Below are 1,078,571 nucleotides of genomic sequence, written 5' to 3'. Positions count from 1 at the left end.
GAGAAGTAAGGTACAGTGGCACTGCAACCACTCAAACTACGTAGAAATGGCTGTGGGCCCAACTAAAGCATCATGGATGACGCATCCTAGTCGTCGCACTCCTTCAGCGAGTTGATCCTCCTCAGACCAGGCGAAACAAAGTCGCAGGAAATCATGAAAGTCGTTGCCTCGGTCCACCGTGTCCCCAGGAACCTGGAAAATCTCACCAGCAGCCACCTTTAATTTCTGCTGCTCCATAGCCAGTTGCACGATATCACTTGCGCGTAACGGACTCGGAAGACGCACCCAGATAAAGTATCCGCCGACGACCTCGGAGGAGTAGGGCACTACTACGCCCAGAGGGAGCAGGTGTTTGCGGATAGCCGACATCATGACATGGTACCTGCGCGCATAGGCGGGCTGCAAGACCTCAGTCAGATGAGACTGGAAGGCCCCGTTGGCGAGCAACTGAGCAATTATCGTGGAGGCCATTTGGGACGGCGCCCCTCCAGACCGCGATGAACCTCTGCCAGTCATCAGCTCATACAATTTCGGTCAAAGTCTCGTTTACGAGGAAATACGCTTGAGAAAGACCGTAGGCAAACTTGGCCGTGCCTTCTGCCCATCCGGTCCGCATGCCAGGGCCGATGAGCTTACTGAAGCTCCCGTTACTGACGACGTTTCCCCATTCATCCTGGGGGCCTCCGTTCAGGTAGCGATCAATGTCTACCAGCCGAGGCACGCGTGCCTCGTCGGGCGCGGCAAGGGGGCGGTCTGGATCCACGGACCACTGGAGGAAATCGTAGACGTCATCTGTGACGATCAAGGCATCGAACTCGCGCGCAAGCTGGACCAGTTTCTCCCGATCGGACAGGGACATGGTCCGCGTGGTGGGATTAGAGAATGTCGGCGTGGCATAGATGAGGTGTTTGTAGATTTTCCCCCATGGCCTCGGAGGTTTATGTTTCTTTACAGATCAGTTGGTGGGTGGAAGAGAGAGAGAGAGAGAGATCTCTGATATACAGCCAGTGTCTACCGTACCGGTTCGAATCTCTGCTCTTCATTAGCTTTCCGCTCGGCGGCCTCCATCTCCCGACGGAGATATTCAAGATCAAGCCCCGCGTCATCCTGCGGAACGGCTCTGATACGACCCGCGAAGCCGGCATCGTCCACCATCCGAGGCGCCAGGTGATACGCAGGCGCTACCATCCAGACATGTCTGGTGTAACTTGGATCAGTGAAGACCTGGAAGATACATGCCAGATTCTGGCTGGCACCTCCAGTAATGCAGATCCGATCGAAACAAACCGGATCGCGTGGTTTGTAAAAGTGGGTCAGCCATTCAGCAACGCTCTTTCGCAGGGGCAGATAGCCATCATCAGGACCGTACAACAGGGCTGGGGTCCAGATGGACGGCGTGGACAGGACGGTGGCGGATGCTTGAGCCAAGGCGGTGGTGGGCAACAGGGCAGGGTTAGGCCAGCCTCTGAAGAGATCGATCAGCTCTTCGGGGGGAACAAAACCCATGTCGACAGCTGTCACTTGCCACTTGCCAGTATGTGTACGGAGTAGATAACTTTAACCACGTATCGGTTTCAGTCGATGACCTTTGGTGTTGTCGTTGAAAATTTCAGTGTGGAAGGACAAGGACACGTCAGTCCGGTGACGTTGGCCGCCGCCATTTGAAATGACCGAGTGTCTGAGACAGAGAAATACGCGTGCTTCTTTTCCTTTTCTCCGTCCCTTTAGTGTCTGTCCTGATCTGGATAGCTTACGACCAAGTACGTTCAATATGAGCAAACGTGAGACTAGTGAGGAATTAATTCACATTTAATCTACTCCTGTTATTGTTGTGGACAGTCAGTTGAAGCACCACAGAAAAAAAGCATCCGGATGACTTGCAAGCTTGGGTGTGGGGATTACCGTACTGTACCTTACCACGGCCGACGAACTGTTACCGATTTCCGGTCGGGGTTTGCAAGCATTTTCCCGGCACTGCGGATACCAGCCATGGCTGAGCATCAGTGTAGGAATGCTCCGTTAACTGATTATGATGGATGATGGAATTATATCAAATCAAACCAAACCAAACAAACAAAACCAACACTATTAGTGTATGCCCCTGTACAGTTCACTACCTTACGGATCCTTCCAAAGCCAAGCACCAACAAACCAATCAAAAACAGGCCGGTAGGTGAGTTTCTATTCTTAGTAGAACAGGTACCTTAATACTCCATGAGGATTCCCGTCTTCCTTGCTGCTTCTAGGCAGATATCTAGCGTCGACTGCCCCTGAGCCTCACCAAGGCTACCATATTCTATCCCAGCACCACTGCAGAGAATACGTAAATGTGGGAAACTATGCGCATACCATTGGTCATTATCAATAACTTGTAGAGGCAAGGTGGAAACGCCCCAGTGACGAGTGTACTCCGTAGGCTTGGGTAAGGTAGAATCATACGAGGCGGAGTCCTAACCACACATTGGCATTCCAGCCAAAAATGCCGATTTACTTGATTATGTGGGTTTGCCTCTAGCTGACTTTTTTTTTCCAGGAGAAATCTGATAATCAGCATCTATCCGTGTCAAATGCTAAATAAATTGCAAACAGTTTACCCCTGGCAGATGGCATTATCATCGACCGCGTAGGTGGCGGTATGGTTCATACTTGCATTAGACACGGCACATTGTGCATTTTCCACAGTGCTCATAGGCCCAATAGTACAGAGCATGCCTTTTGACGGACAGATAGAAAGAAAATGGACAGCTTTACTGACCATGCTGGAATCAATGTTGGAGATATTCTCAGCCATGCTTGAGTATTTCAGAAGACAGACAGGATCAGATGAGATGAGATCTGAGTCGTCTGATGATGCTGAAGGCTGTCCAGTGTACGTACACGGCACAGCTCATCAGGAGGCGGGGCAACCAACATAAATCACCTTGACAGGTTTAAATGGTCATTGTTGATATCTCACTGTTTTCAGACACAGCCACTCCCTGATCTGCTCAAAACTATCCAATACTAGGCATGTTAGTCAATCATAATTACCGTAGAGCCGAGAAACCAAGAGATTCCCCACCCGCAGTCACTAACTAAACTAGAGCTAGAGACCTGCAGTAGTCCAGTACAGCCATGATCCATCATAGAAAAGATTTAAGTAGGAAAAAAAAAAGAAAGAAAATAATTTTTTGACAGCATAAAATAATGATGAAATCGTTAAATCCGAAGCTCAAGGATCTCAAAAAGAATGAGAGATCAAAACTATCTCCTCTCATCCCTCCTCTCAACTTTCTCACTCGCTGCTGCTGTACAACTTCGCGAGCGTCAGGTCAAGTCAAGTCAATAATCCATGCTCTTCCTACTCCACTATATACCAGCTTAGTGCCATACATTCGTCATATCACTCCTTGGACTTCCGGAAACCTCAAGCAGAACCAAGGTACTACTTGGATCAATCAGAGCCTTGGCCAAGCACAGCTGGCAAGTAACAGGTAAGTCTAAGTACTGATCATTCCTCCTCTGATCCCCCTCCTGCCGATCACATTCCCCAAGACACACGCGCCAGAGACAACCACTCTCCTCTGTCGCTCTCCTCCTCTACCTGACTCGTCCCTCGTTTCTTCCACTTTCCTAAACCGTCTTTTTGTATGGTTTAGTCCATTCTTTTCGCATGGTTGGCGATTGAGTCTTACCTCATCTTTCTGTTGTGTCTTGCCTTCTTTTTTTTTTTCTTTGGTGATTGTCTTTCGAAGTACATCCACTCCCCCGCTGCTGTCGACTCTCCAACTTACCAATTGCTTTATTGTACAGCGGACCCCTAAGATGTTGTCAGCTCCTGTAAGATCGGCCAAGCGCATATCGTCGCTCTTTTCATTGGGGTCAAACAAAGATGGTTCTCTCTCCTCATCACCAAACTCTCCGAGCTTCCCGAAGCACTCTCCCGACCAATACCCGCAGGATGTACAGCAACGCCCGCGGAGCAGCTCCCGCCCCGCGCGATTAGTATCCAATCCTCAGTCCGACTATTCAGATACCCGGAGCATCAGAACGACAGGTCCCATCGATCAATTCGACTTGGATGAGCCTCTGCCTCCGCCTCCATCACTCCTGGCCGTGAACCAGGATCTTGCCAATAGTGCCAACAATTCCCCCGATGGCAGACCGCAGAGCAGAGGCAGACCCTCCAGCGCTGGGGGATTATTCGTTCCCGGAACTGGACCAGATTCGCGCCCGGGGACCCCTTCAAAACGACGGAGCTGGATCCCGGGACGAGCGCGAGCGAGCTCTGTAGATGCGAGACCCCAGAATACAAATACTCAGATGCCGAGTGCTTGGATCGCCGGCTTGGATCAGAAGATCCTGTATGATGTGGGCCCTTTGATCCGGGGCGAACAGGTATGCCGCTTGTCTGTTCCTACTCTTCGTCCACGAGGTTTGGACTCAAGTCCACTAATTTCTACGTGCTACCATAGGTTCCGGAATTGTGGAATGAAAGTGGTGACACTTATGTCTACCTGTTCCCTCAAAACACTGGACGGTCACCCTCGTTCAAAGTCCATTCAACCATTTTCGCTGAATCACCGTCCCTCACATTCCTTGCCCGGGGCACAGACCCGAACAGAGTTAACGCCGTGGAGCAACAAGCGCGCTCCTTGTCATTGAGTAGTCCTACGACCAGTCCCGCCTCACCTCCCCTGACTCCTCAGGACGGATACGCGGACAATGATAACGACAGTACCAGCAGTAGGCGGATGGCCTTTGTGGATGATGAGGGATTGGACGAGTTCCAAGAGCTTCATCTATACCTTCCAATACCGCTGAACAGCGATGTGTCCAGCTCCGACAGTCGAATCTCGCCAGAGGACACCGAGACGCTTATTTTATTCCGCAATCTCTTCGCCTTCCTCCTTGGCCAATCCCTGATTGCTACTCCCCGGTCACCCACGCTCTTCTCGATCTTCATGGATGTGGCCAGTCTACTGTCTCGCTTCGAGTTCAGCAACTTTGACGGAACGAATTTCGGCGAAACAGCCACCAGCAGCTTCAGCAACTACTGCGACGAACTGCAACTTGACGATGTCCGGAAAAGCCGAGAAAAGACCATTGAGGCCATCGTGCTGGGAGAACGTCTGCGCTTCTTTCCACTGTATCTCGAGGGTTTCGTCCACGGTGTCGGTAAGCTGGACGAGCTGAAGCAGCTGCGGAGTCCCAAGTTCAGTCTCATCAGCCCCGTCACACAAAAACGGATGGAACGTGGCTTTATCGACCTGGATACGCGCCTTCGGGTCTTGCATAGCAAATTGAACGAGTTTGATTTCCCTTCGGTGTTCTCCGGAGTGGCCAACTCGACCACGTCCGCGGAAAGCAAGGTCGTTCGATTCAAGCTATGGAAGGCTGCATTTATGGAGTTCAGACGGTTTACCGTGCACTACTACCGACAAAAGTACGGCTCATGGCCACCAAAGGCCCGGTCGAAGAAGAATCAATTCGAAGAGAGCGGCCTCAACCGCCAGGTCTTGAAGGACCTGTACGACGACTTTGCCAATCTGTACGACATGTTGGTCGATCGGACCGCCCTGACCACCCGAACCGTGGATATGGCGACCCTTGAGACGGTCGGGTCCGAAGACACGCAGGAAGTCATGATCCGTGCCCTCCGCCAGGTGTTGAGTGAGTACGACCGGGCCACGCCGCCGGTTCAGCCACCCATCCCGTTCGACGTTCCCCAGTTCCCGTCATTGGACTCGCTGCAGCTGAAGGCTGTGGACCCCAAGAAGGAGGCCAAGCGGAGGGCCAAGAAATTGAAAGACTCGGACATCAACGCCGTGCTCATGGGCTCTTACACGCGGGAGAGTATGCGGCCAACCCCGTTCATCGAAGCGTTCATGCAATTCGAACGGCGCTGTGCGCACGGCAAGAATGTTGAAGATCTCATCGATCTCCGCTGCGGTCAGTGGATCTTCCTCTACTGTGTGATCCAAGCTCTACCGTTGCTCGTCGTGGATGTACAGGATGTCAAGTACACCGAAGGCGTCGAGTATCTTCTGTGCATCGCACCCCGCGGTGGTGCACCCTGGATCCACAACGATGGCAAGACAGCACGTAGTTGGTTTGGTGTTGCCGGCGGAGCCGGGGTGGTCAGCCTGCCGTCGGACGTCGTGGTCAACGGCGTCGAGGGTATCTACCGCCGCAGTCATTGCTGGCAGGTGGCGGAGCAATGGGCAGAGAAGGACGCCATTCTGGGACCTCCGACGATCGACGACCCCTATGACAACGAATCCTCGCTATCTTCGCCCTACCCGGGACAGCCATCGTCAGGCGGTTCGTCCGCTGAGCAACCCCAGCAATCAGCACAACTCCTGACTCCCAACGGTCTCACTCCACCGCCGCCTCCGGTGATTCCTCGCACCAGCTCACCCGCTGCGCGAGCTCGAGCCGAGCATCGCCATTCCATTTATCCAGGTCTCGAGGCCCTCCCATTGCCCGCTGGAGTTGCGCCCGTTGATCCACCAGCGAGGCCCATCAGCCGGTTCAACCCCAACATGAGCTTCGATGATATTCTGAAGCAAGTTCCCAATCAAAGAGCGAAGAAATGAGAACCCTAACACAATCCGGTGTACAGAATCCGAAAGAGAACGCATCCTATGCCATTGTTTCTGTTTCTGGGAGCATTGAATTCATTTCATCTGATCTGCATTACTACTTGTCCGATTCCCATATCACCTTGTTCAGTCCGCATTCCCCCTTCATTCACTGCTTTATTCCATTTCTGTTTGTCTCTTTACTATTATTCATTAATCATTCATGGAGTGCACACATTTTACAAGGACCAAAGGGATGGGCCGGCGCAATATAAGACGGGGAATTCAACCTAAATTTCGACGCGAACTTCGCTCCAGAGAAAGAATGCCTAATACTATAAACAATTGAACGGGTTGATAGGTTTGGCCCTGGTCTCCTACACTGGTCCTATACTGGTCCTCGGTTTTTGCGTCATCTTTCGGGTCCCCTATTTTTCTTTTCCGACCTGTCATCTTATGGAAATCGCTTTCTAGACCGACCGGGGCTGACCACCTGGTTTGATGTTATTTAAGAAGAGACGGATAGAGATAATATGCCCTGATGGGCAATAATGTAATTGAGGGACCTTTGGTCTTGTGCGGAGATTTGATCTACCTGCTATCATTGCCCGAGACATCTTCTATATTACAGACCAGACCATCAACCATCGGAACTTGCACGCTTTCTTTAATCAGGTCTAAATACCGGTGTTCAGATCTCTTCTCCATCGTACAAATACTGAATCACAACTTGAACCCCGAGATATGCTCCGAGCACAAATGATCAGTAACTCAGATCAGCAGTCGATCGAAATCACCGACAAGCCATCCCATTTTATCCTATCGTCCTTACTTTCTCCTACTTCTTCTGCAACGATCTGGTTTATCTTGCATCTCTCTAATCTACTGATCTGCTCTTGTCGATCAGGTAATCACGATAACAGGTATCAAGAATCCAGACCCGTGTGGCTGCACTGGTCGCAGCCCGCGGCTGACCATGACCCGACCAGCTGCAGCTAAAATGTGTCCGGCGATTCTTTAATTTATCGACCTCGTACCGCGCGGACTTGGGGCTGATTTCGGTTTTTAATTTCGTTTCAGCCCCTGATGCGCTCTGATCCAGAATTTTCACCGGTTTCCTCCCCAGATTTTTCTGTTCCATCCGACCGGGTTGGATTACCCGTACAGCTACTGAGTACTCCATACACAAATCGGCATTAAGTGGCTGGTTATGATACGCAGATTGATCGATTTATGATGGCCTAAGAAAGGAATTGAAACAGCACCATGTCACGGTCGCGCTCCAGCATCGCTAGCGACAGCCACGACCGGCTCGAACCCCGCCTGCTCCGCGCCGTTGAGAACGACGACCTAGAAAGGCTGCGGCAGATTGTGTACCTGGCCCGCGAAAATGGGCAGTTCAGCGACAATTTCCTGCGCGTGGGACTCATGCGCAGCTGCGAGCGCGGATCCATCGCCGCGACGCAGTACCTGCTCAGTCTCGGCGCGAAGACCGAGGTCCCCAGCAACCGTGTCGCGCCGCTGCTGCGCGCCGTCGAGCACAACCATGTCCGGATCGTGCAGCTGTTACTGGATTACGGGGCATCGACGGAGACGGCGGATAAGAAAGGGCGGACGGCGCTGATGACGGCTGCGTGGAGAAATCACTGGCATGTCTTGCAGGTGTTGATATCGCGCGGGGCGGACGTCAATGCGAGGGATCTGCGGAAGAGGAATGTCTTGCATAACCTGGCGGCGGATAAGCAGTGTGATTGGGGCGAGGATGTGATTGAGCTTCTGCTGGGGACGGGGTGTGCGCTTGACGGGACGGATGGGCGGGATGAGCTGGGCCGGACGCCGCTGCACTGGGCTTGTGCGACGGGGAAGCTGCGCGTCGCGGAGCTGCTGCTCACACGACGGCGGGGCCCGGTCGCGGATGTGAATGCCGTCGAGTCGAGGAACAAGACGTCGCTGCATATCGCGGCGGCGCATGACAGGGAGGATATCGTGCAGCTGCTGCTCAAGCACGGGGCGGACATTGAGGCGCGGAGCGATGGTGGCTGGACGCCGCTGCACAATGCCTGTGACAAGGGCTCGGTAGTGATCGTGCGGTTGCTGCTGCAGGCTGGGGCCAAGATCAACGCCCAGTTGTTGAACGGGGTCACGCCGCTGCATCTGGCTGCGCAGGCCGGTCACCGCGAGGTCGTCGAGTGCCTGCTCGAGCGGCCGGACCTGAAACGCCGTGTTCGGGACAACTTCGGGAGCACCCCGTTCCTCCGGGCGGCGCAGTTCAAGCGGAAGGACATCGTGCTGCTCCTGGCGCCGTTCAATAATATCGATGCGCTGTCGGCGGATGCGCGGGGCGCTTGCGAAGCCTTTGACGCAACGGTGGTTGACTTTGGCAACTTTCACAACGAGAATAGGGTCCAGAAGACGTCCGTGTTTAACCTGTTGTACGGGCGCGACGCGGAAAATCCACGCAAGCAGGCGTTCCGCACCATCCCAGCGGACAGCAAAGCGACAGATTTTCGGTGGATCCATCTGCCCGCGAACAACATGGCCTGGGTGGAGGCGTTGCTCACCAAGTCGTTTATCGAAGAAGGGGCTCACGACGTGGAGAGCTTCAAGGGGTTGGAGAGGTCCTTCAATTACCAGCACCGAGGCCAACGGACGCACTCCCATTTCATGCGGCCGCTGTGTCAGAGCAGCCCCCGAGCACGCCCTTTCCGCGAGGATGAGCGGCCCAAGGAGAATGTCGACACGGAGCTGCCTACAATCGTTGTCAACGGGAACGACGACCATTCCAAGGCCAAAAAATCAAAAGTCCAGGGGATGAAGCTTGAGCGGACGGATTCGCTTGATGACGGGTTGAGCAGCTCGCAGGGCAAAAAGAGCAAAGGGACGCCTAAACGGGGCAAGTCTGGGTCCTCGCCTAAGAGCGACACGAAGGGTAGTAAGCATTCATCGGCCCAAGATGAAAAGCGTCGAGCGCCCCTGTCACTCTGCAAAGACCACTCACTTACTCCGGCCTGCAACGTGTGCGTGTTCATGCCTTATTTGCACTTTGAGACGGCAGAGCGCAGGCAGAAGATGCAAGAGGCTATCCAGCGAGCCGAAACACTCAGCTTCCAAAGCCCGGGGATCTCGCGATCGTCTACAAGGGACGAGATGCTCATCAGTGCGCATCTGGCCTCGTCGACGACGTCGCTCCACGTGCGACGCACCCTGGACCAATTCTTCTATCCGAACATCGACACGCAGAGTCGCGATCAGGACCAGGTGATCTACCGCTACCAGACCAAAGGGCAGGGCCGCGATCGGTTCCGGTCGGATCCCAAGATCTTCATGGTGGACCAGCTGTGGATGTGGATCCTGGGGACGAACCTCATTGTCACGAGCTTTGCGCAACGGTGGGAGCAGCCGAAGAACGACCCGCTCAACGTCTTGGATGGCATTATTGAGGATATTAACTCCAAGACGCGGGAACCGGTGCGGTCCGTCTACGACCTGGCGATCATCATCACCAACCGCTGCTCGGGGGTATTCGACCGGCACCGCATGGGAGACGAGGAATACCAGTTCCTGGACATGTTCGAGGCGTCGATCGGTGTTGCCACGGACCGTGAGACGCTGCTGTTCAACATGTTCAACAGCGCCTCCGCGCAAGCATCGGACTGGCTCAAGAACCACCGCAAGCTGAGCCGTTTTGCGCGCAACGCAGACAATGCAAAAGGGAAACAGTTCGCCGAGGAAGACGAGCAGCCGCTGTTCGTGGACAACCTTCTCGACATCGGGCAGGAGACGGACCTGCTGGCGGAAGCCAAGGACATCCGTGACGAGCTCAATATGATCCGCACAGTACTGCAGCACCAGCAGCACATTCTGGACGACTTCCAGGAGGTGATCTGCGAGATCTACCACGGCCAGCACCGGTCGCAGTACGAGGTCAAGAAGCGGTTCAAGGAGCAGCAGCGCACGATCGACATGCACCTCAAGGACATTGAGCGGATGGACAAGCAGGCCGAGCGCATCTACTCGTCCATTACGGACCTGCTCGATCTGAAGCAGAAACACGCCAACGCGTTTGAGGCCCGGTTCGCGCGCGACCAGGCGGCGGGCACCACCCGCCAGGGGAAGACGATCATGGTGTTTACGATTGTCACCATCATCTTCCTGCCGCTGTCGTTCATCACATCCATTTTCACTATCAACATCAAGGAGTTCCCCAAGGGCCCGGGCGGCGCCGAGGAGCTGCATCTGTCGTATGTAGCCAAGTATACCTTTGGCATCGGCTTTGCTATCTCCATCCCGTTGATTCTGCTGGCGCTGTCTGTCGACGATATCGGCGATGTCTGCCAGGAAGCGATGCGGCACATGCGACTATGGATGTCCCATCGACAGAGCCGAGACGATCAGCTGGACGAGGCCACCATCGAGATGGAGAAGATTATCAGCATGAGCAAGTCGCGCCGGAGCATGGACACGCGCTATGCAGGGAGTCTTTTGCCTGTTTCGACTCGGGAGAGTCGTCCTGCTTGATTTCCCGTTATTGGCACGACTAATGATTATGAGATATGACTATACTTACTATCTATCTGTTAGATTAATAAATTACTGCATTTCGCTAGGACCACGTTGGGATATGCCGCTAGAGAATACTTGCGACGAATTCACATGAGAATCTTTTCTTCTATTCGTCCTGATTAATTTACGGGTCTAACGCATCTTGACATTGCAGAGATGAATCTGAGTCCGACGATTCCATGTGCTTACGCCGTCTGAAGAGAATCAGATCTCCCGTCCTCTTCCGCAGCACCTCGGACTATCCACAGAGGAATACCTCATCTATTTCCTCCTGAATCTCAAAACGGATTCTTTTCATCCGATATATTAATAGATGAAATATCGTCCTTGTGATCCTCACCAGAAATACTATCCTGGATCCTCCGATCCGCACTGTCGGCACGGGTGGAACCGGCATCTACTACCGCTCTGTGGAGCGCCGACTGTGGACTGTGACTCTCCGCTGCAGCACATCTATACTGAGTTGCTCGGTGAGAGAAAAGAGGTCTTTGTCTCTGGATTTTCACGAGGGATATACTAGAGTTTGGCTTGAGTCAGATCCGCGTTCTTCCACGTTCCGTGAACCTGGCGTGGGCAAGTGAGGTCATCATGTGTTCAGACCCGGATTTCACCGTCACCAAAGAGTAAAAGCTATTTTCATAGATAAAAGGACTACCTTTAGGTTATAACAATGCCGGTAGTTTTGCAATTGACTTGTCCAGCAGTATGAAGCCCGCGCCATCTTCAGTTCTGCATGGGAGCAGACGACACACATCATGGATGCTAGTACTACAGCGGAAATCGATAGGAACCATCCGGCGCTCCCTAGCAACACAAGTCGAACACTCGACGGCCTTCCCTGACGACAAACAAAGACACCAAGGCAAAGAGCGAGTCGTCATCCTGGGCTCCGGCTGGGGAGGCTACAGTCTCTCGCGGCGGCTCTCGTCGAGTAAATTCGCGCCGCTGATCATCTCCCCGCGGTCGTACTTCGTCTTCACGCCACTGCTCACCGATGCAGCGGGGGGCTCGCTCGATTTCTCGAATATCGTCGAGCCGGTCCGGGATCGCAGGGCGCAGGTGGACTTCATCCAGGCGGCGGCGCGCGCGGTCGACTTCGACCGGAAGACAATCCTCTGCGAGGCGACGGTCGTCAAGAGCGGGGTGACGGAGTCGCCGCGGACAGACGAGGCAGGGGGCGTGATTAGCGCGATGGCCAAGCGACAGTGGGAGGCGGGGGAGACGTTTACGGTCCCCTACGACAAGCTTGTCATCGCGGTGGGGACGGTCACCAAGACGTTTAATACCCCCGGGGTGCGAGAGAACGCGCTCTTCTTCAAGGATATTGGGGACGCCCGGCGGGTAAGGCGGCGGGTGCGCGAGTGCTTTGAGCTGGCGGTGCTGCCGACGATGACGCCGGAGATGAGGAAATGGCTGCTGCATTTTGCGATTGTGGGGGCCGGGCCGACGGGGACGGAGCTGGCGGCGTCGCTGCGTGATTTCATCTACCGCGATCTCATGCGGCTGTATCCCAGCCTGGAGGGGATCCCGCGCATCACGCTGTACGATGTTGCGCCGACGGTGCTGTCGATGTTTGATGAGCGGCTGGCGGCGTATGCGATGGAGACGATGAAGAAGGAGGGGATCACGATCAAGACGTCGCATCATGTGGCGGGATTGCGGTGGGGGGAGCCCGGTGCAAAGCCGCCATACGAGATGGATCCGAAGCGGTGTCTGACGCTGACTACCAAGGAGGAGGGGGAAGTAGGCGTGGGCATGTGCGTGTGGGCGACGGGGAATAAGATGAACGAGTTTATTCGAAACTCGTTGGAGGAGGTGGATGTCTTTCCTTCTGCTTCGGCGGTGGCCAAGGGCGAGAAGATCCGGGAAGGGAATTCCTCCTGGAAGGTCAAAAAAGGCCCAAACGGCGCCCTGCTCGTCGACGGCCGGCTACGCGTACAGCTGGCAAGCGACAACGGACAAACAGCCATCCTCCGCGACGTCTTTGCACTCGGCGACAACGCCATGCCTGAGACGGGGGCGCCCCCGGCGACGGCGCAGGCGACCTTCCAGGAAGCCAAGTGGCTGGCGGCGCGGTTGAACGCAGACGATATCGAGCAGGCGCCGCCGTTCTCGTTCCGGAACATGGGCACGCTGGCGTATATTGGCGATGCGAGGGCGTTGATGCAGCTGCCGCACGAGGACGGCCAGCGATACAAGTATCTCCCTCATGGACTGACGGGGCGCATGGCGTGGCTGGTGTGGAACTCGGCGTATCTGACGATGAGTATCAGCTGGCGGAATCGGCTGCGGGTGGCGTTTCGGTGGTTATTGAACAATTTGTTTGGACGGGATGTATCTAGATATTGATTAGCCCTAGAGGCAGTCTCCTTAAACTTGTCATACTCCCTTTATCGCTAACTCTCTCCCTCTATCAGGACTTAACCGTCCAGCCGAGGCAAATCTCTCCCCGCATTCTCCGCACACACTAAACCACTAACTAATACAAAAGAAAGATCCACAGCTTCAAACACTTGATGACTTGACAGCTACACCAACTATATAAATTGTATGACCAAAATGGCCTACGCAGCCATCTCCCAGCGTAAACTGGCCGAAACAGATGCCAAAATCCCCTCGGAATGGAGACTGTCCGAGTCTCAGATCCCCCCCGGGATGCTCTCGCCCGCCGAATCCATCACCAACGTCAAGCAGTACGGCCGAGTCAACGTGATGGACATCCCTCGAACCTGCGGACTACTCTCTGCCCGCGAGCTCGAAATCACAGAACAGTATGACGTCCGCGGATTGTTACGCGCCATGACCGACAAACGCCTCACAGCCGAGGAGGTCACCACCGCTTTCTGCAAGGTACGCTGCCCTCGCCTCCCCTCCTTCTTGACACCCGAGACTAAACATAGTCTAGAGAGCAGCCATTGCACACCAACTCACCCGCTGCCTCACCGAACCGCTCTTCGACCGCGCCATCCAGCGCGCGCGCGAGCTCGACGCTCACCTCCACCGCACCGGCCGCCCCATCGGGCCCTTACACGGCCTCCCCGTCTCCGTCAAGGACTGTTTTAACGTAAAAGGCATCGACACCAGCATCGGCATCGCCGCGCTCGTCTCCCGCCCGGCCACGGAAGACGCACCCCTCATCCAACTCCTCACCGCCCTCGGCGCCATCGTCCTGACCAAAACCAACGTCCCGCAAACAATGGGCGCCCTCGACAGCGCCAACTTCGTCTTCGGGCGCACGCTGAACCCGCTCAACCGCGCGCTTACGGCTGGCGGCTCCTCCGGCGGCGAGGGCGTGCTGGTCGCGATGCGCGGATGCATGGTTGGTTTCGGGACGGATATCGGCGGGAGTATCCGTGTGCCGGCGATGTGTATGGGTGTGTATGGCTTCAAGCCGAGTGTGGGGCGGGTGCCCTTTGGCGGGCAGGAGGGCGGGCAGGTCCCCGGCAAGGGGCGGATTGCGCTACAGGCTGTTGCGGGCCCGATTGCGCGCTCGGTGGAGGATCTGGGGGCTGTGATGGCGGAGATTGTGCCGAGGGCGGAGATGTTTGGGGAGGATTGTATTCCGGGTTTGTGGGGTGGGGAGTTCCCCCGTTCTGGGCTGAGGAGGAAGGTGACGATTGGGGTGCTGAGGTCTGATGGGGTCGTGCAGCCGCTGCCGCCGGTGGCGAGGGTGCTGGATGAGGTGGCGCACATGCTGCGCCGGACGCAGGGCGTCGAGGTGGTTGAGATCCCCGTCCTGCCGGCGCTGTCGAAGTGCCAGGGTCTTGCGGGCCGGCTGATGGGCGTGGATGATGGGTCGACCATGCTGGATTTGCTGGAGGCGACGGGGGAGCCGTTGATTCCGTGGCTGCAGGGCCGGGTGAAGCGCGGCAAGGCGCTCAGTGTGGTGCAGCTGGCGCAGCTGCAGGCGCAGCGGTCTGCGGTTGAGAGGGAGCTGTTGGCGATGTGGATGCGCGATGGCAACGGTGACGGCGACAGGCTGGCGGGCCGGCAGGTTGACGCCATCATCCTCCCTGTTGCGCCCCATCCGGTGCCGGAGATCGATCGGTATAATGCCGTGGGGTATTCGTCGTCATTTGTGCTGCTGGATTACCCGGCAGGTGTCATCCCTGTGCGGAAGTTCCGCGAGACGGATCTGGAGCTGGGCAAGGAGATGACGGCGCCGGTGCTGGGGAGCTGGGACAAGGCGAATCGGCTGTTGTGTAAGTCACATTCTTCTTGCCCAGGAATTTCACTGATCTTGTACCTAGGGAACGAGAAAACGGTGGATCGGCGTGTATACCTCGACTCTCCCTTGAGCATTCAGGTCGTAACGCCCAAGCAGCACGACTATGAGCTCTACCGAGCCATGGAGATTATTGACCGAGCAGTGCGGGCAGAGGAGCACAAGACAGTGGCCAAGCTATAGAGATGTAGTTGTATATAATCATTATCTACATGACGATCTATAGTCTTCCCTTCAGTACGGCCCCTCCATCAGTCACAATCACAGCCCCATTCAAATGACTGGCTGCACGGCTAGACAAGAATACCACCAACCCGGCAATATCCTCCGGCCTCCCCAGTCGCCGGTTGGGCGAGTGCTCCTCCATCTGCTTGATGCCTCCCTGCATCTCGATCAACCCATTGGCCATCTTGGACGGGTAGAACCCGGGGGCAATCGCATTGCACAGGATGCCGCGCGGCCCCAGCTCCACCGCCAGGTTCTTGGCCAGGTGAATCACGGCCGCTTTAGACGCAGAGTAGGCAAAGGTGGCATTCTCGCCGAGGGAACCGACCCCGATGCCGGCCACGGAGCCGGTGACGATGACGCGCGAGGGCGAGTCGCGGGTCGCTTTGACCGTGAGTAGGGGGGCAAACCTATCCATAGCTCAGTTTAAGTTCATATACACCGTAAAGAACAAGACCTACTTCTGCACCAAATAAAACACACTCTTCACGTTCAGATCCATCACCTTGGAAAAAGCAGGCTCGGGATACTTTTCGAAGCGCTCGCCCCAGGTAGCACCCGCATTTGCAAAGAGAATATCAACGTGATCTGTTGTCTTCTTGACCTCGGCGACAAGTCGGTCCAGGTCGTCCATGCGCGCGTTGTCGGCGGGGACAGCAATAGCTACCGCGCCAGGACGTTTATTGGGGAGGGCATTCAGGGCGGCAACGGCCTCGTCGCAGGCTTTGGCTTTGCGGGAGGTAATATAGACCTTTGAGCAGCCCGCTTGGAGGAGACTTGACGCTGTCAGATGCATCTCAATGATTTGGAGAAACGGAATCAGACGTACCCGCTGGCAGCATGGAGACCGAGGCCTCTTGAACCGCCGGTGACGACGGCGACTTTGCCATCGAGGGAGAAGATGGAGTCAAAGTTATCGAGACGGACTTGTTCTTCAGCGGACATTCTGATTTAGATGAATAGATAGATAGATAGTGATGCTTGGATCAGTAGTGAACGTATTGAGACGAGAGCTCTCCATGTTTATAGCAGTGACCCCAACTTCCCCACGTTTGGAGTCTTTGGACCGACTGGCCGAGGTTCGGACCGTTCGGCAGATGGAGGATTATTGATCAGGGGGCGCCATGATTGGCGAGAATGTGTAGAGTAAACTCCAAGAGTAAACAAGATGACTTAAATGAATTGAATGAATTGAGGTTGTTGATGGAGATTCTCAGAGATGCAGATTACAGACAGACTGCCTGGATTGAGGCAGCAAGACCATCCTCAGGCATCAACCATCAACCCCGTGATGATATCACCACCAACCAGAGCATCATAGATTGATCCATAGACAGTCAGTCTACTACTCTACCTCCGGGTACATGTAACAATGCCTGATTAATATTGTCAGTTCATTGCTCCTGCAAGATGATGAATTGATGATGATGGGAGCAGAGTGCAAAACCCAATCACAGAGCTGCATTGCTCATAATGTGCTCGTAATGTGCTCATTTGTGCTCTAGATCCCAAGGTCCCCTGGCAGCTCTCTTCAGGACAGTGAGGACCTTGATGATTGAGTACTTTACCTTCCATCCTCCTTGTCCTCTCTCCTCCCACCTCTCTGCGCTCAGCACTCACAGCACTCGCAGATTCACCAACTTCTCACATCACCAACACCATGGCACACCAATACACGCTCCCACCCCTCCCCTACCCCTACAATGTAAGTCTCTATGCCTCCAAAAAAAGTGACAACAGACTAACAATGCCAGGCCCTTGAACCCTACATCTCCCGACAGATCATGGAGCTGCACCACAAAAAGCACCATCAAACCTACGTCAATGGCCTGAACGCCGCGCTCGATGCGCAGAAGAGAGCCGCGGAGGCCAACGACGTTCCCAAGCTCGTCTCCGTGCAGCAGGCGATCAAATTCAACGGCGGTGGCCACATCAACCACTCCCTCTTCTGGAAGAATCTGGCCCCGGAGCAATCCGGGGGGGGCAAGATCGATCAGGCACCGGCCCTCAAGGCGGCCATCGAGCAGCGCTGGGGATCCTTCGATAAGTTTAAGGATGCGTTCAACACGACCCTGCTGGGCATTCAGGGCAGCGGATGGGGTTGGTTGGTGACCGACGGACCCAAGGGAAAGCTGGACATTACCACGACCCACGACCAGGATCCGGTGACGGGGGCGGCGCCCGTCTTTGGGGTGGATATGTGGGAGCATGCTTACTACCTCCAGGTATTTCTCCTCCTCGTCCATCTTCCATCTTCCATCTTCGATGCTAATGAACCAATAGTACTTGAACGACAAAGCCTCGTATGCCAGGGGCATCTGGAACGTGATCAACTGGGCTGAAGCGGAGGATCGGTACATAGCGGGTGACAAGGGTGGACACCCATTCTTGAAGCTATAGCTCTGTAAACTGTAATCTCCATCGATGCAAGACACCACAAGACCAGACCAAATGAATCTAATGCCGATCCTAATCCAATCCATAACTCCATGCTAATATCAAATACAATGGATGCAATACCTGCAATCAATCATACCCAACAATCCCCATCCCCATCCCCAACACCTCGCTTCTTCCCCCTTCGGCAACAACAGTAACCTGCCTCCCTACAATCCCCCTCTCCGAAACCCCGAGATCTAGCCGTTCAGGTAACTCAAACTCCATCTCAATCCCTTTTTGCCCTGATTTAGGGTTAGGCCGTAGCCGGAACCGATGCAGCGGCGGCGCAGTCAACGCAGAGGTCAAATCTCCATACCGTCTGCAAGCCCTGTTAGCATTGTATACCACCTAACCACTAACCACCTAGATATGTCTGAAAACCGGGAAGGACGGGGGCATACTCAATCCTCAAATCAATACTCTCGCACTTCCCGAATGCATCTCTCGTGCTGGGATCTTCAAGCCGGAATACCGCTCGCGTGCGAGACGCTGTCAGCCCCTCATGAAAGAAAAGCGAGTACGTGGTCATGCTCTTGGTGGACGCGGAGGGGAACATGACTGCGATGCGGCCGTTGGAAGTGGGACGGGGGGTGTTTCCTCCGCACATTTTTGGTTTGCTATTTGTACAGAAGTATATGTATGTATATAGATGAATGAGGGAACAGAGAGTGCTACATGTCTACATTGTCTACCTGTTGTGCTGTATTTATAGCTTCCACCAAGGTATGCGAGTGAGCAGGATTGAGGGAATATCTGCCCGGGATGGACCCCAAGGGTGCTCAAATCCGCTCACATGTGGGTCGGGAGAATGTAGTCTTATTACTACTCCGGATTTTTCAGTTTCACCAGTTTCATCTAATTATTGGTCCTTGGTGAGATAATATAGTACTAGACTAGCTACTAGCTTTATAGATTATTGTCATATGCATGAGTACTTACAGTCGATAACCCCAAGGTACCTACTTGTCGTCTACTTCAACTCCGCAGCCGGAATCACCCATGCTAGTGATCAATGAATAAGGTCTGCATATTATAAGGATGATTCCCCCATATATATAAAGTACTAATTATACCAGCTAGGATATGTACATCACGTATGATGAACTCGGACCGGGTGAGCCTCAGTGTTGAACACAAACTTGTTGCCACTCCCCCGTTGAACCTGCCATTCATCCTCTGCTCTCGTTAGCTTCATCTTCATCAACAATCGATATCGGGCTCATACCTGGTGCATGCGTCAAGTACGCGTACTTCATCACCTCGGCAAACAGGAAACTCTCCTGGTTGTCATATCGATTTCCGCCATTTACAGCGTTGACGTCGGTCAGCCCAGCGAATCCAGACTCCGTGCGGCAGTACTTGTTGATATTTTCAAAGGCATTCCACACCCAGTCACGGTACTAACCACGTCAGTCACAGTCACAAACCCTCCTACAAAGTCAGAACATACCTGCTTCTTGCCGGTGACGCGGTACGCATAGTAAAAGCTCTCGATCACTTCGGGTCGCAGAATATATGCGCCACTTTGGACATAAAAGCCGGCGCGCTCGTAAAACTCCTTCTGGTCGGCCGGCACCGACTTTTCATCCCAACCGAAACTCTCCGGTCCGATCCCCGTCAGCGTCTGCTGGTACGTGTCGGCGCATCCGTCGACCAGCTTTAGTCCGAAGTCGATCAAGTCGGTCCGGTCCAGCACAGTGCCGCCAAGCAGGTAGCTTCCTCCATCAAAGCAGGCCAGGTGCTGCGAGCTCAGGCCGAGCGAGCCTTTGTTGTACGTGGCCAGGAACGTGAGATCCGGCCGGGATGCGGGATTGGACGCCAAATGGTCGATGCTTGACTCCGCGGCTGCCACCCAGCGGTCCTTGTACGTTGCAAACCGCTTGGGATCATACACGTACATCTTCATGAGATACTCGTAGAAGGAATCGGAACCGCCGTTCCAGCTAACGAAGCCGTTGGTGAACTGACCTGTTTGGATGCTGATATCGCTGCCGACGAGGCCAGGGAACGGCTCGCCGGAGCTAGGCTGGGGCGCGAGTAGATAGGACTCGGCCCTTTGGCTGAGTTTCGCATACTCCTGGTCTCCCGTCAGATCGGACAGACGAGTCCATTCCAGGACCAATGTCCCCGTGACCGCCAACCCGTTGGTCGTGGCGCCGTCATTGCCGTGCGAAGTGATGTTGATATTATTGTACGGAACACCCGACGGCGTGTCAAAGGCGAACTTGAGCACGTCTCCAAGGTTTTTGGATTGCTGAAGGAGCATGTCCACCTTGGTGCTGTCATTGACGAGGTCGGCGGCGGGCCCTTTGAGCAGGTCGTATCCAGACAGCATGCCGCCCAGGTAGCGAATGGTGGTCTCAAACAGACTGACCGTGTCGGAAGTCTTGGAGTAGTCGATTTTGGCAATATGATCCAGAATCTGATTGACGATCGTCGCGTTGCGCATCACAATTGCGGTGGACAGAGCATCGACCGCAGATGCGCCCCAACCATTTCTACATAGATCACCAGGTCAGGATGCACCTTGGAGTGAGGAAAGTTTGCTGATTGCCTACCTTGAATCGCCATAGCTATTGGAAATAGGGAGCAGCTCATCATGAGGAAAAGCGTATTTCATATACCCATCCCAGGCATGGGAAAAGGCCTCTTTGACGGCCGCCGCGCGTGATGAGACATTGTCCTCGGGCAGAATCGTCTGAGGCAACGCCAGAGACGAGCTCACCAGGGCCAGAGCCACGGACAGAGAGGGCAAATGCATGATACCAACCCACGAAAAATACAGAATCCCGAGACGAGAGAAAGATTGGCACGGAGAAGTAGTGGTCCTCCTAAGACATTCAACAGCAAACGAGTGACAGCCTGAGGGAACAGGCGGATAGTTATATGACAGTTTAGTCTAAGACTAAGAGCAGCGGACGAAAGACTTGATTTGGAGTCATCCAGATCGAAGAATGAAAAGAGGGGAGAAGGGGGGCCAGGAAGAAGAGGCGACGTGAAGAGAGGAGTCGCGTGTTGAGCCGGAATGACGGACAGGATGAGGGATCGTCGCATGAATGGATGGCATTCTGCAAGTTGAACCTGCATTACAGCCATCACTGGCCGATGCGACGATCATCATCTCCATTTATGAGGGATCATGGACTAGATCAGATGGACTATTGGAAAGATACATTAGTCTAGTGTCTCCTGGAGTCTAGATAGGGCCAAGAGAGTGCCTGAACTAGGTATCCAACCCCGATCCCCCGTCACTTGAGCTTGGACTCGACAACGCTAAACTAGTTAGTTACAGGGATCATTTGAACTCCGGAGGATAATTCTGTACCCTTAGTTAGTTTCTGACTTGCTTGCAGTGATTCTGTCAGTTGTATCAGACTATTTCTGAATCTACGCCCTTTTATGATGGCATAACAGATATATTCCGGTATAAGATGCCTGAGGATGTTGTTTATTTGTTATGCTTTCCTTTTTGGGATGTGATGAACGTGGATTATGCAGGGGTAAATCCACGGTATTATTGGTACCGATACCTATGGGCTGTACAAGTCAATACAGTTCTGTCATTATGCATCACCCGAATAGGAATGTGACTACGGAGTATGAGTCAGCTATTCCTCTGCATTATCAACCAACCAAACTTGGGCCAGTCCCCTCTGTATATTGGCAATACCCTGGTGATAATAGTTCTCTGGCTTGAACAGAATGTAACATTTGGTCCATAGCAATGCTACCTAATATCAATTCTTCTTTTCCTGAGTGATCAGCTGCCAAGGTCAGAGTCAAGTCAATCACAGCTGACTTCTCGTCCTCATGGCCCTCATGGAAGCAGATGACCCTGGGCAGCCACCAGGAACACATGTGAAGAAGGCCATGGGAAACGGGCCGACTACGGAGAGAGGAATCCTTCTTATAACCTTGATATTAACCTTGATTCTTCCCCTCTTCCGAATATCGTACGATGCCAATGATGCTAGAACTAATGTGAGACAGTCCAGGACAAGAACATCTGGAAATACCTTAGATGGTTGTATGTAGACTCCGCTCATCGGCGCCATGTCAGACCAGTCCATAGAGACCACAACAACTAACACTCAAAGACCTGTTGTAATATATTCAGTCGATCCCATCTTCAGTAGACGGTTAATTTGATGTCAATCTCGAGGTTCACAGTGTCTACCCTTGTCTGTGTAACTTGCACTCCTCTTCTCACTCGCTGACTCCGATGCGGGGCCAAAATTCTCTCTGCCCGTCCAAAAAAGAAATTCTCGCGATGATTCATTCTCCCCTCGTCATTCTCCCCTCCCTTACACCTTCTCTTCCCCCAGGCTAGGGACTAGGGGTTTGATCGCTTTCATCATCTTTTTCATCAGATCTGATTGATCTTTCATCTTTTAATTGCTCATCATTTGTTCCACAGTCATAATGGCTACCCCAATCCTCATCTCCTACAACCCCACCTCGTCCTCCTCCGGTCTCTCCCTCTCCCAGATCGCCTACTTCGGCCGCGTCCTCATTAAGGTCTCCTCTCTGGCTCAAGCTGAGGACTTCCTGCGTCAGAATTTCCGTCTCCTCGATGTCTACGTCGATGCTACCGACATCGCCTCCTCCGGTGACATTGTCGATATCCTGAATGCTGGTGCCGCCAAAGTAGTCATTTCCCTCGATCAATTGACCTCGCTGTCCCAAGAGCAATCCGTTCCTTCGTCGCGACTCGTCGTTTATACCTCCTCCGACAATCAGGTGGATGCCTTTCAGTCGTGGGTTGCTGAGGATGCTGAAAGAAAGGAAGCCGGAATCTGCACCGAGTCTGCCGACGTCAAGACTCTGGCCGACAAATTGGGCTTGAATCTTGAGGCTCAGAACCTCTACCGCACCTACACCGCCAGCACAGTCACCGAGGACGCCGTGAAGGAAACATTGAAGCAGGGTGCCGTCAGCATTGTCTCTGCCGACGCCCTCACCCTCGATCACAAGAATCCCAACGGCAAGATCGCCGCCGGCGCTCTGGTTGCCGCTCGTGCTGTTGCTGACCAGAGCAACGGTCTGTACGCGACTTCGGTGACTGATGAGCGGGGAGTATGTCTGGGCCTTGTCTGGAGCAGTGATGAAAGTATCGCCGAGGCTCTCCGCACTGGCACCGGCGTCTACCAGAGCCGGAAACGGGGTCTGTGGTACAAGGGTCAGTCCAGCGGTGACGTGCAGGAGCTGATCCGCCTGGGCTTTGACTGCGACAGCGACTGCCTGGTCTTTGTTGTCAAGCAGATTGGCCGCGGCTTCTGTCACCTGGGTACCGCCAGCTGCTTCGGGCCTTACAATGGCCTTGCGCGTCTGCAAAAGACCCTTCAAGCCCGCAAAGCCGATGCGCCGGCCGGTTCCTACACCGCCAGACTGTTCAATGAGCCCAAGCTGACTCAGGCAAAGATCATGGAGGAGGCTGACGAGCTGTGCCGCGCCACCACCAAGGAAGAGATCGCTTTTGAGGCTGCCGATCTCCTCTACTTTGCCCTGACTCGCTGCGTGGCTGCGGGTGTCAGCTTGGAAGATATCGAACGTAACCTGGATCTGAAGAGTCTCAAGGTCAAGAGAAGAAAGGGCGATGCCAAGGGTCCGTGGGCGGAGAAGGCTGGTCTGACTCCTGCCGCAGCCGAAACGAAGCCCGCCGCTCCAGCAGCGCCAGCTAAGGAAGAAGCCAAGAAGGATGACTCGCGCATGGAGATGACGCGCGTGGTCACCGCTTCCACGCCGGTGGACAAGGTCAAGGAGTACCTCAAGCGTCCTTCTCAAAAGTCCAACGAGGCCATCGTGGGTCTCGTTCGCCCCATCATCCAGGATGTGCGGGAGGGCGGCGATGCAGCTGTGCTCAAGTATACCCACAAGTTTGAAAAGGCGACTTCCCTAACGTCTCCCGTAATCCGCGCCCCTTTCCCCCCGGAGCTGATGAAGCTGTCGCCTGAGACCCAGGAAGCCATCGATGTCAGCATCGCCAATATCAAGAAATTCCACTCCGCCCAGAAGGATACCAATGACGTCCTCCAGGTGGAGACGATGCCCGGTGTCGTTTGCTCCCGCTTTTCTCGCCCCATCGAGCGTGTTGGTCTGTACGTCCCCGGTGGAACTGCAGTGCTGCCGTCCACCGCCATGATGCTCGGTGTCCCCGCCATGGTTGCCGGCTGCCAGAAGATTGTCTTGGCTTCTCCTCCTCGGGCCGACGGCAGCATCTCACCCGAGATTGTCTACGTTGCCCACAAGGTGGGAGCCGAGAGCATTGTCCTCGCCGGTGGTGCGCAGGCCGTGGCCGCCATGGCTTACGGAACGGAGAGTATCAGCAAGGTGGACAAGATCTTGGGTCCCGGTAACCAATTCGTGACGGCAGCCAAGATGCTAGTTTCCAACGACACCTCGGCCGGTGTCAGCATCGATATGCCCGCCGGACCTAGCGAGGTGTTGGTCATCGCAGACAAGGACGCCAACCCGGCCTTTGTCGCTTCAGATCTGCTGAGCCAGGCTGAGCACGGCGTTGATTCGCAGGTGATTCTGATCGCCGTCGACTTGAACGAGAGCCAACTCCAGGCCATCGAGGACGAGGTCGATGCTCAAGCCCGGGCCCTGCCCCGGATGGACATTGTGCGAGGATCTCTGGCCCACTCGGTGACCTTCGTGGTGCGTGACATTGATGAGGCGATGGCGCTCAGCAACGAATACGCGCCGGAGCATCTGATTCTGCAGGTCCAGAACGCGGAGTCGGTGGTGGAGAAGGTCGTCAACGCCGGCAGTGTTTTCATCGGACAGTGGACACCTGAAAGTGTTGGTGATTACTCTGCGGGTGTCAACCACTCTTTGCGTAAGTTTCCGTCACTTCCCGTGCAGGAATCAAGCTAACATCACAAGCAACCTACGGCTACGCCAAGCAGTACTCTGGAGTCAACCTGGGCTCGTTCCTCAAGCACATCACCAGCTCGAACTTGACGGCAGAGGGATTGCTTGGATTGTCTCGCACGGTGGAGCAGTTGGCTGCAGTTGAGGGATTGGACGCGCACAAGCGGGCCGTGAGCATCAGAGTCGCGGCGATGAAGAAGAACCAGGCGTGATGACTTAGTTTTTCGGACTTTACGACGAGATGCAGTTATTGTATTCATTAGACATGAGCTTGACGGAATAAAATTTTAGTTTTCTTCATTAACAAGCCTCAAGGCATAAGATGAAATGGTATTCACAGTATATGCGCCTGAACGCCATAAGCCTCTATTATAAACCAGATGGAAAAACTTTTGCTTGACCTCCGGCCCAATGCAAGAAAAAATGGAGAAAGGTATCATCGACATGAGCTGCAATAAGAAAGACCAATCCAAGATCACTTCTTGCGCTCGCGGATCTTCCACTTGATGCCATCCTTGTTCGTCCCCCCAACCGAGTTATCCATCCGCCCTCGCTGCCAGTCCAGCTCGCGCTCGGCGGCAGTGATATCGGCATACTGCTTGCGAAGCGCCTTGAGCTTGTTCTCCCGAGACTCGGCAGCCCTCTTCTTCATCTTGCGGACTCGGCGAGCCTCAACGAGAGCCTGCCTCTCCGCCTCGAGCTGTTTCTGCGTCTTTTTCTGCTGCTTCTTCTGCAATTCACCAAACGACTGTTCTTCATCCTCATCATCTTCTTCTTCTTGATCTTCTTGAAGTTTCCGTTTCTTCAACGCCCGCTGCTCCCGCCGATCATCCGCAAAAACCAACTTCCTCGCCTTCTTCTGCCCGCGCTTCTCCTTCGGCCCGAGATCAAAATCAAAGTCGTCATCGTCTTCTTCTGTGTCCTCCTCGCTCTCATCCTTCTTGTCCCCAAGAGCCTCCTGAATCCCCTCCTGTAACCTCATCTCCTGCTCCACCTTCTCGATCTCCCGCCGTAGCCGCTCCCCCGTCGTCCGCAGGTACGCCGCATCCTGCGTCTTGAGCAACTTGAGCGCCTCATGGCTCAGCCCCCGCTTCGCGGCCGAGTCGCGCGCTGCGGCACCGTGCTTGCCTTTTTTCTGCGAGTGCGCAGACATCATGCCGAAGGCGAATTCATCTGGGTTGCGGTTGGCGGCGAGTTCCTCGAGGCGCTTGAGTTTGGCTTTTTTGGCATTGTAGTCTTTGGCGCGGAGGGAGTAATCCTGTCATCTATTGTTAGTACCTCTGTTTCTTTCAGAGTAGGATATTTGAGGGCGAAGGGATGGGGAAGAAGGTGAGTGTACTTTGTGCTTCTCGAGGATACCCCATTTTTCGCGGCCTTCGAGTTGGCCTCGTTCGCGGTGTTGCCGTCTTTGGACGGCGTTGCGCATGGAGGACATTTTGTAAGATGTGTCTTTTTTCTCGCTATATTATAATAATCAGGATTGAAGGGTGTTGAAATGGTGAAGTTGGAAGAAGTGTTGGTGTCTGGAGATAAACTGCGGAGTTTGAAAAAATTCGGCTTGGCGGTAACCCGTAAACCTCATATCGGACAACGTCGTGTAGACTACGGACTCCACGACTACACTACAACTCGGCACCTGCATTGCACTCATCAATTCACACCAGCTCTGCTCAATTGATCTTGTTCTACACTGTCGGAAATTTCTTAAACACAATCATTGACACTATCCGGCCTAAAACTAAGTGTTAGCCTGGCCTCCGAGGCATCGGCATCAGCCAGCATCAGCATCAGAACATCATGGCCTCAACATCAGCAGCCGCATCCACAACAGCACCAAGCTCATCGCCATCAACACCTACACCACAACCCCAAAGCACCCGAAAATACAATCTCCACAATCCCCTCCCTCTATCCGCCGCCCAGGAAGCCGAAGTCAAGCAGCTCTACTACAAACGCGTCCGAGCGCATTGCGCCCCGGAGATCAAAGGTGTGTCTCGCCCGTTCAGATGGTCGAGAAAGAGGAGAGAAGAAGGTGCTAACGACTACAGCATTCGCGGAATGTGCCGTTAATCGAACGGTAACGGCCACCTGGGTATGTCGGGCTCAGCGGCTGGCCATGAACTCGTGTATGGTTGCGCATGCGAAGCCGGAAGAGGAGGACCGGGCGCGGGAGGAGTGGTTCGCGACGCATGAGGAGAGACGGCGGGCGAGGGAGGAGGAGTTGGCTCGGGTTGAGAAGAGGAGGGAGGAGGTGATTCGGATGATGAGGGAGGATGAGGCGCGGAGGAAGAGATCATCATCTTGAGACTCTCGACTCTCGACAGTCGTCTGGCGTACATAGGGTGGCGTTGCTTGCTTTACATCATTCTCGTTGCATGATTGATTGGGAAGACAGTCATTTCATTATGTACATGTACAATACGCTTTGCTTTGCTTGTTTGACCAGCGCCGGCATCAAACCTTGACCAATGCAAGATCATGGAATCTCCACACTCAACCCATGCGCCCAACTCCGTCTGAGGGTAATTAAACATCCGTCATAGCCTTGTCCTCATCTCCCTCACCGTCCCCCATGGCGGTATCTTCCCCAAATATATCCTCCATCTTGCCATCCTCATCATCCTCACCCATATCCTCATCCCCTTCCTCCTTGACACCCGCCAACCCACCACCAGCGTTCCTCTCCTGATCCTGACCGACGCCCGCCTGCGCCGTCGCATCCTCGACCTCCTCCTCCCCTTCACTATCCCACTCATCCTTCATATTCCACCCCGTGCCGGTCAAACAGAACCGCTCTGGCGGCAACCGCATCCCCCCCATAATAACACTCTGATTGGCCGCGGACGTACTCTTTGCCTGGGCCGCAGTGTCAAACCCCCTCGACGCACCCGGCAACGCCACGCGATTCCGCTCCGACGCAACATCCATCAGAAACTCCTTCGGCAGGCCCGTCTGGAACTGGTAATGGAGGCGCGACGCGATGCTCAGCCGCAGCGCAGGGAGCGTCACGCTGTTGACTTCTACCGGGCCGCGACTGCTGCTGGGCCCTGCGTCTGTGGCGCCTGCGTAGCCTTCCGTCACAAGGTGGACCGCGTCTTGGAGAACGCCTGAGGTGTAGCGGTACGCGAAATCGAGGAGTTGCAGCGGGACCCGTTCCTGGTATGCGGTTACGCCGAGCGAGGCGAGGAGCATGTGGATTAGGCGGACGTCGCGTGGGCGCCGTGATTTGCCGCTGTCTGTGAGTGACGTCGATGGGATCTGGGTGGGCTGGGGAGTTGCGGAGGGCATGGCTGTGTTGGGTGCGGTGGTGGTGGAGGTTCCGGTAGGGTGAGGTGGTTGCGAGGAGGTGGTGGTGTTGGCTGTGTTATTTGTTGACGAGGGTTCGGCTGGCGGTGTGAGAGGTTGATTCGATGTGGTGGCCGGAGCCTGCGCTTGAGCTGGCGATGCCATTGTATGTCCTTGATGTTGGATAGGTGGATGGTGAAGTGAGGTGAGGTGAGGTGCGGTCGGAGAGAGGTGTGATAAAAAGTGTCGGGAAATCAGCTATCGGCGGCACGTCACAGAGCAGCATCCACAGCTACAGAACAGCGGCGTAGTATAGACTTGAGAAATAAAAGAATGCGACTTAACGACAGAGAGTGGTTGTGGTGTTATTGAACTGACGTTTTACTGTCTGTCGGAGTTGATCGAGGAGCTGGATTTCTTCGACTCCATGCGGCGCTATGCCATATTCGGAAGTCATCGGATGGGCTCTATTCGATGCCTAGAACAGCGCAACAGCGACGATCCATTCGATAAGACAGAAACACCTCGATTATATAACAATATGTACTTGTATTCTAACACTCTATCCAGGTGCGAACACTTCAAGACACAACTCTGAATCAAACCATGCAACTCGCTGAGAATCTCTATAGCGCCAGGTCGTCCAACAATGCTCACAACAGAAACAAGAACAGGCAACAATCAGTATGCAATTATTCAACGCCGCTTATGCAAAGGAATCAAGATGTCAGAGAGGCTCTGATAATGTGGGCCGACGCTGTCACGGCAATTGATGCGAGGGTTGGGTATCATTGAGCGTTGCAAAGCCATGCGAGATAGCTTCAGTTATATCCGAAAAAGACGTCGCCATCTAACACTTTCACGCTGTCTCAGTTTTCTCAAGCAGACCGAGCGGGTTCGGCCGTTGCAAGAGGCCTTGAATTTAGCAGCTTGGTCTCTGCGGCCATATCATCCGCATTTCCGTCTTCATCTTCCTCGGCCTGGGTTGAACCGGCTGCGGCCAAAGAGGCGTTGGAGTCAGACAACCGAAGTCCATCCATCGACTCTTGTGAAATGTAACTCTCCCCAAGTTCGTCACCCTCCTCATCAATGTCACTGCCTTCTTCCTCGGTCAACTCGCCGTCATACTCCTCCTCTTCCTCATCTTCCATCTCCTCTTCTAGCTCGTCTTCGTCCTCTTCGTCATCTTCATCACTATCCGTATCTGAGAATATCTCAACCTCCTGAGGAGCATCCCTCCAGTAGGTGAAATCGGTACAATTTTCACCCCCAGGCTGGACCAGCAGGCTGACAGGTGGGAAGAAATGATCCAGCAATTCCTGCATGGTCACGTAACTGCTCTTGTACTTATTCAGGCTGAGAAGATCCAAGGATACCTCTGCGTTCGAGTTGATGGTAAAGATCCTTGTCGACGGAATGTTGACCGACCGGTAACTCAGCGCGTCCGTCAGACGGTTGCCGAAGCCAGCGTAGAATGGATTCTCCTTTCCGTTGAAAAGACCCAAAATGTCCCGCAAGCAAGCCATCTTGAACACCTCCGGTTTCCTCAGGTAGATTTCCCGCCTGAGAGCTGCAATCGTCCGGTCAGGGCTCATAATGACAGGGCCCTTGGGTAACCTGTAGCCATCTTGGCAGACTCCGTAAATGTACGTACGCGTGGTATCCGCCTGCCCTACGGATCGACTTGTGAGATACATGATATTGTAGCCGTTATTGACTATGTCGGTGTAGAGCTTCGCCACACCAGCATGAGTCCAATCCCGACCGATCATATTCAACACATGACCCAAAGCATCGGACCTGCACTTCGTTAGTACTTTGGCATATAACACACAAACAGGAAAACTAACTTGGTGATCGTCCCATCGATATCGGAGATGACAATGGGCGTGGTGCTATTCCAGAGGTACATGGTCGCAGTACAGGTAGCTCTGTTCACACTGAACGACATTGGATTGGCACCAGGCTTCAGATTCAGAGCCTTGAGCTGGTCACTTGTCAGGCGAAGAGTCTTGGCATAATTCCGGGTTTGTTCTGCAGGAGTCGAGTCTTGGGTAGGTGACTGCGGTGGGGTAGGGGGGCCTGGCTGCACATCGGATTTAGCACGGTAATGCCGAGTCGGATACGGCGACTCAGACACAGGATGATCAGTGTCGCTGTGGTACCCAGGGTCAGAAATGGCATTTTCACTCATGGCCGAGTGCGGTCGCATCGAATTAAAAGTCGCCCGGCGGTTGGCAGCCTCCTTTGCCTCCTCACTACTGTAGATCCACAAGTTTCCATGCTCGTCCGCTCCGATAAGACCTCCAATGTCGTAGCTTCCCTCCAGTTCCTCCGCCAATATCTTACGGGCAACGAGTTCGGCACGCAGAGCGTCCTCCTCGTTGCTTTTGTAACCGGTCATGTCGAGCATGAGATCGCCCGTCTCATTGACGCGAGTTGGAATGTTGGATGACGAAAGTTTCTTTGACAGAGAAAGTGCGCGCGAAACGGCTTCCTGCGGCGTGAGTAAAGGAGGACTCCGAGGGCGATCGGTGTGATTGTGACCGTCGCTGGTTGTGGGACTGGGAGGCTGCGATCCAACTGCAAAATCACCCTCGTTGGAAGTGCCAGTATTTTTCTTCGCAGTTAGTACAGGCTCAGAGGATGCCCGGTCAAAACTAGGTGCGTTGCCCAAGGAGCCGTGGCGGAGTCGGCCAACACTGGTCTCTTCCGGGGATTGCGACAGAGGAGTCATGGCACCTATATGCATATAAGCAAAAGCCTCATATCATGACCAAGGAAAGCGCCACCGTACCCAGATCACTAGATGCCCTCGCCCCTCTCGAAAGCAGAGGTATGTCCGAGCCTGCTTTCGCATCCTGCGAATGAGTAGTGGCAGAGGACTTTTCGAGGTCCAGAAACTCCGGTTCCTGAAGAGAAGATGGAAGATCTTCCTCACTGCGCGTTCTCGGACTAGCCGCCGGCGATACTAGCGGTGACGTCTGCAGTGAAGCGGGGATTTCGTCTGATGTTTCAAAGACGAAAAAGGCCTCTCCGCCCTCCCCGAGCTTCATCGCATAGTCCTGCTTGACTCCATTGACCTGAAATTCCACCTGAAAAAAGAATCCAGCTCAGTCAGGTCCGAAAAAAAATTTCTCCGGGACAGCATAGCCGTACCTTCTTCTCATAAGGACGAAGCAAAGAGAACTTGCCGAATCGAACATGGAACGGTGAACAGGCGAGTGTTCCTATCGCGAGCATTAGCAACATAGGGTCATAGAGACCACTGAGTATGAGGAGCTACCATCTTCCTGCTCGATGACGATGACATCAATGGCCCCGCTCAAGGTGGCTGGATTGATGGAATTCCATGTCTTCGACACCGAACCGCTGATACTTCGGACGTACTGCATCCCGAGATGGCGACGTCGGATGCGCCTTCAATTTAATTCGGATGGACCAGGGAAGCGAGTAGAGATAGTGAAGACCGACGATTGAGATAGGTAAGGCAGGAGAGATAAGTGTAGTAAAGGTTTGAGACTATGTCAGCAGTCGGGAAGTTGGCAGGAATTGCCGCCTACATATGACCCATGTGACAATGCCCGCCGAGAGAGCGCTCCAGCTGCGACATACCCAGCTGGGGGAAAACGAATGTAATGCTGTCTGAAACAAAGCCGGGCTAAAATACAAGGAACCAAAGAGACCTATATTTGGACAACAAATAGACCTCTAAACAAAGCGACAAGAGAGACAAAGAGGAAAAGAGCAGAATAATGTCAAAATGTTGGCAGTACCCAGATAGAGGATCCTGATGATAGACTGTTGGCTGTTGGGGAGCACCTTTCGATGATGATTACTGCGGGCGCTCTCAACCGCCCAACGACCGGGCCAAGTCACATGTCACGGGCCGAATGGAAATGGATTCCTAAGGCTGCAGCAGATCGCTCAGAAAGGAAACTTCCTCGGTTTAGGTCTTCGGAGCAGGACCGGGCTGGGCACGAACCCTGCTTGGAATGCAATTCTGCGCGTTACTATTTCAGGAGAGATCTTCGTGCCAAGACTTTCATTCGCAAAACCGAAAAAACGCTGTTGACTAAGCTGAAGATCAGTCAGCTGACCTCACATGACCTCCCTTATCTGGTTAGTGCCATGTTTCTCTCAACTGATCTACCGAGAAAGACTCGCATTTAACAACAGTGGTGGACAGTTGGACAGGTTCGCAAGAGGGCGACAGAATAGGCTGAGGATTTTCTCGCCTGTCAATTTCTTCTTTATCCCTCTTTCTCCCTTCCGTTACGCCCGTCTCCATGGGTGCCCAATGCTGTGATGTATGAGCCGTTATATCTTTCCTTTTACGCCTACCCCAGCGTGGTTCCCCCAGTGAGGGTACGAGGCGTTATGGCTCTCTTTCTAGCCGTCGCGATTCTATGGGCGCTTATATGGTGAGTTCGAATATTTGTTTCGCCCTTGGTGATCTTCTATCTAATATTCATGGAAAGGTTACTATATCGTGCATGGCAAGTTTGTCAGACTCCGAACGAAGTACTGGTCGAAAAGCTCGGGTTGGACATCCCTCCGCCACCAGAGGTTACTCTAGAGGAGATTACCGCCCGTGAAGTTCGCATCGCCTGGAAACTGCCTGACTTTCACAATTCTATTCACAAGCACATTATTCAAGTCAACGGCTCCAAAGGTAGCTTATTTTTGCGTATTACTTTCTCAAGTTACATCAACACTAACCATTCCAATAGTTGGTGAATCGAAACGCGCGGAGACTGCGGTAGAAATCTCGAACCTGGTCCCAGGAAGTATATATCACATTTGCGTCTTTTCCGTCAGTGCGGCAAATTTTCAGACACCCAGCGCAGTTATTCATGTTCGGACCAAGCCTCTTCCTTTGTCGCAATCTCAGCAAAATGCCCCGGTTGGTAGCCCGACGATTCGGGCCTCAATCCCACGACCCACTGCCGGGTTGGTCGCCCCTTCCGCCCCTTTGATGGCTCGCGAGCTTAGTGGAGGACAACTGCAAGGGAAGCGTTCCTCTGCTGGACGGAAGCAATCTCCCGCGGCTAGCGGCGTCGACCTCCCGCATAGCCATCCAGAGGAGACTCAGAAACACGCAGCGCATAGTGACAGCAGTGAGACCTTGGAACGGTTGGCCGACAGGCTGAAATCTCTGCAGCATGAGAATGAAAACGTGGAGAAGCAGGCGGCGGAGGAAGAGGAGGAGCATATCGCGCTTTTGAAGGAGCTTGAGAGACAACGTGACCAGCTGAGAAAGCGTGTGAAGGAGAAGGACGAGGCCAGTGGCGATTTGAAGAAGCACGTTAACAAGCTGGAGAGCGTCAATCGAACCGTTCAAAATGAAAAGGCCAAGCGCGAGAGGCTTCTGCAGCAAAAAGAGACCGAACGAAAGAAGCGCAAGGAGGACATTATTCGTTGGCGTGAGGAGATGGCGCGGATGACTGCTGAGGTTGCGCAGATCAACGAGGAGAAGGCTCGCGTGGAAGAGGAAGGAAAAAGGAGTGCAGATGAGGTTCGAGAGAAGATTGCCAAGGAGCAGGCAGAGATGAAAGTTCTCGATGATGAGATTCAGGACAAAGGTGGGCGTGTCAAGAAGCTTGAGGAGGAGCGAAAGCGTCAGCAGGGGGGAGACAGCGAGGATGGGAAGGAGTTGGACCGCATCGACAACGAGCGAGCAAGGCAATGGGAGGTCAAGTTGAGCAATCTCAATGCGCGATATGCTGCTTTAGTGAATCTTCACGCACAGGTGGGTCCCCAGAGAACGTACTGGATTTTTGAGATTGAGGGTTACTAACTTAGAAGAAGGCTCAGCAACAGTATCAAGAGGCCCAGGAGCGCCTCAAGTGGTTGACTACCCAGCGTTCGGGCGGCAGTGGACCGTTCACTCTGCCAGCTCTCGACCTGGACATGTCAAATACTGCGACTATCCGTCCGCGCCGCCATCGCAGCTCTCTCAACAGCAACGTCTCCTCCCCGATGAATTTTCCCGGCTTGGAACCGTCTTTCCCTGGCGGTGTCAACTTCAATCCACCTTCCACCAACTCGCCTACATTTGCTCCCGCTCCTGCCTTCTTCAATATCAACAATGGCATGACCCTTCCGGGTCTCTCGGACCAGCAAGATCCGATGCGGGGTGATCTCGATCTTTCCTTTGGTAATCCTCAAATGAGTCCACGGGCCGATGCCCTGCTCCCATCTGATCTTTTAGGGGATGAAGAATCTCCAGAACCCCCACGTCCAATAGTTCGACCTCGTTTCTCAAACTTGGAGTTGTCCGAACCGCAGCGGGAAAGCTATTCGCGCGGCCCATCGTCTCCTGAGTCTGCAGTGGGAAGCAAACCAGCTAGCATTTTCGCCAGCCCCCATGAGGATCGCAAAGAGACCGAGCCCCAGTCTACGCATGTTGATGAATCTAGTGATGCTCCTAAAAGCGCCACGAGAAGGCTATCGGGATTATTTGGCTTCCATCGTCCTCGTGGTAAAACACTGGCAGATGAGCCGCCTTTGCTGGGTACCCTGAAACCCGGACAGAGCCAATCTTTCCCTAGGAATCTGGACGAAATGGACCCCATCGGTTCAAGGCGTCGGAGGTTGAGTCATGCAGGCAACTGGGCCAACCCGATATCGTTGCTTCCCAGGAGTAATACTGCCGCTGCCACCGCAGACAGCTCTTCTGACCACCTGCCGTCGCGACGAGCAGGATTCACTAGTATCTTCTCCCCCAGCCGATTCGGTTTCGGCAGTGGAAGTAGCAGTCTGCTGAAGTCGAGCGAGCCCTCTGATCTCAGCACTGGTTATAATCAGTTCAGTCCTCGTCACGATCCAATCGATCCAGCATCGATTCTAGGTACTGTCCGACGAGGTTCCCTGTCGCCGAGACCTTCGTCGACCTTTTCCTTCGATAATCAGCTTCCTCATCCCTCGACGGATAATCGTCCTTTCGGATGGCCGTCTGCTGAAAAGCCTAACCATCGCAGTCTTCTTGGATTCGATTGGGCCTCCCCGTCCAGCTGGTCCAGGGCTCAATCCCGTCGGCCGTCTATTACGTACGGGTCCTCTGGTCACTTGCCCCTTGGGCTGACTGGTGAGCCTGATTTTCCTCAGGAGACTTTTGAACGCCAAGGTCGGCCGTTGCAAGCCCCGATTGGTACACGGCCTTCGTCCTCCCATCGCCCTGTAACTCCAAAATTGAATCCCGCAGCACCCACGTTCAAGACCATCTTCAGCAGAAAGTCCGACAAGGATAAGGATAAAGAGAAAGGAAAGGAGAGAGAATCCGATATGGCTTTTGATTTCCACATGGAGGAGGGCTCTCCGTCAGAGCCGCGCATCTCGAGGGATTCGCGTTCCCGGTCCTTGTCCATCTTCACGGGTGATTCGTACGAATCGCTGGAGCGCATGCCATCGGCCACTTCTGCGGACAACAGCAACACGAAGGAATCATTTATTCGAAAGATCACTCGAAAGGGCAGTTCGAGCAAATTCGGTTCGTGGAAGGAACGCTCCGGCTTGTTTTCGAAGAAGGGCGATTCGTCCCAGGGTGACATCGACGAGGATGCAAGCAACGACGCGCAACTTGCCAAAAGTATTGACAGCACTGTCTCCAGCGCTCCGTCTGCAGACAGATCGACTAGAAGCAGTCTGGGTTTTTTCAGCCGGAAGTCCAAGAAATCGGACAAAGCTGCCAGTGAGACAAGTGAAAGGCCTAGCGAATTGGCCAGCGAGACTGGCGATGATGAGATCGCCGAGGAAGAGGAACCTTGAGCTGGGCTTAGCCTTTTGTGATCCTCTGTTTTTGATGTTTCACTCCTCTCGATGACGGATTGCACAAACTGCATGCTGGTACTGCACCTATGCATTCTTTGATTGTCTCTTTTCCATGTGTTTGGCGAGGACCCGCGAGTCCGTCTACTCCTTTTTCTAAGACTTTCTTACTATTCATTATGTCTAAAGTCATTCATTGGTATATAGCATTTTCATATACGAGAATCGTATAGTTGGTGGGTGAAACATACCATCTCACCGCATATCTCATTCAGAATGATCAAAGTAGTCAAAGTAATGCTTAGAATGTTTCTCAGTAATTGTAGTATGGGTTTTTGAATGCCTTAGATTGATCTGGCAGCAATTATGGCTCATCTCTCGTAGTCCGCACGGATTCCCGCACAACAGAGAGATTTCATTTGACCGGCCAGCGAAACTGAACAAGACTACCTAGGTATCCTCGCAACGAAGGACACGCAAGACATTTTACTGGAATGGCCAACTCAAAGTATTTATATTTGTTTCTCATCGAACATGAGCAATAGCTGATATGCGTAATCAGATACGAGTACGTCAAGTCATTTGAGCAGCCCGATGTCTTGCTGCCGAATACCTGGATCGTGGTTCGCATCGACGGCAGAGGATTTCACAAGTATTTACCTCCCAATCTACTCTATTCGCCAAATTTGCCTGAATAACAAATGACATAGACTTTCCGATCGCTATGGATTCATCAAACCCAACGACCGCCGCGCGCTGGACTTGATGAACGCCGCCGCCGTGGAGGTCATGAAAGAACTCCCGGACCTATGCATCGCCTACGGCGTGAGCGATGAATACAGGTCTGCTCCTCACCAGCCAGATCAACATGCTTCGTGACTCTGACCATGAGCAGCTTCGTTTTTCACCCCAGCTGTCAGCTATTCGAGCGACGCAGCGCGTGAGTCAGCCACAGCCAGGGCGAGCATTTTTGTCCTCGCCTTGACGTTCTGAGACTGCAGGACACTAACTCGGGGTTTAGCAAGCTCGTCACGACGATTGTGTCTACGTTTACAGCACATTATATCTACCAATGGGGGACGTATTTCCCATCTACGCCTCTGCAGCCTCCGTACCTACCCTCGTTCGACGGCCGGGCGGTCCTGTACCCGACCACTAGGATCTTGCGCGATTATATGAGTTGGAGACAGGTTGATTGTGCGTATGATCTCGTAGATCTGTGCTCGGTTGTCATGTACTGATTGAATCAGGCCACATTAATAATCTCTACAATACGACGTTTTGGACGATGGTTCAGCAGGGAGGGATGAGTAACACGGATGCTGAGAGGGAGTTACAGGTGTGTGCGCTTCTGAATTATGGTTTACTTTGCATGAGCTGACGAGTCGTGGCAGGGAACTGTCTCTTCCGACAAGAATGAGATCCTCTTCAAGAGGTTTGGGATCAATTATAACAACGAGGATGAGATTTTTAAGAAAGGGAGTGTGGTTTATCGTCAGGTAGGCGAGCAAGGATGCCTTTTATGATCGCCATCTAACGTGGACTTTTGCAGTATCAATTAGAAGATCCCAAGCTTGAGTCCAAATCAAAGCACGGGGATGATGATGAGGCGCCGGTGGACGAAAGCAAAACTTCGAAGTCGCAGCAAGACAAACTGCGTAAGTTGCGACGGAAAGCACAGGTGGTGGTTGATCATGTCGACATTATCAAGGATGAGTTCTGGGAGAGAAGGCCTTGGATTCTCTCAGGCAAGCCAGGCAAATTACCAGAGGCATGACTTTACGAGGTAAAGACGACAAGTGAAGAAAATGACATGGTATATGAACTTTTATCAAGCCGGCGTAGCAGTGCCAAATGGGTATCTGATCTGATGAACGAAAACTTTATCTGTACATGAAGAACGGGCCAATATCACTCGTTGGTCGACTTTTTTGACTTCTTTTTCGTGCTGTCCACGGACGAGGCACCTTTCTTCCGGGCCTTTTTGTCCTGTTTCGAGTCCTCCTTCTCCTTTCTCTTCTTCGGCTTTGCCGTTGTGTCTGAGGATTCGTCCCGCCCACTGCTGGACTCCGTCTGCTCTGGTTCCGTAGACGGAGGAGTAGGATATTCGTCTTCCGGTCTTTCCGTCTTCTTCTTTTCGTTTTCCTTTTTCTTCTTCTCCTTGCGAGCGGCCTTCTCATCCTCCCCGGCACTGCTCTCCTCCTGCTTCCTCAGCTCCTTCTCTTGTTTCCTCCTCTTCTTCTCCTCCTTTCTCCGTCGGCGCTCCTCTTTGCTCTCGGCTCGACCCTCAGGGGTCGTCTCATCCACACTGGACGAACCCTCCTTCATCTTCCGCTTCTTGCGCTTCTCCTCCTTCCGCCGCGCCTTTGCCTCTTCAGCATTCTCCCCCTCGCTCTCCTCCTTCCTTTTCCTCTTTTTCTCGCTTTCGTCCACAACCACCACCTTCTTCTTCCCATCAATCGTACCAGGAACAACCTCCCCCCTCACAAAAAACCGGTACAGTTCACTGGTCAACGCATTCGGCTTCGGTACTGCCCCAGCACCGCCGACACTCTCCTGCCCCACGCCCTTCAGCGCATCCTCAAACCCACGCAGCCACCACTGATTCGTGGGATCCTTGGTCGTCTTCTTGCCCACGCCCTGGTTGCCGGAGCGCCGCGCGATAAGAATGGGTCTCGTGAGACCAAGACCGCCGCCCTGTGGGCGGTCGGGATTTAGTGGGTTGCCTGGTCCGGACCAGCCGTGACGAATGAGGTAGGCTTGGGCGTCCATTTTCGTTGGGCCCTTTTTTGGGTAATATGGATCGGGAGGAAAGGTGTGATGGAGTTGGTGAGGCGGTTGGAGGGCGGTTAGTTTAGATGACGGCTCTGGCGGGCATCGAGGTTTGTCTTCGATGGAACGGCGCTTAGGAGAAACCTGGCAGGAATAACCTGGAGGACGGATGGGGAGGGGTATAACCGCCTCTGAAGATGAGGAGTGAGGAAGAAGGCAGTAATAAATTAGGCGATGAAAGGGTCGGACAGACTACCGACTAACCCCGTCGCAGAGACTGACTGAGATCACACACAGTAGAGAAAAAAAAAGTTTGGATGCGGCGGAGATGGGGCAAAGACTGGAGTTTCCTATGCAGTGGTTTACCTGCTTTAGTACATAAAATATTGGTTTGCTCAGTATTCTAACAAGCAGTCGCGTGGTCTAATGGTTATGATTTCTCGTTCACAGTCATGTGAGCTTCGCAAGGATTCCGAGAAGGTTCCCGGTTCGATCCCGGGCGCGACTACTTTTTGCTTTTCGCCAGTAGACTTTCCATTTTCGTCTCTGATGCTTGTTTTTGGTTGGATTTTTTTCTTAAAATATTTCCACGAATTTATTGTGGCAGGGCTTTTTTGCCGAGCGTGTCACGATACAGTAAAAATGGTTGCGTTGCGTGATGTAGTCGTTGGTCGGGGTAGTCGACTCAAATATATATTCGCGAGTAGCCTTTTGGATGGTAGTAAAACCGAATGGATTTGGCGACGAAGACAAGTCTCGCAGCCTACGACAGTACCTACAACAGTACCTACGATATATACAATGAGTTAAAGAACTCATGTAATATAATTTACAATCCAATAGTACAACAGCCACAATCAATATGGCTTGAACCGCTCCTTCTCGCGTTTCTTCTCCTTCGGTCGTGAAGGCTTGGCTGGAGAAGATTCGGCCTGAGTTTCATCCTCATCTATTGGCTTCCAGGCACGAACGAACCCGTCCTCTCCTCCGGTGAATACGGAATGACTCTGCAAGGATGGTGAATCTGGGGTACTTTAGAAACACGAGTGGAAGAAACATACCTGCTCGTCGACGTAGATTGAACGAACGACCTCCTCGCCGTGCGCGCCCGGAAGACGCCAGAGGTTGGCCTGGTCGAACCGCCACGGATCGGGGACGAGAGGGACGAGGTCTAGTCGTTTATCACTGTAGGACAAGCTGTCAGATATGACCGAAATTGAGAATAAACAAAGGAATGTAGACGTACAGTTTATGTCCGGCAGCGATGAACGCCGACTGGCTGCCGGTGCAGAGCTGGGCGATATACTCGCAGTTGAGGGGCTGCCTTAGATCACCAAACTGGATGGGCTTGGGTTCCTCGGCCTGCTCGTCGGGATCTGTGGCCGGGTGGACGGAGAAGTCCTCGTCATGGCTGAGGGCGTAGATGGTACGCTCGCCCAGGAACCCGGCGTGATGGACGGAGCCGTGGTTGATGACCTGCACCAGGGCGTCGTCCTCGTCCGTGATGGTAGTGTCGTAGATGTTAACCAGTCCGTCTGTGCTTCCGGACAGTAAGATGTTGTTTCGGACGGGGTGGTATTGAAGCTGGTTCTTATCAGTACGGAGCGCAAAGCGAAATGAGGATAGGACGCATACGCACCTCGGTCACGTCGTCGTTGTGGCTCTCGACGTACTGGAGCCGAGTTGTCCCCGGCGATCTAATATCCCTACAAGGCGGTTAGCAGCTTGCGTAGTCGCCGGATGTCATCAATTCAGTCATGACTGACCAGAATGCAACAACAGCCTGCGAGGAGACCAGCTCCGTACCAGCAACGATAGTATTTGTCTCCGCACAGCAAGCTGTTGACAGCACAGACGCATTCCTGGCTATCCACGTACGGCAAACAGTTAGCCACAGACAGATCACCCAGAGCGACAAGACCACTCAGCGAGAACCAACTCACCAGTCTCCATTTCAACAACAGCCGAACCCTTTCCCCCTCTCAAATCCCACAGCTTCACCTTCCCATCCCTACCGCCGGTGACTAGCAGCTGCTGATCCTGCCCAGATCCATACCTCCTCAGCGACGTCACGCCCCCATTCCCGTGCGTTTTCGCCGCAACCACGGCTACACGGCCAAGACTAGCGGCATCAAAAACACGCAACGAGTCATCCGATGAAATAGCCGCCAACGAGTCAGGCCACGCAGGAATGATCGAGTAGATGTAATTCCCCGGCCCCAGATTGAGCGAGGATGATGCCGTGGCCTTGAGGGTGTGCATGGCGCCGTACAACAAAGACTGGGCCGCTTTCTACTTATCGGCGGTTATACAAGGCGACAATGATAATACTAGATCTGTGCAGATATACTGATGCTCCAAGCAACCGCCAGAACCGATCTTCCCGTGTTCGACTCTGGTCCAGATCAATCAGCCGATCGGCTACCTCCTTGATGACAGGTCCCTTCGTATCTATGGTTTGATTTCAAGTAGTGAGACAAGCCAGTATAGGGTTTTGTCTGGGAATCACCCCGCCGTTTGTTATGCTGATTCTGTTGACAGGTGGTGGCTGATGAAGTTGTGTATACCAAGCTTAGTGGTGATGCTGCGGGTAGAAAATTTGATTTTCTCCATAGTTCTGATTTTTTCTTACTTTCCCCGTGCATTTTTACCACTCCATACATCTTCGCTTTTTGCTGAGCGCATTCAATTCTCAGCAAACGACAATGCAAATGGAATAATAAAGCTTAATAAAATGCATCTCGTCATTCTATTTATTTTCTTCTCTCTAATCTAGCTTTGTTTTTTGATCTCGCTTAACTGGGCTGGATCCCAGGATGGGAAGCCAAGAATTGCTAGAACGTTGTTTTCCACCTTGAAAATGCTCTCATGTAACCATAAACGGGAGTATCGTCAAGGTGTTAATCGTTGGGAGTTTACGAAGGGCAGCCTCTAGTCTCATGAAGGTTGAGAGTAACTCACTTCTCTCTTTCACCTACCTTGCCGCGACTTTGGGCCCAAAACCATTGCAGCGTTCTCTCAATGTAGCTTGGGTGCGCAGTAGATTTCTTGTCGCATGGTAATAATAGCCGTAGTTGTTCATATAGTGTATATGTTAGCATGGTTAGCCCTAAGAATATCAGTCTAGGAAACCTCATGGCGCTGCCCTGCAGACGTGGATCTTTGACTTTTCAAGCGGGCCCCAGTTCCTTGAAGAACCGGTGCCAGCCGTTGAACCGACGAGACATGCTCCATCTCCTTTTCTTTTCTTTTTTATTCACGAGTGACGTTAGACGTTTGCGCAACGTGAAGTCATTGGACCTCGGCGATGTGTACAGAGTAGTTGTCTCTTCCAACCAGCACTCCTGCGGCCAGGGTTGCCATCATTGGTGCTGCAAATAAGATCGACCTCGTTGTTTACCATATGGTCTTCAGGTGACCTCCGGGAAAGGCTTATCGGTTGCCATAGCGCACAGAGGAGGAAAAAAATGAAAATCAGAGGGAGACTAACTGATTGGCTATTCTTTCCAGGATAGTTGTGAAAAGATCGACACAGGCAACGGAATAGGAGTGCGACTCTGCGTCACCGTCCCTTTGTGCCTTCGATGACTGGTTGTGTGACACGCTGGGCCCGGTCCCATTCGCGTGCTCCAAGTGACGCGCATAACTTACACAATGGCTGCCTCCTATCCACAATTTTCATCAAAGATCTCTGCTGGTTAAGCCCTAGCAAGTCCTCTTGCTGAGTGCTGAGAGATTTGCCGTTTGGATTGGTCGATCGCTGAGAGAGCTTAATCGGAGTGTCATACTGGGTGGAGACATAGTGGGAGGCACAGGCGAATCGAGTCAGCCCTTCACCTGGTCTGTCCAGGTTCAATCGCCGAATGCATCTAGCTACATATACACAGCCGCAAATGGAGCGTTTCAAGTTTCCCAGTACGTACAGACGACTGGGGCGGTCAGCACCGCCGCGTTGATCTGTGATTTTTCCGTCGAGGACTTGCCCAGGAACAGTTAGTTCCTGAATGGAGCGGTGACATCCTTCCATGTAACCTCCCAGGTGCAAGGCAACCCGTTGCCGAGTTCGAGATGCACCCAGATGATTGGTCGTGGCGTTTGTGGCTCGAGCAAGCATCCTCCTTCTGCGAGGTGAAGATGGCTATCTTGTTTGTAGCTGGCCAGAAGAATTTAAACTTTGTGAAAGGATGCGTTCCATGCTGACTGTCGATCTTATCACTGTCACTAATTTTGAATTCTCCTTTGGACCAACTGGGACCTCGTTCAATGTAGCGGTCACCTTCAGTGATTCCACAGTGAAAACATGGAACGGCGACACGCCTTGTGTACCATCTAACTAGCTGATAGAGGATCCAGATTCGCAAAAGGGGTCGAGACTTTCAAACAATTGATTGTTCTCAATATCCGCCACCCTGTGGCGCTTCTGAGGATATGTCCTGTGATCTAATTCTGCGACTGGCCTGAGACTGGAAGATGTGGATGCAAGCGTGGGAGAAAATACAAGTGGACGACCCCACAACAGCTTTGATTAACGCTTGTACTGCAGCAAGATCTTCAGGACTTTCATGACTCGTCTTCGGCTCCGCTCATTGCTCGAGGGAAAAGGCGCTTATACTCGATCGATGATGCGATACCGATCTTTGTTGATGCCTGTCTACCTCAAAAGAAAATGGATGATGTTTCTCGCTGTAAACGCCGTACGGTCTGAAACTTGAACCGCGTAAATAGTAAGCAGACTAAATGAGACAGATGGATTGAAGGTGTTGAGACCGGGTTAGGTTGTTGTGGGTTGGCGAGCCGAGTCAACAAGGGACGAATGAAGAAAGATGCTGAAGATATATCCGCCTAGTCCTGAATGGGGATCTCCAGTGTGACGGACACTAAATATCAACTAAGTTCAGTGGTGATCCAGTCGAGATTGATGAATGATAGCAGGCAGATTAAACTAAGTGTGGGTAGGGAGGTTTGCTGTTATGTAGTATTGTGGGTACCTTCTCTTACCGAGATAATTCCTCAGTAGCAGGAACCTCAGACTACTTAACTGTGCTGATCTCGTGTTTGAAGGCATGGTAATGATACTGTACTTGACTGTCCACAAAGCACCCGAGGTAGGCACGCATTAGCGATAAGAGACTGGGGCAGCTTCATGGATAGGATCTGCAGCCATGTACCCCTATCAGGGTAGGTACCTTACCTACCTAGGTAAGGTATCAAGTTACCGAAGCTCGCTTATGAGAAAAGTGACGGAATACATTGCAGCCTACAGCCTTGGGACCCGGCAGTCTGGGAAGCGGTGTGCAAATCCATTCATTTTCCTCAATATTCTCGGACATTAGTGAGAGATGTAAGTTGCCACTCGTCACATGGATCAAAGGTACACGAACTTTATTTTGCTGCTAGGGGCCTACGTAGTTGTACTTGTTACTGGACTAGGTAATTGGTACCTACGGACAGTTTCCCATACAATTAAGTCAAAAGCCTAAATCCTGTCAGTCAATGACAACAATCAGGGAGATTGTCCTACGCGCACAGTGCGCTCCGCCTGGAAGTGCAGATCAAAAAATTTCCTTGAGCACGGAAACTGCGGATATTTATCTAACAAGATTAGCACTTATTTAGCAGAGAGTGATTCATCTAATCCTGTACCTGCACCCGCTGCTGCAGTGTGCTCATTGATTACCAAATTGCCTGAACTTTATTGTTAATGGCTCACATGATTATGTGGTTGAGTTGTTGTACTTTCCAGGCTCAAGGCATGGTCATCGCTAAGGTAAGGCATGGTACCTATGATTGTGGTTGGTATTTTGGTTTGGACCGTTTTCCATGGACCTATTCGAGAGTCGAGACTGACAGAATGACAGATACTCCGTGGATACAGGCCACAGTATGCAGCAACCGTGGTCCACTTCGGAGCGGATGCATGCAATGCCAGGGGCCACAAGCAACAGGTCGATGGACCATGGATGAGCCAGAGAATAAATAGGCATTTAGGTACCTACTACTTATTAGTAAAGATAATTCTTAGGTAAAATAGTAAGATGATATGAAGCCTACGAATTACCTAGTATTATTGAGATTCAGCGTCGGAGGTTCACACGGGTACTAGAGGTAAAACCGTAGCAGAAGTGCTCGAAGAGGAATGACATCCGAAAAGCTTCGGATCCTTCAACCAGAGTGTTGGGAACACGGCCAGATAAGCTGATTAGTTGAGTACTGAGCGGCAGAAACTAAAAGAAGTTTAGCAGTAGGACGACGCCTTGACGAGGCATGACACGAGGACATATTGGTACGGTAAGGGGTACACCAAGAGTCAAAGTCTGAGAGACGGCATCCCTGGTCCATCCGCATTTGCTTAGCTAATAAATATGAACATAAATCTCATCAGTCACCAGACTGACCATACCAGAGTGTACTCATCATTATTGCTTACTGCTCGCATATCTACCAAGGAAGGTACTTTGCTTTGTCTCTGGAACTCCGGATGGTTGGTAATATCTTACTACTGAGTTGCCTAGGCCCAAACCGAATGGTCTAGCTGCGGAAAAATAATCCACTGCAATTGGATAATTTGACTTTGACCAAAAGTGGACGACGGTCCGCGTCCCGCCCCGAAAGTCACTTTTTGGTTCTTTGTCCTTTTACTTTGAGCGGGAATTCTGGCACACTTTGGTGGGACCAGGAGATACCCATTTCGAACAAGAACAATCAGAGATGAAATGAAATCCGAACCCCTCCTTTCTAACTTAGTACTATTGACGGGAACAGTTACGCTATCTTTTCCTCCGAGGATTAGTATAGCCCTTAGTTTCCTTCGATATCCAGGATGTTGGTAACCCACAGTTTTCTATTGTCGAGTAGTCACTACCCACTGTACCTGAACCGGGAGGGGACATACAGACTACAACGTAAGTGGTACGACTTACTAGTAGGGATCATCTTCAATAGTTGACAGGCACAAGTCATGATGACAAAATTCTACGCACTCAACTGTTCAAAGAACAGAGAATAAAAGAGCCTTATTGTCTGGGAAGTTATTTCCCCAAACCTAAGGTACCAGGGTTGACACCCGCTAAAGTGGGTATACTGCCATTTTACTCCGTTGGTCGTTGCTAGTTTGTTGGCACTCGTAAGCTCAAGATTGCTTTCAAATTTGATTTTTTCCGTGAGGGCCCGAAAACCCGGGTACTGATGGGCCCTAGTCTCAAGTAAGAAGATGTGAAAAAAGTATGTTTTATGAGGCTTTTAAAGTATACATACCAGATCATGAACCGTCTGGATGTTTACTGTACCTTACAAGGTTGGGGCGTGAGGTGAGCGTACCATCTCATACTGCAAAAGGGAGGTACATACATGGATCAAAAGTCTTCCAGGAAGCAGCCCCTTGTTGATGCACTAGAGTCTGTGGAACACTGCATCTAATCCCTGACTAAATAGAGCACTGTTGAGGGCCAAGTATCTACTAATCAATAGCGATTGTAACACTGTCTTTGAGGCATTCATATTGGTTGCTATTCGCTTGATTAGAGTTAGACAATCAGCTATCGGAGACCCTGTCTAATCCCTGCAAGTAGTCGAGTATGTTTTGGTCCTCGAGCACCAGAGAAGACCAATGTGGTCAGATCACGGAGCATAACCGAGTGTCCTGAAAATTCAATCAAGAAATGAAAATTCTAAGTTGCGCTGAAATGGTTCCGTCTTCTGCATTGGCAGTGCCTTGGATACATCGTTGATAGACTTACAAAGTTACAAGAGGTCGGTTGGTACCTTGCTCCATAGCTAGTCTCTTCCTTTGGCATCATGATAATAATGCCTCTCATCATAACTGCCATATTATGAATATTATATTCTGGATCATTTTGTCTGACTCTACATTGCCATCAACTTGCCCCTTTTCATACTCTACGTATCTATCTAATCAATCGTGCACTAAAGAAGGCTTTGTAGCCAACCATCAGACCAACTTGAGTGTATATGAGACCACATCTTTTACTCATATTGAAACAGAGTACCTCATCAACCCATACCCAGCAGTCCCTCTCTCTTCTTCGCAGTCTCTGTTTCCACCCTCGCTGGACTAATTGGCGCCTCAGGCTGACCGATCAGTCCAACGCTGGGCCCTTCCCAACCGCCCCGCCATCGCGCCCGTGGGCCTGACGGGTAGGGAGACAGCGGTTGCACAACCTTAAAGCCTTGGTTGCTGTGCTTTGCTTTTGCTCCTTACTCCTTTCATCTCTTCATCAACTTCGCACTGTTCCCTTCCTTTTGATTTATTTATTTTCTTCTTTTTTCTATCGTTATAATTATCATATTATGGCGCATTTCTTTGTTTTCCCCTGTACTAAATAATAGTTCATTTTTATTTATTTTTATTTCTATTTTCTTTCTCCGTCATTTACTCTTCTTACATTAATTAACCGCCCCTCGCTCCATCTCAATAGGTTCTTCCTTGATCGTCCATCATCGATCCATGGTTGATCTTGATTCACTAAACCATTAGATACATTGTCTTTGCCTGTCTACATCCAGACGATAGAGTCCATCGAGCCAGAATCCTGCATGGTCGCGTCGTGACTGCTCTTGTGTGGTTCCTCCAGAGGTTTGGGTCTTCCGCGGGGAGGCAGCCGCGGCGCTTCAGGTCTGTTGTTACCTTTTGCCTCCCAAATGCTAAGCTGACCACCTTCTGATTCTGTCGTTGGGTGTGCAGTTCAGCTGAGTTTGAGAGTGCCGTGTATTACGGAATCTTACCTATCCTTGCTGTGTGCGTGTGTTGTGTGTGAATGATTCTATGTGTTTCTTCCTCGCCAAAAAGACCTCTCGCGCCCTTCGATCACCTTGTCCATACTTCTATGCAGTATTCCTGCAGCCGCTGTGCTCAGCCTTTTCCTTCTTCCTATATGTTTGCTTTGATCTGTGATAATAGCCACCATACCTGTCTTCTATCGGTACACCTCTCCACGACTGATTCCTGACCAGTCAACATTGTGTTTTCCTTCTTTAACCTCGTCAACATACTATTCTGTTTCTTCTTCTTCCTCATCATTACCCGATTGGACCTCCTCGACCTGATGTTTCTCAACGGGCAGGGTGGACAGCGACCTCCGACGGTGGCCTCCCCGCCACTTAACGTTCGCGGATCTATTTCGTCAGATTTCAATGCCCTAGGCCGCTCAAGAAACAACTCCGATGCTATGGACATCTATACAATCACAGACAGGGGTCCGGCTGCGGAGAGAGACCCGGCCGCTGGTCGTTGGCACGCCAATGGTTCCCCAAGCATTAATTCTACCAGTAGCAAGTATATCTCTCTTTCCCTTCTACCTTCTCATTTCATATTCTTGCTCTCCCTCCTTTGAACTGCCGTCAGAGCTGTTAAAATTTGCAACTTTGTTACCATTGGGTGACTAATATACAACCACTCTTTTCCTCTCTTCTCCCTTTAGGAATCCTGACAGATACCCTTGCTATCAGGAGAACGGACGAACGTACCATGGATACCGCAAAGGAATCTACATGTTGCCGTGCGACGAACAAGAGCAGGATCGTCTAGATATCTTCCACAAGCTTTTCACTGTGGCGAGAGTCTCGGACGGACTGATCTATGCTCCGCATCCCACCAACGGCCGGTTTCTCGATTTGGGATGTGGCACAGGGATTTGGGCGATCGATGTGGCCAACAAGTATCCAGAGGCCTTCGTTGTTGGGGTAGATTTGGCCCCTATACAGCCCCCAAATCACCCGAGAAATTGCGACTTTTATGCACCATTCGACTTTGAGAGCCTTTGGGCTCTTGGGGAGGATTCGTGGGACCTGATTCACATGCAGATGGGCTCTGGCAGCGTCGCAAGCTGGCCCAACCTCTATCGGAGGATTTATTCCCATCTCCGTCCTGGTGCGTGGTTTGAGCAGGTCGAAATCGATTTCGAACCCCGTTGCGATGATCGCTCTTTGGAAGGCTTGGCTATTCGACAATGGTACCAGTTATTGAAACAAGCCACAGAGGAAACCATGCGGCCGGTTGCTCACAATTCACGTGAAACGATTCGAAACCTGCAGGAGGCCGGATTTACTGAAATTGACCATCAAATGGTTGGACTCCCTCTCAACCCTTGGCATCAGGACGAGCATGAGAGAAGAGTGGCCCGTTGGTATAACCTAGCCATCTCGGAGAGTATTGAGACAATGAGTCTGGCCCCTTTCAGCCGTGTGTTCGGTTGGCCTATCGAACGAATCAAGCAGATAGCAGCCGATGTCAAGTCGGAGGCTTTCAATAAAGAGATCCATACTTACAACATACTGCATATATACCAGGCTCGAAAGCCCCTCGCCAATTGACCGAGATCAACCTTGCATCCTTTAAATCTGTGACATCGTGGTTACTAAACTGCGCGCCATGAATCCGGATCTCCACCCTCAGAGTGAACCACCAATCGTGCTTTGAACACGATCCAAGCGATCTTCTTCCTCCATCTTACTTTATTCTTGTTACAAAACTGTACTGAACATCTGAGAGACCAGTCCGACCCACGCGGCAAACACCCTACAAACCCACAAACACCCTCAATCTCGGTCGCCAACTCCCTTGACCGGCCATCCTTCCTTGTTCAATACCAGATTCATGCGCACGCTGAAACCTCTGAAAGCTCGCATGAAAATACTGGAACAAAGGCTTACCCCGTTTCCTGCCCGTCAGAAAGCCTGATCGTTGGCTTTTCGGGACTTTCTAAACGGACAAGGAATATATACACCAGAGGTAACCCAACTTCGGTGCCGCCACATTTACGACCCATGCCGCGGGAGTCGCGATCGACTGATATTGTGGCGGCAGAGACATGGGATTGCTCTGATAACGACACTTGCACTGGTTGGACAGAAGAAAGATAGGAGCGAACCAGATCTCGCTGAGACGGAGGGACGCAAATTCCTTTTCTGTTTTGCCCGCATGGGTCGCGATAGTTGCACTGAACTTTATAGCATGCCCTGGCGTTCTGTAGGGAAGGAGGTTGCCGTTTACAGTGGCTTCATACCCAGATCACCTTGCCTTATTGTCTGGACGGCAGTACATCCCTCTTGCTATTGTTTTTCCCACCCCCTTGGTCCTTTTTGAAGATGAATTCTTGAAAGAAATCCCGGCTATAATGATATTGATGACATGGCACGAGCGAAGGTATGAAAAAGGACACTCAGCCAATACATTGGATATGATCTCAACTCATACCCTAAACTTGTGGTCAAAACTCTTCGAAGATCCACCCATTTTTGGGAATCCTTGGAAAACCACCCAAATCTTTAGTTACCGTCATAATATGTGTGCCGTCAAACGCCGTAAATGCTTTCATCAAATGTTGCAGATCCCCCAAAGTTGCTGTAATGACCATGGGTGTTTCAAAAAAAAAAAAAAAAAAAAAAAAAAAAAAAAAAAAAAAAAAAAAAAAAAAAAAGAAAAAAAAAGGGTAGATCGGCTTATTTCCGCCGGCCCCTTTGACCTCTACCAGCACCGGGCTTCCCACTTTCTTTGTCTCCGTCTCCATTGGAGTTCATCCACTCCCGACCTGCACCGGGACTCCGGCGACGCATCGTCCCCGGCCCTACCGCCACTATGTCCTCCTCACTTTCGCTGTCAGAAATGTCCAGGAGGACCGGCATGCGGAAAGCTTCCATCTCGCCGTCCGCGCCACTCTTTAGCGGTTCGATGGTGAGGACATCGGGGACTTCATCTTCCTGGTCGAGACGCCGTTGGTGGATTTCCTCCGCCGGGTGGATGTCGAATTCATCCTCCCGTTCCATGTACTCGACATTTTCTTCGACTTCGCCGAAATCCGGCGCCAGAGCGGACCACTTCTGTGGCGTGACGATGGACCACGTGTATATGCAGCCGGATTCTAAGCCACAGGCGACTACCATGGGGCGCGACGGGTGCCATTCGACAACGCCGAGCTCTTCACGCGGACCCTCGAGGATCTTGACGAGGGAGCCGTGGCTTCGCTCCCAGACGTAGATGTCAGGATTCATAAAGGTGGAGGCAGTCACGAATTCGCCTGTAGAGGAGAAGGTGACGTGGTTCCAGCTCAGTCGGTTTACCACGTCCTGAAACTTATGTTCCACTTGTAGTTTGATGTTCGTGGGCTCGAGGTCGATCCCTAGTTGCGACAGGTCTGGCATGATGATGGTTCGGATTACGCGATCGGAACTGTTGATGAGTAAGTCCCGGCCGTTACTTGCCAAACGAAGGAGAATGACCACGCCGTTACAGAGCCGGGTGGAATGGATGGTAGTACAGGTCTGCGTCTCGATGATGTTGATCCAACCCTTGGATGTGCCTGATATGATGTGATTTCCAAATGCCGAGAAGATTGTGACGCATGTCGAGTGCTTTGCGTCTTGCGCGGCTTGTTTGGCCGCCAAGGCGGGGTCGATTTCTTCTGAGGCGGATGGCGGAGGACGAAATGGAGCGGAGGGGAGTATTCGCTTGATCGGTTTGGGGGACGAGATATCCACGAGGACTGGTTGGTCTTCGAAAAGTGAAGCGACGAAGAGTAAACTGCGACCATCGGACATGCTTTAGACAGGACTCTAAGCCCTGCAGGAGCAAGGGACACTCACTGGTTAAAAGGATGTAGTTCTGCAATATACACAGGCGCCTCAAATCGGACGGTGCGCACGCGGGAACCATCTTTCATGTCCCACAGAATGCATTTCCAGTCCTGCGAGGAGCTGAGGAGGTATCGTCCATCTCTAGACCAGCTATTCTTTCTTATCAGCACGACATTCTCTCAGTCGACTCCGCAGGGGACTAATTCCCACCTGAGAGATTGGATCTGTCTGGTATGACCGCGGAGTTTCCGCGCAACTCCATTTGTCTCTATATCAAAGATAACCACAGTACCGTCCACCTATAGGATGGAGTGTCAATGAGGATTCGAGATGGGTGGGCCCGAAAGGAAGAGGGTTGTACGCACTCGTCCGGAAGCAAGGTAATCTCCTTTGCGATTGAAGCGCAAACATGTCGCGTGCCCGCTTCCTGTCACTCGTTAGCCACGTCGCATTGAGAAAGTGAAGGGGGCGCCGACGGACTCAATTTCTCTGTCAAGGTGTCGGGATAGTCCTGGGCGAGGACGAAAGGATCAATGAGCGACAAATTCATTGTGGTTTACTAGCGCGTTTCAAGTGAGAACAGAGTGATTGCAGTTAAGGGGAGAAGAGTTCCCAGCCTGAAGAGAGGCTAGGAGGGATAATTGTGAAGGATTCATCCAGCACCCTTGGTGGCTAGGTAATCTGCGAGCACAGTCGGCGATAAGAAGTGCATCAGTCTTTTGGCTGGATTGTTATATGAGATGGCAGTCGCTGGGCGGTCAGTTGCAATTTAAAAACCATCAGCAGAACTCATAGGTACTATCATATAGACAGCATGATTGGATGATTTTGTATTACAAATCTGATTTTTAGGCCATCTGCCAAGTTTCTATGGGTTAGCGCTGCGGACTTTTAGCCGGCACCGCGCTAGTGCTGCTGGCTGCGGCTCAAGAAAACTCGTGCCCCATCCAAACTGAAGTGACATCCAACCGTCTCCCTTTCATCACCTCGACACGCTGCTTGCCCATCCCTCAACCCTCCAGATCATCGCGTCTCGTATCGCGATATCTACCTGTCTCTCATCGGGCTATTGACCTCGACGTACTCGATCGAGATATACCTTTTTCCGCCCTTTCGCCCCCGAGTTTCGCGGATTCGGGGACACCAGGTCCAGGCGCCCTCGTGGCAAGGGCTGCCAAAGGCCTCAGCCGGCCAGCTGCTTGCAAACACTTTCATCGTCGCTCGAGCACGCTTGATTGTTAACGCTCTAGTATCGCTTGATTTTGCTTTGTGCGACTCGGATCGTTCGTTTCGTTGATCGCTAAACCGCCTTCGTTTCCTCGAGTATCACATCTACATCCGACGACCGATCGCCACCATGTCGAACGTTTACTTTCCCTACTCCAAGGCGCCTCTGCGCACCATCAAGGAGATCCAGTTTGGTCTCTTCTCTCCAGAGGAGATCAAAAGGATGAGCGTGGTGCATGTTGAGTATCCTGAGACGATGGTTCGTACACCTTGGCTTCTGTTGACTGGGGTTTGCGGTGTGGGATGACTGACAAGGTCGAAATGATAAACAGGACGAACAACGGATGCGGCCGCGGACAAAGGGTTTGAACGATCCTCGCTTGGGTACAATTGACCGGCAATGGAACTGCGAGACCTGCGAGGAGGGTCAAAAGGAGTGTCCTGGGCACTTCGGACACATCGAGCTTGCGACTCCAGTCTTTCACATCGGTATGTTAGATGTCTACGAATCTGTTGCAGATGCGGGAAGCTAACAACGATGCACTAGGTTTCTTGACCAAAGTCAAGAAACTCCTTGAGACTGTCTGCCACAACTGTGGCAAGATCAAAGCCGATACGGTTAGTCATCCCTAATTGGGATGGCAAATCCTAGATGGCATGATATGCTGACATGAGACCAGTCCGACTCCAAATTCTTAGAAGCCCTACGCATGAGAGATCCCAAGCGACGTTTCGACCATATCTGGAGACTGTCCAAGGATGTGTTGATCTGTGAAGCAGACCCTCCGCCGGACGAGGACGAGCCGTTTTCGAAAGAGAGCTCCAAGCCTCTCCGGAGGCATGGTGGTTGCGGTAACGCCCAGCCCACGATTCGTAAAGAGGGTATCACTTTAGTTGGAACATGGAAGCCCAACAAGAGCATGATGGATGAGGATGAGATGCAGCAGCCGGAAAAGAAAGTCATTACTCCTCAGATGGCCTTGAATGTCTTCCGCAACATTTCCCACGAAGATGTTCGCATAATGGGCTTGAGTAATGACTATGCTCGTCCTGAATGGATGATCATCACTGTTCTGCCTGTCCCCCCTCCTCCTGTCCGTCCCAGTGTTCTCGTCGGTGGCAGCACCAGCGGCCAACGCGGTGAGGATGATCTGACTTATAAGTTGGCTGAGATTATCCGAGCGAACCAGAATGTCCAGCGATGCGAACAGGAAGGCGCTCCTGAACACGTCGTACGCGAGTTTGAGTCTCTTTTGCAGTACCACGTTGCCACCTACATGGATAACGATATCGCTGGTCAGCCGAAGGCCATGCAGAAGTCGAACCGACCTGTCAAGGCTATCCGAAGCCGTCTGAAGGGTAAGGAGGGTCGTCTTAGACAGAACTTGATGGGCAAGCGTGTCGATTTCTCGGCTCGTACTGTCATTACTGGTGATCCGAACCTGTCTCTTGACGAGGTCGGTGTCCCAAGAAGTATTGCTCGGACTCTGACCTACCCCGAAGTTGTCACTCCATACAACATCGAGAAGCTGCAGCAGCTTGTTGCCAATGGCCCCAACGAACATCCTGGAGCGAGGTATATCGTGCGGGACAATGGGGAACGTATTGACTTACGCCATGCCCGAAGAGCTGGAGGTCAACAACTGCTGTATGGGTGGAAAGTCGAGCGGCATCTTATGGATGGCGATATCATTTTGTTCAATCGTCAACCTTCCCTTCACAAGGAGTCTATGATGGGTCATCGTGTCCGTGTTATGCCGTATTCGACTTTCCGACTGAACCTGTCTGTCACCACCCCATACAACGCTGATTTCGACGGTGACGAGATGAACTTGCACGTTCCTCAGAGCGAGGAGTCTCGCGCAGAGTTGAAGCAGCTCGCCTTGGTCCCTTTGAATATCGTGTCTCCCCAGCGTAACGGTCCGCTTATGGGTATCGTGCAAGATACTCTCTGCGGTATTTACAAGATTTGCCGACGTGATGTCTTCTTGACCAAAGAACAGGTCATGAACATTATGTTGTGGGTTCCAGACTGGGATGGAGTTATCCCTCCGCCAGCCATCTTAAAGCCTAGACCTAGGTGGACTGGAAAGCAGATGATAAGCATGGCTCTTCCATCTGGGCTCAATTTGTTGCGTGTGGAGAAAGATAACTCTAGTCTGGCAGAGAAGTTCTCGCCTTTGACAGACGGTGGTCTGCTTATCCACGGCGGACAATTGATGTATGGCATGTTCTCCAAGAAGACTGTTGGTGCTAGCGGTGGTGGTGTCATTCACACAATCTTCAATGAGTACGGGCCGGATACTGCAGTGGCTTTCTTCAACGGTGCACAAACCATTGTCAACTACTGGCTGCTGCACAATGGTTTCAGTATAGGTATTGGGGACACCATTCCCGACGCGATAACGATTCAGCGAATCGAGAATTGTGTGCGGGAGAGGAAGAAGGAAGTCGAGGCTATCACAGCAAGTGCCACGGAGAATACCCTGGAGCCCCTGCCTGGTATGAACGTTCGAGAGACCTTCGAGAGCAAGGTTTCACGTGCGCTCAACAATGCCCGTGACGAAGCTGGTAGTGAGACTGAGAAGAGTTTGAAGGATCTCAACAATGCCATCCAGATGGCCCGGTCTGGATCTAAGGGTTCGACGATCAATATCTCTCAGATGACTGCTGTTGTGGGTCAGCAGTCCGTCGAAGGCAAGCGTATTCCTTTCGGATTCAAATATCGTACTCTCCCCCATTTCACCAAGGATGACTACTCTCCGGAATCTCGCGGATTTGTGGAAAACTCTTATCTGCGTGGTCTAACCCCAACTGAATTCTTCTTCCATGCCATGGCCGGTCGAGAAGGTCTGATCGATACTGCTGTCAAGACTGCCGAAACTGGTTATATCCAGCGAAAGCTGGTTAAGGCCTTGGAGGAGGTCATGGTTAAGTATGATGGCACTGTCAGAAACTCTTTGGGTGATGTGATACAATTCATCTACGGAGAAGACGGTCTTGATGGTGCTCACATCGAAAACCAGCGGGTCGACATTATCAGATGCTCTGATGAGAAGTTCAGAGAGCGATTCCGTGTCGATCTCATGGATCCCGAGAGGAGCCTGGGACCCGAAGTCTTGGAACAGGCTCATGAAATTGCTGGCGATGTCGAAGTCCAGAGATATCTCGACGAGGAATGGGAGCAATTGCTCAAAGACCGGGCATTCCTTCGCACTGTCGCGAAAGAAGACGATGAGATGATGCAACTTCCCATCAATGTACAGAGAATCCTTGAAACTGCCAGGAGCACATTCCGGATACGTGAAGGGGCCATCAGCGACTTGCATCCTGCTGAAGTCATCCCTCAAGTCCGCTCTCTGCTCGATCGTCTGTTAGTTGTGCGCGGCGACGATCCGATCTCGCGCGAGGCGCAGGAGAATGCTACCCTGTTGTTCAAGGCACAGCTTCGCAGTCGCCTCGCTTTTCGCAGACTTGTCACCGAGTACTCGATGAACAAGCTTGCCTTCCAGCATGTCATCGGTGCCATTGAGAGCAGATTTGCTAAGGCTGGTGCTAACCCAGGTGAAATGGTTGGTGTGCTTGCCGCTCAGTCTATTGGTGAGCCCGCTACACAGATGACCTTGAACACGTTCCACTTTGCTGGTGTCTCGTCGAAGAACGTCACCCTCGGTGTTCCTCGTCTCAAGGAAATTCTCAACGTTGCTACCAACATCAAGACGCCATCTATGACTGTTTACCAGTTGCCCCACAAATGCCACGATAAGGAATCTGCTAAACAGTTGCGAAGCGTTGTTGAGCATACCAGCCTGAGATCCGTTACAGAAGCCACTGAGATCTACTACGACCCGGACATCCAGACCACGGTCATTGAAAATGATAGGGATATGGTCGAGTCCTACTTCATCATTCCGGAGGATGTCACAGACGCCTCCTCTCGACAGTCCAAGTGGTTGCTTCGTATCATTCTTAGTCGGCCAAAGCTCCTGGATAAGGGTCTTACAGTGCAGGATGTTGCTGCCAAGATTAAGCAGGCTTATCCCAAGGATATCGCGGTTATTTTCAGTGACAACAACGCCGATGAGCAGGTCATCCGTATCCGTCAAATCCAGGATTACAAGGAAGACGAGGACGATGAGGACATCGAATACGATGTCACTCTCAAGAAATTGGAGCAGCATCTTCTGGATACTCTCACTCTCCGTGGTGTTCAGGGAGTGGAACGGGCTTTCATTAACGAGAAGAGCAAAGTCCGTGTTCTTGAGGATGGCAGCCTGTTTGCGAGCAAGACCGATCCTCTCTGCAAGGAGTGGGTTCTTGAAACCAGTGGTTCTTCCCTTGGTGAGGTCCTGGCTGTCCCTGGAGTTGACGCTACGCGTACGTACTCGAACCAGTTTATCGAGGTCTTTGAAGTCTTTGGTATTGAAGCTGCCCGTACGGCTGTGCTTCGAGAATTGACCCAAGTGCTTGCCTTCGACGGTTCCTATGTCAACCACCGGCATCTGGCGCTCCTGGTCGACGTCATGACGGTGCGAGGTTATCTGACGCCCGTCACTCGCCACGGTATCAATCGTGCTGACAATGGTGCCCTGATGCGGTGTTCGTTCGAAGAAACTGTGGAGATTCTGCTGGAAGCTGCAGCCTTCGGAGAACTCGACGACTGCCGCGGTGTGTCAGAGAATCTGATCCTGGGACAGATGGCGCCCGCTGGTACAGGAGAGTTTGACCTCTATCTTGACCAAAACCTTCTCAATACTGTTGTGTCGAACAATGCACGGTTCGGTGTTATGGGAACCATTGGGGCCAAGGATGCAATTATTTCCGACGGCGCTGCCACACAGTACGATACTGGTTCGCCCATGCAGGAAAGTACATACATCGGTACCCCCGACCCGGAGTCAGCATTCTCGCCCATTGGCCAGGCGAGCGCCGAGTCCCCTGGCGGCTTCACCGAGTACCAACCTACGGGTGGCTTTGGAGGTGGTTTCAGCCCCGCTGCTACAAGCCCGGCAGGCTATTCACCCAGCAGCCCGTTCAGCGCCAATCCCACGTCTCCTGGGTACTCCCCGACTTCAAGCTATTCACCTACGTCTCCTGGCATGGGCATCACCAGTCCTCGTTTCATGACGTCCCCTGGCTTCTCTCCTGCCAGTCCATCGTTCGCTCCAACCTCGCCCGCATATTCACCGACGTCGCCGGCATATGGACAGGCATCCCCGACGTCTCCGTCCTACTCTCCCACATCGCCAGGGTTCTCACCGACATCGCCCAACTACAGCCCTACGTCCCCCAGCTTCAGCCCGGCTTCTCCTGCGTTCAGCCCTACGTCGCCTAGCTACAGCCCGACCAGTCCTGCTATTGGTGGCGCCGGTCGACACCTATCTCCTACTTCACCTACCTCTCCCAAGTACACTCCTACATCTCCTGGCTGGTCTCCTACGAGTCCGCAGACGTACTCACCTACGTCGCCTAACTTTGCTGGATCGCCGACGTCTCCGGGAGGTCCCACCTCCCCTGGATACAGTCCTACGTCCCCGGCATTCAGCCCTTCGTATGTACCCTCGTCTTCAGCTTGATTGATGTGTGCGCATTTGACTAACATTCTTGTTCAGGTCTCCTCGCCAGTGAGATTAGCAAGTGCTTCGGCTACTTCTTTATGGTTTCCGTTCTATTTTGTACCATCATCCATTCTATCGAACAATCCATAAAAAAGAACACATTTTGCATCTGATGCCGCGGACTTGGTTGGCTATTTCATCCTCAATATGGGCGCCAGCAGCCTTTCTCAAATGTATGCCTTTTTTGACGTTTCAGCCTGATTGTTTTTGCCTTTCATAATTTAAGCCACCCTGCTGAAATTGTGATACATTCTTCTGGGCTGGCGATGCATGTTCTCATTCGTTGCACTCCCACTTCCCTTCGGACCTTCGAAATACCACGATGGCTTTAGAACTGAATGGTTTGTGGATGGGCGAGTGCTCTGGTCCGCTCAAGGACGTTGTTAATGATTGTATTACTGCCACTGCTTGTTCTTTTCATGTACACAGCCTAGCCTAAAACGGATTAAAGAAGGAATGGATAAATAAAGGGAATATTATTCTTAAAAGGAAACCAATATTTAGGAATGTAGAAATCTATTGCAGGACATGATTATTCTTGTGATAAGATGATGTACGTAGGTTGCAGGTGTGACGATATGTCTGTGCGTCGGCAAAATGAAGCTCCGCAACGCCAGGTGGCCGGTTCCCGCGTGAGCTCATAATACGCCGAGCTAACATCCCCGAAGTCATCGAGACCACGTTTCTGACTGTTGGCGAGGTGGATCGATGTGCAGTCAATTGTGAGAAGAGGAATCGCAATGTGCCTCTTATTGCTCCCAAATACTACCAAGTTTTGCCAGGCAACATGAAGAACCTATGGCTATGGCGTTTCCTGCCTCTGGCGTTCCGTAAGTATCCACTACGTCAACGGTGTGATCACCGAGGTTCTCATACTGATGATCAGCGATCAATTTATAGTGCTGTTGCAGGCGCTCGTGGTCGAATCGAAAATTCAGTCAGAGAATGGTCATACGTCAATAGATGTAACTTCCGAAGCATATCAGCGTGGAAGCAAATATGCGGGTGAGGCTGAGGGGTCTCACATTTGGCCCGGACAAGGCAAGAAGCTATTGCTGCCAATGTGTGGACTTGATTGAAGGGCGACTGACATTTTTTGCTTCTAGAACGTGTCGAAAATGCCCTCAGAATCCTCCACGGAATAAAGATTTCGTCCACCGGATCTGAGAAGCCATCGGGTCTCCTCGGATATGCCTTACATTACGCCCAACAAGCGTTCCGCATCCTATTCATGAATGCACCTCAATCGGAGACAACTGCCAACCGAAGGATCGATCCGAATGTCGTCAAAGCCGTGAAAGAACTCAAACTGGCTGCCGAGGAGGATGAGAATCCAGATGCGATGTTCCTATTAGCGGAAATGAACTTCTATGGTAACTTTACACATCCGCGCGATTTCAAGCGCGCTTTCCATTGGTACCAGAGCCTTGCTTCCTTGACTGGAAACAGTACAGCGCAATATATGCTCGGTTTCATGTACGCCACCGGCATCGGGGACGGGGTGGACCGCGACCAGGGGAAGGCATTGTTGTATCATACATTTGCTGCGGAAGGAGGGAACACGAGGTCAGAGATGACGCTGGCCTATCGCCACCACGCTGGCATCGGGACTCCGAGAGACTGCGATCAAGCGACGTATTACTACAAGAAAGTGGCGGACAAGGCGATTAAGTGGTATCGATCTGGGCCACCCGGTGGCTATAGCATGGCTAGTGAAGCATATCGGTGGGCGGACGAGGAGGGTGGCGTTTACGGCGAGGGTGCCAGTGTCTCAAGCTCAGGGCCTAACGCACAGCGTGATGGGGTCCAGTCTAGTACGGAGGCTAGCTTGGAGGATGTTCTGGAGTACCTGGACCTCATGTCGCGTAAGGGAGAGCTCAAGGCTACGTTTAGCTTGGGGAAGCTGCACTACGATGGGGCACGAGGCTTGCCTCGAAATTTCCGAAAGGCAATGAAGTACTTCAAGCAGGTAACGAGACGCTACTGGAACAAGGACGGGTCAGTCAATCCCAATCACCCTATGGGGATCGATAAACTTGCTTCGAAAGCAGCCGGCCACGTTGGAATGATGTACCTACGCGGCGAAGGAGTCGAGCAGAATTTCAACAACGCTCTTACCTGGTTTAAGCGGGGACTAGTCAACGGCGACTCGCTCTGTCAGCACGAGATCGGACTCATGTACCTTCATGGGTATGGCGTGCCCCAGGACGCTTTCAAAGCCGCTTCGTATTTCAAATCGGCGGCCGATCAGGACTATCCAGCATCGGAGACCAGACTTGGAGTTTTATTTCTGGATCAGGGAGATGTCGCCACGGCGACCCGGTATTTCGAGCTGGCGGCTCGCTGGGGGTCCATGGAGGCCTTCTATTACCTGGCGGAGTTGTCGAACAATGGCATCGGCCGGCAACGACACTGCGGCATGGCCGCATCGTATTATAAGATGGTCGCAGAGCGTGCCGAAGCGATTCATTCATCGTTTGCCGAATCAAACGCCGCGTATGAGAATGGCGAAAAAGAAGCGGCTTTGATCCCAGCCATGATGGCTGCAGAGCAGGGCTACGAAAGCGCTCAGGCAAATGTAGCATTCCTGCTCGATGAGCAGCGCTCATTGTTGTCGCTCGACTCTATGCTACCTGCGGCTAAGAAGCCTCGTCCGTCTCTCCTTCGAAACGCTGCTCTAGCACTGATCTACTGGACACGTTCGGCCAAGCAGGCGAATATCGACTCGCTGATCAAGATGGGTGACTACTATCTCAGCGGAACTGGCATCGGAGCCGATCCGGAAAAAGCTTCTATCTGCTATCATACCGCTGCTGAAGCCCATTACAGTGCGCAGGCCTACTGGAACCTTGGCTGGATGCATGAGAACGGAGTCGCCGTGGAGCAAGACTTCCATATGGCCAAAAGATACTACGACTTGGCGCTCGAAGCAAATGCAGAAGCTTATCTGCCTGTGAAATTAAGTCTGATAAAGCTGCGAATACGCAGTTATTGGAACAAGATTACGAATGGAAAGGTCAACTCCATTCAAGAGGAAGAAGGTAGGATACCCAAGATGATTCAATCGCTTACGCCTGTTTACATGCTGACCGGACACCGCAGAACAAAAGCCTCGTCGGACATTCAAAGAGTGGATTGCAGCGTTCATTGAGAACGACGAAGAGGAGGAGGCTTACCACTCACAGTTGTACAAGCATGCGGAAGATGAAGATGACGTGCTATCTTCGAATCCAGACGCACGCCGTCTTGACGAGCACCGCCATGACGATGGTTACTATGATGACCTGGAACTCGACATTGATGAGAGCGTTCTGGAAGGCCTCATTATTGTTACCTTGGCTGCCACATTACTTGTACTGGTATACTTGAGGCAGCAGCGAAACAGGCAGAGGCCGAACGAGAATCCAGGTGCCAACCCAGCGGCGGGGAACAATCAGAACGACCGGGGGTTTTTCCCGCAGCCTGGGGATCCGGAGTTTGCTCAGTGGGTTGCCGGTGGTGTTGGACATTAATAGAGAAAGCATCTGCATGAGTTCGTGCAATTGTACATTCTTCTAGGCACCATTCAAGCTTATAAAGTCCTCGTAGATCTGTAAAAAACAGTATCGGTTATCTTATCTGGTAGCTGTGCTTATCGATAAGCATCTTTTGATCAACTCCTCCAGGCGACGCAAGAGTGCACTCTGCCATCGATCCCAAGCCACGCGAATCGTTTTTGAATTAAGAAACTATATATGAGGATGCGATACAATGCAGAGTTGAATGTCAATGTTTGAAAATGTCTTCTGTCGATCTGAATGGAAAACGACGTCGCATCGAAGGTGCCGCTTCTACACTCTCGAAGCCGTTCAAGTCACCTCTCCGCAAGCCAGTACAGGGCACTGTGGACAAGGAAAGGGCAGTGAACATTTCTTCTATCAAGATCGAGGCTGGAGGACAGGAACGGCAAGATATAGATGGAAAAAATACACAGGAACATCTTACGCCGCGGACTTCCCTCTCTTCTAAACCGACTTCACTCACCAGCTCATCTCCCGCCCTGCCATTTCCAAGTTTGCAAAATCGAAAACGGAAACTTACTTCAAATCAGATAACTCCATCGAAGAAGAGCATATTAGCAGACCCTGTCATCTCAGAGCTTCAAAAGGAACAAAGAGGTCTACAATCCAAACTGTCTGCTCTCCGCTCTGAACTCGATACCGTGCAGCAAGCTCTACGAATCGAATCATCGTCGAAAGATGCCGAGCTCGAGGCTCTAATCCTTAAATGGAAGATTGTAAGCCAGGAAGCTGCGGAAGAGGTTTTCGAAGGAGCTCGAGAGCGGGTCTCTCGGATGGGGGGTCTGAAGGCTTGGAGAGAGCGAATGCAGAGCGACAGCGCCAGGTGGGAACAGGAGGAAATGAATTCGTGGTATGGCAATGCAGAAGCGCAGGGGGTTGGGATTGATGAAGAGAAACTGGAGCAGTGGAAAGCTGAGCTCCTTGATGAAGTTGAGATACCCCGGAAGGAACAGGAGGTGGGTACTGGGAGGGAGACAGCTGAAGATGAGGTATATCTGGATGGATTGTCCCTTTGACCTTTTACTGGACGAAGAGGATGCTAATGCAATATGTACAGGAATTTACAATGGACATTATGCTGAAGACACTGAATATCGACCTGAAGATGATCGGATATGACAAATCGACTCACCGATGGATTAAATGATCGTCACTTCAATGACTTTTATATGGTGGCAGCGTTCGGAGATCCATATACTCAGTCTAGGTTTTGTATGAGTACGAAGCGTCAGACTCGGTTATTTATCGCCAATAATCTGTTCAATGCTAGACAGGGATCGGGCTCATACCGGGTTGGTATCATTGCAGTGGTCTACATACAGAGTTTCGAGTTAATGAGTTCCCTCTCATGTTACATGCTTCCGCTTCGTATCTTCCAAGATCGACCGTCTCTCTGATCTTGATACTGTCTTTGACCAGGTAGGGTATGCTTTCCAGAGGGCTGATTGGCAATCCGCCCGGCTCGCCGTGCGGTAGCGACTGCGTCTACAAGACAGATGGATTCAGGATGGGAATAACACTAAGAGTAAGGCCCGAATCCTTGTATACCCTGATCTGCCAGAAGTATGGGGCTATTAAATACAACAGTGGTAGTCTATCCCGAACTCAGGACGTGTTAAAGATCCGAGTTGCTAGACTCAATGCCCTACGGCGCCCATCCAACCGGCCATCTTTGGTCTGCGTGTTGGGAATCTTACACCCCAACTGAAGGGACAATCGGACTTTTGTCTGCTGATTGCCAGGACTAGAATCTTCGTATGGAAAAGAATCTAGGCAACTGGCTTGCTGCACAGTTCATGATAACAAAGTATGCCAAGATATAGAGTACCTTGCATGATCTGCCAAGAGATAGAGTACCTTGTGTGCTATCTACCAGCAGCTGATAACATTATACTCTGCAGAATCTTCTCAATCATGTTTAAGCTATCTGAAATTACGGCAGGGAGGATTCCTATGGAAATGGGGTAGATTGAAACTGTCAACTTCCGACATTACGCCGTTTACTTGCACTCCAAGCCAGTTGATCTTGCAACCATGACCGATACTATGGAAGCTGAGCTGGATATGGGATGCTCCGACAGTCTGGAGAAAAAGGATGATATTGCACCTTGGGATATCAGAGACATTGGAGCAGACCTCTATGCGGAGGTGGAGCGATTATCGCCAGAGGAACTGGAGGAAGAAGGGGTCCGAGTGCGCAAGATGTTAGATCGCAGGATATTGCCAATTGTACGTACCCATAGGATCCACTGTCTTGCTAATTGCATCGTGCTGTGTATCAGTCACTGACGGTTCGCCTGGTCAGCTATATTTAACCTTTGTAATGCAGTTTCTGGGTTAGACATGCTCATTCACTCGGACGATTCTTGAAGAGACCTGCTCATTTGTGATTCATAGACAAGCTTTCGCTCAACTACGCCTCGGCCTATACCTTGATCCCAGATCTCGGGCTCGAAGGCCAGAGATATTCTTGGGTTGCTGCCATATTCTACTTTGGGTACTCCAGACCCTTTCCTCATACAATGGAGCCGACTTCGCTAACCCGACAAGGTACGTGTTCTGGGCAATCCCGGCGAATCTCCTGATTCAACGATTGCCCCTAGCGAAGTATATGGGTGGAGCCATCATCATTTGGGCCGGGCTCGTTATTGCGCATATCGGCGCTAAGAATTATGCGGGTATCCTAGTCTTGAGGTTCCTGTTGGGTATGGCAGAGGCATGCGTGAGTCCGTGCCGTAAGTTCCAATAAATTGGTCATCCATCGCTTCGGGCTCGGAGACTGACTAATGCAGTGATGAACTTCACTTCCATGTTCTACAAAAGATCTGAACAGCCTCTGCGTATGAGTCTCTGGATGTCTGGCAATGGCATGGCCACGATGATCGGAGCGCTTCTCAGTTTCGGACTGGGCCATTCTCATAATACCAAACTTCATAGCTGGCAGCTCATCTTCCTCACGATCGGTTTGATGAACTTCGCCACTGGTTGTCTCTTCCTCTGGCTGATGCCCGACTCCCCGAGCTCCGCAAAGTTCCTCACTCACCAGCAACGCGTCGTGGCAGTTCAGCGAGTATCAGAGAACATGATCGGGGTCAAAACCAAGCAGATCAAGCCGCATCAGGCTCTCGAAGCGTTATACGACCCCAAGGTCCTCTTCTCCCTAGGAATTGGAATTGGCTGCGGCGTCATCAACGGCGGCGTATCCAACTTCTCCTCGGCGCTCATCAAGGGTTTCGGCTTCAACGGCATCTACGCAACCCTCCTCCAGCTCCCCACGGGGGCCATCCAAGCCGTCGTGGTGCCCATCTGCGGCCTGGTCGCGACCTACGTCCGTGACTCGCGCTGCCTCGTCCTCGCCGCGGTATGCCTCATCCCGTTCGGCGGGCTTCTCGGCATCCGATTCTCCAGCCTCGACCACAGATGGACTCTGGTCGGCTGCACCTGGCTGCAGTACATCATCGGCGCCCCAATCATCGTGTCGTGGAACCTCTTAGCGACAAACGTCGCCGGACATACCAAGCGCTCGATGGCCAATGGCATGTGGTTCACCATGTTCGCAGCAGGTCACGTCGCTGGCGCCAAAATCTTCTTCGCCCGTGAAGCGCCCCGGTACAACTCCGCCTTGACAGGTCTGCTAATCTGCTATGCTGGCATGATTGTCCTGGCACTCGCTTCGTATGTATACATGAAACGGGAGAATCTGCGGAGAGATCGCATGGCGTCGCCGAAAGATAGTCACACGCTGCGCGAGGAAGCTGCTATTCTTGATGGGTTCAAGGACTTGACCGACATGGAGTCAGAGAAGTTTCGTTATGCGTTATAAAGATTTGACTACAAGAACAGTCAGCCACTCTTATATATCATCTTCCATGATGATTGTATCCGTTGACCCTGATCCTGGCCGGTCCAGTTGCATTTCTAAAACTGTCCGAGTCAGAAAACAAAGAATGGGGACAGTGGAGACTGCGTACTGCAGGCTAAATGCAGAGTGGGGTGGTGGAGCCAGGGGCTTGCCACGTGATAATAGATGCGGAGCAACGCATGTGGCACGGAGCAAACTCCATGCCTGATACGGTAACAATAGGTGGCATGGAAAGTACGACTATCAGATGCTGGTGAGTGCTCTTTTGAGTGTAGGTACATGTGATGAAAGCTCCCCTAGACTTTATGAAATCTTGAATTGTAATTTATGTACATGCAACATTCTTCATGCCATAGTCGTTCAACCTAAGCCTTCTCGATGTACTCATCGAAGATCTCGCGGAGGACCTTGGCGCTCTTCTTGGGGATTCTCTTTTGGTTGTTTGCGTAGTCGACGAAGGTGACGCCAAATCTGGTCTCGTAGCCTTCGGCCCATTCAAAGTTGCTGCACGGGGAAGACGATCTGTCAGCCAGCTGGTCCGGTACGTCTCAACGAAAGAAAACTTACTCCATCAAGCTCCACGCCATGTAAGCGCGGACATTCACACCGTCCAGCGTGTAAGCGTCCGCCATGGCAGCGATATAGTCGCGGAAATATTGCACGCGGAACTCGTCATTCAGGATCTGGTCCACGGGCAGGTCATTCTCGCCCTTGAGACTGGTGCCATTCTCGGTAACGTAGATCTTGGGCTGGTTGTAGCGGTCGCTGAGCCATTTCAGCAGCTTCCGGAACCCAATGGGGTGGGGTCGCAGCCAGGGCGATTGTGTCTCGGGACCGATCCATTCGCCGTTCTTGTTCTGCAGGAGTATCTCCAGGTTGCCGGCGACGTCATTCGGGTCAGGCTCGCCTGTCTTGGCTTTGATGTAGTTGGCGCAGTAGTGGTTCATACCGTAGAAGTCGTTGCTGCCGTGGACGAGGGCGATATCTTCGGGGGTCCAGGTGGGCAGGCGGTCACCCAATTGTTTGACCATGCTGTCTGGGTACTTGCCGTGATAGATGGGGTCAGCGAACCAGGAAATAGCGAACTCGATCTTGCGATCGCAGGCCTCAACATCTGCGGGGTTTTCGGGATCCCAAGGCTCAGCCCAGTCACCTGGAATTTGATCAGCAACTACTTCATGAAGCTATGCACATGGAGGCCCGAGCTCGTACCATTCAATGTGATGCCGATCTCACCACCGTCTCTTGGTTTGAATTCTTCTCTGTAAATCTTCACCGCCGCTCCGTGAGCGACAAGGATGTTGTGGCCGACGATCCAAGGCTCGCGCGAACCGTCACCCACAGAACTCTTGGTACGGTCGCTGGTCCTGCCCGGGGCGAACTGGCCCACATTGTATCCGAGAACACTGCTGCACCAGGGCTCATTGAAAGTAATCCAGTACTTGACTTTTGAGCCGAAAGCATTGAACATTACGCGAGCATAGTTGGCAAAATCGGCAACAAATTCTTCCTTGTTCAGAAGACCGCCGTAGCGCTTGTCAAGCGCATCGGGAAGATCCCAGTGGAAGAGGGTAACGAGGGGAGTAATACCCGCCGCGAGCAAGTCGTCGACGAACTTGACGTAGTGCTGGAGACCCTTTTCATTGACAGGGTCATTCCGGCCACCGAGAGGGATGACACGAGACCTGCATTTTATGATCAAGATAGGGTCAGCCGAAATCCGTTCTCTCCCACTGTCCTAGGCTGTGCAAAGACGCACCATGAGATAGAGAAACGGTATGCCTTTGCACCACACTCCTTGAGCAGGGCAATATCCTCATGGGTGCGGTGGTAAGAGTCACAAGCCACCTCGCCAGAGGCTCCACCGGCTATTTTGCCGGGGAGTTTGCAAAATGTATCCCAAATAGATGGGCCTCGTCCATCTTCGTCCACAGCTCCCTCAATCTGGTAGCTAGATAACGAAATAACGGCGACTATTAGTTAAAGGCCTGATAAAAGAGAAGACATGAGATCAGATATACCTCGCAGTTGCGAATCCCCATAGAAAATCAGAAGGAAGAGTCGAGGTAGTTGTGGAGCCCATGACTGAATGGATCTTGAGGGAATGGATTCAGACAGCTTTCTTGTTCTTTCAATGGATGGGACAGCTATTGAAAGAAGCCCTGGTATGTCTGAGAAAATTTCTCCAGGATGACCCAGGAGATTGGACGGATATTTAAGTCTGTCTTCCTGGCAATTCAAGTGCTCTCCATCAAGCGATGGAGGGGTGAGCGGGGAACCGTCTTGGAGAATCGACGGACTGCATCACGGTTCACCCAGTCACCAGTTCCTTGGTCCAACCATTCTACAGTATAACTCCCAAGAGTGGAAGACCCTGTAAATAGTCCAGGAAGCGAAGGCTGCGCCCAGAGGAATACTGGTGTGGGGCGGCGTAGATTAATGGCTATCATTTAGCATAATGAGGCCTTGCTGACATTCGGGGAGTTGATGCCTGGCGGGGCACCTGAGGCACTGGCCGCACTGCAACAGCAACGGCTCGACGGGCCGTCAACCGATTGACGGTAGCTATATTGAACTTGTTGGAGGTCTTCCTAAAATAATTGAGACGTATTGTTTCAACTGGTAGTAAGGAGGTAGTGGCTACCTGTCCTGGTTACGTCAAATATCATACATAACTATACCCGTAATGGTCCCATAACTCCCCCAAAATGCTTATTGCTAGTAATACATCCGTGCGTTTGCCAAATTGACGCCCATCCAGTAGTAGAAATAGGAAAGCCATACACAGTCATTGAAGTCATATGGTCGGCGTGTCCGCTCCTGAACGGTAGTTTCCCCTGGTGCAGTGTCTGAATGAATTGGGAGCCCGAAGGTCAAACAATCTCCATTCCATCTACATCGTCCCCTTCGAGGTCATCCACGTCGTCAGTCATAGCGCCTCCAACAGAAGGCCGGGATCGCTTGGTATCCCTGCTGAGATCAAGCCCCTCCGCTCCTAGAGCACCCACTAACTCCAGTTCGGGCCCGGCAACAATCCGACCTTCCATGTCGACCACCTCGCACAGCTCAATCAAGCTCTGACGACTGAGGGACTTGAAGCCGTCGGTCCGCACAACGCGCCCCCAGTGGCTGAGGCAAAATTGTGCGGCGCGCCGCATCAACCAATCTTCGTTGGTCCGCCCGGCCCGTTCCCAGATGATGGCCGCGTTCTCCACATCTAACTCGCGGCTCAAGCGATTCACGCAGAGCAGGCGCAGCTTTGGCATGTCATATAGGTTCGCCATGACGAGCATACCTGCAACATCGATGATGCTGGAGCAATATTCAGGGTGCCCTGATATGCTGTCTGTGTATAGATAGTAGAGGAAAGCACGGACGACAGAGTATGGTTCAGGAATATGCATTCTCTTAGAGTGATACTCTGCCATTTGCGCGGAATACAGTCGCTTGAAATGCGGCCACCGAAGCTGCAGGATGATCCGATGTACATGAATAGGAGGCGAAGTGGGAGCATTCGCGGGCAGGAACGCCGGTTGAGAGTCTGTCGGAGGAGCATCCTCTGCCACATCGTCCGGATATTCGATGTCATCCGGATTTGCGGTGATGATAAAGTCAGCATCACTGCCAGACTCTGGAGGTTGGTCGAAGACAGCGGAGAGATCCGCACCAAGCCCAGAAATGGGCGGCAGTCCTGACCTTTCCGATACCAAAGCCCGGCTTTGATCAGGAGACAGGGTCGCCAGTTCATTGCCAAGCAAACCGTATTTCTCCAGGTCAATGCAAAGCACTTCGCTCATATGATTTTCATCACTGTTGCCAGGCGCGGCGCCAACCTCAAGGCTGCATCCCAGCAGCCAGGCTTTGGTGCCACTAGCGTTGACTGTACAATAATGCCAGCGGTACCCGGGCTTGAAAATCTCTTGCCCATCAGCTAGTTTCTGCCACCGAAGAGTGTCAAGCTCCAAAGCCGATAACTTGCACTCATACGTCCGGACGGTTTCGGAAGGAGTGATCAGGTCGAGGAGGACACCAGATGCATGAGCCTGAAAGTGGGTTCCAGCAGACAAGGCAGGAACATAAGGACCGGATCGGAACTTATGACAAGAGATAGCTCCTGGGGCAATTGGCTTTTTTCGACCGGAGTTGCGAACTTGTACACTCCCAGAATTCGCCGCGTAGCTACCGGACCGGCCAGGCAGCTGCTGGGTTGGACTACTATATACCGTGTCTGGACTATGAGTCATCCTGTTGAGTATTTCGGGGGAATCCACGGTACCTTGCGAAGACGGGGTTCCAAGAAACGGCGAGCCCTTGAGATCAAGCCACCAAATATCAGTTGTGCGTTCCATATCCGGGTCAAGGCCTCCGAATATCCAAAGACGGTCTCCCCAAACCCAGGCGGTGTGGTCGAAACGAGCTGTGAATCTCCAACTCCGGGACCAAGTCCATGTTTTCAGGTCAAGGTAGCATAGGTCATCGAGAATCACATTGTTCTCTCCAGTAACACCGCCTATGATGAAAAGCTTCTCGTCATGAATGACAGCAGCATGACGAGCCCTTCCCCGCGGGATTTGTCCACGAATTTCCGGTTGAGTCCAGGTCGAAGTGGGGATATCGAGGATGACGATATCAGATAGGTATTCGCGATGTTCATTTTCTCCCCCGAAGACAATGAGTTTGTCGCCTTGATACAGAGTAGCAGTGTGTCCTATAAAGAGTATTGAAACAGAAACATATTAGCGGAACTCAAGAAAGGCATCTGCTATGAATCGACCAACCCATGCGAACACCGGGAATATCGCCATAGTTATCCACAAGTTCCCAACGAAGTACTTTCAAGTCTAACCTCAGAACATGGTTGTAAACTATTTCAGTCCAAACGTTAGCATGAGAGATGATGTAGAGATTCGATCGAACCGTAGAATAAAATCTGTATCAACCTTCGTCTGTGAACTGATCAAATCCCCCAAATGCATAGATCTGGTCATTGTTGCAATACGTCACGGATGCATTGACCAAACACGCAGGGACATTGCCTTGTGCTTTGCGGATAACGGGGCGATAATCCGTGCTGCCACGGCGACCTCTAGCTGGACTGGTCGGCATGAGGTACGCGCTCTGTGGTCTCTGATGAACTGAAGGAGTGGGAGTCATCGGATTTGAAGTTGAACCTCTTGATGATCTGATCCAAGACGGTGGGTCCTCGCGGAATTGGGCGAAGACCGGGGCGGATGTAGTATTACTGATAATAGTGGAGGACGGCTGCCGCGCCATCGGGCTCTCCAAAAGGGCCAAGTCGTATTGCTGACCCCACAGCCGTGGTTCAAAAAAGACAAAAAAGAGATAATTGAAGAGTCGATAGAATTAGAGACGCAGATTTGTATTTCTAAAGTAGCCCAAAGAGTCGGCCGATCAGGTCCCGGACACGATTTTGCAATGACGACAAGGAAGAAAAGTGTGCAAAAGCGCCAAGACGATCGGCGCCCAACGAGAAGGAAAGAGCCTCACGTCATGTGGACGCTAACCCATTCGGTGTTAGAACACCCGTACCTCAGGTAACCGTTGCCATGGGAGAAAGAACTATACGCTGTATTTATTCCCCTGAATCTCTGCTCTGCTGCTCTCAGAATCCATCTTCCTTTTGCATTTTTCTCAGTTACGCTCGTATCTGATATTTGCTTGCATAGTATATGATTCGTTTTGTCGGTTTATACTTGCATACACTACCATTTCGTTGCGTCTTAGACCTACATCCTCATTGGATGACCGAATTTGGCAATTGAGATCGAGGAGCATTTTCTTCTCTTGAGCACCTTCTAATATACCATTCGTTGGGGATTGCACATTACAAACATGGCTACTCCATTGATATCGACTCCGGTGAAGTCCCATCACGGACTGTTTTCATCGAAGACCGCTGGCGGTCGCATGCCTCTCACACCATCTCCTCACACAAGAAGAGCGAGTGTGGCATCAAATCATTCATCTCCCTTCACGCCTCCTCGCCAATCGGCAGATGCAGCAAAAGACAACAGTCGCTCGGTCTACGGCGGCAATCTGTCCTCATACTTTGCTAAATCGGTCGCGAAGACATCAAAAACTTACCGGGAATCTCCCAAATCCAACATTGCGAGGACGCGCAAGTCACCAAGGCATCTTGAGCTTGGTGTCTCGGACTGGTCTTTAACCGGCACAGGTCCCTCGTCGGGACAGTCTCCGTCGTCGAAAGAGCGAGTGCGGAAAGAGGTTTCTGCTCGCACAAGGTCGGGCAAGACCACCGTTCGCATCGCTCACAATGCTGGTGACAGATTCATTCCCAACCGGTCCGCAAGCGAAGGACTGACAACAACTGGGACCGCCAAACCGGAGGAGAACCAGCGGCCTAAGACGGGCAGCAGTGAAGGATCCGCCGTCCTTGCAAGTGCTGCGAGCGCCTTCGACATCGGAGGTCGAGGAGGCGACGATGATCTGACTGCTGCTCTTGAAAATCTTGGTCTCGAGGACAATGACAATTCAACAACGTCGTACACCAAGCCCGCACCTGATGCCGTCGCCTACGAATCTTCGCTCGCTGATGCCTGCGGCGTCAATTTGAACACTCGCATCCTCGCCTTCAAGCCACCACCTCCAGAATCGTCAAAGCCAATTGACTTAAGAGCACAGTACAATCGCCCATTGAAATCAAGCAAAGCCAAAGGTTCTCAATTCCGCCGCAGAGTCCAGACCGCTCCTGAGCGTGTGTTGGACGCTCCTGGTCTTCTTGATGATTACTATCTCAATTTGCTGGACTGGAGCTCTGGTAACCAGGTCGCTATTGGTCTTGAGCGCAATGTTTATGTGTGGTCTGCGGATTCTGGATCTGTCAGTTGCTTGCTAGAAACTTCCCCAGACACATACGTAAGCAGTGTCAAATGGAGCGGCGATGGCGCATATGTTGGAGTGGGTCTCGGCACGGGAGAGGTGCAGATCTGGGACGTGGAGGAAGGCACCAAGCTTCGAAGCATGTTTGGCCATGACTCCCGTGTTGGTGTGATGGGCTGGTCCAAGCACACATTGTCGACCGGTGCGCGCAGCGGTCTTGTCTTCAACCACGATGTTCGCATCGCTCAACACAAGGTTGCAGAACTCGTCTCCCACACCTCAGAAGTGTGTGGTTTGGAATGGCGACCCGATGGGGCTCAACTCGCCACCGGCGGTAATGACAACCTGGTCAACATCTGGGATGCGCGGTCTCTGAGTGCTCCCAAGTTTACCAAGACAAACCACCGCGCGGCCGTGAAGGCATTGAGTTGGTGCCCTTGGCAGTTGAACCTGCTCGCGACGGGTGGCGGCTCGTATGACCGTCACATCCACTTCTGGAATACCACCACCGGTGCCCGAACCAACAGTATCGACACTGGCTCACAAGTCACCAGCTTGAGATGGAGCAACCACTACCGAGAGATTGTCAGCTCAAGCGGATTTCCTGACAATTCTCTGAGTATCTGGAGCTATCCCACCCTGGTCCGTAACGTAGAGATTCCGGCTCATGAGACCCGAGTTCTTCACAGCTGCCTGAGCCCCGACGGTCAATTACTGGCCACTGCCGCTGCTGATGAGAGTTTGAAATTCTGGAAGATTTTCGAGCGCAAGCCTGGTACCAGTGCGTCCGCGTCTCGAGAAGGTGGTGTTGGAAGCAAAGCTCAGATGACCAAATCTATGACCATTAGGTAAATAGACGTCTGCTCTTCTGCCAGATTTGACTTGCTCTTATATCCTGACTTTATGTTACATCTTTTGTTGGAGGATTCCGCATGCGAGGCGTTCTGATGGGTTGACTTCTTATCTTTTGGTTCTCTGTATAGACACTGGGCACTAATGCTACTAACATAAGAGATAACTCACCAATTTGTATGATCTCCTTCGCTTTGTAGTTGTGACTGATCCTGGAAGCAAGCCAGCCATATCCATCAGGCAACCTGTTCGGAGTATGGTATCACATATTACTGATGATGGGGCGATGATGACGACGTCACTCAATTCAAAGGAGACCAGTAATAATTTAGTTTCTCAGTGCATTTCTTTAAAAGAAGAGTTAGTGAATTATTATTCTACAGAAAATGAGGATGAAGTGAAGCACTCATCCCTCCCAGATCTGGCCATGGTTCACTAGTTTGTGAGTGGGCGGAGATTACTAAGCATGCCGAGAGGAGGACGGATTTCGCCCGGGGAGAGCGACTTTGACCTCAACCAGAACCCTACAATACGCTGCGTTGCCGTCTTTCTCTACCTGCCGATTCCCCACCAGAGGGTCGATTTCTCGATATTTTCCAATCTTCAGCTTCAGTCTCATTGCAGGGACACATACAATCCACAAGCACAATTTCATAATTTGGAGTTGCTCAGGTGTCATTAGACGTCGGGGTTGATCGGTCGCATCTTGGCCGTGGCAACTGACCGTTGCTGTGACGGAGGTGCAGTTCTGATAGACCAGTGGAACACAACGCCTTCCCTGCTGGAATTTAGTATAGAGAACAGGAAGAAACGAAACAAGAAGCTCTGATCTACGTCTTCTCATTCTTGAGTCTCTCTTATTGCCGCAACCATGTCTAACCAGCAGGTGGTGAGTGCTATCTCCAAACAGCCCTACCTTACCTGACCAGGGAAACTGGAGAGATCTTTGGGCTTGCCCTGTCTCTTGCCCTTCTCCTTCTCTCCGTGATAATCTTCAGCCCATATTTTGTGAGGATGTTGGCTTATACCAGATGATGTGCAGGGCATGGTGTTTGACCGTGTCATCCAGGAGGTCTGCGATGCTTCTCAGGTCGATTTCGAAGAAAGTGGTGTCGATCAGCAAACGTTAATAGATCTGCGAAAGGTGGGTTCAAGATATCTCTTCATTCTGTGATGAATTTTTTGATGGAAAACCATCATGATGCCCTTGATTCCCAGGGAGCGGTGTTCTGTCGTGATCAATCCCGGCCCAAGGCGGGGGTCCGAGGATTGCGGGAGGCGGCGCTGCTCCCGGGGGAAACACCAGCTTTTGAGTCTCTTTATACCGCGCCGCTTTTACCCGCTCCTGTGGCCCGTTTTGGAGAGGGGCGCGGTTAGTCCGCCAAGGCCCGCGCCCACTTAGCAGTTCACAGTTAAACGGCGTTATCTCGTCATCTAATCTCACTGTTTCAATTGTTTATTCTATTTTGGTTTATTTTATTTCATTGCATTGTCTATTTCTTTCTGATGCTGTTTCCACCATTATCCTGTCTATGGCATCTTACTGAAACTATATCTCAATATAGAGCTGGCAGAAAAAGCTCTCGTCGCTTGGTGTCGCCCACTTCCCTTGGGATCCTGCACCACCACAGCCCGCCCCTCCTCAGACTCAAAACCAAATACTCCCTCCTACTGCTCCTGTGCCTTCCAACGCTCCTCGACCCGCTCCTCCGCAGCAGACACAGCAACAACATGTTCCGCCCCAACAACATCTTCCCCAATCCCTACCGGGAACCGTACCTCCGATGCAAGCTCCTGCGCCCGCACACATGGGGCAGCAATCTCACATCAAGACCGAACCGGGCCTCAATGGGCAACCAGGAATGCCTCACATGAGCAACATAATGTCGGCTCCTTCGTCGAATCCTCAGTCGGCACGCGAACGTGCTGCCAATATGCTTCATCAAAGATACGGTGCCGCAGCAGCTAGCTCGGTCAGTCAGTTGCAAGCGCAGTCTCACGCATCTATGGGAATACCAGGACAGCAGCACCGTCCTCAGTACCCAGCACAGACGCCCAATGGACAGACGCCAACGATTAAACAAGAGCCGGGCTATCCATCCGCCCCCCAACCAAATATGACTAATTCTCAGACAGATGGTGCAGGGGGCGATGCTTTATCAGATTGGAAAGCGGAGGTTGCACGGAGGCGCGAGGCCGCAGAACGCCAGAACGGCGAGGGTGAACGGTTCCTACGCTTACATTTGAGACAGCGCATGCTTCAGTTCGAGGGAGGCGGACTACTTATGCCTCTAGATGAGCGTCAATCCTCGTCATCAACATCCCGACGGGAACCTCACCCTACTGATGCCCACTCTGCTGTCGAAATCGACTCAATGGCGAACTCTGCCCAGCCTCAGGCGCAGTTTGATGGCCCTGGTGGCGACGATGACAGGGAGGAAGACGATGAAGATGCCATCAATTCCGACCTTGACGATCCTGACGACCTGGTTGCCGAGGATCATGATGCAGAAGATTCTGTTGGACAGGTCATGCTCTGTACATACGACAAAGTGCAGCGCGTCAAGAACAAGTGGAAGTGTACTCTGAAGGATGGTATCCTAACCACAGGCGGCAAGGAGTAAGTTCCAAAAGCCTTACTTTTTGACAGAGGCGCAGAGGCTGACTCAAATAGATACGTTTTCCACAAAGGCCAGGGCGAATTTGAGTGGTGATCTTCTGCTAGCTTTCGAATAAGATTTCAGCCTCGGAATGCGCATCTCCTCTTCTTCGCCTGGAGCTCCTTTTCCTTTCACTTCATCCTGTAAAACTCCTTTTCCAGAATGTCCCACATGGTGTCGCACGGAAGAAGGAACCCTGACACCCCTGGACGGTACGGAGCAAGCGGAAATTTGCAGCTTTTATTTTTTCCGGTGATCTCATTTTATGGAATTACAGCAGGACTCATCTGTCTCACAATTTCTCCTTTGATTAAACAACACTGCGGTAATTTCACCTGCTATGCAACGGCTCTTCTACTTCAGGATGGCTGTTTCTTGACTTTGGCTGTACTAGAATAGTCAATGCATCCAGGAATTCTGGTGGTCTCGTTCGCCTCTTATACTCATCAAACTCATTTCGTGTAGAGACTACACCTTATCACGCATCAATTTTAGTTTACTGTGCAGACAGATTTACGATTACCTCAGCCGAGAACGTAGAGTTCGGAACAGAAAGCAGCTTGCTATGTTCAGAAACTTTTCCTGGTTAACCTAGTGCTACAACCAAAATCTCACAATGGGAATCAAGGAGCAGAGAAAGGAAAAAGAAACTCTATCAAAAAAGCAGACCAGCAGAAAACTCGCAGGACGATTAACGAGACTCCAGCAACACCTCAAGAGATAAGCGGCGCAGGAAGACAAAAAAAGTAGCAAACAGCAATAACCAATCTGAAAACCCTATCTACAGAATCGACGCCATGCACCGAGACTTTTTTTCTTCTTTTGTTTCCAGGAACTTGACACCCGCATTTCGAAAGCCAGTCAAAGAGATGCTTGGAACAATCCGAACCCAGAATGATGTGCTCGACACGTGTGAGGACAAAACCTAAAACAGCTGTATTTCCAATATGCCGCCTAGGACCAGTGCATTCTTATCCTTCTCAAATGGTAGGAGCAAAACCAAACGGCGATTTTGAGCGAAAGAAGCACTGATCGGCGTTCAGGGAGGCCACAAATTCCGAAATTTCCTCACTAGGCACTGAGCCAGGAACCCGGTCAAAACAGGCCACGAGAAGTCTCCGAAGAGGTCTATTAACAACCAATGACACGGCCGTCTAAGGAACCGCTAGTCATTTGAGTAGGACATGACGTTCATACCAATATTAACTCCAAGCCACCGAATCGATCATTAAATCGTATGTAGTGCAACGAGCGCCGTGATGTTATCGAGTCAAATTAGCGCAGAGAGATAGAAGATCGCTAAGATCGCAGTGAGAAAGCACTTCATAGAAGACCTTCTTCGCCGATACCGGGGAGGCCAGCCCCAGCCACATTGATGTTCTGCCCCTGCATAACACCTCCACCGAATGCCAGATTGCGACCTGCAGCAAGCTGGAAATCGGGGTTGCATGGCGGGGAATGAGATTTGTGGTACTTGAGACCGTTCAAGTTCTTGTAACGCTTCCCACAAACTTCGCAGCGGTACGGCTTCTCCTTTTCCATACCGAGAGTACCAGGGTATGGTGCTGATGTCTCTGGGTTCACGATCGAGAAAGTGCCATCTGCGTTGTCATGCAGTTGTTGATTGTTGTGACCATGCTATAAGCGGAAAGTATTAGCGACAAAAATTCCATACGGAACCGTAACTTTCCAGGCAGAATCACTTACAGCTTTGTGATACTTGAGACCGTTCTGGTTCTTATACGCCTTCTCACATCCAATGACCGGGCACCTGAAGGGCTTGGGCTCTTCATTGGGAAGCAAAGCTGTGGTGTCGGGGACACCTGCCAGCAGCTGTTGCTCCCGTATCCGTCGAGCGATTTCGCTGTTAGGACCATATTGCGCTCCACTGAGCTTGAAGTGCGCATTGGAAGTATTGATCCCTCCAGTAGGGCTGAAGAGACGCTTCGCCGGTTCGTCAATGCAAAGGTCCACCATGTCATTGTTACCAGCAAATCTGAACTGCGATTGACCCTGTAGCATAGCATTGTTCTGCATACCCAAGTCGCCGAAACCACCGATCACGCTTTCGTCGAGTTCTGCAGGAGTTCCAGGTGCCGAAGAATCCGGCGTGTTTCTGAACTGTGAATTCTGGAGGGGATTCGCCATAAGTGTTGGTGTATTAACCGAGGAAACTGTAGGGTTATTCTGCAATGAGAGTGGATGGCCAGACGGAACTGGCGTTCCAGGTTGGGAACCTTTGAAGCCCTGATGACTTGGAAGCATGGACAGATTCAGCTGGGGACCTCTCTGATTAGAATTTCCAAATCCACTTTGCGTGTTGTTCTGCACCTGGGGCGAGAATAACTGTGAGGTAGTCGGATCACTGTCCCCCATAGCGTCATCCAGCTCCATATCGTCGATAGTGTCGAGGTCAGAGTGTGGCTGAAGCGGCGGGTTCGGACTCAATTTTCGCTGCATATCCCCACCTCTGTCCGCTTGTAGACCTCGACTTTGGTTGTTCATTTGTTGGTTTTGTTGCTGCGCCATCGCGGCAGCAGCAAGCGCAGCTCGTCCATCAGTCTGGCTTGGACGATGACTCTGTTGAGGTGACTTCGTAGCATGCGCCTCTTCATAGTGCTGCAACAGATCATGAAGAGTGGGAAGAGTGATGCCACAGCAGGAGAAATCACGCATGAAGTTGGCTTCCAGTTTGGGCAAATAGGAAGAGGAATGGAAAGAGGGAGATTGTCCGAAAGCGAACGGGGAGGTTCCAGTCATAATGATACTAAGAAATGAGAATGTCAGTATGCTGCTCACTGAAATCGAGTGGTGCGACAAAATCGCAAGAACTCCGTCAGAACTCCACGAAAGGCCTGTCACTCACTCGTCACGTATCCAGCTTCCAACCGAGACACCACCCCAGCTCATACCACCAACCAAGCTTCCAGCGAGCGACTCCCGACGAGGCTTATCGCGATTAGACCCCGCCATGGAGATTGGTTTCGTTCCGTTGCCCCATTGTGCGGAGGCTGCGCTGAGAGAGTCCTTGCGGGGAGGCGGGGCTTTGAAGACATTGATGCCGATGCCACTGGGATGAGAAATGCTCCCTGTGCGCTCACCAGTTCCAGCTCTCTGTAGGGCAGACGTAAGATTTGACGCCTGCTGTCCCGGAGGAGAAACTGATGTCTGGCGAGTGGCGATATCGATGGGAGCAGCTGTTCCTGTCATCTTGCCGAATGTGAGGGGGGAGGATGAAAAGAGGGGGAATTCAAAGTCTTCTTTGAGCTGTGTTCGAAAATCCTGATGATCGCGGTGAGGTGAACGAGTGTCGTCGGTGTTCAGTGAATTTCCAGCCCACGGGCTACCTGAGTCCTTTTCCCTGTCCGGTTTGCGAGACGATACGCCAAACCCGAGGGGGGTAGTGACAGGTGTCGTATCCCGAGTAGAGGCGCGATCGTATTCTGCGATAGAAGGAGAGTAGTGGAGAGAAGGAGGAGAACTGAGAGTTTCCTCTGATGAGCCGAGCATGAAGGAGTGATTCTCGATGGCGATTTTGGGCGGGATCACACAGGTAGTCCACCCTCGGATGTCGTCCCGCTCTGGCTTACTGGGCCTGCGGAACCGCGACGGATTCGGGAAAAGTGGCGGGAGGTGGAATGTCGCCTCGGAAACAAGCCAGACAAATAATGCTATGAAGAAGGATTTAGATTGAGTGGAAAAAGACGAAGGATAATATGATGGTAAGGATGATCGAGGAGGTCTAATGAACTCCGAAGATGGCCTTCGTTCCAAAAGCTATGGCTTGCCAGGGAGTAACAACTGGCAAACTGGAAGGGTTTCGAGGACTAATAGTGTATTTAATCCTCGGTACGGTATGGATGGGGGGCAACGTCGTGGTATTTGCTCATGTTTGGTACGTAACGTAAGCGCAGGTCCTGTAAATTACGCGGGTCCAATGATTCATACTCTAGCCAATCTGAAACTACGGTGGGCAGGGCATGATCTGAGTGGTAGGATCTCAGCTCAAAAGCAGCCATCACTGGGCAGCCAAGGCGTCAGGGACACGGGGGAAGCGCATGAACATCGAATCATTTAAATCGTACTAGCTAGTCTGGGTATTCTTCTACGTAACCGAAAGATCCACAGAACTACAGCTTTGTACGTCTGATTGATGGAGCGTCGTCCTGCCAGCAAGTGGACCGTTAAGACGAAATCGATATCAACGGGCGATGGAAGTTGAGAGATGCCCAAACCCGAGGTACCCTAGACTCTGTACTGTAATGTACTGGTATAGCTGCCTATCTTACAGCCAGAACCAAAAGTTACTTGATCTTCCACGCTCTACAACGTAATACTGCCCTAGCTACGTTGCGCTTGCGACACTCGTACACCACTTAACAGGCAGTGATCATCAAGAGCAATATGCAAAGGTAGCAAGCATCTCAATTTCACTGCTCAGACTAAGACGAATCGAGGAGATTTGGATTATGGAACACTACGTATTGGAATATTGAATCATCCAAATAAGGGCGCAACGAGGGAGCCGGAGCTTTCCGTGGTCCACGTACAAGTACACAGTCTGACTGAGATAGGTGCCACCCTTCTAGACAGAGCACTGGGCTCCCGTCGACGTTGTCCTTGGAAAAGGTTACTCTAAGTGCGAGGTACATGAGAGTAATTGGGCATGCTGGTTGACGTTGCCAAGTTGTGCTCATAAGGAACGACAAGTATTGGAAGTGTTGTTGCCAGTTCTGAGACTCGAGCTCGACCAAGGCTCATTTTATCCTACTTCCGTGCATCGTCTTGTTCTATTGAGTATACGGGCCCAGGTGCTTCTGGCCATCTTGAGTTCAGGCGAATGGTTCGAAACCTTGATAGACGCTAGAGGTGCTCAGAGACTTAAGTGATGACTTCGTCGAAACTTTGTCCCCCGCTCTAGCAGGGTTTTAATGACATCAACGGATCATCAACGGATCATCAACAACATCATTGTCTGGAATGAATTACTCCGAGACAGACGATGACCTCGATACCTCTCGCATGGCCAGGACAAATTTCGGAGAAGCTGTAGAGCGGAATGAGCGTCCCCTTTGGACCCGGTCTTCAGTACATCACAAAGACTGAACTCGATAACTAACCAATAGATAGTTGATCAGTACTTGTGTGGCTGACAACCAGATCAGCCGTCCTATCTCAGGACTATCGATAGACTAGTCGCATTCATTCAATGGACGAGTGGTATCTAAATGAATCATTGAAGGGTGAGCCGCCCCTAATCTTCTCCGGGGAAGTCTCCTGCATACGCCATACAGTAAGGTAGTTACTTCGTACAGTAGTCCGTAAACGGTTTTGGGTGCTAAGGCAGGTCTGTCTTGGCCGACGCTAGAAACACAGCAGAAGAAATTAGTGGCTTCTTACTGTCCGCCTTGGCCCTCGACAGACCTTCCGTCTCTAAACAGGATACCTACGTTCTAAGGTAGGCACTGTCTACCATCTCAAGACAGAACTGTGAAGGTTGGACCAAGACATGGTGATACGTACATATCCACAGGGTCAAAACCCCATGAGGGCATGTCGGATTAGGGCCGGCTTGGAGATCAAAGTAACTGTAGATTTCTTAATGTCCAAATATTGAGCTAAGTCTCAGAGAGAGTCTCATAATTGGAGTCAGCCTAGGCGATGATCGCCATGCCCACATGCCTTACTAGTTACTACCTGAACTTCAAGTGAATACAAGATAATAGATAAGATTAACCGACTGTGGACTGCAACAGTATGCAAGGGTCCCAAGGGATACCTGCACTGAGACAGGAGGATTTTGTCTTGTCCAGCCACGTGTTATCCTATTCAGACCTGATTCTCTGACATTCTGATTCCTCAAACCCTTTAAATTGACACAGTACTCCCTCCGTATTCATCGAGCCTATGCTTCATATACTGTCTCGCCAGCAAAGCTGATACATCAGCTGCATCTTTAGAGACTTCACAACTCAATACTGCTTCATACTGGAGTATACACCAATAATGTATTCCACTGTGCCTGTAATGGCGCACACTTGGACATGCTTGATGCAGGGGGCGCGGAGTAAATATCGGACAGGTAGATCTCCGAAGTGAAGATCTCTCAATCGTACTTGAACATCCATCACTTTGTTGCTGCATAGCATTATATCAATCAAATTGTGAAATGGTTGTTCCTCAGTCCAAAACATGTATCTGAGCAATACTCTGAACGGCTAATCTCTGAACATGGACTAAAATTCACCTATGATGAGCACTGCGCAGTATGCTTTTCAGAAATGGCTAAATAATGGGATCGGTGCACCTGCGTAATGACAAAGTACCCACGGTTCCCTCGGGTCAACCGCATACTAACTGAATGAGAATTTTGGCTTGTGATTGGTAAGGCTGACAGTTTCAGCAATACTTATTATTAGAGTATTGATCCAAGGTATTATGGATCTTTTGGCCATCTTATGGCTATGCTTTGCCAAAACCAGTCACTTATTCTGAAGTAGAAAGGTAAGTGATTGTTTCCTCCATGATGCGTCAGCTTCACGACCTAGTACTCGTTCACAGACCCATGATTGATATCAAGGTGGCTTGATGGAATTATCAACATTGTATGACTACTCTGTACTCTTCCTTTCCTTAAGATGTTCAAATCATATGACTTCCACAGAGACATCGCTTGACCTCTATTTCAAGGAAACAATGAGCACACTATCATCGGCTAACTACAGTACTAGCCTAGGCAGTAAATTGTTCTGGAAACATTCGAAACCTACGAACCAAGAGAATGGCCTCTTTTGTGGATCCCTTAATAATCACTGACCCGTTCGACCGGTACGTAAGTACCGTAGATCGCTTACTGGTTGCAAAGAAACAACCAAGGTAAAGGTATTGAACCCGTAAGGCAATGGCAGTCATTTTGGTAGTGTATTTTCTACTCGCTGACCGCCCTAAGAAACCCGACATTACTCCGTGCAACTTAGACATTACCTCACAATAACTGGAGATTTCAAATTGCCAGCCAGCCAGGCTGCACCGCCTTCCAAGCTTAGACTGACCGCCTTTGGAACGCCACCTCCATATGCAAACAATGCAAATTTTACTATCTCCGCCATCTCTAACTGGAATTTTTTTGTATTCAACCAATTCGAATAAGCCGTTCCAGTATAGGGCTTGAATTGGGCCCGATAAGCTCAATCTGTGATTCTGAGCATCCTCTGGTGTGACCAGTATTCAGAAGCGAGAAGTGAAGGCTGCGGCCTTGGAATTCTAGTGCCAGGATGGAGCCTACTACCCAGACAGAATCCACGGCGGCCACGCCCAAGCACAACCTCGAGAACGGCGCTTCAGTCGCTGCCAACAATGAAGAGCATCCGTCCAAGAAACAAAGATTGGAAAGCGCCTCTATCTCCGAGCGGGAGGTGAGCGTCGGCGCTTCCAAGCGTGCGAAGGGAGTAGCCCCAATCAAGGCTGAGTATGCATGACCGTGTCTTCCTTCTGTTGATACACCGTTAATCGTCACTATAATAGGTTCCTAGTCCAAAAGTCCGCGCGACCCCAGCCCGTTGAAGAGAGCGCGGTCAGTCTCAGTGCCGATGATGCGGCTGAAGCCGCTCACTACCAGGAACGAGAGGGTGAACAAAAAGGAAAGAAAAAGGCCTCCGGTCAGAACAAGGGGCGCGATTTCGGAAGATCCGAAGATGCGAAAGGTCTTTGCCCGTCAAGATCTTTCAGTCCGGAGTTCTCGCCGAAGGAGTGCAAGTTCGGCGAGAAGTGTCGCTTTGAACACGATCTGCGGACGTACCTGAAGGAGCATAAGCGGGAAGATCTTACAACTTTTGGTGGCATCTGCCCGATATGGGACGCCAAAGGCAGATGCCCGTATGGGTTTAAATGTCGCCTTGTGGGCTCCCACATGACTGAGCGAGATACTTCTGATGGGAGAAAAGAGCTGATCCTACTCGAGGATGAGGAGCGCAAGAAGAGAGCCCGACCGGTTGTTCCGTATGCGTCAGAAGACGGCCTTGTGAACATCGTTTCAAACGAGGATAAGATTGCGGTAGCCCGGAGAAAGACAAAGACTCCCAGATCTGACGCATACTTAACGTGGCTCGACAAGACGTCGAAGGCACTGGAGAAAAACCTTCATGGTCGGCATTTGGAAGAGGGTGGAGCGGATGAAGAAGCTGGTGCTCAAACCAAGGGCCAGCTTGAGGAGAACCGAGCAGCCTATGTGGAGCCGCCATTCTTGCCCTCAGAGAAGCGACGCATCTACTTTGGCCCAGAGACTCCTGCCCTAGCGCCTTTAACGACGCAGGGAAATCTCCCCTTCCGGAGGCTATGTATAGATTATGGCTGCCAATTTACGTATTCTGAAATGGCCATGGGCATGTCTTTGATTCAGGGTCAAAAATCAGAATGGGCGCTGATGAAAGCGCACGAGTCCGAAGCGCTTCCGCCCACAATTTCATCGACAGCCGATGTCGTGCAGGGCTATGACAACTCCAAGGATCTCAAATTCGGTGCTCAAATTGCCGGCAACAAGCCTTGGCACGCGATCAAAGCCACGGAGCTCTTGGGGCGCCTGACCCCTAACCTGCGTGTCATTGACTTGAACTGCGGTTGTCCTATTGACCAAGTTTTCCGCGAAGGAGCAGGTTCCGCCCTCCTTGAGCATCCCTCGAAACTGGAGAAGATGCTCCGTGGTATGAATGCCGTCTCGGAGACGATCCCGATCACAGTCAAGATTCGCACAGGAACAAGAGACAACTCTCCGAATGCCACGAAACTTATTGAACGTTTGGTTCTCGGAGGTCATGAATCTAGCATGTTGAATATCGGCCCTCCTGGCGTCGCAGCCATTACCCTCCATGGACGTAGCAGACAGCAGCGATATACGAAATTGGCGGATTGGAGCTACATCGCCGAGTGCGCCGCACTTATCAAACGACTGAACGAGAAGAAAGATGTTGTCACGGATACTGTTCGAGAACCAGATGAACGTATGCTGCCAAACGGCGGCAAGGTCTTTTTCCTCGGAAATGGAGATTGTTATTCCCACCATGACTACGACGACCATATCAACAATGCCGGCGTGGATGCCGTCATGGTCGGTCGAGGAGCAATTATCAAGCCATGGGTCTTCGAGGAAATCCAGGCAGGTCAGTACCTCGATAAATCAGCCACAGAAAGATTGGCCATGGTCGAGAAATACGCCAAGTACGGCCTAGATACCTGGGGATCGGATGAGCATGGGGTTGGCACGACGAGACGTTTCATGCTGGAATGGCTGAGCTTCACTTATCGCTATGTACCAATCGGACTGCTCGAGTATCTGCCCCCTCACATTCAAGATAGACCCCCTGCTTGGAGGGGCAGAAATGAATTGGAAACCCTCCTGGGCAGTCCCAATTACAAAGACTGGATCAAAATCACGTAAGTTGTCTCTGCGCCCAGGAACTCCTTCTGAATACAATACTGATCGACTATTTCTAGGGAAATGTTCCTCGGTCCAGCACATAAAGATTTCAAGTTCGAGCCGAAGCACAAGTCCAACGCCTATGAGCCGCAGGGTTGACAGGTGGTGCCGCGAAAGTACAGTAGACTAGACATAATTCATGGAAGATAACCTATAAATGTACATACTTGGATGATGTGAAAAAAGTACATATTTATCATGCATCAAGCTAGGACATCAAGGATCAATAAGCGACATATCCGCCCAAGGATAACCAACACGTGACAAATAGCAGATCTGAGCGGTGATGACGTCTTCCTCACACGGTCACGCCTCAAAAAGCTGCAAAAAGACCACCTCAGCCTCCTCTTGCACTAGCATACGTAACATCATTCCTATTCCCTGCTTTTAAAAGCTTCAAGATTTGACCTTCAAGTTTTGCTGGGTATAAATCTTGCCTTTTACTCGTTGCTGATACAGCCCTGAGACCATTTCCAGCTTTTCTAACGCTTTGTTTATCCTCTTGAACCTTTCTCCCGAACGACTCCGTTTCAACTTTGGAAGTGCAGACAACTATCAAAGTCTTCTAGATCGTTCTTACAATACTCGAGCCAAAATGACTCTTTACTACAGCTTGGTATGTGCACTTTCATCTTTGAAGCTCTGATCTTTGTCGCAACCTGAGCTATGGGGGTGTATTGCAGCCTAAACCGTTAGGGTGGTTGCGGCGACATCACTCAGCTACAGCTTCCAATACATTGACCTTACAGGAAGTGAGTTCTGTGCTGACTGGTCTCTCTCAAGGTCTTCTGCCTCCTGGTATTTGAGATGGCCGTCTTCATGGGCCTGATCATCCCGCTTCCCTTCACTATCAAGCGGAAGCTGTTTACATTCATTTCGGAAAGTCCCTTAGTAGCGAAATTACAATATGGATTGAAGGTAACCTCTCGAATTTGAGGACCTTGGAAGTATCCCTTTACTAATATATGTCTAGATCACATTCATATTCATATTGATTCTGTTCATTGACAGCGTCAACCGTGTCTATCGCGTGCAATTGGAGCTTGCCTCCTTCACCAAGGACGGCAATGGCATGGGGTAAGCACACCGTGATCAACGTTCCCCGCTTTTGACATTGTGGCATTTCTGACTGTATGCGCAAATGCGTTTGTTATTAGTAGAGCGGCCGCACTTGGCACAGATCGCATGGAAGTCCAGGCTCGCAAGTTCTATTCTCAGCGAAACATGTACCTTTGCGGCTTCACTCTCTTCCTGTCTCTCATCCTCAACCGTACCTATACCATGATCCTTGAGGTCCTTCGCCTTGAGGACCGCGTCAAGCACCTTGAGGGCGACAAGAAGGCGGGCGGCAAGGACTCTGCCCGCCTCGCTCAGGCTGGTGATATCGGAGAGATTGCACGCCTTAGGAAGGAAATTGAGGCCAAGGACCTTGACATCGAGACCCTGAAGAAGCAGTGTGAGGGACTTACCCGCGAATACCACAGCTTGGGCGACAAGGTCACTGGCACCAGCAACGACGGCTCCAAGAAGGATCTGTGATTCGGAGAAGTACCTCGCGATGCGAAAGCTCCTTTGGTCGGGCCTCAGGAGCCTGGTTTGTGATGGAAGGGCTGGTGGGTGAAGTTGTAGGCAATGTTGTTTGAGGAAGTGCTCATCCGGTAGAGGACGGCTCAGCATGCTGAATGTGATCTATACTGATTGATGGTGTGTTTCTTGAAACTTGCGGGGAAATCGAGGTCGGATGGCATATTCTGTATCGGTGTGACGGTTATAGCGAAGCTTTTTCACTTCTCGGATGATGACCTGACTCGGCAGCATGATATAATGAGCGTGCCATGAACCATAGGTTATCTAAAGGTGGCCGCTGAGCGAGTCTAATTGTGTATATTTGAAGGGATGTCGATTGCAACCCGCACTGCGAAGATACCTACAGTCTACTGCCGCGAGAGCCAGATAGATCCGGGTCCAGCTACTGTGATGGGAGGTAAGAGTATCACAAACTCTCAGCAGATTTACTCTTTTCGACGTTCATAGCAGCACAACACGATTGAAGAACAGAAAAAGAGTCTTCATTTGAGCCTTCAGTCATAATTCATTACTTGGGCATTAGATAAGAAAAGTCCAGAAGCTAGGATAAACAAGCTCCTCCTCGAAGATTCTGCGCACCTGCGCGAGGACAAAGCGTTCGACCTTGCCCACGTTCTTCAATACTTGCTTCCCGTCTTCCTTGCGGCCGATCTCACTTTCTACCCTGATCTCCTGCAGCAAGCCTCCATGGCGCTTTTGGGACGCCGAGGCGGAAGAGTCAGGTCGGGACTGCGGACGGTGGTCATCCCCTGCCGATTCCTGCTGCTGTTGCTGCTGCTGCTCGGAACCAATCAGGGCGTCCGCGTCTTCCGCAGATAAGAAGCAGAAATGTACTCGTTTACGGATATATGCGATGACAGCTACGCCGTCAAAGGTGATGCCGGTGACATTGAGTTTTAGTGGAAGACCCACGAAGCTGGGCATTGGGTAGTCTAGGAGGATCTCTGCCGTCAAAGATAAGCGCACGTCGCCGGCGTACTTGACATGGCAGAGAACTTGGAAATCTTCCGGGCGGCGCTCGCGCATCCGTGGGGGTAGAGGTAGATGCCCCGGCGTAACCGGGTCCTCTAGGTGTTCCCCAGCATGGAGTGATGAATGGTCGTTTCTCCCGGTCGCGCCTTCGCCGCTGTTCTTGGTTGAGCCCGAGGGATGGGAGGGAAGGGTATTTGCTGTTGACGGACGGGATGTCGAATTGCTGGTGTCGATCTCGGGTTCGGCGCGTTGGTGCTGCATCCCGGCGTGTCTCTCCACACGACCCCTGTTCCCCGGCCCCATGCCGGAATCCGACCAACCGCTCGCAAATGGATTCCCCCCCGCCACTGCAGCAAGGGGTGTTTGCGTACCGGACAGCCCACCGAGCGACATCAGGTGATAACCTAATGTCGAAGTTCCGCCCGGAATACCTGGAGTACCCGCTCGGGGGAGGAAATGGTGATTGAGGTGCTCGCCTAAGGGCGATCGCAAGGGGGAGGCAGGAAATCCGTCAGGGAAAGGATCTCGTAAGGAATGATTCACGGCTGGATCTTCTCGATAGGAGGGTTCATTGATCTCCGGACGGGTTCTGTTCCACTGACTCGAGTGCTCCGAGCCAAGCTCCTCGGAGGCATCGGACGTATGGTCGTCATCATCTTCCTCGTAGAAGTCGGCAAAGGGCTCACAAAAATCTTTAATTTCGAGCTCCGGAGGAATGGTCCCAAAATCGAAAGCGTGGACTTGGACAGAACGGATGAACCGGGGCAGAGCGACCTGCTGGAATCTATCGTGGACGAAGGATCGGATACGCTCAGCAAGAGCTTCCCCGTCTGGACCGGAGGTGGCGGACCTCCAGTTGACGTCTATGGACATTACATGTGCGAACAAGGACGACCTGCGCAGCTATATGTTGGTCTCGATGTGAAGAAGCAATTTCCAAATTTGACTTGTGACGCTGGCGAAAGTCAAGTTGAGCTCAAGAATAATGTCTGACGCCATAACGGAGATTCCTCGGCTGTCTGCCGGTAAAGTCACGTGATGACAACAACACCCAACATCGTCAAACAACCACCAGACTCAGGATCTTCAGGCAACTGCTGTTCCTGGCTGTATATCAGTTGCACAAATGGTTAAAACCAAGTTAACTTTCTTTGTTGGCCATGTTTTGAGCTGGTTGATCACTCTGGCCGGGCACTCTCACTGCAGACGGCCGTCACACCGCTAAACGTTGCTGTCCCAGCAGTCTGGTTCACCCACTTTCTTCCCGACTTGTTCTCGTGGATACGAGAAGAAACTGGCAGAAAGCTGGCATAATCTTGCTTGATGAAAGAAAGAAAAGACTCCTGGCGGTAAAGATGGCTCATCAACTCGTGGTCCGGAAAAAGTTGAAAGGACTATCAAGGTTCATGGCTGCCATGAGACCTGCTGTGCAACCGGGCCATGAGGTGTTGATCATTTTGGCTTCAACCCACTGTCAGGCACCAACAGTGCAGGGGCACTGAAGACAGCCATTGGTCTACTAATTCTTTGTCTTCCAGGAAGAGTATGAGAAATTTCGCCATCTGGATCGATTGCCTCGATGCCTGTTGTGTTTCTGACTCAAAACGCTACAGCCATAGCCTGCTTGATAATCTAGGCCCCTTTACTGCGGCAAGCTGGTGGCAGGTCGAACCGGAAACTCCGCATCTTGTTTTCTCTCAAGGCAATCAACAGCCAGCTTGGCGCAAAGAAATTACGCCACAAATCGATCGTTTTCTTTGACGGAGAGACGCAAATCGCCCCTACCCCCACGCCTTGTCAAGTTGGTCTACGATTCTGAGATTCGTTCCTCTACCGCTCTGCATGTTTGTTTCATGATTACGAGAATCCTGCTCTTATGCTATGATCCTGACGGCAACCCATCTACTCACCATTTCCCCTCTTCACTTAGCCCACCAAGACTTGCGTCCGAGGTAGGCGCTACTATTTCGCTTCCCGAAACAGCTTCTTTTGGTTCCCCCAGTGAAGTGCTTGCGTCAGTGTTGGTTCCACTTTGGCTTAGACCGACACCTGATAACTCCAGTCGTGTGTACGCGATTTCAGCCGCTGATTGGTTGCTTGACATCAGATGATTGAAGTCGTCTGCGGTGCTAATGCAACCATGTAACCTGTGATGCGCATTATCTACCAGTCATGAAGACCAGGGTCTTCTGGAATCGATATTGCACCAGTGGGGTCGTCTAGGTGTCTGAGAGCAGAAACTGACCTCGATTGCGGTAGACAGTCTCTCTGAAATTGCTAGCTTGCTGCTTGTCATAGTCTACGCTTGTTTATCTCTTGAACTCCGAAGTTCCGAAACTCCAGACATGTATCGAGCGGCTCCTAAGTGTTCCCAATGCCCTTCTCTCAAACCACAGGCCTCCTAGCACTATGCACTCTGGACAATCTACTAGTTTGCATCAGGCTGTAGCCTTCTTTTCATTGTGGTGCCATTCAATGGCTGAAGATCAGCATACCACATGGCTTTCTCTGTGACCTGCATTGCACTGCAGAGAGCTAGGACTCTCTTTGTTGCGAGGGACAAGCTTGAAGAAGCAATAGAAGGAGCGTGGCATTTGACTATCCAAGTAGAAACAAAAGGCAAGCAATGCAGATAGGTGCAGATGGGAACGACAAGGATACTATGGGGATAGAAAAAAAAAAAATAAAAAAATAAATAACATGATGTAGGGATAAAGCTGGTCAAGGAGCAGTAAACTACGCATGCAGCTCTCGCCTTGCTCTTTTCGGCCCCTTGACATATTAAGTGTGAAAGTTGGTGATTCGATCTACATCATGTTTGCATGAATTCAACCCAACATTTTCCATAACACATAGCAAATCAGACGCTTACTTGTTTCCGAGAACTACTGCAGTAGGTTTCCCCAACACCAAGCAAGACTGGCGGTTATGCGGATCATCAAAGAGGGTGGCGGCCGACGATGGCAGCCTAGTTGAGAGTTTCGCTTGCCAGTCAAAGCACATAGGGAGATTGTGGCTATCGAAATGCTCTGGCAGGAGTCGATCACATACCTTGGTCTCGAACTCTGTAAATTTAGAGTTCCGCATCTGCATTGGGAGACAGGGGTTGACATCATACTAAAGACACTGTGGCATTTTCCGCCAGGGGGTGGCCGGTCACATCTGCGAGACAGAGGAACCAACAGTAGCCGTTCTATCAAATCAGTTGCGGTAGCTAGCCAACAGGTTGACTCTTTGTCTGTCATAGCCGCAGTCAGGCATACTGCTTCGACTGAGCATCTGACAATTGTCACGCAACCGACAGATTGTGACTCTTCATCTATCGATGGACACTCTGTGGAATTCATTTCCTGTCATGTGTCTTCCATCCCACTGATAAGGAGGGAGGGTGGGCGGAAAGGTCATCATCAGACAGGTCCGACGGAGGAGGGCATACCGCAATCAGTGTTGATGAGATCTGTGCCGGACTTGTTGGATCGTGACTTTTACCACTGGCGTGAAACATCTCACATCAAGGCTGAGTTGATATCCAGAAGGATGAGCCACCTGCCCCAGTCAGAGGTGCCGCATCTCCGTAGGCACACTCGCCGTCCCACATCAACATCAACAGATGAAGGTTCTCTGTGGTGAATGGAAACAAAGCGACCAAATCAAGCACAAGGTGGGGCTAGAGTAATGAATCTGCAAGAAAAGTATTGTCATCACAAGAATCGAGGCTTCTCGTCGTTCATCTGACCAATCTCAGTATCACCTCCAGAGGCGCAGTTGGTGATGTCTGCAGGGCTCTATCAAAAACCGTTGGTTTAGATCCGCTTCAATTGAAGTAGGTTATCCAGGGTTTGCCCCGTTCGGAATTGTGATGCCATTTGTCCTTCAGTGTCGGCTGTTTGTAACATGACTGCAACAGAATTTGTGAGTCACCGGCTAAACATCGCGAAACGTATCCTTCGAGAAGACATATCCGGCGGCGCAAAACAACACCAGCCTATAAACTCGCCCATTTCGGCTCGAATCGCGAGCACGTACGGACTCACCGAAAGGTGACGAGTTTGGACCTGAAGATGGCACAGCATTGGGGGCGCTCTCAACAAAAGTTGATGAAGGATAGTCTATGGGGAAAAGCCGACCTGAAGCCCTCGTTGAGCCGCTGAGCACCCGCGCCACAAACATAAAGAGAGTATTGCAATTTCGTAACGGCGGCGGAAAGAGGCTTGGGGGCGCCAAGTCAGCGACTATCCACAGGTCGAACCAGGGGCAAATGGCCGTAGATTAGCCGCCGTTGGCTGTTTTGGTTTGAATGAGCAGGTAGATAATATAGCCAAGGCTTTTTTTCCTTCTTGGTTTGTGCGACCAGGCGGAATCACTAGGGGAAGAATCAACCAGAGCCTGGCTGAGGTTGCTATTCCTGGTTGCAGATTATCATTTCTTGATGTTTGTTTCCTGCGTGATGCTCCCTGGGTGCTGAGCACGTGACCTAATCCTTCCTGCGCCTTTTGCATCGTCTTCTCCAACTTATATGTTCACATCCTACATCATCACTGGACCATCTGAATGCTGTGCTCATTAACAGTGGACACTTTATCAGAAGACTTGTCTCATTCAATGGCACAGGTCTATGACAGGCCTCGGTCGTATGGCTCAACAGCGGTGCATCTTCTCTGGACTCACCTGGAGACATACACATGGGCGACCTGAGCTTCAATCCTTACGTCTTCTTTGTGGGGATAAACTTACGCCTGCTAAACCCTTTTCCGCAGTTCTCCGGCAGATCCTGGAGGCCTCTTGAGAATGTTCTTCGTGGTCAGCGACAAGCTTCACAAACTGCCAAGAGGACCACCAGAATGGTTGTCCCTGTCATTTGCGTGAATCGTCTTAGAAAGGCTTCGAGGAATTGGAAACACTAAACCCCATACATGATTCCCTTTCCTTCTTTTCTTCATTTTTTTCGAGAATCTACTGTGGTTGCTGCCGCTGAGGGCTAACCGCCAATTCGTCATTGATAGTCTAATCGATAGTTGGAGCTCGTGTCTTGGCTTTAACTTCCTGGTCGCTGATCACCCGAGGCTGAGCGGTTGTTGTCGGCCCCAGTCTGATGCTTGTGTGAGGGACAACACCAAAACTATGGATACCTGCACAACGACATTATTTGACCATAATAGCGGTGCATTGCGCAAAGAAATATCCAGCAAAGGCTTGGCAGAGTAGGACGGTACACGCAATGATCATACTGGGTCCGGCAATAGGGATACGTCCAGCTCCCTCGGATAGTTGGTATCTAGGCCAAGAGACGCAAAGGGGAAGGGATGATATTCCTTCTTCTAATAATGACGTCTTGGCCCCTCCATATCTGGCACTATCCATATCGCTCTAATCATGTGAAGGACCTTGTGCAGCATGCCTGATCCACTTTCCGACAAGAAAATTGCAAATGAAGATGTTTGACGGTTTGATCCCGGCTCCTCTGCTTAGTTGTCCTGCAAGCGAGACGCGATAACTCACTGGATCGGCGTCTTTCGGTGGACTGAATATGATCCCCCGACAGTAGCCCCTCCTTCGTGAATTCAGTCTTGGCTGGTATCTTCACATGTATATAAAGGGTCGCCGAATCTCGTTCCGGTTTGTCTTCTTGATCATTCCTTAGACATCGTCCCATCTCTTTCTCTGGGTTTCTTGCAAGTCTGCTTGACCGGTCGAACCTATATAATCTCCATCCTCATCTCCATCTTAGCCACTTGTCGTGAGCACGCTGCTGTCATCTGTCCTAAACACAATGTATACCTACACTCCCACCAGCAAGTTCCTCGTCCTCTCTCCTGTCCAGTCTCGTCCTGAGCAGACCAGCAAATTCCTTGTCCTCACACCCACCGAATCTGGTCCTGAGTATGAGCTTGGCGCATCATCTCCCGCCTCTCCTGATATTCGGCACCGTTCAGACAGCGTCAGCACCGACGAGTCGCAGATTGAAGTTACATTTTCTCCCTTCGCTGGTGGCTTTCTCTACCTAGGCCACGGTACCAGACCTAAGCCAGTAAACGTTTGATGAATTCACTTAAACAACCCTACCACTCTGACAACACTATGGTTCAATCGCGCTGGACACGATACCAATTCATCAGCACGGTCAGCTGATCAACTCTGAGACACTCAATGGCGTTCCTTGGTCTTAATTTTAGCGCTTTGTGATGGACAAATACGGCCCAGTGAAGGGTCCACGGGGGTCTTGTTCCAGGTTCTTTCCGGACGCAATTTTGCATTTTTCCACTTCTTTCCAGTTTGCATCATGCTTTGCAGAGGCAAGTCATTACACATTCCATCGCATCATCATTGTGTATCTGCTCTTCATTATCGCTTTTTTGAAGGAAGGGGGGAAGTCGATGACCAACCGCCAAGCCTTGTGTGCAATCTGATAATGGCCCAATTGGGAAGAATCGATCTTCCATGTCTCACAGCCAAGCAATGGCAAACCATCTGGATAACTGCCAAGAAGCACTCATCCCTTGTTTGTTGACAGTACGGAGTACTCCGTACAAAGTAGTCCTCCCTCTGTAGTGGTAAGAATGTCCACCTACTCTCTGAAAAAAGCAGAGTTACAAGACTGATAGCGAGTAAACGAAAAATACTAATAATGACCAAGCCAGCCCACCGGTTCTGATCGGATCTAAAAAGTGGGATGCGGCATGCAGCAGCAACCTGTAGTCTAGCCTGTACCCTTCCTTTCACCGGTCATTCGAATCTGATCTAAGCTTCTTTCTAGAAGAGGGAAGGGGGGAAGATCTAGACTCCACCACGGGATAATTCCCCCACCTCCTCTCGCCTCTCCTCCGTACATTCCTTTTCCCCGGTGAACGGAGCGGAGAGTCAGTATCAGCAATGCTGTACTACAATCAGGATCATAATGACCACGGTCACAGTCACAAGCATCCAGTCCAAGGGATTAGATAGATAGAGAGATAAAGAGGAAAAAAAAAAAAAAAAAACATTGGCATTCATTCCTGCCAAGGTCCTCGTCCTCGGATGATTCGGTCCTCGCACCACCTACCTGAACCTGAATCTGGACAATTGGATAAGCACTACCTAATTACTCTTAGATTCGAGAACATTCGTCCATCATTGATCGAGAGACGCAGATATCCGCTCCAGGAGTCTTACAATAGAACAGATCCCCTCTTTCTCCGCAATAACATTTGCATTCCAATGAGATAGCCCGATAGCCCCCCTGGATAGGATAGGAAGAGTAGAGTACACTTTACTGATAAGGAGCGCTCGAGTTCGGTGCACACAGCGTGCAAACTAGCGGCGATCCTCTTGGCTTGCATCTTGGCCTGACCCCTTTCCTGCTCGGTCTGTATACAGTATCTACTCAGAAGGGTGGACGACGGAAGTACGGGGGAGGGCAGTCTGTGTGAAGAATGTGTATCCAGGGATATTTCGTCATGGCTATCGGTACTCTGTAAGGCTTATCATTGCATCTGTGGCTGACCAATGATGACATTATTCCATTTGTCACTAGCTAATGGATCAATGCTACACTGAGTCAAGGTATATTCTTGTTCAGGCTCAATCATAAGCCCTACGGAGAAGTGTTTCATACATCAAAGGAATCTAGTACTGGCCATTCGTATGCAACGGCAACCAGTGCACGTCTAATTAATGGTACAAATGTCGACAAATAACCCTACTGACGACAGATGAGTATGGTGCAATCAATATACCTGAAGGGTTGATGATATTATATTACTCTGACATGATCCTGGACACTCATCCCAACCACACCACTAAGAAGATCCCCTGACTGTGTAGGAGCATCATGACCACCGGAAAGTAAACTAAAGAAGCGAAGCGAAAGGCCAACCTCGCGATGAAAAGTAGGATCAGACACAGGATCAATTTACACTTAGAGGCTATAGTAACAGGGGGAAGGAAACAAAAAATTTGGACACAGGAAAAGGAAATGTATTCTTGACAAAGGAAATAAAGGGGAAACTAAATAAAAAGGGGGAGAAAAAGCGCCATATGCTAGATAAAGGCCATGTATGTATGTATGCGGGAACAAATGGTCGCTAGACAATGCGAGGACAAACCCATGCGGCAAGCAACAGAAGCAGACAACAAGCTGGGTATCAAAGGGGTATCCAAAGGACCATACTGCTCTCTTGCGATGTTGGACTTCTTCTTAGAGCCTGGTAGACGCAATTCCTCCTTCTCGTGTGTTTCAAAGCTTGGCCTGAGTGTCGGCTTGTATCATCCATCCTGTTCTGATGGGTGATACAGCTTCTCGCGTATCCGCCTTCGGACTCGCCGCACAGAAAGTCATGGGGATATTTTGGAAGAATCTTGATTCCCGAGAAGAAAGGTAGATGAACAAGGAAGAAAGGGAAAAAGGCGGGCAATTAAAATTTACACCGGACCGGCTTGGTCTTGCCACGGTTCGGTTTAAGAATGGTGGTACAGTTCGCGCGTGTCAACGGACGAGAAAACCGAAAGGACCTGATTCACCGGAAGAGAAGACCTGAATCAACGGTCATCACCGGCCCTGGATTTAGCCCTTCGACGGAAAAAATCCATGACTTTCCTGGCCGCACCGGAGCTACCGGAGTGATGAGAGGGGTCTCGTTCGTACTCGTAAGCGTCGGCAAACTTCCTATTGTTCTTCTGCAGAACGTTGGGGCCTCTTCCCGGCCGGCCGGCCTGCATTGACGGCCGAGGGTCATTGTTAGACTCGTCATAGTAATTCGGCGTCGAGTGATTGGCGTATTGATATCCGTATTGATGATCGTTGTCATTATGGTATACTTGCTCGGCCGATGTGCTGCTGTACGAGGTAGGTTGGTACGCCGCGGATTGCAAACCGTGCAACTCCGCGAATTGTTGATCAATACGGGCTTGGTAGTTGACCGGCTCCTCTGAGGCCAGTACCCCCTCCCCTGGTCCATCAGACACCATACCCATGGCATCTTGCGTTCCGTAGCTGGTGGCGCGCGCTCGAGGGCGGATGACTCCGGCCGACGGACGTTGCTGGACTCGCTGATCAGTGGAGCGACTCGTTTGGGATTCTTCTTCGGGAGTCTGCGATCGGCTTGAGGACAAACCCCTGAGGGAGAAAGATGCTGGTAGCAGGGAAAACCGGCGTGGTCTACTCTCCCCGCCCGTTTCGCTCATCTTCCGGTTAGACCCATATTGAATGGACCGTCGGGAATCCATAGAGGCTCGGATTTCCTCTCCGGCAAATGGATCCCTCATGCTTGTTGGAGGATACCGCTTGCTGGGCTTCTGACGAGGAGCGGTCTGTGTTCCACGACCGCCGAAAATGGATCCTGATCGCCCAAAGAGCTTTTCGCCAATGCCCGAGACCGTATTGGATCTCTTATGGCCCTTGGGTGGTTCCTGCCGAGGGGTGGTGTTGAATTTGGCCGGGAGGGCCTGTGTGCTTGGACGTCCGATGGACATGGCAGCGTGTTGCGAGGAATCCTGAGGGATTGGCGCCGAGATCACATATTGCTTGCTCTTTGGCTGGGCAAGGCGACCCTGTGCATTGGTTGCCGCAACAGTAGGAGCCACAGGCTGTCCGTATGAACCACGAGAGGGCAAGCGACCAGTATTGAACGAGGCCATTGAGGCGCCCGTCGTAGGCCGCGTGGCTTGCGTCGGAGGCATTGTCGTGTGCGTTCCCGTAAGGGCGGTGCTGTCCGAGGTCGACCGAGGCAAATGCCCTGGCGCAGGCGGCACCGAGCCAGCGGGTGCCTTGGGTTCTCCAGCCCGTGTTGAGCGCTGCTCCATATGAACACCCGAGGGTAGAGCGCCTGCTTGTGTGTTCGCCGCCGCATCTCGACTGCCGGGCCTTGCGGCTGGAAGAACGGCTTCGACTCCAGATGGCTTTGCATTCGGGGATTCTGGCGCGGAAGGACTTTCTCCTCTTGCTGTCTGAGACTGGGGGGCGACATATTCGACCTGCACCGTTCGCCGTTTTGTGTCCCGAGAAGTCTTTGACCGATCGACGGACGGCTCTTGGGAAATGTCTCCGGACTGATGCACAAGCCCTCCAACCGTAGGTATCGAGCTCTGGTATGCTTTCGGAGGCTCTCTGACGGAGGCACTGCGAGCCAGCGCTGGGGCTTCCCTATGACTTTCTGCAAAACACGAAGATAAGTTAGCGTCAGGCTCCGAGAGTGCGTGTTTGGAAACTGACCAGGAGGAACTGTCGTGTCGGCAATGTCCGCAACTTTGGTTGTACTGCTCGTAATGTGAGACACAACATGCGAAAACTCGCTGAGCCAACTGTGACGAGCCACTTCGAAAAGGTCTGCTCGTTTGCGCGGGTCGGGCACCAGTATTCGTCTCAAAAGATCGCGAGCATGTGGTGTCACGTATTCCGGGAACGTCAGCGGTGTACTAACAATATACTTGTACAACAGATTGATGTTATCGCCATCTGGATTTGCTGGATCATCATCGAAAGGCAAATAGCCAGCCAACATAGCATACTACCAAATGCGTTAGCATGTCATCCAGAGGCCAAAGAAAGTCTGTGCCAACTTACCAGGATTACGCCGCAGCTCCAGACGTCCACTTTGCGCCCTGTGTACAGTGAATCACTCACCACCAATTCGGGCGCCGCATAACACGGGCTTCCGCAGCTGGTCTGCATAAGATCGCCCCGTCTCATGCCTTTGGCGTTAGGCTTGTCTAAGCGCATTCGCTTCACAAACTCCTTATTGGTGAGATTGTATTCGATCTCCTCGCCCAACTCGTCGCTTGGGTCAAATGTATTCGCGAAGCCGAAATCCGTGATGATGATGTTGCGGTTGCGATCCAGGAGTAGGTTTTCCAGTTTGAGATCTCGATGAACAATGCCTTTTTTATGAAGATACCCCACGCCTGATACGAGCTGGGCGAACAGGCGCCTGGCCGAATTGTCCTTGAGGTAACGGTTGTTCAGAATGTGGTCAAAGAGCTCCCCACCTGATGCATATTCCATAATAATACCGATGTGGCGATCGGTCTCCACCATTTCATGGAGTCGAACGATATTCGGGTGATGGAGATCGCGAAGAATGGAGATTTCTCGGTAGATCTTGGGCAGCCGATTAGGATTAGATCCGAGAGACTCCCTCCGAATGAGCTTGATGGCAACCTGGACGCTGCCATCTTTCTTCCAACCCAGCTTGACCTTTCCAAACTCGCCCTCCCCGAGAGTTTGCCCAAGGACGTACTGGCCGAACGTAGTCTCTTTGCGCTTGATCGTGTTTTCGTTGTAGTCGTGCCGACTGCGTAGTCCACCGCGCCCTCCGTCATCCACACCCTCGCTGCCGACCAAGGCGAGCCCCGATGGCGGAGCACTGTCGCTAGATGGCGATATCGACGCTTCTGCTTGCCGTGCTTGCTCCCTCATGATGTCCACTGAAGGGTCACTCACCACCACTTGGTTGATAACTGTACTGGACTCCTTTACCAAAGTTCCCTGACTGGGGATGGTCTCCATCATCTCCTCCGAGCGTGAGTCGACCGCTGAGGATGATTCTGCCTGGACTCGCCTCGATCCCTTTCCAGACGGTTCCCTCGTCGGTTCCTCAGACGAGTGAGCTGCTGAACGGTGCGAGCGAGGCTCGTCGCCTCTTCTCTCGCGGTGGCCGGTGCTTCGATCGTCAGGCTTGCTCTTGTTGCGGCGCGAACTAGAGACTCTTTCGCCGGAGGATGATGTAGCGCTTGAACCATGTTGACTCCGATGAGTCGAAGATGTCCTCGGCGGCGGGATGGGAGGAGCACCTTGAAGGTCGGGATAGACGGGCGCTCGGTTACTATTCTGGCCGGGCGTCGGCAGTGCGGGATTCAAAGCTGGGGATGCATGGGTGGACAATGGCGGAGCTTGTTCGTGGGAGTCGCTCATAGCCGAAGAATATGTCGTTGTCGGGGGATAAGATGGCTGCTGAGAACTTAGCGCGGTGCTCATGACGGCACTATGAGGGTCACTCGATCGCCGCGATGGTTGCGTTGACCGGGGTAAATCATTGAATAACTGCTGCGGCGCATAGTCGTATTGCGACGTCGAAGCGGGGATTGGATGGGGAAGTGAAACATAAGTAGCGGAGGAATGGGCGGGTGTGTACTGAGGAACCGTTTGCATAGCAGCAGACGACATACCTTCGTTTACTGAAGGCGCAGCAAAAACAGATCGAAGGTGCTGCGTTGACCGTCCGAGAAAGGCTCTCCAGGCGTGGGTAGATGAGCGGTGTCTTGTCTATGTTTGGCCAATCGCGATCGGTAAAGCGAGTACGATACGTTGAAGCCCTCCAGAGGGTCTATCGACTCGGCCAAGTGTGAAACGTTGTCCTGCCTGCCCAATGCACTCGGTAGATTCGTTTTGTATGGTTATTTACCACTTTTCAGTAACCAGAATGCCGCCAGGTTGCCCAATCGGGTAGTAAGGCTATTTCGAAAAGTCAGTTTGAACAATGGTTGGGTTCGGATCAGACGACCTGTTAAAAGAGCACTGACAGCAAGAGAAAAGGGGAGAAAAAACCAGGACAACGCCAATCGACAGGTCTTGCTTGCGATAGAGTATTGATGCGATGTAGAAAACAATCAGACACCAGGCCAAAAAAGGAAGAACAAAGGTTCGGTAAAATAATATGAGCAGCCAAGTAAAAAGACAAGAAACATAGAACGGGAAAAACGCGTCGTAAACCAGCTCCTGGGTTCTCTCTATTTTCTCTGTTTTTTTCCTTTTTGATTTTCTTTATGCCCTCTTCGTTTCGTTTGCAACCAGAATGAAGAGGAGTGGGCGATATCTGCTGCAGGATTACCTTTTCGAGTTCTCCTCTTCTTCACAGATATCCCCTACCCAATTGGGTAACTCGACGGGAAGAAGGTATTTTGCGTCTCGAAGGAACGGTGATCGGGAAGACCGACAAACGCGGGCGGGAAGGGGGGATGGTGTTCAGCCTCGGAGGCGCGATCGAACCAACCCACTAATTACGAAGCCGCGCCTGTGATGGGATTGAAAGCCGAGGGCAATCAGGCGCACACGCTCAACACTGGCGAGAAGATTGACGAGATGGAGATATCGCTGCGACGCGGACCATGATCGACGAGAGAGGAAGTTGCAGCGCGACGATAACGGGAGTGACGAGGCAGTGTGGTGAGCTGTCGTCGTGTCGGAGAGCAGACAGGGGCCCAAGAGTCCTAAGGAAAGGTGGGTAGTCTCTGACAACGGTCGGAAATGAGACCTCGATAGAGGGAAAAAGAAAAAACAAGCAAGAAACAGAAAACAAAGAAATGAAGAACTAATGGAGATGAAACAGGAAGGAAAAGGCAAAAAGGTGAAAAGAAGAGAGAAACACGGTGAAGGTAAGAGGGGGCGATGGAGAACGGGCAAGAGGAGGAGATTGAGATGCGCTGTTACGCTGTTGCTTAGACTAGAGACCGCACGGTTTCCCCGAAGCTCAAAGTGGTTAACCACTGCTGGACTGGAACTTGTTCCTTTGGGTACACGCTAGGTTAGGTACAATAAGGTAATAATGCCAACGCAACTCAGCTTGGGCATAATGATGAATTAATCCTTCCTGAGCACAAGTATAGAACTCAAGGATGCATCCATCTAGCCTCTTCAGTGATCCCTGACCTCTGAAGGTTTATGGTTGCTATAGTTATGGCGACTCAAGCGACCTTATTAACAAGGATGTGGTTAATTATCGTTACGCAGAGGTGAGGGGGACAATATCAACTCGAGCGTAGCTTTCATAGTTCAGATCTCGGAATCATGCAGAGGCAATCTAGAACAGTCAGGGACTGAGCATTCCTGGCTAGCTGTCATAGAAGAGAAAGAATAGTTCCCTCAACGGCTGAGAATGACGATGTTTTGACAGAATAACTAAGTAGGTAGAAGTTACTTCTCAATCTAGCGGGGGCATCACAGCTGTATCCAACATTTGATAATATAAACTGATTCAGTTGGAATCACTGTTAAATCGAATAGCCTACGGCAGACTTGAGTTCGGTTAATTACTGAAAGGACACACTCAAAGCATCAATCAAGGACACCAGTGAAGTCCAACGTGTATCTACAATACCAAGAACCCCTTACATAGAAGCAACTGTGGAGAAGGCGGCGGACGTCAACTAGCCACATCAGAAGCTCCACTCCACTTTGGGTTCTGAGGTACGTACTTGCTCTGTATGTAGATTGTCATATTCCATACCAAACTACCGTTGATACTAACCATACTAACATCGTTGACTGATATATATAGAAAGTAACCCCAATAACAAGCACATGAAACAGTAAACATAGGAGCTTACTGCCTTAGGTTACCTAGTATTATTATTGCAGCGCACCAATAATAAACCCCCTCTAAATCAGGGGCACACCGAACGAAGCCAATGTTTCGTATCCTCGGAACGGTGACTCCCACTAAACCACTTTGGGTAAGGACTCTGGGGATGGCCGATCGTCATCTGAAATTGTTTCTGCAATCTGCACTCCTCTGCAGCCACGGCGATTCGCCGCTCTTTCATTCAACATGCACAATCAGTGCCTGTTTATCTATCTTTAACTAACCGCAGGACCTGTCTAAAGACTTGATTTATGACCTAGATACTTCTCAACAGCAGCATTCCCGGATATAAAAATCGACCTAATATCATTCCGGACCAATGACATGAGCCTCGAACATTGGGTTACTTAAGTTTACCCGCTCACCTCAGCACACCAGCATCCAGACCTAGGGTACTCCGTAACGATCTCCACCTCCTGGTACCCGACCGCGTCTCATCCTTGGAAATTGATATTTTGGTATCCAGGGATAAGGCCAGGATTTTACAACTATCAAAAATCGACCTCCCTAGCTGATAGTCTTTCTAACAATGGCCTTTCTACTAAGTATCCAATAACCTTCATCCCTTGGATTGTCTGCCTCGAAATTTAAGGTTGACTGCCTTGATCCACTATCATTAGTGGGATACTTGCATATCAATGTGCCTTGCGTACCCCCATGCTATGTATTTCCTCAACGTTTCATACTGATCGAGGTCTGAGAACAGAAGACAGAACCGGTCCTTGCGCGGTGTAATCCAACATTTCTAATTCAGTCACTATGCTATTGCTGACAAGTATTGAGAAACCATGTGAACCGATCGGTCTCCGGTTCGTAAAAGTTTTATCATAAAAGTCATAGCCTAAATTGGCAAACCTAGATTCAAAACCTTGTACATACCAAACAAATTGTATGCCGTCTGCCAATCATCCGGTGTTCGGACAAAAGGAGATACCAAATCAGACGAAGAAGAAGAAATGCACGCTTCAAACAACTTTCTAGCGCTTTCCTCCTGACATAGCCGTTCCGCCTAACGAAACGGTACCCGAAGCCCCATAAGCGGGAGGTGGTGTAGGGCTGGGAGACGGGCGTCGTGCGACGGGGTCTCGTCCGCCAAGCATAGATTGGCTGGGGCCACCTACGCTGGGAGGCACCTCGCCTCCATCACCCGTCCCAACGATGACTTGTTTACCATCGCGCATGCGTCCAACGACCATTCCCTTCGCGACGGATTTGAGAACAGCCTTGCGGCTCACACCGGACGCGTCAATGTACACCAGGCCGACGTTCTTGATACCGCCAGTGACATTGCTCGCCACGGCGCCGGCTTCCGCTCCATAGCGATGTGCAATCATTGTGCTGGCCGCGACAGAGCCAGATGTCAGCACATTGCGCGCACCCTGCTCGATACCATCTGCCAGAGTTGAGAAGGCGATCAAGGACTTGTTCAAGATCCCCGGCTTGTAATCACTGCCGTTTCCGTACTTGTCGACACTCTTCTGTTTACCCTCTCGTCGGGTCAGAGAGGCACCAATATTCTGTGCCACTTTACCAACTTGACCCACGGTTTTGGAGGAGAGATCTGCCGCGCCATGAGAGAGGGTGCCAATCTTTCGGAATCGTGCGTGGGTGTTCTCAGAAAACGTCATTGGCTTGGGATTGGGCTTTGTCTTCTTCGTGAAGCTTTCAGCTCCACTGGTTAGGACGCTGCCGATATACGATGATCCTGTCACGATCAAGCGGGATGCCATGGCAGACTTCTGGACAAGGGTCGAGTTCTTATACGCTGGGTGACGAGCCATCTGCAAGTATTCTTCCGACACATTACCGACGCTGATTTTGTTTCCCTCACCCTCGGCAGGGAGCTGAACTTCCACCGGTCCTATTGGTCCACTCATTAGCAAGCTTGTCAGTCAGGGACAGCTAAAGGACGCTTACTCTTGGAGCCTGGCTTCACACCAGGTTGCTCCACTACTTGGTATCCTTCCATCTCCCCTACAACACTGCCATTCTCCTCGTCAACCAAAACAATCTTTCCATGTGCATCGCTAGAGGTAGCTTGCCCGGAGGAGACGTAGCCTTCCCCGGGAGCATAGCTGGCCGGGTTGTACGGAGCGTGCTGCTTCGGTGGAGACGCTCGCTCGAGGAATGCTGTACATTGCGCCAGAATTGTTTCGAAGGTGTCGATGTCTTCCTGCGTCACCTTATCGGGCCCGCTCCCAATCCCGGGGAATTGAATGCGAATGAACGCACCCGCATCGGGTCCTAGATCCCAACGAGGAATCAGATAGCTATTCGGCGGCTGGTGGTAAATCTGAGTTGTTGCAGGAAGTGCAAGATCCAACTCAGGTGGGAGATGTAAGTGAAGATAAAAGTCCTCCTCTACAGGTCCGTCCGTGCCTCCGGTCTGAGCAGTCGAAGTGGTAGTAGGAACCATCAATAGAGAGAGGGTCTGGGGTCCGGAAGGAGTGAGCTCCGTTTCTTCGCCATTCTGGATATGGAAGGCAAGAATGTTATTGATGCTGTAGAGGAGTCTGGGATCATGGATGGATGACATTGCGATGAAATGTGTCTCTGCTACTCGTCGGTGGCTCGTATGCGGGGAAGCGATGACGTCGGTGTTCTAGCTGCTAAATTGCAGGCACAAGTCGACAACTCAAGGTCAACGGGGCTTGAAAAAAGATCCAGAGAAGAAAACAGATGAGATAAAGCGAGGAAGATTGAAAAGGAGAAAGGAGAAAGGTAGTGGAAATAGCAGGATAAATGGCAAAAGTCTTGGTGTCCTGAGCGGGGGTTCATTATTATTCTTAGGACTATTTAAATAGACTTACCATGCCGCCAACTGCATCAGGGCAGTCTTGGCACACCTGCGCCACATGATATCAGTGATATTTCACTGCCACAGTCTCTTTCACATGTGACTGAGTTCCGTTGAGCCAACCATAATCCATGTGGCGGTGCCTTCTGTGTTGGCATTACTTGTCTAGTTATCATAGTTCTTTGTCCGATCCCATTCTTTCAACTTGATTCTAAAATTGAAAATGCCTAGATAAGAATCCATAAGCATTAATTCGTTGTTCAAACCCCTAGAACTCACCGGAAAGCCTGACTGGTTGAAGGAGGAGCCGGCGTTTTCGAACGGCGCTTCCCCACGAATTACTTGTAGTCTATATGCGGTCGGCCGCAGATGGAAGAAGATGCTGACTTTCTAAATCTGATATTCTCCTTCTCAGGATAACCGCTTACTACGCGCTCAGGTCTATCTTAAGAATAAATGCATCACTATGGCTTCTTTTCAATTGGTATCTGACATCCACCTGGAAGCTCCCCCCGCATACGACCTGTTCGACATCCCTTCGAAAGCGCCGTATCTAGCCCTTCTAGGCGACATCGGCTACGTCAAAGACGACGGCTTTTTTGCCTTTCTTGAAAGCCAGCTTCGAAAATTCCAAGCGGTTTTCTTAGTATTAGGAAACCATGAGCCCTGGGATTCCACTTGGGCGACGGCGAAGGACAGGCTGAACCGCTTCTCTGATAGCATTCGCCAGAGGAAGGCTTCAGAAGAAAGTACAAATGCCGAAAATAAACTCGGAGAATTCGTCTTCATGGATCAAACGCGCTACGATATTCGCCCAGACGTCACAGTATTAGGCTGCACGCTTCACTCCAGAATATCACAGAGTCAGGAAGAGCGCGTCTCCCTGTCGCTCAACGACTTCTACCACATCAAGGACTGGGATGTAGAGAGCCACCGTGCTGCACACGAGGCTGATCTCGCCTGGCTCAACGACGAAGTCACCAACCTCGCTCAATCGGATCCGCATCGCAGGATTGTCATCTTCACTCACCATAGTCCCACACTTGACGCTCGCGCAACTGATCCCGCGCATGTGAACAGTCCCATCACGTCGGCTTTTGCGACAGATCTCACTGGAGAGCCTTGCTGGGAGAAACCCCAGGTGCGCCTATGGGCTTTTGGACACACGCATTTTAATTGTGATTTTGTCGACACCAAAACTGGGAAACGTATTGTGGCGAATCAAAGAGGCTATTATTTTGCGCAGTCAGAAGGTTACGATCCGGAGCTGGTGGTTAGTGTATAGTTGCGGCCGTACTGCGCGGAGGTCTTCTGTATAGAATTAGATCTGGTAAAACCGGTGCAACATCATCAACAGGTGAAAATCCTCGATCTTTAAAGTTTTCTTGACGCAAGAACAGACAAGGATACTAGGGAGTATTCCATTCTGTCAAAAAGGCCAATTTCGGGTTCTATAGCGGATGATCACGCTGCCATCGATCCAGTCAGGCTGTCCCTTTGGACAGCCGCGGTTAACCGAGGCATAATTGAGCTGGCCTTCCCCGTGATTTCGCTCTCTTCCTCTCCCCACATTCTACTCGGAGTTCCTCTTCCTCTTTTACCTCTCTCTTCCCCTCTTTTACATCTTCACAGGTTCGGAATTATCCTCCTTCGGCTCTAAAGTCTTACCATTTGACGAACTCAGCCATGGCATCTATCGCCCGTGCTCTGCGGCCCTTGTCCCGCACCGCTCCCTCCTTCCGCCTCGCAGCCAGACAGCCATTGGCATACCGACTGGCACAAAGGTACGTTCTGCATTGATTTTCTCGATTATTCCACAGGCGATGCTAGGTTGATTTGGTGTAAACGTTCACTTGTACTGACTTCCCGATCTACAGCACCCATGCTTTCTCTACAACGTCCCGGCGGCGGGACGTCGATCTCTCCAGCCTGACCCCAACCCCAATCACCCACCTCTCCGAAACCGAGTCGTTGATGGCCGAGACCGTCTCCAAGTTCGCGCAGGAGCAGATCGGACCCAAAGTGCGGGAAATGGACGAGTCCGAAGTCATGGACCCCGCATTGGTCGAGCAGTTGTTCGAGCAAGGGCTGATGGGCATCGAGATCCCCGAGGAGTACGGCGGAGCCGGCATGAACTTCACCTCCGCCATTGTTGCCATCGAGGAACTTGCCCGTGTCGACCCCAGCGTTAGTGTCCTGGTGGATGTGCACAACACACTCGTCAACACGGCCTTTAACAAGTGGGCCGACGCCGCTCTCAAGAAGACGTGGTTGCCTAAGCTCGCAACGGACACCGTCGGTTCGTTCTGTCTCTCTGAGCCGGCGTCTGGATCCGATGCCTTCGCCCTGCAGACTAAGGCGGAAAAGACGGCGGATGGGTACAAGCTGAATGGATCCAAGATGTGGATCACCAACTCCATGGAGGCTGGGGTGTTCGTGGTCTTTGCGAACCTGGATCCCAGCAAGGGCTACAAGGGCATCACGGCCTTTGTCGTTGAGAAGGATACCCCGGGATTCTCCATTGCCAAGAAGGAGAAGAAGCTGGGTATCCGGGCTAGTAGCACCTGCGTGCTCAACTTTGATGATGTCGTCATTCCCAAGGGTAACCTGCTCGGAGAGGAGGGCCAGGGCTACAAGTACGCCATTGGCTTGTTGAACGAGGGTCGTATCGGTATTGCGGCCCAGATGACCGGTCTGGCGTTGGGTGCTTGGGAAAACGCTGCCAGGTAAATTCACACTCCCCCGTCGAGCAAAATCTTTATTTTCTACTCCAACGTATCGCTCACATCGATAACAGCTACGTCTGGAATGACCGTCGCCAATTCGGTCAGCTTATCGGAACTTTCCAGGGTATGCAGCACCAGCTGGCCCAGGCTTACGTCGAAATCGCTGCCGCACGGGCTCTCGTCTACAATGCCGCACGCAAGAAGGAAGCCGGTCAAGACTTTGTCCAGGACGCCGCCATGGCCAAGTTGTACGCCTCGCAGGTTGCGGGCCGTGTGGCCAGCTCCGCCGTCGAATGGATGGGCGGCATGGGCTTTGTCCGTGAAGGCATCGCCGAGAAAATGTTCCGTGACAGCAAGATCGGTGCCATCTACGAAGGCACAAGTAACATTCAGCTGCAGACAATTGCTAAGCTCCTGCAAAAGCAGTACACTAAATAGACCCGGAGCTGTTTCCTTTTCTCCTGTCCTCCCCTTCCCGTTTCCGTTGCGTACATAGTCGGCGTAAGTGTGGTATAGGATGTTTGTTTTGAGCGCAATGATGGGGGTCGGCGATTTGACTCCGACGGCAGAACCACCCCAATGTTCTATTGGCAGCACCTGCAAGTCTTATTTGTGGAAGGCTAACGATGATCACTTTGCATGTATGATATCAGCATTTCGGCTATAGATAGAAGTGAGAACATTTCTTCGCCTCGCTTCGGAACAGAATGAAGCTGTCATGGTTCGATGATAAAGACTATTCCTTTTTCTTCGGCGCCGGAACTGTGCGCACATTTCGGTGCTGGAGAGCTCGTCTCTCTGTCTGCCTTTACTGTCCCGTCACAGTATCTTGGTTGTCGTTGGAGCGAATAGAGGTGAGGACCGGCTCGAAATTGCTCCTAAGAGCCAGACGCATTTCGACGCCCTTTCACTGATGTACATGCTTCAGCGACGGATAAGGGCATTGCTACTGGAGGATTTTCTGCAAGTGAAGCGGGCTCAACCTCGACTTCGAACTCCGTTGACACACCAAGTCCTCCGAGCATACGCATCGAGTCTCTCTGGTCGAAGCGCTAGCTCAATCGACATGCGTCGAGTCTTCTTCGACGGGAGTGGTGAATATGATACTCAAAACCCCCCATGATATTCGGGTGCCGGGTGGAAAATGCTTGGAGTTCCCGGTGAGTGAGTTCAAGACTGATGTGGCCAGCCGTAGCTGTAGCCGTGATTGCCTCCTGGCTGATTTCCCCTTGGCTGATTAACGGGATGAGGGTAGTGCTGCGAGCCTTGAAGTACTGGATACCCGCCCGCTGCCCGATCTGGTGGGACATCCGGCATTGGCATGGGCGGTTGGCTGGGTACATATGGCAAAGCTTGCTGAGGATGACGTAGAAGCTGTTCTCCACGGGCACTTTCCGGTCCGCTGGCTCGAAAGTACTGGGGGTATTGTTGGAAAGTGGGATCCGGTGCATGGGCGACGTTGGTGTTGAAGTTGGCGTGCGGGATTGCGTTGGGTATTGTATGAGGCTGTGCCTGCGCTTCGTACCCGTAAGATTCGGCCCTGTTGCTGTAATCCGCATCTGATGATTCACATATAGATGATGACCGCGTCGAGCCGTACGTCTGCCAATCCTGCGCGACAGAAATCTGGCTCGAGGCGGAGAGGACAGAGGGCGCTCTTGACACCGAAGGTACATTCAGGGACTCTGAGTAATGACTTGGAGGCGTGGCTCCCGCTGGGCTGGTGTATGATCCTTCTGTGAGGTCGAACCGAGGCTTTAGCAATCAATCCAGCCGCCATTTGTGCTCGAGGGGTCATGGGAAATGCTTCCCAGTCACATACCGGTACTGCTATAGCTTTGGTTACCAGTGAGCATAGCCAGTTGCTGTCTCAGGCCCTTAATCTCATGCTCTAGGGCAGCATTCCGTCGCATCACGTCGTCGAATTGCTGATTCTTGGCTTGGAGCTCAGCTACTTGGTTCTGCAGTCGTTCGATGTGTTCTTTCGTCCGCTGACGAATGGTTCTTTGTGCCTCTCGATCGTTGGCGCGCTTTCGCGCCAGCTGTTCAGCAGAAAGAGTTGTCACTTTACGAGTTCCCGCGCGGGATTCTCTCTTCTTTGTCGCCGGTTGCGTGGTGTCTTGGTTAGAGCTCATCGTGGTGTGCTGACAGTTGCAGCTTACAACGAGTCGTTGCTACCGGTTTGGTCTGACCTGTTGTCAGGGAAGTGCTCGTCGTGATTGCGCATGCATTGACCAGCGATATCAATGCCTATCATACAGAATTGCGCACAGACCCCGGAGAATCAGAAGATGGCAGTCGAGGTTTCGATATGTGACTCTGGTCGTTCCATGTGCGTGGGTCGCGGTAAATGTCCGAGTTCAAGGCACTAGTCTAAAGGTCACTGACGTATAATAGTCTACTGAGATAGATGATGGAAGAGATGCCAGGGTGATGGATCAGAAGCCTTTTGTGGCGCTCGAAGAAACGTCCCTGGTTGAACCACTCGTCTGATGTGAAACGCCCGGACCACAACTAAAAGAGCCCCCAGGTTCGGCATCTTTATATACGCTCGGAATTAGGGGCATCCGGCCCTAAAAAGTACCCAAGAGTGGACTCGTTCTTTGCGCTGTCAGCACAAGTGCGACAGTCGATATCTGCCAAGTTCGTAAAAGGGCGATAGGGTCGCCAGGTTACGGACCATCGCCTCAAGCAGTTGGGCCGCCAATGAAACAAATTGCAAGGACGAAACAACCTGTGGGATTGACAAGAAGAGGGATAGCGCCTTTCTCCAAGAGGCTACTTTGATGACCTATGGGTCGGCGCCATTGCACTTTCCGATCTTCCCGACTACGAGTGTGCTCCGCGTCTGATTCGCATCAAGAGAGACAGATGATTGGTAATGGGCAACCCCCTCGCAGATATTTCCGTTTGCTCAATTGGATCAGCTGTAGACTTGCCCAAGCATATGCACATTTACTGCCAAATATGATGAGACGAGGAGGGAATAATTCTCGATGGCGACTGCTACCCCTCGAGGCCATGAACTGGGTATGGAGTGCTTGCCCAGCCAATAGTATTGCAAAGTGGCACCGCGAATAGACAGCAAGCGCTCATTGCATTATCTAATTCTTACACCGTCTGCCTGACCTATGGAGGAGATAATTAAATGAATTACTTAGTGGGGCCCTGGAGTATCATGGCCACATGGTGAGCCAGAGACCGACTGGAGGAGCATTAGAAATTAGGCCAACCCCGGGCACATCGCCGAGGAACTCCAGCGCTAGGATGGCCCCAAGTCCGAACTTTGTTGACTACTACTGAAACAACTGCATCAATAATGCATTGGGGGAGGGGTTGCACCTGGATGGTCACAAGTTAGCTTATAACAGGGACTCACACAGCACAAAAGAAAGAAATGGAGGAGAAAGAAATCCATACCAGAATACATGAGCAAAGGGTGTGTGCGGCTTCTTCAGTCTTTTGGAAAACTTGAACAACATGCACTAGTCGTTGGCTTAGGAACTTTGGTCGCACCTGTCCTCTAATAGTTGGATTCGTAGATATATGATTCTTTTCGACGAGTGTGCCTATCATGGCACTATCCAGCTAGTCCAGGAACCTTCTCTGAGTTCTTCTCTAATGTGGTTTGTGAGCCGAGGTGTTTTGCACAAGATTTTCGATCAAGGAGCGGTTCATCATGGTCATCCGTCAACGATCTATTCCCAGAAAGGAAATCTGATCTGGCGTCCCTTTGGAAGATGTCTCGGATCTTGGAACCATGGAAGCGATCCAGAATGCGGAAACCATGCGAGGATTCGACGAGACTGGGCGACGAGCTTTGATCGCCGTCCCCAGTTTCCTTTCAACTACGTGATTTGCAGGAATCCGTTGACCAGTACCATTCCGGCGAGATAACCATTGAGGATTGAGTAAGTGAACAGGGTCCTGTTGCTTGTTCGTTTGTTTGTATTTCTGGGTCTGCGGACTGCGAAAGAGCAAGGTTGTGATGCATGTAGACATCCACCAGAGGTCATCGGCGATATCTCAGAGCCAAAAACCGAGAGAGCCAGTAAGCTAGAGCGTCCACGTCAGGAAGATTTTTACGGCGCACTCATCAGCCGAATCAGACATTTCAAGACCTCTGAACTTTCTGAAGGCTGGCTGAACAATAATCGAACAGCGGCATGGAATGGAAAAGAATCACCTCCGGATCATCCATGCTTTACCATTCAATCTTGCGTCGACTTTGGTTCTCAATGGATGCGAAGAGATAGATTTCGAGTAATTGGGCGACACGGCGAGTCCGAAGATGTACCGGTATGGCACTCAATCACATCAAGGCTAGGACGTATGTGGGGCCTAGCGGCTGCAGACCATAGTTAACTACTCCGTACCCGTACTTTTTGCTCAATCGTTGGTGCTTGGACTCGGAGTATCCTTACTCTCTGGAAATTGGTCCAATTGTTCCAAGCTTTCATGCCGACCCCCCTGGATAACCACTAGACTAATTGGGATAGGCCCCTAGTGATTGATTGATAATCCCTTAGTCAGTCATATAGTTAAACAACGTGGCTTCGTAACTTGACCCCGATCGCCCTAAAAAGGACATGGTGACATGGTCAACAGTCGCGCACAGCTTGAACTGGTTGCTTTCGAGACTCAAGCTCCACCATATCAGGATGACTCGAGATACAGAGCTCGAGTCACATGTCCTGACTCTATCGATATGTTCATAAAGTCGTAGCGAAGCACGGAGGTTATTGTTGCCGCACTCCGTATGTGGATCAATCGCGACTCGGCTGGTTTCCGGCCGCATAGTTTGAACTAAGGGCTTGAGAAGGAGTTTAGTTCCACACAATCGATTTGCCAGGATCCAGGTTCCAAAGCGGTTAAGTTCATTGTGGACAATACCTAATACGGGAATAGAGAATGCAAACACTCCGTAGTGGCGCATCAATATCCCACCTCCAACTGCCGTCAAATCGTAGCATAAGCTCGAGAGTCCCGACTGTTGGAACCCCCTCACCCCTGCACCAGGATCAGTAGAAGCAGTCAGTCATCCACCAGAGGATATCCATCAGTCATCCCTGCACCTACGGTTGTCCAGTGCGAAGCTTTCATTCAGTCACCGGGTCCCCCGCCCGCAATCGCCTTGTTTGCATGATGTAATGCTCTCCGGTGGGTGAACAGAGTTACGAATGTAGCTCATTTCTCGGTATCGCCTGTCATAAGGCAGCTTGCTTCAATCTTCAAAGTATCGTCCAGTAACGACGCGCTCACCTGAGACGTCGGATGAACCGAGATGAAAATATTCCCAATTTCTCATCCCTTAGAGACTTCCTACTTTTACAAGAGCGAGCAAAAAGGGGAAAATGGGTTGAGAATGTCGGTAACGAGGCTCTTGTTGGGGAAGCAGCTTAGTAGTACTGCCTGAATTCTCAGGCTACCACTTGGAGGCCGCCCGATATGTGACAGTTGGTATCTTCCTCGATTCTTCCCTCATGCAGCCTGTGGTTGAGATTGACTCTTCTGGATGAGTTACCTCCAAATAAAGGTGCAAATCGCGTGACGCTGAGCCAAGATGGATCCAAATTACAAAGCTCGCAAAGAGGCCTTTGTCTCAGGTCTTGCAGGAGGAAGCATCCTGGAAATCAACGCCGTCACCCTGGTTGCTTCGGTTAGTATTACTATCTTATTGTGGCCACTTCGTCTACATTGTTTCTCGACTAACCGAATCTCTTTGCGATCGATCAGGTATCCGTTTTTCTGTGGTCAATTCTACAATCTCGCCTATCCTTCTTCACTCCCTACAGCGCCGCCGCCCTCCTCGTTGATTTCCTGCTCAATGTACTAGCTATCTTGTTCGCAACCACTTTATACTCTTCGGCGCCTCTTCTTCTCAATCTCCTTCTAATATCTCCCGCTCTGCTGATACTCCTCTCTACGAAACGTCCTCGGGCACCAGTCAAAGCGAAACCTCCTCACCAGTCCGCTATAGCTGGGAAAGATGAGCCGAAACATGCGACAGCCTTGCCAGAGTCTCTACCAATTCATCCATTTCTCACGACCTATCGCGCCGCCATGATGATTGTCACATGTATCGCTATTTTGGCTGTCGATTTTCGCATTTTCCCTCGCCGATTCGCCAAGGTAGAAAACTGGGGTACGTCACTCATGGATCTGGGCGTTGGATCTTTTGTCTTTTCGGGCGGAGTAGTATCCGCTCGCTCACTCCTCAAGAGCAGGATCAATGGCTCTAAAAGATTGCCTCTTGCCCAGAGGTTGATTGCGTCGACGCGACACTCTATACCTTTGCTTGTCCTCGGCCTGATTCGGCTATACAGCGTCAAAGGCTTGGACTATGCGGAGCACGTCACCGAGTACGGCGTACATTGGAACTTCTTCTTTACGTTGGGGCTTTTGCCTCCGTTTGTGGAGATCTTTGACGCCTTGGCTACTCTCGTTCCGTCATACGAGGTTCTCTCCGTGGGAATCGCCGTCTTGTATCAAGTCGCCTTGGAGTCAACGGACCTAAAGAGCTACATTCTCGTCTCCCCTCGTGGGCCAAGCTTGCTGTCCAAGAATCGCGAAGGTGTCTTCTCCTTCTTAGGTTATCTGGCGATTTTTCTTGCTGGCCGTGCGATCGGCATTCGGATAATCCCTCGCGGGACGTCTTCCTCAAGAAGTCCAGAACAGGCCAGGAGGCGCGTATTGACCAGCCTGGGGGTGCAAGCGTTAGCGTGGACCGCTCTCTTTGTGTTGAATTCCACTTATGCGATGGGATACGGAGCTAATATCCCTGTCTCGCGCCGCCTCGCTAACATGCCCTATGTCCTTTGGGTTTCGGCGTTCAACAACGCGCAACTCTTTGTATTCTGCCTGATCGAAACATTCTGCTTTCCTGCAGTTCATCGGACAACGACTCAAGAGAGCAAATCTGAGCGAGTCAATTTTGCTACGAGTCGAATCATGTCGGCGTTCAATAAAAACAGTCTTGCGATCTTTCTTTTGGCCAATCTTCTGACTGGGGCTGTGAATCTGAGCATCTCTACAATTGATGCTAATACTGCGCAGGCCATGGCTATTCTCATTGGATATTCATCCATCATCACAGGGGTTGCTTTAGCGCTGCATCATACCAACATCAAAATACTGCCATTCTAGGGTGTTTAAGAGCAATTGATGGTGTTGAAGATATACAACTGTACCATATTAGTTATACAAATATAAGAGTACGATGTCCATAGACACATGTGAACCGCGGTAGTCAACTACGTCAGTGGGGAAGCAAAGCATACTATCACGAGTTTAAATAAGGAGCTCCCAGCACTACTCACTGTCGATCCTTCACTCTAAAACATATATATATATATTGCTAGGCGAAATGGAGTCCACTAAAAACGAGCATCAATTTGTTCATTATCCTGAGGTCCGCGAAGGACCGTCCGTCCCCTACCAGAACGAGACACAATCGATTCCGGTCTTCCGCGGCACACCCTTGGCCATCGGAGCTGCCATGTATGTGGATCTCTACCACCACCATCCATCTCACCCAACTGACGTCTCGTCACAGCATTCACTCTGTCGGATTTGCTCAAAGCTTCTTCTGGCGCAATGCAGGGTTTGACGTGATTCGCGAAATCCCTCAGCTGCGCGACTATGCTCCTCGCTACGATCCAACTGTGATTCCGGTCGGTGACTCGAAGCGTGCAGCTACAGAGGAGCTTCCACCATCGCCAGCAAGCAGAAAGGGTTCTGCAAACTACTACACTTCTGCGGACTACCATGCGCTGTACAGGTCCGGGAAACTGACTCCGACTGCTGTCGTAGAGGCACTGCTACCCCTGATCCGGCGTGATGTTCGACACCCCGGGAAGCACTCGGTCGCCTTTGTGGAGTCGCAGGTAGAGCGGGTTCTCGCCGCGGCGGAAGCTTCGACTCAGAGATTCAAGCAAGGTCAGCCCCTGGGGCCTCTTGACGGGGTGCCGGTCGCGGTCAAAGATGAGGTGCATGTCGAAGGGTACCGACGCAACCTCGGGAGCAACCTAGACTTCAAGGGAGGGTTTGAGGGCACCTCTTGGTGCGTGCAGAAGTGGGAGGAAGCTGGTGCTATCATCATCGGGAAAACTACCATGCATGAGCTTGGTCTGGGTAAGTGTCGACCCTCCCCTTAGCCTTGATGACCAGAAGTCTCACAAGCACTCCCCGGAGACAGACACCACGAACAACAACCCGAACTACGGGACACCCAGAAACCCGCACAACCAGGGCTACTACTGCGGTGGCTCCTCAGGGGGGTCTGGTTATGCGGTCGGAGCAGGCCTCGTGCCCATCGCGCTCGGCGCGGACGGCGGAGGCTCAATCCGCATTCCCTCTTCCTTTTGCGGGATCTGGGGCCTGAAACCCACACATAATCGCGTCAGCGGCTTCCCAACAGCTTCACTGGCTCCAACAGTCGGTGTCTACGGACCGATGGCAGCCAGCATTGATGACCTAGCGCTGGCCTACCGCCTCATGGCGGCGCCCCCGCCCGCAGCCGAAGACCCCGTCTCCGCCGCCTTCCCAGACCCCATGTCGAGCATCTCATCTGCGCCTCAAGGACCCCGGAGCAAGACCATTGGCATCGTTCCCTCCTGGATCGACCGCGCCGAGCCACCCGTCCGAGCCGTCTTCGATGCCGCCCTCGACTTCTACCGCAAGCAAGGCTACACCATCGTCGACATCGCCATCCCCTACCTCCCCGAAGGGCAGCGCGCACACGTGCTAACGATCATGGCCGAGATCGCCTCGGGCCTGAAACCCGCGCAGATCGGCGCCCTCACAGCCCCCAACAAGGTCCTCGTCAGCATGGGCATGTGGCAGATCACCGCACAGGATCTCATCGCCGCCCAGCGCCTCCGCAACCTCCTCATGTCCCACCTCGCCCACCTCTTCCGCCAACACCCCGGTCTACTCATTCTGACCCCGACATCTCCCATCCCCGGCTGGAGGATCGAAAGCGAAACGGACCTTGCCCGCGGCGTGTCCGACGGTAAAGCCTCCGTCCGGAATATGGAGTATGTCTGGCTGGCGAATTTCAGTGGGTGTCCAGCCATCAGTTGCCCCGCCGGGTACTCCAGTGGCGATAAAGGGGGCCGTGTCCCCGTAGGTGTAATGGCTATGGGTGAATGGGGAACGGAAGAAGACCTCATTGCTTTCGCAAGGGACGGAGAGGCGATCTTGGATCTCCCTGGGAACCAGCCATCGAAATCCGACCGGCCGGATGGAGAGTCCACTGGCTTGAGGATTCCAGATGGTGACTGCTGTCTATGGGAGGATGTCATTGCCAAAGCTACCGCAGAAGGCTCCTCGTGAGTGTGGACACCATTATATATACTGAACGGGATGAAACTATGGTACCTATATAAGCTCGAAGCGATTCACATGTGGTGTTCACCTTTGAGGAATTTATCTCCAGGCTTGCTGCTAAATGTTCGATGCGCACTGCCGATCGAACCTATCTGTGGAACAGGACGTGGTGTTTGATTGAGATTTGATATGCTTGGATAAATCCTATGCACGAGAAGGAGGTCAAGTCCTGTATGCGAACACTGGATGAAGTATATTATATATCGTGGTATGCACAAAAATGGCTGTCCAGCAGCCGTGAACAATGCCCATGGTTATTGTCGATGGCTTTTGCACTTGATGCGTAGGGGTCATGGAGTAGGGTAGATCAGATCAACGTCGTAGACGCACAGTCGGGACTGCCTCGTCGCAAATAAATATGAAAGTGTCCTTCACTTCCTTCGTTTGAAACGCTCAAAACCGGGCCTATATAAAAATTATGGGGTGCAAGAGAGCGTGTACTGGTGTCAGTCAACATCCATAATTAGGACTCAAATAGGAAATCTGCTTTCCGCTGACTTCCTCGTTTCAAATCCAGATGCCTTCTCCGCGATGGGGAGCGTAGAACTCGCAGCCTAGTCTAGCGGCTTCGCCTCGGGATCGAAGCTGTTGTATAATTCGTTCTCGAGGCGGGATATCATCAGTCAGATCTTCTTTGATGTGTATGATATAGATAGATAAGCCCGACAGCGGAAGCTGTCCAGAGTCACCGGTCTGAGCTTCTCCAGGACTGGCGGACCGTGGTGCAGGATCCGCGGGATTTCCAGTATCGCTTACATCGTCGGGCTCGTAGTAACTCGGTGTCGACTCGTCATGAACCAGCTCAGGGATCTGGACCAAGCCTTCCGCGGTTGAGTAGAATCGGGGTCGCATGTCGGCCGTAGCAGAAGACATGTCGGCCCTCTTGCCGGCTGCAACGGAGAAGCTCTGAGGACGCTTGGATTTGGGGCTCACTTGGCCCCCACTTCCGCCGTACGTGTTGGAATCTGAGTGTTTACGCTTTCCAATACTCGATATCGCCATGTGCGGGTGCCGGGCTTCCATAACCTTCCCCGCCAGCAACGTCAGTTCCGCAATCAGGTGTCGCGGACAGAGATGACCGTATAAAGTTGCATCTTCGACAGAATCGTCATATGAGCATTCAATGAAGATGGCGCGCAATTTACCGGTCGCAATTTTCGGTGCTGCTGCCTCCCAGACGCGTTTATTGCGTGGGTCAAGCGATACACAGTCGGGCTCGACGTCGCCGAAGATAATGATCTCATTGCCAGTATCGTGATCACGGATGAAGAATGCAGAGCTCTCCACTGTTGCCCAAATGGGCTCTTTCGAGTTAGCTGAGAGCATTCGGGGAGAGCGGGCTGGAGAGTATATCCTTCAAGTAGTTCAATGTCAGTGGAATACCCTGGCGTTCCAGGGTGGTAGACTTACCCTGCGTCGGTAGAGTGATCGACGGATATAGCTCTGGAAGGCAGCATCAGTGGATCAGCAGCAAAGACTGAGCTACCCACGCGGTGGTGAGTACCGGACTCAGGGTGAAAACGCTGCCTGCATCGCCCATGACTGACGCCGAGGCATCGGGCTAGAAGACCGTCACAGGCTCGGATATATCCCTTCGCATCTCCACGACCGAACCTTGGGTTCCCTCCTTCAACGAGACGTTGATATGTCAGTAGACCCGCCCCGCCATCTTCATCGGACAGATTTGGCCAGATCACGTCGTTGAACATATGGTTTTTTATGGCAGCGACAATCGACGGTAGAGCGGCCAATGGTTTGGGCCCGTTTCCTGCTTCAAGCATGGGTGTGTTGATCGCCAGGCCGGACAGGTGATCCAAGTGAGCATGTGTTATCAAAACAGCTCCAATGATGTCTCGGAAGATATGTGCAGCATTGGCTTGAGCCGACTTGTACGGCATTCTAAGGCCGGCAAAGGGCCCTTCATCCATCATATACGAGCCATCTCTTAATTCCGCATTGTATTGCTCCAGAGTGTGAATAATTCCTGAAACAAGGGTACCTGCGTCAACCGCAATCACCGAATTCGTCGACCAGTTCGTCGATGTTGATCGGACAAGAAGTCCAGTGAGGCTGTCTTCACGAGGACCTCCCGTTGGACCCTTCATGAGACAAGATGTCAGTTACCGGTTTGACTGCATGTTGGAACCCGACGCTAGTCCACACAGTTCACCGTGCGAATGGTTTACATATGGAAGAGATACTTGAAATCCGGCAAGATGGATAAATCAACGAGGAAAGGGACAAAAAAGTTTCAGGAGCCATTTTATTTCATAGGGATAGCTAAACTTTTGCCAAAGATCATGTTTGCTGATACGTAAACTCAAGGGCAAGAGTTGAGCTGAGAAACAATGGACTTACCAAGACAATCACCTGAAAGGCTGCTTTATCCGCCATTGTCAACAAGCTGTCCAGCCTTTCCGTACACGCTCCCGAGACAAACAACAGAGCAACTTCGTTTCGATGCGTCGGAGTCTCGGCAGCTCACAAAACGATGCTCTGTTTCGTAAATTCAAGCCCCGAGATGGGCAATGTCTCAGTACTCTCGACGAGGAGAGTGGATGCAGAAACCGAGCAAATGCGAAGTCTTATGTGATTGCCTACAACCAGCTCCGTATGCGTCATAAGCACCCTCTATCAGAACTCCTACTCCACAACTCGGAATAGACAAGAACGAGGGCCGCAAAACAAAAGTTTCGTGTCACCCGCAAGTTTCGGGGTGCAGTATGTGAGTAAGCGACGCGCGTGACTGTTCTGTGGGATCCCTGGTAGGAACCGGCTGGCTGCAGAGCAGGAGGTGTCCCAGAACCTGGACTCTCTTATTTTTTTTTTTGGAGCAGTACGGGGTTATGAGAGCCTTTGCCCAGACTCGTATCCCAGCCAACAGATGATGTCCAGATCGTAGGGATGCGATTCCAGAATGGCGGGTTGAAACCCAGACGGCTCTTTAATTGGCGACAGTACCCAGCAATCCAACTAGAGCTCAGATCCGAGCACACACAATGTGATTGTTTTCTCTCGTCCACGGAGCTGCAAGGTCCGCGCGTGTCCACCGCCACAGAAAAATTCCAGTCAGAATTTTGAATGGCGGGCAGTCGTCCAAATGGACCGACACCATCAAACTAACTGCTCGAGTCTCTTCTCAAGGATCACACTAGCGGGCCTTTTTGAGTGGCTGGGCGAGGTCGGCGATAAGGCCGACCGACCATGGATGACTCTGATTGCGATGGGTCTGGAGAGGGATCTGCAACTCAATATGAGATAAAATGAAGATGAAGAGATAGCTGGAGAATAGTTCCCATCTGCAAACCTTTTCTAGAAGCAATACGATGAAGGAAGTGACCGTCTGTTGGCAAGAAACCGGCTGCAGACAAGAGATGTGAAGGACGAAGTTTCAGGTGGTCGACGGTCCGAGGTCACGTCGATGAGAAGCTCAACCATTCCAGACTTCCTAGCTGTTCATCAGTTAATGGTACCATCTTGTTCGAAAGGGAAAAAACACCACCGTACAACCAGTAGTACAGGAGCCATTTTTTTTCAAGAATGTATGCAGAGGATTTATAGTCGGCGACCTGATAGACAGACAGACTGGAATGACGTTACCACTCAAATGAGGTGCCTATTGTAAACATAACATGTTGGGTATCTGTGGGGTCAAGATGCTGCTGATTGGTACCTTTGAGTTTGACTGCTGAGATCTGGTGGAGATCATTTCCTGCTGGTGGACTGAATAATCACGTCTACCTTCTACCATAGATACAAGTGTAGGTAGTAAATATCTACATAGCAAATTGTTGCTATAAAGCAGAGTGGGCGCCTGAGGTCGTTCATTACCAATTCCTGCCTTGCAGCTTGGTTCTCTGGAATCGCCAGTTCTTGCTTTACAATCCTTCCACTGTTTTGAATGATGCAGAATCTCTGCATTATTGTCCGATTCTTTAAAATTAGAAATGTCCTTTGAGAAGGAGTCTGCATGGACACTAGACACCAAGCCTTCATGATCATACCACTCCTCAGAACCAGCTTTGATGGAAGAACTGCACAGGCTTGCAGGAACATGTGAATAGGGATACTACATATCCACCAAACACCATACAATGGAATACACCTGGGACGAGTTGCGCACCAATGCATGCAAATATCTCAGCGCAGGCCCACCATTGAACCGACGCCAGGCTGTACTGCCATACTTTGTTCTGTGCTCTCTACTTTGTCCCTTCTCTAGGAGGATGAACAGTATACATTGCATCTCGATCCTCCACATTCGACATGGAGAACTTGGAGGAAGGCCCATTGTCGGGAATTCAGTCGGATCCGCTTATGCTACCAGGTCTCTCTATATCCTTGTTCCATGAACACCGGGTAAGAGTCGTCTCCATACCTAGGAGGATGTTTCTGATGGTTCAAACCCGCAGGACCAATTTCGCATAGCTTTGCACCCCTCAAACATAACTGAGCGCTGCACGTAAGTTCTCAAGCCAAGGATAGGACGCCTTCGACCACTAATAGGTCTCAGCTCTGAAAAGACTCTCTGGGAAATCACTATGGTGCACGTCATGAACAAAATCACAGATGAGCCAGGTTGGGAGAAAAGGGTGAGAGTCGCGGCTCAAGTTCTGCCCCCAGAGACATGCTGAAACTAGATCAGGTCTTTGATGAGAATTGCGCTAGAGAATGGCGCCAGAAGTTCCTCGACATCTATAACGGCCTTAGCCCCGAGATGGTGGATTGGGTCATCGAGGAAGTTAAGTTCAAGGCTGAAATATTTCTCAAAAAGGGGATGGTCACTGCGTTGGACGGAGGCGTCGTCAAATCCGACATTGCTGTCACTGAAGATATCAAGCTTGCCCTCCAGGCGGCTGTGGAGCCTCTGGAGAACATTGCTGAGCATGACAAGGACTATGAGCGCGGGTCGGGAGGACAGATCGTCAACTTGGTCGATCCGTCGTTGTTCGCGCTCGCTTATAGTCGTAGTCAAGTACTCCCAGACAGAGTGATCGGACTTGATGACTATTTTTCCCATTCGGGGAGGGCCAAGGCCCTGGAGGTGAAGTGGGAAGAGCACGACCCCTTCAGCCTAATCAATAATGGCAGAACCAGAACCAAGCATGAATTCCTTGACTTGTTCACTGCATATAGTCTCGATTACCAGTGGCTGCCATGTGAGATCAAGTTCAGAGATACTACTGAGGGCTGCCGTATTGCGTCCTACATCAACAATCTGCGCCCAGATCACCATGGTCCGCTTTACGATACACTCGAACGGATCATCACAGAAGTCATTCCTCTCTGGAACATGAGTTTGACGGCTTTGAGAACCGAGCGACTACATCGCCGAAATAGGATCAAATTTGAGCGAATTGAATACCTGCCGAGCTCCAACTCGCTGCGCGAAGTGCTGGAGCTTGGGAGTCTGAGTGATTTTGAGGATATCTATGACCGTCTCTGGGAAAGAGAGAAGTCTCGTCCTGTTAAGCCTCCAGAGACCGGGCCCATTAGTCTCTGGCTAGATCGACTAAGAAGCGAGAACCCCATTGATCTTCAAACCACATTCCGTGCCAGAGGATTGCAGGTCATTGTGAAACTAGCGAATATCGAGTTGACACCCGAGACGCCAAGATACACCGGGACTCCCTGGCATTTCCAAGGACTATTGGTAAGATTTATTTCCTCAACTTGTCTTTTCGCCATCTGTCCCATGACACGCTGCACGATATGCACAAAGCAAGAACATTCATGTTGATAATAATCCCAGAATGAGCACATCTGCGCAACAGCCATATACAACTATTCTTGCGAGAATGTCACCACTCCGATACTCTCCTTCCGCCAGAGGCTTTCACTGGACTGGCTGCACGAGAATTACTTCGACAAGGGATTCGGCCTCCCCTGGCTGCCACAGGTCTTCGGGTGCAACGAGGAAGAAAAGCAGATCGTGGAACTGGGCCAAGTCTCCTGCCACGGAGGCCGTCTTGTGACCTTCCCAAACATTTTCCAAACCAGCCTCGCTCCCGTTCATCTCGTCGATCCGGGTAAACCGGGCCATTGCAAGTCACTGGTATTGCATCCGTCGACCCTTATGTGCGTATCATCTCAACGGCCAACGTGCCACCCCAGCAGGCAGACTGGTGGGATGGCTTCAATATTCGAAGAGATGCTCTGGCTCAGAAGGGGGCTCCCAGTAGAGCTGCAGGATATGGTGCTGGATTACCTTGAATCATACCCTCTCACCATAGAAGAAGCCCGCGAACTCAGACTTAACCTCATGAGAGAGCGTGATCGTATCACGAGGGAGCAGACTGAAAAGCTGGAGACGTGGCGGTTTTGAATCCCCCTAATCTCTATGCTTATTAGATGCCATTCTAGCGGCTTGAAAGACACGAGCTGAGGAGCTTGCTTCGATCAAGTACCCGTTGCGCAGTATTCCCGTCGAAGAAGGTACAGTTGGAGTGATAAGTGTTATTGGGATAACAGCTGCTTGATAGCTTGGAAATCGATGGACTTGGCAGAATGCCTCTGCTTCACTTTGGAAATAGACCCCTGGGATTAGGCAGCCACTAATATAGACGCCAGGTATCGCTTCGAGGCATGGCTGATTGCAGCTATGTGAGATATTGCAAGGACATACGGGAGCTTACGGGTCTACATTCAGCTCGCACTGAACGGAAAATACAACCAAGTCCATGTGACGGCCCTATGACTTATTGAGGTGAAAAGCGAACCATAAACAGAGAACGAAAGTATTTCCAATCCCTATACACGTAACTTCATATCATTGCCAGCAAATCAAGGTGGCATAACCCATAGAAATCCAGTCATAGAATGATCCGCCCATTGAAACGCCAGACCGGGCCCGCTAAGTTTGACAGTAAGACAGATGGCAAGGAGGTATACACAGAATATGAGGGTAAATAGACAGAGCGCTTTCGGAGGAAAGGGAATGATGCATTAGCGTAGGCAAAAAGACAGGTAGTAACGCAATCAGTGATCGCCGTCCGGCCTCGAGGTATTGTCAGCTTGATTGCCCACAGCGGCGTCGTAACTCGGTATCGGCGGTGAGTTCTGATTTGGCAGGTCCCCTGTAATGTCACTACCTCTTCGACTGCCATCCGGGCTCGAGTACTCGGGAGGCGGAACCTGATCAAGGTCGCTTGTGTTCAATAAGGGAGTTTGTTCGTCAGCAATGGTGTTGGCATGACTCGAGCCTTCACCGACGTCTTCGTGAGAAGGGATATGCGCAAGTGGAGCGAGGGAAATATCCGTTGGTGATCGGACCGGGCCCGGGCTACGAGAGGGCGGGATCCTGACGGTCGAGTTTGTCCTTGCATCCTGATAGACCCGCTGAGAGATCTGAGCAGCACTCTCGCGACCGGACTCAAGAAGGATGCTGCCCTGCTCGCTTCCATACGGCGGCGGAGGAGCCAGGCTGCCTGTCATGGGAGCCAGGCCCCATTTCTTAACGTTGGCTTCGATGAAAACAAATCCCATCTGGCCAAAGTTCACATGCACGGTGCAAGGACCATTGGCACCGACAGTCGGGAAGAAATTCTGTGTCTTAGCCCCATGGACCACATCCTCTAATTTCTTGCCGTTGCGAGTGAAGAAGATTGTGCCGGACCGTGGTCGGTACCCTACGCCCACCACATCGCCTTGCGCTAAAGCAGGGCCATAGGGCGTCGCCGAGAATGGCTGATTATATCGGCGGTGACCTGTTGATAAGTACGCAACAGAAGTTTTATGGAAGCCTGGCAAGGGAGAAATTGTGTTAGCAACAGGAATGCGGGAGAACTAGCGACGAATATTCGGACATTGACATACCTGGGAGTCGAAATAATGGATACGGTTTTGTGGTCATGCCAATGCTGATGAGAGTGCTTTCTGGCTTCTCGTATATCTTCGCTTCCCAGTAATAGACGTCATTCTGCTTAGGAACAGGCAAGTTGGTCTGCACACTACATTCCGAATCATAGAACTCGATTTCCGTTCGGCCTTCGACGAAGCAGTTGGCAATTTCCAACTCTGGTTGGAATTCCCATGCCGAGACACCCTTCTCCTGTATCGCAAGGAACTGAGATAACGAAATGTCGGTCTGCATCGACTCGGGCGGATTGGCCTCCACGAACGCTGCCAATCGTCACAATTAGCATTGATACGTAGCCGGTGGATAGTCCCATAAACTCACACTTCGCTCTCATATATTCCGATCGCGACATATCGTCCATAACCTCCAAGGCCTCCGCCTCCTCGCGCGCAAACGCCTGCTCATCGTCAAATTCGCCCGGGCGCCCAATACGGTCAAGAAAAATCCGGCCACGTCGAGTGTACTTGAAGAAGAAAAAGACAGCGAGAACGAGGACGGCAACAGTCGCAGAGCCAAAAGCAGACAGGACGCCGATCAAGATACCCTTGCCGGTCGAACCGGATGAGTTGCCACTGACGCCAACCAGGCCGCCATCGTTCTGCGACGTTAATGACAATAGGACATGTTCGACATTTTGGGCGACGACATCTGCGTCTGTAGACGGGAGAGGAGTCGAGCTCGATAGGAACGACGTCGGGTTTCTTATCACGGAGGTGGTAAGAGTCGAGGGAGCACCAAAGATAGCACCAGGCCCCGATGCCTCAGATCCCCGCATCGTTCATTGACCGACGCTGCAGAGTCGACTGGCTTCGATACTTATGATGTTCAGATAAGGAAGACAGAATTAATTACAGAAGATGAAATAGACACGCAAAATGTGCGAAAGAGAAGATGAGACGAGAGCAAGGAACTGGAGAAAAGGTTGGAAGAGAAATGGAAGTCCAAGTCGAATTAGAGAGAACGAGAGCGAGCGCCCAGCTGGGGCGTCATTTGCTGTCTGTATGTAAGTTACGAACAAGGTCAAGACGATCAACAGAATGCCGCTTCCGGGGCAGACAAGATGCATTCGGAGTAAATGCAGCAAATCAACCAGGATCAGATAGTCTCCTACACTGATCCATGTTTAGATAACATTTCAACCATGCGAATAGTCTCTTCATACTACATATTGAGCCCAAATTGTCCTTGACTTTGAGCTGAAAAATGCAGGGTTCTCTGAGCAGGGATGGATTGTGTCTGCCTGTCGTATGCCTGTGATCGGTAACTTACGGTAAGTATAATACCTCCTACATCAATCGGCGGCACTATTGATGGACAGACATCTCATGCCCAAGAGGGAGTCTCCTTCATTGCATCGCCGATGCTAGCCCTTGATCGTCGCGGCTCCTTGCCTTCCTGCTTTTTAGCGGCCTCAGACACTCACTACCTTTTGATACCTTTTGAGACTTTTTGCTCCCTTTCGTCCTTCTGTTAGCTATTGCGAAGATGCGTGGCTCGGGGCGGTCAGATATCGTTATCAGTGCTGTTGATGCCCTTGATATCCGCATTACCCTGACCAGCAATGACTGCGATAAATATCCAGGTTCGTAGGGTGCTCAATCTCCTGGATTCCATCCCGCTCTCTCCCTCTTCAAAGTGTGTTTCTCAGGGCTTGGGTCCGTCCCGGTCGAAAAGCTGACGGCCTCCAGCAAAACAACATGCTCGAACAGTGGCTGCGAAGCTTGGTGTCTCGGCTGGTCTGATTTACCTTGTTGGTCAGCCTACAATCAACTGGGGAGATTCAGATCAGCCGCGTCCGTTCCGGCAAAGGCGATACTTCTACTACCTTAGCGGGGTTGATGAGGCGGACTGCTATCTGACATATGATATCAAGAATGATCTCTTGACGCTCTATGTGCCCGATTTCGACTTGCACCGGGCCATATGGATGGGTCCGACTTTGACAGTGAAAGAAGCTCAGGAACGGTACGATGTCGATCAAGTGCGGTACTATGCATCTCTCAAGGGTGACATCCAGCGATGGGTGGATAACTACAACAAGACGAGTCTGTTATATATACTTCATGATACCCAGAAGCCCCAAGTGTTGTCGGACGAACTTCGCTTAGATGAGGAATCGCTGTTACCCGCCATGGACGCAGCCCGGGGCATCAAGGATGAGCATGAGATTCGGATGATTCGAGAAGCGAACAGAGTATCTGCTTTGGCTCATCGCAAGGTACTCGAAAATGTTCTCCGAATGTCAACAGAGGCAGAGATCGAAGGTCTTTTCCTGGACACGTGCATCTCCCATGGAGCGAAGAACCAAGCATATGAGATCATCGCTGGGTCAGGGGAAAATGCGGCCGTTCTTCACTACGTGAAGAATAATGAACCGCTTCAAGGAAGACAGCTGGTCTGTCTGGACGCAGGTGCCGAGTGGAACTGCTACGCCAGTGACGTAACCCGAACCTTTCCCCTGGCCGCCGACTGGCCCACAGCGCGGGCCAGGGACATCTACCAGTTGGTAGAAGAGATGCAAGAAGAATGCATCAAGCGTATACAGAAAGGCGTGCGATTTCTAGACCTACAGGTCCTGGCGCACGTGATTGCAATTGAAGGGTTGATGCGACTAGGCATCCTCAAGGGCGGCTCGGTAGAAGAGATTCGCGAGTCCGGGGCATCGACCGTCTTTTTCCCGCACGGGTTGGGCCATCACGTCGGACTCGAAGTGCATGACGTGTCTGCGAAACGGCTCACGGCTTTGGACGGGGACAAGGAATACTACAGCTCGACATTGGTGCCGTCTATGAGCCATTGTCCCTGTACACTTTCCGCACCATTATTGGAGGAAGGTATGGTGGTCACAGTCGAGCCCGGCATCTACTTTTCCCGACTGGCTCTGGCGAATGCACGGAAGCTGCCATTTGCAAAGTATATAAACTTTGACGAGGCCGAGAAATACATTCCCGTGGGTGGTGTGCGCATTGAGGACGATATTTTGGTGACCAGCTCTGGGCACGAAAACCTGACTACAGCTCCCAAAGGGGAGGAGATGCTAGAGATCATCCGTCGGGGGATCGACAATTAGTCCGGATTTCTAATTTCAGCTTCTGATGAAGGACGGTCTGCTGGGTCATGGATGGACACATTTTCATTGTCATCGTGGTTTCATCATTGTCGAAACAGCACACAAGGGCCTAGAACCAGCCTTCTGGGACTGGGACCACCTAATACCTATTGTAATGGGAGCTTACTGATGGAATGGGTCTGGAGTAGCATGAACATACGGAAGTTTCCAACCAGCCTGTTTCACTACACACTACTCAAGTGAACAAACCAAGCATGACGGAGGTTCGGATAGGATGAGAAATCACGCATGCCCAGTCCAGGTAATTTCCCTCGCAATGATATAACCTTTCCATGAAAAATAGTCGGACCGTACGGCATGATCAGATTTGCCACTCTCATTGGCATTAGTATTGCGAATTGGCGAGTTGGCATGGCATTATTTGGCGCATACGGTAGCGGAGTTTTTTTCTGTCTTGCTCCGACTTTCCGAATTATCCCCTTTTCTCTGTCGGAGTCATACCACCTTTTCTAGTAAAGGGGGAGGAGAAACGATATCTATATTAAAAATAAAGAAAATTTTCTGTGGATCGGGTGAGGTCATGAATCATCGAGCTTCTTGTTTCAGACTGTCTGTAGAACATGAGAGGATTCCTCCAGGTCTCTCCTGAGCTCACTCTTTAATCCTGCAGGCATGGCAAAATTATACAACGAGTTGATTAACCTTCTCCAGTCAAATTAGACTACAACTTGAATCTACAGTCGGACAGAACCGGGCAAACTGTTTTTACATCATTCCTGGCATCGAATACTCAATGGCTGGTAGTTGGACAAAATTGCTCAATGTGTTCAGAATATGACTCCATAGTTAGGCATCATCTTCCTATACCGTCGATGATTCGGGATCTTCGCGCAATTCTTCATGCTGATTAGTCCATCTGTCACCATAAATTTTCACAATTAGGTACCCCTGCTTTACAACCTTCTAGACTTTGCTTAGTGGATCTTCGTCAAGGTGGATCCGATTTCGGGACGATGAGTTTTCACTCCGGCAGCCGTGCAGACTTAGAGGAGGATGGCGTATCCTCATCGGCCTATCCCTGACGTGATCTCTGATGGATTACCGGATTGGGCCGTAGTGAGTCACACCACAGCACCAGCTCATCATCAGAGCTATGCCTACCTTGGCTTTATATATCCTGTGCGTCTTTTGTATATCATATTGGATCTTCCGATCTTTTGTTTTCTTTTCCTTTTCTTTTCCTCACCTCATCTCATCCTTCCCAGGGGTGATGGTCACTCCCCTCTTGCTGATTCTCTAAAAGTAAAGTTGTTTACTCGTTCTCTTATATATCCAGTCCGCCTATCCTTTTACTATCACCCACATCAACAGGAGAGGAGTTCAAAAAGTGAAACGAAAAAAATATACTTCTTCTGTCCTTCGTTTTGAACATCGTCCTCGCCAATTCCCTCTCGAGAATGGGACAGAGACATAACAGACGTCGAACACGCCCAAGATCTCGGAACCGCAGCTCCAGAGTTGAGTCATCCGATTCTTCTCCGCCCTCTACAAATTTCTTCAGCTCAAATGTTCCCTCTGCATACTGTGTGAGCAAGTCCAGGGCCGCCTGCAGTTCACTGGACCGCTTCTCGATTCCCTTCGCCCCGACTTGGCATCATGGGTATTCGGGGGGGCAGCTGCGTGAGCGCAAGTCGCCGCTGGAGGCAGAGCAGTATCGTCTTTTTGGAGGTGAACCGGGTGACGATGTAGACCTCTGCTATCGCATGCTGGAGTACTTTGGTGGTCTCGATTATATCGACCCGTGAGTTATCTTCCTTGACAAGCTTTCTTCTTCTGAACCATTCTGACTCTCAATCCCGCAATAGACCACACTCCTTGAAGCTGCTACCTGGGTGACGCACCAACAAACCAACCGGCCTCGTATCGCTGGTTTCGATTTTCTGTTCTCATCCGGGCATTGCGACGGAGAAGCCAAAAAGCTGAAATAAAATTTCAAACCGATGAACGATCGACCCCTATCGAACGCCACGATCAGGACACAACACACAATACAAGCGCCAAACCCCTTCCCAACTGGCGAGGACACCAGTTTACATGGAACCCCCAAGTCATGACTTGCAGCAATGAAGATGCCCGTTCACCTGTTCCCTTGGGAGTACAGTTGATCACACGGGTATTGGATTGGTCTACCAAACACTTGGCCATGTGAATCCTGGTTCAGAATACTCCCACGCGATGTGACAACGCTCATATCGAGAAAACTGGGTGACCTGCCAGGTCGGCTTGTTTTCGCGGGTTGAATTCGCGTCCGACCTTCGAATGGTTGTTGATGCTTGAGTTCCCCGTAAACAAGCTTGCCGCGGATGGTCACATTTCTCATTTCCACCCGACAAACAACTCGTGAATCACAAGTTGTCTGCAGTTTACACTGCACTCAACAGTGTATGGGATTTACCTGTCACGTCAGTTTTTGAGAGGGCAGCGCGACTATCCACCTCCACAGACCGAAAATCGGAGGACTAGGTCCTGCATTTATTATAGTGCTATTGCACAGGACAAACTAGTTATCGAGGCTCGTTAGGCAGAAATAGAGGTCAGGACTGAGTCGTCCATTGAGTAATGACAACTGCGATGTCAGTATGTCAGTATGTTTGTGAACAATAGAGCCAAGTACTTTCTGTACAATAGGATACAATAGAAAACAAGACCACGTGGATTTTCTTTCTCATCTCAAGTCTCGATAGATAGACATTTTTTAATCACGGCGTCAGCATCGTTATGATCATCATTGGAGTTGTAAGTTAACGTTCGATGATGAATGAACAGCCTTGTGGTTATTGAGGGTCCAGCTAAGCCGTATGAGGAAGGCGGTGTTGGATACCCTCCCCGTAAAGGACACGGTCAATCACAAGTTGAGCCATCGCTATGATATGGTAATTGGGATGTTGCATACTGGACAGCATTTTCCTTTGTCCTTTCCACTCCTTTGTTTTATCTTTTAGGAGACCATGCTCCTGGAGAAAATATCTTGACTTGGTTTGACGACAGATATCATCTTCCATGAGAGATCTCTCTCTCAAAGCTTGCCTTCTTTTGCTAGCTCTAATACCCCAGCGTCACTGAGGGCAACCGTGTCCGCAGTGAAATACCGTCGCCATGTCTACAGATTACAATTATGATGAACAGGTAGAGACTTTTGCCTCAAATCCATGCTTCTGTCCTTGCCCTTCTGATACTTATCATCTGTCTAGGGGCAATTTTTCCCGTTCTTCATCCTGACTCTTACCGGCCTCGTCACTCTCCCTCTCACATACAACCTTCTCAAACCGAGCAAGGGTGAGTCGCAGAAGTAGATTGGAAGCGTCAAGAAAGCCATGAATGACTGACTCTTGTGATCAGAGCTCGAGAATACCGCCCCCCGGATACAATCAGATTACAAGCCAGAACATGGCGATCTCATCGAAGCACAGAAGCGCAAACGCCTGCGCAAGGAACGCCGTATCAAGCGCATAGTGACCGTCATCGCAGGCTATGCCATCATGGCATGGATGGCCTATTTGATCGTCGTCACTGCGAGAACCGCACCCAAGATCTGGGATCCATATGAAATTCTGGGTATCTCAAGGGTATGAAATAAGTTCCACCCTGGTAAATGTTTCGCAAAAGCGAAGAGTGCGAGCGATCGCTAACTTGCTTCCCTTATCTAGAGCGCGGATGAAAAAGCCATCTCCAGACACTACAAGCGTCTTTCTCTCATATACCATCCCGACAAAATCCGTCCTGATCCCTCTAAGAACGAGACCATCGAGACTCTCAACGAGCGCTTCGTTGAGCTGACCAAAGCCTACAAAGCGCTGACAGATGAAGAAGTGCGGAATAACTACATTCAATACGGTCATCCCGATGGCAAACAGAGTTTCAGCATCGGTATTGCTCTCCCGAAGCTCATCGTTTCAGAAGGAAATGGGAAATACGTCCTGTTGGTCTACGGAGCTCTGCTCGGTGTTCTGCTGCCTTATATCGTCGGAAAGTGGTGGTATGGATCTCAGCGCTACACCAAGGAGAAAGTCCTAGTCGCAAGCGCCGGCAACATCTTTCGGGAATACAAGGAAGACATCACCGATGGCGGTATCATCAATGCGCTGTCTGCGGGTGTGGAGTTCAAGGACATGCTCAAGGGCTCCCACGCGGAAGCTGGACTTGCGAAACTTGAGAAGAAGGTTTTGGCTGAAGGCTCGATACTGACACCTGAGACGCGGAAGGCTCTGTCACAAATGGACGATTCCACCCGGCGGAAGGCACTCGCATTACTGTGGGCTTATTTGGGCAGGATTGACTTGGAGGATGCTACGCTGAATGGAGGTAAGATATGGCCTTTCTGCATGTCTGAAAATCAGTCCGCTAACGAATACTTTCTTTTCAGAGAAATACGAGGCTGCTCCAATTGCCCTCTCTCTGAACGAAGCATTTACCGCCATTTCCCTCGCCTTCGGTAACCTTCATCCTATTCTCGGCTCCTTCCGCGCATCCCAGCATCTGATCCAAGCTGTTGCTCCGGGCTCGTCGCCACTGTTGCAACTGCCATACTTCAACAACGGAGTCATCAAAGCTATTGAAGGCGTAGATGCCAAGGATCATTACACCGTGCAGAAGTTCATGAGCTTGCCCGAAGACAAGCGGCGCAGCCTGACCGTCGGTGCTGGTCTCCTGTCCGAGAAGCAGTATTCAACAGCCGTGTCCGTCGCCAAGCAACTACCCGTTCTTGAAGTCTCCAGGGCCTTCTTTAAGGTCATGGGAGAGAAGGTCATTACCCCAAGCAGTCTGGTGCAACTGGTCGTGAAAGCCCGGTTCATCCCTCCGGGCTCCACCAACATCCCCGAAGTGAACCCCTCCGAACTGGAAGACGTTGACCCAGATGAGGACGACCTCGACGCTCTCATGGGCCGAAAGCCCCCCAAGAACAGACCTACCAAGACCGTCAACGGCCAACAGGTCGAGAACAAGATTGAGACTATCCAGCCCCCTCTCGCTCACGCACCCTACCTGGCTCGCGACCACTCTCCTCGCTGGCACATTTTCCTGGCCGATGCCAAGCAAGGCAAGATGGCCGTGCCTCCATTTACCTTCACCACCTTCGATAAGCCCCTGTTCGACGAGGCAGGAAAGCCCACCTTCAACGTCCAAACACTCAAGATGCAGTTCCAGGCTCCTCCTCAGGTAGGAGACTTCACCTTTGTCATGCACATGATGTGTGACAGCTATCTGGGTCTCGACACAAAGCTGGACATCACGCTACATGTCGACGATCCAGCCAAGGCGGCTGCTCTCGAGGAAGAAGACGACATCAGCGAGCCCGATGAAGGTACGTTCTATTGCGTTTATCTTTCTGCATTGTCAAGTCCAGTCACTAACCAAATCTCGATGATAGATTCTATTGCTGGCCAGATGCAGGCCCTGAAGACCGGCCAACCGCCCAAGAAGAAGGCACGGAAGCCCTCTGATGAGTCTAGCGAGGAGGAGAGTGATACTGATGGCGATGCGGGAGATACCAGCGACACAAACACAGAAACTGATGTTGATGATTAAGGGAGTCTTGTCCTGACAGTCCAGAAGGGACATTCAAGTGCAATAAAAGCGGAGAACCACCCGTGACTTCTCCGCAGGAATGATACACTCAGTCAATATAAGCCTCGGATTGCGTCCATGTTGCCTCATTGGGCCATGTAGCGTCTTTGTTTCTTTTTCTTTTCTAAATATCTATCCCCGCAATACGCTCGTCCATGGTCTGTCTGCTCCTGGAGTTATTTCCTGTATTGTACATGTTAGATTTGCATTTAATCTGGAGTCGTATCAAACTTTCTCATACTTCATATACTGTTTGTTAGTTCTCAAGGTGTCAATTTGAACTTTTTGATGTTGAAGGTCGAACGTTCTCAGCCAACAATACAATCGGGCATCTTTATGAGTTCTCGGGCTGATAGCTCGGAAGGCTCCACCCCGCAGCAAGTCACATCCCGACTCAGGACGAGATGACCAGTGTATGAATGTGTCCTTTTGTAAGACATATCTCGGAGCAAAAAGCGGTGATATGATGCTCAACAGGCAGGTCGTCAGCCTGGAATATTCCCTGCTCACTTAGACAAAAACGAACTGCATTTGGATATCTGATGATGGTATCTCAGGGCCTCTAAAAACTAAGCGATAACGACGGCATAGGCCATGACAATGGTGAGCACCGAGAGACGGGGACGGGGCATGAGGACAAGAGGAAAAGTATGAGAGGAGGATAGGCTATGGACGTCAAGGTCATCTAGGGAATGTGGAGGGAGAACAATGCCGTATAGATCAAACAAGGGGGATCGGAAGGGGAGGAGGAATTGTTGGCTCCGATGACCCCGAACAGACGTGCTAATCGCGTGAATACGACCAGCCTGGAACAAGAGGGGGATGAATAGGCGGATGAATAGGCTGCTGCTCTTGCAGGTGGACATCGAAGCCCCCAAGCATACTAACAGGCATCTCGGTGGCGGACGCAGGTTGTTGAAAACTAGGCCCGGCAGTCACGCAAGAGTCAAGCGGTTCTTTGGCATCCGCGTTACAAGTATCTAGATAGTAAAGGTACGGATGGTTATGGCCGAGCGCAGTTGCTGTTGTGCCCAGACATGCAGTATCACCAGCGAGATTGTTGGTCCGAGACAGCGGCAGCCCAGCAAAATCCTGGCTCGAATAGCTATGATAATGCTCTGGGCGGACTGTCTGAATTGAAGGGAAATTCCACTTCCACCCAGTCCCTACAGGGGAGAGGTCGACGGGACTGCAGTTGCTGGACGATGGCTCAGGCGGAGTAGCTGGTTCTGGAGAGGGGTCTGTCGTTGCGCTGCATTCAGCCGAAGTGGACAACAAGCGCAAATACTGTAGATCTTCCGAGTCTTCGTTGCTGTCTTCAGGGTTCTCCTCAGCCTGCTTGATCAGTCCCAACCGATCCAAGATAGCGTGCGTCAGGGGGTATCCATCAGAAGCTTCGGGAAGAGGCTCTCCAGGGAATCCCTCCTTGTTCAAGGAGAGTTTGTAGAGTTTCTGCAACGCCTTGACGACAAGTGAGTGATGCGATTCGAGCATCTCAACGAATCTGTTGCAGGCAGGTAAGACTTGTCAGACTCAATTCCCTTACAAATCAACCAACACCGAGAGAAGGCAAAGCAATAAGCGTGAGAGGAAAGCGTGAGGAAGTAGTTGAAACAGTCTCACCCTCGGGAGTAGACTTTCGTCTGTGTGGCCTTCCTCTCTCGGAAGAGGCAGGGGTGGTTATGCGCCGAGCAACGGTTGCATGGCTGCTTTCCATCACACTATTACAGGTCAGCATGATTGAGCGTCCTCAGTTCTGGAAAAAACATCGTCCTTAGTGTCTTCTCGGGCAACCAACCTTGGTCTTCTTGACCCTACAACGATCGCAAGCTTTCAGGACATGCTTTCGCTTGACTCGAAAGAGTCGCTGTTCCGACTTCTCCTCGCCTGACCCAGATCGAGGATCCGGCTGTGATAATGACGCCAACGCTGCGAGATCACAGAACGCATTTGGATAGCCCGGTATGTGCGACTTAGGACAGAGCTTCGGTTGCCGTGACATTTAGCTGATTGCAACTGCTGTGAGAACTATTGTGCGGTTCGAACCAAGCAGTGGATCGCGTGTCGCTTTGACAAGACAGTGAGCTCAATTGCTACTCCTGACTAATCATTGAAACAGTATTAGAGACGGTGAAGGAGGAAGGTGGGGCATATGAACGCGACAAACGGCGACGGTCAAAGAAGAGCAAGGGAGGCTGAGAGCGCCCGCGGTCATTATACATATCGCGACAATGTCCGACAGAAGAAACATACGAACGGTAATAGGCCCCGCATACGAGTCCCCCACCCTGATGTACACCGCATAGATGTTGCTGATGACGTGGAAAATGATCAATCATGATGTTGACCGGCACGGGTCGCTCGACGTCCCTAACAGCGCTGTGGCTGTGTTAGATACATACACCAGGGGCCCTCATGGCGGCAACTGGCCGCCTAGCCTTGTGTTCGTTGAACTCGTTGCCAGTCTGGTATCCTGGTAAAATTCATCCGTCATAACGAGCCAAAGACGGTCCGAGCCGGTCATGGCAAAAGGGGCAGTAAACATAGCATTGTGAGTCGGCACTGGCGGGATAAAACCCTTGTCATTTGGGCAGCGAAGCGCAGAAGACCAGGGTCAGGATCACCATCTGACCATTTTGCGGCGAAATGTCAGCGACAGGTAATGCCTGCCCTGTTGCATAAGTGCACAATCCTCATCTGCTTCCCTTCAGCTTTCCAAGCGGTGACACATACCTTGGGGGTAATATGGCTCCAAAAAAAAAAAAAAAAAAATAGGTCAGTCACACCAGAGAGCTCGTGCCGCAGGAGCAAAGGTTGATTCGAGACGGTGAGGCAATGATAGACGCCTATCGGTGATTTTAACCACTGTCATTGGTGACTGGCTGGCCAGCGCAGTCCCCAATCGCCATCGTCACACCCTGTCCATCGGTATGTATGCAGTCAATGGGCGCGTGCCTTCGCCTGAGTCCAGTGTCATGCCAAGGAGGTATAGTAGCTAATCCAACGTTATCCAATCTTCGTGGTATGGTTTGCGTGTAGTCAATGTCGCAGCCTGCATCAAGTTGGGCGGATAGTTCACATCCCTGGACAAAGTTCTGTGAGCTGTGCCACCGATTGCACTAGCGAGATACTTGTAAGTGGGACATCCATAGCCCCAACGATGTCAGCCAGGACAGAGGGTATTGGGTTTGGCAAATTAAGTGCATGGACAATAACCGGGACCAGGCAGTGACATTTCTCGCTGTTGTGTGATGAGTAAATGTGCCAGGAGGACGAAGGACAACAAGCACATCACATTACGGGCAATATCGAGTCAAACAGTCGGTAATGACTGGTAGAAAATGATACCTGATGAAAAGCAAAAATATAAAATGAAGCAGAACCAGGGATTGTCCTAGTGATGACAAAAGTTGATGTGCATGAGCAGCCTCAGCCGGCCAAGCCCTGATTCGACTGAAAAGGTGCGGAGGGGCGGGGCGGCATGCTAAGACCGCATATCACTCTGTAATGCATGGGCTTGTTAGGAAAGTACCGTGCATCGCAGCGACTGACACGTCCGAAATGCTATCAAATGCTCCTGGTGATAAGGAAATTGACAAGGTGGCATAAGCACACCTTGCTTGATGCCCAGATGATCTTGCTGATCAGTAAATCGCCCGTGCAGATTGATGAAAGCAAATCTCAAGACGACCATTCAGAACCGGCAGCAAAAGAAATTGACTGAAGCAGCAGGACTCTGTAGATGGTTTTCAGGTCTGATCTCACCCGGTCCTTACCCCTCTCTTAAGACGGATGATTAAGGTCAGGGGAGATACAGCAGGAGTACTCCGTACGTAGTGTACCCATTGCCCAACCTCAATTTCCCTTCACTACAAGCAACAGCGTGTAAGCGATGGCCTTACCTAAGACAATCCAAGACCGATAGAAGAAGAGTTTCCCACATTGAGACGCACGGGGAGAAGAAATGGGGTTGTATGCTTGCAGTAGTTTCGCCTTCCTGCAGCTTTGACACTCGTAGCTCCAAGAACGAGGTCAAAGAGCGAAGGTCGCCGATGAGAACCCCTCATTTAGCAATTCGGTTTAAGTAAGATGTATAATAATGGCAACTGCAGTACTCGTATGGTCACAGATGACACTTGAGTATCGCAAAGATCCAATCACCAGGATATTGGTCTGGAGATGTGGCGAGCTGTCAAGTCGAGAAACGCGATCAGGAGTCCAGGACAGGTTCCTCCGGGCCATGCTACATCGGTCGGTTATTGTAGGAGATACCTCTGCCTTGGGGTTGAAGTTTATTACGCGTTCAGACGAGCCAATCGACGGGACTTGATGCCGACCCAGGATGAAGATGTGGATTAGATAGAATGAGGTGAGGTTGAGGATGAGAATGAAAATGAGTGAGGGAAAGTGGGGAGCCAAGTCAAAAGAGTGGTGATACCCGAATATGGCAGGTCCGCATCGTCAACAGCAGCAGCAGCGACAACACCAACAACTATCTGCAGCCTGTTCCTTACAATGTATCAATCAAACACCGGACCTGAGTTGGTTACATGAACGAGTCCCATGATTCTCATAGCAGTTGGTCTGACTCTCTGTCAAGGCCCTCTGTTCATGCCAACCTGCATGTTGTATCGAGTCATCCTGGTATTGCGTGCATGGAATGACATAAACAAGCATATCTATCCGGCCTTACCCCGAGAGCTCGTACGCCGTCCCCGGAAGGGAAATGGCTGCTGTTAATCGGGCTGAGAATGTACTGGCTAAAAGCCGAATAATGGTTAACTGGTGCATTCAAGTTTTAAGATGCGTTATGATGGTTAACTCTTAAGTGTCATTTCAGTTAGTGAAAGGCTTGCGGTTGAAACCTCGGTCCCACAGATACATGTCTGCCAGGATGATGATTGAACATCTCGATTTGGGGCAGATAAGAACGTAAATGGGTTCTTTGCCTCTCGAAAACAGCACAGCCCGAATGCTACCCTGTCAATATATCACATTAAGCTTGACTCAAGTAGCACAAAGACCCCAGGGACAAGCTCAAATACTCTCAACAGCATGACCGGATCAATATCCAATGACTAAAATGAGCGATTGCCGGAGAATCTTGCCTTCGTAACATGCCGGACGGCGAGGTATTGCTTCTGTACAGCAAACCTCGACGCGAACTAGAAACGAGAGATGGAACGAAGAATACCAACGTTGCATCGTTCATCGACAAGCTTAGAAGGAGATACTATAGAATAAAACACCACCGGAGACAATATAAACCATCCAGGAAGAATGACTCAGGGGGAAAGCGATTTGGGCCAGCCATTCAGAGGCCTCCAAAAAGGCAGTTTGTTTGCTAATTTTAGGTCGTCTGTTAGGCATCCTCGTTTTACGAGTGGTCACCTGGAAGCAAAACACTTGCCTCACCAGCAGCGAGCAAGTCGAAACTTTCCTCGCTGGTGGCTGTCATAGGAGGACTCGAACCTGATACATCCTCCAGATTTTTCTCCTCGAGACTCGGCAAGGCAGCATCTGAACGCCCTGAAGTCGCCTGCCACCGCTTATCCCCAATCCATTCGAGTCCATCACCAGCTCCACGGATATCTACCCGGCGACGGAGCTGTTCGCGCTCCGAAAGCGGGAAAGCGGTTGAGCTGGCCGACTCCGTTTCTTTCTCATTGCCAGACAAGGGTAGGTGGCGATGATGCCATTCCCCGAGGAACAAGCCGTCAGGATCTACTTCCTTCCGCACTCTCAGCCAGTCATCCATGTTCTTGCCGTAGAGCTCATGCAGCTCCTGGCGCCCTGTTTTGAAATTCTTGGCCCAGTGTGGCTTCGCGCCCAACTCCCGCATGAGCCACTCGAACGCTTCGTAGTAGCGATCCTTACATGGGGGATCCCTATGGTACGGACGATAGAGAGTCGCATTGAGATACAAAGTAGGCCCATCGGCGCAAGTGGGGTCGAGGAAAGGCCGAGGTTTTCCCAAATAGGTGGAATCTGCGACTCTGACTTCGACGGGGCAGTGTACCCACAGCCCATCAACAGGGAACGGGATACGAGCGGTCTCCATATCACCATGAAGCCAGGCCGACAGGCGCGTGATCGCTTCCGGGCCTTTCGCGAGAGGGAGTGCCCATTCGTTGACAAACTGTGAGTACAGACAGTTCATCAAGAGCCCCTCACGGGCAGGCTCTACGGCTTCCGTCACCGTCTTCTCCGCCTTGAACCCGTACTGCAAGCCAAAGATAAACCATTCAACCCAGGGAAGGATACGGGGGAAATAGTTGGAGAGGGCTAACAGGTTATGGTAGATATGATAACCAATCCACTCCCCATAGAACGTGTTGGGAGGTTTCCGCAGAGGCAGATCAGTCTTGTCCGCATGCCAGACAATCGCACTCTTCTCATACGGCATCCACCAGACACGCACAAACTCATGCGAAGTCCACAGACCGGAGGACCACTCGGCCAGCACGCTGGAGAGCGGTCGTCGCGTCTGTCTCCAAGCAACCTTGAATATCGGTTCAGCCTGGAAAGTGACCTCGACAATGATACCCAATGCCCCGAGAGAGATCAAGGCCGCGCGGAAAAGATCCGGGTTGCTGGTTGCGCTACAGCGCACCAGCTGCCCGTTCGCCAACATCAGAGTCAGCGAAATGATACATTCTGAGATCAGACCATGCCGCAGGGAGCTGCCATGGGTCCCAGTTGAAATGACCCCCGCAATAGACTGGCTGTCAATGCTGCCTAAATTCGACAACGTCAAACCATGTTCCTCCAACCGCCGACCGAGATCTCTCAACCGTATGCCGGCCTCGACAGTCACAACATGTGTCTCCGGATCAATCTGTAGAACGCGATTGAAATCGTCGAGGTTGACCAACCACGACGAAGTGCAGGTTAAATCGGACGGCGAATGACCGCTGCCTACGGTGACCAGGCGACGACGGCACCGACGAGCCAGTGTCACCACCTTCTGGATTTCAGCGATAGATTGCGGTCGGATATACAATTCAGGGCGCGAGTAGAACGTCTTAGCCCAAGTGTGATGCAGATGGTCGGACGTCGCGCGGAGGACCGCGGGGTCGAGGGAGTTGAGCTCACGAGAGATAGTTGGGTTCATCGTTTGACTAGAATAGACTTGCTGGAATTCCATCTAAGGAAAGACATTTGGTTCAGAGCATCAAGGCATGATTGAAATGGATACTGGAGAAGAGAAAAGAAATCGGAAGGAATGTCTGGTGAGATTGTCTTGGCCATTCACAGGGCGCGGCATACCTGATTTGGATGGGTCATGATCCACATAAAGAGTTTTCAGTTATTTAAGGTGAGAGGCGATAAAACGCGGCGGGCCGCATATCAGTGGGCCCCTTGCGGGCGATTTGATCGATCGACGATGGTGATGAATGTCTTTGTTAATAAGTTATCAAGGTACATCTTGCGTTTGACAACCCTCAAATCTCGAACTATATCGCGTAGATTGGTATAGACTACACTGAGAACTTTCCCTGGCCGTATATGAATCCCAGCACAGCCGCCTGAATTTTATACAGTCAAGCCCAAGTACCCTGTATGAAGAATACCTCTCTATATGCAACCGAGAAAATACAGTCAAATATCAAGTAGTACATGCTCCATCCCGGGCTCCGTGGATCAGCCAAGCTCCTTATCTGTACAGACCAGACTATGCACAATCCCACCATAAATTGAACCAATTATGAACTAGAAAAGGGGCAAAATAATACATCAACATCACCCGAAAATTGACTTCAAGAGCGAATAGACTCAATTGCCGCGTTTAGGGGAAACACTCGCGGACGCATTTGGCCAGACGGTTTGTCCCATTTGCGAAATGCGCTGCGAGCCGACTCGGGAATACCTCCGATGGAGACAAGACTGTTGGGAATGAATGGTCGATCCTGAAGGGAAGCAGCCAGAATGCCATACTCGTGCGCAAACACGACCGCTGATGCGAATTCGGCGGGTCGTTGAGATGCTTGTTCACCAACAATACTATGCGCAAATCAGCAATTGTTCATTGGAGGCCCATCGCATTCACTTACACATAGATCTCGAAGAAGGTGTCCAGAATGTAGATTCCTTTGGCCGTGATGTCGTTCTGGCAGAATGGCACAATTTCCTGAACGGTGTCATTTGGTCTAATCACAGGGGAAGCTGACCCCGACACTCGTCGAAGCCAAAAACCGCCTGTTCGCTGACCCAGTTCGTGGTCTACTCGGAACAATCTCAGGCGATAATGATCATGGTTCGGTTTCAGCCGCCAGTAATCTGAGTGCATGGATTCTTCGGCCTCTCGGTGGTGCGAGAAGACCTCGAAAAAGCTTTCAGGTTCCTCTCCTTCGGCCACTTCTTCGAATTCGCCCGTCAGGCCGAGATCCATGCCAATGAGGCGAGCGGCGCCAATCTCTTCAGCAGTACTTCCTTTGCCCTTCCACAGGTATAATTTGCCAAACATGGCAGAAATTACATAAGAGAAGCCTGAGCAAAGATTGCTTCTTAAGAAGTTGACCTCGTCAAACACCATTTGACCGAGATGTTTTCGTCCGCAGAGCATAAAGATGGCAGAAGAGCTGGAGCGGGAATTAGCCCCACGGCGTGTGATGAGGATCCCACCAAGGGCTTGTATGAATCTGGAAGTCTCTTTGCCTTGCTTGATAACCTCTAGCTTGCAGCCATTTTCCCTGGCGACTTTGCGGGAGAATGGCTGCGCATCGTCCATGGCCGCATCACTCACATCGTCACCGCACCAAAGGTGGGTTTCAGAGCGTGCAACTCCTTCCGACTCAAACACATGTACGCACAGGTACATACTTCCTTCGTAAAGAATGTATTCCTGGTTAACAGGAAGGTCCTGCCTCTTCCCGTCACCAGTAATCTCCCAAAGTTGCCTCTTCAGAGTCCGAATTCTGAGATCGTCGGTCTTGCTAGTAAGCATCAGTTGCGTGTCAATGTTCACGCGATCCTTTGAGTTTGGCAAAGTCTTGAAAAAGCCCGAAATGACTTCAAGCGATTCTTCGGCCTGGGGTACCAAAGACACTGATGATCTCGTCGATAAGGACTGTTGGTCGGCAGAGATTTTGCTCCATTTAGAAGGAACAGGAGGAGAAGGCAATGCTTTATCTCGAGAGTTTCCGATTGAACCAGCAGATGTAAAGTTCTTCGGGGATTTCTGCGGAGTTGCCCGAGGAGACTGCAGTCGGTCCTCTCTAAAGCTTGTTCTGAGAGGAGAAGAAGACGGTGACGAATACTGATGGGGAGAACTCCGTATTTGCACTGAAGCGGGTGACGAGGGCGGCATACTTGGCTTTGGCGGTAGAGTCGGTCTTCTCGAGGGAGAGTCTCCAAGATTCTCAATGTCTTCCGAATCGTCCTTGGGGGGAGGCGAAGGGTTCATATCCATCGAAGACTTGGAGTCCCGGTGCGCGAGCTTTTGCTCGAGTCTACGCTCTATAAGATGCGGTATGGTTCGCTTGAATTCCACTGGTTTTTCAGAGGCTGAATAAGTCAGTGCAGGCAGGGTCGGCTCAGGGACCATGGCGCCAATCATTTCAGCGTCCGGAAGCGGCCAACCGACAGAAGTCTTCGCAATATCTTGGCTGGATGATGGCGCCAATTCCGTTTCATGAATATCGGGTGAAGAGTTATCGTTCTCTGGAACGGTCGCAGCATCGTTGACCAGCGGCGTCGTCGATTCCGTGACTGCAAGCTTGGGTAGGCGCCTTTTTGGCCCCCTCGCACGGTTCTTCGTCATATGGGAGAGAGGTGCAGTAGCCTGACTGTCAGAGAATTCGGAGCTACCTTCCCGTACTGAGTCTGTTGAGAAGTGCTTATTTGAGTTCCCACTGATATTAGGAGGGCCGCGAGACAAAAGACCCGCCAAGGCAGGGTTTATTCGGCCTGCGAGTTGACCTTTAGTAGCAAGACCTTCAGTAGCAGCAGGCGCTTCTGCAGCCTCCGCAACAGTCCCCGACGGCAGAGCACGCACCGGTTTGATGGCCTCTTCAATCTGCTTGTCCCTTATCTCAGACGTGTTCTCTGCGGTGACTGCTGAGTCTGTGATCAACTGATTTTCGAAATCGTCGCCCTTGGTCTCCTCATTTCCAGCCTCAGAAGATGCCAAATCTGCAACCTGATCTTTCGGTTCGTTGGGCGCTGAAACCTCTGCTGCAGTCTGCGAGTACTGTGCCTCCTGCGCCTGTTCGTCCTTACGCGGGGAAGAAGGCGACTTCTGGTCATTCGTGAGGCCGTTCGGTGTTGGGTAGTCCTCAGATGACGGCGAAGTCAAGGCACCACCCGAATGGGTGCTCCTACTGCTGCTGCTAGATTTAGATAGGTTATTCCGTTTGGCAATCGCTTCTGGAACCATTTTCGCAGGAGCATCGATTGCTCCGGCCGTGTTACGTCTCACTGAGCCTCCGCTCGCTTTCATTGCCTCTTTCTGCTTCAAGATACTTTCCTTCAGATCATCAACCTTCGGGGTCTTCTTCGGGCCGCCTGTCGCATTCAGCGCTGCTTTGCCTTTCAAGATATTATTTCTGAGCTCATCAGGGGCGACGTAAGTCGAAGACTCGGCTTTCTTTAATTTGCCAAACACATTCTTGAACTCCGGTTCCTGTTTCGGTGCTTCATCTTTGGTAATTTCTCGCTTTCGCAAATTCGCACGGAAATCTACCACAGGGGATTGTGGCTTTGGTCGGTTCAATAAAGGATCTCGAGGAGATGAGAGAGGTGGACAGATCTCAGTTTTATTGACGGGGACTAGGAGGGAAGGTGCACGTTTGCGTGTTGGAGCATCCTCCGTCTTGCCGTCCGGCCCACTTTCTTGCTTTGTAGGCGAAGCTTCGGGCTTCGTATCCACGGATTCGCGAGTATCCTCCACCTTCTGGGTAGTCTCATGATCGGGTGTAGTTTCAACTTTGGGTGTCTCTGCAGGCTTGGGTTCGCTGTCTTCAGAGTGGGACAACGGCTGGTTCCTGGATTCCTTAGATTTGTTGATGTCCAGATTACTTGGTAGATCCGGGATCCCAGAAACACTCGGGGACTTATAGTGACTACCAGGTGCAGCTGAACGCATGAGCCCGACCGTAGTGACTTCCTTGAAGCTATTCACGCGGCCCAGATCGAAGCTTGCCCTTGATTGTCGATCTTTCGCCCATGATGTTTGCTGTGAGTGCTGCCTCTTGTGCTTTGGTGAGTCAGGTCGATTGAGAGCGCTCTCCAGCCATGTCGATTTTGTGGGACTCCAGCGCCTGGGATCCATGGTCCTCGAGACAACGGGGCTCGCGGAGGGCAGCGAATTCGAGTCGGAGTCGTGTCCATTTCCGCTCAATGCGCTGAGAGCTCTGATGTGAAGCGTAGGTCTGGCGGTAGTTTCGTCTGTCTCCACCTTGTTCACCATCGGCGGCGTTGCCGGCCTTTCACTCTCCTTCGCATTGTGGACAATCGTTGCCTCGCTGTGGCTGGAACTTGGTCTCTTGGACGCAAGAATTTGGTCCTCGCGGCCAAGCCTCGACGGAGATGCAGGAGCATGCACATCGCCATACGCTGGGCCAGCAATGCTATTGCGGTTGCTGGCAAACGAATTGCCTCGACTTACCCCTGACGGTAACTGTGCACTCCATCTCTTCGAAACACTATCCGATCGCTTCATCATGGCGCTCTGCACAAAGCCTCCAAGACCTTTTGTCGGCGACGTTGAACGTGAACGCTCGGGGGAAAGGCGCCTCGGGGACGGAGGTGTCGCGACCTGTTCTGGTTCGAGTTTTTGGACACTTGAAAGGGGTACGGGAGATCCGAGTCCAGTTGCCGTCGAGACAGAAGATATGCTCGAGTATCGATGTCCCAAACTACTGTCCCCGAAAGTCGAGCTTGCCCTGGATGGGGAACGCGATCTTTCTTCTCCGACTTCCGGTTGTGAGTCCTGCTTCTCATCCCCAGGGGGAACTGCTGGATTCGTTTCAGTGCCTTCGTCGTTTGTGTGGATTGAGCCCTGGCCAGTCTTTTCAGCGTCCGGCTTCTCCTTGGCAATCCCTCTAGTGATTGAGTCGGGAGTTTCCTCCGCTCTTGTTGTCTGACCGGCGGTAGCATCCTTGGAGGAAGGCGAAAGCGTCAGCGGACTGCGCATATTTCTGTGATCATCGTTCGAGAAATTAGACAAGCCACTCAGACGATTGAGACGGGTCGGGGAGCGCGTAGGTGAGGGAGGGAAAAACGATCTGTTGCCGCTCATATCCCGAGACGACGGTCGTTGTTGCCAGGACAGGGTCCCTGCTCTACTGCGCGCAAGAGGTGAAGTAGTAGTTGCTCTCGGTGAGGCTTCCATATCCCTCCCGTCTAGTTTTGACCCTTCCAGATCACCATTCGTACCAATTGACGTGTCGTCTCGAAAGGGGTCGGATCTGGCGCCTGTGGCATGTTCAGGTGTCCGAGGTGTGGGCGAGAGTTGTTCTGGAGGGTCGATCCCACGCTGGCTGAGGGAAGAAATGCTTAACCGAGCGGAATCCAATACTGGGGAGTCCTTTGTTGGCGAAATCGACCGCGCTCGTTCTACACAGGATCGGCAAAGAAGACGAACAAGATCAGCCTTTGATTATTTTAATTATCCGAGGGCTCGGGCAGCCCACGGAACGAGACAGCAAAAGCAATAGATGATTGGAATGACTGAGAAGACTAGGGACGCCAAATACCAGCTCTTCGAGCCTGCCTCTCCTTGCGACTCTGCATGATTTCCTCCTCCAACTTCTTGGTCCGTTCCTCGTCCTCCTTATCGCGTTTCTCGCCTAGCTCCCGAATCCGCTGGAGGAAGTCATTGACATCCTCTGAACTGTCTGCATCGGTAGTAACTGTCATGGCACCCTAGGTATGAGAATGCAAAAGTAAAAAGGAAAGGGAAAGGTGACAAAGGAGATTATCAGAAAGAAAAAGCAATAATAACGAGTATAATCGGCCGGGATCACCCAGTAGACTGAACCAGGTTGGTGTGGGGTACTGACAAGAAGAAGCGCAAACGTAATGATCGCAATAGAACAATGGAGGGGAAGGGGATAAAATCAATGTTTATCGAACTGCCTAGGCAGATAGATAGCGGATAGTGTACGAGTAAGGGAGTGGTACTTCCCAGTGTCTCCCACGGCGCATCCCAAGTTATCCCAGGTTGTGGGACGTCACGCTTTTTTAAGTCACTTTACTAGTGTCATATTTGGATCGATATTATTATTATTTTCAGCTGGCCTCACTCGCTCAGCAGGACGCACAAAAACTGTGAGCACACTGCCCCACCGCGTCCTTGCTGAAAATGAGCCCGACACGCTCATCTCTGTCGTCTCCTGACTATCCATCCACACCAACACCCAATCCATGTCTCCCTTTTGGGAAGATTGGCAAGATATTGGAGTCATACAGCAGTGTTGTAAATAGTAGACTAGTACTCCGTACTCATCATTCAGAACTTTAAAGAGGTATCTGATCCCCTGTGTAGCACCAAAATGGCCACTGAAAGGACATAAACGGCTTATCCTTCTTGTTTGCAAGCAGCTTGTTTTGTTTACTGTTTTCCAAGAGTGGCCATGCGGTGGGCCTTCTCTGCCGCCCCGCGACCCAGAAACAGTTGGGAAACCAGCTCTTGATATCTCGGATATTTAGAGAGTCGATAGACGCTAGATAGTTGCCAGATATCTGGGTTTGGGTTTAGTCTAGTCTTCAAAAAACAGAACGAATGTCGTCATAGTCAAGTGTCGTCGACTTATGGAGTTTTGGACGGTCGGCTCAACGTTTGACGCCATAGCATCATAATGGGATGTTGACTCAAATAGTGCCACCCCTTGTGAAAGCCACAAAGTGTTTTAACTTGACTTTACTGACAACTCTGTGCGACGGTCAGCTTGATGATTGCTAGCATCTTTAGAACAACACAATCAGCGATCGAAATTTGTGTTCTTGGACTATGATCGCTTATCGGGCCTTCCTTCAGGCCTCATGTGCAGCCTGATTGTGGAGAGGGAACAGGCTGAGAAGGCGATCGCACTTATTTGAGGAGAATTTTACCCTTTTCTTTGCATGTAGATGAGTGATAATCAGTTGAGTTCAGATAATACGGGACGTGAGAGAGAAAATAACAGAATGAAGACATGGGCTTTCATCAAATATTAAGAAACGACTAAATGGTTGATTGCGTACATATATAGAGCAACGCAGAGTATGTGTCGCTGGATTGAAAAACGACAGACTCATTTCATCTTAGCATTAGTGATATCAATGACTTCTCAAGTGTTGATCTGACTCAAGAAGCATCAACGTAGATCCGTACTGGAGTCGAAAACTCCAGACGCTCAAGCGTACTCGTCAGAAGCGGGTAAAGACAAGGGTCAGTAGAGGAAAAGTCTGTCTTTCGCATCCTGCACTACCCATTGTAAGCCTTCACGGAGATTCTTGCCTGTCATGGCACTGCAGGGCAATATAGTCCATTTATGAGTTTTTATTGAATCCAGGCGAAGCCGCTGGAGAGATGTCAGTAGATGTTCGTAGAGCCCACCAAATATATCAGGACGCGCCAACAACTTACTTCGCGGACTTCATCTTCCGACATGCATCCCTCTACATCTGTCTTGTTCAAGAATATCAGGAGACTTGCTCCCATCAGGCGCTGGAGGGCGTTAGCCAAACCGATGCTCATCAACGAAAAATCCGAAGAGGAGCGGGGAAATTGGCAGCCGTACCTCTTCGAGGAGTAGGCCTGCGAGTTCATCCCGGCAATCGTCAACTCGAAGACGGTCTGTTGCATCTACCACCCAGACAAGTGTGTCGGTCTTCTCAAAGTAGTTTTTCCAGTATGACCGAAGGGTTTTCTGTCCACCGACGTCCCCTGGCGGCAAAAAGTCAATCGAAATTCCTTGCGGAGTTCTGACTACTGGCTTCTCTCACATATGTTCAATCTATATCTGTGTCCGGAGTCAGTTATCAAGATGATTGAGATTGTTAGAGTCGAAATTACCCTTCAAAATCTATTGTTTTGATAATGAAGCCCAGTGTAGGGCTGACAGTTTTGACGTCTTCGTTCATAATCTGCTTCACAATCGTTGTCTTCCCAGCATTATCAAGACCACTAGCATCGATCGTGAGCATCCAGATGGGTCGTTTCTTGGTTGCTGAAAGACTTACAGCATCAAAATTCTCATCTCTTTGTCCTTTAAGCGAGCTTTTCTCAATATTGACAGCATTCTGGCCAAATGTGTCCTCTCGAATCTGTTGCGTTGGCTTAGTTGTAGTTGGATAAAACCCCTACATACAGGCGAAAAATAGAGATTCGGTCAGAATTTAGAGCTAATCCACCAGAGTGATCCAACAATTCTCTATAGTATTTAATTTATGTGGACAATGCTCATTAGTAGCTTACTCCTAAGTCGATTTTACAATACTCTCATTCTTGCTGTGCTTTTGTCAGTGTACAGATTCTTTCTAAGCTTTCTGCTACCCAGAGAAGCCCTATACTCCTTCTCATATCCTACCTCAGGTAGACCTAAGAAGCGACTGTGATAACCTTTAGGCCCAGCAAATGTACCAGGGCCCTCAAATAGTGCGATAAACCCATGTTATTCATAAAGCCACATCGTAATCTGTTAGCGTCTTTAGACGACTGCTTCTTTCACTTCAGTTTTCTATCACTAGTAACTCAGCAGGAAACATCCGTTTTCCTTTTACTTCATATTCACCTCAGCCCGTACTTGCCCTAACTATCGCTTGAGACCTATCTTCCCCCCATGCACCCTGCAAGGTGACTCATGATACTCACATCTTCTGGCCTGGTACATTCTCTTCTAGGTTATCCACACCATTCCTTGATGACTAGCCACCATGGACAGGCAAGCTCATCACGGTCAGCCGAATGCCCCAAGCAGGCGTAGGGCTAATAAATCGAAGACTCATTCCCAGCAAGATCCTGCCTCCCTTGAGTCTGGGTTAAAAGACACAAACAATCTACCCTCCACATTCGTAAAGGCTCGAGCTTTCAGAAAGAGAAGACCGAAACAGACAGAGTCTCCTAAGACTCAGCCTGACAACCACCGTCCGGCTCCTAGTGATTCGAATCCAAATCCAACGGACGGGCAGATCAATGTCCACTCTACAACACGCGACCTCGGAGCATCACAAAATGAGCCAGAGAGAGTGAATAACGCCGAGTCCTCAAAACCCCCTACTTGCATAGATTTGAGAATTCAGGGACCTTCTAATCTAACTTCTGACACCCTGCACCAGAGACAAAGTGCAAAAGACAAAGATAAGGAGGCCTCAGGCAGTTACAGGACACGCGCGCCGTTTGACTGGCGACCTAAGAAATTCCATAGCAGAGCACCAGCTTCCACCCACCTCTCGCACCAGCCTCACACCCCACAGAAAAGATCAAAACTGAAACAAGTCATCAACGCTGATACACCTCAGATATCACTCCCTTCACAAGGAAATACAAATATGGGTGAGTGACACTTGCTTCTTCTTTCTCAATTTGGCCAAAGACCGAGCTTCAGGAAGCTAACTAGCAGTCAGATCAAGTAGGAGACCGTCCAAACAAGACTGACAGCAATGGATCCGACGAAGTCGTCATGATTCGAGGGGCCAATCTCAAAGGTCGCAATCAAAGACAGCTTAGGTGCGGAAGCGCACGTCTGAACAGCGATTCCCGGTATAGGGCTCGTCCAAGAACAACACAGCAGACGCCGAGGCAGGATCCCAATGGGACACCAAACAGACCTGCTGCGGTGGAAAATCACGCTCCCCAGGACGATGTTGGCTGCCAGACCAAAGTTCCGTCCGGTGTGCAAATGACTGCAAACAAGGCTCCATCTCAAGAGGCTCTAGACGAGTTAAAGCGCCTTCAAGAAGAGATTGTTTTGCAAGCCCACCTGAATCGCTACAAAGACCATGAAGACGACACAGCAAATCCAGAGAGCCTTGCGAAGTGCAGGGACGGGCCGGGAACCGATCCAAAATCAGATGTCTACAAGAGCATCGCAAGGTGTAGGCTTGCAGCCAATCCAAATGCAAGTTCTTCCAACCCAAGCTCTATTCCAGAGGATAAGTTCGAAGGGGACGTGGATGATAGATACTTCGTCGATGAAATCAGGTCTCGTGTCCAGAAGGTTTACGCCGCGAAACTTGATGCTCAGCGTGAATCTTATCATAACAGCGTGTCCTTGTACCCAGCCATCGTTGACGGCCAGGTCTTTCTTTCGCGCTACCCAAGTGCGGAGCATGAACGTCTACAGAAAACTCCATCGAATGCTGAGCGCCAGATTGGCAAACAGGACGACAGTCATAAACCAGAGCACTGGTCCAAGGTTAAGTGTGAGGATAGGTGGGAGATGCGTCCTCGTGCTTGCTCTACCTATGAAGGCTTTCGTGATTGGTTCCGTCATTGGCTAGAGATGGAGACAGGAGATAGCTCCAACATTGACATCCACCACCAAGCCTTTTTTGACGGAACCGCGCATATGGATGGGATCAAATCTTTGTACATTCTTGACTTGGGAGACGTCCCAACTCGTTTGGACATGACAAGTGAAGCAACACGTCTCCATTATCATGAAACGGCCGAAGGCTACCGCCACAACCTTGCATTGCATATGAAAGCGGCAGAAGAGGAGGCGAGGGCGCGCAGAAAACAAGCTCGAGATGCCTTCATAGAAGGTCTGAAGGTCTGTTCTCCAAAGGATCCAAATAGTCCTAGAGCAAACGTCTATCTTCGCGGTGTTGAAGACGGTGACATACCAGGACTGCTCATGATCTTGAATTGGTACGGCCAAAAGTCAAATTTGAGTTCAAGCTTAGGAACACTTGACGAACAAGACGTGCATCAGCGAATTGAGGATAGCAGACGTGCGAAATTGCCGTTTATTGTGGCTGCAGAGCGCAGACGCGGACCATCCGCCAACGACACCCCGGAGAAAATCCTCGGATATGCTTTGGCTAGAGATTTCTTGGGGATTCAGACCGCAGGTCGATACACAGCGGAGCTAGAAATTTATATCAAACCGGACCACAAACGCCGAGGCATCGGAAAATGTCTCTTGGACAAACTGATTGAAGTTTGTGACGCTACTTACGTACCAAAAAGGGGCTTCTTCTACGATGCCGGTTGCGATGACAAGACTGGACTTTACCCAGGCGGATCCCGAACTCTCAAACGTCTTCTCTTTACCATCAGCTATTGCGTTCCTGAGAGATCCCAGATCAAGTGGCTCATCGACTGGCTTGAAAGGGATTACCACTTTGAACAGCAAGGCGTGCTCAAGGGGGCTCGAGTCAAGTTCGAGCGATTGTAAGTGAACCCTAACATTGATCACATGATTCCTAGGCTTACCAAAACGCTCTTATAGCCTTGATGTCAGCTACCTTATTCGCAACGCTGGTTATGACGATGGTGATGCATTTCATGCTTGAAGGGGATAAATTTTCCGGAGATTGTGTGGGCGTCTTCTCCTTCTTCTGCATATTGAGCTGTCCTTGCTTCTTCGTCATCTGATCTCAAGGGGATCTGTTTTTGTGTCGCCTTGTGTCTCGTGGGGCTTGGAATCCAGCAAGGTGAGGAGAACAGTGGTAGTTGAGGGAATGGGGATTTCATATCCCAAAGCGATGAACACTCGTCGCTTTCCGTGTCTCACAGCTACACTGCTCTCTCAATACACTGGGTCTCCTAATTGATTAGGGAAAAAAATGTCTCGTTGAGGATTGAAATCTTGTTGGCTTAGAATGTAGGTGGTAAGCTACCTAGATAATAATAGTAAGGGATTAGTTGGGTATACGGACCTTAGTAAGCCAAGGCTGATAAAACAGGCTTTCAGTAGAAAGCCAATCAGAGTTGCAAGACCACTTTGCGGATATTTTTTGCCGCTCTTGATTTTCACCGCCTTCGCAATTCGAACTTTTTTCTTTCCTCTCCGCTCAAGAGAAAGCAGATAGAGCCAGTAGTCCTGGGAGGAAAAACAGGGGTGGTTTGAGTTTCTCTACATCAGTTTCACTTGTTCTGTGTGAAGCCTTACAGTCTAGTACTTTCCGCTTTACACTTCGACGGCCAATCGACGGTCGGTCTACTAAGAAAATGGCTCCCAATTCCGCGATAAAAAAGCGGGCTGCCGCCAAAGACGACGATTTCGTGCTCACACTGTCGGACGACGAGAACGATGTCCTCGAGAACGGTGTTGAGGAAGACGGCGACAATGCCGAGGAAGACACTCTTTCCAGCTCCAGAAAACGCAAGCGAGAGGCGGCGGAGGCGCCGAAAGGCAAGAACAAGAAGCAGAAGCAATCAAAGAAAAGCAAGAAGGGCGAGAGCGCTGCTGGCGCAGTATCTGACGACCAATCCGGCGAGGAGGGCGAGGCTGAGGCTATGGATGCTGGTGAGGACGATGGGGCGTTGGACTCTGAGTTCGAGTTCGACGTTGGCGGCAATGCTAATACCGGTGTGATTGAGGGATTTGACGGGTGGGAAGCGCGGAATGGAGATGGGTCTGCGGATGCGGCCAAGAATGGGAATAAGAAAGCCGTGGACATTGATGATATCATTTCCAGGAGGAAAGCGAAGAAAGACGCCGAGCTGAAAAAGAAGCAGCAGAAGGAGAAAAAGAGGAGGGAGGAGGAGGAGGAGGAGGAGGAGGAGGAGGAGGAGGAGGAGGAGGAGGAGGAGGAGGAGGAGGGAGAGGACAGTGAAAATGAAGATGCCGACTCTGATGGCGGTATGTCTGTGGACTTCCAGGACGACGAATTGCTTGCTGCAGACGGATTTGGTATGGGTGCCGATGGTGCGGACGAGAGCGGCGATGATATGGAGAAAGACTCCAGTGACGGCGACGACTCGGATGAACAGGGCAGCGAGGACGAAGAGGATGATGATGATGACGATGCTGCTTCTGATAACGACTCAGTTGCGACTCCAGTACACCATCCGGATGACGAAGCAGCTTCTGATGATGAATCTGAAGCGGAGAGCGAGGTTGACGCTGAGGAAGCAGAGAAGCGCAAGGCTTTCTTCGCGCCTGAAGAAAAATCTACGGCCGCGTCGACTTCTAATCGGTCATTCCAGGACTTCAATCTATCTCGACCCATCCTCCGTGGTTTGGCATCTGTCAATTTCACCACGCCGACTCCCATCCAGCAAAAGACGATCCCCGTGGCTCTCCTCGGCAAAGACATCGTGGGTAGTGCTGTTACTGGCTCAGGAAAGACTGCTGCGTTCGTTGTTCCCATTCTCGAGCGTCTACTGTTCCGCCCTCGAAAAGTTCCCACCAGTCGTGTTGCTATCCTTATGCCCACTCGTGAATTGGCGGTTCAGTGTTACAATGTAGCTACAAAACTGGCTACTCATACTGATATTACCTTTTGTCAACTTGTCGGTGGTTTCAGTCTCCGCGAGCAGGAGAATATCTTGAAAAAGCGGCCTGATGTGATCATTGCTACTCCTGGCCGTTTTATCGACCACATGCGGAATTCCCCCAGCTTCACTGTCGACACACTGGAGATTTTGGTTCTCGATGAAGCTGATAGAATGTTGGAAGATGGTTTCGCTGACGAACTCAACGAAATCTTAACAACCATTCCCAAGTCGCGGCAAACAATGCTCTTTTCGGCTACAATGACAGACTCCGTCGACAAGCTCATTCGGGTTGGTCTCAACCGTCCGGTTCGCTTGATGGTCGACTCGAAGAAGAATACATCCATGAACCTGACCCAGGAGTTCGTCCGGTTACGGCCAGGAAGGGAGGACAAGCGTTTGGGATATCTCCTTTACCTGTGCAACGAAATCTACACTGGACGGGTTATCGTCTTCTTCCGGCAAAAGCGCGAGGCCCATCGGGTTCGCATTGTCTTTGGGCTATTGGGACTCAAAGCGGCAGAGCTTCATGGTAGCATGAGCCAAGAACAGGTATGTCAACTTATCAGCTAAGATGATTACTTGATGTGGGACTAAACAGTACTATAGCGTATCAAAAGTGTCGAGAACTTCCGAGAAGGCAAGGTAGCCTTCCTGCTTGCTACTGATTTGGCGTCCCGTGGTCTGGATATCAAGGGTGTCGAAACGGTTATCAACTACGAAGCGCCTCAGAACCACGAGATCTACCTGCATCGTGTTGGCCGAACAGCGCGTGCTGGCCGTTCCGGACGCGCATGCACCATTGCAGCTGAGCCGGACCGCAAGATCGTCAAGTCGGCCGTGAAGGCCGGCAAAGCGCAAGGGGCCAAGATTGTCAGCCGCGTCGTTGACCCAGCCGTTGCGGACGAATGGGCCGCTAAAGCCAAGGGCTTGGAAGATGAGATTGAGGAGGTGTTACAGGAGGAGAAGTTGGAGAAGCAGATGGCACAGGCGGAAATGCATCTGACCAAGGGAGAGAATATGATCAAGCACGAAGCCGAGATCATGTCGCGGCCGAAGCGCACATGGTTCGAGACTGAGCGTGACAAGCGTGCGGCGCGCAAATTAGGTGCTACCGAGCTCAACGGACCATCTCAGAAGGATAAAGTAAAGCTGAGCAACAAGGATAAGAAACGGCTTGACGATGCGCGCCAGCGTCACGAGGGGAATATCGGTTGGAAGAAGGGCAAGGCTGACCGAGAGGCTCCCAAGCAGGGTAAGAACAAGGAAAGCAAGAACAAAAGTGACAAGAAGAATAAGATCAAGATGAAGGGAAAGAAATGAGGAGGGGCTACATCAACTGTGTATAGAATTGCATTAGACCCTAATATAGGTTGTGAATATCTCTTCAAGGCCTTTGGTTCAGTGGCCTTTGGTACATCAGTCTTTACGTTTACATAGAGGCCTTATATATCCTCTCAACTACACCTGCCCTCTCACACGATGACTCAGATTGAAGCTATTCCAGACCTCGAATCTTAGGGCAAGACTGTTTCAACCAATCGTTCCACGTCCAGTCGACGGCTACTGGCGGTTAACCACGGTGGAGTATGGCCTCTTGGCCTGAGGCCCACGTAATTGTCTCCGATCATCGGCCCCCGCATGGTAGAACATTCTTCCAGCTTACTCGCACCGACAGCATCAGGAAACATACAATGGCTGGAAGAAAATCAAAACATTCGATCCGCTTCAGGAGTTCAGAACCTTCAACTATCAACACTCGCCGAACACACCTGCAACAATTCATACGCCAACATCAGTGGCCTCAGGACTTTTATATATCTCAGTACCCACTTTGCGAGGCACGCCAGAGTCCCTGTCCAATCAGAGCCACCAGTTAAGAATCCCCGCGTCCGCTGTCGGCCGATCGACGAAAAAATATGTGAAAAGCGGCGAGAGAGCGTCATGACCTATTATTATTGAACGATGGAGATATACTGACTCACTCCTGCTCCAACTCTGTCGTCCACATTTCTCCCTCTACTTAAATCGTTCTCTGGTCATAAATCCTTCGTTCAGTGTCATTCAGGCACATTTTATCTACCAATTGTCTGGTCCTCCCTTTCCTCCTCCTGGCCACAATATCCTCAAGTGACTTTCTCTACCTTCTTCCCCCACCCCCGCTGCGGACACCGCACGATACCGCCATCATGCCTATGTATGTCTTCTGCCCCTGGATCTCTGTTGTTTACTCCAACTCCTCAAATGACGATTCGTATTTAAGCTTATTTTACTGACTCATTTTGATAGGCTTAAAGACCCCTCGAAAAAATACAAGCCCTTCAAGCCTCTGCATCTCCCTAACCGCCAATGGCCCGATAAGGTTATCGACAAGCCGCCCCGCTGGCTGGCTACTGATCTGAGAGATGGCAACCAGAGTCTGCCTGATCCGATGGTGAGAATCTCGTTCAATTTTTCTGGACGCCTCTGACGTATAGATGTATATAGGATGGTGATCAGAAGTTCCGGTTCTTCAAGATGCTCGTCGACATCGGTTACAAGGAAATCGAAGTATCATTCCCCTCAGCATCGCAAACGGACTTTGATTTCACTCGACGCCTGGTAGAGACACCTGGCGTCGTTCCCGACGACGTCTGGCTCCAGGTTCTGTCTCCTTGCAGAGAAGAACTCATCCGTCGCACTGTCGATTCCCTCAAAGGCGCAAAGAAGGCTATCCTCCACATCTACCTGGCTACCAGCCCGTGTTTCCGCCGAATAGTTTTCGGTACCTCCCGCGAACAGAGTCTTGAGATCGCCGTAAGATGCGCAAAGTACGCCCGCTCGATAACCAAGGACGATCCAGAGATGGCTGGTACCCAGTGGCAGTTCGAGTTCTCTCCCGAAACCTTCTCGGACACCGAGCCTGAGTTTGCAGTCCAGATTTGCGAGGCCGTCAAGGCTGCTTGGGGCCCTACCGAAGAAAACCCCATAATTTTCAATCTGCCAGCAACAGTGGAGATGGCGACGCCAAACATATTCGCAGACCAGGTTGAGTATTTCTGCCGCAACATGACGGAGAGAGAAAAGTTTGTCGTCTCTGTCCATCCCCACAACGATCGTGGCTGTGCTGTTGCAGCCGCCGAGCTGGCTCAGATGGCGGGTGCTCAGCGCGTCGAAGGTACTCTTTTCGGAAATGGTGAGAGAACTGGTAACGTCGATCTGGTCACTCTTGCCCTCAATCTCTACACACAGGGTGTCAGCCCTCAAGTTGACTTCTCGGACATCAACTCGGTCATCAAGGTGGTGGAAGAGAGCAACAAGATTCCTGTGAACGAAAGATGGCCCTACGGCGGTCAGCTGGTTGTCTGCGCGTTCAGCGGCAGTCACCAAGACGCTATCAAGAAGGGATTCAAGCTGCGTGAAAGTGCCAACGCCACCGACGACGACGAGTGGGTCATCCCGTATCTCCCTTTGGATCCTCAGGACATCGGACGAAACTACGAGGCTGTCATCCGTGTCAACTCCCAGAGCGGCAAGGGTGGTGCCGCCTGGGTCATCCTGCGCAGCCTGGAGCTGGATCTCCCGCGCGCTCTGCAGGTCGAATTCAGCAAGGTTGTTCAGAAGAAGACCGAAGCCGTCAACCGGGAGCTGCGGCCCAAGGAAATCGTCGATCTCTTCGAGGAAGCATACCACCTCAAGTCGAACCCTCGCTTCAACCTGGTCGACTACAACATCACAACCGACCGGTCACAGTCGCCGGCACCCCCGGAGCCGGGCAAGGCTCTCAACACCAAGAACCTCAAGCGTCGCTTCACCGGTATCATCGAGATCGACAACATCCAACACGCTATCACTGGCGTTGGCCCTGGTGCCATCTCGTCTCTGGCAAATGCTCTGTCAACTCTTGGTATCGACCTCGATGTTATCGACTACAAGGAGCACTCAATTGGTCTCGGTAGAGACGTGAAGGCCGCCACATACCTCCAGTGCACTGCGGCAGGCAGCAAAGAGCAAGTCTGGGGTGTTGGTATCCACCAGGACGTGGTACAAGCCAGTTTGATCGCCCTCCTCAGCGCAGCCTCCTCGGTACGTTTTTTTATCACCCCTGTTCCCCCTTCAAAAGTGTCAGGATCTCTAATAGTTTGTTCATACAGTTCCTGACAAGCCGTGCCGGCTCCCCTGCCCCATTCCGCCCTCAACGCTCCAACACCCTCACAGACGAGGATCTGCAAGCCCTCGAGCAGCTCGGCAGCTCCAACGTCGCGGCTATCACAGCTGCGAAGCTCACAACCAACGGCAGTGCCAAGCCCAAAGTTGATCTGGACGCGCTGACCGCCCAGGCGAACAGCCAGTAATCTCCTGTGGGTTCTACGTATCTTCGAAGCTTTTTATCCGTCTCGATCGGTGGTCCCCACATTTCAAAAGAGGTGGCAGTAGCGAAGGGGGAAAAGAAACTAGAGACTAAAAGCAAGGCCATTCAAAGTATAATTCAATTGTACAGATTGAACATAATCTCTCTGATTCGGTTTTGGTGTTGGTGAACCAGTTTTATGATACTGTAAGGATGCATTCTGTATATCAAGTACTACAAATCTCAGCCTTCGTGTTGGCAATTCAGCATGTACAGCAACTCTCCATGGAGTATTATCATCTTATTATACGTAGAAGCGACGTCCTTCAGCTAAAAGACTATATGGACTATATACAATGCGGCATTTATGTCAAATGTAGACAGACACAAGCAATGCGAGGCAAGCGTGGTCTAATATCTTTCGAGAATCCGCGCACGGGCAAAGCGAGCAACAATATTTTGGCATAAAAGGCGCGCATATGGGTGGGTATGTATGTACATAACATGACTCATCGTTCATCATGAAAGCTGGGTTAGGCAGAAATGTAAAGTATTGAATAGTTCTTCACATGCAAAGAATCAGAAACTGTAAAGAGCAAAGGGTGATGGTCAGAGTCAAGAACATGCAAGGCAGGCGGCAATGCAAAATGTAGGACGATAGATCAGCATAAGAACAAAATGACAGAGGTGACAGGTCGGGGAATAATTAATCACGGAATCCGACATGCAGTAGAGATATTCACTGATCGACGTGGAAATCTCACGACATTTTCAGTATCTGTTACTGCTTTCAGTCAAGGTGGTTTCTCGTAGCATTGCCCAGAGTCCGATTGCTGGCACTATGACCGTATGCGTCATCACCCCCAAGCGCCGATTGATACATCAGAGCTTCCTGCGGCCAGTCTCCCAGTTTGTCTTCTGAGATCCGGTCCGACGAGTTAGGTCGAGCGGATGTTGGGGCGGTGCCAATTGGGAGGCTGCTGGTTCTCGGCGGCTGTTGGGTGGGAATGGAGCCTTGTCCGCGGACATCGCGGTAGGGAAGAGTTTCACCGACAGCGCCTGCACCGGTGTGTTCATCCACGGGTGCAGAGCTCGTCGCATTGGCGAAATCGCCAAAATTGAAACCAAGGTCAGGGTGAGCAATGCCTGCCGAGTGACTTTCATTGTTCGAAGACCGCATTGGTGGGACAGGCTCCCCTATCTGAGGAAGAGACGGCTGCATGTCTGGAAGAGGTGGCGCAGGCATTTCACCTCCCTCTCCTTCATGTACGTCATGGTAAGGGGGCACCATTGATGCTTCCGGTTGCTCCACAAGCACCGGAGCTGGAGAACGAGGAACAGTAGCTGAATCAGCGTCCGGTACGAGAGTGGACCGACGCAGGCTGTTGCCCATGAGGCTACCGGGTTTCGAGCCTTTACTAGAACGATGTTGAGGAGCTTCTGCAAAGAGGCTCATTGATCCCTCCATATCACGAATACTGAACTGTGCGATCGTGCGCAATTTGCGGGTTACCCATGATGCCAGCACCTTTCCTCTCTGCTTCTCGCCCAAACGAGACCGAGGGAAGTCTCCGTGAGACACGAACGCCACTATGTCAGCTATGACTTGATGTTCACCGAGGATGGCGTCCACGATCACGGGGACAAGGGATGCCAAATATGCTTTTCTTGTCACCTCGACGACAACCACTATCAAACCACCGGCCTGGAAGACACAACTAAATTGCGAGCGTTAGCACAAGACCAATTCCAATAGCATGGTGGAATCGCTTGATCTCTTACCATCCTCCAGGCACAATGTTGCGATGACACTTCTCCACAGAGTTCTCGATGTCCATGGGGAAATGATTTAATCCATTGACCTCGAATGTTTCGCCAATTCCGCCAAGGACAAAGAGCACCTGCATCTCGACAGATTGACCAGATGGACCGATGGGCCGAGTGACTGTATGAAGGAAACCCAGGTCACCGGTGCGCACATAGGCAACGTTAGGATCTCCGTCCACGATCCGGCCGTTGAATCGCTCAGCATCAAATTCGTTCCTGGATCCATAAAACGCCTTGGCGCAGGCGTCTGATTGAATCCATATCTCGCCATATTCGCCGACATGTGACAAGGTACAGGTTTCCGGATTCACAATAGCTACTTGGGTGTTTACCGGAACCATCCCTGAATCCTGGACAAGCAGCGCCGTCGGATCTGTGTCTGCATCGACGGGACAAACAAGCCCTTGGCGGAGAGAACGAAGGTCAAGCCACAGTTCAATCGGTTCGATGCACATATATGATCGAGTGACGACCATAGGGTTGAGCACGTGCGAGTATACTATGTTGATTGCGGTGCGGTCTAAACTCGCAGATGCGAAATGAAGGCGCACCTTTTGGTCTGTCAAAGTATGAGTTTGAGAACAATCGGACGGGGGAGAAGAGCCGCAGAGCTTACAGATATCAGTTCGTGGCCGACCCTCTGCGGAAATCATCAAGTTCTTCATTTCTTGAAGCTGGAAACCTTTCGCAGGCATGACGCTCATAGCGTAGTCCAGCATCTGGCTAGTGGCATATGTATCCTTGATCTTATAACGAGACAAGGCGACGAACAATGTCATGGGGTTTTGCGCAAAATCAACAGGCGATACAAGATAGGTAGGAGCCCCTAATAACCGGTTAATAGGAAAGGACTTTGCAGCCAAACCAGCGCGCGTCTCTTACCAACGTAGATGCCCATTAAGACCGTATGAAGAAATCCAAGACCTAATGTGCTGCGAACGCTGCCTAGGACTGGTCTGGAGCTAGTCATCTGGCATGTCTCTTTCTGAACTTTACACATTCCCAAGATGGTGTCGTGGCCAATTTGTACAGAGATTCTCCTCTGGTCCGGTGTCCAATAAGTCCAAACTAGAGCTGGCTGGTCTGCTCGTAACCAAGTTTCTTTGACAGTAAAGCCAAGATCTCGGCATCCGTGAGACTGCTTCGATGGCTTGCTGGTATTGTAGATAGCAGGCACACCAATCCTGAGGACCTGCGCAGACTGTTTGATATGCTGGGAAACGATCTTTTGTCGCATGACGTGGTCAACGTCGCTATTGACGATGATTGCTTTGATTTTGAAATCATTGATCACATGGAGAAATGCAGGGGCGTCTTCTGCCAGCCGGTTCTGGTCGATTGGAGCAATGGGAACGACAACGGCACCCAGACAGAAGCAGGCATGCACGGCGTAGACATAATCCTCGGAGTGCGTGTACATCAGGATAAGATGATCTCCAGGTCGAACTTTGACCTTGTTTTTCAAGTACATCGCTACAGCGGCGACTTTCAAGTCAAATTTCTTCCAGGTGATACCTTTGCCTTCTTTTCCACGGCCGTCGATTGAGCAGTAAGCAAGCTCCTCTGCCTGGCGGGAGACACGCCATTGGAGAAGGTCCACAATCGTTGCGAAGTTGTTCAAAGGCGTGGAGGTGCGATCATCCATCACGACATCGCGGTAATCGACACCCGAGTACTGCTTTTCTTGCATCGCAAGCATCTCTTGCCGTGTCGCCGAAGCCAAGGGAGACCATATTCCTCCAACAGGGTCGACACCAACCGGGAGGTTCATGACCGATCGTTCAATACCGAACTTCACATGCACACAGGGCAGAGTTCCGGCATCGAATTCTCTGCGACAGAGCATATTACCGATCTCCCGCCGTCCATTCTTAGTGACACGAGGAAGTGTGTTCGGCGCCGTGAGAAGCACACAATAGACTCGCAAGTGATGCTCTTGATATAAGACTTCCATACATCTTTCCGCCAGAGATTCGAGGAGCACAGAATCCAGTTGCCGAGGTGGACCACCCGAAGTCGTTGGTGCGGTCGATGCCGCATATGACTCTAAAACAACGATCGGAAGGTGCTCATCATTGACAAACACATCAAAGGCAGTGCAGTCATGTATCTTGGGCAAGTTCTTGAGAATACTGACAATCATGTGTTGGACGAAGAAGTAGCGATGTTCAACAATCTCCTGCCCATGCTCGACCCATTCTACCTTCTGTCGGAGGCGGTCTTCGTAGAGACCTAGTACAAAGATTTTCCCCTCAATCACACAGCCAAGGAGACCAGTCCGTAGGAACTCTGGTTCCACCAGCACAGGGGTGGGGTTGCCCTCTTCAAACTTATAAGGCCGTGCGTGGAAGATTGCTTCCGTATGCTTGGGCAATGCCCAGAAACCGCCAGAAAGAGATGGTGAGTCAACCCATATCTCACCGATCACATTGGGCGTGCATAACAAATTGGTCTCCGGGTCAACAACGGCAAGGGTCGCATCGGGAATCGGGTAGCCGAAAGAGCCAACTCGCACAGCATTTGGCATGGTCGCTGCGTACTTCCGAGCGTCCTCGCCCATGGCCAAAACCACAACCTCATTGCTCTTCAAGGCCTCTTTATCGAGAAGTACTTCGCCCAGCTCGTTCCTGTTCTGCTCTTTTGGAGCAGGAGCAGAAGCACGTGCACCGCCACCCAGAAGGCTGCTACCGAAACCACTGTTGTTTTCGGACTTTCTTTCCTCCTTTTTGGCTTCTGAAGCTTCTGAACGCTCGGCCGGATCCATCTCATGAGTCAGAGGGCAGCCCAAACGCTCTTCTCCTCCCAACCAGTCCCGAACACTGATCACCATACCGCCATGTTCGGGCAAACATAACATTGGGGCAACAATTTCCCGAGCTCTGGGGTTTCTCATGGGCCGCAGCCATCTGTCAGCCAGAATTTCATGAAACTCAGCGTCGACAGTCAACGTATCAATAAGACAAAGCTTCACATTTTCGAAGTTAGGCTCAGAGTTTTTCTTGAAGTGACGCGTGGCCATTGGATCTTGCTGGTAGTTGTACGCCGTGATCTTAAGCCCAGGGTAATCCGCAGCCATGAGTGTGGCCCTATACTTAGTGACCAAATGAGCGTACAAGCCTGGAGTTTCGACCGCCCGATCCTCAAGCCAGACGGTGGTATGGCCACCATACACAGTAAGAAGGACACCAAGAATCATTCCAATGCCTTGTCTTGGATCGAGATAGCTGATCAAGGTCTCTCCGTGCGGACGGACACTTTTACCTGAGGCAGGAACAGTTGCAATTATAGCGCCAAGACAAGCCATTTGATGCATGATTGTCCGGTGGCTCATGACTACACCGCGCATGTCCCCAGTAGGAGCGCGTGAGAACTCAATGTAAGCCAAGTCGGGAACCACAAGGGCCGGAATATCATCTTTTCTCTTTGGGTGGTAGCTTCCGAACTCATTGGTCTTCCACCATTCTACCCCTCTGGGCCAGTTCAGCTTCTGCGTCGTTATATCCCTCTGGAAACTCTTGAGATTGTTCTCAGTTGTTAAAGCAAGATGCGCTTGAGTGGAGGTGAGAACCAGGTTGAGACTCTGGTAGTCTTCGAGATTATTGATGGGTACAGCAACGACCCCAGCAATGAAGCATCCCATAAGGGCAACAGCAAACTCGATGATCTCTGAATCACGGTAAATCAGAGCCACACGGTCACCACGGTACAAATTACTCTTGTCACGAACGACTTGAGCGACTTTTTCCGCGCGACTGGCAAGTTTCTCCCAGGTGATGGAAGCGATTTCCTTGCCTTTCTGGTCTAGGACCCAGTACGCGGGCTGCTTGGGATGTACTCTAGCGCGATGCCGAAGTACTGCAGGGATGTTATCGAAATTGGACATTAGAGTGTTCTTGTCATGCGGGTCGTGTACCGCAAAAGGTATATCGCGAGGCTCGAGGGGAAGCAGATGGTTGATAGTCGCCCCGTGAGGTAATTCGGAAGCAGGAATTAACGGCGGCGCCATATTTGCCGTTGGAGAAAACGTGTCCGATTGAGAGTAGCGATGGAATCCACCGCCATAGCTGTCTCTATAGTCACCCTGCTGCTGGCCCGCAAAGTCGGAGAAGTATGCTTGCTGGGAATCGAGCATCGTGGATTGTCGCGTGACCGCGCCGGGTGTCATGTCGTAAGCTCCGGCAGATTCATCCACATGCTCGGAAGCTCCAGGGTTAAAGGCATAGTTCTGGCTCAAAAGTGTTGCGGTTCGGGAGTCCTCCTGCGCGATTGGAGGCGCTTGCGGCTTCGGAAGGAAAAGGGAATCGTATGAAGTAGAGGAGGGCATCCGCTCAGGGGGCTGTAATGCCATGCTATCTCTATTGTATTGAAAAGCACTATCATCTTGGATAGAGCCCTGTGTGCCCATACTCACTCGCCGGTCGTATCCGAAGCTTCCGTTACCAGGTATGTTATTCTGTGCAAAGGATTGCGAAGATGCATTTCGGCTCGCGGAGTCCGCCGTAGGGGGCCGAACACTGAGAATGGTCGGTGGAGCAATGTTTGAGCTGCTTATTGGCGACGACGGACTTTCTGAAGACGCGTTGATCTCAAGCGGCTTGTTAGGACCAAGAAATTGCGAAAGGAGTAGCGTGCGCCGTTTCTGGTAACTTTAGAGAGTTAGTCCTCAGTGCGAAGGATCAGTCACTGGCAATTCCTATCGCCTCATGTCTCATTGTAATTGACGATCATAGCATTCATCCGAAGAGAGTCGCTTACCCTTTCTCCGTGATATCCCCCTCCTAATCACCAATTAGCGCATTAGCCACAAATTATGATACGATACAGTCAATCTAGAACAACTTCCATGACGGAGGAAACAACTAATATTATTGATTACACACCTCGAGTTCTCTATCAAGCTCCCGCAAAGCGGCCTGGAGCTCGGGATTCTCCTCCGCCATGATCACAGAAGCGCTTGGTAAGAGCAGATTACGACGTCTCTCATTCGGGTGCGCATATGACGAGATGCGGGATGTCGTTCATATCTTCTTCACAAAGCAGTCAAGTTTCCAACACGAGGGGTCAAGGTGTAGCCGACCGGAACTCTTTCACCAGATCTTATAGGGGGCCCCTTGCAAAGATGATGATAATGCAGCAGAGCGGAGGACCAGTTGTGGCAGGTTGTATCAACTTGGCGTGTTCTCTCCTCCCTTCTCCGCGGTTTGGTTAGCCACAACGTCACCTGCCGTGGGTGCTAGGGCCAAGCGCACACAGCACACTAACCAATGATCAGGCTTGCCAATTTGCACCGCCACAAATGAGAGGGGAATTGCTGCCCATCCTTGAATGCTTAGATTGAGATGCGTGTGTTGATGTGGATCACGAACGATAAGAGAGAAATGGATTCAGACATTGGTGTATCATGTCTGCGTATACTCCTTGTCAAAGTTCAACTCCTATCAAAATCCTGATGGCAGGTTTTCACCTGTATCGTAGTAATTGTCTTCACCGACTAATTTTGTCCTCGAAATGAACAAACCTACGTAGGCAAGGTACAGCGAGGAATGTACCTTACGGGATACTGTCTGAACGGACGACGCATCAATATTGTCGAAAATAAAGACTGAATGACGGATCCCAATTGCAGCGATTTGTCTCCATATTCTACGCCGATGCTCAACTTTGAATACAAGGGCCGATAACCGCAAGAGATCCTCCATGACGAGGATTGTACCACCAATTGGAGGGCGTTGGGTTACGGAGTATCATATCACTCGCTCAGCGGCGATGAAGAGTCACCCCAGTCGTGCAATATGACCATCCAAGCAGTGTAGATAAATGGACCGCAAAACCCCACACATACTGGAGGCACTGTTATTCAAAGACCATTGCCTCCGTAGACATTGCATACAGTAGGTACACTTGCTTACCTTAGTAGTAGTATGGCAATGAAGACGACTAGTCCTAATATGGATTAAATCGGCGGGAGCGACATAACTGTTATCACATGACCCCGGCTGGATGATTGGCGCCGGCCCTGCCCTAACCCACCCACAGTGCTAAGCGAGGCGCACCTCGATTTTCCTTGTTGCGAACGAACCTTTTCAGCGGACCGACTGCTATCGACGACATTGAAGGTTCACCCAACGACACCGTCCGTCACCTTCACGAATCCCTCCCTCGACAACAGGTGCATACGGCGTCACAATGTCTGATCACGGGGAAGTCGAGGTCGAAAACCCCTCTGGGGCTTTCCAGGCTCTGCCTAAGGACGCTCTTGCCGAGATGGGCACCGTCAAGCTGTTCAACAAGTGGAGCTACGAGGATGTTGAGATCCGGGATATCTCTTTGACGTAGGTGTTTTATTCCAGAATCCCTGCGACTCAGAAGTGCTGCGAAAGGAAATTTTATTTGGTCGGGTTGGGGTTCAATTTCGGTGGGAGACATTGGACTCGTACAAGAATGGAAATATCCTCGCACACAAGGCTGGGAATAGAAGCATTGGACAGTACTGGGGTTGACAGATGCAAATTTGCTGACTCGGCTTCACAAATACAGCGACTACATCCAGATTCGCAACCCCGTCTACATCCCTCACACTGCCGGCCGTTATGCCGCTAAGCGTTTCCGCAAGGCTCAGTGCCCCATCATTGAGCGCCTGACCAACTCTCTCATGATGAACGGTCGCAACAACGGCAAGAAGCTCATGGCTGTCCGCATCGTTGCCCACGCTTTCGAGATCGTACGTGCAATTCTCCGCGAGAACCTGGAACTCAGCCAGACAATGTCTGCCAGGGACAAACTACTGATACTGTCTCTACTTTCACAGATCCACATTATGACCGACCAGAACCCCCTCCAGGTCGCTGTTGATGCTATTGTCAACTGCGGTCCTCGTGAAGACAGCACTCGTATCGGTTCCGCTGGTACCGTCCGTCGTCAGGCCGTCGATGTTTCTCCTCTCCGCCGTGTCAACCAGGCCATCGCTCTCCTGACCATCGGTGCTCGTGAGGCCTCTTTCCGTAACATCAAGAGCATTGCCGAGTGCCTCGCTGAAGAGCTCATCAACGCTGCCAAGGGAAGCTCCAACTCTTACGCCATCAAGAAGAAGGACGAGCTCGAGCGTGTTGCCAAGAGCAACCGGTAAAGGGGTAATGATTGGGCGTGTTCTCCGTTTGTTCCTGGTTTTATGTTTACTGGAGTGGACGGGGTTTCATTAAGGATTCAGTCGATTTGCATGAATCTGCGCGACTGTACATACCTCAAGACAGTCACGGAGGGAGTGAGATCCAAAAAAATCAATGAAATCGGACGGCTTTCTTCTTTAGTAGTTGGAGTGCGATTATGAAAACATCCAGGCATAATAGGTTGATTACTCTTTTCTTCCTTAGAAACCTCATCTCTAGTCTAATTTTCCCGACTCCCTGAGTGCTTAGCACTTTAGGAGAAACTGGTGGGCAGTACTTTTACCTGTCGGCTAGATCCATAGTCGATTTTCGCCATTTAATTCATATCGTCTCACTGGACAGAAATAGTTAAGGCTGTAGAGTTAATCTGTAGGCTGCGGTGCGGAGGTTGACCGCTTATCGAAACTTTTTTTTTCTAGAGGTAAGTTTCGGAGCTTTCAACTTATCAAACCCCCAACCACCATCACCGCTTCTCTAACCTGCATCGCTCGAATTATCAGGCAATAATTCGAGGTCATGGTAAAACGGAAGTTGGGGGCCTTGGAAAAGGTCGAAGCTGACCTGTAAGTTACATGTCTCGTCCCAATCTACAACTTTCGAAACCTGAGGGAAGTTTCAGTTCGCCGCTAACAACTCTCTGTCTGACTTACCAGGCCGAATCTACAGCATAAAATTCGCAGAGATCCAAAGTGAGTTGCTCGCGCGCGATATTCTGGTATTCTTATGGATTTCATAGGCCGTTAACATGAGCGCGCGGTGTCCAGGTCGTATATCGAGGACTTTCGGGCCCAGCACTACCAATATGAGAGTCATCGAGAAATTTTCATGGCAGCGCCAACGGCTGCCACTGATACCGGAATCATTTCGTTGCGAGAATTGATTGATTTTATCGCTCATGTTGCCGATTGCTATCCAACTATAACGAATGATTTTCCCCAGCAGCTCATTGATATCCTTACCCAGCACCATCTGGTTCTGGAACCCGAACTGCGTGAAAAAATTGTCGGAAGCTTAGTGCTACTTCGAAAGAAGGAATTGCTTGATTCTGCGACGTAAGTGGGCTTGAATAACGTCGTACTTACTGGAAAATGATGTATTAATCCAGCTGTTTCGTATATAGGCTGCTACAGACATTGTTCCCTATTCTGATCACAACACCAAGCAAAACTCTTCGAGCCCTGATTTTTCAAAAGATTCTCATGGACCTGCGCTCATCGAACGCCAAAACAACGAATCACAAGCTTAATCGGACTATGCAGACCGTCCTGTTCAACTTGGTTACGTCCGACCGCACCTCGTCCAAAGGCTTGTGGGCAATCAAGCTTACACGCGAACTATGGAAACGGCAGATCTGGACCGATGCTAAGGCTGTTGAAGTCATGAAGGAGGCTTGTCTGTCAGAAAATGAGAAAGTCATAGTTGGTGGTGTTCGTTTCTTCTTGGGCGGCGACAAGGAACGAGAGGAGATGGAAGACGAGAGCAGTGATGAGGAGACCATCGACCTCGGAAGAGTGAAGCATCAGGTTGGGATTAACAAGAAGACCCGAAAGAAGTCCCGCGCGGTCGAGAAGGCAAAAGCCATAGTCAAGAAGCGAGAACGCAAGAAGAACCAACCGCATCCTCTGAACTTTTCTGCCCTTCATCTTCTGCACGATCCCCAAGGATTCGCCGAGGCATTATTCGCGAAACACCTCCAGAACACGAAGTCGAACTTGAATTTGGAGCAGAAGCTCCTGGTTCTACAACTTGTCTCTCGTCTCGTCGGGTTGCACAGACTGCATATTATGCATCTCTACTCTTACTTTCAGAAATATCTCACACCACGTCAGGCCTCCGTGACATCGTTCCTTGCTTCCCTTGCCCAAGCATCACATGACTTAGTTCCGCCTGATGTCCTGGAGCCTCTCGTGCAGAAGATCGCAAATGAGTTTGTGTCTGAAGCAGCAGCGTCGGAGGTGGCTACTGCTGGTCTCAACGCCATTCGTGAGATTTGCGCCCGACAGCCGTTAGCGATGAACGAAACCTTGTTGCAGGATCTCGTCATGTACAGGAAGAGTAAAGACAAGGGTGTGGTGATGGCTGCCAGAGGATTACTTAGTCTGTACAGAGATGTCGGCGCGGATATGCTCAAGAGACGGGACCGCGGTAAGGAGGCTTCTCTGAGCTTGCGGGCTGGAGAGAAGAAGGAGCGTCGCTTCGGTGAGCAACAGACTGGCGAGATCGAAGGTCTTGAGCTGCTGGAGAAGTGGAAGGAGGAAGAGCGCCGAAAACGGAGAATCGAGAAGGGTCTGCCTTCTGATGCCGAAGATGATGAGGACGATGAGGCAGAAGACGATGCGGCCTGGGATAAGTGGAACATTGAAGACGACGAGGATAGCGACGATTCCGGTGGATGGATTGATGTGCAGAGCGATGCGGAAATCGAGCTGAGCGACTCAGATGATGACGAATCCCCGCCTTCGAAGAAGGCCAAGCAAGGCGAAGAGGAAGAGGACAAGGCCAAGTCCGAGCCTGCGAATCCCGAGACAAAGAAGACGAATCTCGCGACGACTCGAATTCTCACGCCGGCCGACCTGGCCAAACTCGCAGAGCTCCGCAGCGAGGCGGCCGTCAATTCTTTACTTCCAAAGAGACTCCGCTCTGATCAGAAGAATGGGCCTTCCCGTCATGCGGATGATCCATTGACAGCCGCAGAGATTGAAGGTCTGGCAGCTCTGTCTGCCGGCAAAGCAACGCGCGAAGAGCGCATCGCTCATGCTAAGGAAGGCAAGGATCGGTCCGAGTATAAGAGTGTGACCGCACGGCGCAAGGAGCGCAAGGAAGCGCAGGGAAAGAGTACTACCAACAAGGAGAAGGCGCGCCGAAAGAATCTCTTCATGACTCTAGGAAAAGCGAAGAGCAAGGGCAAGAGAAGTCTTGTGGAAACCCGAAACGTCTTGCGTGCTCACCAGCAACGGCAAAAGCGTGGTGGAAGGAGAGGAAACGCTGGATCTTAGTATATATAGGATAACGTCGAGGAGAGAACTTAGAACGGCCGAAAAGTTTAGATACCAATGTTTAATCTACTATGTCAGACTTGAAGTGTTTCGATGTGGGTTATACGGATTCAAGAGATGCTTCCGCAAAACCATACCCTTGTCATTTCTCTTTCTTTTCCTTGGGTAGACGAAGTACATCTCTTGAATATCAGCTTTTGGCAATCTCTATGCATGCCCAGAGTATCTATTCCAGTCTAAAGGTCAATGGACAAGCCTAGCCAACCCTGAGCCCTATTGGGATATATTGACCTATGGCAAAACCAGAACGACACGTGACATAGATGCGGCGCGTCACCGCGTCGCGTTCTTCCCACCAATAGAAATGGTAAATCCAGCCATCCCAATTTCCTGCCGTAATTCATTCCGCATACTCTCTTCATCCATACATGCCAGTCATGCCTTGTTCTTCCCTAAACCTCTTCGAAATCTCTCGCTGATTTCTCTGACAAACAACATACTTCTATTGGTCACTGTAGCTCTACAGTGCAACATTGATTGCAGAAACTCTCCGCTCCACTGCTTTGTACTGGATTCTCCAGATCAATCACCACCATATTCCAATCAAGATGTCTCTTGCGCAGAACAGCAACTTAGACTCCAAGCGCAGACGATTCCAACCGTCTATTACGACTTTCTTCTCTCCAGCCGTGTCCGACTCGAATGGCACAGACGCTGCATGCGACCCCCATCTTTCTCACAACCACTATGCCGCCGCTACCAATTCTCCCACCCCCATTCTCCCTGCCAAAATCCAATCCTCTCTCCTCTCGGTCGGCATGCGCGTCCGAAAATCAGTCGCTGAAGGTTACAAGACGAAGGGTGTGAAGATGTTCGATGCACCTACCAGTACCATCACTCTCTCCGCAAAGCATGAACATTCCACCGGTAGAGGCTGTCCTACCGTCCGCGGGGAACTTGCTCCTTTCTGCGGCCTCTCCAAATCATGCGACTACACTATTCAACCTCACTCTAATCCAGTCTATCGACTGTCTGAGACAAGGGACCATAACGTTGACATCGTTACCGACGATGGCGATGCGTTCTCGCTTCCTCCCAGCAGTCAAGAGTCCGTTTACTCGGCCAACAATGGCCAGAAACGATCCTATGACCCTGATGATGCGGATGAATACGCCAGTGACTTTGAACACAATGTGTTTGTAACTACAGACACCGTACCCGGTCGAACCATCCTCTGTCCGAGTCTGGGGCGCCAACGGCGGCGATTCGTTGCATTACAAAACCAAGCCATTCAACAGGGGACTATGCAAGTCGATGACTTCGAGGAGCCAGTGTTTCTTCGTAGGCGGGAAGAGGTTGATACCGATTACTTGCCTGGTCGAATAGGTAGTTGTGAGGTTGAAATGGGAGGGGCATGAGAGATTTAATGCCTGTTAACACTGAGCTGGTTTCAGTGATATATTCAGGAGTTTGCGGCAGTGGCTGTCGAAGTTCTTCCCTAGTCTTCTTTCATTTCTCTGTATATGTTTATTCACACATTTCACACATTTGCCCTTATCGCATTTTTTGTTTTCGCCTGTCTCTGATGTGATTCTACAAGGCAATGGATGTACAAATACCCTATGTTCTCGGGACGCTTTACCTGTTTCCCATCGAGCCAAATCTGGCATTTATTCCATCTTTGACGACTTTACTGTATAACAGCGAGTTATTCTGCTTCAATTCACGTGCATGGTTGCCAGTCATAGTGATTGTAACCTTCACCTATCTCATGTGAAAAATGGTCAAGGCAATCTTGGAAAAGAGGTCTTGAGTAGCAGTAACTTGACTAAAAAGCTTGAAGGCAAATTCTACCGTTTTGCTGCTAGCGGATGAATTTAAGAGTCTAATACAAATCATTAACCAGATACATATTTTGTTTACAGTTCGTCCTTGGGAGGAGCCTTGGCCTTCTCGGCCTTCTCCTTCTTCCCCTTGTCCTTCTTGGGCTTCTGGGCATTACCCTTGCCGTTCTCCTTCGACTGGTCTCCGGGTGATTTACCAGACCTGGCTGCGGCTGCGCCCATCTTCTCGTAGATGCGGTTCATGGTCCGCTCCAGCTCCTTGAGACGGGTGTCAATCTCTGCGACTGTCAAAGCCGGGTCATCGGACTCGGTCAGCTTCTCCTGGAGGGCGAGCTGGGTTTCGAGCCAGGTATTTGTGGACTCATAGATCTTGGTGAGGCTGGAGAGGTCGGAGGGTTGGAAGATTGAGTACTTCGGACCGGTGGGTTTAGGGGTTGTGGTAGTCGAGGTGGTCTCGGATGTGGATGTTGTGTAGGGGTCCTTCTCGAGATCGTCGAGAGGATCGGCGGTCGTCGAAGATGACTCGCTGGAAGATGCTGTCGAGGTAGTGGAAGATGAGCTCTCCGTGGATTGGGTGGATGTTGCACTAGAGAGACTCGAGGAGTAGAGTTCTTCGTCTTGTTCAATCTGCTTCTGCAAAATGTCTACAATGGTTTTCGAGTTCTTCAACAAGTCTTGAAGAAGCTGAACCCGAGCCGGCCGATTCGCATTCTCCTGTTTTCTCTTCAGAGCGGGGTTGACGATATCCTTCAGAGACTTAAGTTTGGCCCGGAACTCGGATGTTGTAGCGTCAGCACCATCGCCATAGAGCCAGTCGCTGGCAGAGGCGGTTTTCTCCTGGAGCTCGGCCAGCTGATCGGCTTTGAGCGCTTTGACAAAATCCTCATCGTCAGCCAGATCCCGGCTCCGGTAGATAAAAGACTCCAATTCATTAAGAGCCTCCTCACGCAGAATACGATCGCGGTCCGAAGCATCGAAGGCAGAAAGACGGGTCTGAATACGAGTCATTTCACTATCCGACGGCGCGGGAGTTCCAAGGGGCGACGTCATGAAGCTAACGGGAATCAGTTCCACTTTGATCTGCGGTGCAGCCTTTTTGGTCTCCTTGGCGGACGTTGTGGAAGCTTCGGCAGCAGAGGATGTTGTCGAAACTTGGGGTTCTTCTGCTTCCAGCGTAATTGACTCTGTGGGTTCTCCTTCTTCACCGAGCGGTGCCTGTTCATCCTTCTTGGACCCAAGCCCGAAGAAACCCTTCACATCTTCAACGACGCTTCCCTTCTTTACGCTCTCGACTTCACAGCTAACGGATCCACCCGTAACTTCAGGGAGTCCATCAACAGGACTGAGACGCATGGAAAACTTGGTAGTGATATTGGCTGGCGAGCAACCGAACTTCTCTTTCAGCTGGGCGACAGAAGCAGTTAGATTCTGAGTCTGCACACGGAGAACCGGCGACTCGACGACCTCATCGCCTGTGGGAATTTGTTGATAGAAGCTGAACTCAAAATCATCCAGATTCTTCATTGTAACCTGTTTCTCGGGACCAACTTGGGAAGTCGGAGTAAAGAGCTTCTGCTGTCTTTCCTTGGTCTCTGAGGGCCACTTGAGCAAAACAGCGTAACTCGAGACATCGCTGGCTCTAATATCTTTGACGCGGAAACTGGGGCTCAGAGCAGCTCCCTTGAATGCAGCACCAAAGACCGCTGCCTCATCAGCGTTCACGCTTGTTCTGATCTTATCAGAAGATCCAGCGATGCGTTCGAGCTCCTTCTGTACGAATGGTGTGCGGATAGCGCCACCGTGGAGAATAATAGAGTCAATGTCACTGAGCTGTAGCCCAGCCGCGGCCAGAGATCGCTCAATAGGTCCTCCGATACGAGCGATGTGATCCGCAGCAAGCTCCTCGAATTTGGATCGAGTGATACGATATTTGAAATTCAAATCTTCCTCATAAAGACTCTCAAAACTGGCGCCCGTCTCGGTGTTAGCGCTCAGCACTTGGCGAACCTTCTCGGCGTCCTTCCAAAGCCTTGCCATGGTTTTACCATGCGCCTGGATTTCAGCGGAAGTTGCGCGCCCGTTCAATTTCTTATGCTCGGCTAGATTTGCGACCATATCCTGCACGATAAGATCATTCAGAGAATCTCCTCCAAGTGTCCTGTCCCAGCCGGTTCCCAAGACCTGAACTTCCTGTACAGTCTTGTTGAATTTCCCAACGTCCTTCACTGCACGACTTTGGAAGCGTATGACACTTGTCGTGGTGGATCCGGCTCCCATGTCATAGATAATATGATACTCGGGTTTCTGGCCATCGGAGACGCTGGGGAAAGTACGGCTGGTGGCGTAGTTCAGACCGACAGCAAGGTTATCACTGATAAGAGCGTCCACTTTCAAACCTGCCAATTCCGCTGCCAGCTCTAAGCTTCTCTTTTCTTCAGCGGTGTAGAACGAGGGATATGTAATTATCACGTCCCTAACATCAGATCCCTTTCCGGCCAGACTGTCGGCATTACCCTTGATCTGCTTCAGCTGCATGGCTAAGAGCTCCTCAACAAGGAACGCATCCTTTCTGTCAGCCTCACCCAGCCTATTGCTGCGCAGTCCAACCGTACCACGCTCACCAGGGGCAGCTTCCAATCTCAAGGCGGGATATCGGCTATGATATGTCTTAACCATCTCATTGTCACCATTCTCAAAACGAACTCCGAGCAAGGCCTTGAGGTTTGCGTAAACATCGTCGGGATAACGGGCCGCCAGAGCTAGGGCGTCACCACCGTAGAATCTCTCAGGGAATGGAGCATTGCTTTCTCTTGTGGGTTTGAACGCAACAGCTGCCGACTCCTTTCGTTTCGAGTCTTTGGTGAGGACAATCTCAAGCGGAATGCCGGGTTTGACGAGCGCGGCCTTGATATACTCGGTACCTACGTCGACACCGAGAACTGCCGATCCAGCAGCGGAGGTAGGAGCCGGGAAGCTGAGGAAGAAGAGCAGAAAGGGAAGGATGAGGAAGGAGAAGACTGGGGAAAGCGATAATGCTCTCAATCGATATCCAGGAGGAGCCATCTTGGGGCGTATTGCTGTCGCGATAATAGAGGTCAGACAATGTACCGAGCACCTGGGAGGAAGAGTCTAGGAGGATACCTCGAATGAGCAGACACGAATCGGGGAAAAGATAGACAGTCTACAAGAGTCCCTCAAAAAGCTTCCCCTAGCAATTATCGAAAGAAGGAACGGTGCAAAACGGGCTGTACATTCAAGTATCACGAATCACGGTAGTGGAGCTTGTCGTGAACTATAGGAAATAGCCATACGTCAGTCCCGTGTGAGCGGATTGGGCTTGGGAATGCAGGCAGACTTACAAGTCATTAAGTAGAGAAAGCCATCAAGAGTGCAGCCAAACCCTATACAAATGGCCACCTGGCAGTAAGCATGAAGAATGGGTTTGCGAAACTTGAAGAGCCCCAAATTGTTGTTGCGGACCTCGATAAGGACACGTTTGGATGTATATGATGCAAACATACTCGATACAGCAATTTTGCATTCTTTACCCAGAAGATCGACACCACGTTTGCAGGGTCCAGCCTTTCTACACTGGACTATGCGATTCGATTATTCCGACTGCTTCTGTCTCTTTATTCTCCATGTATCTAGTGTTTCTCCTGAATCAAGGTCATCGGTCATGGTTCCAGAGGTTATCTATGCTGCTCAATCGTCGTCGAAATCTGAATCACTCATCCATCCTGTCTCATAAGATTCACGAATCTCTCCCAGGCCGTTAACGAGGTTCTCTCGTTCATCAACTCCGATTACTCGCCCAGCCACGGCTTCCATAGCCTTGATCTTTGTTGCTGTTCGCGATGAAGCAGTCAGCGCTGCAAGGACGTTGATCTTTGCGTCCTTATGCTCCACTGAGAACATGTTGCGAGGAGAGCTGTCCAATATAGGGAATGCTAGTGGGATGTAAAAGCTATGTTATCGTTAGCCCTTAGCATCGTAAAATCTCTGTTAATGGCGTAGCGTCTTCACTCACCTTTCGAGCATTGGTTCAGAGTTATAAAAGCGTTCCTTGCGCTTTAATCCAAGATCCTCCCTGGATTCGGGCACCTCTTTCTCGGGACTATATCCACGGCCAACTTGAACTTGATTGAATATATGCGATTCACCGCTGTTCGGGTCATCATACGAGAAGTCCAAGTCAAACTCTGTTCTAACTTTCGAGGATTCTCCTCTCGATGCTTGTGTCCTCCGATCTTCTGGGCTTTGGACGGGTCGTTTATGATTGCTCACGTCCTCAGGCAGTATCTTAGATTGCAGCTCAAAAATCCTATGGGTGCCATCTTCTCCCGCTAGAGATGTCTCAAAATCCGTATAAGAACGAAGACGAGTGGGAAGCGTCACCGTTTCCATCGCCATGCTGATTAGTGCTGAAGTCTGCCATTCCGACTGAGCGTCGAGGCTAATTGTTTTGGGGAGACGAGTCGGTGGGTCTAGAATAGGTACGTACAGCGACGACTGTGGGGAGATGGATTGTATAGATCGTGCTTTGTTCATATCGCGCTTAAGTTGGTTGTGCTGAATGGAAAAAACGGAATGAGTTTCAGTTAGAGATCTGGTAGGGAAGAGACTCACTCTTTGAACCTTGCTTCCACCTTCAATAGCCCATACCCAAACAGCTTTTTTACCAAATTCATCTCTTAGCCTATCCACATATTTTGCGGCAAATCCACCCCAGGCATCATCGGAGCTTGTGAATAATTGGAGGGCGCGCAATTGATCGCATTCTTCCGCAAAAGGTCTCAAGTCTCGGTCGAGTAGGTCATGCTCTTTGTCCAGTTCTCCAAACAAATCTTCCCCGACATTCCAGTCTTCGAAAGGCATAATCTTTGAATTCAACTCGTAATCATTGAGCTGCACTATTGAACGCGGATGATAGAACAATCGGTTATAGTCTGACCAGTAGCGCACGGTATCTGAGGAGAGAACTGGTGCCGGAAGCCCTTGCTCCAAGTGTTTTTGATACTCGCTCGGAATGATTGGTGTTTGTCGCTGTATGACTTCTTTTCCGTCCCTGAAACAAAAAAGGTCCAAAGTGAGCCCTATCCATGGAGGCCTCTGAATAAATAGTGGAGTGGAAAGGAGCGACCTTACCATAGGCCGTGCCCGGGATCTGCATCTGTACTCAACTCATAGAGGGCATTATGCTTGCGTAGGGACCCAAAAGCACCTTTCAAGTCATAAATCAGCGTCCTCGGAGTGTAAGTTTCCGACCCATCCGCCCCAATGCCAGGTCGAAAATGGACATCATGATCGATTGGTGTTTCTTCCGCTTCACCGTATGTGAAGTATGATTCCTTCAAGGCTTAAGTTGAAGGTCACAATAGAGCGATGGGGGGAAAAGGCTCTGCTAACCTGAAGATTCCAAAAATGCGTTGCCAGGTAATTTGCTCGTTGCCCCAGTTGTAGCGTAATGATTTCATGCATTTTGCGCTTATTCTAGAGATGTATGAGTGCTGCAGATATGCTTGTGAGGAAATAGGTCGGCTTGAATTTAGGCGATTCTAGCATCATCCAAGGTCAAATGAGAGCGAGTGCACATTGATACATACGAGCAAAATTCAGGTGATCCATCAGGTTTCGAAGAGAGAAGGCAGAACAAATGCGGTAGAATAAGACAAATTCCTGAAGAAACCCCGCAGGGAAATATCTCAAAGACTCAGACTGTTATCGCATCATGAAGCACGAACCACCTGGAGCTGGATGCCTTATTAAGCTTAGTGCTTCCTTATCAAACACGTGAGACCCATATGCTTAATATAGTATAGCTTGGTTGTCCGGAGCAACAGTCACCTGACGCTTACCACATGAGGCAAGAACTGAGCAAACATGTTTGGCGTGTGTGTTGTGGGTGCGTCAGTTCGATAAAGGCCTGACAATCAGATCCAAGTGTCAACCCAAGCGCCCCCTCCACGTCGATACCCTACAATCGCAAACCTTTTCAGCGATTGTCATGCTTGACTAGCACCAGACGGACCGTATCACCTTTGGTCTGACACCCATCAACAGCTATTCGCGATGGACTCTCCTATTCTGTCCAGTCCTACGAAAATACTTCATCCACTCTCGCCTGAGCGGATGAATCAACAGCAGACCATTCCTAGCTCACCATCACGACAATCGGATATTCTGGATATACAGCAACGAAAGAAGACAAGAGGGATGTCCGACGTTCAGGCAAGAGTAGCGTACTTGAACAATCTGTCTCGTGGAAACAGCCCGGCAAATACACCACAGCCATCAACATCATCTGGTACTTCGGCAGCGCTACAGAGAGCACTACTCGGACGCGAAGAGGCGGAATCGGCTCTAGCCAGTGTCTCCGCTCAGCTTTCCGAGGCACAATCACGAGAACGTCGCATAAGCGAGCGACTCGAATCATTGCTAGAAGAACTTCAAGCAGCCAAAGAACGACAGGCGCATGAACGATCAGTCTTTGAAAAAGAGATTAGGAAGGCAAGAAAGGAGGCTTTTCGCGCGGGTTCTGCTCTAGTAAAACTACAGGAGGAACTGAAACACGCACGGTCGGAAACCAGAGGGTTGAAGGAGGAAGTTCTCTGCGAGCGAGCGGCGAAGGAACAAGCGAAGCAAGAGGCATTTGAGCGAGCATACGCACTTGCTGGCTTGACTGAAGAGCTGGAAGTCCTCAAAGGACGCTTGCGCAATGTTGAAGCCAATCGTCGCTCCGACAGCCTTGAGGCCCGAGCAAAAGAAATGGGTGACGAAAATATTGGAAGACTATCGCTGGCAGAAGGAGATCTCGCGTTCATGCTCACCCCGGCACCTCGCAGGCCAAAACGGCCTGCTGAGGATTCGACGCACTCACCGCTTGTGGAATCTGCAGATCAGACTACGGCGCAAGACACTCCTCCAAAGAGACTAAGACTTTCAGATGTGACACCTCGGCAAGGTGATCAAAATACACTATCCACAAACACTCAGCAAGAGATAATCGATGACCTCGAAGAGTCGCTCAAGCATGAGAGAAAAATGAGACTCGATGCCGAGGACATGATTGAGTTTCTGAGAATGGAGTGCGAATTCAAGCGATGCTCCTGCAGGCTTGCAGAAGAAGAGGAACAGGCCCATCATGTCCATGCACCAACCCGCGAAGATGTCGTAGCCAATGACGAGGTTCAAAACATCATTAAAGAAGACCGCCATGACATCCGTGGCCCTGAAGCCCAGCATCATTCACACTTTGACAACCCCTTGCAGGGGTCTGGGTCTACGCAGCAGGCAAGGCCCCAAGAACAACCAGAGGAACTCTTGATAACTTTCTCGCCCGTGACGGGAACTTTCAAATCTGTCCCGTCTCCAGTTCGATCACCTCCTAAGCAACCCCAAGGCACAGCCATAAGCGGGCTCGAATCATCGATCTCTCACGGAAACCTGTCAGCGGAGCAGTTGCTCATTAGTCCTTTCGAAGAAAGGCATATTAATCGGCACGAGCCGTCCTTTGAGCCCATGGTGCAAGTTAAAGAAGAAGACTCGGTCCAACCTTTCGCTCCAGGTCTTCAACCATCCCCGGCTCGTATCAGAGTCCCTTGGGATTCTCCTTCACCACGGTACAGCATTGAAGATAATCACAATGCATCTACAGAATCAGACGGTGCGCTCGCTCCTCATTCTGTTCCCCTGCCGGGAACCTCCATCGATAGAGAACAAGCTCTAGCGCAAATTCGCGCACGAAGAGGAAAGACTAGTACAATGAAAAGATCTGTCAGTGCTAATGAGGCTACCCTTCGCTCGGGAGGAGGGTGTGTCACACCGGGTCGGGGTGCGCAAAAAATCCGTGGCGTTCAGAACTCGTCAGTGAGAACTGACGGGGATAAGGCTGTACGACGAGATCTAAGTGCTCCGGTCAGGATGTTCCGCCGGTAAACTTCGTTCCTCCTTGATGTGAACAGAGTGCATTGGTGTCTGAACCACATCATACTTGAGCTGTTGTCGATTGTTGACCGAATCTTCGTTTGATACCCTGATGTCTAAATGAGATGGCGTTTGGTTTGGGGTTTTCTCGGGGCTAATTAAATGGCGCTTCTTGCTTTTTTTGGGGTACCTTTTCTTTTGGATTGCTATGAGCTGACCTGAGTTTGGACTTCTCCTGCTGGTATATAGCCACAGCTTACGATACTCGCGGCAAAGGACAATGATTTTTTTCTTTGCTTATGTTTATGCGCAGCATGGCACCATCACATTCATTCTGAGATTTGCATGGTCTCCCCATTTTCCTTTGTCAAGCATATTTATGGTACATAAAATCCTGCTTCAGTGGCTATATGATTACCAGCACATAACTCTTACGAACCCAACCGAATACCATGAATGAGATATCTCCCGTCATTTGAAGGTCCGACATGTCCCTTGAGGTTAGCATTGCATATATATCGAAATGCAAATGAATATTTACCATGACAAGTTCGATATTGGCCCTTGGCCCTTGTCAAGAATCTCATCAAACAATCGAAATCCCACAGCACTTAATGCGCGCACTATCAATGTAGGCTTTGCGACCCCACCATGACTGCACCAACTCCTCGACAAAGACACGGTCGGAAGCGCTCCACACATCGAGGCCCATCTCCGTCATATCCTCAGAGGTGATAGTTACCGGCTCGTCATCCTCAGGTGAAGATTTGGCCCCAGATGGCAGCAAGGGCCGTCTCGAGTCGTCTTCTTGCGAAGCTTCCCTGCCAATGGAAATGGAGGGTTCGGCGTCCGCTTCCTCCGGTTCGTCCTCGTACGGGGCCCCGACATCCTCATCCTGTTCGCCGTTTCCGCCATCCTGACGGGCAATCACGTCCGACAACGTAACGAAGAGCTGGGTCGTCAGGCGACGGAAGTAGGCGACCAGTGCGATTTCGGGAGGTTGCGAAGCGTCCTCCGCTTGCATGGAATGGCGGCCAAGGGATCCCGAGGACGGGGTCGGCATGGCTTCCAGACTGGCTAGGAGTCGCGTGTCTTGCTCAATTTGGCGCTCTTCTTCCACTTCTTCCGTGAGTCCGTCACGCTTCTCGCCTGCGGATGCCCACCAGATGAAGGATGTGTAGGCTAGACGTGTCCATGACAGCGGCTCGACGACCGGACTGGATGAGTACGTAGATGCAGCATCGGAGTCCTCATCCTCACCAGATGCAGTGTCATCGTGGGCGATGTGGTGTAAGCTCTTGCGGAGGATGGTGTAGCGTCGCGCATCGCGTTGTGTGGCTTTCAGGTAGATTGCTTGAGACGAGTTATGTTGCGCGCTTCGGTTAGGCAAGACGGAGATTTTAGGGAAGACTTTTTGGGCTGCGTTGCTGGCATGTGGCGGAGGCAAAGTAACTAAGACGTCGAAGAGCTCGCTTTTCATACTCAGCACACTGTCTGTGCTGCAGGCTATCCAAGCGGCATTGGGCTCAGTCTTGGGAGAGACGTTCACGAAGGATGAAAGGTAGGGTATATCGTGGATGCCGATATTGAACAGCGCGCGGGGTCGGGGAGGAAGTGAAGGGCCAGGAGGAAGCAGTGGAAGAAGGTAATTCGGTAGCGATGCTAACAACGACAAATCATATACTGCGGTTGTTAGCAAGGACCAAGGGGGGTTGGGGGGAAGATCCATTTACCGAAGTTACAGGGTATATGAACCGGCGCCTCGGCCATGAAGAGAATACGCTTGCGTAATAATGCTGCTCTGTACAATGGCAATATTAAAGGACCGAAAGAGTCAAGAAATTCGGGAAGTGACGATGCTGGATGGAAAGGCGTTAGGGCCGGCCTAGACGCTTCCAGTACTATTGCGTCGCTGAATGCGCGATTACGCTGCAAGTTGTCCGGTCGTTCTCTGAACCGGAGGCTGACAGGTGATTCCAGCGGAGAATCAGCAGACATGGCCGATGCATCGTTCACGCGTATCTCAAAGTTATCCCAGTAGTCCGACAAAGGTTGAGTGTTTGTCATATCCTTGGCATAGGTCCTGCATCAAGTCTGTCAGACGGCACTTCGAGCTATGAGAGATCTCACCCACTCTGCCAATTCCTTTAGCCTTGGAGCGTGCCTCCAACTCTTCCCGAGTCTACCAAAACTCAAAGGGACCAGAACCCCCACGGCAAACATCTGCGCATTACGCTCTGCTTCGTCCGCGGGTTGGTTGACGAACGAACTGATCCCGGCATACTGTTCATGGACGAAATATCTAGGCAATGACAATTGATTAGCACACGGAAGGCAATCAATCGGTCGGCAGCATACACTAAATCCTCAGAGACATTATGAAGACCGGACGGAAGCGATTTGTATTCGACGACTCCTTCTATCTCGACTAGAGACCCGGATACGTCAGCTTCGGTGGCTCCCACTTCTTCGATGATAAATGAGACTTACCTCCAGGAACGGTACGTTTCCATGAAATTATGTATCTGGGTCATTGTTCGTAGTCAGTCGCTGTAGGCCACAGATTTGCACTGAAACAAGCAAGCTGATGGTAAAGCTCACCCAGCCTTGATATCGAAGCGGATGACGAATAGCGCCGCAATACCAGGCGGCGAGTCAGGAGTAGGGTTGCGGGGTACATCGAGCCCCAGAGGCTTTCTCCTAAAAGGTCCAGGAGCCATGGGAAGAATGCGCTTTAATCAAGGAGCTTCCAGGCTCCATGAAGTGACTGAAAGGACTGACAATGAAAGTGATGATGATGATGGAGGATAATCGCGATTCGAGAACAGAGCGGGCACTCGTTATATTGTGGAGAAACCTTGGAGGTGTTGCTGCCTGAGGAATCAAGGCTAGCTACGTTGACTAAGTACAGTAGTATCCACCAATTGTTTAGCCTGATGGATCTTGTATACCTAGTTAACTGAATAGTTTTAGATTCACAAAAAAAGCTCGCCATCGAGGATTATACTGTTTCTTCAGGGATCCTCAAGCCGGTGGCGATTTTGGCGGCTGTCTCATCTTAGGTTGTGAATGGACAGGAAGTGAATGTACAAAACCAGACGTTGCCAAAATATCCGTCCTTGCCTTCAATCTCGAAGTCCAACATCCATCTCACACTTGAAGACAAGGGCAATTTTCTTCGCGCATTGACTCTTCTGCAATTATGAGTAGTCAAGCCTCTTCTCATCCTTATTATCCTTTGGATGCGCATATTAAGGACTATGCTCCCAATGAGAATTCAATCCAACGCCTTCTCACTACCTCCAGTATCGCAAGCTCTGTCATTCTAGGAGGGACTCTGGCTTGGGTCAGCTTCTTACGACCAAGTCTGTCCAAGGCAGACCGGTTTGCCATTCTGTGGTTTGCTCTCTGTAAGATCCCTGCTTCTGACCCACGCTTATATAAATGAACAATGGCCCTCTAACTGCTCGACCAGCTGGGACAATACATTGCTTTTTTGAAGGCTATTTCATAATCCACCATGACCACATGGCTTCTGCGCAGGACTTCCTCGGTCAGTTGTGGAAGGAATATGCGCTATCTGACTCGAGATATATGACTTCGGACACCTTGGTTCTGTGCCTGGAGACAATGACAGTGGTACGTGCCATGTACCTACTGCACAGACGAGGCTCTCTCTTTCAGGACGACTGACCATGATTATAGCTCATTTGGGGCCCTCTATGCTTTTTTGTAGCATACCTGATCCTCAACCAACGTTCACTCCGTCATCCACTGCAGCTGATCGTCTGCATGAGCCATCTGTACGGTGATACATTGTACTATGCCACGAGCTTATACGATCACTATGTCCATGGACGGTCTTACTGTCGACCTGAAGCGTACTACTTTTGGATCTACTACTTTCTCATGAACTTCATCTGGATCATTATCCCCTTCTGTAAGTTCCAGGACATGGATGTTGAGGCCGATACAAACTCATATATGTCACAGATTATCTTTCTCAGAGTGTCAAGACAATCTCCAATGCCATCAAAGCTTTCCAGCGAATGTCTGCAGACGAAAAGGCTCGATAATGTTCGAGATCGCCGCCCCTGACGGTTTTCTAGGAATCATCGTCGCACAAACGGACCCCCTGTTGGAGCATACGACTACAGCTGGATATTGATTTGATCGAAATATGGATTGACGTAATTCAATGCGATCCGGTGTGCCTGACGAGGTTATTGAGATCACGCCTGTCTGACCCACTTGGTGACGCGTGGACAGCTACCTCCTAGACAGTTTTCAAGTAGCAAATGATAATCGTATGAGAAGGTGCATGTACTATGCTGTCAGGATTCGATTGCCGCCAGTTACTTTAGAAAATAATACAGAATTAAAGTCTATGGAGGAATGTGCTGCCTTGGATTCTTCAAATCACCGGTTGGGCTCCGAGCTAGGTGTGGATATACAAATCATGGCAGCATATACACGTCTGAAACAAGTGAACCAAGCTGGAACTCGACGATTCCTTCATATCCGCCTAACGAGTTCAGCTAAGTCCGAGTGCAAAGATCAAAAGAGAAATTGCTAGACTAGATAACGATTTAGTTTATCTACTCCGTACCACTGCGCCTTAGTATGGTTGGTTAGAAGTTAGCGCTGATCCTGCACGTTTCCCGGGCAGCATCAGTAGGTACCTTACTGACTTTAGAGCCTTACTTAGGGAGGTATGCCACACGGAGAAAGCTCTGGATCGGCCGAATTCCAGAGAAGAAGATCATTTCTCTGAAACTCGTTCAACATCGCAGTCATCCAGGGTCAGTCGATCTTTGATATCATATCAACATCGATCGTTCTTGTGAGGAGAGAGGTACTCCTAGCAAAACATCATTCCCAGCTGACCATCGTCACTTGGACGACCCAGCCAGCAGCGGACTGGAGCCCTACCTAGCTAACATTCTCCTCTACAGTCGTCTGCTGCCCCCATCATTTGACCGCCTGTTTACGGTGGTCTCTATTCAAAACTCTTTTTATTTATTCCTCATATCTCTGTTAGTTCTGTGTGCTCCAATTCCGCAGCTAGTTGAGATCCCAATTCTGTAATGCTTTTGTACAAGCCGTGAGTGAGTGCGCCTTTTCCCCCCTCTCTTCCCGTGATAAACAAACAAGCGGCCCGCGTGACGTCGTTGGGATCACTGCTGGTTCTCAGACAATACGGAAAAATCAAAACATTCTTTCGCCCCAGATTTCGACTTCGACTCGGCTCATTAAGCTTCCAGAATTTCGTGGCAGCAATTTTATGTCTCGGGTAACTGCTTCTTTCTGCAGAAATATGCTAATCATCAGCATTCACCATAGCAGACATCGATGCCGTCGACGCCCGCCACTCCGCATCGCCCCTCCAACCGTGGGGGAAGCGCCAAAACTTCCCCGACGAAATCTAAACCTCTAGATATTGGGGTGCCCCTGGGATTATATGACACCAATTCTGTACGAGAGAAGATCCGTAAGTGGCAGCAGCAGGGAGGCGGGGTCATCACTGCCACCGATGTTGTTTACTACGAGGACGACGATGAAAATTCGATGAGTGAAGCGAAATCAAAGCCCGTTAAGGGTACTACGAGGAAGCGCAGCAACAGCACTCCCAGAAAACGCCTGATCAGCGATGAGCATTGGAAGCTGAACCGGGCTTCCACTCAAACCCCAACGCCGAAACTACCGCCCCCGAAGCGTATTTCCCAGTATACAGTCAACGATTCGTTACCATCTCCTAGACTGGGGCGAAAAGAAGGTCGGAAAGATGGAGAAGAGCGATCGGCGCCATCCTCACGCAGCCGCGACAGGGAGAGAGCTGGAGGCGCATCTGACTCGACTATCAAGGAGCGTAGGAAATCTCGAGCCTCTCGAGATGTGGATTCGGCGACCGAGAGCAAGACTGAGGATGAGGCGCAGCAGAGGGGCTCTTCGAAGTCTACTTCGCGGCCAGGGACGGCAAATCGCTCTCAATGTGGAGAGGCATTGGAGCCGCTGGAAAGTTTAAAGAAAAAGGGAGAAGTGACCGAGGAGGATGCGGATTGGGCAGCAAGTGAAGCAGATTTCTCGGAACTCTCCAGAAGGCGGGCGCGAGGCCCTGGCCCTAAGACTCCGCCGAAGACTCGCGCGCCACTCAAGCCCCCCAAGGGAGGTATATTCGGGCATATGCTGGATGAGTCGCGAAAGATGTTCGCGCGACCGGAGCCGCCCAAGCCAGCTCCTACTAGGGGCTCCAAAATTGAGGCGTGGCTCTCTAGCACTTCTGATCCGTTCCTGGAAGACATGGATCCCGACGTGGAAGTCCCTGCACCCTTAAACACTAGGATGAACCGAGCGAAACCATCGCTTAAACGGGAAGACAAACATGACCGCAACGCCGATTCCGAACCGTCCCCTGAGAGCGAGAGTCTGAGGAGGAGTACATCCAAACGACACGGGCGTAGTAGGGAAGGCTCAGCCACCAGTGAGAGAAAGAAATCTGAGGAGAGCAAAGTATCCTCGAAACAGCTGAGAGATGACTCCTCTGCTACCCACAGGAAGAAGTCCAGCGAACACAGGCATAGCAGATCATCATCAGGTGCAAAGGAGGCTACCACCCGTGATGCAGATCTGAAGGCAGATGATCATGACACAGATACTCAGCCTTTCTCCGACGGTTCGGAGGTATCCGGGAATAACGCACCTGTTCCTCTTATCCGCAAACGACCCATTCCTAGCACAGGCCTCCATCGACTTTCAACTATTGCCTCCATTGACACAATGAGTGCAGGTGATGATGGGCCATCGCAGACACTTGAACCTAGCTCACTTCAAGACAAGTCCGCACCAACACCATCGCAGACCAAAGGTGATGCGGAGGAGAGAGATCAGTTTGACCCAAATTCGCTTCCTGTTGTCTCTTCTCAGTTGAAGCGGCGACTCACAACACATGATGATCTCATGTCTGTACTTTCAGTTCCAAATACGCGCAGTAGAAGCTTACGCTCTGCTCGTAGCCTGCGAACGAACAAGAGCCGCGCAATTAATGCTACCGTCGCTGACCTGCTCAAGGAGTTAGCGGCCGACGAAGTGAAATACATGCGCGAGCTCAAGACTCTCGTCGGCGGCGTAATACCCGTGCTGTTGACTTGCGTCCTCTCAAGGTCAGACTCGGCTATTGCGGCAGGTCTCTTTCGACCATCAACTGATCCGAAAGACGAGCTGAACTTTACTAAGCCGATAGTCGACATGGGTGTGGCCATCGAGCGTTTGAAGACGCTGCATAAGCGAATCCCGCAAGATAACTCGGATTCCTTGCTAACTTGGGCCCAGGGAGCTCAGCGAGTCTACCGTGAATACCTTCGGGCCTGGCGATTAGGCTTCAGAGACGTTATCGTTAACTTGGCTCCTTTAGAAGAGGGCGAGGTCGCCCAGAATGCTGATACGAAGAGCTTGGATGAGGGAATGGCTCGAGACGAAAATGGTGACGTGGTCAACAGCGAAGGTGAGAAGGTGGATGTGGCTTATTTGCTCAAACGACCGCTGGTGCGACTCAAGTACCTTGCGAAAACCTTCAAGGGCATCAATATGCTCGCTCCGTCTGCTAAAGCGGAAGAGATAGCCTCGGTCTATCAGAATCTGGTTACGGAAGCTCGTCGCCGCGCAAGAGAGGAACGGGCAAGGCTTGAAGACGAATCCGCTGCCAGTATCGACTCGACTCGCGCGCGTGATCCTGCGACTCTAGGAGCCCTTACTGATGTGACCATCGACAAGACTCGACGCGTCCGCGCCCGTGACTTCTTCAATCTGTCTCTGTATCATTCTACAGGCCAGGTCGTAGACTGTCGGGCGGAGCTTCTTTTAAGAGACAACGGCCCAGGTAACGGGGCGGGCGGGGATCTGCTGATTTGTGAAATTGACCACGCGGATCGTTGGCTTCTGTTCCCTCCAATGGACCTGGCGTGCGTTTCTGCGCGTAATGGAGACCTTAAGGGGGAGATTGTGGTCATGTTGCGTAGCCCTCCGGGACGAGCGAAAGCGTGGCAGGAGTTGTTATCGCTACGGATCGATGAGGAGGATATAGCACTTGAATGGGTTCAACTATTGGGAGTGAACCCACCACCACCAGCCCTCTGTCGGACCCAGAGCTTCATTGAGAGAGCAAAGCAACGACAAAGAGCGCAAACGGCTCCTTCAAGCGATGTACCGCAGGCTCAAAAAGGCCCACCAAGTCCTACAAGTGTGGATATACCTATTGGCGAAAGGGCCACGTATCGAACAGCTCGGCGGTCTTCAACCCCTAAAGAATCCTTGTCGGAACCCAGTACTGTTTGTGAAACCACTTCAGCTATTGAGTCATCCGTCTACTCTGCAATTACTCGCGAGTCAGATTACGCTTCAACACCACAATCTCCACCATCAATACTCCACGCTCGTGATCCGCGCAGGACTCCCCTTGTTGATGAAAGAGTGTCAGCCGGTCTGAAACGATCGAAGGCTAAGCGAGTTCACCGACCTGGAGAGAGCTCCCCATCGAGCCCGCAGAAAGATGCGCTTTCAGACAAAGAGCAAGCGTCAGCGACTTCTCATCGGGATCGTCAAGAAGATCAGAAGCCTGTCCAATCCCCAGTCGTTGTCCGCGAAAAGAAGCCTTACACGGAGCCGCAATCTCCAAAAACTCCCACAAGAGACACGGTTGATCAGGGATCTCCGCGAGTATCGTCTGTGCCCTCAATGGATCTGCCCAGCATACCCAAAATCAGAAAGGGCAGTAGTCAAAGCTACATAACGGAGTCGTTGGCATCGGTATCGGACGACGAAGAGTACGCTCCCGTGGACTCGTACAGTCTACCAGGAAGTCCCTCGAAAGGCAAGGGGCACTCTCGATCGAACTCCGACTCGAGTCAAACGAACGACGAGCAGCCTCCGCCACCTCCTCCACACAGTCGCTCACCGAGCTCCACGGGGCCGAGTCTACCGAACACACCTGTTCTCAGTCCTACCAATGTAAGACAGAGAAGGCGTGGATCGTCGCCATTGAAGCACGAATATGAGCCTTCCACAGCATCAGATACCTATTCCGATTCAGACACGTCAACCGTGCGACGCTACGACATGTACTCAGATTCGGATGATTACACTGCGTCGGACACGTCGGATGGTGACTCTGATGACGAGCTCGCCTCCTCATTACCTCCTGCTGATGCACACAACCTTGCCAAATCGACTCTGGCCGCATCATCTAACAGCTCGCTGTCACCCTCGAATTCTGCATCTCAGGGTGGATATAGATCCGTTCCTTCGCAACCAACAAAATCTTCCACAGCCGTTGCCTCTGTCTTTGCATGGTCCGAAAAAGGGACATGGGAAGCTATAGCTCCCATTGACTGCAAAATTGCAGTCAGCCCTGGGCTCATCGAGGCGTATGAAATGAGCTCCATGGCCACGTCAGACATGGATGATGAAGAGCATAGAGGTCAAGGACAGCTACTAATTGCCCTCGAGCTAACACCACTGGTGCCCATCCGGCGGGGTACAGCCATCGATATTAGCGTTCGTTCGCCTCCAACTGAGAAATCGAAGATCAATTGGAGCAACAATATCATGTTCCGCTCTCGGAATGCAGACGAGTGCGAGGCGCTGTATGGTCTCATAAATCAGGCACGTATCAACAACCCAACCTATATTGCTTTGCAAAACGCACGTGGTCCTTTTGCGAACCAACCCGTTGCTATGGAACGTTCAACGAAGACTGGAAGGTGGTTCGGATGGCCCCAACGCCGAAAGAGCTACCGCGCGTCGAACTCGCCTCGGTCGCTAGCCGACCACTCTGAAAGTAGTGTTGGAACCATGAGTAGCGCGTTCTCAGCCTTGAAAAAATTTGGATCCGGAGGCAAGATGTTCAATCTCTCGCGCTCGTCCATCACCTCTCGGAGCGCAAAGGAGGATAGCCTGCACTCAAGCTCTGCCGGCTTTGGTTCGCATCATTCATCTTCCGGCATCGGCAGAATAGCCGCTGCCATGAAGGGCGCCGATGGAATCGGCCTGTCCAACGCCAAGATCCGGCTGTACGTGCGCGAGACTCAATCGAAGTGGCGCGATATGGGTGCTGCCAGGCTCACAATCATGCCCGCTCGCTCCGCACCTCGCCGCCCAGGCACATCCAGCAGTAGACGCAGTGATACCAGCGTCGGCGCTGACGAAGGTAGCCCACCAACCTCTGGATCCGTCTCGCCCCGGCAGGCCACCGAACCGGAGAAGCGCATCGTCGTTCGTGGCAAAACACGCGGCGAAGTACTGCTTGATGTTTGCTTGGGCGAAAGCGCTTTCGAACGTGTCGCAAGGACCGGTATTGCCGTGTCTATCCCAGAGGCTAACGATGGAGCCATGCCAAAAGAAGGTGGTGTCATAGGCAAATTTTCAAAGATATATATGATTCAGATGAAGAGTGAAGCTGAGGCGGCATACACGTTTGGACTTGTTGGAAAGCTTAGATATTAGGATGTTTGATGTTTGAGGATATCAGTTTTCTTCATTTCGTCATATCACACACAGGCCGGATGCTTTCTTGTAATACTCGAAATTCCTGTTCTCTACTTTGTTTCGCTTTGACGATTGTTTATTGCGTATACCATACCCCCTTCAGTTTTTGTTCTTTGCTGGATCGCGATTCCTTTTGCATATGCGATATACGAGATAGTCCTAGGTAACAATTCCATAGATATCGTGAAGAGCGAATATATCTCGCGATAATATTATATGTATGTAACCATATAACCTTGAACCAATGCAAATGCTCTCTATACTTCTCTCTATGTCGCATAGCGTATAGTTCTAACCTCCTAATCTACAATCACTGGCGAGGAGGGCCTCTTCCCCTTCGCCTCTGCAGTACTAGACTTTTTGAAAATGAACGAGACTCTGTTATCCTCGTCTTTGAGTAAGGGAAGAAGGACGTCGTCGTCATCAAGTGCGGCCTGCAAATCGATTGCTGTTTCATCCGTCGCCGCTGATAACACACCAGGGTCTATATGCACGTAATGCGAGAGCGATTGCTGTATTCGGCTTTGTTTGGCTGGTTCGTCGCCCATGCTGTCGTTTCCTCGTTTGCCCGTGTGGCTTCGGCTTCGACGACCATCACGCAGGTGCGAACGAATCCGCCGCTCTTGTTCTTCCATATTGAGCTGGGATGCTTTTATGAGCGTGGGGATGTCGGGAAATTCAGAATCCGTGTCTGAGAGCTCGCTGGACGGTGAGTCCTCTGCATCCGTGGCTGGGATGCTGGTGTCGTTGCTCGATGGACCAGCCATCTGCCCTAATCCACCGCAGTCGCAGCCCAGAAGCTCATGCGTCTGACAGCGGCTCGCCTCGTCGAGACGGAAGAGATCCTTCAGCTCATCCCTTGAGAATTGAGCCACACTGTTTTTGTGTTCCATAACGCTGTCTGCCAGTCCGATCTTGGTTACCTGGCGTTGCCAGATTTTCTCCTCCAGGCTTCCCTTGAGCAAGACGCGGTAGATCCGACAATGTCTCTTTTGGCCGTCGCGATGGATCCGCGCCATAGCTTGTACGTCGGTGGCTGGGTTCCAGTCCACGTCGAAGAGGACAAGGCGGCTTGCGCCTATCAAATTTAGTCCGGTGCCTCCTGCTTTTGCGGAGAGGAGAAACGCGAAACAAAGATTTGGGGGTAGACGGTTGAAATCTTCTACTAGGGCCTGCCTTTTCTGCGCTGGGGTCGAGCCATCTAGTCTCAGGAAAGGCAGAGAGAGCGAGGTAAGCAGGTTGGCGAGCAAATTCAGCGTCGAGGTGTAGTTTGACACGAGGACAATCTTCTCTGAAGTAGATGTGCGTAGGTTATGGAGTAACTGATCGAGTACACGTATTTTCGCACTGCATGAAGGGGAGAAGTGGCGTAAGAGATTCGGAGGCAGGGACGATAAAAGCGCTGTGATGGTCTCACTGGGTTTTTCGTTTCCAGTTTTAGGTGACAACAGCGAAGGGCTGTTGCAGAGCTTTTTGAGAATGGTAATGAGCTGCAGGGCGTTTTCTGAGTTGCCAATGGCACACTGGAATACTGGAGAGGCGAGCACATTTTTGTAGATATTGGCTTGTGTGGAGGTCGGGTTGCAGAACAAGACATATTCTGTTTTCGGCGGCAGATATTTCGCCAGTATGTCAGCCGTCCTGCGTAGCATGAACTTGGAAGTGAGCTCTCGCAGTTCTTCATTCCTAGCTTCGCCTTTCTCAATCTCCTTCTTGGTTGCCTCCGGCTGCCTGCTCTTTACGATAGGCCCCTCAAATTCTCTGACAAAGGCCTTGAAGTTCCCTAAAATACCTGGATTTACCAGATCCACTGCCGCAAAGAATTCCTTCAGGTCATTCTGGATTGGGGTGCCCGAAAGAATGATTCTTTTTGTGGCGTTCAGTGACTGGATAGCTTGGCCGCTCTTATTCTGGAGCGTCTTCAGCCTGTGGCCCTCGTCGGCGATGATAATGTCGACTCCGGCACCTCTTGCTAGGCCTTCTTGAACAGTTCTAAGCTTCTCGTAACCGACTATCATGACACTATAGGCCCTGCCCATAGTGAAGTCGGTCAAGCGTTTCCTTTTATCATCGAAGACGAATACACCGATACGCTCGTTACCCAGCCATTTCCGAAACTCCTTCCTCCAGTTGTTGATCAGGGTCACCGGGCAGACAATGAGTGCTTTCTTGATCACAGGAGGGCTTTCATGGATTGGATTTTGTTTCAGCAGAGTCCACAACAACGTAATCGTTTGCAAAGTCTTCCCCAAGCCCATGTCATCTGCAAGTATAGCACCTTCTCCATTGAACGATCGCATACCCATGACGCACTCGTAAAGAAACTGGACGCCTTCGCGTTGGTGCTGTCGCAGGTGTTTGGAGAGAATCGGATCGACGACAACGTCAACGATTTGCTTCCCCTTGGGCACTGAATCCGGTCGCTTCATGACCAGTGCACCGGGTTGGTTCGGATCATGGCGTGGAACCGGCTTCCCAACAGGCCCCACGGGAACGACGGTGCTTTCTAGTAGCGGCCTCTTGTATGCATTGGATATAGAACTGGGTCTAGATGCCGGATTTGGTAGAGTCGAGCTGCCTATCTTCCCACCCTGGCCCTTCTGACTTGAAGTTGTCAGAAGCGAGGTACCGCTTCGGTTCCCCAGTAACGGCGTGAACGTCTTCTTCGGCGGTGCCGGTGCTGTAACGGGGCCAGTGACCTCCTTCATCTCGAGGAATGGCCTGCCGGCTAGGTACTCCTTCTTAGGTATCTCCGAGTCGATCTCAACTTCTTTGCCTCCTATCGAGAGTACGGTTCCTGCTTCAAGTCGGGGTCCATGCATCACCCGTCCCATATCCTTCCCCGATATGTCCTGTAGGTAGAGATACCCATCACGGGCAGAGATGATACCGTCACCGTCCCAGGTCTTGTTCTTCTTCGTCGACGGTTTTCGCCTGTCGCAAATGTCGGTTAGCTTGATCATCGCTGGGAATTTATCCGGAGAGGTACCATAGCACGTTGTAGTATCTGTCCCCATATGAATCATCACCAGTCGTGCTCTCGCTGGAGGAGCTGCCTGCGTTGATGACTTGCTGGAGAGGCCTGCGGCTCGGCGTGTACGATCGGCTTAGCGAATCAACACGAGTAGTGATTTCTGGGTCCAGACGTTGTTTCTTTGCTGGAGGTTCGCGATGTCCCGGGGAACCGCTTGCCGGGACTGCATCAGAGACGGAAGGGTTGGGCTGTTTCCTGATCAGAGGAGGTTTGAATGGCTTGAAGACCATAGTGTAATGGTCACGAAGCTCGTTGCCCGGTTCGCAATCAGCATGCTGGAGGATGAGTTATGATGTTTCTCGCGAAGCGCGAGACGCGAGGCGGAGCGCGTGGTCACGTGCACGCTCTTGTATATCCATATCGGGAGATATTGGACCATTAATCGGCTTTAGTCAATGTTCCCAGCTGTAGGGAGGATTCGCTGTATACTATTTGCGTTTGGCGCCTTCTGTATGAGTAGTAGCCTGCTTTGTGAATTTTAAGTTCGAACGCAACTAGAGGGCAAGATGGGGAATAATATGTCTAAGAAAGGTGCTCCGAAAATATATACTTCGGACACTCCGAACATCCATAGGAGACTGACAACAACAATCGGAAATATCCACGAATATTAATGTCCCCGACTACAGTAACCAGCTTTGCTTTTCAATATTTCAGAGAAATCAAGTCCAAGAAAACCAGATGGCTACTTATAGTAAAGAGACATCGCGCCAACCAAACACAGCCGATGATCCATCGCAGGTCGGATGCTAGCAAGTACTTTAGTTGCAATGAAGGAAAGAAGGGACCAGCCTACCAACATGTATCTGACTTGGGGAGTTTTGTACTGGCAATGTGACCTATCCGTTAGATCTCTACACCCCTCTACCCCGCTCATTTCTATCTTCCAATAAAGCGCTACCACATCAGCGTAGTCGGACGGCCCTTTAATGCAACTGGAGGGTAGACTACTAATGAGATGCTAATGAGGTTACACCGCGCAAAAACGCTCTTATATTAGGGTGCGTACACCTGCTGAGCCAAAAATTCTAGTCAACTTTGCTTCTCAAGCACAACATCCGAAAAGGCACCCATTTGAGTTATATCTGTCTACCGGCTTCTCCGATCTGGCTCACATCTCAAGCAAAGGAAGTCTCATATTTGTCCAGAAGCTTACTCTGGACCTGACTGTTGAATCGAAAGAGTGCGATGCTCATACCCTTGGAGATTGGAAATGATTTTTGACCATCTACTACCTTAGTTGAACCAAAATGAGCGAAAGAGAAACGGGAACCGTGAAATGGTTCAATGACACAAAGGGATTTGGCTTTATAAGCCGGGATAATGGTGGAGATGTCTTCGTGCATTTTCGATCAATCCAGACACAAGGCTTTGCATCTCTGAAGGAAGGACAGAAAGTCACATTTACGGTAGTCCCAGGACAGAAGGGTTTACAGGCCGATGAGGTGCAGTTAGCAGAGTGATATTTTCAACCGATGAAGAGAAATGTAATTTCTGATATTGGCGTGAGAAGATTTGCCCTAGTTTTTATGGTGGGATTTGGCAGAGATAGTCTGATCCAAGCGTGTTATGATCCATGCCCATAGGTGCAGATATAAAAAGGAAATTGGAGCACCTTGTACTGTGTAGCAAGGCTGTGAACCACTGCTTATTCTGAAGGACACAACAAGATTACATATATGCTGCTAGAGCGCGGAGTGGGTGTCAACGTTCAGGGCAGATGCAGATAAACTACACAAGGCTACACCAGAAAAATGTCATGACAAGTATATTGGATTACTGATAAGATCCGAGATGCCATTATGATCAAACCGAGGACCTGCCTAAGATCGATCCAGCGAGCCAGACTGCAGCGCATGCGCCGAGAACAGATGCTCCAACGAGCCGCTTCTCCCAAGAAGATTCAGCAGCCATGCGTACTGGCGCCACATTTCGAGATTTTGTAAATTGAAAGGATGGAAGTGCATCAGTGTTGTTCTCATGAAGTGGCTCCATGCGAGATGCAAACTCCTGATCACGCTTGCGCCACTTTTCCACCAGTCGAGCGATCTCAATAAGATCCTCCTTCAGAGAGCCTGGCTCGGTGGCATTCGCATGCTCGACCTCGACATTTTGAACATTACCGAAGAAGTCCACCACTGTTCTCAGGCGGCCCTCCTGCTCCCCGCCGGGAAAGAGGTCCCACCGAACGCCTGGTTGCGAATGAATCTTCGACTCGTCGTACGAGTCGAACAGATCTCCCAGCGTCGCCTTCGAATTGGCACTTGTCACCTGAGTTTCTAAGAATTCCAGCACATAGTATGTCCAACGGTCGATCACCGCCACACCAACATCGTTATCCGCATGATGAGAGTAAGAGGACTGATCCAGCGCACTGGATCCTGTCGCGATAATATTTGGCGAGTAGAAATGGGTGTACATAGTATTAGCCTGGCAAGTGTCAATCATGAAGAGCAGCTCATGATAACGCTTCTTCTCCCACATCTGGCCGAATGCATCCGCCAGGTCCCAGGCCCCAATCTCCTCCGAGTCTTGGAACTTTAGGAACTGATCGCCTCCGTGTCCGGTCATATAAACTAGCACATTGCTCCCAGCATCGGAGCCCAGGCGTTTGCTCCGTGGCACGTCTTCGTCCAGTCGGTCGGTCAAGAGACGGATAAAGTTCTCCACGGTCACCTCGTAGCCTCGGTAGTCAACCTCGATGTTATCTCCGTATAAGTCGACAGCGCGATCGGCATTGCTGTAGACCGTCCCTGGAAACGCGTTTCGAGGATTGCAGGCCATGTCATCGGGAAGCATTAGGATGATCTGCGAATCGGGTATCCCCAGCCGCTTGACGGTGCGATATAGTGAGAGTACATTTGCAAGATGGCGGTAGTTGAACCAGAATCGAGACGTGGAAACGAGAACGGCCCAGTTTGATGTGTGTTCCGTCACTACCTGAGTTGCGAGAAGAAGGAATATGAAGGAGAGGACTTGTAGGAGACCGAGATGAGGCGACATGGCGAACAAGTGACAATCAGGTCATAAGGGTTGGGTATATAGGCGAGCAAAGAAAAAGATATCGAGAAAGAGAGAAGAGAAAAGAAACGGAGATTATGTCAGATATGCATCTGGAAAAAAAAAAAAACTGGATAGAAAACGAGTGTGCCGTATGGTTTAACAATGAGCTGAAATGGGATTAATAATGAATGAAGATGGTGATCTAGCGGGGAGGCGTTGGAAACGGAGTGCCTGAAGATCCGCTGGCTTGGCATCAACGTATCCAAGGCTGTGTACGGGAGCATCTACCATTCTTTAATGCCACTCGCCCAAGGATTGAACAGGGGGTGCAATCTACTTTCTCCTTCCGAATATTGTCACTCGATGCTGGACTGGTTAATTATGATACAGATTTGAGACCTACGAGTGCCCGCGACATAGTCTAGACTCTCAGGAAGCCTTGGTAAGTACTCAAAAAGGATAATCCGATCCGTTCTTTGCTTCGTCCTGGCTCAATTGAGATGGTTCGAGAAAAGAATGCTTTCAGTATTCAAAAAAGTAATGAAATGAACAAGTGCTAATGAGGGAGTAAGTAACAAAAGTCAATGCCGCCGAATCTCCGAAGATAGAACAAAAGGAAAAAGCGTCTATTCAAATCTATACTACATTCCAGACAATGTGAAATACAATGATGCTGTGAAGACACTGGACCGGAGACAGGAAAGTAAAGATTCATCTGCCGAGTTTGGTGAGGTTCAAGTGGGCTGCAGCTTGTTTTTTTAACGGCAAATCATCAAATCTAACACGCTCCGTACGGAAGATTTGGGCATTGACCGAATTCAGACATTTTTGGTTCTCAGTTAGGCGTCACGTCGTTAATTTATTTGCCAATCTCGACACCGCCGGTGGCACCGAGAACACGCTTGATGTCACCATAGATGGCGAACTGACCGGCAGTGATGGAACCAACCATGAAAAGACTAGAGAATGGGCACATCAGCTACTGTATCCTGGATCGCAAGAGAATTGAGAACAGCGAGACTTACCGGGTACCAATACCAGCGTAGCTGCCACGGATACCAAGGTCCTTGGCGATCTTGATGAGACGGGAGACAGTGCTCTCACCAGGGGCGCCCTGAGTCTTGTTGATCACACTGAGCATGGTGTCGGCGGGCTGAGAAACAAGGGCGGCAGCGAAACCGGCAATAAGACCAGAGCCAAGGTTGATACCAGTCTTAGCACCATCGGAAACGGTGTTCTTGTCGACCTTACGGTAAACGGCCTCAACAACCTTTTCGTAGACGACGAACTTGGCCATGGTGTAGGGGATCCTGAAGTTTACCAATTAGAAATCACCAGGCGACTCCAATGGTCGAAGAGTGATCGACTTACTGCTTGAAGAGGATAGGACCGAAACCAGAGTAGAAAGCACCGATACCCTCGTTCTTGAGGATCTTGCCGAAACCGCTCATGAGACCGCTAGCGAAGGTAGGCTCAGAGACGAGACGAATACGAGTGGCCTCAAGAGGGCACAGGGCGATATCAGCGAAGAACTCGGCGGCAGCGGAGGAAGCGAGGTAGACAGCGGTTCTGTTGTTGGAAGCAGTCTCGTAACCGAGCTGGTTGATGCACTGCTGCTTGAAGAACTCATAACCGCCGAACTTGAAAGCACCCTGAAGGAAGTAACCGGCAGCAGTAGGACCGAAACCGGTGAGGAGAGCGCCAGCACCCTCGTTGGCAATGACCTGTCTGAAGCCACCAATCATACCACGGTTGTAGGTGACGGGGTCAAGCTGGATTCTGGTCTTGACGCTGCATTGAGAAAGAGAGATACATCAGTACCCAGTTGATGTACACCGCAAAGCGCGCCGGGGGTTTCGGGACTAGGCGCAATCGATGCGATTTGGGGGCAGTGAGGCTGAACAGTAGGACCTACACATCGACAGGGGTGAGGGCTCCGTGAGTGACGGAGCAGCAGACAGCACCAGCGAAGGCGAATCTGGAGTAGAGCTGGAAGCCGCTCATCTGAGGGGCGGCAGGAGCCACCTTCTCGACGACGGCGTCGAGCTTGGGAGAGCCGGTAGTGGGAGCAGCGGCGGACATTGTGGATTATGTGTAGTATCTATGCAGGTCTAAAGATATAAGAAAGACAAGGGTAGAAGAAGGATGGAGAAAGAGGAATACAGATAGGAGATGACGAAGAGTGGGGATGGGTATAAACGAAAGCAATTGAAGCTTTGCAGAGTTTGGAAAGGGAAAAGGGAAGAGAGGAGGAAGATATGAAACTGAAGGGAAAAGGATTTCACATCGGGGAGACTGGGGAGCACAGACTGGGAACTAGCGGCACCGATCCCGAAAACTTTTCGCGGGCCAATGCGGGCATCGCTCGGCAGCACGAACACCACTTGCCACGTTAACTCCGATCGCCCGGCCAACATACTAGAACTTTTTTAAGTATCCAGAAATCCCAGAGGCACAATCAACAGACATGTTTGAGTTTTCCGGTCTGAAGATTTTGACACCCTGAGATATGCTTGGGATATGTGCTTTCTTCGAGACTACTCAGGCTACAGACTATATTGGTCGCATCCGCAAGGTAAACAGTAGATCAAGGGAGACGGTCGCTCAGTTTGGCGGAATGTGACCTCCTAAGCACTCCTTTTTCTCAAAGTTTGACTGGGAAAAATACCGATGTCGTCACTCATCTTCAACGACCAATATATGCTCATGACGGCACTCAAAGTGGATATCTGTCAAGACTGGAAGGCCACAATCGAGTCGGGTCTCTGTGAAATTCTGTATGAGCCTGAGGCATGACTTCTTCAAAAAATTCTTCAGTGACCGCCTGGATTCCACGAATCATATGCCTGGAATCTATTTCAGGCAGCCAAGAGTGAATTCGAGATTCCTTGTCTCCTATTGGCTTGATTTCACTCGGATAAATGCCGTTTAGCGGTTAGCCACCCTAGGCTCAAAGCGGCTCAGGCACAAGGTTCTGGATCCAGGAGAATGGCTTTGATTGAAATGTGGAGGCCTCAGGTACCAACTTACAAGAAATTGACAGCTTCTCCTATCTAGCTCCTATAATCGAAATCCTGACGAGCTTATTCCTTCTTCGAAGCATCAATTAAATTAAGCTCGAAGTGCACAGAAAAGGTATCAGGGCGCTGCCACGACACCACGACACATATCCTCCCATTTGCTACGATCCACTTGCACACATATACCTTGTGTTCTGTTTGTTCTTGTATCGTTGCGCTAAAACTATTTGACTGATGATATCTTGAAACTAGCGGCATTGGCAAAATCTGAGTAATTGTCATGACCTATATATAATTAGTTTCATATTTCCACCTCGTTATTGATGCGATGCTGTGTTTCCAAACAAACTGGGCCGCGTTATATCTTCATTTAATCACTCTATTTCCTCATCCACTCCGAAACATATAAGCTTTAAATCGCGGCTGTGAACTCAGCTTCCCTTCTCAAGATTTGCTTTTCAATTGCTTCAGATCTCCCAATGTTTTCTTTTCTTTCTAGCTGCCTCCCAACGAAAAGAAAGGAGTGGCAGAGATGGAATGAAATTGAAGGTCTGCGTTCCTTTTTCTTCCTTTGCGATATGATCTAATGCCGTACTAGAGGAAGCGAGGCGCCTGGATCAGCTCCCGTCCTGGGATGCACCAGATAATCTGCTTCTGATGCAAACTTTTGAATGGCATATGCCAGCTGATCAAGCTCACTGGCGCCGTCTACGGCACATTTTACCAAGTCTCAAGGAGATCGGTGTGGACAACATATGGATACCTCCAGGATGCAAGGGGATGGATCCTTGTGGAAATGGCTACGACGTATATGATCTGTACGATTTGGGCGAATTCGACCAGAAAGGATCGCGAGCGACGAAATGGGGAACCAAGGAAGAGCTCCTGGAGCTCACCGCAGCCGCTCGAGATCTCGGTGTTGGCGTCTATTGGGATGCTGTTCTCAATCATAAAGCAGGCGCAGATTTCACAGAACGATTCCTGGCTGTCCAAGTAGACTCGGAAAGTATGTTTCCCTTCAGTGGAGAGGTTGGTTAACCAGATATCTGACACACCACGCTAGGACGAGATGTCGAGATCTCACGCCCAAAGGAGATCGAGGGGTGGGTGGGGTTCGATTTCAGAGGTCGCGGCGACCTCTATAGCTCGATGAAATATCGGTGGTACCATTTCAATGGAGTTGACTGGGACGAATCGCAAAAGAAGAACGCGATCTACAAGATCGCGGGGCCGAACAAGGGTTGGGCTGACGATGTCAGCCACGAGTTCGGCAACTACGATTATCTGATGTTCGCAAATCTGGATTACTCTAATGCAGAAGTCAGAAGAGATCTCCTTAACTGGGGCGAATGGATTGGCACTCAACTGCCTCTCAGTGGTATGAGGCTAGACGCTGCAAAACACATGTCAGCTGCTTTCCAGAGGGACTTTGTCGATCATGTTCGGAAGACCCTAGGACCTGATTTCTTCGTAATCTCGGAATACTGGCGCTGTGATCTCAAAGAACTCCTGCATTTCCTGGAGACGATGGAACATCGAGTTCATCTCTATGATGCCGTATTGGTTGACCGATTCTCGAAAATCTCTCTGACCCCCGAAGCGGACCTACGGGGAATTCTCGATGGTACATTAGTCCAGAGCAAACCTCAACATGCTATTGTAAGTTCTCTAAATGTGTTCTGACTGCTCTCCACAGCTAACCGCCTAGACATTTGTCATGTCTCATGATACAGTAAGGATCAACTCCTCTTCTCAGTGTCTTGGCATCTATTGACCTAAAGTAAAGCAACCAGGCCAAATGTTAGAGGTATGGTTCCATTGTCACGGTCTACAATGACTGTTCCCATCCTGACGAATTGTAAACAGGTGCAGGTCGCATCTTTCTTCAAGCCATTGGCATATGCTCTGATCCTACTACAAAATAAAGGACAACCTTGTGTCTTCTGGGGCGATCTTTACGGGATCAGGGGAGGCAAACATCCAACGAAGCGTTCGTGTGGAGGCAGGCTTCCGATTCTCACAAAGGCCCGTAAGCTCTACGCGTACGGAGAACAGCGGGATTATTTCGACCAGCGGAACTGCATCGGTGCGCACTGCCTCACTCTGGCCCTCACTTTCACCGTACTGACGAGACAAACAGGATTTATTCGTTATGGCAACCGGCGGCATCCCTCGGGTTTAGCTTGTATCATGAGCAACGCCGGCCCATCGCAGAAGCGCATGTTTGTTGGTCAGCAGCATGCAGGAGAGCAGTGGACGGATATCCTCGAGTGGCACTCCGGAACGGTCACCATTGACAGTCGAGGATACGGCATATTTCCCGTATCGAAGGTGAGCGTCAGTGTGTGGGTGAATGCCAGGGCAGAAGGAAGGGAGAGCCTCAAAAGTCACTTGTATGTGTCTCCTTTGCACTAGTCGATTTTTTTTGGAGACTTACTCACGATCTGGCTTACAGTGATACGGATGTGTACAAATATGGACGTTCTTGAAGATGATAGCTTCCTCAACTTCAATCTTCACGGCGATCTTGACAGACCACTGCGTTTCTGCCGATCGTCGGTCCGAATGCGAGAACAGAGAAGGACATATGTCGTCCAGCATTGGTGAAGCATATGCTTCCCAGAACTGTACTAGTAGTGTATAATATTCGAATAGCTAGCATGTGTACCATACGCCAACCTCTCCCGCATGTATGTGCCTGGTCTCAATGCAAATCACAAGTTTGGCGTCTTCCACTCTACTGATGGTACGAGAATATTGACCGTTCATATGAGGCTCATTGGCCTGTATCTGACACAGGTATTGAAGGTATTCGTCCTTTAACAGGCGCCAGCGACCTCATGAATAGCACTAGCTGGCAAAGACACAGTCCTCGTCCTTGACTAGAGTGCTCTGTTCTCGTTCATCTGATATATTTACCGCCTTTCCGGCCCTCGTTCGCTGCAATAACCATCCGTGGATAATGCTTCCACCATGATGCAACTCCCATTGCCATGAGCCGAGCCACGGGCAGATGATACCACGATGACATCGCTGCGAGAGCTGCGTTCTTATATTCATCAATTCTTCGGTGACTGAGTCTATAGACAGACGATAGAGAGTCAACGATACATACAAAGTCTATCTGCTCACCATGCCTCATTATCTGGTTCGTACCCTCGAGTCCGACAACGGAGGCAATACGGCAACACTGATCCTTGAAACAGGTCAAGTTCCCGCCGCAAGTGACGGTAGGAAATAAAAAGGAGTATGTCCTGGAATATGCATTAAAGTCTTGATAGCGTCTGACTATACGCAGGGTTCTAAACGAGATTGAATCTCACGGTGGCTCTTTTGTGAGAGAGGAGCGGCTCCTCAAGGCATATGTGTAAGCCTACCTAATCTACTCTGTACTCTATGCAGACTTACAGGGCTACGCTGGCAGGTATGATATTCCAGAAGAGGATCTGGATTTGAATAAGTTCCGGACGAGGAATTACATGTTATCCTTGGAGAGACGGGATTAGATTAGACGGAGAGGACCCTGATAGATACTTCTCGTCGGAATAGAATGGTCGATATAGTCAACATGATATCATGATGACTTTCTGGGCTCGATACGTTCGGTGTTATATAAGACGTATTTGTACTTGCCTCTGCCACTTATATCCTGCGAAAGAAGATGACTTTAGCGCCCATTTTCCGAGTCGATCACTGCAGAATGCCTTTACATACAGTGAGCTGTCCACCGTCCACGTTGGTCGCGTGCAGACTCGGACCATGAGGACTGACGTATCCAGCTCGTTCTACAAGACCACATGAGTGAGTCGGATATCGATCGGTGAGCTCTTCTTCTTTCTCAAGTGGATATCTATCTTGTATCCCTCCTCGCTGATGTCTAGTTCTGCAGGATGAAATCGCTCATCGAATCCGCTGGGGGAAGAATCACAAAACAAGCCGATAATCGCATTAGGTGTGTATCAACTCCTTGACGATCGTCTAAAGAGATTTACCAACAGACGGGTGCTGTGATAGTTTTGAGGTACCTGATCAGTTTGACTTGCATCTGATAACCAAGCATCTGGATGTGGAGACGTTGTCGGATCATCCGTGACTCTATTCGGGTTTGTAGTGGATACACAGCTTTGGTGATTACGATAGATAAGGCTGAATAGCACTGTAATTGTAGGACCAATCGACACTCAATTTTAGTTGAATATCTATTGTATTTTGACATCATCGTCGCCCCCATTGCTATGAAACGTGGCTGAGGGCTCAGGCCATTCAGCATTCAGTCATTCGGTGTCCAGTGAGCTTACAGGACAAAGGCCCTCACAGATCGGCATAATTAAAATAGTGATAGTCTGATAGACCTAGTCAGGTAGCATCATGCATGGAGTCACTAAATATAGTCCTGTGCGCCTAGTGGTCTGTTCCTTTGTGACACGCTCTTAGCTGCATAGATAGGCTCATCTCGCCGGTTTAGTGTCAGTGGCTGGTTCCTCAGAGATCACTGGGATCAAGAGATATCAAGCCATATTAATATTGACGATCCCCCATTCAGTCCTGTTTCAGTCTTTTTCTCTCTCGCTTCTCTCTCTCGTGCTCAATCTTAGCCCACAACTACTCCATAATCATAATGTTTCGATAACATACCCACGCTCGCTTGTTGTCGCTCGCTCTGTCGCTTCTGCTACAGTTGATTCCGGGTCTGAAACCGTCCGATATAAGAAAATTTGGAATTGATGTCTCACCGATAAAATGTCTTCTTCTCAGTATCAGGAGCTCTGGGTGTCGCAGGAACCAGTACGACCCGCGACTCGAGAGACTGACACTGTGCGATCGGTATGGCAATTCCCGGCGGCTATGGCATCGACCCTGTCGCTTGTTGGGTATGTTCGGAAATGATGCCACAAAACAAATGTAGACGAATGTAGGGTCTGATGATATCCAGGTACCTGATGATTCCACTCGCACTTGAAAAACCTGAAGACAACCCGCAGATCAACAAGACGATCCTGACCATCGCCGCCATGGTCCTGATCGGCGTTGCTTACTCGCTGTCCTTTGTGATCGTTTGCGCTCAGATCGACCAACGAGCCTATCTCCTCTACTCTGTCTTTCTGTATGTTTGGTCCGGAGAGGTGCGCCAACGAAGCAGACTACAGACTAACCAGACTCCCAGCCCCTGCCTCTCATCGAGCCTCTTCGGCCTCTTCAACCTCGTCTTCAACATCCTCTGCCGCAACATCCTCCCTATGAACAATCTGGCAACCATCGTGGTCAGTCTGTGCTGCGCTTTTGTGTTTCTCTATGCGCTAGGCGCACTGTGGATCTATGGACGGACCGTCGCGGACGAAACTCGCATCCAGTACGGCACTGGGAGCCCGATCCTACTCACCGAGGAGGAGATGCAGCGCCAGCAGCTGCTCCGATTACTGCAGCGGAATGGAAAGAAGAAGAGGTCCAGTGCGAAGGCGGTACAGAAGACGTTCAAGGTTGATGTGCCGGAGGTCGTGAGCCCGGGGAAAGGGTGGGATCGGTATATGCCGCCGAGGGAGGAGTATTTCATTTGATGGCGCGGGAAACGATACCTGTCATGACTCATGTGGACAGATGCGTTATGCGAAACGGATACGTGCAGGCACCGCTGATAATACGTGATAGGTGATCAGACCAGGATATCTGCGATAGAGTTGACGTCGGATGTACTGCAAGCCTTCTGCTTTGCAAAAGCTTGTGAATTGACAAGCGCAAGTCGCATGTCCGCGGCTAGTCGACCTGCGACCTGTTGATAGAACCTGCTTCAAATAGATCGCATCTTGCTCGATGCTATTTTTTTTTGCTAGATATATGAGCCAGTCGCGTCTGCTTGATGCTTAAATAAATCAAGCAGCGGCTGCCTGCTCTTTGTGTAAATCTCAACGGCCTGGACACACGTGCACATTACTGCTACGATGAGCACATGTGCTCAGGAAATCCGGCTAAAGTTCTGTCATGACCAGATGAGCCTTTAATTTCAATACTGCTGACAATGCTCCAAATGGAGGAGTGTTAGTCGGGGTCCAAACTTGTAAAGAATCAGAAAAGGGCCAATCAATAAAACTCATGACGTGAAGGCTGCCTGCACATTGAGCTGGCCGACAATAAGTATGATGATCCGTACAGCCGAATCTATTCTCGACGGACTGATTAGTGATGCCTATCGTCATCTGAAGTCGGCACATCCAAACGGTGGAGATGCCTCGGCATTTTCCAATTCGGGAGTCCCGTGCACCGCGTAAAGATCGAGGACGCAGTCATCATCCGCTTCAAATAATAATGATTACTCTTCTCCTTTCCTAAATCCTTATCTTTTATCGCCGGAGTACAGCATACATTGCTACCTGGAAAGTCAAAATGGCGAAACGAGTGACATTGTTCGAACCCCCACCACTAGATGAATCCAAGGCGCCGATCGAAAACGTTTTGGAGTTGACCCCAGTTGTTGACATCGGCCCCGTACGTCTTTCTCCTTTCACGCCGCCATTAGACCCTCTCAACAGGAATTATTCTTTATTTATACTGACACAAATAGGATGTCTTCACCAATACCCGTCCACTCTGGCATCCCCCCGGCGCCCGCGGCATCTTTGGCGGAGCCGCCATCGCCCAGTCCCTCTCGGCCGCAATGCGAACGGTCCCGACCGATTTCGCCGTGCACAGCATGCACTGCTACTTCGTTCTAGCAGGTGACTCCGAGATCCCGATTTTGTATCATGTCGAACGAGTCCGCGACGGCCGCAGCTTCATCACCCGCACCGTGCAAGCCCGGCAGCGCGGCCGGCCCATCTTCACCACCACCCTGAGCTTCAGCCGGGCCAACAGCGGCGGCAAGAAGCGCCTCGAGCACGCCACACCCAAACCGAGCCTCGCGGACCCAGCTGAGGGAACCCGAGGCTCGCTGGAGGATAGCAGGGGCCCGTTTGAGACACACAAGGCGGGAACCGTCAACCGTAAGTCGCTATCTCCGCTGCACCATGAAGCTAGGCTCGGGACTATATGAGGTGCTGGAAACTGACACTGAAGCAGGCGACTCGCCCAACCCCGAGGACAAGCGCGTGCGACGGTTCGCTCGCGCGCGGGGCCGCATTTCCGAGGCAGGCGGCCACCAAGCGCACCTCTCCGCGCTGGCATACATCACGGACAGCTACTTCATCGGGACGGTAGCGCGGGTGCAGAACATCCCACGGTTTTCATCGCCAGCGGAGCTACGGCGGGTGCTGCAGGCGCTCAAGAACCCGTCCGACCTGGACGACGAGGACATCGCGCGGGCGATCAAGGAGCTGAAGGAGGAGGAGGCGACCGATCTGCGGCGGCGGCTGGAGGGCGCGCTGAGCCAGGCGACGAACCAACCGAAGGAAAACCGGAAGGAGGTCGGGATGATGGTTAGTCTGGACCATTCGATCTACTTCCATAATCCCTGGGCGTTCCGTGCGGACGAGTGGATGCTCATGGAGATGGAGAGCCCGTGGGCGGGCGAGGGCCGGGGGCTGGCGATCCAGAAGATCTGGTCGCGGGATGGGACGCTGATTGCCACTTGCACACAGGAGGTACGTCTACGTTGCACTTGCGCTCACTAACATTAGGGTTTGGGCTACTGCCTGCAAGAAAACGGCCGCTAATGCTTGTTCTTGTCTTTCTAGGGAGTTGTGCGATTAAAGCAGGACGAGCCTCCTCGGTCGAAGATTTAGCGGCATTCGGACTAGACCTGCCTTTCATTTCTTTCGTTCCTTTTCGTTATTTACTATAATCTGATAGACTCGACGGATACAGCACATCTGGCCTGTTTTGCTTCTGTTGATACTTATTACCTTTGTTGTACCTATTCATCTTTACCGGGTTTAGCGCCAGGAACAGTAGTCAGTTTCGAGCGTCTACAATGACACTATTTCAAGCTCTTATCGTACTTTCTTCGTAGATGGTCAGTGTGGAAGGAATGCTTGTATTCGAGTTTAATGATTCAGAGCACGTTCTTTAAGCAGCGTTGGTGACACAAGCAGGAACAGAAACCAAGGAGACAAGAGTAAGGTCTCCCTCAAAGTGTTGAACGCTTGCCTGTGAAATCAAGGGTAGTCCATGATTGTAGCAAGATTGAAAGCAACAGAAAATTCGCAAAAACGAGCAGAAACAAGCAGAAAGCCGACCCATAACGAAAGACAAATGATGACGATGATGCTAAGGACTTTTGAAATCAGAGAGCCACCCATCCGTTTGTTTTGTAAAAACGAAAAGAAAAAAAAGAAAACGCGCTAATGCTACAAAATATCAAGAATCATACTTCCATTTTCTCCAACTCAGGCTGCTGCGGAAGTGATTGCGTGCGCTTCTCGCAGAATTCGAGGACCTTGGGGCCCCAGATCTCGCGGCCCTTGTACTCGCCCACGTAGTCGGGCCAACTCTTGGTCTCCTTGGCGAGATTTTGGAGTTCCTGCATGGGCAGTTCGTCCAGCGTCGTTAGGAAGGTTTTGACGCCGAAGACGATGGTGCCTGTTTTCGGTAGGCGGCGGAAAGTCTGGCGCTCGCGGCGGATGACGATGTCTTCTGGTACCGGATTGGGGTTGTCTTCCGAGAGGGTTGTTGGACGATAAAGAATCTCGAAGAGGGTCTCGTCGGGACGCTTGACCTCGACGAAGTAGTTGGATCGCTCCATTGGAGAAGTGGGTGTGAGACGAGCGAGGAATCTGTGAAAGTCAGCATACGTTCTTTTCTTGAAACGACATTCGAGGATACCTACTTGCTAACAGAATTGGCAACCTGCTGGTGCCACAGAGGCACGGGATTGTGAAGCTGGGAGATTGTCCAACCGATCCGTTCCTTGACTGTCCAGCCAACAGGGAAAAGACTGGCGCTAGCGGCTCTATTCGCGTGGTCAGTCAGGTAAAGTATCAGCGCTGCGTTGCACTTCGACTTACAGATAATACTCGCCGTCGGCGTTCTGCATCAGAATACTCAAGTCCTCCATGGTGAGCCGGACGGCGATTTCTAGAGGGTCCACCTGCTTGTTCTCCCCTCCGAAGACGAAAGTTTCCCCCGTCATTCGATTGTGGATGGTCGACTCGTCCCCAGACTTCTTCCGCTCAAACACGTGCGGGAATCGCTGGCAGAGAAATTCAACCACTTCCTCCAGCGCTTCGAGACACGCATCGTACGACTCTGGCAGGCATTGGAGAACCTGTTCCCTTTCCTCCCGCAGCAGTCGACTCCGCACAAGATGTTCGTCCATGTAGTTCTTATCGACGGTGAGCCAGTTCTCCACGTCCAGCTTCCGGATGTCCATCATGACCCGGTATCGCTCCCTTCCTCTGATGGGTTGGGCCGGGTATGGTGCCATGCGCTTGACATCAGTGCAGCCTGCATGCTGGGCAGGTTTCTGAAAATATGATGCCAGCGGCCCTTTTCGTAGTTTGATGACGAGAAGGGGTATAAGGAGGATGAAGAGGACAGCCCATGACAAGCTATTCATCGCCTTTGACAATGGTATACAACAACGCAGATTCAAGCACGATAGAGAAACAAACTGTATAAGACAGAGAAATGGAGAATTGAAGAAGAGGAAAGAAAAAAAGGAGAACAGGAAGAAGCGGCACACTCTAAAGAGACTTTTGGTGTAATCTACACATCCAGGATGGACTCGACAGGGCAACACGGGCAACACGGGCAACTAGACATGGTCGACCTCCGCTCTCAATGGAGGGCAATGGCCTCAATTATAGTTGCCTGGACCCATGGAGCAGAAGAAGATCATCTTGGTCAGACGATTAACTTCGAGCGACTCAAGAGGGTCCAGCATTCCGGATTTCAGGGAGCTGTGCAAGACTGGACTGGACTGGATGATGATACGTTCAAGACTTTCCCCGCAAAAGCCGCAATTCGCTGCCTTTGTAGAGAAAAAATAGAACCTGACAGCATCCACATGATCAGCAGACGTATTAGGAGATAGTAAGGAGAATATAGTGTAAGGTACCGTATCTTCTCACTACTACTCAGCTCACGCTGTGTTGCAGTGCGAAGCAAAGACCAAGCAGGTAGGAAAAGCAAGCTCCACAAGGAATCCTTAGTAAGTTAGGGAGTAAACTAATGAGTGGGTACCTACACCTCGGATAACGGATGGAGCGATATGATTGGAGCGCGCCAGACGAAAAATCATGTCGAGATTTACCTTAGGCTCCCCGCCATACACACTACTACACACTCCAGCTAGCTGCCACTATGTATTTCTATTACTAGAGAGGTATCTAGGTACACATGCTATCGAAGCTGTTACTGAGACGAGGCCCATAGTGAGGAGATTGACAATCAATCAACGGTCCACCGTGTACTCTACCATATCCTCATCCATCCCATCCTGAAAATAATCGCAATTACACATTGGTAGGTCAAGTCAGGTGCAGCTCACGCGGATACAGTCCGTGCGCTAGATCCCAGACCCCGTGAGCTGAATGGAAATCATTATGATGATGATCCCCCTGCCTATCGAGGTCAGGCTCTGCGGCTCCATTCCAGCGGTATCCCGTCTCTTTTCCGACTGAAAATTACCACCGAGGATCGAGGCCGAAGAGGATTCTGGCTATAGCACTTGGCAGGTATATTGGTCATACTCATCCCACATCATCATCATTATTAGTATTACTATCGATCACTAGCATTACTAGGAAATTAATAGATACAGTAGAAATGAAAAGCGTGGGATGCAGCGTGAACCCAACCCGATTTGGAAGTCGGTGGTTACACCGCGGACAGTTTCATCAACGTTACCTATGTACACAATTCAGATGGCTCTGATTCGACATGATTTCCCCTGAGTGCTGAGAAGTCTGCTGGGGAATTCCCTCCGACCACTTTGTCAGTGTTACCCGTATAAATCCAACAGTCTACAGAGTCTCCGACGTATATGGGACGGTTTCAGAGACGATCTTTGCGAACCCCCGCGGTGCTAGCCACTTACATCCAATATCTTATAAAATGGAAAGGTAAGGATAATGATCACGCAGACTACCTGGCAGCGATCCACTTGGCGAGGAGTCCAGATCTATGATTTTCATTTTTTGTCTTATGGTTATGGAGCCACCCGGTGTTATTGAATTGAAAACCATATACCACCAATAACTCATTTGCCAGGATACTTATATTACTGCCTACCAGGTCCACTCGAATAATCTGGGGGTTTGCGCTGCAACCGCCAGTACCAATCTCGCGCAAAGCGCGCTTGCCGCTATCCTTCGCAACGACATTGTTTGGGTCGTGTGGAGCAGCTCAGGTCTAGCTGGTCGAGGTCAAGGTCGAGGATTGTCGATGGTCGACTCCTTGAGGATCACCAATTTTCATTCTCTTCAGAATCGGTCAATAATTTTCTTGTGTGTGTTTTTTCTTTTTCTCCTCATTTTCATCTCCAATTGCTTTTTTGTGGCCTCGTAGTAAGGTACTGCACAGTGCCAACTACCAACGCTAACAGACTTTCGTCCCTCCCGACCAGAGGCTTGACTACTGTAGGCTACCGAGCTACTAACAACAGTACGGAGTAGCTCCGGAGAGACTCGATTTTCCTTGAACTCTAAAGATGGGCTGATCTGCTATCTAGTGCGGTATTGCTTTTTTGCCTACCCGCCAGCTTGTCACTGCTCACGGCTCACAGTACTGAGTACTGGTAATAGCTATTGGTACCTGAACCGAGCTCATGGGAACTAAGCACCATGTTCTTTAAAGCCTCACCACTGTCACCAGTCAATAGAATAGGCTAAGGTACTACGCACGAACTACAAAGGAGGTCACAGGACAGAAAAGGCCTGTCAGTCGTCAGTCGTCACTGAGACTCTTCTGGCCAGGCTTTACAATAACCCAGCAATGCTCCACCAACTCCTTTTGTCAACCACTGAAGAGATCCCTCATCAAAGCGAACCCAAGAAATCTAACTGGTTACTTAGCTCTTAGCTCAAGGCTGTGCAAGCTGAAGATCCGCGCCCCAAGCCCAACCCAGAGCCAGGGCTGACTGTCCGTGCACTGCACCGCTGCCACCGACTGTGCCACTCCCATACCCTGACCGGGTTCTCCGCATCTCATCATCTCATGTCATTCAGTCATGGACTCATGATGGTCTCGTAGTCTAGTCTACACGGCATTGAGTCATCAGCACCGCCGTCAGCCAATCTGAGTATCAAGATACTTCGACTGCGAAGTCAAAAACAAACACAAGTACTGCGTCCTCCGTGACGCAAAGAGACTTTCAGTATTGCATGCATATAACTTAATCTCCTCGCTTGGACTCTCGCCTCCCCGCCCCGGGAGGAGATCATTCCCAATTCCTATGGGTACATTGGCATCAGCTGACTTTCGTCATTGCTGACACATCATTAAATCTCGACTAGACGGTAGATGCAGGCTGCACCACTACCTTGACTCTCTAGGACCTAGATCCCGCGGACACTCAATCTGCATGCGAACGGATAGCCGACACGTGCAAACGACAAGTCAGTGTCATGCAAGAGAGGCAGGAGGTCACTCGACCACTGCTGCTAATTAACCTACGGACTACTGTATTATCCCATTGTATATGTCAGTGGTTCTAGGCGGCAACCACGTTTGTCAACGGTGTCTGCACTGTGGTCTGGGTATCCCTGTCCCTGACCATTTGCAACCTGTACCTCTACCCAAGGGGAAAGGTTAGGCAGGACCTACGAAATATACTGGACTCATTCTTATCCGAGGCTCAGTCATACTATATCAGGTTCAATTAAAATCGTCAAAAATCATAGAGGTATCTAGGTAAGAAGAAAACAAACAGGACATGACCACATCATATACCAGCATCAGAATCTTCCAAGTGGCTCCGCACATGCCATATAAAAGAGAAAGATATAGACTCCGCATCCGTCACACTCGTACGTTGACTCGCCGGATCATTGAGGACGGCCAATGGTTCTTATAGTCCGTCCGCGAGTAGCAAACTCTTATATAAATCATAGCCATGACACGCAAGGATCCATGCCATCCACCCTCGTGACAAAATCATTTCGTTATTTTTTTTTCTCTCGTAATGTTTACCGGAATTTGGCTCGGCATCTGCCCATGACCTCACCCTGGCAAACCAGTTCGGCGCTGAACTCGCTACCGTCGAGCGTCAGGTAGATGTCAAAGTATACCCGGTAGAATGTGCCCTGCGGCGTGTCCATGCGCTCAAAGTCGGTCTCGAGGTTCTTGCGTGATAGATCCGACGTCAGGGTTACAACCTCCTTGATGCCTGTATCGTTCACGTCAGTCCACGTCACCACTTACAATAACAAACTCAAGTACTTACGCGGATCCTTAGTGTACTCTGGACAGACATCCTCGTCACAAGCGTACAGGATATCCTCGTACATCAGTGTTGCTCCCGGTGCCACCTGCCGGAAAAAGCTGACCTTGACCGGTTCGCCGATCTTGACTCGCTCGCCCTTTTGTACAAAGATCTGCCGTGTGTACTTGCACCGGTCTCTGCCGTCCAGACTGGGGACACGGTACTGCTCCGGGTGATAGCCTTCCTTGAAGGGCTGGAGAGTGGCCATGAGGTAGTGCCGACGCGCCACTCGGTGGGTGATCACTCGTTCTGTGATACCTGCGGTCACGGCTCCCTTGACAATCGCGGCAACCGAGTCCATGGGTCGCACCACCTTAGACTGATACTGAGGCGGTACATGGAGCTTGATCTGCTGGAACAGATATTCCGAAGCACCGAATCCGCCGACCACGAGGACGTTCTGCCAAGTTGTCAGTGGGATCTCAGTATTGTCGCAGAGATAAACCTACCTGGAGCGATCGATTCTGCGCTTGAATGGCAATGATCTGGTTCCGTACCAACTCGAGAATACGGTTGACGACGGGCTCGAAACATTGAAGGATTTCCTCATTGGTAAACGTCATGTACCCCTCTTCGATGGCAGCCTCGGGAAAGTCTGCTTCGATACCAACATCCACGGCCCACTTCTGGCCATTGTTGCGGAAGTCGGCCTTGATGCGATTCTCAAAGTCCATAATGCATTTTGCGTACACCTTGCCCGCGGTTCTCGAACCGTCGGGCAACTTCATCTTGCGAATCTTGGCCCGCAGGATGTTGCTGAAATTCCGGTTCAGAGCCGTCGAACCGCACGAATCTCCCGATCCCGCCGTACACTCAGCTACGCTGAATGGCTGCTCCTCTTCAACCTCGTACGCGATCAGATCCACTGTTCCTCCACCGCAGTCCACAATCAGAATCGCATCCCCGACCTTGAGCTGAAGCAGACCGGTCTTCGCACAGAACAGCGCAGCAGCCTCCGGCTCTGAGATCAACGTCAAGCGGTTATCGTTCTCGTCTCGCAGAAATCCAGCCTGCAGGGCCGCCGCCCTGGTTGCTGCCTTCCCGGCATCATTCCAGATCGCAGGCACGGTGAGATAGTATCGGATATTGCGCTCTTCTCGGGTAAACACCTCACCAAGAGTCTTCTGTAATTGCGCCCGCATCGCTTGTCGCAATTTAAAGAGGTAATCGGCCGCAACATCGATTTCCGATTTGCCGGGAGGAAGAGGCGGAAGGTTGATGGGGTCGATATAAGTATTGCCAGAGAGCATGAGTTGTAGTTTGAACCATTCGACCTTTTGCACGCCGGTCTTCGGGTATCCAGTGGGTGCCAGAGCCTCCGCAATATCCGGGCCCCAGCCTACCACCTTCTGATATTGATCGTAGTACAAGACGGTGGGAATCTAGATTAATGCAAATAGTCAGAAACAACAAGCGCCAGGCGATGTCTTCCGCAGGTTTCTAAGCGCTCACCTTCTGCTTGGTATGCGTTCCTGCTCCGGGCCATTCCGTAATGATATCCTCCCGAGCCTCATTGTTGGTCGCAAAAGCGAACGCGACACCGGAGAATGTTGTACCAAAGTCGATACCAACAATCAGCTGTGCCTTGCTCCGACCAGCACCCTCGACTTCGACTGCGGGGTTCCGTACGTTATATTGAGGCTGCGGCAACGAAGGAGGGATTCCATGTGGGACAGGTTGCTGCAACGGATACCCAGGCGGAGCGCCCATGGGCTGGACAGGCTGATGGCCGTACTGCACGTTGGTGTTCAGTGGGGGCGGGTGATGAGCCAACTGTTGACCGGGTGGCATGGGGCTGGTTGGCCGCCCCGCGGTGTTGTAAGTATAACTCGGAGGACGACCCAATGTATTCTGATTGTTCATGGGGAGACTGGTCGATGAGGAACTATGCCCAGAAGGTGGAGAGCTGGGGGAAGTGGCGGTTGAAGGCGGGGCGACGAGAGTGTGGGTGGATGGGCTGGGACTGGCGACTTGGGTAGCGGAGACGGAGACGCCACTATTGTTCTTATTGCGTTTGAAGCCGAAGGATTTGAATCGTGAGCTCATCAGGTCCATGTGAAATGACCTGTGACGGAGGCAACCCGAAAAGAAGAGACAAGAAGGAGGTCAGGAGAAGGACAGGGGAAGGAGAAGGGGCGGGGAGAGAGGGGGGAAGAGGAAAACAATGAAAGAGACCGAGTCAGCCGATGATGGAGAAAGAGGAAAGCCAGTGCTTGCAAATGGCGGATGAAACAAACAACTCCTTTGTTTGAAGAATTTTTTTAGGTTTCTAATCTGGACAGGTTAGGCAGAATTTGGGTGGAGGAAGAGGAAGAATGATAATGATGGAGGAACACGAGCAAGGCTGGATGAATGGAATCAAGGGATCAACTGTCGTGATTTAGTTTGCATGGGGCAAGGCTGAGACTGTGGAGGCGTCACAGAAGACTTGACGTGCTGGATCATCAAAGCTAACAGAGGCGATATGCTTTAACAATATTGATTGAATCGTAGATTGGAAGTGATCATTATGAATCAATAAGATGAGATGCAAATGATCCTGATGTTTATTGTTACTGACTTGGCTTATGGCTTCAGCCCTTGGTCGGCAACGCAGCAGTTACTAATATGTTCTCTGCAATAGCACAGTTTCTGCTTCGACATTTATCTGCAAGTTTGAAGATATCGAGTCCTTCTGTTTGATAGTAATATTTTTCTATCTTTAGCATCTCTTTCCCAGTCGAGGCCATGGTGATTGACAGCTCTCCTCGCCATGGATATCCCGACTCGCAGTCCCTTGGTTGCCAGTATTGTCATGTATTGTACATTACCATACATCTCAACCACCAGCCAGGAATCTACCTGATATCCAATCACTCATGAATAGCACAGCGTTTTGATAGAGCCATATTAATCTGGAGAAAATGCGATCGATACACATTTAAGCATTGTGACCATGAGCCAGCATGAGAGTCCTAATTCTCTGCACTTATCCAACACTCTCCCGTTCCTGAAACAGAAAGTGGAGAGACTTTCGGTCCTGAATCCGAGGATCGAGAATCAGGATACGAGCGATCTGCCTTGCCAAAGTGGAGAAAGTCCGTCAAACCACCATCTCCCAACCTAACGTTCATTAACTATCCATCTCTTTTGCGACTTTGAACTCACTTCTCACTCATAGATAGTGTACAAAGAAATAATGTTTCTTTGCCAATGCCACTGTCAATACAAGTAAACCGTCCAAATGGCTCTCTGTAGATTCGTGGAAAATCGCAGAACAGCCACGACCCAGCCACTGCGCTAGAGTTGCTAAGCCATGTTCCTTTCCTTTGTTTGCCTGGTTTGTCTGCGGCTGAATCGCGTATCTGTACGGATGCTGTGTTTCGTATGGTGTGATACCGATCCGGATTACCAGGTCTCAAGGCTCAAGCACTCATCAGGTACTCATTTCCTGCTGTATATTGACATAAGGTACTATCAGTTTATATATTTCTGAAGCGAGTCAGTAGTCTTACGTCTAGTGAAAAATAACGGGTGATCAGCAGCAATAAATCGACCCTCGACCTCCCGAGTCGTGTTAGATCGCAGGGCAGATTTTCACAATCCATTCAATTGCGTTGTGAAGAAATCTTCTTTCATTTCTTTAATTTTTGATTTCTGTCTTCTTGCGCGCTACCCAATGTGACGGCCGGTACAGGTTCTGCAGCATACTCCCCGGATCCTGGATATAGCCACACAATGGCCGGTCTTCCACCGACTGCCGTTTCTCGATGCTGAAGCCCATTCGCTCGACAAGGCAAAACACCTCTTCTTCTGTCAGCTCGACATTCCCCGGCTCTCCAATGCCTTGAGAGTGATCACTTCCACTGCCCTGGCCCTTGTTACTGCCGTCCTCAAAGTGCCACAATAAGGGTCCAAGATTGGTCCAAAGACCGTTGGGCTTGAGGCAATGTTGGATTGTTTCAATGTAGCGAATTAGATTCGGTGCCGTGTCAATGAAGAAAACGGTAGCCACGGCATCGAACGCCTCTTTATTTGAGGGATTGTTGTAGAGCACGACAAAATCCGCCGCAGACATGCTCATTGTTCCGAACGGCGACGCGTCCCCGGCTTGAGCCTCCATCATCGCTGTCGCAGGGTGCTTGTCCGGGATCATGATTTTTTGCAGCTGCTGTTCGCGTGATAGGAGGTTGGAGAAGTGCAGCGCGAACGGGTACAAGGCGTGTTGCTGAGGACCGCGGGTGTGGTTTAGAACCCAGCTGCTGGCCAGCAGCTGGTGATATGAGATCTCATTGCCTTCCGCGGCGAAGCCTGCTTGACAGATCTCGAACACCAGTCTTCCCAGACCGGCGCCCGGGACGAGCACTCGGATCTCGTCCCCGGCAGAGTGCCGGTCTTTGAATTCGTCGCGCAGATCCCGGAGAACAGGCTCGTAGCATACCTCTCTCTCGGCTCTCCCCTCGCCGCTCCAGTCGCGGTAGAACTGACGGATGGTTGAGTGTGCCTTGTTGACATCTGAAGACGTGGCCGTGCCGTGCCAGTTCTGCCGTGGATCATTGGGATCCGGATCGGCTGGTAGGCCGAACGACGCGAGGCCTGTCGCGAGAATTGCGTCCGTGATCTCGGCATTGACATCGATGGCGTCATCGACGCGGTTGAAGTTGTCCAAGAGGGAGAATGGGGGCTCCGCCAGCATCTGCCAGTGCGACGATGGAAGAGCATAAAACGCTTGCCGGCGGCGATGTGTAGTGTTCATATGTGCCGTCCTCCGATATTGCCTGGTCCATGTCAGCAATTATGGCTGTAGAATTAGCAGTATGATATCTTTATGGAAGATCAAAGCCATAGCATCTCGAACGGAAATGATCACATATTCTGGCGACCTCTGTATAGCTTCACACACCTGAAAGAATCCAACGTAGCGAAGAGAACCCGTCGTTCTTCGGGGTCTGCCAGAGGATCAAAATCCCCGGACCAGCTTCGAACGTCTTCTGAGTCATCAACCTGATCATTCTGCTGTAGTTCAGTTGCCATTGTTGCTGAAGTCCTGTGGAGGGGCTCGTCTCTTGACAGGCTCCCAATTGCGCAAAACTCAGAAGCGCAATAACTATTTCATTGCAACTTAAGGCGTTTTATCGGATCTAGTATCATATACGACTGGCATGTGCTGTTGGGATATCCAGAGTCTGGAAGAACTCTCTTTTGCAGTCTGCACACTGCAGTGGTGAAATACGTGGGCCCGCTCTGTTTGGTGGGGAAACATCCAGAAAGCGGTGCTTCATTATCGGCGACATGTCAGTTGTCACCACAAAAATCGCCTTTCTTATACCAGTTTCTTCAAATTAGCCACACACACACACACACACACACACACACACACACACACACACACACACGCATCATACCCGAACGAATCGCGGGAGATACCTTTGATTTGATATCTTCAAGTCGCAGGAATACAGCTCAGACTCTCAACATGACAACAGCACAGCCGGTCGCACCACAGACTGAACTTGTCACTCCGGCCTACAAACCACAAGAGATCTCCTTCCCACTACCAAAAGCATTTCATACAACCGCGCATGTCCATTTGACCATCCTAGAGACATGCGTCACAGTATTCCTAGCTACTACGACACCAGGAGAGCCCGGAGGCTCGCTGAAGCCGATGGGGAGTTTCATCTACGCCATGCCTGATGTAGGTTTTCCCCCCTTCAGATATAAATCTATGTCCTGCTGGCGTTCGTTTCAAACAATGATATGCATCTTATCATGTTCGAATAATTTGATGACGTATGACAGCGCCATTCCCCCCGTTCGGTCATATCAACTGTGTTATACTCCTCCCCCTCGACGGAGGAATATACGTCCCGAGTCGCCAAGATCCTGGCCCGACGGATGAGCCTCCCTGTCTACGTGGGCTGTAGCATCGATCCTCGGGCCCTCGAGTTGGCCGTTGAGGAGGAGATGGAGGGATTGAGTAAGTTGGTGGAGGTAATTATGGATAGGTGGGAGAAGACGAAGAATCAATCCAAAATAACTGGATGATATCTCGGGTCGCTGTCTGTCTCCAATCTGCATCTTTGGATTGCCATGATAAGATTGCATGCTACTAATGCTGCCTTATGTGGCACGCATATGGGGCTTGTCTCACGGTTCTAACCGAGGGTGCGTAGTGAGTGGTGACTGTCGGTGGTCAGCTGGTCGCTATCCACTGTCTCCCGTTGAGACTTGAAACCCAGAAATGGTCTAATCTGCGTATCGCCGTTATCGGTACGGAGTAATCCGCAGTGAAACAAGATCTCCATCAGGGTGAATCATAATATATTCAAGGATTAATTTGTCTCGGAGTCCACTTTCTCCAGATAATGGCTAGTCAAGCTTAGCGGGCATCACTTGTGATCTGCTTATCTGAATCTGGTTTAGTAGTGAGTAGATTCGGTATCAATGTCTCGGATAGTGATCCTTTGGAAGAGATGGCCCGCTCCGGAGCTACTGCTGCCTGCATTCCGAGTTCCGATAGGGCTTTGCACTCTCAGCTCCGTAAACATGAGACGCATCTGCTGGGATCCAGTCTAGCTGTCAAGTTTGTTTGCAATTCGAAGCGAACGACAGGTCAGGCTAGTGCTGACATTGGTCTGATGTAAGGGATGGCTGTATGGTGTTGACGCGGCATGGCCATGATGGGCCACGGAATGGCACGCCATCGGCCAACCATGGAGTGTCGTCCATACGATCGAAGGATTCTCTGGTCGGTGACGCTGTCACCCTGTACGGTGCATATGTCCAAAAGAAGTGAAACGGACACAGACTGATGGAACATAAGAAACCGATTCGGCAACGATTCCGAAGAGCCAAGCCATCAGGGATCAGTGAGTGGATCGCTGTCTCATATGCTAGGGAATTAAGTAATCATCAACTTGACGTCTGACAAGAGCATGGCCGACGGGGCCCCTGGCGAACAAGTAGCATCAGGTCGGTTAGTGTCATCTCTGAAACCTGAGTATGTTGCACTCTTTGTTCTCTAAGCGAGGTGCGTAGGGTAGTGTCTCTTGGTCAATATCAAAGCTCAAATGAGAGATAGAGAAGGGGGCAAGGATACTGAGATACAAACCATCGCGTGACCAATGGATGTCAAATAGTTAACACAACAATGTCCTGAAAATATATCCTTTACGAGGAAATACTTAATTAGCACCATCTTGTGAATCTCGGACCTCGAGGGCCAAAGCCACAGCTCAAAGGTCAATGCATAGCCACGTGGACCGGTGTGTTCAGGGGATTCCAGGCAATGGCCGCATCTGTGGACAAGAGATCATAAGACCGAGGTTTACGGCAGGGATGAAAAGCGCAGCCAAGGGAAATTGAATCTGTTGAAGTCAAAGTGTCAGGGATAAGACGCGCGCCCCTTTTGACCAAGCGAAAATCCCCGAGTGCTGCACTTGGCTCTCCCGTCTACCTACTATAGAGGATCTTTCTATCGGATTTACTGTTAGATCTCCATAACTAATATCCGAGATTTTCAGAAATAAATCATTTCTATTAAAATTGGGATGACGAAAACTGCTCGCCTTTCGACTTCTCCAACAGACCGTCATTCAAGTGGATTCGTAGTACCTGCGAATCGGTGCGCAGCGGTGACTGAAATCCTCATGCTTTTTCGTGGGAGACACCACATGTGAGTGGAGCCCGAAAGCCAATAAAACATGCTGCAACACGCCCGAGTCTGATTCCATGTCTCCCGTGCGGCAACAGTGCCGTAGGTCCTTCAATACTTTCTAATTGGCTCGGCTCCTTGAGTACTGTGACGGGCACACGAGGTAAATGGCTGCTAAGTTTAGGCTAACTCCACTCTGGAAAGCGATCCGGTGTCCAGTAATGAGCTACCTTTAAGCGACCCGAAAGCCGAAGGTGGTATGTCACAGGTTGGTGATGACATGAGGGTGTGCAGCCTACCAGCCATTTGTGTATGGAGCACTCCGTACAATTTCCCACTGAGCGTTCAGTTGCGGTCCAATGTCTCTCCATGGCAAGTCGACAACGATGTATTTGTCGCCCTCGTGTCCGGTATTATTTGGCCATCGAACGGCGCCACTGGAGTCATAACTCGCCCATGGCGTTGACATTTTACCGAAAAGGATACAACTTGGAAATAACCTCTCTGCTTTTTAGTGCTGTCAAGGTGATGCGACAAAGATTGCGTTTTTGCCGAGGTGCCAAGTTTGGTTGTTCTTGATCTTCTCCTATGGATCTTGACCGCTTCAATTCAGTAGTCATAACCACTCCATCATCGATAGGGAAAGAAGAGGGTCTGCTGGCCTCCAAAGAACCTGCATCCTATTAATAATGATGACAATCTCTGCAACTGGTATAGTCCAACGCAGGAGAAAAGGCCCCCTGCAAGGCAAACATGGCGTGTGCGCTATGTCACAGTTTCAGATGGTAAGTGCCACACGAGGACGAACCGGAACGGGCATCAAAGCAGCTAGATGTAGGCGGCGTCTGGGAAGCAATGCACGAGCCGCCTAGCTGTACCTTCCATAAGCCTACTCCGTACAGGATGCATAGCAAATATAATGGTGATTTGGTTTGCTGTTATATGGCTATTTTTCCGCCTCTCTTCTCTCCCCATTTCGTGCAGGTTATGCGTAAGAACGTATTCCAAGAGGATCTGCCCCTTTTGAAGTTGCAATCGAAGATCACTGCGTCCTTCAATTCATCAAAGAACTAAGGAGTTAGCCTTTATTGTTGTGGCCATTCAGCCAATCGCTTTCCGATGGTGTAATCTGGCGATGGTTGAACCACACAAGCGCTCAATAATAAGATGACTCCGCTTTTGGTAGCGCACCTAAAGCATTGCCGGTTAGGCGGCTGGATCGACGCAGGAGCGAATGCAATGAGGGAAGAACCTTAGTATCAACGCACAGTTTACCGGTATTGTCATTGATCGGCGAAGCCACCAACACGAGGCACTGTGGCAGAGGAGGTACTGACCTGGGGGTAACTCGGTCGAAACACGGACTTCGACCAGTCACAACGCAGGGGTTGACGATAATGGAACCTCCTCGAGAAACGGTCGGATTATTGGTTAGGCATTAGATTACCCAGGTAGCCTTTCAACTTGAATTCAAAGCCACGAAAATTGTAGAACATGAGCCACGTATCGACCTTACTATCTAGTACTAGTCAGATCCTTCGGTTTGCTGCCGCCACGCCCTCAAAACTTCAAGAGCCGTTTCCATGAAATCCCTAGACTAGTCCGTATCCAAGACAGAACCTCCCGGCTCAGCATCCGGGCTAGGCCTTTCAGCCTTTTAAGGTTCCATGGAGCTCAGCAATGGGGGTAGTCCGAGGCGGCCGTTGATAGATTGCCGAAGCTTACCAATCTGCAACAACGCAAGGGGGAAAAATCCATCTGCCTTCTATTCTGACAGATTTGCTGGGCGCACGATCATTGACTCAAGAAATACACATGCGTAATGGTATCTAAAGCAGGAGAGCACCCTCTGTCCAGTGTCCGGAAAATAAGCACAGCACGGGCTCCAGCTTCGCCGGGTGACGAAAAAGAAAAGAAATCAAGCGGACGAATCAAATGTTCTGGATGACATTTCGTCCAGCCCATCTCTAATTCGACGGACCACTTGGATCCTTTTAAACATTATTTTTGAAATTAGAACGGTTGAGCCTTCGACAGAACCATACTTAGACTGACGTACCATGCCTTATTCAACTGCCTATCCAATATCATACTCCAGGCTTGATGATGATCATCTAGGGAACCATTGTCCTAGGAGATGATTGCCACGGATGTGAGATGCCTTACAGGCCCGCTTGCCTTGTTAACTTGCATACGAATACTCATTCTTGAAGTCAGAGATCTTATCCAAAAAGAGCAGGTACCTTAATACTGCGGTAGACATTGGATTTAGAGTGAATAACATGGCAAGCGAACTACACTCAACACTGCCACTGCCGATCTCGGGATACCACTTCGAAATTAGTCTACTTGCTAGCACTTGTCAATAATCAAAACAGAGGCCTAATCTCTTTATTTGCCTCCACTCATGGTCAACGAGGCTCCGGGATTTCCATCATGCTAGTTACCAGTTAGCAACTTGCCATCATTTAGACTACTAAGGAGTAAGGAATACACTTGAAACTTTGAGCCATTATCAGTCCACAGGACCATTCGAATCGTCATGCCTAATAGTAGTATCATAGCATAGCCAAGCCGCCAAAAAATGCCGAAGTAGGTTCCCAGGAACATTTTCGCAGACGTAGACTGTATGAGTCTGTGAGCAATCAAGTAAACACCGTGTGCTCTTTCATGAAAATTTCCTCGTCTAACCGGTCCTATCTCCACCACCTGAGATCCCAGCCTACTCTGTGCTATTTTGGTGTGAACTGGCTTTGTTTCAGCCATGCTCTGGCTCTGTTCTCTCGACAGGGGTCTGCCGAGAGAGTTTTCGGAGTTGCTTCCTGGAAGTTTCTTTTTCTTTTTCTTTTTCTTTTTTTTTTTCCCAAAAGACCCTGCGCACTGATATTTTTCTTTCCATCATTTTATATTAATATGATTCTCGTTAATATTATTATTATAATTTCCCCCCTCTTCTTCAAATCGATCTTGTTAATTAAATACATCTACTCTGGTAGAATACTACCCTGATTATTGAAGCGCACAGTCATTATTGTTGTATTTCGTATGTCAGCAAAGATCGATCATTTGGTAGCCAGTGTCAATGTAATCTGGTCTTATCCTGAACAGGGAGCAGCCCTATTCCATAGTTAGCATCATAACTAATGTTTCCATTATCCAAGGATCCTTGTCTACTACTTGGTTAGTAGTCTGCTAATTACTTCTCCAATCCTTCTTCGCTTGTTCCTTCCCGCTTCTGTTCTTGTCATATGGTATGGATCTCTTACTTTGTCTTGGGTTAATTTAATAACCTGTTCGATCGCCCAGTACTTAAATCCTCCACGTTCCCTTGAGCAGCAAATCACAGACCTCGGCAACTAGGTACACATCTCGGCTGCCTATCCGTGGATCAATTGGATGGCCTCAACTTTGACAACCACCACTAACTATTCGGCTTCTCCCCGCAGTCTGTCGTCCTATCAACTTGAACACTCAAGATTGGACGACGTGAACACCAAAAGGGCCATAACGTCTGCCCTTCCGCACCAACTCTAATCTTGCACCTTTTCCAAGGAACTGGTTGTCTTTATTCGACAGTGAGATACATTATTTAATTGCCGTTGCACACGTCTGCGCTCTTTCGCCACCACAGCCAGCTTGACCTTGTCAACTTCCTTTTTTTGACTGACAGTCCTTTTTATCTTTTCTTCTGCTCCATTTACATTTTTCTTATTTATTATTATTATTATTATTTGCATTGATTGCTCTTAATTTTCTTACCCTCAGTGTCGTCTCAACCCTTTCCGCCTTCAGAAATAAACTTCATATACACTACCAAGTCTTCGCTCTATAAGCTTTCCATCATCAATCTGTCTCTGGGGTTGTCTTTCCCTCTGTGCAGCCAAGTCAACCCAACTGACGCCACTTTGAACGTGGACAACGCACACTTTTCCAGCAAGACACCGCACCAACTCCCCTGATGAACTGGCTTTTCATGTTGCGATTCAGGAACCATGCAGACGCATTATTACCGCTCTCCGGCTAGCCCAAACCATCAGAGTGGTCGTTATGAGTTACCTCCAGTACAGTCAGTGACCTCTCCTTCTGGTCCTTTCCCACAGGGAACCTCCGCGGGGTTAGGTTCCGCTCCGCCGAGCAGGCCCGGCAGCGGACTGAGAATGGCTCAGCTGTTACAGCCTCTGGGACAAACACCCTCGACAACTTCGACATACACTCGTTCCTATGAGTCTAGCGGTTCTCCCGCCGAAGTTCCTCCAATCCGTTCGGATGTCTCTTCGCTCAATGGATCTGTATCGGGGGGCTCAACTCTTCCTCCGCCTGCATCTGTGGTGGGGCAGCAGCATCAGCAGCAACAGCCACTACCGCAGCAACACCATCATCATAGTCACCACCATCAGCAGGGTCATCTACATCAGAAAAGGGCGTATCGCCAAAGACGGAAGGATCCCAGCTGCGATGCTTGTCGCGAGCGGAAAGTCAAGGTAATAACTCTTTGTACAAGTTCAATGACCATGGATTCATTGACCTTGTCTTGTCTAGTGTGATGCGTCAGAATCGACCAGCTGTACGGAATGCACCAATCGAAAAGTGCGATGCCAGTTCACCAAGGAAACAAATAGACGCATGTCTTCTATCAAGTTCGTGGCTACGGCGATTCTTCCGTCCGGAAAAGGTCCTGCGATTCTAACGTGCAAGTAGACAAGTGCAGGATCTGGAAAAACAACTTTCGTCGACCAAACAGCAACTTCAGCAACTGCGAGCGGGTATGTTGAGGTCAGATAATCTTATGGATTTGGAAATCGATGGCACTGGACAACCGCAATTGAAGCTGCCCGACATCGGCCCGTATCGTCCCTCCCGAAGACCAAAAGCGCCGGTGTTGCAGGATCTCAGCGAGGCTCGAGCCAATCTGCGAAACTACGGACGGGGGATTCTCAAGGTACCCAGGCCGTATCGTCAGCCCGGCCCCAAATCGCTTTTGACTGCTGATCCACCTCGACTCCCTCCGAAAGAGGTCGCGAATCACCTCCTCACACAGTATTATTCGTGCATCCATTGTGTTCTACCAATCATACACTGGCCCAGCTTCATGATTGAATACGAGAATGTATACCGCAACGGATCCCTTGTGGGCGTTCCTCGGGAATGGGCCGCGGTTCTCTTCGGTGTGTTTGCCTGCGGGTCTCTGCACACATTGGACCGGGATAGAGAAGAGGAGGGGAAGGAGTTTATCAGAATCTCTTGCGGGGTCATTGACGTCTGGCAAGATAACTTCACACTTGATCAAGCTAGATGTGCTCTCTTGGTCAGTATATTCCTTTACGAAGTCAATTCAAAATCAGCGAGCTGGGTGTGGATTGGATCTGCAGTGAGGATCGCGCAGGAGTTAGGCCTCCATATTGAATCCGGTCCGTGGCCAGTTGTCGAGAGGGAAATGAGAAGACGCGTGTGGTGGGGGATGTACGCGTGGGACAGGTTTGTCTTTTGGAATGATTTCTTTACATGCAACGATGCTCATCGTTCTCTAGGCTTCTTGCGCTGGAGATGGGGAAGCCGGTTTTGATCAACGACCAAGATTGCGACGTTGATCTTCCTTGTCCGTTTGACGAGCAATACATCGCAGAGGGTGCTTGCGTGCCTGAAGGCCAGCAGACCACTCCACTTTTAGCCACCATCCATGTCGTCCGCTCCATTGGGCAGTTGACTCGGACCTTACGAAGCTACACTGTTTCCACCGGAACTCTTGAAACCTTCGAACGACACTTTAGCGCCTGCCTTGCAACCTTTCCTCCCCAATACCATCCGAAGTCTGATTTACCTCTTGATCCGCGCTCTCTTGCCCCGATTGGCTATCTTCAAAACGCCCGCCTCATTCTCCACCGCCATAACATATCTCCCTTTTGCTCCCCCGAGGTTCGATCGGCGGCTTTGGATTACAGCATTTCAATCGCAAAAGATACTGCCCATCTTCTTTCCCGTTGCATGCGCTATGCTTCGAGTACAGGGAACGATGACTGGCGACCATTGTTTGCATCGTCGGCCGGGACGATGCTGTGTACACATATCTGGCGTTGTGCGCTTTTGCTTTTGTTTCGTCAGGAATTTGCTGCGGCATTGGTGTGCGTTCAGGTCAGCGCCGTGGTTGGAGATTCGCGCACCGTCAATGCAGCCTGTGGACGGTACATCGCGTTCTTCCTCAAATGCCTGCTGGAGCGGTTGCGCCGCGGTGATGCAGCCGTTCTGGAGCGGGACGAAGAAATGATGGCGTATGTGTCCGGTGACATGCAGGGAACCAGTGACGGCAGCTGGGTATGGGAAGGCAGTGAGGCCGGTTCTCAGCTAGAGGCCATGTCCCCAAAATACGACAGCCCAGTATCGTTCACCCACGCTGGTGCCCGGAATGATTGGCCTAGCGGTGGAGGTTCACAGATGGCTTGGGAGGGCTGGGACTGGGTCGAGCGGACAGTCGAATATCTCTTGAAGGAGAAGCAGCAGCAACAGCAAGAGTACGAGCGGCGGGATGTTCCGCTGGCCGCGAAACCGACCGAACCGGTACGTCTCAAAGCGGAGCCTGCAGAGCCAGCACCAACGCCAAAAGAAATGAACTCGGTTCAGTCACGGATGACGATTGCGAGCATCATCTGAGTTGTACAAGACTGCTTGTCAGAAAGGCCGTGAGAGTGCCCTTGTACGAAGCGTCGCCAACAAATTCGAGCTCATGCTCCATGTACGCGCTCTCTTCCCGACCAGTCGCTCCGCCACAACAGGAGCGAGAGTACGAAATCGGCGCAGCAGTCTACTTCCAAATAGATTTTGTCGGTGCCTTTGTATTATCTTCGCCAGTACTAAAACTGGATCGAGGGTTTGGGCCACGTACGAGACGAGATAACGGTTTACGACAGATTTCTGCTTATATGTTTGCCTATGTATACATACAGTACAATATCCTAATATCCATGCAGATAGTGATATCCATAGAATTATACCATCAACCGGGTCATAACGGTTGACGGATCTGTTCATCATTGATGCTGACCAAAAGTTGAATATCTTATTGAAAAAGGAAGAGCAAGTAGAAGAAGAGAAAAATCTACGTCTCCAGATTGATACTCCGTCCAAACCGCGCGTACAGCGCGACCTTGAGCTGCTGCAACTCCTCCCGTACATCTCCCAAGGTCTCTTCCAGCTTAGACACCTCCGAATCAATCTGCTCCGTCGATGACGCCAGAAGAGACTGCGCATCTGCCAGCGGCAGCTGGAAGAAGGCGTCGCCGACCTTGTACCTGCTATGCGTCAACCAACCCCCCGCATGACGGTGTACATAAATAAAAGCAAAGCAGAGCACAGAAGGGAATACATACGGGACTAACTCATCCTCATCCGCCAACTCGAGCTCGGTCGAAATCTCCTCTAGATCTTCCTTGTCTTTCTATTTACGTAGCATCAGTATCATCAATTGGAGCCAATGGCACCCCCGGCATCGGGGAATGAGCGTGAGCGTAAGCGTGAACGTGAACGTACCTGCTTCGCCTTGAGCTGCTCCTCGAGCACAGACTCGCGCTGATGAAGACGGCTGAACCGATTGATCTTTTCTTGGTCCTCGCGCCGGACTTCGTTTTCTTCGCTGCCGGCTGTGGCTTCGTCTTCTTTGCTGAGCTGGAGGGTAGCGTTAGGTTTGGGTTCTACAGTTGGAGATGGGGTGGGACGGGGATTTATCTAAGGCGTACCATGCGGTGATTCATCATTTTGCTGGTGGTTTCTAGCCCGTGGGATACGTTTCGAGCTTGTGGTGGTGGATGTATGGGCTTGGGTATCTGATTCTTGGTCGGATTTGGAGATTGATTTGATTGTGGTGGGAGGTGGTCCGTGCGGGGCAGGATAGGCTGTCTTAGGATGGGATGAGGTGATAGGATATATGGAGGAGCTACTCTTGTTATTGTCTATTGTGGTCATGGAGTTTTTAAAGAAAGACAGTGTACTTGATAGTATTGCCATATGATCTATATTTGTTTTGTATACAGGTGTAAGACTGGTGAGAATTGCTGTGATTCTTGAACTGGACACGTGCTGCATCAATGATGCTCAGGAGCTGCGATGCGTCCATTGTGTACTCCGTAGTGTAGTGACTCGTAGCCTCAAAATCATAGAGATGAAATACCGGTAGCTACATATAGGAAGCAGCAGATTTACTAAGGCTGGTATATAGACTCTAGATTTGTGGTCAGGATAGAGACATCGACACAACTGGGATGACAGCGGTCGGGTGACATCATCAGCAGCCCCCTGTCATCTCTCCTCCGCAAGAAGGACCATTTAGAACTGGATAGAATAGCTGCTTGTTGCCTGCTACGAGGGCGTGATCGTCCAGCTCGTTGAGAATCAGTTGTACTTCATTCGTACCCGAGTTCTGTGGAACGAGGTGATAGGAGCTGTCCTGCAACGATCGATCGCAATCCGGAGAAACGAATCCCCAACTGCAGCACGAGTAAACCGCATCCATCTCGTTCTGTGCACATCCGGCCAGCACGGCAATCTATCCTTTGATTCCCCTTTACCAATTCTCATCCACATATATTACTCCCCAGTATACTGCATCATAAGCACACATTTTTTTTCCATTCTATTATCAAGACAACCGGTCCAAATCGCGTTTCCGACTCTGACACTAGTCGGTCCGTGACCTCACTCTCTGCCTTCAAGACAGGCATCACCGTTTGTTTAAGCAACAATATCATCCTTGCGCTCTCGGTAACTTGGAAAAAAAGAAACGGCCTCATCGATCGTGTAACGCTACGCTACGCACTGCTCTTCCCCTACACCCTCGTGACATCCTCCCACGATGCGAATACAATCGAGCCTCTCCTCATCGGTGCTCTTCTCCTCCGCCCTCTTGACCGGTCTAGCCTCGGCGACAGGGGGGTTCGACTGCCGTAATATTGTCGCAGAGGGGAATAAATACGACCTCTACGGCTTGCACGGCGTGCACACGATCTACCATGTCGAGAAGGCAGAGGACTACATCGTGAATACGACCTACGTGCTGGACATCTGCAAGGCGCTCGGCAAGGCCTCGATCCGGGGGGATCTGAAGTGCGGGACTTCAAAGAATAGTGCGTGCCGTGGCATCTTGGACCTGTTGAATTTTAAAGGGGGAAAATGAATGAGTGCTGACTGTTTGTTCTAGTCTGTGGATTCCAGTACAAGTATACTGAGGACCGCTTGGAGGAGATCAGCCATGCCTTCCCCATTGCCGGACTGGACCCCCTGGGTCACGGCAGCAAAGACGCTGAGGTCACGCGGCTGAAGGGAGATGGGCAGGAAGGGCTGCTGGTGAAATTGGCGGGGGGCGAGTACATCGACAAGGACAAGAAGAAGAAGGATGCCCGGGCGGTGATTGAGTTCCAGTGTGACCCCGACCGGTCGGGTCTGGAGGGGTTGTCTTCTGTGGAGGGTGAATCAAGCGAGGAGGAGACGCGTCGGCGGGTGATGGTGCGGGAGGATGATGGCGACAAGGACAAGGACAAGGATAAGGAGAAGACGGATCCGAATGACGGGTCGGATCCCTCACGCAGCCTGCAGTTTGAGAGTTTCGGGCCCGCGGACGACAATGCGTACGTGTTGAAGCTGAAGTGGCGGACGCGGTATGCGTGTGACAATTATGTCCGCGATAGGAAGGGTGACGGGTCAAGCCACTGGGGGTTCTTCACCTGGTTGATCATCATGTATGCTGCCCCCTTTCCACAACCTTGTCACATTGAGGCGAACAACTAATGATGTCTACAGTCTTTTCCTCTGCGTCGCCGCCTACCTTATTTTCGGCTCCTGGCTCAACTACAACCGCTACGGTGCCCGTGGCTGGGACCTTCTCCCGCACGGCGACACCCTCCGTGACGTTCCTTACCTTTTCCAGGACTGGCTGCGGAGGGTCATCAATACGCTGCAAGGGAGCGGGTCGAGAGGTGGTTACAGCGCGGTTTGAGGGGTTGGATCTGTGGCATTTTTGTGGCAGTTGGCATTGGCATTGGCATTGGCACATATCTTCTGATTCTGTGATTTCGATATACGGCATGTGCGTTCATTTGATGGCCTGAGAACTACTGGGTCAATGGGGATAGATAGTACTGTATGATGAACGAAGTCAAGTCTTTCAGCCTGTACTAGTGGCACTATGTATCATTCTAACCTACTGCTTAGTGCCAATAAGTCGGGTAAATCATTACGAAATAGTGCAGTATCCTAACACAGCTATCGCTATGACTATAACCCTGACAAGGGTATACCTTCAGTATGATAATCTCCCTACACTCAAAGACATCAGACACAAACAAAGAGACGAATCAGAATCAGAAACACAACTAGAAACACTCCGAAGTACGGAGTATGGAGTAACCCGAAAATGGCGTCATCAGAGCTAAGATCTCATCATCATCGTTGGCATCGTCATGGGAACATGGATCATCGCAGGGCATGTCAAGTGCCAACCTTAAATACTGCTTAAATCCTCCTCGTTGCAATTTACCCACTTGTTTCTTCGGTTTCCGCAGCGGCGCAAGCCTACACTTTCATGGCGAATTGCTTCAGGTACAGGTAGTCCGGCATGTTGCGGTCGACTGCCTCGCGGATGCGAGCCGCGGCCTCGGGGCCGTACTTTTCGCGCCATTCGGCGTCGAATTTTTCTTCGGATTTGGGAGGGTGCTATGGACGGTCAGTTTCTTCTTTTTACAGAAAATGGGGGAAAAGAGAGTGCTACAGGTTTCTTCGCCATCAGACCCTTCGACTCGATCGCATCGTTGTGGAAACCACGCCATTTCTCGAACGCGTCCCGCGCGATCTTGTGGTCCGCGTCGGTGTCCCAGCACAGCATGGAGGGATCGTAATCGAGCCCGACACTGCGGCAGAACGCCTCGATCATGGCGGCGGGCTTCTCGAGCATCTCGTCTGCGTCGACGACGCAGATCTCCGCGCCGGACTCGTGGCCCGCGCCGAGACCGGGGACAACAGGCTGCGGCTTCTGGTTGTCGGTGAGCTCGTTGGCGTCCTGTTCGCGCGTGGCGATGTGCGGGCCGATCAGGCCCTCGCGGCGCAGGTAGTCAAAGACGCGGCGCACCTCGTCGTACCCGGCTTCGAGGGGGTCGTAGGTGTAGAAGCCGGTGACGTCGTCCAGGGGCGGAATGGTGCACCGGTAGTAGGAAGGGACACTGAAGTGCGGGTCGCGGATGAGGAAGGCGAAGTGGAAGCGCGACAGGAGCTCCTTGGGCATCACAGTGGGATTGCCTGGTTCGGGCTCCGTGTCGTACGGGTAGGGCTCGCCGGTCCGGGACTTGGGGTGACCGTTTTGGCCGGTCTGGTCCTGGCCGTTGCTGCCCTGGTCGACGTGGCCGTTGGCCACGCCGTTTTCTTCGCCGGTGATTTGTCCATTGGTGCCTACGCCGCGCTTGATCCTCTGGAGTGACGGGGCAATGCTGGCAGGCTTGCCGTCGGGAGGCAGAAGGTAGTGGATAATATCCTTGATGAAGACTCTCTTTCCCTGTATCAGGTAAGTATCGTTGCGAAGACTGGCGCCTTGTGGTTTCGGTTTGTGCATGAGAATCATTTAACCCAAAATCCGCGGTCAACATCTTGACGGAGCGTTTTACAGGGGGATTGGAGAACCGAGGTGAGTGTAGGTTTTCTCCCGGATATGGCCATGGCTTCCATGGCGGAATGACCGGGGAGATTACGAGAGAACGACAATGAGGCAGAATAGAGGAAATCAGAGGACAAAGGAAAAACAAAAGGAAAAAAGACTAGGGTCGGACCTCGTTCTCGGCAGCTTCACGCTCGATTCTATCCAGCACCGTCTTGTACGTCGATTCGCTGAACCCGCTGTCTAGACGGGCCTGTTCATCATCGGCGAATCTGGAGCTGAGCCTCTCGGGACCATAGTAAAAGGCATCGCCAAAGGGCTCATGGATACATTGTATAGAATCACGGCGAGTCATAAAGACCTATGATGGAAGGGTCAGTGACTTGTCCGTCTAGACTATGCGTAATGCAAAGAGTAGCAAGGAGAGTAGTACTCACTCTTTCAAAGGCCGTGGAGCATGCTCGAGGATGGGTAGCAACAAAAATGGGTTTCTGCGACATTTCCGATGAGCAGATGTCAATGGAGTCGAGATGACAACCGAGGGAGCAGTTTGCAATTATGAGCCGAGTATTACTTCAACCAGGGGAGTTCCACCACCGGCGTAGTAGTCTACTGCTGTCCTTTTTCTTTTTCAATCGTATACTGTACAGAGACAGCAGGGACAATCAAAAGAAGAAGAGAAGCGTCGACGATAATCCTATCCGACGATCAGATGGGTCAGGTCAGGATGGCGAAGAATGCTTCAGACAGAGAAGGGGCGAGAGTGACCAGGGGAAGATGAGCAAGCTTTTATATGCAGAGAGATGGATATGACAGTGTGAGGGGGAAGAGTCGAGTTTCGTTTCTTTTTCGAATCGGAAAAAGTAAATCCCTCTTAGTTCAGTGGATAACCAAGTTCAATCGCGAGAATAATAATAATAGTAATAGGAATGGGACAAGATGGAGATCGTCTGGACGGTTGAACCACGTTTAGCTGCAGCCCGTCCGAGATAAGAAGGTCTGCCTTGAGGAAACTGGGAGATGCTGCTTCAATCTACGATTATTATTTGCTGGATTGAACCCACTTGGCTAAAGCTACTACTTCAGAGATATCTATCTCACTGTGTCTGTCTGTGATTGTATGATTGATGCAAGTCATTATTCTCCCACCAGGAATATTAAATATCTATGTATGTACCTGAGGGTTGATATCTATCTACCCCTCCACATAATAAAAATCGGACAGATTGAGATCTACACCTTTCCCCCCCCATGCCACGAACGATCACTCATTCATTTTTCTTGAATCGTCTACCTTGATTCGCCGCCTCCTACGTATGTCAAAAGGAACAATTCCGAGGTCTGACCAAGTAGTGGATTATGCAGTACCTGAACCACGGCCACGACGAGGGGCTTCCTGCACAACAAATCAAGCCGGAAAAAGTGGGGGAAAACAAGTCCGCAGGCGTTTGAGAGGCGAGACGGTTTTTGTTCCTGCCAATTAGTGTGCCTTAGCTTCTTTGAGATACCAAGTACCTACACTCCAGCATGACTGTTCGTTGGTCGGAAGCCGAAGACATCCCTGTTTTGCCCTGAATCGCTGAGGAGACCAGTGCAGATGGAGAATATCTGGTCAGTATCTGTTCTGGATGGGAGATGAACCAGAACGAATCCCGCTTTGACGTCATGGTTGGGTATGTGGTGAGACCGAGAGGATGAAGCTATATACCACGATAACGGGCTATGGAGTATCGATTCCAGCTATTTCTAAAGTAACCGTCTTTGATCAGGACAGATCTTGAGACTTGACTGATAGCTCAGAGAGGTACCTATTATCCTCAATGTAGAGGCAAACGTGGGGTGGATCATCCTCTCTGCTCGGATGGGCTGACTCGAGCACTCGACACTGAACGCAGTTTCGGGCGTTTTCCATTATCTTTCCAGCTTCTGTCTTATCCCCATTTCAACCAAATTAAGTTGAAGAGGAGTGGCAGAAACGGGCTGATCGCTCAGAAAGACCACATTGATACCTTAATGTCCATATTGAGTGGTGTCGAAAGACACGGTTGTGATTGGTCCAGAGCAAGGCAAGAAGGCAGAAAGGAAAGGCAACAAGGCATCCCACAATGCTTCTGGCTCTCGGACCCACTTCGAGCAATGGGCGCACAACTGACAGCGCTATTCAGTAGATACCGACGGCTGCAATGGGAATCTTATCTAATTTGATTTAGTAACCTCGTCAGTCAATTATAATAATATTGAATAAGCAAAAAAAGCTCAAAATTCAGCTGCATGAACAGTAGCACGTACTACCTTAGTTACAGTACACTGTCGATTATGTCAGCCGTGTGTTATCACGTGACACTTGTCGATTGTTCTGGAAGGCGGTGGAACGGACGAGTGTCGTCATGGGGCAGAGAGACTGTTCTCGATGTTGCGAAGAATGGGCTGATGATACCCAACTCCAGCTATATCTAGCTCCCGTGTCATCCACGCAAGCTGTTCTCTTCTTTTCTTTTGTGCTAAAGATACCCCCACATCAACATTATCATAACCTGACACTTGGTTCCGTTTCACAATGAACGGTGCTCAATTCACAGACAGAGCCAACAAGGCGTTATTGGACTCGAGCCATCTGGCTGAGCAATACGCCCATTCTCAGATCCTCCCGATTCACCTCGCTCATGCTCTCCTCAATCCTCCACCAGATGAGTCGAAAGACCAACAAGCTGCCGGACATTCCTCTCACGACTCTTCCACCGCCCCTCTCTTCCGCCAGGTCGTCGAGCGCGCTCATGGCGACCCGCAGCTCCTCGAGCGTGCACTCATGAAGCTGCTTGTCCGGTTACCGAGTCAAGATCCTCCTCCCGACACAGTGAGCGTCTCACCCGCCCTCGCCAAAGTCATTCGTTCTTCGACCGAGCTGTCGAAAACACAAAAGGACAGCTACGTTGCCATTGACCACCTCATCCTCTCGGTCGTTCAAGACTCTCAGGTGCAGCGGGCACTCGCGGATGCAAATATCCCCAATGTCAAGCTGATCGATACAGCGGTACAACAGATCCGTGGTACACGGCGGGTAGATTCCAAGACCGCCGACGCTGAGGGTGAGAATGAGAACCTCAAGAAGTTCACCATCGACATGACTGCTCTGGCCAGAGAGGGTAAAATTGACCCCGTCATTGGTCGTGAGGAGGAGATTCGTCGAGTCATCCGAATTCTCAGCCGACGGACCAAGAACAACCCGGTGCTGATCGGTGAGCCCGGTGTTGGTAAGACCACCATTGTCGAAGGCCTGGCTCGTCGTATCGTGAACGCCGATGTTCCGGCCAATCTGGCCCAGTGCAGGCTGCTTTCTCTCGATGTCGGCTCGTTGGTCGCTGGTAGCAAGTACCGGGGTGAGTTCGAAGAGAGAATGAAGGGCGTTCTCAAGGAGATCGAAGAATCCAAGGACACGATTGTCTTATTCGTCGACGAGATCCATCTTCTCATGGGTGCAGGCTCGAGCGGTGAGGGAGGTATGGATGCTGCCAATCTGCTGAAGCCCATGCTCGCTCGTGGTCAGTTGCATTGTATCGGTGCGACCACACTTGGCGAATACCGCAAGTACATTGAAAAGGATCAAGCATTCGAACGACGATTTCAACAGGTCCTCGTCAAGGAACCTACCGTCTCTGAAACCATCTCCATCCTCCGTGGTCTGAAGGAAAAGTACGAAGTACACCATGGTGTCAACATTCTCGACGGTGCCATCGTTGCCGCGGCCGAATTGGCTGCCAGATACCTCACTGCTCGCCGACTCCCCGACTCGGCCGTCGACCTCATCGATGAGGCAGCTGCCGCCGTCAGGGTGACCCGCGAGTCGGAGCCCGAGGCCCTGGACAACCTCGAGAGAAGACTCCGCCAGCTGCAGATCGAAATTCACGCCCTCGAGCGGGAAACAGACGAAGCGTCCAAGGCCCGGTTGGAAGCTGCCAAGCAAGAAGCAGCAAATGTGACGGAAGAATTGCGGCCCTTGCGTGAGAAGTACGAAAGCGAGAAGCAGCGCAGCAAGGCGATCCAAGATGCCAAGATCAAGCTCGACTCGCTCAAGGTAAAGAGAGACGAAGCGGAGCGGTCCGGCGACACTCAGACGGCTGCCGATCTGGAGTACTTCGCCATTCCCGAAACCAAGGCCTTGATCGAGCGACTCGAGGCCGACCGCATCAAGGCGGACGAGGAACGTCGTGCTCGAAATGGCGATCATGGCGAGGCCCTGCTTGCCGATGCGGTCGGGCCCGATCAGATCAACGAGATTGTCGCCCGTTGGACTGGTATTCCCGTCACCAGACTCAAGACCACCGAGAAGGACAAGTTGTTGCACATGGAGAAGTACCTTGGCAAGATCGTTGTTGGCCAGAAGGAGGCCGTGACTTCGGTCTCCAATGCCATTCGGCTGCAGCGGTCCGGTCTCAGCAATCCCAACTCGCCTCCAAGCTTCCTCTTCTGCGGTCCCTCCGGTACCGGTAAGACTCTCTTGACCAAGGCGCTTGCCGAGTTCCTGTTCGACGATCCCAAGGCCATGATCCGGTTCGACATGTCCGAATACCAGGAGCGGCACTCGCTGAGCCGGATGATTGGTGCTCCTCCCGGCTACGTTGGACACGACGCTGGTGGTCAGCTGACCGAGAGTCTGCGCCGTCGGCCTTTCTCCATCCTTCTATTCGACGAAGTCGAAAAGGCAGCCAAGGAGGTCCTCACCGTTCTGCTGCAGCTCATGGACGACGGTCGGATCACCGACGGTCAGGGCAGAATCGTCGACGCCAAGAACTGCATTGTCGTCATGACCTCCAACCTGGGAGCCGAATTCCTCTCCCGCCCAACCACCAAGGACGGCCGCATTGACCCTCAGACCCGCGAGCTGGTCATGGGCGCTCTCCGCGACTATTTCCTGCCCGAATTCCTGAACCGTATCTCCAGCACCGTTATCTTCAACCGGCTCACCCGGAAGGAGATCCGCAAGATTGTCGACCTGCGCCTCAACGAGGTGCAGCGCCGTCTCGAGCAGAACAACCGCAACGTTACCATCCAGTGCACCGAGGAAGTCAAGGACTATCTCGGCGACGCAGGGTACTCGCCAGCGTACGGTGCCCGTCCTCTGGCGCGGATCATCGAGCGCGAGGTCCTCAACAAACTCGCCGTTCTCATCCTGCGTGGAAGTATCCAGGACGGCGAGGTCGCCCGGGTGGTCATGCGCGAAGGACGCATTGACGTATTGCCGAACCACGAGGTTGAAATCGAGGAAGATGAGGAAATGGTGGATGAGGATGACGCGCTGGCTGAGATTGAGGATGGAAGCGGTGACATGGATCTTTACGAGTAAAAGCTTTCTTGGATTTACGGTAAACGAGGTGATGAGCTACGACTTGCTTTTGTCATTTATTTGGCGTTATAGGTTATATGGTTTTTGTGTACATGCATGATAGTCTACAAACTAGTACATAGTGATGATAATCATGAGTCTATTGATGGCTTCAAACTGTCTTACACCCTCGTAGTCTACTCAGTAGCATAACATGATGATTAAGTAGCATTCCTCTCCCGAAACCACCTCGCAATCTCCCCCGTCTGACAAAACTCCACCTCATCCCCCCACCCCTTCACCCACCCCAACAACCGCTCCACCATCCCAATCACATGCGCCATGCCACTCGTATCTGGATGCATCAGCACAGGGAAGATCGGCTCGACCTCGTTCTCGCGAATCCACAGGAACCGGTCTCGCCATAGGTTCTCGATCACCCGCACATCCGTGTACCCGTGTGAGTTGGGCGTATGCGGTAGGAATTGCATGGGGGTCATGTCCTCCATGTACCAGTTGCAGGGGACGCAGACGAGGGGGCGCCGGTCTACTTCTGACTTCGCCCCCGGCTCCTGTGGGATTGGGTGCATCCAGGTGGAGGCCGGCTGGGAGAAGTCGATAGGTTGCAGTGGGGGACGGCGCGGGGCGAAGAAGGGGTGGCAGTCGTGATCTGTTAGGGATGCATCTATGATCAATTAGCATCGCAGGGAGAGGAGACGGGTGTGAATGGGGAGGGGCGCACCATATTCGAATCCGAATTCCTCAAGGAGATCCAGCGTCGACTCGCGGAGCTGGTAGAGCGGCGCGCGGTAACCCGCTGGTTTCTTGCCTGTGAGCTTTGTCACGATGTCAATGCACTTGACCAGGACGTCGCGCTCCTGCTGCGGGGTCATCTGGTAGGCGCCTTCGTGGGCGTAGCCGTGCAGCCCGATCTCGGCGCCTGAGGCGACGACCTGCGCGACTTCGTCGGGGAAGCTCTCGGCTGAGTGGCCTGGGATGAACCAGGTGCAGCGGTCTGCGATGTTGAGTTTCGCGAGCATGCGGAGCAGCCGCGGGACGCCGACTTTGGCGGCGAAGAAGCCGGCGGAGTAGTCGGCGAGGATGTTGTCCGGGTGGTGGCCTGTTCCTAGCCAGCCGGAGACGGCGTCTAGGTCGATGGATACTGCGACGCGGATCTTGTTGCGTTTGGGTGGTGGTAAGCTGCGCGGGATGGACTGAATTTGGGCCTGGCTTGTTGTCTCCGTGCTCGGGTTCGACTGCTTCCACAGGAGGCGGCCTTCCATGCCTCCGTCGACGCTGAGGCATTGGCCCGAGATATGGCCTGCTGCGCGGTGCGATGCCAGAAACGCCATGGTACGTGCGACGTCTTCTGGTTTTGCGATCTTCTTGAGGGGTACCCTAGATTCTGTCAGGGATAGTCCTCCGGGCTGGTTGAAGAACATACGTTGCTTGGGCTTCGGCCCAGAGTTCCTTTGGATCATCCAGTCTGCCTTCGATCATGGGTGTGTCCACCCATCCCGGCGCAACGGCGTTGATTCTCGCCCTGCTATTGAGACGGACGATCTCGTTTTTGACACTCTTCACCAATCCATACTGGAGACCAGCCTTGCCGGATGCGTACTCGGCATGACCCTCCTGCCCGAACACCCCCGTCTCGCTTCCCGTCACGACAATAGCCAGATTCTCCAGCTCCTTGCCTAGAGTCTGCTGTGCGGTTCGCGCAGCCCGCAGGAAGTGCTTGATGGTGAGAAACGTGCCGCGCACGTTGACGTTGTACGTCTTCTCCCATGTTTCCAGCGGGAGGTCCCAGATAGGATAATCGTGGCTTTCATCGGTGATGCCAGCGTTGGCAATGAGGATGTTGACAGGGCCGAATCGCTTGACGGCGAGTGCGATGCCGGATCTGATGGATTCTTCGTCGGAGATGTCGCCGCGCTGGATGTTGAGTCGGGAGTAACTCTCGCCAATGGTGTCTGGGACCTCGAACGGGCGGAGGTCATATGCTGTTACTTTGCATCCTTGGTCTGCATTCAGACACGATTAGCACACTTCAATGTAGTTCGTATAATGACAGTTACGCAGTCCATCGACCAGTCCTGGTCAATGCGCATTACAGAAACGATCGCATTCTCAGACAAGCACAGTAGGCCATGTCGATCTCTAGCTTACGTATCAGGTACGGGGTTTGAAAAGGCAATACAATGAGATCTACACCTACCTAAGAATTCCTGAACAGCTCGTTGTCCAATGCCGCCAGCAGCACCGGTGATGAAGACATGGAGACCCTCCAAGCCCAGGAACGAGGGAGAAAGTTCCCCCGACATGTTGCAAGTTGCAAGTTGCAATGCTAAGAACTTCAGAGCCAAAGTTTGCTAAAGCCACACGGAGTATGTAGCCGGTAATCAATCGTCGCCGATCTCTTGCTTATCACTTGGCTGTGCAAGTGCAGTGCACACTCCTTGACGAACTATGCCTCTGGAATTAGGAACCATAAACGATGTGTTAGTGTATACATAGCGGTGGGGAGAAGTACTCGGCAGCACTTACCGTGAGAGAATTCTGCTGAGAATCATAGCCATCGCCAAGTACGTTGTCTTGTCTAGCGAGTATTGACACGATGATCTTCCCATCATCACGCAAACACGCGGGGCACTGTTCAAGTCACGTGTATTGTACTACTACTGTCCAGAGGTTCAAAATATCCATCTTCCTTTCCTCCGTAGATTACCGTGTTGGATACAAGCGTAGCCTAGAACTGCGCTCATGACTCGACGCTCCTCGTTCGGCATCCCCGACAGGATGGTTGACCAGAATCACTTGCGTAAGGTGTATTATGAATTGCAAGCGCGTATTTGTCAGGACTCAGGACCTGCAGGTTCGCATCGAATCTAGCAAGGCTACCCTGCTCTTCTACGAAATATACCCACTTCGGTGTAACCGGCGAACAGGCACAGTGGCCGTGCGCCTTGCCCGATCTACTCCGTATCCTTGCACCTGCATCTTAGTGAATCTGGTCTACTCCATGAACATGAACTATGCATTCGCCAAGCAGTACGACCTCAATGATCGCAGCCCAGAAAAATACAACCATCCGCATAGATACATCCGATTGAGAATCTGGGCAGTCATACTATTCTCGGAGATGGACAAACAAAGTAGTCATCCGGCTTTAGCACCGGACAACAGGCGAACTGATATCCACCATACCAGCCTACATGACGTCCATGGACAGGATGTGCGTACAGTTAGTCTAGTTTAGAGGAACAAGGGTTATAATCCTTGCGCGAAGGACCAACTCACGACTCGCGACAGACTATGCGAACACCACGTGGCGCGCAGGCTACACGTTATTAGCGTGTGGGCTGGCCTAAATGAATCATTCGCTTACACCCTGACTCTTGAGACGACAAACCCGACAACTATCCCGATTGTCCGCCCAGGATGATATTTTTTTCGTTGACACCAGCCTGAAAAGAATCAAGTCGTCCATATCAGGAAAATGAACAGATTGACCTTGACCAGCAAGATAAAACGAACCGTGGTTTGCAGGTGGGAGCGCACCCCACGGTCCTCAGCTTGATCGGTGTCCTTCCAAAGTTTTTAGTCTCCTCTCCACTCGAGCCTATCCTCTCAAGGAATTTCGTACCAAACTTGGCTGCAGGTCGCAAGATAACTCCATTCTTAACTGCGTAGATGCGGCACCCACTGCCGGTGGAGCTCAGCTCATCGACCTGTAGCTGATGCACTCCTCCAGACTTCAATAGTTGTTTCACACTCAATCCCAAAACAAATAACAAAATACGTTGTAACCAAGCTCATACGTAAGTACCTAGGCAAGGTAGCATTTCAGTCATTCCAACTCCCGGTGGCGCAACATGATCCGATGCCGATGGATGCTCCATCTTTGCTTCTACTTTTGGCAGGACCCCACTACAGGTACTAGCGAGTTTTCGCTAAATCTTAACCAGGGGCCGAATGGAGACGCTTACTTGATCTGAATTAGTACCTTGCTGCCGTCTCGGATGACGCCTGCCGTTTGAGTATACGAACATCAGGTACGTGGCCAAGTACCTAGGTACATACTCCGATGGCTGCTGGTTCTCTCGGTGAGGGAGTACGAATATTGGACCAGGAATAGGTAGTGAAGTGATGATACTATGCTGCTCATGTATTAAGTTTCGGCTTGGAATCATGTAATCAGTACTCTGTACTCCGTTAGATTTGGAACACCGGTTAATGACTCCGGAGAGCCAAGGTCCTTGGCCTGTGCAGCCTAATGTAAAAGATCGAGAAGATTTCCTGATCGAGAAAGGCGGCGGTTGAGAGTCGGCCTGGGCTCGTGCTAGAGGTTAGACTGACTTCATAGAGTCAATCAGAATTGATTGCTTCTCCGTTGTGAGTAGCACTAGGACAGTGGCAGGCACAGAAATGCAAATTTACAATCTCCCACCTCCAAATACAACGATACCGCACTGCCCCACGCTACCTGACGCAATTCCCGGGAGATCTGCAGAAGTGGGAGCGGGACACAATACATACCAGCTGAAAACTTTGACCATTTGTCATTATCTGCCAAATTTTTTCCCATACTGCTTTTCGCAAATGGCATTGGACGACCGGATTTGCGGATATTCTGGTTTGTGCGCGATCCTCATATTCGCCCTCACGAATCAATTCCGTATATCCAGGGTTTGTGCAGGTAATCTCTGAAGATCAATCAATAGTTGATTTCTCACCCCATGGTTTGGTTCGGGGTTCCTGGTCTGCGGCCTTTGTCACCTCCCTCGATATCCCGACCACGGATGGACCTGGTACCCCACGAGTATATATACACAATAAGTCAAAAAGCCTTTTGGTAGCGGATATCAGTAGATCGTAAGAAAATGAAAAAAAAAAAAAAGTAGGTCACATAGGAGAAGAAAAGTATGTACAGTCGTCTAAGTCTATGCTAAGAAAGAGGAAAAAAAGTCGATCGTGCTTCATCAGGGCTGAGGTTGGGGACGACCATTGGTGATCTGCGCATGGTGGGTGTCCCAATATTCTGGTGGGCGGGTCTCGCGCTCAACCGTCACCGTCACGTCTTGTCGGATTCGGAGAGCACGATCTGACCCATCATCGCTCAGGTCCCGCTCATCGCTTTGGTTGACGCTGACATCGGAAACCGCTTTCTGATGCATAGCCGTGCTTGTGTTTGTGTAGTCTTGCATGTTGTAATCCCCAGACCGTAACTGACTGGCGGGTCCGTAAGCCCGAAGCCCGGATCCCTTGCTAGTCCAAGGTCCTGACCGGTACCGGTCTGTGCCTCTCTTAGATCCGCCTGTCCAGCTCTTGAGAGCGGGGAACACATCGCGCAGCAGAGACCAAACCAGAGGAAGATTGGTGACGAGAATCGCGACGGTTGCTTCGCGGAAATACCAGTTCATGTAGACGTAGGAGATCAATGAGGGAACCAGGCAGTAGATTTTGTTCAGGACGGCCGCAACAATGACAAAGATTCCCATGCCGAAAAGGACGAGAAGGATTACTTTCTGCTTGAGAGGAACGCGAACTTGCAACAGGAGCGGAATGGCGACAGCAAGCATGAAGATATCGGCCGAAATGGAGATGGCGCCCTGGATGATCTCGTAGTACTGGTACGACGAGCATTGGTCTGTACTGAGTTAGCACAAGGTTTCCTTCGCGACAGCGGTCATATGGACGTGAACTGACAGTCAGGCGTGGGTACAGCCCAGTAGTTGGACAGAGGCCGGCAGATGAGAAACAAAGACAGTTCAACGGCCAAGAAGCCGAGGGCGACGTAGACCGAAAGATAGGTGACCCATTTACGTGCATTCAGACCCTCGCTTTGTAAGAACCATGTTAGCAGTACCTTCGAGGAAAGGCGCCAGAAGAGAAGACCTACGTGATACGGGAATAAATCACCAGCATGCAAGCCTTCATCGCCCAGATAGCCAGAACAAACGAGTGCTCCGACACAAAAACCCATTTGCTTCCCTTCACGCGCTCAGCAGTGGTAGCCGGCGTCAAATTCAATCTATCTTCTTCGGTCATCAAATTCGAACCCCCACCCGAGGCAACTTGATTCAGGGCAACACATAATAGCGTGTACCATAAGACGGCGAAGAGCATGAGATAGTCATCGACTTGAAGGTTGCGGATACCCAGTCGACGTATACGTGCGACACTAGCAAGATAAGGAAGTTAGTATCAGGCTGACAAAAACGGCGCATCGCTTTTTCAAGGCATGATACTAACAATCGCAGAACAGCTCCCAATATCCCTACACCATAGAGCACCCATGTTTCCGTTGCAAAGCTCTTTGAAAAGTCCGGGCCTAAGCCTGACATGGTGTCGGACTTCAACCTGATAAACCGGAAAGCAAAAGAGAGGTTAGCTAAACAGGCAATCAAAGGGCACCCATGTCAGGGACCATAGTGAGATAAATAAGACAAGCAGGGTACCGACATCGTGGAGAGATAAACTTTGGGTAAACCGGCTCATCAACTAGCGAAGACATACAACACCAGAACGCCTGCCAGATTGGGGTTAAGGTCTGATTGCGCTGATAGAGGGGTTTGTTAGTAGGCGATAATCAACCATGAAGTGAAGAAAGTAGTGAGCAGGGATGGTTGATTGGACGTACATGACTGCGTGCATGAGTAGCTGTCCCGGAGGATTGGCAATGTTAGTCTCGTGGGCGAACCCCGGGCCAGCCACCTGTAGCCAGGGCCCAGAGGACAAAAACAACTTGATTAATGGGTAGATAATAATGACCCATGGCTGAGAAGATGTTCATACTGGCCAGTGGGGATACCAAGAGATGTGGACCTGCTAGGTATATTGAGACTACCGTGGAAGCATGGCACAATCGGATAATTGAACGACGACGACATGAGATTGGCCGGGACCCGACAATGGCCCTTCCAATCAGAATTTCGAAAGCATGATTCAGAGAAAGGACCTAGAGCAAGGTAATTGCCATGTCAGCAATGCCTGGTTTAGCTCACGTCGTGGAATGAAGCAGTGGATGGATTCAGTGTTTGCACAATTGACCATGGGAGCGCCACTGTCAAAGTTGATTTGTTGAGAATTTAATCAATCAGTAAATTTCATTTCAACGAGCCCGGGCAGAAAAAGTCAAATTTTTGTTGCTATGTTTGTATGTATTGTGTATTTTGAAGTGGAAACGCTCAAGGTAACATTAACAAGGGGACGACCTCGCCGGCAGTGGAGAGTTAGCTTGAACTAAAACCTAGTGCTAACTCTAAACTGTGTTAGTGCTGGTGGTCTTTTTCTCTTCTAATTGACACAAACAGATCAGCTCTCACCCCATCGTCCCACCTTCAGTACCAGTACGGAGTACTACCTCTCTAGTCCAGTCCCCTCCTTTCTCTCGAATTTGGACTCTGGCCGATTCTGTGGTTCAGCCCCAGGTACTGCTCCATAGATTTACACCCGGATTCGCCGTCTTAGGTCGATCCCTCCCCTCAAGGGAGACTGTGCTTGCATCTGAGCGTGGTCGATCGTTTGCCTCAGATCTGTTGTTGAAAGAACTAGGTACATAAGCAATTAGATGCTACTGCATAAGTGCATAGTCTGCAATTAAGTTCTGCAGACTCTGCAGAGTGCAGACTAATCAGTAGCTACATACACTTGGCCAATTTAGTATCACCGACCGAAGCGATGTTGCCAGGATTCTTAGTCCAGAATCCTTGCATGCGAAGTAAAAATTTTTCTAATCCCTGTCTTTTGTGGGTCAGGGGAAACTTCGTCGAAGCCGGTACTTCGCCTGCAATTTGCAAGCAATCTATCTGGTGTGCAACAATAAATTGCACTACTACTACTGTTCATTAATGTAGGCTTGCAACGTGGCCGAGGCTGGCTGTCCTGCAGCATTGCATGATGTTCCACAGTCCCAGCAACAGTGGAGGCAACTCTCAGGTCTAAACTGACTGCGGAATCCGGCCGCCCTTCCGGAGGAAAATGAGCATTATTACTGCGCCCAGAAAAGTATGTTTCCTCGTACACGATCATATATGGCTAATATGCTAGCCACCTGGTGCTAGCTCTCTTGACGCAGGCCTCAGCTGTTCCCGATCCAAATTTTTCTCTAGTCTAGACTCGAGTATGTGGGCATAGGACAAGCCTCCAACTATCAGTCATTATCATTGGTCGACAGCTGATTTTGCCTTGAAATCACTGAGTCGAACACTCCACGGGGCTTCTCGGTCTCTGCGGTGATGGAAGGACTTGACGCTGTCTGAAGTAGAGAGTCTATCTACGCCTCTCTAGCCTCTAAGCCTCCACCAGAAGGGCGGGAGTTCTTCCGATGACGCGGCACATGCTCATTCCTGCTTACCACCTGGCATCGAGAGTCGAGACTCATCAGCCATGGTAGTTTGACAGGCAATGGTGAGTCGGTTATCGAGTAAGTAGTAACCCGGCATAGGTGACCTTTTCCTGCACACCATCGTTTCTTGATGCGCAATCACAGGATGATCCGGCATGATTTCCGACTTGAGAAGGGGCCATAATGGCCCGATCGTTCGATATCGGTCGATGCTTAGCTTCCGGTGATATCGGGTAATTCTCCGCCGCCTGGATATTGCGGAATAACGTGAAATGACGGGCTTTTATCATTTCACATGAAACCCCAGGGCGCTATGGCTCTACGGCCGAGTTCCATCGTACTGTCGCCAAGTGGCCCCCATTCTTAAATGCTATTTCAGAGAAATAAGTCGCGCACACGAAGGAGTGAAGTGGACTCTCACTCTTTCTCAGCATCAAGACTGCTACATACATGTTTCTGATTCACGCCCCGTTGAGTATGAGTTTCAATAGTGCCATGACTAGGGGGCTTAGCGAGAGGCCGGATCCAGCAACCGACAGTTTCTTGGTTCTCTCAAATCGTCATTAGACTCTGGCAAGGTCGTATCCACGTAGTAGTAGCGATGCCAGCGTACCTGACGATCTGTTTACCGCCGTTTTCATTCGGCGTCGAGAACGAGAATAGATGTCCCACCAGCATTCGCGTGTTGCTTGGCTTGGCCCCTCTACGACGCTTCAATAGCGCCGGAGGTTGTATACCGGAATAGAACAAGAACAAGATGCTAACCTGCCATCCTACTCATCGGATGATAATGACGGGATAGCCGACGATGTTCCCAGTCCCATGTTCTCGATAGTTGCACGATAGGCTGCAGCCCACCTGTCCTACTGAGACAGCTCCATCAAGCATATTGATAGAGGTCCATTGCAAGCTTGAATTAGCTGACAACTATATTGATACTGTTTCAGATTGACTAATGGCATGGCAGTTTAGAGGCTGCTGCATGCTACTCTCGGTTGTATGATGTCCGAAGGATGCGTGGAAGTTGGAATAATGCCACTATTGATAGTCTAGAAGTCAGCGGCGCATCCATCGGTACATCTAAGCGAGTCAAGAGAGTTCACAGTGGACGCTACTATTGCTCAGCCTTATCGTTCAAAAGTCTCCAACAGGTTTCGAAATCAAGGCTAGTGCGCAGAGTAGTGAGACTGTTGACCATACTACTGTAGCTGCAGGCGAGAACCCCCATACTATTTATGAATAGTATATTGTTGTCATAGTATTTCCACCACTCCGTACCGATAACACCATTGCTCCTGATAAGTCGGTTACATGGACAGCGTCCAGACCTGTGCGGAATTCCGTCTTATTGGCTGTACTGGAACTAGGTTCCACGCAATATACTTCTCTGTGGCAAGGGCGAGCCACGGGCAGACCGTTTGCCGGACCAGCCCTCCCTCTCGAGCTACCGAGTACCTCTTAGAAATCGATCATCTGCCGCCAGTATTCATAACAGGTTAGGAACTCAACAAACTCTGTGAACAGCTAAATTGGCGTCTAGAATCGGAGTCATTCCATTGACTTGAGAGACAAACTTAAAGCGAAGGGGAGTTTGTGAGATGATTAATCGACTACTGCCCTGATCAAGGAATTAGAGCACGTGAGAAGCCAAGGGCCCAAGTGGACTTTTCCTTTAAACTACTGCATGCCTCAGGCTATGTATGGGTGGCCATATGAATAATTTTACATACTACCTACGTGCCTAAGTCTGCATATTTGTATGCAGATTACATGCAGTCCGCTTTCTAATCGAATCGGTTCCTGCCTGTAGTCATTCACGCATTTCCCCCAGATCACAAAGAAGATATCAAAAGTGTGGAGATAGAGGTATCTACCTGTCCCACGGGGCTCGGTTCCTCCAAGTTGGACCAGTGTTTGGCTACGATCTCCCATCTCAGAGGCCAACTTCGCCGAAGATATCTGGATAGAGTCTGCCATCTGCTGAAGCTCCCTCTTTAGGAAAAGGCATCTCGGCGTACCCCTGTACATTTCATACAAGTCTGTTGCAACCATGATTATCATCGACCAATCATCTATGGTTTATCTGTCCCGCTTTTGATCGTCTAGCCTCCATGAGGAGGTCCTCGTGAATTTTGATTCGCCCACCAATGCTTATCCCTGCTGCACTAGATCTGACCCCATGCTTAGCTGTAAATACAATACCAATACGACGGAAGGACAAGGGTGTTCAACCGGCTTGTCCTCCAGGTATCCCTCAGGATATCGAACTACTATAAACTGCTGCCGGCCGGATCGACGTCCAAAGCTGATGTTGGATTTTTCTCTTCATCCTCCATCTGGACGGCTTTGGAGGTGATACATGCCAGCACCGGTCGATATCCTCTCATAGTCGCCATCACCCTTACTGATCTGCAGTAATAAGAGCGCACCTCCACATACCCGTACACGTGCAGGACACAGCCAGTGGTATTCTACCTCGCCATCCATCGACTTGTCGTCCTCTTGATAATTCGCCTGTGCTTCGAATCATAATAATATTCGTCTTCATCCGGTCGCTCTCCGATCGGTTTCAATTCCCGCCCTTTTTTTGATGGCATCATCCGAAATGGCAGCGGTGGAAAACTCGGAGAAGATGGCTGCAGTTGAGTCCAGCGCAGAGGAACGCCCTTCGACCGAATTGGTCAATGCATCCGGTCATCGTCAAGAGCTCGAACGGAACTTCAGCTTGCTCAGTATTTGTGCCGTCGCTGTTACTACAGGAAACACATGGATTGCTCAAGGTGGCAGTTTAGTATGTTCATCCTTGGCGACCACTACTACCTAAGAGTTGAGCTAACGTGTGTTTCAAGGTCACTGCTATGTATAATGGAGGGCCAGCCGGAGTTATCTATGAATTGTAAGGTTGCTTTGGATCAGTCAACATCAGTCGATACTAACCAGAGTTAAGCATTGCTGTCTCCGTCTGTTATTGGATGGTCGCAGCATCTATTGCAGAGCTCGCCTCAGCGATGCCTTCTGCCAGTGGTGGTATGTCGCGACTCTGCTCTGTCCCACCTTAGGAGCTTCGCTAACCCGGGCAATCAGTCTACCACTGGGCCTCGATCACCGCTGGAAAGTATGGCCGTGTTTGCGGATTCTTTGCTGGATTCTGGAACTGTCTTGCATGGATCCTAGGAGCTGCCTCCATGTCTGCCATCCTGGGCCAACAGACCGTCTCCATGTACGCGCTCATGCATCCTGACTTCGTCCCTCACGCGTGGCACACCTTCATCAGCTTCATCATCTGCACCTGGATGTGCTGCTGCATTGTGCTCTTCATGAACCGCTTCCTCCCTCACATCGGTAATCTTGGCATGTTCTTCATTCTTGCCGGTGTGTTCATCACTATCATCGTCTGTGCCGTGATGCCTCATGTCAACGGCCAAGCGTATCTCGACGATAAGACAGTGTGGCGCACTTGGAACAACCAGACCGGCTGGTCGAGCAACGGTTTCGTCTTCGTGGCAGGAATGCTCAATGGTGCTTACAGTGTTGGCACTCCCGACTGCTCTAGCCACCTTGCCGAGGAAATCCCACGGTAAGTCGAATTCAGTCAGAGTGAGTGGCTAGTACGCTAACCCGGTGCTATAGGCCCAGTCGCAACATCCCTAAGGCCGTCCTTGCTCAGATGTCTGTCGGCTTCGTCACCGGTCTGCTCTATATGATCGCCGTCTTCTATTCCATCAATGACCTCGACCTGGTCATGAGCAACCCCTACGGTTTTCCCCTCGCCGAGATCTACCGCCAGGCCACGGGTACTCGAAGTGGCTCCCTTGGACTGCTGGTCGTTGCCTTCCTGCCCACTGTCATCACATGTGCTGGTTGCTACATCACCGCCGGCCGTACCCTGTGGACCATTTCTCGTGATAGAGCGACCCCCTTCTCCGGCTGGCTCGGACGTATCAATACCCGGATGCACAACCCTTTTAACGCGACCCTGGTCTGTGGTGTGATCATTACCATCCTTGCTTGCATTTACGTCGGATCCACCACCGCTTTCAATGCCTTCGTCGGCTGTTTCGTGCAGCTGTCCTCTCTTTCCTACCTCGCCGCCATCCTCCCTCATGTCCTCACCCGGCGCTCCACCTTCCAACCTGGCTACTTCTGGATGGGACGCATCGGCTACGTCATCAATACCCTTAGCTCCATCTACATCATCGCCTTCATTGTGATTTTCTGCTTCCCCTACTCCGTGCCCACCAGCGCTGCTACGATGAACTACGCCAGTTTGATGACCGGTGGACTGACCATCTTCGTGGCTATCTGGTGGTTCGTCCGTCAAGGTTCCTACGAAGGACCCAAGCACATTCCTCTGACCGACAAGGCCATCCTGGACGACGCGAAGTAAATGTGCAGTCCAAAAAGGTCAAGGCTGGCATCGGATATTCTGACATTGTTTCATGAACGCTCAACGCGATGGATCTGCCTTTTGCTCTCGCAGTGTATCGGCAATAGTATGAGTGAATATTTTGGTGCTGCTCATGATCTATATGTATTTAATTCCCGTTCAAAAGGCTTGGTGCAATTATAGAATCACAATAATACCCCCTCTATTAATTGGAATCTTCAATCCCCATTATATGACACTTGATAGTATGTGCTCGCAAACCAGCGCTTAAGGAGTAAACTCGATCGTAAACAGGTTGGTCAGCCCAGTGCGTACGGCCTGATGGCTGCGTGTTTTCTGACATGCGCTTTCCATTCAGGTCGTATCCCATGGTGCATCCTGGCCAATCAAGGGGTCGAGCTGTGTTTGTTTCTGTCCATATGCCTCCTTTCACAACTACCAGTCCCTAGTGGCCTTCTTACAGGCAATGGGCTCTGTCATCAATCAGCGTGCTCCATATGAAAATATCCGTCCTCATTATTGCTACAATCCAGTGACATATTATTGATGCGACATAATCCAAACTGTGCACCCACAACATGCGTTAGTGACAATTGACTGAGGAACACATCCATATCTTGCTCCATAGAGATATATATTCCCCAACCACAACCCTGTCGTCACTCAACCATCCATTACCAGAACTCTCTGAAGTAGCTGTAAAGCTCAGCGAGCCATCAATAATGCTCTGCATATTCAATCCATCACGTTATGACCACACAAATCATGGACTACGACCAGAGCCGATACAGGACAAGCTTCGCTGATTAGCCTGCTTTTGAACTATCTATCTATCACAATTGGACACTAGTAGTTGGCTATCACGTATCGTTAACACCGATAAGGTCGCCGTTGAGCCCGGCACTGGTCACTTATGCCTTTTTATTGCTGGTCTGGTATGATCTGAATTCTTTTTTGCTTTTCTGGAGAGGATTCCTCGTTGATCACTGAGGATTAGGATGAGACGTATCTCCCGGTCAGGACGGTGGATCAACCAGTCAAGGTTAGAGTTGGGTGTCGTTAGCCTTTTCAGTTGAAGATGTCTACAATCCATTACAAGGAAAAAGAGAAGATGACATCAATGCTATATGGGGTGTGCTTTATTGACTAGACTAAGGTAAATACTATCTATCTTCCTTGGAAACAATGTTGCCCTGATTGATGACTGAGTGGGCTTGGCGCTGGTCTCCGCACGTGCGGCACGCCTCGACGCGTCGCTGGAGATTCGCGACTGATTGCACCCTTGTGTGCCTGCGAGAACAGCCTCGATAACATAACAATCAAACAACAGGAACGATGGAGCCGGTATAACGCAATTGAGTCTGGGCTCTTCTTAATTATACGCTGTTTGATTTTTCTTGTAAAGAGCAGGGCCTCTCGAAGGCCTGAGATTTATTCCTTTTTTTTCTTTCTTATCTTCAGTTTCTTGTTCCGGGTTTGTCGTGTGCTTCGAGCTCCCTTGAAGTGCGCTGCAATGTATCTTCCTCGTCAACTCATATCGCACCTCTACCTACAACTCCTCCGATCACATCATCCGCTCTCTCCTCCCGTGCTGGTCCTCGTAGCACTCGAACCCGATGCCCTCTGCGCTTGTCGAATCCTGACCGCCCTCTTGAAGCGCGACTATATCCCCCACAAGATCCAACCGGTAGCCGGATATGGCGATCTCGCACGCGCCGGCGAGGAGCTGGTCAAGCCTATGCAGACGCACAATGGGGGCAGTGGAGGCGTGGTCGTATGTCTAGGCGTGGGAGGCTTGGTGGATCTCAACGAGATACTCTGTCTGAGCAGCCCGGACGACGAGGTCGATGATATGGGCGGGGTGGAGGTATGGGTGTTCGACTCGAGGCGACCGTGGAATCTGAGCAATGTCTTTGGCGGCGAGGCAGCGGCGGCTTCGGCGGATGGGGGTGATGGCGCTCCGCGGCGGAACACGCGCGGTGTCGACAAGGGATGCATCACTCCGTCGTACAAATCGGGCGCGGGTGGTATTGTCGTTTACGATGACGGGGATATCGAGGAGGAGATGAGCGCGGAGAGGGAAGCATACTGCGCGCTGTTGGAGATGCCGGAGGTAGACGAGGATGAAGAGGATATTGACGAATCTGGGAGCGAGGATGACGAAGAACATCCGTCCAGCTCGGGGTCCAAGAAGAGGAAATCGTGGTCGGGACGCGAAGACGAGGAGGAATTTGACGAGAACGATGGTCCCCCGCGTCAGCGGCGGAGGAGTAATTCAGTATGTTTGCGGTCTGCCTTCATGTTCGCTGTTTGCTGTGATCTCTAACGTCCACGTGTAGGGATCCTCCATTACTTCGTCTCCTAGTCGTCGGCCGAGGGACGAGCATAACTCATCGAACTCTTCTCGCTCCGTCACACCGGGTTCAGATTCGCCGTCACCCGCGCTGCCGAGGCAGCCGTCTGCACGATCATTGAGGCGACGGCTGGTTCGGCTCAAGAGGAAGCATGAGAAAGTATTACAGAAGTATTATTCCACCGGCACATCGTATTCCGAACCGATATCGTCACTTGTGTATTCTCTCGCATCCGAACTTGGTCGGGAAGATAACGACCTTCTGTGGTTGGCCATTGTCGGCGTCTCCAGCTTGGAACTCAGTGGTCGTACAATGTCTGGTGTTGGCATCTCAAATCCATCAGAATCCGGGGGGTCTGCTGGCTGGGGTGGAGAACGGGGTGAACGTGTTCGTCAAATATTACGGGACGAAGTTCATCGATTGAACCCGCCCGACCCGTATGAGCGAGACAGAGACATTAGAGGTGAGATCAACGGCGTGATCCCCACAACCGCCAAATCCCCTACAGACAAGTCTATTCGATTATCTCCAGAGCCGCGTTTCATTCTGGTCCGACACTGGTCACTCTACGAAAGTATGCTACATAGTCCCTATCTGGCATCACGACTCCACGTTTGGACGGAGAATGGTCGGAAGCGATTGCACAAGCTTCTCGCGAAGATGGGAATCAGCTTGAGCCAGTGTCATCAGAACTACACTCACATGGATATGGAACTGAAGCGAGTGCTACGGCAACGGCTTCTCAAGTATGCACCAATGTATGGCCTGGAAGGACTCGTACCGCCCGACGCATCTGGTCATGTCTCCTCCCGCGAGGGCTGGGGCTTCGTGCGCTGCTGGGGCTGGAAAGCCTGTCTTTCCGCAACAGATGTGGGCGTCATTATAGGCGCGATCCTCGAGGTTGGGCCAGAGGAAGCCCCTGGTGCCACGTGGGACACAAAGCGCCTCTCGCGCCCGAAAAGCGCAAATGAGGGGAATGGCGCCGATGACTCCACCGAGTCTGATTTGTCTAGCCTTCTCCCGCGATTTTGGAGCGCATACGATGCTTTGTCGCTCACCTCAGAATCACCCACTCTCCTTCTGAAAGCACTCCCGCTTGCTCAGCATCTTCACCGGGCCATTCTGCGTACCGGTACATCTCTACTATCGAAGCACCAAATCCGGCACCTGCGAGCATTTCGCATTGCGGTTGTTAAGGACGGTCCAGATGTCAAACTGTTTACAAATCCTGGAGCTCTGACAAAATTGGCTCTCTGGATAGCTGAGGCCATCAGAGTCCAAGAGCGTGAGCGAGGCGACAGCGTAAAGATCGGAAAGAGGCGAGCCGCAGGGACCCCATTGGTACTGGCCGGACTCGACGAAGACCGAGGCCTATATGTTGTTGTCGGTACGGGTGGCGGCGGAGGTGTGATCGACTACGCGGCGATGCACAGGCGTCAAGAAGAACGCCGTAAGAAAAAGGAAGCAAAGGAGAAGAAGCAAAAAGAGCGCGAGGAACGTCGAGCTCAGCGCGCAGCCGAGCGTGCCCAACGCGCAAACGATGACGACGACGAAGTAGAAGCCGAGGAGACAGAGGAGGAATCGGAGTCATCATCGGAATCCGAGTCGGAGTCTGAGGACGAGCTTGACATGCGCGGCAACAAGCACCTTCTGCGCAACCGATTCGGTATCGCCTTCCAGGAGGTGGTGCAGGAGACCAACACTCGAGTGCGCATCGACAGTTTCGAGCATTGTGTCGTTGAAGTCCAAAAGGAGGATCTGGGTGGCTTCCTCGAAGCTCTCAGCTTCCGCAGCGTCGTCGGTTAAAGTCCGAGTCTCGCTCCGTCTGCCTTGCTCAAATGAAACTTGGCTGTTGTTGCCATTGCTCGATAATTTGCTCGAAGCTAATCCTGAATTCCTGACGATATATTTGCGATGCGTTCTCTCTTTGCTTGCTGGTTGGCTATCTGCGTGGGATGAGGTCTCTGGGGTTGGGTGGAATGGGTGTTATTTCAATGGAATTAAAAAGGAATATGTGTTCATGACCAGTTGGAAATCTGTTTGTTTACCTTCTTTTGTGCTTCCCCCCCTCGATTACCAGCATTTTTGTCTTTTGCCTTGTCCATCACTACTCTCTTGACCATGGCCATCTTGCATATCCCCTGCACATGTCACGGCGTTGGCGGTGTTACAGACCGGGCTTGGATTTCCGTTTACCCTTTTATCTTCTCATGATTGATTTATAGCTGTCAAGAGCAATGTCCATGCGCGATCTTGTCTGTTGAATAGCATGTGCGACATGCCCTGCATTCATTAATTGAGCCATTTTTACTTTGTTGTCGGTGATGATACAGCAACACCCGAAACCTTAATAGGGGAAACGTTAAGTCGACGAACAAGTCTGACCCTCTAACGAACAAAGTTAACGGGGCTTATCCACGGAGGGTCCAGCCTTCCAAAGGCTTCTAAGCAATTGTCAGAATTTCTGCTTTGTGCATGATATTTTGTTGTTTTGGGGCCTTCGGCGATTGCTCCGACCCAAGAAACGGAGTTTCCCCGCATATCAAATGCCCCGCGGTATAGTCAATTGCCCGGGGTGTCTCCGTATGGGACTGAGTATTTGAGACTACGGAGACGCTCAATTCCTTCATTCATACGTTATTGTCTCTTTTTATGTGCTACGACCAAATAAACCGCCATGTCTTCCCCAAAAGAATATCCCGCGCTGCCTCGCGAAAGCACCTTGTCACAGCTCCCGCGGGAATACCCCGCAGACACGCAGGAACAGATCGTACAGCTCCTCTCGACATCTTCACTGAATCGCTTGGTTGTGCTAGACGATGATCCTACAGGCACCCAAACTTGTCATGATATTCCTGTGCTCACCGTCTGGGACGTCCCGACGCTGGTGAAGGAATTTCAACAAGATTCCCCGGGGTTCTTCGTTCTCACCAACTCACGCGCTCTTCCCCCACTTGAAGCGGAGAAACTCATCCGCGCCATCTGCGAAAACGTCTTGCAGGCAGCCAGATCCACGTCTCAGACTGTCGACATCGTCCTTCGAGGCGACAGTACATTGCGCGGCCACTTCCCACTAGAAGCAGACGTCGCGCAGTCCGTGTTCGGCCCCGCAGATGCATGGGTGCTGGCCCCCTTCTTCTTCCAGGGCGGACGATTCACCATCAACGACGTACACTATGTAGCCGAGGGGGAGACATTGGTGCCAGCGGGATTGACACAATTCGCCAAGGATGCAACCTTTGGGTACAAAAGCTCGAATCTGAAAGACTATGTCATGGAGAAAGCGCCAGGGCGGTTCGCCCCCGAGCAGCTGCACTCGATCACAATCGAGGATATTCGAAAGGGCGGGCCCCAGGCCGTATACGAGAAGCTCATGAGCTTCCCCAAGGGCGGCGTCGTCATCGTCAACGCCGCAGCGGAGTCAGACATGCACGTTTTTGTCGCCGGTTTGCTCCTGGGTACGTTTTCGAGCCCGTTCTATCTTTGATCCAATACTGAGTAAAGAACAGCCGAAGCCAAAGGCAAACACTTCCTCTACCGCACCGGCGCAGCCTTCGTCTCCTCCCGGCTAGGAATCCGCTCCATCCCACCCATCACAGCCCACCAACTGGCCCTCCCCTCCCCGCGGGAAACAGGCGGCCTCATCCTCGCCGGCTCCTACGTCCCCAAGACAACCGCCCAGCTCAAAGTCCTGACCGACACCCGCGGCGCAACCGGCGCCCTGGCCATCATCGAAATGGACGTCGCGGATCTGATCGCCTCCCCCGATAGCGCGGAGAGCGTGATCCGCCGAGTCGTCCAGCAGACAGAGACGCACCTGCAGTCCGGCACGGATACGCTGGTCATGACGAGTCGGAAGCTGATAACGGGGCAGGATGAGCTCTCCTCGCTGGCTATCGGGGCGAGGGTCGCTGAGGCGCTGGTTAAGGTTCTGCAGCAGATCCAGGTGCGGCCGAGATATATTATTGCAAAGGTAGGGAATCGTGCGTCCCAAAGGGAGAATTCTTTAGCTAATGGTTGAGTGGTTGGCGTAGGGCGGAATCACCTCGTCCGACGCTGCTACCAAGGGGCTTAATATCAAGCGGGCTATGATTGTTGGTCAGGCTGCGCCCGGTGTGCCGCTCTGGAGATGTGACGAGCCGACGTCCAGGCATCAGGGTGTCCCGTTTGTGGTTTTCCCGGGCAATGTGGGTGGGGAGTCGACTCTGTGTGAGCTGGTGGAAGCATGGAGCTGAGAATAGACGTCGCTGTATATATAGTTTACAATGATCTGAATGCACATATATCTAATGGAAGAGTCTACAACAAGAAACCTGATTCACAGACTGGGAATTGGATACTGGACTATGTGGCCCGTAGGCCACGCCGAATGTGTACCTTTATTCAACTAACCTAACTGGCACTTGGACCAGATAATAACTGCGTAAAGGGACGGTGATATGTACAGCCACATACCATCTTTGTGTCAGACGGAAATCTCCACCATACCAGTATCAAACGCCGTGGGAAAAAAGCCCGCCCATACTTAGTAATGCAGATATGCGCCATGTTGTGATGGCTTCAAGAGCGCCCTCTCGCAAGACTGCTGGAAAAGCGGCATCGAACCAAGAAATGTTTGTTTCGTTGTGTAGGATGGGGAACAAGAGAGGGATAAAGCGGGAGAATAATGACGACCAACCTTGTTATCTGACCTCGATTGCGCTGTTCGTCGAGGTGCAGTCCAAGACGTTAATCAAGCGCGCACTGCAAAGGCAGAGTCAGCTGGAGTTAGTTGTTCACCAACACATTATCTTTGTTCGTTGGGATTTCAACTTCCATCAGTGGTTTCAGCGTCGTAAGTGTATCGTTTCAGTGAGAACATAATGGGGACCAGCCCCAACACGACAAGTAGTTCGGCCTCAGGTGAGGGATGCTCACGCAGGTGTTGGCGTACCGGAGACTCCGTTGGAGGTGACCTGCCGCTTTGCAGCTGGAAGCGATGCGTCCTAGAAAGTAATTGAAATTAGTCAATCCAATGTCGGAACTACAAGAGCATCAACCGAAATGCGAAATATCCGCTTTCGCATGGTGATCCGTTTCCCGCTCGTTATCTTCTTTGACTCTCTTGTATGCACTTACGTCCAAAGATTCGATACTTCGCTTTTGAGCGCCTGCTTCGTGTTTCTTGATGATCTTCTTCTTGGGGCGCGTGGGACGGGTTTCTCCCGGTTGGAAGACATCGTCGGGAAGATCAAAGCTGGTACTCAAGTCAAAACATATCCAGAGAAGAAAGCGAACTATGTCCAGACTTACTTGCGAACGTGAGTGATGGAGAGATCATTGATGCCGGGTTGGTATCCGGCCCACGAAGTACATGTAGATTTAAAAATCTGGGCATCCGTAGATATGTCCAGCGAACGCGAGGCACCTTCTACCGTCAGCTAGCTCTCGGAAGTCAAGCGCCATACATACCTGGCTCCAATGGCTTCAACTCCAAGCCGATGTAATACGTCGTGGTGTAAATGATATGGCTGTCCCCGCCATTTGCGCTCTTCTCGCCGACAGGCTCAACCTCGGCATTCTCAACTCCGCTGAGAGCTGCGGCTTGGTGTGCAACATCTTTCCTTTCATCTGTTGTCTCCGTCTTCGTACCTTTATCCTGATACTTGGTAGAACCGTTCTTTACGGCCTCTGCTTCCTCTTCATTGGAGACGATATGCACTCTCTCAAAGCCTTTTGGAAATGGGTGAGCCACTGCGATGGTAGGCTTGCGGTCCAACGCTCCGACGAGGTGTCTAATCTTGGATTCAACAAGACCAGACCACACCGCTTCCGCTTCCTTAGTTCTGCTTGAGGCAGTGATGCTAAGATAGTATTTGTAATCCTGCGTGAAGAATGAGTGCCGTGCAAAGAGATCATTCCAAGTCAATTGCTTCAAGAAAATCTTGTCTACAATATCACCTCCCCGCTGGAGCTCACGAAGGATAACCGCCTTTGTGGACATTGAAATGTTGTGCGTCGCACACATCGATGGATACGCGGGGGTGATGATAGGCATAAGGTGGAACCGGTCGCCATGGTAAATCTATCATCAATGTCAATACTGCGAAGAATGCGGCCAGCGTCCTTGGTTGCCCTTACCTTGGGATTCCAGACTTTCATCTGAAGAGGTCCGTCCTCGATTGGCTTTAGCAGAACAGGCTGGGGCCACGCCCACTTGTTCATAATGCGGAAAAACTTGCCGACGATCACAGACCCGGTAGCATGTGGGTATAACTGACAGACTCGTGCTACTAGCATGGCCCAAGCGACACCACCCGGGAAACCTACAATATTGGAGTAAATGGCCCGGCCTGTAACTTGGTGTCAGCATGGTTGCCGAGAGATTATGCGAAGAGAGACAGATGGGATGTCCTTACGCTGAGCCCAGAGCTTGATTGCGCGTAGAGCAAGACGAAACGTCTTTTGCTGGGGAACCAGTTCTAAAATCTCATCTGTGACACGGGTTCCGTTCAGCGACCGCACTTCCTTCTCGTCAAGCCCCCTGAGGTAATCATTATTCTTCAAGTCGAGATTGAGAGGGACCGACGACACGATCAAACGGGCAAAGATAAGATCGATACTGATACCGGACAATTCCAGCTTGATGATCGGGACGAAGGCGTCGGGAACTGGTGTCATCTTTTCGATCGCCCCGGGGGGGGCCATCTTCTCGAGCACCGGGGGAAAGTCTGAGAAGAAATCGTCAATGAGGACATGTTTGGGGCCGACCACCAGTGTATCAATATCCGAGCCTATCGCATTTTGTCAATATCACAACCATTGTGATAAACGCTTCCACGCTACTGACCAGGACCATAGACACCCAGGCGATAACTTCCATAGGTGAAAATCTTTCCACCTGCTGCCTCGACTGCTGCAGGGGACAGCCCCTTCTTTCGGCTGACGACCTTGACAAACTCGTGGGTTACGCGTTGAATGAGCTGAAGAACTTGTTTCCTACGCGATAACAAAACATGGTGTGAGCGCGAACAACAAGGAGAAAGGTAGCTAAGTAGATCCCACCTCCGCTCTGTCTCCGCGGGACTTTCGAAGTTGTTCTGGGCCTTGAGCTCCGAGATCAAATCATCGTTGGCAGCGAGTTCATCGGGAGTCGGGAGAGCTGTTGAGATAGGAGGAGTAACTCCCCACTGACGCACTGGTGGTGTTGACATCTTCTATCCAGCTTGAGTTGACCAAAATCATGCAGTTGCGCCGTGTAGGCGTCAGCGGGAAGCGGCTAGATAAAGAGCAGGAGGGTTCGCTAGAGAACGAAGCAGAAGGGAAGATACAGAACGACACCGAAACAAATTAAATTAAGAAAGAAGTAGAAGAGCACTCATAGAGGATAGAAAGACAAAGGAAGGACTGAATTGATGAAACGACTACAGGAGATCGAATTGACCCAGTGAATAGTTGCAATCAAGATGAGGAGTTCCAAGATTATTCAACGATTGTATGCTGACTTATCAGAATCTTATCACATGATGTTCACCATTGCCACAGGAAGTACAATCACGTGATATTGTCTTACTATAGCACTTGAAGTTCAAATTGAACAAATGAGCAACAATATACTAATCAAACTGCAAGATAATGAGCCTACTTGAGTTGATATCTGCCACTATCTCAACTCAGAATCTACAGAACGTCCGCCAGCTGCTCGTTCAGCCACTTTACATCATCTTTGCTGTCTCCAGGACCACCAGCCCAGTCTGTGTTGGAGGATCGTCAGAAATGTCTCGCCAATGGTCAAAATCGGATCAACTTACGACCCCAGATAGAAGGAATGACGCGAAGAGTTCCAATGCCAGATTCCATGCAGGAGACTTCATATTCGGAGTCGTCGGGACTGTGCAGTGACATTTAGCATTAGACGCCAAAGCTCGAAGCATCACTTACGGGAAATATAGATCAGTTTTTCCTGGCATCACCAGGGTCTTAGCCTTGATTGAGGCTATAGCCTTCTCAAAATTACCGTTGTATGGTTCCTGCTGGGACACGTCTCCATTCTGCCAGGTCTGAAGCATCACCAACAGATTATCCGGGTCTTATCCGACGGGTCAATCGTTAACGGGGCCAGGTCAGGATATGCTTAGTGTCTGCGGACGGTTACCTTTGGACAAAGCCCACTTCTCCCAGAAGTTTTGCAAAAAGTCCTCCAGGTCCTTGTAACCAAGTGCTGTCTCGTACAACTTCTCCCGGTAGAAGGCCTGGCTGAAACCCCTGTCCAGACATGATCAGTCAGCTCTGCGTTGTTCGATATTACAGGGGACCATTGGACGCAGGCTTACCAGCCAGCATACACTCTAGCAAATGCTTTCAAACCGATCTCTCTGTCCTCGGCGCTCCATGTCCCCAGAGTCTGATCGGCCTTTAGAAGGCCAATCTTTCCCGAACCCGCCGATGGGATGCGCTTCACTGCAAGCAAGGCGCTCTTGACGCCTTCCAAAAACACCTGGTTATGCAGCGATGTTTTTGCGGAGCCGCAGAAAGGAATAGCGACGTCCATGAACTCAGGATACTGAGTCGCCCATTGATAGGTCTGTGCTCCTCCCATTGACCAGCCGATCACTGCACGTAGATGCTGGATTCCCAAGTGCTCTGTGACAAGCTTGTGCTGAGCGCGAACATTGTCATAAAATGAGCATTTCGGGAATGGCCGAACATTCGGCTGGTTGGTTGGAGACGAGGACTGTCCGTTTCCGAAGAGCGCAGGTATGATGATGAAGTACTTCTTCGGATTCAGGACTTTGTCCTCCCCTATAAGCCAGAAGTTGTCGGATATCACTTGGTGAAGGTCAGTATAACAGACATGTGTGTTTTTTTCTCTGTCAGTCTTTACATACTGCCAGAAAACCATGTGGGGTACACGATTGCGGGGTAGCTTGGGTCTCCAAATGTCTTGTACGCAAGATGAGCATCAAGTATCTTCTCCCCGCTCTGAAGTTCCCAGTCTCCCAGGTTAAAGGTCTCATAGTCTTGGTCAGTCATGTTGGTCACCAAGTTGAAGAGGGCAGATCTGGGAAAGAGCTCTGAAAGTTTGGCTGGTAATGTCAGACTGATAGGAACGCCTCTGAGATTCTAATAGTCTAAAGTTCAGCGATGAGCGGCGATTCATCTACATATTTATAGTCCCTCGATGAATCAAGAACTTAATTGGCGACACATTGCAGTGCCATGAGGCACAGGCTTCTTTGGATTGGTAACACCGACGGTATCCCATGTTGCGATTTATAATAGATCAGGGACCTTGTCGACAAGAAAGTATGCCTATCTAATTAATGCACACTATTACGTAGCGGATACGATGACCAACAAGGATGTTCTATTAGTCGAAATAGTCGTCTACCATTTTGCTTCGCTCTCGAGAAGTTGACGCATCTATCTACTCCATGGTCCAGAGTCTCCCTTATCGGTTTGACCCAGCAGAAGAGACAGCTCCCCACTTGGGGTGGCCTCGGGTATCTGACCAGATGAAAATCGGCCCGGCCATCGGTAGTGGTGGCATATTTCCACGCCCTTTTAAGCGGATTATAGTGACAAAGAGGGTGGAAATTAGAACATCGTAATATACATGTTCCGTGGAGTTAGTGCTGGTCCAACACTCGGGACGAATAAATATGAGGAGCCTGCCCCGATCGACAGAGAGCACTTATGGGTTAAGGGAACCTCTTGAGGAATTCCTTGAATTAGTCTGTAATGAGTTGTACAATCCCATATCAGGCTTCACGAGTTCAAAGATCATTGCAGACACAGTTGTACGTTGTCCGACCACCATTTGCACACTGAGGGGTGTCGTCTCGGGAAGGAGTCTCTGCAGCAAGTCGGTGCTAAAAATTCGAAGACCGTGCGACTTGCTAATATCTTAGGCAGAGGGTCTCGAGTGCAGTCATATCGTCCTCGCGTGATCCATATATCCCGTTACTATCGATCTTTTCATCAATCTGCTACAATGTTCAAGGTCGGCGACGATTTCGACAAGATTCAGGCTTCCCGACCTGACTTCAAGCGTGATGCGCCGGTCACTTTCTCGAAGCCCCCGAATCCAAATTGGAGACAAGGCGACGGTGCCAATGATGGTGGAGAGAGCCTGAAGAAGAATCACGTCGAAATCGATCCATACGAAGAAGGACGACCGGTAGCATCAAACTATAAACTGTTAATCTCGGGAATTGTCCCCAGACCCATTGCGCTTATCAGCACCAGATCCAAAGACGGAAAGACGACGAATTTGGCGCCGTTCAGTTACGCTCAGGTCATAAATCACGACCCTCCTCTTTTCACTGTTGGATTGGTTGGCTCGCTTGAGAGGGCGAAGGACTCGCTAAGGAATATGATCGAGTCGGGTGAATGTGTGATTAATATCATCTCTGAGCATTTTGTCGAGGCAGCCAACGCGACCGCTATCAATGCACCGTACGGAGTCTCCGAGTGGGAGATTTCCGGGCTGCACCAAGCACCTTGCTCTGTCGTTAAAGCTGCCCGTGTCAAAGAGTCGATGTTCTCTATTGAAGGTAAGCTCGTCGAGACTAAGGAGTTCCAGAGCAGGACGACGGGCAAGACAACGGGCACTTTGGCGATTATTGAGGGTGTTCGTTTCTGGGTGAGGGATGACGCTATCAACGAGGACAAGAGCGTCATCGACCTCAAGGTCCTGAAGCCCATCAGTCGGCTCGGGGGTATCTCCTATGGGCGTACCACTGATGCCATCGAAATTCCGAGACCGAACTTCTAGATGGCTGTACAGCACTTAGGCGGGATGAAGGTGATCCTCTGTCGGTTCGCGGGTAGAGGCTATAAGATATAGACATGCTTATCACATCCTAGAATTCTCCATTCAGAGTCAAGTCGAGCCCTTCTTCTCATAACCCGTGCTCTTCGGTGTTCCGTTGATAGATAGGCGCGTAAATCTGGCATGTCGCAGATCTAGCCTTTCCGGGCGCCTCCTTTCCGGCTCAGTTGTGACTATTGAGATTGAGAGGACAGGTGGAGATTCACTGGCCATAGAAGTTTGCGTTTCGAATTCGGTCAAAGCTCGGTCCAGCAACAAGCCACTGAACAAAATTAGATGGCTCGATTCACACCACGGTACGTGGGGAATAAAGATTATCGACGCCTCCACCAGCGGATTTGTTAAGGGCTTCTAGCCTTCCATGTAGGCTTCGAGGCTCGTTCCGTTGTCCGATTGTGGAACTCGGACTCACTCCGTTTCTGAGTCCATTGAGCCATGACCCATGGGAAGCCTGCCATGGACTAGTGATCCTGTCAGTCCATTATTTCCCCATCCTCCGGCTAAATTCGTCTTCTCCAGATGAGGAGAATTCTCCCCGACGGCTGGTCCCTGCATGCACAGAAGCTCAACATGGAGCTCAAGCAACAGGCACAATTGTTCCTTGATATTAGTGGCTTCTATCTCTCGTAAAAAGCATATGAAAAGCCGACGAACCATGTACCGGTTGGACCCACAGACTAGAGAAACGGGGGATCTACAGAGTCGCGAAAATAAGGAAATATTCGGTTCATTATTGCTCAGATCGATATTTGCTGTATGCTGTACCCAGTTTGTATAAATCAATACATCTCTGAATCACGGGACAAGCCGATGTAGCATCCAGAACCATGGGGAGGGTCACATGGCGGTCCCTAGTTTTTTTGGGGCCCCAGCCAGGGCGCGGAAGACGGAGAACACCTTAGCTACCTTACCTATCCATGTTTCTTGCTTCTGTCCATCCATACGTGTCTACTCTCTACCTAATTTCGTCTACCTGTCTCTTTCACATTTGATACCATTCCAGATTTGTCACCCTCTCATTTTACGTCGGAGTGATCAAAGCATTCTTCGAGCTGGTCCGGCGTCTTTTAAGCCAGTGTGGCCGAGCATTGCGCAAATAAGCACCCTCGGCCATCCTAATTCAGTACAGAAGCATTGTCGCTTGAGATGGGCTATGGAAAAATAATGGTTATAATCGCTGACAGTACGAGTAAAGATAATGTTTGACCAATAACATAGTCCTGCTGACGCATTAATTAGAATAATTATTGTGCCGTGCCCTCCCCCTCACCTCCCACATCCCGACCTTGCGATCTTGCAATCTTGCGTCCGCCACAAAGTGGGATAACGTCCATGGAGTTTCTCTTCTGCTGGCGCTCCGTCCCATCGATCATCCTCATCCGCGTCGCCGGAATATACGAAAGTCTTAACTTCCCTCGCCAAGTCCCTGGGATCTGACTCTCAGTCTCGATCGTTTGCTCCAGCGTCGCAAATAATCAACTACTTAATGTGACATGTGTTGTGACCACGGATGAATATTCGCTCGCAATGAGCCATTCGTCTCCTGTGAAGAACGGCGGCAGTAATGTTCCTCCCGCAAGGCAAATACGTTTTGTCTCAAGCGATGGACAGCCCCAGCCGAAGCGCCGTCGAGTCAATGCGGCGTAAGCTTGCCTTCCTGACAAATGTTCTTTACGGAGCTAACCGTAGCCTTCTTGGTGGCTCCTATAGGTGTCGGACATGTCGCAAGCGGAAAATAAGATGCTCTGGTGAACAGCCAGGTGAGAAGCTGACGCCGCACTTATACTTATCGATGCTATTACTGATAACCTGTCCCCTAGTGTGTAAAACTTGCTTGGATTACAAACATGTCTGTTTAGGATATAGCGAACCTTCGACTCATGTTCGGACGCATTCAGAAAATGCCTTACAAACATCTAGCCTCACCCCTCTGCCTTCTGCTAGCGCGCGAACGAATCCTCGAACGGTCAAGAGTCAAAGTCCAGATGGTGCTTCACAGTATAAGCAACCCGCAGGCGGTGGCCTTGACCGGAACGCCGATCATACAAGCTCTCAGGATGCCCTTGTGTCGAGAGAAACACCTTCGAGCAATATCCGTGAGTCGGAGCAGCATACAACCGGAGCAAGTCCGGAAAGCAGTACGTTCTATTAGAGAAACCCGATCACAATTAGTATTGCTGGCTGCGTTGACTCACACTATTTCCAAAAGGTCGGACCTCCCTAAGCTCAAGCCATCGCACCCACGTTCCTTACTTTAGATATTTTGGGCCGACAGCCATTGTTCCCGGCTTCAAACAGATGGTTAGTACTTTCGTCTGGCTTTTTGCTACGGGAGTTTCCCACTTACTTATTTTGCCTGCAGGTAGTACAGGTGCGCGGGTCTCGCAAAAGCAATACTTCGTTGTCTTCAGGTATGCTTCCAATCCATTTCGTGCTTATGACCTCCTATGGCTAGTGTTTTCGCTTGCTTCTGACGGTTCGAGCGATATTACAGAGTCCCTTTCGCCTCTTCGCAGTCCAAAGTCTGCAAACGTGGGGGTCGGTCATATAGATTCGCTGATGGATAACCGTGAGTTCCGAGACGCGAACACCATTCCGTTCTATGACCGAGACGATACTTTACCTGTCAGCAACCTCGTCATGCACCTTTGCGACCTGTTCTTCGTTCATCTGGGCTGCAGTTTCCCATTCTTACAGCGAGATCGGTTTCTTCGTGGCCTAAAGGATAAGAAAGTTGATACCATGCTCGTTGACGCAGTCTGCGCTTTGGCTGCGAGATTTTCGCCACACCCACTATTGGGTCCTCCTCAGGCGCCGTCTATCGATGGCTCAGAGTTTCAGACTGACGTGAAGAACTCAGACCGTGGTCAAGCATTTGCCCATAGGGCAATGGGCGCCTTGGTCGACTCGCTTTCATGCCCCACGCTTTCTGTTGTTCAAGCCTGTCTTTTGCTGGCCTACGAACAATTCGGATCGAATCATGACAGTGGTCTCTGGATGTATCTAGGTATTGCCATTCGAATGGCTCAGGATCTTGGAATGCAGAAGCTGCAGGGACTGCAACACAGCTATGGGCGGAGGGGCGTGACTCCAAGTGCAGTTGTGTCTGGACGGGCAGGACAGCTACGGGAGGAAGAATATGATCAATGCGATGGTGCTCAAGTTCCTTTAAGCCCCAGCGCCGAGATGAAGCATAGTGAGGACCATCGCGCCTGGGAGCGGGAAAAAGTCGACACGTTTTGGAGTATTTTCTTCCTGGATCGTGTAATCTCCTCTGGTACTGGGAGGCCAGTCACGCTACGCGACGAGGAAATAGAGTTATGTTTCCCGCTACAGTCGGAATCGAAACTATCGAACGGCTGGCCTGCACCGTTCCCACCACTCATTCGCATAATACACCTTTACGGAAGAGTCACGGATCTGATCAATGGTATTCAGGATGCAAACCATGTCACAACAGAGACATTGAAGAGACTTGCCGGGATGGAAAGTGATTTGACAGGTAGGCGGTCATCTTTCTGTTCCTCCCCAATCATCTGGTCCCTTCGTAGACTTACATATTTTTTTCCAGGCATCTACCAGCGATTGTCACCCAGGCTGCATTTTAATGCGGCCAATTTCCAGGCCTACGTGAAAGCGAAAGAAGGAACAAATTTCATACTTCTCCATTTTGTAAGAAGATTTCCAACATCCACATTATTTCGGCTCTTGACCTAACATACATGAAGTGGTTTCACACCCTCATCGTCCTTCTCCACCAACCGACTCTCCTGAATTCGTTTGGCGGTACAATACAGCATCTCTACCCAAACAGCAGAGAATTGTCGATGTCCTCAGCCAAGACAATAGCCGACATTCTATCTTTCTCTGAGCTTGTCGATGGGAAGAGCTTTATCGGCAATCCATTCACGAGTCAGCCAATGTACATCGCTGCTTGCGCTTTTCTCATGGAGAGCGCATATTATTCGTCTCCCCCTTCGAGATCGGGTTCCCCTCCGTGTCAACCGCTTCTCAATGACCAGTCTAGTGGTTTCGTGATGCCAAACATGGACTCTTCTTCGGAACGGAAGTCGAGCGCCAAGCATATACTTCTCGCTTCCGCTGCCCGAGAAAACTATCAGCGGTGCTACAAAGCCCTCAAGGCTCTTGAGACATATTGGGAGGGTACTAGGTATATTCTAACCGTTCTCGATCAGAAGGCTAAGGGTATCGTTGATCCATTACTCTATACTGAAGAGGAGATGGAAAATGCAACTGAGACATTTCCACTCCCGCCCTCCGCTGCTTCGACCTACCGACAAGCAAAGTCACCATTGAGTGCCACTGTTGAGCCAAAAAAGGCGGCAAGTGCTGGAAATTCCTCTGCACAAGGGGGCAGAATATCACCGAAAATTGACCCGGGGCAAGGTATAACAATCATGACATATTGGCACTTCACAAAATGCGACAGCTAACGTATTTATCCTAGCCATTGGATGGGCTCTTACTGGAGCCACCAACTCTTCTCAACCGAACCTCAGCTTGTTATACCAGATGCCAGCTTCCCAAGCCGATTATGACTCGAATAGACCTACTTATTCTTCCCAGTATAGTCACAGCTACGCCAATCTGCCGGCGCAAGGTTCGAGCTCGTATCGGCAGTCAGTGGAAACGACGCGGGCTTCAGACGGGGCACGATCTTCATCAATCTCTAGTGGACCCGCGAAATACGGTTCGCTTGTCCCTCCTGGACGGGTTGCTGCTTCCGATGCCAATCTCCTACTGGGCCTAAATACATCATATTCTAACCGAACCGATAACACATCGAATACTCAACCAGCTTACACCCAGGGCCTCACCTCTTCGCCCTCGTCTCAACTGCAATCTCAAACCTCTCACTACAGTTACACTATGGCGCCTGCACAGAGCGAACGGCATGCAGGTAGCAGCCATATAAATCCACAATCGACAGATCTACAATCCAACATGGGCTCGACTTTCGGTGGGGTCTTTATAGAAAGCCAGGATGTCGATGTGAATGCTCTCCAACAACAAGAGCACTTTCCATTCCCCTTCAATGGTGAAATTCTGCCTTACCTTGAATATCTACCGCAAGATGTCCTCCATTACTTTGAGGAACAACAAAATTACCCTCTGATGAGCGCAGACGAAAATCATACCCGACCTTCGGAATGAATTCATGTCATTTTTGTTGCATACATCTGATGACTGTATGAATATACGACCGGTATTTTGTCACTTCAGTCATGATTGAATGAAGGAAAGCCACTTCTAACGTCTTGGCATTGCATATGCATTCTAATCAAGCGTAATCTGCTATTCACTTCGTTCTGCATTAATCTTATGCTTCGATTCAGCGAGCAAGCATCTATGAAGATAGTCACAAAACTAACCCTCGTCATGCATTGTAACTATCTGATCTGGCAATCTATATTACCCTTGCGACAGCATACTGATCCCATTCTGTATCTATATTCTGAATTCAAAGTCCTATTCCAAGTTGAGCCCATTGGTCAATTTCGATAGATGCGATTATCACGAGGTTATAGTGAGCGCTGAGCATGCAGACGGCCTTACTGGTTACGGGTAGATGCTCAACTGCCATTCCTATTCGTTTGGAAATTCTCAGATCGAATACCGAGTAGATGCCCCTGTCAGATAATAATTAAAGGCCTATGGAGCTTTAATCTATCGAACGAAACCTTGCGCCAAGCAGTGCTGATCTAGGAGGTTGACCAGCCACTAAGGTAGAGTAGACCGCCATCTCTCCATGCATGGTTGCCCTGCACAACCAGAGGATGAAAACACCAGCAACAACTCATCAGGTGGTTGCTGTAAGGACGACTGTTTCTTCATCAAAAGAGATGCTCAATTTATTCCATCTACTCTATCTTCAAGAGAACAGTTATGCATCTCCATCTTCAAACTTTTTTTGTTGATGATTTGCATGTTTAGCAGCGTTGTTTACTTATAGATACCTCCGTCTGATAAGTCGCATTCCCCATCATTAGTGTCGACCAACAGCACACGCATTCTTGATTAGAGGCTACTCTCGATACTCTTTCCTTGCGCATTCCATGTCTTTATTATGGAGGATATATCCGACGCCCCTCATTTGACCGAATTTGCCAATTTCATTGCAAACGAACCGCTTTTCGGCTCAAGCCCTTCAGCCGACGGACTAGCCCGCGTCAACGGGACAAGAGCGGCTTCCCACGAAGATTCACCAGATCGCGAGGAAGAAACACGACTGAGTGACGATGCTCATATGTCTGTTCAGGACTGCGGGTACAACTCCTCGGAATCCTCAACGCAACACTCCACGAGCGATACAGCTGGTCATGACCTGGACGATGACGACTTAGCTCTATTGGACTCGCGTGCATCCAGTCGCTCTTCAATCTCCTCAATTCCCGATTCGGTGCTGATCCACCCCCCGAGCGAGCTGAAACCTGCGATCGGCTGCGGCGCAGATGAGCGAATCCGCCACTCCTGGATCAATCAAGATAACTCCGGTCATGGCAGAATGGAGGCACAGTTCAAGTCCATACAAACAATCAGGCAACGGGAGGCTGCGTTCCGGAAGCCCAGTTCTGTGCGCGCAATGCAGATGCATACGGAGGATGAGGATGATGACGAGTTCCTGACTCCGCCCAAGCGGAGGGGCGGACATCGGATGTCGGATATTTCAATTCGTTCGGCGGGGTCGTCTCCGCTTAAGAGATCACCTTATTACTCGCCTACGGGGTCCGCGGGGAGACCGAAAGTTAAGAAGGAGTATCCGCTTGTTTTGCTTCACTGCACCTTGCTTCCTCCTTCGCTGCCTGTGCCAGGTTTGATTGGATACCCGGACCAGAAGATACTGAGAGATGTGCTGCCTCCGGAGTACTGGAGGAGATGGAAGTTGCTGGAGGAGAAGGTTGGTTCCAGTGTGATTCGTGACCGGGGTGTGCTCATCTCTCACCCGGAGGATATGTATGATCTGCTTGAGGAACGATTGCTGGAAAGTCTGGAACTCCAGCGTCCGCGGCTCCATCATGGCCACTTTTTGGGACATGAGGACACGGAATCGGAGAAGGGTGACCAGTCGGTTACAGAGGACAGTGCTACTGATGATGAGCAAGGAGAAGAGTGCCCTGATTGTGGAGGACGACTCCCAAGGCACGATTCGAGTAGGAAGTGGGAGATCAAGGTTTTCGCCGCGAACGGGCTGATGAGAGCTGGTGCCTGGGCTGCAGCCTGGAAGGAGATGGAAAAGGTGGATGTCGAAGTCGGCCTTTGGCTGCCGTCTGAGATTAGGCGGGAGTTGGAAAAGCGACTTTTGGACAATGATCGCCCTAGCACTGATCTTAGGCTACAGGTGCCGCAACTCAGGGAGCCCGCCACCAGCATCAGCACAGAGCTGTACGATCAATCGTCGCGGACGAATACACCCACCCCATTGATTCATGAACCAAGTTTATTTGTTCCTGAGGAGCCTGCTCGTCCGTCATCTCCAGCCTCAATTACAACGCCAGCGAAGGCTCCAGCCATGCCACCCCCAACGTATTCTCCGAGGTCAGTCGAAGAAATCGACCTGCAGACGCTGCTCATCAACTACATCCGGGTACTGGCTAGTGACCGTCGCAACGTGACAATTGTCCTTTTGAGTGTGCTGGCGGTATACCTTGCCGTTGGTGTCAAACCTCAAACCTCCTCTTCGCATCTTCGACCATTTCCTGGGGATATGTTTGAATCCATGCCTGTGCTCTCACCTACCGTTTCACTGGAGCAACATTCGACTCCGAGCTGGACGGAACAGCCGAGCCTTTCGACTGTACTCTCTTCAACGGCAGCAGAACCTGCCATGACTGTTGAAAGTTCCATTCTTCAAAAAGAAACCGTGAGGGAAGAGCCCAGCTCAAAAACTCTCGAGGTTATTCCTTCAGCGGCTTCTGAATCTGCTACTGTATCGTCCTCCAGCACTGCTGCTCCCACGCCTCAGAGTTCTGCTCCAGTATCTTCCACAAGAGCATCTTCCAAGAGTGTTTTTGCTAATTCGAAAAGTTCGGAAGCTCGATTGCAGAGGGTAGAAACGTCTCCTGCAAATCTAGATCTGGTGATTGAGCGATGTGAACCCACGTGTCCTGCGATGATAGAGACAATCGCGCCAACGGAATTGGCGACCGACTTCTGAGATGATAACTGATTGAATGATTTTAAAAAATAATTTGACAAGATACTGATGATGGTACGACATGATGGTTTCGATTTACTGCGACGCTTATGGGATCTATGTGGAGTTTGTTCCTTGATTTGTTCATCATTTCCCCCATTCAGAGCGTGCATTCAATGTTTGTTTGTTTGAGGTTGTATTGGCACATTGACCACAGGTTGTCAATCGTTTGTCTGTTATATTATATTCACCATGTTAGAGTCAATGAAATGAATATGATTCCATGAATAATTTCTTTTATGACTAGCGTAACTACAATAAAAGAGATGGTTATAGTATTTTTTATATTACTCTTTCTATTCTCTTAGTAAACTTAAAAAGAAACTACAATCTTAATTAGACCAAAGTTTCCCTAACCCTATCGTCTAAGAAATGAAAGAAAAAAGTAGAGAACCCCCTTGATAAGAGTATCCTTTTTTAACTACTCTTAATTATTAACTTTGACTTTCTTAACTAACTCCACATTATCTATAACTTTATATATCTCTTAGAAATTATTGGTAAAAAGATAGTAAAGCTTAGGGTTGTCCTTATTTCTATTAAAGGAAGAGAATAAGAATAAGCTTAATCTAAAGTTTGCGGAGGCTTGTAGGGGCTGTGAGTGGGGATGATCTTGTCTCTTAGGTGTCTGTTGTATTCATTTTGCCGTCTAGAGTGTGATTATGAATATGATTCAATTGAGATTCAGTATGCTATGGTTAGAGCTAGTACTGAACAGATGCTGTGAAAAGTTGGTTGCTACGCACCAGCAGCGGCCACCAACTCCCCAAACCGAGTCCCAGGGGCCCCTTTCAGGGCCGCCGGATTCCCAACCTCCACCACCTCCCCGCGATCCATCACCACCACCCGGTCGAAGTCCATGATCATTTCCAGCCGATGACTCACCGCGATGATCGTGTAGTGTCCGAACTCCGCTCGGATGATCTCCTGCATCATCCGCTCGATTTCCCGGTCCACGCTGGAGCTGACTTCGTCGAGGAGGAGGACCCCCCCTTGATCTTGGTTGTCGGACCCCTCCTCAGGGGAGGAGGAAGACGTTGAAGAACGCAGGCGGATTATAGCACGGAGCACCGCCCGCCCCAGCGAGAAGAGCTGCCTCTGCCCGGCACTCAAGGTCCCCGCCGTGACCGGTGCATCCAGCCCCTCCGCCCGTTCCTGGACGAACCCCCACAGCCGGACCGCTTCGAGGACCCGCTGGCACTCCGCCGGGGTCGCGGTATTGGTTGGGTCGAGGTTCGCGCGAAAGGACGAGCCGTCGGGCAGGAAGACGGGGTCCTGGGGGACGGCGATGAGGCGTTGGCGGAGGGTCGCGCGGTGGATGCGGTGCAGCGGGATGTTGTCGATCAAGACCGGAGGTTCCGGGTCATGGTTGTTGTCGGTTGAGGGCAGCGGATCGAGGAGTTTCAGCAGGAGAGCGAGGAAGCTGGATTTGCCGCTGCCGGTGCGGCCGCAGATGGCGACCTTTTCCCCCGGGTGGATGGTTAGAGTGATGTTCTTGAGGGCTAGGGGCGGCTTGGTGGGGCCAGAGATGACGGAGTTAGAGTCGGCTTCAGATACGGTGGTGGATTTGTACCGGGCGGATACACCGCGCAACTCGATCAGCCCACGATCCGGCCAGTTCGGGTCTGGGACGATGTCCTCCTCTCCGGGACCGTCGCGGTCCTCCGGCGTGACAGTCTCGTTGAAGGTTTTCAATCTCGCGATCGCGCCGATGGAGGTCTCCAGTCTGGTGTAGTAAATCACGATCCCGGAGAGGCTCTCGCCAAAGGTCATCAGCGAGTACAGTGATGCACCGGCGAAGGCCGAGTTCGAATGCAGCCAAACGGCCAGCGTCGTCAGGACCGCCGCGATGGCCATCACGACGAGGTTGAGGACCAGGTTCAGCCACTCCTGGATCATGAGGAGGAGATACGCCGCGCGCTGGCTGGAGTCCACCAGACGGGCGTTCTTGTGTATGTCGTCCGGGATGAAGCCAAAGGCGCGCAGCGTGGCGATCCCCTTGAGCGTGTCGAGGAAATGTGTGTAGAGCGGACTCTTGGCCTCCAGGTCGAGCAATCGCAGCTGCCGCGACGTGCGGAGGTAGTATTTCTGCACGAAGTAGAGCAAGGCGCCCAAAATCGGGTAGCTGATGGCCAGGTAGACGGACGAGGTGAGCATCACAACTGCTTGGCCGATCGACTGAAATACGCAAAAGAGGGTGTTGAGGGTAGCCTCGGGGAGTTCGGTGTCGATGAGGTTGAGATCCTGGGAGAAGAGATTCGTGACCACCCCGGTGTCGGTATCCGTGAAGAAGGAGAGTGGTGCACGAATCAGGGTGTGTAAGGCTTGCTGGTGGAGATTGGCGCCGGCTTTCTTCACAGAGACGATGAAGAGCGTTATTCCCAGGAGGAGGAGGGCGATGATGGCGCAGATCTGCAGGAGGGCATAGATGCCCGCGTAGTAGGAGCTGGAGTGCGCAGGATGGACGGACTCGGTGGCGTCACTCCAGTATGTGAGCCCTGCATTTATCAAGTTAATTAATGAAATCGATTGAAGATAATTGGCAGCGGAGACGCACAGATGGTTGGGTAATTGGTGAACAGACCCCAGAGGGCCGCAAACAACAGACTACAAGCCGCCACAAACCATCCCATGCTTTTGATATACAGCTTGTAGACGGTGGCGTCCCCGACCTGCCGGGCTGCGGCCACCGCTGGGGCAATCGGGGTGGATGATTGCGTGCTGTTAACAATAATCGCAGGTTCGAGTTTCTTGCCAGCCCCAGTCTGGCCCTCGTGTTCGGGACAAGGACCAGGCTCATCGTCAGCAGTAGTATCATCGCCCTCCTGCTTTAGTCCCACCTCCAGACGCTGAACATAACCCGCACGGGTCGACAAATGGGCAAAGGTGCCCTGCTCTGCAACACTGCCGTTTTCGAGCGCGATGATGTAGTCCGCAGTCGGGAGATGCCTGACGCTATGCGTGCACAGAACCACCGTCGACCCCCGTCGTCGCAGGAGACCATCCGGTCCGAAGACCTGCCGGAAGACTTGCTCCTCGGTGTCAGCGTCCAACCCGCTGAACACATCGTCCAGGATCAAAAAGTCTGAAGGTAGATATAGTGCTCGCGCAAGAGACAGACGCTGCTTCTGCCCGCCCGACAACGCTACACCATCCGACCCGATATTCGTCTGGTCTCCCTGGGAGAGGGCGGCGAGGTCGAAGCGCAGGGAAGTGGCTTCAATGACCTGGTCATACCGCTCGCGGTCAAAGGGGGTGAATCCGACGATATTCTCTCTGATCGTACCGTTCCAGAGAAAGGCGGTTTGTTCGCAGAAACCGACGTGGCGCGGGGAAGTGCTCGTCACGACGCTGCCTTGGCTGAAGGGAATTTCGCCTAGAAGGGCCTTGCAGAATGTTGATTTGCCTGAGCCGACGGGACCGATGACCATCGTCAGGGACGAGGCGGGGATCTGAGTGTTGATATTGTTCAGGACGAACTTGTCTGCTTTCCATCCGAAGTTTGCGTCTCGGATGACAATGCAATCCGTAGCTTTCTCGTTAACCTGTGTTGAACTCTTCTCCATACCGCAACTCTGGGCTTCGACCAGGGGCTGCCGATAGTCCTGGCGAGGCTCCAATTCCAAAAATGCCTGAATCCGACCCAAGCAGGCCAGGCCCGAAACGAACTCTGGGATAGACTGGAAAAGCTGTGACAGCGGCTGAGTCAATAGAGTCAGGAACGAAAGACTGGTAAACATGGTCGAAGCATCCAGCGTCTTCTGGGTGAAAGCGAAGGTCAGCGGAGGGCTGATCAACTGAGGTATGAATGCGAAGACGGCGGCGATGATCATGATCCTGCGGTATCGGGCGCCAGCAGCGAGTTCGTCGACACGCAGCTGCTGCACGTACTCGGCCACAGGACCAGCGAGACCGGATATCTTGAGTGATTTCATGCTGGCGATGACGGTGGCTGTGAGCCCGACCCGTTTCTGGACCCCGAACATCCAGGAGCGCTGCGAGTCACCGGTGAAGTTTACCAGGATCCCTAAGCCAACGAAGCAAACTACTACCACGCCCATGGGGGCAACAAACACGACCCCGAGTTGCCGATAGAGCATCCAGGCGGCGAGGCCTGCCTGGATCATGCTCGCCCATGTCTCGTGCACGAAGCGGAGACCCATTCTGATGCGCTCCATGTCGATGCTCATGAGTGTCAGCGCAGCGCTATCATCGCCTGATCCCAGCCGGACTCTTGTGGCGGCTTTAAACGTCTCAGTAACTAGTATGGAGCGGACCATCGTCCGCAGTCGGTGGTGGCAGTACCTAGCGATCGTGTGAGTCGCTGAAATATGCCGTAATAGCACGGTATGCGTACCAGTACAAGGCATACGAGATTCCAATCCCCGAGTAGATGAGTATGACAGCGCCGATTAGCCCATATCCCGCATTTGGATCTGGCTCCGAATGAGACAGATACGTGATGAGACTCTCGATGAAGAGAGGTTGGCAGATGTAGAACGCAATCAAAGCCGCCCTCGGAGGGATAGGCAGGAGTAGCTGCACCCACAATGTACGTACTAGCACCTTCAGGAGGCCGAATTTATCTCCCTTCAGCTTGGCGTAGTCTATTTTCTTCGCGAATTCCTCATGCAGGGCTTGTGCGTCGAAGGTGCTGTCGAGGGGGTAGAGGCTTTCGATTGTGAAGGTACGTCTATATCCAGCCACGAAGAGCTTGTTCAGCCAGAAGAAGACGCCTAGCGAAAATATTCCGCTCGTCTCCTCGGGGCTGTGTTTCGTTGCATCCCAGGCCACCCATCTTGCTTTTTGGCAGGCCTCTAGTAACAAGATGGCGGTCTTCAGCCCGACCGATGCACAGAATATACTGCTGTAAACGATCTCGGAACCGTGGTCCGAGTCTGACGACAGGAACAGAGTTCTTGCTCGGGCGATATCGAGGAGAAGGGTGAGAAACAAGTAGCTGTTAAGCAGCATCGATGGTCTAGGGCTGCGGCTGTGATCCACCACACTTACCGTCAGCATGAAAAGGGCCGATATAAGCTGCAGGGTGGAGGAAGCGATCAACATGCGGCTAATGTGGAAGGACCCGACCGCTGCTAGTATAAGGAGTGCAAGTTCCAAGCCAGCATAAATTATGATGGCACCCTAAGCAGTCAGCCAGTGGGCAGAAGCCGTGTAATAGAGGAGGGCATACATACTGTTTTGATGAACTGCAAGACAGGCGCATTCACCACAACGGGCTTGCGTATCTGTGCCAGAGTCCGCCATAGCGATGAGGGAATAAACAAAACGGAGGGAATAATCGAGAAAAAGAGACTCTCAAATTGAAGGTTGAAATCAAACTGTTCCTGGTTGAGATGGAGCAGGTTGCCCTCCCCATTAGTGAAGGGCATTTTTGAAACAGCGATTCCCGCTCCTCCGAGTCTCTCCTCTCTGGGGCAAAAAGAGGGAAGGAAGAGTTTCAGATGGGAAAAGCTGACAGTGAAGTTGCATGATAAGTGCAGTCATTAGTGCAGGCGCTATTATGGGCTCCAACAGGGCGTAGTTCATTAAGAGTTAATCTACTATTTCCATTACCCTGGTCTACTTGTACTGGGCGTAGATTCTAGTGATGAGGAGAAAACAGGGGGACGAGAAGAGTATACTTAAAGACTATATAAAGGTATAAAGGAACAACAGTAGACCAGAATTTTCTGAACCTGTATTCTCTCTAACCAACTTCAATCATTGATATAGATCGAAACTCGTTAAACCATGGTGCCTGGAGCTCCCCGCAGCCATGTCTCGACCTGTCATGCTTAATATAGTCTAGGTACTAGGTAGTCGATAGGTCTGATGTCAACGTTATTGGCCACGGAAAGGAACGGCTATTTATCTGTAAAGCGGCGCAGTCACGCCAGAATAAGAACAAGTCGGCTAGTCCTACTGGAATCTGTATCACTCATTGCTTTTGCTGTAGCTTACTTCTATCCTTCTGCCGTGGGCCCTTATTTAGTAAGCTTATCTGTAACTGCTTCAGAAACTTGAACCTCTCTCGTGTAAATCGAGTTTATGGTTTCTTTCCGGAATGCTAATACTCTGTTTTGGTAAGAATGCGGGATAGCCCTATACACTGCTTAGTCATTGAGTTACCGCCGTCGGTCGGAACCGCAAAAGTATCCATAGGATGACTCGCCATCACAACAACTCTAGTCAAGCACAACTCTTTCCCACTGTCTACACTTCCCTCAAAAAGCCTTTTAACACTCGACTTATAATTAGCACTCAAAATGGGAGGAAAGAAAGCTGCCGGGGAAAACTCCAAGAAAGCAGCCGGACAGGCTCGTGTATGTCTCTCAACCCAACCCCGCCCCCGCCTTTTTTTCTGCCATCGCCACGAGCATGTTTTCTGTATCAGGTTAAGGAGGGAGTCTTGAGACTGACGATCCACGATATGCATATAGAAAGCCGAAGCCGCCGCAAACAAGAAGGCAGCCGAAGACGCCAAGCGAGCCGCCGAGGAGGAGAAGGAGTGGCAAAAGGGCTCAAAGAGCAATTCGAAGAAGTGAGCGACATCGCGGTGTCTATTGTTCATATCGATAGATAAGTATCGGCTTGCTAACGTTATCTGCAAAATATAGGGAAGACGCCGAAGCCAAGAAAGCCGAAGCCGCTCGCAAGAAGGCCGAGCGAGAGGCCCTCCTCGCCGCCGAAGAAGCATCGCAACCCTCCAAGCCCAAGGGTGCCGGCGCCAAGCAAGCACAGAAGAAGACTCGCGGTCTGGATCTGTCACAGCTGGACGATGAGCCCGCCAGCCGCAAGGGCGCTGCCCTCAACGCCACGGGTATCGATAATGCGCTGGATGCGCTGTCCCTGACCGGCAAGGATTCGTCGAAGATCGACCGTCACCCCGAGCGCCGGTACAAAGCGGCGTATGCGGCGTATGAGGCGCGCCGGTTGCCAGAGATCGAAAAGGAGAACCCCGGGTTGCGGAGGAATCAGCGCGTGGAGCTCTGCAAGAAGGAGTTCGACAAGAGCGAGGAGAACCCGTTCAACCAGGTGCATGTGGCCTTTGACGCTAGTCGGGAAGAGATTGCTGCTGCTAAGGAGGCTGAGAGAAGGAAGGTGGAGGCGAGACTGGCTAGTAAATAAGCTGGTCATCTTTTTGTCTGGTCTCTTAACTTCTCAACCCTTCCTTCCGCTGTTGCGGCTCGTTGCCGAACATCGTTGAGCAGGATGCGCATATCTCCAGGATGCAGCGCTCGGCTTTCACCACCTATACCCGGGCCGCGTACCCCAAAATGGATAGATCATGGATATACCGTGACGATGATTGTGGAAGTGGCTTGAGCTTGGACTGCAAATAGCAGAATTCCATGATATTTGGCGAGTCATGTCTTGAAATAGAGCGTCTTGCATACAATGTATCTCGATCATTATATCATCAGATAGAACTCATGGCTTGACTTGATGAAAACAAAAATGCGAGAGATAGCTTGTTCACACAGGACTTTGCATATTCGTGTAATTTCTTTGGGAAAGCTGAAGTTGCTGTCCCGCAGACATGTCATAATGGTATCTCGTGGTAATCTAAATAACCAATACAGGATAGGTAGAAGGGGAGAAACGATAGATCACAGCATCTTTATCCCATCACTGCTCGCACATCCCATACATACAGGTTCTCATCCCACCCTACGCTCGCACACCATCCTTCACTGCCAAAAAGACACCAATCAACACCTGTGACAAACTCGGTATGCCGATTCATACGCCCCAACTCCATGCCCATTACCGGGCCGCCGGGACCACCGCGCATAGGGTCGGTATCCCCCATAGGGCCCGCAGTGGTCTGATCGCTCCATGCGCGACAGGTCATATCGTAGCTACCGCTAAGTAGTATATTGGAAAGGTGTGGCGACCAGGACAGTTTCCGGACCGCGTATTCGTGTCCCGTCATGACCGCCTGAGGCCCCTGCTGTGGGGCACGTATGTCGAAAGTCCGGATGGTGCGGTCGACCCCTGCGGTCGCTAAGATGGACGGTCGGTATTTGTTCCAGTCATGGGTGAGAGCTTCGGCTGGAGCGCATGCGGCAGGAGGAACACCGGCTTTACCGGGAATGGGCGATGCCGGTGCGGCATGGATGGGAATCTGGAGGGTGAGGTGGTTGGATGCGGAGGCGGGCGTGCGAAGATCGAAGATGCGGACGTATGAGTCGGACGTGACGCAGGAGAGTATATCGGGGGAATGGGGCGAAAAGGCCGCCGAGTAGGTGCAGCTATGTGTGGGGAGGGTGAATAGAGAATGCGGCCGATGCGGCGACCAGACGCGGACGGTGCCGTCCCAGCTGCTCGAGCAGAATGTGTCCTTGGCTACGAGATTCCAGTGGACACTGAAGACCTCGCGATTATGTTCTTTCCAGTTCTGGATGGGGAAGTCTTCCAAATTGCAGTCGAAGAGCTTAATACTGCCATCGCCGGAGGCTGTGAGGACTTGATTCTCGTGGATTTCCGACCAGGCGAGGTCGTATAGAGAATCCTGCGTAGTAAACCTGGTGGCTTTGTCAATATAGGTTCCGGTTGCTTGCGAACAAGTCAACAATGAGACACACCATTTGGCGGGTACGATGCCATTCGGCGTCAGCTCTAGAATGAACAGCCGGCCATTTCCTACCAGCCCAAAATTGGCCGACGCGGCGACAGCCAACCGGTTGTCGAAGAACGGGGAGTACTTGACCGCACAGCCGTTGTAGCCCTCGGTGCGGAAATGAAGCATAGTGGGAAAAGAAGGGTATAGTATTTGAAAATAAGAATTAAAATAACCCGAAGAAAAGACCGGTCATGAGGGTATCATTATGATTGCAGCAGAATACTGAGAGGGATGAAGTTGAAGATTGCGGGGAGAATCGCATGCGAGGAACCGAGGTCTGATGGGAAACTAATTTAGTGAGGAACAAGGCAGATCCCACCATCGTCATTGCTCGATGTTTTAGTCGCCGCTGCAAAAACAGCTTCAGGACCAGAAGTTATCGCTTAATGTACGCCAATAAACACATATTTGTTTCAAATGACCGTCTGTTTGTTGTTCTCACTGTTCGTCCTCATTGTCGATGTCACTCTGACGACAATGACTCCGAATCGGCAGAAGCTTCACATACTGATCGATCGATGAATACTGACCACCATTTGAGAATGCTAATCTATAAGCCTTTAATACATCCAGTGGGATAGCTTCGAAAATGACAGAACCTGAGCATTGGCACTCTCCTGCCAATATGTTTCTCCAGAAAGAGATCTATCGCCTGGGGTCAGAACCTGGACTCCGATCCCTCCCTCCTGGGCCCGAACGCGATTTCCTCACCCTCACCTGGGGTCCCATCGTCTATCGCACGACATATGCGCCAGACTCACAGCGGCTGATACCGATTTTCCTCCGAGCGCTCAACGAAGAAATTCAGAAAGCCCTCTCGAGATGTCTACCAGGAAGCCCGGAACAGATCCGTCTACTTGAAACAACATACGCCTCGAAAGTGTTCAACGCTCAGGAGGAATACCACGGACTTGACGAGGAGACTGTCCGGGAAGCCTTTCATGATTGGAAGGTAGCTCTAGCGTTGCCCGCGATAGAACTCCCTGTCCGATTGCGGATGTGCTTGATGATAGATGATGGAGTGCTGTCGCATCTCACAACAACCGTAGATATGTCGTCCATGGTGGAGAAGGATGCGGACTACTCCAGTTGTCCCGTCAAGGTCATAGAGGAGAACTTTCCTGATGTACATCGCCGTGACTCGAAGCCAACAAAAGAAGATTATCCTGGCTGGACAAAAGTGGCATTGTCAGCAATTGTGGAGGTATACGACGGTCTGCGACGGGGAAGAAGTCTGGAGGACTATCATAAGTCGTCTCAGGTCTACTTGGGTAACGGTAACTGGAGTTAAGACATGCAAATGTCATAGTGTATATCGAGCTTCCTAGAGAACTCTATAAATGGCGAATAATTACTAGATGCTGTTTGAAAAAGCATTCTGATTGGTCATATCGGAAGGAATCACGTGTCAGTATACGAGTTAGTCATGTTTGTCGCCTAATCATCTTCGCCTTCTACAGCACCAGGACATAATCTTGGACTCATTCTGAAATCAGATGGCTGTCGAATGGATCGCTTCATCTCGAGAAAGCGGCCTCGGCTGAGTCCGTCGGCTACGCAGCAGACGCTGCCCCCTGATGAGGACTCCACAGATATGAAGTTGGCGATGCTCCTATCACTCTTTCCAGACTTAGAACAGGATGCTTTACTGGACATTCTCATTTCAAGTGGCGGGTCGGTTGAAGACGCATCTGCCGTAATTACAGCTCAACGTGGGTATAAACCTGTCAAAAAGAGAACAGGTGGTGTGTCAGCGATCCAGACGTCTATGACCTCACATATCAAAACTGAGGCAGGGTTGCCACCAAAAAGGCAACTCACACGGAAAGGAAAGACGTTACATCTTTTCTCTCCAGAAGATGTTGCTGCTCATACTCCGTGTACCATCATCCATAATTTCCTGCCCCCAGATGAAGCAGACGCGCTACTACTGGAACTTCTGGATGAGTCGAAGCACTTTTCAAGGTACAGGTTTCAGCTGTTTGATCGTACAGTTGAAAGCCCTCACACGAGCAGCTTGTACGTTGCTACTCCTGAGGAAATTCGCCAACAAACATCGGAATACACCTATGGAGGCAGATACCGTTCGAACGTGCGCCAGCTTACGCCGTACTTGCGCGCCGTCTCTGCCAAAGTTCAGCGCGCAGTGAACGACGAGGTTCAGAAGCGTATACGAGCGTGCTATCCAGATGGGAAGAAGCTCAAGTATCAGTCGCCTAAGGAATGGGTGCCCAATGCAGCATTCGTCAACTGCTATGATGGCCCAACAGAAAGTGTGGGCTACCATTCGGATGAGCTGACTTACCTTGGTCCGCGAGCTATTATTGGAAGCCTGAGCTTAGGCGTGGAAAGAGAGTTCCGGGTGCGACGTATCGTGGCGAGCGATGACGATGGAGGGGACGATAGTGAGGTGTCAGCCATGGGGTTGACAGCGGATTTTCCGTCCAGACGGAAAACCACATCGAAAGGGATTGATGGTCGCGCTGATGCACAGGGCCAAATCTCCATACACCTTCCACACAATTCTCTCCTTGTTATGCATGCCGAGATGCAGGAAGAATGGAAACATGCTATTGTACCCGCGCAGACTGTTTCACCACATCCCTTGTCAGGTAACCGGCGTATCAATATCACCTATCGATGGTATCGGGATTCTCTCCACCCGCGTAACATTCCGCGGTGCCGTTGTGGCACACAAGCAATTTTGCGATGTGTGCAACGGAAACGTGAGAACAAGGGTAGATATATGTGGATGTGCTATGCGGGACATGATCCAGGAAAGAAAGGTTGCACTTTTTTCCAGTGGGCCGAATTTGATGACGACGGTGAACCTCTCTGGGAAATTAAGCCCACGGAAGGTGGAGCTCCCACGTTGCGCAACTTCGTCGAAGAAGACGACAAGCAATGACGGAGCGGAACGCATTACAGTACTCAGAGTAGTCTGAAATGTGAGTCTAGACCCTTTTCTGGTCTCGACGCATACAATGTCCCTAGTGTGTGCTTACTATGCGGTGTCACGAAGGGTTCGTGCATTGTGAGGTTCCATCGACCGTGAGCAATGCAGCTTCGCTTCAGCAGAGAATGTGAGCTTGAAAAGTATAAATTCTCTCGAGATTCTGAACGATCTCTGTCTTCACAACACAATCAACAACTCTGGCTCAAGATGGGACTCACTTCGATCCTCATTGCTCAAATTCTCTTCCTAGGTGCAGCCAACTCGGCTGTCGTCAAGAGATGGCCCTCTAGCGTCTCTCCGACTAGCCCGACCGACCCAAGCGTTGCTAAAAATTGCGGCTATTGGGTTAATGATGTTACAAATAATGACCGGTGTGCTGACCTAGAGGGTTACTTCGACATTTCAAGGGAAGAGCTGGTGAACTGGGTAAGTGCTGGACTACACATGTGCCAGTCCACGATTCTGACGGCGAGTTTAAGAACCCTTCTCTCAAGGATGACTGTCAACTTCAGAGTGGCCGTTCCTACTGTGTTGCTGTATCAGAATTGACGATGCGGTCGGCAGATTCTGCCGAAGAAGCGAGTCGTATGGACAAGGCAACTGTAGTTGGGGCTGCCGATCTGCCCTTTCCCACGCAGGGCGGCTTGGCTGCCAACTGCAATGCTTTCTACAAGGTTAAAACGGGAGACAGTTGCTGGTCCATCATAAACGGTTTCGGTAACTTTTCGATCTACGATTTCTACCGCTGGAACCCGTAAGTCTGTTTGACCAGTCAGGTGACAATCCCTACTGACATTGTGAACAAGGTCGGTTGGCCACTCTTGCGAGGCCCTATACCCCGACTACTACGTGTGCGTCGGCGTTCAGGAAGAGGAACCCCCAGTGGCTACGCCCACGAATCCCCCTGGCCCGGTGCTGTCGGGTACTCCAGCAAACTGTAAGTGCGAACGAAGCGCAGCAATGTGCCTTTTTGCGAACTGCTTCTGACGATATCGCTCGCCACAGGCAACAAGTATCACAAGGTGGTATCAGGTGACAACTGCTGGGCCATTGCAAATCAATATGGAATATCTGTGGACCAATTCTACTCGTGGAACCCCGCTGTGAAGCCGACTTCATGCCAATCTCTATTACCAGATTACTACGTCTGCGTCGGTGTCGCTGGTATGTTACTTTCCCGCAGCCACTATTCACCTCGTCTAGCGATGTACTTGTTATCTGACTGAATCAGAAACCCCTTCCGCCACACCCAACCCACAGCCGACACAACAACCAACACCACAGCCGCAGCAATCTCCATCTCCTGGCCAGCCAATGCCAGATCCAATTCTTTCCAGGCTCCTCAGAGTCCTGCTCTAGGAATTACCGGCGTCCGGGACTCATGGGGGCGGTTCAATTTCGCTGATGGCGAGCCTGAGATATGACAATAGTAATCCCCTGGGTCGCAACAGTGCCTGGCGATCTCCCATGCCTTCCTCATGCTTGGTTTTGGATACAGCTTGAGCTGCGGTGTAGTGCAGTGTCTACTTTACTTGCAGTCATTTGATATTAGCTGCAGCCTTTTTATCACGCATTAATAAACTCATCTGGATGAGCAAAATTACTATTTACTATCATATTACGTAAATAACTGAAGAGATAAGACCTCAACCACCTCATTATTCTAGATAGTATGTAAATACTGGTAAGAGGAGTAGCAAGCTTGACTCTAAAAAGCTAGCCTTCAGCTGCCTGGCTGAAACTGGGAGTAATGGACACTATTACGCTAACTGTTGGGAAGGGAAAGGATTCCCAAAGGAATTCCCACTGCTAGTTTCCTCCTCTTTTGCCCCTAGTCATGCGAATTCTTGATTTTTAGGGATGGGAAGGGAAATCCATAGGGCTCCTAAAATCTATAGAGAATATGCGCCTAGCCCTACTCCTACTCTATAAATCAAATTTCGGAGACCTATAGCATTTCCATTCTTATTCTAATATTACTCTATGGGAACACCGTATGAATTTCCCACCCTATATTTACTATAAGAATTATGAGTCCCATCCCAACTAGATGGGCTGGGGGAAGTCCCATGGGAATCCCAATTTCCCAAAATGGGATGGGGAATTGATACGGCATACCCATTTCCCAATGCTACGCGGCCAGCCTAGCCATTATGCCAGTACAGTAGAATTAGCATGTATAAGTAGTCATGAACACACGATGGATAGAGCGTCGACAAGCAACAACTTGCGTCTTGATAACAGGAAATTTTCTAAGCATGTTCTGGATTTGGATGCGAGCCCGATGTGCCTCTGCTTTTATAGCGGGTCTGATTTTCAAAATGAGCTCGAGTATCTCGGACTTTTACACCGTCATATCTAGCTCGGGATATCAAGACCGAATTATTTATAGGTGATGGGTGGCTACTGGTTTTGCATGATTGATCATGTATTGAATTTTTATTTATTAGAGAAGATGGGAATTGGATATGCAGAGTGAATATATGTCATCACAGAGCTGTAGCTCTTGCTCTCTACCGCCAGCCTGACCAGAACAAAATAGTGAAGTCTGTTATAAATTGAGTAGATCTACCTAGAATCATGTATGTATGTGAAAGGGAGTAGAAGGGTTATTGAAGAATATTTGACAGCAGCGATATAACGGTAGCTTGTCACTGATTTATCCTTATAGGTCATTGTTTGACGCGGAATTACATAACAAAACAGCGTTAGTGGTGTAGCGGTTAGCATTATTGCCTTCCAAGCAATAGATCTGGGTTCGACTCCCAGCTAACGCATATCTTTTTTTCATTATCTTTTTTGTTATGTATACTATTTCTCATCGTTTCGTTTCATTTGGACTCCCTTGCGACGTTTAGATATCTACATTTTAATTTACAGACATGAGTCTATGCCAGCTTACTGTGAGGTCGAGGCGATATCTGAAGCCATCGGTGATGCTTGGGTCAAGCTCACAGGGCGTGTCGTGGAGGGCTCATTTGATATTGTATCAGTAAAACTATGAGCTGGCTGTTATCAGCCGGATAACGGACAGAGAGAGGAGAGCACGAACAAAATGATATACGGAACATATTCGGCGAGTCTATCTGGGATGGCCCCATACGATAGCCTTTCCGTATCCAAGTGGGATGAAACTACAGAATACGAGAAATGGTGAAATGCTGCCTAATTCCACTTCTAATAAGGCTGCAACGTTGTCGATATCAGTTCGTCGAATATCTCCTCTCTGAGACCAGTATCAGACAGTAATCCACCACATACTGTATGATGCCTTTGCTCCATTCTGAATGGACTGCGTTTCTCGCGCAGAATCCCACTGTCAGCCACGACGACGAAAGCAGAAACGAGCGTTTCTTCTCTTCCGCGGATGGTCGTGTCCTTGCCGAACAAGTATCAAGCGTTGACACGACAGTCCCAGCCAGGGACAATCACCGGATCCCCATTCGGATTTACACTCCCAAAGACCACTCATCCGATGCAGTCGTCATATTCTACCACTCTGGAGGCTTTGTGCAGGGCTCTCTGGACACGGAAGATAGTATGTGACCTACTCTCACCTACAGGGAAATAACTGACTGAGACATAGTCTCGTGCAGGCACATGGCACTGGGTGGACCCAGCACCGTCATCAGCGTCGACTATCGACTCAGCCCGGCGCATCAGTATCCTATCTCTATCAACGACGGATGGGATGCGTTTGAGTACATAGTAACCAACCTCCCCACCCTTCTGCCGAAGCACGGCGCTTCGGTAAGGGTAGTGATCAGCGGGACGTCATCAGGCGGACAGCTCGCCGCGGTTGTCTCGCAGAAGGCGAGAGACTGGATGCGAGATCCAACAAAGACAACTGCTGCTGCAGGCGTCACTATCAGCGGAGTCCTGCTCCGCGCTCCGGTGACGGTACGTGGCGCGGATGCGGCGCTGATCCCGCCGTGTTTCAGGGATTTGCACCAGTCGTGGACTGAAGAGCTGGAGACGGAGAAGCTTGATAGGCAAGGCATGGCGGAGAATCATGGTTCGTGTGGAATAAGAGTCGGTTAATAGGTTGTTAACATTTCTCCAGATTCACTTGGGGTCCCGTGTACAGAGAGGACAAATCCTAGGGCTTATCCTCTCTGGGGCCGGTTTGACGGGCTGCCAAAGACGTACGTCCAGATCTGTGAGGTTGATATCCTCCGTGATGACGCAGTGTGCTATGTGCAAGGGCTTCAAAATGCAGGCATTGAAGTACGGGTCTCATTCTACAAGGTATGCTCTGGCCGATAGTTGTTCTGGGAAGAAATGTCTGATAGTCTTAGTCGCTGCCGCATATTTTTTGGGTATATGCGCCTCAGTTGGAGGTGTCGAGACGGGCGCAAGATGACTGTGTCAATGGACTGAGATGGCTGTTAGGGTCGACTGAGTAGAAGCCGAGCCGTCTGATACTATGCTATGTCTTCCTCTTAAATCCATTCTCTTATCAGTCTATAGGTATTTGTCCAAGGGTTGTCTGGCTGAGATGTATGATCTAGGCAACAATACACTAAGAGGTCATGGAATTTAACCACCCACCACTACAGTTTCGTTGTGAGCAGAAGTGTTGGTTCGGTCCGCAGTCGTAACAGTAACAAAATCATGGGGTTCATATATGCAAATAAAATGAATAGATAAGAGTGAAGATCTACAGTAATTTCAGTAACCTGTCGATCTAACCTAATATAAATAGAGAGGACGATATCGGTAAGAATAGTACAAAAGCTCTAAGGATTTTTTTGTAGATTGGTAGATTAAGTCATGGTAGGATCTACCTAAGCAATATCTATAATTAATCGGTTCTTTATATCCTGCCAGGTTGATATCTGTGGCTGTCTGTGCGAACTCTAGTCCAGAATTGGCCCGCTTGAAGGGATGATAATCAAGCTTCTTACTCTTGATGCATATCCAGTCCCCTATAGAATTCTGACATGCAGACAGTCTGCGACCGTATTCTATTGTTACGTTAGAATATGTCGTACCCAATGACTAGTGAGCATAACTGTTATTGAATGTCGGGATACTCAATCAGACCGCTTTTTCATTGGTGTTTCAGGGCTATCTTCTTAGACCCGGATCGTCCTTGATCCACCTGTGCTGGTGGCCGTGCTGGGTAAGGTTGTGCCCGAAGTGTACCAGTTAGATATCTATTCCGTAGCACCTTCACAGTAGACTACACTCTAAGTACACATTTATTAGCCTATTGATTATTTGGCCGGTTACCTGAAAAGGAAATGATGTGCTCGGCCAATTCGGGTCGGAGCTGTCGGAAGGAACAGTCATTATTTTGTTTCTCCTGCAATTTGGTCGTAACTCGTAAGTCATGGCCAGGGCGATAGGACTAGCTTGAAAGATCGTTGGCTAGGTGTCGGAGGAGGACGCCACTTACGGGACCCTGAGATATATATAACCGCGGCACGGCTGCGCATGCCGAGTGGCTGGTCCACAACGGAGCCGGTGCTTGTTTCGACTTGATAAGATGATAGGCGAAAACTCGGACCTATGCTAGAATTTTCTGCCTTACTTGCTTGGCCTTGACAACAACTGCTTCACTAAGGCGAATGGCGGGTCGATCGGGCAGTCTTAGCCCGTATCTTGTAGCTACTACTCCGTACAGTCCTGCTCATTGGGCTTGAAGGCTGTTCAAGTTCCACCAGCGATACAGTATCGCGATCGGGCCCTCTCACAAAGTGTAATCTGGCTCATACTGTTAGTCGAGTGGGTTAACACGACGATGCATGAGAGGTGATACGATGTATTCGATGGGTACCATGATAGTCGATGTTGTTTTCGAGGAAAAAGATACATTACCTAGTATAGAAGTTCTTGCTGCCTATGACTATGCCACCTGACAAGGATGTACCTTTACTGTGTCTTTCGTAATCTGCAGTGGCTTCTGACAGAATCTCACTGATCCCTCCAGACAAGTCCAGAGGAGTCCACACACCTACAGATACGACTTAAGATGGCCCACTAAAGGCTCCAATTTAATTAATTTCCCAGAATAGCCACGGAAAACCCGTCGAAGTGATGTCGTGGCGCGTGGTTGGCAGCCCACTGCTACCCCACCGCTGTGGAACTGTCCCAGATGTCTCATATCGTTTGATTATTGAGACACCGGTCTGTCGTCATTATATGGAGACTGCGAAGAGTTTTAGTGAGACAATGGCCACCTGCATACAGTGGATAGTCTGGACGCAGCCTGCTCAGCGCTGGATGACTTTTCTCCCCGCTGTTCCTGGTCTGGTGGTGTTGCAACTCCCAGTGTCAATTTTCCCTCTGAGTTGACAGACCACTCGTTCTTTCGTCTTTCGTTTTATTTTTACCATCCGTTCTGTGGCTCTTCCGCATCTCAGAGCATGATCGACTGAACCCGTTCACGACTCTCGAGAGCTTGAAGGCACTTCAGAAATGTTCACGGAGACGCAGCGCTCAGTCGCTCTCATCCTGTCATTGCTGAGCGTCAGTGCACTGTGTTGGCCCTACACCGAGTCGCTCGTTGATTATAACTTGAACGAAAACAGATCGGCGGAATCGCCGATTGACTACTGGGGAGAATGGCCAAATCATAAATACCACCCTTCGCCGGACAACTGGCGTTTCCCCGTCTACACGATCTTTCTGGACCGAATCGCGAACGGTGATCCAACAAATGACGACATCAACGGTACCGCTTTTGAGCATGTACTGAACTCCAACCAGATGCGTCATGGAGGGGATCTGGTCGGGTTGATTGATACGCTGGACTATATCCGGGGCATGGGTTTCAAGGTGCGTTTGAAACCGCTTCCGTGTCTGATGCGTTGCTTACAAATATAGGGTATCTACTTTGCTGGAACAGGCTTGATGAACCTCCCTTGGGCCTACGATGGCTACTCGCCGGTCGATACAACCCTGCTGGACATGCACCATGGCACACTGCAGGACTGGAGACGGACCATCACCGAGATTCACAACCGTGATATGTATGTGATTATGGACAATACGCTGGCAACGTAAGTGTTTTCTCCGGTCAACGTTGTATTACCGCAAGCTTACATCGATACGCAGACTGAGCAACCTGATCGGTTTCAAAGGCCACCTCAACACCTCAGCCGATTTCCGACCAGACGAATATGAGGTCGAGTGGATCACGGATCGTCGGTATGCCGATTTTAAGTTCAGCAATGAGTACAACGAGACTTGCGACTACCCGAAATTCTGGAATGAGACTGGCTTGCCGTTGTCATCCGGCGGGGTTGAGGAATTGAAGGGTTGCTATAATAGTGATTTTGATCAGTATGGAGAACTAGAGGCATTTGGCAACTTCCCTGACTGGAAGCGCCAGCTCACCAAGTTCGCCTCGGTGCAAGATCGGCTGCGTGAATGGCACAAGCCCGTGCGTGATATCATCACCAAGCATTACTGCATTCAAATTGCCAGTTTGGATATCGACGGTTTCCGCTATGATAAAGCTGTTCAGGCGACCCTGGAGCCCCTGGGTGAGATATCGGCGGCATTCCGCGAGTGTGCAAAGAAATATGGCAAGCATAATTTCTTCATACCAGGCGAGATCACATCTGGCAATACCTTCGGCAGTCTCTACCTTGGCCGTGGGCGCCAGCTAGATCAGCGTCCAGAGTCCGCAGGCGCTGCTGTCAAGCTGAAGAACGATTCAGACGCTCAATACTTCCTCAGAGAGGACGGCCACCAGGCGTTGGATGCAGCCGCGTTCCACTATACTATCTACCGTTCGATGACCCGTTTCCTCGGAATGGATGGTAACCTTGTTGCTGGCTTCGACTTGCCTACAGATTTCATTGAGGCATGGAACGGGATGCTTGTGTCCAACGATTTCCTAAACCCCATGACCGGTCAGCTCGACCCCAGGCATATGTATGGTGTGTCGAACCAGGATAACTTTCGCTGGCCCGCGATCAAAAACGGTACGGAGAAATACCTCCTGGGTCTTTTCATTGTCACGCTGGAGCTCCCTGGCATTCCCCTCATCCTGTGGGGTGAGGAGCAGGATATGTATGTTTTCGATGCCACGGCAACAAACTATCTCTTTGGTCGGCAGCCGATGACCTACCAGACCGCATGGTGGACGCATGGCTGCTTCAACTTGAATACAACCAAATTCTACAACTTCCCAAATGAAAGGGGTCTGTACGGCTGTCACGACATCACCGTCACTTACGACCAGCGCAATCCTGCTCACCCACTCCGCAATATCATGAAGCGCATGTTCGAAATCCGGGAGCACTATCCTGTTGCTAATGATGGCTTCTATCTCCAGACCCTCTCCCAGCTTACCAAGGATGTCTATCTTCCTGGTTCATCGGACACCCCCACAGTGACCGGTCTGTGGTCGGTCTTGCGAAGCTACTTCCCTGAGGTCCAGCCAGAGGCTTCCAAGGGCAACAATAGTATTTGGCTTGTGTATCACAATGACAACAAGACTGTAACCTACGGTGGTGACTGCAAGAATCGGAGTACCGCGTTATTGGCTCCTTACAAGTCGGGAACGAAGCTGAAGAATGTGTTCGCCCCTTACGACGAGCTCACTTTGGAAGATGGTCCTGGCGAAATTGAGGTCCAGGGAAGGAACGAGTCATACGGTTGCGCTCGCAACATGACTCTCCTTCCATGGGAATACCGAGCTTATGTGGAGGCCGATAGATTTGTTGAGCCTGGTCCCACTGTTACCGAGTTCGTTCCCGGCCACGACGCACGTTTACTGTCCGCGGAGGACACGGGGGAAACCGTCGATATTCAGCTTGGATACTCAAAGGAGATGGACTGTACCGGCGTGACTCAAGCGATCTCCCTAAACTCTACCACCGAAAAGGGCATCACACCGACTCTCGATACATCCAGTGTCAACTGCGGCAAGATCACTCCACGGACAAGCAGTCATCACTACGTCGGGGAGGTCCCCACTCTCTGGACATGGTCCGCCAAGCTGAAGAACGTTCACCATGGCATCCACGAGCTGACCGTCAAAAACGTTTCAACAACGTCCGGAGTTCGGACCAACGCCGTCGACCGGTTTTTGTTCCGGATGGGAACTCCAACGAACCCGCTGATAACCCCTCTCGCCAACTACTCCACAAGCCTTGTGCACAAATCTGAGGACGGCGACATTTACATTCAGCATGAGGCCGCCGGGGCTGACATGTTCCGCTACTCGACAACTTTCGGTCGGACATGGTCAAATTGGACAACGTATACCGGTGGGAACACGACGATTGACGTTGCTCCTTGGACCGGCACGGATGCTCAGAAATGGAAGGGAACTCACGTCCGTGTGCAGTATTTTTCGAGGCTCACCGGTAGTAGTGACTACATCCAGGAAGGTGACCATGACTGGCAGGATGGTGTGCCACGAAGATTCCCTCATCTGTGGTGGAACGGACCGTACAATCAGTTCGGCTACGATGCTGGACTGGATAGCAATATGAGGTACGACGCCAAGGAGGGTCGCTGGAAGTATGACTTTGTGTATGAGTGGCCATCTACTGGACAGATCAGTGTTTGGGGAGTGGGACCAGATGGCCTGCCAGATCCTACAGAGGTCTATGGTGACGTGGACAACGCGTCTGTGGTCCAGAAGCTTCCGCCGTCCTATCTCTCGTCGAACGTGATCAACATAACCACGTTGCCTCCATTTCCGCACCTCGGCTGGACCATCTCTCTTAATGATGCCAACCTTCGATATGAGATGACCCCCGTCGGGTCTGGATGGGTTCAGCTCGTCCTCTTCATCCTCCTATGGGTTGTTCCTATCCTAATGGGCCTTGCCGGTGCCTTTATTTTTATGAGAACCTTCTACCGCGTCAAACTGAACACGGATGGCACTGCGGCTAAAGAGGATAAGCTGCCGCTGCTTTGGCGCAAGGTCAGAGCACAGTTCGCCGGGGATGATGACTCGGAAATGGCGATATCCGACAAGGCGGTGCTGCCGGAGAATGTGGTTGCAGGCGCAGCTGAACAGCGACGTACGGTTTTGATCGCCACTATGGAATACCTCATCCAGGATTGGAAGGTCAAGGTCAAGATCGGTGGTCTGGGAGTCATGGCACAACTAATGTCCGAGCACTTGAGGCACCAGAACCTTATCTGGGTGGTCCCTTGCGTTGGTGACATTGAGTATCCCGAAGACACACCAGCGGAGCCAATGGTGGTCACCATCCTCGACAAGCCCTATCTGGTGAATGTGCAATACCACGTCGTCGACAATATCACCTACGTCCTCCTCGATGCGCCAGTCTTTCGGCAGCAGACTAAAGCCGAGCCTTACCCCCCACGGATGGATGACCTCGACAGCGCAGTCTACTATTCGGCATGGAACCAGTGTATTGCGGAGACGATCAAGCGGTTCCCTTCTATCGATCTCTACCACATCAACGATTTCCACGGTTGCTTGGCTCCCCTCTACCTGCTGCCGACACGAACCGTCCCGGTCTGTCTATCACTGCACAACGCCGAGTTCCAGGGTCTCTGGCCGTTAAGGACCCAACAAGAGAAGAAGGAAGTTTGCTCAGTTTTTAATCTTCCTATCGAAACCGCGACCAAATACTGCCAGTTTGGAAACGTGCTCAATCTTCTCCATACAGGCGCAAGCTATCTTCGATTCCACCAGCGTGGTTTCGGTGCAGTCGGCGTGTCCAAGAAGTACGGAAAGCGCTCATGGGCTCGCTACCCAATCTTCTGGAGTCTTGATAAAATTGGCAGTCTCCCGAACCCAGACCCCTCGGATACTGGTGCCGTCGGCGATGGAGCTGAGACAAATGTTTCAATCCCGTCTCCCGAAGATCGGATTAGAGACAAATTGCAGGCGCAGAAGTGGGCTGGTCTGAAGGAAGATCCCAATGCCGATCTTCTCGTGTTTGTCGGACGGTGGTCGAAGCAGAAGGGTGTTGATTTGATCGCTGATGTTATGCCAGCGATACTGTCAGCTAGACCTCACGTCCAGCTGATCTGCGTTGGGCCCATCATTGACCTGTATGGCAAGCTGGCTGCTATCAAACTGGAGCGCATCATGGCCATGTTCCCAGGGCGCGTGTTCTCCAAGCCAGAGTTTACCATTTTGCCTCCGTATGTGTTTTCCGGCGCCAACTTTGCTCTGATTCCGTCTCGAGACGAGCCATTTGGGCTGGTTGCGGTCGAGTTCGGTCGTAAAGGTGCGCTGGGGATTGGCTCTCGCATTGGAGGTCTAGGTCAAATGCCCGGTTGGTGGTACACGGTGGAATCCGACGCGACCCGCCATCTGTTGCATCAGTTGAGGACTGCCATCAAATCCGCACTGGACTCGGACCAGGAGACCCGGGAAGAAATGCGCACGAACTCTGCCAAGCAACGATTCCCTGTGTTGGAATGGATCCAGAAGTTGGAAACCTTGCAACAGACGGCCATCCAGATCCATCATACAAAGAACAAAAACACTGTCGCTGGTCCCATGCCGGAGCCGCAGATCTACTGGGAGATGCAGAACATGCGGGACTCCACAACAAGTCTGCCTGGATTGGCCCAGTCTGTTCCAGACGGTCTGGAGACTCCGCCTTCAAGAGTGATGCTGAACGCCGAGTCGCGGCTTCAAGAACTGCAGACGGACGACGGAAACAGGAGCAGTCTAGGTCGTAAACTCTCCCTCGGCCGACGAGCTGGACCTGGCCAGGGCAGGAACCGTCTGGTCAAGAAGTCACTTCGCGACAGTCAGGTCGTCGAGAGCCAGCTGGATGAGGAGGCCACCGATGCAGAAGTCGATGAGGATGACTCCAATTCGCACCGGGTGGACTACATCTCCACTGATGAGGCCATGAGGGCAGTCAGCCACGCTCTTGGATTTCAAGACAATGGCGAGTCGGTAGGAAATGGAAATGGAAATCGGAACAGCGTTACGCCGCCGTACCATTCCATGCCAGGCTCACCGTACTTCGTCTCGCGGGCTTCGTCGCCAGCGCCGAGGACGCCTTCTGATATGCCTCAATACCCATTCCAATTGGCACTTAATTCCGGCGAGGGCATGCCGTTTGCCCACTCCCGCAATGTCTCCGTTCTGTCTCTGCCTTCAGTGATGGGCGACCACAATCAGCAAGTCTTCGAGTTGCAAAAGGTCGACCCGACCTTTACGGACAGCATGGGCCACTTCACCCGGCGATTCGAACAGCTGCTCAACAACTTGGACAAGAAGAACTCAATGACGGACTGCTGCATCGAGACCTACTTGATGAAGAGCGAGCGCAAGTTTTATAACATGTACAACGACGCGCAGCTGAAGAAACACCATGCCAAGGAGTCTATTTCTTCTTCGGCCAGCCCGGACCAGCTCGACCATGAGACGCAATATAACCGCCTCTCGACCGCCACGGCCGGTTCGGACCCGAGCGACTCCGATGAAATCGATCGCTGGCTTTCCCGGCTAGGATACAGGCGCCCTATGGCCATTCAGCGATTCATGCGACGACGGATCGGAAACTGGCCCGTCTACGCTCTGTTCCTAGGCCTTGGACAGATCATCGCGACCAACTCCTCTCAAATTACCCTGCTGGTCGGCCAGGTAGGCGAGACAGCAACCAAGTTATATGTCATCGCAGCGATCTACTGCGTCTCGTCGATCGCATGGTGGTTCATGTACGCCCGTCTGCCAGCGGTGATCGTCCTCAGTCTCCCGTGGTTCATATACTGCTTGGCGTTTATTGTAATTGGTGTGTCTCCCTTTGGACTGTCGGAGGTCGGGCGAGGATGGGCCCAAAATGTCGCTGCAGGCGTCTACGCCGTGGCGTCGTCTAGCGGTTCGTTGTTCTTCGCTCCCAACTTCGGTGACCAGGGCGCCGTCCCCGTCAAGGATTGGATGTTCCGCGCCAGTCTCATCCAGGGAATTTCGCAGCTGTACACCGTTGCACTGTGGTACTGGAGCTCCAAGGTCACCGCCACGGAAATTGGAGGCGTGTCCACCCTCGCATTGAGCACCTGGAGGCTCACGGCCGTGGTGATGCCGATTGCCGCGGTATGCTTCCTCATCGGCGTGATCCTCGCCCTGGGCCTGCCCAAATACTACCGCCAAGCACCCAGTCGGATCCTCTTCTTCTACACATCGCTCTTCCGTCGCCGCATCGTCCTCTGGTTCTTCTTCATGGTCATCGTGCAGAACTGGTTCCTCGCCGCCGCATTCGGCCGCAACTGGTCGTTCCTCTGGTCCTCCAAACACGCCAAGACATGGGAGGTCGTCATCCTCGTGGTCGGCTTCTTCATAATCCTCTGGGTGCTCATTCTTTTTGTCTTCCGCGCGCTGTCCAAGGAGCACAGCTGGATCCTTCCCGTCTTCGGACTCAGTCTGGGCTCCCCGCGCTGGGCACAAACATGGTGGGGAACGTCCAATATCGGGTACTATCTCCCTTGGGCGGGGAGCCTGACGTCTGGTGCCATCGTCTCCAGATGTCTGTGGCTCTGGCTCGGTGTCCTCGATGAGATCCAGCAGGTTGGTTTGGGTATGATCCTCCTGCAGACTCTGACAAGAGTGCACGTCTGCTTTGTCCTCCTGGCTGCGCAGGCCGTGGGATCGATCGCTACCATCTGCGCGCGCGGATTCGCACCGAATAGACTAGGTCCTGACGGCATCTCGCCAAATGTCGGCACGTCGGTGGATAAGATTGCCAATGCGTGGTTCTGGATTGCCCTGTTCTTCCAGCTTTTGGCCAGGTAAGACTCTGTCTCGATTATGTTCTGACGGGCTATATACTAACTGCATACAGCTTTGGATTCCTCCTGTTCTACCGTAAAGAGCAGCTTAATCGGCCATAAGACAGCTTAATGTTTTATATTGATGGTTTAACGATCCATGTTGATAGACGGCGTTTGGATTACCTGTATATAGCTGTATTATAGAGATGATTTGGGTTCCTAATGAATAATATGACTGAGGTCCGGTTTATCAACTTTCTCTTGTAGCTGAGAGACCAACCAAGAGGAAGGTGGCCACGGTAGTCTGTTTCTTGAGATGCTGCGCTTATCCTACATTCACAGACTCAATAGATGCCCATATATGTCTTTGATGCATTCACATAGTATCAAAAAGTAAGACGACATGAGAGATATGCTATATTTACAGCTTCATATGGATGGCATAGTGAATAGATACTCAGATCTATTCACTTTATACTGCTGATCTCCCTGCCAGGCTTCGACATACAAGACTCTATCAGGACATACACTTCACCAGCTACTCGTGACAAACCCAACTCCCATATGTTTCGAATAAATAAAATGGAACCACTTATGATCTTCAGTGTCCCCTGCCGCAATGGAGTATACGGTACTACTGGAGCATACAGGTGCTCTATATACAGTCAACAGACTGCTCTTCCCGATCTCGTCGACAATTTCAAGAAGAATCATATCATTGTCTTTTTTCGGCGTCGGAGGAACGGGTCCGACTTTCTTGAAATGGCCTCATGCTGGGGATTCGCGTGGATTCCGATTGTTGAGCACAAACCTCTGGAGGGTAGTTACACAGGATAAGTTGACTCCTCGGCAGATCATCAGCGCATATACCGAAAGACAGTTGGGGAGGAGAAGTGGACCAATGAATCAGTTGGAGAACCATGGTGTATTTGCTGGGATTGCTGGGAGTGGGAACTATCCTCTGCTAAAATATTTTTACGCCGTCATAACGGTGATACTACCCTCTAGACTAAGTCCATTGTCTGGACACATTTTAGTCCAGCCGTGTTGGATTCTAAAGTCCTCTACCCGAGCAAGTCAGAGTAAGCAATATTCATCAGATTCGTCTATCCATTCATATACACAAACATGGGCAAAAGCGAATAATATCCCAGGAAGACTTCTAGTTTTGTAGGCCTCCGCCATGAACGATCAAGACCCTTTCCCTCGACTGCCCAGCATTTACTCCCGGCAGATCATGTGGTCTCTGGCGGGACCAGTACCGATCCATTTTACAGGTACACCGCCGAGCTCCCGCTCAATGTACTCGATGTAGGCGCGGGCATTGGCGGGAAGGTCCTCGTACTTCTTGACACCCATTGTGTTGCTCTTCCAGCCGGGCAGAGTGACGTACTCGACCTTGACCTTCTCGAGGACAGCGGCGTCGGCCGGGTAGGTATCGGTCAGGCGGGTTCCGTCAGGGAGAACGTAGGCGACTGCGACCTTGATCTCGTCAAAGTCGTCCAAGATGTCCAGCTTGGTCAGGTTCAGCGCGGTGTAGTGGTTGATCGCATGGGAGTAGCGGCAGAGGACGAGATCGAACCAGCCGCAGCGACGACGACGGCCGGTGGTAACGCCGAATTCCCTGCCGACTGACTGCAGCTTGTCGCCGTACTCGTTCAACTGTTCGCTAGGGAAGGGACCCGAGCCGACACGGGTCGTGTACGCCTTGACCACACCAATGACGGAGGTGATGCTGGTAGGGTTGAGAGACAGAGCCTGGACGGCACCACCCAGACCGGTGGACGAGGAGGTCACGTAAGGGTAGGTTCCGTGGTCCAGGTCGAGCATGAGAGCGTTGGCGCCCTCAACGAGGGTGTTTGGCGAGTCCTTGTACTGCTTGAAGAAGGCAAGCTGGTCGACAACATAGGGAACCAAGCGTTTCCGGTACTCCTATTCCATTGCGTCAGTATCAAACGCTTCAAACCATGTACCTGCCAGAAATCAAGTCGAAATACCTTGAATCGACCAATCTCCTCCTCGACATCATATTCCAACTCTCCGAATCTCGCAGTGTATCCAGCGTGCAGAGACCGCAGCTTGCGCTCAAAGACCGCCTCGTCCATAATCTCGCCAATACGGACACCCCGGCGGGCAGCCTTGTCACTGTAGCAAGGACCAATTCCCTTACCGGTGGTGCCGACCTTGCGACCACCCAGCTTAGCCTCCTCGAGACCATCGACAACAGAGTGCAGATCGAAGCAGACATGCGCGCGGTCAGAGATGAAAATGCGCTTGCCGGCATCCTTCAGCCCCTTCTCTTCCAAAGAGGTCAGCTCCTTGAAGAAGCTGGGGACGTGCACGACAGTTCCAGCGCCGATGAGGTTAACGCAGGACGGAGAGACCAATCCAGAGGGAAGAATGTGGAAGTCGTAAGTGATGTTGTCATGGACGATGGTGTGGCCCGCATCTGGCGAAGGAAAGAAAAAGAGTTAGGTTTGGAAACTCCGCGGGGAGATATGATACTCACTGTGGCCGCCAGCAGCACGACAGCAGAGCGTAGCCTCCTGCGAAAGCATGTCTGTGATCTTCCCCTTTCCTATCCGACAATAACGTCCATTAGCATGCCGTCCATGTCAAGCGCAACAGTGTTCATCGAGCCCCACCTTCATCACCCCACTGGCTACCCAGAACGATCGTGATACCCATTGTGGCAGAGAGAATCTTATTAAAGCAATTGCTGTGACAAGTTGTACTTCAATTGATCAATTGACAATGACCAGACTGCTTCGACGGTATGTATACGTCAAAGGATCGGCTTCGGTACTTAAAATAAGGCGGCGGGGTGTGGCTGTAGCTTTAGGCTTGAAACAGCACGAATTAAATCGGCTCTTTTTTCGAGAGTTAGCTTGAGAAAATGTCAATTGACTGAAGAAGGTCAAATAATTCCCGACCCGTTTGCAGGGAAGGTGAATGGAGCAGCAGCGAAGGCGTCGCGACTGTCAAAGATCCAAAAGCCGAAAAAACGGACGGAGGGGGAACCGCGGAGGCGCGGGCGATATTTGAGTCTTACTTTTTTCCTCCTCTTGCGCAGAGTGACTCAGCGGGGAGGCAGCAAATCAGGGCCTAGTACAATACCATACAGCCTAGCTCTTCATCGGCAAGCCAATCTGGCCCTGGCATTCTGTCACACTGTTACCGGTCTGGTTCTGCGGGCACTTGCTGAATCGGGAAGGTGGCGGACGTCAGATGATGCCGATATCGGAAGTAAGGGCTCGGGGCTCAGGGCTAGGGCTCGGAATGAATTCAAGATTGGTATCAGACTTTCTCACGGTAGATTGAGCATATCCGACCCGTCATGCTCAGTGCCAGAAAACCTCCCCTCTCTAACTGTGGTGCAAGACGCTTCTAAAAATACATGACTGACAGAAGAGGCTACCTAACTGTAGAACAGGCCCAACCATTTCAGAACGCCGAGCCGCCAACACCCATGCCATGCGAAAAGACCGTAGGCAAGAAACGTCGTAGGGGTATATCTATCCAGCCTAAATTAGTTTTCCTCCATTCAAGATCCATTCCCGCATCTCCCCGAGCTCCACAATGCATTTGCGATGGTTCTCACGGGCCACTTCCCAATGTTTGTGCACTCTTTCATCCTCGTCAAATGCACGCAAATAAGCACTGAATCCTGCTTTGGCGCTTCCGGCCACCATAGCATCGTCGCTCTCAGCGTCATCGTCTTCACGAGTCGATTTTTCATCATCCTCGCCACTCGGCTCGTTGATCTTAATACGTGTGGAATCTCCAACAGCGCTAATCCAGTTGGGGGCCATTCCTGTTTCCATTGCATCCTGGCGTGCATTGAAGTGACGCAGAAGTCGACGATTGAAAGTGTTCCACTCTCGCATGTAAGCACCCATCTCCGCGACATAACGGTCCCATGCGCCTCGGGGGAGTCCGAGTTGCTGCGACCCTGCGCTGATTGGAACAAGCTCCGGTGGGCTGGGTCTTTTCGGTGGATTAGGGCAAACGAGGCGCCTAGGACGAACATCGCGTGCTGTCGTCCTTGGCACCTTCGCGCGGGACTCAAAGGGTAGTGTCGCATGGATATCCTGCAAATCCTCGATGCCGCCACTATTCGTGCTGGTAAATGGCGCTGTGCTGCCTAGGTCATTCAGGTTGAATAGACGAGACTTAGAATTGGCGCCGGTGTCTTTGCTGTCAACACCTGAAGACGGCTGAGGGGCTTGATCTTTGGATGCTCTGTCAGTTTGAAAAGCTGCATCAGTGCTTTTGCTAGGGATATCATCATCGAGATCCATGGCTTCCACTTCCTCAGCCCCTGTATCGGTCGCCCCCTGTTTTGCGCTATCTCCGACAGTCGTCCGGGACTCTTCCGCTTCTGTCGCAACACTGGCAGGTTGTGGTGTAGGTCGCATCTTAAACCCTGATTTGGTCTGCTTCTTAGGGCTTCGTTGGCGCTGAGTATTCGCCTGCTGAGAGGCTTCCTCGTTTTGAGGCATGGTCCAGCGTACATCCTTGAGCTTGGCAGCCCACTCGTCGACAGAAAACTTTGCCTCAGGAAACGCTGTCGGCGGTTGTGAAACGGACGCCGACCGAGACGAATCCTGGCTGAATAGTCCCGGCTGGCCTGCTCTTGAAGGACTCGCTCTTGTCGAGGTTCGTCCACGACTGTTCGGACGATGGTTGAACTCAGGTCGGCCATTCTCTGCCGTGCTTGATGTGAATGACCCAAACCCAAAATCGCCTTTCCAACTATCCGCAGTGAATGGTTTGCGTAAATCGTCGTGGCTGCTACTCTTGAAGGCTCCATTTGGTGGTGCTTGGCCTTCATTAGGCGCCGGGTTTCTACAGTTGAAGAAGTCAGCCTGAGAGTACAATGTAAAGAGCCAAGGCGAAAGTCTCATACGAGTTTGACGAGAATGCACCGAAAATATTTTCAGACGACGCTGGCTTGGCCGGTGCTGATGGTATTTGTTAGCACCCAAATACGCACGCACAGATTCAAGGGATATTCATTATGGAGTAGGCCAGCAGAAACAAGTCATCGAGAGCCTGTCACCTGAGACGGAGGAGGAAACTTACCCGTCCTAGGAGTAGAACCTGTCTGAGAACGGAAATTGGCATATTTGTGGTTTTGTAGCCTGCTCTTGGGGACCGCCTTTGGTTTGCGAGAGATGAATTCATCCTCGGTGCCACTTGAGCTTGTCGAGTCGTAGTTTCGACCTCTGTCGCTGCGCAACTTAGGACTAGCGCTTTTGTGTCTCCCATTAGGAGGAGGAGTCGGACTTGGAGGGTTCGTCCGCGATTGGCTGGAGCTTTTGGGTGAATTGCGCACACCTTCAGAACGCAGCCAGGAACTCGAGAAAAATGTCCGCTCGCCGCCGGTACCGGCATACTTACTTCCTGTTCGCTCAAAATCAGGAGTCCCGGTGTTCTCAGCTCGATAGCCGGATGTTGCCGCAGGTCTCTCTGCCGTTGGGGACGGGGCAGTTTCCCTTTGAAAGCTGTCGGGCGCCTGAAAGCGTTCCCTTCGAGGTACGCTGGTGTAGGATGATGTATTTGCAGCCATGGGTTCATCCCCGCCAGCAGTCCTGGGAGCAAAGCCTTGCTTCTTCCGCGCAGACTGAGTGCGGGATGACTCGTTGGCTGTGGTTCTGGGGGATGTCTTGAAGTACTCGTATGCAGACTTCGGTCTAGTGGGATGCCCATTTGGTGTGGCATCCGGTCGGGCTGCCCCTGTATATCCTGTTCGTCCAGTACGCGGATCAAAATGAGACCATCCAGGCGTGGAGTTGCCCTTCATCTCCTGAAACCCACGATACGCATCAGCCCTGGTCTGTCCTTCATCCTGCGTCTTCTCCCACGGCTGCTTGGGGGCCGCTCTCGCATAGCTCGCATAACGCTGGGCACCGGTCGAAGGCCCATTATGAAAAGATTGCGGGCGACTTGAAAACGGCGGCTTAGGAGTCTGAGATTTCGCGGTGGATGCGGAGGCGTACGGGGTTGTAGGAGCTTTCCGAGACGTATTCGCCTTGTTTGGACCATAAAGCTTGCCGTATCCAGCACGTAGTCGGTCTGTATCGTATTTAAGGCGCTGTTGGGGGTCACTGAGAATTTCGTGGGCCGCTTGGATAGCCTGGAATTTGGCGTTGAACTCGAGCTCACGGCCTGGATTTCGATCGGGGTGGTACTTGAGGGCTGAGAATATATTAACCACAAGAAACTCGCAAACGAAGCCCTGCAAGCAATCCCCTCGCCTTACCTAATTTCCTGAACTGCTTCTTGATGTCTTCAGCGTCTGCGCTGGGCGTCAAACCCAGGTCCGCATAATAATCCCTCCGCACGTCCGCCTTGACCATCGTGGGCGAGCAGCGTAACCCTCAACGGCCTTCAATATTGTGTATTGCCAAATGAGCGGGTTGCAGCCGTGTCGCTCAAAAGTCCAGTCGTATTGCACATGACATAACCCGTAACAAGAAGCACGATCGTATGATTCGTAGGACGAAACGGTCTCGATAAAGAGTGGCAGACAGGTTAGGCGCACCTCTCGACGCAGGCGAGAGATGCAAAGGGAAAGACTACCGGCCCTGAAGGAAAAAGAAGGGAACGACCTAGAGCAAGAAAAAAATATGCAAAGGACTGATGAGCAGATAGAAGCGAATAATGGAAGCAGAAATTGCCTGCACTCTGCTTCGTAGTTGCAGCAGTGAGGAAAAAGATTGCTCTCCCCGCGATCGAAGGGGTCCACACACAACAGTTGGGTATTTGGTATAGCTTCCGCCAGCCTAACCGGAACCAGAAAGCTCCAAACAGTCCAATAGATAGTTACAGAGAAGGTGTGGTCGATATTTACTGCGGACAGCCGGTCAATCTTTCCTTTTTGGTGACGTCTTGTACATGGTTTCTTTCGTTGAGTTGTCGAGACACCAGACAGACACCGAAAGCTAGTCACGGTCGCAGTGGACGAGAGGGGACCGACAGACCTGATTCTTCAAAATATGACGAATATGAAGATCGCAGCTGATCTGATGACGACGAGAGAACACGTCTGATTGATCTTCTCTAAGCTCGCGTTGGTGACTTTGACTCGATCCAAGCGGCAAAGCGTCAAGAGTGGAACTGGGAGATCCTCACCCGGGCAACCTCACGGAACGGACACAAAATACGATAATGTGCATGGAATCTCTGCTAATCAGACACCAGCGAAAACTTCGAACACTTCTAGAGGCACAGGTTTCGGGAAGAAGAAGATAAATGAACGTTAAATGATACACAATCTGCAGACAAGACATATAGCCACCCACAGAATAAACAGGAGAGCTGTGCGTTGGCTTGCTGTAACTATTAATCTTTTCTAATGATTGGATGTATCCCACATGGTTGGTCTCCACATGACAACTCAAGCGTCAACAAACTCCTCTCACCACTAGTAAGGGGTAAAAGACACTGAATTTGCTGCCCAAACTCTTATAGTGCTGGCCTCACTCTATCCCTGTTGGTAGTCCAAAAAATGATAGTACATTGAAATCGGCAGGATACCACTATCATCGGATGGATTGTACTATATGTGCTACTATACCATTATGTAAGGTAGAACTGTAAGAACTGCCTTATGACAAACATACAAAAACCAAATAGCCCCATTCGATGCAATCAATGTTTTGGACGATGTACAAGCGAGGAGTCATAAATTCATGTCACCTTTTATTCTCATATCCCAGGTAGACCCAGGACCCGCAAGCAAGATGCCGTCACAGAAAAAAAACACGAAGAAAAGAGGAACGGAGACGAGAACCTCAGATCGAACCATCGCCCGGTGGATTTCCTACCGATCCCCCGAAGAAGTAACCTTCGAGCATGTCGTAATTGGCGTTCTCGCTCCAGTCATGCTGAAAGTCCACCGCCATGCCGAATCCGAGGTCGATTCCAACACTGTGGCCAGCCCCATGGCCCAGGGAGGGTACAGCTGACACGTTATACTCGGGGTTACCGTCTGAGCCAAGGGAAAGTGTGTTTTCCGCCCCCGTGGAGTCAAAGTCTAAGAAATCAAGGCTGATCCCTGCCGCACTCTCTTGGTCCGCTGGGGAAAATTGGTGCTGGCCCGCATTGGGGGCCGCGCCGCTTGAAGACACACTGTGCTGTGGGGAATTGCTATAGAAATACTGTTGCTGCTGTGTCTGCGGAGAGACAGGGTTTTCGTAGCCTCCATAATACTCCATAGATGGTGTTCGTTGAGGATGAGGCCGGGGTGGCAGGTCGGAGCCAAAGTTCGGTGTCGATGACTCAGGGTATTCAGCGCGCATTGGGTACGTCTGTACCGGTTTTCTCGTACCGCTGCCGGCGTGATCCGGAACGGGCCCAGGGTCATTGAAGAGATCGCCAAGGTTCATGTCGAACTTTGGCAGTGGTCGAGACTGGCGTACCTGCGTCTGCCGCCTAGTGACATGGGAAAAGCGCTGTCGCTGGTTAAAACCGGATCTTCCAGAACTCCTCGTCGGGCCCGTATAACCAGTATGATGCTGCTGAGATGCAGTTCTAATTCGAGATAAATCTACCTGAGATCCAAATCCGGTAGTTGATAAGCTCATCTGAACGGTGGCTTTGCTCATTCGTTCAAAGGCATCCCGACAAGCTTCTGCGGGGGGGCACTTGTGCATCAAGTCCCCAAGCACAGATGTGGCCGCAAGCACAGTGAAATCGACTTCGTCCAAGGTCTACAACCGGATTAGTTAACTATTATCTTGCTTCCTGTTTAGTTGAGAGGTACGTACCAAACGACTTCGCACGAAAGGTGAGTGCCATATCGCATACAAAAATGAAATACCTAGAAGAGTGTAAGCAGCGTGCTGGTATCGAACGAGGGGCTTTGTCATACCCGCCATGAATATATGATGTGTTGCAAGATATGTATAGTTCACTAGTCGGACACGGTGCATCTGGCGATATATACGGATAACTTTCTGCCCTGCCTCTGCAACCTTGTAGTATATGTCATCTTCATCTTCGGCTTCGTCCACATTCGAGAATGACGGGCTGGATACATCCTCCGCCGGTGTCAGCTCTGCGGCTAATTCCGCAGGAACTGTCAAGCTCTGTTGGTAGAGCATGATGACGGCCTGCCAGTAATTAAGTTCAAGAAATTCCACAGAAAACTGCACCCCTGTTTCTCTACGGGTGGGCGCGCTTTCCTGCCACTCCATCAATCGCTGGTGAACATCTCTGCGCCATGAGCGGAATGAGTCGAACCCTTGAAGGAAGGGAGACGCAAGGTCAGAGCGTATAACTGTATTGGCCGAATAAGGAACCTTTTGGCGCACGAATCGTGCTTGTTGATGTTGAAGGACATCTTGAATCTCAGATTGCAGCACTCGCAGCTTGAAGTAATGGTGTGCCGCATATTTGTAACTGGGAGCGCCTTCGGGTGGCGTGACAATACCAGACTTGGTGATGTACTTGTCCTCAAATAGGGATGGGAATTCGGTGCTAATAGCTTGATCGCTAATTCCAAAAGGGCGACCAACACAGCAACTGACGAGACGATCAAAACTGTAAACACACCACCACAATCGCCGGCGAAGATCGCGAACCCATTCTCGACGGCCACGCTCGCTAGTATGTATCCGCGGCTTGCCTTTGTTCTCACCCTTGGTAGACGAGCGATCGAGGCTCTCTTCGCCAACCGAGTCAATACCGGTTCCGTCCTCGTAATGAAGACCAAGATCAACCGCTAACCGCATAGCGACTCCAACAATATACCAAAGGCCTGGCGCGACGGGCCGAAGAAGGGCAAAACTGGCCAACAGGAGGACGGCTTGCAGCTCCTCCAGCGCACCGAACCCGTCGTTCGATGACGAAGCGCCGAGGAAAGATTCCAGATGAATAATGGCAGAGGCATGGTACTCTTCGGGTTGATACTGATGGCTAGAAAGCCGCGGCCTTTTTGCTGTGGAGGAGGAGGGTGAGCGGCTGCAGTTGCCCTGCTTGTTGTCCTCATCATCTGAGCTGGTCTTATCTTCGAATATGATACCTGCGCCAATGGCAAAGACAATATTTAGGGTATAAAGACTGCGAGGAGAGCGGTCCTTCTCCTCAACTGAGTATGTTCTATCGAGGAGTTCCATGAAATCCTCCCGGTGGAGGATAGGCATCTGCGGGTTTGCATGCTCGAAATAAAGGTTGACAAGCTTTTCCGCCAATTCTCGGTCAGGGAATGCCGCGCACTTCATCATTGGCCTTGTCTGAAGACCGAAGAACGAATCCCGCATGGTACTCCCTGCGGTACCCGTGGCACTATGCGGCAAGCGTTCAGTGGGTCGCATAGGTCCGCGCTCTCCGACGTTGCCGGCAACGGAGCTCTTCACCGCAGCGAAGACGACACGCGCAAAAGAAATCCCTGAAGTTGACCCCAGATACCGTGGATCAGACGTCCCTTGCACAGATACCATGCCAATATTCGACACGAGATTGTGTATGCGCCAATTGTCCTCTTTCTCATAATTTCGGCTGTTCTCCGCATCCTGTTCACTCTCCGGGTTCCTGCCCGTTCGCTGAACCAGCGCAGCCTTATCTCCCTTTTGCCGAGCCCAGTTGTCACTTTCGACAACGGTAGTGGTCGAGGTCTCGGCACCCGCCGACCCTTCGGAGCCAGCGATCTGCGGCCGAGCCTGCTCGTATCCAGCCTCTACCTTGATGGCCTCCTCTTCATCAAAGGCCACAGCCTCTTTGAACTCAATCTGGTGGTCCTTCAGCGCTTTCTCTAGGTAAGCCACGCGGGCCTCGAGGAAATAGACATAGCTGCGCGGAATCTCGCGTTTAGTGATAGGATCATACCCGACGCAGCGGACACCGGCTTTCTCACAGGACTGACACCGGGGCAGTCGCTGGTCGCAGCGGTTCTTGCGCAAGCGGCATCGGTTACAGGCGGAGACATTGCGGAAGGAAGACGAGGTCGAGGAAGCCGTCAGGGTAGCGGGTGGTGCTTTCGCAGCGCCATCGCGAGAAGCCTGCTGCTGTGCTTGCGCCGCAGACTGCGCTTGGGTTGAGGAAGGCTCAGCCGGAGGGTGCGGTCGTTTCCTCCCAAGGGAGGTAGGCGAGGCCGGAGAAGTGTTCAACATGACGGGAAAGGCGAGACGGGGAGAAGGGGCGCCGAGGTGCGACAACCATGTCTCGATAATGGAAGTCTGTCGCAGGTCAAGTGAAACAAGGGGATAGTTTGCCAAAGATTCCGAGACGAATCAGCATTCATGTTAAGTCATACGGCTTGATGCTTCTGGCCGTTCTGCAGGTGAGTGTTTCGCTTCGATAAATTGAAATCGCGTCGCACGGGAAAGTTACTCCTCAGTTGTATCCCGATCCGCGGGCTTTCTTAGTTTCCGAGACGATGGTTAAGGCAAAGGTTGATTTTGTTTTGGTCGCAGGGCAAAGTCGCAAACCATGTCGGAGATAATTGCCGCGACCACAAGAGAATTCAGAGGCAAACAAGTAAGAAGAAGTGGAATTGGAAATACTGGAGGTCGAAGGGGAAAAAAAGGTCGACGTTGAAGGTTGGAGATAGCACAAACTGTGGGGACTCCGAGACTCTTTCCCTTGGGACTTTAGCGGCCGATGGTGTAAGTACTCTGTACGTATGGAGAATAAGGTACTACCTCGCTAAGCACTCTTCCGTATTCGACTTCGACGACCACAGCAGAGTGTTACATATAGATCTATGTAGCTAACTGAAGTAATAGTGCATTGGCTGAGTATCAACAGACAGATCTATGAAAGAACTTCCTGCTCCTCCTCTCTGTTCCTAAGGTACCTAATACCGAATTACTGGCCGGTACCAATACGTGACAGTACCCGAACTGCTGTCCCACGTGAGAAGGAAAAAGGCTTAGAGATGATTGGCCGGTGATAAGTCAATCTTGGGTTTCAAAACACCAGTACTAAAAGTATTGAGAAGATAGCTTAGGCATTCTGCGACTACCAATTCCCTTATCATACCAATTAAACCATCGACTTAAGAGATTACGACAATCCGCAGCCTCGAATATTGCACAGAAAAGGCGTTATCCGGGTCACTTTCCCGCCAACCCCGCATTGTAAATCACGTGATTCATAACCCGGGCAGCATGAGGGGAAGAGGATGGATAAGTGATCATAAGTCAAGCCTCGCCTGCTCCACTCGAGTTATCCGACATGGACGTTTTTAGATCATTTCTTCGGACAACTAGGATCGAGCAGAAGATGCACTACTTCATCGAGCACTGTCGTTCAACACAAATAGGTATCAAAGTGGAGATAGTTTCGGTGGCCGGAAAGGAGGGCCGACTGCAGTCTTCCCTTCAACTGAAAGTGGATTCAGCGCTCAAGGTGCTAGGATATGATAAATAATGACAAAAGCCGCCCAGATGCATGACATGATGTGTACCCGATGATGCCCATGGTAATGATCCCGAACAAAAGACAAGAAAAACAGACAAGACCCCGCGCTTCTGAAATGCATGCAATCTATAGAAAAAAGAAAACTGTGCCATCGTCCATCTTGGAATCATGTTCTAGAATGAGAGTGGGAAAAAGGATGAGAAATGCATGGCTCGAAACAGAGAACTGTGACAACAGCGAAGAAGCGAAAGGGAGAGTGGAATGTCGACACCACCCAACCACAAGTTCATAGTTAAAATCGTATAATGCCTGACGATGATGCATTATGAAGGGAAGCGAGGATTAAGGAGAATCTAGCGCATGTTTATGCGCGAAGGACATCATTTTCAGTCCTCGGCAAATGCAAGTTGATTCGACCGCGGTGCTGGTTCGACTTGCGTCAAATCTAGGTTGGCAATGTCCAAATCATCGACACTGGTCCGCGTAGAAGAGAGCAGCCTGCGTTCCTCTTCCGGCGTAGCATACTCCTTGCCTGCAGTGAAGGAGCTCCGCATAGGGTTTCCTGCAGTCGAGTCACTGTTGCCAGCCTTCTCGCTGTCTGTCCGCGGCTCGCTCTCCTCCATCCAGAAGCTTTGGATGGTACCGGTGACGCAAACGAGGCCACAGGCCCACCATGCGATAATCGAGTAGCCGCTTTCGAGGCCCTTGGAGTGCAACAGACCCGTGATTGTTGGCCCCAAGGCGCGACTAAGACTCGCAGTCGAGGCGGCAGCACCGTTAATCGAACCGAGAACCTTGGAAGATGGAGCAGCATTGGCAAGCAGAATAGCAGTTGAGGGAAACGCAATGACATGCAAAGTAATTTTGCTGATGAGTGCCAGGTAGACTGCTGCTGTCTGCAGAATTGAAGGCAGAAGAACGAGGTATGGGACGAGCATGTAGAGTGGTGGCCAAACGAGCAGGACAAATCGGAAGGTTCGCAGTGTTCCAAAATGGCGAACGACGAAAGGAAACAGCCAAAGTTGGGCAATCATAGAGTAGACGCCTTGTACTGCGAGCATAAAACCGATCGTCTTGGTGGGAAGACCAAGGCCGCCGGTGAATTTGAACGGTAGGACGAAGTTGTCATCGGATTTAGGGGTGCTGAGAAAAACGGGCATAAGTTGATCAAAGGAGACGCTGTGGCTGTTGGATGATGGTTAGAAAATGAAATCGATCGTCGTAGGAATAAGAATCGGTCCGAACTTACTAGGCAAGAATACCATAAGCGATGATATTGAAGACCACCTGCTTTGTGAAAGCTTTAGGTGTCCCGCATTGTTCGCCTTTGACCTGACCTTCAATGTCGTCATCATCTGATAGAGCACCCACATCCTTGACAGGGGCCAGCTGAGGCGATGTTTCGGTGCTTCTGTACTCTGGTGGAGGGACATCACCGTAGTCGAAATAGTCAGCTTCGTTGACTTCCACTTTGCCGTCCGTGTCATCCTCTGTCAGTTGCACGCGGGAGCCCGAGCATTGGGCGACGAGCCAATTGCCCAGTTCGAGACCAGGGTCACGGCGGTATCGTTTCTCCGGATGAGTCTCCTCAAGGAACAAGAAGCCGACGATAACCCCAAAGACTAGGACGACAACACAGACGAGGTTGGGCAGCAGAAATGGGAAGCTGTCGAAGACTGTATGGCGCTGGAACAATCCGGGATAATTCTGGCAAGGCTGTGCCAACGCACCACCCATAGCTGGTCCTATGATCGACCCCAAGCACCAAACAAATGGCATGATCGAGTAAGCCCGAGGTTGATGCTCCTTGACAGTCACGATCTCCGCAACGGTCGTTTGAAGAACTCCGATGTTTCCGTTGAGGAGACCGCCAAGCGCTCGAGCAATCATGGCGGTTGGCAGATTGGGAGCAAATCCGAAAACAATCATGCTGATAGCTGTGCCAATCAAACCCATGATTAAAACAGGCTTTCGACCAATCTTGTCGCTCATCCGACCCCAGAACATGCCTGCCGAGAATTCCGCAAAAGTAAACGAGGATGTGATCAGGCCAGCATAGAGAGCGATTTTGCGATCGTCATCTGTCACCTTGAATGCCTCTACCATGTGGTAGACATACGGAAAAATGGACATGAATGCAATTGGCTCGCAGATGCGGCATAGTGCTTGAAGAGCTGTCAGTCATCCTGAAGATCCAATAGGAGATTTCAACTGCAGTAAGGAAATGTTTGCTCCAATAAAGACGCACAGATCCATGTTCGTCGTACATGAACCCATCATCCTCATCGAGATTGGGCACTAAGCAGAGCGACTGAGGGAGAACATACCTAGTACGAAAAGCTGGCGCACAGGAAAGGCGGACCAATCATCGCGCCCACCATTATGCCGCTGGCGTTGTAAGAATGACGGCCGTTTGAACATCTCGTCGTCTTGGTACAAGAAATGTACTCGGGCCAAAGGAGAACAGGATATAGCTATAGCAGTGTATGCCCGGATCCCTCTCTATCGAAAGAGGCCGGCAGCGAGAGCAATGTGTCGCCCTAAGGTCGTCGCTGGGCTAGAAGGGAGTGAATGCGATTTGCGATGAGATTGCGCGCCTGAAGAAAGAAAGAAGGAACCTCTTGTTAGAGGAACTTCAGCATTGCTTCCTTGCTTCTCAATGCGCTCCACTTGTCCCTCCTTTCAAGTTCGTAATTGCTCTGTATTATGTCGTCTTCGTTCCTTTTGGCTCCGTTCCACTGACGTGGAAGATCACTCGAGTTCACTACAAGGGAGTTTGAACAAAGTGACTTCGCTTGGAACTATGGGGGTCTTTGCAGTCGATGACTAGAGCGCAACAAAGCTTAAGCACCCAAGAGAAGAATGAGCTGTTGGGGAAAGATGTGTAATGGTATGGAGATGTGTTTGGTAGGAGGTGAAGGCAGAGATGAGGTGAAGACAGAACAATGGAGTCGGAGGATTCAATGGGACAATGGAAGGATAGAAGAAGGGGATACTGTCGGAATAAAGGCAAGAGCTTAATTATAAGTAGGAGAAGAGAGAAGAGATAGTCTTCAAGGGAGGATCTGGACGGGAAGGGGAATTAAATGAAGTATCTGATGTGGATAAGGAAGAAGATATGTGATCATTGAGCAGGCGAGAATTAAAAGAATAATTATTTTAGAGAGGACAGGGTAAAAAATCAATAGAAGAAAAAAAAAAAATAAGAATTATGATTCAAACAAAAAAGAAATAAAAAAGGGAAAAGTAAAACGTCAACGGTCCAGTATCTGGGTCAGGAAGAATCACAATGGAGCCCATTCTGGTTACAGCTGTACAGACTACAGAGGATGATGCAGGACGCAGTCAACAGCAAACAGTCAAGGAACACTAGCACATAGGATCCACATTCATATTGTTGATTTTAAGCTATGATGTCTCTAGTGGATAGACAAGGGCAATGGGATTGGGGGCATCCGACTGGGTCCTACATACACTGGCAAATAATGACCTATGCTAACAACTAGACTGACGGAAAAGAGAATAATAATGACAGAGATCAGAAACAAATTCTCCGTACCAAGGGTAATAATGAAGGGCAAAGCGAAAGGGATGTGGATCCAATGGCAGCCGTCTCTAACAACCAGTTTCCAGTCAACCAGTTCGATCCACAGGTACTCAAACTGAAGACAATCAGTTTGGATACCCTTTCAGGTAGCTAGAGCTTCGTAAAAGGCTATCGGTCTGCGACGTAAGTCCCTAGTCCGGACAGCAGGGCCTGGGAAAAAGGCCCGATTGCTCCTGGATCCTTTTGATAATCCACTGATCAAAAAAGAGCGGTCTTGTTTTCCTGATCCCTGACGGGGGAGACAGGGGGCGGACAAAAAACAGAAGGGCAGATAAGGAATCCACATAATTCAGCTTAAAAAAAAGGCCAGGAATAAAATATGATTAATAAAATATAGACAAAATACTGTAGGGGAAAAAAACAGTATCTAACGGAAAATGAAACAAAATCCTACAGCTAATAAAAAATAAAATTAATAATAATAACAATAATCAAGAAAGTGAACAAATAGCCCAAATTTGCCCCCAGTTGAGAGCCGCCGCCGCAGAATTGAACGGTCGACCCAATGACCCATGGACCTGAGCCCCGGGCTCCGGGGAACAGCAGTAGTTGTATCTAGAAGCGCGCTAAAACAGACCCATAGGGCCATAAGGCAATGGATGATCGGCTTTCCAAGAGTATGGTTTTAGTGAGACTTAGTCAAGATGATAGATCTCATTTAGCAATTTTTAGTACCCACTGAAACCCACCCACTTTCAGATGGTCTTTTTGCCGCCCCTTTCTCTGGCCAGTCTAGTGTTTGTTTCCCAGTCTCCATAATAGACAAATAGCGTTTGTGAGTATGGAGTATGTTAGTCCAATAATCTCTTCCCCAGTTTGGGATAATTAGTGAACCTGGGGAATTTGTACGCGATAGTCCATACTGGAAGTCAACAGACAACCATTGACTAATTCCCTTGACTGCCATTTGTAGGGATTTATCATCCGGTAGGAAGAAGTATGGTAATGATGTATTGCCCTTCATGACATGCATATCAATCTCTGCGATCCTGCATTCTCAACATTCCCTGAAAGGAAATCGAGAGATCCATGCAAGTATTCTTCCTTTGCTTTGAATGCAATGCACTTCCTGACTTCCCATCGTTTGGTACATGTATGGAAAAGGAGGAAGAGCACCAATAGAGGAAAAGGGGAAAGCAAGCACATGCCTCTGAGGAGTGACGATAGAGATGCGGTGTACCTGTGTACCACTATGTGACTACGATCAAAAGCGGTCAGCCAGGCCAAGGACGGAAGCCAGATAATGTACGAAGTACATTTCAGGGAGAAAGGGGGCACCTCGAGAAATGAGACAGGAAGGGAGCTATGAAAGGGGGCCAAAATAGAAATTACAAATTGAAACCAGAAACTCAATAAAAATTTCGAAAGAACTGAGAGAAGAGAGAAGGCACTGTCTCACAGTCTTATTATTGATCTTTAGTTTACTCCGTACGGAGTACACTGGTCAAAAAGTATATCAGTCATGCCATCTAAATAAGTGGGTCGAATACTAAGGTTTGGAGGTGAGCAGTCAACTTCCATGCAGTATTGATTACCAGAGTGGTACTTGGAGTAGTAATAAGGACTAAGCTAAGGAAGGTAGCGGCTGAGTCCCGATCTTTCTTACTTACTGTACTGTTCAGTAATAGTTAAATAAGTTACTAGACTGTGAAGCCTGGAAGTATGATCACACTATCACAATTAACAGGAGCATTAAGAACTTATGGACAATGAGAAGGCCCCAGAGATGGAGGGAAAAATAAAATACTTGACAGGTTTTCCGAAGCTTATCCGCCGCTATGCTCTTTATATCCATGCCGTAATGATTTATGTGTAGCCTTGACCAGAATATTAGGGCCTATACTCCGCCTCTCGAACACATCAAATAGAAAGTGATTAAATCGTCCTTAAATAAAACGTATTTATTGATTATGACTTCTTCCAGACTCTAGGTCACTTCCGCAGCGTCCAGTAGGATAGATAAAGGCATAGTTCTGTGCTGATTCCAAATTACTTATTCTATGGTAAGGTACATGTTACTCCGTACTGCATTACCCATGTAGAGAAATGTTAGTTAAAGGTTATCCGACTGTCCACGACTCCATTACGCTAATAGCGGGTCGGCGCTGGAAGGAACCAAGGCACTGGAATCAATCTACCTATCTTTTGGCACTGAGGCAGATCTTTAGTCCCTGGCGAAAATGAACACTAAGCGGGTCAATAAGGATCACTCATATTCACGAGGTACCCATTATGGTATTATTATTATTATTACAGTCGTACCCGTCAAATCTTATCGAGTAGCCTACTCTAGATTCCACTACTGCAAAGGGCTGGCTTGGTGCAGTTGAGATCCGGAGCCACTCGAGTCCAATGGAAGATTGCACCGAAGATGTAGAGAAGTCGGTTAGAATGAGAAGAAATGCAAGCACATTCCTTGCGCATTGTGTCTGGGAGATCAGGCAGCTGAATACGATACAGACCATTGATCTCAAATGTTCCTTCCTATATTCCGTACTTAGGTGTACGCCGAGGTTGGCAATGGTCAGTTGGGCGACGTCATCAGATCTTGCCGGTTTGTAAAAAGCAAATTGGCGTCGACATAATCTTTATGAATGCTGGAACTCTGCGTAGATAGGTGTATCAGCCTAGTGTTACTGTATTGCAAACAAGATTTGATATCTGTAACAGGGGCCACAGTGACAGGGTACCCCACGCGAGGCAGATGCAACCTAAATTGGCGTCCTTCAAAGCTATCACTCGTGAGGTCAGATACTGTTGATGCGTTGCGTAAAGCAGAAAAGCCCACAGCAGACAGGGTACCCAAGTCTACCTTGGAGACAGATGACATTCAAGGATGCTGTCATGAGCAACGATCAATTGTCTAGCGTTACACCAAAGCCAATGTCGTCGTTTCCATGAAGATCCCGAGTTGTTGATTTGTTTGTCGAGAAGTGCAATGCTGTGATGCAGTGTTGGGCTTCTACATGTATGCACGAGCTGCATATCTTTAATATTCACCAGCGGTCGTTGGAGATATGATAGGCAAGGCGAGTACGGCGCCCTGAAGGAGCGGCTTGAGTTCCAATATTGAATTAGCCCGAAGTATTTCCACGGTGTTATGATCTGGCGGTGTCGGGCGTGACATGCCCATCAGGTCCAGGTTTCTGATGGCACGCAGCGAGGCGTAGATGGAATCACCCGACACATATTCTCTTAGGTCGTTTGAATTGTCGTAGTCGTGTCTATCTTAATGTCCACTCGGACACCCCGGACCGGAGAGGGAGCCAGATGAAATGTCATCGCCATGCATCTACTAATCTGTCTGCTCATGATCATGTGAACATTGTTCTCAAGAGCTACTAGCCTCTAGGTTACTGATGCAGCAGGTCGCGTCGACTCATTGGACGCGTTCAGATCCTAGACAACCGGGGGGGTAAGGTATGATTGTGTTTGGCATCAAGATGCATCCATAGGGAATATCATGATCAATTATTAATGTCTGAGCAGTCATGATAATGCTCTTATTCACCAGACAAGAATGCGAAGGCAGGATTGGCAGATTCGACAGCAAGCGGTGAAGGCGCTCGAGGGGAGGGGCAAGAGGGGCATATGCAGGACATTCAACGACATGAGCTGATTGACTGACTACATTTCTCCTTGACCCCCTGACCAGATTGTCACTGTTGGTTTTGGTTAACTGCTCAGCAACGCGTGTATATCATGGTAGCTTGGGCAGAAATCAAATGGCGGACATTTCATGCATCTGGCCTATGAGCTAAGCCTGAGGAGCAGCCCCTTGCTCGCCTTGCAGAATGTCAACCCAAAAGATATACGGTGAGGACAATGCCTTGGACCAAACTACTTACTCACGCGATCGGATCAACACAGCCACGACAGGTGGTAGCAATCTTCGCGAAGGATTCTGCTCCAATGGCCTCCTGAATCAACATTCCATTTTCATGCAAGGCAGCTTCGATTGTTTCTCTTGAAGCGGGGCACGGAACTGCCCCGCGGTACACCAATGGTTGTACTACCATAGGGAGTATTTGACTGTTTACAGACGGCTCAACGGCTGTCTAGCATTTTGTGATACGCTGGATCGGGATTCTACAAATCTACATTGTTGGCTCTTCATCAGCTCATGCTTACATCATTTGCTATCACAAAGCAATGACAACTGTCCATCCCAAGCTTACTTCTTGTCGCTTCGGTGGACGAGGAATCGAAGGCACATCACCAGACCTCGTAAGCTTAGGTCCGGACGCTCGGCTTTGGAGCTCTTTAATTACAGTGATGGGCATAGTGCTCATTTCATGTTTCATGCTGGAACTGGTACCCGAATATCATTGTCATACGATCAAGTCTACGAGTGAGACGAAACGCCTCAAACATGATCCTACCAGCCCTCAAGGAAATGACTTCTTCCTCGGAAGATAGGTAGGCGTGCCTGGTGGATCTCCACCTATGGCAAAACCGCTGCCCGCACCAGTCTCTCGGGTCCCGGGAAATCTTCCTGAAAATCTTCCTGAAGTGACGTCGTTGCCAATTTGAACAAGAGAATTGCGCTTCGATTTGTTTCCCAAACACGCTTCGAGGGATACATTCTTTTAACACCGCTGTGATTGGTCATAATCATGGGAGGATACGGAGTACACTGCAAAAAGCGGTCTGTATGGGAATGTCGGGATCCTCGGCGGGTATTGGTCGAAGAGACTTGTCTCACTCATTCCGATCTTACCAAAACAGTCCATTATGATGTATGGAATCCTTCTAGAACCTGGGTGAGGCAAGGAATATCTACTCCGTATCTACCTAGGCAATAATGGTGGATGTCACAGCACAAATCATAATATTGGGACTCGGGGCTTGGCTCCGGTATCTAGTGTTCAGTCGTGATGAATAATGGGATTATGGGAGATCCGACAATTTAACACGGACGCATCTATATGCGGATGTGGCGGACTTAACTCACTTGAGTGGCTGGCTGTAAATTTCTCCAGTCTTTGAGATACCTCAGTCCAGATTAGCTACTCAGATATTTGCGAGGCTGAGAATCATGCCACAGTCTTTTGCTGTCTTGATGCTTTGGCTTGAAAATACATGCCACCCAGATCCTTGAAGCCTTTCGGGATGAATTGGACTACTCAATTCCGAGTGACAGATGGGCCTCCCATTCTGCAGCATCAAGTTCTAGTCTATCCTCTTCATCCTTTGTCTCCTGGATTCTCTACGTGTCACTGCGACAGAATAATGAGGCAATGATGATGCCCTCGATAAATATGGGGATAATATCTGAATTAGCGAGGTAAAATACTGAATTGTTTCTAGGGAGGTAAACCAAGGTATGATCCTACACAGCTGAAGTACAAAATATGGGCCCACCTGTAGTACATCCTAAAAACCGGACATGCTTCCCCGCACCAATCAATCTCCTCAATTAGGCTCAAGCGGGTACATCCATGGATCTCGGTTTGACGTGAAACAGGAATCTGGGAATCAAGGCTCTAATTGGTTGGAGGGAAACCACTTTCTCAGACTCCCAAGGTTTCTCGGGACGTCGCAAACTCAATGACTACCTAACAGGGGTGAAGGGATAACCATCATACCAATCATCAAGTCCTCGAAGCGAAAAGTACGGTCATGGTATTTTTGTTCCTCCCGTCGTACTTCGGGAATCACGTACACGACATTCCGTCTCCCACATCCCAAGAAGGATTGCTGTAAATGGTGGAGACTGTCGTCCATTATTGTTACTTGTTCGACTACTCAGCTTGATAGAACTTGATACTGCCCGAAATGAGAATGTCTGGGGAGCGCAGAGTCTGTCCACACCACCGCAACTCGAGCATGTCAACGACGTAATGGCTACGAGGTTTCATCCCTCCAATCTCCGTATACTACTATTGATTATCCCGTCCTTTGAGACTCCTTTCATCCCACGCTAGTCCTAAAGGCGGGATAGTCCAAACGACGGCTACGGCGGCATAGACATAGTCAGGTAGCTCCTTCTACTCTGTACAGTCCATTGATAGAACCACATGAGTGTCTCAGGTGACCGTTGTGGTAGTTGTCTTGATAGACTACAACTCGCTAGGAAGAATCCCAGCAAAACCGCATCCTGGATCGTGGAAGCGGTCAAGCCACAAGCTCTCCAACTCAATTAAGTTATTAACCCATTTTACTACGGAGTATTCCATCTTTGCCAAATAGGTCCATCGTGCCAAAAATGTAAATTGGTACTCCGTACTTAGGAATGACTCAAACAGGAGACTTTGTACCGGCAGCGGAAAGTACAATCCGGTGCCGCGGTGATGGATAACAATCTATTCAACTAGTACTACAGTTTAGTGCATTACCCAGTTTTGATCACCTTGAGAGTGGGTCTTGACCTTTTACGCTAGTTGACCTCTTTTAATAATCTCCCCAAAAAAAATCCTCTATAATCTAATCGACCTGTGTCTTTTTGTCTCATGCCTAGGGCGGCAAAAGGTACCATTTTCCCATTCCCCCGGCCCCCCTTCCTAGTTCCGCCCTGTCTTTAGGCCCTGTTTAGTCCTGCGACTATCACACCTGCCATCGATCATGTGAGCTGCACCATGCCAGGATAATCAAGGACCTTCCGACCTCTCCCCTGTCCCGCGGTGAGGGAACACTTTCCTATTGGATTATTCGGAATCCATCGTTTACGGTATCTGCACCGTCCAAGGTTGTCAATCAAGTTACCAGGTACATAGACATGGAACGAATGCCTATTGGAAGCTTGAGTGCGCCGTACTGAGACATTTGAGCCTAAAACTTATCCCCGACAGACTACAGCGTTAGACAAGGTCTAGATAACTCAATGCCAGGGATTTTATGTGGGCTGTGGGCTGTGGGCGTCAACGTGTGGGACACGTAAAAAAGAATTATGGTGTTAGCCAAGTATCATGGATGGGAATATGGAAGTATCTCTGAGGGCTTTTGGAAATGATGCAGGTCGGGTTCTAGATAGGTATCCTCCTGGGTGTCGAGATAGATTACAGAATGCGCTGTCGAGAATTGATCTCTCCAGCTGAAAATGTGTTATGACTTTGTTGCATGCATGTCAGCTGTAGTCATATTTCATTATAGCCAACGTCACTGTGCGCCATTGAGTAGAGCATATCTATAGGCCCATGTATTAAAAGACACAGCTAAGCCGTACCACTTCAACAAGCCACGTCCATGTCTTCAGGTCTCCAGCAAAATGGTCAGCAGGTGAGAACGTGGTACTCTGTACGCCGGTGTCGCATAGCTGGCGCAGTCATTGGTGACATGAGCAGGAATCTTAGTTTGACTTTCTTTTTTTTTTTTTTTTTTTTTTTTTTTTTTTTGGAATCCATAAGCAGCCAAGTCGAGATCTCAATGGTGATCCTTCGGGATGCATCTGCAGCCAATATCAGCGCTGACATCACCTCATCATCGGTAACTGTGATCATGGCGATGACAGGGATCGTCTCTTCAGCTTATTTGACAGGTTGACTTAAGTTGATGTAGTCCCGACGCTCCGGCTCCAATGGTTCTGGAAGTCCTGCACCGACAATCCTTACCGAACTCTATGTGTCACCGACGACTGGTCTTCATGGAGATTGTTTCAAGGAAATATAGCCATATTACTTCGTTAATACAACTTTTCTGTGGCGTCTGCACTGCGATGCTGATCGAGCAACACCTTGAAACTGACCCTACAACATAAGCACCGTTCAAAACAAGCAAGGATTCATTAAGTCCTTGTTTTAGATAATTTCAGCTTTCAAGCCGAAGACAGGCGAGCTTTGTTTCCATTTATGGCTGCGGAAACTGGGAGATAGAGTCCCCACAGTGCCATTGCATAGTGAGGCGATGATGGTAGCCACTCTGCTTGGTCGCGTTTGTCTCTGATCTCACCAAGACGGACACTGTACTCCGTATATATCTCGAGCACTCAATCCAAAATACTGTGTCTAGACTCGATCTGGAAGCGATTCGACAACTCACGTCCGAGACGCGTCACGCAAGTACGAGAAGCACTCTGAGTCAGCAAACTCTTGATAGTGAAGCGCATATTGACATTGGGGGGTGGGCCGGAACGCTGACAGCTCTGGACTTAAGAGTTTCGAGCCCGGTTGTTCGGAGTGTGTGTCGATCCTCGCGTCCACCATTGACTAGACAAAAGTACTTGGCATCGATGTTTCCACTTCCCCGTCTTCGATCAGGATAGCTGGTGGGTTTGCGAGGTAATCACGTACTTTTGCGCGCCAGGCTCCCTGGATCCGGGGCAGCTAGGGTGAGTTAGACATGCATCTAGCCCTTGCAAGTTCGGACCATGGTTCTGGGCCCAATAATAGACTCAGGTTCTTAGCAACTTAGTATCCTAGGTCACATTCTCAATTGATATCCAGGATTTTCTTCGGCAGGCTTTAGCTGATCGGCGATTGATTGGTTCCATTGATCTGTCATCATCACATCTCGTCCGATCGGAGCTGCATTGCCCCCAAGCTAGGCCCAAAGGTCGTATGCCAAGCAGTTGACATGTAGAATTTGGACGGTGTGTGACAACTCTGTTACTATTTCAGCAAGCAATTAGGACACACGATAGCTGGTCTGATTGGCCTTGTTCGTGCATTTGGTTGTGAGCCACAATAATCATGACCAGGTAGCTGGGGTTTTCATTTCCATGCTCGCGAACAGGGTTGTAAAATTGAATGCAGCCTTCAATAAGATTCAAGCGAGATGAGTGACTCCGTGAGGGCGAGTCTGCAAGGCACCAACTACTATCGCTATCTACACGTGTTGATAAATGTTATCACCACGTGATACTATCGCAAGAATCGAGATCGAGAGAAGCTTCACTAACGACGTTTTGCTTCATATTATCTCTCTTTTTGTTTCCGAGTGAGAAAGTCGGGAATGTCGTTATCTCGCGCAAATTTAGTGTCTATGTCCTAGATCAGAGTTCGTTCTCCATGATGAACCACGCCGAGACTGCGATCTGAAATAATGACTTCAAGAACAAGTCTTTTGTTGTCGTTTCCTTCTATCCTTCAACGAACCGCGCGACCACTAACCTCAGAAATATCATACCTGAGAGTTGCCTCAGTACGTGGTAGATGGTACAGCAGCGACCGGGGCTCATCGCAACCGAAGGAGCGATCAATCGCCGTTCAAGATGCCGAAAATCCGCCTGACCTTTCTCACCTGAATCCACCGCCTGACGATTATTCTCGGTTCATATTTCAGGACAAATGTCGATCGACAATATATGCTGGGTCGGGTGGCAACGGATGTGTCTCGTTCCTGCGTGAGAAGTACATCGAAGAAGGTCCACCCAACGGGGGCGACGGTGGAAGCGGCGGAAGCATCTACATCCAAGCTGTCGAGGGCATTACTAGCCTGCACAAACTTGCTCGTCGAGGAGTAATCAAAGCCGGAAGGGGCAAAAACGGACAAGGAAAGAGCAAAGGAGGCAGGCGAGGAGAGGATGTCCTGCTTCAAGTTCCCGTTGGGACGGTCGTGCGAGAGGTAGACCGATACGACCCAGTGGCCGAGGAACTCAAGCGACGAAAGGCACCTGCAGTTGATGTCGACGAGCTCGATGAGATTGGGCTGCCCTCAGTTCGTCATGATCGCTGGGTGCTCTACCCGGGCTCCAATCCTTCCGATTACCTGACCACTGTCTTTCCAAGGAATCCGCCTCGAAGGCAAAATATCGCCGCTATGGAACCCAAAGCGCCCATATACCTCGACCTCTCAAAACCAATGGATAAGCCGATTTTGCTGGCCGCCGGCGGCGTCGGCGGTCTGGGCAATCCCCACTGGGTATCTCGTTCGATCACTCGGCCAAAGTTCGCTTCGAGGGGAGAAGGGGGTATGCGCCTGGAGCTTGAATTTGAATTGAAGCTGCTTGCCGATGTTGGATTAGTCGGGAAGCCGAATGCTGGCAAAAGCACGCTTCTTCGGTCATTGACCAACAGCCGCACGCGCGTTGGAAATTGGGAGTTCACCACGCTCTCCCCCAGTATCGGGACTGTCGTTATCGATGACCACAAGGGAAGGCCGCTTGTTGAAGCCAAGGGAAAAGCAATGCGGACCAACTTCACCATAGCAGACATTCCAGGTCTGATAGAAGGCGCTCATCTCGACCGCGGTCTTGGATTAGGCTTCCTGCGACACATTGAGCGGGCGGGTATTCTGGCCTTCGTGGTAGATTTGAGTGCAGGAGACCCTGTGCAAGGCCTTCAGAATTTGTGGCACGAGCTTGGCGAATATGAACGGATACGTAACACCGAACCTCCTGTCTTCGAAAGCGAAGATGAGTGGCAACCGACTGGAGGTCTGCCTGAACTCGCTTCACAAAATCCCGTGGACGACTTAGATTCTTCTTGGAATTCTCCCACCAGTACCTCTGACAGTACGAAAGGGCAGCTCCCTTCCCTTGAACTTCCGCCTATTCACACAAAACCTTGGTTTGTCGTGGCTACCAAAGCCGACCTGCCAGAAACTCAAGACAGATTCAAGACCCTGCGGGATTACCTCGCTACCGTTCAAAATGGTGCGGTTGACCACCCAGGAGGATACCCAGACGGTTGGAAAGAGAAGGTCTGCGCCGTTCCAGTAAGCGCCATAAGAGGCGAGGGAGTCAGTCGAATACCAAAGCTTGTTTTGGAGCTGCTAGACTGAGCCTATGTTGCATCGGCGATGACATCTGGAGGAGTTAAGGAAATGATGATTTTTGTACAATAGGTAGAAAATGGTTTATATGGTCGAATTCTTCTGAGATATGTATATAAATTTTTGTATAATTCACTAGAATGGGGTTCATCTACTTGAATCCGCACTCCAATCCCAGTCACATTAAAAATAATCGATGCTCTTGGTTTATTGAGTATCTGTTTTTCACATATTGTTCCTCCATTGAAAAGACAAAAACAGATAAACACTATTCTACTTCATAGCATGGTGATTCAATTCAACTGTATTCACTTGCAATGACGTCGCTTTCACTAATTAATGTGTGGAGTGAAGAGGAGGAAAACACGGTTTAAAAAGCACAATTGCAATGAGAATCCTCTGAGCCTACTTCTATCATCTACTGATCTCTATCTCTCTCGGAACTTATATGCTCTGACTTCATGACTCTCTAATCCTTCCTTGTGCATAGATGGCGCATCTCAGCTCCATGGTCGCCAACGCGCTGGCCGCCCTCACCAATCCCGGTCCCGACGATTCTATCCTCGAATGCTGCGACAACGATCTTGCTGCACTACGTGAGCTTCTTTTGAAGAACACAGACCGTGCACTTGAGCTTGCCGACGCAAAACTACGCGTTTTCCCATTCAAAGATGTGAAGACATGCTGGCGAAGACTCTACACGGACGCGAGCATTGCGAAGGTGTGCCTGGCTATCTGCAGCAACTGTGGCTTCTCGTGCGACAGAACATCGGTAGACAACAATTCTGGAATTGCAGATGGCACTGAAAATGCGGCAAAGCTCGACCAAACCGAGTACAAACTTGACCCCGACGCGCCATGGCTCTTGTCCTCAATCCATACCCTCGACAATGCACTGATTATGACGGGGGCGCCCCTGCGTGAAAACCTGGTCGAATCGCTCTTCTCCGCTCTTCACCTCGCTACAAAAGCATACAGCGAAGGGAAGACGGGTCCGCGCTCCATCCAAGACCATCCCAGTGATTCAGAGCTCGACGTCCAGGCCTTTAAACGCAGGAAGCTCTCGCCGCCGCTCTTCCCTCCCGATGCTGTGCCGGCAACGACCTTGGAACATCCTATCCCTCGGGTCTCCGCACCGTCCTTCGACGCCATCGAACACCATATCCAGCACGTCAGAACACCACTGGTAATCGCCGACGCCGTGGACCACTGGCCTGCGCTGTCGACCCGGCCCTGGGCGTCACGCGACTACTGGTTCGATCGTACCCTTGGCGGCCGCAGACTTGTCCCCGTGGAGGTGGGCAGATCGTACACGGACGAAGGATGGGGCCAGCGAATCATGGAGTTTCGAGAATTCGTGGACAAGTTTCTCTGGAGGGGAGAAGGCAAGACATCTGGGGCTAGGAAGGAGTGCGAGGATGACGGCAACGATACAGGCGAAATGGGGTACATGGCTCAGCATGATCTGCTCTCGCAGATCCCGGCTCTCCGGAAAGACATCTGCATCCCCGATTACTGCTTCATCGAGCCTCCCGGCCCGGAGCCAGGGACGCCAGTGTACCTCAAGAAGCAGCGAGAGCGAGAAGAGAAACTGAAATCCGGCAATGCCTCGTCAGGCGCGAGCGAAACGCATACAATGTCGCACGAGCAGCAACGGCATGAGAACGCAGCGTCCGACGACGAGTCCTCCGTCCTGGGTGTCCCCAGCGACCCGATCATAAACACCTGGATAGGCCCCGCATGGACTATATCTCCTCTCCACCATGATCCATACCATAACATCTTGGTCCAGGTGGTCGGCGCGAAGTACATTCGGCTCTACTCGCCTCATACGCCGGCCTCACAGATCTATCCGAAGGGCATGGAGGCCGTCAATTCGTCGTCCGGGTCCAATGCCACAGCAGGCCTATCTGATACCACCCAGCTGCAAGGAAAAGGCTCGGAAGCCAGGGTCGACAAGCAGCCGCAGCTCATCGACATGTCCAATACTTCCCAGGTTGACCTGGCTGCCATTGAGCTCTCCCCCGCCGAGTCCGAACAGTGGGATGCGATGTGGCCGGGCTTCTTGGAGGCTGAGTACGTCGAGACTGTGCTGAAGGAGGGGGAATGCTTGTATATTCCGGTGGGATGGTGGCATTATGTTCGTGGTGTCAAGGCTGGGATTAGTGTCAGTTTCTGGTGGGAATAGACGCTTCAGCGAGCCATTTCCACTTCTCTTTGATGATTGATGATGAGATACCATACCTACGAACGATTGTTATTTGTCTAGAGGTTCTTAGACTTGGAGATTCCCCGAGTTTGTCCTGGTGGTTACGGTATGCTACGTAGATGCATACTTTACAGATCCTCTTGGGCCAAAGCAAATGTGACAATATCATTATTGACTCTTCACTCAGGTCTTGACTTTCCGCACAAGTAATAGTGGCTTACCAGCCTCAATCGGTTCACCTGGCGGCGCCAAAACTTTCTCCACGGTGGCACCCGCTGTAGAAGGCTCGACTCGCACAGCGATTTCGAGTTTCATCGCTTCTAGTATGACCACAACCTGGTTCTCTTCAAGATTATCCCCTTGCTTGACCTCCACTTTCCACACATTGGCATTCAAGGGGGCCTCGATTGCGATGATCTCAGGATCTTTGTCAAGTGACGTACATGTCAGTATCGACTTTCTCCGGTGGACCTTGAATAGGGTTACCTTGAAGTAAACTCTCAATTGTATCCTGGGATACTCCCCTCTCGGCCTTTTCCTTCGCCCAGCGTTCGAGCAACTCTGTTTCAATTTTATCCATTTCGGCCTGCGCCTGACGCTGGCGTGCTCGAATGGCTGCTACTTCGTCGCGCGTTTCCTGCAAGAGTCGATTGTGCTCCGCCATGTCGAAGACAATCTCCTCCCATTGGTATTCGTACTGGCCGCTATTGAACAGCGCCAACTGTTTTTCGTATTCTTCTTCGGAGACTCGGTAGAAGGTTATCTGATCGAATTCTTCGAAGAGCCACGGTCTGTCGGCGCTGTAACCTTTCTTCGAGCCCAAGATGTCGACCCCCGGTATGGTCATTCCGGTCAGTTGGTATCCACCAGGCGAATCGACATTGTACAACCTGTTGTTTGCTGTCAACTTTTAGATACTTTGAAATGCTTGAACAGTACTCACGCCATGCAGCTTCCACCCCACGATACTGAGCCGGCCGGAGTATATACTCTACTTGGATTCATTTTAGGGCAGTTCATGCGTTGACGAGGATCCACAGGGAGGGCGAGTGGAAGGGCAGTGAAGAATCCCACAGAGACGACCATCAAGCTGGCTGTCAGGAAGATGTTTTCAAACTCTTCCTTTGTAAAAGCGTTGTTTTTGGCGACAAACTCCATGTTATCTGGAAGGTAGGAAGCATACGGACGCTGTGTTTCCATGTAGCGCTGAATGGCATCCTTTTGTCTTTGACTCTCGAACGTGAGAGGAAGCCTGAACAGCCGACTCGGCATCTTTGCTTGACTAAGATCTCCGAGTTTGGTCTCGAGGTCGCAGAGATAGCCGATTAGTCTTTGCTGGGACAGTTTCATGCCGTCGTAGTACAGCATCAGCGCTGCGCAGAGTGAGTTAGTTATGAAGTCCTCGTCTGCCGGGACAAGTTCTTACAATTTCCGCATCCAATCATTGAAATGAGTCCATTCGAGAACGTGATCTCTTTTCCTTCATGGAGTGCCTTCTTTAGTGCAGTGACTCTGCAACGATGATTCAAGTCAAATGACCCGTGGCCATAATCAATGAGGAGATAGTCGTCCCCTGCCTAAAGAAGTGGCTGATCAGCCGGGACCCATATGATCTAACGACAAGTGCACCATACCTGTCTGTAGGACACAAGGGGCTGGTTCCCTTGTTCTTCAATCCGATACACCACGCCTTTGCCGCGAGTCTCGGCTGTCTGCTCGGGAGGCACACCTCCCAGCGGTTTCACGCCGTTGAACCCATGCTCTTGCTTGCAGCAATGGACCAGTTCGTCGATAAACCTCTCCAAATTCCTCCGCGCATCCAGGGCATCAGCCAAAGACACTGCTCTGTATTTCAGGGTATCCCCCGCTTTCACCTGTCCTAACTTCCATAGATCTGCCTTTACGATCGTATGGCTGCTAACAAATCCTCCAAAGTCCGGGGCATCTTGTGGAAAGATAACGGGATCGTCGCCGGTCCAATTGAGCGAGCCGATTGCGTATCCGTATTCTATCACATTAGAAGGATGTGCGCCGCCCTCTCCCCCATCGGAGCGAGCCCACCGTGGTTTGGGACCGATGAGACGGATACCTCCTCTTGCCGCATTGTGTGAAATCTTCCACTGAGTCTCAAACAGCATATCGATGCTCTCGGGAGTAAGATAGCCTTCATCGTAGGGTCCTGGCATGGCTAGTAGCTCCCAGTGATTTGGGTAATTGGGGATGAGGTGTTCCGGTATACGGAGATCACCATTGACTTCCGGAACCTCGCTTGTGATTGTGAGAAGGTCTCCCGACGAAAGCTGCCGGCCTTGATAACCTCCGACTCCCACACCTGGAGATGTCGACTTTGACCCAAACCATTTGGGCACATTGAGGAATCCGCCAAAGACAGCAAGGTAAGCCCTGCAGCCGTTTCCTGTCGTTTTACCGATAGTCAGACGCTGACCAGCGGCTACCTTGACTCTTGACCACATTGGAACAGTCTCTCCATCGAGTGTAGCTTCAATCGGCGCTCCACAAAGGGAGATGATTGCTGGCCCGAGGAAGCGTAGATCTGGACCGCTTAGGGTGATCTCCAGAGCCTCGAGCCCGACGGGATTATTGACAAGGGCATTCGCGATGCGGAAGGCTAGCGGATCCATTGGCCCGGAATGACAAAAGCCCCTTCCTATGGTCGGTCGACCGGGCCAGTCTTCGATGAGCGTATAGGCGCCGCCCGAAATGACGTCGATCGCTGACGGAATATACTGGAAGTCGTCCAGAAATCTTGTCAATGTGTTGCCTGCAATGAAGGCCTCTTCTTCTAGAATCTTAACCAGGAAATCAAGATTGGTTGGAGGCCCGCAGATGCGTGATTTTCCTAGAATTTCCCTCATTCCCATTATAGTCTGCTGTCTATCTGGCGAGTGGTACATGACCTTCGCGAGTAGGGGGTCTATACGTTTCTGTCAGTCCGGCCAAAGTACCAAAGAGATGTTACTCATGAGATATACCGTAATTGGCGGATACCTTGATGCCTCGATAGACCCATGTATCAATCCTCGAACCTGGTATTTCCTTCCATTCGACAGTTTGCAAGGTTCCAGGACAAGGGGCGAAATCCTTGGTCGGATTTTCAGTATACACTCTTGCTTCAATAGCAGCGCCAGAAGGAGTTTCCACGGATAAGCTTTCAAGGAAAGATGCTTCAACGCCCTTCCTCCCAGAAAGCTGGGCATCCGCTTGATCTAGCATGAGTTCAACCAAGTCAATGCCATAGCAGAGTTCAGTTATCCCGTGCTCAACCTGTAGGCGAGTGTTCATCTCAAGAAAGAAGAATGCGCCAGTTTCATCATCGACAAGATATTCAATCGTCCCTGCTGAACCATAACTGATTGATTCTGCCAGACGGACGGCAGCCTCACCCAAGCTCTTTCGCAACCCTGGTCTTCTGGAGACGAAAGGGCTCGGACATTCTTCAATCACCTTCTGATGCCTTCTTTGTATCGAACATTCTCTTTCGCCAATAAAAATCGCCTTACCATTCCCGTTGCCAAACACCTGAACTTCTATGTGATGGCTCGATGGATAATAACGCTCGATGAACACGCCCGCGTTCTTGAATAATGCTTCCCCTCGCGACTTGACAGTTGCAAAGGACTTGCGCACTTCGGCCTCGGAATTGCATGTAAGCAAGCCCATGCCACCACCACCAGCGGTGGCTTTCAGCATGACCTGCAACACCCATTAGCCCCGTTGAAAGTTCTCTCCTGTTTTACGAGCCATACCGGATACCCCAACTTCTGGGCCACCTCCACAGCTTCTTCTTCATGCTCGATCAGGCCAGGTGATCCCGGCACGATGGGAACCCCAGCCTTCGTCGCAAGTTCTCGCGCGGTATGCTTGAGGCCAAAAGCTTCGATGCTCTCAGGGGAGGGTCCAACAAATACTAGACCAGCGGCAGCCGCAGCCCTCGCAAAATCTGCATTTTCAGATAAGAATCCATAACCTGGGATAATAGCATCCGCATTGTTCTGCTTTGCAACCTGGATAATTTGATCACTGAAGACCGTGAGTTAGACTATTATTGAAAGGAGAAAAGCAGACTCACCCGTCAATATATGCTTTCGAAGCAGAACCAGAGAGGAGAACGGCGACATCCGCTAGATGAACATGGATAGAGGCAGCGTCCGGCTCGGTATAGATTGCAATTGTACGAAGATCCAACTTCCTGGATCACAATGTCAGAGCTACTCAGCAGCTTGAACATGCCTCACCATACTTTGCGGTCTTGATAATTCTCACAGCGATTTCGCCTCTGTTGGCAACGAGAAGAGTCTTTAAACAATCCATCGCGATGCAGAGCAGTATCTAGCGATGCGCCCTGGAGCAGCACGACTTGGGCGCAATCCGCTTAAGAGGAACATTATCTGAACTGAAGGATCGGGACCTCGGCGCTGTACTCCAATTAAAGAAGGTAACACCTGGGGTCAATGGCAGATAACGAGGTATGATCGTCGTGGGGTATGGCCGTGATCGCCGTTTGTTGGAGATTTGGAGAAAATGCGGAGAATCCGTCTATGCCGTCATGACTGATAAGCTCCAAACCCCTCAGTCCAAAGTTCCATTCAGCCGTGCGAGTTGAAAAGACTGAATTTTGGGGCATATCTATATTGCTTGCCACTTGGTCCTTGCTTGGCCGCTTCCTCAAGTCTTTTCTGGGAGTCATCCATTGTTGCGAGACTTTGCAGCTTTCCCAACTTCGTGCGGATCGCGATATATAGCACTATGGCACCGATACAGCAGAAGGCACTTATCAATTGTGACATGGGGGAGGCTGTAATTATATACGCTCCCTGAGCTTAACACGCTCGTTATAGTCGCATTACTGATGTCCTCATAGTATGGCAACTGGACCTGCGGTCCTGACCTCGAGCTCCTTCCCATGATCGATATCGCCAATATTGCCTGCGGATTCCATGGGGGCGATCCTCTCATCATGATGGAAACGGTGCGAAATTGCAAAGCTCACAATGTCCGAATCGGTGCTCACCCCGGTCTTCCAGACCTGCAAGGGTTCGGTCGTCGGGAGATGAAGCTCTCCCCAGAAGAGCTTACCGCAATCACAATCTACCAGGTAGGGGCGCTCCAAGGCTTCCTCGACCGTGAAGGGGTTCCTCTACACCATGTAAAGCCTCATGGGGTATTGTACGGTATGATGTGCCGGGACTATGAAGTTGCCAAGGCGGTCATGCTGGGAATTCCAAAAGATGTGCCGGTATTTGGACTAGCAGGCACTCAGATGGAGAAAGCTGCCAACGACCTGGGGATCGAGTTCTGGGCTGAGCTATATGGCGATGTGAAATACGACTCGAACGGCATGCTTGTGATCGATCGGAAGAAGAAGCCCTGGAACCTCGCAGATGTTGAGAAGCACGTCAGACAGCAGATCGAAGAGCAGTCAGTCACGGCGGTTGATGGGACTATTGTGCAACTGCCACTGAAAACCTACCCGGTCTCAATCTGCTGCCACTCTGACTCTCCTGGATGCGTTGACATCATCAGGACGACGAGAAAGGTAGCGAATGAATTCAATGCCAAACACGGGAGATGAAGGCTGTTGTAGCATGTAAATAGCGTGTCTCGTCCATATTGGAATTCATCAAGACAAAGAAAACAGCGAAGTGAGAGATTTCGTAACCTGCTACGAATCCTACGTAGTAAGACAACATACCTAGGTTCCGACTCCACCAGACCTTCTGCCAGGTACAACTGTTTCCACCGGCCTCTCTTCCATATTCTCCCGCTTCCACTTTCTGCTGCAGTACACAATCACCGATCAGAACAACCCAAACGATGCCCCTCCGAATCCTTGAAGGAGAACCCCCGTCGCCCCCCGCCTGGGGCACCCTCCCACTGGACATCTACCTCCTCTCAGAATGGGATACTTCGCATTCATCTTACCTCACAGAGGCTTCGCAGCACCCCGTCCCTGAGTCCCCCTCTGGCCGGCGTAGTCGGCTTATTCACAAATTCCTTGCGCTGGGGAGTGCGGGACGTCAGTCACTTTTTTACACTCCCAAATTCCTATTTTGACGCCCAACATCTGACGAAAAAACAGCCCTACCAGTCAGAAACTGTAGTTCCACCAACGCCTACAAACAGTCAAATAACGGAAATCCTACGTCCCGCGCGTCACCAGTCGCTGCGGCCTTACGCTGAGTACGCGGGCTCCCTGACAAAGGACTTTGTCTCCGTCTCTGCTACGACGCAGACAAAGAAGAGGCGCATAAGTTCCTATGGTCGCAGAACCTGGACGCGGCTTTCGTCTGGCCCGACGGCATCATCTTCGACGATAAAGAGCTTTTCGGCGGCGAGGAAATAAATCTGGCGAGGTTCTTGGAAACTTTTCCGGAGAGGGTCACAAATGTGGGGTCAGTTGCACATGTTGAGGATCGTGAGACAATTCTTAGGGATACTTTAAGGAGGATTCAAGAAGATGGAGGGAATACTGAAGCTGAAGGGGAGGTCGGAGTCTGAAGAAGACAAGAACCCGCTGCTTCAATATGGAGACTATCACGCTGCTTGTGTCGTGACACATATGTTTAATGAGGACGAAGAGGCTCTTGATGGTAACGGATTGCTGCATGTGTTTTTAGATGACACTGCGAATGTGGTTAGGCACTGGAGGACGGACGACGAAGGAAGGGACTATGGATTTGATGGCACGTGGAAGGAGGGCAATTGGAAGGAGAATCTTGTGAGCGGGAAGGGAGAGCTCGGGGCTGCTTATTGCGAAGGAGGTGTTAGGGGGCCCGCCCTCTGAGCTTCAGATGATACTTCAAATGTCTTAGTGCTATCGATGGCACATGAATTGTCTTTTCTTGCCAGCTTGCTACATTGAATCTGCAAGGTTGAGTTGAGCAATATTCCCAAAATATATGTCTATATGTCTTGACACAAAGGAAACGCTAAATGATGGACTCGGCAGCAAGGCTGTCGACTAGTTTCATGTCCCTTCGGACTGGACATGTAGGCAGGATGGTCTCGTGGATATGGAAAGTAGCCAACTGCTTGAGTCTCAGATGTGATGATGACACGAGTTGTAATAACCGTAGTTCTGAATATGATTGATGGATTGTCAGACCAAAGTTCAAAAACGCAACAACATACGTCAAGACCAGAAGGGATCGGCCTCAATTGATCAAGTCGACGACGCCAAGCATCTGGACTCGTAGTTGCACGCGTTGATACGAGAGTCTTATCATATCGATGATGATAATGATGATAATCCACTGTTCCCCCCTCCGATATCGTTCATGAGCTGATTCGTTCCTACCCAATCGGGAAGGGCAGCGCGCGTCCCCGCAACCAAAATTAGTCTCAATCGGGCATAGTGCTGTCACCGAAGGGCGCGCACTAACCAGACATGCAGATGACTCAGGCATCATTCCGGACTTCGTGCGTCCCTCTCCGAACGGGCAACCTTCTCTCCAGGGATTGGGAGCCGTCATGACAGTGGCCGTGGCACGCTAGCTCTCCACTGCCGTCCATGGGAAACGCTGTGGCTGCTCAACCCTGGAAAGTGTGGAAACAGGTGGCCCTTGACCATGCAGTTTGGCGGGGGTCAAAATTATCGGTCATGCCTACTAGGGCCGAACGTGACCATCAGCCCCAGACAACCCACCGATCACTGAGCAATCAAAATTAATGCTCACAGAGTAGGGTATCTGGATCCTTGCTAGTCGACTGCCTCCAAAGGCGAGGTAGACGATTGTCCCAACTTCCAAGCCTCCAGTCCAAGCTATTTTCTGCACGGTGGTCAGAACAAAGAGTGCTTGACTTGGTCCGTGGTCGGTACTTCGGCATGCTTCTGATACCCCAGACGAAGACACCGACCTAATATCGGACCTTGCCTACTGGGCTGTCTGTCCTCTTTCCTCCGTCAGCTCCTCCATCTACTCTGAACTTTCAATCATACACCTGCTCTCACTCTACCTCGTTTCTATTCCCATATTGAGTCGACTTGAACAGCACCGTTGACCTCGATTAGTCGAGGTCGATCAACCACCACTGACGCAATACGGCATCGGTGTCGGAGTGAAGTATCCCTGAAAATGGAATACTTCGATTTCGACGGAGCCTCGTTCGGCTCCCATGCCCCAGACGACGAGGTGGCTTCTGACAGGTTTGAGCTCGATGAGAATGATGCAATTGAAAACTACGAAGCCCTTCTACATGAGCAGCCATTGGACTTTCCCAATGATCCGCCGGAGCAGGATGATCTCAACCAGCAGACGGAAGCTCCGTCGGTCAATGCGCAATCCAACAATGCTCTTCCAATTTATCGAGCCAAGGAGCCCTGCGACTTTTGCAGGCATATGAATCTGGACTGCTTCGTTTCAGACAGAGGAGCCTTACAGAATGGCTGCACGTGCTGCATAATACTGTTCCGAGAGTGCAGCTTCACGCACGCCAAGATGCCTGGCAAGTACATGGAAACTCTCCAGGCGATCTCAGAAAATGCAGATATTCCAACGGTTGGTCCAAAGGGGAGGAAGACGCTGAAATCCCTTACGGGTATGACCATATCAGAAGATATGGAAGGCCGGGGGAGGAAAAGCAGTTCTCGTCTTTCCCGCGACGCCGTACGGATCCTCAAAACATGGCTTCTGGAGCACCTTGACCATCCTTACCCGTCCGAGCAAGAAAAAGACGATTTGAAAAAGCGCACGGGTTTGAAGAGAACTCAAATTAGCAACTGGCTTGCCAACGCGAGGCGGCGTGGAAAGACCCGACCCTCCCCGTCCAGCAATTCGTCGGTTCCAGGTGCCATAGACATTCCCGGGCAGCAACAACTGCAGCAACCAAACATTGCGCTCATGACGCCCCTTGAGCGATGGAAGTACTCTCCACCCGAAAACGAACCTGCTTCCACTACCGATATTCTTCGAGCCCTGGTGAACACCCCTTTGGATTCAACACGACAGCCAGGTCACGTGCGTTCCCTTTCTCGGAAGGGATCCAGCAATGACTCAAGCCATGCCAACTCCAATATATTCAAGGCCCCATCCATCAGCAGCTTGGGTGAAAGTCGGTCAGCCAGTCGTTCATCCGTCTCTGACCTGTCATTTGCCTCTGCCTTCTCCCATCGGTCCTCCTTGGAGTCCTTTGGTTCAATGGAAAGGAAGGATCGTCGTCGTCGTCGCAAGCCATCGACAGCCTTGAACCCTTTCAATCAACAGAAGGCTCGCAGCTCTCGTATATTCCAATGCACATTTTGTACTGAAACGTTTGCTACCAAGTATGACTGGCAGCGGCACGAGAAGTCATTGCACCTTGCCCTCGACAAATGGACCTGCTCACCTCAGGGAGGTGTGGTGTACGTCAACGGAGCCAATCGCTGTGTCTTTTGCATGGCGAGTGACCCAGACACCGACCACCTGGAGTCTCACTGCTATAGTACCTGTCAAGAGAAGACCCTGGCGGAGCGAACATTTTACCGCAAGGACCATCTCAACCAGCATCTTCGACTGATGCACAACGTCAAGTTCAACTCATATATGAACCAATGGCAAAGCACAACCACAGAATTGAAATCACGTTGCGGATTCTGTGGCACGACCCTCACGACCTGGAAAGATCGTGTGGAACACCTCGCTGCGCACTTCAAGAATGGTGCTGATATGACCCAATGGCAAGGGGATTGGGGCTTCGAACCATTCGTTCAAGGCTTAGTGGAAAATGCTATGCCCCCTTACCTTATTGGCGAAGATCGGAAAACATTAAACCCTTACACAACCTCCAATTTTCTCGGACAGTCATGTTGTTCGCCAACTACTGCGTCTCCTGGGCTTGTTGAACCTAACGATGTGAACTGTTTCCATCGTCTTCAGCGCGAGCTCACTGCATTTATCCGCAAGCAAGTTGCAGAAGGCTTCATACCGACGGATCAGATGATCCAAGACCAAGCCCGGCTTGTGATTTATGGCAATACTGATCCTTGGAACCAAACCAGCGCTGACAATCCAGTCTGGCTGAGTATCCTCAAGCGCGACACGGGTCTTGAAGTAGTGCCTGACTCGGAGCATATTCAATTAGATAACCTGAACATGCAGCCTCCCTTCGCGGCTCATGGCGGCCTAAGGCAGCCGCCAGTCGAAGGCAATCCTCTGGCAAGGTCCTTGTGCAGCAAAATGCCTTTGAAACCTGAGAGTTTCAGTCCTGCACTGCGAAGTCCTACATTTGCTGGGACCGGTCGATCCTCAGCTGCTCCAAGTATGCCGGGAAGCTCGGCTGCTAGTTTTACTGGTAGCTTCGGAATTGCGCCGTCTGGGGTCAATTCCGGCCTTTCGACCGACTGGGGAAGCAACTTCTCTGCCGGTGTTTCTTCTTTCTCCACGCCTGCCAGTGGGTCAGTCGACCAATTCGTTCAGATGGGATTCGAACCGGAGTTTCTGCAACAACTCAATGATCGGTACGGTGAAATGCATATTGACGGGATGGATGGCATGATGTTCGGAGTAGAACAAGAACATACGCGCAATAGCGCGTTGGTACCCGAGGGCGACGTATACAAACTGGCAGGCTCTACTGATCCTGCTGCACCGCTCTCCAACGTCGGGTCAGCACCTATCAATATTCCCAGTCCGAAACAAACTGGGGCCGTCACCCAGCAAGATCAAGCATCGATCGGAGATTCATTCTATCCGAGCGTTAGTGGGATTTGAGTCCACATGAGGGACATTAGTGTCTGATGAGTGAGTGTCACGCAATCCAGACATGACCTGGTCGAGGGGGGTCATAGGAAAAGTTTCCTTTCCTTTTTCTTCTTTCTCTTCTTGTCTTCCCCGCGTATGCATTGAATGAGAAATTGTACGTCGTTATAAAGTGCAGCGTTAGTTCTTATATACCATTTAGATTTTCTTGCAATAAATATACTTCGATCTGATCATGTCAAGGGCGTAGAAGTAGGCAGAGAGTGCCCTAGGGCCATTGTGTGATTGGGCCGCCTACTATCGGGACTGGTCTGTCATTGATAGGGCGCGCCAGTGACAAACAGCTTCCGACCACGTCCACAGAGGTGTTACTCTGTAGCTGCCTTAGTCATGCTGAATAAGTGATTTTACTTTTTTCCTCCTGCTTTATTGACGGTCTAATAGCAATTATTATTCAGATAGGTACTGGTTTTCGCCTTCCTATTCATTATCGGGAAGTGCAGTAGTCGCTTTTGTTTTGTTTGCCACGACCGGGGGGATGATTGGCATGTGAAAGCCAGCCGTTGCGCCAACGGTTTTACCTGCATATTCGGACATTTTCCATATTGTTTGACATCTGCAGCTAAAATTCCTCGCTCTTTCACATGTGGCGTCTCAGTATGTTGAATCACCCAGGTCTCACCGTCCTCTGAAAGGCTTACGAGACCTGCGTCTTTGATGTCCTGTCCTGCTCAGAGTCTGAGAGCCGTGCCAATTCAGCTCAACCGACAGAAAAATTTAAATGGATCCAACAGCATCAAGAACTGCTACCATGGCCTATTCAACTGGTCTCCCTGTTTTACTTCCCGCGCTACCTGCTGCGATTAGAAGGCGAATTCCCCGCCTCTATTCCTCTCTTCACCGGGCCATGGGATCGACCGATCGCGATCGTTCTGACACAGCGACCGATGGGCTGGTAGGGCCGATGCGTCAAGCAGATGCCCTTCGCACATTGGCACCATTCTCAACACCGGACTTGGGTTATTGTAGACCGCCCTCGTCGGCGGCGAGCGAGTCGGGGGCCGAAGAGCCTCCGCGCCCTGCGACTGCGGGGAGTAGTGTTTATCCGGGGCCGTACGATTCCAGGTCCTCGGCTTCGTCCTCGTCGGGGAAGACATTGGAGGCCTTGGATCTCGATGAGGAGAGGGAGGGCGATGCGGCGGATCGGGGTTCGATGCTAGCGAAGTACGAGGTTGAGTCTGGGTTGCGGTGGAATCGGGTGGTTCCTGGTATGCATCTTACTCCTTCTCGCATATGCGATGAGCGATTATACCTGATGAGATGGTATGCTAATTGCCCACAGCGTTGAATCTTCTCCGTAACGCGGGATACGAAGCTCAGCAGTCCACCTGCGACGGCCGCTTCGTCCGCTCCCTGTACATCAATGCGCTGGGGTACCTGCTTGATGCTCTGCCGGCAGATCTGACCGACGAGGAATCAATGACGATTCAACACAATCTACCCGCCAGGGTCAAGGTTACACTTGCGGCGTCCGCGGCTGCGCAGCCCGGAGCTGGAGCCGCTGTTACCATGGTCAATCAGGGCGCTGGGACGCGGTATCCGACGGAGCGCTCGTACCTGCACCGTTTACTGGCGTCTAGTATTGTGCAATTCTTTCTCATCGTGCAGTTCTTGCTGCCTTATGTGAAGATCTTGCTGCAGCAGGTGTACCGGTATGAGAGGTCGCACCGGATCACGGAGCGTCTTGTGACGGCGACATTGGATGCTGCTGATAGTCTGGGGAAGGGGAGTGTCAATCTGGGGTCAACGGTGCTTCGACTGAACGAGGGGAAGGTCGGGACAGCGTTTACGAATCTAGCAGCCTGGTGGGTGGAAGGAGTTGCTGGTGGCATCTATGAGGGAGTTGGAGAAGGAATGACGATTTTGGGGCTGCTCCGGCCCAATTCTGAGTGGGAGAAGATGCCTATTCAGATGCAGGGGCAATGACTTCGATCTGCAAGCATAGACTATAATCTATTAGAGTGACATAGACTTATATAGAATCTGAGACGAATTGATGACTCCCAAACATTCTCTACACTCTCTTCTGTTTATCTTGATATGATGGCATGATGGCGGAGATAACGGACTTAGGATCTTGGTTGTTTGTGTCCACATCCACTGGCCTCTCAGCACCAGCTACAGGAGGAATCATAAGCCCAAACCCATTTTGAACAATTGGCCGACCCATCAGCACAATGTCCTCATCCAGATTGCCAAATATCCCTGCTCTTCGTAGACAACAACTTCTGCTTGAATTGTGAGTATGACTGCCTCTTCTTGAACGGTACCAGCAATGTTGTGTTTGCTAACCATCCGTCCTGCAGTGCCAGCTTGAAACATGCAGCTCCCCCCGGAATCTACATCTCCATCACACCAGGTGATCCTACCCTGTGGTCAGGCGTAATATTTGTGCGGTCTGGTATATTTGCCCTGGCCTCATTGTCTGAGGAGACTCGAATTGACTCAATCACAGGCCCCTATGCGTCTGCTGTCCTCCGATTCCAGATCCGATTTCCTGACTCCTATCCCGAGCTTCCCCCCCTTGTCACCTTTTCGACCGATGTTTTCCATCCTTTAATTGTACCCCTTACTACATATACCTTCAGTACGGGCGCATCGACCGAAGACCCTGTTAGCGCGACGGACGAGGAGCGACTACCCCCCGGTGGATTCAGTCTCCGACATGGCTTCCCTCACTGGTTTGGACGGGCCAGGAAGACAGGACGACAGTCAACAGGTTCATCCAGGCCAGTGAGTGCGACTGGTCGGAATACTGATGAAGGAGACACGACAACGGCGGATGGCCCTTCTTCTCCTTCCTCACGTCAGCCCAACGGCGCAGAGGAGGGCGACAATATCACCAAGGACAGAGGAGAATCTGCCTCGGAAGCAAGAAAAACGGTGCCAGTAGCAGTGCTGCTGAACTACATCCGATCAACGTTTGACGATGAGAACATCCTTGACCTTTTACCTCTCGAAGCTGCGGGAAACCCAAGCGCGTGGCACGCATGGAAGGCACACAGAAGAGAAAATAGCGAATCGGCGACGAACTCCAAACGAGGAAGTCCGCAGGCTCGGCTTCCTGGTGATTGGCATTGGGACGGAATTTGGGCGAAGCGTGTTCAGCATGAGATTGAGGCGAGTCATTCGGATCAAATGTTGTTTGGAAATGCTGCTCGCGGGGCCACCGATGAGATGGTATGTATGCTTCGATTATCTCTATGGTCGTGTACTGACGCCCCCGGTAGATACGCTTCTCTCGTCTGGATGATGCCACGTTGGCTTCGATCAAGGAGACGATAATTCCTCCCGTCGGGGGAGCACATGAATAGCTTCACTCCCGGTATAATCCACTGATGCTGGCTGGTCGTCGATTGCCGTTATCCTTGCAAAGAGAATACATGACCTGACGTCGCTGCCTGGGGGATGCTCTTCCTAGACTTTGAGTACATCCCGACTCGCACCTGCCGTTGATATTCATCCCCCGGGACAGTCTCCCACACCTATCTCATCCTTGATTTCCAAAATGCAGGGAACATCCTCTACTTTTCAGCATACCCGTGCCGTTGCATCTTAGAGACGTTTTGGATAGCGCTAAACATGTCTAACGACTGGTTCTATCGATACCAAACAACCATTCTCGCTGTCGTCCTAGTTTTCGTCCCTATCATCGTGGTTTGCAGCATCTTCATGACTGCTCTTGCATGCTCCGAATACTGGTCTAGACGACGAGGTTGCAGTTTCTCCTACTTTACTTGCATCTGTGGTTTCAGGTCAAGAAGTGCGAGCCAGAGGAATCGTTCTGGCACTAATGACGCCAACTCCTCTGAGAGGACTGAATCATCGCGGCCCTCGGCTGAAAACAAGAATCCAGTCTCAAGAACTGAGCAAGCCTAGAGATACCGTCCGCTGTTCGCGTATGCTCTATCGCAGGATCTTCGCGGTTTATGCGCTGACTGTGCTTCAGACTGCGCGGGACGTTGCTTATCATAATGCCATGGTCGGGTCTTCAGACACAACGGCCGTGCGCACATCCTTTCTCGAAGCGTTCAATCTGACTCCGCGGCGGGCCCGGAGATTTGTCACACAAGCACAAGCGGAAATGGAGGTAGCAACAAGCTATGCAGGACCTGCCAGCCTTACGTACATAAACACTGCCCTCTGAGTCGAAGGGGTGCTACCTCCTTGAACACCGAAGTTCCTCGAGTTGATGTATCTTTACCCTTTGTTGAACTAAAAGTCGCTGTAAACCCTGTTGTGCTCTCAAAGCTAGCCGAAGGGATGCATCACGATAGCACTTGCTTCCCATGGGACTAGACTACAATGTTGTCTATAACCTGGATTGAAGGTTGATCATACATGTCTTGTTCAGAGGACTGCTTTGTGTCCTCTTGCGATTGACGCTGCTAGAGACAGGGCGCTATCCTCTCCGTTGATGCTGTAACATAGTTTGTGTGACTGGTCCTACTAGCAGACCATACGTTCCAAAAACAATAGTTACAGTTTCAATACTTGCCAATGTATACAGTAGCTGATGGCCCAAAATATAAGTGATCAATCGGGCTACCAATTGAGTCAAGCGCTACTCCAATTGGGGTATATTATCTTTCATGTACCCCACACCGAACGAGGTCAACTTTTGCTTCCGACAACATTTATTATCGCACGCTGCTCACACCTCTGCAATTCCACAAAAACACAAACAAGGCAATGGCCGACTCGAAAGACAACCTTCTGTCGCAGGTCGACGACACCACCTCGGACCCCCCACCAGCCTACGATGCCAGCGCCGCACCCACCCCTCGTCTCCCACGCCCACCACCCCTCTCCCTCCCCGTCCTCAACACCCTGCGCAACAAACGCGTAATCCTCGCCTCGGCCTCCCCCCGGCGCCGCCAGATCCTGTCCCTCCTGGGCCTCCCCTTCGAAGTCATCCCCAGCAATGCCGCCGAGGACTTCCCCAAGACAATGGAACCCTTTGAGTACGTCCTGGCCACAGCAACCAAGAAAGCACAGGCGGTGTACACCGCCGAAATCAACAACGAGGAGAAGGGCGAGCCGGCGCTGATCCTGGCGGCTGATACCATTGTCGTCGATAATCTCTCCGGCTCAATCCTCGAGAAGCCGCGCTCGGAGGCGCAGCACATCGCTATGCTGAAGATGCTGCGCGATAATCGCGTACATAAGGTTTACACGGCGATGGTTGCGATGGCGCCGCTGGAGAGCGCGCGGCAGCCGGGGTATGCGCTTGAGACGCACATCGAGGAGACGGATGTGGTGTTTGATCGGGAGGTGACGGATGATTTGATTGTGGCGTATGTGCGGACGAGGGAGGGGGCGGATAAGGCGGGGGGGTATGGGTTGCAGGGTCTGGGGTCGATCCTTGTGGAGAGTATTCAGGGGAGCTGGGATAATGTTGTGGGTTTGCCGTTGAAGGCGGCGTTGAAGTTGATTGAGAAGGTGGTGGCTAAGGCGGATGATGATGATGGGGATGAAATGTTGGACGGTGAGGAGGATGAGGAGGAGTAAAGCGGCTGAGTGCTCGGTCTTGGGCTCATGATGATATCCTTTGGTATGATTTCTACGCTGGTCGTTCGCTATAGATTCCATCGATGTGAAAAGGGCATGGGTATAAAGAAAGTCTTCGGTTTACATTTTATAGCCCAAGCAGTCGAGCAGGCTAGCTTGACTAGACAAATAGAAAATTTGGCACATGTACATAGGCAGACGCCTGGGAAAGAATCATCGAAATCAAACGCAAAACTCAAACAACACCCTCAAAATTCGGTCTATGCCTTCCACACCCGCTTGATGGCCTCTGTGATACCAACATCGTTTGTCTCGAATTCGTACAGACCGACGGCCGTGGTAACAGTGAAAGCACGCAGCAGCCAGTTCATGAACGTCTTGGTCTTAGGGACGCGGCGCTTGGGGAAGTAGTCGATGATAGAGGCACTGTGACACGTTAATCTCGACTGCCTGTAAAAATGGAACGGCTAGAGCATACTGGAAACCAATGTGAGAGTGGAGTACCAGCAGGGTGCAGAGGACAGAGTCCATGACAGGGTTCAGAGAGCCGGCAGCGAAGGGAGCGATGGTCAGAGGGATCAGTCCGACGGAGATGAGTCTAGATCCGCATCAGCGTTGGTTGCCTTGATTTATACCCTTCACCTGGCTCTTCATAGACCAAGTTCCACATGCGTACGCACCTCTCGAATGTCCAGTGGTAGCTACCCTCCGAAGGGTGAGGCTTGGGAATAGGAGCAGGGTCGTTCACTGGGAGTCTTATGTTAGTCCATCGTTTTATTGGTTCGAGTATTCAAGCTGCAAGTATCGAACGATGCAGCTTGGCTGAATAACGGCGTGTACTCCGCTCCGCGTCTCAGACAATATTGATGCTCTTAACGAAGGGGCTTCAACATACTTGTTCCCTGAATGACCTCTATACGCAATCTGTTAGCTCTACTCTCTTCCACACACCCCTCCTGATCAACGCAACACCCCGCAATCACCACCAATCACGACCAAAAACTCATAAACAAATAAAGGAGTTACTCACGAGGCTGAGGAGGTAGAATCTGCTTCTTCGCAGAAGCATGGAAAGCCACAACCTGCGACACGTTCCTGTTCACCAAGGGCGACCGGAAGGCAGACAGACAAGAGTGCCTGGAAAGGAGGGACTGGCGCGCAATCGAAGCCATCGTGTCGATATACTGAGAACTCGATCCAAACAATGTCCTAAAGCGAGCTGCACTGCAGACCTGAGGGCGTTTAGGAGTCCTGAACCAAAGGCAGTAGCACGCTTGAGATCGTGAGGTTGAATTGGAACCTCGGGAATCCCATTCGGGATGCGGTCATCACATTGTGCGCGCTCTGATTCGCTAGTGGCTCTCCGCCCAGCCGAAAATGGCCGATATTCCGGCAGATGGATTTGTATGGTGTCTTGTAAATGCTTCAGCTCTGTCTCTTCCTAGTATTTTTATTGTATTTGGACTTACGTGATATCGATATCCGTCTACAGAGCTATCTGCGAGATACATGTTCTTACTGATAATCGCAGCGGACGTCAAACCCATGTGTGCGGACATCAATTACCGGAGACCAAATCTGAAAAATGTTTTTGCGCCAGGCATATGTAATTCATTTCCGCTCATATCTCGTCATAATGTGTCTATGAGATGATTATACTATTAACATGCAGGATTTTCCAACGAATCATCTCCCATCTAAAACTTCAGAACAGCCTTGCCCTTGTTCTTACCGTGGAAGATACCAACCAGACCCTCGGCCGCGTTGTCGATACCGGTGGTCTCGTGCAGTAGAGTCTTGAAGGAACCCTCCTTGATCCACTTCTGCACGTTCTTCTGGTGCTCTTCAGTGTACTTGTCACCCATGCCAGGGTCGCTGACGATGAAGCCACGCATGTCAATACGCTTGGTCAGCACATTGTGGATGTTCTTGATGGGGTAAGGAGCAGTGTTGTATTGGGAGATCAGGCCGCAGACAACGACACGACCGAAGTTGTTCATGGCGTCCAGAGCGGCCTCAAGGTGCTCGCCACCGACGTTCTCGTAGTAGATGTCGATACCCTGGGGCGCCAGGCGGGCCAGAGCATCAGCGGGCTTTTCCTTCTTGTAGTTGAAACCGCCGTCAAAGCCCAGGTCCTTGATGATGTACTCGAGCTTCTCATCAGAACCAACACTGCCGATGACCTTGAGACCCTCGTGCTTAGCCAGCTGACCAACGAGCTGTCCGACAGCGCCGCTGGCAGCGGAGACGAAGATTGTCTCGCCCTTCTTGGGTTTACCGATCTCGTAGAGGGAAGAGTAGGCGGTCAGACCGGGCATACCCAGAGCACCAAGGAACACACGGATGTCCTCAATGCCGAGGGGGTTCTCGAGAGGGCGGATACGGGCAACCTGGGAGCCATCGAGAACGATGTACTCCTGGATGGGGACGAAGCCGATGACCAAATCACCTTCCTTGAAAGAAGCATTGTTGGAGCGGAGGACTTTGGCAATCGTCGAGCTGTCGATGGGCTTGCCAAGCTCCAAAGCGGGAGAGTAGGACTTTACGTGACGCGGGCGCATGCGGCCACGCATGTAGGGGTCGAAGCTGGTGTAGAGGGACTGCAGGACAACGCCATTCTCGGGGGCGGGTGTGTTGGCGTCATACTCGACAGGCTCGATGGTAAGGTGCTCGCCGGGGACTGGGTATCCTTCCGGGATTTTCTTGAAGATGAGGGCCTTGTTTGAGCTCATTTTGGTTGAGAGGGTATGAAGTGTATGGAGAGGATTGGGAGGATGATGTGTATAGAAAGCTTCTAGAGGGGTCTCAACAATAAATAGCTAGTCTGTAGCTACGAAGAGCAGTACTGATTTATATACTGTACCTCCCTGATAGCCTATGTAAGTACGTAGCCCACTTTCCGAAGAAGAGAAAGCGGGGCAGAGTCAACCCCAACGAGGATGAATAATGATGATTTTTGCCTGGCTTATCAAGCAGCCAACACCAGAAAAGCTTCTTGAGAAATCAAAAAAGATGGAAAGTACCTAGGCAACTCGTCTGGCCGAGGGTCCTTAGCAGCGGAGTGGCTTCCCAGATCAACTTGTCGGAGACTTAAGAGTACCATGTCTCCATGGAACCAAGTCTTCATGGCTGGATGAGTGGAGCTATCGGGAGGACTCATGTCCATCCCCGACGGGTGAAGGACACTTTCTAGGAAAGAGAACCGTGTCATTGAGACTGGCGAGTGGCATGGATGTTGCGCAATGATGAACGGCTAGACGAGACATCATGATTTTTTGTACGGAGGTGTTCCCTAAAGCAGCGATACACCCATGGTGTGCATATCCGAGGATGATCACTAATAATGCAGTAGAATGCATTGCCGGCTTGGCCGAGCTGCAGGCATAGATGTTTTGCTCAGTACTGAGCAGAGGGGTAATAATAATAATAATAACGGTATGACATGGTATGATTATTATTCTGATCTGAGTCCCACAAGTGAGAGATTAGCTTGATACATAGGGGGTAAGCACCTTACCTTAAAATAGAGTATCGTAACTTTACCTTCCTAGATACCATTTCATTACGTGATGAAGTCATTGAGGCAGAAATTCGCGTAAGCTGCATCTCATTACGAGACGTACCGAGTATTGCGTAGGATTATTATGTATTATGTGTTGACTAGCTGCTTGATTTTCTGACTTTATAGTACGGAGTTATTTTTTTCTGGAATGGGTCTTCATTACTGATGTCGTTCGATAGCCGATCTGCGTTAACAGATAGTTCAGGAGCATTCCACGCCACAAGTTTGAAGTTTGTTACTAGGACTCCATGTGCATATGAGCACCCATTTCAAGGGTTCTATTGAGGAGACGCAGTTTCCAATCGCTTGGCCAGCTAAAATCCTCAAGGTGAAGGCGAGAGCTTGTTCTCTATTGTCGATCTGGAGGACGAGTCAACGGTGCATCGCGACGACCTGGTCGGACAACTCAAAGGAATGACTCCGTGAACACTGCCATTATCATTCAACCTCGACGGTTGTAGACATGTCGAAGTCAGTAACACTTACAACAAGGGCGCAAACTTACTAAAGCCTAGTATTTATCAGAAGATGCCTCTGCAGGCTCTGTTGAGACAGATACCACGAACTCATCCCGTTGGCAACTTTGCGCACAATAGACATGACTGAGAGACAGTAGCATTTGAATAGTAGGATATAAGTCACACTGTACTCATTTTGATCCTCACCTGTCCATTCGTCTTATTGCTAATGCTGCTGAGCATCACCACACCTATCTACGGTGCTTCTTGGTGGATATTGTGCCTGAGGCCACTCGGCCAATCATCATACATTTGCCCCAATTCTCGCCGCCAGTTTCTCACCGCCTGCAGCCTCGAACTTTTTCTGCCGCTATTTTTCCCTTTCTCAGAATGATTTGAAGTTTCGGACTGTGGCTAATCCTGCATCAGCCAACATCATTTTGAGGTTGTTTTCATCTCGATTTTTATTCTTCTCGTTTTAATTGTTGATATAGAATATCAATTATATTCCCCCTTTATTGATTTGATGATGCTGGGCGCAGTTCGCCGTTATGGCGTTGTCCACGCTCTGCGAGCCTCCGTCCCCCGGGCCATCTGCAGACCGTCGAATTCGCAGCTCTTAAGATGCCAGACTTCTCCCGTTACAGCCTTCCCCCAGTCTGTGCGACTGCTGCATGAGTCGTCGCCTTTCTTTTCATCGGCATCCGCTCAAGCGCAGGCGCAACCTGATGACTTCCAGTCGGCTGCTCCGCTGGAGCCATTGAGAGAGTTCACCGACTTGGCCGAGCAGGGACTGGTGGACCCAAAAATCATTCGCGCAATTGTTAAAGATATGCAAATCAAAACTATGACCGATGTCCAAAGCCAGACCTTGCGTGAAATTTTGCAAGGAGATGATGTGTTAGTAGATGCTCTCGTTTTAAAAGCCCTTGGACCGAAACTAATCGTGCATCTCTTTCTACAGTTTGGCCCAGGCAAAGACCGGTACTGGAAAAACCCTTGCGTTTCTCACACCGGTATTCCAGAATATCATGAAGGACCCGTCCTTGAAGGGGCTGAACCGGAGGAGGTCACAGACGAGCTCCTCCGACATTCGCGCTATTATCATCTCCCCTACTCGTGAGCTGGCAGAGCAGATTGCTGTGGAGGCTAGGCGGTTAGCGGCTCACTCAGGTGTTATTGTCCAGACTGCAGTTGGCGGCACTCAGAAGCGCGAGGGTCTTCGTCGCATCCAGAGAGAGGGGTGCCATGTGTTGATCGGCACGCCAGGTCGGCTCAAGGATGTCCTCTCCGACTCTTACAATGGTGTCACGGCCCCCAATCTGTCCACTCTGGTACTGGACGAAGCAGATCGTTTGCTGGATGATGGGTTCTCGGAAGATATCATTCATATCCAGCGTCTCCTTCCGGACCCCATGAAGGTTGACCGTCAAACGCTCATGTTCTCCGCGACGGTTCCAAGGGAAGTCATGCGAATGGTTCGTAAGACCATGAAGCCTAACTTCAAGTTCGTCAAGACCGTGCGAGATGACGAAGTCCCCACCCATCTCACAGTGCCTCAGAAATACGTTGTTCTCAGAGGCTACGAGAATGCCATGCCTGCTCTTCTCGAGTTTGTGACGAAATATGTCGAGGGTGAAAAGGAGAATCCGAATCAGCGCCCGTTCAAGGCAATTGTCTATTTCAACTCAACCGTGCAGACTAATTTGGTCTATGAGACTTTCCGCAACATAGTCGAGCAGCGTCATCATCCGCTACGCCGGGTTCGTGTCTACGAAATTCATTCCCAGCTGACTCAGGCTCGGAGAACACGCTCTTCTGACTTTTTCCGGGCTGCTAAGTCTGCCATCCTTTTCTCGTCCGATGTGACAGCGCGGGGCATGGACTTCCCTGATGTGACTCACGTGATCCAAGTCAGTATTCCCAGGGACCGAGCCACATACATTCACCGTCTCGGTCGCACGGCACGGGCGAATAAGACTGGCGAGGGCTGGGTTCTCACCCACCGAGGAGAGCTGCCTGAGTTCGACAGGCAACTAGAAGGCATTCCACTCAACGTGGACAAGCAGACCTTCACGACGGCTACGGTCGATATGAGCAAGCCTGAACTCGACCCCGAGTCTCCCGCAACTAGATTCATCAAGGAGGTCAAGGACGCCGTGCAAGAAGTTCCAGAAGATCTGAAGAGGCGAGCATACATGGCCCAAATTGGCCCCTTGAGAGGTTATTTTGCTCGCAAGCGGGACCTGATCCAGGCCATCAACGACTGTGTCGTGCACGGCTATGGCCTACCCGAACCTCCACAAATGAGTCCGACAGTTGCCCGTAATTTGGGACTTGATCGAGTACCTGGTGTTCGTGTTGCGGACTACCGCGGTTCCAGCGACGACATGTCGACCGGACGTGACTATCGCGGACGCGGAGGCGATCGCGATAATCACGCTAGTAACTCTCGCCGTGGCCGCGGTTTCAATTCAGACCGCCGCGAGTTCAATTCCGACCGCCGCGAGTCAAGGTTTGGCAATCGCCGCAACGCCGATGATTTCTCCAGAGGCCGCCGGCGTGCCGACAGAGACGACTACTAGACCGATTTTCGTTTCTCAGGTCCAGTTAGAACCCCTGTGTAGACTCAGCCAGTTGTGTTGAGCGAGTCTCGCACAGCCGATCCGCTTTGAATTTAACAGAGAGATTGCATTGGGCGGCGTTATACGATCTAACAGGACACTTCTCATCTCTTCATATGTTTTATTTCACCTGGGACTTCTGGGTTGTGGAATGTTCGTTGATTTGAATACTCGTGATGATATGTCTTGACTACCCATCTTAGTGTGTATTATTAGAGATTTCAATGTGTATTATTGATACGGTTGTCCGCTGTGGAATTTGATCTGGACATAGAGTATGCGATATGTCAAGGAACATTGATAGTTATTCTTTTATTCGAAATCGGCATAGGACAAGAAGTGCAAGTAGAACAGTAGGGCTAGACTTACAGACTTCTCATCGGTAATTATGCATTCTTCAAAGTCCGTATCAAGGTATCAAGTTCAAACGACAAGAGCCGACCAGGGAACAGGGAGTCGCTCTACTAAATGCGACTCTCAGAGAGTAAAATGTGACAAAAGAACACCCCAGAGCGCCATAACTATCCAGCCTGCGTTCCAAGTATGCCAGAAACTCAGTGACCACCCCAGTTTTCGCTGGAAGAAGCACCAAAGCTAGGCAGGAAATCGTCCAGCATTTTATCGCATAAACCAAAGAACACACATATCCCATAATACAATCATAACCCATGAAAATGAGGTTGCGTCTCATTGTGCCCAAGTCCGGCAGTCAGCGACAACAACCTAACCCGCAACCGCAATGCCGAGACCTCGGCTGGTGTCCACGAAATCCCCTCAACGCACTGGGATACGACACTCCTCACGTTCGAAACGCATCGTCAATGTGTCCGCCTCTGCTCTCAATCTCAGCAATAAGCTCCTGTCTCTCCTGTAGCTTCATGTGTATGAAATCCACCGTCTTGCGGAGCACGATGCTCTCGCTTCGGCCCTGGCCTTCCAGTCCCGGCACCAGCTCCGTAAGCCGATCGAAACCCTCTCTAATCGCTGCGCGTCGCTTCTGCTCCGAGGCGATGTGGTTGTTCTTCTTTTCTTGTTCTGTGAGACGTGGTTTATCCCGGTCTGACGCTGTACCTGTGCCTGAGACGGCCGCTTGCTTGGGGGTAGTAGAGGAGCGAGTATGAGCGTCCTCGGCTGTTGTGCTTGCGCTGGCGGGAATGGGAGAACAGGAGGGTTCGGAGGAGCTGGAGGCGAGGGATGCTGGTGGTTGTGCAGATGGCATGTTGATTTTCCCTCTTTTTTCGTCTTATATTGGTGGTGGTATTATTTTGCGATCAAATTGCTGAGACAGGTTGAAGCATGTGACTGTCGTTTTTCATGTGACACTTGAGTGCGGAGCACGAGTGGTATATAAAAAGGCCACTCAAGAACAAAAACAAACAAGCAGGAAATCAGAAACACAAATAATGAGTGACAGAATTAGAGGAGTAACTGGATTGGAGCCTTGAGGGTTGTAGAGATCAAAAGCATTGTCGAGAGAAAGAGAAAGACCGTTCTGGCTCTTGGTCTGGGTCTGGTTCTGGTTCTGGAGGATCCAAGGATTAAGGAAACCAGCCATCCTCCACCCAAAACCTAGTAGCGTGCGGAGAATCGAACTCCATAGGTGTTTCGAACGTCCAATTTCTGTGCTTCTACTCCTTCTTTCTTGGCCTCACGCTGATTCCCACTAACTAGATTAAGTCCTAGTTACTTTGTACCAGCTGCACAGTACAGTCGAGTCTCTACATAAGACACTAGTCGGAAAATAGAAATCTGCGTCGCCGTTAGCCGCCGGATGAGGTTGGCCAAGCCTCTGGGGATCCGCAGTCTGGGCCTCTTCACGTCATCGGTATCCTTATCGAATATCTCCCCATACGAACAACGATTTCGGCTTACTACAATCCTCTCTGTTCATTCTTCATTGACACTGCTTCTAAACAGCTTCCTGTATCTTCTAGCTTTGTGTCTCCTGTCATCCAGCTCGCAGCTACTATTCAATCATACATCGCGGCGTCAATCTATAACTTGATACTAGACAAGCTCAACTTACGACGTCCACACTTGATAATAGCCTAATTCAGAATATGAGCACTCGTGAACCTCTTCGCGGCTCCTGCTTATGCGGTCGCAATCAGTATTCGATTGACATCCCAGATAATGTAACAGATCTCGCTCATATATACTTTGACAGCAGCCGGGATCACCGTACGTATTCCGGCATCCCCTGTATCTACCCAAGTCAATTCACAACTGATACGTATCAGGAAAATCATATGGATCACCTCTTACCGCATGGCTGCGAGTTCCCCTGAACTGGTATCAATCACACACTGAGTCTTACTTTCCTGATGAAACCCATACCACCATTCGTCGGGTCTTTACGCCTCACCATGCCCCTCACACACAGCGCATCTTCTGCGGATACTGCGGCACTCCGCTCACATACTGGAGTGAGATACCTCGAGAGGAGGCGGACTATATGTCTGTGACGATTGGTAGTCTGTACGGCGAGGCTCAACGCATGCTAGAGGACCTCGACCTTCTTCCGGGATCGTCGGATGAAGGCGAAGAGGAGGAAGAGGCCGGAGAAGCAGGTGAGAAAGAGGAGAGGACAGGCGTGACCGTGAGTCCAGCTGAGCATACGCAAACATCATCCGCCCATTCAACAGTTCTCGTGCCTTCGCGGGCTCGCGCGCCTGACCTGACTCGGAGCTACCGCCGGGGTACGACGCGGGGTATACAGTGGTTCGAGGAGATGATTGAGGGAAGTCGACTGGGTCGCATAATGAAGACAAGGCGTGGTGTAGGGGTCAGTGATGACAGTTCGACGACAATAGAATGGGAGGTGACTGAGTGGATGGATGAGGATCCCAGCGAAGAAACGCAGGCCGCGTCAGAAGACGCGCGAAGCGCCGTGAAACGAAAAAGAGGACATTACGTCGACACTGAGGGGCCCGGGTCGGCCGCAAAACAAATGTGATGCTAGCAGATTTCTACTCACACTGTAAACGAGAAATTTGGTGGGCATACAATACTCAAGGTATGCGCAGCAGGAGCATCAGTATACGAAGAAGCTCTGCTCCTCTATTCTCCAAATAACAGCAATGTGTTCATGTCCCTCGATGGCGGGTGTCCATTTCCATGCGATTGTCCCTCAGTTAGGGTCAGCTTGGCGTCGACGGACTTGCTGCGTCCCCATATATAGGACAAAGATCTCAGAATCAGAAGCACGAGAATACAAAAAAGCTGCTTCCATGCTAATTATTTAGTTTCAACTTGCATCTCAACAGGGCCTAGATGACCCCAAGCAATAAACAAACACAAGTAGGCGACCGTGAATGGCCAGTGCCTGAGGTGTGCTCTCTATCACGTAGTTGGTTTCCCAAATAGGAATCGCCTCGCTTAGGTTGCCTATGCCTACAGTGAAGTGAAGATATCTTCGTCTGCTCTCGCACACTGTGTTCTTTTAAAATAGAGCCGTCATTATCTGCATGTCTGCTTGGAAGCACTCCATTTCTTTGACCTCCTTGGTAGTCATCTTAATATCCATATGCCACTTGTCTTGGGACTGGGATATCAGCTTAGCCCTCGCTTCGATTCAGAACAACAATTAGCAGCCCTGGAATGAGTCGTCTTGCTGCCATCTTATCTCTCATCTTCAAGAACACCAGTCTTGGTGTTTCTTGCATAATCGTCCTCACGTGTAGATACTAACTGTGCTCAAACATAGGGCAACCAAGCTGGAATAGGTATGCTGCCCTGCTTATCTCCCATTCCTGTGTTTCGATTGCTGGGAAGTGACGTTCAATAGTCAAGCTTGAGAGGGATAGCCTGCGAGACGAGGTCTTTGGCTCCTCGCAGGGCAGTCGACCAGGTCACTCACTCAAGATGAAGCATGACCCACGTGCAGCGAAGCTAAAAGGGAAGCGCTCAGCTCCCAATCTCAGAACAAAAAGAAGTGCCATTAATATTCCTGCCGGCGGCAAATCGCGCAAGGCGATCAAGGAAAACTATGTACCAGGCGTTAGGAGCAGAGCATCAGCACCGAACTTGAAACAAGCTGCAGAGGAGTTGCCTCCCAAGCCCCCTTCTCCTCCCAGCGAGGCCCCTGAGATTCAGATCAACGAATCGAATGATAAGCAGGATGACGAGTCTCAGCCAAAGGAAGTCCCTCGCTTTATGCTGTTTACTGAGACCAAGATTAAGCCTGTCGAGTATCGGCCGCCGCGCCAATATACAGGTCCTCCTATCCCTAAGATTATGGGGATTGAACCGATGTTCTTTCGGCCAAAACCGGTTGAGGTCAAGAAAGAATCACGGAAAGAGAGAATTCTGAAGGAGATCAGAAAGAGGTATCAAGTCAGGAAAGCCCGAGTGAGAGGCGTCGTGAAGAATCTTAGGAATATCAGAGCACTCAGGACGTTGCATGCACTGAAGGCCTCTGTGAAAGCGATGCGTAAGGATGCGCAAGAACGGCTCCTCGAGGTACGTGTTGTCAAGGATGTTTGTTGTGGCCTTGGGGAAGCTGAGTGGAGGGCATACAGTGCAAGCCAATTTATCATATCAAGGAGATCAAAGAGCTCAGGCGAGCCTCGATGTTCCTTGGTTTCCCTAGGCTTCAGAAGAGACCGCTGTCAACTTTGTCTGTACGTGGATATACCTGAGGACTGTGGCCTGGGAAGACTCACTCTGAGAAGATAGGAAGCACCATCACACTCGGGGACTGTCGACGATACTCTGAAATCTCAGTATACAGCAGGGCAGCTGATTCTCCGAAGCTCGCAGAGCTTTTCGCAGAGGCTGGCACTAGTACACAGGTCGAAGACGGACCAGGTCCTACAATAGTGAATGAAGACGAGGACCGCACAGTGCGCCAGTCCCTGTTATTTTTCTCAGATGTCGCCTCTCTTATCCAAACACATCCAAATTTCAGAAATTCTGGTGAAGGCATCACCCAAACTGAGTCTTTCGCAACTTCTTCCTCTTTCCTTCAGCAACAGAGTAGTCGTCCACTTTCACTCTCTTCATCCATCCTTCAATATCAAACACTTTCCAATAACCTCGACGAGGTTTCCCCTCGATCTTCTTTCTCAGATACTTCATCTGACCTAACGATCACCCCCCTAAGAATCCAGAAAAGGGCCAGGATGCCACCTGAACCAGGTTCGGCGTCAAAGGATCCCTTTGTTGATTCTTCGACTGGTGGCAATCACACCGCAGATGACCCTGATAACCCGTCTCAGTCTCCAGTCTCTGAAGGTAAGACACTGCTGTACTGCCGTTTCCATGCTCATGACCGTTTTTACCCTTCTTTGACTCAGCAATGATATGCAAGAGCCGCTAGCTCAAGTCTGCGGTGGCTGAGGAGTAACTTCATGACAACCGTCGTGTCTTTCCAGCTATCAGCGACTAAGACTTGTATTTAAGATGCTGACATGTGTTCGTACGCAGGTGTTGTGGAGAATACAGCAGAAAACGCTGCATTTACTGCAAATCCAGACCAGGACAGCACAATCTCATTTGACTCTGCAAGTCCTGAGACTCTCAGTCAAGGTACGTATGTCCTTCTCGCTTGAAAGCTCTCCCTGACACTGCACAGACAAAAACAGCAAGAAACATACACCTCGACAGGCAAGCCGTGGAACTCGTATCCCTGCCCCGGCTTCCCCGTCTACTGGAGGAAACCAACAGAGAGGCACGCGAGTGACTTCTGAGCACCGTAGCTCAATCCCCGTCGCGGTCCGAAAGGTTGGCACGGAGCATCAGAACATGCCTGAAGGTGGCTCCATTGGACACGAGGCTGGTGAGACCCGTGCCACTGAAAGTACTCGCAGGCCTCATGTGTCGCCTTTCCAACATCAAATCAATACTCTATGGGGGTTTATACGAGATGAAGACATAGCAAACGAAGTTTCCCGCTACTCATCCACATCATCCTCCAGTAGCGACTGGGATGGTGATCAGGAAGACGCGGACGAGCTTGAGAGGCCCACCGGTTACACTGGCGATAATCGTCGGCCATTCGAGCGATCTGCTCAATGCTTCTACGGACCACGTCTGCAGATCGCGGCGTCAGCGGAAAATGTTATCATGGGCACCCCGAAGCTTTCTTCGAAATTGTCTCCTGATCTCAAAAGAGACGTCCCTCGTACTACTACACAGGGTAGCCCTCACAACGCACGCCTCGGTGAGCAGAGTTCGAGATCGGTTGAAGGAGGTCATGAAGCAAAGGCCATCCCTGCAGGAACCCCTGAAGCTTCTCGGAACTTTTGTCGGCCACGGCCTTCTCTTGAGAACGTCTCCAGAAGGGACTTCAGTGGACGTGAGCTTTCTATTCCACGAAAGCCTGTTGGTAGCCCAAGCTTGACCGATCTCCACAATCCCGGTTCGAATGTACTTCCGTCTCAGTACGTGGTGCCTACTGTGCCCAAAATTCCCCATGAACATAATGCGTTCTTGAACAAGGACAAAACTTTGCCTGAACCGAAAGCCGCGAGGGTCAAGGGGGCAGCAGCCGCTGATAGCCCGCATCCTACCCGGACGTCCTCGCTACAGTCGGTTTCCGCTAGCCAAGGAGAGTCTGCCATGACTACTCCTCGCACTCCTAATATACCACATTCAGCCGGCGCAACAGATTTGGAACGCACTGTGACTTTCGACGATATCGTGTTCGAAAACAAACATAGCGCACAGCGCGGAAAAGGCAGATTCCCCGACTCGAGGGGCAATCGCATGCTTGACAGCTTTCGCAACATCTTCAAGCATAAAAATGCTGCTGATAAAGCACGAATGAAGAACCAAGAGAGCACCGACGCTGCGGTAGAAGAGTCTGCAGACCAGGCACAAAGCGGCGCAGTCGATCGTGCTAGTAAGGATGATGGTAAATTGGAATCGGCAACGACCGCCTCTAACTCACGAATTAAGTCCCCCAGACTGCCCGAACGAGCTGGTTGGGGCAAGGGTGCTCGCAGCATTAGTGCGCCTATCCATGTCTCACCCGGAGCGTTCCCGACTCCTACTTCCTCATTATCTTCCATCCCGGCCCCTTCGCCACGTGTCTACGAAGAATACCAAACTCCCTCATTTGCTAGGCCTACCAAGTCAACGCGTACTAGAGCGGCCACAAACCCTAGGTTGCAAACGCCTGCTGCTGCAGATGGCCGCTCCCGGAGATCTTCAGCGATGGCAGCTTCTACTGGAAGCCCGCAGCGCTCGACCCGCGTTTCTCGTCATCTCAGATCAGCGACTGGATCCAAGAAGGCATCACAGGCCAAAAAGATCGCAGAAGAACAGGCAGCGATCTCCGAGTCTCCAGGGGCTGCTTCTTCCCAGATAACTCATACCTCAAACACAGATTGGTTGAATCTTCCTAAGGAGCAGAAAGATGAGGAGATCTCTGCTTTTATTCCTCGGATTTTCCGAGAGATATGTGAAGAGACGGACAGGGATAAGAGAGCAGAGATGCTTCGGGTAAGTCTGCTTGCCGTTGTAGACCTCCTGTGACTGGGCCCTTCTCACTAATGACGCGTACAGGAAACTCTCTCACTCAAGCATCAACTGGATACTGTGAACAACGCACGTGCGGTTGTTACAGAAGCCGAGGAGACGCTACGCAAGAAAATGGAAAAGAAAGCCGTTGCGGAGCGAGCTCTATACGAGAAGTTCCTTCAAGCTCGGACCAAAGTCGCCTCTTAGAGCGCCCAGGTTATGACTTGCACGACTGATGACGATTACGGAGTATCACTTTCACCTGATTGCTGTCTTATGACTGACGAATAAATGAGCAATGACATTCTTTGCTGTCTTGCGTTTTGATACCCTGGCCTCGGACATCGTTGAGTCGATTCGCATGTTTCTTTACTTATCTCTTTTTTGACCTTCGTTGAACCCTAACTCAGCCTTCATATGATGGTTTCCTTTTTGTTGGTTGATGCAGTTGCTCCTTCTGCTTGTCTGCTTCTGCTTCTTTGACGTTTCAACTGGGTAAAAACAAAAATCACAAAAAAAAGGCTTCTGTACGAGTGAACACTGCAGCCCGGGTCTTCTTGTTTTCCTTTTTGCTTTCAATGATGAATTAGAAAGCCGCAAAAACACTAGAAAATTGAGGAAATTGGGCTTAGCCCTACAAAAGAACTGATTATGAGTAAATGCCTGTCTCATTTTCCGCTCGACGAGTACGGTAGTTGAGCTTCTGAACTGTTCTCAATGTGTTTCCACAAATGAATCGAACTGATGCCCATTAGAGGCATCAGCATCATTTGGCAGTGAGGATCCTCCTCACACGACCAGACAGAAAGAGGTAACTTTAAGGGCACAAAAGACAAGAGTCTCAGCTTTGTAGCGGCTTGTCTTTGCTGCAAGGTAGACATGAAGACAGAATCACAAAGACTTGTTATGCTTAGCTTGTTTGTTCATTCAAGTGGCTTTGCATAATGCCCTGCTGGCCAAAGGCTTTCGAGTTATTGTGAATGACCATTGACTGTCAGAGTGCAACAGATCCTTCACGTCGCCCTCTTCCTACCCAATACTAAAGGTGATGGCCACCCACAACTTCCCAACATCCTACTCTTGCTTCTTCAACTCGTCCTGAACTTTATCCTTCAGTATCCTCCATAACAAGCATCATGCGGAAGGAGCGTAGGAATCTGCGCTATCGGGTAAGTCTGTCTTTTCGAGTCTTTTTTCAACACCATCAAGTCAAACCTGCCATGACAGTCTCTTGTGTTCCGAGTCGCTAACATGGCCGAATGGCAGCCAAACAACCTTGGCAACACAATCAACACGACCAATTTTCCAGACCAAATGAGAGGCCGCACCAGCGATTCATTCCCATCCGTCCCTGTGCAAGACGCAGAACGTTTCTCTAGAGACCCGAGAGTTCCCTTCATTCCTCCTGAGCTCGCGCAAGCACCAGTCCCCAGACCCCGCATCAATGCGTTCAATAACCAGCCTCTGCCTTATCAGCATCATCAACCTGTGCACACCTGGGTTCCAGGCCTTCCGGGACCGGTCAATACCGGCCGACCCACCATGATCCCGCCCAACACAATGATGGCCACTCCCCCTGCTGTGTATGCGCAGCCAGGACCTGTCATGACCGGGCGCCCCGTCATGAATCCGGCTCACGCTATGATCAATAGTCCCTCTCTCGGTTATGCGCAGCAAGAGCCTTTCATGGGGCCCCATCCTGCCATGAATTCAACTCATGCAATGATGACTACTCCTCCTCCTATTCTTGCGCAGCGGATGAGGGAGCAAGTTGACCAGTACAAGATGATCCTGCATGACATTCGCAGGGCAAGCGGACGACTGGTAAGTTTGGTCACACTCATTGGCTCCCTCCTTCAATCGATTATTTCCACTCCGTTTGATACTGAAATGTTGTCGAACGCTAGGAGTTCGAACCAGCTCGTTTCACGCCTCACCCGAGTTTCACGGATTCGCCACCTCCAGAGATATACTCGCCGTCCTCAGAGGGAAAGAGTCCCAAGGAGGTGATGTTCGCCGAATCGACTCCGACCTCGAAGCTTCGTGGGGACGCGCCCGAGTTTGTTCCTGGTAAACCATATGAGGGTAAAAACCAGAAACCAAAGACTGATCGGGGATGGATGATCGTTTCTAGCACGTAGCTTGGGTGTTTCTCCTCTCAACATGTCGCAGGACTTTGACGAGGTCGCGAACGCTTGAGCTGTGCCGCCGAAGGTCCTGATTCAGCTCGGACGGCCCTTTCAAAAGCCTTTCGTCAATATCAGGACTGTGGATTGCATGGGGCATGTATTTAGCCGTCCTTTAAGGATATTGAGTTGATCCAAATGCTATGCAGACATTTCTACTCTTCCCTGAACTGGCGCCTTGAGGGGATTTTTGAGCGGACATAAGGTAGTTTGGAATCTGTAGGCTTGTGTGACCATCTCATATATTTGCCGAACCTATGAGCTTCTTGTAGCATGTAATTCCCTTAACTTCTGTATTCCCTTGGCCCTCGAGGACCAGAGCCAAGGTATAGATCCGAAGTCCGGACCTGATCTGCCTGACGGAGCGGGCCGGCCATTCTTTTCTGGAAGGTCTCGACTTTTACCGTACAGCTTCCATAACTTCCGAGATCTTGCCGAACTGCAACCCGCCGTTTCCACAACACAACAACAGCTGAGCTCCGCACCCTAACTTGTATCCACTTGTTTGACAAAGTGTCAACTTGTTCGATTTCAATCTCTCTGACTGCTTTGAATTTCCTTCGCCCTCTCTCTGCCCATTAAGGCCATCCACATCCGTACGACCATACCAACTACCGAAGTATCCGTGAGCGTGTAACCATCTAAGCTTCTCCGCAATCACTAGTTGCGCTTTGGTATCGAGGATCTGCATGCTTACATCCTACACTGGAATAGTCCACTGGTCGCAGGGCATTATTTATGAGGCCCGAGTGCGGATCTATTGATTTCCAGAAGGCTGATTTGGCTGACTTGGCGAACCATGTGCGGGCACGTCGCTGTGATACGGACAACAGAGCTAGAGTCGAACTACACCGACAAAGCCGTCGGTCGAAGCGATTCGACGGATATCTACTTACTTAACAGAAACTGTTAATCAATATGGATGTGTGATTCGATACTCTATCAGCCACAGACCCAGCGATCCGGTTTGCACAATATGGCTGAGCTAAGGAGACTCAGTTGGCTAGTGGAAGTGTGCAGCTAATGAATGTACTGGGCTGCATGTTCTTGCATCTGGAGTTCTGGACGAGGTCACACTACGCACAAATCGGAATTTTTGTCAGCCAGCCATGCCACTTGTTCAGAGATGAAGCGGGCGCACTGCAGCCTGGTAAGCCTCTTCGGAGGTTATAAACAATGGATTCCCGCTGTTGCATTATGTCCCACATCGTTGAATTTGCGCTGAGTTGACATCAGCTCAGTCGTCGACATGGGCTCCTTTCGCGATGGACTAGCTTCCTTAGCCCTGCTTTTGCTATGCTTTGTTTCATGGGGATCCGCTAGTGTGGTACGCTTCAAGGTCACTCTGACATGGGAGGACTGGGCTCCAGCTGGTATTGCTCGGAAGATGATTCTCACCAACGGCCAATTTCCAGCTCCGCCATTGTACTTGCGACAGGGCGATGATGTTGAGTTTCTGGTGGATAATCAACTTCCCTTTGCTACCGCAGTCCATTTCCACGGTAAGCCTGTTTAATAACAACAATTGCTAGTCAAGGCTGACACCTCACCTAATCAGGCATTGACCAAACGGGAACGCCTTGGTCCGATGGAGTTCCTGGTCTTTCGCAGGGACCAATCCCGTCCGGCAGCAGTTTTCTTTACAAGTGGAATGCAGGACAGTATGGCAGCTATATGTATCATGCTCACAGCAGAGGGCAGATTGATGATGGCTTATACGGAGCGATTTATATCCGTCCTGATGACGAAGTGGAGAAGCCCTTTCGGTTGATAAGTAATCGTACGCGTGAAGTCAAGGCCATGCGTCGAGCCGAAGCAAGAACAACCCCCATAGTGCTGAGTGACTGGCGCCAGTTGACTTCCGAGGAGCTGTGGCATGCGGAAGAGGCAACTGGACTAGACGCATATTGTGTGAATGCGTTATTAGTCAATGGAAGGGGCTCGGTACAGTGTCTGGACCGCAATACCTTGGATCGGTATAGTGCGGCAAAGTGGGCATTTCTGGGAAACTCTTCGCTGACTGATATTGGGTAAGTGAAAGAAACACGGCACTTCCATTCATCAAATTTGAAGCTGACTTTCCAGCTGCGCCCCCCGACGATTCCTCTGCTCGAAGGAAATTCTCCACACAACTTTAGTGCCACTCCACCGAGAGTGTTTTCCGGCTGTACTCCGTCTCAGGGCTCGACCGAGCTACTTCTGGTTGATCCACACGCCTTGTACGCCAGCTTTGACCTGATTAGTGCTACTAGTGTGTCAATGCTCACTTTCTCAATCGACGAACATCCCATGTATATATACGCCATCGATGGAAGATACATCGTCCCGGCTCGAGTGGATGCCATCACCATTGCCAACGGAAACCGTTATTCAGTCATGGTGAAGCTGGATAAACCAGCTGGTGACTACACCGTGCGTATAGCGAACGCCGGAATCAACCAACTTATTACTACCAATGCGAGCATGTCTTACGACACACTTTTCAAAGCTCAATCGCGTCCTTCGCAACCATCGATCGACATCACCGGCGCAAACACAACAGCGGATGTCGTAATATTCGACGAGAGCATGGTGACCCCTTTCCCTGTGGAGGTACCGGCGCAAGAGGTTGCCCAGACCTTCTTCCTAGACGTCGCCCGGTTTAACGTGTCCTACCGCTGGATTCTTGGAAACTCGAGCTTCCCGCTCTCCGTGGAGGAATCGCCTCCACTTCTGTTCAATCGCTCCGCTGCCAAGCCCGATCTCTCGATTTCAACTCGTAACGGAACCTGGGTCGATCTCATCTTCAGAGTGACTGGACCTTTACAGCCACCACATCCTATTCACAAGCACTCGAACAAATTCTTCGTCATTGGTCAAGGAAATGGAGCCTTCAACTATGCTTCCGTGGCTGAGGCGATGAAATATATTCCGGAAAGCTTCAATTTGAAGGCCCCGCAGATACGGGACACATTCGCGACGCCTCCCAGTGTATCTGGACCCACTTGGTTGGCCATAAGATATCAAGTAGTCAATCCCGGCGCGTTCTTGATTCATTGTCACATTCAGGTACATCTGAGCGGTGGTATGGCGCTGGCAATGTTGGACGGCGTAGATAAGTGGCCTGTGCACATTCCCGAGGAGTACCGGCTCGCTGCCTCGGGATCATAGTCATGGAGGTGACATATGTTTGCGCTTGGATGTTTTGAGCTCAGCCTTACAGCCACATGAAGGTAGTTTTCGAGGCTTCGAGAAGATACATGATTGACGAGAAATGATTATATAGAGCGTGGACTTTCTTGGCCAACTAGATCTCGGGCAAGTAAGTTAATGGATACCCCGCGCAGGTTACCCCTTACTTGTATCAGAGATCGACCTTCATGTACTCCGTAGTCTGACATTTGTAACTCTGTAAGGTACTCAAGACAGTTGACCGGAAACTCGAAAACAGAGTCACGGCCGTGGTGATAAGTGATAACCTCGGGAAACCGCCGAACTTTAAGTTTAACCCCACAAATTAGCCAGATGGGGTCGTGTGGGGTCGTGCACTCATGGTGTCTCCTGAAGTTTCAGGAACCGGACGGACCGTGACGGGAATCCCCCCTCTTGAAGCATCTCGATTCTATCGTGGTTCATGGTAGTAGTGAGCACGATCTTCCATCTCCATAATCTATTCTCAACGACCGCGATAGCTTTCCCCTATCACTTGGAAGGTTTCAGACCATACACCGTGACCGGCCTTCTCCGCTGTGCCCGCCGGTGGTACCACTTGCTCGCACAGCTTACTTATTCAGGAACGGGTCTCTGCATCCACGAACTGTACCTGTGCGACCAAATAGAACAGCAAACTATTGGCTCACTATGGTCTTCTGTGGGAAACCCAGCAAAGGATGCGGCCAATGCCGATCGAGGAAGATCCGGTGCGACCAAGAACGGCCTGCTTGTTCGCAATGTCTCAAAGGCAACAGGGTCTGTCCCGGCTACCGAGACGAGCTGTCGTTGATGTTCCGCGATGAGAGTCAACAGGTTGTCCGGAAGGCTCGAAATAGTGCTGCCGCGCGCAAGTCCAAAACACAGGCAAGGAAGGCGGCCAGACGCACCCTTTCGCCGAGTGAGAGTAGTCCGGAGTCCACATCCGGTGCAACGACGGTCTCGGTCAGCCGGAGTAGCGATGTGATTGACTTCGGCGATGAGAGCCCGGTGCAGACTGAGTTGATTGAGCGGCAGCCGTTGACGAGGATTCAGCCGTCGTACCAGACCACGCAGGATGAGGCGGTTTGTTACTTCCTTCGGTACAACCGGTGGCCTGGGTTTCACTGGATGATAGACCTGAGTCCCGAATTTCTTGCCAGCTCGGGCTTTTCCGTGAGCCACGAGGCTATGAAAGCGAGTGTCGGTGCTGTGGGGACGGCGATGCTTGGACGGGTCCGGCAAGACACGTCGATGATTATCGCTGCTGGAGCGGAATATGGGTTCGCTTTGCAAATGTTAGCATTCGCTGTCTCAAATCCAGCAGAGGTGAAAGCCAATTCGACACTGGGGGCGGTCTTGATGCTGGCAATTTTCGAGGTAAGCGGCCTTGATGTCCTCTCTTTTCTGCACATGGATGATGCTCAGACGTAATTTTAGGTCGTTACCAGCCGGACAACACAAAATATTGAAAAGTGGACAAACCATCTTCGTGGAGCCGCGGCTATTCTTGAGCTGCGCGGTCCAGAACAAGTACAGAACGAAGAGGGTCTGAAGCTGTTCGTCCAGCTGCGATTTCAGATAGTGCGTGATTCGCTGGCTCCTGCAGCTTGACGAATGACAGCTAACACTCGCAGATTACCAGCTGCTTACAGCTCAGCGTACACGTGCCGCCGTCGGTGCTCGAATGTGCACCACTTGGCATGTTTCTCCGCCCACAGACAGACGCTTACGGTGATCGCCTGATATACATCGTAGGCCAGTTGGCCAACCTCCGCGCCGACGTCAGACAAAAGTACATGACAGATAACCAAGAGATTCTAACAGCGGCCTACGACATCGAGGCAGAATTGCTAGCCTGGATTGCATCTCTTCCTCCGGACTTTTCATACACCACCGTCGAGAATACGTACTCCGAGGCAGAGTTCAAGAGACTCTGTCGCGGCATACTCCCATACAACAATCAATACCACGTCTACAGCGATCTCTGGATCTGCCATACATGGAACCAGTATCGTTGCGCGCGCATCATCGTCTCCGAAATGATACTGAGCTGTCTGCGACGACTGCATAGCAAGTCAGCGGGCGCACGCGCTACCAGCGAACTGCAAGGTCACTGCTTCAGCATCCGCAGCATCACGCGGCAGTTGGCTGCGGATATCTGCGCCAGCGTACCCTACCATTTCGGCGTTGGCAGTACAGGTGAGAGTCAGACAAGCTCTGTCCCCCTCAATGAGAGTCACACCGCAGGGCTCGTGCTACTGTGGCCGCTGGTCATGGCCGGTGCAACCGAGGGAAAGAACCACCCTGTGCGCAAGTGGGGCATTGACTGTCTGCGGCTCATCGGGCACGGTATGGGGATCGATCAGGCCCTTGCTTTGATTGATGTTCTAGAAACCGAAGCGGGGGTCTTTGACGGCGTGGGCGATGACGGAGTGCTCATAGAGGAGAAGAGCTCCGCCATTGTGAAGAACAAAGTTTTGGCAAGTGCTTGGAAGCATTTGGAGGCTGAATGACTGCTTTCTTTATGAGGGGGATTTGATTGAACCTGGGTGTATAGTCTGGGCGATCTGGCGTATTGGGTGGACGGTCCTGTGTATCTCGTCAGGCGCCTTATCAGATGATTTATGCTGTACATGATTGAAATGACACATTCATATACATAATACACCTCGTCCATATTTCATAAAGCTTAGATCGAGACTTCTGGTGGACTGCACACCCTGGTTTCATTTGTTCCTGAGGCAGCTACACAGCCTTGCCTAACTACGGTTGCGGGGGGCAGTGCTGCAAGGCTTACCTGCTGCACTCCATATACGGGAGCAAGGGTCACTATGACTTAGTCACAATAATTGACTACGCGACTCAGCCTCATTGTATTCTGGCACGTCCTTTATCTAGCTTGGGTAGTGGTTCTTATCTTGGTCCCTGCATCCGGGGTTTAGCCCTCGTATTACCGTCTAAGGCTTGATCCTAGATCATGACTCTCTAAGCTCAGCCTTCTTAGCCTGGCGCACAGATAGTTTTCTTTGTGGTAATATAACGACAGGATAGTCTTAGTCTGCCTTGTATATGCCTTCATTGTTCGTTATACTAAGGGTCATAAGGAGATATAAGAAAGTAGTATTCGCACCTATGCAAGAGAACAAACAAGGAGATTATAGTTGACAGATCCGTAGAACTGTGGTTGAGACCGCCTGTTCAGTGAGTTCTGACTTCATTCACAACCAAGAAAAGGCATCATACCTTCCCCCTTTTGTGGGCCGACTGCATACCACCAGCATCGTCCGGATCCCAATTTCAATGCTGCTTCTCTTTGGAAGATTCAAGTCTCGATCTCCTCCCCCTCTTCATTCTCCTGGTGAATCTCTTGCGCCGGAATCTCTACAGCACCAGCCCCCACCCGCGTATACTATCAACGACAATCCAGAAGTCACGATGGGCCATCGTCACTCCAGAGTAGCAGGCAGTTCAAGCACCTCGACCCCAAGAATGACCACCTACCAGGGAACGCAGTCAACTCCCCACAAGGGAAACACCTACGTGCAAACCAGAAACGTCGACGTCTGGTCTCCGCCTCCCTACACCCCGCAAGCACCAGCACCAGCCGCACATACACCCGGCTCGACAGCCTCCTTCAACAGCAGCACAGGCGACTCACCGTACGCCTTCCTCCGCGAGTTCGACACAATCTTCGTCGTCGACGACAGCTCCAGTATGCTCGGCGCGCGGTGGAAAGAAGCCGAGGAGGCCCTGGCCGCCATCGCGCCCATCTGCACGCGGTACGATCAGGACGGAATCGACATCTACTTCCTCAACCACCGCCGCGAGGCAACAGCCACCTCCACGGGCGCATACCACAACATCACCACCGCGGCAGACGTGCAGGAGATCTTCAACAGCGTGCGGCCGCGCGGGCCAACGCCCTACGGGAAACGGCTGCTGCAGATCCTGACCCCGTACCTGCGGCGCGTGGAGAAGATGGCGGCCGCGACGGATGAGGACGGCAACCTGCGCGATCCGGTGCGGTTCGTGAAGCCGTTGAATATCATTGCGATTACAGATGGGGTGTTTACAGATGATGCGGAGAGTGTGATTGTGGACGTTGCGAAGCGGCTGGATGCGTGTCGCGCTGTGCCGTGGCAGGTGGGTGTCCAGTTCTTTCAGATTGGAGACGATGAGGTGGCGAGGAGGTATCTGGAGGATCTGGACGATGAGCTGGGGCATATGACTCAGGAGAATAATCTGAGGGATATTGTCGATACGGTGCCGTGGAGGGGGAGCCGCGGGCAGACGCTGAGCGCGGAGGGTATCCTCAAGTGCACGATGGGTGCTGTGCATAAGAAATACGATAAGCGGAAGGCGTTTTAGCCAGTTGTGTTTTCTTGTTTGACGAGATCGCTACGTGGTGGCTCTTTGCTTCTGTTATTCTGGTGGCGTTTCATTAGCTTGAGGGCGGCTATTTTTGTTTCCAGCTTGGACTTGACGCACCTATCTAATACGTCTACCTCTGCTAGCAGCGTGAATAGAGCAGGTAGATTTTAATGTTTATTCTGGCCAGGACATTCCAGCAGAGCTAACGAGCTAACAGGTATGGTAATCATCCCAGACAAGCTCGTCCCTCACATGTGAAGAGAGTAGACTGAAACCCGCCGGAGTAAGCGCCACATTGTTCAAATGTGAGCAGGATCCTGTTCATATTGAACTGGCAAATTAATCGAACAAGGTCGGTATCTGGAATACATGTGGAATGAGGTAAAAGGAAGAATCTTCCGTACTCGTATTGCTCGAAGATTTTGGTTGAGTCCATTCAGCCATCACTAGAGAGCGGGACCCATCCGCCGTCTCCGGACTATTGAAGATGATCCATGGGAATCGAGATCACGATATTCCTTCAACTCGCAACCTTCGGGCATACTGTGTACATCAGTGACTTGCAAAATCCCACGATATCGATCCCTTACCGGTGTACTCGCAGGAATGACAGAAATAATCATCAGAACGTCGTGGTCGGCTGTTTCTGACGTGTCCCAATCTGCCGCAATCTGTTGCCCGGCACCGAAGCACACTAAGAGCGTACCTGCATGGCCGTAAGCGCCAGGAGGATTTCAATGCGTGCGGGGAATCCGACTGGTCAATTTGGATCTCGATGCCTGCTGTCTTATTAGTCTATCTGGTTCGTTTAAGGGTCGGTGAAACATGCGTTAGCTAGCTAAGTAGTCTAGAGTCAGTCCGTAATCCGATAGCGTTGGAATTGATTCATCAGGACTGGCCAGTGAGACATCGCCGGTCAAAGCCTAGTCTAGTCTACTTGGACTTTATCTGTTGACGTGGTAGACTACTAGATTGCTGTTGACAAGTCTTTTGTTCGTCTTGGATTTTGCCTAGAGAATGATTATGTCTACCTTGAGTCATTAGGCATGAGCCCCTGGTAATATGGTATCATGAGTACGTATTTTGCCAAGGTATGGCTCGTCGGTTGGGAATATGGAGGACTCATAGATCGATATCTACAGTAAAGGGTGCACAGGGGTCTTCACGTGGATGATCTTGCGTTATTGATCATTTGGTGAAGTTGACTGGTCTGATGGACTATCCTACAGATCGGAAAGGTAACGTTGTAGGCCATTGAGGGTTGATCTCCTGTACTAGGGTATGGTAGGGTGCTTTTAGCGGTAGTCGAAGGCTTGAGCTGACGATGTTCATATTCTCCACTGTCCGATCAACCACATGGCTGGCTGACTGCATTGTGGTGGCTCTACTGCTGATCGCATTCAAAGCAGGGCTATCAGTCATCAGAATGGGGATAATACGGAGTAATAAGGACGTTATATGTGAGCCCAAAGTCCTCGCAGCCTATTATTGGACTCAACAAAGGGCTTTACTTTCAGCTGAAGTCTGTCGGTCTCGCTCGGCCGATGACCGAATATTGAAAGCCAGCCTCTTTTAAGGTAATTAAGTTATCCATCGCCCTGTGCTGTCGCCATTTTTCACTAGTCTGGGTAGTTCCTCTCATTTCTTCCAATCCTTTTTCTCCTCTTCAAGATTCGACGCTCGGTTTCCTTTCCCCCCTGCAGATATCGGCCTACAGGGCTGTGACGTGGTTCTCGCAGCAGCCAGTGGATCCTAGCTTATAATCAAGGTGCTTTTTTCTTGTCTGTTGATTGTTTACGATACTCAAGTTTTGATGGTTATTATTCCCCACGTCACCTATTTTACCTTCAATTGATGGCCGTCCCATCACAACGGTCAATTTTTGATCTCTCTTCGGTGTCCGTTGAAGGTTCTTAAGCACTCAAATCAGTTTCTCGCCTCGACCTGAAACCACAACAACTGCCGTAAGCGCTGATATACTGTCGCCGTTTCGTCGATCCCTTTCGCTGGCGCTTCGTATCGTCAAGCCCATTGGCGCTCGTCGCTCCGTTCTCTGTCGCCCAGGAACATCCAATTTCCGTCATTGTGGTCGTCGCGGCTCCCGAGACGCCAACTACGAAGCGTCACTGCCGAACTGGTCTGTCAGATACCATTAATAGCTTCGGATTCGGTCTAAATTCTGTCAATTTGGCGGCGCAGTCGACCCCCTGATACCGACGTCTTGGATCTCATAAGAAGCAAACGGACATCCGGCGAGATTCGAAACGTCGAGGCGTTTTTCTTTCGTTCAGTTCGCCTTCACCAACTTGCGCTGTCCGGGCTGGTCCTAGACAACGGACAGTCTTCCATTCTCTTCGGCTATATATAATCCTAGGAGATCGCCTGGAATACTTGGGACTTTTCGTTCATTGAACTTGCAATTCAGCGTCAACCAATCCGGCATATACCTTCAGTGTTTCTCTACGTGCGTTTGTTTATTCGGCTATAGCGATATCAATTGCAATCATGTCTTCAACAACATTGATGACCTTCTTGCTGTAAGTCCTCGAGCAGCTTGCTTGAATCTGAATTGACCCTCGAAAAGTACTACCAGTCCCAATGTCAAGTCCGTCAAACTGCTCGGGTCATGGGATAACTTCTCGAAACCATATGCCATGGAAAGGGATCGCCGCGTCGGTCCAGGCCATTGGAGAGGATGTCACACATTCACGGACATAGTGTGTGACGGCACTCCCACTCATCAGGCCCCAGCGCGGTCTGGTGGACTCAAGATGGGTGGCACTTATTGGTATTATGTGGGTACTTCCACCTGTGAGTCGTGATTCGAGACTGACGTCCTAACTAGTACTTGTTGGACAACGACGTCGAGTATTATAACGAAGCGGAACCAGTGACGTCGCTTTGCCCGTTGCTCCCTGGTCAGCCGCTCAATGTGCTTCAGGTCCCCGTCATCCTTCCCGACACTCGGCCTACGCATACCTTTCAAGACAGTCCCAGCTCCAGGAAGGCTGATGTACGGACCATGAACCCAGAGGACAAGTACATGAACCCACGGCGGCCGCCAAAGCCAAAGCTTCCCCGTCTCCGTACATCCCCGCCACTACTTCAGGCGCCAACCCCGGCTTGGTCCTTCAATACATCTCCTCTAGGAGCATTGACCAATAGAGCGACTTCCCAGCCAAGCAGCTCAGTAAACAAAACACCCCGAAGTTCTAGCTCCAAGGCTGCTCGCTCGGTGTCACCCCCCAGATCGAGAGGCCTTCGGGCTGCAGTCCGGTATCTGAATGCTTCATCTCCCGACCTCAGCAACACGCACCACTCTGACGGGGAGCTTGATTCGAAAGTCGAAGATCCCTCTGGGGTATGCCGCACCGGTAGTAGTGGAAAAGGCCGCTTTGACTTTCCAGAGCAATCTGGCCATGACTTCAATACGGCCTCGACTGTCAAGCATTACGAGCACTCCCTTCACCCAGAAGACTTTCTTTTCCGCCGACCTGTGTCTGCGGACCATGAAACCCCTCTGACAATGTCCATTCAGGATCGTCGTGCATTGAACACAAAATCCATGGAGCACCTGTCGTGTAGGAGTCCTCTAACTCTTGAGACGCAGCCCGACAATACGAGCGCGAGCGAAAAGTGCTCGTCAAAGACATTTTCATACATGGCTGCAGAGCTGCTAGCGGCCTTAGAGTCGCCGTCATTCTTGAGAACGGCCCCCATTCCCGATGCTACGACGCCTACCCCATTCACGTACAAAGAAAAGCGGCTTCCTACGTTACCCAACTCGCCCTCGTCAGTGATGGATGAAGCGCTGCGTGATATTGACGCCCGCGAGAGAGAACTCGATACCGAGAACCTAGGAAGTCGCTTTTCTGACTTCACTGAAACGGAAGGCTCCGTTGTCGGCAGCTCCTACTGCGAGAGGAGTCACTTTTCGGAATGGAGTACAGATACAGAGATAATATCTCCCGAGTCCATGACCTCCTCTTCCACTTTCAACAACGAAAACCAGCTGTCCCGCAATCCCGGCGACGCGGAATTCTCAGACCAGCTTGTACCCTCCTTAGCCTCGGACACAAGCGATCCAAACACTCCTCACCTGACAGTGAATTCGAAGTCGTCACCTGCGACCTCCACTGCCGGCGACTCACCTCACTTCAACCTTCCTCTCCCCCGCTTGACGGTGTCATTGTCTCAGTCTGATCTTGACATGGCAGGTCTCGGTATTGAGGACATGTACAACGTGGAGAGAGACCCCAAAAGACATGCAGCTTTTTTCGGCGCCATGGACGCTTTCGAGACGCTGGGTTTGGTGAAAACTCCCGACGCGTCCACCACCGAGTTTTCTGGGGATGTCAAAAACAGCACGGCATCGCTTACTGACAACCGAGACATATCTAATCGCCTTAGTCGTGCTTCTACGTCTATGCTGGATATGATGGACGAATTGGCTTATTTGCGGAACGTGATCCAGTCTGGTACTGGCGAGGAATAGAATATCGGTTATTTTAGTGTGGACAATGCAGGCATTGTAGCAGTTGGCACTTTCTACACGCAAGAAAAGATAGATTTAATGATCAGTTCTTTAAATATACAAATTTATGATTATAAGAGAACGTTACTCCGTGCCGACCTACCTTAAACACGTCAGAAGTTAGATGGACGAAATATATAGTTCACCCGGACGTTGACACAGAATTTATGAAACACCAAGTATTACCAGATACATAGTACTATGAGTAATTGGCCACAAGCTTGGTCTCCCCGCTTCTCTTCTGCGTTAAATGGCCATACTCGCTTCGGTCCGATGAAATAAGAGATATGTTGAGTTACCAGTTCGCTGGAGTGCAAAAGCAACGCGACAAACGCGTGCCAAGCATCGTCGGTAAAATACCCACTCCAGCATCCCTCCAACAACTACAGGAACAACCTTGAGATAGTTACCGAGAACCTACTCTCTCGCCCAGCTCACTTCTTCTGTATTATCAGAGGATGGATTAAAATAGAGCATAATCATGGCCGAAGAGGTCTTCAAGCCACAGCTCACGCCCGTGGGCGAAAAGTCACTGCCGGCAAAATGCAAGGCAAGCACGCTGACCTACTGTCCCACGATGGACCTGATCGCCCTAGTCACAGAGGATGAAGAGCTACGCGTGTTCCGACTGAACGGACAGAAGGTCTTTGGGGGGTCATTCAAAGGAGATCCGTATCTGGGCGAGGACGAAGCAGACGGGGAGATCCGAGCGGTGAGATGGAAGGATAATGGTCATCATCTCTTCTTACTTTAACCATAGGATGTTTTGCTGACAAGGCGCAGGGAATTTACTGGCGGTTGCTTGTGCTGATGACACCGTCCGGTTGATCAGCTCGTACAGTGGTAAAACGGTGCACCATTACCCTGCGGCTCAGCCGGGCGCTCACGCTCAGCCCGTCAGCATCACCTGTCTGGGCTGGGGAGTCAACTTCACAGATAGCAAAGCTGCGCAGCGTCATCTGCAGGAGTCTGCGGGGCAGCTCACCGTCTCGGATCTACTGTCGCCGGATACCCAGCCGTCCAAGGCCGCGGCGCTGCTCAAGGCTGATTTGCCGCGCGAACTGGCATTGCTGGATATCGAGAGCTCTTTGCCGAAATTGAGTACGTTGCCTGCGACGGGAAGCGAGTGAGTATTTTTGCTAGATGGATTCGGGATTCATTTTGGTTGACTGCTTGCTAGTGATGACGTGTTTAGCTCTCGGGCGTCCATCGATGCGATCTTTCACTCGTCGTCGAAAAATAGTAATGATGCGGTTGATGTGCTTCTGGTTGGGTTTGATGATGGGACTGTTCATCTGCGCATCTTCGACTGCTTCGAGATTGGCTCGTTTAAGACTGGGATATCGGACGGCGGGTCGTCTGCTTGCAGGATACTCCAGCACGCGTCGCATCCATTGAGCTCGACGCATGCGTTGCTGGCGTCCGCATCGACTCCTGGCTCTTCTGGTGAACTGCATCTACTCACTATTGATCTTCGCTTTATCACGAGATCTGGTCGGTATTTGTCGCTTCTAGCCTACAAGACTACCCAGTTACAGAATTTGCTCCGGTATATCGGCCAGGTCCAGAGGCAGATTGAGCTTGAGTGGAAGAATGCGCAGGAGTTGCCTGCGCGATACATGCGCAGTATCAATGAGGATTTGAATGAGAAATGCCATTGTGACTTTGTCACGGCCGCTTACCATCTGGTGGTGACAGGCGATTGTTTTGAGCCGGTGAAGGAATTTCTGGTAGATATTGTCGGCGAAAGGGTACATACCTTCCTGTGCTTTATTCTGAAATGCAACTGACAATGCAACAGGGACATAAACGGTGGGAAAAGGCTGTCTCAAGCGGCTATGAGAACGTCCGACGGCTGACGCACGAGTGTCTACTGCCCGCGCTTGAGCGATGCGAAGTGCTGCTTAGCCGACTTATTGGCTTGTCTAGGTTCCAGAAGCTCAGCGAAGTGCTGGGCTTAGAAACCACCGACCTCAATGCGATTGTTGAGACGCTTGATTGTCTTCATCTCCTTTGTCATCAGATCCTTATCAATACCAACGAGGAACTGGCTCAGTTCATCGCCTTCTCCCAGTGGCTTCGCCATGAAATTGATATGCAGACTGCGGAGCCCATGTCACAAACTCTGGATGAACTTATGGAGAAGACAGACATGATAGATTATCCACAGACTCTAAAATACATTAGAGGCGCGCTGACAAAGAGCACACTCCAGCACTTTATCCAGCAGCTTCCCATGATGGGGTTGCCCGTTGCTAAGCCTTCTGCCAGTGCGCCAGAGAAGTGGACGGCTGCAGATGACCGGCCCTTTTACGACACGTTCAAAAAGCTTCTTGAACAGCTGAATCAGGGCCAGAACAATGCGAACCCTCCGGAGCTTCCCAAGATGAATGATTTGACAAAGCGCTTAGGATTCCAGTTCGAAAAAGTCTTTGGGCAGATAGCAATAACACAGCGCAGAGGTATCCTGCACCGTTCACCTCTTGCTCTTCATCCGGACGCTGACCAGGAGGTTATTGATATCACAATGTGCTCCGAGGTAAGGATATTGATTTGACTAGACGCGTTGCTGCTGACGGGATCAACACTAGAATAGCGAAGATGGTACAGTTAACGTTATCTATATCGCCGTGAGATCAATCAAGTCACATCATCTACGTAAGTTTGTCGACGTTCCAATGTGTTTTGATGAATGCTTACTCTTGTGCCTCTAGTCTACATCTACCGCGTCGTGTCAGACTCCGAGAATGGAGTTAGTTCTACCCGGGAAATCTGCATAGGAGCACTGAATCTGCAGGAAGGAGAAATTCTACAGATTCAGTTCGTGCAGGATGATACCATGATGCTCCTGTGGTCGAATGACAGTATGTATCAACCTCGCACGCTTATTTCGCCAACAACTAACTACCCCGGAATGAGTAGAAGGATCTGCCTATCTGCTGAACGTCCCGTTTCAGCCGGCATCCACGTTCGATAACGAAGGAGCCTTCAGCTCGCCGTCTCCTTTCTTCATCACCTACAGCGACAGACTGCTGGACTCTACCTCACCTCAACCCACATTAGATGCTACGACTCTGGACTTGTTATCGCCGCATTCCACGCATGCGAGCCTCATCAAGCATGCCTTTTCTCCGTCCGGTCAGAAGGCCAGGCCCTTGAGGTTCGACGTCAACGGACGAAAAGGTCGCCGGGCGATCTGCGTCTTGTACAACGATGGGTTGCGGTATGAAGTCCTGGACATGGATGCTGAAATGGCTGATGAGGATGAGGGGAGTGAATAGATAGCATAATCACGACTTTAATGAGACCTTCGCAAGGCTGTTCTGTCTTGAAGGAGGCCAGTCAAATTCATGTTTCATACTAGTTAATACACAGACTATGAGGGATGGTTTCACCGTGAGACGCATACGCATTCCTGGTTACATCAGTGGCCATCAGGTCGTACTGATTTAAATTCTACATTCTATGATCCATCGAAATACTCGGTATGATTGCAAGTAGAGAAGAGTGCGACAGTCCCAACCTATCTACCACATCCAATACTTTCTTTCTTCTTAAAAATCACTATTGTTCTGTTTAGTCCAGTGTTCACCTCTCCACAGTCAGAGTTCGATATTCTTCTTTCTCGAAACAACCCAAAATCTTCTCAGCCCCATCGTCCAGTGGATCTCTTCCAAAATCCCAAACCAATCCATACAGAATTTCCAGTCCTAGGCCCAACTAGTGTGAGGATTTGTGCGCTGATTGGGGTTGACGCCCTGACGGTGGAATCGGTCGCCCGGGCCAACGCAACCACTGTGGAAAATGATCCTCCAATGCAGCAAAATGAAAACAAGCAAAGGAAGAATTTTGCCCCCCTTGTGTTTACACTTCAGCAGTGGTTATGTAATAGGGAGGGGCAGCCACAATACGTAAGTACCTGAGGTAGTAAGGTAGTAGGAGAGTAAAGTACGGTAATGACGAAAGTGACTTTAGACCTACCAGGTAGACCTGCGGAAAATAGGATACAAAGAGATACTTTCTCTAGAGGTTATGGAGAAAAAATAATGAAAAGTACTGTCGGTCAAGTAATATTAATCCCTCCCCTGCAACTACAAATACTGCTGCTGTCTGTCATGCTGCGTTGAAAAAGACGTAAATGTGTTATCACGTGACAATCCCATTCTCGCATGGGCGGTAGCCGCCCAATGGTAGGCCACAGCATTGACGGTAGCTCCGGGCAGCAGCCCCAAGTGCGTCTCAGCGTCCAGTAACGACACCGAATCTCTCTGTGGGTGTAAGGTAGGTACAGAGTCCAGAGTACGATCAAGTATCTATCCTTAGCCTTAGTCTACTGGTCGAGCATCACTGTCTCCATACCAGTACCATTTGGCATCAAAAGAAAGGAAATTATCCCAGAGGCGAAGACAAAGAAAGAAATCAGCTTTCTGCCCCTCTATCCTCTTCTCTTCTCCTTGCTGTTGCCTTCACCTTCTCTCCTCAGCCTTATATCCTCCAGAAAACTCACAGAAAACCCAACCTACCAGAACTATCCTTCCTCCACCCCACTACAGAGTACACTGCCCATCAAGCATCTGCCTGTCATCAAAGGTTCCTGGGGGGTTTTTTGTTCATAGCTTTTTCTCCCTTTTCCTCCCTTGTTCTGGCGTGCATTCACCAAATCTTCTGGTCCGCTGTCTGGTCTCTTCTCCGACCCGGTGCATGCCTCGTCATATCCACAAAAACAGCCTTTTTGATCTGAACCTCCAACGTCGTTTATTTTTTTCTCCCCTTCTTCTTTGACTCTTAACTGTCCACACCAAACACTCCTTTCTGTTTGTGGACAAGTCTTTTCTCTCGATTCTTTACAACTATCTCGGGTCAAGTCAACAAGCGATCCTATCTTTCTCTTTTCCCCGCCTTTCCCTGTCCTCTTCTCCTCTATTTCCCTGTGATTCTGGGTGCGATTTCCGCTTAAGGCAACATGAACGTCACTCAGGTGTTGGAGGGCACCCTGTCGCCAGGTACGTTGCTCACCTTAACCCCACTGTATCATACGAAAGATTTTTTTTTTTTTTTTCTTTCGAAATCTACTTGGATATCATTCAATACGAGCATGGGAGACTGACTTTTGTTGCTTAACTCTATTATAGATGCGACGACTCGTACAAATGCTGAACAGCAACTCCTCCACGCGGCGGAGGTTGACTTCGTATGTCTAGCCGACCCTTCCCCCTCTCTCTTTTGATCTTCGACACCCCAGTTGCTAATATTAACCTGCTGTTTCTTATAGGCCGGCTACCTCACTACCCTTGGTCAAGAGTTGGCGAACGAAAGCGCCGCCCCGCACATCAGAACCGCCGCCGGTCTGGCCTTGAAAAACGCTTTCACTTTCAGAGATCTCGCCAAGTTAAGGGAGGTACAGGAGCGATGGATTTCGGGGATTAGCCCCGAGGTAAAGGCACAGGTCAAGGAGCTGGCGCTCAAGACTCTCGCTTCCAAGGATGCCCGGGCCGGCCAATCTGCTGCTCAGTTCATCGTTTCGATCGCCGCCATCGAGCTTCCCCGTAACGAATGGCCAGAGCTGATGAACCACCTGGTTCAGAGCGTTGCAACCGGCACCGATCAGCTGAAACAAGCCTCACTCATCACAATTGGCTTCATCTGCGAGTCGCAAGATCCAGAGCTGCGGGAAAGTTTGGCTGCCCACTCTAATGCCATCTTGACGGCCGTTGTCCAGGGTGCCCGCCGCGAGGAGCCCAATATGGACATTCGCCATGCCGCCATCAAGGCCCTCAGTGATTCGGTGGACTTTGTGCGTTCCAACATGGAGAATGAGGGCGAACGGAACTACATCATGCAGGTTGTTTGCGAAGCCACGCAGGCCGATGATCTCCGTGTGCAGGCCGGTGCTTTCGGTTGCCTGAACCGGATTATGGGTTCATACTATGATAAGATGCGTTTCTACATGGAAAAAGCTCTGTTTGGCTTGAGCATTATGGGCATGAAGAGCGAAGAGGAAGACGTTGCCAAGCTTGCCATTGAGTTTTGGTGCACCGTTTGCGAGGAGGAAATTGCCATTGAGGATGACAATGCCGCGGTTCGTTTTATCCTGCTCCTATCTCTGTACCGAACACAACTGACACTTCTTTCTTCTAGGCTCAAGCCGAGGGTGCCACCGAAATTCGCCCGTTCTTCAACTTTGCCCGTGTCGCTTGCAGAGAAGTTGTTCCTGTCCTGTTGCAATGCATGTGCAAACAAGATGAGGATGCCACCGAGGACGAGTACAACATTTCCCGTGCGGCCTACCAGGCCCTGCAGCTTTACGCTCAGTGCGTGCAGGGTGATATTATCCAGCCTGTCCTGACCTTCGTCGAGGAGAACATCCGCAACGAGGATTGGCGTCACCGTGATGCCGCAGTTGCTGCGTTTGGCGCTATTATGGACGGTCCCGACCCTAAGATTCTGGAGCCTTTGATCAAGCAGGCCCTGAGTGTTTTGATTAGCATGATGGAGGATAGCTCCATCCAGGTCCGTGACTCTACGGCCTACGCGCTCGGGCGCGTTTGTGACTTTTGCTCCGAGACCCTTGACCCTGACGTGCACCTACAACCCCTTATTACTTGCCTTTTCAACGGCCTTGCGAGTAGCCCCAAGATTGCCAGCTCTTGCTGCTGGGCCTTGATGAACGTTGCCGATCGGTTCGCCGGTGATGTCGGTGCTCACACCAACCCACTGTCGAAGCACTTCCAGGACAGTGTTAAGTCCCTCCTTACCCTCACAGAGAGGCAGGATGCCGACAACCAGCTCCGCACCGCTGGATATGAGGTGCTCAACTCGTTCGTCACAAACGCCGCCAACGACAGCCTTCCCCTGGTCGCGACACTGTCCGATGTTATGATCCAGCGTCTGGAGCAGACCGTCCCCATGCAGCAACAAGTTGTCAGTGTCGAGGATCGTATCACGCTCGAGGAGATGCAAACCTCATTGACCAGTGTACTTCTGGTAAGAATTCTTGATTCACCTCGGCAGCATTTCCATTACTGACTTGTTGGCAGGCTATTGTTCAGCGCCTTGAAACGGAGATCAAGCCCCAGGCGGACCGCATCATGCACGTTATGCTCCAGGTTCTCTCCACCGTTCCCCCCAAGTCCAGTGTTCCCGACGTGGTGTTCGCCACTGTGGGTGCCATCGCCAGTGCTCTGGAGGAGGAGTTTGTCAAGTACATGGAATCCTTCACTCCTTTCCTGTACAATGCGCTTGGCAACCAAGAAGAGCCCGCGCTCTGCTCCATGGCAATTGGCCTGGTCAGTGATATTGCGCGTGCCTTGAACGAGAAGGTCCAGCCTTACTGCGATGCCTTTATGAACTATCTGCTGAACAACTTGAGGGTAAGACACCAGGATGAGGAGACGCGGAATTCACCATTAATCACAGGCTAACCTCGTGTCACAGAGTGCTACCAATCAGCTTAAGCCCGCGATTCTCGAAACATTCGGAGACATTGCCCAGGCTATCGGGACTCAATTCGATGTATACTTGCCTGTCGTCGCCCAGGTCCTTCAGCAGGCATCGGCCGTCACAGCCAGTACCGACGTAACTATGGAAATGCTTGACTACATTGTCTCGCTTCGTGAGGGCATCATGGATGCCTGGGGTGGTATCCTTCTGACCTACAAGGGCAAGCCCCAGGGTACGTAGCGATATCTGATTGTCACCCTTGATTAATGCTAATAATGTCGCAGCTGCTCAGCTCCAGCCCTATGTTGAGTCAATTTTCCAGCTCCTCCACATTATCTCTCAGGACATGAGCCGTAGTGAGGGTCTCATGAGGGCATCTATGGGTGTTCTTGGGTATGACTGCCCTTTTTCCACCTTTTTTACCACTTTTCTAACGACCTTCCAGTGATCTCGCAGATACATTCCCCAACGGAGAGTTCGCCAGCTTCTTCCGCAATGAATGGGTCACCGCGCTTGTTAGGGAGACTAGGAACAACCGGGAATACAGCTCTCGCACTATTGACACCGCTCGGTGGACACGCGAGCAGGTCAAGCGTCAGGTCAACATGTCCACGGCGGCTGCCATGGCTTAAGCACGTTCTAACCCGGCCATGCCACACAACCCTTGCTGTTAGGACACGGCTCCCCTTGCATTGAAAGCACTTTCCAAAGGTGCTGCATGGGAAGTGACGCCGTGCCCGTTGCCCCTACCCTTGATGTGAGTACCGTTCACTGAGGGCACTGAACATCAGCATGTACATGTTGCAAGCTACTTGTTCCTATCCATGAGTGCATCGCACGTCGGCACTCATGGCTAACCGCCTACCCTGATATGATCGAAGTTCTTTTGAGCTAAAGTATCACGCCCCTACGATCCGATTCCTCAACCTTTTGACCCTATCCCTCCCCTATTCCCAATCCCCCAACCATGTAGGCATCCGCTGGGCACACTGTTCCCCTTTTCGGAATCACCCTTCACCTTCACCTTCACCCTTGTTATTTATCTTCTGGCCTTCCTTCCCTTCTCCCCACTTTATTACTAGCACCATTTCCCTTGCCTCCTGTTCCTTTTTTCTTTTTTCTATGGCGGTTTTAATTAGACCAAGATTCTCCCTAGCATTTTTGCGAACGTCATGTATGCCCCAAGAAGTCATGTAACCCCTCTCAAGAGAAACATAGCGATGAATCCCTTTTGACACTGAAAGTCCCGTATAATTCTGCCCTTTCTCACATCCAAGTGTGATGGAAAAATCTGTATAGAGGAAATGATACATTAATAAACGTATGAGTAGCCAACATATTCTCGCTTAGGCTGAATCGTGCCGTGCCATAATATTTTCTGCGATATCACACATTCTCCAGCTGACTCGATGCCTGAGGCACTAAATGGGGCATGAATACTATCGGCACGTGACTGATAAGGGTAAAATAATGGAAACCCTAAGCGCGCACAGCCGCGAAAACCTCACCGTCTTTTTCTTGCGCCGAGCTCGATCCTGAAGCAACCTCCTGTCCTCACCAACGCCGTCAATTCGACCTCGAGGTATGTTCTGCTCGCTGTCCTCTGTTCATTTGCAGCCCCCCAGCTAGTCTGGGAGAGCAATCACCCTCTCGTCTCTGGCTTTCTTGTGTCAATTCGGTTAAAATGGCGACCGAGAACAACGAAGCCAAAAGATGCAGGGTGATACGCTTCTCTCATCACGACACGGGCTTAAGAACCCCTGGGGGGCACTCTTTGCGCTCGAAGACTACTGGTGGCTGACTAGTTTTCTCTCTTCCGGGAGCAAAATTTCTCCAGATGGGTGGATCCCGTTGCGGTGAGAATTTTGCTTCCCCAGAGAGTTCCGACTTATAGATACCTCATTTCTGCATTTCCTCGATTTGAGAATCTCAATCAACCGTCAAAATGGTCAAGACTTCCGTCCTCAACGATGCGCTCAACGCCATCAACAACGCCGAGAAGGCCGGTAAGCGCCAGGTCCTGATCAGACCTAGCTCCAAGGTCATTGTCAAGTTCCTCAGCGTCATGCAGAAGCACGGTACGTTTTGTCTTTTTACCAATTCATGCCATCATGAAGAAAGGGAGGAGGGTTGGAAACTTGCAAGATCAGGGGGAGGACAACATCATTCGGGCTGATAACTAGGCGGCGGTTTCGAATCTTAACCCACTCCACAACGTCTGCCCTTTAAGTGCCCGATATATTGAAGATTGTTTCATTGAAACATGTGAAGATCTTACAAGTTTCCAAAACTCCTTTTTTTTTCTTCGTGTTTGGCAGCTTTTAAATCTTCGCTACATCCTTACTGACCTTTCTATCAGGCTACATTGGCGAGTTCGAGGAGGTCGATGACCACCGCTCTGGCAAGATCGTCATCCAGCTCAACGGCCGTCTCAACAAGTGCGGTGTCATCAACCCCCGCTACCCCGTCCAGCTCCCCGACATTGAGCAGTGGGCCGTCCAGCTCCTGCCCTCTCGTCAGTTCGGCTACGTCGTCCTGACCACCTCCGCTGGTATCATGGACCACGAGGAGGCTCGTCGCAAGCACGTTGCTGGCAAGCTCCTTGGCTTCTTCTACTAGACAACTCCATCAGAATTGAAATAGAAAAAAAGTTTTGAGGTCTTGTCGGTGTGTCGGAAATAGCATGACTTGGGTTTGATGTAGGAGCGAGGAATGCTCGATGGTCGAGGCGTCTTGGCGAGCAGTTGAGGATAATACCCTGGCAGAAACGCCATAGATAGTTTTACTGGAGCGTGCATCTTGCACCTATCTCAGTTCAGTCAGCTATTCTCCGTCATTCTAGGCCATGTGCTTTTAGCCTGTAAACTTCTCGATGTAGACATCCGGACCGAGGTTCAACTTCCACCGCCTGCTTGCATTTAGTTCCCCGCAATTCTAATGAGCGGTTGACTGTTCTCATGATGATATTACTGTAGTTTACCCTGTATCATCCGCTTCTCAACTGCTGCAATATGCCCTTGGACACAATATATCTAACGCGCCATGGCGTATGTAACTCAAAACTCCCTACCCCCCGGGATTCAGTACACCCATTTCCATCCAGATCACTAACACCATGTCCTCCAGCACCGCCTCAATTGGACAATCGACTACAAAACAGGCACCTACAAAGCCCAATTCCCAACTGCAACCGGAAACCCCGCCGACCCAACCCTAACCTCCCATGGCGTCCGACAATCGCACGAACTGGCCGCGCACATCGCAAGCCCAGCGTTCCAGCCCAAGCCGTTCCGCGTATACTGCAGCCCCTTCTACCGCTGTCTGCAGACGATCCAGCCAACCGTGGAGGCGCTAAAGGCGAAGCAACGGCAGCAGCAGCACGAGCAAAGCAGCGACATCGAGCCGGGCGCGGACTTTGACGTCAGGATCGAGAATGGGATAGGGTAGCGGCACCTACACTACCACACTTATAGAAGATACACTGCTAACACAGATACAAGGGAATGGTTCGGCCCAACCTCCTTCTTCGAGCACCCCTCCCCCGCCACACCGTCAACCCTCCATACCCACTTCCCCAGCATCCTCCCGTCCAAGCCCTCAACGCACAGCCCGCACCTCATCCCATCCCCCCGCGGCGAGACCATCGCCCAGCTGCACGACCGCCTCGCCACTGCGCTGGCAGGCATAATCGCCGACGTGGACGCCGAGATCGCGGCCCTCGAGGCGGCACAGCGCCCCGATGAGCGCACCAGCAAGGCGCTGCTTATCTGTTCGCATGCGGCGCCGCTGATTGCCATTGGCCGGGCGTTGACGGGCGCGATGCCGGAGGATAGTTCCACGGAGGACTTTTTTGTTTTCACGGCGGGGTTGAGTACGTTTCGGCGGAGGGAAAACGACCTTGGCACGGCTGGAGCGGAGGTATCGGCTGCGGAGGCGTTGGCTCCCGGGACGAAGATCCTGCGGGCTGAGACGAGGGTGCCGGATTGGCGCGGTGGGAAGGGTGTCGGGGGTGGATGGGACTGTGTGAAGAATGGGGACTGTGGGTTTCTTAGTACGGGGGCCGAGAGGGGCTGGTGAGTACTTTCCTTCGACCGTCGGGTTCCAGTGTTGGGAATAGGACTAATGTGGCGATGGACAGGCACTTCAATGGAGAGGAGTCGTTTGATACGGGCCCTATGGCGCCGCCGTCTGAGGTTCCTACCTCCCCTCAGGATACGTCAGCAGAGAGGCTTGGCCTGAAGCTGTGAAGAGAGCATGGGGGTTGATGGATACCATAGAACATGGACGTAGAACCAACAGGCTTTGATCTTTAGGAACTAGAGAAGAACACAAGGCCTTGTATACAATTCAACTATAAGGTAAAGATGTCAATGCATTTTCGACGTATGTGCTATTCTACATCAGAATAATCCAAATGCAGGCTAGGTAAAAACGCTCATGCGATAACTCAACGCTAATGTCAAAGTCAAAGAAGAGAAACTGTTCGGTCATTCGTCAGGCTCAAGGGGTATCAAAGGCTCGGATTGATTAGTAGTCATGGTGTTCTGTTCGGCTGGCTCGACGCGCTCATTTGCGCCATTCGCTTCCTCATGAGACTCCTGCCGCTCCGCACTGTTTTCGTCGTCGTTCGCGGTCTCCTGCTGTCTGCGACGCTCCTCTTCTTCTCGTGCGAGCTGCGCGTTACGGGCTGCCTCGGCTGCATTTCGCACCTCAATCTGTCTTTCGCCCACCCCGGGAACCAGACTGGCAACGAACAGCGCAGCAGATCGTTCCAATCGCCGGACACCCTGGCGAAGCTGACCGGGCAGGCTGGCACGATTGTCGTTGAGCACGCCAGTGCCATTCGCGGCAGCCTGAGCGCCATTATTGTCAGCAGCATCAGGAGCTACATGTAACAATCCCTCAAGGTGACGCTGGAGAGGAGCGACTGTCATATTGAACAGCTGCCGCGGAATACTGGTCTCGGAAAGGAGAGAGGCAACCACGGCTAGCGTAACATATAAGACTCGCAACCAGGTTCCTGGCTCGCTGAACATGTAGCAGAAAAAATACAGCCGGACAAAGAGCCAGATTCGTCTAATATACCTGGAAAGATCAACCGGTCCATTGTTCACCGCTCGCTGGTTTAGCACAGCTTGCCGAACAACATTTTCCAGAACCACAGCCTCCTGATTAGCTCGGAATCCAACTGGTTGAGCTGGAGCCTGCATGGGTGTAAACCCAGGAGTCTGCGACGCATGGAAGGAAGCAAGCGACGCCTGAATTGAATTTGTCGCGCCCGGAGACGCGACTAGAGCTTGATATCCACCTGGTGATGATAGAAGGTACAGAGGAGGGCGCGCCGGTTCCGCATTTGCAGAAGCGTTGGTAGCGAGGAGAGAGGGTTGCAATCTAGACTGCATGATACGAAGTTGATCAGCGCGAGTGTAGACGTTAAAAATACGAGAAAGCAACGCTTCAATGTTTCCGTTGCGTTCGGCACGTGGATCGCTGTAGAGATCGTCTAGCATCTCACAAAGCTGATTACGAATACGAATGATTCGTTCTGCCGGAGGTGCGATTCCCAGTTGAAGCTGGTCCTCAGCATAGTTTACCTGTAGCTGTAGGACATCTAGACGAGCACGGAGATTCGTGGCCTGAGTCCCCGTTGACGGCAGATGACCAGCGGGCCAAGATCGGGGTTGGGGAAGGTCTGAAGGGCCCAGTGGCCCATGAACTCTTGTTGACCATCTCGCAGGAGGATAACCTGACTGAAAGACGCCCGTCCGCTGTTGTGCACCTGCTTGATCCACGGAGGGAGTTGAGGTTGCGACCCCCTGCGATCCCGATCTCGGTTGTGGCGCGGCGGTCCGGATTTGTCGGCGGATCTGGTCAATGTTACGCTGAAGGGCAAGTCCGATCTCAGCTTCATGTGGTACGCCAGCAGGTATAGAGTCCCGTTGTCTAAAGCTCTGAGTAGAAGTCGGAAGAGCCGGAAGTGCAGAAGACCATGCTCTATTGAGAAAAGGGTCTGGTAGGCGACCAGCTGCAGGGGGTTCGGAAGCGGATAGAGTGGAGGTTCTAGCGGAGCCGACGGTGGAGGGCGGTGGAAGAGCAAGATGCATGGAATATTCGGTACTCTACGCGCTCAACTGTCAGTAGCTATTCTAAATGCGAGAGGCTCAGTCAAATAAGGGAATTGGCGGTGGAGCATACATCCGTGGGGCCCAGGACACTTTCCAGTGTCATAGCATCGTCTAAGAGTGCCCTTCCGCGCCAGATCAATCTCTGGGTACTTGGCGCTGGACGGCTCGGTATTGATTCGGTCAAGCGAGCCTTGAGACCAGCCACAGTCGTAGAGAGGGGAAGATCATCGAAGGTGAAGCGATTGGGTAGAGACGGGCAGAGCACGTGCAAGGTGATGCTGGGCGGAACGGTCTCCAACGGTGCACTTGGTTGATCAGAAGAATTGGACGCCATAATCTAGAAACCCGATGTTTCTGCTTTCAAATGTTTCACGGAAGTGTAGCTGACACGGGCTCATAATCCTCTCAGGTACATATGACGCTGTACCTGTCGTGAAGGCTGAGAAATGACGACAAGTAATCAGAATCTGTAAGGTCGAGACCGGAGCCAAGTATTCAAACAATAACTTCAAATGGATTGTTCATTCCTTGGTTGATCGGAAACAGGCGTAAAAGAAGGAAGTTGGAACTATCAAAGCAGAATGCGGAGAGAGAGCGGCGTTGAGGATGACGGTGTCCTTTTCATCAGTCCGTCGGTCAGTACCTCACCATCCGGAGGTAGAGGCTCAGACAAAGATTATTTAATAAGCTGCCAATTCAAATGACCCCACGTACTCAGAGACACAACAAGGTAGAGAAGAGGGAGAAACGTAATGGAAAAGATGGGATAAACAACAGACGCTGCAGAGTATCAAAGAAGCCGATAGAGACGCTTATTCTGCCGGGCGGTGGACATCGCATGACGCAAAACTTAAAGAGAAATAATCAATGCATACAATTTGGCTGACAACAAACCCATCTCATCTCAGTCTGCTTGTACAGGACACCACATACATCATCGCTATCTCTTCTCCCGTAAGGGATGATGTCTCTGGAGTAGATCAGTGATTATGGCCCTGTGCCTCTCCAACTGTTCTGCGCCCTTTCGCCGGAAGCTCACGATTCCCCCTAATGGGGGCAGAGCTGCAGTGATGGATATGGTGTCTTTCAGAGCAACTGGTCGTCGCCGGACCGGTACTAGAGAATTTTCTACAAAACCATGGAAGCAGTACAATGGTCAGAACAACCATGAGCGTTCGTCGCCAAGGGGCTCCTTCGGATCCCGACTTCGATTTGCCTTGCGAACCACGAAAGTAGAATGGTACCCGATACCTATCGGTCTGGGTATCGGTTTGCTGGGTTTACTGCACTTTTACAAGTCACAACGGGCGGAGCGAGAACGCGCCGAGAGGGAGGCACTTGGAGAATCGTTTCATTTCGAGAAACCCCCTCCACGTCCTCGAGTCAGGCCCAGCGGACCATGGCAGGTCCAGATCCTGTCGACATTGCCTCTCAAGGCAATGTCTCGCTGGTGGGGAGCCTTCAACGAGCTGGAACTCCCTTATTATCTTCGTGTTCCCGGATTCAAACTTTATTCCTGGATCTTCGGTGTCAATCTGGATGAAGTAGCCGAACCAGACCTTCACACGTATCCGAATTTGGCCGCCTTCTTCTATCGCAAACTCAAGCCAGGCGTACGACCAATAGATCCTGACCCTCACGCCATTGTCTCCCCGTCAGACGGCCGCATCCTGCAATTTGGTCTGATTGACCGCGGTGAGGTGGAACAAGTCAAGGGTATAACGTACAGCTTGGATGCGCTCTTAGGCGCTGCCACACCGTCTTCCGCTGATCACAGCAAGAAATTTATGAACCACATGACAGAACCGTCCCATAAAGATGCAGCTAATATGTTAGCTGATGAGGAATTCGCCAAAGTGAACGGCATCTCGTATACGCTGCCGACCCTCCTTGCAGGAGACAAGGGAGGGGCACGGAGACGGGCGGCTTCTTTGGACGCATCCACAAAGTCAGACGCTGCTGCAGAAGAAGCAGTGAAGGCCGAAATTGCTCGAGGGGACGGCTCTCCGTGGTATGCGCCTAAGCCGACATCGAACAATGCGCTCTACTATGTGGTAATCTATCTTGCGCCCGGTGACTATCATCGCTTCCACTCTCCTGTGTCATGGGTTGTTGAGAGTCGTCGACACTTTGCAGGTGAACTATACTCGGTTTCACCTTACCTTCAACGTCACTTGCCCGGTCTTTTTACTCTGAATGAGCGAGTTGCTCTACTAGGTCGCTGGCGATGGGGCTTTTTCAGCTATATCCCCGTAGGCGCGACGAACGTGGGGTCCATCAAGATCAATTTCGACTCAGAATTACGCACGAACAGTCTCACAACAGACACGGCTGCAGATCGGGCTGCAGCACTTGCCGCACAAAGGGGGGAGCAATATCCCGGATTTGTCGAGGCAACCTACCTCCATGCAAGCAGGACGCTAGGTGGCCATCCCCTGCAGAGAGGAGAAGAAATGGGTGGCTTCCAACTGGGTAGCTCCATCGTGCTTGTCTTTGAGGCTCCGATGGGAACCAGGAAATCATTCGACATTGGTTGGGAAGAAGGGAAACGTGAAGGAGGATGGAACTGGACAATTGAGAAAGGCCAGCGTATCAAGATGGGCCAGAAGTTGGGTTACGTGGACATTCAGGAATAGAAAAGACTCTGACCAGGATTGGCATCGGAGCGGGCTTGATTTCAACAGCGCATCCTGCCCCTACTCTTGGGTCCGATTTGTTACGGCTGCTCGTCATTGTATCATAGCATATCTTCTAGTAAATTTGTTTTTAGACGGTTCAACCTGTGACACTTATAGAGAGGTACTAATTGAAAAAACATCTTGGTCTTCTACTGTATGGTCATTGTTTGCAACACGTGACATCAACGCGGAGATCCAACTGTTCGCCGACGCGATAAGATCAGGAAAGTCAGAGTAGATTCCGCGTAGAGGGAGCCTTCCGTACGGGTCCTCCAACCCGAGCTTCTGAGATGCCTGGATAGACGCAACTCTCATACAGACTATCTCAACTTCCCTCCAAGCCTCACAATGCCTCGCCATCACCTCCTCCGAAGACACCCCGCGCCAGTCCCAGAAACAAACTCCGACGAAACCCCACAGCAACAAACAAGCAGATCGCGGCTGGGCCATGGATCTGCTCAAACACATTTCCAGACGTCCCCATCGCGGAGTATCCCGCAATTGCACCCTTCATCTGGTCCTGTCGAGATGACTGAGGCCGCTCCCGCCCACCCTGGTGCCGCTGCGCAAGCTGCGCTGTTTTCTCTGTTCGGGCGAGGAGTTTCTGGCCGCCAGCGAGGGCAGATGATGGATGAGGACGATCAGGACGAGGAAGAAGATGTGGGAGAGGAGGAGGAGGACGTAGATCAGAGTTATGAAATGGACCATCGACGTGTAGACATGGAGCCAGAGGAGGAAGAGGGGGACTTCTCGGCAGAGGAGATGGAAGGCATGGCTGGCGAGGAGTTGGGAGGCGAAGAAGACGAAGATGAATTGATGCACGATCGGGGTAAGCTAGCACAACAACAATCCCCTTCGGTTTACCGGAAAGGAGACAATTGCTCATCTACTCCACAGACAGGTCGCCGTCGCCGCTACCAAGCAACCTCCGCGAAATATCCTCCCTAGCCTCTTGGACCGTCTCGACGCACAAACCAGGCTGCGGTGTTGCGGCCCTCCGTCACCCCTCACCCACCCAGTACTGGCAATCCGACGGGCCGCAACCGCACATGCTAACACTGCATTTCTTCAAGCTTGTCGCAGTGGTCAAGATCCGCGTCTACCTTGACTTCGAAATGGACGAAAGCTACACACCTACCAAGATGGTATTCCTCGCCGGCATGGGCGGCAACGACCTGGTTGAGTTCGCAACATGGGAAGGCGAAGGGCCGTGCGGCTGGGTCGATATACCTCTGGAAGGCGTGGGAGGCCGAGACGGCGGCTGGGTCCGGAGGCGACGGCGGAAGCGCACGCGGACCCGTCTCCAGGACGGCAAGGGCAAAGGAAAAGGAAAATCAAAGGGCGTCGCATGGCCAGACTATATGTTTTCAGACTCAGAGAACCCGGTCGAATACGACGAAGCGGCCTACGACTACGATGACGGCGAAAGCGCCAGCGAGGACGACGAAGACGACCCATACGCGGGGAACGTGCTGAAAGCCATGGTGATTCAGATGCGCGTGACGGAGAACCATCAGAACGGGAAGGATACGCATGTGCGCGGGTTCCAGGTGTTTGCGCGCGACGACGATCGGCGGCGTATGGGCAATGCCCCCTCTGCCTCAGCGGATGGACGGACCCGAAGGCACAGTGCTCGGCGGTCCCTTCGTGGAAGTCTCAATGATGGTGGGGCTGAGGGACGTAATCCTAATGGGGATGCTGACGGGCTTAGGGTCGGTGGTCTGGAGGAGCCGGACTGGATGGGAGAGCCTGTAATACGATAGGAGTGGGATTTGCCCATGTATGTCTTACCATTTCGGGTGGCGTTCTGCAAAGTGGTGTTCGCGGCGGGTTCTCAATGTATAGACCAAGCGACAGGCGCATGAGGGCGGGTTTGCCATCGGTATTCTGTGTTTGCCAGTTAAGATACCCATTTTTTACGTCCTTATATTCCACATGGAGCGAGCGCGTGGCTCGGTCATCAGATACTATCGACAGTACGGGCCAATGGCCTCGATATTCTGTAATTAATAAAGTATTGTATCATATCTATGTAAATCTGCTCAAGTCATATCCCATTTGACATCACATGGGACTGAAGTTGCTTGTGCGACGAGAAAACCGAAAACTTGCTTTTGCATATCCACTATTGCTTCAACAGTTTCTCCAGCTCGGCAGCGACAGCGTCACCGACCTGGCTAGTTGTCGACTTGCCGCCAATATCGGCAGTGCGAACACCGGCCTCGATCACATTGCGGACAGCCGTCTCGATGGCCTTGGCGTCATCCATGCGGTTCAGGGAGTACTGCATCATCATGGCAACGGAGAGAATGGCGGCGACGGGGTTGACGATGCCCTTGCCTGCAATGTCGGGGGCAGAACCTGTTTACGTGTCAGCATATAAACCTCCGACTTAATTAGCTGTGGACGACACAAGTAACCACGTACCGTGAATAGGCTCGTAGATACCGTTGACCTTGGTCTTTCCATCCGGAATACCGCTCAAGCTCGCACTGGGCAAGAGTCCCAGAGAGCCGGGGATGACGCTCGCCTCATCACTGATGATGTCACCGAACAAGTTGCTAGTGACAACAATACCGTTAAGCTTCCTAGGCTCCTTGACCATGATCATGGCCGCGGAGTCAATGAGCTGGTGCTCGACCTTGAGCTGGGGGAACTCCTTGGCCATGACCTCCGTCACGGTCTTCCGCCACAGCCGGCTCGTAGCGAGGACGTTGGCCTTGTCCAAGCTCCACACGGGGAGAGGGGGGTTGTGCTGCATGGCAAGGTGTCCCGCGAGACGGGTGATGCGCTCGATCTCCGCGCGGGAGTAAGGCTCCGTGTCCATGGCGAAGCCGCTGCCGTCGTCCTCCTTGCGCTCGCCGAAGTAGATCCCGCCGGTCAGTTCGCGGATGATGTTGAAGTCGACGCCGCGGCAGACTTCGGGGCGGAGAGGCGAGCCGTCGACCAGCGACGGGGCGGCGAAGTTGCAGGGGCGCAGGTTACCGAATGTGCCCATCTCCTTGCGCAGTCGGAGGAGTCCCTGTTCAGGGCGGACGGTGCCGGTGCCCCATTTCTATGGGTTGCGTTAGCTTCCGGCCCTGGAGGTGGGTGAGAGTGTGTTCACGTACGGGCCCACCAATGGCACCAAGGAGAACGGCATCGGCGTTCTTTGCGGCGTTAAGAGCTTCGTCGGTCAGGGGAGCTCCGGTAGCGTCGATCGATGCCTACACGGTTCTCGTAAGCAATTGGCCAAAGAAATGCTGGTTTGATATTGTCACTTACACCACCGAGCAGTTGATCCTGGAGGTTGAAGGTAGCGTCGTCACGGCACTTCTCGATGACGCGGAGGACCTAGCATTTGACGGGCCTTGTTAGTCGATGCGATGACTTGCGACGGAACCACTGATGATGTGTCTCAGTCGACAGCAACATCGTTGTCTGCTCACCTTGATTGCCTCAGTGGTCACCTATGGCCAAAGGTATACTCATTAGCTATCTGACGTGAGGAATACCTGCTCGGGACCTCAACTTACCTCCGGACCACAGTGGTCACCAGCAAAAACGACAATGTTATATGACGGCATTGTGAGTATACAATTAGAAGAAAAGAACTGAACTGGAGAAATTGAAGGGCAGTTGCAGGTGAGTGAAGTTGAAATATGTCTCAAGATATGGAGGGGTGGATGCACCCCGCGCGCCGACACCGGAGAGTGACGGAGATCCTTCGGAATCCACTTTAAGCCGATTGGACTTGGAGCTATACAAAACACTCATACTTTGAAAGAGCTATCTGAGGAACAGTAATTTGCTACTGATCATATAATTCTAGATAGACAGAATCATTCCTGGTCATTGATTACCCCTTATACACCCTGCCACAGTAACGTTGATGATTTGTTGACATGCATTTTGAATATGTCCACTGATTCTCATGAAAACAGATTAAAATTACCTAGCGAGGCATAAGGAAGAAACGTAGTTGACAAGAAGAAAAGAAGAAGGAGATGGAAAGAAAGAAGGAATCTAAAAATGATGCCAGAGCAGGCATCTATAGTGCGAACACTCGCTTGTAAGAGGGTCCCACAACCAGATGGACAATATTAACTGCTTCTTCGTAAGATGCTTTTGAAAGAACAAGATTGTTCCCACAAAGCGGATGAATAACAGAAAGCAGCACAATAATTGCAACCAGAGCTGCTTCTTAGCCTCAGTATACTGGCCGTAGGATCGAACCATGCATAAAGAAGCTGGAAGCCAACAAAGCAGAGACAAAGGCTTTGTTGTCGACAACCAATTCAATGATAATGCGCCAACTCGAGAAAATCACTGGACACGGACAGTCGAGTGCCACCTTGACAAAGCCCCCCAAGTGAGGAAGGCTACCCGCTTGGGCGATGCAGCAATCGGGCAGTCTACAGTGACTTTCCCTCCCGTTCAGCCTTGCGTCTGGCAAGGTCACCTTCAGCAAGCCACTTGCTGGCCTTCACCAGCTGAACGACGTTGATGAATTGCTTCAGAGCCATGACTGGGGCGGAGATTCCGGTGATAACCCAAGGCCAGAAGCTGTCAATCTTGTTTGCCCGGGCAAGCTCCAGAGCTCCGGCGCTCCAGGGGCTAGCGAGAGCAGGAGGCGCATTGGGATCTTGAGCTTGCAGAAGAGAGGGGGAGAGAATAGGAGAGGAGAAGGAGAGCAGATAAAGACCAATGAAGAAAAGTTCATTGAGGGCACAGCAAATGAAAAGGACCGTCTGCAGGCTCTGTCAGCATCAGTTCTTCCTCTCGCAGACATTGCATTGCACTCACCTTGCTGTGGTAGTATTGGTACAGAATCCAGCTTCTAGTAGCCTCAACGTTCTTGTGGCTTTGGCTAGCTCCTCCCATGCTAAGCGTGGCGTACATGTGCATATAGTGACTGGCGAGGTCCAGAGAAATCAGGCTCTGGAAAATGATCGCCCACCGCGGCCACGCGGAGCTGAGGAATACCAGCAGACAGGCGGTTGTGCACCGGTCCGTCACCATGTCGAGCACCGCACCAAAAGTGGTGGACTGATTGTAGTATCGCGCCGCATATCCATCCAAGGCATCCAACAAGCATGATACGCTATATAGTAAAGAGCATGTTCTAGGGTGGAGGGGCATGTAGTAAAGAGAGGCAATGGTCAAGAAAACTCGTGAATATCCTGCACCGTTGCGCCAGCGGTCAGCGTCTCATTCAGACGAGGGAATCTGTACATAATTTACTTACCGATGAGGTTCGGAATGAAAAGAAACACATTCTCCTTAGCCTCCGCGTCAGGAGAAGGAGAGCTGCTTTTTCGGGGGGATTTCCGCGTCGTGCCGTTGCTGGTAGTCGTCACGTCGCTATCCTCTGATTGAGCAGCCAGGGCGGCTTTTTGTCTCCTCGTTCTGGCGCTCATAATGAAATGTGTGCGACACGCAATTTATTAGGTAGAGAAGTCGCCCCAGATAGGAAGGGTTGTAGCTGGTCAGGTGTAGAGTAACCGATAAGTATAATAGAGGATAAGCTGTGACGCCGCAGCAGCCGCACTGAGAGGTCTTGTCCGAAGTCTCAATGGCCAAACAAGACTTATGATGTAAGCCGCGCACAGTCGTGTGCCGATCGAAAATCAGGGAGTTGGTATGATACTTATTGAACACTGCGATAACCACGATCAATGAGTCTGGCCAGGGAGTGATAAAAGACAAATAGTTGTGGAGAGCGACAGAGCTTACCGAGCGAGATTTGTAAAAGCACGTACCGACGAGTTCCGCTTTGCTGTGACGCGGCCTTCCTGGGACGACACTCGATCTCAGGGACGTAGGGAAGTAAGGTAAATTTAATGAGCGTAAGGAAACATAGGATAAGTGTCGCGTTGCTTGAACAGCCTTGGATTTCAACCTTGATTAGCTGGGTGAGCAATCAGGAGATGTCCGGGGAAAGTTGCTTGGTCGTGTGTGTTATGTTGGCGATAAGGCCGATAAGCAATGAATCTTTCGCAGCGTCGAACCAAGAGCAAACGGCACTTTGTTTTCTACTCGAGACAATGGGAGGACAATTAAAGATGATAAGATTGAGGACATAACCAAGATGGTCAGAGAATCTGCTGTCCTTAACAACCGTGTTCGATGAGCCCTGTGCGCAGCAGAAAATCCCGTATGAAGTAATAGGCGGCTGCTTGCGGATAGTCCGCGTCAGTATCAAACACCAGTGACAAATGATGCAAATCCGACTCTAGATTGGATATTACCCGTGCATCCGTAGGTATTTTCATTTGGTATATCCGAGTATCTCAAGTACACAATATCAGTTTAAGGTAACAAAAGAAAACCCCTTCGGCCCCTAAATCCAAGAGAATGTATGTACAGCAGGATTTGAAGGGGTCCTAGCCACCGGCAGTGTTTGTAGGAATTACAAACAAAAAAAAGTATGTACAATTATGGGTATTAATGGCTCGTGTTCATCGCCGTGAACTGCGCGGGTCAGTTGCTTCTTGTCGACGCCATTCTCGGGATTCTTTGGTCCCCAGACTCCCAAGTCCTCCTTCCAGTCGACGCTCCCAGCCGCCCAAACGAACAACGAGGCATGTTGCATTATCCCCTTCTTTTGTCACTTCCGTTGCGAAGTTGACCACGTTTCGAGCCCCTTCGTCCGGCGTCTTTGCCTCCTTGATAATGTCGACAACTTCTTGATCGGTGAGCGTTCCGCTAATTCCGTCAGTCATGAGGACTAAGAATGAGTACTCTGCTGGACCCATCTCGATGCGCCGGATTTCTGGTTCTGCAGATACGCCGATGCGTTTCGATTGGACGTCGCCAAAGGCACGCGTATTCGCTAAACCACTCATGCGCTCCTCGCCAAAGGAATCGGTTACAAATGTGGCGGCATATCGCCTCAAGCGATTGGCTTCGATTGGGGAGGAAGGATGATGGTTGGACGTCAGTGGGATCGCCTCTCCCGTTGCAGTAGAACATAGCAGAATCCTCGTGTCACCCACATGCGAGATCAGGAGACTCGACGGCGCGGATGGGTGCCAGAACGGAGTGGGAGTCGGAGTCGAGATGAGGGCAACACTGGCCGTGCTGCCTCCCTTGAATCGTCGGTAACCGCCAAGCTTCATCTGCTGTGTATGCTTTGGCCCGTACAGAATGTCATCCTGGTACTGCGGCTTATGAGCCGTGGCCAGTTCATCGTCTTCCTTGGCGGCTTGCGCTGAAACGAAGTCAAGGTCCGCACGTAGAAATGCATACTCTAGAATCTCTTCAATCGTGACGCCCCCTACATGATCGTCCCCATTGCATGTCGCGCTCCCGTTTCCTTGAGCACCGTTTCCACGATAGGAGAAGTGGGTCGGCACAAATCGCTTGAAGTAACCTCCGACCAGCCTTCTCCAATTCTGAACTAGGGTTTTCTCCATTTCTGCCATTCTCTTATGATTGCCCCGTTGTATGATGGGCAGATCGCCCCGAGAGATCTCCGACTCATTCTTGGGAAGGTGGCCCTCTCGGTCCTTGCTCAGACTCGATTGGAATTCCGATTCGGCTGCCGTGTCCTGTATATATTCATGTAACGTGTCTTTCAAGAATGTGCTGCATTCGCTCCCTCCATGCCCATCAAACACGCCAAAGTAGAAGACTTGCGGGTCGCCGCTGGCGCTATCTGCACCCCGGTTCTCCAGAGGCGCAGCGGTGCGCTTGATTGTCACAGACGCAGGGGGGCGCTTCGCAAAGGCAGGAATATCAAGGACGCCAGCCTGGTGCGTATCCTCATTCGAGACACGAGTCCCACGGGATGTGGCAGCACCGAAGTGGTGTTTTGCACTGCGCAGCGGTATCCGGACAACGGTGGTCTCGCGGTCAACTAGCGCCTGGAAGGAGGTCGGCGGGTGCGATATCGCACCGGTATGCGGTACAGAAGCGGAGCGAGGAAATTTATGATAGGAACTGGATAGTCCTCTGGGATCTGGATGTAGGGACGAGGACGGCAGGTGGGTAACAAAGTAGTCGTGGAATTCTGGCCGCTTGACAGTCCGGGAATTGGCGGACGCCGCCGAGTTCGTATTCTGATGACGCTTTGGTAGTGCAACGAAAGCTTGAGGCAAACATCAGGTCAGTAAGCGCGTCATACGTTTCACAGGATCATTGCAGACGCAGCTCCGAGATCTGTATAGCGGCGTCGGAGATAAGACTTGCGGGAGGGGAAACAGGAGCAGAGCTCGACATACTGTAGTTCGTCAAGGTCCACGTTCGGACAGTGACTCGCCTCGCAGGAGCCCAAATCATGGAAGTGAAGGCATTGAAAAGTAACTAGCTTTGAATTATGTTCAAAATGGTTTATTATAGACACCCTCGCAGGTTCATGCTGGAGAGATCCTGTCTTGGTCTCGGAGATCAGCGAAGAGAGGCTCTTTTGCTGGGTTGCGGCCCGAGCGTCTTTGCGACGGAGAAATGCCACGGCAGTTTGCTCTGGCGATGATGACATCTCTTGGCAGCGACTATACATCACCATAATCCAAACTGCACAATAGTGGATTATGGAAGAAGAATGCATCGAGGACAATCAATGCCACATTCTACAGGGGATACTGCATCGTTTTGATGCTAAGCTCTAGATTGCCACTCTGAGCTTTTAACTACGGCCAGCACGACCTTGTTTAACAATGTGGCTGTTGATCCTAGCGAATCGTTCGACTGGCAATGAAAATCATTAACACCTGATCCTTCCGATGTCCTATCATACACCAAGTGCCACAGTTCGTCGTCTCCTTCGGTAACGAGCAATCCGCCGCAAACAAGGGGGAAGTCTGTACCAGACCAGGAGCCATGAGTAACGAACGCAAAATCATCGAAGCAAATGGCCAACCCAAACGTATCACAGAGGTGGAACGAGTGCCTGAGAGAACGCAGAAGACATCGTCGCTCATCCCACGATGTCCTCGACATCATACCTGAAGGTGGGAAGACCAAACTTACAAGATCCGCAAGCACGCAGGAGCCTTGAATATAGTCATCCAACTGTCTTAGTACTCGTTGAGGCGAGATATCAAGGACTCCGGGATCAGTGCCGCGCTGTTCTCGGGCATCAATAGCACCTCACTCCGGAAGACAAGCTCGCAGTTCGATGATTCTTCGAAGTTTGCGCGAATGTATGTCACGGGAGTGTAGGCTAGTTTGATTCTGAACCACAAGCGCAGGAGCTCGGCTGGAGATCTGTCGTTGGTGGGATCCATATTGACCATCTCAGTCGGGTCAAAAACATCATCGCATTCCGGGAAATAATGCACATATTCCAGAGGAGTCAGAAGCATGTCGACCGACAGAGCCTGCGCCTTTGCGATGATTTGCGCAATCCTGGTGCGGCCCTCGGTCTGGTACTCAGGTATGTCTGGAACAAGACGTCCAACGTACCGCCACAGCTTCTCCACGTACCACCTGTGCTTTTCCAGGTAGAATTCTTTGAATCCAGGCTTGCACAGAATCTCGCAGACGATTTTCACCATGGCGTTGAGCACGACCTTTCGTACAAAGGGCTCAAGGTCTAAACTTAATGTCTTAGCGGGAGACGTATGGACAAGGAGGACTCTGAGTCCACGTTACTTACCACGAAGGAGGTGGTGCTTCAACAGTTGGTACTCGGCATCCAAAACCAGGTCAAATCCCTGTACCACCGTCTCGTTCAGAACCCAGTCAAGCAGCCACTCGTTGATCGCTCTGGAAACCAGGGCCCACCTGGTGGTAGGGCTTGCGAGCAGACGGGGCATCAGGATGCTGTGCGAGACGCGATTGAGGTATTGTCTGATACGAACGGGCAGCTGTCCGTCTCTGACAGAGTCAGGAGTATTCGCAAAGATATGCCCGAACATTTCCGCCTTCCTCCAGAGCTCAGCAAGCTTGGCTGCAAAGTGCTGTGTCGCCCACTCCGCGCCATAGTTCATGCCAAACTCGATCGTCGAGATGGCAGGACGGTGGCGCCAGAGCAGCCTTTCAAGATCCTCATTGGGAGTGAGCTGCGGAACGATGCTGGTGGGCTCGGGACGCCTGCGGGCCTCCTGGTGAGAAGGAAGCTCCTGGCGAAAGGTATGCAGGTCAAGAAACTCCATTTCCTGGCCGCCTGGATTTACCACGGAGGAGAAAGATGAGTGTCAGTCTGGATAGATTGCATAAGAATCCTTTGTTTAGGGAACGCAATCAGCTTCGGTCAGGGTCAACACTTGTGAGAGTGAGAATTTATCACAATTGATGATCCAGCGTGTGCATGGGATTCAAGCAAAGCTCGGCGCCCTAAGTAAGAGAAATAAACATCGTGCTATTGGATGTCAGCAGTCTCAGATGCGCACCTGGCGACGTTTTCTATCATGCCTGTGACTCCTTGTCCGGAAAGTTCCAAGGGAGTCATCAAGAGAACACATGGTTTTGTGAATAAGGAGTGATTTAATAGGCTGAGATACTCTATCTGAATTGATATTATAGCTTTCACTTTCAAACTTGATGCTTCTACTCTACTGTCAGAAGATCATATGGTAAATAAGATATGATTGATGTGCAACTGCCCAGGAACCAAAGGAGGCAGTTTAAAGGAGCATGGGTTATCTTCTACCTCATCAAAGCCACCGGCTTTCTTATCCAGATCCACCAGGGTATGTTCATCCTATTTAACGAGGGCATTGCTCGCAAGTACGTACACACTCGGTTGATATGCTGACATACCTTACGTGGCCGTGTTGCAGTCATCAAGGGTACACTACAAAAGCGGAATAGTTTACTTATCAATGGTCTTGGACAGACTGGTACAGGAACGGTTGCTCTACAGTTTGGCGAGGGCAGGTAAGGATGGTCAGAGTACAAAGAAGTTCATTTGCGCTAAAACGATGTGAAGTTCCTATAAACAAATCATTGCACAACAGCCTTCTGGCTCATATGACACCACGAAAGCGAGATGTTAGAAGATCGGCACCTACCAGGGCCAGCGTTACCCAAGCACCATGCCGCAGCAGAAAGATCAAAATGCAAGGTTAACAAAGGTCTTTGACCGTCACGAGTCGCGCCTAATAAGCTGATTAGATGAGATACCTACAATGTCGTGCATGTGTGGTAGGTGTTCACGAAGTTGCTCGTGCACTAAATTGCTTTTGTGCGGGAGAACAAACTGCTGTAAACTGCGTCGACGACAGGCTGAGCGGTGATCTGTCGACCGCCAAAGAATCGACCGTTGAGGCCCTTGATGGCATTCTCGCCGCCTTGGACTCTGTCGAACTTGAGGTAGATGTCGCCTTGAGAGTTGGGATCTAGTGCAATGTGAACAACATGGCCATATTTCTCTTCGCACTCAGCGCGGACGTCATCCTCCAGCTCCTTGATCCAGGCCTCGCCCTCTTCTCTGTGGCTCTGTTAGCGCATGGGAACTACCTCTGTGAAAGTGGAAGAATAACTTACTCTGCAGGGTCAAACATGTTACGAAGCAAAACGCATCGACTTGCCATGTTGACATTGACCGGCAACGGCTTGGTTTCTGTCTTGGGTCGGAGCACCTTCTGCTTATCATCGGCAGCAGGTTCGGCAGGTTCATCTGTTCTTGCAAGTTTCCTCATCAATGCGTCCCTACTATAGTTGTTGAAGTTCACACCGGCAACGTCCGTATCATCCAGAGCACTAGCGCCGGCTCCCTTTTCAGAATCGCGGCCGCCGGCACGGTCAAAGTTACTAGTACCGCCAGCCTGGATACCACGTCCTCCCTGGCCGGAGAATGAAGAGCCCTGGAAATTTGGTTGGTTCGCACCATGGCTCTGCGAGCGTTGCGCTGACGAGTCAGGGGTGAACTTATCGTTGCCAAGGCCAACGCGGATTGCGCGACCAGCAAGGTCAAAACCATTCATCTTTTCCAGTGCCTCTCGGGCCTGGTTGGGGTCACGGAACCTATAGAATCGTTTTGTCAGCCGAAGCAGGACACTCACGAGGACAGGAAGATTCGTCACTTACTGTACAAAGCCGTAACCCTTGCTCCTACCTGCTTCATCCTTTTGCAGTTGAACAAACTCGAGTTCACCGAACGGTTCAAACACATTCTGGAGGTCATTTTCAGTGATACTGAAATGGATATTACCCACGTATAACCTGTGAAATGGCGCAGCGTGATTATGTCCACTGCTGGCCTCTGGATTACGGGCCTGGCGGTTCTTCTCCGCTTCCGTCAATTGTGCGATGATTGGAATTCCTAGAAGCTTCTGTCCGGTGAGCTGAATAGCAGGTGCGACGGATTCTTCGCTCTTGAACTCGACATAGCCAACACTATGAAGCCGTTAGTTGAGAGGCTGGCACCAAGTAGAGGAGCCACACTTACCCTTTAGACCTTCCACTCACACGATCTTTGACGATCTGAGCTTCTTTAACGGGTCCAACTTTTTCGAAGAAAGCAATCAGTTCCTTCGTTCTTAGACGTGCCGCAAGCTGCTGAACGAAAATTGTACGCCTGTCACGTTCATCCTCATTGAGCTCTGGGGTCTTCTCTCGGCTTGGGCTGCGCTTGCGTTCACGGCGGGAGCGTCGCTCATCTTCCCGATCTTCTCGATGAGAACGACCCGAGGGCCGGTAGTAGCGGTCATCATAGGGGGAGCGAGATCGAGTGCGAGGCCGTCCAGGTCCGCGGTAATAGTCACCAGAAGAGCGGTAGTCATCGCCGTAGCGATCACGGCGAGACCGACGGCGTTCACTGTCACGGCTTCTGCTCCTCTTTCTGCTTCTATGGCTTCCGTTAGCACTGCCGTGTTCGCTTCTCGGACTCTTCATGTCTTCGTCTCCCTCAGCATCTCGTTCTCGGCGACGTTCTCGGCTCCGGTCGCGCCGTCTGCGATCCCGATCCCGCGAGCGATCGCGGTCACGGCGTTCACTGCTATCGGCTTTTGAGCGGTCATCGCGGTCCTGAGACTGCGCGGAGTCTTGCGGGGTTGCTGCAGCGGTCGATTCGAGGAGTGCTTCAACGTCGAGACCTGACATTGTGATGACGTGCTAGGTAACACTCTTGTGTTTGACAAGGTTTGAACGGGAAAGGAAAGAAAGGAGATGGTGTGAAAAGGACTTGGGTCACTTGGGCTTCGTTAGAAAGTGCCGAGTTATCAAGCTTGACTTGAGCGAACCCTTCTATTTGTACAACCAGGTTTCTTAGATTTTGCAACCAGAAAGTCAAGGCCGCGACAGTTGATCACTTGATTGAAGTGTGTCGCGAATTGTACAGGCTTTAGCTGTTGATAAGTTGGTGGTGAGGGATGTCTGAATGTCTCAAACTGAGAGGAACCATGTATGGTCACATGATTCTTGGCATTTGCCTCCTTATTCAAATAAAAATTTGAAGCCGATAAGTGGGTGCCTCAGGCCAAGAATAACATGAACGGCACACCCAGTACTTCAGAATGAACAAAGAAAAGTTTCTAATTATGTATTAATACCTAGTCATATAAGTCGTTTAAACAACAATCCTAAAGCTGTCTAAGACATGAAAGTTTCAATCATTAGAGATTGAAAGTACATAGTCCTTTGATGGTTGTCTAAACACATCATCTGTAAAAGCTGTGGTGTTTAGCCAGGATTGGATATTGGAACCGCAGTCATTTATAATTAGTCGTCAGGTTAAGATATGAGCAGAGAAAAGAATCGATCGCAGTGCGAGACGAAGAACACAAACTCCAAGCAGTCTTTATCATTGAGCTTTAGCGCCCTTGGGTGGTGGGGTTTGGAGCTCAGTGCCAAACACTCGATCCCAGAAGCGACTTGTGACACCAAACCCGTTTTCATAGTCGGCAAAGTGGTGCTCAAGGTGATACTTCTTGAGCGACTTATAATAGGCGGGCAAGCTAGAAGACGCCACTGCATTAGACATGTGGACTGATAATTATAGGGAGTGAAAAACTCACTTGCGGTGGTGGATGAAGTAATGTGTCATATCATAACAGATATATCCAAATACGCCGCCACAGAAAACTGTGACCGCCGCGTACCAGTTATAGAAGAAGATTGTATGAGCCAGTTTCCAGAAGGGCGTGGCCAGAATCACGAACAGAGCTGGTGGCATCACAAGCCGGTATCTATCCATTGGCAAATAATGGTGGATTCCGTGCAGCAGGAAATGGAGGGTGATACCGACTCGGTTATCAGGGAGATATCTGAGGAAGGCCAAAATGTCAGGGGAAGTTAGAAGGGCAGGTATCAGTAGAGTACTTACCCGTCAATGTGAAAGAGGAATCTGTGCATGAGATATTCAATCAAGGTCCAAAGGAAAAGACCAAAGAGCCAGTAACAGGCTGCTGCAGGGACATTTCCCAGCCCAGCAAATCCAACAAAACTTCCGTAGGTGACTGGAGGAAGCCAGAGCAAAGGAACCACATACCACGCGGTCTTACTCAGGGGCTCCAGGAAGTTCCCAAATAGAGGTGCCGACTCTCCTCCCTTATAGTGGCGCGGCCGGTGGATCTGCTGTAGATAGAACTCTTTGCTGAAGCCACTATTCCAGAGCTGAAGAAGCAATGGCTTGTTGAGGTCTAGAAACTTGAAAGTTTGATAATCCTTGGTGAAGTCTGTCTCAATGGACAGGTCCTCTTCGCGCGACATGCCTGTCGAAGCATACACTGGCCGTGAACCTTCTTCTGCCCCTTCTGTAGCTGACCCGTTCGTATCTGCTGTCTTTCCGGTAGATTTGTTATCGAGAAACCCAACAAGAAGGTCCTCTAGAATTTCGTAAGCCGCCTCAGAATGATTGTGAGAGGCCTCATCCCGTAAGATCTCCTTCACATCTTTACCGGCATATTCGAGGATTAAGTCGCCGCCTCCCGGATGATCATTGAGGAAGGATGTGACATCGTAAACCTTGGACCCCAAAGTCACATAGCATGATTTGGCGTGGTTGTGAGATTCGACCTCGGCGGGTGTGAATGTTGGCAGAATCTTTCCGGGCATGATCGCGAGGTTATTGAAATACCGCTCTGCGCTGCAGACACAGACTCGAGAAATATGGAATCAACTAGACCGACCGTGAGTACAGAGTCGCTAAGTTCAGAAATCCAAAAGTTCAGATGGAACAGCGAAAATGTGAAAATAAATCACGGCAAAAAGGAGTGGCGTGAGCTTCGAAATAATATCAAGGCTTGCGGGTCCGATCGCTCCGGGATCCGTCGTACAATCAATGGGACCAAAACACTGCGCCAGTTAACTTCCGCGCTTTTGCAAAGCACCGCCCTCTTTCTTCGGCTTTGAGCAGATCCTTTGAGCCGAGCTGGGATGAAAGCTGATAAATTATCATATGCAAACCAGGAACTGTGGACGCGAGACGAGGAGTAGCAATCATGTGGGTAAAACATAGAAAGTTGATAATTTGCTATACTCTTTTGGGACAGGGTGACCCCTGACCCACTTCAACATGGTGTCCTTATTCCTAAGGCCTCCAACGTCACGGCAAGAATTCAACTTGTTCTCAAGCAGACAGTTGAAGATTGAGTGCTATTCTTACGGCGCCTGATATCCATGTTTCTCAATGGAGGCCGGATTGGTATGGAAACAGGTGAGGTAAGCACAAATATCCATAACGGTGACTTTTCATCGGCCGTTGATCAGACAACCCTGCCTATTGAAGGGACATGCGCCATACGAATACTGTAGTTAAGCTTCTCAGTTCAGTCAACGATGATTGCACCATGAAAGTCAGCCTCTACAAGCTAACCCTGAGACTGATGTGCAGGAATAACGTCAGAGGTTTTGGCAGCTGATGGCAGAATCCCTCCATCCCAAAGCCCTTTCCGGTGGCTGGCTGGCTGACGGATAACATTCCCTCAGCAGACTGATATAGGATTAGGATATGGCCCGAGAGTTGGACTTTTGATAACTAGTTCCCGGAATTCTTGTCCGAGGGTCCCAGAGATCCTGGGATATCGAGGCTCTCAGGAGCTATGATGCATTCATGCTGCATATTTGGATGTGTCACGCCATAGCCACAACCCTTGCATACCAGTTCTCTGTACGATGATGAGCACACCTTACCTACCAGGCTACCGCGGTTACACCGTTGAGGAACCAGAAGAAGCCTTGTACTTGCAAACCCCATAGCGTAAGAGGCAGCTCATTCTGCAAAGGTATGCGCCTAAAACCTCCTTGGATGTGACTTGGGAGCTTTGACGTTGGATGTGGATGAAGTTTCAGAACTCCCGTTGTATCTCTATTTCACTGGGACTTTTGTAAATTGATGTGTCTTATGATCTCGCCAGCCTCAAGACTAGGCTGCTGTAGATAGTCTATTCTACTCCGTACAGTAGTTCTCTCGTACCCTGAGTCTGTTCGTACCGAAGCTAATCAATGCTGAAGTCACGCGGTGCAGGCTTAAGTTACCGCTATGAAACCGTGATTCAGCTGCAAAGTTACCTAGAGGCGAAAGGGAGCCGTTGGACGAGCAAGGACCCAGTAAATCTCCTCCTATCGTCAGGATTCAAGGTCCACATGCCCACTAATCTCAACTGTTAAGGACTCAAACTAGGTATTCATGCCGTTTAGCCTCAAAAACTGGGTCCAAGACGTCAAATCCCGTGTGTAATTAATATTGATAAATCATTCGGAGTACTCCGTAGCTATGCTGGATATGTATGTGAATCATCACATTGATTCTTCGCCCCATATTCTTCCTCCCTCATTTCAGCAATAATTTATTGGATGATGTACGGAGTATGTTGCGGACCACATCCCGTAACGGTTTACCGGAAGAATACCTAAACAAGTAAACGGTAGGTAGGTACTTTGAGTCGTGCGGCCGCTGAAATTAATACCAAAGATTGGCCCAACAGGAGACTAGCTGAATAGCTACGGGGAAGTAAGTACCTTATTCTATCTTCAAGCAGCCAGGGCGAATAGCGCGTGATCTACATATTGAATCGACCTGCAAGGTATGGACGATGAAATTCCCCAGTGTTTACTTTAGTTAATTACTACAGTGGTACGGAGAGTACTTAGTGCACAGCCGTGGCGTCGACGCGCCTTAGGGTAACGCGGGTTACGGGTAACTTAAGCCAGCTCTGGCGAATGGGATGTGGAACGGGAGCGAGGCGATCTGATCTTCAGTCGCTTGAAATGGACATGTTGGATAACTGGAGCCAAGGAAAGAAAGAGCAGCCGACAGTGGACAGTCAACCGTCGAAAAGGACGTCCTAAGGGACATGGTGGATCGTGATGGAGTCACTTCAAGGACGTACTTGGACGTACTGGGACGTACTTGGTAGGAGTTTCTCCGTATATCCCCCGTAGGATTCGCTCCAGTTCGAAGCGGAGCACTCCCTCAGCTCACATAAGGTTTGCTTGAATGTCTCTTTCCGTCTCGTTGGGTTTATGCAAGTGCTGCCCGGAGACTTTGAGTTTGCTGGACGGATCCACGAAAAACGAAGTATCGGGGCCTTCAATCGATAGATACCTTGATAAACATAATTACAGAAAGTTCCCGCCAGCATCTGATCTTTGTCGAGCTAACTGACACAAAAAGTGGGGATGTGACATTATTGGCCAACTGTCAATCCCTTTGGTCTCGACCAGTTCTTTGTCTAAGCCTCCAGTGGCCGGGTAGCTATCTAATAATCTATCCTACCTAGCATCTATTGCCTATTGGTAGCTGGCTAGTGATGCGTTAGTAGCTTAGTCGTTAGTACATGTCTAGCTCGCCAAAGAAATGGGAGCTCCGTTCATTATTATTATTGATTGACCCTTTTCCAGTCCTCAACCCCCCCCGGATACGATAGATAAAAAGAAACAAGATCCCCCATATATACCCCTCCTCTCTTCGGCAACGGGATCACGATTTATTACGATCGGTCGGCCCTTAAACATGGAATCACATACACCGTTCGAATCCTTCTCTTTTCGGGGCAACCGTATCATTGCCTACCTACAGACGCTAGCAAGGGTCAAGAAAGGGTTACCGCATGGTGTACCTGTCTGCGTCTCTCCTTCACATACCATCACCAACACCGAGTCTCTGCTGACTCTGGCTTCCTTGGTCGGCCCTCATGTTGCGATCTTCCAAGTTCATGCAGACATCATCGACGACTGGTCCGACGAGACGGTCCGCCAATTGACCTTGCTGGCGAAGAGACACGCCTTCTTGATCTGGGAAAGCGGCCGAATCCTCAATGCTACCGTCGACGTTGTTGGGAAACCAACAACCGAGACAAGAGAAGTGAGAAATGAGTTGGTGGATTTGATACGGAAAAAATACACCAAAGGCGTGGTCAAGGCAGCCTCGTGGGCTGGCATTGCGACGGCCTGGGCCTCTGGTGTCGCTGTCGGGAACCAAGAAGCCGATATCTTGATCCCAACATTGAAAGCTGCCGCTCGAGAAGCGGTCGCTGACAGTGTGCAAACTATCCGGACAGAGATCACGGCTGTTAATGCTCCGACTGAGTCCTTGGTGAATGGAGGTGATGACTCCGAATTAAAGGAAGACACCAATGCTGACCAGCAATATCTGACGCTTGACTATGCTGTGGATGAGAGTGGTCTTGGCCTCACTCTTCGGAAATCCTCGACCATCTCTCTCACTCAAACTATTACTCAACATACGGAAGATTCTACGGAATCGCTTCTGGACTCGACACCTCGCCTCATAACGCAGGATGGCATTCCGGAAACAAATCTCCAAAATCTGTCCAACAGTGATGATCTGCCACCTCCGCCTCTCCTTGCACGTGGTCTTGTGCTCTGTCTCCCGTCAATGACCGACACCTCATTCACGCCTGAATACAGACGGAGCTGTCTAGCTGCTGCTCGCGCCAACCAAGATTTCGTTCTGGGGTTCCTGTGCACTGAGTCGTGGCACCTCATGTCCCAGAGGAATGACATCTTCGACACCAACTCTCTCCAAGCGAACGGATATGAGATAGGCACTTCAGATGAGACGCCAGCTCATCTTGCTATTTTCTCCATGATCTCTCACAAGAACGGCGTACTCAATGGCCGAGAAGAAGACGATGATGAGAGTGACGAGGAAATGAGTCCCACAACTCCCTTGGCTCCGGAGTTACCATCGAGGATCATGAGCCCAATTGCAACAAAGTTGCATGCTATTGTCGGGCAGGCGGTCAAATTACGTGATGCAACAGTCAAGCATGCAGTAGATGGCCTTGCGAGCTCGGGGTCATTGAACGCAACCAAGCTCCTGCATATTCCCGTGGTGTCATTACCATGATACTAGCACAAGTATTACTTTTCTTTTTCTTTCCCCTCGATCAGGTAGAGTCCCGGCTCAGGATTCGGAATGCATCGTGATACACGTATTTCCAGATCGTTAACGACCAGAATGTACAGTTTGCAGCAGGTGCGGCGTTTTGAGGATTTCAGGGACAGCTTGTGTAATCGGACGAGCGAGAATTTGTCCATACCTGAGTATCGTTTGTTTATTTTTGGTGTTTCAGGCCCTTTTACCGAACCGCTTGGTCTTTCTGCCCTTTACCTGATTGTATCCTAGAATGTGGTGTCTTCGCAGTTGAGAGCGATGCATCACGTGACTCATTCCTAATGAGGCGAATTATCGACAGTGATTTCCACCCCAATTTTCCGTCTTATTCTAAATGATTATACTCCTTGAATCTCTCTAGGGACACTTGTTTTATCAGAGTAATATAAGTTCAGAAAGCAAGCATCTATCTGCTAAGGATTTATCTCTCTGGCTTTAGAATGTTCCCAGTTTATGCCAGATAGCAAACCACTGCTCTCCAAAAGAACACCACTTGTCTCCGAGAATATGACAAAAACCAGCAAGAACCCGGTTGCTCCGATATGCGCTTTAGAGGGTCTGTAATTCAGATGCTTCTCTCTCTTTTGTTGTATTTGTGCGCTCTAGTTTTCTAAAGACCCTTTTTGGGTTAAAACATCAGTCGACATACTGGAGTATGAAGGCAGGACATAATTTTCTTGCCTCCTCCGATGGGCCTGGAGATCCAAGCCGAACACTGCCTCGACATACCGTGGCTGCGTTTGCTGCGGGTGACCGGCAAGCAGCAAGCTCGTTTCCGACGGCGAACGACCATGAATATGGAGAAACTTCTTTGAGACAAGCTCAGCAATATGCGAAATCCATCGTCAATCATGCGGATGTTATCATTGAATATACAGACGTTGGATCATGTGGTTCAGACTCATCTCAAGCTGATAAGCATTGCTGGCAAGTCGCCAGTCAAGACTTAATACAAAACAGCCCATACTTTCGTGCTCTACTCGACCCCAACAAGTTCTCTGAGGGCCGGCAATTCATGCAGCAAAAGGCTGGCCATGGTCAAAGATCGACGCATGAAGTGAAAGGAGAAGCTCACGATCAATCGGATAACGCCAGTGGAGCTTGCTTACAGCACAATCTGCCAACAATTAGCTTATCCCGTGATCGTTTTCTATCGAGACTCGAGGCGGATGCCATTGAACTGTTCTTGAGAATCCTGTCTTACAGGTCTCTTGAAGACGATGAGAAACAACGGTTTGATGCAGAGTTGAGAGTTCAACCGACCTCCCTTGTTGCCAGGTTACTTGAAACGGGCGATGCATTAAATTCTCCGCACGTCGTGAAAGAGGCCTTGCAGAGATCAAAATATGCTTACGGGAAGGGCAAGATTTCCTTGTCAAAATTTGATACCTCCTTGCTGAAGATCAGCGAGGATCGTATTCGTCAAAGTATATTCATTGCCAGATTTTTGGATGATCCTCATGTGTTCCAAGTTTCAACGCATGCTCTGATTGTTGTCGGGTCTAGGTATTGGATCAACGGCATTGAGAGTCATGTTCCCTCTACTCCATGGGGATATCTTCCCGATGGTATAGAAGGTAAAGAAAATACCATCCCTGTCGCTCCATGAGAATCAACGCTAATATCCATAACAGAAGAACTTTACTACAGACGCCAATGCGTCCTCAACACCATCACAGACCTACAAGCATTCTTCCTCCGCGCCTACGGTGCACTAGAAGAACCACACAAACCCAAACCAAGCAATACAACACCATCAGCAGCACAAACTACGGTCCAACAACGTCAATTTCAATGTCGCTGCGGATTCGGCAACTCCAATGCCTGCGACGCCTTCCATTTAGGCCAGATGATGCGCTTCTTCGCACTACGCACAAAGACAATCTTCATAGGATCAAGTCTGCTAGACCCAGACTTCACCGTCGATCCCGAAAGCGAAGACGGTAATGGCCAGGACACCCCCGAATGGCCTCAGCCTCTTTCCACCGCGGCCGGACCGCCATCTGACATCACATCGATCATATCGTCCCTGAAACAGTGTCCAGACTATCAGCTGGATGCGAACCATACCGGCTGCGGCGTTCGTCGCCGCTTCGTGCCCCCTCTCGACTGTATTGAACGCTTCGTGGGTGACAGTCGAGGCTTACTGGGTGTCGATATACGGTCCTGGGACGAGAAAAAGTGGCCACTCGCGTCGGAATCCTGGGCCAATCGCGCTCGCCGTAGAGCGTCGGTCGTTGATGTTCGCTTCTCGAAGATCAATGCTGTGCATGCTACGCCGTCGGGCCTGCTACAGCCGAGAACCCAGGAAGAAAATGCTCGGTTACTCTTTACCGCGAGGAGAAGAAACTGGGAGGCTTGAGCGTTGACAGTCTGTGACGCATGTATGGCAGCGTTCTTGCACAGATCACTGTCTGCGACGTCATTACTGACATTACTGTCTCGTGACAGTATACGACATAATGTCATTAGACCGACCTGGGCTAGAAAGGTCCAATGACAACATTTTGCATCACCTTCACGCTTTGTGAAATGATACCACTTTCGAAAATGAAGCGCTCTTAGCTATGCTCACTGAGGAATTCTGCCGATAGAGAGCAGACCAAGGAAGGCATCATTGCTGAGATTTATACATAGCGGAATGATAGCGCACAGGATGCTTTTCAGCCGATGAATGTGTATAATACAGTGCCTTGCGGCTATTTTTGCATATGGCAGCGGTGTCAGCCTGTGAGAAGTGTTGTCACACAATGACTTGATCAATAAATGTTTCTGGATTATGCTCTAATATATCTATCCGTAATCGTCTATCCTTCTATCCTATCCAGGGCAAAAAGAATGCAAGGATGTTGAAGCGATGCAAACAGAAAAAGCAAAGGAGTGGACGATAGAAATGCAATGCTATGAAGTGAGAGTTGTTCCGCTGCGCTGCTTTCAAAGATTGATAATGAGAAAATCCGAAGCTTTTTTATGCGCAAGAAAGATTGGTTAACCTGCTTATGATAATAATGCCCCTTGCACCATAATGCGTCTTTCTCTTGTTGCTCCCCGAACCTGAAATTCTCATATTGCGCACGTCCGTATGCCTTTTCTTTTTCTTCCTTTTTACTTCTGGTGCTACTCTTTCCAAAATATCGGGTCACCCCAGAAGCATCCCAAGTCAAAGTCGATGTTGTTTCCAGGAGGGAAGAAAGATCCTGTGATCTGACCTGTATCTGCATCGTATGGGAAAAGGTCGTCAAATGTATTGCCACCTGGTACTGATTTATCAGTTTTCAGGAAGTCGAGTGGATCTGACGAGTCCAATTCGAATGGGATCGGGCCAGGCAGAGGGGAGTTTGAATCATTCATGGGTGAGCATGCAATGGCATCTAGCTCAGTAGCTAGATCGTCAGCACTTGTCCTACCCACAGTTGCATCTTCTGCATCATCAAACTGAGCATCGGGTGTAGCGTCACCAGCAGTATCACCTGTGGTGGGGAAATCTTCAATATCAACACCGACATGCGGTGCAAGACGCCTGAGGAATCCATCACAAAGTCGCCAGGCTCTTTCCGAGGCCTCATCAACAGTTGACATAGCTGACAGCCACTCCAGGGCTTTTTTGGCCGCTTTGGAGACTATTGACGCTTTATCTGGGACATGTTGAGCACGAAAAGTAAGCTCGAGAAGCAGGACAGTAGCTGCTTGCATCAGATAGTGTAGAATGCACCACCATGGTGACACTTTGTAAAGTAAAGTAGCGTCTGCACTTTCAGGTAGGAGTGTCAGCATGTGGCAAGCCGACTCGACACACTCAGCTGCAGTCTTGGTACAGAAATCAAAAGTTCTTTCCCCTTGCGAACGAGTTGAGTCCAGGCGGCAAAGGCACGGCCTCGTGATACCAATCTTTGTGCTATAGAACAGAAGAGCAAGGCTCATCCTTTGGCTTGCAGGACACTGTGACGTTTGAGTCGATGTGAAATCGTAAGCACTAGGCAGGTTCATGAACCACGAATCAATTTCAAGCATCAGGCTCTGGATTGTGAATTCTTTGCTTGGCCAAGGAGAATGCATCGCCTCGGGACCATATAGCTTGGCAGTCATCCTCTTGTTGATCGAAGTGAGTGTGGAGAGCTGAATGAAATATAATGACATGCATGGGGAGAGGCTCTTCAAATACTCAACCATGCTACTTCCTGAAGCTTTCGTGTTGGCCGTTCCGTCGGTTGTTTCAGCATCCAAGGTAGTGCTCAGGTCGGATGCACTTGGACAGACTGGGGGCATCCGGTCCAACTGGTTCGAGTTGCCTCTTGATGTGTCACCTATCATGCGCACCACCTCTTCTTTCTGAAAATCAGACTCATCGAACGGTACCGGTAAGGGAGTGGTACATGAGTTGTCGACGATACACGACGGCCGTCCCGTCATCGCACTGAGTAGATGGTCGAGTGTATACAGAGACCACCAAACACGGTATCTGATCTCCTTGGAAGTATCAGATGTACATATTCCCACATTGCGTAGATGCAGCCCCAAAGCAAAGGCCCCGCGCATCGCACTGCCAGACAGTTTCCATGCTCTGAAAGAATATGAGAGTTAGTATAGTCGCATTCAGCAGTAGATAGCTTCGGCCACGGCAAGGGCATACCGATTGATGTGGCCACAGGCCAGTAAATATAAAGATGCAAGTCCTTCAACTTGTAGCTGTTGGAGATCAGGATGATGGAGAAGCTCGTCCTCTAAGCTCAAACTCCTCGCTTTCGAAAAATATATGAGATCGTCATCCTCGCCACATTCCCACTCCGCATCGGTAATGTGGGCATATTTTGCACCAATGGCGAATATGAGATTCAGAATCGCCAGCCACTTCTTTCCTGGCTTTACTGGGGGCTGGTTGAAGAATACTTGGAATTGGGATAAGAATGTCGAGATGCCGATGATCGGAAAAGAAGGATGCACTGAATGTAGATATGCATTGAGAAGTTTGGTAGCAGTGTCTCTTGAAGGAACATCACTTGCATCAAGTGCCTCAATCGCTGGTAGGTCCAGATCATCGAGGTAGAAGTTTGATGAGGCAACTAACGGGTCGCTTTGGCCATCAGGTCGAGGGGTCAAGGATGGAGATGGCACGCCATTATCGTCGCCCCTATCAGAGGAATTGGGAGGCCAGGATTCACATTCCTGGTTGACTTCTTTACTCAATATTTGTAGCCAAGCAATCACGGAGCTTCTGCCCATGTACCCTGTTGCCCGGGCAGTCTCATCTCTGTTGAAATCCTCCTTGGTGTGGTCTATAACCTCGGTGGGGCCGACAGAGGATTGACGGGAGGGCGGATCAGACCCAGAGTTCCATGGGGGTTTCTGTTCTCCAATTGATGTACCGGGCATGTTTGATTGTACGTCGAGTTCCAGTGGCATTTCCTGCCCTCGCTTAGCACTTTTGAGGTGACTGAGAAGGGCGCACTCATACCGCTGCTAGGGCAATGCTCATCAGTCGCTCATCGGAAACCCCAAATCGACTACTCAGCTTTCTGATGACGTCTTCATATGCTTGAACCTTAGCTGACAGGCTCGCTAGTTGCCTGTTTAAGGTTATTAAATATGTCTAATTGAAAAGAATGTTGTTCTAGGGCTCACCTTTTTGATTTTTCCCGTTTACCATCTGTATAGCAGCAGATGATCCCAGCCTCGCGGCAATTCCGGCATCCGGATTTATCTCCTGTACATTTTGTCTTTCTTTGCCTGCAAGATTCGCATGCCCGCCGTACGTGACGGCGATGAAATCTACCAGGTGACGTGAAGGCAGATTCAGTTCCTTCGGTCAATCTTGGAATAGCCATCTTTCGACTGCCCAGTCTTTCCGATTCGTTTTCTGACAGCCGTGGGATTGAATTCTCCTGCATGAAGTTAAGCCAACTGATAGGTAATCTAATTGACAGAGGGAAAACTTGCCACTTGAGGCAACTGAGGAAAACCTTCTGCGTCGGTACACGGCAACTTGAAAAGATTTGATTGATCTGTCCAAGGTTGAAACTGCAAGCCGCTCATTGTGATTCGCAAGGATTGGCGTGAAGGTCTGAGGAGGGTATCACATTTCAGTAGCTGCGCTTTGGTGGCAATATATTTTGACAAGTACCTGTCATCAATATACTCTGAAGGAGCTTCGATGGTGGTAGAGCTTCAGGCCGAAAGCATTATGTCAGTTTTACTTAACAGAGTCCGTTGAGATCTCCCAGCACCGCCAGATATGTAGCAGCAGTGAGTCCTAGGCAGTTTCTCTGTCAGTGCTTCGAAGGATGAGGGGTAGATGGCCAGATAACAAGCATCAGTTGTCTTCTGGGAAAGGCATTGATCATGAGCAGCAAGAGAAGATCTTATCCAAATCACATGGCGTCCATATTCCGAGAACTTAGACCGGAATTTAAGTGCGAGGTGGAGAACATCCCCGTGCCTTGAAAAGTAGGGAATGTCCCTTATTATGGTTGTTGGAGCCAAATCTGGTAGATCTAGACCAGAGCACGAAAGTAAGTACAAGCACCTTGGAAATCCAATCAACATTTTGCTTGACCCATCAGTCTGGACCGCAATGTGGCAACCATAAGGTAGAGACAAGAGTCGGATTCAGCATTGCCTCCTACGCCTCATACGATCAACGGTTTGACTTCAAGCTATGTCTTCAGTGGGAGGGAGACTCCAGCTACTCGTCACGTATGTTGCCGCTCAGCAGGCATGTAGCTGGTGGTTGCCACTTCTCTTTGCATGTAGGTATCCATGCATGCAAGTGTAGCTGGATCCCCTGATAGCCGGGAAGTCTGGAACGTTCGCTGGACCAGCAGATTGAGCTCCCGCTGCTTCTTTTGCCCCTGTCTATCCGTGGCTGATGGAGCCAAACACGTTAGTAAGCCGTCTATAGCATGGTAGATAGTCTCGAATGTTAATCTTCGATCGGTGACGGCCGAAAAGATGGGCAGCCGACTTTGGCGGAGACGTAGTCTCGATGGGAATTTAACTCTCGCGAAATAGAAGAGAGTGTATCATTGTTAGACACTGGCCATGTCCCATCGAGAACTGGGGGTGGTTGCGTAGCTGTTGTGTTATGACATTGTCGCCCCCACCATGCTTGTCAACTTGACGTTGGAGGTTATGAGAAAATGGATTACAGGACCCCTGGTTCCTGCCATGGAGGACTGTCCAATAATGAGCCCTTGAAAGTGTGATGACGGTCAACTGTCGGAAGGGATGTGAAAGAAAGCGACAGGAACGTCGAGATACGCAGGAGAGGGGGCATCACAAGGACCACGCCTGGCACGACACTGGCTGTCACTTAGTGGGTCCATGTGTCCTTTAACACATTCCGTGGATCGATTATCGCCAATATGAGCCTGTTGCGCCAGGGCTGGCAGGAGTATGGTTGAACTCGAGAGAATTATAATACTGACGTCTGTCAAATGATCAAGCATCGACGACATTGTTCAACTGGGCAAGGATCTTTGTCAGAGATACGAAAGGTTGTCAGAAAGGTAGGAACCAACAAGCTATGAACTACACGCGCATACCTTTTCTCCTGTTAATGTTGACCGGAAGCAAACAGTGGCGTGAACCGGGCATTACTGAATTGGTAGTTTACAGGAGCAAGTAGTGTGGAAGCAGCCCACGGCACACGCTACTTGTTGTAGCCAAGCACCTCCGCGTCAGTATGTAAGTTAGAGCGTTGGGACGTCAAACGAGCAAGACCCTGTTTACTCGAATCTAATCCCGTTTTCCAGTTGTAATGTTATAGTATTGGGATAAATAGGTAAGTCGATAAAAAATGAAGTCCTGATAGAGAACAAAAAAAGCGGTGACTCAAAAGGCGATCCGAACGTCATTAGTAAGGTACTCTATACAATTCGGAATAAACGGTAATTATTCGATAACGTAGCCCTCAGCAATGCTTCTCACATCTTTTGAGAACCCTGTGCCCTCCCCTTCCATCTCGAGTAGGGAGACGTTGGTCACATCTACTTCGACGAAAGGACTGGCTTTGGAGAAGCGCACATTCATCGGGAAGAACTCGTTCTCGTCCCCGTCGCCTGCGGATTCAAATTCAAAGCTTCCTGAAGCGTTGGTCTCGTCCACGGTACCGATATTCCAGTCCAAACTATCCCCCGAGACCTCATAAACGGCGTCGAAGCTAGACACGGTAGGCTCCGTTGCGCCAAAAGGTATGGAAACAACAACATCTCTCAGCGTATCCGAGCCCGTGAGCTCATACTCGATGGTCACAGTGGTTGAGTCGGAGCCCTTATTCACCCACACTGTGAACGTGATGGGGAGAATATCAGCATTTTCTGATCCCGAGCTAGCAACGCGCCAACGAAGGACGCCAATCGAGTTGTTGGCTGGGAAACGCTTGGTCAAGTCTTTCAACTGAATGGCTGAGGAGTTGGTGAAAACGGCCTTGTCAACATTGGGATGGGTGCGGAATTGTGCGCCATGTGTAGGATTGGCCAGCAGATCCAGCTTGAGTTTCGTAAAAGATGGGTCGGTGATACGAAGCTGGAGGTCGCCCTTCACCTCGAACGACTTCAGGGCACCTTCACGGGTAAGTTTGGCAGAAATTGTTTCGGCAATAGTGATATGAATAGGCTCTCTGTCGGCGGATAATGAGGCCCGAGCGGAGGGGACCTTCTCGCCCGCCGGCGTCGAAACTTGGGGAGTTACCAATGGACTCGATTCCTCAACTTCGGGGCCCAGATCACCTCGAACTTTCTCGTAAATATCTGTAGTCTTGGATTTCTTGCCAAGTTGCATGCCTTTTCCGCGTGTGGGCAACGGTCTAAGGAAACAAGCTTGATTAGCAACGGTCTCTCAGAGATATGGCTAATATGAGATCAAGGCATACTTCGCAAATGACTTCTTCTTCTCCGCCTCATAAGTATCGTATGTTTCGGGGGCAGCAGGACGGGATGGAGGAGTGTATACAGGATAGGATGGGGCCCTGGGTGCCATAGAACGGCCACTGCGAGCTGCCTCCTTTCGCTGCATCTCCAGCTGCTTCGCCTTTCTCTTGCGCTCCTCGCTGGCTTCGAGCTCTTTGTTCTGTTCATCACTATCAGCAAGCTGCTGCACCCGAAAGCCATTGTGTTATATACTCTTTCAATAATTTCCTGTATTCTCTCTTCGTGACTTTCCATTTCCAGGAATGTCTTGATCTGCGAAAGCGACAGATTCTCTCGATATCCCAGCGTCACGATTTCGTCGAAGGCGCTAAGCAATTCGAAGGCATTGCGAACAATCTCCCGCTCGTCCAAGCTCTTGCAGATGCTTGTGGTCACTTGGGCGAAAAGATGAAGGCTGTCAATGTCTTGAAGGATGTTGGATTGGCGGTTCGTGATTAGGACGATGTATAGCTCGTCGAGAGGTTGGTAGACAAAGCGAACATTGTCCTGTTCAACGGTTGTATGCTGGGTTCCGGAATCTGCGAGCTTTGGAAAGGACGCGAGCAAGGCTTCAATCCTGGAGCGGGCGATCTCCCGGAATTGACGCGAGAGCACTGCCTTGCCCCCCCGAGTGCATATTGATGCTGCGAGAACAACCTATTGGGGACTGCGGTCAGCGTAGGATTGGATACATGAGGAAAAGGTAAGCACACCATGGTTGCCTGATTGTTGGATATCAATGTCAAAACCGATGGTTGCTATGTAGAGGGAAGGGCTGCTTCTTCTGGGGGGTTGTTGTTTGGGATATCTGCCTCATTGAAGCCGGAGTCGCTTGCTGTTCTCTTCGTCCCCGTTGGTCCGTGCACCGCGCTACCCCCTCGCTTACCGCAGCACAAGAAGCTTCTCTGCTTGCGTCCTTCTATGGAATCCATCATCGTCGACCTCACTCTTTACCCTACCTACTTCACTTGAGCGATACAAGCCAGCCATAATCAAGATTGGCTGGAGATTTATTTTGCATATCTCTCATTTCGAAAAGAGAAGTGGCTTTCTGACGGCTCACTCAGCCTTCTCGCCTCCCGGACCATTAGGCGCCACCGAGAAAGTTTTGCGCGTACCAGTATTAGCAACGCGAGATCTTAATACACTCCAAACACCTATGCCATGACCACTGCATCATCACTAGCATTTTCCAACATGGAAGTCCCTGGTCTTGATGACACGATGGAGATGGCTTCTCCTTATCAGGGCCATGTGGATGATTTTGACATTGACCTCGATGTCATGGAAGACCACGCCTCAAATGCCGACAAGGATATGACTGCAGCCGACGATTACCCGGATACATTACAGGACGAGGATATAGACCAAGATGGACCGAGAGATGCCGATATGATGGATGACGTCGCCGAACCGGCTATGGTCGACGCTGATGATCAATATCAAGAGGCGAGTCACAATGTAGAGATGCAATACGGGTTAGAGGAGTCACATGAGGAAGAAATGCTGGAAGATGAATATGTTGATGATGCCGATGCTGCAGCCCCCGAACACCAGGAAGTCCAGGTTTGTGACAACACAGATAAACCAGACACAGAAGAAGCGGGGCCGGCTGAAAATCCCGTCGCTGGAGACTATGCTCAGGAGCCTGCGGTAGGGGCTCATCCTGAAGCGAAACCCGAGCACCACGACGAAACTGGTCATGAGTTACAGGGAGCCCTCGATCAGCACAATGACAACGCCGATCCACCCCCTGATGTGCATCAGCATGAAATCGCCGGAGGAGACATCATCAACAGCACTAACGAAACAGATCAAGTAGATTCCGCGTTAAACCCTCTTGATGCGGGGAAGATTGGTTCGGATCCAGATCATCCTGAGGGCGCTGATGATTATAACGAAGGCAGCGACGAGCACGCTGGCCAGATTTCGCAGCCTGTTGAGGAGCATGGTGCAGCAGGAGATGAAGGTACAGAAGAGCAAGCAGCACAGGATCTCAGCCTGCAAGAGCCTGAACAAGGGTCGGAGCATGAGCCTGATACGACGGGCCAGGTGACTCTTCATCCTGTGAAGGTCTATTATCAGGACAATGAGATTTCCCTATTTCCCCCACACGAGGGTGATTCTTCGGAGACTTTTTTTCTCGAAGATGAAAACCTTGCTTACGAACCCCTCGGGAAACTTCTCGAGTCTTGTCGCGAGGTCCTTTATGAGCATGTTGGAGAGAATGAAATTCTTGTGCTAGACATCGAGTCTTTGAATTTACAGCTCTTGGAGGTGAGTGTCTCACGCATGTACCTGTTCTGGTAGCAAGTGCTAATCTTGATACAGGACTCCACGCATGTCTCGAAGGTAACCTTACACCAGATTATCGATGTTTATCTGCGCCTCTGCCACAATGACGGAATCGATTCCCCAGAGCCGCTATATCTTACTCTGAGTACAAAGTTGACTATTCCAGCGGAAATCTCAGATCTGCTACTAGCTGCAAGCGAAGGAAAGGGGCTGTCCGAGATCAATTTGTGGGATGATTACCAGGAAGTTGATGAAGATGAACAGCTCGGGGGGCTATCCGAAGCTCATGACCAAGAAGGAGAAGCTCATGACCAAGAAGGAGAAGCTCATGACCAAGAAGGAGAAGCTCATGACCAAGAAGGAGAAGCTCATGACCAAGAAGAAGCTCAGGGCCAAGAAGAAGAGCCCGTGTCACCAAACCGCCCAACGACCAACCAGAATGGGGATGCTCGCGAATTGCAGGCTGCATCAGATGAAGCTGAGTCTCACCATGATATACAGGACAATGTAGAGGCATCTCAAGCCCAGGAGCTTGTAGGCAACGATACGGCTTCTTTGGCAAAGCAGAGCTCTAGTGTTGTTCCCGCCACCAATGTCCAAGAGGACGGACTGAGCGAAGAGGGAGAGGTTGAAGATGCCAATGATCCCGAGTTTGACAAGGATACCGCCGGCAACGAAGAGGCAGCCCATGAAGAATCATACGATTCCGAAGAGCAACAGACAGATACAACTGTTACTATGACTCATCTCCCTGGAGCCGATATGAACCATGAGCTGGAAGACAAAGATGGCTCTGCCAGCCCAGTGCATAATGATCCGACAGATCGTGGCCTTGAGAATGAGCATTCTGAGATCGAGAACAGTGACGAGGAGAATCCCGAACGGAAAGATCCTGTAGAGCTGGAAGTCCCTGAGCGTTCTGGCGTTGGTGATGATGGGACACAAGACAGTGGCTCCCTCAACCCTATCGTCGAAGATTATCGCACAGAACAGCCGCTGGCGGGCCTTGGTGGTTCTTCAATTGACGATGCCGTCGACAATGTTGAAAAACAGAGTCACGATCTGGAAGAGAGTTCCAGGGCTGGTGACGGCGACTATTTGCACAAGGATCCGGGATCAGTTCCGAATTCGCAGGTATCAGAGAAACAAGAAGGTGATACTCCGGATCCTGCCGACGATGCGCTTGGTTTCGTAGAAGATCTGTTCGAGAGCCCTTCCAAAGATTCTAAGGACAAGGATGGAAATCTCGACGACACTAGTGAATTTGGCGAGGATCATGATGAGTTCGAGGACGATACTCTAGCCGAGATTCTCCACCAGCATGACGATGAGGTGCCGCTCGACGATGAAGAGTATATCGATTTGGGATTTGCCGATGGTCCCGATACTGTCGACGAAAGCCCGGTCTCCGGCTTGAAATCTCTCGATAACGGAGCTTCGAAACGATCCCGCGACCCGGAAGACGAGTTTGATCTCGCCGAGAATCTCTCACCCGACCTCAAACGCTCTCGATCCTCATGATACCCCCAGACTGCCCCATACTTCTACTTCGTTCATTCCCGTCCCCGCCATCCCTGAGCTCATTCAAAAGCTCACGCCCCTATCTAACAAACATACTCATATCTAGCAAAACCAGCAGTTCGGTTCGCGATGGATGGCGATCACATATCGGCCATATACTCTGGTATTTCCATCACATTTGAGTCTAGGGAATTGCCCAGCAATGGAGAGTTCGACAGGCTATTGTAACAAGGTACGTACACTCTGGTCTTACGCTTCTACTCGAGTACACCCACCGTCTCGAGTGTATTCCCGAACTGCATTCTCCTGCTTTGAAGGCAAGCCAGGTTTGGCTGCCACGTCAGGTTTGTATGTGATATCATTTCTGCGTTTGAAGTGCATATTGTTCCTCGCATTTTGCTTTCGTGGCTTTTGGCATGCAAGATGATACCTTCGACTCATGGGTCACTCTTGGGGTCACTATGCATGAGTTCCGCCATTGTGCACATGTCTATAACAGAGGACCTTTTTTATTTCTTTCGATAGCATCTAGCTCGGCGTGATGGTGTTTCGGTGCGATGGTTTACTCCGTTTTTGCTATGCTGGACGGTACAAAATGATATGCTTAATCCTTTTCTGTTTTATTCGGTATCTCATAATTGTCTTGCGCTCTGTTTTCCATAGGCATAGTACCTAGTGATATGCCGGCATCTAATGGAGTTTGCTTAATCTCTTGGCTCCTAAATGGTGTTTGATGGTGGTCTTCTCCCGATAGCCGCAAGTAGTTGATAATGCGCTTTTGTCCTTGCATCTGTGTCCTAAGGGGCTTACAAGGGGATGATATTGATGTCCCTTCAAGGCTGCCGATACGCACTGAAAGAACTCCTCTGTAAGGGGATTATGGCAATAATTCCAATGAGAAAATCCTGGACACCAATTTATTACCGAAGACCATTGATAATGATCCCAAAGACGATCATGTCCATGGTGATCATAGTTATGCACCTCAGCACAGTGCACAGAGTGTTATTCTTAGCACTTTAGCGGCCATGTTAATCTCGCTACTTCAGGTCCTCGAAAGAAGCCCGTGGTTGAAACGCCGATCGCAGCCAGGGGAGGCCACGGGAAGGGCTCAACAGGATGAACGGCCTCTGAAACAGGCTGATGATTGGATAGATAGATAATGATGGCTTGAATAAAGACGGGACCTACTCCATATTTAGCTGATTTGATTAGTTACATAATTGTGAAGGGACCTAATGAGATAATCAATGATATGTAATAATGTGAATAATCATACCGAAAGGACACTGTTGTCCTTTTCTAATGCGACAAGGTATGTTGGCTGTGCTGCGTACAAACAGTCTTATATGAAAGTTCCTGGCCTTAGACTACGCAATTCTCGATCTATTCAAGCTTATCGAGTTCGTGCATGTTGAGTAGTAGTACATATGCAGTGTGCTAGCAGTAGATAGGTGTTATGATCTAATTTGGTACCTAGTTAAAATTGGTCTCCAGCAATAATAATACCATTTTATTGACTGGCTTTTGGTGTAGGACGAAGTACCTCTTTCAAGGGCCATGCCGATCACATTGTTCATAATACTGAAACTTCTTGTAGATGGACACTGTATGCAATTATCATCGGCTTTTGACCAGTTCTATTTTCTGATCTTGATTGAGATTCAACCCTTGTGTACAGCACAGTTGTTTTGGATTTATTTTTGCCTCATAACTCATTATTATTTCCGTTTTGCCTTTGGCTTGCCTCTTACGCGTCAATCCCAAACGCAGCCCCCCGGTTCCGTCTTTGGAGGAGAGGGAGGAACCCCACCGCACGAGCGCAGGCACCAAGCCAGCGAGATCTGGAACGCCTAATTGTAGGAAGTCTCAATCAAAGCTCTCTCTTCCATCGCAGGGAGTTCTCGACCATCTATCGTCCCCAAAAATAAGCCTGCAGAAAAGAAATTTTGGGCTGGCTCAAATTTTCCACTGCCTCTATCCATTCGTTCGCTACTCTGCTGCGTGTTGTTCTGTTGATCCGCGGCTTCGTCTTCTGTCATTGTTGGCGCGTTCCTGATGCTTCAACCCTCCGGTGCTCTGTTGACCTCAACTTGAACGTTTCTCCAATTTTCTCTCGCATTGGGATCCTTAATTGAGGAGGAGCAATCAGCTCCTGCAAATTTGTTAGGATGATTTCAGAGAAGTATGGTTTTACTCTCCTCCGCGCGGCTTGCCGCCACTACCTGTCAATCAGGACAGTTCATCGCTAACAGGTTGGTCCCTGGGATGCAGATATGTCGGCCTGCTCTTGGCCATTCTATCAACAATGGCTATCGGTATGTCGTGTTCTCTTACCAAGGACTTTGGCGTTATATTGACTTAACTTCCAGGCACAAGTTTCGTTATCACAAAGAAGGTTCGTTCGCCTCACCTGCCGCCGGCGGCAATCCGACCTCATCCCCGATTCGCCCACCGATGACATGAACTGTCACATAGAACGATATAGCTGATTGATCGCATCCAGGGGTTAATGGACGCTTCAGAAAGGCATGGGTTTGAAGGAGAAGGCTTCTCTTATCTCAAAAGTCCGATATGGTGGGGTGGAGTCACTACATGTACGAATGGCTGCAATTACGTCCAGAAGGGATGGGATGGAGAGCTGACGGAGACCTACAGTGGCCATCGGAGAAGTTGCCAACTTCGCTGCATATGCCTTTGCGCCCGCCATTCTCGTTACTCCGCTTGGTGCGCTTAGTGTGTTGATTGGGTAAGAAACACTGGAGTTGGATAGAGTCCTCCTGCGCCTGGCTGACCTCGTCTCTCAAAGTGCTGTTCTTGGGTCCTATTTTCTGCATGAAAGACTTGGCATTTTGGGGAAATTGGGCTGCGCCTTGTGTCTGCTTGGCTCCGTTGTCATCGTTTTGCATGCGCCGCCGGATAAACCAGTCGAAACGGTTGACGAAATCCTCGATTATGCGATCCAGCCAGGTACGTATCATGAGCATGGTCCTTTTTCCTTTCTCTCGACGTCTAGCTAGGTACAATGGTTGAGTCGTGTCACTTTGCTAGGGTTCCTTATCTATTGCCTTGCGGTTGCGATTTTCTCGACGGTCATGATCTACCGAGTGGCGCCAGTTTATGGAAAGAAGAACCCCTTGATTTATATCTCTATCTGCTCAACAGTGGGCTCCGTCTCCGTCATGTCCGTCAAGGCCTTCGGAATCGCTCTGAAACTCACATTCAACGGAAACAACCAATTCACACATGCATCAACATACGTCTTCTTGATCGTCACGGGTTTCTGCATCCTTACGCAGATGAACTACTTTAACAAGGCATTGAATCAGTTTTCAACCTCTATGTAAGCTCTTGCGACTCCATGAAGAAAAGCGCTGACGCTAATGGTGTTCATCAGTGTCAATCCTCTCTACTACGTTACATTTACGACCGCCACGTTATGCGCCTCCTTTATTCTGTTCAAGGGATTCAATACAAGTGATGCCGTCAACACCATCTCGTTGCTCTGCGGATTCCTCACAATCTTCTCCGGCGTATATCTTTTGAACCTTTCCCGGCATGATCCCGACGGACGACACATGCTTAATTCGAAATTGGATGATGAAGGTGTGCCTACGGATGGCATTGCCAGCTTCCAGACCCGGCGATCTATGCAATCGCGCCGGAGCAATGAGCCACATCGTCGTTCATCTAGCTTTGCTTTCATGAATGGGCATGGGGACCGCGAAGGGCTCATGCATTCTTACGATGTCGAGAATCAGGCTTTCGGTCTGTCAGAGTTGACGGAGGAAAGCGACGGAGAACCGGGGCCGACCTATAAACGAAGCGATGATATTGATCGCACCACACAACATCCCAATAAGCATGACGAGTGATAGAACGTTACGAATCACCATAGTTGTCTTCTTGTCTTCTCCAACGGTCTTTACTTTCTTTACGAACCAAAAAGACACTTTTGTAACGCTTTCCTTCCATTTGCGGTTTTATTATTTTCACAACTCGATTCAATCTGTTATTTTTGCCGCAATCTAACTCGGTTTCATTACGGTCGCGGGATGCAACTGTACTTCTACTTTTCTACAAGCGCAGGATATACCAGGGTGAGGGTCAAGGGCTGCTTATGATTGATTTGGATGTTCTTTGGGTACTCGTTTGGATAATTGCACCTTGGCTCTGCGAACAGCCCGCCTGGTCGCGTGCCAATACAAGAACTGTATATACGCACTTTTGTCGACTTTGGGATAGACTTTGTATCGATGCCATAAGCATGGATTATTTTAAGAATCCAAACTCACGTACGCAATCATGGCTAGTCTGTTTACTTGATAGGAGAAGCATGACACAATTGGCAAGTCGCTCGAGCGCTCGGGTTGCCTAGGTATGATGTAAGACTTCTCCCGCCAGGAAAAGGTGGGTTGGCATGGGTAACGCGAAAGGTCAGCTGTGCGATTCATACCACACGCCCAACGCGATTTTTGTCACACAGCTCGCGTTGATGATGCAGACTCTTGTGACGTACTGGTATACCTGTGAAACTCAGCTGTACACCTTGGGTTTCGATATCAAGCGGTGCTCTTCTTGACCTACACAGGTCTGGTTTGTAATACTTGCTCCGCATCTCCACAGAGAATTCTATCCAGCGACATGCCTGGCTTGCTGCGCAAGTTGATCATTATCGCGGCTGTGGACGGTCTCATTCTTCAGCCGCATGGAAATGGAGGACGTAACAATGGCAATTACGAGCCGCAGTCTGTCCGGATTGACTACAAGACGAACAAGATCTCGTCCCTGTCGGCGCCGGCATCGGATCCCGCTGTGAGGAAAGATGCCGGACTGGAGGCTTATGGTCTAGTCGGTAAGTTTGTATTTCGGCTACTATTAGTGATATTGTCCTCAGTCCCTGTAATTCTGAATATAGCGGAGCTTCTTCTCCTCTGGCAAATACTCGCTTGGGCACCGGCCGCTAACTGACCATCTTAATTGAGGACTTTTATCCGTTGCATCATACTCGTTTCTGATCTCGATAACGCAACGCCAGCAAGTGGCGCAGATACAAGGCAAACCGATATACTCTATAACCAATGTTGCAATCATTCCGCTCTCATCGCAGGCGGATGCCAGTCGGGCAATCTCTCAGGCAGGAACCCTTCTTCAGGGAGAGGCCGGTGTAGGCGAGACAGCTTCAGAAGGCAGCATCTCCGACAACGAAACGGATGGAGGAGAACCTGACATCAACAGTGAGCCATCATCTCCAACACAGGAGGACTCTTCCCCACCAGACCGCAGAGGAAGTATAGCCGAAGATGTGATCGGGAAGCGCGTCCGCTTCGGGCGATTCGCTGCAAGCTGGCTTTCGCGGAAGACACTGGGCCTCCCAGGGCTTAGCAATGTCGGCCAGGACACGACGGAGAGACTTCTCGGGAATGAAAAGGACTTGGGAACCGAAATGCAGCCTCCAGTCGCGAAATTGGAAAAGGAAAAGTCACCTACAGTCTCCGATGCGCCAGGCGCTGGCGCAGACTCGCCGCTGGAAAGTGGAAAGGAACCATCTGACCCGACGGTCGAACTGCTGCCGAAGCTGCTGCGGTACACCAGGCTTATATATTCTTCCCAGAACTTCTTCTTTGCCTACGATTACGATTTAACAAGGACTTTCGGCGCCCAGGAAGCGCGCAATGATCATATACCTATGCACAAAGTAGTTGATGAGTTGGTATGTGAAAGCAGCCTTGAACTAAACATAATGAGACGGGTTAGCTGACCCTAGATGTCCCCAGTATTTCTGGAATAAAAACTTGATGAATCCTTTCATCACAGCCGACGCGCACAGCTTCATCTTACCTCTTCTGCAGGGATTCGTCGGCCAGCGAGAGTTCACTGTGTCAGCTAAAACAGAACAGCCGGATTCCAACGTCGCAGAGGAGCACACAGAAGGTCGAATTCTCGGTGAGAAAGACGAGGCACAGAGCATCAAGGTTGATGCCGAGAAGCGGAATTTCCTATTGACTCTGATTTCGCGACGGTCGGTCAAGCGACCTGGGCTCCGGTATCTTCGACGCGGCGTTGATGACGAAGGGAACACGGCAAACACCGTTGAAACGGAGCAAATCCTTTCAGTTCCTGACTGGGATCCCGGTCACAATGTCTATTCCTACCTTCAAGTGCGCGGATCGATCCCTCTCTATTTCTCTCAGTCGCCATATGCTTTCAAACCGGTTCCGGTGCTTCACCACTCGACGGAGACAAACCAACTTGCTTTTGACAGGCATTTTCGAAACCTCGCTAGAAGGTATGGCAAACTCCAAGCGGTGTCTCTCATCGACAAGCAAGCCGGTGAACTGAAGCTTGGTAATGAGTACGAAAAATATGCACGGGTGCTGAACGAATCTGGCGGCATTGACGGTGTACCTCTCGGAATGGAGTGGTTTGACTTCCACAACGAATGCCGCGGGATGAAGTTCGAAAACGTGAGTCGACTTGTGAAACGTCTGGAGTCCGTTCTAAACGAGTACGGCGATACAATTATACGGAATGGTATGGTCACTCAAAGCCAGACGGGCATTGTACGCACCAACTGCATGGACTGTTTGGATCGTACCGGTGTTGCGCAATGTGCCTTTGGCCAGTGGGCCTTGGAACGCGAACTGAAGCTCGAGGGCATTGACATCGATTTGAGCCGCGACTCGTCTACCCAGTGGTTCAATACCCTCTGGGCAGATAATGGAGACGCTATCTCGAAGCAGTACTCCTCCACGGCAGCTTTGAAGGGAGACTACACACGAACTCGCAAGCGGGACTATCGAGGCGCACTGAACGATCTCGGATTGACGCTGTCTAGGTACTACAACAATATTGTCAATGATTACTTCTCACAGGCATGCATTGATTATCTTCTGGGAAATGTGTCGACTCGTATATTCGCAGAATTTGCCATGGAGATGCGAACCGCGGATCCCGGGATCTCCGTGCAGAAACTACGGCGGAGCGCGATCGATACGAGCTGCAAGATCGTGATCAGCGACCAGTCGGAAGAGTTCCTGGGAGGCTGGACTATGCTCACTCCTCGGCAGCCCAACACCCTACGGACTTTACCATTCGAGGAAGCGGTCCTGCTCCTGACTGACGCGGCTGTCTACAGTTGCCGCTTTGACTGGAATACTGACAAAGTAACCTCATTCGAGCGCATCGACTTACGCTCGATATCGCGTCTGAATTACGGCACATATATTACATCGATCTTGACTGAATCACAAGCGAATGAACAAGGCAATGTTGGACTAGTCATCGAGTACCGCGAAGGCGGCGAGAATGCCTGGCGCGTCAACACTCGCTCTCTGAAGAGCGATGTCGACACCAAGGCCCAGAACAGCAATGCCCAAGCCAGCGGCGAACGGGGCTTATATTCTTGGTTCCGAGGTGGCGCGCAGTCGACCACGCGATTCATTGCCTTCAAAGCACTTCCGCAATCCAATTCCGTCGCACAAAACAATGCCGCAGGCAGCGGCACTGTGAGCGAAACCGACTGGGTACGGTCTATATGCGAAGATATCGAGCGCGCGATGATGGCCGGCGAGGGACCGCGTCCCAGTGAAGAAGGGAAGCCTCCCTCTGTGATTGAGAACTCGGAGATTATCTCCTTGGAAGACGCCAAGAAACGTACAGGGATTCTGGAGCATCTGGTTTATGACATCAAGAAATTAGTCTGGGCGTAAGGATGGGATTATATGCAGTTAACAGTGAGGGCTCCTCGAATAAGGCCCAGGAATTCCGTCTTCAGAGACTCGCTGCTGCAGACAGCTGGTTGATACAGGGGAAATTTCTCCTGATATATATTGCAGGTGACATATAGAATAACGTAAGGGAGGAGCACATCTTGCATAGCATTGCTTCCCGTCTTTGTCAGATAGACATATTTTACACATTTAATAGATAGAAATCTTATGAGCTGACTCTGAGCCTGGCATACAACGGTGCAAAGTGTCGATATCATCCCAAGCCAAGGGCAAGATGGTTCATGATGTAGTTAAGAGTACTTGGTCACTCCTCGAGTACGTAAGGTAAGAATGGTTACGGTTTTGAATATAAAGTCAGGGAGTTACAATACCTTTCACTGCAAGAATTACCACTCATGCTGTACCTTGAGAACCCGCATGAAATCCCCATTGACGAGAGACACTTTTTGTCACTATGCTTCAAGATAGGCATATTATCCTGCAATGTCTTCTGTAAAATTCCTCTATACTGATAACGACTGCATAGTTAGTCTTCCTTTGGAATGTTGTGCTGCTGGCTGTACATCGGGGGATTGTTATCAATATTACCTTAAGTTGGTATCTGTATTCCAATTTCACTCCTAAAGAACTTTTTGCAGGCAGGGAATTTTTTTTTCCTTAGCCACCAGACGGGCTTTTGGTCGTCTATAAGACTTGTTTCCATTCATATATTCTTCATATTTGCAGACAATAATACAACGTACGCCTTACTTGATCTGCAATAGTCCTACATCTAAAATACTTATTCTTTTCTGAGAAGAGGCGAAGAATCGCACGGGTTGGAGACCGCTTTCCCCCAAGTATCTAGTGGACGGCGGGGTTCGCTGTGCTACACTACTACCGCCAACTAACCTCTCCCTCACTCTGCCTCCCACATACTCTTTCTCTCGGGGCATTTTTGCCTTTCGTATCCGACGTTGTCTTTTTTTTAATTTTCCTTTTTTTCATTTTCTTCTCATATTGTTCGCCAGAATGGAATGGCAACCTCAGGATGAGCCATTGAGGCAGCTCGCCTGCTGTCTCAGGGACTCGTTACATCCTCACAATCGCGCAGCACAAAAGCAGGCCGAACAGGTAGGCTTTACACTTTTTTCCGTTCCCCTGTCTTTCGCATCCGCAGTTTGCTGTCTCGCCTCCCATATACATTCCAGAGGGCTAGATACATGTGACTGACGAAACTTCTCTTTTTTTTTTTCTGGTTTGATAGATGCTTGTTCAAGCGACATCCTCCCCCGACTATGTCAATTATATCACCTACCTTTTTTGCACCCCGCAGATCCCCCCGGCCGTGGGCATGGATGACGACACTTACAATTTGGTTCGTTTCGCCGCTGCGATGAACCTCAAGACGAAGATCCGGGTCGCATACAATACAATTCCTCAGCCCAGTTTAGCATACATCCGATCCGCGACCCTGGCCGGGCTGCGGGACGGCAACCTCCAGGTGCGGAACTCCGCCGGTAGCATTATCACGGAGCTGTTGCAACAGGCGGGGCTGTTGGCGTGGCCGGAGGTGCTACATGAACTCCTGAGTCTGGTGGAGAACGCTTCGGGGGACGTTCCGGCCCTGGCTCAGGAGGCCGCCATGTCGGCCCTCGCGAAAGTTTGCGAAGACAACCGCAAGGTCCTTGATCGGGATTACGAGGGGCAGCGCCCTCTCGATGTGATTATTCCGAAGTTGATGGACTTCACATCTAGCGGGAGCCCCAGGGTTCGGTCTATGGCGTTGAGCACCATCCACGTCTTCCTCCCCAGCAGACCGCAGGCGTTGATCGCTTCGTTGGATCTGTTTCTTTCGCAGTTGTTCCAGCTCGCCAGCGACACCGATACCGATGTACGACGTATGGTGTGTCAGACTTTCGCGCAGTTGGTGGACTTTGCCCCCGAAAAGCTCGTCCCGCACATGGAAGGATTGGTCAACTACATCATCATGCAGCAGAACAACGCGGAGGACCCTGAACTCGCGCTCGATGCCGCGGAGTTCTGGCTTGTTGCAGGCGAGCAGGCGAAGCTGCAACAGCCCTTGGCGCCACACATGCCCAAGATTGTTCCCGTGCTGCTCCGGAGCATGGTATACGATGAGGATGAAGCGATTCGCCTATCGGGTGAAGGCGACGATGCTGAACTCGAAGACCGTGAGGAGGATCTCAGACCCCAATTCGCCAAATCGAAAGCCGCTCGTCTAGACCTCTCCAAGTCCGGAGCGCAGGCAAACGGCGACGCGGCCGCTGACGAAGATGACGATGACGACCTGAGCGAGGGTGAGATCGAGGACTCTGAGTTTGGCGATGACCCGGAGGACGAGTGGACTCTGAGAAAGTGTTCTGCGGCTGCGCTGGACGTCTTTTCAAATGTTTATCACCAGCCGATCTTCGAGATCATCCTGCCCTATCTGAAAGAAACTCTCCGCCATGAGCAATGGCCGCAGCGCGAAGCCGCGGTCCTGACGCTCGGCGCGGTTGCAGACGGCTGTATGGATGCAGTCACGCCCCACCTTCCTGAGCTTGTCCCCTATCTGATCTCGCTTCTGAACGACCCCCAGCCGGTCGTACGACAGATTACCTGCTGGTGTCTTGGACGATACTCGGAATGGGCTTCGCACTTGGTTGACCCAGCGGAAAGGGCTCGTTTCTTTGAGCCTATGATGGAGGGTATACTCCGGCGGATGCTGGACGGCAATAAGAAGGTGCAAGAGGCGGCCGCCTCTGCCTTTGCCAGCCTGGAAGAGAAGTCGGACGCCAACTTGATACCCTACTGTGAGCCGATTTTGAGACAGTTTGTGCAGTGCTTTGGAAAGTACAAGGATCGCAATATGTACATCCTGTACGATTGTGTCCAGACGCTTGCTGAATGTGTAATGGGAGAGCTGGCGAAACCGCACCTGGTGGATATCCTGATGCCTGCCCTGATTGATCGGTACAATAAGGTGACGGACCAGTCTCGGGAACTCTTCCCCTTGCTCGAGTGCTTGGGATACATTGCTGCGGCGTATGGCGACGCGTTTGCTCCATTCGCGCCTCCTCTGTTCCAACGATGCACGAAGATCATCTACGAGAACTTGCAGGAATACATTGCCTCCGTCAACAACCAAGCCATTGATGAGCCCGACAAGGATTTCTTGGTGACCAGCCTGGACCTCCTCAGTGCGATCATACAGGCCATCGATCCTCAGAAGAGCGGCGAATTGGTTGCCAGCTCGCAACCCCGCTTCTTTGATTTGCTCTGCTTCTGCATGGAGGACCCGAATTACGAGGTCCGGCAGTCGTCATACGCATTACTCGGTGACTGCGCCATCAATATCTTCCCACAGCTTGAGCCATACATCCCCAACATAATGCCTACCTTGATCAAGCAGCTCGACCTGGATCTCATCCGAGATGACGACCGACACACCGGGTTCAGCGTGCTGAACAATGCCTGCTGGTCGTGCGGTGAGATTGCCGTCACCGAGAAAGCCAATCTCGCGCCGTTCGCCGACAAGCTGTACCACGGACTGTCTACCATCATCAACAACGAGGAGATCATCGACTCGGTGAATGAGAATGCCGCGATGGCCCTCGGAAGGTTGGGCTTCTGCTGCTCCGATCAGCTTGCCTCACACCTGGCCGAGTATGCTGGCTCGTTTCTGAAGTCGATGAACAAGATTGAGTTCACCCGCGAAAAGGCATCCGCATTCCTCGGTTTCAACCATGTTGTGATGAAGAACCCGCAGGCTTTGGAATCTTGTCTGGGAGACTACTTCCAGGCCATTGCCACTTTCCCTGCTAAGTCACTTCATCAAGAGGACTACCGTGATATCCAGAGCTCGTTCCAGCAGGTTGGTTCTCGATCTTACTGTTCGATGACTGTTGCTAATCAAGAGCAGGTCCTGCAAGGCTATAAAAATATGATACCCGACTTCGATTCGTTCCTCACCCAGCTTCCGCCACACGTGGTCCAGAAACTCCGTTCTGTGTACCAGATTTAGAGTCGGCAGTTGTCTTACGATTTCGTCTGAAAAAAACATTCTTTTCATTCTGATGGAGAACCGGCGCAATTCAGAAATGCATTACATTCTTCTTTCCTCCCTTTTCTTAATGATTGATGCATTCTGAGTGTGGCGAGTGTTTCTGTTCAATTCATTAGGGCGGAGTGAGCCTTGATTTGTTTATGTTTGCTTCATATGGGCGTGTTTTCTGTCTAATTTAATCGTCTTCTGTCATTCTCTTCTTACGCACATGTTGTGATATTTGGGTCTGCATAGAGTGTTGATCTGATGGGCAGTGACAGTACTACTGCAATGAAAAGTGGCAACATCGGATGTTCTCTTGATCATGAGTCTGGAGAAGCAGTATAATGCAGAAGGCGTATATACCACGAAAGAGAAGGCAAGATGCGGCGAGAGGACTCTGGATGGACGGGCGAGGATTTGTACCATTTGTCGATCTGTTATGAAATTTATGAGATAGCTAAGGTAGCTAGTAAGATATGATAGACTAGGTAGCGATTGATTATTCTTGATGGCGATATCTCAGGCAGTGAACGGCAGCATACTCGGCTAGGAAGTGTTCTATTTAACACTGGGAGACACAATCCATGACAACTACAACGGGGCTCTGTCATTTTCAACAGTAACACAACTATGCAAGCGAGCTGGGTATCGTACGAAGTCGGAGGTGTGTTAAGGTCAGATGTCCCTGACCTTTCGCAGGGCAATATAAAGAGACCCTCTGGTTGTGAGAGGTATCCATCCCAAACAAGTAACAACATAATATCACGTCGATGCCATTCTTCGCCGGAAGCCAAAATCCATTCTAACCTCAGCCTGGCATCAAACACAAACCTGATCTTGGACTTCTATTTTTAACAGTTTTCCAGCGCACTGGCTGCATTGCAAGTATACTTCATACCTGTATGCTATTAGCTGCTTCTAACTCCCGCATCATATCTACACCGTCCAAACCATAGGGACGCTGGTGTATCTACAGTGTGCTCCGCGGAGTACAGACGAGCGGAGACAGAGATGAAGATCAACGCCGCTACTAGATGATCCAAAGCCTAGTCCGAGGGGGAGATAAGTATAGAAGCAATCGCCTCTTGGCAAGGGCACTGATCACCAGCTGTTCATCAGTGTAACTGCGTGTGACTGCAGACTCGCATCGCGAAATAAGGCCTGAATGGGAAGGAGGCTACCACTACGACTTCGCCTACTACTGTATTCTCCCATCTTCGTGTTATCCTTGAGGATTGAATATATGAATCTATAAGTTGATACGGGGAGGGATTCTGGGCAATTTCCGGGGTTGCCCCGGTGCATACATAGATGTCTCATGTTCCAAGGCTAGGCTGTAGGAAGTCAATATGCCAGCGTGATAGGGCGTCCTACGTAGATAATATCCATGTGCAATCTCGCCAATCGAGAACGCTACTCGCATTTTGACACCCATCTAGGTAAGACTGAAGAACCGACCTTCGGGGCAAGACTATCTATCGCAGACAATGACAATCTGGTCTAATTGCATGGACACTATCGAGACTAGGTACTAGAGACTAGAGACTACCGGGACTAGACACCCGGGTTTGGGTTTAGCCTTAGGACAATAATGGCCACTGACCACTGGCCACGGTCACTGGCACTGGCACTGACCAGCGAGTTTCCCTAGTGAGCTGCAGCTAGCTGTGGGGGCTGTGAATTATCATTATTATTGTACTCCGTACAGTGAACTTCAAACTGCATAGCATGACAACTTTATAATCCGTCTGCAGTGTCATTGGTGGGAGCGGTGCTTCGTGGAGAGTACAGTTTCGGGTATGGTGCTCGCTGCTGGCGGCTTGGCTTTGAGGCTCTTGTCTGTCTTTGTCCTCTGTCTCTGTCTCTTTCTATCTGTTCTTGAATGGTTTGTACTTATACTATAGTATATGGAGTAGACTGGACAAGGCAGACGAGAGCGTGAGGTGAGTACTCAGAGTGCGTACTTTACTCTGTACGCAAAAGGCAATTGATGAGACGCTTCTGATAGGACGGCAAGTCTTGGTAAAAACCGCTGGCTGGGAGCAATCGGCTGTATTATTAATCACTACTCCGTCCTCTGTCCCTGATTTCGTTTTGGTGGTTAGTATGGTTGATAGCTTGATTTCGGTTGGCTTCGTCCTGGAAGTTTAACCAGGAGTGGGCCTTACTGTGGTCGGTTATGGATTCCACAAGAAGGCTGTGAGTCACGTAGCGCATCATAGACACTGATCGGTTCGTTCTAGCCTGGCTGATCAGGCACGTTAGTTTAGTCGGCCTCAAAATCCTACCATTAAGTTCTGACATGGGCCATTTGCGGCCCTAAACTGAAAAGGGCGATCATCGTCCTCACAAACTGCACGTCGGGCGAGCTCTGACAAGTGACGAGGGGCTATTCTCGTCTCCAGAGAAGGATCGGGATTGAAACGGAGGCAGCAATCACATCCTTGACTCCATGGCTCTGTGACGCATGGCTACAAGGTATCTATCCTGCACTCTGCAGGCTGCTTCACCCTGTCAGCCCACATGGCATCCAGGTAAGGGCGGGGCGTCCATGTGTGCCCCTTGCCCATTTGGGTGCACTGCATCCTACTTACAGAGTACAACCTTGACATTCTCTAGGTCATTAATAAAGCAGTTTTCACGCCGAAACATCTTCATAGAAGCTGATTAATTTCCACTCTTTTCACTTCCCCAAGATGAGCGGCGTCCTCGACGTTTATCTCGCTTAGATGTCATTAAAGTGAAAAAGCAATGGTACCAAATCGCAGACAAAGAAGAGCAGCCGAATTAAAGTTGCGCCGGACTCGAAAAACAATTAAGTTGACAGACCCAAACAAGCGGTGATCTAGACCAGCGCTAACCGGATTAGGTTCCATCTCGCGAGAAGCGAAGAACATGGGCCGGGGTGTCAGCCCAGGCTGGCTTCCCATTGGTCCAAGACAGAAAGCCCCGTCAGGCTGGATTCCGTCGAAGTTGATCGAGGTGGGCCCGACGGGAATCTGAGTGGGCAGCGACCATCGGACGCGGAGAGCGACGTTCTAATTATGATTGGGTGTTGGAATCGGCAACGTCCGCCGATGCTAAATTTGGTTAGGGAGGGGTTATCGGAGGCAAGGGTCTGCCTGACCCACCTCCACTCTTCAACAAAGATTGTCCATCTGGACTTCTAGTTCTGGAGGGGTGAAATCTCTGTGAATCACACTGACGAGGTTACAAGTCTTTGCCAAGGCTGGGCTCTGGAGCTCAGGCCATAACAAGAAAACAGGCATCATCATCTTATCGATCTCTTAAGTGACTGTTGCCTGCTCTTGGACGTCAGCCTTCGCTAAGAGACAGATTGTGATGCCTGCCCAGGCAGGATCCTGTCATGGGCAACAGCCACATGAAATCATCTATTACTGATCAAGCAGGGATTATCCCTTTGGTAAGAAAACGTGGTGATGCTCTGTATTACAATGCATGAGAATGCACATGGAGTCGGGTGGGGAAATACCTAGTAGAGCATGGACAGTAGTCCCTAGTCAGTACATATGCAGGGGTATACTGAACGAAAACGGCTCGAAAAGGCGAAACAATCGACAGAATGATCAGCTGATGCAATGAAATTAGCACTGATAATCCATGTTGCTGACTACAGTACTTTGATTCTCGACGGTTGCTTGAGAATCTGCCCCAGATAGTTGATCTTTCAGACTCCAAGCAAGAACATAATTATTAAAGCTATCGGCTTACGAGGCTCCTCATTGGGCAATGAGTTCTGCGCCTTCCCCATGACCATGGTCCCGGCCCGCGACCCCGAATAGCTCTGATAGTCTAGGATAGCCTCTGCTGTTCCCACCCTGACCTTAGGTACCTGTGAGCAGTGACTATTTCGTTCTGAAACGCCCTTCCTTGGTCGTTCTTTTCATCCTTCGAAAGCCTTTTTAATCCTTCTGCGCAACACCACCGAACTTTGATGTAATATTCTTGTATATTGCGGAAGAATCCCCGTCGCGATTGGACGTGGGTCGAAGCCGCCAGCCAGATGTTTCATCCGGCGGTCTGGGAATTTCTTGTCCCACACAAGGCGTGACTTGGCCTTGGCGTCTGCGTCTAAAGGCTGAAACTGTGTGACATTCCAGTCAGAGTCCAGTGACTACTCATCACATTATTCTGTGGAGTACTACGGAGTACGGTATATCCTGTTGTCCTCTTTGACTATTCAGCCTCATGCACATATGCGTTGACTTGCAATGTAGAGTTCTTTTTTTGTTCCATGTTAGTCTGATTCTCTAAATGCAAACATATGTATTATTTGCCTGGGCTCCAGAAGAGGCTGATTAACGTAGACCCCACTCGTGGCCTTCACTGGTTTGCTCAAAACTCAGCCGCAAATGACCCAGTTTGCTGGGATAGCTCAGGCACAAGCTGCACACCACAATGTTCTTCAGACTTTCCTTAGCTGGAAGAAGTGTTTCCAGTAATAGCAGCAAACTTTGAGGACTGCAGAGCTCCCATCTCCGCCTGTAATGCTAAATAGATTCTCTGTACACCGGACTGGTGCCAAAGAAGGCCGTTCCTCTTGAACTAGCGTCATGATGCCTTAACTGGTTAGTACCTCATTCTTTAGAGTGTCACAGCCTCAGCCTAGCTCGGTTTAGTTGATGCAGAGCTGGACGAGATTGGTTGGCCCGCGCAGTGCCTATGACGGCTTTTAGCCTTGCAGGGTTTAGTGATCTGACCATCACTTGTCGATGTAATTTCTCTTATCCGAAAGTTCTTTGCCATGCCTGATACTGGGGATTATTTTGACGGCTTTTGCCTTGAATCGTAGGTACTACTGCTGCGTGCAGTTTGACAGTTAATGTATCATTACTTTACCTTGGAGGCAGCAGTGTTGATTCGATAGATATTTTTGACAACGTTGAACGTCCAGCAGGTCGGAATCTGACCTGTACGTCACTTGAGATGTGGAGCCAACGTGTTTTCTCTCGGCTTGAAGCGGCAGTTTCGTTCTGCCAGTTTAAGGGGCACGCCCAACTTCAGCGTCGATGACCGAGAACGAGACAGTCTATTGATATCCATCCGAGCAAGTTTTAAGCTTACTATTTTTTCAAAGTTTGAAGGTTAATTGCACTTGAGAGTTAAGATCTCCGTAAGCAGTTAAGTATCTGAATTCGTAATAGATAGTTAGCACATTAGTATGTAGGTAGCCTAGGCCATCAGTTCATAATCAGCAGAATCAATTGGAAGTCTAATTGTGATAGGCACTCAAAATTGGATCAAACCAATCAAGAGTTGACATAAGCGGTGTTAGCCTGTCAACCGTCCGCATCCAGCAATACCTTGGCATTAAACTTAGACTCAATTTGGATATAATGAACGAGAAACAGTCATTTAAACCTGTCTTCTCCGCTCATCGTCAACGCAGCCGAATCGGCGGCAGGCGTCTACCCGAGACAAGAAAAGGGGTTCTCGATTAGTGTTTCCGTCGAGCAAGTGTGATGTTCATCCTGTTCGCTTAACAGTTAATTTCTTGAAGTTCCGACTGTTAGGGTAATATTCAAGACGGCAAGATTGCCAGCATTTCAAAGCCACCCACTCCTGAGTCCTGTAAGGTTGTTCTCGAAGTGACGAATGACAAGGAAAAACTGGGTGAGCTGTCTGTCAGAATCTCGCTGCCCACCTACCTAGATCCTAAGCTAACCATATCCAGTTAGTAAGGAATAGTACCATGGTCCGTGGAGGGTTTCCCCCAACCAATGTCTGTCTCTCTCCCAAAATCCATAATGGGCAAGTTCTTCAATAATAATGGAGAACTATTCCGCGATTGTCACAGATGCTCCAGATTCGACCAAATTGGGCGTTTTCCTGGATCAAGAAGGATCTAGAGATCCGGCAGACCCTGTCCGGACTCCGACAAAACATGGTAGGTGTCAAATTTAAGCAGTCGGCCCCAAGTCACCGAAGACGGCGATATGATACTTGTCGTTTGGAATGTGATTTCTTTTTCTTTCGCCCCTTTTCTTGAATTGTTGTGGACAAGGATGCAACCCATTTTGCTCAAGGGATAACTGACCGCAGCATGACGAAATGGTAGTCAGGCACTCTATGGTACTGAACATACTGAACATCGACATTTGCGCCCTACACCTTGCCCGTTCTGCTCGCCGACAGCCCGTGGTGGATAGTGGAGATAAACACCTTCTACAGTGCCCATCATATTTCGGGCCTCGGTTTCACAAAAAGCGCGTCAGGTTGTCTTCAGCAAGTCCAGACGAAACTTTATTGTGGCCTGTCAAGTTAGACGGCCTTAGAACTTCTTCCGGAGCCCCCAAATTCATAATCAGTACAGTAAATTATTGGTAGTGATGGTGGTGGTGATTTTGCCATGTGGTGCAACCGGTTGGAGGGGGAAGAAAAAAGATGATTCGATGCTTCAGGCCTAATAGAATGCTGGACGGGGCCAGGTGCAAGCTACCCAGAATAACCCCTCCTCCAGCTGAACTCCAGGTGCTATTAGAGTCCATTTTGTACCCTTAGAACGTATTTTTGTGTCCAGCCGTAGATTTTCTTTTTTCCTTATTTTTGTTTTCATTTTTTATTTTCTCTTATCACGTCTATTTTATTTTTTGGCCCTTACATATGTAAACTGATACTAGATCGTCTAGACAAAACAAATTGCTTCCGATCATCTTCCCACGCAGGAGACACTCTAGCACCATCCCGCCTGTCCAACTGCCATTCTCCCTGACAAAGTACATAGCAGACTTGATCATTACTGGTTACTCCTGCAGCAGTATCCAGAGTTGCTGCATGCTCGTCCGTCGTCTGTAAGCCTGTTAGTGAAACCTGGATGATGAAAGTTGCTCATCTTCTGGGCCCCCACATCGACGTCCTGAACCTTTTACTCTTTTCATCTTGGTGGCAGATGGTTCCATGTATCTACGATCTTTCCGACTGGACTCCATACATTAATCCCAAACAATCAGCATCTGACCGGTCCTCCGCCGTGGCGTTCGAGCATCTCGGCGTGCCAATCTTCAAGCAGTGGGCTAGTCTTGATCTATCTAGTTTCCCTATTTTCATGATGATGGTCCCTTCATTTTGGATTTTTTTTATTTTAATTCAATTATTATTATTATTACCATCTCGTCTATTTTACTAATCACTGCCTATCGAGGTAGCTACTTTATTCTGGTTTTAATAGTAGTTTGTTTTCTTTTTCCTGTCGTGGATTTTTCTTTTCCACACGATCGTTCACTGCTCAACGGTTGAGAAAGGGAGAAGAGAAGTGACTAAAAAGCCGGTGGCTGCATTTCAAAGCCTTCCTGATTTCTGACTGACTGATTTAATCCTCCGTTGCTCCTGTTCCTGTCACTCTCGCTTGATCATCTTCTCCAGTATCCATCCTCCTTACTCCATACTGGTTCAAAACGCGAACCCGACCCCAAGGGTGTTGCCGTTTTCTCGTATTCTCCACGTGCATCTGCTCTATATCTTCATTCCTCCACCTGGGGCTTGCGGCTCGAGGTTATTTTTGGAGTCTTCTCATTTAACCTTGTCCCGGATCGACTATATACTTCCCCTCCGTCGTTTCATCCGCCATTTATTCTCGTCCTTGCTCCAAGCGTCCGACGCCCCAACGCCAGAGCCAGAGGCAAACCTACTTATACTTTGTCCATTGATCATCCTACTTATATTTCTTCTTTTTCACTTGTCAAAGATCTTTTGTCCACTGTACATCATCCTCACCTGGCTGTCGTTGGTAGCCTTCTTCCTAGGACATCATCCTCAAACTCAACATCTATAATCGCCTACCCAATTCTCACCAGACACAATGGCCGGTCCTGGTGGTGGTCCTCCTCGCAAGAGCCATACCAAGTCAAGAAATGGCTGCGCTACTTGCAAGAGACGACATATCAGATGCGATGAGACCTTCCCACAATGGTAACGCACGCCGGCTACTGTGTACGCTGTCCGTTGCTAATTCCTGAGTAGTCGAAACTGCACCAAACACAATTGCCGTTGCGACTACATGGATGTTGCTCTTGCACGTGAGCAATCCAACAAGGCCCGCAAAGCCCCCGACCTGCTCATGTCACCTGAAATCGAGATGGAGATTGAGAACTGGCACGTCACAGGAGTGCCTCCCTTCCCAGAACTCATGCACTACCCCCGAAATGCATGGTACAAATTGTTCCGGTCAGACTTGCGCTTGATTCATCATATCATCGGACTGTCCATCGATCTTCATCGCCGTGGTTTCGGAGAGTGTACGATTTGGGCTCAGAAGATGCCACTGTAAGGTCTCCTTGATGAGAATGAGCAAGAGCGTTTCTAACGATCTTCATAAGTTTTCTGTCCCTTGCTCTGTCCAACGACTTCGTGATGAGCTCGATCCTGACCCTTTCGGCTTCCCACCTGGCTTGGATCACACGGAATCAGGAGACCAAGCAGCTGGCATATCATCATCGCGGTATCGCAATCAAGGGTCTGCACAAGGCCATTGGTACATTCTCAAAGGAGAACTGCGAGGCCATTCTAGCTTCATCTATTTTGCTCTCCTGGCAAGCATCTGATTGGCAAACATGGGCATCCTTACAGCAAGGCCTTACTACGGTGAGTTGTCGTACTGCCTACGTATATAACGAAAACTAATTCAAACAAGGTCTTGAATGCGATGCACCCCGTCTGGAAGCATGAGTCCGAATTAGCCGTGCTACTCGAGAACCAAAGGTATCTGGGATGCACAAACTCGCCAGTTATGACAGGATACCGCTTTGAGGATGCCGACCTGGCCAGCCTCGACCAGACTATTGTGGCCCTGCAGAGTGTACAGAAGAGGGTCGTCCACAACCACGAGTACTACACTCGGATTGGAGAGCTGCTCGACTTCGTGCGCAACTTTCAGATGGATCTTCTGTCACAGACACCCGAGCAAGCATTTGAGCGTGTCCAACCGCTACGCAGATGGTTGTTCTGGCTCCCCGCCGCCATGCTCCGGGGTGGTGATGCGGATATTGGCGCTCTGGCTATTCTTGCACAGTTTTACGCCGTTGGAGTCGCCTTGGACAGCTTATTTCCTGATATGGGGGGCGCCTACCTGGGCCCGCTGTCAGTCGGACCTGTGGAGGAGATCTACCGGATTGTCGTGACGAGAAGCACAGCAGATCCCTTCAGCCCTGAACTACAACTTGCCATGAGTCTCATGGACCTTCCCCGGCACATCGTTGCTAGGTACAAGAGCCGGCTTCAGTGGTCACCACGACATTCCCTCGATCACTGCTCTCCCACGCCCCCCAGCCCATTTCGCAACTACCACGACTACCGCCTCGCATCTTCATCCTCACCCTCTGCGACCTCAGCCACCTATGCACCTTATACGCCTCCTCTCGAATCTCCCCTCCATTCTCCCCCTGCGGTGACGATCGCGAGCTCGCCCTTCGACGCTGCAGGAACCTATGTGACGGCTCCGATGTCGCATACTCTCTACCCCCCATCTCCTCGATTGCTTTCCGAGCCCAGCTCGCTTCAGCATTCACCTGCTTTTGCACCGCCTTACCTGGAGAACATGCTTTGCGGAGAGATGTCGCGGGCGGATGGAACGCTCGATCTCAGCATCGGAATCTACGACGATGCTCATTCAATGCACATTGCCGGGCTGACTGCTACGACCGAGGCCTGGAACGGGACCATCTGCACCTGATCTCTCTTTTTTTTTCTTTTTTTACTTTCACTTCTCGAATCCTCTTCTACACATTTTTTTCGCGGGCCGACTTACGAAAACGCATTTGATATTGAGCATGGGCGAATAGAAGGCTACTTCTTTTTTCTGTACACTTTTGGATTTGTGGCCGCTTTTCTCTGATGGACCATTTTGTCGCGATTTGATTTGTCTTGCATATTTGTTTAAGTTTCACATACCCACATTCGCTACGAATGATTTGTTTGATTTGCAGGACTACTTTATCCAGCATACAGGAGGAAAATGCGGGGAACGAGGATGAAGCAAGGAATGGATGGATTTGATACCAAGATAGCAATATACCCTACTCTCGTTTGACATGATTGGAGAATCGCACACATTGTTGTTATAAAAATAGGATTGGATGTATGATACTGCGGAGTGAGTAGCATGATTGTTCGAATAATTCGAATTTTGGAGGAGGAGATGAAATCACAAGACTAAACATGCAAGATGTCGATCTGGAAATATCCCCATTCCCCAATCCCAGCCCGCACGTGTGGATGGATATTTTTAGCACACATCGTCAGTAGCATCTACACCTTCATCGCACGACAATCGACGCACATCTCACCATTCGCTGCGCTAATCAACTACCAAAGCATACGAGTATTCTCAGCCTGTACATGAGCCAAGTATTTGAAACCTGAACCTAACTGGAAATACTTGATCGACTCATTACCCTACAATAATGTCATACTCACAGTCATACTAGATTAGCTCCATCCTCCACCTATATTTGGCAACCCATCGCGACACAAACTGTCCCGGCATCCCTGTGTGCTTTGACCCTGATCGCCAATCGATAATCTTCAGCATTTTATCTGCTTCTTACTGGCTGATAGGGTTGAAAGACTAATCTACCCTTTACTGAAAACGGGGAAACCTCGTATTCGGTAGATGGGGCATGCGAAGCGAAGACCTTGCCTCGGAGTCTTGTGTCAGCCGTGACGATATGTCAACTTTACCAGTAGAGGGGTAGATAATCAGTGGGTCAACGGGGTCTGATTTTGCTTTATTCTTGTTTGGATTTTTGTGTTTCACGTTTCGACTTTGATATAATCCGTACTTAATGGATGATGTTAGAGTTAAAGAAGGTGCCATCGGAGTCACTCTGTTTTGGTCTTGATTTTGTTCTTGTTCTATTCTTGCTTCGGCTTGTGTACTTTTGCATTTCTAGAACAGGTACTGATACTGGGTTATTTGGTGATGGTCGTTGGGTGACTTCCGGGTACCTGGTATTTTGTGGAGCTGGGACTGCTCGGTGGTTGACTTGATCAACCAGAAAGCGGGCAGACTCTCAGTAGCAGCGGTGTTTCTCATTGAAAGGTACTACATCAGTGTGCTTGAGCTCTTATGATGCTTGAGCAGATAGACCTGTCCTTCTTAGAGGTGATGAGCGATGCTCAATCAAGACAACAAATATGTATCCAGGAGGTGTCCGGTCTGGAGCATCATCCCCCGAAGTAGAGGAAGCCATGCATATCGTTGATAATCAACATATCTGCCTCTGCTTCAGTCATGGACGACTTTCATCATAACAATGACTGCTTTATGATCATGTGTTGCATCGCAACAAGTCGCGTGCCAGGGAGAGAATTGGAGCTTGTTTGCATCTCAGCCAAACATGCCTCTTTGGGCTACCTTACGTAGGACCTGGCAGTATCATCGCAGCTCCAAGTGATAATCGACTATCTATCATATCTTCACTCGATTTTTAAATCAGCTTCATTCTATCCGCTGGTCATTCTAAAGCAGTGATTGCTACTCACACCATTACCTACTTCCCCAATCAGTCCCCCGATAACCTGATTCTCTGACATGGCCGACGGCGGAGGCTGGAGCACGATCGAGTCGGATGAGGTATGTTCAACTCCTTCACCCGAAACATAAACCCCAGAACCTAACGCGCCCAGGGCGTCTTCACCTCTCTGATCGAGAATCTCGGCGTCAAAGACGTTCAATTCGAAGAACTCATCTCCCTCGACGCAGACACAATCCGCTCCCTCAGGTAACCATGCCACTAGGTCTCTCCTCCCATGGACAACCACTAACGATGTACGACCAGCCCCGTCTACGGCGTCATCTTCCTCTTCAAATGGATCCGCGAACCCCCCTCAACAAACACCACCCAACCCCTCGACGGCACCTACATCACCTCCCTCCCCGAAAACCTCTTCTTCGCCGCCCAAACCATCCAAAACGCCTGCGGCACGCAGGCCATCCTCTCCGTCATCCTAAACCAGGACTCCCCCGCCTCAACCCCCTACCCCATCAATATCGGGCCCGAGCTCCGCTCCTTCAAGGACTTCACGACCGGCTTCCCGCCAGACCTCCGCGGCGAGGCCCTCTCCAACTCGGAGACCATCCGCACAGCGCACAACGCCTTCGCGCGCGCCTCGCCCTTTGTGGATGAGACGGTGCGCACGGCGCAGGATGAGGAGGCGGATGTCTACCATTTCATTGCGTATACGCCTGTCAACGGGGTGCTGTACGAGCTTGATGGGTTGCAGCCGTATCCGATTAGTCATGGCGAGTGCGTTGCTGAAACGTTCCCCGAGAAAGTGATTGCGGTTTTGCAGAGGCGTATTGCGCGGTACCCTGAGGGGGAGACGCGGTTTAATCTTATGGCGGTGGTGAGGGATTTGAGGGTCCGGGCTCGGGAGACGGGGGATGTGGAGTTGTTGGAGCGTGAGGCGAGAAAGAGGCGCGCGTGGGCGTGGGAGAATACCCTGCGCCGGTGGAATTTTGTTGGGTTCATTGGGGAGATGGTCAAGGGGGTGGCGGGGATGAAGGAGAAGGAGGGGCCTGGGGCGTATGAGGCGTGGGTGGAAAAGGCGAAGCAAGAGACTCAGAAGAGATTGTTGAGTCGGAGAGGTTAACCATGAATGATCTCCATGATAGTTTATGAGTAAACTTAATGATACAGCGCCATTGATACAGAAGCTAGCCGTCACACAAAAGAACGCTATGTACAGGTACATTGAATCATAAACAACTCAAGTGCAGTACCGCCGAAGAACCATGTAGCTTCGTATCAGTCATCAGTCGTCATGATTAGCGAGAACAAAATCCACACCCTCCACCCAGACTAATACTCAATCATGCGAGATTTGATATGCTCCACCATCTGAGGCGGGAGCTCATCCTCCCGAACCAAATTCAGCGCAAGGAGGTCCGCCCAGAAGAACATCGCGCGATCCTGCGCGTAGGCAAGATAGTCAAACTCGTCCGCCTCCTCCACATCCACGTCGACTGGAGGCTGCGCTGGAGGCTCAGCAGCTGTCACTGCTGACCCGTTCGAATCACTGCTGTGGCCGTTCCCATTAGACGCTTTCGCCGCTGCGGCGGTCGCAATCCCCTCCTCCATACCGGGTACCTTGGCCTGCACAATTCCCCAGGCAACCCACTGAGCAGAGCTGAACACACGCCAGAGTCTCGTCTGTTTCATCAGGAAATGGAGCTCGACCTCCAGGCTATCTTCCTGCGACTTCTCGGCCTCGGACTGGCCCTGGAGGTCTGCTTCGGTGGTCGAGTCGAGGTCCAGGGGCGCTAATGAGGTCATGGTCGCCGAGTTTCCTCGCATGAGGGGAGTGATGGACGGAGAAGCGGCCGATCGCACTCCGGGTCTATGGGTCAGATATGAGGCGATGAACATGCGTTGCTGTTCGGGTGTTGGATAGTGTCGGTTGTTGCACGCCCAGGCTCTCTCAGGGTCGTGGTAGTTATAACACCATTCGCTCTGCATTGAGTCAGTTGAGCCCTTTTTAACGCCGTCGGTTACACTCACAAAATGGTTCGCAAACTCGAACCCTGGGGTATTTGCCGAAGCATACTCAAAGTCAATGACTACCAGTTGCTTGTGCTTGTTTTCAGGCAGAAGAAGCGGCGATTCGGAGGCGGGTTCCATTCGAAGCAGATTGCCATATTGAGTCTGACCCGATTAGTGAATGAACAATCAAGACACGATGCAAATGCCGAAAGGAATGACCTACATCATTGTGGGCAAAAACCAACTGCCGTTTGATCTCATTAATCCCTCCGCAGGTAGATACAAGCCATTTCCGGTAATTTTCGACCGCTTTTCTGAAGATGGACCATGGAACACCACAAACAAAACCGCGACGGCGCCAAGGTTCCGAAGCTGCCTTGGCTTCGTTGTGCTCAGACTGAACTTCCATGTCCAGCCAGTTGATGACTTGCTCGCAGCGATCAACCCACTTGTCCCAGTTCTTGAAGACTACTGGCCCGCCTTCCCTCTCCTCCTCGAGCAGTTCGATCCCTTCGTGCAGCTCGCGCATACGTTTCGCAATCTGCTTCATGGTCTCAGGAACACGCAAGTCCTTAGGCGTAAGTGGACGCGCTTCGAAAAACTCCTCGAACCGACCGTTGTTGAATGTTCCCAGTACCTTGGGTCCAATATTCTTCCGGCCTAAGCGGCGAAGAATCTGCAGCTCGTTCTCTCTGTCAATCAGGTGATCCACTTGCGGACCATAGATACGCAATAGAAGCTTCCTACATGCATCATGTTAGCCGTTATCGCAGGGGAAGGTAGAGGCCAATAGGAGACTTACGGCGGGGGCTTCCGGGGAACAAGAGAATAAGATCCATCTTCGCCCTTAGGCGGAGGGAGGGATTTTGGTGGATTGACCACATACACAGCGTTGGTCAAAGCACCACTCAATCTGATTACCTCAATCTCGCCAGCAAGCTCCTGAGGGAACTTTCGCCAACCTTTGAGTTGTAGCGTAATGGCAAGGCGAACGATCTCGTTCTTGAACGTCAACCAAGCTTCCTTATCCTTCAATCGTCGATCATCTTCCTCGGCGGCCCCGCCTGTGTATGCGAGCGTCTTGGTATTGTCCAATACTGCATCAACAGCGGGAACTGCCAAGTCAAGATCATACTGATCGGATTCGGATGCAGAGCCTCTACGCAGACCCTTGATGCGGGAACGCTTGCGGGTTGGTCCCCGCAGTGGATAGGCCGACGATGAGCCCTCAATGCGGGAAGCGGCGTACCGAAGGAGGATCTTTTCGAGCTTGTCGAGAGCAAATGCACTCTCGGTGTCGTGAGATGCGGTCTTATCGAGGATACCATCGTAGTAATCATCGTCGCCATCGCTTTCGACACCCTCGCCTGTCCCTTTCAACTTGGACCGACGGGTTTTTTGTTTCACTTTTTCTTGCTGGAGCCACTCGTATACTTGGTGAAAGAGGCCATCGTGAGAGTTCTCTTCGCTGGGTCTCGCGCCTTGCTCTTTCTCACACTGGCTCCGAGATTCACTTATGACGCTGGGTGTCTGCGATGTATGATGCAATGGGGTTCGAGCCGCGGGTTTCTTGGCCACTGGCGCGCGGTGCTGCTTGGAAGGACTGCCTTCAACCGCCGCAATTGCTGTGCTCGCATGCCCATTCTCAGTGAGAATCTTCTGAAAAGAGGAGATATTAAGGCCAGTCCCCAAAATTGGCTTCACCCTTTCTAAAAATTGGTCAGAACCCATCATATTTCCTAATCAAAAGTACGGACAGAGCAAGGAATATTGGTGGTAGATGCATGGGAGGTAATTCATAAAAGCTGCTTTGGGTGGACGTCGTGAACAGGCCATGCGCTCATGTGATCTCGGGCACGGTTGAGCCTCGACCGACCAGAAGTGCTACTGAGTACCAACTACGAAGGGAAAGCCAATTGACAACAAGAATAAACCGTTTATCAGGGCTAGGAAAATAAATTGTACGCAAGGCAGACACCTACCTTCACTTTCCAGACCAGAACCGCCGCGCGGGTCGGCGAAAGAGGGCATGTCCGACAGTCTAGGAGGCGGTCGAGAACCGTAGCTCTCGAAAAGACAGGATGTTGATGAAACGACCAATAGAAAGTTTTAGAATTGTCTCATACAGACAGGAGGCGACACTCTTGTTTGGGGCGATTGGTTCGAAGGTCTCTAAAAGGGAACACTCTGAGGTTCAAGCAACGGCGGAATGCAGTTTGAGCACAGTAGAGACACTCGCGAATCACCCGCTGGATAGACGGAGAAGGTCAGAGAAGAATTGGGAAGAAAGGGAATAATAATAGCGGTCGAGCGGGGAGCCAACAACAGAAGAGACACGGTTTGATCTTTGGAAGCGGTCGGGACTCGGGAATTATGAGGATCCCACAATCCGCAGAGTGGATTATCCTGGTGGGAACCACTTTTTAGAGAAACCAAATCGCTGTTGGAGAATACTAGACTGAAGATCGAGATTGCTTGAGCAGACCGACGACTGGAGCACAAGATGTGAACAGATGCGACAGATTGATAAATACTATGAAGGAGAAAAGAGAAATGGTGACGGAATCCTGGTTGGGAAGAAGGAAAAGGGAGTGGCGAAAATCCGCCCAAAAGTCGCTTATCAGGCCAAAAAAGATTGTGGCCTCAGGTGACTACTTTCCCTTTCCAGGTACCTCGTGAGATGGATACATAAGTACCAATCTCCAGGAGATCATCGTTTATACTTGCCTTCCGGTAAACAAATGAACAGCTTCTGCAACGCCAATGTTGGCTTAGTCCAGAGCCAGTGGCTTGCAAGAGACTATTATACATTGGCCTAGCGTGTTGCACACTCGTGACTTGTTCAGCCGAAGCAGGAATCATCATCCTTCAGCAGGCGTCAGACAAGAACAACGTCAAGATAGAGATAACCTAGCTGTCCGCTATCTCGGATGCTTCCAATGATCTGCAATGCAGATACTGATAAGCCTAGCAGTATTACCGAATGGTTCTGACTGGCGCATTGGGGGTTCGTTGCTCTGGAACTCCGGAATCAATTCCCCAGGGGGAGAAAAATAAGCATTGGCCCCGCAATCAGCTGGTTACGTGAGCGGTCTTAAAACAATCCAGTTGTTCATTATTCATCCATAGTCATACTGAGATTTGTCGCATGGGGTTTTGCTTCTGTACGAAAAGCCATAGTTAATGACTGAGCTGCTTGGGAACATCTGGCGTGGTAAGGACAAGTGGTTGTCAACAGAAGAAAAGACTGAGTGAGGGGAAACAAGGGATTATATACGTTCGTGGCCTGAAGAATGCCTGGCCTGCAAGGCGGCCAAGCCAGAATCACGTTCCAATTATGGCGCAATCACGACTCCAATCACAACAATCCAGATACTACAGTAAACACTATTCTCATTCGTCCCAATCCTGCGTACTGCAGGCCTCTGACCTGGCCATACCCTTCATGCCAATTCTAGTTGTGGTAAGTTACACTCCACACCTTGAAGCCTGACTTTTCCCCTAACCCGACCTCATTCGATCCAGTAGCATACTCTAACGCGTAGCCTTGACCGTTGCCGAGGAACGTGATCTTAACTTGAGCCGCCTGGTCACTGCAGTTGGCTGGTAGAAGGGTGCCGCTTGGCCCCAGCCATTTACCATCCAGAGCACTGGAGATCAGGAAAAGTCCGCTCTCCTCGCCATTCGAATAGTGGATCACCCATCGCTGTTTCTTTTCGCTGTGATCAGGAGTGCTGGACTTATGTGCAGATGAGTGGCATTGCCGGCATTTGTTAGTGCGTAACCAGCTTTTTCAAACACTAGGTAACGACCTTCGGTCAAGTAACCAACGCACTCCTTGTACCCGTCCTCGAACCACAAGGCTTCGGACGTGTCATTCTGCTGCCCGTACGGGACAGGTGGTCGTTGAACTGGATATTTGGCTTGGCAATTGGATGTACCGATATACGAGTTGCCAATCATGGCAGGCGCATCGGCATTTGGAATACGAGGGATACTGTAATCAAGCTATTAAATCCAACGCATTGACAAGGTTGGACATATGTTCCCGACGCCAGTGCACCATCTGATCGGTCTGAATGTTCTTGTATCCGCGAGCGGTCAGCCATTGTTCCAAGAACAGGATCTGTGAGTTGTGGTCTGCTCGCTCGGTGAACACACGACCGCCCCTGGTCCAGTATATAGAAGGGCACTCGGATACCTGTCGAGGTACTACCATCAGTATAGCCCAGGTTACAAGGACGCTAGGAAAATTTCCAGCTCACCGGGTCCGACAAAGATCTGTCCGAATTTGCCGTACGGGTCCTCCATCCATTCTCCTGGAGTACCTTGGGGGGAGTGGAAGATCATTGAAACCCCGGACTCCTGCCATCGTGCCAACGTACTGTGTTTGTCAATTAGCGCTTTACCCCAGAATGGAGATGCAGCTGCCAAAAGCATACATTGTTCCATGACCTGTTTTCCTGCATGAAAATAACCACATGCTCAATGTCCTTCAAAGATCCGGCTATGGCAGGCCGACTCAAGAGGAGAACAGACAAGGCAGCACCAATTAGACGTGACATCTTCGTTCTCAGTGTCCAGACCAGGACTCAGTGCTGAACAAGTCAGAGTGACCAGCAAAAAAGCAAGAAGGACTTGCTACCATTTGCAGGGCGAATGATCAATTTATCCGATCTTTGTACCTCACTTCGGCGATCCTTAGCAACGTCCGTATACTTTACCGTTGCATTTTAGATTCACATAGGTTGCTCCATTGCAAGGGCTGCCGAATCGTAAAAAGCTGAAAAGCCGGCATCTTGAATGGGTGGTCTCTTCGAACTACTTACGTCCTGATGGGATCGTTGGGCGAATCTATTGTATTAATGGTGAAGATCTATTGTCTTGCCACAGGGGAACCGTCTTGCTGATGATAATATGATAGGGCTATATCCAGGCCCAACGATAGAATCTCGCTCAGGCGATACTCTCGTCGTAACCCTCATTAACGGACTTGAAGATGAGTCCATCTCCATTCATTGGCATGGTTTACATGTGCAAAGTTAAGTGCTTCAGTTGAGGCAGTGCTTGTCGTACCCAATCACTAATTATCTTCCAGGCTCAATGGACGGTGCGGCTGGAGTCTCGCGATGTCCAATCGCTCCAGGATCCAAGTTCATCTATAACCTCACCGTTCCTGAGAACCAGAGCGGGACGTTTTGGTACTATGCTCATTCCGGTGTGTCCAGAGCAGACGGGCTTTATGGAGGCTTTGTAGTCCACGCGCCCTCCCTGAATCTTACAGACCGTGGCCTAAAATCCAAGGAGGAGGAAGCAAATTACCGAGATTTCTACTCCAAGGACTTGTTGCTTCATGATCGGCGACTGGTATCATCAACCAGCTTCTCAAGTTCTAGACTGGTATATGCCCGCTGGATCTTTCGGCAATGAGGTTAGTAGCTCAAATAGATCTGGTTGCCGTGCTAACCAAAACAGCCAGTTCCAGACTCGCTATTAATCAATGGCGTGGGCCATTTCAACTGCTCCATGGCCGTACCTGCACGACCGGTGGACTGCATCGAGCACTATGTTGATTTGTCATATCTGGAATTTGACGATGGCCAGTCCTACAGAATACGCGTGGTCCACACAGGGCAGGTGGAGAAGCGTCTCTCTTTGGTCAGATGCTAACAACCACCAGGTCCTTGACAGGCTTTACCCTGACTTTCAGCGACGGCGTTTTCGATCTTATTCAACTCGATAGCAACGACGTCGAACCCCAGCCACAAGTCAGTTCGGCTGGCGTGCTCTTCCTCGGACAACGTATGGATGCAATCCTTATACCTTCACCAGGGCGTACCACACACGATCAGAGATCCATGACTATTAAACTCGATGACGAGTAAGCCAAATCCGAAACCAGGACATGCAAGGACCTAAACCAAGTTCAGGAACCTCAGATACCTCAACCCAGCTCTGAGTGCAGAACAGACCTTTTTTCCATCGCCACAGACAAGACCACCAGCCCTAGGGCAGACGTGTCTAACTTCAAGCTTTATCCCAAACTCTATCTCGAGACTGTCCCGTCTTCACGAGCCATCCTTTCCTCACTGCCCAAACACGCCAACCAGACTTACGTCGTCTACACCAAGATCCAGAAACTCTCCCAAAACCACAACATCCCTTACGCCTTCTTTAACCGCACCTCGTGGAAACCGCAAAGCAACCTTTCAACGCCCTTTATCTACGCACCCCGCGACAAATGGGACGAAAACCAACTCTCTATTACTACAGGACCTGGCCCGATGTGGGTCGACCTGGTGGTGAATAACCTCGACGAAGGATCTCACCCTTTTCACCTTGTATGATTTCCGCTCCCATCCTCGTTCCAGGACAAAACTGAAGCTAATGATCCCAGCACGGCCACCACTTCTACGTCCTACACGTCTACAAAGCTCCCATAGGCTGGGGCTCCTACAACCCCTTCACCGACGCGCATCCACCAGGTCTAGAGCCTGTCGACAGTGCCAATGCCACTGACAACGGGGTCGGGGGCGGGGATACTTCGCCATATGATCTCTCCCGTGCGGTACTGCGTGACACGGTCCAGATCCCCAGCCGTGGGTACGCGGTTCTACGCTTCCGGGCAGAGAATCCAGGGGTGTGGTTGTTCCATTGTCATATTGTGTGGCATTTGGCGAATGGCATGGCGATGGTGGTGGATGTTATGCGTGATGAGTCAGTAGATGGCGTTGTCTCGGGTGGGCAGGAGTGTACAGCTTTATAGAGGATGTATGATTCTAGGGAAAACCCTCACACCGGCAACGCGATAGAGCGGAGGAAGCTGCCGATGGGATTGATTCCTAAGAGTGTCTATAGCCCTTACTAAAATACGATAAACGGTACGTTCCCCGTCCGCAGAGGGGACCAGGGAATGGTTGGATGATTTCTCCCTAGTGCTCGGATGAAATCCCAATGTTTCGAGGCTTCGCCGTTCAGGGCTTGCTTTCTGGTTCCGCGTTTGCATGGCTCTCTGCTTTATCAAAAGATGTCCTTGCTTGAAGGAGAAGATCCACTGGTATAGCCACTTCATTGCCTTGTCGTGTCATGAAGTGAATGGGGTGGCAGGGTAATGATTATCAATGATGAAGAGATGAGACAGGCAACTCTCTGTAACAAAGAGAAGTGTACAGCTATGCCGAGTAAGGTATGCTTTGTTAAAATCATTGAATAATGAAAATGGTATCTGAGGCGCAAAGAGCCAGCTTTTGATGAAGCTTACTAGAAAGCTACCTAGCCATCCGATATTGGTATCATCTGTTCATTTCCCATTCTGCGTAATCAGACAAAACCGTCATTGACCACATGTCGATAATAAGACATCGAAAGAAAGAAATAAAAACAAATCATTAACACCATACACCACGCGGTAAGAATAGCCCATAAAACTACATTGAACGTAATCATAAAGCCCATTTAGGTAGAAGCGGAAGCCCACTCAACGACCTCCAACGCACACATGACAAGTATGAGAGTCGAAGGGAGAATCCTAGGATCTGTTAGTGCCTGAACCTTGAGCTTGAGCATCATGTAAGTAACTTACCACACAACGTAGCTCTGGAACAGAAGCTTCGACATGGCAGAGACGTATACATTATTGATCTGGCAAATCTGTGCCAGTTGCAGAGCGGACGGAGCTCCAGTAAGCAGGAAGCAGACGATTATGAAGATTGGATCGCCCAAGATACTGATAGGGACGTGTTTAGCGAGCAGAGCAAGGAGAGGTGCCATAATCAAGGTTGGGAGCAGCATGCGTGCCACGAGCGAGGCAATAATGAGCTTCTTCTCTTCCTTGGGATGCCCCATGTCTTCGAGCGCTTCTTGGGACAAAGTGTTTCGTGCGAGGTTGGCTCCTAGGACGACCAGAATCAAGGGTACAGCAACTTGAGCATTCTGGTTGATAGCTCTGGTGACCGAATTGTTCACGAACGTATCCTCGTCGAAAAACAAGTTGTGTAGGGACGGCACGGATGCCACGATAATCGACACAAGCATAGCCCACAGCGGAGGGTTCATGAAGTCCCATAGGCCACGGAGAAACCTTTTAATACCACGAGCACAAACAGACAAGGGCTTCTGTACACGGCTCGGAAGGCGATTGTACACTGCTTTTGTGCTCTTCTCCCAGCCGCTCGCGATACAGCTTGTCATGCGACTACGGCGTTGTCCCAGATACCCCTTGACTCGTGTGAACGGTCCCTTTTGGTGCTGGTGACCTTCATGCGACAACTCAACGCTCGGAAACAATAGGATGTGGCCTCCAGTACTTTGGCGCGGAAGGAACGGTCCGCTGGGAGGTGGCCCGATTAGGGAAGGGTGGTGGTCTGGTTCATTGTTTACTTGGCCATGAGTGGGCAGCTTCGTATAGGAATACGTCTGAGCTGTCACGGGGGTCTGTTCACCGGACCTGAACTCATCCGTGTCACCGGAAGACCCCGCTGCATGGTGGGTAAGGGTGTCAGAGCTTCGACTTCTGATAAGTGGCTCATCTGGGTCGGTTTGGTTCGGGTTGTCGCTGTAGCGTTCCTGCCCTTGCTCAATTCGGGACACACCGTCTTCCCTATCTGCCTCTTCCAGGTATCGTTCCTTCGGAGCGAGAAGAACATGATAGCCCCAACTCCAGCGCACGAGCTGACCTAATTGCTGAAATATGAGTAGGTATAGAATTCCACGGGCCGCGACTTCGTCATCGTTGTCATTAGGGACTTTGCTCCAGTGAAGGCCTTTTAGGGTCTGCGAAAGCGACATGACGAGGGAGATAGGTAAGGAGTTCGAGTTACCAAAGACCTGTTAATAAAGGAGGTTAGATAGGGAATGTAGTGAAAAGATTTCGAAATACGTACAGCCATTGCTGCCACAAAATTAGCCTGTCGTTTTTTGAAGCGGAAACATCGCGATATAACCCAAGCACATGAATAAGAGACGAAGGTCTGGACGATGAAGATAAACGGGATGATGGCGAGATCAGTGATTTTCTCGGCCGTCAGTTGAGAACCAAGTTTGATGAAGACTGCGCGATATTAGCTTCAAGTCATCCACTGGAGGCAACAACAAAAAGTTACATACTCAGACATGGGGTAAACAGCATGACGTTGAGGTTAGCGACCAACTTCTGAGCTTCTGCATCGAACATGCCCTGTCTGGCAACTATGTAACCAGGCAAGCTGACACATACTACCTCCAACACAGCTTCGAAAACCAGAAGGACGAGGTGGAAGAATGATGGATGGCTCGAATGGCCGCCATCCTGAAGCACCCCAGCATTCATGATCCCCGATGACATTTGAGTCATGAACTGGCGAGGAACCAAGGGGTTGACATTGTGAAGCGATTTAGGAGACGTAAAAATGGCCATGGACTGGAGAAGTGATTGATCAGAACCACCCGACGGAGAGGATGAGCGAAGGATGTTGGTGGCGGAGCGCCGAAGGTGATGTCGTCGATGAGAGATCCTGACTATTATTTAAGGTTGGGGCTGGTGCTCGGAAAGTGAGCGACGGTCGGGTCGGCCTTTCGAGCTTCAACAGGGATTGGGAAAAGGTAAAATTTCAGCGTGAGAAAGCGGGATCAGGTGAAAAATATTATACACAGTTGTAGTGTCAGTGGAATATTGAAGATGCGGATGAGACGAGATGGGATTGAAAGCTCATGGTAGTTACAGATCAGTGGCAGTAATGGATGTGGCAGTGTGAGACGGCGAATCGCCCAGAGACTGAGCTGAAGGGAGTCTTAGCGCCAAGATTTAGATAGTCGAAGGAAGATCAATACTGATAATACAAAGTAAAGTTTCAGGACACGTCGATAATGCAACAGTTCAGGCGACAGGCTGAGATATTGATGATATAATCACTACCTGATCCTCTGTGCGACTACTAAGCTGCCAGCGATGTTAACACCTGTTTTGAAGCTTCTTGTTCTTGTAGAGTTGATCAGCCATAAACGCCAATTCTGACGCAAAACATGTGCCAAGAATCCAATCAGAATAGAAGGAAGCACTATAATGTCACATTCCGCTGTACAGAGCAGTGATTGGCTTTATCATGATCACTTATCTTTTGGCTCGCCACCGAACTGTCAACCTACGTACCTTGGTACTTTCTAATAGGGTACTTCTCTATCAGTTCTACCCCGCAGGTACTTATTTCACTTGAGCAACTTCCTTTCCGATTTGATGTGCGAATCTAGGTACAGACAGGTGCCCATCGAGTCTTTTCTACTTACAGGTGAACGTCCTTGGCATGTGGTACAAGAACACATAGGCCCATCTTCGTTCTCTCACCAGGATGCCGAGAGACCAGGCGATTTCAAAAGGTGGTCCATATCATCCTATTTCATATCTAGATACTGCAGGTTATTTTGAAGTCGTCGGTATTATACAGCACTACAGTTCTTATTTGAGATATTCACTTGGACAGCCATTGGGATCTTTATCTCCATCACGTCATGATCGGCACACATCTTGGATCCCTGCAGATACCTTAAAAAGTTTCGATTGTCTGAGAGCAGCAGTATGTAAAGTCATTACTATCCTCACTGTGGTCATTTGGTGGCTCTCGACTTGGCCGCATCTGACTCAAAAGAATAAGGAGAATTTTGATACTTGATACCTAAATTCATTGTCAAGAAAAGAACCGCCGACAAGTTCTCTAGGTTGGACTGGCTCCCAAGCCACGCGCATTTGCATTATATGATTGCTCCGTACTATCATCATCCGACATTTTATGTGACTTCATCTGATGCATATGACAGGTAACGGCTTGCTTTGGTGTCTATACCTGAATCAAGGCGGGAGAGCCTAGGAGCAAATATGGATAATAATAAGCAAACAATCAACGGACTTTGCCTCCATTCCGATCCAGACAATACGATTGGCTGATCGCAATTGTGTCGAGTCAAACATTCATGTATTGCACCATCCACAGCAGCGCCACAACGGGAGGACCTCAACCGATCGGCAACATAGCCACTAAAGCCCGCCAATGACAGCTCCATTTGATCAATCATCGATACCCTAGGTACCTTACGGACTACGGAGAACTCTGAAAGATTCGGGGCAAAGGATTCAGAGCAATGGACAGAGAGCAGAGAGCAGATAGCATAGCACAATATACAGCATCTGGTGAGGCCATAGTGAATGACAGCAAATATAATATCTAACGTATATTCTCCAAGTTAACACCTGAGAAGGTGAGGATGAAATTGATGAACTAATAACTTGGGAGGCTTGAGTCTGACGTAGTGTGGGGTTATTGGTTCTCCAGAAAACAAGATCAAACCCGCGCGATTATATTACAAGTTGGTCATTCCGCAACAATAATGAGAGCTTCTTTTTGACATGTGCTGTTAAAGCAAGAAATAGCCTACCTATCCAGATACTATTAGAGCTATTAAATCAATGATAACATCATAGTTTGACTGGACAGAAACGAAGGCACCTAATTTGTCAAATTGATTTTGCTCCGTGGGTGTTAGCCATAGATCTGGTCTCGCAGTTCCGTGTCCCGATGGTAGAGTCGGATAGTTCGGTTCGACGCAGCCTGTGCTTCTTCTACTGTTTTTGTGGTGGAACCTCGTCTGTAAAGAATCAAGACTATGCAAGAAGTCAGTCTAGGACTTTTGCAGGTTAGACATGAGGTAGTGAATCAGTGGCCGAAAAGAGTCGTTGATAGTAGATAATCCCTTTCTACATCGATAACAAATAAATAATATTGCTGCCTCGTCCACCTTGCGTAAGGCGACACACCTTGAGCGCCTAGAAGCCAACCATTGGCTGGTCTTTCTTCCCGCCAACGCACCAACGAGAGAAACGCATCCCCCGGCCATAGTATACGTATCGCGTCAATCCGAGTATGCAAATATATGGTTGATGGTTGCAGATGACTACTTCCACTACTCTACTACCAATATCCCATTCCACTATCATAATTAAATTGGCATTCCGCCATCTCCCAAGTCAACTCAGGTTCAAGCAAAACGTGCTCATTCCTTGATCAATCCTTGAACAGCTGAAAATTTCTCGACCATCCACAGCCAAGATTTCCCAGTTTGCTTGGCTGCCACACTTGCCCCAGGCATAATTCCCTGGATCTCCATCTTTTATCTCAGCACTCCCTCCTCTCTTTCGCTTTCTTATGCTCTTTCCTACGGAGTATATCTCTGGAAATCTATTCCGTTCATACAATTACCCGGCCTTCCCCTCCCTGGCATCTTCTCAAGGCACCGGGAGACTCTGCAAGTAATTCACACTACTTGAGTTTCATCTATCCAGCCTTGTTTTCGGTACGATTCTTGCCCCGCGTTGAGGCAAACTGCCACTATTCCCTAGACTCCGCAGGCTCTTTCACGTCAGATATCTAACTCTTGTGACAGCAGCGGTGTTCATTTACAAAAGCTTCGATCTATCGCTTCCTCAGAAAACTAGCTCAATCTGGATTCTCCATCTTCCCTCCTTTCATGATCGCCGCCCTGGGTTGTCCGTATCCCGATCGAAGAAAAGTACCCGAAACGGCACCCTCTTTCCCATCGACTTCACGATGAGCGCGGCTACAATGAGCCCAGAACAAGACTCGGTCGCAGAGCTTCCCTCCGCTCAAGTCGAAATTGACAACCGATCCGACAACACAACGGACGACGACCTTTCCCCCTCTGTCAGTGCTCCTCCGTCTCTTACTTCAGTACCATCCCTTCGGTTGGACCGGGATATGACATCGGGGATAAGTGCTTCGTCTACTCATTTGGGCCAAATCAATGCGGCTCGGCGTGGTGCAGCGACGCCGACACGGCCGCACGCCTCCATGAGTAGCGCGCAGCCGGGCGGCTTGAATCAGGACATCCTGGCTAAGATGAAAGCCTTCTCCCTCTCCAGACAGGGTGCTCCCCCGCATTTACCTCATGCTGTCTCTACCGGAACAATCCCTTCGTCCAGACCAAGCATTTCCGGTTCGCCAAGTCCGGTAGGAGGGCCATCGCCTCCGATGGGAGGTGCACTTGCCGGACGACTTCCCCCGACAGCACGCCCTCATGGTAAAAATTGGGCGTCTTCACCCTCGGTGCCGGGAGCTACTGCAGGTTCTCATTCGCCTTCACCGAAAACCGGCAGCCTGGCCGCAAAAAGAATGAAGCCAGGGTTGAAACTGTCAGATGCCACTGGCCCTGCGACTGGTTCTGGAACCAGCTCGCCTGGCGATGGTTCTTCGGACGCATCTGGAGGGTCGGCATTCAGCAAATATTCAGAGTACATTGACACAAAGGCGGGGACTCTGAATTTCAAGAACAAGGCGATCCTGCACGGTGGCGGCGTCGAATTCTCGTCCGGACATAGTTTCAGCATCTCGTTAGATGAGGTTGAGCGACTGGATGAGCTAGGTAAGGGCAACTACGGAACGGTCTACAAAGTTCGACATAGCCGGCCCCAGATGCGCAAACCTGGTATGGGGCTTCGCGGCATCATTAGTCGCCCAACTGAGGACTCGACCCCGGATAGCACTTCGGCGACTAAGCCCCAGGACAATCTTTCCGGTTACATTATGGCGATGAAGGAGATTCGCTTGGAACTGGATGAAAACAAGTTTGCCCAGATTATCATGGAGTTGGATATTTTGCACCGTTGCGTTTCGCCATTCATTATCGACTTCTACGGCGCTTTCTTTCAGGAGGGTGCGGTCTATATGTGTGTGGAATATATGGACGGAGGCTCTATCGATAAACTCTACAAGGACGGCGTACCCGAAAACATTCTTCGAAAGGTCGCATTATCCACCGTTATGGGATTGAAGACCCTCAAAGACGATCATAACATCATTCATCGGGACGTGAAGCCTACTAATATTCTTGTCAACTCTCGAGGTCAAATCAAGATTTGCGATTTCGGCGTGAGCGGCAATTTGGTCGCCAGTATCGCGAAGACAAATATTGGCTGCCAGAGTTATATGGCACCTGAACGTATTGCAGGAGGCGGCGTGCAGCAGTCCGGCGCGACTGGTGGTGGAACTTATAGTGTGCAGAGCGACATCTGGAGTTTGGGCCTGACCATCATCGAATGCGCTATCGGTCGCTATCCATATCCCCCGGAAACTTTTAACAACATTTTCAGCCAGTTGCATGTGAGTTTTAACCCCTTTCTCAATTAATCTGCAAAATCTGCATGGTCGAACATATTCTAATGTCATTTTAAGGCTATCGTGCATGGGGATCCGCCAACGTTACCGGAGGAAGGATATTCGGAAGAGGCGCATGCATTCGTCCGCGCCTGCTTGGATAAAAATCCCAGCAAGCGCCCTTCGTATAGTACCTTGCTCAGACATCCCTGGCTTGCTCCCTTGATGCAACCCCCGACGGAGTCGAATGGTACCGAGGCAACATCTGCCGCTTCGTCTGACGGCGGCCAACCTGGCGGGCCCGATACGAGTACTGCAACCGAGGATGAGGAAGTGGCGGAATGGGTCAAGGAGCGAATTGAACGTCGCCAACGGGGACACCTACAAGAGGCAGAGAAACCTGCATTGCATGCAGTGGCTCTGGACGCAGTGCCCGGTAGCCCTCTGCTTGATGATCCCTCCTCGCTACCGTCACTTTCTTAGGACTATCCTATCGGGTCAGCTCATCTCTTATAACGCCTGAACATTTCATTTCTTCTCAATAATTCCCATTCTCTATCTTCTATTTCCTGTTGGACCGAGCGAGTGCATGAAAGGAGGACTTGTTGGCGCTGGCGCCGTCTGGGCAGTTCTCCATTTCCTTCAACCTGCAATTTTCATCATTGATGCTGTTGTTTCTCTTCGAACTCACATCTACGTGCTGCAAAGCTTTACTTCTGTGTGATGAATTCCGAAACGTAAAGTACCTGCAGCTTGAATTCCTATTGTCTCTCATGTAAATAGATACATAACGTTTCGATACCCTTATTTCGGGTTAGATCATCTCCCAAAATAGGACGACCTCATATCTCTCCTGTCCTTCTTGACTCTGAAGGATTTGTCATTTCTGTGCCGTTCATCACCAAACGCTTAGCAATCAATCGCGTCACGTGTGGCTACGATGACCAAATCTCCAGCCTCGAACGCTAAAATCAATGCATATCGGCGAAGTCGGCGTTCATATTCGGGAGATTAGAAAACTCAGAAAGCGCCCGTCAATCTTATAAGATAGCCATTGAGAGGCAAATTGGTCGTTGTGGACGGTAATCTGATTTCACTGCCTACTGCTCTCCTCCGCTGACTTGTGCGTCAGCAATCCGTATTCTCCGTCATCCACCACGGTCCGGGTTCCCCGCCAGCTTCAATCCTGGGAGCATCCATTTTAGCTCTTGATTACTTTAGCTAGCCTTTGCCCCTCTGAATAATCCATCCTCCCTCCCTCCTTTCTCCCCTCATTCGACATCCACCACCTGCAGAGGGGTCAATAAAAAACAGAAAAACTGGACCCTCCATGCTCTTCCGCTCCTCGCTTCACATCCAGCTTCCAGCTCAAGCATTCAAACCTCGTGTGCCGCAACTGGTCCGTTCATCGACTATCGTTCAGTCTGCTCGAGTCATCTCTACAGTTGCAGATCGACGAACCAAATCTGCGATTCGAAAACTGGATTCTCCCGCTCTGATTTCCAAGACAGCGCCGCGTCTCGCCTCACTCTCTCGACACTTTTCATCGACTGCGATTGTGGCGGACTCCAGCAACATGGCTCCTACGGACGTTCAGCAGTATGACTATATTGTTTTGGGTGGTGGTAGTGGTGGTAGCGGTAGCGCACGGCGTGCCGCTGGCTGGTACGGTGCGAAGACTCTGATTGTGGAGAGTGGGCGGTCTGGTGGTACTTGCGTCAATGTCGGGTATGTTCTGTGCCTTGCTCCCCGTGCGGACCAGGGAAGCGTGGGATATGCTAACTGAAGGGTCTGCAGCTGCGTCCCCAAGAAGATGACCTGGAATTTCGCTTCCATCAACGAAGCTCTCCACGTCGGCGAGCACTACGGCTACGACATCCCCAAGGACATCAAGATCGACTACCGTCACTTCAAGGAAACCCGCGATGCCGTCATCAAGCGTCTGAACGGTGCCTACGAGAGAAACTGGGGCAAGGAAGGCATCGACCTCGTGCACGGCCGCGCTCGATTCGTCGAACCCAAGGTCATCGAGGTTACGCTCAGTGACGGCGCAAAGGCGCGGTACTCAGCGCCTCACATTCTCATTGCGACCGGTGGCCGGCCCACTATCCCCCCTGTCAAGGGCGCCGAGCATGGTATCACCAGCGACGGCTTCTTTGAGATCGAGGAGCTCCCACCCAAGGTTGCTGTCGTGGGTGCGGGCTACATTGCCGTCGAGCTGGCTGGTGTCATGGCCGCAGTCGGCGTGGAGACTCACATGTTCATTCGGGGCGAGACGATGCTGCGCAAGTTCGACCCTATGATTCAGAAGACGATGACGGAGCGGTACGAGGCGACCGGCGTGCGCATACACAAGAAGCACGGCGGGTTCAAGGAGGTGCAGCTGGTGAAGGACGGTAAGGGCAAGGACAAAGTGCTCAAGCTGATTGGCAATGACGGGTCGGAAGAGGAATTCAACGAGCTGCTGTGGGCTATCGGTCGTCAGCCCGAGGTCGAGGATCTGCATCTCGAGGTCCCCGGCGTGAAGCTCAACGAAAGTGGCCACGTCGTTGTCGACCAGTACCAGAATACCTCGGCGGAGGGTGTTTATGCCCTTGGCGATGTCACTGGCGTTGCGGAACTGACACCAGGTACGTTACTCTCTTCTTTGTCCCTCTATTGAACAACGTGACTAAATACTTTTACCTCGTGTAGTCGCCATTGCAGCCGGTCGCCAGCTCGGCAGTCGTTTGTTTGGTCCCCCGGCCCTAAAATCCGCCAAACTGTCCTACGAGAATATTCCCACTGTCGTCTTCGCGCACCCCGAAGTCGGCACTATCGGTCTGACCGAGCCGCAGGCCCGCCAACGCTACGGTGACGACAAGGTCAAGGTCTATTATACCAAGTTCACCGCGATGTACTACGACGTGCTCCCGGCAGAGGAGAAGAAGAAGAACCCTACCGAGTTCAAGATTGTGTGTGTCGGTCCCGAGGAGAAGATTGTCGGTCTGCACATTCTGGGTCTCGGCGTGGGCGAGATGCTGCAGGGTTTCGGTGTTGCGATCAAGATGGGCGCTACCAAGAAGGATTTTGATAGCTGTGTTGCTATCCACCCGACCAGTGCAGAGGAGTTGGTGACTATGCGGTAGATTCTAGAGAGAGTTAGTTCTAGACAGTGAATAAATACAATAGACATTGTACATGGATATATATATTTCGGGCGGTATTGTCAGAACCTCGATTGTTTAAAGACAACTGGCCATTATTCAATCAATCTTAAAGTAATGAGAGAGAAAACAAAGGGAAAAGAGCTCATCCTCTCCCACAGTACAACAGATATTATTATTTATTATACATTAATTAATATATGATAAAAAAAGTGAGGAGGGACGACATCAACAAAGCCAACCCCACCAACAAGGAAGGAGGGACGGAACAAAAAAAGTTGTTCAAAAAAGGAAGGCCCGAACCGCGACTCGAACGCGGGTCTCATCCATACAGGGCTCTTTTGAGAGCCGAAGTGTACACCTTGCGGTGCTCTACCCCGAAGGATGAATCGTACCTCTGGACCATTCGGGCGATTCTATGGTAATAGCAAAAAGAATAAGGATAATGTTAAGGGCAGCGTAGGACAAGTGAGCAAAAGAACAATGCAAGGAAGCGCAAGGGAAGGGAGTATGAAGAATATAAGGAGGGGGATTGCGCCTGTGCTATGTTTGACATCATCATTCTTATTGATCTTGCTTGCTATTACCATAAAACGCCCGAATAGTCCAGAGGTACGATTCATCCTTCGGGGTAGAGCACCGCAAGGTGTACACTTCGGCTCTCAAAAGAGCCCTGTATGGATGTTTTTCGCCAGCTTAAAGTCTTTGGAAGCAGTGAATCAAAATAAAAGTTTAACTAAAAAGATCATTAAGGATATACCACCTCTTACACTTAATTTGAAATACTTAATTCCAAAAGTAAAAGTCTTTGTATAAGTATTTTAAAAGGAATGTACTGAGACGCTGTAAGATGGACTTCAACTTTCTCCTAACAACCTCTGTACCAAACATCAACACCAACCATACCTGCTGAAACACTGTAACACTTCTCTGCCAGATCATCTCCTCTCTACCTCAGCCTACCTTGTTCAAATAATCCTTTCAATCTACATGTCTTGCCTTTTTTTTTGGACTAATGACCAGTCATTAATCTTCTACCCTATGTAATACCAGAGCACTATAACTTGGATGTATATGCTGCTTGCCAGGGACACTAATCACTCAAAGTAACATTTACCCAGAGTTAACACTGTATAATTATAGTCTCAATTACTTCACTAGCATTGACTAACCTATTATAAGTAGTTAGATCTCTCCTTCTCTTCTACTCTTGCATCTATTCTAATAATTTACCAGATAAAGGCAAGTGGTTCCCCTTCAAATACCCTCATTAGGTTATCCAAGACTGAAGAGAATACATCTATAGTATGGCCTCCTTTCTTAACCATTTCAAAACTTCACATATTATCCACAGGCTGGCAGGTTGAGTATCTAGTATCATGTCAAGTTGATATCAATAGGTATCCTGTAGAATCACACTAATATAAAGCTGCCTAATAACTTCCTTACAAACATCTATCTTAAGTTTTCTTACACACCTATTCTACACCACTCTAACATGAGATAAATACTCTTAAGGTTAATATTTTACTGTCTATAGATTTTAATAGCTCTTAGCTTTCTTTTAATCTCTTTATTAGCAGCATCTGTTTTATTTGTGCTGTTGGTGTTAGCATGAATATCAATATAGGTAAGCTTCTTAAGTTAGCCAGTGGTAATAATTATAAGGTAATAAAGATCCTAGGCTCCTATGTCCCTGGTGAGATAAGCTAGAACAGTCTCCAAGAAATTTCTTATGCTAATAATGCCTCTAGCCATATAATGCTATCTTCTATTTCTGCAGCATTAATGATGCCATCAGTTTCTGCACTAGCATCTGTCGCAACTGCTGATTAGGAGCATCATAACATTCAGCACACAGCTGACCTGTAGGTCTCACTCTGTTATTAGCTGGTGTCACAACTAATGAGGTTCTACTGCTATAGGTGCGAGCTTGCTCCTAGATACCATACTAATTAGGAACTGTAGACGACCTTAACAGATGTAATAATCATATCTGGTTCGAATGGCCTGTGAACATGGCAAAGACCATGAACTGGGAAGATGCTTCCAAGCATGAGATGAGCATCCTTAGCCATTTTGTCCATACAGGCTGGAAGGAGAATGACCGAGAATATGCAGAAACCCTCCAATTTTACAAAGTAAGAGAAAAGAATTACAATGTATGCATGCTGAACCAATGCTAGTGATTTACCCTTGGACCATTCAAGATCATCATCTTTATAGCTTATCAAGAGTATTAAATGGTCTATTAAATACTCCCTTTCTACTGCAGTTTGAGTCAGGTGATGTAAAGCAACAAAAGATGGAAGTTCAGTAGCGTATGAAAAGTAGTACTCTTTGAAAGATTTTTGTATGTAAAGTAAGAGTAAATTATGTTTCCGGCTCTGTATTGCCTACTGGTGCAGCTATTTCTGGTAGAGTATCATTTTCAAAGCAGTGCAATGATGGCGGCGTCTGCCAATGAGACCTCTGAAGTCAGCATGGCCTGCTATGTCACTACCTAATACAGTAAGCAGGCTGGCGCTTCATTGGCTTCAGCCCAACCACTATTCTGCATCACAAGACTGTGACTGTAATCTTTTATTCCACCTTGTCGCTCTTCAGTGAACCTGCTATCAATGCCTCCACGTCGCCGTCCCAAGATATGTCTGTGGGCTCGTTTTCGAACGTGGCTTCGCTACGCACACTCACCCCTCCGACTGCGTGGTAGTCGCATCCGCCTCAGACATCAGAACAAGTATCCCCTGCTCACACTCCTGCGCATGTTCATCCCCTATCCGTCCTGGTCCTTCCCAATCCCCGGTTTCATTTTCTCTCCGCGAGCTTATCGAAGATACGAAGAACGAGACCGGCATCATCACATCTCATTTTGACGATATCCATAATCTCCGCTCTATTCCTATCTGGCGCATGCGTGATACGCCCCTGCGCTCGATTTACCGGCTCTATGAGCTCCACCTCGCTGATCATTACGAGCTGTTGGGGTGGGAGACGGAATATTTCTTTTATCGCCGAGACTGGAAGCTACGGGACATACCAGACCCGGGAGATCCTGATCCGCTTCGGTATGCGATTGTCGCATCCATTGTTGAAGAATTGCACGAGGCAGTAAATTGGAGATTGAGCCCTGGGTCTGCGGAGGAATCGAGAGCATGTGTATCGTGAAGAAGATGGAGACCCATGGCCGCCTTTCACTCCGGAGGAACTGCCTGGTTGGACCAAGAAGGTGGCCCCTGCTGATAAGGATCTACTGAGGCTGTCGGTGCCGCCAGAATCACTGGATGCGGAGGGGAATCTGGTGCTTGAGGCTAATGGTAAAAGTCCCAATTTTGCCCGGCGTAATATTATCACAAACTCGGGGTGGTTCTATACTATCTAGGAACGATTCGATTGCTACTCCTCGAGTATTGTTTGATTCGGTTGTACTGTATCTACTCCTGGCAACTGGTGAGTACACACTTAAACTAGAGGAAAGCAAGAATAATTCCAGTAGGAAGGTACTACGCAAAATTGGTTGGTGATATAAAATCACTGACTTGTTAATCACTCACTAATAAGCGAACATGAGGCCAAGCCCAGTTGCGGCAGGTCTGGATGCATTAATATCAGCTACTTTAAACAAACAGAAGTGAAGAGCTATATTCATCCGTATCCCTCCATTACTCAAGTTAGTTCACCGATATGTTCTGCAAAAGCTTGCTCATGCTTTTAGAATCTGACCGTTTTCCAACCCCCGCCAAGACTGTCTCAGCCCTACAGCCGCCTGGCGGCCATTTAGGGAACTTCGAGCTCAGCTTCCTGTACCTTTCCCAGGGTACTTGATCGTCTCCAGCATTCCAATAGCGCTTGAATGACCTAATGTTACCTCTTCGGCGGCTGTCCTTGACGCCGCGGCGTACTATGTTCTCCTTCGCCAGAAAGCCGCTCTGGCGGTTACCGCCCGACAAGGGGCCTTCAATTCCTCAGCGGGAACTTGTCGACGAGGAGGTTTGTCCTAACTATAATTCGGCGGCTTTCTACCCAGCAAAGTCGGGAGAAGTACTGGCCAAGAAATTTCAACTACTTGTCAAAATCGGATGGGGATCACAATCAACCGTATGGCTCGCCCAAGACATGTCAAGGTATCTATCCACATCCGCCTCATATTGAGTACCGAGAAACTGACCCTGGCCCTCACAATCAAGACTGAAATGGCAGACTGAACAAACAGTGGCTTTGAAAATAATTAACAGCAACAATTCCGACGATGCTCGGCATGAAAAGGAGATTGAGAGCCATATCTCGCAGCAAGATCCAGAGCATCGTGGTAGCGTGATTCTACGGACATGCATGGATGACTTCGAGGTAACTGGCCCGGAAGGAAAGCACACGTGCCTCGTGTATGAGCCGATGAGAGAGCCTCTCTGGATTTTACAGAGGCGTTTCGTTGATCGCAAGCTTCCGCTGCCCATTGCGAAGGCCTATATCTACTTCCTCCTTGTTGGTCTTGATTATCTTCACTCAGAGTGCAAAGTTGTCCACACGGGTGAGTGCTTGTCGCAATTCTCCTCTGACTATTCTGGATTATAAAAGCCCTAACCTACCTATCAGATCTAAAGCTGGGGAATGTCCTCATGAGCTTTGAAAACGAAAACATTCTTGCCAACTTTATCAAACGACAACAACCGATGCAATACAAGGTTGATGGCGAGAGTGGTCGGACTATCTACCGCTGCCATAATGACTTCGGTGCTCTCGACGGGAGAGCAATCAAAAATATGATTCCCAAAATAGCCGATTTCGGGCTCGCAATAAGTCTCGACAAGCTGTCTACTCGAGACGGAATGGTAGGAGAGCAAATTGGCATTTATCCTATTCAACCAGACTATTATCGTGCTCCAGAGGTAATCCTTGGCTGCGGTTGGGACTTTAAGGCAGATATTTGGAATTTTGGGGTATTGGTAAGACCCCCGTCACTGCTTTCTAGAGGTGAATGTACAACACGACGTGCTCTTTTACTTCCTTTTCTTTGGTTGCAATCGCTGGCTTGGGCTTAATGCTAATAATTTTGTTCGGCAAGTTGTGGAATATCCTTGGGAGCAAGGAGTTGTTCCAGCAGGTGCATGATACAAACGGCCAATATGATGCAAAGTCACACCTCGCGGAAATGATTGCTCTACTCGGCCCGCCCCCCGGGGTATTGCTCGCGAAGTTAAAGGCCATGTCAGAGCGCAACTGGCCCCAGCCTGTCACGAACGATGCTGGCAAGCTCTGCAATAATGCTCAAGAGTTCTTCGATGGCCCTTTCTTTAACGCAGAAGGTGGGTTGACAAGTAACCCGTACTTCAATGCCTGGCATACTGACTGTTCAAGATAAATTCCGCCATAATGAGTTGATTCCGTCCCGAAGCTTAGAGGACACAATCCAATTCTTCGAAGAGAAGGATCGAGAAGCATTTTTATCTTTTGCTCGACAAATGCTCACCTGGCTCCCGGAGAAGAGGAAGACAGCTCGCGAATTGATGGATCATCCGTTTCTCAAACTTGGGAGTTGATCAACAGCATCAGTACTCATGCCCTGAAAGCGCTGTCAGAATGCAACGCCGTCTATGGAGAGACAAGGGAGGCATGCGGAGGAGCATCTTTCAAGGATGCTACCTACGTCGGCTACCACCAGAAATCCACCTCACTTGTTGCCCACAAGAATGCCATTCTAGGCCTTCTCATATCCAGTAATCAGACTATCGCCCAGTAGCGACCTCATACAGCCCAGCCCGCCCGGATGTTTTCCCCATCGAGACGTTCGATTTCCTCTTGCATGCGCTTCGCAGCCTGATTGCCCTCCTTTGAGAGCTCTTCTGTCAGCGCTCCGTGTGTGGTTCGTCCACATGCAGTAGGAGGGTCCCCAAAGCCATTAATACGCGAGGAAAACTTTCTGAAGAGACAGCAAAAAAAAAAAAAAAAAAAAAAAAAAAAAAAAAAAAAAAAGGGAAAAACATACAACAGCTGGGGTTCGTGCTGGTCACCCAGGGTATACACATTCCCAGGTCGCTAGGTTGCAAAATCGCATATCTGTTGCCTCACTGTGCAATATACGACTATATGGTCTAGTTATTGTCTCTGTTACCTGGTTGTTTTCTCTCACTGTACAAACGGAATTGAACATCACTCTTTGTGATGGGGAGCGAAATTTATCTTTGCTTGCTGGAAAATGGCTTTGAATGACTGCTTGGGCTTTTATTTAGTAGGTATTAATTTTATTCATTAAACCCTCTAAAGCATGAGGTGGAATATATTGATATAATAGCAGTGAAGATGTTCTTTTCAATACTTGAGTATTGCTCCCTATCTTTTTCTAGGTTAGCTAGGTAGTTATACTGCTTATGCACCTCTTCAGGACATATACTCTCTGCTATTCTTCTAAGAATCATCAATATTTCCTTAAATCCCCATTTCATGTAGCAGGGAGGGCCCGCTGGAGGCTCAGGCTGCCTGGCCAAGCCATACAGCCCTCGCAAAGTGAAAAGTCATATCCAAACTAGACACTAGCTGCGGGTCATATAACTTTTGTACTAATTAATATACTAGTCAGCCCTATTTAATAACTCTACTTCCTATTACTCCCTTTTTTAAGTTTAGTCTATATGGCCTTAGTTAGGCTTCCATAGTAATTTCCTACTATCTAAACCTAGGTTATAGGTTGGACCGGCTCCTAGCCCGTGACATTTCAGGTCATTAAGGCTGACACTACCATCGGCTTTCTTAGTTTTAGTAAAAGCAAGGATGATATCCAGGGATCTAGAACTTATATTCTACTTAATATATGCAGCAGGTATATGATTTAGGTTATCTTTAGTTTATATAAAAAATATAAATACAGCAACCAGGCCTTTCTCTCTCACGAATAGTGAATAACTAGTTAGGCAGCTCTGTGGGTACATAGGCCGTAGAGATGTAGAGTTGCAATAACCGAACCACCAAAATCGAATCCGACCCTCACCAAACTCAGAGAAGTGAGGTTCAGTTCCTAGATTGCGAACCCGCAATGGATTAGGTTGTGGGTCAGGGTCAGATCTAGGGGGTTCACCAGTTAAACCACTAGAAGCCTTTTCTGAGTAATTTCACAAAATCCTTAGATATCTCTCATAGTTTTGATATCACTATTCAGGCAACCATAGGTGCTTATAGGAGACTACTTACCCTGTCTATTCTATACTTACTCAGGCTTACCTAGGCTCGCCCACGGCCACATGACTAAAACGCAGCATCGCGCGACGGCAGCACCCACTAAACCTTTGACTATGTTGAAGATGTAATTAGGTGGGTCACTAGTAAATCCTGGCTGTTGTATATTAAGACTTCGCATAGGCTTTTTAATCCATTAGGTTTAACGCTGGGAACCTTATTTTATTCACCCTCCTTACCTAAATCTTACAGAGAGTCATTGCTAGACCAGGTAGACCATTTATTGATGGCTAGAATATCCGCTAGCAATAGAAGTGTATGCACTTGTTGCTCCTTGAAAAGCTGGATTCCACGAAAGTCTTCATTTAGATAGAGGAGAGAACATTAACCTATCACGCATAGAGTCCTTCTCCTGGATCAAGTGATAAAAAAGCTGCGAGCAGCAAAAATGAGAGGAAGTCAATACAGCATTTGACCATATCCCATCCTAAATCTACCGCCAGCTAGCAGTTGCTGTGGCGGTGGTACCGGAGCATCCGGTAGGAACAGTGTAGCTGCGGTTTGGGCCACTCTCCCAGATGACGCTCCCGTCAGTCTCCTTCTTAATGAACTTGTATTCGAATGTCGTTCCTGCTGGGAGATTAATTGTCGTGATCCACAGCGGGTTCGAGGCGCTGTACCGGCTGGCGGACAGCGCCACCGCGTTATTGGTGGACCAAGAGCCCAATTGGCTGATTGACCCAGTGATAAAAATGTTCTCTCCGTAGGTCGTGGTCACCAATTCATTAAAAGTGACGGGGATAAGACTAGCCGTAGCGGTGCAAGTGGACGTGGACGTGGAAGTCGAAGTGGTACTTGTCGTCTTGGAGGTTGTAGCACTTGTAGACGTAGAGGTTGTAGTACTTCCAGACCCAGAAATCGCAATGTCGGCGCAGTGAAGGTAGACTTGTGCAGTCTGGAAAGAGTTCCATCTGAAGCGGAGCAAGGTATGGTTGGAGGAGTAGTTCGGGATTTTGATCCGCTTGGTTACGGTATAACCACCGGCAATTGTTGTCTTGCAGGAGTTCAGTGGCGCCCTGTCAACTCCCTCACAGGCCCGGGCAGTATTAGCCTGGAAGGCATTACACGTGAACCAATCATTTCTCCAACAGGCTTTTCCCTCTGTACAATCCGGGTTGTACCCACATGTCTGGCCAGAGACATCGGTGCATTTGAGTTCACCCTCCAGGAAACAGTCCTCTGCAGCCTGCTTTTCAGCATTGGTTGGGAGGTAGCCTGGAGTTAGGAACTTATCAACCAGGGTTTGGTTCTGGCAGATACCATATGTGAACATGCCACCGTGGTCGCCATTCGCATCGACACACCATTGAACCTCAACAACTTCCCCAGAAGTATAAGTTACCACCGGTTCATTACCCCAGTGATCACTGGGCTGGTTGTAGTCAACGCTAACACGGGCATTGTAGCCACATGGCCCACTCCGGCCAACTTGAGCTTCCTCAAGATCAGGCCAGGCTGTAACTGGTTCCAAGATAGAACATTCGGGACACGTATCAATACCAGCCTAGAATACGTAGAATAATCATCAACATTATGCAAGGAGAAGGGAATCACTTGCACCCTTACCTCGAACCCAAGACGGGTACGACTCGCAGGGATAGTCAGATATCCATGTCCATAAGCCGACGCGAAACAGCCCGCAGCCACCAAAATGGAGAAAATCATTGTTATATGTAGTGATAGGACGAGGAATGGCCAATTATATTGGTTTAGGGAAAAGCTGAAGAACTAAAAGAGGTGAAGAAATTGTGTGATAATGGCATGAACAAACCCAGAGCAATGTGCCCTTTCACTGTTATATATGTTTCTGAAGCAAAGTCACGCCACTTGGTGTTGTCTGCATTTGCCAAAAGTGGTTGTAAGAGAAAAGTTACTTTGCTCTTACAGGCTTTCCTTGACAAGCCACATTAATCTATTCTGTGGCCACAGAGGAGCATTCAACAATCGTTGTTATTCACACTTTGCCACCGAGATGTTACTCAAGCCAGTCGAATTCCCGACAACTGCCCGAGCGCAAGGAGAGCTGGGGAAACGTAACTTGTCGTTCAGCCCGCGCTGTCAGCTATCCAAAGCATATTGAGCATATGCCAGGCATGAGATGCCACGGTGCTCAGGTTCCCTAAGCGAGCCAAATGTCCGACAACTGCCCGAGCGCAAGAAAGTCCGGGGAAATGCAATTTATTGATCAAACCCGTGCTCCCAGTCGTCCAAAACATATCAGGACATATTCCAGGCATGAGATATTCGCTGTGCTCGGGCTAAAGCACGTCCAGGTTGAGTTGTCCACAAAAGGTCCCCCAAGCCAGCCAAATTCCCGACAACTGCCCGTGTGCACTAAATCCCCGGGAAAAGCAGGTTATGGGGTCAGATTGTAGTAGGTATTGTACCTCAGTTGGATGGTTCGTAGCCCAGCATGAATCCTTCACAAGGCCCCTGGCTAAACTAACCCGCACTTGGGTCTAAAGACCCTAGGTGAGTTAGGTGAGTTCGGGAGGACTATAACACATTACTCTTATATCTACATATTCTATATGTATTGTTGGTTGTGGAGGTGCTGTATGGGGACATTGCGGGCTTGCGGCCCGGGCCCGTCCCCGATCTGGCGGAACTTTCCAGCCAGACGGCCTGAAGGTCCATATCATAAATTATAAAATCCGCCCAAAACTCAGTTAACCGGGTCATGTAGGACCTGGTGTTTATCACGGATTAATGACGGATTTTTCAAAATTCAATCTGCGCTTTGTGATGTGAATCCAACCCCATGGAGATCAAACTGCTTTGCACCTTATTTTCCCCATGGGGAAACCTCGGTGAAAGAATGTTGAAGACTGTGGTGATGTCCTCCGGTAATACGAACCTTCTGGCTGCATCATCACATCCCAGGCGTCTACCTAAACCCCACGGCAATATGAGATCCACACGGGCCCCAGAAATCAAGATGTGTCTCGGCAATGAAGGACACCCAGTCAAGGAACAGCCGACTGCAGATTTCCCCGGAAGCAAGAGCCTAACAGCTTCTTGGGCTTCATGATACCTCTGACCTGTAGCAAATATAAGATGCAATGCTGCCATGGCTGCCACAGCATTTCTTCCCCATAATCTTTCCATTCAAGGCAGAAGAGCCTGCCTGAAACCAAACTTCCCCAGACAGCATTCACAGCCTCACTGTGGGTTTACTTCTCCGCTATGCGATTTCCCTTGGCGGTCGAAGACCACCTGTATCGTGGTAGGGCTGAAGGTCATGCGGAGGACCCTCACCAGGAAAGTCTAGATCACGACCTTGCTTATTACACTCTCCTAGCCCTCGGTGGTCTGGCCATGATCATCTTTGCTTGGGCTACATATTTCCGTCTGGTGCGATACATAAGACTCGTTTTAAGTCTTAATGACGAACGACAATGCTACTTTGCACGCCCATACCGTCCCCTAGCAAAGTTGAGAGTTCATCTCATTGATGCTCCTCTCTTTTCTAGACGCCACAATGCGGAGCTCCGTCTTTCTCGAGCCGTCAATATGGGTACCTTGCCGAGCCGATTCCAGACACTGTTACTCCTTGCATTGATCAGCATGAACGTTGTTCTGTGCATAGTTGCAATACCATTTGGCACAAGCACAGAGACTTTGGGAAGCCGAATGCGGCACCGTTTCGGCACCATTGCGACGGTTAATCTAGTGCCTCTCGTTTTGTTCTCAGGCCGAAATAATCCCTTAATCTCACTCCTCTCGATCCCGTTCGACACGTTCAACCTGCTCCATCGTTGGCTTGCTCGTATAGTCATTCTGGAAGCTCTTGCCCATGCTTTCGCGTGGTGTATCCCCAAGGCATCTGAAGGTAACAACCCTTGCCTATACCTTGAAATCTGCTTGGTGTAATGCCGATCACTGATCCTACATATTCGCTTTTATAGTAGGTTGGAGTGGTGTAGGAGCAGCATTGCGTGAAAGCACCTTTTTAAGGAATGGTCTCATTGTGAGTGATTTATCCACATGCACTAATTCTCAGGCGTGAGAATGCGCGGACTTACTGAGTGAATTGAATAGGCTCTTTGTGTCTTCACTGGGTTGTTATTGCATTCCCCGTCACTGATTCGCCATGCATTTTACGAATCATTTCTCCACCTACATATCGCAATGGTAGCCGTTGTGTTTGCCTACCTCTGGATGCATCTCAGAGGCCGTTCCGCTGAGAATTACCTTCTTACGGCATTAATTCTCTGGGCCATTGAGGTAAAAACACATCCTCTGCCCTGCCGGCCACAGTGCCGGACTATAATGCTGCCATTAGTAACCGCCTCAGACAGAGAGCTATTCGGGTTTCAAGGATTGTGTATCGAAACTGGGGCCTAAGCCTTACCACTGCATCCATCGAAATTCTTCCTGGTGACGCAATGAAGGTCGACTTGCATATACCTCAGCCCTGGACTTTTGAACCTGGCCAGCACATATTCTTGTGCATCCCGGCCGTCGGGTGGTGGACTTTTCACCCATTTTCGGTCTGCTGGGGTGATGTGCAGCAGGAGGGAGAGAACCTCCGGAGAGTAACTTTCTCGCTCTTGGTTCGTCGCCGAACAGGCTTCACTGACACGCTTTTCCAACGTACGTTGAAGGCTACGGACTGTCGGATCACTTTACCGGCGATTGTGGAAGGGCCGTACGGTGGTGGGATTGCCACTAATACCATGGAATCATACGGTACAGTCCTTCTCTTCTCTGCAGGGGTTGGGATCAGTCACCAATTACCATTCATTCAACGTCTCGTTCAGGGTCATGTGAAGGGCAATGTCGCGGTGCGTCGGCTTATTTTAGTCTGGATCGTTCGTAAGCCTGAACACCTGGACTGGGTACGGCTTTGGATGACCCAGATACTTGGCATAGAAAAATGTCGGGAGGTGTTGGTAATCAGAATTTTCATCACCGTTCCGTGCGATATTAAGGAGATTCGATGGCTGGATGGTCCGTCCGCTGCTGTGGTCGAGATTCTTGCGGGTCGTCCCGATGTTGCTTTGGTGGTTAGGAAAGAAGCCAGCAGGCAGATTGGAGCGATGGGAGTGCTTGTCTGCGGAACAGGAAGTTTGAGTGACGATGTTCGATCCGCATGTCGGAAGGTACAGAGTACGTCGCAGGTCGATTATATCGAAGAGAGCTTTACTTGGTAGGGGCCAAGAACAAAGCCACTGTATTGCATTGACCGCGGTTTGAAGGGTGCCGATACTTTTATTTCTTTCTTTTTTCTTTCTTGTTGCTATTCTTTCTGTCATATCAACGGTACTTGTCCCAGAGGTTGTGATTCATAGTAATCACCATATACGTTCATCTGCAAAAGGGATTGTAACCCTACTGACAAACATAGTATTGCTCAACTTACCTATTCCCATAGATATATGTCTATAATGTGCCTCTGATCCTATTATCCCACTACAGATGCGAATTCGGCATCACCTCAGACACATCTCTATTCCAAATCCCCGACTTACCCGGAGACAAAATCCCACTCGGATCCAGCGTATCCAGCGTACGCTTCATGACACCCACAACCTTGAAATCGAAGAGTCATTGAAGTCCAACTTCCTCGTTAGATCGTCCATATAGCTCACATGCGTGCGGTATGATATATACCCTAGCTGCACCGTCTCGCACGAGGCGCCGACACAGCTGGTGGACGGGCGCCTCCTCCTGCAGGGTGTAAATGATGAGCCCAATACCAATCACATAGCGAAGGTAGATGTGGAAGTCGGCGAAAAAAAAGTCGAACTTTGAGTCCATGGTGCGCTGTTTGGCGGTTAGGTACCATTCGCACAGTTCGCGGCCGGATGCAGGGACGACGGGCGAGTAGTCGATGTGCGCGCCGCCAATTTCCGAGCGACTATCCACAATTCCCAGTGGTGTGAGTGTGGGGATGCCGCTGCGCGGGACTTCCTCTTCCTTGATACCGGCCGCCGTGATAGCCACTTAAGGATCGAGTAGCATTTTTATCTTTTGCTCGACAAATGCTTACCTGGCTCCCGGAGAGGAGGAAACAGCTCGCGAATTGATGGATCATCCATTTCTCAAACTTAGGGGTTGATCAACAGCCCGGTTACTTTGGGAAATGAAGCAAACCCTATGGAGCACCCTCTAGTTGGAAACGACAACATATGCAGGTGGCCCAGAAGCGAACTTGGAAGCCACCATCACCTTAGGGCCTACTCTCTCCAATGTCAGGGTGCGGTCGATAGCCCGCTGGGATGCTTTTTTCATCGAGATGTTCGATTTCCTCTTGCATGCGCGGGGCCGCCTAATTGCCCTCCCTGGAGCTCTTCTGTCAGCGCTCCGTGTGACGGTTCGTCCTCATGCAATAGGCGGGCCTCTATAGAGCTCCCAAGGCATAATACGCGAGCAAATTTCTTGAAAGGACAGCAAAAGTCCAAAAATCATACAACAGCCGGGATTTGATTTGCTTGTGGTCACCTACCTAACTACTAACCAGCCGGCGTGTGCTTCAACGCAGTCAAAAGGTCAGTGGGTGCTGCCGTTGCGCCACACTGCTTTTAGTCGCGCGACTATGGGTGGGCTTAGTTGAGTGTAGAATAGACAGGGTGAATAGTCTCACAGTACTACCATTCTTCCCTATCTTACGTAGTAGCTTTTACTACCACCTGATATCCATTCTCTGCTGCCTATAATACTAGGGTTTAGATGTGTAGAGTCCCTAGAGTCTATATCCACCTCCCCATCTCCCTCGTCTTAAGTACCTAGCAGCTTCACCACGCCCTTATGCCCTTTCTCCACTGCCTCTAATAATAGTATCTAAATATACAGCCTTTTAGCATCCATGCACGGAAGTTTGTCACACATTTCAACTGTCGAGAGCGGATGCTTTAGATCTGGATTACTCTGGGTGTATGGGTCCATCAGGAACGGCATGCAACAGCTTGCGACCAGCCATATCGTCCGTATCCTCCGTATCCTCCGTATCCTTCGGACACCCAACTAGCATCCATGCACGGAAGTTGTCACACATTTCAACTGTCCAGAGCGGATGCTTGGGATCTGGATTACTCTGGGTGTACGGGTCCATCTGCAACGGCATGCGACCGCTTGCGACCGCCCAATAGATGTTATGGCAGTGGTATTTCACGTCCTCGTACTGGCGCAGGTTATACCCGTACTCGCTGACCATGCAGTCGACGTCATCTTGCGTGAAATAGTCCTTGATGGTGTTGTTCCAGGTGATACCGGTCGGGAGTGGATCGGCCGCGGGGTGTCGATACTTGGTCGTGCGGAAGATCTTGAAATCACTGCTGGTGATGAATGGAAAGTCTGTGTTGTTGCCGATGATGGTACTGATGGATATCTTGCCCGTGGTTGCGTTAGTGAGCTGGGTCCATGCCCGGTTGAAAGGGTAGCCCATGCCTCGGGGATCCGGATACTTCTGGTCTTTCAGGATGGCACCGCAGAAGCTGAGAGCAGAGGTGGGTGTATTGAGATCCAACGCGTCGTCCGTCGCCATGCAGAACGCGACGAACGGCATCCCTTCCGGTTTCCCGGCGGGAAGCATCAGATTTTGCGGCCACCCACAGCGACACCATGCGGAAGCGTAAGCTGGGTCTGGTTCGCCGTAGTTTCTCGTCTTCCGGGCAACCGACGATTCGGTGTCGCGACGCACCACGGTGAGGATGGACGACTCGCCTGTGAGGGTAACTGTGACCTTGTCCATCTCGATCCAGTGGTGGTAGTAGTTCACAAGATCCTTTGCCGCAATGAAGAACCTCAGTGTCAACTTCTGAGGGTTATCAACCGACGGTGGAATTTCGCGGGAGCTGCGGACTTGCACACTCCATTCATACGGCTCATGATCCAGTTTCGCTTTGCTCTCCAGGAGATCTGCTGCAGGTGGTCCTAAGAAAGTAGTCACTCCGCCATTAGCATAGAGAGGTGACTTGGTGTCTTGCGGCCTTATGACCAGGTTTGACAGATCGACTTCAGCCTTATGCTTGGTGATATCTTGAGGATATCTGGTCCCAGCGAGCTGACCGAAGCCTTGGAGATGTTTGTACCACGGCCAGAAACAAGGGTCCCGAGGTGCGGCAAAATTGGATATCATGAGACCATAGGGGACTTTCTCCTTGTCGTTATCCCGATACGACATTTCCGAGAACTTGCCCAGCCCGTAGCTGTGTAGGATCCCGTATTTGGCGGCATCAATTTCGAAGTCATCGGGCAACGGGTCAAAAAAGACATACTGTGCGTCGAGCAGGCCACCGACGTAATTCAGACAGTTGTCTCCGGTCAAGGCCAGCGGTCTTCTTATTGTAGTATCCGGTTTGTTCTTGGGCTTGGTCACCACATATCCCGTCTTGATAGCCTCGTAAATATTATTTCGCCACTCTTCCATATCAGCGACGCCAATTGTCACGCCTGGGACGTCCTTCATATCTGGGTTTCTGATACGGTACCAGCTGGAGAATGCCGGATAACCTCCGTAGTAGTCTAACAGCGCTGGCAGAGGTTGATAGCCATACTCAAGCACGTCGTCGTACTGGTCCCATGGCCTCACAAGAGGATGGCCCCAGCATAGCCCTTCGGTGTCATAGCGAGCCACCATCTGCGAATGCGTGTACAAGAATAGCTCTCCTTGACGGTCAATGGTCCTAACATTCTTCGAGTTGTCTCCGCCAGCGCCGCGAAACACCATGTGCCAGTGGTAATGAGCATCATTCATGTCGTAGTCGTCCCGCCAGTACGACAATAACGCAGGGCCTTGAAGTGTGTCGCCTGTAACCACTTCCCCAGCAACAGCTGTCGGCTGCGGGGTCCGGAGAGTCTCCGGCCGTTGCGCTCGGAATACCGGATGCTCCTTCAACGCCGGCGCCTGGATTTTGCGTTCCTGAGCATCTTTGGAGTGAGTAAGGTAGACGCTCAGCGCGTGGTGCATCAGCTCCGGATTGACTCCCTCCTCGAGGAGCTCCCTCCCCTTCACGATGGCATGCTCTACCTTGGGCCCAGCAGCTTCGAGCTTCCGATGGACGTTGCTCATTTCATCCTCATGCTCGTGGCTTATGTGATAGTAAGGTTTATGATGATGCCGGACATGGCGGGCAAAGATCTCGTTGACATGCTTGGAGACCTGGTTCGCTATTGTGGCACTGCCACTTCCCGAGGAAGAATCAGGAACTGGGCATCTGCCTTTCTCACCGTCGACGACAGCAGAATTCTATGGATATGTTAGACCAGCAAGCAGTAAAGATGTAGATGGGAAGATTGGGGAAGTTTGTTGAGATATCACAAACCTTCTTGGGGGCTCCTCGTGTATTCGACATTGTGCGTCGAGGTTCAACAAGATTCCTGTCGTGGTAGTACAGAACTGACCCAGACTAGCGGCCGTCTCATATGAAAGTGTATCACTGTGCTTATTGTAGTGTTGCGTGTTGGATGAATGTAATTCTAGATTTATCAAGTCACTCGAGGGGGTTTAAATATTACTCACTCATGAGGGTAACATCCCCCAGAAGCTACACCCCCCGAAGTTCTGCTTGCAGCAAGACTACACCAGTTTACCCAAGGTTTCATGGAGAAAACTGCGAGTCTCTGCATTATAAAAGAGCATAGGTGATGTCGTGATGATTCTTCCATCCATTTTGATTGCCAACCAGGGTGACTTGGGTCATTGGAATAATGTAACATAACGAGTACCTAGTCGTCATCGAGGCTTCACGGAGGAATAGAGGAACAAACAAGGTAACATTGCGCGGTCCCCCCACTTCCTCCATGTTCTTCTAGTATAGCTCTAAAAGTTCTAGTAGATCAAAGCTTTTCTGGTCGGATTAAGTGGTCGGAAGCACTCTGAACCATCTGGCTCAGAGAGTCTACTAATGAATGAAAAGACCGGACTCACGAGCTGGTCAGAGTAAGTGCAGCCGATGCAGGGAAGAGGCTTGTATCCTGTACAGCATCACGCCGGCGAACGGGAAGCGGGCTACCTGGGGGTCTACAGGCTCTGTGGTGCCATCTAATTCCATATCTAATTCAATAATGTCAAGCAAAAGAAAAGTTTCAGTCAAATTTATAAGTTCAAATATCCCAAGTTAAAAACTCCATATCATTATATTAGTCTCAGAGGATCGATTGCAACGAAAAAATTGGAAAGCCACCTAATTGTAGCTCTACGTGCTAATTATGCGCAATGCTGAGATACTGTTTCTGCTCAACTGGGGACTGCAGGATCCCCATGGATCGAAGGTACCTTTCCGGAGACCCAGATAATACCTGGGCAGTCGTCAAAATCCTGGAAGCCAGTGATGAAGCCGTATTGCCGTCCATCACAGCGCTTGAGGCCTGGACCTGTATACATGCTTGTTGTTGGTCTGTGGTCGTCGAGCGAACAAAGACCTGGTTCCTGGGATTGATGCGCACATCCGTTGACTTGTATGAAACTCTTGCCCCCGATAATGAAAATGAGGGTGTCGCTGTACCTGCTGGGAGGTGAGTCACAAAGGGGGCAAGTCGATCACTCGACGACCAGTCGGTACAGTTCTCAATAATGTCATCCAATCCCAAATGGCTCTGTGTAGAGACTCGAGCTTGATTGTCGCGCAAGTTACGGCAGAAATCCAGGGCATCGGATTCGGCGGTGAGTTGGACGCGGATGAGCGTGCGATTGACACACGGCCCTAGGAGAGTGTCGGTCCCTTGAGTAAGTGTATCGCGCGAGCTCATGACGCAGACAAAAGTCACGTCGTTGCGTCTGACCAGGCCGGCAAGTGTGATGGCGATTGCTGCGTTAACAATCGTTGGGAATGTAATGTCAGGCAGCGGAAGGAGATCGCCCACTGCTTCTCGTATAATATCCACAGGCGGGCCTTTCATCGCGCTGTTTAAAGAGCGTATTGCAGTCAAAACAGAACCCTTTAGGTACTGTTTCCAAAAGCCCAGTGCATCCCCCGAGCGAGATAAAGCACAACCATGTACGTAGTGGGAAAAGGGTATTGTGCTAGGCAACTGCGACGAGCCGCCGTATGCAGATGCTATGTCAGACAGGATCGAAGATAACGAAAGCCCGTCATATTGAGCATGGGATAATTGCAAAGTAAAGGTATGCTCTCTTCCAGACCGAGAGGTCAGCACAAACCTCGTCGATAACCCGGGTGGGGCGAACGCTACGGCGTCATTGGTATCGTGGAAGACACGGCCCGTGTACTCGTGGGTAAACGGGGCCTTGACAGCTCCACAGATGACCTGAACCAGCCGGCCTTGGAGCTTGGTGAACACGGTGCGTAAGATAGCATGGTGCCGCATGACTGTTTGACAGGCAGCACGCAACTGATCAACATCCGGCTCCCCAGAGATAGTGAAGGTATGCGACACCGGACTCCAGTCAGTGAGGAACCAAGCCTGACACTCTGTCACGGGTAGTATATCAACGATGTCAGTGTCTGGAGGCAGCTGCATCTCGGCGTAGTGGGAAGAGTCGAACGATTGCAACCCTGAGAGGCTGCCATCAAGAAGAGAGAAAGGTTCATAGGCGACGGCAGAACTGGAGCTTAATCCGGAGCAGCCCCGAACCAGCTCGCCAAGACGAGAAATAGTTGGACACTGGAAGAGGTCACTCACTCGGAGGCTACAACGGAGTCGCTTATTGATCCTAGAGACCAATTTAATAGCCATCATGGAGTGCCCGCCGCAGTCGAAGAAGCTATCCATGATTCCAACCTCCATTCCAAGCACACTGATGAACTCTTCCCACAGCACACGCTCAATGCCATTTGCGAATGACATATTATTGTTCCTGCTCAAAGATTTTCTTTTCATGGCTTTGCCAGATGCAGCGATATCGGCTCTTTGCGCGAGAGCTTGCCTGTCAACCTTACCGACAGTATTAATGGGCATGTGGTCCAGCACACGAACCATCTTAGGCACCATATATGAGGGAAGCTTAGCGCGTAGAGTCTCCAGCAATCGATTTTCAATTCTCTGGTTCCGCTGCGGCGCCAGGGGATCATTACTGGATGCACCAGTCAGTCCGCGCTGGTGTTGATCCACTGGGAATCGGAAGATCACCCGTGCTCCTTTGTGGCGGGGTTCAAGACGGTGGAAGATAGCGTCCAGTCCGCCATGCTGCGAGCGTTGTCGGGCCCAGCTGATTTCAACCTGCCATCCTGTCTGTTGGGCGAGATTGATCAAGTCGACCGCCGCCAATGCCGGGCAATCTTGGGCTTGCTTGCAGACATTCATACTCCAACCGGCAGGACCAGTTCCCACGGGCGAATCTCGAAGGTAATCAACCATCCGTCGTTCCACGATGGTCTTCGCGTAGGGAATGTTGCTCACAGCCAGGGTCGAAGAATCCTTGGCTGTCGTCAGCAACTCGGAGAGGGATTGGCGGTTCAATTGCAGAGCTTTGAAGTCAACCCATGAGCTTTGCTCGACCTCTCGGACAAACAATGGATGGCTAGAGCGTTTGACGTGCAAGATGGCTGTGTAACGATAACAGCTGAGTTCGTTTGTTGTCTTCATCTGTTTGGGTAATATCTCGACGTGTTCAATCAGGTCCGGCCATTCACTTGCCAATGTCGTGAAGAAGATCGGATCGACAAGAAGCTCTTTCTCCCGCTGGGCAATTTCGGTCATCTTTTGCCGAAACTCGCTTCCGGTCAATGTGTGGCCATATTGATGCAGTACCTTGCTTACTTGGAATTCCGGATGAAGTGCATAAGATCGGACATCCCCAAAGTAGATGCATTTGACATCCTGCAGGTGTATGAGGTCCTTTACGACCTTGATGAGGTAATTGAGAGAGGGAAAGTACTGGACCACTGAGTTGATTATTGCGAGGTCAATTGGTCCTGCACCCTTCACATCTGCAAGCTCTGATGCTGTGCCGCATTGTATATGAACCTTTCTCGCAGCCTCCGGAACCCAGTGAGTAACTGCCTCTTGAACAAATCCAACTGCTTGACTGGATGGCTCCAAGCCAAAATACCGCTGTAGGTCGCCAATCAGGTTAAAAAGGATCATTCCAGTCCCGGTTCCGATTTCTAACACCGTTGTTGGGCCACATTGGAGTATTGTTGCAATAGTATCTTCTAGCCAGTCGTGCATCACTTCTTCATCAATTGCCTCGCCATCGTACATTGAGACCCAGCCCCGGAAGTCCCTGCCTAGTGTGTCTCGTTGAATGACACCAAGATTGCCATAATGATCCTCCCCATCAGTAATAGTTCTCCAGGCATTCACATGTTCATTCTCAATCTGTTTCTCAAACGGCGACCCCGCGTCCTGGACTGTGACAAAGCTGACAAGTTCTGGGTCCTGATCGTCCTGTGCTTGCTGCAGAACAGTTATTGCAGCGTTAACCCAGCTGTTTAGAAGAAGCGTATTGTCAATCTCAGCCAGCTCGATGCGATGTCCCCGAACCTTGACTTGTTGATCCATGCGGCCGAAGAATTCCAGCTGGGCGTCACTGGGCCTGTATCGTACCATGTCACCAGTTCGGTATGCACGTACTGCTTTCCCACCGATATGGATTGTCATAAAGCGACCTACATTCTTCTCTGGGTCGGTATATCCTCTGGCGAGCCCGAGACCGGTAACAACCAGCTCGCCCATCACACCTATGGGTACCAGCCGGAGGTTGGGGTCCATCACATAGGCTCCAGAGTTGTGGATCGCTCGACCAATAGGAATACCGTTAATTCCCGGCTCATCTATTGGGATATCGTAGCTTGTACTGACAATAGAATTCTCCGTCGGTCCGTAGAGATTGAAAATCCTGGGCGTTCCAAACCGCCTCGCCTTGACGATGTCTTTCGGGTCAAGCTTGTCCCCGCCAACATGCAGAATATCTAGCAAGCCCATGATGGCTGGGCAAGACACAAGACACTGTTTCAGCATAGCCGTGGTGAAGCAGACGCGTCGGATGCCGTGCTTGACAAGGGTGGTTTGCAGCGCGGTATAGTCCCAGACTACCGTTTTGTCAATGCACACCAACGTTCCGCCATTCAATAAGGTTGAATATACTTCGAAACCTGATGCATCAAAGGCAGGATTCAGTATGTATGGTGCAGCCTTACACTCCACCGAGTGGGTAACGATCTCTGGGTCCTTCGCTAGCCGAATTACACCACCGTGTTCCACCATCACTCCTTTTGGCTTCCCGGTTGTACCGGATGTGAACAGAACATATGCCAGACTTGTAGACGAAAAGGGGCTTGGAGTTGCTCTTGGAAATCCGTTGGCTTCCTCGGCCGCCTCGCAACAGCAGTCTGCGATATAAGCAAATCTTGTGCTCTGTGAAGAGATGGGAGGTGCCGTAAGACCCGATGCTACCAGGACAAGGTGACAGCTTGGAAGACATGAGAGGATTGTCTCGTTTCGTTGGATGGGAGCGTCAATATCCAGTGGAACATATGCTAGGCCTGCCTTCAGAATACCTAGGATAGCAATGATGCTCTCACATGATCGGTTGGCGAATACACCGACAGGGGTTTCCATGGCGAATGAGTGACGATTTGTTAACCAAGTGGCAAGCATGGCGGATTTCTGATCCAGCTCATAGTAGGTTAGTTGTGTATCGGTATCTATGACAGCTATTCGATCTTGATGAGCGGCCACCTGCTGATAGAATATGTCGATAATACTCAAGCCCTGCGAACGAGACTCGTTCTCAGAATATATCAGGCCTAGCTCGCAGAATGACGGATAACCATCTGTCAGTGGTAGTGAGCTAATATCTGTTTCTGGCTGACAGAGGCCCGCCCGAAGAACATCGTAGAAGACCGAGAGCATTGTATGGATACTCTCAGGATAGAACAAGTCTTCCGCGTAAAGTATATTTCCCTGGAGACAATCCTGACCTGGATACAGGTGGAATTCCAGATCTAGCCTGGAGACTTGTGGAAGGCGAAGATGTTCAGTCCTTAAGCCCTCCAGATGAAGCTCTCCAAAATTTGCCTGTGAATGTAGAACAAAGGTAACCTGTACTAATGGATGGCGAGATACATCACGATCCCTGAGCAATTTTGATACAATTTGATCAAACGGAACGTCTTGATTCTCGAAGGCCGCAGTGGTCGCTGATTGGACTTGATAGACTAGTCGTTGGAAGGATTGATTCTCATATTCAATCTTTGTCCGAATGCATTGTACATTGCCGAAGTAACCAATGAGTTCCTCCAGCTCTGGTCGAGTACGAGATGCAGATGGAATGCCAATGGTGGCGTCATTGGCCCCCGTCAGACGATAATGCGTAGCTCTGAATGCAGCTAGAAGAACGGTGAAGGGTGTTACGTCCTTAGACCTGCAAAAGCGCTGTAGGTCTTGGTAAAGCGAGTCGCCTATCTTGACATCCTGGCAACCGGCTATACCTGAAGGCATAGCTGGCCTCTGCTTATCACACAGAAACTCGGCCGGCTGACTACCGTCAAGCTGGCTCACCCAGTAGGCTAGCTGCTTCTGGTTCACCTTGGACTGCTCTTGTCGTTGCCAGACGGAGAAGTCACGATATTGAATTGGAAGGGGTTCAACTTGGCTGAGTGGCGGCTGACCTCGGATAGCAGTAGAATAGTATGCCCCCAGCGCTTTCATAAAGATATCGAATGACCAGCCGTCGAATATAATATGATGCAGGACGATTGAGAGAACATGATCCTTGGGTGAGAGTTTGAATACTCTGAATCGCCAGGCCTCTTTGGTGAGATCGATTGGCGTCATTTGTTGCTGGTAGAGGGCCGTCATGAGCTCCGCATTAGAGCCAGACGGTATGTCAACTACTTGCAATTGTATGCCCTGAAATGGGCTGACTATTTGCACTGCAATGCCATTCCGGCTTTCGAACGTGGTTCGGAGTGTTTCGTGACGCTCTACCAGAGCGGAAAGTGCGGTTCCCAGTGCTTCCAATTGGAGTGAGCCTTGTAACCGCGTTGCGTACGGCAGGAGATACCAAGTCGATCCAGGATGAAGCTCTTCCAGGAACCATATACGCGCCTGCGAGAATGATTGTTCGACAGGCCTAGAATGAGAAAGCCTGGGTATAGGTGCATACCCGCTCGGTGCGGAAGGAATTTTCGACTGCGATTCTACTGCGGTAGTCTTTCTGTGCGAGGATCCTGGGTCTGCCGTTGGCATCGAAGTTTGAAGCAGGGAGGCAATAGCGGAAAGGGATTGCGCTTGGAGGATTGCCGCAACAGTCACCCTGTAGCCATGCTTCTTGCATTTGTTGACTAAAAGCATAGCTGTAACGGAGTCACCACCTACACTGATAAAACTCTGACGCATGCCAAATGATGGCAGCTCCAGATGCAGCACCTCAGCAACAAACCGATGTAGTTGTCTTTCCAGATCGGTCTGCGGCATCGCTATGGAAGCGAATGAGGATTGGTGCACCTCCAGCTCCTTACGTGTCGTTGTTTGAATACGATGGCGAAGAGCCTTCCGATCAATCTTTCGAGAGATGGTCAGCGGCACCGAGTGTAACGGGACATAGACGCTGGGCCACATGTATTCTGGCAAAGTCTGCGCCAGGGATTGCTTAATTACGTCGATCATATGCACGAAAGATTGTTCTGATGAGTCGGTTTGGCTGCCCGAATACAAGAAGGCCACGAGAACTGGAATCCCGTTAGAATTCTTTGTGGCAGCGGTTTCCACAATTGCTTCTTCCAACAGAGGGGATGCCCGTCGGATCTGGTACTCCACCTCCCCAAGTTCAATCCGCATCCCCCTAATCTTGACTTGGTTGTCTTTTCGGGCAATATACTGAAGGTTCCCATCGGCTGTATACCGCACCAAGTCACCCGTTTTATAAAGCCTGGCAGCAGTGCATACCGGAAGCCAAGGAGGACCCTTGATGAACGCTGAGGCTGTCTGATGTGTATCCCCTAGGTAGCCGTCTGCCAGTGCTGGCCCCTCAACCAGTAGTTCAGCAACCGTCCCCACTGGAGCCAGTTTATTGCCGTCGATGGGATCTACGAGCCATAGATTCGCCGTAGGTGAACGACCAATAACTCGCATATCGGTTTCGGAGCTAATCTGTTGTGACACACAACAGATTCCACTCCATTCAGTCAATCCAAATGCCTGGAGCAGCTCCACCTTGTCTGCCAAAGAGCGAAAATGACCGATACCCATGCGTTCTCCTGCTACAACTAGCGTCTTCAAGCATTCCACGGATTCAGCAATAGATAACGTTGTTGATGGTGTTAAGATGGCCCAAGTCATGCGCATGGATCGAACAGCACTGTCCAAGGCATTCAATCGATCGTCCTCTGACGGTACACATATGGTAGCTCCAGCCGCGAGCGTACAATGGATCTCAATCAAAGACATGCCATAGGTGTACGAGGCGAACTGCAAGACCCGGCTCTCAGGACCTATTTTGAGTGCTGTAGTCTGATTTACTACATCACTCAGCGCCCTGTATTTCACAACGCATCCCTTAGGCCGCCCAGTGCTCCCAGATGTAAAAAGAACATAAGCTGTGCGATCAAGTCCGACAGGATTGACAGTATCCCGGAGGGCCTTCGGAAGACTTGATGTTGTCTCGTCCGATATCGCAATAACGGTGTCAACAAGGCTTGATAATTTATCAACGAGATGGGCGGACGAGAGAGCAATTTTCGCCTCGGTTTGTTGGATAATACTCTCCAGTCTGGATACTGGGTGCGCCGGGTCTATTGGCACAAAGGCACCCCCGGCCTTCAATATGGCTATCTCGCCAATGATGGCCCACTTGGAGTGGTCCATCATGATAGGAACCAAGCATTCCGGTTTAACTCCTTGCCTCCGGAGGTAGCATGCCCACTGCGTTGAAAGCACCTCTAGTTCCGAGTAGGACACTGTGCCGTCCCAGGCACAAATGGCCGGGTGCTCGGGCCGGTCTTTTGCGTGTCTATGTATCACCTCAAGCAAAGATTTCGCTTTCTGCTCTGTTCTGTTCCAGCTGAGAATGGTGCTTTTGTTCAGGGGGCTAACAAGTTCTATGTTTTTGATGCACTCATTAGGATGAGCCAAGACTTGCTGGATTGCTTGTGTGATGTTGGAAGAGAGATTCTCGGCGTGGGCCGGGGAAAGACTCGAAGCTCGGTAGAATAAAGATAGCTTCATTGGCATAGTCGTTGAGTCGCTGAAGGAAACGCCCAGCAAGAGGCTATAGTTTGACTGCGCAAAACTTAGTCTTCTGCGATTGGCCTGTGCTGGGTCCCTGGGGTTGCAAAGGAGTCATATTCTCTCACCTTTCCAAATGAAGAAAAGGCTTCCAAGGGGTCAATGGCCTCTGGAAACAGCACTACCCCTGTATTGTGATCTGTTTCCTGGTGATTGAGGGAGGCCTCACTTTTCACATATTCAAGTCCCCTTAGTACCTGTGATATTGACGATTGAGGGGATAAAGTTGCGTGAATAACCTTCAGTGGAGCATGATCAAGCTCTGCACATCGTGTACGGAAGTCTCCAAATCCAATACAAACGGAGTCGGTCTCAGCAAATGCACGCAGAACGAGAGACCACGCAGTCAAGTAAAAGGAGTGGCCGGGGATATCATATTCGTGACAGAACTTCTGGATCTCGGGAATTGAGCTACCCTCGACTTCTTGGGCGCACATTTGGCCGTCATCTCCTGTGCCATCACCAAGGTTTGGGAAAATCCCATGACTTTTAGGGCTAGGATGCATTCTGGAACTGATGAGAGTACTGCAAAGGTTTCTCTTGTGGAATAACAGGAAGTTCAATGAAAGAGGACTGAACTTGTGCCTATCAATTTTATCCTAGGAGGTGATTACCATGGATACTCCATAACATATAAAGGGGATCATGGCAGGAGGATCACGACATTGAGGGAGATGAGGTGGAAGTAGGACTGATATTCCTGGTTCAGCAGTGAGTACGCACTACTTCTTACACTTACATTCCTGTGTGACGCTATCTTGTGATATTACAAGCATGACATTGCATAGGATGAGCTGGCTCAGCTGAATGTAGGAGTAATTTTTCTGGTTCAGCATTGAGTACGAGTCAGTATACTTCACCTCCCTGAGAGATGCTATATCTATACTCAGTGTATGATGTAACACAGGAGATCCAAGCACAAGAGTCAAGATAGGTTTTGAAGCAAGGAGGCCTTCATTTGTTTCTTGATAGGACATATCCATAGATTACAAGCATTGAATGTGGAGCAATCAACCTGCACGCGGGTATGATTCCTAGAAAGCTAGTCCTATTATCACAGGGAGTCTATCTACTAGGAATGCAGATAGTATGTGTCACTAGAATGAATATAGATACAGTCAACACCAATAGGTGTCAGGAACTCAATACAAAGATCACTTCGAATCTAGCAACAGGTTCGAGTGTCAAATTGATTTCCCTTATAAATCCACTTAATACTCTAACATCTAGCTAGCTTTTGCGTTTCTTAACCCTTTCTCCTATACAAATCTGATAAGATGAGCTTTTTTGCAGACATTTATGTGTTACAGCACAATTGAATCCGTGGTGTATCCTAAACAGCAAGAAACCTGCTGTTGCATACTTACCATTATCAAGAGTTTTACTCTTATCCAGCTGTAGGAATGGTGTAAGAAGACATATAGATAGTAATTGTAACCTTCTCCGTCATCTGAATCCTATCTTACGACTATGCCTATATTCATGCAGAGCAGTGCTTTCAGCCGCAGATCTGCCCGCAGACGTGATAGAAAGCCTACAGCAGCCACACCGCTATAAGGAGATGCGATACAAGCAGCAAAAAAGGGGCCTGTTGTAGCCCAGAGTAGCACAGAATCCAGCCCCTTGATTCTTCCTGGAGGTTTGTTGCTGGGCATCTAACAGCCTGGAGTATGGGACACAGGAAAAATGGAGGGACTACACCAGGGAAATGTATGGGCAAACAACCAGGCAAGGTCTGATGACTTCTCCATCAAAGGCATGTGAAACTTAAGACCGGTCGACGAAAGGTTTTGGGAAACATTAGTATTTCGCATACCAACCACCTGCTTCAATAGCTGCCTACATACCCTTAGGCACCGACTTTAGAAGCCAAATCAGTACATGGGCTCTTATGCAGGACTAAGCTTGCAGCATGGCAAATGAAGATACCATTTGATTTAGAGCGAGGATACACGCTTCATTATGAAGCTCTGCGTGGTATTCATAGCATAGTAGGCGGGGGCCAACCTAGCGTTGGATGAGAACCTTCTGTTGCGGGATTGTAGATACAGGAATTTGCTATTTGTGCCCTAACTGGAGTTGCCATTTCAGACACCACGGTCTAAACCCATATGCTGAAGAAATGGTCTCATAGACAGACGCAAAAGCGAAATCACGACGTGCAATGTGAGGAAAATGCCGCACTTTCCTTTTGACCCCTTTCTCTGCACCGACAAGTCATATGTCTGGTGTTCAGCGTGACAGTGACCTTATTATACTCTGAAGACAGTTTTACTGTAGCTGCTACTCGAGACGAAGTCCAAGGTCCGTCTTCAAACAACAGAAAAGGAAAAAAAATCAACCCAGAGTCCCTGATTAGTTGGCAATCTCAATCTCGACACAGAAATTCGTCTACACAGGGCAGTCCGTTGACAAGTCAGACCTTCCAGTATGCATCAATCATAGGCCCGTATACGGAATAACCTCCGTAGGAATCATATTACTTTCAACCAATCTCAGTCTGACCGAATTGGACTTCTATTCCATCCCATCCCCTGGAAGTGGCTGCTTCGACTTCAGTCCCATCGTTTTCTCAATCGATTTTCCTCGGATAGTCAATAGTCCTATATCACGAGGTGCCGCTGATCGTTGACTTCCCCAACCAAGAAGCCTCTGAGCCAGTGGTGTTAGGCTCTCTATGACCGGACGGGGAACGGTAAAGTTGCTCTCGAGCGGAGTCAGTTGGCTAATGCCCATAGTAAGGGACAGTAAACGGCGAGTCTCGGTCCCTGTAGTATCCGCTCCCCCACAATGTACAGTATTATCGGTAATCAGCAGAGCATCCCCGGGGTTCATCACTGCGCGAACAGTCTGTTCCATCGAAGCACCGCCAATGTCATGCCATTTATGACTCCCCAGAATCACATGTGTAGCACCGTTTTCGACCGTGAATGGTGTCAGTGCAATGAGAAGATTTATGGAAGTGGCAGGTGCATCATGCTTGAGATAGTTGACAACAGGATGGCTATATCTCATGTCTCGATGGAGAGGTTGGGCGGGATTCGTCGGTGCCAATTCCATCACAGCGCCCATGAGAACCCAATAATCACCGTACACCTTGAATGCATCGGAAGATATCCGATGGAGGACCTCATTGTTCAGCACGTCCTCGCGGTAGGCCTTTGAGAATTCAGTGAGGACGTTCACAATCCGAGTTGTTGTGGATAAGACATAGTTGGGATGGTCTTTAGTTTCGGCGGCTGGAATCGGTTCTATCTTTACATAGGGATCTACCTCCCGATTCAAACGCTCCACGACATCCAAGGAAAGAAAGTTCTGTATGATTGCGGCCCCGTTGGCCTCCACAGTCGGCCATATGTTGTGGGAGTCAGTGGTGGCAGACAGTCGGGGAATTTCTGTGTTGGTTTGGTTTTCAATTGTCATTGTGAGGCTTGGTGCAATGGTTTGCTCTGAGAGAGAGATGGGGGAGCAATAGAACAGTCAAGCTGATACAGGCAAGCTGTTAATCTCCTGGGAATATGGCGATTATAATATATACCTAATTTTCCCGAGATATCTGGCCAACCCTAACTCAACTCGCTGTTGTATGCTGGAAAGTACAGTACGATACGAAAATGCAAGGGGCAAGCCCAGTTCGGAACTTGGGATCATGAAATCGGGTAATGCGAGAGATTCGACTGGTTACACCAGCTCTCATGTCGTATCACATCATTGCTTGAGAGCTTTACCGATCCCATTAGATCTACACTGCAGGGTGCGTGTAGGGGACACGTCTGCCACGACCTTGCCGGGGGATGTCGGACCATGTCAACGTTGACAGGGTCCGCAAAGAATATGCTAGGCCACTGGATATTCTACCAGACTGGGTGCGACCGATACCCTCCTGTCGGACAGTAGTTGATGGGCTACACAATACTAGCCAAATGCATTCTCTGGTTTGTACAGAGGGTATTTGTCGGACAGCGGACGACGTCGACACCGACGGCATGTACGCAGGACTGCCTCTATTTGGAATGCAAAGCTGGACCAGGAATACGTAGATCCTCAGCAATCTTTTCCAGACTTAGTTATCCCTTGACTCTCTTGGGTCACCAAAGCATCCCGTTTCGCAGCGAATGATTGGACACAGGTACTGTCAACATCGCCGGTCACTGTTAGAAAAAAAGAGCGCTTGATAATTGGACGGTTCAAGGAAAGCAGAGCATCGAATAGTCGACATAGCCACAGCTTTATGTTCTCAACCCCTTGCTATAAGCCTATACCTGGTGAACCCTAAGTTTCTTTCTTTTGACATGAAATCAGAACCATTAAATCCGAACGTCCCTTACGTCCCTAACATCCCTTACATTCCCGCGGAGGGCCCAACCTACTTTACACGACTCGCCATCACGTCATGGAATTGCAGTCGACTGCCCCGGACGTCCGGCTCGGATCAGATGAGGGATCGACTGCCGCTTAGAAAGCGCTCATATCGTCCATGGTCATGTCTCCCACAACCGACTTCAAGATTGCATTATCGGAGGCCTCGGGACTGGCCCAGCCAGCCTCACCTTGCCCTATTTGCTTGCTGCGAGCACCCATCCTTTAACTTACCATGGTGCCTTCCACAAGGAATGTGGGGGGATGATTTACAATCTACGATAAGGCTACTCTAACCGGGCTCAGATGTACACCGGAGCTACTAAGGTACGAGGTACGTACCTAGACTCCTAGGGCAATAGGTGACATAAGACAGTTAAATATTTGGGCAGGCGGCAGTATCTTGTCCTGATTTATCTCACATTCCCTTAATTCTACAATCCTTCCACTGCGACCTACTATCACCACGGATCAACATGTATTCTCTGGCCGTACAAGCGGGGTTTGCCCTCTTTCTTCTTCACTACTGCCTCAACATCATACACTCACTATACTTTCATCCTTTACGACGTATTCCCGGGCCTAGATTATGGATTGCCTTTCCAGTTCTACGACACATCTCCGCAGTTCGGGGCAGGTTGGATCTCGACATTCCCCGCTTCCATGCTGTGTATGGCCCTGCATTGCGCTTCGGGCGTGACGAAGTCTCTTTCATCACTCCAGAAGCCTGGAACGATATATATGGACATGGGCACCGTCAGTTGCCCAAGGTGTTGAACTCGGCCAGCAACCCAATGGACATAGTCAGCTCCAATGATGCCGATCATACTCGGTTTCGCAAATCTTTATCTCACGCCTTTTCCGCTAGAGGGCTGCAAGCTCAGGAGCCTTTCATTAATACCTACGTTGACAAGCTTATTGCCCAGTTGAAAGAGGTTGCCAAGTCTCAATTGCCAGCGGACATGGCCAAGTGGTTCAACTTGATTACGTTTGACATTATCGGGGATCTCGCCTTTGGGGAGCCCTTTTATGGTCTCGAAAGCACACAGTATCACCATTGGGTGGCGACAATCTTCGAGTCAGTCAAACTCTTCCCGTTTGTCAAAATGAAAGACACCTACCCGACAGTCTTCAACTTGGTATCCCTCTTCGTTCCCAAAAGTCTCCTGGAGGCACAGAAAGAGCAGATTGCACACGCCAGGGAAGCAGTAAAGAAAAGGCTCCATAACTCATCTGCATATAACCGCGGTGACTTCATGGACTCCATGTCCCGTAACCGTGGCAAAGATGACGGCTTGACCGAGGAAGAGATGGTGGCTAATGCAAATATCCTCATCATTGCCGGCAGCGAGACAACCGCCACTCTACTCGCTGGCACGATTTACTTCCTACTGCGGAACCCTGATACCCTCGCAAAAGTAGTAACCGAGGTGCGCACCACGATGAAGACTGAGACTGATATCACTTGCAACTCTGCGGGTGCCAAACTTCCCTACATGTTAGCCTGTATCCAAGAGTCCTTCCGACTGTACCCTCCGGTCCCGACAGGGCTGCAACGCATGACTCTCGACTCCATGACTATCGCTGGTTATGACGTTCCATCTGGCGTAGGTGAAATCCTAGGACTTGAGATCTTTGATCCCGTAGCGTTTAGGGCTAACTCAGATTGTAGACAAAAGTGTCCGTCCACCCGATGGGCGCATCCTGGTCATCCCTTAACTTCTACGCACCTGACCGCTTCCTCCCTGAGCGATGGTTGCCGGAAGTGAAATCCGACCCAACCTCGCCCTTCTTTTTCGATAAGCGTGAGGTCGTCCAGCCCTTTTCTGTAGGGCCGCGCAACTGTATCGGGAGGAATCTGGCATTTGCTGAAATGCGGCTTATCCTTGCTCGTCTGTTGTGGAACTTTGACCTGGAGCTTTGCGAAGAGAGTTTGGCTTGGGTGGACCAGAGAGCTTACACCATCTGGGAGAAACCTCCCTTGATGTGTAGGTTGTTTTTAAGGGGGTCATCTACCTAAGTTCCCCACGGCAGGCAAAATCAATCATCTGAAATGCGAAAGCCCATCTTATGCTTCTGCATTTATCTCCTAAGCCGTTAAGGAATTGAATTGAGTTTTTGACAGGAGCTGTAATTGAGAGGTGCCCAGTGCAGCTCTCTACCAACTAGACAAGGGCCATTATACCAAACCCCGAAGGGTCCGATCTATACCAGAGAGGTTGACTTTCATTACATGGAAGGTCCTCTCGGGTGGATCGAGATCTGCTCTCCCCCTTTCAGTAGAGTACTAATATTCATCTCAACCCAGAATGACACCTTATTAGTTGATATGGTTACAATGATGGCGCTGGAAGAGGAATAGGCCTACGTAAGATAGATATATTATGGCTTATGATAGTTCTCTTTTTAAGGCTAGTTAGTCCCTCTGCAATAACGTAATTTTACGCCATTTTTATTAAGCAGGGAGCATTCGGGTGCGGCTGCTGTCATGGCGGATATAATGTTTCACTCATCCCACGAGATTTTGGGCTTGGCCAGCATGCTTTATATGAGACCCTTTCCCCAGATAGCTTTTATAGGACATGCTCACAGCTAGGCGAAATCTATTCTATAGAATGAGGGTTCCAATGCTCAATGCCTCTAGTATTAGGACATTAGGTTACTAGGTTACAACCTACAAGCAGATCTTCCGGGGGGTTTGCAGGAAATCGCATTCATTCTGTACCGATACTCACATAGCAACATGCGGAAATGGAATTATCGTTCAATGTGGCTTCGAATAACCATACCTACGACTAGAGTTTATAGTCAATCTCACTTGACTCCAGTTGTCGACATCGTCCGCAGTGGCAGCCGGGGCTCTTTCGATATCTGAACGGACGACCTCAGACTTAATATTGAATGTGTCGTCCTTCAGATTAAGCAATAACTCCAGCCCTCTCTGTCCAGCCTGAACGACGACTTGCGTACTCCAGGAGAGGCTCCCTCGAATCCTGTTACTATGTCAGTATTCCTCTCCCAAGTTGCACCGGCGCACCAAGATTGCGCACGTGTAGTTGGACCCGCAGGGATTGTAAGTACCACCTGATCTTGCGGCTACTCTAATCTTGACGTAGCTTCTGCCGCTGATATCGATATTATAATAGCCGGTCTGAAAGGAGAGACTAGTAGCGCGAGCTTCACGCTTGCACCTCGTCGCGGATTCAGCCCCAAAATCCGGGGCTACACCGACGGTCTTACCGGTGTATTCAAAGACGGTTTTTATTTCTGTCTTCAGGGGTTGAGGTCGTTCTGAGAGGGTCGTGCCCACGGCCGGAGGCTGTCCTGGATGGATCTGCGCGAATGGACATTCAGATAACCACCTCCGGTGTCTATGCAGATGGCCATGGCGGCGATGTCTTATACTTTACCAGTCTGCCGCAGAGCAGGGTATTCTCGTACGAGGTCTCGGGTTCCGGCGATCAGGGCAAGATGGTTATTTATGCTGCCTACGAGACACAGAACCATGCGGAGCCGACGCCGTTCACACAATGGACGATCAAGATCTTAAACCCCGGGGGATTCAATCTGAAGGGGCTGACTGGTCTTGAGGTGGAATGGACGGAGACGGGACGGTTTGGGGTTGCTACCGAGCTGAGCTCGAGGGGAGTACGGGGAGCACAGTTATGAGGACTCTGTTCGCAGGTGATGTGTGCCTTTCCAATACTACTGCCATTCTTTTTCTTAATACTTGAATCAGCACTGCATTGGCTCACTTTTGCTACCCTTTCTGCTTTGACTGTGCCCAGTTTGGCTGCATACCCATGGTTGGTGGCTTGCAACTGAATCATTTCCCATCTTCCTCTACGAATGGTCTCTCTTTACCCATTTCTTCTTTAGACTCTTTAGTCAGAATTGATCGGTTCGCGCCGGGTATACCAATGTGACTCAGACCCTTGATCTGTCGCTTGGTCTTAAAATTGTCGTATAGGCTTTTGCGTGTCCCTAGTCCACTTGATCGTATCGTTGATACTAGGTATGGCCCTACCTGACTTTGACGAAAGTTAATTGGCCACATCTAGAGCATTGCTCGTGTTGGTATTGCCAAATCGTCCTCGTCTAACCGGATTTGGGGAGACAAGAATGTATAAACACCTGGTCCTAGTCCTCATTTCCCATCCATTTCTCTCCATCGCCCTACTGTGCTGAATTGATCTCGAATTCTCTAAAAGCATAAGTTCTCTAAAAGCAACGGAACAAAGATAGGAAAGAGAAGGAAGCATGGTTCGAGTCCTCCTCACTGGTTCGTATTCCACTTCAATAGTGAAAATTTACGAGAGCCTAGCTTCAACTGACAGCACTAACAGGCGGTAATGGATTCCTTGGAAGCCATGTTCTTAGTCTCCTCTTGGATCGAGGGTAATGCAATTCGCTATCAGCTTCCGTCCCCCAGCTTTACCCATGATACTTATGTGTTCCTAGATACTCAGTCGTAACCACTGTCCGCAATCACGAGAAGGCTGAGCAGATCCGTGAATGCCACCGTCTACATGCATCTACTACTCAGCTACGAATTATCGTCGTTCCTGACTTTACGAGCGCTGGCGCTTTTGATGAATGTTTCAAATCCGACGCGCCCTTCGATGTGGTCATCCATACTGCGTCTCCCTTTCGCTACTCGGTAACCGATATTCAGCGAGAACTCTTGGATCCTGCAATCAGTGGGACTATTGCGTTGCTGGAAGCAGTTCGGAAAAGTGCACCATCGGTTAAGAAAGTGGTACGCTTCCCACATCGTAGTCAAATGAAAGAGACTTTACTTGGCAACAGTTCCCCAGATTGATTTTAAGCAATTACAGATCGTAACATCTTCTTTCGCATCGATCATCAACAGCTATAAGGGGAACAGTTGGGTCGATCATATTTATTCCGAGGAAGATTGGAACCCAATTACCCTTTCGGACGCTCATTTAAATCCTCTCAACGGATACAGAGGTTAGAATTCACCTGCTCGTCCGACTGATGTTCCTATATTTGAACTAAAAGCTCCAATCTAGCAAGCAAGACTTTTGCCGAGCGAGCATGTTGGGAGTTTCTTGAGAGAGAGAACCCACCTTTCTCTCTGGTTACGTTATGTCCAACATTGATGTTTGGCCCAGTGATACACCCACTGCGCAACCTCGACGAACTCAACACGTCGAACCAGCGGATCCGAAATTTTATGGTGGGCGAATATAAAGCTGAAATCCCTGACACAGGAACATCGTTCTTCCTCTGGATAGATGTCCGTGACGCCGCCTTAGCCCATATAAGAGCCATGGAAGCTCCAGGAGTCGCGAATAAAAGATTCTTATTGACTGCTGGTTACTTCTCAAACAAGGAGATCTGTGAAGTCATCCGAGAATCCTTCTCGGAGTACAGACCGCAACTCCCAGAACAAAACACGGGCGGCGGTGGGTATCCCCCGGGAGGACTTTACAAGTTTGACAACTCCCAAGCAACCGAGAAGCTTGGCTTGACATATCGAACCCTGTCCACGAGCATTACTGAGACGGTGATATCGTTACAAAAATTACAAAACTAATAGAATTTCTGAAGCGGTTTGAACGACCTTGTTTTACTGATATATAATTTATTATTCATTTCAAATATAGAAACAAGGTTTCTGCTTTGTCTCCTGCTGCGTCAACTCAGCCTTCAGTCAGCCCCGTGCAGAGCCACTTACGATAGGGTTAGGAGGATAGCCATTTGTGGCCACTGGCTAACTGTTTCATCGTTATATCGAGTAAAGTCTGTCAACCAGGTAACCGAATCCAGTAAGGGGTTTACGGAGTTCCGATTTGAGTAATTAGATCATGAGAAATATGCCATGTTGCAGTTCAACTCGCTGATTAATCTGATTGGTCTGGAATTGCTTCCAATTTGCTTTTTCTGTCTAGTAAGACACCTGTTGGGAAGCTGCCTTAGGGCTGCACTAGCCAACAACAGTGCCAGAGCAAACTTTATCGGTAAGCTTTCTCACAGAATCAGTATATCAAACTCTTTAAGCAGAGAAATGAAGATGGAACAAGAGATTGCATTCATGATATCCTAATCAATTATACCCTATTCCCTGGGCCCATGTCTCTCCTATTCTGGCAATGCTGTTAGCTGATATAAGAGGCTAGCGAAGTGCACATCCTTGTGTCATAGTAGGATGAAGCTTGACCTGCAAATCACTCCACAGCCTGTGCTTGACAGGCCATAGGATGCTATGCTGCATGATGTTCTAGAGACGTGCAGGATACTCTTCTGTTTTCTTACCTTCACTCTTTGCATATACCGTTTTCCTGTCTCAGGTCAGCCAGCCACAGTCAGTGGGATTATGGCACAGCACATGAAAAGAAGCTCTGGGTCACCATACAGCCCAAAAGCAATATACAGCTGTCTCTGGACTTGGTTACACTGCGCAACTTTGGGTCACGCACAGGATGGGATTACCGCCAATTGTGTCTGCGGACTTGGGCGCAGTAGAGTATTGAGTACTTAGTTCAATTGATCTGTATTTACTGCTCCTCTTGTACGGTTGCTCCGCACCTTTGCTCTGCCCATGGTGTACGCTTTAGGATTTGGACAGCTAAAAATGAGTCTTACACTCAAGATGGAGGAAGAGCGTTTTTTAACATGCAAGATACCCTTTACGAACTTTATTACAAACTGGTTCTCATTGGGAAAAGCAGAGGACTTCAGAGGCTGCATGCAAAATGTGCTCTAAACTCCAACTGCCTGACAGCTACTTATCAAATAGCAATTGGGGAGTGTACAGCATACCCGGGGAGCCGGGACCCAGACGCTAGAGGCTATCATGTTGTAACCGTCCAGGCGTGCCTAAGTACCCTCACGTCGAACTCCAGAACTCCAAACAGAGCACGCTCTGGTTCTTGTTCACTAGTATTCCGATCAATGGGCGAATAATCAATCTTCCAGACCTATTATTATTCTATACTCCGACTCTTAGATTCATACCTCATTCTTGCCTCTTTGCAAGTAGCGGTCCATTTGTAGATCGGGTCTCCTTGATGTCTCCTATCATTCCGTCAGGAGTTCCTGCATTTCTACCGAACCTTCTCTTCCCTACTCAACGAGGCAATTCTTCCACACTGCTCAAGGTAAACGAAAAGTGTGTGACACTGAAGCTTTGTGTGTCTTAGCAGCTATTCATGGAAGTCTTCTACACAAAATATCGGTTGCGATTGGCTGCGTAAAGTCTGAAGCTAGCAGGAGATGCCCCCCCCCCGCAAACCGTGGTGCAGCTAACTAGATCTGCAACAGGAATGGTCATTTTCCCATTGCATGGCTGCCTTTGTGGCGTGGGAACATATCAGGCGGCTGTAGTACCAGACCAGACTGTGTGAAAAGGCAGCCAGGCAATGCATATAGTTTGTAAAACTAATTATAGCACTGTAAGTTTGCCTTTATTTCACGCCATAAGGGTCTGCTGCTGGTTTGCCCTTAGGTAATGCACTAGAGGTATATGTGATTTCAGAGAGGGCCCAAAAGGAAAGACTGACAACTGGTGAAAAGTGTCAGGTGTGTACGTGGGTTGAGGTCTGAAGGCAATGGCCTAGCCATGAAGTATCTGATTCTGAGCGTAAGGAGATAAGCGCGAGGCATGGCGAAGATGAAGGATAATGCGAGCAGAAAAGTGTGTCCCTGGCTTGGGGTCTGGTGTCATGATATACCTCAGATGCATGCAATAGAGAAGGTTCTGAACTCATATCTAAGGCGTTCTGGACAGGAAATAGTTTAGACAGGTGTTCATTCTTTAGAATGTCAGCTCTAGCAAGCTTCATTATCCTCTAAAAAAATTAGTGGTGCGCTGAAGGTATGATTACAGCAGAAATAGAAAGGAGAACTGAAGTTGAATTGTGAGATGAATATAACAAGGAGACGTTAATGTGGTATGTTCTTAACTAATTGATTGCTGAAATATATGCTCAGGCATAATATTCAGGTCTTGAAAAGCAACCAAAGCCCAGAAGCCAGACTGTGCAACAAAGGAAAGCAATATATATATAAAGGAAAGAAGGTGCGGACGTTGTCCTGCAGACATGTGACTGGTGCTTGACGGCCCTGAGGCCTGTCAGGGGTTCATATCAATGTTGTGCCGCTGGGTTGTCCCGCGGCCTATGTATTGGATACTGAGCTGTCTTCTAGCTCAGTGCTCATCGGGGCTTCAGGAGTCTCTGTCGCTATCCCGAAGCTGCGTGTGTTTCCCTGTCACTGATTATATGTGCAGATCTGGCTCTGCTGTCCAAGGTATATTTGCTGGCCTTGCACTGTTGGATGGCAGCAGGCTCTCTCCTTGACCCCATCATTCTCTATGTGCAATCAACCGATGCACTTTAGACTCGCGCTCGCGCTCGACTGGCCGAAATCGTCCGGTAGAATCTCGAGGTGGGGATATATGTGATGGAGTTGTAGGTACTGAGCACAGGTGCCGAGTCCATCTCGGAACCTTATTCTTGACCTTGTTGCGTCAGACGCGCATACGGTTGTATACGATAGTTGCGCGGACTTTGCTGGCGAAGAGTACGGTAGGGTGGGACGTTGGATGTGGATGTGGATGTGGGTGTTATCGTCTTGCAGATTACGGAGTAGGCAATCGGTATCATGGAGTGGTGCCGATACGAGTACGGGGATGACGTCGCCGACCGTTGAGGGTCGTCGATAGGTATTCGACGCAGCGTTGGGACGATCTTAAGTGTTGTCTTCGAATGTGTTTGGGTCAATCAGTTGACATAGACCATAACCGCAAACGACATCAGACAGAAGCACAGTGGAATGTAGACCTTGCGATCCACATCCATATCCGTACTAGTGAGTGAAGAGACCGAGGAAGCGTTTCTGCGTGTGGACGATCTTGTAGACTTGTGGGCCATTTCTGGATTTGAAGTGTATAGACAGAGTTTCTGAAGTTCAAGTTATTTGAGGACGAAGAGGAAGAAGAAGAGGAAGATAGAGGAAGAGAAGGAGGGGTTATGGAGATAGGGATAGATTCAACGTGGCGGTGATGATCAACCCAACAACATTGCGGAGTGCATCCTCCGTCTCAATACATTCATTTCCCAACAAATCAGACTGGAGCGTTTGGCCTTGTGATTCGATCAGCTGACTAAACTTCTGCATTACTAAGGCAACCGAGGCAACTGACTGGCTTGTTTGTACTTGTTTGTTGATCCAACAAGAATGGCGGCGTGAGTGTGGCTGCGACCAGGCCCACCAGCCACAAAGTCACGTGAGAGTGAGACGTGGTCTCAGTTTTACGAATTGCACATCTCCTCGAGGCTGGTGGTTCGATTCCGTCTCAGGAGGGCTTCTTTTTTGGGTCGCTCTCTCAACGTCTTCCTTTACCGTCAGGTAATTCTATTTTGACTCGTATGTCTCGGCCGCCGTTTGTAAGTTTTACGTATGTCTGGGCTTGCTCTTACCAAGGATCACAGGAGCGTTTTGACTGGTTCTCAGCTTCTGGGGGATAGGGCCACGGTGATAGACCCCTGCTGATGTTTCAGACTGGAGCTACAGGTACCTATCCGAATGACAAAGTGACCAATATCTCCCTCCAGTGAGACGGTCGATCCCAGATTGAAATTCCCCTTAATCTATCCGCCCAGCCTCACAATGACCATACAACATAGTACCACCTTTCATTTCCTGGGGGCTTGGGATGGTACTTTGCAATTTCCCATCATGGTTATTATTTTATTACTATTGCTGCCCTATCATTTACGACCTTCTCAACAGTGAAACATTTTGACGTCCTGGAATGTATTATTTGTCAAGCAAGCTTTTGTATATCACTACAGCAGTATGTAGATAGTAGATAGTGGAGAGGGCTGTCGTATTATTGCACCGAATGACCTGAATGGATCATATTTGGTGCCTAGTTATCTTGAGGCCTGAAAATTGTGCTCAACGTTTCTCCACATGGCAACCCACATCTTGATCATTCCGTGGCTCGGGACTGGCGAATTCGGACATTCGCTGTCTTCGGATTGCGCATTCTCTTCGATCATGATGATAAGAGATCAACCGATCGTCTGTCGATTCCTTCTCCATGAGTTAATCTGACACTGAATCCTCCAACATTTTACGATCCAACTTGGAAGATTATCATCTGTGGCAACTGAATCATGGCGATGAAAATTTTTCAGGTCTGACCGACTAAAATTATCTCTGGCAGAGACATACTAAATAATAGCTAATGGTTATCGAGTTAGTAGTAAACTATCTACGGAGCAGACGATACTACCCTCCACTGCAGCTGCGAGTCACTAGGACAATATGATTATTTTAGTAGAGAGTACTAGCTAGAAACTAGTCCATAGTCTGCCTAGACCAGGAGAGTTTTACTTTTTCCGACAGCAACACAAGTTCGTGTGTGGATGCAACCGGGGGCCCTGATTCACCTGAGCCAAACCACACCCGGACTAGGCGAATATCCTAGCGTTCTGGTGCCTATCTGCGGTCTGAGATATCGCATCGCGGCTCAAACAATTCTTTACCCCATTACCGAATAGGTAACTCGCTACTGCGCTGCTCGCTTACAGTTGCATCTTACTGTGGGCCAAGTGAACTTGCCCCCGGTCGGTCACTCCGTCAGACACAACACAAATTCTTGCGTTTCTAGATTTCTTCCGGCCGAATTTGGGCACATCCACACTCACTCGTGTCACAAGTCTTACCGCTCATGGCAAAAAAAGACCATGGCTGAGGTCATCTTCGCCTATCATCATGGGCTGACACTGTGCAGGATGGGTCCTTCTCCAGTTTTGTGATCCACCGGATCGAAGGGTCGGCTGGCCCCTCCATCGTCCGATCAATCACCGTGTCTGACCACATCCATCCGTAATGCACGCTGACCTCTGAGCACTCAGTTCCTACCTTAGACCCCTCGAGTCTGAGACGGCGCGCTGGGTCATCAACCAGGGGACGATGCTAAGATCCTGCGCTCCCAATCAGAAGCGATTCTCGACACGGTGGCAGGGCAAAACTCGACTAATAATACCATGGCTCCGTTGCGACCACGCTACTAACTATAGTCCTTGGCCTTATGACTCTGAGTTTCGATCAATCCACGGCGCATACTCAGCCTCCCCAAGTAAACCAGACTAGCTCACGGCTGCCTCCCCTTTAATCGACAGGGACCGGCGACTATTTACTGCGGTCAATTCCCCCGTCCTTCTATCAACGTAATCATCTCATACCTTTGTTCTCTGTGCAAGAGCTTCCTGTCGTTTTCTGAAGTCTTATATCATTTCACTTACAGTCGTTACTTTCTAAAGTCTTGACATATCATCATCTGCTACATATTTCTCTTCCTAACACAGCGCTCGTTTACCCTACATACCGCAAACATGTATTTCAAGTACGCAGCAGCAGCCCTGACTGCGGTGCTCCCTCTTTGCTCTGCACAGACTTGGTCAAAGTGCAATCCCCTTGAGAGTGAGTCTGTTCATACCTGAATATGATATGTAACAACCTATCTAACGATTGTTTTACAGAGACCTGCCCGTCCAACAAGGGTCTTGCCGCATCCAGTTACACTGCCGACTTCACCTCATCTTCTGCTTTGGATCAATGGAAAGTCACTGCAGGCAAAGTTCCCGTTGGCCCACAGGGCGCCGAGTTCTCTGTCGCTAAGAAGGGTGACTCGCCTACCATTGATACCGACTTCTACTTCTTCTTCGGAAAGGCCGAAGTGGTGATGAAGGCCGCTCCTGGTAGAGGCGTTGTGAGCAGCATCGTTCTGGAGTCGGATGATCTGGATGAGATTGACTGGGTAAGCCCTGCTTGTTCACCCTATTGTCATCTTGGACCGGACTAACGAAACCGCAGGAAGTATTGGGCGGTGATACCACTCAGGTCCAGACAAATTACTTTGGTAAAGGAGATACCACAACCTATGACCGAGGCACCTATGTACCCCTTGCCGGTCCTCAGGAGACTTTCCACACCTACACCATCGACTGGACCAAGGATGCGGTGACCTGGTCTATCAACGGCGCCGTCGTGCGTACGCTCTCGTACAACGATGCCAAGGGTGGCGCTCGCTTCCCTCAGACTCCTATGCGCCTGAGACTCGGCACCTGGGCCGGCGGCGACCCCAGCAACCCCAAGGGTACCATCGAGTGGGCCGGTGGCTTGACCGACTACGGCGCGGGACCGTACACCATGTACGTCAAGTCCGTCCGCATCGAGAACGCCAACCCCGCCGAGTCCTACACCTACTCCGACAACACTGGCTCTTGGCAGAGCATCAAGTTCGACGGCGCCGTCGATACCTCTCCTAGCTCTTCCGTGACCTCCACCACCCGCACCGCCACCTCTACCTCGACCAAGAGCCCTTCCACCTCCACTCTGGCCACTTCCACCAAGGCTACTCCCACCCCTTCGGGAACCACCTCTGGCTCTAACTCGAGCTCCAGCTCTTCTACTGGCTCGGGATCCACCACCACTGGCGGTAGCAGCAGCAGCACCGGCTCTGGCTCTGGCTCTAGCTCTGGCTCTGGCTCTGGCTCTGGCTCTTCCACTAGCGCCGGAGCCTCCGTCACTCCAGAACTCTCCAAGGGCGCCGCCGGCTCCATCAAGGGCTCGGTCACAGCCTGCGCTCTGGTGTTCGGCGCGGTCGCTGCCGTGTTGGCATTCTAAACAAAATGACTTTTTGGTTTAATGCACGATACACATAATGAGGGGAAGACGTCACAAGTACAGATATCGGAATCGGGGTTTCGCCAACGTTGGAGTCAGATACTCCATCGTTCTTGTATTTGATCTCATTTCTATGCCCATACCTATTCCTTATACCCCGTACATACAACATGCTACATATTTAATGAACTACGCTATCTTTCTGGGGAGCTTCTTTCGTTCTCTGACTTGCGAGGTGGGAGGCGCCTCCGTCGTAGGTTTCTTAACTGAGATATAATTATCGATCGTCAATCATAGCAGTAATGGGTGTAAGCGTAGCTTGTCTACTGTCTTGTAATCGTGCAAATAGGAAATCTTATTCGTATACTCGTCTCGAACGTTAGCTGCTTGTGCTGATGCTATGCTATACTATGCTATTCTTAAACCAAATTCCCTTTCTTCCTTTGCAGGTTCTGCAGATCGGTATATAATCTCCGAATCAAATCAGCCACAGGCCGATGGTGATCCGTCGCCTGCCGAAGCGAGTCGGATAGATTCGTGTTCCCACGCATATTGGACTCCGAGCTCTCCTCCTCAGGATGCGCTGGAGATCTCCTGCCGGTAAATGGCACGACCGTCTCGATAAACGCCCAAAGACCCCTGGCGTTGCCGTTGCTGGGCCCGTTCCCCGCGGCTGTCTCCAAGTCAAACGAGGAAGGGGCGCGCATCTCCCTCTGCACAATCTCCTGGATAGACTCGAGATGGTCGTCCAGCGTGGCAAAGTCCCCGCACAGCGCCTCAGCCTTGGACTGCATGCGCGCCGTCAGCTGGTCGAGGTACGCTTCGCGGCGAGCGACTTGGGTCGAGAGCCTGGCGTCTTGTGCGACAGAGCCGCTACGGCCTCGGCCAGTGATGTCGTCGGTGGCTGCGGTTGCGAGGAGGCTGTCCATTGCGGAGTTGATGTCTGCTTTCAGGGAGGCGAACTTGCCCGTCGCTGTGCGGGCGGCTTGGGTGCAGCCGGCGAATTCGAGGTCGAGTTCGTGTTTGGTGGCCGGGTAGGCCTTTTTGAGATTCGTGTGGAGATCGCGGAGGAGGGACTCGGTTTGTTGTAGGGTGGGTTGCAAGATGGACATTTGGGTGAGGGTTGTGTTGAAGAGGGTTTCGAGGCGGGATTGGGAGGTTAGGATGGACTTGGGGTGGGACTGCATTTGGGGGTTTGTGGATGGTGGTTGCGGGTAAGGAGGGATGCAGCTTGCCGGGTAGAGGGCTGATACTGTCCCGATGCTGCAGAGGGTTTGATATTGGTGGACGAGCTCAGGTAAAATGAGAAGGTGGGAGATCGCCGTCATGAGGAGGAGGTTGATCAATGGCCTGATGTATCTTTCTATGCGCGCAGAACTAAATGTCGTTCCAGAGCTGGTGGACACAATCTCTCCTCCTTGTAGTCTGCGCGCTGCCGTTGTAGAGCCTTCCAGACTCGACACTTCAGACTCTTGCTTCTTCCCTGACCGATCAGATAATCGCTTGTGCCTTCGTTTAACTGTATGCGCCGACAGCGTGCGAGAGCGCAACTCCGGCGCTACCCAGGAGGCTTCTGAGATAGGTACCTCGCATATTGACGGCATGATAAGCTCAGGGCCTGATATTGAAGAAACAGACGTCGTCATCGATTGGCATCCTTTGAGCTCGTCTTCTTGATTTGGCTGTCCTTTCCGATCTGTTTTTTCAGGTAGGTGCTTCTTCTGCAAGGATGAGGTTGACGCCACAACCCAGGACTCTCCCAGTACGCAGCTTTCTGCCGTACGAGCTGAGCCCGGAGACATGTTAAGTTATTTGCGCTTATATTCACTGTATCTGTATATGTTTCCACTCTTCGACGTCGCAGTCAACAGTCAAACTATGACTGCAGTGCGCCAAATGATGAGTATCGAAAATAGCTGTAATATCAACCGACAGATATATCTATTTTGACGTTCTCGCAACAAGAGGCATCGATTTATGTCCTTGCGAAGGAATGCGCTTGTGTCGATCGGAACTGTTGTTATAGTGGGGAAGCGCACATGCCATTCGTGGACTTCCCAATCGGGCCGTTTCAGCTGGACCTCGCGTCGTGTCGCGGAAGAAAAAATTCCTTGCCATGAGTCAACCAACCATGCGTCGATTATCCATTCTCTCCTGGCAGCGCTCGTTCTCGAGACGACCGGCCTTCAACCATAGCGTGAAATCTTTTTCAGCGCCGACCACGAGACGGCAATGGCTGTCCAACACATCATGTCGATCCTGTTCGTGCTCCGAAGCGCAGGTTGAATACTCCCCTTCCCCAGCATCCACCGCGTCAAATACGGATTATCGAGCTCTAGGAACCGCTCAAGATCTCTTCACAACCTCCATCTACAGTCCTGGATCGCCTCTTTTTCTACCCAACGGCACCCACGTCATCAACCGACTGATCTCGTTTCTCCGCACACAGTACCTTCAATACGGGTTCCGCGAAGTTCTAACGCCGACAATTTACAAGCGTTCTCTATGGGAGGTTTCGGGCCATTGGCAAAATTACAAAGATGACATGTATGAGGTCAAAGGTCGAGGAGCTACAGGGGAAGACGACGGAGAAACTGGCGAGGACGAATCGTACGGCCTGAAACCGATGAACTGCCCCGGCCACTGCCTCCTTTTCAAGTCGCAGAACCACTCATATCGCGAAATGCCCATCCGTTACGCCGATTTCAGCCCTCTCCACCGTAACGAAATCTCGGGGGCCCTGAGCGGGCTCACCCGTGTCCGACGATTCCACCAGGACGATGGGCATATCTTTTGCCGACCGCAGCAGATCAAGGGGGAGATCGCGTCCGCGCTGGGGTTTGTCGATATGGTGATGACAACGTTTGGTCTGGGACCATACCGTCTCGTACTCTCTACTAGGCCGGAGAAGGACTTTATCGGGAGCCTGGAACTGTGGGACAGCGCGGAGGCTCAGCTGCGGGAAGCCTTGGACAACAGTGGGAGGGAATGGGCGATGAACGAGGGTGATGGCGCTTTCTACGGGCCGAAGATCGACATTCAACTGCAAGATCAAGCAGGGAAATATCACCAATTATCCACGATCCAGCTGGATATGAATCTGCCGCAACGGTTCGGATTGGAGTACCAAGTTGCGGAGGGGGAAGAGGACTACAACCCGGCGACTCCAGGAAGAGCGACGCCCGTGCTGGTTCACCGGGCCAATTTTGGGTCGCTGGAACGCTTCCTTGCCCTGCTCATCGAGCAATATGCCGGTCGCTGGCCGTTCTGGCTCTCCCCGCGCCAGGGTATCATCCTGACGGTCAACCAGGACGAGGCGGTGCTGAAACAGGCACAAGACGCTGCTGCAAAGATCTCGGGCTTCCGTCCGCTTGTTGCTGGCAAGGACAATGCAACCTCTCCGAAGCCTCTTTCATCCGTCAATTCGACATACCTGATCGATGTCGACACCAGCAGCCAGACGCTCGGGAAGAAGATCCAACGGGCCAAACAGATGAAATACAATTTGATTTTTATCCTCGGGCCTAAAGATGTGGCGGACTCGAGTATCACGGTCGATGTGACAGGTCAAATGCAGACCAAAACGGATGTAAATGGACAGAAATTGAAGGAAGTGCTCGAGACAAGGTTGGGGCAGAACGCTCTTCAGAACCCACGGGCAGTCAAGCTGAAGGTCGATGAGGTCCATGATCTGTTGGTGCAGCTGGAGAAGCAATTTGTCTGATGTATCCTATATCCATGCCTGTACTATAATGTTGGCTACTAGTCTAGTCCACATATCTAGGCTATCCTGTATCATATTCCCAACAATCCTCAAGGTCCATTATCTGGAGCACTAGTTGAGTCTGTTCTCCACAGCTATTCCCAATCGAGTATCCACTCCGTCCTCCGGCTTCGGGATGCTAACTTTGCTGAACCTCTATGGAGCCACCATTCTGCATGTTAGGGCTTTCGGCTCTCACTTCCAGCCTCTTCTTCTATCAATTTCAGAGTTGGCTGGAAGAAAGCATGGATGACTATCGTTGTGAGTTTCATAATAAAACACTACGGATGAGATGGCCATCGATCTCCGTACAGACATGTCGTCTAAAATGCCCGGAATGGGGACTGGCAGCTTCATTTGCCAATTTGCGCACTTGCTCCGGAGAATTACTCCGGAGTATCACCGATAGAGTCCGGCTTGGGCCTCATCGCGGCATGCCGTTATTTGACAGTCTCGCAGAGAAGCTTTTATGCTTTTTCCTTTCTGATCCACTTGATAAATCGCTCATCGATTTGACCTTCGGGTCCCATGTTCCAACGCCCAGCCACCAACGACATTATTCCTCCTTTTTTATTATTCTTCAAGCTAATAATCTAGAAGACAAGCAAGCAAGCCAGCCTGCGAAACTTCCCGAGTCGCAGTAGCCTTTGCCCCCTCATCCCCTCTTCTCACTCGCCGACAACTCCAGTCCTCCCACCCCCCCACTGCCACTACATCCTTTTCTTCTCTCCTGTTTTCGTTTTCGTCTTTTCGCCTCTTGTGGTTTAAGTCGAATTCTTCTCATGGAGGGTTCCGCGCTGTTTGTTCGATCTTCAGCGATCATACTGATGCGCGCCCCTCGTTGATTTCATGGTAGTCGAACCAAGTAAATCGGGCATGGCCGACGTCCCGTTGAAAACGAATCTGACGCGGAAAAGCGCCTTCTCGTGTGAGGCCTGCCGCAAGCGCAAGGTGGGTTTCTTGCCCCTGTCCGCTCGGGTGAACTCCGAAGGTGATATATCATATCATCCTCAAGGGGTTGGACCTTACTTTTGGTTATTAGAAACCAGACGCTCATCGGCCTTGGCTATTTAGGTAAAATGCAACGGTGCGAGTCCGTCGTGTTCGCGTTGTGCAGCTCGTGGGGAAGCGTGCGTTTATAGCTTGTGCGTCTCCGATCTGCGCCCCCGACTGTTCCTGCAGCAGCTTCCTGTCGATCCGTCCCCTTGCTGACGCGTTGCATCGTCCGTAGAGCTCCGACCCTATCGTACACCAAGCAATTAGAAGCTCGAGTCGCACAGTTGGAAGATGCTCTGGCCAAACTGCGGGGTCAGCGGCCCGAGACTGAGGTTCGGAAAGCAGGCACGCCGTCGTCGGCGGGAGAGTCCAGTTCGAGTCCACGGCCTCGGATAAGGATAAAAGAGGAAGAGGGAAACGAGCCCAATTTGGCCGGGGACTTTGAGGGTCTCAGGATTGAGCACGATGGCCGGATATCCTTCCACGGTCCTACTAGCTTGTTTCAGCTGCCGAGCGGTATTCTGAGCGAGTCCTCGTCATCTTCCAATCTTGCCATGCAGCTGGAGGGACGCAAGGAAAGGCTCATCAACAATGCTTGGAGAGAGAGGGCATTTGAGCAGCTGGCTGCCATGCCGGTAAGTGGACTCTTGGTCCTACGAGAGAAGAGAGGCTCATGATGGGATTGCGGCAGGAACCATTCCAATATCTTCTTGACTCGCACTGGTGCTGGATTCAGCCGCTTTTCAACTTTGTTTACCGACCTGCGTTTACCCGTGCGTGCCCACATCGTCCGATAGTTAGAACGAAGTGCTTACGATCTCTAGGCGATATGAAAATCAACGGTCCTTATTACTCGGATACCCTTCTCAATGCGATTCTCTCTCATTCGGTACGATGGTGCAAGTCTGAACCCAAGATTGGCCCTATCCTGGAATCCTTCGATGGTGGCGCTCAATTCTCCCACCGTGCGGTCACGGGGTTGTATGATTCGTTAAAAGTCGGCTATGCTGGCATTCCGACCATCCAGACGTTACTCATACTCAGTGCACAAGAGTGCGGCCGGGGAAATCGAACACAAGCATGGCTGTACAGCGGCATGGCCTTTCGATTGTTGGACGATCTCGGCATTTCCATTGACAGTCGCAAGTATCCGGATGCGGCTCAATTGAGCGATGAAGACATTGAGATTCGAAACCGACTCTTCTGGAGCTGTTACTTCTGGGACAAGATGGTGTCATTGTACTTTGGCAGGTCGCCAACCATGCAGAACTCTCACGTTAGTCCGCCGCGAACTATATGTGAGTTGTCTTCTTCCCCTGTCTAGCGTAGGTCTGTTACTTATAGACTCTGGCAGTGGACGATACGTCTGAGATCGAGATCTGGACTCCTCATGGAGTCATTTTCCCAGAAGGCACTCATTATCCGCCAACCCAGGCTCATTCGACGTCCTGTTTCATGCGAATGTGTGGACTGGCGGAGATCCTGAACGAGATCTTGATCCACATTTACGACCCTATTCGACAAGTGTCCGAGGCAGAGTTCCATAGTTGTGTGCAGGAGCAAGCGAGGAACTTGGCGGAATGGTGGGATGAACTGCCAGACTATCTGAAGCTGGTGGTCACAGAGCTACCTCCCTACTCGCCACCAAGTCATATCGTGATCTTGAAGTGAGTTTGTCCCCGTAACGATCCATCGCACTATTTATCTGACGGGCTCCTCCACAGCTGCTTGTATCATACGATCAACATCCTCCTCCATCGTCCGATCCTTTGTTCCAAGAGAAACCGAGAGGCATACGATAAAAGTCACTTGGTCCAATGCATGACGTCGGCGACTGCCATTTTATCACTATACGACCTCTACCGTCGAACGTTTGGCGACGCGCATGTCGTGCTCTCATTAGCATACTCCGTGTACACGGCTGCTTCGATATTCCTGCTGGAGATTCAGGCCCTAAAATATGCCGCGCCGGGTACACTCAATAAACTCAAGTTTTGCATCCTTGCACTCGAGCGAGTCAAGGTTTCAAGTCCTGGTACGTCACAGCCCTCCCACACCGACAAGCCCATGCTGACTGTCTTCAGTCGTCACCACAGCTCTAGGCCTCATATACCAGGAACTGGAGAAGTTCCGGATCGACATCCATATCACCCTCCCACCACCGCAGCCCGAACATCCACCCTCACAACCCACCTCGCAAACACACTCCCGAACTCACAGTCAATCCCCCAGCCAGCACCCCGGTCAGCCCGCTCTAAATTTAAGCAGCGGCTCCCGTCACGTCTCCCCAGCCGGCCAAGCACCTACCATGCCAACCTCCGTCCCCGCACCGCGCGTCACAAACGCTCCCCTACTCCACCAGGGCTACGCATTCCAGCAACCCGTCGGGGATTTCGAGCTCTCGCAGACGGGCGTGCAACCCATACCTGGAACGCATCTTCTAGGCGGCATGCCCCATGCAGCGATGACGCTGGACAACCCGGGTTCGTACGAAATTACGCCCGAGGTCTTCGAAGCGTTTTCATACGCCGAGCCTATCACGGCTAACATGGCGTCTGCTTTTGAGTCGGCGTGGGGCAGGCCAGGATGATCATTATTTGGATGCGTGTACCTTTCGATATTGACATTGGTCTATTGTGATATCCATGAAGTTGTTGCTGTTCGTCATAGTATGTCCAATTGAAATGATAGAATTGTATGAACAGATGCCATGCAAGTATGTACAGTCAAATATTGCACATGAAATGATATATACACCCCTGCCCTAGCATGAACAGGGGCTCAACGTTTGAGGATAGTAGCTCAAACAGATACATTCCCAGTAGCTCAGACAGATCCATTCGCCCAGCTCGGCCTCTTCTCACCAGGAGCAACGCCCGCGTCCGTTCCAGCCGGAGAAGGTAAAGAGGAACTGACCGGTCTTGGCTTCGCTCGCCAGCGCAAGTACCAGGGTCCCTCGAAGAGATCGCCCATCCGCTCAATGGGCACACCCTTCGTCTCAGGCATCCAGATGCCCAAGATGATCAGGCCCGAGAAGCAAATGATCGCCCAGAAGACGTAGGCGCCCCACACATCGAGGGAGACGAACATGTTCGGTGTGACGCGGACGACAGCAAACTGGAAGAACCAGTGCAGCGACATGCTGATCGCGTAGCTGACGTTGCGGATGCGGGTGGGGAAGATCTCCGTGCCGTAGAGGTAGGGGATGGTGCAGAGGCCGATGGACCAGCCGACGGCGTAGACGAAGACGGAGGCGATGGCGGCGTCGGAGGCGGAGCGGTTGGTGCTCGACCCCGGCTGCAGGCCCATGTATGCGCCCATGTAGATGTGGGCGGCGAGCTGGAGGCTGAGGCCGGCGAGGGCGCACCGCCGGCGGCCGAGGTAGTCGATCAGTCCCCAGGTGAAGGCCATCGTGAAGACCAGCTTGACGACCCCGTAGGCGCCTGAGGAGACGAGTGAGCGCGCGTTGCCGTCGATCCCGGCGTACTGGAAGATAGTGGCGACGTAGTAGGTGATACCGTTGCCGCCGGTCCACTGGGAGATGGTTTGCATGGCGATCAGCAGCCAGAATCGCTGCCGGTAGTTGGGGTTGAGTTGGGTCTCTTTGAAAGCTTCCCAGTGGGTTACGGACGCCAGATCCATCGCCTTGGTGCGCACTTGCGCATCGATGCTGTTGAATTCATCTTCAATCGCTGGGTCGGAGACTTCTTTGCCGCGCAGACGAGCCAGGACGGATCGTCCTTCGTCATGCCGGTGCCTTGACACCAAGTAGCGAGGCGTTTCGGGTGCAATGAAGGACGCAAAGAACGCAACCCCGACTGGTATTAATGGAATGGACTGCACGAGACGGTACTGAGTCCGCGTCGGGGCCATATGCAGACTGGCGGCATAATTGATGAAGAAACCTTTGACAAGGTCAGCTTTCTAGACACACAAACATTTGGAAATAAACCAACCTAATGCCAACACAGTCAACAATACAACCATGTAGATACTGACCACCAAACCCCTAGTTCTTACGGGAGCTAACCGAGTGTCAGCATTTAGTCTTAGCCAATTGTGTCCAGATTGCGCAACCCATACCAATTTCGGATAAATACAACGGCGTGCTAACTGTGAGTATTCCCGCCCCTAGTCCACTAAATAGCCTCGCCGCAAGAATCAAACCATATATACCAGAAGAGAAGACCTGAACGAAGAGACCGGCCGCCCAAATCAGACAAGCTAATCGCCACGAGCGCAGGCGGCCCAGACGATCGTTCAAGTCCAATGCGAGCAGTGCACCAAACGCAGCACCCAAAACATTGAACGAGGTGATGTTGGCTCTCCGGTTGGCCAACTCGGTCTTGTTATTCGTCCATTCAGAAGCTGCGAGATGGAAATCGTTCACAAACGATTCCAAGTTGACACTCGCGCTAAAGCCACCTTCATCGTAACCTGCCGATTGACACGACATTCACGGTCAGCACACGAATTGGTGGAGAAATAAAGACGCACCATACCTTTCGGAATACTCCCGCAGGCAATAATCAGAATGACGATGGCGTAATAAGGGCTGGTGGTCCACCGAGACCGGTCAAGCGCCAGCCTCATGATGGCGACGGAACGTTCGATGACATGCGGGGAAGGACTAACAGAGCAAGTACTAATTCAAGCTTGCGGGGAGAGCCCTTGATGGAATTTACCAATTGATTGGTATGATCTGGGCAATCAGATAAACGGATACCCACCAAAGCCTCGTTCTGGAAGACTGAGGTCGGTATCTTCCGCGAGAACTGGGATGATTTTGCAGGGGGGCGGGAGAGCACATGACACGGCTCTCGTCTCGGCCAACTTCCGATCGTATTTTTATGATCGTGTCCCTTGCGCATGCACGCAGCATCATTCACAGGGATAGTACGTCTGCGTGATGTCCTGATTCAGACTCTTGAACACTACAGAATCAGCAGAACTGATTGATGCAGAGCGGAGTCTCCAAACTCATCAATTTCGGAAACCCCCGATGTTAACAGGGGTCGGGTCTTGCAAGGCTGGCAGATCTGGCGGATGGATCCGCTGGCAATCCACTCTACTCTCCGCTACACCGAATCCATTCTGAATGGTCGGATCGGCGATGGATACTGGGTCAATGGAAGGATCCAAGGAATGCGATATGAAGTCGCTGAGTCGTTGATTCACAGACACGGACACCTTCCGCTCCATGTGTCGTACAATACTGACGCGACAATCGTGTGCCTTTTTTCCTTCTAAATTCTTTCTGCTCCCCTTCCCCTCTATCTCTTTAACAACCATGCATCTCTGGTAAAGCCAACGGAGGTGGGACTGTTCTCATGTTCGTGGTTCTAGCCACATTCCTTGCTGAGGTGGCACACTACGTGGATTTTCGAGGCTGGTTTCTGCGATGACAGTCTTACGGAATGATCTGTTGAGTCGAGCAGTCCGGAAATCTCGACTTTTAACACTTGTAAGTTAGCACTCGTCAGCATCTACTCTCTGGTCTGACATCCGATCATGTCAACCATACTCACTTCTCTACAGTCTAAGCCATGCTTTGTGGACAGCTCACCCCGAGCCTCAATCTCTCTGGCTGCCAGAAAGGCCGAGTCAATCATCAAAGATGACCAAATCTCACACACCATCCCCCTCAAGCACCGTATCCCCCCAGGATCATGGGATAGCCACATGCACGTCGTGGAACCGAGTCGGTACCCGGTATCCTTAGGCGCAGCGTACACACCCTCCTGTCACACCCTTGAGGAGGCGCTTGCCTTTGAATCTACATTGGGAATCGAGAACATCGTTCTCGTCCAGCCATCCATCTACGGTACCGACAACTCATGCCTCCTTGAAGCCCTGGAACGCATCGGCCCGTCTCACGGGCGAGGAGTAGTGGTCATCGATCCGGCCACGACCTGTCCCACGACTCTCTCCGCATGGCATACACTAGGCGTGCGGGGCGTCCGAGTGAACCTGAAATCAGTAGGGAAAGTCCTCTCCGAGGCCGAGCTAGCCGAAACCCTCTCGCAACACGCAAAGCTCATCCGTCCCTTCGGCTGGATGATCCAGCTTTACTTGCCTCTGCACATGATGCCTATGCTCGAGCGGATCGTTCCGTCCCTCGGAGTCAAAATCTGCATCGACCACTTTGGGTCTCCTCAACTCCCTCCACCCTCGGTCATCACCGATCGTCAATTCAACCCCTATACCCTCCCAGGCTTCTCGGCGCTTATCTCGCTGCTTCAAGCGGGGCAGACCTACGTCAAAATCTCGGCACCGTACCGTCTCAGCAAGGACAAACAACTGCGCGATCTTGGGGATATCACGCGGGAACTTTTACGCGGGGCTCCGAGGCGGGTAATATACGCGACAGACTGGCCGCATACGCGGTTTCATGGTGTCGATGTTCGCCCGTTTACCGAGTTGTGCATGCGGTTATGTGCCAGTGAGAATGGCCTAACCGAGCGGGTGTTCAAGTCGAACGCGGAGGAGTTAATGTGTGTGCATGGTTAGCGGCGATACGACTTATGACTTACGACTTGATGTATTTACAGTTGCGTATTTCTTGCGCATCACATGAACGGAAAGAGACCGTCATAATCTCGGGCAGAATCCGGAAAGCCGGTCAGCCGGTGTGTGGGTTAGTCTCCTGTGCTTGATTAATTAACTGTTTTGGATGGATATGCCGAGACGCCGGCAGATTGGGATGGGGGATTTCCGCATCTCCACTTTTGCTTGTCAATGTAATGCTTTAGTCCAGGTTCCTATTTCCACGACTAATAAATAATCGTAATGCTTGCGTCCTTGTCCATACTTGAAGCTTTCGATGGAAGGCCCGTACTTGTTATCAATCGTAGCAAGCTAAACTACCGAACTGCGAGACTGCCAGCTAATGCAAGCTCTAAGACGCGGGGCCTTTACGTTCCAATGAACTATGACACTCGATTTATTATGTATTAAACTGTGTATATCAACTTAAACCCAGGTCATACGATATAGCATTGCGCAGCCTAACTATTTCGGTACCAGGGTCTGACGATGCAGCAAGTGTCTAATACCTGGAGCGGAGCCTTGCTGAGTTCCAGCGAATCTTGAATGAAGCCAGCTTCGGCGACAGCGCCAGACGGCTGGTGGTTGCGATTATCCGCAGGGCCCCACGGCTCGGCGCGCTGTTCGTCCTTGAGATTGCATATCAGGCCTACGCGGACAGACACTCTCTCCGATCATAGATGGTGATGCGGGGGAAGAGGCCCATCTCTTCCTATCTGAATATACCGGGCAGAATGAGAGCAAGGCTTTCAGTCACGGACAGGAAGGAAATATACATTTTGGTGACGGGGCGTCCGACGTACAGCATAATACCATGTTGGATCTTGTGAGTATAACCAAAGCGCACTGCAAGACGTATAGTTTCTGGGTCAAGAAATTTTTAACCTCTGGAAGGAAAATCACAAGGTAATCCCTTTGCAGGTACATTGCTGATTGCAGCGTCTTTATAATCTCTCCATGTCCTCGGATGAAGCAGCCTGTGATGCATTGCCATATCCTCCACCCTGGGCATTAGTATCAGCTCCATGATCTAATAGCATCTGTATAACCTGTTTGTGCCCTCCCATTGAAGCAGCATGCAGTGCATTACCAAAATACCCACCCTGGGCATTAGTATCAGCTCCATAATCTAATAGCATCTGTATAACCTTTTCATGTCCTTCCACTGAAGCAGCCTGCAGTGCATTACCAAAATACCCACCCTGGGCATTAGTATCAGCTCTGTGGTCCAATAGCATCTGTATAACCTTTTCATGTCCTCCCACTGAAGCAGCATGCAGTGCATTACCAAAATACCCACCCTGGGCATTAGTGTCAGCTCCATGATCTAATAGCATCTGTATAACCTTTTCATGTCCTTCCACTGAAGCAGCCTGCAGTGCATTACCATAATACCCACCCTGGGCATTAGTATCAGCTCCGTGGTCTAATAGCATCTGTATAACCTTTTCATGTCCTTCCACTGAAGCAGCCTGCAGTGCATTACCATAATGCCCACCCTGGGCATTAGTATCAGCTCCGTGGTCCAATAGCATCTGTATAAACTCTTCATGTCCTCTCACTGAGGCAGCCTGCAGCGCGTTACCATAAAATCCACACTGGGCATTAGCATTAGCTCCATAGTCTAATAGCACCTGTATAATGTTTTTATGCCCTCTCCCTGAAGCAACCTGCAGCACATTACCATAAAATCCACCCTGGGCGTCAGCATTAGCTCCCTGCTCTAATAGCACCTGTATAACCTCTTCATGTCCATTCACCGAGGCCCACATCAACGCATTCCATCCTGTATTATCTCCCTCATCTATGCTGTTTCTATTTTCAGCAAGTAATTTCATGACAACTCGCGTGTGCCCGTTAAAAGCTGCCAGATGGATTGGATTCATGTGTGGCGTCATGTGTGGCGCGTCATATAACGTATCTGTGTTGTCCCAAAATATCGGGAACCAAACTGCAAAATGACTTTTGCCTGTATCGTATATGCGATGTAACAGATCGTCAATTTCGCGTTGCTGCACCAGGGATACATTTCGTACATGGTCTGCCCAATGCATTGCTGAATATTCCAGAAGACTTTGGTTCTCTGAATCGGCTTGTTCCAGATCATCCATTAATAAGTATTGTAGGCAGACCTGAGACATCAGTTTCTCCGCGTCTGTTTGCTTGAAAGCGTAGATAGAATTAGGATTGCTGGCCAAATCCCTGCAGATAAGGAACTCCCTGGCTGTCTGATGGATAAGGTATATCTTCGAATTGTTGATAAAGACAAAGAGACCGCACAGTTGTCGTATCCTAGTCGCTAATCTTACTGGGTTGATTCCAGCTTCTGCGGCCGTTTGCGACCTCGGCGATAAAGCTATGCCCAATGCCATAGCCATCTCTTGTGTTGTCAAGGGACGCCGTGCACCAACAATAATCTGGAGAATTTTTCTCACTGTATGAAATTGATTGGACGGAACTCGAGCAAGTATCTTTTCATATGCCGCGTCCACGGAGGGAGGTATCAGTCGAATTGATTCCTCAGCGGGTAAAAGGCTGTATCTTAATGTAGTGCGGATATCGTCAATGGCCAAATATAACCACAGATACGTGCGGTGTTCCATTTGAAGAAGTTGGTGCTCGAGACGCTGCTGCACATTAGATGATAGTGATGCCGTCTCAGCCAGCTCCTTTACTCTAATCCTTACAACCAGATTAACCTCCTCACGGATTTGATCGTTTTCTTCCTCCCCTTTGAGATGTATATGTGGGACGAAATCCGTGATAGCTTTGAATTTGTCCTTCACTTCATCATAAGGACGACTGGTAACCAGAAACTTCAACCAGGTCTTGAGTGTCGATGGATCAGTTCGATGGCAGAAGTCCTCGAGTCTGTTGATGAGTTGTTTTTGATCATCTGGGTGACATTCATCAAGCGCATCGAGTACACATATGGTATTGGCCGACGCAGGATCTGATGTGGCCGCTATAAAGATCCGCCAAAGTTCACTAGCCTCTTGCTGGAGCTTATTCCCATTCCTTGCCCACGATGGCCAGGCATGCCGTAGCAGGTTTGGCTGCTGGCTAAAGAGCTGATGGAGTATGGCACATAATGCTGTAGCAAGATTGTTCTGCTCACCATTATCCTTGAAGAAAAAGTAACAAATTGCCACTGTTGAACTAGATGCTCCGAGGTCATCATCGATAAGTGATTTGGCCAGAACGGATTTTCCACAGCCAGGATCAGCTGATATCCACAGAAGATCATTGCAGCGACTATTCCACCAATGGAGATAATGTGGATTTTGCAATGCCCATTGGCATGTCCCTGGTACACGACCTGGATTAATGTCTTTATGCTGCTCATAGTTTGATGTCTTGAACACTTGGTGACACTTCTGTTGCTGGTCGGTCAGGGCTCTAGCTGTTTGTTCGCGATAGTGCCGTTCTTGTTGGCCATATACTGTGTCCAGCCGTTGATTTGTGCCTTTGACTTCTTGAGTTAAGTTTTCTATGGAGCCTATACGCTGATAAGTAAAACACATGCTCTTCGAAATATTAGGCTAATCCGGACATTACTTACTGCATACATCTACTGCAAGAATCTCTTGTGACACCTGGCCACAGGGCACGTAACCGAGCAACTCTTTCGTGTATGACGCAGCCGCCAATGCTGCATATCCCTGCCACTGCTTGTTCTTGTGCGAATCAGAGTAATCGCAGATGCCACGGATGACAATGCAAGGGAAGTCTAACATCAAACCTGCTGCCTCCATCTCAAAACACAGCGCCCCAGATTTCAAACGGAGCTGTTCTCTTGTGCCACTGTGTTTGATAACGGAATTTCCCGAAGCAATAATACCATAGTGCGGCAGCGGACCCTGACCGTCCCGTTCACTTCTAGTCTCTTCCCATTCTGTTGGACACATATCGCAGTTCTTCGCAGTAGCAGGATGTTCGTGCTTGGTTTTGAACAATCGATCGCTTTGTGAACCGGGTCGGCCAAAGTTTGCCTGGGTCCGTCGGGTCCTCTTGGTAGCTCTTTGGAGATATTCCGGGTAGCGGGGATCATCAGTTAGCTCAGCAGCCCTCATATGGTTGACTGCTGTTAACAATGACCTGGGAGGACTGTTCAAAGAGCCAGTTCGGCAGAATACACCGTCCGCAGTGACCTTGCCCATGTCATATTGAATCACGCCTCCACAAGTGCCTGTCGGGCAGCTAATCACGATATCGCCGAGCCGTATATCATGATCGGGGGATGGGATCCCGCCTCCGACGCCGACCATCAGACCAATCCGTAAAGATTTTGAGAATGTGCGGACCATATTGCTTGCGACTGTCGTAGCTGCACAGGCTCCATATTGTCCTGCGGGCAGGCAGGCGATCACGACATAGTGTTTCCCAATTCTACCCAATCTGTATGAGTTTGTATCCGCAGCATCTTGTTCTTCGAGGATTCCAAAGTCTTCGTCGAGCATTTCCTTGGCTGCGGCCGCCTCAATAGGAAGGGCACAGATCCAACCGACCTGAAATTCATCTCGTGCAGGACATGGCATGGTCATGGTTATTAGGTGGTGAAAACCAAGACGAATTTCAGCTCCGTCTGACCTTGACGACAAAAGATGTATTTTCACGAGAAACTGAAAGGCAGAAGCAGAGGGATATCATGTCTGACATTGCGTCTCGGGGTGAAAAGGCGCAGGCTTGAGAGATAATAATTACTGCTAAAGCTCAGCCTTGTGCTGCGCATGAGGCAGGAGCCTGGGCGGTAAAAGACGAAACACCATTGGCCACACCAAGGATGCCTTATTACCCCGTCACTGCACAATGAGAAAGGGAAATCTACGAGCGTCGAGCATCAGACCCAGTGTATTAACTCTATGAGCCTGGAAGTACGTGTGAACACTCGGAGCGTACTCCTACCGAATCCCAAGGAGGATGAAATATCCTGCATCTTCTCTAAAGTGGGCAAGGAGGAAGCTTTATAGAGATGTATAAGATGCCAAGTCTTAGCTGCGCTCTAAATAGGAATGCTATACTGCTTCTAGTAATCCGCCGTCACCGAAGACTACGGAGTAGATACGTGTCGCGTCATTGGATTTCGCTTCGGGGCAAACTACGGCTGATGTTCTAACCTGAAACACCTATTGGCGAGAAGCTCTGCAAGTAACCGCTTGCCTGAGAAGAGTGATGAGATCTTTGTATACAGTATACTAGACCTTGCTCGTGTCTATCAAAAGACACAGGTAGTAGCCGGTAGCCCTATTAGGAGCCAAGTAGTACATAACCAAGCAGCAATACACAATCCGTATCCCCTACCACCATACCCTCCATCTACCATATACACTTCCCCGTTCGTCCCTACAAATCCTGAATATACCCATTCGAAGTACAGATAAACACATGCTCCTATCTCCACATTAGCCCAGCCCCCTTTCTCGCGAGACATGCCAGAGGAACTTACAATGGTATAACAACAAACCGGCACCATCCCATCATTCGGACACGTATCCCCCACCGTCTTCGGATCCGCAGGCGTACCTACACATCACATCACGTCAGTCCATCAGTTTCCTACTTTCCTTTCTCATTGCACCAGGGAATAGAAGTAAAAGCGTACACTTATCCCCCTGTAAGAAATTCTCTGCGTAGCGCGCAGGCACCAGATCATCGCAGCAGTAGGCCTTCTGGATCATGTTCGTGCCGTCTTTGGCCATTTCGCAGTAGTAGCTTAGGTCAGCGCGGGCGAGTTGAAACGCAAGTGTGGAGAGGAGGATGGTTGTTGGTTTGAACTGGAGTTTCATTTTGTCTGTCCTCTTGGTTTTTTGGATATGTGGTGTGGTCGTTGGTTGAGTGGTTGTAGTTGATGGAGATGAATGGTTAGATGAGAGGCTAGCTTATGAGGGTTCTTGAAATAGATAGAGGAGTATTGCTTGGTGGACTACCTAGGGATGGATATACGCAGGCGCGGGCGTGTTGTTATGCCGCGTTGCGGCGGTCCCTTGCATTGTTTGAGATGGCGTGGTATGTGGCCCCGTGGATGAAGTATGGATCATCGTCATTTATGCAGGGGCATAGTAGATGATCTACGTTCTCCTTCCTGGAGTGAATCATGTTTTATGTGGTTTGCTAAGTGGTGGGGTGACTCTACTGTTGCTATGTTCACGGACTAGGTATGAGACATGACGTGGACTAGTTTATTATCCCTTGCGCTATGGATACTGTCAAGGGCGGAGATCAATTAAGTACAAAGACGAATTCACACTGTACACTAGTTGAGATCGACCTCGGACGGACCGGTGAGATCCAGGCTCGTCTTGATGGTCACTGCCTGGCGGCCAGAGTCAAAGGAGGCCTGGCTTGCAGACTTGGAAGCAGGCGCAGACTGGCCAAGCAAGGTGACAGCATTGACTTTCACATCCGTGCGGAAACCAAACTTGCCCTTGACTTGGAGACGGCCTTTGCGGTACGTGAACTCCAGCTCGAGGGTGGCGCGCTGCTCGATGGAGTCGCCGTCGTCAAGGTACAAGCTGCCCGAGGCAGTCCCATCAAGTCCTGGGGCGATGATGAGCTCGAAGCCCTTCTTGCGCAGCTCGGTGGTGGTCATGGCGGACTCGGAGCGGATGGGGATGATGCTGCCGCCGCGGATGTGGATGGGGATTTCGGTCACGTCGATGTTGCTGAGGGTGACGTTGGCTCCGCGGCCGCGCAGCGCGGCGCCCGTGTGCCAGTCGTAGAAGATGTCGTCGGGGAAGTATGCGTCGACCGAAGTCTGGCTGCCGTCGGTCACGGGACTGACCAGGATGGCGTCGCCGTAGAAGAACTGCAGCTGGTTGCTAAAGGTGTTCTTGTCCTTGGGATAGAGGTAGAACATGGGCTGCAGGAAGGGCTCGCCGGTCTGGGTCTGCCGGTGGAAGGCTGTGTAGATGTAGTCAAGCAGCCTGTAGCGGATGTCAATGGCCTTGCGCGCGGACTCGGCAACGGTGGGCCAGCGGTAGAACTCCTGCGGGATGCCGGTGATTTCATTGTGGTTGCGGAAGAAGGTGTAGAAGGCTCCGAGACGGGCCCAGCGAGCGCAGAGCTCCTCGGTGGTGTTGCCGCCGAATCCGCACACGTCTGATCCGATCATGGGCACCTGGAACATCGAGGCAAACGCAAGCATCTGCGCGATGGAGATGCGGTACTTGCTCCACTCGGAGATGTTGTCACCAAGCCTGCTAGTGTCAGTATAATTTCGCAGGTTAAGGTGGAATGCACCTACCAGTGTCCAACGTGGGCGCCAGCACCAGCATATGTGCTGCGAGTGATGACCAAAGGCCGCACCTCAGGGCGCCGGTGCTGCATGGCATTGCGAGAAGCAGAACTCATCACTTTGAATGTTAGACTGGGCTCGTCACCAGGATAGACTCTACTTACTGGTACCATAAAGGTTGTGAGTGTCATACTCGGCATATCCCTCGCCGGCATGGATAATGTCGGTGTTGATGGTCTTGTTGCTAAGGGACCCGGCTTCATTGCGGATCATGTACGGAGGGTTGATCAGGTCACGGTTAGGCAGTCCAACTTTGGATCCCTTGGTGGACCGCTTCGACGAGGACGAGGGCTGGAAATCACCAGGGAATCCGGGCAACGGGCGTGGGTTGCTGGGACGAACGGGGGGAGCGGCAGGAGGCAGGTTGTTATCCCTAGAGTAGCCCTCGGGATCGCTGCATGGGTAAGGGCAGAAGTTGGCCGCCTCGTTCATATCGATCCACAGGCCGTCAATATCGACGCCGGTCTTGCGGTCGAAGAACTTGGCAAACTGGTCATTCCAGTACTCTTGGATGTTAGGGTGGAACCAGTCGGGATAAGCAGTCACACCAGGCCAGACGGCACCTGTACAGGTTAGTGTCTGGGTGTCATTGATACTTTAGGTGAGGCTTACCCTTGTAGAGGCTACCGTTCGGTGTCTGCAGGAAAATGCCTTGTTCCATGCCGTCGTTGTAGCCGGCATTGTCTAATCATTTGTCAAGATGATTCCCCTCCATACTTGGAAAGGTAACTTACCGCTCACACTGACGGCGGGGTCGACCATGACAATGTAGTGCTGGTTGTGGTTGTGGAGATATGTCACCAACTCACGCATCTTCTCCAGGGGGAATCGCTCAGGGTCAAGTGTGAATACCCGACGTCTGTCCATGTAGTCAATGTCGGTCCACATGGTCTCCAGTGGAATCTTCGCCTGCGTGTAGTTGTAGACCACCTCCGCGACCTCAAAGACATCACGATAGCCGTATCTGCATTGGTGGAACTAGAAGAGAATTAGCCAAAGGCCAGGCAGATCGGAATAGGAAACATACACCGAAGGTCCAGTAGGACTGCATAGCGGGAAGACCGACGACTTTCGAATACTCGATACTGGCGTCCTTGGGAGTGGCACCGGTAAAGAAGTAAAAGTCAAAAACACCTCCCAGAGTGTTGTACTCCAAATACTGCTTGCCGTCCTCGGTTTTGTCGATCTTGATGTCCATGCCGTTGGAGTTCAGCAAGAAGACACCGTGAGTGCCGTCTTGGCCGCGGTGGTCATAGTACACGGGATGAGTGCCGTACAGGTTGGTCTTCTCAGGAATAGCATACGCGTCACGGTTCCACATCGTACGCGTGTAGTTGGTGGTCTCCAGGCGGAGAGAATCAGTGTGCTCGCCGAGACCGTAGAGATTAGGATCCTCGGGCAACCAGGTGCGGAGGTTCAGATACTGCGACTGGAAGATCAGGTTCGAACCGGAGGTGTCGAAGAGCACCTCGCGGCCTCTCTTGACCTTGAAGGAGAAAGGATTCGCCTGATAGTCGAACTTGAGCGCCGACTTCTTGCTCGATCCACCTTTGCCATCCACACGAGGGAGAACCGACTCGGGGACTTGGTAAACCTCCTCATCCGCGTCATAGATCTTCACATGGAGGCGTTTATCTAGAAAGAAGTGAGCTACAATCATGGCCGTTTAAAGCTGAAAACGTACCAGTCTGGTACTCAACAAGAAGTTTCAGATTCTTCAAGTCGGTGCCGTAAGTGTTGCACGGTTTACCAGCCAGGGTCAAATCCGCCGTTAATGAATCGCGACCCTCCTTGATATTCGTGGCCTTGTAACCAGGACATTCATGGCTGTTGTCCCTGGCGCCGATCACGGCAGCTCCCACAAGGGGGGCTAAAAGTAGCAGCGATCTCAACATGTTGAGGTTGAGGCTTGAGATCGGGACTGAGGATGAAGTGAATCCAAAGTGAGGGAGACCAGGTTTATATGCGTTTGGCTTGCGCCCTAGCGGCAGAACATTCCATCGGATGCATCTTAGACTCTCCCGGAGCACGGCCGGTGGCGCAGGCGTTCGTCTGGCTGTATGACAAACATCAGACACATCGGATCAATCAGGTCCAACTACGCGGAACGACTGCGCGGAGATTACGCCTGGGCCGCAGTCTACAAGTACCCGGCAATTGGCCGTTTTGGGCTGGGCAGGAGAGCTCTGAGCAAGAGACCTAGACTTGATTTGTTCAGTTGGATCCTTTAAAATAAAATGAGGTCAACTAGCGGGGAGGAAATGGAGCAAACACGAAGGTCATCAAGTGCACTATTTCATTTGCAGGGTCTTGGTCAGTCGGTCAAATATCGGGGATCCAACCAGTCCGTTTTTGGTGCGGATGATGCTGATCTTGTCCTGGAATGGGAGCTGCATAAACAAATATTATGCACTATAGAATGTGCTCTATTGGCGTGTTACAGGGATCATCACCCAGTCAGTGATTCTTATCGCGAGTTTACCACCCCGCGTTGATCTGAGATTTGTTCATGCTTCACTGTGTTGATAACATCATAAATGTTAGCTCTATGTAAATGAAGCGTTAACTCAACCGGACAGACTGAGCAGCTCCAGCCTGCAAGATGCAAATGACTTGGAAGCTTCAAGGCCATCGATGCCGGCCCGACATCGAAATCATCGTCTCTGCCAAGCACGTATACAGCGCGCTGACTGGTGGAGAGCAACTAATCACCAGATGCCAAGAGGAGCTTTCCCCGCATGTTTTCCCCGCTGTGAAGTCTGTGCTGGTTGTGCTGGCTGTGATGGCAGGTCGAGGCCGGGGTCCTCGACACTTGCAGGGTGGTACTCATTAGTGATGGCACGGTGTCGTCAGAGATCGTATTCGACTCAGCCAGAACTCATTCAAGAGATTAGGCCTTGATACTTTAGACCCTGATACTGCAACGAGAATACAGCTTGAGATAGACTCAACTTGAACGTACACGGTCACTCATTTTAAAGGCGTATAGATTCCCATCATTGCCTCGATTGTTGTCCTGTCCGGCCTTGTGACATGTACATGTTCTCTTTTGAAAGGAGGAAGCGAAGTCTGAGATCTGAAGGGCAAATATGCACTTTTGTTTTGTATCCACTGCACTCACTCACATTGACATCACAGCATAAGAAAGGAATCGCGAAGGGAGCGATGTATACCTTGACCTCGGCCGTGGATATAACTTTAGTTCGCTCAAGTAATAACAGGTATCCTCGGTTTCACCATGTCTTCAAGTGACAGCGGATATGTCAAGCTATAACGTGTCTTGTCAATTCCATCTGAGGGTCTCCAGGAAATTCTAAAGTCGATTAATTAGCGTAAATGTCTTGTACCCCAGGCCTTCTAGACCCAGGCAGCCTGAGCCAAGACATGGCCTAGTTGTTTAAAATGAGCTACCTCGCTGTTGGACTTGGCTCATTACCGCATATGAAAGAAAGGAAGTTATCTATCAGAGCCACCAGCCACTCAACCAATCTTTGACAAGAGTTTCGAAAATGTCTATATTCACAGCATGGATGCACATATAGCAATCATCAACATCAGTACATGGCATGGTCATCATCGCAATGCAAAGAACATGACAGTATGCGCGGTGTCATAAAAAAAAGAATTAACAAAACAACCCCAAACGATTCTAACCCCATAAACGCCAGCAGTATGGACAAGTCCAAGTCAGGCTGACTTCGCCTACTGAGCAGCCGAAGCAGCCTTGACGTCTTCCTCCGAGCTCATGATCTGGACTTTGATTGCTCCAGTCTTGGGGTTCGCGGCCGTCTCGAACGCCTTGAGGGCATCCTCCAGCGCGAACCGGTGGGTGACCAGGCGCTTCAAGTTGATCACGCCGTTCTGGACCAGACGGATGGCGCGAGGCCAGGTGTTGCAGTACCGGTACTGGTACTGCAGGTCGATTTCTTGTGTACTGAGGCGCATAAAGGGGATGGTCATCTCGTTCTTGCCGACGCCGATGACGAAGACCTTGCCGCCGAACTTGACACTCCAGATGGCGGAGGCCACACTGCTCTCGACACCTGTGCATTCCAGCGCCAGGCGGGGTCGCAAGGCATCGGGACCGGATCCTTGGCCGTCGTTGAATACATTGACGATCGCATTGGCTTGCTCCTCGGCGGAGAGACCAAACTGGACCTTGTAGGTGCGCACTTCGGGGACAAGAGATTTGGCAAACTCCAGACGTCCCTCGTCAATATCCGTAATGACGAGCGGAGTGGCACCGGCCGCTTTCGCGCTGAGCAGAGTGATCAGACCAATGGGACCAGCACCTGTAATCAAGCAGGGATCGCCCAGGCGGAGTCCACTGCGCTCAATTGCCGCAAGAGATACACTGAGAGGTTCCAGCAGGGCTCCATCCTCGAAGCTCATGTCGCCGATCTTGTGGCACCAGACGGCGGGGTGGTTGACATAGCGTCGCAGCAGTCCGTCAACGGGGGGTGTGGATAGGAAGGCAACATTCAAGCAGCCGTTGTAGCGTCCCGTCAGACAGGGCTCGCAAGCGTGGCAAGGAATATTGGGCTCGATAGCAACACGATCGCCGGGTTTGAGGGAGGTGACATCGGGAGCGACCGCAATCACTTGACCAGCTGACTCGTGACCCAGGATGTGATCACCCTCGACAATCATTGGGCCAATGCAACCTGCATGCCAGAAGTGTACATCAGATCTGTGTGTTTCGAGGGTCATTGGTCAGCTACTGCGTGCGACACAAGGAATAAGAAGAGCATACCCGCAAATACCTGTGCTGCGAACCTCAATCGTAACCTCACCAGGCTTCAGTCCGTTGCCGCTCTTGACATCCTCCAACGTTGGTGCTGATTCCGCGATCCACAGATCGTGCTTGGGGTTTGTGTAGACGCCAATGTTAGGCTTCTCGAGCACAGTTGTGGTTGCGGTAGCCATGATATCCGACTCGTGGTGGAAGGACTGGACAAGACAAGCAAGAAAAAATCAAAGGGTATAGAGTGTGAGGGAGAGATTGTGCAGAGAGGGGATAGAGGGGAGGGTAGTAGGGGGACCAACAAGCTTTAATACTCGAGTTGCCCCTCTGCCCCTCTAAGGATAAGAGTACAAAAATTTCATGACGGATATTCAGCTACCGCTGGCCGAATGATAATCCTCTATGATTATTATGATTATCGAAGATCCATAGGTGGCCAGCTTGAATCAGAATCGAAGCTCAGCTCCCGAGTGGTACAACCTCCTGCGGGACACAAAGGTGGGATGGATGGAACGGACTGGATTGGTGTGGAGTAAGTTACTAACGGTTGTTCATACCTAGTAAGCACTCCTTAGTAGAAGATAGGAGATCCTTACACCGCACTACCTACACCGCGAATGGTCCCGTTTAGCCGGGTCGCTTGTTCATCTTGTCAAGTTGTCCCCGCAGTCCGCGGGGGTTTTGCATCTGGACACTCTTCATTGGTTGAACCCAGGCTGGAGATCCATCTTCAATTGGAGTACATTCCTCTACTCTCTATGGTCTACCTACCAAAATAGGCCTACTTTGGAGTATTGTCCCTATGGGGTCGGAGAATTGAAACATCACCGCAGAGGAAAGGAATTGTCCGAGGATTATTGTGTTCGACACGCAGTAGATAGATGGTGTGTAAAATAACCTACCTAGTTCCGGAATATCTCTTCCCCTGCCACAACTGCTGCATGGTAGATCTATACAACCACCTGATCCATAGGGAAATAGCCCGATGGAGAGAATGGTGCTTGTCTTGCAACAGTATCGATAGTTGGCTACTCAATATATTCGTCACAGGGTATGAATCGACATGAACACAGTTTTACCTTCCCAGTCTTGGATACTGTCACTCAAACACCCACTCGGTTAAATTAATATACAAAGGCTATTTTAGCCTCCCGGTGGATCTCGAAGCGCCAATGACCCGCGAAAACCGAAAAGAAAAAAGAAAGAAAAGAAATAATCACAAATTCACGACATTCTATGGTCGCACATGAACCTCAAAATCTCGGCGTCTCATTGGTTCAGCCCAAAATGCGGTTCCTGGACCACCCAACAGTCTCGTGGACTCCGCCCAGAGTGGCAATTCTCCGGCGGGCTCGTCACCCTTCTTTGGTGGAGAATATCATTCGCGCCGGGCAGTTTCTTACCGACATCATCGACATCATACTCAAGCCAGGCTACTTTCCGACAGTTCATGTCCTTCGTACCGCTGGAGCATGCCGAAAAGGCGATATCTTTCCCTAAGCTATGGAGTATGAAAGATTCGGATGCTCACATGACAGGGGTTCACTTGACAGGACTGAGACGGTTATCAGACGTGGGTTGTCACCCTCGAATCCAAAGGAGGCCAGTCCGGGTGGAGGAAACAAATAAATGAGAAATCGCACACCAAACTGCTGCGCAAGGGTCCGGACCAGAATGAGACCAGGCAGTCCTCTGCCTGCCTCGTTAGATTGAGGGCTATCCGTCGCAGAAGCAATCCGCTGACACTCTCATGGATAACGTCCAGTGGGACATTGAAAAATGTGAACTAGGATACTTACAAGGATTATTGACACACCAGGCGAGAAACAAACAACAGACTGAGCCTCTTGAGGATTGTACGTGACACGTCTATCGGCGAGCCACGGGCCCATTCTAGGTGCTGGTCAACCGATGAGGAGACGTGATCTACTGAGCCGATATTGACACTACCGCATCGAAACACTTTATATCTTCCAGAAGAAGCTTATTTTGTTTGTGTCCACTCCAAGCCGGATAGAAGAAGCAAATCTTATCGGCTGTTTGCTACTTTAGCCCGAGGATCCCCCGCGCCTCTCACATGGATGTTGGGTGCCTCCTCTCGCCATCTGCCCAATCCCAACTGAGCATCTATTTGCAGGCTTGTGGATCATCGTAGCGATAGTATGACGTTTTTTGCAGCTGTGCTTTGGTGTTTGTGATTGGCCACTCCAAGTCACTCGAGGCTACCTTAAGCATACGGATGGTTAATTCGGTGTTAATAAATAGGCAGCTTTTGGTCGTGCCAGCGATTTTGAGATAGCTCTAGAACCGATGGTGACAACGTGCAAACAGTCTCCCTCCAGCATAGACCAATACCCGGGTCCGTCGCGCTATATCAGGGAGCCGACTGGGCCAGAGAGTACAGACCTCAAAAGAAAACCATCGAGTATTGCAATGTAATTACAACTTGGGTTGTAGCTCATAGCTCAAGGCCAGAGTCTGTGTCGGGTTTAAGAGAGTTCATTGCATATGTCTTCTGATAGGATATGCAGAACTTCGTAAAAAGGATCATCCGCAATCATGGCTGACACGGAACTGAGATAGACCTGGTATATCTAGCTCCTTGCGCGAGTTCGAGGCTAGAGAACTTCATTGCTTCGATCAGACATCCTTGAGTCACAAGCCAGACGATTCTATGTTTCGCTACACTTGTACTGCAAGCTTCATCAGCTGTGGTTATCGTCTCTTGTCAGACACTCAGCCCACATCTGTAATTTAGTTGCATAGAAAGAGCCTCAGGTAGTCCTGAGGAATAACCTAGAGCTTCGAGTCTTCCTTGCGAATCTCTCAGCAGTAAGTACAGAAACAGTTAAGGGATCCGAGCGAGAACTTGAAAGGGATGTCCCCAAGACCGTTCAGCATTTATATAGGCCATAGATGTTACATCCTTCAGTAATGAGAGCCTTTAAGCCTTCATGACAGAATGCCATCCCTGATGTTCCTTGACGGTATATGATGAGGGATGGACGGAAGTCACGTTGCCAAAATCTTGAAAGTGCCATGTCATCACGTGACCACCAAAGCGGCGGCCTTTTCCATTCCCTGAAGTTCCCGAGCGTCAAATCTCAGTCTTCGGTCCTTGCAATTGCGCGACAATCCTGTGTTTCTGGCTACTGACCTCCCGCCATTGGACTACTTCGTCCCTCGCCGGTGACCCTCAAAAGTTGTCTCTCTTTTTCTACCGTCTTTCCCATCCAGTCGCCATCACAATGCCCGTCACGGCTTCCCGTGCCGTGCTGCGGCAATCGCAGTTCCTGACCCGCAGAACCGCGGTCAGATACGCCTCCAACACCTCTGAGGCCGCCTCAAAGGCCAGTCAGACTGCCTCCTCTGCTGCCTCGAAGGCCTCCGAGGGTCTCTCCCGCGTCACTTCGACGGCTGGTCCTGCGATCTCCAACGCTGCTCAGGGTCTCGGTAGCGCTCTGAGGAAGGTCGGTGGAAGAACCGGGAAGGTCATTGCCTTTGTCGACTGTAAGCAGATTTGTTCCCCTTCCTGTCCTGTTTTGTCCTCTTGGTTGATGATGGAGTGACTGGTGGGGGTGCTTGACCACTAATTTGGTCATCATTCCGCTCCATCGCTCCGGTGACATTGTCCCTTGATACTGCTCGACAAGTTTCATCGTTCAGTGCTAACCTTTGTGCTCCTGCGATAGCTTTGATACCCCCTACTATCTACTACTCGAAGGTTGGCCTCGAACTCGCTAAGCTGGTATTCCGTGGCCAGAACATGACTCCTCCGTAAGCACATTCAAGACCGTGCAAGACACCGCGCGCCCACGCAGTCCACTGACTTTATATTAGCAACATGGCCACCTTCCAGGCTTACTTCCAGCCTTTGGTTAACGCTGCTCGCAACCCCGCCAACCTCAAGAACTTCTCTCCCCAGAACATCATTTCCCGGGTTCGCAATGCCAACAAGAAGGAGCTTGCTTTCGCTGGCGTTACCGCCGCCGAGGTTATTGGTTTCTTCACCGTCGGCGAGATGATCGGTAGAATGAACATTGTCGGCTACAGGGGCCACGCTGATCACGGCGACCACCACTAGAGCAATATCAATCAATCATACCTGGCCTGTTTATTTCCCTTTGTCTTTGTTCTTCCTATGCTCTGTACTATTGTATGATAGACGATGGAATTCAAGCTGTTGTCTGAGGTAAAACATCTGAAGTTGGTGGTGCCATGAGATGCTCCATGTGTGTCGGGCAGTTGGCTATGGAGAGGTCGGTTGTGACAACCGGCTGATGTCTGGGGTGACTTTGCTTAAGAATATTGATTTGATCTGAAAATATAGACAGACTCTTATCATAGAATCTGCTTGATTCCTTCTGTAATGCAAGAGGGTAGGATTGCTTGAACGGTAAAGAGCAAATGCAACAAATCTACCCCAGAGACTACTCCTTCTATAAATATACACCATCTTTGACACACTGTATCAAAATAAGAATCCATATATCTCCATTGTAGTCCTCTACGGCGTTGTTAGTGGATGCTCAAAAAAATCAGGAGACCGAGCGCGTCCTCGCATCTGATTGGTCCGTGCGGGAAAGAATTTCTGCATCGGGACTTTTTTTGTTCGCGGAGACCCCGACAACCATCGCAACAAGAACAGCTTTGTTTTCATTTCAAGCGCGATCGCGTACATTGACCTATCTGCATAAGCTTTTATCATCTTATGCGTCGAAGATGGACGCCTTCAAGTTGCTGACAAGGGCAACCAAGCTGAAGGGTGGCGCCGCCCCATCATCAGCAACCAGCTCAACCCGTCTCCCGTCTACGGGCAAGGCGGCGAACCCGCAGCTCTTCCGTAGCTCGGAGGCTGACAAGGTTCTGGAAGAAGCGAGTCATGGGAGAAAAAGGAAGAGAGTGTCTGCTCCGGAGGCAGCTGAGTCCGATGATGATGGTGCGGAGTTGAACTTTTTTGGCTCGAGTAAGGCTCGGCGGTCTAGTGCTTCGATGGCGAAGGAGCAGGAGAAGGAACAGGAGCAGCAAGAGCACCGGGATGATGCGTCTGATGCTGATGCTGTTGATGAGATGGATGAGGTGCAGTGTCGTACTGTGCTGAATGCGCATAAAATCAAAGTCACGGATATGCGTGACTTGGAGGAAATCCAGCCTGTGCGTGTTGAGACTGAGGAACCGAAGAAGAAAAAGAAGAAGAGGAAGCAGCAGGAGGAGTCGACGCCGGGACTTACTAAAAAGGAGCAGAAAAAGGCTCGCAGAGTTTATCCTCAGCCGCTTGTTTCGTTCAAGGAGTTGCGCACCCGGTACAAGATTTCTAGCCGGCTTGCCGAGAACATCGCCGAGCAGGGATTTACTGTTCCCACAGAAGTTCAGCTGGGTACTCTGCCGCTGTTGCTGAGGGGTTTCAAACCTTCCGGGAATCCGAACGATGCTGAGAGCATTGAACCGGACCTGTTGGTTGTGGCGCCAACCGGCAGTGGAAAGACTCTTTCTTTCTTGATTCCTGTGATCAACAAGATAGTCCGCCACCACCATGAACAAGAGGAGGAGCGTGGCATCTTCTCCGTTGTCGTTGCACCCACAAAAGAACTTGCGAGTCAGATCGTGAACGAGGGAAGGAAGCTGGTCCATGGGACTGGGGTGAAGATCACACTAATGAAAAAGGGCATGCGAGTGGTGGATCGCGACGATGACGACGATGAGAACAGCCACAGCGAAGATAGCGAAGAAGGTTCGGAGTCCGAACAGGACCAACCATCTACTGCAAAGAGAAGGAAAGGAAAAGCCCCTGTTACCAAGAGCGATATTCTCGTCACTACTCCGTTACTTTTGGTCAATGCGCTCTCAGCCAATCGAACAAAACCTATGGCTACTCTACCTCTGGTTAGAAATATTGTCCTTGACGAAGCAGATGTCCTTCTTGACGAGCTCTTCCGCGATCAGACCCTCGACATCTGGCGCGCCTGCACGCACCCCGAGCTCCGAGCAAGTCTGTGGTCAGCTACCATGGGATCCAACATTGAAGATCTCGCCAAGAGCACTATCAAGGAGCGGAAACAGGCCTACGATCAGACAAAGTCTTACCCTTTGCTTCGTCTTGTCGTAGGGTTGAAGGACTCTGCCATTCCTAACATTGAGCACAAGCTGGTCTATGCCGCAACTGAACAAGGGAAACTCCTCGGTTTACGACAACTCCTACATCCGGCAGCGGCCTCAGCGTCTGATGTCCGCCTCCGCCCACCCTTCCTGATTTTCACTCAGACCATCCCCAGAGCTATTGCCCTGCATTCTGAACTGCGATATGATATTCCCGCCGAGGCCGGCGGCTCATCACGAATCGCAGTCCTTCACTCTGATCTTTCAGACGGTCAGCGCTCCGAGATCATGAAGAATTTCCGCAAAGGTGAAATCTGGATCCTCGTGACGACCGATCTGTTGGCGCGCGGTGTGGACTTCCGGGGCATCAACGGAGTTGTCAACTACGACATTCCCAACTCCGCTGCAGTCTACGTCCACCGAGTTGGGCGAACAGGCCGCGCTGGCCGCGAGGGTGGCATTGCAGTGACTTACTACACCAAGGAGGATATCCCGTACGTCAAGAGCATTGCCAACATCATCGATGTCAGCGAGAAGCTGCGTGGCAAGGACGGAGAAAAATCGATCCAGAAGTGGTTGTTGGATGCCTTGCCGGACTTGAGCAAGAAGGACAAGAAGGAGCTGAAGAAACATGGTGTCAAGGCCCGACAATCCAACCTCAAGAGCGTCAAAGACGACAAGGAGCACCGGAAGACGAGAATTAGTACCAAGAGCGGATTTGATCGACGGATGGAGAACAAGAAGAAGGCCCTCATCGCAGCCAGCCGCAACAGAAAATCCAAAACGCAGTCTACGGACCCTGGCAGCGACAACGAGGGCTGGGATGGCCTCGACGGCTAGGTTTTTAGCCGTCCCTCTCATATCTACATGTATTCCTGTACAAATAAAAGTTACGATTCCCCCGAATAGCAATTCAGATCACGAATTATCGTTTTTATTACTCTGTTCAACCTAAGGAACCTGCGGGACCATCGTCCTCTTGAGCTTTATCGGCGCAAACGGATTATCCAGCTTCCCCTCCTCCTCGAGAACCCACTCCAACTCATCACCGTCCCGGTCAAAGTAAACCGCCCAACTCCCATCCTCTTCCTGAACAGCCATAAAAGCGCTCTTCCCTTCCAGCGTGATGGTTGTCTCCTCGTCCGCCCAATCCCACGGCCCAACTACATGCTGCACACTCTGCGACCGATTCCCATACTTCAGCTCATTTGTCTCTTTATCCGCATAGATCCAATTTAGCATGGGCGGGTTATCCGAAATGGTAGTCACGAGGCCCAGTCCTCTTTTCAAATGTTTCGTCTCCTCCAGCTCCGGGTAGTCGATGTAGAACGATTCGGCCGTGTGAGAGGGGTGTTTGCGATTAGCGGGGAGGGGATCATCCAGGTAGACCTGTTACAGTAATCCCATCATTAGCCGCCTCAAAATCAATGGATTAGGTTATATTATATTATAGGTACCTTGTTGTCCCTCAAGACTATCCGCTTCCCGCGTATCTCGTCCTCTTCTTGCGTTTCGCCTGAGGTTTCAATGTCGATGTTGAATCGCGCCATCCGTCTGGCGTCCATTTTGCGTTCGTTGGCTTTGCGCTGTTCGCTTACTCCCATCGCCACGCCGGTGACGGTGGGGATTGCGGTGATTGCCAAGAGGCCGATGACCATGTTGCTGGGTTGTGGTTTGATGGATATATATGTTCAAGAAGGTTTGACGATTTGGAGTAAGAGTGCTCGAATGTAAGATAAGTACAGGTTTGAGAATGTATGGCTGATTTCACGTTAGTGAGTGGTCGTTAATGGGCGATCGCATGGATTATTTGTTTGTAGAGAGGTACAGCTAAATGTAACTCTAGTGTAGATATTCTAGATCACTTGTCGATGCATCTTGTGCCTCGTGGCAATGTCGTCATACATCAAACGCACGTGATCAAAGGCATACTTCAACGTTCTCTCTACCATTGTTCGGTGCAACCATAAGAGAATACTCATCTTGATCTCAAACGGTGTTGCTTCTGATGAAGTTATGCTTCGGTAGTTTGATTGAGTATTAAGGTTATATCTATGAACATCTGCAAGAACAACAACGTATGCTTATACCAAACAGGCGACTGATTCCCTAGAAAACAACAATCTCTAGTCTTTGTCTAGTTTCATCGTCATCTATCGTCTATGTCGTGACTTCGTTGAGGCAGGCCAACAAGGCTCTGATGAGAATCGGTAGGCTAGAGCTTCTCGCTCCACCCCCAGACTGACCACCAGCACCGGACCTCAAGCGCACCCCCGTCCGCCCCTTCCCAGTCGTCGTACCCAACCTCCTCGCCTTCTTCAACCACAGCTAAGCCCAGCTGTTGCATACGTTGCCGGAACTCCTGCACCTGAGGTATGTATGCATCCCGCAGAGGCATCTCGACAACAACACGAGCGTCCAGCCCGCGGCTTAGCCAGTGGCTGACCGTTTCAACCAGCCATCTGGGATGCTTTGGCGAGTACAACGGATCCGCGGCCAGAATGAGATCGTACTGTTCTTCCCTTGTTGGGAGTGGTGACGGTGCGACAGACCAGTCGAGTACGCCTGTTGTGACTGCTGCGTCCGTTCTTGTGAGCAGTTCGACATTTAGGGAGACGTTATGGGCAAGATTTGGTACGATGTCCGGTAGGTCTGTGAGATGGATTGTCGCCGAGCTGCCGCGGAGAGCTGCGAAGGAAAGGCCCACCAGTCCGGTCCCGGCGCCCAGCTCTAGCGCTCGGAGCGTCCTGTCTGACTTGGGAGTGGTTGACGACGAGGGGACGAGCGGCGGTGTGACATCGAGGATATTGTGGAGGCGCCGGGAGAGGAGGTACGATGAGACCCAGGTTTTCATGCCCAGGTTGTCAGCGGTCAATGAGGGCTCGTGCAGTGTCAGTGTGAGCTCCTCGTCGGATGAGGTAGGGATTGTGAAGACTCGGGACATGGCTGGCATGGCTACGTTCAGAAGACCCCGCGTTAGAATCCTCAAAGAGCACTACGATTATATCGTCTCATACCGGTACGTCCAGCCCGCTCGCTCAACCGAGCGGCAGCAGTGTCCCAAATGGCCTCCCGCAGCTCATCAGTGTCTAGCCATGAAAGAGAGCTGGAGACGATGGACGTCAGATAGCGGGTTACTCCGCTTGGGTCGACTGTTCTGCTCTTCACCGGTTCTTGGCCAGTACTGGTGCTGAAACCGCGTGGTTTGACTGCGAGAAGGTCAAGAGCTCGGAGAAGGTCGGTGCCGGAGGGTTTGCTGTAGATCTGGGGCAGGTCGAGCACTATGATAGAGGCTTATCAGGCCGATATCGCATGTTTATCACGGGCAGGCGGACATACCATGGAGAGGCTCGTCGACATCGGCACTGATCATGATGACAGTGGTCTGGTAGGATTAGCAAGTCAATTAGTGAGAAATAGACTACAACAAGACAGCGTCATGCATAATTTGATCTTATAATCAGCACTTTGGCTTCTGCTGTGGCAAAGACGTGTTGGCGATGCCACAATCCAGGCACAGAAAAAAAAAAGTCGGCATTACCCGAATAGGAAAGGTCGGCGTTTGTAGTCCCGCGGATCCGGGCTCCGCTTCGACCAAAACCACCCGAAGAGACAACTCCGACACGAGATAAAAGCAAGGAAAATGATTGGACTCATAGAATGCCATATCAATGCAATGCACATAACCATAAGCAGATGCTCCAGACGCCTATCGCTCACGATAACAAACAAGACTAAGAAATGCAATGGTTTCTACCGTCAGCCCAACGTCGACTTGAATCCTTGATAAGCCTGCTCAATGTCAAAGGCCAACTCCCGCGCCTGTTCCTCGCTTAGCTCCTCTGTTGCGCGCATCTGATTCAATGTGATCAGCCACTGAATTATTTTGCCGCGGTTCTCAAAGTCCGCATCCGTTACTTTGTTTACGGATTGGATGACTTCCGAGAGTAGCGGGTGTAGCGCATCTTTGGACACCATGTTCAGCTTCAGAGCGTCCAGGAAAGTAATGAAGTTCTCGGTAGCCGTTAGAATGAGGCTACCCGAAGGGCCGCCAACAGGACCTCCGGTGGTTGGACCTGCGTTGCCTGAAGGTGCTCCGTGGGAGGCTTGCTCGACTGTTGCGGGAAGGCCGATACGGAGACGCTCAGTCGCGCGGGGGCATTCCAGCTGCCAGAATGGTCAGCAACTCGTATAACAATTATATAGGAAGTGCGCTCACCCCCCATGTTCGCTTAAAGGTTTCCAGGTCAACAAACTCAGATGCGACGGCCTCATCGCCCAAACTGGACTTGTACTGCTTTAGTAGCCGGGTACATGTCTCGGTGTATTCCGCCTCTGTAACGACATCTCTGATATATGCCTTCTCAAGTCCATCGAGGGTCACAATTATGCTGTAAATCTCGGCCAGTGATTCATGTAGGTCGCGCTCCGCGGAGCTGGAGGCTAGTTTCACTTCCTGGCATGATGGCAGTTAGCCAGCAGCTCAGCACACAGGCGGTCGGAACGGGAGTACCTCATCGAGATTGATAGTTGCCGACAGCGCCGGATTGGGCGTGTAGCTGTAAGGTGTAGGTGCATACGAAAGAGGCCGTTGAGCATACATGATATGTTACTTTCCAGCTCACTATCCTGATGGTGATAGCTGGATGGGTGGTGTGGGGGGAAAGGCGGTCACCCGATTGGGCGGCTCGGCGTGGATTCTGCCCCGACAGGAATTTTTTTTCCTCTTGCTTTCTCTCCACGCTTGGCTTTTCGAATAGTCCAACCATCTAATTCCAGACTTCGACTCCATCCACGATAGGATTGGAGAATATACGGCAAGATGGCCGGAAGTCAGAAGAAGTCCACGAAGAAATTCGAGAAAAAGCATCTGAAAGATGTACTCGAACGGCGCAAGTCGACCGCGAAGATTAAGCAGCGCATTCATCTCAAAGAAAAACGCAAGGCTGACAATGCTCGGAGTCGCCCTGAGAATGGAGATTCTGAGGAGAGTCCCGAGGAACGTAAGAAGCAGAATGCTTTTGCGGAGATGAACGTCGACGATTTTTTCGCGGGCGGATTCGAGATTGCCGACGCCGATACAGACAAGGGCAAGAAGTCTCGGAGGAAAGATGTTACCCCCAAGATCGGCAAACGGAAGCGGTCAGAGGAACAGAAGGAAGAAGGCGAGGAAGACTCGTCTGCAGCCTCAAGTGAAGGCGAGGAAGATGGTGGCGTATCCGACGATGATGCGGAGTCTCAGGCCAGCAGCGCACCGGATGACTTCGAGGCGCACAAGGACCAGCTTCAAGCGTTGAAGGACAAGGATCCTGAATTCTACAAGTATCTGAAGGAGCACGATTCGGAGCTGCTCGACTTTGGTGAACACGGAGATCTCACTGAGGTCCTCGAGCTGAGTGAGGATGAGGAAGAAGAAGGGCCCGCGAAGAAAAAGAAGAAGGCGGCCAAGGATGAGGACGAGGAAGCTGCGGACAACACGCTCACGATCGCGATGGTCAAGAAGTGGCAGAAGTTGATGGAGGAACAGAACTCGATCCGCGCCATGCGGCAAGCCGTGCTCGCTTTCCGCTGCGCAGCGTACATCAACGAGGCGGAAACTCAAGAGCAGAAGTACTCAATCTCGGATCCCGATGTATACCATCAGGTTCTTGTGACGGCACTTGGTACTGTGCCGAAGGTGCTCGCACATCATCTCCCGGTGAAGGAGACGGCCTCCGGAAAAGTCAGGGTGTCTCTGGATTCGAAGAAATTCAAGACCCTCACACCACTCGTCAAGTCGCACACATCCTCAGTTCATCAGTTGCTCATTAATCTTTCCGATGCATCGACTCTCAAGTTGACCCTTTCGTCTATTGAACCGATGCTCCCCTATCTGCTCCAGTTCAGAAAGCTCCTGAAAGTTCTCATCAAGACCATTGTCGGTATTTGGGCTGATGTCTCGACGACGGAGGCAACCCGGATCACAGGCTTCCTGCTACTTCGCAAACTCATGGTCATTGGCGACTCCGGCCTCAAGGAGACGGTCCTCAAGGCCTCGTATGAAGGAGTTGTCAAGGGAAGCCGGAACACAACCGTCCACACGCTCTCCGGAGTCAACCTGATGAAGAACTCGGCCGCCGAGCTCTGGGGCATCGACCAGAATATCTCATACACGACAGGCTTCAGCTTCATTCGGCAGCTCGCCATGCACCTCCGCAGCAGCATCACCAACACCTCCAAGGAATCCTACAAGACCATCTACAACTGGCAGTACACGCACTCGCTGGACTTCTGGTCGCGCGTCCTCTCCCAGCACTGCGACGGCCTCGTTGAAGCCAAAGCCGGCAAGCAATCCGCCCTGCGGCCCCTCATCTACCCCGTCGTCCAGATCACCCTCGGCGCGATGCGCCTCATCCCCACCGCAACCTACTTCCCGCTCCGCTTCCAGCTCACCCGCGCCCTCCTCCGCCTCTCGCGCGCCACAGGCACCTACGTGCCCCTAGCCCCGGCCCTCCTCGAGGTCCTCAACGCAGCCGAGATGCGCAAGCCCCCTAAATCCAGCACCCTCAAGCAACTCGACTTCAGCACCGCCATCCGCGCCCCGAAATCCTACCTCCGCACGCGCATCTACCAGGACGGCGTCGGCGAACAGGTCGCCGAGCTGCTCTCCGAGTTCTTCGTCCTCTGGACCAAACACATTGCCTTCCCCGAACTCTCCGTCCCCATCGTCGTCGCCCTGAAACGCTGGCTGAAGCAGGTCGGCTCCCGCACGGCCGGCAACAAGAACGCAAAGGTCAACCAGGCCATCTTGCTGCTTGTGCAGAAGGTCGAGGCCAACGCGCGCTGGATCGAGGAGAAGAGGCTGAATGTCACGTATACGCCGCGCAACCGCGCCGAGGTCGAGTCCTTCCTGAAAGATGTGGACTGGGAGTCGACGCCTTTGGGTGCGTTTGTCAAGACGCAGCGAAAATTGAGGGAGGAGAAGGCTGCTATTCTGGAGCAGGGACGGCGCGATGAGGAGAGACGTCGCGCGGCGGAGAAGAAGGCCGATGAGGATGAGATGATGGAGGATGCGCCTAGTGATGATGATGGAAGTGAAGAGTCATCTGGCGAAGAGGAGGAAGAGGAGGAGGAGGAGGAGGAAGAAGAAGAAGAGGAGGAAGAGGAAGAGTTTGAGGAAGAGTAGATGCCCTCTTCTTCTAGATACCCTCCTTGTGTCTTAAGAGTCTGTTTGTTTCATTCATTCCATCCAGTCCTGTAGCTTGGGACAATTCCTGCTATGACATCTATAAAAGTTGCAAGGTTCGGGAACATTGTACACATACAAATCAAGGGACCATAACGGTCTTTGATTACATACAAAATGCATGTGGACTATAGTAGAAAAGCCTATGGCTGGAATGATATATCTACAGTAATATATGAACACCACAACCAGCTATATATGCAAAATCGACGCAAAAGCAAGCTTAAAAACATTGTGTAGCGCCTCGTGTGTGAACGGCTCGGACGATATCAAAGGAAGACTAAACCGTTCCTACGGGCATCTTTTCACTTCCATACATACGTGTCTGCTCACGCCTCAGAACAGCATCTTCCTCTTCTGCCCAAGCGAGCGATTCGCTAGGCAGCATTACTGCCTGATCAATCGCAACAGGAAGACCTCTGTGCCGCCCCCGCAGTGTAACAGCCGCCAGAATCAGCTTGCTGATGGTATGCCACGACCCGCAGAACGAGTAATTTTTGCCTGGAAAGCCGACGCTGATGCCGACGCAGCCATACGCGGAGACAACCTCGAAGATGATGTTAAAGGTCGAGTAGGCGACTGGATTCTCGGAGTAGTGCGGCGACTCGGCGATGGTAATGAAGAAGACTGCGAGCGCAATCCACCAGATGTCATGGCTGAGTTGGGAGCGGAGCTGTTGGTGGACGAAGTAGCTGCGCGAGGACTCGGCCATTGAGACATTCTGGCGCCCGAGGAGGTGATGTCGGATTAGGCTCATGACAAAATTGGGGGATTGGCTGTCATGTGCGTCGAGCGGTTCGTCCGAGGCGTAAATGCCTAGGGAGCGCTCTTCGTAGACATTGGTGTTTCTGTGGCCGTCAGCAAAGGAAATTTGGAATAAGTGGACCAGACAAACCTCATGGTCACCAATACTGGAAACGCCGAGACGTACTGCAGGGTGGTTAGCCGGGTATTTGGACAGGTTAGAACGACCACTAAACTGACCATCATGAGAACTACAAATTGTTAGCAGATGTCACGTAGATTCTATATTACAAGTCTTACCATATAACACAAGTAGTCCCTGACGCAATTCAGAGATAGTTACAACATAGAATCCTCCAGAGCGCACAGCTATACCAGAGCAGTTAGCAGCTGGAGATGAGCATGTCCATCGACACCCTCACCTAAAGCCTGGAACAGCCCATCCAAAATGCGATAGCCTGCCGGCAGTGTCTCTATTTCCTTATTTCCAATCGCAAGGACCTCGAAACCTGCCCAGTCGATTCCATTCAAAATGATGATGGTACCTAGCAGGTACCATGTATGACGGACAGGGAAGAGATTAGTGTAAACCTGCATCGGTCAGTTAGCTTTAAGGATGAAATACGGTCGTAGTCCATACCCTTCTGGGATGGTCGAGGATAAAATCCAAAGTGACCTTCCACGTCTCCCATGACGGCCGATTCGTCATCAAGCGCCTCATAGTCCAGATGATGAACCGTAAAAAGCAGGGGTAGAGCGTATTTCCTGCAAGAATCAACATGCCCATTGTAAGAAGTGGGTACGTACTGTGGCTAATCAGCGTTGTACAACCTCGTGAGTCAGAGAGAAGGTAGAATACTTTGTTTGCAGAGCGGTCATGTTCGCATCCAAAAGGGACATTCCACTGTTGACAAACGCAGAAACAGCAAAGAAAGTGCCAGTCCAGAAGGGCGACAGGCCATTTGCCCGAGGAATCTCTGGATGGTTTACTTCCAGCCAGCCACCGACTCCAACAATACCGATAATCAGGAACGTCGACCAGTATAGCAGAACAATGACCAACAAGAAGGAAACTGCTTTGTACTCGACACCGCCTAGTTTCTCACGTTCCTCAAACGTAAGACCATGAAACTGCGAATTCCGTGAGATGAAGCCTTTTGAAGCGAAGTATTTCTGTGTATCTCTTAGAATTCCCTCCAATCGTGGTATCTCGTCTGGCTCTCCATCGAGAGGTATAGTGGGAGCTACATCTCTCGGATGGTTATTCAAATCGAGTCGAGCGCCCACTCCTGCCATGGGGAAGACTCTGTGGGGATGATGATGGCGTGGCTGCATATGGCCAATAGTGATTTGGTCGTCATCGTCCCATCGGCTATGGTCGTTGTCAACCGTATTGGAAGCTTCTAACGGGACATTTTCCGTGGCGGACGCCTTAGAGTCTTCAGGACTATGGGGTTCTTCCGGCTGCGAAGTGTGCGTTTTGGTCTTCCCGGCAGGCTTCAGGAAACCAAGAGTGGACTGCCCGAAAAGATTTCTTGCGGCAGAACTTTCTGAAATGGTCTTGAATTTGAGCTGGAACGCTCTCTTGCGCACAAATAGGACCGTGATAGAGATCAGAATGGCATGTCCTAGGATCAGTAGCGCAAAAAGAATAGATTGTTGGAACGTGTTTAGGGATGAGAGGTCCACCTGAAACCAGTCAGCGAGGTTTAACGGGCTGGATTCTTGGAACGTACAGTGTTCAATCCAGCACCAGTCATGGCACTGACGCACATGAAAAGGGCATCTGCATAATGAACACTCCGCGAGGGAGTCGCGGAACCCCAGAAGATGATACTGCAAATCAGCGGCGTGGCGATGAAATACGCATAATGGAGGGTGAGGAAGTTGAACGGCGGCAGAACTGCCATAATGCAACGACCAAGTGGTCGAGACCATGTCCGTCTTAGTCGAACTGTTGATTTTGTCAGCCCTCAATTTTTGGCAATGAGACACCGAACAAACGGCGGAAAGCCGTACCAATCATTTCGACAGGGTCTTTCTTAGATAACGAACAGGGGGTGAAGGAGCCTCCACAACAGCAGTACAACCTTGGAGGATGCGAAATAGAATGACTTCTTTAACAATGGAGAAAATTTTGAGGTTGAGAAGCACGTTCCACTGGTGCTTCTCTACCCGCCGTGGCAGTGTACACCGCTAGCCACAACAAGGGTTCTGAAAAAATTTCTTGACAAGCTGAAACGTTTTTAATCTTGTTCGATAGTCCATTGCTCTGAATCTCAGGTTTCTGTAGAGTATTTTTTGCTGTGTTGGTGCGAATAGTCGGTGAGGTTTCAAGTGATGCTGATAGTGGGAAGCAGAAAATTCCTCCGCTAAGGTGTTATGGATAATAATGACTCTATTATGATAGAGACTGGAAGAAAACAGGTCAAAGTGTGTGTTATTCCATTTCAACAACGCTTTCGATAGCCAGAGACAGTTGTATAGACTGCTAATTGTGTTGTTGTTGTTGATGACGAAGGAAAAAAAAGTGCGGAAGAGGAGAGAGAGATGATAAAGGACATCCGCGGTGGATCAAGAAGCTTATCCAATTAGGAAAGAGGTTTCAACGGGGCCGCAGATCTCGCGCCTGATAGGGTTGTTCCTTACTGATAAGGCATACATCAACACATGTTCCATCCCTATGGGGCTTTCTGGATATCCATTACCTGCACAGTCGATTACATTTGTAAAGAACCCTAATATCATTGTCAGTGGTTGACGAATTCGTTTTCTTCATTATTGACTGGTTTATATTCACAACTCACAAGTTGATATACGCTTAGGCTGCTGCCTAAGCCTAAAATATGCGCAGCCTGAACAGGATCTTCATGTAAGCCAGGACTTACGAATGGACCAGGCGTATTCAGGCTTCATACGGGAGGTCGAGATGACGAATGTTTCTCTGTCGTTCATGTAACTAAATAGTGGCTTACCGCAATGAGGACAAATGATGAGACCACTGGTTCATTTTTCAGGTAGATCTACTCTCTTCTTCTCATTCTCTTTGGGAATTCTATGTGTTATTTACACAAGCTCTAATGGTTGCTTATTGACCACGAGTAACCGTTGGCTACCAACCCAAGTTCCTCTGTAGTTTGTGGTCTGCGATGGATCTGGGGTTTCCACTATTAGGCTTGACATGTTACATAGACTTTCACCAATTATAATATGAACGTACAGTCACAGCAATACTAGATGTGTGACAAGGCGAAATAAATCCAAGGATGATAGCATGTCTCATCATCCACGGGATCCAGAATCATTGGCACATAATTCACACGCCAATCTTCTTGGAAGGCAACATTAAAGAGCCTCGGATTCAGTGTTATCCACCGCGCCTTGCAATATTCCCAGTATGCAGGGTACCATCCAGCCTGACCCCAGTCGATGATCGCAGCCACTTTCGGGTCCCGCCCCGGGGATATAATAATATTGGGTGGAAGAAGATCGTTATGTGTAAAAACAATGGGTACCTCACTGCTAATGTTAATCCCGCAAGTGTTGTGGAACTGTTCGATAGCGGTGGTGCCTTGGAAGGGACCAGCAAGGTCCGGATAGTCTTTAAGAAATATGTCGTTTAGTGGTTGCCTGCCTAGACTACCTATAAAACTTGGATGGTTAGGTCTTCAGAATGCCACAAGCCACAAGGGTATCAACTCACCAATATAAGGGGCATGGCGATCTTGTTCCAAAGACCTTATCATTTTTACGAAACGGCCAAGCTCCTCACAAATGGCTCGTCTCTCATCTTTATTCAAGCCGCCCCATCTCTCCATCAACATTTCACCCTCGATGAAAGACATGTATAGGAAAGTCTGTTCCGCATCCTGTGCCCAGCCAAAGATCTCAGGAACAGGTACACGGTTTTGTAATTGCTCGCGTAGCATGATTTGAGTCTGGGCTTCGACAATAGTTACATCCGCGCCGTACTTCACAACCAGCCCCAGCGATGGAATTATGACAGGCGGTGGGCAATCAAATCTTGTGGCGCGGGGATTGCCCGACGCTTCGTTCATGGCTCGAACATCAGCTGGCGACGGAAGCGCATCCGCTCGTTTCTCCTTGAAGAAGCTGGATTCGCGGAAGATCTTCATTTTGAGTGGAGATGTAAGTTCTTCAATAGCGCGCAGGCCTGAAAGCGTCAATATGGAAAGTAAGAGTTAAGCGCGAATGAAGGGACGAGGGTACTCCAAGGGAAGCGAGATAAAGAATGGCTCCAGGAATCAGCCGTTTATAGGTACCGACTCTGTCCCCGAAGTTCCGAACCTTCTCAGACTTTGTGAAAACCGCCGACTTTTCTGCCAAAGACCAATATTCTTAGATTATTAGGTAGCCTAGAGCAGCTGTATATGCAATATCTAGTCAGATATCTAGTGGTTGAACGACTTCAGTAAAAACAAGATATGGGGGTATTGATTCAAACTTGTATCTTTTGCTATCTAGTTTCGCATCACCTAGACGGTGGCAGGATCACAAAACATCCGTCTGTAAAGGGAAGCTCTTCCAGTACTGGTTCCAGTGTTTGTTCTGTACCCCCCGCGTGGACGGCCAGATCTCATTCAGGAGATCATAGATCTGCTGCGGTATGTCTAGACGGCCGTTCTCAAAAATGTCGTCCTCTCGCCACAACTCCCATGCTTCCTTTCCAATCTCCCGCACATCCGGCTTTGTTTGGCAGTAGAAATCGGGCCGGGTGAGAAGAAATGAACGACTCAGTGGCCGGATCACATGCTTCTCCTCCCTCGAATAGAAGTTTGCTCCGAAGGGTATGATGCGTAGCTTTCTCAGTCTTTTACTGGGTTGACTTGACGCGATGAGGTCCCAAATACTCATTGCAAGGTTTTCATCCGTTGCAGCATTGATGAAAGTCTCTCGTAAACAAGCAGTGCTGACCATTTCAGGACTGATGGGCGACTGTCTGGGATCGCAATGCAAATCCAGGATCAAGGTGTGTAGCCGTGTGAATCGACCGAGTGCTCTGTATATGTTGCACTCCCGGTGATTGCCTCTTTGGCGCTTAATCTGGAGCCGGAGTTCCTGCAAGATTGGGCAACAGTCTACTAGCCGAGAAATATGTTGACTGTCCAAAACTGGGTACTTGTATCCGTTGTCGTACAGCGACCTCCATGGGCGTCCTTCCTCCGATGCCTCAATCGCAAAGCCCTGCAGTGATGAGCCATGGTGCTGAAGGATGGGATCGAGGGAAGAAGTCCTGCGTAAGCCGCGCAGACACAGGAACCTCACCGGAGCAAAAGCTCGGACTGCGGCTACCATCTCCTCGTCATCCGCATTGACGTCTCCGTTGCGTTTGGCCCATGGGTCCATGTCAATAAACAGCCGATCTAAGCTGTGGAACAGCGAAGCGGCTTGCGTTAGCAAGCTCGGGTTGGAGTAAACGGACATGTCCAATGAGCGGAGCCGAGATAGGTCGACAAGATTCTCTAGTTTCAGCAGAATCTCCTCCAACGGTCCGTGTCCAGACCCGAATTGCAATGAGAGTGAGTCCAAACAAGCTGCCGGGACGGGCTTAAAATCAGCAGAGAAGTCTTTCCATTCCTGTTTGATTTTCAAAATAGAGCCATCGTTGGATGCAATGCTAGCCTGTATGGCTAAACGCTTTAGGTTTTGACCCATGCAGATAAAGGGAAGAAGCTCGTCGAGGTGAACAAATCCTTGACCTCCATTAGGATCGCTTGCGGTGAAGTAATTCACGGCAAAAGTATGGAGACCTGTGGACCGGAGTATACTAATCTCAAATGGATCGTCCATTGAGGCTCTGTATCCAGGATCAGGCATTCCCCGGCCCGGTACATCAATGCTCAAGTCCTGAAAGAACCAGATGTTCACCCTGCACCTCGGATGATACTGGCAGATGACCCGATGAATGGGTGCAGGGAACATGTTGTGTGCTGCGTAGTTCAGCTCTTCTAGGTTCTCAAGACGCGCGATCAACGACACGAGCGGCTGCCACTCCTTCTCCGAATAGTAATCAACACTCAGATTCAGAAATCTGAGATCCGAGTCCATAGATTCGCTGAGCTGGTGCTCCAGGAACGTGTCCCTGTGAGCTGGCGGGATGTAGTCGGCAAACTCCATCCCCCAGTCTTTAGCCTGCCAGAGACACCTTCCCTTTTTGGTCTGGATATACGGTTCATAAAGGCAGACCACATCCAGTTTACGGGCATATTTGAGAAACTTCTGCCCTATTCCGCCGTGATCAACTTTAGATGCGGTCTCCTGAAGCCCAGCCAGGTCTCGGAATTTTACTCTGAGTGATTCGAACAAAAATGGAGCCACTAGGTCACTCCACAGTCTGTTGGTTAATCTGAGCTGCGGAAGATCGCCTGGGGAGTCTGTTTTGATCTGGATTTTGTTAGTATGCTGAGAGCACAGATAGTAGATAGGTCAAGACAGACCATAAAACAGATATGTCGCAAGATCTCGATGGGAAGATCCTCCATGGTGTTGTAGAGACGCGGACGTGGTGAGAACTGCGCTAAATGTGGCTGGCAACGTGCCTTTATTTATTTCTGCTCCCATGGAAGGATATCCTTACAAAAATCACGTGTGGTAGGCCCCTATTAATTTAACAATGCCGAGCTCGAGCTGGTCATGATTCTAGCATGATTCTCGTCTCATTTTTAATCTAGTCGTTCATATTGATCTGGGCCCTTGGGGCTTGGGCCTATCTTGGCGAAAGTCCCCCATGTTCTCAGCAGCATGCATTCTGTCAGGCAGTTTTGGACTTTCAAAGGATTTTCATGATTCTATGTAATAGCGCGAGATGAATATTGTCATACATCTCTCACTCAGCTAAAAAGGTGTCTATACAACTATCTCTAGCTAGTAGGGACCATAGCAGTAGCAGTAGGGTCAACACAGCAGGGATACAACACTCTATACATCCGGACCTAATTGTACCCTCCGCCTCCTGCGCAGATCATCAGGGAAAGATTGTATGGTCATGATGAACAATGGAAAATGCGTACCCCGATAGCTGGTCAAGGCTGCCCAGTACCAATGGTTTCACTGGGTTCTGGTCAGGTTGGCCCTCCCACACTTCTCGCATCTCGCTGATCTTTTCATGGATCCAGTCATATGAACGTTTAAGCTGGAATTGCATGTAATCATGCCACCATTCATCCCAGGCCGCGACGAAGAGGCTTGTCCCTCCATTATACTCCCTATCTACTTCCCGGAAAACCTTGCGTAGATTCGACACAATTTCCACAAAGGAATCAGAGACCTCTTCGTCGTTCAGATAATGCCAAACGGCAATGGCGGCCTTGATTAATTTGAGCGGTATCCCAGGTAAAGTCGTATCATGGACAAAAGTGGCCCACTTGTTCGCTGCAACAAGGTTCTTGTTACCCATGATCTGTTCACGCAGCAAGAGAGATAGACATCAGCAGACATCCACAATAGATATAGGAAGGGAACAAATACCCGTGCTTTCATCCCGTTGACTGGCTTCTCGAGCAGGTAGAAATTTTCCTTGTTCGTCTTGGTGCCAAGGGCCGCCATGATTCGCCATGCTGGCTGACTGCTCTTTTGAAAAGGATCGGAGGAATAAAGCGGGCTGTTAGTACGAAGGATGTTCGAATACAGGCCGTTTGTGGTGGTAGCCAGAAAAAAAGTGCAATCGATAGGATGGAAATTTGGCACTTTGCCGGAGGCCAGTGTTGCTCCAGTTGCATACTCAAAGAAAAGAGGAATAAGCTGAAGCTCGAGCACATGCTCGGTATCAAAGAAGTCACCAGTCTTGATCATCGGGTCCACCAGGGGGTTTGCGCAGTCGGCTCGAACCTGGTAAGCTCGCGCCCGTTGAAACTGAGTGTCGGTTGATTTCCATTTCCCGGCGCTTGGGTAAGGACGTGGCAAGATCTTCAAGTCCGAGACATAAGTCCCGGATGCAGCACACCAGACCCTGTATGTCTTGGGACTGGCGCGTTTGTCAAGAACACCAACAGATCTTTCGGTCAAGTCCGGATCATCGCTATCGTCAGCATTACCCTCCAGTTCCTCAGTCCGGCATAGATCAGGATCAGCACCTTCATCGCAGGGATCGCCCAGACACATGGCTGGATTCTGGTTTTTAGCCATAGCGCTCCACGCTCCAGGTCGGCACAGAATGTTCTGCGCAACGAATTCAGAGCCCAAATCGTACCAAATCTTCAATCCTAGGACATAGGGCCTAAGGAACTTCAGCTCCAGACCGAGGTAGTTATTGGATTTTGCCCAGTTATTCCAGTCGCCAGCCTCGAGCGTTTCCTTCGCATTCATCGAGTTCTCGTCGGTTTTCAAGAGCACCGTCAATATGGGAATCAACAGCTGCAGTTTTTTATAGCCGTCATCGACATCTCTTTGCACAATAGGAGAGGCCACCAAGCTCGCTCCATCCAGGCTGGCTCTATCCCAATCTGTGATCAAGATATCTCTCATAACCATTGTGTTGGATTGGTCGTCTGGCCCCCCTGAGCCCAGCGGACACACTCCATTCACCAGGTAACTTTTGAGGGCATCTGCGAACTCTTGCATCTCCGGGTTCGTTCGCCCCGTGGTGGTGTAGTAATTGTCATCGCAACAAAACGCACGTATACCGTGCGAGCAGGTCTCATCCGTATCGTACGTTGCAAGCCGGACCTTGTCTGCGGGGCAAGAATTCATACAGAACGTGGACGGTTGGCCCGCAGGAGGGGAATCGACCGACCGGTACCAAGCACAGTTACCCCAGGTCTTCTTTTTGTTGCTCGAGTCGTAGCATAGCTTCCGCTCTTCTTGTTTGACACGTTGCAGCGTGTCGTTGAAGGTAAGCTTGCACCAACTGTCGCCGCTTCCTGAGCTGGCGAGCGCCAGTGTCTCAGTTTTACGATCCTGCACAACTGGACATTTCCCAGCAGCGCAGTCCGGAAAATTGGACCATTGCAACGTGCTGTACAGCTCAGTTGAGTCCTTTCCGCTCTCACAGCATGCAGCCTGATACTTCCCCTTGCTGCAGAGCGTTCCTGTAAGGGACCCGATTTCGAACATACCGCGTGGACAGGTCGGGTCGCAGTTTCCGTTATTGTGTGTATACCAACCACAGCGGGGTACACGTTCTTTAGGACAGCAGAGGGTATGTACGGTGCCACCGAGACACGTAGTGCCCTCGATCATCAGCTCATCACCTCGATATCCTGGGTCCGAACGCTTGACTGCGACATAATCACCAGTGCAGGTTTGCCCGCAATTAGTCCACTTGCACTGCCTCTGCTTCTCTTCGGTATATACTGTAAGACCGTTGGGCGTAACACTGCTGTCGACTACGACAAAAGACGCTGGCTGATAATGTGGGACCGCCCCCGACAATGCTCTGGAGTACGTCCCGTTAAATGTGTCATGACTGACAGCCCATACCATGATACCGCCCAGGCATGTCTTGCGGGCAAACTCCATCTTGAGCTCAAAGGTTGCATCATCGTCATACGACGCCCACTGGTTATCCCAGGAAAGCAACTGAACCGCAGCATCCTTGTCCAATGTGGGGTTGAGACTTTTGCTGGCTCGGATGTCGTCAATCTCACTGTTGAGCAGCACACCGGTCTGCCCGCTGCATGGTCCAGCGTCGGAACCAGATGCGAAAAGACATCCTGGGGACCTGGGATTGAGTTTAATCGTTGTCTCTGAATAGCCTCGGGCCAACCCAGGATTGGGTAGAACTAACCTGCAGTTGGTGCTTTGAACGGTAAATGCACGGCTGTAGAAAGCTAGCCCTAAAACGACCTTGTCCGGACTAATTTGATTTCTCCAAAGTAGGTCCATTGCTGCAGTGATTTCGGTCAGATTTGTATGCGCATCCAGATATTCACCGGTCCACTTATTCCCTGTGAAAGGTGAATTAGCCACAGATCTAACATGATATGTCACACGGTAGGGTCGATAGGGCTGCAACATGCCTTTATCCCAGGTGCCGTGAAGGTCGTAAGACATGTAGTTGAAATAGTCGACGTGTTTGGCTAGCTCCTTGATATCAAAATGCTGCAAGTACCAGTAGGATGTTGGCAGAGTCAGGCTGATCTCTGCACCGGTCGAAGTACCCTGCAGCGCGCTTTTCAGGTTTGCCATGAATTTCGGAAAATTCACAAAGTCTGCTGGACGGCCACCGCGATCCACATCCACTGGATATTCCCAGTCAATGTCTACGCCGTCAAACCCATAGGTCGACATGAAGGAGGCCAGAGATCTGAAAAACTTCCTCTGCTTGTCCTCCGAGGCTGCTAGGTCAGAAAAGACAGACGCAGTCGGGCCTGGATCATTGAAACTCCAACCACCAATGGCTATGTTGACTTTCAGATTTGCCTGGTTAGACTTCAAGCCCGTCAACCTTTTCATTAATTTGACCTCATTAGGATGTGGGGCAAGGACTTCGTATGTTTCTGGATTGATGGTTGCGAATGCGTAGTTAAGGTGCGTATAGATGCCTCTGGGAATCTGCTCTGGCCAAATCGCGTGGCAGGGTCTGCTTGTTGCCCAGCCTTCGTAATATCCTACGACTCGGGAAAGGCTGTTACCATCATCGCATGACGGCCTAGTGACTTTCCTATTGCCGCAGAACTCCTGCGTCGTGCCGCAGAAACCGTACTGGCTGCAGCAGACGTTCAATGGACAGGTGGTGGAATTTGCATATTTCTCACCCCAAGTTCCTGGATCACACTCTGCCTTCCTTTCGCAGGACGAGACACATGATTCCTTGCCACAATCTGGTCTCAGTGTCAGCTAATTTGTCACCAGTCTTGTCCTCGTGCATGAATTAGGAAACCCGGGGAGAAGTGAAGAAGGATGGACAATAAATGGGCAAACGTTGAGAAGAGACCAAGTGCACCAATGAACAGGGAATGTCCCAGCTAGTGATTCTTGCGCAGAAAATATCGGCTAACTTGGACGTACAGTTAGGCCCAAAACCACAAACCCCGAATTTGGAACAGCAGCCGATTGCACAGGGCTTGTTTGCACTACATTGGGTAGTGGCTTCATAGTTGCAATTGGCAGCGCAGACATCGGGTCCCTTGACATAGATGTGACGTTAGAGATTCCCAAAGGGACATATTACCTCTATCAACAATGTGAAAGACGTACGCAATGGTCCTGTCCTGTCCCGCAATAGCCATGTTTAGAGCAGCAACCCGTTGCACAGGGATTGGACGCGCTGCAATCTTGCGCAACCACCTCAATCGAGACATACGCAAGAATAAAGAGAGTCAATACTCTTCTCAGGAGGCCCATGGTAAAATGAATGATACAGAGTTGGGTAGGAAGGACTGATAAGACTCGTGGAGCCATTGCAAAGGGTCATTTGGATGCTTTATAGTCGTACTACCTACTAAGAATCCGCAATTTTGCAGGGCCCCCGAAGGTCCGATTAGAAGGACGGAGTCCATGTCAGCCAAATTCTAGCTTGCTCACTAATTAGCATATCTACTAGGTTGTTCGCTCGCAGGGGACACAACCCTCAGAGCGAGAAGTGTGCTCCAATTCCATAGTCAAAGATCGGAGGCATTTTCGTCGCTATGTCTTGCGGGGCGCATTATGGCAGCACTGGTTTTCTTGGAGCGGCCTCCTTTGGCTGCAGCATGAAACGCTTTAAATTGCCTGAAAGGAGACCGTGGAAATATTACTGCAAAGCTAGATTACTATGCATATTGCACTTATCACGGCGCTATGCTGCGCAAGCCACTTCACACTACAAGATGACTGGCAGTACCACGATTGTGATAAAATCGTGTCGAGACTAAGTATAACTAGTTGCAGCGAGATTATGGAGCACTGCAAATGGGGTCAATGCTTCGTGCTTGTCCATCTTGTTCAGTAGTGAACGTTGACTCCGCAAAATATATTGATTGATATGCCCGAGAATCTTGAGACCCATTTGCTCCACTTTGTTTATCCTGGTCGTGATATATTGCTATTTAGCCTTTAATGTGTTATCCCTCGGAGCCGGCGAACAGGTACTCTAGGCGCAGACATTTCCTTCCTATCATGGTAAAGAGTAGTGCAAAGTAATGCCAATGTAACATCGGTTAGCAGACTGTTGGAAGTGGTGAAATTGCCAAAGAGAAAGCCCGGTCATCGGCTCAAGTGTCCGAAAAGTCAAGGCATTAAAATCACTGTCACATGCCTACAGTAGTCTACCCTGTGGTCCAGAGGTTATTACTTCGTACTAGTACTGGATATTAGTTGCTACTTGCGTCGTATTGTGACTATTGTCTTTGTTCCTGCAGATGCCCAGACACCCCGCGTATCTTGGCTTAATATACGGGGAGGTTAGACTCTCAACGGGGCCTAGTTGGGCAGAAGGATTGGATAGGAGTCTAGCCAAAGATTAGACCCTGTCAATCATACAAATGCTGCCTACTACTTAGCTCCTGGGGACTGGTGCCTGGGCCACATTCCGACCTGTTGTACCTAGTCCTGACAAAGTTGGAGTATCTGAATTCATCAGTCTATTCGCAGTGTTTCACTCTCACAGTCTCATCACACATGATTGCCCCTGTACTAGTACCTTATATCTACGACATCCTTGTCTAGAATGTTATTTACATTTATTGGATTACAAATGAACTGTGGCTCTGCTGATTAGACAGACCTTACTGCAAAGCGAGCCTTACCATCTGTCGCTCATCTCCGGGAGTTTCCTAGATCATCCAAATTGCACAACCATTGGACAACCAAAATACCAGCATGACTCGAACCACGGAGACCTTTGGTCAATCTGACAGCTAATCTGCAGGTACTATGCTTGGAGGGCGCAAACCGTTTTAATTGCAATCTCTAGCAACACCACCCAACGTGCTCATCTCGCACCGTGCTCGGCTCGCATGATCATTGTGATGGATAGTTCATTTCCAGTCTTGCCTAAACGGCAAGCGTTCGATGCTACTGGATTCGAGCTAGCCTGTTGAGAGATTTGTGTTCACATCCACAGCGCTTCAAACTCATATACACGGCCGACTTAGGCAACGCACTGCCGCTATATCCGGGGGCGTGGGATAGTTCGAACTGGGCCCAGAATGCTCATTAGGAGAACAAGCAAATTGCAAGCAGGAGGGTATCCAAGATCCCCCACCATGACCGAGTAAAATGGGCCAGCATTGTCTCCAGGCACATGCAAGTACTTTTAGCCATACCTTCTCCCTGAGTGCTCCTCCATTTCTTAACTCCTTGACAGAAGCAACCTCCTGAACTGAACACACAGCTCCAGGATGGCTCGACTCCATGGGCTGTTGCCGTGTGAGCAAAAACTTATTCTCTTTCTGGTTATACTTCTTTATCTTTTGAGCCCTGTCTACGGCTCGAGCCATAACCATGAAACTCTGCACCACCAGCACCAAAAGCGGCAAAATGGAGCGGAACCATCTGCGACTGCGCCTACCGCCGTGTCTCTGCCTTCTGTCCTCCCATCAAGCCTGTCTGAAGCTGAGAAACTCATTCAAAAGGCGCGGCAGGCGCTTTCCGTGATGAACAAAGGGAGACTGGCATATCCTCAACGGAATACGTACCAGTTTCAGCCTGACTCGCTTGCATTTCAGCCAGCTCCCAGACTGGATTATAACAACGATGGTCCGGTAGGCGCAGCTGATATTAGGTTGAACGCAACGAAGAGAAGCGATGAAGGTAGCAAGCAATTCATGTACACCATCTCCCCGGAGCTCGCTGAAGCTGCTCGCCTCGTGGCGGAAGCCTCTCCGTTGCCGCTGCCAGGAGATTATGGGATTGACATAGGAAAAATCATCGGACAGTACAGAGTCCAAAAGACAAATGACACTAATATTCCCCAACAACAATACCTCAAGCCAAACGGGCTCGACGGATACGTGTCTGCGGTACCAACATCAAAGCTAGCGCAAGAGAGAACCGAACTCAGAAAACGGGCCGCGAACGATTTTTGGCTTACAACAATGGAGCAGAGGGGTTCTAGTCCATTTGCACCCGCAGGATACAAAGTCAGTGTTCCCCCCATGTGATCCACTTAACCAATTGTACTAATTGGTCCTATCTTCATAGGTGTGGAGAAATGTCAAGGACTATGGTGCAAAAGGTAAGAGTGTACAAGTTCAAGTCCATGGACGAGCTCTACTGAATCCCCGCGAGGTGATGGTGTCACCGATGATACTGCGGCTATCAACAAAGCTATTTCTGATGGGGGACGTTGTGGAGCTGAGTGTGGTTCAAGCACAATTTATCCAGCCTTTATCTATTTTCCCTCTGGCACATACCTTGTCAGCTCGCCGATTATACAGTACTACAACACTGAGTTCTATGGAAATGTATGTCACCACTCACAGAATGACTGCTTGCATCATGCACTTTACTCATCTTTCTGGTAGCCATTTGACTACCCCACCATTCTGGCGGCTTCAAGTTTCGTTGGCCTTGGTGTTATAACCTCGGATGTCTATACAGGGGACAACACCCAGTGGTAGGTTTGCCTGCTGATGCTCATCGAGTCTCCAATCATTGAATACCTGTCCAGGTACCTGAACACCAACAATTTCTTGAGATCTATCCGCAATTTCAAGATGGACATTACTAGGACGAATCCACTTGCATACGTCTGTGCAATCCATTGGCAGGTCGCGCAGGGAACATCGCTTGAGAATATCATATTCTATATGATGCAGGACAACATCACGACCCAGCAGGTGAGGCTACACAAGTCATTAGTCTTCTACAAGTATAGTGCCTGACCGTATGTTAGGGCATCTACATGGAGAATGGCAGCGGTGGCTTTCTGACAAACCTCACCTTCGTCGGAGGTAATTTTGGGTACGTCGAAGGGACATCTTTTGCCGGACTACATTGACTTTACTGACGATGGTTCAGGGCATATTTCGGTAACCAACAGTTTACTACATCGCATCTTTCATTTATGAATTGCAAAACCGCCTTGCAAATCCACTGGGACTGGGCTTGGACCATGCAGGATGTGGTGATCACTAACTGCACTAATGGCATCGTCATCGTTGGTGGAGTAAGTTTCTCTCTGCTGCACTGGTTACAGTACTTAAGATTGTTTGATTATCCCTAACTCTGTCGCCAGGCTGGTGGTCCTCAAAGCACAGGACAGTCGGTGGGATCATTAATCATCCTTGACGCAGTCATAGCGTTCACAAAGACTGGGATCGTCACATCTCTCTTTGCGGAAAATTCGACTTCCTTCCTCCTCCAGAATGCGGCTTTTATTTCTGTGGACACTGCTATCCTGGATAACGTCAAGAGTAAAACCTTAATGTCTGGCGGCCCTTATGTAACAGTGGAATCGTGGGGATTTGGGCGAGTCACATCACGCACCACCAGTGCCTTTATGAATGGCCAGAACATTCCTGCGATGAATCGAAGCAGCGCGCTAACTCGTGACGGGCTTGTGGTCCCGAGCTTCTTTCAGCGGGGTCGACCAACCTACAGGGACATTGGCATGAGCCAGATCATCGATGTAAAAGCCTGGGGAGCTGCTGGGGATGGCAAATCAGACGATACTGCTGTGCTGAACAGTATCTTGGATAGGGCTGCGAACATGTCGTCCATTGTCTTCTTCCCATTTGGAGTCTATGTCATCAAGGACACACTCCATATACCCCTTGGCTCTCGAATAATTGGCCAAGCATGGTCCCAGATCATGGCTACTGGTCCAAAATTTCAAGACGAGCAGAACCCTCGGGTTGCAGTCCAGGTCGGTCGCAGTGGTGATGTCGGAATCATTGAGATCCAAAGCCTGATGTTCACTGTATCTGGGCCCACGGCAGGTGCTGTTCTGCTTGAGTGGAATGTTCATGAATCATCCCAAGGTTCTGCAGGAATGTGGGGTAAGTTCAATATCTTCACGCATTTTGAAGAACAAAAGCTCACTGTACCTTCTGAAATAGACTCACATTTCCGGGTTGGAGGCGCCATTGGATCCGATTTGCAAGCGAGCAACTGTCCGAAGAAAAGTGGCACAGTTAATGAGAAATGTAAGGCGGCATCACTTATGCTGCATCTAACTCCTCATTCCTCAGCCTATCTAGAGAATATCTGGGTGTGGACTGCAGATCATGACCTAGATATTACTAGTCAGGAGCAGATTGACGTCTATGCCGCACGGGGCATTTTGGTTGAAAGTCAAGGCCCTACTTGGATGTATGGAACTGCTTCAGAGCATCATGTGCTCTACCAGTACCAAATCTCCGAGGCAAAGGATCTCTTCTTGAGCATGATCCAGACAGAATCGCCATATTTCCAGCCTTCGCCAAAAGCCCCGACGCCCTTCACAGCCGGCCTGTTCCCCAGTGATCCTACTTTCTCATCATGCGATGCTCATTCTCAAACATGTGCTGTTTCCTGGGCTCTACGTATTCTTGATTCTAGCTCAATCTACGTGATGGGAGCAGGTTAGTGCAATCGCTTATGGTGTACGCGAAACTGTGCTTGCTAACCATTGACAAAGGTCTCTATAGTTGGTTTTCTGACTATGGGCAAGATTGTTTAGTAACCGCCAACTGTCAGCAGCGGGGCGTTGAGATCTCCCAGAGCACCGACACCTGGATCTATAATCTGGTCACCAAGGGCATCGTGGAGATGGTGAGTCCTGTGAATGAGAATGCCACCCTCTCCGCGGCCAACGTCAATGGCTTCATGTCCTCGATACTGGCATGGATTCGCGAGGGCAACAGCATAATCGGTAAAAGGAAGTTCCCTGGATTTCAGCTCTACGAGCCTGAATGGCTCGTGGGTCTGAATCTTACCGAAACTTGCAAGACTGCGCTCACCCAAAAGATCCTTTGCCATAGCTATCTCGAAAAGTTTCGATCGCCTGTAGTTGGCCAGTACATTGAGAATAGTACTCTTGCGAACGAAGTCTGCGACAAGGGATGTGGTCAGAGTCTCAAGAGCTGGTTCGATAATGTGTCCACTACCTGCGCAAGCCAGTATATCAACAAAGCAGTGGCGACGGAGCTGGGCGGGTATATGTACGCTGGATATAATCTGACGTGTCTGAAGGATCCGGCCACAGGCAGATACTGTCCCGACATTATCAGTCATTTCACTGTGGTCAATAACGTTGCCTCGATGACCCTATTTGAAATGTGTTCTTTCTGCTTTACAACTATGTTACAGATGAGACAGGCCAGTGCTTACTCACCGTACAGTGAGAAAGATCGATTTGATCTAGAACAGTGGGTTAAGCCGACCTGTGGTCTCAAAGGGTCGACAAATCTGCACGACTCACTCTTCCTAGAAGAACTAGCCCCCACGCCCATCTGTCTGTCGAATCTCACCTACACGGTCCAGCGCGGAGACACATGCGATTCCATTGCCTTGAAATACCAGGTGGCATCTGCCGCCATCCAAATCGGCAACCCCACGCTGGTCTACAACTGCTCAGAGCTTGTGGCCGGCCGCGAGCTATGCATGCCGCTGAACTGTGGCCATCAATACATGCTGCAGAACAACGACACCTGCTATTCGATTGAACGCGCACAGTCCCTCTGGTACGGCGACGTCAGGAAGTACAATCCCTGGATCAACTCCGAATGCAGCAACCTCCAATCCACGCGCGAGGTCCACGGCAGCATTATCTGTCTTTCCCCGCAGGGGGGGCTGTTCAATGACACTGGAAGCCATCCAAACCTAGGCGCCACGTCTCCCTGGTCAAACACAGGCTACACCCAATCCACTCAGTACCCGCCCGATGGCTTCCCCGTTGCCAAGGGCACGACACTGTTCTGTGGTCGGTGGCATACAGTCGTGAGGGGAGATACCTGCCGGAGTATCTGCATCGCAGACGGGATTCCCTCGACTTTATTCATGGACGTCAATCCATCATTGTCCAGGACTGATTGCGACGGATCTCTGATCGAGGGAACCACTTATTGCACGGGCCCAGACACTCACTGGGATGATACGGATTTCTGGGATGAGGATGACTACATTATCTTGGATTGAATGGTACGGCTGTTGCCAGTTTGTCAAGGCTTGTTGTGTCGTGTATTTAGTACCGTAGGAGAATCAAGTTGAATGGGCATTGGGCCCTATCAAATCACATATGCAAGAATCTCGCATCCTTGATTGGTCCTCAGAAGAAGTGTTTATATATGCTGATTGCGATTGGAAAAAAAATAGCAAGAGAAATAAATAACCAGCCTAGGAGCCTTGGTTCATAATTTCCTCGTCTAAGCCCCTAGAAGACTATTATGTTAATATTAGGTTATAATGGGATAAAGAAGAAGTAGAAAAAGAAGACAGATATAGTAAACCCTATATAACCTATAGATAATAGTATATTCAAAAGTATTATATAGTAGTAACCCTTTTCCTCTTAAGATAGTTAGACAATATTTAACAGGCATAACAAGATATGTTATATCATTTATAGTAATACATCTTATAAGGGGCGCCAGCACACAATACATCGCAGAACAACTTACAGGTATATAGAGTTGGTCAAAGCATAAAAATACATATCCCGCATGCAACACCAGCCATAAACAAATACAGGTTAAAATGGCCAATTTGTGCGGCTGGGCACTAATTACCTCCAAAGCATGTTTGCTTTTATCTTCTCACGCTGACCTGCAGACTGCCAATTGAATAATGAATTACCCCACGTTTTAGCGCTGATCGAGACTATATGGGACTCGATTGCCTGCCACACTGATCGTCGAAAGCATCAAAGTTGAATGCTCACAGGCGGATAAACCCTTCGTATTTGTCTAAGAGCATCTGCTGCACCGTCATGACTTCTCGCTCGTCCTCGTCCTTCTTCTCCCGCTTGAAGCATAAGGGTTCCAAGAAGAGGGGTGATCCTTCAGGTGAGGCGCCTCCGGCTAATGCCAAAACAACAGCCCACAAAAATATCGATGACCTTCTTCAAAATGCTGGTCCCGGTGCTGTTCCGACGGCCCCATCTTCTGGAAGCAAAGAAATGATCCACCATATAGCTGAGCGTCTGTGGAACGCGGCCTACGACGGCCTGAAAGTCGAGGAAAAGGAGCTGGTTGACGCCTACGAAAGGATACTGTCTCGTGAACTCGGTAATCCATCTTCTGGGGATGCAGAAAGCAATAAGATTGAACAGAGCGATCCTCAGAAGAGGCAGTTACAGATGGAACAACTCATCCGAGTCGGTATGAAGAAGTTAGAATGAGGAGACAAGGTGAAGTTGGGTATTGGGGAAGCGATGCAGGGTGTTCTTGCTTTGAATAATGTCATTGGGGCGGCGCTGCAGCCAGTTCCCCAAGCAGCTCTTGCCTGGGTAGGAGTTTCCTTTGCTTTACAGGTGAGTTTTCTGTATATCTAGGTGACATCCTCTCTGGGGAACATTCGCTAATCCATGAATAGATACTTGTTAACCCGACTACGGAAACTACGGCGAATCGTGAGGGAATCAGTTATGTCGCTGCGCGGATGGCCTGGTATTGCGAGCTGTCGGAACTACTGCTCGGGGAGAACACAGTGGATGGGGGCTCGTCTGCAGGTCTGCGTTCCAAGTTGGAGGGTCAATTGATCGATCTCTACAAGCTCCTCCTATCGTACCTCATGAAGAGTGTCTGTTCTCTTTATCGAAATCGCGTTATTAACTACCTCCAGGACATGATTAAGCTCAATGACTGGGACGGCAACTTGAAGGCGATTCAAACCGCTGAAAAAATAGTTCAGCAGGATTCTGCCGACTACAATACCCAACAGATAAAATCCCATCTGGAACAGCTGGTCAGTTTTGCTCAAAATCAAGAGACGGAACTTCTCTCCAACCTCGGGCAAGCACTTCAGAATCAGACCAAGCTGCAGAAGGAGATGAAGGACAAGGAAGAGGACAACAGGTTGCTGAAGGACCTTTGTCTGACAGACCCCAGAGATGACATCGCACGTATTGAACAAACCAAGGGCCGGCTACTTGAGGGCTCGTGTGCTTGGATTCTTGAGCGTCAGGATTTTATCGATTGGAGAGACGGAGATGGATCTGGCCTGTATTGGATCAAAGGCGGGCCGGGAAAGGGCAAGACGATGCTTTTGATTGGCATTACCCAGGACATGCTGCGGACGGCACAGGACACCGGCCTAGTGTCCTTCTTTCTCTGCCAGAATACCGACCCGAAACTCAATACAGCGACATCTATACTCCGAGGTCTCGTCTATCAACTTGCTTTACAGGAACGAGCTCTTATACAGTATATCCGCTCAGACTACGACAGCCGGGGACGCTTGCTGTTTGAGGATTCTAATGCATTCTTTGCGTTGTCGAGGATTTTGTCCAGAATTCTCAATCACCCAAACCTCCCCAAGGTCTATTTTATCATTGACGCACTGGACGAGTGTCAGACGGATTTGCAACCATTACTTAAGCTCATTACAGAACATGCCTTGTCGTCACGGTTGCGGTGTCTTGTATCCAGTCGACCTAGAGACGAGATTAGGAGTCTCCTCGGCGTCAGCGGCTGCTGCGCCGAGCTAGATCTCGATGAAAATGCGCTGGAGAATGTAAAGACTGTGGTGAAAGCTTATATTGACTACAAGATAACAGAACTTACGCAGCGGAAAAGATACAGTGCGGAGCTCCAGCAAGAAGTAAAGGATTATCTCCAAATTCATGCGGATGGCACATTTCTCTGGGTGGCTCTGGTCTGCCAGCAACTACAGAAAACCTTTCTCTGGAAGACATTGTCCGTCTTGAAATCGTTCCCCTCAGGTTTGGAGCCTTTATATCAACGAATGATGGGGGAAATGCATCAGCTAAAGAAAGAATCACCGGACACGTTTGATTATTGCCAACGTATCCTTGGGTCTATCACACTTGCCCTGCGGCCACTACATCTGACCGAGCTCGGTCTTCTGGCTGGACTTGAACCGGAGCTTGCTGAAGATCAAGCATCTCTAGAGGAGATTGTTGGATTATGTGGCAACTTTCTAGTTGTCCGCAAAGGAATGATCTATTTTGTCCATCAATCAGCCAAAGATTACCTTACTACTCATGGATACAAGGAGGTGTTCCCAAATGGCGACGCAGTTATCCACTCAGGCATTGTTTCGCGCGCGTTGGAGGACATGTCGAATACATTGTGTCGGGATATTTGGAATCTACACGACCCCGGGTGCGCTGTGGAAGAGATTGAAGCTCCTGTTCCAGATCCGCTTCGATACGTTCGATACGCATGTACCTATTGGATCGATCACCTCTGTGAGCTCGACTCGTATACTCAACAGAGCTTGGGACTATGCGATAATGGCGCAGTCAGTGCATTTTTCCAGAAACATCTTCTCCATTGGCTGGAGGCTCTCAGTCTGCTACGGAGTATAACAAGTGCAGTGGAGGTGCTAGCAAAATTGGAACAGTCTCTTACAGTAAGTTGCAGTCCCTGTGACTTTGTATAGCAGGTACACACAAATTAATTCCGCGCGCAGGAAATACCTCGTGATTCCGCTCAGCTTCTCTCAATCGTTACGGATGCAAAGCATTTTGTCGATTATCATCAATATGTCATCGGGAACGCACCACTACAATTGTATATTTCCGCTTTGGTCCTCAGCCCTTCATCAAGTAAAGTCAAGGCCCTGTTTGAAGACCAAGCACCCTCGTGGATCAAAAACGCACCACTTATGGATTCAGATTGGAAGTTGCACGTTCATATACTAAACGGGGTTAAAGCCATGCCGATCTCCGTCGCATTCTCTCCGGATGGACAACTCGTGGCATCGGGTTCCAGTGATACAACAATCCAGATATGGAACGCAAAGACAAAGGCAGTTCAGCGGGTTCTTGACAGCCATATAGAACTCGTGTTCTCGCTGGCTTTCTCGCGCGATGGCACTTTACTAGCCTCCGGTTCGACCAAGACGATCTTCGTCTGGAGCCATCACACAGGGCAGGTAATAAAGACCTTGGAGGGCCATGGAGACCTTGTGCACTCGGTGGCATTCTCCCGCGACGACAAAATGTTGATTTCTGGCTCACATGACAACTCAGTACGCATATGGGATGTGCAGACCGGAAAACTCCTCCGAATCCTTGAAGGTCATACCGCCGCGGTGAGATGTGTTGTGGTTTCGGCGCATTCCCAGGTTGCGTCGTGTGGGGATGATGGTACAATTCGAACGTGGGACGCGAACACAGGAGCTCTGAGGCACATACTGACACCTGATTTGGAGATCATCCGGTCTATATCATTCTCTCCTGACGGGAAATTCGTGGCCGCCGCCGCCGGCGCGACGCTACAAATATGGGATGTCGACCACGGACAGCTTCAGGAAATATTCCAGCGAGACAGCATACGGGCATCATCTGTGGACTTTTCCCCGACCGGGCAACGCTTGGCCGTGGGATTCCGGGATGGAATTGTTCAAATATGGAATGTTGAAGCGGGGTCATGGTCACTACTTCAAACATTGGAGGCAGGCGAATGGGTACGCTCCGTAGCTTTCTCTGGTGACGGCCGCAGACTTGCAATTGCTTCCCAGGTGACAGTGCGTATATGGGATACTGAGATTAAAGTATCGCAGGGGACCCTGGCAGCCCACACGTTGCCGATTAGGCCAATCACCGCGTCGCCTTGTGGAAAGTGGCTAGCAACTGGGTCGGTAGACTGTGCTGTTGGTCTATGGGACCGAGCAACAGGGCTGCTAGTACGCATACTAAAAGGACATACATCCACAATTAACTGCGTGGAATTTTCCCCCGATGGAAAGCTCATAGCATCTGGGTCTAATGATTCGACGATTAGAATTTGGGATACCCAAACGGGCGATATAATACACGTTTTTACTGGCCACTCCGACCATGTACAAGCGTCTGTATTCTCACCTGATGGAAGGAGAGTTGCATCTGGATCTAAGGACAATACGACACGGATCTGGGACCCGTACACCGGGGTTTTGGAGAGAACCATAGAGACCTACTGGCCTTATGCGGTTGCCTGGTCTCAAAACGGACTGTTACTGGCATCAGGCTCCTGTGCGGCCGGTGTCCGCATATGGAACGCAGAGACAGGTGAGCTACAAGGCGAGATACAAGGCGAGCCAGACCGCAACGGAATATGCGTGTCAGTTGCATTCTCTCATGACGGGCGTTACCTGGCCTGTGGCTTTGTCCATGGTTCCAGTGAAATCATGATATATAATGTAGAAACTGGAGTTCTGCAAGACGCCATTCTCTTTAAATTGGTGCCTTCAGGCTTGAGCTTTAGCGAAGACGGTTCGAACCTCTTCACTAACTTTGGCAGCATCGCAATTGCATTGAACTCGACTCCCGCACAGGCCCCAAAAGCGAACGCGAACGACGGCATGGAGTTGACTGCCCCCCAGCATAGAGAAGCGGAATGGGTTGGATACGGCCTGGATTTTGATATCTCCTGGATTACGTGGAATGGTAGAAGACTCCTCCGGCTACCGTTGGAATACCGAGGCCGGCCGCATCTAGTCCAAGACCGATTGATTGCTCTTGCACATGGGTTGGGTCGGGTGATTATCTTTGAGTTTGCGGATGGTATATCGCCATTGTAATAGCCTGTTAGATATCTAAGTAGGCTCCTAGAAGCGACACATCGGCAGTATCGGTCTATCGATCAGAACTTAGAAGAGCTCAAACCCATCCTAAACAGCAAGCGAACCTTCCTTTAAGTTCCCCCGGTCATCCCCTTCAACCAGCTTCATCTCAACCTTTGCAAAGTCCCTCATATGCACCCCTCGCCCGAACATCCAAGAGATGGGGACATGCTGCTCTATTGCTTCTGAAGCGGTGAGACTTTCATGGGCTTCCTCCCTTATTTACACTCCCAAAGGGGTTACATGCTGAGTAATAGTTATTGATTGCAGCCAGCAGCACTGGCGATTTGGGGGTTAGATAATGGCACACCCCTATAGCTCAAAGACATACCCTCCTACCTTAAGAGCATACCCCCCTTAAACTTGAGAGCTGATGAGGCTGTGATTGGCAATTGAATAAGCCACTGTCCTTATTGGTAGGTCATTACCTGTCTGAGTAGTACAATTGAATCAGCCTTGGTGGCAGGGAAACAAATTCTTTTGCTGTCACCTCACTCCCCTGCTTGTATTACCTGTGGCCGATGCTGGTCTAGTTTTGTCGAGGCTTGTCATGTTATGTATTGAGAGCCCTAGAAAATGACGTTGAATGAAGAATTGGCCCCTACCAAGTCGCATATAACGCAAGAACGCATCCGTGATGGGCCCTCAAAAGAACAAGCTGCTGAAGCATTGGGAGAAAAAGATAACAGACGAATACAACCCGCCTAGGAGACTTCGTCCATAATCATGGATAGCTGCTTAGGGATGGGGATATCATACCCACGCACAACGTATTGGACCAGCCCAAACCACACACAGAGAGAGATGAGCCAATATTAAACACCAGCTTATGCTAAAGCTATAGCGTACAGCGTAAAGCTCCAATCAAGGCTCCTCTTTAACTTGTTCATCCCTCACCCAATGCCCGGTCTTCCCCCCCTTCTTCTCCAACAACCGCACCTCCCCAATCACCATCCCCTTATCCACAGCCTTCAACATATCATACACCGTCAACGCAGCCCCAACGGTCGCCGCCATCGCCTCCATTTCTACCCCCGTCCGGCCTGAACAGCTGACCGTTGCGACTACACGCATGGCTCCATACCTCATTCTCGTCCCTGGCCTTCGATCTTGCGGCCTAAGACTGGGATCAACGAGTTTAACATCAACTTCAACACCCGTAATCCCAATACTCGGATGGCAAAGCGGAATGATATCCGGCGTTTTCTTCGCGGCCATTATCCCCGCGATGCGGGCGACGCTGAACACGTCGCCTTTCTTGGTGAGGCCCTTGCGGAGGAGCTCGTGCGGGCGTGCGTTGGAGAAGTGGACGAGACAGCTTGCTGTTGCGGCTCGGGCTGTGATGGGTTTTTCGGTGATTTGGGTCATGTGCACGGTTTGGGAGGGGGTGAGGTGGGGGAGGTCGGGGTCGGAGGTTGTCGGGAGGGATGGTGATGATGTAGCTGCTGGAGCTGTTTCCGGGTTGTGTTCGGGACGGGAATCGGGAGGGTTGCTATTGCTACGCTTGTGATAGTGACGAGCCTGGAGTCTGAACGGCGAGGTATGCAGGAGATGAAGGGGAATATTGGCTGGTGTCGTCTTTCTCTGATATTCACTATCTAAGCCTCCTATCAGCATTGGTGTACCAGACCATTCTTATATATCCGAATCAAATACATCATGTCACCTCGTCAACCAAGTAAGAAAGCCAGACGCCAGAATGTACGAAACAACAAAATATGCCAAACGGGTATATGAAAGTTGAAAGAACAGTCGCGCCTACCCACCAATAAGTATCATCGGCCGGTTCTTCATATTCTTCAGTTCACCCATGCCGGCGTGTTTAGCCTTTTTGCGCTTAACCGCCATCCCGATCAGATCAAGGAGCTCTCGCTCTCTCTGATTGACCTCACCACCCTCGTCCTGAATGCGAGCGGCCGCTTCCGCAGTCTCAAGAAGCCGGAGTTCTTTCAGTGTAGTTTCGTCAATCGGCTGGCCATCATTCTCCTTCCGAATGATATCACGCAGCGACACCTCCGTATTCCCGAACAGACAGACTTTCAGGTTCCCGTCGCTAGTGATCCGCAGCCGATTGCAGGTGCCGCAGAAATTATGCGTCATACTCGTGATAAACCCAACCCGGCCCTGGAAGCCAGGGATCCGATACGTCTTGCTGGTATCGTTCTTGTGCCCGACAACCTTCTCCAGAGACGGGTACTTCTCCCGAATCACCGCCAGCATCTCCTGGTACGAGACCATCTTGCCCTGGCTCCACTTATTCCCATCAAAGGGCATGTACTCGATGAACCGCACCTCGATGGGACTGTCCCGCCCCAGCTCCACAAACGGAAGAATCTCCCGATCGTTGATTCCCCGCATCACCACGCAGTTGATCTTCAACTTGATCCCCGCACCAGCCCGATTCAGCTCCAGAATGCGCTCGATGCTCTTCATCACCGCCTCAAACCCTTTCCTCCGTGTCATAATCTGAAACTGGAACGGATCCAGCGTGTCCAGACTGAGATTCACGCCCGTTAAGCCCGCCTCAACCATATCCTCCAGCTTCCGATGCAGCGAGATCCCGTTCGTCGTCAGACACAGCTCCCGCAGCCCGTTCCGCCGCAGCTCGCCGATCGATCGCATAAGCGGGACGATGTCCTTGCGGACCGTCGGCTCGCCGCCCGTCAGCCGGATCTTGGTCACGCCCTGCGAGACGAACAGCGACGATAGGTATACGATTTCCGGGGTGGTGAGGAGGTGCGCCGGCGGGGATAGCGGCACGCCGTCTTCAGGCATGCAGTATAGACAGCGCAGGTTGCAGCGTTCGGTAACGCTGATGCGGAGGTAGTCATGTTGGCGGTTGAAGGTGTCGGTGAGGAAGTCGGAGAAGGGTCTTGCGGATCGAAGGGCGGTCCATCTGGAGGAGGGCGAGGGGGGGGAGGAAGTGTTGACAGGGTATGTTGTGTCGTGGCTTGCTGTCGATGGTTCTACAGCAGCTGTGGCAATTCTGCTGTGTAGACGAACCTTTGGTACTAGCCGGCGATAACTGCGCGGGGAGAGCCGAAAGGCGACTCTCCGCATGCCCAGGAGAGACTCACTCATCCTGAGCAGAGATTTCTGCGCAAGGAGGACTTTGATGGAAATCTTGTGTCCTGCATTTAGGAAGGGGAAAAGCCTCGAAGAAGTTCAAAGCAAGGTTGCATTGTGGGTTCGTATCAAGGAACAAGAAGAGTGACTCCAACTCCGCGGAATCGGCGACCCCCGCCATTGCCTGCAGGGTAGCAAGATTAGTCACCGCCATTATTATTCGCAAAATTACGGAGTTCTGCGGCATGATATCACGGGGTATCCATCTGCCTTGATCTCGCTAAGTCTATCAACGATGAGAGAGATGGTTAGGTAATACTATGATAAGATGAATCACTACAGGCCCTAAGCAAGCTTTTCGACATGCTCTGATACATGAACATCCTGCTTAATCTCCTCAATCTTCCGCGCCAGCTGCATCTTCTCATCCTGACCTTCGAAAAGGTACGCCAACTCCTCCAACGTCGGCCCAGCAGTCTCCACGAAAAAGAAATACACAACGGCGAATATGATGGCGACCCATACACAGTAATAGATGTAAAACTTCCAGCCGATATTTTTCAGCCCGATGGGATTGACATACCCGCCAAAGATGGATGATACCTGGATCGTCAGCAAGACAAAGGCCCACGTCTTCGCGCGCATCTGATACGTCACGATCTCCAAGGGATATGTGACGATCAAATTGGTCCAGGCAAGGGTGTAAAAGGCCTGGAAAACAAATATACAGGCGAGCACGAGCCGTCCCGCGGCCAGTGAGCTGGTTTCCAGGTAGCGCTGCGCCGCAATGGTCCACACGATGAATGTAATCAGCACGCCTCCGGAGCCAGTGAGGAAGAAGAAGCGCCGCTTGAATCGGTCAATGATCAAGGTCACGGTGATCGCGACAATGTACTGCCACAAGGTGACCATGCCGTTCACCAGGGTTATCTCAAACTCGGTCTTCAAGCCAGTGTCCTTCAGGATTTGAGTCAGATAGTTTGACACGAGAAGGTTGCCCGAACTCTGACTGAAGACTGCAGTAGCAAAGCAGAGGAATATTCGCTTGAGATTGGGCACGGAGGAGAAAAAGTCCTTCCACGTCATGTTGTTCTCCGCTTCCTTTGCAATAGCCTGCTGAATCTCTGCGCACTCGAAATTAACTAGCTCGGAGTTGGGATCACATTCTCCGTGATATTTGACCAAGATCGCGCGAGCTTCCTGCAGCCGACCCTTGGCAATCAGCCATCGAGGGGATTCCGGGCAAAACCAGATTAGGCAGAATTGATAGGCCGATGGGATGACTTGGACTAGGGTTGGCAGCCTCCAGGACCATTGACTATTGATGCGGTAGCATCCAAAAGTCGCCCAGGCACCAATCACATAGCCCAGAACAATGGAGGTATTGTAGAAAGTAGTGATTTGCACTCGTTCCTTGGGATGGGACAGCTCAGTCACCAGCACTGGGGCACCCATCTGGATGAGCGAGGAGCCCACGCCCAGCACAATCTTCCCACCGATATACATGTCTAGCGACGTGGCAAAGAACTCAATGAGCACCCCAACGATAATGATCACCGACCCCAAAGCCGTAGGAAGACGTCGCCCGAACTTATCCCCAATCCAGCTGAGAAAGATAAAAGGAATGACACCTCCAATCGCGTTGGCCGCACCAAAGAATCCCAATCTGGAACCGGTCGGGTGGCCGAACCTATCTTGCCACGATTGCAAGACCTGCATGCCGTTCGTCATCGACTGTAGTCCATGTTAGTGGTGCTATAAAACGGGAGAGGGAGTCTCACCCCATCAATGCCTAAAGCTGCACTCGCCAGGAGGGACGAGGTAAGCAAGAAGTAGAGTAAAATACCATTCTTCCGACGCCAGAAGGAAGGAATGGAATCCAGATCGATTGGTGATAAGATGCCATCGGCAGCATGGGCAGCAGCGGGTGCCATTATCACGAGACTCGCGTGCCTCAGAGGATAAGGTATGATATGAGAAGATGCACAAGTTGGTGCCCCAGCGTGGATCAGCTCAGATCGCAGGACTTGTTCGCATCCTCTTATAGAATGGCCATCAGACCAGAGCTCATCTCGGAGTCATAACTATGCAAGCCACAGTTCAGATTGGTGTCGTCTGATTCTGGAACAGACCAGGAAAAGAATTATCACGACGGATTTCTCCCCGTGGGGAACTCCACTTCTGCTGGGGAAAGTTTAGATTTCGGCGAAATATCAGGGAATATCCAACGGAGAAATCACACCTGATGTATGGAGTATTTCGCCGACGATCATCATCTGCTGCACCGCTGCCCCGCCGTCGTGGAAGATACTCCGCCGTGAGACCTTGCGGAAGGAAAATATCAAAGTATAAGTTAATTCTCTTGCTCGACGGCAATTGTGGCGCTCATAACCTTCTGAGCCATCGTCCATGTGTGCGTTCCTTGATTCCTCCACTCAATCTGTCATGCCGTCTCCTACACCTCTTCCCCCTCACTTTACCTGGGGCTTTGCAACAGCCGCTTACCAGATAGAAGGTGCTGTTGACGAAGACGGAAGAGGACAGTCCATCTGGGATACTTTCTGTCATCTGGAGCCCTCGAGGACCAAGGATGCCAACGGCGATGTCGCCTGTGACCACTATCATCGGTATGAGGAGGACTTTGACCTACTCACACGATATGGTGCAAAAGAGTACAGATTCTCTATTTCCTGGTCGCGTATAATCCCTTTGGGAGGTCGAGAGGACCCAGTAAACGAAGCCGGCGTCGCATTTTACAATAAGCTCATTGATTCGCTGCTAGCGAGAGGCATCACGCCATGGGTTACTCTGTATCATTGGGACCTGCCGCAGGCGCTGCAAGATAGATACGGAGGCTGGTTGAATGTGGAGGAGTCACAGAGAGATTTTGAGCGATACGCAAGGGTCTGCTATGAGCGGTTCGGTGACCGAGTCAAGAATTGGATTACCCTCAACGAGCCATGGATTGTGTCCATTTTTGTAAGTCTAGTTCACTTCAAGATCGAAGATTGCTAGCTCACCCTGGCGTCCAGGGATATGCAACCGGTGGCAACGCTCCTGGAAGAAGCAGTATAAATCCTCAGTCGACTGAGGGTGACACCGCGACTGAGCCTTGGATTGTTGGAAAAGCACTGATCATGAGCCATGCCCGCGCCGCTGCCTTGTACAACAGAGAGTTCCGGTCCGTCCAAAAAGGCAAGATTGGGATTTCGTTAAATGGAGACTACTATGAGCCTTGGAACGCCGAAGATGAGCGGGACCACGCTGCTGCAGAGCGTCGGATGGAATTCCACATTGGCTGGTTCGCCAATCCTGTCTTTCTGGTACGAGACTACCCAGCCTGCATGCGAGAGCAACTTGGAGATCGCCTGCCCGAGTTTTCCCCCTCGGATTTTGCACTTCTTCGCGAAGCCGAGAGTGATTTCTACGGGATGAATTATTATACATCCCAATTTGCTCGCCATCGCGATCAACCGGTATCCGAAACGGACTATATCGGCAATGTAGACGAGCTACAGGAGAACAGTGAAGGGACGCCAGTCGGCGAACCAAGTGGTATCCATTGGCTTCGCTCGTGCCCGGACAAGTTTCGCAAGCACCTCACGAGAGTGTATCGCCTATATGGAAAGCCAATCTTCATCACCGAGAACGGATGTCCATGTCCTGGAGAGGACCAGATGATATGTGACGAGTCAGTCAATGACATGTATCGAATCCGGTATTTTGAGGATCATTTAGAGGCTGTGGGTCTGTCCGTAAATCAAGACGGTGCTGATATCAGAGGCTACTTTGCATGGTCGTTGCTGGATAATTTAGGTGAGCTCCTGACTGTACTTGAGGAGAATATAGCGGCTGACTGTACCTCGCAGAATGGTCTGATGGTTATGGACCTCGATTCGGCGTGACGTTCACTGATTATCAGACTCTGAAGAGAACTCCCAAGAAATCTGCCCTGCTGCTAAAACGCATTTTTGAAGAGCGAATGGGCATCAGTGCCAAAGGACAGACCGTGCCAGGCCCTGAAGTGCTCCGAGCGGAGTTGTGAGCTTGATGATGATATGATAAAAGGTCAGGCTATTTCCAATCGTTCAAATGGTGTCGGCGTATGGTTCAGAAAACCAAGGAAGTGAACCCTTCTCTGTTCTGGTATGACATTGTAGCCCTATGAAGGCCTTCTAAGTGTGTCTGAGGCTTTTGAATCCAGGCGAGTGAGGATGTCCAGAAGGATTGAAAGATCGTTGCGTGCTCGTACCGACAATGGAGAAGCCTCATACTGGTCTATTATCTCCAGGAGACTGGCGCCAATGAGCCTGATTTTTTCAACCTGCGGGGCTTTTAGCAAAACGCAGAAGATAAATAATCAGTCAGAAACATACACATGGCTCCCCATTTACCTGTAGCGACCAAAAGGGCGCTTCTCGGATCACTCGCAGCATGTCGCGAGCTATTTCCGTCTTCCTCAGTAATGACATATCGGGATGTTCGACTCCCGACGCATAGTAGCCCAGATCTTCTAGCTTCTGATCGATGACCAATCTCAAGCAGTGAAGGGAGACATTGAGATTCGCCCACTGGATCACGTACTGCTTTCGGCGATGACTACTGTCGTTGTTGGTTGATGATAGTAGAGTGTCGGTCTGTAAATACTGCGGCAACTTGTCCAGCGACGTTATAAAGGAGACGTATAGGTTGCCGAGCCTGTGGCGTTCTTCGACGGTCAATATTTGTGGAGTGAGCATCCCTACCTCCTTCTGGCTTTCCAGGAGTCGCATCTCGAGGATGAGGTCTGAAGCTGTCTGCCACAGACGTAGGTTTGCATTGAACCCCGCAATGAAGCTCATTCGCGTGGACAAATCCGGCTCGGCACTGGCAGGGGAAACACCTGTGCCATCCTCAATGCCAGAAGGGTACGCAGTGGTAATGCCAGTGTCGAACGAGAACTTGTGAATGGTGATTGGACGATTGTTAAGGATTGCTGCTGACTTATCTCCGATGTAAACGATCCAGAATGCACGTCGGCGGAGCTCTGCCTCCACCGCAGACAGGTTCTGCAGTGACATCTCATCGTGCATCTGCATGACCTGCGCCAGTCGGGTGGCTTCCCCGAAAATATGCCATGAGAATCGAGGCTTGCCGGCTGCATGTAGGCAGTTGGAGTGGAAGTAGCGGATAGCCACCGAGTTCGCATTGGGGTACTCCAGATCCTCCTCAAGGTAGCTGTGCAAACAACTCCGAGACGCCTTGAGGAATAAGTCCGCGATCCTCTCGCCCTCGGGGAAAATGTCTTTGGGCAAGAGAAATGCCGCTTCTGCGCAGACCGCCGTGATCAGCGTGAAGGTTGAATCGGGCCAGAGTTCCGGATATTTCAAGCTATTTGCGCGGTCGAGGATACTGTCCGCACCTATAGGATTGCCGCGAACGAAAGATGACCACAGCTCTGGGCCGGTGACGCCAATGCCTGATCTAGCTGCTTGGGATACAAAGAAAAGCAAGCCGTCGCGTAGACTGGGCTCATGCACTAGTGGAATCAGGGGAAACAAATATTCAAAGAACAGGTCAAAGCACCGATTCACCGTCTGCTCCAGATCTGCTGCAGGGTCGCGCAAGTGAAGAGCACGGGCCAATTGATGCCATCGCTGCAACGAGGACAGAGACGGCTGCTCTTCCGGAGGCGACAGTGCCGGGTCCACCAGGCCGGTATTCCAAGCGGGCGTGCTTGTCAGGGAGCTCGGTCTCGGAGTGCGGGGATCGAGAGAGACGACGCGGTCCGGCGTAGGGGAGACAGCGGAGAATTGCAGAGTTGTGGCAGGTTGTCCCGTGTGGAGTGAACTTGATAGAGTGATATTCTGGCCATGAGCATCGACGGACAGTGGTGCATGTCGTCTTGCTTTGTTGCTCTTAGGTCCCCGTCTCGCAACGGGTAAATTAAAAGTGCAATGCTCTCCAGCCCGCCGACAGCTTGTGCAAGTGGATAATGCTGCTTCTCCGTCACACTTTAGACAGTTATGTCAGTTAGTCCGATAGATTGCAATGGGGGCCAGTCGTCTAATGCACGCTTGATTAACTATAGCTTACTTTGGCTTTTCTTCGTCTGCAGCGATCACAAGCCCTGATAGACGGGCGGGTCGCAGTCATATTCTGACAAAAAAGAGAAGTACGTGGACAACAAAGGACAGGAGAATTGGAGAAATTCAGGAGTAGATGGAGCGGAGAGCGGAGACAGCGGACGGACCACGTGCACCTCTTGTTGAGTTTCGCCGTGAAGCGGAGATTTGCGCAAGGCATTTCTCCGACACTAGGATAGTTGTTGTCTAAGCTGGACAGTCAGATTCACAGTCTAATCACTTTGCCATTGATCTGCATCCAGGGATTACAGACAAATTACCGATGCAACAAAATAAAGTGTGGGGAGTTTGCGGGGTTGCAGAGTGCAGGTTATGCAGCCAAATATGAAGCACCAACCTGACGACTGCTTCGTGTATACATATAAAATCGTTCGATATCGCATCTGTTTTTCTACATGCAATCTATTCTCAAGCGTTTCCGCAGTCTGATATTTGAATCTCAGTATGCGCGTGAGCAAGCTTGCATATCTTGGTCTGTCATGGGCTGCCTTGACAGATGCTCGGCCTACAAAACCGAGCGGACCATCCTGCAGATTCGCTCGCCAGTACACACAGGAGGAAATCTTGAAAAATCCCAGCAACTTCATCAATGATCTGCTGTACTGGGAGGGTAAATTCCACCAGAACAATGTGTCCTACAATTCTGATAATGGGATGTCCTACGACGGGACCAACATCGACTTTACTACTGGCGAAAGAACAGTGAAGCATCCTTTCAGCGCCGCAAGTAAAGAGGTCGGTCGCCCTTTAGGCTTGCTATTGTCAATTCTAACTCGTTCGAACAGTCGCTCCAAATAATGCTGTATGCGCATGCTGTTGCTGGTTCGCCGGAAGCCGCTCGTTTTCTTTCACCCCAGAATCCGTCAGCTGCGCCAGGGCTTGCTGTCTCGATTATGAAAAGAAAGCTGCAAACTTACCTGAGATTCAATGAGACATTTCCTGGGTTTGGAGGCTACCTTCCTTGGTTCACTTCCACGGCCCAGGACCTCACACCGACTTGGGACTGGAACAATCGTGTTCCTGGACTGGACAATGGGTATGTCGATTCCTTTGTCTGTTGTCTCTGTTGACTAACTTCTCAAAGCGAGCTTCTCTGGGCTGTTTATGCCTTTGTGCAAGCGTTGGAGAACACTGGAAAGCCATCTTATGCCAAACTAGCCAACCAGTGGCAGAAGTGGATGGATTACACCAAGACCACTGGAGCCAAGGTAAGAACTCCCTGCTCTCATGTAATACTCCCTTGACTAATTCCTCAAGATCTTCTATGAAGGCAAAGGTCAAGTGTGCGCCGTAACGACCATCAAGAACCAGTCCCTGCCTGTGGATCATCCTGACCAAGGATACTCCTGCGAAGGCACTGGTCGGCTCAACGACCCTTACGAGGGTGAGTTGTTTACTTTCTGGCTCCAATTCTTCAGCGGTCTGTCCGATGCGGACATAAAACAGCTCTGGGCTGTAAAGCAGCCCATGCTGCAGAGCGTCGACTACCATATAGGCCACGTAGGACCCATTACTGTGCAAAAGGGTACGTCCGTCGAAGCTGGCAAGGATAGACCCGCTGATGACATTAGGTTACTGGTTCTCAAGCCACGAGCAATGGAAGGTCATGGAAATGCCCTATTACGACGTCGACATTATTCGGTACGTCAGTATCCGTCCTCGCATAAACAATGGAATTAACGATCAAAAGCCGTGTCTTCAAGAACGCCGAACGAGTTCGAACCTGCAATTCGGTTATCACCAAGACCCCCGGTATGTTCGCCTCCGTCAACAATATCACCGATGCAGCCACCGGCGACGTGACGGGGTACATCTCCAACGCCGGCATCCCTTCCGTCTCCTTCCTCCCGCAGCAGGAGCTGGACGTCATCACTCCTTACAGCGTGTTTCCAACCGTCCTCTTCGACAAGGGAGTCGGTCTCACCTGGTGGAGGAACATGGTAATTGCCAAGAAGATGCAGAGTACGTCCTTCTTCTACTCTTACCTCTGGATCAATACTAATCCTGGCATAGACCCCTACGGCAGCACTGAATCCACCCGCGTTGATGGAAAGGGCGTGTCAGCCCTCCTTACCTGGGACAGCAAAGTAACAACGGTGAATGCCCTCCTCGGCGGAGTCACCGATCTCGTCCGCCAGAGGATGAAGGCCGATGGTATTTACGAGGAGTTCATCACTTACGCTGAGGTATGCCATGTCTCCTTGTAACATGTCATATCCCCTTTTTAAAGCATGAGTGTTGTACTAATTTCTGCAGAAAGCATACGCCTCCGTCTTCACCAACCTCAAAGGTGAACACGTCGACTTTTGCCTTCCTGAGGAAACTGTCCCGGATGCGGGTCTGGAGGACTTTACGCTGTGTGATTAGTAGCAGGATATTCATGCCGAATGTACTTTATTCAGAAAATTCATATGTTTGTCCTCAGTCTGATTACGTAGTGCTTTAGTCTTGTCCTGCCCTCCACTTGCTTCCTGGTACAGACCTTCGATACCGTATCGGAGCTTGTTCGTAGATTCTCGATTGAGCGTAGCGGGACAAGTCTCCAGCGTCTTTGTACATAACGATTTCTTCAGTGGACTCCATATAGGCGATCCTGCGCGGCTTGGTGCGCTCTACGCTTCTCGGGAGGGAAACATTAACAATGAGAGTACCTATACCAATTTACACCACAAAATGACTAAAAATGATTTTGAGCACGTAGATTATGCGCGTTTGCGCAAAGCCAGTCGCTCGAGCTAGCCATGTACACTCACCACACTGAGTCAAGTCCTATGTACATGCTGAACTTGCACGAAAGATTCCATACCGCTGCTGATATACAAGCAGTCAGGTTTTTAACCAGGCCAATTACCGAAAAGCCGGGTTCCGGGTGACAGCCAGGAACGTCAAGGACCATAGCTGGACGATATCCGATTCTGTTGGGATCATTAGCATTAGTGCCTAGCTTGTGAAAGAGGCCTCTCGGCTTACCAGTCTGCGCACCCACGCCCGGCGGAGGAGGGATATTCCCCAGCGGCGCGGGATTGAATCGTCCATCACTGTAGACAAACGACCAGACCTCCTCGCTCAGCAGCGCCTTATTTGCCTCGATTCCATCCCAGAGGGTATTATACGCTGTCCTAAGGTTGTTATACACAGCCTTGTCGTTGCAAAAGTCTGGCCGAGCGTGCTGCTGGCCCGCGGCGCAGCGGCCGAGTTGCCGTTCTAGGCCCTTGGCCATCATTGCGAGTTGCCAGGACCAGACGACGGTGCCGTGGTACGCGCCTGTTGTCCAGTTGCGGGCGTAGACTGCGTCGGGCCCGAAGGCGGGGTTGGCAACGAGCATGCCGACGGGGGTGTTGAGACCGGCGGGGAATGTGCGGCGGATGTTGCTGGCGGTTTGGTTGATGAAGGAGGTGAGCTGCGGTTGGTTGGTGGTGTTGAGGAGGAAGTGGCGGAAACAGTCGTCCGAGTTCATGACTTGGACTTGGGAGAGGTTGTTGTACCCGTCGAGGGCGAGGGCATGAAAGACGACGTTGGAGTCGATGGTGTTTGCTTCGCTGGGGCCGGGGAAGTAGCCGGCTTGGACGTAGGAAGTAAGACGCTGTTTGGCCGTTTCGGCGGGGATGGTGACCTACTTCTGTTAGTCTCTGTCGGCAATTGAGAAGAACAGTAGGGCTGTCTTACCTCAAAGAAATGGAGAGTCTCATCTTCCCATATCTTGGCGTATGTGTCGGCCCTCCGGGCCCAGTTGTTACAGGCAGGAAAGATGCCAGCCCGGGATAAAGCTGCGATGGCGCGCAGGGCAGCTGGCATCAAGGCTGTGTTTACATCATACGGGATTCGGCCGCCTCCGATTCCTGCAGTGACTTAGAAGGAGGGACTGATTTACTCTCTTGAAGGTGGCATACCGTATGTGCTGTCTCTCCATTCGCCAACGATCTGACCGGGCTTCAAATGGACCAGGTTCTCTTTGCTAGGATTGTGCGCGAACAATGCGGCCTGATTCATGATCTTCTCGGCCGTACGAAGCGCCAACTGCCCCCAAGTGTGATTTTTGTTTGCAGCATTGATGGCACCAGCAGGGGTGCTACATGCGTCAGTAGGATGATCCAACACTATAAGCAGGAAACAAACCTCGAGAATGCCTGCCATCTGGTTCGGCCGACAGGATTGTTTAGAAAATAGCTTTGCATGAGAGGCGCCAGATAAAAGTCTGTATCAACCTGTTCAGGGTCAGCCTTTTCTTATAAGAGTAGTTGTGCAGACCCACCATCTTGTAGTCGCAGATCATCGCGGTACTGGTGACATTTTCCTGCAGATGCAGCCAGGTCGCGTAGTCACTAGCCGGGTGTCAGTTGATATATCCTCAGTCCAAGACTTGCACCTACCCGATAGTCTCTTCATGGCAAGTACTGCCATCGGTGGCGTTGATGCGCTCACAAACGGAGCCCAGTACCGCCTCCATGGCACTGGCATTGCCGTAGCTCATGACGGGATCCATAAGCAAGGCGGATATCATCAGATCCCGTCCAAAGTAGGTCAGAAAACGCCATGCACCAGCAAGAAGTTTCTCCGAGTAGGAGAGAAACGAGAGTGCAGTGGTCTGAACGGGCATTTTAGACACAAGGTCTGCAGAGGCATTGTTTATCACCTTGGCCGGAGGCAGCTGGGTCAACTGCGGATAGTCAATCTCTGCCGAAAAGACGTAATCACCCGCCTCAAATCTAACCGTCTTGCCGGAGACGGTGGCCTTGGATGTGCTGTTGACAGGAGTAAACTTGATCGCGCTCGTGGTGACATTGTCCAGCCACAGACGCTGGAGCATCACGCTTCCGTCAGGAGAGCTGATAAACTGGGTAGCATCCTGGATCTTAGGCTGCAGGAGGCTTGGTCCTTCGACAAAATCCCGGATCGTGCGAATGCTGCCCAGAATGGGAACGGTCAAGACCGCCGACGAATTGAAGCGGAGCGTGCCTTGCACTCCGACCCCCGGGTTTGGCTCTTTAGCTGTGTAATTGAGGGACAGTGGGCTTCCCGCGGTAGAGTTGACGACCGAAATACCAAGAGTACCGTTGACTCCATTCTCAGGAGCAAAGTAGGTGCAGATGCCGCTGTTGCCCGCCGGCCAAGCTACGATCAGTCGAGGCCCGATCAAGCTCAGATTGCTGTCAGGTAGTGGACTAGTGACAACAACTTGAGCGGCAACATTGCAGTCGGAATAAAAGTAATTGTCATATGGACCACTGCTCAGTGCAAGTGCGGCGGGCGATTCACCGCATGATTTAGGTGTCTTCACTTATCAGCAGGGTAGGGTGAGCAGCTATACATCGTACTTACAGCTAAAGTCCGCCCACTCAGAGGATTGGCCAAGACGCTGAGAGCTTGAAGAGCAGAAAGTCCTGTGACCAATGATCGCTTCATGGTGGCGAAATCACTGATGGAGAAATGCGAGTATGCCGTGCATCACCAGGAAAAGGGCTCCTTATATCTTTCCGTCCTCACTAGTTTGTCCGCACTTGATTTCATCAAGATCGTCAAAGAGGCCAAACATGGCAGGAGCAAAAGAGCTATGCCGTCAGTCCAGGTGGGTCTAGTACAATAAGATTGAAGCCGTCCAGCCACGGCGTGCTTGCTCTTAACTCTATACGGTCGCCACGGCGAGGAATCGGGGAAACGGGGATACGAAAGCAGTGGATTGTGGGGTATTTGGGGTATTTACCGTCTGTCAAATCCGATAATTGTCCTTGAAATCAGATTTGGCCTCAGGCATCCCTATGTTCTTCATAGTTGAGAGACTTATGTCTCCACTGATGATATTATTATCAATTGTCAGTACTCAAACATGATCTAGTCTATTGTGAAAGCATCTTCTTGACCCTCTTCACCAAACTCTGTTCAAACTGCTCCACCCCGTTGGGCTGTTCAATGAGCTTGCCGCCCTTCATCACATAGACTGACCTTCTTCGACTCTGCTCTTCGACTTCTTCGTCTACCCCTTCAAATTCGTCATCCAAATTATGCTCGCCGTCTCGTTTCCCCTCAATGACGGACCGGACCAAGAAACGATCGTGGGATACCAGGAGGATTGCACCATTGAACGAAGACAGCGCAGTCGCAAGAGCCGTGACGGTATGGAAATCCAGATGCGTCGTGATTTCATCAAGAACCAGCAAATGAGGGGAGTTCCAGATTACCTTGGCAATTGCCAGACGGACCTGGAAGTATGTCAACAGCTGTATATCGCTATCAGACTTGCAAACTTACCCGTTGACCTCCGGATAAGCGTGAAATGGGTACATCTGATACTATTTTACCCTGAAGACCCAGTGACGACAGCAAGCCTCGGATCTCGCCCTCGCTAAGTGTGCTGTTGATCTCCTTGGTCATGAAACCTAATGCGGTCAGAGTAGGATCGGCCCGACCTTGTTCATGGAGCTCCTCGATCGAATGCTGCGCGTAGTATCCCAGTTTCAGCCTGGAGTGGGTGGAGATTTTGCCCTGCGTCGGCTGCAGATTGCCCGTTAACAGGCGGATGAGTGTAGATTTTCCAGAACCATTGAGTCCCATGATCCCAACCCGATCGCCCATGTGCATCACCAGCTCGATTCCGTTCAGTATGGCCGGTGCATCCCGCGTGTACCGGAAACATACCCCCTCCGCCGAGAGCAACGGACCCGGGAAGCGCAGGTCACTGGCATCGGGCAGGAGAATCGAGGCCGCTTTTTCGTCCGTTGGTACTTCAATCTCAGCTCGCGCGGTGAGATGGTGGCCCACCAGGTCCCTGTTCAGTTTAAAGCGGCCGCCGTTGGCGCTGACCTGAATGCCCATGCGGTCGTCGACTTTCTTCTGCCGGGACTTGGCCATACGCAGCTTATTGTCGTCGTTGGTCTTCTTCCCCACCTTGATGTTTTCTCGGATCGTCGCTTCCATGTGCGCGATCTGGCGCTCTTGTGCCTCCTTCATGCGGCCCCAGTAGAGTTTCTGCGCTTCAAAGTCTTTCTCATAGGCGGACAGGTTGCCTCTGAAGTAGGTGAGTTTCTGGTCGCGCAGGATGACGATCTCCTCGCAGACCGCATTGACAAAGTCTCGGTCGTGAGATACCAGCACGATGGTCGTCTGCGACGAGTCTCGTAGCCGCTGTAGGTAATTCTCCAGCCAGATGACCCCAAGGAGATCCAGGAAGTTGGTCGGTTCGTCTAGAATCATGATGTCCGGGTTCTGTATGAGAACGCTGGCCAACAGACAACGCATGCGCCAGCCACCTGATAAAGTCAAGAAGGGTTTGCTGAGCATGGCTCCGTCGAACCCCAGTCCTATTAGGATCTGCCGAGCTTGCTTCTCGATATCAACCAGTTTCATCTGCCATGCTTCAGTATTCGTCATCATCTGAACCTAGTTTGCGGCACTCACGACTTCAAACTGACTCTGTAACTCCTGCAAAGTATCCATTGCCGCCTGTGTCTCGGCCTTGAGCGACTCCGCATCAATAGGCTGATCAGGCTGCTCGACCCTATCACCAATTAGTGGACTTCGAAGCCTCCAGAGGACAACTCACAGCTCCTTCGAAGCCTCGTATCGAGTTTCAGCCGCCTTCAAGTCCTTCCGAGCCTGTAACCCCCTCGCACCACTCTTAAGGCTGGCATTCTTCTGCGCAAGGAACAGCTGCTTCTCAATCTCATCGTGGCGGACTCTTCGGATCGCCCGCACAGGCGCTACCGGATCATCAGTCTCGAAGCTCTTCGACAGGACTTCACACCGTTAGACCTTTTCTTCAAAAGAGGGCTACTGCCTTACCATCCATCTTCCGCACAACCTCGTTCCGGAAACGATCACTACTCATGACATATTCCAACACGGGCAGATCCCGCCTGTCGCGATCCTCCTCCTCGCACTGGAACGTCGGCACTTCGTCCTCCGCCTCAGTCTGCTGCAGGATCGCAATGCGCGTCGGATGCGGAATCCCAGGAACCAGTTTGTCTGCCATAGCGCGGAGCAGCGCTTAGCATCATCATTAGCATGCTAGGTACTCAACACTAGGCGGACTCTTAATCAACATACTCGACTTCCCTGTCCCATTTCGCCCAATCAGACCATAATGCACCCCTGCCTTGAGCCGCAAGTGAGCGTCGAGAATGAGCTCGCGTGCCTCGGCCCTGGATTTCGATTTTGCTTTCGACTTCTTTGCTTTGGAATCACCGTCATCCGCCGAGTCGGCCTGTGAGGATGTGACTGCGACGGTGAGACCTTCTACGTCGATCTGCGATTGTATTAGCGCATTTCCTGTCATAATATGGGTGTATGTATACGTACCTCCTGTGCGGGCTGATCGTGGAGTAGATGGAATCGGGTCTGTTTGCAGGTTGCTATGATGGAGGGTGTCATTGTCATGGTGTAGGTACTAGATGTAGTCGCGATGGAAGCTATTCTATTGTATACAGTATATGCAAAGAATCTTCAGTGATCGATGCCTCGATTGTATATCATTAAACAGGCCCTCTCTTGTCAACGCCAACGCCGATGCCAATGCACGATATTAGTATTGAATGACCACGACACACCGAATAACCACGACACACCCTAATGTCAACATGACCTCGGCCACAAGCTCATCCAATACGACTTGTCGGAAAAGATTTACATGATGGATCCCCACGTTGCACTACACTGAGTCACGATGAGCGTGCAGGCTGGTGAGAAGTGCAGAGCGGGGTCCGAAAAGGGTATAGCGGCGATCAGGAATCTGATCTTATTGATGAGTGTGGTGAACCCTGTGGATTAACTTGATATATAGTGGATGGATCAGTTAATGTGAGTCATTTTGATGAGTGGATAGAGAAATGAATGTGCTGGGTTTTATTAGTATGAGATATGGTCAGAATATACTGCGGAGTTCGGAAGCCTCAGGCTGAGATATCAGGAAGGTAGTTCGATATTATAGATTAGCTAGCATTTAGAGGTCTCAAGAGAGATGGTACCTGGAATGATCATCAAAACATTGCTAGTATGTACTCTAGATAGATGCGTGCATACTATCATTTGATATTATGATTTTCGCCACTTGAAGCTTTAATGCCTCACCACAGGTGACGCCATGACAACCATCCCCATTTGATACTCCGCACAAAACCATTCTTTACTACAATATAATGAACGATATAACAGTCAGACCACCATGACAAGTGCTCAAAACAGCGATATTGAAACTATCATCTGACCTGTGTCGTCAACGCAATCATGACCTCATCCCAACCACACTTCTGAACCCGTAGCATATAAGGGCCATGAGTTCCAAACCAACCATTTCGAAAAACAAATCAGCCGTCAACTGAACATCAAATCAACATCGTCGCAATGACTTCCAACTACAATCTCAGAAGAGGTGCCAACCCAGCCCAAGACCAGGCGGGAGACACGGCCGGCGAGCCCGACATGCAGTCTCAGTTGCAGACCCAACCCGGGTTCCAGTCGCAGGCCCAACCCGGGGTCCAGTCGCAAACAAACCAGCAGAAGAGCCAGGAGAGTTCCTTCCAGACCTCGGAATCCACTAAGCAGGTACGTGTTTAGTTCCCTGATCCCCAGTTGTAGCAAGCTCTAGTTACTGATTCATTGGCCCCCGACCAGACCTCCAGTAACGATGTCCAATGGGGCAATCAGCCTGGAAACTTCAGCGCCTCGGAGACGAATCCAAAGCCACCTGGATCGTATCATTTGACTAGTGACCAGCTGTCTCATCCTCAGGAGTAATGATTCTCTATGTCTGATGGCGTTCGACTCGAGTAAGCTGGGGTAGTGTAACATGATGCGTAAAAGTGTATATGTATATGAATATCTGTATCGAGAATGCTGAACATGACATTTTGAAACGAGAATTGATTTATTATCGAGATCTGCTTTATATTGTTAACACAGAACTGACTAGTCAACCTGACATCAAGTAGGCATCGTGCCTTCGGACAGATGAAGCCAGCCCACTGCTTAGATAGTCAACATTCTTGTAGTAGAATGCTCACTGCACGGTTGGGCGCAGGAGTATCGAGATGACCGGCCTCGCTCGCATGATGACTGCACGGAGAATGGATGCACCACTAGCCGATCTGTGGTGCTTCACCTCATATCACTTATTTCACAGAGAGACCGACCATTCTGGAGCCCCTGTAGAGGTGTACGACTCGGATCAAACCGAGGCGTGAAATCATGGTCGGAGAGGCTTCGCAATGCAACCCACAGAAGTACGGTCAGTATCAGATCAGACTAGTGGATCGTTCTCGATCAAACCACAGATAACTATAGATTAGATGATGAAACAGGGGCGTGGAGAGAAAGCAGCCTTGCAAGGCATTTTCCACGATTCACAATCCACCCCTCTCCAGTCTAGACGCCCAGGAGGCTTCGTTGAAACGATAGAGTCGAAGGTCTAGACTGGGCGGAGTATCACCGCATGTGACTGGACGGACTTGATCAATTCCGATAGATATTGTCTCCCGTACTGAGTTCCATAATTATTTACCCAGATGGGTATGTCGTTCGCTGGTCCGTGGTAAGAGGAGCGGAATCCTGCCGAGCCCTCCTCAGCAGGAGGATGAGCTCGGCCTTCTGCATGACCTGTGGATCAGTAGACGATCAGGCTAGACTCACAGTGTGTTGGATGGGTTATCCCATGCAGTATCTACTTTGGGCCTGTTCAATGGCTATGTGATCGTGCTGCGCCTCGACCGACAGAACAAAGCCAATCGCTTTTGGAGATATTCTGTAGCCTGGCTGTGGCGTCCGCTGGTCAGCCGAACGAGTACTCTTAACGCCGCTACCGCATTCGGCAATCTGGCCCGATTGCCGTTTATGGTTGTCGCAGTCGACGTCGGTTTCTCATTATCATAGCTGAACTAGTGGCTGAGCTGCTAATAACAGGGCGAGTTATTCCCAGTCGAAACAAATAGACAGATTCAGCGTCAGTTTGAGTACTTGGACGGGAAATACATTTGCCGGTTTAAACTTTGGCAGAGGTTTGTCGTTGAGTCCACTTCCGACGATTCTCCATTTGGCCCATTCAGTTGCTAAAGCTGATCAAGCAATAGTGGTTAGATGGCTTGCAGAGTGGCGGTGCGGCTAGTCACTAACTACTCCGTACCATAGTAACAATGGAGACGTAGGACGGTAGTACGTAACTATCTAGATATTCCTAGATAGCAGATTGAAGATAAACTAGAGAATTCTTCAATCTCTCTAGCCGTGCCAAGCTTTGGCTCAGATTCACCATGATCCACCATAAACCAGAAAATAGGAGACCTGGGGATTGTGGAAGCCGAGAATCAACCAAAGCGGTCCCGAAGCCTTCTAGAACGACGCTGGATATCCGAAGAAGGCAGAGCGCTGATCTCCACGAGCTACTAGGCCTGGTCATTCGTCTAAATGTCAAAAGAAGACCATTCTTATTACCAAAGATTGCTTTAGCAAAAGGCTTCCATCTGCCCTGTCATTTTCGCCAGTTGGTCGCATACAAAACTCTACCTCTTGCCCTTTGTTGTCTGTTGTGCCGTGATAACAACTGGAATGTAATGATTTCTGTCCCAGGGATACGTAAATACCTCTGTACGTCCAAGATTCTTGGTTGAAGCACACTTGGTTCAATGTCGAGTTTCATGTCTCAACAACATCACAGACTCAAATATGTGAACATCCGGCATTTATCCATTTTAATTTCCAAGGAAAACAGTTTCTTCAAATTGAAAGCAAAACTCATGTATCATTGGCCAATGGAGAGCCATATACGTCATTTCATGCTGAGAAAAGGACCTAGGGCTTTACTGGAGTATGTTCCGTGAAGGGTAACCAATCAAATTAATTCCTTGCACCATGGAAAAGGGATGAGGAGTGCAGTTCCGTCGGACAAACAAACTTGAAACAGTAAAGCGCCAAACGACAACACACCAGACAAAGACCATTTGTGATTGATTATTTGGGGCAAATGTCAGGGGTACTCATTATACCGTACCTAAGGTAGTATTTGATGGCAATAGTTCTCGTATTCTACCGGAGGATGGAATACGACACAAGCTCAACATGACATGCAGGTGGTCAACTGGCTGCATAAGAATCCCTTGTTGACATGATCTCTGATGATCAACAACTACCGTAGATAGAAGTAAACAAACTACCAGATCTTGGTGGAAGATCTCCTGATTGTCCCATCACTTGCCGTATCCAAGACAGTAACAATACGGAACTGGTAAGGAGGGTGGATCATCTCCTTAGGGTGCAGCATTGTTAGCCCTAGGTCTCGAACCAATCAACAGCCACAGCATGCAAAGGACTCCGCTTCTCGAAGCTGAGTCAGCGGGGGACGCGCAAGCCGATTTACCTAACCTGATTTCTATTCCTGGAGAGGACAAAGTGCCCACTTCTCAGGCCTCCTAGATACTAGTAGTGTCTCCTTCCAGACTCCCTAGTTCTACCGCGACCATCTATGGTGCCTCCCGACTCCTGTCGTTCTGCTTCACGTCTCTGATCCCTCATAACCTATCTATCTATCTATCTACTATCTATCACCCTTTCCACCGGTCGATCTCCAGCAATCTCCCTGACCCATCCTACCGTTACTACGATTTCGACTGCATTATCCCACACCTTTCTAACCCTTTCCATTGATCTCGACTCTTTGGTTCATCACCTCGACTTCATTTCCCTATCCGTTCTTTCCTCGAACGATATCCTTCTAGAACCTCGCGTATACGTACACTCTTAAAATCTCTATCACGCCTTTCACCGTCATTCGCTATCTACATATATTCAGCCGTCCTATCAAACTATCAATTGACCATCGTTGATCGACCGGACGCTTCATTCGTTCGATATCGGAGGTACTCGCAGTCCATCAACAAAATGGCGACTCTAGCGGAACCCCCTACGGTCATGTCATCATCAACCTCGCCGATGCCGACCGTGTACGAACAGGACATTGACAGCTTCATCAACCTCGATCAACTCACCTACACATCCGCAGAACCGGCTCGATCAAAAGCCATCCTAGCAAGCCAGCCTTCTCTCCCCAGCTCAGATTTCACCGCCGGCGATGTTCGCAGTGCGACATTCGCTGCCAATGGTCACTCACCTATGGCTTTCCAAGGGCCTAGCCACCAATATGAGGAACACAAGCAGCAGACTGGTCTGCCACCAGGAGCTCTAGCTCAGGCAATGAACTTCAATCAGATGGCCGGCGTCACTTTCGGTAACGCGAGCCCTGCTTACCAGATGAACGGCGACATGTTCGCTAGCAGCCACATGAAGCGGGAAGACACTTCGTTCGATTTCAACAACATGTCTTCTCGTAACCCGTCTGAAATGGACCTGGAGTCTGACGGCATGGGCGCGGTTCCTTACTATCTCTCACCCAATGTCAACAAGAATCAATTCATCGATCCCAATGCTCTTGGAGGTCATGAAGTCGTTCCTGCCGGGCCTTCCACTCAGGTCGGCCGCATGTATCCGGGAATGCACCAACAACAAGCAGCCATGGCAAAGGCGGCTCAACAACAACAACAACAACAACAACAAAAACAACATGAGATGCTTCGTCAGCAGCAACAGCAGCAGCAATTCCAGCAGCAGCAGCAACAGCAACAGCAGCAACAGCAACAGCAGCAACAGCAACAGCAGCAACAGCAACAGCAGAGCCAGCCCCCTCGCGCCACGAACCCTGCCGTTGAGGAACGGATTACGCGCCTTTTGCAGCAGATGAGACACAACGCTATGGGCGCTATCGAGGACACACCATCGCCCTCTTCGTCCTTACCTCAAATGGCAAAGATGAAGAAGGATGAGCAGGATATGGACGAAGATGAAAGGTTACTAGCTAGTGAAGAGGGAAAGAAACTCAGTAGCAAGGAACGTCGGCAGCTACGCAACAAGGTTTCGGCACGCGCTTTCCGATCGCGCAGAAAGGGTATGCTTTTAATTATCGAACAGCGACCATATCTGCAATACTAACATGAACTAGAATATATCGGCCAACTTGAGTCAGAGGTCGCTGCACGGACCAATGAAGCCCACGAACTACGTCTTCAGAATCGTGTTCTGTACGAGGAAAATGCTCGCCTCACCGACCTTGCTCGCATGCTTCTCTCCTCCCCTCATTTCTCTCAATTCCTGGACGAGATGAGCGTCAATGGCGTCCCCGCCCCCAATCTACCTCAATCTCAAACCCAGGTTCCTCAATCCCAGCCGCAGCCGCAGCAACAGCAACAGATTAAGCCTCAATCTCAACCACAGCCCATGGGGCAGCCGGCCATGCAAGCTAGCATCGTCAGAGACGCCACTCCTAATCACGGTATCCCAGTGCCTCAGAACCCTCAGGTTGGCATGGTTATGGTCCCTAATCAACCGATGGATGTTTCTGCAATGAGTCTTAACAATGGCGCCTGGAACACTGGAATTGACATGAGCTATGGCAACACTCCTGTGTTTGCTGTCCTGGAGGTTCCCGAGGGTCCCGCTCTCGACGCAGAGATGCTCTCCGGAAAGAGCTCGAGTTTGTTTGGAACATGTCTGCCAGAAGTATCTTCTGCAAAGGATGAGATCCCCATGATTGAGCGGCCGCCGAATACAGAGGAGGATTCTCCTGTCGGTGTCGAGAACCCAGATATTCAGCTTGACGAGTCCGACCCTGCTTTCGCCCTCTTCGCCGACTCCCCCGCCAGCGGCTCGTCGTTAGACTCCCCTGTGGACTTCCCTTGCACCATCCGATCTGAAAAGTCAACACCTGCATTTGAGCTGGTAGTCGAGAACGAGTCCAAGGCCACTGCAGACCGCTTTGTCGCTCTTTGCAACAGTATGGAGGCCGCCTTCCAACGCGTCTCTGTGATGACCTCCCATCTTTCATGATTCCCCCACGCCGCGCGGCCGAGCATTTGTGATACCTATAGGATTTGTAAATTCCATCCTTGATATTTGTACTGTTTTGGGCTTGTGATCATCAATTCCCTGTGAGGATACATACTCCCCCTCTTTCCTTTGTTCATGGCATTTGACTGTACATCTGCGTCCCGCATCTTCTTCGTCTCACTCTCTTTATCTCTATCGTTCGCTTGTCAATTCTGGGTTATTGGAGTCTCGGTGTATTGAAGGAACAGGTCTCGCTTCTATTTGGGAAGGGTATAGGAATTGGACGCCGGGTCCATTGGCCATTAGGAACCGACATTAGCTTTAGTCGAATAAGATCAAAAGTCAGAATAAGCTGCAGCTATTCAAAAGAATTATTAAATACAAGAACTAAATATTCGCAGTATTTCAATCGGTGGATGTAGTCTATGCCTCCACATTCAAAACACGCCAAGAGTCTTCGGGCGGAGGCAAAACTAAAACCAAATTATTCTGGATGACTTCAGCAACTCCGATATCCTGACTCACAAACAGAGTCTCTCATCCAGGAAGGCAGTCACTCAATTCCGGATTCAACCCTGGATAGCTCTCTATTGACTTATTCTTGGATTCTGCAATGATTGCGCAGTGCCATCCATTCCTTCGGTGAAAGCTTTTCAGCAGCCACATTGGCTTCCCTTCTTTTTTCGGGGAGGCTGTTCACCAAGGCCTTTCGCCCGGCTCCGTCGTCAGCAGGCTCTTCTTGCTTCTCCAGAGCTGCGTCTTACCTCAAGTCGCGTCACCAGGTCTACGAAGGCGCGTCTGGGCCTCCCAAACCGTCAGTGTATCGTCCGTTCAAGGCACTTCGAACACGCGACCATCGCCGCGAGATCAATCCAGACGCCTATCTTCTCAGAGCGCCCAAACTCGAATTCAAACGAGGGAAAACCTACATTTTATACAACCCTGCTTCGCGCCAGGACTCCGGCTTCGACTCTATACCTACTTGCCCTGTTGGAAACAAACCAATGAAGTTCTACTATCAGGTTCTGACGACGCCGACGGCCGATACGCCGGGCACGACTGTCGTCCTACACTTCCCGGAGAAACGGTATTTCTTTGGCCAGATCTCAGAGGGGACCCAGCGGGCCTGTACGGAGCGCGGTGTCAAGCTATCCTACCTTACGGATATTTTTCTGACGGGACGGACAGAATGGGCGAACAATGGCGGGTTGATTGGTGTGATTCTCACCCTGGCGGATGGGCTAGCGAGCGCCGCGAATGCGTTGGAGCTTACTGCGCGTGAGAAGGAGGCCAAGGGCCGTGGTGGTCAGCCTGTTAAACAGCAATCGCAGCAGCAGGACGGGCAGGCTGACAGGGGCACGTTGACGATTCATGGTGGCCGAAATCTGACGCACACCCTAGCCACTGCGCGGAGGTTTGTTTTCCGTAAGGGCATGCCGGTTTTCACGAGGGAGTACGACTCGGAGAGTCTGTCCAAGGCTGGTTCTCAGGCACGCGCCGCTGATCCCTTTGAGCAGCCGACCTGGTCGGACAGGAACATCAAAGTGTGGGCCATGCCCATCCGCCCCTCGCCGTTGCAGCGGTCAAGAAGGACATCTCCTCAAGCCGGGCCTCGGAGTCCGAGAAAGAGGAGCTTGGACGAGTTCCAGGAGCGAGACGCTGACAAGCCTGTTCTGGACCAGCGGGCTCGGGACCAGATCATGAGGCAATCGGTCATCTCCGACATGTTTAATTCGTCGTGGAGGATGGATGCTCTCGTCGAGACTCCTTTGGCAGAAGTCAAAATGCCTGCGGTCATGTTCGTGCGGGATCCCGAAACCAAAGACCTCAAGCCGTACCATGGCCCTGCTCCTGGAAGCGACAAGCCACTTCCTGACATCAAGGTGCTCGTGCGTCAACCCTGGCCTGGAGCCAGTGTGGAGAAACTGCCACCCACGACACGGTGCGATGAGGCGGTGTCTTATATCGTGCGCAACCACGATCTTAGAGGCAAGTTCGACCCACAAAAGGCGAAAGAGCTGAACGTTCGCGCCGGTCCCAACTATGCGCGCCTGACGAAGGGCGAGAATGTGCTGTCTGAGGACGGAAAGACCGTCACTCCGGATATGGTCTTAGGTCCACCACGACTCGGGAAGGGGTTGGCAATCATCGATCTGCCTACTTCTGACTACGTAGATGATTTGGTTGACCGGCCGGAATGGAACTCGGCCGCTGTCACCACGGGGCTAGAGGCCTTCCTGTGGATTCTAGGACCTGGTGTGGGCGACCATCCTCGCCTCCGCGAGTTTGTCGCTCGCATGTCGCACTGCAAACACACCGTCTCCAGTACGGATTACTGTCCCAACTACTTGGCACTGAGTAGCGTGGCAGGGTCCTCGATCCGGCTGGCTAGGTTGCGCGGCGAGAATTATCCCGTCCCGGTTCATGATAATAAGACCCTGCCACAGCCAGGTACTCCTACGTGCGAATCGGAGACAACCAAGGAAATGATCCGCAACTCGCCATTCGAACCGATAAAACCCGGCCTGGTCATCGACATGGAACCCAAGTTCGAGCTTAATCGCTCAGAGGTCGTGCCACTCTTCAACCCTGCCGAGACCGTGCAGAAGATCCCTCGCTCCATCGAGCAGCGTGTGACTGCCATCCGTAGGCGGGTTATGAACCCCCAATTTCAAGAGAAACTAGCCGAGTTCCGTAAAGGCCTTCCTGGGGCCAATGTGGAGATTGTAACTCTGGGAACTGGCTCGTCCTCGCCGTCCAAGTACCGCAACGTCTCCAGCACTCTCGTCAATGTGCCTGGGGTGGGATCGTATCTGCTTGATTGTGGTGAGAACACCATCGGCCAGCTCAAGCGGATGTACGAACCGAAGAAGTTGCAAGAGGTGCTGCAGAACCTTCGGCTGATCTGGATCAGCCATCTCCACGCCGATCATCATCTTGGCACTGCCTCCGTCATCAAGGCGTGGTTCCATGCGAATTACCCGAACGGCGTACCTCGAGCAGGCAATGTCGAGACCGACATGCGCAAGATTCTCCAAGAAAAGCGCCTGTTTGTCGTGTCCGAGGAGATGATGGTCGGCTGGCTCGAGGAGTATGCCGGCGTAGAGGATTACGGTTTTGGAAAGCTAGTGCCTCTGGCCGCCCATCCCAGCTACATCAACCCAGACACTAAGATCAAGACCAAATTCACCTACCGTCACTGCCGTGACGATGGCTCCTACCCCGGGTGGGAAGCCGACGGGAGCCGGCCTCAGACGTCCACGCTCGACTTCAACGACGGTTCCTCGCCGTTGACCCCGCTCCTGCGTCAGGCCACCGGACTCGCCGATATCCTCACAACGAGGGTCTCGCACTGTCGTGGAGCCATGGCCGTCTCCCTCGTCTTCCCAGACGGCTTCAAGCTCTCCTTCTCCGGCGACTGCCGCCCCTCCGCCAACTTCGCCACCATCGGCCGCGACTCAACCGTGCTCATCCACGAAGCCACCTTCCAAGACGACATGGCCGTCTCCGCCATCGCAAAGAAACACTCCACCACCTCCGAAGCTCTCGAAGTCGGCCGCCTGATGCAAGCCCGCACCGTCGTCCTCACCCACTTCAGCCAGCGGTACCAGAAAGTCGCACACGTCGACCACGGCGCTGGCCCCGCTCCAGCAAAACCAGACCCCGAACCCAAGCCCGCTCCAATGGTCCGCGAGGACCTCGACGTGCCCGACGACGAACCCGCCCCTGAACCCGAATCCTCCACCCTTACCGTCACCCCCGCGGAAAACAAACCACCTCTCCAAGCCCCCGTCACCGCCGCGTTCGACTACATGCGCATCCGCGTCGGCGACATCCCCATCGCGCAGGCCTTCGCCCCCGCCATCGAGAAACTCTTCGATATTCTCGAGCGCGCCTCAGCAGTCGAAGCAAACAAACAGAAGAAAATCCGCGAAGCGGCCGACGCCTTAGCGAAGGAGAAGAAGCAAAAACAAAAGAAGAAGGGGGCTGCTGAGCCTGAGCCTGCTCCCTCTGCCACTCCCGCTGCCGGCGAGGCCATGGATACCGACCAGGGTCGGTCTCTGTGGAGCGCCAGCGAAAGCGAGAGCGGATGGGGCTCGAACGATGACGAGTGGATGGATCGGTTTTGGCGTGGGAAGCACAGTCGCAGTCGGAGTCATAGTAGGAGTAAGCCTCATGGCGGACGGCGCTCGAGCCCGAGTATTCGGACGAAGAGCGGTGATGCCGTTTAGAGTATTCCGTGATAGATGGAAATTGTGAGCGAATACATACGTAGACAGACTTGTACCCGTGGTTCCATTTCGCACCATGTGTGCATGCATATACACAAGTCTCCTATTGTTGGTTATTGACCAGCCAGCGACAATACTACAAGACGTGCTATTCAAGTATATCCATTATCTCAGTCTACTGGATTACAAGACGTGATTACCCTCTATAAACTAGCCCCGAAGATATTACTAGAACCCAGCAACAGCCTTCTCCGCATCGTCCTTACCGTACAGCCCCTCCCCTAGATTCTGTACACACTCCTCCCTCCAGTTCTTGGGTGTAAACTTATCCACAATCTCCTTGAAAGCATCGAGCGTACAGAACGTCTCGTCGCCAGGCAGATGGTTCTCCGCTTTCGCTGCGCAGCCGGGAATCCGGACGGGGCGGTCATTGTACCGAATACGCACGTAGTGGTTCTGCAGCGCCTGCCGTGTTGAGTTCGGGAGAGACGAAAGCGGGGCGCGGTCCGTGTCGGACGAGGGCGAGGCTTCATGACCGGTGATGTACGCGAGCAGGCCCCTTTGCTTGGCAGACGGGGAAGGTGACGACGGAGGTGGGTTCTCCGCACGGGAGAAGAGTTCAATAGCGATGGAAGAGGTGAACGGCGGCCATTTGGCGTCAAAGGCGCCCACGCTGCCCAGGATAGCGGCGAGGGTGGTATCGTGGCATCCGCTCATGGCGAACTTGATCGCCTTGCCGTTCTCTGCGGACGAGCCGGAGGCAGAGCGCTCGCTGCGCCAGCCGCCGTTGGCAGCGGCATTGACCATGCGGTCGACCACGTCGCCCATCAGGGCGCCGATTCCGAGTTTCCGGTATTCCCTGCTCTCCGCGTATCCGGCGAACCACTCATCGACGGCGATGGTGTTGGTGTACTCGCGGGCCTTCTTGTCGTAGAACTCCGCGGGTAGTCTCGTGGCGGGGCCGTGAGCGTCGGTCGCGTTGATCGTGTCTTGGATACCAGAGAGGCGGGGGTGAGAGTCGACAGCGATTTGGGGAGAGGCGTCGGGCATCCACTTAGACCAGAGGCTGTTGAGGTAGTTCATTTGTTCCGATTCGTTCCCTGTAGCGTTATCATTAGGCTCAGTTTCACCACTGATTCTGAAGCGGAAGCGTACATCTTTTCGCGGCACGATCAGCGAATAGCCGAGCCAATTGCCTGAACCGCCGGCAGTTACCCTCATTGGGAAAGAGTGTCTCATCCGAGAAAGAGCGCGCAACAATCACCGGCGGAGGGAAGTCTTGCGTACGCGCACTGGCCGGGTACATGCCCCAGAAGGCTTGCTGGAGGCTCTCGAGAGCTCGAGGGATAGGCGTGGCGCGAAGATACATATCTTCCGTATCCGATTTGATCTTTGGCATGAAACCGAGCTGGTCGACATATAGATGTCTCAGACGCTGACCCAGCTCAAATGTAGTCTCCCGCCCTCTATCTGTCAATTCACCATGTTGGCTGTAAAAGTCGCGAAGCGTATATCCAGTCAGCTATCAAGTCTTCACGACCACCAATTCGTCTCAGAAGTCAGGGGACCTGCCAGATACCCTCTATGTCACCCTTTGCACCCACGGCAACAACCGACTCGTCTCTGTCACCAAAGGCTTCCATTTTTCTTCGCCATTGAAAGCCATTCCACGATGAGAGGTCTTTCTCGCTGGCTGCCATCTGAATCATCCGACGCGCGACATTGCAATACGGCCAATCTTTGTGTGGTCATCGAGTTAGGAACGAGCAGTAAGGCTGAGGGCGATCGTAAATTCGATGCAGGGGTCCTTACATGGCGCGAGGCCTGCCTTGGAGATGTCAGTTTAAGTCTCACGCCTCATCAGGATCAGAAATGGCCATGTTACATACATTCTGGAATCGCGAGGAGACCGGCGTCCGTTCACCTTGAATAACCGTTCTTAGATCCAATTGCTTGGAGATAGTTCGACAGCAGGAATTATCGTACCGTGACGAAGGAACTATATTCTCACTCAGTAAGCTTGATTCACTCGGCCCGGGAAACCACTTTTTTATCTCATCACATACCACCTGGACCAATTGAAGCTGAAGCTCCTTTGGATAGAGCTTCTCGAGCTCTTCCTTGGAGTATGGCTCGCGGGGCACAAGAGTCGTCATTGGTAACACCTCACGTAGAACTGAAGAAGCAGACTGGTTATTAACAATAAAAGAGGACCCTCATGAAAGGAGCCCAGAAGACTAGCAATTGGGTGCAAACTCAATGCAGCACCTCGGACTGAAAGAAAGTATCTTACGGTGACTCGGGTTGGGCGCTTGATGACGCCAACGAGCGGTGCGCAGGAAAGGGGCCAATCAGTGCAGTGCCGAGGATCACCTGTCGCGGCGCTCTCATTGAGATCGGCTCTCTCTAGTATCCTACTACCTCTTTACAATGCCTAGGTTTTCTCCAGACACTGAACCCGAGATATTCTTCCACTACGGACGGGGTCAAGTGAATCAGATTTAATATAATTGAGCGAGTAGGTTGACTATCTGCGATGACATACAGACGTGCTGCGCTTCTCGCGGCCAAGATTCAGTTAGCCATTAAGCAGCATCGCGATAATGCTTGCTATTCAACATGTCCATAGCTCTAGCGTGTTCGCTTCGTCAAATAATACTACCTCTTCTTCGCCCGTTTCGCTTCAGCCTCCCGCTTCATGGCTCTGAGACGGGCCCCCAATATTTGAATCAGCATATTGCCAGGAATTAGATGAAAGCTCAGACCCTGGAGGGAGTGAGGCCAATACGCCCAGACAACCGGTTCGCCGCATCCGACGCGATTCAAGGCCGCTGAAGCCAGAGCGCGAGAGGTTGGGGTGAATAGGCCCACGGCCACATCATTCCCTTGACTATTAGTATTTCCCACTCGTAGCCCGAGGACTTCCACGTCTTTTCCGTCGAGCGTCATTTCGGCTTGCAGCGACCGGGTGAAGGATTCCACGAATCCCTTGGAGGCACTGTATACTGTGAGGGTCGGCATCACATAGGCTGCTGCCGAAGAGACGGTGAGAATGAGACTTGGGCTATTTTTCTTCAGGATAGGCATCAGGACGCGCGTGATTTGCGCCGTAAAAGTAGAATTAAGGCTGATGGTCGCCTGCACGTCTTCATGTGTGAGCTCGGCCAGCCGCTCGAACGGCTTCACTCCCCCTCCAGCATTGTTGACCAGAACAGTGAGACGGGCGTCACCAATCTCTTGTGCAATCCAACTGAGATCTTCAGAGCTTTTAAACGCGTCGAAGACGATGATCCGAACCTTTGCGTTGGGGAACTCGGCCAGCAGCTCATCCTGTTTTCGTAGTAGCTTGTCGTGATTCCGACCGTGTAGGAAGACATTGAATCCACGCTGGCAGAGTTCCTGGGCAAATCCAAAGCCTATTCCATCGCTGGCGCCGGTCACGAGAGCCCAAGCATCTTTCTCAGGGGAGTTGTACCGCGAAAGATTGGAGGGTCGGAGGTAGCAGTAAAAATGGCGGGCGACTTGTACGGCAAGATAACAAGTAGATGCAGCGCCAATATAGCCGAACGCGGTTTGCAATTCTTCTGGTATTTGCAGCATTGTAGAGGATCGTTGGCGATGAGTTGCTTCTGGATGGGACGTCGCGTGTAGGCGCAAAGGGGATTCAGTTTCAGCCTAAACTGGACATGAGATATATATATACGACTGACGCTCGATTTCTGTCAGTTAGCGCTGGTCAATAAGAATTCAGTGGTTGAGATTAGAGCTGTGTGGAAGAAAGTCATAATCTTTAAACTACATCTCTCCCTACTTCGCGGTGGACAGAAATAATCGGGCGGTCTTTGACGGCGCAATCGTGCGATGAGATCATTCATCACGAGATCGTGGCCGTGTTGACCATCGTGATGCGCAACTAGTCTCTTTTGCCAGGGACCGAGCATGTCCGAGAGAGCATCTTATCATGATCCTCCAAGCATGGTGGACATGGAAGTTGGAGAATAGCAATTAGACTATTCGTGTGGATATCTCTCAAGAAGACCCAGTGCGAGGCAGCTTGACACTCTTTCACAGCGAACGCTGAACGCCAAGCCAACCTACCCCGGCTTATCTCCAGACCACTCTGCACCTTCACCTTTATCCACACTCGACCTCTCGCTGCCATTGAGATCCAAGGTATTGACAGCGCAGTTGTCTGGAACGCGTCAATCTCCCCTCTGCGATACCATATTGAGCTAGACAGCGTCCGTCCTACGCAGGAACTTCCCCATTGTGGTCTTGTTCTCTTCTGGTCTGCGCCCACTGGGATAGTATATACTCACGTGGATGCAGTGTTCGGGGATATTGGATATTCACTATTACAAAACTCATTCTTCTGGAAAAATTCGCAGCGCGCCTCGCCATGAGGCTGAAGATCTAATCTTCTTTCGACATTCACTCATTGGCTTTGTCCTCAGTGTCGCGTCTTGCACCCACAAGTAGCACATTGGATCACTGACTTCCATTGTCTTCTTCACTGCCGTCGACCTTTTTGAAGCCTCTTCAATTAACATGGATGTAAGGAAGCCTACTCCTGGTCAATTCCCTCGTCCCAGCTATGCTGGAAAACCACAGAAAATGCCACGTTGACGATCTATGGTTTTGCGCGAAGCTTGTCTCGCCGCTGAAATTGACAAATCGTCGCAAATAATGAGTCTAATGCTGAGCTGACTTCTGTCGTCTCAGATTGCAAACCAGCATTTGGGGCCGCCGGTACAAGGCAAACCGGGCCATCTGGCCACGAATAAGCCTCGAGATGCTAAACCGCGCTTACTTCTGATGGGACTTCGCCGGTGAGCTATCTGCGTCTGAATAATGCTTAAACATGTTGCTGACTTTACTCAGGAGCGGCAAGTCATCCATCGCCAGCGTTGTCTTCCATAAGATGCCGCCAAACGAAACATTGTTTCTAGAATCGACGACCCGTATCCAGAAAGATTCGATTCAGTAAGTGCGCCCCTGCGCCGCCGTATCTTGGTCTTACACGATCTTTAGCTCTTTCATGGACTTCCAAGTCTGGGATTTTCCTGGTCAGCTAGAATACCTCGAGCCCTCATTTGACCTAGAGGATATTTTCGGCAGTCTAGGCGCGCTCGTATGGGTGATCGATGCCCAGGATGATTATCTAGACTCCGTTGCTCGGTTGAATCGGACCATTCTGACCGTCCAGCAATACTACCCGAACATCAATATCGAAGTTTTCATCCACAAGGTTGACGGGCTTTCAGATGAATATCGCACCGATACCTTTCAAGACATAGTGCAGCGCATCTCGGATGAATTAAGTGATGCGGGGTACGAAAATGCTCCAGTACACTACTATTTGACATCAATCTATGACTACTCAGTTTTCGAGGCTTTCAGCAAGGTGATCCAGAAGCTGATCCCAAATCTTTCTACCTTGGAGAATCTGATCAACACACTTGCGAATAATTGTGGTTTCGAGAAGACATACCTCTTCGACGTCTTGAGCAAAATTTACATTGCCTCTGACACTCGTCCCGTCGATATGTCATGTTACGAAATGTGCTCAGATTACATAGACGTGATTGTTGATGTCTCAGAGTTGTATTCGTGGGACCACCCAGACCGCAAGCCCAAGGGAGATCAGATACAAGAGGCGGAAAGTCATGTTGTCTTGCACGACGAGACCATGATACATTTGATGGAAATGAACAAGTGAGCTGTCTCTGACATATCAATTGTTGAAACTGTACTGACTGTTTAAGGTACCTATGTCTTGTCTCTGTGATTCGTAATCCTGAAGCGAAAGAGAAGAAGGGGCTTATCGACATGAACTGCCGCACGTTCCAAGACGCGCTTAATGATGTGTTCTCAAGGAGCTGGGAGCAAGACCAGGATACAGATCAGGCAGACGAAGAGCAGACGCAGCCTCAACTGGTTGAGCAAGGACCAAGGAGCTGAGCACATGGAAAGCTACTTGAAACTTAACGAAACACTTTGTACTGGCCTAAGTCTTCGAAGCCCGAAATGACTGGGCTGTGGTCCTATGGCAGTATTCCCTCTGTCGAGACCACTGCTACTCATGATATTCCGATACATACATTATTTCTGAACTCAATTTGATCAGGCTGGACCAGTCCGTATCTTCGTCTATTAGGAACGACAATCCTGTAGGCCTCAGGCACCGAGGCATCAACTATTGCAGACCCACTTACCGAAATTTTCCCTTTTCCTGAGCTTTAAAAAGTTTCGATTCCCTCTTCTGCATCTTCTTCTCTCCCACTCACCAAGAAATAATTGGTACTGCAATAGCAAGAGCTATAGCATCAAGCATAATGTCGGCTTGATCCACTGACATTCAGATCCAGCGTGTTCAACAACTTCATAAACTCCCAACGAACTGTTTAACTCACCATAAATTGGTAAGTGCATCTGCTTCATTCTCAATCGCAACAAAATTCTTCTCCCCTCCCTTAAATGATGAAAACCTTTTCCACATTCGCAGTTTCCACGCTAGCCGTCGCTAGAACCCATCTTAGACGTGCTCTGTGCGCATTTTCTTCCTTGGATGTCTGACATTTTTGACCACTTTTGTTCTGCTCTTGCAATAGTGAGTGTGAGCTTTTGCTGATTGATTTATAGTTTTCTAGGTTCTTGTTGTCGACGGCGACCAATGTTTGAGATTTAGTCATAAACGGCGGTCAAGAAGAATAATTGTGGTCTTGGTTACAGTTTTTGGATACAGAGATTTCAGAGCAATAGCAAGTGGTTAGACATGCATATTGTGCAGGAGCTATAGATCTTAATGATATTATACACAACGACCGTATAATCTTGCGTGTTATTGGAATACTAGTCTTGTAAGGTGTTGTGTCGCTCGATGAGTTGAGAGCTAGATTGACGCAGTATGGTGAAGCTATATGAAAACAGACAGCAGTCTGTTCTTGTAGATAATATAGCTTAATGCCGAGCTGGCAGCTCTGCAATCAATTCAAATGATACCAGTTCCACATCGCGCTCCATAATGTGAAACCATCGCCCAGACACAACTGGCGGAGAAGTCGGACATAAGCTGTCGAAGCTATCTGTCCTCGGTTTTCTGGGCGAACTTCCATACAAGCTACATCAGCACAGAACAAACCCAAATGCCATCCAGCATAGTCTAAACAACAACAACCAAAACTATGTCGGAACTCCGCCAAAGACAAGTCCCCCCGCAATCTTCCTCGACATCCGACAAGCCTACAAAATCAGCATCGCCGCGACGAACCAGCCATGACGGAGGGATCAGCGTCAGCGACATCATCCGCGTCCTGCTCACGCTGGTCGTAGCATCCTGCGGGCTCTCCTACTACATGACCGGCGAGTCTGTTCTCTGGGGATACAGGCCGTGGTTCACAAGGTGGCCGGTGTTGGTCCAGTACATTGTAAGCTAGCCCCGTCTTTCCGCGAGAGCTTGGGTGTCCTCATCTCCATGCTCGACGACGATGCTAACAATGCAAAGAAAGGACCTGTCTACCTAACACCGGACCAACTCGCCCTCTACAACGGCAGCGACCCCTCCCTCCCCATCTACGTCGCCGTCAACGGCACCATCTTCGACGTCTCCGCCAACCCGCTCGTCTACGGCCCCGGTGGCGGCTACAACTTCTTCGCGGGCCGGGATGCAACCCGGGCGTTTGTGACGGGCTGCTTCCAGGAGGACCTCACGCATGATCTTACGGGTGTGGAGGAGATGTTCATCCCCCTTGAAAACGAGGAGGAAGACAGGAAGCTGAGCAGTGGGGAGAAGAAGATCCGGCGGGAGCAGGACAGGAGGGTGGCGCTGGGTAAGGTGCGGAAGCAAGTGGCTCACTGGGAGAATTTCTTCCGTAACCACAAGAAGTACTTCGAGGTGGGGAAGGTGGTGGGATTGGAGGATTTACCCAAGGAGAAGAGGGAGCTTTGTAAGGCGGCGAAGCAGCAGCGGCCGAAGAAGAGGGATGTAGTGGCTTGATGATATGGCAAACTGGCGTGTATAATGGTTACGATCAGGCTATAGTATCTACGGATCGGTAAAGCAAAGTTGGAACAGATTTTGTGAGATCGATTCAGTCAAATTTACTTGACATATGCAGAAGCGCGTGCTTTCACACCAGAATACATCATTCGCCCAGCCAGACTTTCCGAATTTTATAGTGATATCATTCGTAGCATAAAAAAAGGACCGCGAGAAATGTTCGTAGGAAATCGTTTACTCAGCGGCAACGGCACGGGCTGTAAGCATGTAGTTAGCATTGCCATCCAACAACCACAATCATTCATATTGAACCGCAAGCAGTGCGAGCACATACTGTAGATGGTCATCTTGGAGTGGCCAACGACCTTCTTGATCTGTCCCTTCTCCTCGAGATCAGCGAGGGCCTTGCGGGCCAAGCTGCCGTTGATCTTCAGACGGTCGACAAGGGTGGCGACGGTGATCAGGCGGTAGGACTGGACATCTTTCTGCAGTCTCTCGGCAGTCTGCTTCTCAAGGACGACGGCGTGCTGGGCCTTGTCCTTGACTGTACGGTGAAATTAAGTCAGCATTCGTTCAGTCTCCGACCCCAAGCATCGTTGAATCCGACAAGTGACAAGCTCTTCTCCCCGACGAAAAAGGAACCGATGTGGCATGTTCATTTCAAGTGGAAAGATGATCGCTCGCTTCAACGGGGTTGGGTGATACGGTGATGGGAAGACGATGGAAGTGCGTACCCTTGCCCTTGGACCACTTCTTCTTTTGCTTTCCTGCGCCGGCGGCCTGAAAAATAATGTTAGTATCGCCTCACATTCTTCATAACCTTAATGGAACAAGGCGCCTCCAAAACGTACCATTTTGACTGTCTGATGCGGATGTTCGACGGAAGAGCTGCACAGAACGTCGGCCAGAAGTTTGAATACCCAAGTGCGAAATTGAGTGGGGGATGACTCAGCGTCACGTGGTGCTGAACCCTAAGCCCTCTCGCTGATGGTGGCTCGGTTAGCATGGCCCCGTCTCCGGGATGTGATTGGCCAGCGGGAAGTATATCCCAGGATCGAGGGATCGGACTTCAATAGCTGAGCAGGTGATGGCTATCTTGATCCTTCTTTCCTAGTTTTTCTTATGGGTATAACATATATGGTCTGTAGACTAGAACTCTCGATCGCAAGAATCCATTAGTCGTCATAATTATCCAGAATAGCCCAACTGAATTCAGCATCATCTGCTCGTGTTCGAGCAATGATTATTTGAGGACTTGTCATTCACGCTGTAAGCTACTTTAAACTGCTGAGCGCCGTCCTCCAATCCGAAATGACCAAGGACGTATTCGTCGAGTGTTCCGAACCATAAAGCTGGCACTCCATCTTGACCTGAAGGCAACCATCTTATGTCGTATTTTCCACCTTCACTTCGTGAAATCGGGATTGGGATAATTGACGGGGGTGTATCAAGTGACCAATATCGGACAGCGGGGACAAGATTATTAGATGTAGTTACAAGGAACTCGGTCTGCGAAGGATGCCATGCAACCTGTCGGACTGGATGGTCGTGAAGCAGAACGGAGACGAGACCGGGCTCTGTTTTCAAATCCCAGACCCAGACAACATTGGGTCGTGTCTGATCGACTGTACTGAGAAAAGCACCGTTGGCACTGAATGCCATAATCGATGCGCCCCGAGGTGAACCAGTCGACTCTGAAATCATGCTAAAGGCAGAAGATGCTGGCAACTCGGTGTATTCAAGACTCCCATCTGCCGTCACAGATCTCTCATGCCAGGCACTTAGCGAGGGCTGATCCAGTGGGAATGCATGTGAAAGCGTCATGGAGCAAGAAAACTGTATCAGTCATTAGGATTACTCGTAATACACGATGACAGGCCTCCAGCAAACAAGAGAGCTCAGATGACAATGACTTACCGTCTTGGTATTCAGAATGTCTATCGTTCCATCGACTTTTCCAACGGCTAGCAGATCCGAAGTATCGCCTTGGCTAACTGTTGGGCTCCATTCTATGCTTCTCACCCCAAGGTCAAAAACACTTTCCGATTCAAGCGAGCCGTTATAGGTTCTATAAAGGTTTCCATCTGCTGTATATATTAAGAGTTTGGTACCCGCACTTGCCGCATCCCAGACGGCGATCCAGTTTCCATCGGGGCTCCATTTCAAGCCCTGAGCATCCGATGTCGGTAGGTTAACTCGATTAACGAGCTCATAAGACCGATATTCATGGATCGTCAACAAGTCGGACGTTTCCGGCTTCAGTAAGATTGCAAACTGTCGCGTTCGCGGTCGATAGCCGAAGCCGTTACAATGAGAAAATTTTGGAGTTTTGATGACCTGGCTTCGACCCCTGTCCAGCGAATGGATCGTTAACTTCGTGTTCCACGCATGGAATACAACAATCTCGTTCTCGTCGGCTCCAAAGTCAATATTCAGAGAACTGGATTCGATATTTTCGATCTCAGCGTGCAGCTGCAGGGGATGAAGGTCCCAGACCAGAATACGGGTATCGCTAGCACAGAGGATACGTCGTCCTGTGCTCTCTTCTTGGCTGCTGATGGTATCGGACTGAGCGAGTTGTTTTGGCCGCGAAAACCTCAGAAACCTAGTCGGTGTCTCTTTGAGCTTAACAATTTCTACCTCCTTAAAGTCCGAAGACACGGGATTGAGGTGAATGATGAGGTCTTTGCCGTTGAGCTGAGCTGCAAGGGCTCCGTCATCCGATAAAAAAGCTGCCGATGAGCCTGCCATCCTGTTATGAAGCTGTCTGATTTTGTGGTATGTGCTCATTGGACTTACCTGCAACTGCTGTGGAGTCCATTGCTGTTCGTTTCAAACGTATAACATGCAGTCAATAAAATTGTCAAACCTGCAGCGAGTTGTCGGGAGCACATAAGACAGGTGCTACTCATACATGTCTCTTCATCAGCTACACCATTTTTCTAAAATGTTACAGAAGAAATCCCAGTTGACTGTTCCTGTCTTTCATTGCCCGTTTCGGAGGATAAACATCGCCAAGATCCAGTCTCGGATTATATAAGCCGGTATAGATATGAACTACCACTTGGTTTGGAGATTATTTCTAACCACAACTTCATTCTCAGTTACTCACGGGCCATTGATATAGAGTTCAAGCAATGACAGAACTATCAAGTGTCGACCTTAACAACCATCCGTTGTTTACAAAACTTCTCGATTCTACTCCGTACCCATGGCAATGGCGACACTGGCGATGATCAGTGATAAGATAAGAACCGCGCTGTTGTTTTTCCGTTCCGGATAATCGCCGCTCAGGAAAAAAAAAAGGCAATGTTGACAAGACTGGCCTGGAAGCCACAAACGAAGTCAGGTTCTTCCAGATATCTGTTTCTCCTCTATCAGCCACTATAGGGACTGTGCGCTTTCTTACCCCACTGCTGGGGCCATCATACTTTAACCTCCGACGTCGATTCTTTGCAAAAATGGCAGTGTTAGAGACGCAGCCTGCTCCGCAAAAAGCGCCTGAGAGCGCAACTGCGGAGCCCCGGAAGAAACTATTCGGCAGAGAGTTTTATGAGAGCATAGGCAGTCCCAAGTATATTGTGGCGCCTATGGTCGACAGATCCGAATTTGTAAGGCCCATGCCTCTCCTGTTCAGCGCATCCGGACTAACGATCCATCTCCCAGGCCTGGCGCATGCTGACTCGTTCGTTCATGCCACCCGAGGACCCGAAACCAATTCTCGCCTACTCCCCCATGTATCATGCGCGATTGTTTCGAGAGCAAGCGAATGTTCGTTGGCAACATTTCCAGCCTACCCGAGCCGGTCTCGACAAGAATGACAATTCCCTCTACCTTGACGGCAACCCGGCTTTTGACAGACCGCTTTTCGTACAGTTTTGCGCCAATGATCCCGATGATTTTCTAGAAGCTGCCCGACACGTTGCGCCCTACTGCGACGCTGTCGATCTCAATCTTGGATGTCCCCAAGGTATTGCCCGGAAGGGCCATTACGGAGCGTTCCTTCAAGAGGATTGGGATCTGATCTACAAGCTGATCAACCGACTGCATAAGGAGCTTCCCATCCCCGTTACAGCCAAGTTCCGCATACAGGAGTCAAAGGAGAAGACGTTGGAGTATGCGAAAATGATATTGTCCGCCGGAGCTAGCATAATCACACTTCACGGGCGCACAAGGGAGCAGAAGGGTCACAACACAGGCTTGGCAGACTGGAGCTACATCCGATATCTGCGCGACAATTTACCGCCAGAGACGGTCATCTTCGCAAATGGGAACAATCTGAACCATGATGATCTGGAACGTTGTCTCGAGGCAACAGGCGCGGACGGTGTAATGAGCGCGGAGGGTAACCTGTCCGATCCGGCCATCTTCAGCAAACCTCCCCCGGTTGGTAGCGAAGGACGCGAGTATTGGAGGGGTAGAAGCGGAAAGGGCGGATACCGCATCGACGCTATCTTCCGCCGATACTTGGACATCATCTATCAATATGTCCTGGAAGTGCCAGTTCCAGAGCGGAAACCTCTCTATCTCCCTTCAGATCCCAAAGAGCCCGAGCAGGTATCACCTACAGTGCCAGGGGAAGCGGAGGCTGAGGATGGCCCTCCGAAAAAGAAGCAAAAACGGGACAAGGCGAAGAGACCGAATTCTCCCAGTCTCGGAGTGATGCAAGGGCATCTCTTCCAGATTCTGCGTCCAATGGTCTCAAAGCACACGAATGTACGAGATGCGCTTGCAAGGTCCAGACCAGGGGATATGGCCGCGTTCGAGCACACTCTGTTCCTCGTCGAACAAGCAGTCAAAGAAGGCCTCGACGAATACGAACAATATCCAGAGCGGTTTGAAGTGGCTCCTAATGCAGACTTGAAAGGCTCCAAGGCAACAATCGCCGAATATGGCAGACCCTGGTGGGTTTGTCAACCTCACATTCGGCCTTTGCCGGAGGAAGCCATGGAAAATGGAGCTTTGAGGCCGAAGAAAAAGGAACTCGCAGAGGAAGATAAGGCTCAGAAAGACAGTTCGTCGGCACCGAGAATGACCTCGGACTCTAGAGTCGACCCAGTGGAAGCTGCAACACCGGACACAGCGACACCAGATCGACTGGTCAGTGGTTAGTCCAATGGCTTCTCAATTCTGGGGCCTCAGTCCAGCACATATATTGGCCTTCATCCGCCATGACACATGTCGTGGTCATGATATCACGGTAAATAGATTTCACGATTTTGCATAGCGTTTCTGTATTGGCATCTCAAATAGACACTGTCGTTCAAGCCATGTCTAATCAAATGCATTCCATACTCCTCAGACATAGATGTTTCATGCTATCATAGTCATGCAACTGGTATCTCAACCATAGACCAAAATGAAACTCCGTGAACTCCAATCCCAGCCAAACAACCAATAAAAATGAAGCTAGAAGTCCAACACAAGTTGCGGAGCCATCTTTTCAAGATCCTCGACCTATGCCACATGTCAGTAAATCAATAAGGCATTTCCCCGCAGGTTCAATGCAATTGAGAGCGGTATCATACCTCCAAGAACCCATCTCCAATCGATATCCCCCCAGGACGATCAGCCAACCCTTCAGCCCTCTCATACGCCGCTCTAGCCAACGCCTCCCTCACAAAGACATCCACATACTTAGCCACAACCTCATTCGCGTCCTTCGCAATCTTAGTCTTCTCGCTCTTGAAATGATGGTGTAATAACCTGGTGAGCAATTTCGGCGGGATAGCAGGCTCGCTCGACATCACATCATCCGCCTCATCATTATTCGTGATCTCCGCAAGAATGTAATCTGGTTCTTCAGAGGGCGATCTCTCGCGATCTTGACTGCCAGTGTCCCATCCCTCAGATCCAGACTGCGGTTCGGAGCCTGAGTCTGAAGCCGCGGCGCTAGGTCGGGCGGGGGCTTTCTGGCGAGAAGAAGAGGCTTTTGTAACAGCGGCGGGCCTGCGTGTACTCTTCGACGAGGATGCTGTCGCATTGACTGTGTTCTTGGCGACTCTGGAGGGAAACTTGGCTTTGGTTGATGCTGATACTGAGGTTGAGGGCCCAGCGGTGGTGATGGTGTCTCGCGGTCGTGGGGGTTTGAAGGGGAGGCGCCGGCGCTTTTGGGTGCCTTGTCGTTCGGGAGGCATTTTGCAGATTACTTGACCACTGGATAAAGTGCTTTTCACTGGTAGTATGCGTATGTTGCGTGTTCTAATACCCGGCTTCAGACATAGAGTGGCCGAAGACACGAGTCGCGGCCAAAACGCGCAGTCACGTGGTTCATATTATCTGTAGCCTTTCACTCTTCGCACCGTCTTGGACGCCGTCATTGGTGTTTATTTGTGGCTGTATATGTTTGAGGAACTTAAAAGCCATTACTTGCAGCCTATCTATACAAGAGTTAGGTGGTTGTAAGACGTTGTTGTGGGAATTTGTATGTGGTCTCATTCTCCATTAATACTCTGTAGCATAAATATAGAACTAGGTACAGAGTACAACTCTTGCTTTATGATGCGATGTTCTCAGTGCGCACTCTTGTTCAAAATACATAATGCGTCCAACTCACTCTACGCAAAACCTTTCTCAACGACAAAGCCATCATTCCCCATGAGGGCGAACCACAGTAACCTCCAGCCCAGCTTCTTCCAACACCCTCCGCGAGCGTTCCCAAGGAACCCTGAATAAACCAGCATTGAACCGGCAAGACCACAATTCTCCAACCGACCCTTCCTGAGAAGAGTGACCCGCCCGTAATTCTGCAAGTTGCCTCTTCATATCCGCCACAGCAAGCTCGGTATTCCTGATGATCACATCTGGTGGACTGACGCCCCGCCCAAAGCTGCGGGACGTGAATAGGCAAATGATCCAGTGTTTCGTGCCGCTGGCCTCAGAGTCTCTCTTCTGAGGAGGGATAATCAACGCAGTGCCCTCTGGTAGTCGTACGCCTCGCGAGCTTCTTGCACGGGACTCTTCGCTCTGCGCCGCAGGCTCAGGCCTGTACCTTGGGCTGGACAGGAGATTCTGGCAATGAGAACGGTAGATCTCAAAGGCAGCTGGATACTATTTTGCAAGGTAAGTTACTGAAGACCTCAAGAAGAAATTCAACTCAGGGTGCTGGGTTACCTTGTCTTTGAAAGCCTTTGCGATGCCCTTGCCCCAAGACCCTTGGCAATTGCAGGCGTCTGTTCTAGCAAATCAGTCACTGTGACGCACTGGGATCATGGATCAAAGGCTTTGCTCACGGATTAGAGCTGCACCATCTGGGGCATGGAAAAGGTCTCCCTCAATCTCTGTTATTTTGCTTTGTACTGAAGGTAGATCCATTGTGGTTGAGACTCGAAAATACGGTGCTTTTTGGAAGCGAATGGTGGAAGAGACCTTAACTCGAGGTCAGTGGCGTAGGGTATAGTGGTCAAATGAATACAAGCAGGTATCGTCGAGTATTCTTGCAACAATTAAATTCGCCCCATACTGCTTTGCTTAAAAAGAAGTCAGAGTAGCCAAGTGATGAGTCACTAATGAAAGGTGCTAGAATACGAGCCTAACTGTGCCATTACACGTCTAGCAAGGAACAGCCTACAACGCCTGAAGGATTGTAAGTAGAGCCCTAATGAACTAGCTACATGTGGCTTCCGACTTCCTCGTACCGCTTCACACTGCGTTCATTTAGCACCGCTAGGAATACCCAATTTCCCAAGAAAAGTAAACAATATAGCCATCACCATTACCGATCAAAGCCGCAGTAAAGAATGTACAGGTGGAATAGGCAGATTTTGATGAACATCGCCTACAGATCCGAGACTTGAACGGCTGGGCAAACGAAGTCTCGCATGCTCTTAGACTTTCTGACTGTGTTAGATTCCCCTTCACTGGAAACATTCCTTCTTCCGGCATCGTGCCACTCTCGCCGACGCGGATCGAATCCAGGAGTCCAAGAGGAAGTAGTTGCCGCAGACAAGGGTGCACTAGTGGTGCTGTTTGATTTCATCCTTCGCCTCATCGACCGTGAGATGCTTCTGAGTATCCCTGAATCCTGGTCTTCGGCGTGGCCTTCTAGCCGGGCAATTTCACCCATCATAGTCACTCCATTTGTTGCAAAGTTCTCTTCAGATATTGGGATGTACAAGACAACACCCCTGCTCGGCGCAACATGAAGCAGGTCCTGAAGTGCTGCTTGAATAAGTATCGTGTTTCGCAGGTTGGTAATTGGCGCGATGAGATATGGCAAGGCGAAGACTTTCATCAAATAGGCGGGAAGTGCGGAGTTGCCAAAATAGAGACATGCATCTTGCTGAATAGTGACCATCATGAAGGCATCGGGCTTCTGATAGATTTGAGCCATTCGGCTAGTCAGGTCAGAGGCAAGCTTGGAATCATCGTAACTGATCTAAAACAAGGGGCTTAGCGCAGATAACGACCGTGAACCTATGATTACACACCCTCGAGTTCGTCTTGATTTCGATCACAACGACGGAATCATTGCTGATGCGAGTTCTTGGGGAAATAAGCGGGCCACGAGTGGCGAACAGGTCTTCGAAGTAGCGACTTTTCGTCTGAGGTGACTGCTCGTCATCAGCGCTCCTATGCGCGACGTGGACTGATTGAGCATCCGGAGAAACGCCATGCTTCAAATCAGGGGCAACAGTGTCATCTTCCTCTTTATCCTCGAAGAACATGGACGGCTTGATTGCAGCTCTTTCCAATTTATTCTTTTGTTTCAAAGTCTCTTCCGGGACCGTTTTGCTCGTCAACGCTTGGAACATTGCGGGGGATTGGAGCACCGGTACAGTTGGAGAAAGACTAGTGGACGAAGTGGTCGAGTAGTTGTGACGCCTCCTCAGGAACGAGAGATCCATCCTGACACATAATCGTCAGATCCATTCTTAGAATACCTGTTCGACTTGAAACTGACCTCATTGAGTTCCTTGTACGGACTCTCCACCCGCCTGAGCTCGAACTCGAGTCCATGGCTGATGATCGCTGGTAAGCTGAGGAAGAGAGAGAAGCAAAGAAAGACTAAACCCCGGAACATCCCCTTCCTTCCAACATGGGGTCGTCTGGCTTGACTTGGAGCATGGCTTCTGCGCACCTTCCTGCAATTGAAAGCGGCATAAGGAAAGCTCATTTACACTCCCACACGGCAGGCAGCCAACATCCAAGGACGACAAATTAAGGGAAAGAATTAAAGACTAAAAGATCCACCAGATATAGTACAATTCATAAGATGGTAAGGTATCGCCATGCAGAGTATTGATACACTGGAAGAAACTGGAAATCATGCTTCCTTGGGCGTTTGCCAACCCTAAGCCAGAAACCCCAGAAAATCGAAAGCGGAATTTCCACTCAGGAAGATCTTGTCTGTCCTCCTTCTTTTGTCCCAGACAATTTCCCCGTCCGACTTGCGTTTAATATAGAGTATGCGATGCTGCGGAATGAACTCTTCGTCGGTCAGATCCTTCTTCCATGAGCTCAGGTTCGCCTCCAACCGTCCATTGAATCGGTCCTCGTATCCAATGGTGTAGTCGTTACTGTCAAATTTGGTGTCCCAAATGAGCCGATTAATGACGTCTACTCAGTCTAGTCAATCAAAGCTGGTGCAAAGTGGTTTGAAAGCACATTACCTGCCGCTGGCCGTAGTCTGTTCTCCGCCGAAGTTGAACTTTTTGACGCCAACGAGGCATATTCATGCGATTCACCAGGATCTGTGTGAGGTATTGTAATTGGCGAAGAGATTGAGATATCTTCACTCTGTGCACTGGTTGCCGAATTGTTGCCAGTCTTGTGTTCCTGAGAAACTGCGGATAGATCAGACGCCATGGTCAACAACGAATATATGTAAAAGATTCCAGTCCCGATGTGAATGTTATTGTATATTTTGACACGGTTCGAGTTCGAAGGGCATGCCCATCGTACTTATACCCTGAATAGGGTGTCATGTCTTTACATAAGATTCAGCTTGAGGCGTCGACTCCCAATCTACAGTTTGTGTAACCGTAAAAAAGAGGGACTTCGGTTACTTCAGCTGGTCTCCTAGTAATACTGCAATAGCCCATGATTCTAGCATGTCTCGTCGCCTGAGATGGGGCTAGCTGGTCTGGGGTGCAACTGACGCGAAGAGTGATAGATGCTTTCGACCAATCCCAGCTTGGTTACTGTTTGGATGAGTCAAAAGTGTGGCGCGGCATTCCTCAATCATGGGTGTGACTGCACAGTAAGGAGGTGACTCATTATGAGTGATACGCTAAGATCCTGCTGGCAATGACTAACTATCCCGAAGCTTTGATGGATTATCCCAGAGCAACGCCCCGGGTGACAGAACGTACAGAAATGACGAGGTTAGAGAGGGCAAAAAGCAAAAAGATAGCTGAGCTCCGATAGGGGGAATCGAACCCCCGGCTGCCGTGTGAGAGACGGCGATGTTAGCCACTACACCATATCGGACTTCATTGGTCGAAGTGAACTATTTTCGCCCTCAGGAGCCAATTTAGAAACTACAGACGATGAGGTCAACTACAGCGTCAACTACAGTCACCAACTGTTGTCTCTTGACGTAGCTCCCACGCTCCCCTGCAATCCCTATCGCAGACCCTGTCAAGCTTACGATGGCCCCTAGTATCGCAAATTGTCGAGCCCACTATCAACGCCCACCCGCTCCGCTCCAACTAAATGTCGTCTTCCCCTACCTGGTTCCGGAAAGGCATCGACCCTGGCACCATCATCACCCTTGATCAGCCCCTTCCTTCGCAATGGCAAATCATGAAGAAGCTGAATGAGTATAATTTTCAGCTTGACGACGCCGACCTTCGCCTTGGTCTCTGGCTGTCCCTCGCCTCCACCAAACTTCTGTGTTGCGATCCTATCGATAACACAAAGCAAGCCTTTATGCGTCTCTACCTTCAGGTCCCTTTTCGTGGTACTGAGATAGACGATGCCAATACGAGAGCTAGTCAAGCCATAACACTCATCCCCCAGGAGTTAATGGCCTATCAAGAACTTACTAAGAAAGAATCAAGCAATACTCCGAAGCTCTTAGGATACAAAATCTCCACCCAGGATAAGTCCGGGCCAGTCCCGGGTGGGTTCGCGGTCTGGGTAATGTGGGAGCTGGTGCCAGGGCTGCGTCTTGGCAGCAAGATTGGGCCTGATGCATTTTGGGCTCTTGATGGCCCTAAAAGAGAAGAAATCCGCTTGTCCTTCGTGAAGGCCTTAAAGTAAGTCGCTACGCTATCTCTACATTTCATAACTAACATCGACGCCAGGAAGCTGAAAGGAATGGGGTATCTCCCAGATACGTCGGCGCTCAGTAGCCTAGTCTGGCATCAGGAGTCAAGGACCCTGTATGTCTAAGCACACTCTCTTCACCCCAAACGCGCGAGCTAGAACTAACGATCTGAAGTTACTTCATCGGATTTCGTGATCGTAATATTGGCCAATTTGACAGCTTGGTTGTTGATGCTAAATGGGTAGCGCGTTACGGGCTCGCCAAACCAAACTCGGATGCATGGCGTAAGGAGGGATGGAATGAGGATACGTCGGGCTGGGAATGGTAGTTCGGGCAGATCTAAGAAAATGAATCGTCAGGAGAACTGTTTATTCTGACAACCGCCCTGGCCATTTCAGGATTAAGAGTCGGAGGAGGATCGGGGCAAAATTCACTTGAGTTAGGTGTAGTAGATTGCTCTGTTTTCACATTAAGTGTCGCTCTTCCCACCTTTTCAGAATGAACGGTACTAGGCGGAACCATCTCCACGCGAATCGAAGGTCTTGCTTGCCTTCCAAGTGCTGTTCCAAGTGTCTCTGGAATGGCAGATCTGCCAGGTGTTCCTACCATCTCGGCGAGAATGGGCATGGGATAGTTCCGCCGCAGGTTCTTCGTGAAGGCTCTCTAGTAAGCCGCTACGCTACCTCTATCTTTCATAACTAACACTGACGCTCTACTAAAATGAGAGATATTGGTATCTCCCCAATACGGACGCACTCAGTAGCCTAGGTTGGCATAAGGAGTCAAGAACCCTGTACAGACGTCTAAGCACTACGTCACTGTTGGGCCATTGTCGAGCAAAGAACTGGTCAACAGGGTCATTAAATATACATAGCAATCACGCGATATTGATGGCGAAGCAGCGTACGTCGGGAGTAAGCATGGAGTCCAGGGCCGGTTTCAAAAATCGTTGGACCAAGTACTTGGAAATGTCCTAGACAATGTGCCTCTGTAGAGTTGGCCATCTTGTTAAGATGGACAAAAACGGTTCCCGTGGACTCTCATCTCCTGGTTGACCCAATATCACAAATCATGCACAACGATAACCTTGATCAAGGCCTCATTGTTACTGAATTGGTTAGTATTCTTCTATCTCAGGTCTACGACGGAAAGCTAATATTAAGAGTTTAGCCAATATCTCCTCGCCCAGTTCCTCTGCCCACAAACAAATGAACGTATTAAGGTTACTAGGGACCAGCGCCGGCCATATATCAACCGGTCCGCCACGATAACCAGTTGCCGCGCCCATAGGTCTCCCAGTGTACCTGGAATAGCGCACCCGGATATTTCTTGGTGTATCACTGGGAGTATGTTTGAAACAAGCCAACGGCAAAGCATGCCTTTATGCGGATCTACCACCAAGTCAGAGTCAATCAAGAGCGAGCTCTGGGAGGGTTCGGATTACAGACACGGCAGCCTAGATCCACCAGACCAGACAGAATTCCTTGAACGGTTTAAGCACGGTATCCGTACGAACGAAACTGGGGCGAGACGCCTTTGGGACGCGGAACAGTAAAAATCCAAGTACAAACAGAGCTTCTCTTTTAAAGAGGACCGGATCGACCGACTGCTAACACCTACTGGCCTCTTGCTTTCACCCAACGGGGCGGCATCCAGCCCGGCCGAAAGCCAACAAAGCCCAATGGTCTTCATTCAATGAGGTTCAAAACACTACTTTTTAGTTTCGCAGAGTATTATATTTTGCGGGGACATCCCAAGCGCCGGCATCAAGGAATGGCTATGCGGCACATGGTCCAATGGCGAGTGGCGACACGCGAACATGGCCAGACTATCATATGGATTGTTGAGGTGCCATTGATAGCAAGATCAGAACCAGCTCTAAGCGTTGACTTGACTGAAATCCCTTCCGCGTCATCTAACATACAATACGACGAGAGCTCCTCGGTGATAATCCAGGTCTGGGGTGAAAGTGAAAGCGACTCAGAGAACGCCTGAAAGGTGACCTCGGTGCCTTCAGGGCCAGTTAAAGAACTCCAAATATCTGGAGATGGTCATGATGGTGAGCAGCAAAGGCTAAAGATGTCGGCTACATGAGAGAAATTCCCTATGTACTGAGGAAATAGAGGTCTAACATGCAAGAGAAGGCTGGTGCGTAGGTATAGAAAGAAAGTGATGAGTTGACAATAGGTGGGGAGTGGTTACCAAGGATAGCATCAATCTTACTACCACAAATTCTGGCGGTATAAAATCTAGTCAGTCAGATGATAGATTAGAATTGATGGTACTGCAACGTGCACGACAAAACTTGCTATTCCTTTATGGTATTCGATGATATTCGTTATGGTTGGTTGTTAGGTACAGATAGGAAGGGAAAACAAGGAGGAGAGTCATAAAGTAGAGCAGCTACGCTGAGTCAGCCCTGTTTGCATTGCTTGTCTCTCATTCCGTGACAGTACCTTCCAAACTTTATCATTGTTAGTAGGTAAATTACTAGTGATTCAGTAATCTAATATGGTTTCCGCGCTTTCCAACAGAACACCTCCCACTGTTGATAGTGTACTGTACTGTCATCCTGCTACGCCCTACTGATGCATTCCATAGGGTTAGAGTGTATGATTGTATCTATATAACCAGGCCTGTGTCTGCCCGCCTTCAAGAGGCAGCGATGCCGAGGTGGAAACAAAACACTACGGTTCCTTGAAGAAACACCAGGCACTATCGTGGTCCTTGCATCGTCACCGCGAGTTTGTACAATAACAGATTTCCTGTCGGAAGACGTCGCCCTATTTAAATCATAGCTCTGCAACACAGACCAGCAAACGTTGTGCCGTCCGTCTCCTCCGCATTCCCGCTTTTCGCGTCACTCGATCGGGTCCCCCGTCTCCCAGTACTGTCGAATGATTTCGCCTATGTCAGAATGAACGACGTGACAAACTCATTGCTCACAGAGCATTTCAGCTATACACCCTTGGTTCGTTTTCGTCCATCGAGTTCGTCTTGCGATTTGCAGTTGCGAACGCGGAATCTTGCCGTATCATGTGGCTAATTCCTCACAGTCTCTCATAGATGATATTATAAACTCAATCAACAATCTCATATACCAGGCCATCTCAAGCCTCGAGTCAGGCTTACTCGCCACTCCCCCCGAACGCTTGGGCTTTGCCCATGTGAATAATACCTCTACGATACCCGATACGGATGAAGATGGCAACGTTGTCTACCCGGAAGCTAAACTGGAACTCGAAAATGGACTACACCAGCTAGAAACGCTTCTCGAGGCGACCGTGGACAAGGCATTCGATAAATTCGAGATCTACGTGCTGCGCAACATCTTCACCGTGCCAGACGACTTGTTGAACTACATCAGACTGAGCCATCACGAGGTATGAAATCCGGTGTTCGCGACTGCGAGCCTTGGCCTCCACGGCGCCGCTTGAACATGTATTGACTTTAATTTATGCAGAACCTTGTCCTCGATCCTTCCCCGAATGCGCCTACTCCTGAAACGATCCATGCACTCCGCAAAAAGTTGAATGAGACCAAGAAATTGAACCGATCTTTAAAACGCGAGAGCGCGCAAAACGAGGCTGTAATCTCGCAGTTACGATCGATATTGTCGGCAGCACAAGCACCCGATGTCGCAAAAGACACAATTGGAGAGGGCAAGGCCGGAACACTTCTACCAAAACAAGATAAGGACCTTGACCTTTCATTCTTGACGTCCGGTCCGGCTGCGCAGCAACTACGCGTCGGTGTTGATACTGGCCTGAGTATCCAGTATACACCGCTCACAACGAATACGACTTTTATTCTGTCCCAACTTCCTGCACTACAAGCGATGCTGAAGCAGCTCCGGCCCAAACTTGTTTCTCTACCGAAGTCCAGCGATACCATGGAGAGCGACGCCAAGTTCGATGAAAGGAGGGAATACATCGAAAGTAGAATCAAGCTACATCTTGAGCGGACCGGACAGCTACCGGTTGGAGCCAACGGCAGCCCGCCGATTGTCGGACGGAAAATTGACATGGCAGAAGCACAAGCGCTCGAGTCTGTTACTGGTATGCTTACAAAAGATGAAAAGGAGGACTGATGAAGCTGTTGTGGAGGAGAGTCGATGGAGACATCAAATCAACCCTGTCTACCGGCATCTCCTCCATAGATATCGGCTCTACGCACTGCAATTCGTCAGCTCTACGCGAATTCTCCACGACAGGCATGTTCCTGTCCCCATCCACACAGTCTTGGTCATCCAGCAGAAGCGTTCTGCATCGCCGAAAGCGATGCTATAATCAAGTATCTCAGCAAAAGAGGCTGTCTTGACTTTCGATTGATGGCTGAAACCGAGGGTTCTCGGTTTAGAGCCTATGCTCCGCAGTGGATTAGCTTAAGGATGCGAACCTGACGCAAAGAGAACACCCAGAAACTGATGTGCACGAAGTTTGGGCTGTTTCCCTCGAAAGTTAGACGTGTCGCACCGGCTAACGGTTGCAACGAATAAAGCAAAAGCTTCTGGCGGAGAGCTTATTATGACAAAGCATTATCTGGATGTCGAACTTCGCTTACAGAAACTTGTAACAGGAATGTCGTTAATACTATTTCTGAGAGTCTAACAATATAGTATTGTAATGTTTATCTAGTCTGACCAAATAGTATCTTGATGCCTGGGTGCCTTGAGACCGGAGCAGACCGATATCCGCTAACCCAAAGCAGCGGTCATGTGAGCACAGGACGACTTCTCGTAGCCCGCGGCTTGGCATCATCAACTCCCTCTGCAGCCACCACCGCGTTGGCCGATTCTCGTCAGTCCTACTCCGCTTTGTCGCAAGGTGTTTATTCGATGGACGTCGGTATACTTGTGCTGTAGTGGCATAAGGCTCCGTGCAAGATCTTTGCATCGTCTCTCCCTTGCCCGTCGTTGTCCGGTGCCGCCCTCCGCTCCCCACATGTCTCGCGCATCGGCTATACCAACGTCTACTCTCGGAGCCCGGCTTCCTTCTGTCATCCTCGAATCGGTGTCCCGATAAGTCGCGTACACTCAACACTGACTGTACTCGCGTCGCGGGGTTTGATTGTCGACAACATGGCGACGGCAATTTCGAAACCTACCTCACATCCCCCCAAGATGAAGCGGCCGCCCCCGCCTTTCGTCCCAGGTGGTGTTAACGGGGTCAAGCCTCAGCAGTCATCCTCCTCTTCCTCCCCACCCTCCACATCGAAACGTCTGCCTGGTTCTAATCAGCCGACTTCCTCACCCGCCACTAATGGTCCGGTCACGAATGGCATCAATGGCTCGGCCAATTCGACTTCCACCTCGACCAATAATTCAAACAAGGGTCTCCTGAACCGGCTCAAGAAAGATGCGCAGAAGCCGGGGGATCAGGTGTTGCGAAGCCAGAAGCAACTGGGGAATATGCCGACAGCGGAAAGGGATTCCAGGATGGGGAAAATATGTCCTGAACCACATGGTGAGGCGCCATCAGCTCCTGCAGTGTTGGGGCTTATGGGTTGCTGTTTACTAACGATTGCGACGCCGACAGTTAAAACAACTTCCTACATCCTGAGAAAATACTCTAAATGCCCTCCTTCTCTGATCGTGCACCTTCACCCTACTCATTTCCGGTTTGAACAACAAGATGGCAGTTTTCCCTACAACTCCGAGATGAAGGTAGTCATCGAGCACATCCGTGCCGGTACTGTTCCCCATGACATGATGGAGGAGTTATTACGAGCCAACGTTCGATTCTACGAAGGTCAGGATTCACCCCTATTGCATCATTGCGCAATTGTGGCCGCTAACGGGGGTTCTCTCATGCAGGTTGTCTCATAGTTAAAGTGGTGGATCACAAGTCAGTGTCGGCCCAAGCCAGAAAGTCGACTGCGCCATCAACGAATGGGAACAACACCCCTTTCTCGATACACAACTACAATGAACACATCACTCCGTCGGCTTATGTGCCATATCCGAAGCAAAACCAGTTAACCTCCGAGGCCGCTGTCACGAAGGCAGATGCGGCTGCCGGCAGCCAGTCAGACGAGAAGGGCAAAGAGCAGCAAACAGGTGATTCGGACAGTTCTAACAAGGAGAATGAGTCGGATGCATTACAAAAGCAGACCCCGGCGAAACCACGCGTGTTCACGACCGTCCTTCACCCTACCCCTCGCTCGTTACAGGCGGAACTCACGTTGCTTGCTACCACGCCTGATCCACGTGCTGCGAAACAGCCCGCCACACTCTCGAGCACCCGCCCCCAGCCCTCATCTTCTACAGCCCCACAGTCTCCAGTGGTGGCTTCCAATCCACCGGACCGAGGCCATGTTGCAAAGCGACAGAAGATGCTAGTAGAACCGCAGGATCTATTGGAATGTGAATCTAAACTGACGCGAGCATTGGCACCGCCTCTTTTCTTGGATCCAGTGAACAGCCTGGAAGCAGCGCAAGATCTACTGAAATATTTGGAAAGTCCCCTTCATTGCGCTCCTCCGCCGTCTCCGAAGAGAAGAAAGCGTACTGTGGCAGAGCTCGCTGCCGACGAAGCCCTCGCGGCGGAGGAGGAGCGGTTTATGCTCATCATGGACGAAAGATTGGAGCCGGCCACGTCAGGAGCTGCTGGTGGACCCAAATCTGCTGTTGACGACACCGGTGGTGGTGCGCCATTCGAACCGCGCTTCTCAAGGTTCAAGACACTGGAGAATATCCGCATGCAGCATGAGGAGAAGGCCAAGCGGGAACACGAGATCAAAGTCAAGCAAGAAATGGCCAAGCGACAGCAACAGGAACAAGAAAGAGAGCGGCGTCGGCTGTTGGAGCAGCGTCAAGCAGAGGAGCATGCCAAGGAGGAAGCTCGAAGGCAACATCTGGCCGCGCAACAGGCCCAGGCACAGCTTGCTGCACAGCAGCAGAACCGACATGTCATGACACAGGCAAACGGGGTCAGCCAGGCTCCCCAATCGTCACCAGTGGTTCGCAATCAGACACCTCTAAACGCCTCGTCACCATTGGTCGGCAGTACGATGGTCACACAAGCCGGTGTTCCCATGAGCATGACATCTTCTGCGCAGGGCGCAGGAAGCCCACCACGACCCCCGTCGGCCTTACAACACGGTCATCCGAATATGATGAGCCATCCGATGGCGCCCTCGAGGAGCCAGCAGGGTCAGAGCCGGCACGGCACTCCTCAGATGACTCAGGGAACACCGGCCATGTCTCATGCAACTCCGATCATGCGCAACGTCACGCCTACTCAGCGCATGAGCCACGGCAGCCCAAGCCAGTCGACTATGGCTCCAACACCGGTAATGAGTCAAGCCATGATGAACACCCCACAGATGGGAGGTGGTATGGGTCTTACGCCTCAACAACAGCAAATGATACTGCAGAGGCAGCAGTTACTCGCGCAACACGGACAACTCGGACCCGCTCAGTTCACACCGCAGCAGCTTGCTCAATTGCAAGCGAACGCACATGCTCAGCAAAACATTCAGTCACATCAGCAGCAGATGATGCAAGCTCAGCAGCAGAATCATCAGGCGCAGCAACAGAAGATGGGGAATCAGCAAACGTATCAAGCTTCACTGCTGCGGAACCAGTGGACCCAGATGCAGATGGCTCAGCAGCAGCAGACGCAAGGCCAGCAGCCACAGGCTCAACAAGGCCAGGTCCATCAGGGCAGCCCGCAAATGACTCCTCAGCAGCAGCAGCAGATGATGATGGCGGCAGCTGCTCAGGCCAATGCTGGACACATGCCACAGAATTTCCAGGGCGTCAATATGGCACAGCGGTACAGCCAACTCTACCAACAACGCCTGCTACGTCTCCGGCAGGAGATGTCTACTCGTTTTATGGCTCAATACGGGCCCCCAACGCAGTATCCGCCCCATATTGCACAGCAGTATAGCATTGGACTCGAGCGGAGCGCCAAAGCCTGGGTGCAGGAGATTATACGGCGTGAACGTGAAGCGGCTCAGCAGCAACGTGCCTCGCAGGTGGCAGCTGTTCAGGCGCAGGTCATGCAGCAGCAACAACAGCAGAATATGATGCACAATGCCATGGGGAAGTAGTTTTGATTTTTTTTGTCTTTCACTCTTTCAGCGTTTCGGGATAGGCGATGGGCGATCTAATGAGATCTCTGGGTTTGTTTTCGCCATGCATTTGAATCTATTTTTGTGTGGTCGTCTATTGCCCCGAGATGGACCTTTCAGAGGGATATTCCTTTTATCTTCGTCAATTTGTTCTTATTTGCAGACTGTACAGGGACCGATGGAATATCGATACAAGAGCCTGGCGTTTGACTCGATACTGGTTTGTCATTTTGCGGGTTGTCCTTTCCATGCGCGCTTGGTGGTTGTATCATTTGGGAAAGGGCTTTGGGGAACTGAGAACAGACTTGATACCATTTGTACAGGATTTTCCATTTGCTTGCGGGTTGCTACCAGGAGGCGCATTTGATTGATATTTGATATGCTTGATAGTGAATATATCCAATGATTGGAGATATCATCTTGCCTCCCTTGTAGAACCTCTACCGAAGCTGGGCACAGAATGGTAGCTTTGCCTTTGAAGAGGTCTCGTCTGTCAGTAAATATATAATCAACTCAGTACCTGCGAGTATCGAGATGTCGTAGGAGAATAGCAGTGGACTACTATGATAGTTTTCGCTAAGCATCTGTTGATACACGATAGTAGGCTAAGATGTATTGAAGCCATATATCGCCCACAGCATCAGCAATATGTATTAGCTTCCTTATGTCTATGATGTGATATACTCCCTAAGAGAGTACAAATGCTAGATATGAAATTTCTTTCTCATATACCATAATACATATATAGCTCTCAGCTGATGGTTCCACTCCTAGTCATAATCCTTGAATGAAGCTATTGTATACCTCTAGGTCAGAGTATACAGCTTGGAGCTGCCGGCCTATTGTCTCCTTTTCGAGAGATATTACCATAAGATTTAATCTCCTGAGAGGTGAGCTGTTATAAACAATCCAAGTTCTAGTCTACAATGTGCCTGAGAACTCTGGGGATTCAACAGCACGGCTTCAGAGGCGATGATCCCTAGCTAGTGCACCAAGTGGCCTACAGCCTACTCGCTTGCCTCGAGAAGACAAACATATTTCTCGAAGAGCAGGACCAGGATCTGGACAGCGAGCCTGATCACCAAAACGACCCAGCATGAGGGACCAGTGCCGCTCGAGCCTCATCATCTAAATACCAGATAGGTTCATTTGCAGATTACGGACTCGGTGAGACTATGGCTACATGGGACGGCTTAGCTTGCATGGATCTCATACGACTGTAGCATTAGTATTAGTATTAGCACATAGAGCTGCTGGAGACTGCTGGAGGCAAGATATGATGGCTTCACTGGCTGGATGGTGAAATCAAATCAAGTCATGAACTGTGGTGAACCAGGTGCCAGGTCGCAGAGCAGAGCGAAGGCAAAGCGAAACACGCGACTGATTATGACATGGATACTACATTGCCAGGTCCAATGCTACGCTATAAGGTTCCTCGTTGTTCTAGACAAACGCCTGAGTAGCTTTCGAAATGACGATCTTCTTGGTGGCCCGGTTCTTGTGCGACAGTGCCAGTGCCAAAGCCAGGGAACCAGATGCCAGTTGGCGCCTTGGCTTGCGTGTGACTGTTCACAGAGTATTGTTGCACGGTCGGCGAGCTGATTTGATTTGGATAAAAGGGTTCAGTTTGTGGGTCAATTAGAGGTGCAAAGTAACAAGAGGTCGCAGTCTAAGGCAACGAACATCGGACGGCCGGAGATCTTGGATCTGCGATTAAACAGTCGGTGCTGATCAATTAGTGAGGCGGGTAGGCGGTAAAAAGTGGGCGATAAACATACCAAGCGGAAGAGCAGTTTATCTGCACATTCCAATGCACCGCTCGGGTTTTCTGTACTTTTGAAACCTCTCATATCGAGTTATCAACTGCTCCTATGACTTTTATATCCAGAGCGGTAGAAGACACTTGGAGAGGAGCTGCTGGCTAGCCGGCAGGGTTCTTTAGCAGGTTCAAATCCATAAGGTACTGGCATACTGCTATGGTCAACTGAACAACTGAACAGTATCCAGTCGCATAGGCTGCAGCCCCGAACATGGATGGCTCATGGTCACGGTGAAGGATCCACAGCCTCGAATCCATATCCGAGACCGAGATTGATGTACATGCATAAGTCCTTCCCGATCCATCCGGACCAAAGAGCCAATAGTCTCGGGATGGTCGTACAAACTGCAGGTCGACCGAGACGGTAATGGACCGATAAAATGACGTAATTGAGGAATGGATGGGATCGATAAGCGTCAGCCAGCAAGGTCATAATGCCAATATTATTGCCGGCCCTCCGAGTTCCCCAGAATGCTTCAGGGCCGTTGGAGGCAGGGAGTTGCGGGCGTTGAAGGCACGAGTGGGCAGAAATCATTAGTGCGGATCACCCTTGGGGAACCTGTTTTTGGGGGTCAAATAGCTGTGCACAGAGACAAAATGACCTGGGAAAAGTAATTTTGTTTATGCAATGCAATGCAACTCAAAAATGAACGAGATTATTGATTGTTGTGTGCTCATGCTATTGGTGGAAGAGAAGAAGCGGGCTTAAATTCATTGATTGGACGCTTTGATCAGGCCAGAAGGAAAAAGCAAACACGCAAGGGGTTCGCACAAGATGGCTGGAACTTTGGCTTTTTCGAGATTGGACATTCCAACCAACTCGCATAGGGCAAGATCGTACCCAAGAACTATAGGCCGTGCCCTGCATGAGCAGGTGATGAGACCGACATAGAACGAAGCACGGGAGACCGAGCAGCAGGTGAGACAGACATGAACCTTGCTGCTGTACCCTTCCATGGTCGTAGATCATGATCTGAATCGTGCCTTTGAAGGTTGGAACTTCGAAGAGAATATTCTCAGCGTTACGACTCTCATCTTTTTTGGTCAAGGACCAGACGCAGGGCCCATGCAGATCCGGGACAGCCAGTTTCGGCTTACTGAGATTGGGTCTTTTGAACCTTTTGGGTGTACCTGCAGCGCGCTGACTCTCATCCTGCTCGACGCAGAAACTCGTGACTTGGAATGCTTGAATGCAGGAGGATTTTCAGGCGAATCAATCCGTCAATAAAGAGTCAAAGACCTCCTAGAAGTCGAAAACGAAAACTTCCTGGAACACTCTTCCAAGGCCCCGTTGTTGGACGTTCATGCATGGCACGCCAATCTATCTCTTCTCGCAAATCTATTGATTTGTACAGCAGGGAGAAATTGTCCGACGGTCGCTCGGTGGGTGCAATTCTGTGGCTTGACCGACACTGTAGAGAGCCCCATTTCCCAAAACAGAAAGACTAGCTTCGCACAAGCCAATACAAGCCCCATAAGCTTAGTGGCGGTCAAGGACGCAGATGCACTGACTGCTGATCCCGTTGTCAGAGCGTCCCCAGATGATCTTCATGATAATCAATATGGTTTGATGGTTTTCGATAACCAAGTACAGTATCAACGAGGTTGGCTTGCAGCGCCGCAGAGTTGACCGCCTTTCAGGGGCGCAAGAGACACGCATTGCTCGCATCTCGACTGTTGACAACAGCACGGACGCTTCTCTCCAAGTCTGTCCTTCAATATCAAACTCGACACATTTTCCTCTACCCAACCAACAAAGGCGCATAACTATGCTGATCAGGTTTGAGAATTCGATAAGATGTACGACAGAACGTGTGTTACCTCCCCTTCCCCGCCATTCAATATATTGAATGAATCGAGGGGGGAGGTAGGACCAGGAATAGGTTTCACCATCGCGCTGGCGGGCCTCCTGAATGTGTAACGAATTCCCTCACCGCAGGAACAGCAGGAACCCTTGGGATGATCTGGTGATAATCAAATCTCCGGTCATCTCCTTACAGCAAACAGGCCCGTGCTGCAGGGGTTTGCAGCTTTGGCTGTTGGAAATAATTCGAAAAGCGTAAAGGCAGATATCTCTTGCGATCGTCAACGCCCACAACCGCCGTTGCGATTATGAATACCATGTAGTGGCTATGTAGAGTACATATTCTTATCCCGAGTAGTAGCCTGGAAATCACAATTCATTGCCGTTTCTGAGGCAGTCAAGCATGATGATTGTCATTCCTGTGTCCTACCATAGTCAGTGAATGTCTCAAAAATCAATAGCTCTACTAGAAGATAAAGTTGAAACATGGTACGCACTCAGCATTGATTTGAATAGACAGCGGCACTAGTCGAAAATCCGGGGTTACGGTCGATCCAAAGCGATCGGACGTGATGGTAATCTTCCTAAGGAGGTTGCCGATGATTTGATCGCCATGGGTTAGAGAATCTGTTCTTGATCCAGCACTGTGACTATCATAGTCAGTCAGCTCAGCTAGGAAAAGTTATACATCCACAGCTACAGATCGTGTCCTGTGCTGGGGACGAGAGATCGACTGGCGCCTATTCCGGCCGGAGGAACATTAATGAGTAGCAATTGTGGTCTATGGCTAGCTTGGACGGGATCATCACAGCCACGAATGGATTGCTGCATGTCAGAAGCGCAAGTCTGACTCGCCAGGAAATAAGGACAGCTTTGACCCGGACGTACGCCCGAAATCAACACAGCTCCAGATTAGATGCGCGAAGAAAACAGCTTCGTACAGCTATGAGTATTGCGAAGGCCTAGACTGCCTGAGCGTCAATGACACACGGACTGAACCCCATAGTTCCTCAATAGTTGCGCATCGAGTGTCGTTCCACTGTGAACAAAACAGTTCCAAAATTTACAAAGAGCAAGAGGGACTTGTCATTGTGGCTGAGATCGAGTGCGGCTGAAGCTTACTGGAGCCACTTGGCGAAGGTGGTGGCTTGGTACTCTCCTTTTTCCCCTTTGTGATTTACACCAAATTATTTACTGATGGACGTACCTCTAGGGCTGAGTGACTTAATGACGCTAACATCAACTGATTGCAAGAATGCCTGATACTTTCCCACCTTCAGCAACAATACCTGTCCATGTCTCATTCGCGAGCGCAGAGCTGAGCAGCCAAGAGTGAACACATACTTCATCCGATTGATATGCAGGTGACCTAATCAGGACAATGCACTTCAACCTTAGCGGATGGGAACTACGTACACAATGAGTATGACTACGAGGTATGGAGTAACTACCACTCAAAATTCCAATCTGACAGGACGGACGGACCTTCGGGTCCAGCCAGATAGGGGGGTTGTCAAAATGGCCACACAGACGCTGGCCTGGGGTCACACAGGTACAAACCCTGTCATTTTAGCTGCCTAGGGACCGGCTCAAGGCTCAAGTCTCTGTGTCTCCGGGATTCGTTGTCGGAAACAGAAAGTATATAGCAGAAGAGACGCTTGTCTGTCATATCGATGGAGAGGACAGCCAATCCCCGGATTTTACAGAGCCACAAAGACGCGCTAAAGTCGTGATTGTCACGTCAGGGTTCACAATCAAAGCCGATCGGGTGCTTGCGCTTCTCCATCTCCCATCCCCCGGCGAATGTGACTGGGAACACCTGGCCGCATGAGAGACAGCTCCTACTACTCGGTCGCAGATCTCTCGATCATCCAATGAATAACTATCTACATCAGATCGGTATCTCACGAGCCGATGGCTGCAGCGACCGTGAGCGATTTGGCGAGCTGGGAAATATTTTCCTGACCCCATGGAATGCCCACGATGCAAAGAAGCTATACTCACTGACGAAAAGAAGTAAACGTTCGATCAAAGGGCAACCAGAATGGTCATGCAATATATCGATATGGCGCCATCCACACCCGCCGAAATGGCTAATATCAGTTGACTTGTCGCGTCCGAGGCCGCCATTGAATAGAACGGTCTTCTGACTCGTGACAGATCAGAAAAATTAGCACAGCCACGATTGACCGAAAATAAAAGGCCTGCTGTTGAGATGAAAATAGTTCATGATGTCTACCGACGACGGTTTGTACTCCATCTGTACTATGGTGACCGTTGGGAATGAGGTCAGCTGGAGAGAATCCCAACCAGTCATGCTGGAGCGACCGTCCCAGTGTTGGGGATTAGAGGCCAAGAAGTGCTTAATCTCTTTCAGGTCACTGCACTCCGTACAAAGGATAGTTTCCAGACGGATGAGCATAATCATAGGTTACTGTCTTGTACAAAAGAGTCACTGCCAGTTGAGAATGGGAGTGGCGGACTGTCGGATCGCTTTAGCCTATTATCTCGAGCAGATTGATTCCCCACATTCCACAGAGACATACCGTGATAGGCCAGCTCTGTCCGAAGCGTTCCTGGATGAAGGGCCCGAGAGTGGCTGCTGGCATTTGCTGGTGAGAGAAGCCCGGGAATTGTGATAGGTGCGGCTGGTCAGCCGGCGATGGATCATGGATGGGGAATGATTTTCAACCTGCAGAAAGCCTCAGTCTAGTGGCTGGCAACTCTGTCGATCCATTGTTGGGCGCAGGCTTAGGTTGGCGGATGATGTGCGTCTGATTAGTGACCTCAGTCTAGGCATTTCCATTATTGCAGTTGAGAACTGAAACAGAATGCTCATTCATGTAACCAAGTCTCGAGTGGCTTTGGCCAAGAGGATGCGAATTCATACTTGGGACAATCGTTATCTTGGCTATGGAGCCATTCTCCTCATTCCTGATCTGAACGTTCTCTTGCTTCATACAGCTAGACTTCTTCGTGGCGTACAGGGCTGAAACTCTCATACCCGGAAATGCCGGTGACAGGCCTGTTAACTTCATTAGTGGTAGGTGACTAATTCATCTAAAATTTCCTGGATTCTCGTCAACGAGTTCAAGCTCTCAGCGAGGCGTGTCTGGTTTCCAGTGTTTTTTTTATTTGCCCCCCCGGTCATTTATTAAAAATGGAGGTTGCATGGACTCATGACGGTTCATCCGTTTGAGATCGGAACATCTCATGATAACAGAGTCATGGAGATCTTATCGGTGATGATGATGGTGATGATGAACGACGTACAGCACCATCACGATGTGATGACATTTTTTCGGACTCGCGACCAGTGGAAGGGAAGGGAAAGGTTCACCATGTTGAGGGGAAAAAGCAACGTATCGAGGATCGCCGATGATCTGCAGTCGGGGCTAGGTTCGCACAGACCGCGATTGGGATTGTCAGCAAACACTAGGGTACAATCAAATCGTAGGTCGTATTATTATTTGTGAGTTTGATGTTCCTAATATTACTTGTCTCACTACCGTATAAACTATTACTACTACTTGTTATGTGCCTGGGGAGTATGCAGGTTAAGCTTTACCCGTCCTGGTACCTGTAGCTGTATATACTTTTTGCGGTCGGTAGAAGTACCAGGACGAGGTACCACTGCTAGTGAGTATACAGAACCTTGGAACAGCGAACAATGGACCTCCAATAGAACCAAATATCTGCCTCCTATACTCCGACTTTTCCGTAAGGAAAAGGTACCTGTTTATTTGAGTTTCAATTTCTACGACTGCCTTCATACAGCTTCCCTTACAGACACAGACTCCCTGCCTCCCCCAGATGTAGACTGTATACGGTGTACCTAGTACCTTAGTATAGACCATAGTTACATCCGGAATTCCTCCTGATAAGCTGGAAAATGGCGGCAATCCAATGGTAGTAAAAACACAATCCGGTTTTAACAAATGCCCACCACGCATTAGAATTCCGATGCAGATGGTCTAGATGGTGGCGCAAGTACCAGCGGTCGATCGTTTGATCAATATGGGCTTTAGCCTATTCTGTGGCGCTGGGGTTCCAGACGTACAGTACGGAGTGCTTGAACAGTGTCTCGCAGTCGGCAGTTGAACATGCCATTCCGTTCGACTCGACTCAACCAAATGCTATATCTTTTTCGCCTCTTCATGACGATTCTGTTTCAGTATGATCACGTATGCTGCTTCAGCGGCAATGAAACCGTGACGAAATTCGGGATGGACTGGAATGGTATGATGAAAGTGGTGGTACCTATGGGCGGACATAGTCCTAGACCAAACCAATCAATGATTATTTTTATCTGGATTCTGGAGGCGTAATCATCACCCCCGAGGCATGTCTCATTGCTTCAGCGAAGCCTTTTCCACATTAGGATCCAGCAGGGCTGCCGATCCTCGAGGGTGCCAGCAAGTAGTAGATACTGTAATGCATTGTAGCTGGACACGGCCATTTACAGGCTAGAGAACAGTAATTTCTAATTACTTCCGATTAGCATGTATGAGTTGGGAGATTAGGACCCGGACTTTGTGGATAGTACTTGCAACTTCCAAGGAGCCTTTTATTGATCGAAGAAGATCGCCGTGGATCATGGAGCCATAGGGCACGGTAGTGCTCCGTAGGTCTCTCAGTTATCAGTGCTGTTTTACTTTCGATAGCCTCGCTAAACCCCAAAACGACTAGTGCAGTACGTATAATCTGTCTGGGGAAAAGCAGTAGGACTGACTCAGGCCATAAAGTCTAATGCTAAGCGGCTTTTGACTGGAGTACCTTACCTCTAAGGCAGTGGAGGGATGGGGGGGCGCGGAGGGGGAGGCACTAGCCTACTGCCCATCATGACGGATGAACTAAATTAGTGATGAACAGACGTCCTCTAAGGACTTAGTTCCATAGCAGTAGATAGTACCTACCAAGCGTTAGGATGCGCTCTGACGTCCAGACATTCCAGACAGCTCTATCTCTCCATTCAACTGGCAACCTAATCCCGGACTTCAATTCCCGGAGACCTGATGAATGAAGCACAGTTGGGAGTAAGAGGACGCTAGATAATATTGGATCTAAATCAATCATGCACAGGGAATTCCAGCACGAAATTATCCAATCTCCATGCCGATCCACTCACTTGATTGGGAAGATTGGAGGACCAATGCTCTCTTTTCTCAGACCATTATTGTTCATAGGTGGGTTGCAGAAAAGAAATTATGGAAATAAATAGTTGATCAAAACAGAGAAAAGAATACTCCGAAGACAAGAAACCTAACCCAGAAAATGATAATCGCATTCAGATAAAGGACTAATATTTAAAAGAAAGATTAAAAGAGAAAAAGGAAATAAATCAAAAAAAGAAAAAGAAACTCAGGAAAAGCAAAGTGAGGGATAAATAGGGCGGCAGCAGGTTCACTAGGAGCAGCAATCGATTATTTCCTGCATAGAAAGGTAAAATTACCTACAAGCACAAAGCAGTAACAAAGCTCTTTCTTCTTTTTTCGTTTTTGACTGCTGCTACTGCTACCTGCCCCAGGCCAAATTCAGTAAACGTACCTCGAGGCGAGGTATATTGACTACCTACCTTTAACTATCTACTTGATTATCTGAATTCCTCCTCCACTCCTCCCCACCTCCCTCTTCTTTTTCCTCCAGGAACCTTGAAGCAGGTTCTCGGAATATAGAATTCTAATTTATGTTTATTTTCTGAATCAGACCTTAAATCGTCCTAAGACATTTTCCTGCTATCCAGTGGCTTTCTTGTCCTCCTCCTCCAAGTTCGAACCAACCCCATCCAGTCCCCTTGCTGGTCCCCTTCTGAACCACCATTTCCCTATATCTACGCCCCTCTTCTTCATCTGAGACCTTTTGTTTCTCCCCCTCCATCCCTCAAGGACTCAATCTCCTGCTTATCGCGTCTAAGGGCGGCCTCTTCTCCAACCCCATCACTTCTTTCTCTGTCGCGCCTCGATCACATTTCGAACCCTTTGTCTTTTGATTCAGAGACAATCGCGCCTCCTCGGAAACGGTCTGCCTCTAGTCGGGACATCTGCTCTTCCTCTGCGACGGTTGTGTCCTCGGATTCGCCCGTCGTTACTCTAGGAACTCCATAGGCCTAGTCGGCAGCATTCCTGGCCTTGCTTGGGCCGCTGAAGGGCACGCGACGCGACTCTCTTCGACTTTTCTTGTCTCTTCTTGCCGGTCCATTGGGGAATAGCAATGGCGTACGGATGTAAGTTTGATCCTTGAATCTGCCGTCTTCCAGCCTGGCTATATGGCCGGCCCGTTTGTTTATTTCTGCCCTCCATTCCCCATCCTCGAGCTTCCCTTCTTCTCTCCATCGCACACTCCTTCGTCTCTGCCTGCTTCCTACGTTGGCCATCCTTCATTCTTTCTTTTGCTCCCAGCAACACAGTCTCTCGTTGGCCTCACAGCCTGATACCAGACATACAGTCTCTACTTGCCTTCACTGTCGTTGCCCATATCCACATTCCTTCTACTATCACACCGGTCATATACACTTGACCTATACTGAGACATTCTCTGGATTACACACTCTTTTCATCTCACACACTTAATAACACTAAACCGTGTTCTTTGACAGGTGAAAGCGAGTCACGCCCCAGAGCCATTGAACTCGAAGATACAGAGGATATGAGATCCCAGAGTAATATGTCTGATCGCCTAGGCGTTGAAGTCGACTGCCACTCGCTCGGTTCAAACGAATGTCCGTCTATGGGCTCCAGCTTCTCGCCTTTGGAATCACCCACTCCTACCCCTACGAGCATCTACAGCCAAGGTTCACTTGCTTCTCCCAGCTGGCCAGAGAACGGGTCATACCCCGGCCACGCTTACGAGAGAGGTACCGGATCGACACCCATACGCGGCCACTTCCGTATCGCCAGTATGCCCTCGCACGAGAACATGGGTCTGCCACCATACAGCAGCCTGGATGGACAGGATCGCATGGCGGTGACGGATTTCCTGCCCTCGTATGACGAGAACGCGGATCAGTTCTGGCTCCCCTCGGATGTTCCCAAGACCTACGATCACCATGTCCATGGACTCCCATGCCCACCGGCCATGCACCAATATCCACCCATGCTTCGCAGCAACTACCGCCACCACGCCGCTCCGTATCTCCCTGAATCGGCCACCAACCCGTGCCTGTCGCGCCCCATTTTCCATCATCAACCCGAGCGCCTGCCACCATCATTGTCCATGAGCCATATGATGCCCTGGATGGGCCATACGGAGTCGATTGCGCCGGAGACCATTGCTCCGTCCCAAGTTGCACCGGTAACCCCTCCTCCATCCTACACGGATTTCTCCAACTCTATCAACACCTTCAAGACACACTCGCCGGCTACGCCCATCCGCTCGTGCTCTCTGGGCACTGTCTCTGGAGCGGACACACCCCTGAGCCGTCTCTCTGGCGGCGCTGGTGAATACATGGATGAATACCACCAGTCGCCTGTCTATCGAGATGCGTCAGGCGTTCGTTTGCAGCGGCAGCCTTCTCGCAAGATGGCGCGGAAGCAGTCTTCCAAGCAGAGCCTGTCACTAGAGAATCTGCCGTCCATCATCAAGCAGGTGCAGTTCAAGTGCAAAGAACCTGGCTGCAAGGGTCGCTTCAAGCGACAGGAGCATCTCAAGCGTCACATGAAGAGCCACTCCAAGGAGAAGCCGCATGTCTGCTGGGTTCCCGGCTGCCATCGAGCCTTTTCACGCAGTGATAACCTCAATGCCCATTACACCAAGACCCACAGCAAACGCGGAGGTCGCAACCGCTATGTGGCCACTTTGGATGAAACCAGTCCCGACTACAACCCAGACTACCGGGGGCCACTTACTGCTGACGGTCGCCCCATGCCCGGTGGGACGCTGGACGAGTCCATGCCTTCCCGCGAGATCAGCATGGAATGGGATGAGTAAAAAGAAAAATAGAAAAAAAAGAAAAGACAAAAGAACAAAAAAAATTCCTTCAAAACGGATCGGAAGCTACAGGCAGACTACGAAGAGATTAATGGGTGGATCGGAACCATGATACCCTTGTGACGCAGTCAACACAAAGAATTTCCTTGAGTATTTTAGATGGGCACAGACATATAGGGTCCAAGAGACCCCGGTCGGCGCTTCGCGGCGTTATTTTTCCTTTTCTTCATTTTTATTTTTATCTTTTTCCCTCCGTTCCTGTTGTATAACACGCGTCCTGGGTTCGATTTCCTCGATTGGATGATGCATATTTATCACTATGTGTTTCTATCTCTATAATATGTCCTGTGGAGAGGCACGTCTGTCTTTTTTTGCACTGTTCTGTTGCTTTACTACAGATCCAGGCTGGGATAATTACAACATGACTTGGACGAGATCAGGAACAGGGCATACTGTGTGTTGGGACTGAGTGACTGGTTTGTTTGTGATCTGACTGATCTATTGAATGGCAACGTACGATATGAGATAATAATACTAGACATGGCTTACTGTTCGTTTCCAAAAATAAGCCTCGGTCTCGACCATCAAACTTTTGTCTCCATCCTCGAGTATCCTTTCTGGTCATGAGACGATATGGATGGTACATGATACGGAGGAGATACCTACACCAGGCCTTAGCGTATCTTCACAATTCGATCAGTCTGAAACCTTTTTCCTCATGCAATGATTCGCCAACGCGTGCCGTGGGTCTTAGACTATTTTAGATCGTCAGTACCTAAGAAAGACTGCGAAGACGATCCGATGGACAAATGACAAGGACAAATCGCAGGGAATGCCCAGCCAGGGGACCAAGCGGGCAGCACAGAAACATTGTCGAAGTTTGGAAGGTGGACACATCACATTCACATGCGGGGCATATATCTGGCTCTTTAGAGGTCAATGGTCAATGGTCAATGGTCAATGGCCATCTGAGATTTGTCCTGTAGGTATTACTTTCCAATCTGCATGCTTGTAGTCTATTTTCATGCCATTCCTGTGTAATCCATTATCCATATCATTGACTATGAATGTTGGAACGACCCAATAATGACTCTGGCAGTAAGCACCTAAGTCCATATAAGCCATTGGAATCAGTACCCAGCTCTCTCTCCACATTCCAGTAACGGCAATGCTCCTATTGGCGGCATCTACTGCCTGAAGATCTCCCGACAGCGGAATGTATTTCTTGGTCCATGCTCACCTAGTAGGTAACCAGAAGTGTACCTAGCCTAGGAAGGAAGTACTTAAGGTGGGCTGTGGCTGTGGTAGTCATGCTAGCATACCTTGGAGCTATCTCAGACCCCGAGTTTAGTACCAGTATGGGTATGCACTATGCAGCCCAGATATCTTTGTACGACTACTACTCTCCTACTAGTGCTACTGCTACTGCTACTGCTACTGTTACTGCTACTGTTACTGCTACTGTTACTGCTACTGTTACTGCTCAACCGCTCATACTGTGGAGTGGATATGGTAGTGGGTACTACGAACGAGTAGTACGTAGTGTACCCGTACCGCCTCAGTAAGTATGGACTATCTACGGAAGACGAAGTCCATCCAGGAAATGATATTGCTGGATGCTGATCGGAATTACTTGGTAGTCAGTCCATGCCACTAGTGAAATTCCAGATTCCAGAAACCGGGAACGGAGCTGAGCTTAATATTAAGATAGTTGGTCAAGGCTAAGACTAAAACTAACAGACGATGGGATAGTTCCGTGGGCTGGACCAGACTAAGGTACCTTAGCTTATAATGTACGTGTCAAGGGCTTTGGTGAGGCGCGCTCTGGTGTTGAGCGTAATCCTGCATATCCATAGTACGTTCTAACTGATGAACACTTCTTTTGGAATTACGTGATTGGAATTTGGAGAGTACAGTTCTTGAGCTGTATGTAGTATGCTTCCTCACTTTGGGTCGAGATGGGATGTGGATGTGGATGTGTATGCATATGTTCAAAGTTGGCTGGCATGGCATGCACATGCTTCTTTGAGTGTTTCGAAAGCTGACCGCTCGTTCGAATCCGCCAGAACTATTGATTTAGCCGGCAAGATGCGGTGACTTGATGTAATCCAGTACGTGAACCTCCTCGGAACGATCTCCCTTCGGGCCCAGGGGTTATACGATTATACCTCAGGTCATCCATGTGTTATAAACAAACCATTCCGAGTTGGGTTCGATGGACATTCATCTGCGAGACTACAATCGACACGCCTGCTAGTGTAGATTTATTAGTTGACTAAAGTAGTTCTGCTCCACAGCAGTCACTAAGGGTTAGGTATTGGCATCTCAACTTCCCCGTCGCTATGACCCTTTAGCGCACGAATATCTCTGATGACATATTCAAGGCTACTACGGTGTCGAAAAGGGAGAGCAGCAATTATACTCATACTTGAGACAGATTCAATGGTGCCTCGGCAATGGAGTACGGACAACGCAAAATTGCGCTCTCATGCTTTCAGGCAGCAATAATGGTAGGATATATCACCTCCACAGATCAACTTACCATGTCTTCAGCTGACAATGTGGCACAATGTCCTGCCTGGTCGCCGAACTCCACTAGCACATCATGTTCGACGTTACCCAAATATCGCAGCGATGGCTTGGACTAAGAAGCTTGTTGATCATGGCAGAGACATCAAAGCTCGGCCACGCTGAAGAAACGTATAGTGTACGTGATATCATATGCTGAACACTGGACTATTGGCCCAAGACTTGGATTGGACTCCGTACTGAGGCTCCAGAGGGGATCAGTATCAGATAGCGGTCAGTATTCGGATCCCGTGGTGGGTTTGACTGTGGACTCAAAATGTGATCTGCTGCACTTGTAATGAACTCGTGATATATCTGGAGCATGGAATACTGGGAAGAATTGATTGACATTCGAAGTGGATGTCGTTGAGGTTTTGCTTTTGTGATGAGTTTCGTCAGCCTTCAAACCCTAGGCCAAAAAGGTGTCTAGGCAGCCTTTTCTAGCATAGTAGAAAGATAGGCATATTCTGGTTGACAAGTGAGGACAGTCAGATAGGGGCTAGTATAATTATAGTTAGTCATGCTGTCACTTAGTCATACGCATAAAAAATCACATGACCCTACTAGAGACACTAGTTTAAAGGCCACCACACAAAATCGTCTACCCGGTTTTTCATCAATCATCAACAACTCTGGGTGAGCTCAGATTTGAGCGCTCAAGTTTACCTACACGGAACACAAAGTATTGTTTCCAGATCTATCAGATTATCACATCAGGTGGAGTAGCTGCCAGTGAGCTCTAATGTCGGGCTCATGACGACTATTCCATCAATCATTTTCCCAGACAATGATGACATACCTTCTTTGGCACGAGGCAGCGAAAACTGCAGTGGGTGACCAAATACCATATCAAGCTCAACAGTCTGAGTCTGGATGAATTCTTTCATTACTGTGCTTGCCAGACAGTACCGCGACCCTGCTTCCTTGATGATACAGTCCATAGCTCGCACAACCCTGACAAAATCAAAATCAACTTAGATCTAATCCGAGAAACAGAGTCCCTTCCAGGGGCGTCTCGTAGTAGGCTTGTATTTCGAGAAACCCAGCACGTTTATAGAGTTGTTGCGCCCCAGTCATGGACGGCAGCGTATCGAGTCTCATTTCACGATACCCCAGTTCTTTGGCCCTCTGGATGATTGCATCCACGAGAGCCTTTCCGAGACCCATTCCCCGGGCTTCAGGTGCCACATACAGTCGCTTCATCTCGCAGCAAGACCAGACTTCATTTTGGGGTTGCGCGGCTTCGTGCCCTTTGTTGACGAGCGGACGAACAGCCACACAACCAAGGGCAATCTTAGGATCAGTTCCGTAAGCTAGCAGTAACGCTCCGTGCGAAGTACCGTACTGGGTAGGTAGGTTCTGTAGTTCGGATTCGAAGCTCTGGAAGGTGAGGTCGATACCGAGCGATTCAGCATAAGCCCTGAATAAGGTCCTAGCTGTCTCAAAGTCTTCGGCAGTTTGAGCTGGGACGATCTGGAAGCCGCTATGGGGAGCCATGAGGCAGGAAAATGAAGTAAGTTGAGATATCCTGCAAATACTGGGCTCGATGTCAGAGAGAACTTGGCTGGTCACTGCTCTCTCATACTCTCCCGGACCAGATGCGAGTTGACATGTCGCTGAGCCGGTATCGGATCGCCCTATGACTCAGTTAGATGGCCAAGTTGGCAGGATAGATAACCCACGGTATAGGTGCGGATATCGTCGCACCAGCCAGAGGGTGACATAGGATAGATAATCGTCTAGATCTAAGCTGTATGATTGATGATGATGCCCAGGTGGAGAGGACAAACATGCTTGCTAGCCTCAGGCGCCCAGGCTAGCACCGCTCGCATTCTAGTTGATCCGACTCGGTTCTGTAAACAATCTGACCTCAATCATATTCCACCAACGCATTTCAACATCGGTACCCTTATTATCTCAATGGCTGATGGCTCCAAATCAATTTGGCTACAAGTTCGCTATGTCGGAGTTGAATTCCATCCTCAGCGACCGCACCTTAGTCGATATCGGTCATTCTATGAAATACTTCGATCCAGCCACTGAATGGATCATTAAAGCAGATTGAACTCCTCTACGCTAGGTCCGACCGATAGCAAACCTGCCGTCTTCTTCCGAGAGCTGCTTGCCTCGTTTACTCCAATCTTTCTTACACATGGGCTGTTCCCTGGCGCTTTCATCCAAACGGATTTGCAAGGAAATCAATGCAGTCGAAGCAACGTTCTGACCCTCTGATACACAGAGGTGGAGTCGAAGAAATCCAGATCAGCGATCATCAACATTATCAAAATATACTGGCCACTCCTTAACGGTTCCTGATTCAACCCCGAAGGCCTCCCGTCGGCTAAGTGACAGTCCGGCAACTGCAAATTCGAACTAGACCATACGATTGGACGGACTCTATCTGATCGACTCCCCGCCTCGACAAGGATGGCAACAAAATCAAGAATAAACGGAGCTCGACGGCGACGTCCGATTGCTTGTCGCTACGTTGATCTGTGTTCCTGAATCCGAGGTAATCTCCGCCGTCAAATCAGCGGCGTGTTATCAGTACATGTGCTGCTATATAACGCTTGGCAATACGAAGCGATGCTCCATAGTTAATCCAGTTGTGTCGTATCTGAGGCGAGCGTCTTCAACCTGGAAAAATTGCCTATATAAGGCGAGCCTTCCATCTTTGACCTCTGCTCGTTCTCGCCCCTAACTTCTTCCATCGTGTCAACCTGTCGACCGTGCTCAAGATGCCCGCAACCCATTTCCCCTCGATGGGCAAGCTCGCCCTGGGTGCAATGCACCTTGCGTCTGGTTTTCATAACCACAATCTTCAGACCTGCCCAGGGAACATCCCAGTGAGCTGCAGCAATACGACCGCGGTTCCTGACTCTTGCTGCTTCAATCATCCCGGAGGATCGCTCCTCTTGACTCAATTCTGGGACACCAATCCAGCTACCGGTCCTTCAGACTCCTGGACTGTTCACGGACTTTGGTATGCATGAGCAGAAAATAAATCCTACGACATGGTCACTAAGAATTGACTCAGGCCCGACAACTGTGACGGCACGTACGAACAGTTCTGCGATTCTTCTCGCGAGTATTCGAACATCACGGAGATCCTCCAGGCGCAGGGTAGGACCCAGCTGCTGTCCTACATGCAAACCTACTGGAAGGACTACCAAGGTGATGACGAGAGCTTCTGGGAGCACGAGTGGAACAAGCATGGTTCGTTTGTGCCGATCTGACAATTCCGACCAGACACTTAACGGTGATACAGGCACTTGCATCAACACCATCGAGCCCAGCTGCTACAGCGACTACAAGCCCCAGGAAGAGGTCGGTGATTATTTCCAGAAGGCTGTCGATCTTTTCAAGGGCCTCAATACGTACAAGGTATGCATCAGACATTGAGGTACTATGATACAGAGGTTAACGGGCCAAGGCTCTTGCCGCTGCCGGCATCACTCCCAGTTCGTCCAAGACCTACAAATTGAGCGACATCCTGTCCGCTCTGTCTGCAATCACCGGCCATGAGCCCTCGGTCGGTTGCAGTAAGGGCGAGTTGAATGAAGCTTGGTACTTCTTCAACGTCAAGGGCAATCTCATCAATGGCAAATACGTGCCTACTGATCCGCGTATGTTGTCCGTTCATCTCAGTTCCATAGACGCCAGCTAACCTAAAATAACTATAGTCTCATCTTCTACCTGCCCCTCCTCTGGCATTAAATACTTGCCCAAGCCTGCCAGCGGCGGCCATAATGCCACACGTCCATCTTGGAAGTTTGGGGGAAAGGAGGGAAAGCACGTTGTTCGCCATGACTGAGCGTTCTGTTGAATGGAGAGAAAGGCTGCGAATGAATGGAGTTAAGGGTCCTTAAAGGATCTCGCAACGACAGACATATCCATAAGCGCCGCGATCCTCATATCGCGGCCAGTCTGTACATTTACTGAACATAACGATGCGGCTAGAATGCTGACGGCTCCGAATGGGGTTTGCCAGAGCCGAACAGCTCCACCTGCGATTGTACCCTGCACAATTCCCACGAGGCTTGGCGCACCATTATGTCCTCGTATGTAGCAGCGCGCCTTCTAAGCGTCGACGGGTAGATGTCCGCTGTTCGTATCATATGTGCTCGTAGCAACGCAGGATCGAGGAGATCTGCAAACCTCCCAAGTGCACTTGCCTGCTGCCTACCATGCTTGCTGCGGTATTCATCCGTAGAAGTCGGGTTGTGGGGCGAAGCAGAACGGCGCGCCAATTGTGGGTAGCATCGTATCTCGAAACCGCCAGAGGGAAAGTGATAGGCAACTTGATACTTCCGAGCTGCCATGCCGCGATACCCTGGTACACACAAGTTGTAAGAGGGCTGGTGTAGAGTGCAGACACTCAAACGTCTCACAATCCCTTCAACCGCGCGTTTCTTCGTTCCTCCTCCCGCTTGGCAACAACGCGATCCAAGAAATCCATGCGGCCAAGGAACCCTTCCTTGGCTTTGCTGTGTACCTTGAGTTCGTCCTTGATGCCGGCCTGGTCCACATACGCAGCCCAGTCCAGCCGAGACTTTTCCACGGTGTTGATCTTCGGTCCGCTAGCGTTCTCTGTCTGACCAGTGATCTCGGCAGTAGGTTGCTTCTCCCAGCTCTTCTTGATCGTCCCGGTGGGATTAGGATCAAAGCGCGAGATCTTGCGGAGGGGTCTGCGGAGCTTGAGCGCGTCCTTTGCGTTCGCGGCGTGTTCGACATCGGCGTCTGTGACGGTCTCAGCGCTCTCGCCGTTCGCGAGGAAAAGCTTCGCTTCGGCAGAGTCTTTGGGGACGATTTTCTCTTCGGTGATGACTTCGCCGGCGAACTTGTAGGTCCGTTTGATCTTCACCATCTCCACCGTATACTGAGCTTTCGTATCAGGCGAGGGGACCTGTTTCTCGGTGGTATCGGTGCCCTTGTTTTCGTCGTTCATAGGGGTGGCGTCCTTTGCTTGGGTCTGCGAAGGGAGAATGCCTCCACCAGAATCAGAGGCATTCATTTGCGCCCATATTGCATCAACGTCAACCGTAGCACCGTCAATCTTGGCCAGAGGCTTCCGCTCTTCCTGCCTGTCAAGAAGTAAATGTTAGTCATCCGGAAGTAGGGACAACTCCGTGCAAAAGCTCAACGCACATTCGCATCCTCATTGCTCGCGTCCGTACAAAGCCACCTGGACCACCTTCATCCTCGTCATCGAAATCCACGTCGTCCTCGTCCTCATCGCTGGCTGTGGCCTGTGACTTCTTCCCTTTTTGCTTGCCCTCCTTTCTCGCCTTTACTTTCTGGATCATCGCCTCATCGCCGGAGTCGAGTTCTTTTTCTTCGATGGCTGCCTTGTTAGGCCCTGTTTTGCGCCTTTTCGCTGCTGGTGCTGTCGCCTCATCGTCGCTATCGGAGCCGGTCAAGTCGGCATCTTCTTGATCAGGATCGAGCTGAAAATCTTCATCTTCAGCGGAGTCGTACTGTTCGTTATCAAAGTCCAAGTCGGCCACAGTGGCCGCGGGTTCGGAAGCCATCTTGTTCTCTATTCTGGCCTCTTGGAAGAGATCGAGATGAAAGCGACGGAGGCGCGACAAGCAGAAATGCACCAGCGGATTCTGCCAGGGCGGTGTGTGCGATAACTGACTGACCAGTTGGCGGACAGTGATGACCAATCAGGGATCTGTCTTTGGAGAGGCCGAGGATGTTTCTTGAACTGTGATTCCACATCATCTTCCAACGTGTACTCTCCTACTAGATAAAATGTGTCGTTGGCCGTAACCATCTCAACCAGAAGATGATCAGACTAGAGGGGCAAAGATGGATGCCAGAAATGATGCACGCGAATGGGAGAAGGAACGACATGAACAGCAAGGCCTACAGTTTCAGAATGACTTTGTTAGTTGGGACTTCAGAGAGAGTCCGCAGTCTGTTCCGTCAATGACTAGATTCGCAAACTCATCCACAGAGCATGAGTATGCGTCGAAGAGTCCGATTTTAGGTAGCTCACGGCTCTTCTATTTGGACTTGTCAGAGGTATTGACTTTAGACAGTTGATCACCTGGATCCTCTTGACGTGGACATACTGAATCAGCGACATGCCTTTGATCTACCTTCGCAGGCTGTCTGTGATGTTCTCGTGGACGTGTTCTTCAAGTGGATCGCACCAGTGTTGCCCGTGATCATTCGACACGACTTCATGCGTCGATATCGTAACCCTCAGGACCCTCCGTCAATCCTCTTACTTCAAGCCGTACTCATGGTAGCGTCAAGGTTCCACCATGATGCCCAGAGTACTGGAAATGGCGCAATCTCTCCGCGCATCTTCTACAAGAAAGTGAAAGCTTTGTATGATGCTGGGTACGAGAGAGATCCTACCACAGTCCTCCAAGCTGTAGTCTTACTGGGCGTATACTGGGATGGCCCTGATGGTAGGGTATTGCCCTGCGCGTTGATCTGTATTTTGTTGACGAGCTATAGATCTCACGGAAAGTGGCATATTCTACTGGAGTCGTCTGGGAATAGCTTTGGCTCAGGAACACGGGCTTCATCAGAGGTAAAAGCCACCCGGTACCGTACTCTTGAGATCTTTGAGATCTAATTCCAATCCAATTGCAGTGAGAGCTACGTGACACTGTCTGCTACGAAGAGAAGGGTCTGGAAGCGGATATGGTGGACACTGTACACACGCGATCGATCGGTTGCTGCAGCATTCGGCCGTCCTCTTCATATCAATTCCGGAGATTGCACTGTGGAAGATCTGAGAGAAAGCGACTTTATTGAGTATGATGAGAATGATAGCGTAACAGATCGTACAGCAGCCCTCTTTTTTATGCAGTACGTGAAACTCTGCCAACTAATGGACCTTGGCCTGTGCTTGAAGCTGTCTTCCAGGTCGACGGAGGACAGTCGGATGAAGGGGGCTGCGCAATGCGAACTTGGTCTGAATGACTGGCTCGTCTCTTGTCCCTCTGAGCTTCAGTGGAGACAGTCACGTCATAACTTTTGGTCAGCGATACTGTATTCGACCTTCTAGTGAGTTTGAACAGGAACACTGGAGAGACTGTGAGCTGAACTTCGGGCAGTACCATTGTGTGCCAGTTACATCTTCTGCAAACTCCCGACTCATCAAAGGAAGCCCAAAGCTCAGCTTTTCATGCTGCCACGAGTATCGTATCTATCCTGGAAACCTTGCAGTCTAGGGGCGAGCTAAAGTACACACCATCATTCATGTAAGTCTGGACTTTTCCAGTGTGCCACTACCGGTGAGCTTACCTGTTAGAATCTGCCACGCCGTTGTGTCTTTCGTCACACTGAGAAGCCAAATGGAAGCCTCAATACCGTCACTCCTACATGCCATCCGACAAAATCTGGAAGCCAACCTAGACATGCTCCAAGTACTTTCTCATACATGGCCCATTGCGGCAATGTTTGTAGAACTTTTTCGCACTATGACTGGTCCGGAACAGTTTGAGCGAAAGTTATCTGTCGCCGCAGAGAAGTGCCGGAAACGTGCACGTGGGGAGGAGAACGACGATTCCACTCCCTCGAGGTCCTCGGCGCGTTTCAAAAGGCCTAAGGTACAGCAGGTAATTCTACCACAAACTAGGGTCGTCCTTCAGATTCTGCAAAGGGAAACTCAGAGGCAATCTAACTCGCAAGGCACACTCCACAACAAGTTGAATACAAGGGTCGAAAGTATGCCATCTGGCGACCATCCAGATCAGAACCGTTCTTCACCTGTGACCGAGGTTGATCCACTGCTTGAGGACTGTGACGCTACAGCCATATTACGGAGCTTACGGAGAATAATCGATGCTGGTAACACCACTCCCCATGATTCTCGATCAGACGACGTATCATGATTCTCTTTCAAGTACACGGCGGACGCTTTATCAATGTGCAACGTCACGTCCGCCATGAGAACGAGTATATAACTCCTCATCCACAGACTTTACTTCAAATCGTCGTGGGGCATCCAACCATGTTTGAGGTGCGATTATAGGCGTCGTGGATTCTACTGGACGCTCTCTGTGAGACTTGAAGAGACTACAAACAGCGGAGCTTCATTAAACTCTCTCAGCCAAGACCTATAATCAAGCCGCTCAACGGCGTGAAGTAGGCTGAGTCTATAGGAGCCGAGATCTACCCTGTATAGATTATCATCTACTAAAGATTGATGATCCGCGACCTCCAGGAAAGAGCGTACATTGATGTTCTGGCAATATTGCCTGTTAATATGCAGAGGACATTGTTTCGCAGATGAGCGTTCATCGTAAAGAGACAAAAAACCAACCTAGTCTTGATGCTTTGACTCAGTCTTGAAGCTGCCAGCTGCGTGTTTCCCTTACTTTTCTCTCAGTTATTTGTGCTATTCACCATTGTTATATACTGTCCTTAAGATGCTACAGGATCCAAGTTTATATCACAGAAAATAGGAAACCCCTCTTTAGAATAGGAACCAGCACCCAGCAATAGATCGTTCTGATGGTCTAGCCTTATCTTGGCCACGGTTGATAATTAATCAATAAATCACCAGTGACCACAACGGGCCGACCCGCGCTCGGTGGTTTCGGAGTTGAGCACTTACAACCTACCGAGGATGTGGAGGGCACCGACCTTTCTATCGTGTCACACGCTATTTGAACATGAGACCGACCTGAATCTCTAATCTCAACTTCCTTCATTTACAGGCGACGGAAAGACACAAAATGACATCAAACAACCCAGTCGCTCTCGTCGTGGGTGCTTCCCGCGGTATCGGCAGGCAGATTGCCATAGACCTAGCCAAGAATGGCTACAAAGGTATGCTCAAATCACGGCACATCTTTAAGCAAGACACTGACACTATTCCAGTCGTTGTGGCGGCAAAGACCACATCCGACGCCTATGCAACTGTCCCGTTCCCACCGGATCCGAACTCCTCGCAGTCAACCATCAACACCGTCGAGCGAGAGATCAAAGAATCTGGTGGCGAAGCGTTCGCCCTCCCAGTAGACGTCCGCGATGTGAAGCAAGTCGAGAATCTTGTTCACGAGGCGGTTCGCCTAGCAGGCCGCCTTGATGTCCTAGTCTACAATTCCGGGGCGATCTGGTGGTCCTCCGTGGCGAATACGCCCACCAAGCGGTTCCAGCTCATGCAGAGAGTGAACCCAGAGGGTCTGTATGCCAGTGTGCAGGCGGCATTGCCGTACTTTGAAAAGAATGGGTGGAAGGGACGGATCATTGTTGTCTCGCCGCCGATCTACTCGCGGTTCTTTCGGGGGAAGACTGCTTATGCCATGGGTATATTTTTTATCTTCCCTGCTTTCATCGCGAGAGAAATGTGTGTGGCTAATATTGGCACAGGCAAGGTGGGAATGAGCGTCCTGACCAAGGGTCTAGCTATGGACTTTGTCAGACAGGGGGCAAAGGATATGGCCATCACCAGTATCTGGCCTGCAGTGGTACGTTTCTTGACCGTTCTGCTATCCCATGTACTCACATTCTTTTCCAGTCCATCGAATCAGCTGCCACGGAGGCGACTACAAATGAAGATCCTAGTCGGAAAGCTGATCTCAGGAAACCCGTGAGTAGACCCTTTCGCGCTGAAACATATCGCTAAGACAAGTAGACGATCTTCTCCGACGCTATTCTGGGGATTTTGAACAGCCCCACAGACATCGTAAATGGCCAGTTGGTTCTCGATGAGGACTTTTTGCGCGACCATTGCGGTGTTTCTGACTTCTCCAAGTACGCTGTTGTTCCTGGATCTCAGCCACGGCGGATTATGCCTAAGGAGTTGCCCGTCCTTGAGGTGGCGGAGCAGGATGACGAGGGTATGCGGGTGGATAGCACGAAGTTGAGAAAGGCCAAGCTGTGATTCCATCTTACTGTAGCATACGACTTATTCTATGTTCAACAAGTAGCAAATCATATGGCGTTCGTACCGTTCAACATATTAAAGGCACTCCAGCACTTTGAAGACGCCTGGTCCACCCTTATACTACTTGCGAAGGTATATAGGCAGTGACATGATGAATACAATCTACAAGTTGGATTCCAGCCTTCAATAACATTCCAAGAAAAGCTTTCCATCAAGCTCATAGATCAAGCTTGATATACAATAGCCAGACATGTTCCCGTGAATCATTTACAACTTCGACCTCCCCTCAACCTTCAGTCTCAAATCCTCATGCGGCAACTCCAAGAAATCCCACATGAAATGAAAACGATCACTCCCAAAAAATGGCTCCGATTTCCCCTCGCCATTAGTCACCCAGAACCACGGGCACCCAAACGCCCCTAGCTCCTTGACAACCCTCTCCGTCGTCGCCGTAAGCTCGTTCTTGATCTCGGGGCTCGCCGCCGCAGCCAGAATCTCCTCAACCTCAGCGCCTGAGAATGCCTTCGCTAAGGCCTTGGCTAGATTCTCCGGCTTGGAGATATCCAGCTGACCATTCCACATCGTCTCGAAGCAGGTGAGGAATGCCGGGGCGAGTTTGTGCGCGTGCTGGCGCTTGATGTATGTGAGTGCTCGTTGAGGCTATTCGCACAGCATCAGTTTCTCTTCCTTTCCTTTCAATGGCAGAGGGAATGTAAATGTACCAGAAGCGAGAGGATAGGGAAGAACGCGGGTACTTCAAAGTCGTGCCCGAAGTACTTTTGGGCGCGTTTGCCGTCGTACGTCGAGTAGGCGGCTTTGGCGGGGAGAGTCCAGGGGGGTTTGTTTCCTTTTGCTGGTCAAAATACATTGCAAGAGTACGTAATAGGGAATGTTTGAATAATAAGCGTACCGCTTCCTACGTTGATGCCTCCCAGGAAGACGGGGATGTATCTGCGCCATGTGAGTGTGTTTGCGAGAGAGGTGAAAGGGGAGGGCCTCGTACTCGATTTCTACGCCTAGCGAGGCGAGCGCGTCTGCATTTTGTTGGAGATACGAGAAGGCGTAGAAGCTGTAGGGTGATACTAGATTTGTTAGCATTGATGAGGCACCGTGTAGGTTGATGAGGGATGCCTGGGACGAACCACAGTCAAGGTAACATTCGATTTTCTTGCCCATGGTGTAAGATGGCGTTCGCTTCTACTAAACTGACAGGTTCGAATGGTGCAATCTGATTACTGCATTCATGATTCCTTATTAACTTTAAATGATAATGAGCATGTGGGGAGCCGAGGATGATGGCTTACCCCAGGGCCCAGACGACGTAAGATCCGACCCGCCGTCGGCTTCTCGAATATTGATTATGTGTTCAGTAAATTTGAAGAACAGGCGAAAACCAATGTAAAATTAACTAAATATTGTAGGAAATCCGACTCAGATCAATCATGGCTTACCAGACCACCGACAAAAAAAAAAAAAAAAAAAAAAAAAAAAAAAAAAAAAATCAAAAATTACCCAAGAAGTACTGCAGAACGACAACTCGCCCAAGTTAAGTTGAGCATATCACACCCTGTTTGAATCCTTCGTCAAAACAGCCTCCTTCTCCACTTGGACTCCAAAACTCCTCTGCCTGGACACGTTCTGCTCAAGCCAGACTCCAAATGCACCGACCGCGCCTCCGACAACCTCCAGCCCGATCAACAGAGCCAGAAGCACAAATCCTGCCCGAGTTTCACTACAATCCCGCTCAAAATGCGTCGGTGCATGTAATGAAGCATTCTCGCTCGAGGTGACGCTCCGCATGGCCTTCCACTTGCATGTCCACGAGTGCAGTGTCTCATTGTGCGAAAATCCACCCGGATACGTGGATTGCGGGAGATAGATCGCGAATGCCAGTCCGACTGCCGCAGCGATGAGACCCGCGACTGCCGTTCCCGAGGCGAGGATGTTGAGACGCCGGATGTGGGAATGGGGCTGGCTATGTCAGTATGTTTTCACGATTACTCGTTAGCCAGGCGACTCACGGAAGGGATGAGGACGGCGACGATATAGACGAGATTGAGGATTGCGATGACGCAGCCACTAGACAGAATAGCGATCGTTGGTCGAAGATCAAAGTTCAATGGCCACAGGGCCAGTCCTGCTTCTTCGTACCCAGAGGTGCTCCGATAGTGCTGGAAGGGTACGGCTTCGCAGCCGATGATTGCAAGGGCAGAGCCGAAGCAGACCACGGACAGAGCGAGCTGGGCCCAGCGCAGATGGTGATTTCTTTTGAGAAAGGTTGATTCTTCGTGGTCAGAAGCACAGGAGACGGTGTATGAGGCTGCGGCTGAGCCTGGATGGGACAATCCGGCATCCATTTTGAGAATTAGGAAGCGAAGTCAAGAAAAAGATGGATCGTATCACTTCAGTAAATAGCAATAAATGAGTGAAAATGCAAGAAGTCTTTCCAGAAGACTGAAGTGAAAGTATTGAGCAAAGAACGAGGCAGTGTCCACCAGGGAGGCTACAACGTTACGGAAACCTGAGGAATCAGCGCACATTTAAACATTATCACCCTCCATAAAACAATACAATTCTTAAACTCACTGACGAACTTGGGTCCGAGCCCATCCTCTTTTCCGTCGAAATGTCCTGCCATTAGCAGCCGCATTACTCTGTAGCCGCCGGGCTGATACAGACGATCCTCATTCGTCGGACCCTGACCTATAACACTGAATTCTGCAGAACTTCCGTGAAGAATCAGTCTGAAGTGAAATGAGAGTAGAGTCAATCTCAAACTCTCTTCCCCTGGCGCGTAGATACGTGGATAACGGTGTGACGGTTGTTGGGATTGGATGTTGGAGAGCGCTGACCCTGAGCGCCACTGTTTTTGAACTCCAGGTAGAGAGCCCGGCGCTTCCCCAGTATCACATTGCGCGAAAGCAGTCCCCAGAACCATGAAGAGATATCTAACTGTGACTACAAGGGTAAGAAGTAGGGCTTGGTGGAAATAATGACATTGTTCAATATGCACACTAAAAATTACTGTCATGTAGAAATTCATAGGAAGGGGGAATCAATCAGAATCATCATCAAACAGTGGATAAGTGCACAGAAGAAACATTCAAATGTATCTTCCCAGCTTTTCGTGATGCATAAATCAGTCGTGGCCAGACACTCTTCGTCGCCAGTCTTCACCAGTGCGATGGACATCGACCACGTCAATCCGCTTGCCAATACCCGTCATTCCCTCCTTCTGCCACCACTTCTCACCCTTCTCGGCAAGTACTGATTCATCTTCACTGTCGACGAGGCCGCCTCGGCCGCCTTCGTCTCCAACTACAACCACAACCTGTCTGACCCAGCCAGAAATGTGTTGAACTGCATCGCCTTGCTTGCCTGTCAAGGACTCCTGGACGTAGACAATGTCGGGTGAAAGATGGCGCACAAGGTGCACGTATCCCGTCGCAGTGCTAAACGGCATGATGGTGTTCTCCTTGTCGACAATGGCCTGCGCCTGCGTGTATAGAGTGCGGAAAAGCGGTGTGGTGCCTTCCTGCTCATCAGCTGGGCGAGGTTCGAGAGTGGACAGGTCGCCGCTAGGTGCTTCCCCAGGCGACCTGGCCTCCTCAGGAGCGATGTTAGAATAGGATGATGTGACGGAGAGAGTAGGATTGGATGAGCCGCCCTGGTTGGGTGCATGCTTTAGGCCTGGCGCATAAATGAGAACGAAGATCTTTGCGGTCTCAGAGTCGACATGTTCAGGGAGGTGAGAAAGAATGGACTGTTCATAATTTGTCAGCGTAATCCATGACAACGAGCCCACAAGAACCTACCGCGTGCTCAGTGAAGTCATCAGGATCGTGATTTGCCAACTCGGAGGAGACCACAATCGCCACTGTCTTCTTCTTTTTGTCGAGAGCAGGAGGGCCGCTCACCGCGCTGCGAGTGGGAAGCGCCCCGCTCATCGCCGGAGCTGCTGCGGCAGGTTGAGCATCTCCCTGATTAGCTCTCGACCGAACCTCTTCGGACCATCTCGAGTGATCCTCAAAGTCACCGCGATCCTCCTCACGTATTGATGTAAGAGCGCTGCCCATGAATGCGCCCGCCGCAGCCATACCAGCCGCGACCCGTTTACTGGCGCCATCGAAGATCTGCTGAGGGCTCGGTGTGCGCCGCAAAGCACCCTGCATACGAGCCATCATACCCACATCATCACCATGGATATCTGCCCCTGTCGACCTGGCATATCCGCCGTCAATGCCGGCTGGGGTGCCCTCAGCGCCCGGCGGGGGGTACCGGTCATCCCTCGAGTCGTCCAGTGGATATTCGCCTTCGTCATTATTATCGTCATCGTCACTGCGTTCGCTCCAAATCCACGCTGCTATGCCAATTGTTGCGATGCCGACCGTCAAAGCCAGCGGCACCCAGTACCCCATGACGGTCCGTCTCCCTGAGGAGCTGAAGCCGGTACCAGCTCCAACCCGCCGCCGACGAGCATCCTGGGAATATGGGAAAGACATTGCGGGCACTGAGAGATGATAGATGGCGGTCGCATACGGAGTAGAAGTCAATCCAATCGCGATGGTGTATAATGATCACATCTCAAGGTTGCATGAGAGGAAAAAGGGTGGTTGGTTAACGGAGCCGCAGAGGGAAAGAGAGAGCCCAAGGCTGGGCCTCGGACGAGCCGAGAAACATGTGGCTGGTGATGTCCTGGTTACCACGGTGTCTGTCCCGCTTATTACCAGAATCTGACAGAATTACAGTACGGGTGGTACCTTACCTAAGGTACCTGACTAATGCGAGTCAAATTGTTGTGTTTGCGTTGTTTATTTTGTTTGCTTCATGTTTATCAGCACGTGACAAAGCTCTCTTATCATGACTTAGGGCATCAACGTGTTTGGCTGATTTGCATCGACTTACTGAGCTATCGGCACGTGACGGCGGGATTTTGTTTAAACAAAAGATGGGTACAATCTTCCCATGCATATCAGGTTGAGTCAGAGGGCCGACGGAAAACAGCACCCTCGCTGACTTTGACGACTCGATATATATGATACCCTGAACACTCAGGCACTCTATTGGGTTGTGCGCGCTTGAGGTCAACCATCGCATCAGATAATACGACGAGCCATCCTCCCCTCTTCCCCGCGGTGATCCTTTCAACCCAATTATTCCACCATTCTATACCAATCCTACAATCGGGACGACTCGGTCAGTCATAGGAGCTCGTAAACCAAGAATTTCGCAATGCCGCACTCAATTCCTGTGCCCCCGACGGGGTTCCAGGCCCTCATTTTGTGCGGACCTGGCGTCTCTCTCAACACATTCACCTCCAATCCTGAAGAATTTCCCAAAGCATTGTTACCTATCGCGAATCGTCCTATGGTGTGGTATCCTCTGGATTGGTGCTATCGGATGGGCATAACAAGTGAGTAATTGCAAATCTACGTTGGGGTTACGGACATGCGCCTGCCCTAATGTCGACCACCGGTACTCTGTTCTAACCAAAGTGAAGATATCACTCTTATCACACCCCCCGCCAGTCAAGCTCCATTAGAAGCTGCTCTCTCGCAAAATCCCCACCTCACATCTCTTCCGGCACCGTCACCTTCCGTTCTCGCTCCCGCAGGCCTCACCTTGACGACGGGTACCGCGGAGCTGCTGCGTCTCCCCGAAGTCCAGTCATGCATCAAGTCCGATTTCCTCCTTCTCCCCTGTGATCTCATTTGCGATTTGCCAGGAGAATCCCTTATTGAGGCATGGATGGTCACCCAAAGCGCCCTGGGTGGGTCTACTATCAGCGGCGGCTGGAACTCCAATGGACCCAAGAGCATTGGAATGGGTGGTGAACAAGGCGGCCGCAGGGGTGGTCTCGGGGTTTACTATCAGACTAGGGGACGGGAAGAGAGCGTCAAGGGCGAGGTGACAGATTTTGTGGCTACCACACCGTTAGAGCAGGAGGAAGCACCAGCCGTCTCTCATAATTCGGACGGACCTGTTTCGATCCGGTATGGGCTGTCAAAGCTAGTGCTCTCGATACCTATGGATACACTGAAAGAACGGATGGAAGAGCAAAAAGGGCTCCTCATCCGTCATTCGCTGGTGAAGAAGCATGCGCAGGTGAAGATGTTGACGACCTACCGCGACGCCCATATCTACGTATTTCCTTACTGGGTCAAGGAGATGGCTGTGCTGAATGAAAAGTTCGAGAGTGTCGGAGAGGATCTTGTCGGTTGGTGGGCCAAGGCTGAGTGGCAGAAGGGTCTAGCGGAGAAGCTTCGACTGCGCGAGATTTTCGAGCCAGAGGGACAGGGAGCCGCAGAGAGTGGCAGTCTTGACGGCGAGTATATCGAAGATGAAATTGATCTCAAAGCAATGAGCACCACCAAAGCGGGAGCCGGCACATCACGCGACGCTCTGTCAGACGATCCCTCAGAGACCGTGCAATTCGCCTCTCGGGTGAAGAGATCCGGTACTGATTTGAGCACCGCGTCGCGAGAGCCATCCAAAGGCAAGCTCACCGTGCCCCCGTTGCTGGCGTATGTTCACTCCTCGCTGCCATCTGCACCGCTGGTCAGGCGTGTGGATACATCGGCTCTGCTTCTATCCGTATCCCTCCGCCTTGCCAAACTCGAGTCGATCGAGGAGGTCGGCCGCATAGCCGCGTCGCCTTTCGCTCATAACCAAAAGGTCGCCTACCCGGCTGGCGTCGCTCAGCGATGCACGGTCACCAAGGCCGACTGCCTTCTCGCCGATAATGTCACGGTGGAGGAAAAGTGTGTCATCAAGGAATCCGTCATTGGCGCCAACTGTCACATCGCCAGCGGTGCCCGCTTGACGCGCTGTCTCATCATGGATGGCGCCGTGATTGGTGAACGCTGTCAGCTGACTGGCTGCATTGTGGGCCGACGGAGTCAGATTGGCCGCGAGAGTGTGCTCAAGGACTGCGAGATCCAAGATGGAAACATAGTCCCCGAGGAGACAGATGCGAAGAACGAAAAGTTTATGGTCTTCGAGGGTTTGGATGACGAGGACGGTGAAGGAATGGATGTTTCCGAAGAGTTTAGCGATGGCAACGACGAGCTAGGGTTTTGATTGACTTGTTACGAACTCTATGTTTTGATGTCCAATGACGGCATTAGATGCTTGCCTTGACGATACCGCTACGTTATAGAAAAGAATTGATTGAGCCATTCTAATCTCCCGGGTATTATCCACTCCTAGCCCGCTGTTGCGAAAAACAATGGTATCATAGCCTTCCAACGCCGTAAAGGGGAAAACAAATCACCATGCGCCCGCGCATGGCTGCGGTAGTATGCTCGACAAACACACAGCGTCACTCCTCTCTCTTGTCCCTCCTGCGCTGGTGTTCTCCCCGCGCCAGCGGCGACTTCCCAATCGACACCATCGCCTGCCTTTTCTTCCCGTTCTTCCGCTGCGTAATCCGCCTCACGAGCATGGCACGCGGCATCTCATGCGTCTTTCGCGGCACATGCACAGAGGACGGATCCACTGACTCCCCTCGCCGATTTCTTGCACTCCCCGCAAGAGCGCAAGACGAGCCGTGACCCACTCCCAGTGGTATCGCGACAGCGATAGGCGTATACGGCACTAGATCTGTCACTTGCAGCTGGTCCTGAGCTCCACTCCACTTCTGGCTCCCGTCACTGTCGCCGTCGTGGACAGCAAATTCGCTCGACCGTCCGGCTGCTAGCAGTTGCTGAGGTGCAATTGTAGGCGTATGCGCTTGCTCGGTTTCAGTCTTCGGCACGGAAACGGACCTGGAGCCAGTCGAATAGTAATAGAATCCCGCTGAGGGGTGAACGTTCCGGCCCTCCCAGTTCAACCCGTCCCAGCTTGCTATCGCCGTCGGCGTGGAGTCATTTGACTCTGGGTGCCCGTCGTGCGCCTCTGGCTCTGAATTTGGTGCTGGAGTGAGGTCACACAGGTCATCCAGGTCTAGGTCCAGGTATAGGCTTAGGTCGAGAGCCTGGACGGCTAGCCGGGACTCCTCCGCCAAGGCGTCTAGGTATCCATCGCTTTGGTCATAGACTGCTCTTTCGGGACCGGGCTGGTCGAAGCGTTTGTGGTCACCGCGGGCGAAGAATCTGGCTACCATGTCTAGGAAGCCTGGTTGCGCGACGGAGACGTTGAGGATGGAGGCGAGTGTTTGTGCGGTTAGGAGACTCTGGTGGGTGGTGAGGATTTGTTTGCTTGGGGGGTATGCTTGTCTGCAGAGGGGGCAGGGCTCGCCGAGGAGGGCAGTTGATGTCGGTTCCGTGGCATGCGATGGGAGATCCTGGAAGGGACAGGTGAGGGTCATGGGGATGAGGTGGTCACAGTTGTGCCAGAAGATGGAGATGTGGCACATCTTGCTGCGTAGAGATCCGTTGGAGAGGTGGTGAGCTGCCGATTAGGACTTGGGAGCTGAAGGAGGCTTGCTGGTAGTATTTGTATGCTCTTTGATGGCCGTGAGGTGGTCTTGAGATCATTGTGCGCTGCATCGTTGTTGAGGGTTGGTATCAGGTAGATAATGGGAGGTCTTTGGCAGCCGGTGGACAAGGAGGTCACTGGGAGTGATGTGTTGCTGAAGATGAAGGGAGAGTGAAGTGTACCATGCTCTATTGTGTTTGTCTCTGTAGTTGAGGTTGCTTTGTCTCTGTCTGTTTCAGGTTCCGTCATGATTATTGTTCAGCGGTCATGACAATGAAATTGATGAAGCATATAGTCTGAGAGACGCGAGTGTCATGTCTTTGTCTCCTGTTTATTGATCACTCGACATTTGCATTGTTAGCCTGTCTGTCCGTATATTCGAATTTAGCATAAAGATGAACAGCCCATCATATCTTGAGGCATTGTTCAAGCTGACTGCATAACAGCACCAAAGATCTGCGAAAAGTGTGGTTCTGATCATGCTGTCTATGATGCTTTTGCTTAAGCATTCCACTTGCCTCAGTGCCATCCATATCTACAAGATGGATATTTCATCCAATCTCACGGTCTTCCCCTATATCTGCAAACATTGATGGGCACATTATTGGATATCTCAAGGCTACGGCATCATTGTCAGATATACAGTAGCAAAGATGTGCAACCTCCAGGACTGATGTAGTAAAAGATGACCATAAAGGTAATACAAACATCTACCTTCGTGACAGTGCTGCCCACCAACACCAAGCACGGTCGGGGTAGGGTGTCCTGGTCAAGCTTTCAGCATGACAACGCCTTTCAAGCAAACTTACGCACATGCTAGCTCTTTTAGAAATCAAGCCAGCAGATCGAGTCTTTCTATTACATCACTTCCATGCTGACAAGAGGACATTCTAGAACCTCGAAGGAATCAGTCTAGACTCGAATATCGGGTTGGCCAGGGTAGGCCACTACATACAAGTTAGTACTCGGATACCAATCTTCTGGCGATTGACTCGATAGACTCAGAAGTGCAATATTGATGCTGATGGCGCTGTTCTCTGGAGTATGCATTCGATGCCCACATCACTGTTTCTGCTCTCTATTTTTAGAATAATGCATGTCTTATGTCGTACCAGAGTACGGGTATATTAGACACGTACGCAATCCGAGACCTCATTTCATGTGAATATTCTGTGGTCTAATCTAAAGGAAATGCTTCTGATGCAGGTAAGACTCGATTTTCGTACGTCACTTTGTCAGAAACACTAAAGTTACTTTCCATCTACAGAAACAATAGGCTAGGAGTTGCTCCTGGTGAGTTGCAACGACAGACAACGACAGACAACGCCGGCGCAGACTACTTGCCAGAATACATACCTTAATACTCGGTAGCAACAACCCCGCTTGGTCGACTTTCCCATTGCAGCCACCTGCAGACGACCCCAACCTAGAATCCGGATAATCAGTGGCTTAGTTCCGTGTTGCCTGGGGCTACTACTCTAACAGCTGAATTAAGTGTATTTATCGCTGGATACGGGAGGGACTCCCCACTAATGAGACTGTCAGAAATGCGGACTAAGATTGAGCATGATCCTACCCAGCTGGCTAGCGCGGAATATAGCACTGGATATCTACCGTTTTGACCGTGGTGTACCATTGATGCTGGGTATTATCTTTGTAAAGGTCATCTGACAGACGGAAGCAGTATGGTATTTCTTTAATAATTGATGGGCAAAAGTACAAGTGCTTGTTGTTGGTTGTTGTCCACCCTGGATAAACACGGTCGATCTTATCTCGGCGCCGAACGGAGTACATCGCGATGGTTTCAGCTTGAGTTTTTGACAGGTGTGTATACAAGGTTTCCATGACAGGTGTCGTGGAGCATAATATATCCAAATTGGATTGTGTCATTTATATTGGCTTAATCATCGAACTAAATAGATCATTTCTGTCAAGTTATTGAGCTAGAAATGAAATCCAGCAAGTTGCCTGGATGCCTCGTTCTCGTCCGGGACTCGGAATCTGCGGCGCATGTTCCTTGATTTGGATGAATCCGCTTCGGATAGAATTGGATAGACGTTGTCGACTCTAGGGATGCCTCGAATCTTCCACGACCTGATCATGCGGCATTGGCAGTGTTATTTCCACTGATGAGAGGTGGTATATAGAATGTTGTATAATGGATCATTGGTTGAAGAGAAGAATAGACCTCGGGCCCATGGCAAATAAATTAAGTATGACAGCGTCATTGTAGTACTCCACACTTTGTTTCCCCGGATCTTATACGCTTCTTCTCATTCAAAGAGTCAAGACTCTAGTGCTGCACCCCATGCTCCCACTTTAATGGGATTATGACCCATCTTTTCGTATCCGGTCTTACCAGTCAGTATTCTCTCCTAAGCAAGACTTTAAAGTTTGACAGTGCGCACTCACCGCTGGCCTACAAACATCACCACAGGTATCTAAGTAGATGTCTTAATGGTTCTCTGTAATTTAGTACCGTCCCAACTACCGAGTTCGCCGGGTTGAATGAGGGGAAGGCACAGGCCATTGGATGGTATCGCTTACCGTCGTAGGCAGTCTATGACTGATAGACTCTCCAAGCAAGGTACCCAGGACTACCTTAATGACAGTTGCCTCTGACCTCGGTCCTATCATGTGTCTGACGTTCCTGGATCGATCTGGAATGATGCAAGGAACATGAACGCTTTGTTTCTTGCTTGTCTACGAGCCAGAAGCCAGGTGTAAGCAGCACATCACATGACTACCATATTTGTATGAATCACCATGATGTCGACCTATCTCGTCATAATGAGTTATTTCTACCATTCTGTGCTTTTTTTTTTTCTTTTTTTTTTTTTTTTTTTTTTAACTAGCGACTATGTAACTAGGTACAGACTAACATAATTTTGACTTCGGACTGGCACTGAGCCGCGATAACCGCATCGGGCAAATTTATGTCTACTCGGCACGAGAAATGATCTCCTCCTCGTTTTCGTGTCCGCGATCGCAGTGGTTGTTTAGTTTGGTCATTAGTCACGCAAGAATTGAAAAGTCTCTGATGATTTGGATGGGCATCACTGTTGCATTTTGATAAAAAGGGCGATTGAGGTTCGGCTATTAAGCATGCTATTGTATATTTGCATACCTGCCCGCCAAAATATATCACGAGCAGATACATCTATGGCTTAACCTGGGAGCTCGAAGACAGATTACTCTCTGCAACTAAGAGCAATTGAGCATTTGGCTGTTCATCAGGAAAAATATTAGATAATCATACCCCGAGTGTTGTGGTTTACTGTCCAGGACCAAGTAACTTTGCAACATAGCATCGACAGGTGCAAATAGACTGGGATATTTACATCATAGAGTCGATGAGGGACTTGAGTTGACCATGGCATTGTACTCCTGGCACATGATTGACCGTTGGGCGTGAACTTACCCCACAAACATGGAAGAACTAGTAGTGATGATCTCGATACTCATTTTGTCAAATGCTCCTAGATAGACATGTCAGAGATTAAAGCAATGACCGCGACACTGAGTTTAAGCTTTCCATAACAATCAAGGTAAATATTCTGTGGCGTTAAAATACCAAGTCTACAACCTTCGAGAACTTACCCGTCGACAACCCAAGCAGTTGGAATCAAATCATGATACATCAAGCACAGTACGCCATATGGGGGTACTGGATACAGTATGGATGATTGACACCGCTCAATTCTGAAACTGGTTGACTGACATGATCGCCCGCCGCACGGGATACTTACTCGCAAAAGCACGAATAAAACTGCGTGACGCGCCCGTCGATCGCGCGACTACTCCTTACGTGGATCTGCGGCCATATTTCTAACTATGCTGTATGTGGAGGGGGATTGCGTGGGTCTTGTAGCAAAATATCAATTTAGCGGACCTAGCGGTGGGTAGCTTGGCCTGGAGATAAGGATTATCGGGGTGATGTGTGCTGGTTGATCATAATCAGACACTTTCGATGATAATTGAATTTTATTTATCTGGCCTATGCTTGTGCTATGAGTGTTAGTACTCTGTAACAGAATTTATTGAGTGGTAATCTACTTATGAGACAGGGGTGGGTGCGCTTTGGTCTGAAACATGATCCAGTCAAGCATAGTTTAAAAGTTTTCATCGGTTTATTCTTATCAAATGTCTCAGATACTTCGGAGTATGGATTCACAGTCCGCAAAAAAATTGATGGGATTGAAGGTTCGAATCATATCGGCAATACTGCGCACTACCTTAGACCACCCGTTCCGTTGTATGAAACATGAGTCCTCCAGATGCCAGTGTACACCTGCGGGAGATGGTATATGCATCTTTGCCTATGGAGTACAGACAAACATGTTATGTAATTATCCAAGCAAGCACAAGGCCATTTATTGTGTGGATCAAGTCAAGACATGCCGTGTTAGTGATTGCGCTATCTGCATATGGATGTAGGTGAGTTTCAACATTCCTCATATTAATATTATTCGCGATGACTTGCCCATCAAGCATCTTACTAGACTGATATAAGGTGTTTTGTACTCCGTATGAGATGGGTCTTGAGGATCAAAGTGAACGGCAGATCTGAAACTTGATGGATCTGAATCTGATGGTTGAGAGGACAGTGCCAGCCCAACAGGTCAGAAATCAGATCTGGTCTGGCATACTTGCATCACACATGCAGTCATACGAGTTCGAAGTGGGGAGTATGCTTCTGCTAGCTGTCAGCTCTCAGCCCCTCAGCCTCATCAATAGCCTTCCTGAGACTTGAGATCCATCCGATTGATTCATGTTCATCGGGCTCCAAACTTTCCCAGCTTTCTGTCAACAATCAGTAATCTTGGAATCAACAGCAGCATATCGCCTTTGTAGTGATTGGAAAATTATGTACGGAGACCTCCAGTGCACTTCCAGTCCGTATCAAGATGACTGACATCATTGAGCACATTCTCTGGTAACTTCTCCCTGCCAAAATAATGTGATTAGCTTGTGAACGTTGCCATGGACCATGGTACGAAATTGACTCTGTTCAAACTTACAGAGGCCTTTTCTGCGTGCCCCTGACTCAGCCTGGTCGGCTATTGAGTCCTTGGGAGGAATATGTAAATGTGGATAACCATTAGGTTTGGCGGGACATCCGGATCCATGGATACTGTACACGGAAATTCCCAGGGACGCAAGACATTGAAACTGCTCAGGTCTGGGAGTACCATGGAGCAAGTTGCATCAGTCTCGGTCACACCTCATGAGGGTTGAATCTCACAAATCGTGATAAATTCCCTATACCGGAAGGCAAGACAAGCACTGTCGATGATTTGGTGAGAGGTCGAGGCATGGGCTGGCTCAAAATCTGGGGAAGCCTAACAAAGGAGTCACAGGCGTATTATTAAAGAAAATACGGAATACTCGGTACTGCCACACCGACTCGGCATCCTTCCACTGATGCTGCTGCTGCTTTTGACACAATTTCTCCCAATCATTCTGCTTTGTATAGCATCTGCCTGTTTTCTAGACAAGGCTACCTCTGCAACTATCTTCAGGTCCTATCACCGAGATTCCGTCCTCTGGCTGACTCACATAGGGCCGGTATAGTAATAGCATTACAGCTAAGAGATTTAGCGACTGTGTGGTTGCGAATCGACGTTCAACTTGCTAGCACGATCGGTTTTCGCAAGGAGACTAGCGGGCTGCTAGGGCATTCATAATCCCAGAGAAAGTGGTGACCTTATGCAACTAGCACGTTGTTTTCTTTTGTGCTGCATTAGTACTAAGGATGAAAGATGGAAAAGGGGTCTGTATCAGCAGATAGAGCACAGGTTTTGGCTGCGATTAGAAAGAGGGATTAACTCCTATCCATGACTTGCAAAAGTGGTCATATGCAATGACAAAGATATACTTGAAGAGATCGAATTAAGTCATCAACGAAATCTGAGGAATGATCTTCATGTTAAACAATGTCTTAATGTTCGTGTGTCGCAATCGTTCGTTTTAATATCCACTCATTCCACGGGTGAAGCGGTTGGCGTCGCAGGGGCTAAGCTGGCCCGCTTTGAGCACTAGGCAAGGTAAGGTATTGGTTACTGGTCAGTACTGGCCAGTCAGGTAAGGTACAGTACGGGCCATTAGTACCGCAGCTACCTGTGTATCTAGTAGTTTCCAGGCTTTTTCCGAAGTCTTCAAAGAAGTATCAAGTGATCATGTACATCAATTTCGGTACATTGATACAAGGCTCCAAACTAAACTGTCTTACCTCTCCCCTTTTTTAGCAGAAGTGTTCCAGTGGAAAGAACACGGTTGGCTGATGCAGAGGAGGTTCAGGAGAATTAACCTGCATTTCCAAATGGAAATATACTAAAATTGTATCCGAATGATAGTAAAATAGCCTCAATAGTCACATCGTACATACATAGTCCGCCATCTTGAACTTACAGTAGTATTCTGGTTGTTCTCGTTCTGGCATGACTTGCAGCAGCAGCGATAACAATCATGCGAGAATAAGATGGTGCCTTTTCTATGAACAGTCATTATCCCTATCGTTGATTTTTTCACTTTTCCTGAGGAGCCATTTCCATTCTTATTTACCATCTTCTCGATAATTGAAATCCTCTTCCTCGTGGAATTCCCCTCAACATCGTGATCCTACTAGGAGAAAAGTGTTCAGAAAATCCCATTTGCCTTGTCTCCGCCTGTCACTAGTAGTAGAAAGTGAGTGCTCCCCCCTAAGCTAGTAATAGTGGCACGTCCCATCCGCAAATCCTCACTCTCCTCTCCTCCCGCCCCATTATTATTATTATTATCTCCTTAACTTCCTTTCTGTTCCTTTCCTTCCCCCCAGTCGTCTTCTCGTTCTTCCCTTCCTCCTCTCCCTCTTTTGATCTCCCTCTTCTTTTCTTGTCCCTGACCAGGTCCTCTCTCGTCTTCTCCTAGCAGAGATTACCTAGGCCCAAGCTTCTGTTCGATTCAGGAGATACGGTGCCCGTTCCAGGGATCCTCCTTTCTCCCGACCCCCTCTTATCAGCCTTCCATCAAACCTTCAGTTGTTTTTGTTTTCGGCCTCACTTCGATTGTTCCACCCTGTCTCCATCGTACATGGCTCGACTGCTTTAGATCACGTCCACCTCCCTGGAGCCTTGTGTTCCTTGCGTCTCACCGCGTCGCCAGATTTTCCCTTTCCGCTTCTCGTCTCGTCCGAGCCTTTCGTTTCTACATCCAGCATCAGCGTTTTTTTTCCTTTCAAATTTGTATCAATATAATCAATTTCGATTTCTATTCAGAGGTACTGCTACCCTGGCCGAGTCTGTGGGTGAACAAGAGAGTGGAACTTTGGCAACCCATTCGTTTCATCAGCCCGCTGGTGGACTCGTCGCGGTCGTCGTGCAGCAGAAAACTGATACACGTGTTGCAGAATCCTTCTGTTGTTGTTCTCCCTGCCTTCCCTCTGAACGCCCTCGAGTCGTCTTTGACATCACAATCGTGTCTTGCACCGTGTATTACTGCGAATTTTGGCGTCCGTCGGCTCGTCGTGTACTAGCGTTGTCGCCGAAATCGACAGGCTCCTGAGAAACGGTGGTGGAGAACATCATGGCTGCGTTGGTGCAAACGATTCCTCAACAAAGTAGCACGGTTTCTGTGCTTCAGACTCGCCCCTCATCCTCTTCTGGCTCCTTTGCCCCATCTCCTCAGCCTTCGCAGCAGCAAACTTCTCGCAATTCCACGATGTCCTGGAACTCGTACAATACTGTGAGCGGATCTCAGGGCTATCGGGCGGGCCACCAGGTTGTGGCCCCCTATGCTTTCACTGGCACGCCTAGCCTACCCAATTCCAACTTCAACAGCATGCAGAATCGTCAGTCGTGGACGCCCCATTTGAGGACAGAGAACCGAACTTCCTCTGCTCCTTCCGTCCCCCAGGGGACTCCAGTCCATCCTCATGCCGTTGGCTCCAACCCCCGTTTCTCCCATCATCCTGCAGCTGGTTCTGTATCTACTTCGTCCTCCAACTCTTCCGTCCAATCTTACCGCTCCAAAGACGACTCCGCGATCCCTTCGAGACAGTCCCGCAGCGACCCGCCTCTTCGCCCTTTATCAACCGCCAACCTGCCATCGCCTTCCTCGTCATTCATGAATATATCCTCTCCTACCGTTGCTCGACCGTCCCCCGACCGTTATCGGCGTGGAAGCAGACGTTTAGATAACGCAGCGGGAGCCCAGTCGACAGTAACAGCTTCTAGCCTGCCAGGAGAGGATCAACTTGCGTCGAAGAATGCCTTGCAGGAACCGTCCCGCAAACCGGGACACGCTCGAGTTTCCAGTGTGGATGACACAGCGCGCCCCGAAAAGCCACAAGCAGAGCTTGCCAAGCGATATAGGCGTCGGAGTTGGGGGAATATTGATAATGCTGGCTTGATTAATCTACAGCTTCACCTGCCATCATCTCCGACACCAATCCTGAATGTGCACGATTACTTCGACCCCAACCATCGACCGCAATCCGCCCAGTCTCATCGAGATGTCTCGGGCAGCAATCACTCAGCTAACTCATCTACGTCCTCTGTAAGATACACTCCCCTCAACTCTGAAATTTTTCTTGTGCTGACATGCACCAAGGTACGCGAGGCAGGATTGACGGAGGCTGCACCCTCAAATAAGAGTACGAACAAGTTGGACGACACCAAGCGATCAACAAAGCCCTCGCCGTTGTCGCAACCAGTCTCTGCAGAACCTACGCCTACCGGCTCTCAGTCACCAAATGAGAAGCAGTCGCCCATTCCGACTGAGAGCGTTGCTTCGCAACGACTGGCTGATATCACTAAGAACGAGCTCAAACGGCCCGGCAAGTCTCGGTTGAGGAGAGCCTTCTCTTTCGGGAGCGCTTCAGAGCTCCTCAAGGCGTCTTCGCAGAATAACCCGGCGAAGAGAGAGGCTATTGCTGCAGAGAAGTCCCGACGAGAACTACTAAAAGAAGAGTTAGGGCCTGAGCAGGCCGCGATCGCTGAACAGCAGGAGGCCAGTGGGTTGGGTGAGAGCATTTACTCGCATCATCAAGGCCGGTTCTTCAATAGCTCCACAGATAATCTGTCGGTGTCATCCACAGCATCATCAGCTTCGATAATGCTGCGGAAGATGGGCAAGGGCATGAAGAGGTCCACTCGGTCACTCGTCGGGCTGTTCCGTCCCAAGTCCATTGTGAGCATCTCGTCGAACGATGGCGGAAATGTGGAGCCAATGGCACCCAAATTGTCAGTGGTCAACGTCGAAGCGGAGAGGAAGAGCGTGACTGCCAACGCAGATCCCCAGGACCTACCTCGCGGAGGCACTGTGTTTCCTAAGATGGAAAGTAGCACCCAAAATCCCTCAGCTCAGGAAGATGTCGGCGCCGAGAGATCCCAATCGCGTAAGAGCATTGTGGGTGGTGACAGGGAACGGGCAGAGGTTCTGGCGGCGGTCAGGAAGGGCATCCTCAAGAGTGAGTAGAGCCGCTGTGCCCTCGTATCATGTGTGTTGCTTTTCAGTTCGTTGACGATCTTATGTTCCAGAGACCAATTCGGACCCCGCAGTTACAACCCGTTCCAACAGAGCCGCTGAGGGTTCACAGACACTGGCCGGCAGTGACTCGCCGCATTCCAGTGCTCCCAGTACACCTGAGGACCCGTCTCGAGCTGGTAACCGACGGTCCGAGGCCGTTAGGATAGCTGGCGAAGACTACTTCTTATCGGATGGGCGAATTCCCGAGTCTCGAAGCTCACCTGCTACGCCGCAACCCGTGGCGACAAAGACTCTTGTCTTCAGTCCTCGCATTCAGTTCCATGAGACGTGGCCCAGTGGAGAGTACGATCGTCGAGGAGACATTGCAACCTGCAACCGCTTGACACCACTTCTCGCTCAACAGATTAAAGAAGAACTCAACAATTTCAAGATGGTGAGCCCTGGCAGACACATCTCCATCCAAGCAGTAGATGTACGACCTGTATTCTAACGTTCACTCATAGGAAATGGAAGTTCACGAGACCTCGAAGATTTACACTCATTTTCTGTGAGCTCTCGCCCTCGACGACATTGTCTGGCATGTCACATATTGCACATCAGCCATCATAACTAGACCTACGAGTGGTGTGGCTTTTTGCAACTAGCATTCTAAAACTCAAGCACTGCATGCGTTTTATTCTTCTTTAGACCGATGCATGATGGTCGAGCGTTCGCAAAACCTGCCGCACTTGCACTATTCCGTCTTCGATTATTCATCGTCTCGCGTATCTCCTTGTTCTGCGTTTGTGGTGTTATGGCGACAACAACATTTCTAGGTACTTCATCAGTTTTTTTCTAGCTCGGCTTTTCTCAGACGCACGAAGATCCTTGCATTGGACCAAAGAGACGATCGAGTCTTAGACATTTACAGCCAGACTCATACATCAAACCCTCCTCGATCATCTGGGATCGATCCGATTTACAACGCTGGATTTCGGTCCATGATCTACTATGCTAGATCTGCTTTCCACTCGAAACGCTTTGCGCCTACTGCTCCTGGCTAGTTCCCTCTGTCTACGGTCAACCTCGCATCGGACTCGTTCTGCCTTTTCGACTTTTTTCTTTCTTGAAAGCGTGAAAGTTGGACAGCATCATCTCTTTGATTAATACCACGTTTCCAGTCTCGCTCTCAGCATAAGCTTTTTTCCCCCCTCATGGTATGTCTGTTGTACAGCATCCTGGAGCTGTTATCCTCTCAATGTCTCACCAACTGAATGTCCGAAGGGAGCCTGCCCTTCATTCTTTGTTCCTGTATTTTTGCATTTGGTCCTATGTGTATCTCATTCACTTGCGTGTCGCTCCCACGCCTCCCCCCCTCCTTCTCTTATTTCTTAGGAGCATAAGTGTTTGTCGGTAATAGCTCTGGTTGGATGGTATGGGTATGCAAAGTTCTCATTTCTTTTTTCTCTTCTTACAATCTTGTGGCGTGTTTGACTCTTTTTCCTGCATCATGATGTTGTTTTCTTTTCTCTAATCTTTCCGCCTTTCGAGTACACGGAAGAAGAGAGGACCTTAATCGCCATGCGAAGCGATAGTGCCAAGATCTCAATATGATTCATTTGAGCGATGCTTCAGAGGGCAATAACAAGTAATTTGTCGTACAGCAAGCTATTTGAGCTTGCTAGGTGGTCAACGTACTTCGCATCACGGCTGCGGAAGGCTGTGAGCAGAAGCCCCAAGCCTGCGCGATATATCACTGCTGTTACAGTCGACCCTATCTATGCGTAGTTTGTCTTGCGAGGCCGAGAATCACGTCTGGCATTTCTGGCAATTCATGAAGCTCTTCTGATAAAATCAAGCAGCTCTTCATGACAAGCAAGTCCCCGAGCCACCACTCACAGATTTCTGTAGCGTCATCTATTATGTGTAGTCAGACCATTGACTCCCTGGCTAGTTTCACGGATTGTGCTATCTATATAGCTATCTAAAATTGAGGCAGATATAAACACCTTGATCCTTGTCTAGATGAGCGTACTACGCAAATGCTGTGTTCTGATTCTGGCGTCTGGGTATGCCTTCTCTAGCGTTCAGTTGTTTGCGTGCTACCCATAGTCTTGGATTCTTGACCGTATACGTTGATATATGTTTGGGGGCCGTTGATCATTGTGCTCTAGAGTGATGTGAAGGTGATGACGCTCTCGGGCTCTGCAGTGCACTGTCGTCGGATGCACTACTAGGGATGTGAGTGAGCTGAATATCGGAGGGAGTATCACCCTGGGGCAGGGATAGAACTTATGGCCTCTGCCGATTTGAGCATGATCTTTTCATATCTGTCGGTTTACTTACCTGGCTTCAACTCTCAGATTCAACTTCAATCCTGTGGACTGGGCATAATCGCTGGGACGGTCACGCGGGTGCACTCCAGAACTCATCAATAACCATTGTTGACTGATGACTTGGGGAGACTTGGCACTGCTGTCCGTTCTAAATTGATTACCAGGTTATGGGCTCGGACATGGTATATCGGCATTCGGAAGACAAGGTTGTTTTTTGAGAAGCTCGACATCAAATTACTGAATTGAATGATGTTGGCTTGTGGTTCGACATTTGCGATAGGCGTTCATTACTGGTCAACCTAGACCCAGAAAGAATATCAGCTTCAGGTTCATCATATGAGGGCCTTCGTGAAAGCACGTACATTGGCACTGCCAATCTTGTGCCCGTCTTCTCTTAGAGACAAAGTGTTAGACGTTGGCAGCTCTTACTAAGGCCGCCGCAGATGAATTCTGGACGACGAGGATCAACCCTTCTGGTTAGCGTTCACATGATGGACAGAATCCCCTAAGGGGCAAAAGCTGCGTTGTAGTCCATTTGGCGATCTGGTCATCACGAAGCATTGGGACCAAGCAGTTGGCACTGAGATTTTTTGCCTCGGGTCCATGAGCTCAATAGATCATCCCCGTGAATCAATCTCTAGCTATAACAGCTGCATGAACTTCAACTGCATGGACTTTCCATGCTCAAGATGTTCTCTCGGTGTCTATACTGTAAAGTAACAGCAGGGATCCGCAGATGTCCCGCGAGTAGGAAGCATAGAATTTCCCTTGTCAAGCGCGCCTGATTGAATACTTGAGCAGGAGACACACGGAAATGATGATCAATTCTCTCAAAGGATCGGGTGTCTTCAAGAAGGGGCTCTGCGTCGTATCGGAGCAGCGATAGTTTACTTTGTCTGGGCAGGTTCCTTGGCTACGGGATGGAACAGAGAAGGCTTGGCTGAATCCCGAGCTCCCGAAAATTGACCGGAATCATTCTTTTTAAGGCTACAACAACGAGCGAGGGAGAGATATTAAACCAGTAGAAGTATGACGAAGGGTTAATGAGTTCTCCGGATGATTCTGTGTGGTGTCACCTGTCAACGAGGGGAATGGACCAGGTGTGTGGCCAAGGGGGGAAGGGATCTCCCATCATCCCATGTGTCTTTCGGCCCGTGCGGTGTTTGGGCTTGGTCGGGTTAGCCGACTTACGCTTACCTAATGCTCCATCCCACCCCATGCTCCAACTCTCTCACTTACCTTGACTCTCTGCGTTCATCCCATCAATTCACCATCTGCATAGTAGTAAAATATAGACTATACTACCTACTAAAGGTGAGCAAACTACCTCATCTATTCTTCCCCCTTTTCTGCCTCTTTCACGCAGATGATAACTTCGGCTCCTTTGGCCCACTAAACCCGATGACCCCCACGAGTCTCCCACGCGGCAACCCCCACGCGGAGTGGAATCATTTTGTCGAGAAAAGAGCTCAGCACCCAGTCATGCTTCGATTGCATGACGCTAACTGTCTCCGAGCATGTCCAAATGGTCCAATACTTCATCTCCAGTCCCTGTAACTCCACATATCCCCATCCCTCTTCCCCGCAGGATGGCAAAATCTATGGTGTTGACCAGCTGCTACAGTTTCATCCGGTTGAGCTAAACGCTACGTACCGACATTTCTCTTCATCCCACGGCTCTGTTCCTCGGTTTTGAATTGCAATCCACACTACTACTATTCGGTTCCCCCCCAGCTCTGCAGCTCCTGGTTCTCCCCGCCTCCGGCTTCCCCATTGGTAGAATCCCCGTCTCAACCGTGTTGGCCTTCCGGGGACCCCATTGACTCGGACCCCGTCCGCATCTCAGTCCTCCGTATGGTTGGTCATCCCGGGATTGGGAGTTGAAAAATCGGGAAACTTGTTTGCTCCACGCGTGGTGCCCCAGGTTCTCCCACAAAAGGGAGCAGGCATCCTGATTTTTGATCTTCATCCTGCTGTTATCGTCGCTTCTTCCTCCCCTTCTTCTGAAATATCGTCCTTTCTTCTCTTTCCTGTTGTGATACCCTCTTCTTCCTTGTTCTGTTCTACTTCTTGCACATACTTGGCCGAAAAAGCATGTCTCCCAGAAACTCCTACGATCCCGAGGACGGGATCGATAAGAGCTACGTCGACAATGTAGAAGTCGTGGCCAACGCCGACAGACCCAATCCGAGCAAAGAGGCTCCTGCATATGTCGCTGGCCTTAGTCCAGAGGAGCGCCGGAAGGCCGAAAGGGCTCTCGTTCGCAAGATTGATATTCGTCTTCTTCCTATGCTTGTTATCATGTACATTCTCAACTATCTGGATCGGAACAACATTGTAAGTCACGTTTTCTGGGTTACTCGCACGAAAATACTGACGCCTTCCAGGCAGCTGCTCGGCTTGCTGGTCTTGAAGAGGATCTGGGCATGAAGAAAAACAGCAACCAATACCAAACTGCCGTCAGTATTCTGTTTGTTGGTTATTTGCTGATGCAGAGTAAGTCCTCCTCAATAGACTGAGCCTGTACCATAAACTGACCGTTGTAGTTCCATCCAACTTGATGTTGAACAAGTTCGGAAAGCCCGCCATCTACCTACCCTGTGCGATGATTCTTTGGGGTATCATCTCTACGGCCACGGCTGCTGCTCAGAACTTTGCTGGACTGGTTGTGACTCGGTTCTTCCTTGGTTTCGTTGAGGCTGCTTATTTCGTACGTCTTTCTGACAACAATGGTACCATGACCGTGATCCCCTTGCTGACTGTTGTTGTAGCCTGGTTGCCTTTACTTTCTGAGTGCCTGGTACACTCGTAAGGAGCTGGGATTCCGCACTGCCGCCCTCTACTCTGGCTCTCTGATCTCCGGTGCTTTCTCTGGTCTCATTGCTGCTGGTATCACCGATGGTATGGACCATGTTAAGGGTCTTCGAGCCTGGTATGGTTCTCTATTTCTTTTGCACGATCGAGTATAGTTGCGCAGTCTTGCTGACTCCTCTAGGCGGTGGCTCTTCATCATTGAGGGAGCTATTACTATAGTGGTTGCGTTCATTGCTATGTGGATTCTGCCCAACTTCCCTCGTACCACTACATGGCTTTCGGAAGAGGAAAAGCAACTCGCTACATGGCGTCTCGAGGAAGACATCGGCGAAGACGACTGGGTTGATTCCGAACAACAGTCGCTCCTTCATGGCGCGAAACTCGCCTTTACCGACTTGAAGACTTGGATTCTTGTAAGTCGCTATTCTTTACTCCTACTTCGCAACGGCAATGACTGACCGCGGCGTTACCATGTAGATGCTACACATCTTGTGTATCGTTTCCTCCGCCTCCGTGACTAACTTCTTCCCAACTGTTGTGGAAACGCTCAATTACGGCCGGATCGAGACCCTCCTTCTTACCGCTCCACCTTACTGCCTGGCAGTCATCAGCGCCTTCTTCAATGCCTGGCACTCGGACCGTACAGGCGAGAAATACTTCCATATCACAGCTCCTCTGTACATCTCGGTAGTCGCATTCATCATCGCTGCGACCACCACCGGTGTAGCTCCCCGCTACCTCTCGATGATGCTGATGGTCCCCTCCCTGTACGCCGGTTACGTCGTGGCCCTGGGTTGGATCTCGAGCACCCTTCCTCGTCCTGCATCCAAGCGTGCCGCCGCACTGGCTGCCATCAACATGGTCAGCAATGCCAGCAGTATCTACGCCAGTTACATGTACCCTGACCATGATGCGCCTCGCTTCAGTACGTCCTCATACTTTTCTATCATTTGATGATCATTTCTTTCTGACCACTTTATAGTCACCGCCATGAGTGTCAACTGCGTTACTGCATTTATTGCTATTCTCTCCGCCACTCTCCTCCGAATCATCCTTGTCCGGCTGAACAAGAAGCTTGACCGGGGTGATGCCCTCAATGATGGCGGTGTTCCTGGACAGGCCAGTTCCAGAGGATTCCGCTTCTTGGTTTAGACATTGTGTATATATTTCAAGTTACGACGTATTTTTATGATTACATGCTTTTTTTCTTCGTGATCAGAGATGACTTGGCTTGGACATGACACGGCCAGGATACAATTTATTTCAATTATATGATTCAACGGCCAACAGCCTCAATCTGCATAGTACCGCATAATCGACCACTGTAGTCATGATTTACCCTTCAGAGCTCAGCAAACTAGGTAAACTTCAACCGCTCCTCGGTCCAACCCGGCCTCAAGCCTTTCCCAAATCCAGCGACACTCAACGAGCTATCCGCCACGTAATTCACCTTCCAGTCCACCTGGATACTCGCCCCCTCTTCCGTCTGCGCCCAGACCGCCAACCCGATCGTGTTATCTCCCTGGTAATCGAGAATACCCGGCGGAACAGGGAACACCACCTGATTGCCGATGTGTGGGTTGTACCGACCATACTGGTACCCATTGACGAACAGCTGTGCGCGGTATCCCTTGGGCGCATTCGATGGGGTCGAGAGCACGAAGGAGACGGAGACGTCCAGACCAGCAGGGATATCGAGGGGGACGACGGTGCGGAAGAAGCGGACGGTTGCGCCGGTGAAGCTCAGTGCCGAGGTGGATGCAGTTGAGTTCTCGGCCGTCCAGGCGCTGTCGTCGAAGCCGGGGAGGTGCCAGCCCATGCGTTCTGCGAAGAGGCCGTCCTCGTTGAAGACGCCGCGGATGGGATCGAGGTTCGATTCCCCGCCTGCGGTGCCGGCGAGGCGCCAGCGGGTGAATTCCGGCGCGGGGGACGAGGAGTCGTTGGAGAGGAGGCGGGCCGCGAGGATGCCGCGTGGGTTTAGGGCGCCGGTTGTCTGGTCGTGGCCTGTGTCGTCGTGGACGATGAGGAGGACGTTTTCGGTGGGGTTGAGGAGGGAGGGTGGGAAGGGGAGGGTTTTGTTTGCTTGGGAGGTTGTTGCGTCGCCGAGGTGGGAGTCGAGGAAGTGGCCGTTTAGCCAGGCGGACCAGCCGCTGCGGAGGGGAGGTTGTTAGTTTCGATGAGATAGTTGAGAGGGGATGGGGAGGGTAACGTACAAGGCGCTTCCTCCTTGGATGTTGAGGTAGACTCCGGAAGCAGAGCCGTTGAAGTAGCCGCGCCAGAGGCGGACGCCGTTGTGGAAGCCTGTAGGCGGGTTAGACTTGTGATGGTGTCGGTATAGAGGTTGACATACCGTATTCGTCTGCGTATAGGACTGGAAGGGTTGCAGGTTTACTGGGGTTAGATGTGGTCATGTGGTTTGCCTCTGTCAAACGCATTAGATTTCGTCCAGGCCAGATCGATTGGAATCCAACTCACCAATCCAGGCCGGTCCGGAATCGTCATACGATGGAAGCCGCTCCGGCAAGCTGTCGTTGGATCTCCAGGAGGTGAGAGCGGGTAACTTTATGGTCGGCGGTGCAGCGAGAGTCGCTTTGAGACTGCCATATGAAGTCTGAGAGGTCTTCACTTGTTTCCCATTCCAGGTAATCTCCCTCACGCTGTGAGGTGCGAAGATTTCCAGTGTCGTCTTCTCGACTGAGTCTCCTCGGAGCGCCAGTGTGGACTTCGACACGCTGGCGGAGCGAACAAGGTACGGGCCGTGGACGAGCACTGTAACCATTAGTATGAAATGACAATGTACTACGCATGAAGTGAACTTACCAGTTTCGGCCTCTTGCACGACAGGATCATTTGTCAATGCAGGAGCCCAGAAGCGGTACGCGGCGGCCTTGTCGAGCAGAACCACGCGCACACCATTATCGAGCCGCAAGACGCTCAATCCCTTGGCCTGAGAGAAATTCACGACGAGATAGTTCTTCTCACTCTCAAATTTGATTCCCGAGCAGCCATCGCCATTTTCAACCTTTCCTGACTTGGCTCCCTTGATCGCGAACTCGCCGGATTCCCCAGTAGGAACCCAGAGCACGAGGGTGGGCCTGTCTTCAAAAACGGCGTAGGTCAAGACCTCGGCAGTTGAATAGAGAAGAGTACGTTTGCCGAGCGTGAAGTCGGTCACGATGATCTTGGATTGATGACCATTCAGCTGGATCACACCCTCGTTCTTGGGGACAGTCAAGGCACCGACAGAAGTGTTGACATGGAGTTTGAACGCTTGATTTCCACCAACGGTGGTGTCGTTGTGGAATGTGACGTAGAACCCGGCGTTGGTCTGAGGATTTCTCAACTCGAATGCACGGACGGCTGTGTTGGTGGTATATTGTGTTCCGTTCCCGATCGCCTCTGTCATTGTGAGGTCCTTTGCGGTACGGGTGAACAATGCCAGTAGCTTGGTCTCGGAATACTTGGCTCCAATCGAGCGGTCTTCGGAGATGGGAGCGGAGTAGTCGTAGCTGGTTGCTGTCACAGGAGCAGCAATTGCACCCCAGTTGGTTCCTCCGTACAGCATATACAGACTCATGGCGGTCACTCGCTGGCCAATGTTCCATCGGTAGAACAGGTTAGCAAACTCGGCGCCGGTGTCCTGAGGACATCCACCTTCAGGACCGGCCCAGGGGTTGTACGAACCGCCCTGGAACTCGGGCATGAACGAGGGAAGAGTTGGCTGAACTTCTTGGAAGTAGTCGTAATAATCAATCACTTTGTAGGGAACATACTCCCCATTGGTGGAGGTACATTGGCTCACGTCGCATGTCCAGCACTTCAACAGTCAGAACGAAACAAATAAAAAGGATCTAATGGTAACTCACCGACGGATAAGAATCCAAACCAGCCACGTCGACATTGCCTCCAGCATTGGACCAGTCCGATCCCCAAGATTTCGAGTTCATGTTGGGATCGTTGCTTGTCAATGGCACAGTGATACCATTCTCACGAGCAGATGCTTCCAAGAGCTCCATGTAAGCAACCGCAGTCTTATTCGGCTTGCGATCCTTGGGATCTCCGATCCACTGCTGACCGTACTCATTCTCAATCTGGTAGACGAGCGTGTTATGTCCATCCGTAACCTGATACTTGCTAGTGATTTGCGACATGTTGGCAAAGTACGGCGTCCATGCGGCCGTATACCGCGGGTCATCATTCCGCAGCGAGCCATACTCGCCAGTCGTCAGCCACAGAGGGAAGCCGCCCGCGCTGGCTTCAGCATTGACGTAGGGCCCGGGGCGCACAATCATATACATGCCGAGCTCCTTTGCAAGCTCAAAGATGGGCGTGATATCGCGAGCGCCGGTCGAGAAGTCGACCGTGTGGTTGTTGGGCGCATGATAGGCCCAGCTAGAGTAGAACGCAAACGCAGTGAAACCGGTAGCTTTCACCTTCTCGAGAACATCCCTCCACAACTCGGGGACTGGAATACGCCAGTAATGGAATTCGCCGGAAAAGACGAAGATCCTCTGCCCGTTGACGTGGAAGCTATAGTGGTCCCATTGCACTACCTTGCTCAAGCCATTATCATGAAGAGGCCATTCAGTCTCTGACTGGTTCTGAGCAGCTGTCGCGAACCACAGATTTGAAAGAAGAAGAAGGAGAAGTTGGTAGATGTGCGCCATGACCGAACCTCAGCAACACCACGCTGCTGACTAGTTCCAAGGACAGGTGCTGCAATGTTCCACTGTCGACAAACGGCATGGCAAGCGCAGGCTATTAAAGACTTTAAATCGCTGGTTCTCACATTTCCAAGCCAATCCACCATTCACAAATCTCCAAGCCACAGACATTATTGATTAGAGAGCCACCCAATTGCCCGTTGAAATCAAGCCGAGGCGTCATAAAAAGCGTCCAAGAGAACCGAGAAGCCATCCCGCCGGAAAATGAAAATGCTCAGTAAGGTCCGATGCGCTAGATTCTTGTCAAAGGCGACGGTACCCCACAGCATTTTCAGTCCGCGCTGGAGCAAGGATCACTAATTAGCACAATTTGGTATCGGGATCATAACCAGGATGGCCGATGTGGGGAATTGTAAACAAGATCAACATCTGCGGGAAACCCGCACGATGGCTGGACATGTATTTTTCCTCCACTCAACAGTCTCGACGCGGGAGTTTTGCCGTGGACCGACTACTTCTACAGGGATAGATTAAACTTGGGATAGCCTCGAGGCGACATTATTGAGCCGTTATTTTAGAAAATCTTTACGGACACACCCCCCTGGACGTAATTAGTTAGATTAGCATCATGTGACACCCTGAATTGCATAAGTGTTAGGGTCTGGGCTTATCACTGTGCTATGAATAAGGGCATCATGAGAATCATAAAATAGCCTCAAATATAACCCTTACTACGCAGTCCCTAGGAAAACCACAACGTACCTTAGGGGCCGAAACATTAGATATCTAGATTCTACTACTCTGTATGAAGAATTTAATTTCTCCTTAATGGCCACCTTACACCATGACCGTAACTATGACTATAACCGCGACCTGTAGCTACCTTACTAACTCTAGTGCTTATAATTTAGGGGCCCATATGATGCTAATATTACTGGTTACATGTGGGGGCGTGTCTGGACAGTTTCTATTTTTTATTTTATTGCTAAATAAATCTATAATAATCAAGTGAACTAGCCTTGTTCTTTTCCTCAAGCCCTCAACGCCCGGATCAAAAATTCAAAGGAACATATGTACAGAACAAACCAAGAAAGCAACAAAGAGTTTCGTTAAGAATTGACAGATAAGACAACCACATTATTGGAGACACAATTGGAAGCCACGGTTTCTGCATGGTCTATGTCTCTGTGTTATCGCGCCGCGGCAGACCCATGACTAGACGCAGCTGATGCTAGCAATGAGGCAGCGGCAGAAATGGATCCGCTTGACGATGAGAACACCACGGGGTCTGATGTCTCATCGACTGAACCACGGGAGGGTAGGAGCCCTTAATCAACTCTCGATAAGGCGAGTCCGTGAGCATCACGAACCTCAAGAAAAGTCGGAGGGTAGGAAAGAGATGTTCTTTTTAATTGGGATAGAACATTGATAAACCAGAGAGCATGCTTTTTAAGCAGCCTTCTCCAATACCCCGAAAGGATTAGTGCCCTGGACGTCAGGAACATCAGGGAACTTCTCCAATTCCTCCTTCGTCTGAGGTTTAGCACCCTTCTTGGGAGGAACAGTCGAGAAACCTTCCTCGGACTCCTCCCTGGTGCCACGCTTCTTTTGGTTGGCACCAGAGCGCGTCCGGATCGGCGACTTGTCAGTGATCTGCGACTGGGCCTTCTTGCCGTTGGTCCTTTGGGTCTGGGCCTTCTGAACTGCCTCATCTTCCGTGCTAACCTCCCCGTTCATCTCCACAGACTTTTGAATTTCACGGCTGACACCCTTGAGAGCATCCAGACCAGCTTTTTCGGCAGCATGCATGTGAGTGGGATGAGGCTGGCTCGGCTCCTTGCGGTGCAGGTATGACCGGACGAAGAAGCGCACGAACAGATATGTCAGAGGCAGGAGGTACATAACGTTGAGATAAATTGCGAAAGCCTGACCGGTTGTATCAATGCAGGTGGTCATGGGGCCAATAGGCGTGCGCTGAGCAGCCGAGGTGCTGGGGACATCAGCGTACGCGTAACCAACGTTCTCAGCGGCACCCTCTGCGCCAGCAGCACGCAACCCCAGCTTCTTGAGCCAGGGGCCGAGCCCTACAGCCGAGGCAGTCGCAGCCGCAGCCTCAATGACGGACGTAGCAGAAGCAGCAGCGGCGCTTGCAGTCGAAAGCTTGCCGGGAAGAGTGTAGCCGACGAAGAGATACGAAGCGGCCCAGGTGGTTCCGACCACAAACTGTGTGATCTGCATGGTGGTCAAAGAACGCTTGATAACCCCGGGGACTCGGATATGAAGTGCGGTCAGAGTGTAGTAAGTGTACTGGAGAGGATGGTCAGCCAATGTATCCGATTAATACAGACGATTTGAAAAGTGATTGCATACCATCAGAGCATGGATACCAGAGTTGATCAGGGTGAAGATAAGGATGGGAGGAGCCATGTAACGGATACCCGCCCACATGCACATCATCGCACCCGCATGGTGGTAGGTCTGTAAAGTCGAGCTCTTCTTGCCCTTCGCCAGGATGATAGCAGTATCCAACACCTCATAGAACTTGGACAGATAGAAGATCCAGCCCAAGTAGGCCAATCCTTGGTTCCACATACGGCCAACGTCCGTCGGGTCCGGGACACCACCCGCAGCCAGCTGGTATTCGGGGTTCGGAAGTTTCCATTGATCGGTCACGGAGTCGTAGATGGCAGCATTGCCGTAGCCGCGGGGGCCATTGATCTTGCAAAGAGAATCAAGCACACCTACGACGCCGTGCGGGTCCTCGCGGTGAGGCCACGAGTTGCGGAAAGCCTGGAACATGCCGACGAACGTCCATGCGGAGTAGATGGCCAGGAAGACATTGTGGAGGATGACGAAAAGCTTGAAGAGCCGCGTTTGGCTGAAACCCCAGGGCTTGTACCCACGACTCTTGTTGATGCGGTTGATGATGACGACGGTGACTGCGTAGACGCTGGCAATGGTAATGGGCACGCGAACGTCCAGGAGCTGTTTGTACAACTCAGGGGGAATGTTGAACGGCTGGTTCCATGTCCGCTCAGAGATCAGAGGAGCAGGAAGAGGCTCAGGAAGCTCGCTAGGAGGGAATTTGAAGAGCGAGGCGGGCGGGAAACCGAAGCGCACGACAGCAGGGCCCGCCTCGGTGTCGACGTTGAAGTCGATCATGATCGAATACTTCCTAAGCGCGATTTCACAGGTGAAGCAAGAATTGATGAGATGAGGACTAGACTTTCAAGACAACAAGTCTGTGGCCCTTTTTGAGAAAGAGGAAGACGAGCCCAAGAATTAAGGAAAGGGTGGGAAAGAGCTCGACCCAAAAAATAAAAAAAATAATAAAAATGTTCAACGTCGCAAAAGTCGCTCCCCAAGCGGAGAAGAGTAATGAAGTAATTCCACCTCCTCCCCAAGGTTCGATCAATTCGCACAGAGGCAGATGCGGATAGATAAATCCTTAAGAAGTGTGAACTGCCAACTCAGAAAAAAGCAAGTATCAAGTGAGTCTCTACAAATCAAGAGAGTCTAATCGCGTCAATGGCAGAAAATTATTGGAGTGTCGTTAGTATCTCCAAGAGTGGAGCCGTGATGCATTTGTTGGGAATTTGGCTGCTCTGGGCGTCGATGAAACCTCGGCCCAACACAATTGATGGCAACAGTCAACTTCCTTAGCGAGCTTGTGAAGAAGATCTTCTTCTAGATACACCATGAAGAAAAGGGCCTTACGGATATTTATATAGAAGCGCATTGGTCAAACCATGATGATGATGATGCTATAGCTTATTGCTCAGACCCAGGCAGTGTGTACCTCTGGTAGAAAGGTAGAGGTAGATACCTGTTGATAATTTCTTGCCACTTCCGTCATCCTCACGCGATGTGCTGAACAATGATGCAAGGCATGAAAGACCTCGGTGATCTCTCGACGAGCATATTCTGGGAATAATTCTACATCTTCTATACTTCAAGAATAGAGTACATCTACTTAGATGCAAAGCTACACTAGTACAACCCCCGTACCTCCATCCCTGTTGACCTATATAGATTATAGTAGGACCGCGACCTTTCTAAAATGATCCGCGTCGCAAAAATGATGCGCAATACCAGCCGGGCAGCCAATCAGAAATTTTAATTCGCGTCCCGCATTAGTCAGCGACCGGGCCGCGAGTACCCCGGATTTGGCATGGCACGAGATTTGCAGGCCTTTGGCCTTAACCTCAAGGCCACCAGGGCCTAGGCATTAAGGCAACATCAACGGTGTCTCAGCGCCTGGAACATCGTTCACATGAAGGATTTAAGGATTCACCCCAACAAAGGGAAAATAGCCCGTAGTTATCAACTCTATAGATGTAGAATGAACCGAGGTATGGGGGATCATTGATTCAACATTTCTTACCCCTGAACAAAACTAGACTCACTGCAGGATTGCACTAATGCAAGTTATGCAACCAACTCAAAGGTGCAGATAGGGAACGCCTATCAGCCTATCAAACGCCATGTCGGTTGACCGATTCTACTCGAGGATCTTCAGTTCACCTTCAAAGCGCCTAAGTAAACCTTTTCTTGAGATGGTGGAACGCATAGCATTGATCTGATTCTGATGGTGTTCCATTTGCTGTCTAATGTTCAACACTGCCTCTCCCTGAACCACAGTACTACAGGGCAGATCCTATGAGTTGCGATTATCGTTGAGGACGGTAACAAGCCACATCCGCCACAGCCGGCTTAGTCGATGGTATTTATCCGTAGAATAGGCAGTCAGCCGGAGACAATACTACTAGGCTCCCCTAGTCAAACCAATTGGCTGGGAGTCCTGGGAGTAAATGCAGGTTTTCAACTTTCGTTTGCAAGCCATACTACCGCGCATTGTACGTCTGTTCCAGCCTAGCGTTGGAGCAGTCGGTGGGTGCATGTCCAAAAATATAAATGTACTTGGTCTATTGTACAGTGAAACGAACGTGATGGACAAATCCAATAAGGTTAAACGCAGTAGATACAATCGACTCGACATCAGTTGACCTAGCCTCCGCTCAGACGGGTTTGGTACTCAGCGGGAGCGGCGGAGGCGCAGGTGATGATGGAGAAGGGGCGTTGACAGGTGCTGATCGCATCGCTGCTTTCTTAGGAGGTGGCGGTGGCGGGGCCTTTCGCCGGCTCAATGCGTCTGTTTCTACTGAGTCGGATGCAGGCTGGCTTCGATTAGAATGCGGGGGTGTAGGAGGGGGCCGGAATTGGTTGGATGAGATGGATGTGTTTGCCGATCTTTTCTCGTCGACAAAGTTATTGAAGCGCTGTGTGATCTTGTATTTGTCATTCAAGTCCTGGACTCGTTCCTTGCCCGCTTGAAGCTTATCGTTATGTCGCTGGCGCAAGTTGTTCACTGTGGATGTTGCCGATGACTCGGGGTGTGTTGTTGTGCTTCCCCGGACCGGCGAGGAGGGGGCTTGCGACGGAGATTGAGATGAGGCTGTCCTCATTTGCGAGAAACGAGCTTGAAGCTCATTAACTGAGGCTTGGCCGACTACTCCCCCGGTTGCGTTGCTGGGGCTGTTTCTATCGTGGCCAATGCCAAGTGCCGGAACTGAAATTCCAGCATTGGACAGACGGGAGACAGCGCCTTGGTTTAAGAGTCCCTCAGAAGCCGGTTCTGATGGGGAATATGCCGGAGGAGGGGTCGCTGGCTGCGACTGTGGAGTGGAGTTCATGCGAGGAGGAATCCGAGGCGGCACACTCGGCACTGGTCTAGAACTCGCAGAGGAGACGGAACTTGCCGGCGAATGCATTCTTCGGGCTGGAGGTGGTGGGAGATTATCCGTGTTAATACCTGTCGTATTCACTCGGTAGGGTAGCGGTGGACCAGCTGGTCTTTGGGGTTCGGCTTCCTCAGCTCGATTCTGCTCCTGCTGCCGGGCCTGCGCGTGCTGGATCTCTTCCTGAGATAGAGGCGCCCCTAGTCCCCTGCGATCCGGCGTCATCTGATTCGGAACCGCACCAGGTCCATGGACCGCAATGTGTTTCGGTGGTGGCCCGAAAGCGGATGGGTCCTTGAGTGATGACAGGGGCCGAGAGACGTGCTGCTCCTGCTCGCTGTCCCTATCCTTCCCCTTTCCCATCCATCCTGCCTATACCAAGCGAGCGTCAGCAAACGTCAAATACTGAATTTGCTCAAAAGCTCGGAAAAGTACCAACCACTTGATTGATGCCTTTGAAGTCTCCCCGCCAGCTTTCTTTTCCTCCAGACTTGCCTTTAGGGTGCCAGCCCTCTTTGAAAGTTCCTCTTAAGCCACTCATCGTGAGCTCAAATGTATCTCAATAGGTAAAGATGATGGACCGGATACGAGCACAACCGTGTTATGTTGCCGATCCAGGTAGTATCGGTCACGCTGCATCTGGCGTCGTCCCCGCCCCGCATTCTCAGTTATCTCCAATCTCCGAGGGGCACGTGACTATTCTCTATTCTCCGGTTTCCTCTTGGTCCATGCTTTCTCTTGTTTCCTTCGTGATCATGTTCAGCTATACGAGGTAAAACTTCATCTCATTGGCAAGGCCAAATGGGAACAATGTTGTTTCAGTTGACATTAGAGTTCAAACCCTTGCGTGACAGTGACAATGACTGAGTGTCTTGTCCTACTGTCGAAGCATTTGGCCCCCAACGACACGCATTTCTCGTCTTAAACTGCCTAAGCTAACTCGCCGATCAAAGCAGTAGACAACTCGGGTCGCTATGTCTTCGTGCTTGTTGATCTGGCCCACATAATGCGACCGCGAAGTCTGTCTCCATTTTGAACAAGTGTACTCCGTACTGCGTACTCATCTGAACGAGGCGCCTATACAACCGCCGTGGACATCATGGAGCCTTATGAATAGGCACTGATGCTTGCATCATGCCGCACGCCAGGATTAATGGACATCGAGACTTCTGAAGCAGTCAATCAGCGATGAGTTCAGTCCCGTCGTGTTACGAATACATGGTGTGTAGCGGCTCGTGTTCAGAGGCAGGCGGCTGCCTCACTTCCCGCTGATTGGCCGCTGATCGGTGCCCTTTCATTGTTCGGGTCTATACTTGGTAACCGCTTGAAGCTGCTGCGCCATGTCAGCGCTCCCTTTGGCGACTTTTTTGCTCTGTTATCGGCCTCGTAAAAAATGATTTACTTCTCCTTGCTCTGTCCCTCTTCATCAGCTTGTCGTTGCAAGTTGTTACCTGGAGGCAAGAATACGGGAGAGATTCCAAGTGCATCCTTGTTCGGTTTCTTACACCCTGTTGAGCTTCTAGCAATAAGCGACTTTGGTGGATGAACAGGTTTTGAATGCGAGGACTGCCTTCTAGTCTGCATTGTGGTACGAGTCTGGCGAGCCTGGAGGACAATTGCATCGTCTCAAGAACTGGTTATGCGACGTTGAATCATCCGAGGGAGTGCTTGTCTTATTATATCCCGGAATCGTGAGACGACCACAGATAGGTATAACAGAATGATTGATCGTGAAAGGCCGAATTCCCTGGACGGCGCCAATGAGCACAGTATACAGCCGCTATCTCCTGGTGAGGAGCAGCCATCGCCATGGTACGGCGAGTCATTCTCTACATCTCCGACATCGCTGTTCGGGTCGGGTTCGACGGCTACCATTGTGCGAACAACCGACACGGTAGAAGAACCGACATCCCTCACATCATCAATCACAAACGTTCCCGCGACGGCGACCACAGTAATTTCTTCAATCTCATCATCAACTGGAACTGCTCCCCAACCGGGAGAGAGCAACTCGGGAAGCAGCAACACAAAGACAATCGCTATAGCTGTTCCAGTATCTGTAGTTGGCGCTGCATTGCTTCTCGGGGCGTTATTCCTTCTTTTGAGACGCCGCCGTCGGAAAACTCGACAAGAGAAGCCATCGGACCTGCAAGTTGATATGGCTCAAACAACTCGAACAAACCTGCTGCAGCAGAACGGTACTCCATGGAACGTCGGACACGCAAGATCCCATGAAATCCTCTTCGATGGGCCCTATCCTTCTCAGGCCGCCTCAAATGATCACATTCCACCAGTCCAGTCATACAATCATCAAATAAACGCGACGCCCAGATCCCAGCCACCTACACTGTCCGTTCATACTCCTCCAGCTGCAGTCACAGAGAATAGACAACCAGAAGGTGGATTAGGGTTACCGGAAACCAGCCCAGTCACAGCTGGATGGCGAGCCGGAAGCGAAGATCGTCCCCGCTCGCCTTTTGATCATCTGTTGGATGATGCCATGTCCGAGGTGTCGGGTCTGAGTGACAGACGGGGAGCCACGCATAGTCGTGATCTAGATGATATTTCATCTGTGTCTTCCATTGGTGACGACGAACCCGCGACGCGCAGATAATGCTGCGAAATGTTATGGGTCATGCCTGAGTACATTGGACGATTTCAATGAGGTGCGCGTTCTTGACCGTCTGCGACGATGTTTCGAAGCTTTGCTGGGCGGTACCCCGTGATTATTTGTTGAATGATGCTATCTGGCGATACTTGTCGGTACCTACAAATTGAGTAAGAGAATGAGATTTGGAATGAGAGACTATCATATCTTTTATGCCATTAATTGGTATCTAACAATTTTGTCTATCCCTTTTTTTTAAGGCTCATATATACATATTGGACAAAGCGACTAACGTCCACCTCCAAAATCCGGCTTGTAAGCCACCACCTTGCCCTTCATTAGCTCTCTCAGCGCCATTGTGGCATACTGGCTCGATCCGAGCTGGAACTTAAGGATCACGGCGATCTTGTCAGCGGAATCGGCATTAGACTCAGTAGCCGCTTCCTTGCCGTTGAGCCTGTCCAAATCCGTTTGCATGAACTGCTCGTCGTCCTGAGAATACAGTTTCACATCCACCGAGTAGTCCACACCCATCCGGCTAAGGACCTTGCGGTAGCCGCCGCTAAGACTGATATCCTTCCACTTGCGGCGCATGTCGAAGGGATCGAGACCACCGCCTTGCTCGCTGCCCATGAAGCGCTTGTAGAAGTTGGTCATCTCGTTGGCGGGGTAGACCACGTCGAAGCCAGGGAGCGGCAGGACCACGTCGAAAATCGAGTACTTGCCGCTGGCGGCTTCCTCGGCGGTTAGGGCGCGGGCGCGCTCGAACATGTCCTCAGCTGAGTAAGCGCTGTCGTGTGCTGCAGGCTTGACGACAACCTCGCCGTCGGCGTCGACCTCGGCTTCAGGGCCGGTTGCTTCGACTTTTTCGCGGTGCTCGTGGATAAGGACGAGGTCGCCTTCTACGACTTTGTCGCCGTAAAGCCGCCAGCGCTCGCCGACAGCGAAGTTCCAGACCAGTGACTGGTAAGCATGCACGTACATCAGACGTAAGTTCCGGGGAATGGTCTGCAAAGCTCCGAGATAATCGTTCTGGGAGCGGCCCAGATGGCGGATCAGGTTGTTTTCCGCTGAGAATTTCCGAGGCAGTTTCTCCACGGCCTCGGTGACCTTGCCGGTAGTCTGGAAGATGTGGATTGCTTCCGCACGAGCCTTGTCATCTGAGCTAATTGTGGAGGTCGAGTTGCCTTCCTGGGCTGCTGCAAGGATATGAGGACTGTAATGCAGGATTGCATCACAGGCGCCCTTGAAGTCACCCTGGAGCATCTTCACACCGACCATATCCGTGCGGGTGGCAAAGGTTCCGAAGCGTTGCAGGCCGTAGTAATTGAAGTAACCGCGCTCACGGAGGTTTCGCAATGCAGAGCCCACAAACTCCTTGGCCTTGGCGACGGCATCTTCGCGATTTTGAAGGTCCACACCAGGAATAACGCATTCCCGCAGAGTGATGACGAACTCATTGCCCTTCAGATCACCCAGCTCGAGGCCATGGCGGCAATACTCGTAGTCTCCCACGGCAGAGTTGCGAAGGGCAGAGTTGAGCTTTGCGAGCCGGTCGGCAAAGACTCGGCTTACACATGCTCGCTGCACGGTTACACCACGTCGGTCCTTAGTACCGGCAAACTGGAAGCTTCTCGGAGCCATTTTCATTGAACGCGCCAGGAAAGATATAACTTCCATCGTATCCTTGTTCTCCTTGTATATCGTAAAATGCAGATAGGAGCCTCCCAGCTCCTCGAAGTTGAGCCGTCCTCGTTCGCGCCCTGAACCACGTCCACCTTGGGGGTTGCGCTTGTTCCGGTTGGGAGCGGCCGAGATATTCATCATGCCTTCGCTGTCCGTCTGCGATTCGAGTTGCGAATTGAAAATGCGACGGATTGCTTGGTGGATCTTGATGCGCTGGTCGCGATCTGTGACAACGACGGTGTTCACTCGACCCAACTCGTTCGGTCTCGCTCTGGGATTCGACAGGGCACGGGTATGTAGAGCCAAAATTCGTTCGGTAGCCTCCGTGCCAAAGAAGGATTCCAATAATGCCTTGTCTTGCTCTGAGATCTGGAACTCGGCGGCGGCCTCCTCTTTAGCGGCTGGAGCATCTTTCTCTCCCGCGGCTGCTGACTCTGCAGTATTATCCGCTACAGGAGCCTCCGGCTTGGTCTCAGCATCGTTGTTCTTGGTTCCATCTGCAGGCGAAGTGGGAGGATTCAAATTCCGAAGATGCAAAACTTCACCGGACGGGAGGATCTCATTGACGAGGAAATCGGTGTATCTGGAACAAAAGAGGGTTAACTTGATATGGAGTATCTCAGGTTTCAGTTGTACCTCTTTTTCAGAACCCCAGAAAATCCCACGTTGTCTGAACTGACAAATTCGGTGATTCCGACCTCAGCTTCCTTCAATGCTTGAGCATCACCATCGGAGATCTCTAGAGCCGGCACCGTGGAAGGAGGCAGCACAACATCGTCCGAAACGGGGGTATCCTCAGTCTTGAGCCGCTTGCGTGGCGACTCGACAATATCTGTGCCCTCCATTGTTGAGACACGTGTATCGCTGCACGAAGATACTGGATCTACACAGTAGAGCTGCAGTCAGTTGTCGGAGAACCGCTTCAATCTCCGCAATAGCCTATACCGAAAGCGGCATAGACCAGGGCTAGCCCTACTACCTATTTGGGACATTCTGATAGCAACTGAACTATATACTGTATCTTGATTCTTGAATTCTTAAAGTATACCTACTTAGACGGGGTATTCAGTCTAATCAAGCCATTATTTGTTATCTGAAAAGGTCAATATTATTCGCTGGTGTAACAATTAAATTGTTAGCACAATGAGGGTTGTCAGATCATCTATATACGCTTCAGGCATCATGTAGCCTCCCCGAGTAGGTAGAACATAGCAACTTCTCTACCAGACCATCTAGAGGCTATCCTGAACATTACTCAATCGGAGACATAAGCCCATTCAGGTCAGCAATTAGGGCAAGGACATAGGGAAGATGTCTTTCAGGTTTCCACGCCAAGTGAAAAAAACACAATAGACAAAGACCAACATGCGACAGACAAGCCAAGGACAAAGACCCTCTGAGACTCGAAAAAGCCTCATTTAAGATTGTGGTCTCACAGCCCGACCAAGTTTGAAACACAATAAGTCTTCAGAGACCAGGTCGAACAAAGAAAGATATGTTCAATAACTGTTGGGACGATCCCACTGAAATCACAATGGGCTTTCATGATATCAATCCTCATGGAGTCCATGCAACGACAACGAGATTCTGTTTTTCCATTATATTAAGAAAGACACTCGGAAAAGGATCCTTTGTCGAGAGTGAGTCTCTTGTTAGTGGACAAGGAAATCCGAATCAGCAATTCCGTGGAATTGTCTCCTAGCCTGTCGCGGCGGCATCCTCCATGAAGGTACTCAAGTGTTGTCTTTCTAGCATGATTTGCATGACAATGGTTCTTTTGAGGATGAGAGACATGTTGGAAAGAATTTCTTTGTTGACTATGAGACTCATTGAAGCCTATGAAGGAAATTCAATGCAGAAACGCGATGGAATTGACGCACCTTACACTCTGCTCGAGGTCCTTTGCTGATAACTTGACTATAAAGTCCCATTCCTTTCTCACCAGTCGAATGATCATTCAACTATCGAACTACCCTGTTCTCTCCATTTTACCTTTCTACCTACGTTGTCTCAATTTCCCAAACTTTGAACGCGAGTCACCTACTGTACGCCAACTCTCCGAACCGGCTAACCCTTCTTCAAGACGTTGAGTACCATATCCAAACCAATTTTGCAAATCTAACAACATGGGTATCCCACAGTGGAGCGAGCAGGACGAGCGCCAGGCGCGCATGCAGGATGCCGGTCTTTACATCGACTGGCCGAACCCCTACAACCTCGAACCGGGGCTGTACATCATCGTCCACATGGAGTATACTACCCAGCCCGGCGAAATGATGGATGTCATTGACGACGCATACAGCACCGTCACAGCCCGTCTCGAGTCACAGCAGTTCCGCAACCCGAGGCACCCCATTCCAGGCCGCAAGAGCCTTTTCATCCATTATGAGCTCATCAACCAGGATGACGGGATCACGAACCCATTCCCGACTGAGGTAGACCTATTCGAGGATGTTCAGAGACACCTCATGCACATGTTTGATCAGCTTGAGTTCGGGGGAAAGTTCGATCTCCCGTATAAACTTGGTCCGGTGCGTGTGTTCTGGTGTGATATGGTTGAGTGGGACCCTGACCTTCCCACTGTTACTGTTGAAGTATACGAGGAGACGGACTCTGACTCGCAGGAGGCTGAAGTCCCCACTGTCACAGTTGAAGTGTACGAGGAGGCAGACTCTGACTCGCAGGAGGCGCAAGATGACGATAAGCTGCCTGAATCTGCTCAGCAATGATCCCCCTTGGCTTTGCGTCTTTAACTGGATTTTCGATTGGTGCACTGGGCTAACGGAAAAAGAATAGACATCAGAGCGACACAAAAACAGACACATGGCGCATACTGTTTGGAGTTCGGATTGATTGGGGTTATCGTTGTGGAAAGGTATGTCTTTTTTGCTTAGTCTGCAATTTAATTTTGGAGTTGCGCGCAGCGCTGTCGAATGTATCTTTTCATCGCAGCAATACAAATGGATACAACTCATTCCTGTTCACAGTTCCCTATGGCACGGGAATAACTCACTGTAATGGTCTGAAATGGCAACAACCTTAACTATTATCATTAAACATATTGACTGCGACGATGGTGAATCGTCACATCCTGTTCCGTCTATGCGTATTCTATATCGTACTCTATGCATGTTAGGATACATAAGATCGTTCATTTCTCATCTCATCATGAGGGTCATTGCTGAAAATTAAGTATCGCCGGTCGAAGAAGCCCTCTATCGAGGTTCATGTCGGATGGTCGTCATGACAGGGGAAATCAGGCTTCGTGCTCGAGAGGCCGTCAATCAATCCAGATTACATCGTCAGCAGGACTTGTCGGTTTTTGGCCATCAGCACGACTGCGTAGGGGCAAAGAATCTGTGGACTGAGCGTTTGCACCCTCCCACGCAGTTTTTATGGCTTGCACCATATCCCAAACCGCTTCTCTGGCTTCTTGCCGTGCTTTTCCCGCGCCGAGAAGGGTTTCGTAAGGCGTATGCGTGTGCCTGATGTGTGCTTCCACAGCCAAATTGGCTTTTTGTTCGTCTGTTTTCCTTGTCGTTCTTCCCACTCGTCCAGAGCACTTCAGGAAAGCGTGATCAACAATCGTCTCCAGGGACTCAGCTGGCATGAGTGGAAACTTGTTGCGCAGGATTTGCCGAGCTCGCGACAGGTCTTTTTCGTCTCGTGTCTTGACAGCATGAGCACGCAAATCGGCAGTCGCGGCAGCAGATTTGAGAACAGCAGCGTACACATCGTTCGGAACGCGGAGGCCAATATTTCGTTTTCCCGCATTGTCCTGCGACGCGTTAGATGATGGAAGCAGAACGCGCGGGCAATCCTTACATAGACGACATAGACTATCCGACTGGACTCTTTGGTCTGACTTCGACAGTGCCGCGTAATATAAACATCGCCCTTTGGCACAAAGACATAGTTATCCCGCAACGGTTCCCTATCGAAGCAATTCTGTTGGGACGAAGCGTCAGCTGAACTAGAGCTGCAAGCTAAGCTAGGACCCTCGCCGTGGGATCTATAGCGCCACAGTGATAGGATAAGAAGAAAACAACAATCATACCTCTTCGAGAGGTTCTGTCGAAGCAGGAAGTCTAACAAACTTCGAATATTTTAACGACTGTTGACTACCACGATTTCTTGCGGGGTTGGCATCAGGGTTGCTCGTAGTACCGAAAAGTCCGCCCTGATTGCGCGCTTTCGAAGAGGTCTTTCTTCGTACTTCGGCTAAAATAGATTGAGGCGATTTAGGTGAAGCGAACCCATTTTTGACGCGAGACTTTCGACGCCGAGCATGTTTCCGCGGCCCTCTTCTGCGGCCTGATGGAAGCGACATTTCGGGTTCACTGGCAATGTGGGAATTTAAGAGACTGAAAATTAAATAGGCTTAAGTAGGTGGTTTCCAAAAAGGCTCGCAAAACCCTCGAAGTATCCGACTCATGGCACGGTTCATTCACCGACCAGCTGTCTCATGCTTCGAAGCAGGCGGTCGCTTGTCAACAAAGGAAAGACAACGGGAAGGCATTGAGCCCATACATGGAATCAGGAAATCACAAGTAAACTGAGGACTGATGTACCAGTCAAGGTACCCTGAGGATTCTCAAGACCGATAATGAAAAGGTAATCGAGGCATCAATAACGAATCGGAGACTTTTATAAAATCCTTGCTGCCCATCGGGTTCCTGAATCAGGCAATTGCCGAGAAGAAGATAAATAGGCGGGGTGCAAAGTGTGGCTAGATATGTGGCGGTGCAAAGAGCGTCTGCCTGACTTTTCAGGTAACTTCTTCAAGGAAGCCGCTCAACTATCTACCTCCTCAGCAGACCTACAATAAATAACATCACAAGTTCTGTCTATAGGTACTCATCCTGCGGTGGCCAGTCTGTCCGACTCTCGCTTGATATCGAAGTCTACATTAGTCAAATGGTTTCGCATTTCTCCAGGATTCCATCCGTGTAACATGTAAAAGGCGACTGCTTTGTCCCTGTCGGTGTCGCGGAAGGTCATCGGCTGCTAACCTTCGATTAGCTTGCCATGTTTCATGATAATGGGAAAGTCAAAGTAGCTTGTGTTATGCCATTGCTCATGTATCGTTTGAGCTGGTAAACGGTGCTCGAAGGACCGTTGGCATTGATCTTCATATGAATGTCTCATTCGCCAGATGTTCGTTATCTAGCAAATGCGCTTACATACCGGACTGTGACAGTATGGTGAGTGTTGCCGCGACGATATAGTACTTCTGCTTTCCAAGGTTTTTTTCTGCCACCGCTGTTAGGATCTGATGTGGTGTAGACCCCTAGCGACTCGGTATAGCGGATGGGGCTACTGTCTCAGCAATTCTCAAGAAAGAGCCACTGGCCTCCTGAAATCGCCAATCATCTATACACTATACGTAATAGCAGCTTGATCCAGTTCAGCAACTGCAAAAGCCAGATGCACGATCGATGGTCTCTTTTCAGGACTTTCGGACGCCGATCCGTCCTGTTGGCACGGCGCCTAGGTTTAGGACAGGTCTTCTCCAGCTAGATCATTAGTCATATATAAAGCTGATTTGGGGTGCGGTATTCGAAGACTCGAGATCACTAATACGATTTTCTGAAGGTGATCTTCAATTCCAAGACTATTTGATTCCTTCGAGAGACATTGTCAATCGCAAGATGAATCCGTCAGTACCTGGTATTGCCGAGAGAAGTTTACACTATGACTTGGGCTCCTCGGGCACGAGTTTGATTGTTGATTCAGGTTGAAAACTGGGAAGTGGAAGAACAAGTTAGCTGCCTTCCGGGGCCAAGCTCGGAGATTTCCTCAGTATTGGAGAGTACGGAGTACAGAAAGTATATATCTACTCCGTACTTCATAAAAGATCTCTTGACGACCTCTAATCTTGCGAAAGATCGAGATTTACTCCGTACTAACTATCCCCATTCTGAATGCGCTGCTTAACTGTTATTGTAGGATTACTCTATATGGTCAGGGGCCATGTCGTCATTGTACCCATTTCATCTCAGTTGCCAACATCAACGTCCCGTGTCCGCTTCTCGGCCATGTGGGCGAGATCAAGGGCTGGAGGCTGGAGCTGAAAAGAACAAGCTAGTCACGATAGCCTCACCCATCTGTCCATTGGAATGCCGCTAATAAGCGGCCCAGCTCCTTAGCGAGTCTTACCCCGGCGAGCAGCTAATCACAACTGGGTAACGGAGTACAGGGCTCGATCTCGACTTTCCCCGAATTTGGTCCGATCAGCAGGATGGTAAGGGGGAAGCCTTGGAGGGGCAACGTATGCAGTATTCCTAAGTCAACGGCTCCTGGTTGAACTCATAGATAATTGACTAAATCAGTAATAGAAATGATCGCGAATCTCTGACGGAAATAGACCTTCATGCCGATGTGACGACGTCCAATGGATTCAGTCGAAGGAGAGCTGCCCCTGCAGGTGAAAAGGACAACTGGAGATCGTGATGGAGATGAAGGTGGGGCACAGCTGAGACCCACTCTTGTCAAAGGTTTCTAGTCCACGGACTAAGTGTCTTGTTCCTTGTCCTTGGTCGCATTGACGACGTGGCTAAAAAGGATGGGACATCCAGAAAAGTCCGCAATATCAACAATTAAAGCTCAGCCAGCCTGTCATCTTTTAGTGTTGCTTCTCCTCACCTCATCGGATCCATGTACATCTGAGCGTTGGACAATCAAAGGATGACAGCCGTTCTCCAATTGGTGGGAAGGTTCTCTCGCTGACGGAGTACTCCGCAAGGCACAATACGATAGCGTTCCAGATCAGGGATAGCGTTCCCTTGTTGCCTCGCACAGCTGACGGAAATTGTACTTGAATCTGGATCCGATAACCACGCTTAGTGATCAAAAGCACCTTGTGTGATTACGAAGGATATCTCACCATGCCAGTAAGTTGTCCTATACGCCATATGGAAATCAAAACAATTCGTTCTCCTTTTCATTTCGGGCCAGGATAGGAATATGCCATGATAAGACATTGATGACCTCATATCACGTGAGTTTCAACCTTAATTTGAGAGCTCACAGGACGCTAGTCCAGAAAGGGTTATATTGACTCGGAGGTTTGGCGATTTTTGAGACAGCTCTTAAGTTATTGTTTTTGACCTTACTTGCAACGCAGATCCGTTAATCTAGTATGTCTGGTCGCCTTTGGCCATCTGCGGAGTCTGCACGATAGTGTCCTGAAGGCTCAGCGACTCGAAGATGCCGTGGGAGAGGTTGACAGGCGGCCAGACATCTACTTCACTCCGTGTTGCAAACAAAATTGTCACGAGTCTCGAGCATGCGACTAATTGCAGACAACCAAGATATCCTTTGGGGAAGTAGACTGTTCGTACGCTAAATTTATTGCGCGGCTTTCAACTGTGGTTCTGCCGATTCGGCATAAAGATGACCACTGCAGGAGGGGTCCCGAATGAACTCGTACAAGCGAACACCAGTGAAGGCCGACTCATAGCCATAGCATGCATCTCTGGCTGAACATGAACGCTCCAATGCTGAATGATATCTTCTTCATCAAGGACCAGCGGGTCTTTATACTGCTAGCTCGAACTTCGTTTAGGTCCATGTGTCGGAAAGTCCTGAAATCGCGAGAAACAACACTACACATGATCAGTGATGACGCAGTAAGTCATATTGGTGGGCTGGGAGATAACCTATCTTTGTTCGTTCATGTCCTTCCCCTCGTTAGAGTTGTGATGACGACGTCTACATCCAAGAACAACTTTGACTCGGTAGTTCTGTAGCCACAAGGCAGCCTTGGTGCCTTGGGCATGTGCGACCCGGTCGGAATTGCACATCAACCCGGCCCAGCAAACAGCTTTCACAACGATCAATTGAGTCTTGACCAGGTCCACCATCTTGAATAGACACGAACGACTAGAGACTTTGATGCGTTGATAGATCAGGGACTTGCCAATTTGTAGCACAATCATCCACAGATACCATGCGTCCATATCCGAGATTATCTCACCAAAACTATATTCTCCACTAAGTAGAACAATTACAAGACACCATCGGCGAGTGGAGGAGAATCGGGCTGGAGCTTCCGTTTGGTTTGTTTAATTTATTGTTCATTATTTGCACTCCCAGTCTGATCCAGAGAAGGGTATTTCTGTTAAGTGATCGCAAAAAAAAGAAGTGCGTAGCGGTGGATCTGCGGATGGGAAAAAGAAAAAAATTACATACAGCGTCTAAATTATTACAAACAGAGGAAAAGAAAAACACACGATTTCCTCCCCTCTTGGATTTCTTTCATATTCAATCTCGAAGCTTTTTCTCTTCTCTCTCTTCCACTCTCTCCAATCTCCTCTTCTCCCTCCTTTTCTTTACAACCTTCTAGACCAAGGTCAAAGGATCAAGACATAGATAAAGGGCAAGCAACGCTAAAGACATACCTCCGCTTCTCCCTTTGTTCCAGGGCAGCTCCAACCTTCCCTCGAGCCTCTGGAACCCTTCGGCTGCCCTCCCTTGTCCTGTCATAGCTCCGATATCTTTTTCCTTTCTACTCTTCTCCCTCGCTATTAAATCTCTTATGCACTCTTTGAGAATACAAGATATGTACTAGATAATCGGTACATCTTGTCCTAATTTCTCCTTGTTTCACTCAAGAGGGGGCTCACATTCTTTCTACATCCGTCGTCCGGCCCGGTTGCCTGCTTGGCTTCAATGACGCTGAGGTGCACATTACTCGTCCGCTCATTATCGATTCCACCGAACCCCTCTCTTTCGGACATTCCTCAGCGCCCGAGGTATCTGGACGACCTCTGATTAGGTTGCCTGGCAGCTCGAATTGAATGGTTGCTGGGATCACTGGGTTGCTGACATGAGTTGGGATAACCCTGTCCACAGGTATGCCTCTCCAAGTGTTCTATGCACATACCACTATCTCTCCTTACAAACTGTGAATTCTCTGCTGGCACTGGCGGGGTGAACTCACATTGTGTGTGCCTCTCGTCAGTCGCTGCTTTATCACGAACTTGCCCTTTCCCCCCCCATTCATCACTGCTTGATACATACAATAAAAACTTGCTCGGCGGAACCGCCTGACTCTCTATGCTATGGACTCCGTCCCAGAGTGGTTTCGTGAGAAGATGATACTGACAGAGCCTTCGATCATGTTTAGCTTCAGCTATCCAAACGGCGAACCTCAGACCCCGACGAGGACTCCTACAACTACAGTGTTCGGTGATTCCGCTTTTCAGACCCCCAAGCTCGAATCTAGCTTTTTCGACCCTCGAGTTACCTGGGACACATCAGATCCTTATGCGTCGAGTCCGGAGTTCCTTCGAACACCCCAGCGATTCGGTTTGAGTACCCCTTCGAACCCACTACGACTGCCAGACACGGTCCCCGGTCGAACTGGAGGGGGGGATGCTTTGCAGGGCTTCGAACAGGAGACTGATACGGCCAAAAGGATATGTTCCACAAAACCTAATGGTGGCTCAGGCGAGGACGGTCCTCGGACCGTAGACTCTGCAAAGTCTGCTGCTTCAATGCAAACTCCACCCCCAAGCAGTGCATCGAGGAGGAAAATAACCGGGTTGGACAATGTCATCGACACGAACAGAAAGCACTCTCCGCATGGTGGTCATCTGGAGACCCCTAGCCGCTTACTGGGTGCTTCGCCCAGGTTTTTTGCGGGTCTCCAGTCCTCTCCAGACCCTTTCGACCTGGCTGCGATTGATCCGTCTGCCTCGCCTTTCTTTCCTCAGCAGAGGTTGTTTTGGGACAATGATATCGAGCAGCAGGGGGGAAGCCTGAGTTTGTCTGGGAACAGCATGAACATGGACCCCTTCGGCTCGAGTGCTTCAACTTCTACCAACCAGAACCATAATCAAACGTTGCAGGACGCTCGAATCCCGCAACTACCAGCTATCGACGCCACCCTCGACCTTCCCGAAGTTCACGGTCCCACGTATAGTCTCTCTGCTGCTCCTTCCGATGCAGCCCTGTTCCCTGCTCCTTTCTCCACTTCGCCCCGTCTTCCTATAGCCAAGGCCGAAGATCCGGCTTTGTTTCTCTCTTCACCAGCCCGCCGTTTCGGCGGCCCTCAGCTCAGCCCGGATAAGAGACTCTTTTCTAAGCAATCCAGACAACCATATCACCATCAGACTGAGGAATTCAAGCGAGAAGAGCTTCGCCGTGCGCAGAGCATTAACCATTCTCTCACAGGTTTCGACGAGGAGGAGGACGATGATGATGATTTTACTCCTCGTCGATCCCGGCCGGGGCTCACTCGCAGTGTGACTCATGCTGCTATAAATGCTCCTCCTCAACGTTCTGTATCGGGGCAGTCTGCGTCTGGAATGATGGCTTCTAGCAGTGGCATTCGCAAAAGCCCGTCCAAGGGACGGTCCTCCCCCATGAAACCCCTCCGCCAACAACTCACCAGAGCGAATACAGTTGCGTCTGCGTTTCCTACTCGCTCTCAGTCCGTGATTTTAAGAATAGGCAAGGACGGTAGAGCAAAGACCGAAATGCAAACTGTTGCTGAGACTGGCCTGACGGACCCTGTGAGTGGAATGGAAATCGACCGATTCGCAACCGAGAATGAATTCGACTCTGCCGATCTTTCCGAGTATCCAACTGTTCCTACCCGCAACTCGTCCTTCGCATATTCGGACGTCGGCGAACCTACAGTGGCCCACAGTGACTCCGGCTCCCGGCCCCATTCGAAGGGCTCCTATACCTCCACTGCTGCGTCATCCCAGTCTGGCAGAGCATCGCCCTGGGCTAGTTCATCTCGAGTCCCTGCGAGACGGCCCGTGTACCGAGCGGATGAGTGGAATAGGACGACCCCCAAGCGGCAGTCGATGCTGATAAACTCAGATCTCACATTCCCTAGCGTTGGAACCCCCTCGGGACTCCATCCTGAGAATGAAGATGATTCTGGCGATGCCCAACACGCACTCCGAAAAGTTCTTGAAGGGAGAGGACGACTCCCACGGTCCCAGACAATCGGCTATGGGTCACGGTCCAATAGGTCCTCACTCTCCTTTGCGCATCTACGCTCGTCTCCCCCACGCTTCGGTGCGGATTTTGATTTGAATTCTCGGCCACCTAACACTTCCCCAACCACCATGACAGACCCTGACCTCGCAACTCCGACCACTGAACGCTACAGCAACCCAAGCAATGGCACCAGATGTGTTTGCCAGTCCATGGACAATGGTGGCCATCTCATGATCCAATGGTAAGCGAATATCAGCTTTGTTCTTTGTCATCTTTGCTAACCCCTCACAGCGAATCGTGCAACCATTGGCTCCATACCAAGTGTGTCGGACTTGAGCGGTCGAATCTGCCGTCTGTGTATGTGTGTGTATTTTGTGCCCAAACACCGACTCGGAAGAACCGGGTTCGAGGTCCAGTCAGTGCCACCGAAGATGCGCCAACTTCACCTCTGGCTCATAAATCCTTCCGATTCCGGTAATTCCTCCGGTTCTCACATTTCAACTGAATGGGACATTTATGTCTCTCTACTATCATGTAATCATCATGAATACGAAGCCAGTGGTCATGACTAGCGTCAACAAGAGCCCTCTGTTCTTTGAAAGGCTGCTCCAGACCCACTGTTTCGACCTTTCGGACCATTCCTAATGTCTCTTTTGTCCGTCGCTTTATCAGAATCATTAGACATACCCCATTTTTGCTGGAGGGCATCAGTTTCCACCAATCCTGCATACCCAGTCTGTACTGGCATGATGTCAATGTATCACAGTCGTGATTACTGTCATAACTTATTCCCTATTTGCTTCAATATGTGTTGGGGTTTGTCTGCCCCACTAAGTGATACCTATGTACTACTGTATCTAGCATTTCTGTTCAATCATGTTCATGAACCCTTACATCTGGCCCTTGTACCCCGATGTAGTAATCCACACTTGTATTTGTTTGTCCTACATTTGTCCGGAAGGCGGTGACACAATTAAGGGAACCATACCAATTGATGCAGTATGATTGGCCGAATCCCCCGCTTATCGGCTCACCGCCCTTGATAGCGTTTGTGGTTCCCCGATCAATTATTTTCGCTTTCCGTCGGTGACTCCTCCCCAGCGCCTTCTGCTCAACATCGGCCCTGCTTCATTCTTTTTCTCTTTTTTAGTCTGTCGTTCTTAGTATTGACTGTCTTTCTTTGATTTGCAGCCATGTCTACGTCACTTCCCGGCAACCGAGACCTTCCCGCGTCGCAGTATGATCTGAACACTTACTGGGGTCGTGTGCGCCATGCGGCAGATATCTCTGATCCAAGGTGAGCATTCCAACAGCCTGTCTCGACTTGCTGTATTTCAACTGACATGTATCCTAGGATGTTGTTCGTATCCTCGTCGGGTCTAGAACAAGCGAAGCACCTTATCTCGTCTTATAAGCAGAATCATGTCCCTGTTATGACTCCCGAGTTATGGCGGGCGAAGAAGGTGGTGGACTCTACATTGCATCCAGGTGTGTTTGTGGTCTTTGGTTGCTTAATATAAGTGTTGGGTGGCTAACTTTGGCATATCAAGACACTGGCGAACCGGTTTTCCTTCCCTTCCGCATGTCGGCCTACGTTCTTTCGAACCTGGTGGTGACGGCGGGCATGCTTACACCAGGGTTGCGGGTATGAAACATCGGACTCTTGAATCGGAGGCGGCGTCACTGACTGTATAGACTACCGGAACGCTTCTGTGGCAAATCGCCAACCAGTCGCTCAATGTCGCCATTAACAATGCGAATGCGAACAAGTCGACTCCCCTGTCGGTCTCTCAGATGGCCAAGTCATACTTAATGGCGGTATCAGCGTCCTGCTCGGTGGCCCTGGGTCTCAACGCGCTGGTCCCTCGGCTGAAGAACATTTCTCCCAACACAAAACTCATTCTCGGCCGTCTGGTGCCATTTGCTGCAGTTTCCAGCGCTAGTGCGCTCAACGTGTTCCTGATGCGTGGTGAGGAGATCCGCCAGGGCATTGATGTCTACCCCGTCCTCTCTGAGGAGGAGAAAAAGAAGCGCGAGGAGACCGGTGAGCCGGTCCAGAGTCTGGGCAAGAGCAAGAAGGCCGCCACCATTGCGGTCGGGGAGACGGCCATCAGTCGGGTACTGAACGCTACGCCTATCATGGTGGTACCGCCTCTGATCCTTGTGAGGCTGGAGAAGACGGCCTGGCTCAAGGCTCGTCCGCGCATGATTACGCCGATCAATCTGGGCCTGATCCTGGCCACATCGCTGTTTGCTCTTCCGCTGGCCCTGGGAGCGTTCCCTCAACGACAGGCAATCAGCGCCCAGTCTCTGGAAGAGGAGTTCTGGGGCCGGGGAGGAAAAGACGGGCAGGTTGAATTCAACCGGGGTATGTAGATTGGTGGATTGGGACTCATCGTATTTGACGCTCTCAGCATTGCGTTGGTTCTCCGTTTCCTTTTGGCAGGGGCGGGAATCCGAATATAGAAGCCCTCGTCCTGTGGCATACACATGGATTGTTGATATCATGTTGCTTAGCGTATAGACCATCTATATATACACAAATATACCACTGCTTTCGATGACCGTGACCTTTGCACTCTGTAGAATATTCAACCCCATCCGTCTACTGGCTCACCTTGATGCTGACCACAAATTAATAACCGATGACTCACTATCACCACCCACAACAAAATATATATATTTTTTTTCTCACCCACCGAATCCAAAACCATATCCTCACAATAATTACTCCAATCCAGTCCAGAAAAATGGAAAACTCATCATCCCCACCCTTCCGCACCGCCCGCTTACAATTTGACGCAATGGTCGACGCCGACGCGGCAGGCATCCACGCCATCCGCGGGTTAGAGGAGGTCATGAAATGGAGGTATTCATATCATATCATTCATTCCCATCAATCAATCTGATTGAGAATGAGGAGATGGTTGCTGAAACAAGATAGTCACAAAAAGGTCCCTGATGCGGATCTCGCGACGACGAGTAAATGGGTAGAGGAGTACCTGCGGCCGGAGCAGCGGGTGCCTGGGAACGTGGGTTATGTGATTCGGGAGATTGAGAGTGGGTCTGTGTCTGAATCGTCTGTGGCGGTTAAAGGGGGAGATGGAGATGGGAAAGGTGAGTTCGACTTCGGTTCTACATGTCTTGTTTTGGGTGCATGTGTATATCTATGTGTGGGCGCAGACTAATACAGGCAACAGGCCGGATTATCGCTTCTATTGGCTTGCGCTATGGGCTTGTTGAGGCATTGGGGGGAAAGCGCTGGGAGCTGGGGTATGTCTTCCACCCGGACTTCTGGGGGAAGGGGTATGCGACTGAGGCTGTGAGGGGGTTGATGGGTGCGTGGCCGGGGATCTATGAGAGGATTAATTGGGTGGATGGGGATGTGCAGCAGGAGAGGAGCGCGGAGGTGGTTGCTATCACGGACAAGGGGAATGAGCCGAGTATGCGTGTTTTGAGGAAGTGTGGGTTTGAGGCTGTGGAGGAGTTTGCGGATGAGGATGGGACGGCATGTGTGGCCTTTGTTTATAGGTGTTAGCATTATAGTTTACTTTCTGTTTATACCATGTTGTTTGAGTATATATACTCGATAGAATGGTTAGATGGGGAGATCTGGCGGCCGTCTGCCCTGGATGACTCTCTCAAACTGCTCTGCAATGTCCAACAGGTCGTCGTCTCGCCATGGTTTGCCCATGAGCTCCAAACCGATTGGTACACCCAGAGGAGCCGACTCGGTATGAGAACTAAAACCAGCTGGACATGGTTAGTGGCTCCTCCACGGCACATATTCACATAACTCACATACCAGGTAGACATATCGCTGGCCTTCCTGTCAGCGCTGCCAGAATACCATTCCTCCGTGGCTGGACCATTGAACCGATTGAAGCGACCAGCTGCCTTTGGTGCGGGTAGACGAGAGCGTCCAGTTGATATTCCTCGAAACAATCCTCTACAGATTTCTTCAATGCTGCAATTGTCGCCAAGCGAGATTCATACTCTGGACTTTGCATTGAATATGGACCGTCCTTCTGCAATGTGCGATAGAGGACCGGTGTCACGGCTTCTTGGAGGTACTCGCCGCTGGCGACGACAGAGTCTAGTGATTCATGTGGCGTGAAGGCGATCAATGGCGATTGCAAAAAGGTGTCGAAGACACTACGGAACTCGTATGCTTGCATGTCCGCCGTGGAAACGAGCGCGGGAATGTCCCAGTGAGCACTCTGGTGTGAGAGCGTGACGAGTTCAACTTGCAAGTTGGCTTGGGCTTTATCCAGCGCGTTCAGCACTATTTGATTGACAATTGAGCCTTCAGGGTCACCGTCATCCGCGAAGAACGATCTCAACACGCCAATTCTTTTGCGGCCACCACATATCCGAGAGGCGCTCTCCATTGCGTTACGTTGACAGTCGATAGTAGCCTCGTCGCCCTCGTCTTCGCCCTTCATCACATCGAACAACACCCGAACATCTTGCACTGTCCGTGCCATCGGCCCAGCCACATCCTGCGTCTCAGTGACAGGGACGATGCCTCTCCGCGAAATCTGCCCCCTCGTCGGCCTAAATCCGACGGCCGAGCACGCCGACCCAGGCGAGCGTAGCGAATTCATCGTGTCCCCGCCGCAGCCTACGAGAGCCAGATTCGCTGCTAGAGCAGCAGCCGTCCCACCTGACGAGCCGCCGGGTGTCCGACTGAGGTCGTACGGGTTCCGCGTCTGACCTCCCAGCGAAGAAACAGTGACGCCCTCCAGCGAAAGTTCGTGGAGATTGGCCTTGCCGAGGATAATAGCGCCAGCACGACGCAGCTTCGTAACGACGAAGGCGTCGTCTTTTGTTTGTAGGGAGTGGAGGGCTTTTACTCCGGATGTTGTGGGCATGTCGATGGTGCTGTAGATGTCTTTAAGGATGACGGGGACCCCATGAAGGGGCGGGAAGGCATGGTGTTTCCCATGTTGCTGTAGGAGTGCCTCTGTTTCCTGATCTCTTTGTTGGGCGACGTCAAGTGCATCCTTGTTGACAGTTATCAGAGCTTTGAGCAGGTTATTATACAGTGATATTCGATCGAGGTATGCTAAGACCACCTCGGCGCAGGTCGTCCTCCCCTCTCGTAGAGCATCATGATACTTTGATATCGTAAGCTCTTTGACGTCAATGGAGCCTATGCTGCCCATGTCTCCCTTTTCCTTTAAAGAGCGTGAAATCAGTCCATTTGCATATTCAAGTGCACGCAAGGGTATATATCAATTCGCCCATCAATGAGGGGTAGTGTATATCTGAGGACAGGGACTATTGATCAGTGAGTTGGGGTCAGCAATTTGCATCGTCTATCGGATTACGGTGGACTGAGTTCAACTAGGTAGCGTCATGCTACCTCTCTATTAGTCCGTCGTTGTGCTTCACATCAATGTCTTCCATGACCCGGTATCCCCATCCTTCCTAGTATGTCTTCGTCTTCGGCCGAAGACGAACCGCAGCATCCTATTATTCCAGACCATGTATATCAGCAATCGCGCTCAAATTGGAACTGATAGTCTTTACGGAGTATTCAATTGCGTGAACCCCACTTACTCCAACTCCTTTGGAGGCTTGGAGCATGGATCAACTAGTGCGACTGTTGATTGCTAGTTGCGGAGACGGACTCTCGGAGTGGTGTGGCGTCCCCGGGTTGATAACAATGGCTGATTGCGAGAGGGGCAACGCGCTATCCTGGATGAAGGCTGACGCATGCCGTCTTGTAACCAAGACGAAGATAAGCTGTGGTTGATGGTGTTGGCTGGGTTGACAGCTGCATCAAACGAGAAGGTAGATTTTATCCATTCATTCTATCAGTGCAGCTGCGCCAATATCGCTGCACCATAGAACGGTAAGCACTAGATATATGAAAATCGATATACATGAAAATGATATATCCATGGCAGATCCATGTAGACGGCAACTGTATCATGTCGCCTATAAATGACTCGAACCCAAATAATGCTCTGTTTGCCAAATCTTATCTGTGCCAAACACTCGCTCCTATTGAAAGCTTGCCAATACTGAGTTGAGTACGCCGCTTAAATAGAACACCGAGTCGAGTAAAAAGGAGTGGTAAATCAAGTCGAAGAAGACAGATTGAGGCATAGCCCCATGCAAATGTAAAGTAAGCCTGTATCCTATCACCGGCGCCCAGAAGTAATGGAAAATAATAGACAAAATGCGCGTATGGTGATGGATAAACCATCCCGCTGCTCAAGAAGGGAAAGGTTGAATGGATGATTGAAGAAGGGGAAAAAATAAGATAAAATAAAAAGCCGTCCACGCAAGCCCATAAATCCAGGATATAACCCTTAAAAATGATTAAAAAAAAAACATATATGTCCTCAGTAATCGCTGACTCCAGGGTATGCTTTGGAGTTCGAGTTCCCTTGCTCTTTCTTTTCTGCTGATTTCTTCAGGTTCGAAACAATCATAAATCACAGACGGGCCCTTGTCCACGTAACTGAAGTCCGCCAAATTGCATCCCATAGTCCTCGCGTTAAGCACCAAACTCCGTGGTCACATAAGATATTGTGCGTAGAATATGCCCTGTGGGCAAGGTAGCGTAGCCGTCGTGGACTTCGCAACATCTGCTCAAGCTTGGCCACGTCAACCAACACTATCCAAGAAAAGAAAGAGTCCTCAACGCCGCGTATCCTTAGACAACGGTCATGGCTGCAACTATTAAAATCCGGACGTGCCCGAGACGAGAGTACCAGCGATGTTGCCACTTTTTAAATATTGAGATGTCTAGCTGCGTTGACCGCCGTTGCGTTGCAACTGTTGACCGATGCGAAGAGCTTCGGTGCCATCATCAATTAGAGACTCCTTGAACCACGGGTGCTTCAGAGCCTCTTTGGCAGTGATACGGCTCTTGGGGTCGTAGACAAATATCCGTTGAAGAAGGTCAAGGAACAAGCGATGGAATGTAGTGCTGGTGGGGATGAAGTCCTGTGCGGTTCGTTAGAGGCTGTTGTCAAAAGGGATCCTCGCAAATAAACCTACAGTAAGCTGCTTCATGGCCCTCACATACTTGCGCGAGGCTCGTGTCGTTTCCTCATTAGGATAGTCCAGTTTGTTTCGGTTGAAGTACCTGGGCTGAAGTCAGCATCAATGTCCTCACAGAAGCATAATGGCTCGGAACGTACTTGGCCGCCTGGTTCTGACTTCCGTTTCGGCCTCCCTGGGTTGTTTGCTTTACCAGCTTCGTATCGATTTTAGAGCCAATAACCGCCTCCATCATGGCAAGATGTTCTAGGTTGTCGTGCGTCTGGAACAGGGCATCTCCGGTGAAGAACTCGACCAGAATGCAGCCGATACTCCAGATATCACACGGGAAACTCCAGCCTAGATTCAAGATAATTTCGGGAGCACGGTAATGTCTCGTGGATACCACCGACGAGTGATACTCATCATCAAAAGTGGCAGACCCGAAATCGATGAGACGGATTTCGCTGTCCAACAACACACGTCGCTGACGGGCATTCCGTGAAACTGCGTGTGAAGAGGATGGGATCGTTCGGTTGTAGGTGAATGTCTGGTACGCGTTGCTGACGAGGAGGATGTTCTCGGGTTTCAGATCGGTATGGATGAGGTTAAGGTCATGAAGAACTGAAATTGTCAGTATGGAACTAGCCAGAGACGAGAGAAAACCGCAGGGTGACTTACAGGCTACGCTCGTGAATAGCTGCCGAGCAAAGTTCTGAATCTGGCTACTGGGAAAGGGCACAAAACCGTTGCCTTTGAGAAAATCAAAGACACTCTGGCCCAAAAGATCCGTAACAATGCAGATATGATTTCGGAAATCGAAGCAATCACGTAAATGAATGCACTTGTTTCGGTTCGATTTATCATTCGAGGCCAACGTCGACAGAACCCGAAGTTCAATTCTGGACGCGTCACGGTATTTCTGTATCGACCGAATGATCTTGACTGCGCAGCGAGTCTTGCGCTGCTTGTCATATGCTTCAACCACTTTACCGAATGTACCTTGTCCTAGAAGCTTGATGATTGAGTCTGAAAAATTAGCATCTGTTGCCATGCGAGGCAAATCAACTGGTACGAAGACTCACATCGATCTGTCAATGGCGTATCTGGCGTCACAATGTAGTGACCGTCGTCATCGTCATACTTCTCATGGCGATTTCCATACTGCAGAGAGTGTTAGAGAGCGCATCCAGATACAGAACCGCTAATACTCACATCTCGAACAACAGGCACTGGGACTTCCTTCGCCTTGATCGGTGGTTTGGGAGGGGGGATGTAGCTGAGGAATGCATCACCAGCAGTTTCCAATTCCCGCCGTTTCTGCTCATCGCGGGCTGACTTGCGTGTTGTCACACGTTTCCGCTTCTGGCCAACATTGGCGTCTTCATAATACACACCGTTGGTAGCACCCGTACTGCCCTGCGAACCCAGGGATGTGGGAGCGGTTGTATGTAGGGAAGTCGTGCGGTCTGTAGAAATGGAGGCTGCGGAGGACTCTTCACCGTATTGCTGAGGAATGGTGGAAAATGATGGACGATCGTAGTATCCCAGGTCATAGGCTGATTCAATTCCAGTGCGCCTTTTCTTGCCCGCAGGTTGGGCCATGCCGCCGTTCGAGGCTGCTGCCGCAGTGGTACGGGACTTCCCCTTGTCCTGTTCTGGAGGAGGCGTATCATCGATCACAATGACCTCTTTGGGAAGGCCATTTTTATAGAACTCGCCCCAGTCGGGCTTCTTCTTCCTTCTGCTTTGGTCGGACCCGGCTGTGCCCGTGCTGACTTCGCTCTGAGTCGGTGGAATGGCTGCTGGGGTGGAGGCAGGCTGTACCATTTTCGTAGATTGGTTATAAGGAAGGGGTGCGGTCGAAGGAGGGGCGGCGTACGGGTAGGATGCGGTGGCTAGGCGAGCAGTCCCTGTAGCGGTTGTGACGGGAAAGGAGGCGTTTGGCTGGTAGGCGTGGTGATGAGGAAATCCGTAGTGTTGTTGGTGGTGCGTAGGATGCGTTGCAGTGGCCGTTGAGGGTGTAGACATGATGATCTGAGGCACTCCTATTGATTGTAGGAGTGTCGGATGGTGTAGGAAAGAAAAAGGATTGAGAAAGGAGAGTCAAACGTATCCGATCGGTTGATCGTGAGCCGTTCGATCAACTCGATGACTAGGCCGGAGACCCAGCGTATATTTTGAAATTGAATCTCTCAAACCAAATACAAATCCCAGATTATTTGATCGACAGCAAGGCAGGCAGTTTCGCGAGAAAGAATATGTGGAAAGCGAACAAGAGGAGGACGGGCTTCTCAACGAGCAGAGAAGTGTCGATGCGTGGAGATGACGACTGGGCGAGGCGGTCGGTCGGGGGAAATGTTCGGTGGTATTCAGAACGTCTCAGTTGCTTTTCAGCAGTGAGAAACAGAAAATTAAAACAGCATTGGTTTGAGGCGGAGAACATCTATCCAGCAGTAAAGGCACGACGGCGATGATGATGATGTAGAAACGTGTGCTTGAGACGAGAAATTGGGAGGGGATGGAGGGTAGACTTCGCTTCTGGCGGACAGAGCGAGCGCGCGGCCGGAATGGAGATACTGTCGAGATTGGTTATAGTCCTATTCCTCCTGACTACGGCTCCAGAGGACTATTCCAGACTGCTAACAGCAAGATCTATAGGGCAATAATACTGAGGAATGGCAATGGCGCCTCGCCGCTCGTGCATTGTTGTAAAAGCGAGGGTTTGCTCGGCTATGGTCCTACACACAGGCAGCGCTGGGAGACTTTACCCAAGAATTTCAGTACTGCGCTGTAATGATGCTTTTCCTCAAAGGCAATGAGGAAATCGAAGAAACTATCTATCCTTGCTTCGCTGGTTGTGCCTTTTTCAGACTGTCTACAAAGTCCTGTTGCATCCTTCGCGTAAGCAAATGGCGCAGATCGCAAGGCTCATCTAATTCAGCCATCTAAATCCGCCGGGGGCAACACCGGCGGAGCCCATAGCGTCAGATGAATAATGTGAATGCGATGCTGATTGACTGCCTGGGACTAGAATGGCTGCGTCGTGTCTGATCTTGAGCTACCCAAAGCGGGGTTTTCTGAAGAACCATGTCCGAGAGTACGTCTCAGTCGAGACAGGCTCATTTTCTTTCTGTTACTCCAGCATTCACTACCACCCTGGAACATTCTCATTGTGAGGGTCAATGGAATCGCTGTGGCGATGGCATAGCAACTGCACCAATGGTAGATGCTGCCCGCCGTAGGGACTGATCAGCATATGTCATGCGTTTCTCTCATACACTAACTCGTTTTGGACATGGTGCCAGCCCTCCAGTGTGAACCCTCTTGGCCCCTCCACTTTTCGGCCTACCCCTATGGTTACTACACTGACATCATATAATTCATCAGTGGCTCCTGAATGCATTTCATGGCAAGCTAAGATATATGCGAAATATGTAAGGAACCATGATTTCATGCTTTTGTGGTCTATACTACTTGTATGACCCATTCTACCATCTCTTGTGTCTTCAAGGTTGCAAATCGGGGCTTCGGATCTCTAACTCCGAGGCTTGAGAGATTCACATATCAACTGTAGATCTAGTGACTTTCACTCAAGCTAAGTACTAGTAGTAATAGATATTTACTGCATCCACTTTGTCTGGATCGATCTTGCAATATGCACTGTTTTTCAAACCCGAAGAGACTCGAGATATTGAGAATGATCTGAGTGCTTACTTCTCGTGATGATTGTATCCTTCCAGATACTGATTAGCCTCGTCAAGGCGCAAGATAAGGCGGCAAGCAATGGCCGTGTTAGGCTTAATGCTGGCAATGGAAGGCAAGCGCGGATAGGACACAGAGGATCAATTGATAATCGTATGCCGTCGCGGAAATTTCATGACATTTGGCTTGATTCTACATGAAAGGGTATAAGCTAGGTAGTTCGATAACAACATAACGATTCTGCATTCCAAGGTGATCGAATCATTTTATGGGATCTGAGTAAGAACAGAGTAGAATGCAGTGCCCCTGTATCGCCTCATAAAAATGCATACATAAGACACAAAACCTATGCCTCGAAGAGCAGAACATGCCATTTGAATGGAAGGTGAACCGCAACGCCAATAACGACGAACCTGCGTAGTAACTGCGCGGAGCTCGAAACATAGATCAATTACAAGCTCTGCCACTTATCTTGGTGACAGACAACTAGATATGAGAGTGAGCTGAACGAACTAGTCCGCCCGGTCTTCTTTGATGTCCTTGGAATAGGCCTTCTGCACATGCCGGGAGCCTCTGCCATCCATTTCGAGCATGAACAAGATATCGCGGACTTGAATTCCAGCACCCTTCGCTTTGTCTTCCCGCCAAGTCCCGAGGTGTTTAGTAGGGACAGGAGCTGGCTCTCCAGTGCGGCCAGTCTTCTCCGTGCCAGTAGTGTGAGGTGCGGTATTGACTCGTGACGGAGTGGCGAAGCCACTGGGAGTAGCCGAGCCTCGATTCAGCCATGAGTATGATTTTTTGGCTCCGAACATACGGCCCGACAGCATGCTATTCGTGGCTAATCGGGCAGTCTCCACAGATTGCTGATGTTGCTGAGCCTCGCTGGCCTTTGCATCCATCAGTTTCTTTGCTTCCTTCTTCGACAGACCTTTCTTGTCGAGGCTCGGGGCTTTTTCTGCGATTGGAGTCGATGCACCGGAACCTGGCACGTCGACAGAGTCCGCTCTGGGCAAAACACCCTCCCCGAGGATAGCGTTTGCACTGCGCTTTGCGCGTTTGGCGGCACGAGCCTCTTCGCTGGACACGTCCTTCTCCATGAGTAAACGATATTTCTCGGTTAAGGTCGCCGCTGGGTCAGTCGCCGAATGAGGCCCTTCGTGCTTGTTAGCATCCGGAAAACATCTGATCTGAATTTGATGCTTACGTTTGAGTGGTGTCTGAGGGTTGTCCACACCACCATTCACTGAGCCAGATGATTCCGCGAGGTCCTTCCATTCGATAGGAACCTTTCCATGGGAATGGGCTCGCCTGCTTCTCGCGAGTGTCGAGGAATAGTCGACCACTGTGCGCAACCGTTCCTCGCAAGCAATCGACATTAAATTCAATATATCAACCAAAGGAGCCCCCTCCTGGTTTAGGATAGTCTTCCCCGTACGCACGATGGACGAACCATCCGGTCCAGTAACCTCAATAGGCTGCGGACGACCTGGTACGGGGTGAAATAAGCCCTCTGCCGGTATGCGAACACCAAGTTCAAAGCCGCGTCTCTGTAGCCTTTGTTCCAGTACCTTCGTCAGTAAGAAAGGCTCTTGTAGATGATATTGTGCGCGTCTGGCTGCTTCGGTGTCTTCTCGTGTCGGCTCATTGGGGTCTTTGAACGGCGCAGGTGGTTGCGACGCCGGTTCGGTGTAGAAAGAGTCTTGTGTGGTTTGCGGCTTGAACTGGGACGGTTCGCTGAAACTGGGGGTGGTGGAAATTGTCCCGGTAGTAGAGGCTTGGGAGGCGAAAGAGGTATTGAGGGCTAGCTGAGGTTGCTGTTGCGGTGGCGGTGGTTGTTGTACTCTTAAGGGTTGTTGCGCTTGAACACCTGGAGCCGAGTAACTACTCGTGAGAAAGGCCTCTTCTTCTCTAACATCAATGCCAGACGACGCCAGAACATCTGTTAACTCGGCAGCATCTGTCGCCTTTTCCACCGGCCGAGAAGGTGGCCCCATCGTGCCCGGGAGTGGTGGCGGGGCGGGTGTTTGAGGCATCCCACTCATGTTGATTCCATTCATGGAAGTTGGAGTTGGTTGATTTGACGGTAACTGCAAAGTCCCAAAGCTGGGAGATGCGTAGGGGGATTGGGATTGCGGAAGAGGAGAAAGGCGCTGTCGCTTAGACGGTGGAGGGATGCCGCCTCCATTGACCGGGGACGGTGCACTAGGTGAAGGTGAGGATACAGGAGGAGACATTGATTGAGCAAACTGCTGAGGCTGAGTTTGCGCCATGATGAGCCAAATGCTTGAGCCTCAAGCCAGCAGATAGAAATGTGGTAGGTATCGAGAATGTGTCGCGACTATGAAGATGTCCGCGCGTGAGTTGAAAACGTGAGCGGACTGCTCGAACCGCCGCCGCCGCCAGCCGTAACCATCTCAGGACGCTGAGGTCGACATGAAATCGCGGGAAGCCGCCGCCTGGAGAGCCGAAACAGGTTATGGATCGAGGTTGTGGTGGTTGACTGACTTAAAATGTGTTGCTCGCGGATGGGAAGGGAGCTTTTACTCGACGAGGTTTGCTTGCTCAGGATCCCGCACAGGGAGCTCCAGGTCACGTGCATGATATGTCAGCAGAATCTCTGGGGAACAAGAGAACCTGCGGCTTCACTCTTTCAAAGCGGTTGTGAGCGAAAAGACCATCATGATTGAAGGATGGTTCAGCGGTGTGTGACAGAAGTTGAGATCATTGATTGAATCATCTTTGGTGCATTGATCCATGATTACTTTGTCTTCTTTGCAATTCTGAAAGTCTTGCCATTGTACGGTACTCGATGGCCGGTTTATTTCGCGCTGTTTGAGATACAAAACAAAGCAGTTTTCGAGATTGAAGATCCGAAGTGCTTGGCTCACGACTCTAAACAACCTCTAACTCAACGATCCCATCTCTCAATGCTGTGGAACTGAGCCCTCATCTCATACTCTAGGCCTCACCTCATGGCGACCAAGCGCAAGGCGTCGGCGTTGAACGCCGCCGTCGACGACGAACCTGTTGACCCTTCTGATGAACTTGCTTTCTACTGCTTAGGCGGAGGTAATGAAGTCGGTCGGTCATGCCATATCATTCAGTACAAAGGGAAAACAGTGATGGTCTGTAGTGCAATCTCCCTCCTTGTTTGACGACAATTAGCTGATGGCCAATATAGCTCGATGCGGGCATGCATCCTGCGAAAGAAGGTTTTTCGGCTCTCCCATTCTTTGACGAGTTCGACCTGAGTACGGTTGATATTCTTCTCATAAGCCAGTACGTGGATTGTTCCTTCCTATCTGATACTTTGCTTTTCCGACGACAACCCTTGATGGTACATCGCTCTCCAGAGAGGCCGCGTGGGCGTCGACATTTCAGGGCCCTTGCTGCAGTCTGTGGAGAGCACTTCTGCTTCAGTGATACCGGTCCTAGATCCATGTACATGAGCCATACAATACAATACATACCTGCTGTTAATTTTCCTGTTTCTTGTTTGTATCTGGGTATTGGTGCTCGCACGGTGGAGGCCTAGGACGCCCTGACATCCTAGATTTGACTGGCTCTTCTAGACTATCTTAGAAAGTTGGCTGATAAGTTTACTCTCGGATCTTAGCTTTCATGTCGATCACTCTTCCGCCCTTCCCTACGTCCTCAGCAAGACGAATTTCAAAGGCCGAGTGTTCATGACACATGCGACCAAAGCCATCTATAAATGGCTCATCCAGGATAATGTGCGAGTCAGCAATACGGCCTCATCGTCTGATCAACGCACCACGCTGTATACTGAACATGATCACTTGTCTACCTTGCCTTTGATTGAGACGATCGATTTCAACACGACCCACACGATAAATAGCATCCGCATTACGCCTTTCCCTGCCGGTCATGTGCTCGGGGCTGCTATGTTTTTGGTCTCGATAGCTGGCTTGAATATCCTTTTCACCGGTGATTACTCTCGGGAAGAAGACAGGCATCTTATCCCAGCAGAGGTACCAAAGGGCATCAAAATAGATGTCCTGATTACCGAGTCCACATTCGGTATATCGACGAATCCTCCGCGGCTGGAGCGGGAAGCGGCTCTCATGAAGTCAATAACGGGCATTCTGAACCGCGGGGGTAGGGTCCTCATGCCAGTTTTCGCTCTCGGGCGGGCTCAAGAGTTGCTCCTGATTCTCGACGAATATTGGGAAACGCATCCCGAGTTGCAAAAGATACCCATCTACTACATTGGAAATACTGCTAGACGATGCATGGTTGTGTATCAGACCTACATAGGCGCCATGAACGACAATATCAAACGGCTGTTTCGTCAGCGCATGGCGGAGGCGGAAGCCAGTGGTGACAAGAGTGCCAGTGCAGGGCCTTGGGACTTCAAGTTTGTCAGGAGTCTCCGGAGTCTGGAACGTTTTGATGATTTAGGCGGATGCGTCATGCTGGCTTCACCGGGTATGCTCCAAACAGGAACAAGTAGGGAACTGTTAGAGAGATGGGCCCCGAACGAACGTAATGGCGTCGTTATGACTGGATACAGCGTGGAGGGAACAATGGCCAAGCAGCTGCTCAACGAGCCTGAACAGATACCTGCCGTGATGTCACGGTCGGCGGGCGGAGTCTCGCGACGAGGGCTCGCCGGCACCGACGAGGAACAGAAGATCATGATACCCCGAAGATGTACGGTGGATGAAATCAGCTTTGCGGCCCATGTAGATGGTGTCGAGAATCGTAACTTTATCGAGGAGGTGGCCGCGCCTGTTGTGGTGAGTAACTCTTGAATCTTAACCAATGAGTCAGCGGTCTCATATCTCCTAGATTCTTGTTCATGGCGAGAAGCATCAGATGATGCGACTCAAGTCAAAATTACTCAGTCTCAATGCCGACAAAACCGTCAAAGTTAAAGTCTATACTCCGGCGAACTGCGATGAAGTTCGCATCCCATTCAGAAAAGACAAGGTCGCGAAAGTTGTCGGTAAATTAGCCCAAGTCGCTCCTCCTTCGGACCAGGACGATGGCCGTTTAATGTCCGGTGTCTTGGTTCAGAATGGGTTTGATCTGTCGCTGATGGCGCCTGATGACCTCCGCGAGTATGCTGGTTTAACAACAACGACCATAACATGCAAGCAGCATATCACACTTAGCTCTGCAAGTATGGATCTTATCCGATGGGCACTTGAGGGTACCTTTGGCGCTATTGAAGAACTCGGTAGTAGCGAGCAGGGTGAGGTCAAAGAAGAGTCCACAAAGGCCGTCAATGGAGAGCACGAAATGAAAGAAGAGCCTGCAGATGAGGAGATCCCGATGGCGGGAACGCAGACATACCTCGTCATGGGCTGCGTTCTCATCCGCTATCACCCTCGTACTCGTGAGGTAGAACTGGAGTGGGAGGGAAACATGATGAATGACGGTGTTGCCGACGCGGTTATGGCGGTGCTGCTCACGGTCGAGAGTAGTCCTGCATCAGTGAAGCGTATGCTGATCCTTTTCTCATTTTCACGAAATATTTCCATGCTGACCAATGACCGCAGAATCCGCAAAGCTCAAACATCATCATCACCATCATAGCGACCTGGAACTACCTAATCCCCATGCCCACCAAGGACCTGAAGAGAGATTTGAGAATCTGCTCATGATGCTAGAGGCGCAATTTGGATCGGATATTGCACCCATTGAACGACCGCGCCTTCCTTCTGGTATTCGTGCGAACGGCACAACTAAGGGCGATCCGTCGGTATCAGCCGCCGTCAAGACCGAATCAAATGCCGCAGGTGAGACTCCTGTCGAGTCTCAGGAGGACGTCGAGGAGGATGAAGAGGGCGAGAGCACGGAAGAAATTGAAGCAGCAGAACTTGCCCGTCTGCAAGCACTTGGGATCCCTTACCCTGGAATTGAGATCAAGGTCGATAAACACGTCGCCCGGGTATGGCTCGAAAATCTCGAGGTCGAGTGTGCAAACGCCGTGCTCAGAGATAGAGTCCGCGTGGTCATTGAACGGGCTGTGGAGACTGTCGCGAGCATGTGGGGAGAAGGACCTCCGTCAGCCCCCGTCGCAAATGGGACGCAAGGCATCAAGGAGGATGCTCTATCAAAGAGCACTGAAGTTGAGGCAAAGGCTTAAATGTCTTTTCATCCTAATGTGTAACAATAGTTCATACTTTTGACAGTGAAGGATCCATGGCCAAAGACAAGGAGGTGTTCTCGGCGAAAGTCATTTATCATTTTGAAAATTCTGAATGAACATATAGATTCTGCAATACGAATGCAATCTGATCTCAATACGGTCACAAATGGTGCCATCTCGGCACTCGAGTAGTCACAAAAGGCACAATTCACTGCTGTAGGTATTACTATCTTCTAGACACTGGCGATGTTCGCAAAAACCTCTCCAATCACCTTAGCCGCCGTCTCAACGATGATATCAATTTCCTCCTTGGTCACATTGTAAGGAGGAGCGAGAAGGACATGGTCACCGCGTATACCATCAACGCATCCGCTCGCTGCATACAAGGAGATCCCATGGACTGGCTTCAGGCCAGTCTCTTGGACGTGGAAGGCGACGGCAGTCTCTGGAGCAAAGGGCGCCTTTGTGCCTTTGTCCTTGACGAACTCAATCTATAACAGCGTCAGTCAGCATTTCCCCTTTGACACGCGTACCTAGATGGAGACGTACCCCCCAGAACAACCCTTTCCCTCTTATATCCCCCACATTCGGATGAGCCTCCAACCGCTCTCTGAGTTGCTTTTCCAAGTAAGCACCCATAGCCCGCATATTGTCAAGCAAGTTCTCTTCCGTGATGGTCTTTTGAACGGCCAACGCAGCAGCACAAGCAACGGGGTGACCCTGGTACGTCTGTCCATGTCGGAAAACGCCAGTACCCTTGTCCATCGCCTGCACGATCTTCTCGCCGATCAAAAGACCAGAAACCGGGGCATATCCTCCTCCGAGTCCCTTTCCGATAGTCTGCAGGTCGGGGACTACACCCTCGTCTTCCCATGCGTGCAAGGTGCCGCACCGACCCATCCCGCTCATCACTTCGTCGAGAATGAAAAGTGCGCCATACTTCTCGCAGATGGCTTTCATGGCCGGGAAGTACCCTGGGACGGCAGGGACGGCGCCGAGGGCCTATACACCGCAGCAGGTCGAGATTAGCATGCGAGACAAACGGTGACGACTGATGGATTGGGTGTGGAGTACTCACCGCACCAACTACCGGCTCAGCGATAAACGCGCACACAGTTTCTGGTCCCACTCGCTGGAATTCCGCATCCAGCTCTGCAGCTAGTCGCGCGACGTAATCTGCGTTCGACTCGTGCTCTTTCTTTCCGCGATAAGCGTAGCATGGCGAGACGTGCGAGGTGTTCTGGGCGAGAAGAGGCTCGAAGGGCTGGCGACGCAGGACGTGGCCTCCTGTTGCTAGGGCGCCGAGTGTGATTCCATGGTAAGACGGCAGGCGCGCGATAAATCGGGTTCGTTGTGGTTGGGCCGGGGATACCTCGAGGAAGTACTGGCGAGCGAGTTTAAGTGCTGCTTCGACCGCCTCGGAGCCTATGTGTGATCAATCACATTAGCAAGTTGGTGTATTTCTTGTTCCAGACTTGGGTACGGTCCCCTACCAGAGCTAACGACATAAAGCTTGGAAAGCTTGCCCCCTGTCGAATCGCAAAGGAATCGAGCAAGCTCTTCCGATACCTCGGTACCGAAGAAAGCAGTGTGGCAGTAGGCAAGCTGGTTGAGCTGGTCAGCAACAGCCTGAGTTACCTTCTCGTGGCCGTGGCCTAGACAAGAAACGGCAGCACCGCCTGTGGAATCGAGGAATTTCGTTCCGTCCTCCAGGAAGATATAGCTGCCTTTACCGCCGACGGCTTTTTTGGGAATAAAGCGCGTGTCTCTATGTAGAACAGCACTGCGAGTATTGGATGCTATGCGATGTTACACGGAGGAACATAGGTATAGCTTTAGGTAATACACACCCGCTTGAGTCATGCTGAAAGAAGCTTTGGTACTTATGCCAGAAGATGTAGAATGAAAAGTTAAGTCAATCCAATAATGAGTAGGATGGCTTAAGTAGCGCAACGCATCGCAAGAAGATAAGAAAGAATAACCTATTTATACGCGGCCAGCTCACTGTACCTGGGGTAGTACCGTTATCACGAACGTCTCCCTCATACCCCATCTTCGTTCTCCAAATGCGGGGGCGTTTCGGCATGCCGATGGATGTACTCCGCAAAGCCGAGATCACGATTGGGTTTGACCGCCGACAAGTCATCACGCTATTCTTTCTTCGGCATTTCTCGGTTATATCTGGTCCAATCAGCGTTTTGTTGTGCAGATATCCATTACTACGAGGTTATCTATCACTCCTTGATTAGCTGGATGAATTCCAAATTGAGGGGATTACGTCGTAAGAGGATGGACATTTCGTAATACTACTTTACACTAGAGTGATAGAATGGATATCATAAGTTGTCTTCTCATCGGCTACAAATCCTGGTCTCAACCTTGACAAAGTCTTCATTGGATCCCATGAGACCTCAACACTAAATTTGAGGTGAACTGCAAAGCATTGACCATTGGCGGTAATGACTCATAGTTCATCATGCAGATCATCCATGATCGCGCCGAACACCCTGCATGGTTGTCTAATAGAGAGAGGACGTTAAGCTTGCAACAGACCTGTACATCCTACGCCGCTTGTCTATGTTCTACCAGATACCACAATCTCCAACTACAGCTATGTGTCACATTTAGCGAAGAATTCACAGCTTATTCACATTGGGTAGCCCGATCCAGGATGGTTGCGGATTCTTCTGTCATGAGACTCATGACTTGATCCTGTCAATGAGAGAGCTGTCCTGATTGACCTTGGCCGCCGAGAGAATCGGTACCTGAGCCCAATCGCAAGGAATGACACCTGATCGAGACGGATATGGTCATATGTTGAATGGTTCAATGTCCCGACTTGCATGGTGCAACATGGTTCTCGCCATGTTTTGCTTCCTGTTTGAATTGTTCGACAGTGAAGAGGATGTTCCCGAGTAAAGTAGCAATTGGACATCGCCGAATGAACAGTCGAAGACCGATGCCAAAGGCCATAACGTGCGACCTAGCTGCATGACTGGCGTGACCATTACACTCAGCTTCTTCTTAAAACCGTATAGAAAAGTAGTATGACTGAGTCTCCGAAGCCGACTGTGTTCTCTTTAGTCAACCACAGAGCTGCCAGAGAGACGTCGTAAAAAGAAGAGATAACGGGCCGGGAGTGGCACATAGCATCTAGCCACTTCGAGCTTTCTGGTCTGCTTGTTTCAATTCAATCATTTCTCATTTAGCAGTGTCTTGTAGATTGGGCAGGGGCAGCATGGGTTGACCATTATATATATATTTTCATTTCGCAATAAATGTCTTGCCGGTTGTAAGGATGCAAGCAGGCCTTAAAATCAGGCTCTCACATCTCACCAGCGATAATGTATGCTTGAACAGACCACTACTTATTTGACAAATTTATGCTCCATCTTGTAGCGGGATTCAGACAACATGTTGTGGACCACCTGTAAGGCGGAAACTGTTGACAATGAACAATGAGCTCTCCGCTCCGCACTAAAACCCCGTTCCGCACAGAAACGTTCAAAGGACAGACTTCAAGATCCCAACAACGACCATTTCTTTTTAAACGCCCCCCGACAGTCGCTGCGCTGCTCTGGCTCATAATAGTTCTTCAATTTTATTGCGCCGATATTTACAACAATAGCGCACGGCAAAATGTCACGACACGCACAAGTCGAGGAGGTCTACGACTCAGATCCAGAGGAGATCGCTCCCTCCGACCCCTCAGCCTCCATCCTTTCCCCTGCTGCAATGCCTCCTCCCGGTGCTTCGCAAATCCCAATGAGACCAGCTCCTGAGCCTCGCCGAGAGATTCCAAAGCATTTTCAATGTTTATACCCAGTCTACTTCGACAAGACTCGATCCCGCGCCGAAGGCCGCAAGGTCGGAACGGAGCTTGCCATTGAGAATCCGTTAGCTCGGGACATTGTTGATGCCGTACAAATGCTGGGTCTTAATGTCGGCTTTGAGCCGGAAAAGTTACACCCGAAGGACTGGGCAAATCCGGGACGAGTACGGGTTATGTTGAAGGACGAGGATGGCAACCTCGTCAATCCTAAGATCAAGAACAGTACGTGCTTTGCCCCTGGCTGCTTTCCGATTCCTTTCTCCACGCTCTGGCAGATCGCGAATTAAAGACTAACTGGCTGTAGAGCATCATCTCTATATCCTCGTTGCGCAGTATCTCAAAGCTCACCCCACGACCGAAGAATCACCCTACCGTCTGAGGATCAAAGGCCTCCCGATGCCTGAGAAGCTTCCTGGTGCTCCTCCAGCCCCCCGAGGCTGGAAGATCGGAAAGATTCTCCCGATCCATTCTCCCGCTTACAGTGGTGGAGGTGTTAGCGATAACCCTCTCAAAGATGCCATGGCTGAGATGCAGAGCATGGGAGGAATGCCTGGCATGCCTCAGATCCCTGGTATGCCCAATCTTGCTGGCATGATGGGCGAACCGTCAGCGAGTGGTAGCGAAAAGAAGAAGAAGGATAAGAAGAAGGGCAAGGCCTGATGTCGAGAACTTTATATACACCGTCACCTATCTGATTCTTGTATCTATTACTCTTCTGGGTGCATTGCATGGGCGAAAGGCGTTGTGCGGTGGGTGACTAGACGGCATTTTCCATTTATGCTGTTCTCTGGTACAAATTCATGAATTCATGACAGCTTAATTCTCTCCAGGGAAGATTACAATAGAATTCTCCTCCCCGATTGGCATTCAATTCTGCCCTGTAAGCTATCTTTTTGCGAACCGTAATTGAAGCAGGTCTAGAATGGTTAAAGCCAGCAACTTCATACACCGCAATGGTCATTGGCTGGTGGTCTCCGATAACCAACATTTACCCCGGAGGCGTCATCTCCCCAGATCCGTAGTTCGTACTAATTTTCAACAAACCATCCGATCCGTGATTCGAAACCTTATGTACCTTAACGAACATTTGCGCTGCGGATGTCAAGTCGCGTGCAGCATTCCGAGGCCCTGACGCGTTAATGGATTGAACTGACGACCCCGCCATTCCCCGACCGAGGGATCATGAACGCAGACCCCACGAGAAGCCTGCCCAGCTACGGGTCCCCGAGTTCGGGGCCCAAGCCTCAGCTTCGATCCAACTACGACTCTCCTCGGCCATTGTTTTGTTCTCCTGCGCCGAGCACAACTGCGACAGGCAAAAGTCGTCGTGCGGCGGGCCGCCAGATTACTCGGAACCGCGCGAGCTACAGTTGCCATACCTGTCGGAGGCGAAAGGTGAAATGCGACAAGGTATGCGCCTCGGTTGTCGTCGCTTACAGTGTTGTCATTTGGAGACCATGCTAAAAGTGAAAAAGGTCCATCCAATCTGCGGAAGCTGCGCGAAGAACGGAACTGAGTGCGTTTACGATGCGACGCTACAGAAAGACGCTGCCTCGCGCAGCGGTCAAGACAAGAGTGCGCATGGCGTGAAGAGGCGAAGAGAGGCTTCTCGACCGCTCGACCAGGATGCCGATGATATAAAGTTGGTGCAGGGCCGGCCGAGGCCGGCGGAGCACTCTGACGGGAAGAAGTTCGGATCGCAGGCGATTGAGGCTCGGCTAGACAAGTTGGCTTCGATGATAGAGCGATTGAGCAAGACGGATCAGCCGCGGGAGCAGATGGAGCGACAGCTGCTGGAACAACGGGCGAGCATGGAGGCCATGAGCGCTGAGATTAGACAAGCAAACAGTGCACAACCGAGGTCCTCTGCCAATTCGCGGTCTGACAGTCCTCGTCGCGGCGTCGACTCAAGTGGAGACGAATTCCCTATACCTGCTGGTCATGCAACTGACCTGGTCGACCCGGTCGGTAGCTTGAATCTAGGCCATCTAAGTTTGGAAGACGGCGGGAGGTCGAGGTAAGTTATGCGCGGAAGATGTGGGCGGCTGGACGCTCGGCTAAACAAACACTAGATATGTTGGGACGACTTATTGGGCTTATATCTCCCAAGAGGTATGCTTTGATTCTCGGAGTAATGTAATCTAGCCTTAGGGCCGCAAGCTGAGAAAAAGCAGATCAATGAGCTCAATCAATTGCTCAGAGACCAGAATCGCTCACACGAGCCCGCACGCAACGAAAACTATAGTGATGAGGTGGTCAGGACGCCCGGCCGTCAGTGGAAGAGCTCGATATCAGAGGAAAGCCCCGATGCGATGGTTGGAGACAGGCTCTCCCGTGGAGAGACCTTTCAGAAGACCATCTTGTTCCCCTCGAGCGAGTCGCCGTCCGTCAAAGACAAGGTGGTCGAGCCCGATATGCTTGACCACATTCCTACTAAACGACAAAGCCATATACTCTACAAAGGCTTCATGTCTGGAATACATGCCATAAGTCCAGTCATTCACCCACCTACTATCCTGAAACTGTATAATGCTTTCTGGGATTGGTATGATTATAGCAGCTACTCCGGGGAGCCCTGTCCAGATCCGTCTTTTATCCCGCTACTCTACGCTATCTGGTATGGCGGCTCAGTCACGATCTCAATACGGACGATCAAGGCTGAGTTTAATGCCTCATCACGTTCTGCGCTTTCTAAGACCTACAACGACGAGGTTACAAGGTGGTTGACCGAGATATCCTTTCCTCGAAGCCCATCATTACAGGGCCTTGCTGCCTATCTTCTAGTACAGACAATTCTCTCCAGAGAGGAAGAACCTTTAACGAGCAGTTTATTCATTAGTCTCTCTATGCGAGTCGCACAAACAATGGGCCTGCATCGGGACCCTGCTAACTTCGGCATTGAACCTTGCGAAGCAGAGTATCGTCGCCGGATATGGTGGCATATTGTGCATATGGATGGTGTTGTCGCCATGTCAAGTGGACTTCCACCTCTTGTCAGTGACGAGAAGTACTGGGATGTACAGGAGACCAGTGAAGTCAAAGACACACTCCTGGGCACTGCCGAAGCCGAACAGTATGAGCGATTGGTGGCTGCTGGTCTGCGGCCACGAGATAACCCAGATGATCCGACGATCTGCGGCGGATCATCAATGGTAAACGTGTACTATCTGTCAGCACGGGGCAAATATGTCATGGCTCGTAAGTGACTTCCAACGCCTTGCTTACTGGCCAGATGGCTGACTTAACATTTCAAGGTGCTGTCCGTCGTATAATGAAGATCCAATTGGGCACTGAGCCTGTCACACGAAGAGATATGGAGGAACTTCGTTCCATATTGGTCGATCTCCAACTCAAACTGAATTCGATCATCAACAGAATTCCCGAAGCGAAGAACCAAGAGATTCACTCGCTTAACTCGGACAGATCACGATCCTTCGCATCCCGCTCCCCTGTTGAGGCTCGATCCGGTGAAACCGAACTACCTGGTGACGGCCCACATGGATGTTCAGAACAATATCATTCTCATGTTCTCGTAGCCTTTCACAAGTGGGCGAGAATACTTCTCTCGCTTTTCGTTGATAAGGTAAGGTGCGAAAGTCGACATCATTGGAAGTAATGGTTAACAAGCCCCTGACAGGCATTTTGTGTTGCTTATCAGCCATTTCTCAAGAACGCCAAAAGCCGTATCTGGCCGACGGCTAGACAAAGGTGAGTCTGATGACGCCTTTGAAGGCTATATTGAAAGGTTCTGATGAAGATAGCGCGCTCCGCCACTGCCACGGCTTTATGGAGAAGTTTATATCCCTGGCCACCGATCCAGACTTCCAGCCCTTCCAATGGAGCTGGCCCGGCAATCATCAGCCGATGCACGCAACCATGATCATGTTGATCGATCTCTACGAACGACCGTATAGCTCCGAGGCTTCCAAGTCACGGGCATTCATCGACAAGATATTCTCACTTTCAGGTCCTGATGGTGGTGTCGTCGGCGGAGAGGACGGCATCACGACTCAGCGACCTTTGAAAGACGGAGGCCGCGAAGCATGGGATATGATCCGAAGGCTGCGTCAGAAGGCGTGGCAAAAAGCAGGCCTGGATCCCCAGAGATTATGGACTGAACAGGCTCAGATCCGAGCTGGCGTTCCCTCCACACCTCCCGAATACTCCCCGGTCTCCAACTCATACCCAAATCAAGCGTCCGGCAACCCGTCCACTATTACACCACTGACCTCGCGAAAGCAGCTGACAGATTTCTCGAAAATGTTCTACAACATGACACGCTCTCATCTAGCCCCACGGCCCAGTCCCCTGCGATACCAACTACCCCCTCCTGTGCCAAGTGCAGTGCCTGCAACTCCCCGGGTGGTTTCTACTCCCCGATTCTCTACGTCCCCTGCAACAGCCATCCCCACGGTCGAACCCACATTCACTGGCTCGGCTATTTCTCCTCCGGAAAGTATACCACCGTTCACCTCGACTAACCCGTTCACTCAGCCCGCCCTCACATTGTCCTCAGCCGCCTTGCCTTATATTGATATGTCCTTGCCGACCTCACAACCACGAGCAGCGCCTACGCCGCCAAGCATGGTCGATCCGAATCTGAACTTCGACTGGGCGGAGTGGGATGCAGTCTTTGGTCAGCATCTTCCCGTTGCAGATGAGTTGATGGAGCTCGATCCAGTCTCTGGATTCGAGTTTGCCAATCTCGCGAATACTAGGGATGTTGGCGGCAATACGAGTGCTGGGGACACTGATGCGGGGATGAGTGATGGGCGAGATCCGGAGTGGTTCTCGTATTGCTGATTATGCGGATAGATTGGCGTGTCTACTGTCGGTATTCACCGTTACACGTACATACCCTCAGAACTTATTGTTGTGTATATGAAACAATATTCATGATAACGACTGACGCTTAAAGGGTAGAGATATGATTCTATTTTCAAGCAGCCGAGAGGCGAATGGGACATAACAGATATGGGATTCATGAGGCGTAACTATATTGGAAGGATATGGAAGATGCGGTGTAGAGGAGCTATAACAGAAAGATAGCTGGATGCGTGGTATAAACTTCAGAGAGATCAGGCAAATAACACTGAATCTCATCAGTATGCTTGAATTAGAAACAACCGCAGACTCCAATTCCCTAAATTTTGGATCATGAGATTCTTCATAACTGCAGAACATTTAAACCTTCATCTCCTCGAGACCGTGCTTCCAGAGAGTGGCGAAGGGAGTGACACCGTCCTCACGGAAGTCGATCAGGACGTGCCTAGTAATCGGTTAGTAAATGATTGTATGTTTCCATCACAGAGGATATAACATACATAGCATCACCGTCCATGGAGTGGCCCATAAGGACATCGTAGTTGTCATAGTTGGCAAGGATCTTCTTGACGGCGCCGGGGGCACCCTTCTTGAAAGCCTCGATCTCCGCCTCGGGAGCACCCTTCTCCTGAAGCTTGCCGAGAACCTTCTTCATGTAGACTAGATACTCAGTGTTAGCGAGACTGCTTGAAATGCCAGATATGGTAGGCTCAAGATGGGCGACATACCCTTCAGGTGGCTCTTGAAGGCATCCTTGGAAGGCTTCATGCCCTCCTCGGTCTTCAGCCAAACGAGACGGAACTGATCCTCAATGTCGTGAACCATGACCTCCTCACCCTCACCGCCGGCATCCTCATCACCACCCTCAGCGGAGGGGTTAGCACCCTCGAGCTGGACGTCCTCGTTCTTCCGCTTGAGGTACTTGCGGCAGTCGCACTCGTAGAGGACACCGTCGACCTCCTTGATCTTGAAGTTGTCAGAGAGAACCTCGTCTCCAGAGATGATATCCTATACAAGCAAAAAAAAGGTCCGTCAGCAACTTGCGCCTATACGACATAAATAGTGGGGTAAGATCCAAAGCAAAGGTACATACCTTGTAAATGATCATTTTGAATTATGTGATGAGAGAAAAACTTCACAACGAAAGAAGAAAGGATGAAGATAGAGAAGAATGGCACACGGCTGGACAGATCAAGAGAAGAAGGAAGAGAAGAAAACAGTAGCTGGAAAAGAACCCAAAGAGGGGGTAAAATAGAAGTTTTTAGTGGCGCCCGTTCCAACTTTTGGTGGGGTTCTTTTTTTTTCACCTACTTACGATTCTCGAGGGGCAAAATAGAGCTAAGCCTGTTTGGGACTGGTGGACTTGTCTGGCCCAGCAGTTGACAGATGGGAACACCAAGTACCTAGAATTGCCACGCCAGAACAGTTTATCCTGAATTTGGGCAAGATCGAGATAGTCTATGGGGATAGACTCTATAGCAATCTCTAGATCGATCCACAACTCAGGCCAGAGTGTAGCACTGTAGAGTGTGGTTTGACTGCCTCAAGGATCAAGACAATCAGGGGCATCTCCTGACTGAGCGGTATGTTATGGTAATTACAGTACATAAGTTACACTGGGGTTTCTGCCTCCGCGCTGTATAAATTGGCGTATCGTACAATACATTTTTACCCAGCATCTGATCTCCCGTTGATTAGATAAGTCGGCGGCCCGGATCTGAGTTCTTGTGGTGCCACTTGACGATCTACTACTTATCGTGATGGACTGCTAGGGCCCTTTTTCCTGTTCTCCAAATCTCTGCACCTGCTCCGGTTCTTATTATTCCATATTTTTAAGAGCTGTTCGATTCTTGACTGAGGTGAACATTGATTTCTAAGTCCCTTCCTCGCCCGAATCGGTCAATTGACTCAGCATCCACGCTCCGGTGGTAGTTGTGCCTATTGCAGCGCGTCCCCTGACTGTGGCGGACCGCTTTTGAGGAAAAAGGACTCCGACCAACTTGTTGATTCTTTCGACATCATTTCCTATCCTCCTATCAAGCTCTTCGCATCCTCGAAAATTCGGCCTTCCGTACGCTTGTTTCCACGGTTCTTTCCGGTATCTCCGGGCTTCACCTAAACGTATCGGCAACTTGCTCCTGACGGCCATCGCTGCAACCTCCGCCCTCGTTGCCTGATCTCGCAGACCCATGCGTTGATCTCTCGGATTCATCACATTGCGCCCATTCTCCTCATCTACGCATTCTGGCGTTGACGCCCTAACAGTCAAGCCATGGCAGTCAACGCATCCATCGAGTATGACTACCCTCCTCTGCCGAGCTACTCTTTGACGCCCCGTCCTCCTCTTCTTGCGCCAATTCCAGACAACATTCTTGCTCTGATTCTGCCAATTGTCGCATACTGGGGGTTATCTATGGTTTACCATTTCATCGATGTCTACGATCTTTTCCCACAGTATCGTCTGCACACTCCGGCCGAGGTTTTGAAGCGGAATAAGGTCTCGCGCTGGGATGTGGTCAGAGATGTCATTCTACAACAGGTTATCCAAACGCTGGTTGGTATGGCGCTAGGCTATTTTGACGACGTGGAATACATCGGAAAAGAGGAGTACGATATTGCCGTGTGGGCTCGCCGCCTTCGGTTTGCTCAAAAGGCAATCCCCCGTCTGTTGGCTGTGTTCGGGGTCGATGCTCTGGGCCTATCACGCAGCCTATCTCAAAACGGTCATGCGGCTCTAGCTGGTGTACTAGCTGGCGGACAATACCCCGGAGTTACTCGGTCTTTTGTTCTGGACAGCGGTATTGAAGCGGTCGTACCTGCTTTCACCAATTGGGAGCTGTCAATGGCCAGTTTCATCTACTGGTACTTTATCCCTGCGGTACAGTTCACAGTGGGAGTGTTTATCGTCGATACTTGGCAATATTTCCTCCACCGTGCGATGCATCTGAACCGCTGGCTTTACGGTATGTACTCTGATGCTTTGTTCCGTCCCTGATACTTTTGAAGCACTTCTTGGCGACGCGACTGACACTTTACAGTCACTTTCCACTCTCGTCACCATCGTCTTTATGTCCCGTACGCTTTCGGCGCCCTCTATAATCACCCGGTGGAAGGCTTCCTTCTTGATACCGCTGGTGCTGGCATTGCGTTTCTGGCAACGCGCATGACGAACCGTCAGGCCATGTGGTTCTTCACGTGCTCCACTATCAAGACTGTGGACGATCATTGCGGCTATGCTTTCCCCTGGGATCCTTTGCAACACTTTACTCACAACAATGCTGCCTATCACGACGTTCACCATCAAAGCTGGGGTATCAAGACGAATTTCTCTCAACCATTCTTCACTTTTTGGGATCGTCTTTTTAATACTAAGTGGGAGGGTGACGTCAAACTGCGCTACGAAAGATCTCGAGAGGCGGCACAGAAACAACTCGATCAGGATGCCTCTTCAACTACAGCATCTTCAAATGAAGAGAGTTCGTATGATGGCCCGGTCGTCTCGCCGGACGCGCCAGCCGACTCCAACGCACGAGCACGGTTGCGCCGAAAAACTGTAACTTTGTCTCCCCATGTCGACGGGCTAAAGGGCGTCAATCATGGAGTGACCAGCAGTGTCCTTCAGGCCTGATTATTTACCATCCATTTCGGAATTTGCATTACTAAGTTTATAATACTTTTACGTCTTTTAACTCACGCATGGAAGAACTGAAGCTGCTGGACGTCTTCGATCGATGCGAAAGAGGTTATTCTTAACCATTCTTTACGTTGTACTGAATCATACTGTACTAATATGTGGACCATGCATTCTTGGTCCTTTTGGCCTGTATCATGAGCTTTCTTTGATGAATATCTTTACTCAATGCAATGTGTATATTTCTCAAATCAACTTCCCAAACTCTGAAACTGCAGTAGAAACAAAACTTCAAACATTCCCGAGTCCTCTCATCTCTCTTGCTTTCGATGTGCACTCTTCGATTTTCCTTGGGACAACCCCGAAAAATCAACTCCTAATCGTCCTCATACTCATTCCCGGCAAAAGTTCTCAATTCCTCCAATGCTTCCCTCTTTCCTGAATTATGCGAGCACTCACCGCATGACACATCTCGGGCGCTGTCCCAGCCACTGACTCGAAAAAAGCTCTCAATAGCTCTCTTTGCACACAAGGTCCCAGGTGGTGTCTCCAGGCCCAGCCTCACGCATGGGGGCATCCTCCCAAGATGCCTCGCTGTATTCCGAGTCAGAGTGATACGCCACAGGGCTAAGCAGATCACAGTATCGGCCCGCAAGCTCTTCGGTGTCCTCGCCCGGGCGTCCTCCAAGCGTCAGGCCCTCGACCTCCTTCGCCAGAGCTTCCAATGTACCGAGTGCGGCTCCGTTACCAGCACTCTGCCAGTTGGAGTTCTTGCGCGGAGGCATGTAGCTCGCTTCGCCCATTGGGTGGTCCCCATCGTAGTGGGATGCTGAGATCGCCGAGTGATCGGCCCTGGGGACGGATAGGGGATGAACAGGCGGCACTCCGGCGGGCAGGTCCGTTGTGGAACGGGATGCCCAGTCTCTGGCTCCGAAGGCTTCGTAGGTCGCGATGATCTCGTCGGCGATCGTGTCCCGTTCATTGACGATTTCTGCGTGGTGAGAGTGCACCTTCGCTCTTTGGCTGGGTTTTCGGTATAAGCCTTGCTGCTCGGCGGTGCTGTGGTCCATGTAGACGACGATGGATTGCATATCCACATCATCACTGCGTCGACTCGTTGTAGGGCTGAATGCACCTGCGAACCCAGCTGCCCCCGGCTGTTCCGGCTCCAGTCTGATAGACTTGCCTTTGTTCTTCGGGTGCTTGCGCAGGTGATCAGTGTAGTCCTCGCGGCGATGGATGCGCTCCGGGCGCTTCTTGTACGCTCTCACGGCCGCTTTTCTGGCGGCTTTGAAAGCAAACGCCGCTTGACCGCTTGCGTGCCAGTACTGCAGGGCGCGGTCCCCGTAATAGTTGATAGCCTGGTCGATAAACGCCAGCAGCCTAGGCGCGCGATGTTTGGATCTAGTTCTAGTCCGACTGATGAGTGCGACGCGCAGGTTCTGCAGGAACATCGGCTCCTGGACTACCCTTGCCAAGATACATGCCTCGCATCTGTTCTCCTGGTAAGGTGCCGGAGCTATCGGTGGAGGACGAGTACCCAACGGGACCAGAGACCACATGCCTTGCATGGATTGCAGCGCGCGGATGAGTCTGACATGGCTTTGGTCGAGGTTGTCCGAGTACCAGTCGATGACGTCCAGATGCTCGGTGACTTCCTTTCTGATCAGGCTGCAGATGTTCGCAATGACATAGGGATTGAATCCCTGGTGCGAGGGACACAACTCCGCGGCGCGAATGACGGAATTTGGCAGGATCTGGAGCAATGTGGACTTTCGAAGCTCTGACGGGAGGCTCTTGATGGCGTTGTGGATCAACTCGCTGCGCACTTCGAGCAGTCGTCCCATATTATCGTAGGTATAGTGTACGGAATGCTGTAAGTTCAAAACTTGAATTAGCATTGCCAATTGGGATTTCTTGAGATCAGTGGCCATCAGAGGGTACCTCATCTGAATTGCGCGCTGCATCTTGGCCCGGTCTTGTTCAATCTCTTAAGCAGCTTTAGATAATGCTTTCAAGCGATATTGACGGAGTCCCGATATAGCAGGCGTCTGCACCTTCTGGTTGGGAACAATAATTCAGAACACGCAGGGTTATCTCTCTCCTCTGGTGTCGGTATGTGTAAGATGCTGTTGTTGGGTAAGGAAAAAGGTTGAAGTTCTGGTGATGATGGTGAAGAAGCAGTTGATGATGTTGAAGTTGGTCGATAATGAGAAGATGGTTTGCAAAGGTGAGCATGGTACAGTGAAGCCATTTTATACTTGTCAGAAAAGCCTCAAGACAAAGGCTTTCTGCTATCAATGCCATTGTCTCTGCTCGGGCTTGTACTGGTCAAAGAAGTGTCTAAGACAACGTCAACAAAGAGCACGCCGTGAGGGATTGAGATATAGAGACATATCCGCGCCCATCATTTCTTTGTTGTGGTTCTTTCGCTTAGCCGCTGTGACTGAGTTGCGCAATATATATCTCCAAATGGGGAAGAACATATCTTGTGAGACATCCGAGTCAGCACCATCACTGAGAGAGACATGCTAAAAATGTCTTGCAGATTGAAAGCTCGATCGCTTTTGGAAGGACAAACGACCATTGATCAGGATATGTTGTTCTGACTTGAGCGTGGTAGGGCAGCCAAGCCTTCAGCCTATGAACACAGCTGGAATGTGTGTGTAGATGATCGCATCACGAGGCCGTGCGCGCTTAACCTTCCGTTGGACAAAACAAATAACATATGAATACCCTCGATACTGTCGTTACTCCCGAGTCCACGATCAGTCACATTTCGCTTTATGAACAGAAACATACTATCAAGGACATACTCATCCCGAGTATGGGCGTCACGTATCTTCCCTCCCAGTCCAGAAAGAAACAGGATGTGCCCTTACCATACACAGCATCGCCATGGAAATTGCTGTGGGCTGACATCCTTCTTTTCCTACGGAGTCTCTGGAGCCTGCCAGGCATAATACTACCCTTGACGCCATGGAACTCTGGAGCCTTGGACGAACTCTATCCGTCCAAGGAGAATTTATGGGACATCGTCGTACATATATTTCTAGCTGTCTATCAGCTCATCTTTCTCTTGTCGCTGCCTGTACTGTTTATTCTTGCCTTTCCCGCGCTGGGATCGGAATTTATATGACAGTCGCTTTGACTTTGAATTGGGTAGTCTGCCGATTTGCCTTGAATGGGAGTGCCAGGATTTTGCAGTCGCAAGTGCCTGTCGAACATCGTCCGGAACACGACCGTGAGCACTGGGTCTTCATTAATGGAGTCGGAGCCGGGTGAGCCCTCGAATATCCCGTCAGAGATCATGCAACTCATCTGACTGCTTTAAGACATCACTGGCTGCAGAGCAATCTTGACCGGCTGGCATATTCATTCGGCAGAAACATTACCGGTGTTCACAATCCAACGTAGGTTCTCTATGCCGCCTTCTGACATCAGTTTGACTTTGGGTGACTCAGATTCAAAAAAATTGTAGAACGGGGATCGTTTTCGATATCATCGAGTGCTTGATCCAAAGGGATTTCTCCTACGCCACCTCGGACGTGAGGGATGCGTATGCGATCATCAAGGAAGACTTGTTGAATCCAAAATACAAGAAGGTGATCCTTATTCTTCACAGCCAAGGTGGAATTGAGGGAGGCTTGGTCATTGACTGGCTTCTGGATGAGATGCCTCGAGAGTTGCTGCAGGATCTCGAGGTTTATACCTTTGGTAACGCGGCGAACCATTTCAACAATCCGTTTAAATCATTGTCTCAAGCTCATCGGAATGAAGCTGAAGGCGAAACTCCACAAGTCAGCCCGGCAACAATAGGGACAAAGACCATTCGTCGAATTGAGCACTATGCAAACTCCAAGGACTTTGTTAGCGTCTGGGGAATATTGAACTTTGCCAATATACCTAATCGATACATGGGACGAGTCTTTGTGCGGCCTGGTTCCGGTCATCAATTCATCCAGCACCATCTGGATACCATGTTCACGTTAGGGAAGGATATGAAGACCCTGGACACGAACGATTTCATGGAGATGGAAGTGGAAGTCCAACCAGATGACTTACATAGGCTAAAAGCAGACGGGACGGGTACTGAAGACAGGGTTGACCATCACGACATTGACATTCCATATGATGAGATGAACGCAAATGTCTCATTACTCCAGTCAGATGGCTCTTTCAGGAGGAAGATGAAGGTCAAGGAGCTTAGCCGGCTGTGGCTCTATCGAAACGGTGCATCACCAATAGACGGGTCCTGATGGTGTCATCGGGCGGTGCTGTCCAGTATTTTCTCGGTTCATGGCTCTCTTTTGTTCTTCCAAAGCTTGTTTCATCAGGGGTCTTGGGTAGATAGGCAGTCAGCGGTCTACTGTATATGTTATGACCGATCATCATTGGTGTTAGCAAAGGATAAATATCCGGTCTTGGAAAGCACGCTCATTAAGGCCTCTGCTGTCGGTAGTCGCCAGTGAGTCCGTCCACTTTTTCCTCCTCTCAGTCTCAGTCTTTTATCTTTCTTCGATTCAAGAGTTTGCGGCTTCCAACGGAGCCGCAGACTCATCATTCGACCCGTTCCAGAGTTAAAAGGGTTGCAATTGTGGATGCCCGTTTGTGGTTTTTCCGACCCAACGACTCTTCCCCGTCCTTTCAGTGGTCGGAGACATCCGCCAAATCTTCTTCTCCGGTCAAGCTGCAGGTTGTATTGCAGCCAGCCATTGCGCTATTCGATTGCTTATCTTCCTTGCTTTTCGATCCGGTTTAAACCATTGGCTAGTATCGGAAGCTGTGCCGTGCTGCGGCTACTTGTACGATGGATAAATCATCAGTTTGTCGATACAGGGTTGAAGAGCATTAAATTAACCTCATATGGCAGACGCTTAGCGGTCAGTCACTACAGTCTCACCGGGATTTTGGTTTTGTCACCAGATAGCCAAGCTTGATGTTTGTCAAGTAGTGAAGCTTAACAAACTAGGCAAGCTTGTGCTTTCGCGTGTCGCAGTCGTCCGCAATGGAGCTTTTGCCTGGGGTTTCGCAGTATGTCCTAGCTCCTATGACATCGCAGTTTGTGGGCGGAGATATCTCTGCTTTTGAGGACAGCGGTCAAGTGCAAAGGTTTGTCTAATTTCTGTGTCCTAGTAATTGCCTGAAACTGATGCAAGAATCCAGAGCTCTCTGGCAATATCGGACACAGAAACTGTCCGCCTTCGTGGCCAATGGAAACCTGCACCTCGGGGCGGTCTCTGCTTCATGCCTCGTAATAATCCTATCAACATGTCTTCATTATGCTGTTTGGGTTTTCAAGAAGAAGTCTCGTGGCCGCTTGGATACTACCTCTGCCGTTCCAGAGACAATTGTCCCCGTACCCTTTGCTCTTGCGCACCTGGCGGCTGCGATGGCGGCTTGTGGTCTGAGTTTGGGTGAATCATATCGCAGAACAGACTGGAAACAGTTAATATTCTTCGGCTACATTCTATTATTGGCTGTCGCAAGGCTTTGTTTCCAGGGGGTTATTCACTGGATTCATTTCTATCGCCACTTGAACATGATGACCTTAGTGGCTTTGTCTCTAGCAATTGTGAAGGATCTTGTCCCAATGGCGATTGTTGGCTCGACCTATCGTCCAACTGCTCTAGCAAGTGCCTCACTAGCCTGCGTGGCTGCTATGCTGGTAATTGTGCTTGCGAGTCCTCGGCCCCGTCCCTTGATCTCGGATGCCGAAATCCATGATGCACAGGTGAAGGCGGATGTTTCGCCGGAGGAAACGTGTTCTTTGTTCTCATACTATTGCTCCTATGAGTGGATCACATATGTGATCTTTCGTGGCTGCCAGAGAGATCTGACGATGAATGACTTGCCGCCGCTTCCCTCATATGACGAGCCACTGAAGTGGCTGGAGAAGATCAAGAAGCAGCGCCAAAAAGGCGGGAAAACATTTCGCACTCTATGCAGACTGTTGAAGACGGAGATTAAAAGTATGGTTTGCTGGGCCGCGACTACTTCTATGGCAGATTTCTTCGCTCCATTTTCCATGCTGCGGTTGCTGGCATACTTGGAAGACCCGACTGGCGCAGTCGTGCATCCTGCGCTCTGGATTTGTCTGCTATTCATTGGTCCAATGATGCGGTCTTTTTGCTATCAACAGTACATCTTTACAGCCACAAGGCTCCTTGTCCGCGTCAATATCTCGCTTGTGCAGGAGATTTATCACACCGCTATGCGATCGTATATTTACGATGATTCTGTACATCCACATGGCGGACCACGCCCTCAGGAGTCGGCGAGACACAAGGCACATACCCCGAAGCACACATCGAAATCTAGCCAAGCTAATCTGACAAGTCTGATGTCATACGATGTTGATGCTATATACAATTCCCGGGACATATTTTACGTAGCTACTGCGGTGCCGATATCCACTACCATTGCCATGGTCTTCCTCTATCGGATGCTCGGGTGGCCATCCTTATTCGGCGTCCTGACGCTGTGCTGTTTGACTCCGCTTCCGGCTCTGGCATCACGCAGGGTCTCACGCATCCAGCAATCCGTGATGAGGGCAACTGATGTCCGTCTTGCCAGGATTTCAGAGTACTTGAATTCCATTCGAACCCTTAAGTTCTTCGGATGGGAGCCAGCCGCCGTGGCTTCCATCAATGAGATCAGAAGCGTGGAGCAACGACGTCTCTGGAGGCGAAGTGTCTTTGCCGCTGCCATTTCTATGGCAGGTGATCTATTACCTATGATGAGCTTGCTTGTCATGTTCACTGTTGTAGTGTTATTTACGGACCGTCCTTTGAGGGCCCCGGTTGCCTTCACATCTTTGTCAATCATGGAGACACTGCGTTCTCAGTTCGTCTGGCTTTCAAATATCAGCAGATATTCGGCCCAGGGTGCGGAGTCGCTTCGTCGAGTGGATCACTTTTTTGACACAGCAGGCGAGATCAAACGTCATCCAGACGGACCGTTGGAGCTCAAACACGCAACTTTCCGGCGAACACCAATCGCAGATTTCCGCTTACACGACGTCTCAGTTTCTTTCAAGCGCAATGCCCTCAATGTCGTGGCAGGCCCAACTGGGAGTGGGAAAACTTCTCTACTGCTGTCGTTGTTAGGCGAGACTGTACTGGAGTCTGGAACTGCTACCTGCCCTCAGGATGTGGCTTATGTACCACAGTCGCCGTGGCTGCAGAATGACACCATTCGACAGAACGTAATATTTTACAGCTCCTTTGATGAGGCCCGTTACAATACCGTCATTGAAGCCAGTGGTCTTATCCAGGATCTTCAGCAGCTTCCCGCTGGTGATCTCACTCTAGTGGGTGAGAGAGGCACGTCGCTGTCAGGTGGTCAGAAGCAACGTGTCTCTCTCGCCAGGGCACTGTATTCGAGATCATCTACATTGCTCTTGGATGACATATTTTCCGCATTAGATACACATACAACCACCTTGGTTTATGACAAGTGTTTTCGCAGTGGTCTGTTAGCAGACAGGACAGTTGTACTTGTCACGCATCTGCCAGCTGCCTTGAAAGACGCTGCTCAAATTGTTCAGCTCAACCATGGCAGGGCTTCCGTAGTTGAACCTGCTTCTGAGTCCTCCAAGGCGTACACACAGAGTGTACCAGACCCCGCCGAAGGGGAAGAACAAGACGCAGCAATCAGTGGTTCTCCAACAATTGCAGAAGGGTCTTCTACCGAATCAGAAGCCACCATCAATGTCTCTCCCAACGTTCGCGCAGACCAATCTGTACAGACAGATCGCATTGTCAAAGAAATGTCAGCTACAGGTCGCGTGCCACGTACATTATGTGAGTCTACGCCAGCTAAGTAATGGAACCATCGACGCTAATGTTTCTTCCAGTTTTGCGTTATATGCTGTTGTTCGGTGGAATCTCCTATGCGATAGCCGTGCTGCTAGCAACCGTCACAGTGCAATTTGCATACTTCTCAATCACATACTGGCTGTCTATTTGGACAAGCGCGTATGAGAAATACGAACATCCTAACTCACTGTTCTACTTAGCCGTGTATGCCGCGGCGATAATTTCGTTCCTGCTCCTTCAAATCACGAACAATCTTCTATATCAATATGGGAGCTGGACGGCCGCCAAGAAGATGCACAGGAAACTGGTGGAAGCGGTACTTTCTGCCCCGATCTCTTGGTTCGACCAGAATCCCATTGGACGCGCTATAAACCGCTTTGGAAATGACACCAGGTCAATGGATACTGTTTTGATTGATTGGCTGCGCATGTCCATTGAAAATGGACTACGCTTCTTGCTGAGAATAGCGAGTATCGCCTCGATCATGCCGATTTTTGCGCTCCCGGCCGCCGTGGTTTGCACGATAGGCTTTTTCATTGGGGAGATGTACACTCGGGCCCAAATTTCCATCAAGAGATTATGTTCCATCAACTACTCTCCCATATTCTCTCATTTCACCGATTCTCTGGCTGGCATGACTGTCATTCGAGCGCGAGAAGGCATGACCGGGGTTTTTCAGAAGCTACTGGCGGAAAAGCTTGCAGTTCATGCTCGTTCTGCAGAGGCCCAGTACAACTGCAACCGTTGGGTTTCAGTCCGATCAGATTTATGCGCAGCGTCCGTCGCAGCATCGGCGGGATGCGTGGCGTATTTCTGGTCGGGGTCGGCGGGCCTCGTTGGCTTCTCATTGACCAACGCCATTGGCCTCAGTCAGACGATCTTGACTTTGGTCCGCACGATGAACGAACTCGAGGTCGAACTCAACTCGTTTCAGCGAATAAGCGAATACGCGGAGATCGAGCCCGAAGAGAAACTAAGTGACAAGGAGCGCGCCAAAGCGGACGCCGTACCTGCCAGCTGGCCAACACTCGGGAAAGTGGAATTTCACAGCGTTTCGGCCCGCTATCAGCCCGACGGACCAGACGTCCTACGAAACGTCTCCTTCGTGGCTAACCCCGGCGAACGCATCGGCATCGTAGGCCGAACGGGCAGCGGCAAGAGCACCCTCGGCCTCTCCCTGCTCCGCTTCGTCAATCTTACCTCTGGCCGCATCACAATCGACGGCCTCGACATCAGCCAGATCCGCCTGCATCGCCTCCGCACAAGCGTCACGCTCATCCCCCAAGAACCCGTCCTCTTCTCCGGCGATGTGCAATCAAACCTCGACCCATTTAGTGAGGCCAGCGAGACAGAGCTGCACTCCGCTCTATCCGCCTGCACCTCGATCCAAGTACACGGCGGCCCCGTCAGAGAAGCAGGCACCAACAAGCTAACAACCCGCGCCCTCACCCTCGACACCCCCGTCGCAGCCAACGGAGAAAACTTCAGCCAGGGCCAGCGACAGGTCCTCAGTATCGCGCGCGCGGTCTGCCGCCGCTCCAAGGTCGTGCTGCTGGATGAGGCGACCGCGTCCGTGGACCACGAGACGGATATGCACATGCAGAAGCTGCTACGGAGTATGTTCCCGGACTCGACGATCATCGCTATTGCGCATCGGCTGCGGACGATCATGGATTATGACCGGGTGCTCGTTATGGCTGAGGGGGAGATCATTGAGTATGTCATCCCTTTTTCTTTCTTGAATCAGTGCGTTTGCTCACAGGGCTAACTTTGGAAAGGAATGATTCACCTGCGAATTTGATCAAGAGGAAAGGCGTTTTCTGGAGTATGTTGAAGAATACAGGGGAGTATGATGAATTAGTTCAGATGGTAAGGGAGTGATTATTCAATTGCCGGCGCAGTCAGATTCCGGCCATGTCTATTGTTATGAGAGTAGATAGATAATTGCACAGATGGTATGGGAGAAGAGAGTTTGGTATCAGAAAGTATATAAACTCTCTAATTAGGCTAAAACTCAAAAAGATTATCCGCCAAGCACGCCACAAAAGCCACGAAGCTTGATACAATGCCTTAACCTCGCAACTCTTGATATTTACACAGCTAGTTTGTTCCGCATTCTCCTATTTTAAATACTATCAGACATATTCTGGACCATTATGCAGAGGAAATCTGCTGCTCCTCTACAGGCCACTTGAAGACCACAGCCTCTCCACCCGTCAGCACAAACCGGAGAACAACCGACCGCTCATTGTTCAGCGCCAACTCGTACTTCCCCGGGTAGAGAACCCGATTGCCCGCTTCATCCGTGCGAGCCACGCTGTCGATAGTCACGGGGATTGTCATAGTCTGTGAACTGTGCGGTTTCAGGTCCGCCAACCGGTCGAAACCGACGAGCCACTTATTCGGGTATGGCGCAGGGCCGGCGGTGGTGTTGGCGAAGAGCATAGCAGTGTAGTCGGAAGCGACCTTGCCGGTATTGGTGATCTTCACCGTGAAGTTGAGGAAAGGCATTTGCTCGACGTTTGCGAAGCCCGGGTGCGGCTGCGTGAGGAGGTCTTGGATGTTGAAGGAGGTCTTGTTCTTGTCGGAGCCAGCAAGGGAGGCGCTGAAGGTCGTGTAGAAAAGCCCGTGGCCGAACTCATATACGGGCGTGCCGGTGTACCACATGTAGGTCTGGCCGGGATTATTGCCGTGCGGCCGCAGGTTCATGTCCGTAGCTGGGAATTGGGTTGCGTATTCGGCTGGGTACTGGGTAACCACGAGTCGGCCGGCGGGGGCGCGCTTGCCGGTGATAATGTCCAGGAGAGCTTGTCCGCCGGATTGTCCGGGGTATCCGCCCCAGATCAGGGAGTTGATGTTCTTGTTGGACTTGAGCGAGGATGAGTCGACTTGGCCGCCGCCCATCTGGAGGACGATCAGCGGTTTGCCGAGCTGGCTCAACTGGTCGATGAGCTGTAGTTGATTGCCGGGCCATGTGATGTTCATGCGATCCATGGCTTCTGCTTCCAAGGTGTTGTCGATTCCGCCCGCGAAGATAATGGCATCGGATTTCTTTGCAGCTGACAAAGCCTCGGAAAACCCGTCCGTGGAGTCGGACGAAATGTTCGTGCCGAAAGCGTAGTTCACGTCCAAGTCAGAATTCTTGAAGGCATCCAATGGACTAATCAGATAAGGCGCTGGTCCAAAATAGTTGCCCTGCAGTTGGGTTGTCACATTCATCCAGGGGCCAATCAATGCAACACTGCGGACCGACTTGGCGAGAGGTAAGGTTCCGTCGTTCTTCAGTAGGACAATACCTTCGACAGCGGCTTCGTATGAGATATTCCAGGCATCCGTGGTCACGACATCGTTCCAAGTCAGGTTCCGATACACGCTTCCATTGCCATCGAAATAGCCGAGACGCACTAAGTTGCTGTACAGGCGGATCACACCTCTTTCGATTTCCCCCCGGGCAATCTCCTGCTCGTCAAAGGCTTCGCCGAAATAGTATTGATAAGTGGTGCCGCAATCAATATCTGTACCCGCCCGGATAGAGTCTGCCGCGGCCCCCGTGATGTTGGCCGCAAACTCGTGGGGATTCCAAACATTGTACGCCGCGTCGCAGTCGCTGGACACATAACCATCCTCGACGAAGCCGAAAGTGTCACGGAGCAGGGTTTGGAGGAAGAACGAATTTGCGCAGCTGGGCACCCCATTCACCGCGTTGTAGGAGCACATGACGCTGTGCACTTTGGCGTCCCTGGCTGCAACAAGGAACTGAGGCGTATAGTATTCGGAAAGGTCCTGCTGTGTAATGTTCATATCGTTGCCCAGACGCGAGTGACCGTCCCAGTTCTCAATATCGTAGCCCGCATAATGTTTGGCGGTGGCTACCAACTTGAGGTGTTCCGGATCAACGCCGCCCTGGATACCAGTAATATACTCATACGCATAGGCCGACGCCAGGCAGTAAGCGTCTTCTCCAGGGGTCTCTTGTCCTCTTCCCCAAATAGGCGATCGAAATCCGTTAATATTGGGGGCATACACGTCAAGCCCGTACCGCCCGGCGTTATTGAAAGCTCGTCCTTGAGTCGCGATGATGCTCGCGATCTGGTTGATCAAGGTTCGGTTCAAGGCCGACATTGTCAGGATAGGCATGGGAAACGAGGTGGCCCAGCTGTACTCGCCCTCGTCTGTGAAGTTGGCGCGGTCAAGTCCATGGAGAGCCTCGCTCCATACTTGGTACGGTGGAAGACCAAGTCTTGGAACGCCGGGGCTGGTGTTGCCTGTGTTGTTCACCAGCTCCTCGAAGGTGAACATGGAGACCAGGGCAGCAGCTCGATCATGCGGCCTAGCAGACGTGTCGCAAACTAGAGTCTTGCTGAGCGGTCCATTCTCGCAGTCGGGAAAGGACAGGTCGATTTTAGCGACCGTCTGAGGGGTCAGATCAGGATTCGCCTCCACATTGTAATCAACGTAGCTTGTGTTCGCCTGAGCGAGCGCACAAGGCAACAGAGCTACCAGCACGGCAGCAACGGACTTGACAGCCGACATGTTGTGAGCATCCACGAGACTTTGAAGTTGATCTCCTGCATTATGGAGTCGGCAGATGAACTGCTGAATTTATAGTAGGCTTCGGCAACACCGGCAGAAAGGATTCTGTATGTCCTCCCACCTAGTCGGCATCTGTACTCCATCTATGCCGTGGAGGAGGAGTCCCTAGCGTCTGGACTTGTTTCCCCGACTTCCCCCACATGCCCGAATCCAGCAGGTCCCACAGCCGATCCTGAGCAAAGAGCGGAGCGCGGGGATTCTCCGACTGTCCGACATGAGAGAATGAACAACAAGTTGACTGATTCACACTCACAATTTAGGCTGAATTGACTTTAAACCTGAATGATGATGTCAATTGTGTCTCGTGAAGTCCGTGTCATTCTCCGTTTGTTCCTATGGAACTGCTTCAATGAGACCGGTGGACTTGTGCCTAGAGAGCACTGCGACAAAATCATATGCGGAGGAAAAATTCTGTGATTGTAAATGCTCAAATCAGCATGTATCTCGATTGAATGAGCAAGTACCGTGTGTCAAGCGGTCCTGTGAAATCCGGCAGAGAGCAGAGTCGAGGCCTTATATTCTGCAGACCACACCTTACAGCCAACGCAGAGAATTCCCGGGTGCATTGGACGGCAAAGCTCAACTTACAGCTTAAGCTTTCAGGCTGAAAGGCTGGAGACGAAGATTGAGCATTATTAATGCAACTACAATGGCATGATTATCATCACCGTCTCGTTGCAGTTGACCCACTGCCAATATTACAGCTATCGAGCTACGACAGCCAAGGAGATTCACAAACTGACAAACTCTCTTTTCACTGTTTCCAGGTAGGCCATTTAGCCGATAACGAAAGGCTGTAGGAAGCTGTAGCTAGCAAAGAGCAGCAGGAAAGACCCATCATTGCCGCAGAGGTAATGGATCATCGCGGTAGGGGGACGCTGCAACTAAGCTTCTGGTGGAATCTCGGGAAATCCTTATCCGCCAACGCTTTACTGCTTCTGGGTTAGTACGACATGGGGGTTAAATGTGAGTAATATAGTATCTGTGCCAGGTGCTCCCACACCACTTCCGTGGGTGACGGAGGTGGATATTGTAACTCATGGCTTGTTTAACATTGTATGGATATCTGATCTGGCCATTATTATTGCACCCATGGATCCTCAATTTTAGAACTGGCAAGGTGCAGTGATATCACGTGGCACCGCTGTAGGAATAATGTATCGTCAACTGGCTGAAGGCGATCTGACATCGTGATGACATCACACCAAACAATGCAAGACAAATATTTGGTATAGAGGTAGATATCAAAGAGTTATGCGCTTCGCCAAAACAGCTCACATGAGAATATCCGACATTCCTTCCACAAAAAGGACGTTCCAATGTCTGCCGTCTTCGACTACATCCACCAGCTGGTGGACCAGGCATTCGCCTTCACCAAGCTCATACAGAATCGCGAAGTTGGCTGGCTGACAGTCGACCGCAAGACCGGAGAATACAAGCGCGAGAAGCAAGCATTATGGAAGAAGTTCAAGCTGCTACTACTCTTCAACCCGTTGACAGAGTGGATTGATCAGACTCATCTCATCCGGATGTATACGCACGAGAAGAACCTGGCTGCTGGTTCGTTATCGTCCTTGGAGCATTAAGTTATGCGACCACTGACTGTACTAAAGGGCGCAGAGAAGGGAAACCCCAATCCCACAACCAGATAAAATCCTTTATCGACTTCTACCAAATCGACATGTCCAAGTTCGACCCATCCGATCCGGAGAAATACGAGACATTCGAGGACTTTTTCGTGCGGAAGCACGCCCCCGGCGCACGACCAATCCATGCGCCGAACGACCCCACAAAGGCTATCGTCGTTGCCGACTCACGAGTCGTCGTCTACCCAACCGTCGAAGCTACCCGCAGGCTCTGGATCAAGGGTTCCGAGTTCACCATTGCCAACCTCATCAAAGACAAGGACCGCGCAAAGGCGTGGGAGAACGGTGCGGTCGCAAGCTTCCGTCTGAGTCCCCAGGATTACCACCGGTACCATTCCCCTGTTGAGGGCAAGGTGAAGTGGTTTAAGCAGATTCCCGGGGATTACTTCCAGGTTGATCCCGTGGCGCTGCAGAGTTCCGTCAACATCCTGACGGAGAATGCGCGGTGCTGTGTGTGCATCGAGACGGAGGACTTTGGGCTTGTCCTCTTCGTGGCTATCGGTGCTACCGATGTCGGGACCGTAGAGTGAGTATTTTTTCTGCCAAAGGCAAGTCAAACGGGACAACTGACATGGTATGTAGGTTCAATGAGGAAATGATGACTGCGGGCCATCATGTGAAGAAAGGCGATGAAATCGGGCTTTTCCAATTTGGCGGCTCAAGTATCCTAGTGGCTTTTGAGAGAGATCGGATTCGATTCGACGAGGATCTGGAGAAGTTGAGCCATCAGCAGATCATGGTTGATGTCGAGGTGGGTATGAGCTTGGGGAAAGCAACGCAGAAAGGGCATACTGCCACAAACGTAGTTACGGCAAGTCTTTAGAATGTCTACGCGCATGGTCCTCTTCTAGAGGATGCGCTAAACGGCCAAAGAGGAAGCGGACACGGAGTTTTGGACGACATATTTCTTTTCACCACCTCTGCGGGGGAAGCAAGGGAACAAGCGCTGGGTCGGCTCTTTTTTGCTGTCTAATTGATAGGGAAGTCATGATGGGACATGGCCCTCTCCTGTACCTAATGATTTCGAGATAGTTAGTCCGTCTTGCAAAGTTGTTCAATCCCAGGTCGAGCAAGTATGAAAGGGTTCTGATTGAAATTCGGATGCAGCTCGTTTTAATTAGCTATTTACATATGCTTTACGCCTCAAATGCTCCACAGGCTTGCTATATGCTCTAAGCCTTAAGCTCTGGGCTTTGTAGTTTGACTCCCGCCCGTTTTTACCTCCTTCTCAAGGGCATCCAGTGCAGCGGCGTATCTCGACTTGATCTCGGCTGAGGTATTCAGCTTCACATTCACCCTCTCGACCTTGGTAGATCGCGTAATCTTGCCATCCGAGCCCTTGGAAATCTCGTTGACAAACCAGCGGCCCTCGCGGTGTGCAACAAGCGTCCAGGCCGAGCCCTCCTTGCCTGCTCTGGCTGTACGTCCAACACGATGCACGTATGTCGTAACACTGGGAGGAACGTCGTAATTGACCACATGAGTCAACGACTCTAGATCGAGACCACGAGAAGCACGATCAGTAGCGACGATAACGGAGATCTTGCCGCGTCGGTAGGCAGTGAGCGTTTTCCGAGAGGCTGATGATTTATTGGACTTGATAATCGTCCCGACGCGGTTTGCCAGCGACGGTTCGAGAAGTGAAATCAGGCGAGAAAGACGTGATGCGGATTCAGATGACTTGGTGAAAATGAGAACTGTTCTTCTAGCAGGTCCACGATGAGAAATATGCTTTTCCTTTTTGTCACTTTCAGATGACATGGATACGTCAGACGATGACTCCGATTCGTCGCTTGATGAGCTATCGTCTTCTGAGTCTGAATCCGATTCATCTGAGCTGGAATCATCTGAGCTGGAATCGTCAGAGCTGGAATCGTCAGAGCTCGTGTTGTCCGAGCTGGTATCATCGGAGTCCGACTCATCAGAGCTCGTCTCGTCTGAACTTGACTCCTCTGTATCTGAAGATCTCGAGAAACGCTCGACAGAGCGTTGATTTTGTATGTCCAGGTCGATATGAGACTGTAACAGCTGAAGGAGGTAAAGCGGCTTTTGCGAACCATCGCCGACCGATACCGAGTACTCTTTCAAGGTCGAGGGCAGAGTGAATTGTTCATCAGACGTTGTAGGGACGCCATCGTGCTCTGCTTCTTCGGTTGGAGTAGGCTCTGCGGAACCAATAATCACCAGCTTCGGATTCGCCAGTCGGAGAGAATTCAACTTGGAGATATCCCTCGTCATTGTGGCGCTGAGAATAACCTTCCGGGGTTCTCTGCTTTGGATCGGAAGCCCGAGCTGAGCCATAAATTTACCACTGGAGCCGAAGGTCTTGGGATCCTTGCGGGCATCCAGGGAGTTCATCACAACATCAACCCATTCCTGAAAGCTCTCGTTCAGAAGTCGATCTGCTTCATCAATGACCAGCCATTCAAGATGCTCCAAAGTGAAACCCTTGGTGTAACGGAGATGGTCAACGAGACGACCCGGAGTACAGATCAAGATATCAATGTTCGGCTCCGCCCTCTGAACGTAGCCTGGCAACGACTCGCTCAAGTCTCCCGCCTCTCCAATATAGTTCATGAGATTAAAATTCGTCCAATCTTCTCCAGTGAGATCGACAGTCTGCCTTTGCTTGGAGAGTTCAGGTCCATAGCATTGGTCAACGCGCATCAATGTGCGCTGTTCGTCCTTAATCGCCACATTTCCCACAGCAGAACCGATACGAAGTCCAGAGCCAGTAGCGCATAGCTCACAGGCTTCTCTGGCTTGTTTCACCAACTCTCTGGTGGGCACTACAATCAGACCTCTCATTCTGGGTGCCGGTGTCGGTTTCAGCGCGGTGACCAAAGGCAGTACATAAGACAATGTCTTTCCCGATCCTGTAGCGGCTGATATACAAAGATCACCCGGGTGTCTCCTGGGGCCTTGCAGAAGCAGTGGAATAACCGTAGATTGTACTGCAAAAGCTTCCTTGTATCCATGATCTTCGAGCAGGCGAAGAAGATTTGACTCGATCCCCAATTCCGAAAACCTGGCGCGTTTGCTTGCCGACTCTCGGACGGGATTGGCCAACCAGGCAGGGAGAGATGAATAGCTTGGCTTCTCAGTTTCTTCCGTAATTTGTTCAGGTTGTGGAAGAGGCTCTAAGCCCTGTGCAACGACGGGTTCTGCGGTAAGCGGTCCTGTGGGTATCCCGTTATCCGTACTGTCATTCTTCGCCTTGGCTGCCTCCTTCAACTTGGCGGATCTTTCAAACTTGGACAGAATGCCAGAAAACTTGTTCTTCTCATATTTTGTGCCGCTCTCATCTTTAGAACTTTTGGTGGATTTCAACGTTTTGCCGGGCTTGTCCTCTTTCCTTTCCGAGCTGTCATCCGAGTCGTCCTGCGGTCCCTTCATATGTGCAGACCCTTCATTAGATTCAGAAGCACGTCTTTTTTCGCCCTTTGATTTCTTCTTAGACTTGGAGACCTTATCATCTGAGCTCCTAGCATTCGCTTTGCTGCTGATCGGCGAGACAGCACTATCTTTCCTGGTCTTTTCTTTGCGAACACCGTCCTCTTCCGAGTATTTGTTCCGCTTTTCTTTGCTAGGCTTTTCTTTTGGACGGATGACGGTTGGAGAAAGGTTCTGAGTCTTTTTCGCTTTCTTGGTAGGTGTTGGTGTCGATGTAGCAATGGGGGAGCCATCCGATTCTCTCTTCCTTTTGTGAGACTTCTTCGCGCTCAGTGGAGTGGCTGAATCTTTTTTCACTGACGCATCATGCGAAAATTTGTCGCCAGCCATGATCCAATAAGAGCTAGCGGAATTGCCGGTTGCTGTGGTTGCTGAGGCTGCAATTCTTCGTGAGATTCTTCTCGAACATGATTTCTTTCCGCGGGGATATTTTTGTTGCATGTCCGGCAGAATCCCTACACCGCCCCATATGCCGCCAGGGAGTGGGCCTCAGGGATCAACCAGGTCTAGAGCTTCATTTCGAGATCACATTCGTCTGGTCGCATATTGTTCGCTGTATGCTGGTATATTCGGATGTGTACCGGTTTATCGAAGGGCGAATCTGCTCGCCATGGGTAGAGTGACAGCCGCTACCTCTCAGAATTGTCTGGATACCAGCTAGACAGGCGGAGCAGCCAATATGCCCTACAACATTGCGTTAGCTTACCCCATACTCATCGCGAGGAGATGAAGCTAACAAATGATATGCGCAGTATGGTTTGTGACTTCTTCTTCCCTCAACCAGGTTTGTCTCCTCGTGGCGAATTGCATCTCTGCGGAATTGACTTATTCTATCAGGGGGAGTTGAAAGTCACATATACCAACTGTCAACTGTATGGACACTCGCTCCTTTCGCATTATATCCCTGCTCATTGTTATTCCAGAAACTGATCGATCGCGGTCATAAAGTCATCATCATCACGCATGCATACAAGGGGAGAACTGGAGTTCGATATCTTACCAATGGTCTCAAAGTCTACCACATTCCCTTCTTCGTCATTTATCGCGAGTCGACGATGCCGACCGTTTTCTCCTTCTTCCCCCTTTTCCGGAATATCGTGATCCGTGAACAAATACAAATCGTTCATGGCCACGGCAGTATGAGCAGCCTATGCCATGAGGCGATTCTACATGCCCGAACAATGGGTCTACGCACGGTCTTTACTGACCACTCTCTATTTGGGTTTGCGGATGCTGGTTCGATTTTGGCGAACAAGATGCTCAAATTTACATTGAGTGACGTTGATCATGTCATTTGTGTCAGTCATACGTGGTACGTGCATGGCAAGGTCGATTTATGTCCTAATTCTTACCTGAGGAACAGCAAGGAGAATACAGTACTTCGAGCGTCGTTAGACCCATTGATGGTCTCGGTCATTCCCAACGCTGTAGTCGCGGAAAACTTCCGCCCCCTTTCTCATGACATTCGCAAAGGCGATCGGACGTCAGGAGAGATCGAGCCGGGACCATCGCCTGCACCGATCGGCCCGGACGATACTATCACAATTGTTGTCATCTCGCGTCTCTTCTATAACAAAGGAACTGATCTCCTGATTGCGGTTATACCAAGGATTTTGGCATCCCATCCGAATGTACGGTTCATCGTCGCGGGCTCGGGACCGCAAGCCATCGACTTGGAGCAGATGTTGGAACGAAACGTGCTACAGGACAAAGTTGAATTGCTTGGGTCGATTCGTCATGAAGAAGTCCGGGATGTCATGGTCCGAGGCCACATCTATCTACATCCGAGTCTGACGGAGGCATTTGGTACAGTCATTGTGGAAGCTGCTAGCTGTGGTCTTTACGTGGTCTGTACCCGTGTTGGTGGCATCCCAGAAGTGTTACCTCAGCACATGACGACTTTCGCGAAGCCTGAAGAGGATGATTTAGTCCTGGCGACTGAAAAGGCGATTGCCGCTTTGCGTTCGAACAAAGTGCGAACAGATCGATTCCACGATCAGGTCAAGATGATGTATTCCTGGACGGATGTGGCTCAACGAACAGAGCGCGTCTACAAAGGCATTACTGGTGATATCAGCCCGGAGGAATTTTACGGATATTATCCCGGCCAAGGCTGGGAAGCCAACACTGACAGGGTACGGAGCTTCGCTTTAATCGACCGGCTAAAACGATACTACGGGTGTGGTGTCTGGGCAGGCAAACTGTTTTGCCTTTGTGCAGTAATAGATTTCCTACTTTATGTGTTCCTCGAGATGTGGTTTCCGCGATCGAACATCGACGTAGCCCGCAGTTGGCCCAAGAAGCTCGGTCCACATGGCGAGAAAAGTCGCCATCTCGACAACAGAGCTCGAACCAGCCAGGAGCGTGCTACTCCATGAGTGAGCGAATGTCTACTCGTGGCTTGATCATTCCCATTCTGATATTCAACTTTTTTTCTCCATTAGAGGACCGTTTCATTTATGTGCATAGCAAATGCCGACCGTGATACCCACGCTAATTGGATGATTTATACAATACATGAAAATAGAACATTAAAAAAATATCTCATCACGCTTTTGAACTCGCCTAGTGCCTGGCAGCGTTATCCCTCTTGGTACCAGGCTCATACTTCCATTCGTGGGCCGCCGTCTCTGCGGACTGGGGAGGGATATCTTCAGCAGCCGAAACGCCCTTGTCGCCGTGCTCGTTGGGCCTGGCCTCTTCGCGCTCAAGACCGCGCTGGTCAGCCAGTGTGCGCTCAAACTTGTCCTGACGGTAGCTGCCGACTCCCTCGAGGCCGGCACCCTCGTGCTTCCGGTGGTGCTGGCCGTCGTGCTTCATTTCGGTCTTGGTCTGGCCAGATCCGGGGTGGCCCAGACCCTTGTGGACGTCCTTGGAGGTGGCTCCCCTCAAGGTCGACTCGGCGGTGGTCTTGACGGCCTCCTTTCCATGGCTGCGCTCGACCAAGGGGTTCAAGGCCTGGCCGCCGGACTCTCCGGTGGTATTCGGGGTGTATGAATTGCTGGCGGGAGCAGTGCCGGGAGGATGAGTCTCGGCACGGAACTCGGGCTTGAAGTCTGCAGGGCTGACTTTCGTGCCTAATTGGTGCTGTTCGTAGGTTAGCATAGCTCGTTTCGGAGTCAAGGGATACTTACGCCGTCCTTTCTCAAGGGAGCAGAAGGCTGGACACTGGGATGGATGAAGTCCTGGTTCTTCCCATTGTCGAAGGAGTCGGGGTTTGCGGTGTGGCTCATGTTGACGTTGATGAAGATTAGTTTGTAGAAAGGTCGTGTGCTTTGATTCTGTTTCGAGACTGATAGATGAATATGTTGGCAATAATCGAACAACTGCTGTCAAGACTTTATAAGGCTTTTTGTAGAGAACATCATCTCATCAATTCACTAAGGTGCAGGGACCCAAAGGATACCACCAGAACATGACGTCAAGCTGATGGAGTGACTTCATAGTCATATCATACGCTCTTCTTCCACTGTCAACTACCTCGCTGGGTAGAGAGGTAATCATTTGGCGATCCAAAAGCATCTGGAGTACCTCTCTACCTGGCTTCACATTGCATCCGCCGTGTTGTGACGTCAAAAATGGGGTCATGATGTGGAGAAGTACCAGCTTCAACACTCTTGCGACTGTGCGCATATAGCCAGTTGATTGTACCTTTGATGTAGAATTATACATCATAGATTCTCCGCCATTGAGTTTTGAGTTCTTGGTACTGCAGTGATTCAGAAAACTGTGCAACCGTGTCCGTGAAGTTCGCGATAGCCTCATTTTCTGTTATCTACTATCGATAGCCCCTGAAATCGAATGGTTGATGCAAGTAATGTATGCACAGAACTTTCTAGGTATCTTGTATAAACAAAGACCTCCAGCGCCAAATCAGAGAATCAATCACCAACAAGAAGGGTATCAACATTCCGCTGCCAAGAGATAGAGGAGCTGGTCCTGACCAAGCTGGCATCCAAGTGGCATCCAGCAGCGGCCAGCAATCACAGCAGGATGCTATCACGCGCCTCATTTCATGATGGGAGGTCGTCCCTCCTTATTCCACTTGACTCGACTTTGGATCCATTCGACTGCTTCTCGAACTCCTGTTCCCATCAAGGCACTAACAGGCAACACGCGACTATCGCGCACTCCGCCTCCGGATTCACCCTCAAAGACCTTGCGCACAAGCCCTTCTTTGATGCGGACAACTTCAACGCAGTCTTCCCGATCTTGCTTGTTGGCCAGCACTAGAATAGGGACTCCAGCCACATCGGAGTGTTGCAACACTGATTCCAGTACCTGGCGACACTCGTCCAGCCGTCCAAACTCGCTTCCCGGAGCATTGATTCCTGCCATTTCTTCGGTAACGGCGTCGACTCCGGGCGCGGACGGGCCCGACAACGAGCCTGGTTTTCGACTCGACGGTAGACGGGTGATGTCTGGATCTTGTCCTACGTCCGTACTATCAACGACGAAGATGATGGCGTGGCAGCTTGAATAGTAGCTCTGCCACAGATTTCGCATCGAGATTTGGCCACCAACATCCCAGATCTTCAGGTTCATCTCCGGTAATGGAATCGTGGCGACATTCTGGCCGACAGTTGGCACGGTTTTGCCTGGGTTGGTAGCAGCGGCGCCATCGGGACGGGGCAGATAGAGGGCCTTGATTTGCGACAGGAGCGTAGTTTTCCCTGCGTTGTCTAATCCCAGGAGCAGGACGGAGTATTCTGAGCCCGTCTGTCAGCGACACACATGCAACTAAACCCAGTTGTATGATCCTTACCCTCTTTGCTGGTAGCGTAGAGGTATAGAGACTTGGCCAGATGATACATAGTTGCGGTCGGACGACCTATTGAGGCCAGTCCAGTTCTGGGGAACGCAAGCCTCTGATTTCCAATTAAGAAAAAGGTAGCCAAGCCCTTGGTGAGACAATCATGGCAGCGCAGAGCTTTTCGACCCCAACTTCCTGAATGTCTTCGAATCTTCCATCGTTCGTCCCTCCAACTCCGGGACGACGATCCCCAGGATCCAAGAGGCCTAGTAAGGGATCATGCGTCAGTTGTGTCCAAGTTGGGGAAATAGGGCATAGGGTCTTTCGCCTATAAACCCTAAGCCCTACATACCGCATCGGGGTCACAACCCCCGCAACCGGGTCCCGAATTCGGCCAGCGAATCTCATGATGACTTCACGCTGTTTCAGTCAGCGCCGAGGAGCTGCATATGCCACTCTACTGTTTAGCCTATTTCTCCGGTACATCGTGCATTGTGCACATTCAAACGATCCGAATCGGACTACGGAGGAGTTGCCCTGGAAAGCCTGCCTGGCCCTGAACCAGGCAGATGGCTCCCTGGCAGGCTTAAACAAGACAATCTGATTTCATTCGTAGCCGTGACGCCACTCGGTGATCTTGATTACTCCGTACCGTCCGTCAACCGGTTCAGAACCGTTGCTACTCACTAGAGCATTTTTTGTTTTGTCAGCGAACCCCCAATGCGAGCCTCCCTAAACTCCGGTCATGTAATCACTACTAATCATATTATGATCTTGTTTACTTCTCTATGGCCTTCCAGTTGATCAACCTTCATCTGAAGGTAGCAAACAGATTCGCCGGTTCATCGGGGCCATAATAACTGTGACCGTTATCAAGCTGTCTACCATCGCATGTCTGATGCAGAATGCCCCGCGCTGAAGTCGTGGCCCGGGGCACACAAGATGCCTGCAATGGAAACTGACACCATAATCATCGGTATGTCGCCATTCTTCAGGGGAATGAAATCGTCTCTCGCCAATCACTGTGGCCTCTTGATTGACTTTGACACTGCGATCGATAGGGAACGGGCCATCGGCTATGATCCTGTCATTTATTCTCCATGGCTATCTCCCGTATTATTCTATAAATCGTCCGCATCCCGACCCTCTACTCCATGCGAAGCTTAAGGACAACCCGGACTTACTGGATGCGGATGTAGCGGCTTTGACCGAACATTTCCATGCCTCTCGATTGTCGTACTCGACGCAGGCTCTCCCAGTAAATGTTCTGCTGGACACCCTCGTCCGGCCAAGCATCGATGTGGATGTGGGAGAGGGTGATACCAGAGTTGAATGGCGACATGTGCCTGAAAAGGCCGTCCCACACTTGGTATTCGGCAATGCGCCGAAGGCCGGTGGTCAATGGAATGACAACCTGGTATTCGTTAGCTGGGATATTCAAACCCTGAGCTACGCGTCAATGCTGTCCTTGCCAGGATATTCCTTCGCTGAGCACTACCGCAGGGTCAATGGCAAGGATCTTCCTGCATTCACGCGGCCCACCAGGAGGGAGATTATGGACTATTTCAGCGCCTATCCTGAGGCGGTCGGGATTGATGACTCTTTTCAGAATAACGAGACTCTGAGCGGTATCACAAGAACTGCAAATGGTTTCTTCATTTCCTCTCACAATATTCATTGCAAGCATCTGGTCTTGGCGAGTGGAATATTCTCGGAAGTGCTGAAGCCCCTTCCGATGCTACAACCCCTACGATTTCTTCAGCCGACTCCAGAGATACCGCTCCTTGTTATAGGATCCGGCTTCTCAGCAGCGGATATCATAATATCTGCTCCGGCGGACCAGAAGGTCCTTCATATATTTAAGTGGGATCCGGAAGGACATCCCTCTCCACTCCGCAGCTGTCACCAGCGCGCCTATCCGGAATATGCGGGGGTGTATCGATTGATGAAGCGAGCTGCTCTTGCGGTAGAGCCAGCTACAGCCAAACGTCCTGGCAAACCAAAGCGAACGACATCATCTCGGTTCCTCGAAAGTCGGGCCTGGGATACGGTTTACGAGGGCCTTCCAAACGCAGAAGTTATTGCAGTGGATATGCAATCGGAATTTGCAGTGGTAACTTTTCGACTACCCGACGGAAGTACAATGGAACGAACCGTCCGTGGGCTGGTATATGCTACTGGTCGTCGTGGGACCCTTGGCTACCTGGATAAGCCCCTTCTCTCCGAGGTTCTTGGGTGTCCCGATGGAACAGAACCCAGCCCCATAATATCGGGCAAGACATTGAGAGCAAAGGCCTTAGAGGATCTCGAAGTCGCCGAAGACGTATTTATCATTGGGAGTCTCACCGGCGATTCCCTGATCCGGTTTGCCTACGGCAGTTGCGTGCAGACGGCAGGTCGACTTATAAGAGCACATACCGGGGATGATAAATCCGAGTGCAAAACGCCAACCTCTTCCAGACCACAAAGCTCATCTTTGCGTGTGATGAACGGCGTGGAGGGTCACGAAATTTATCATAACGGCGACTATTACCAGCAACTGGAGAAAATTGATTCCGATGCCACAACCCGCCCTCCCTCGAGTCTCGATGGCCTATGGAGCTGGATGGTAAGGTTTTGGAGGTCATAGAATCAGGGCGCACATATACTCAAGCATTAGATATTCCAGAACTCTATTAGAGCTTGTTGCGTAATAGTTGTTTGTATACTCAAATATATCATTGAACATATCAAATTAGCATGTTGCAGAGCGTATAGCACTAATTTCGGAACAGGCTAGGTTACAGGGTATATATTATCATTATCATCACTAGGTTGGCAAAGTCTTCACACTCAACTACATCCATCACTAACCCATAATCTGCAGTTGGTCATCCGGAGGCCAGCGAGTCTGCGCAAAGCTTAAGCAGCGCTTGATACTCTGCAAGAACTTTCGGGTAATTTCGTCACTGAGGATGTGTGCCTGTTGATCACTCTGATGCAGCTTTTCTCGGGCTGATCGCTCGTGGATACCAACCATAGTCACACCAATAGGCCAAGCTCTGTATCGGGTTGTTAGAATAGAGGACATGCAGATGTAGAACTTCACTTACGCTTTTCCGATACTGACGCGTAAATATGCGTCGTTGGCATCAACGTATCTCCGCAATTGAGCCTTGTGAACGATCTCCATAATGGGCTCTAACAGGTTATCGTCTATGTCGTTCTTCTCAAATTTCCGGAAGAGCGGCTTCAAATTTTCCCTCGACTGAACCATCGCATTGTAGGCCTGACGACCGGTCAGACTCTGCTTGACCGATACATCTCGTCTTGCGAGAGCACGCTCCCACTCCAGCAGCACCATGTTGAAGTACGAGGCCAACTGCCGAAACAAGAATTTGCGGCCATCTGCGTCCTTAGGAAGGGTGGTTGGAATCTTCATGTCCACCTCCGATACAGGTTCCAAGGTAGTAGGGATAGGCCCGTCTGTCACCTTAGGCTGAGGTGTCATCGACCGACGGACAAGACGGCGGTAACGTCGCAGACGGGCAACATGATTCTCTCCAAATAGACAGATAGGCTCCTTGAGGTCGCGGAGTTTCTGATTCAGCTCCTCGTCCGGTATATCCACCTCTTCTTCTCCAAGGGTCGACTCGTCCTTCGCGCCGGCGGGTGGCAGTTCGGGTAGACCCAGTCTCTTCCTGCGTTCTCGCTCTTTCGCTGCCTCTTCCTCCTCTCTCTTCTTCCGGGATTCCTCGGCTAATCGCCGTCTCTTCTCTTCGCGTTCGCGTCGCCGGTCTGCTTCTTCCTCTTCGAGTTTGCGTTTCTGAGCCTGGCGCTCCTCGCGTTCGCGTTGTAGGCGCTCCTGTTCTGCATTGTAGGCAGCGATTCTGGCAGCTTCGAGTTCGGCTCGTCGGACGTATTTCTTATCTTGGGCTTGGGTGGGCTCCTTTTGCTCTGATCCTGATGATGTTGAGCTGGGCGTGGCGGAACTTTTGGCCTTGGAGATTTCCTTAGCCATCAAAGATGCGAAATCCATGGCTAGTTTTGAACAAGCTCTATCGCTCGCTAATTAGGCTGTCACGAGTAACCAAAAGATGTGCGTGTAAGCAGAGTTGTGGGAGATGTAAAAATGATCTTGAAGCAGCGGTGGTGCAAGCGGCCAGATTCGGCGGGTGAGCTTCTTTCCTCCGCCGGACAGCTCTCGCTCTCGTGACAAGCAACACCTCAACCACCAGCGTCGCCAGCTCGCAGCCGCACGATTTAAATCAAACTGCTCGCTCTACAGCAATTGAGAGGCTCGTATATTGCTTGACAAATCGTGTGACGATTCGCCATCATGGCTGCACCTCGAGATCCGCCCAAACCGCAGATTGACCGTCAAAAGACCACACCTTTCCACCTGAAGCTCTTCTACCGCGTGAACTCCTTCCACCCACTATCCGACTTTGCCATTCCCTCATCGCCATCTTCCTACAATGGGCCGACCAGCGGTCCTAACGCGATTCGAGCTCGCTCCCCTCCCCCAGCGCGACTCCCCCCGCACCTGGAAATCTACACTTGGCAGTCCTGCACGTTACGAGAATTAACCCAGCTCCTCACCTCGGCCTTACCTTCCCTCCTGCCCGATCCCGCCGTCGGAACTCGCATATGCTTCCGCCTGATCTACCCAGACACCAAGAGCGCCGCGACAATGGGCGGCGACGCGCGAGGACGATACCTGAGCAAGGACATGGGGAGCGTGGTCGTTGGACCAAAGGACAGTCCCTACCGGGCTGAGAATGACGAGGAGAATGCGAACAGTACTGCGACGGGGCCCCGTGCGCTGCGGCTGCAGGGTAATGACGCGGACAAGACCCTGCAGGACTTTCGTTTCGTGATTGGGGACTACGTGGATTGCGCGATCCTGCCACCGCTTGAGGACGGCTCTGTTGCTCCGCCAATTATTACGGGGCGCGGGCCGGTGAGCGGGCCCGTTGGAGGAGGCATGAGGGCGTTCCGTGATCCGGGGTTTGGACGGCCTGGTCGTGGGAGAGGGGATCGTGGGATACCATCTGGGGATTGGAGGCGTGGGGAGAGGTTACCAGATGGAGGAGGGCGCAATTATGGTGGAGGACCTGGGAGAAGGGGGTGGGCGCCGTACTAGGCGTGCTCTAGTTGTATCTTTAAGACTTACATGGAGTTACGGTAGGAAAATCAGTTCAGTCTACAGTTTACAGTTCCGGGGACTGCATGTTCTGATACCAAGCAATTGACAGGACGCTTAGCGTCTAGCCCGCAAATCAATTGGGAGACGCAGCTTCCCGTCTACATTTAGCAACTCCGAATGTAAGGATCTGTCCAGAGGAACGGGGGACGGCTCATTCAAGTGGGAACGAATGAACAAAGCGAAATCGATGCGGTATATTCTAGTAATAGGTACAAAGCCAGCGGGTCGGCGCACAACTTGGTCTCGTACCCGTTGTTTCCATCTCTGCCTCACAGAAACACAATCCTGCAGAGGTCATCTCAATCCACGCAAATCAACAGACAACCTAGTATTCGAGAATGGTATCGCCTCTCCTCTTCCCGCGGAACTCGTATTTCCCCTGTTCCACCAGTTGATCAGCATCTTCTAAATATTTCCAAGATTTATAGCTCGCAAGAACATACATCTGTTTTGTAGGCAATGTAGCCCAATGTACCGGGGATAGCAATCATATAGATGAACGACAACCAGGCATGGCGCGGGGTCCAGCGGAAGTACTTGTATCGGTTTGCGGTGAGTTCTGCACAGCATTAGTCGTTTGCATGTAGATTCTCGCGCATGACTGCCAAAGAATCAAACAGCGATTCGCGCTATCCTGTTGATGGGCTGAAGGGTAGGAGTAGGACGGAGAGATGTACCGTAGTATTTCTGGAGGGCCGGGTCAAGGACCAGGGCTGCGGAGCAATTGATCAGTATTGGGGTGGATTGTCACTTTTGGGAGCAGCTACTTACATCTGCTAGGGCCGGCCATGGTTGCGACGTCAGCAATTTCAGGCTAGGCCGAGATACTCGTCGATGGTGATGGTGATGGTATCCATGAAGTTCAAGTGGGCGGTCACCTGATCTTGGCGTGCTGAGTCAGCTGGCTGCAGAGTTGAGGCCTGAGGTTGCGGGCATCGACTCTGTTCCCCCTCTACTACCACAGTACCGCCTAGAATGCTGCTTGGGAAACTGGTACTACAATATCATCGTTGTGGGGAGCAAACAGCTACTGACTTACTGATTTAAGGCTCATACTAGCTATACGACTGAAAACTGCTATATGTACGGACGATATTGATCTGAATTGACCCACATATACATCGATGACGCCAGCCTTGAGATTTTCACGGGGGTAGATGGTACTTGGCCGAGGGATTCATCCGAGGTTAAGCTCCAACCTGCGATTATCCAGAAACAGGTCTAGAAGTAGTGCCGTGGACTCCTGAGAGAAATGTAGATCAAAGATAAAGACTTGTACTCCTGTTGCCGACTAAGCCTTTCGATGTTCTCGTCCATATTGTGTCAAAAAGAACAACCCCGTAGAGCAGCATACTTCCTAACTTCATATACACCTAGATCAGGTACTTAACAGCAAAATGGCAGACGCAAACAAAGGCGCCAAAATCACCCTCTACTGGTACACTTCCCCGTTTCCCACCATCAACACAGAAAACTAACACTGGCACACAGGCTGGAACATTCCCGCGCCCAGCGCATCCTCTGGCTCCTCGAGGAACTCCACCTCACCTACGAGCTCAAGACCTTCAAGCGCGGCGCCGACATGCTCGCCCCAAAAGAGCTTAAGGACATCCACCCGCTAGGCAAATCCCCGGTTATTAGCATCGAGATCCCCGGCTCCCCCAAGCCGCTGGTTCTCGCCGAGTCCGGGCTGATCATGGAGTATCTGTGCGATCATTTCGGGGGTGACAGGCTCAGACTCATCCCGCAGCGCTATGCCGCAGGCAAGGAGGACCAGGTAGGCGGGGAGACCGAGGAGTGGATGCGGTATAGCTACTACATGCATTACACGGAGGGCAGCTTCATGCCGTTTCTGGTGATGCAGTTGGTGATGAATAGTGAGTTCTTTCCCTTTTCAGTCCGGATTTTGGGTTATTGGAGGTGGAAGTGATGCTGACACGGCGCAGGCATCAGGAACGCCCCCGTCCCGTTCTTCATCAAGCCCTTAACAGGCATGGTCGCGTCAAAGGTTGAGCAGGCGTTCGTCACGCCGAACTTGACCTCCCACTTTGAGTTCCTTGAGGACCAGCTGAAGACTGCGCCGGGAGGCGGGCCTTACCTCTGTGGCAAGGAGCTGACTGCTGCGGATATCATGATGAGCTTCCCTGTTATTGCGGCCTTGGTTAAAATGCCTGATCTCCGGGCTCGGTATCCGACGTTGGCGGAGTACGCGGACAAATTGCAGGCGATGGATGGGTATAAGCGGGCTGTTGCAAAGGTGGAAGAGATAGAGGGGTCGTTCTCTGCTTATGCGTGATTGAGATACCGGGTTCGGGGGATTCAGGTGTATATCAATGACTTTACGATTGCCAAAGGTCGAGTCGTTCTTGTAGTAACCACTCTGGATATAGTCATTTGCCGCTATAAGAAAAGAATGTCGACCATAGTAATGGATAAGTACAAAAAACTGCCAAACCATTATTGCTACTGACCTCAATAGCAGACGCTGCACCAAAGTATTATTAAACCAGTCTAGATGTTATGTTCTCGAGATAGGTGTTGAAGCTGCTGCATGCAAAAGAGGGACAAAAACAAAAGAAAGCAAGATCGAGGGGTATCAATTTGCAACAAGCCTTCCTGAAAAATTCAGTGCTAAATGTCACAGTTCAAAGGGTCAATGCCTGCTGAGATGGCAGCCGGTTGTCTTCCAACGGCATCCACATGGACGCCGAGTTTTTCCATCTCATGAACATCCAGGATTCCGCGTCCATCAACGACCAATTTCGGTGCCTTCATGTTGTATGCTATGCGTGCCCATTCTACAGGCTCCGTGGCAGTAGGATGGCTGGCTGTTGAACGGCATGCTTCACAGGCATCCTCGCACACTTCTTGCGGGGACAAGCGGTATGACAGGGCGTTGCAGGACCAGACATCCTCCTCTGGGTCTTTGGATATTATGGCTTTGGGAAGAGTGTTAGCAGCCTTAACCTCTGTCTTCGGTGCAAAAGTGTTCGGCTTCGATTTGGTTGGCATATTCCGAAATTGATCACAGTCCGAGATGATGAGGACTGCGTCGGCTTGAGAACAAGCTTGGTACGGATCGGGGAAGACTTTGACTACCTTCCCGTCCAAGGCGCCGCAGACGCATTCAACCTCACGCATGATGTCCTTTTCAAGGCAGAAGGGATCAAAGATGGCAATCTCCATGGGTTTCTCTTCCAGCAGCAACCGGATCACGTCAGCCGCTAAGGACTCTCGCGTGTCACCGGTGTTCTTCTTGAAGGCGAACCCAAGCATGGCGATCTTCCGTCCGGTCAGGTTACCATCGAATCTCTCGATGACTTTCCTCGCAAACCGGTTGCGTTGCATCTCATTCATCACGTTGACTTGGCTCCAATAGTGAGCCACATCTTCCAAGCCCAGTGACTCGGCGAGATATGTTAGGCTGGCGATATCCTTGCGGAAACAGGAGCCGCCGAACCCGAGACCGGCTTTGAGGAATTGAGATCCGATTCGGGCGTCAAGACCGATAGCCTGAGCTACTTGATCGACCTCAGCTCCTGTCTTCTCGCAGATAGCACTGATGGAGTTGATGCTGCTGATTCTTTGGGCGAGCATAGCGTTGGCTACAAGCTTTGCGAGTTCTGACGACCATGCGTTGACCTCGAGGATGCGCGACGAAGGCACCCAAGGTGAGTAAATCTGTGCAAGAGTGCGCGCTGCATGCTGTCCGGATGGTGTCCCAGATGATCCGATGAGAACACGATCGGGTGAGATGAGGTTCTCAATAGCGGAGCCCTCGGACAGGAATTCGGGGTTCGACAGCACCTCGAACGGCACGCCGGGTCTCAGGGTGGCCAACTATACATCGTCAGATTGGGAAGTGAAGAGCAGGCACATGGGTCAGTAGTACGTACCGTGTCCCGAATCCGCTGCGCAGTGCCACAAGGAACTGTGCTCTTCTCGACGATGATTGTGCCTGGTTTTGCGTAGAGGGCTATCTGCCGCACAGCCTCATCAATAGCTGACATATTCGTCGCTCGACCAGCGCCGAGACCAAACGTCTTGGTGGGTGTGTTGACGGCAAGCATGATCATATCCGCTCGGGAGATACTTGTCACCGAGTCACTTGTGAAGAAAAGGTTTGCGCGCCGCTTCAAGCGCGTCGCGTTGACCTGGGGCGAAGTCTCATGGTTGACTATCTCAGCTCCATCTCTCGTCACTCGGACGACATCGATTAAGCCTGGTTCATGTACAGGAAGGTGTGGTGACTTCCACTTCCGGATGCGAACAGGGTCTCGGTCCAAGACTTCGACTGATATCGATGGGTTGTACAGCGCCATAACGGCTGCGGTTGGTCCACCTATAATAATGAGACTTTGCACCACTAAGTGAGACACAATAGTACAAGCATACCGACGTATCCAGCGCCCACCACGCAGATGTTCTTCACCTGGCCCCAGGCCGGAAAGCTTTGTAGTGAAGCAGAGCCCGGAGAGTGCATGAAATGCGACAGAGCCAGATCCTCCATTCTAGAAGCACAAAACAGCGGACTTGAAGAAGGGGTTGTAGGGCGCGTTGAGCCATCATACGAGCTCGCATCTGAGGTTCCTGCAGGAGACGACGGGAGATCCATTGCGACTGCTTGAGTTTCTGCAACCATTTCAATCATGACTCCCTGTTCGACCATCGTAAAAAGTCCATAAATTCACTGCAGGTATGGACGCAGAGCGTTTATAGACTTTTACCTCCCGGCTTCACCCTTATCGAAACCCCCCCTCCACCGAGGGGTCAAACATTTCTGTTTGGTCCCCGCGTGCGTTGTGATTGTTGCCGCCATCCTCCTAGCGCTACAGATGATCGTGCAAAGCAATAATAACCAAAGGTTCAAGAGTGTGTAATGGACAGTCGAGTCGATCGCATGGATCCCCAAAGAGCTTGACTGCTGGGTGCACGCGGGGGGATTCGCGGACTGCCACTGGTTGGGAGAGGAGAGAGTCTCGCAGTGGAGGGCGACAAAGAATCGACCCACGTGCAGCCACCGCGGCCTCCTACACGAAGCATTGCGCTCTGGCTTCACCGTTGCAATCCGGCACAAGCACTTTCTTATCTGCTGTGATCGCCGATGATTGTACCATTTGACCTTGGATGGAAATACTAGTTTCGGTTACTTCAGGCTCGCATCATGCTTTTATGCGGGCTGGTACTGCCAGATAGATCTGGATTTTGGGTTACTGACTGGTTTACTGCTCTGCAGAATATTACACGGCCTTTGGTGCGCAATATACATCATTAAGATATAAATGGATAGAGAGAGCTTTCCTCGGTCTCTAAAAGGGAAGAAGGTGCTGTTGACCACCGAATCGCTTGGTCCTGTCAACGGAGTCAGCCGAACAACAGGCAGTCTGATCGACTATCTTCGTCGCAATGAGGTCGACCTGATCGTGGTGGCGCCTCAATTCGCAGGTGCCCAACAGGCCGAGCAACCAGTGGCGAATTCGCGACTGCCAGGTTATCCTCTCCCGTACAACCCAGATCTGACGCTGGTGTACCCGTTCCGTCTGAAAGATGTCTACAAGGAGCCCGTCCAGCCGGATATTGTCTATGTGGCGAGTCCGGCGTCCTTGGGTTTCCAGTTACTACTCTACCTGCGGCAGCTCCGAAAACCACCCGTTGTGCTGCTGAACTTCCAAACCGACCTGTCAGCATACAGTGAGATCATCCTCCCGACTCCCTTGAGTCGGTGGTCTGTTTGGTTGCTGGCAGTGGTGCAAGGCTTCCTTTTTAGCAATCCCGCTGTGCATACCATCTTCTACCCATCATCATGCATCTTAGACTATCTGAAGATGGCGGGCGCGCCTGTCACACGAGCCGTCAAATTGGGACGAGGCGTCGATACCATCTTGTTCAATCCCTCTCGTCGCGACGAGGCGTATCGGAAAGAGATTGCACCTAATGGAGAAATCATCCTGGTCTGCGTGTGCCGGTTAGCCCCAGAGAAAGGATTCGAGTTCCTGGCCGTGGCAGCAGCCAAACTCGCGGAAGAGAAGCTACCGTTCAAGCTTTTGATTGTTGGAGGAAACCGCAATCCGGAGGTCGAAACGAAAATCCACTGTCTCTTTGATCATGTCAGAGATCATGTAGTTTTCACAGGATTCTTGACCGGAGAACCACTGGCTCGTGCATATGCTTCGGCAGACCTTTTCCTGCACTGCTCTATCACCGAGACTTTCGGGTTGGTGGTGCTCGAGGCAATGGCCAGCGGGTTGCCTGTTATCGCACGGGACCAAGGTGGACCGTCGGATATTGTACGCCATCAAAAGACGGGATACTTGGTCCCTCCAAACGACATTGAGACGTTTGTTGCTCTGGTAAGCCAGATATCGCGCGATTCTCAGCTTCTGTCGTCCCTGGCTGTGGCTGCCCGGGCTTATGCAGAGGATACGACGTGGGAGAAGATTAACCGCAGGGTCGCCTGGCAGATGGCGGATGCAGTTGAAGCAAGAGAGCAGACAAAACGAGTTCAACTGGAAGGCCAGGGTAGATGGTGTGCTGCTTACGAAAAAGCCAAAGACAGAACCATTCTGGCGCTGGTTCAGAGAATCCGACTTATTGCTGCTTTCGGGTTTGTGTGCTTTATGTGGATGATCTCGGTCGTCCCGTTGATCATTCACGGGAGCCGTATCATTCCAAGGGGTCTGGCACATATCCGCGGCCTGGCCAGTTTGCGTAAATGAAATGTACGTAATGAGAAACGAAGGCATCATGCTATTATGAATAGGTTCTTGCCATAGGCGCGAAATGCGAATACCCAAGTCCTTTAAGCAACGCCTTTCCACATCATAAACGAACAGGCTCTGTATCCCTCCTAACCAGCAGGTGGCCTTCGCGCACCAACGAGTTCTTGCATGTCCGTTTCAGTACAAAATCCTGCAGATTGCCCAGCGTGACTCCCGCGATTTCACTCAAGGCCTCCTGCGTGAAAAAGGCCTGATGCCCGCAGACAAGAACATTAGGAAACGTCATCAGTCGCATCAGCGTATCATCATGGATAATCTCAGCCGAATGATCATTATAGAATAGCGAGCCCTCCCCCTCGTACACATCCAACGCCAGACCACCCAGGTGGCCCGCTTTGAGTGCCCGGATCGCAGCACTGGTGTTGATCAGCCCTCCACGGGAGGTATTAACCAGCAACGCGCCCTTCTTCATCTGCGCCAGGGTCTCATCATTGATGATATGTCGCGTGCTCTCCGTAAGAGGACAGTGGAGGCTGACCACATCGCTTTGCGCCAACAACTCAGATAACTCGGTGAACTCGCCGTACTTCTTAAAGTCCTCCCCTCCAAACGGATCATACGCCACCAGCTTGCACCCAAACCCATGGAAGATTTTCGCAAGCGCCAGCCCAATGCGCCCAACACCCACAATCCCCACTGTCTTCCCGTGCAGCGTATGGCCCAGGAACCCCTCGAGATTGAAGTTCCCCTCCCGCACGCGGTTATACGCGCGGTGCGTCTTCCGGTTCAGAGTCTGGATCAGCGCCACGGCGAATTCGGCCACGGCTTCGGGGGAGTAGGACGGGACGTTGGCGACGAAGAAGCCCAGCTCCTCTGCGACTTGCAGATCGACATTGTTGAAGCCGGCACAGCGCATAAGGATTGCACGAATGCCATATGCGTGGAGGGATTTGAGGACTGTGGCATCCAATGTATCGTTTACGAAGGCGCAGACTGCATCGCTGCCTTTGGCCAGTGAGACGGTCTCGGAGGATAGAGCGAAGGAGTGATAGACGATTTCGCAGAAGGATGCGTAGTCTTTCTCGAGGGCACGGTCAAGAAAGAGCTTGTCGTAGGATTTGGCGCTGAAGACTGCTAGCTTCATTTTGAACGTTTGATCTATCTCCAGAATCTGAAATTGGGAGAGAGGAGAGATGATAACGTCGTCTCTTCTATGCTGCAAGAATGCAGTATAAATGATAAGCTGTAAGATGGCATGATGTGTTCGTCTTACTGTGCCTCTAAGTGGATGACGTAGTGTACATTTGATGAGGAGAGAATCGATAATATATAACCACACGGCGCTAACCATATCTGGAAGATAAACAAAGGCGAGGTACCTACGAATATCGCATCCTTCAGCCCTACCAGCGCTCCTTCGAGTACCCATCATGGCTACTCTCCTGAAATGGGCCAGACACACGTTTCGAAGATCTCCGTCACTTCCTATATGGCTTCCCACCAGCGGCTTCGACACCGTTAGTCCATCCAAGATACTTGACGAGGAACGTTTCGACGAGTTCAAGAAAGGACAATTTTATCCCGTCAATATCGGCGATGTCTTCGGTGCCAAATACCAAATCATTGGTAAGCTGGGATTCGGGGTTACCTCCACAGTATGGCTCGCCCGTGATCTTGAGTACGCGGTGCTGGTTCCATTTGCTCGCAACCAACACCAGCTAATGTGACCAGAGGCCATTGATATGTGACACTCAAGGTATATACATGCAATGAAGCCAATCAGGAAGAGTCCAGATCTATAAGCATCTGAACCAAGGAAACGCATCGCATCCTGGCTATGCTCATGTGAGAAGAGGGCTGGATTTATCCACGATTCCTCGTCCTGGAGGAGGCCATCACTGTCTTGTTCAACAGCCAATGGGGGAAAGTTTCAGGGATCTGCCATGTCGCATTCCTAATCAGCGATTCACTGAAGAACTACTCAAGGTTGGTCTTATGCCGGTTTTCTTGCACTTGACTATCTCCATACAGAATGCAAGCTTGTCCATATTAGAAAGATATTATATGGACTTTCAGAACCTTCAATTACTGATCCACATCCTGATTACACATTAAGGGCGATAACATTTTCAAGAAATAGAGGACAGAGCTATCCTTGACAGTTTTACTAGAGCTGAACTGGAGAATCCTTCGCCGAGACAATTCGTCAACGGAATGCCAGTGTATGCTTCTCGACGGTTTGAATTGCCAAAGACATTCGGCCGAGGCGTCCTGAGTGATTTTGGTTCAGCTGTACGACGAGACGAGAGGAGAAATCACGATGCACAGCCCAATGTTTACCGCTCGCCAGAAGTAATGCTGAAAACTGAATGGAGCTACCCAGTTGATATATGGAATGTTGGTGTCATGGTACGCTCTGCCTCTATGGTCAAGCTCGTTATAGATTACTAACAGCAGGTGAGTCAGATATGGGATCTGTTTGAGGGTAAGCACCTGTTCTATGGCAATGATCCAGAGGGGAAAGGGTTTTCCACCCGTACACATCTTGCTGAGGTAATTGGCATTCTGGGACCGCCTCCCTTAGATCTGCTCGAACGTGGCAAAGGAGCCATTAGTCTTTTACTAATGACGGTAAGTATACTCTCCCGCTGAGTGCACCGAGCAAATGAAAGAGTGCTTATGAACAACTTTCACAGGGAAATGGAAGCAGAACATAGAGGTACCAACAGACGTAAGTTTGGAGCCATCGGAAGAGTTCCTTGAGGGGAGAAATAAGGAGAAGTTTTCAGCTTTTATGAGGAAAATGCTTCAGTGGAGACCTGAAGACAGAAAGACGGCAAAAGAACTGCTCCGGAGAATCTATCCCGAGTTTAGTGAGACTCAGTCGAACAACCATGTGGTCGAGTACGACCAGCAGTTAAGGATCTAGCTCTAGGCAACTGAGGCACAAGTTTGTCTGCAATTAAATATGGAGACATCCGCTGCTTCCTGATTGATTTATCAAACGAAAGGTGCAGAAACTGTGTCGAATAGACCTGACAAGGGAGGTTATGCAGTTGCTCAGCCTTGCTGGTGACTAATAAACAATGTATTTTTAAACCAATGGATCCTTTGCATATCAAGTTAAGGACAACCTAAGAAGAGGGTGGGATGACGGGACCAGTGTGTACAGGATGAGTCGCGCATCTTCCGAGTTCCGTCAAAACAAGCGTGGAGGCCTGAATCCCTCCCGCCTTGGTGCCCACCTCTCAGCTTGTTAGCATGCTCCAATGCTCACTAAAGCCGTTAATTGAAATTGTTTCAGGAACCTTAACTAGTCCTATACCTCTGACACTATTCCACACAAAGCCGTCGTTTGAAGACTCGTACATTACTCCGTACTCAGTGACTCGGCCTGTATCAAACCGCCTCAATAATGCCGAAACCCTCAGAAGCGGACTAAGGGATCACGAGCTATAAGCCAGGCGACTGTAGGCTGCATTCGGAAGGTTTCTCCGCCAAGGTGTCTGGTACCTTAGACCCCGAAGAGTTCGGGCTTTCGCAGTTCGCACTCCTGGATAAAAATAATAAGCCACCACTAAGCTTGTTCTATTCGTTGCAGGGAGGAGAAGCTTGGGCTTTCTGAACGTTCTCGATTCATAAGTATTTCCGGCAGTCTGACCGTGCAGTGCCTAGACGCTATTACCTAGCTACTGGGTAATGGCCGAAGGACTCTTTATTCAGAATCCTCCAGCAATGTAGCCCCGCATGTCCTAACTGAGTTACATGATTAGTTGGATTCAAATAGGGGTCCATGCCATGCACCTTGCAGGCGCCGTGGCGATTTCAGCAACATCCCCGGAAAATCTGTGGGAGTCTTAATGAGAGTATTAAAACATTAGCTGACAACTTTGGAGTATGTTTCGTACTCATATATGCTGGTACATCCGGTCTAACCGAAGGAGATCCTTGGTGGAGAAATTTGAAACATTATGTCTTCAAGCTTCCCTCCTCCGGTTCAATGAGTATACAGCCCAGAACTGATTTGGAAAGCGGCCCGTGAACACTCAAATGACGTTCTTAAGGTCCCGAATTTGTGTCCCATTTATGGAGAATATGGCAGTTGATAGACGGCTACTCGTATAGCGTCATAAGTCCACCTATTGGTGTTTTTGTTCCCAACCCCCCTGTCTCAGGTTGTTTCGACTTGATAGATGTCTCACAACCCGAGTCATAAATGGTGGAGAATCCCACTGCATATAGACATGTCATACTTTGACACAGTCCGGCGAGATTCAGGGACTGATCTAGAGATCAACAGAGTCACCAAAGAAGAACTATAAAATGGCTTTGCTGCTCCTACGAGCAAGGACAGAAACAGAATCACACAGTCCACGCTGAACTTACAGTCAAATACTTCCAAATCACTACCGCCATGCCTTCCATTAGCCAGCTCGTCTCTGCTGCTCTCGCAGCAGGAACGTTTACCGCTGTGAACGCGGCTATGGGCCCTGCCTTTAGCACTGGTCCTGTTGCTTCCAACTCCTTCATCCGCGAAGCAACCTCCACTCTCATCCTGCCCACCCTTGTCGAAAACAACAGGGGAGACCTTTCCCTTTGGGTTGGCATGGGCACCTCCAACGGAGACTTGATCCAGTCCATCACCGACAAGTGGCAATCCAATGAATGGAGTGTCTATACCTACACGCTCCTGAAGACTGGAGGTTCGTTGATCTATCATAACATGTCTCCTACCTAAACCATCAACGGCACTGACACACAGTCTATCAAGAGAATTCGCAGTACCCTTTGCAGGGCAAGAGCGCCCCCGCCAAGCCTGGCGACCACGTAACGATGCACTGTAAGCAACAGCGACATCTCCTCCGCCTGCACTCTGGACATGCAGAATTAACTATCCTTTAGACAAGTACGATGATGCTTCTCGCAACTACACGCAGACTCTTTCCGTGAATGGAAAAGTCGTTTCCACACTCTCCACCAGCGACGGACATGCGCAGGGCTGGGGTAGCGCTGTGGAGTGCGCCGCAAACGACTGCGGCACTGTCGGTGCTCACTGTAAGTTTACACGGCAACTCACTATTCAGACTCACTGGCTAACATGCACTGTACCTTTAGCCTGGATCGACACCAAGATTATCCTGGACCGCGCGGATCCCAACTACAAATACACCAACTACAAGGGCCAGGGCGTCACCGGCGAGATGTCCACTTCAGATGGTGGCAAGACCTGGACTGTTGGCACGATTCACATTCCTCAGTTCACATTCTAAGTGCAAGCGGCAGGTCTGCACTGACGGAGAATACCAGTAGTAAAGCATAATTCGGTTGCTCTTAAAGCGTTTGCCTGTATAGCGAATACCTAAACCACTCTTAGTACCTGAGCTTCCGAAGAGCATTACCTAGTTAAGAGAGTCCTCGGCCGCGTACTTCCGAGTAAGTAACCGCCTAACCCTTATCAAAAACACCGAATGTTTCATCTCTGTTTTAGCTTTTAGCTCGCCCATTACGGAATCCTTTCCCAATGTAGCAATGCTGCAGAAGCCCTAAGTATTTTAGCTGACAGTTAGGGCAGGGATGCAGCATGCAGCATGCAGCTCCTTACTCATACAACCTGTCCAGCTGCTTGGTAGTGGCTGGGAAATGTCAGTACTAGGGTTGGTTTGGCAGGATGAATAGGCTACTGCTAATTTGATCCTTAAGTCTATATCCATATCCGATTCACCCCGCCGCCACGCGGTGGAAATGGAATGGCAGCATTACTTGATCTTTAAGAGAAAATAGGTAAGTTAGGATACTAGAATATTTAATCCTATGACAAGGTTGGGTATAGAGTCTACAGACCCTAAATTTAATAGTTTTCAAGAATCTCCCAAGTTAAATCAGCACAGAAGGCATCCAGCTAATATACTCTACTTTTAGGAGTATATATTGAGATATAGAAAACAAATGTGCAGTTAAATTATGTGATATTCCTAGTCTGAGTATTCTAGATATTAGATAAGATAGCAGTAGGCTAGTACCTTAACTTAGGTTTCAGTTTAGCCTCCCACTTTATTGCGGCATGCTGGATATTTATATCATCTAGACACTTCCAGAGCTCTAAGGTCAAAATGTACATCTAATGTCCGCGAAATATGATCTACTGTCTTTTCGATATATCTGCAAGCCAAGCACGTGATTTACGCGCCAGCAAAACGCGCAAGGCTGAAGCAGTAGAACGATGGAAGCAGCCCCTCCTCCCTACCGTTATCTCATGACGAGGCCATGTTGCTTAAGAGCCTTCTGACGAAGACGAGCTACTCGAAGATCTTTCTTCTTAGTCTTATTTCTCGGAGGCGGTAGCTCGGCTGCCTTTGCTACCGCCTTGATATAGCTAAAAAGATCTTTGCCGAGAAGGCGCCACAAGAGAGTTGCTATGGAATGGACACCTGGGGGACGCCGATACAACGAAGAACGCTTCTTTTCAGTGACAGATGGAAATCGAAAGAAGCGCCGTGGACACGACGGATTTCCTATCCCGTCTACCAACGAATACTGTGCGAATCGATGGACCTACAAAGATTACACCGTCGCTGTGGTGTGCGCGTTGGGTTTTGAGATGAGCGCAGTCCGCTACATGCTTGACAATGAACATCCCCGTTTGCCCACCAAGCAAGGCGATTCAAACCTATATGTCCTCGGCGAACTCAGCGGTCACAATGTCGCGATTGCCTGTCTTCCAGGTACACAAGGGAAAGGAGCCGCGGCAATCGTTGCTAACAATATGCAACGCACGTTCCCATCAATCAAATGGTGGCTTCTGGTGGGCATCGGAGGTGGTGTGGCGAGCCCGACACACGACATCCGCCTCGGCGATATTGTTGTGAGTATGCCCGACAGTTCATCTGGTGGAGTAGTCCAGTATGACCTAGGGAAGGATGTAGAGGATGGCTTCACCCTTAAAGGATTCCTCTGGCCACCCCCTACCATCTTGAGGAGTGCACTGGAGTTGATGCAATCCGATCACTTGACTAAATCGAACAAAGTCAACACCTTCCTGTCGGAAATGCTGCAAAAATGGCCTCGCCTGGCAGCTTACCAACGGCCACCAGCAGATTCCGATGTCCTCTTCCAAGCGGGTTATCCTCATGTGCCTGGTCAGGCTACATGCAGGAGTTGCGAAAGTACTCAGATGGTTGATCGGCCTGCACGTGGATCTGATAGTCCTAAGATTCATTACGGATTGATTGCGTCCGGGGACAGAGTAATGAGGAGCGCTAGAAAGCGAAACATGACGGGCCAAGGCATTGGCGATATCCTCTGCTTCGAAATGGAAGCAGCTGGCATCATGACGGAGTTTCCATGCATTGTCATTCGCGGCATCTCCGACTATGCAGACTCTCACAAGAATGATAAATGGCAGCACTATGCGGCAGCGGCGGCAGCAGGGTGCGCGAAGGAGCTTCTTTCATATTTGAACCCAGAGGATCGCCAAGTCCCGCCAATCTTGACCCCTCGGCAGCCGTTGCACGGCGGGTTCAACGTTAGTTGTGAGCTGCCTGGAAGTACCAACATACCTATACCTTGCGAGGGTTCCGCTGCCCAACGAAGCACGGTCTTAGGTCAGCATCTGAGCGGTGGAATCCTGCCTCTCAGTGAAGAGCGTAAACGGATGCTTCTAGACTCATTGAGATTTGACCAGATCGATGCTGGCCAGATGACCATCAAAAAAGCACACGCAGAGACGTGCAGATGGCTCCTTAATAAGCCGGAGTACCGTGACTGGCTTGATAACAAGAAGCTCGGCGAACATCACGGTCTCTTGTGGATGAAAGGGAAGCCTGGGACTGGCAAGTCAACAATAATGAAATTTGCCCTTGCGAATGCCCGGAAAACGATGAAGGACACGATAGTCATGTCTTTCTTCTTCAACGCACGGGGAGAGGACTTGGAAAAGTCTGCGGTTGGATTGTATCGAGCCTTGTTGTCAGAGATACTTGAACGAGACCCAGAACTTCAGTGTATCTTCGACACCCCCGAGTTAAGGACGTGGAACAGCGGTGGACATCGTCAGTGGGGTGTTGAGTTGCTGAAAGATCTATTCGAACAAGCAATACTACGTCTTGAACAGTCTTCCCTGATGTGTTTCATTGACGCATTAGACGAATGTGCGGAACATCAAGTGCGTGACATGATGTCCTTTTTTGAACATGTCGGCGAACTCGCTGTTGATGCTGGAATTCGCTTCCGAGTCTTATTTTCAAGCAGACACTACCCGTATATCACTATAAAGAGCGGACTGGAGTTGATTCTAGAGGGCCAATCAGGCCACATCCAAGACATCACCGATTACGTGAATAGCGAGCTGAAGATTGGGCACAGCAACCGCGCCATGCAGATCAGGGGTGAACTTCAAAACAAAGCGTCCGGAGTTTTTATGTGGGTTATTCTCGTGGTGGAGATACTCAATAAGGAGTATGATCGAGGCCGTGTCCATGCTCTTCAACAAATACTCCACAGGATCCCTGGCGACCTGCATGACCTATTCCGCGATATTCTAACACGGGACAGCCATAATCGAAATGAGTTACTGTTATGCATCCAATGGGTGCTCTTCGCAAGACAGCCATTGAAACCAGAGGAATTGTACTTTGCCATTCTTTCTGGTACTGAGCCAGGAGCCTTAACAGAGTGGAATACCGATGTGATCACAATTGACGTCATCAGGAGATTCATCCTCGATTCATCCAAAGGACTGGCTGAAATTACACGCTCCATGGCTCCGACAGTCCAGTTCATTCACGAGTCAGTTCGAGACTATCTCCTCAAGGAAAACGGGCTCGGGAAGATTTGGCCTGACTTTGGAAGCAACTTGCAAGGACAAAGCCATGACCAACTTAAACACTGCTGCCTTACATATGCCAACGTCGATGTCTCTAAACATGTTGATCTCAGCAAGCCACTAGCGAAAGCTTCTCCTAAGGAAGCTGCAAACCTCCGCGAGCCCGTTGCTAGAGCGTTTCCGTTCCTGGAGTATGCCGTACGCAACGTGCTGTACCATGCTGATGCTGCTGAAGGTAGTGGTATTGCTCAAGGAGATTTTATCCAGGGCTTCCAGCTTCCCTATTGGATTCAACTCGACAATCTGTTCATAGGATACGAAGTACTTACACAAAATGTGAGTCTACTGTATATCTTAGCGGAGGGCAATCTGTCGAATCTCATCAGAGTTCACCCCGCTGTCCTATCCTGTTTTGAAGTGGAAGGAGAGTTCTACAAGTCTCCCTTTTTCGCGGCCCTTGCTACCGAAAGCGGAAAGGCTCTCCAATCGCTTCTGCAAGCCTATACGGCGAACATGCACCCAGGAAGTCGACTGCGACAGCTGTGCGACAAGTATTGCCAGGACGGAAGCAGAAACACTGGCCTGGGATACTATTTCGACTTCTCAAACCATAGGACCGTCCTTGCACATATAGCAGAGCTTGATGAGGTACTATTCGCTTTTCTCCTTGAAACTGGGAAATTTATGCTGGACTCCAAGGACGAATATGGACAGACACTGCTGTCATGGGCAGCAGCAAAAGGAAATGAGGCAATAGCCAAGCTGCTACTGGCAACAGACCGCGTTGATCCAAACTCCAAGGATTATTTTGGGCGGACACCACTATCACGGGCAGTAGCAATGGGAAATGAGGCAATAGCCAAGCTGCTACTGGCAATAGACCGCGTTGATCCAGACTCTAAGGATAATCATGGGCAGACACCGCTGTCATTGGCAGCAGAAAAGGGAAATGAGGCAATAGCCAAGCTGCTACTGGCAGCAGACAGTGTGAATCCAGACTCTAAGGATAATCAGGGGCAGACACCACTGTCATGGGCAGCAGTGAAGGGAAATGAGGCAATGGCCAAGCTGCTACTAGCAACTGGCCAAGTTGATCCAGACTCGAAGAATTATTTTAGGCAGACACCACTGTCATGGGCAGCAGTGAAGGAAAATGAGGTAATAGCCAAGCTGCTACTAGCAACTGGCCAAGTTGATCCAGACTCCAAGGATAATTATGGGCAGACACCACTATCACGGGCAGTAGCAATGGGAAATGAGGCAATAGCCAAGCTGCTACTGGCAACAGACCGCGTTGATCCAGACTCCAAGGATAATTATGGGCAGACACCGCTGTCATTAGCAGCAGAAAAGGGAAATGAGGCAATAGCCAAGCTGCTACTGGCAGCAGACAGTGTGAATCCAGACTCTAAGGATAATCAGGGGCAGACACCACTGTCATGGGCAGCAGTGAAGGGAAATGAGGCAATGGCCAAGCTGCTACTAGCAACTGGCCAAGTTGATCCAGACTCCAAGGATAATTATGGGCAGACACCACTATCACGGGCAGTAGCAATGGGAAATGAGGCAATAGCCAAGCTGCTACTGGCAACAGACCGCGTTGATCCAGACTCTGAGGATAATTATGGGCAGACACCGCTGTCATTGGCAGCAGAGAAGGGAAACGAGGCAATAGCCAAGCTGCTACTGGCGAACAGGTCGAGTCGATTCAAACCAGATGTGGAACATAGACTGGCTGCTTGATACCCAATGTGAAAATCCATATGCGACCCACCCAATCCGCACTTTGGGTAGGATGAGGGTGGCCCTGATCCAACTCACCTGGATCTGGTCCGATCAACCCATATCCAATCCATGACCAGTCTATGGGGACACACTGCTGTCAGGGCAGTAGCATGGCGGCGTTATGATGGCCTATTTGTAGGCGCAGTGGCTAGATGCCTGTGGTGGTCTCGTTGCACTATTCTTCACCCATTACTGAGCATTCAAACTTTTGTTTCAGACTTCCAGAGTTAGTGGCCAGGAAATATTAATATACCAAACTAGAATGAAGATAAAGAAATATGAGGGAGCATGGCCATGTTTAAAATTACCTGCCTCTGCCTCCGTGACTTTGTTAGTTTGTTTCCAGACTTCCAGTGGTGGTTTGCTAAGTGTGTTGGTTTATAATATCTCCTTATTTTAGCAGTAGTACGTGCTTGTGCAGTAATGGTTGCCTGACTAAGAGCCACTTAACTAACTTGTTAGATTAATGACTGAATAATGATCCATTCTGTTAATCAGGAAGCACACGCATACTAACTAATGCACCCATACTACTCTTGAGATCACTGTGAATTGCTTCATACCTATCCCACCGCTTCAGCTCAATCACCCAATGAGCCACCAGATCATCAACAACTTTAACTGAGGTACTCAATGAAATTCTAGAATCCGCGAAAGCCCCACTGGCGCAGATAGCCCTGCGCTATTCTGTAATGCTGACGCTTAGCATAGCATCTACTGAAGCTGGAGGAGAACAGCATCTTACAACGGCAGTTGAAAATTATATTGAAAGAGAGTGATTACTGATTAGTGCGCCTCTATCTAGTGGTTTGCTTTTCTAGGTAATACTGCGCCTTTGATTTTGGGGGCATATAAAATGCGCAGAGGAGAATAAGTCTTCCTATGGCATACGTGCGCAAGCTATGACATCAAAGACATGATAATCTGACAGATCATTCAAGACATTGTCTTCAGATCTTGCTTTTGCCACCCTTTGTTTTGACCTATGTTTGCCAGTACAGTGTTGAATCGACCGATAGCTTCGCCATAGCACTCGGCCTTGAGGTACTCCGATGCCTTTGGTTGTATATCAATAAATGATATCTTGCTCAGGAGGAAATTGATCCTAGGCTGTTGTACAGGAGGTGCAAAATGCGAGGATGTAACCCACCATTCTTTAGCCCAATGGGGCCTAAATAACTACCTAGTATTTATCACCAGTCCTTATCGTCATTCCGCCACCACTGGCCTCTTCGAAAGTTAGAGTCTATTCAACTTGGTGACTATTATTACTGCACGTTGTTCCCTGGCCAGTATACAAGATGCAACTGTTGCTCACATTATACCCAGAGAGCAATGCTGAATAGCGACGTGATAACAACGGGCAGGCAAAACGAGAGACTGAGATTGGCATGACGTCGGGACATCCAATTCATGGAGCATGGCAAAAAGTCAATGACGGCTTTTGATTGCTGATCAGAGACTCGGAGGCGAGGAATTTAGGGCCGTTTCTAGCTCTAGATGTCTTGCGAATGAATTGCTTCTGCGGCGTCGAATACTTTGCGCCCAGATGCCTTCCAAGTCTGTGCCTACTCTGTTGAAAAACCTACGGCGAAATATTCGTATTGGGGCATTGTGCAGAGAAGAAGAGGCACAAGTTCGGGCATCTTGTCAATCTTGGAATTGTTATGCTCCGGGAACAAGTACTGCAATCGAAATGTTATGACCTGCCAGGCATTACATTGCATAGGTGTTCATCACTCCAATTACATATACTATCAACAGGTTGTGCATTGTAGCAGCTGGAAAGCTACAGAAAAATCGGGAAGCGTCCTGCACTTGCATACACCAGTCAGTTTTTGAAGTTCACCGCGCAGTATACAGTGGTATTTTGAAACAGTCCAGCTACCTTAGGAGGAGAATGGCTTTGTAAATGGGGCAAGCACTTTTTGCTCTTTGTTAGGGTTTAGGTCTTCCGATGATGGATCCAGTGTGGAAGAATACGCAGTACTCCAGCTCCCAAGTGATGACATTGCTGATTAAGGCGGAGGAATGACGTGTAGAATTAAACCGATGGATATGACCTCACCAGAAGGTATGTCTGCCACTGGAAGATAAGCTACTATACTCTACGAGGCTTCCCCATGTCATGGAATTCTACAAGGCATTGGCAGAGGTAATGATGACACAGTCCATTGGTCTCTGAGCTTGAAGAAATGCCGGTGTATATTTCATGAACAGACTACTGGGCAAGTATATACAAGCTAGATACCATACATTCATGAACGACGATCTGAGGTAGAGAGTAGAGAGTAGAGAGTAGAGAGTAGAGACCTATCCCGGTCCTTCGGAAGGGGCTTTATTGGAAAGAGAGCCATAGCCTTTCATGCCCGTAGGCAGCCAGACCCTGATCTATGTGTATTGAAATCTGTACTCCACCGAGGTCACTGATGACGCCTGCGCCATGCACAACAATGTCGTAGGATGAAGTCGCATTCAAGAAGGCTTCACAATCGTCATCCTGTCTTTGGAAAAGGAGTGCACCAATTCCCGCTTGACCGTCCGATAATCATCGAATGATTCTTCGTATGTTTTGAGAAGTTGCCGTTTCTCTTTAGATGAGAGATTACTCCCCCACGAGTCCGCAAGGTTTGCCGTGGCCTCGTTCTTATTTCTCGGGGGCCAGGAATGACAGAAGATCATTGGGAGTCCGTGGTCATCGTGACAATGGCCATCATGGTAGGCGTCATGCATTGAAATAGGTGCTGATTCGGCCTCGAAGACACATTTCTCGGATTCTCTAGGGTTCGATTTAGGAGCGTGGGCGAATAGGCCGCTCTTTGCAAGATAGCTGAAATCCCACGTCATTCTGCTCGAGGTGAAAACGCGGGGAAATTATATTCAAGACAAACATTCATAGGAGGCTTATAGCCGGCTTAGCTAGTAGACTAGTGTTTCGAGGCAGAGAAGCTACAGGGCTTTTAAGCCTGAGCTAGAGAGGGAACTATCCAGTCTAAGCTGTCAACATAGCTTTCCTGGGTACAAGTTAGAGAATCATCATTCCATATCTAACTTAAAGATCCAGCTAAAAACTGATCTTAATGATTCATAGAATGCTACAATCGGGTATGCCGCAGAGATATGCTGTTTCTCTGTGGGGAACAAAAAAGAAAAAAGAATAAAAAGTAATAGGATGGCTGGGAGCTCCGTATGATAGGTACCTACCATTCACGAGGGTCCAGATCATGAACATGCATTGGCCAGACAGCTTTTGAGTTGAATGTCGCTGAAGTATGTTCTGCCACATCGAGGGAGAAAGTGTGAGGGTCATTCTCTAAATGGTGGCTTGAACATACCTCCAGACATTCCTGTCATAACTCTCCAGCAAAGAAAGTTCGTCATATCCATGGTAGCTTCTTTGGCGGCTGTGTTTTCCAGCCGCTTTAAGCCAATGCGAACTTTTCGGGTCCTGGACTGTCGCTTGTGTTTCTCGTGTCTGGGCTCGCAACATTGGGTATATTAGTCGATTGTGCCTCTACATGAGCCACAACTTGATAAGCTGCATCACGGAGAACCTAAGCAAGCATTTAGGCATGTATGAGTATCGCATTGAGCCATTTTCAGGACCTGAAGAGGGTAGGCCGTCGATTCCCTTCAGAACCGTCCGGTTTCAGATAGTAGAATGTCAAGTCATCTGATAGAATGAGATCCCTAGAGAATATGATTGGAAATCGCTGAATCGCTGATTCTGATGAGGATTGTTAACGAACCTGGAACCCAATCACAGCGATTCTCTGGCTTCGGCCCTTCCTCTCTTCCTCACTACACGTTCGGGCGGTGCTTGTCGGTGAACCACTCCATCCAACCAGTATCTGAGTAATCAATTGCCCTATGGTTACAGTAAGGAGTCACGTAGCTTCATTCCAGGACGGCATTTGACATTTGGAATGACACGCGATATTGAGCCTCATTGGTCGAAGCCCCATCTTGTCGTGCGTCTATTGGACGGCTGAGGTTTCCGGCCATAGTTGGTTAGGCGCATGTATACCGCCACCCATGGAAATCCAACGTTGCTGGTAACTGTCAACCTTATCGGAGAGCTTCTTATCTGACAGTTGCCAAGATTGGACCCAGGAGGAGAATCCCATGGGCAACGAACTGCAGAGTCAGCTTAGTGCACAATATTATTGCACTATGAGATCACCGACAGTGTCAATCGTTCGATCCTCTGATGAGAAAGATCGTTTGAGCCATCATTCGGTTTAGTTTGGCTCGGTCACTGTTAGTTTGATGGCTCTCCTCTAACGCCAAGAAACAAATGTCAAAAATGATCGCCAAGCGCTTGATGACAGACTCCGCAAGTCTGATTTGACAGACACTGGGGTTGCAGTAGATCGCCGCTTCGGCAAACTCCACCGAGCCGATCTAGGTGTGTCGATTGGCATGTCTAGGCACGACATGTGAGCTTCATGGGTGGAGATGGATATAGATGCCGCTGCTGAGAGTATGGTTGGTAGATCTCTGGATCGACGATATATGGCGCTGATAGTGTTGGCGCTGGCCATTGAGGTCCAAGGGGCGACAACTACAGGCGTGGATAGATTTTCCAGGCGGGATACATTCCTCTTCTGAACATTGAGAGAAGATTTCAAGGAGATTTCGCTGCGATTCATGCTTAACTAGTGCAGAGGACGAGTCAGTTTTTCATGTTTGGAAACAGGAACCTGAACGTGGAGTAGAAAAGGGCCTTCCCTAATTCTTAGCTGGCGGAGAGGACTAAATGAAGAAGAACCTTACAGCTCCTCGGGATCACTAAAATAATGTTAAGATAGGTTTGAACTTAGAATGTCTCTTATCCAGTCTGGTTTGGCCATTCGTAACATAGCTTTCCCTTAACCCTGGGTAGTAAAGGATCCTTCCTATCAGCGGCAATGCCAAAATGTCGACCATTCTGTTCTTCAACGCCTCACGTTCGGTCTGGCTTGAGTGCTATTGGTTAGCATTCAGCATGATCCCCGGTTAATCACTGGCACATGTCGATCCCCAGGTAGGCCTAATGACACATGGCGTCATGAAGCCGAATAGGATTTCTCAACATCACTTCTGTGGCAATACTTTTGTATATGTATCTATCGTCCACGGCTATGGAGTTGTGTTCTCTCCCCTATTCAAGCTCTAAGAAATAATTTTAGATCAACTTTCTACTTACAATTATGAATATGTGATCTAAGGCAACTGCTTTGTTTTGAAAATCATTGCCTACTGCCATCAGAATGAATTATTACAGCAGAGCCAGTGCTTCAATATCGTGGCCTTTTCAAAGCAACAATAGCGTTTGCTTCCAGCAGAGCTCTGGTATGGCTACATATCCCGACATACTATCGGGTCCTCAGGATGATAACAATACCATTGATGCATTTCAACTGAGGAGCATGCTGCCAGAGACTGTCGCCGAAGATTCCACCGGCACTATGGTACTGGACTCAGAAGACATCTTCCCTGACGAACTATCAGGACCTGCAGAAAATATCAAGTTCCCTACTTATATCAGTGCATTTAGGGAACCTGCCGTCTCTTCTGATCTCCCACCATCAGTAAGTTATTCACTTAATCCAGTCCATCCTATTCTAACGTGTGATATGATGTAGGAGGTCAAAAGTAAGACCCAGCTGTGGTCACCAACTTCTTGCGCGCAACAATCAGATCCAGCCTCATCTGACAATTCAGCCTCAGACACCACCGCACCAAGCACCTCAACTGATTCCACGAGTCGCATAGCCAATACCAAACATAACCCCAATAACCAAACGCCACAGCGGTCAAGCCCCAGGACCGTTTCACAACAAGATCTTTCTCTGATCACTGGCGTACTCTCTCCATCGCCCTCGTCAACTCCTACTACCAAGAAAAGTGGAACCTCATCTGCAGATTCTCAAACGATCAAGGGCCGCAAAGCTGCCAAACGGGCATCCCATAATATCATTGAGAAGCGGTACCGCACCAACATGAATGCCAAGTTTACCACCCTAGAAAAGGTCGTCACTAGTTGTCGGAACAAACAGAAGGTCTCCAATAACAGGCCGTGCTCGATGAAGAAGTGTGAAATCCTCACTAGCGCAATTAAGTGTATCCAGAACCTGGAGGATCGGAATGCTGCTCTGAGTGAGGACGTGGCGTTCCTAAGAGAGCAGCATCATCTGCTTGGCGCGATCTGAGGCCTGTCAGACAGCCGTCTTGCCATGCTGGTATCAGGGTTTTGCGTTTTTCAAAACACTGTATAGGAGGGATTTGGCGTTGCAATTGTATTTGTTGACTTGACTTAGCGGTTTGTTGTACATTAATATTATTTTAATCTGATAATCCAGGAATGCGTTAACCTGGCAACCCTCCTCATCAGCACTTGGCCTAGGAGCGGTTATGAAGAAATTAGACTCTCCATGCTCTACTAATAGGTTAATGTTCTAACCTTAATGCGGAAAGCCTGAAGAACCTAAAGAGATTAGCCCTGGCTCGTTCCAACCTGCGTCATCAAAGAACGCCTACTGGCTACTGTACTTATACCTGGCATGGCTTCTCAGATGGGGCGAGACTATGCAAATTCACTCTCAATATATGATACCCAATGAGATTAAGACTTTGAAGAATTCCAGACATGAGAACATAAATAAGGAGAGTTGACGTTCAGCAGCAGTCGCAGCAGAATATCGAGTTGATATAGGGTTTAGACGTGTCATCGGCAGTTACTCATTTCCGTGCCATTGTCAATAGTCACTCTCCACTCTTCTGCAGGTAACGCTACGAGATTATGTTGAATAGAGATGATACCCGGAAGAGAGAAAAGTCCCAGATCCAATGTAATCATAGTCTAGAATCAACGGTGTTTTGTCTTGAAAAACTGTGGCTTACCTGTTGCGTACACCCGACTTCCGTACTCTGCAGCTGGCACTGGGCCTCAGACTTTGAATCTTACGCCCTTAAATAAGAAAATTCAAGTGGAATAGAGTCAGTAGATACTCTTTATCCTATTATGATAATGTAGGATTTGACCTTCGTTCTTGAAACTGTAGTAGATAATGATATAAATGCATATATACAAAGATATAAGCACTTTCTAATGTACTACTACTCCCTGTACTTCATAGATTTAGGCAAATTCTATCTAACTATCATGAGTCCTAAATCACTACTATCCAGTTGCCGACTACCTATACCGATTTTCAAGATAGATTATTGGTATTGTGTGATTATGCGGCGGTCTCAGTCTACAGCAGCCTCTATTTTATAGGGTCTTCTGCACCTACTCATGCGTAGGACAATGAAAGCATTCAAACAGAATCCTAGCATGGAAATGAGCGAAGAAAGGAGAGGGGATGTATAGTATATGAGGATAAGTATGGCTGGCATAGAGTACTAAGCTGCAAAGACCAGACTAACCTTCACAGATCTAATGCGTCTCTTCTGTATAGGAGCATGACAACCACACAGGGCAAAGCCAGCCTCTAGGCCCATCATATAGGCAGCCAACATGATCACCTGGCGTCAACCTGCAGAAGGATCACAAAACATATTTCCGTATCAAGAGACTCTTGGGAATCTCCACTTTTTGATGTTCAACGGCCAGCCATTATTCTTATGGGTTTGGCGTTCGGAGTTTGGCAACAGTAAACAGTTAACCGACTATACCAGCTAATGTCTAACAGTTTCTTATTACCAATAGCAATACTCTACGACCAGTCTGGACCAGCAACGAGAGGGGCTCCAACGCATGTCAAGTATGTCTGACATGTGAGCTGCAGCGGCCGAACGGTGAGCCGAAGACTTGCCTGGACAGATACATAGCCGCGGTGTGCTGCGCGGTACCGCCCCTCTATACTTGATCCACAACCCCTTGGGATCTCATCTGTGTGTTCTTGATCATAACAATTGCGGTGGTTGGCCAACTTTGCTTGCCAACAGTTGACTGCTAATCGGATAGAAAAGAATAATACGAAGAGAGCACCTTTCTTCTCGAAGAGTCCAAATCCCAAGTCCAAGGGCCAATTGGACGCGCTAACCTTTCGCGGCAAAAATATAGAGAGAGCGGGTTGCTCCAATCTGTTACATAATCTCGAGTCGTTTGCCCAAGCTGATGGAAATTCCGGAGAGCGCCGGTTCGGGGCCTGTCCGTGCAGTCGGGGGCACTGACCAATGGGAACGTGTTTGGTTGCCTGAGCCAATCAGCTCTCTGCGATAACAAGATCAAAGAACCTCCAATTCCAAGGCGACGCCAAGAGCCCCATCGAGACCGCTTGCAGGATTGATTGGTTTCCACCCTTGGGTTTGGACGCCACAACAAATTGGCCAGGTAGCAGTGCCCAATAGATAGGGTAGCAGCCCGTCGTAGTATGCTGGAAGTGGGATGGTTTCCTGGCTCGTGACCACACCGCTAGACAATGGTTTGGGAACCAGACCGATAAGGACGGGATACTCAAGGAGAAAGGGGGATCTACCTCCAGCATCATCCTGTCGTCAATGTTTGTCATGAGGCTACTTGCAGTATGCATCGTACATTTGATACAAGAAATTGTAGGTATGGAGCAGTTGATCCTCTTCAGTTATGGGTAAGGAGGATTTGCTCCGTCCCTACTCGTGAACTACTCCATACAGGGTAAGAACATCTCGGTCAAGGTGGCCACTGTGGGTCGTCGTCGCATGTGGAATTTTGGAGTAGCATCCAATCAGAGTAACCGTTTGTCATCTTAGTCTTGACTTCGGTCTGTCCTTTGGGATCTGGATCCATCTAACGAAAACCAGAGAGCTAGCATCACAAAAGCAGCCTATGAAGTACTTCAGCCTGTACGGTGGCGGGCTGGAGATTTGGAGATGGAACATCATCGCCATCATCCACAACGTAACAGTGGAGACGACAGTCGAAGATGAGCTGAGGATTGCCTGAAGGGGCAAGAAGTCGTGCTCATGCTCCTCTTGAAGTCAGAGGTATACCTCACGGGGCTTGCCACTTGCATCAAGACGAGACCAGGGAAGGGAGTGACGACCAAACAGATGGCAATGCGAATCAAGAAGAAGCGGTCAACAGGTAGCTTTGATGTCCAGCAGCTAAAGTTGTCATTAACTCATTATGACTCGAAGTGATTTGCAAGGGAGAGGATGCGATACGGGAGGATGAACACTCTACCCCAAGACTATCGGAGTAGATAGCTAGGAGATAGCAAATTAGCCAGTTGACGGGCTCGCTGATCCTGGGCATGTCGGCAGAATGTCGCATCCCGTCCATGATTTGCTGCCTTTCCTCCAACCGGAATCCCACCTGAGGCGACTCTGCCATACCGCTTATTTGGATGAAACGCGAAGCCTCCCCCAGAAGGAATGAAGGGTCACCCATCTACTCCGGACTCCTATCTTCTCTGTATCTACTCCATACTACTAATTAAGAGATTATCAGGAAGAATTATGATTATCCATGAATGAGATTCATAGCTCGACTGTCATTTAGATAGATTACAATCCTCCGGACCCGCAGAATGCTGAATGTCAGCAGCTAAACTGTAACACTAATAGAAATTAATCCGGTAGACTAGCTAGACTACAGGAGGCTAAGGAAATCCCGAAAATCAGCCAAAACAGAACGGCCTCGGTAAAAGGCCGTTCTCGATCAAGTACGGATAGACACCAGTACACTATTCTTCCGATGGCTGGTTTTCGGGATTCACCCATAAACGCCGTATTGGAGGTTGAGACAACAATACAAAGTATTGTCTTCAAGATCATGATGCAGATGGCTAAAACCATACATCATAGCTTTATCGTCTTCATCGTTTTGGGATGATATCCATGTATAGATCCTGCAACCATGAATCTTATATGCTCCATGGGCCACTCAGCGTTGTTCACCACTCGTTCAATGCCGTCATGATTATGTTCCTTTGGAGTAGTTTATTTGGTTGGCCTTGGTACTAGAAGAGACATACTTTACAGCGTATCTAAGGGAAGTCTGTAAAGGCAAGAAAACCCGTCCGTCCAACCGGCCCACGATGATTAGCATCCATTTCCTCTAGTTAGATAGCTGTTAACAAATAACGTGGCAGGGATTCGTTTCGAGCGATCCCCATCTCCATCGTCCATGCCTCGTCCTTGCTCCACTGTGTTTCTTTGGAATTTCTAGCCTCAAACCTAACCTGTTAGTGTCTTTCGGTATCCTCCACAGGGCAGCAGAATAATACTACTACGGGGTACTAATAATAATAATTAATACTACGTACTGAGAAGACTATCTACTAAGCATGGCAAAAAAAGCGGTCCCCTCCATTCCGCCGTTTCGAGTACCGTTGCCTCTTTCCCCGGCTAGTAATTTCTCTTCTGGCTGTTCCATTCTTCCATCCGGGACTTGGCTCGTTCCCTGGGATATCCTTATTAGTACTCGGCCTCGCCCAGATCTATACTACGGCTTTGCTTTTCTTCTCCTTATCTGTGCAGTAAGCCATTGTGAGCAAGGTACATTCTTCTGCTATATCCATCCAACTAGCTTTTGATCAATCAAGCGCTTATCTTTTTGCATATCCCTTGTATCCCATACATCATAAATCATCCTTCCGATTTGCATATACTGCTTCTTGCTTGGACCTCCCATTATTCTTACTGGTCGCTACTGTGTACAGTGAGCGATGCTTGTCTGCTGCCATTCAACAAGACTTGCGACCACCATTCACCACCCCTAAACCAGCGTGTATTCACTGCTTTTGATAAGCGTATTGCTACTCGACTCTCCTCTCTTCCGCCATTATTTCAGTGTTCCCTCTTCTACAACTCTCTGTTTGAGATCACCCACATTTACGATTCTCGGTCCCCTTACGAAATAGACACAAACTAGAGATCATGGCCACTCACGTTGTCACTACCACCACTATTTCTCCTCTATCTGCCAACCAGATCTCTGTTTACGGCCATCCTTCTCCTGTCAACTCGGCTTCCGCCACCCCTGCCAACAATTCTCCAACTTCCCCCCGTCTACAGCATCTTCCTTTGCAGTGTCGCCAGTTGCGGCCTCTCAAGGGTCCATTGTACGTTCCCGCTGCCCTGCGTCCTACCGAACGCCCTCAGAAGTCCTCTCCCCCCACCCCTCCGCGCAGTGCGCACGGTTCTCTGGACAGTTTGAACGACGAAGAACCTAGTACGCTCCTCAGCCGTCGTTCGACCATGGAGAGCAACTATAACAACACCATCAGCAAGCTCGCTGAGAACGAGTGGATGAAGACGGAGCACCTTGGCCAAGTTACTGGTCTTCCCACTAGAGAACACTGGAAGGTTAGTATTCTTTCCTGCTTTTCTTGAGTCTCGAGAGGGATATTGTGGGATATATACCCCTTACACCCACGCAAGAATCCCCGCAAATGGCGTGTAAGCTCGTCATCGCATGCGATGGCGTGACTTGTCCTTTTATCCTACTGGGACTGTTTTTGTGTTATGCAATGAGCAAAAAATATTGACAATGCTCCTTCACAGGCGGACGCTGCTTCTCCCAACTGCGACTCACCCACCTGCCGCTCATCTTTTGGCCTCTTCTTGCGTCGTCATCATTGCCGCCACTGCGGACATGTTTTCTGCTCCTCTCACACTCCGCATATGGTGCCTCTTGATCAAGATGCTCGCTTCCACCCCGAAGGAGTTCTTTCTCGCGCCTGCGATCTCTGTTGGAGCGCTTACCAACGCTGGGAAGAGGCTCGCACTGAGCGTTTGAACAAGATCCAGACTCTCTTGACTCAGCAGGAGACCACTAGCAATAGCAACCAAGACACCGAGTCTGCCATCAACGCTACAGCGGGCTCCGACACTCCGCAGCAGGACGATCTTTCGAACAAAGCCACCAATGCTCCTCAGGGCCAGGCTACTGAGATCGCTGCCAGCGTCCCCCGCGGATGGAACTGGAGCACCTTCTAATCGGATCACTGATATACGCTCTACGACAGTCCTACATTTTCTGCATATGCATGTCATCTCCGGATTCATTCTCTGAATCTGTCCTCATGATCTTTCAGCGAGGTCTTTCTGACCATAATTTCGGTCAATTTCGGTCATCTGCGCGGAGTACTGGGTTTTCATTTCCGGGTTCTTGCCTTTTCGTTCCCTTTCTTTTCTCTCCGCATAAGTTCTTCATGCGACTCATAGAAAGGGTTCTTGTCTTTATTGTTCAGACTCAGGATACCCCGTCATGCTCCTTTCTGAGCGGCGATATGTTATTTCAATTCTCATGGTTCACGGCGCTTACGAAGGAATGGCGTGGTTATCACAATATTTTCGCTTTCAATCAGGGTACCATAGATGGTTTTCTAATACATTACAATGATTCTCTATCTACATATAGTTTCGCTTCCATCCGTAAATCGCACCTTAAATCTACGAATGAGGCTCTAAGTCGATCCTCTTCCACATCCCTACATGCTCAATCCCCTCCTCATCCCACCTCCCCATCTTCTCATCCGTCACAAACCCAAACCGCTCATACATCTTCTCCCCCTGCACCTGCGCATGGACCAGCACCAGCCCTTTCCACCTCAACTCCCTCCCCACCACCCGTCGACACGCCTCCTCAATCTCCTTGACATGGCCCCTCGCCCACCCCAACGCCTCATCAACCAGTCCCCGCCCCAGCCCAAGGCCCCGGTACTCCCTCAAAACCGCCACCCTCGTCAACTTGATATACGGCTCATGCGTAGTATCGTACTTTGGCAGTGACGCATCAGTACCGGGGTTCATGACGAGCTCATGTGGTGCCTGCGGTGGCGGGACGAGTCGGATCACTGCTATAGGGGTCTTGACGGCGTTGCTGCTATCGTATATCACCCATTGCCAGCTGCGGGGGTCATCGTCGTCGATCTCGGCTGAGGCGGGGACGTGCTGTTCCTCGACGAAGACCTTGAGGCGGATGGTCATTGCGTCGTTGAAGATTTGGGGGTTTGTCGGTGGGAATGGGTTGGAGGGGGAGGGGAGGGTGAGGTCCGGGCCAGGAGGAGGTTGGAGGGCGACGGTGAACGATTTTGGGTTGGAGTCCACGGTCATTTTGATGTGCTGTGCGTCGAGGTGGGGGAGGAGCGATGGAGTCAGTGTAGATCCTCAATTGATATAATGAATGTCTTAATTGATTCGGTTGAGAGGTATTGATGAGAGCACCGAGCGTAAGCTTATCAGTCGCTATCAGGAGCAACGGATGCAAACAGCACAAATAGTGCAAACAGGGCTGGATTTTCCTGCATCATATCCAGCTTGGTGATGATTCAACTAGACAAATATACCACCACAGAGATAAATGTCTCTTTACTACGACGCGGTCTCGGTTCTGACCGCCCCCTTATCGACGGGGGGCTCCTTCAAATCCCGCATCTACAGCTCGCGGAACCTCAAATCGTCCCCGGCGCAAATCTACGCTCTGGTCATCGAGGCCTCGAAATGGGATATCCTTCTGAAAGAGGTCATTGAGGCCGCCGGAATACTCAAACAGGAGCCTAAGGTAGATACAACTAGCCTCTGTCTACCGTAGTAGATATTTCCTGCTGACTGACCGAGACCTGTGGTTGACCAGCTCACTCCATTACTTGCCCTACTGCTCGTCCACGACCACCTCCTCGCCAAGAATGGCATCGCGGCGAACGCAAACCATCCACTTCGCCAGGCGATCGAGAGACACAAGACTCGACTAAAGGGGGAATTTGCCAAGGCGCGCGTGCGCCGCGGATGCGCCTCGATTCCCGATCTGAAGGCCGCCGTGCTGCGCGAGAAACAGGCCGCGCAGGGCGCGCTCGGGGCGTCTTCGACGGCGGTGTATCCGCGCTGGGTGCGGATCAACAATCTTCGCACGACGATGGAGGAGCAGCTCCAGTCTACATTCAAGGCGTATACCAGAGTCAACTCGCTGGCAGAACTAGGGGAGAAAGACCAGGTCAAGCTGTACGTTGACCCGCACGTGCCGGATCTGGTAGCAGTTGCGCCAGGCGTGGACTTCACCTCGTCCCCTGCGTACAAGAACGGGCAGATTATCTTGCAGGACAAGGCGTCGTGTTTCCCGGCGTATCTGTTACTCGGGGATAGCGAGGAGTGGTCCGGCGATCTGCTGGATGGGTGCGCGGCGCCTGGAAACAAGACGACGCACATGGCTTCGTTGCTTGCGAAGCATGCTGCCGGCAAGGACATCACCCGCCACATCTTCTCCATGGATGCTTCCAAGGTGCGGTCCAAAACATTACAGAAAATGGTTACCGCCGCAGGCGCAGACGATATTGTCACCGTCCTTCAGGGCCAGGATTTCCTGGCGCTCGACCCCACCGAGGACCGCTTCGCAAACGTCACCGGCCTCCTCCTCGACCCCAGCTGCTCCGGTAGCGGGATCGTCGGCCGCGACGACGTGCCCAAACTCGCCCTCCCCGCTGCTGCATCCACACAGACTGCCAAATCACAGGGGAAGAAGCGTAAACGCAGACACGACGACGAGGAGGAGTCTCACCCCGGAAACATCGCGTCACCCCCTGCTTCAGCGTCAGCCACAGATGAAAACGAATTCGCGAGTGCAACCCTCGACCCGGACCGTCTGACGAAACTCTCCAACCTGCAAGCGCGCATCGTCGAACATGCGCTGAGCTTCCCGGCCGCCACCCGCGTCACGTACAGTACATGCTCCATCCACCTGATAGAGAACGAGGCGGTTGTATCTCGCGTACTCGCCTCAGACGTAGCGCGCTCTCGCGGCTGGAGGATCATGCGACGCGAGGAGCAACCCCGCGGCATGAAGGCCTGGCCGCATCGCGGTGTCAGGACGGAGAGCCGATACGGCGATACGAAGGGCAATGGAGACGGCGCTGCTCCTGCTCCTGCTGTGGAGCTATCCGATGAAGAGCTAGAGGCTTGTTTGCGGTGTTGGGCTGATGACGAGGAGGGCCTTGGTGGGTTTTTCGTCGCGGGGTTTGTGCGTGATGAGGAAAGCGTAGACCGGTCTCCTACGGAAGCGCCAGTGTCTCGGGATGCGGATGAGGATACCGAAGTCAGTGATGAGGACGAGTGGGAGGGTTTCTCTGATTGAGAATCTCTTGTGTTATGTCTGGGAACAGCAGCTTACTACAAAGTGTATATAGCTTTTATCGCTAGAAATAGACAAGCGTCATCAGAAACCCAAGAATCCCCTAGAGCGATTCCTCACCCTCTCCTCGGTGTAAACATCCAACTTGACCGCTATCAGAACCAACTCCGCGCTCGCTGCGAGACCAGACTCAACTACTAAACGCCACTGTCCTTTCCTCACTACCAGGCTCCCAGACTCCAGATCCTCCTCTACGCGCTTGCGTTTCGCAGGTGGCCGCTCGGAGGATTCTGCCGTCCCGCTAGGAAAATCTAGGCGATCTACAGTCTGCCCGTTGAGGATCAGCTCGGTCTCGCGCTCGAATCGGATCGAGAAGCTGTCTCCGCCAGTAGAGGGGTGTGCCGATTCCCCAGTCCTGTACAGGGGGCCTTCAAGGCCGACGCTTTTGGCAATGACCTGGGCCAAGCTCGACATGCGGGCTTTCGCCAGATTGAGGAACCCTGCGCGCATGGCGCGCGCATCGAGAATCGTACTTTCGTCGCCGATTTCCAGGATTAGATCGTGCGGCGTCTCGTCTACGAAAGGGCGCGCGTACGTCACCCGGTCGCGAGTTGTGGAGCCGGTGTCCCTTGAATTGTCATCGCGTGCATGGCGGATGCCAGACGGCCGCACATCGTCTAAGCGAATGACGATCTCTGACCGTTGTCGGATAGGATTGAAGCTGATGTGGTGTGGGATGAGTTTCTGTTCTAGGCCGCGGAGGTGGAAGTAGCGACAGTCGCGGAGAAGTTCGGCGCGATGCTCCTCATTCTTGATCTGGAGGGGGTATCCGCGAAGGAGATGGAGGAGTTGTGCGAACACGTCGCCTGAGCGGTGGGTAACGCGTGGCGGGACGATGGCGGGCGGGCGCAGCAGACCGTGACGGTCTAGGCCGGGGAAGATCTCGCTCGGGTTGGCGAAGAAGATGGCGAATCCGAGGGAGAAGAAATTGGGAGAGTCGCCGGGTCCGGAGAAGATGTCGCGCGAGATTTGGAAATGGCGTTCGCCGATTTGGATGAAGATTTGGGATTCGAATAGCTGGGAGATCAGTCGGGGTACTGCGAGGATCAGTCTTCGTTCTTGAGAACGCAACAGATAGCAATGGACTCCGTACAGGTGTAGAATTGGGCGTCCGCGAACAGTTTGACAAACTGCGACTCATCCTTGGGTTCTACATGATAGCCTGTGACACGTTAATTCTAACCTCCGAAAGACTGGTCGCGTTTCATCCTACCCTGCAGATGTCTGGCAATCTCTCGAAACGTTTCTGGATCTCGGTCAATGTATAGCGTCCGGATAGTCGCGTTCTCTCCGTTCTGGCGCAATTGTTCTTCGAAGAACTGGGAGAAATAGGACGGGGCTCCAGGACGTTTAGCACGAGGTCATTATAGGCGCGAACACTTCAACTGACCATCGGAGGCGATCGACGCCCCGGAAAGACGAAAGAGCTCGGTCCCGATTTGGATCGAGAAGACCTTTTCGGGCGGCAGCGTGGATTTGACCTTTGTGGCAGGGGAACAACGTTGAGAGTCGGAGTCGGTGCTGGCCATGTTCGGTGTCTTCTCCTTGTTCGGTCACCTATATGTCCTCCCAGTACTCATTGACGGCTCGACGAGCGAGGTCGCAGTGCTTGGTTCAGAAATATGTGCGGTCGGTCAACTTGCGCGTTGTTTACCTAACAATCAGAGTTGTGTCAGGCTAAAGATCGTCATGCGAGTGTCCAGAAACACTGAATGGACCCCTGGATTGCGCATTGGCGTTAGTGACTGGAGACGACAATGATGTGGATGTGTTCAACTTACGCCTGATGGCACGAACAAATCAATTCAATCCATAGATGCGGCTATTCATCGAGGATGGACGCGAGCACCTGTGTGAGTGAAGAGGTCTCTGTGGTGGGCGATGACGGGCGCTTGAGATAAGGCACGCGCGACCGCAAACTGGATGTGGCTCGTGGATTTTGCCTGACTTGGAGCATGAGATGGCTTCCTGCAGGATCATTCTTTTCATTTAAAAGTACAGTATACTTGAATCAATCATGTCAGTCAGTAACTTATTATGACTTCGCTCTATACAATCACTACTAGAGGGGTTACATCACTTTGTAGTCTTAGATACTCTACGGACTCAATACGAACAAGAGCGCGTCGTCATCAACCGCTCGATTAAGCACCATATGATAGACATCTCAGCATCACAGTCAATTAATACCGATCGGCAAACTGCCTTCTGACGCCCAATTGAGTGAAAAAAACCACGATTCTCTTGTTGAGGGTGAGGGACAAATGACGAATCCATCCTTGAAGCGTCGAGAGCATCAACTCAAATTCGGAATCCAGGGAATCAATCGTGTCCGGATCGATCAATTGCCCTCGATTCGAAGAAAGCGACAGCTGAAAGGGAAATCAGATGCCTCTCTGCTTGAAATAGAAATGTCTCCCTTGAAGGTGTTCACATGGAGACCCCGGCCAAACGGTAATGGATCTCGGCTCAGCGACGGTCGATCGTTCCCCTTCCCCGCACATCTCCAGACTCATCATTTGACTGTTCTTTGGGAACAACGAGACTGATAGGTCTTCTAAAGAGCTATGGCGTTGACTAAGGCCCCTCTCTGGAAAATGTATTCCCAAGAATGGCCGATCCTCCCCTCAGTCCGCTTATTCGACAACCCTTTCTGCTATTTAGACTCTCGGAGCCTCGACCCACAGCATCCTAAGCTCAGTCAACATCATGGCCACTGCCTCGGTTTCTAGCTCTACGGGATTGTTGGAGCAGATCTGGTTTGAGACGGCGACCAGTACCTACAATAAACCTTGACAGGCCACTGAATCATCCCACTCGGAATCGCCAATAACAATCCTAATGATTGGAAGGGAGGGCTGGACCGGGTTCTGGGCTAGTTCGCAAGCATTACTCTTCTGGGCGGGGCAGTTCGTGCCTAGGAAAGAGCAAGAGCAAGCTACCTACCTACGGCTCCTGAACATCTATTCTGAGCAGCTACCACTCCTAGGCTGAAGGAGGAAAGCATCACCAGGACGTTGTTTATCATCACGCCGCCCCGCTGTCTTTCTTCGTGTTCTGCTCCACATCCAAGTGCGGTCGGTTCTTGACGGCCTTGATCCTCGTCCCGGTTGACAGCTATTACTCTCTGCAGGCTTATTCTACCTATATATTCCTCGTTCTCGAGGCAACTACTTATTACTACTCTTCGGCTGTGTTCACCATGGCTGAGCAGGCTGTAACTGCCTACGTCCCCCTGGACGTGCCTCTTCCACCGATTCCTGAAGGCCAAGTCTTTTCCGACTTGCAATGGAAAACGTTGTTGTCTCTGGCAGACACCGTGATTCCTTCCATTCGTTCTACATCACTTCCTAAGTCACTCTCTACCAAGGTGGTAGCTGAATCGACATTCAAGGACGCTGTCTCGACTCTGGCATCTCACATCCACGACCCAGACGCCACAAAAATTGCTGAACAGTATCTGGAAGAGAATGCGTCCACCAACCCCCAGTTCGTGGAGGGGCTGCGGCGACTTTTCGCGAACTATATCCACGAAGAAGGGAAAAGCGGCATCAATCTCATCCTCAATGCTCTCAAGTATGTCGTCGCCATATTCTACTTCGCCGACTGGCCAACTAACAAACTCTAGTTCCAAAGCTGGTTCGCTCATTCTGACTGGCTCGACCACTCCCATTCAAGACCAACCGTTTGAAATCCGCGAGAAGATCTTTTCTGCTTGGGAAACTTCCCGAATCAAGCCTCTTCGTGCCATCTATAGGGCGTTCACGGCCATGTTTAAGAAGACTTGGGCCACGGCGAGCCCGACTATCCGTTCAGTCGTTGGCTGCCCTCGCGTTCCCATCCACGGCAAACCTGCGGATGGATTCGAATACGAGTTCCTGCAATTTCCACCTGGCGACGAACCTGAAACCATAGACACAGATGTTGTGATAGTAGGGAGCGGTTGCGGTGGTAGTGTCGCTGCCAAAAACCTGGCCGAGGCTGGATACAGAGTATTAGTCGTGGAGAAATCCTACAACTACCCATCCAAGTACTTCCCCATGAATTTCAACGAGGGCTTTGTCAGCATGTTCGAGAACGGAGGAGCGACGACGAGTGACGACGGGTCGATTGCCGTCCTCGCTGGTTCCACATGGGGCGGAGGTGGCACTGTCAACTGGTCGGCTTCGCTGCAGACACAGGGCTATGTGCGCCGGGAATGGGCAAGCAAAGGGCTGCCGTTTTTCGAGACGTATGAATACCAGCAAGCCTTGGACCGTGTCTGCGATCGGATGGGTGTCAGTAATGACCACACCGAGCATAACTATGGCAATCGTGTTCTCCTTGACGGGGCTCGGAAGTTGGGATATGCTGCCAAGCCTGTCCCTCAGAACACAGGCGGATCGAGTCACTATTGCGGATACTGCACGATGGGCTGCCATTCCTGTGGCAAAAAGGGGCCCAGGGAAACGTTCTTGGCCGACGCTGCCAAAGCGGGCGCCATGTTCATTGAAGGGTTTCGCGCGGATAAGATTCGTTTCAAGATGACCAAGGGCGGACGGGTGGCGTCTGGAGTTGAGGGAGCCTGGACCTCCAGGGACTCTTATCTGGGAACCGCTGGACCGGACCGCACGAGCCGCAAGGTGGTCATAAACGCTGCTAAAGTCGTCGTTGCCTGTGGAACATTGCACAGCCCGCTCTTGCTGCTGCGTAGCGGACTCAAGAACCCACAAATCGGGCGTAACCTCTACCTCCATCCTGGTGAGTCGTGAATCGATATGACCCGCCTCCGAGACTTTCGCTAACAACTATAGTTGTCCTGTCATGTGCTGTCTTTGATGAGGAAATCCGTCCGTGGGAAGGTTCCGCTTTGACCACAGTCGTCAATGAGTTTGAAGATCAGGACAGCCAGGGTCACGGAGTCAAGATCGAGAACGTCGTAATGCTTCCTGCCTTTTATCTTCCGACGTTCCCGTGGAGAGACGGATTGGATTACAAGCTCTGGGCGGCCAAGTTGCCCCGCATGAGCGGCTTCATCGCTCTGACCAAAGAACGAGACGCGGGCCGAGTATATCCTGACCCTGTAGATGGCCGTGTCCGGATTGACTACACAGTGTCGGCCTATGACCGGAAGCACATTGTCGAAGCCCTGATTGCGACGGCAAAGATAGCATACATATCCGGGGCAAGAGAGTTCCATACCTCGAACCGCGAAATGCCGCCATTCATCCGTTCCACGGAGGCATCGGATCCCAATGCGCCCGAGGGCGTCACCAACCCGGCACTTCAGGCGTGGATTGCCGACCTCCGGCGCAAGAACCCTGTCGACCCCGAACGCACACAGTACGCCAGTGCCCATCAGATGGGTACCTGTCGCATGGGGTCGTCCCCCAGGACGAGCGTCGTCGGCCCGGACTGTCAAGTCTGGGGCACCCAGGGTCTGTACGTCATGGATGCGTCTGTCTTTCCCAGTGCTAGCGGAGTGAACCCGATGGTGACAAACATGGCGATTGCGGACTGGGCCAGCCGAAAAGTGGCCAGGTCTTTGGAAGAGGCGAACTACGGCAAGAGTGTGTTGGCTCGTCTATGATACCTGCGGACTGTCTCCTAAGCATATCAGCATATAACTCTGGTTAATCCCTATGATATCCATAGCTGTTTAGTATTAGTATAGGCAATTTATTTTTCCTCATAATCAGCATCCACGTAGTAGATGTTCATTGGACGTGTTGGGCAAAAAATCAATTGCTTGGATAGATGCTATTTGGTATCATGCTATGCTAAAGTATGCCAATCTAAGCCTTGGGGATCTCACGCTTTTCGATGAACTTCTTCTCACCAAAGGCCTGCTTGACACCCTCGCTCTCCATGGTCTTCTCGTACCAAGAGACGACGAAGGGGTACTTCTGGCGCATCTCGCGGTCAATAATAAGGGAGAAGGCCCAGTAGAGAGCAGCTGCAACGGAGATATCCGCCAGACTCAGCTTCTCCTCGGTAGCAATCCAGTTGCGGCCTCGAAGGTGGCCCTCCAAGTATGCCAACGACCGCTCCAACCTCTCCAGGTTCTTCTTCTCAACACCCTCATCATACGTCGCGTAACCAATCCGAGGCAGAACCAGGGGAATCACAGGACTCTGGATCTCCCCATCGGCGAAAGCAATCCACTGGCGGATAGCGGCACGCTCAACAGGCTTGGTACCAAGCAGCTGTGCCGAGGCGGGACCACTCTCGGCGACGTACTGCGCGATAGCGTCTGATTCAACGAGCTTGGTGCCGTCTGTGCCTTCGAAGGCGGGGAGTTTGCCGAAGGGGAATTTGGCGAGGAATTCGGGGGTGCGGTTGTCGGTGCCAAAGTTGAAGGCGGGGGTTGAGATGGTGAGGTTGTTGATGTTGGCGGCGGCGAGGATCTGGAGGCCATCAGTACCTAATATTAACTCTCGGGGAGAGGGGGGTGAGGGGGTACGTACCTTCATGACCCTCGGGTTGTTGGGGTAGGAGTAGACTGTTCCGAAAGACATTTTTGGTGGATGTGTTGGAGGAATTGAGTTTGTTAGGTTGTTAGGGGGTTAAGAAGTAGATGGTATGTTCTTGCGATGCTGCCAATTGCTACAGAGCATCATTGTGTCTGACTGTGTTCATATACCTCTCTCTTACTGCGTGCATTTCCAATGATGACAAATGGAGATTATGGAGCACAGGGAGCTACCAAGTGGGGTGGAAAGAGATCGAAACGCGGAATCGCCGTTTAGAATAGTTGAACGGCGAACTTGATGGAGAGTATTGCTGATCCATATGGATGGGTTGTTTTTGTCTTTTTTAAAAGTGACGGGATAGAAATATGGAATGATACTTGGGATATATACCGTATATTGCCACCGAATTTAAGCTTAGATCCTTAAGATTCCTGGCGTCAGGGGCCGAGCGAGGAGGTCCTATCGGATGTGATGGGGATGGACTAGCGGATGGCGACATTGCGAAGAGTTATGAGCAAGCGCAAGATCTCGATAGATATAGGTACTCTGAGTAGATATCTGGTTGTTATTGGGTCTTTACCATGGATGCCGTTATGATAAGATTCATTCGATGAAAATGAACCCCGCATTCTGATTCTGTCAGTCTCCTGATCTCCTCCTCCTGGGCACCAGAATGCGCTCTCGCATCGAGCCACCTTCTGTCTGACAATTACAGGTTGATCATAATAATATAATGTGACAGGAGGCAATGAGACCATGCAGGGCAATGCAGGGACAAAAACGACTCTCCTCTGTCTCCCTCCCGAACTCCACCTCCTCATCGGCACCTACCTCTCATTCCCCGACATCGTCTACTTTCGCATAACCTGCGCATATTTATACTCTCTCCTCCCATCCCTCACTCACGCGCAACTTCTCCTAGCCGAAACCACCGAGTTCGCTTTATCTAAGGACATCTACGCATGCCGGTACTGCCTGCGTCTGCGCCCCGCATCGCGCTTCGCGGATCGGATGCGCAGACGCAGACGGGGCAAGTTCGGTCGGGACGCGGAGAAGCGGTTTTGTGTCGAGTGCGGGCTGCAGCCGAGGAAGGGGACGGATGGAGAGGCGAGGTACGGGCCTGGGGCGCAGATGCGGATCGATGGGATTCTGTATGTGATTTGTATAACTTGTCGGAGGTTTGGGCCGATGTATGCGGGTGGGATTTTGTGTCAAGAATGTGGGCTGGAGAGGGAGAGGGTGCGACGGCGGGAACTATTACTAAAGGGGAGAGCTTTGGGTTTATACCCCGAGGCTACGGATGAAGGCTAACTTGGTCATCGTGCCATTTTCACGTCAACGTTATTGGCCTATCGCCTATCATCTGACAAGACGTGGATTAGTCCTGTCGAGCGGGGTCCTGCCGGGGCTTGTTTCCCAGATACTCGTCGATCTGGGACATCACTTCTGGAGTGAGCTTCGGGAGCAGCTTAAGGCTTTCGACGTTGTCGACGATTTGCTCCGGTCGCGAGGCGCCCGTGATGACCGAGGACACGTTTTCGTTCTTCAGACACCATGCCAGTGCCAGTTGCGACAGCTTGACTCCCAGTTTATCCGCCAGCTCCTGTGCCACGTTAGTGCGGTCCTAGAAGACGAGGAGGGATACTTGCCTTCAGACCGACGATCTTCTTGATAGTCGCCGCCCACTCGTCATTACCATAATTTTGCCGGACGCTGTTGGCGAAGCGGTCGTTGCTCTCGGCGAATCTCGAACCAGGGGGAGGCTGCTGCGTCGCATCGTTATATTTCCCGCTCAAAAGACCCATCTTCAGCGGGGAGAAAGTGGTCAGACCAATCCCGCAGCGCGAGTACAGCCGCTGGAACTCCCCCTCGACCTTTCGTCTATCCAACATGTTGTAGAGCGGCTGCTCGACGATGGGCGCGATGAGACCCAGCGAACGGGCGATGCCGCAGGCCTCGGCGATCTCGTCTGCCGACCACTCGGACGTACCCCAGTAGAAAGCCCAGCCCTTCTCGATCACATGGTTGAAAGCGCGCACCGTCTCCTCCATCGGCGTCAGACGGTCCGGTCGGTGAGCGTAGATGATGTCGACGTATTCGAGCTGAAGCCGTTCCAATGACGCCCGGGTGCCTTCGATGATGTGTTTGCGCGATAGACCGTGGTTGTTGATTAAGATTTCACCGTTTGCCATGCCCCAGTTGAGCTACATCTGTCAGCCTGGGTTATTCACAGTTGGTCGAGGACGAACCTTTGTGCTGATGACCAGGTCGCTTCGCTTCCACCCAAATTTCTTGATGGCTTGTCCCATGACGACTTCAGATTGTCCGTTTGCATAGCTGCTTCGTGAGCTTGGAACATTGTACAGGAGTAGAGGACGTACCTTTCTGCCGTGTCGAAAAAGTTGACTCCACAGTCATACGCTTGTTTCATGCAGTTGAAGGTGACCTCTGGATAGTCTCAGTCTCATCGCCACACTTGCGTTCATACACCGGGGCCATTACCGTTATCGACATGACCACCGAAGCTGTTAAGCGCATGTTAGAAAATGCTATATACTTGAAGCCAGAAAGAAGCCAGAACAAACTCACGTTAACCACCCTCCCAATCCAATGACGGAGACATGTAGACCTGAGTTGCCTACTCGTCGGTAGAGCATGTCTTTGTTTTTGTTGGGCCACGCCATGACTGGAAAAGTCGATTGACTCCTGAAGAATTCTTGTATGCTGCTGAGCTGATATGAAGGAAGACGGGGATCCGAGCTAATTTATCTTCTTTGCTGGCAGCTTCGGTCCTCTATCGCAAGTCGCAAGTCGCAAAACGCCAACACAGTAAGCGGATCGGGGACCTTAAAAGGAAATTGGTCATTGTATTGTTTGTAAAGTGGGATGACCCCAGGCTCATGATGTTTGCCTTTTGCCAATATAGCCGGCACCAATCATGGCTGTAGGTGTTTACAGGCGCGGGGGTGGTGCGGAGTAGGAAGAGTTCTCGGAGTAATACTCGGAGGTTCCTTTTCATCTTGGGTTAGTGCTGAAGACGGTGAAAGTGATCCACGGGACTATGGAACGTGTCCAGACGTTGGAAGGACTTAGGGAGTATCATAGATAGTCTGCATGTTAGAATAGTGATATGATGGCAGTGCCCTAGTCTTGAGAGATTGAATAGCATGAAGAATTTGGACATTCGAGTACAGAGTAGCTCCTTGAGCTGAGGACTGAGGCATGAATGTATCAGGTGACTGGTAGAAGCGTTTCATCTCTACTGCCTCACACTCCCTTGGGCTTTACCGCACTCAAACTGTCAACACGGCTTCGTACCTCAGCTACATCATTTCTGCTTCTAATCACTCCCTTAAATGCCCAGTTCCCTTATGCTTCATCTAGAACATGATACTCTCTGCGTTCTAGCAGGAAATTGCGTCGGCCTTTTGATGCCCGGTTTACGGCCCAGACAGAAAGTCAACACCATGCTTCTCTAGTGGGCCTAGCTAGCTATGGCGTGCCGCGTGGGGAAAGTAACGCAACTTTGGGCTTGTAGCATGCAAGATCTCGGACCATAATGACAAGCTTTGTCCCATGATGACTTTCGAAGAAATATTATGGATTTGTCCAGGGCACATTTGAAAACTTCAACAAACAATACTTTGTTACAGCTGGTCTTGCACTCAATTATTCTACCAAGTCTGTTTAACGTACCTTGGGACGTTGGCCGTTGAGTTCATCCTTCGGCTTGGCTACCCCGCAGTCTACAAGGATATCAGTGTGTGCTCTACTTGTACTCATCTGGATTCCATCAAGGTCTAGGATCAACCAACAGTCAACGTTTTCCCGAAACGTGGTCGACAGTGGTCATAGTTGCTCGTCTCATGAACATGTAGACCGGCCGATGGTCATGATGCCTTGAGTATCTACCAACATGCCAGCTTCACGATCGAACGTGACTAAACGTGCCTGTGACGGATGCAAGATTCGCAAAATCCGTTGTGGAGGCGGCCAGCCATGCCAGGCCTGCACCAATTCGCGCATCAAATGCACTTATATTCGCGTTCAGCAGCCTCGGGGTCCGCAGCGTTTGCGCTCGACGACAAAGTACCTCATTGAGCAGACGCAGCGTGGACTGGATGCTCAAAATGGCGGATGGGCCTCCGTTCCAGTCGAACAGGCTGGCCATCAAGGTCATCAAACAGAGAGGTATGTACGGGAACATCGGCTCTTATAATTTGGAACCTTATCTGACTGAACAGATTGCGAATACCGATCAACATCCTTACTCCGCCGCTCTACGTATACCAAATGCGCATGTATCCAGTTTGGCCCATCGTCAATGTCGAAAGCGTCATCTCGGTACTACAAGAAGATACAGAACGGAGGAATCTGTCGACGTACATCTTGGCGACAGCCATCGCAGCAGCAACGCTGGCTCAACTCAAGCTCGAAGATTTGACTACCAGCGACTCACCCACCGCAGACGCATTCGCAGCCGAGTCCCTACACGCCCGTGATTTGTATGGATATAAAGCAAAACCAAGCTTGGACAACATCCGGACATCGTTCTTTCTACATGTATACTATGAAAACCAACAATCCGGAGGAAGCGAGTCGTTGCTTTATTTGAGGGAAGCCATTACCATGGCGCAAATGATGCGCCTACATCAGGAGGCTTCCTACATCGGACTCAGTCCGGAGGAAGAGCAACTCCGCCGCCGCATTCTATGGCTGCTTTTCGTGACGGAACGGTAATCTTCCATCTACTCATAATCCATGCTATCCTGACATGGTGTGTAGGGGTGTTTGTATCCTCCACCAACTTCCGGTGATACTCAGAACTAACATCTCGACCCCTGGGCTTGACGTCAATGACGAGCCGCAAGTCTTACCCGCCTTCCTGAAACTGCTCAATCTATTCCGCCTTTTCGAAAAATCCAAGATGTTTGATGTTATAGAATGCGAGAGCGTCGGTACTCATGACCTAAGCGGAGCGGGACCGGATGGTCGATTTCTCAAACTGCTACAGGATGGACTGCAGGACGGGTCGGCACTGCTGGATCATATGTCGGACGTGCAGAAAGCAGACCTATGTGTCACACGGCATTGGATGCGTCTGATCCTGTGGAAAAACCTGTCAAGAAACAGAGCGACAAGCGCACATTCACCGACTTCGCTTTTCTCACCACTATTTCCAGTAATGGTCGCGAAGGAGCTCATGGCCATAGTAACTCAGTTACCAAGGCCGGCGATTGAGGCGCATGGCTTGGGAATGGTATGATTGCCCTTTTAGACAGGGGACGCCGCTGACGTATGTAGGAGCTGAAACTGTATGAGATTGCTAGTTCTCTGGCGGATGCGGTTACGAATATGGAACTGGTTCCATGGCCTCCTGTTTGGGACGTCGAAAGTCGTCCAAGTCAGATTTTGATCCGTTTACATGCCATTCTGTCAACATTTCGCGGTGGCGGCAACAAGCAGTTGGTTGAATTGCTGTATAAGAAGATGGCCGAGGTGCAGTCGATTAGTGGACTCACATTGGGAGCGTCTCTCAGAGAGCCTGCTAGCAGGCGGCATTTTCAGCAGCCACCAGAATCATCAACGCGTAGAGATGCAATGACCGAAAATGCGTTCCTCGACGAGTCACCGGCCGAATCGAGTCCGGTGATGACAATGACGGGTTGGTTCAACTTTGGGCCTTCATACACATTGCAAGAAGGCGAAGACGCCCAGCCAGATCGTTCTGACGGCTGCATCTTACCTCACGATACGATCACTACGATAGCCTCGACATCTAACACTTCCTCCGACGCCTGGACCACGGAGTCCCTAGTGATCCCCGAAGACATCGGGGAGATGGCATCACTCTTCACCTCCTTGCCATCATGGACAACTCCTGAAGAGGAATTCCTCGAGCAGTGCTCAAGAGATGACATTCTCACATCATTTGAAACATCCTTACCCAATGAGGATATGAATTTCTGGCACGCACCGATAGTAGGAACTTGAACCGGGCATTTTGCTTGCTGAGCGTTGCTATATACCTGACATTATCCTGTACAACTACCATCAATACTTGAAACGAAAATCTAATCGTTTGTTCCCGTCCTTCTCTCTCGCCTCCTGATCAGACTGGTACAAGACCTTCTCCTCGGCCGACATGGCGCTCCACTTCCTCTCCTTCTGCCGGTTAAGATAGCGCAGGAACTCGCGCTGGGCGACAAAGACGATAAGCGACAGCACACAGATGGATATTAGCACCTTGTTGCCCCTGTAGTAGTACGGCGAGTCATGCGCCCGATAGATTTCTGCTCAGTCAGCCTTGTCGAACATACCAAAGACATAGCGGAACTAGGACTTACGAGACGAAATAACCGACCCAACCTGCACAATCACATTATACGTCGCCGCCGTGATCGCCCTCTTCTTCACATCAAACGTATTCTCCGAAATCCACGACGAGACAATCGGATGGAAATACGGATACCCCGAGATCATCGTCGTGATGGCAAACCTGCCCCAGTTATACCCATGCGCCGGAAGCGCCAGCAACGCCGCCAGCAGCGGCAACGACCACAGCTCGCCGATAAAGCAGTGGAACGTGCGCTCCTTGAAGAAATCGCTGCTCTTGGATAGCGCCAGCATGAGAATGATCTGCAGCGCGGCCGAGGGGATGGAGAGCATGTTTGCGTCGAAGGTGGAGAAGCCGAGGCGTTTGAGGGTGAGTGAGAGGTATGCCTGGACAGGGGACTGCGGGATGTATGCGACCAGCCCGATCAGATATAATCCCCACATGGACTTGTCGCTCCAGGCGTTGAGGATGTCGGATAGGGTTGCGCGGTCGTGGATATGCGTGAGGCCTTTGGAGGGGTCGTCGCGGAGGAGACGCTTCATTATTTGTTAGTATGAGTGCACTGCAGTAGTGGATGTGAAGACTTACGTTGATCATGATGACTTCCTCGCGCTCGGTGTACCAGGACCGAGGGCAGAGGACGCTCTTGGTGTGCGTTGGTGACTGGGGAAGGTAGAAGAAGCTCTAGAGGTTTCGTTAGTCGCTGTCTTCCAATAAAGTCAATACAGTACATACAATGAACCCAATGACAAACGTCAACAATCCCTCAATCAGAAACAGCCAGAACCACCCCGTTCGGCCGTGGACACCGCGCATCTGTAGAATCCCCGCCGCCAGCAACGAGGAGATAATGCGTGCAACCTACATCCATCCATCAGCATCACAGCCATTCAATCCGCTGTAAGGAAACTTACATTAAGCGTGGACCAAAAGAAGGACAACCGCACAGACAACTCCCCCGTCTTATAGAAATACGTCGCAAAGAGAATCGTCCCGGGGATGAACCCGCCCTCGCAGGCGCCGATCAGCGCGCGCGTCACGTAGAATGCAGCGCGGGAGGTCATCCACGCTTGCGTCCAGGAGACCAGACTCCAGGCCATCATCATGCAGGGCAGGACGCGCTTGAAGCCGAAGCGTTTGGTGAGGAGCTGGACGGGGAATTCGGCGGCGAGGAAGCAGACGAGTTGGATTGTAGTGCCCTGTATGATCTTGTCAGCCGGTGTTATTCAGGTTCATGGGGATAATTGAGTAGGTACATTATTATAGTCATTTGTGGTCAGGTTCAGATCTTTGAGGAAGTTATCCGTCAATGCATTGGAGAGATTGCCGCGGTCGAGTTGGAGGCCGAAGAACTTCATCAATTAACACTTGTCATTGTATGAGGTTGAGTTGAAGGAAGGAGTACCATGAGACAAATCCAGGTCAACAACATCAGGTCCGTCTTGAAGACTACTCTGCGCTCCTCTTTTACGCTCCATGATGCCGTCGGGTCGAAGCGGTGGTATCCCTCGTAGGACTCGTGGGGCGGCGTCACGCCTGCGAGCTGGGACTGGCCCACGGCGACGGAGAGCTTCGAATGGGTGTCGTCTTCTTCTGTTTCTTCATCTTTGCGTTTGGAGTGGGTGGTTGTTGCGACTTTGCCTTGTTCGATATCCTCCATTTTGGAGTGTTTAGGTGGTTGCTAGGGATGGAAATGGGGATCGGCGTGGTGTTGGCTCTATATATATTTTTTCATACTACAGATATATTGATAGTTACTTACTTGGAGCTACTTTACTAGCTTGTCTGCTGAATGTAGAATCGAAAGCTAATCTGAGTTGAATATTCTCCTCTGCAAGGATGGTGACTGGCGAGCTAAAATGGCATAAAGAAGTCCTCCGAGCACATCATCGATAGGCTAATGCGTACAACCAACCAATGTCCCGGAATGGTGCCACTGGCCGTTATTCTCTTCAGGATTTCTGATCTTAATCGGCTTGTGTCCGATTGATTATTTCACAGTCATACTCTGTACCTAGAGATTGTTCGACAGTTCCCCAGACTCATCTGTCATGTCTACCTAGCCAAGGTACCTACTGGCTAAGGAGCAGGTGTCTTCCCCAGATTCTCCAGATCTTGTACCCCAGATGCGGTATCAGTAGCTTTCTACTCCGTTACAAAGAAAAGCGATGCTCACGATTCGCCTGGTACTACAGAGTATTCGACCAATAATTCGCTGAGCAGCCAAAGTTAGAGGGTGGTGGCACCGAGAATTTCGCCGATGCCCCGCCGAGAACAGCGCCGTCGCGTTCTCTTCTTCTGGATGGACTGGTGCCCCTCTTCAGTGCGGGGAATGAAATCAAGAGTGAGTAACAGTCTAGATTGGTTATTCGTGAGATTGCTAGGTCACGGTAGCCCGAGACCGAGTCAGTGGAGTGATGGTGCCATTTGATGATTGCCGGTGTCACCTATAGTAGTTGATATATAGATTCAATTTCCCACGCAATGGACACCTTGGCGATCACCTCAACTGATATAATATTGTCGTAGCAAACAAGAAATGCCATCTGTCGCAGAATCCATCCGAGGAGGCCATGAACAGGCCAAGCCATCCATCTCCCAGCCGCTGGAGTACTCTGGCAGCCTGGACTCGTTCTCTCATCTGGACTTGACTCCGGTTATTGGAAGAGAGTACACCGGCCTGCAAGTGGTTGATATTTTGTCATCCCCAGAGTGCGACCGCTTGATTCGCGATCTCGCAGTCACCAGTACGTACCCTGATACTTGCTGCATCAACAAAACTAACAGCACAGTCTCCCAACGCGGCGTCGTCTTCCTCCGTAACCAAGATGTCACACCGCAGCAGATGCGCGAGTTCATGGAGAAACTGACCGTCCTCGCCGGATGCGTAAGCAGCTTTATCCCTGTCCAAAACACCACACCCAGTTAACAAAATGCTACAGCCCGAATCCTCCGGGCTTCATGTCCACCCCCTCACGGAAGAAGGCAGCGAACTAGGCGACCAGATCAGCGTCATCAGCAGCGAGAAACAGAAGAAAGGAGGCGGCCTCACCCACCAGCTCAGCGACACCAGCCGCTTCGCCTCCGTCGGCTGGCACTCGGACATCAGCTTCGAGCATGTGCCTTCTGACTACGCCATGCTCAAGATTCACACCCTCCCGCCGACGGGCGGCGATACCCTCTGGGCGTCGGCGTACGAGGTCTACGATAGATTGTCGCCGGCGATGGCGACCTTCCTGTCGGGCCTGACGGCGACGCATGATGCGAGTTTCTTCCATGATGAGGCAAGGCGGTTGGGGAATCCGCTGCGGAAGGGGGTGAGGGGGTCGCCGTTGAATGTGGGTGAGGAGTTGCAGGCTGTGCATCCGGTTATTCGAACGAATCGTACGTTTGTCCCTCTTAATTTGGTAGACTGCTGACTGACGGTGGTAGCTGTGACTGGGTGGAAATCGGTGTATGTCAACCGGGGATTCACCAAGAGGATCAACGGGGTGACGAAGGACGAGTCGGACGTGCTACTGCAGTATTTGTTTAATGTATGTTTTGCCTGCCGTTCGTTCATTTCGCATGAGTGCCCGAACTGACAAATCAGCTGGTCACGCAAAACCATGACGCTCAGGTGCGGTTCAAATGGAACAAGAATGACCTGGCCATCTGGGATAACCGGTCGACCTGGCACTGTGCCACGTACGACTATGCCGAGGCGCGTGCCGGAGACAGAGTGTGTAGCCTTGGGGAAGCGCCATACCTGGATCTCCAGTCCAAGTCGAGGAAGGAGGCCTTAAGATCTGACTGAATGTATGATATTATGATGCTATGATTAATGTGATTTGCCTTATGCTTTCAAAGATCCTCTACAAAGACCTGGTTTGTATTACGAGCTAGGCATATGGCTCCGACAGCCGCATATAATTCCAGCACACTGTGTCTAAATTAGCACTGGTATTGACAGTATGCGGGAACATACCTTTGTACGCCATGTCATCCCCGAACATGGACGCCAGAATATCCTCGCCCTCCTTGACGCCGTCCGCCGGGTGATACGAGACAGCCGTCCTGCCCAGACATAGTCCGATCATGGGTGGAATCTCCTGCAATTCCCGAAACACCGGCTTCGAGGCGACGCACTCGGCCAGCATCAATTGGTGGATATTATAACCCGCATAGTGGCCCATGTGCATCGCGGCACCGCAGCGTTTGATGCCGGACCAGGCGACCAGATCGCCGATGGCAAAGTGGTGGCTGGCATTCGGAATCGTCGACGGGAATTGCAGACTGAGCCATCAGTACTAGTCAAGTGCAGCAGAAAGGAGGACGTACGATGGCCGAATCCTAACATGACCCTCCTCATCCAAGGCCTGCGGTGGTAGGTACGACGAGGTAGGCGTGCACCGGGAAACCGCACTGAGGACATGGCCCGCCTTGATGATACGACCATCCGCCAGCGACAGACTCCAGACTCTCCCCGTCTTCTCATCTATCGCGGTAGTATCGACGACGCGCTGCCCCAGGATGAGCTCGATGCCCGTTTCGCGAATGACCGTCCCCACGCGGTCCTTGAATTCGTCCGGCAGAGGCTCGGCGGAGAGAAGACGCTCACGCGAGTGTATCAGCGTAACATGCAGCTGGGGATACAGCAGCTTGATTTCCGTCGCCATTTCCGTTCCGACGGCGCCTGTCTCACATTAGCCTCATTTAATCTAATCGGGTGAGAACATACCTCCGCCAACAACCACTACCCCCTGCCGTGCATTCACCACATCTGCAGTATTCTTCCTCACCTCAGTCAGGAACTCCTCCCGCTTTCGACTCTGCGGAACAGTCGGAAACACCCTCCGCAACCCCGTCCCCGCAATGAAAAAGTCATACCCTTCCTCCCTGCTCGCCCCCCTAACCGAGTCTAATATCGTAGCTGTCTTACTCTTGCAATCGACAGCGGTAACACTCCCCCGGATAAAGTGCACATGCGGCGACTGGAGAGCCTTGATATCCGAGAAACGCGTCCACGTATCCGAGGCGAATTGCTCGTCGACCAGTGCTCGGGGGGATCCGATAAGATGGTCTAACTTGTTAGTTTAGCTAGGTTTGCGGTTAGGGCAAATGCGTACAGAATCCGTCTTTCTCGTCTACCAGGGTGATGTCTACTGGGATATGGTGCTGTGGTGGTTTGATCTCCGCGTCGTAGTTGAAGCGAGAGGGTTGGCCGCGGGAGAGATCGAGGAGGGTGAGGGCTGCGCCGAGGCCTCCGTATGAGGCGCCTGCGATGAGGACGCGGAAGCGACGAGTGAGGGAGATGAGGTGTTCGTTTGATGGCATGTTTTCTGCGAGTGCAGCGACCGGTTGAAAAGAGATGGTGCGTGTAGGTAGGTAAACAAGGCTTTGATTGGGCCTGGTTAAAGCGACTACAATGATATAGCGTCAACGGGGAGCGGAAAGATCTGTGTTCAGGAGGATGATAATTTGTTGTCTCAGTTGACAGGTGTTTGGACTTTGAATGATTACTTTTTCAGAGCACGTCTATTCTTACTTCATTCGTGCATTTTCATCTTTTTACTCCGTACGGCTCACGCCATCATGGTCAGGCGAGCCGGTTGCTGTACAACACCAGGGCTGCAACGCAACACCCCACTTTCCGGCCATTCCTTATCAGATGAGCAAAATTGTCCGCGCAGCCAAGGCTGGCCAGGGATACTGTTACGCAATCGTAGCCGCATTAGGAGAGAGAGTGTGTGAAGGTATGATGGGAGCGTATGCTTCAGGATTGTTATCTGATCCGAATCATCGAGTAAAGTTATCTGATCGAGGCCGTGCCACGCCACGCTTGATCTGAAATGAGACAGGTCCAAGACCAGTTTTGCAAATGGAGACAGTACTGCGCATGCTGATGATCTCTGCATTGTTGAAATGCGGCATTTATCTGCAACTCCACTTTGAGATCATTCCTGATTCGTCCTGAAGTTCTCAATCAAAATCCTCCGAATCCGACGCTTCGAGTCCGACGTCGCAATGCGATAGACTAAGTGGGGATATCATGTTTCTGTTATCAATCAGTGATGCGATACACGGTGGGCATGGTCAGAGTACGGTCGAAAAATACCGTCACACTAGAGTGCAAATGTTAGCCTCGTTTGAGATTTGTCTGCTCATCCGAGGTAAGGGCCAAACCAAACAAGTGTCCTGCGTGTCCTATACTCCAAGGTACCGAGCGAGTCAATCTCCAAGGGCAAAATTTTTGAAAGAATTCCTTGGCTAATTTCCCGGCATTTGTGGGCATCTGTAGACGACCCACGGAGCCGAATATCGGCTGGACCTGCGCATTACATTCTTCCGATTTTTACAGTAAGTGTAGAGGAAAGTTCAAGGGGCAATATTAGCATTATCAAATGAATTATGGAAATGTCTCATTTCCGATATTCCGGCAGGATTTGGCAGTTTGGCCCTGAATGATTTTGTTTACTTTTCTTCATCAGATTAGATGACCATCTAATCTGATTGTGCGGTGGGGCATTTCCCCTTTCGTTTCTACTGCTCACCCGCTTCTACCCGGAAAATTTTCTATAATTCCCTCAAACTTGTAAAAAAGAGATGAAGAGGGAAAGGCAAGAAGAGTCTATTAGTATATACATTCAGCCATAATGTGAAACAAGTCTATTTTTCCTTTATTGCTGCCAACCGTCTCTCCAAAACACCCGCCGCAATCTTGCGTAAATCCACCTTGCGAACCTTGCCGCTGCCCGTCACAGGAATTGTGCGGTCGACTCCCTCCTCGCCAAACACAAAGAAATACTGCGGCGCCTTGTGCCGACCCAGAGTTTCCCGCGTCCAAGCGCGGAGCTCCTCGTCCGATGGTCTCGCGCTCACGTCAGCAGCCAGCGCAAGGAAGGCCCCCACGACCTCACCGTATTTCTGGTCCGGGATGCCGATTACGGAGGCTACCTCGATGGCTGGGTGTGCGGCTAGTCGCTCTTCGATTTCGAGGGGGTAGATGTTTTCTCCGCCTGTGTGGGTTAGACTAGATTTTTGTTGCAGTAGGAGAGGAAAAGTAGATACCTCTGATAATGATGTCTTTGAATCTTCCGGTTATGGTGCAGTAGCCCTCCTCATCGAAGATGGCTTCATCCCCTGTCTTGAGCCAGGTTACACCGTCCGAGTCGGTGATTAGCGCCTCGGCCGTCTTCTCGGGATTGTTCCAGTACCCCTTTGTCAATTGGTATCCGGCAATGCAGAGCTCGCCGCGCTGGCCGACGGGGACGATGTGGCCTTGTGTGTCGATGATCTTGGCTTTGGCGTGGGGCATGACTTTTCCGACGGTTGTAAGGCGGCGTTCGATGCTGTCGGTGGTTAGGGCGTTGAAACAGGTGGGGGAGGCTTCGGTGAGGCCTGTAGTCGTCAGCACTGTTCTAGATCAGGACACAGAGATTGGAATACCGTAGCTGCTGGTATACTCGGTCATATTCAACTCCTCAAGCAGCCGCTTCATGAGCGGCCGGGGAACAGGTGCACCGGCGATGATTCCCGTCCGTAGATTCGAACAATCAAAGTTTGGGGGCTTGGGTAGACTCAGAATGGCCTCGAACATGGTCGGTACGCCGTGCAGGGCGGTACATTTCTCGTCCGAGATGGCGCGCAGCACGGCAGTCGGATCGAACGTCTCACTGGGGAAGATGATCTTTGACCCGTGGGTGACGACAGCGAGCATGCCCAGCACGAGGCCGAAACAGTGGAAGAGTGGCGGTGGGCAGCATAGTGTGTCGAACGAGGTGAGGTTCATTCGGTCGCCGATGAAGCGGGAATTATTAACTAGATTGCTATGACTAGTTAGCTAGTGTTACAGCCCTGCTGTATGGACGTACTGATGCGTCAACATGGCGGCCTTGGGATTGCCCGTCGATCCGCTGGTGAACTGCAGGTTGCAGACATCCGCAGGACGGAGCTCCGCTTCTCGGTCCTGTAATATATGACCGGGAAGTGGTAGACCGCGCTGGATAACATTTTCATAAGTGCTGAATCCCTTGTATTCCCCTCGCAAAATGATAATTTCCTCCAACGCCGACGAGGTTCCCTGCTCCTTTGGACGGGGCCCTAACTTGGCCAGTACCTCCTCGAGCGAATGGCGGCCGATGTGTGGAGTCAGGAACAGGAGTCGACAATCTGCAGAACATGCCAAGTTAATTCTGTAAAGATCATCAGCAACGCTGCAGCTAGTACATACCCGTATGCCCGAGAGCATAGTACAGCTCGGATGGAGTATAAGTATTGTTCAACACCACCAGAATCGCCCCGACACGCGCAGCGGCAAAGAAAATCGAGATGTACTGCTCGCAATTACCCGCCATAATTCCTATCCGATCGCCCTTTTGGATTCCCATGGCTAGCAGGCCGCGAGCCACCCGGTCCGCTTCATCCTTGAGATCGGCGTAGGTCCAGCGCGCGCCAGTCCAAGGGAAAACGAGACACTCATAGTCGCCATATTGCAGGCTCTGAAGGGTGAGAAGCTCGCCGAGGGTAATGTCTAGTAGTTCCGGTTGGGTTGGACCTTCGACGATCGACAGCAGTTGGGGAGCCTTTGGCGGCTCAAGGTGCGAAAGAGTTTGTTGTAACCGTCGTACAGTTGCCATTATTTTGGTTTGTATGTCGATCACAGTGTACAAAGGTTGATCCTCAGATACGGAACGGACCAGAGGAAATTCGTCTTATATTACTAGTGCTGCCTTCCAATGAGGATGTCGCCTCGGATAATACATCTCGACTCGGCTGTCGCTTTCTCCGTCTCGGGTCTCGGTACTTGATGAAGAAGGCGTGTTCATAAGCATTGCAGACTGACCCAGATCCTCGTGGCGTGTTCCTGAGCCCATTAACATGTTTTACTGACACATTTGTCTGGAATGATGGAGCTGGGGAGGACTCGGATCCATGTGGCTCTCTTGACAAGGCTCCACTGTACAGCCGTTAGCCAATCTGCAACGGGAATCCTCTCACGGCCTTATGCCTCGCTTATCAGATTTTTCGCGTAAAGTCTTGGCACGGAGAGAGTATCGAATCAGTCAGACAGAGAGAATTTTGTGGGCTTACATTTGATCAGATAACGCTCCGGATATAGCTACAAGTTACCGAGTGTGCCGAATTTATCCTGGAAACTTACATGGATATCGTTCAAATACGACAATGATACTCACGAAGATGATTCCGTGATACCATTCAAATGTACTTATTGATATTGATCCATCTGTCAGGTTAGATGGAGCTGACTCTACTCAATCGAAGGTGAACTTGATGCAGCTTTGCAGTCAGCAGCGAGACCATACATTTTCGTTGAACTTATATTTCAACGCACTGGTGGTCTACCGATCGTGAAGAACCCAGAAATACATGGATTTGTCTCCAAGTTAGGAACCATGTTCTCACTTATCTCGGCGCTTGGCTAGGTTTTCTCTCGGAGGTAGGATGTACCATGTTTCGGTTGCTGTTTCCTTCTGGGATGTCCCACCCCACCAATAGGCCAAAAATGAAAGAAAACTGGGTAAAACTCAATTTGTTGTATTGAAGTAGTTATGGAGAGGACATGTTCAGGTATTTCATAGCTATGGTTAAAGTGGGTAGCGGCGAGTGCGCCAGAATATGTCCAAATATATAGCCCTGCAATGAGGGACAACCACTAATCTAATTGAAGACTTCGTTCAAGAAAAATAATATATGAGCTGGTGGTATTAATGACAGTCGTTCTGGCTATTATAAATTAACAGAAACCCATTAGAAAATATCATAATACCTGAGATCTCAGAAACACGCAAAAAATTAGTGGTGTGTTTTGCAAACTGAAGTGTGACTAGCCCTGTATCAATCTAATCAGATGATCTAATCAGATAAATGATCCCGACAACGGGCGCAATCGGAGGCTGGCCTGAGAAACGAGGTGCTTTTTGTTCCTTGACGCGTCTTGGCGCGTGTCATTCCTTGGTCGGCACGGTGCTCATCAGCTGATCTCTGCCCAACATGGCTAATGGTATCCATTTCTGGCTGCCCTCCTGCACATTCTCGTCGTCATTCCTGTTAGTCACCATCGGGGACTTTCTTAGCTGCTGCAGTGTCCCCCACATGCTCCCAATAGTACCCAATGAGATTACTGTGACCCCTCGGTGGTCCACTCGAAGATTACCGGCGAGGGGCAGTTCTGGCACAGTTCTTGCTCGGGAGGGGAAAAAAAAGCAGTTCTGAAGTGTTGATCTTCATGAAATGTTTTCTTTTTCCATGTGTTCAAAAACCTGCGCATGCCGCTGTCCTTCAGAAATCCACACCACACTCCAGTGTGTGACTGATTTTATCCCTAGGTGCGTGATAATTCCGCCCGCAGTCGACTGAAGCAATGGCAGGAACGAACCCCGCGGATGAGGGGCTCACAGGTCCAACGGAAACCACAAACCGCATCAACGGCGCGCACAGTGATGTTTCACTCGGCTCAAGTCTACCTGGGATTGTTCCTGTGACGAAGATACCTGCTCTAGACACTATCGACCAGTATGCTGCCGAAGGATCACCGGACGATTCAATTGGACAAAGTCCCTGGCGAAGCATCGGCCAAGGCGATGTTAGCGGAGAACTCGTGACACGATTGATCGAAGGCTATGCTCGATTTGTATCCGCTCTTACTGGTCTCGAAGATGTTGCTTTTGCCGTCTTGTGCCAGACTTCGACAAGACCATCACAGGCTCTGATTTGCGCTTCCGTGACCGTGACCGACCAAGAGCAGGAGGTGCAGTCAGCACGGCAATGCGCTGTGCGCGAACTCGACTTTTCATACTACAACAGAAGCGAGGTCCAGTTCGCTCTGGACTTAGCTTTCACTGGTGGTGCTGAGAAGGAAAAGACAGATCTGAGCACTGAGGCGGAGAGAAACGTCAGTATGCATCAGAAGCGTTGACAGACAATGGCTAATGTATATGACAGTGTCTCTCGTTGTACGTTCGGAGTTCCACCGACGGACTCTGCATTAGCTTCACTTACCCAAAGCGACTGATCCCTGATGCAGCAGCGAGTCAGCTGCTGAAGACGATTGCGTTCCATATGGCGCAAACCATTGGATGTCTACCATCCGCGGGAGCTTGGCCGGATGACCCATCTCTAGACTTATCCATCCTTAATTTTCCCCCTCTGATGATACCCCCTTCACGAGATCATGATTCTGCGACAATGCCACGCCGTTCCAAAAATTTCCTTCTTCATTCTGCTTTCGAGGGCTGGGCCCAGAAAAGCCCTACTTCCATAGCACTAGACTTCGTTCATTCTTTGCCATCGGCCAGCTCCATGGCGGAGCATAGCACCCTAACCTATGCTGCTCTCAATGCTGCAGCCACCCACTTGGCAATCCATATCAGGAGACTACTCTCAGACAATACGCGCAATACTGGCAGTCACATCATTCCTGTCTATATGCCAACTTCTCCCGAGCTTTACATCTCATATCTCGGAATCCTCAAAGCCGGTTATGCATTTTGCCCCATTCCCACAGATGCTCCAGCTCAGCGAGTTCGTGAAATTCTTCAGGACATCGACCCCTCCGTAATACTTGGCGACGCTGAGAAACCATCTTCTGCGCCATGGCTCCCAGATGCAGCCGATGAGGCAACATCAAAGGCAACTTGGGTCAATGTGGCTGAAGTCTCTAGATGGAAGCACTTTTCCGGGGAGTATTCCGGGATTGCAACCGAGGACCGATTATTTGAGCCTCCAGACATGAACCATAATGAGATCGCCTACCTTCTTTTCACAAGTGGGTCTACGGGCAAGCCCAAGGGCGTACAAGTCAGTCATCTTGCAGTTACCTGTTCAATAGAGTCCCACGCTACAGCAATCCCGCTTCCTGGGACCTCGGCTGGCGATTTCCGGTGGTTCCAATTCGCGTCACCTACATTCGACCCGTCTCTGATGGAGATATTCGTCACGCTGAGCAGAGGTGGGACTCTCTGCTCCGCACCGCGGAGCCTGACACTTACTGACCTGGAAGGAACAATCAACGAGGCCAGAGCAACCGTGATGATGGCAACGCCAAGTCTAGCGGCACTTCTTCGACCCTCCCGGTTGAATACTCTTCAATCTTTGTGGACAATGGGAGAAAAACTCAATCGGACAGTCATCGAAAACTTCACTCAGAAGGCGCACAATAGCTACCTGAACGGGGATTCTGCTCCAACAGCAAGGATGCTAGTCAACGCATATGGTCCCACCGAAGCAGCAATCAACTGCACATTCCTCGCACCGGTCGAGTATCATACCCGTGGGTCCATCATTGGCGAGCCACTGCCCACATGCTCAATGTTTGTCCTCGATCCAGCCTCCTATACCCCCAAACCTATTCCAGCTGGTCTTGCCGGAGAACTTGCAATTGGAGGACCTCAGATCAGCCAAGGCTACTTGAACCGCCCAAAAGAAACTGCTAGATCCTTTGTCCACAGTTCGGAGTACGGATACCTCTACCGAACTGGTGACTTGGCTCGCATTGTCTGGGACGAGAAAGGCGCGCAAGTCATTGAGTTCCTTGGGAGAATCACATCTGACCAGGTGAAGATCAGCGGTCGTCGAGTTGAATTGGGGGAGATTGAGTCTGTCCTTGCCACCTTGACTGGAGTGCGGGAGGTCGTGGCGGTGGTCCCCAAGCGTGATGCAACGGTACAAGGCAGTGAGCAAATTGTAGCATGCATTGTGATGGATTCACCTAGTGAAGACGCGCTACGGGAATTCGTACAGTCGGCTGATGAATGTACACATTGTCATCTTGCTGCATATATGTGTCCATCTTCCTATGTCTTCTTTGACTCAATCCCGCGAACAAGCTCTGGTAAGGTCGACCGTAGTGCTATCGATAGCATGCTGCAACAAGGCGAAGATAGCGGTATGAAGTTCTACATCCCCTCGAACGAAGTTTCGGAAGCGCGGTCCACGGCGCTGGGCAAGGGGGACGCGCTTGAGGATGATAAAGCTCCGCAGCTACAAACCCTAGTCCTCGATCTCATCGCACAGACCACTGGCCAGGAGATCTCTGTGATCAAACCCAACACGAGTCTCTATACACTGGGATTGGACTCTCTCGGCGTGATGCGATTATTACAGAAGCTGAGAGATCAATCCATCGACAATTTATCTCTGGCAGATGTACTACAGTCAAATACCGTTAACGGGCTACTCTCGCTCATCCTGAATGGTAAAGCGAACCTAGGAGGGCTTACCAATGGACAGCTGGCGGATCATTCGTGTATGTCCCTGGCGGAACAGCTGCAAGCGTTTAACGACACGAATCTGTCGACATGCGCGGAGAGGCTTGGAATTAGCCCCGAGACAATTCAGACCGTCCTGCCCACCACGGAAACGCAGTCTGGTATGCTGACGAGCTTCTTACGTACCTCAGCCGATAGCTCGTTTGCTACTCGGTCGTACATCTATCATTCTGTGATTTCGCTCGAGCCTCATGTGGACATTGAGCGGCTCAAGAAGGCCTGGGAGTCCGTGATCGCAAGTTATGATTCCTTCCGAACGGGTTTCTGCTGGATTGACGATGGCATGGCTCCCTTTGCGCAATGTATCCTCACGGAAGATGCAGCATCTGCACCGAACTGGGCTGTCTATCATGCTTCCGGGGATTCCATGCACAAAGATCTCCTGACCGAGGCGCTTCGAGAAGCCGAGAACTCAATTTCCCTTGACTCCCCGTGGAAACTGTCATTGCTTGAGTCTTCGGATGACAAGGTCATCATATTGAGCATGTTCCACGGTATATTCGATGGGGGTTCGGTGCAACTTCTCTTGGAAGACGTGTCTTCCATTTATAATGGACAGCCGCCAGCACGCAGGACGTCGTTAGAGCATGTTGTCGCAAACCATTTTCAGGCGAACCAAACAGCAACATCGAACTTTTGGAAGGAATACCTTAGCAACTATTCGCCAACTGCTTTCCCTTCTCTTACCGCCTACCGATCTCCAGCCGTTAAGTCTACCGACTGCGTCGAAATCACTGCTCGCACAACCCATGACATTCTTAAGCAACGGTCCAGAACAATCGGGTCCACACCACTGTCTGTCCTCCAAGCAGCCTGGGCCTCTCTTCTACTAGCGTATACTGGAACGCAAGATCATGACGTGGTCATGGGAAGTGTTGTATCTGGACGTTTTGATCCTGACTCCGAAATCTGTATTGGTCCGACTTTCACGACGATTCCTACCAGGCTGGCGCTAGGCCAGATTCCCAAAGCTGAGGGAAATTTGTGGACAAACAAGTCGGTCGTCGCTCATTTAGCGAGTCTGAACGCAAAAACGCTATCCCACCTCCAACCGCGTCTCGGATCCTTAGTCACCGCTGATGGTAGACTTCCCTATGACACGGTTCTTGCCTACCAGGACTTTAGCGCTGGTTCCAGTATCAGTGGTCCGTGGACGGCAATCGATCATCCCCCAATGGCGAACGATTACGCCGTGATGATTGAGGTTTGGCCTGCCGCAGACTCGTTGTTGACCCTCCGTGCAAGCTTCGGTCTCTCACAAATGGACCGCGACGGGGCCGAGGTGATGCTTCATCAATTGGACGACATCATTGCCTTTATTCTCGAGAATCCAGATGGCGATTTCGAGAATGCTCCGTTGTGTACCCGTCCTGACCTCAAGGCATTATACAATCCAATGCCGAAGACGGCCGAGGAAGTTTCGGACGGAGATCTGATACATACCAATTTTGAGGATCATGCAAATTCACATCCAGACGACGTGGCTCTTTTATTCAAGTATGACCTCGATGATGACCAAAATCCGCAGAACATCTCATGGACGTACGGGGAGCTCAATGCGCGGGCTGATAATTTGGCAGCATATCTTTCCAAGACGTACGACCAGTTGACAAACACAGTAGTACCCATTTGTATCGAGAAGAGTCCGGCGATGTATATTGCAATTCTGGGTATTCTCAAAGCTGGCGGCGCATGGTGCCCCATTGATACATTTTCTCCCGTACAGCGTCGGCATGACCTAATCAAACGAACTGGAGCTAGAGTACTCCTCGTCTCTAGTGAGGATGGAGAGCAACACAAGGACGCTATACCCATTGATATCGACGTCGTTGATGTTAGAAAATACGCTGATCCACTGGTGAGTTGGCCGAGCATCGGCCGAGGCAGCTCGAAGGAGCTGTCGAGTCCGGCGGGCATTGCATACCTGATTTGGACGAGTGGAACCACTGGTGCTCCTAAAGGAGTGCCTATCACGCACTCGGCTGCTGTGTCCTGTTTCAAGTCGCTCAAGAAGGACATACCATCTGATGTTTCTGGCGGTGTTGTGCGATGCTTGCAATTCTCTCAATACACATTCGATGTGTCAATTCAGGACCTCTTCTATGCGTGGAGCTTGGGAGGAGTGCTCATCTCTGCGACTAGAGAAATCATGCTTGGCTCGTTCGCAAAGCTGGCGAATACCACGCGAGCAACCCATGCGCATCTGACTCCTGCCTTCGCTGCTGGTGTGCCGAGGAAAAGCTGTGAGACGTTGGAGGTAATTACCATGATTGGCGAGAAGCTAACACAGCCTGTTGCCGACGACTGGGGCAGAGATATGCGAGCCTACAACACATATGGCCCGGCAGAAGTGACAATCGTCTCAACCGTACGAGAATTTGGGAACGAGTGCATGGACATCAAGAGCGCCAATGTTGGCTGGCCCATGGAAAGCGTCTCGGTTTTCGTCACGAGGAATCGGCAAATTGTGATGAAAAATGCAGTTGGGGAGTTGGCGCTTGGTGGGCCGCAGCTTTCTCCTGGATACTTGAATCAAGAGGATGTCACCAAGGCGAAGTACGTCTGGAGTGACGAAGCTGGACAGATTCTCTACTACACAGGAGATCTTGTTCGGATGCTCGCTGATGGGTCGCTGGAGTTCATGAATCGTGTTGACGACTTGGTGAAACTTGGTGGTATTCGGATTGAATTAAGCGAGATCAGCTTCGCGCTGGGTGGATGCCACCAACTGGTTGAGAATATCGAGACTCTCTATATTGACCGCCCAGATCGGCCAAGCAAAGTCCTCGTTGCTTTCCTCTCTGCCTCGAATGCGACTGGAGCAAATGCCGGTGATGATCTTTTGCTCCTCAACGATTCTGCTCTGGAGATTGCTCTCTCTACACGCGAGAAGGCGCATACGGCTCTCCCTGCTTATATGATTCCGTCCGTGTATCTCGTGGTGAAACGAATTCCTCGCACCCAATCCGCTAAAACAGATCGTCGCGCGCTGCAAGCTGCATATGCTTCAGTGGATATTGAGGATTGGGAGAAACGGATGAACCCTGAAAACATTGCTACAGGTCACCCGACGGACGACCCAGTGGCATCCGACGCAATGGAAAAGATTGTGCACATGATAGCCTCCCTTATCAATATTTCCCCTTCGGTTATAACCAAAGCGAGCAGGCTTCGAAGTCTAGGTATTGACTCTATCCACGCAGTTCGTCTCGCATCAAGACTCAAAGACGCCGGGTATCAACTTTCGTTCATTGAAGTCATCAACTGTGTCACAGTACAAGATTTGGTCCGGTTATCAACATCATCCCCCGAGGTTCTCGGAGCGCCGGCTGCTGGGTTTGACGTTAACCTTTTCAATGATCAGTGGCATGACATCATGGCCTCGAAGGTTGACGGCGAATTTTTCACCGTGAGAGCAACCCCCATCCAGGAGAGCCTGTTGAGTGAGACAATGGGTACTTATAACCTGTACTGGAGTAATCACTTCTTTTCCCTTGACCGATCTGTTGATGTGACACGGTTGAAACAAGCTTGGCTTGCACTTTGTCAAAAGAATGAAGCATTGCGAACTGGGTTCATTCCTGTTGCCGAGGTGGATAACAGCCCTCGCAAGGATGAACTGGACTTCTCCATCTTGCAAGTTCTTTATGATCACCCCACTCTCGATTGGGAGTATGTGGTGTGCGAGGAGCATGAGTGGGATCGATTGCTTCGCTCTCGCGTTGAGGATGTCATGAAGACGCACCAGAAGACATATTTCAGACAGCCCCCCTGGGCAGTTACTGTTTTGGAGAAAGGTGTAGAGTGCATTATGGTACTGACTTTACACCATTCTATCCATGATGGACCTTCTTTAGATCTGATCGAAAAGGATCTGCGCTCTGCATATACCGACAAGCCACCCTCCAGATATCAACTGAGGAGCGCCCTTTCCAAGGTCCTTCCGACAGGGGAAATGGCAGCTGGGACCCAAAGCTTCTGGAGCTCTGAGCTACAGAAATATTCTGAGTTTGATGCCCCCGCCTGGCCGGACTTGACTGGGAAGAGGACGCCAGAGACCCACGCACAGGAGCATAATTTTATCTCCGAGCAAATACCCATGACGGAGCCTCTTGAAAAGCTCCAATCCCTCTCGGCCGAGCTGGGTGTCTCCTCCATTGCTTCCCTCATTCGTGCGGCATGGGGATTCGTGTCTCTGAGTTACCTTGGCGCTCCGGCGGCTGTGTTTGCGGAGACAGTTTCTGATCGTGTTCTGCATGCTGACCTCGACAATGGCATTGGTCCCTTGATTTCCGTTGTCCCAGTACCATTCAATCCAACAGGAACTGCACGGGAGGTCCTCGCAGAACAGCAGCGTATCTCGACCCAGTCGAGGAAGTATCGTCATATACACGCTCGCGAGGTCCGCAGGATATTGAAACGGCCTCGCGGTGAGCCTTTGTATCCGGCAGTATTCGCCTTCCACCCGGCGGGTGCAGAGGCCAACGCCGCTACTGATCCCGGTCTGTGGCGTGAGTCTGAGGATCGAATTGGGTTGCACGTGGAGCACCCTATGGCATTCAATGTAATGCAGAATGCTGATGGATCCCTGATCCTAGAAGCGTTTTCCGATGCATCTCTCATGAGCCATGAACACCTCTCTATCTTTGTGCGTCAGGTTGATAGTCTCGTCAGCGCCATGTTGGCGAACCCAGACAAGGAGCTACGGGAACTTGTCAATCACCTTCCTCCCTCGCTCAAATCAAAATCGTCGCAACATGTGAGTGAGGTAGTTAGGAACTCAGTTAAGCTCAGTCCTACGCACTGGCTGGAGCTCAACGCCAGGGAACATCCAGAGTGGACAGCCGTCGAAGTGGCCAACAGCATCAGCGCAGACGGCATCGAGAAGCAAAGTATGAGTTATGGTACGCTTAATGCTGCAGCCAACTGCGTGGCGGCCTTTATCGCCTCGCTGGGATACAAAAATAGAATGATTGCCGTTTGTGCGGGAAGGAATCTTCCCTCTTATCCCGTCATTGTCGGTGTCTTCAAATCAGGAAACACATATCTGCCCATTGACGACAATCTTCCGAATGATCGAAAAGCATTTCTCATCGAGGATGGAAACTGCCCGCTTGTCTTCACCGAGTCCGCATTTGCGGCCACATTCTCAGATGTCCCTGAAACGTGCCGTGTGATGTGCATTGATCATCCCTCTTTCGTTGATTCGCTGGCAGGCATGCCCACCGATAATCGGGCTTATGCAAGTAGTCCACAAGATAATGCCTACCTGCTTTACACGTCAGGCTCTACAGGAAAGCCTAAGGGTGTCATGGTGTCAAGGGCGAATCTGTCGGCATTTATCGAATCGTTCTCGGAATTCGTTTGTCGAGTGGCGCCATCCACTCTGGAACTTGGTGGTCGAGGCCGGTATCTTGCACAGGCCAGTCGAGCGTTCGATGTCCATTTGCTGGAAATGTTCTTCGCCTGGCGTCATGGCATGGCCTCCGTAACTGCTGAGCGAACAATGCTGTTGGATGATCTCCAGTTGACAATCACGAAGTGGGGCATTACTCATGCCAGCATGGTGCCATCTTTGGTCGACCAGACAAATCTACGGCCTGAACTATGCCAAGAACTCAAGTACCTGAGTGTTGGAGGAGAGAAGATTTCGAAGAGGGTGTTGGACACTTGGGCTGGGTTGCCGCACGTCGCCCTGGCCAATGCGTATGGACCGACGGAAGTCACCATTGGTTGCACATTCGCCCTTGTTGGCAAGGAAACTACCATTCGGAATATCGGGCCTCCCTTGAGCGCCTGCACATGCCATGTTCTAATTCCCGGAACTATGGACTATGCCCTTCGTGGCCAAACGGGAGAATTGTGTTTCACGGGTGACATTGTGGGCAACGGATATTTAAACAGGCCGGATGCCACTGGTTTTGTGCAAGGCCCTGACGGCGAAAAGATGTACAGAACCGGTGATATTGGTCGCTTGATGAGTGATGACTCTGTGGAATATGTTGGTCGAGGGGACGACCAAACCAAGATCCGCGGGCAACGGTTGGAACTCGGGGAGGTCTCAGAGGTTATTCGTTCCTCTTCTCCTGTTGAGATCGGGGTAGTTACCACAGTTGCGAAGCATCCCGGTCTCGCAAGACCGCAGCTCATCTCATTCGTTGCCCGAGCTGGTGACAGGAGCCGTCGGAGTAGCGGCGATGCAACCATAATTCACTCTGCGTTGGCAACCTTGGGCAAGGAACTCCGCGATGCCTGTCATCGAAAGCTGCCAGCGTACATGGTCCCCGAGATCATCCTGCCTATCACCTTTATCCCACTAGCACCAATGTCAGGAAAGGCCAATATCAAGGAGCTGCACAGCATATTCTCAAGCTTGCCTCTTGCGAGCATTCTACAAGGAAACAATCCAGGAACTAGCGACACTGCTGCTTTTACTGGTAGGCCTTTGACTTCCGATGAAGAAGCTGTAGTCAACGAAATCTGCGCTGTGGTCAAGATTGAACGCGAGAGTATCAACCCATTGACAAATATTTTTGAGATCGGCTTGGATAGCTTGAGCGCAATCAGCTTATCAGTCAAGCTTCGGAGGATAGGTTATGACGCTACTGTTGCCCTTGTGATGGGCAACCCGGTCGTTGAGCAGCTTGCTCAACTCCCCAGAAAATCAACCAAGGTCGCGGCAGATCCGCACGATTCAGAGTTGACGAAGCGACTCGCTGAACTCGAGGCAGAATACCACCAGAGCTATACCTCATCTGCAAATTCCGGCCAGGTAGTCGTACGGCCATGCCTTCCCCTCCAGGAAGGTCTTGTTGCACGCTCCATCAATAGCGAAGGGGATCAGCTTTATGTCAATCATATTGCTCTCAAGCTCGATCCTGGCCTTGATTCCGGGCGATTGAGGTCCGCATGGCAAGCTACTACTGACAATAATGAGATCCTCCGAACTTGCTTCGCTCCTTTGGAGAAAGAGATCGTCCAAGTTGTTCTTCCCCCTGGCCGTCCAATGCCATGGACGGAAGGCTTGTGCGATGGTCCCGAAGAATGTATTACACAGCAAAGAGCGAAGCAGCAAGATATTTCTCGCGGCATCATCGACAACATCACAGATGTCCCTCCAGTGCGATTCCACTTGGCAACGTCATCGTCATCAAATCATCCGTTGGTTTTGTTCATCGCGATTCACCATGCTCTCTATGACGGTGAATCATTCTCGATGCTCCTGGAGGACGTTGCAGCGCGTTACGTAGAAGAGTCTGTGACCCAGCGAGGCTCCCCGGCTGCTTTCATCAACCATGTATATGGTCAGAGCCTGGAGAAGGCCCAGCAACACTGGGTGAGCGCGTTGAGTGATTGTCGGCCTACAGTCTTCCGGGCTGACACCGGTGCTGTGGAGGAGACCACTTTCGTAAACAGGAAGCTCCGTGCCGGCCTGGCTGAACTCGAACGTCATTCAGCCAATTTGCACACTACTGTTCCGTCTCTGATGCAGGCACTCTTTGCCCTTGTCCTGGCTGATAGAGTCGACTCGTCCGACGTCACTTATGGACTTGTACTCTCGGGTCGGGCCGTGGCAGTCCCTGATGCTGATTCCGTGCTCTTGCCTTGTATTACAACCATTCCGGCTCGATTGAATACCAACGGCTTGACAACAGTCGCGGAGGTTGTCCGATCCGTTCACCAGTCCACCGCCCAGTCTCTTGAGTATCAGCACACCTCGCTGCGCCGTATTCAACGTTGGCTGAAGTCGGAAAAGCCTCTCTTCGACTGTCTGTTCTCTTACATCCGCAGCACACCAGCACCCAAGCACAGTTTCTGGGAACAGCTCGAGAGTAACATGCCTTCCGAGTACCCCCTTGCTGTCGAAATCGAAGCGAATAATGAAAAGGACGAAGTGTACGTTCACTGTGGCTTTTCGCCATCATTCGGTTCGTCCGACCGCGGGCAAGAATTTGTCGAGAAGCTAGACGCGCTGTTATCAGCCTTCTTGTCTGGAGATGACATTGCGTTGGACAGCTTCAGCCTTGCTGGCTCTGGGCCTTCCGGTTCACGCGAAACTGAGGTGAAATGGGACGCAGCAACCTGGTCTACGACTGAGATAAAGATTCGGGACGTCACGGCGACTTTCTGTGGTCTAGACGTGGTGAACGTCTCGAAGGGCACGTCATTCATCAGTCTCGGTATTGACTCGGTGACCGCTATCCAGTTTGCACGGAAGCTCCGCGAGCTGCAGTTTGAAGTTGCACCGTCAGATGTCATGCGATTTCCGTGTGTTGGCGCATTAGCCAAACACATCGGTGAGCGTTCCGCTGGGGGACGTCAGTCAGCTCGCTCCGAAGACAAGAAACCCAGAGTCTCACTTGCAGCGCACCGTGACAGCGTTCGTCTTCTTGGTGATGGAGACTCAGTGGCGGCGATGTTCGAATGCACGCCTCTGCAAGCGGGTATGATCACTCGTACCCTGGGATCTGACTCTCAGGTTTATGTACATCCCCACATCGTTCGACTCAGCAATGGTGTGGAAATTGATCGCCTCAAGAACGCCACTGCAGAGGTTGTTTCAAAGAACGATATTCTCCGTACTTCGTTCCACCCTATCACTGAGAATGGAGTTATCTGGGTCGGTGCGGTGCACACAAATCCTCCTCTACAGTGGGAGGAGATCACATTGTCATCGGACGCTGATGTTATCGCCGAGCTAACTTCTCTCTACTCTTTCCGTGAAGTTACCCATTTCGAGACTCCACCACTGAGATTTGTACTGGCTGATCGGGAAGATGAGAAGCTTTTTGTTGTGCTCATGCATCATGCTCTTTATGATGGTGCCTCGTTGCCTCTACTCTTTGAAGATTTGGCCGCTGCTTACCGTTGTCAAGCTACGGCGGAGCGTCCCAAATTTTCTGACATTTCTCACCACATTCTGGAAGGTCAGAATGAATCTTGCGATTTCTGGACAAAGAAACTGGCTGGTTACGAGCCTATCGAGATTCCTCCGCTCTCCTCATCCGATGTTACTGAGCGCATGCTTCTTTCAGAACGCAAGATCGGCCTTGACGTGGAGAAGGTCGTTCAGAGTTGTAAGGCCATGGAGGTAACCGTGCAAAGTGTCGCCCTCTTGGCATATGCAAAGGTCCTCGCTTGCCTGGTCGGGAAGCGCGATGTTGTCTTCGGTCAAGTCCTCGCTGGTCGCTCATTACCGGTTCCTGGTGCCGACCAGACTATCGGCCCGCTGTTTAACACTGTAGCTCAGAGAGTCTCGTTTGAGCCTAAGTTTTTAAGCAACCGCGAGATGGCCCAGCGAGTGCAACAACTTACTTCTGAAGCACAGACTTTCCAACATGCGCCTCTGAAGGATGTGCAGAAGGCTCTGAGGCAAGAACATGGCATGACTGCTTCCTCGCTATTCGACACACTCTTTGTATTCCAGAAAAGCGCTGATCTTAGGACTGGCACGCTGGATGAACAACAGATCTGGAGTCCCTTCGAAACGGACGGATACGCTGCGCAGGCTGAACATAAACTGAATTTGGAGGTGGACCACGGCCGAGAAGGTATTGTCGTCAGCGCCTCGGGCGACGGACGCTACGTTTGCCAACAAGCGCTTGACGAGTTCATGACGGACTTCTGTACAGCATTCCAAGACATCATTGATCACCCTACCAGATGCGTCACTGCTGCGCCAGAGCGACTTGGGGAACTGCCTCTTCGATCGTCCAAGGCAGAGGAAACAGAACCAGAAGGGGGTGACAGCGAGTTCGATGCACCTGCACACGAGTCAATTGTTCGTGATGTCCTCGCTGAAGTGGCTGGCGTTCCAGTCGACGGCATCACGCCAAGCACCAGCATTTACAACATTGGTTTAGACTCATTGTCTGCCATTCGCATCGCTTCGATCTGCCGTAGCAGAGGATTAAAGGCAAGTGTGGCTGATGTTTTGCAAGGAAATACCCTACGAGGTATCAGTTCACGGATTGTATCCACGGTCGAGGAACGCACTCAGACTCAGGAGCCCTTGATTGAAAATTACCACGCCGTGGAAATGGCAGTTCTTCAGCGGCTCGGGCTGAACAAGGACGCGGTCGAGACTATTCTGCCGTGTCTCAGTGGACAGCTGTACCATCTTGGCAGTTGGTTGAAGTCGGGTCGGACTTTGTTCGAACCTGCGTGGTCTTACTACAGCATGGAGCGTATCGATAGCGGGACGCTTGAGAAGGCATGGAATCAACTCCGTCAACGGCATCCAATCCTAAGAACCTGCTTCGCGGCGACTTCACCGTCAATGGCCGTACAGGTTGTGCTCAAACAGGCATCACAGGACGCGGAGATATTCAAGGTCATCGAGTCTCCTGCATGCATTGAAGAAGCAGCCAAAGCCCAGGCTAGCGAAGAGGCGTTGAATCCCTCATCTTTGTTTGTCCCTCCTGTCCGCCTTCGTCTTCTCAAGGCTAGCGACAAGGACGCGATCCAGGTATACATCAATCACGCTGCATACGATGCATGGACAATGCCAATGTTTGTCTCTGAACTCGCAAAGCTCTACCGTGGGCAGTCAGTCGAGTCAAACCCGGACTTCCCCTCTTTTGTCGAGCACGCCACGCGCTCTCTGCGAGAAGTCGACGAAGAAACCTACTGGTCTTCGCAGCTTGGCTCCAGCGTTCCCACGCTCATCAAGCCTAAGGACCAGGTACTCCCCAGGCAATCATTCGTCGGCGTATGGGAGAAGGTCAAGAACCTGTCTCAGCTCGAAAGTACCTGTCGCTCTGCAGGCCTCAGTCTCCAGAGCGTCGTCCTCCTCGCTGTATCCCGCTCTCTCGCAAGAATGACTGGTGTCCAATCCCCCACAATCGGCTTGTACCAAACAGGTCGCTCCGCCTCGTTCAATAACATCGAGCGTCTCTCCGGACCCTGTCTAAACGTCACACCGTTTACCTTCCCAAGCCCCGAAGCTAAAGCTGAGAGCAACGCAGTGGACGAAGTGCGCGCCGTTCAAACCTCCCTTGCTGAACGCGTGCTCTACGAGCAGAGCTGCCTCCGCGATATCCTGGCCAAATGGGCCAGTACCAAAGGCAAAGGACCACTCTTCAACACCTGGGTTAATCTCCTCTGGATGCACCAGCCCTCTCCTCGAGGTGATTCAGACTCAGAGTCCGATCTCTTCCGTCCTCTGCGGATCGGTGTGCCAACGGACTTCATTCCCTCTGCGCCGTTACCGGACCCAAGCGGAGACGCGACTTCCATCTCGGCGTTGGATACGTCGTACCTACCTGATGAGAATCTGTATATCGATATTGGGCCTGATCCTAGTACGGATACCATTGGGTTTGGTGTCCGTGTGGAAGGTGGAGTTTTGACGGAGGCGGAGGTGCGTGAGATGGTGGATGATGTTAGTGCTGAGATTGAGGGGATTATGGCTGCTATCCAGTGAGATTACACGTTGATGATGGAATTTTGTCATTTTGTATGTTTATGAAGGGAGTAATAAGGGGAAATTGGAAGATGGAGACTGCAGACGTACACTGTGCTGAGTGGACTGGCCGCATGATCATGCCTTTATTCTGGGGCTGGATAAACAAAAGATAGACTCAAAAGAAGTATACACGATAAATAGAATTTAATGTTTAGATGTGTGACCGGTCTGGATGAGCGACTAGGGCTTGTCCATAACCTTAGAGGCTCGAGTGGAATAAATGAATAAAGGTGAATCAACTCCAATTGAATCATCGTCTAATACGAAAGACTGTTTGACTGTGTAGATCCGCCTAGACGAAGCTACATGTTTGGTTTCTAGTTCAGCTACACCCTTGTGGCAGCGTAGTTGTTTCCATTCTCCCATAAATTCAAGACCAAGCTCCAGCTGCAATCTCGTTATTCAGATTATCACATGCAATAAGCGAAGGCATCAGTCCCTCTGCAAGATACTTCAAAAATTGCGGTACACTCATCATGCCAGGTAAATAGCTGAGGGAGCAGAGAACATACATCCCGTGCAGAATTTTAGTTAGTCCCCTAAGTTCCTTTCGCGATTCGCAACGATGAGTATGATTCAGACATCCTGCAACGGGAAGCTCGTAATATCATTGGGCCAAATCCATTTCAAAATATAGTACCAACCATACATGGAAAAGGGGGCCACCTCCCCTACGGGGCAATCGAGCGCTGTGCGAGTCCTCTTGATGTCGAGGACACCAGGTTCAGAATTGGCGGATCTGGTCACTGCGAGATTGTGCAAAAAGTGAGTATGGTAAGGGTCGGGTACGCATAATGGAGGGGCCTGTGGCTGCAGTTCTGGGGTTGGAAGAAGTCTGAGACTGGCGAGGCGCCTAGTGGACTGGGATGAGAGTATTGTATTGAATATGCCCTCCGCCAAATGCTCTGGCTTCCCAAACTTTGGCAGGCTCGTACCTGGTGAGAGAGTCCGGTATAGTGGAAGGGTCTAGATTGTCATGAGGGTCACCTGCACTGGGGAAGTAATCGAGCTTTACGCAGAGGTGCACTAGAGCAGGGAAACGACCGAGTGCTTTGTAAACTTGTACCTCGGGAGGTAGACCTTGCACGCGATGGACGGTGAGGTGCAGCTCTCGGAGCACGGGGCACTTGTTCGCAAAACGGGCAATTTCCTGCGCGTTGTAGTATGGACGTGTCTGTCTCTGCGTTTGGACGTCGTGTTGAATGCTGCGTGAGTCTAGTCCCAGGCTCTCTAGGGTGGCACCGTGTCTAGCCAAGACCCTGCTGATGAAGGATGCGTTGCGGTTTCCGACCAGCCAGAGACCCTTGAGCGGTGGCAATGCCTTCATCATCTCTTCCACCGAGCGCCAGTACTCCAGGCTTCTCCTGGGGGTCACCCGTAGGTTGAGTGAGAGCCGTTCCAGACGCTGAAAGGATGGTGCAACCGCGCAAATGGTTCGAGCAAGGGCGGGTTCGTCAAGACGGCCGATGCTCAATGTACGCAGATGTCCTATATCGGTCTTCTGACGCCATTGATCGAAGCGCTGGACTGACATCGCGCTGTTCAGGGAAAATGACAAAGTTTCGAGACGGGCAACGGTATTGGATGCTCCATCAGTCGGCTCGAAGCGGTAGATACGCTGGTCGACAAAGTCAATCTCTGGCACCAGTACGAGATCGACCTTTTTCAAATTTGGGGCCAGAGATAGCGAGCGCAGAATGGCTGACTCGATCACCTCGTCATTTCCGGCATTGCGATAGTAATAGCAGCGGATTGAGTGGAGGCACGGCGAGGTGACCACAGCCATATCTTTATCGCTAAGGCCTTGGTATTTCCAAGCCTGGAGGTAGAAATAGAGTAAGTTCAACTTGCAGGAAGGGTGGTATTTGTGTAGAGCGTCCAGGACTTCTTGCGGAAAGCGCAGAGCACGAACCCAATTCAGCTCTCTCAGGTTCGACACCGCTGCGATGAACATGGCCAGCGGGGCATAGTCGGGGGTAGTGGTGTCCCTGCGACAAAGCCGGAAAGTGTGCCTTTGCCAGAGCTCACGATCGAGGAAATTATCCAGCATGATAGGTCCCTCTTCCTCTTCCTGCAAAGCAGCTAGTTGGAGACTTTGTTTTCCGCTTCGCCCGACGAGGTCCAGACGACGCAGGTATCGAAGATATTGCTTGCGCAGGGGATGTTTCAGCAGCTGTTCAACGTCTGCTTGGAGTTGCGCCGTCGAAGTTAGACATAGCTGCAGCCTTTCATACAGAAAAGGCACGGCAGCCTGATACCAGGTATGGTTCGCAACACTCAACGGTTGCAAAGTCTCCCTGCCGGTTTCCATAGCCTAGATGCCTTATGTTAGTGGACGCATTCAATCAGCGAACGGAAGACGTACTGATGCACATATCATGTGCTTGATCTCAAAGGGAAGGTCGTCCATGTTTGAGAATCTGAGAGATGGAATGTGGAAGGAGAAATGACGGTCAGTGATCTCTCTTTTATACCAGAGACGGTCAGTTGGAGCGAAGCAGTACGTACTTTTTCGCATCCTTACACACTTGTCCACACCCTGCGCATTCATTCGCATTAGATCCCTTCTTCGCATTGTCTCAGTGTCTACTTTTCGTGATGTGGCTCATCTCCCGTCTTCACCTTCTTTTACGCACTCCTGGTGAGATGATGGAGTCTTTGAATAAAGCCTGCACTAAGCGTCATCAAGCTTGAGAAAGTCAACGACAAGAATACCACGAAAGCTGCTTGCCACTCCATGCCAAGGGGGAATGTAGTACAGGACCGGCCCATCTCGACAACGTGCCTTCGGCAGCTGCCAAAATATGGAAGTCGAGGAATTCAAAGGTGGAAAGTCGGCCACCAAGTGTATCAGCGGTGACTGGGCAATGTCAATTGCGATATATTTCGAGCCCGCTTCGAATACAGTATGGATGGGCTGATGCGCTCAATGAGGCCTTGATCGTCACTTCTGAATAGAAGATGACCGGAAGCTCGACTTGGCCTTGCTTGAGTTGAGTCAAGAGTATGATCGAGGAGGAAGGTATGCATCGAGCGTGTATGATGGCCCGTCGGCATATAGATCCCATTCCTTCCTTCTTTCTTCAACCGCTGTATCAGATAGTAGTATCATGCTTTGGAGATTCTTATGAGTCGCAGCGGCAGAAGACCCTCGGCCACAGATGAGCAGGACTTACACGGCGTTGAGAGAGGTAGGCTGCGAAACAATTCGCTGGACTTCTGGCAGTACCGGCCTCTCTATAGTGTGTTTTTCTCAGCGGTTTAGGGGCTTGCACGTTAAATCTAGAGGAATTAATACGAGTCGCAATGCTTCTCCTGGAAATACAAGTAGCTCCACCAAATAAAGTGCGGTATGCAACTCTGTTTTGACTAGCTAAATTGTAGACCAACAGATAATCCCAAGCAACCGAGCATCATTCATACAAATCACCATGCTGAGCCAGCCATCGCCGTGATCGCTGCATCATCTAACAATGTGCAACGCTAGGAACATTCTCGCAGCTACCATAGGTCTGGCCGCCGGTGACCTCGACGCTCTTCCAGGTCCAATTCGAGCAGGCTCCACTGCCACAGACGATAGCGATATTGTGCCCGCTGGACGCCACGGCGCCTTTACCACTGATGTTCTCCATGGTCAGGTCGGTGATGGGGATGCCGGATGTCGGGTCGCCCTTTAGATCGCCGCCGTCGTAGTTTTGTTCGATGAGGATACCGTACCTTGATGGTGTTAGCTTGTGTCAGATTGCTGGTAGGCAGAGGGGAACTGACTTGCGGATGGAGCTCAGGGTGATTCCTGAGTAGGTGACTCCCTTGATTGTGCCTGTTTTCCCTTTGGAGGCTTTGATGCGGAGACCTGGTTCATAGTTAGAAGTGTCCTTGTGTTGCTACAACTGGCTGATATGAACGTACCGTTATCAGACTTGGTGACCTGGGAGTTCGTAAAGGACACATTCTCGACGGTATTATCAGACCGGCCACCAACGCTACCAATCGACAGGCCATGGCCACCGGAGCAGAGTCCACCAGTAAATGTGATACCCGTGCCGGAGTTGACAGCCACGCAGTCATCCTGGTTGTAGACTTTCGCACCTGAGATGATAATGTTGGAGCTGGATCCAATATCGAAGGCGTCGGTGTTGTGGCCGCCTTGGGTGTCACCGGCAGAATCGTCGATGGTCATGTCGGTGATGGTCAGGCCATCGCATCCGTTGATGCTGACCGCCTGGACCGGGGTGTTCAGGATATGCAGATTGGTGATGGACGACGACGAGGTGAGGTCGTGCGCGGCGAAGAACTTGGGCTTCGTCTTGCCGCCGTTGCCGCCCTGACCGTCCCACCAGCGGGCGCCGTCGGGGTTCAGCGTCGCGCCCGACGCACCCTGGACCTTGATATTTTTGCCGGATATCTGCAGCAGGGGCCCTGTCCACTCCTTGTAGCCCCAGGTTGTCTGGCCCTCGAAGATGACCTAAGGTAATCAGCACAGGGTCTAGATGGATTGGATTGAGATGGGATGCTTACTGTGGTACCATCTGCCAGATCGCTAAGATCCAGCGTCGTGCCAGCGGGAACAGCAACGTTCGACAGGACGATAGTAGAGCACGCCTTCTGAGAAGCCATCGCAGCAGCGGCGCCGTTGGACCCGGAGAACGTGCAAGATGCACGCTTCTCCAGAGTTGTGGACGGCGCAACTGGCTCGGCGACGGGAGAGGCAATCACCTCGGCCGCAGAGGCGAGGAGCACGAGAGAACCTATTAGTTTCAACATTATGATTGCGGTGTCACCCAAATGGAGTGCGTTGTTGATGTCTTGAACAGTGGCTGCTCCTCCAGTCGTTGATCCCTTATATAGGGAATACCACGCCTATACCTGGTGACCCCGTTTCCGGCATTGATGACGAACCCTAGTGCTCCTCTAGGCGGCAAAGAGGACCCGTTCATCGTTTCTCCTCCAATGTCTCGTCAAGTGCTCCTCTGGCCCTGCTCTATTGGTGGTAAATATTGTCCTGCAGGAATGAAGCGACATCTAAGCAATATGAAGAAAGCTTATGAGTCGGAAGAAAAGCGCAAGCACTTCCGTGCAGTTGCTTGCTTCCGGGGAAATGCGGAGGGCAACCAATCGGCAGAGAGAAAACTACAAAGTAATGCATTTCATATTGTCGATATTCAGGGTCTTTTGACCCCTGACGGCGGCCTCGGTGTCTCGGCTTCTGGGAATGTCATTTACCCCAGACCGGCTATGTCATTTTTTTTTCCACCACTCGATTTACCTCGCGCAGTCGGCAATTTCCGTTGCAGAAAGGAACCCTAACTTAGTCTGGCATTATTAGTCGTGGTAGCAGGGCTTTAATGTGCCTTCTGAGAACGGATATGCCCATGGGCAAATATCCCGCATCGAATCGGTATAACTAGCCTAGTATCCCTGAAACACGTCCGGATACTTTTCCGCGCCTCATCTGGCTGGAGACTTCCGTGCAAATGATTATGACAAATCAGCTACTAATAAACTTTGAAGCCTGCCAAACATCATGATGATAGAGAATAAACAAGATTTTCCAGACTATATTCGCAATGTATCCTATTCTAATCCAGCTCCAATCTCAGAGCGTCATATTGCACATACACGGTTGCCGGTAGAATTGCAGTCTCGGTATCCGTCGCGTTGTACGGCAGATGCAGTGTCAGGGTATTCTCACCGACCTTAAGCCAGTCCGCAGGAAACTCCATCCGTGAGCGGACCTGGTAGCAGCTGACGGCAGAACGCACAATACAGCTGCTGGACTGGTTAAAGCCAATGACAAAGGAGAGGGGCTCCTTCTGGTCATTGATGTAGCTCTCATGGGAGAGATTGATGTACGGCTCTGAGGGATTGTACACGTCCGTGTTGCCCGAAGCTGTCTTGGCACCGGCAAGCTGGATGGTCAGGGTAGCCTTCTTGGACTTGCCGAGCTGCTTCTTCGTCAGGGAGAAGTTGATCTTCCAGTCGTGGGTCGTGTTGTACTCGACATCCGGGTTGTCAGGAGTAGGGCCAAAGACCGACCAGTGCACTGTGTTGAAGTCTGTCGCCGGGTCACTGCTGCCGATCTTGTAGTCGATGCCCTTGGGGAAGTCCGATTGCCAGTCGTATGCGCCCCAGTAGATCAGATACTCCGGCGGGTGCAGTGGGTGCCTGGGATCATGCGCGACACCGTGGCGGAACTCGCCCGACGACTTGTCGGGAGTACCAAGGCGCCAGACCTCTTTGCCTGCGGACTCCGCGACCCATTTCTCATTCACAGTAGTGGTCCTGCCGGCCTTGACGGTCACGGCGTCGCGCACAAAGTCGCCGAAGATGCCGTCAGCGTAGACGGTCAGTCGGTACTTGCCTTCGACAACGCGATCGATGTGGAACTTGCCGCTAGAGTCAATATCCGTCCAGTACTGGTACGAGGATGGGACGACGCTGTTATCCTGGAAGTACTGTCCGTCCACAGTAAGGATGGCAATAGGATTGGTAGCGCCCTTAGGAAGCTTAACCCGACCGTCGACGCTGCCACGCTTCGAGGAGGGCACGTAGCCGACGACGTGCTTGGCGATTGAGTCATAGAACTCGGCGTTCCAACTGGGATTAGCCAACTTCGCCGCTTCCGATCGCAAATCCTCAAGGGAAGAGGTGGAGCCCTTGCCACCGTTGAAGAGGTAGAACTGGGGGCCGAATGTCCGGTCAAAGCCATTGGTGATGTTCGGGGTACCTTCACCGTGGTGGTTGGAGACAATGTAGTTGTAGACGATACCATCGACGGTCAGATCAGAGTGCAGTGGACCCTATTTTGTTAGTTTCGTCAGCGAACCGAGGCCAAGGGACATACTCCATAGTAAGTATCCTACTCCTCGTTAGCACGGCATCTTGATATGTCGAAGCAAGACCAACCTTCGTATTCATGACCAGCCAGGCGCCGTAGGTCGAGCCGTTAGAGTTCGTGCCGTCTCCGTAAAGCCCGTGAACGTCATTGTCACGCCATTCTATAGTCTGTTAGATCTAATCGTACAACATAAGCAAATGCAACCTACGGTTCGAAAACGTATACTTGGTGAAATACTCCGAGAATTGGGTGTAGTACGCATCATCTGGAGTGTTGTTGAATCGCCATGTGGCGTCCTGCACCACCACCTGCTTGCTCACGGCATTCTTGCTCGGCAGTGGAGCTGTCTGGAGCTCACTGGATGTGAGATGTGTCCATAACTGGGTGTTGGGCCGGAAAAGCGTGCGGAACTCTTGGAGGTTGCGCAGGAAAGGAGTAGTCTCGTTGTAATAGGCCAGACGGCTGAACATGTGCAGCCCCGTCTCGCCGTCACGCAGGAACCAGTATTGCTGGAACTGTTGTCCTGTGGGAGTATAGGTATCATTCAGGATGACTCCGGCGTATTTCGTTCCGGTCGAGTCGGTTCCTTCGACATACTGCATTCTCGGGTTTGTGGCGCCCGCTGTGTAGAAACCGGAGGGGATGCAGTAGCAGTCGAGGTAGGGTCCGATACCAGTAGAGCCCGATTGAGGTCCGAGAAGATCCTGATCATCGAGGAACATATCGACAACTGATCCCTTGCTCTTGCTCCAAACAGCTTTGAAACGGTCATTGTTGAGGGTGATGGTGCTGTTATCCTCGGCGACCTGCAACGCTGCCAGCGCAACGCCAGCCCAGGCGCACGCCGCACCTAAAGAAATGGCGAAACGCATTGTGGAGGCTAGTCAACAATTGATTAACAGCGACGTGAAGCCCGCTCGCAATCATCATGGGGCGACCCTGAGCCATATTTGAACCCGCCTTGGACCGACCATGATTATGGTCGCGGCATGGAATGCCCCGAGGTCACTTGGGAAGCAACTTCAAGCTCTGCTGCAGCACCCAAGAAAGAGGCCTCAGTCAGGGGATGACGGTGTTTAGCGTCTTAGCCTATCAAGGAACGGGCCAAGACCGCGGACTGCGGAGCCCCAGAAACATGTGTGAAATGCGGGGAAACTGTTGGACCAGGATGTGGCTATTCCCGACGCCATGGAGGCGACGGAGAAATTATTCGGTCATCATTCACCCGATGAAAAGCTCAAAGCCCAGCCAGGGTGAAGATTGAGACCGAACACCGCTGCGGGGGAGTACGAGTCAAGAGGATACCAGACCGCCACCAAATGTGTCCTTGTTCCCTCATCCAATTCGTTTGCCCCGTGTTGTCGTTCCTAATGCTTGAGCACGCCACGCCTTCAACTAGTCTAGGAACAGAAACAATGCAATGAGGGAAATTGATCGATTGAGCTACATTCCCGCTGGGACTGCCATACCACGCGGTTACCACAAGAATTATCGAAGGTTGTGCCAATATTTCCATGAGTCCGGCAGTCATAGTCTGGCGTCTACTGCTGCAGAAACGACCGGGATTCGGTTCCTTGGGGTATGGTTTGCATCGCTTAAGCTGAAGCCGAGGCGTCGATCAAGGAGTTGGTAGATAGTTATCCGGGTCGGACTTTTCTGAGTGACGTGGTAGGAATTACTGCTCCTCGATCGGATCCGGCTGGGACAGCTAGTCGTACTCGTTTTTATTGGATTTGTGGATACCACCGACTGCTGGGCATTTTCGTGAGGCATGTTCAGTCCCTGGTAGAATGCGAATAACCTCGTCTCACAGAACAGTCGAATTCGACTCAATAAAGATTACTCGGCACGCTGTTCAACCACGACATGTCCTGAAAATCAGGCATATCGAACCCTTCCAGCAATATTGCATTCATGCCTTCGCCAAGGGACATGTCGTTCGTGGAGTTGAAAGTGCTGGCTTGAGCATGGGTTGACGGCTCGTTCCGTGGCGGTCCTTCCGAAACGACCTTTTCGTAGAGGATCTCCAATGCTGCGACGCACCGTCGAGCTGATGAGCTGTAGCTGTGGTAGCTTCGCAATATTTCAAGGGCACAGTTCCAGGATCTGCTTATCGCTGGTTCCGTTACTTCTTCGAGGATAGCCGATCGGAGACGCCCGGCGATCAGCACAGTTGCTGCCGTGTAGACATCTTCTCTGTCAGTACATTCGCAATTGAAGACCTTAGCATGACTTACAGAGAATGTTGTACCACCATGCTGGAAGTGGACCGGCAGAGCCATCAGCAGGGATGTTGCTATGGATTAATTCAATGACCTCTTGTGCGACCTTGACACAGATGATGGAGCACTGCTGCGCAACTCGCTGGGGAAATGAATCATTCACTGAGGTAAGCGGATCTTGAGGTGTAATGTCGCGAGCAGTACAGTACTTTGACAAAATCGGTCTGAAAAGAAGCATCCGGACATGTAGAAATCTGGTGTGACCTGTCAGCTCGCATAGCACTTGGGTCGGAAAGGGGAACCTACCGAGCTCTCAACACCACACTCTGGTGGTAAAAAACCGCATCCACAGGCTTGGAGGATGTATCTCCTCGGAGATGGGGTGGTAAACTTTGAGTCCATTTGGTGAGAGCTCGATCGAGTTCGAATATCGTACGTTCGCCTTCATCCGATCCTTTGTTGAAGTAGAAATCGTAGATGTCTTCAGGGTTCTCTTCGGGAACAGGTTTGTAGAGACTGAGCAGAATATCGTTCAGGATCTCGTAGAGCTCAAGGGACTTTGCGTAAAAAGCCATGAGGGAAGGACGATCTGCGGGTTGTCTCACTTCACCACCCAGAGCTGCAGGAATATACTCTTCGTCCACCGTGGCCGGCAGCGGAACAGAGCCACAGGATGCCTTGGAGATCATAGCTGGTCGTCCGAATGTCATCGAGATAACTCTGTCCATAAGAACGCATCCATGCCAGATTTTCCGTGCTAGTTGCTGTTCTTGGAAGCTTGGTAGATGGGCAATGGTCTGCGGAAGATGCAGGCCGAGGCTTTGAGCGTTCCGAATCGCTAAACCAGTGACAATCCAGCATTGATGTGCCGAGTCGGTACTTTGCAGGTATTGAGCCATCAGCAGAAGGCATTGGATCAGAGCAGCAGAGCCACCGTGCCAGAGGTTGAAGTGTAGGAGGTCTTTTGCACGAGAGAAGAATGCATCTGCAGATGCTTCGCGCTCGTCACGCGCGATAAAATCTGCCAGTTGACAGGCCAAAGCAAAGATAACATTTAACGTGCACATGAGCATATTCTCGTCGGAGTCGAGCGTTTCTCCGGTCCAGAGCTTGCTATACTCCGCTCGCAAATGAATGCTATCTACCAGCGGATAGAGAGGAAACACGAAGCGCCAGTACACCTCCATAAGGCTATCGGCAGTCTTCCTTGGGGGAAGCACATAGTTGGATACTGTGGACGGTCTTTTGGTCCGATTGGATAGAGGACTCGATTGCGGCGCAGTTCCCAGTATAGACTCGGATGTGCGGCGGTCGGGTAAGTCCACCGTCTTTTCCACGGCTGTTTTGATCTGACGCATGAAACTGGTAGCACTCGAGCTGCCAAAGAATCCTTGTGTCTGGCGCTCTTCCTCCAGAGAACCCATCATCGCATTCACGCCATCGTCTCCTGCTTCAGCATCTAAAGGACGTTCCGAACGACGGCAAACTGCATTACTTGATTGTCCTCCGTTTCCCGCGGAGAAGCCATCCCTGCCATAAAGCCGGCGGAGAGGGACTGTTTGTGATGGACTGAGTTGTTCCGATGACTCAACTGAAGGTGATATCTGATCGAATAGCGATGTAGACTACTAACATGAATCTGTGCTCTATGAGACGACAAATCGAATGCTTACCTGAGTATAACCTGACGCCTGCGGCCCATCCTTGTTCTCCAGATGTCTGATTTTATTTTCCAAAGTAGCGATGTAGCTGCACCGTTGAAATCAACATCAGCTGGCAACCATCAACCAATCGATGCCTCAGGCAAAGACTCACTTGCGCACGGCTCTGCGTTTCTCCGGCTCACCAGTGTAAACACAGCGCGCATCCGATCGCTTCATACACGGCCCACAGACTAAGTTACCAAAGATGTGAGATGCAGTCGGCAAAGCGGTTCATATTCCGATGCAACGCTGACGCGGAAGTCGGGAGAAATCAGCGAGACCTACCGGGTTGGATGCCGTCGCACCGGACCTTCCGAGCGCGACATTCATCGCATGCGACCGCGACTTTGCGTCGTTTCGGAGGCTTTTCGGACGCTTCGTCTGGGCGTGGGTGTGGAGGAGATAAGCTGGTCATTTATATGATATGTATCATGCTGTGGTGATTATTGTGCAGGAATTGATGCATTTCTGGGTGGTGTGGGTAGAAGAAGTACTTCCCGCACTTCTGCGTGCTCGGGAGTTGGACTCGGGTGCGATCCCGGTTGCCTTAGGCAGACCGGCGTTTATTTCATTCTTCATCCATTACGTCGAAATTGAAGTTTGAATATAGTATCGATTTAATGATTTGATACTTGGTTTCATCGCGTACTCTCCATTGCAATAATTGTATATCCACTTGTAAATAGAGTTGGGTAGCTCTCGATATATATGTGTATATATATAAATATCCTTATGACGGCGAGCCGGTTCACCGGTGAAATGATCCAATAGTGCCACTAGATATATAAAACCAGTTGCTTTACAATAATAGTGGTCTGCATTAAAAGACAGGAGTGTGCCATAGTGATTCAAAGCAAATGTGTCGATATCTAGGACTTGGTGATTCATGGAGGTTTGTTAGGTACATTGTTCAGTCTTCTATATCTTACCATCGCCCAAGAACGTGATATTGGTTCAAAAGGCTTATTAGAGCGGAGCGGCGACCTAGCAATCCAAGGCGATCTAGAGACATAATTGCTTATGACGATGAGCTGCAGTTTAAGAAAAACTGGTTGATTGACTACCAAGAAAACAAGTGATGATTAAGAGTATGGCATATTCTCGATTATTAACACTCCACTAGTCCAATAGGACAGAATGCACTAAATGGATACAGTAACAGTCCAGATGAGATTCGACCATCAATCATCCGACCAAGAAGAGAAAATTTTATATCCGCCAGGAGCATGCAGCTGTACACCAAGTGCTATATGCAACCGTTGACCCCGAAGATATCGACCAAGGGCCCGGGAAAACGGCATCACTCGCGACTGGCTTAGTTGATGGAACCGAGAGCAACGCAGGCCGGCGTGGCAACGTTGATGAGACCGCCAGTCTAATACCGTGAGAAGAGTGCCAACTACGGAAGGACTGAAGGAACTTACAGCAACGGACTTGTTGTCCTGGCAGCAAGCAACGTTCTGCTGGCATTGCTTGTTGAGAAGGTCGCTGAGACCCAGCAGGCCTACGGAATGTTAGAGGCATAGATTTTCTCGACTTTTGATACGAATGCTTACCGGTGACAGAGATCTTCTGGCAGCCAGACAGGATACCAACACCCTCAGGGCCGCTGATGGCGTTGCCGAGAAGGCCGTTCAGGAGGCCGTAGTTGAAGGCGGTGGTGTCGCCAACCTTGGAGACATGGTTGCAGCAAGACAGAGTGGTGTGCTCACCGCACTTGTTCTGGGCCTGCTGCAGAGTGTACTTGTCGGCGCTGGCGAAGGTAGGGTGGACGGCACCTCCGTTGGGGAGAGCCAGAGCGGTGGCAGCGAGGAGAGAGGCAACAGCGAGGAACTTCATTTTGAGGATGGGTTGAAGGAATTTGCTTAAAAGCGTCGAAAAAGTGAAAGAAGGTTGATTGAGTGAATGGATGAATGGATGGATTGTTTGCGTTGAAGAAGCAGAACAGCAGGATTTGACTGCCCTTTTATACCTCTGTCAACCCTCTTTGGTGTTGTTGTTTTTGAAACAGACTCGTTGAACGATTCCTCTTTCGAGCACTCAACGCCACTGTTGGGCTCCTTGCTGGAACTCATTCAAGTCTCGATCATACTGAGGCTGGCTGAGACGAAGGCTCCAATAGTTCACATCCACAGATTCGCGCAGGAACCAATCCTGCAGCACTCTGGCCACCGCACAGTGCTTCGTGTAGCCCAGTTTGATAGCCATCAACAATAAATGCCCCACCGATGCAATCATCCTGGAATTGAGTTTGGCGTACAAACTCTCGGACCTGCAGGGTGTCAGGGGCTCATTCGGGGTCCCCAAATGTGATATATGATATATCACATGTAGATCTCCGCATACTGCAGCCCCAACACCCACTGCAGCCTGAATGTCAACAGACTGTGCATAATTAGTGGATTTCGTGCCTTGGAACTTCTTGTGTTTTTTTGCTCGTTTCATAAGACCTGCTTGTCCGGAATTGAAGCCAAGTAGGGCCAGGCAAGCCATGTGCTTGGTGTGGCCCCTGCATTCAATAGTTTGGTATATCCCTTGCTCCCTCTGGAGAGCTAATTTTGGCTCTTCAAGTAAATCTCGATACTATGCTGCCTAAGCTTTCAGTCCTTGCTTTGTTTCTAGTTTGTATGTTTCGAGTTCATTATAGCTCGTGCATGCGGAAATTACATCGTAGAATAGTCTCTAAGAGGTTGCAAAATAGTAAAATGAGGACTGTCTCGAGGTCACCGACGTACACTGCAAAGCGAGGAACAGTGTCCCTGCTTGTCCCATAGAAAAAGCAATAATCTTGGCTTGGATTAGTGGTACGCCAACTCATCATAAAGAACGTCCTGGACGTCAGAGTGTTGACAGGTCCGCTTCTTACCTATTTAGCTTCATGATCGGCAATCCTCACCGTCTTGACCAGTCTTATCTCGGCGTCTTTTTGTAATTCTGTCCGTACTCCCGTGTTTGACTCTGCAGTCTACTCTATATGACGAGGCTCAAAGAGTCCATGATGGCGAGATGCTCAGTTTGACTTCAGATTGGCAACCCTTTACCTCACTTCCCGAGCCAAAGATTAAGATGGAGTTGGTCTCTAGGGAGGATCCGAAGTTAGTGCTAGGAAGAACCTTGGAAGAGAAAAGAACCCCAGACGTGTGAACTCTGTTTCTCAGGATCGACAGCGCTAGGTTCGGTTGCCTGGCTGCCATACCCTCAGGCCTCAATGGTGTCGCCTCCAGGATCTAGCTAAAATGAGCTGCGACAGGGGTTTTATTACTAGATGAACTCATGCACTGGGCTAATGAAGAAGATCATTTCTAGCTGGTGGAAATGATAGTGCAGCAGATGTCCAACCTCTATCATTTCCCTTGCTCGGTCACCGCAACAGAGCACAGATCACAGCAAAGCAAAAAGTACGAACTGTATTCAGTGCCATAGCCTTCAGGAAATATGATCAATTGTCTGACTCGAAGTAATGCAAGGTCATTAGGATGAGGTTCTTACCGCTTACTGCTGATCGCCCAGACAGCCACCCAGCAGGAATCAAGGACGGTCGTACACATGACCTCTGGCACTCTGATTTGTCTCCTTGTCTGACAATCTCAATACGTCCAATTCCTCCAGACGTATCCGTGCCTGCTTCTACATCGTAGGTAGTCTATTTCGAGATTTGTTACAGCGTCAAATGACTGGTTAGGACAACGACCAGCTCATACGAGCGATCATCTTCAGAAGTTGGCGCTTCATAGACGCACAATGCTGAGCCTGATAGAAACGAAGCTTTCTTTTTTAAGGGGTGATTGTCGAGGCAATGCAATCCGTTGAACAGACGCCTCAATGGCATGAGTCAAGGCCAGGTGAACAAAAGTCCAACGCATCCGGATTTGTTTGCCTCTGCCATGACTCGAATGAGTCTGCCTATCTAGGAGAAGGCAATGGAGATCAGCATACCCCGTACATACAGTTTCTGCTCACATACACCTCTCATTACTATTAGTCTTTTGTGCTTCACTTCATTGAACTATTATTCACCGACTCCACCATCACCACTCTCCTACAGCTACGTAGTAAAAGCTCCGGGCTTATTACCTCCACCGACAACAGGACTCTCCCCTTCCGCTTCCACTACATTGCGACCTGAGAGCTCATGCCTTGTCAGCGGTCCATCGGCTGCTTTCTCCTGCACCTGGCCTCGGGAGATAATCCCCAGACCGCTGAAGGGGAACGGCCGCCTCGAAACCAATCGCCTTCGCCATCTGACGAGGAGAACGGCCAAGGAACCAAACACCACTACCGATCCCACACCTACACCAATCCCAATTCCTACTTTCACGCCTGTTGATAGGGAGGAATCGCGTGGCTGCGATGCAGATGCAGATATCGCCGTTGTAGGCACAGAGGCCGCTGTCGTGGCCGGAGAAGCGCTCGAGGGAGATGCCGTACTAACAGAGGTAGACGCCACCGACGAAGTTGGCGCCAAAAGCCCCACCGCCAGCATCGGCGCAAGTATGATCGCCTCTGAAGTCCCACAACACGCAGTGTTATTCTGCCCACAGCACCAGGTCCTCGAGCCCGGGGAATTCTCGCACGGCGTGAGCGGGACAGTATGCCCCGGATATACCTAACCAATAGCCATTAGTTATGCTGCTCCTATGGATCCGCAAGGAGATAAATACCTCGCCCTGAGTGCAGACGTTCAAGCATCCGTTCGTCGACCAGTCCGTGCTGGTGCACAGAGTCCGCCAGTACGTGTAGACCATCTGGCCTGTACTCATCTTTTGCACGATATTCTGGCACAGGCCGTTCTCCAGACAGATGTCCGCCGTGTAACCCTTGGAGTCTGGCCCGCCCGGGGAATTAGGGCGGTCGAGTGCGCAGCACATGCCGTTGACGCCTTGGACTCTGTTGCATTGTTGGTAGTTGTCGTCGGCGGTGCCGTTGGGGTAGTAGCAGGTCGAGAAGACGGGGGCAATCACCAGAGAGAAGAGGGAAAGGGGGATTAATCTCTTGGATGGTCTCATGATGACGCGTTATGATTTTGATGATGGAGCGCATAACAAGGATGACGGGAGGATCGACGCGTCCGTGGTTATCTATAAGGTGTTGTCTTGTCCGACAAGCTGGATCTTGTGACTGTGAGACTTCTGTGTAACCAGTTGGTCAAGGATCACCATAAACCGGACAAGTCCGTCGGTATGTACTCAACCTCGTAGTCCAGTCTATACTTAAGAACGCCTGATCTAAGAAGGTTGAGGATTTTGTCTGCTACTCAATCATCATAAAGTCATTCCTGTTGTGCCGCAACATTTGATGTTGGTTGGTCGGGTTTCTGGTGTGCAAGGCTGACTTTGTAGTACCATGCTTCAGTATCAGCTGAAATGTTGATGACCGACCTTCCCGGTGGTCAAACGTCTCATACCTAGGCTCATATTCAAGCCTCTTGAGTGATTGCTTATCCGTCCTCTAACTACTTAGAGATGATCGACGCGGACCGCCGAATGAGTAGGGTCCAACCAGAAGAAGGTTCGCTGTTCAGCTTGTCAGATTTCCTAAGGTTGTGTTTGCTTACTGCATACGCCAGCAGTGATTCGCTTTGGTAGTTGCCGACTTTCCGTGGCTGCTGGATAAGCGACGATTCAATCCTCGAATATCTCTCATAGTCTCAGTTGCGTTTCTTGCGAAATCGGCATGTTCCAGAGATGTTCAAGGTTCAAGAACACCTAATCCGCATATGCAATATAATGTATCCTGCCACACAATATATTGCCAAGTTTAACTGAAGGTATCATGAGTTACCAATCAAAAGCCTCCTCCACGTATTGAATTGATCGACATCCCCGCCGCATAGCCTGATGCACAGCCGCGCGGGCCTGATCAGCCATCCCCGAAGGCCCGCAAACCAACACCAACACAGACGAACTACTAAGCCTCGCTTCTTCCGCATGAGCTGTAATTATTGCCTGTAAGTCTGGTCGTCCGCACACAAATTCCACCCCATTCATAATCTCAGCCTGAGACATAGACTCAGAAGTAACATAAAACGAGACACGGAAGTCCTCCCTGAGCAGAGCCTGCTTTAACTCTCTCCCCGCAATATCGCGGATTAGCGCTGGCTGCCGAGCGGTCCAGACGAGATGGATGTCCTGTGTCGTGGTCTGACCGGCCGAAGAGCGGATGGTGTGATCGTGGATGTATGGTACCGCGGCGGCGATCCCGGTCCCGCCTGCGATCAGTAGGACGGATTCATACTTCCAAAGCGGACATTGCTCGCCGTATGGTCCTTCAATGAGAATGTTTGGCCGGATTGTCCGAGTTGACGATTGCAAGCATTGATCGCGGAGATGGCGAGTCCATCCGTCATAGGGTCGGATCCAGAATTGCAGTGCGAGTTTGCGCTGTGGCGGGTCGGCTGAAGTATCGATTGAGCCATAGTCTGAGCCAGAACTGGGAGTGTCAGGCAGAAGAGGAATTTCCGTGACATCAATGGTCGAGCCACTTTTTAGACCACGGCATTGAGTTGAAGGTGCGCGATCTGCATATGACCACGACCCCAGCGTGAACGGGTGACTTTCCCACCCCGTAATCCGGAAGGGTTGGTAAAGAAAGTAGTATTGTCCTGGAGCGGGCTGCAGACCTGAACCAGGGATCAGCTCCAGGCTAATGATATCAGCAGCCTTGTCATATGTTGCGACACATTCTGTACATAGGAAACGGCTGTAGGAACCGAGTCGGATATGCAAGTTGCAGTAAACTATCCGCATCAAGCGCAAGACCCGATCGGATATCCAGATCACAACGGTCGGCCAAAGATAGAACCAATATTCGTGGTCCTCGAATATGATGACGTGACTACAGGCTGTTAGAGACGGTCTCTCCGAGGAAGATGCACTCACTAGAAGCAACCGACAAGAGCGACAACTGAGAAGAGAACATGAAGGACGAGGAAGGTCTCATACGTCCTTCGTCGAAACCAGTCCACCGCAAATGGGAAGGCCAATATCATGGCGAGCATAGCCTGTGCGTAATCAGACTGCAGACCCAATTGATTCCTAGAAGAAATGGACTAGCTCACCAGTGTCCCCCATAAAAGATAGGGCTTTTGCATTTTCTTCCAGGCATTTCCCGCTGAAGAAACCATAAGTGGTGGCACGCAAGTGTAGAGGACAACCCACCTTGAACGAACAAAACAATATACAATATTGTATGCACAACTGCCTGAAGAGTCGCTATCCACGCCACATGGCGATGGAAAACGTTGAAAGTTGAATAGCTCCATCCGGTAGCCCAGAGAAATATGTTATTCCGCCCTGCGAACAACCATAAAAGAGGTATATTGGCAAAGGAGAGGATTCCCGTGCGGTCTGCAACATACCGCAGGAGCTGTGCCGATATTTCGGGCCAGCTGTAGCAGTCAGCATCTGCAGTTCAACACCATTAGCGCGCTTACTATATATTGTCCGAAAAGGTTCGATAACCGATGAGGCAAAGCACGATGCTCAGAATCCAGAAAAGCAAGACGACGATCGCATGGATGCGGCCTGGAAATGTCCACCAAAGAAGCTGACGTCTGCTCGATGCGAGGGGAGCAGGAATAATCAAATTGGTTTGTATCCAGTCATATATCAACAGTGCCGGGGTAAGAAAAGGTAGTGTTCGCGCTCGCTTTGAACAAATCGCATGGAGAGCCAGTTTGTGTAGAGCTCCAACTGCGATCACAACGGCCCAATACGCATATCCCAGGTATCTAGCCCGTCAGCTCTACCTTGATGTTCCATTGAATTAATGACTCACCCAAATGCATAATGCGACCAAAGCTCAAATTGCCAGGCATCCTGTTTTGGTAAGTATGGTATACCTTCTCAAATAGGCTGACATACTCACAATTGTTCGGAAGACACGACTGTAGTACAATTCCGAGATCAAAATAGGAGCGGCAACATTTTCCTTCTTTGGCAACTGTCGAAACTCAACGGTCCGCATCCGACTGATCGCTTCATCCGTCAGATTCGCGGCAAACTCCTCACGAGGAATTAAGTTTACACCGGCGTATTCTCGACATTGGGCCTCAAGCAGTGCGAAGCCTGTTTCTCTTTCCGCATATGAGCAATACAGGGCAGAGGATGCGTAGATCGATAGCACGCGTAGCCGATTTTGGCATCGTGGCGCCCACAGGCCTTTATTCGGGTGGCCTGAGAAAGAAATATAGTCGTATGCTGTGTATACAGCTGTTACACAGCGTTCATTTGGCGGAAGGATCTGTGATAGAGCACGTTGTATGTGCGATAAGATTATCAAGCAGTTGAAGAACAACATGGCTGGCCATGAGGAAGGATGGAAGGGAGGGAAGAAATGGAAGTCGGCGACAGTATGGGATCAGGTCGGAATCGGAAGGCAGAGCTGACCCACTCGAAGAATTGAGATAGTGGTGTCAGTCTCGAGAACGGGGTTGCACAGGGTTATCTCGACTCTTAAGAACAATATTAGCGTCAAATATTGTAGGAAGACATGGCGGGACACATGGATGCACACATCTTGATGAAGATATCCCAGGGTCCCCAAATTGATGGGATTTATCTAATCTGATCATCAAGATCAGATAATGAGGTGACTCGATATGATTGGGTGGCTGTTTCCAATTTTGCGTCAACTTCGGGGAGGATCGGGTGGTGCCTTAGGTTCCCATTCTGAGTCGCGTCACGTGTCATTGATCCATAGCATCTCCATAACTGCCTGTAGCTTTAGGAACATTCCTGCAAATATTATTGTAGAATTTAGTTGTATATCGAAAGGAAGGAGCCACGTATTATTGCCCTCCTGTTCACGAAGGAAAAAAAGTAACGGAAGGTTTTCTGCTTGAGTACTATCTATCTTCCTCTTTGTTGACACGACACGACGCGGCGCGGGACCCCACATATCGTTCTAGCGTCTGGGATCCATCCACCGAATTCATTACATCCTTTCAGAGAAGAGCACTCTCTGTTTTCTTACTTTTAACGGACGTTCCATCTATTTGCATTATTTATCACAGATACCTATCGCCTGCATAGTGCAGTCAGCCTGAGAGGGAATCATGTTGTGCAGGTAACACAACAGGGCATTCTCGGCGAATGGATTTTCAGGTCGAATACGAGCCTCCATCCATAGGCAGTTAATCGACTGGACAAGCCAAGAAATAGGCGTCAGGCTAAAAAGACTAATCTCGCTGTCTGTCAATGATTCCCTTTCAAAAGTCCTTGACATTTTGTCTTTCTGGTTCTGTACCACATTCGGTAGTACGGACTACGGAGTAATGCCATGGTTCCCACCAGCCGGACAATCGACGCAGGATGGCTGGCGCTTCGACATCGTCAGCCTCCTCGCCATCATTGGTGAATCGACGCTTGAGCGACACGTGCAGGTCATCACCGCCTCTTCGTATGCCTGGCTCCCGCGCCTCCTCCCAGCCCCGCAGACCGTACTCAAGACTGAGCGACCGGCTCGACTCCCCTCCATCAAGGACGTCGTCATCACAGGCGTCTATTCCGGACTACACCTCACAGAACTGAATTTCTTCGCCGATGTGATTCACGATGTCGCAACGCTGCAGCAGTACGAGTTCCGCGTGTACGACATCCACTACGCACAGAAGGAGTCGAAGGAGGCGGAGGAGCTGCGGTCCCGACCGCGAGTCTTGACCGAGGGAGTCGCAGAACCAGTCTACATCCCCGTGAAGAGATTCTGCGCTCTCAACGTCGTAAACTGGATCTCGGTGGTCATGACCATTGGTCTGTTCCTCTGGGCTGGTCTCATCCACGATGGGCTCGCAATGATCGCGCTCGTAACCATGTCGCTGTCGACCAGTCTGGCCTGTCTTTCCTCAGAATGGTACCCCGTCCTCTCGCACCGGCCAACCGACGCCAAGGTTCCGCGGGGTGATATTGTAATCGCGACGCGGCACGGGGCGTTTGTGGTCGTCCGGTGCGAGGAGGAGATCACGCGGGAGCTGTACGGGGGCACGGAGACGTGCCGGTATGTGTTTGGCGATACATGGCATCGGGTGCTGCTGGGGACCAGCACGGTCCTGCTCATGGCCTCTGTGATTCTGTTCAACAACTGTGGCTGGACGATGCAGGCGGCCATCGGTAGCGCGTATGTCATTCTGAATATCTTGTACTGGGCGGTGCCGTTGATGATGCACCGTAAGTCGACGTGGGATATGAGCCGGTATGAGATCAAGAGGGCTGCACCCAAGGCGCGACCGACGAAGCGAATGCCAAGTTATACGGAGACGCTGTGGTATGCTATCCGTGAGACTGGACGGATAGAGTGGGTTCAAAATAGCAAGCTCGCGCCGTCGACAGATGCCTGGCGAAAATGGCTGCAGGAGGCTCTGAGCAACTGTTACGACGGGTCCACGTGGGATCCGGTCGATGCCAAAGATCGCTTCATGCGGGAGGCCGCAGAGGGTATACCACCGGCGACAAAATCAGGATGACACTATGAGTACGACTTCACGAATATTGTATTGTCTCTATCAGATACATCATAACCCTACGTTCCTCTGCATGCCGTAATCATAAGTTCTCGTAATCGTACAGTGTCATCATGTCATAAACGTGGATCAATAATATCACTCGAGGCCATCCACGGCAGCTTGACATTATCCAGGATGGACGGCTTGTCACAGAATCTGTCGCTTTTGATCACATCCTGGACAAACGACAGGTCGCGATCTTGAATTCCGTCTGCACCAGGCCGTGGACTGTCGAACACACGCGCCAGAAACCGCAGAAATGCAGACAACGCAGCAACGATGCAACTATGCTCTTTGTTGTGGACACCGCGCATAACCTCGGCCAGCAGACCTGGCGCATAGTACGGAACAATCGCCACCCCGTCGCCAATGCCATCTACACTGAGCCCGTCAACCAGTCGGCGTCTGTTAGACTCTGGTAAAAGCTGAAAAGCTGCCTGGAATATCTCAGCCGAGTCTAGGCTATCGCCTCGGCCCATGCAGAGCAGCCGCAGTAACGTTCGCTCCTCGGCATTCTCAACAGAAAGCAGCGCAAATCCCTTCTCATGAAGAAGTTCCGCCCGGTCCATCAGGATCCGGTCGTAGCATGCGCGCTCAGTCGGAATGTTTCTTCGAATAAACTCTCCGACGACTTCAATGGTGCGTAGATAAGCCCGGCAGACTGACTCGGTCATCATCGCGCAACCCCTGGCATCGCGATGGGCACCCGCGCCAGCGACATCGAGCAGCGTCACCATCGCTCGCATGTCGTAGCCACGTTCACCCTTGTCTATCGACCGTAGCACAGAGAGACTCGCCGGCGCGCACTCGCCCTGCACCAACTGCGAGAGATTAAGCTTGCTTCCGATCTGCAGGCTCTGCATGATCGCTTCCCTGCCGCGGTGGAAAACACCAGCCAGCGCCGGGATGCGATCTGCTCGCGCAGCATGATAGACTACCTCAGAATGGTTTGCTTCAGCATCAGCCTCGTCGGCCAGGGCCAGATTAGAGTCTTTGCCGATATCGTCGATGACGATCGCTACCAGTAACGCGTAGATGTCGTCTGGGTTGTGCAGATTCCGGGTGATCGTCTCCCGCATGCGCCTGAACGTCTCCGGTGTTAATTTCCCTTCTGATTGACTGCGTGTGAAAGACTCGTAGTCGTCTGCCAGAATCCACTTGAGCGCCAGCATGCTGATCAGGGTGCGGTTGACCTCTGCGAATTCTGCGCCGTAGATCAGCGCGGATGGTGTTTTCCTATCCAAGCAGCCGAGAGGTGTGCTGGCGCCGGATTCAACCGTAGCACTAGCATTTCGGAGATGAGAGAGCTCTGTTGGGAATGAAGATGCGAAAAGATGAATGGCCTCGGTGTCTGACAAAGTTGGAACTCTGTCCCGCGCGATGACGTCCCGTAGCGCCGGCATTTGTGGGCGAGAAGCAGATTCAGGACACCAGAGAAATCGTAAGGTTGACGAGACAAACGCTTTTATTCTTCTTAGCATTTCTGAATATGTAACCGAATATATCGGAATCGGATCATGACGTTTTAAGCAAGAGTTGACCGTACCAAAGAATGCCTCGGGCTGCACAGCCGCAATGCCTGATCACCAGCCACTCTGGGTCTGAGCCTCTTTAATATGTCGACTCCGTATTTCAGGGGCGCTTAGGTTTTGGATCTCAGCCTCCTTCTCTTCCATAGACGGTGAGAATTCATGTTGAGAATAATGAGGAGAGGCTCGGTTGGGTTGTTTGGGCAGCGAAAGCCAATGGATGCGGGAGAAATATATTTCGGCGGGGCGACATACTACCAATATAGTACATGTTCACCGTCGCTGGGCTAAGTGCGATTTCATTTTCATGATCTTGTAATCTGTAAGGCTAACTCAGACGCTCTAATGACTCCAGCATCAGTTCTTTGCAAATGTCGTCTATTCTTTTTGTAATGCACCGAAGGCGTTGGTTGCATGGCAGGCCGTAGGATGACCACTGAGTTAACAGAATGCCCAAATCCTGCAACCGAGTCAGTAAAAGAAGTGAATATTTAGACATCATCTTTGCAGACATTTCTCAAAGGTTTGTTTACCAAAGCGTAGTATCATTTGTAGCATCGTAGATTTCGTACTTGGGTTTCCTCCTGTAAATAACTCCATCACATTCTACCCTCCCATATCACGAGCAAACGTTCCCTTCATTTCCCTCAAAATGGCCGACCACTTCAACTTCGGCGGAGTCCGTGTGGATTTCAATGTCAATATTATCATGATTGCTATATTTCTCTGTGTTTTGGTGACGATCATTTCGAGATCCCCGGTTCTAGTCCAGCTCGTCCGCAATAGACATGGGTTAGTTTCCAATGCTAAATACTTCGGCTGCATCTAGAGACAAGGAAAGTCACTAACTAATGCTCATTATAGCGAAACCTGTGTCTGTCCCGTCGTCAACCACTTCCACTTCCACTACTACTACGACCATGACCACGACCACCACCTCCGCCACAGGGAGGTCCGGCGCTAAGGGCCTGGGGGCCAGCTTCCAAAAGGTCAAATAGAACTGAATTTGCATTCATGTACTGTTAGATGAATAAGAACTCAGAATAATTAATCAGAGGATTTCAGACAAAATATGATCTCCGTATCTTAGTTTGATGCCAAAGCCTGCGTCTCGGACGCTCTTTAGCGTCAGTACGAAAGCAAATTGTAATGATAATTTCTCACCGATACTATAGCTACCCATCCAGGCAGCTCTGGAAGTGTGGACATACCGGTAGCGGATATTGGATTGTGCCCCTGCTTGTTGCTGTGATCCTGGGAATGATAACACTCCCCAGACTCGTAAGTTTCCTAATTCCTGCCAGAATGAAAGCGTCCAGCTTGGATTCTTAATATAGTGAATGTAGAGATATCCACGTCATCACTATCCCAGTGGATTGGCTAGCAAAGTCGGCAAGGCAATGAATTCTTGTTACTTCATTTTTAGTGAATATGTAGTGTGGTTCCCTGGAAAACTGCTCATAGCATTATAAATTATCATACTTAGTTTTCCTTCTGTAAACAACTCCAATCACCTCAATCCATCTGACATTATCACAGCCTAAGTCAAATTGACCCTACTATACGATCGAATTCTCTTTAATACAAGCCAATCGATTCAGAATGACTACCTCCCCAGACGTCTGGCTTGTATTTGACGCCACCATCTTTGCAGTTGGTATATGCGGCTGTGTTCTACTCCTCGCTGTCACGAGATCACCACTTCTCATGGAGATTATCCGCCATAGGCGCCTGTAAGTGTTACTGAGGACTTTGGCTGTCTACCAAACGAGAACAATTACTAATTCATGTTTATTATAGTGGTCGTTTGCGAATCTGCCCCCGTTGCGGTGGCCGCACCAACTCCCACGAGGGACATGATGATAACGCTGGGGAGGACAAACAGGAATAAGCCTTCAATGGCATACTGTACCTTACACTAGGCCTTCCCTATATATGATGCAGGTACTTCCGTCTTGTTCACGTAGTGTCTTATAAGGTAGAGTAACGAGAACGTGACAACAGTCCAATCAGATGATCAAAGGGAAACTCAAGTCGATAATCTACAATACTAAGGTATGAGCAATCCCATAAACCCCACGGTACATACGGCATGAAAGTGAACGATGGTTTGCTCATTGCCTGGTTGGAATTGGAGAGCAGAAAGTACCACATCATTTTTTGCTGTATACCTGTGGTTCGTCGAATCATCCAGTTGTCGCCAGAAGTCATCCGATGTTCTTGACCTTTCAGATGAGAAACAACTTCTCAACTGCACTTGCCGTGGGTGTACACTTGTTTAATCGACGTTTATCCACCAGTACTCGATTCCTAAGAGCCTTGCTCTTTCCCAAAGTTCTTGGGAAGGTCATATCCGGTTAGCTATCCCGTCCCTTCCAACTAACTGCCAAAGCATACACTAACGACTCATGCTATACACCTAGGTTTGAAAGGACACATCTTGTTCTGCCATCCTCTTGTCCTCTCACGTCAGAGAGCCATCGTATCGGAGCTTCTACAATCACTCGAACACGTCTTAGCCCAATTCTCCTCTAACAGCACCGCTGTTGTCATTGTCCTCCTTTGTTGTGTGGCCATCGTGGCCGTATCCCACTTGCCACTGATCATGGAAATTGTTCGCTGCCATAATGGGTTAGTTCCGATATTGACTCCCTTGACTGTGTTTAAGAAGAACGGGAACAGTCACTAACTCATACATATTGCAGTGGAACGTGCCCTTATGGCACACCTCCTCCTCCAACTTCTTCATCGGGCGCCTGGGTCAACAAGGCCATCACCGCTACCATCACACGGTCCGGCAAGCTTCTCTACGGCCATTCCCTTCTAACAAACCCCATCTGGCGAGTCCCGCTCCAGGGAGCTCCCCGCCCGATCCGCTGAGCCCCTCTCCACTAAGCCTCCCTTCTCCGGGTATTTTTCCCGCATCATTCAGGGGGCACAAAGCCACCGACGAGCCCGTCACCTCCGGGTTCGCCGCTTCGGCCCTCCGCTTGAAGCACGTCAAGATTCCCATCGAGGATCCCAAGACGTAGGGCTTTGTGGCAGAGCGCGCCATCAAGCCACAAGGGGTGCCTCATCCCACATCACAGGCGGCTCGTTCTCCTCCCCACCATCCACACAGGGCCGCCAGCCAAAGAAGCCAGACTCTTAGCGCTACGCTGGGGCGGCCATAAGCTTTTGAAACTAAGGGCTCGCTCAGCCAGGCACCAGGGTGCATCCAGCTTGGCAGCACTAAAGAAGGAAGAAGGGGGTGAGACTGTCCCCAGGACAGATGGTGTAGGGGCTAATGTCTCTGGAGTTTTTTTTTTTTTTTTTTTTTTTTTTTTTTTCCAAATTTGTCTCTATAAACAAAGCATATCTTCCTTTTGGTGTCTTTCTTTCGGGTCTTTGGTGGGACGGTGGGAGGGAGGGAGGGGGTTGGCTCCTGTTTAATCACATAGACCAAAGATAGGCCAAAGGATTGGAAGCGTTACCTGAACACGTTCTCATATTACAAGACCATAAATCGTGCCGTAGCCAGTGATAGAAGTTGATTTGATTCTGCGGTTGAACACGCTCCTGAAAGCTGAGGTCCAAGATGTAGGGCGAGCCAGTCTAGCGCATTCAAAATTGGCGTCAGTTCCTGTTCGAATTTTGACATCCCTACTATATAAGCATTTGATATCCATATTATATGAGTATTGAATATCTCTACTGGTTGCTGGCATAGTTCTGTCGTAGGATTTGGTACGAAAGTTCACCTCGACAACGACAGTAACCACAGAGAAACTGGAATCTAAAAATAGTTGCACAATAACTCAACCACAAAAACACGCCTGATATTTCAACCTATTCTGGCTCCGAACGATGCCTTGCTGTACAAGAAGGAAGCGAAATACGTCATGATTTGTTGTAGACCACATGCAACATATCCCTACCTACTTCGTGTACTTTCCTCCAGATCACTCAATACGCCAACCCAGCTACTACTCTTTGTTGTCAAGTATCAAGTCAATCTACAACTTTACCCCCTTTTCCAATACCTTTCTTCCTCGGTGCCGACAGAGGTCTCCAATCACTCCCAACTGGGACGACCTCATCCGACTCGTGGCATTCATATTAGTCTCACCATGGAGACTTTCTCTAATATATTCGCTGTTATATTCGTACCCGTGCTGGTCTTTCTTATATACATCCTCTTCAATGCGGAAAGGTATGCAGAAGTTCACGAGAAGTATATTAAATATGGATTACTGTGATGAACTAGTAACTCATGTTTATAGCACCTGTCAATGTCACGACTGTCAACATCAAAACCAGTGCCAGACAGACAGCGAAGTCCCAAAGCCTCCACCCGCGACAGATCCCTGTATAGTTGACTACTACCTTCACTACTACTGCTACTACTACAATCACCACTATCCAAATGACTGCCAGACCGATAGCGAAGCCCCAGAGCCTCCACCCGTTACAGATCCCTGTATAGTTTACTACTTCTACTACTACTACTCCTACTACTATCGCTGCCACTATGCAAATGATTGCGAGACCGATAGCGACGTCACAAATTTTCCGTTCTCGACAACTGAGAGCTCTAGACATGACAGTAGCCGTTGGAGGCGTTCCGCGCATCAAAAGAAGATGCGTGCGCTTTCCAGCCGTATCCCAAGCCTGGTGGCTTCTAACTCAACAGCTGCAGCATCGTCGAATTCCCCAGCGCGAGAAAAACAGCAAATGAACATAGGTCGTTCCAGGGCCTCTATCTTGAAATCGGTCTACATGACGAGTTGGGCATCGAGGATACCTCGGCCGATTAACAGGGACAGGCTGCACTGCCGGTCACGGCCTAAGAAGGTGACCTTTGGGGAAATCCGAGTGCTTCAATTTTACAAATAGACATCCCACATTTCATCTAATGTGGCATGGGTTTGAAATAACCATGTCTTCCTCACATTGTCCGGCAGAGCTTTCAAGATTGGTCTTGGACTTGCAAATTATCATTCAGCTATTGTTGAAACTGCAGTTTTATGATCCTACGTGTTTATATTCGTTTTAAACTCATGTCAATTTCTATCGAAATGGCCTAATTGCTAGTCGGGCGATCTATGAAAGCCGACGCCGTTAAGTAGATCAACATCGACGAGTGCTTTGCTTTTGCTGAATTGATTATGTACTTTGATGAACTGTCAAACATATAAGGCAATGAACAAATGCGCAATATTACGTTCTATTCCTACTATGTTCTAGCAAGCCAACAGTAGAGACTAGCGGCACGCAGACCGAATAAGCCCGACAGAGACATAAGACAGTAGTCCTGTCTCCTCGCCCGTTGTCGTGGATGCCACTCCACCGTAGCCGTTGCTTTGTTCCTCGTCGGAAAGGCTAGAGAATATGATGACTTCTGCCACGTCTGGATCATTTCACGGGATACGGAGAATTCCTCTGGTCCTAGTCATCCATCCTGTCTTTGCTCTGGCTTGATTCAACTTTTTTCGCCTATAGGATGATATCCTTATATCTTTTTCTTGGCTACGTAATCGGACATGGCGTGTTGAAGGGAACTGGATGGGATATATGTCTGACTCGACCAGTGCTGCCACAACGCAACTTCTGCCATTACTACAGTGTGTCTGATGCTGGCAACTGAATTTACGCTGTCTAGGTGGAGGGTCTTATCAGCGGCCCGTCCCGACCCGAGAGGGATGGGCCGGATGGCTGATTGGGGCATAGGCAGTTTATTATACAGATATTAGGACCACAACCAACTTGCTTCATCTTCTAACTCAGAGGGGTTCCATTTCTTCTATAACTGGGATGGAGAGCACTCGCAGCGATGCTCAAGCAATGATAACATTTAGCCTCAAAGCAAACTCATATCAGGCGCCGGAAGAAGTCGGGGATGGGGAGGTCGACGACGGCCACTCCTGATGCAACAAGCACACTCCTCGGTACAATGTCCATAGACCCCGTGGACTTCCTCATCATTTTCTGAAGGACGCAGATATGTCAGTAGAGGTTTCTTGCAGCAGCCACATGTCTGCCCACAGCAGCCTCCAAGATCCGCGCATTTCTCCTGGTCCCAAACCCAAGCATACGGCCGGCCATGGCGGTCTTTATGTGCACGGAGCAGCTGCAGCTTCTCCAATTTATATTCATGTTTCCACGATTCCTGGATCCTTCGCAATGCGGCTGCATTCTTCCAGTAGTCGACCATGAGCTCTCGAACAGCCTTTTGGAAGTCTTCTCGCTGCGTCTGGGTGATATAACTCGGTGGACGCTTCTCCGTGACGGCTGGATCCTCCTCGTCTCCCAGTAATTGCATCAAACGATGCCGCCGCTGGAGTATGGCGAAACCGCGTGCCTCCAGTTCAAGAAAAGGGTTGACCTGCTTGTTTTGCACATCGGCCCGCTGCAGCGTTCCTCGCGATTTTCGTTCCTCGTACCGCCAGTCGCTCTTCCAGCTCTTGTAGGCCGATTTGAATTTCTGTTCGCACTTGGGTGTTTCCTCCCCGTCCTGCTTGTTCCTGCGAAACAAAAACATCTTTCTTTGTGTGCAGCTTTACGATGGGCCGTGATTGCTGAAGGAAAACTACATATAAGATCTGGCAGCTGTTTGGCGTTCTGTCCATAGGTAGCATGAGGTCAGTATGAGTCGTGCATTTCATTCTTGGGACCATTCCTTTTTGGATTCCGACAATCAGACTTGAGATAGCCTACTTCGGTCATATGTGTCTGAGATAATCCGATTAGACTGTTTTCAGATTCCTGACATATACATTACAGAAATAAACAAGACTCTTACGATGTACCAGATGTGCCTGCGTCAACATTTCATTCGATGGACGACTCAAAATACAGTACGCCAATTTAAAGGCAACTTGGCCGAACCCTTAGTCGCATTTATCCTTCCCTCCTTCCTCGTCATTGCCCTCATCCTCCTTGTCTTCATCCTCGTTGTTGTCGTCGGAGTCGACGTTGGAGGAGGAGGCGGTGGCCGCAGGCACGAGCGCACACCTGCAGCTAGGGCAGTGGCCGATACCACTATAACAAATATCAGTCAGTAACTGTCCATATCCTGGACATAGTCAATGCAGTCACTATGACCTACACCTGCATGTTGTGCATTATCGCCCTCCCAACAGGTGAGCACGGAAACGCCATAAGCACAACACAGAAGCACAGAAAGGCGACGGCAGTGCCGTCGAGGGCGAACTGCACATGAATTCCATTGAATTCTTGCTCGTTGTCCATTTTTACGTTGGCTTGGTTGAGAATGGTAGAAAAAGCCTAAAAGCGTATGGTATGATGAATTCTTCAATGAAGTGGGAGGAAAACGTTATAGATGGGGTTATTACAGAGGAAATTCGAGTACGGCAATCTACAATGCACAATGCTATGAGCAATCCTGTAAACGCTACACATTCACTGAAAGAGGAAGTAACAAGACTTCATTAGTTGCCTGTTTCAGTAACACTTGGTTGAGAAATCCATGGGTATAAGAAGTTCACTATGGTGATGTCACAAATATCACTACATTAGGGCTGGAGTAACACCGCACTGTGAGGTCTACCCCATGACCGGAGCGCTGTGTACTCAACTGTCTTCTATTGCAAGCTCATCACGAAGGGAGATCTGCTGTCACTACCACTATCTATCTTCCAGTGCTTCCAATTTCCGTAGCGGTCCTATCTGCATCATGCAGTCCCCGGCAAGCGTGCGGAGCTTGTTCGAAAACAAGCATGGAGTACTATCCAAGCTGGACGGACCGTCACTAAACTGACTACTCTTCATCATATCCGGGACGAACAACAGGTCGCTCTCTTGAAGTCCTTGCGACTGCTGTGGACCATCACTCGTGTATCTGAGTCTTCATTGGCGTTTTGAACCACGAATCAAATAAATCGCATCATGTCATTCTCCAAAAGCTACGGGATGATTTATAATTTTGTAATATGGCGGGGAGGTATAAGGCCAGATGGTAAATTGTCGTGCTATCGGGAGCTATCAAGACGAGCAAGGGAGCGCAACGGGCACGCAGTAAACAGAATAAACGGTGAAGACGGAGGTTAGAATCTAGACGGAAACATGAGATTTGGGAATCGGGACTGGAAACATAACTTGAGAAAGCAGACATACAGAGTAGAACAAATGGAATCCTCCCCTTCTGCAGAATCTCTCAGGTAAGGCTTCTTTTTAGGGTCGTCGTGACCGCCCGACCCCCTGCCGCGCTTTGGACCCGAGAAGAGTCCGTAATGAAACAACAATTTCATTGTACTAGGTACATGAGGCAACACAGGTCTGTGCGACTAGCGCACCCTCCCTCCCATCCGGCCTATGTGCCTGACGCCGAAGCGCGAAACACAAAACGACATCTGGGACCAATGTCGCCCATGTGGATTCATATTGGCCTGAGATCAGGCATCGTAAGATCGTCTCCACCGTGTCATTAGTTTTCTCTGACTGTCCGTCGGAATGTGGATTAAATGCAGTCGTCATTGACAAGCGCACCCGACACCTGTTGAAGAGTTGTTTTCAAAAGGTGCTGCAGAACTTGGGATCTCCGACAGACGTTACTGGCGCTCGGCCGTGGCAGAAGCCCTCCTTTACTGCCGTCCCAACCGTCAGCGGGCGCCGAATCGTGACGGCCAGGGCTGCGCCCACTTCTGTGGCGTAGGCCCTGGACAATGTGCAGGCTTGAGGACCCTGCAGTGTGGAACACACTGCCACTACCCGTGCTCGACTTGCTGCTTGTTGAGCCCCTTTTGTCGGGGGCCGGGTTCATGGCCTCCTTGCCCCCGGCCCGGCCCATGGTGCCATGCGTGGCGCGGGGGTGGTGTCGGCGGTGGTATGGGCGGTGTTGGAGGGAGGGGGAGGAGGACGAGGGTTGTCAGCGGCCGGATTGTTGGCAGAGCCAACACAATTGCAAGGCTTGATGCCATAGTAGTAGTAGGTTATTGTTGGTAACGGGGGCACTGTAGTACACATTAGTGAGTTACTGTCCTTGTTCTTCCTATGACACAGTCAAGATGATCAGTATTTGAACTTACCCGCACCCTAAATGCCTGGACGTCCCCGCCATCATCCCCCGTGTTCAGGTAGTCCCCTCTCCGGGATACCGTCACATCTCTGACTAGGTCCTCCGAAGGGCACATTGTCTTTCTCCCATGGGTGGTTGGTCGGCCCCGGGTGGGTGGCGGGGAGGACGCGGCCGGGGGCCCAGAGGAGGAGTCCGAGGCAGGCTGAGTGCCATGCCCGGAGGCCCAGGAGGGCAGCCAGCGGGTGCCAGGATGGCGCATGGGAGCAGGAGGATGTCCCCTGGGGGACGCAAGTACAGGTATCGCAGTGGTTGGCATTTGTGCTGTAATAGGCATGAGTCAGTGGCTATCCTTAAACACAGTCAGGGTAGTCAGTACCAGAACTAACATGTTTCTTTGGCTGTAATAGGCCACCACAACTAGCTATCATCCCATGGCCACCATAAACACACAGGCCCAGAGGAAAAAAGCGATCCAGCCGCCGCTCAAACTGAGCTCGAGTTTTACGTTCGGAAGATGAACGTCGATAAGGCGACCAAAATAGGGAGCAAATTAGATGTCAACGATTATGGCCTGTGGCATCAAAGCCAATCTCTCCTTTGGTGCCGCAAATACCCCACCCCGTTGACATGTCGGTGTGATGGCTATATAGATGTATGTCAGCGCACATAGCGTCGGTCTTAGGGGACGAAGCTTACCGCAGAAGCCGCACCAGTCGATCGAGCGGAGCACTTAAACAGCTCCTCGTTGAGTTGAAGAGGGCCTGTTTCAAGGCGTACTTCCATGTCCCTGTCGTTGCCTTGTCCCGAAGGTCGGTCTTCACGTTCGGAAATGTCACTTTGTGCGGTTTTTGATGCGGATGGCGTTATATACGTGCTTGACGTGCTTCATGATGAGTGTTGACATATGGCTGAAGATGCGCACACGATTTCCGAGAGGACAAAAATCCACGAGGATTGTCGAACCTACACTTGCAGCCATTGGAGTTGTCAGACTCTGCTTTCACATTCAGTTTAGAGGAATGGCTCACCTGAAACCGCAGGACGTTCCCATTGGAGCAGAGGGCCTTGCCAATTCCTGACAGAGGGCCTCAGTCGGTTCAAGACCTCCCAGCAGCCGTACAAACGAACCAGGCTACGAAGAGCACCGGGACGATCCAAACATACTCGAACTCAACTAGAGCCGGCATGTTTAAAAATGAAAATAAGAAATGGATTGTAAAAGTATAGGAAAAGTGAGAGTTAAGGATAGGTATAGGTAGGCGAATAAAGGCAATAAGAACGGTTTTCAAAGACCGGAGGGAATAGGTAGGGAGCTCAGGGGGAAGACCCCTTTATATCTTCTTGAGAAAGCAGGCTGGAATTTGAGGCCAGTGAATAAAAAAAGGGTTCCTTGGTCAGAGACTTGATGGTAAATGAAGGAGAGTGGAATAGTGAAGGTAAGAAGTTGAGGAAAAGGGACCTTCGAGGGCGATGCTGGCCACTCAGTACGGACGGAGGAGTGCTCGCCTTCCCTTTCGGGATGTATATGTGACATGCCTTAGGCCGGGGCAGGCGCTGCTAATAATCCATGACATTATCAATAGAGAAAGGCATAAATGGCAGAATCTATCTTGCATTTCTACATTCACTGAGTTTTGCTATTTCCATGAAGAGTGAATTAAAATGTCGTCAGATTGACTGTACTGTCTACGACTCTCTGGGTGAGCACCTATGTATGTTCCAGGTTACCGACACTACATCATGTAATTCATAGGTTTCGAGTAAATGCAAAGGAAGACAGCCACTATCCAAATTAAACGTATATATTCAGGAATCCTCGAATCATAGTGTACATCACCATCAGTGACCGTGTCATGAAATCATCAGACGAGAACCTAGTCGGATCGTTTCTGTTTCATCAAAAATGCGACAGGCACAGTCACCTCTTCTTACCAGAGATATACCCAAATGACAATCAAGCCTCGTCGGTGATCTTCTCAACGACGTGTCCATCGGGCTGGACAACAACCTTGTCGACCTGGAGCGAGGCCTTGACGGGTTTGGGCTGCTGGTAAACCCACTCGAGTTCCTCAAGAGTACGACCCTGGGATTCGACACTATTCCGGTCAGACTAGCTTTATCGACGACAGAAGAAAAGAACATACCCAAACATATACCAGCAGAGAGACTCGAACAAGTCCCAGCCGACGAAAATCCAAAAGTAGTGGGTGGAGATATTATGCAGACCGATCGGGCTGGCGTACTGGCTGACGAAACTGATGCAGCTGACCATGAAACCGGACAGGGCGAGACCCTTGGCACGGGTGGTGGTTTCGAGGGCCTCGGCAGGAATGACACCCTGCAGAGGGGTATAGGTGAAGGAGAAGACGAAGTTGAAGAGGTAGTAGAAGGCGACGGCGGTTTGGCCGTAGGTTTTGTTGATGTTGCCGGTGGCGGTCTGCTTGATCAGAGGCTCGGAGACACCGGCGTTGATGCCCATGGTGATGGCACAAGCTAAAAGAGTCAGTGGCGATTCAGGAGTTCAATGGGACAAGAACGTACCAAGAGTACCCCAGACCAAAACCTTCCGACGGGGCATGCGATCGGTAAGGGCGACGGCGGTCAGAGCCCCGATGGCGGAAACGATGGAGTTGATCAAGTTCATGAGCAGCTGCATGGAGCTGGAAGTGTAGCCCAGGGTGTTGTAGATAGTGGTGTTAAAGTAGCCCAGACCGTTACCAGACCACTGACCGAAGACGGAGATCATCATGACCTGGAGGAAACGCCAGCGGCCGCTGTGGGTGAAGAAGAACGGGCGGTCTAACCGATCAATCAGTTCCTGCAATGAAGGTTTGCCGGATGAAAGTACTTACAATCCCACCATCTCTTGTCGATACCATCCAAACGAATACCCTCTCTCATTTCCTCGACCTCCAGGAGGACTAAACGGGCATTACGGTTGCCATTACCGTGGTACTTGGTCAGGAACGCGATGGCCTTCTCCTCCTGGCCGTGGGCGATCTGCCAACGGGGCGATTCGGGAATGAACCAGATGGAGCAGATGACAATAACACAGGCAAAGCACTGCAAGATGAAGGGAATACGCCACGAGAAGTCGTTGTCGATGTTGTTGCAGCCGTAGGTGACGGCTGCAGCGGGGATGGAACCACCGAACCAGCCGCAGTTGTAGAAACCTACTCAGTTAGGCAATTGATAGCATTTCTGCGTTTGTGAGGTGACTCACCAACGGCACGTCCACGCCAGTGGGGAGGAGCAATCTCGACAGCGTAAGCGGGCGCAGACACGACCATCACCTGGATACCGAAACCAAGAACCACGCGGCCAACGTAGAACTGGGGAAGATGGTTCGCAGTCGCGATAATGATGGAACCGGCGATAATGATCCAGGCGCCCACGAACATACACTTGCGACGACCGAGCCTGTCGGAAATAACGGCACTAAAGGGAGTCGCGGCGATGGAACCACTGCAAATAGAATACATGAGATAGAGCCTCCCAAACAGGGTGTTCGCGAGAGGACTTACACAGTGTAGAGGGAGGTCACCAGGGAGACCTTGGGGCCGTCCAAACCGGTGTGGAAGGTATTCTGATAGTGTTTCATCGCGAGAATGGCTCCCATGAGCGAACCTATCCTTGAATTAGGGTCGTGTCCATGACAAAAATTCCAAACCACACACCATCATAACCGTTGGCACAAGCACAGCAGAAGGCGACGAAGATGCAGACTAGCCGTTGTCAGCCTTGTATCAATATCAGCAGCAATGTATTCCACACGCACAGTACAGGTGGATCGACTCCTTGCTCCATCTGGGGATAGGAGTATCGTTGATGGCGGCATACAAGTCGGCCTATTCGACTCTCTCGTCAACACTGTAGCTCAAGATGGCGTTGATGGACGACTGCTAAGGTAACTAACATTGTAAACCTTCCTCGTCTTCGCACCCTCGAGCTTGGTCGCCTCGCCATGACCAACAGGCACGGCAGGCTTGGTGTCGGTATCGGAGCCGGGCGAGCCATGCTCTACCGAGATGCCGTACTTCTCATCGGTCGACGACATGTTGTCGGTGGTTATCCTCTAAGAATAGGATCAAGTCGACCAGATTGCTGATTCGGATGAAAGGATCAGTAGAGAGACGAAAAAGGATCCGTGAATGACTAGGACTGGTGGGACAGCATGAGGTTCTTATAATCCTCCTGGTTTTACTTTATCGACCGGGGGTGTCACGCACATTGACCAGGCCGATGCTTTGTTACCGACGCTGTGGTTGGTACGATGGATGGAACGCACGTTGGTTAATTCCTCTAGAGCAAGAGACAGAGGCTTTGGAAAGCCATGAGAAAGCGAGTCAAACCTGGCCGAAATCTGGAGACTAGTCGTTTCTGTTCGGGAGACACGCCCGCCTTCCCGTCTTCACTGCGTGTCAAACTGGGGATGACCCCAGACTTCCGGAGCCCAACGTTGGAAATGGACTTTAGCTGGTGGGGAAGGGAGAAGGGCCCCTATCCACAAGCGGTAAGGAGTGGATGGCATTGAAAGTCAATCGTGCCACTCCTTCAGCAGAGCTTGGGGATTCTCATAGTTTCACAAGTCTCAGAATCGGTCTGGGCTAGCCGAAGTCCACCGCGATGAGGGCTGCAAGGGGAAAAGGAGGCCGCTAGACTGAATAGGTCAAGGCTCGATGCGGAGTTCCCTCCGTGTCGCATTCCAAAAGGATGAGATAATAGCATCTGATTGGTTCATCAGGAGTACCTTGCCACTAAGCCAAGGCTGAGATCTGGTTGCACCAATCAGAGTGGTGGACCGTCGAACCACGCGAGTAACACTATTCTGGCCCTTGGGAACGATCACAAGCACGAGATCAGCTAGCGGGTGAAGCATGACTGGACCCATTCCAACATAGTACCACGATACTATCTGTATGCACCGTCAAGTTCCAAGGTACACTCGATTGGGTGAAAAAGCATCCAGGCAGGATTCCAACTGCTGCCCTCCCTGACTGAAGCACGGGCCCCCCTGGCTTGCAGCTCCTTCATTTCGAAGGAAGGAAAAAAGGATGAAATGGCCTTAACCCACAATATGCCACCAATAGCAACCATACCAGCTGTTGGTGCTGTGATTCCTCATTAGGTCGGCTGCGTCGCCCTCCGCTCCCAAAACGGATAGGCTCCGGAGCCAAGGCACTCTAGCAGTAACGGGTCCCCCTTGGCACGAGTTCTCGCTTAGCAGAGACGGCTGTGGATCATCTACCTCTCAGGATTTATGGGGTAAACTAGCTTTTGGTTAAGGATAGTCTGCCGGATTCTCGACAGAGGGAAAGATGGATACCTCGGATTCAGCCTCTACCCGACGCTTAACCTATCCCGAGTCTGAGTTTTGACGTTATTCTGCGGTAAGAGTGGAGAATCCCATCAGTAAAGGAAATAGACCAGCTTGATCATTATCAAGCTCTACTGGATCCACCACGCATATAACCTGCGAATTGTCTAATATTCTCCCCACTCCGAAATAGGAATGGTCACATTATATAGATGGCCATAGGGAGAATTGATCATGATGAAGGCTCCACTGACTGTCGACTGATTCGCGTCTTGCAGCTAGCCGAGGCCGTCTGCACTGGCGCATTACCGTGGTGTTGAACTCATCAGATTGTCTATCTCTTCGAATCAATTACACACTGCATATGATGAGATCACTGACTTGCAGTTCACAAGCTTCTCTTGGTCTAAGAAAGCTGGAAACGAACGGGTCTTGCTGGCACAACTGACCTCCTTTGCCCGAAACAGTAATAACTACCGACGAATAGTCTTCAATCTCGTTTTCTTAACGGTCATCTCGCTTATCCAAGGCCAAAAATCTATCCATTGACCATCAGACTAGCTTCGTTGACTGCCCAACACTATGCCATTCGGCCGTAGTCGATTGACCTCTAAGCGCCGAAAATGCACGAGTAAGCCTTGTCGAGGTCAATGTGACAGGATACAGTCAATATCTTGACTGGTGAACAGCCATGCCAAGTTTCCAATTGCCACATCCAGCAAACAGGGTTCGTCCCTAAAGAGGAGAGTGTGGCCAACTTCTACAAGGCCAACGAATGGGAGAATTTCTCTGGACTTTCGACCAGCACGCTCATCGAAGCACCAAACGGCGACTGAATATCAATCCAATAGCATATGCATTTAATCTGACCTGTACAGGATCCCGACTAACCGTTCATTAGCAAGGTCCCCAACACAGCATGAGAGCAAGCATCAATTGGTCCTAGCTCCGGTAAGTCGGCCCGTCCGTTTCCAGTTTGGTTGCGGATGCCGAAATGAATTCATTTAACATACACTCTGTTTACAATGGTTCTGGCACCGACAGCGTGGATCGCCTACTTTCGTTGAAAGTTGGACGGGGAGCTTGAGCTCAGCTCCTGTACGTCCAGGTCCGGGTGCATGCATCGTAAGTGCATCTCGATCGATCGGTCAATTTGGGACGCAGTTTCCGTCTCTGATTCGGGTTGGCGGGCACATACTGCCTAATCCTGTACCCGACTGGCTGAATCATGGCAGATAGTTTGCGCATGACTGCTATCTATCATATTGTCTATGTGGGTTATGCCATGTGCTTCCCGTGGACTTCCCTCGGAGCTATGAACTCGTTCGTGCATCTGTGAACCAACCGCTTCGGCCCATGCGGGGTAATCAGGTTCCTCTCTAAGGAGTACTCCTTGCTCCTTAATCTGGGGGCCATTAGATTTTGATGCTGTCCATCCAAGAATGGGTCCCGGTGAGGCTCCCTGTGTTGATTAACTGGGCAGTTGGGCTGAAGCGGAGAGTTCAATGCCACGAACCCCTTTATCCTTACAGGGTATGTCCCACTGACCTTTCTTCACTTAATTTAGGTACTTTCAACGACATCAGACGCCTGCTCCCTCGGCTTCCCGTTCCGTACTCGCCGACCCCTATCCTCCAGCCCAGTACTGTCTCCAGCCATCAAGCTATCCAGACACCACCTCCAGGACGAGCCATCCCCTCTTTCACAATGTTGCTGGTCAACCCAGATGCAACACTATCTCCCGTTAACCTTGCAACAATTCATACGAGGCCATGCACGCGGATCTCCCGGCTCGCTAGTTTGTGTATGAGCGCTCCGCCTCACACGACGATAGATTTCCGAGGAAACATAGCTATGATATGTGAATGGCTAGCCAGGTAATGCGGCTCTAGCGCCGCGCTGGAATCTGTATAGAAGCGGTGGTGGAACCATAGACACCGATACTAGGTAGAGTATACTGGAACCGAGATTCGAGTGAGACGGCATTGGCGATGTGACCCATGTTACGAGGTCGGGGACGCACAGCACATCTGTGAATCGCTGACGGGTGCTCAGCTAAGGAGGAATAGGCTTCATAGATAACTGTTGCTAAGATCTATCATGATGATCATCCTGGTGATGGTAACAGCCTAGGCCTTTTATCCCGACCGGCTTATTGATAACACCGTCGGCGGTGGGTTTCAACCCTACCGTAGTGAATCGTTCACGAGATTGCATAATAATGGTTAATTCTGATTGCCTGGGTGCTTTCTGATGTAGGATGCGTCCAAGAGATCTTAATAAAGGTAGTATGCAATGGTTGATAGAAGCCTGTCGGTCTTGTTGTCCTTGCATTCCACTCTGCTGCTGCTTGCTGACCGCAGATCCAAGTAATAGAATCGATATAGGAACCGAAGTCTCCCCACATGCTCAGCGATATTCGAGGCAACCTCAGTTATCCATCATTTTGAAATGATAACGTATCTATGTGAGAGGTTATTTCCGCGTCACTGGCAACATGGTCAGCAAATGACTACGTTCTTCCTGAACTTCCCTTCTCCTTGTCATAAGGTAGATGATATATGGACTAGGTGCGTTATCCCTTGGAGAGAAGAACAGTACCACAGCTTTATGCTCCTGACAAGAGCGCAGGGATATGCAGTGGGATGTGTAAAGAGCAATACCAGAACCATCATTTGGTTCTGTCGCCCCCTCGCGGTCTGAAATTGCACAAGAACTGAATAGTTGGAATTCAGAGACAGACACAAATCTATATGCGTAACATTGGGAGTATCACATATCAAAGTCATGAGGTCAGAAAACGCCACCCTCGAGCAGAATGAACAAGGTCGCAGCCTATGAGCTCTTACCCTTCTCAACCATATACGTGACTGAGGAGAGAGCAAATTTTATCGGCTCGGGCACTTTGATCGGCGGATCTTGCGTCCTGAGCTGGTCAGCTAGGTCACCACAGTGTAAGGAAAGAGACTCACTTGACGACAGGCCATCCATCCTTGTACTCGAGATAATGCCAGCCCAGCTGGGTATCCTTTAAACATATCAGTCTAGTCCAAGCATCAACGACGATGTACTTACACTATCTTTGAAACCTATAGACCCGTTGACTAACGGACAGTCAGCAACTGAGCCTCATCAGGATATGAGGAAACTCACAAAAGTGATGATAGAGGATATCGCCTCGCTTGCCATTACCAGGTAACACTCCCACACCACCCGGCGCGTAGACATTTCCATTATTCGACCCGTAAACCGTCTCTCCATGCCCCTCGAGGAGTTTCTTGCCTGATTTATCCACAAACGGACCGGTTATGCTCTTTGACCGGCCGACTCGGATATGATATCTAAGGTTATCAGTACTGCTGCAGAAAGTGAAAATAGAAAGTCTTACTCCTCTCCTTTGAGCGGAAACCCATGATTAACCATCTGGCAACAGATCCCCTGACTGAACCAGAGATAGTAATACGGCTCGTGATACGACATGTACGCTCCCTCCTGCGGTCTCCAGTTCCCAGGCATATAGCTCAGGTGCGTAGCATCGGGTTTGTTTTCATTCTTAACAGACAGCTTGCCGTCCTTGTCCACCTGCAACGGGAGACTATAGATATCATCCCAGTAACTCCCGTAAATGAGATACGGCTGTCCGCTCTTCTGATCAACCTGAAACGCAGGATCAATGGCATTCGTATTCTTGTACGGCGCGATCTGGGAACGCTCCCCGGAACCGGTGTTGATCAATGCGCCGTGGTCCGTCCACTCCTTCTCAAGGTCGGAGGTGGAGGCATATCCGATGGCACTATCCTTGCTGCCGCTTTGGCTGATGGCGTAGAAGCAGTAGAATCGCCCTTTGTGTTTTGTGACGGTTGGAGCCCAGGGCCGATTGTTGTTCTTTTTGTTGATCACGCTGGCTTTGCTCAGCACAGTACCGACTATTGTCCATGGCCCTGAGATGCTAGACGCCTTCCAGTAGGGGATGTGGATGCCGCCTTTGAATAGGTAGAGCGTGTCGTTTTCCTCGATGATGCTCGGGTCGTGCACTTGCAGGTTGCCGCTGTTTGGCGGGGGGAAGTCCTTGGAGAAGGTGAAGATCTTGGTGAGGTCGTTGGCGGTTGGATTGAGGATGCGTTGGCTATGTCGCGGGAGGACGGCCGCGAGGGACTGAGAGAGCAATGTTAGAGATAGAAGTAGTTGTAGTAGAATCATGATGATTGTACAAAGAAAGGTCGATATGTTCGCAAATGCTCATATATTCTACGTCAGGTCTGTATCTATATACAATCCCATATTTTAATTCCACATAAGAAAACGAGGCCTTCATTTCAGGGCTGATTCTACTCGTGTGGCTCATCTGTTGGTACTTGATATCCAACACCAACACCAACACGTTCGACACGATATAGATGATCCGCTGATCCATGCCAAGCTCACAGCCCCTGGGTTGATCATTGGATTGCCGGGCCATTCTGTTTCCTCTTTTTAGAGAATAGAGTGTTGTCAGTTACTGCTTCATTTGAGCCAAATGACAGCCGCATCAGGGTCCAAGCCTGATTGTCGCAGCCTTGTTGGCCCCCAACAATAACCGTATCATCGCCAGCAACGAACCTAATCCGGAATGATAGTAACGCCTTGCACTCTATGTAGCATGCTATTAATAGCAGACTTGCATCGGTCAATTAATAGAGCCATTCCGAGGTACATACTGGATGGAATCCACCCGATTGTCTGGCAGGCAGAGGCAGCATATTTACTGCACAGAAATATCAATACAACTTGTGCTAATATGCGAGCGACAGAAGAAATTGATAAAGATAAACTCACTGTCTCTATATTTTACAACGTATGAAAATCCAAACTGGGATATTTTGAAGTTCTTCATAAGTCAAGTTATGACTTTGGCCCCAAAACTGCGCCGTCGGGTAAACTGTACGTGGCCTTTGAGAAAAGAAGGGATCATAAGTCGGCAAGTCTCTCGATTTGATCTACTCAAAAAGACTTTGCTCTTCCTGCAAGAATATTCTGCTCGCATTCCTGACAACGTTCGTGCAACAGAGTGTTGGCGAATTTCGGCTGCAGAGGATGGTAGGGACAATTTATTGATGCTTTTCAGGACTCAAACTCTGTGGAAGATTGCCACAGTCAGAGTGTCGGAAGGGAGTACGTCTGCCTGAGAATGTCACTTGGATCGATCCTCAGCCAGATGGAAATTCTGAGATATCAACCATTTGTGTATTTAGTAGCACTCACTAACTGGACTCTGATGAACCCGCATCCAACGAAGCCTTCACGAATCGACCATGTGTATGTCTCTGTTTTCGGAGAGATCAAGCGCTGCATGTATGGCGTGTGATGCGTTTCCCCACTGTTACCCCGAGCCCGAATAAGCTAGATGGCCATAGGATGGAGTCGATTCAAGCAGTACTTCGTGGTATGATGTCTTGTTGTCTTCCAGCCGACTGTCCATCTCCAACGTTAAAACTGATGCCTAAAGAACCAAGGTTGGAACAAGAGACCGACTGATGCTTAGGCAGAAGAAATAAAGTGGACATTGACTCACTCTTGAAAGAATAAGCCCGAGCGATAATAAAGAAGCATCCAACTTTAGCTGGTGGTTTGCAGGGTTCTAGGTCCAAGCGTCGGAAATAATTGGATAAGCACCCTGTTCATCGTTACTCAGGTGAAAGCAGCTGTCTCCTCAAAGTCACCTCAGCCTTGCGCTATGCCAGTATATTTGTCCGACGGGTGGCGGGGGAATCCCGCTCCGCGGTAACACCTGATCTCATTTGATGAATATAAATGGTTGCAGGACTGATGGCAAAGAGCATCACATAGTCAAAGAAATCAAGAGATTTCACCGGCAGTATGGGCTCCATAACAGCGACCACCTCTAAGAACTACCCACTTGAAGCTCTGGTAGGTACGACCGCATAAAGCTCGGATAAGGCATAGTTCTAACCACTTCATAGCTGGCAACCGACAGAGACCAGCGTGAGCCTGTCGAATTGCGAGTCACGGGAACATTTCCACCGCTTCTTGCAGGCACATTGTATCGCAATGGACCCGGCACCCACCGTGTCGACTCGAAAACAGGCTCGTATGCTCGCAGTCACTGGTTTGACGGTTTCGCACTGCTGCATCGATTCAACATAGTTCCCACGGACGGCAGCAACTGCCGCGTGTTCTATAACTCTCGATTCCAGGTCGACGCGTTGATGGAGAAAGCACGCCGCACCGGAGATCTCAAGGAAGTCACATTCGGCCAAAAGAGAGACCCGTGCGAGTCGTTCTTTCACAAGATGAAGACCGTCTTTGAGCCGACTGATTCTCTGTCGGATCCTAATCCACAGATGGTTAATTCAAATGTCACTGTGTTTGCCAATATGCCCGGCATGCTGAAGCATGGCCCTGCTGTACCGGAATCCTCGCAATTCAAGGTGCTCACCTGTCTGACTGACGCAAACCAAATCACGCATGCAAACCCGGAGACCCTCGAGCCAATTGCTGCGAGCACGCAACAAGAGCTTCACCCGGATCTGAAGGTACTACTCTTCCCCGGGATTCCTCCGCGGCAGGGTTGCAAACTGACTGCTGATAAGGGACAACTCTCCTGCGCACATCCGCAATTCCACCCCAAAACGGGAGATGTATACAATTACAACCTGCACCTGGGCCCCAAAAGCACCTTTCGCATATATCACACTTCGGCACATACATCCAGAACAGAAGTCATTGCCACATTCTCAACCAAAGCAGCCTATATCCATTCCTTCTTCATGACAGAAGACTACATCATCCTCTGCGTCTGGCCCTCGTACTTCAAAGGACTCGGGGCCTCCATCCTCTGGGAGCGAAACATACTCGACGCATTGAAATTTGACCCTACTGCTCAGGCGCACTGGTTCGTGGTCGACCGCAAGAACCACCGAGGCGTCGTCGCCAAGTTTGTTAGTCCGCCGTTCTTCGCCTTTCACACGATCAATGCTTTCCAAGAACCGGGAGACAAGAATACCGTGGATATAATCTGTGATTTGGTGCAGTACACCAACATGGACGCCCTGCACCGAACCTATTACGAGGCCCTGCTGTCGCCTAACGGCGACGTTTCGGATTTCACATTGAAAAGGTCTGAAACACCAATGACCGTCCGCTATCGCCTGCCACGAGTGCCCAAGGAGTCAACGACCAGAACAGTTGCCGCCGCGGAACGAGTCTTCGGATTTGAGACGGGTGAACTCCCGACGATCAACCCGCGATTCGCTACCAAAAGAGCACGATACCACTATTGCGTCGTTAACCGAGGACGTACTCCCTTCTTCGATGGAATCGGCAAGGTTGATCTCGAGACGCAAACAATCCAGTACTGGGGTAGTGAAAAGACACCTTCTACGCCCTCCGAGCCAATTTTCATCCCCGATGGCAATGGTGAGGCCGAGGATGCGGGATATCTGCTCAGTGTGGTGTTGAATGGAGAGACTGGGACAAGTTACCTTGTCTGTCTTGATGCGAGGACGTTGACCGAGGTCGGCAGGGCCGAACACGACCACGCGATTAGTTTTGGGTTGCATGGAAGCTATTATTCCACGGTTTGAGTGTTAAGCAACTGAGCTGTATATCAATGCTATTGATTTCGTTAGAATATTATTGCTTGCGTAACTTATAACGAGTTCCATATTCCAAGCCAGTATATCGAAGTCATCGACTGTTCTCCGGACAGAGCAAGTCATGTAGACAGATCTCGTTAATGCTAGGTCCCGCGATGGGTATCTCCTCTGTGGACTGTTCCTGTTTAACATTGACGATATCGCTCAGCTAGGTTGACGATGCTTGACGTACTTGGCCAAAGCAAGACTGTGGAAAACCATTTAAGATCCAGCAGTACCTGCATCAATTTTCATGGAAGGCTAATTCTAGATACAATATATCCGCATTGAAGGCAGCTCGGCCAAATACTCATTCTCATTTATGTTTTTATCGTCCTTTATTTGCATTATCTCTCAGCCATTCCATGCACTCCCCGTTGTCGTTGTCGTTGTCGTTGTCGTTGTCGTTGTCGTTGTCGTTGTCGTTGTCGTTGTCGTTGTCGTTGTAGTCGTTGTGATGGTGGTGTTATCGTCGTCAGTGTCATGGTTAGAGGAGGCGGTGGTCCCCTTAAGCACACATGTGCAGCGTTTGTGTATGGGACAGTCCGAACTGCTATTGTAATAAGCACGACTTAGTGACGGTCCTTATTCTTCTTGCCGTACAGTCAGGGCAGTCAGTATCAGAACTAACCTATAACTATGGTGGATGAACTCCACCAGCGCAGGCGATTGCACCACGGCGATGATCATGAGGCGCAAAGAGAGAGCCATTAAAACAGTCGCGGGATTGACGAGTGGGACAGAATGTAGAGGGCGAAACACGCGAAGATACCGATCATAAACTTGTTGCCATCGACCGCTATATCCCCTTTGAAGGAAGGCATGGATGGCGATCATGTTCGGCATCTGTTCTCGAGGCATGCAGAATGACGGGCTATGTAAGATTGTGGCAGACATAGCATATTGCAGCTGTTGTTGAAGGCAGCGACTGGATTCGTCGAGTCCAAATAGCCATTGTTGCTGGGAACAAGAAGTGCTGATAGTGGAAGAAAGGCTTTGCATAGAAGCAGGACAGTCAAATATCATTTCCCTGGCTCACAATGGAAAAGAACAATTGACCCTCTGCCACGGGCAGCCAGGAGAGGTCAGTCATAGAGGCCTCCGAGCCCTCAGTACGGCGCTCAAAGTTGTCCGATCATTGCGACTTTATCTCTGTATCAATTGCAAACTGATGACGGTGTCTTGTGTAGCCGTTTGTCTTATTGTCAGCTCGCGAAGTCATTACTGTCTGATCCATCCTGTTGGGCCTCCGTCTGCCATCAAACAAGTCTCAGTCTACACATGTACTATGATAGATCAGTACGACTCTAAGTAAGAATATGTACCCGCGGGAATAGTCCGTCTGGTTAAGAACATACCTCAACCATCCAACGGACGAACCACACGACCAGATATTAACTAAAGCCATCTGTGCGGCTGTCATCTTCAACAAAGCAATCGAGCGAGATGTCGTTTCTCAGTCAAGGAGGTACCGCCGCAGAGAGTAACTGCGCTCCACGAGATACTTGGCAGTTGATCGTAATCGTCCCTCATCAATTTGACGACAACGGGGGCAGATTTCGTGTAGCGAGCAAGTGCATTTGCAGCCGCTGTTGCACTGTTTACACCTTTCAAACCTCTGGCCAGAAAGCCCCAGAATCAGGAGGAGCGGAGAACACAGATGAGCCATTTGAGTCATGCCTATAAGTAAGACGTCAGTCTCCGTATTATACGATGGCCTTCGAAGGATAGATCTATCGACTTACCACTTCCTGGTGACCAGGGACCTAAGACGAACAATAGCTGCAATAGCAAGCAGTATCAGGAGCAGGAGAGCCAAAAGCGTCTGATTCATGCTGTCTATTGGATAAACGAGAGGGGCTTTGTAGTCCAAGGTATATGCAGTAAGTCGCTTTGACGACACCCTTTTTGTCTAGTCGTAAGATACTGTAGTTGATGGGAGAGTTCGAAGGAAAGGGAGGGAATATAAGGTGATCATATACATATTTATATACCAGAAGTGAATGTGTATAAATGATAGACAGCCCTAATAGTGAATGGGAGCTATCTGTTTGCGGGAAGTCCCGATAACGACACGGCTTTAGCCATTATATAGGGCTATTAGCCTTCACTATACTAAGACATTAAGGTGAATGGGGAAGAGTGATCTAATGCCTGAGGCTCAGGGTAATGAAGCGATGATTCCAATCCAGCTATGATAATATGCGTGACACTATTGTTCCTGAAAAATAGTGCTATTGAGCCTTTTTATCAAGTTGATACCAAAATACTTCAGAATACCCAACCTTACAAACGCGTTTCCGAGTTTCATAAAATAATGGCTGAGTAGCGGATCTCATGCTGATGCCGCCAAGTTGTGTCGCCATTATGACATAACCCAGACACCTCCATTGATGAATCTTGGATTGCCTCTATAACAACTCATCTTACAATATATTCCATCATTCAAACTTGTCTTCCCGGATAGAATAAAACATCTGCTAATTATTAACTTCCCATGTCGTCGCGTCGAACCACCGATCCTCATCGACCAGTCCGGCCCCATATCCCCATGGGAACATGGGTCCTTTATGGCTGCGGCGCAGGACTGCTCGGAGTAGCCGCGTATGTCTTCTCACCCGAATCATGCAAACTAATCTAACTGAAGAAAAGAATGACCATTGGAGAGAAGATTGAACAATTTTTTACTGGACGGCCAAACTCCTATGTACCCGGCCACACGCTGGAGCGACTACTGGCTTTGCCTCCCCGGCCGGACCACGAACGATGGGGACTGAACATGGCCATGCATTACGGGCAGGGTGCAGTTGCAGCCGTCATTCGAGCATTCATGAGCATCAACGGTATTCGAGGACCGTTTGCCGACTTTATGTTCGTCGGCGTCCGGTTAACGATTGACCAGACGCTGGAGAATTGGACGGGAGTTGGCGCTCCCCCATGGTGCGTAGCATGCACATTGGCAGTATTGCTGCATGATTACTGACGAATGTGCAGGACGTGGCCAGTCAATGAGCAGGTTATCGATGTACTGCACAAGGCGGTTTATGCTTTTGTGACCGGATACTTGACAGACCGATGGCTGCAATGAGATATTTATCTGGATCGAATTGCGTGTACGTGTATTACTCGAGGGCGAAGCCAACTTTATATGAGTTTATTATCTCTGAATGAATGCCGTTGACGCGAACGCCCTTTAAGGTGCTATCAGCACCAAAGATTGAAATGCCCATCCTCACCATCCTGATATTGACCAGCGTAGTGCACTTACACTATGAATCTATGACCTTTTGATTGGTCAGGTTTATGTAAACAAGCTGCTGAAACACGTGACTTATGATATGAACGCGTATCCCATGAATCGTGAATCAACATCGTCTTCTTTCCTGACATTCGTCGTAATGCCTAAAACCAGACAGCTTCTTCGAAGGAGGATCGCATACTCAGATGCCAAGGCCGAAGAATCGAATATTCTCCATCAGCTTGGATACCACTCTGAGCAAACTCGATTCTTCACTCAGCTTCATGACAAACGCGACAGAGAAAAATATGACAAGAAGCCTCCGACAGGCCTTCAAAGACGACTCAGATCGAGATATTATCTTAGATAAGATGTCCCTAATAGCTCAACCAAGCTCTCATGACCTACCAAGTGAGTCGATAACGGTTTGGTCTCGAGAAGCTAGCTAGCGGGAGTTGATACTAGCCAGCACGTGGCAGATTCCCTGAGGGGTGAAGTTAAGCACCACGACCAGCTGATCTTTGGCGATTCGACATATACATTTCGGTTATATGCATAGATAGACTAATCCGTCTACAACACCATTGAAGTGGCGCGTGTTTGGAGCTGAGCGGGACTTGCATCGACAGCTTTGCTACTTTCGGGATCGCGAGTATTCCTCGATGCAACTGCTGCCACCACATACCTCTACGGCCGATCCAATCTGACATGTCTCATGCACAGTGCACGGCCATCACTGTGATGCTGGGACATTGGGAGTTCTCGGCCGAACTTCGGATTCATCATCGCAACGAAGCAATTGGCTTAACCATTTCAAGCAATAGATCGTGGGTGAGGCTGTAATTAAAACGCTATCAAAAACGACAAGTCTTTCATTATTCCTACGAGCAAGGCTCTACTAGTAAAAGTAATTTATCATTCCTGACGTGGTTGAACTGTCCATATCATTCATCCTCTAGACCCACAGGGCCTGGTCTGTGCACTCTCGAACATGCAAGGTTGCATGGATAAAAGCATCGCTTGCTAAATTTCATTTTGTCAATAACGATAGTACGGCAGGAGCTGGAGTTGGTGAGACTGTTCTGTTGTGGCCAACTCCAGGCTCTAATTTTGTTCCTTGCTATTGATTTCAGCTGTGCTTGGAATTTTCTTCACAGCCTGGAAGGCATATAAATCTCTTGCTGGCAAATCTCGTATGATATTAACTGTATATGCTAGGCTTTCTTGTCATGTCGTCGCTTCATACCCATCCAGTAGGCGTAGTCTAGATGTTCATGCAGGTCTAAACGTACATCATCACCAGTCATGCAAATCCCGTCCGCGGCAAGTCATATAATGAACATTCCCTGAGTGCGCACAAAAACCAGAACCTGATGCTCAAAATCTGTCGAGTTTGCAGAACAGAACGCGTCAAAAAAGTAGCTGAACCTCGTACCCCGTGCTATCTCCCTCGCCCTCGCCCTCTCCATCGCTGCTCAACGGAGCGGGAACCTCGGTAAATTGGGCAATCATGTCCTGTCCTTCGGGGATTGCTCCCACGACGTCATCGTCGACGGCGACGCGTAGGCTGTTCGGATTGATATGGACGAGACTGATGATACGGTCGGGTTGGACGTTGTATTTTTTGGATAGTTGGTCTATAAAGTCGGATGCGGTTCGCTCGGTGAGGTATACGGCGCGGTAGTAGGGTTCTTGCTGCTGTTTGTCCTGGAATCGAACGTAAAAGCATGCCACTGCCTTGGTCAGATCATATTCTAAATCAAACAATACTGGCAACTTACCATGCCGAGGGCTGGATGACCGATCACCGGTATCCGACTCAGGTGAAGATCGACCATTTATGTCGCTGAGGCCCGGATCAGGAGATTCCATCTTCGGCTCAACAGTACTTGCTTCTCGCCCGAAAGGACGACGTGGGAGTTCGACCAGGTCGCCATGGAAGTTGACCCCTGCATCAGTCTCGGACGCGCTGTCCCGTCCAAGAGACACAGGCGTGGACGAGTCCCGAGGTAGAGAAACTGGTGATTGATCCGGATCATCCAGCACGTCGCCCTGCAGTGAGAGCAGACTAACCGGCTGGGAGGACGAGAAGAGGTTGCGCAGCTCGAACAAAGCCCGGTGCAGATCGTCTATGCCCGTGAGACTGTTGGAACGGCTGGGGGAGAGGCTCATCGATACGGTATGGTTCTTGGTCAGCCCGTGTCCCACGCCCTTTCGCCGTTTCCGCTTTCCCAGACCATTATTGCCGTCGATATCTCCCTGCGCGATTTGCCGCTCGACCTTGTGAATCGCTTTCTGCACATGCGCCACATCGTTGGACAGCTTTCTTTCCGCTCCGTGGTCGCGAAACACCTTAACCTTGCAGTAGCAAATCTCGGCTTCGGTGCCAACTCCCGGCGCAGGAGGAGTGCCATCCTCGAGGCCAATCATCTCCGTTTTGACGCATAATCTCGTAGGAACGCCTTTGACACCCTTGGATAGACTGAAATCCGTCGAGAGAAAGTTCAAGCGGACGTTGATCACGCACTCGGAAGAACCGGCTTCCGGAGTGCTCGTCCAGGTTACACAGAACCCGTCAAACGACGCGCTGTCCACCTTTTTGATCCGCGGCGCGTTCTTCTTCGATCCCATACGCAGGTCCACAAACTCCAACGCTCGTATCTTCCCCCCTCGTTGCTGCGCCTCGACCGCCCCTCGCGCTTCCTTCCAGAGTCGCCAGCACCGGGCTGGATTCGATCGATGTGCCGGTTCCTCAAAGGTGATTCTCACACTCGTGCGATATTTGACGGCTTGTGTGGCGTGCGGCGGCGGTGTAGAGTCGACAACGGATACCGAGTATGACTGGGACTTGTTGAGATAGGTGACTGGCGGTTCATGCGCATGATCCGCGATAGCGGTGGGAGCGTGGAGAGTGACACGATAGCGGAATCTACATTGTTACAAACAGGGCGAGTCAGCAAACAGTGGGCCGATTGTAGTCGTCGCATTGTAGAGGACTCACGGATTCTCGGGCTTCGAAGGGAAGTCGGCGCGGTCGACCGCGTCCGACGCCACTGGGAGGAGAGGCTGCGCGACATGTCCCAACATTTCTGTAAATGAATCTCGATGGCTTGCCGTGTCCAATGGATCGTAGTCTGAGTTTGCCCCGAACGAGACGTTGCTCGGTAGTATGTGGTTTGATGCAAACGGGTCCATGTTCTGAAACAGATGATGCTGGTATTGCGACTGTAAAACCGCCACGCCTCGGGTTGCCGTCGGCGCGTGTCCATGTAGTAGTTGTTGTTGTTGCGGTGGTGGTTGTGGTTGTTGTTGATCCTGAAGGTCTGACTGTACGCTGACCATCTGATCCCATATCCAAGGCGTGCTGGCCAGATTCCATTCTACAGTTGGGGTGTGAAGGTCCCCTGCAGGACTGTGGACTACGGCGCACATCTGATTAGCAGTGGGAGTAAGAAGGCCGGCTTGCAGGGCTGAAGGAGTGACAAAGTCGACCACATTCGGATTCGCCTGGTGATGGTTGAGCTGGGGGTGAAATTGTTGTGATGGGAGTATGGGGTGCTTTGCGAGTTTCGCATCGTTGTGCTCCAGTGACGCCTGTTGTGTGAGAAAGGGGTCTGTGATGACCTGGGAAAACTTCTTTCGAAACTCCCCGATCAGCTCTGCTCCAGGCTTCTGCTTCGTCCTGCTGGTGGTTAGTCTCGAGAATGATCTGAAAGCCGTTGCTATCCCAGAGAAAAACAAACCTTTTGTCAAACATTTTCCTCGCTTCGACGTACACGTGTTCCGACGTCGAAGGGTCTCACAAGTCACAGACAACACGACAGACACGAGGATTATAAAAGAGCAGTGGCAATTTTTATTAACCGTCAGAATTTAACCCACCCGGCAGATATCAAGTCTGAAGATGAAATGAGTGACGTCCTCCAAGCAAGCAACGAGCGAAAGGCGACGCATCCCCCTCGAGTGATGAAACAACGGGGAGAAAGGAGGGAACACAGCTGGGATATAGTTGGTTGGAACGGGGAAATTTGGATGGCACAGGCCTTTTATCTGATCCCTGGGTCCCATTCAGGCCAATTCAGGGTCACAGACAAACAGGCAGACACCAGGACCACTGGACATGCTGGGTCTCAAAAAGAAGGTACGGCAGTTGAGCTACTACCTTACTACTATAAGAGACGGACAGTAACTGGGGATCAGCGGTGGGAGGAAAAGAACGAGGGGACACGGACTCGGTCTGGTAATATTTAAATATTTAATGATATTTGATATAAGCATACAGGTATTTTAACATGAAATCATAATTAGAATTTATGATTTGTCTATTCCCGCTTTACCATAATAATAATAAAAATAATAATAATAATCTGCAGGAGAGTAAAGGTATCGAATCGATACCAGGTACTGCCGACTCATCTAGAAGTCGTGCCGAGAGCGTCGTGTGAGTGGAAGAAACGTGAATAACCAGTGGGGCCTTTCTCTAGCCTCGTGGACAGCAGCAGCAAAAGAGGTCGCCTGATTGGGACGGAAGTTCCAGCCGAGAGAGGAAGTGCAAGAACTGAGCCCAGGATGGTACGAAAAAAAAAGGGAAAGGAAAAAAAAAATAATAATAGTTCTGTTCCTTGATCCCACTTAATTATGCAAGGGGTCTTTGCCCTTTCGGAGAAGGCGATGCCTTCATTGTCGGCGCTTCGGGGTAGATAGACAAATATGTATTAGTATTGGAGAAGAAGTCTAGACTTGCTTGCATTTGCCACAGGCTGCCTTATGTATTTATATATGGCGAATTTCCTCAATTGGGAGTACTGTCCGATGTTGACATTTCTCCCCGAGGACTAGATAGTTTTTGATCTGTCGCATCAGATCTCTAGATCTTTGCCACTTCCGATTCCACTGCCGCTGCACATTCTCAAGACTCAAAACAGGGCTCGCTTATGGCAAATTTACTACCGCTAGCATTTTATTTTCCTGTAACAATGCGACTGTGATCTGTTCCTGGATTCTACATGGGGATGTAGTTTATCCTTGGCAGAAATATATACCATGCGCATGGCCAAGATCAACTCAACGCCCCTAGCTGTCAGCAGGATTGTGTAGAGGAATCATGCTATAACGGGCCAGGTACAGTCCGATTGACCTGTTTCAGGGTACTACCCTTGCCTCTGCAGCAATGAGAAATGTATCCACGTGAGTTGTCCTTCATGTCTTGTATGACATGAAAACACCAAACTTCGGCACAAACCCCTAGAGTAGCCACATCCGACCGACTGCAGTAGTCTTCCATTCAGTTGTGTACTGTAGATTCGTACTTTTCATGTACGGGGACAACAGACTCAACAATACAACGTAGATCCCACCCGTAGTGTCCGATGACGTCAAGGTATGTCTTGGAGGACGGGAAGGTTTCTTTGTGTGGCACGAGCAGCTGTGGTTCACTGGCTATGAGCAGCTTGGACCCGACAGAAAGCCGATCAATCCAGGATGCTGTGTATCTGCGCCACCTCCGCGTTATCATCTCCAATTTCATCTTACGAGTCGAGACTGTGCATTGCAGTATCCATGAAGCCTCTCTATGCTTCTCTAGTACTACCAGAGGTACTTGCTCCCAGTACATGAGCATGATCGCCCAGGGCTACAGTTTGGGTCCGAGGCAGGATCTACAAGCAGATACTCAGCTATTTCCACACACTTTTAAGCTTCTCTCGTCGTTAAGCGGATGGATCATGTTCTCTTTTTCCAATGCAGCTACGCACTGCCGTGACGTCAGCCAGCGCCTCCTATCCACCGAGGGGTAATGGAACTCCGAAATCTAGTCTGATGTTAAAATGGGTTGAATCAGATATCGCTGGAGCCCGAGTGGCCGAAAGAAGATCCAGCGAATCAGACGTGGTGCATTTCTCTTCGGTTTTTTTGCTGTGGAATTCTTTATCTTTTCCTCGAGGACGAACCGACGAACTCGTGTGGCTTGAGCAGAACTGCAGATCTTCTCTTCAGACAGACCCCGCATTGTTTCCTGTCTATTCTTTGTGCCATATTGGCGTTGCCCTTTGCTCGTGAGGCTCCTTGACAGAAAATCATGAGCTAGGTACCTTAAGGTTTTTTCATCGACAGACTGCCGCAACAATCCCATGAAAACGGGCTGTCAATTACCTTAGTCGTCCACTCTCAAATAAGGAATCCACTCACTCGCCCAAACAGCGCCTGATGATTGGTGGGCCAAGAAATTTGGCCCCGCTGATCAGACATTAGTGCAATGCCGGTTGTTACATCCGGCCAATCATTGCTACCGTTGCGTCAACCCCCCTTCAATGTAACGAGATTATGCGGAAAAGCAGCTGTCAGTGTGCCTTCTTGAATCATGATCATTATCCATACACTGTACGAGAGGTAATTTAAATATGATTCCTTGGGTAGGGTAGGCTGTCGACGGAGTGGTTGCTGGGCATTACTGACTGGGGTTAAAGCTCTCCTCCCTGGTTCTGAGCTTGATTGCTCTTTAGACTTCCTTCATGTCCGTTCTCAGGGTTCAGTTACATCAAGATTCATATGTTGGCTGGGGCGGAAGGAGGCGTTTGGTCCAGAACTGCGTAGCAGGAAACATTCTCCAGCACCTGAACGAGTCCTCTGGCTTTTCCAGCAGGTTTCCTTGGGATGTCTTAGTCTTTTCTTTAAAAGAGAGTGACCGACCGGTTCGATAAGTGAGACTTCAAACACTCTTGTACAGCTACAACTACAACTACAGCAACGGCTTCAGTACCATTATAGGCTTTATATATATTGGCCTATGGGCTTCTGCCTCACACCCTAGCTGTGATCGCATCATACGTCTAAACCTTCTTCATATCCGTCCGACCATCTGTCCATAACTCAATCGCTCAGCTGCACAGCTGTACAGCTCGAGTGTATCTATCACCTGCATCATGACGACCACCACACTTCTTACCGAGCAGACGGCCAATGGCAATCTTCTGGACTGGGCCAGCCTCAGTCCCACTGCTCTTGCCTTGCCGCCAGGTGATTCTACCACTTATGAACCTGTCCTTCTGAGCGATGAGGATCTCCATGTCCTCGATCCCGCTTTTCTTTCCAAGCGCACAGACACCAGCATCGATAATAATAATAATAATAATAAACCCCCGTACACCCAGCGTCCGGAGCTAAAGCCAGCTTCCACCAATCAGGCCGCTCCAAATATCCACTCTGCTCGACCATCGCGCTCATCCATCACCAGCCTTTCTTCTATAACTTCTACCTCTACGTCCGCCACAACAGAATCAGACATCACCTCTCCCAAAAAATCTTCAAAATCTAGCAAACGCAGTTCAAAATCAAAGGTATATGATAAGAACGACCCCCGTCGGGAGAGATATCTCGAGCGCAACCGGCGCGCAGCCAGCAAATGCCGCCGCCAGAAGAAAGAACGCAACCAGCAACTGGAGAACCTGTATCGCAAACAATCTGCGGAGCAAGAGCGGCTTCTCTCGGAGCGCGACCGGATGCGCTCCGAACTGCTCTCTCTGAAGGATGAACTGCTGAAGCACGCACAATGTGAAGACCCGCCGCTCAAATTCTACATTGCTCAGATGGTTGAGGAGGCTGGTGCGGCTGTTGCGCCAGGTAGACCGATCAGTACCTACTCTCCTGGGTACTCTGAGCAGCAGGCGCAGCCTCTGATGTTCAACGATGATGATGTCTTGCAGCAACAGTCCCCGACGATGAAGATGTCCATGGTTGCAGATGCACCGTGGACCACATCGGGTGGTGACTTTGTGGATTTTGTTCAATTGTGATCAATTACATTACCCCTCCTAGTGAGTTATGTTTCATGGAGTTGGATCCTGGCGTGCATCGGATATGTATTATTTTGGAGTTAAAACTGTCAAGCCATGTGGAGGTTACTACACAGTCTATAAACAGAAATATATGGCGCTGCATAGCAAAGCTGCTATCAGTCTACTACCCAGTCAGCAGAGCACATATCAGCTGTATCTTACCTCTGTCATTGCTGAGTCAATTGACCAATCATGGGCTTCATCACAACAGATCGTGTGATAACAACGTCATCGACTGGATTAATGCCTGAGGCCTGAAATGCCCTTTTGAGCCGAGGCGTGGCGAGGGTCTGGGGAATTATCTTCCTGCAGCCATGGATTGGATATGTCTCCGTTCCAGTCAATGGCTCCAAACCGGCCGAAACTGCAAGAATTGTGGCTGATCGGATCGGCCGATGCCGCAAACCCACCTCGGAAATGTTGATAGGCATGAATATATATAACAATGCCGTCCAGATGTGAAAAGACACTCGGCCACTGCCAGCCAACCCAGGTGGTCGAAGAGAAACTGACCCTTTGCCTCTTTCCCATCACGGCAAACCGGGGCTATAGGGCTCGTTCTCTTGTCATTCGTTTACATGTCTGTCTGTTTGCTCTTTGGCCCCATGACAAGTTTAAGAGTCACCTCAACATCGCAAGGACGACCACAAAAACAAGATGCGAGGATATTGCAACTAGACGACCGGTCGCAATGGCTCGCGTGGAAGACCGCCGAGATGCTCTTCACCCTCCTCCTCAACAAACAGCTGCGCCGGCGCTGGCTGCTCGAGCATAAGCATTCGCAATCCATCCCAGTCGCACAGAGACTGCGCCCGATTGCGCTTCTCGAACCGATCCCCACGCCGGCGAGCTGGTCCGAGTCACACGGGACGAGCGCTGCTGAAATGGAGGCTCTCCAGTACCGCGTGCGGCTACTGCGCGCCCGCGCAGAAAAGGGCAAGGAGCTAGTCGCCGAAATGGAGCGGAGAATCCAGCGGGGCGATCTGCCCGATCCGACGAGCTTCTGCCATTCGTGCGTCGCTGTCGATGGTCGGGAGGTGTTTCTCACCAAGTGTGGGCATCGCGTCTGCCTCACCTGTGTGCGGTACAGTACCAATGAGCAGGGGCAGTACGAGTGTTGTATCTGTTTTGTGCCGACCAGTTTTGTATCTCGAAGGCGGACGCTTGGGCCACAGCGACGGTGATATCCCCGTGTGCCCGAGCTTGCAGACTACTTGACTACTATTTCGCTCTTTCAGAGTGGTCGTTATCAGTCGTTATCAGAATGACCATGTAAACTACTCAAATACAAAAATAGATCTAATTGATAAATCTACACCTACACCTGTAAGCTCCAATGACTGACATTCTGCAACGGTTCTGCCAGAGTCAATACTCCGTAAATAATTAGTCAGGATCTAGCTACTTATTCTGAGATGATGTTTCCGACTCCGGTGTCCAACCTCGGATATCCAAATTGATGACGTCATTGAATAGATAATAGTAGAATTGACCCATATGAGGGAAAGAGAGTCCATAGACCTATTAGTAGTTCTAGAAGGATTGAATGTTTGTTCTTTGCAATGAGCAGACCTTGTCAAGGTACGATCGAGGATAGAAATGTAGATCGAATGACAATATCGCATGTCATATTAACTGGGTCCCTGGGAAAGGAAGGTTAAAGTTATCGGTGATCTACAACACTTGCCGAAGACGATGACGTCGAAAATCATCACATCGACTATCACACTCCCCCGCCTCAAGTGGCAAGAAACAGCCCGACAATGTACTTCCCCAGAAAATGGTGATTCATGAACCCAGCCGTTTGGCTGCTCTATCCCTGATCAGGCCGTGTCACAAGCCATGACGTCTTTCTAACTCCTACCTCGTTGACGGTCGATCGCGTCCTGAAGGACATATAAGAAGGGTACTTTTTCAGTCGCCGTTTCTCATTCTAGGACAGATCATCAAATCAGAAGCATTTTACAGAAGCCAATTCAAACACAACTCTTACATTTCAAACCAACATTACTATCAACATGTCTGACACCGGCCGCAAAGATTTCTCTACCAGTATGTTCACCAACTCACCAGCAACAGATCAATTCTAACTCCGCAACAGAGGCTCAGGAGAAGGTCACTCCTGACTCCCAAAAGTCCTCCATGGACAAGATGAAGGAGACCTTCACCGACGCTACCGACCGTCTCACCGGCAGCGCACAGGGCGACAACCAAAAGTCGTACTCGCAGCAGGCCTACGATTCCGTGCGTGGCGAGACGGACAACCAGACCCATGGTAGCAGCACCGAGACAATGTATGTTCCCCGCATCCGGAGGAAATCTGACTGATCAGGTGCTAACTTGTCGCGATAGGGGCCAGAAGGCGAAGAATGCTATGGGACTCGGTGATCATTAAGTTATGAGAATGAGCTATGACGAACTGTATATTAGATAACCAGGGGTTATGACTGTTAGTTTAATTTGATGAATATCAATTGTACACGTGATCTATACTATTTATAGATAGTAGAGTGTTAATTCTCGATTATGCCAGGAGCATTGTATCTTTGACAGTTACTCTTCGATTGCACTGCCAATTGGACAGTGTCGGAATATACCTAGAGACTGCTGAATACAGACAGCATCTTGATATACTGGACTTATATTGTTTAATTATCTATCATCAATCACTTTCCAATGCTTCGTTGTCGAGCATTCGACTAAAGTACTAGCTGCCATGCACAGCTAACTAGCCCTTCATAGGACGATCTGATATGCGAGCGTGCGATCAATGTCTACAGTTTAACGAATAAGATTGGAATGATATAATTTATTATCCTCATGGTTGTATGTGCTTAATGAATATGTTGTAGAAATATACAGTTGAGAATCATCGCTCTTGATCACTACGTCATGCTGATGAATTTCCTCAACGGTTTTCAACTTCTCCACACATTTGCATCTAGACTCGCCACTGAGCCAGGTTTTTGGCTTCACATGCATCGAATTACGCCAACATGATGATAGTATGTATGGCCTGTTTCAGTCTTGCACTTATATAGAGCCGACGGCAGTGCCCAGCCGGATCAACAAAGATCGACCGAACTCACCTCACTTCCGCAAATCAAGACCCATCACGAAGAAGAAAGGCATAAACAAGCAATCACCATGTCGGACGCTCAGCAACAGAACCAGCGTTTCAAGCTCGAAAACCTCTTCAGCGTCAAGGGCCGAGGTATGTTGTTCCAGCCGTCCAGATGATACGATACTGACCAGCGCAGTTGCCCTCGTCACTGGAGGTGGTTCGGGAATTGGCCTCATGATCACACAGGCACTGGCTGTCAACGGTGCCAAGGTATACATCACTGGTCGGACGGGAGAAAAGCTCGACCGTGTTGCAGAATTGTACTCGCACAACATTCCCGGACAGATTATTCCCATCACCGCCGATGTCACTAGCAAGCAATCCATCCAGAAACTTGTCGACGAAATCTCCTCCAAGGAAAAGGCACTGCACATCCTCGTCAACAACGCTGGTATCTCTGGAACTTCACAGGACACTGACAGCAAGAGCGCCGAGGAACTGCACCAGAAGCTCTTCAAGGACGAATCAAACTCCATTGAAGAGTGGGATGAGATCTTCCGCACCAACGTCACCCAGCTTTACTTCACCACCACTGCTTTCCTGCCCCTGTTGAACAAGGGAACCGACATCGAGCATGGTTGGTCCAGTACCGTCGTCAACATCAGCTCCATTTCAGGCATCGTCAAGACAGCCCAGCACCACTTCCACTACAACGCTAGCAAAGGCGCCGCCATCCATGTGTCGAGAATGCTGGCGCATGAGATCGCCTCCTCCAATTTGAAGATCCGTGTCAACAACATCGCGCCTGGCGTGTTCCCCTCGGAAATGACCGCCAATGAAAGCGACGAGAAGCAGAAGAGTTCCCTGCCCAAGGAGAAGTACGAGGGTAAGGTTCCTGCTGGAAGACCGGGCAAGGATGAAGACATGGGCAGCGCTATTCTTTTTGCCGTCTGCAACCAGTACTTGAACGGGCAGACTATCGTGGTCGATGGTGGCTATGTTCTTGCTACTGGAACTGTTTAATATCATGTCACTGTATGATAATGAGATATGACGAATGCATGGATTGTCTTCTACGTTTCTTGAAGTGGTTGCCGATTACCCATCTATAGTGTGAGATGAGGGGAACTGGATCCGCATTAATCATGACATTATCGCGTTTTCCGACAGCAGGAAAACTGGATTCTGTTATTCACCAGAAGTAGTGACTGTAGTAGTCTAGCGACAAACAAGTTGATCTTGAGATGGGAGGACGAATGACGAGTCAAATGGCCAACAAGGTATAAATAACTTCATGCTAAGTAAACGCAGATCAATGTATATCAAAATGCTTCCAAATCAAACTTTATATCAATCAATATGCCATCCAGCTCCTCCAATGTCCAGTAGGCAGCCCATAGTCGAAGTCATACATCGCGGGTATATTCAAGTTTTTCGCGACGAATTCTTTTTGTCCCGGTTAGCAAACCTCCAACGAAGAAGTCGAGGTACCTACATACTCAATGGATGTCTTTCCGGCTGCCTCTTGATTGTCTACTGCCATGATGGAAATACGGCTGACGATGTTCTCTGATCCATTGCGAATTGGGCTGTTCTCTCATTGATGGTCGAGGTCTTGCGTAGTCAGAATCACCCCCTTTCTGCTGTGCTCTTTTGTTCTTGGCGAGGAAGAGAGGAATAAGGAGACACATTTTGATTCGATATGATCACGTTTGATATTTGAGAAGAGGCGAGGGGATAGTCGATGCTGGTCCTTAGATGTCTTGTTCATCGTCATAGTTTGCAACGGGATTGAACCCCTTTATACCTTCCCAACGAGACTGTCTGTCATAAAAATAGCTGGGACACCGTGTCATAGCGATGGCCATTCCACTGCGAGATCAAACCTCAGCCTCGTATTGAACCTTGACCCAACAAGCAATCACCTCGTACCGGCTAAGCTTTCGAAGCAATCTTGGCTTGGGCTGTGCCAGACGATCAGCGCTAAGCTGCGGGGCTGGGGCCGCTTGGGGCCGAACGATGTTTCTGGGGCTGAATGTGCTGTTTCAGTCTTTGAGGTCCTTTTCTTATCTTTTGAAATGGTCTAGGTGCTTGTCGATCGGAATTCAATGGTACATACACGTGGCACGGGCTTTGTTAAGTGGGTGGCTGTGCAATTATATTTGCAACTGTCAGCAGTCGTGAAGCTTATCCCACATTGTTGCTATTCTTCAACGGCGTCGATTGGTGATAGACGAGGAGAGGCTTTCGAAATGGGGCGAGTAATCTGCCTTGCTATTATAAGCGAAGTGAAATCTATGCTCAACAATGTTTGGTATACGTCAAGTGCATAGAGTGTATAAATGTGCTCCTTTTAAACAAATTCTTCTAGCTTACATCGCAGAATTACTTCTACTGGTCCGTCATAGCAGGCGAGATGCTGCGACGCGAGCGTTTCATTACAGAGAAACGGCATTATACCAGACAATATTGCACTGCCTGGTTTTACATGCACGAAGGGTTTACGGGAATGAAAGACAGCCATACCCAAGCAATAGATCATCACTATGCATCATGTCAACAGAGCAAGAAAAGCACGACAGACACAACCGACTATAAGACACATTGAAGAAGGGCAATACCGCCCGACACAAGGATTGCATCCAAGCCTGACACCGGCGTTGTGCTCCCTATGAAAGATCAGCAAGGCTCGACGGGAGGAATCGCGCGAACATACCTAGACTCGGCACGGATCCATCTGAATTGACCTGATTCAAGCATAACTGGGTATAAGAACCCAGGACAGTTTGCAACTGAGACGCTGCATCCGGGCATAGCACCGATGCACAGTCGGCGATGGACGGCGCAATCCCGTTAGTCGAGGTAAAAGTGCCTGATTGGCAGATGCAGTTTATGTCGGATGGTTTGGTGCTGCTGCTGGCACCCTTGCCGCATTTGGCTTGAGCAATATTCGTAAAGAAGGTGTTGAAGCAGGGTTGCATGCATGAGGGAAGATTCTCGACCCATTTGTTGTAGGAGGTGGATGAGGTAGCCAGGACGACAGCACTGAATGTGAGGAAAAGAAGGAAGAAGATGGATTGCATGCTGACAGTGAGTGCGAGATGATGAAGGAAAGATAATTCTATACTGATAAGAGTGAAAGATGGTAGAATAGATTCGGCCACTGGTTGTTTGAGGCGCGATGGCTGACGATTTTCATCATCACACTGACACAGAAACACAGTTTTTGTTCCCCTGAGCCGCCTGATCCAAGAAGAGGACGGACCCTGAGCCACAGCCAGAATGGCTATTGCTGATTGGCGGGCTTATCAGCCAAGACGGGTAACATTTATTGGTCTGTGGTTATTGGATAAAGGATCCGGAGGCCTTTAGATCCAAGCGGGGGATGTGTCTATTGATGAAATCAGTCAGAGATCAGAATATGGCAGAAATCAGTTGTGGATTCAAAGTACACAGAATTGAGTTCGTTAAAGATTCTACTGGTCTGATTCAGTAGTGACTGGTTGCCTGTGTTCGAAGATGACAGAAAGTCAAATTTTCCGACATCCTACACAAATATATATATGCACATCCTAAGCTGGTCGGATACTGTTGAGGCTCCCAAAGGTTGATGTTGTTTTCTTCCCAGAGGATGAGTGGAGGAGAAGAGAATCAAATTAGAACGGGTGCATTAATTTTCAAACTGCTATTGCTGGCATTAGTACTCAAGAGTTGACTGTTGGTGATGTGGTAGCCTCGGACGAAGATGAAGATATCATTGAAAGTGTCGAGATGTGGCCCTCATGAAGCCGATGGAAGATGGTATAAACGAGTGCCTATCCTTGCTCACTCCGGGGTACAAAGTTCTTCCATTGCAATATCCTCGACTAGTAAAGTTGTTTCGTTAGTATCCGCCGTACGTGACACTAGAAGTCGATTATTGGCTGTGAAGGGATAGTCTATTGTTTGACAAGGCAATAAACCGGTTGTCACGGAGTTTCTCCTCACTTGGTTACCCAAGCTTATATTGAGAGGTCTCGACAAAGACTTTGTACTTGTAACTGGTTACACCAGATGATCAACAGGAAACCTGCTTTTAGATGAGCACTTCGACCGCTTGTGGATCCCAACTCCACAGCAACACATCATGCGATATAAAAAGAAAGATCTGCCCAGATCAGACGTCAATCAGTCTGCTCGTGGCCCCTGAAACTGTACAAATATTATGATGCATCATATCGGCGACGCCTGTTAAATCTGAAAAGCAAACGAAACCACTTTCATTACTCATTTCCATCGCTCACATCGTGATGCATTATCGATGGGTACTCTCATCCCAAATACTGGCGCTAACATGCCTTGCAGCTCAAGCAAGTCAGATACAAAATAATGGACGTCAAATCGAGCCTTGTGCCCAAGTCTCGGATTGGATTGCTCAGGCAAAGACGACCAAAGGAATTCCGGGAAACCTGGCCTATGGGTGTCTGACTTCGATGCCGTTTGATGCGAAGGATGCTGTTAGGTTTATTGACGAATATCGCAAGTATCTACAGTTCCAGTCGACGATCGAGAATTTGAAGAGTATGTGCCTGCTGTCATTACAGACGGATGTCGCTGACTTTGGCAGATCCCCCAGACCAATATTTGATGCCATCGACAGATTTACTGGCTGGTCTGGACAATGTCAGGAAAAAGGCTCAGGACCACGACTACTCCAGCCATTGGGATTTCGAATTAGATCTGCGACAACTCATCAATTCGGCACATGACGCTCATCTGTCTCTACAGCTCTGCTCTACAGTGCTCTTTCGATTCTCCAACTCGGTTCCTCTAGTCTCAATATCACCGGATGGCTTGGAGCTGCCGCAGGTATACACACTCGGTGAGTTTCTCGCCACGGCGAAGCGAAGCCAGCTGACTCGATAGATGACGCTCAACTCTTGCTCCGAGGAGTCCAGTCCGTCTCGCCGGTAGTGTCTATAGACGGCCAGGACGCTGCTCAATACCTTGAATCCTTTTCCTCCGAGGCTGCTCTACATGATCCAGACGCTCAGTAAGATCTACACTTCATTCAGGTGCATGGAAACTTAACAGACTACCAGGTATAATACAAATTTTCCGTCATTAGCCAGTCAAACCGCCCTAGGAACGCCCCGCAACAACGGTCTCTGGTCGCGGAACCTAGGAGAGAAGTGGACTGGCGACCGGCTCACCCTCGCATTTGCCAACAGCTCTACTATTGAGAGTCAGAGAACAGCCGATCTCGTATCACTGGAATTCCCGTACCGCAATGGCACCGCACTGTTCAACGCTCGCTGTCGTAAAGCACCAATTGCAACGACAGCAGTCGCAGCATCCGACAGCGGGGGCTATCCTAACACAACCTGGTCTAGCTACGGCGGATTGATAGCGGGATATTTCTTAGCGGAAGAGGCACTTCAGGACGTTGGCGTGCTAGCTGTCACCACCTTTTCGGTTGATTCCGCGACCTTGCACCAGGTCACCGTGGACTTCCTGCGAAACGCGACCGAAGCTGGCAAGAAGAGGATAATCGTGGATCTGTCTGGCAACCCTGGGGGCAGCTTGACTTCCGGCGTGGACCTGTTTCACATCTTCTTTCCAGATGTGGTGCCATACACAGCGACTCGGCTACGGGCTCACCCCGGCGCAGAATTCTTGAGCAAAGCATTCTCCAGACTGGCAGAGTCGCATCGAAAGTTGCAGTTCGAGCTCTGGGAGGGGAATCCGTTTTCCTGGCAGGCTGCAGTGACGCCAGACCAGGACGGCAATTTCAAATCGCTGGAGGCCTGGTACGGACCGTATGAGATGGACGGAGCGTCATTGTCGAACCTCTATGCCAATTTCAACTTCACCAGCATCTCCACGACGCACTCTCCGATCACCGGATATGGACCGATTCCACTAGACTCGTCGCAACGATTCTTTGCCCCGGAGGATATCATCATTGTAGGTTGTCCGTGCCCAAGAGAAGGGCAACGCTAATAGAACAGATCACGGATGGCAACTGTGTCTCAACATGTGCCTACTTTGTCGATCGAATGCAGCGGCAAGGCGTTCGCACGGTCGCGTTCGGCGGAAGACCTCAGTATGGTCCCATGCAGGCCATTGGCGGCACTCGTGGCGGCCAGAACCTGGCCTACGGTGGGATCTACTCCTATGTTGAAACGGCGCACAGTTTGATCCGGGAGACTTTACGGAATGGCTCGACGCCTCTGATGTCAATCCAGGAATGGGCGCAATTCAACCGATCGATCCCCGTTGACCCCGACGAATTCCCGTTTGTCTTCGGCGGAGGAGTCAACCTGCGCAATGAGTACGCGCCTGGCGACAACGAAACACCGCAGCAGTTCACCTACAAGGCGGCGGACTGTCGGCTGTTCTACACAGCAGCGAGCTGGTTCTCGCAGGAAGCAGTGTGGCGCGCTGCAGCAGCGGCTTTGTTTGGAGGGAATAGCAGCTGTGTCCAAGGATCCATGTCCAACGCGGGCAGTAGTAGAATGCTGTAGATTAGTGTATATGTACTGCGTTATGTCCAAGAATAGCAATCATGACGTCCCATATGTCCGAAATCCCGATCTCACATTTCCCGCCATGTATATCCTATAAACGACGCCACCTCCTCCGCGGCCGGTCTCCCCGACCGTAGCGAAATAAGGTACACGGCCGCATCCATGCCGTTGGTGATGGTCCCGGACGTGATAATGCGCACCTGCGACGCGTTCATTCCTGCATCGACATAGTGTACAGTGCCCGTTGCATTCTCCGGCACCACCTCCGTCCCTTTCGCCCCCGGTGTCCGGCTCGTGTACTCGTCGCATAAATTTCGCAGAGGTCCGAGCCCCAACCGGTGTGATGTCGCTGTAAGACCATCTAGCACTCCTGCCGCCGCCAGAAGATATGACCCGCTGCAAACTGAAAAAAGGACCCTCTCGCCCAGCGGCCCGGGGCTTTTGGGGCCGAGTTTCGCAAACGCAGATATCAACTCTAACAATTCGTGGAGATGGCCATCTGCCGAGAGATACGGGAGGATATTGTTCGGTCGCGCCCCAGGAACAATAAGCACATCAAACTCCGTTAGTCTGTCCTTGGCTTCGGCGATGGACAAATCCCGTTTGAAGGTTACATTTTCCTGGGAGGTGGTGAATTCGTCACGGGCGGCTATGAGCGTGGAATAGCCGCCCTGGAAGAGCACGCCGATCGGGCCGTTGGTGTCGAGAGTATTGACGGAGGGATAGACGAGGACGAGGGCGGTTGGCATAGTATAGTTGTGGTTGAACCGTGCGAGACATGCGACTGATGCGGAGAGTGGGTATGAGGGATCACACCTGCAGCTGCAGATCGAGAGACAATCGGCGGAGAGTCTCACGTGTCGTCGCGCTGTGTTCGTGTCGGGCGGACTCTCTCCGTCAACGATGCGCATCGAGTCTTCCGGCAGGTGTGTCATCTGTGGTTTTTCCAACAAGCTGTAAATCACATATTGCGGCGCTTCTGACGCTCCTGAATGCCGTTATTCTCTCGAGCGATACTTCCTTAAATAAGGTGGAAATACTTTTCTATCGGAGAGGAATGCAACCTTAGAGATGATGACGTCATGAATCTCGACGCTCCCAAGGGAGAAGACGAGAAGAACCGTCTATCACATAGACTCTGCTATTACTCTCGTATAATGACTGAGACTGCTATCTACAGAGTAAATGACCCTGTCAAAGGGAGATCCCGACTCGACCGTCCAACATATACCCGATACGTTCCCCGCTGCAACGACCACTGTTGAGCTTCGACATCCCATGTACTCAGATCGCGTCGATTCAAGGCGAATTGCACCTTTGCAGTCTCCCCGGCTGAGACATCGACCTTCTCAAATCCACGCAATTGTCGTACGGGGCCATTGGGGATGCCGACGTAGAGTTGTGCCACCTCGGCACCGGCGACACGTCCAGTGTTCTTGACCTCCGCAGTTACGCTGACAATTTTATCCCAGAGATGAGGGTTTCCACCTTGCTGGATAGCAGCTGACGGAGGATGTTGCGAAGATTTCTTAGGATTGCTTATCCGCAGGCCGGAATACTCAAAGGTTGTGTACGACAGTCCGAAGCCGAACTCAAACTGTGGGGTTATGTTGGCCTTGTCAAAGGCGCGGTAGTCGATATACACCCCTTCGTCAAAGTCCGACTGCGGGAACAGTCCATATGGGGTCTCTGGCCTGGACGGATGCAACAGACTACCGTAGTCATCGGCCTTCTTAGCCACCGTGTACGGCAGCTTTCCGGACGGATTGGCCCTGCCGTAGAGCAACTCTACCAATGCCCTTCCACTGTCCTGACCTGGTAGATGAGCGAAAATGACAGCAGTCACATTCTCATGGTCAATCCACTCGCCGATTACCCGGATCCCGGCGTTGTGGATGGTGACAATAGTGTTGCCGCATTTCCCCGCAACGTTTTTCACCAGGGTATCGCTCGAGTTGTCGGCAAGTCCAGGACGGTCCCACCCTTCTGTGGCGTAGGAGTTGATGAAGACCAGACACGCATCAGACGTTGGATCAACGTCCGGATCCTCTGATGAAAGGTCGTACAACACGGATGTGCCGTCTTCGTAGGCCTGGCGCTGGATGGCATCTATCGGAGCGTCGACATACGCAGCGTTATTTGCCCCAGAACCGCCTGCAACCCACAGGGTGTGATTTTCCTGAATGGCAGGGCTGTAAGTCAACCAGTTGAAGTTTTGCTTTAGGGCATTCGGTCCCTTAGCATCGTATCCGAATACGGAGAGCAGTTGAGGTGACTTGAGTGGCAAGGCGCTGTTGGTGTTCTTGACGAGGACATGGCCCTCAATAGCACCGTGGAGTAATGCCTGCTTGGACAACGCTTCCCTTCCTATTACCCGCTGATGAGGTGCATACATGTCCGTTGGCATGCCGACGCCAGGAGATGGAAAATCAGAGTCCTGGTTCATCTGATACCACGAAGCGATAATCCTGCCTTCGTCAGTTTGGGGTTGCGACTTCAACAGGGCGAGACTACCTTATGGCCATGTCATCCAATCTCGATGCGTCCATCGTTCCGTTGGAAATAGCGGTCGTGAGATTGACTCCCCATGTTTCGGTTCTAGGCATCACCATGTCCAGTCCGGCGTTAGCACCGGCGATTCCGGCATGTTGAGCGCCCCAGTCGGTCATCACATATCCTGATGGGTCAGCTTGAACTGCAAACCGGATTGAAGACGACATACCTTGGAATCCGAGTTCGGTCTTCAAGAGACCATTCAGAGTCTTGCTGTTTTGACAGCCGTACGAGTTGTTGACGCGATTATATGAGCACATGATGGAAGCACTGCCGGCCAAGACGGCATCTTGAAAGGGCCAGAGGTACAGCTCGTGCATGGTCTTGTCGTCGATGTTGGACGAGACTGCCGCGATATCCACGCCGTCCTCCGTTCCCGGATTTCGATTTGTCTCTTGCTCATTCAAGATGTAATGCTGTATGAAAAGCGAAGAGTTATTGGCTGAACCAAGAATCCGTCGAGGTGACTGACCTTGGTGCAAGTCGCAACCCCGACCGACTGTGCTCCATCGACGGTCTCATAGACCAAGGCACCGCTCAAGTACGGATCATTTGAGAAACCCTCCCAGTTGCGTCCCGCCTCTGCCACACGACCCAGGGGACCAACGACGGGTCCAAGTATGACATTGACACCTTTCTTGCGGAACTCTGATGCCATATGGATGGCCCTTTGCTTAGCTAGAGCTTTGTTCCAGCTGCGGACGGTCAGTATTAGTTATGCGGTGGACTAGGGACCGAGCATACCTGGCGCCAACATGTAGTCCGCTAGGCCAGCTGCTCACGTAGTCGGTTCCCCTCTACAGAGATTAGCTACTTCCAGCAATCGCTGCTGTGTGCACGTACAAGACCATTGCCAGCGTCAGATACACACAGCCCTGGAAAGTTGAGTCGCGGAATAGCCGCAATATTGCCGGAACACCCATTATTGGCGTCAGTCCCAGCAGTAAGATTGACTTTCTCCTCTGGGGTGAGCTGGGCAACAAATTTCTTCGCCTTTGCATAAGCCCCAGCCCAGGAGCCAGTTCCACTTCCCTCGGCTACTTTCAGATTAGTGTCTCTGTCTATGCAAGGGAGAGCGACATACGCGATGGGTATACAGGAGGCGACTGTCCATAAAAGTAGGTGTCACTGGTGATATTCTGCTCTGTTGGAGCAGACAAGCACACAGACGCAGCGGCCAAGAGCCCTGCGAGTCCTGCGAGTCCTAGGTTTGGGTACATCTCGATTTTGCCTTGTTGCCTGGTACTGGTGAGAGTAGCGAGTATATTTGCCCCTCTTTATAGCTGTGCATTCTCCCATTCTACCCCTCACATCGACTCAGTCAGGTATGTAACATAACCGTGCCACTCTACGTACCGATTCTCAAGCCTTGCATGGCTCGGACTATTACCGGCGGAATTGAAGATCACTGGAACATGGTTGATGACGCTTGGCGGCCGTCTTGACTTGTAGGCAATGAGCTTCGGTTGGAGTGAGTCTGTGGTCTTTATGCAAATATCTGGACGCGATGCTATGTCAAATACTCTCCAACGACACGTTCCGTATTCTATACTTCACCATTATTTATCAATCATCGGAATCGGCGGAACCAAATCGACAGACTCTCGCCTGAGTCGTCATGTTCTCGACTTGTCGCCTTCCCCGCAAACCCCAGATCTCCACAACTTCCCGGAGTGGCAAATAACCGGCATTCGCATCAATACCCCCAATAGCAACATGCGATCGACAGACCATTTCCCTGCTTCTCTTGGATGAAATCACACCTCGCACTGACTGACGGAACAATGCCACCCGAGATTGACTGCCAATGTACACTGCGCTGGCGAAGCACACTTGATAAACCTAACGTATCGATGCAACCTCCCGGTAAAACTTCGGCTGAGCTTACTTTAAATGGCAATCCACAGGATTCGATCATTGCTGTATGTCTCTGGATGTGGTGATATAGGGTCAAAGCGAAGCATGCCTGTATTGATGATCGAGAGCAGTCTGCATAAGACTATTCCTCGAGAGGAGAATAGACTCATCTTGATATCGGTAATCACACATTCAAAGACAATGACTCGCTCGTGGTGCCGCAAGTGATTAGCCTAAACTTATCGGCACGATAACCGATGAATTGGGCATGACTGTCCTCGCCAAAGCAGAAGGCAACTGTCAGCTATAAGGACAGACGCACGCTGTCTGGGCAGAAATGCAGCTTTTGGTAATGCATCGGAGAACTTGCGATGAAACCTCGGCCGAGGGCTGATTTGAAGGTCCTTTTCCCCGCCTGCCTCTAGTCCGGGTATCCTCTGGTCAACGGGTTTAGCGAATGTGACCCGTATTCTGGGGAACTTCCTCTCTAGCGCCTGAGCGTGATCCTTGAAGGCGCGGGCCTGGCTGCTGTGGGATCCATGACTGAAGTGGATCCTGTGATGGATTAATGCGGAGTTGGTGATGGTGTTGAGGATGGATACCAGGAGCGTAACGCTGGCACCGGCCGACAAGAGAATAACTGGATGGGGGACGTCAGCAATGGCCTTGATGATCTCAACCTGCTTGAGACTGAGAGAACAGCAGATGGGACAGCTTCCTTGAGGAGGGCTGCTGCTGTCGAACATTGAATGTTCTGTAGATGAAGTAGGCATCAATCGCGGCGAGTGTGACTTGCGAGACGATTGCAACATGAGGTCCATAAAGCGACATGAAGCTGGTGCGGAGGAGATAGGTATGTCGAAGAGAAGCCACAGCGATGAAGAGGGATGGTGCGACGATTCGATGAAAATGATTCGTCAAATTGACTACTTCGCTTTACATTTGCCACCCACGAGGCCGATAATGAAGCCAGCCGTGTGCGGGTTATTGTGGGGTTTCCCAGGCACTCAGTGACATTTGACAGTTGGAATATTCAACATAACATGAATCAGGCCAGATTCTATCAGACACCAGTTGCTACCCCAGTTTAGACACCTAGGCTTAAGCTTCTGCTGCACGGAACAATGATCCACTGGATGTCAACTGATCAATCAGAGTTACAGAATTGACATCAAGCAAAAGCTACGGCTAGAAGTCGTCGTCTTACTATATTTGGGCCGCTGTAGTCATCCGCCATCCGTACTTTTAGAGTGCAAACCCCGAACCATGGGATGAGAATGTTTCGGGCTCATCTGGAGACTGATTTGCGGATCTTGTTCCTGCCTCCCTGGAGATCAGGTTCTACGATTCGCAGAGATTAAGCTCAGATTGGGGTTTAACCGAGCCGTCGGACGAATGGAAAAAAGGTGGATGTTCCGCCTCAGGCATCCAATATGTGATCTACAATGTCCAATCAGATATTTGCAAAAGGTAAGTAAATACTTGATTCTTCAGGCGCCTGGGCACCATCGCCGCCGCGGAAGCCGGTGGCTTCATCATTACCCAAGCGGGATAATTTGTCATACTCATTATCTACATACATTCGGACGAACATCGGCCGTCAGTAGTCTATACTCTATGTTAACTTTCAGTACTACTACTATCTCCAACACTGCCCTCATACTGATCCGGATCTCTCAAGCGATCCCTCAAGACCTCTAGAATACCCTTCTCCTCCAGCCCCAGCGTAAACCCATCCGGAATCACCACCTGATCCGGCGTGATGACAATCGAATTCTCCCGTAGCAACCCAACCGCACGGCTTATCCGTCGTTCTCGACTGTCCTGAGGAACGTCCGACGTCTTCTCGATATCCGGCGGACCCCTCTTCCGGCCCACATCCCGCGGCGTCCACCAGAACATAGGAAACTGACGCTGGATATTATTAACCACCAAGGCGCATCCCAGCATCAGCAGCGACCCGATGAGCACCAGCGGCACGAAGAACCAGCCCATCGCGTCGACGGTGGGATCCACCGCCGCCAGCAGCGCCGTGGCTCCCCCGGGCGGATGGACGGTGTTCGTCAGGCCCATCACTACCGACGCCAGAGCGGTGCAGACTGCCCCGGCGACCCAGCGGAGATCCTCAAAGTCTGACCGCAGCATGAATAGCTTGGTGACTCCAACCCCGACTACCGCTCCAAGTACATGTCCTAGAATGGAACTGCGCGGTTGAGCCAGCGGGGACTGGATCGTTTGGTAGTCCAGGATGGCCGTTGCGCCCTAGAACGTCAGCACTTGCTGAGGATACTAGCAGCAGGAAACATACCAGACTAGCGACAACGAGCGGAGGATGATGCGCTTGGATAGTCTCGGAAGACTTGAAGACACCCATTACCAGAATTAATCCGCTAAACGCGCCGACAAATGCCCATGCGCAGACGAGCAGATTGCCCACTTCCGGTTGCGGGACACGGCGATACCCTAGAAACCGCGAGATCGGCCATGGTAGGCGATGAAGCTGGGATTGGGGAAGATATCGATTGATGTATCGATCGAGGTCGAAATCAATCTCTTGAGCGCGCGGGAGCTTCATTCTATGGATCATTCATTGCGATAGGGATTTGGCAAATATATTGTAGTTCGATATTCACTCAATGGCGAGGAAAGGACTCATGAAAACGATATATGGAAGAGCATAGACATGAAATCAAAGAAAAGTATAATCTAAATTGTGTGGAGAGGCTATACTGATTCAATTTTTTTTCCTCAATTGAATTGCCGGTGGAGTGCAATTATGTCATAACTTGGGCATTGTTTGCGAAAAGGGAAAATTGGCTCGCGGAAGAGAATAGCCGATTTTCTCCACTCGAGAGGTAGTTGCAGTGATCCGTCAGCAGAAATCAAAGAAAAGCAATTAAAGATAGCCAAGAAAGCCAAGCTCTGTGCCTTCCTACTATATTCTGCTTATAGAGCTGACCTGTGAATTCCCTGGTGTGATTAGGCACTATTTTAGTATGGTCTCCCAATACGCTGTCTCATGAACACCGCCCACATTATGACCTCCAGTATATAAGAACCATCTTACTATCCTAGTCATCATCTCTCCTAACTTCTTCTTTCCCCCGTGGCCCCCCAAATATTCTATACCCTTCCAGTTACTCCCATCATTTCATCTGCCCGGATGGCTACTACTAATCCCCCTCTTTTTCTCTTATCAGAAATTATAGCTGCGCCTCCCGGGTCATAGACCTTGGCATGGTCTGGAACTAATGGGGGTTACTAAAGATCTAGGGCATATCATCCAGGATGGAGACATGTACAAATACCACTTTTGAGTCAAATAGAAGTATCTACTTAATAAACATGTCTTCACTTCTAATTCACTGCTTAATTACTCACGGCCATCAAATGGTACTACGATGGTTTTCTGCTTCTCTGAGCTTCTATTTCTCTTCTATTTCTCTCCTCCATCTCTCCATCTCTCCATCTCTCCATCTCTCCACAGTCCCTCTGTCCATTCTTATTCTCCTACTCCTCTGATCACTTCTCTGCTATGGATTCTGACTCTGCCTCTGACACACCTCCTGTGCCCTACGCGATGACGTCATTAATATCAATCTGGGAAAGCAGGACGAGATTTTCGACGGTCAACTACACAGGTCAGGGTCGAGAGCCCGGAGAAAGACACCGACTAGTACAGAGAAGCAGCTCATCTGGAGAGGCGTTCACATTTGCCAAAAGCAGGTCTGTATTTCCTCATTTTGCGTGAGAGCTCGGGCTGATTTACAATATTGCAGTATGACTTGCGTGATACATGGATGTTCTCAAGTTCCTCAACAGGATGTATGGTGTCGTGTGGTCTCTCACAACACGATTAGGGACTGCGAGCTGAATATTCCTTCTGGAGAGGAATGTGCTACCTGGATTATATTACTTGCTGATGTGGATTCAAGCGCTATCTACAAGCATCACGTGGAGTTCTTTGCCTCAGTCTGATTCCCGAGTTCAAAATGGATAACATAAACATTGGCACCTAGAGTGGGGAGAGTCCGACACCGAGGAAGAGGTTGAGCAAAACAATATCAATGACGGCATAATCCAAAAAGAAAAAAAAAGGGGGAAAAAAATTGAAAACAGATACTACAAAAACATGCTGGCTGTTTGCGGAAACTGACCACCCCCCCAAGTTTACAAAAGCTCGATCCCTTCCACACTTTCAGGGGCAACTGCCAACCGTCCAAATGGCTCAGAGAGACCCCGATGAGAGGCTTGTTTATCTGGCTTGCCAGCACATTTTTCGTGGCTCTAACTCCCAGGTCCGAAAGCGAAAGGATGTGATGAGCTTGCTCCAACAGAATAAACCTACCCTGACAGACATCCTCCGGGAACACAATATCGACCGCATGTGTAATGTTGCCAAGAGACTCCTTGATGATCAAGTTTTCCACTCGACATTGAGAGCTAAGATCCGATTTCCCGAGTTATTTGACGTGTCACCTGCTCAAAGCGCTGAGCGAGAGGCTTCAGAGGCGGAGGCGGCGAGAGACGAGGCCAAGGCAGTGAGGGAAATCTCTGAGAGGGAGACTTCAAGAGAAGTCACGATTCAGTCCCAGGCGCGACCAGCCAACGAGGAAAGTTACGAAATTGATGGTTGGTACTCCTATGAAAGAATCCTTGCGATATTTGTTGACAGCCAGCATCATCAGCCCCTGAGACCGAAACCGGTGTCAATAATCCAATCCTATCCCTCTATCCAGTCTACATACATTACCGAAGTCAACACCTCATCACAACAGGCATACAAAGATTGGTGGAAGAAGCTTGTTTTATCTACGCTCAAAGTCACTTCCCGCAGCTTTTGGCAAGAAATGGCTGGGATTGCCCAGAGGCTGTGGAACTCACTGAGTGGACCAAGCTTCTACCCAGGTATATGGGTGAGATGGCTACCACGAAAAAAAGATGCGAATTATTCCACCTTCTTTGTGAATTGAGACACTCTGCCGTCCACCGACTTCGAAAGACCGCTGGTGGTGTTGAGCGTCTGGCTCGAAACGCACAAGTTTTTCTTGAAGCTTTGGATGACTCTAACCGTTCGGAAAGGGTCTCCATGCTTCGCAGAGAACTGAGTATGGCGATCGAAGAACTCAAGCGCAAAAAAGATTTCCTTGAGGGAAGATACCTTGGAGAACTGAAGGAAATACAGGCCAAACGTGCGGCTTTGGACATGTGGGAACAAAACGCGAAGAACGCTATGATTAACGGCGACTCACAATGTCTGGACGACACCGATAAAATTCTTGCAAGAGTTGTCCAGTATCTAAGTCCCGATGAAGGGAAGGGGAAAATGCCAATCGAGCGCCCAGATTTATCAGATTCGGATGAAGAGTTCCTGGAGAGTGTGGTAGCCATCAACAGTTCTGACAGTCAGGCATTACAAGTAGCCAGGAGCAGCGAGAGTCTCTAACAAGGGACTGTATTTTTCTTTCTTGTGGTCATTTTTACTTCATTGACGCAAGCATTGAGTTTTTAGGGCGTACTATCAACGTCTACTTAAGCGGAAACGGCGACTGCTTCTGAAAGAAATAGGGGATCTAAAAGCGGCCAAGAAGATCCTGTTCTAGTCTTTTGCAATGCGAATACGCGGAATTGCTCAAAAGATGGGTATTCCAGTCTGTAAACTAGAGACCTTAATACTTTATGTTTTTATAACCTATTGCTGAGAGATCAGGGCTTCTCTAAGATCGCACCCGGTCTGTTTGTCCCGTTGCGAAGGAATAATGTTACCCGTTTAATATTTGGCACGCTCTCCAATGGACAGCTTCAGAGGTAGATCAAGCCTTCCGGTTACAAGGTTTGATGGGATGAAGAGATTCAAACCATACGACGCGACCAACGTAAAGTGTTTGCATGCATACTCTCAGCATCTGTACCATCAAAGCAATACCTAGGCCTGGTGAAGATAGAAGAAATTGTTAGTACAAGGTGTTATATTTTCCAGCGCGATTATGGCCTTTACCCCTTAAGATATGACCAGGGGGTCCTTCTGTGAGGGGGAAAAAGGAAAAAAACAATCTCGAGCACTAGTGATCCCCGTGGGGTGCAGTCAATCCCTGCATATCTTATTCCTAATCAACATGGGGTCCCCGGGCGTTTCTGCCGGCGCCCTAGCAAGCCGTGCGGTCCACATCGCGGAAAAGACGAGCCTCTCCGCGAGACCCCTCGGAACAAGCCTATCCTATCAAGATAATATACCACTAGGCCAAAAGGGTGTCCGGACTATATCCCAGTCAGGATAGGGTCTCAATATCTGTAATCATAGCGGTGTTCTATTTTCCAAACAAAGCCGCCCAAAACAACAATTCAGTGGCGACGTTGTTTACCCTCATTACGCCCCGGACCCCATAGTCTCATCACTGCGTATTATCCCCACTCTTTGCGGGGTACGTGGTCTCGCTAAGTGATTCTGGTGCCTTCTTTTTTTCGGTCATTATCGCTATTCTCCGCGATGCCTAAGCAAAGGAAACATAAGCAGGTTCAGCAGGAGCAGGTCGGTAAGTGTACCTGCGGAAAGGCTATCCCGCGGGGAGGGTATATATATTGGGACACAAACTCCCAGAGCGAAGATCAACTATACACCTCCGCCTTCTTCCTTGTCCTATACCGTTCGAAACAAAATCAATCCGATGAAGTTTCATCTGTCCACCACCGTCCTCCTGGTCGGAATGATGTCGTCTGCGGTTCCGGTGACTGCCGCGCACCACGAGAGCTACAAAGAGCTGTACCGCCCACAGTATCACTTCAGCCCCGCGAGGAACTGGATGAACGACCCCAACGGGCTCGTGTACCACGATGGCGTGTACCATCTATACTACCAGTATAATCCCGGCGGCACAACCTGGGGTGCGATGTCCTGGGGCCACGCAATGAGCAAGGACCTGATGCACTGGACGGAGCACCCGGTTGCGCTCCAAGCAAGGGGGTTTCCCGGGAATATTACGGAGATGTTCTTTTCTGGGACTGTGGTTGTCGACGAGGACAATACAAGTGGGTTTGGGCGGCGTGGGGAAGCGCCTTGGGTTGCTATGTATACGTCTTATGTGAGCCGGGTTATTTTTATCAGCGGTTGAGATGAGAAAGCTAATGTCATGCAGTATCCCATGGAGCAGGTGCTACAAAGTGGTAAACGCGTGCGCAAGGATCAGCAGGCGCAGTCTATTGCTTACAGCCTCGACAAGGGCATGACATGGACAACATACGACGCCGCGAACCCTGTTATCGCCGATCCTCCTGCTCCCTACCAAGACCAGTACCTGGATTTCCGTGACCCAAGCGTCTTTTGGCACAGGGAGACGCGCCGGTGGATTGCTGTAACCAGCCTGGCGAAGCTACACAAAATCGTGATCTACACATCCCGAGACCTCAAGCACTGGGATCTAGCCAGCGAATTCGGACCGGCTAATGCCGTTGGCGGAGTGTGGGAATGCCCGAGTATTTTCCCGCTATCACTTGATAACGGCAAAAAGACCAAATGGGTCCTGATGCTCGGCCTGAATCCCGGTGGGCCCCCAGGCACGGTCGGCTCTGGGTCACAGTATATTGTGGGCAACTTTGACGGGACAACCTTCACTGCGGATCCGGAGAGCATCCACGATGGAAGGGGTCCGGAAGATAGCGTGGTCTTCGAGGACTTTGAGGGTGACCAGTCTTTTGCCGCGCGGGGCTGGAGAACCACCGGGAATTTTACCGGGGCCTCTCCGGTGAAGGGCACGCTCGCCGGCCAAAACCCGGTGACTGGGTTCCTGGGTGAGCAGCTTGTAAACACATTCCTCGACGGCGATGCTACAACAGGGACCCTTACCTCCGCCCCGTTCAACATCTCACACAGGTACATCAACTTCCTCGTGGGCGGTGGCAACAACATTAACGACACCGCGATCCGGCTCCATGTCGACGGAAACATAGTGCACAGCTCTACTGGGTCCAACAGCGAGGGCCTCTCCTGGTCAAGCTGGGATGTGAGTGCACTGCAGGGGAAACGCGCAGAGATTGAGATTGTCGACAACGCCACGGGCGGCTGGGGCCACATCAACGTGGATCAGATCTTGTTCTCCGACAAACAGGCAACGAACAATGTTGCAAACTGGGTCGATTGGGGCCCGGATTTCTACGCGGCGCTTGGGTTCAACGGTCTCGCCCAGGATGAGCGGACTGTTATTGCTTGGATGAATAACTGGCAGTATGGCGCAACGATCCCAACAGATCCCTGGCGCAGTGCGATGACGATTCCCCGGCATCTTGCGCTCAAGACAATCGGCGGAAAGGCGACCCTTGTGTCAGAGCCCGCAGGAAAGTGGAATGCTCTGACGGACGGCGGCCGTGTATTCAGCTTCCGTCGCGTGGAGGGTACGCAGGATCTCGGACGCCTCGGCAAGACACTGGAGATTCAGTTAACCTTCTCCAGTCGACAAGCGTCCTCAACCGAAAGGGCCGAGTTCGGGATCGCTCTCGCTGCAAATAGGGACCACAGCCAGGAGACCCGTGTCGGATACGAGTTTGCCACCCAGCAAATCTTCGTTGACCGAACGCGTTCTGGGAATGTGTCGTTCGATGCTACGTTCGCGGGTACGTATTATGCGCCACTGTCTCCAGGAGCAGATGGAACTGTTTCGTTGCGGATTCTCCTTGACTGGTCGAGCGTTGAGGTGTTTGGGGGACAGGGTGAGGCAACGATCACCAGCCAGATTTTCCCTTCTACGGATGCTGTCTACAGTCGCCTGTTTTCGAATGGTGGGGAGACTAGCGATATCAAGGTGCGGGTGAGCGAAGTACGCGATACCTGGCAGTAGATTAGCCTCCTCAGCTTTTTTCTTTCTTTTTTGTTTGAAGTGGCGAAATACTTCAGGTTGAACACGGAGTATCCAGGGTGGAGTTCCTGCGCAGATACACAATGGCAGACGTAGAATATGGGCCAATAAATCTCTTTTGAGAACTACGTTCGATGAATAATCCAAAGCATGTCTATCAGTCACAAGTAAGTATTAAACCTCACGCTCTTCTAACCCCTGGCTTCACTGAGTCGCTCCCTCAAAGAGTCCCACATATACCGTACCGACGGACTGAGTTCGCCGTATTTCTGCAATGCATCAACCGTAACTTGAAGCTGCTCCCAAAGCCCTGTATGCACGAGCAATCGTAGAGGTTGGACATCCGTAGCTCTCAGTGCGGCCATCGATATAGTGTATATACTGCCAACAAGGTGAGCAGGACTGGAAGAAGAAAAGGAAATTGACATGTAAGCACACACCTCGCACATAGAAACCAGGCTTTCGGTCGACATACGCAAAGCGCTATATTGGCGTCAGACAGAAATGCAGTCACCGACTCAAAGAACAGCGGGCCGTAGGGGAGCAGTTCGGAGTCTGCGGACCCGTTCAGAATGATCCGGTATATCACGGGCCAGTAGCCGTTCACCTCGTACATATGGTACTTGGCGCGGTGGACTGCACTGTAGGTATCTAGACCAAAGCCGCTAGACTCTAGCTTTATCCCCGCAGGGAGCATATCTGGGAACGTGCTGAGTCTCTCGTTAGGTATCGGCTCGTCTGCAGTGGAGAAGACGCTGTTATATATCTCGGAAGCAGCCATGCTTGATGTAGCATACGCATCCAAAGCCTGTTGCAAATCGACCTCTATGCGAAAGTGTGACAGTGACTGCAGCGGTTGACTTGGCGAATCGAGATCGCTACCTTGTGGGAATTCCGCCAAAGATGAGTTCGAGGGTGCATTTTGATCGGATGGAGAACTCCACACGTCGTTGCTTGACGGCAGAGGGACCAGCTTCGACTGTCCGCGTAAAGTTTTGCTCGGGACGGACAGATTAAGATGCATATATGTCTCACTGGTAATATGTCAGGCAAAAGTGAAGTGCGTACTTGGCGTGAACAGACCTCATTAAAATGTAAATCGTCCAATATAAACGCGAGACAAGATGTGCAGCTGGCGTTTCCTCGTGGTAGGATGGACTATTGGATCATTACCAGTGTTATCTGATGACACCTGGGGGTTTGGTATGGGCTTGCGGAAGAAGGGTGTCTACCTTTTCAAAAAGTGTTGAAGCTTCAGAAAGGCAGCTTGGATGTACTCATATGCCTGCCTTGGCCTGATGAGATAGGCCTGATACACGCCGAAAAGGACCAAGCATTGAACACTCGTCACACTGCACTCGTGCATGACGTTCCCCATCATGGACAATGCAGCTTCGAAGTGTGACGAGTGCGGGCTATTTTTGATCAGGCTTGAAACCGCAATGACCAGATGTGATAAACACGATATTGTAGAGGGAATAAACCCGGTAGCGCAAGCCTGGAAGAAATGTGTCGGGAATTCCGAATGGAAAACTGGGTACCACGGATGGATTCGCTCCTCGACTCGGCGGAGGATCCTGGTTTAGAGTAAGCTGGGTGACCAAGCACTTTCTAGGCAAGAGATATAATACAGATTATAGCATTCAGCAGGCGTTGACTCGAATAATGACACGGGGGGCTGATGAGCTGTATTCTCGAGGCGATACAAAACGGCCGCTAGATCCGACTGCAAACCGAGAATCTGCATGAGATGCGGAGACCTAAGAACAAGAGGTGGACAGTTTTGCAGCGCCGTCACAGGAGGATCGTTGTCACCTCGTGGTGCCAGCACTTGAGGCTGCTCCAGCAGTGGCGTGATAGATTCCAGTCTTTCCCGTATACTCATGAGCTCCTGGACCAATCTGCCGCAGATATCAACCGTTATACATCGACAGTATGACCAGGCACCACGTACTCTGAGGGCTGTGAGTCTGGGGTTCTGCTATAGATACAATCCACGCCCTGGGAGATACAGTAAGAGCATTTTGGTCTAATCCGGTCGCACCGTCTCCTACGGAGGCGGCAGTTGTCGCAGACCGAAGCCGTTCGGGATGGAAGCATTGTCAAAGAACAGTCTGAGTCACGGAACCAAGACGATGGACCAATGTGGCGCTATTATCTTTATTATGGGCGAAAGCCGGAAAGTCACAACTCGTCCGGACATCGCGGACAAGCAACGAATTGTCCAACTTAGGCAGCGCACTGGCCCCCTTCCAAGTTGAGGTCTTGGCTGTATGGATGTAGACGTAGTCCCATTTGGCACTCTCTTAGCGTCGAATGCCCTTCCAATCACCTACACGCTTCTAAATTACCTTCGCGGAGCGGCTCCTCCTCTCCGCGAGAACAACTGCGGAGTGGTTCTGGAATCTCGTTAGAAGATTCTCCAGAATCTCCACATTCAGGAGTGTGGAGAGAACCTTGAACCCCTCCTTTTCGTAAAGATTGCGAGAATTCGACATATATCTCGTCACATTTTCCTGCAGCATTCCCGAATTTCCAGTATTGCTCCCTTGCTGCTGCCTCCACGCTTTCCTTGACAATGTAATTGCGAGCTCATGCTCGGCCTAAACAGTATCCCTTCCTATGCGTATGCGACGGAGCATTCTCACCATGTCAAAAGAACGGCCCAGCGCCCAGTTGACCCTGCCGCTCTAATCCTGGAAGCCTGGTCCCAGGGTCTCATGACGGGCTCACTGGTCATCATGGCGGCAGTCACCTATGCAAACATGCGTCCGGGCGTATTGCTGCATAAGCTGATTTTACTAGAGGTAGCCCACCTCAGTACATGCAATGTCCACCCACTGACCTGGGGCAACCACTGCAGTTGATCCTCGCCCTCGCCCATGGGACGTTCATATTTGCCCCGGACCCTGTATACGGATGGTATCTGGCATCGAGCGCAATCGGCTTGATTATATCCTGGTCCTTACACAATGTGATTGCATGGATTAAAAACAGGCCGTTCATGGGCCGCAAACTGTCGCTCTTCTACGTCGGCACCATTGTCCTGGCTCAGCCATACTGGGCAACGGAGATTTACGCGAATTTCGCTTACTTCAACAACCTTAACCCGACTGTTTACGAGAAGATTCGGCCGTGGGAAGCTCTGTTTCGGTATGCAGTTGTTCTCTTTCTCTCTCCATTTCTCTTCGGGCAGCATTGACTGACTCGAGCCCAATTTCAGCGATCCATGGTGGATCTATACCACGTGTAACCTGTTCTGGGTTGTCAAGACCCACTACGGCTTTGGCATCATTGAGCTGGTGCGCGAGTGTCCCCGCTTCGGGCTTATGCTGGCCTCGATGTGCCTATCTATCGTGTTCATTGCTCTCGACGTCATTAGCGTGACTGGTGCACTCAGGGCCGCCATGCCGCTCGGCATCAATCCCTTCTGGAAGGTGCGCCTCTCACACACCAGGATAAGTGCTATACAGCTCATTGCTGACCGATGAACGATGGATATTCTAGCTGTGCTTTATGTTCAAGTGTCTCTGCGATACGATCATCCTAGACGATTTCAAGACGGCGCTTGACAAGCTCAGTTCTCGATGGCTGGCGAGGAATGGGATCCAGGCGGTTCATTCTCTAGGTAAGACCACTTACTGTTTCTTTCTAAAACCGCTATGTTAGATAAAAAGTCTGACATGTTGGGCCGTAGTAGACGTGAGGAATCACCCGGCGTTTAGCGACGAGGATGCAGCCCCACGCACGAGAGATACCGATTTGATAAAGCGGCCGGGAAGTGTGGTTCATATTGCGTGACCCGATGACAGTAGTATTGAGATGGCAGGATATCATATCAGTCTACGTTATCAGTGCCCTATATTCAATGTAAAAGAGAAATGCCAAGTCCGCTACAGTGCAAGGACAATTAATGGGGTGTTCGCACCTACATCGATTAGTAAACATCAGACCGTGGGCACAATCTACAAGCGAAGTGATATTTGCTAGAATCTTCCAAATCGTATCACATCAAGGGACGGTGACCAGGGTTATGGCCTGTCTCTTCGGACAAGGTGGGCTTATTCCCCCGCCGGCGCTGGGGTCAGACTGGCGAAGCGAGAGGACGATCGGTGTCCCGACCGGGCCTGGAGCCCAGCCACAGGCCGCCAGTCGGACTGCCCCTCTCCGGAATGTACGCTGAAATACGCTTGCGAGCTGACCCACGATTGCTCACCGGCACAGCCCCCGGTCTCTTGGCCCGAAGTTGCATGTCTTTCGCAATCTCAGTGGCTAGGCAGGGTCTCCACAATCAATCTAACAAACCTAACTCGTGCCCGAAGCCGTCGGGTGGAGACCCAGGATGCTGATTCGAGGGTTATTCTTTCCTTTGCTTCTTTTCCCCGCAGTGCGTGTGATGCAGATGTTCTTCGTCTGTTCTGGAAACATGGCGACAAGGCGCTAAGAGACACAACAAGGTGTGTGTGAGATATTATTGGATCGTACGTCACCAAAGAGGAGTATATACAGCCCGAAACAAGAATCTCTAGTATGTTTGGAAGCTTGAATGTCAGGCACCTCACCTCCCTTAATCCCCTGATTCTAGAAACATGTCAATACCATGGCCGGCAAAATGCGCCGAGACAGTTCTCTTTGAGGCGTGGACGACGACAATGACCTCCCACAGTGTGTTCAGCTCTGAGCCGCGGAGACGCCGGAGCGCTCTTGCCTGCGATACTTGTCGAGGCAGGCGGACCAAATGCGACGGCAAGCGTCCCAAATGCTCGTTCTGCTTCGAGCGTGGGAAAGACTGCTTCTATCACGAGGGGCAGGATCTACCTCCATCTCCGTGAGTGGCCTTGCGCGTGGGTGAGGAAACGCTGTGGTATTGACTCTATATTGAGTCTAAGGGCGGAGCTCTCGAGGTTGTGGGAGCAGCTGGACCATATCACCGCCGTAGCTCAGGGCCGCACGTCACGGAACTCGCCATCTCACTATCCGCGACAGGGGTCTAGCTCTCCAACTACTTATGGGAAGTCGACGAAGTTTCCATTCATGATACTCCAGAGTGAAGCATTTATGAACTTGGTCGGCGTTGAGGTATCCCTGCCTGTGCGCCTGGAGGAGATAGAGCGCGGAAGACACACTCTGCCCGCTCAGACAAGGGGCACGGATCTCGTGATGGCTGATCTTGAAGAGGCATCAGTGTAAGGAGTCTTAGGCGCTTGAAATGAAAAACCTGAACTGAGTAAAAACTACTGACAATAGCCTTGCCCCTCTATAGACATCTTCATGCGTTTCGAGAACATATCCAAACCTGGTATCCGATCCTGCAAAGAGACTATACCGAGGACTTTATCGAGGCGAGCAGGTCATGTTTTGCCACGTCTATTACATCCTGCGTCAGCCTACTTGTCCTGGCTATCGGATGCGTGGTGGGACGCGAGTCGGTCGCGGGCACGAGACAAGTCGGGTCAGAGTCGGTATACCTCAAGGCCGCCACAGATATGCTTCCCTGTGTATTTGCAGACTCTAGCCCAGCAAGTGCCCAGTGTCTTCTATTGTTCGCGATATACCACTTGTGCTATGCACAGCCGTGTCAGGCGCATGACTTTGTCGCAATGGCGTCGTATAAACTGCAGAACTATATCTTAAAGTGAGTAACAGAACGGCCTTTGTCGACCAAAAAACGGTTAGTTGATGTTTGGACTCTCAAGTGAGCTCGGCACCGAGAATGACACCACAACAAAGGCACTTTTGGTAAGCTGTTTCTGGTCAGCTTTATTAATTGAAAGGTCCAACAATTTTTCTTCCGACCCCCGTGGTCAAGACAAGAGATCAGAAGGTAACCAGTTTATAGCGAAATTACTGTTCAGCTTGACCTCGCCAACAGTGGCATCTGGAGCATGGCCCCATTCGTCTCACCCCCAACAATCCAGACCACCTCCCTCCCCAGCAGCGATCTCTCCTACTTCGTCGCGGAGATCGCGATGCGCAGAATGCTGCAGCGTTGCACATGGGCAACAAGTAGCCCGGCGGCCGGGGCCCACATCTACGCGCCCATTGTCGCAGCCGAGCTGGAGCGGCAGCTGGACGAGTGGCTACAATTACTCCCGAGCCACCTATCCTTCGGGCGCGCCTCCCCTACCGTCGGACCTCGCCCGCAGGGGAACACAGGGAATAATGCACACTCGGCACAGGTTGCCTTTCTCCGCGCGCAGTACTTTGCATTCAAGGCGTCCATATATTGGCCGGCGGTCTACGAGGCGCTTACGACGGGCGAGCCCAACGGTGAGCTTGTTCGCCACTCACACCATTTTTTTACAAGCTACGCTGAGTTTGTTCCGTGTGCTGCCGCAGCCGTAGCTGTCTGCAGGCCGAATCTCTGGACGTTGTGCACTAGGTAAGATCCGGTGCTCAAGTACTGTGCGACACACTCGGGTGATCGAGGATGCGCTAATGCATGTGCACTTACTAGTGTGTTCACAATCTCAATGGCGGCGCTGGTTGGCTTGATGGATCCATGCTTTGCCGGGTTTATGTCTCGAGATGTGGCCAACAGTTTAGATTTAGCAGTTCAAGTCTTTGACGGGGTGATCCAGGTCAGCAGCCCCTCGTTGGCGGAGATGGGTGTAATTTTGAAGGAGCGGATACAGCTGTATCATTCGAGGTACACATAGATTTTTTCCTTAATGAGAGCGCTATTCGTCGGGACCACCCATTCCGAGTAATATGCTATTACTAGCCCAGAGCAACGTATCCACCTGTCTACCTGCTATTTCTGTGGGTCATTCTGCGCCCGGCTGGGGTCAGGGCCCTAGGGGTGAGGTGACCATCGCGGAGAAACCCCCACACCTCCGCTGAGCTGGCAACAACATGAGTACATGCCATACGCTAAGCGGCCGAATGGTGATATCGGCATGGAGTCGGGCGTAGGGGACGGAACTACTGGATGCTCACGAAGACTACCCTCTCAGTAAGGCGGTTACATTTATATAAAGCTTCATCCTGTCCCATCCATAAAAAACATCAAAGCAGAATTTCCGAAGCCTTCCTCATTAACACAGTCTGCTATCCCTCCAGTTCGCATCTACAATGGGTGTCCTCTTCGAAAAGCCTCCGGGAACTGAAGGCAAGGCATGGCCTGCCATTCTAATCAGTGGATTCGTCGCCTTTGGGGGTATTCTGTTCGGGTGAGTCCAAGGTACCATGTTTGAAGCCCAGTCTCACGCTCACACGTCCCCTAGGTACGACACCGGCACCATCAGCGGCATCCTCGCCATGCCCTACTGGGCGGAGACCTTCTCAACCGGCTACCGCGACAGCACCGGCCAGCTCAATGTCACCTCCAGCCAGTCTTCTGCTATTGTGTCCATCCTGTCCGCCGGGACATTCTTCGGTGCACTCGGGGCCGCCCCAATGGGCGACCTCATCGGGCGTCGCTGGGGTATTATCGCATCAAACGGCGTTTTTGTGCTTGGGGTTATTCTCCAGACTATTGCAACCTCTATTCCACCGTTCCTTGCAGGCCGCTTCTTTGCTGGTCTCGGAGTTGGCCTTATTTCTGCGCTGGGTAAGCCACCATCTACTTATGCTAGATCATGTGTCAGACACTTATACCGAACCTATCTGGCGGCCAATAGTCCCCCTCTATCAATCTGAAACTGCGCCAAAGTGGGTTCGAGGTTTCATCGTCGGATCCTACCAATTCGCCATCACAATCGGCCTTCTCCTCGCCTCAGTGGTCAACAATGCTACCCACGACCGCACCGACTCAGGCTCCTATCGTATCCCCATCGCCGTGCAATTCGCCTGGTCCATAATCCTCGTCGCTGGCATGCTAATCCTCCCGGAAACCCCACGGTATCTAATCAAGCGCGACAACACCAAAGCCGCCGCGCGCAGCCTGTCGAAACTCCGCCGCCTCCCCGAGGACCACGAGGCTGTGTGCCAGGAGCTCGCCGAGATTCAGGCCAACCACCAGTACGAAGTAAGTCTCGGCCAGTCTGGGTACATCGACTGCTTCCGGGGCAATCTGCTTAAGCGCCTTATGACGGGGTGTCTGTTGCAGGCGCTGCAGCAGCTGAGCGGGATCAACTTCATCATCTACTACGGGACACAGTTTTTTAAGAACTCTGGGATCCGCAATGAGTTTGTCATTACGCTCGTCATCAACTGTGTCAATGTTGGGTCGACGATCCCCGGTCTCTACGCGATAGACAAGTGGGGTCGTCGGCCGGTTCTGCTTACGGGCGCTATTGGCATGGCTGTGTCCCAGTTGATTGTTGCAGTTCTGGGTACGACAACGACAGGCCAGGATGGCCAGGGAAACATAATCGTGCATGATGCGGCGGCGCAAAAGGCCGCGATTGCGTTTATTTGCATCTACATCTTCTTCTTCGCAGCATCCTGGGGTCCAATTGCCTGGTGAGTCTGCGCCTCCCAACTAACTAATTACCCATCCCCCCTCCACCTTTGTATTCACACCTCCAAGTACGCTCACTAATCGCGGGCCTATCTTTTCAATTAGGGTGGTGACCGGGGAAATCTTCCCGCTCAAGACGCGCGCAAAATCCCTCTCCATGACCACCGCCACAAACTGGCTGCTCAACTGGGCGCTGAGCTTCTCAACCCCGTACCTGGTCAACTACGGGCCCGGAAACGCAAACCTGCAGTCCAAGATCTTCTTCATCTGGTTCGCGTGCTGCTTCCTGTGTATCGGGTTTGTGTACTTTATGATCTACGAGACCAAAGGGTTGACGCTGGAGGAGGTGGATGAGTTGTATAACGAGATTGGCAGTGCGCGGGAGAGTGTCGGGTGGAAGCCACGCGTTACATTTATGGAGATGAGGGCCAAGGAGGCGGGGTTGGTGGGGGCTGAGGATAAGGGAGGTATTGCTGGGGAGCATCGCGAGGTTGAGGGGGCTTGATGGGGGTTCTGCCAGTTGTTTTTGGAGACGTCTGATGCAGTGTGTAGCTGAAAGCAGTAGCAGTCTGGTCAGTAGGAGAACAATGTTAGGCGATGATTAAGATTCTAGGAAGTTTGAAAAAGAAGGTACACTGCATGTGTTGTAACCTTTCAGCGGTTGCTTAGGGTTGGTATCTCGACAATCATGCAGCTAGGCAGAATCGCTTATGCTTGCAGCTTGACTATCACCACCGCAAAATCACAGCCATGGCCAAAGTAGTAGGTCGACGTACAACGATGTGGTGACAAACCTCGAGGATAGCCAGCCGTGTCGCTTGCGAAATAGATACAATGATGTTGAAACGTTGGAAGTCCAGATTTTCAGGGATATCTCATTCACCTAATTGGGCTAACATATACTGACATACATGAAGCAGGGCAATATAGCCTTACTCTAAACTTATGGTGTCGTCGAGCGGTAGCACTGACACCTATGGACACTAGAGAAGAGATCCATGCACGGTCAGATAGGGGTACTTTAAACATTTACTTCCTCCATATGGACCGGCGGCTCCGTCTTGGAGTCCTGAGTCTCTGCCCTCCTCTGTCCGCTCACGGCACGAAAATGTCGCGGCGCAGTCCCGCTCGCGTACAGTTCGTCCATCCGTTCAAACGAGATGCCCTATCGCATCAAACAAGTCAGTGAAACATGTCTCTATCCATTTTACCCCATCACATACCTTGGTTTCTGGATATAGGTACCACCCACCGATGGCTGCGACCAGGCCCGTTCCGAGGAAGATGAACCCGACCTTGCCACCGAGGTTTCCCGCATCGGGATTGATCTAAAAGGAAAAAAGCATTAGCAGTTCTTCTTTCTCGCAGAGTAGAACGATAGAGTAAAACATACCATATACGGAATGGTAAACTGCATAACAAGGCCCCATGCCGCATTTGTGATCGTCACAAGGCCCTGCGTGGTACTCCTCAGCCGCGCAGTCGAAATCTCAGACGCAAGCACAAAGCCCACGGCACCAATGGACAACTGGTAAATAATGGCCCAGATGTATATAAACACGATGATTCCCCAGCTCGCCTTTCCATGGTCCGGAACGCATCCCAAGATTCCGATTAGCAGAAGCATACAGCAGAGGACGAACTGCGGGATTACAATCATGGTTCGGCGCCCGAGGATCTCTGTCAGTGGGAACGCGGTCATGCTGGCCAGCAGCATCACGACGTAGAGGACGATCGAGGCGTCAAAGTAATCCTTGACGCCAATCAGGTCAAGGAAGTAGGTCGCGTACCCGATGACGAACGTCGCGCCGATCATCTGCTGGCCGCTGGCGGCGAATATGGCTGTCAGGGTGCGTTTGCGGTTCATGGCGTCGAAGCACTCGGCTTCGGCCGCGAGATTGAGGCCTAGCAATGTACGCCGTGCGCTCCGCTGTGCGAGACTTGCCTGAATCGACATTGCTTGGTCAATTTCGGATTGGATGCGGTGGACCTCGACGGTATAGAAGGCGGGGTTCTGGAATCTGTAGACTCGTTGGAGGGACTTTCGCGCCGCAGTGGTGTTGCCTTGTCGCACGAGCCAGTATGGCGATTCGGGGAAGAAGAACCAGCCGGCTGTGAGTATGGCGGGGAAAATGTACATGCTCACGACAGGGAGCCACCATTGCCTGGGATGGTTCTAGCTCTGCTTTGGTATGGGATAGATACACGGCGGATTTACCATTTGCCTTCAAGATAGCTGCTTCCTCTGGATACGGCAGCACTGAAGAAGGGATTAGCAGACATTTCCACCACATAACAAGGGCAGTACTGACATAGCGAACTGTCCAAACACGATACTAGTATTGAAGAAGCAGAGGAAGAACCCTCGTAGCTCCGGCCGACATGTCTCCCCAATCCACAAGGGCGATATAGTGAACATCATCCCGATCGCAATGCCTACGAATTTGTCAGTAACTGTGCACATGTTCATGTTCCCGTGAAAACACACCATTAACCCCCCTCCCAGCCAAATGCACCTTCCAGTCCATCGCAAGTTGCTGAAGCAGCACCCCTGCAACAGAAATCACAGACGCCACCAAGATTCCAGGTTTCCGGCCATATTTCTCAAGCAGCGGAGCGTAGATAAACGTCGACGCAATCTCACACGCCGGCGCAATGGAGTTCCACGCAGACAGATAATGCGCTGGGATAATGTGCGAGCCGTCGGATTGTAGACGTCCAAATTGTTTCTGGAATTCTGGCAGTGCAGCAAGTTGGCCACCGGCAACGATGTCGAACCCTTGCATGATCACTCCGCTGGATACCCAGAGGCCTGACGAATAGGTGAGTAGGTGGTGGCTTTGCAGAAATTGCCTTTGGGCTACTCACACCAGAAAAAGAAACGCTTTTGCGAACGGAGCATGCGCCATCGTTGGCTCGCGTCGATAACAGAGTAGTCGACCCTGCGCTTCGGTCAGCTTGATCAGAGAGGAGGGGTTCGGGTTCTGAGTAATGCTGGGGCGTATTACCCATCGATCTGGGCCTCGGAGATATTTTGCATCTTGCGTTGTCCGGAGTAATGACTAGTCAACATTGACTTAGATCCTCAACTTGCGTCTGGTATGTAGAAGAACCCTTATATACCACAGAATGCGGGGTAGCGTGGTGGGTCAGGCCAGCATGATGCCAAACCCGGGGACAGCGGGTCGTGGGATAGAAGTTAGAACAAGCGAGCTGAACTGAGATGATTGCGACAAGGGCGTCGTTCTGACCCCTGCAGTGGCGCCGAAACTCTACCGCGGAGTCTGACTCTTCTCCGCGATGCTGAAACTCGGGCCAGATTCCAGACTCACCGGAAAGATCCATCTGGGCCAAATACGCACGGGCAGCCGTGCCAGTGACCCGTTCTCTGGAAATCAACGTCGGACAATTGCCGAATTGAACCCACACAGATTACTTGCCTGTGATTGGGCCGAGCGCCTGAGACTGGCATGTGAGCTTGCTGAACTTTCAATAGCATGCGAGTTTGTGATAGCATCATCATTAATTAAGTGGAGTACCGAGGTTTGCAAAACTTACTAAGAAGCAATCTAGTAGTATTTCAACAATGCAAACATAATTCCTCTCGATTATCCTGACTATATTCGCAGTTTCTATATCGCCATATTCATCCCGCATATCTACTGCTTGAGGCTGTTCAAGAACCGCTGGCGGATATCCTCACAAATCCGCACATTACTCAAAGCCCGCTCTTTCGATTCCTTCGCCCGCCGAGCCAACCACTTCTTCCGATCCATGACAAACGCATCGTACCTCTCCCGATGCTGCTTCAGCTTCTCCTTCTTGTCCGCACTCAGTGCCGCAAGCTCCTCCTCGGTCGGCTCCGGAACCGCTGCCACCGCCGGCCTGCGCGGCAGCCGCTCCTCCATGGGCAGGATCTCCAACTTCGGCCCGGGCAGCGTCTGATACCAGTACGCGGTCGTCGACCAGTCATCCCGCAGGTGGTTCGCATGCCCGGTTTCCAAGGTAACCTTGATTCGCTTGCTGAACCGCACTGGGTCGGCGAGATGCCAGCGATAGCTGACCTGCGTGTTGGGCACGTCGTCCTCGTGGATAATTGTCCCGCAGAACGGATATGCGTTCTTCTGCATGCCCCAGCCCTGCGAGAAGTAGTCTTCCCCGCCGGTGCCGTGCATGCTCGGGGGCCAGGTGTCGTCGTCGATGAAAATCATGTCGTCGCCTTCGCCCCACCACGTTCCCTGCGCGTGCCAGACGGAATGGTTGCACCCGATGTAGTGTCCTGCGCCTGTGGTCTCGAGGATCACGTAGTTCTCTTTCCCGTCGAGGTTCTTCACCTGCGTTTCCAGGCTGTTGGTTTGGATTGTCGACGGGGCCCAGCCCTTGGTTGGGTTCTCCCGGCGCCAGTGCGCGTGAAAGTATAGAGTATCTTGGGGCAGAGGCTCAGGGTAAAGCTCGTAGTCGATGTAGAAGTATTGAATGTAGGCTTCGTCGTTCTGGTTCTCGATCTCGATGCGGGCTCGCTTGTTAAATGGCATCGTCAAGTAGCAGTTGAACGCTGCAGCCCCGCCGAACTGTTTCTCCTCTGACGGCTTGACCGAGACCGTAAAGGGCAGCGACTGAAAGTTGGCAGCCATGGAGTGACCAAGACAGAAAAAATCCCCGATGGGCGCGAGGACATTGGGCGTCTCCGAGTCGTCCCAGAACATCTTGATGAGGACTTTGCGGTAGTAATCCGGGTCGCTGACTTCGTAGTTGAGCCCGAGCGCATTGTGGATTTCCATCATGGCGACGCCGGACTTTGTGTATGGGATCAGGCCCGGCCCGAGGATCTTGCGGCAGGTCTGCACGAACCAAAGGTGCGTGATTGCACCGGGTCCTTCGAGATCCGCTAGTACGGCGGTCTCGCCAGGGAGGACAACAAAGGCATCTTCGTTCAGGCCAGTCTGATCCCAGCTTGCGACGCGGGCGCTGCGGGCGACCCGTTGCTTGGTGATGTCGGCGAGGAGGTGGTTTCCGATGGAATTCATGGTTTCTTATGCCTTTCGTTAGTTCTCAAAGATGGTTTCAACTACAGAAGATGAGCAATGACGCGCTCTTATACCCTTGTCCATGGGTGAAATTGATAGAATGATAGTACTACTCACGCGGAATCGGGGATCAACTCCGCGATGCTGCGCCAAAGCTTCTCCAGAACGCGGGGTTTGCCGCCACCAAGCAAACCCCCCGCGGTATTTGAAGCAAACTCCGCAATGTCACGGCCTGCATCAATCAGACACGATTCAACATGGCCAAAACGCGGAAACGATTGATCCTTGCCTGCGACACTTGTCGATCGCGACGAGTAAAGTGCGACGGACAGCGACCATATTGCGCTCCCTGCAGAATCCGGGGGCTAGACTGCTTCTACCAGCAGCTTCCTGAAAGTCCGGCCACCAAGTACGCCTCCTGAGTGCAAAATGAGATGTATGATGGGCTAAGATGATATGATATAGGGTAGAGACTGAACTAGCTAATGTCAACTTGCGGCTCGACTACCTCACCACGCTGCTATCGAGGCAGTCCAGGCCACTAGTCCTGCAAGAACCTACCAGCGCATTGGGCTCCCATGAGGACTCGCCGTTTCGGCTTCTAGCAACCAACTCGATTATGCGCGTGTTTGGTCTCGACGACAACTACGCGCAGCGCCTTATTCAACTCGAGCGGGCGAATCTCCTAGTCGGCACGACTACACTCCCGCGTACGTCTTTTATTCCCCACCAACAGATCACCGACGCATTAGCGGCCTTCTCCGACCGCATCCACAGCTACTATCCCATCCTTCCTCTAGACTTTTCAGAGCGGTACTTTTCCACGTTGTCTGATTCCCTGACCCCATCCTGTCACACATGTTTGGTCCTCCTTGTTGCAGCCATCGGGTGCGTTGCGCATAACCCCACAACAGGCAGCCATTACTTTGAAGCTGCTCTTGCGTCGCTGCCAGTCGTCCTTGCGGAGTGCACTGTGACCAGCATTCAGTGTCTGATTTTCCTGAGTATCTATTACTGCTGCATCCTCAAGCCATGTCAGGCCCATGACTATTGCCTGATAGCCTCGTTTAAGATCCAAAATCTGTTCAAGAGGTGCGCCTACATCTTCTCTACGCCATGGCATACTTAGTCTGACTCTAATAGCGGCCTCCAAAATACGGGAAATGACAGTCTGGAACTGACGCACAGAGCATATTGGGCTATCCTATTACTTGAAAGGCAAGTCCACTCACACAGCTTAACCTGTAACACATAAAATCTCACAAAGCGAAGCGAACTGAGCGTCCAGCTCGACGTGGCAAAAAGCTCCATCTGGTCCCTAGACGAATACATCCCCCTCCCCAACTGCCAACGCACCTGGCAGTTCCCACCCCCACAAACGACAAGCCCTGCCGCCGTCTCCCCCGCAAGCATTCACTCCACCGACAGCACCAGCACAACAGCCGACCAAGCCAGTTCCTTCTTCCTCGCGGAGATCGCCATGCGGCGCATGCTGCATCGGTGCAACTCGGCCGTCACGCGCACCGCAGACGGTCGACCCACCTACGCGCCCGGGATTGCGCTCGAGCTCGAGCGCCAGCTAGACGAGTGGTACGACTACCTACCGGGGAACATCCGCTTCGCCAAAGAGCCTGGTCCAAGCCAGCAGTCGTACGCGGGGCGGATCGAGTCGCTCTCGAATTTCCTCAACGTACAGTACTACTGCTGCAAACTGTCCATCTACTGGCCGGCCGCCTTCCAGGCGATTCAGGACGGTGGAGCGAGCATCCAGCTGCTAGACCATGTGCAGCGCTTCATCGACGCGTACGTCCAGCTCCTGCCGCGGATTGCGTTCGCGGTTAACGACTGTCTGGTTTATAAGTGGACTTTGTCGGTTAGGTGGGTTTCGCCAGTTGGCTCTTCCCGCTTGTCTGGGTTCAAGTGCTTATTCACACACTCGCAGTCTCTTCACTACTACGATGGCCGCCCTTAGAGTTGCTGAGGCCCCGTGCTTCGGTGGTGCTAGTCGCGATCAGCTACGGGAGTGTCTTCCGTCGGCTGCGGCTGTGGACTGGAGAGGGGCAGAGGGGAGCCCATCGCTGGAGGAGCTGCGACAGACTCTAAGCGCGCGGTTGGGAGAGGCTGGGTATAGATAGGTAAAACTTGAAGATAGGAGCAGTTCTCGGATTACTCTTCGATTACATACATCTCGATCTATCTCACTCATGATTTTCACCACCGCGTATTGTATAGTTCAGTTCCCATGTACCAGCTATCCATCCAAGCCGCAACAAACGCAGCAATTCCCGTTTCGTGCAGTGTATCCTGAGCCAAGTCCTCGTGGCTTAGATGGGCCATCGCCGCCGTGAGCCTGGCTCTGTTGATACAGCACGAGGATACTCGGGCCTGGCAGAGCTTGGTTCCTCGTAAGGTGTTCTTTGCCAACTATGTGGTAGACTAGCAAGACAGGACCGAGAGGAATGGCTCGATAATAATATTCCCGGTATTGTGGAAGCTCGATCCTTCGATAGAGGACTGTAAACGCTGCGAATGACCACGGCCTCGCCCAGCAGAGTAGGTTGAACGAGTCATGGGACGTAGGAACAGTTAAGCCTACTGTGAGAGAATCTCTTATTTTGTGGCCGGCTCGATCACCAGGCGCCTGACGCATTATCGAAAAGCCAACTAAGCGACGACGCAGCAGTGACCAGACATTTGACTTTACCGCTAAGAGCTTTAGGCTTTTTGGAATATCTTCCCAGCCCGCGGCGAACGTTTAGTGCAATTTGTAGGGAGCGGGATGTAAATGCTAATTAGAGACTGGCTATTTCACCAGGCCAAGCAACAACTGTATGACAGGCAGCTCTGGGCGCTGGTCGTTCCATAAAATCACACTAAAGCGTACTCCTAGCCCCAGACTCTGCACGAAGACTTTATGGAACGGGACTGATCAACAAGTTTCTTGTTGCCTCCAAGGCAGGGTCAATGTAACTGCCGGGGGCTTAAAGGGTGAGCTAAAGACTGAGGGATCCAGACACAAGAACTTCGGCCAATATTATGGACTCGCTTATACGCCCGATCAGCACCCGAGATGTGTTTCGCGGAAGCTAGGCTGCCTCCGCGACGAAAGAAAGATTAAGCAATTTGAGTATCGGCAGTCGAGTGCCCCTCCCCGCGATTTCTCCACCATTTCTGCACGATGTCTCACCGGCTCCCCACGGGGATTCGTCATGACGATCATAATAATTCCGAGCAACCTTGTCACGACGTGCCACCTCTATCACTGAAGACTTCCAACCTCCGCGAGTCTGTGCGACGTGCCTAGCCGGATAAATGAGACGCCCTCGAGCAATAATTGCTGTATTTCTTTCTCCGCTTTTTGATTGTGTGGATTAGATGAATGCCCCTGGGGCACCGAGGTCACATTGCATCCATCCCTGCTTTCAGAATATGATATGGAGGAGGATGTGTTTCAGAGTTTCTCCGCAATTGGGCGATGTCGGGGAAGCTTCGCGGAGATTCAGCGTAGTTGGAGACGAATGAAGACGAAAAGGAGTCAGTTGGTGAGAGTTGAAGTCTTGGGGTTTCGTATTATCTTTTGGCTATAGAGGAATAAAGCTAGAGACTGAAGAAAATGACCAAGTGCCTGAGAGTATAAAGATCTTTGTGCTTCGCCGCGTACTTGGAATATTTCGCACTCACTCACTGCATCTTTTCCAATTCGCCTCTCTATCCAGACAGTAAATACATCCATCTTTTCAGGATGACCTTATTCTTCTTTGCCTCTGTTCTTGCTGTCGGGTTTTCTCTTTTGCAGACCGTGGGTGCGCAAACCTACAATGAACTCTACCGACCTCGTTATCATTTTACCCCAGCCAACAACTGGATGAACGATCCAAATGGTCTTCTATATCATAATGGTACTTACCATCTGTACTACCAATACAACCCTGGAGGAGACACTTGGGGAGCCATGTCATGGGGTCATGCTACGAGCGATGATCTGACCCACTGGAAGCACCAACCTGTTGCCCTGCTTGCGCGCGGATACCCCGATAATATCTCCGAGATGTTCTTCTCTGGGTCCGCTGTTGCTGATACCGATAATACGAGCGGGTTCGGTACAGACGGAATTGTCCCATTTGTGGCAATGTACACCTCCTATGTGAGTCCTGTGACCTCCATACTTACCATGCCGGACACCTGGGATGACTTTTGCTTAGTATCCCGCGTCCCGCAATCTACCCAGCGGCAAGGCAGTCAATGGTGGACAGCAAGCTCAATCGATTGCCTACAGTCTAGACGAGGGTCTCACATGGACGACCTACGATGCGGCTAATCCCGTCATTCTTAACCCGCCAGCACCTTACGCAGATCAGTGGCGTGACTTCCGGGACCCATTTGTATTCTGGCACCAGCCAACCCAGAAATGGGTCTCGGTCATCTCGTTGGCCCAGCTCCACAAGTTGCTCATCTATACCTCGCGGAACCTCAAGGAGTGGACGTACACCAGTGAGTTCGGCCCAATGAACGCAGTCGGGGGTGTCTGGGAGTGTCCCAGCATCTTCCCGCTGGCCCTTGATGGGAGCGAGGCCCAGACCAAATGGGTCGTACAGATTGGACTCAACCCCGGAGGACCACCTGGAGTTGTCGGATCAGGAACACAATACATAATCGGCAGTTTCAATGGCACGGCATTCGTTGCCGACCCCGACACTCCGTCTCCGTCTACAACCTCCACCTCCGTGTCGACGCCCATTACTACGAGTACCCAAACAGCCTCTACCTGCCCCTGCCCAGAAGAAACTGCAGTGACAGGGAATGTCACATTCCAAGATTTTGAAGGTTCTGGGGATTTTGCGTCTCTCGGCTGGGTTGCCACAGGGGGATTACTCGGGGCAGCACCGGCTCAGGGAACTCTTTCCGGACAGCAAACCGTCTCCGGATACGCTGGCGCTCGCCTTGTCAATACGTTCTTGAACGGTGACTCAACGACCGGCACCCTCACCTCGCCGCCCTTCACAATCACTCGGCCACTTATCAATTTCCTCATTGGCGGCGGTAACGCACCAGGAGCCGAATGCATCAACTTGAAAATCGCGGGGCAAAGCCAAGCCGTGCGCACTGCCACTGGCCGCAATGAGGAAAAGCTCCTGCTACAAACTTGGGATGTTGCTGAGTATATCGGACAGACTGCCGTCCTTGAGATTGTGGATCAGCAAACGGGTGGTTGGGGCCATATTCTCGTTGACGAAATTACCTTCACTGGGGATGCTACCCCTCCCGCGTCCATCAAAGATGCAGCGTTTAGTTTCAATGGGACCGATACTTTTGAGAGTCGTGGGTGGACTGCCACTGGAGATCTTGTCGGGAAAAGCCCGTCCCAGGGTACGCTGCCGGGACAGCAGGTGGTGTCTGGGTATCGCGGAAACTTCGTCAACACGTTCTACAATGGCGATGCGACAACTGGAACTCTGGTCTCGCCCGCGTTTACTATTACGAAAGAGAGGATCAACTTCCTCATTGGTGGCGGGAATGCTCCCGGTGTGCAATGCATCAACCTCAGGGTCGACGGCCACGTCGTCCGTACCGCCACGGGCAGTGATAGGGAGCAGCTCCTGCCAAAGAGCTGGGACGTCACAGACTTAATTGGCAAGAGTGCAGTTATTGAAATTGCAGATCTCAGCACGACCGGCTGGGGCCATATTCTGGTGGATGAAATCTCCTTCTCGGATGTAACTGCTGAGCCACGAGGGACCAACTGGCTGGACTGGGGGCCTGACCACTATGCTGCGGCTTCATTCAATGGGCTTGCCTCTGCAGACCGTACCAACATTGCCTGGATGAATAACTGGCAGTACGCGGCCGGCATCCCTACCTCTCCATGGCGCAGCATGTTGTCGATCCCTCGGAAGCTGTCACTCAAGACCATCAACGGATGGCCAACGCTCATCCAGCAACCCGCTGCCAACTGGGCCAGTCTACAGACAGGGGCGTATTCCGATGCTCTAACCACCGTACCTCAAGGAACACAATCCATTCCGCTCTCTGGGAAGTCCCTGGATATCACCGTGGCATTCTCCCACCGGAACTCGACATCTCCAGCTCAGTTTGGCGTCCTCCTCAGAGCAACCTCTGACCTGACACAGCAGACCCGGGTTGGGTACGAGTTCAGTACGAAAAGAATGTTTGTCGATCGAACCAAGTCGGGAAATGTCGGCTTTGACGGGACATTCTCCAATACGTACTACGCGCCTCTAGAACCCGGCAGTGACGGCAAGGTCACTCTGCGCATCCTTCTTGATTCCTCTTCGGTTGAAGTCTTTGGTGGCCAAGGCGAGGTCACCTTGTCGGCGCAGATCTTCCCCCAAGACACGGGCGCCGATGTCCGGCTGTTCTCAACCGAGGGAAGTACAAGTGGGATCACGATTGATGCAAAGATTCTGGCGTCTGCGTTTGAAGCGCCCACCAGCAGCAGCACGACCAGCACGGCACTGAGCACGACACTGAGTACGACACTCAGTACGAGAGGAGTTAGTACAAATATCACAAGCACAAGCACAAGCACAAGCACCGCCACTCAGCCTTCCGCTACAGTTCCTGTCGACTTCCGCCCTGTTTTCCACTTTGTGCCAGAGCAGAATTGGATGAATGAGCCCAACGGTCTGATCAAGATCGGGTCCACGTGGCACTTGTTCTTTCAACATAATCCCACTGGGAACTTCTGGGGCAACCTCAGTTGGGGCCATGCGACCAGTACAGATCTGGTCTCCTGGAGTCACAAACCAGTTGCTATCTCCAGTGCGGATGGAATCCAGGCATTCACTGGGACCGCGTACTTCGACCCGCAGAACCTTTCGGGACTGGGATCCGCCTCGAACCCTCCGTATCTCGCCTTCTATACTGGCTACTTTCCCTCTACTGGTGTGCAGGACCAGCGGCTTGCATACAGTCTTGACCAGGGCGCCACATGGATCAAATACCCAGGAAATCCAATTATCTCAAAAACGCAGGAAGAACCGCATGATAGCACCAAGGGTCTGGAGATCCGGGACCCCAAAGTCTTTTACCATACTCCATCAAGCAGGTGGGTGATGATCCTCGCACACGGCGGCCAGAATAAACTCACATTCTGGACGTCAAGTGATGCCAAAGCCTGGACCTGGAGAAGTGACTTCACTGCCAGTAACATTCCAAACTTACCCAGCGGAATCAACGGGTGGGAGGTGCCAGACTTTTTCGAACTCCCAATCAAAGGCACAACGCAGAAGAAATGGGTTCTTGTCATTACCCCTGCCACTGGATCCCCTGCCGGTGGCAATGGCGTCTTCGCAGTCACGGGCGCCTTTGACGGAGCGGTATTCACCGCAGACCCTGTTGACCCCAGCGCCTTCTGGCTCGACTACGGGCGCGACTTTGACGGGGCGCTCACGTGGGAAAACGTCCCTGCATCCACGGATGGCCGGAGGATCCTCGCCTCCGTGATGAACAGTTACGGCGGAAACCCTCCAACAAACACCTGGAAGGGAATGCTGTCGTTCCCTCGCACACTGGAGCTTCAGCAGCTGAACACTGGCAAGCTGCGGTTCGTGCAACAGCCCGTCGATGAAATCGACGCGTACGCGTGGCCAGTCGCAAATCTCACGAATGCAACCATCGCCCCTGGACAGACGTTGCTTTCCGACATCCACTCCCGGACGCTCGATATCAAGATGGCTTTCGTACCTTCCCCCGGTTCTACGCTTTCTCTCGCTGTTCGCAAGGCAGGCTCTCAGCAGACGCTTATCAGGTACGTGCAGAGCTCTCAACAGCTCTCCGTCGATCGCAATGCGAGTGGGGATATCTCGTACGATCCCGCAGCTGGCGGCGTCCACACTGCTACTGTGCAGCCTGGTGCGAATGGCGAGGTCCACTTGCGTGTCTTGGTTGATACGTGCTCTCTCGAGGTCTTTGGCGGGCTAGGCGAGGCGGTAATCTCGAACTTGATCTTCCCTGACGTGTCCGCGGACGGTGTATCTCTGGAGGTTTCTGGGGGCAATGTGGTTTTGCGGTCGGTGGAGGTGCGCAAGGTCCTTCTTTGAGCTGGCGAGTAGCCATTTCCAGTCGCGGTTTAACTGTCACATCGTTAATAGAGAATAACTTGTGGTTGCTGAGATATAAGGGATAACTATTGCTGTTCGGAGTTAGTATGAAAGTAGTTGTAGTTTTTGTATCTCATATATATATATATTAACTTTCACTGATTACTATAGTCTAAGAATACATTTTAACCACCACTTATTTAATCTTATAGATATTGAATTTGTTTCAGATGTATGCAACATGAAATCTTTCCCAGACCGGGCACTTCATTTGATTAGATTTTGAATTGAAAATACGGAATGAACAGAGCCGCAGAAGTCGCAAACCACCCCGCCAACGCGAAGGCAGCGGACACGTCATGCGAAGCAAGCGAGTATACCAGCCCCAGCAACGCGCTCGAGAGCACCACACAAAGGGCGATCCGGACGAGGGCAGCCTTGTTGAGCCCTTCAATGATATTTATACCCCACAATGTAGACCTTTTACCTGGCTCGTAGATGAAAGACGACCGCAACTTCTTAGGGAAGAGTTCTAACCACTCTGCGTTTGGAAACGCGTGTCCTGGTTCAAGGAGCTTGGCTGCAAAAGCTTCACTTATAGCCCACTCCTCGATTTCGATGGGACAGGGAGAGTAGTGCCAGTTCTGGAGGTGGACTTCCCGTGCTGGCGGGATGGATGGGGTCTTTATATTAAAGGGGGTGGGGGTTCGGCCGAGGGGCATTAGACTGAACTGGATAACGATCTTAGAATGAGGGGCTCAGGAAGTGCAAATACTCAAGAGATGAAGCATGAACGGGAAGGGAGACGTGGAAATTTGGGTCACTTACAGATACAAAATTTATCTTCCTCGGTTCGTAAAGATGTAAATGGTCCAGGAACCAACATAGCCAAGGGGGCATCTTCCCAGGACTTAAAAGCGGTATTTTGGAGGTCCACGATTCGTCTTCCCTAATGGAGTTATAGAGGGTGTGGAGCTCTTCAAAGAGAGCTTGATCGTTGCCGACGTGCGTAACGTCGATCTGTTCGAATCTCTCTGATTTACCTGTACTGAAACAGACTAGGAGGTATTTCCCACTTGCTTGGCGGATATTGTTCGGTACTGTTGCCGACACGGTTGGACTGGGCTGACTGTGTGCTATATTGGCGTGATGAGAGACAGTGAACTGACTAGAAGACCTGTTCATGACAAGGGCAGCGGGAGGCGCGCGAAGCGTCATAGCTGGTGTGTCACTTGAGACGGTTCCCAGTGTACTGGAAGTGAAGGAAGAAGAGCTAGAGGCTGACAAGCGTTCTTGAGCGGATACTATGAACCTTTCTTGTAAGCGCTCTACTGCACCATTCTCGCGCTCTTTGACGTCGATGTAAAGAGGCTTTCCGAGAGGACTTTTCCATGTAATGCGTTTGAATCCTTCTGGGGGTCTTGGCCAGAACATAGGCTCCAATAGGGTAACCCATGATAGGGCTCGTCGCAGGAAGCTTTGGTTCGTCTCCTTGTTCAACGCTTCAAGCGTAGTAAGTGGCTGAGACAGCTCGGCTATCCGTGAATATGCCGTCTGTTCTGTTATGGCACTGTTGATTGAGTCAGAGGATTTCGGAGACCTGGTTACTTGTTCAATCGGCGTATTTTCATCGACATCTTCGTCAAGGACACCCAGCCATTCCCGTATCCTGGCTACCAGAATGGTGAACGCTTTGGATTCAATCATGAATTGCTCAACCTCCTTGAGTACAGGCAGCGAAAGCTCACTCTCAGATTCTGATTGCTCTGAATGCTCCGCCTCAGTATCATACAATGGGTCCTTGGGGTCATTGGCGGCTTGTTGTTGGGTTGATTGTGCCAAAAGAAGCTTCTCAAGTTCCTTGCGATTCGAGTCAATGCTGCTCTTGGCTTCTTGCGCCATTGCCCTAGTTAACTGAGTTGTGATTTGCCGCGCTGCTTCGCCAACAAATTGCGCGGCAATTCTCTGGGCGTTACTAGAAGCCTCAGACACCAGATCACGCCCATAATGAGAAACTAAGCTCTTAAGCTTTCTTGTAACTCTCCTGGTGCTGTATCTCGCATATGCGATAATAAGAAGCGGACTCAGGGCATTATTGCTACGCAGCAGGTGCGCTATCTCTTGAGCAGGATTCGCGGTCTGACTGAACGCGGACACTGAAGAAGCTGTTGAGTCCTCTGAAAATACGCTTCCAACTTCGCTTTCCTCGCTGTTCATTCCTACCATGCTTGCTGATTTCCCTGGACCGACTAGCTGGTTCCTCATGTCCCTTGGAAGGTCTCCGCCGCCCCGTGCTAATTCCTAGATAACTGCACGATGAAGAGCCATGTTGCCTTTTGGGGACCCTGGAAGGAAGTTCTGGACGTTTAGCAGTCTTGCTAGTCTAGAGCGCGCTTGGATGTCGGAAGCCAGGTCTAGTAATTTCAGAAGATCGACAATCGACTCCCGCCAGTTCAATTCCAGGCTATGCCGTTGCGCTCGAACTTCAAGGGCGCTTCTAACTTGTTCAATTGGAAGCATACTTTCCTGGTAAATTGGGGAGTTGGTGAGTCCTTCAATGGCTGGCGCTTCTTTCAGGTTTTCTGAAGTTTGTGCCCACTCCTTGAGCCACCTGGACGTTAATTTTGCTGCCGCATCTTGCCAACCCTTGTTCTTATGAGCGTCCGCGTGTTCACCTATTACATCCACTGCCACTCCGGCCGTTTCGCCCTGGGTGACATGGGGCTTGTCCTGTGGGTCAAGTCGCAAGGTCCGAAGCTTGTTTTCCAAGACTTTTCCTGAGTGTGGACTTATGGAAATGTCGCTTGAACTGGCCGTATTCTCAGGTGCTCCTGGGCCGGCCGACCTGTGACGTGCCAGCCTTCTTGATGACCGTGCGGGTGAGTCTGATACGACGGCGGCTGGCTTAACGTCGGGATAGGAACTAGGCTCGCATTCAAAGTCTCTCGATTCGAAATCCCAGGGGCAATCTGGGCTGAAATGGTCATATTGGCCGCCTGATAGCACTCAGACTATTAGCTACAATCACCAAGTTCTCGGAGGCTTTCTCTCACAGTTGTAGCATCCTTTTGGGTATCTGCAACTTTCTACCCAATGCCCGAAACTACCGCCTGCACATCAGGTTATTAGGAATTTTGGACATCTCGGAGTGTGTCCATACATTGAAAACAACCCATTGGTAGTTTGCATTCTTTCACCCAGTGACCGTATTTCCTGCCTATAAAGTCTCAGCATCAGTCCCCTGCCGTAAGAGTATGGTTATACATTTATAACATCTTAAGTGCTGCTTGCCCTTCCAAGGACAATCGGCTGAATCATGCACGACTGATCCACAAGTCATGCACTTAGGATAATTGAGCCCTCTTGACGCTTTATGCATGGTGGATGGAAGTTTTCCAGGGACCTGAACCAGTACTAAACAAAGTGGAAGGTCCTCAGGTTCAGCTCAAGGAACCTGACCTTGATAAACGTAATGTTCAAAGACTTCTCAAGTTTGCATAAAATGAACACAGTAACAGACAAGGCAGGAGGTGTTGGCCTTGTCCTGGATTGTGAGGTAAGGGCGCCTAGGAGCAAAGCATGATTGGCCTGCTGACCACCACCGGGGTACCATAGCTATTAGATTAGATAAAGGGAATATGCAGATTCTTGGAGCTGCGACAATCTCGGGGTAAGAAAAGGCAATTCAAAGCTATTCAGCAAGGACTCAGAACATAGGGGTGTCAAAGCGTGGCATGCTGCGGCTCGCTCTGCCTTCAATCAAAGTCCTCGAAAGCGACAGGCTGACGGCAAGACGTTCGCACCCATTCTTTGTCGCCAGTTGAGGCTGTGTGAGACCCGATGTCTTGTTGCCAATCATTTGCGCCACCTAGTCCTCACAACAAATGGTAAAGCAACGCCGTGTCCGTTCCGAGGCGGCTGCATGCCAACGGTGGTCAGATAAAAAGGCAGAATTTGTCGCGAAGTGTGCGCCTTGAGCTCCGCACCAAACAGGACACCGAGGCATGCTTACGTGGCTCCAGTTGGTCAAGGAGTAGAGAAATCCTCACGCCCATTTGGCTGCAATCGAAATCAGTCCTTACTGAATCACAAGATCTTAACTGAGGAGGTAGTCGAAAGCGCCTTAGGAATCATCCCGCAGTACAGTTCCTTCACTGTATCCTATGGGACCGACATCATTTCAGCTTGAGCTTTTTCCACCACAATGGAGTATCACGAGTCGGTGAACATTAAGAGAACAGAGAGATGTCTTGAGAAAATAAAAGCTTACAAGACAGGCGTTGCGAGGGCTATACTGCTTTTTGGTAAACCAGGCGTCGGAAAATCCTCGCTGGCAGAGCACATCACGGGGATATCGGGTCTCTCCGGGGCCTCAGAAACAGGTATCTGCTGCCTCGACAATTCAAAGCTTCTAGCCCTAACCAGTTGCCCATCCTCAAGTAGGAACGGAACGATGCCAGATAATCGATACTCAAATCAACGAAACCGAACATTTCGTCGTTGACACCCCCGGATTCGAAGACGAGCGCGGCGCATGGGCTACATTCTGCGAAATTGCCCAACGCCTCGACCATTTCCGAGATCACGCCGCAATCGTCGGAATCTTCTTCGTAACACCCATCAATACCTTCAAGCGTCGGGCCGATTCTTTCGAGGAGAGACTATGTACCTGGCTGTTCTCATGGGTGGTGATGGCGGTGGTTTTGCGAGCAGCATGCAATCCATGGGTGCAAAAGGCTTCGACATAAATTCAGTCGTAGATACCGCCAAACTCTTTGGAACAGCGTCGGACAGGGGAAGCCGGGGTCAGTACTTTGCTACTTGGGGCGGAAGCGGCGATTACATAGGGAGCGCAGAGCAGAATGATTGGGCTTCGAGATCAGATGTGGCGACGGTTCACCCGTTAGAAACAGTCCTTGAAGGTCTTATTAGCGACCTGAATGGCGGTCTGCTAGGTATTCACTGAATTGCTCATATGTCAAGTAGGGAGATGGTGGACTGCAAATTATTTATAGCTTTTTTTAAGCGCCTTTAATATACCTTCATGTGTATTCTTAAGGCTTATCCTGCAGAATGGTTAATAGTTGATAATCAAGCCTCTAAGACTGAAAGATGACTGGTACAGTACGACGTTCTCCATGGAACAAGTCAGCTGGAGGCGTCCAGATGCCATATATAGACTTGGTCGCTGATGCACTGGAGTTGGCGAACCAGCTCTGCAAAGCTCGGAGGGAGTGGAAATCACTACAAAGGTTGAGAAAGCAATCGACTCCCGCATACAATTGACTTTCCCGTGAGATAGAGCAGCTCCGGGCGATCATACAGCCGAACTGACGGGGAAGGCCACGAAACAGGACGAGCAATAAAAGGATGTACATACTCTTTAGTAGTACTTGCTGAAGTAGATTATCACTCTGAGAGACGGGAACGGCAAACTGGTCTCTCCAGGACCCTTTCTCTCTTCTCTGGCTGGGACTCAACATCTGCAGTTATGGTAATATGTAACTAGAGAATACTAAAGCAGCTGAATAAGCTATTCTTAAATCTACTAGCAAGATTGGAACAGGCATATCTGTGATTGCCTTTACTGAATGACTCATGACACTAATAGACAGTAGAATAAGGCTGCCTAATAGTTTTCACCATAAAGATCTCTGTTTTAATGCTATTTCAAATACATAATAGAAAGCCCATCTATTTCTACATGGGCTGTGTGGGTTGTGGTCACATTAGGCGCCTCCTTACACATGAACTTGGCGCAGCTTGTGACAAGGCTGAGCTACCTAGCAGGAGCAGGGGGAGGCACCAAGCCATAGGCAGAGGAATATGCCTGTAGGAGCTCTTCTAATATAATTTATTTTATCCATCTCATGCCTGCAGTATAAGTGCCTTGAACTGTAGTAAAAGGATGAGTAAAGGTGGGAGATAGCTGCCTAAAGCTTAATCCTGCCTCACTAGAATGACTAGGCGGCTCCATCAGCTTAAAAAGTTACAGCGGGCAGGCATATGTCGGTGTATGGAATAAGAGTTAATACACCTAATCACAGTTGCCCCTATATGCCTAATAGTAGATATGATGTTCAGTTGTCTATTGGGCAGTAACCCACTAATTGGGAATACCAGGTATTATCTCACGCAGAGGTGGGTATCTGTAGGGCATCATAATTTCAGCAGCTACATCTGCACCTATGTGTATCTTCAAGTAGTCGCGCCCTTAGCACGATGGACTTCACCAATAGCTGACAAATACCAGTATTTGAATTAGTCTGATAGCATGCATTGCAATCTGAGCGACTATAACTACACCTACTATGTCTCGGCGATATCTGCCGGCCATGGTATTGATATGTTTCTAGGACCAGGGGATCAAGGGAGGTGGGGGGGCAGACATTCAAGCTTCCAAATATACTAGACATTCTCATTTTTGTGGCCCCTAGCACGTTGTCGCCATGCTTCCAGAACAGATGAAGAACATCTTCATCACACGCACTGCGGGGAAAAGAAGCAAAGGAAAGAAATAACCTTCGAACCAGCATCCTGGATCTCACCAGGCATCTAGGGCCTCTGGGCTTACAGAGTAGTAGTTGTTAATGATTAAACCATCAACACAGACAAGGTCCAATTTGGATCTATTTTCTAAAATCTCAATTGAAAATTACAACGGTTCAGTGACGGTTTTCAAACGTAGGCATCAAACTCAGACCACATGATGGATAATTTCTATAACGAGAAAACGGCTATAACTCTGTTGGCATAATCGTCTGAACAGCTGTTTCAAGTACTGCCACTACTGGGTTTCTTTGCGTTGACATTGGCCCATGTGTTGCACAAGCTGAAGGGGACAGGGCGAAGGAGAACTTACATATAATAATCGCGGTCGTAGGAGCTATGTCGCTTGGCGCAGCAAAAGCCTGCGCAACGACGACCGGAACTTGGAGGGCGAGGCCGTATCCGAAGCCCGCCAAGATCTGATACCCAACCCATTTGCCGGTCGAGGTCCCAATATCGAGAGTATACAGTAGACCAGACGCGACGGTCACGATCACAGAGGCAGCTGCCATATAAGGGGTTGCAATACCCGTCGTCGTGATGGCTCTGCCTGAGCCATACGTGGCAATGCCAAACATGACAATGAGAGGAATGTTGCGCACACCCGAGCCAATCGGACTGACATTGTCGATGCTTTGGAAATAAATAGGGAGGTAATAGAGCGTGACGAAATAGGCGCCAGCGAAGAAGAAGCCCCATACGCTGCTGACCCAAACGGTCCTTTTGCGCATAATGCGTGGTGTCAGCATGGCGCGTTCACCTTGCCATATTTCTGCAATTATAAGGGCAATAACTATGACAACGAAGCCGACGAGTAAACCGATAACGACGCTGGAATTCCACGCATGGGTTACACCACCGTACTGAAGAGCTAGAAGTATGCAGGTCAGTGCACCCATTGTAAGCACCGTCGCTATCGGGTCCATCTGTAAAAACTTTTCCTTGAGCGTAGCCTGGGCCACTCTAGCGGCTTTAGGGGTCTTGAAGGTGAGCAGGATGACGAAAGCGGCCAGACCACCGATTGGAAGATTGATATAGAAACACCTAAATTTGTCACATCAGGCCAGGTCCGGTCATGGCAGGATTCGATAACTGGGAAACGGTCCCATGTTTTGCAACAAAGACAAAGCAGTACAATTTTCCTGACTCACCACCTCCAGGATGCCCCTTTTGTAAGCCCCCCACCAATAAGTGGTCCGCAGACAGCGGCGACGCCATATGACACACCAATGACCCCCGTATAGGTAGCTCTTTTGGTGGGCTCAGCAGCAAAGGCAGAAATCGTGTATACTCCAGGCGCGATACCCGAGGCACCGAGACCGGAGATGGCACGTCCAACAATCAGAGTCATTGAGTTTGGGGCGACGGCGGCGATCAAACTCCCAAGTTCAAAGATGAAGATTGCCACCAGGAAACTCGTTTTGAGGGGAAAGTATTTAAACACTTTGCCCCAGGTTGACTGGAAGGCTCCGAGCGTCATGAAATATGCCGAACCGTACCACGAGATATCGTCAAGGCTGCGGAATTGGTCGGTGATTTTTGGAATAGCGGTTGCAACAATGGTCTGAATAGAGAGCATCAGCTTACTGGCCCGTAATGTATTGCATTGGCAAAAGACGACTCTACGAGAAGCTTGCAGCGGTTAGAACTCACCTGATCCAGAGAACAGAGGGTGATACTGAGCACGAGCGCAGCCATGATGAACAAGACTTCGATTCCTTTCGGATATTCCATAGCAGGTTCTGGCGGCTTACCCACAGCTTTTTCTTCAGTAGCAGGACCATCGTCTACACGACTCACAGACGAGGATGCCATAGTGGACGACTCGACCGTCTGTTTTTCCTTCTCAGACTCGCCCTGCTGTGTTTTATCTCCGATCGCCTCGAGGTTGCCGTTGCCGTTGCTGTCTTCTGGCAAGGGAGGTGGAAGAGCTGATGGAGACATGCGCGTTTGTCATATGGCTATGGCTCACTTGCTTCGGCTTGATATGAGACTCCATGCGCTTTAGTGACACTTTAAGGCTAAAGTAACCAAGCTTGTATAAATTGGGCTGTTAGAATTTTACGGAGATAATACGTATCAGACCCTTATCAGCGAGGGTCCAGCAATTTTGGTGACAAAATTATAGGGACTGGTAAGTATCCGGTTGGTTGTAGCTTTTGGGACTCGCCTACCACCGATAATTCCGTTAATTCCATTAATTCCATTAATTTCCCTCATCCAAATAGTGGATAGTGGCTCGGGACCTCCCGAGCGGGAGCCTTTGTGAATACACTACGGAATGGTCATAGTTCGGGTACTTGTGGGGTTTTCTAACTAATGAAGAAATCCAGCTTCACTAACAGTAGGACTTTTGAGACATGAAAGTACTTAGGATCCTATACAGTAAGTGTAGGATGGTAGTTTGCTTTCCGTCATGGAATTTCTTTAGTGGAGAAGTACTCTCACTATATTCTTTCCAGGTTTGGAGTCGGCTGCGGAGGACCCCTTACCTCAGAGGCTTGGAGGGGACGGCATATCCCTATCATGATGGAATGATGTATAATCCCATCCTATTAAGAACCAGGTGTCTTAGAACAAGTTAGCCACTAGTTGCACAGAATGAGCCTGATCTACCAATATCTTGCACTTTACTGCCTTTGACTTCTTGAAAATGGACTTAAGTAACTTTAAAGGTGCGAGAGTTTTGAAACCTCCGTGGTCGATATCCGCGACAATTTGGTCGTCATCTGCGCTGGAGACTTGTAGCAGTGCCAGCTCCCATCTCCGTAGTAACTCATCGGCCCTATCTATGGGGATAAGTTGCTTGTCAATAGCTGCTTCCACCCTGATACCACCCCGGATGATGGCACACGTCAGTCCCAGTGATTGAGAGATGGCAGATCGACCCCAGAGGAGAGGGAGAAGGGGTTTTGCCTTAGTAGGCTTGAGAAATGGTAATATATTTATGCGGATAGCGGTCTTGCAGACTTCATGCAGAGAAGGACTGATTTGGGTAATATTTTCAATTTTGAATTGATCAAAGGTGGTGATAAAGCCAGAGTCCTCTTGGGTCTGGTGGATCAGCTCCAGGACCCTATCTTGGGGATCTACTTGAATCCTCAAGGGATAGGCAGCTAGAGTAGCAGTAAGCAAGACTTCGTTTCCTTGACTACCCTTACTAAATAGCTCCAGAATTACATCCTTCCAATCGAGCATGTTACTGATCGTGACGGAAGAGATATTCGGACGCGTAGATATTGGCTTGGTACTCCGCGAGCAGCTTACCAACCTGACATGGCGTTGGAGGCATCTGGCGGCAAAAACCCGAAAGACCTTTGGGAACATCACCAAACGGCTTCGTGTCCACGTCGGCTAGATACGACTTCCAGAACGCCGTCGCTGCGTGGTGATCCATCTGAACGACTCGCTCGATGAAACGGTTGTACTTCAACTCTGAAGCAGGGCAGTAGCTCCGGTGGTAGACGAGATCTACTGTTTCAAACAGTTAGGATAACGCGTAGGCGTCGTATGCAGCATGTTGAACTGTTAGCACGAAAAAACCTCGCTCCCAGATTGGAATCGTTGATCAACCCGAATCGATACAATGGTTTGCCAACACCCATATGTGCTTGTGGTCTTGCTCCAGATACCCCTCAAGCGACTCGCCACAGCTGCACATGATATTCTCCTTAACCACTGCTTGAATGTATCCTAAGCTGCATGGATGGCGGATCATCCGAGTAGGAAGAATCTCCTAGGTGCCGGTTATTGTATCCCATGTCTGGAGAAACTCCTCGGAATCGACCCACCTTGGCAGCAGATGTACGCTCTGCCTCTCAAACAATTTAGAGTTGATGCCGCCATCTATGAAGAACGTTTGCTGGGGTGTGGCAGGATGAGCATCTGATATCTGCTATGGCTGCGCCGCACTGAGAGGCTCCCCCTTGTAGACTTTCCTCCTTCTCGTTTTCGGGTAGGAGTGAGAACGCGGCTACCCTTGGAAATGGAAGAAGCGACCTCTGCCATGGCTATCAAAGCTGGGTTCATGACGATCTTGTCCGTCAACAGTGACAGGCCTTCCCTTCCAGCAGCGACGACTAGTGGCATTGCACAGAGAGATTCTCCAAGTCCAAAGAAATCGTCCTGGAGCCCAACTTCTGTGACTCGGAGTAACGATATCCAAAGATGAGCAAGTTGCTTCTCAACCGAACTGGATGGGGGCTGATATTCCTGCCCTGGGGCTTGAAATCGCCGCCAATCCGCCCTGGTGAACACAGACACCAGCTGTTGCGGTCCTTTTCTGTCTGTCTTTCCGTTTGGAGTCAAGAGGCTGCTTCGTAGAGGCACGTAGAGTGATGGAACGGTATAAGCAGGCACGAGACGCGCCAGTTTAGGCCGACCGTTTGAGATAGGCGAGGCAAACGCATTCTGTTCAGTTAGCGATATATGAATAGCCGGCTTGTCCGTCTGCTCCCAATCAAGAGATCCTACCAACTTGTCCGCACCTACAGCTATGAATGCCGTGAGTGAGAGCCCCGTTTCCGGCAGCAGCAGGGGAGGCCAGCGTAGCTGTAACTTGAGCAGTCATTGTCTCTGAAAGGCAGCTCCGCAGATGCAGCTCTACTTCCTCGAGTTCCACCCGTTGGCAACGCATTTTGGCTTGATTGTCCTTTCGTCCGACAAAGTGGAACTCGCCGTCTTCAGTGTACTTGCCCAGATCCCCGGTCCGATATAAGGGAAAGAATTTCGAGATATTGTCCTGTAATTCTCTAGTCCATCGTGGAGCATCCCGCAAATATACCGCTTCCATCTTTTTGCTTTTCACCATGGTATCCGCAGCCGACGATGAGGCCGTCTATCACAATCTCCTCAATGTGACCGATCGGGGACAGTGCGCTGGGGTAATCCGGATTCGCGATTCAGAATCTATATCCCACTGGCATCCAAGACCTCCCGTTCGGTAGACTTCATGGCTGCAGTTAACAATCAACGCAACCACGGAGCATTCACAAGATGATTAAGAGTGTTCTACACTAAGCAATACAATCTACACACAGTTCTGCTTCCTAGGTCGAAAACCTAACCATCTCTATGGCAACAAGCTGCTGCTACTACACCAACGGCTACACTCAAGTTGATTAATCGAAGACTGACCTGTGCGTCACAGTGGAAGGAATTCAGGTTCGGTCTTGCTACCTCGAAAATTGCTTTTGGAAGGATCTATGGCCTAAGAGGGTTCTATGGTAGACCTCCAGAAGTACATAATACTCCCCTAGGAGCTGGTAAGATCCTGCAAATGTGATATAGTCCCGCATATCATCATTCAAACCCTTTGAAGACTATATAGCCTTATACGTTCAGTAATGATTGTTTTCGGCTGTTTATTGCCAGTGGCATATGGAATTCGTCTAGGTCCGGCGATGCTCGGCCTTTCTGCTAATCGATAGATACTGCCATTCCACTTCATTGTTTCTTTGTAGACTGACAAATAAAGAAACCCAAATTGCTTACTTTATGCCCAGGGATCATCTGCGCCAGAAATAAATTGTTCAAAGCTAGTGGTGAATGGAAGCGAGTGAATGGAAGCAACCTAGAGTCGCATACAAAGCGCAAAGTATTCTCTGTAGACGATCGCCCGGCCTCATGGCTTGATAATCTCCAGATCTTCTTCAGTAAGCTCCATATTCTCAAGATCTCGATCAAACACCTGGAGCGAAGCAGGCTTTCCATTTGTGTAATGTTCTGCGCGTGCCACGAGGCCATCGAGCTTGAAATCCTGATGCAGATCGACGATCGGCGGATTGTCACCATTCGTGAAACCGTCAGCGCGATTCTCCATGAATCTGTCTCCATCGTTGTTATAATTCGGGACTTCGATGAGGCTCATACGCTTCCCAATCTTGTCTTTCGAGCTGCCAGCTGCATGGTAGTATGCGAGACTCCCTCCAACCTTAGCCATGTACCAGACCCAGTCGTTTAGGTTTATTTTCTTGCCAAAAAGGGAAACCTCAGGCTTTTTGCAGATACTTTCATCTGGGGGATCTCGGTGTAGCGCCTGGCAAATTGGCCCCAGGTTACCTGTGAATGTGATTTTGAACCATTCACCAAGGTCAATATCGCTTGTTTGAAAGCCTTTTCTGATAGCAGCTCCTTGCACTGTCATATATGTTAGAGAAATTTCTTTTCTTGTTTTTAGGATACAAGCCATCATGTAGCATACATTTTTGTTCATGCCTAGTTGCGGGGAGCAAATCAGCATTTGAGCCGCCCTGGGACATACTCTCCCAGGGAAACTCTTCTGCACTATTGGTCTCCGTCCTTTCTCCAGGCTGGGGATTGATTTGTCCAGTATGGCGCTTGGGCACATTGCCCTTCTGGAAAGGTTTCGCTGCTGCTCCTGATTTTTGGTAATGGACTTTGTTCAGACCAGGTGTAGGGTTTCTTTGCCTGGCGGTTGATCTATTAGTAAACAAACTTTATAGTTGGGTGACTTTATAGCTGGGTAATAAGTACAGTACTTACCAGGTTCTTTCCCCATTCTTCAAGCAAAGCATTACATAGCAATCCTCTTCCGCGATGTCTTCCCATCCGGTAACGTCAAATGTTGCATCTTTAGGGTTGCTTTTTGATGTGCCCTTGCCATTATTGCCAGCACGCGCAATCAGATCTGCTCCACCCCCAGGCACATTGACTGGGACCGTAAAGACTGGCGAGCAGCTAAGAAGAAGAAGAAAGAGTTGACTAACAAGGTTTTGGAACAGCATGTCGAATGGTTGTAGGTCTTTAGGTAAAAGTGGGATAGAAAGAGATGGCGTGCATTTGGTATTGCTCTCAGACGCTGTGCCTGCCAATCTTCTGGACCGCTCTTTATATAATAACGATGTGCGTCAAGTTGCTCTCCTAGGTAGATTGGATCAGCGCTCATTGTTGTGATCTATTTTCATCTCTTGGGGGCGGCCATCCGCAGGCGTGAAACCTAATCGGTAGGGATATTGAGACGACGCACAGCTCGCAGAGCCGTGGTATCCAATCCACCGAGGCCGGGCAGCTGTCCTTAGTCCAATGAAATAATGAGACATGTGCTTGCTGGTGTTCTATCTGCCTTGCCGGCTACTTCTATCAATAGGAGAAGCAGGACCTCGTCGGAGGCCGGCGGGGGGAGGGATATTTGGGTCCAGGACCCTTGGAGCAGGAATCCTCTTTCAAGGGGTAAAGTCATTCCGGCCCCGTCTGTGCTGCCTAAGCCACGATTATTAGGGGTTGGATCAAGAAGCACGAAGGTAGACGAACTCTTAGAGGAGTGGAAGCTTGTCAGGTAGCTTTGAGGCAGAGCCCGTGAGTCTCGTATGTCAAACCCGCCCTAGGTAAAGCAGGACCTAATATCCCGGAAACAATATGAGCAACTACAATATTAGAGAGAACATATGACGTTTACGGGGTTTTGAAAACGTAGACGGCTGATTAAGCGTTCCTGGCCTACAGAGTGTTGCTTCACATGCGAAATACCAACCAACGTATAGTGTGAAGTTAGATATACTAAATAGTCTAGTAGGACGCGCATGAGGATTGGTTGGGTCACGTAGCAGATGTAAATTTTGTCTCGGCGATACAAGCATAGCATCCGGGGTCTGAGGGGGCGGGGCTGCTTGTTGGTCAGATCTAGTTGACGAGCGCCCCCATGAGCAGCAAAATCTTGGTCAGTCGCAAGATTTACCGAGTGGCTGCGAATTCCAACAAGTACAGAAATTGGTGGGGGTCTCAGGTAAACTGGTGGATGCCTACCATGATAAGCTGTGATTACTCTGTAGTGCGTCTCACGAAGACATAATGGGCTATGTTATGGGTGCTAAGCCCCTCGTATCCAAGCATTATGCTCAGGTCGGGGGTCTCCAAGGCCAAATACCTTACTCGGGCCCAGATGAGGTTAACTTCCCTTGTGATACGTTGGTTGGGCGCAGCGCGCCAAGGCCTGTCGGTGCATATACCTTGTGTTTAATTTAGGGATGTCCTCGTGCTATATGCCTAAGAAGCCGGAGAGCGAGACAGATGTAGAAAGAGAGCTACTGGATCGAGAAAGTGCCTCCTTAAAGTAATACAATCATTAATACTGGTTACTCACAAGTGTCATCGTTCTGGATTGATATTAGGACAGCAAGAACAAAAGATAATAGAATTGGTCCAGAGGAGCCAATCGGGAAAAGCTATTCTAATTCTCCTATCTAACATCAAAAACCAAAACAGAGAGCATCAATTCGGAGAAGTACGGTTTCTACTCATCCTTGTCGCTGCTTTCTTCCTCTGTGTGCTCCCACGCTTTCATCACATCGAAGACGCCAGTCTCATCCGTGAATTTCTCAGGTCGTCCAAAATAGTTCGGAAAGAAAATATCTGGTTCAGTGAACAAAAGGGAGGCGTGGAACAACTGAGCTGCCTTATGATGAATTCTGAAATCGTACCAGGTGTTGCCCTTTGGCGGGAGACGGCCATATCCGTTAAACTCCATAGGAGGTTCGTCCGGGACATCCTCACCAAAGTAGAAGCTCATAAGCAGAGTCCCATCCCGAGCACTTCGCTCATCTGCAATAGCGATAATACTCGGTTCGATAAAGTTGAATTTGACAGGCTGGAGCCACTTGTCTAATGCCCAGTTCTGGCATTCCTCTTTTGAGGCGTTGATAAAATCCGACTCGAAGGATTCACCGTCTTGTAACCTCATTTTGAACCCCTCTCCCGTGCTGGGACAGTCTTTCGATTCAACAAGATAGTACAGAAAGGGCGGGTCTTCCGGGTCTGTGCTGGATTCGCGCAAGGCCGTAGACACGAACTGGTAATCACGGTCAGCCTCGAGTTCTTTGGCCCATCCCGACATACTGCCACTATGGCGACCTTCATTGAATGCAGATTGACTTACAGGCTTAGCCTCTTCTGCAATACAGAAAAATAAGGTGCGAGTCATAGTAAGCGAATTTGCTGTGACCACAGTAATATTTTCACTTTCAGGCGTGGTGGGAAAGGTTGGAGATGGTCAAGACTTTGTAATGTATTTGTACTACTCCAACTGCACAGATACAATGACACGTCATCCCTATCTGCGAATAACCCATCTCAGGTCCGAGTGTCTACAGGTGAGGCCACCTGTAACCTGCAGGTCCCAGGACAAGAAGCGTTGGCCCGAGGGAGCCCTGCAGGATCCCGACCCCTCCCCCGACCCCGCCCCCGCCCCAGCCACGGCCACGGCCCCCAACACCAAGGCAAATGCCTATTGGTTAGTGTCCATAGCCTTACACGCTTTGCCTCCGGTACAAAAAAGGGGTCCAAAAAAAGTGACCAAGAGGATGATGACATTTTGCTTAATATAGGTAGTCACCCGGTTTTAGTTACCCGAAGTCCTCTGAAGGGTGAGATCACCTGTAACCTCGTCTTCGACCCGCTGTCATGGCCCAGTCAGGTTGAGATAAAATGCCCAAGCGAAGATACAGTTTCCGCCTTGGCTGTGTCACTTGGCATAAGTCTACAATTGTCCTTTGTTTGATATCTTTAACAGCTGTACTATTAAGGATACCCACTAATCTCGCCCTTACTCCAGAAGGGACGCAGGTCTTGACCACAGCCACTACTGAAACAACTGATCAAGGAAATCAACTTCGCATTATACTTCCAAGAGGGCAGCTTTCATTTTTGCTCCTTCAGCGCGAAATATGTGTTGTACTGTGACCCTACACTTTCAACACCAAAAGCGACTGCAGTGAACTGTGACTGGATAAATCAAATACAATGGACGATGCTATATATAACCCTCTCCCGCAAAAACCGTCGCACCTAACACTCTAGCCACTCGCTCGTCACTGGACGGAAGAGATTGTCGCGCGAGAGCATTTACGTTAAGGATCAAACCTTCGTTCTCAAATACACTACGGACGACCCTCGTTGACGGAGTGCTCATCAGTAGAAGCTTGATCGGAGCAGCGGCACCCGGGTCGTTGACTAGCTGCACAAGTTTGGCGAGGACAGGTAGCGACTCGTCCTCATACTCGTCGCGCTCTAAGATTGCTACCCCGTCAATCACGCTACAGAGAGTCTGAGATCTTAGTCAATATGAGTGATTCTCGGCTCCATAACGAAGGAGAAAAGTGGGTATCTGGTCGTAACACATAGTGAAGACAGTGCACTATGACTAATCACTCCAGGTTGTTTTTCACGTAGAAACCCATGGCAGGATACTTATTGAATGAGGCGTGCAAGCGCGGATCTTCTGAAAGCCCCGATTTCTCCGCCAGGGTCGCCAACGGCAGAGATCCTTTGAGTGAAATCATCTGGGGGGTGCCGAAATTCATCAGAGTTCAGATTGCTCCAATCTCAAATGGCCTGTTCAGGGCATATTCTAGAGTGAGGTGGAAAACGGAAGTCGGATGTTGGGAATTATGTACCTGCGCTGCCATGTCGTAAATTAGATCATGAGGCCCCGTCGCAATATTAGGCCCCCTTTCAAGAATTACTTCCAGTCCATAAGAGAAAAGAAAATTGAGACCATTGGCTCACAAGAGAAGATCTCCAAACTTCAGAGCCTAGCAGTAACACTAGGGCTCACGACTAGTGCTGTCATTGATGGTGCTCCAAACCCTGCAACGCAGCCAACTCTGGCGCAACGAGGCTATAAGGTGACTAGATAGGTGGGAAGTGGATTTTAAAGAGGTGGTTCAAGTTATGCCAGTATCAGAAAGGAGAAAACGTCCACTAGATTCGGATTGGTGATCACCACGCTATTCCTTCTACCCTTGGTCACCTTACCTCCTACGCCTACCTTAGTAGGTGGGTTGTAATTCTTTATATGCTGGCTGCTGATAGAGATTATAGAATTTGATCACGAGAAGGTCAAGTCAAAATTCCTCCTATTGACGAGCGACTATAATGTCATGACTTTCTCCGACAGTAGTCTACATACATATCATATAATTTCGGCTTCCCTCCCTCCTTGATTAGTGGTATAGTAGGCAAGTGCAGCATAAGCATTGTGCGTGTCCGCAGAGGGAACACATTCTGTTACATAAATGAGGGTTATTCCAGCCCGCACAAGTGCAGCAATCCCACCAGCCAGGCAGAGTTGACGGACGACGTTCTATATCGATGGCTCTGTGCGCCAACAAAATCTCCTCGATCCGATCATAGGAGTGCTGCCTAGCCCATGCAAGACTTGTCATTTTACTGTGGTCTTCCACGTTCGGGTCGGCACCTGCTTCCAAGAGTTTCTTTACGACAGCCAATTGCCCATTAAACGTAGCAGCAATAATGGCAGTCGCACCAGTGCATTTATTGGGGATATTTACTGGGGCACCATTGGCAATGAGGCGATCCACAACAGGCAATATGCCAAATAGCGAAGCGAAATAGAGAGGCTCAGTTTCTTGAGCATCTTCGCTGGACACTCCACCCTGTATAACCTGAACCCAGGATGCAACGTTCCTACCGTTCTTTAGTTCACGCGTCAAAAAAAAATCCACGATCTCGTCTATCTCCGAGGACGCAAGTGAAAAGCCAGCAGGGGCATAGCAGCCGCAGTGCTGCAATGTTCAAGACGCTCTTTGAGTGAGACCGTATTAGAGCACGGCGTGCAGAATGCATCAAACTTGAGGTATGTCAGGCATTTCTGATAGATATTTCGCGCGGCCGAGCGCTCATTCAGGCTGAAGAATGATGCTGAACCACGCTGAATCTCGTCTGATGTGAGGTATGTTTTGACAGATGAGTGAGCCAGTGTCACAACCCCTGTGACCTCATCATATACAATCAATCCTTGACATGCATGGAGAATCAGGTTTTGATCAAAGAGTCTAGATTCGTCATCAAGAAAGCGATCACCCTTCTCAACCACCAGTGCCTCATTTAGTGCCGGTAACGCGAGCGCCTCCCGGCTGTATGCTAACCAAAGAAAAGCCTCCTTCGCGAGTTCCCGACAATGAGGGGGGATCTGGCATAGGATAATCTCGTATGTCCCGTTTAAGTCTCCTGGGATTCTCTCAAGCGCTCGACGAACATTTCTTCCCGTTTTCTGACCGGCCAGCAGGTCAATCTGACAGCGGACATATCGAAACCTTTGCAAGGTGTTAGCGCAATTGGAAACCATGTTTTTTAAATAACATACATTCCGTTTGCTTTCTTCATGAGTGTTTCACTTATATTACGCTGTAGGTCGGGTGGAAGACAACGAAGCGTTAGCTGCACTTTTAATTAGGAGTTGACAAATGCCCGTATGTCGCCTTCATTTGAGGAAGGCTTCATCACCTCCCTGAGTATCCGGGAATCCTTTCTCACCGGTGCTGTGCTGGTCACCATAATGTAGGAGTGGGGCAAGGCATCGATTAGACGAAGCATTACGCTTAGAATCTGGTCGGCCTCATCGCTCTCATTTATGGCGTCAAGGGATATAAAGACCTTCCTCTGGGAGCCGGAGAACAATGACAAATACTTAAGTAAATAGTCAGTAGTGAGTGGAGTTCCCTTCGCAAATTCGGTCTCCAACACCTCCGGGATACGGGTGTCAACATCCAGGGCTTGCGCGAGCAGGGCTCCGAGAAGCCGGTTCAACTTCTGGGCCGCATCTAGATGGAATGAGCAGTAGAAGTATAGCACCGCCATTTTATCCGTTTTCTCCGCGCTGTTTTTGGCTTCCTCAATCGCTGTCGAACAAAGAACAGTCTTTCCCGATCCCGCTGATGCGAAAAGATTATGTTACTATTGTCAAGCAAAAACAACGCGGGTTTGTCTTACATTTCCCTTCTAGGTAGAGCAATCGTTCTCTTCTTACCCCCGAGAACCATTCCTGGTAGGGTCCATCGATGAACCAACGCCCCGTGCCAGCTTGGTGTAAAGATCGCGCTCTGCAGTGCATCGATTCGACGTCCACTGGACATAACCAGTTCTTGATCTTCTGCTTTAATTTGCCTTGGACCGCCACAGTTATCAGCCTTTAAACTTACAAGCGTTTGTGTTCTCCTTACTTTGGTGGTGTTCCTTCATCTCCTTGCCCAAGTCGGTCAGGAGATTTATTGAGTGTGACATTTCCTCCTCAACCGCCCTTCATCATTATCAGGACTGACTATATCAAGCGCAATTTTGATCAAACATACCTATTGTCTCTCAGTAAGGCCATTATCAATGATGTTTTGAGCCTTTCTAATTGCTGGATGTTTCCCTGCAGCTTTGCCTTGCGCTCCGGCCAGCCTAAATGCCACCAGAACCGTTGGCCTCGCGACATCCTGCTTTCGAGGTCATCTATCAATTCTTTCAGCGTACCTGTAGCAGCAGGCACTGTATCCTGGAAGGACTTCGATGACAGCATCTTTGTAAGATTTGGGTCCTTTGCAATTTGCTCGAAAATTGCCTTGAGCGCAAAGAGCTCTCCCAGTAGCTCCCCGATGTCGTGATGCGCATATTTGACCTGATTGCCATACTTGCATACCTTTCCGACAACTTCAATGGTCTGGATAATCAATCCCGTTATGGATACCGGGTCTGCCATGGCGCCATTCAGGGAGGGGCAGGAAGCGAGATTGTTCGAACCGATAAAGGCAAGGTAGATGCCGACACAGAGGCAGTCGCTCCCTGAAGGAAGGAGGGAATTGAGGCGCTATCGTGGAAGCCGAGAGTCGGTTTTTGGGGCCATCTCCTTCGTGAGCTTGACAAGGCTGATAGTCAGGCCGAGACACTGAGATGAGTTGTTCTCCGCGGGGTAACTGAGGCTTTGTTCCAGGCTGTGCTTGCTGTCTGATTGGGATTTGCCTGTAACTGGTTGCGTCAGCGCTAATCCGGACCATTTGCATTTTGTTGGTCATGTGGGAAGAATTGCACCTCTTCCTGCATTTAGAGACAGTGGATGATAAAGTAAAGGCTGTATTAACGAGTTCTCGGGTGAAAATTTCTAAAAGAAGACGTATGATATTCGTAGTTGTTAAGCCGCTAGATTAGACTGGGGACTCTTTGCATACTATTCTTTTTATATATATATTGTTTTCAATGCCCCTTATATCGTTAAAATTCTACCTGTTAACTAGTGACTGTACATCATAAGCCTCTCTAATCGTAATCTCTATATATCTTATAATCTATAAATGTACTTTAGCCTAGTGAAAGTTCATACTTAGTAAGAGTATAGAAAACTATCTTAAAACTAGGGTAGTCATAGTTTTAGCTATCTAGAAAGCTTTACTATAGCTTATAGAGTATAAAGTACTTCTATAGTGTAAGGAGGTATCAATAGTAAGAAATGTATTTTAGCTGGTTGATACAAATTATCTGCTGTATGGATCCTTGCAGAATTCTACTCAGTACCTAGTACTGAGTGTAATTATGTCATAGTCCTGGGCATAGAAAAGTGAGATTAGCTCACAAAAGGAATAGTAAGATTCTTCACAAAGCCGACAGAAATAAGCTCCTTGTAGGATGCTATTGTGGGAGCCTAGTACATAGCCTCAGGCGCTAGACAACCAATCTAGTAAATGCCCCTATTTATGGGGTCTTTGGGCTGAGCCAAGCCATCTTCACGTGATTCATACGAGCGCAGCCACAATTAGATCATTCTCAGATGACGGAGTCAGCTGAAGTTATGAATCATGATAATCTCGACTTTGTCTTCTACAAACCTCCACTAATACAAACCTGAATTCACCATCATAGTCTGCTCAATCTGCCGCTCTGGGTGCCTAAAACATGTTCAGCGACCGGTCTGTTCGCTCCACTAAATCAAAAGAAAAATGTTACACATGCCGACGGCAACGGATTGTGTGTGATGCCGGGAAGCCGTCCTGTATACGATGCATATCCCGAGGAGTGGAATGTCTGGGATACTCAGCTACACCTATTCGCTGGGTAGCGCCTACATCAACTCCTTCTTCGGAAGCACCAAGACTCTCCGACAGTAGCCATGTCAGAGGCCAGGAAAGGAGAAAACGGGGACGACCGAAGCTATTCCTCATGCAAGGAGCCCCTCAACGCTCCAGATTTGGATCAGATTCACTTCGGTCTGATGAAGATCTCGAACCGGAGAAAGGTACGCTTAGTGGAAGTACCAGCAGGACTGCAGCCGTACTACCGAGCACTAACCTAATCGCTGCGGTCTGTCAGCAGGCGTGCTCGTATATCGCTCGAGATCAAATCCAAAGATTCCTTGCTCATTTTTTCCGGGTGACTACGAGATGCACAAGATGCTCCTGGAGTTCTCCCATTACTGTACGAGACGGCCGCAGTACAGCCTCGTTGATCTGAGAGCTGACTTTCGCAGTCAACGACCACATCTGCCCGGAATTGGTCATTGTAGATTCACCTCTCAACCCCCACCGGGTGGACCTCAATATACTGCCCTACGTCCCCGATTTCTTGCTCAGTCTTGTGATTTCTGTCTCTGCAATACACCAGGTGATCCAGTCGCAGCCCAATTGGCATTTAATCACAGTAAATCGATCACGGGCCTTACGCGATAAAGTACACCCTGGCGAACTGGAGCCTCTCCAATCGTTTCGACATCCGTTAAGCTCTCTAATCTACAAGCACCGGTCGCGGTCGTTACGAGGATTGAATCAGTATTTGTCCGAAGCAGGAGCAGAGGGGCCAGATCTGGTCTTCCATACTGTTACTGCCATGCTCATGTCCGAGGTATGCAAGATCTCTGTGTTTTCAAAGTCTTCATCTGACACGAGGGTATGGCGTTAGATTCAAAGATCAGCGTTCTGCAACTGGAAAATCCATTTTGAAGGTTTGAAGAACATCATTGCGTGTCAAGGTGGATTTGAAGTGCTTGTATCGACCAGACTTGGGAGTATCCGATATGCATTAAGCCACTTCATGCTGTAAGTCCTCTCCTCCTTGACTGAGAACTTGCTGATGGAAAATCTAGAATCGATGTAATGAGCTCGGTCTTCATGGCTTCGTCATGCTTGCCATTTGACGCTCCATCGCAACTAAGATATATCGATTGGCTGCCAGAGATACACTCCGACGGTCTAGAAAAAGGATTCCCGTGCCCCAACGAGCTCCTGGCATGTATCATCCATACCAATAACCTCAGATTCATCCTACATCACCATCCCTACGATGACATGGCGCATGTTAACAGTGCTATTCTGGACCTGGTTCGTAATATCATAACATTCTCTCCAACGGCTTGGGCCGAACGAGCTCTCGAATCCTACAACGAGAAACTGGAAGAACGTGTGGGCATGCAGCGACCGCGAAAGCGATTAGACCTTGTTCCACAGCCCGTTGAGGGCGAAGGCTGGGCGGATCTTGCGTCTGCATTCCAGGCAGCTACCTTACTCTACTGCCTCCGAGCATTAGTTCTTGACCATGGAAAAGAGAATGTCCTTCAAGAGTTGTTGGACAGCCTTTATGAGGGTCTTATCCCGGACGTTCAATGTCTTGCCAGCGTGACCCTGGGCAACCTTCTCTGTATGCTTCATCCTTTACTGGACCAACCGCTCCAAAAGGGCAGGTCGATGGGCCGGTTCGCGTTCTGGCCTGTGTTGATGGCGGGGCTGGAGAGTGCCTGTAGCTTTGAGGCGTTGTCAGAGAGGCCGTTCATTGTGAGCTCTTTGCAGGAGCTTTGTCGATGCCTTGGTGACATGAGCGCCCTTGATGCGGCAGTGTTCCTCCAGTTGGCATGGGACCTAGACGACGGAAGTCATTCCGGGAACATGCTAGGAGTGCGCACTTGGGACGGCCTTTTTGAGGGAATGGGCGTGCATGGCGTTTTCTTTTTCTGAGTGAGAACCAGAACTCTAGAAGGCATTGAGTACATAGAAACACAGAAGACGGCATATACTCCGGTGCACCCATCTCAATGGATTGGTTTGCCAAAACAACTATTACCTTTGTGCGTGGGGGCGGCCGTCATGTTGATATACATATATACATATTCGTCTACAACGCGCCAAGAGAAACATCAACCGACGATTGCGGGCATGAGCAACAGTAGTGACTCAGATCTAGCTTATATCAGCTTTTTGAGCCCGTCAATATCTAGATCAGGACTAGCTATTGCCAGTGCTGAGGCCAAGCTCCCTCGAACCTAGACCTCTGCTGTTCTTATCTCCCGTCTTTATCTCTGCTTATCTCTATTTCCATCACTAACCCGAATGCTCTACTCCGCGGAGATTATCCAGCATGTCCATAATGAAGCTCTGGAACTCTTATCAAGCAGGATGCCATGCAAAGTGAAGCCTTTGGGACTCATCGACCAGTCAGAAGGTGTACAGATATCGGTTCGGTCTTGGCGGTGGCTTCGGAGATCCAAGATATGCCAGTTCAATGGCAGATACGGAGTAGATAAGACCGGAAACGACATGTTCCTGCTCGAGCTATCTGTTGCTCCGGGGGAGGATGAAGATAATACTGTGAGTCCAAGATCTCGTGGTGTTGTCTTCCCGAAGATCCAGCCATGGAATGGCTGCCTTGTTGTGCTGCCGCCACAGACGACTGTATTTGTCAAGATTTCCCGACATGCAGTCATTCACTGGGGATTGTGATGTTATTTCTCTTTTCTTTTCCCAGTTTGCTTCCTTCCTGGGATGCTGTGTATCTTTTCCACCTGTCTTGGCTGACCTGTCCATCCTTTCCGAGCTGCTTGGCACCTGCTCTGACTTAATTCTTTCATACTGCATCTCCTAGGAGCTGAGGCTTTCCTCTCTTTTCGTTTACTAAGAGTTTATCATCTCCGTGGCAGATAGAAATCGCTTTGTATCTACGAAATGGCTGCGATACTAGTACTCCGGTCACGCATTATATAGTTTCTGGCCACCTCAGTTGCGATCTGCTCTAGAATTCAAGCCGAGCATAAAGACATCAGAATAGTCCCAATTGAAACACACTTGATAAGGGCAGTGATACAAGATGGAAGCGTTCAAACTGGCATTTGCCAGCCCCGAGATCAACCCGGTCAACCACAAAGCAAGATCGATCCCTTTGTTGAATCCCATTGACCGCTATGGTCGCGTCTTCTTCTTCTCCTGGTTAGGATTCATGGTGGCATTCCTCTCATGGTATGCATTTCCTCCGTTGGTAAGTAATCCCCATCTCATCTCCATAATTGGCCCCTCTGAACCGTTACAGTTGAGCGTCACGATCAAGAAGGACTTGCATATGACGCAAGACCAGGTCGCCAACTCCAATATCGTGGCTCTGTTGGGAACGTAAGTGACCTTTCACTGTCAGTTAGACCCTCTCGCTCACTAAACAGCCTTCTCATGCGATTCATTGCCGGCCCTTTATGCGACCGATTTGGTCCGCGATACGTCTTCGTCGGATGTCTCCTCTGCGGCGCCATCCCCACTGCCATGGCCGGCCTAGTCACCTCTCCCCAAGGACTCATTGCCCTGCGTTTCTTCATCGGGATCCTCGGAGCGACGTTTGTGCCCTGCCAGGTCTGGTGCACGGGCTTCTTCGATAAAAACGTCGTGGGGACTGCCAACGCTCTGGCTGGTGGATTCGGCAATGCCGGTGGTGGTATCACCTAGTATGTTATCTGCCCGCGTCCTGTGTGCAAAGCTCATATGATCAGCTTCGTGATGCCTGCCATCTATGACTCCCTCGTTCACTCGCAAGGACTGACTCCGCACCGCGCCTGGCGCGTCGCATACGTGGTTCCCTTTATCATTATCGTCGCACTCGCCCTGTCGATGCTTTTCCTCTGCGAGGATACCCCGAGCGGAAAATGGTCCCAGCGGAACGACAACAATCCCATTATACAAAGCAATATCGTCGACCTCCAGCGATCCAGCGGATCTGGCGCCCCGTCCAGCAGCAATGTCTCAACCCTGCCGGAGAAGAAGGGTGTCTCCACGCCGCAGATCGTCGACACCGAAGCGCAACCGGTTATTGATATCAGCCTTGCGAACAATGAAATGATTCAAAAGCCCACGCTTAGAGAAGCACTCCGTGTGATCTTCTCTCTGCCAACGCTGGCGCTCGCTCTGCCGTATGCCTGCTCCTTCGGCGCCGAACTCGCCATTAACTCCATTCTCGGCGCGTATTACCTGAAGAACTTTCCCAGCCTAGGCCAGACCAAGTCGGGCCGGTGGGCCGCCATGTTCGGACTGGTCAATGTTGTCTTTCGCCCGGCGGGCGGGTTCATCGCAGACCTCATCTATCGGTATACGAAGTCGGTGTGGGGCAAGAAGGTGTGGCTGGTTTGTCTGGGGGTGTGTATGGGGGCAGCAGCACTGGCTGTTGGACAGTTGAACCCAAAGAGTGAGGGATTGATGTTTGGACTGGTGGTGCTGATGGCCTTTTTCATTGCTGCGAGTAACGGGGCCAATTTCGCTATTGTGCCTCATGTGCATCCAACTGCCAATGGTAAGTCCAGCACACTCTTCTATCAGGCGTACGCTAATAGATACAGGAATCGTCTCTGGTATTGTTGGAGGAATGGGTAACTTTGGTGGAATCGTCTTTGCTATTATCTTCCGCTACAACGGCACACACTACGATCGTGCATTGTGGATTATCGGGGCGATAGTTGCTGGAGTCAATCTTTGTGTTTCTTGGATTAGACCTGTACCTCGGACATAGATCATTCCAGAATAAGATCCTAATCAAGCATCATTCATCACCATCCTTCGTCTGTCTCACTTCTTCTTGAACCTCGCTGGTCAACGTCACAGCCAAAACAGACGGTATGGCAACCACCAAGGCCCCCATACACAGACCCCAGTCCATGGCAAACTGCGTCATGGCCGGCTTGGCCAGCGCATTCAGCCGCCAGGCCATCGCACCCCCAGTTGCCTGGAACGTCTTGTACGCGCCGACAAGGATGGCCGCTACGGCGGGAGAATTCGATCGCGCGCCCATCAGCCAGTAGCAGAACCCCTGCCAAAACGCATCGTATGCGCCGTAGAAGATGTACAAGAAAATCGGCCCAGTTGACAGCTGGCCCTGCGAGTAGTCGATGTCCTGTTTATGTCCCTGTGCCCTGCGCCGGTCGTACCATTTCTGGAAGGCATACCCGCCGCCCCAGATGGCCATGCCGGTCACGAAGAGGAAGAGCCAGCCCACCCGTGCGCGGTTCTGCCGGTTCACCCGCGGCATATCAAGGATCAGACCGATGATGAGACCGCCCAGCATCTGAGCTATCCAGTACAGGGACCCGTTGAGGGAGCGCGTGCGAATGTTGAAGGTCATGCCATTGACGATGTTCTGCTGGTACGAATAGAAGACGTTGGCGCAGAAGAACATGGGAATCATGCAGAGAACCCGCCAGTCCGTCAGGGTCTGCACCGTCAACTTGGCGGTTCGACGCCAGTTCTTCTCCGTCTCCGGCGTGGGCTGTAGTCCTTGCACGCGGACGGAAGCGGGCGGGCAGATCAGGGCACCTAGCAGCCAGCCGATGGCCATGATGATCAACAACGCGATGTAGGTTCCGTCTGTGACGGTCCCGCTCTTCGAGTGGTAGTTGAGTCCGAAGCTGGCGAGGGAGCCCACCCCGCCGCCTAAGTTGAAGATGATCCAGAAGACGGCGATGGCTCGGCCTTTTTGGGATTCAGGCACGTATGTCGTCATGATAGCTCCTTGCGCTACCCAGAGGAAGGACGCTCCGATACCGAGAATGGCGCCGGCGGCGATAACGAACGCGCCGTTGGAGGTATCTAACAGAGTTTAGTATTGGTCATTGAAGGGGAGCGTTCTCATACGGTTGAAGCATAGCAGACTTCCCGAGTACAGGGAGTAGGTCCATCCGCCGATCAGCAAGCACATTCGAGGTCCGACACGGTCGAAGATGGGTCCAACGATAAACAACGCCGTGGCAGCTGTCGCAGCGAGCAAGGCTACTGTGGCGTTGGCAGCAACTGTAGGGTCGACCTGTCCGGAGCCTCCCAGGCCGGAGAGCGCGTTGTACATCTGAAGATTAGTGAATGATCTGAACAGTTGGAGGAAGACGTACTCCCGGACAACAGAAACAGATGAAACTGATAAGGAGGATCTGGAACCACGAATGTGTGTAGATCCGATATGCAAGCGACCGCTGTCGGGAGTCAGCGCCAGACTCCAAGGCGGCATCATCGTGATGAATTTCATTGTGGCCCATATTGACTATACTATGAGCAGATCATTTGATCGTTGAACAGGACAGTGGAAGGACAGTCGGTTTTATCTCGCTATCACGAGGCCTGTGCGACCTTTGTCCCTTGCTGTCAAATGCGGAGAAATCGGGCCAATGGTCAGCCATCCCTTAGGCGAAGCTTAGTTCGTTCGTATAAAAGACGTCTAACTCATAACAGATATCCTGTTGTAGATCATTCTGCTATGAAAGCTCACGAGTGGTTGGATTAGGTGTTTCGATTCTCCACAGGTACGTTCTGTACGACCCGGATTGGAACTCGTAACCGAGACAATGTAACCCTGTCAAGTAACCCCCACGCGACCACGCGGCTAACCGATGATATAGAATGTAGAGTTCCTGGAACTACTGCAGGGGCTTCAACTCACTTGTCAGACACATTCTTGAAGAAGCATGCAACATGGATCTAGCCAATCTGTCACAGCTTCAGACCGAAGCCGTCAATCCCCGGACGGCACAGATCGATCAGATCTCGACCATGGAGATGTGCCGATTGATCAACGAAGAGGATCACCGTGTTGCTCCTAGTGTCACACCATGTGTCTCTGAAATTGCCGCTGCTATTGATGCGCTAACCCCGCGAGTGCGAAATGGTGGACGAGTCATCTACGTGGGTGCAGGGACCAGTGGAAGGTAAGTACCACCAAAAGAAGGCCATCGGAAAGGATGTGATAACAATTGTTGTGATCAGACTCGGGATCCTCGATGCATCCGAGATCCCTCCGACGTTTGCTGCTCCGCCATCGCAATTTGTCGGGCTGATCGCAGGCGGTGATGCTGCCATTCGACGAGCGCAAGAAGGAGCCGAAGACAGTGTTGCTGGAGGTGAGGCCGACATGGGAGCTTTGCAGCTCAATCCAGAGCTGGACAGCGTCATCGGCATCGCTGCATCCGGCCGTACGCCATACGTCCTCGGATGTTTGGCATTCGCGAAAAAGATCGGCTGCCTCACCATCGGTGTGGTCTGCGCTTCTCCCTCGGCAATGGCGTCATCTGGGACAGTCGACTTCCTGATTGCTCCGCTGCCAGGTCCGGAGGTCGTGACGGGCAGTACCCGGTTGAAGGCGGGAACGGCGACCAAGATGGTGCTGAATATGCTAAGCACGGGTACCATGATCCGAACGGGCAAGACTTATGGAAACCTGGTATGTGCTGCAGCAAGCTGAAGAATGTGGTTGACCGAATCAGATGGTAGATCTTGTAGCTTCCAATCTGAAGCTGGAACAGCGATCGCGCAATATCCTGCGAAGGCTGAGCGCTCGTTGTGACAGTATGACAGATGAGGAGCTGGACGAGTTGCTGACAAGATGCAAAGGAAGGGTGAAACTAGCTCTTCTCGTCGCGGAAACGGGGCAACCGGTTGAACAGTGCGAGGAGACTTTGGCATCTGCTGGGGGTGTACTCGCCAAGGTGTTACAGATATCTTCTGCAGAGGTCAGGCATGTACAGACGCCTGCTACGAACAGACAATATGTACTCTGCATTGACGGCGGGGGGACCAAGTGCGCGGCCGTCATCGCGAACCTGAAAGGCAGCGTTGTCGGGCGAGGGACGACAGGTCCATGTAATCTGTACGCTTCCACACTTTTGCTTTGAAAATCACAGCTGACGTTGACAGGACTGATGGAAATGCCATGGAGGAGGTAATTCAGACACTCATGGCCGCTACAAAGGACGCTTTGTCGACCTTTCCGTCTCCAGATTGCACTCTCCGGTCCGTTTTCAAGTCAGTCTGGATTGGTTTGGCGGGCATTGACCGGAGGAATCTCCGAGAGTCCCTCCTGCCAAGGGTCTGCGCGCTGTTTGGATTGACGGAGAAAGAGATCCGACTAACAAACGACGTGGATCTGCTGGTGGCCGCTGCGAGTTCCCACCGAGACTGTTCATCTGCAGTCGTGGTCATTGCTGGCACCGGGAGTGTGGCCATGCGATACAACCGAAGTGATGATGGCAATGAGTACTCCCGAATCGCTCGATCCGGCGGCTGGGGACACATCTTGGGAGATGAAGGAGGGGGATATGCCATCGGACTGGAGGCCATCAAATACACCTTGGCGGTACTCGAAGAGACGAGACTGGGTATACGTATAGAGCCACTAGGACGTTTGGAGCAGGCAGTTCTTGAACGACTGGGATGTGTCACCTGCCGGCCAATGCAGATTGATCTCGTCAGTGAGATCCTTGTTCAACAGCACAAACAGACGATCAAAGCCCGCATTGCAGGTGCTGCCGAAGTGGTGCTCAGCATGAACGGACAGGACGACATCGCCTCGGCCATTGTCAGTCGACAAATCGATTACTTGGCAAGTCGGACCGTAGCACGTCTGCTAGATCCTGCTTGTGATGGATACGTTCCTACAGAGCATACTGGTCTGATTCTTTCTGGTAGCATCCTCAAGAACCAGGCTTATCAGGATCAGTTTTTGAATGTCCTTGAGAAGACAGGTGCTCGGTTCGCCTATGTGGAGACAGTATCAGATGCAGGCCTTCTTGGTGCAAAACATCTCACATAGTTATGAGAGTATATTGTGCAAAGGCTTCAGTACCAATCAAATATAGATCTCTTTCCAAATACCCCAGTGTGACAGCGATTCTCAAATCTGTGTCTTTTCACGCCTTGTTTGAATTGCACTAACAATGGAACAAGCATTAGATTAAATAGTCAACTACTCAGGTTACTCAAGGTTGTTATTGGCCCAGATTCTCGTGCATAGTAAAATCATTCTGCTGTCATAGCCGTGTCTGCAGTTCCATTGAGCCATCCAGTCTCAAGTAGCAAATCTCCACTCACTCAGGCTTTTACCTGTTCCTTTTCATTGATTGATGAATACGACGGCGTCGAGCTCTCTACTGGTGTGCTTGTCGATTCTTCCCCCTTAGTTAATCCTCGATAGACTTGGGTCATCTGCTGGACGCCTCCATCAACGATAGGATACACAATCGCCACTAACATTGTGCCCCACAGCCAGATGATTGCAACCACTACCCAGGCCACGAAGAACTACGACGGTCAGCCTCTTCTTCACATGGGTGTGACCGGATACTCACCGTTTTGCCAAAGACATATTTGGCACCGTACATCGGAAGTGGCCACAGGACCCAATGTCCCAGGAATGTGCCTACCGACCAGAACGCAGCGATGCGGCCCCATCTTTTCAGTTCCTTTGCGCTGGGTGTTGAAGCATTTAGCCGGTTACTGTGGACTGTCGTGAGGTCACCTTCCAGTTCCTCTAGAGCCAGTTTCTCTTTCTTGAATTCTGCCCAATCGTAATTCTGCGGTCGCAGGAGGGTGAGGATGACGGAGTAAACGATGGGCGAAAAAGCAGAGGCAACGGTGCCGTAGACGCATGGTAGAATCTGGCCCGTGGTTGACACAGTAACAGCGCCATAAAAGTGCTTGGCCGTCCCTAGCCATACCCCCAGACCGGTTGCCAGACCGAGCACAGGAGAAAGGATGGCCGCCGCTCTGTTCTGCTGGCGCCACAGAATGGTAAACGCCATTGGAAAGATGCCGGGACAGGTAACCACGCCTTCAAAGTTAGCTATTGGCCTAGGAGTTGGAAGGGTGCTTACCGAGCATATACAGAGTCCATCCCAGGTCTATGCCTACGTAGTGCAGCATGGTACTGAACCCGGCGGAGAAGGCCCCGAAGAAGATGACTCCAAAATGACTGGAACGGATGATGTCACGGTCAGAGGCTTTTCGATTGAAATACTCCCGATAGACATCGAAGCTCAAGATTGAGCTGACGGCTATAACCTGCGCCGACAGGGTCGACGTCACTGCCATGAAGGTGATGAGAAGAATAGCCGCCGCGCCTCCTTTCCCAGCAATCGCCATGGCTGCATAGGGTAAGACGAGTCCATTGCTGACCTCCGTCGATGTCATGCGCTGATATCCACGTTAGCTGTACTCTGGTGATGCTGGGAATACGTACGCGTGGGTAGGTTGGGAAGCTGGGTTGATTCTCCAGACCAAGAGCGACTGAACTCATGATGGTTCCCAGAGCCCACGGAATCGCAAAATATGCAATGCCTCCAATGGTATATCCGGGCACGACTGCCGAAGGGGCCGCCGAGAATGCCTTGATGAAGAAACTCGTGTCCATCTAATTAGTTAGCAGGGGCATCGCATTGGTCGGAACACTTACGATGACCAAGCCGAAATTGGAGCAAATGTGCAGGATACCAAACAGGATACCCTAGTATTGTCAGATTCTGTTATTGATCCCTCTTGCGAGATCACCTACGCCTTTAGAGGTCATAGTCAGGTAAGTGGCAGCATGATTTCCAGAAACTGGATGCCGCTCAGAAGCCGACTTGACCAGCTCGTACAGGTTGCCGATGGAGCCAACCTCGTCGACCGTAAAGGCTTTGATTGAAAAATAACATGCGATGATGAGGATGACAGCAGTGTGGAAATAGTCGGTCAAGAACCTATTCTCAATCTCAGACGCCGTCAAGCTTGTAGGCTGGGAAGGGCTTACGTTGCTTTGATGCCACCAACAAAGGTATAGACAGTCACACCCACAGGCAAGAGGAATGTCGCTGCTACAATATGCACACCAGTCCTACTCCCGTCAGACCATCTCCAACCTCTATTGGATGACTTACAGGGCTGCAATCACTGCCGCTGCACCTAGGAGCATATTGGCACAAGCGAAGATGTTGTTGATCAAGCAGAGTGTCATGAAGACGACGTGGGCGATTCGTCCTGCTTGCATCAGCGCTTTGTTAACTATAGCCAGCGGACAGTCTTACCGTATCTGATTCGAACTACTTCCAGAGATGTATGGGCTTCAGGGATCTTCCTCTTGCACGAGATTCCCAGCAGGGCGAAGAAGACAATCATCGGACTACAGCCAGCAGCGAACCAAAAAGGGCCCGATACGCCATAATCGTAACCTACAAATGCAGACCCCAACATGGCGGTTGACCAGAGCCAGGACTATCGGCGGGTTATTATTCGTATGCAATGCGCCGCTTGGAGAGAGTATCCTACCGATATGACCGCAGACGCTGTCAATCCAGTGCGAACGGTTCGATTGGCAGTCATAAACCTGCAATGAGTAAGTATTTGGTATGGCGCAGTGTCGGAGAGAATACATTTCAGTCCTCTTGTTATCTTCACCTGCCGTTCTTTTGAGAATCTTGGTGATGACCATCATCACTGCGCCTGTTAGCTGTCTTTCCTGGGCAAGCAGCATCGACATACCCAGTGCAATGATCAAACCCAAGACCACGACTATCACGTAGCCCACGACTCGTAGCAGAGGTGGTTGGACCACGGCCTCAACATCTGAACTTCGATCACTTGCCATATTTGTCCGGGAATATGTATGTACGAAGAACACTATTCCTGTGGTGCATGGATGAATGCGCCTTCTGTATTATATATTTGTATTCCAGAATACTTCTTTGAGAAGCCTGCCCTCCTGCACCCACTAACATAGAAAACATCGTTCACTCATATGATGGCATGATCAATACAGATTATGATGTGCTAGACAACCAGTTACGCATCCTTGATCAGGGCGGTCTTGTTAAGTCCTGAATAAAGTTGTGATCCTGCCCAAGAACCTGGCGATCGGGTCAGCAGTTCACAAGGTCCGGAAGTTTGACAACTTCAGAATTGAGTTGATTTGGCCAATAAGGGAATCTACTATAGGAGGCATATAGTATGGCTTGTGGGAATGGCGCGATGAGGATTGTGGTTGACGAAAAGGGATCCTCGCTCAATAACAACACTGCCGGATCACTAAATACGACGAGTCATTAACAAAAGGATCCCACAAATGGCCCGATAAAGTCTAATAAGGTCTTTCTCTTAGGATCTTCATCTGGTTGTTCGTGCTGTTCCCCTCATCCCTCCGCAGCACGTCATCGCGGCCCACATTGATGCTATAGAGAATCCAAAAATGGACCGTCAACAAGACATGGTTGCGCACGATACTGGCGGATGTACTCCATACATAAATGATTGCTCTTCAGACTGAACTCATCGCGCACATTGAAACCAGGCCAATTTATTCCACTTGGGTCCCAGTGTCTCTATCAGAATATATCCATTGAAAAGGAGGGAAAGACACTTACCGGACTTCCAGCACTTGGTTCCTGCCTTTCGCAGATAATTTATCACTCTTTCATGATGACAGACGGACCACAAAAGTCGCTCATCCTCAATGCGTTCGTTGAGATGTGTACGCATCCAGCCTCTCATTGCATAAATGTTCTGACATACCATAGGCAGCGGCCATCAGTCCCCAGGACTGTGGCGCCACCCAGAAGATGAATCCCACAGGTTCAACGACGTAGACCACTGGATCGAGCTGGCACAGTTGTTGGAATCAGCCAAGTTCCATGGCATCTTCATCGCGGACGTCCTAGGTGGCTACGACGTGTACAAAGGGCCCCGGAACCTCGCTCCGGCGATTGCTTCCGGCGCACAATGGCCCGTCAATGAACCGCTAGCCGTGGTATCCGCAATGGCAGCTGCGACAAAGAATATCGGATTTGGGGTGACGGTGACGACGACCTATGAGCAGCCATATCATTTGGCTCGGCGGTTGTCGACGGTCGATCATTTGTCCAAGGGACGGTATGTGAGATCGAATCTACCACGAAAGGTGCTAACATCACTTGCCTAGATTGGGATGGAATGTAAGCATTTGCGTCGCCGTGTAACAATAATCATCGGGCTAATAAGGACTCCAGGTTGTCACCGGCTATCTGGACTCGGCAGCTCGGAACCTGGGCCATGCACAGCAACCTCAGGTAGGTCCACTCTCAAACCGCTAGCCTGGTCTAACAAGATCAGCATGACGACCGATACGCTGTCGCCGAAGAATACGTGCGAGTAACCTATAAACTCTGGGAGTCGTCGTGGCGGGACGATGCTGTGGTCCTCGATCGTGAACGCGGAATCTACACCGATCCTAGCCGTGTCCGGGAGATCAACCACAACGGCAAATACTTCACCGTCCCCGGTCCACATCTGTGCCAACCGAGCCCGCAGCGTACGCCTGTCATCCTCCAGGCCGGCACCTCCAAGGCAGGCAAGACGTTTGCCGCACAACATGCGGAGGCGATCTTTGTGGCCGGACACAGCCCTGCAGTCGTTGCGAGGAATATTGCAGAGATACGGGCTATGGCACAGGCACAATTCGGACGTGATCCAAAGAGCATCAAGTTCTTGGCGCTTTTGTGCCCGGTTTTGGGCCGGACGGAGGAGGAGGCACGGGAGAAATTCCAGTACTATCGCAGCCTGGGCTCGATCGATGGTGCTTTGGCGCTCTTTGGCGGGTGGACAGGAATCAACTTAGACACGTATGGTGATGACGAAGAGCTGCGACACGTAGAAAGCAATGCAATTCGGTGCGCTACCCTCCCAATAAACCGGAAACTGTGCTAACTAGCCTGTAGGTCCGCCGTCGAGGGCTGGTCCAAATCAACACCCGAAGTCGCGAAATGGACCAAGTCAACGGTTGGTCAGCATATCACAGTGGGAGGTCTGGGTGCTACGCCAGTAGGAACACCAGCCCAGGTAGCGGATGAGATGGAACGCTGGGTGAGAGAAGCCGATGTTGACGGATTTAACCTGGTGAGTTGCCTACGTAAACAATCTACTACTTTGGAATTGACAATAGGCAAGGCCTACGCTATCAAGCCGGGATCCTTCAAAGATATCATCGACTTGTTGATTCCCGAACTTCGGCGACGCGGACTGTTCTGGGAGGATTATGCTGTCGAGAGGGGAACGTATCGGGAGAATCTGTATGGCAAGCCAGGGCAGACAGGTCCCCTGGAGGATCATCCTGCGTCCAGGTACCGCTGGCATGCGGGAGTAGACGCTGCCGATCATAAGATTCCCGAAAACTAGTACAACGGACGTTCAGTGACTTCTACTAGCAGAACGCGGGCACACTGCCTGGAGCGTCCTGCTTCCCTAATGGTTTCGAAAATTATTCGCAGCAGCACAGTCGTGTGTATCTACACTTTTATCTACACTAGAGAAGTTCAGTACCTTTCTTGTTGAACCAACCTGGAAACTTGGACGAGTGACTGTCGCACTACGGTATTAACCCGCTGGATGGACAAATGAGCTTTCAAACTCCTTCTCTAAGCACAAACACAACATGAACAACAATATGGCAACTGTTTGCTCTTCGATACTCGGCCGACTCTACATACATCCTTCGACAGACTCGTCTTCTAGAACTTGTGAGCGACATGGGGTTTATGCCGGTAACATTGCAACTAGTGAGGTTGCATTAGTATCCGAGATATCCTGCAAGATATTGCCGTCCTCCAATGATTGTATAGAGAAGCAGCACGGGAAGGCGTTCTATCATCTAGCGTCCCCAATTTTCGTGTTCCTGGCCGCTAATTGGGGTCTAGTGAGGGACACAAAATATGAAGCCGTCTTGGCACACGTTTGGCGTCGAATCAGTTGCAGGTTAAATCATGCTTGACGATTCTTGTTGTTGACATTGGCTGCTTGGCCCATGCCTCGTGCAGAAAACCATCCTCGCTAAGCAATATCGTGTCTTTCGTATGTCATGTTCGAGGGTCATAGCTCCATTCTAGCAGGATAGCACAAACTTGATTAAACCTTGCATGATTTCCCCGCCTGCAGCCAAGCGATAACACCATGTACGCTCAGATTATAGACTCCTCGTGCCTTTGCAAATTTATCTTATTGGAGACGGCTACAGCGTCTACGGATGTGTCGGCTCTTTCCGCAACGCCTGCTGAGATCTCATTTCTCAACATCTTGCCAAGGCAGTATCTCCAATTATACTATCCACTCGCTTGGGCCTCGTTTAATCAAGAGAGATGCAACTCAATGCGTATCTCCAGAGCACGTGGGACAAGACCGAAGGGCAGGGATGATTGTAAAGGCTACGAGGACTGGTATAAAAGGCCTTCCTCAATCGCTCGACAGGATGTTTCTTGAAAAGCAGCATATTCTGACCAGCCTTCTCTGCTTCGACGTCCTGCAGAATGCATCCCAGTGCTCTTGTTGGTCTTCTTGCCTTTGCGGCCGCCGCCTCGGCCATTCCTGCACAGCCAGCCAGTGCACACTCCAACCAGTCAATCAACAATCTCAAGTCCAAGATCAAGAATGTGGTCATCCTGGTGATGGAGAACCGCTCCTTTGACAACCTCCTCGGTGGTCAGAAGCTCAAGGGCCTTGAAAATCCCGTCAACACGGGCCCCTACTGCAACCCCTACAACCTCACCGATCCTAGTCAGGGCGTTGCCTGCTCTGCCGCCAAGGACTTCGACTCCATCACCAATGACCCCGACCACGCCATCTATGGCAACAACATCGAGTTCTATGGCACCTTCAACCCCGACAACGCTCAGATCGCCGAGAGCAAGCTGGTTCCCCACAACCAAGGCTTTGTTCATGAGCAGGTCCGCAAGTATGGCGCCAAGGTCAACAAGACCATCCTCGCTGCTCAGGTCATGAACTACTACACCGAAGAGCAGGTCCCAGTTCTGACTTCTCTGGTGCAAAACTACCTGACCTTCAACCACTGGCACTCGGATATTCCTGGAGTAAGTATATATCATGCCCTTAGACCCTTGCAAGAATGTGTCTGACTCCGCAGAACACCGACCCCAACCGTGCCGCTCTGGTTTCCGGTACTTCCCTCGGACACGGTCTGAATGACGCTGCTTTCAGCAAGCACCAGTTCCCCCAGCGGTCCATCTTCCAGCAGTTGACCGAGACCGGTCACTCGTGGATCAACTACGTCGACCCTGCCGGCGGTACTGGCCCCGATGCGGGCTTCTTCAACTGGACCTATGCCACCAACAACCAGGACAAAATCCAGCCTTTGGCCAAGTTCTACACCGATGCTGCGGCTGGTGCCCTTCCTGAATTGGCGTACCTCAATCCCTCTTGCTGTGGAGTTGGCACCACTTCCATGCACCCCGCCGGTCTGATCTCCGACGGTGAAGCTTTCATCAAGAAGGTGTATGATGCTTTGCGCGCCGGTCCCCAGTGGGAGGAAACTCTCTTCATCCTGACCTTCGACGAGAGCGGTGGCTTCCACGACCACGTCCCCGCTCCGCTCGCTCCCCGTCCGGATAACCAGACCTTTACCCTCAGCACCCCCAGTGGCGTGGACTACACCTTCCCGTTTGACCGTCTGGGTGGTCGCATCCCGACTCTGCTGATTTCCCCCTGGGTTGCCAAGGCACAGGTTGAACAGAAGGGTAAAAATGCTCATGGCGAGACTGTCTCGTACTCGGCTGCCTCCATTCTGCGCACGCTTGGATACCTCTGGGACTTTGAGCCCTTCACCCCTCGGGTCGAGCATGCGGCGTCCTTTGAGCACTTGATTCGTCACAATGCTCGGAAGAACACTCCCTCTGCTCTGCCTCCTGCGGTTCCTTTCCGGAAGTAGAAGTATGCAGCCATGGTATTAGATATGAGATATGGTACGATCAATGTATGACAACCAGTAGCATAGATATTTGTTCCGAAAAGTGAATACAAACAAAATGCAACATTCCTATTCTCTCTCCGACTTCGGCGCTTAGTCATCCTTCCCCGGGATTTGTTTCCCCACGGATTCTTCCATCTCCGCTTACATAACCAGTTTGAGGCATATTCCAGTCTGGACGCCTTTGCGTGGCTGAATTTCCCGACTGCAATTGGTGCTTCAAGACAGGAAGCTTTTAGGAAGCTTTTTTTCTTTGTTTAGGAGAGAGCAATCCGAGTCCTTTGGATTTTACTCCTTTATATCCTCACGTCGCCGACAATATGTTCTCGTCAAAAACGCGATACTCGAGTCAATAGTGTCTGGCTCATCATACTGTATAGCATGCATTCCAGGGGTAGTCAGGCCATGGCAAGTTCTGAACCCGACACTCTAAGGAAGACAGCCGTGGAGACCGAGATAGCTGTTATGTCTTGTTCAACAGATCCAGCATGGTACCGTCAGCCTCATCTAGTGTACCTGAACTACATAATTATCTCCCTGGTTCTCTTCTCTTCGGCCAATGGGTACGACGGCTCTCTCATGAACGGCCTGCAGGCCTTGAATGAGTGGAACCGTTTTATGGACTATCCGACCGGCGTCAAACTAGGATGGATCAATGCAATCATCCTGCTAGGCACCGGGGTGGGGTCCCCTATTGCCGCCTGGGTCTCGAACCGCTTCGGACGTAAGCCGGGACTCAACGTCGGTTACCTCTTTATGATCCTCGGCTCAGTACTGCAGACCGCCTCTCCGAATCCGACGGCATTCTTGGTGGCCCGTCTGTCTATCGGTGTGGCATCGGCTCTTTTCGGAGTCGCCGCTCCCTTGCTCATCAACGAGATAGCGCATCCCAGACACCGGGGCATGGTCAACTCGCTGTTTATGACCGGATGGTATATGGGGGGTAGCATTTCTGGGTGGGTTATATTCGGAGTCCGAACCTATTCCTCCTCGTGGTCATGGCGCCTTCCATCGCTTCTGCAGGCTCTTCTCCCGGCCGTTGCCTTGCCGGGGCTCCTTCTCGCTCCAGAGAGTCCTCGATGGCTTATTTCGCAAGGACGTGAGGAAGAGGCGCATGCCATTCTGACGCGGTATCATGCAGGCGGGCGCCGCTCATCCTTGGTCGATGCCGAATTTGAGGAGATTCGCGCGACGATTCGAGCCGAGCAAGACGCTCACAAGGGTGCCAGTTACGTGGAGATGTTCCGTACTCCAGGGAATCGCCATCGACTGATAATCTCCCTCAGTTTGGGCTTTTTCGCCCAATGGGTCGGCAATGGTGTCATCTCATACTATCTAACTCTTATCCTCAATACGGTTGGGGTGACCAGCGCCAGAGATCAGACGCTCATATTGGCCTGCATGCAGATGTGGAATCTCCTGTTTGCCATCGTAGGTTCGGTGCTGATTGACCGATTCGGGCGCCGTCCACTCTTCCTTACATCCGCCGTGATCATGCTCGCCAGTTATATCCTCGTCACGGCACTATCGGCTTCTTTCACAGTGACTCGTCACGCAGCCACGGGAGTTGCGGTCATACCATTCCTCTTCATCTTCTTTGCTGGATATGGCGTTGCTTTGTAAGTTCTCTCTGGATGTATTCTTGTCATCCAGCTAATTCGGCCCTAGAACCCCATTGCTTACGGCGTATCCGTGCGAGATCTGGCCGTTCCGTCTTCGATCCCGCGGTCTGGCCGTAACCTGGATGTCTACTATCTGTGCCGCGTTCTTCAATATTTTCGTCAACCCAATCGCCCTGGAGGCTATTGCATGGAAGTATTACTTGGTTTTTATTGCGGTCCTACTGCTGTTTGGTGTCACTGCGTATTTTGTGTATCCTGAAACCAAGGGCTACACGCTGGAACAAGTAGCCATCATATTTGACGGACCGACAAGGCCAGTGGGTGATATCGAAACAGAACCAGAATCAGTTGTTATCACACAGGATCTCAAAGGTGTCAGGTCTACAGTCCATCAAGAGACTATCTAAATACTTCAATGTCATTAGTATTTCGCGATTTCTGTTCGCATTGAATATATCATTGGAGAATAACAATAATAATCAGGGGCAAGTCCAAAGAAAACAAACCGAACATCAGTGCTCACGCCATAGCCCCCCGAATCTGGAGCAGATGTTCCACAATGACATTGAAATCCCGATGTATGTCGTACGCATCTCTATCTCGATACTCAACATAGCAGAAATAGTCCTCCTCATCCAGTCTGTAGAAACGTACCAGTGGGCCAATAGCAATAGCTGCAAAAAGGCTTGCCCGAGGCTTTCCCTCCAAAAGGCTCGACGCCTCGAGCAAGTCGAGCTGAACCGCGTCTTCGAGTTCCTTCCACATATCCGTGTCAGGGGCAGGAAATCCGATGCAGTAGACCTTGAAGAGTGGGACGGTTGGAAACCGACCAATCGGATTAGCAACGGCAATCTGGGGGAATCGATCTTGGTCGTCCTCGTTGGTCACTGTGAAAAACTCACCGTCAATCGATACATGGGGGAAGACCGGTTTCAGGATCAGATTCCATACCTCGCGGACGTGGTCCTGGCTTGACTGTGGGCAAAGATAGGATATCTGCTCCCATGCTCTTATTGTGTACAGGTCCTGGAATTTGTTAGTATGTCTCCAATCTGTGGTATTGCTGAATGTACTTACCGTCGACATGATTGATGCTGGTCGTATCTCGAAAGCTAGTGTAATGGCAGTTGAGATTGATGAAGAAAGGAGTTGAGTATTGAATTGAGACGCCCAGCAGGAGACGTGATGGTGGTTTATATACCTTCTCAGGGCAGCTCTACGACTTGAGCGACAACATTCAACTGAAATGTCTGAGACAATAAAACAAAACTGAATAGCATTGTTAAATTGTCATGATTATATTTGTTGGTCGACTAAGGTGGGCATTGTTTGGCGCAGGACATGTCGCAAAAGAAGACAAAGAGAAGTGCAAGACAACATAAGACAATAATATATTTTGAACAAGAGAATTGTCGCAAGTTAAAGAGGCCTCACTAAAAGTATTTTGTGCCACGTCTTTCCAGGCACTGTGTTTCAATATCGTGTCGACATAATCTACCACTTAGGATGAACACTAGAATATAAAATATTTGTGCCTGTCAGGACTAAGATCAATATCATTCATTCATCCTTCTATGGTCATTTATAGTGTAGAAGTAGATCTCTTATTATTCAAATAAGATATTAGAGGATCATTATAGATTAAAGTACTTATTTTTGCCTTCTTACAGATTAAATAATAGTATAGTGACTTCCAGAATTTTGCTGTACACTCCGAGCCCAAATTCGGTTCTGAGCTACCATGAGTTGATTCAAACCGTCGCCAGGAAACGAACTACTCCCCAAAGCGCCCAGTGAGACGAACAGTAAGCAGATTCTCTTGAACAATCTCCTCCTTCCTCGCCTCCAGCTCTTCTACATCCCAATTAGCAGCTACGTACCTCCCCGACAAGAAGTGTTTATCCCCGCTGGCCAGCCAGACGGCAGTACCACCGCATAGCTCCGCCGTATCTTTCATGAACGGTGCTAGCCAAGGGACACTTCTTCCCATATCTGTAAGGACCATGCCGGGGTGAAGGCTCACACTGGTGATATGTGGAAGTTCAGCATTAAGATACGCAGTGAACTGCGTGATGGCCAGTTTGCTAATACTGTAAGAGCTCAGATTCGGACTCACGTAGTGGCCTGCCGCGGAGGTGATGTTGATGACTGTCGTCGAAGCAGCAGGGCTCGGGCCAACCATTTTCAGAAACGCGTGAGTGACGTTGAACGTACCCCGGAGGTTGACTTCCTAGTCCTTGTCATACGCACTTGCCGACTCCGATACCCTGACCGAAAAGAAAAAGATACACGCACCTGAGTCCTCCACCAGAAGTCTGGGTCGTCATCCACCATCGGAGTTTGCGAAGAGACCACCCCAGCATTATTCACGAGGACCTGTGGCGTACGAGCCCCGAGCCGCTCGCTGATCTCGTCGAATGCACGCTTGACAGCGTGGTGGTCACTGATATCCACGGCAATTGAATGGACTTCTGTAGACGGATTGATATTCTCGACCATCTTCTCCGTCTCGGCCAGATTTTCCCTCGATCGCGCCAGAAGAATGATGGCATCTGCACGGGCGCGTGCAAACGACGCAGCAAAGGACTGCCCCTCTCAATCCCCATTTACGAAGTTGTCTGTGTGTGCGATGCTTACAGATCGTCCCAGTCCGCGGCTCGCGCCTGTGATGATCACTACCTTCCCACTTTGCGAGAGATTGGGGCGTGTGGGGTTGATGGCGGGGTAGAGGTCTCTGTATGTTTCCTTTGTGAAGGCGTCGGCTTTGACGAAGCTGTCTGGGTCAGGCTCGCCTTTGCGGGCCATGATCTCGGGGGTTGCATTCATTTTAGTCGATACTTCATCCAAATCGGTACTGAGAGCTTTGAGGGCAGAAGTTGGTGCGGACAACAGGGGCATTATTTATGTCACGACATACTATGGTCAATACACGGGTCGATGACAACGTGGCCGAGTCTGGATCGTGATGGATGGCGATTGAGTTTTGTTGTGTCCAGATCTACGAATCGTGATACGAGCTGACCGTGAAGCTTCGTATTAGACAATCAAGTGACCTTAGGTCCGATGATGGAGAAACTACGTCTTGAGAGACTTCAACCAATTATAACTGCAATGGAGAAGGGACAAGCTATACGGCGAACTCAATGTATAAAAAGCCAGCCAAAACTATTTTTTACTGCCACCCGCTTGTATGGCCTATAGCCACTACTTCCACAAAGATGCAAATGCAGTCATAAAATAAATCCCCTCAGCCCCGACTTGCCAAGGCGATGAGTTAGGCAGCCGCAGGCACCAAACTGAAAATCTAAGTATAAATATCTCTCAAAATTCTTGGTTGAAGGAACTCATCACACCTTGAGCGATTTGAACTTCAATACGTATAAATCTAAAAGCTACTCAAAGAGACTTGACTTCTTTCCGAATTTGCATACTCTATACCCATTTCTGTTTGTGAAATGCCGAAATTCATGCTTCTTGTTCGTGCTACCCAAGACAGCGAGTCTGGCAATCCCCCTTCAACAGAAATGATTGAGGTGATGATGCAATACAATAACTCTCTATCCAATGCGGGTATATTACTTGCGGCAGAGGGCTTTTTATCGTCCTCGAAGGGCGCTCGGGTCAGCTTTAACCACCAAAACGAATCGTCGGTGGCGACTGGGCCTTTTCCTCACGAGTCCACCATTTCAGGGTTCTGGATGATCAACGCCAAGGACATTGAGGAGGCAATAACATGGGCTCGCAAAGCACCATTTCGCGCTGAGGGGAGTGCCATTGAAGTCCGACAAATTGCTGGCCCAGAAGATTTTGGTGATCAGTTAACTGATGATCTGAAGAATCAGGAAGGGGAGTTGCGGAAGAAGTTGGAGGAACGAGCTGTAGGAGGAAAAGCTTGAGGACGCTGGGATAGCGGTTAGTTGCATGGCATTATAGCTGAAAGAGTATTATTAGGATGCTAGTGATATCGCCTTGAACGCCTGTGTATTCTCTGTAACTACTACAACATCTTGAGGCCAGGTGTTGTAGAGTGCGTAATTAAGTGTATAGTTGCTTCCTAAGCAATTTAGCCAGTACTGTCTATCAATATATCATCAAGTTTGATTCCTTAGCTGATTACCAATGCACGCAGCCAGAAGCCTATAAGACTTAGTCAGCTCACGATGCCAATATGAGGAAAGTCGCTCTCGAAGTCGAACTATTTGTGGACGGATCCTCCACCGGGGAAATCAGCGGTTTGCTTGGGAAAGTTGTATTCGAGGATTTGCTTCCATAGGTCTCGGACCTCGTCCTTGGAAGATTCTAGCCGGAGACCAGAGATCCTCTTCTGAAGCTCTACGCTGTAGTATCCTATGGCGAAGAAAGACGATGATAGGCGGCAATTCTATATCTGAGTATAGTAGTAGTACATTGTTTCAAGTCCAACGAGATATGTCATCCTAGAAAAATGATGATTCAAAGACCAGACGACCTCTATCTCTAACCGAACCGTATCCACCGCACCAGTTCCATGCCTTGATGAAGATGCCACCTCCACAATCAAAAAGCTTTGAGAAGTTTCCACTCGGTATACAGCCACCTGGATAGCAGAACAATTGCCGACCCTGCAAGGCACATGATGCCGCCAAAGATCTTCACGTCCAGCCAGCCATGGCTGAATTCTGCAGAATGGCTCCGCCAATGGGGGCCATGATGAGTGCTGGGATCGAGATGGCGAGGAACACCACGCCCAGCCGGTAGCCCATCTCAGGCGGCGGGGACACCGAGACGGGCAAGGCGCCGGAAAGACCTATGAAGGCTCCCGACGCGAAGCCGAACATGATGGCAAAGCCGATGGTGATGGACGAGTGCTTGGCCGGGATCCAGACGGCGAACTCTGAGATTCCGGAAACAGTACAGGCGATGATGAACATATTCCATCTTCCGATTCAATCCGCGCCATACCCTGCGACCAGACGGTCGAAGAGACTTAGATAACCGTCAGCTTCTTGCGACATTTGGGTGTGGGGCATCAGCGACCTTGCAGCGTTGAAGATGGATACCAAGTATTGAGCCATGTCCTCCGACATTTGCGCCTCCTGAAAGCCCGGCACAGCCAGATAGTCGATGGGATGGATATGGAATAGGTTAGGACGAAGATGTCCAGCAGCAACAGGACAAACGGCAACTCGGTGAAAGGTGCAGCAAGCGGCCGGTGGGCATCTTCTTGAGCACAGGCTTGGTTCTTGGATGGACTGTGAGGATTGCAATGATCTGCAGGCAGAGGATGAGAAAGGCAGCCGTTCTCATGGCCCAGGAGTACCCGGTGCTCTGGATCATGCGACTGATCATGATGGGGAAGATGACGCCGCCCACTCATGAGCCTGTCACCATGATGCCCATCGCTGCTCCGCGCTTCTTGGAAACCCAGGTCGAGACGCAGGCAAGGGCTTCTCGCCGTCAGCATGGAACAGTTGTCAAAGGAGGAGGTTAAACTTGCCAGACTTTGCCGCCAGCTCGACTGATCTACCACCCGAAAGGCCGATCGACAAACTTACCTCGAGCACCGTGATCGTCGCCAAGTTTCACGTCGCCACTAGCATTTGCGCCATTTCAGACTTGGTCTGAAGTCCTCACCCGCTCTCATACAAGGACCTCGTCGCGGCGAACTCAAAGCTCGACTTGACGTACGCGACCATTCCCGGCCCTTGCAAGTTGCGGCCCATGTCTGAATCTCAGTCGGACCCTCCAAGCGTCGTATTCCAGGTTAGTGCGTGGCTTACCTCAGACCACACTCCTATCACAATATCTACAGTAGTGAGCCCCTAGCTACTAGCAATGGGGAGAAGAGGAGCTGCTAACATCCCTCCCTCAACAGCGGAAAAGTTTTACATGCATTACCAAGGAGCCCGGATCCTTGTCAACTGGAAGTTTGTCAGCATGTCGCAGGATATAAGTGCTAGCAATCAGTCCTGGAGTGTCGTGATGGAGGCGGCCTTGGAGATCCTGCGGCTGCAGCACCGCCTAGCCGAGGAGTCCGATGTCCTGGACGCGTCGCGCCCTACTGGTATGGTCGACTCTTGCTTCATATACAAAGGATATTTTTTAGCTGCGAGCATCGCGTCCTTCCTCGTGCAGCATCGCAAAGACAGGCTGTCGGCCCAGGATCTAGTGGAAGTGCGAAGCCTGCTGGAAAAGAGCCTAGCCATCTGGAGCCGCACCAACGACATGTCGAGAGAAGCGAACACAGTCGTCGTAGCTCTGAGAATCGTACTTGGACAACCGGGGTCCAGTACAATTGAACCAAGGACGTCGCCTCAAGTAGGTGGAGGTGACATGGCGTTCTCTAGTTGCACCTCTTTCTTTGATGACCTGCCTTTGATGAGGACAGACGTCGACCCTGCCACGTTTCCTTCACTGCCCTCGACTCCCATGATAGACTACTGGCCGCAGGTATGTCGGGGCATTTAGAGCTTAGCCTAACGAAGATTGGACTTTTCCGATGCGAAGACCCTGCGGGTGACTCCAATGCCGAGAAACATTTTGAGGACTATTTATTCGAGTGCAGATGTCATCAGCGTTAAGCCTCCCGCAAAAATCTGTGATAGCATAATGACAAGCATAAACTCTCGTGAGATTAGTGAGTGAGTATTATGAAACAAAGGGTTAAGGGGCTCAGATCCAGGGAGGCCACCCCACCCCGGTCGGTATTACTTTGGAAGCAGGTCGTACTGCACCCTGCGTTCGTCCCTTGTTGATAATAAATATTTTGACAGCCCAGCTGCCGGGCCCGGAACGCAGTACTTAATTTAGATCCCGAGACCAAGCTCCGATACCAGCGTTTCATGTATAGCGTCCGGTGTAACGCAATTGCCGCTCGGCAGGCAATCTGAAACAAAAGATTAATAACCAGTCAGGAACGTGGCAAGTGTACCCCGGATAACATGGCACAGTCACATCCAGTGTTATTATTGAGGGCATTCAAGGTTGCATCTTCATTTTCTCTATATAAATACTAGTACTTCCCGACTTGGAATCATTTCATTCCAACAATACCACACTCTTCGCTTCTTCTTCTTCTTCTTCTTCTCTCCCAGAATTTCTGCTCCATCATGTTGCGCCCCGTTGCATTCCTCGCATTGAGTGCTGTTGCTCAAGCCCACACCGTCGCTTGGGTCAAAGGCATGTACTGCCTTGGAGGTCCCGACCCATCGACAGACAACGCCAACACCAACACTGCGGTGGCTCCCCTGTACAATCTTAAGAAGGAAGACTGGTGGTTCCAACATGATCGCGGCTGCGACGCAGTGCCTCCAGCAGATGGCGACGTCCTCGAACTGCCCGCTGGCGGAAAGTTCACGGTAGAACTTGCACACAACCGCGCCCAGACCACGCTTTCATACGATGGAAAGTATACCTCGGAATGGCCAGACGGGAAAGAGCACCCTGAAAACTGGGCGGGTCCTGGAAACCCGCCCGACTGTATCCAGGACGATGGGGCACTGCATACCAACAACCAATCCATGGCTGCTGGCACTGCGTTTGCTATCAGCTATCAGTCCGATTTGTCTGCGGTAACGATGGAGAACTTGGCTGTGTTTACTGTTTTGGAGCAGTAAGTTCTTTTCGGACCCTTCTTGCACTGCAACTGCTGGTTCTAATCCGTGTACAGTACCCCGTGGAAGCGGATCGCTACCTACGAAGTGCCCAAGGACCTTCCTGCTTGTCCTCCTGGCGGATGCACCTGTGCTTGGCTCTGGGTAGGTGTATGAATATCAGTCAGATTTTACTTAACTAACACCAGATAGGTCCCCAACGGTTGTGGACAGCCCAACATGTAAGTGATCATGATTAGGTTCCAGTCCGTTAACTGACGAGAACCAGGTACATGGCTGGGTATAAATGCAACGTCACTGGATCCACCTCTTCTAAAAAGGTCGCTCCCGCTAAAGTCCCTGTCTACTGTGCGGATGATAGCAGCAAATGCGTCAAGGGTGCTAAGCAAATGATTGCCTTCAACCGTGAGTCAGCCATTCTCCTCGGGGTATGACCAGAACTAACTTGAAGTTACAGAGCAAACCGGAAACAATGTTCAAGTCCCTAATGGCAAGACACCAATGTATAACACGGCGTGGGGTTTCAAGAATGGTATGTCTTCATCTCCCATACATGAGAACTGATTCGCTAATAATCACGAAGGTGCCCAAAATGATATTTTTGTTTAAACCAGGCCTGGTTTGAGCAAGCTGGTATAACTGAGCAGATGGAATGTCCCTCGGAAAGGATATGGAAGTGAAATATGTACTCTACAAATGCGGAGGATGAGTGCCACTGCTTTTCTGCTGGGCTTATGTATAGAGCAGAGTTAGTCCTACTCAGACAACTGACAAAAAAATTTGTTGAATTGTAGAGGATAGGTATTAATCAAACCCCATAGATAAAGAAACACTCTTGTATTAAAAGACTGTAGCACGAGTTAGGCCCATCTTCTCCATCACATAGTTCAGGTTGCCTTCGGAGGCTCGAGTCTGTGGGTGATCAGGACCCAGCGTTCTCTGATTCCATGCATACGCCGATTGCAATAGAGGCACAGCATCAGCAAAGCGCCCCGCTCTGGCGTATGCCGCGGCGAGATTATTCATCACGGGCACCGTGTCCGAACTATTCTCGCCAAAGGTCCGCCGCGAAAGTTCCAAGGCCTGCTCCAGTAGAGCCAATGCTTTGTCTTTGCCGTCTTCCGTGTCTAACTTCTGGTATGTTGTTGCCAGATTGGCGGAGCATCGAATGGTGGTTGCGTGGGCCTCCCCTAGATTAGCCTTGGAGAGTTCCAGGGCTTCGCTCTGATAATGAAGGGCTCTATCCAGTTGGCCGAGCTCTCGGTAATCCACCCCGAGCAGGTCCATTGTGATGATTGTCTCAAAATGCTCCTTGCCAAGAGTGCGGGTCTGCAGCTCAAGGGCTCTTTCATGCAGCCTGGCAGCGTCTTGGAGGCGCCCATGTCGGTGGAAGCTGTTAGCCAAGTTGTTCATGCTCGTCTGGGTCTCTCGTGAGCTTTCCCCATTGATTTTCAGAAAAGTCTCTAATGCTCGTTCTTCCAGATCCAGTGCCTCATCGAATCGGCCGAGCCCTTTCAGGTCCAGCGCCAGGTTGTTTAGCGATTTGGCCGTCTCGATGTCATCGGGCCCGGAGACTTGGAGCCGAACGGCATACACTTGATGATCCATGCGCTCTGCCTCCTGATACTCACCAATGCGGCGCAGGGTGTAAGCCAGATTGGTCTTCATAAATAGTGTGTCCTCGTGGTCGAGACCTTGAGATTCTTCAAGTTGTCGAACAGCATGGCTCAGTTTGTCTCGAGCTTCCTGCCACTTATTCTCGTCCATCAATCTGTTGCATTCTTCCATCAGGCTGTGTACTGGCGACTTTGCCTTTTTGCTCTTGGACCCGAAAAACCCCATTGTTGTATATTCTGTGATCTTGGTTCCTGCGTGCTGTGCAAACTTTCAGAGGTATTTCCCGCGTCTACTATTTGATGGAACCTGTGAGGATCAGGGGTATTTAAGAGAATGGAACACCAGATCGACAAGAAGACAATTTTCCCCAAACTCTGGTCAATGCTCGTATCAATGCTTGGCAGGTTTCATTCCCACAGCATCAGAGTCAAATGATAGGACTGTGCCTCGTATTATTAGTCTCTTGGCAGAAGCCTTCCATTCCTTCGTGAAATATGTGGATCCTGGACGTAATCTAGGGATGTTAGGGCGGCCCACGGACAAGGCAGCTCTGAAACAGGTCAATCTAGGCTCCGTGGCTGCCTAAGCTTATTACTGTGGTGGAGCCTACGCCCCCAATACTTTCTACATGGGAGCCTCATTTATTCACGGCTTGGGATAGACTCGAGTACGGTTAGATTAATTCATAATATTTCTTCGAGGAACAAGGAGGCTGCCCAGGGAAAAAAGTTGGGACCAAATTCAAAGAGCACTGTGTATATATATAAATCCAACCCCGTCTGCATCATGTATGGTATATTCTTGGACTTGATGACATTTAAAGAACTCTTCTAGCTACAGAATCTGGAAAGGCGTTTGTATCTTTTCTCTTTCGGCGGTTCAACAATACCTGCTGTAGCGTACTTGACGGATTGGTATCGACATCGCAGTTCAATATTATACGGGCTCTTTGTTAGCAAGGTACGAATAGTCCAGGATGTATAGTTTCGCAGTGCATGCCCTCAACCATGTCTATGGCTGCAGCACCACGTCTGTCCCGACACACCTATTGCACACAAACAACTGGGTTGGATCCACCCGTTTCTTGATAGACAGCAATCGCTCATACTTCTTCCCCCAGAAGACTCTTTGCCATCGGGGTTCATACCTAAAGGTTTCATGTGAGATGAATGCCCTTTCAGTGTTCAACAAGAAGAGAGGTCAGAAACTACTCACGGACTGGCTTCATTCACATATGTCCCTCCATCTGGGCCAACAATCTCAGTAAAGCGCCTGCTCAACTGCACCATGTGGTGTCGCTTCTCTTCCTTCTCGCCAGCTGTTGCGTTATCCAGCCAATTTACTGAGATGCTGAGAAGCGCGTGGCTGTGTTTCCAGATCTCATGGACGGCAGTGTTGTCGCGTTCCTTGTTGTTGACTTTACCAACTGAAAACATTGACGATCAGCACGATGAAACCAACTGCTACAAGCCGAATCTTCTTACTGAAATTGAATCCTGCCTCTTGACCACTGTCGACAATGAACTCCGCCAAATCGTCGGCCCTTTCCTGGATTATGTCCGCTGTCAACAGTCGTGACGTGTCCTGAATGTTGGTCCCGATATTAGGGTCTCGCAGAAAGGTTTTCAAATATTCGTCCCAGGCGGAGGAATAGACTGCAACCCTTCCAGTGACACCGGGAAGCTGTGTCAATTCAGAGAAAGGAGCGAAACTCTGGTTAAACGATTCTATGGTGCCGTTGGGCTGAAGGAAGAGTGCTTGGAAGCCCTGCGCAAACGAGCCATATCCGGTATAACCTGCGTCTGTAACAGCTGGAATGAGTTTCAGGGATTCAGAAATGAGACGAGTTGCGCTGGAGTTGTCGGTTGCGTTCAATTGAACGAATCCAATGGTGAGGTTCTGTGGGACAGGATGCGTCTTATAAGTCACCGACGTAACGACCTGGTATAAAGGGTCAGCGTCAAATCAAGATACCAGTTCCCTTGGTTATTAGGACAGATGCACATACCCCCCAGGCACTTCCGCCGCCGCCGCGAACGGCCCAGAAGTACTCGGGATCCGAGTACGCATTGAGCACTCGATGTCGTCCATCGGCGGAAACAATGCTCACCTCCAAGAGGTCTGTACTCCTATTAGTCAGTCCTCAGTGGCTGAATGGGCTTCGGTCACTGACTATCGGCAGCGAGGCCATAGTAGTGTGCAAATGGCGAATGGCCTCCTCCAAGCACATATCCTCCGGCCGCCCCGACGGTGCGCGCTGATCCTCCGACTACTAGCACTCCCTGTCGTGCTGCAGCTTGGTATACGTCTACATCCTCCCGTCAGTACGACAATCTTTCTATTAAAAGCTGGAGAAATAATTCACATACCAAACCATTGCTCTCCGGCTTGCAACGTTGCAGCAGGTACACCATTGACAGCAGCAGGTGCTCCCTGTGGGACAAACGAGTCGTGCCAGTTGATGCCCTTGAGATTGTGAGTCCAGATTGAAAGGGCTCCTTTACCGCTTGATCGACCGAGGCTGGGATAACCTGTTAGCCGTGCATCGCAGGTATAATCAAGTGTGTATGCTTCACTGGTCATGTCCTGTGTTCTTTATCACAAGAAACACATCCTTCTCGCTAGCAAATTTCACCGTCTTCTGGATATCTTCGACACTTTCCGCCCGGACAGAGTAGTACGGCACTAATGGAGCACACCTCATTAGCAAGGAAGAGTGGCTGGCTTTCTTTCCGGTCTTACCTATCCCTTGGTCGCATGGAGCGCTAACGGGCGTATCGATAAAGCACTGTCCGTTGTTTCCCATCTCCCATACTGTCGCGGAATAGGCTCCTGTTTGGTTCGTCCGCCAGAAGCTATCTAGCCAACTCTGCTTTGCTATGTTGCATTGGTTGACATTATACCCCTCGGTATGGCACACGGCAGCAGATGGAAAGGACCGAATCAATCGTCCACCAACAGTAGTGTTAAAGTCATTCCAAGTTTGCGCATCTGGCCAGCAGTCGTCACCATAGGCACATCGACGCCGATGATGGGCTTGTGCATTTGCTGCAATGGTGAGGATCCCCACAGCCGAGAGAAGGGTTTCAGCGTGGAGGATCATGGGGGTTAACAGTACGATGATCAATCGGAAAACGAAAAACTTGAATGAAATGGTATGTGTATGAAAATGATAAGAAGAGGTCGTGATTTTGCCAATGATCAGGACTGTAGAATCCAGGACCTTACAATGATATTTATATTCTGATGGAGAAAATGGGCGAGTACGAGAGTTGCCAAATCGGGAAATCGATGTATGACGAGTTGGACAGCCGAATACGACCACTGGAGCGGACCAGTTTGCCCATAATTCTTGGCTGCTCCACTACGTACTTTGAACCGTACGATGTCGATCCACATGGTCAGCTGTTATGTTAACGTCAGTCTCAGTGTTGAACATTGGCAGATACTGAGAGTTATCTGCTGGAGCAGGCAGGCAGATTTCTCAATGGACACCAGGAAGACTAATGAAAAGGCCGAAGTTCAGTAAGTAAAAGTAGACATCTGATAGGCTGGCTCTGCACAACTTAGAATGAGTCACCATGTCACGTGCTGACACATTTCCCCTTTTATTATTAGGCTTTTCCCAACGGGAAAACCCATCACAAAAGCCTTGGCTGCATCCTGCGCTGATCCAAGCAGTATATCCAAGGAAGTGACCCATCACATACAGGTTCTATCAATATAGTCATATCCTGAGATGTCTAGTCTTCCAACGCTAGTCTTCATACCTGGCTCCTGGCATAAACCCACATGCTATGACAAGGTCACCAAAATCCTTCATGAGCAGCATGGGTTGAAATGTGTCTTAGTTACCCTCCCATCAACGATGGGAAACCCAGCGGCGACCTTCAAAGATGATATGGATGCTGCCCGCGAAGCTATATCCAGAGAGACAACCCAGGGACGCAATGTGGTTGTCCTTGCGCACTCGTACGGCGGCATGGTTGGCAATAGCGCTATCAAGGGTTTCACGCGGCCACAGGCCATCACATCAAGCCAGACTCAAACCTCATCAACGGGGTACGTTATCGGCCTCGTTCTCATAGCCTCTGGCTTTACCATGACAGGACTATCCTTCATGGATCCGTTCTTTGGCCATCCACCTCCTTACTGGCGGGTCAATAGCGAGACCGGGTATGCCGAGCTTGTCACTTCCCCACGTGAGCTGTTTTATCATGACCTGCCAGCGGAAGAGGCTGAATTCTGGGTTTCGCAGCTCACAACCCAGAGCCTTAAGGCATTGTTCGAGGGTGGTGAGCATTCATATGCTGGTTGGATGGATCTGCCTGTCTGGTATATCGGCACTGTCGAGGATCGGGGTTTGCCGGTGTTGGTGCAACGGATCCAGGTCGGTGTGGCAAGGGAAGTGGGTTGTAGTGTGGAGCATAGGGAGCTGCAGACCAGCCATTCGCCATTTCTGAGTCAGCCAGATGCGACGGCAAGAATTATATTGGAGGCTGTCGAGGCGTTTACAGGGAAGCAAGTGGAAGATGAATCTACGAGAGAACGAGGCGATGCCATAACGGTGCCCACAGTCAGGCTTCGGCAACCTTTCACATTGTTTAAGTTTGGACTGCCGCTGGCCTTTGGTCACGTAATAGGAAGGTGTGTCCTCCTATTCATGTGGGGAAGAAGGCTATGGAGGTCTGGTTTCAGGTAATGTGTCATTGTCGTCAGCTCTACAGAGGTTTGACAAGACGAATCTGGCCGTTGCGATATTCTATCCCAGTCGGGTTCGCGCTTCTGTCAGCCCCCACACGACAGAGATTCTAGCTATCGTGGATCTCCATATAGCTTATATCTGCTGACAATCTAGCTACCTCCAATGTATATAAATCTGTATTATATGTTGAAATCTCCCAATCTGACACTTTTCCCGGTTGCTTTCCCTCCTTGGTGTAGGCCGGATGGTAAAGAGAGACAGGCGGACTCGAAAGTCTCAATTACGCCTTGTTTTGCGTACGATCGTGGCGCCAAACGGCCATCATAGGCACCAACAGAAACGCTGCTCCCACAGTCATCCCTGCTCCACTGAAGATTTGCAGTCCCAAAAAGCCATTGTCTCCCCCGTGACCCTCAAGCACACCCGCGATAGGCGCTCCAATCAACACACCGAGACTGGTTGCAAACCACTGCATACCCATGCGCGTCCCAATCACCGAAGGAGTCGGCGAGACTACCGGGTGGGCGATGACCAGCGGATTAGCGGAGATGAGCACGCCAGAGAAAATGCCAAAGAGTACGCAGAACACAACAAACGAGGCGACTGAGTGAATGCCAGTCCAGCCAAAAAGGAGCACCGCCGAGGCAATCACGCTGGCTAGTAGGATGTGACTGGCGCCGAGTCGGTAGGTCAGCAGTGAAGACCCGATGCGGCCAATCGCAGAGCCAGCGTTGAGGACGGAGACCATGTAGAAACTAAGGTCAGTGGAGGTGCGAAGCGCGCTAGAAGCAAAGGCAGGGACGTAGAAGAGGGGAATGAAGTAAGCCATGAACATAAGGAAGTTGGCGATCCCGTAAGCGTTGAAACTCCATTCCTTCATGGCGTACCAGTGGATGAGCTGCCGGGGAGGACCGCGCCGGGTCTTGGTCGTGACCATCAACAGCGGGACGGCGATACACGAGCAGGCCAGCTGAATAAAGCCCAAGGTCCGTACAGTCCAGGGAAAGCCGATATGGGGTTGAAGACGGATGAAGATGATAGGGAAGACGACTCCGCCTTGGGTATTTCAATCAGCTCAGAAATTTAACTGATAGTTAATCAGTCAAACATACCCACGCTTGCACCTGAGGTGACCAGGCCAACTGCGATGCCGCGTCGCGTTGTGAAGCGCGTTGAAACCAACGACAAGGCAGGGACGTATATCAAGCCACTGCCCAAGCCACAGCAGAGTCCTTGAGAAAGAAACACTTGGTAGTATTGAGTCGCCAGACTCAGCATCATGAGCCCAAAGGTGGTCAGGAAACAGCCAGCTATCATCAGATGGTGAAGGTATCCCCGGTCGAAAAGTGGACCAGCGATGACGCCGGTGGAGATCAGGAAAAAGGCATTGACGGTGCCCACCCAGGCGATGCTGGAGGGAGAGTGTGTGCGCAGCAGATCAGATTGATAGTAGCTCTGGAAGGCACCGAAAGCGGTGGAAAATCCCCAAGTGGTGAGAAAAAGAAGAAATGAGGCGAAGACGCCTGACCAGGCCGCCAATCCACCATTGGGGGGAGCTGGAGCTGCAGCTGGAGCCGGAGGTGGTGGTGCTGAAGGTTCCCTGGACTGGTCCTGCTCGGGCTGCTCAGTCTCCATGTGAGTAGTTTGTGGCAATGGAATAAGGAAGAGAATCACTGAGAAACCTGAAGCTAGGACGGGGCAATCAAACCAGTACTAGGGCAGGAAACGAGGTGCTACGCAAGTCAGAAAGACAATAGGAATGTCATATAATAAAAGCAGGGATGCATTCATTTTCATTTCCATCCTTATCTACAGAAGATGTCCCAGAACAGGAAAACAAAGAACAAAAGAACGTCTGATTTGTCATCGCCCAGCATATAGGCACCCCTGTAAATTCGCCTTGGCTAATTCCAATAGGCCCAATACACCGAAGAACCGAGGTTGAACGCTGAGCAGGTGTCTAATCCCTCATTTCACTCGCATAGCACACGCACCTGGCTCTCAGTCCCAACAAGCCGCCGCCTGGTCATCTTGTTATCGTCTCCACCTGGTTAGAAGCTTCTGCCAAGCACATCGCCAAATACACCGACCTGCCCGTCGTCTTCCCTTATGCTCGAATCCTGTTCATTGAATCCGAGTTCTCGATTCTAGTGAGCAGCTATGGTGAGCAGCTATGTCTGCCCGCTTCGACTAATCCGGCCCGCTATGGACGTCGAACTGGAATCTCTAGGGAGCACAGAAGGCGATGTGACGCGGATCCTGTGGCATTCCTTCTTTACTGGAGGAACCAGCACAGCGGGACAATTGTTGATTCCGCTCCTGAAGACTGTCTCCCTTCCCTCCTGCTTTCCAGTCTTCTTTCCTGATCACCTCTCACCGTACTATATATAAATATGCCGGAGTATTAGGTATATAATGTTAAGAAAATCATACAAAAGTATAGACTTATGTTTCCAAAGGGTCAAACTCAGAGGAACACAACACACACACATATGTACATATATATATCTCTCTTGTATTCTTAGATCATATATATCCACAACAACTAGTAAACTCGATATCATCTGGACGACGCATTCTGTTCGACCCACAACAACAAGGCTACAGGTAGTATAAAGTTTTCCGAGGATCTATCGCTCGCCAGGTGAACGGCATCCCGTGCCCGCCCACATCAGTCCCGGAACCTTATCCGGAAACTTCCCCGGGAGTCTTTTCCGAACCATCTATCGGGTTATTAAATGCGCTCCCACCTATCTTATCTATAGCCTGCCTTTGGTCAATTCTACCGGAATCCGGCGAGTATGCCTATAATGCCACGAAGGGTCGTTCAGATCGGAGCGGATCGCGTAGTTTTGCTCCGCATCCTCCAAAACCGCCATATCGACTGTCGCCACGCCCATTCCTTCGGCAGAAGTACCTAAACGAACCAGAGGACCCGCGTACGGAATGTTGATCTGGGAGAGTCCGCAGTAGTTTCTCCCTGGGGGCCCGCCTGCATTGGCAAAGACGACAGCGCAGGTATTCTCAAACGTTCGCGCAGTCAGAATGCTGTCGAGGAACAAGGACGGCGCGGAAGGATTCTGCCGATGGCCTGCCTCAGATGCGCCGCTGCGAGTCCACAGTGTGGGCACAATGATGATCTTCGCTCCCTGGGACACCAGTTCTCTCCAGGCTTCGGGGAAGGCCAGGTCCCAACACACCAGCAAGCCCACAGGACCCAGAGGAGTCGAGACGACTTGGTGTGGAGTGTCCTTGGACGACCGAAGGTGCGCTCGCTCAGTGGGTCCCCAGAGATTCTTTTTCACGTAGGAGCCTAGAATCTCGCCGGTGTTGGAGATGAAAAAGGTTACATTTTCGAGGCTCGGTTCGGCCTTGTCGGGGATAGGTGCCCCTGCTGCCGCTGTAGAGGAGGCAGATACGGGGCGGACTATCGATCCGGGTACGATGCATATGTTACATTCTTTGGCGAGGGCCTGATAACGATGCAGATAGGTCTCCCAGTCATCGCACAGAGATGCAAACCGAGGATCAGTGGGGACCCAGTTGGTCAGATGGAATTCAGGCAGTACAGCCAAATGACACTCCTGCGCAGCAGCTTCACGGATAAATTTCACAGCCCGAGCGAAGTTGTCGGCGGGTTTGAGCGGCTAGAAGGAGAGCATATTAGAACATGTAATCCATCCGAGATTTGGCATAGGATGTTGGAACGTTTATCTTTCTTTCTCTCTTTTCCCACTGACGACTAAGAAGATGGAAGGGATAAACTTACCTTCACATAGAGCTGGATGACGGCAATCTTGCAAAATGGCGGCATGATGATGCGTATGAGATGGTGGAATGAAATGAAATTCACTCAAGCGCGGGGAATTATCATTTTATTGTTCTCCGAGTCGCCCTCATTGGTTGCCAACGTAGAGAAGTTGGCCATGCTAAGATTAGCTCGGTACACGGGGGAGTTAATCACGGACAAAGACTCGGAAATACCGATAGTACCTCGGTTGGCCCCCTGTGGACACTCACGGGAAGGCATCCGAATGGTATTTCCTCGCACGCTAAGGCTAGTATGGCGTCGTCGGTGAAAACAACGAATCAGGTAGGTTAGGAAGGGGATCAACAGGCATGCTCGCTAATCCCATTGAGCTGTATCTCAATATTCAGCTGCCATAGGAGACCACTGAAGATATTAATCCCCTCGCGCTACGGAGTCTTCAACTGATGATGGGGATTGACAGTGGTGATCAGTCGACTTGATAGTGCCAGAGTTGAAAGTAATGACATTTGAGGTCGACCAAAGTGGTACTGCTTGATGTCGAGATGCATCATTCCCTTAAGGGGGCATTGTTGATTTCTAACTTTACATACGTCTAAAACCCAATGCAATCCCACCTTATTATTATCTCCACAGATTCGCCTGAATGGCTATGATATACTTCGACCAGATTTTTCGACCATGAAGGATGAGGCGACTGAATTAAAGAGTTGAATAGCTGCCCGATTAATGAAAGGTAGCGAGCTTCTCTCGTACCTTCAGCTTGGTTTTGCCCGGCTCAAGATCAGCGCGCCACTTGACACGTTTTTCGAACATAATGCACACATCAGAGCCTCCAAATTGGAAATAGGCGATATTGTCACCTTTCCTCACCTGATCACCAACATTGACCGTCAACTTTACTGACAAGACCTGCTCCATTCCAATTTGGAGTACCGCGACTTTGCCATAGTCCGGGGTCTGGATGGCAATGACGCCGCGAGTTTGACACCAAAAGCACTGACCCTGGCTCTGCTCGCGACGGTGCTCTAGATCGTCCGAGTCACGGACGAGACCTCGTGACCGTCCTATGCTACCATCTGCTTTCTTCCCTACCTGAAGATAGACCTGATCCCGGATGTTCCTCGCCTCGATCACCTCTCCACTGACTGGCGCGTGTTGGCGATAGTAATCTGCAGGCGCGAGAAAGGCATGCATAAAACTTCCATTCTTGTAATCGATTCCTGAGTCGTGGAGGAGAGTTGCCACTGGCCAATCCACCCCTTTCATATTGACACTGCTTTTCAGGTGGATTGTGCCGTTGTTGATGTCCCAGTGGCCATCGAACATCGAGTCAGCAGCATGCACAATTACATTATCGTCATTTGGATGACCCACCGGGCGAGCCACGTTAATGTCCTTCCACTGTCGCCCAAAATCAGTGATTGAACGACTTCCAGCCATCCTCTGGCTCTTCCCACAGATCTGCGTCTTTGTTATACTTCGTGTTCCGGTAGAAGGAATAAACAGAGCCCTCCGACTCCTCAGTATCCAACCACTTGCCCTGCTCACGGGGGAACGTAACCAGCCAGTAAGACAGTCACTTGAGACCAGTATCGGCCGTCTCTGGAGCGATTGCAGTCTGATATTGCTTTAGGACAGGCTGGTGCAACACCTAGTAGAAGACTAAGATCTTATTGGGGACCTCGTCGCGGTTACACGAGACTTTGGGAGCCCAGCGAATAAAGCTATCCAAGAACTTGATGTAGTCTTCCAGTGTGTAGATCCTTTCCTGGTCCATCTCATTTTGACCGCCATTTTCCGGCTTGCGTGCACTTTCTACAGCTGCGGTAAACTCGGCAACCCGCGAGTTGGACCGACAGATGAAATCTGCTAGGTCACACACGACCGCTGATTTGGGCTTGTAGGTGAGGGGTGACATGACGGATCACTGTCCATAGGTAGTATTTAAATGTATTGAAGCTTGAGGGTCAACATGTCCTCGAAATACACCGGTTAATGCCATGGATGATCCTGCAGACCAGGATACCTGACGTCAATTGTCGTCATTTTCCATTTCGTCATTGCTACCCCTAAGAGTTTGACATTACAATAAGGTGTATAGATCCACTGGCACAAGTAAGCTGCTGCGAACCCTGGAAACGATGCCGATCACCATTCCGCCAAGTGTAAATATGGTCCTTTCTCCAATATCAGCTTAAATTCCAGTATAATCGGCCATGGATTGATTCACCTCGGCCCAGAAATCGTAATCGCCGACGTCAAATATAGTAGATATAAGATCTCTCCAATCCAGATCCAACGCTTGCCACCGCAAGCAACAGTATTCTCTGGCCGATATACTATAGCCGGCTACACCCCAGTCAATGATACCGGTGATGACATTATCCTTGACCGTGATATTGCTTTGGTGCAAATCACCATGTGTGAGCACCTTTCTCTCATTCTGGCTTCTCGATGTGAGAATTCTCTCTGCCAGAGGCTCATCACTCTTCGTGAGTTTTCCGTACGGTCTGGCGTTGCACAGTGCCTCTACTACACCTCGGTTGAATTCCTTTCTTGTCGAAAAAGGCCCATATTGTCGGGACTTTGCTGCGTCCCACGCATGCTTGAACAAGACATCTTCGCATGTACCACCATCAACAGATCCAAACAGTGGCCCTTCAATCTTGCGCTGATTGTTTGGCATCTCCTGCTAGGCCTTTCCAGCATCGTTCAAGAGTTATACCTGGGATTCTTTCCATCACGAGGAACGCGACATCATCGATAACATAAGCGTTCACCGTTCTAGAACAACCCCCTGCAGGTCGACAACAGGGTGACGTGGGAGGCAGCTGATTGGTATGGCTATTCCCAAACATGTCATCCAGGCAGCTAGACGGGTTTGCATGCAAGCGCCCAGTCCACATCTTCTAACCTGGCGCATAGAGCTATTCCAATTGGCTGGTGAGCAGCAATCTTTGCTTGGCCGTAAGCGCTAAGACAAGAGTAGATAGCTTATTGCCATTCATTGGCAACGAGGGGACTTCCCTTGCACCATACGAAGCTCGACTTCTCTCATGCGAGGTTCGCTTTGCCCTCTTAGAAGTTCATCTCCTTTCAGGGAAGTTCCTGCATGTGTAAAGAAATTCTCCCCTCCTCTAAAGTGGAGTTTTTTCTCTCCCCTCATTTTCTACTTGCTGTATTCTTTGAAATATCCGTGTCGAAGATCGGAAACAATTCTTCCCTCGCGAGCAGCATCGAATGATCCTCCATTCCCAAGGTCCTCTCCGAGTTTTTGGATTGGCTTAGGATAGTTAGAGCTCTGCCAATTTTAACATAATGATCATCCTGAGTCTGTTTGTAACAGACAAGTTTAGAGTATAAGAAAGCCCAGAATCCTGATCTGTCTGCTGAGAATGTAAAGACGCGCCCTGTGTCCCGAATACGAATACCTAAGTAAATATCCGCCTTGCACAGCTTGCTGTATTGATGCAGCTTTTCTCCAAATTCAATCTTCGTCGGCCTTTTTTCGTCTAAGACATTTCCTGTCAGATCCAGACTGAGTCGATAATTTGCTACAACTTTTATCATTATAAAAATGAAGAGAACTGGGATGATAGCTCTCAGAATCCGGTGGGTGATAGACTATGATTAAGAATCAATTGTTTTATTATTACACATAGCCCTGGAAATCACACTTGCCAAAAAGCCGTAAAATGCTTTTCCAGGGCAAGTAGCCGGGGAAAGAACTCTCACGGTTTGTCGTGTGATCTAAGAAACCGTCCAGTTTCATAGGCACCCTTTTGGACGAAGGGTATCGTCGGCGCTAACCCAGGAGATGTGATAGACAGAATGCACATGGTGTCACTGAGTACCTCTCTCGCCATGTCTATCATCATGATGTTGGTGATGATGATGGCCAAAGCTCCAATCACTGGAATACAGCCGATGTTTCCTTTTACCCCAACCCACATCAACGCTAAAATGTCCTGTATGCCCATGGAACGCTTGATTGCTGCCTTTTTCGCCACACTGGGCGCTGCTGACAACCTCCCAATCAGCATCGCAGTTATCATGGGCATCTGCTTGCTCGAGACCATTGGGATTGGAGTGACTGTCATTTCCGACAATGTCATTGGACCCACGTGGTGTAGCGTTGTATTTGCCTCCTATTACGTATTAGCTTGTGATTTGGACCGGGGTAGGGATGATAGGAGATGTACCGTTTGAGACTTCCCGTTCTGCCGGTCCTGTCTGAGCACTTTCTATCTTGACTGCTTGAGACTTGGTGTTCTGATTTTGAAGGGAAGACATGTTTGGTAGCAAGTAGAGCCCAAGCGGAAGAAAACGTCCTTCGAGATGCTGCGTCAAAGATTGAGGGTGGGTGGCTATAAAGAGAGAACAGAAACGAATTTAAATAGACGTAGGAAGAAGATGAGGAGGAGGAGGAACAGGAGGAGGAAGGAAATTGGGTGCAGCCCCTCATGAAAAGAAAGTGCCTTCACACGAGACTTATCAGTCTGATCATGTGGCTTCGTAAAGTATGCATTAATCATACGTACAATATCTGAGTCGAACGACAACATGCTTAAATGTCCTTACTAATGCCTTATCTGCCTACTATGAATGAACATAATTCTACAATACCTGCGATTAGGCAGCCGAGACATGGTCCGGATCGGGCTGCAGCGGATCGTCGGCCTTGTCGATCAAATCCGGCTCTAGAACCATGTGTTCCAACCACAGGCCGGGAAGTTCCTTCGAGGTCCTCAATGCCGATATCGGTGGCACGGTGACTACCTGGTCGGGCAGCAACTGCAGGGGAAGTTCCGCGGTCTTCGCTAATCCAGCGACGGGTTGTACCTCGATTCCCTTTGCAGCCGCGTCGGTTAGCTGCTAGAGGTTTGGCCGGGGAGCTCTCCGGTAAGTACCGAGAACGAAGATGTATGATAACTTTTATGATTGGGTTCTTTCTCTGGCTAACGATACATAACCAGAATATTGGCATAGACTAACTTCAGCCGACAATTCTGTGCCGTGGAGATAGTTTCACCCCCGACGACTCCAAGACCAATCTGGTAAGATACATCCACATCGGAGGTAACTAGGCGAAGCAGAGAGCTAGACTTCGCTTGAAGCATGAATGGCGATGGGGGAGGGGTAGTCTGGTAGAAATTCGTGATGGCGTGAATAACTCTTTATGTGAAATTCAGCTGTCTTGTTATTTCGTTGTGTTACAACCATTTTGAGGTATTACAAATGAATATAACTGCCCATCTTTATAAAGCAGGCTGTATTGAGATATTCCTTGCTCCTTCCCTTGCATTTCATGGGATCTGTAAATCTTATTTATTATATTAGAGGAATTGGAATTATGCTCTCTAGCTGGAGATATATTCAGATACATCATTGCCCTCACATCTGATAATCAAATATACTCCAACCGGCCCCTGTGATTCTGGATCCGCTGGTCCAGACCCAGCTCGACTCGTTCATCGGGCCGTCCTCAGTCTTGAGACTCGCTCGAAGGATTGAGTATCGGCTTAAATATCCATCTTAAATGCGGAACCGGACGTTCTGCGTGTCAGTTGCGAAAAGCCGTCAGGACACGAGGATGGTGAGTCATGATTAAAAAGTGGGGTGGAGAGAGAAGGTGGTTTTGCGCGCTGTAAATTCAACTCTTCAAATTTGATGATGGAAGAAATAAAAATAATCATAACCCTTACACTAACAGGGTTTGTCAGAGTATATCGTCCTCTTTGACAAGCTGGAGTGATTCATACTTGTTGCAAACTGGTAAAAATAATTTCCTTTGCCATCTTTAATGCGTCACTGGCGGTCTACACGCTAGAAGCGGCGGTAAACGCTAAAAACCACTACACTCAGCCCAGTTTATGTGACTATGTCCGCGTTTATCCCTTCGCTTTTGCCACTATTTAACATTATCCATTGCTCCATATCTGTTAATGGTGAATTTCTCTGCCTCCAAGAGAACTAGCTCACTGAAAAGTTCAGCCGCCACTCGTAACAGACATCATGCCTGCATTCTATCTTTTCCCCCATCTCCCCTTCGAGCTTCGCGCACGAATCTGGGAGTTGACAGTTGAACCACGCACAATTAAGCTCCATTTTAAGAGAGAGCGTATATCATGGGGCAAGGTTCTATATGCAACCTGCTCAACACCGGTACCTGCAGTCCTTCAGGTCTGCCATGAAGCCCGAAACCTGAGACTATACCAGCAGGCATTCAGCTTCTCAACAGTTGAGCCACGGTATGTCTGGGTCAACTTTGATATTGATATGATATCAATTGGGAACGCATATTTTGATGCAATTGAACCGGCTGAACAACTGCTGATCCGCCGGCTTACCATTCAGCGCCAGAACACAGCCTTCTTCTTCTTTGAGTCCCAGGAGCTAGAAACGTTTTCTAACCTGGAGGAGATGCATATCATCTGTGAGGATGGCCTGGTGGCATGGCGGGATGCCTGGGAACATATTCCCTGGCCATGTCCAAAAACGATACTGAGATTCGTTGACGAGGCGACGGGACAGATTGCAGTTGGTGAGGACCTGGATAGGATGGTGGCTAAACAGAGCGCGTCTCTGCCTAATGATCCTGAATGATTGTTATCGACCTGTCTTGTATTTCATACCACTTGCTACGTCCGGTGGAGAACGCCTGACGCTGCTAGTCCCTGCTGCGCACTCCCCGCTGCGCCAGGCAAGTAAGGCTGGCAAGACAGGCCTGTTGTTTGGACATATCATCTTGCACCCCGAAAATGCTTTTAGCGGCAGCACCTGCCATATCTGAGGTCGACATTAGCTGAGAAAATAGTTGCACTTGGCGAATCTCAAGTCGACAGCTGTGGTAGCCAATAATTACCTGATGATCAACATACTTTAGCTGCCCGCCAAGGATACTTCACCCTATGATTGCAATCTTCTTCTGATCAATGTGGTAAGTTTATCTTTAATATACTGCGCAAAACCTACATACACTGAGACTCTTTTTAGACAGGGCAATAGCTGCCAAAATGACGAAGTTAGGCGCTTGGGACCTCAGTCAAGGAATAAGTTAGAGCAAGAAGAGAGCCTCTACTTTGGCGTTTTCCACAGATAGAATGGCTACACTACCATCACCTTTGCCCTAGGTAGCCGTCAAACGGATCACTCTTGGGGCTAGGTAGAGGGGACGTATTCTGTCCTGATCACAGGGTACTCTATATCTTATACACTGAGAAAATGCACGACTTCAGAACTCCCAGAGTGACCTTATCTGTTCTCTTGCTCCAGCCGGGACCTTCTAGACCGCCGCGGAAGCATTGGGACATCCCAGATAGCACGCCCCTCCCATATAATGTATTCAAAGCTCCCGCGCCCTTAACCGGCAAAACAAGCCTGGTTTCTCCCACAACAGATAGCTCTTCTGATCCAATATAACTAATAAACTATAACCTAGGCAAGATTGCCTTATAAGCCCTTATTTCTAGATTATTACGGTATATATAACCTTTATCACCTTAACATGGACTGCTTTATAAGATATAACCTAGGCTAGAGCTAAACTTGTAAGAACTGATAGTAAAGCTATATAGCCTACCTATAGACTCTGAACTATAATAGCCAAGTATCACCTATTTATATCTAACTTCTTCTATTATTTCACTAAGAAATAATTTTACTTCTTCATTGTGTATCTTCTGCTTGGGTAAACTAGTATCTAGTATCTACCTTAGAGATGTCACATAACCTATTAACTGAGTTCTTGCCTACTATATGGCTTAACCTACCCTTTGTATTATTGTGTAGTATCAATATCCCCACATAGTATACCGTAGTAAAATATATTATTACTAACCGCCAAGAGGTTAGCTCTTATAAGAGGTAAATAGTGAATATAGATCATATGGTCTAACATATATACTTCATAAAGAAAAGTTTCTAGTCTGCCTTATTGAAACTAGATATAATAATCATGTCTTAGGATTCTTAAAACACACAGTTTATATATAATACGTTTCTTAGCATCGGGCCATGCTTACTAGCTAGGGCAGTGTTGCAGACAGCCGAAAATGTCAAGCGGTGGATGGTGGCTCTCCTTATAATAAAGCTGCCCGCAAAGACCATTACACTGCAAATGGAAAGCCACATCTAGATTACCCTATAAGATAGTAAGAGCTTGAGCTTCTTAGGTAGTCTCTTGCTATGCAGTCGCTGTTATAGAAACGTAGGTTGTTTGGTCTTGGCTATGATACAATGAATCTACCGAAGGACAAAAGGAAAGGATAAAACTGGTATAAAGCGGATAGCCGCTAGACTGCAATTACAGAAGGGCTCAGAGGAACTGATATAGAAGGTAATAACCCAGGGTCGCTATGGGTGAGCAGAGTGGCCACCGGATAATAACCCCGTAGAACAGACAGGGGATCTAGCATGCGGTAGCGCAGTGCGTACCAGGTTGAGGTAAAGCGGGAAAATGATCCCAACAAGCAAGGCAGCAAAGATTACACAGAAAGAAAATTGGACGGAATGGCTGGGTGCCCGTACTATTGCCCACATGATCCAGGGGTAGATGGTAGGTCCAAGGTTGCCACCACCCTCGAGTACACTAGCCCCAAACACCGTCCAGCTGCCCATACCACGCAATCCTATGGCATAGGTTAAGCTTGGAATTGGGCCCAATGGAATGGAAAAGAGAAGCACTAAATATTCGACTGTTCGGGCGTCGGAGAAATCCAGCCAAATGATCAGCGCAGAGAATGTGATACCACAGGCAAAAAGCAAAAGCAGGAGAATGCGTGGTTGGATGAAAAGACACAAGCAGGAAAGGATAAAATGACTCCCAGCATATATTCCAGATATAGCGAGGTTCAAATTTACTTCTGAGAGGTGTGGAGATGTCTGAGTGCTTCCAGAAACACTTTTAAGGAGAGGATCAAGGAATGTTCGGATACTCGATAGTGTAGAGGTTGAACAGAACTCGGCAAGGACACCTAGAGCCAGCGTTGTGATATAGACGGGAAGCTTGCCAAAGAATCTCTGTGAAGGGTCTATCCATAGCCTGTTATCTCGGCTCTGTAGATCCATGACCGTCGCTTCAGGAAGCGGCAAGTAGTAGTAAAAGAGTCCTAACAGGACCATAGAAAGAGCAACTGCTAGGTAAGTCCACTGGATGGCAATCACTCCATCGTAGTTAGCCACATGTGCAAAGAAGATCTTCTCTGAAAGCAGAAAACTTATAGCCGAACCACTATAACCAACGCCTAACCCCATGAGTACGCGGATTTCAGCATACTGCGTTGGTCCACAAAGTGTAAGGAAGGCGATCGTCGACATATCTAGTAAAGTCGCAGCTGTCCCGACGACAACGTTGGCGACAATAAACCCAGGATAGGAACCCAAAGCCCCAGATGGCCAAAATATCAGGTTCCCCGTGCAGATTATAGCCAATGCTACCACAAACGTGGCCTTAAATCCAGCGTGACGTAGAAGCCAATACCCAATAAAGGGCACGATAAAGGCGCCGCCGGCATAAGTGGCTGAGGTGACGCCTATGGCTTGAGTTTCATTTTCCACGACAGGCATGTTACTGTTGACGGAAGATAGCAAGACAATGATGAATCCCTCCAGGAAGAGGAGAAAAGCAACTAACACACAGTACTTGACGGATTCTGAGCCGCGCATGTCAAGCATGCACCTGGACCGCTCAAATCCGACAGTTCTAGAGAATGTAGATACATCACTGCGTTGGTAGGGCGACTGTGCTTCCTCAGACGTCGTACATATCTGCGGCTGTAGCTGCTCCTGATAGTCAGCTTGCAGTGATATGGAACTCGACTGATGGCGATGAGGCTCATTAGGAGAAGATGAACCAGCTTCAGCTCTATCGGGAAGCGATGAAGGAGAAGGAAGCATCTGGCGGTTGCTGCTCCTTGGAGAACGAATCAACTTCGGGATCAACCGCTTGATCAACGGCAGTAGGGTGGGGATGCATGCACCGACAATGGCCACATTTACCTCAACCGTCGACCACAGGGCTGTCGAACTCGCACTTTCGAGAAACTTAAGATTGACGGGAGGCCTGGTGGTTGATTGCCGGAGATTGATGGCCGCCAGTTGCAAGTTATAGGTACGCACGACATCGGCAACGATGATAAGGATGACACCCAGTATGAAGAGCAGCAACAGTATGGTCTTTTGACCAAGCGGTAGGTGCAACTTCGTTAGCACGGGGATCGGTAGGACTAGGATGGCAAGGCCCGTGGCGACATTGACAGGGACGATGGCCAGGTCGATAGTCTCAATTGGCACGCAGGTAGGATTCTTAATGGTGAGATTGTAGGCGGCCTTTATGGGGCGGCATTGCAAGGCAGTGAGGAATGTGAAGGCAACACCACCGGCGAGGACGACAGCGAAGGTCACACAGGAGCCAAAGTATAAGAACCTCTGTGCGCGTTGTGCAATGTCAATGTAAAGAAAAAGGATCGAGGCCTTGGTGACATTCAGTGCCGGGTTGTAAAGCACGATCGCAGCATACCTCGCCTTGAGCAGTGGGTCGACCCAGGCTGGGGATATGTTCTCCTCAGGAAGCCCTAGGCCTTTGAAAGTGCAAAAGGCGACGGCAAAGGACATGCCAAAGGCGAGGAACTGGATTGACAAATACATCAATCTCAGTTCCAGTCTCAGGGAGGAATCCACTCACCCACGCTACTATAATAGTGTAGTCGTCCCAGCCATGGCGCCTGACAATGCCAAATCGGCTCACAAGGCGCGCGGCGACGAAAAGGCTGCTGAGGATAAAGGACACCAAGACACCTACGAAAACTTTTAAGCTATGGCCCACTGGAAACATAGAAGCAGTTGTTATTTCGTGTATGCACGGACTAACTGCATCTTTGCAGCCGTCAGACTATATGAGGAAGGGGGTGGGTACATTTTGTCATCGATGGTAATGACCTGTTAGCAGTGGGGTCGTAGTACTTCCGCTTTCGTCCCGGAATATCAATAACCCGGCCATATCACGGCGACTCTAATCAACCCTCCCCGCACTCGCAGTGGTTCCTGGCCTAGGAAAATGCACCGGTTTCGGTTTCCCTAGGGTGAAACCAATTACCAATCTGACTTGTCAACTCAGCAAATCACATTTCTACTAGTTACAGGTATAATCCTATATTATTTAGAGATCTATAAAATAAAGAACTAGATTTAGAACAGGTAGGAGATATTATTATAATAATTAACTACCTTTAAACTTAACTCTTAAGGGATATCAAGTTTATAAGCCTTTAAATAGTATTATACTATATTAAGAAGCACAGGAGTGCTCTAGACCTGCACGGATGATGCGGTCTCACGGATGCTTCTGGATCGTCAATGAAAGGCTGAACGCCCATGGTCACATCTGCATTGGCTGAGTCTGGATGACCGGACAGCGCTGCTTGGAGAAAGAGATGGCGGAACTCTGTCTCGGCGAGGGGCATGTAGAATTGCGAGTATGATGTTCTCAATGTTGGTGCCGGCTCTTGGCGACATATCCCAAGTCCACATTCCGATGTTGATTACAGATCCCGCTTGGCCTCGACGTCTTCGCTTGTTTACCAAGCTCGTCACGAACATGTTGGCGGCGTGGTATATGAACTGGCCGGCATTGCCGTACACGCTTTCTAAGGATGAAAAAGTGATGAAGAAATCCACATTGTAGTTGGAAGAGTGCTCGTTCAGATGTATCGTACCGTCAACTTTCGGCTGCAGTGTTGACAAAGAATGTGTCCTTGAGCACGAGCGCAGCATTCGCTACACCCGCGAACTCAGGCATAGTATCTCGCACCATGGAATCCGCTGCCCGAACCTGTGACTAGTCCGCCACGCCCATTTTCACGACTCGTACCTCGGCGCCAGCCACCCAGATGTCCGCAAGCCAGCTTGCATCGCTGACGGGATTTCGGCTGGCTAGGGCAATGTGACGGGCACCGCAGTTGACCATAACGCGACAAAGAGATCGACTCAGTTCGCCAGCCATCCCGACCATAAAATAAAGATTCCAGGGCATCGAGGGGTGACACTGTTACACTCAGCGGGCCCGTTCGCTTCCGAACCAGCACGGTGGAAAGGCGCTCATTGTTTCGATGGTCTCAAGACGCGTCATTTATGCTGGTAATCAACACTACAGCCCTGACTCTTGCTGGTGGTGCCATCTCGTACGCTGCCGCGATGGTAATCTGTTGGTGAGATATTAAGCTGGTATCGAAATTCTAAGCCACGCAATCCTCGGCCCGGCACGGCAAGATGTTGTCCACTCCCACGCTGGAAAAACGCAACAGAATGCTTGTATCAATGTGTCTTAGTCAACCAATGGCCTGAGTTTGAGCGAGGGGATGCACAGTAATCCAGCCTGGACGTTCTCCCACTGCAGTGGTTGCAGCAAACAGCACTTTGCGTCCTGTCAACGTTGCGGCCTTGTCGATCGCTTTTGCAATGCCGTTAGTTGGTTCATGCGCCAGTTTTGTGCCATTCGTTCGGCTGTTGGGGAGTTCATAGGAAGCGATCAGTGCGGAGCCCATGGCATCGAGCTTCTCGGAATCGCAAACGCCCGACGTCCTCGGCTCAAAGACACCACCGTCATGCACCTTAAATAGTGTATATAAGCACCAGAATTATCAGGACTCAGTAATAGAGTGGTAGTAAGATGAAACATAGGCAGAATTATATAATAAATGGGTAGTTATATAAACTATTATTTAGGTGCCCTTTCCAGCACTGGATGCCCTTCAGACACATGGCCATATGCAAAAAGTTTGGCTTATCTCTGGTAAAACTTTGCCAGCTGGGAGTTGATCCAGATGTGGGACACAATTTCTTTCACATAGTGGTGGAAACTGCGACACCCTAAGCAGGGATTGTGGATGCGGATTTCACTTTGGAATCATCTAGAGTGTGTATATGAGTAGGCTTCCCTATGACTGGATTATGATGCTTCAGGCACCGCAGGGGGACCTTAAGCATGCGCTTAAGGTTGATGGGGAAACAGGGGAGCTTAATAGACGCCCATATTTATCACCTAAGGCTAGTTATATTAAGATGTTAATTGTGTATGCATCTGCATTTGTGGATATTGTAGGGGTAGGTATCTTAATAGATAGCACGTCATATTGTATTAGCAGTATTAGTTATAGTACCAACATTGTGAGGCTGCATTTTCCTGATATTAGTGGACCTAAGTGTTGCGCTGATATGTAATCTAAACTTCTATGTAATAGAAGTGGATTGCATAATTCTGTGCGCTGAAGTACACTAGGTGTTATAACTATTAAAGGAGACTCATGAAGAGAAGGCTATGATTAAGAGTGAAGTAATAGGGCTGAAATTTAAGCCCCTTACATTAGACTTGGTAGATAAGGACATTAAGGCCTAGGTGCGCATGAGGAAAATCCTTTAAACATCTAGGAGCTACTATAGTAATGGGGGAGGTAGTTAACACAGATCTTTAAGTGAAAGGCATGGACAGAGTGAGAGTGGTGGATGAGTATGCTGCCTTTTTTGATGACCGGATATTTCCAGGTGGTAATGTATGGTATGCCATTACTACGAAGGTGGTGGATCTGATATCTGCCTCTGCCTAGGTTTAAGTTATATATTAATAGTGCTTACCCGTATAGACTCGGAATATCAATGCATCCACAGAGCCTTGTGATGGTGATTTGGGGCTTGATAGTAGAGATGGAGGTTAGTGGGAGGACGCGGGCCTTTTCCTCTAGGGTTGTGGCGGCTGCTATTTTAGATGCTAATTAGATGTGATCAGTGTATTCCTCTGGACTGTGTTGAAGTGGTAAAGGTGGGTTTGTCTCAGAGAGGGTCATGCCAGACCGTCGACGCATAATCTAGGATTGGGGTCACACAAGGTTGGTAAATCTGTCGTCTGCTCTGGTCGCGGAGTCTATAGCCCGGTCATTGCGATGGTCATTTCAGTCCCACGTTCATCTTGCTGCATCGGCCATTGTTGTTTGAGATACTAGGTTGTATTTTGTTTCATTTGCAATGTGTTTGGGTTCGCGACTCAGTTGGAAATTACATGAATACCACTTTCCAGTCTATAATGAGTCATTGTCATAATAATACCGTAATGTTCAATGGAATCCATCGCTTGGTGCTTGGTGCCTGGCGCCAGTAACTATATCTCACGGAATGCTGATACAGGATGGCACTGTATGCGAGAATGAACTAATCTAATAAAGAGCCAATCCCAAAAGATGAAATGAATTAGTTTTAAGATATAAAGGAGCAGACTGTGCGAGGACACATTAGGGTGTCCTAGCTTACATGAGTAGGGAAGGGGTTGAAGCTCCCAATTCTCAGAGTGTCAAGATTAAGAATCCCCTAGTACTCTGTATGACACAAATGGAACTAAACTAATTTCAGGTGTACTTTACTACCCCGCTTTACTAGACACCGTTTATTAACGGTCCTCCTGAGGCTCCCAAGCAATCGGCGCTCGGCCACAGCCCTAGTCAGTCACACCTCAACTCATGCTAATCGACTTTGGGAGCCCGCACTGACTCATAATGTGGTACAAGCGAGACAGTGGGATAGATCGACCAGCTGGGGGTACAAATACTCTGCTCATCCGGCCAGCATTCTAATTGAGCATTCGCATTTACTCTCACTACTCGCGATCGGCTTCATTCCAGCAACCATGGAGCGAGTAAGGAAAACCTTCTTCAACCCTCTCGCGACCTCGAAGGCCCAGGTTCAAAAGATCTTGGAAGACCTCCCAGTCGGCTCTGCACACCCTTTCAGCCCGGAGCAAATCCTTCTTTGTCGGACAGAAAATGGCATTGAGGAAATCGATATCTCTTCCTACCCGGAAAACTTCTTTTTTAATGCCATAGACTTGGGCGAGATGGGTGAGATATTTTTACGGCAAATGGCCGGCTTTGAGTCCCATCTGAGTATGTCCTCTCCTTACAGTGAGTATATGGATGGAGAAGGAAATGTTAACAACATGCAGAGGTATTCGAGGACTTCCAGATTGTGCAAGCACCAGCATCAACATTTAGAATCCCTATCGTCTCAGATCAAATTACGATTCTTGCAGTTTCTGAACGAACCCCCACTTACTACGACTTCTGCTTCGCCGATGAATCGTGTAGGGCATGCTGCTGGCTTGCAAGAAATACCTTCCCGGGAATTACCCACAGCGGAGATATTCTCAATGGACAGGATCTCCTCGATTATGTGAAGATAAACAAGAACTCTCTAACAGAGAAAGAAATCTGCGTGTTCATCTCCGGCTACCAGTCTACACTCATCACAAGGTTTCTGGGAACACACCCTGCTTTGCTAGTCGCAGATCATATGGATAAGGTAAGTTCAGAAACTAGCCTCGTCTCTAGCATTAGTTGACTCATCGTTGACAGGTTCTTTACATCATCCCGGTGCCCTTGGACGCAGCGACAATCGGGGATGCAACAATCTGTTGCCCGTTGGTGATAAAGCGCGATGGAGACTCGTTAATTTGTTCGATATTACCAACCGCAACCACGGATCGGGGCATGATGTGCGACAGTGACAAGTTGATCAGCCCTGCCTTCCCAGAAGCGATAAAACGCGCCGATTTCACTCTGTGTACTCCTGAACTAACTACACGAAGTAAGAATCACCATCGCCCAACGACCGAAGCGATGAGCAAAGCTAATATGTATACGAAAACAGCCCCAGTGAATGATTCGGTCAAAGAGGACACAGCGTCAAATTCTGAAAACCTGCGTAAGGTTATCACCAAAGAAAATGCCATTTTTACCACCGATTCAGCTGTTCTTCCTTCGTTCATTGATCTGGAGAAAGCACAGATCATACGGTTCGGCACCGGTCTTGAATTCAAACTACCAGACGAGGAGGTACCCACGAGAGAGGAGCCCTCCGCTATTGTTCTGCCATGCATCTTTGGTACCGAGCTCCAAGGCCCAGTTCTACTTGCAACCGGAACAGTCCCTTCGAATGTCCCTTTTCCCAATGAAGATGCACTCCGGGACTACTATAAGCAACTCAAGAATGCCGTGGTGATCGTCGACGAACGGATGACAGATAATGCCCGGAATCTCGCATCTGCCTACCGAATCAATGCACTCTTCATCGTACAACTCACTCCAGAAACCGAGCCCAAGGATACCAATGGTATCCTTTCGTTGATGGATTCGGCGAATATTAATGCAGTGACGGCACTTGCAGGACCACAGTCCTTGATTCTGGTTCAGATCTCCGAGAAGTATTACTTCTACAGAGGCATTGCCAACCGGGCACACCTCAATACGTCGGGACTAGCATTTGGCTCAGATATAACAAGTGTACTCGAGTCTGTAGGCATCGGCTCCATCCTAGATCCGAGGATAGAGCGAGTCATTAACCTCGACGACGCAAATCCGGTCATCCTCCCCACTACTGGCCAGTTAGTCCAACCCCAAGATCTACAGAAGTTGTTTGAAGAAATTTCAGTCGACCAGATCCAAAACCTGGAAGACGACATATCTGCAGTAGTTCCACAGCTCCAGGTGCTTCTGAACCAGAAAGACCTCCAAGAACTCTCCAAAGCCCTGGTGACTGCACTCTCCGCCAAGATCGGCAAGGTTGCAGCTCCATTAAGAGACAGCTACACCGAATTCCTAACACAGGAATACCGTATGAGAGATCCCAAATCGGTGCAGAAGAAGAATAACATGCTTGGCGAATTGAGAAAGGTCACAAAGGACATGCAAAAGGCCCTTGAGCCGGTGATCTCATGCCTGGCTAACATGATATCGTCTCAAACGACTTCCAAGAGAACCCACGATCTGAAGCGCCTTGTTCGCCAAACCACCATTCAAAACAACGTCGAGGCAGTAAAGTCCATGACTTTTGAGACTCTCTCGGGATACCTTGAGGAATACGCGGGAGATATGGGTGTTATGCTTTTGAATATTGAGACGACGCCTTATCGTGAGCTTTTGGGTAACTTGAAAAACCGCGCCATTGATGCCAGGTATGCGCAAACAGCTTGGAGTCAGTCCTCTTGTGGGCAATTCCCCCCCATCAAGCCATCTAAAGTACAGCTTGAATGACACTGACTTTTCTAGCCAATGTTGCGCCCTCGACTCGAGAATCCTGCACCTGGAAGGATTCGACGCAGGCATCATCATGGAACAGTCGCAAACCAATCACAACGGCCCACTCAAAAGCACCATAGGACCCTCCCAGCCCATCCTGGCGTTACCCTACCTAAGCCAGTCATCAGGAACCGGATCAATGCTAGCCTGGGTCTGTTGGGATGAGTTCGTCGACCTGAAAAGCCCCTACACAGTGCGATGGATGGAGAAATGCAATGAACCGCACATCGCCGCGCTCCGAATTATCATGAGAAGCACACTTGGCCAAGCAGTCGCGTCCAGAGAACATGATATTCAACCTAGCAGCCCAGAGACTGGCCATTTAATGAGCGCACTATTAATGGCCGCCATGGCGAAACTCGCGGCGATGAGGACATCTAAGCCCGTGGAAATAGACAAGGCCGAGGATACCGTCACAAGGTTAATGCGCGGACTCTTCGGTAATCTCTTGACAATTGCCGGTTCAGGAATCCGTCCCCTCAGCATGGTCTGGCAACTCTTCGGTCTGAATCCCCAATACGACCTCCCCACGAGCTCCGCTGAGTGGATCTGGTATGAAAACGCGGTCGCACTATACCCGTATACAGGCTGGCCACTCCAACAATTCCACGAAAATCTAGAAAAACTCCTCGACAAAGCCATCATTCGGGTGGTGACTAAGAACGAGAATCTAGCCAGAGTCAAAGCAAGCCGCACGGCTGAGATGGAGAAGTTCTGCAAGCTGAGGAATATCCAGCTCGAGCATTCGCGCACTATTATTACCATCTTCATGCGCATGCTTACGGCGGAGGATATTGATCTCCAGCCCGTCGCGGCTCGGCTGCTCGCGCAGCTGCCGCATAAGCTGGAGAGACAGTCGCAGGGTTACACTAGGATGATCAAATACTTGAACCATCTCGCAGAGGGAGGCGAACGGTGCGTCAACGACGACCTCACCGCCGCGAGCGTCTACACCTCCCGCTCCGCAGCCTTCGCGGAACTAAAGAAGCAAGTCTGCGAAGCATGCAAGAGAAATGATTGGTCACGGATGAAAGAAGCCTGCCAAGGGATAATGACCAAACATGTCGAAATCGCGGCGCTGTGGCGCGTCAAGCCTGAATCGCTGAAAATCCAAAACTTGAAGCTGTACAAAGCGCTGTTAGCCGCAGACTTCAACGATATTGACCCCAACATTCAGACTAAGAACCTCGAACTTACGCGACAGGTTCTCGGCGATGCGGAGAATAAGCGTGTTCCGTGGCAGGTGGGCAAGAAGGGCCAATTTGGAAGTAGCATCGAGCCTCTCGATGAGGACTTTCTTCATGAGATTATGACGGGCGAGAAGCTAGAGCCAACAGCCCCTGCTACTTTAGATAATACTCTAGGAGAAGAGGAAAGGGCCATGATTGAAACAGAAGATGAATTCGCGGAATTTGAGTCGTCGTTACGGGCGGAATTCATTAGCACCATGCAGAAGAACCTCTCCGCTGAAGAAGTCTGCAATATTATAAATGTTCCCGTCTCCGCGATGTGTGTTTTCGTCAAGGCATTGAATCCGGAGTTTGTTTGGGAAGATTTGGCGGTGAATTTTAAGGGCGTCATTCTGGAGTTGGTGAAAGATCGATCGAAACGGGAGGAGAGTCGGCCTGTTAGGAGATTGTTGCAGATTGAGGTTGGGAAGAACTTGCAGATCGAGGGGTGATATTTTGAGAATATTGCTTTACATTCACTTTTTTATGAGTTTTTATAGTTTAGCGAAATTCGAGATCGGCGTATGCAAGGCCTGTCATAGCATAAGCAAACCTCAAAGCTTCAATTCCCATACTCTCTTTTTTCAATAATGGTATCAATTGCTCACCAAAGTGCAATTCAACCCAATCCAAATACGCTAAAAGGCTGCAAATATGTATCAGAGTATACAAGTAATCACACTCCCCACATCCAATGCCCCATGCCAGTATACATATTCCACCAACACAGCTTAAATCTCCCCCTCGTTCTCTCCGTCCTCACCTCCTCAACCCCGAAAGAGAAAGCAAGCTTACGCCTAGAGTGTGCCACTTCGAACAATGAAGTTAGAGCGTCGTCAAGACCTTCTGCGGCCTAATTGCCGCTTACGTTGTCAAACTGGTTTCGTGGCACCCGATTTCGAACCCGTTGTGAGGCCTCCGCAAACTTCAGTACCGCATCCACTATCTTGACTCACGAGGTGTTGTGTAGCTGACCACTCCTGTACTCTCGTGCAGCTCCCCCCTCTCCCGGCAACAAGCTCGACACGGTATTACACTCCATTCGTATTGACTAGCTGGCTACTGACCTCTTTTAGTTGGCACCTGGGCGCTGATGTTAGTTAGCTGGCCAGATTTCCCCGTTCTCCTCAATACACACTCTTTTGCACCATTGGCCAATTTGTTACTAGGCGATACCGCTTCTATGTCTGCATCGGCGCCTGTAGGCTCAGCAATCCGCAGTCTCGCAGCAGACACAGCCGGGGCTGAGGCCATGTACGATCCTGCGCAGTGAAGCATGTGGTGCGAATGATAGGCTGTGTCGACCTGGAGCAGCCTCGCAAAGACCTTGTCTTCTGTGCCGTGGCTGCAATGCTGCTTAACATCATAAATAGGGAGCATCCCAAAATTGCTGGAGTGATAATACAGGCCGGATGTGGCGATTGGACCACCAGCCGCCGGAAATATCCCATTTCGCGAGGGAAACCTCCTACGATCCATAACCACCACTGCCGCGTATATCCCTGTCAACCTTGGACTTGGTCATGGATTCCCTTCATTCTTCTAGCTCAAGACGTCCAGTCTTATTTACTTACTGTATCATTTGCCTTATTTTCAACCTTGGCTATCTTCTTTTTCGCCGCATCAACGGCATATGTACCACCCGTCTTCTCCTTCCCACCCCAGTGGTGATATTGTAGGTAGCGGTAGCCCTGCGTGAGCTGAGCACCTGCGTTGGCGGAGTGGCACAGGAAGAGGAGGTAATTCTTGGGTTTTATAGCGAGGGAGTATCGCATGAAAGTGGCCGCGTAGATGCAGAGAGCACCCGTCATCTTACCTGAGATCCTGCCAAGAGTCAGAAACCACATCACTGATAGAGCCTTGCATAGACAAAGCCTTACATTTCTGGACTCTTTTGCGTGTCCATGATAGCCGCTACCGAGATTCCGAAGTTTGATACCGGGTCCCAGAAGTCTACGATGCGACACATGACTTAATCATTCCAGACTAAGACCAAATCTTCCGTCATCGGGCTTATCGGGGATAGCCTGAGAAGGGTTCAAATCAGTGGGTACGTACGGGTAGAGCAAATGTAGTCTAATATCGGACTGGATCTAATCCTCGCATTTATAGCCTTGACGAATGCAGCCATTTCAAAGGATGCGAGGCTGTTAATGGTTCGAGAAGGCCAGAGTTGTTTGAGAGGATCGGAGGTCTAATTTTGAGCTGAAAATTCTGCTGGGATCCTAAGGGATGCTTGCCTTGGCCAAAATTGGTGCACATGAGCAGGTTGTTCGACCATTGAGGTGCAATCCATTCCATTCTATATTGGCGTAAATGTATACGGAGCAGCCCCCGGGTTTAGCGGACATAGGCAGGTTCACCAGGCCTCTAGCCCCTGTCAGTCGGCTTCAAGCCACCGGTTTTTGCCACTGGGGGCAATTGATGTGTAGTGCGGATATGATAGTGCATATTCTGATATGACCCCTGTCCCCCTATATATAGAATATGTGTATCATTAACTGATGATATCGGATAGGTTCGGGGCTTACCCAAAAGATTAGCGGCACACGGCGCGTTAAATTGCTTCCTTGTGCTGCTCTAGTAGAGCCCAGCATTGAAATTACACGAACTTAAAACATTCCTTTAATTTGAATGAGTCTCACATAACGTGAATTGACCATTACATGACCCACTAGTTACCATATATGAGAGGAACACCTTCACACCTGCAATCGAAGGTAAGCAATTTTGCCTTAACCTAGGGGATATCATGAACAATCTGGACTGACTGTATTTGTATGAAATTTCTCAAAGACTGTCTCTGGTAGGCTTGGACCAGTGAGGACTCTGTATACCCAATTTCTGGAAATCGCTGCCGCTCTTGGCCCCTTGAAAGTTGCCAACGGATGCAGATAGAGGCGATAGGAGGTCACCAAAGCCCTAGTGATCGCATACACGCCAACGCAAACCCATTTTTTAGAAGGCGGTTTTATGTACCTACCACCTAACAAGTTTGTGACCCTTGTAAGCTCCACCGTACTAACAAAAGTACCTGGATAGACTGGAGTACATCTTCCGTGATGATTCCTTTCCAGCCCGAAATGGGATGAATAGTCCGGCTGCGTCCGTCAAGACTCGCACGGAGAAATGAGCTATAGTAATGTGCCGAGTGTCGCTAATCCTTTGGCCAAGTCCGACGACCGGGCGCTAAGCCCCAGACCTATCAAATGCAATCGATCAATGTCCCATCCATTGTAAATTAGGCGAAGCCCATTTCGCGCGCTGTGATGTGCATGTGCGTGATGGTTTGCGCTTTCCCCGATACTTATGAGCGGGGCAGCAGGAAGGAAGCCGCCCCCCCCCCCCCTTCTCCCACCACCAATGTTTTTAATTTCTGCTAGCGCAAAGACAAATCCACGCAGATTATACGGTACCCCGTCAACTCCCAAATTTTCCTCGTATTGCCAACTTTGAGAGTTGCGCACCGAAGCCCCTTTCAAACTGACGCAAAGCATGGTGGAGACTACGGCAATCAGGGAGTGTAACGCGCCCTTCGCCAGTGAGCAACATGCAGGACTCGTCTGCGTCTTCGCTGGTGCCACGAGCGGCATCGGCGCTAGCACGCTCGAGAGGATGGCACTTATGCTGCATGCACCAACGTTCTATGTCCTCGGGAGATCAGCGGCGCGTTTTGCAAGCCAGCATGCGAAGCTAGAAAGTCTCAATCCAAGCTGCAAGGTTGTGTTTCTTGAAGCTGAGGTCTCACTACTTTCCAATGTCGATTCCGTGTGCAACCAGATCACGGCTGCTGAGCAGAAGGTGGATTACTTATACATGACTGAACGGACCACAATGTACGTGTCCCCAGGTCCTGAGCCTTCAAACACTGACAGGTCGCGTAGACACGAAAGAGGGCCTTGAGACATGCTTCGCGATCTCATACTACTCCAGGATGCGGCTCGTGTGAAACCTTCTGCCACTCCTTCGTCAGTCACCGCAGCCGCGAGTCCTGACCGTGCTTAACGGAGGCAGAGAGAAGTCCATGCATGACGAAGACATCGGCCTTGAGCAGCGCTGGTCCCCCCTCGCAGTCGTTAACCACACCACCACTATGACCAGCCTGGCGCTTGAGCACTTTGCTGCGAATGATAAGCAGATAACCTTCCTGCACGCCTTTCCTGGTTGGGTGAGGACAGACATCTTCGCCCGGCGGACTGCACCAGTGTCATCTGGAGTAGCATGGAGGGTAACGCTGGCAGCAATCCGCGGCCTTGTTACTGTGGTGATGTTGATTTTTGGCATGTCGGCGGAAGACAGTGGCGAGAGACAAGCCTTTCACCTGACCAGTGACAGATACAGTCCAGGCGCATGGCGCATCAGCCCCAAAAGTGACCAAATCTCCGCACCCGGCGTGCTGGAAAAATATAGAGAACGCGGATGGCCAGAAAGAGTCTGGGAGCACACTCTGCGCGTCTTCGACAAAGCCTTGGCTATAGGTAGTGATAGTGTGCTGAACTAAGTCTCAGTCTGTGTAAACCAACGTCGTTCATACACCTGCAATCTTGCATTCTTCTAATTTTTGTTCCTGCCCGAGTCCCGATGCCCATTGAAAGTTGCTTTCGCACCGTTTGGTCTCGCGGCATAACAAGTGCAGTTGCCGTCGATTGGGAAGGCCTTCTACCTCATGCGAAGGTTCATCAGAGGAATCAAATCACGTACTGTCCACATTTGGGCAAGGTTAATGAATTAACCTGTCCAAGATTCGTTTGAATTATAGGACCGTGATAGCGTTTGCTGGCAAATTCGCAATTGCCTAATAGCCTTGTCCTAATTTGACCTAAGGTCATTCCGTTTCTGCCAGTCTGAGGTAGACTTGTTGCGACCTGTGAGTGTTCGTGTCATCTCCTCCAAACTCAGATAATGACGGAGGCGTCTTCTGCAGCTCAAAGCTCCACACGATGAGTGTGATGATAACCTTCAATTTCAACACAGCAAGCTTCATGCCTGTAAAGTCAAGTAAGTCAGCTTCTGTTGACAAGGTAAAAGCCACCTCAGCGTAGTGAGTAATGGCTAAGATAGGAGTACTTACTAACGTAGTACTATACAGCCCTAACCTATAAAAAGTAAGGTCTAGCACACGGATCAAATCTTAAGTTATGCTAATAATCTTTAATAAGCCACCTTTCTGGTCTAAACCTTTCAATATCAGAAGTATCCTAAATGCTATACTTATCTTTTAATTCCTAATTAGTTTTGCTGCGCGCAGACTCATTCACTATAAAAGCTAGAGACTAGAGTTTGAAAGCTAAATCTATTTATAATTATAAAAATATTAGTCCCCTTCGGTATTCGGTGACCGATGACCACAGTGTCTCTGGTCGTGGTTCTTATGACGGTGGGAATAGAATTGCCCCCAGCGGTGGTTTTCTTCAATGAAGGCATCCAGGTAAGGAATGTCGGCTTTCACAATCACTTGAGCAGTGGGTAGATCTCCAGCTTCGGCTGCGTGCTTATGCACTGACTTTAATAATGAGTACAGCATTTACTATACCTCCTAGTATTCTATCAAGTACCTAACGGCCTAACAAGTTATTGTTACGGCCGTTTCATGGCCAGCCGAAAAAAAGCTAAAGAGTTCATCCCTAATAACCCAAGTATTATATATTATATTGGGGACCGGTTTTGCCTCTTAGTCTTAGCTATCTGCGCATTTTGCTGCACTACCAGGTCTACAGTAGATCTAACTTAATTATCTTAGTCTATATTATTAGAAAACCTCCTCTACATAGATTATAACTAGGTATCTAGTAATCTTTTATTCTAACTCCTAGTAGAGAACTAGAGACTAAAGAGGGTCTGAGGGATAGTATTTTAGAGTAAAGAATTAAAGATAAAATCATAAGATATTATCTTAGTACTAGAGACTTTAGTGTAATCAAGAGGCTATCTACTAATATCCTAAATAATATAAATACTTATAGATCCTTTATAGTTAGGAAGATTATAGCCTTATAGGTGTGTTAATATTCCTAGGAAGGTTAATCTTATTAATTCTAAAGATAAGAATCATAAGATCATAACTTCATAAGCTTTATCTATAATGTAATAAATTAATAATACTAAAATTAAATCTAAAAACAGCTACTAGCATAACATCCACTAATAATGTTTAACATACGGACGTACTGCTTACTCTGGCCTGCAGGCCTTAGGAAGTTATAACAATATATTATCAGACTATCATGATGATTACTAACTACGTGGTGTGTGGCCGCTTGGAGGTACGCAGTATCAATGGTAAAAAAAGTTTTGGCTGGTTTTGTTCCGATGGTCCACCCGACTCCACCGTACTTAGCGCAAACCACATACGTAAGAGGGAATGTGGATTATGCGGCCCCGCCCCCAGACTCCCCACCCCCTATAGAGACGGCAGGGAATTCCAGCCAGCCATTATCAACAAGACAACAACGGCGTGGTTTGAAGAACCAAATTTACGGAGACAAACAACTTTCCCAAGGTTAGAGAAACCTTCTTATTAAGTGATAGGATTATACTCTGCTATCTGGTATACATTCAGAAGCGCTTATCGCAACGTGCTTCGAACTCTCTAGTTCAGAAATCTTCTGTCCAAAGGGGGAAGCAAGCATGAGCTTTCATTATACGCTGAATGTCGAGTGGAAATGCTAGAGGGAGAGAGCATAAAAATAAGGGAAGCGCGTCAGGTTGCTTTATATGCTGAAAGTCAACACTGAAGCGCCAAGGGAACAAGGTATCAAACAGGGGGCCATCAAGCTAGGAAGTGGCGCAGATAGTTTCCAGAATCTATACAACCCGCAATGAACACTGAAATTCAGCCGGACTTTGAGGAAGTATAACGATGCTACGCACCCTTGACGTATGCCACATAGCAGAGTGAATTCCCCAGATATTTTAGAGGCATTGAGTACCTCTGATCCGACTGCCTTTACACCTGTCACGATCTCTCAGAGTATTTCCAACTTTTGAAAGCGAACGCATCATCAATATACCGAGACACCAAGAGCTTGAAACAAGACAATGTCACTAGCAGAAGGTAGGGTTGCGTCGCCAACTATTCCCTAAAGCCATCATTTGGCTTTGCTAACATGATGACAGATGATCATTGACTCGCGTGTGGGGGTAAGACCACCTTCTTTGCAAGATTGGGCATGCAATACTCATTGATCTAGAATTGCATGGCATCAGATGTTTCGCAAGCCAATCACATCAAATGTGGATTTCTTGCTCTTAGCGTTCTCCGAGTCCCACGAGGGCCGTTCTCTAAGACACTCCGGCATACTATCATATTTTTCACGTCGGGAATAATCCATTTACTCATGGATCTGGGCTTTGACGTATCCACAGATAAAAGTGGTGCATTGTGGTTTTTCTGCTTGCACATTTCGGGTATCATATTAGAGGACCTGGTTAAGTTTACCTGCCACAAAATGATCAAGCAGGTGAACCCCCGCCGGAGACTGTTGATTGGATATGTTTGGGTAAGCCTGTTCTTCCTGTGGTCGGCTCCGGTATGGTTGAATCCAATCATACTGCGATTGTACCAGGGCGGCCAGAGACTCCCGTCTCCATTCCTGATGTTCAAGAGCAGTTGGATCTTCTCATGAGTTATGCAGTGCCCTGGTCTATTCTTATATGGCCAGATTTTCCTCTTCTGCTTCGAAGATGGCATTTTTGTTTGCAACGGGAGGGATAGGACAAAGAGGAACGAACGAGCAGTCAGAATTGTATTCAGTATGCCAGCCAGGACTACACCTTACCGAATGCATGGTAATTGTTTTCACTGGGGAATACTGATGACATAGAAAAAAGAGACGAGGTATGTACGGGATATGTAGACAATCCAACATATGCGCGCTCCACGACAAGCGAGAGTGTCGACCACTCTTGGTAAGTTGAATAGGTGGTGATGATGCATACTTCCTCGACCTCAGACATCTCGGCCGGACACCCCGGTTCCGATCTTCCCACATTATTGAAGCGGATGTCGATATTTTGCGTCAACAGCTCTGACCGCTAACAATAACGCTTCAGGTTTTCCGGGAACATTCCTTTCGAATGTTTTTTTTTGACCACTAATATCACATGGTTTACAGTGATTTTTTTTTTTTTTTTTTTTTTTTCATGAATGTAGACGTAAATTTATATATATATGCCGTGTTTTACTTAGTTGCAAGCTGCCATCCCTGATGAATTGCCCATCGTTTCCAATGTTCCCGGTATGCCAATGTACTCACTGCCCAAGTTCAGGCACTGGAAGGTCTGGGTGGACGAAAGGGCCATTTAAGAACCACTGGAGAGTTATATAAGGCATGTTATAGATGCATGCTGCTTCACAGACATTATAAATCTGCTGAAATAGACCAATCAGCAAAATACCGAATTCCTAGCGTTGCGACGTTGCACGTCATCTGCCCTTGATGTCCACCAGCACCATCCAATGAGACACGCTGCACACTTAATCTCACGCGCTTCACCACTTGAGGGGTCACTTGGCAGCCGAAACCCTGCTGACCCCAACCCAGAAAACTAGGCTACAATGAAAAGGAGTTGCCGGGGGGTAACCTGTCGTACCCTCGTGGTCAACAATACATGGCAATCTATATGCACCTTTAACCAATGTTGGCACAAGTGTACAGTGACACTTTATTGGGACCTCCCCAAAATTTTCCGAATTGTCGAGTTTATCAAGCTTATTTAAGAACCATCGCTCTTCAAATCAAAACTGCTTGGATAAATGGCATCAAAGTAAGTGTTATTGTTCGTTCAAAGCGCCAATCTACCAAAGAAGGGGAGATCAGGAGGGGAAAATATCAAATGAAGAACAGAAGCAAAAGGCCATTCACAGATACTCACTAAAAGTTTTCAAAGCATGATTCATAATGGATTCCACGACATCACTATCGTGCGGGGCACGGTGGACGCCGTTCCGGCAGTCCTCCATCTCCTAGATACGGCAGTCGAATGGCTGGCATCGCAGGACAGAGTTGGGCAATGGGGAGCAGCACCGTTTTCTGAGAATCCACAACGCGCCGAACGACTCAAAGAATTTGCAACAACCGGCCTTGGTCTTTGGCTCGCTATCAAGGGTACCGATGACACGCCCATGCCGGGCGAAAATCGACCATCCAATATAAACCCCCAAACTATGAACGGAGAAGCTCCAGGGATCATCATAGGAGCGGTTGCTATTGGAGACAGGATGCCTTATGTGCTGCCTGTTTCTGAGCCTGAGCTTTACGTGCGATTATTAGTCACAGATCGACGATGGGCTGGCAACAACATTGGCAAACGTCTTTTGGAACATGCACGTGATCTTGCCAACAGGGCTGGAGTCTCATTGTTACGGGTGGATTGCTATGCAGGTGGCGACGGCAAATTGATCAAATATTATGAGTCTCAAGGGTTTAAGCGATCTGAAAGTTTGAATCTGGAAGGCGACTGGCCTTGTCAAGTGCTTGCTCAACGGTTAGATCAAGTGAAAGGAGAAGAGCGATGTTGATTCCTCTTTGCCAGAGTATATTTAGTGGCTCTACAATGGACTTCCCCTCCTCCTCAGCACAACCTAGGGATCCTTTATAACCGCTACTGAATATAGCAGAAAATGGTCCCCACCATTCATAAGCGGCCAGGACACATATTACAGCCAGCCAGGAGTTAGTTGTTCAATTCTGTTGCTTGGTGGCCCTACTTTCCCCCAATACCCATTGCTACATTTGATTCACTTTCTCGGGTAATAGCTATAGCTTAGCAAGGCAAAAATGCCAAGGTCAATCACATAGAAGAGGTATTAGACCCTCCAATCACAAACAGATTCTGCATTCCAATGACCACAAATACAATATAGAGGATTAAAAGGCCAGTAATTAACAGCAGGGTTCTATATCATCTATCTTAGTGAAGACTGCAGTGGATTAGATACCTTGTACTCACACAAAGATATGTCAAGCCAAGGGGGCTATATGTTAGAGGCTTGCAGTAAGGCTTAAAGATATGTATGTGGAAGCTGGGCATGATTTGAGGATCAATCATAGTGGGTCTTTTACCTCAATGGTTAGCTTTTTGCAGCCCAGTGCAAGGTTCTCACGCTATAATATATTATACAATAGGGTCTCCAGGAGTCCTGGAATAGGAGTCGACTAGCAATGAAAGGGGGGAAGGTAAAGCTCATCATCTAATATTCCCTGTACAGTAGTTTCTAAGGGGAGTATATCTATTATGGCACTCATGATATTATCCTTTCATTAATCTATTAGTAGTAGTACAGGAGAGAGACTAAATCTATTAGGAGAATCATAATACAGGGTCTTATGAGCTGCTCTGCACAGATACTAGGCAACTCCATTAAGTTTAGATGTGTTGGTTTAGTCTACTTCCAGCTGCTAAAGCTAGTCTGCCAAAATCTCATGAGTTTCTGGTGGGTTCTCCCGTGACATCCAACCCCCCGCATTGGCATCTGGGTGAGGTATAGCACAAAGGTCCCGGTGGAGTCTCCAGCTCCTCTGCTAGTAAGCTGATGAATAGCGAGGGGCATTTAATCAAGACTGCGCTGAGCAACAGCGCCTCTTCATCTCGAGAGTTTGGTTGACGATGGCGTAATAGTGGCTTATATTGGTTGATTGTAGTCTCCATTGTCTATTACTACTTACGCGGGCAAGTTATGTGAGTTGTTTGGATCAAGTGCAGCCCATCTTCTGAGAGGCTTCGTATGCCCTGGAGTCCGGGTCAGGTCAAAAACAGCCACATTTTGAGGAAGTCTGGGCGACGGAAAAGCACCTTCAACGGCGGTTAGATTGGTCAAGCCACCGGAACTAGATTGGCCAAGATCGTGGAAGCCAGTCAAGAGAGAAAGCTTAAACTATTGTATAGAGAAGTGCAAAACCAGCTTCACCATCTTGCACTCTTTGATTAACTCAGAACCCACCCTAGAGACGGTAGGCCTGGAATTGAGTGCAGCCTAGAGACATGCGCGCTTTACTAATGCAGTCAGTTTGGGCCAACAGTTGGGCTAACATTTATCTAGATGTTCCACCGCTTTCTCCAGACCAGGCAAACACTATTGGAGCACAAGACGTAGGGCGTCGTCAGAGCAATCACCCTTTGCGTCGCCCAACATGATATCAACGCCGAGGGCGGGCCTTACGGGAATGCAATGCAGGCTGTTTGTTTTTTTCTAGTTGTCGAAGCCTCCCCCCACAGCCACTCCAAGACACTATAGCATTAATTCAGGCTAACACCGTTATTTCCGAGGTTAACTACTGTTAAGTATATTACATATTGTAGGTATTGTGAAATCCCACGCGGCCAGATGACTCGGAGACGGCGGGACCCGCTTTTTACATCAATGCTCCCTCTCATGTCGCGGGTTCCAGCGAGCTGGATGCGCCTAATGTCTTACCACTTAGATGAGGGGCAGGGATTGGATTTGTCAGCCGAAATGCCTGATCTAGTGGTGTCATAAACTGTCTTAACACATAGAAGCCCCTCATTTTTCTAGCCTACAATATTGAGATCCATGATAGATAGGAGCGACTGACGATGGATAACGCAATCCTGATGGACTCATCTCGTCAGCGAAAGAAAGCGACACCTGCGTGCGAAAAATGCCGTGTCCTCAAGGTCAAATGTGTTCGACTCGGAGGGGGCCAGCCTTGTACTAAGTGCGCGTCACATCCCTGATCGTATACTTCATCTCAGGCTAATTTGAGTAGATGTGCCAGATCAAACTCTCAATGCGTAGTTCCAGAGCCGAGACAGCGAGCTCGTGTTTCACAGCGAGCAAAGCCGTAAGTTACCCTAGAGGGCTCTTCAGTTGATAGGTAAGTTTTGCTGATAGGGAGGGGACGAAGGCGCCTGGTCGATCTTGAGACCAAGCTCACCGATATCATCGGTCTTCTTTCGGGCTCGAGCGCTCCCCTTTATGAAGTCCAACCCCCGGTTGATACCGATTTTGGACCCCCTGCAATTCCCGAATATTCTAGCGACAGGCCACACCGAACAGCTGAATGGATGAGCCACGAGAACCAGCCTAATTCGGAAGTGGGCGAAGGCCTGGAGCCAAGCGACAACCAGGGTACCACTGAAAATACCCTAGAAAATCCGTGGGGCTCATCCACTGCCATGGACGCCGCGTGGGTCACCGACTTGGGACTCAGTCCTGTCGTCGTCGAGCATCTTCTAGACAAGTTCCGCGGCATGGCGTGCTACTTTCCATTCGTGCGGCTTCCATACGCCTGTACTGCTGCATCAATGGCTGAAGATCGCCCCTGCCTATTGCTTGCAGCTGTTGCTGCTGCTTCCTCAAAATACTGTCATCTTCAAGACGCTCTGATCAGACAGTTTAAAGAATCCCTCAGCCAGCGGGTTATCATAGCTGGCGAGAAGGATCTAGACCTGCTCCAGGGATTACTTGTCCATCTTGCCTGGTAAGATTTCAGTTCCCACATTACCTTCTATTTTGTCGACATCAGGGGCACTAGCAAGCTGACCAATTTCAGGTTCCATTTCCACTTTGTTCCAGGAAGCCAGCAAGCATACCAGTACTCACAAATCGCAATCAGCATGGTCATTGACCTTGGCCTCGATCAAGAGGCTGCCCACCTAGTTAACCAGCGAGCCGAGCTGGGTGATGCTTATATCCGGGAAGCATGCCGTGCTTATCTAGGCTGCTATTACATATCTAACATGTACGATGCCCCACCTGGATAAGCGCCAATGGACTTGAGCTAACTTCAATAGAATAGCAACGTCTTCGGGGAAGCCCAACAATCTCCAATTTCACCAGGACATGCTTCGATGCGCGATGATGCTGCAGCAACAGGCAGAATTTGAAACAGATCTTATGATATACCCAATGACGAAGGTGCTACAGTTCACTGAGGAAGTCTGTGAGACTCACCGGTCAGAAGGCATTCAGAGCCCTCGGTTGTACATCCATGCTGAAAGATTCACGACGTGGTTAGAAGAATGGTGGTCGTCTCTATCGACGGATCTCCGCACTACGGGTAGGAACTTCTCAAGCTCTGGGGGATTCCAATTCAGCTGACTTGAAGTTCCTAGTGTTGCTGATCAACGGCTATTATGCCGTCAAGATTCGGATACAAGAAATGGGCTTGGTGTATTGCTACGGGCAGAGAAGACCTCCATCTCCAAAGGCGCAGGAAGCTTCTACCATCTTATCTGCACATCCAATGGTCATCAGCAACTTGATCAAATGCGTCAGCTCTACGAAAGAATATCTCGATTGGTTTTTCGCCCTTCCCGCTGCGGAGCAAAATAACTTGCCATTTTCTGCGTGGTGTCAAGTTGTTTTGACTGTCTTTGTGCTGTACAGGTTGTCCGTGGGACTGCCAGAAGTACCCCAGTGGAACGTGGACCTTGCACAGCAAACTGTGGATCTACAAGAATACATTGATAGACTGTTGTCTCATTTACAGGCTATTAGGCCATTGCCGAATAGGCAAATACCCACCAAGAGCCTCTTTTCGAGGCTGCCCGAGATCGTGGGCAGCGTAAGAACTTCCTATGCATTGGCAAAAGAGAATCCCGCACAGATTCGTGATAGCCGCCATGCTCATCACGAGCTTAAGGCTTTGAATAACACAGCCTCGTCTGTTCAAGGGCTGCACCGCTGCCCTGCAGTGCGGTATTCGAGCCGTCAGGTCGCCCAGGCTCAGGATCTACCCGCACTACAAAGCGCTATTACTACGGAAGTACAGAGGATAGAAGATGAGAAGCTTTGGGGTGATCTTTTTTGGATGGATACACTTTCTAGCAATTATCTTTAGAGTTTTGACAAGTGATACATGCTCCAGACCTCAAATCCGCGAAACTGCAGCTTCAGCATAAGGATACCTCAGATCTCGTCGGGAAAGACATGGGTGGAAATCTTGTTCCCAGTTGCATCGTATCGCTGGGGCAGAACATTGTAAAGTCCGTCAACATCCCGCGGTTCATAATCAAGCGACAATGCCGCCTGCACAAGAAGGTCCAGCCCATAAGTCTCTTTGATCCAGTGGGCGACCATATCCATCCCCGCCACAGCTCCACTCCCAGTCCAAACGTTGCAGTCAACAATCCACTTCTTCTCCTTTGTCCACTTGACATTCGGATATCTCTTCTTAATCCAATTGTACTCGAGGTTATTGACTGTGGCCCTCCTGCCGTCTAGAGCGCCGGTGGCTGCAACAACCGCGGCTCCGGTGCAGGTCGTGAACAGTAACTTTCCAGAGGCAACATGGCGGCGAATGAGGTCCTGCAACTTCGGAGGAAGCTTTGTTTCCGCAGGGATATCCCCACCGACGATGAGGATATCCAATTCGGGAACGTCGTCCACCGCGACCGTAGGCACCACTGTTACAGAGCTTGTAAGCAGGTGTACCGGCTCCATGGTCTCTCCGATATGGTGGAAGACGAATTCGGGCGCCTTTGCCAGTAGTTTCGGATCCACGGGGGCATAGTAATTGATACCCTCCAGGAGCATCTTACTCGCGGAATTGAGCAGATCGCATGGTCCAATGATGTCGATCGTCTGGTAATCGAAGAGCGGGCAGCCAACGTGGATAGGGGCCATCTTGGTAGGAGTAGTATTGAAGGATGAGTGTCAAGTGAAGTTTGTTTGTTTGTTGATAGTTAATACTGTTGGTCGTGTTTCCTAGCGCTTAAATACTGCCATTTTCCAGATGTCATAATCGCGGAGCGGGCTGTTTCAAGGATCCCGTCCTCCGTGGTCGACATTCTTGGCACGGGAAACGAGATAGACTCATGAACCGTGTCCGTGGTATCTCGGCTTTAAATGCATAGTGGAAGATTCGAAGGGGTTAGTTACAGGCCATGATAAGATCATATCCCGTCAACGTACAATTTCTCCGACGACGTTCCGTATCAAGCGCGGATCTCCGGTCGGCTCCAGCGAGGAGTCATTTGGCTGAGGTATTCAAAGTGGGCAGCACACAGCATAGAACTGGGAGCCATCGGACCATTATTATACATGGCAGAATGGCGCTGCAGAGCGGGAACATCGAGCTGTATTGGGAAAGGCCCACGCGGTACGAATAGCATCCGGTCTACCATTGTTCTTCTGATACCATTCGCTGGTTGTCGCAGTTTTCGCCCCGATAGCCACAACCCCAGCAGGCTACTAAGCTTCTGAGAGCTTACTCCACATTATGGGAGTTATACATTGCTCTGGAAAGGATACAAGTCGCATTTGAGCCTAAGGTGCTGTACATCATCGGGAAGGAACAAATGACGATCAAGAGTGGTACCAACATTTTTGTAAAGGCGCAGCTGCATGCCTTTTTGTAGATCAGAGAGAATACCCGGAATAAGACGGCGAATTTGCGGGTGCCACTGGCCAAACTTATCGAAGTTGGGTTCTTGAAGGAAATCTGACACTATTGTGTACCTTTAGGTGCCGTCTCATGAATCGATATAGAACCCTTTGTTGGTCCCATAACCGACCAGGAACTGCCTTTAACAAAAATGCCACCAAGTACGGAAAGACAATACTGTAGCGGCAGAGGATCGGCCACCAGTGCTAGGAGAGGGCAGAGGGACGTTCCTTTGCTGAAACACGTCGATATCATTTAGCCAAAGCAGTCAATATGTATACCTGATGTAAAAGGCCAGGGCTGTTGGCCCGCTCGGAATACGGGAATTTCATCTAAAATAAGACAAAATGTTGACGAAGATGCGAAGATGCGAAGAAGAAAGTAAGCGTTTTCACGTCTTTGAAACAGATTCTAGAGCCAACTCCTGCACAACAACCTGCTGAGTTAATTGTGTTAGGTCTAAAAATCAGTTGGTCAGAGGGTGTCTCGGTGTCTCACCCATTTCCCACGCTTTATACTATCACTGACGTTTTTTGCCTCGCAGGAAGGGTCCATATTTGAATAGAACCCAAGGAATTGGTAAGAGAAGAAGGGACAGAAAGGAAAACACGCTGCCTGCCCAATGGACTCCGAGTTTCTGGTACATTTGTACTGTAAATAGTGGGAATGTTGCTCCTAAGATATATCTGATAACTCCATTTGCAGCCAGAGCTAGTATTTTGGTCAGTACGGCAGATACACAGGGAACAGCGCAGCATCCAGACATGATTTCTCACCTGAGGCTGCGGCTCGGGCTTTGTAGACATCAACGAGATAGGTGATAGTAGACAGCTGAGGAGATCAGTTAGTTACTCACACCAAACCTTCATCCACTGGGCAACTCACGAAAAGGGAGAAAGCTCCTATTCCAAAGGGAATTCCCGAACAGACAAGCGCAGCCCAGTGACCACCATCGTGGGCCTCCCAGGAATACCTGAATAGGGACTAAGTGGGAGTAAAAAAGGAGGGTCTCGTTTGCATCTTACCAAAATAACCCAATAGACAATAAAATGCCGCCTACGATCGCTGAATAGAGACGATGCTCTGGAGCGGCAGTACCACCACCCGCTTCTCGTGCCTTGGCATAAAGAGTCTTATCGAACACTCCAAACATGAAAGCCGCGAGAATGTATCCGACGATGACGCTGATAAAGCTCAATCCGATTTGCTGCCAGTTGAACCCATAGTATATGCTCAAGACATATGATGAGCTGGCGAAATAGCTGAAGATCATCGCGTAGGCAAACGCAGTGTACAGAGTCAACGAGAAAACAATGATCTCAGTGCACAACATCTTCACAGGCCTTCCAAGCCCAACAGTGAGGATCTGACCCAGTGTAGGCTTACTGTTCTGCAATATAGCTTTCTCTGGAAGATTTGACTTGGCCAAAATTTTCTCCTTCAGGGTTTCTCTCATCAGGACTGTGCCTATCCACACTGGCGCGCAGAGGATCGCCATCACCCACTGTGTCCATCTCCAGTTGTTATTATGGTCCTGGAGAACGTAGGCGCCTGCAAGAGGACCCATTGTGGGCCCTAAGAATGGACCCAAAATAAAGAATAAGGATGCAAGACCGCCTTCCTCCTCCAGACACCAGATGTCAGCTAGGGTTCCTGCACCAACCGCTACTCCAGCGGACCCAAAAAATCCAGCCAACCCGCGGCATACGAGGAGAGTTGCGAAATTATTTGCAGCCCCGGCGCCCGCACTGAAAGCTAACAGAAGCGATGAGGTGATGATGTAGACCCAGCGGCGGCCGACAATCTCTGACAATGGTGCGATACATAGCGGCCCGAATGCCAAACCGAGTGTGTATAGGGTGAGAGTGAGCATAGATACTGTTCGGGATACCTCGAACTTCCTCGCAAGTATTCCTAACGCTGCTTCGTTGACGGATGTTCCAAAGGTACTGCATAAACCCATAGCCTTAGTCCTTGTTCTGCTCTATTTCTTATTCTGATTGGACCACACTTACATCACAAACGCGAGAATGCATGGCACGACTGTATGGAAGAGCTTCTTCCATAGTGGCCAGTTCTGCGGATTCCGTTTTTCTCGGGGGTCGTCCCATTGTATCTGAGTGAGGTCGGGGTCATGAAGAGGCTTCTCTGAGCTTGGAGCCTCCATTTTGACCAGGTGGTGTAGATGGTGCAAGTTGCAAGTTGCAAGTTAGAATTTGCTTGGACTTTCCAACATCTCTAGGGGGCCCAGGGTTTTATTCTACTAGATAAAATTGATAGATATGTAGAATGTATCGAACCCATTAGTGCAACGGCGAAGTGGGTATAATACTCCCCGAGACGAGAGTGTTTGAGCCCACTGTCCGAACACTGCTCTAAAGCCTCACAGCAAGCTTTTGGAACGCTCATTTTGTCGGCTCCGGAACGTCCAGACGATATTGGTCAATTGGTCAACCGGTACCCTCGACGAGAGCTTTTCATGTTTATGTGATCCGTCCGATCGACATGGGCGGATGAGGTGATCTTTCGCCTGTATGCGCCTGGCGCTGCCAAGCTCGTTGATATATTCCAGACTCAACGTAGAGGACACTGCCCGCTCTTTTTCGCTGCAGCGATTTGCTGAGGTTCCAGCTGGCTATGATACAATGAGTTAAGTTGCCGAGGTTCATCCTGATTCGGATGATTAGTGATCGGCAGCCTTTAACGAGTACAGAATTTAGCCGCTCATGTCGAACCACGGATCAGCCCAGGCAAGCTGCTTCTTGGCCTATGGTACACGGAAGTTCAATAGAGTTGTCCATTGTGACGGTGGGCTAACCACATATCCTCGCCTAGTAAGAGCCGAGTCTGTGCAAAATAAATACTGTTAACTTCATACTTGGATTTGATGAAGCTGAATCTATGTGGCTCAGAAGAGCAGTTAATACAAAGTACACGCCTCGCATCTGTTATGCGAGATCGTACGCCAACAAAAGTCTGCCAGGAAGTTGCAATAACAATATGTCCCATCCATGAGAGGAGTTTCCATTAAGTCAAGCATTGGCTGCACCCAAGAGTGGCAAACCCAATCCATATTCAGCACATACAAGAGAAGCCATGGTGATATGAAAAGTAAAGGTCAGCTTATATATTATAGAGAGATGTGGCTATGGTTTCAGAATACTCATCCAATTAGGCATCCAGGATTAGGGATAATTCCTTGCTTCATATTCGGTACTCGACTACTTGAAGATATCTTCGTTCAGATTGAATGCCTGCTGGATGCTGTCAAAATCAGGGGCGTCTACCTAGCTAACTCGCTCACTGGACAGAGCTATTTAGCATCTAGCGAGCAGATATTCGCACTGCAAGGCAAAAAGCTAGTCTTTAGGTTTCTCTGGTTGAAGAGCGTGGCAACTGCATAGTTGGAGCGGAATACTTTGTGAGAGATGGCGTCAGATGACTTAGTGGCGACCGGCCGCGAGTTGGAATGGGTTGAAGCGTACCTAGGGCGAAAGTGCTGATGCAGTGGAGACCCCTGACGACATGTTGCAATGGGATAATGCTGTTTAAATAATTTTTCTGGATGACGACAGTGAGAATGATAGTGAAGGCGAAGTTGGAGGTGAATAGCCTTCTGTTATATCTCATTAACACTATTTTCACAGCGGTTTTCAGTTGTTATACTACCTGCACTTGTATGAATTACATAGTCAGCTGGGAAGTAATCTCACAGTCTCTGCATAGGCATCCGTTCCAAACATTGAAAACACTTCTTCACATATATATAGATATATGTATGTATATACACCGACTCTTGGGGCTTACCTTGTTTTTTTGGGGGGTGGGGTTGGGTTGCTGAGTACAACAATGATTGCACAAAGAGTGAAACAGTTACTTCCTAAGCTAGTGCCTCAAGCACGCCAATGACTAGTCGCTGGTTAAGTCCAAAAACTTTACATAACCCATCTTTAGTAAGCTGAGTCCCTGGCTGTATTTAGTCTGATTGCAAAATGGAGTGCAGCCGTCTGATATGAGGGCGATTAAAGGCACTGGTTTTCCATATGGACCTGTGTCTGATCTGGGAGCTCAAGCAGATATCCTTTTCCAGCACACACTGTCTTGGTGTTGCTTGATTGTTATTATTTAAAATGTTTGCTACCTCTGCGGCCCTAGTGGCGTTGGCCACTCTGGCATCCGGCCAGAATGCTATCCCGGCTGCTGACGTCCCTTTCATCGGGGGTGGTGTGTTCCAGAGGAACGACCCTTATCTTGCTAACTACACCTTTGTCTACCGACCTCCCTTTGACGCTAAAGTCTATGGTGACTACTATCGCTGGTCCGTCAACAACGAGACCGTTGCCATTGCCAACCTCACCGGTTACGATGCTCAGGATGGCTACTACATCCCAGACGGCTCCTACAACATGTACCCTTTCTTCTCTGTCGGAGAGAAGCACCCCCGCAGCATAGATCCGGCCCCTCTCCTCGACCCCCAAAGAAGACCGTGCCAAGGGCCCTGTCGAGGGCCAGAAGTTCAAGAAGATCCATCACGTAATCTTCGAGAACGAGGTGTTCAGCTGGACCATGTCCGATCCGTACTGGCAGCTGCTCGCTCGCCGCGGCAAACTACTGACCAACTCCCACGGCGTCACCCATCCTTCCTTGCCCAACTACGCTGCTCTTCTCGCGGGTGATTTCTTCGGCATGGACGCCGAGGACTTCTACAACATCGATGCAACCACCATCTACGATCTCCTCGACGTCAGGGGCATCAACTACGCCATGTACGTCGAATGGTACAGCCCAGCCGCTACCAAGCGCGGGTCCCTCGACTGCAATAACTACATCTTTAATGGACCTATCGACAGCACCAACCCCGAGTGGTCTTCGCAGGTCTACCGTCGTCTGGGCGTCCCCGCCCTGCTCTTCAGCACCTACACCTCCGAATATGAGCGCTGCGCCAAGATCTACAACGCCACAGAGAAGTTCGCCGACGACGTCATGTCCGGCAAGCTGCCCGCCTACTCTTACTATGTCCCAGACATGCTGCACAACGGCCACGACCCCATGTCGGATTCGGCCTACGTGCATCAGACCACCACCTCGGGATACTGGTTTAACGCCTTCCTGGACCTCTACCTGCCGGAACTGGAGAAGCAGGGCACGCTTGTCGTTGCCACCTTCGACGAGGCCACCTGGCAGAACGACGATGACACGGCCCCCAATAACAATAACCAGATTTTGACACTGGTGTTCCGTGCTGGTATTACTCTCGACACCGAGAACGATTCCTACATGACCCACTACGGTGTTCTTCGGGGTGCCATCCAGAACTTTGGGCTGGGATCCCTGGGTCGCAACGACACAAATGCTACCAACGGCAACCTGTTTGATCTTGTTCATTAGGCGGCTAGGATCCTGGTGTTGTTTTGCTTCAGCCCTTTGTTGCATCACTCACTATATTTCTCTTTCTTCGGACAAGGTACCTTGTTCATCCTGTTTATCTATATTAGATATCTCTATGTATGCATTTTAGATGGAGAACTGGGAAAGGGAAGTTTTCCGGAGGGAAGTCACATGCTCCTCGGTATAATACGTCTCGTCTCCAATGGCCAGCCCTAGAGACCGATAGAATTGAGCAACTGCACCCCTGGTAATAGCCGATGAGCGTCTGCCTCCTGGTCCTCGAGCTTTCGAACCCAATCAGTCAAGCCTTCCAAGTCCGCCTCGGGAAGACTCACGATTGTATATCCTTTCCCTCCTTTCCTTCGTTTCAGGGCATTCGTACAGTGGTGCATCCCTAAACGGAAGTTGATGTACAAAGATCGACCGATTATTTCTTGAGATTTCTAGAAAAAGTATCAAAGGATTGTGGATGTGAGCCGAAATATCCTGTCGCTCTCAACGATCATTCTTTCCTAGCCACTCGCCCCTTCTCACATCTCGTCCCATTCATCCCTGTCACGTTTATAGTCATCCTCACCCCCGAAACCAAGTGCCTCAGTCCGTCTGAAGTAGGGCCAGTAATCATCATCATCGTCGAAATTCTCAGGGTTAAGATCCCAAATGACCTCTATCATCCAAGTAAGCCATCGAGGTGGAGGCGGCCATTTCCGGAAATACTCAATTCGTTGTGACTCATCAAGGCTTTGTTTTTGTTCCTCCCACCAGGTAAAGAATATTGTTATGTAGGATTCGCCGGCGCCCATACGCCAGCATATGCTGTATGGATGGGTGTCGTGGAACTTGAACCAAGGAGGGGGAACTGCTCCATGTTGAGCGACCAGCTTTGCAATTTCATCTTTGTAGCATGTCGTGTTGTCCATTGTGTATGACACTAGAGTATGTCACTGCGACCGAACGCCAAAGCAGAGATGCAATTATACCAAAGTCAGCTTGCTGCCTCAGCCGACCTATCTTCTTGCCTGGCCCCTTTTTCTTGGGTTTTGTTACATGTTTATATGTACCCCCCCCTAGCTTAGGCACACACACCCCCTTCTGTAATTGGCTAGAATCAACATCGCGTGACTCCCTTAAAATGTACTAGCGTCAGGCTTCGATAAGGGCTAGGGCATTATGCTAGGGTATCATGAGATAGTGACGCAAAAGCTTCATGGACATTTACCTAGAGAAACAAGTAACCACGTAGGAAAAATAGCTATATAAGATGGTGTTAGGTGGTCAGGAGAGTGAGCTTACCCATGGTATGCCTCCTGCAAAGCCGTGCGGATCGTCTGTTGGCACTGAACCACTGTTGATTTTGAGTCCAATTTTAGAAATTGGAACCCTGGTCCGGCGCGATTCGGTGCGGGGTTTCACCACAAAATCCACCCCTAAGGCCCCTACTAACTAACTATGGTAAGATACAGTTTGGTTGTGGGTTGGATAAGTCGCCAATTTTTACCCCATTTTCAATAGGTTTCGAATACCATACTATCTATCATACTATCTACCTACCATGCCTATAGAAAATAAATATTCTATATGAATATGGTAGTTATCATACTAATCTATATCTAAAATATCAATTTGATATCTAAGGGGTTGAATATGTAGTGATTGAAACATTATTTTCGAATTAATAGTGGTTGTCAACCATTGATCACATTCTTTATATATATCCGCGTTACTTTCATACCAACCCGTGACAAAAATGAACTATCTGCTTGTATATCAGCAACCACTACATATTTTGAATTTATATTTGATGTTTAGATAGACTAGATCCTAGGCTAACTAGTGATGTCAATATCTCTGAAGAAATCCTGGATACTAGTGATTACTAGTAAAATGGATTGGGTGGATTCACCTAATCTGATGAAACTGCAAAAACTATAACTGATGGTTTTAACCAAACTGAATTAGATTTCATTCCAGGGAAACCGAGACTTGTAATTCTGTAGGCTAGGTACTGAATTCAAACTGCTGTGAGTTTGGTGGGGGTTGGGTTCAATTTTAGCAGTTTGGTTATGCGACTGTAAGCGCTTGCTTAAGACAATAAGAGTAGGGTAGAGCTTATGTATTTGTTACTTTATGATAGCCTAGAAGTCCATAATCTGTCTTGAATTAACCCCTCCAGAGATGATATCTGGATCACTATTAAGTGGTTCTCAGAGACTATGGGGAGAGCTGGGAGCAGCTTACTAAATAAGTTATTATAATATGCTCTAGACAGCTATCATACTTACACAGTCAAGAGTGAATTGTTTAAGAGTCTATATCATTCACTAGCTTATTATAACAAAAAGTAATTCACTACACCACTAATGCACCCCCTGGACCGATCTTGACAGTATCATCTATTATAGCTGACGTGAAGACAAGAATAGTGTCCTGTTATTCCAACACTCTTCACTACTCTGTGAACATGGCCAGCCGAAGTGTTACCTCTGCCGCCATACTATGCGAAGCCCGCGAAATAGGTCTGTAAATGGCTGGACACGGCCACCGCCTGTTGAAAATGTATGTCAAAACTGAAGTCTTCTCTCCACATATAAGAGGCACTTACATTATGACCAGCCATCATTGTGAAATGGTTTCCAGAAACAGGAATCGTGGAAATGCGCTGCACTGGTAGTACAGTCTCCCAACCGTGAGGGCCGAAATCACTTCTATTATCCAATATCCAGGATTCCGTTGGATTTGACGACTGCGAAACGTTGTGATCACCATTGACACCCTCCCGGGCCCAAATGATTAAAGTTTCTGGCGCGTCTGTGAGTGAAATAATTGGCCTCGGCTTGTACAATGCCAGGCTGGCAACCGTAACATCGAAGTGCTTCAGGATACTTTGCCGCTTCTCTCCAGCTTTGGGCGCAGAGGTACCATGGGATTGGCCGAAGACTCCTTTTGAGGCCAAGTAATCGATCAGAGATGAACTCATCGGAGGAAGGACGGCCGGGCAAGGGGCATCAATCAGGATCAGTGACTGAACCTTCTGCCTGGTCTCGATCAACTGCCTTGATGCTTCATATGCCAAGACGCCACCGACAGACCACCCTCCGAAATGGTATGGCCCATGAGGTTGTTGGTCTCTGATGGCCGAGAGATAGATTTTCACTGTTGCTTCAATGCTGCCAGTATAGTCATCGGGGGAGTCGATAAAGGGGCAAACGAGTCCGTACACGTCAAAATCTGGGCTGATGGGCTCCAATGCCGCATACGAGAATGGGGACCCCGAGCCGTCTGGAAAGAGAAAGAAGTTGCCAGTACTCGTGGGATTGGAGCGCTTCTGAAGGAGGACAACCCTGGCCCGGAAGCTGACATCCGTCTGGCTGTAATTAGTGGCGTGCAGTTTCTGGTCTCCTTTTTCGACTTTCTCAATGCCCTGCAACTGCGGGGTTGCAAACCCCGATACCCTGGGTAGAGCTCTGACCACTTCATTCATTGTATTGTTCTCTAGAAAGAAGTTCGTTGGCAGCTCAACCCCTACCTCTCCGAGTCTTGCAAGGACTGCAAGGCTCATCAAGGAATCGACCCCAAGTGCGCTTAGATCTGCAGAGGATTCAAGATCCTCCGCGGGGATGCCGGTTTCATCCGCAATGATGGACCTGACTAGCTCTGCAGTATCTGAAATGATACTATCAGGAGTGAAAGTCTCCACCATCGCGGACGACTGCGAAGAATCTGAAGCCCGATAAGAGCTGCCACTGTCTTGGCCCTTCTCCACGGAAGAGTTGGTCAGGGGACTGGTGGTTCCACCCTGCTTCTGGTCCAGCATGGCCAGGAGCTCTCTAATTGTAGGGCAGTCCATCAATTCGCTGTGGGAAATCGTAATGCCAAATTGTTCGGCAAGGTTGCTGGCCAAGGTCAGCGACATCAACGAATCAATCCCCAAATCAGATAGTCGATCATGCGGAGAAATGTCTGACGTTTCTAGTCCGAGCTCGGCAGATATGATATCGAGGCAAGTACCTGGTCGCGAGGATCTGGTGGCCAACTGAGTCTCTGACGAGGGGACTGATCTCTTTGGTAGAGGCTTCTGGGGAGAAGCTTTGGGCAATTGCCTCTCTGGTGTCCATTTGACGCCAACTGGAGGTAGAAGCTTATCTAGGACTGTGCGGGGAACTCGCTGGAAACGGAGATCTTCTGCCAGACCAACGACTTCTCCATCGCATAGAATCCACACATTTCCTCCAACCATCGTTTTATTCCTGGGAAGCATCCTCACATATGCCTGGTAATGGCCTTTCGGATTCAAAGGCTTGGCAAATCGCAGACTCTCCCACCCATGCGAGATATAGACCGCTTCATTGTAGTTAAGAGTGTCATTTCCATTCATGACGAAGCCGGAGAGATGCAGCAAAGCGTCAATCCAATAGGGGCTATAGACGAAAGTCGCATCGTCGCCACGATCATCTAGCTTTACTGTTGCTGTGGCCTCGAACAAACTGCTCGCAAGCAGGACCTGGTCCATCCGCTGGTAATGTGGCGCATAGTCCACCAAACTCGCAAAAAGTCGATAAGCCAAGCGACTCGTGATCTTGCTGACCTCTCCAGAGTCCGTGAGCTTCTGTAATGCGGCAATGCGGGCTTGGATCAGATACAGATCGTGTGACCAACGCCGCAGCCACTTCTCAGGCGAGCCAGATTCGATGCAGCAGGTAGCGTGTTTCGTTTTTGTTTCCGCTTTTTGGCCAGGAGTGGCTGAGAAGTACTCAACTTTGATGGTTTGTGAATGTCGATCGACACGCGCATATACGCGCAATACCCTTGTTTCTTCTTCTCTTGAGGATTTGACGATCAGCGGCTGTTGAACTTCCATCGCAGTGATATTGTGCCCGGACGAGGAGAATCCAGATTCCGGCTTCTGTTGTATGTGCCGAGCAACGGTCAAAGCCACATCAGCGTACATGGACTGCGAGCAAGGAATTAGCAAGGCTTGTGTAAGTTAAACAGATACATGTCCTTCGCAGTCTACTTACAGAAGGACAAAGAGCAGAACCATTAACGCGATGGCCACTGATGGCGGCGTGGATTTCTGGGCTTGACAGATCCGTTTCAAACACGGCGATCGCGTTTTCTCCTTTGTAGTTCTCTTCTACAACGCGATGAACAGAGCTTGACAACTTCAGCACTGGCTTGTCTTCGTCGCCGTTTCTGACAGACAGCCACGGGTCGCCTTTGCGCAGCGTCCAATCATTTCGGTATTCAATCCAGTAGTTCTTGTTTTCGAAGGAATAAGCCGGGAGGGTCAGCAGGCGACAAGCCCCTTCGATATCCCGATGGTACTCGGACCAGTTAATGCTGAACCCCATATCATGGAGTGAAGCGAGGCTTCCAACGATAACTTTCCATGGATTCTCCTTACGTCTCAATGTAGGGAGTGTCTGCGTTGAATCTCCTAGAGTGGATCTTACCATTCCCGAGCAGATTGGATGAGGACCAATCTCAATGAAAATGGTTGTCTCTTGAACGAGCTCAACTGCTCTGGCATTGCTCATCGCACTTGAAAATTGGACCGCTTGGCGACAGTGCTGTCGCAGGTACTGAGGATCGATTTTTTCCCCAGGACCCAAAACCCGGCCTTTTAGAGAGCTAATGAAGGGACAGTGTGGTGTTCCCATATTTACAACTTTTGCAACCTCTTCAAGGTCATGCAAAATTGGATCAACTTGTGCGGAATGAAAGGCGTAGGGCACTTGCAGCTTGGTTGACCGGATATTCTTCGCAGTCAAGTGTGCCTCTAACTCATCGATGGCGGCCTTTTCGCCCGAGAAGACAGTTTCACGAGGGCTATTGACACAGGCGATTTCCACTCGTGCGGTAACTTCGGCCGGAACGGCTTGCAGAACGGAAGTCGAGTCTCCCACTGCAAGCATGGCATGGGAATGCATCTTACACCTGCTCTCCAGCAGGCGAGCTCTGTATCCCACTAGGTAGATAGCATCACTTATGGATAGCACTCCGCTAACTTGAAGGGCGGCATATTCTCCCAAGCTATGGCCCACTACTGCGTCTGGTTTGATACCCAGAGAATTCCACAGACGAGCCAAGGCTACTTGGATGCACACCAGACCGATTTGTGTCTGTATGGGAGAAAGCAAGTTTAGTTCAACCGCGGTGCAATCAACAATGGGTAGAAAGGAAGGGAATCCTTGCTGGCGAGCAATGCCATCGAAATGGTCGATATCTGCCCTGAACTGAGACGACATCGTGTATAACTCACGAGCCAGGGCCGGGTATGCGGCACCTTGCCCAGTGAAAACGAAAACAACCGGCCTTGGAACCGGTGATGTGCTGAGGCTGGATATGACCGAGTGTTTCTTCTGCTCTAAAGCAATTCGCAATTTTTCGGTGGAGCTCTCCGCGACACTAACCCGGAAACTGTGATGCCTGCGACGGGCAGTAGTCGTGTAGGATAGGTCCACGGGCGACGTGTTCGGGTTTGCAGACAGATATGCAATGAGTTTGTCTAGATTATTCGACAGCGCTGCTTTCGTGTGCCCTGAGACCGTGACCGGATGGAGTGGCCGAGGTTCGATGCCCTGCTGGACAACTGGAGTGGGCGCCTCTTGGATCAAGAGGGCCGTGTTGCCGCCCTTGGGTAATTCGTTAGCTCTCGATAATTAGCGCAATGGTCTGGACAGATGGAAAACCAACAGCTGCGCTAAAATTGTTTACAAGAATGTTTCTCTTCTTCCCCGGTTTACTCTGGAATGGCGTCATCTTCAACGGAATTCGAACACTAAGTTAGGTCAGCTGCAGCTCCAACTCGGGGGTATCGACACCATTTACTTTCGCGCGCTTAGATCAGGGAATCCGCGGTTGATCGCGTTCTTGACACCAATATGAGGAGGGATAGCAGAGTTTTTGAAGATCAGAATGGCTTTGATCAAGGATGCCACACCGGACGACTGTATATCTCATCAATCCACTGTATACCATGGCCGCTATGGGTGAGGAAGACGTACAGCTTCACCATGTCCAATATTTGCCTAGATCGGTCAGTCACCAGGACTCGGGCGCTAGAAGCTAGGTTGGACTTCTCGTACCTTGACTGCCCCGACATACAGAGGATTGTCCTCAGCTCGACTTGGGCGCTCGGATCCAAAAACCTCCATAACTGAGCGCATCTCTGTACCATCTCCAGCTTGCGTGCCTGTTCCGTGCATTTCGACATATCCGACGTCTAATGGATCAACGCCTGACTGCCCGAGGACCTGGCGGTATAAATTGGACTGCGTTTCCGCATGAGGGTGCGTGATGCTGATCGCATTCGCTGAGTGATTTGTCCCCGCCCCCAAGATGACTGCCAGGACGTTATCCCGATCTAATTCTGCGTCAGTCAGCCTCTTTATCACTATGCTGCCGACGCCGTCGCCGCGGCAGTACCCATCGGCTCCGTCGTCGAATGTCTTGCATGAACCTGTCTTAGAGAGGAACTGGCCACGGCTTAGTCCAGAAAACAAGTCGGGCGAGGTGAGCACACTGAGGCCCCCTGCGACAGCAGTATCGCATTCACCATTCCGCAACGCTGTGCAAGCGAGCTGGATGGCAGCAAGGCTCGATGAGCAGGCCGTGTCGATGCTATAGCTCGGGCCACCGAATTTAAAGAAATAATTGATTCGGCCCTGTGCAGCGATGTCAACCCACATCCGTATTTCGAACTCGAGAGGAGGGGTAAGATACTAACCGGGCCAAAAGCACGTATTCCACCCGTGATGAAATATGTTCCAATGTCTTGGGCTGCATTCACATCTCTGTAATCGTCGCTTGTTTGGCCGTAAAACGTCCCAACGCGGCTGAGAGCCGTAGAACGGGTACGGTCAGGGACAAACCCAGACATTTCCAGGGCCTCGTAAGCAGTAACAAGGGCCAAACGCTGCATCGGATCCGTCTGAAGAGCTTCGCGTGGCGACATGTTGAAGAATCTCGGATCGAAATCTCCCGGTCGATCGATGAAGCAGCCGTATGGAGTCCAGCTGGTGTTCTTCGCTTTTCCGGTAGGGTCGACATGTTTTTCGACGTCAAACCGATCCTTTGGAATCTATCGCATTTGTTAGAAGTCCATTCCACTTTGTAAACAAATGGCTACACTCGCTTACCACTCGGTGTAGATCCAGACCCGATTCCAGCACGCTCCAGAGAGCTTCAGCGCTCTCGGCACCTGGAAACCGGCCTGACATGCCCACAATGGCCAAGGGAGCCTGACCGAAGGCGGCAGACGGTTTATACTGGTCGACGCCAGGTTCTAATACAACTAACTCCCGCGTGGAAACACTCGCCGATGTGCGAGTACGCAGCGCTGCTGCCAGACTGTCCGCCACAGGAGTTGGACCGACAGCATCAATTCTGACGGATGCTATTGTGTTTTCCCGGATCAGAGATGCGCAACGGTCGACAATTAAATCTAGCCGTAGGGGTGCCTGCAGCGTGTGATGGACGACTGTTTTGAACAGATCCAAAGCGCTATTGGAGTCCACCGGCTCACCCGTCAGTGGGGAGAGAAGTGTCTTGATTGACTTGAAGCTGCATAAAAGATCGGCGTCGATGCCGCATCGCGACAAGAAGCTAGGAAAGTCCAGTACCGTATGTATATGGGAGGCGTGGTATCCCGCGAAAATCGGCAGCCAGACGATCTTCCTGGACGGCTGTGACGCCGTTAAGCTCTCTGCGAAGCGACCTAAAGCCGGGGGCGAACCGCTGATGGTTACACTCTTGAGCCCAACCGCGCTCACAAAACAGCGGTGGCGGAGTGATAGATGCCCTCCAGCGTCGTATCTTTTCAGAGCTGACAGTGCCTCGTCTTCGGTCATTTTAGGGATGGCGATGGACCAGCTGCCTAAAGGGTTCCCCTGCTCATGTAGCATGCTGCTTGCCGTCGCTGCTTGCAGCCCCATTTGGAACGCCATCGAGACCGTCGGCACTGCTAAGAGCCTCAGGTCATCCAGTGAGGCTGATGTAGCGTAGGCCGCTGCAACAAGCGATCCGGTACACAACCCGACTACTGCGATGTGCTCGTTATTCTCTGAGCGACCACCTCGCCCCTCAAAGTATCTGGCATAGTGCGGAATGTGTTATCAGGGCGTGTTACAGCAAATGGGCACTGACGGATTGGTGAACTCCTACCGAAAAATTTGCAGCAGCTGAGTAACGCATACCAATGCACTGCTGATTGACGGATGGCATACTCCCTTGCTCTTCTCGTAGATCCTGGCTAAATCATGGATGCTTTGGAAGCCAGGGAGGTGTTCTCGTTGGAAGGGTCGAAGTCGTTCTGACTGCGCTCGCAACGCCTCGCTTGCGTCGCGAATAAACTCACTCTGGGCGACACTACAGGGCGCGCTAAGCAATAGTTCCTTGAGCAACGCGGACACATTGTTCGTCTGATCCCCCAAGACAACTAGATTCAGGCATTCAACTTGGAGCGGGCGATGCATTGTGTCGAATGTGTAAAGCTTCAATGGAACATGCGTTGAAGCATGTAATATTTTCGAGGCTGCGTATTTGATATAACCGGCCAGCGGGGAAGCCTGGCTTAATACAAAGGCAGCTGATATCAATTTGCAATACTGCATATTGCACGTTCTTGCAGAAACTGTCTTGGCTGGTCTCAACCATCACCGTCTTCGGAACTTTACTCTCAATTCCATGGCAGTCCACGATACGCGGAGGGACACCGATGGCGCACGGCGGTTTGGAACGACCTAGAGTGCAATCTGACTCTCACTGTGAATCTCGCATATGCGCCCAATTCGCCGGAGGATTAAGGGGCAATGAGATACAACACCGTCATTGGTTCGGAGGATCATGCGTTAGACACATGGCTGCAAAAGCCACATGGCTCGGAGATCATCTACTTCGTGTCCGGGGGTTTCTGCACGCGTAACCTAATGTACTTCCGTTCGCCTGCAGCGGAAGAAAACTTCTGAGTCCTGCTGAGCAATCCCAGACGGGCTTCGCTGCTCACCTTGGACTAACTATCCGAGGACAGCGCGAATGTGTGAATACTCGCGCCAAAAACATGAGGATAATACCCAACAGAATGGCACACCCGCCTTGGATCTGCCGCTTCCGTGACTCATTTGACACTAGAAAACTGCTATGCTCTGAGGGCTTGGACCCTGTGCTTCCCAGCTTCATAGGGGGTACTTATTATAGCCGCTCCTACGATTCAGCTGCTGTTGCTGTTGTAAAGCTACAGCCCTTGTGTTACTTTAGGATTGGGTGTTAGTCTCTAGCTGAATAATGGGGTTAATGTAAACAGCACTGAGAGAGTATTGTTAGCTTCGCAGGAGACGCGACTCTAACCCCCATCTGGTGGTCTGAAGCTCGGTGGATGACTCATATTATACTCGCAAATACTAATTTGAGTATCTGCGCGAGTGTTTATGAATTACATTAGAGACTTCCCTTGCCACATCATCGCTGCTCTTAAAGAATATATTCATTGACCGGATACCTTCATATAAATATTCGTTTATACTGACGGCTTGAGAGCAGTAGAGTGAAATACACCTGCTAACGCGCGCGAAACAGCACCCGTGCCGTCTGGTTGGGTTGACGGGATCGGTCATACCAGGTCGGTTTGGGAAGACCTGTAGGATCTTCCAATCGGACCTCATAGTGCAAGAGAGTGTGAGCAAGGAGCAGTTTGATTTCTTGGGCCGCAAAAAAACGCCCGGGACAGGCATCCTTCCCATGCCCGAAGTTGATATGTGTCGGGGACGTGGTCACGAACTGGTATCGATTCTCGTTCCCCGGCTGCTCTCGAAGACGAGACCATCGGAAAGCGTCAAATTTCGAGGCTTCAGGATATATTGTATCATCAAGATACATGGCATGCATCGGGACTAGGACGTATGAGCCTTTCGGTACAGTGGTGCCGTCTGAGAATGTGAAGTCCTTGATGACGGCTCGGGTCATTTGGGCTGCAGGCTATGACTTCAGTAATTACCCTTTTAGGCACAGTGTGATGGACACGTACAACTTGCGATAGGAGCCAATCTTTGACTTTCTAGCATAAAGCTGTCCAATTTGCGCATCGCGCTCAATGATCGAGCGGTCCATCCATCCGTTTGCACGGCGCTTTCAATCTCTGCTCGCAGCTCCGAATGGATGTCCGTATGCAATGCGAGATCATAAACGCAGTTCAGAAAGGTGACGCTGGTCGTATGTACCGCCGCAACGTTCAGATGAAGCAAGCGATACATCAGCCGCTCCGGGTCACGTTCTTGGTAACTTGGCGCGGCATCAATGACCCACTGAAGCGAATCTACCGGTTTGCTTTTGGGGGATGTTTGTTGTAGCTTCTCGACCTCCTCCAGCCGAGCCTTGATATACGGTATGAGATGCTTGCGAGCTACCTTCTGCCGTTCCCTGACATTGGTGACGAAGTATGTTACCGTCGACTTGAGGAAGTCTGGCCAGGCACGCAGCTTATCTGCACCGCCGAACACATCTATTGTGTACCTGATGGACATTTGAAGATAGTCCTCATTGCGACACAGTGGTACACCCACAAGAAGTCTGTTCGCCGTACGTGTCGCGATTCGATGAGCAGTACGAGCCATAACAACTGGTTTCCAGTCTGCAAAGTAACATATCAGTGGTGTGTAATGCAAGAGACGGTCGGAAGATTACCGGCTGGAGTTCCTATTTCCTGCTGGAATACCAGACTAATCTCATCCAGTAGATCGTTGATCTTAAGCTCTAGGCTTGGAGTTAGGTCGGTCTTGATAATACGGAAATGGAACTTGTTTGCTTCGACGATGGGAGAAACCGTGTATCCTGCCTGTTGCACCTATTATGGAACTATTAGCAACAATCTGACTCTCTGAATGGCCAGTCTTAAACTCACGTCGTTAGCTGCTTCCTTAGCGCTCAGATGTGTTGGTGGTGCTGTTCGTATCTCGTCCACGAACTTTGGGGGGATGACAATCACCCACCGGACAGGAGTCCGAAGTTGGTAGAAGCGGCCATGTTTTGAGAACTAGATTCTGGATCAGCTCGGCAGACTAGGTGTGAGGAGCAGCGCATTGAATCTCTCACCTCTTCGTACCCGGCTTTCAGAACACCAGGGCTGTCTCGGAGATAGTCCAGAGCGTCATACCAGCTTCCAAACCAGCCCGAATGGGTGCTATAGACAGGCAATCTGGCGCGTTTAGGGCTCAAGGCAAGTGTGTAATAGAGAGTGACAAAGCCTAGAGTTCCGAGGAGGAGAGCCCACTGGAAACTTCCAGGACCAAGCAGAATCAGCTCGTTAAGGACAGCCATCTCTGTTTTCCAAATCGGACAGCTCCGAATTCGCTTGACAGAGCCGTTAGGTGATCTGCTGACGGCGTCTCTAATTGTTGATGCCTTTTTGTTTACTCTCGCATGAAGCTTCTCTACATCTCATAATTCAAGGTAAATTATATGCAAAATTCATGGACTACATATCTAGTATGAGCCTAAGCAAACTATTGGCTATTTGGCATCGCCGAGTTGGATCAAACCTTCTCGGAGGTTTTGACGCCTTACGATCAGCCCAACGCCGACGGAGATACGATCAACATGCCGCACTCATATATTATACCTCGGTTTCGGGCATCCGCTTGGGATAAGGGACTATGAAGCATTCGTTCTGCTCGCTTTCGAATCATCATGTCAGACCCCACCGTCTTGCTTGACCTTGCGGCCACCATCTCCAACGCCGCGCTCACGATCACCCGCCATAACCTGGCAGTATCCGCTCCTGCTCCGTCATTTGTAGCTGAGAGCTCCAGCAATGGGCCTGTCAATGGTAACGGAGTGGCAAAAGCGAATGACGGTAAAAGCGAACTGGACCAAAAGGAGGCCCTTGATGCCGCAGCTTCCCTTATTCAAGCATCAACGGACCTCCAGATTCTCGTGTCTGGACCAGAAAATTATCTAAAGAGCTTATCATACGGCGTACGTCTGTTTTAACGGTGATCAAGACATCGTAGCTGACATAAAATGGAACGTATCTAGTACCACGACATCACCGCCTTGGCCGTCGTAATTGAATTCGACCTCGCACGCAAGGTGCCCATCGAATCCTCCGTCTCCTTCAAAGAGCTGTCCATTAGCAGCGGTTGCCCACTGGGTCAATTGGAGCGCGTGCTGCGCCTTCTCTTTCTCCGCCGAATATTTTATGAACCTCGTCCGGGGTACGTCGCTCATACCGTTGTGTCTCAACGAATGGTGATCAACCCAGAGTTGACTGCGTTCCTGGGCCACTGCACCCATGAAGCCTTTCCGGCCGCCTCAAGACTAGTTGACGCTCTGCGTAAATACCCTTTGTCAGAAGAGCCAAATGAAACGGGGTTTAACATAGCGTTTAACACGGTCGACCCGTTGTTCACTTTCCTATCAAAGCATCCAGAACGCTTCGAACGTTTTAATCGTGGCATGGCCGGTCTGAGCAAGAGTGGTGGCCGGTCAGCACAACAGGTTGTTGAGGGATTCCCCTGGGACTCCCTTGGTGCCGCGACGGTCATTGATGTGAGTTTACCAATACGGGATTACGTTGGGAGACACTGACTGGGGACAGGTCGGAGGCGGTAATGGGCACATTTCACTGGCTTTGGCCGAGAGATACCCGCAGCTCTCGTTCGTTGTCCAGGATCTCGAGGCTGCAATTTTGTCAGGGACCGAATCTCTACCGTCTACCTTGAAGGGTCGGGTGCAGTTTGAGGTCCACGACATGTTCCAGCCTCAGAAACGCAGCGGCGTTGATGTCTTTTATCTGCGGCACATTCTCCACGACTGGCCCGATCATTATGCAGTGAAGATCCTCCAGAATCTTGTGCCCGGGATGAAGCCAGATTCCCGTGTGATCATCTCGGACTCAGTTATCCCGCCGCCAGAGCAACTCCATGGGTTACATGAGAAGCTAGTCCGGTATGCTTGTCACGTTTTTCATTCCGACGGGCAAGAAGCTAACTGTCCACAGGTATCTCGACATACAAATGATGGTCTTGCACAATGCGCGGGAGCGCACCGAAGAGGACTTTGCAGGTCTCCTGGCTCGAGCTGACCCTCGTCTGAAGATCAAAAAAGTCTGGCGGAACGGACCGGACGCAGCGGCTAGTACGGTGGTTGAGGCTGTGCTTGTAGGGTAGTTTATACGCTTTATTATCCAATTAATAGGGAGAAGGACCGAGTTGGTTTGGTGTATTTCTCTTCTTTGCTTTATTTAGTGCCGATGCATTTGAGCGAGAGCCTGTGGCTTGTGCGCAAGCCCATTCAAATCAAACTAAAGTGATTTATCACGACAGATGGTTGTTACCCTGGTCTTGGGGATTATGTTCGCTCAAGCCGTTTGTCGCATGCTCCAAGCGGTATATTCGCATACCATGTTTCAAAGTAGGGGTGTCCAATAAAAGGTATTCAATAAAATTTTAGATAAATTAGAGAGCGGGTTCATAATAGTCACTGAGTTGAGGATGCTGTTAACTCGTTTACTACTCTGAATAACTAACTAGTTAGATATCAGGTTCGTAAAAATAGAACTGTCTCGTCACAACTTGCAGTTGTCTCGCGTCTTGACTTCAAACTTGGACTGCTTGTGTTTTTTTGAAAAACGACTGCAGCTGGCGCCGGGAGTCCTCCAGAACATCATATCTGAAGTTATGCGCCATGAACTCCGGGGGCGAGCTGGGCACCTCAACTCCCTCCGGCATGTACTCCTTTGCACGTTCGCGAATCTTCCAGGATTCGTCTTGTCCTGCATTCGAGAAGACCTGCATTGCTGATGCGCGGTTGAGTCGGATTTTCTCGAATATTGCGAGCCGGCAGCGGATCTCCTCATCACTGGGAGTGTCGGAGAGATTCGTGAAGACTTCACATAAAGCACCGCCATCCTCAATAGCTTGCGCCCCTCCCTGGCCTTGATCTGGAGACTGAGCGTCAGGACGGAAACTAGAGTTAGAACACGGACCTGGAGATCATACGGGGAAGCATAGGATGTGCTGCATCGCCAATCAGCACTAGGCGGCCTCGGGTCCAGGTTGGAATGGGATCTCGGTACAGCAGTGGCCAGCGATTGATGCTTGTTGCTTTCCTTTTTATAGCTTAGCCAGATAACGACAATTGAAGTCCATGTGAACCGACTTGAGAATGGCTATAATGCTGGGATGAAAGTCGTGATACTCAGAGAGAAGATCACCGATGTCCGCTCCGCGCTCCCAGTCTATCTCAGCAACGTGAGTACTCTCGAACCTCAAACTCGCAAGAGTAAAAGCTGACCTTCTTTCTCAGAACCATCCTTCGGATGATCTGGATGGATGCCGACAAAATTCTGAACGGTATTACTACAGAAAGAACTCATGATGAGTGCGTGATACGACACTACGAGAAGCAGAGGGATTGGCCTCACTTTGCACATGGGTACCAAACCAGACGACGGTGATCATCCGCGACAAAGATTCTCATCAGGCCATCCTCCAGAAGCGGCGCTGTCTGGGGATCCTCACTCAGCAGCCCTGTTGGGATCAGGAACCTGAATGCTGCTGATCCTGTCGGGACCGCCGGTGTTGCATGGCCAATTATCTCATGGATAGCGCTGGTATGAACGCCGTCCGCGGCGACAATCAGGTCCGCATGGTGAATCGACCCGTCAGCAAGGGCAACAGATCCCCTTTCGGCATCGTAGGCTACCACTTCGGACCGCAAGCAGATGTCCACGGGCGATCCTGGGGCCCCCTCGATTGTTGCCAATCGTCGTAGCTCCGAGTGGAGATCAACACGGTGCGCCAGGAACCAGGGTGCAACGTAAGTCTGGATAAACTTCGAGCAATCGACTTCGACTAGTGGCTTGAGCGAGCTACCTGACGCTACCACCGAGCGGCGCACCGTCACCATGCGAGCTAGTTCGGCGTCGAATCCCCACTGGAGGAGGATCCGCGAGGCATTGGGACAGACGTGAATAGCCGCACCGACCTCTCGGAGAAAGGACGAGCGTTCAAAAATCTAGGACTCTCGTCGATGGTCATTGATTTTTGTTTCTTTGCAGAGGCAGTTCGCATCCGTCTGCTTCTCACCTTGACTTCATGACCAGCACGGCGGAGGCCAATCGCGGCCGCCAACCCGCCGATGCCACCTCCAACGACAATCACTTTCATGGCCCCGATCAAGTGAGTGACAGAGGTGAACAGATAAATGAGAGAGCAATAATCTGGGCTCTTCACACAAGTGTTTCTTGTTTCTTGCGCTTGATCTGCGCAGACGCTCTAATAACCTGCGGACAGCGATGTTATGTCCGAGCAGTAGCGCTGGCTCAAGGGTCCTGGCCCATGTATGTCTTAAATCTCGCCGATTGGACTCATTAATATTTTGGAGCCGATAATGACCTGGCCGCCGTAGGAGCTAACCCGCTGGGGGAATTGGACGGTTTCTGTGGCTTCGTATAAACCCTGCTCTTGCATCAGCGTCTCGGTGGGTTAAGAAATCAGAGCAACACGCAATTCAACACTTGCATCATATTCGCCATTCGATAAGAATAATCCCGTTGGGTGTATTGCGAGTTAGAGTTGGTCATAATGGGTAATAGGCACAATTGTCCAGTGAAGACCGTATATGGAGTTGATCTTCCGTCGAGAGTGGATTCTAGCATGCAGATCCTCAAGTCCCCTGGACCCGAGACATTGGAGCGCAGGCGCCGTAGACCAGCCGAAATCTTGATCTACGTTGAGGAGCTGTTCTTTAAATATAGCAGGCTTTTGGACATCTCTCAAAGAACATACTAGTGGCTCTTGTGAGAACAGATTCAGAGTAATTTTGTTGTCCGCTCAGTCACAAAGATGAGTTCCTCCACAACGGAAGAGCAGGAGTTGTCATTACCCAAGGTCAACAAAACAGTGCACAGTAGCAACATTTCCTCCGATGTAGACATGGAGAAAGAGACTCCTGGTTCAGCGCCTGTTCCCTCAGGTCCTCAAGCGCCGCCTCCCCCTCCAAACGGGGGACTTGAAGCCTGGCTGCAGGTGCTTGGAGGATTTCTGTTTGTTCTAAACACTTGGTAAGGTTCCTGGTGCATTTGTTTGTTTTTTCAAAATATGCCAGCTAACCAATGCGCACTGCACCAGGGGAATGGCAAATTCCTTCGGCATCTTCCAAACGTACTATGCAAGCACGCTTCTCCCGACTTCCAGCCCGTCATCGATCTCCTGGATTGGCTCGATTCAAGGATTTTTGCTGCTTTTTGTGGGAGTCTTCTGTGGACGGGCGTTCGATGCAGGTCACTTCTATCCCGTCGCAGGGCTGGGAATCTTCCTTTCCGTCTTTGGGATGATGATGACTTCGCTTGCAACCAAGTATTATCAGATTTTTCTAGCCCAGGGATTGTGTCTAGGCTTGGGATCTGGATGCCTTTTCACTCCAGGTATCTCTGTGGTTGGCACCTACTTTTCGACTCGACGAGGACTGGCAACAGGGATCGCAGCCAGCGGTAGCAGCGTGGGTAAGCTTGTATATTCCATCAACCCCACAGGTGCCTGCGTCGCTAACAAGTGGTGTGCTAGGTGGAATTATCTTCCCAGTAGTCATTCGTCGACTGATTGTCACCGTGGGCTTCCCCTGGGCTGTGCGCACTATGGCCTTCATTATGTTAGCTACTCTGCTACTTGGAATCTCCCTCCTAAGACCTCGACTCCCTCCACGAAAGTCCGGCCCAGTGGTTGAATTTGCGGCTTTTCGGGACCCTGCATATACCACTTTCGTCGTGGGATTAGCCTTGGGCTTTATGGCCTTTTTTATTCCATTCTTTTACGCCGAAAGCTACGCCGCCGACATTGGCGTGGACTCGGAGTTGTCGTTCTACATTCTGAGTATCATGAACGCTGCAGGAATGGTTGGCCGGCTCCTCCCTAATGCCCTGGCAGACCAGTAAGTTCCATAAGTGTTTCGCACATCGCGGGAGTAGCAACTAACCGGAGCGTAAAACTAGGCTCGGCAACCTGAATGTCATTGTTCCCTGTGCATATATCTCTGGCATCGTCGTTCTCTGCTGGATTTCGGTCCATCACCTCGGCAATCTGATCGCTACATCCATCATGTATTCATTTTTCTCTGGTGGTTTAATGGCATTGCCGCCAGCGGTTCTGGTCGCCTTAAGTCCAAGTCTGAACCAAATCGGCGTTCGAGTGGGTATGGCGTTGACCATCGGTTCATTGGGAGTGTTGATCGGATCTCCCATTGCGGGTGCCATCCTGTCCCGCCAGAGCAGTCATGATAGAACGGGAATTGAGGGGAGTCTTGATTATACTGGTACACTTGTGTTTACCGGAATCGCCCTTTTGGTGTGTGGTGGTCTCATGAGTGCTACCAGGGTGATTAAGAAAGGTGCAAAACTTGAAAAGGTCTAGAATAAAACGGGCGCTTTAAAATGGCAGGAAGACCCTAACATTATTCAGTCGGTTTTGTCATGGCGATGAGAAGGCATCTAGGGGGGATGTATAGGGTCATCCTCATCACCGAGATCATCAATAGATACTCCACTATTCATCGTATTAATTCCCAAGTAGAAGAGTCAACCAATTTACCAAACCCAGGAGAGAATAACGAGCTTTAGAAATGAAAAGAGGAAAAGCAAACCAAAGAACTCGTAGCGCATGCGTGTGTCTTTGGATATCTACGGGAGCTTTACTGAATGGTACGAATTGCGAGCTATTGCTCAAAGCCTGTATCACAAGCAAACGCCAGCCGGTATTGATCTTCGACCCTATCTTTCCACCTGTGTCATAATAGCTCGGAACTCGGCTATCAGTGCACTTCGCATCATGTTGTACAAGTCCAGTCCATCCGCCTCGTCGAGTCCGCAGGCTCGCCGGTCCAGTCTCTCGAGTAGCCGCGGGACTTTATTTACATCCAGGAGCAGAATCTGCTTCGCTAGAGAGCTCTCATCCGCATGATCCAACTGATATGAGCCCAAGGTAAGCTTGGCCGTCGTCGCTCCTGGGCCAGTCGGAACGTCATTGTGTTCGGAGGGAAAGAGGGGGTTATGCTGCTGGTTCGCTGAAGTAATGTTCGTGTCAAAGGACGACCAGGGGGGCGGAGAGGTAATGGGACTGGCGCCTTTCCGGTTCATGTCTCTTCGATCGCGCAGCCTCGATTGATAAAGTAGGTGGTATAGAAGGAGAGCCTTGCGAAGAAGAACCAATATCAAAAGGCGAGTGGTACTGTCATGAGGGGAGACGCATTCCAGGGCATTGCAGATACGGATCAGTGCTTCCTTATTCTGGCTCAGGGCAACATCCAGACTGAACAGCTGCATGTTGGCCTGTTGGATCTTTTCAAGTGCGCGAACGATGGTCTGGAAACAAGCACACATCGAACCTTGTCCCTCGGTACTGACGAGGTCTTTGGGATGGGAGGGGACCAGGGAGTGCGCTGTCACTGCAGAATGTGTCAAAGGCTCGCCCGCGGCAAAATCAGAAATAGCCGTGGGATTCGGACTGGTCATCGCAAACGCTGATGGAAGACGTGCTGTGAATTCGGACAGTGCAGCGGTCTGATCACTGCTGTACAGTGGACTGGAGGCGGCTCCTGGCATGGAAAACCAGTCCGACAGCATCGCATCAATGGGCTCCATCTGGCGAGCATCATCATCGATGATCAGCACAGAGTCGTTAGAAAAGTCCGCCACTGACGACGGAACCCGGGAATGCCGATCGTCATCGCCGGAGCCACAGGTATTGGCACTCGTTGTGGACGCGTTGGGTTCGCTGGGGGCGCGTGAAGGGTTGCTTTGCGGAGGGGTGAGGATGCGTGCAGCACGTACCCCCGACTCCCTGCTTGCTGCGGGGGCTCGACCCGATCGTCCCGGGGGACTGTGGACACACGGACTATTTAAGTCCAGGCAGCGCTGACACCCTACGGCGGTGGGAACGCATTTCACTTTTGCTTGGTGGCACTTATCGCATGAGGCCCGCAGAGCCCGTTTTTGTGTACCCATCCTAGGCATTTATTCGAGAAAGAGAATGTGGAGCGTCCTCAACAGAAACTTCTTCTAGCTCCAGTTGCCCGTGCTTTTATGCACACTTCTTAGACCCTGAGCTTGACTCTGCAATACGGTGCGGAAACTGTCGTGATCGCCTAAGCAAGCCACTCCCAGTTCACATTGGTGCGAAGATGCTGAAGGGACTGAAGAACCTCCAACAGAGTTTGGAAGCTGTTGTCCCGTAGGGCGATCCCCGATGCTTAATTGCGGGAGCAAGGGCCCTTGATACGAGGGCCGAGGTTCCAGACTTATTCAAGGTGATAATGTACGGAGCATTGCAGCCACTCCTTTATAGGGGCAGATTGCTGTCGTCTTCAATTAAGATAACAAGAAGGTGAAGTCTCCTCAAAGACTTTCACCAAGCGCCATTGTGACAACCCCGGGCAGCGATAATTGCGCAGGGATACAGTAAGAAATCTAATAATGGCAGCCACGGTCACGCCATTCCCGGACCATAACTAGTCAATACGAGTATAAATTGCAGAATCTGAAATTGTCCAATACGGGGGCCCGACGCCCTCGTATTGCACATTGTTACAGACGCATGAACACAAGGGTCGCGCACCAGTCTTACCATGTATTGGCCAGTTGCATAGTTGTTCGCTTGTTTTCACTGACCAAACGAATAGGTGAAGAGGTACGAGAGGCTTATCGTGCGTTTTTGGATCAGCCGTCTGACTCCCACGTCTGTGATACTTAGAGAGTTAAGAGAGGCTCTTAATGCGTCTTGCCACGAGAGATAAAGGCAAGACACACAGCCATACGCGAAGTCCAAGCAACGACGGAATTGGGGAAGGTGGTGATCTCCCACCTTATAGCATCATAGCTTTATCTCACAGGATGCTTATGTATACCACATCATTGGGACGTGGAGCCCCACCAGAAACTTTATATTGACTTTGAGAAAGGACTAAGAAAGACGAAGGTAAAATTGGGAGCTCCCAATCAGTGCTTGATAACCCGCCGACCACCGGGCACTTTTCATTTTCAGACGCCCTAGTGATATGGCGATCTGCCTCCTGGCTTCGCCTAGTGACCGGAGAAGTCTTGCCGGGAGATTACCATCTCGAGAGTCTAGACCTATCGCGTGGATATATTGAAATTCCGATAAGGACGTATTCCTCCGAGCTCCGGTTATGCTGGCTGAATTTGGTAGCTGTTATCAGTCAATACGAACTCCAAAAAACAATGCCTTTTTACATTATGCGGCACGTCGTTCCCCATTTGGCCCGTATCTTGCGCGATGCGCAGCGTGTCCTTTCCTCAGAACAGACCTGGGGCTTGATTCGTTCCCTATTGGATCCTCTTTCCGCGACTCTCAAATGGAAGGAGGAGACTCAAGAGAATCAGCAACGCATACAGTGCAGCACAGACGAAGAGTGGGGCGGTCGTTTCAATGTTAGCATAGCTGCCAACGAGCACGCCCATGATGCCTCCCACTCGGTTCAAGACGACGCAGAGGGCATACCCTGTGGCTCGATGAGCGGAAGGGAGGATTTCGGGCGTGTAGGCATAGATCGTGCCGTAGTACATGTTTCTACACCCGGAGCCTGTCAGCACAAGGTACCTTGGAAGCGTTCAGGGAGGAAACGTACGAGGCCGCTGAGATTGCAGCGGAGACGCCCACGTTCTGCGCAGGAGTTCGGATCTGTGTGTATCCAAACTGCAGCACCATAGTCAGTAGGGCGCCCAGCGCCATAGTGCCCCTACGTCCCAGAAATTTGCTTTCCACCAAAATGGCAGCAAAGATGGGTCCCGCCAGCCCCGAAACTTGATTGATAGCATAGTTTCTCCACGTAATATAGGTGGAGTCGCCGCCAACCTTCCGACCCTGAGATTGAAGATAGTAAGGCAGAAACACGTGGTAGAGAGGGCTGACCATTCCAATGACGAGCCAATTGAGGATGATTACCGTATACGACCAAGCTAGCTGACGGGTGCGGAAAAGTCCCAGAAAATGCTGTGAGATGCGAAGAGAGGACCAGACCGATTTTTCTGTATGGACGACATGACCCTCCTTACGCAGATCCTCCAGCGTGAGGTCAAATGGCCGATTATACTTCTCGGCGAGAGCAGCCAGGAGCCGGACCACCTCCTCATCACGGTTCTGGGCGATCAGCCACTTGGGAGTTTGCACCATCCGAACTATAAAAAGACGGAGGATGCTCAAGATCAGAACGAGCCCCCCACAGGTAAAGTGCAGATATCGCCAGCCCATATTCTCACTTTGGGAGCATGTAGCGGGTGTTGTGTTCGCCGGGCAACTGTAATTGCTCATGAATGCCCAGGATAGGAGCCCTGCGATGGTGTAGCCCACAGCCCACCAGATGGACATGAATGTAACTAGCCAGGAATGCCCACTGGGGAGAAATTCAAGCAGGCTAGTAGAGTCGAGAATGTAATTCCCCCCCACAGCTGTGGAGTATAGGGCAACTCTAGCAAGGACAGCCGGTCAGAGCCTGATGGAGACAAGTTGCCGACAATACAGTTGCACTCACAATGCTGCAAAGGGGATGTATCCTGGCATGCCTCCTGCGATCGCCACGAAAATGGCAGCGAGAAACAGAGAGGCGTTGAAGGCAAATCGACGTCCAATAATGTCGGCCGATAACCCCCAAAAGGCTGCGCCAACCAGCAATCCGATCTGGGATCCAAGAGAGATTCCAGCGACGTGTTTGTTGGGATTTCCATATTCCTTTACTATCGCAGGCTGCGCGATGGACTGGCAGACGATCAGGAGCTGGGCCACGCAGGTCGCATTAATACCAAACGTGGTTCGGTGTCTCTGGAATCTGGAATATTGTCACAACTACTCACCGAGTCCACGGCGTATCCAAATCCATTGAGGAAAAACAGCTTCCATTGAAAGGGGGTCATTCCAATCTTGTCAATGGTTCCATTGACAATAGCCATCTTCCGGGTCAGGGCCGGATCAATCACGGACGTATCAAAAACGTCGTCGTAGAAACCAGAGCTCTCTCCCTCATCATTATGACTATTGACCCGCTTCGCCACGCTTACTTGCTGGGTGCTGATAATCTGCAACATGGCTTCTCTTGCAATTGATCTGAAGATGCTTGTTGTCTTCGGCAAATACTGCAAGACAATGTGCAAGAGCCTTGATGGTATGTGGTAACCACCATTCCCCTTTCCGATAGGCGACCATCACTTAAATACCCCGCGACCCAAACCCAAACTGACAGTAGCATCTCTGAGTCGTACTTTTAGCACGTCATCAAAAAGGTGCCTTCTGGTGGCAGTCCTACGGAGGAAGTGCTCTGTGAAAATGGCGTCAAGTCTCTACAAGCTGAGCTATGAGTGCGGTAACACATCTCACGGGAAAATCTTATCCATACATTTTGCTTCTCCTAATTCCCCTTTCCATCTCCAGTTGCTTCCATAATTAAGACCTTACACGTCGGTGCCTTGGTACTGACGCCACTTCCATCCGGGAAAGCGTGGGCTCGCCGCTCCTCCGTCGGAGGTTTAGGAAGCAGAGGCATCTGAAATAGTCCGCAGCCTGCCCTATTCAGAATAGCATCGGAACATGCGGCTCTATCGGGGGGTTAGGGAACAGAAACACAGACCATTAACACCAGCTGGTATCATCAAGCCCGCAAGTGGTGTGCGCGGTCATGCCGATTGCTAATCTCTCTTTCCCCGCTAGGTCAGATATGCATGGATCTAACTGAACTGAAATAACTCTCCGTAGAGCGCAAGAGTTGAAGACATATCGGCCTATATATATATTTATATACATCGGATTCTCCCTCTTTATGATTACTGCACTAGAAGTACATGCAGTATTTTATTACGCAGCTTATTCCAATCAGACTAGAAACATGCCTCGGGCCCTCGCCAAGGTCGGCGACCATGTTATAGCTGAGACAGAGACCTGGGAAACAGTCGAAGGAAACATCTATGTATATCGCCCTTGATTATTATTTACTGTTGTAGGATTTTGCTTCGGTCCACGCTCACGATGCACAGTTCCCACCGTTGGCGATCAAAGATCAGAGCCTCCTCCAGCACTCGGATTTGTCCACTTTTTGCTCATGGAAGGGCTATGCTTCGTACTGGAACGTGGCTGTAGATGGTAGGCTATTATCCCGGATTTCAGGTTTCCCTTGCAACCCTCTAATCTTGTGCAGGTAAAACCATTGAAAATGCTGCCTGGTACTACAAGGAGCCGTACGACGCAGCAAAGAACATCAAAGACTACATTGCATTCTGTAAGATTCTCGAACTCTAACCGCTGTGCATCCTACCAATAATGGACAGACAAGGACAAAGTGGACATCGTGGAGGAATAGTGTTCAAATGCCGTGGGGTGTCGCCTCTTGACGTTCAGAAGCCCACTATCTGAGCGCAGAGTAAGGCTGCAAATGTATACAACCAAAGAATTTGAGATTGCCACATATTCTACTGGAGCTCATAATATTAGCTATGGAATGCGACTAAAATGACTGTAGCTGCATGTAGTGGTACCAACAGTGAATGTCACTCTGAAATCACATCCTTCTGTTGTAAATATGAAGCCTGCTGAGTAGCTATAAATATAATAAATAGTGCAGAATTCAGAGTCTTTACTTATAGCTAGCAGATTGTGACCTAAAGCATTCACTTCCAATGGGTCGTAATGCATTGTGTACTAAGATGAGGGAAGTGGAATACTGGCTACATCTATGGAGATTGTGATTACTAGGAGAATGCTACTAGATCTAAGTAGATTTTTGTTAGACTATAAGGCAGGCCAAAAGATAATCACTACTACATCTTGTGAATTGGAACCATAAGTAGTGCAAGTTGTGCACTTGATAGGCTACTTATATATGGAGTAGACCTATTAACTAGGCTAATAAACCCCTCTACAGCTCTACCTATATAACAGAGTATAGGTACTAAGATAATTTCTCATATGCTCTTCAGCTATACCTAACATAGTAAGCTTTAATATATAGTACGGATGGAAGTGAGTCAAGTGACCCCCTAAAACCTAATAGAGGCCCTAATCGTAGTCCCAAAGATCGGCCGTAGGAGACTGGGTGTCCTCCATCTCTGTAAATATGAGAACCAAGGGCAGACCGTTAATACGCTCTATAATATCCCTTGAGTTGGTTCGACCGTGGAAGGTAGAAAAATAGTGATTGTCCTTGAATTGAGCAATGAAGTTTGCAAGATGCTTGTGGAGCTCCGGGTACTTAAGCAGGAATTTGCAATACTGATGATTCTTGAAGAAGTAGAATAGCCCAGAAATGGCATCAACATGCGCAGGTTCATTCGCGAATCAACCCGACCAAACATCATAGGTATATCCAGATAATGGTTTATTTCCTGCAACGGCGGTTAGACATCCTATCACTTTCCCAGTGGTGGTAAGTTCTTACTGTTGGCGAAGCGCATTCCACTAAGCACTTCAGAAAGTTGAAGGGGATATCAACCAGAAGCCCTAGATAAGGGATTAATTGTCTCAAGCCCAGATATGGTCGCTGTTCTAGCTCAGTCTAGACTGGCTGTGGGGTGGATATGGGTTGATCCACAGCATGTCTAATCCAATCCACAGAGATTATGGGTAAACCATTGAGTATCTCACCCACCCCTTATATCCACAGGGTTTCAACTGTGGATAATATTAATATCTATACTATCTAGTCAGGTGACCTCTAGTATTCAGATTTCCACCTCTTTTTCTAATATTCTAGTCTCACTACTAAGATATCTATATATTTTATATGTAATATAATAGCAGGTTATATAAATACTATATATTACCTATTAGATTAGCTAAAATAGACTTATATAGGGAGTAGGGGTGCCCTTAAGCTTAGGTTGAAAGGGGGTGCGGACTCCGGAGATATATATCTTATCCTCACTATCCTAATTAGTATGCTCTAAAATCTAAAACTACTATAACTCTAGCCTTTCTTAGTAGATCTGATATTTATCTTATATATAGATAGATATAACTATTCCCTATCTATGTATATAAAAATATCTCCCTATCTAGGCCAAGATCTAGTTAGATAAGCCTATCAGTTTCTAAGAGGCTATACCCGTGGGCCATTGGTTTAACCCATATCCATGTGGATAAGGCAGGTTCAACCCATATCCATGTGGGTTGGATTAGGGCCAACCCTTATCCAACCCAAAGCGTAGATTGGGTGGGGTGGGTGTGGATTGTGGGGTGGGTAAGCCAGTCCTGCTTCCAGGTGTTTGTCCAGTTTGCATGGAACAACCAAATTAGGGATTACGCGGCCCGAGTTCCATCCTAACATCTCAAAAAGCGGGGTGGGGAGATGAAGGTGCCCCCACATGTGTTGTGTGATAGGTGATAGGCAGGGTCCGATTGGAAAGCGTGAGATCGCGCATCCTTTGATATCAGGCGCTCGGTAGCGGGCCTGTTCTTCTCCTTCGATTTCCATCATTGAAGCCACCGTTATGATTGATCGTTCAGAGAACTCCCCATCCGGTCCCAAACATCAAGGAAGATTGCAACATCTCCGAAGACGGGTTCAGGTAGCTAGAGCATGTGATGCTTGTCGACTACGCCGCACAAAATGCGACAGTGGCGCACCATGTTCAAAGTGCATAGCACGTGGATATCACTGCAGTGCTGTGGGTACGCCAAAAATTTCTACTCTCACCGAAGCCTCCGAGGAGATTGCCCGCCTGAAGCAGAAAGTTCAGCAACTAGAAACAGAGCTGAAGCAGCGGGCAACTGACCGCCACAACATACCAATTCCTGCAGGCTCGATGACACCATTACTGAACCACGCCCCTGTATCTATGGGCAAAGATTCCGAGAGTATTCCGAAGAAGCACTACGATGGTGTCCACTTTCGGCCGACGCGATCCTCTAACGACACGTGGTTCGGGCCCTCATCGCTTTACTCGTTCATCCATCGTCTTGCCGCGTTCCTTGATTTCAAATTGCAAAAAGAGCACCCTATCCATGAACTGCACCCTGTGTCAGCCAGCGATCACAAGCTACTGAATATGCCAGAAGCGAGCTTACTTGGACACACAAGGCGTTCTTGGGCGCCCCTGGCCCAGGATGTTCCCTCCGCAGGTGTTTATCTCAGTCTCATACAAGAAGACTATTTTATCAACTTGTTCTGGCAGACCTACCATACCTCGCTTTTTGCAATCGTGGACGAGACACAATTCAAGACGCATTATCAGTCCCTTCTGGTGGGCGGCAGCGAAGACCGGAAGCCCTCAGCCCTAGTCGACATTATGATTGCTATGTGCATGCAATATGCAACCTGTACGATACCTACAGAGACTCAAGGGGTTCTCGTTGAAGGCAAAGATGCGCTAGTTGCTGGTCGGTGGCACTACTGGCGGGGGCAAAAATTGCTTGCTTGCGAGCTTGACAGCCCCTCTTTGTCAACACTACAATGCCATCTGCTCTGTGCAGTCTACATATGCGGCGGGTCGTTCCATAACATGATGGACAGTACCGTGGGGCTTGCTGTACGCACTGCTTATATGCTTGGTCTTCATATAGACCCACCGCCGACAATGCCCGAAAAGGATCGCGAGATGCGCAGGCGCCTGTGGTGGGCGGTTTACCTCATGGACAGTAAAGCTGGAATGAAGCTTGGCCGTCCATTCATGTTGTCTACCTCCTACTCCATGCCACACCTCCCCGGAGATACACAAGAAGCCGCTGCTGGCTCTGGGTCCATTCTTGCCCCTCTCGGACAAAACTCTACCTGGCTGAGCTACAATCTACTCTCAGTCCAGCTTTATATGAAGGTACGGAATGCCTACACCGCTTTTTATGACCAGGACATCCATCTTCGAGAAGGCGGGACGTTATGGGCTACATATGAAGCCCAAAACTTCAGTGCGACGGTTTTGAAAGCACATACCCAGAGCCTTCACGAATGGATTGCCAGTATCCCAGAACCTCTGAAATTGAAGCGTCAAAATAACGGTCATTCCATGTCCACCGAGTTCACCTCTGTATTACTTGAGCCTTTCACCCCACCTTGGCTGCAGCGGCAGCGCTTGCTCCTCGAACAGACATATCATCACCTCAGCCTGAATCTTTTTCGACCGTTTCTCGCCTTCAGCATGAAACCACCTGCTGAGTCAATTGCAGAGGAACTCGCCATGAGATGTGCTTCTCATGCAATAATGCTGACAATGATCACACACCAGGCGCTAACAGAGTCTTCGCTTCTTGACGGCTGGCATGAGGCCTTCTATTGCCAGTGGAATGCGGTCATGACCATGGTTGGATTCGTGACATTGTTTCCACATTCAGCAATAACCAAACATGCCAACGATGCAATTGAACTAGCTATCTTGGTTTTCGACAACTTTGGTGTCAAATTCCTTGTCGCAGCAAATGCAGCCCGGATCGTCCGTGATTTATACGCCAACATAGCGGCCTTTGCAAAACCCAGTCAGCCTAATTGCAATGCTGCAATTGTCCCTGAAGACTTTTCCTCATCATCGGTGTCTGTTGGCCATGCACTTTCATCTCAGAACCTTTCTGGTGCACCGTTATTCAACCTGCTTGATATGGCTGTCGATCTTGACTTCTGGAATAGCGTTGACTCACTATGGCCCAGTCTTGACATGTTATCATACGAGTAGACTAGTATAGTTCAAACATAATTGCTGTCAACGGCACGGCTAATCTAGGTGCAAAATTCTTTCGTCAGCGCTCTCTGGAGTCAAGACGGAAACAACTGCTGCGTTAATTTTTATTTCTTGCAGCTGGCTACTTCACCTGTTGGTTCAAGTCAGGGCTCCTGGCCTAACTTTACTGTAACTGCATTTCATTTGTTCTTTGACGCCTAATGGGCGACAAGAAAACAATCAATCTTCATAGTCAAAAATGGCGTGCTTTTCCTTTGTACCGCTCAAAACGCCCCACTTTCAAGCCTTGGCTGTCATCCGCAGTTGCTGGCTGACGCATCTAATTGTTCCTTCATTCTTTGTGTACCAATGCATACATAAGCTAAGGTGATTACTACTTAATACTATCTGGAAGTTAACCAACTCTGTTGGGTTGTCCAATGTTTGTTGAAGGTATGGAATTGCACAAATAATCACTTGTCACAATTTGCAAGCCAAGTTTGGAGGTAGGGAAGTCCTAAAGGAGGAATACCTAGTGCAAATGCAGTTAGATCACTCTTATGCGCTAGACAAGATCTGACGAAGGCTTTGTATTTTCCATTCAAAAGGGGCTTACCTACTCCCACCTGCAGCGACGCTAGAACCAAAGCGTTACATAACAATGAAGTCGTGGAGTTACGGAGTCGTGGAGTTACGGAGTCGCAGAGTCACGGAGTGGCGGAGTTACGGAGTGGCCCCAGTTGTGTGCTGACAACTTCTGTAGCTGAGACGTATAAATTGCCATGCCATGTGCACTTCTGCAGATACACATCACATCACATCGCTTTTTCTCTCGATTCCAGGGACCTTCTACTAGGCCGCCTTTCTCCATTTCAACATGTCTCCCGCTCGCAAGGCCCTTATCAGCGTTACTTCGGCCCAGGCCACCCTCTTCCAAGGAAAAGAGACCACTGGGCTCTTCATCACCGAAGCACTTCACCCGTTCAATGTGCTCACTGCCGCGGGTTTTGAAGTTGATTTTGCCTCGGAGACTGGAAAATACACTCCTGACTGGCTTTCACTGCAGCCAGATTTCCTCAAGGGTGATGATCTCAAGGCTTGGAATGATGCCAATAGTGCCTTTCGTCGAAAGCTGGACAGTCTACATAAAGCGGCTGACTTGGATAAGTCTCAGTATGGTCTTTTCTACGCTTCTGCTGGTCATGCTGCTCTGATCGACTACCCTACTGCGTCCTCATTGCAGAAAATCGCCGAGGAAGTCTGGGCAAACGGTGGTGTTGTTGCCTCAGTGTGCCACGGCCCTGCCATCTTTGCCAATGTCTTGGACAGGGCAACTGGCGAGCCCATTATCAAAGGCAGAAAAATTACCGGTTTTACTACCGAGGCTGAGGACAATATGGGAATTTTGGCTGAACTTCGCGCTTGGAATTGCGAGATGGTTGAGGAGGCCGCCAAGAGGCTTGGTGCTACTTGTGAGTCCCATTTTGACTTGAGATGATCTGGGTTTCTCGAACGTTGGCAGCTTACTCGTACTTAGATGTGCGCGCGGTTGGGATTTGGGATGACTTTCACATCATTGATGGCCGTTTAGTAACTGGCCAGAACCCCGCCAGTGCTTCGTCAACCGCAGCCTCTGCGGTTGCCGTCTTCGAGACATTGTGACAGATCTCCCATCAGTTTCTCTCCAGTTATAGAGACTATTTCTCTGCGGGTTTGCTGGGATTTTCAGCTTCGCTCTTCTGCTGTGTTTTGCGAAGCAATATGTTGATCTTAATTTGAGTTGTTTGAGCGATATTTTCCCCCACCCCCCGGCGGGCTCAGTAGCAATTCCCATGACTCTTCAATAGAGACGAAACCTGACAATGGTGATATAGGCCGATCCTCATGCTTCAAACCCCGGGAGCTGTTAGTGATGATACATCTGTATGGTTAAATGTGAGGTTTTGTACCTTTCAGGGATACTGTGGTCAGCCTCGAATTTAGTTCTGCTATAAAAGCATTACAGTAAACTACCAAGTATATGTGCACTAGATATGACTTGACCAGGCTAGAACTGGTCCGCAGTCAATGTTTTTAGTCTCACGGTCATACATATGTGGTTTCAATGTACTTGTGGCCTTTACTCCGGGGGTCAAAGAGTGCAATCAAACAGAAGCAGGGGGCCGGCGGGAAGGAGGTTAGAACTTAGGGCCATGCTTTTTTCCCCAAGTCAGGTGGCCCAGGGGCAGCGAGCCACATTCTAATCAAGTTCTTACCCTTTAAGGGCAAAACCAAGTTCTCATAATCCTATTAATTTCTCACCCTCTTAGACTGGTTAAACCCAACTCAGAATTCAGAAACCTGAATCTAACCCAACCCAAACCTGCCTTAGGCTGGTTTTGGGTTAGATCTCCCTAACTAGAGTGGCATAATCAAACGGTTCAAACTGCAAAAATCAAACCCAACCCTCACTAAACTTGTTAACTTATGATAGATAAGATAGAGTAGATATTAGTATAGTAGTATAGTTAGGGGTCTAATAGTATGATAGAATAAAGGTATAGGAAAAGATAGAAAGAAAAGATAGGTATATTAAGGGCTAGTAGCCTGTTAAGTACAGTTCCCACCCCCTGTGGGATACGTTGAGAATGTCAAACAGGGTTGATGGTAGTTTCACTTTATCATAGTACAATTTCAATCCAATTCAGCTCTGATGTTCAAAATAATCCACACCTTTTTTCTGATTTATGGTAGATACAGCTCTTGATTCCAGCTAGACCACTTCTAAGCGTCTTGGCTTGGATGCAATTGACCTTCCCCAATATCCCCTACTGTACTGAAAAGGGAGCTTCATATATAATCTTACTACTAACACATCCATTATTCTTAAACAGCTCATGGGGGCTCTGAACAGTACTTTTAGTTCAGACCCTCTGGTCGGCGCTTGTCTGCCAATTTAGAACAAAGTCTCTGAGTGGAGCCATGCCATGGACTATTTAACAGATGATTGCTCCTCTCTATTCCTTATTTATTGTAAGCAGGATAACATCTCTTGTTACTCCATGGTTATAGTTCTAGCTAGCAAAGTGCGCACGGATAGTTGCTTGCTTTACATACATAGAGTTTCCTTTATCTAGAGTTGTATTTGGCCAGAATCTGAGCGAGTTCTCAAGTCCTGAGTTGGATATCTGGAACTTTGGAAATCTGATCCTTTCTGATTTGGTGTGAGTTCCACTACAATAACCACCACGGTCATCAGCCGATCCAGGGAGGCAGCGAGAAGAGAGAACTCTCGGTAGTTCTCGGGTTTATGGGAAAGATTATGCTGAATTGTGTTATATGAGAGGATAAGTTAGAAAGCTAGTGGGATTCCATTGGTAGAGGTTAGTTATTTCCACTCATCCCCCACATCCCTTTGCTTTAAACATCAAATTCATCAATCACACTTGGCGCTTCAGTGAAATCATCATCTACATTCACGTTAGGCATCTTTAGACCAAAGCCTGCCGGTCCACCAACTGCCAACCCCTTCTCTGTCTTCCACAGAGGATGCGACGGCAATGAAATCACGTTGACTCTCAATCCATACCTCAGGTCTTGCGAGCCGATCGCCTCACCATCCTGACCCAAGATCGAAATCAGATCAGGGACAGTGCAAATGACCTCCTGTGACTCCTCGGAGCCATCGGCATCAATCAGGGCAGCATACAGATACTCGTTCTGGAAGGGGATAATCATATGACGGCCGTCGGAGACACTCCGCCCGCTCGAGCTGGCGGAAGCCTCACGCTCCTCTTCCCTGAGAGGGGCGATGATAACATTACCCATGGTGTATCCACCGCCGATGAACCGGCGGACATCCACGAGCTTGCCGGTGAAGAGTAGTTTGCCTGCGCAGACATTGAACTGGAGCCTCGTAAGCACAAATCAGGTAGCGGGTGCTCAGAGAACTTACAATCGCATCTACATAGTTGACCTTTGAGCGGCGTGCTAAGTGTACTGCGCGACCAAGATACCAGGCAAGGGATAATGTATTGGGCACGGCATGGGACTTGATAGCCGAGGCAGGTAGGGGGTTAGCGCATACAGCACAGGCAAGGCCGAGCTGAATGGCTGCGGTGCGGAGAAGCTTCTCCAGTCTTACTGGGGAGTCGGCGTCCTTTTAATCCCAAGGTTAGCTGCCAGTTCAAACGGCCTCTAGTATCTCCACTTACTGCGACAAGTATTGTGTTTCCACGGGCATCAGACAGGACACATGGGACCAGTGAGTGGCCATAAACACTAGTCGTAGCTGCAAGATATTAGCTGAAAGGACTTCATTTCCCACAATGAAAGCAGTCACAAACCATGATACATTGTGGGATACGCTCTACCCATAGCATCACCGTCAACGACAGGGACATCATAGTGTACGCCAGTGGGGAATACACTCAGACCATTACCGCCGCCACTAAACCTGTCAACACACAGTCGAAAAGGGTTCTTCTATAACTTACACTTCATCGAGCAGAAGACCATGGAAAGCCTTGATACCGAGGAATTTGTTGACAGCGTCGATACCAGAGGTGATCTCTGTGCCTCCTGCAATACGCTCATTGATCACACTTGGACTGCCATACCACGAGCCAAAGCAAATGATATCGCTATCATTAAGCGACTTGGGAGAAACAATGCGCATTTTCCTCTCTCCACCAGTTCGCAACGCATGCAGACTCTTGAGGAACTCGTGGTGCGTTGGTCCACCGCCTCCGGTACCTAGGACGCCGCAACCCGTGGAGATCATCTCTAGGTCAACCTCCGAGACGTACCAGACTCCATCCTTGACCTCGGGACGATAGTTTTCGAGATCGACCCGTAGGGAAGGCCGCGTAGTCGACTCAAGAGCGTCGAAAGCACTGACTTTCAGTCCTTCGTCTGCATCTGGCTCCTCCGTGGATACCGAAAGGGCTAAAGGAAGGGAGACCGGCTCGTCAGGTATCGAGAGGGGACCAACTGCTCGGATTTGAATGCGGATTGCGCCATTGTGCACGTACTGTAGGGGCATTTTGTGGACCTCAACGACTTGCACAGACTCCCTCACCGCGCCCTTGGCCACTGCCACGTCAATGGCCTTTTGCTGCGCGGCCTCTAAAACAGCTCGCTCATCTTTGCCGTCAAGGATCTCGATCATGTCGATTTCGCCCGAAACCTTAGCGATGGCAGCGCCGACTGCATTCGCAGCTCCCTGGTGGATGGGCTGGATGCATTTGTCTACACCGTCGAGATCTTCCGTCACGAGAAGCGCGCCTCCTCCGACAAGGATAACGTGCACAGGAGCGGCCGATACCTTCATCTGCTCAATGATACCCTCAAGCATCTCCTTTATCCGTTGGCGGGCCTTCTCAATAATGGAGGACGGAACGTCCTGGACCAGCGAAGCGACTCCAAGGGAGGCCTTTCCTGTCGCGACCACAATATCGCTCGCAGTGAGAGTGCTACCGCCGAAGATCTTAGCCTCCTGCTGAATGGCGTGGCCGACAGAGCTGGGTCCGACTGTGACCTTATCGGTAGCAGGGTCGACATGGACCTTGCTTCCGCCACCCAACCCGATCGACACGACCTCGGGCATCGAAAAGGCCGTCCGCACACCTCCAACCTCAACGAAGCCTGGAGCCTGCCGCGGGAATCCCGAGGGGAGGAGGGCGCACACATCCGTCGTCGTGCCACCGATATCGACAACAATGACCTGTGGTTCCGCCTCTGCGGCCTCCGAACTAGGTTTGGAGTCGGGTCCGATCGGCTTCTTGTGATCGATACCAGCCAGGAACGCGGCACCAGTCATACTGTTGGTTGGGCCGCTCGCAAAGGTCTTGATGGGGTACGCTGCCGCCGTATCCGCGTCAGTCAGCGTGCCGTCGTTCTGCGACAGATAGAGCGGGCATGAAAGACCAGTACGCGCCATGGCACGCTGGAAGCCCTTCTTGACGCGATGACCGGTCCGCAAAATCGCGGCGTTGAGGATTGTGGCATTTTCACGCTCCAAGAGCCCCGTGGGCCCGATGTCGTGCGAGCAGACGATTTCTAACTCGGGCGCTTCTTCACTGATGATAGTCTTGCACTGTTCCTCATGCAACCCCTCATGATCCAGCGGCGAGAAAACGCCGACTAATGCTATTGACTTGACGCCGGAAGCAACTATGTCTCTCGCGGTCTGTCTGATCTGCTCTGGATCCAAGGGCGTAATCTCCTGGCCGTCGATCTCCAGGCCACCGTTAAGATAGTAGGCACCGCCATCGAGAATGCTACGCAGACCGACGGGAAAATCGGAAAACGGGGGGATCCGACGGGTAAATGGACCGCACAGTCGCACTACTGAGACCCGGTCTAGCCGACGTGCATCTGCCTCTACAAGCGCGTTGATGAAGTGTGTCGTGCCGATAGTGACGCTGAGCACCCGGCTCTGGTCAACCTGAGAGTCTTGAAGAACGGCACGCATGGCCGACTCGATACCGCTGGTGATATCCTTGGTTGTCAAGGCCTTGTGAGACGCCAGTACACCACGGCTGGGCGTATCGAAGGCACAGAGGTCGAGTATGGCGGCATCCGTATTTGTGCCGCCCACGTCGACGCCAATGCGATAAAGAGACATGGATGTTCTGGAGACTGCTGTTAGGGTTCAGAGGAAGATGTCAAGCGCGCTCCCCTTTTGGATTTGAGGTCGACCGGCGCCACCCATGCTGACAGGGAGAACGCCAATTAGCCGATAGTTGACCGATTAATTCGCCGCACTGGTTAGTCATGCGACGCAGTTAAAGGTTCCGTGCCAAGCCCACTTCGATTTTGCCCGCTCAGGACAACCAAGGACGGTCGAGTTAAGCAAAATAACAGATAAGACTAGTATGACTGTCTTTGATACCGGAGATACCCAGGGCGACCATAAAGTACCCCCTGTGCCGGCTGCTATCGCGTCGAGTCGTCGAAATCGAATGTCCAGACAACATGGCACTCTTAACCTTGTTCGAGCGGATTAAGCTGCCTCATTCATCGCGATTGATTGTGAGAAATACCTTGAGAAGAGACGCATCCTCTCGTGGATTACCGCGGCTAATTTATCTTCTCACTCAACATACAGAACGATGATGTTCGTCCGGTCGAAGCAGAGAGGCGGACTTGGACATTCCTGACTTATCACAACTTCTGTACGAGCTTTATCTGTCATGTTACGTTACATGTGCGCCCTAACTGGTGTAGGGCTCTTGATAAACTGCAATATTGCCACGTACCTGACCGGCAGCGCCCTTATCCCGCTCGGATTGACCTGGTGGCAGGCCATCATCGGTGAGCCTGAACGACTTCTGTTCCTCTGACTGCATCTCGGTCTGATTCCATAAAGCTATCGTGGTCGGCAACATTCTTGCGACGTTGGCCGTTGTAGTTAGCTCTCTGGCCGGAGCATACTACCACAGTACGTCTTCCCCTTAAACAATCGATGAGCTACGGACAGAGATAACAATAAATAGTTGGCTTTCCCGTGTTCAGTCGAGCTGTTTGGGGAACTTGGGGCTTTCAGTTCGTTGTCTGGAATCGCATTTTCCTTGCGTTCGGTACGTGATCTCTTGTGTAAAGTATCTTGAATACTATTCCCCTACTAATGGTTTACTAGTTTGGTGAGATATAGCTCTTGTTTTACAGTCATATCGACATCGCTAACGACTCAGGTACGGCTTCCAATCATGGGTTGGCGGCCAATGTATCTACCTCATCCTCCTTTCATGGGATCCCAAGTATGCACACCACATTCCCAACCACATTCCAGAAGGAACAGGTACCACCAGCGCCGAGTTCCTGTGCTACTTGATCTTCTGCGTCGCTAGTCTGCCCGTGCTGTGGATCCAACCCCACCGCATCGAAAAGTTCTTTTACATTGCCAGTGTCGTCACTCTGGCCTTCTTCCTCGTGCTCTTCATCTGGGCTCTGGCGACCATGGGACCAGATGGGTTTGGCGGCACCCTCAACGGCGATAGCTCTCTGCCAGCCACCGGCGGCACGTACAGCACCGCCTGGCTGATGACGTACGGCGTCATGTCGACCATCGGGTCCATCGCGGCGGGTATTCTCAACCAGAACGATTACGCTCGTCTGGCGCGGCGGCCAGGAGATGCCATTTGGGGCCAGGCGCTGGCTTTTCCTCTCTACAGCATCGCCGCCTCCATCATCGGTATCCTCGTCACAGCCGCCACGCAGAAGCGCATGGATGGCGAGGCCGTCTGGAACCCGCCCACGCTCTTTGTGCGCCTGCTTGAGAAAGGCGAGAGCCCAGGCACCCGCGCCGCCGTCTTCTTCGCAGGTCTCGCCCTTGCCGTCTCCCAGATCGGCAGCAACCTCCCCGGTAATGCCCTGTCCGGCGGCATGGATCTCGCTTCCGTGTTCCCGCGATTTATCAACATCCGGCGTGGCGCGTACATCGTCGCCCTCTTCAGCCCAGTCGTCAATCCCTGGCGACTGGTCAACACCGCCACCATTTTCCTGACCGTCCTCTCGGGTTATGGTGTCTTCCTGGCTCCCATGACGGGTATGATGGCGGCGCATTACCTGGTCGTCGCCCGCATGAAAATAAACGTCGACGATCTCTTTGTTGGTGACGGAAGAGGCATCTACTGGTACTCAGCAGGTGTCAACTGGCGCGCCCCGGTAGCGGTATGCAGTGTCTTGCTCTTCAAAACCATCGTCATCTGGCTAACTGCTGTAGTGGATTGTCGGCCTCGTGCCTTGTCTTCCCGGCTTCGTGGCCGCCGTTGACACGTCTGTTGTCATCTCCGATGGCGCAACCAAACTGTACTACCTGAACTATCTGTATGGCTTCATGGCGAGTGCTGTAGCCTATGTGCTCCTGCACCGTGTCCTCCCTGATAGGAAGTTCCACGCGTTTGTTCAGGATGGTACTTCAGCACGGGAGACTCAGGGATTCTACAATGGGCGCTGGCGTGTGGTGGAGGCGCAGACACCGGAGATCGAAGACGACTGTGAGGAGCAGACTGCCAAGGGTGAATTCGTAACATCGCATTAAGGACTTATGGTATGGTTGGTATCAAGTAGACAATGCTCTTCGTTCAAAGTTATTTCACTAGGTCAGGACAGGCAAGGTATATGGAGTAGATTCAATTCAACTAAACTGTCGACAGTTACACCTTCATCAAATCCTGAATCTCCTGCCTTCTTAAGAGCCACCGTCAGATTCTCACATCCAGTCCCCGTCATCAACACATCATCCTCAATCCTAGCCCGCTGTCAGTAATCGTTTGAAGTCATCACCAGATACAGAGTAAATAATCTACGGCGGGTTGTTGTAACCACTTCCACAAATTGTTTGATCACGACTATATTACAGAGCACAGTATTCTTCTATATAAAGATTCGGCTACTGTGATCAAAACTCAGCTGACTTTTTGCTTATTTTGCTATTGAATTGAGATGCTGCCAATAGAAAGGAAGTTTAGACCTAGTCTGCAGCTGAATTATATACTGTAGTACTTAAACAGAGTAAATTTATGTATATATACCGTGCTGTTTCTAGAACTACAGCTCACAAACATCAAAGTCATTATCTAAGAGTTACAGTGTCTCTCTAACTGGTATTCTACAGTACTAGCCATCACATAAACAAATCCAAGTAGATTTAATTTCACTCTTTCCCTAAGCTGTGGGATAAGTGCTGAAATTATACTAGACTGTACTTATTGCCCAGAGTAGTCTATAATTGTTGTTCTATTAGTTGCAGGGAAGAAGTAATAGAAAGATAAGCTTTGGGAAGCACCAGCACAGTTATGATGGCTGTGGGTAGACTTGTACGATCATATGATATCTGAGTGGGATGCCCAGACGGATTCCCACCAGTGAGCGACGAGTGCCTTACAGACATTCAGCTGGAATGTCCCCTAGGATTCCAGGTTGAGGATAAGAACTATGTTTCCACTGAGGACCCAGAATATCCCCTGGGACTTGATATGTTGACGCTGACTACATCTATTAAGACCCCCCATCCTGCCTGCCAGGCACATTACAAGATGCAAACTAACGCATCTTAATCATACCACCCTAATATATTAAAGGCCTCATCCCGCATGGCAGTGAATATGTCACAAATAATAATCCTAAATATCCACTAGGATCTATTTCCTAGATCATTACTATATCTCTAAGAATAAGCCTAAATATCCACCTAGGTCCAACCTCATCAGCAATAAATATATTATTAAGAAGGTGCCTTATTATCTGCCTGGTACAGAATTCTACTCTAGGATATATATATTAACTAAGTAGCTTGAAAGTTGAATGTCCCCTAGGGTTGGAGCTACGAGATAATAATATATTAGAATATTAGAGCCTGGGTATCCCCCTGGTCAGAAATTCAATGGATTCTTCTATATATCTAAGGATAATCTATAGTATCCTAAGGGGATGAGCTATAATAGCATAAGGAATTCTATTAATACTAATCCTTCTTATTATAAGCTGCAGTACTACCCCCTAGTTAGTAATTACTCCATCTCAGCAGGTTTTAGTAGCCTAACTGAATGGAACTTCTTTAGTTAGCATATATATTAATATATATTTAGATTATATTCTTCATGATAGCTTAGGTCCTCACTCTTAGTAATCTAAGCTTCACCTAGCTACATTTATTATGGTGTAGGAATAACAATATATTATCTAAGTTATTAATTTTATATACTATCTAGTAAGTAGGGTCAATCCTATTATAGGGATAGGATAAATCACTTATCCTTATTAATAGTCATGGATATAACTAAGTGTTTTTAGGCCTTGTTAGAAAGCCATCCTTCTAGTCTTAACAGATCTTAGCACTCCTTCCTCTGCAAGCTTCTTGATTATATTAAAGGGCATAAAATCACATCCCTGGTAAGAAATGATATTAATTATCACCAGCGGCCAGCCACTATTTTATCACCATGGTCACTGGAGACTAATAGTCCACATGTTTGAGAGGAATGGTAAAGTCTCACACCTACAGCCAGTCAGCTTGCCTCAGACATGCGCAGCATGCTATTTACCTAATTAAGTTTGATCACATTGCGCCTATTCCGACAGATATCCCGGTACTGTTACTTCTAGATGCCAACATTCGCAAGGATACTGACTCGCACGGCAGAGTTCCTATTGTTCTTGCGTGGGATCCTATTGTTCAGTTGGTCAATATCAGCACCACCGCTGTCCACTTTCCCAAATCCACTAATCAGGCGCAAGGAGAAATGCCAGCCAGTAGTTATTGTATTCTCCAATGCATCTCAACGCTTTCTCACCACACGTGGTATAAATTTCTGAGCCTCCATGATTCGTTCAATCCTGGATCGATGGAAATACTCCTGCTCGAGAATTTGTCAGCCGGGGAGAAGTTCTGATACTTTGGAGCCAGACACGCTATATGAAACGAAAACATCATTAGGTAAGATTTAGGACAGTGAAACACTCAGCCATAATCAGGCAGCAGCAGAGGATGGCAGGCTAGCTAAAGAAACATGACCTCGGCTCAGGACTATAGAGACTATCAGATAGCTTCAGGATTCTATAAATTAATTGTGTGTCTGTTCTTGCCTGAAAGTGGCCGCCAGTCTCCACCGGAGCTCATCATCAGGGCCTGGTATGGCGAGCAGCTTATCATTGACATGATCCCATGAAGAATTTGTTTTTCCATCAATGAGAGGGTGTTAGACTCAGAAAAAGACCGCTGATTAGATTGACTTTATGATAACAAACTACCCCGGTGATGCCATTTACACTTACATGACAACATCATCCGTTATTCCGGGCGCCCTTCAACCTTGACATTGCGTTGATTCCATAGAGCTATCAATTTCATATAGCACGCATCAGCTTGACGTAGATATAAGAGGCAAGTTCGGCTGTAAATGTTGGCCTATGCAAAATGGCTGGCCCAATCTCAGATAGTGATAAACAAGGGACCAAGGATGGCACCACCATCCACCTTGTCGAGCCACAAGAGCAGTCGCACAGCAGGTCCTTCTTGTCTTTCTTTAAGCGGACGAAAAAAGTCGACCTGGATGCTACAGCAACAACAAAGAGCGTCTTCGACGACCCTGTGCTGGCCAAATACTACCTCCCCCATCCACAATATGAGAACCTGCACCGATTCGATCCTGACTTCCGGTGGACCTATCGCGAAGAGATAGCCGTTAGACGCAAGACGGACCTCAATATCTTCCTCTGGATCCTGGTGATGTTCTTCGGCCTTAACCTTGACCGGGGAAATCTAGGCAATGCGTCTGCCGATAATCTTCTGCCGGACCTGCACATCAACACCAACGACTTCAATAACGCGCAGAATATGTACCGGATCGGTTTTCTGATTTCGGAGATCCCCTCTCAGATGGTCGGCAAGCGACTTGGCCCTGATCGCTGGATCCCCGTGCAGATCATCCTCTGGAGTCTGGCCTCCGGGGGACAGTTCTTCATTCACAACAGGGCTGGGTTTTTCGCTTGCCGGTTCTTCCTCGGGTTCTTCATGGGCGGCTTCATCCCCGACGCGATCCTGTACCTCTCCTACTTTTACAAGAAGACAGAGATGCCGCTGCGCCTCGCTTTTTTCTGGTTTGTCGATTCCATTTCCGGTGTGATCGCCTCCTTTATCGCGTACGGGGTGCTGCACATGCGCGGCGTGGCGGGACGAGCCGGCTGGCGGTGGCTCTTCCTCATCGAGGCACTGATCAGTCTGGTCATTGGTGTTTCCAGCTTCCTGTTCCTTATCCCCGGCCCAACCCAGACAGCCACCTGGTGGAACCCCAAAGGGTACTTCACCGAACGCGAGGAGAAGATCATCGTCAACCGGGTCCTGCGCGACGACCCCTCCAAAGGTGATATGCATAACCGACAGGCGCTGAGCATGGGGATGCTCTGGCGCAGTCTCAAGGACTACGACCTCTGGCCCATCTACATTATCGGCATCCTGTTCGAGATCCCCACCTCCCCGCCGAAATCCTACCTAAGTCTCTCACTGCGGGCCATCGGTTTCTCGACCTTCCAGACGACCCTGCTGGGAATTCCCGTCACCGTCTTCGCGGCGCTCAATTTGCTGGTCGTCACCGAGCTCACCGAGCGCTTCCAGCAGATCGCAGCCATTGGCATCCTCACGCAACTCTGGTCGCTCCCGCTTCTGATTGTCCTGTACACTTCCGCCAGGACCCTCTCCCACTGGGGCCTCTACGCGGTCACCTTTGTGCTCCTGGGCTGGCCCTCCCCGCATGCAGCACACGTTGGCTGGTGCTCGCGGCTGAGCAACGCTGTTCGCACGCGCACAGTCAGCGCCGCGCTGTACAACATCACCATCCAGCTGTCTGGGATCGCCTCGTCAAATATCTACCGCGAGGACGATAAGCCGTACTACCGGCGGGGTAATTCACAGTTGATTGCAATCAATGTTGCGACGATCGTGGCGTACGTCTTGGCCAAAGGCTACTATGTTGCCAGGAATCGGTGGAAGAAGCGACTCTGGGAGGCGATGAGTGATATTCAGAAGGCAGAGTATCTCGAGACGACTACGGATGAGGGGAATAAGCGGTTGGATTTTTTGTTCGACAGTTAGTGGTTTCAAGTTGATAGCGAATTTAGTCTGTAGCAATCCGGAAAAAACATCAAATTGGCTTGGATGACGCGAGCAGACCACCGACAAGCAGCATCCCGCCGGAGTTACCTGCTGCTATAAAGTAGATGAATCCTTCTTAGCATGCCAGACAACAGTATCACCAAAATGACTGCCAACGAAGTACAGCTACCCCCCAAACCGGCCAACCTCCCCCACCTGGACTACCACACGCCCCGGGGTGTCTCCCCCCTGGAGTCCGTCCGCGCCGCAGGCCTAGAGTACCCGAACTACACCCCCTTCAAGCTCCCCAATCTCACCCCGCACACCTTCACCGACCGCGGACACCATGCCGATCCCTCCAAATCGCGCCTCCTCTCCGCCGCAACGGAAATCATCCACCTCACTCCAGACATCGGCACCGAGGTCGCAGGCCTGCAACTCGCAGCCCTCACTCCTGCCCAAAAAGACGACCTGGCGCTACTAGTCGCCGAGCGGGGCGTTGTCTTCTTCCGCGACCAGGACATGGACGTGCACGAGCAGATCGCTTTCGCCGCGTATTTCGGCGAGCTGCACATCCACCAGATGGCGGGTATCATCCCCGATCTCCCCTGGGTGCACCCCATCTACAAAGACCAGACGGCGGTGAATGGCCGCTCGCATCAGATCTGGCATTCGGATGTGAGTTACGAATTGCAGCCGCCTGGTCTGACCATGCTGCGAATGGATACCCTGCCTGCTGCCGGGCCGGAGGGTAGCCTAGCCGGGGGTGATACAATCTGGGCGAGTGGGTATGCGTTGTATGAGTGTACGTCGTTGGCAACGTTTCTTTCATGGAGACTGCTGACAGTTTAGCGCTGTCGCCCAAATTGAGGGCATTTCTGGAGACGCTCGAGGCGAAACATAGCGGGCTGGAGCAGGCGGAGAAGGCGCTGAAGGCAAATGGCTGTCTGCGGCGGGATCCGATCGAGACCATTGTGAGTTAAACTGCCCTTTATGTGGTGACTGTTGAGGTACTGAACAGAGAAGCATCCTGTCGTCCGGACGCACCCCGTCACAAAATGGAAAACGCTGTACGTCAATGAGAACTTCACTAAGGAGATCGTCAACATCGAGAAGAGGGTCGGGGATGCGCTGCTGGATACGCTTTACCGGACCATCGCCGAGGCGTACGAGTATCAGGTCCGGTGGAAGTGGACGCCGAACGCGGTGGCCATCTGGGATAATAGGGTGACATTCCATACCGGGATCTTCGATTACTGTATGTCTACCTTCTTGTTTTGTGGCTCGTGCTGACAATGTAGTTCCTCACCTGCGGCATGGATTGCGCGTTGCGCCACAGGCTGAGAAGCCGTACTTGGATGGGGAGTCTAAGACACGCAAGGAGGACTTGGAAAGTAAAATTCGTTGAGCACCGAAAGTAGAGTATAGTATAAACAGATAGCTCCGACATAGTGATGGTGTCATCCATACTAAAATGGCACCGGTACTATATATGACTGAGCAGTGGACGGAAAATTACCATAAACTGATCTCCATTGCGTCATGCTCTCGGTATATAAATGCCTAAACAATTCAATCCAATATCCTAGCATCCATATTGCAAGCACCATGCTTGTTCTTTCTCTCCTGTTTGTCCCGTTTGGTCTGGCAGCGGCCCAGCTCATCGGCCCTGTAGGCCCAACCACTGCTCTCTCGAAAAAGACAGTCGAATGTAATATCCTCAGCTATGGTGCCGTTGCCGACAACGCCACGGATATCTCGGCCTCTCTTGAATCAGCATTCAATGAGTGTGTCCGAATTAACCCCGGCAGCAGACTTGTTGTCCCCGAGGGTCAATACCTGATCTCCCGCGGCGTCGTGCTCAGCAACGCGACCAATTGGGCGCTTCAGCTGGATGGCCTCATCACGGCAGCGTATGGGGGGAATTGGACCATTGATCGTGCGTTGATCCTTGATGGTTTTGCCGGTGCAGATGTGCTGAATGCTACCATTAATGGGGAGGGTGACCAGAAGTTTTTGTTAGATGTCTTGGTCATTGTCAATGGTGAGTGTCAGTCATTGGCAGTGAATGTAGACTGACAACGCAGCCGTCGACTTCGAGTTCTACTCGTCCAACGGTCTCGGCGCCTTTCAAGGGCAGGGATATCTTTATCGGAATCTGAACAAGTATGTTACCGCCACGATGTTGTGTGATAGATACTGACTGGATAGCACCGATCGTCCCCGTCTCATTCGTTTGATCTCGCCAACAAACGCGTCCGTCCATGACCTAATCTTGGTCGACAGCCCAAAGTTCCACATTGTGCTTGACTTTGCCGTCAATGTAGAAGCATACCATCTTACCATTCGGGGTGCCAATCTCGGCAGTTATGATGGCATCGATGCGATTGGCACAAACTATCACATTCACGACAACGAGGTATGTTTTTGTTCATTCAATGGCCTAGACCTAGCTGACCATCAGGTCACCAACCGCGACGAATGCGTCTCCGTCAAGAGTCCCTCCCACCACGCGCTGATCGAAAACCTGGTCTGTAACCAGGCCGGCTCGGGCATCTCTATCGGCAGCCTCAACGTCTCCGCCGAGATATCAAATATAGTATGTCGGCCCCTCCGTTAACACGACTATTCTGACCAACAGGTCGCACAAAACATTAGCATCATCCAGGGGAACAACATTGCCTTCATCAAGACCTACCCCGGCGGTTCCGGCTATGTGACCAACGTCACCTTTTCCAACTTTCGGTCCAAAGCAAGTCTCTATGGTTTGGACATCAACCAGTACTGGCAGAACACGTTCGAGCCAGATACGGGATCCGTGACATTGAGCAACCTCGTCTTCAGAAACTTTTCGGGTAGGCCTTTCTTTCCATTATAGCTACGTTGTTAATGTCGTCCAGGCTCCGTTGCAAACGGCATCCAACGCCCACCGCTCTACCTCATCGCCAACGACCTCAAGTACGCCACCAACATTACCGTCGAGGACTTCACCGTTTGGACCGAGTCCGGCAGCAGCGTCGTCAACAAGATCAGTAATGTCTTTGGCCATGGCGATGACTCCTACGGTCCGAACAATGGCCTCGTCTCGCTGGGCGCTGCGGAACAACCTCACACGTATACGAGCACGTACACCATTACCACCTCGCCGACGGGATGGGTCGCGCCGGAGTCTCCGACCTGGGCGGCGCCGAGTACAGGATACGGAAGTAAGTGATTTGCCGTGGTGACTGCTGGTGCTAATGTGTTGCAGCTGCGTCGCCCATTCCGGTTTATACGCCTAAGCCGCTGTGGAGGCCCGGTGGGGTAGACTATGATCTGCATTACTGGGGGAGCTTTTAGTGGACATCCCGGGCAGTAGCTGGAAAAATGGAAACATTTATGAGATAGCCCTTAGAAGGTTGATGGAGGTCCCATATTTTGACAGATCCTAGCTACATAGATAAAGAGGAGTGATTTCCTCTCGGTTCACCTATTTTATAGGCATATACTAATGTACAATTACTGCTATACAGTACCGACTCAAAGGTAAACACCATGCATCAGGAGCATATCACGGTGAACCCAGCTAACCGCCTAAACGCCATATTCTCTAGGATAGGCATCTCCACCCATCTATACATCCTTCCCCCAACTAACCAATCCTTATACCTTTCCATGGCCATCTCCATTAAGGACCTCCCTAAATGCTCCATGGGACTAAAAATACAGGCCCCAACAGCTAGAGGAGGGTGTACATGATGGCTCCACCTGTTGTCGTCAGGCTTTCCACTATGGGTGCCACAGCCCCCATTCTGGCCACTGCATTGCGCCAGGACCACTGCTCGAGCTATCTAGGCAGGATAATCCCAGTATTAATCCATTCATCTCATTTTTTTTCTTTTACCCTGACACTAATAACGAACGATGCGATGGGAAGGAATAACACAAGAGAGAATATGCAAAAAGGAATACTGTCTGGCTGCTGACTGGTGTAGTCCCATCTAATTCTGGGGTAGCTGCAGTTCTTTATAGTGCTAGTCAGTGGAGAGCGAATCATGGTGATATTCTCAAGATGTGTTGTGTGCTGAAACTTGGCATGATCGACTAATCTTCCTTTCCATATATCTTCTCGTTGATCTTTTCCGCTTTTTGGTTCCATTTTTCGTCTGCTTCACCATAATCCTCTTCAAGGAGCTTTTAGAATGTAAGACTGCACAGCAAGCAGTCCCAAAGCCCAATGTCCAGCCTGAACCTCCGTGTCCATAGTTGTGAATCAAAGGAAAGCCAGCCTGCATATCCACTCTCACCTTGACATTCTTCTTAGTATAAGGCCGCAAACCTTGAGCAAAAGGGTAGTAATGCACAAACTCAGCATGTCGAAAGTTTGGCATAAATTCTGCAGCCCGGTCCCACACAACGCGAACCTCAGGCGAACCAGACTCTAGATTCGCCTGGTCATTATGTGGCTGGATAATTGATCCGACATAGGGAACATCGTCATTCCAGGGAACAAGGAAAACGACGCCGGTGGGTGCCCCATTATTGTCCTTCTGCTCGGGAACTAGGTAGGCGTCATTCAAGTGGTTGAATTGTCCATTACGGGTGTTATCAACTCTCAGAATGGCGCCACAGACGGGGTAAACGTCCTCGTCACCGAGTAAATCTCTAGCAGCGGGGCCGGTGGCATTCAGCACGGCATTAGCGTCAAAAATCTCCAATATACCCTTGCCCTGATCGCGAAGATTGCCCTTAATTTTGCGGGCCTCGAAATTGGCGCCTTTGCATATCACAAGAGCCATGAGATATGCCATGGCCTTGTCCGTATTGATTATCGGGGCGTCATGAGTATAGCCACATTTGAAACCTCCACGGTAATCACAGCTGAAACTGAAATCCTTAAACTCCCTTCCGAAGTCTTCCTTAGTTCTGTAGCTTTTGTAGCCATGGATTCTGTGGTCATCAACAGCTTCTTCAATACCCTGCAGTTTGATGGCATGGCTATCGTTCGCGTTAGGGTCACGGCCGGTGTCTCTTTTGGGCTCAATCAGCTCAAAAAAGAACTGGTGGAGCTGGGTGATATTCAGTACGAACGACCGCCCTCTTCTTTCATGGGAATTTTGTATCTCTGCAAGATTTTTGTAGAACTCGGCTCTGCAGAGCCCATTCTTGGTAGTGTTCTAGTGTGGACCATCCTTTACCCGCAGATACGATCTCGGTCAACCCACAGCCACCTGGGGGCTACTCCCACAGCGCCCCCGCAATTTGCAAGGTAATGCGAGACTTCACAAAATCCTCTGTCCACACCCACTGTTCCGCCACGAGTATGACTCGGTATCCGGAATCAAGAAGTATCCAAGTGACGGTCAATGCGCTGACGCCACCGCCCAAAATCAGGATGTGTTTGCTGTCTTTGTTGGGCTTCTCCTTAGGCTCATCGTTTGTAGATAGCTGAATTCTAGGGTATTCAAAATCGATTGCTCTGCCCTCCCTCGTTATCATCTGTCTACTTGCACGAAGAGTCACAGTGCCATTGTCTGCCATGCTTATAGTGCAAAGCGGCTGCGACATGTAGGATAGTGGGTGGACGTCACTGTTTTAAGTGTAGGGTCGGCGTATAGTGTGTTGCCCTCAATGATAAAATCTGGATTGCGAAAAGTGAAGAAGGCGATCCAATTTACAGGTATTTTGAACAGTAGGCCATGAAGGTAATTTCTGATTAAAAAGCCAGGGATATACCGTCTCTTTTGGCTGTAGTAACTACCCATGACGCCGCTAACCCTGCCGTTTTGTTATTGGATCCTACAGCTCAAGATTGAAAAACAGCCTCATTATATTCATAAATTTTGGGACATACTGGCCAATGGGGACTGCAAATGCTACGCCCATTAAAGGCTTGTCACAGCCTCTCTCAGGTGGCACACATAATGTTTGATTTCCTGCCAAGCAAAATTCTACGTATAGGGACCCACCATCATCATTAGGTGCTTTTGGCAGGGGAATTGCAGGCCCGTCACCCAGTGGCTACATCGCCCCTGGACCCCCACCCCCACCCTTACTGATAGACAAGTAGTAGATTATTTAGTGCATCCTATCTGGCTGCCTCTAATAGTCCTAGTCGTAGCATCCCTATCCACTAGCATGGTAGTGTAATCTACCTGCCCCTGTTAGGTTTTCACCTACACTGCTATTAAGCTAGGTAACCTGCCTACTATACTAGTAGAGTTTAGAGTTGCATTCAGTCTGAGTTTGTGTTAGGCACCTGCGCTAGGCCACATGGTATCCAACTGAGGCTAGAGTTACATAACCGAACCACTAAAATCGAATCCAACCCTCACCAAACTTGCAGTGGTGAGGGTTCAGTTCTAAGCCTATGGAATTACACTGGTTTCAATTTCCCTAGGTTGGAACTGATTTGAGTTCAGTTAAAACTGTTGGTTTCGATTTTTAAGGTTTTATTAGATTCAACTAACCAACCCTCACTGTTTTGGGTAGAAATCACTAATTTCTAGGATATATCTAATAATCTTAATATCACTAGATAGCCCTAGATCTAGGCTATCTAGATATATAAATATTAATTCAGAATATTTAATAGTTACTAAGATATAAAAGAATAATAATTTCTGTCATAGGTTGGTATGAAAGTGGTGATGATTTATATATATATATACATCAACCTTTAACAATCACTATAATTTAATAATGATTTTAACCACTATCTATTCAAACCTATAGATATTAAATTGATATTTTAGATATAGATTATTATGATAATAAATACTATTTATTTTATATAAAAATATTAATTTTCTATAGGTATAGTAATAGTATGGTAGATAGTATGGCAGTTAATAATTAATTAAAATTTTAAAATAGCAAAAATTCACTAAATAATAGCAGTTTAACTCACCTGAAATTAAGCTAAATCTAACCATGGTTAGTTAGTATAGGCCTAGCTAGGCCTACCTAGGCCTAGTGGCGGATTTTATGGTGAAACTTGAACTAAATTAGAACAGATCAGGTCTGGTTCTGATTTCTAAGATTTAGACTTGAAATTACAGCAGTTCAGTTCCAACTAGTTTTGAACTCGCCTGAACTCAGACTGAATGCAACTCTAGTTAGTAAACAGTATAATAATTACTAGTAAGCTACCCTCACACTTACTGCCACTTTACCTAATAAAATTAAATAGCCTATATAACTAATAGTATTCCTGAAAATACCTATATAAAGATTTTATGTTCCACAGGGTTCTGGATATGTAAATCATATACAAAGGCTGATAGTGCTCCTCAAATTGGATTTCTTCCTGCAGACATAATCAGGGAGAAATATACTAAGCAGATATAAATCTAATTAACGCAGTACTCAGAAGGACTAGAAATCAGAATGATACCTATACCATCATTTTGTTGTTGGTTTTTGGAAGAAAGGTGGGGGGGTGTTGGACTGTTGGTAAGAGGAGGAGGAACCCTGAAGCTCAACAGAATGCACATCTAGGTTTTTTGCTAACTGCATTTCACTTGGCAAGGGTAGGCAGAGGTCGACGACTTTCCAATGTCATGTTACTCCATTAGATTACTCACCAATGATATTGACTTACCACCTCTATTGACTGATTACATATCTGCTAAAAAAAAGAACACTATACTCATGGATGTAGATCTCCATTTTTAGATAGCATTAGCCATTAAATGCAGCCTAGTCTATTAAAGTCTTAGTTGCAACAAAATAAGACATAGGGCTACTTCCAGAGTGAGGGGTTGAAAATGATATTGCAAAGAAATTATAAGAAGCTTCATAAAACTATAAAAATAGTTAAAGCACTAGCGACTGTATTAGTAGCTAAGGTAATACCACAAAGTGATATGCATTCTTCAGGCACAAGTTGTATCATTAATTGGAAGTATGCAATCGAAAGAACCCAAGTAACTCTGATAGATAATTTGGAGTTGCATACTCGATTGCAAAACTGTTGCAAATTTTCACTCTGACATTCAGCAAAACCCGATAAGCCGCTTTCGGAAGTCATTCCAGGAGGCTCACAGGTACCAGTTGCTGTAAACTAAGTTGTAAGTTGCTATTTCTTGAGTCAGAATTTGTACATACCTTATAACCATGAATACATAGGACAAGCGCGCCCTAGTCAATAAGGATCCTTCCAGAGGATCGCGATCAATCATGAGTGTGACACTGACAAAGAGACCGAATAATCACCTTGTCCAATACAGGTAAAAGGTGCAAGCAGCTGATTCCCCGCTACCTTGATATGAATTGTAGACAGGACAGGAAGGCGACAATAATCGCCCTACCTCAGCAGACTGATTATGGCAGTCGTGAGAAGCCAAATTGATGAAGCCATTAAATGGGTTACATCAATGGCGGGTCAAATCCTTTCTGATGACGGCGGTATTTCGTAGCCGGAAACTTCTTGATATATGTAAACAAATTGACCCCATTTCTAAAGCTACGGACACGCCACTTATAGGAGTCTTGGTTCAGCTTCCATAAGTGATCCACTCATTGCTAACATGGGTTAATTTTGATAGATACCATTTCTAAAGATTAACGTACTTTAGCTTCCCGGTGAAGATATTTCATCCTACGATTGCACTCATCTGATCAATCTAGTAAGTTCATTCTTATATACTGTAAAAAAGAAGAAAACAAAAAAGGATAAATGAAAATGAAAAAGAAGAAGAAAAAGCATATACTGACACACTTTTAGTCCAGGCATTAGCTGTTGAAGTGACAGGATTATGTGCTTAAGACCTCACTTAAAGGGTGAATCCCAGCAAGAACAGGGGTTGAACTTTTGTGTTGCTCTCTGAAAGAATGTCTCTAAGCTACCCTCATCTCAGCCATAGGTAGCCATCAAATGGATCACTCTCAAGCCCTGAATTCGTCATACCATGGTAGAGAAATGATAAGACCATCATGCATGTCCGTCAATATGTAGCTTGATCAGGATGCCCAAAAATTTCATGCCAGGAGTCAGTTTCATCCTCCAGCTAGATCTAATAGTGAAAACTCCTCAGCCCCAGGGACAGTTAGATATACCATCTTAATTCTTATAACTTTAGGGCCTACAATTCCCTTCAGGATTAGCTCCTCAATAGTTTGATAGTTTGAGCCGCCATATGGGTTGGATTGCTCTGGAGGAGGTGGTGATAGCACAGTGACTAATCCTTTGCCCGCATTCTAAGCGGAATGTGGATTGAATCATGGGCTGCTTTCCGGTGGATCCCATTCCATCATGAAATAGAGGTTATTTAGGGGAGGGGAAAGGACGGGTGGAAATCTAAAACTTCTGTACAATCTAGATCTACATTAGTGGAGATCTTTGGTCTGGGAATACGTCTTATGACAAGCTCTTTGCTGCTGTTGTTTTGAAAAAATTATTTTACATGCAGATCATGCTGGGTCATTACAGAAGAAGTCATTCATTGGTCTAAAAATCCTCCCAGAATGCGCTCTTACTGTACTCTACGCCAACCCTTATTATATGTATCAGTGCACCACAACAACATTATATATTGCAAATAAGGAAAATGTAGTTAAGGTTTCAGATGTGGGTGTTGCTGAAGTCTGACTAACTTAGAGCTCTTGGCTGCATTTTGCACCCATTAATAGCCTTTGTACCATCTTGTTCATTTGAAGGTGAGAGTAAAAAAAGTGTGTAATAATAATGACTGTAGGGATGGCACTCTTTGTTAGGGTTGAGGTCATTGCATCTAATGAACCATGGTACCGATGATCTGACGGCAACCACAGATCTAGCCCAGTCTACTTAACCTTCTGATTTCGCGTGAGATGCCAAGAGGATCATATGGACAACCTGCTTGATCCCTCGATCCATGGTCGGCGTCGTTTATGGAAATTTGATTAGGACTTTGATCGTACCTCATCATCTCCAATCAACTAATCTCGTTGATAACTGGGCAATGAAAACATCTTTGGTAAATGCTTTTATGGCAGTTAGACTTAAGGCAAATCTAAGAATTCCGTCTCCGAGAGTTGGACTGACCCCCCCTAACTATCCCTATGAATCATTATGCGGCCCTAGAAACCAAGAAAATGGAATCGCAATCCTGGTTTATTATCCATGGTAATGTTCAAGCATAGGCCTGATTTAAATTCACTAGCTTTTTATGGCAAAAGTCCTTGTTTCCCCACAGCTCGTGGAGGCCATGACGCTCCATCCGCAGAAGGAAAGGTCCAGCCAGACCCAAGGTTCAAGTATTGACTTTTTAACTATAACAACTTTTAGTAAATGATAGCTCGAATCGCCATGGCTGCTGGCATCTCCCTTAGCCGCTGATGATACTCTTCCTTTTAGATTGCATTCATTCCAATCATGGCACCCAAAAGAGCCCCTCGTCAGTATCTATTGCCACTAACTCCAGGATTGGGTAAGTTGTGAGCCTGCCCTTGTAGCCATTCCTCAGGCAGCCCGACTTCCTCCTCAGAATCGAACACTAATAATCCTATTTGCCATGCTATTGACGTCTAAAACCAACTTGTCTATTTATTCTAGACCATTGTAACACCACCTGTCATGCCACTCAAATCCAAGATTAACATGTCCATCTTGTCTAGACCTTTTGGGGAGGAGTATTCATGCTATGCCACTACGTCAATATGAGGCAAAGCGACGTGACGTCCTTGAGTCTTGAAGTCTACTTAAGCAGGCAATATGACCTTCGAATCGCACTGAGGTAAGTCTTTCAAGAATTCTCATCTAAGGTTCTCGTCGTACTGATCTCACTGCGAAAACAAAATGCAAATCAAAACTATCCTTGCAGTGTTTACCATGGCCAGCTTGGCCACTGCAGCTCCAGAACCCGAAGGCTTAGAAAAGAGGGCCTGTGGTACAGGCCAGACCAGATTCTGCTGTTCTACTTTTTTCCCGTTTGACTTCCTCGTTATTTCAAACCTCGGAAGTGGCTGTGTGCAGAGTATGTTGAACTACATAACCTTCCAGTGAAAAGTTACTGACCCATTCAGCCACCGCTACTTGTACATCCCCCAAAAGAGAGGCCTGCTGCCTCAAACCTCATCTTCAGGTAAGACATTCCCTGTATGTGTGGTTTTGCATTGACAATGCTAACTATGTTAAAGTCCAACGGAGACCTTGCCTGCTTTAAGTAAATGCCTAGCTACAGTGCAAAAGATACCTGGTCGGTTGTAATTAAGGTTAGGGAAGTAGCACTTGCCAAAAGAAAAGCTGGAAGTTTGGCTTCATAATGTTTCACTTGGAAAGAAATTCCTTTCAATGTTACTGTCTAGTTGAGTATCCAGAATTATGTATCATTGTTAGTTAGGGAAACATGCTTGTAATAGTCACTTCTTAATGCCCAGGAGAGGGATCTCTCCTATTTCAGATAATACCTCTATATCTTTGTTTTCACTTATCCAGACGTTAAACAAAGTGGTTTATTTTAGAGTTTTCGGAGCTGACGAATGCATCAACCTCTCGAAGATATCTAAGGAGCTTTCCTACATTAGCAGCAGGTAGCTAGTGCTAAAGTCAGTTCAAGTACCAGATTCAAAGGTCTGATAAAGAACAAGATTGTTGGTCATGGTATTGTTTATACCCACCCCTATAGTCAGAATGAACCAGGGAGCTTAGACCTTATAGGTAGCTCTTAGCCTTTAGACTCAAAATGCGGAGTGTATATATGTATACATGTGTATACTCTGTGCAGACTATGCTGCCATTTCATACCAATCCATGCTACCTTCACCTAATGCTAATCCAGAGCTCCTGAAAGCAACAACCTTATACCTGGCCTGTGAAATATTCAGCAGCTTTGTGTTTCTGCAAATAGCTATTTAAAATTAATATTCACCACTGACTAACAATCAAAGGTCTTGAGCAATATGATAGGTGTATATAGCAGATGCGCCTTGCATATACTTAGACCAGTTTTTACTTGACTTCTGTCACACCCTGGGATCCGTCTCTGCTATTCTCTGCTAGTCAACTACTTTAGGAACAGGGTGATATAGTCCCTAGACTATATCCAATACTTGCCTAAGGCCTACTAACCAGGTAGCCTAATAATGCAGTGATATAATAACCCTCCTAGGTCAAGGACAATCTAAAGGTAATATAAGAATAATAATAGTAGAGATAGAAGCAAGGCCTATTAAGTATATATACTTAATAGTAGAGAGTAACTGACAAATTAGACTAGTAACCTTATACTTAAGTAAATAATTTATATTAAATATAAGGAACTCTAACTAAGAGTACTAGATATAGTATAAATAAGTATCCTTATATATCTAGAGTTCCTCTATAAGTAGTTATAGTAGATAGTATAGTGGTATATGTTACGGCACTGACACAGCCGCACTAGCACAAGGCGGATGTGACAGGCAGAAACCCAAGGATCAATGATCACCAGTTAATCCCAGAGTGATCAGGGTGTGATCCAGAGGAATACTTAATCCAGACAGGTTTCCACAGAAAAATAGTTCAGTAGTTGCTTACTAAACATCTTTGCTGCAATCACGCGAATCATGTAATGTGGTAGATAGGTATATAATATAATTAATACATTGGTATTGCAGACATCTACTAATATACCATCCTACTATCTACCAACCATACCAACTGGAGGAACTCTAAATATATAAGGATATTTATTTATACTATATCTAGCACTCTTAGTTTAGTTCCTTACATTTAATATAAATTATTCACTTAAGTATAAGATCACTAGTCTGATTTGTTAGTTACTCTCTTACTATTAAGTATATATACTTAATAGGCCTTGCTTCTATCTCTACTATTATTATTCTTATATTACCTTTAGATTATCTATAATCCTGTCTAGATTATTATATTATTATATTATTAAGGCTACCTAGTCAGTAGGCCCCAGGTAAGTATTAGATATAATCCAGGGACTATATCACCCTGTTCCTAAAGTAGTTAACTAGCAGAGAATAGCAGAGACAGATCCCAGGGTATAATAAATTAAATGCTATATAGTATAAATTACTTTGGGAAGTTTAATCAACTCTTAATATTAAATATTATAGCAGGGAATACACCACAGACCCCTACTAGCTTAAATATTAGTTAGGTACCCACTGCATAACAATAACAGCCATAGTCTTTAATAGAAGAACTAAGGGGCATGGTTAAGCAGCTCTAGAAGCATGTCTAATAATTAGAAGGTTAACTAGTAGCTAAGTCTGTTAAAGTCAGACTATCTGAACTATTTAGTGGAAATAGGTCCAAGCTATAGGCATTTCTTATATAGCTAGATATATATATCTATATAAATAGGGTAAGACTCACTACTAAGGTAGAAAGGGTCTTACTTATAGCAACCTATCTGACCAGACTAGTGTTTAATTAGTTTGAACTATTCATTAGGGATTATTAAGAATATGAAGAGGATAATTAAGCCCCTAAGACTAATAAAATATTTACTAGCTACAACACCTTTAAGAAGTAATTAGAGGATACTTTTAGTGATATTAATAAGGAAAGAAATGCTAAGCAATAGTTATAGTAACTTAAGTAAATAGGATCTATCAGAGAATATATATTAAAATTCCAACAGATCATATCCTATTTAAGTTGGGATGAAGATATAAATATTATATAATTTAAGGAAGGCTTGAAGCCAGAAATCTAGGAAAAGTTGATCTAGATAGAGTAACTAGATAAGCTTAGCAAAATAATTACACAGGTAGTTAAGATTAATAATAAACTATAAGATTTCCACATGCGCAGAAAAGACTGAAGTAACTAGAATAGCTTTAGTAATAGATATATTATAAACTATTAACTAAATAATAGAAGGCCAGCTTAGCTATAGAGCTAGGGATATGCAGATCCTTACAGGCTAAAACTAATAGAGTTAGATACAACTTAATAAACAGCACTCTCTAATAAGGAGAGAGAATAGTGGAGAAAAGAAAAGTTATACTTTTAGTACAGGAAGCTAGGATATATATTAAATACCTATAAGCAGCAACCCTAGAAGGGTAAATAGAATGAAAAAAAGCAGCTATATATAATAAAAGAATTCAGCACCACAACTAGCAGAGATAGTTATAATACTATAGGAATCATTAAAATTAATAGATAACTTAAAAAACTATACTAGGAATGTATAAGTTTGAGTAATAAAGAAATTAAAGTTAAGCTTAAAAAAGAAGCCTCCACTGACTACAAAAGCATGAATAATAATTAGCCTGCTAAAGACTTAAATATTCTTATAGCCACTAATTAGAAATCACTAAACAGCAATATAGATAGTCTTATTAACTAGGAAAATATAACACCAGGAGGACTTATTTACTAATAGATAATACTTACTAGCAAGATACATCAGACTATTAGTTCTAATGAAAAGAAAACTAACTAGAAAGAGCCAGATTAAGAGGATTTTCCTATAATAGATTAGGCTACTATTAACTAACCTATTAATCTACTTAACAAAGAGTATGGAACTTAGTGGGTGGGTCTTAATCCTAATAAGGAGCAGCCCTATAAGATTCCTAAAATACCCTATGAATAATCCCCACAAAATAATAATAAAGCAGACTAATATGCTGTATAGCTATAATAGCTAGATAGAAAATAGTTAGTAGAACTAGAAGTATACTAACTAAATGAAAGAATCCTTAAAAAGGTTAAGTAAGGAGTAAAAGGATGCATATATTAAAACTTAGGATATTAGACTTAGGTTAAATCTTAGGAATAATATATAACCTACTGCAGTTAACATATAGTATATTATTAAAAATGCAGGAAATGGAATTAAGAGTACTATATAGAACTTTAAGAAGTTTTATAAAAGAAACTACTAGGACCAGTCCATGGGTTATATAATTATAATTAGTATCTATATTAATATTTTTAAGCACATCCTAGACATAAAAGCATATCCTAGATTATATATTATAGTAATAATTATAGTATCCACCATAATAATAAGTACATGGCAGAATTTTGGCTAGAAATACTAGAAATTATAAAATAGAACAATACTTATCTATACTAGAAGCTTAAATGCTCTTATAAAGGATATAGAAGATATCTAGAATATAACCTAATATACTAGACAGCATGCTTTAAAGAGTAATATATTATGTATTATAATAGGAAGCTAGAGGGAGGATATTTCCCTATACCACTACAAAGTACTAAGGCACTATAATAGGAAATCTAATACCTTATAGTAATAGAGGTGCAATATACTAAGCATCTAAAGCTAGATGCATGCATCCTTAATTAATTAGCTAGAATAATGGTTGATTTAGGGGCAACTGGAAATTATATACACCCTAAATTTATAAGAAAACTAGGACTGCTAGGGAAAACAAAAGTAGTACCTAAACTAATTACAGATCTAAATAGAGAGAATTTAGGGACTCTTATAATCACAACTAAGTTAGGACTAGTTCTAATGGTTATATTAGGATATATTAAATATCTAAACTTTAATATTATACTAATAGGATAGTATAATATAGTGTTAGGGATTCCTTAGCTTAGGAATTATAATCTAGTAATTAACTAGAGCATAAATTAAATCTAGTTTAAATATAAATACCTACAACAGGACTAAGTTTAAGGGGAAACTAGGACCTTATAGTATATTATATTAAAAGAGATTAGTAATAATGCTAAGCAGCTGAAGAGTAAGCTAAAGAAAGTAATAACTAGCTAGAAGATAATAGTAGTGTTAGCAGTAATAAAACCATTACAGAGGATTATAATAATAGAGCTACTAGGATAGGCATTAGAGTAAGATAGTAATTATACTAATATTATAACACTAGAAAGTAATAAAGAGGATATCTAGGAATTAGAACCTAGAATAAATAATCTAAGGAAAAGTAATCCTAGGAATAGTGTTCCTAGGAATACTTTTATCCTAGAACCCTACTTATTCTTAGTAATAATAAATTAGGACCAGGGTAATCCCAAGGAGATTAGTCCCAGGAATACTAAATTCAGGAATAACTAATCAGGGAATAAATTAAAACCAGAACTAACTTTACCCTAGGAATATTTGAAATTTAGGATATTATTTAAACAACCTAAGTAATATATCCTACTAGAATATAGCAAGCATAATTATTAAATTCCTCTATAGGAAGGAAAATTGCTAATATATAGAAAAGTATATTAAATATTAGAAAGAGAATCAGTAACATTGAAAGAATATATTAATAAATAACTATAACTTGGGAAGATATAACTATTAACCTTACTAGCAGGACATAGTGTACTCTTTATACTAAAGAAAGATAGGAGTTTATAGCTTTGTATAGACTATAGACTATTAAATATAATTATGATTAAGGATTATTATCTACTTTCATTAATCTATAAAATCTAAGATTAAATTCAAGGAGTAAAATAGTTTATAAAACTAGATATCACTAATACCTATAACTACATCTAAATTACAGATAGTAATGAATAGAAAATAGCATTTAGGATAAAATTTAGATACTTTAAATATTTAGTTATGCTATTTAGGCTTACTAATGCACCTATATTATTTTAAAGATTTATTAATAAAGTATTATAGGAATACTTATACTCCTTTATAATAGTGTATCTAGATGACATTCTTATCTTCTTAAAAAGGGAGGAAGAACATGTGGAATATATTAGTTAAGTATTAAAGAAACTTTAGGAAGCCAACATTAAGCTAAAGCTAAAGAAATATAAATTTTATATTTAAGGGACCAAGTTCCTAGGACACTAGATATCTATAGAGGGAATCTACATAGATATTAATAAGGTGAAAGTAATTATAGAATAGCTATAACTAGAAAATATTAAATATATCCAATAGTTTATTAGACTTATTAATTATTACTGATAATTCATTGGGGGATATGCAAAAATTATATATATACTCTTTAAATTACTGAAAAAATTAAAAGAATTTAAATAGGATGAAGAATGTGACAAAGCTTTTATTAAAGTTAAGAAATAAATTATTAGTATACTAATCCTTATATAAAGTAACCTAGAAAAAGAAAAAACCCTTAAAACCAATGTATCAGACTATGCAATTAGAATAAGACTAATATAACTAGGAGATAATAGAAAACTATAACTAATTATATTTTACTTATATAAGTTAATCTAAGCAGAACTTAACTATAATATCTATAATAAAGAACTGCTAGCTATAGTAGTAGTATTTAAAGTCTAGAGAGTCTACCTAGAAGGAGCAAAACATACTATTATTATAAAAATAGATTATAAGAACCTTACATTCTTCATAACTATAAAAGAACTAATAAGAAGATAAGCTAGATGGGCTGAGACCCTCTTATAGTTTAATTTTAAAATTATCCACTGTAAAGGAATAGAAAATAGATAAGCTGATATACTTAGCTAATAGCTAGACTATAAACTTCAAGGAAAAACTATTAAACTAGTAATCTTAAAATAGAGAGAAGATAGGTTATTAATATATAACTACTATACTCTTATAGTAACTATTAAGCTGTAAGAAGACCTACTTATTTAGAAAATTATTAAAGTAATAAAAAAAGATAAAATTATTTAAGAAATACTTAAGAATTTAGTAGAAAATAAGCACATGACCACTAATAAGTAAGGGTTAATATACCTATAAGGACTTATCTATATATCTAAGTATATAAGAAGTAAGATTATTACTAGGCACCATGATGACCTAATGTATGATTATATAGGAACTAAAAAAATAGCTGAAGCTATTTTAAGAAATTATTACTTTCTAAATATAAGAAGGAAGGTATAAGGATATATTTACTAATATAAGACTTGTATCTAAGACAAGCCCACTAGGCACTAGCTATATAGTAAGATGCAATTACTAGAGATACTAAAAAAACTATAGGAATGGATTACTATTGACTTTATTAGACTACTATTAGAGTTAAAAGGGTATAATTACCTAATAATAGTTACTAATAGGCTTACAAAGTTCATCTATCTAATTCTAATAATAATAATAATAACAGCATTACAGTTAGCATCTCTGCTCATGGGATATATAATTATTAATTATAGAATATTATAATATATTACATCAGATAGGGACAAATTATTTATATTAAAATTTTAGTAATTATTAACAGACCTGATGGGAATTAAGTAAAGACTTATAACTATATATTATCTATAAGCTAATGGATAAATAGAATAAACTAACTAGATAGTTAAATAATATCTCTAACACTATGTGAATTACCAGCAAAATAATTAGGTAATTTACCTACTAATAGTATAGTTTATATATAATAATGCTATTTACTCTATAATAGGGGAAATACCTAACACTATAATGGCCCATCAGGGGGGGGGGTGATCATACAAATCCTAGGGTTGGCAAGGGGGGGGGTGATCAGGGTAAGCCATCACCCCCCCCTAAGTTAGTCAAATCTTAATATTTTTAAATGGTTAAAAATGATATATGATTCTAATTCACTAAATTATAATATTCTGATATTAGATTCTAGAATATTCACTAGGAAGGTGGTCAAACTAGGGGGGTCAGGGTAAGGTTGAAATTTTTTGTTGGGGTCTGCCAAGACTGCTATCTGCGGGAAGCCTATACCCTTTTAGGCCACCATCTAGTATGGATTAGTGCCTGAGGTGTCTATTAGCCTAGTAGGGCCTGAGAATTCAGGCAGAAACTATAAGAAAAATAATCTCTAGTATTCACTCAGAGTCTAGTACTAGATAACTAATAATTAATATTTTTAGTGAATAGTAGGTACTTTTAGCTATAGAATAATAATAGTCTGATTAGGTAAGCATGATTCCTGATTTTTTAAAAATTCTTAGAAGACAGTTTGAAATTTATTACTAGCTGACTAATTATATCTATTTTTACTAAATAGAGCTAATTCTAACTAGTCTAGTGATATATAGCATGCCTAGTAATATTAAGTCTAGAATTTATAAAAATTCATAGAAGTGAATATTTCATGGATTTTATATAGTAGACTAGTAGAGATAAATAGTAGGCAGAGGTGATACTACTAGGCCTAGTAGGCTAGATAGTAATTAGATCTAGTAGGGATAGAAGATATATATATATCTAAAGCTACTAGGTTAAGCTAAGGTAGAAGAGAAATATATATATTTTAAAAGTTAGATAGAGGTCCCTAGTCTAGTTAATTAGGCTTGCTAATTCAGCTATAAGAGTTCCTTAAGCAGAAGGTCTAGTCTAGGTAATTAGGCATAGTAATTTAACTGTGATAGGTATCTAGGCTAGTTAATTAGGCTTAGTAATTTAGCTATAAGAGGTGCCTAGTCTAGTTGACTAGGTTTACTAGTTCGGCTATGAGGGGTCTCTAGACTAGATGATGAGTAGTCCCTAGTCTAGATAACTAGGCTTGCTGATTTGACTGTGAAAGATATCTAGTCTAGTTAACTAGGCTAGGTGATTTAGCTATGAGAGGTCCCTAGTCTAGTTAACTAGGCTTACTAGTTAGGCTATAAGAGGTCCCTAAGCAGAAGGTCTAGTCTAGGTAATTCAGCTGTAAGAGGTATCTAGTCTAGTTAACTAGGCTTAGTAGTTCGGCTGTGAGAGATATCTAGACTAGATGACTAGGCTTGCTGGTTTAGCTGCGAGAGGTCCCTAAGCAGAAGGTCTAGTCTAGGTGATTTGGCTGTGAGAGATATCTAGACTAGTTAACTAGGCTTGCTGGTTCAGCTATAAGAGGTCCCTAGTCTAGATAATTAGGCTTGGTGATTTGGCTGCAAGAGGTCCCTAGACTAGATGACTAGGCTTGCTGGTTTGGCTGCAAGAGATATCTAGTCTAGTTAATTAGGCTAGGTGATTTAACTATGAGAGATATCTAGACTAGTTAACTAGGCTTGCTAGTTCAGCTGTGAGGGGTCCCTAGTCTAGTTAATTAGGCTAGGTAATTTGGCTGCAAGAGGCTGCTATCCAGGCTATCTATGCCTAGTAGCTAGGCTTAGATAGCCTGGATAGTTTATCAGTTAGCATCTAAGTCAGAATTTAAAATCTTACTAAGGTAGCTTGCTGCCCTAGAATTAGGCAAATTAAATAGGCCTACTTTATATAGTAAATATAACTAGTGCACAGACCACCCTATACAAATCTAGGCCCCCCTTAGCTAGATTAGGACCCAGGAATATTTGCATGCATGGTTCTAGCCTAGTTAATGTTAGTAGGTCTATAAGTGGGGTTGCTTATCTAGTAGGCAGCCTAGTAGGCTTAGTAGGCTTAGGGGGTGCTATAGGCATTCTAGGCTTACTAGTTCAGCTGTAA

General features: G+C 50.2%; 343 protein-coding genes and 4 non-coding genes across 347 annotated transcripts; 176 read left to right on the top strand and 171 right to left on the bottom strand.

The window, feature by feature from the left end:
* Positions 1-36: 36 nt before the first annotated feature.
* ALT_7831 (aminotransferase-like domain-containing protein) lies at positions 37-1,506 on the bottom strand (the record flags this gene model as incomplete). The annotated part of the gene is made up of 3 exons (XM_089600330.1): positions 37-447; positions 527-946; positions 1,021-1,506. The coding sequence occupies 3 exons, from the start codon at positions 1,504-1,506 to the stop codon at positions 37-39; spliced, it is 1,317 nt and encodes a 438-aa protein (XP_089455223.1).
* A 2,298-nt stretch (positions 1,507-3,804) lies between these two features.
* On the top strand, positions 3,805-6,578 carry ALT_7830 (uncharacterized protein; the record flags this gene model as incomplete). The annotated part of the gene is made up of 2 exons (XM_033561095.2): positions 3,805-4,377; positions 4,455-6,578. The coding sequence occupies 2 exons, from the start codon at positions 3,805-3,807 to the stop codon at positions 6,576-6,578; spliced, it is 2,697 nt and encodes an 898-aa protein (XP_033416986.1).
* A 1,251-nt stretch (positions 6,579-7,829) lies between these two features.
* On the top strand, positions 7,830-11,081 carry ALT_7829 (ankyrin repeat protein; the record flags this gene model as incomplete). The annotated part of the gene is made up of 1 exon (XM_033561096.2): positions 7,830-11,081. One exon carries the CDS (start codon positions 7,830-7,832, stop codon positions 11,079-11,081), a length of 3,252 nt encoding a protein of 1,083 aa, XP_033416987.2.
* Positions 11,082-11,831: 750 nt separating this feature from the next.
* Positions 11,832-15,534, top strand: ALT_7828 (putative amidase C550.07; the record flags this gene model as incomplete). Its single annotated transcript, XM_033561098.2, has 5 exons — positions 11,832-12,467; positions 12,528-13,423; positions 13,655-13,976; positions 14,032-15,328; positions 15,377-15,534. 5 exons carry the CDS (start codon positions 11,832-11,834, stop codon positions 15,532-15,534), a joined length of 3,309 nt encoding a protein of 1,102 aa, XP_033416989.2.
* Positions 15,535-15,571: 37 nt separating this feature from the next.
* Positions 15,572-16,521, bottom strand: ALT_7827 (oxidoreductase, short-chain dehydrogenase/reductase family; the record flags this gene model as incomplete). Its single annotated transcript, XM_033561099.2, has 3 exons — positions 15,572-15,986; positions 16,038-16,352; positions 16,406-16,521. 3 exons carry the CDS (start codon positions 16,519-16,521, stop codon positions 15,572-15,574), a joined length of 846 nt encoding a protein of 281 aa, XP_033416990.1.
* Positions 16,522-17,236: 715 nt separating this feature from the next.
* ALT_7826 (superoxide dismutase) lies at positions 17,237-17,976 on the top strand (the record flags this gene model as incomplete). Its single annotated transcript, XM_033561100.2, has 3 exons — positions 17,237-17,281; positions 17,331-17,801; positions 17,860-17,976. The coding sequence occupies 3 exons, from the start codon at positions 17,237-17,239 to the stop codon at positions 17,974-17,976; spliced, it is 633 nt and encodes a 210-aa protein (XP_033416991.2).
* A 1,129-nt stretch (positions 17,977-19,105) lies between these two features.
* ALT_7825 (glycoside hydrolase family 47 protein) lies at positions 19,106-20,776 on the bottom strand (the record flags this gene model as incomplete). Its single annotated transcript, XM_033561102.2, has 4 exons — positions 19,106-19,191; positions 19,241-19,415; positions 19,466-20,513; positions 20,574-20,776. 4 exons carry the CDS (start codon positions 20,774-20,776, stop codon positions 19,106-19,108), a joined length of 1,512 nt encoding a protein of 503 aa, XP_033416993.1.
* A 1,661-nt stretch (positions 20,777-22,437) lies between these two features.
* On the top strand, positions 22,438-25,103 carry ALT_7824 (histidine biosynthesis protein HIS4; the record flags this gene model as incomplete). The annotated part of the gene is made up of 2 exons (XM_033561103.1): positions 22,438-24,856; positions 24,904-25,103. The coding sequence occupies 2 exons, from the start codon at positions 22,438-22,440 to the stop codon at positions 25,101-25,103; spliced, it is 2,619 nt and encodes an 872-aa protein (XP_033416994.1).
* Positions 25,104-25,366: 263 nt separating this feature from the next.
* Positions 25,367-26,326, bottom strand: ALT_7823 (rRNA-processing protein UTP11; the record flags this gene model as incomplete). The annotated part of the gene is made up of 2 exons (XM_033561104.1): positions 25,367-26,149; positions 26,231-26,326. The coding sequence occupies 2 exons, from the start codon at positions 26,324-26,326 to the stop codon at positions 25,367-25,369; spliced, it is 879 nt and encodes a 292-aa protein (XP_033416995.1).
* A 362-nt stretch (positions 26,327-26,688) lies between these two features.
* On the top strand, positions 26,689-27,196 carry ALT_7822 (uncharacterized protein; the record flags this gene model as incomplete). The annotated part of the gene is made up of 2 exons (XM_033561105.1): positions 26,689-26,878; positions 26,940-27,196. 2 exons carry the CDS (start codon positions 26,689-26,691, stop codon positions 27,194-27,196), a joined length of 447 nt encoding a protein of 148 aa, XP_033416996.1.
* A 221-nt stretch (positions 27,197-27,417) lies between these two features.
* Positions 27,418-28,341, bottom strand: ALT_7821 (putative transcription initiation factor TFIID, 31kD subunit; the record flags this gene model as incomplete). Its single annotated transcript, XM_033561106.2, has 1 exon — positions 27,418-28,341. The coding sequence occupies one exon, from the start codon at positions 28,339-28,341 to the stop codon at positions 27,418-27,420; it is 924 nt and encodes a 307-aa protein (XP_033416997.1).
* A 713-nt stretch (positions 28,342-29,054) lies between these two features.
* On the bottom strand, positions 29,055-31,571 carry ALT_7820 (putative lipin Smp2; the record flags this gene model as incomplete). The annotated part of the gene is made up of 5 exons (XM_033561107.2): positions 29,055-29,976; positions 30,027-30,918; positions 30,974-31,271; positions 31,336-31,406; positions 31,463-31,571. 5 exons carry the CDS (start codon positions 31,569-31,571, stop codon positions 29,055-29,057), a joined length of 2,292 nt encoding a protein of 763 aa, XP_033416998.2.
* Positions 31,572-32,556: 985 nt separating this feature from the next.
* Positions 32,557-35,946, top strand: ALT_7819 (Fibronectin type III domain protein; the record flags this gene model as incomplete). Its single annotated transcript, XM_033561108.1, has 4 exons — positions 32,557-32,600; positions 32,658-32,851; positions 32,910-33,928; positions 33,988-35,946. 4 exons carry the CDS (start codon positions 32,557-32,559, stop codon positions 35,944-35,946), a joined length of 3,216 nt encoding a protein of 1,071 aa, XP_033416999.1.
* A 494-nt stretch (positions 35,947-36,440) lies between these two features.
* ALT_7818 (tRNA guanylyltransferase) lies at positions 36,441-37,723 on the top strand (the record flags this gene model as incomplete). The annotated part of the gene is made up of 8 exons (XM_033561109.1): positions 36,441-36,454; positions 36,509-36,598; positions 36,657-36,788; positions 36,842-36,886; positions 36,968-37,143; positions 37,197-37,285; positions 37,341-37,445; positions 37,499-37,723. The coding sequence occupies 8 exons, from the start codon at positions 36,441-36,443 to the stop codon at positions 37,721-37,723; spliced, it is 876 nt and encodes a 291-aa protein (XP_033417000.1).
* Positions 37,724-37,857: 134 nt separating this feature from the next.
* ALT_7817 (protein TMA23) lies at positions 37,858-38,718 on the bottom strand (the record flags this gene model as incomplete). Its single annotated transcript, XM_033561110.1, has 1 exon — positions 37,858-38,718. The coding sequence occupies one exon, from the start codon at positions 38,716-38,718 to the stop codon at positions 37,858-37,860; it is 861 nt and encodes a 286-aa protein (XP_033417001.1).
* Positions 38,719-39,130: 412 nt separating this feature from the next.
* ALT_t156 lies at positions 39,131-39,226 on the top strand. Its single transcript has 2 exons — positions 39,131-39,167; positions 39,191-39,226. It is a non-coding gene; the product is annotated as a tRNA-Val (tRNA).
* Positions 39,227-39,575: 349 nt separating this feature from the next.
* On the bottom strand, positions 39,576-40,980 carry ALT_7816 (WD40 repeat domain-containing protein; the record flags this gene model as incomplete). Its single annotated transcript, XM_033561111.1, has 6 exons — positions 39,576-39,725; positions 39,780-39,903; positions 39,965-40,302; positions 40,358-40,424; positions 40,485-40,584; positions 40,662-40,980. The coding sequence occupies 6 exons, from the start codon at positions 40,978-40,980 to the stop codon at positions 39,576-39,578; spliced, it is 1,098 nt and encodes a 365-aa protein (XP_033417002.1).
* Positions 40,981-48,225: 7,245 nt separating this feature from the next.
* ALT_7815 (class I SAM-dependent methyltransferase) lies at positions 48,226-49,047 on the top strand (the record flags this gene model as incomplete). Its single annotated transcript, XM_089600329.1, has 1 exon — positions 48,226-49,047. The coding sequence occupies one exon, from the start codon at positions 48,226-48,228 to the stop codon at positions 49,045-49,047; it is 822 nt and encodes a 273-aa protein (XP_089455222.1).
* Positions 49,048-50,175: 1,128 nt separating this feature from the next.
* Positions 50,176-51,856, bottom strand: ALT_7814 (Set1-mediated histone H3-K4 methylation subunit Swd1; the record flags this gene model as incomplete). Its single annotated transcript, XM_033562284.1, has 5 exons — positions 50,176-51,253; positions 51,316-51,456; positions 51,517-51,605; positions 51,672-51,733; positions 51,787-51,856. 5 exons carry the CDS (start codon positions 51,854-51,856, stop codon positions 50,176-50,178), a joined length of 1,440 nt encoding a protein of 479 aa, XP_033418175.1.
* Positions 51,857-52,663: 807 nt separating this feature from the next.
* Positions 52,664-61,663, top strand: ALT_7813 (DNA-directed RNA polymerase II core subunit RPO21; the record flags this gene model as incomplete). The annotated part of the gene is made up of 9 exons (XM_033562285.2): positions 52,664-52,792; positions 52,866-53,022; positions 53,081-53,151; positions 53,214-58,084; positions 58,146-58,157; positions 58,755-58,981; positions 59,052-59,156; positions 59,258-61,192; positions 61,254-61,663. 9 exons carry the CDS (start codon positions 52,664-52,666, stop codon positions 61,661-61,663), a joined length of 7,917 nt encoding a protein of 2,638 aa, XP_033418176.2.
* A 266-nt stretch (positions 61,664-61,929) lies between these two features.
* On the top strand, positions 61,930-62,727 carry ALT_7812 (putative DNA repair protein Dds20/Mei5; the record flags this gene model as incomplete). The annotated part of the gene is made up of 1 exon (XM_033562287.2): positions 61,930-62,727. The coding sequence occupies one exon, from the start codon at positions 61,930-61,932 to the stop codon at positions 62,725-62,727; it is 798 nt and encodes a 265-aa protein (XP_033418178.2).
* A 1,018-nt stretch (positions 62,728-63,745) lies between these two features.
* On the top strand, positions 63,746-65,534 carry ALT_7811 (putative MFS allantoate transporter; the record flags this gene model as incomplete). Its single annotated transcript, XM_089600328.1, has 4 exons — positions 63,746-63,940; positions 64,114-64,208; positions 64,262-64,446; positions 64,504-65,534. The coding sequence occupies 4 exons, from the start codon at positions 63,746-63,748 to the stop codon at positions 65,532-65,534; spliced, it is 1,506 nt and encodes a 501-aa protein (XP_089455221.1).
* Positions 65,535-65,938: 404 nt separating this feature from the next.
* On the bottom strand, positions 65,939-67,656 carry ALT_7810 (glycoside hydrolase family 1 protein; the record flags this gene model as incomplete). Its single annotated transcript, XM_033562289.1, has 5 exons — positions 65,939-66,077; positions 66,141-66,726; positions 66,786-67,258; positions 67,333-67,524; positions 67,595-67,656. The coding sequence occupies 5 exons, from the start codon at positions 67,654-67,656 to the stop codon at positions 65,939-65,941; spliced, it is 1,452 nt and encodes a 483-aa protein (XP_033418180.1).
* A 790-nt stretch (positions 67,657-68,446) lies between these two features.
* Positions 68,447-70,847, bottom strand: ALT_7809 (Kelch motif domain protein; the record flags this gene model as incomplete). Its single annotated transcript, XM_089600327.1, has 3 exons — positions 68,447-70,257; positions 70,352-70,438; positions 70,514-70,847. The coding sequence occupies 3 exons, from the start codon at positions 70,845-70,847 to the stop codon at positions 68,447-68,449; spliced, it is 2,232 nt and encodes a 743-aa protein (XP_089455220.1).
* A 579-nt stretch (positions 70,848-71,426) lies between these two features.
* Positions 71,427-73,286, top strand: ALT_7808 (WD40 repeat domain-containing protein; the record flags this gene model as incomplete). Its single annotated transcript, XM_033562291.2, has 1 exon — positions 71,427-73,286. The coding sequence occupies one exon, from the start codon at positions 71,427-71,429 to the stop codon at positions 73,284-73,286; it is 1,860 nt and encodes a 619-aa protein (XP_033418182.1).
* An 871-nt stretch (positions 73,287-74,157) lies between these two features.
* Positions 74,158-76,000, top strand: ALT_7807 (transcription initiation factor IIA large subunit; the record flags this gene model as incomplete). The annotated part of the gene is made up of 4 exons (XM_033562292.1): positions 74,158-74,175; positions 74,329-74,430; positions 74,852-75,906; positions 75,961-76,000. The coding sequence occupies 4 exons, from the start codon at positions 74,158-74,160 to the stop codon at positions 75,998-76,000; spliced, it is 1,215 nt and encodes a 404-aa protein (XP_033418183.1).
* Positions 76,001-77,269: 1,269 nt separating this feature from the next.
* On the bottom strand, positions 77,270-79,456 carry ALT_7806 (zinc-coordinating transcription factor SFP1; the record flags this gene model as incomplete). The annotated part of the gene is made up of 3 exons (XM_033562293.1): positions 77,270-77,584; positions 77,654-78,713; positions 78,813-79,456. The coding sequence occupies 3 exons, from the start codon at positions 79,454-79,456 to the stop codon at positions 77,270-77,272; spliced, it is 2,019 nt and encodes a 672-aa protein (XP_033418184.1).
* A 3,764-nt stretch (positions 79,457-83,220) lies between these two features.
* On the top strand, positions 83,221-85,517 carry dus3 (tRNA dihydrouridine synthase DUS3; the record flags this gene model as incomplete). The annotated part of the gene is made up of 3 exons (XM_033562294.2): positions 83,221-83,414; positions 83,471-85,375; positions 85,436-85,517. 3 exons carry the CDS (start codon positions 83,221-83,223, stop codon positions 85,515-85,517), a joined length of 2,181 nt encoding a protein of 726 aa, XP_033418185.2.
* A 496-nt stretch (positions 85,518-86,013) lies between these two features.
* On the top strand, positions 86,014-86,957 carry ALT_7804 (putative BAP31 domain protein; the record flags this gene model as incomplete). Its single annotated transcript, XM_089600326.1, has 4 exons — positions 86,014-86,034; positions 86,202-86,336; positions 86,392-86,495; positions 86,576-86,957. 4 exons carry the CDS (start codon positions 86,014-86,016, stop codon positions 86,955-86,957), a joined length of 642 nt encoding a protein of 213 aa, XP_089455219.1.
* Positions 86,958-87,524: 567 nt separating this feature from the next.
* Positions 87,525-88,850, bottom strand: mdm12 (ERMES complex subunit MDM12; the record flags this gene model as incomplete). Its single annotated transcript, XM_033562296.1, has 1 exon — positions 87,525-88,850. The coding sequence occupies one exon, from the start codon at positions 88,848-88,850 to the stop codon at positions 87,525-87,527; it is 1,326 nt and encodes a 441-aa protein (XP_033418187.1).
* Positions 88,851-93,747: 4,897 nt separating this feature from the next.
* On the top strand, positions 93,748-94,017 carry ALT_7802 (uncharacterized protein; the record flags this gene model as incomplete). Its single annotated transcript, XM_033562297.1, has 1 exon — positions 93,748-94,017. The coding sequence occupies one exon, from the start codon at positions 93,748-93,750 to the stop codon at positions 94,015-94,017; it is 270 nt and encodes an 89-aa protein (XP_033418188.1).
* Positions 94,018-96,491: 2,474 nt separating this feature from the next.
* On the bottom strand, positions 96,492-100,113 carry ALT_7801 (putative serine/threonine protein kinase (Kin4); the record flags this gene model as incomplete). Its single annotated transcript, XM_033562298.2, has 3 exons — positions 96,492-98,104; positions 98,164-98,458; positions 98,515-100,113. The coding sequence occupies 3 exons, from the start codon at positions 100,111-100,113 to the stop codon at positions 96,492-96,494; spliced, it is 3,507 nt and encodes a 1,168-aa protein (XP_033418189.2).
* Positions 100,114-103,284: 3,171 nt separating this feature from the next.
* On the bottom strand, positions 103,285-104,843 carry ALT_7800 (senescence-associated domain-containing protein; the record flags this gene model as incomplete). The annotated part of the gene is made up of 2 exons (XM_033562299.2): positions 103,285-104,168; positions 104,225-104,843. 2 exons carry the CDS (start codon positions 104,841-104,843, stop codon positions 103,285-103,287), a joined length of 1,503 nt encoding a protein of 500 aa, XP_033418190.1.
* A 727-nt stretch (positions 104,844-105,570) lies between these two features.
* ALT_7799 (putative short/branched chain specific acyl-CoA dehydrogenase) lies at positions 105,571-108,268 on the top strand (the record flags this gene model as incomplete). The annotated part of the gene is made up of 4 exons (XM_033562301.2): positions 105,571-106,377; positions 106,737-106,888; positions 106,982-107,830; positions 107,902-108,268. 4 exons carry the CDS (start codon positions 105,571-105,573, stop codon positions 108,266-108,268), a joined length of 2,175 nt encoding a protein of 724 aa, XP_033418192.2.
* A 732-nt stretch (positions 108,269-109,000) lies between these two features.
* On the bottom strand, positions 109,001-109,965 carry ALT_7798 (bZIP transcription factor; the record flags this gene model as incomplete). The annotated part of the gene is made up of 2 exons (XM_033562302.2): positions 109,001-109,566; positions 109,653-109,965. The coding sequence occupies 2 exons, from the start codon at positions 109,963-109,965 to the stop codon at positions 109,001-109,003; spliced, it is 879 nt and encodes a 292-aa protein (XP_033418193.2).
* Positions 109,966-113,393: 3,428 nt separating this feature from the next.
* Positions 113,394-114,976, top strand: gwt1 (putative GPI anchor biosynthesis protein Gwt1; the record flags this gene model as incomplete). The annotated part of the gene is made up of 2 exons (XM_033562303.1): positions 113,394-113,489; positions 113,567-114,976. The coding sequence occupies 2 exons, from the start codon at positions 113,394-113,396 to the stop codon at positions 114,974-114,976; spliced, it is 1,506 nt and encodes a 501-aa protein (XP_033418194.1).
* Positions 114,977-115,196: 220 nt separating this feature from the next.
* On the top strand, positions 115,197-117,166 carry ALT_7796 (amidase; the record flags this gene model as incomplete). Its single annotated transcript, XM_033562304.2, has 3 exons — positions 115,197-115,330; positions 115,386-115,963; positions 116,028-117,166. The coding sequence occupies 3 exons, from the start codon at positions 115,197-115,199 to the stop codon at positions 117,164-117,166; spliced, it is 1,851 nt and encodes a 616-aa protein (XP_033418195.1).
* Positions 117,167-117,727: 561 nt separating this feature from the next.
* pdeA (3',5'-cyclic-nucleotide phosphodiesterase PDE1) lies at positions 117,728-119,325 on the bottom strand (the record flags this gene model as incomplete). The annotated part of the gene is made up of 2 exons (XM_033562305.2): positions 117,728-118,574; positions 118,631-119,325. 2 exons carry the CDS (start codon positions 119,323-119,325, stop codon positions 117,728-117,730), a joined length of 1,542 nt encoding a protein of 513 aa, XP_033418196.2.
* Positions 119,326-121,486: 2,161 nt separating this feature from the next.
* On the top strand, positions 121,487-123,545 carry ALT_7794 (DUF4246 domain-containing protein; the record flags this gene model as incomplete). Its single annotated transcript, XM_033562306.1, has 5 exons — positions 121,487-121,579; positions 121,633-121,682; positions 121,734-121,812; positions 121,866-122,873; positions 122,973-123,545. The coding sequence occupies 5 exons, from the start codon at positions 121,487-121,489 to the stop codon at positions 123,543-123,545; spliced, it is 1,803 nt and encodes a 600-aa protein (XP_033418197.1).
* Positions 123,546-124,198: 653 nt separating this feature from the next.
* ALT_7793 (SSH4 family protein) lies at positions 124,199-125,853 on the bottom strand (the record flags this gene model as incomplete). The annotated part of the gene is made up of 3 exons (XM_033562307.2): positions 124,199-124,962; positions 125,036-125,341; positions 125,400-125,853. 3 exons carry the CDS (start codon positions 125,851-125,853, stop codon positions 124,199-124,201), a joined length of 1,524 nt encoding a protein of 507 aa, XP_033418198.1.
* A 710-nt stretch (positions 125,854-126,563) lies between these two features.
* ALT_7792 (aminopeptidase P family protein) lies at positions 126,564-128,148 on the top strand (the record flags this gene model as incomplete). The annotated part of the gene is made up of 2 exons (XM_033562308.1): positions 126,564-126,660; positions 126,767-128,148. The coding sequence occupies 2 exons, from the start codon at positions 126,564-126,566 to the stop codon at positions 128,146-128,148; spliced, it is 1,479 nt and encodes a 492-aa protein (XP_033418199.1).
* A 1,457-nt stretch (positions 128,149-129,605) lies between these two features.
* Positions 129,606-129,953, top strand: ALT_7791 (uncharacterized protein; the record flags this gene model as incomplete). Its single annotated transcript, XM_033562309.2, has 1 exon — positions 129,606-129,953. The coding sequence occupies one exon, from the start codon at positions 129,606-129,608 to the stop codon at positions 129,951-129,953; it is 348 nt and encodes a 115-aa protein (XP_033418200.2).
* A 1,351-nt stretch (positions 129,954-131,304) lies between these two features.
* ALT_7790 (J domain-containing protein) lies at positions 131,305-133,734 on the top strand (the record flags this gene model as incomplete). The annotated part of the gene is made up of 6 exons (XM_033562310.1): positions 131,305-131,334; positions 131,400-131,484; positions 131,548-131,774; positions 131,856-132,510; positions 132,572-133,510; positions 133,577-133,734. The coding sequence occupies 6 exons, from the start codon at positions 131,305-131,307 to the stop codon at positions 133,732-133,734; spliced, it is 2,094 nt and encodes a 697-aa protein (XP_033418201.1).
* An 822-nt stretch (positions 133,735-134,556) lies between these two features.
* ALT_7789 (Zn(II)2Cys6 transcription factor domain-containing protein) lies at positions 134,557-135,775 on the bottom strand (the record flags this gene model as incomplete). The annotated part of the gene is made up of 3 exons (XM_033562311.1): positions 134,557-135,277; positions 135,397-135,494; positions 135,572-135,775. 3 exons carry the CDS (start codon positions 135,773-135,775, stop codon positions 134,557-134,559), a joined length of 1,023 nt encoding a protein of 340 aa, XP_033418202.1.
* Positions 135,776-139,150: 3,375 nt separating this feature from the next.
* ALT_7788 (D-arabinono-1,4-lactone oxidase) lies at positions 139,151-140,887 on the bottom strand (the record flags this gene model as incomplete). Its single annotated transcript, XM_033562312.1, has 1 exon — positions 139,151-140,887. The coding sequence occupies one exon, from the start codon at positions 140,885-140,887 to the stop codon at positions 139,151-139,153; it is 1,737 nt and encodes a 578-aa protein (XP_033418203.1).
* A 646-nt stretch (positions 140,888-141,533) lies between these two features.
* ALT_7787 (putative gelsolin repeat protein) lies at positions 141,534-146,634 on the bottom strand (the record flags this gene model as incomplete). The annotated part of the gene is made up of 3 exons (XM_033562313.2): positions 141,534-141,777; positions 141,828-146,331; positions 146,472-146,634. 3 exons carry the CDS (start codon positions 146,632-146,634, stop codon positions 141,534-141,536), a joined length of 4,911 nt encoding a protein of 1,636 aa, XP_033418204.2.
* A 1,514-nt stretch (positions 146,635-148,148) lies between these two features.
* On the bottom strand, positions 148,149-149,000 carry ALT_7786 (ADP-ribosylation factor-like protein 2; the record flags this gene model as incomplete). The annotated part of the gene is made up of 6 exons (XM_033562314.2): positions 148,149-148,280; positions 148,346-148,426; positions 148,500-148,645; positions 148,705-148,721; positions 148,775-148,885; positions 148,942-149,000. 6 exons carry the CDS (start codon positions 148,998-149,000, stop codon positions 148,149-148,151), a joined length of 546 nt encoding a protein of 181 aa, XP_033418205.1.
* A 1,249-nt stretch (positions 149,001-150,249) lies between these two features.
* On the top strand, positions 150,250-152,217 carry ALT_7785 (GNAT family N-acetyltransferase; the record flags this gene model as incomplete). Its single annotated transcript, XM_033562315.2, has 3 exons — positions 150,250-150,253; positions 150,325-152,095; positions 152,154-152,217. The coding sequence occupies 3 exons, from the start codon at positions 150,250-150,252 to the stop codon at positions 152,215-152,217; spliced, it is 1,839 nt and encodes a 612-aa protein (XP_033418206.2).
* Positions 152,218-152,875: 658 nt separating this feature from the next.
* On the top strand, positions 152,876-155,467 carry drs1 (putative ATP-dependent RNA helicase DRS1; the record flags this gene model as incomplete). Its single annotated transcript, XM_033562316.2, has 2 exons — positions 152,876-154,696; positions 154,754-155,467. The coding sequence occupies 2 exons, from the start codon at positions 152,876-152,878 to the stop codon at positions 155,465-155,467; spliced, it is 2,535 nt and encodes an 844-aa protein (XP_033418207.2).
* Positions 155,468-156,333: 866 nt separating this feature from the next.
* Positions 156,334-158,478, top strand: ALT_7783 (2-isopropylmalate synthase; the record flags this gene model as incomplete). The annotated part of the gene is made up of 4 exons (XM_033562317.1): positions 156,334-156,341; positions 156,434-156,578; positions 156,632-158,209; positions 158,278-158,478. 4 exons carry the CDS (start codon positions 156,334-156,336, stop codon positions 158,476-158,478), a joined length of 1,932 nt encoding a protein of 643 aa, XP_033418208.1.
* Positions 158,479-159,264: 786 nt separating this feature from the next.
* Positions 159,265-165,241, bottom strand: ALT_7782 (putative AMP binding domain protein; the record flags this gene model as incomplete). The annotated part of the gene is made up of 6 exons (XM_033562318.2): positions 159,265-160,192; positions 160,257-160,860; positions 160,918-161,127; positions 161,184-164,947; positions 165,057-165,079; positions 165,182-165,241. 6 exons carry the CDS (start codon positions 165,239-165,241, stop codon positions 159,265-159,267), a joined length of 5,589 nt encoding a protein of 1,862 aa, XP_033418209.1.
* Positions 165,242-166,487: 1,246 nt separating this feature from the next.
* Positions 166,488-170,463, top strand: ALT_7781 (protein sda1; the record flags this gene model as incomplete). Its single annotated transcript, XM_089600325.1, has 5 exons — positions 166,488-166,633; positions 166,839-167,423; positions 168,121-168,156; positions 168,232-168,519; positions 168,588-170,463. The coding sequence occupies 5 exons, from the start codon at positions 166,488-166,490 to the stop codon at positions 170,461-170,463; spliced, it is 2,931 nt and encodes a 976-aa protein (XP_089455218.1).
* Positions 170,464-171,071: 608 nt separating this feature from the next.
* On the top strand, positions 171,072-171,881 carry ALT_7780 (uncharacterized protein; the record flags this gene model as incomplete). Its single annotated transcript, XM_033562321.1, has 1 exon — positions 171,072-171,881. The coding sequence occupies one exon, from the start codon at positions 171,072-171,074 to the stop codon at positions 171,879-171,881; it is 810 nt and encodes a 269-aa protein (XP_033418212.1).
* A 501-nt stretch (positions 171,882-172,382) lies between these two features.
* On the bottom strand, positions 172,383-175,370 carry ALT_7779 (Hsp70 family protein; the record flags this gene model as incomplete). Its single annotated transcript, XM_033562322.1, has 1 exon — positions 172,383-175,370. The coding sequence occupies one exon, from the start codon at positions 175,368-175,370 to the stop codon at positions 172,383-172,385; it is 2,988 nt and encodes a 995-aa protein (XP_033418213.1).
* Positions 175,371-176,012: 642 nt separating this feature from the next.
* On the bottom strand, positions 176,013-177,788 carry ALT_7778 (misato family protein; the record flags this gene model as incomplete). Its single annotated transcript, XM_033562323.1, has 5 exons — positions 176,013-176,274; positions 176,338-176,879; positions 176,937-177,375; positions 177,456-177,658; positions 177,717-177,788. 5 exons carry the CDS (start codon positions 177,786-177,788, stop codon positions 176,013-176,015), a joined length of 1,518 nt encoding a protein of 505 aa, XP_033418214.1.
* Positions 177,789-178,379: 591 nt separating this feature from the next.
* Positions 178,380-180,245, top strand: ALT_7777 (uncharacterized protein; the record flags this gene model as incomplete). The annotated part of the gene is made up of 1 exon (XM_033562324.1): positions 178,380-180,245. One exon carries the CDS (start codon positions 178,380-178,382, stop codon positions 180,243-180,245), a length of 1,866 nt encoding a protein of 621 aa, XP_033418215.1.
* Positions 180,246-180,819: 574 nt separating this feature from the next.
* Positions 180,820-182,953, bottom strand: ALT_7776 (protein LCHN; the record flags this gene model as incomplete). Its single annotated transcript, XM_089600324.1, has 6 exons — positions 180,820-181,916; positions 181,976-182,316; positions 182,368-182,535; positions 182,592-182,661; positions 182,724-182,758; positions 182,835-182,953. The coding sequence occupies 6 exons, from the start codon at positions 182,951-182,953 to the stop codon at positions 180,820-180,822; spliced, it is 1,830 nt and encodes a 609-aa protein (XP_089455217.1).
* Positions 182,954-185,585: 2,632 nt separating this feature from the next.
* ALT_7775 (uncharacterized protein) lies at positions 185,586-190,730 on the top strand (the record flags this gene model as incomplete). The annotated part of the gene is made up of 1 exon (XM_033562327.2): positions 185,586-190,730. The coding sequence occupies one exon, from the start codon at positions 185,586-185,588 to the stop codon at positions 190,728-190,730; it is 5,145 nt and encodes a 1,714-aa protein (XP_033418218.2).
* A 341-nt stretch (positions 190,731-191,071) lies between these two features.
* Positions 191,072-194,036, bottom strand: ALT_7774 (DEAD/DEAH box helicase; the record flags this gene model as incomplete). The annotated part of the gene is made up of 2 exons (XM_033562328.2): positions 191,072-193,706; positions 193,762-194,036. The coding sequence occupies 2 exons, from the start codon at positions 194,034-194,036 to the stop codon at positions 191,072-191,074; spliced, it is 2,910 nt and encodes a 969-aa protein (XP_033418219.2).
* A 1,576-nt stretch (positions 194,037-195,612) lies between these two features.
* ALT_7773 (GPI-anchored transamidase) lies at positions 195,613-196,809 on the bottom strand (the record flags this gene model as incomplete). The annotated part of the gene is made up of 1 exon (XM_033562329.2): positions 195,613-196,809. One exon carries the CDS (start codon positions 196,807-196,809, stop codon positions 195,613-195,615), a length of 1,197 nt encoding a protein of 398 aa, XP_033418220.2.
* An 859-nt stretch (positions 196,810-197,668) lies between these two features.
* On the bottom strand, positions 197,669-198,891 carry ALT_7772 (putative mitochondrial phosphate carrier protein (Mir1); the record flags this gene model as incomplete). The annotated part of the gene is made up of 4 exons (XM_033562330.2): positions 197,669-197,768; positions 197,835-198,119; positions 198,181-198,600; positions 198,725-198,891. 4 exons carry the CDS (start codon positions 198,889-198,891, stop codon positions 197,669-197,671), a joined length of 972 nt encoding a protein of 323 aa, XP_033418221.1.
* A 1,616-nt stretch (positions 198,892-200,507) lies between these two features.
* Positions 200,508-203,335, top strand: ALT_7771 (alpha-amylase; the record flags this gene model as incomplete). The annotated part of the gene is made up of 8 exons (XM_089600323.1): positions 200,508-200,835; positions 200,893-201,488; positions 201,538-201,561; positions 201,616-201,636; positions 201,696-202,160; positions 203,036-203,076; positions 203,128-203,196; positions 203,254-203,335. The coding sequence occupies 8 exons, from the start codon at positions 200,508-200,510 to the stop codon at positions 203,333-203,335; spliced, it is 1,626 nt and encodes a 541-aa protein (XP_089455216.1).
* A 1,234-nt stretch (positions 203,336-204,569) lies between these two features.
* ALT_7770 (uncharacterized protein) lies at positions 204,570-205,384 on the top strand (the record flags this gene model as incomplete). Its single annotated transcript, XM_033562332.2, has 3 exons — positions 204,570-204,700; positions 204,763-204,933; positions 204,994-205,384. 3 exons carry the CDS (start codon positions 204,570-204,572, stop codon positions 205,382-205,384), a joined length of 693 nt encoding a protein of 230 aa, XP_033418223.2.
* Positions 205,385-206,207: 823 nt separating this feature from the next.
* ALT_7769 (acyl-coenzyme A thioesterase 8) lies at positions 206,208-207,541 on the top strand (the record flags this gene model as incomplete). Its single annotated transcript, XM_033562333.2, has 4 exons — positions 206,208-206,309; positions 206,386-206,803; positions 206,880-207,400; positions 207,494-207,541. 4 exons carry the CDS (start codon positions 206,208-206,210, stop codon positions 207,539-207,541), a joined length of 1,089 nt encoding a protein of 362 aa, XP_033418224.1.
* A 581-nt stretch (positions 207,542-208,122) lies between these two features.
* Positions 208,123-209,313, bottom strand: ALT_7768 (heme-dependent oxidative N-demethylase family protein; the record flags this gene model as incomplete). Its single annotated transcript, XM_033562334.2, has 3 exons — positions 208,123-208,531; positions 208,585-208,707; positions 208,763-209,313. 3 exons carry the CDS (start codon positions 209,311-209,313, stop codon positions 208,123-208,125), a joined length of 1,083 nt encoding a protein of 360 aa, XP_033418225.2.
* A 3,571-nt stretch (positions 209,314-212,884) lies between these two features.
* ALT_7767 (Hsp70 family protein) lies at positions 212,885-215,235 on the bottom strand (the record flags this gene model as incomplete). Its single annotated transcript, XM_033562335.1, has 4 exons — positions 212,885-213,084; positions 213,142-213,580; positions 213,630-214,562; positions 214,633-215,235. The coding sequence occupies 4 exons, from the start codon at positions 215,233-215,235 to the stop codon at positions 212,885-212,887; spliced, it is 2,175 nt and encodes a 724-aa protein (XP_033418226.1).
* A 1,567-nt stretch (positions 215,236-216,802) lies between these two features.
* On the bottom strand, positions 216,803-218,193 carry ALT_7766 (carnosine N-methyltransferase family protein; the record flags this gene model as incomplete). Its single annotated transcript, XM_089600322.1, has 2 exons — positions 216,803-217,937; positions 218,063-218,193. The coding sequence occupies 2 exons, from the start codon at positions 218,191-218,193 to the stop codon at positions 216,803-216,805; spliced, it is 1,266 nt and encodes a 421-aa protein (XP_089455215.1).
* Positions 218,194-218,635: 442 nt separating this feature from the next.
* ALT_7765 (proteasome assembly chaperone 4 family protein) lies at positions 218,636-219,958 on the top strand (the record flags this gene model as incomplete). The annotated part of the gene is made up of 4 exons (XM_089600321.1): positions 218,636-218,857; positions 218,962-219,139; positions 219,586-219,745; positions 219,808-219,958. The coding sequence occupies 4 exons, from the start codon at positions 218,636-218,638 to the stop codon at positions 219,956-219,958; spliced, it is 711 nt and encodes a 236-aa protein (XP_089455214.1).
* Positions 219,959-224,808: 4,850 nt separating this feature from the next.
* On the top strand, positions 224,809-227,461 carry ALT_7764 (transcription factor domain-containing protein; the record flags this gene model as incomplete). Its single annotated transcript, XM_089600320.1, has 5 exons — positions 224,809-225,297; positions 225,356-225,453; positions 225,515-225,853; positions 225,902-226,291; positions 226,345-227,461. The coding sequence occupies 5 exons, from the start codon at positions 224,809-224,811 to the stop codon at positions 227,459-227,461; spliced, it is 2,433 nt and encodes an 810-aa protein (XP_089455213.1).
* A 445-nt stretch (positions 227,462-227,906) lies between these two features.
* Positions 227,907-228,561, bottom strand: ALT_7763 (tubulin-binding prefolding complex subunit GIM3; the record flags this gene model as incomplete). The annotated part of the gene is made up of 4 exons (XM_033560933.1): positions 227,907-228,099; positions 228,178-228,245; positions 228,338-228,472; positions 228,544-228,561. 4 exons carry the CDS (start codon positions 228,559-228,561, stop codon positions 227,907-227,909), a joined length of 414 nt encoding a protein of 137 aa, XP_033416824.1.
* Positions 228,562-229,655: 1,094 nt separating this feature from the next.
* On the top strand, positions 229,656-230,795 carry ALT_7762 (autophagy-related protein 27; the record flags this gene model as incomplete). The annotated part of the gene is made up of 3 exons (XM_033560932.2): positions 229,656-229,926; positions 230,001-230,538; positions 230,600-230,795. The coding sequence occupies 3 exons, from the start codon at positions 229,656-229,658 to the stop codon at positions 230,793-230,795; spliced, it is 1,005 nt and encodes a 334-aa protein (XP_033416823.2).
* A 575-nt stretch (positions 230,796-231,370) lies between these two features.
* ALT_7761 (uncharacterized protein) lies at positions 231,371-232,400 on the bottom strand (the record flags this gene model as incomplete). Its single annotated transcript, XM_089600319.1, has 2 exons — positions 231,371-231,511; positions 231,567-232,400. 2 exons carry the CDS (start codon positions 232,398-232,400, stop codon positions 231,371-231,373), a joined length of 975 nt encoding a protein of 324 aa, XP_089455212.1.
* Positions 232,401-232,602: 202 nt separating this feature from the next.
* On the bottom strand, positions 232,603-232,942 carry ALT_7760 (uncharacterized protein; the record flags this gene model as incomplete). Its single annotated transcript, XM_033560931.2, has 2 exons — positions 232,603-232,803; positions 232,880-232,942. 2 exons carry the CDS (start codon positions 232,940-232,942, stop codon positions 232,603-232,605), a joined length of 264 nt encoding a protein of 87 aa, XP_033416822.2.
* Positions 232,943-234,999: 2,057 nt separating this feature from the next.
* Positions 235,000-237,783, top strand: ALT_7759 (ATP-dependent Clp protease ATP-binding subunit; the record flags this gene model as incomplete). The annotated part of the gene is made up of 1 exon (XM_033560930.2): positions 235,000-237,783. One exon carries the CDS (start codon positions 235,000-235,002, stop codon positions 237,781-237,783), a length of 2,784 nt encoding a protein of 927 aa, XP_033416821.1.
* Positions 237,784-237,983: 200 nt separating this feature from the next.
* On the bottom strand, positions 237,984-240,086 carry ALT_7758 (SDR family oxidoreductase/polysaccharide deacetylase family protein; the record flags this gene model as incomplete). The annotated part of the gene is made up of 4 exons (XM_033560929.2): positions 237,984-238,447; positions 238,505-239,160; positions 239,207-239,786; positions 239,981-240,086. The coding sequence occupies 4 exons, from the start codon at positions 240,084-240,086 to the stop codon at positions 237,984-237,986; spliced, it is 1,806 nt and encodes a 601-aa protein (XP_033416820.2).
* A 2,658-nt stretch (positions 240,087-242,744) lies between these two features.
* ALT_7757 (uncharacterized protein) lies at positions 242,745-244,109 on the bottom strand (the record flags this gene model as incomplete). Its single annotated transcript, XM_033560928.2, has 4 exons — positions 242,745-243,412; positions 243,472-243,605; positions 243,665-243,946; positions 244,018-244,109. 4 exons carry the CDS (start codon positions 244,107-244,109, stop codon positions 242,745-242,747), a joined length of 1,176 nt encoding a protein of 391 aa, XP_033416819.1.
* A 4,593-nt stretch (positions 244,110-248,702) lies between these two features.
* On the top strand, positions 248,703-250,499 carry ALT_7756 (uncharacterized protein; the record flags this gene model as incomplete). The annotated part of the gene is made up of 5 exons (XM_033560927.1): positions 248,703-248,903; positions 248,962-249,008; positions 249,060-249,139; positions 249,197-249,689; positions 249,743-250,499. 5 exons carry the CDS (start codon positions 248,703-248,705, stop codon positions 250,497-250,499), a joined length of 1,578 nt encoding a protein of 525 aa, XP_033416818.1.
* A 1,513-nt stretch (positions 250,500-252,012) lies between these two features.
* Positions 252,013-254,659, top strand: ALT_7755 (cell division control 45 family protein; the record flags this gene model as incomplete). The annotated part of the gene is made up of 2 exons (XM_033560926.2): positions 252,013-252,777; positions 252,839-254,659. 2 exons carry the CDS (start codon positions 252,013-252,015, stop codon positions 254,657-254,659), a joined length of 2,586 nt encoding a protein of 861 aa, XP_033416817.2.
* An 871-nt stretch (positions 254,660-255,530) lies between these two features.
* ALT_7754 (uncharacterized protein) lies at positions 255,531-257,088 on the top strand (the record flags this gene model as incomplete). Its single annotated transcript, XM_033560925.2, has 3 exons — positions 255,531-256,311; positions 256,363-256,826; positions 256,888-257,088. 3 exons carry the CDS (start codon positions 255,531-255,533, stop codon positions 257,086-257,088), a joined length of 1,446 nt encoding a protein of 481 aa, XP_033416816.2.
* A 678-nt stretch (positions 257,089-257,766) lies between these two features.
* On the bottom strand, positions 257,767-260,046 carry ALT_7753 (polynucleotide adenylyltransferase; the record flags this gene model as incomplete). Its single annotated transcript, XM_033560924.2, has 8 exons — positions 257,767-257,838; positions 257,972-258,089; positions 258,146-258,260; positions 258,305-258,917; positions 258,974-259,185; positions 259,252-259,626; positions 259,683-259,831; positions 259,898-260,046. The coding sequence occupies 8 exons, from the start codon at positions 260,044-260,046 to the stop codon at positions 257,767-257,769; spliced, it is 1,803 nt and encodes a 600-aa protein (XP_033416815.1).
* A 466-nt stretch (positions 260,047-260,512) lies between these two features.
* ALT_7752 (homoserine acetyltransferase family protein) lies at positions 260,513-261,865 on the bottom strand (the record flags this gene model as incomplete). Its single annotated transcript, XM_033560923.2, has 6 exons — positions 260,513-260,586; positions 260,644-260,723; positions 260,774-260,921; positions 260,988-261,097; positions 261,166-261,661; positions 261,721-261,865. 6 exons carry the CDS (start codon positions 261,863-261,865, stop codon positions 260,513-260,515), a joined length of 1,053 nt encoding a protein of 350 aa, XP_033416814.2.
* A 961-nt stretch (positions 261,866-262,826) lies between these two features.
* Positions 262,827-263,609, top strand: ALT_7751 (flavin reductase family protein; the record flags this gene model as incomplete). Its single annotated transcript, XM_033560922.1, has 1 exon — positions 262,827-263,609. The coding sequence occupies one exon, from the start codon at positions 262,827-262,829 to the stop codon at positions 263,607-263,609; it is 783 nt and encodes a 260-aa protein (XP_033416813.1).
* Positions 263,610-265,230: 1,621 nt separating this feature from the next.
* ALT_7750 (fungal specific transcription factor domain-containing protein) lies at positions 265,231-268,841 on the top strand (the record flags this gene model as incomplete). Its single annotated transcript, XM_089600318.1, has 8 exons — positions 265,231-265,309; positions 265,565-265,804; positions 265,876-265,967; positions 266,029-266,077; positions 266,122-267,168; positions 267,238-267,338; positions 267,395-268,073; positions 268,135-268,841. The coding sequence occupies 8 exons, from the start codon at positions 265,231-265,233 to the stop codon at positions 268,839-268,841; spliced, it is 2,994 nt and encodes a 997-aa protein (XP_089455211.1).
* A 913-nt stretch (positions 268,842-269,754) lies between these two features.
* ALT_7749 (uncharacterized protein) lies at positions 269,755-271,842 on the top strand (the record flags this gene model as incomplete). The annotated part of the gene is made up of 1 exon (XM_033560920.2): positions 269,755-271,842. The coding sequence occupies one exon, from the start codon at positions 269,755-269,757 to the stop codon at positions 271,840-271,842; it is 2,088 nt and encodes a 695-aa protein (XP_033416811.2).
* A 777-nt stretch (positions 271,843-272,619) lies between these two features.
* On the bottom strand, positions 272,620-277,274 carry ALT_7748 (uncharacterized protein; the record flags this gene model as incomplete). The annotated part of the gene is made up of 4 exons (XM_033560919.2): positions 272,620-274,379; positions 274,439-276,186; positions 276,239-277,026; positions 277,080-277,274. 4 exons carry the CDS (start codon positions 277,272-277,274, stop codon positions 272,620-272,622), a joined length of 4,491 nt encoding a protein of 1,496 aa, XP_033416810.2.
* An 876-nt stretch (positions 277,275-278,150) lies between these two features.
* On the top strand, positions 278,151-279,012 carry ALT_7747 (DUF1014 domain protein; the record flags this gene model as incomplete). The annotated part of the gene is made up of 3 exons (XM_033560918.2): positions 278,151-278,207; positions 278,325-278,425; positions 278,502-279,012. The coding sequence occupies 3 exons, from the start codon at positions 278,151-278,153 to the stop codon at positions 279,010-279,012; spliced, it is 669 nt and encodes a 222-aa protein (XP_033416809.2).
* Positions 279,013-279,505: 493 nt separating this feature from the next.
* Positions 279,506-280,636, bottom strand: pex7 (putative peroxisome biosynthesis protein (Peroxine-7); the record flags this gene model as incomplete). The annotated part of the gene is made up of 1 exon (XM_089600317.1): positions 279,506-280,636. One exon carries the CDS (start codon positions 280,634-280,636, stop codon positions 279,506-279,508), a length of 1,131 nt encoding a protein of 376 aa, XP_089455210.1.
* A 463-nt stretch (positions 280,637-281,099) lies between these two features.
* Positions 281,100-283,418, top strand: ALT_7745 (putative CUE domain protein; the record flags this gene model as incomplete). Its single annotated transcript, XM_089600316.1, has 2 exons — positions 281,100-281,787; positions 282,007-283,418. The coding sequence occupies 2 exons, from the start codon at positions 281,100-281,102 to the stop codon at positions 283,416-283,418; spliced, it is 2,100 nt and encodes a 699-aa protein (XP_089455209.1).
* A 255-nt stretch (positions 283,419-283,673) lies between these two features.
* On the top strand, positions 283,674-284,825 carry ALT_7744 (LysM domain protein; the record flags this gene model as incomplete). The annotated part of the gene is made up of 5 exons (XM_033560915.2): positions 283,674-283,892; positions 283,946-284,220; positions 284,273-284,403; positions 284,472-284,630; positions 284,698-284,825. The coding sequence occupies 5 exons, from the start codon at positions 283,674-283,676 to the stop codon at positions 284,823-284,825; spliced, it is 912 nt and encodes a 303-aa protein (XP_033416806.2).
* A 1,346-nt stretch (positions 284,826-286,171) lies between these two features.
* ALT_t155 lies at positions 286,172-286,243 on the top strand. Its single transcript has one exon. It is a non-coding gene; the product is annotated as a tRNA-Gly (tRNA).
* Positions 286,244-286,730: 487 nt separating this feature from the next.
* ALT_7743 (cell wall alpha-1,3-glucan synthase ags1) lies at positions 286,731-297,263 on the top strand (the record flags this gene model as incomplete). The annotated part of the gene is made up of 7 exons (XM_033560913.2): positions 286,731-287,004; positions 287,053-287,481; positions 287,530-287,714; positions 289,872-290,249; positions 290,298-290,473; positions 290,529-297,161; positions 297,215-297,263. The coding sequence occupies 7 exons, from the start codon at positions 286,731-286,733 to the stop codon at positions 297,261-297,263; spliced, it is 8,124 nt and encodes a 2,707-aa protein (XP_033416804.2).
* Positions 297,264-298,364: 1,101 nt separating this feature from the next.
* adB (adenylosuccinate synthase ADE12) lies at positions 298,365-299,831 on the bottom strand (the record flags this gene model as incomplete). Its single annotated transcript, XM_033560912.1, has 4 exons — positions 298,365-299,075; positions 299,141-299,592; positions 299,653-299,721; positions 299,789-299,831. The coding sequence occupies 4 exons, from the start codon at positions 299,829-299,831 to the stop codon at positions 298,365-298,367; spliced, it is 1,275 nt and encodes a 424-aa protein (XP_033416803.1).
* Positions 299,832-300,667: 836 nt separating this feature from the next.
* Positions 300,668-303,505, bottom strand: ALT_7741 (J domain-containing protein; the record flags this gene model as incomplete). The annotated part of the gene is made up of 4 exons (XM_033560911.2): positions 300,668-301,991; positions 302,053-302,107; positions 302,229-303,344; positions 303,409-303,505. 4 exons carry the CDS (start codon positions 303,503-303,505, stop codon positions 300,668-300,670), a joined length of 2,592 nt encoding a protein of 863 aa, XP_033416802.2.
* A 1,437-nt stretch (positions 303,506-304,942) lies between these two features.
* Positions 304,943-308,260, bottom strand: ALT_7740 (Zn(II)2Cys6 transcription factor; the record flags this gene model as incomplete). The annotated part of the gene is made up of 2 exons (XM_089600315.1): positions 304,943-305,860; positions 305,918-308,260. 2 exons carry the CDS (start codon positions 308,258-308,260, stop codon positions 304,943-304,945), a joined length of 3,261 nt encoding a protein of 1,086 aa, XP_089455208.1.
* Positions 308,261-309,898: 1,638 nt separating this feature from the next.
* ALT_7739 (MFS transporter) lies at positions 309,899-311,933 on the bottom strand (the record flags this gene model as incomplete). Its single annotated transcript, XM_033560909.2, has 3 exons — positions 309,899-310,697; positions 310,762-311,677; positions 311,840-311,933. 3 exons carry the CDS (start codon positions 311,931-311,933, stop codon positions 309,899-309,901), a joined length of 1,809 nt encoding a protein of 602 aa, XP_033416800.1.
* Positions 311,934-322,098: 10,165 nt separating this feature from the next.
* Positions 322,099-323,778, top strand: ALT_7738 (GTP-binding protein Obg; the record flags this gene model as incomplete). Its single annotated transcript, XM_033560908.2, has 1 exon — positions 322,099-323,778. The coding sequence occupies one exon, from the start codon at positions 322,099-322,101 to the stop codon at positions 323,776-323,778; it is 1,680 nt and encodes a 559-aa protein (XP_033416799.2).
* Positions 323,779-324,259: 481 nt separating this feature from the next.
* ALT_7737 (putative JmjC domain protein) lies at positions 324,260-325,957 on the top strand (the record flags this gene model as incomplete). The annotated part of the gene is made up of 1 exon (XM_033560907.2): positions 324,260-325,957. The coding sequence occupies one exon, from the start codon at positions 324,260-324,262 to the stop codon at positions 325,955-325,957; it is 1,698 nt and encodes a 565-aa protein (XP_033416798.2).
* Positions 325,958-326,161: 204 nt separating this feature from the next.
* Positions 326,162-330,310, bottom strand: ALT_7736 (bifunctional urea carboxylase/allophanate hydrolase; the record flags this gene model as incomplete). The annotated part of the gene is made up of 9 exons (XM_033560906.2): positions 326,162-326,403; positions 326,465-326,868; positions 326,922-327,351; positions 327,405-327,555; positions 327,613-328,913; positions 328,972-329,692; positions 329,746-330,019; positions 330,069-330,188; positions 330,240-330,310. 9 exons carry the CDS (start codon positions 330,308-330,310, stop codon positions 326,162-326,164), a joined length of 3,714 nt encoding a protein of 1,237 aa, XP_033416797.2.
* Positions 330,311-330,745: 435 nt separating this feature from the next.
* ALT_7735 (LamB/YcsF family protein) lies at positions 330,746-331,571 on the top strand (the record flags this gene model as incomplete). The annotated part of the gene is made up of 2 exons (XM_033560905.2): positions 330,746-330,796; positions 330,861-331,571. The coding sequence occupies 2 exons, from the start codon at positions 330,746-330,748 to the stop codon at positions 331,569-331,571; spliced, it is 762 nt and encodes a 253-aa protein (XP_033416796.2).
* A 242-nt stretch (positions 331,572-331,813) lies between these two features.
* ALT_7734 (uncharacterized protein) lies at positions 331,814-332,783 on the top strand (the record flags this gene model as incomplete). The annotated part of the gene is made up of 3 exons (XM_089600314.1): positions 331,814-332,015; positions 332,232-332,391; positions 332,486-332,783. The coding sequence occupies 3 exons, from the start codon at positions 331,814-331,816 to the stop codon at positions 332,781-332,783; spliced, it is 660 nt and encodes a 219-aa protein (XP_089455207.1).
* A 1,291-nt stretch (positions 332,784-334,074) lies between these two features.
* On the top strand, positions 334,075-336,687 carry ALT_7733 (putative homeobox and C2H2 transcription factor; the record flags this gene model as incomplete). Its single annotated transcript, XM_033560903.2, has 1 exon — positions 334,075-336,687. The coding sequence occupies one exon, from the start codon at positions 334,075-334,077 to the stop codon at positions 336,685-336,687; it is 2,613 nt and encodes an 870-aa protein (XP_033416794.2).
* Positions 336,688-337,456: 769 nt separating this feature from the next.
* On the top strand, positions 337,457-338,661 carry ALT_7732 (uncharacterized protein; the record flags this gene model as incomplete). Its single annotated transcript, XM_033560902.2, has 2 exons — positions 337,457-337,943; positions 338,018-338,661. The coding sequence occupies 2 exons, from the start codon at positions 337,457-337,459 to the stop codon at positions 338,659-338,661; spliced, it is 1,131 nt and encodes a 376-aa protein (XP_033416793.2).
* Positions 338,662-338,912: 251 nt separating this feature from the next.
* ALT_7731 (putative ubiquitin-conjugating enzyme) lies at positions 338,913-340,049 on the top strand (the record flags this gene model as incomplete). Its single annotated transcript, XM_089600313.1, has 3 exons — positions 338,913-338,974; positions 339,042-339,915; positions 339,966-340,049. The coding sequence occupies 3 exons, from the start codon at positions 338,913-338,915 to the stop codon at positions 340,047-340,049; spliced, it is 1,020 nt and encodes a 339-aa protein (XP_089455206.1).
* A 1,378-nt stretch (positions 340,050-341,427) lies between these two features.
* Positions 341,428-342,246, top strand: ALT_7730 (nucleotide diphosphatase; the record flags this gene model as incomplete). The annotated part of the gene is made up of 1 exon (XM_033560900.2): positions 341,428-342,246. One exon carries the CDS (start codon positions 341,428-341,430, stop codon positions 342,244-342,246), a length of 819 nt encoding a protein of 272 aa, XP_033416791.2.
* Positions 342,247-342,506: 260 nt separating this feature from the next.
* On the bottom strand, positions 342,507-343,418 carry ALT_7729 (CybS family protein; the record flags this gene model as incomplete). The annotated part of the gene is made up of 4 exons (XM_089600312.1): positions 342,507-342,672; positions 342,725-342,844; positions 342,927-342,993; positions 343,277-343,418. 4 exons carry the CDS (start codon positions 343,416-343,418, stop codon positions 342,507-342,509), a joined length of 495 nt encoding a protein of 164 aa, XP_089455205.1.
* Positions 343,419-343,943: 525 nt separating this feature from the next.
* On the bottom strand, positions 343,944-344,978 carry ALT_7728 (MDR family NADP-dependent oxidoreductase; the record flags this gene model as incomplete). Its single annotated transcript, XM_033560898.1, has 1 exon — positions 343,944-344,978. One exon carries the CDS (start codon positions 344,976-344,978, stop codon positions 343,944-343,946), a length of 1,035 nt encoding a protein of 344 aa, XP_033416789.1.
* Positions 344,979-346,792: 1,814 nt separating this feature from the next.
* Positions 346,793-348,851, top strand: helA (putative DEAD box RNA helicase HelA; the record flags this gene model as incomplete). Its single annotated transcript, XM_033560897.2, has 2 exons — positions 346,793-347,166; positions 347,231-348,851. The coding sequence occupies 2 exons, from the start codon at positions 346,793-346,795 to the stop codon at positions 348,849-348,851; spliced, it is 1,995 nt and encodes a 664-aa protein (XP_033416788.2).
* Positions 348,852-349,689: 838 nt separating this feature from the next.
* Positions 349,690-350,109, bottom strand: ALT_7726 (protein max; the record flags this gene model as incomplete). The annotated part of the gene is made up of 1 exon (XM_033560896.1): positions 349,690-350,109. One exon carries the CDS (start codon positions 350,107-350,109, stop codon positions 349,690-349,692), a length of 420 nt encoding a protein of 139 aa, XP_033416787.1.
* Positions 350,110-357,490: 7,381 nt separating this feature from the next.
* ALT_7725 (uncharacterized protein) lies at positions 357,491-358,553 on the top strand (the record flags this gene model as incomplete). Its single annotated transcript, XM_089600311.1, has 4 exons — positions 357,491-357,523; positions 357,582-358,178; positions 358,262-358,424; positions 358,489-358,553. 4 exons carry the CDS (start codon positions 357,491-357,493, stop codon positions 358,551-358,553), a joined length of 858 nt encoding a protein of 285 aa, XP_089455204.1.
* A 1,236-nt stretch (positions 358,554-359,789) lies between these two features.
* ALT_7724 (multicopper oxidase) lies at positions 359,790-361,690 on the top strand (the record flags this gene model as incomplete). The annotated part of the gene is made up of 3 exons (XM_089600310.1): positions 359,790-360,042; positions 360,099-360,570; positions 360,679-361,690. 3 exons carry the CDS (start codon positions 359,790-359,792, stop codon positions 361,688-361,690), a joined length of 1,737 nt encoding a protein of 578 aa, XP_089455203.1.
* A 690-nt stretch (positions 361,691-362,380) lies between these two features.
* Positions 362,381-364,224, top strand: ALT_7723 (Zn(II)2Cys6 transcription factor; the record flags this gene model as incomplete). The annotated part of the gene is made up of 3 exons (XM_033560890.2): positions 362,381-363,088; positions 363,149-363,292; positions 363,346-364,224. 3 exons carry the CDS (start codon positions 362,381-362,383, stop codon positions 364,222-364,224), a joined length of 1,731 nt encoding a protein of 576 aa, XP_033416781.1.
* Positions 364,225-365,011: 787 nt separating this feature from the next.
* On the top strand, positions 365,012-366,079 carry ALT_7722 (uncharacterized protein; the record flags this gene model as incomplete). Its single annotated transcript, XM_033560889.2, has 1 exon — positions 365,012-366,079. The coding sequence occupies one exon, from the start codon at positions 365,012-365,014 to the stop codon at positions 366,077-366,079; it is 1,068 nt and encodes a 355-aa protein (XP_033416780.2).
* A 2,508-nt stretch (positions 366,080-368,587) lies between these two features.
* Positions 368,588-370,577, top strand: ALT_7721 (uncharacterized protein; the record flags this gene model as incomplete). Its single annotated transcript, XM_033560888.2, has 3 exons — positions 368,588-368,619; positions 368,667-368,877; positions 368,928-370,577. 3 exons carry the CDS (start codon positions 368,588-368,590, stop codon positions 370,575-370,577), a joined length of 1,893 nt encoding a protein of 630 aa, XP_033416779.2.
* Positions 370,578-371,097: 520 nt separating this feature from the next.
* ALT_7720 (uncharacterized protein) lies at positions 371,098-373,897 on the top strand (the record flags this gene model as incomplete). Its single annotated transcript, XM_033560887.2, has 7 exons — positions 371,098-371,347; positions 371,400-371,742; positions 371,812-372,367; positions 372,418-373,155; positions 373,208-373,274; positions 373,331-373,480; positions 373,539-373,897. 7 exons carry the CDS (start codon positions 371,098-371,100, stop codon positions 373,895-373,897), a joined length of 2,463 nt encoding a protein of 820 aa, XP_033416778.2.
* Positions 373,898-375,579: 1,682 nt separating this feature from the next.
* Positions 375,580-378,688, top strand: ALT_7719 (karyopherin beta; the record flags this gene model as incomplete). The annotated part of the gene is made up of 8 exons (XM_033560886.2): positions 375,580-375,619; positions 375,749-375,807; positions 375,889-376,695; positions 376,755-377,600; positions 377,654-377,986; positions 378,051-378,288; positions 378,341-378,449; positions 378,502-378,688. 8 exons carry the CDS (start codon positions 375,580-375,582, stop codon positions 378,686-378,688), a joined length of 2,619 nt encoding a protein of 872 aa, XP_033416777.2.
* Positions 378,689-380,001: 1,313 nt separating this feature from the next.
* Positions 380,002-380,675, top strand: ALT_7718 (40S ribosomal protein uS8; the record flags this gene model as incomplete). The annotated part of the gene is made up of 2 exons (XM_033560885.1): positions 380,002-380,134; positions 380,416-380,675. The coding sequence occupies 2 exons, from the start codon at positions 380,002-380,004 to the stop codon at positions 380,673-380,675; spliced, it is 393 nt and encodes a 130-aa protein (XP_033416776.1).
* A 392-nt stretch (positions 380,676-381,067) lies between these two features.
* ALT_7717 (uncharacterized protein) lies at positions 381,068-382,303 on the top strand (the record flags this gene model as incomplete). Its single annotated transcript, XM_033560884.2, has 4 exons — positions 381,068-381,103; positions 381,183-381,499; positions 381,557-382,129; positions 382,195-382,303. 4 exons carry the CDS (start codon positions 381,068-381,070, stop codon positions 382,301-382,303), a joined length of 1,035 nt encoding a protein of 344 aa, XP_033416775.2.
* Positions 382,304-382,543: 240 nt separating this feature from the next.
* Positions 382,544-384,515, bottom strand: ALT_7716 (uncharacterized protein; the record flags this gene model as incomplete). The annotated part of the gene is made up of 2 exons (XM_033560883.2): positions 382,544-384,175; positions 384,252-384,515. The coding sequence occupies 2 exons, from the start codon at positions 384,513-384,515 to the stop codon at positions 382,544-382,546; spliced, it is 1,896 nt and encodes a 631-aa protein (XP_033416774.2).
* Positions 384,516-385,170: 655 nt separating this feature from the next.
* ALT_7715 (phosphatidylserine decarboxylase 1) lies at positions 385,171-386,817 on the top strand (the record flags this gene model as incomplete). The annotated part of the gene is made up of 1 exon (XM_033560882.2): positions 385,171-386,817. One exon carries the CDS (start codon positions 385,171-385,173, stop codon positions 386,815-386,817), a length of 1,647 nt encoding a protein of 548 aa, XP_033416773.1.
* A 390-nt stretch (positions 386,818-387,207) lies between these two features.
* ALT_7714 (anaphase promoting complex subunit DOC1) lies at positions 387,208-388,622 on the top strand (the record flags this gene model as incomplete). Its single annotated transcript, XM_033560881.2, has 2 exons — positions 387,208-387,688; positions 387,757-388,622. 2 exons carry the CDS (start codon positions 387,208-387,210, stop codon positions 388,620-388,622), a joined length of 1,347 nt encoding a protein of 448 aa, XP_033416772.2.
* Positions 388,623-388,984: 362 nt separating this feature from the next.
* leu2A (3-isopropylmalate dehydrogenase LEU2) lies at positions 388,985-390,425 on the bottom strand (the record flags this gene model as incomplete). Its single annotated transcript, XM_033560880.2, has 6 exons — positions 388,985-389,220; positions 389,287-389,914; positions 389,970-390,065; positions 390,124-390,192; positions 390,288-390,308; positions 390,375-390,425. The coding sequence occupies 6 exons, from the start codon at positions 390,423-390,425 to the stop codon at positions 388,985-388,987; spliced, it is 1,101 nt and encodes a 366-aa protein (XP_033416771.2).
* An 828-nt stretch (positions 390,426-391,253) lies between these two features.
* ALT_7712 (CDP-diacylglycerol--inositol 3-phosphatidyltransferase) lies at positions 391,254-392,258 on the bottom strand (the record flags this gene model as incomplete). Its single annotated transcript, XM_033560879.1, has 3 exons — positions 391,254-391,589; positions 391,645-392,021; positions 392,087-392,258. The coding sequence occupies 3 exons, from the start codon at positions 392,256-392,258 to the stop codon at positions 391,254-391,256; spliced, it is 885 nt and encodes a 294-aa protein (XP_033416770.1).
* A 1,041-nt stretch (positions 392,259-393,299) lies between these two features.
* ptcA (type 2C protein phosphatase PTC6) lies at positions 393,300-395,061 on the bottom strand (the record flags this gene model as incomplete). The annotated part of the gene is made up of 2 exons (XM_089600309.1): positions 393,300-394,930; positions 394,989-395,061. The coding sequence occupies 2 exons, from the start codon at positions 395,059-395,061 to the stop codon at positions 393,300-393,302; spliced, it is 1,704 nt and encodes a 567-aa protein (XP_089455202.1).
* Positions 395,062-395,858: 797 nt separating this feature from the next.
* ALT_7710 (putative RNA splicing factor (Pad-1)) lies at positions 395,859-399,828 on the bottom strand (the record flags this gene model as incomplete). Its single annotated transcript, XM_033560876.2, has 6 exons — positions 395,859-396,376; positions 396,440-396,949; positions 397,986-398,215; positions 398,272-398,751; positions 398,815-399,123; positions 399,176-399,828. The coding sequence occupies 6 exons, from the start codon at positions 399,826-399,828 to the stop codon at positions 395,859-395,861; spliced, it is 2,700 nt and encodes an 899-aa protein (XP_033416767.2).
* Positions 399,829-400,528: 700 nt separating this feature from the next.
* ALT_7709 (fatty acid alpha-hydroxylase) lies at positions 400,529-401,781 on the bottom strand (the record flags this gene model as incomplete). The annotated part of the gene is made up of 3 exons (XM_033560875.1): positions 400,529-400,682; positions 400,743-400,991; positions 401,051-401,781. 3 exons carry the CDS (start codon positions 401,779-401,781, stop codon positions 400,529-400,531), a joined length of 1,134 nt encoding a protein of 377 aa, XP_033416766.1.
* A 2,899-nt stretch (positions 401,782-404,680) lies between these two features.
* On the top strand, positions 404,681-406,039 carry ALT_7708 (uncharacterized protein; the record flags this gene model as incomplete). The annotated part of the gene is made up of 1 exon (XM_033560874.1): positions 404,681-406,039. The coding sequence occupies one exon, from the start codon at positions 404,681-404,683 to the stop codon at positions 406,037-406,039; it is 1,359 nt and encodes a 452-aa protein (XP_033416765.1).
* A 703-nt stretch (positions 406,040-406,742) lies between these two features.
* Positions 406,743-408,449, top strand: ALT_7707 (uncharacterized protein; the record flags this gene model as incomplete). The annotated part of the gene is made up of 2 exons (XM_033560873.1): positions 406,743-407,664; positions 407,722-408,449. The coding sequence occupies 2 exons, from the start codon at positions 406,743-406,745 to the stop codon at positions 408,447-408,449; spliced, it is 1,650 nt and encodes a 549-aa protein (XP_033416764.1).
* A 755-nt stretch (positions 408,450-409,204) lies between these two features.
* Positions 409,205-412,117, bottom strand: ALT_7706 (CeGAL family transcription factor; the record flags this gene model as incomplete). The annotated part of the gene is made up of 5 exons (XM_033560872.1): positions 409,205-410,648; positions 410,718-411,490; positions 411,540-411,643; positions 411,707-411,853; positions 412,045-412,117. The coding sequence occupies 5 exons, from the start codon at positions 412,115-412,117 to the stop codon at positions 409,205-409,207; spliced, it is 2,541 nt and encodes an 846-aa protein (XP_033416763.1).
* A 1,857-nt stretch (positions 412,118-413,974) lies between these two features.
* ALT_7705 (coatomer subunit delta) lies at positions 413,975-415,706 on the bottom strand (the record flags this gene model as incomplete). Its single annotated transcript, XM_033560871.2, has 4 exons — positions 413,975-414,887; positions 414,954-415,150; positions 415,204-415,647; positions 415,704-415,706. The coding sequence occupies 4 exons, from the start codon at positions 415,704-415,706 to the stop codon at positions 413,975-413,977; spliced, it is 1,557 nt and encodes a 518-aa protein (XP_033416762.2).
* A 448-nt stretch (positions 415,707-416,154) lies between these two features.
* ALT_7704 (uncharacterized protein) lies at positions 416,155-418,806 on the top strand (the record flags this gene model as incomplete). The annotated part of the gene is made up of 2 exons (XM_033560870.2): positions 416,155-417,267; positions 417,322-418,806. 2 exons carry the CDS (start codon positions 416,155-416,157, stop codon positions 418,804-418,806), a joined length of 2,598 nt encoding a protein of 865 aa, XP_033416761.2.
* Positions 418,807-421,114: 2,308 nt separating this feature from the next.
* ALT_7703 (DUF803 domain membrane protein) lies at positions 421,115-422,681 on the top strand (the record flags this gene model as incomplete). Its single annotated transcript, XM_033560869.2, has 7 exons — positions 421,115-421,124; positions 421,179-421,204; positions 421,313-421,403; positions 421,465-421,555; positions 421,616-421,776; positions 421,858-422,149; positions 422,204-422,681. The coding sequence occupies 7 exons, from the start codon at positions 421,115-421,117 to the stop codon at positions 422,679-422,681; spliced, it is 1,149 nt and encodes a 382-aa protein (XP_033416760.2).
* Positions 422,682-423,450: 769 nt separating this feature from the next.
* On the top strand, positions 423,451-426,518 carry ALT_7702 (phosphatidylinositide phosphatase SAC2; the record flags this gene model as incomplete). Its single annotated transcript, XM_033560868.2, has 3 exons — positions 423,451-423,661; positions 423,792-424,519; positions 424,584-426,518. 3 exons carry the CDS (start codon positions 423,451-423,453, stop codon positions 426,516-426,518), a joined length of 2,874 nt encoding a protein of 957 aa, XP_033416759.2.
* A 1,032-nt stretch (positions 426,519-427,550) lies between these two features.
* On the top strand, positions 427,551-430,545 carry ALT_7701 (putative importin beta-2 subunit; the record flags this gene model as incomplete). Its single annotated transcript, XM_033560867.2, has 3 exons — positions 427,551-427,652; positions 427,786-430,395; positions 430,444-430,545. 3 exons carry the CDS (start codon positions 427,551-427,553, stop codon positions 430,543-430,545), a joined length of 2,814 nt encoding a protein of 937 aa, XP_033416758.2.
* Positions 430,546-438,388: 7,843 nt separating this feature from the next.
* Positions 438,389-440,257, top strand: ALT_7700 (putative C6 transcription factor RosA-like; the record flags this gene model as incomplete). The annotated part of the gene is made up of 4 exons (XM_033560866.2): positions 438,389-438,498; positions 438,550-438,852; positions 438,906-439,170; positions 439,220-440,257. 4 exons carry the CDS (start codon positions 438,389-438,391, stop codon positions 440,255-440,257), a joined length of 1,716 nt encoding a protein of 571 aa, XP_033416757.2.
* A 1,860-nt stretch (positions 440,258-442,117) lies between these two features.
* ALT_7699 (putative 26S proteasome-associated ubiquitin C-terminal hydrolase) lies at positions 442,118-443,178 on the top strand (the record flags this gene model as incomplete). The annotated part of the gene is made up of 3 exons (XM_033560865.2): positions 442,118-442,159; positions 442,213-442,307; positions 442,365-443,178. 3 exons carry the CDS (start codon positions 442,118-442,120, stop codon positions 443,176-443,178), a joined length of 951 nt encoding a protein of 316 aa, XP_033416756.1.
* Positions 443,179-443,387: 209 nt separating this feature from the next.
* ALT_7698 (choline/ethanolamine kinase) lies at positions 443,388-446,099 on the bottom strand (the record flags this gene model as incomplete). Its single annotated transcript, XM_033560864.1, has 5 exons — positions 443,388-444,038; positions 444,087-444,230; positions 444,292-444,811; positions 444,871-445,777; positions 446,051-446,099. The coding sequence occupies 5 exons, from the start codon at positions 446,097-446,099 to the stop codon at positions 443,388-443,390; spliced, it is 2,271 nt and encodes a 756-aa protein (XP_033416755.1).
* A 1,423-nt stretch (positions 446,100-447,522) lies between these two features.
* ALT_7697 (uncharacterized protein) lies at positions 447,523-448,551 on the bottom strand (the record flags this gene model as incomplete). The annotated part of the gene is made up of 5 exons (XM_033560863.2): positions 447,523-447,802; positions 447,904-448,065; positions 448,109-448,280; positions 448,334-448,452; positions 448,511-448,551. The coding sequence occupies 5 exons, from the start codon at positions 448,549-448,551 to the stop codon at positions 447,523-447,525; spliced, it is 774 nt and encodes a 257-aa protein (XP_033416754.2).
* A 620-nt stretch (positions 448,552-449,171) lies between these two features.
* Positions 449,172-450,834, top strand: ALT_7696 (uncharacterized protein; the record flags this gene model as incomplete). The annotated part of the gene is made up of 5 exons (XM_089600308.1): positions 449,172-449,435; positions 449,544-449,671; positions 449,749-449,949; positions 450,034-450,409; positions 450,466-450,834. 5 exons carry the CDS (start codon positions 449,172-449,174, stop codon positions 450,832-450,834), a joined length of 1,338 nt encoding a protein of 445 aa, XP_089455201.1.
* Positions 450,835-451,523: 689 nt separating this feature from the next.
* Positions 451,524-453,462, bottom strand: ALT_7695 (Auxin Efflux Carrier superfamily; the record flags this gene model as incomplete). The annotated part of the gene is made up of 4 exons (XM_033560861.2): positions 451,524-451,596; positions 451,651-452,894; positions 452,951-453,117; positions 453,174-453,462. The coding sequence occupies 4 exons, from the start codon at positions 453,460-453,462 to the stop codon at positions 451,524-451,526; spliced, it is 1,773 nt and encodes a 590-aa protein (XP_033416752.2).
* Positions 453,463-456,640: 3,178 nt separating this feature from the next.
* Positions 456,641-458,686, top strand: pbs2 (mitogen-activated protein kinase kinase PBS2; the record flags this gene model as incomplete). The annotated part of the gene is made up of 2 exons (XM_033560860.2): positions 456,641-458,209; positions 458,282-458,686. 2 exons carry the CDS (start codon positions 456,641-456,643, stop codon positions 458,684-458,686), a joined length of 1,974 nt encoding a protein of 657 aa, XP_033416751.2.
* An 847-nt stretch (positions 458,687-459,533) lies between these two features.
* glr1 (glutathione-disulfide reductase GLR1) lies at positions 459,534-461,331 on the top strand (the record flags this gene model as incomplete). Its single annotated transcript, XM_033560859.2, has 3 exons — positions 459,534-459,931; positions 460,001-460,833; positions 460,898-461,331. 3 exons carry the CDS (start codon positions 459,534-459,536, stop codon positions 461,329-461,331), a joined length of 1,665 nt encoding a protein of 554 aa, XP_033416750.2.
* Positions 461,332-461,643: 312 nt separating this feature from the next.
* On the bottom strand, positions 461,644-461,761 carry ALT_t154. Its single transcript has 2 exons — positions 461,726-461,761; positions 461,644-461,678 (listed from the first exon to the last, which is right to left on the bottom strand). It is a non-coding gene; the product is annotated as a tRNA-Pro (tRNA).
* A 2,209-nt stretch (positions 461,762-463,970) lies between these two features.
* On the top strand, positions 463,971-464,731 carry ALT_7692 (uncharacterized protein; the record flags this gene model as incomplete). Its single annotated transcript, XM_089600307.1, has 3 exons — positions 463,971-463,998; positions 464,063-464,417; positions 464,494-464,731. 3 exons carry the CDS (start codon positions 463,971-463,973, stop codon positions 464,729-464,731), a joined length of 621 nt encoding a protein of 206 aa, XP_089455200.1.
* A 521-nt stretch (positions 464,732-465,252) lies between these two features.
* ALT_7691 (putative serine/threonine-protein kinase) lies at positions 465,253-466,886 on the top strand (the record flags this gene model as incomplete). Its single annotated transcript, XM_089600306.1, has 5 exons — positions 465,253-465,473; positions 465,537-465,877; positions 465,943-466,292; positions 466,412-466,652; positions 466,705-466,886. 5 exons carry the CDS (start codon positions 465,253-465,255, stop codon positions 466,884-466,886), a joined length of 1,335 nt encoding a protein of 444 aa, XP_089455199.1.
* Positions 466,887-469,009: 2,123 nt separating this feature from the next.
* On the bottom strand, positions 469,010-470,241 carry ALT_7690 (uncharacterized protein; the record flags this gene model as incomplete). Its single annotated transcript, XM_033557379.2, has 2 exons — positions 469,010-470,080; positions 470,143-470,241. The coding sequence occupies 2 exons, from the start codon at positions 470,239-470,241 to the stop codon at positions 469,010-469,012; spliced, it is 1,170 nt and encodes a 389-aa protein (XP_033413270.1).
* A 3,137-nt stretch (positions 470,242-473,378) lies between these two features.
* On the bottom strand, positions 473,379-474,620 carry ALT_7689 (uncharacterized protein; the record flags this gene model as incomplete). The annotated part of the gene is made up of 4 exons (XM_089600305.1): positions 473,379-473,632; positions 474,051-474,111; positions 474,193-474,524; positions 474,572-474,620. The coding sequence occupies 4 exons, from the start codon at positions 474,618-474,620 to the stop codon at positions 473,379-473,381; spliced, it is 696 nt and encodes a 231-aa protein (XP_089455198.1).
* An 824-nt stretch (positions 474,621-475,444) lies between these two features.
* On the bottom strand, positions 475,445-477,875 carry ALT_7688 (uncharacterized protein; the record flags this gene model as incomplete). The annotated part of the gene is made up of 2 exons (XM_033557381.2): positions 475,445-477,769; positions 477,846-477,875. The coding sequence occupies 2 exons, from the start codon at positions 477,873-477,875 to the stop codon at positions 475,445-475,447; spliced, it is 2,355 nt and encodes a 784-aa protein (XP_033413272.2).
* Positions 477,876-478,725: 850 nt separating this feature from the next.
* Positions 478,726-486,660, bottom strand: ALT_7687 (enniatin synthase; the record flags this gene model as incomplete). Its single annotated transcript, XM_033557382.2, has 1 exon — positions 478,726-486,660. The coding sequence occupies one exon, from the start codon at positions 486,658-486,660 to the stop codon at positions 478,726-478,728; it is 7,935 nt and encodes a 2,644-aa protein (XP_033413273.2).
* Positions 486,661-489,231: 2,571 nt separating this feature from the next.
* On the bottom strand, positions 489,232-490,137 carry ALT_7686 (phytanoyl-CoA dioxygenase family protein; the record flags this gene model as incomplete). Its single annotated transcript, XM_033557383.2, has 1 exon — positions 489,232-490,137. One exon carries the CDS (start codon positions 490,135-490,137, stop codon positions 489,232-489,234), a length of 906 nt encoding a protein of 301 aa, XP_033413274.2.
* A 1,412-nt stretch (positions 490,138-491,549) lies between these two features.
* Positions 491,550-496,636, top strand: ALT_7685 (putative sterigmatocystin biosynthesis P450 monooxygenase stcF; the record flags this gene model as incomplete). The annotated part of the gene is made up of 9 exons (XM_089600304.1): positions 491,550-492,680; positions 492,746-493,061; positions 494,190-494,315; positions 494,351-494,721; positions 495,319-495,355; positions 495,420-495,471; positions 495,535-495,832; positions 495,912-496,047; positions 496,110-496,636. The coding sequence occupies 9 exons, from the start codon at positions 491,550-491,552 to the stop codon at positions 496,634-496,636; spliced, it is 2,994 nt and encodes a 997-aa protein (XP_089455197.1).
* A 5,812-nt stretch (positions 496,637-502,448) lies between these two features.
* On the top strand, positions 502,449-503,742 carry ALT_7684 (glycoside hydrolase family 16 protein; the record flags this gene model as incomplete). Its single annotated transcript, XM_033557386.2, has 3 exons — positions 502,449-502,536; positions 502,596-502,873; positions 502,930-503,742. The coding sequence occupies 3 exons, from the start codon at positions 502,449-502,451 to the stop codon at positions 503,740-503,742; spliced, it is 1,179 nt and encodes a 392-aa protein (XP_033413277.2).
* Positions 503,743-504,161: 419 nt separating this feature from the next.
* ALT_7683 (uncharacterized protein) lies at positions 504,162-505,346 on the bottom strand (the record flags this gene model as incomplete). Its single annotated transcript, XM_033557387.2, has 1 exon — positions 504,162-505,346. One exon carries the CDS (start codon positions 505,344-505,346, stop codon positions 504,162-504,164), a length of 1,185 nt encoding a protein of 394 aa, XP_033413278.2.
* A 527-nt stretch (positions 505,347-505,873) lies between these two features.
* Positions 505,874-507,466, top strand: ALT_7682 (threonine--tRNA ligase MST1; the record flags this gene model as incomplete). The annotated part of the gene is made up of 1 exon (XM_033557388.2): positions 505,874-507,466. One exon carries the CDS (start codon positions 505,874-505,876, stop codon positions 507,464-507,466), a length of 1,593 nt encoding a protein of 530 aa, XP_033413279.2.
* Positions 507,467-508,381: 915 nt separating this feature from the next.
* ALT_7681 (putative C6 transcription factor) lies at positions 508,382-511,091 on the top strand (the record flags this gene model as incomplete). The annotated part of the gene is made up of 7 exons (XM_089600303.1): positions 508,382-508,496; positions 508,769-509,136; positions 509,193-509,274; positions 509,326-509,799; positions 509,856-510,168; positions 510,226-510,536; positions 510,586-511,091. 7 exons carry the CDS (start codon positions 508,382-508,384, stop codon positions 511,089-511,091), a joined length of 2,169 nt encoding a protein of 722 aa, XP_089455196.1.
* A 236-nt stretch (positions 511,092-511,327) lies between these two features.
* On the bottom strand, positions 511,328-513,094 carry ALT_7680 (quinate permease; the record flags this gene model as incomplete). The annotated part of the gene is made up of 4 exons (XM_033557390.2): positions 511,328-512,406; positions 512,458-512,526; positions 512,585-512,938; positions 513,004-513,094. 4 exons carry the CDS (start codon positions 513,092-513,094, stop codon positions 511,328-511,330), a joined length of 1,593 nt encoding a protein of 530 aa, XP_033413281.2.
* A 918-nt stretch (positions 513,095-514,012) lies between these two features.
* ALT_7679 (putative TIM barrel metal-dependent hydrolase) lies at positions 514,013-515,011 on the top strand (the record flags this gene model as incomplete). Its single annotated transcript, XM_033557391.2, has 1 exon — positions 514,013-515,011. The coding sequence occupies one exon, from the start codon at positions 514,013-514,015 to the stop codon at positions 515,009-515,011; it is 999 nt and encodes a 332-aa protein (XP_033413282.2).
* Positions 515,012-518,601: 3,590 nt separating this feature from the next.
* ALT_7678 (uncharacterized protein) lies at positions 518,602-519,591 on the bottom strand (the record flags this gene model as incomplete). The annotated part of the gene is made up of 1 exon (XM_089600302.1): positions 518,602-519,591. One exon carries the CDS (start codon positions 519,589-519,591, stop codon positions 518,602-518,604), a length of 990 nt encoding a protein of 329 aa, XP_089455195.1.
* Positions 519,592-520,390: 799 nt separating this feature from the next.
* Positions 520,391-520,833, bottom strand: ALT_7677 (uncharacterized protein; the record flags this gene model as incomplete). Its single annotated transcript, XM_033557393.2, has 3 exons — positions 520,391-520,438; positions 520,494-520,570; positions 520,650-520,833. 3 exons carry the CDS (start codon positions 520,831-520,833, stop codon positions 520,391-520,393), a joined length of 309 nt encoding a protein of 102 aa, XP_033413284.2.
* A 467-nt stretch (positions 520,834-521,300) lies between these two features.
* Positions 521,301-524,236, bottom strand: agdC (putative alpha-glucosidase; the record flags this gene model as incomplete). The annotated part of the gene is made up of 7 exons (XM_033557394.2): positions 521,301-522,243; positions 522,291-522,399; positions 522,446-522,904; positions 522,954-523,025; positions 523,076-523,319; positions 523,369-523,976; positions 524,026-524,236. The coding sequence occupies 7 exons, from the start codon at positions 524,234-524,236 to the stop codon at positions 521,301-521,303; spliced, it is 2,646 nt and encodes an 881-aa protein (XP_033413285.2).
* A 1,807-nt stretch (positions 524,237-526,043) lies between these two features.
* ALT_7675 (NAD(P)-dependent alcohol dehydrogenase) lies at positions 526,044-527,267 on the bottom strand (the record flags this gene model as incomplete). The annotated part of the gene is made up of 2 exons (XM_033557395.2): positions 526,044-527,031; positions 527,095-527,267. 2 exons carry the CDS (start codon positions 527,265-527,267, stop codon positions 526,044-526,046), a joined length of 1,161 nt encoding a protein of 386 aa, XP_033413286.1.
* Positions 527,268-530,333: 3,066 nt separating this feature from the next.
* ALT_7674 (F1F0 ATP synthase subunit g) lies at positions 530,334-531,169 on the top strand (the record flags this gene model as incomplete). Its single annotated transcript, XM_033557396.2, has 3 exons — positions 530,334-530,595; positions 530,778-530,862; positions 530,926-531,169. The coding sequence occupies 3 exons, from the start codon at positions 530,334-530,336 to the stop codon at positions 531,167-531,169; spliced, it is 591 nt and encodes a 196-aa protein (XP_033413287.1).
* A 638-nt stretch (positions 531,170-531,807) lies between these two features.
* On the top strand, positions 531,808-534,021 carry rok1 (RNA-dependent ATPase ROK1; the record flags this gene model as incomplete). Its single annotated transcript, XM_033557397.2, has 1 exon — positions 531,808-534,021. The coding sequence occupies one exon, from the start codon at positions 531,808-531,810 to the stop codon at positions 534,019-534,021; it is 2,214 nt and encodes a 737-aa protein (XP_033413288.2).
* A 111-nt stretch (positions 534,022-534,132) lies between these two features.
* On the bottom strand, positions 534,133-534,839 carry ALT_7672 (uncharacterized protein; the record flags this gene model as incomplete). The annotated part of the gene is made up of 2 exons (XM_033557398.2): positions 534,133-534,570; positions 534,639-534,839. The coding sequence occupies 2 exons, from the start codon at positions 534,837-534,839 to the stop codon at positions 534,133-534,135; spliced, it is 639 nt and encodes a 212-aa protein (XP_033413289.2).
* A 557-nt stretch (positions 534,840-535,396) lies between these two features.
* Positions 535,397-536,554, bottom strand: ALT_7671 (S-adenosylmethionine-dependent methyltransferase; the record flags this gene model as incomplete). The annotated part of the gene is made up of 3 exons (XM_033557399.2): positions 535,397-536,136; positions 536,199-536,462; positions 536,521-536,554. 3 exons carry the CDS (start codon positions 536,552-536,554, stop codon positions 535,397-535,399), a joined length of 1,038 nt encoding a protein of 345 aa, XP_033413290.2.
* Positions 536,555-536,940: 386 nt separating this feature from the next.
* Positions 536,941-537,784, bottom strand: ALT_7670 (ESCRT-I subunit protein VPS28; the record flags this gene model as incomplete). Its single annotated transcript, XM_033557400.2, has 3 exons — positions 536,941-537,348; positions 537,401-537,637; positions 537,695-537,784. The coding sequence occupies 3 exons, from the start codon at positions 537,782-537,784 to the stop codon at positions 536,941-536,943; spliced, it is 735 nt and encodes a 244-aa protein (XP_033413291.2).
* Positions 537,785-538,003: 219 nt separating this feature from the next.
* On the top strand, positions 538,004-540,346 carry ALT_7669 (mRNA-binding ribosome synthesis protein NOC2; the record flags this gene model as incomplete). Its single annotated transcript, XM_033557401.2, has 1 exon — positions 538,004-540,346. The coding sequence occupies one exon, from the start codon at positions 538,004-538,006 to the stop codon at positions 540,344-540,346; it is 2,343 nt and encodes a 780-aa protein (XP_033413292.1).
* Positions 540,347-540,686: 340 nt separating this feature from the next.
* On the bottom strand, positions 540,687-543,060 carry ALT_7668 (low-affinity potassium transport protein; the record flags this gene model as incomplete). Its single annotated transcript, XM_033557402.2, has 8 exons — positions 540,687-541,254; positions 541,302-541,336; positions 541,391-541,401; positions 541,451-541,519; positions 541,573-541,741; positions 541,791-541,956; positions 542,010-542,839; positions 542,887-543,060. The coding sequence occupies 8 exons, from the start codon at positions 543,058-543,060 to the stop codon at positions 540,687-540,689; spliced, it is 2,022 nt and encodes a 673-aa protein (XP_033413293.2).
* Positions 543,061-544,383: 1,323 nt separating this feature from the next.
* ALT_7667 (aminoglycoside phosphotransferase family protein) lies at positions 544,384-545,286 on the bottom strand (the record flags this gene model as incomplete). The annotated part of the gene is made up of 2 exons (XM_033557403.2): positions 544,384-544,793; positions 544,854-545,286. 2 exons carry the CDS (start codon positions 545,284-545,286, stop codon positions 544,384-544,386), a joined length of 843 nt encoding a protein of 280 aa, XP_033413294.2.
* Positions 545,287-545,662: 376 nt separating this feature from the next.
* ALT_7666 (uncharacterized protein) lies at positions 545,663-547,653 on the bottom strand (the record flags this gene model as incomplete). Its single annotated transcript, XM_033557404.2, has 2 exons — positions 545,663-547,555; positions 547,609-547,653. The coding sequence occupies 2 exons, from the start codon at positions 547,651-547,653 to the stop codon at positions 545,663-545,665; spliced, it is 1,938 nt and encodes a 645-aa protein (XP_033413295.2).
* A 482-nt stretch (positions 547,654-548,135) lies between these two features.
* ALT_7665 (glycoside hydrolase family 18 protein) lies at positions 548,136-552,411 on the bottom strand (the record flags this gene model as incomplete). Its single annotated transcript, XM_089600301.1, has 6 exons — positions 548,136-548,570; positions 548,639-550,829; positions 550,896-551,812; positions 551,866-551,931; positions 552,119-552,236; positions 552,308-552,411. 6 exons carry the CDS (start codon positions 552,409-552,411, stop codon positions 548,136-548,138), a joined length of 3,831 nt encoding a protein of 1,276 aa, XP_089455194.1.
* Positions 552,412-554,430: 2,019 nt separating this feature from the next.
* Positions 554,431-559,150, top strand: ALT_7664 (glucan 1,3-beta-glucosidase; the record flags this gene model as incomplete). Its single annotated transcript, XM_089600300.1, has 10 exons — positions 554,431-555,171; positions 555,233-555,266; positions 555,320-555,495; positions 555,556-555,647; positions 555,702-555,870; positions 555,927-555,994; positions 556,052-556,199; positions 556,269-557,178; positions 557,224-557,595; positions 557,652-559,150. 10 exons carry the CDS (start codon positions 554,431-554,433, stop codon positions 559,148-559,150), a joined length of 4,209 nt encoding a protein of 1,402 aa, XP_089455193.1.
* A 790-nt stretch (positions 559,151-559,940) lies between these two features.
* On the top strand, positions 559,941-564,700 carry ALT_7663 (vegetative incompatibility protein HET-E-1; the record flags this gene model as incomplete). Its single annotated transcript, XM_089600299.1, has 5 exons — positions 559,941-560,331; positions 560,383-560,483; positions 560,546-562,546; positions 562,607-563,775; positions 563,923-564,700. 5 exons carry the CDS (start codon positions 559,941-559,943, stop codon positions 564,698-564,700), a joined length of 4,440 nt encoding a protein of 1,479 aa, XP_089455192.1.
* Positions 564,701-565,606: 906 nt separating this feature from the next.
* On the bottom strand, positions 565,607-567,823 carry ALT_7662 (molybdopterin cofactor biosynthetic protein; the record flags this gene model as incomplete). Its single annotated transcript, XM_033557409.2, has 2 exons — positions 565,607-566,340; positions 566,509-567,823. The coding sequence occupies 2 exons, from the start codon at positions 567,821-567,823 to the stop codon at positions 565,607-565,609; spliced, it is 2,049 nt and encodes a 682-aa protein (XP_033413300.2).
* Positions 567,824-568,153: 330 nt separating this feature from the next.
* On the bottom strand, positions 568,154-569,742 carry ALT_7661 (putative MFS hexose transporter; the record flags this gene model as incomplete). The annotated part of the gene is made up of 2 exons (XM_033557410.2): positions 568,154-569,542; positions 569,590-569,742. The coding sequence occupies 2 exons, from the start codon at positions 569,740-569,742 to the stop codon at positions 568,154-568,156; spliced, it is 1,542 nt and encodes a 513-aa protein (XP_033413301.1).
* Positions 569,743-570,253: 511 nt separating this feature from the next.
* On the top strand, positions 570,254-571,853 carry ALT_7660 (glycoside hydrolase family 1 protein; the record flags this gene model as incomplete). The annotated part of the gene is made up of 3 exons (XM_033557411.1): positions 570,254-570,787; positions 570,841-571,624; positions 571,678-571,853. The coding sequence occupies 3 exons, from the start codon at positions 570,254-570,256 to the stop codon at positions 571,851-571,853; spliced, it is 1,494 nt and encodes a 497-aa protein (XP_033413302.1).
* A 117-nt stretch (positions 571,854-571,970) lies between these two features.
* Positions 571,971-573,943, bottom strand: ALT_7659 (transcription factor domain-containing protein; the record flags this gene model as incomplete). The annotated part of the gene is made up of 3 exons (XM_033557412.1): positions 571,971-572,132; positions 572,185-573,801; positions 573,884-573,943. 3 exons carry the CDS (start codon positions 573,941-573,943, stop codon positions 571,971-571,973), a joined length of 1,839 nt encoding a protein of 612 aa, XP_033413303.1.
* A 434-nt stretch (positions 573,944-574,377) lies between these two features.
* On the top strand, positions 574,378-576,300 carry ALT_7658 (endo-beta-1,2-glucanase; the record flags this gene model as incomplete). The annotated part of the gene is made up of 8 exons (XM_033557413.2): positions 574,378-574,668; positions 574,719-574,969; positions 575,018-575,141; positions 575,191-575,458; positions 575,505-575,574; positions 575,624-575,895; positions 575,947-576,119; positions 576,190-576,300. The coding sequence occupies 8 exons, from the start codon at positions 574,378-574,380 to the stop codon at positions 576,298-576,300; spliced, it is 1,560 nt and encodes a 519-aa protein (XP_033413304.2).
* A 480-nt stretch (positions 576,301-576,780) lies between these two features.
* On the bottom strand, positions 576,781-579,336 carry ALT_7657 (uncharacterized protein; the record flags this gene model as incomplete). The annotated part of the gene is made up of 8 exons (XM_033557414.1): positions 576,781-576,848; positions 576,904-577,546; positions 577,600-577,772; positions 577,824-578,002; positions 578,050-578,138; positions 578,186-578,255; positions 578,304-579,205; positions 579,253-579,336. The coding sequence occupies 8 exons, from the start codon at positions 579,334-579,336 to the stop codon at positions 576,781-576,783; spliced, it is 2,208 nt and encodes a 735-aa protein (XP_033413305.1).
* A 431-nt stretch (positions 579,337-579,767) lies between these two features.
* Positions 579,768-582,303, bottom strand: ALT_7656 (ABC-F family ATP-binding cassette domain-containing protein; the record flags this gene model as incomplete). Its single annotated transcript, XM_033557415.2, has 7 exons — positions 579,768-580,130; positions 580,180-581,274; positions 581,326-581,425; positions 581,471-581,663; positions 581,710-581,913; positions 581,974-582,172; positions 582,226-582,303. 7 exons carry the CDS (start codon positions 582,301-582,303, stop codon positions 579,768-579,770), a joined length of 2,232 nt encoding a protein of 743 aa, XP_033413306.2.
* Positions 582,304-583,266: 963 nt separating this feature from the next.
* Positions 583,267-583,659, top strand: ALT_7655 (uncharacterized protein; the record flags this gene model as incomplete). Its single annotated transcript, XM_033557416.2, has 2 exons — positions 583,267-583,467; positions 583,537-583,659. The coding sequence occupies 2 exons, from the start codon at positions 583,267-583,269 to the stop codon at positions 583,657-583,659; spliced, it is 324 nt and encodes a 107-aa protein (XP_033413307.2).
* A 3,132-nt stretch (positions 583,660-586,791) lies between these two features.
* ALT_7654 (ribonuclease Z 1) lies at positions 586,792-593,021 on the top strand (the record flags this gene model as incomplete). The annotated part of the gene is made up of 3 exons (XM_033557417.2): positions 586,792-587,851; positions 587,906-588,736; positions 589,522-593,021. The coding sequence occupies 3 exons, from the start codon at positions 586,792-586,794 to the stop codon at positions 593,019-593,021; spliced, it is 5,391 nt and encodes a 1,796-aa protein (XP_033413308.2).
* A 228-nt stretch (positions 593,022-593,249) lies between these two features.
* Positions 593,250-595,177, bottom strand: ALT_7653 (putative acid phosphatase; the record flags this gene model as incomplete). The annotated part of the gene is made up of 7 exons (XM_089600298.1): positions 593,250-594,121; positions 594,177-594,491; positions 594,601-594,759; positions 594,834-594,849; positions 594,911-594,945; positions 595,008-595,020; positions 595,088-595,177. The coding sequence occupies 7 exons, from the start codon at positions 595,175-595,177 to the stop codon at positions 593,250-593,252; spliced, it is 1,500 nt and encodes a 499-aa protein (XP_089455191.1).
* A 502-nt stretch (positions 595,178-595,679) lies between these two features.
* ALT_7652 (putative short chain dehydrogenase/reductase) lies at positions 595,680-596,621 on the bottom strand (the record flags this gene model as incomplete). Its single annotated transcript, XM_033557420.2, has 1 exon — positions 595,680-596,621. One exon carries the CDS (start codon positions 596,619-596,621, stop codon positions 595,680-595,682), a length of 942 nt encoding a protein of 313 aa, XP_033413311.2.
* Positions 596,622-597,569: 948 nt separating this feature from the next.
* Positions 597,570-598,982, top strand: ALT_7651 (GTR/RAG family Ras-related GTP-binding protein; the record flags this gene model as incomplete). Its single annotated transcript, XM_033557422.2, has 5 exons — positions 597,570-597,575; positions 597,744-597,850; positions 597,903-598,004; positions 598,053-598,736; positions 598,787-598,982. 5 exons carry the CDS (start codon positions 597,570-597,572, stop codon positions 598,980-598,982), a joined length of 1,095 nt encoding a protein of 364 aa, XP_033413313.1.
* Positions 598,983-600,205: 1,223 nt separating this feature from the next.
* Positions 600,206-601,017, top strand: ALT_7650 (putative heme/steroid binding domain protein; the record flags this gene model as incomplete). The annotated part of the gene is made up of 2 exons (XM_033557423.2): positions 600,206-600,448; positions 600,526-601,017. The coding sequence occupies 2 exons, from the start codon at positions 600,206-600,208 to the stop codon at positions 601,015-601,017; spliced, it is 735 nt and encodes a 244-aa protein (XP_033413314.2).
* A 237-nt stretch (positions 601,018-601,254) lies between these two features.
* Positions 601,255-601,874, bottom strand: ALT_7649 (40S ribosomal protein eS25; the record flags this gene model as incomplete). Its single annotated transcript, XM_033557424.2, has 4 exons — positions 601,255-601,277; positions 601,355-601,564; positions 601,755-601,800; positions 601,872-601,874. The coding sequence occupies 4 exons, from the start codon at positions 601,872-601,874 to the stop codon at positions 601,255-601,257; spliced, it is 282 nt and encodes a 93-aa protein (XP_033413315.1).
* A 364-nt stretch (positions 601,875-602,238) lies between these two features.
* Positions 602,239-603,841, bottom strand: ALT_7648 (WD40 repeat domain-containing protein; the record flags this gene model as incomplete). The annotated part of the gene is made up of 3 exons (XM_033557425.2): positions 602,239-602,856; positions 602,938-603,764; positions 603,820-603,841. 3 exons carry the CDS (start codon positions 603,839-603,841, stop codon positions 602,239-602,241), a joined length of 1,467 nt encoding a protein of 488 aa, XP_033413316.2.
* Positions 603,842-604,481: 640 nt separating this feature from the next.
* Positions 604,482-606,132, top strand: ALT_7647 (tRNA-dihydrouridine synthase family protein; the record flags this gene model as incomplete). The annotated part of the gene is made up of 2 exons (XM_033557426.2): positions 604,482-604,631; positions 604,687-606,132. 2 exons carry the CDS (start codon positions 604,482-604,484, stop codon positions 606,130-606,132), a joined length of 1,596 nt encoding a protein of 531 aa, XP_033413317.2.
* Positions 606,133-606,429: 297 nt separating this feature from the next.
* Positions 606,430-607,157, bottom strand: ALT_7646 (CENP-X/MHF2 family protein; the record flags this gene model as incomplete). The annotated part of the gene is made up of 2 exons (XM_033557427.2): positions 606,430-606,477; positions 606,549-607,157. 2 exons carry the CDS (start codon positions 607,155-607,157, stop codon positions 606,430-606,432), a joined length of 657 nt encoding a protein of 218 aa, XP_033413318.2.
* A 451-nt stretch (positions 607,158-607,608) lies between these two features.
* Positions 607,609-608,334, bottom strand: ALT_7645 (ADP-ribose 1''-phosphate phosphatase; the record flags this gene model as incomplete). The annotated part of the gene is made up of 4 exons (XM_089600297.1): positions 607,609-607,687; positions 607,736-608,070; positions 608,134-608,192; positions 608,253-608,334. The coding sequence occupies 4 exons, from the start codon at positions 608,332-608,334 to the stop codon at positions 607,609-607,611; spliced, it is 555 nt and encodes a 184-aa protein (XP_089455190.1).
* A 463-nt stretch (positions 608,335-608,797) lies between these two features.
* On the bottom strand, positions 608,798-609,978 carry ALT_7644 (MIF domain protein; the record flags this gene model as incomplete). Its single annotated transcript, XM_033557429.2, has 3 exons — positions 608,798-609,397; positions 609,450-609,867; positions 609,923-609,978. 3 exons carry the CDS (start codon positions 609,976-609,978, stop codon positions 608,798-608,800), a joined length of 1,074 nt encoding a protein of 357 aa, XP_033413320.2.
* Positions 609,979-610,312: 334 nt separating this feature from the next.
* Positions 610,313-610,827, bottom strand: ALT_7643 (DUF504 domain-containing protein; the record flags this gene model as incomplete). The annotated part of the gene is made up of 2 exons (XM_033557430.2): positions 610,313-610,578; positions 610,632-610,827. The coding sequence occupies 2 exons, from the start codon at positions 610,825-610,827 to the stop codon at positions 610,313-610,315; spliced, it is 462 nt and encodes a 153-aa protein (XP_033413321.2).
* A 552-nt stretch (positions 610,828-611,379) lies between these two features.
* ALT_t153 lies at positions 611,380-611,451 on the bottom strand. The gene has a single exon. It is a non-coding gene; the product is annotated as a tRNA-Glu (tRNA).
* A 5,861-nt stretch (positions 611,452-617,312) lies between these two features.
* On the top strand, positions 617,313-620,290 carry ALT_7642 (SPT20 family protein; the record flags this gene model as incomplete). The annotated part of the gene is made up of 3 exons (XM_033557433.2): positions 617,313-617,697; positions 617,770-617,982; positions 618,048-620,290. The coding sequence occupies 3 exons, from the start codon at positions 617,313-617,315 to the stop codon at positions 620,288-620,290; spliced, it is 2,841 nt and encodes a 946-aa protein (XP_033413324.2).
* Positions 620,291-630,597: 10,307 nt separating this feature from the next.
* Positions 630,598-631,860, top strand: brlA (C2H2 type transcription factor BrlA; the record flags this gene model as incomplete). Its single annotated transcript, XM_033557434.2, has 1 exon — positions 630,598-631,860. One exon carries the CDS (start codon positions 630,598-630,600, stop codon positions 631,858-631,860), a length of 1,263 nt encoding a protein of 420 aa, XP_033413325.2.
* Positions 631,861-635,397: 3,537 nt separating this feature from the next.
* Positions 635,398-635,925, bottom strand: ALT_7640 (GNAT family N-acetyltransferase; the record flags this gene model as incomplete). The annotated part of the gene is made up of 1 exon (XM_033557435.2): positions 635,398-635,925. The coding sequence occupies one exon, from the start codon at positions 635,923-635,925 to the stop codon at positions 635,398-635,400; it is 528 nt and encodes a 175-aa protein (XP_033413326.2).
* Positions 635,926-637,166: 1,241 nt separating this feature from the next.
* Positions 637,167-638,242, top strand: ALT_7639 (T2 family ribonuclease; the record flags this gene model as incomplete). The annotated part of the gene is made up of 5 exons (XM_033557436.2): positions 637,167-637,411; positions 637,466-637,644; positions 637,697-637,812; positions 637,862-638,054; positions 638,112-638,242. The coding sequence occupies 5 exons, from the start codon at positions 637,167-637,169 to the stop codon at positions 638,240-638,242; spliced, it is 864 nt and encodes a 287-aa protein (XP_033413327.2).
* Positions 638,243-638,384: 142 nt separating this feature from the next.
* On the bottom strand, positions 638,385-639,959 carry swc5 (putative Swr1p complex component (Swc5); the record flags this gene model as incomplete). Its single annotated transcript, XM_033557437.2, has 4 exons — positions 638,385-638,533; positions 638,587-638,786; positions 638,832-639,512; positions 639,577-639,959. The coding sequence occupies 4 exons, from the start codon at positions 639,957-639,959 to the stop codon at positions 638,385-638,387; spliced, it is 1,413 nt and encodes a 470-aa protein (XP_033413328.2).
* Positions 639,960-640,242: 283 nt separating this feature from the next.
* On the top strand, positions 640,243-644,284 carry ALT_7637 (transcription factor domain-containing protein; the record flags this gene model as incomplete). Its single annotated transcript, XM_089600296.1, has 13 exons — positions 640,243-640,423; positions 640,476-640,853; positions 640,903-640,978; positions 641,041-641,259; positions 641,317-641,457; positions 641,508-641,654; positions 641,705-641,819; positions 641,892-642,002; positions 643,116-643,227; positions 643,279-643,707; positions 643,771-643,868; positions 643,919-643,990; positions 644,036-644,284. 13 exons carry the CDS (start codon positions 640,243-640,245, stop codon positions 644,282-644,284), a joined length of 2,328 nt encoding a protein of 775 aa, XP_089455189.1.
* A 270-nt stretch (positions 644,285-644,554) lies between these two features.
* ALT_7636 (putative DSBA family oxidoreductase) lies at positions 644,555-645,463 on the bottom strand (the record flags this gene model as incomplete). Its single annotated transcript, XM_033557440.2, has 5 exons — positions 644,555-644,947; positions 645,010-645,134; positions 645,198-645,238; positions 645,291-645,369; positions 645,430-645,463. 5 exons carry the CDS (start codon positions 645,461-645,463, stop codon positions 644,555-644,557), a joined length of 672 nt encoding a protein of 223 aa, XP_033413331.2.
* Positions 645,464-645,847: 384 nt separating this feature from the next.
* On the bottom strand, positions 645,848-646,644 carry ALT_7635 (uncharacterized protein; the record flags this gene model as incomplete). The annotated part of the gene is made up of 2 exons (XM_033557441.2): positions 645,848-646,258; positions 646,309-646,644. The coding sequence occupies 2 exons, from the start codon at positions 646,642-646,644 to the stop codon at positions 645,848-645,850; spliced, it is 747 nt and encodes a 248-aa protein (XP_033413332.2).
* Positions 646,645-647,426: 782 nt separating this feature from the next.
* ALT_7634 (uncharacterized protein) lies at positions 647,427-648,789 on the bottom strand (the record flags this gene model as incomplete). Its single annotated transcript, XM_033557442.2, has 2 exons — positions 647,427-648,050; positions 648,103-648,789. The coding sequence occupies 2 exons, from the start codon at positions 648,787-648,789 to the stop codon at positions 647,427-647,429; spliced, it is 1,311 nt and encodes a 436-aa protein (XP_033413333.2).
* Positions 648,790-649,519: 730 nt separating this feature from the next.
* On the top strand, positions 649,520-651,367 carry ALT_7633 (translation initiation factor eIF2B subunit gamma; the record flags this gene model as incomplete). The annotated part of the gene is made up of 2 exons (XM_033557443.2): positions 649,520-649,700; positions 649,788-651,367. 2 exons carry the CDS (start codon positions 649,520-649,522, stop codon positions 651,365-651,367), a joined length of 1,761 nt encoding a protein of 586 aa, XP_033413334.2.
* Positions 651,368-651,608: 241 nt separating this feature from the next.
* On the bottom strand, positions 651,609-652,643 carry ALT_7632 (uncharacterized protein; the record flags this gene model as incomplete). The annotated part of the gene is made up of 1 exon (XM_033557444.2): positions 651,609-652,643. One exon carries the CDS (start codon positions 652,641-652,643, stop codon positions 651,609-651,611), a length of 1,035 nt encoding a protein of 344 aa, XP_033413335.2.
* Positions 652,644-660,268: 7,625 nt separating this feature from the next.
* ALT_7631 (uncharacterized protein) lies at positions 660,269-662,724 on the top strand (the record flags this gene model as incomplete). Its single annotated transcript, XM_033557445.2, has 4 exons — positions 660,269-661,240; positions 661,295-662,153; positions 662,224-662,606; positions 662,677-662,724. 4 exons carry the CDS (start codon positions 660,269-660,271, stop codon positions 662,722-662,724), a joined length of 2,262 nt encoding a protein of 753 aa, XP_033413336.2.
* Positions 662,725-666,582: 3,858 nt separating this feature from the next.
* ALT_7630 (putative MFS transporter) lies at positions 666,583-668,454 on the top strand (the record flags this gene model as incomplete). Its single annotated transcript, XM_033557446.2, has 7 exons — positions 666,583-666,825; positions 666,876-666,984; positions 667,035-667,198; positions 667,260-667,420; positions 667,484-667,715; positions 667,780-668,227; positions 668,285-668,454. 7 exons carry the CDS (start codon positions 666,583-666,585, stop codon positions 668,452-668,454), a joined length of 1,527 nt encoding a protein of 508 aa, XP_033413337.1.
* A 205-nt stretch (positions 668,455-668,659) lies between these two features.
* ALT_7629 (glycoside hydrolase family 35 protein) lies at positions 668,660-671,969 on the bottom strand (the record flags this gene model as incomplete). The annotated part of the gene is made up of 6 exons (XM_033557447.2): positions 668,660-669,452; positions 669,516-669,603; positions 669,653-669,724; positions 669,778-670,071; positions 670,123-671,119; positions 671,169-671,969. The coding sequence occupies 6 exons, from the start codon at positions 671,967-671,969 to the stop codon at positions 668,660-668,662; spliced, it is 3,045 nt and encodes a 1,014-aa protein (XP_033413338.2).
* A 1,446-nt stretch (positions 671,970-673,415) lies between these two features.
* On the bottom strand, positions 673,416-675,128 carry ALT_7628 (elongation of very long chain fatty acids protein; the record flags this gene model as incomplete). Its single annotated transcript, XM_033557448.2, has 2 exons — positions 673,416-674,273; positions 674,337-675,128. 2 exons carry the CDS (start codon positions 675,126-675,128, stop codon positions 673,416-673,418), a joined length of 1,650 nt encoding a protein of 549 aa, XP_033413339.2.
* A 1,856-nt stretch (positions 675,129-676,984) lies between these two features.
* Positions 676,985-678,245, bottom strand: ALT_7627 (uncharacterized protein; the record flags this gene model as incomplete). Its single annotated transcript, XM_033557449.2, has 2 exons — positions 676,985-678,076; positions 678,144-678,245. 2 exons carry the CDS (start codon positions 678,243-678,245, stop codon positions 676,985-676,987), a joined length of 1,194 nt encoding a protein of 397 aa, XP_033413340.2.
* A 1,179-nt stretch (positions 678,246-679,424) lies between these two features.
* Positions 679,425-680,318, top strand: ALT_7626 (uncharacterized protein; the record flags this gene model as incomplete). Its single annotated transcript, XM_033557450.2, has 1 exon — positions 679,425-680,318. One exon carries the CDS (start codon positions 679,425-679,427, stop codon positions 680,316-680,318), a length of 894 nt encoding a protein of 297 aa, XP_033413341.2.
* A 282-nt stretch (positions 680,319-680,600) lies between these two features.
* On the bottom strand, positions 680,601-682,843 carry ALT_7625 (pseudouridine synthase PUS7; the record flags this gene model as incomplete). Its single annotated transcript, XM_033557451.2, has 2 exons — positions 680,601-682,581; positions 682,635-682,843. 2 exons carry the CDS (start codon positions 682,841-682,843, stop codon positions 680,601-680,603), a joined length of 2,190 nt encoding a protein of 729 aa, XP_033413342.2.
* A 1,281-nt stretch (positions 682,844-684,124) lies between these two features.
* ALT_7624 (uncharacterized protein) lies at positions 684,125-684,727 on the top strand (the record flags this gene model as incomplete). The annotated part of the gene is made up of 1 exon (XM_033557452.2): positions 684,125-684,727. The coding sequence occupies one exon, from the start codon at positions 684,125-684,127 to the stop codon at positions 684,725-684,727; it is 603 nt and encodes a 200-aa protein (XP_033413343.2).
* A 551-nt stretch (positions 684,728-685,278) lies between these two features.
* Positions 685,279-686,328, bottom strand: ALT_7623 (DUF2293 domain-containing protein; the record flags this gene model as incomplete). The annotated part of the gene is made up of 3 exons (XM_033557453.2): positions 685,279-685,776; positions 685,824-685,946; positions 686,056-686,328. 3 exons carry the CDS (start codon positions 686,326-686,328, stop codon positions 685,279-685,281), a joined length of 894 nt encoding a protein of 297 aa, XP_033413344.2.
* Positions 686,329-691,120: 4,792 nt separating this feature from the next.
* Positions 691,121-693,435, top strand: ALT_7622 (PHD finger domain protein; the record flags this gene model as incomplete). Its single annotated transcript, XM_033557454.2, has 2 exons — positions 691,121-693,198; positions 693,249-693,435. The coding sequence occupies 2 exons, from the start codon at positions 691,121-691,123 to the stop codon at positions 693,433-693,435; spliced, it is 2,265 nt and encodes a 754-aa protein (XP_033413345.2).
* Positions 693,436-694,150: 715 nt separating this feature from the next.
* ALT_7621 (sideroflexin family transporter) lies at positions 694,151-695,333 on the top strand (the record flags this gene model as incomplete). Its single annotated transcript, XM_033557455.2, has 4 exons — positions 694,151-694,254; positions 694,312-694,445; positions 694,508-694,602; positions 694,653-695,333. The coding sequence occupies 4 exons, from the start codon at positions 694,151-694,153 to the stop codon at positions 695,331-695,333; spliced, it is 1,014 nt and encodes a 337-aa protein (XP_033413346.1).
* A 374-nt stretch (positions 695,334-695,707) lies between these two features.
* On the top strand, positions 695,708-696,495 carry ALT_7620 (GNAT family N-acetyltransferase; the record flags this gene model as incomplete). The annotated part of the gene is made up of 3 exons (XM_033557456.2): positions 695,708-695,826; positions 695,902-696,074; positions 696,158-696,495. 3 exons carry the CDS (start codon positions 695,708-695,710, stop codon positions 696,493-696,495), a joined length of 630 nt encoding a protein of 209 aa, XP_033413347.1.
* A 60-nt stretch (positions 696,496-696,555) lies between these two features.
* On the bottom strand, positions 696,556-698,125 carry ALT_7619 (amidase; the record flags this gene model as incomplete). Its single annotated transcript, XM_033557457.2, has 2 exons — positions 696,556-696,710; positions 696,763-698,125. The coding sequence occupies 2 exons, from the start codon at positions 698,123-698,125 to the stop codon at positions 696,556-696,558; spliced, it is 1,518 nt and encodes a 505-aa protein (XP_033413348.2).
* Positions 698,126-699,719: 1,594 nt separating this feature from the next.
* On the bottom strand, positions 699,720-701,987 carry ALT_7618 (putative protein kinase (Lkh1); the record flags this gene model as incomplete). The annotated part of the gene is made up of 6 exons (XM_033557458.2): positions 699,720-699,920; positions 699,975-700,062; positions 700,118-700,580; positions 700,638-700,985; positions 701,042-701,120; positions 701,172-701,987. 6 exons carry the CDS (start codon positions 701,985-701,987, stop codon positions 699,720-699,722), a joined length of 1,995 nt encoding a protein of 664 aa, XP_033413349.1.
* A 2,186-nt stretch (positions 701,988-704,173) lies between these two features.
* Positions 704,174-705,931, bottom strand: ALT_7617 (uncharacterized protein; the record flags this gene model as incomplete). Its single annotated transcript, XM_089600295.1, has 1 exon — positions 704,174-705,931. One exon carries the CDS (start codon positions 705,929-705,931, stop codon positions 704,174-704,176), a length of 1,758 nt encoding a protein of 585 aa, XP_089455188.1.
* Positions 705,932-706,633: 702 nt separating this feature from the next.
* ysh1 (cleavage polyadenylation factor subunit YSH1) lies at positions 706,634-709,776 on the top strand (the record flags this gene model as incomplete). The annotated part of the gene is made up of 5 exons (XM_033557460.2): positions 706,634-706,786; positions 706,843-706,940; positions 707,278-708,421; positions 708,474-709,128; positions 709,187-709,776. 5 exons carry the CDS (start codon positions 706,634-706,636, stop codon positions 709,774-709,776), a joined length of 2,640 nt encoding a protein of 879 aa, XP_033413351.2.
* Positions 709,777-710,012: 236 nt separating this feature from the next.
* Positions 710,013-711,642, bottom strand: ALT_7615 (aminotransferase, class III; the record flags this gene model as incomplete). Its single annotated transcript, XM_033557461.2, has 5 exons — positions 710,013-710,270; positions 710,329-710,781; positions 710,858-711,204; positions 711,273-711,578; positions 711,630-711,642. The coding sequence occupies 5 exons, from the start codon at positions 711,640-711,642 to the stop codon at positions 710,013-710,015; spliced, it is 1,377 nt and encodes a 458-aa protein (XP_033413352.2).
* Positions 711,643-713,418: 1,776 nt separating this feature from the next.
* On the top strand, positions 713,419-714,271 carry ALT_7614 (RNA-binding signal recognition particle subunit SEC65; the record flags this gene model as incomplete). The annotated part of the gene is made up of 2 exons (XM_033557462.1): positions 713,419-713,833; positions 713,916-714,271. The coding sequence occupies 2 exons, from the start codon at positions 713,419-713,421 to the stop codon at positions 714,269-714,271; spliced, it is 771 nt and encodes a 256-aa protein (XP_033413353.1).
* Positions 714,272-714,793: 522 nt separating this feature from the next.
* Positions 714,794-718,414, top strand: ALT_7613 (putative C6 transcription factor; the record flags this gene model as incomplete). Its single annotated transcript, XM_033557463.2, has 7 exons — positions 714,794-715,021; positions 715,087-715,628; positions 715,684-715,723; positions 715,786-716,809; positions 716,866-717,194; positions 717,249-717,319; positions 717,373-718,414. The coding sequence occupies 7 exons, from the start codon at positions 714,794-714,796 to the stop codon at positions 718,412-718,414; spliced, it is 3,276 nt and encodes a 1,091-aa protein (XP_033413354.2).
* A 381-nt stretch (positions 718,415-718,795) lies between these two features.
* Positions 718,796-719,543, bottom strand: ALT_7612 (translationally-controlled tumor protein; the record flags this gene model as incomplete). Its single annotated transcript, XM_033557464.2, has 4 exons — positions 718,796-718,880; positions 718,936-719,095; positions 719,164-719,443; positions 719,529-719,543. The coding sequence occupies 4 exons, from the start codon at positions 719,541-719,543 to the stop codon at positions 718,796-718,798; spliced, it is 540 nt and encodes a 179-aa protein (XP_033413355.1).
* A 1,164-nt stretch (positions 719,544-720,707) lies between these two features.
* On the top strand, positions 720,708-722,063 carry sur2 (sphingosine hydroxylase; the record flags this gene model as incomplete). The annotated part of the gene is made up of 2 exons (XM_033557465.2): positions 720,708-721,398; positions 721,474-722,063. The coding sequence occupies 2 exons, from the start codon at positions 720,708-720,710 to the stop codon at positions 722,061-722,063; spliced, it is 1,281 nt and encodes a 426-aa protein (XP_033413356.2).
* Positions 722,064-722,575: 512 nt separating this feature from the next.
* On the bottom strand, positions 722,576-724,033 carry ALT_7610 (uncharacterized protein; the record flags this gene model as incomplete). Its single annotated transcript, XM_033557466.2, has 1 exon — positions 722,576-724,033. The coding sequence occupies one exon, from the start codon at positions 724,031-724,033 to the stop codon at positions 722,576-722,578; it is 1,458 nt and encodes a 485-aa protein (XP_033413357.2).
* Positions 724,034-725,201: 1,168 nt separating this feature from the next.
* On the top strand, positions 725,202-726,325 carry ALT_7609 (uncharacterized protein; the record flags this gene model as incomplete). The annotated part of the gene is made up of 3 exons (XM_089600294.1): positions 725,202-725,347; positions 725,402-725,479; positions 725,548-726,325. The coding sequence occupies 3 exons, from the start codon at positions 725,202-725,204 to the stop codon at positions 726,323-726,325; spliced, it is 1,002 nt and encodes a 333-aa protein (XP_089455187.1).
* Positions 726,326-727,074: 749 nt separating this feature from the next.
* Positions 727,075-731,767, top strand: ALT_7608 (ATP-binding cassette transporter abc4; the record flags this gene model as incomplete). Its single annotated transcript, XM_033557468.2, has 4 exons — positions 727,075-727,178; positions 727,233-729,871; positions 729,925-731,602; positions 731,665-731,767. 4 exons carry the CDS (start codon positions 727,075-727,077, stop codon positions 731,765-731,767), a joined length of 4,524 nt encoding a protein of 1,507 aa, XP_033413359.2.
* Positions 731,768-732,040: 273 nt separating this feature from the next.
* xlnD (beta-xylosidase XylA) lies at positions 732,041-734,419 on the bottom strand (the record flags this gene model as incomplete). Its single annotated transcript, XM_033557469.2, has 1 exon — positions 732,041-734,419. One exon carries the CDS (start codon positions 734,417-734,419, stop codon positions 732,041-732,043), a length of 2,379 nt encoding a protein of 792 aa, XP_033413360.2.
* A 1,379-nt stretch (positions 734,420-735,798) lies between these two features.
* ALT_7606 (putative phosphatidylserine decarboxylase) lies at positions 735,799-736,948 on the top strand (the record flags this gene model as incomplete). The annotated part of the gene is made up of 3 exons (XM_033557470.2): positions 735,799-736,039; positions 736,093-736,651; positions 736,708-736,948. 3 exons carry the CDS (start codon positions 735,799-735,801, stop codon positions 736,946-736,948), a joined length of 1,041 nt encoding a protein of 346 aa, XP_033413361.2.
* A 356-nt stretch (positions 736,949-737,304) lies between these two features.
* ALT_7605 (putative ATP-dependent RNA helicase DBP6) lies at positions 737,305-739,908 on the bottom strand (the record flags this gene model as incomplete). The annotated part of the gene is made up of 1 exon (XM_033557471.2): positions 737,305-739,908. One exon carries the CDS (start codon positions 739,906-739,908, stop codon positions 737,305-737,307), a length of 2,604 nt encoding a protein of 867 aa, XP_033413362.2.
* A 725-nt stretch (positions 739,909-740,633) lies between these two features.
* Positions 740,634-741,956, top strand: ALT_7604 (phosphatidylinositol N-acetylglucosaminyltransferase gpi3 subunit; the record flags this gene model as incomplete). The annotated part of the gene is made up of 1 exon (XM_089600293.1): positions 740,634-741,956. One exon carries the CDS (start codon positions 740,634-740,636, stop codon positions 741,954-741,956), a length of 1,323 nt encoding a protein of 440 aa, XP_089455186.1.
* A 187-nt stretch (positions 741,957-742,143) lies between these two features.
* On the bottom strand, positions 742,144-742,811 carry ALT_7603 (uncharacterized protein; the record flags this gene model as incomplete). The annotated part of the gene is made up of 2 exons (XM_033557473.2): positions 742,144-742,665; positions 742,713-742,811. The coding sequence occupies 2 exons, from the start codon at positions 742,809-742,811 to the stop codon at positions 742,144-742,146; spliced, it is 621 nt and encodes a 206-aa protein (XP_033413364.2).
* Positions 742,812-743,586: 775 nt separating this feature from the next.
* ALT_7602 (ADP-ribosylation factor family protein) lies at positions 743,587-744,739 on the bottom strand (the record flags this gene model as incomplete). Its single annotated transcript, XM_033557474.2, has 3 exons — positions 743,587-744,287; positions 744,344-744,597; positions 744,684-744,739. The coding sequence occupies 3 exons, from the start codon at positions 744,737-744,739 to the stop codon at positions 743,587-743,589; spliced, it is 1,011 nt and encodes a 336-aa protein (XP_033413365.2).
* A 483-nt stretch (positions 744,740-745,222) lies between these two features.
* ALT_7601 (oxidative stress-induced growth inhibitor 2) lies at positions 745,223-746,960 on the top strand (the record flags this gene model as incomplete). The annotated part of the gene is made up of 2 exons (XM_033557475.2): positions 745,223-745,307; positions 745,393-746,960. The coding sequence occupies 2 exons, from the start codon at positions 745,223-745,225 to the stop codon at positions 746,958-746,960; spliced, it is 1,653 nt and encodes a 550-aa protein (XP_033413366.2).
* Positions 746,961-747,179: 219 nt separating this feature from the next.
* On the bottom strand, positions 747,180-748,349 carry ALT_7600 (mRNA splicing protein PRP18; the record flags this gene model as incomplete). Its single annotated transcript, XM_033557476.2, has 2 exons — positions 747,180-747,372; positions 747,424-748,349. The coding sequence occupies 2 exons, from the start codon at positions 748,347-748,349 to the stop codon at positions 747,180-747,182; spliced, it is 1,119 nt and encodes a 372-aa protein (XP_033413367.2).
* Positions 748,350-748,649: 300 nt separating this feature from the next.
* On the top strand, positions 748,650-749,456 carry ALT_7599 (SAP18 family protein; the record flags this gene model as incomplete). The annotated part of the gene is made up of 1 exon (XM_033557477.2): positions 748,650-749,456. One exon carries the CDS (start codon positions 748,650-748,652, stop codon positions 749,454-749,456), a length of 807 nt encoding a protein of 268 aa, XP_033413368.2.
* Positions 749,457-749,844: 388 nt separating this feature from the next.
* ALT_7598 (uncharacterized protein) lies at positions 749,845-750,309 on the bottom strand (the record flags this gene model as incomplete). Its single annotated transcript, XM_033557478.2, has 4 exons — positions 749,845-749,898; positions 749,963-750,078; positions 750,197-750,232; positions 750,291-750,309. 4 exons carry the CDS (start codon positions 750,307-750,309, stop codon positions 749,845-749,847), a joined length of 225 nt encoding a protein of 74 aa, XP_033413369.2.
* A 607-nt stretch (positions 750,310-750,916) lies between these two features.
* Positions 750,917-751,815, top strand: ALT_7597 (glutathione S-transferase; the record flags this gene model as incomplete). The annotated part of the gene is made up of 3 exons (XM_033557479.2): positions 750,917-750,957; positions 751,011-751,396; positions 751,466-751,815. The coding sequence occupies 3 exons, from the start codon at positions 750,917-750,919 to the stop codon at positions 751,813-751,815; spliced, it is 777 nt and encodes a 258-aa protein (XP_033413370.2).
* Positions 751,816-752,150: 335 nt separating this feature from the next.
* Positions 752,151-754,134, bottom strand: ugd1 (UDP-glucose dehydrogenase; the record flags this gene model as incomplete). The annotated part of the gene is made up of 3 exons (XM_033557480.2): positions 752,151-753,359; positions 753,416-753,861; positions 753,915-754,134. The coding sequence occupies 3 exons, from the start codon at positions 754,132-754,134 to the stop codon at positions 752,151-752,153; spliced, it is 1,875 nt and encodes a 624-aa protein (XP_033413371.2).
* A 667-nt stretch (positions 754,135-754,801) lies between these two features.
* On the top strand, positions 754,802-756,235 carry ALT_7595 (glycosyltransferase family 4 protein; the record flags this gene model as incomplete). The annotated part of the gene is made up of 1 exon (XM_033557481.2): positions 754,802-756,235. One exon carries the CDS (start codon positions 754,802-754,804, stop codon positions 756,233-756,235), a length of 1,434 nt encoding a protein of 477 aa, XP_033413372.2.
* A 103-nt stretch (positions 756,236-756,338) lies between these two features.
* Positions 756,339-757,382, bottom strand: ALT_7594 (2-hydroxyacid dehydrogenase; the record flags this gene model as incomplete). Its single annotated transcript, XM_033557482.2, has 1 exon — positions 756,339-757,382. One exon carries the CDS (start codon positions 757,380-757,382, stop codon positions 756,339-756,341), a length of 1,044 nt encoding a protein of 347 aa, XP_033413373.1.
* Positions 757,383-757,668: 286 nt separating this feature from the next.
* ALT_7593 (uncharacterized protein) lies at positions 757,669-757,965 on the top strand (the record flags this gene model as incomplete). The annotated part of the gene is made up of 1 exon (XM_033557483.2): positions 757,669-757,965. One exon carries the CDS (start codon positions 757,669-757,671, stop codon positions 757,963-757,965), a length of 297 nt encoding a protein of 98 aa, XP_033413374.2.
* A 2,687-nt stretch (positions 757,966-760,652) lies between these two features.
* On the top strand, positions 760,653-761,508 carry ALT_7592 (uncharacterized protein; the record flags this gene model as incomplete). Its single annotated transcript, XM_089600292.1, has 4 exons — positions 760,653-760,941; positions 761,001-761,078; positions 761,141-761,293; positions 761,354-761,508. The coding sequence occupies 4 exons, from the start codon at positions 760,653-760,655 to the stop codon at positions 761,506-761,508; spliced, it is 675 nt and encodes a 224-aa protein (XP_089455185.1).
* Positions 761,509-762,653: 1,145 nt separating this feature from the next.
* ALT_7591 (Pfs, NB-ARC and Ankyrin domain protein) lies at positions 762,654-766,802 on the top strand (the record flags this gene model as incomplete). Its single annotated transcript, XM_089600291.1, has 1 exon — positions 762,654-766,802. One exon carries the CDS (start codon positions 762,654-762,656, stop codon positions 766,800-766,802), a length of 4,149 nt encoding a protein of 1,382 aa, XP_089455184.1.
* A 5,378-nt stretch (positions 766,803-772,180) lies between these two features.
* On the top strand, positions 772,181-773,038 carry ALT_7590 (uncharacterized protein; the record flags this gene model as incomplete). Its single annotated transcript, XM_089600290.1, has 2 exons — positions 772,181-772,417; positions 772,472-773,038. 2 exons carry the CDS (start codon positions 772,181-772,183, stop codon positions 773,036-773,038), a joined length of 804 nt encoding a protein of 267 aa, XP_089455183.1.
* A 4,657-nt stretch (positions 773,039-777,695) lies between these two features.
* On the top strand, positions 777,696-778,757 carry ALT_7589 (FYVE zinc finger domain-containing protein; the record flags this gene model as incomplete). The annotated part of the gene is made up of 2 exons (XM_033557487.2): positions 777,696-778,124; positions 778,323-778,757. 2 exons carry the CDS (start codon positions 777,696-777,698, stop codon positions 778,755-778,757), a joined length of 864 nt encoding a protein of 287 aa, XP_033413378.1.
* A 456-nt stretch (positions 778,758-779,213) lies between these two features.
* Positions 779,214-779,876, bottom strand: ALT_7588 (GNAT family N-acetyltransferase; the record flags this gene model as incomplete). The annotated part of the gene is made up of 1 exon (XM_033557488.2): positions 779,214-779,876. The coding sequence occupies one exon, from the start codon at positions 779,874-779,876 to the stop codon at positions 779,214-779,216; it is 663 nt and encodes a 220-aa protein (XP_033413379.2).
* A 247-nt stretch (positions 779,877-780,123) lies between these two features.
* On the top strand, positions 780,124-781,887 carry ALT_7587 (rRNA (cytosine-C5-)-methyltransferase RCM1; the record flags this gene model as incomplete). Its single annotated transcript, XM_033557489.2, has 2 exons — positions 780,124-780,324; positions 780,397-781,887. 2 exons carry the CDS (start codon positions 780,124-780,126, stop codon positions 781,885-781,887), a joined length of 1,692 nt encoding a protein of 563 aa, XP_033413380.2.
* An 81-nt stretch (positions 781,888-781,968) lies between these two features.
* On the bottom strand, positions 781,969-783,473 carry ALT_7586 (uncharacterized protein YDR132C; the record flags this gene model as incomplete). The annotated part of the gene is made up of 4 exons (XM_033557490.2): positions 781,969-782,981; positions 783,038-783,106; positions 783,158-783,283; positions 783,335-783,473. The coding sequence occupies 4 exons, from the start codon at positions 783,471-783,473 to the stop codon at positions 781,969-781,971; spliced, it is 1,347 nt and encodes a 448-aa protein (XP_033413381.2).
* A 1,673-nt stretch (positions 783,474-785,146) lies between these two features.
* ALT_7585 (GMC family oxidoreductase) lies at positions 785,147-787,513 on the top strand (the record flags this gene model as incomplete). The annotated part of the gene is made up of 3 exons (XM_033557491.2): positions 785,147-785,520; positions 785,573-786,684; positions 786,738-787,513. 3 exons carry the CDS (start codon positions 785,147-785,149, stop codon positions 787,511-787,513), a joined length of 2,262 nt encoding a protein of 753 aa, XP_033413382.2.
* A 205-nt stretch (positions 787,514-787,718) lies between these two features.
* On the bottom strand, positions 787,719-788,441 carry ALT_7584 (glutathione S-transferase family protein; the record flags this gene model as incomplete). Its single annotated transcript, XM_033557492.2, has 2 exons — positions 787,719-788,330; positions 788,391-788,441. The coding sequence occupies 2 exons, from the start codon at positions 788,439-788,441 to the stop codon at positions 787,719-787,721; spliced, it is 663 nt and encodes a 220-aa protein (XP_033413383.2).
* Positions 788,442-789,152: 711 nt separating this feature from the next.
* On the top strand, positions 789,153-789,707 carry ALT_7583 (F-box domain protein; the record flags this gene model as incomplete). The annotated part of the gene is made up of 1 exon (XM_033557493.2): positions 789,153-789,707. One exon carries the CDS (start codon positions 789,153-789,155, stop codon positions 789,705-789,707), a length of 555 nt encoding a protein of 184 aa, XP_033413384.2.
* Positions 789,708-789,774: 67 nt separating this feature from the next.
* On the bottom strand, positions 789,775-791,080 carry ALT_7582 (putative voltage-gated potassium channel subunit beta; the record flags this gene model as incomplete). Its single annotated transcript, XM_089600289.1, has 6 exons — positions 789,775-789,999; positions 790,058-790,600; positions 790,646-790,733; positions 790,778-790,844; positions 790,899-790,921; positions 790,986-791,080. 6 exons carry the CDS (start codon positions 791,078-791,080, stop codon positions 789,775-789,777), a joined length of 1,041 nt encoding a protein of 346 aa, XP_089455182.1.
* Positions 791,081-792,312: 1,232 nt separating this feature from the next.
* ALT_7581 (Zn(II)2Cys6 transcription factor) lies at positions 792,313-794,390 on the top strand (the record flags this gene model as incomplete). Its single annotated transcript, XM_033557495.2, has 4 exons — positions 792,313-792,587; positions 792,641-793,132; positions 793,182-793,656; positions 793,701-794,390. 4 exons carry the CDS (start codon positions 792,313-792,315, stop codon positions 794,388-794,390), a joined length of 1,932 nt encoding a protein of 643 aa, XP_033413386.2.
* A 60-nt stretch (positions 794,391-794,450) lies between these two features.
* Positions 794,451-796,393, bottom strand: ALT_7580 (putative MFS transporter; the record flags this gene model as incomplete). The annotated part of the gene is made up of 7 exons (XM_033557496.2): positions 794,451-794,689; positions 794,744-795,269; positions 795,322-795,417; positions 795,469-795,594; positions 795,648-795,932; positions 795,990-796,085; positions 796,139-796,393. 7 exons carry the CDS (start codon positions 796,391-796,393, stop codon positions 794,451-794,453), a joined length of 1,623 nt encoding a protein of 540 aa, XP_033413387.2.
* Positions 796,394-797,272: 879 nt separating this feature from the next.
* Positions 797,273-798,529, top strand: ALT_7579 (TauD/TfdA dioxygenase family protein; the record flags this gene model as incomplete). The annotated part of the gene is made up of 5 exons (XM_033557497.2): positions 797,273-797,480; positions 797,526-797,620; positions 797,676-798,117; positions 798,166-798,269; positions 798,326-798,529. The coding sequence occupies 5 exons, from the start codon at positions 797,273-797,275 to the stop codon at positions 798,527-798,529; spliced, it is 1,053 nt and encodes a 350-aa protein (XP_033413388.2).
* Positions 798,530-798,614: 85 nt separating this feature from the next.
* ALT_7578 (putative pyridine nucleotide-disulfide oxidoreductase AMID-like) lies at positions 798,615-800,049 on the bottom strand (the record flags this gene model as incomplete). Its single annotated transcript, XM_033557498.2, has 5 exons — positions 798,615-798,655; positions 798,701-799,008; positions 799,054-799,408; positions 799,454-799,795; positions 799,842-800,049. 5 exons carry the CDS (start codon positions 800,047-800,049, stop codon positions 798,615-798,617), a joined length of 1,254 nt encoding a protein of 417 aa, XP_033413389.2.
* A 1,332-nt stretch (positions 800,050-801,381) lies between these two features.
* On the bottom strand, positions 801,382-803,351 carry sidI (putative long-chain-fatty-acid-CoA ligase; the record flags this gene model as incomplete). The annotated part of the gene is made up of 5 exons (XM_033557499.2): positions 801,382-801,731; positions 801,784-802,113; positions 802,162-802,541; positions 802,587-802,884; positions 802,946-803,351. 5 exons carry the CDS (start codon positions 803,349-803,351, stop codon positions 801,382-801,384), a joined length of 1,764 nt encoding a protein of 587 aa, XP_033413390.2.
* A 1,745-nt stretch (positions 803,352-805,096) lies between these two features.
* sidC (nonribosomal siderophore peptide synthase SidC) lies at positions 805,097-819,426 on the top strand (the record flags this gene model as incomplete). Its single annotated transcript, XM_033557500.2, has 2 exons — positions 805,097-805,627; positions 805,678-819,426. 2 exons carry the CDS (start codon positions 805,097-805,099, stop codon positions 819,424-819,426), a joined length of 14,280 nt encoding a protein of 4,759 aa, XP_033413391.2.
* An 895-nt stretch (positions 819,427-820,321) lies between these two features.
* On the bottom strand, positions 820,322-821,878 carry ALT_7575 (uncharacterized protein; the record flags this gene model as incomplete). Its single annotated transcript, XM_033557501.2, has 2 exons — positions 820,322-821,782; positions 821,834-821,878. 2 exons carry the CDS (start codon positions 821,876-821,878, stop codon positions 820,322-820,324), a joined length of 1,506 nt encoding a protein of 501 aa, XP_033413392.2.
* A 1,057-nt stretch (positions 821,879-822,935) lies between these two features.
* Positions 822,936-824,232, bottom strand: ALT_7574 (glycoside hydrolase family 28 protein; the record flags this gene model as incomplete). The annotated part of the gene is made up of 4 exons (XM_033557502.1): positions 822,936-823,185; positions 823,237-823,321; positions 823,378-823,933; positions 823,987-824,232. The coding sequence occupies 4 exons, from the start codon at positions 824,230-824,232 to the stop codon at positions 822,936-822,938; spliced, it is 1,137 nt and encodes a 378-aa protein (XP_033413393.1).
* An 815-nt stretch (positions 824,233-825,047) lies between these two features.
* Positions 825,048-827,178, bottom strand: rglB (polysaccharide lyase family 4 protein; the record flags this gene model as incomplete). The annotated part of the gene is made up of 4 exons (XM_033557503.2): positions 825,048-826,268; positions 826,313-826,327; positions 826,375-826,466; positions 826,515-827,178. 4 exons carry the CDS (start codon positions 827,176-827,178, stop codon positions 825,048-825,050), a joined length of 1,992 nt encoding a protein of 663 aa, XP_033413394.2.
* Positions 827,179-828,135: 957 nt separating this feature from the next.
* Positions 828,136-830,646, bottom strand: ALT_7572 (transcription factor domain-containing protein; the record flags this gene model as incomplete). The annotated part of the gene is made up of 6 exons (XM_089600288.1): positions 828,136-828,497; positions 828,544-828,782; positions 828,835-830,132; positions 830,202-830,277; positions 830,344-830,422; positions 830,517-830,646. 6 exons carry the CDS (start codon positions 830,644-830,646, stop codon positions 828,136-828,138), a joined length of 2,184 nt encoding a protein of 727 aa, XP_089455181.1.
* Positions 830,647-831,546: 900 nt separating this feature from the next.
* On the bottom strand, positions 831,547-832,070 carry ALT_7571 (hydrophobin family protein; the record flags this gene model as incomplete). Its single annotated transcript, XM_033557505.1, has 3 exons — positions 831,547-831,606; positions 831,656-831,735; positions 831,788-832,070. The coding sequence occupies 3 exons, from the start codon at positions 832,068-832,070 to the stop codon at positions 831,547-831,549; spliced, it is 423 nt and encodes a 140-aa protein (XP_033413396.1).
* Positions 832,071-834,276: 2,206 nt separating this feature from the next.
* On the bottom strand, positions 834,277-835,237 carry ALT_7570 (uncharacterized protein; the record flags this gene model as incomplete). The annotated part of the gene is made up of 2 exons (XM_033557506.2): positions 834,277-834,837; positions 834,893-835,237. 2 exons carry the CDS (start codon positions 835,235-835,237, stop codon positions 834,277-834,279), a joined length of 906 nt encoding a protein of 301 aa, XP_033413397.2.
* Positions 835,238-836,008: 771 nt separating this feature from the next.
* Positions 836,009-837,354, bottom strand: ALT_7569 (ferric reductase family protein; the record flags this gene model as incomplete). Its single annotated transcript, XM_033557507.2, has 3 exons — positions 836,009-837,065; positions 837,110-837,231; positions 837,289-837,354. The coding sequence occupies 3 exons, from the start codon at positions 837,352-837,354 to the stop codon at positions 836,009-836,011; spliced, it is 1,245 nt and encodes a 414-aa protein (XP_033413398.2).
* Positions 837,355-839,505: 2,151 nt separating this feature from the next.
* ALT_7568 (uncharacterized protein) lies at positions 839,506-840,690 on the top strand (the record flags this gene model as incomplete). Its single annotated transcript, XM_033557508.2, has 1 exon — positions 839,506-840,690. One exon carries the CDS (start codon positions 839,506-839,508, stop codon positions 840,688-840,690), a length of 1,185 nt encoding a protein of 394 aa, XP_033413399.2.
* A 113-nt stretch (positions 840,691-840,803) lies between these two features.
* ALT_7567 (uncharacterized protein) lies at positions 840,804-842,132 on the bottom strand (the record flags this gene model as incomplete). Its single annotated transcript, XM_033557509.2, has 1 exon — positions 840,804-842,132. The coding sequence occupies one exon, from the start codon at positions 842,130-842,132 to the stop codon at positions 840,804-840,806; it is 1,329 nt and encodes a 442-aa protein (XP_033413400.2).
* A 778-nt stretch (positions 842,133-842,910) lies between these two features.
* On the top strand, positions 842,911-843,222 carry ALT_7566 (uncharacterized protein; the record flags this gene model as incomplete). Its single annotated transcript, XM_033557510.2, has 2 exons — positions 842,911-843,050; positions 843,123-843,222. 2 exons carry the CDS (start codon positions 842,911-842,913, stop codon positions 843,220-843,222), a joined length of 240 nt encoding a protein of 79 aa, XP_033413401.2.
* Positions 843,223-844,863: 1,641 nt separating this feature from the next.
* ALT_7565 (uncharacterized protein) lies at positions 844,864-845,290 on the top strand (the record flags this gene model as incomplete). The annotated part of the gene is made up of 2 exons (XM_033557511.2): positions 844,864-844,872; positions 844,964-845,290. 2 exons carry the CDS (start codon positions 844,864-844,866, stop codon positions 845,288-845,290), a joined length of 336 nt encoding a protein of 111 aa, XP_033413402.2.
* Positions 845,291-848,097: 2,807 nt separating this feature from the next.
* On the bottom strand, positions 848,098-848,778 carry ALT_7564 (uncharacterized protein; the record flags this gene model as incomplete). Its single annotated transcript, XM_033557512.2, has 1 exon — positions 848,098-848,778. One exon carries the CDS (start codon positions 848,776-848,778, stop codon positions 848,098-848,100), a length of 681 nt encoding a protein of 226 aa, XP_033413403.2.
* Positions 848,779-849,127: 349 nt separating this feature from the next.
* On the bottom strand, positions 849,128-849,488 carry ALT_7563 (uncharacterized protein; the record flags this gene model as incomplete). Its single annotated transcript, XM_033557513.2, has 2 exons — positions 849,128-849,278; positions 849,346-849,488. 2 exons carry the CDS (start codon positions 849,486-849,488, stop codon positions 849,128-849,130), a joined length of 294 nt encoding a protein of 97 aa, XP_033413404.2.
* A 1,527-nt stretch (positions 849,489-851,015) lies between these two features.
* Positions 851,016-852,461, bottom strand: ALT_7562 (uncharacterized protein; the record flags this gene model as incomplete). The annotated part of the gene is made up of 6 exons (XM_089600287.1): positions 851,016-851,165; positions 851,285-851,552; positions 851,971-852,089; positions 852,146-852,237; positions 852,303-852,349; positions 852,403-852,461. 6 exons carry the CDS (start codon positions 852,459-852,461, stop codon positions 851,016-851,018), a joined length of 735 nt encoding a protein of 244 aa, XP_089455180.1.
* A 767-nt stretch (positions 852,462-853,228) lies between these two features.
* On the bottom strand, positions 853,229-855,331 carry ALT_7561 (lactose permease; the record flags this gene model as incomplete). Its single annotated transcript, XM_033557515.2, has 9 exons — positions 853,229-853,370; positions 853,419-853,767; positions 853,816-854,073; positions 854,127-854,447; positions 854,498-854,739; positions 854,799-854,901; positions 854,952-854,999; positions 855,053-855,122; positions 855,191-855,331. 9 exons carry the CDS (start codon positions 855,329-855,331, stop codon positions 853,229-853,231), a joined length of 1,674 nt encoding a protein of 557 aa, XP_033413406.1.
* Positions 855,332-859,426: 4,095 nt separating this feature from the next.
* On the bottom strand, positions 859,427-860,791 carry ALT_7560 (putative endo-arabinanase; the record flags this gene model as incomplete). Its single annotated transcript, XM_033557516.2, has 5 exons — positions 859,427-859,517; positions 859,564-859,619; positions 859,667-859,695; positions 859,745-859,932; positions 859,980-860,791. 5 exons carry the CDS (start codon positions 860,789-860,791, stop codon positions 859,427-859,429), a joined length of 1,176 nt encoding a protein of 391 aa, XP_033413407.2.
* A 1,656-nt stretch (positions 860,792-862,447) lies between these two features.
* Positions 862,448-864,174, top strand: ALT_7559 (putative dioxygenase; the record flags this gene model as incomplete). The annotated part of the gene is made up of 2 exons (XM_089600286.1): positions 862,448-862,498; positions 862,552-864,174. 2 exons carry the CDS (start codon positions 862,448-862,450, stop codon positions 864,172-864,174), a joined length of 1,674 nt encoding a protein of 557 aa, XP_089455179.1.
* Positions 864,175-866,722: 2,548 nt separating this feature from the next.
* ALT_7558 (uncharacterized protein) lies at positions 866,723-867,313 on the top strand (the record flags this gene model as incomplete). The annotated part of the gene is made up of 3 exons (XM_033557518.2): positions 866,723-866,829; positions 866,878-867,165; positions 867,220-867,313. The coding sequence occupies 3 exons, from the start codon at positions 866,723-866,725 to the stop codon at positions 867,311-867,313; spliced, it is 489 nt and encodes a 162-aa protein (XP_033413409.2).
* Positions 867,314-868,873: 1,560 nt separating this feature from the next.
* ALT_7557 (putative CP2 transcription factor) lies at positions 868,874-871,220 on the bottom strand (the record flags this gene model as incomplete). The annotated part of the gene is made up of 4 exons (XM_033557519.2): positions 868,874-869,196; positions 869,245-870,392; positions 870,465-871,145; positions 871,207-871,220. The coding sequence occupies 4 exons, from the start codon at positions 871,218-871,220 to the stop codon at positions 868,874-868,876; spliced, it is 2,166 nt and encodes a 721-aa protein (XP_033413410.2).
* Positions 871,221-874,383: 3,163 nt separating this feature from the next.
* atfC (bZIP transcription factor atfC) lies at positions 874,384-875,253 on the top strand (the record flags this gene model as incomplete). Its single annotated transcript, XM_033557520.2, has 1 exon — positions 874,384-875,253. One exon carries the CDS (start codon positions 874,384-874,386, stop codon positions 875,251-875,253), a length of 870 nt encoding a protein of 289 aa, XP_033413411.2.
* A 758-nt stretch (positions 875,254-876,011) lies between these two features.
* Positions 876,012-876,479, top strand: ALT_7555 (uncharacterized protein; the record flags this gene model as incomplete). The annotated part of the gene is made up of 1 exon (XM_033557521.2): positions 876,012-876,479. One exon carries the CDS (start codon positions 876,012-876,014, stop codon positions 876,477-876,479), a length of 468 nt encoding a protein of 155 aa, XP_033413412.2.
* Positions 876,480-877,313: 834 nt separating this feature from the next.
* ALT_7554 (heat shock 9/12 family protein) lies at positions 877,314-877,690 on the top strand (the record flags this gene model as incomplete). The annotated part of the gene is made up of 3 exons (XM_033557522.2): positions 877,314-877,347; positions 877,397-877,589; positions 877,648-877,690. 3 exons carry the CDS (start codon positions 877,314-877,316, stop codon positions 877,688-877,690), a joined length of 270 nt encoding a protein of 89 aa, XP_033413413.1.
* A 752-nt stretch (positions 877,691-878,442) lies between these two features.
* ALT_7553 (SDR family NAD(P)-dependent oxidoreductase) lies at positions 878,443-879,382 on the top strand (the record flags this gene model as incomplete). The annotated part of the gene is made up of 2 exons (XM_033557523.2): positions 878,443-878,509; positions 878,556-879,382. The coding sequence occupies 2 exons, from the start codon at positions 878,443-878,445 to the stop codon at positions 879,380-879,382; spliced, it is 894 nt and encodes a 297-aa protein (XP_033413414.2).
* A 1,569-nt stretch (positions 879,383-880,951) lies between these two features.
* On the bottom strand, positions 880,952-881,442 carry ALT_7552 (uncharacterized protein; the record flags this gene model as incomplete). The annotated part of the gene is made up of 2 exons (XM_033557524.2): positions 880,952-881,028; positions 881,076-881,442. The coding sequence occupies 2 exons, from the start codon at positions 881,440-881,442 to the stop codon at positions 880,952-880,954; spliced, it is 444 nt and encodes a 147-aa protein (XP_033413415.2).
* A 1,043-nt stretch (positions 881,443-882,485) lies between these two features.
* Positions 882,486-884,865, top strand: ALT_7551 (uncharacterized protein; the record flags this gene model as incomplete). The annotated part of the gene is made up of 6 exons (XM_033557525.2): positions 882,486-882,537; positions 882,704-882,919; positions 882,966-883,220; positions 883,265-883,391; positions 883,441-884,305; positions 884,350-884,865. 6 exons carry the CDS (start codon positions 882,486-882,488, stop codon positions 884,863-884,865), a joined length of 2,031 nt encoding a protein of 676 aa, XP_033413416.2.
* Positions 884,866-884,936: 71 nt separating this feature from the next.
* Positions 884,937-885,617, bottom strand: ALT_7550 (uncharacterized protein; the record flags this gene model as incomplete). Its single annotated transcript, XM_033557526.2, has 1 exon — positions 884,937-885,617. One exon carries the CDS (start codon positions 885,615-885,617, stop codon positions 884,937-884,939), a length of 681 nt encoding a protein of 226 aa, XP_033413417.2.
* A 425-nt stretch (positions 885,618-886,042) lies between these two features.
* On the bottom strand, positions 886,043-891,865 carry ALT_7549 (putative beta-glucosidase M; the record flags this gene model as incomplete). The annotated part of the gene is made up of 11 exons (XM_089600285.1): positions 886,043-887,336; positions 887,383-887,545; positions 887,591-887,837; positions 887,894-888,116; positions 888,166-888,218; positions 888,265-888,458; positions 888,506-888,660; positions 888,778-888,898; positions 889,601-889,968; positions 890,942-891,540; positions 891,587-891,865. The coding sequence occupies 11 exons, from the start codon at positions 891,863-891,865 to the stop codon at positions 886,043-886,045; spliced, it is 3,696 nt and encodes a 1,231-aa protein (XP_089455178.1).
* Positions 891,866-893,501: 1,636 nt separating this feature from the next.
* On the top strand, positions 893,502-894,724 carry ALT_7548 (uncharacterized protein; the record flags this gene model as incomplete). Its single annotated transcript, XM_033557531.2, has 2 exons — positions 893,502-893,910; positions 893,967-894,724. The coding sequence occupies 2 exons, from the start codon at positions 893,502-893,504 to the stop codon at positions 894,722-894,724; spliced, it is 1,167 nt and encodes a 388-aa protein (XP_033413422.2).
* A 1,219-nt stretch (positions 894,725-895,943) lies between these two features.
* On the top strand, positions 895,944-898,106 carry ALT_7547 (glycoside hydrolase family 32 protein; the record flags this gene model as incomplete). The annotated part of the gene is made up of 2 exons (XM_033557532.2): positions 895,944-896,357; positions 896,412-898,106. The coding sequence occupies 2 exons, from the start codon at positions 895,944-895,946 to the stop codon at positions 898,104-898,106; spliced, it is 2,109 nt and encodes a 702-aa protein (XP_033413423.2).
* A 209-nt stretch (positions 898,107-898,315) lies between these two features.
* Positions 898,316-900,224, bottom strand: ALT_7546 (fungal specific transcription factor domain-containing protein; the record flags this gene model as incomplete). The annotated part of the gene is made up of 6 exons (XM_089600284.1): positions 898,316-898,420; positions 898,600-899,158; positions 899,208-899,282; positions 899,357-899,701; positions 899,783-900,025; positions 900,079-900,224. 6 exons carry the CDS (start codon positions 900,222-900,224, stop codon positions 898,316-898,318), a joined length of 1,473 nt encoding a protein of 490 aa, XP_089455177.1.
* Positions 900,225-900,718: 494 nt separating this feature from the next.
* On the top strand, positions 900,719-904,783 carry ALT_7545 (uncharacterized protein; the record flags this gene model as incomplete). The annotated part of the gene is made up of 12 exons (XM_033557535.2): positions 900,719-900,931; positions 900,988-901,277; positions 901,348-901,561; positions 901,632-901,752; positions 902,066-902,298; positions 902,349-902,581; positions 902,791-902,952; positions 903,014-903,310; positions 903,388-903,759; positions 903,821-903,863; positions 903,980-904,506; positions 904,582-904,783. The coding sequence occupies 12 exons, from the start codon at positions 900,719-900,721 to the stop codon at positions 904,781-904,783; spliced, it is 2,907 nt and encodes a 968-aa protein (XP_033413426.2).
* Positions 904,784-905,198: 415 nt separating this feature from the next.
* Positions 905,199-907,033, top strand: ALT_7544 (sugar porter family MFS transporter; the record flags this gene model as incomplete). The annotated part of the gene is made up of 4 exons (XM_033557536.2): positions 905,199-905,296; positions 905,351-905,676; positions 905,747-906,530; positions 906,634-907,033. 4 exons carry the CDS (start codon positions 905,199-905,201, stop codon positions 907,031-907,033), a joined length of 1,608 nt encoding a protein of 535 aa, XP_033413427.2.
* A 516-nt stretch (positions 907,034-907,549) lies between these two features.
* On the bottom strand, positions 907,550-909,568 carry ALT_7543 (putative MFS alpha-glucoside transporter; the record flags this gene model as incomplete). The annotated part of the gene is made up of 8 exons (XM_089600283.1): positions 907,550-907,693; positions 907,752-907,856; positions 907,922-908,693; positions 908,747-908,788; positions 908,841-908,964; positions 909,017-909,340; positions 909,397-909,470; positions 909,537-909,568. The coding sequence occupies 8 exons, from the start codon at positions 909,566-909,568 to the stop codon at positions 907,550-907,552; spliced, it is 1,617 nt and encodes a 538-aa protein (XP_089455176.1).
* Positions 909,569-910,187: 619 nt separating this feature from the next.
* ALT_7542 (glycoside hydrolase family 172 protein) lies at positions 910,188-911,555 on the bottom strand (the record flags this gene model as incomplete). Its single annotated transcript, XM_033557538.2, has 1 exon — positions 910,188-911,555. The coding sequence occupies one exon, from the start codon at positions 911,553-911,555 to the stop codon at positions 910,188-910,190; it is 1,368 nt and encodes a 455-aa protein (XP_033413429.1).
* A 257-nt stretch (positions 911,556-911,812) lies between these two features.
* Positions 911,813-913,690, top strand: ALT_7541 (uncharacterized protein; the record flags this gene model as incomplete). Its single annotated transcript, XM_089600282.1, has 4 exons — positions 911,813-911,964; positions 912,021-912,647; positions 912,828-913,433; positions 913,498-913,690. The coding sequence occupies 4 exons, from the start codon at positions 911,813-911,815 to the stop codon at positions 913,688-913,690; spliced, it is 1,578 nt and encodes a 525-aa protein (XP_089455175.1).
* Positions 913,691-915,297: 1,607 nt separating this feature from the next.
* ALT_7540 (extracellular endo-inulinase inu2) lies at positions 915,298-919,615 on the top strand (the record flags this gene model as incomplete). Its single annotated transcript, XM_033557540.2, has 2 exons — positions 915,298-915,699; positions 915,758-919,615. The coding sequence occupies 2 exons, from the start codon at positions 915,298-915,300 to the stop codon at positions 919,613-919,615; spliced, it is 4,260 nt and encodes a 1,419-aa protein (XP_033413431.2).
* Positions 919,616-919,890: 275 nt separating this feature from the next.
* ALT_7539 (putative HC-toxin efflux carrier TOXA) lies at positions 919,891-928,108 on the bottom strand (the record flags this gene model as incomplete). The annotated part of the gene is made up of 7 exons (XM_089600281.1): positions 919,891-920,346; positions 920,444-921,771; positions 921,839-921,909; positions 921,960-922,611; positions 926,478-927,208; positions 927,316-927,728; positions 927,818-928,108. 7 exons carry the CDS (start codon positions 928,106-928,108, stop codon positions 919,891-919,893), a joined length of 3,942 nt encoding a protein of 1,313 aa, XP_089455174.1.
* A 1,255-nt stretch (positions 928,109-929,363) lies between these two features.
* On the bottom strand, positions 929,364-930,974 carry ALT_7538 (uncharacterized protein; the record flags this gene model as incomplete). The annotated part of the gene is made up of 4 exons (XM_089600280.1): positions 929,364-929,638; positions 930,142-930,574; positions 930,638-930,715; positions 930,771-930,974. The coding sequence occupies 4 exons, from the start codon at positions 930,972-930,974 to the stop codon at positions 929,364-929,366; spliced, it is 990 nt and encodes a 329-aa protein (XP_089455173.1).
* Positions 930,975-934,415: 3,441 nt separating this feature from the next.
* On the bottom strand, positions 934,416-939,662 carry ALT_7537 (ankyrin repeat domain-containing protein; the record flags this gene model as incomplete). Its single annotated transcript, XM_089600279.1, has 11 exons — positions 934,416-935,022; positions 935,282-935,405; positions 935,966-936,213; positions 937,289-937,606; positions 937,750-938,235; positions 938,286-938,359; positions 938,456-938,853; positions 938,912-939,085; positions 939,142-939,218; positions 939,271-939,364; positions 939,437-939,662. The coding sequence occupies 11 exons, from the start codon at positions 939,660-939,662 to the stop codon at positions 934,416-934,418; spliced, it is 2,826 nt and encodes a 941-aa protein (XP_089455172.1).
* A 1,451-nt stretch (positions 939,663-941,113) lies between these two features.
* On the top strand, positions 941,114-942,897 carry ALT_7536 (uncharacterized protein; the record flags this gene model as incomplete). Its single annotated transcript, XM_089600278.1, has 5 exons — positions 941,114-941,189; positions 941,264-941,368; positions 941,421-941,791; positions 941,849-941,985; positions 942,033-942,897. 5 exons carry the CDS (start codon positions 941,114-941,116, stop codon positions 942,895-942,897), a joined length of 1,554 nt encoding a protein of 517 aa, XP_089455171.1.
* Positions 942,898-944,023: 1,126 nt separating this feature from the next.
* Positions 944,024-945,700, top strand: ALT_7535 (MFS transporter; the record flags this gene model as incomplete). The annotated part of the gene is made up of 5 exons (XM_033557549.2): positions 944,024-944,191; positions 944,243-944,322; positions 944,370-944,645; positions 944,691-945,484; positions 945,531-945,700. 5 exons carry the CDS (start codon positions 944,024-944,026, stop codon positions 945,698-945,700), a joined length of 1,488 nt encoding a protein of 495 aa, XP_033413440.2.
* A 30-nt stretch (positions 945,701-945,730) lies between these two features.
* On the bottom strand, positions 945,731-947,213 carry ALT_7534 (putative MFS transporter; the record flags this gene model as incomplete). The annotated part of the gene is made up of 3 exons (XM_033557550.1): positions 945,731-946,773; positions 946,819-947,026; positions 947,070-947,213. 3 exons carry the CDS (start codon positions 947,211-947,213, stop codon positions 945,731-945,733), a joined length of 1,395 nt encoding a protein of 464 aa, XP_033413441.1.
* Positions 947,214-947,646: 433 nt separating this feature from the next.
* Positions 947,647-949,759, top strand: ALT_7533 (putative glucokinase regulator family protein; the record flags this gene model as incomplete). The annotated part of the gene is made up of 4 exons (XM_033557551.1): positions 947,647-947,879; positions 947,938-948,391; positions 948,435-948,817; positions 948,865-949,759. The coding sequence occupies 4 exons, from the start codon at positions 947,647-947,649 to the stop codon at positions 949,757-949,759; spliced, it is 1,965 nt and encodes a 654-aa protein (XP_033413442.1).
* A 278-nt stretch (positions 949,760-950,037) lies between these two features.
* Positions 950,038-952,567, bottom strand: ALT_7532 (sodium:solute symporter family protein; the record flags this gene model as incomplete). The annotated part of the gene is made up of 11 exons (XM_033557552.1): positions 950,038-950,247; positions 950,295-950,776; positions 950,820-951,138; positions 951,185-951,355; positions 951,398-951,448; positions 951,497-951,683; positions 951,734-951,817; positions 951,861-951,960; positions 952,008-952,194; positions 952,249-952,306; positions 952,353-952,567. 11 exons carry the CDS (start codon positions 952,565-952,567, stop codon positions 950,038-950,040), a joined length of 2,064 nt encoding a protein of 687 aa, XP_033413443.1.
* An 827-nt stretch (positions 952,568-953,394) lies between these two features.
* On the top strand, positions 953,395-955,125 carry ALT_7531 (LLM class flavin-dependent oxidoreductase; the record flags this gene model as incomplete). Its single annotated transcript, XM_033557553.2, has 7 exons — positions 953,395-953,446; positions 953,493-953,844; positions 953,894-953,906; positions 953,961-954,020; positions 954,064-954,620; positions 954,669-954,846; positions 954,898-955,125. The coding sequence occupies 7 exons, from the start codon at positions 953,395-953,397 to the stop codon at positions 955,123-955,125; spliced, it is 1,440 nt and encodes a 479-aa protein (XP_033413444.2).
* A 1,124-nt stretch (positions 955,126-956,249) lies between these two features.
* Positions 956,250-957,664, top strand: ALT_7530 (phosphoesterase superfamily protein; the record flags this gene model as incomplete). Its single annotated transcript, XM_033557554.1, has 2 exons — positions 956,250-956,810; positions 956,864-957,664. The coding sequence occupies 2 exons, from the start codon at positions 956,250-956,252 to the stop codon at positions 957,662-957,664; spliced, it is 1,362 nt and encodes a 453-aa protein (XP_033413445.1).
* Positions 957,665-958,108: 444 nt separating this feature from the next.
* ALT_7529 (sugar porter family MFS transporter) lies at positions 958,109-959,732 on the top strand (the record flags this gene model as incomplete). Its single annotated transcript, XM_033557555.2, has 2 exons — positions 958,109-959,322; positions 959,372-959,732. The coding sequence occupies 2 exons, from the start codon at positions 958,109-958,111 to the stop codon at positions 959,730-959,732; spliced, it is 1,575 nt and encodes a 524-aa protein (XP_033413446.2).
* A 112-nt stretch (positions 959,733-959,844) lies between these two features.
* ALT_7528 (uncharacterized protein) lies at positions 959,845-960,411 on the bottom strand (the record flags this gene model as incomplete). Its single annotated transcript, XM_033557556.1, has 2 exons — positions 959,845-960,351; positions 960,403-960,411. The coding sequence occupies 2 exons, from the start codon at positions 960,409-960,411 to the stop codon at positions 959,845-959,847; spliced, it is 516 nt and encodes a 171-aa protein (XP_033413447.1).
* Positions 960,412-961,099: 688 nt separating this feature from the next.
* Positions 961,100-962,151, bottom strand: ALT_7527 (SDR family NAD(P)-dependent oxidoreductase; the record flags this gene model as incomplete). Its single annotated transcript, XM_033557557.1, has 3 exons — positions 961,100-961,555; positions 961,621-961,911; positions 961,963-962,151. 3 exons carry the CDS (start codon positions 962,149-962,151, stop codon positions 961,100-961,102), a joined length of 936 nt encoding a protein of 311 aa, XP_033413448.1.
* A 629-nt stretch (positions 962,152-962,780) lies between these two features.
* Positions 962,781-963,221, top strand: ALT_7526 (YciI family protein; the record flags this gene model as incomplete). The annotated part of the gene is made up of 1 exon (XM_033557558.1): positions 962,781-963,221. One exon carries the CDS (start codon positions 962,781-962,783, stop codon positions 963,219-963,221), a length of 441 nt encoding a protein of 146 aa, XP_033413449.1.
* Positions 963,222-963,956: 735 nt separating this feature from the next.
* ALT_7525 (uncharacterized protein) lies at positions 963,957-964,235 on the bottom strand (the record flags this gene model as incomplete). Its single annotated transcript, XM_033557559.1, has 1 exon — positions 963,957-964,235. One exon carries the CDS (start codon positions 964,233-964,235, stop codon positions 963,957-963,959), a length of 279 nt encoding a protein of 92 aa, XP_033413450.1.
* Positions 964,236-964,570: 335 nt separating this feature from the next.
* Positions 964,571-965,772, top strand: ALT_7524 (uncharacterized protein; the record flags this gene model as incomplete). The annotated part of the gene is made up of 3 exons (XM_089600277.1): positions 964,571-964,774; positions 964,954-965,071; positions 965,180-965,772. The coding sequence occupies 3 exons, from the start codon at positions 964,571-964,573 to the stop codon at positions 965,770-965,772; spliced, it is 915 nt and encodes a 304-aa protein (XP_089455170.1).
* Positions 965,773-966,413: 641 nt separating this feature from the next.
* Positions 966,414-967,526, top strand: ALT_7523 (lignocellulolytic auxiliary activity family 14 protein; the record flags this gene model as incomplete). Its single annotated transcript, XM_033557561.2, has 6 exons — positions 966,414-966,916; positions 966,974-967,061; positions 967,110-967,138; positions 967,186-967,322; positions 967,375-967,449; positions 967,501-967,526. 6 exons carry the CDS (start codon positions 966,414-966,416, stop codon positions 967,524-967,526), a joined length of 858 nt encoding a protein of 285 aa, XP_033413452.2.
* A 231-nt stretch (positions 967,527-967,757) lies between these two features.
* On the bottom strand, positions 967,758-968,759 carry ALT_7522 (TPR domain protein; the record flags this gene model as incomplete). Its single annotated transcript, XM_033557562.2, has 1 exon — positions 967,758-968,759. The coding sequence occupies one exon, from the start codon at positions 968,757-968,759 to the stop codon at positions 967,758-967,760; it is 1,002 nt and encodes a 333-aa protein (XP_033413453.2).
* A 786-nt stretch (positions 968,760-969,545) lies between these two features.
* Positions 969,546-971,637, bottom strand: ALT_7521 (FAD/FMN-containing protein; the record flags this gene model as incomplete). The annotated part of the gene is made up of 8 exons (XM_033557563.2): positions 969,546-969,681; positions 969,750-969,960; positions 970,019-970,475; positions 970,543-970,655; positions 970,708-970,842; positions 970,904-971,055; positions 971,111-971,219; positions 971,277-971,637. 8 exons carry the CDS (start codon positions 971,635-971,637, stop codon positions 969,546-969,548), a joined length of 1,674 nt encoding a protein of 557 aa, XP_033413454.2.
* Positions 971,638-972,402: 765 nt separating this feature from the next.
* Positions 972,403-973,236, top strand: ALT_7520 (alpha/beta hydrolase; the record flags this gene model as incomplete). The annotated part of the gene is made up of 1 exon (XM_033557564.1): positions 972,403-973,236. The coding sequence occupies one exon, from the start codon at positions 972,403-972,405 to the stop codon at positions 973,234-973,236; it is 834 nt and encodes a 277-aa protein (XP_033413455.1).
* Positions 973,237-973,519: 283 nt separating this feature from the next.
* ALT_7519 (putative MFS monocarboxylate transporter) lies at positions 973,520-974,874 on the bottom strand (the record flags this gene model as incomplete). Its single annotated transcript, XM_033557565.2, has 2 exons — positions 973,520-974,295; positions 974,352-974,874. 2 exons carry the CDS (start codon positions 974,872-974,874, stop codon positions 973,520-973,522), a joined length of 1,299 nt encoding a protein of 432 aa, XP_033413456.2.
* A 1,124-nt stretch (positions 974,875-975,998) lies between these two features.
* On the bottom strand, positions 975,999-977,053 carry ALT_7518 (carbon-nitrogen hydrolase family protein; the record flags this gene model as incomplete). Its single annotated transcript, XM_033557566.1, has 2 exons — positions 975,999-976,886; positions 977,009-977,053. The coding sequence occupies 2 exons, from the start codon at positions 977,051-977,053 to the stop codon at positions 975,999-976,001; spliced, it is 933 nt and encodes a 310-aa protein (XP_033413457.1).
* Positions 977,054-977,734: 681 nt separating this feature from the next.
* Positions 977,735-978,451, bottom strand: ALT_7517 (phosphatidylserine decarboxylase; the record flags this gene model as incomplete). Its single annotated transcript, XM_033557567.2, has 1 exon — positions 977,735-978,451. The coding sequence occupies one exon, from the start codon at positions 978,449-978,451 to the stop codon at positions 977,735-977,737; it is 717 nt and encodes a 238-aa protein (XP_033413458.2).
* A 211-nt stretch (positions 978,452-978,662) lies between these two features.
* Positions 978,663-978,929, bottom strand: ALT_7516 (uncharacterized protein; the record flags this gene model as incomplete). Its single annotated transcript, XM_089600276.1, has 1 exon — positions 978,663-978,929. One exon carries the CDS (start codon positions 978,927-978,929, stop codon positions 978,663-978,665), a length of 267 nt encoding a protein of 88 aa, XP_089455169.1.
* A 2,714-nt stretch (positions 978,930-981,643) lies between these two features.
* Positions 981,644-982,131, bottom strand: ALT_7515 (uncharacterized protein; the record flags this gene model as incomplete). The annotated part of the gene is made up of 2 exons (XM_033557569.2): positions 981,644-981,883; positions 982,003-982,131. 2 exons carry the CDS (start codon positions 982,129-982,131, stop codon positions 981,644-981,646), a joined length of 369 nt encoding a protein of 122 aa, XP_033413460.2.
* An 895-nt stretch (positions 982,132-983,026) lies between these two features.
* On the top strand, positions 983,027-983,617 carry ALT_7514 (2EXR domain-containing protein; the record flags this gene model as incomplete). Its single annotated transcript, XM_033557570.2, has 1 exon — positions 983,027-983,617. One exon carries the CDS (start codon positions 983,027-983,029, stop codon positions 983,615-983,617), a length of 591 nt encoding a protein of 196 aa, XP_033413461.2.
* A 1,749-nt stretch (positions 983,618-985,366) lies between these two features.
* ALT_7513 (uncharacterized protein) lies at positions 985,367-989,553 on the bottom strand (the record flags this gene model as incomplete). Its single annotated transcript, XM_089600275.1, has 8 exons — positions 985,367-985,421; positions 985,551-985,641; positions 985,987-987,640; positions 987,696-987,835; positions 988,393-988,738; positions 988,881-989,054; positions 989,195-989,317; positions 989,374-989,553. 8 exons carry the CDS (start codon positions 989,551-989,553, stop codon positions 985,367-985,369), a joined length of 2,763 nt encoding a protein of 920 aa, XP_089455168.1.
* A 2,129-nt stretch (positions 989,554-991,682) lies between these two features.
* Positions 991,683-995,809, top strand: ALT_7512 (uncharacterized protein; the record flags this gene model as incomplete). Its single annotated transcript, XM_033557572.2, has 4 exons — positions 991,683-991,938; positions 991,998-992,353; positions 992,407-994,004; positions 994,099-995,809. The coding sequence occupies 4 exons, from the start codon at positions 991,683-991,685 to the stop codon at positions 995,807-995,809; spliced, it is 3,921 nt and encodes a 1,306-aa protein (XP_033413463.2).
* Positions 995,810-996,388: 579 nt separating this feature from the next.
* ALT_7511 (mitochondrial pyruvate carrier 1) lies at positions 996,389-997,326 on the bottom strand (the record flags this gene model as incomplete). The annotated part of the gene is made up of 4 exons (XM_033557573.2): positions 996,389-996,440; positions 996,496-996,710; positions 996,932-997,181; positions 997,238-997,326. 4 exons carry the CDS (start codon positions 997,324-997,326, stop codon positions 996,389-996,391), a joined length of 606 nt encoding a protein of 201 aa, XP_033413464.2.
* Positions 997,327-998,852: 1,526 nt separating this feature from the next.
* On the top strand, positions 998,853-999,858 carry ALT_7510 (uncharacterized protein; the record flags this gene model as incomplete). The annotated part of the gene is made up of 2 exons (XM_033557574.2): positions 998,853-999,193; positions 999,372-999,858. The coding sequence occupies 2 exons, from the start codon at positions 998,853-998,855 to the stop codon at positions 999,856-999,858; spliced, it is 828 nt and encodes a 275-aa protein (XP_033413465.1).
* Positions 999,859-1,004,247: 4,389 nt separating this feature from the next.
* Positions 1,004,248-1,004,877, top strand: ALT_7509 (uncharacterized protein; the record flags this gene model as incomplete). Its single annotated transcript, XM_033564087.2, has 1 exon — positions 1,004,248-1,004,877. One exon carries the CDS (start codon positions 1,004,248-1,004,250, stop codon positions 1,004,875-1,004,877), a length of 630 nt encoding a protein of 209 aa, XP_033419978.2.
* Positions 1,004,878-1,006,913: 2,036 nt separating this feature from the next.
* Positions 1,006,914-1,009,162, top strand: ALT_7508 (fungal specific transcription factor domain-containing protein; the record flags this gene model as incomplete). Its single annotated transcript, XM_089600274.1, has 6 exons — positions 1,006,914-1,007,003; positions 1,007,116-1,007,161; positions 1,007,212-1,007,800; positions 1,007,873-1,008,061; positions 1,008,114-1,008,379; positions 1,008,435-1,009,162. 6 exons carry the CDS (start codon positions 1,006,914-1,006,916, stop codon positions 1,009,160-1,009,162), a joined length of 1,908 nt encoding a protein of 635 aa, XP_089455167.1.
* A 68-nt stretch (positions 1,009,163-1,009,230) lies between these two features.
* On the bottom strand, positions 1,009,231-1,009,947 carry ALT_7507 (uncharacterized protein; the record flags this gene model as incomplete). The annotated part of the gene is made up of 1 exon (XM_033564089.2): positions 1,009,231-1,009,947. One exon carries the CDS (start codon positions 1,009,945-1,009,947, stop codon positions 1,009,231-1,009,233), a length of 717 nt encoding a protein of 238 aa, XP_033419980.2.
* A 1,483-nt stretch (positions 1,009,948-1,011,430) lies between these two features.
* Positions 1,011,431-1,012,874, bottom strand: ALT_7506 (putative MFS polyamine transporter; the record flags this gene model as incomplete). Its single annotated transcript, XM_033564090.2, has 4 exons — positions 1,011,431-1,011,538; positions 1,011,593-1,011,680; positions 1,011,733-1,012,656; positions 1,012,723-1,012,874. The coding sequence occupies 4 exons, from the start codon at positions 1,012,872-1,012,874 to the stop codon at positions 1,011,431-1,011,433; spliced, it is 1,272 nt and encodes a 423-aa protein (XP_033419981.2).
* Positions 1,012,875-1,014,837: 1,963 nt separating this feature from the next.
* ALT_7505 (putative acid phosphatase) lies at positions 1,014,838-1,016,095 on the top strand (the record flags this gene model as incomplete). The annotated part of the gene is made up of 2 exons (XM_033564091.1): positions 1,014,838-1,015,066; positions 1,015,188-1,016,095. The coding sequence occupies 2 exons, from the start codon at positions 1,014,838-1,014,840 to the stop codon at positions 1,016,093-1,016,095; spliced, it is 1,137 nt and encodes a 378-aa protein (XP_033419982.1).
* A 530-nt stretch (positions 1,016,096-1,016,625) lies between these two features.
* Positions 1,016,626-1,017,015, bottom strand: ALT_7504 (uncharacterized protein; the record flags this gene model as incomplete). The annotated part of the gene is made up of 1 exon (XM_033564092.1): positions 1,016,626-1,017,015. The coding sequence occupies one exon, from the start codon at positions 1,017,013-1,017,015 to the stop codon at positions 1,016,626-1,016,628; it is 390 nt and encodes a 129-aa protein (XP_033419983.1).
* A 1,574-nt stretch (positions 1,017,016-1,018,589) lies between these two features.
* On the bottom strand, positions 1,018,590-1,025,571 carry ALT_7503 (type I polyketide synthase; the record flags this gene model as incomplete). Its single annotated transcript, XM_033564093.2, has 12 exons — positions 1,018,590-1,018,640; positions 1,018,698-1,021,046; positions 1,021,114-1,021,494; positions 1,021,549-1,022,730; positions 1,022,792-1,022,876; positions 1,022,927-1,023,045; positions 1,023,103-1,023,126; positions 1,023,184-1,023,762; positions 1,023,825-1,024,178; positions 1,024,237-1,025,188; positions 1,025,243-1,025,256; positions 1,025,323-1,025,571. 12 exons carry the CDS (start codon positions 1,025,569-1,025,571, stop codon positions 1,018,590-1,018,592), a joined length of 6,339 nt encoding a protein of 2,112 aa, XP_033419984.2.
* Positions 1,025,572-1,026,652: 1,081 nt separating this feature from the next.
* Positions 1,026,653-1,028,407, bottom strand: ALT_7502 (cytochrome P450; the record flags this gene model as incomplete). The annotated part of the gene is made up of 5 exons (XM_033564094.2): positions 1,026,653-1,027,062; positions 1,027,119-1,027,721; positions 1,027,775-1,027,934; positions 1,027,992-1,028,123; positions 1,028,183-1,028,407. 5 exons carry the CDS (start codon positions 1,028,405-1,028,407, stop codon positions 1,026,653-1,026,655), a joined length of 1,530 nt encoding a protein of 509 aa, XP_033419985.1.
* Positions 1,028,408-1,028,776: 369 nt separating this feature from the next.
* ALT_7501 (sterigmatocystin 8-O-methyltransferase) lies at positions 1,028,777-1,030,257 on the top strand (the record flags this gene model as incomplete). The annotated part of the gene is made up of 4 exons (XM_033564095.2): positions 1,028,777-1,029,064; positions 1,029,125-1,029,637; positions 1,029,687-1,030,036; positions 1,030,089-1,030,257. The coding sequence occupies 4 exons, from the start codon at positions 1,028,777-1,028,779 to the stop codon at positions 1,030,255-1,030,257; spliced, it is 1,320 nt and encodes a 439-aa protein (XP_033419986.1).
* Positions 1,030,258-1,030,686: 429 nt separating this feature from the next.
* On the bottom strand, positions 1,030,687-1,032,258 carry ALT_7500 (6-hydroxynicotinate 3-monooxygenase; the record flags this gene model as incomplete). Its single annotated transcript, XM_033564096.1, has 6 exons — positions 1,030,687-1,031,030; positions 1,031,089-1,031,198; positions 1,031,249-1,031,327; positions 1,031,384-1,031,448; positions 1,031,514-1,032,106; positions 1,032,178-1,032,258. The coding sequence occupies 6 exons, from the start codon at positions 1,032,256-1,032,258 to the stop codon at positions 1,030,687-1,030,689; spliced, it is 1,272 nt and encodes a 423-aa protein (XP_033419987.1).
* A 678-nt stretch (positions 1,032,259-1,032,936) lies between these two features.
* Positions 1,032,937-1,034,499, top strand: ALT_7499 (MCT family MFS transporter; the record flags this gene model as incomplete). Its single annotated transcript, XM_033564097.2, has 4 exons — positions 1,032,937-1,033,154; positions 1,033,222-1,033,595; positions 1,033,657-1,034,020; positions 1,034,082-1,034,499. 4 exons carry the CDS (start codon positions 1,032,937-1,032,939, stop codon positions 1,034,497-1,034,499), a joined length of 1,374 nt encoding a protein of 457 aa, XP_033419988.2.
* A 356-nt stretch (positions 1,034,500-1,034,855) lies between these two features.
* ALT_7498 (MFS transporter) lies at positions 1,034,856-1,039,181 on the bottom strand (the record flags this gene model as incomplete). The annotated part of the gene is made up of 5 exons (XM_033564099.2): positions 1,034,856-1,035,978; positions 1,037,494-1,037,670; positions 1,037,729-1,038,568; positions 1,038,632-1,038,873; positions 1,038,951-1,039,181. The coding sequence occupies 5 exons, from the start codon at positions 1,039,179-1,039,181 to the stop codon at positions 1,034,856-1,034,858; spliced, it is 2,613 nt and encodes an 870-aa protein (XP_033419990.2).
* A 794-nt stretch (positions 1,039,182-1,039,975) lies between these two features.
* On the top strand, positions 1,039,976-1,040,446 carry ALT_7497 (DUF427 domain-containing protein; the record flags this gene model as incomplete). Its single annotated transcript, XM_033564100.1, has 4 exons — positions 1,039,976-1,040,056; positions 1,040,124-1,040,229; positions 1,040,285-1,040,365; positions 1,040,415-1,040,446. The coding sequence occupies 4 exons, from the start codon at positions 1,039,976-1,039,978 to the stop codon at positions 1,040,444-1,040,446; spliced, it is 300 nt and encodes a 99-aa protein (XP_033419991.1).
* Positions 1,040,447-1,042,886: 2,440 nt separating this feature from the next.
* ALT_7496 (fungal specific transcription factor domain-containing protein) lies at positions 1,042,887-1,044,743 on the top strand (the record flags this gene model as incomplete). Its single annotated transcript, XM_033564101.2, has 1 exon — positions 1,042,887-1,044,743. The coding sequence occupies one exon, from the start codon at positions 1,042,887-1,042,889 to the stop codon at positions 1,044,741-1,044,743; it is 1,857 nt and encodes a 618-aa protein (XP_033419992.2).
* Positions 1,044,744-1,045,605: 862 nt separating this feature from the next.
* Positions 1,045,606-1,046,390, top strand: ALT_7495 (glyoxalase 3; the record flags this gene model as incomplete). The annotated part of the gene is made up of 2 exons (XM_033564102.1): positions 1,045,606-1,046,200; positions 1,046,266-1,046,390. 2 exons carry the CDS (start codon positions 1,045,606-1,045,608, stop codon positions 1,046,388-1,046,390), a joined length of 720 nt encoding a protein of 239 aa, XP_033419993.1.
* A 1,737-nt stretch (positions 1,046,391-1,048,127) lies between these two features.
* Positions 1,048,128-1,051,335, bottom strand: ALT_7494 (hydantoinase/oxoprolinase family protein; the record flags this gene model as incomplete). The annotated part of the gene is made up of 5 exons (XM_033564103.2): positions 1,048,128-1,048,613; positions 1,048,663-1,048,866; positions 1,048,922-1,048,998; positions 1,049,054-1,049,157; positions 1,049,204-1,051,335. The coding sequence occupies 5 exons, from the start codon at positions 1,051,333-1,051,335 to the stop codon at positions 1,048,128-1,048,130; spliced, it is 3,003 nt and encodes a 1,000-aa protein (XP_033419994.2).
* Positions 1,051,336-1,051,903: 568 nt separating this feature from the next.
* ALT_7493 (nucleobase cation symporter-1 family protein) lies at positions 1,051,904-1,053,753 on the top strand (the record flags this gene model as incomplete). The annotated part of the gene is made up of 5 exons (XM_033564104.2): positions 1,051,904-1,052,024; positions 1,052,080-1,052,151; positions 1,052,207-1,052,285; positions 1,052,405-1,053,383; positions 1,053,436-1,053,753. 5 exons carry the CDS (start codon positions 1,051,904-1,051,906, stop codon positions 1,053,751-1,053,753), a joined length of 1,569 nt encoding a protein of 522 aa, XP_033419995.1.
* A 2,877-nt stretch (positions 1,053,754-1,056,630) lies between these two features.
* ALT_7492 (putative MFS transporter) lies at positions 1,056,631-1,058,304 on the top strand (the record flags this gene model as incomplete). The annotated part of the gene is made up of 1 exon (XM_033564105.1): positions 1,056,631-1,058,304. The coding sequence occupies one exon, from the start codon at positions 1,056,631-1,056,633 to the stop codon at positions 1,058,302-1,058,304; it is 1,674 nt and encodes a 557-aa protein (XP_033419996.1).
* Positions 1,058,305-1,058,469: 165 nt separating this feature from the next.
* On the top strand, positions 1,058,470-1,059,712 carry ALT_7491 (TauD/TfdA dioxygenase family protein; the record flags this gene model as incomplete). Its single annotated transcript, XM_033564106.1, has 4 exons — positions 1,058,470-1,059,109; positions 1,059,157-1,059,278; positions 1,059,331-1,059,562; positions 1,059,606-1,059,712. 4 exons carry the CDS (start codon positions 1,058,470-1,058,472, stop codon positions 1,059,710-1,059,712), a joined length of 1,101 nt encoding a protein of 366 aa, XP_033419997.1.
* Positions 1,059,713-1,059,912: 200 nt separating this feature from the next.
* ALT_7490 (putative rhamnogalacturonase) lies at positions 1,059,913-1,061,643 on the top strand (the record flags this gene model as incomplete). The annotated part of the gene is made up of 7 exons (XM_089600273.1): positions 1,059,913-1,060,348; positions 1,060,392-1,060,470; positions 1,060,516-1,060,723; positions 1,060,769-1,060,903; positions 1,060,946-1,061,159; positions 1,061,205-1,061,510; positions 1,061,555-1,061,643. 7 exons carry the CDS (start codon positions 1,059,913-1,059,915, stop codon positions 1,061,641-1,061,643), a joined length of 1,467 nt encoding a protein of 488 aa, XP_089455166.1.
* Positions 1,061,644-1,062,387: 744 nt separating this feature from the next.
* Positions 1,062,388-1,063,824, bottom strand: ALT_7489 (FAD-dependent oxidoreductase; the record flags this gene model as incomplete). Its single annotated transcript, XM_089600272.1, has 3 exons — positions 1,062,388-1,062,477; positions 1,062,591-1,063,352; positions 1,063,570-1,063,824. The coding sequence occupies 3 exons, from the start codon at positions 1,063,822-1,063,824 to the stop codon at positions 1,062,388-1,062,390; spliced, it is 1,107 nt and encodes a 368-aa protein (XP_089455165.1).
* Positions 1,063,825-1,078,571: the final 14,747 nt, after the last annotated feature.

Source organism: Aspergillus lentulus (genome assembly GCF_001445615.1).
Source record: "Aspergillus lentulus DNA, contig: Alt16, strain: IFM 54703, whole genome shotgun sequence".
Classification (NCBI taxonomy): Eukaryota; Fungi; Ascomycota; class Eurotiomycetes; order Eurotiales; family Aspergillaceae; genus Aspergillus; species Aspergillus lentulus.
Note: the sequence above shows the minus strand (reverse complement) of the source record. Positions and strands in the feature narration are given on the sequence as shown.